Consider the following 1153433-nt stretch of genomic DNA (forward strand, 5'->3'; position numbering starts at 1 on the left):
CATTAGTCAGACTTATCAACACCTCTGGTTTTGAACATCACCAGTTACATTAGGTCATCTGTATTTAAGCTTGATGACTTGATGAGAAACCATTTTAATTTGCTGTCTACGTGTGCAGCACCAATTCCAGGTTAACTTTGAAATCTGGTTAATGTTTTAGATACAAGAAATACAAGTATATGAAAACAGTGTTATTTACATTGAACTGAAGTTATAACTGTGCTGTGAGTGCATGGAGGAAATATAAGTGAGATATAAGCTTCTCTTTACTGTGCTGATGGGCTTTCAATCCACTTTAATGTAGTGGGTTTAATCTCCTGTTCTTCACACTTTCCTTGCAAAAGGAAGTACCTTTTGCTTGATGCACAAAGACTTCATTAACTGGAAGACAGTTTTGGAAATGTTTTATTTTTGATAGAAATATCTTCCACAAAGGGAGAAAGATTGAAACATAAAATAAATTGTAAGTTTGTTTTGAAACATGAGAATTATTCTAAACATTGAACAGATAATCCTGATAGTGCAAGATTGCAGTTGTTTAAATCAGACTTGCTGCTTGAAGTCACAATTTGTTTCCAAATGGTTTAAAAAGCTAGTTTGCCACATCTGCTCTCCCTGCCCGTGTGAATATCCCTGTGTCCCTGTTACTCATGGCTGGCAAGGAGTTGGTGCTCACTCTCCCTTTTTTCTCCAGGCTCAGACCACTGAACTTGTCAACTCTTTCTCATGGAAATTGGATGATACAGAAAAGTGGTCATCCTTTTCCCTTGCTTTCCCAAATCTTAAAGTTGCTGCAAAAGCTTTGCTGCGGTTGATAGTTCACTGATGTAGAGTATAGAGAGTTTTGCTTCAGTGCCCGTTGGAAGGAACCAAACTGTTTTCCAGTGTGCCTCTGAAAAGTGCCTCTCTTGTGTTCACTTTTAAAATCTCATGTAGTCCCAAAGCTAATATTAGCAATGAGCTCTTAAGGCTGACTGGAGAAGAGAATTGATCTGGAGTATAGAGTAGCTCTTCTGTCAGTGTTTTGGCCAGCCCTGTGTAGTATGGGCAGTAGTTAAATCTTCCTGAATTTCAAAAGAATGTAGGCATTTAAATGATTTACAGGTTATTAAAAACATTGTTATCATACCATGACAGCATTTTAATGAATTACTTTTTAAAATTACAACTGGAACTAATATCTGCTGGAGTAGGAGCTCCTATGCATAGCAGAGTTGTTGCCAGGAATATATTGAATATTTGAAGCCCAAATTGGATGTAGTGAATCTAGTTGGCTCATTCATTAAGTTATTAGCACAGTATAAAAATCTTACCGTAGCAAACTCATCTTGTGCTTTCGAAGAACATTCCTGTTCTTTATTGACAGAGTGAAGATTGTTTAAGCTCTTTGGGGGTTTGGGGAGGAATGTCCTTGTGCATGCTTTAACAGCCCACTGTCGGTCTGATGGGAGATTTACAGTGCTCAGTGGGTGCTGCAAAGTGCTCATCTTCCTCACTACACTCCTTGCCTTTTCCTGTGCTGAAACTGCTCAGAGAGCAGCAGCTCCTCTGAGGCACAGCCCTGGCTGGCACCTGCAGCACCTGCTGAAAGGAAGGACAGTATTGCTTAGGGATGACTCACAGGAACCTTAAACCTGCTCTGTTACAAGCAGGAGTTGCAGCTTCCTGAGGCAGCCGAACACGATCCTTGTGTACCAAGTTCCACCTCAGGCTTCTGGCCTTTTCAGAGCACCTGGCAATGCCCAAGCCTGTTGGCTTATTCTGGGGTGCACTGGACTATCCCTGCTATTCACCTGAGTGGTTTTTGCTTAAGCAGGTGAGGCCCAAATGAATGCTTTTTGGGGAAGAGTGACTGGGAACCAGTGGGTGTTTAATCTGTGCTTTTTCAACAGTGCTGTTCCTCACAACAGTGGTTTTTGCTGGCTTATAGGGCAAACCTGCGCAGGAGAGAGGAGGAGTGAGAGGTAAAGTGAATCTGAGTGCTTTGGTCACTGTTCTGGGTTTTCATTTGGCACTGGTAATTTCAGAAAGGTGCTCAGGGGCTGGCAGGGAGATTCTGCTCCCCAGGAATGAGGCATAAGAGACCTTCCTTTGAAGTCTTTGGGCAGGAAGAAAGCAAGTCTATCCTGCTACCTCCTGTTTTGTTCCTGGGGTGAAATGTGATGCAGAGTGACCAGAGACAGGTGGGCAGTGTCAGAGGTCCAAAAGAAGAGGCTAATAAAAAAACTGATCCTAAGGCTTAAACGTTTTTTACACAGGTGCCAAGCTTTATAAAAAGCCTGTCCTTCATTAGCTATTTTAAAACACATTAGAAAAATGAAGTGACTCTCATGTACCAGTTGGTGACTTTAATTCTTTCTGTATACAAGCAATTTCATTGATTTAAGGTAGTGCAAAAGAGTATTTAAATTTTAGTGGAACTGATGTGTCTCTTCGTGTCACAGTGAAAGAATTATGAATACTTGAATGAGCAAATAATGCAAAGGACTGAAGCTGTCATGGTATTTAACACAATAAAGGAAACCTAGTTACAATATGGGTTTTTTGCATACCTGGTCCGTCACTGAACAACAAATATGTACAGAACAAATTAAATATTTTTCTTTTAATTTTTATTTGGCTCATTTTCTTGCATCTGCAAAGAAAAGTGATAAACTGCACTACAGTGATTACCAGTCTCATTCCTGTAGCTGTGTGAACAACTAATCTTCTTAAGTGGGTGCTAGCATGCATGGAGAACAGGTCTGGGAATTCTGTGTTGTAATTTGCAGCATCTTCGATCACTGGTGTGTGTACTGCATGGTTTTTATATGCTAGTTACAAAACCTGAAAATGCACATTCTCAAAAAGTTACGTTCTTAATGAAAAGTGCAATTCACTTGCTGGAAGTTTGTCTGTCCATTTATCTGCTCTGCGGTGAAAGGGAGTAAGTAGTTGGCCTTGATAAACTCTTGTGACAAGTGTTATTTTGAAAACAAAAAAAAAAATTATGGCCCATAGCTATTTTCAGCATAACCTTGTTTGGAAAGCAAACAGAACTTTAAATTAAATAGTTGCTCTCCACAGATTAAAAGCATGTGGGTTTTCTTCTCCCCTGGATGTTGCCTACTTGTTCAGTGCTTCAGCTTATACTAAACTCTTCAGGGTCAGGATGCTGTTGGGCTAATTAATGAAAATGGTTTTCATTGATTGCTGTGGAAAGAAAATAACTAACTGGTTTAATTAACTCAAGACTGTGCATATCTAGAAGAATGACTATTGATCTGCATGTGTTTAATTAAAATAAAGAACTTGGAATTTTTGCAGACCTTGTCACTTCACACTCTGTTTTGAGTAGGACTTCACAGTCTGGGTGTGCCCTTCACAGCAGCTCCATTTGCAGACCCTCAAACTGCAGCACCTGGGACTGGCACCTGGGCATGAGGGAGCAGAGTACACAGCTCCAGGGAACCACAGCAGCATGAAGTGACACTGTAATTTCTGCTCTTTGTCCTCCCATTTGAGCAGCAAGCTTGTCTGGAAATCAGATGACTAAAGCTGTTTGTGCTATGTACTACTTTTAAAATAGATACTTTCAGAGGGGGAACCCTTCCGTCTGACATTCCCAGGTCTATCATAGGTTAATGAGACAGGGGATTATTTAATGTCTCTTTTTACTGTTTTTTTAGTTTCTGTATTTATTTAGCTCTGTCAGAGTAGACCAGATCACTTGTCCAAATCAGAGCTTTCTGTGTTGCCACCAAGGCTTGCATTGGATTGAAAACTGCCCAGCTTTGTACTGCTGGAATAAAAATAATAGTTGTAATATGGTCCTCTTAAAAGCAAGTACTTTCAGATGCTTCTCAAGCCCTTGGTCAGTCTTCCCTCTTAAACTTGCTTTCCTGGCTTCCATCTGGTAAGCATCCAAAATTAAGGAAATTGAACAAATGAAATATGTAGACTATGATTCTAATCTTTGCTGGCCACTTTGGATACTATGTGAATAGGAGAGAAAACATGATAAAGCAAGACCTCAAGCAGTGAAATGGATTCTGACATGAGTGGAAGACAGAAGCAACCAGTGGAATTACTAAAAGCTGTAATGGTTTTTGGGACATTGTTTATGATTGCAGAAGGTGACTTACGTGTGCTGCTTCTGAAAAAGGTGCCAGACCTTCTGCCCTACGGCATTCCTTTACAGCCATTGTGTGCCAGCACTGATGGTGGCTTTCACCCAGGTGTGCTGCTGTGGTTCAGTTCCCGTGTAGCCAATAGCAAAGAGGGTCCTGTGCTCTCTCTGCAGTTACCACTGCTGTTGGCATCAGGTTTCTGTGAAGCTGTGCCCTTAATCTCCCTTGTGCGTGAAATCACTGCTTTGCAATTTAGATTGCAGGTTGCAGTGTACCTTAATCATAATTATCCCCAACACTTCTGCTATAAGACCTTACATTTAATTCTGTGAAACCTGCCATTTGGGTGAAGAAATATGCTTCACACCAAGGGATTTTGTGTATGCTTAGGCAAAACCAGAATGATTTAAAAAAAAAAATGTTTTGCCCATCAGAATCCTCAAATTCAGCAAGGCAAAACCTTAGGGACTTGAAATGGGACAACAAAACTGCTTTTGTGCTTGGACTTTTTCTGTCTCTAGAAGAGCAGTGGAGTTTGTGTTCAGAGGCAGACTGCTCCTGTCCCTTAATGTTCACCCTCACAGGGCATGATCTGGTGCCCCAGGGCCTCTGCCCTGTCCTGAGGAGGTGTGGGGCTCTTTGCCCAGGATTTGGGTCTTGCAAGCAGCAGAAATGAGGGCAGAAACAGATATTTCAGAAACAGCCATGTTTTCTCAGTGCTTCTAAGGTGAGCAGTCAGGGAGCCGGGCAGGGCTCAGGGGAAGGCGAAGAGCCTGCAAGCACCTGGGTGAGCTGGTTTCAGTCAACTCACGGTGACTGCACTCTTGCTTTATTTGAAGAGCAATGTCATCTTGAACTTCTAGCTCTGAGCAATACCAAGTTTATGTTATGCTGGCAGTGCCCATTTCACTGACTGCCAAATGCCAAGGTCCCTGAAAAGTCAGGTTATGGGGGTCACACAGCACTTTGGGTTCCCATCTGCAAAATCAGACTGAGATGGAGAGATGATAACAACTTCTGGGTGTTAAAATGATAAATGCTGATGTTAGCAAAACACTCATATGAAGTTAATTATAACAGAACATCCCAGAAGGAGAACAATTCTATATTGAATACAGAATGTGCATGGCATGCAGCGAGTATGGCCCAAGGCCACATGTTGGCGGGGTACAGTGATCCTGAACAGTACCTGCTCAGCCAGCATGCAGAGCAGCAGCAGCCCTTTAGGGAATACAGGCAATAAAGAGATTAAATTTGTCCCTCTTGTTACATGCAAGTGACTTTAAAGATTCATGGACAGTTTTATTCCAGCAGTCCCATTTTCTGAGCACTTGCCTTTATGCCAGTGTTGTCACTTTAATGTATTTAAAAAATATGATGGTGAATATGAATTTACAGTGTCAGGTTGCAAAAAGAAGTGCTGGGCTTGGGGCTGTTTTTTTTTCTTCACTCAATTATTAGTCTGAGGAAGGTGAGAAATCCAATATTGTATCTATAAAGTGGAAAAGCTTAAACATTATAAGCAACTTGGGGTTCCCTTGGATTGATCTGGGTTGTTTCAGTGCATTTTTCTTCTTTATTGTCAAAATCATCACAATTGATCTTGGAGCAAGTAAAAGATGTTACTGCATGCAGAAATATTTGGAAAAATGCTTGCTTCCCCAGGAATTACAGGAAAGTCTATTACCCTTAGCATACAGCCTATTTTTACAAATAGGATTAGGGGTTTCAGTTTGTTGTGGTCACATTTCTGCAAGACTATCTTGGATGCTTCCATCTCTCACTGATAAAAAGGGATCATATGATGTATTAAGCAGTATCATAAATTTAAGTCTTATATTTTAAGAACAAAACCTTAGGCCTCCTTGCGTTCTCCATGATGTTTAATATTTCACAAATTTGACTCTTTTGCAATCCTTTATGACTTTATAAGTTGTGGTTTTATGGATTAGAGTTCAAAAACTGGTGGGTTTTTTATAACTTCAAATAGATTGGGTGAAAGTAATTATTGTTCTTTGAAATAATTACAAGCATGGCAACTATTTGAGGCCGAAATAACTGGGATTTCAAATTTTTGCAGGCAAAGCTATTCATCAATCAAATAAATCAGTCCCTGATGGAAAGGGGAGAAGGAGTAATCACCATGTTTTTGTGGCACAATAAAAATCACCATGTTTTTGTGTCCTAAAAGTTCTACTGTACAGATTTAAGATACCTTTTTTCCTCTAGTACTTTTAAGGATTAGGGGGAAAAAAAAGAAGCCAAACTGTCTCTCAGGCTGTGAGATAAGGAAAAATAATTTCTTGTCTAAATGCAATTCCCTACTTTCTCTAAAAATCTTTGGAATGGTTTTTAGAATAAAAAATTTAGTGTGTATGAGAAACCTAAACAGGTTAAAAATCTGGTAACATTTTGGTTTCCATGAAATTCCAATTTTTAAAAATGACTAAGAAAGGTACTTTCTTCCTACAGGAATTAAACTGGGGTTGGTAGCAGCAGTGGGGAGGGTGGACAGGAGTAGAATGGGAGGACTTGGCTGCTGGGAAAGTGGTTACCATTGCAGTCTGGAATAGTATAATCAAAATTTCTTTATTCTATAGCAAGAAAGAGCTTGGAAAGAAAAGAAATCAGATTGTTTTATATTTAGACTTCTTTATATCCTAATGTTTGTTGGTTTGCATTATGAGAATTGTGGGTTTCTGTCTGTATTGACAGCTGTCGCCTCCGTGTCTCCTGGCTGCTTGAGCAACCAACCATCTTCTTAAAGCTTGTTCGTTCCCCAGAGGGCAGGAGAAAATGTTTGGACCATTTATTTTGAAAGATAATTATTGCTCTAAGCAACTGCTTAAAATTGACACTATTACATTGATTCGAGTGTAAACATATGAAAGATGTTATGATACTGAAAAAGAACATTTAGACTGAGAACTTCTGTTGTGAAACAGTCACAAGTTTTAAATCATTCTGCTCTTGTAGGAGCCCTGTTTCTTTTCTCTGTAGCAATATGTGTAAAGAGTTCAGTTTTTGATTGTTAGAACTCGAGCTAGAGGAACAGTTCAGTGAAGGATAATTCTACCATGGGATGACTTTTCTTAGAAAGAAAACTTCCAGAATGAAGCACAATATTCTGTAAGATGCCAAGCCACCCTTTCCATAGTCATGGGATTTTTCATTTCAACTCCTGCGTGTCAGGAGTTTGCTGTTAATCTAAATTTCATATAACTTCAAACCTGGTTTTACTTTAGCAAAAAAAAAAAAAACATAACTAGCTTTGCTTGATGTCAAGATGATCTTCAATACCAAATTAAGTATTGCCCTGACTTCAGGAGGGCTTATGGTAGTTTCTCATGTTTATTGTTTGTCCTCCTCCCTTTCATGTAATTTATTTGTTGCAATGTAAAAGCCCAGTAAGTGTTGAATCATCTCACCAGAAAAAAAGCTATTCTAACCGCTTTTAATAGAGGAAGAGGAGGAAAAGGGAAGAAAAAGTCTGCATATTCTACACGTAGGAAAGGATTTTTTGGACAAACTTTGCAAATGGAAATGATGCAGATGGATCCTTCTGTCTGCTTCCTTGTCTTTCCATTCTCAGTACTGTGTGTGTAGAGTTGTTTTAAAGTTCAGCACTGCTTAACCCTCCCTGCCCCCAGTTACGCCTTTTTTCATTAAGTAATAATTCACAACAGGATACGATGATGTTGTCCAGTCTGGCCACACCTAATCTGTGCTGGGACACACTGACTTCATTCACTGGTAGGTGTGGTGATTATTAGACAGTTTGTCACCGCACCCTGGAGTGTTTTATTGCAAGCATAAAGTGGTTCAGCTAAAGGAAACATCCCTTTTTCTAGCGGAAAAAAATGGCAACTTTCTGCTTCTAAAAGAACTCATTCCAGGAATGTGTAGTGTAAAAATTTCACAGCCTGGAATAATCATTGAACTTGTACCAAATATACAAAGAATTACATGGCTTTTTCCATTGAGTAACAGTGTACTGCAATATTTTAAAATAATTATCTTGGTTTGTATGGTTCCAAATTTTCATCAGATCTTGTGTAGAATGGCTGAAGGGAGGGCTCACATTTCTCTTCTTCTTCTGGCATGCAGAAAGGCTCATTTTATTGTGTGAACTTCTTTGTGGCCAATCCAGAAGGGAAACTGCAGAGCTTTAGATGTGGAAATACTTTACTTTTTGGCTGGTAGGTTATTCATGAAACAGAGCAGCATTGGAGGGTAAGAACAAATAGAGCTCATGTGTATTTCTGGTGAATATTGATGTTAATTGGGTTTTGAGCATCAGTTCAGTTTACAACACTCTTTTGCTTGCTGTTAAAAGAAGCCTCTAACTTAATCAGAAATAATAAAAAGAGAAGCCGTTGTGCCTTGCAGAGCAACAGAAATGCCACTGATGAATGACCAGTCTGAGGTATTTTTAAATTCAAGCTTGCTGGAGGGAACTGAACTTGGAGTCACTTCCAAGTAATTAAATTAGAAGTAAAGACTTCTTTAAAAATAGTGTGAGGGATGAACCATATAAAGACATGCTAGTTTCTTACTGTGATTGCAACTATGCTACTGAGATGATTTCCCTGGGCTATAACTCGGGGAGTTGCTTAATACTAACCAGCTGGAGGTGTGATTTCCTGGAAAAGTAGGAAAGGACATAAAATTCAGTTTAAAGCTGATTTGTGACCTTGAGGAAAACAAGATGAGACAAATGATAGAATTTCAGGAAGTGAAGAGCTGCTCATGCCAAGCATGTGGCCACCCACAGGAGATATTTTCCTCTATCTTTTACTCTGTGCTTCATCCTGTCTTGTTGTAAGCCAATGCTGAGATTCCAGAACAGTGCAGGATAGCTGGGCAGCAAGAGCCTCAGTCTCCCTAAAGGAAACTCACTGATCTCCACCTGAACTGAGTTTAAAGCGTGATAGTCAAGTAGTTGGGGATAGAGGCACAACTAATAAAATTCAGTGAACTTGATAGTCCCGTGTTTGTAGAAGAGGAATGAGAAGGGAATGATACTGTCTCACAAAGCTGAGCTGTGATGATGGTCTTCCTGGGAAATTTTGTGTCTATGTAATAATTTTCAGAAGGGACTGACAGCTTTGATGGCAGGGAAATCTTTCATTTCACTTATTGCTGTTGCTAAAAATCTGCTTCTGTTGCTACTATGCTGAATATCCTTTCCCAAGTCCTTACATCTATAGTCTCCTTTCCCAAAAATATTTACACGGGAGAGAGAACATGCTAAACTGGACTGTCTTGCTGTTTGTCACAGATCAGTCCCATTTCCTCATTTTTTGCTTATAAAATTAGATGTAGAAGCCAAATATGTTTGCCATTCACATTTGGCATATTGAAGAGGCTATTTTTGTTCTGAGTGGAGGAGTATTAAGAAATCGTGATGGAAAATGTAGAGAGGCAGCAACACTGGAACTGCTTTGAGGCTCAGTAGTAGCATCTATGTGCTGTTGATTTCTCTGCATTTATCTACGTTGTGATAGTAGTCTCCACCATTCTAAAGCCTCCCTTTTCCTTGCAGTTAGTTTTTCCCAGCTGCCAAGCTATTTCATGTGTCCCTATCAATGGGAAATCCCTTTTCCAGTGAAGGGAATGTGAAAGAGGCCAAGATCTCCTCCCCTTTCTTCCAGCCATGAGGCGATGTCCAGCTCCTCTGCTGCATTTCTTCCATCAAAAGAAGGAAGTCTCTTTCTCCATGTGAGTCTGCCAGGCAGAGTCTGGGGAGAAGCACAGCAGAGGATCCTGAGAGGCATTCCCCAGGCTGGTGTTCTTTTCAGGAATCTTGAGGCTGGAGGAATTAAGCATAAGATGTTTGCATAAACCTGGAAGATAAGATCTCTTGGGTTCTGTGTAGTATTTTGGATGATTGGTGCTTTTTTAATGCTGGAGGTCCTGTAATGCCTGAGTTTCGGGAGGTTTGATTAAAAAATGGACTCTTGGCAAAGGTGGCTGTCTCCACATCAAGTGTTTGGGCTGACTACTTGTAAATCACAGACATTTCCTGAGCTACCAGCATTTAGGATAATTCATAACTTTCACTTCTCTTTTTATTTTATTTTCTTTTTTTAAATTACCCTGTATATCTTATTTCTCCATCAGTGTAAAAATATTGTCTGGAGAGCAATAAACAAATTAGGAGCCTCACTGTGCTTGTATACAGTAAGGCAGGAAATGGACCTCCTAAATATGTGTGCAGGTGTGAACATAAAAATGCTAGAATGCTGTTGTTCATTGGAATTGAGTTATTTTGGTGAAAACTCTGGAGTACTGGAGTGGTTTGGAATCAAGAAAAAGCTAAACTTGACACAGCTGTGCTTTACACACCCTATTGTCCCCTGCCCCTTCTCTGGCTTGTTTCTCATCTGTGAGTTAACTGCTGAAGCTTTTTTCCTCTTAAGTTACTGAAAGTGGTGTGGGCCAGAGAGCTCATCTTTCCTCTCCACTTGTGAATTTGCCTTATTAGGAGGCAATTTTGTACAAGTGTGTGACTAACTTTGGACTCCTTTTTGTAACACTTTTGTCTATAGAAACAATTAAACAATTCCTTAGTCACAAAAGAATGAGCAAGACAGATGCTGTTTTCCTTGTCCCCTCCAGTGTGTCCCTGATAAAGGGCTTGATCAAAGCATTTTGCATTGCTATTACACAGCCTAATTGTGGAAAGGCTCTGATTCTGGTTTTAGTGAAATGATCCCCCTCAAAAGTTGGCAAAAGCAGGCTGGCTCCATCTCCATCATCTCCAATTTGGGGATCCTCTAGAAGACACTTTTCTTCTGCTGGACATGCTTCATGTGGCGTACAGATCCGGCTGCCAGACTGTTTCACCTTGCATCCTTCAATAGGAGAACTTTAAACTGGTTTTAATACCTGTACAAATTGTGCAGGTAAGAAACTCCCTCTTTTTGAGGCTAAGACTGACTATTTTGTCCAAAGGAACAGAGCTTTATAGCACGAGCAGTTTCTCTGGCAGAGCTGTAGAAATGAGACAGCCTAGCAGCACATTTTTTTAAAAAAAGTGTGCTTTATAAAACATTTTCTGGAGGGAAACTTCACGTCAGCAATGATTTATCTTCCTCTAGGGGAAGGACTAGAGGCAGTGCAATACTTTGCTGTTTAATATCCAGTGGAAGAAATGGCTTCACTCTCATACTAATGATGTTGTGTTAGTATCACTGAGGTCATACACCTCTGTGCCAGCCAGTCCACTGGGCAAAGTTCATTGTGGGTTCTTATGGAAGCTAAACAGTGTTTTCTTTTTTGGGAGGATATTCTGTCTAGTCTTTGGTACTTCACTTTGTATTGGAAACATAACAGTTCCTTCCTAGTGCACGCATGATTTACAGTAATATCCTATTATTTAGGTATGGAGCACAAAGAATGTGTTTGCAGGGAAAGGCCCTGCTTTAGTAGGACTGTAAATTAAGTGAAAAGGTGTGTTATGGGGAGGCTGCTTTTTCAAGATTTCTGACAGACCATAGTTGTAAAGCTTTCTAAACAAATAAAAAGAAAGCCACTTTATACAAGTGGAGCCTTTTGTCCAAGTTACAGCTTGGAGAAATGTTTCATTGGGATACTAATTTTAAAGGATTTTTACAATCCTGTATTTTCAAAAATTTTATGTGTATTAATAAGTTCTTATCTAATGCTTCAATTTAATGGCAGTGGTACAGTCAATATACTTATAATAGTCATAAATAACAGATACACTACGATTTTTTTGTGTGTTCCCAAGCTATAGTGAGGGGATGCCAGGGAATCAGCCAACAATTGCCTTGGTTGTTGCTTTTTGAGTGGGAACTTTGAGATTTAGAAATTGTCTGCCCTTACCAAGGAAAGTATGTATTTTGAAAGCTCTTGTTGAGCTTTGGTTTTGATCAGCAAATGGTGAGTTTGCTTTTAGCCCAATTAAAGATCTGATCCAAAGCCTACGGAATTTAGGTGGAGTGATTCCAGTAATTTTGAAAGAGTCTGGCCCATATTTTTAGCAAAGAGATGATGAAGGGTGGTACCTAAGCATCTGTCAGTTCTTTCTAGCAAGGCCACATCTGGGTTCTTTTGTAGTTTGCTTCTGCTTTATCTCAGACTTCAGTTCTGTGGGCCAGGAGCCCAAACTTCTGTTGTTTTTTGTACTCCCATCCTTCCCCTCTTCTTGAACACCCATCATGAAGCAAGCAGGACAAAGCACTGGTGTAAAAACCATAAGATCTTCCAGACTTCGCATGTTTTGGATTTCTTTGTGTGTTTTTGTTAAGTTTGTTTTTGCCAACATCTCCCTCCTGTGTCTCTCACATATTTGCTGTTTTTCTGAGATGCTGGAGGAGCGTTTCTAACAAACACCACACATGTAGCTACAGAACTGGCAATATATTCCCTTTCTGGGAAAAAAGCTATGAAATGCTCTGCCCAGATAGGATGTTAAGGGAGTGATTTTTCCTTTTCCTTCATATCAGATTGTTTTGCAAGTATACTGTAAGTTGGAGGATGTGTTTAGGACACATGTTTTAGGAAACTGTTTTCTTATCTGTGTAGGCCTGACTGACCAGGCCAATTTCATACTCTTGATAATTTCTTTGCAGTCAAATAGGTTTGGGTATGATTTAGTGCATGTCTTCAATGCACATCTGAAAATTACAATTTCATAAGGTTTGAGTTGTATCAGAGGCGATGCTGGAACACTGGTGTATATTCTCACACGTCGTAACTATTTAAACAGTCTTGGGTGTAAAATTAGCTTACAGATATGTTGGATTGGGGAGTCAAGAGCTGCTGATGCCTCACTCTTCTGGCAGCCCTTGTGAACGCTGTGCTTACATAATTCTCTCAGGGGGGACACTGTTGCATAAACACCTCTGCATTACCTTACTGAGAGTTACTGCTTTGGAGCCACTTGTTCTTAGTACCCTGCACAAGAGTCTATTAGGCAGGATTAAGATGTGGCTTTGTACACTTGCTGTTCAGCTGCTGGGATGTTCGGAGGAGTCAGGTGGGAAGGAATGGGACAGAATACAGAAAAGATCAGAAAATAGCTGCAGGGAGAAATTGCTGCAAATTCATAACTGTCAAAAACTGTCAAAACCTTTAAATAGCTTGCTGGGCCAATAAAACATCAGTAGAAATGCACTGCTGCAGAGCTCAGTTTCAGGCAGCCTCAGTATTACTAAGGAATGAGGAGTGATCCTGTCTCTCATGTCTCTCTGTGACTTAAAAAAGTTTACTAGATCCATTGTTGAGGTTTAAATGGGCTGTGAATAGGACCCCGTTTCTTGTGGTGATGTTTCTGGAATTAAAACACTTAAGAAAATGTCATTTTAGGTACCTTTTAGTAGAGAGCCAGGAAAATTAACTTCTCTCTATAGTGTTTTCGATGGTTTATGCAGCATTAACATACACACATACATGTATACATATATACATACATACATATATTTAAATATATTCATACGTACATGTATATGTAAGTAAAAACACCAATAATAGAAGTAAGACAATTATACTTTGTTCAGAAGAGTCAGCAGTTCAGTTTTTTCAGACCCATCAAGCAGGACCTGCATTTCCCTCTACTTTGCTTCTCCATCACTGTGTTTGATCCAGCACAGGTTCTTGTTCCCTTCTTCTGCTGCATCTAAATGGTTTTTAAAATAATTTGTGTATGAGGGATGTGTGAGTGAAAGCCATGTCCAAACAGGAGATAATGTTTTGAACTTTTCAGGTGTTGGACTAGCGTATTGAAACTACTCCAGGATTTTGTTTGGTTTGGAAAAGGAAACTGTGGGGTTTTTTGCTCTTAGTAATAAAATCTCCAGGGTGAATTTTGATGGCTGAGGTCTGTTTTTCTGAGTTTAACTATCCAGCTTGTGTAACTGAGGTTTATGCCAAGGCAACTGGAATTACTGTGATTGATCCTATGGAAAATTTTAAACTGAGGCTGTGCCAGAGTGTTACAGGTGTGTTCAGGGGCTCATCCTTTTTACTGTACAGTTTGACTTTGATCCAAAGGGGTACAAGAAGATGTGGGTGTCTGAACAATATGCTGGATAGGAAACTTGACTGAAAAAGCTCTAACAGGATCATGATGTTACTGGACATAGCCAGTAATTGTTTTTAATATTTTTATTTTGGATTGTCCTACAAATTACTTGTTCATTATGACCTGAGCTAATTGGATCACAGAATGAGAAGGATACAGAGAGAAGGGAGGGGTAACTAACAATGTGCAAGTTGGCCTGTGCTGTGGACTTGCTGCCTGCTTGAGGAAAGGATCAAGGGATGCATGTGCATGAAACTGTCTACCAGTGGGTGGGAGCTAGTTAACTGCTAACCCAGGAGCTGCATGCTGCTGGCTCTGAAGCTGCAGGCTTTGCTTGGCAAGCGGATTTTGAAGCATTTGGAAAAGAATGGGACTCAACTCTTCTTGTGTCCTTGAGGATTGCTGTTTATCATGGCTATTTTGCACCAAGACTGAGAAATCAGTTCTGAAGGAGGAGAAAGAAATTTGAGCAGACTTGAACATGTAGTGTAAGTGTAGCAACTCCATCTATGTAAAAGGAAGGTTAGAGGACAGTGTGCACCTGGAACATTGCTTGGTGATGTTCGTGGTCAGGTAACTTAGGGCTCTCTAGTCTATCAGCACGTGCAATAGCCTTGGGGTTTAATTATGCTGTACTTGGGGAAAAGGCAGGGCTTTGGCCAGACACTCGGCAGAAGCGTAGTGAGAGATCTGGGCTGTGCTGCTGGGGGGAATCCTCTCCTGCTCAATTCTACTCTGAAACAGGCTGCTTGTAGATGTAGAGGGAATAATTCATAGTGAGAGGGGGTCTGGAAAGAAGTTAGTTTAAACTCCTTAGCCATTCTTGTCCTATCCATGAGAAAGTGATATTCAAGCTTCTGCAAGAATTGAAATTACCTATAAATAATGGGATAGGGTGGCTTAAATCAGAACATGTATTTCTGTGCTGACAATGCACAGCATCTGCTTCTGCTTTAAGCAGGGACTGAAGAGACTTGGCAAAAAAACAGCCTTTGGCATCACATGCAGGGGGAGCTAATAAAAGGCTATAAATCGAGCAAATATATGGGCCTCTTCACATTGACAGTTCCCTTTGAGAAAGTAATTAGGGATGGGGATGAAATTTTAAAGAAAACACATGCACTGGGAGACTTTGAGTGGATCTCAAACAAGAGAAGAGCAAAGAATGTATTAGTACTTTCTTGTGGAGTATAAAATAACCAGCCTTTAGAGAGTGAGCTGGAAGTCAGAAACTGCCCCAGACTGCTGCCTACTTGAGGAATGGCTTAGCCTATGGTATGTCTTCTGTTTCTGATAGATCTTTGAAGTGAACTGTGTTGCTGGATAAAACACATGGTATTTATGTTTTGACAGCAAAACAAATACCATGTATTCATATGCTTGGACACTAATCTTTTGAAGAGAAAAACAAAACCCAAACTCAGCCATGATAAAATCTTGGCAGCAAAGTAGACCCAGATGAACTGCATTTTGTACGCAGTACAAAAAAGCTTCAGTTTTTTCTTCCCCTTTCCCGGCTGACTGGCATTAACACTTTCCAGTAGATAGTTTGCAGTTGCTTCCAGGTTATTTCACAGGCTGTAGTTATCTTTGTGATTACGTTCAATATTCTATCGGTGATAAAATTCCCCTGATGGTTTTAAGGAGAGTCCATGAATGTGAGTTGCTACAGGACAACTTAGCAATGGAATTATTTAAAGAATCACTCTTGACTATGATTCAAATTGTTTGCAATCTGTCCTAGAACACATGAAGACTCTATATGCTTCTACAATGGCTTTCTCAAATGAGTATTGTTTCACAAGTAGTGATTTCAGGTGGGACTGCAATGAAAGTGGTTCTACTAGACAAAGTTATTGTTAGAGAAAAATCTGCAAGATTGATTTCTCTTTTCTGCTTTGGCAAGAGTGTTTCTATTCAAGCAATAACTGAAATAGTGTTGAGCAAATTTGAACTTCTCAGGATTAATTGGAAGAAAAGGTAGATAGAGTGGGAAATGGCTCAAAGCCACCACATTTTCTTTCCTGTAGATCCCTGATACAGTCAGGGCTTTGAGCTGAAGTCTTGATTTCTAGAGGTAGGAATTCTTCTAGAGGTCTTCTTCTGTAGTGAGTTTTTCCCAGACTGCTGTGCAAGGCTGATGACACCCTGAGAAAAAAACCTGCGTTAAAGGAAGGCATCAGCAATACTTGAGCTTCTTTTAAAGCCTGGGTTCCATTTTTCTAACTCTTTGTGGTGCTTTAGCCCCATTATTTCCAGTGGGATTTAAATAGACTCTTCACTGTAACACAGGGCAGACTCGCTCGCCTTTGGTTAGCAAAAAGCAGGAGTTGAATTAATATCTTTTCTGACAGTACCTCAAGAGTTTGAATAGACATTAGCAGTAAATGACTGGTAATTACTCTGGCTTCCTAACCTAGCAGAGACCCTGCTGCTGTATTAATCTCCTGGCTGTGGAATGCAGCAGAAAGGTGTTAGGCTGTGAAGGCTGCCCTGTGCAAATCTCAATCAATAGATGAGTGTAACCAGCTGCTGCCTTTTGATCTGGAGGAATATAGGACTTAATTGACTCAATAGCAGGATGTTGTCATTAGGTACCAAGTAATGTTATTTTTTCAATGGATTTCTGTAGAAGTTTGCAGTTTACACTGCATGGAACTGCTCTAGGGAGAGACTCTACAGGACTCCTGCATTTTCACACAGCTCTAGCCTGGGAGCTGCCACTCCAGAGATGTTTAAAAAGGAGCTCTTTTAAAAATACGCCTTTATTGTGATGGCAAAGTTCTTCAGAAGAGCTCAGGAAGATGTATTAGTGGGAAGAGCTTGGTTTAGGACTGCTGACTAGCTTCCCACTGTGTCAGATCTTAGTGTTCAGGAAATCAAATGTATGCTTTATGATTTAGCACAATTGAAGCTGTATATAATTTGATAATACACCATGTAATAAAGGAATGAAAGGTTTTATCTACAGGGAGTGCTATACTTAAAAGAAGGGCTTTTAGTCGATTTTAGTACATTGAAACAAACCTGTGGATACTTTTTAAATCTGCAGGCTTCATGCAAACATCCAGTTACACTCTGTAGATCACTGGCTGGCCGGGGGTGTTTTAGCTAACACATTCAAGATGGATATTTGGCAGAGTTTGCTTTTCAGCCCGGATGGCTGAAAGGCCAAGTGCTTTATTACACATCTCATACTGGGTCTGCTCTCAGTGCTACCAGAGGCGTGTCAGTTTTTCTGTTGTTAAAGTTGCTAGTAAAAGTCTTGGAGCATGTTTTGGCCAACTAGAAAGTATTTGAAAATCTTGTCCAAGAAACAGAATAGTGCAATCTGTTATTTTTGTGGGATGGTGGGTGGATTTACAATGCAGTTGAACAAAATAAGATCATACATAGGCTTCTGAGTCTCTGTAGTAATTCTGCTTCCTTCAGAGCTCAGCTTCTGTTTTGTCTTTTTGTAAACCTTCTCAAACAGGACAGTTTTAAACCTGTTTCTGGCATTGAAATTATCAATTTAGATCTGGGAAAAGCTGATTCAACAGTAAATTGCTGTCAGTCACAGCCAGTGTGTTCAGACCAAAGGCTCCTTTGCCTGCAGAGACCTAGAGCATAGGGAATCCCAAGTGTGCAGAACTGAATCAGTGATACATTGGACTCATAACTCCAAATTATTGCTTACTTAGGTAGCTGTATGTATAAATAAAGAGATTAAACTTTTAAAGCCGATTAGAGTGAACATTTAGGCCACTTTTCAGTGATACTTACCAAGAGGGCTGGGCAAGATTCTACAGAATATTGTATGTACATTTGGGTGATGGCAGATTAAAATCTTATGTTTTCATACTTTCTCCCCCCTCTCCCTCCTCACTGGACTTGAAATCTTGAAAAGAGCTCAGTAAAACCTCATTAACGTCTCAGATGTTTTGAAACTTAGTTCCAAATTCTGTGCTTCAGTCTTGTGGAGTACCCACAGCATGCATCAGTTTCTCCAGAGAGGATTTGTATCTCTGTAGTTCATTTCTAAAAGACTGTAAACCTGTTTCTAAATTCCCCAAAATACCCAATGGGCTTTCCTTGACACTAAATATCGATCATACACATAATTGAATATTCTATTTTTGGAGTTTATACCTGAAACAATATAGAACAGACTGCCTTAGTTTAGCATTCAAGTATTGAAAACTTGGCCTACATTTTGAAACTGCAGGCCTTATTTCCCTAATATTTCCCCGAAAATAATGCAATAGTTTGGGCTTTTGAAGCACATGTGATGTAAGCTGTGATCAGATGCAGTCTTGCCTATCTTTTGCTTACTTACCTCAGGTATTTCCTTTCAGGGACAGGACACTGGTGGACCTAGTTTCTCCTTCCCAAGAAATGTGCTTGCAAAGCACAAAACTTCCCACATTAGGTGATCTGTACCAAGCCTCTTGCCAGCAATGTCTAAATGTAAAGGTAGAAACTGAGAATTTAGTGAGTCTTACTAGCTGAAAGCTGAAGTTTGTTATTCTGTTAATAAAGTAGTTATGCTCAACATAAACTTAGCTGTTACCAAGTGTGCCACAGTGCCACTTTTGAAGGAAATGCTTGTGGTAATTGACTGTTACTGTTCTGAAACATTGCTCTGCTTGTTACCCCTGTTCAAGCACAGGAGAGGAAGGTCTGGAAGGGGAGGCAGCATTTAGTTAGGTGGACAAAATTTACAGGAAAATTGAACCAAACATGAGAGGTAAACGCCTGAGAGATTTTCAGATGATTTATGTGGGTCGAGTAGGTGTTAACAAATTGTCTTACTAAGCACAGATAAGTAGTAAACCCAGTTCTTTCTACTTGCCACCTGTTTCTTTGGGTTTTTTTCCTTTCTTCCTCCCTTCGCTACAGGAAAACCCCAACCCCTTGTTGATGGAGGTATATCAAATAGGAAGCATTATTACCCCCAGCTTCCCAGGAGTTGATTTACTCATGAGCAGTAAAACCCCAAACTGTCTGAACTGCAGATTTAGCCAGATCCCAGGGTTCAGTTCAGTCGTCATTTTGATTTGTAAAGAAAAGCAGTCTCTTGTGGAGAGGTTTAGGAGACCTCCTGCCTTGCATGGTCTTTCATAAGAATTGAGATGCATTTGAAATACAAAACAGATGCATTTGAAATACAAAGCATTCTCTCTTCCAAGTATCTTTTCGACTATGAATAAAAGTCAGACCTGCTGGGGTGGATTAGTTTTATCTAGGGTGAGATTCACTCTTCAGCTTAAATACTGGTGGTGTTCTCCTCTGGATTTCCTGGGCTTCAAAATGACCTATGAAGCAGGAGGATTTTCTATAGGTGGCTGGTGATTTATCTTACCTCCTCTTCACAGCAAAGTGCCACCCTGCAAATTCAAGTGGATAGGAAATGCATGGTGAATTGATTGTAATGGGGTGTTTTTCTGCTCTCTGCTCTTTCCTCTGTGCCTGTGCAATCCAGCCAGGCTTGCAAGTGGTTCAGAACATGTAAGTTCCTAGATTCCATGGGGCATAGGGCAGCCAAGCAGATAGTACTTAAACCTACCCAGTGATTTGTGTCCCCACTTAAACTGGAATTCTCAGTGTCAAGCCTTTTAGCTGCGGGTTGATCAAAAACACCTTTGTTTTTGTGTCAAGTCACAGTGTCAGTCTTACAGAACTAAGTTTTTTCACCCCTAAAATGCAGGTGCTATTCACATCGACTTATATTTGAATTAATTACTTCCATTTGTTATATATTGGCTATGTAAGGCAATGAAAAAACCTAAAAGGACTCGTCCAAAGCCTTTAGGGAACTCATATTTAATGTCTCACATAAATATTGACTTTCAGAAGGGCTTATCATTTACATTAAAGGGTGAGCATAAAATAACCAATAAACCATTTTTTAGAATTGTGGCCAGCTAAAAGAACATAAGATTTTCTTAGAGCTTAACGTGCTGCATCTCAGGAACTAGAGATCCCAGGGGTGGGTTACATCTTTAATATGTGAGTCTGTGCTTGGTGCTGTTGGATATTGAGAGGGTAAAACAGTGAAAGAATGCAAAAGAAATGCCACTAGCTCATGAACATTTAAAAATGGTCTAAAATTTTAAGGGCATGAATTTGACAGTGTCTGTTTTTAAATATAATCATCGTTTACCCTGTGCCTAATAAGAGGTAGAATATGCTAAGCAGTACATAGTCCTTGCCCTAAAGAATTGTCCTATGCTCAGTGGATGTAAAGCACCAAAGAGAGCCATGAGGAGGTCACTATGGATATAATAGGTGCAGTAGGTGGAATTTGAAGATGTACAAAGCACTGCAGATAAAATGAAAAATCCATCTGAATAAGAAGCAGTGCAATAAAAGTAATTTGCACCAGCAGATACCAATGGTCAGAATGTGCTGGTTTAGAGGCTCCAGAGTCATGGTGACACTGACACAGAGAGTACCAACATTTCAAGGTTCAGGATACAAGATGAATGGAAGAAAGAAACCCTTTCTATGTAGGAGAAGTAAAAGTAGCTTAATAAGCAAAACAGCTGGCAAGACAAGATCCATGATCATCTCCTGCATGCTTGACTGCAGGTAAAATGCAGTTCTAAGATTCTTTCAGAGAACAATAAGATCTTTTTGTATTTTTAGCTGTCATAAATGGTGTTCAAGTGTGGTAGAACTGAAGAGGGAACAGCCAAAACAAAGAGATGTTACAGACAGTTTTGAGCAATATGTAAATGGTTGAGGCTGAGGGATAGACACTTGGAGAGGCTGTAAGGAGTGAAGGCTTTGTAGTGGCTTGAGTGCTTTAAAACCATGGGGGGAAAGAAGCAGCTGTGTGTATATGTTGTAATTGTTTATTAAGTAGAAACTGGCTGTTTGTAGTTAGTACTACCTCTCAATTGAACTCTGCTTCCCAAAGACCTGAAAGCCATTGGAGCTTGGAGCACATGTCCTTCTGGGAGTTGGCAGCATTAGAGAGCAGTTGGAGGAGAGTTTTGTCTGGGAGCCTGGGCGGAAGGAGATCAGACTTATGTTAGTCCCTGTCAGCGTGATACAGCTGCAATTGCTGTCTCTGCTGCACTTTTCAAATGGATCCCATCCCTGGGCTGTGTGGCCCAGGGTTGTGCACACAGTGCTTTTCCCTTTGTGGTTCCAGGAACAGCACTCTTTTTAAAGCTGAAGGCAGAGATGAGTGAATGCAGCTCCAGATGGGAACTGACAAGTTTGAAAACATGTCAGCATGTGTATATTTTTAATTTCAAAGGCATCATGCTAGCATTAGAGTTGCTTTAATTCTAGAAACAGCTCTGTAGAGCTATACAATTCCTAAACATCTCTACCATAGCACAGGCACGTTGGCAAAAACACAAGCCCCTGTGGGCCACTCAATCTGTAATGAAGGTGAAATATTCTTATTCTGGTCTTTTGGACTGATCGGCCATTTAATGAGAATGTTGTTGTTTGGACTTACTCTGACATTACATACATCAGTTGCAGAAAACTGAGGAGGAAAAATTAGTTATGGATACCTAAATAATCTTGGCTTTTGGAATTCAGTCCACAGAGTTCGGTAAGGTTGAAACTGAAGATTAATCTAAACAGATTCTATTAATAGTGATGCTGCTAGGAGACTGAGCCTGAATTCTCTGTACAACAGCTGATCTGTGTTCTGAAATATGTTTGGTGTTGGTGCTTGAGATGTAGATTTGGAGGTGAGAAAGATTCTTAATGCAAAGTTTCATCACATGGGGATTATTTTATTTCCTAGTTGACTCTACAAAATGACATTGGCCTCCAAGGCCATTTTTTTGTCAGTAGGTATGCTCGAAGGGAATGGAGGGTGTGCCTCCACTTTTGATAATGGGAGTTAACATACTGGACTATACAACTGCTTCTCACTTCCACTGTGCAAGACTGCCACAATAAGCAGCGGCTCTGGAGATCATATCTGGTGTGCCTTTTGTGTTGGCAGGAAGGCAGTGAAAGGCAAGCCTGAGTGCTCAGTGTCTGTGGTTGTTTAAGACCTTTACGAATGCCAAAATGTAGGTTACGGTGAGGTATCTAAACAAATAGACATCTGGGTTCAAACTTCCCTCCACACCTACACCTGACTTCCTGAGCTGTAAGCTAAAGTGGAATCTGAGTGCCTGATTCCTACAAGACTTCTCTCCTGAGCCAGAAAATATTTGGTTAAATAAATTGTTAAATAGCATCCTATTTCATGTCAGAAAGAAGGAATTTTTTTCCCCTTAATTTGCATGCCTAGAAAAATGGCTGGTGCTGCTTCATCATGGGCTTCACTAAAAATGATTTTTGTTTCTTTGATACAGTTTGTCAGTGTCTCTGTATTACTGCTCATGTGCCATAAATCTTAGAACAACGACCTGTGATAGTAACTGGTACAAAATGTCTGGAGGCTTAATCAGTGTCTCCATCAACAGCTTTCATCTCAGTGAAAAGAATAGAAGAAAAGAACAGAAATAGCATCTGCTGAAGTGATAACCTGAGGTCCTGAGGCAGCCATTGCTTTGTGACCTCCTTGCACAGTTTTCTTCATAAGAAAACCCATTTCCAGAGCACCCCTTGTTTCAGGTGTGTGGAGAGCCTGGAGGTGCTTGGTTAGTGGCCCCTGGCAATTGACCCTAGAGGCCTTTGCCTTGTCTGCTGGGATCATTTTATTGCCTTCCTGCCTGGGAACAGTGAGCTTTTAGTTCTGACACTTAGTTAGATTAGACCTCATATAAATGGCCCTTACATAAAATGCAATAGAATGGTAAAACTGCCTAATTAGTAAAATACAAAGCAGACTACATAATTGCATAAGAAGTGAAAACTACAGATGGAAATACCTGTATTCACAGATGCTATGTGGTGTTATTATAAAAAGCCTAGTTATGGTTTCTGTTTTGCATGAAAATGTTTCTTGAGCAAGTTCTAGTAATCTGACTTTGTGGAAGAGATTAAACCAAAACTGACCTTAAAAGACAATAGAAACTGTTATTGTACTGTTAGGCCGGGTTTGAAATGGCTTACTAAGCTAGGGCAAGCTGTGTCCAGGTGGGTGCTCTCTGATGGTAAGAACTAACCTGCCAGAGGTCTGGTGCTGAAAACCAGTGAATGTTACAATTAGAGCTTGCATGCTGCTTGGATAATTCAGATATTGGTATTTCCCAGCTTCACAGATATCTGCAAATGTTACATTCCTAGTTTCTTCTTTTAAAAAGACATTTCTATTGATCAACTTCTTATCTCTCCTTACTATTTTCGGTATTCCAACCAAAAATGCCCAGATTGAATCCAAATACTGTACAAGGCTATTTACTCTATTTAGACTGCTTCCTAAGGAAATGCCAGGCTTTTGTGATTGCCCTGTCAGTTGAATAATTCCTGAATTCATTGGTCAGTTTTCATGTTTGAGAAGAGAGCTGGAAGCCTGGAACAGCATTGCTCCTTCTGAAATGGAAGGGTGACACAAATGAACATTTCTGCTCAGGAGGAAGCAGCAGCGTTTAGCTGTTGCACATCATTTGACAGGAGCTGACCAGTGAATTGGCCAGTGTGGACAGGTCATCTTTACTTAGATTTTTCTCTTTGTATGTGAACTATATACACATATGTCTCTAAAACAATGGGAAGAGCTGCAAGAAATACCCGAGCATGTCAAATGAGACCAAATGACAAAGAGAGGAGACTACCTCAAACCTGAAACAAATTTCCTCTGAAATACAGCTGTGATCCTTGGGTTGTTTTTCTTTGGGGCTCATCTCACTGCTTGAAGTCAAAGAAAACAAAGCGCTGTGTGATTTGATATTATTGCAGGGAGAAACTTCATGGGTCATCAAATCCAGTGCTATGAAAAATGTGCATTCAACCAAAAGCACAGCTGATAGATGTACCTGCCCTTCATCTTGTGTCTTGAACTGCTTCAAATTTCTGATAGCTCAGATGTCTTGCTTTGAATGGGAATAGAACATTTTACTGTTGGTGCTAAATTATGAGCTTGCTGGCTCTGTCTGCCCTGAGCTTTACCGTCAGTGGCACAAGAATGTTCAACAGATAAGAAGTGATGGATGAGGTCGTTCTTAGGGGTTTTTTCCTAAGCATCTGCTGTTGGCCACTGTCAGAGACAGGAGGCTGAGCCTGCTGAACTTGTGCTCTGGTATCAAACAAGAGTTATTTTCTTAAGAATTTTGAAAATGCTCTCTCCCTCTGAAGCAGAGGAGAGGAAGGAGAGGGGTCCTGCATGACTGGACTGCTGTAATGCGTCGTGTTTAGGCCAAGGAGTAGGAGGGCTGTGATTTCCAGACAAAGCATTCATGTTGCCTCCACCCAAGGACTGATGGCTGCACATCGTTCCTGTCTGCCATGCTCCACTATCCCTTTTACTTTCTCAGGGAAGCAGCTTTGGCAAATGTTTTCTTCCTCCATTGTGCTCATGTATTGGAGAATATCTGTGGAAATGGGAGGCTGCTTGCTCACACTTATATTTTGAAGGAGAACTGGAAGCTGTGCAGAGAGATGATCAGAGGTCCATAGCACACCACCTTAGAAACAAAATGTTTGGTTTTATCTTTAGCTTTGCAAAGTTGTCTATGCCTTAGCCAGACATTCTGTTTTTTTATTTCAAAGGCATGACTGAATGTGAGAAAGACTGAATCGGGACTTGTGTATACAAGGTTTAAGACTGTAAACGATTGAATCTACCATCTATTTAATGTCTGAGTTTCTAGGGGATCTCTAGATTTCACTTGTGCAAATGTGACCAGTTTGAACATCTGAAACTGCAAATAAACAAGTTAAGCTTAGTGCTATGAATAATAATGTTTTTACCATAAATAGTTTCAGAGTTTTCTGGTTTATTGGTTCACTGCCCTTCCTCCCTTCTTGACTAATTTGAATTTCTAAAATTTCCTGACTTTAACATCTATGAATTTAAAAAACCTGATCTTACAAACACTTGCACAGACACACATATGGGGTCAGTTTTTTGACATTAGAGCTTCGTGAGCAGTAAAATCATTGACATACTCTTAGTGCATCTGTTTCTAACTGGATGATGAGCCCACTCCTGATTTAATAAGGGAATAAAGGGAAGCAGTGTTTTGTATCTGAATATCCAGGGCAGATATGAATGAAATAATCTCTCAATTAAAGTTTTAATTCTTTTCTTTGTAAATATTCCAGTTTAGTAGGTTTGGGTCTTAAACGTTTCCAGTACTCCTTAAGGGATCATGATGGATGAGCCTTGGACAAGGAACATGTGCTGCTCTTTAATATTGACAGGTCTTGAAAGCTCCTGAATAGATTAAATGTATTTTTGCCTTCTTAGAGATGGCCTTCTTGCCCTTTTTAGAGTTTGGATCTAACCCAAGAAAAGACTAGGAATTAGCTCAGCTGCAAACAAAACCTGACTACTGGCTCCTGAATTATGAATTGAAACTTCACATAATGGAAATTTGAGGCCCAGTAGTCTAAACATAAAAGTTGCCTTGCAGTGTTGTTTTTGAATGAGTGCAGGTAGTTTTGCTGGGTTTTTTCTGCATGGCTTTTGCGTCCCTTCCTGTTTCATTCTTACTTGTTTTAATACCTAATTGTAGGCATACAATACATAATTGAGAGGCTGGGGTACAGGAAGTTTTCCAAATGCATATGAAATTAGGAAAACATAGCTCTTTACCTTCATGTTTAAAGGTACAGTGTGATAAGGGTGTAAGGGAATGACTGCAAGATTATGTAAATGTGTATATAATATCAAACTAGCTTTAAAACCTTTTTTGCCCCTCTAATGTTCAGGGGAGATTGTAATATTGATTCAGTATTCCCAAGTGCTAATTTTGGCTATAAAATGTCAATACTAATTTAATTTCTTAATGTTTCTGTCCATCTCATCATCATAGCTTTGACTGACTTCCTTTTCTTTCTCCACTCTCAAATTTAATATTGAAGTAACTCAATGTTTACATCTCTCCAACCCTTACTAGAATGATACAGGTCTGCATGCCCACAAGTATACCTGAAAGTCTCTGTAGGATCTGGTGCAGATGTAAAAAAGGAACAGCTAAAAGGAACAAATAATGATCTTGTTTCACCATCTCTAATCCACGGGTATTACCATATCCTTGTTGATTAAAGTACATTTTTCTGAAAAGCTGATAGTTTTGGTCTAATGACACCCAAGTGAAGGATTTGCTGTTTCACTTCTCCAGTTTTCTTCCAGTAACTAGTTGGCCTCACCCATAAATTGGTATCATATTTCTAATTTGTCTTGCTTGAACAGCAGCAGCTTCTGGGACTGAGCCCCACTGTGCCCTCCCTCCTGGGTAAAGAATCCTTTAGCATCTCCTCAGGATTACTTCTTGCTGTTTATAATTGTCACTTCCCAACAGAGAGAGTGTTTAAAATCTCCAATAGAAACCTTTTGTTTCAACCCTCAGATTTTTTTCTTGGTGACTTCTTTTCTGCCACCTTCAATTTTCCAATAAAAATTTAAAAATTTGGATACTCAGATTCGAATGTAGAACATCAGTAGTGCCATGGAATCACATCCTGACTTTCTTTTTCCTTGTTTCAGAAAGCTGAAGGCTCTGTGAGTTATTTATTCATTGTGCTGTGGCAGTGGCAAGCTGCTCCTGAGCCACTCACCTGCCAGGATGCTGAAATTCTTCAAGACATCCTCTTGCCTGGAGCAGTTGCCTGTCCTCTGTGTTGCCAGAGGTGTAGCTCTGGCTTTGCCTGTTTTAACTGAACGTGTGCACATTTTTCTTTCTTCTTTATACTTTTATTTTTTTATTTCATTCTGCCAATCTATGTGTTAGCAGAACATTTCTTCCAAGGAATTGGTTATATCTAGACTTCAGCATTTTTATGTATCTGGATGAGCATCTGGCTAACTCTGATTAATGCAAAACCAAACTAAAGCAATTTCATTCCCCAGTGACTTTATGCTGTCAACTACTTTGAGATCTGTCAGTTAGCCAACACTTAATCCATTTAGCATGTGCTTTATTGACACGAGCCAAATTTGTAGTCAGAATATCATGTGGTATAAGTCACGTGCCTTGAAAGTCTTAACTACTCAATCAACTCTACCAGCCAAGCCTGTCATTTCAAATTCTGAAATCAGGTTTGTTTGGTATCATAAACCCCTTGAGATTGCCATTAGTTGCATTCCTGTCCTTTAATAGAAACCTATGCAAATTTTTCAGTTGCAAATTTTTCAACCACTCCAGCACTGGTTTTGGGCAAACAAGGCCCCAGTGGCCAAGGTGTGAAGTTAGCAGTCATTTCTTCTGGGAACCGTGGAGAATTGCATCCAGTGAGATGTACATTTAAAAATGAACTCATTACAGGCTGAGTATCAGTTAAAGCTGTTAAAAACTGCAAACAAACTGGAAAATTTGGAGCTGATATATTAAGTGCTGGGTGAGGAAAGTGTTTCAAATAGATCACAGGCTGCTGGCTTCCATCAAGACATTGGTGACTCTTGTAATTGTGCTTCTGTGTTCCAAGTGCCTGTCAGAGGTCAGCATCTCTGGGAACTACAGTGTTTGTACTTGATGTCATTGTTTATACTTTGATTCACAAGTCTAGTTTCTTCTTGTGTTTTCTTCAGTGGAAAGAGATGATGTTAATAAATGTTCCCAGATAGGAATGCTCATCACAGTTTAGCTACACTTAAAATGCATTTCTTAAATCTTTGAACTTTTTGAGTGGAGAAACTGGCCTGGCCTTGTACTCAAAACTTAAACTGGGGCTACTGCAGATTTCAGCTTGATCTCTTGCTTTAGATTCTCAAAGTTTGGTGGCTGTTGCAGTAGCTTCACAGGACCCAGTATCTTGGGAAGAGGATCCCATCATTAACATCCCACACTGAGAGTTTGGGAGAAGTAGAATTCATTTGATGAGATAACTTTTCTGCTTGAAAGATAATATTGAGGAAGCTTCAGAACATTCAAGGGCTTCCCACTTTGCAAATTTATATCACTATACTGTAATTTCAAAAGAAGAATCTTTTACACGGTGGGAAGAACATAATGGAGTTTAAAATCAAGTCTATTTTAGTTTCGCGTAAATCCATCCTTACTAATCTTAATCTACCTTTACTAATCTTGCTAGCCTTCTGCAGAATTGGAAAAGGCTGGTTTAAATCAAAATAGTGCAAACTCAAGTCAAAACCCACTTCCTGAAGCCAGCTGGTGTGCAGTCACCACCCTTTACATGCTTCTGATGGAGCTTCTGATAACTTGGAATTATCCATGACTGATGTCTTTATCACAGCCTCCATGCTGTAAGGTGAAGGAGAGCCATCTGCTCACAGCAGGATTAATCCAACTGATGGCCCATGAGCACATGCTGCTGCTTCATGGATCTGCCTCTGAGTGATGGGAGAGGCCGCTGCTGTCATATCACTGTAGAGACAGGCATGTGGCTCACTGCACTTGAAAAAAGTCCCCCAGGATGCCCAAGCTTTTATTTTTCACATCAGCAGCAAAAGAAACACTTGTTCAGGGTGTTTTCACCTAAGGCTTATGCCTCTAGGAAACAAGGCTGGAACTAAAACCCATAGGATGCTCAGTATTATCTCAAAACTGAACCATGGATTAAATCTTATTTTGCTTAAGGAGTGTAATAAATATTTATTTTGGGGAAATGGGAATGTCAGCAGAAGACTAAAATACAAAAAACAGTTTGAGATTTCTTCTTCTTCCTTTTAGTTCCTTTGAGCTTTTCCTTTAGGGTTTCATTATTAACAATGAAATAGCAAACCTGCTCAAGGGCAGTATTGTGCTCTGAGAATCAAAAGTGTGGTTATAAAAACAATGTTTTCCTCCATAGTATACCAGATAGCCTAAATTTTAACCCTGTAAAGCGGGATCCATGAACTGGCCCATATGAATTTTTGCTGATAAGCTTTTGAATTAATCCCATTCTGTACAGACCTGTGCCTGCAGAAGCTTAAGGAAATTCATCACAGTTGCAGATTGTTTTCCAAGTAATATCCTCATGGACTATGAAGCCTATCATTTTATGATAAATGTATAAAGGTTTTGCTTAACTTCGTTTTTGAGCCACTCCATCTCTAATCTCCGTTGCTCAGTTTTTAAGTAGGCTTTGGCAGTCTGGCTGAACTACAGTAGTGCTGACATTGAAATTGCACAGTACCAGGTGGGGGGAGGGATGTTAGAGGAGGTTCACTGTAGACACAGCTTGGATTTTTCCTCCCCTTTGATACAGCTGAAACTCTTACTTCCTGCACAGACAAGCAGTCAGCATGATTTTTGAATATTTGGGTAGAGGATAATACACAGCAAAGTAATTCAACTGTAATCCCTAAGGATAGGATAACAAATAACATCCCTGCTGTACAGGCAGCTAGAATTGTTCAGAAGGTGTAAAGGGGCTTTAATGTTGTGAGGAGCTGCCTGTAAAGGGTGCTTTTGAGTAGGCATATCTGTAACTTTGCAAATGAAATCAGTGGCAGGCACAGACGAGGCTGCTGGGTTGTTTGCTGTGCTGAGGTGACTAAGCATCTGCAGCTGCTGGCAGGTGTGCTCAGCGCTGCAGGTGTGGCTTCCAAGGCCGCTCTGCAAAGCAGGCATTTGCTCGCAGTGATCGAGGCATTGTTATCACTGCTCGTTCCAGAACAATCGTTGTTGAGAAGATTGCAGCATTAAATAAATATTTTCCTTTATATCAGTGTTACTATCTTTTAATCTGACTGGGTAAGGGGGAATGACAGTACCTCTGGGAAGAGCTGTAGTGGGAAACTGGCTCTCAGGTATTTGGCTCAGGGCTGTTCTGCTCTGTGGGGCTGTGCCAGGGCTGAAGCAGGGGAACATTTCGGCCAGCACTTAAACTGCCACTGCCGAAATCTGAGCCAAAGCATGAATGGCTTTGGAAATCAACATTTCCTTTTCAGACATGGTTCCCTCCTGCTTACTGTAGCAGCAGATACTAAAGTTTGAATTTCTGCAGGTTGAACTATCTTGAGATAACTGCAATGGGGAAGGATTATGTGAAGAGATACTGATATACTGCTCTTGTTTGTGAGTACACCTGAATAGAGAACTAGCCAAACATTTTTTGTGATCTGTGACGTGAACCTGCATTACATATCTATCTGTGAGGCAAATGACAAGCTTTTACTAAAAAAAACCCTAAAAACAAACCCAAATCTTAAAACTCACTGATTGTAGCATCCATCCAAGGTAGCGTTTGTTAAAAATGATTGTTAGTTGTACAGGAGTGTGTTGGCCTGTTCCTTTTTTCGTAGTTTGGGTTTTACAGCCTGTGGCGTGGTGTTAAGCTGTGGCAGCGTGGGAAGCATGCAGGGTGTTGGCACATAGCAGCTGCAGGCAGGAGCTCCATCTTCCATCCATTCAGAATCAGATGGCCCAAACCCACCTCAGGTTTATTCATATTTCTACAGGCTTGTTCATATTTCTACAGGTTTCTGTCCAATTCTTTACTATTGTCTAAGTTATTGTAGTTACAGAATGGAGGCTTATGTGACAAATAGCAATGAAATGAAGTTAAGCACAAGTGGGTGCTGTTAATTTCAATTATAGTCATTGAAAGGCTTTGAAGAAATTAAAAGGCTTGGGGTTTGTTTGGGTTTTTTTTTTCCTAGGAAGGTATAAATGAAAAGTGCACCTTTTAAACAGATGGATGTGTGAATGATGAGGAGGTAATCTGATCTATAAATATAAATGGAATTTTGTCTACTGGCTTCAGGCCAAAAAGCAATAGGTTGAAAAACAATTTAAAATTAAAACCCCCTTCTTTAGCTTGAAAATAGTTTTTCTTCTGAACAGAATATTTCACAGTGAATGACCAGAGAGGCTCTTGATGAGAAATTGCTATTCAACTGAGGAGCTCTGTCAGGCATGCAGATCTGGAAGTCACAGCATGGCGACTCTACCCTTGTTGCCAAAGTTCTGCAGGCCAAATTATTCCCAGTATGATACCTAAAAAACTTAATCTGTGTTGATGTGTATTTCCTCTTGCAGTGCTCTTTTGTAACTATGACTTCAGCTGTGCTGGGTCCACCTAGCCCTATATCCCATCTGTGATAGTAGCCAGTAGCAGTTGCCTGAAAAGGAGTGTTGGAACAATCCAGATGAGATGCTTGGCCAAAATACTGTCCCTGATTCCTACAACTGCAGTCCAGAGTGCTCTTAAATCAGCAGTGGTGTCTTCTGTGCAGTGTCAGGCAAGGATCACGGAGCATGGTGCAGAGAGTGCCCTGGCAGCACAGCTCGTGCCAGGGCTGGGTCTGCCAGCACTTGGCTCCTCATGTGGACGAGTCAGGAGATCCAGCCCCAAGTGTCTCCATGGAGAAGCTGTGCTGGTCCCCAAGTTGGGAGGAACAGTCTGCTCAGGTGAGCATGTGGCTCCTTTGCACCAGCAGGTCCTGGGCAGCAGTCCCACACCACAGCTACTCGGAACAGGCCTGGGAAGGGAATTGGCCTTCCTGAGCTCAAGCAATATTATGTTTTGGGCATAACTGAAGAATAATGGACTCTTAGTCTAAGTGTTGTAATAAAGCTAAATAAGTTAAGAATGCCTTCTGTAGTCAAAAACTATTCAGCTAAAGCCGAGAGTTGAAATATGCAGAGGAAAAGCCTCCTCCAATAAAGCGAAGGGCAGCAGATGTTATTAGGATCTGTTTTGCCATCACAGCAGTGGTGATCCCAACTCTCCATTGCATTTGTAGGTTGTTGCTTTTCTTCCTGGGAAGGCTGTGAGGGTCATATGAGCTGTGCTTCCTGCTAACAGCCCCACTGTTGAAAACTTGAGAGAGCTTTTCAGTTTGCCAGACTTCTGATGAAAGCCTCTGATCTGTGTTACACAATCGAGCCTCAGTTCATGGTAGTCGGAGGCCGGTAGCTGCTAACATGTGGGCAGCTCCAGTCTGCCTCTGAAAGGTTTTGTTCAGTGTGTGCCTCTGCTTGGCCCTGTCAGGCCCTTGTATTTTTCAAAATGTTAAGTACTCATTTTTGCTCCAGTACATTATCTCACAAATCTTCTATTGTTCTATTGCCCTTGTCTGAAGAGCACATTATGTGTGGTGGCACAAACCGTGGCCAAGCCATGCCTGCAGTGCGCTCAGAGGTGCTCTGGGCTGGAGTTGGTGCCACCCACCATTGGGTGGTTTGGGAATGCCTGGGTCAGGGGTGCTTTGGACTTACTCTTCTTGGCCTAAACTTGTCAATGAAAGCATAAAGTACTGTGGCTTTGTTCAATGGGGACAAGCAGTGACAGGTACACAGTGTGCCTATTCTTGGAGTTGTCAGATGGAAGGGAGCTAATATGATAACCCATAATACTTTGTCTTCTGTGATCTTGAGAGATAGCCGTGCTTACACATCTAATTTCCACTGGAGAGGGTTGGAGGAAAGTAAAACAGTCCCTGTTAAGGCTCAAACCCAGTCTAGCCAAGCTGCAGAGTTTTCATCAAAAGCAGGAAACAGATGGACGGGCACAGCTGCAGGAGGAGCTGCAACTTCTCTGGAAAAACTACCCAGGCATGTGCTGCAAGCAGGAACGCCTTGCTGTTCTGCTGTTCTGCACAGGGCTCTGCTCTGTGCCAGTGGATGGAATGGTCCCACAGCTCCTGCAGCTCAGGGAGATGCCATTTCAGGGAGGAACTGCCTGGCATTTCTCCCAGCGCTGTACACTTGCCTGTGTCCAGGATTTGCTCACTGTAGTAGAAGAAGAAAAGTGCATCAAAGACTTATTTGTTTCCAAGTCTTACATTTCTGGAGTGTGCTGCAGGCCCTGTACTGGGGAGCTCACCCTTACCTCCTGTCCAGCAGCACTTCCTTGCTCTGTGTCCCTGCTGAATTCTCCATTTCGGAGTGGACAGTTGCATGATAAAGAGTTCTTGTACCTTGGTGGGCTCACAGAGGCAACCAGAGAAACCTCTGGGATATGCTGGAGCGGTGTTTCTCATGTTCTTCGTGAGACAGAAGAGAAGGTCCAGCACCGTGTCCCTGGTGTGTGCCCAGCCACTCACCCATAGCCAGTCTGACAGTCAGTCACTGCTCCTGTGAAAAATGACTCAGTGTGTGTTATTTATCTGGCACCTACAGGCCTTGACTCCTCCTATTTACTTAGAAGTGCAAATATTTAAATCTTTTCCAGAACAGATCTGTGTTATTGTTATTTAGAAGATTTCTTTTCTTAAGCAGTTTAGGTTTTTTTCTTCTTTTGTGTGATTTTTGCAAAATCAAAGATTTTTCCAAGCAAGAAGCCCATGTAAGCACAACTGTGTAGTGGAGAGAACTTTTCTCAGTTTGCTTTCTCTTTTCTAAATACAAAAGAGCCTTATTGAAACGTGCTTCCTTTCTGACTGCTAATGGCTTTTCCTTCCTTCCTCCTTGAAATGAGCTTAACATTCTCCCATCCTGTTGAGTATAAATTTCAGCCTGGACTGTTTTCCCTGTTGAGGTGTTGAGTCACTGGCTTTGAATGGGAACCTGTGATGAGATAGGGAGAAGTGAGGGCTTGGGAAGAAAGAGTTTTTCCAGCAGTTTGGTGGTACATGGGATGAATTTTTAAAAAACAAGGGTAAGGTGCTATTCATTTCAGCCTGGGGCTGCTCATATACTCTTTTCCTAGTTTTATTTCTGGATACTTTCTTATGTTCGATCGGGATAAATTCCAGGACATTGATGCCTTAGGTTTTAACTTTTATATTTTTTAAATCCTGTACTGCCTAGTGTGTAACTGAAGTTTTGTGTGGCCTGTTAACTACTATTCTCTCATGCTGGTTAGACATAATAAACCCTCTCTAGGTTTGCACTTCAAGAACACCTTGTTGTCCCAGGCCCCAAAATATGTAAACTAAAGCCTTTGAGAGGAGGGGCAAACTTGGGGTAATTACATCATTAACTGAAATGATAATTGGAAAATTAACCCTGATATGCAACTAGACCAAACTTACAAAAGTGTGAAGAACCACTGTGTGTGACCCAGCATCCATCTTGGGTGGAGCCCCTCAGAGGCTTTTGACTCCCAAGGTGTACCTTTGATGGCCCTTCAAATAAACACCTGCTGTTATTCTCTTAACTTTGTCTAGCCTCTGTTTTCAGGTAGCCACTTCAAGGCATCAGTTCAATACACAAAATACGTAGAGGAAGAGCTGGTTCCTGCTCAATAACAATGTTCCATTTTAAGCAGTCTCAGGTTAAAGGGGAAAACAATATGATGCCATATCACTCTAATCCATTCATCTCCTGGAGGAATGATGCTGAAATCTTGCTTCAAAGGCTCTGTGTGGGAATTACGTCCTGAAGCCTGGATATTCTCCAAGACTTAATTAAGCTTATTCATAGAAACCCTAAACTTTATGGAGTGGACAGCAGACCTCTAAATTTGGCACTAAGTGCAGAGAGGGTATTGTTTCTGCACACTCTGATTAGCAACACTGAGCACAGACATACACTTTGTAATAATTAGTAAAATGGACAGGAATTAAAGCAAGCTTTGCTCTGAAAACAAACCAGATGAGCTAAACAAGTCATCTTCCTATCTGCATTTTTCTCTCTTAAGTAAGGTTTCATTTTGCGTGGTGTTGGGTTATGTCATGTGGGATGTATCTTCTCTGTCTCCCCTCTAGAACTTATTTCTGGGCTGAAGTCCACAGCAGCAGATTTGAGACAAAAGTCTGTGTCTCTTCCAATACCATCTTGCCCTGCAAGATGAAGAAAACAAGGCTGAGCAATGGCATTGAACCAGCAAGAGTAAGATTAGGTTAGTGCCTCACATACACTTTTGCCAATCTCAGAGAAATCTGAATCCAAAGATCTTTGTTGCTAGTATTACCTATGCTTTGGAGGTTTCTTTTGCCCATTTTTCCTCCCCCAAGCAATAGGGCTGAGAAATTAACTCCTAAAATTACGACTCGAATTATTAGTGTAATATTTGTAAGGTGTCTGAGCTTGTGTGATAGCAAACTATTGTTCAGTTGGCTTAAGCAATAAAGGGTACTTTTTTATTTGGTAGAAAAGCAGGTGAGACTTCAAAACCAGTTGAAACCAATGTGTGCTGCTGCCTTCATGGATTTGTTTAGTTTGGAGTCTTCCTTCTGAAGAGCCAGCAGCGCAAGAGGGTCACAAAAGTGATTTAGAGGGCTTTTTTGTTGGCATTTGAGGGGTTTTTAAAATTGTTTTGCTTTAATTGCAGATCAGTTTAGAAGAAATAAGATTCTTCAGTAATATTTCCTTTTTAGAAAGCTCCTGTATAAGTGAAACTGAAGGGTTTGCTTGAGTTTTTTTAAGAGCTCTACCTTGAAGGAGTATTTCCTTATTTTTGGTATTACTTAGGATTTATGTATCAGGAGATTCTTTTTTTTATACAACTTTTCTCACAGCATCTTATTTAAGTGTGCAAAAAAGCTGAACAGAAGTATCATTTGGACAGAGCAAGTTGCGTGCTTTGCTTTTGTCACAGTTTTGTCAGTGTTGGGGCAAATTGCAAAATGTCTTCTGTTCAGAATTTTTTCCACCCAGAATTCCACTGCAGATTAGTTTTGAAACTTGCTGCTCAAAGGAATTTAAGAAAAAATATCCTATGTAAAATTTTAAAAACTTTTGGTAGTGTTAACAGATAGAAATGTTGATTGACTTAATTTTTTTAATGTAAGTCATAACATTTAGACATGCAAAAATATAAGTGCTTTTTAAAATGTAAAATGGCTCTATGAGACTGCTTAACTGTCTGTGCGTGACATCTCTAGGCTGCTTAAGTACTGTTTGCTTTGTTAGTGAGATGAAACAAGGATTTGAGAATGAAAGACAGTCGTGGTCTGGAGAAGCAATTGTTATCAGTGAACTTTGTTTCTTGGAAAACAAAGCCCTGAGAGCTGGAAACTTTGGCTTTGACATATTGGAGCCCATGTTTCACACAGATGTGCAGGCCCTGTTCTGATGACCAAGGGTCACTATGGGTTTCAGTGAGCTATTTCAACTTCCATCCTGCTTGAAATTGTGCACCTTCCTCCTGTCTGTGCTTGAATAATAAGGAGAGAACCACAGGCTGGAAAGCAGCTTAACTAATCCACGTTAAAGAGGCTGCAGTTTGGGATAGCTGAGGTCTCCTTACTATGGCAATTGCCTACCCAAGTGTGGAGTGTGAGTGAAGTGTCATTACAGCATTCACAAGTCTTGCGGCTGCTAACATGATATTGGAAGATTTTAATCTAACATAGAACAAATATCATCATCATCTTTCACATCTCTGAAAGCAGCAATGTGCTCTGTGTCTTTTATGTCTGATTCTTGCAGGCTCTTTGAATGCGTATCTTATGCCCTGTATCCTGCTTTTGAATTTGCAGTGCAGTATCATAACACTCCATCTTTCAGTGAAAGAGCCAGCTGTAGGATGAAGCCTAGTAAAAACCTCAGGGTTACACTCTCTATCTGAACTGCTTTAGAGATCAACCCAGCTGAATTCTAATTTAGAGAAAAAAGCTTCCCATGCTACATTTGCATTGTACACACTTATGGAGCTTTGTAAGAGTTGATCTTGAAGTGTCCTTTAGGCTGATTGTTCTGTTTTTATGAAAATTTTGCTTGTGAGAGCCCTTGGACACACACTAGTGAGGAAAGAGATAAATAGAAGTAGACCACAGAATTCTGAATCTAAATTATATCATATATCAGGAGAATAAACTTTGTAATTAAATATATGAGCAACTCTATCCAAGCCTCTTCAAAGCTCCGATTTGAAGTTCAATAGTGTGGTGCTAGCCCATCTTGAATCATGTGTCCATCAAAAAATTCAAGGTCAAGAAGCTCAGGTCTACCAATTAGTTCCTTTTTGGTTGGGAATGCTTGTAAGAAGGCTCTTTATTTTTAGTGTCTGACATTGGAGATTGGAACTGGAGTGGGTGGAGGGATGGAGGTCCTTGCAAAAAACATCAGACCAAGTGACAGTGCTGCTTGCCTGAGGAAGGACATGATGGTGCTTGGCTGCCAGAGTCCTGGACAGCTGCTGGCTGAGCAGTGTCTGAGTGGAGATTAATGCAGGGGTATTTCCTTTCTGTACCTTTTTATTGAGCACAGTTTTATGGGCAGAAGTCATTTCAGCAAATCTAGGAAGATTTGTGTTCTTTCTCTGCCCTTTGGCTTAAGGGTGTAGTTATCTGAAAACGGAAAATACCACTGTAAAAAACTAAAATCACAACCCTCTGTAACAGGTCACCAGCCTGCCTGTAAAGAAGTGGCCGTGTGTGAGAGGGATGTCTGTCACTGGGGCAGGCAGCAGGGAAGTCTCATCAACTGCTTGGTTAATGGCAGCATCCTGAGCTGTCAGGCTCATTAGGGACACGCTGCTAATTTGGTCAGGCAAGGGCTGCCAGGCTGCATTGTGTGGGGTTAACCAGCGTGAATAGAGCCCGTAAGCAAAGCTGCTGGAATCTGCTTTTGTGTTCCCTTTGGATGCCTGTCCTCTGCTTTTGGCTTCTTTTCCAGTTCAAAGTGGCCACGTGGAGTTTTGGCACGGTGAATGCTGTCCGTAGATGAGTTATAGATTGCAGAAGTGAGCTAACTTGTGCTGAGAGGAGTTACCCACCTTCTCTTCTCAGCTGTTTTTGCATACATTCACTTAGAGTGTCAATTCACTACTTCATGTGACTTAATTAGAAATGGATTAAGCCCTTTCTCTTTAAAACCCAATTTGAACTGCTTATAGGTATTTTCCTTATCATCCCTGCTCACATGTGCTAGGCACTGGCTATATAGCAATTAAAGTTTGCATTACTTTTCTACTGTCAAAAGATAACCTTCCTTCCCTTCCACAAGCCATGGAGTCCTACAGGTGGGTTTGGAGGCCTGACAGTTGTGCCTTCCACACGCACTCCAGTCCCTGAAAGAGCTGGGAGGTTGTGGGCTGACCCTTTGGACACAGGAGATTGGTGGTGGGGAAAACGTTCCCTGTGTAGCCTGGCTGGGTGGGTGTGTTGGCTCCATGTGTGCCTGGCTGGAGCAATTTCTCATGGGATTATTGTAAAAGGTTGAGCAAGGAGAAGAGATTGTTTTCATCTCATAAAAGGAACAACCAGATTGTTTCACTGCTGTCTCTCCCCAGCGTGCGTCAGAATATACTGTTAATTTAGGAGTTGGAACCCAGTGGAGGATTTTCTGATTCTCTACCATGTGTTTGCCTTTGTGACTCCAGTTTCTCTCTCATCCTTTGGGGATGTTCTTCCCTGACATCTTCAGCCTTACCACAACTTATTTTTGTTTCTGCCAGAGAAAACACTGAAATTAATAATTTTTGGTAACCATTTTCTACATCTTCATCTGATTGATCTGATTATGTTAAGAATGAGTCAAATACTCCATTAAGAGTTTCAAATGCTATCAGAACTGAAGCAGAAAGAGGTTTCCCAGGAGACTGACTGTGTGTGCCTGTGTGGAGCAGACTTGGCAGGGAATTGGCCTGCACAATTCCCTGGCAGAGAGCAGCACAGCTCTGGCAGTTCTGTCACCAGATACCTGGGGTGATCCTGAGCTGTGAATAGACACCTGGTGGGTCAGGCTTTTATATCACACTGGGGGCTACCCTGCCCTCAAGAAACAAGGGGAAATCATGTCTCTGCCTGTTCATGTACAGGGATATTGATTTAATGCAGTGCCCCATTTTGGGAAACTGTTTTTCCAAGGGTGGAAAAATGCTTGCTCTGTGGGAGGGAATACTTCTTGCAAACAAGCACTGAATTTCCTCATTTTACTTTACTAGGGATTTCTATGAGAAAATAAGGCTGGAGGGGGGAAGTTTGGAATGATTCTGGGAAGCTTTGACTCAGAAAATGGAGAATGATTCATATTATTACTGTTATTTATAAAGGAGAACAGACCATGAACCTGATCTTTTACTTATCTTTGGAAACTTCAAGCATTTATGCTGTGACCCCAAAAGAGTTTCTGGGTTTGAACCAAGGTCTTTCAACATAAAAGCTAAATCCCAGCTGTGGGAGCTGGCCTATAACATTTTAAGAAGATTTATTCCTATTACCTTCATACTTGATAAATATTTTAATATCCTCAGTGCATCCCTTCTCTGTTTGTGAAACCAGGTGGTAAATAAGTCTTGAAACTTGGCACTTTCTGTGCTGTGACAATGGAAAACTGACAATGTCAGTTGTAATCTCTGGTTATTGCTGGAGTCTCAATGTAGAGGTCATTCATTTGAGAGTCAGTCTAGTTTTGATGGGGAGAATTTGATTACTGAGAAAAGCAGTATGTTTAGTTGCAACCTTTTTTGTCTTTTTAATTTGGGCATAAACATTTACTTCTCCAAAAATAATTGCTGTTAATAATCAAAACCTAAGATAATCAAAGGTGTACATTAGAAAGAAGGTTTTAAGCTCCAGCTTAAGATAATAACTTATCTGTGAGGTGATTTACATTTGTGTTTGTATTCTGCTACTATGAAAAAAAGGTAAGTGCAACCTAAACATGTTTTAATTATATTTGGCAAGAGAATTTAAATAAAGGAAAAATCAAAACTCGACACAGTCTATGTCACACCTGTAATTTCACTCTTGTACTTCAGAAGTAGTATAACTTAATCTTTTAGCTAATTCCTTAGGTCAGTTTTTAAAAAATCAATCAGACAAGATTCTGTCCATTTTATGAAAATGGAAAGGCACTTGGCTGTGGCCACAGTTTTATCTTCTCCACTTGTAGGATAATACTGTGCACCTTTGGGTATGCTGTCAGTGGCTGAGAGTCAGAGAAGTTAAAAGAAAGTTTTAACTTGTAGGTTTTAACTTTTAGAGTTAGAGATTGGAACAAATATCTCCATTATCCTCCTGAAAAATCCTGTTAGCAAAGCAGTCCCATCATATCTGAGCTACTGGCTTGAATATTGCTTGTATTATCTGTTAAAGTATAGCAGCTTAATCTCAGCAGCGATTGAGAAGGGATGCAAAGACTCTGCTAGTGAGAAAAAATGTATAGAAAGGACAAATTGTCACAGCAAGTATAGAAACTTGAATTCAGACTGTATTTTACTGCACTGGGGAAGGCAGAAGTCCTCAACTTTCACAGCTGTGAATCAAACACTTCTGACCAACTTAACACCTATCCCAGAAGGATTTCCTTATAGGCTCAAGAAAACTGATTTATGTCAGTAGCTGGACACTGACATAAATCAGTGTGCAAAGTTAAGAAGTCTCCAGGGCTTTGGATAATCAACAGAAATCTTAATTATGTTCAACCCCAGATAAGAATTTATCAGTAATTACAGACATTTAGTTGACAGGTAAGCCGTCCTGTGAGGTCACCAAAAAACATTTCTTGGTTAATATCTATTAATAGAGTTGAAAGTTTTCTTTGCTTAAGGGTCCAAAGTAATGTCAACCACATGGCCACGGAAGAGATGTGATAAGGCATCGAAAATCCATCAGTATTTTCTTCATAAAGCTGCAAAATAAACACGCTGAACTCTCCTGTAGTCAATTTATGCCTGAAATCAACTTGTCCAGTGTCCTGTCAGAGAATCTGGGTAACTGTTGTGGTAGAAATAAGATCCTCTGTCAGGATTGTAAATACCTTCCAAAACTGAACTCGTACAGTGAGCCATGCACTCAAACACTGGAGTCTGTGGGTGAAGTTACAGGGAGGGGCTGTATAAGAACAAACATATGTCAAACATATTGTATAGGTTTCCTCCTACTGGGCCTGGACTTCGTAGCTCACTTAGGTTGCCAGAATTAAACACGATACACAGTTTGTGGCTTTTGTGTCGTATTTCTTAATGCAATGCCTGATGTCCAGATCATATCCTGCAGAAAAATACAGGGATCCATAGTTACCCTACCAAGTGGCCTGTCTCCTGTCCTTGATTTGACCCCTGGTATTCTCCTTGGCTATTCCCATCTCCCTCCCCAAATCAGCAATCTGCATAAAGAAAATGAGCATCAAGATTTTTCCCAGCAAGAAGTATCCTCATAATGAGACCAAAAGCTCCATTTCATGGAAACATTTTGTGAGTCAACATGCTAAAATCCACAGTTCAGGCAGTACATCCCAAAGATCATTATTAAGTACTGTGGTTAAAAACTGTTTTCTTGGGAGTGATTTTGCTGCTTGGTCAAATCTCTCACAGGTGCGGTCTATTAGGAAGTCCAGACCACTTCCTATTAACAAGCAAGCAAGAACAATCCAAAGGATAGCAATGATCTGTTGCCTTGCCAGCAGGGAAAGCCCAAGAGAAGACTTGGACTTCAGTGGAACTAGAATCTGGGGGGAAAAATCCATAGTCTATAATGGGATTTTTGGAAGGAACCATTTATTCTGTAGAAAATTGTCCAGTCAAAAGAAATGGTAAGTTTAAGGAACAGGCAGAAGGAAAGGCTCAGGCAACCCAGACTGGTTACTGAATTGAATGCAGCCTTCTCTTTGTGTAGTATGGGTGGGCCTGAGAAGAGATTTAAGTCATCTGCTATGCAACATGATTTACTTTGCCACAGCGAATTTAATCTGCAGCAGTCAACACTGATTGTTCAGGTTGGGTAACTCCAGCATTTGCAATCTGAGAATGCAGCCCCCCTCTTTTTTTTTTTTCTTTTTTTTCTTTTTTTTTTTTTTTAATTGAAGATGGTCAAAAGAATCCAAATTACAGGGACCTTCCTCACCTGAGAGGCACAGAGTTTGGTAAGTAGATATTTTTGAAAATTCTCTTAAGAACACCCCCAGCTTCAGCCTGGTGATGCAACACTGATATGTTCCTCTTTTTTCCTAGGAATGAGAATTCAAGTACCAGCAAGAAGGTAAGCTGTGTAGTGAGTTATTACAAATTTCACATCCATTCCAAAAAGATTCTTCCTAGAAATCCTTTGAATATGAAATTCAAACACTCTTTGAAGTCAGTTGTCTTGGAAAATTTTCTGGTCCTTTTTTCCCACCAGTTCATGTAGAATGTGATAAATTATTCTTTTGTTTCCTTGGCTGAGGGGAATTCAGTGTGTATTTTTGCTTTACACTACTAGTTTGAGTGATTCATCTTGCCTTCCAAAGTGATTACATGTCCATCAATCCAACCACAGACCCTTTTTTGAAAACTCCTTGCTGCTGTTATATGTACTGAATAAATCCCAGCCAGACTATCTCAAATATATGTTTCTGTGACACAATGAAATGATTGCAGGGATTATAGCTCTCTGTAGCTGCAACTGAGAGCTATTTCAGCACCAAGCAAATAAACCAAATAACCTTCCCATTCCCCACCCCACTCACTAAAACCACTGCAAAGTGTGTATAACCTGTATTTGATCTTTTTTTGCAGCATCCAGAAGAGCCTGTGGAAGCAGCTACCTGGACCAGCCCTCTCACTGTTTTCCACCTGCAGCCTCATGAGCCTTGTCTCCAAATAGCTGCGTTTGGGCTTTCTCCTGGCACTGAGTACTCTGCACGTTATTAAACATTTTCCCATCTGGTTTTGGCTCCACAATGGATTTTTCCTGAACCCTGAAAGCAGTGAATTGTTTTGAAAGAAAATTACCTGAGTGAAGCAGAATACAATTTGAAGAGTCTTTCACATGTTAGTGCTAAATCCTGGAAGCCTCCCTTCAGAATTAGTGGTTCCTCAGATGCTTCAATGGCCAGGGCTGGCAGTGCTCTCACAGGCAGAGCAACTCTCAGGTGGCCTCCTTGGCTCTGGTTTTGCCTCAGGTTTTTTTCACTTCTCTTTCCTCAGAGTTGTCTTTCCTCCTCATCTCCTCCTCCTCTTTCACTCATGGGTGTTGCTCCTCAAGAGCAAATTCTCATAAATTTGCATCATGGTTGCTCTGGCTCCACCTTCTGCTCTTTGCATTTGAGTATTACATTTCGCTTGTTGTGGTTTATTTTTAATCAAACAATATCACTTTTGGGGGCCACAGAAGCATGTTTGACACGTTTAAGTTGTCGCTGTGAGGTTCTCCAAACAGAATTCAAACCATTCTGTTGCAATATGTACCAGAGCCTTTCTAGCAGCTGTGTTTATACAGCTTCTAGTAAAATGGGTCCCTGATTAGGATTTTTGAATAGCTCATTCACTGAAAAAATGGTGTTTTGAACTAGCTAAAGCTATTTAAAAAATTGGGATAATATATGATTAAAAGTTTTGGTTTGAAGAAATCAGTGGCAACACCCTGCCAAATTTTAGGCCCCAAACATGATCACCATTAGTATCATAAAGATTAAGTTACTGGATTTTAACTGGGCAAGTAGTGGTTTTCTTTTGCTTGTTAAAAAACTTAACTGAAAAATTTGTTTGTCACAGATTGAAAATTGTATCTTCAGTCACCCAAAACTGTTGAAGTTTGGTAAATTAGATAAAACTGAGGACAGGTTCTTTTTTGGTATTGTCAAGCAACAGCAACTTGAGAGCAACTTAATCTAGAATAGAAACTTAATCTAGAATAGAATGTTAGGCAGTTCTGGGGTTGTTCCACAGTCATCAAGACAAGCTGTTTGAGAAACAAAACCCCATCCTCAGCTGAGTGACACTGACACACACCACAGACTCTGTGTTTCGGGCTGGTGCATCTTCAGGAGCCTCTCTGCTCCTGCCATGCCAGGCAACCTCCTCAGGAGGCCGGAGGGGCAATAGTTGGTTTGCCAGCAGCAGTGCCTTCTGCAGGGAACCCTGCAGGCTCTTCTTCCTGCTGGTGAGGCTGGGGGGAAAAGGTTCCTCATCTTTGCTGTTTCCAGAATTCTGCAGGTTTGGTTACTTGCATTCGTGCTGCAGATACTGGCACTGTACACAACCACTAAGTGCACATTAAGGCAGGGAAACACAAATGCTGCTTCTGCTCCATTAAGCTGGAACTAAGGATTAAAGGACCAAAAGCTACTTCGACTGACAAACTCCATATTTAAATGTTTTTTAAATCGTAAACTAAGAGTAAAGATTTATAAGTTTGTGTCATGATCCATAAATCTAGATCTCGTCGTTTGCCTCTAGACAAATGGCTTGTAGAGGAATTTGTAGTGGTTTGGATAAGTCTAGGTTTCAGCAGTCAGCCCTCTTAAGTCAGACATGTATGAAACATCTGTGATTGTTTGAGGAATTTGGCAGACAATCTTGTACTTAAATCACATTTTCCCCTTTGAAAGTTGGAAATGTCCATGTATAAATTAGACACAAAAGCCACATAACTCTGCACTTGTGAATTAGACAAGGTATCAACCTGCTGTTACCTTGCAAATCCTACTGCAAGGTAAGAGCGAGTTGATACCTTGCTATAGTAAAAGAGAGCAGCTTAAAGTTCTTTAAAACTGTGTACCTTTTTTGTGCCCCAGAATAAAGTCTAATAGTTTTAGGGGGAGTTGTTGCTAAATGGCAGACTACTTTAGTGTTCAGAATTTATCAGTTAGCCAAAAGACTTAAGACTGAAATCAAAAGGTTCTTTGAGTAAAATTACACAAACCCTCCTTTCCAGGCAGAATTGCTGAGTTACGTGCGTAGTTGTCACATGCTGGGCCCCTGAGTACATTCACCATGCAGTTGTGCAGAGTCTGTCTAGAATTATTTCATCCTGTAATGAGACCATGTGAATTCAAAGCATATTAAACTTAATCCTAGTTTTCAGGATTATACCCTGTAAATTTAAAATTGCAGAGTATAAAAAATGCATAATGTTCCTGACTGCTTATTATAAAAATGGGGCCCTGCTTATTGTGAACCAGTTTTGGTTCTGCCACTGAAGGCAGAATTTGGTAAAGGGACTTCAGTGGGAGATTCAAGCTGATGTCTGGTGACCTTTGTCAAGCAGAACAAATGATTGCTATGTTTGCTGGAATTGTGTTAGCGTGGATGCTTCTGGTACAGCCTGAGCAAACGAAGTTTGAAAGTCTGGCTGTCTATCAGCAAACTTTGCCTTTAGATTGAGTCTACAAATGCTGCGGCATGGACCCTCCAGGCAGGAATTGAGGCTCTGCTTTATTTGATGCCAGGTCCTTTAATAGTTTCAGAAAGTGATTTTGCTTGTAATAGAAAAGCATGATGAAAACAGACATAATCCTGAATAATGTGTTAAAACCAATTCCTGTGTGTCAGATTCCTGCATAGCATGTCCTTTGGTACACACAGGAATTGTCTGAACAATCTGAGGAAGAGGCAGTCACACACATACAAGCTGCAAATCTGTGTATTCCAGCTCTGGAATGACAAAGCAGAGCTATCAACTATTTAAGCTAAACCCAGCTCATAGTGGACACAGAGCCAAAACTAGGCAAGAAAACTCTTCCCAAAAAGAGAAGCCAAAATTTGCAACTAGTCATTATCTTTTATATGAATAACCTGTGAGAGCGAAAGGCTGCATGGTTCTGACTTGACCACTGAAATGCTGTAAATTTACTGTGGAAGTACCCTTGGTAGCTTTGAGCTTGAGGACGTGCAAGATTTCTTAGCAGCATTCAGTGACCTGTCTTGTGTGATGCCGAGCCTTTCCATGTTCAGCTCCCTGCTTCATTCTAAGGACAAGCTTAGTTGGTTGCCAGTAGTCCTTCTGAGGCAGAGATTTTTACTGTGCCTGATAGAGCAGCACCATACTAGAGGGAATGAAGGTGGAAGAATTGTCTTCCCCAAAGCCATTGCTGGAACAAAAATTACCCACACTGGTTCCAGTATGTCACTGCTGTGGAAAACACTGCTGTGTTTTCTTGCAGCACTTTCTGCCACCTCCTTTACTCTTGCTTTCCTTCCTGTCTTCTGTACTTTTGCCTTGCTGCTCTCTCCTCTACATCCAGTATCTCCCTCTGTTTTCACTTACTGTTCCTTTACACGCTTAATCCAAGGCAGTCAGTTCTAACTGGGGTTTTTTGCCTTATTCCCTGGGAAGCATCTGTATTCTTTCTGTTCCCTTCCGAGGGCTTTTTTTTATGCCAGCACTGGTGCATCTCAGCCAGCTACAAGCTTCCCTCTCCTCCAGCCGAGCAAGAAGTTGATAGCAGCAGACTGGATGCCTGACTAGACTCAGTGGAGCATCTCCCCTTTGGATATTCTTGGTGGCTGCTGCCACGCTCCCCAAAGCATAGCCCAGTTCTCTCTCTGTGGTGGGGGTGGCAGGGAGGGTTGGCATAGAAAGTGCAAAACAACCTGGCATCTTCCACAAGTCTATTTTTTTACCCCTTGAAGAATATAGGTTTCCTTTTCAGGAAGACTAACCTGTTTGGAAGATGTTCTTGACATCTGAGGAGTAATGCAGTGTAGTATTTCTCTTGCCAGCCTATCTGAACCATTTCAGGAGGTCGTGGTGGGTTAGAGCTGATTGGCAGCTGTCAGTCACTGGCTATACATCGTCAGTGTTTTTCTTGGGCAGGCTGAATTGCCTGATACAGCTCTCTGGAATGTAGCAGGAGGCAGTGCAGCATTTTCATGTAATTGCTTGTGGAGATAGCTGCAGGATTGTGGTGTCAGAAAATATTGCTAAATCTCCGGGGATTTCTTGGCATTTTGTTGCCACAATAAAGTCATAGTTGTCACAGTGACTTAGTACAGCCACCAATATATGTACACTTACTTATGCAGCCTGAAAATGTAGTGCAATAATAAAATATTCTATTTACATTTCTGCGACTTGCATTCATTTGAGTCTTCAAATGCTACTTTTGTCATTTGCTGTTTTGTCTAAATGCATATTTCTTATACATGAAATTTATAAAGATGTTAAGAAGAGTTGCCAGTCAAGTCACATTTTGCAACCAGTCTTAAACGTGATCCTACTTGTGGGTTTGTGTCTCTGCTGTTTTTATTACCTACACATTTCAGTTTTGGAAATCCATATTTATAAGGAATTTGTTCTACAGTAGAATTGCCATGGCATTGTTAATACCAAGAAGACAAGTGGCCTGAAAATGAAGTGTTGAGCGAACACAAGCAGTTTCCACTTGAGTTTTTTTTTTACTGTCCTGAAGGCCAGCCAGTCCATGTTGTGGAGCATTTGCAAAGTAAGATTAATGCAGTGCAGAGCTGCTGCTGAGTTACAGGAAGGCAGTCAGTTGAGACCAAAACATGAGGTTCCTGTGTCTCCAGCTCTCCCCTAGCCAGTCAAAAGTTTGCTTGCTTTGAGAATGTAAAGGTGTCTGTTTTTCTGTGTGTCACAGTTGAAACCTCCATGTTCAGGTTTATGTTCACTACATGCAAAATATTAGCCTGCAGCAGGTGTGGATTTTTCCAGTAGAAATTATCTTAGTTGCACAAGTGTGAAAAATACTTGCTCTGTATAGTGTTTTTGAAGATCCTTTTCTCACATTGTATTTGTGTCTGTTCCTCTTGTCTCCAGTGAGATGTCTCAGTTACAGCATTATGGTTAAGTCAGAAGAGCATGCACCCTGTGAGCAACATGAAGAATGCTCCAATTACCTGTGTCTGTGGGACTAAACCATGAACATCCCTGCCAGGTTGCTCAGTCATTCTAGCCCAAGCAGGACTGCTTACATAAGTAAAAAAGTTCAGTGTGATCTTGCAATGCTGCTTAACAAAGTGGTCATGGTAGAGTGTTAATGGAGGAGCTTTCCTCATGCTTATCTGTGCTTTTACTCCTTCCATTTGTCATTGCCTTGGTGCCTCTCACTTCTGGGTTTTTCTTTAGGAGGAGTTTTATGTCTCTGTTAGGATACATTTGTGAATTCACTGCTTTTTCTCCCAGAACTTAAACTGGAGAGAGATTTTTAGTGTATCTTACAGAACAGATGTGAAATCCAAGCTAATCAAACTAATCTGATAAAATAGGTTTTAGAATTAATCTGACATCAATCTGCTGCTCTGTGAAAAGCACACATCAGCAGTACTTATTGTCTATAGCCACAAGAGAGGGGAAAAAAAAGCCCACATGCATTCAGCTACTGCAGCAGCAAAGAATTTCCTTAGAACAGTAGACATGATAATCACGGTGCAGTGTGTTAGCCTAAACTTGCTAATAAAGGTTTGTGCTCAGACCCAGCCTCTCTCAGAAAGGAGAGAATGAGCTGAAAATCATCCCTGGAAACCTGGCAGATTTGTGAGTAGGGTGAAGAGGAGATAAAATATGATTTTCAGGCTGTAATGAAAGATCGCTTTGGAGGATGTGTGCATGTGCAAGGAGCCCGAGGGAGGAAGTGGAAGATAGGAAATTCTGCGTCTTTGAACACTGACAAATCACCTGGCTGTGCTTAATGATCTGACAGCATCTTCTCACCAGCTGCATCAACATTTGGGCTATTCATCACCTTTATAGATTCATAGCATTAGGTAGCACAACTTTTCTACTGACACATGATTTTTTCTGCCTGGTGAGCTGAATAAAAGCTTCTTACAGTTCCTTCAGTAGGGGAAGCACACAGGCAGGTTGTACTCCATGTCAGATTATGGGATTTATGTCTCAGAACCATTTTTGTCTGCCACGACCATTTGAAGTTTGACACACTGATTCCAGAAACTGATATTTTGCTATTCATCATCAAAGATTTGGTCAAAAGTTTCTTCTGATTGAATTATTTATGTCTTCATAAACTTGCCTCTCAGTAACACTTTCCAGTGTCCCCTGTGATGAGTAAAGGAATGGCTGAAGATCATAAAAAAAACAAATTGAGAGGTTTTCATAGAAATAGTATTTGTTTTGGGAAGCAGTGGTATCTTTATCATTTATTACTGGGAAGCAACTCTGTCATCACATTTGTTGGGAGACAGATGTGTACTGCTGGATGGAACTGGTTTTTAGAAAGCTGGATTATAAGAAGTGACATTCATCACTGATCCACTGAAGGGCCTTGGTGCTGCCAGGACTAATGGGTACACTGTAACATCAGCAGCCGTATTGAAATAAAAAGTGAGAGGTCGTACAGTGTTTGGGGGTTGGATTTAATCACAGTTTAAATGCTTTTGTGTGAAGGTGGTGTTGATGGTTTTAGTAGTGGTGTTAATTGGTCACTCACGTGATTTGACGTAGATAGAAACATAGATCATAGAATTTGGGAAGATCTTTCAGCTCATTGAGTCCAGCTGTTAACCCAGCAGTGCCAAGTCACCACTAAGCCATGTCCCTGAGTGCCACATCTATGCTTTTAAAAGCCTCTAGGGATGCTGACTCAGCCACTGTCCTGGGCAGCCTGTTCCAAAGTTTGACAACCCTTTCCATGAAGAAATGTTTTCTAATAGCCAACCTAAACCTCCCCTGGTGCAACTTGAGGGCATTTCCTCTTCTTGAGGATCTCCTCTCAGCCTCCTTTCCTCCTGAGGCTAAACAACTCAAATTCCCTCAGCCACTCCTCATAGGACTTGAGCTCTAGACCCTTCACCAGCTTCATTGCCCTGCTTTGGATTAGCTTTTGGACCAGGAAGGACTGTCCAGTGCTTGTGCTGTTCAACTTTAAGAGAATATTAATGTATAAAGTGATGAGATTTTATGGTTAACTGAAGAATGTGTGGAAATAGGGAGAGCAGGACTGGAAGGGGATTGGGTTCCATTTACAAATAACAGACCCAGCCCCTGCTGTTTATAGTATGAAGTTTCTGTCCTATTCCTCTAGCACAGCAATGGTGAGAAGCCACTCAGAAGTATGTTCTGATTTGACTGTGCTTATGAGCTCTTTTTATTTCATTAAGTAAGTATATATGCATATCTGAATTTCCCTGAGACCTACTAAGCAGTGTTTAAATTAAACTTTAGCATTTGTCAGAATAAAAACGAACATTGTATAACTGATGACAAAAACTACAATTTACGCATAACTAGCACAGTACCTTATGCAAATATGCACAGTTGAAAAGGAATTAATCCCTTTCCAAAGGGCCAGCACAAATCTTTCAATTGCACATAAGCCTGCTTTTGAGGGAGCAGGTGCTTAGCAAGCCCTGAGGATTCAGATTTCCAAACTGTACACTGCATTGACACATACAACTACCTTAAAAACAAATTTCCAAACTCTTACTCTTACAAATTTGCTATAAATTCTGTATTTTGTGATTTTAGATGTGACTTACATGGCATGCAGAAATTCTGCAAGAGCAGGATCATATAATCTCATTCTGGAACTGGGCAATACCATCTTTAAGTGTGGGTAGAACAAAGCTGTAATTGAGGATTGGCCAGGTCCTTTTGCCAAGCTGCTCATTTTGATCATTCATAGCAAGACACCCTTATTTTGTAAAAATCCTTTTGTTGGTGAAGACAGCAGACAGGTTCTGTTCTGTCCTCGAAGAAGGTGGCTTGGTGCCAGTGTCAGCAGCCAGCAATCCAAAGTGTTTTGTTTAATCACAAGATTAATTTTTCCTTTTATTGGCTTTTCCTTTCAATATCACCAAGCATGACATGTTGTAAAACAGAAACACTGGTTGAACAAGGGTTGGCGAGCATCTCTAAGCCCCCTGGCTATGTTCATAGCAAAGTGAACATTTGGCTTGATGTGCAGCCAGTAGAGACTCCCAGGAAACCAAACTGGGAAAACACTCTTGTCAATGCATGGGCCATGTGCCTGGTGAAGAAGGAGGGAAGGGGAAGCAAGATGCACCTGGGTATAAGAGCTGTACTGGGGCTCACGTGCTTTTCCTCCTTTAACATTTCAAGCATCTGCAGTTTCAGGAGCATGTCAGACACCTGAGTTTTTGTGCTGTAGATTCAGTCCATGGATGGTCTGTGGTTACATTAGAATGTATTTATTTTAGCCTTAGTGTGGCCATATGCAAGTTAGCTTTTAGAAGGAAATGGCAGAGGATCCAAATCAAGTTAAAGATTTGTACTCATCCCACTGAACACAAGGACTTGTGCCTTGCATTGAATCATACAGAAAAAAAAATACTTTTTTTTTCAGAAGGATGGTGTTAAATTCAAAACTTCTTTATTCTCAGAGTTTTCAGCAGTGAGCATCCCTGATGTTCTGAGCCATCATGCAGAAATCTGGTCGTGGGTGGGAATGCTTATGGTGGAGAGGCTCTGTCTGTCTGCTCCTGTATCTGCAAACAACCATGTTCAGTCATCTTCATTCCAGGGACTCCAGTGGTCTTGGAATGGAAAGTTTAGTAGAGTTTGGTGTGAGTGCAAGAATGGATAACTGCCTGGCAAAGAGTTGTGAGCTTCCAGAACCCTGCATTTTGAGGGTTATTAAGTATTTTAAAACTTCTATACTCCTGTCCAGATGATAGAACTTTACTGAGTTTAGAGGAAGGTAAGTGTACTTTCAGGGTAGTGTCCCTTTCGATTAAGGTTTCTGGGTTGATTTGACTTGTTGTGCCAATATCTTCAGCATCATAGCATGGATTTGCATGTACTTTTTTCAGCCAAAGTTGATTTATTAGCTTTTCACAATCAATAGGTAGGGCAAACAATAATGTTAATCTACTGTATGAATAATACAGCTGCTAAAAGATCAGGGACCACTTCATGGTACAGTCAGATGCTGCTGGTAATTTGTCAAGGTCAGGCTCCCCTGAAAAAAAGGTTAAAGATTGCTGCCCTGACCTGTGGTTGTTCTGAGTTCCCATGCTACAGGAGCTGCTCCTGTCAATTCCTTCTTCTGCTAGAGATCCTTCTGTAATGAAACTGTTCTGTGCTTGATAATCTTGTGAAAAGATTTCAATAACTTTAAAGTAAAAATCCACAAATGTCACTTTTTCAAACAGACACCATGTGGCAGCTCTCAAGGAAGCAGTGTATTTTTTGTTTCAAGGATTAAACTTCTAAGCCCCAATTTCCACCCTTTTGCCTTCTCTCTCAAGGAGCTGAGACTTGAGGGTGGGGGGATTATGTATGGTTATCCATTTATGTAAATATGAAGCATTGACTGGAAATTGCAGGAGGAGACAGCCACCAAACAGCTGTCTTTGCAAATTTAATATTTATTGCAGAGTTGAACAAAATGCCTTATTGTTTAGAGCATTATTTGCCTTGGGCATTGGCTTAGACAGACGCGTTGGCTGAAAAGAATTTCCTAACTCCCTTTTCCACACAACAGAAGATTAAGTAGATAATAGCAACAATTGGCTGTTTTGATCTGGCCTTGACATATGTTCCAAGCATCTACTTCATGATTCAACTAGGTTATTTTTCTCTTTCATGGCTGCAGCATTTTACTCCTACTTTACCATTGCTGCCACTTACAAGCCATCAGGGACTTCTTTCTGAGCCTTCTTTCTGGTCAGAAGTAAACAATTGTAGAAGTTTCTTGCTGCATAGTATGTAAGTTCTTTATGCACAGGGAGTATTCCTGACACATTATTAGTATGCAGAGTTTTTCAGAGTTAAGAGAAAGCTCCAATGAAGGAAACAAGTTCAAATCAAAAGTTAGAGGAATTGCATGAGGAAGCTTTAGTATCCTTGGTAGTCAAAAGCCCAAAAGAGTTGTGATGCTACATGGTGATGGTAATGAACGTCAGAGACAGCTAACTGCAGAATATTTCTGTGCAGAGCTTTCCCCTGAAGTTTCTCTGGCTGTCCTCATGCACCATCTCACCGTCTGCTAGGAAGAGGCTTCTGATGAGCAATATAAGTGGGTCACATAAGTTTCCTGCATCTTGCCAGGCCCCCAGGCAGCTGTAATCAAACCTTTTTCAAAATGCTTACTTGGTTTCTGGACAGAATTTATCAGCTGGCATGGAACAGTGGTTTAACTAGTTTACTCCTTGATGCAAATGCATGTTTTAGGGAAGGCTGTAGAAGTCCTGCTTTCCTTTCCGTGTGCTGCTCTGTAGACAGGGCCAGCTGGTGCAGCAAGATGTTGGTGACAGTGCTGCTGCCCTTCTTCTCTAGAAGGGAAGGATTTGAGGCTTCTGTCTGTCCTTTTGACCAGGGTCAAGGCTGGCTCCAGCTGTTGTTGCTCAGTTCCAGCTGTGCTGGCAGGTAGTTTTTTGGTTCCTGTACTTGTACTACAGTCCTGTTCCTGTCAGATCTTTGATCAGAAGGAAGGGATGCACTTATACCGAGGGAAAATTGTCTTCCTGCATACTTAGGTAGACGTGTTAGTCTCTTAGTCTGTTTTACATTATCAATGAATTGCAAAGTCCGCATTATAATTGGCTTATATATGAATATGGAGTGGACCTGGCGCCTGACATAGTGGAGTTGCAGCAAGTGGTTACCAAAGCTTTGAGGGGCCAGAGTTTTCAGCCACATTGAGATAGGGCATAACTGGAAGTATCTGAAAGTTGAAGATGTACCTTTCCTTGACCCATTTTCCTCTAACATAGCTGTAGTGGTGGGAGATGAGGGAGCACTTAATGGTTATAATACCCACAGCACTGTGTTTCTTTATGCTTATTTAGTTGCGGTGTGTCAGTCTCTGAGCAGTCTGCACACACTGCAGGCATGACCACTGTCCCTATTTCAAACAGGGGTATTTCAACACCGAGCACTCAGTGACCAAGAGTTAAGGTCAAATTTGCAGAATTTGCCTCAGTGTGGAAGATGCTGAGCAGCGAACTGGTAGAGTTACTTCAGTTATTGAAATTAAAATACTTAAGCAAACTGACTAAATAGGCTTCTGCATCTGCATTGCAGATTTGCACTGACCTGGTAGATTGATATTAGGCTTGGCTGTGCTAATACAATTTTTCTACCAGACTGCAGTTAATTACCCAATACCGGCTGGCAGCATCCACTTGTGAGGGTGTATCCACTCTGCAGAGATGGGATGTTTAAGGAGCAAAACATTTCAAGGTGACTCTCACAGCCTGGCCTCCACTTGTGAGTTTTATAGTACAGGAAAGTCCATATAGCACTGGAGACAACAACACTGCTTGGCTAAAATGTGACTGTATGGCAACTGAAAATTGAGGGGAAGGTCCAATAATACAGTATTGTAGTGTTGGCTTTCACTGAGTATCTAGAAAATGCCATCATAAAAGACAAATGTAAAACATGTTTTTCCTATTCACTAGAGAAAGGACTTTGTGCCTACTGAAAAATCCAGAAATATCCAAAACTCAGAAGTTTCCAGAGAAATAATGAGCAAATGAATGTGTTGTTTCTGAAAACATTTTTTGATCCAGGAGATGCTTTTCTTATGCCTGTTTGTCTTTGTGAACTTCAGTGAAGTCGCACTGCAGTTAGTCTAGGTGTCAAGCCAAACACAACTGTTTTGCAATATTGTTTGCACACAAAGCAAGGTGTGGTGGTAGAAGTAGTTTTCAACACAAAAGCAAATGGCAAACAATAGATTTCACTAGTAGAAAAAAATGAGTTGGATTGGTTCAGCCAACAACTTTGCTAGTTAAAAAAAAAGCCTGAACAAACCCTGTCCTTTCCGATGGAGGTTATCCAACAAATCTTTCACACTTTTATCAGTCTGCAAATCAACTTGACACAGTCATTGGTTCCTAATATTTGAGATCAGGTGGTAGCTGCTGGATTTTAACTCGCTTAGGACACACTAGCAGAGCCCCTTGGGACTGGCACTTTCACCATTTGACATGGCCCTGTGAGGCAGCTGCAGGTCATTTACTCTGGCTCCTGAGTCACAGTGTAGGAACCCTTAATCCAAAACGAATGCTGTAAATGGTCCCCTGTGGACCTGGCAGAGTCATCCAAGCTGAGGACAGATGGGAAATTACAACAATTTGAGAGATGTTCCAGAGAGGTTCTGCTTTTCGTGCTTTGTACTCCTAACTCGGGGCAGGGGAGCTGGAGGTTTAACTCTCTTGCAGACAACTGTGAGCCTGCGTGCAGAGTTTTCTGGAGCTTCCCGAACTCCATGTGGTGTGTGTGCATCATGGGGTGGTGGAAAAACCAGTCATGCGTTCTCTAGCCTGTCACCACGGGCTTTCTTCCTGTTTGAAGGGCGCTGAGCACTTTAAGTTCTTTTCTTTGTTACTGGCTGTGCTGTTGTAAATGAGCAACACAAGACCGTGTGTAATTTGAACAATTCAACACCTGTGTGTTAGTGCAGGCGAGGGCTCGGAGTCGAATCAAACACGTAGGAAACAAAATCCTGGTAGAAAGGGAATCTATTCTCCTTGCCTGCTCCTCCCCTCTGCCCAGGCAGCCCTTCTGCCAGAAGTGCACACCCAGGTTGACTTTTCCGAAGGGTGCAGCTTTGCCAGGATGGTTTAACTGCACGGATGCCGAGCGGCCCCTCAGCGTCTGGAGCACTGGCACAGGGGCTCCAGTGGGAGCACACCCTCTGGACAGGCTCTTGCTTTTTCTACATCTATTAGCATGTTCTGAATTCACTTTAACCCCTTTTTTGTTTTGCTGGCACAAATTGTGAATAATTGAAAACATGTCCAGTTCAAGGCAGGGTTCTGCTGTCTTGGCATCTGTTCCTATTCAGAATGAGGATACTTGCATTTTCTTGCTGGCTGTGTTTACTATATCTTTAGCATAACCATATTATTCTCTCTCTAGCCTTTATTTTTTTCCAACATCCACAAAATGTCCCTGGGCAACTAAGCCATGGTTACGTGAATTTGAGAGAAGCAAGGAATACCAAAGGAGCTGCTGCATAGCGGTTACTGAATAAACAAGGCAGATGGATTTTCTCATCTTGCACAGTTAAGACAACTAACATGGAGCTTTTATCTTCTTTTTAATAACCTTTTGAAGGAGGGCTGTGTTCTCTACAGCCTTTGCAATCATGGAGTTTTGCAATTCAGAAATACTAACAATTCCTAAATAATTATTAATTCAGCAAAGCTGATTGCTTTTGTTCATGGCAGGAAGGGATGCAGTCAAACCACAACCTCCAGATGTCCCAGGGACTGTGGTTTGCCTTCAGCTGTCATGGGGAGGGAGAAGAGAGAATATGATGATTTAGAAGGTAAATGCAGAGTTAAACTGCTGTATGGCAGTGTTCCATTTTGAGGGAAAAGGCAGGATCCAAACAATCTTTTGTTTAATTACAAAAAATCAAAGCAAAGCACCATGAAAAGCAAGCAGATTTGTTAACTTGTCAATGACTTGATGGAGCTGGTATTGTAAAAAAATATAAAACCTGCTGATATGTCTGTTTAACGTTGAACAGCAGATGTTGAAGAGCTGATAAAATGAGTGTGTCACTCATGCCCAAGGAATAAACAATGTAAAAGGCTCTTTTCCTCTCTGTAGAGTGTGGAAGCAGGCCTGTAAGCATGACAGAGAATTAATATCACCAGTGAGAAGCTTTGGGAGGGCTGTTGTGATAGAAGATGGGGAAGGGGATGGGCCCTCCTCATCTGCATCTCCACGCCCAACCTGCAGCAGTGTAAATCTCTTGTTTAAGGGTGTATTAGTCTGTTGCTGAGAGTCACTAATTTCAGCCATTCTTTTGGTAAATCTGTGTCCCTACTTGGTGAACTTCTCTTGAGATAGGCTATAACACTTTCCAGTTAATTTTTATATTGACATATTTTTGTATTGTTTTAAATGGAAGACTTCCCAAAATTGCTGAATTAATGTTAAAGGCAAGGTGTTTCCAGAGGAAAAAAAATACGCTGAATTGTGGAATATATAAACAAAGTGGTGGAAAAAATAACCCTCAACCAGGTCACTCAAACTACCTGACTATGCTTCTTCAGGTGAATAAACAAGACTCTGTTTTTAGCCCAGTGGGTGAGTGAGAAAAATATTATTTGGAGGACTCAAATGTGCATCCTGGAATTAAAACATAAAAAAGCCACTCTTCTAGCTCTGGAAAAGAAATTGCTTTTCGTATTCACCAAAGGGTACTTCAGGGATTTAACTTCCCAGAACATGGTTCATTTCTACCTTGTTCTTGCCCTGTGGAATCAGGTACTCTGTAGTACAATTTGAGAAATTACAAGTTTTCTTCAAAGTTTTCCGCAGAATATGAATTGCAGCTCTGTGCTTAGATTTTCTGATTACTCTCACTTCCTTTTTTTATTTTCTCCCCCCAGTCAAAGGAGATGATGGCAGTTTTATCTTTGCAAGCTTTGCTTATGTCTCTGTGGCTGCTCACCTGTGATGTGCAGCTCCACATTTCCCCTATCTATTATGGCAGACTCATCTGCTGTTGAAGAGGAATGTGAAGGGCAGTAAGGCATCCCAGAGTTAAAGAAACTTTTCTAGTATAAGCCAAAACTAGTTTGCTGGTGGTTTATGACTTTAAAGAAATATTCAAGGAAGAAAGGACAGGAGGGATAAGGGACTCATTCAGACAAACTGAACAGTGAATTATTTTCATTACATTGTGACAGCTGTTCAGCAAGAAGTAAATGTTCATTTTTTTCTGAAAAGCAGAATGATGGTCCCTATGCTTTAAATTAAATCAAGGGGAAAAAGCATGAATTAAGAACTTAACAAAGTTCAGGAGCCACTGGGTATTGAAAAAGTACACGTACTAATCAAGCTATTGCCACTGGAAGCAAGGACAGAACTCCACAGACAAAACATCCCACAGTTCAGATCTGTATCCAGACCTCTTGCTTGAAAATTTGGCCTGGAAATTTCTCAACAGTTAAATCATAAGGTGCTTGACACTCCTCATTCTGGTCCCAGCTGGGAATCTGGAAAGTGTAATGTTTAAGCTGAATATTCACTTTGATTCTTGGAAATGGGAACAAGTTTCATCAAGAAACTTTTTTTATTTTTCTTTTCTTTTCCTTCCCTGGATTGGTTTGCCTATTGTATATTGTTAGCAGATGGTGGCACAATTGTCATTTCCATAGTCTTCTATTTTGGTACAGGAGCTGCTAATTGTCCCATTTTGACTTGGGAGTATTAAGCTTTGTTAATGCATCTCAGGTAATTGTAATTGGCTTATGTTCCTGTATTATGGCCACTGAGTTGGACGAGTTTTAGTTCATCACATCCAGTGCATAATTGTACCTTTTCTGGTGACTCTGTGATTCTTCCAAAGAAACACACCCCAAAATGACAAACCCCATGGGCTTTTAGTGAACAGTGAGGCGTTAGTAGGGAAAACAGCTACCCTGTGTCCACTGCATTGTGTGAGCAAGCTACTCTTCTGTCTTTAAAAGTTCTGGGTTTGGGGGTAGAGTCAATAATACGAAAGTAAAGCAGTGACACTTCCCCCCACCTTTGTGGCTGCTGGGAGAATCCTCACCTTGTGCACTTTGGAGTGGAATTGGCAAGAAACAAATCTATATACCGTGCTGAATCCCATTTCCCTCTCTCTGTAATTAAGATGCTATCACCTCAGAGGATGTTTTCTAAGAAAGTAGTTTTGTTTTCTGTCAGCCTGAATTGAATACCTGTGCACCAGCACAAATATTGGAAGACTTGCTTTATATTTTGTCCACGCTGACAGAAACACTTAGACCTAAGGTGATGATGCTGCTAGGTTTCATCATTTAAATAAAAAAATTACTGTTAATGTGACAGTCACTATGGTCTGCTTTAGGTTTTTATTGCTCCCCAAAAGCATTTTGGTTTTTGATGGGTTCTGTAATAAGATTTTCTCTGCAGGAGAAGCTGCCTCCAGAAGCCTGCCCTAATCCTTTTAGATGGTAAGTGGAGATGTTTCAGTCACTGATGTGCAGGCAGGGGAGTCTTGGGACAGTGATTTAATAGTTTGAGAAGACTGTGACTGTTCTTCTCCCTTAGTGATTCTCCTTGGTATCTGTTGAGAGAATGCATGGGAACAGCCACAAGTCCTCTGCATGTGTCACCTTTGCTCTGAGCCTGGGAAATCTGTGTGCAGCTCTGCCCATGGGCTTCCAGGCCTGTGGAGGCACCTGACAATGCCTTTGAGTTGCCACACGCCCAGATTAAAGCAGCAACTGCACCACGTTCCTCTGCTGCAGGAGGACGTGTGGGACTGCTCAGTCATTGATTTAGAACAGGATGATGAGAGGGAGAGAAGATGAAACAGAGCCTGAAAGTCGAGGAGATCCAAGGAAAGGAGAATAGTTCCACAGAGAGAAAGAGCAGGCAGATTTCTAGTAGAGATGTTTAGAAAAAGGCTCTTTTGACTCTGCTGCTGCCTGGGGGTGTCCTTCCCAAAATTAGAAAAGGGAATGAAGATGATGTTACTGGGGAAGGGTGGAGATAATGAGAACAAGCTGAGTTTGATGTGTGTCTTCATTTGATGAATGCAAATGGAGGAACATTCCCACTGGGTTAGGCACTGGAGTTCTGGTTTTGCACCCTTCGTTTTGTTTGAACTGTATGTATCTCTTGCTTGCAATATAATCTTACACATTTGCTTGCAGGCTTGTGTGTCCCACTACCCTCTGCTGGAAGAAATGAGGATTTTTCAGCTCTGTCCTCGTGCCCCAAAACAGTCCCAGTCCTCCAGCAGAAATGGGCTGGGAAGCAGTTTGGGAGGACCCCAGTTCTGCCCTGCTGTTGCTGGCATCCACTCTGCAGGGAAGAGATGTGGGATATAAAAAAATGTTGCTGGATTTCAGAACAGTGCACGGCCAGAAGTGGTGCACATGGTGTCTGTGGTAGCAGGGGGCTGAATGGGATGGTGTGTCCTGGTCTGTTCTGTTACCTTGGCCATAGCTGTTCGGTCTGTTCCAGTTTATGATTAAAGGTGTTGCCAAAACAGGCTGAATCACTGATGATTCTCCTCTGATGTCCAGTTTCAAAAGGTGACTGGTACCAGCTGGTGGCTTGAGGAGTGAAACATCCCAAAGCAGGTGGCCACAGGAGCATGTTTTTTCCAAATGCAAAGTTTTATATGTTGAAACATGAAGGTCTCTTATATTTTTCTTTTCTTAAATCAGATAAAATAATTTTGATTTTTTTATTGCCTGTGTAAAATCTTAATAGATTAGGGCCCCTTTCTACCTCCTATGCGAATGTTCTGTTTCAGTGTAGTGAGAATGAGGTATATAAATGTCATGCTCCAGTTCAGGTTTCCATAAAACCCTTTCAGGAGGATATTCCAGAGGGAAATTAAAGACAGGATTCTAAGAGAGGCTTTTGTTTTATTATTATATATTTGCTCCAGTACTTGAAATATGATAATGTTTACACTTCCTACCCTATCTTCTGTATCTGTTTGCAATAGAGGTGCCTCTATCTCTTTGTCTTGTTCATCTCTTCTATAAAATATGAAGTTCCTAATTATTTTGGTTCACTCAGGGGAACCTTGCAATAGTTGCAGTAATTTTGCTGCACCATATGTCTAGAAATCTTGCAACAAGGGCGTTCAGATTGGAACTGGCTTCCTTTCCCTGCATAGGCAAGCGATCGCATAGATGAAAGACCTTGTGGAGCAGCTCTGAAGCATGTTATTCGGGCCATGGACAGGTATTGTTTCCAGATTTCAAAGGCAGTACAAGATCCAGACAAGTCTGCAAGAACTTCTGGTCTCAATTAGTTGTAAATTTCCTGAACAGTGTTTTCCAGTCATAGAAGAAATTTAACTGTTATCACCAACCTCACAGCATTTTCCTGCCCATCCTTTGTCCAAGTCTCTGTAGTGCCCCAGTACTGCAAAGAGCAGCTGGCAGATCTGTCAGAGCCAGCTGGGTACTGGGTACATTGGTATATTTGGTACATTGCTCTATGTGCCCTGCCAAACACCTGAGTCGTGGAGGCAGTGTCAAATCTCACCTGCAGTGGATGCTCCATCCTGTCCTTCCCACTCCGGTCATGCAACATCCCTGACAGGGCTGGCTGGCATCTCACTGCCAGTTCATGGAGGAGTGGCACGTGTGGTAGAGGAGATCCTCCAGTGAGATATTCCCTGGTAGTGTCCACTCCCCCAGGCAGCCCCTCCAGCTCTTCTCAGTGCAGTGTTTTAACAGGGCAGCTCACTCCCTGATGCAGCCCTGTGACTGCACCAGGACACCCAGCCTGCCCAGGATCAACCTCAGACACCTGGGCTGTCTCTGCTGGTGTACCCTGCTTTTCTTCTTTTTCCCTGCATCTTTGAAAGCACATCATGTTACCCTGTTCTCTGCTAATCCACCGAGGACATGATCACAGAGTTCAGAGCTCACACTGAACGTTTCTTATGCATATTGGCTCATTGTTAATTTAAGTGGCACATACTTTAATGTAATAGATGCTGTCTTTTAGTTAGGTAATTGCTCCAGTAGCTGTAAAGGGATGGTATCTTGTGAAGTTTAATTTCTTTCTACTGAGCTCATGTGGAAAAGGAATATCTAAAAAATCAAATTAACTTTTTGACAAAGGTAATACAGACTGTCTTTTCACTGATGTCACCACCTCCCTCCTTATATCATAAGATTTCTTTACCTGTTTTTCTCTCTCTCATCACCACATACTTAGAATGAGCTGCCTTGTTTCCACTACACCACTACCTTACGAATTCAAACACTGAATGTGTACTAGAAGTTCTGCCAGTATGTGGTTGGGTAATACAGTGAGCACGTGTACAAATCCTTGTGTGCCAGTAGCTGGGATCACCTCAAGTGTGTCTGAATTAGACTGCTGATAATTTAAACTTGTTTTATAAAGCAACTCTGTAGGAGCAGCCCACCTCAGCTTTCCACATTGCTGGATTCATGATCTTGTATTGACAAGGATGAAGACAATAGAGAAACAGGAGGAACAGCCTTCAGCCAGGGAGGAGCTATCCTGTGCTTTTTTTTCCATTTTGGGATCTGGCAAATGCAATCCAACAAAAACTTGTGTTACTGATTGCTGTGAGGCGTGGAAGGTCACAAGAGTCACTGGTGGGGACCAAATAAACTGTGTTCTCTGTTACTCAGGGAAATGGGGCTCTGGTGGACTCAGGATGAGGGGCTGTCTCTTTTTAGCACTGCTGTAGTCAGTGTGACATTCATTTCATAGTTCTGATGTTTACGAATTAGAAGCACAAGTTTGCATTCCACATGGTGTCTTAAATGCTCAGAAAAACTTGGCATGTGTAGGGTGTGTATCCCTTTCAGACACTGAAGTATCTTCTGACCTCCCTGGACACTGGCCTGGGCAGCTGGACTGTGATTATTGCTGGAAGCGGTGCCCATGGGAGCACAGAGGGCATTGCAGCCACATGCGCTGAGAACTCTGCTGTGTTATGAATTATTGGTTCATACAGCATCTTTTGGAGATAATTCTCTGACTGCCCATTTAGCAAGGTTTCCATGGCTTGATGATTCGCTTATGTGACCTTTGGAATGGGCTGGAAGTCACTTAGCTGTTGGAGTGCAGCGATGCTGGTGGCCAGCCGTATGCAGGCAGAGCTGCAAAGGAATGTTACTAGGTAGCAGTTCCTTCTTTTTCTAACCAAGTGGGTTTAAAACTTTTAGTGTGACAGGGCAATAGTGTCTCTCCTGCTGCGGTTATTCTGCAGTGAGTCCTTATTGCTGTTCTCTTCTGCCATGACCCAAACACAACCCATACACTCAGCTCTCTTACTGGCTGCTGGAAAAATCAGGGTTCATTTCCAGCTGCCCAGCGTGGCACTGATAAAAGGTTGATGCACATCTGAGAAGCCCTGGGTTACACTTGTCCTTGCCTCTTCCAGCTTGTGTGGCATTTTAGGCTTTGCAAAGTCCAGGACTGAGAAAGCAAACAAAAGGTGTTTGTCTCTGGATCTGTGTGCTCACCCTGTGTACCCGCACCAGAATCTGCCCTGATTTGCCCAAGCACTGGCAACTGGCTCCTTTCCTGAGGCACCAGAGCATTCACTGCTGCTTGGAGTGACGCTGCTCACAGCCCATTAGACACTTGAAGTGCCACGAAGACCTACTGCCTCACTTTGCTGTGAGCATTATCCTTCTCCTCGTACAAAAGTGTTATTGTGCCCTCTGAAATTCAGCCTGTCTATACCCCGGATCAGTGTGCAAGTGCTGCTGCACTATTACAGCATATTCCTTTACAAATACATCAAAACCTCTGTCCTGGGCCTTCATGTATGTCAGTAAGTGCAAACTGACTGAGTAGGTCCTTAACTCCCTGCAGGACAGTGCAGATTTCAAACCAGTGTGCAGAGCAGGATTTTGTTGGGTTGCTTTGTATTTGCAGGTGAGCCCAGCCCTGCCTGCCCAAGCCCTGCTCTGAGCAGTGTGCGAGTGCAGCTCCTGGCAGTAGCCCATGGCTTGGCCACAGTTGGGGGTGCTTTCCTGGGCTCACAGCAGCTACTGAGTGTGCAGAGAGCATCTCTGCAAGGCGTGAGCACTGAGTCCAGCCCAGCCCAGGGCTGTCTGCTCGCTGTGCACACGATGTAAAGTCACACAGTGTCACAGCTCACACAGGACGTCCTGCCCGCCGGCTGCAGGGTCAGCCTGTGCTTGGGCAATAGGTCTGGGATGGCTGGAGAGCTTCTGAACCTGGGTGAGTTTAGCCCTGCGGTGGTCTCACTCAGATTGGGTTATTGGTATTTTTGTTTCTTCTGTATGTTTCTCCCACATCAGTTCACATGACAATACTGTCTTTTCTCAGATACTTGGAGACTGTTTAAAAAGGCAGGAAGGAAACATGATCCAGAGCTTTCAGGCAGCTTTGTGAAAAAGGTAGATTGTATTTTACTTTGGGGATGATGTATAGCCCGGGTAAGATTTTTCACCAAGGACCATTACATCTCAAGTTGACTTTTTAATTGATTTAGCTCCTCTGATCTGTACGTTGCCAGACATGAACCACTAGCCTTTGGATAGAGTCCAGAGTGTAATGGAAAGTTCACTGAAACCCCATCAGCTCTTGTTAAACCTGAGTGAATTCCAGCCCAGCACATTTCTTGTGAATAATTAAACACAGTTAAGCAGGTGATGGATTTGAACCTCTATCTCTAGTGTTTGTCTCTATTTCAATGAGGAAGGGACTCATTAAATTCATGAGGGTTTTGGTGGTGGGATTTGGGGTGATTTTTTTGCCTTTTCTGATGGATAACTGCACCTGAAAACTCAGGGTAGATGTTTTGGTAGCTCCTATTTATCACCAGCATGAGCTGTTCTGTGTAGCACTCAGCTCTCATAATTTACTGCCTTTCAGTAATAAATTTTCCAGTATTTACTTGTCCTTTTCCCATTCTTTGGTAACATTTGGATTTGTTATCCTTTACTTTGATATCACTTTCTGTCAGTACAACTGCCGTACTCACAGTGAGAATATAGTGCTATGGCAACAATGTATTATCTGCAGTCTTGCCAATGAGTAAGATATGGTGCAGAAATTAGTTCACTTATCAAAATCTGATGTGCAGAGCTGAGCAAAGAACCTGGCAGTCCAGAACCTCCTGCTATTTTCACAAGACCTGCTGTTCTGTTTCACATTGGTTATGACACTCACATAAATTCTCTCCTAACTGTTTCCAGTGATGCCTTGTTAAACCTACAGATGTCTCAGCACCTTGGAAAATATTTTTAGATGTACAATAATCTTCATGCTGTCTTTGATAGTGACAAAAAATGGAAAATGAGCAATTTTTTTTTCTTCTGTTACTATTCCAGAAAGGTACTTTTCTGTAATTTCAGGGTAGGAAAAAGCGTATAAATAGAAAAATCTCACCCAGACTGGGAAATGTGAGAAATGTGTTAGATTAACACTGCTAAAGACTAAGAGAGCTGTGCCCTTCTCTGCTCTGTAGTGCATACTGGGCCATGCACAGCCTTCAGAATGCTGTCTTGCACCTTCTCTGTCCCACATACAAACTGGTGGAATGGGCTTTAAGGTACAATTTTGCATCCAATTCCATATCCTTCTGCAGTGTGGGTGTTCAGAATCAGTCAGTTGACAGCCCTTTCATTTATGTTCCAGCTGGTGCAGTGCTGGTTGAGGCAGACTTTTACCCCTGAGGACCTGTCCCTCCTCTGGTGTGTCCTCTCAGCCATCCTGACTGTTGTGCCTTACAGGATAGAGCAGCTTTTTGGGCAGCCCAGGATGTTGGGTCCAGCTCCCAGAGTTGATGTTAGAAATGTTAAATCTTTGGTCAGATGATTAGAAATTGTTTATATGGATTTTACAGTGCGAACATGTTCCTAACAGTCAGGGTTTGGCTAGAAAGTCTTGGAGAGGAATCAGGGTCGGGCTTCTACAGTCTTTGGACATCATTTGAAAGTTTCCAGTGAAATTAGTACTTGTGCTTAGTCAAATTATGTTTGCTTGTTGACCCCTCTTATCTAATTAGTCCCTACTTCACTGAGCTGCTTCTACTTGCATGCACTGAATCAGCTATTTCACATTAGTCTTTTACCACTGTAATTCAGGGCAGAAGTACATTTGAGCTAAGAAGTGCTTTCTTTTCCATGTTATAACCCCATGCCTTGTGATTTTGAAGAAATAAATTGTTTTGTTGTGCATCAGCCATCTGTTTGAGGCTGAGGGGAAGAATGTGTGGTAATCTCAGATCAAATATTAGGTGTAGCTGAACAACCAATTAGACAATCCTTGAGAGTCTTCATATTAGGTGTGGATAAGTATCCAAAGCTTGGATGCCCATCTCTTGAGGTTCCCACATCTCTGTGCACTGCACAAGCAGCTTCAAGAAAGGGAAGAGTTGTAGCCTCCTGGCCCTTTTTCTGCTCCCTGTCTCTGGCCTCCAGACATGTGCTTGCATGTGCTTGTGGTGCTCCATGCAGGCTTTAAAATGAACCACTGGCCTTGTTTGCTGAGTAAATCACAGACCCATCCTCACAGCATGGCCCAGCAGCAGGATCCTCACCCTGCCCCATTCAGGGGAGGCTGGTGGGTGCCCAGAGCTGCCTTCTGGGACGTGAACGCCAGGGCAACAGCCTGACCCTAACAGAGATGCTTTAAGACTTTCAAACTCTGCCCTGCTGTGGGGAAGGTGGTCTCAGTTTGGTCTGAGTTTGGTCTCAGTTGCAAAATATGTAACTGGGGTGGCCAGGGAGAGCAGGTGGTTCTGTGAGCCAATGTCAGAGCCAAGACTAAAACCTGGTTCTTGAAATCCAAGGGTCCATTCTCTGTGGCCTACTGCCTCTCTAAGCATGTTTTAATTAAAAACACCAAATCTTAATTTAGAGCAAGATTCAAGAAAAATGTCCCATTCAATTACTTAATTGTAGGTGAACTATAATTATAAGACACAAACATGTCTTGCTACAAAGCACCAGGCAAAAAAGCAGAAAGGATTATTTGTTGTTTAATTTAGCAGAGATAGGCAGCTGATCATGCTAAGTCTATCTGACACCTAGCAAGTTGTGTGATCCTATTTGTTAATCTTTTTAACTTTCCATTTTATTAGGATAGGGTTTCAAGAGCAAATAGGATAAATGAGATTAAATCTGTCGCCCTGAATTACTCTCCACTGAGTTATGAACAGAATCACTCTATGTCAGAGAAGTATAATTATGAGGGAAATGCTGCCTGTGTAATTGTGTGCTTCGTTCTGAAGAATTTGAGATCCATAATTATCTCTAGTGTGCCGTGGTGGCGTGTGCTGGCTCTGAACCTCCACAGTAAACAAAGCCAAGGAAAGTTTCTCTTTGGAGCAGTTCTTGATGCAGTATGGCTAGTACCTGCAGCAATAGCAACATTACCCTTCAGGTCTTCTGGTTCAAGTGAGAGATCCAAATTAACTTGGAATAAGACACACATTGTACAATTACTTTCTCTCAGAAAAAAAATCTGGTGGTGCTCCAGTAGGGGATTATACACTGCTCCTGGCTCTACTTGATTCATATAGCCCTATAAAAGTTGTGGTACCATTCCTGCTATATAATTCCACTGTGAGATGAGTTGAAGACACAAAACTGTAGCCTCTTGAAATTTTGGATTCACCAGCCAAGGAAAGCTTTAAAATCCTATGTGCTGTTTGTCTGGATTCACAACAACTCCTGCTAGGAAAAAGCAAAGGAAAAGTTCAGCTAGATTTGCCCCAATAATAGGCATAATTGTTGCTGGAACCAGATCTCCTGGAGAGATGATATGCACAAAGTAAAAAGAAACTCACTACAGGTCCTGCTTCAACATTTCTGCAGCTTTCTCCTTGAGGCAGAGGGGCAGAAGCCAGGCTTTTGCATGATGGATTAGTAATAAAACAACCTGCTAGGCCCAGATTAGAATTTCTGTTATTTTGCCAAAAATTATGTGTGCATTAGTGGAGGGGGACAGGGAGGCTGCATCACTTTGGTGAATGCTATTGGAAATTTAGTTTTCTTTTTCAGACCTTTTTACTGTTATGAACCAGGACTTGATCTCCACATCTGTTTTTATTGGCCAGTCTAGTTTACAAATGAGGCCCCTTTTGTCCCATCTAATTTTATGTAATCTGTGATGCTGCATAACAATTCTGGGAAGAAGAAATGGAAGGATTGTGAACTGACCTTGTGGCTAGTATGTACAGTGACTCACTCTATCCTTTATTTTAACTTCCGTGAAGGCTTTTCAGATACACTGTTTACCCATTAAATGAGCTGTGCAGTTTATCTTATGGCTAAAATTCTTCCTAATATTTTGATATATTTGTTTGGAACATGACAAAGTAAATCACAAATGAGAATCTTAAAAAATGCTTACATTAATCATCTGAGACAATCTCTCTCATTATAATATTGTTCAGAGTAACTAGTTATCTGTAAGAAAGGGTTTCCTGTCCCTTGATTTGCCAGCCTACGTGACTTTACTGCCAAGGACATCTCTCCTCCATGCTTGACAAGCAATGGGTAACTTCAGAATCTTTTTCTGTGTAGGCAGTTTCTTCATGGGAAGAAATTAAGTCAGTCATGCACATTACTGAATCTAATTTTACTATAATTTAGAGGGAAGAACTCTTCCCTGAGTAGAATTGATTTTATAACTGCTTACTTCAGGATTTATTTTGCTCTCCTCCAAAGGATGTGGCAGAAACTGTTGTTAGTGACAGGCCTGCAGCCTGCTTTGCAAGGTCACTGCAGCACCTTTCCTGGCAAGTGAGAAGTTTGTGCCTTGCTTTGGTTTTCAGTCATCAGCAGCTGCTCTGAGGCAAACTGAGCAAGGCAGCAAGTCAGTATGACCTTGGTACTTGTTGAAATGCCTCCTTTTGTGAAGAATAAGGTTCTTAGGGTACCTCATGGAGTCAAGCTGTCTTTGGCTGATTTAACTTCTCCTTTAGTCAGCCTGGAGGTTTGGCCCTGGCCACAGATGTGTCTTGCTCAATGCTTTAGAGTTCATTCAGTCCTGGGTAGGACTTTTTCATCTTTTCCTCAATCCAGGCTAGGCTAAGTGAAGCACACACAAGGAAAGGTCCTTTTAAAAGCAGTTTGCAGCAGTGCAGTGTTAAAAGCCCAGCTGTGAAGAGGTGGGGGAGTGCAAAACAATCTCTTTTTGCCTGCCCACAAAGAAATGGGAGAAGAAAATGTGGTGCCCTTCCAACAGTGGCCATAAGAGCACGTTTGACAGTGTCCCTTCAAGGTCAGTAGCACCATTCTCAGCTGTTCAAAACAGCCTGTTGGTGCAAATTCATGGAAGAAGGCTGCTTGCTTGTTGTTTTCTCCTTCAGGTTGGCAGACAATCAGATCCAGCTGTAGATGTAATGCAGGCAAAATACCAGAATACATGAGCCAGTGTATGATTTATGCTAATGGCAGCAGGCATTGCTGAATGCCTGCCTGTTTGGCAGCCTTGGAAGAGTCCTTGGCTGTCAAGACATGTGGAAATCTAAGGAGCAACTCAGTGAGGGGTCTTTTTTTCAATTACATACTTTGACCCGCATTGTTCCTTATTTATATTTGCAAGTGTCATGAGATTGATCTGATTTTTCTCCTCAATGCCCCTGTAACACCAAACCTCCTCCTGCAGAGAGGAGAAGTACATTTGGTGTGGTGTTCAGAGGTTGCAAATGGCTGAGCGAATGCACACTGCTTTTTATTTGGTGAAGCTGCGTGTAAAGCAGGCTCTTTGCTGCCTCATCCTGCCCTTCTCTGCTGGTGGGAAGTGTTCTTTGCAGTTTAAACAATTTTCCTCTAATTAACAGGCATTTCCCCATCCTCTTTCCAAAGTCTCCTACTCCTTTACCCTTTATCTTCTTATCTCACTGGGTAAGCAACGAATCTTTCTGGTGCTTCTGAACATCGTTCACATGGCATGTGCCATCCACTTTCTTTTTGATACTGCATTTTCATGTTCTGCTGACACCTGCAAAGCCCATGCTTGGTCTGACAAAACTTTCCCCCAAGGATAGGTTTTGTAGTGCTGGTTCTGCGTGTTGAAAACCATGGAAGCTTAGTGAGAAGCAAGTGTGATTCTCTTTGCGCCTGCTTTGGGGATCAATGGTTTGAATCCTATTCTGCTTTACACCAGTGAAAATTGAAAGTAACCCCAACTGCAACAAGGCTGTAGAGAAGGTAACAGAAATGCAACAATGGGGTGAAGCTTTCACACAGAGTAGTAAAACGCCAGGTTGCAGATAAGGCAATAGGGTGGCAAAGCCCTGTGAGCCCTGTGAACAATCGGTGCTTTCTGTGCTCTGGAACAAAGCAGCTTTACAGAGGGTGTTGCAGTGATCACTGAAACGGGCTCTGTGGAAATTTCTGTTACATTGCAAATTCAGCCTTGCTGCATGGCTGGGGGGGGACCCAGAGTACTTCTCTGTGTGATGGTGGTGAGTGGAAAGAAACTACGTGTTACAGCTGAAAGAGCCCTTACCCATAACTTTTCTTCTCCACAGGTGCCCCTGGTTGACAAAAGCCATCTCCCCAGCCATCCCAGTGTACAATGGACTCGTTTTCTTGTTTGTACTGGCAAACTTCAGCATGGCAACTTTCATGGACCCTGGAGTTTTCCCACGAGGTAACAGAAATGGGACTGTTGCAGGGGTTGGGGAGGCTTTGAAAATCCAAGCCAAAGGAGGTGCCAGGTATCCAAACACACAAGTTGCTGAGTAATCTTGTAGACTGTATTTATTTATTTACTATACTCGACTGTCAGTAGAAGTGGGATGGCAGTGAAATGCTGGGTATCCTCCTGCTCCCTTCTGAGCTCCTGGGTGTCAGTTGTCCTTGCACTTGCTCAGACTGGCACTCGAGGGCACAGGGTTGTGTAGAATGGTTCTCCTTGAACAGCTCTCCTGGGTGATGTGATTTTGATTGCTATCCCCTGTGTCATGCTGGCACATTGGATTTAAGTCACTGTCTTCCCAATAGGTAGCAGAGCATGGCAGAGGGGAGAGGCTAAACTTTCTGAAACAGTTTCATAAAAGCAGTCCTTCCAGAATACCAAAAAAAAAAAAAAATGCAGAAGCATTGAACGCTAGAACAGATAATGATTGAGGCTTGCCTTAGAGTGTCTAAAAATGTATACATTTAGAAAGATATTCCTGCTTAAATTAGTACTGATTCACAGCTGATTAAATAGGATAGAGATCACTCAGCTTTTGTAATGGGAACCACAGTGCAGCTATCTCTTTTAACACATCCTAATGAGAGAATTATCACCCCATTTTATCTGTCTTCCAGTAATTATTCACATGCAGTTTGCAGCAGAGACTGCTCTAGGCAGTCTGTCTAAACCAATGGATCTGTGCTGTCTGCAAGCTGTGCTTCTTCACCTCTATTTACCAAATTCAGTATCTATTTTGAATTGCTACCTGACAAGAACAAGGTACCAGTCCTGCTGGCTTTGCTCAGTAGCAAGGCCAGGTTTCTTCAGGCAGCAGGGTCTAATGATGAGGATCTCTCTGCCATTCCTCTTAGCCGAAGCTTCTGAACCCCTGATTAAGTGTTGCAGCACTCCAGTTAAGGAAATAATTGTGTGTAAAGGCAAACTGAGGCAGAGGCAAGATTCGGTCACTTGTGTAAGATAACTGATAAAGTGTAAAGGTGCTTAAAGCTACAAATGATAGTGACTTTCGGAAGAACTCATGCAGGTGGAGTTTTAAGGAGTTTCCTGGACTTGTTAGTTTCTTTATCTCAGCAGAGATAGCAGTGGTTAATTAAACATTAAACATTCTCAGTCTGAGAATCCAGTGTGTTTGTACAGGGCAGTTCCCTCAGAGGGCTGGACATCACCAGGCCCCAGGAGTGATCAGTGCTGTGTGTATTGTCAGTTCATACCTGCCTTTGGGCTCCTCTAACTTCCTTTTGCAAACCAAGTTCTTCATTTTGGACTTTGCATTTAAGGAAGAAACACACAGGGAGATCAAATAGAAACTTTCTCATCATCTTCCCTCCCGTCCCATCTCTCTTTACACAAGGGAGTCCAGGAGCAAAGCAGGAAGAGGAAGGAGGAGTTCCTAAAGTTCACCACTCTTCTGTCTCTCACTTCATTTGTGGCCTTGGCCTTGCATCTCTGTGCTGTGCCTATGCTTTGTCAGGAAGATGCTGGGAGCAAGAGGAGTGGGGAAAGGACGAGAAAAGGCATGGAATTTGTCCTGGGAGAAAGTAATGGAGCAGGAGTTTAGATGTGTGAAGGAAGCAAACTGATAAGGGAAAAGATGGAAAAGACTATAAATACCAGTACTGGGAGGAAGGAGGAGCAGATGTTATTTCAGATCACAAGTGTGCATGTGAAAAAAAGCATATCACCACCCCACGCCACCTGCAGGGCTGCCAGCGCAAGGAGTTCAGGAATTGTAGGAGGGACTTAAAATGAATACACAATCACTCCATTTGCTTTCTGCTGTTGAAATTAGATTTAGTCTTCTTGGTTTTCAAGCTTCTTAGCACATTTCTGATAGTTAGGAATTTACTTCAAAATCAAAACAACAAATAAGCAATACAAAAGCTGAGACTCTAATGAAATCACACAATTCCTGTAAGGAAGCCTCCAAAAATTTGTGAGAAAAATATGAGGTTGGCTACTCTGTGTCAGTGGATCACAGTATGAGAATCTGTGTAGTAAGATACATTCCTCTGCCAATGTATTCTTCTGCTCAGGTCACTGGAAACTGGAAGTAAGCACATTTCCAGCTATATCATATGAGCTTACAGGTTCTCTGGCAGATAGAACTTGGCCTATGGGGGAAATGATAGAACTTGGGCTGCAGAAACCCAGCTTGTTGAAGAGGATCTTAATCAAACTCCCAGATCCATTACTCATTTTTGAATATTTTTAAAAATTTGTTGGCTCTCTGAGTGTTTCTGGTATGAATCAGGACTGGCTCTGTGTGAGTGAATTTCTGGTAATACACCAGAATGAGTGAGTAGGAAAGGAAGTATTAAGTAACTGAAACTGGGGCTGCCTTGAAAAATCTGATTTACAGACTAGGCTGAGACTGGCAATGTTTGTTGCTGGCTAATTATTCCAACTACAAACTAGCTTTCAGCATTTTTGATGTGAATCTGTTTTATATCAACTCTGTATTTGAATTCTGCAAAAGCAACACGTTTAAATGCATGTAGGTATATATATAATGTACATACTTTTTGTCAGCATAATCAGATTTTTTATAAGAGCTTAAATGGTTTGACTGTTCTGGTGTCTTGTTTTCATCTGCCCACATGTGTAACACAGCATGGGCAGGTTTATAATGGTATTGGAGAACCTACAGACTGTATTTATAGAAGTGCCTAAGGGATTTAGAGTCTGACTCTCTCTAAGAGTCCCAGTGACTCGTTATGAAGGAAAATTATAGGGAATGGTGCCAGTACAGCACTCTGCTTCCACACACAAACGTTAATCCAGAGAATACTCTTGCAAGATAAATACTGTAGCTGAGCCAGATCCCAAGCTCATCTAAGTGAAGGGAGAATTTCCCTCTGAAGTCAATGGAAATTGGATCATGATAACACATCTAGAGAAGATTTAATATAGAACTGCATGACAGTAATTGATGCTCCACTGGGACAACATTATCAAATTCCACCTAATTTGGAGCCAGTCAACCAATGCCAGCTGCGCTATAATGTTTAACCAGGTGTTAAATAGATGTGAACTTCTTAGATTTTCTGTCAGGAGGAAACAAACAAAGACCATGGGAATCTAGAATAATATTTTTTTCTTCCCAATATATCTTTGTCTGTTATAGACCGGTTTTTATTTTGTGCATTTATTTTTAAATGGACTCTTTTCTTAAACAGGGCAGAGGTGATAAACCATCTGCCCTCTGTGTTGTCCCCAGTAAGGGGACTGTGCAGTGCCCCTGTGTCCCAGGTGCTGACAGGATTAGCTCTGTTCTCTTTGTCCTCTGCTATCTCCACTAACTTCCAGTTTTGCATTGAGCAGCAGACGAAGATGAGGATAAAGACGACGACTTCCGCGCGCCGCTGTACAAGAACGTGGAGATCAAAGGAATCCAAGTACGGATGAAGTGGTGCGCCACCTGCCACTTCTACCGCCCGCCCCGCTGCTCCCACTGCAGCGTCTGTGACAACTGCGTGGAGGTAACACTGCTGTGGGTCAGGTCACTCTGGCTCTGCCTCGGGGCTGGGCTTGCACCTGCTATTGGAAACAGGCAGTGGGGTTGCCCCAGTATTCCAGTTCTTGGAAGTTCACAGCTGTAGCCTTGTTGGACTCCGCTGAGTGGTACCATTTGAACAGCCCTCAGTTATGTGTGTCACAGATGGAGTAATGCTCGATGTCTGCCTTGTTGGCAGTGATAATTAGAATAAAAATTTATAATGCTGGCTGTGTCTTCTGAATGTTAAAAAGGGGTGAATGGGAGAGTGGATGCAGAGTTCAGGAGAGCAAGAAATGCAGGGTGAACCATTTTAACTTGTCATGTGTGAGCTTAAGGCTCATCATTAAATTTGGAGCAAACTGATGCCTGCATTAGTGGACAAGAAGAGAAGCCAGAATGGTGTGTGAGTTCAGGAAAACCAAACTCAGAATTCAGTAAGTGGTTCTCCAGTCAATGGAAGGCGCCCATGTTTCTTTCAACACCTCAGCTCAGTGCATGAGATCATTCATGTTTCTAATGTTGATTGCTCTGAATTAGGGGATTTTCATGATTCTTGATACCCTTAGGGTCTTGGTGAGTCACACAGGATTTTTAAAAAATAACCCCTAAACAGTAAGATGTGCTTCTGGGCTATAAGCATCTCCCAAACATGTAGGTACAGAGCACTGTATTCACAGTAGTGTATTGCCAGAGGATGCTTTTTATTGCTGAGCTAATAATTCTACTTCTAAAGGATCATTTCTGCTGCAAGGTCTAATTTTTTTTCAAAAGATGAAATCTTCAATATGTCTAAAATATTTTCAGCTGTGCCATTAAAATGAAAGGAATTACTAATCACAAGAGGAAAAAATACCGTAGTCAGCTGGAATGCTGTATGCACTACCTTTGTCCTAATCCTCTTTGCCATAAGCAAGGGAATAGTCCCAAAGAAAGCAGCACAGTTACAAGTGAGAGAAAGGCTGCCTGTATTTATCTTGTGTCAGTCATTTTCTCCTTCAGGGCAATATATATCTAAGTTATAATTACCTGGAAGCAGTGCTGTGCCTAGTAACCATCGATAAATAGGACAAGGCTGTCCTGTTTTGGAAGGCTTTAGAAGGATGTGGGATTTTAGAAGCCTGAGAGTGAGGAGCTGCCAAGGTCCCTGGGTAGAGGGGAATAGCCGTAGCTGTTCATAAGTTGTGACGCACAATTTGTTTAGACTGCTGTGAATTGTTGGATAGAGCTGGATTTTTTGTAGAAAACCTGAATCAAACATTCCTAGTTCTAAAACATAAATGTTTGCACTAATTCTAGATCCTGAGGATTGTTTAGATGATGGTAAATTCTCAGTTGTCCCATGGAATTTCTTTCTTCCACCTTACCCAGTGGCTCAGCATAAAAATTTGTTTTCAACAAATGAAGTTTTCTTAGAAAAAGATTGCTCAAAACTCACTGGTATAAACACTTGAAGTTTCATGCTGATGTAAGGCCTCCATGGGAGTCAGTTCTGCAGCAGAAGTGAAAATGGGAGAGAATCCAAAAGGAACCTGCATAAAATAGCAGAAGGCAAGGTGACACTGGCTAGCTCTCCACAAGTTCTATTGATAGTCAGGTCAGTTGAATGTTCCCTACTATTCTGGTGCCCAAGTAAGGAGCTCTGCTTGTAATTAAGTTATTACTGCTGTGGAGGAATGTAGGCAAAAATCATTAATGACTTCTGAATCAATAAATCATGGCCTAAAACATGTTTTATTGATTCTTGTGATGCTTGTTTCCCACTCACCTGTCTATCCTAGAAGAGCTTTGAGACAGTAACAGGAGTGACTCTGCTGGCTTTCCATGTAGGATCCACTCAGGGTTGTAGTTCACATGTTTTCACTTTCAGTCTAGAATGTACAATAAAAATTATTTTCCCAAATATAAAACTTCTGAACAATTTGGTAAAAGTGAATAAACAACAAAAGCAGACAACATTTACAGAAATAAAACCAATTAAAACTTAAAGCATGCTGTTACCAGAGGGACCCAAAAATGAATCTGTGACAAAAGTAGTCAGATTTTTGTTTTCTTAATTGAAATGTTTGCAGTGAGTACTTACATGGTTTCATAATCCATAGGTATTTTGGGTTGCATACAGCCATATTTGCATAACAGACAGATGTTATGTCAGCATTTCAGATATAGCCTGAAATGATCTTAAGATTAAGTTGCCCCTCTCATTTTCTAATGTGCTTTGAGAAAGCTCTAATCCATTTTTTTGTATTTTGTAAATTTTTGGTAAATGTGTTGTGCAAAACTTAGAAATATAAAACCCCCTGTGTCGTCATTGAGCAGTGCTTAAAAATAGCATTGGCACAAAGCAAAGAATAAACAGTTCATTTGTCGATGCAGTGAAGGTGTAATATCTGTTCTGAAGAACACAGAGGTGAGAAGGGTTTATTTCTTGCATCTGATCTTGTCTTCACGTCAAGAATAATCCCACTGGAGACAGTGGATTTACATGCTTACAAAACTGTGCAAAGGCACTCAGAGGGTGTCTGTGGCTTGCCCTCATTATTAAATCTCCTGTTAAAAGGGATCTGACTTTGTGAGGTACTTTGGACTTCTGACTGAGAAAAATAGTTCGGTTTGGATTCATAACTATTAATGAACCTGTGCAGAACTTTGCCTGTGTCTGATCCAGCTGTTGCTTTTCTTTGTGGACCTGCTTGGTAAAAAGGTACTTTTGTGATGTCCGTTGTTCAAAGTGGATTCATTCAGTGATGTATAAGTACTGAAATGTGGGACAGGAAATTCTGCAGCAGTATTGCATCTTCAAACCATTTTAGGTTATAATAACTTCATTGTAATTGACTCATGCTAAGGATGAAAAAAAATTAGGGCTTCTGCTGCTAGCAGATAAATAGCCTGTCCTTTATTTTTAATATATTCTCTCTTCAAATGCTATAAACACTCAAGTACCTCTCCATCCATGGACAGAGAAACAACTTGGTTCTAAAAAGAGCCTTATAAAGACAGTCAAGCATTTTGTAAAGCTGCAGAACTAGTCTGATGTAATTTTACATGACAGTGGTTCGGGTTCATCTCTAAGGCAATGTATTTTCTTTCACTGTTTGGATATTTTTCCCTATCTCTCCCTTTTTTTACAAGGATTTTGACCATCACTGCCCATGGGTCAACAATTGCATAGGACGGAGGAACTACCGCTATTTTTTTCTCTTCTTGCTGTCCTTAAGTACGCACATGGTTGGAGTGTTCACCTTTGGGCTCATCTTCGTACTAAACCATATGGAAAAGCTGGGAGCAGCTCATACTACCATTACGTATCCTTCCTTTTGGTCTTTCAAGACTCAAGGTGACTGAGGAAAATGTGAAAGAATGAATCTGAATATTTTTCCTGCAGGAGATGGTGGAGCCTCTCCTGATCCCCCACTGTTCTCCTCCTGTAAATGCTCAGTGCAGGTTTTCCTCTGTTCCCGTCGTACCTGTGTGAACATGGATTGCTCCAGAAACTATAGCTGACCCTTTGTCTTTCTCAGTCTTTGTCATGACAACCCAGCAGAAGGATGAGCTGCCTCCCTGAATTTTACTTAGAACCAGGTGTAGCTCTCAGCTGCTGTTTTCTGTATTCAAAACTCTATTGCTGTATTTTGGAGCAGAGTTTGCTCTGGAAGCAGCCTCCTGCATGCTGGTGTAACACACGAACCACTGGCTCTGAGGGGTGTCACTGCTCTTGATAGATTAGTGCAGAACATTCTTACAAGGTAGGTAGAGCCAGAGTCACTGAGTTTGCATTACTTTTTAACCATCTCAGGGAGGAGGACCCAGACTAGGAGGAGATGGACTTTGAGATGAAATTTAGTTAGACCTTGCTAAAGGTGAGGGACACGCTACTCTGCACTCATGAGACCCCACCTGGAGTGCTGCACCAACATCAGAAGGATGTGGAGCTGCTGGAGCAAGTCCAGAGGAGGCCACAGAGATGCCCAGAGAGCTCAAGCCCCTCTGCTCTGGAGCCAGGCTGGGAGAGTTGGTGTTGTTCCGCCTGGAGAAGAGAAGGCTCTAGGGAGACCTTAGAGCCCCTTCCAATGCCTAAAGGGGCTCCAAAAGACCTGGAGAGGGACTTTGGACAAGGGTCTGGAGTGAAAGGACAAGGGGAACCGCTTCCAACTGAAAGAAGGCAGGTTTAGATGAGATATTAGCACGAAATTCTTCACTATGAGGCACTGGCACAGGTTGTCCAGAGAAACTGTGGCTGCCCCATCCCTGGAAGTGTCCAAGGCCAGGCTGGACAGGGCTTGGAGCGACCTGGTCTAGTGAAAGGTGTCCTGTCCACAACAGGGGCATTGGAACAGGGGGGTGATCTTTAAGGTCCCTTCCAACCCAAACTGTTCTATGACACTGTGACACTCTCCCTATTTTTTTTTCTCCTTTTCCTCTCTCTTGTCTTTCATAGACTCTTTTTCCCTTCACTCATCCCAGTTTCTTTAACTCTTGGATACAGAATGGCTGTCATGTGTGTGGCTGGGTTATTCTTTATTCCAGTCATTGGTCTCACTGGCTTCCATATTGTTCTAGTGGCCCGAGGGCGCACAACGAATGAACAGGTAAGAAGCAATCCTTTCTCCATGTTTGTGGCTGAGGTGTTGAGTTGGGAAGGAAAGCCAGCAAGTCAGCTTGGGTAAAGCAAAAGATGGTCCAAATCTTATCAGTAACGCTCTTACTGGAGCTTTTGGGGAGATCTAGGAAGATTGCCTATTTTTTTATTTTCAGATATATTTTTTTTAATGCACTGCAGGCAAAGATTTCCCTTTTTTAGCCACAGAGCATCACCCCAAGCTTATTTATTATTTAAAATCTACTCATGGCCTTGAAATAGGTTTTATGTGGCGAGTACCATCAACCCCAGAAGTTCAAACTTTATGAGTCAGACTGAACAATCCATGAGATTGAGTGAAAGAAAGAAAGGAAAAGATTAAATCATTTGCCCTCTCTCCTGGTATTTTGAACTCCTCCAGCAAGCCCACACTGCCCATAATAGGGTCTGAGTTAGCTCTTTGTCTCACTCTGTGTCTCTCTCTTGTTCTCATGCATATGAACACACACACACACACACACACACACACACACACACACAGTGCTGTTGGACCCAACTTGCTTTGCTTCTCCAAACCAAGTGCCAACATGACACCTTGTGCCAAAAAGCCTGTAAAACTTCAGTTCCCCTGCAGCTACTCAAATGTCTATGATCACAGCCCCTGTGGTTGATGCAGACCCACATTCATGTGCACATCAATAGCATGGTGCGGGTGATAGAGATCAGTGTGATGAGATCAATAACAGGCCCCTGCCACCCCTAAGGGACAGTTTGCACGTGTGGCACTGGTCTCAGCCCTCTTCCCAAGGCTGATGAACTCTGTGCCCTCCAGTGCTTTACCCTTTCACAGCCCCAGCCCCAAAGTGCCCCTCATATCTGGGCTTTTTTCACTTTTTTTTTTCCACCATACTTCTTTTCCTTTGTGGTTTGGGTTTTTTCAGCTGCGTTTTTTCTGCCCTTGCACCCATGGGTGCTCTGCAGCTCCCACTGAGCTGTTTTGGCTGTCCTGGGGGCTGATGGCTCCATGCTGTGGAGTTGTCTGGCTCCTGGGCAGGCTGTGAGTGTTGAAAACATCTGTCTGAGGCCAGGCCTTCATAAACTGAGATGACATTGTCTCCATCCCACAAGAAGACAATAAAAACCCTTATCCAGAAGAGTGTGGGAGGTTTACATAAGCAAGGAATCTGAAGTCATCCTAAACTGTTGCCTAACATGGCCTTTGAACAAAGCAAGCTTCTATAGCTGTCATCTTCAAATGCTTTTCTCTGTCCTGCTCAGAATCATCTGCTCTTCATTTTAAAATTGATTTTGCTCAAGCATTAGGTTTGATAGTGCTAACAATAGGAGCATGAAACACAGAGCATTTTGGTCTCATAGCCCAAATTGTGGTTTGCCTTAAGCTTGTCTTTGTGCAGTGATATAAACTCTCAATGAAAATGTTAGGCTGAAGAAGAAGAAAAAATTTAACTTTAAAAAAATGTAAAATTTAACTTCATGTGTTTGTGGCTGCACTAGAATTTAGAAGTTTGAGAATTTTTTGTTTGATTGAAATAACTGTTGGAAAATGTATCCTAGTTTGGTTTGGTTTCCTGAGATACCAAACCACTTGAGATTTAATTCATCTTCCCATGCCATTTTGAAAATTAAATACAATCTGGTCTTAATTTCTGCTTAGTCATATGTAGCAGCTATCTGTAACTGGAGGATGGATGTTCCCAGCCTTCAGGTCCCTTTTAGAGGAAGCATATCTAAGTAATTAGAGCACCAGACCAGGAGAGATGGACATGAAATCTGCTCCTGGCTTTGCCACTGTTCTAAGACATTCTCTTTTTTCCTGCAGTCTCTCTGTTGATTCTCTTTTCTCACACTGCTGGTTATCTACTGTCAGCTTTCCAGTTGCAATATGCTCAGCTTATCTTGTCGTCTTTTTCCAGTACATTTTATAGGCCAGTGGTACAGACATTTTTGGGTTTTTACTGTAAATTTTTGGTATTTATTCATTCTGGAGTTTGTAAGTTCCGAGCATTCATAGTAGGCAGACTGTGATTGAAAAGTGCATCGTGTCTGGGTTTGGATGTTTCTGAGCTTTCTGAATGCCTCTGAAATTCTTTTATGGAATCAAAATAACCCATAACCCAACATCTACTCATATTCTGGTATTTTTAGTTTCTGAATAGAATAAATAAATATCCTTACTTCTTAGACTGCTTTCTACCAGTGGATTTCAAACTACTTTAGAAACCAAATTGATATAATTAGTACTGTAATCTATGAGTTGGAGAAATTTTATTTTCGTACTGTATTTGAGAAAACGGGCACAGAGATATGAAATGCTTTGCCAGCATCTGGCACAAGTCAGCGTGAGCCTAGGATTGAATGCAGATGTGCCAAATGTCCCAGGCCCATGTTTTCGTCAAAAAGTTGCTCTTCCAAATCTTAGAACTTCCAGCCTCTCTTGGCCTCCTAAAGAGCTTTATGTTATATCAACAAGGCCAGCATAATATATTGCAGAATCATTCCATCGTTGTTATTTTATGCGCAAGTAATTAAAGTATTTCTGATACTCTGTAAACTTGTTGCTAGATCAGAACTATGAGCTGATTAAAATGCTTTACTTGCAAACAGCAACAGTAATGCTTTTAATGGCAACCACTATTAATCTCCCTGGCTTTATTGGTATTTATCCCCATATGGTGACTTTCAAGTATCTGCCTGTAGAGTACAAACTCTTTATAGTGCTTATGAAGCCTTGAATGGATCCTGCCAGTCTAATGAGGCTTGGCTTTTATTAAACCTGCTCATTTACAAGCAAACATTGTAATCACCAGGGAGTTCCTGGCACCATCCCACATAAGGCAGTGGTTTGTACTGATTGCTGCTCAGGATGGGATCTGAGAGAGAGGAAACATTGTTCTCATCCAGCATTTGGGAATGTTGATTCGACATTGCTGTTGGTTCAGAGGGGACTTGCCAAGGCAGAGGAGGGGAAGTGACGGGAATGAAAGGGACCAAAACAGGATGTCTGGCTGGGAGCAGACACAAATCCGGTGCAGGAGCAGCATGGAGAGGTGAACACATCATTTGGAAACCCAGTCACATTCAGCGGTGTCCTTTTGGGAAGGATCTTGAGTTGAGTGCCTCCTAGCTGGAATTAGCTGACAGAGGTGGTGTGTTAGAGCTGGAGAGAAAAAGTGCAGCATTCAAAGAAAAATGATCTGTTTGGGAAGGACAGAAGGGTCAGACTTGTTCTTGGCTTTGTGAGGGTTGGATGGTGACTTTTATATAACCAGAGGTTTGAGCACTGTCCTGAATATGTTTCCAGGTGACAGGGAAATTCCGTGGGGGAGTGAATCCTTTTACCCGAGGATGCTGTGGAAATGTGGAACACGTGCTCTGCAGCCCCTTGGCTCCCAGGTAAGAGAAATGCTCTCAGCTGGGAATGAGGGAGGAAGAGTAGTTGTTGGGACAGAGGAAGAAAATGTGCTTGGTTGGGCTCACAAGCCAAAGGTCATTGATGGAATAAGAGGAAAGCAAAGCAAAACTCCTGAAGGCAGAGCTCTGTGATAGCTGCTTCCCTGTTGCATGGCTGTAACCTGTCCAAGTAGTTGCTTTCTTCATGTAATTCACCACCCTTATCCCAGAAATATTTTTTTGGAATGAGGTTGTCAAATTATGTCAAGAGCTGATGCCCTTGTCTTCATAAACTTGTTTATCCAGCGGATTTCAGTAACAAGGTAAATACCCGTATGTTATCATAGTGCCCACACAACTTCTTACACTATACAGGCAACGTCCAGCCTGCTGGAGGAAAGGAAGGAAGCTAAAATCAGACTTTCTCCTTAAGACTTAAATCTAATTTAAGGCTGCTGTGGTTTTCAATCTCACTGGCACTTTCATTATCATAAAACAGATTATCAATGAGGTCTACATCATGGAACTTGAGATTTTATTTATGGCTTTCTATTTTTGGGGAAATGGATTTATCGTTTCACATTTTGAAATCAGGATCTTAATGCAGTAGATTAGATGGACTATAAATAATTCTGGGTGCTGAGTTGTCCACCCTGCAAACATGTTCATAATCTTACTACAGGACTTATTTGAGCCTTTTTGGGGTGTTGAACAATTCCAGACCCTGACACTATTCCCCTTTGTTACACAACAAATAAGTCCTAAAGGACTGTTGCACGTGTTAAAATAAAGACACTGGAGTAGCTGCTTCTCAAACTTACCAAATCGTGAAAATCAGATCAAGGTACATGAGAAGAACCAGGTGTTAAATGCTGTGAGACACTTCTTTTAAGAGGGGGGTGTGAGTACCATCGTCATGGCTATTCACAGAATTATAGCAAGCAGAACATTTGTGTTTTGTGAAGACCTGTTCAGATTGTCCTGTATATTGAAGGTCACTGAGTCATCACTACTAGAATGTCTGTTCACCACTTAAAACAGAGAAAGCTGGTGTGTGTATTAATATTCAGGCATTGTACGGCCACTGGCAAATTGCACTTACAGAATTCTGTTCCACTGGAGAGAAATTAGATATCTAAAGTCAGCCATTTCCTCTTAGATTTGTTGCTTCCTATGGACTTGTGAGTCTCTTTTACCTCCATTTATTTGAACACTAAACATGCTACAGAAACAAGTCACCATGTGGTAAGTCAGAACTGGCAGCACATCATCTCCACGGTAACTCCCCATGTGCTGGGTCTTGTTCCCCCAGTCACTGACTCCCACCACAGGGCAGCTGTTTCATGTTAGCTGGGGTTGATCTAGTCAGTCACTTCTGTTGGTGGCAGGCTTCTCTTGCTCTCTTTGTGTTCTTGTCCATTAGTGCTTCAAAAGTTGCTGATTTTTTTAATGCATCCTCTCCTTTCGCTCACTAAAAAAAATAATTTTTTATTGCTGCCTAAGTATTACATACATTGAAATAAATGGAAGTTCTTACCTAGGTTCTGACACATTCTTAAATCATAACCTGGAAGTGGGAAGATTTTCTTGTCTCTAAGCCTTGTTCTTAGGTTATTGTTTATTTTAATGATGACTGTTGCACAATTAACCAGGTATGTGGTCGAGCCCAAGAAAAAGCAAGCTGTGAGTGTGAAGCCTCCTTTCCTGAGACCTGATTTGTCTGAGCGACAGATCACAGTGAAGATCAGTGACAACGGCATCCAAGCCAACCTCAACCGGAGCAAGGTGAGGAAATCTCCAAGCTCTGCTTTTGAAGGGCATGGATTGAGCATTATCAAGCCTGGGAATGAGTCTGTCATTGACAAATCTTTTTGAGATGATGCAGAAAATGATAGAGGTTGAGTCTTTGTCATAAACTTCATCCTCTGAAAGTAACCCAGGTTCAGTAAGAGCAGCTCTTGATCCAGTAACAGGCAGCTCTAGAATGGAATCCCTCTGGGCTTCTTTTGGAAGAGTTGGTTGTTCTTTGCAGTAGTTATTTTCTGTCCCAAGAATTGTCACCTCTTGGTGTTCAAATGAATTTTAATGAGCTCTTGTACCACCAGACCAGGTCAGCTGTTCTACTTCAAAGAATGTTCTGAGCTTCCAGGCTGCAGGAAGGCTTGTGGTCCAGGTCAAGGAATATTGACTCAGGAGCTGAGTTCTCTTCTCTCCTCTTCTCTTTTCAGCTTCTCCTGGCATGAATAGTAGAGAAGGATTTGTTTAGTCCTATAAAAAGCAGTGGATTCAAAGGAAGCCAACTTGGAAGATTTTTGTGGATAGTTACTTCCTACACTCTTTGGATAGTTACTTGCTGAGAGCTACCTGGAAAGCTACTGAAAAATGCTAGAAAACACTATTGTCTTCTACCACATATTAATTAGCGTGATGATAATGGTATTTAGCATGCCAAGTAGACCAGGATAGTGCATTTAAAATTCTCCTGGCTGGTTATGACAATGCTAATTTTACAAGTGACAGTCCTTGTCTGGAGTGGATGCTAAATCCTGTTTGTCATTATAGGTGTAGGTAGTTCTGGTTCTCTGGTACATCCAGCACTCTGACACACGCTGTTATTTAACCAAGCTGCATGTAATGATTGATTTTTTTTGATCATTTTCAGTCTAAAATCAGCCTGGAAGGTCTGGAGGATAAAAATATGGATGTGCAACCACCTCTTCCACCCAAAGGAGATCCAAGCAAGTACTCTGAGCTAAAAGGGCAGCTGGGCACCAGTGAAGGTACAGTTGGCATGATCAATGTTTTATTTTTATAATGAGAAAATATTTCACCCTCTTTAAAAGGTTTCTTCTATTTTTTCAAAACATCTGGGTGAAGGCTTTTTTTCTATTTATAGGATTTTTTTCTATTTATAGGACTTTTCTATTTATAGGATTTCTATATATATATTTCCAGACTAGGGGAATTAACAGCAGGGAAGGGAGAGAAAAGCCAGCTTGAAGTGGTTCATTCAAGCCTAGGTTGAATGCTTCATGTCAGTTTTGCAGAGTTTATAAACTCTTTCAAACCCCTTCTTAAATTTTTGATAAATTTTTAAATGAAAAATGTCATTTTTAACTAAGGAATCAGAAATATTAGCATGAAATTCTTAGGTATTGCAAACTGAATTATTTCATTTGTGAGAATGTAAATTTAATGCTTTGATATTGTTAAAAAAACCTTTTTTTTCCCAGACAGAGCTAGTAGCTGAATTCAACACAAATATTTAGTATTTCAAATTAGGCAAAATTACTGCTCACCGAAGCATGTCACCCCACTCAATATGTTTTGTGCCTTGTTTCTTTTTCTCTGTAGAAGAAAGCTCTGGCAGCAATGTGCTGTTACTGCCATAGGAGCCCTATTGATTTTGGTGGAATGCTACACAAAAGTACTGCAAGTTTTATTCTCTCCAGAGCAGATCTGTTTGCAGAGGAGGATAGATAGCAAGGAATTATGGCTGACAGCTTTCTTTCCACACACATTTTAATAGAAAGTACTTTTTTTTTTTCCTTTTGCAGAAGGTGGCCTCTCACCCAAACTTATCAGCCCTCCTACTCCTGCCATGTACAAATACCGACCAGCTTTCAGCAACAATCCCAAAGTCCACTACCACGCCACGGCCGAGCAGGTGAGTGAGCCCCGGAGTTTCTGCTCCCAGGCAGTGTGGAGCTGAGCATGAATTCACTGCAGGGCCCTAGTGAATGTCAGAGTGTAAAAGTAAATAACAACACTTGGCACTGTTGTGCGACAGTGTATTATTTTCACTGTGCCCCTTATGGAAACATGTCTGATTTCACAGCTTTCCCCTGCTGACACGGCTGTCCCGCTGCCAGGCGTGTGCTGCCACTGTTCCGGTGTCTCGGCCTGATCCTGAGATGCTGAGAAGTGTCACCTCCCATTGGCTTCTCCTGGCAGAGGTGCCACCTCACATTCCCTTCAGAGGGAGCTGGGCATGCTGAGTGCTTCTCTGGATCAGACCCTTTAGCCAACAGTCAGTGTACTCACTGATCCCTTAGGATGTCAGCTTGCAAAACAGAAAGAACTTTTAAAGCATCCCAAGAGATATTTTAGAGAAAATTAATGGAAGGCTCCTCGTGTTTGACCTTCCTTAGCACCTATTCAGTGCATTTGGGTTATATGGAAAAAAACACCTTCCTAATACTTGGCTTCGTTTTCACCTATCAAGAAAACTGAGGTCCAAACAATTAGACAGATTTGCTCTGGAATTTTGATAGTTTTCTTTTGCTTAGAAGTTATGAAACTTATTTCTCATGGATTTATTGCAAATATTCCTTGGCCCCCAGGGCCTGAGAGCAGCAGTTTGAAAATCACTGGTCTAACTTGTATATTTGCAATATATATCCAAGTCTTCACACACCAGTGGAGACACCCTTAAAAACATATACCACACACAGTGCAGTTTTCTCAAAATTAATTTCATCAGGTCCTTCAGTGTCACCCATGGAATAACAAGAAGGGGGTGATAGGAAGGAGTATTATGAAAGAAGTAAGGAAAGGAAAATATGGTAGATAAAAATAATTGACTGCAGCAACACTGTAATAAGACAGAATGTTCCTTAAATGGTGAGGAAAGCTTTTCATGAATCCTTCTCATTTGGAAAAGAAAGATGGTGATAGTGGAATTCCAGCTACGACCAAGTTTGAGTTTTAGTCTTACTGCAGAAATGGTAAATCTTATTCTCTGGATTTGTCCACTTAATGAAGAAGCGAGTGGCTTATGAAAGGGAACACAAGAACAACAGTGTGTTCACTGTATCCAAGAAGTTTAATATCCTATCATTTTCACTTTATTACGTGAAAAATGGCTTGGCATCCAATTCAAAATAGTCTATTTACAGGCATCATCTAGCAATTTTGAGCTGTGGAAACCACAGCACACTGAGTCATAATGCCAAAAGTCAGGGAGCCAAGTGTTGCAGTGGGGATCCTGCAACACGCATATATCAAACCAGGAGTCCTGTGGAAAGGAAATATATATGGACAGACAGATTCTTGCTAGCTGTTTCAGAGAGATGTTTATTTCTCCAGCCGCATGGCCGGAGCTCTGCCGAGGAACTGTTCCAGTCACGGGACCAAGGGTCCTTCTGCCCGCGCAGGGAACACAAACCAACCAACGGGAACGAGGCTGAGCAGGGACAGGGAAGCCCCGTGTCTGTGCCCTCAGGGCCCCTCTCCCAGGGCTACACGGCGGGGGAGGGACCCCAACACCTCACCCATTTTATTTTAATAAAAGGAGAATGAAAACAACTGGATAAACATAACAAGAACAGTTTCAAGACAAAACAAGCCACCCTCCTGAGTCTTTAAATGTCCAAACAGATTCTGTGGAACATCTTAGGGCTGACAGAAGGGAGACAGGACTCTCTGAGCATGCTTTGTGGGGAAACTGAGGCAGGAGAGGGTTTAACTTCTTCCCTCCCCCTTTTCATCCCCCACTCGGCATTGGAAAGGGATTTTTGGGGAAACAATTGGCAAAAGCATGGTTTTGTGAGGGAAACCATGGATGAAAAAATGGATTAGGAATACACTGGGGGTAATAGGACATAGGGTAAAAGGGAAAGGTGGGATTAGGAAAGGGAGACTGTAGGGGGGGTTTACAAGGGAGATACTGTCTAACATGACTACGATTTTTTGCATATATACTGCCTTTTACAGAAACACCATCAGGCCCAGTGACCTGCGATGCTTGTAACCCTTTTCTACCTCGTATAATTTTGAATTCCACGACTTCTCCATCTCCCAAGCTTGGGATGCATTTTTCAGGGTTATTCTTTTTAATAGCAGTTCTATGCACGAATATGTCTTGCTGGTTGTCACACCTTGTTATAAAACCATAATTTTGCTTAACATTATACCATTTTACTATCCCTAAGGTCTTAGTTACTATGATCTTTTCCTTTTTCCGAGTGGCTGCTGTTTTCTGTCTCGCTGCGTCTTTGCTCTCTCTTTCGGTCGCTCCCGTGTTGGAATTGTCGGGGCTGCTGGTGCCTGCGCGCTCTTCCCGGGGTCGCGTTCGGGGCTGCGCGGGCCGGGCCGGGCCGCGCCGCTCAGTTCTCCGTGCGTCGCCTCCTCTGGTCGCAGCTTCGCTGCCGCTGCCGGGCGCTGCACCCACGTCTCGGCCGGGCCCCCGAGCGACGACTCCCCCGCGCCCTGCTCCAGCGCGCGTTTCGGCTGGGCACGGCTCCGTGCCACCGCCACCGCCGCCAGCCACCGCCCGCGTGCCGCCCCTCTCGGCCGGGCGTTCCCGGGGCTCGCTCCACCACGCACTGCGCGGGGCCATTCGGGCACCGCCGAGTCCCGCCGCTCCCGCCGCGCCTCGCTCCGCCACCGACACTGCGGCTCGCGTGGCTCCGCCCGCGCGCGGGAACTGCCTCGCTGCTGCTCGCAGAGCGCTCGGTGCACGTGGCCTGGGCCGCACGGTCCCTGCGCCACGCTTCCCTTCGCCAGGACACAGCTGACATTGCTCAACAGTCTCGGTAACTAAATAATATTCACGAAAATATTCTTCCATCGGCATATATTTTGACTCCAGTATTAACTGTGTCCAAACGGTTTTCCAAAAGCCCTTGGTAATAATTAAATCCCAAGAAACATAGAAAAAGTTCTTAAACAACCATGCCAGGAAGTGTTTCAGTTCTTTTTGAGCTTGAATCAAGCTAAAATTTACAAATCGTTGTTCAAGAATCATTTTAAGATAAATGTCCATATGCGGCTCTGAGAGCCAAGAGTCTTCCCACCGTTCCTCCATAGTTTAGATATGGAATAGCAAAGCAAAACCAAGAAGAGGAATCCAAAGTTTCCAGGGTTTACTCACACAAATCAGTCGCTTAGGGATCGGGGATCGTTCTGCTCTCAATTCTCCACCATTTGTTGCAGTGGGGATCCTGCAACACGCATATATCAAACCAGGAGTCCCGTGGAAAGGAAATATATATGGACAGACAGATTCTTGATAGCTGTTTCAGAGATGTTTATTTCTCCAGCCGCATGGCCGGAGCTCTGCCCAGGAACTGTTCCAGTCACGGGACCAAGGGTCCTTCTGCCCGCGCAGGGAACACAAACCAACCAATGGGAACGAGGCTGAGCAGGGGCAGGGAAGCCCCGTGTCTGTGCCCTCAGGGCCCCTCTCCCAGGGCTACACGGCGGGGGAGGGACCCCAACAGCCAAGGAAGACAGGCTTGTCGTGTTCATTCAGTGCACAGCCAGAGATGCAATATAGATACAGGGGAGGTTCTGATTAGGCCAGGGGACTGGACAGTGCTGTGAAATGATAACAGGGAACAGCACCTTCACTCTGAGGACTGCTGTTTCAATTCTAACCCAAAACAGTGCTGTTGCTGTTGCTGACTGGTGTGCAAGCTCTGGGGGCTTGTTCAGTTTTATAGAAGTCACAACTCTCTAGTATCAGCTGGGAGTACCATAAAATGGGCTTCACGTGGCGAGCTGATAGGAGGGCATGCATTTTTATGCCAAGCCTAAGCAGGAGGTACAGAGGGAAAGAGACTGGGCTGTGTGAGGAATGCCATGGTGTCTGTTCTGTACTACTTCTTCAGTCTGTCAATGTAATTCTGCTTTTGAGCAGTGAAAGCTGCTAGGAAAGAGGCATTTGGGACACAAGGATAAGTAGCACAAATATACTTAAAAGCTACGTCATTGCTCTCATCCTCCTTTACAGGCTGTCACTTGGTCTCCTTTTTCCAGAGAAGGCCAAATTTAGCACCATGCTCTAGAAGAGAGTGACCCATTTTACATATTTCTCTATCTTATAGCTCAAAGGAAAAAACTTTTTTTAAAAATCCACAATAAACCAGGGGTTTGTGATTCAGTTTTTTCTTTTGATAGCTTTCCTTTAAAAGAAACCAAAGAAAAAGCCATGTCAACTGCATTTCTTATTAAATATGTGACTGATAATAATTCTTTGTTTGCAGAGCCAGTGTAGCCAATTTATTGTGCGTTATGGCAAACTCTTCTTTAAAAATAACAGCAAAAGCTATTTGCTGCACAGAATGGCATTTAAAGTGAACAGAACTCTGAGCAATTTTCATAGAGTAAAACAAAGTGAAGTCCTATCTGTTTTCAGAGCACATAAATAAATTATGGCCTTTGTTTCTTTCTCTGATGTGGCCACTTTCTCCTACACAGGCAATAAAAAAGAGAAAATTGCTTCATTTTGTTGTATAAATGGTGGGAAGGAGCCTCTCTGCTGTAATTAAGGTTAGGTGCCGAATTTTGAAGACCTATGACCAGAAATTCAGATTTACTGAATATTCATAGCACAGAGTAGAGTGGATAAGGGTGTGCTGGTCCCCAGTGTGTTGAAATGAAGCTCAAAGTATTTCTGTCTCAGCACACAAAACCTGACATCCCTCAACTCAAGAGCTGTTTGTAGAAAACGTGAAGTGCAGTGCTTTTTCCAAGGGCAGTATCATCAGATTACAATCTGATTTACCTTGGCTGAGACTTGAGTCTCACCTTAGGTCTCTCATTCACTGTTTTTCAGTGTCCATGTATTAACTTACTTTTTACTGTCACTATTATTTAGCACTTAGTAAAAATAACTACTCTTTGCTTCTAAGGTGCTAATCCAGATGTTGAACAGGAGTCAGGAGATTTTCTTGTCATGAACCTGGGCTGACGGTCAGAGGGAAGACCTTCAGCTCTGTCCTTCCCATGCACTCACTGAGAGAGCAAACCTGTAATTACGTGTCACTGGCTTCTGTTTCTCATCTTCATCTCTGTTTTAGATCACCTTGCAGGAGGGACACAGTCAAGGGGCTTTGATAGAAGAGGATGGCAGGAGCCTTGATTACCAGTCCGAACCCAGCTTGGACATCCCCAGCTACCGGAAGAGCTCCCTCCACAAGACCTATCAGTCTTCCCCACTCCAGATAGATTCCTTTGCCATCAATTCACGATCCCTGAGCCTGAAATCTGCTGGCAGGAGAGGGACAGACAAAGTGCCCCTTCATCCAATAAAGTCTGAAGGGGCAGCTTCCACCCCTTACAAAAGCATCTTTTCTCCCAATTCCCTGTCAAACAGAAATGGGAGTCTTTCGTATGACAGTTTGCTGAACCCCATGTCTCCCTCAGGGAGGAAGTGCATTGCCCATTCTGCAGTCAGCTCTGTCGGGTACCACTCCCCATACTTGTCAGCCAAAATGTGCCACCTCCGGGGCAGCGAGCTGCAGCGCCAGCCACCACAGAGCTTCAGCCCAGTGCTGGGGGGCCCGGCCCCGCATCAGCGAGACCCCTCCCCAGTCCGCTATGATAACCTTTCCAAGACAATTATGGCATCCATCCAGGAAAGGAAAGAGATGGAAGAGAGGGAGAAGCTCCTTCACTCACACCCTGATTCGGTGTTTGCAGACTCAGGTGTCTATGACACGCCCAGCTCCTACAGCCTTCAGCAAGTGAGCACACTCTCGGAAGACCCGCGCAGCATGGCCATGAGATACGGATCCAGGGACAATCTGATGGCTGCCACCAGCTTTAGCACAAGGAACCCTATACTGCAGTCCTCAGTGTCTTCACTCTCAAGTGCAATGACAAGAGCACCAAGGACTTCCACAACCTCTCTGCAAGCTGATTTAGCCAATAATAATGTGCAGTCCCATCAAGCACTGCAGGGCAGGGTGAGCAATGGCTCCTACAAATCCCCAGGCCACCAGGTCCCATCATCCCCCACAGGGATGCCTAGGTCACCCTCTTACGGAGGCCCGAAGGCTGTGTCGTTTGTAAACACTGTGGAAATTACAGAGGTGCAGTCAGTGGGAGCACAGAGGTATGTACTGCTTGAGGGGCTGATAGCAGTGGGAATCTGCTTGTGAGCAAGAGCACGGCCCAAATAAGGTGTTTGCTGTGGGCCATGAGGGCAGGAGGTTTGTGGGTGCTCTTCAGTTCTGTCACACCCCCACAGAAACCTCATCATGACAAAATGTTTGCACTTCTGCTGTACCTGGAACTGCAGGTGGTCAATTATGCTGTAAATTTGTAGTGATGCAGTATCATAGGTGAACTGGGGAATTATTTCCAAGGCATGAGGCAGATTATCCCTCCCCTTATGCACAAAAGGGTGGAGCTGCATCCTAAAGGGAGGCTGGACCCAGACATTGCTTGGATATTTCCCTCAGTGCACCCAGTGTTGAGTGTCCATAGTACAGAACTGCTGATAAAAGCACAGAGCTTCATAACATTACCTTAAGGCCTTGCTGCTTCTTTCCTTTCTGTGAGAAAGCGTGGAGAGAGAGGATTTGCTGTGCCAAGAGCCTCAGTAAGTGCCATCTGAGCAAGATCCTCAACTGCAGCTTCTGCATGTGCTTCTCTTTTCCTTCTGGAAACTGTGGAGCTTGCAAAGCCTGAAGAGATCATGATCCTGCTGAGGATGCAGTATTTCAGCTTAGCGGGGGCCTGGAGCGCTCTTCAGAAATATCTAAGTTTCCTTTGTATCTGGCACTTACTGCGCCGTGCTGGCCTCTGGTTGAGGTTGCAGGTTTCTCTCTCCTGTTATCCAACAATTTTGGAAAACTTACTGAAATGTGGGAGAACAATTACTGTAGGTCTCCTTAAGTGTCAGCAAGTTGTTTCAGAGATGAGCAACAAAGTTTTGTTTAACTGGATATTTAACTGGGAAATATTTTTTCTGAGAATTTATTTCTGATTTTAAGACACAGTTTGGCTTAAGGTCAGCAGTGAGCAGTGGTGACAGTTAAACCCTGCTGTGTCTTACAAATGCCTATGCAATTAGTTTGGATCAACAAAGCATTTAAGCAAATAATTAAATGAACAAATATTACTGGGGTGTGGTCCACTAACCTAATGGCCAAATTAATCCTCTCATTTCAGTGGCTTTTCATCAAGTGCATTGGCTTCAACCAGCCTGCTCCCAGGCTTGAATATTTTGCAATGCTGGGACTCAGGGTGACAGGGGTAATTGCTTATTCTGAATGAAGCCATTCTGCTATCACACTTTGTCACTAATATTGCATCTTTTGATATTTCTTTTGATGCAGGGATGACATGCAGCTGAAGACACCTCACAATAAAATAAATGGACAGCCAAAAGGAATAGCCAGGTTGGGTTCAACATCAAGTTCCCAGGGGACGCCTGTCAGCCCTGCTAGACACTCAAATGTTAAGAAGGTGTCTGGAGTAGGTGGAACAACCTATGAAATTTCAGTGTAAAATAAAATGAATTAAAAACAAAGAGCCATCCACTCAGCCAGCCATGAAGCTAGGAGCACTGTGAAGACTCAAATAACAACAAAGAAGGAGCAGCAGCAGTCGGCCACTCTCCTTTTCTTGTTTTGGGTTTGTTCTGTTTTCATCTTTCTCTTTTGGCCAAAAACCAGCTGCAGCCTTATTCTTGAAGGAATAATAAAACTGTACAGTCTATTAGACTCTTCCTGAACTGACAGGCGGGAACTGGCTATGACCTAAGACCACCACAGAGCAGATTTCCTTCCTGCAAGAGAGCGCTAAAGCCATTGTGCGCGTGTCTGTCCAACCAATCTGTCGTGTACCAGTTGTGCTGTGAAAAAGTACGGTCAGTCCAGGATCAGTCAGTTTTCCCATGTCCCTTCCTAGTTCTTCTGGCCAGCAATGTGTCCAGCAGGAGCCAGAGGACCAACTGCTGATTTCCTGCCGCCATGGAAAGCAGGGTTCCTGCACTGGGCAGGAGCTGCTCTGTGTCCCCCGGGCACTGCAGCTCAGGTTCCTCCTCCTGGGAAGGAACAAGGCAAGGCCACTTGGGCTGCAGACACCATGTCGTCTTTAAAAGCCTCCCTGGTCCCGGATGGGGGCAGGAGAAAGGATAGCAACAGCTTCTCCCTGTCTGCCATTCACCTCCCTGTGTGTGAAGTTGTGTGTGTGTGCGCGTGTTTGTCTCCATGGAAAAGGACCGCAACACCAGTGAGGATCTGCCACTCTGACCTCCTGCTCCCTCTGGGTTTGAAAGGCTTCTCTGATCCGGAAGCAAAACCAAGCAGATAAGAAAGGACGTTTGGATGGAAACATATTTTAAACAGCCGTCAGCTGCTTTCCCTGCACCCTCCTTACCTGTTGGATTTAGGCAATAACAGAGTTTACTGCCTTGCCCTGGTGCCATCAGTGTAATCCCGCAGCAAGGTTACCATGAGCTGTTGAATTTACAGTGTGTGTAACTGAGCCAAGCGTATATCTAAAGGATATAAATTTTCTGTCTGCCTAATTACTAGCACATTCCCTCTGGTCTTCAATACTGTTAGACAAATGATTTTCAATTTGGGTTTTTTCCCCCTGGGGAACAACTTTTTAAAATAATATCAATCAAATCTATTTAACATTCTGAGGTTTCTTTTTCCTGTCTCTAGAAAACTACATTTACTTTGTTGGATTTAAAGACAACTTTACTGTAAAAAACAAGAAAGGGGTGCATTACTTTTGTCAAAAATATGAGGACTCTCGCAAAGCTAATTTTGGGACAAATGGATTTTTATTTCTCTGTTCCTTATCTCCTTTTCCTTTCCATTCAGTTACCACCTCCGAAGTCAAAAGTACTGAGATCTGGACCAATGCTAACTAGCCAGATCATGTGTGCAATTAAGAATATCCTGAACGACTGTTGCCAAAGTCACTAAAAATTACTATTTATCACTGAGCCAGTCTGCATATGAGACCTCGACTTCCCGCCTGGTTCTATTGGTGAATAGTTTTGATGAGAGATCTAAATTCATCATTTTTCAGGATATTTGTTTCAAGGGGTTAAATCCTTTCCAGTTCTTGGCTATAATGGAAAGCTCTCCAGGTATTTGGTAGCAGTTCATAATGTGTTGATAACATCTTATTTGTTTTCATGTATGTTGAGATTAATTGTTCCAGAAGGCAAATGTTGACCTTAATTTTGCCTGGTTAAAATTTATATTTTGATTTGATGAATCTTGACATCTGCTGCAATACATGGTTATTATGTCCCTTGTATATCACATTATTTTTTGGAGACAAAGGTTGAAGGGAACATAAGAAAGTTAATCATCTCTCTGTGTAATGCTCTATGTTGCCTGAAGGGAGAAACCTGGAAAGCAATGCATCTGCAATAGGCCAAAGTTCTGAGAGAGTGAAGTAGAAATCAGTGTGCATTTTATTGCCTTGGTGATATTTTAAATGCCTGGTGTAGGGACACTGCAGAGCAGAGAAGCAATAGTCTTTCTATGCAGATTTGTTCACTGGCATGTAGAACATTGTCTTTAGGTGGAGGCACCATGGTACCAGAAGGATGCTGGCAAACTGGATCAGGTACAGATGGAGCAATATATATTAAAGAACTGGATGGGCTGGCTAATGAGAAGATTTAAAGGGCTAAAACATGCCACTGGCTAAGCAATGAAGTGGAAATTGAGTATCATAATTTTACAAATATGTTACTTAAAAGTTGTAAAACCAAAGGTAAATCAAAGGGTTGTCACTGATAATCAATGGTTTACATTTAGAAGGGGACAGAAAAGATGGAGGGGAAGGTGCAGTGGAATAGTCTTCCAAGCAGAGTTTTGGAGACAAACTGTTTAGGACAGTCAAACTGTATTTGGACAAGTCCTTAAAAAATTTCTGTGAGAGGTGAGCCTGTAGGGACAAGGGGTAGACCAGATGGCCTTACAGATTTCTTCCATCTTGAACTGTTATTAATCTGCAGTCCACCCTGATGTTAACTCCTCAGGAAAGATGCAGTACTTCTTTAAGGACTGGAATTCACTCTGGTGCATAGAGTATCACAAGAATTACTTGTTTTTAAAGTATCATGTATGCTATATCTAGGCCCTGAAAAAGAGGGGTTATGAGACACGTGGGATTAGGGAGAGAGACAAGGGCACATTTTATCATGTATCTTTGAATACGTACATGAAATTCATGCAAGCAAGGCTGAAAATTTGCACCAATGTAATATTTGAGATTTGCATCCCAGTGATGCTCCACTTTGATCGTTCTTTCTCTTGCATTTATAAATGAAAAAGCTACTGAAGAACTTGAAGGGCCAAAGAGCCTTTGAAGTTAACTACATTAGTTCATGAGAGAATTTCTCAGTAAGACTAAACACAGTATTGTGTGTATAAAGCACTAATATCCAGGGTTATTTTGACATAGTTCACAAGGGGTAAGGGAGGAAAAAAAGGATGCACTGTGTCAGTACAGGTTCAGCAGTAAAGATTATGTATTTTGTGAATAGTTTTGCCCACAGTTGAGAGACATTCAACTTTTTCATAGGTTTACAATGGTACCAAAGTCTTTTTTTTTTTTTTTCCTTTTGAGGTTTGCATTTAATTCAGTGCACATAGCCTGGAGTAAATAATTCAAATTTTCTGAAAGAATAATCTAAGCAGAACTGTTAACAGGAGATTGCATGCAGCAAATCCAGCCTCATTTCCATCCAAGGCACTGAACCTGCAGCTATTTTCTCATACATGTAAGTGTCTGTTCCATAGTTCCTGTTGTGGGACTGGGGACCTATTTATTAATTCTAATTTTTGAGCAGAATCCAGCCCATGTTACAGTTCTTTAAGCAGTTTACAGATCAGCAGTAAGGTTCTTCTGCCCAGATACCCTGTTTTTACAGACACTGCAGGCCAAATCTACAGCTGGTATAAATTGGTGTAGCTCCATGAAAGCTCATTTAATTGATGCTAATTTATAGTAGGTGGGGATCAGCCATGAAAATCCAGCACGAGTTAACACATCCTGTAAAGTAGCTTCTTTATTTTTGTCATGCTTATTTCATGTTTCAGAAGTCTTAAATATCTTCAACATGTTTTTATTTGTAGCTGTGGATTGTATTACTTATTTAAAAAAGAGCAATAGATTTTTTTTAGTTTATGCATCAGTTTTCATTGCATATTGCATTTTATTATCCGTTTGTTCCCTGTTCATATGCTCCCATTTAGCCTCCAGGTTTTCATTGTAGTACTTTTCTGCCTTGAAAAGTTGGATCTCTGTATCTTTAATTGTATAATATATTGAGTATTATGGAATTAAATGTACCTTATTACATGGGTGGGAGAGAAAGGAAATATTTTTACTTGAAGCCTTAATATTTTCTTTTTTTACTAATTTGTTTGTTGACCTCATAGGAAAGTCTGAATAGCAAAGACTTTGAAACTCCGGGCCAAATACTGCACTGACAGACAACCAGCATTTGGCCCCCATGTCAAAACTGGATGCAGACATAACCTGAAGTGAACAAGGGAAAAAGCCTCAGGGTGGCATATTTTCCTGAAGATCATTAATACAGTCTCAAAACATGTCTGTAAGCAAGTACATTAAAGAAGTCTTCAAGTCTTGAATTTTTAAGGAAGGTGATAGCAGGAACTGCCCTAATATCTTACATCTGCTTTTTTTCTTTTTTAATTAAGCAAAACAAATGTATTTACTCAGTTTGGTTCAGCCAGCTCGGGGGGTTGCACAGAGCTCTGTGTTGGTAGCCATGTGCAGCACATGAGCTGGGGGGTGTTGCTGTTCTAATTCTAACCAAGCGTGATGTTGTGTCAACTTGGCCCGCGAGGATCCCTCCCGGGCCTTACAACGGACGTTCCTCAGATGATGCCTACTCTCCTACAAGCCTAATATGGAAATTGCAATGTGGTTTTCTTCGGACTATATCTGTGGTCCAGACTAGAGATATATAGAGAGATATATATATAGTCAATATTTTTTTGTGTGTGTGGGAAAGATGGGGTCAAGCTTTTCTGTCTCTGACAGTCTGGAAAGTTAATGTCGAACCGTTTTTATGGTCTGTATTTCACCTGTTCTGCCACCTTGAATTGTTGGAATGTATCCGTGCAGGCTTTGTGGAGCTCTGTCTGTAACCTTTTTTGTGGCTCTCGTAATACATATATATTTTTTAAACTTTTGAGTCACTTCAGTATTTTTGAGTGTCTGTTTCTGCCTCAGATGCATTCGTTTGCTGAGATGGTTCATGGTGCGCTACCCTTTCTCACTTCCACTCGTGCAAATCCTGAACTGGAAGAGCAGAACTGGAAAGGCCAGTTCCAGTGCAAAGGACAAAAGTGACAAAATATTAGAAGTGACTGCAGGCTAAATCTCATTTTCAAGATCCTTATGGTAGAGCAGGAAGTATGGTAAGTCTTTAAAAGAGTGTCTCCTAGTTATGACCAATGCATCATGTTTGTAAGGTCACAGCAAGTGGTCCATGAAACAACATTAAATAAAGCTTTCTGTACTGCTTTTTATTTAAGTTGTGGGGTTAAGAGGGATCCTGTGGTCCAGCACAGTTTTGAATCACTGCCACAGAGTAACTGGAAAAATTTTTATATTGATATTTGTTGAATACATTCTGTCCAGGTCATCTGGGTTTATAAATCCCAAACGTGTGCAATTCTTAATCTATCTTCATCTGTCAGCCTGTTTCTAGTCTTTGGAAATATGTCCATTTGATCTGTCAGACTGTCTTACAACACACACAGCTGCCAAGCCCTGCAGCTGCTGCAGGATTTCTGATGCCATAATTTGCATATATAGGCTAATTGCATTAAGTGAGGATCCATTCGAGCATGTTCATTATAAATGCCAGTCATATTTGTGTGCTGTCGTGTCTTCACGTGGCAGAGATTACCTTTTATATAAAATGGCCCAAACTGTAGTCACCAGGCTCCATTGATGTTGGCTACATCAAGCAGGGTTATATAAGCCCATGATCTCTTTCAATTAATTTTATTTAAATATATCTTGGCTTACCGCAATCTCGGCTTTCTTCTCTCTAAGTAATGGGTAAATTATCCAAGTTCGTATTTAATTTTTTTCATTGTTGTTGTTTTTCATTTTGCAGGACACATTTAGGTTCACATTCTGGAACATAAGGAGAGACAAAGAAAACTATTTAAATAGGTGAATGTATCTTTTAAGAGAGAATCAATTTTACAATAAATAGATTAGAATTACTGTCAAAATTGGTTTTGTTCATCTTGTCACAGTAACTTGAAATTTAAAGTAAGGCTTATTTCACAGCTGTTATCTCTAACCCTGAAACACTTTTAAAATGTTTTGGTTAGATATTTCAAATTACATGAAGAAATATGATCTACTTTTACAGATTATAACAGTCCTGGACAAATGATGGTACATTTTACAGTGCCTTATATATATGTGTATATATTTATATGTATATATATAATGCCTATATGTATATAATGTATACATAACTGTGTACAGAGAGTCAAGTAAAACTAGTTACAGGTGTCCCTATCTGATGTATTTTAAGTGGAACTGATCTGTGTTGATAGAAAAAATGTGGTTGTATCAGCAGCAAAATACAAAATCAGAATTACTTAAAAAAAAAGTAAGCAAATAAAGTAGACTGGAAACAGTGTTTTCTGCCAGTAGTTGTGTTCCAGGCCATGGAAGACTGGTAGACAAACCCACCATTTTAAGGGATATTCAGAGAGAAGGGAAAGCAGTGCTGGAAGCTTGGAGAAAGTAGAGAATATGTAAGAGCAACTTGCCTTACAAGTTATTTCACGTTGTGTTGCCGTCCTGTTCACCTTTTACAATTGCATCCCTTGTGTGGATTTTTCAGACAGTAATTCTGCCATTTATTTGCAAGGAACGTAAAGCACTGACATAGTGCTTTATGTTCATAAAGCATATGGTATTAGATCTAGAATACACCTGGCCTGGGATGGACAGTGAGCACTATGGGCAGTGCTGAAGTTTAATAACATTTCTAGGCTGTGTTAAGATATTCTGTCAAATGGCTCTTCATTAATCAAAGTAATTTCTGCCTTTGTGGGCATGGGCCAGTTTGATCAGACGATGGCAGAAGTGCACAACATGGCTTAGGCAGCAGATTCTGCCAGACCAGGAGCTTTTCTAGGGGTTTAATTGCATTGAAGAAAAAAGGGTACCACAGGTAAGTCTGGTATTTTGGAAAATATCCCCTTTCTGAAATAAAATGATTTTATGAACATTAGTAATTCAAAAACCTCTCTTCCAGCAGACTTTGTGAAGTATCTGCCATGTAAAAGCCATAAGGGCCATGTATTGCTTTCTGAGGTTTATTTCACACCTTTTAACTTCCAGCCTCCACATGGGGCTTGGCCTGTCCATCTATTTCTTCAATATGGGGTAAGAGCAGAATTTTCAAGGATTTACTTGAGCACTGTCTGTGTGTGTAAAATCGTCCCACTGAGCTCAGTGGTAACTGAAAGGAAGAATGGGAAGGACATGTGTGGTTAGCCAGAGAAATGGCAATGCCTGGAACTCTCTAAGAGAAAAGTAGCCTTCCATACAAGTAAAGAACTGTCCTTTAGCAGTGTTGTTTTGGAACTAAAGCACGCCTGTGAGTTTGGCTTCAGTAAATCATATTACACAATCAACCATGAGGACTCGATGGAGGGCTTTCAACACCAAAATCACAAGCTTTTATACCCCAGATGAACACCTAAAATGAGAATTCCTGTTTTCAGAATGGCAGAATAATGTATTGAGCTCATGAGTGCCATGCCTAGCTCACACTAAAATCTTACTTCCCCTGAAATCAGTGGTACTTTTGCCTTGAATATTAATGGTGCCTCATTATACTTGACATGCCATTGGGAGTGGCACCCACAGGAATTCGCTCACTGCCATAGTTCATTGACATTAGGACTTCTTCAAGCCTCTAACTTGGAGAAAATCAAATACTTCCCATCTTTTTTTCTCACAACGGCACAAAGGGAAAAGTGGAATCTCATAAACACATCCCATTTTGGGGTCAACTCTATTTTTAATGGAACTGCTGTCCCTACTCTACAGAACAGAGATAGTCTTCACAGAGGCATTTTTGAGTGGCAGGCAGCAAGGAGGAATTTGGGATTAGTAGTGGAGCAGCAATGTGGGCTGTTCTGCCTTCTGGCTTGTCCTTAGATGCAGCGTGCAGGGCAGCGGCTCCTGGGCAGTGGTTTCCTCCTGCATTCACTGTTCCCACGGATATGAGGTGGATGGCTCCTGGTGTGCCAGTTGCACACATACATAACATGAAAGTCTCTTTCAGTTACGTAGGAGCAGAGCACATGGGAATCTTTGGGACAGAGCTGACTGTGGAAGCTCATAAAATTGCATTATATTCTGGTTCTAGTCACAGGCACAGGTGGTTTAACAGAATACAGCTTTGCTGTCAGCTTTTTCTCTTGTACACTCATTGCAACAGATGGTGAAAGGATTGTTGGGGTTTTTTTTTAAATACAAGCCAATGCTACTTTTTCTTAGGAAACTGCAGTGTCTGAGTAAATTCAGTGAGTAACAGCATAATCCATTTTTTGCAGCCTGGATATTATGGATCCATCTGGCCTTGGGATCAGCCCTTATTGTCTCATTGACAGATACGTAAAACAACAGACTTAAAAACAGAGAAGTAAGTAGTTACAAATAGGTGGTACTTGGTTATGAGTAATTTTTCAGGCACACTGTGATGTAGTGGAGACAAACTGCTCTGTTGTTGGCCAGAGTCTCCTCCACCAAAACTCACGTGCTTTGCACTGCTGTTGTTGGGAGCTGCTCAGCATTGAGCTGTGACTCACAGTGACAGAGGTACCAGCCAGATGTTCTCCTCCAAGCACTGCACGTGAGGTACAGGAATGGGCTTCAGGCATTCTGGCACCAGTTCCTGACTCCACTGTAGATTCCTGCTGCCTCGTATGTCTTTCTGTGCCTCTTTGCTCCATTTTGGATGGGGATGTGACTTCCTGACTCACAAATGTGTTGTGTTGTGAGAGGTTCAAGCGCTACTGTTCTGCAGTCAGCTCTGTAGCTGAAATGAAACAGATGCCTCCCACAGGTGTCCTGGAGCAGTATGGCATTTTTGGGGCATATTTAACCTCAAATGAAAGTATCACTCAGGTCACGTACTTGGGGAGGAAGTTTTTGGGTGCTTGTGATGGGTGTTGTTGACAGTAATTTCGGTCTTTCACGCTGACTTTGGAAAGCTGTTTTAGTACAGCTAGATAAAAGGCATTTCTGCCTTGATCCTTCCATTGACCCCCTGCATATTTCCCTATAATCCAAACCCTCTGCACAATACCCACACAGCACAATCCGCATTCCAAGAGACCATATGCTTCATTGCCTTAAGCAGTTCTGCTCTTCCCTGCCTGCTTCTTGGAGCAGTTGCACATATATATAATAATAACTGAAATGACTGAGCAGAAATACAGTAAAAGAAGTGGCTGTAGCTTGGGAGTGACCTCCAAAAGAGGAGACACTGTGATGTGCTGGTGAGGCACAGAACACATCAAGAGCTGAGTTCCACAGCCAGTGACATGTCGTGGGCAGCTGAGGAAATCCAGCCTTTCACATCTTCTCTTGAGAGCAAGGATTGAGCTGCTGTGTTGCCACGTGAAAAATGTTGTTAATTCCTGTCTTTTTTTGTGTCTGTTACAGTGTGGTACAGAAGTACATATCCATTTATCTACATTGCCATATTCACAGCACATAAAGCTTGTCAAAGAAGCAATAATGCCTATTAATGCTCAAAATTATTCCTTTTCTAGTATGGTCTTTCACTCAAGGAGCAGGAAGAAGATAGAAATTAATAATTCCTGGGACTTTTAACATGGGATAGCACATGCTGATTTAAGGAATAGGAAAAATAAGTGTGTCCATGTGTAAACAGAAGTTATATGAGTTTATTTAACTGTAAAGGCAAAAAAAAAAAAATTGTTTCCAATTACATTGAAGAACAAAATATCTACATTTTTCAAAACATGTAAAAACCTTCATAAGAATGGATATCCTAGAAATGTAGTGTATTTCTGCCCCATTTTTACAGAATTTTTAATATCATTCTCTATGAGTATTTTTGGTTTTCTTCAGAATAATATTTTTAATTATATGTACTCAAATTCTAGAGATATTTATACAGCCTCTCTTTATGTGTCTCTGAAGCCCTGGATGCTGCAGGACTGCATTTCAGCACTGTGACACAAATGATGGAGAGAGTCCTTTTTGGGTACAAGAGACTTGGGGTGTGCTCTCTGCTCTTGGTTCAGTTAATAAATCTATAAAAATATATATACACTCTGTTACTATTATTAGCAATCCCCTGCATGGGTTGGGAAAGCAATGCTCTCCTTAGCCTGGGTTTACATGACTTGATTTTTGAAGCCGAGTTCCTTGGATCCTCCGTAACTGTCTAATCCTGTGCTTAAGGATAAATTCATCACTTGAATCCTACAACTAGTGACTTGAATAACTTACACTAACGTGGTGCTCAAACTGGCTCAATGCAGCAGGCTGATTTTTACCTGAGGGTCCTTCACATTTCCCTAGGAAATGCATGAATACATTAGTAGCAATTCAATGGAATATGTTCGGTAACATAATTTGGAAGAGAGGAAGAGCCACAATGACATTTTGCCTGATCTATACCTATAGCAATTTCCAAGTTGTTACACACACACATATAAATATACACATACATTTACATATATATGTATGTATGTGCCCAGATATTTCTAAAACCAACCACAGCCTTTCAATTGTGTGTGCTGTGATTCATCAGCAGCAATAGTTTTTGGCAGGGACATAATTCTAAATCTTCTGCTAAGGATGCCTGCCAAAACATTGTTGGACAGAGATAGGATGAGGAAAGTTATTTATAAATGGGGATAATTAGGTCCTGTGCTTATTAGTGTTGAGGATGAGACAGAAAGACGGCATATGTAGTAATGAGTATCGTAATATGAGAAGATGCTCTCCATGGTTTTCTAATAGATGTTGATAGAAATAATGTTGATAGAAAAAAATAAAAACCCTTCTCAGGTAAAATAACATAATTATGTGCTGCTCCCAGCTACTAGATTCAGACTGGGAGTGTGTGTACTATGCTGTAGGACAGGTTTCAGATTAATGGAAACTTGGAATACTTCCACAGGATCCAGGTGCTGACTGTCATAACTGAGATTAGATTGTTTCCTCAGTCCTGGACTCTGCATTTTGTGTTCAGGCAAAAACAAACCCTGATCAGACATAGGAACTGCATTAACTCCTCTTATTTGGAAGCAGTGCTCACAACGACACCGTCAGGAGAGAGCACTGTGCTGTCTGGTGCTCTGCTCACCACCTCTATCAGCAGAGGCAAGGCTATTTCTGTGTTCCAACAGTCATGTAGATGTATGTTACACCTCGTTTTTCTTCAAGAGATACTGTCACTGGGACAAATTCATCTTTCCATTGGTATTCTCCCTAGACGTATAAATCCAGTGAGAGCCGTATGAAATTCATCCCCGCAGGGTCTGAAGGGCACCCATGCTCACAGACTCCGCACAGCACCCAGGACAATGCTCTCAGCCAGTTACTACAGAAGAGTTGGTAACATCACACAGTGAGTCAAGAGAATAGCAATTAATATTAAAGATTTCTTAGCTCCAGGCATTGTACCAAGCTTACTAGATAGTGTGACTAATGTGTAGGAGACACTTAAGCACACATCTGTGTTGAAACAGTTGAATATCCCATTAACTTTTCTTACTTCCAAGCTATTTGGACTGGTTGCACAATGCTTGGGATTTTTACGGCCTGAAGCTCCTGAAGTCTCAAGTAAATGGTTGCTTTGGGGGTTTCTGAGTTTTTCATTAGAGGTGAGGGGAAGAAGTAGTCTTCAGCATTGCAGAGAGAAGCTTGAAATACAAAATTGGATTCCCTCCAACAGTCATTATTTCCCTGCACAGTGTGGGTTTTTTTTAACGCTGGCACAATACCGACGCGGTTCAGTGCCTTCAGAAAGATTATTCATATATTTAAAGGTAGGTGCAGTGTAAGCAAGTGCCTGGCTTGGCCTCAGCCTTGGTCTCTCTGAAGGGGGTGTGGTGCTGGAGAGTTTGTCTGGCTAAATCGCAGCCACAGCTGCTATTTGTGCCCTGTCACCAGGGGAGAATGTCCCCTGTGTGGCTGAGTATCAACCAGGCTCTCCAGACCTGGAGTTAGCATCACTTCCCCCAAAACTATTTCATCCCAGGGTTTTGCCTACACATCCTCAATGCAGCCTGTATGTGAAAACACTGCATTTAAATGCTGTTGCCAAAAAAAGAATCAGCGGGGTTTAGACAGCCTGTGCCAAGCTCATCCCTAGGGTGATTTTTCTGAAGTAAAGCAGGGAATATCTAAAACAGCTCCTGGCAGAGAGATAGGAAAGGATATTTGGGGGAGCTAGAATTTTGCCTTTGTATTTCTTGTAAAGCATTAAAAGGATCCTTAGAACTAGAAATCTCCTAAAGTGTGTAATTAAGTACGTCACAGTGTCTCAGATGGTTCTGTAGGCAGAGCACTCTCTTTCGTGCTAAGGGAATTTTGCAGAGCAGGTTTTTTAGTGGCTTGCAAGGGCACCTAAAAGCAGTGCTGGGTTTACAGACTGCAGTGCCTAAATATTAAATGCTCAATAGTGACAGTTACTATCAAATGCAATAGAAGCCAACACTGTCAAGACCATAACAACTATTTATTTTTCTTTCTAAAACAAAAAAATAAAAGAAAATGGTGCAAAGAGAGATCAGCTGAACTTTGCAAAAGCAGCATGTGCTGTTGCAAAAGCAAATTCTCACTTGCTAATCAGGATTAGGAGAAATGCCTGAGTTATTTCATTGTTGGGAGCTATCAGCAGCACCTGTGCTTCATTAGCAAAATCGAAGTTTACTGTTATCTAAGACAAAAACGTTGGGGGGGCAGGTGGTCCTTGAGGCAATGATATCAAATCCCCTTTTGTTTACTGGAGAATGATTACAGTGCAATACTTTGCTTATGTTTCCATTCTTTAGACCATCTGTTTCAAATTAAACCCTTCTGGCGGGATACAGCATCATTTATTAGAGCGTTACATTAGATAATGCAGTGTTAGTATGGCTGTTATAAACCCTTAGTTTCATGAGTGTGACTTCAGGGACAGAACTGAGGTGTTTACTTAATGAAAGCGCCAGGGACTGTTAATGAAACTGGTTTTCCAGTTCAGAAATGACTTTTTTTATAGGTCTTTCACAATTACATTTTTGGTGTGTCTTGATTTGCAACTCTGAATGTGTTTGGTAGAGTGAAAACTTCTGGCTTTAGATGACTGAAAGCGAAAGTACTGAGAAGGACTTGTCAGTAACAAACTGTGAGACACCTAATGCTGGAAACACAATCCCTGCACAGCATGGGCTGACAGCCATTTCCATAAGTCTCCAATGCCCTGGAGCATTCAAGGCACACCTCATGTGATTCTAGATCACACAAAGATCTGGCGGGTAATACCCCCACATCTGATGGAATTTTTTACATTTCATTCTTGTCCTCTGCAGAAACTCTTTTTTTTTATGCTTTCCATCAGAGGCAAGGCTTCATACGGCAATAGAGAGAAGACAGGCTTTGATCCTAGAACTATCCTGTCACAGCAGTATCAACGATTTGGGGACAGTTTAAGAAGTACAAGACCTTGCAAGGAGACTTTTTTTTAAAATTCACAGTCCCAGTGTACTAAACAAGCTCAGTCACTCCTTTCTAAAGGAGTAGGGAAAGCAATTCAATCCCAGGAAAGAAGTGCAGTTCCTCATAGTTATACTTGAGATACTTCAGTTTACTAGTGATGCCCACTGTTACTAAAATAATTTCTTTCAATCTGCTTCAATTAGAAAGATGGTGACTGTGAGTGCAAAATTAAGAAATGGATTAATCATGCATGATATCAAGACTTCGCATACTTTAGATAAGGCAAAGCCTACTTTTAAATAGGTTTATAGAGAGTGTGCCAGGGGAAGAGGACAAGTCTTTCATCTTAAATGAGCTTCTCTTTTTTTTTTTCTGGTCAAAGGAAATCTGAAGAATCCTCTACTAGGTGATTCACACCACCTAGATTAAATTCAAGATCTGAATCACTGCTAAAGTACATATATGTAGAGTTTCTTTCATGCCAAAATCTCCCAAAATTTTGTGCTGTATTTACCCAACACAGTATTTGTCCTGCTTACCCTTCAGCGATGCAGTCAGATACAGTCAGGAAACCAGCATCTGCTTCAAAATCTTTGGTTTTTAACTGATCAAATCATACTAACCAAAGCTGCTTAAAACCAGTATTCTCTCTTGCTCTATAAAAAAAATAAAAATTATTAAGTGGGCTTAAGTAGCATCATTTTATAACCCAAAAGTTTAAACTAGTGTATCATTTAAATGTTGCAGGGTCTGAAGCAGGCCAGGATGACATCAATATTTCCTTTAAGAAGGCCAGCAGTAAGTCCACAGCGTATGTCTGAATACATGTGGTTCAAATGACATAATGTTAACTTTTTTTCTCTCTCTCTGTAGCTCTTCTGAGAATAAATTTACACTTTTTTTTTTACATTGGGAAGGTGATACATGGTGAGTAAATATTTTTGAGGTCATAGAAGAGGCTTTACAAAACCACTTTTTCCTTGTTTCACATGTCCTTTTATTACTCTGTTTTGTCTAAAAAAATGCCTGAAAGTTCATAAATTTTGCTTGCCAGTTGAAGGCTAGAGACCTGCTCTTGATCTCCCTTTAGCTAATGGTAAAACATCCAAACACTGACTCATCCCTGTGGTGATCCAAGTCCCATCCAGAGATGAGCTGTTTGTATTCCTGGTGAAGTTAACCCTGGGGGCTGCCTGGGCCTCCTTTTCCCACAGGGTTTTTCTGCCTGCCAGAGGAAACCATTTGTTGGGCCCCACCTGTGCTGACCTTTCTGCCTTTTGCTGGCTGACTTACCTTCTCTTTGTTCTGGTCACAGCATAGTTCAGAGGCTGCCCTAACCTAGGGCATCCTCCTTGAAGGTATCTCTGCATCTAACCAGAGAAATGGGGTAAGCCCCTGGGACTCATCCCTGAGGACTGGACCTGTGGCATCAGTAGCACAAGCATTTACTGTTTTTGCTAACAGAATAATTCCATTAGTGGGCATCAGTAGGTTGTTATCCTCTTAGATGGATTTTCTGCTTACAGATGAAATTCAACACAATAAAACTGGATTACAATAGCAGCAAATATAAATAGGTATGAAAAGAACAAAGAGCAAGAAGTTGGGTAGTTATTGATGGAACACAGGACTGTATGTTCAAATTAATGGTAACCTTCAACAAATTATTTTTAGAGTTGTTTTTTTTTTTTTACATAATTGAATTGCAATTTTTACAAAGTGGTAAGTATAATCTAATTAAAAATAACATTTTTGGACATACTGAGGAAAATCTAAGGTAATCTCAAAAGACTTTTGAACATAAATTGTCTAAGTGTATTATTACCTAACCCAAGCAAAAATAAACTGCAGAATGGCGCATAGGCACAGGAGTTTCCTGATGGTGAAGCGTTAGTGCAGAAGAATGACAGCCAAAATGCAGCACTGAGGCAAACAATCAATATTATCCATTTTCATTTTCTAGCACAATGAGATTGCCCAGATGTTCAGCAATACTTTTTTTGTGCTGGGGAAACAATTTTGACTATTGCTTAACAGCAGTCTGAAGCTTTCCTGGTGGTGAGCAGAGCTCAGCTCTGGTGTGTTTGGTGACACTATCATGCACTCGGGAAACTTGCCTGTGTTTATTACTGGGACTTTGACCCCAAATGGCAGATTATTTGTGCAAGCAATGCACCTCGAATAGCACTGAAATTTCAAACGGAACCATACGATTTTAGAATTCAGTTCAAGCAACTGAGAGATTAATCCGGAATTTTTTATTTGTCTGATCTAGCTTCAGCCTGCCCCTGTCCCCAAGTGAGCGATGGTATCTGGTGCAATTTTTTCCTTCTTTTGTGAGATGCTGGAAGTCAAATGGGATTCAGGTTAGAGAGCAGGCTGGAGGGGAAGAGGTAGGACACAAGTGGAACCATTTAATGGAGAATAAGTATTACTAGGGATAAAAGAGAAAAGGCATCATGAGAGGAAAGATTTAGAAGGCATTTGCAGGACTCTGGGACACTGAGACCTGGGGAAAAGGGACCATGCTACTTAAGGAGAAATTGGATATTTTTCTTCTGGGCTCTTGGTAAGAAGGAACATACAAAGTATAAATACACACACCTGCCTATATAATAACATAAATGGAAGAAAAATAATAAAATTAGCATTTTAAAGCTATATAAGAAGAAACAGCTGAGTATCTTAAATACAGAGAATGAGCAGGCAAGAAGGATAAAGGAGGGTCTGTGGCAGATTTTCATCAGGGTTAGATTCTCTTACGTGACCCCTGGGAGCCACTGTTGGTCTGTGAAATGCCCCAGAGCCAAAGGACGTGTGCTCCAGTCAGATGTGTCTCCTCTGCACCGTATGTGCGTGAAGCAGAGACACGGAGTGGTGGACAGGGGAAAGACACTCCACTGGAAAAGCTGGAAGGTGGCTTCACTTTAACAGAAAGACCGTTTTCTTTTGGATAGGCACAACGTTCTTGTGCACCTGCTGTCAGTGCCACAGGAGGCTGAGCGTGTTAACTCCAGGGCTCAGGGGAACATCTCTGTGTGCTCGGGGAGGAGGGGACAGGTTCTGGTCTCAGTGGCTCTGGAATCACTCACACTGGTTGAAATCTGGCAGTTGGAAACTCTGCCCAGCTGGCATGTTAGTGGAATAACAGGAATAGTAGTATAGAATTTGTAGTGTGGGGAATGTGGGTATGGAGTTGGAGCTTGAACAGGTGGATGGGACTGGTAAGAATGCACAATTAAATATGCAAAGGCTGGATAATGGAATCTCTAAAATCTGCTGACATCCCAAGGTCCACATTCAGAAGCAGTTCTGTCACCATTTGCAAACTGCTGAATCTGACAGGTAGAAACCAGTGCTGAATTTGGAATGTCAGCTCAGGAAAAGGGTGGTCTGTTCTGGTTATCCTTCCCTGAGGCCTCTGTTGTGAGGTTACAACAGCACCATTGCCCATCTACAGGTAATTAACATTCCAGTTCCACCATATCTTTCTTCTGCACAAGGCAATGCGTGGAGCTGTAATGAGCTCTGGCTTCTGAAAGGAGTCTCCATGTGAAGAGGGGAGCAGCATTCAGGCCAGAGGCCCAAGCGGTGGGACAGGAATGCCTGGGGGGGTGCTGCCAGCTTGGCTCTGTGGAGTGCACCTGGCTGGTAACCACTTTTATTTCCGAAAATGTAGGTTCCTGGTTTCCAGTGCCAGGGACCCAGTGCTGCCTGTAAGAGATTGATTCCTGTATGACAGAATCACAGAATCGCTGGGGTTGGAAGGGACCTGGAGACCATCCAGTCCAAGCCCCCAGCCAAAGCAGGGTCACCAAGAACAGGTGACACAGCAATGCATTCAGGTGGGTTTGGAATATCTCCAGAGAGGGAGACTCCATGACCTCCCTGGGCAGCTGTTCTACTGCTCTGCCACCCTCAACATGAAGTTCTTCCTCACATTGAGGTGAAACTTCTTGTGTTTCAGTGTAAGGCCATTGCTCCTCATCTTGTCATGGGCACCTGTGCAAAGAGTCTTCTCTTCAGACTAAACAGGCTCAGCTCCCACAGTCTGCCTTCGTAAGAGATGCTCCAGACCCATCATCTTTGTGGCCTATGCTGGACCCTGTCCAAAAACTCCTGGTCTTTGTTGTACTGAGGAGTAGCTGGACACAGTGATAAGGCTCAGGACTTGTAATTAGCTATGCTGGACTCGGCAGTGCTGGGTTAGTGGTTGGACTCAACGTACAGGTCTCTTCCACCCTGAAGGACCGCACAAGGCGGTTAAACCAGTCAGGGCTGCCGGGGATCCCCTGCCCAGCCCCACCCGGTGACCCGGCTGGGGCGGAAACCGGTTTGGGAGCGGCCCGGCAGAACCAGTCCCTGAGCCCGGCCTGAGGCGGGTGCAGTCCCGCGGGCACCGCGGTTCGGGGAGAGGGGGCCGGGCCGAGCCCGTAAGGGTCAGTGAAGGGCCGGGGGGTCGGGGGGGGGGGGGTCTGTGCAGCCCCGTGCTCCCCGTTCGCGGAGGAATCTTGCCCCGCGCCGCGCTCCGTCTGGGGCGGGGCGGGCGGCGCGGGGCGGGCTCGCCGGTGAGGGGCTCGCGGCCGCCCCGCCATGTCGGTCCGCCGCGCCCTGGCGCTCGCCGCCTGCGGGCTGGCGGGCGGCTCTGTCCTGCTCTCCGCCGTCGTCGTGGGCAAGCAGCCCGCCCGCGGCGGTGGCGATAGCGAGCCGCGCCCGGGGGGCTCCGCCGTGCCCTCCGCCGCGCCGCCCGGTTTGCTGCTGCTGCCGCCCACCGCCTCCTGCCCACCGACCGCCGGCTGGATCGAGAGACCCGCCGGCACCGGCAGCTACTGGGACAGCAACTGGGACAGGTGGGCGCGGCCGGGATGCGGTGGCGGGGCCGCCTCCTCGCCTGGGGAGGTCGCAGCTGTGGTGAGGGGTCGGGAGGGGCTCAGCGGGGGCGGCGGGAGCTCCCCTGAGCCCCCTCCGGAGCCCCGCGGGGGAACGGGCTCGGGGCGGGAGGCCCCGGAGCCCTGCGGGAGCAGCCCCCGGCCCCACGGGGCAGCCCCGAGGCGAGGCAGGGACCCCACGAGTCGTTTCCCGGGGAAATTCCGTGTGGTGACCCGCTCAGAGTAGAATGCAGTTGAAGTTCGTGAACACCCGTGGAACGCTGGAGCGCCCGAGTGCCGTGGAGGGATGTGCCAGCACTGGGTTTTGTTCAGGTAGCTCGGAGACTTACCCTGTGCAGATCCCTTTATTCTGATGCTTTCAGCCAGCGAGACTGCCAAGCCTCAGGCTTGTGGTAAATGTAAGCACTGGGCAGAAGAGGTACCCTTTTTTTTTCTTTTTTTTTTTTGGCCATGTCTCGGTGTTGCTCTGTGTCTGCACCAGGGTTTTTCAGCTCGGCAGCAGCTCCCGTGTGGATGCCAAGCGCTCTCACGTGCTGGGCAGGCACTGGGCCTGCTGCTCGTGTTGGCCATGAAGCTGCCCGGTCTTAAATCCTTGTAAAGGCAGCGGCGCTTTGAAGCCTACTCAGTCGTGTTCTTCAGCGTTGAAACACATTCACGCAAGGGTTGACTACATTTTTTCTGAATCTTTAATTAGAACGTGCAGATATCTGTATTGAGCTTGGCTCATTTAGCTTCTGTCTGCTAGAATTATCTCCCAGGGGAGACTTATGTCAGGCTCCAGTTTAATCATAGTAAATCCAAACCTAAGCACTAACAGATTTTTATTGTATAATGCATCGTTTTGATTTTTGACAGGCTACAGGATCAAATGCTCATATAAATAGGTCTCTGTACACCCCCATGATAAAAATAAAAGCGTCATTAAATAAAGTTGCAACTGGTTACACAGTTACACTGAGGGAGATACTAAAGCTGCTTGTTTAACTGCAACTCCAGGCCTTCCTGGTTCTGCTAAATGGTTGATTTTCTTCAAGGATTCTAAAGTACTTTCAGACTCACGTAATTTTTTTTTTAACCAATCCAGGAAGTAGAGATTGTGCTGTAAGTGGCAGAGCTGTCGCCAGATAGTATGGCCAGATAATACTTCCTAGCAGTTCAGAATAGTGTATCCGCATTCGTCATAGTGTGCAAACAGTGGGAGTGTGAATATATTACCGTAGATTAATTTGTTTTCTGCTGCTTGCAGTCTACCAGTTGGTGTGCTGTGGCCTGCTTGAAATCTTAATCTTGACTTTTGGATGTTGTTGGCAGAAGCACCTAGTGAGAAAAGTTGTTAAATGGCTTATAAATACACAGAATATCTGACCACTGCTCTTTGGGAGCAGGGAATGTTCAGAAGGTCAAGTCTTGAGCAGATGACCAGATAGTACAATATTCTTAACAACCGATGGCTTTTCAGGTTTGAAACAAACGAATGCAAATATCAAACTTGTTGTTGGTCAGATAGGGTATCACACTTGGGATGTTGCATTGGTCTGTGCCACTTGCACAGGAATTGTGCAGCTCAGTTCTCGGTGAAGATAGATCTAGTTTCATTCATGTGGAATACTTTATTTCAGATATCAGATGAGTTATTCCCTTTGCTGCTTTACAAATGTTCTTGAAATGATTTTAGAGATTTTTTTTGTTTTCCCATTGTATCTTGCCAGCAGTATAGTTTCCAGTGAATCAAAAGAAGTATCCTGTGAAATAGCAGTAGAACTTCTTCTTACTGGACTATTGTTTAATTTTTAATGCCTTGCTGAACTTCAACAGCTTGAGGAATGTGTAGATCCTCATTGTTTAATGGAAATCATGTGTTCAGTAAAGCAAAATGGAGGCAGGAGGGCTTTGCACAGCCAGTCTTGCTGTGAGAAATAGGTATGGGAAACAGCAATTTTCTATGAACAAATTACTTTGTCCCAAACTGAATAAAAATTATTTTTGATTAAAAAAATCTATCATCAAATAAACAAGTTTAATAATGGAAGAAGTGATGTCTGGTATGAATGAAATATGCTCTGGAGTGACATAGCAAAAGGATTTGTATTAATGGAGTGGAGGATCAGTGCAGAGAGCAGCCCAGACTAATGTGGGGAAGGTTTGGACAGGGTTGGTGATGATGGTGCAGGGATGGTGCTGGCGGTGGGAGATCTGTGGCACTAAACCTGTGATAGCAGGGACAGGGGAAGATCCCCATGCCCTCAGGAGGAACCAGGTCAGCTGTCTGGGTGATGTGCAGAGCAGGGTGCTCGTGTGCACTGTGACAAGTGGAAGAGAGATTAAAGTGGCATGAGGGGAGAGAGTGCTGAAAAAGATGGAAGGATAAATAAGCACTCCAGGCTGAAAAATAAAAAAAAGTTTTACTGGAGAGACCTGATGTGACCTAGTTTAAAGCAGAAAATAATTCCCAATGTGCACTGCAGAAGGTTGGAGTCTTTCTAGGATGTTGTTGGGGGGAGTGGTTTTTTAGTCATTTGATACAAATGTGATTGATAAATTGCAAATTGTGTAGGTGTTGTCACAGGGCCTTTTAGATATGGAGCATTTTCTTTCTTTAATGGTCAGTCAACACCTTTTCCCCTTTTCCTGGGTATCCTTCCTGGTTAGTTTTTCTTGTCAAAAACCCTACTATTATACCCTACAAGTTTTTCTGTTGTTCACTGCTTTTGTTTCCCAAGAATTAATTCAGGTGGCTGGCACTAAGTGGCAAATTTACCTATGTCAAGTCACGCCTTTTAACCTATGACATCAACTTTTTTTTTCATGCAGGCATTTATTTATACCTTTCACGGAAAGGTTTGAATCAGTTTCATGGTACAAGTGGCTAAATTGTCAGTTTTAGTTCTTCAGCTATATCTGGAAATAAGGCAAGACTATATATCTGTAAAATTCCCCTGCCTCTTAGTCTCCCCAATCTAAAAATGACTCTTTAAAATGTGTTTGTTTAGACGTGAACCACTGGCTCTTATCAACCTCAAAAAGAAAAATGAAGAAACCGGGGAAGAAGAACTTGCCTCTCGCCTAGATCACTGCAAAGCAAAAGCCACCAGGCACATATTCCTTATCCGTCATTCCCAGTATAATTTGGATGGCCGGGCTGATAAAGACAGAACTCTGACCCCACTGGGTAGGTATCACTAGCAGCATCATACTTTGCATTTTGAGGAAATTATTTTTCATGTGTGCTGTCCTGATGAGTACAGGTCAGTAACTCAGCACTGTTTCGGGTCTTGCTGCCAATCCTTAATCCAGTTTCTGGATTCCTTTGCGGCAGAAAGATGTCATGAGTAAGTTTGTTTTCTTCATTTTTGATCCTCTAAATCCAAACATTAAGATGTGATTTAGAGAGTTCTAAACACACTCAGTTGTAAAGAAACTTGTCAAAGGAAATTCTGAATTATCTTAAGGTTGCTTGAGCAAATTTTCATGCCAGCTGATGTTATTCCTAAGGGCTGAGGCTTTTAAACTCTGCTCCATTGAGATGGATTTCTCTTTAAAGGTGACTTGTGTTCTTGTCATTTAATCTGCTGATTTATTAAAAAGAAAACACCTCTGACTTTCAGTTGGAGTGTTTATAATTAAATACATTTCACTTTTGCTGCTGTCACTGTTTCTGGGAGTACTGCTAATCAGTTACGTGAAATGAGGATAACCTCTGTTGGTGTTAATCTTAACTCACTGATCCTGTGACTAGGTCTCAAATGCTAATTAGTATTATTTTTAATAGTGTACTTTAAAAGCATTGGACACTTCCTTGATTATATATGTGCCAACACTATTTTGAGAGGGGGAAGAATTTTTATTGTGGGCTTTTTTTCCACTCACATCTCAAGTACTGGTGTGTAAACAGGAGTGAAATGCTAATTGCAGGCCTTAAGTGCTGTCTTAAACTGGTAACAAAGTATAATCTTAATCCTGTCTCATCCTGTGCCTTAAGTAAGTGACTTAACCTGTCTGTTGTCTTTTCACCTGCCTGCATGAAAGGTGGGATGAACCTTCCTGAGGCTGCCCAGGTGCTGTGAACTGTGCCAAGCTGGTGTTGCCTTTATGAACAACAACACACTGTCAGGCCTGAGTGGTCTGTTGTGTCCTTGGGATGGGGCTAGCCAGGGGGTATTGAATACTTCAGTGAAAGTTGCTGAATAAGTTTTGATTTTTTTTTTTAATTAAAACAATTTTTTTCCTACCAATGGAAGAATGACTTGAAATTGTCCAACCAGTAAGCTTGGCCTGAGTAAGCAGTGGCTCTAATAAAAATGTTTTCCAGTTGTTTTTTGAAAGGAAGAGCCTGGCATCGATGGAGGCCTTTTATGTCTGCTGGACAACTCTCTTGGTAGTTTGCCTGAGGTCTTTAAGGGAGTGTCACCAACTTATATAATGAATGTACTTTTTAAGGTCGAGAGCAGGCTGAACTGACTGGACACAGGCTGGCAAGTTTGGGATTAAAATTTGATCAGATTATCCACTCCTCCATGACTAGAGCAACTGAAACAACTGAAATTATAAGCAAACATCTCCCAGGTAAGAGTTCCCTTAATTTTTCATTGTCTTCTGATCCTTAAAACTGCTTCCAGTAGAATTCTAAGCTTGTCCTTAAGGTTGAGATGTTATTTAGCCATTTTCCAGCCCTGTGTGAATGTCTGTATTTATAAAGAAACCTACAGCCGTAAATCTGCTTGTTTCCAGTTTATCTTTAAAAGTACAAATACACTTTTTCAAAGTGTAACAGACAGGGAAAACAGCTTGCTGTTCTGTTCACAGTTGGAATAAGTTGTCTTGCTGATGGCAAAACAGTTTTGTTGGAGAGATCCATATCCCTTAACAGAAGTGTGTAGACTAAAACGGACTTTAGGATGAGAGTAAGCCTTCCTCAAAGAAAGACTGTGAAAAATGTATTGATTGTAGAGTTGTGGGGCTGTTTGTAATGGCATGTGAACTCCTTTGTGATTGTGTATCTAATATTTCAGGAGTCAAAAAGATCAGTACTGATCTGCTGAGAGAGGGAGCACCTATAGAACCAGACCCTCCAGTCTCCCACTGGAAACCAGAAGCTGTGGTAACTTTTTCTTTAAAGTTTTCTTTATGTTTTTTTTCAGTATACTCTGTATGGACAGTAGCAGTAACTTGCAGTGTCTGAGCTGATGTTTCTTATCACAGCCCTTAGATAATTGCATACTTTCCTCCTCCCCAGTAAGTGTGCAGAACAGTTAAAATAACCTGCAGCCCTTGAGCATTAGTTCAGCCCCAAGTGTGCACCCCAATAACCAAGAGCTCTTGAGGAGAGAAGACCCCAGGAATGCAGACAGTGGCCCGTGCTGCTCTGAGCGGTGTGTAACTGTGACCTCGGTGCCTTTAGCAGTATTACGAAGATGGAGCTCGAATTGAGGCTGCTTTTCGAAACTTCATTCATAGAGCTGATGCCAAACAGGAGGAGGACAGCTACGAGATCTTTGTGTGCCACGCCAACGTCATCCGCTACATCGTGTGCAGGTACGGGCTGGCTGCTCTGTTCATCTGGGGCTTCTCAAGGGAGGGTTCACTGGAACAGGGTTGGCTTTTGGCACCACTGAGGGAGGAGATGTGTTGATTTGACTTCTTTGAAGTGGTTGGAGATCAGTGCCTGCACTGTGAGCAGCTGCTTCTGCAACTTCATCAAGGCACTTTTGAAAATTAGAACACTTTCTCATTCTAATTCTAAAGCAAAAAATGGTTAAATCGGTGAAACTTAACCTTTTTTGTCCATCTGGACAGTCACTTTAATTACCATATGCTTCTGCTTCCATAAGCCTGAGGGCTGGGCCTGTTGGAAAACATTACAAATAGAGCATTTGACTGGATGCGTCTCTTTGAGGTGACATGAATTTGATCTTGTATAATTAAAGATTGATTCAGTTTTGGGAATTCTTTGCTAATGGATATTTTTGAGTTATGTTCAAGTTGCATCAGTGTGTTTTTGCAGTACCATCCAGTATTGGATTAAGGGGAGAGTGGATCTTTCCAATAACGTCAAGGTTGTTCATAAAGGAGAAAACAGTTCTGGATCTTTGCCTGTCTCGGTATCCAGTCAGCTGAGTCTGTTTTATTCCTCTTCCCCATCAACAAAGCACTCTCTGTAAGATAATTTGTCGTGAGCAGGACAGATGTGATTAAAGTTTAATCTGATCAATACCTACAACAATTTCAGTTAGCTTTATTTAGCTGAGCTAGTTAAATGCTGGCCTGTCTGCTCTGTGGGCTGCTTTAGAGCCTTTCAAAATTGCTGTACTTAAAATTATTGATCAGGTAAACAGAATATTCTTTGCTATGCTAAAAAATACCATGTTGCTCCTGCCAAGGCTTTTTCTGAAAGACTTACATACTTTTTGCTGTTGCTTTCCTCTTCATTTTAATGTCTCTTCTGTGCCTTCTATTCCAGGCAGTCTGATAGGACAACTGAAGACAATCCATGTAACATTCACTTCAAATCTAGCTTGGCTGTAGTGGTATTTAATTTCTTCAGCTTTCTACAAGACTGTCATAAGAGCCAAAACCAAGTTATTCCTCAGTATCACAGGCAAAAGCTGTTTGAGGCAGCATGGTATTTTTTCCAGCTGTTTAATACAATTGATGGAGCTCCTGGGGCTGTTGAGTTAGGAATTTCAGAATGGCTGCAGACCAGCTGTGATGCTGTGGAAGGCACAAGGTACTTTTTCTTGCCCTTCCTGAGGAATGATGTAGCCGATGGAAAGTAGTTCTGGTGAATTTCTTCTGTAGGCACGTGCAGGCCATTGGAGTGAATCCTGTGTCACTGCCTCTGCTGTGGTGGCATGGCTGAACTGGAGTGTGACAGTCACTGTTTGCCACATCCACCTCGTCTCTGCAGAGGTGGCCCTTGGGTGCTGAGCCAGCCTCTGCCCTGTCCCAGCTGCAGAGGTGTGGTGGTGCTGCAGCCTCGTGGGGACAGCCGGAGCCTGGGCCATCCCCAGTTCTGTCTGTGATGGGGCTCAGAGCACTCCCGGCAGCCTCGCTGCATTCGAGCTGCTACCTTCTGTCCACTTGAACTAATCCTGTCAGCAGTAATCACACCCATCTGGGGCACTCTGCTTAGCCAAGTGCACTCTTGGCCCCAGTCCAGTTACCAATGCTGCGGTTTTATATCAGTTCCAAAGAAAAGGCTTTTTTCCAAGGCTGACTGGGGGCATTGGTATGCAAGCTGCACAGTGCCCACCAATTTTGATTTTCCCCCTCCTTCCCCTCCTTATCTGGGACAGAAGGTGATGCTGTGAGGGCATGTTAATTTAACTGCTCATGAATTAATAATATGTGTGTTTTTGTCACCAGAGCACTGCAGTTCCCCCCGGAAGGTTGGCTGCGACTGTCTCTCAACAACGGCAGCATCACTCACTTGGTGATACGTCCCAACGGCAGAGTGGCCCTTCGAACACTGGGTGACACAGGTTTCATGCCTCCAGACAAAATCACACGCACCTGACTGAGCACAATGGATGGATGACTGTCCAGGAGCTGCCTCTAGTCTCTTTGCACTAGCACATTCTGCTACAGTACCACTAGATTTTTATTACATTGGGATGTGATGCTGTCTTAAAATGTCCTTTAGCCCCTTTTCTCCTTCATATTCATATCTGCCTTTCAGTCCAGAAAAGAAGAAACCTTTGTAAGCCTGAAGCTGTCCTGTCCTTAAGTATTCCCCAAAACTCAAAGCTGAGCTGTGGAATACAGAGATTGAATGCTCAGCAGTTGCAAGAGCACTGACTTTTCCCCCACCCCGCTGTGAATTTCTCTAACCAAAGCTTCCTCCTGTGGATATTTTTCTTGTGCAGGAAAGCGATTGGTGTGGGAGCAGCCTTGTATCACACTGCAGCTAAAACAAAAGGTGAGCCAGCTTGTTCCAGCGCCTGCAGAAGTGATAAACAGGGTATTCTGCTGTTCAAAGGACAAAGGGATAAAGCTTCAGTTTTTGTAAGCTGTTGAGTGTGTATGTTGATGTTGCCACTGTTCCCCTCTGCCCCCCAAAAAGCCCATGTAAACTGTGCCTGGAGGTTATGAGCGTAAAGGAAAGAGGGTAAAAAACCATTTGACTCAGAGCTGTGGTGCTAGAACTAACCGATGCTTATATTAAGTGTTCCACCATCCTCAGAATGTCCTTTAAGATGTTCTTAAGAATATTTTTCAGTCTTGTAAAGCCTTTAACTAAAACATGGTCTGGAGAAGGCTGTAGGGATGAGCCTGTAGCAGTAAGATGGGAGGAAAGGAAAGCAGCAATCTTCTCAAAGTGCTTTCAGTTACTGATGTATTTTTGAGTGCTCTTTCCCATTGATTTGTATTTGTTGATTACTTTCAGAGTAGAGCAATACCACCACAGAGTTCAGGGTTGTGATGCTGCAGGTCCTGCAACACTGGAGCAAACTGCTGTTGCCAGAATGGTGAGCAAGTGGCCGTGAGATGGCTCGTCCAGGCCGAGTGTATAGGACAGGCATTGGGCAGAATGCTCCAAGTGCTTCCTTCATACCGCTCTGACACTGCTGGGTATGTGGGAGGGCTCAGAAGCATTCTGAAGCTTGCTGGGCACCTGAACCGATGTAGAAACTTGGCTCAGGTTAATAGGTGGAGGCTTGGAAAACTTCACCATAGGCATTGTCTGCCTTGGGGAGAGAGGACAGACTGTAGGACAGCAAACAAAAGTAGGACAGCAGACGTAACTTGTTTGACAGGTTCTCTGATCAGTAAGGATGTTGATGAGATACTGTCAGAGCTGTAAGAAACATAATCAGGGCACACAACCTATGGAGAAGAGGATTTAAGGGCTTGATACTGAACTGCTGCTACATCAGGGTAAGTTCAAGGAACAGGGACTGGTAGGGAACAAACTGTTGTGTAGTGTAAGGTGTGGGGGCAAGAGGAAACCATCATGCCGTATCTCTCATTGATGCAATGAGAATAATTTATCAGTTTTTGTCTATTAACTTTTTAAACGTTTTGAATAAAATACTTTGTCTGTCTTTCTTTCCCATCTCTTCAGCTGAATGGCTGCATGGGGCAGCTGTAGCAAGTGTGGCTGGAGCTCTGCGGGGACTGCCAGTGCAAGAGCTGACGTCCCACACTGCTCAAGGGCAACAGCTCTTTCACCAACCATCTGAAATGTAAACTTGAGATGGGAGCCAGAGCAGTTAATTGTCGTCAGCCACAGAGCTGCCCAAGAGGGGAACTGCTGTAGGGGAACTGCTGTAGCCTCAGCACAGCCATTTGCAGGGCTGTGTCACCACCACGAGGAACACGAGCACCAGCACCTGTAAGATGGAAATTCTGTGCGTTTTTATTTTTGTGTGCGCACATGTACCCTCTCACACACATCCCCTTCTACAACCTCTGTGTCACTGAACAAGCTCTTGGTGGGCAACCAGATGACACAACACCTCTTTGCCCAGGTACAGAAATTAGCAATAGTTTTGGTGACACTTAAGGTGGGGGTGGAAAGCATGAAATTGAAAATTAAGTCTTTTTTACCATAGTCTGAGTTCCTGTTTCTTCAACACTGTAAAACTCTTAAGTCTTTGGTGGTGTGCACATTGTTGCTGTGCACACACACAACAGCTGCAGGTATTGTGTGAGCAAGGCCTGCACTAACCAGTGAGTCACTCCTTCTCCCCACGTCCCATGCTGAACACAGGGTGACACTTTCAGCTATTCATTGGGTTTTTAATAGAAAGTGGGATACGTCTGTATTTTTAACATGACACTTTGCTAATTAAAAAACAACCAACAAAAACACGACCATTGTTTTGCACCTTTAAAAGTGAACTTTTGGCCAAGAAAACACAATTCAAGCACTATCACTCTGATTTAAAGTGTCTCCACAGGCTCAGTGTTGAAGGGCTTTCTTCACAAAATCACAAATGATCAAATCGCTACATAAATTGCTATTTTTATCATAGCTGAAGTAATACATTGTTAGAAAAATGACCTCTTAAGTGCAGTACACCTGGACTAATGCACACTGTATAACACAGTTAAAAAAAATACTCTCCTGACTGAACCAAAACAAGATTACAAAGTGAAAGGCAAGGGTATGGGGGGTGGGTGGAGGGGTGTGTGTGGGGGTGCCTGGCTACATATACATACCAGTAACGTACATTTAAATATTAAAAAAAGAAAGCAAAGCATAATAAAGGTAAAAAGGACAAAGAACTAGTGTTAGTCTCCCTGGCTCAGTAACAAACTCTTAGCAAAAGGGCAGTGCTACTGTACCACAGCTCTGAAGGACCAGGGTCGAGAACAGCAGCTGCACCCACAATTTACCCCAGCAGCTTGGCTCTAAAATGGTATTAGACAATTACGTCAGCTGATCAATTTCTCCAGAATGATAAAGATGTAATTTACATTAAATTATTTAAAACCCCAAAACCAACCAGCAAGAAAAGAAGCCAGTCTCAAACCTTTTAAAGTAAAACTGGGGGTATGTGGGGACCTTAAAATATTTTGAAACCATGGAGCCTGCTGCATAAAAATAAAAATAAAAAAAAAAAACCAACAAAAAAATCCTTATGAAAAAGTCAGTTAAAATACTTGGTAACAGCAGCTTATGTTTGTGGTTCTGGCTTTTTGTTTGTGTTTTTTGGTTTTTTTTTTTTGGTTTTTTTTTTTTTTTTAAAAGATGTTTAAGTACAACACCCCCCAAGCCCCTGGTACTTGTCTAGAATATGACTGAATGAGAGGCATTTATGTAAAATTGCTCCTCCTAATGTCCCGCTCCATGGCACTAGGCTCGATTTTAACAAAGCAGAATAAGCCTTTTTTTGGTTTTTTTTAAGAATAATTTCTAAAAGAGGAGTCTCTCCCCCAGTGGAGAGCTATCGCACCAAATAATCCAACTTAGAGACATTAAAAGACATCCTGTTCAGAAAGCCCAGAGAAAAACTGTATTTTATCTGCCCATAATAAGTGGATGCCACTTTTTTTTTTAAACTTCTAAAAGAACAAAAATTTAATTAAAAAAATATATTACAAAAGGCACTACTGAGCTTGCAAAAGCATTAAGTGCAGTGTTTTAGGTTAGTACCAGTCACGAACCTATGAGGGTGCACAGTTTGTGTAGGAACAGTCACTGCCGTGTGAGCAGCCCCAGGGTCTGGAATGGCCCCGGGACTGGTGGGACCCTGGGGGAGGCCGGGCTGGCCCCTCCTGCCTCGCACCTGTGTTTGCTGAACTTGGTGCCCTTCCAGCCCTGCGAAGTGGCTCCAAGCTCTCACTCACCGTGTGGCACAGCCCTGCAGAGCTTCATTTTCTGATCAGATTTATCTTCTAACAGTAAATAGGTCTTCTTTCTTTCTTTTTCTTTTTTTTTTTTTTTTAACCTAGAGAGCTCTGTTTCTGGAAGCCTTTCATGCAACATTACAACTACTAGGCTTCATAAGGAAAACTCTCTGGAGTTTTGAAAAGCTTTCTTATTCTCAGCATCACGCTGTCAAAACAAGTCATTCTTACAGAAGGCTGAAGAATAAAATTATTGACTGCTGTAACAAAAACTCATTACCACGTCCACACTAGAGACATAGTAAAAGATTCCATAAAAATATTTTTAGTCCTTAGTCCTTGCTCTTTACAGTTGGGAAATAGCCAGCTCCTGGGCCACTGGCTACCATGCTAACATATTACAAACTAGACCATTAAGTTAAGGTATCTTGCTGGTAAATCTGCTGAGATTATTGCTGATGTGCTTTTGTGTAATAACTATTGAAATCTGCTAGTGTTAACAGCTTCTCTGGGGGAAATAAACAGCTAATTTTAAAGTTTTTTTCCTTAAATCTTCACACTACCACTTAAAGGAATCCCAGTAGTTTCTACAGTGCCCCGTTTCTAATGCACTTGGTAGATCATGGTGTCTGTAACAGCCTCAGAACAAGCAGAGCCTCAAGGGTCTCATGCAAATCTGTGCACACACACACACACGGACAGACAGGTGAGTGTGGGTGTGGGTATCAACTGCCCAGCCCAGCTGGCTGTAAACACTCTGCTTATGCACAGGGTTTCACATCCCTCCTCCACACTGCAAAGCATCCTTGCATTCCCAGGCAGGTTTTAGGCTTTTGACTCTGAGCATTGCCCCTGAAAGCAGGAGAACGTTTCACTTCCTGCCATCGATTTCCTCTCCCGTGTTCTATTTGCTGATGATGCGTTTCCTCGACTATCCAAGGTAAAGAAAGGCAGTTGAGGGCTGTGTGTTCATTACAATGAGGATAAGTAGTGACAGCAAATACCACCATTGCTAGGGGACAGTTCAGCCCACCGTGGTACTGGCAACAAGGGTTAATTCAGAGCTACTGGACAACTGCACTGTCACGAACTTCTTGCATGTCACCAGTAATAATCTACCTCGTATATGGCATTAAGACATATATTCCATTTTTTAAACATACAGTTGTCCTCAATTGAGGAAAAATAAATAGCCAAGTAAAACCTCATGTCACTTTAGTAACATTGTAGTTTTTCCTCCACTCTAACAATGAAAACAGCTCTCAAGTCCCAGGATGATGAGTTGTATTTTAGTGGGCAGGAGGCTCTGAGAAATAGCGCAGGACACAGGCGGGGCTGTAGCGCCCAGGGCTCCCAGGCTCTGGAGGGAACGAGGCGGCACTGCCGTGTTTTCCCGGACTTCCTGGTATGGGACTGTTTCTTCCTGAATTAGGATACACTGAAGCATTTGGAAGGCCAGCAGCAATGGTTTGGGACCGGAATCTTGCCTTCAGTGCTGGACTTGGCCAACTGAAAGAAACCAGAAGTTATTGTGCACTTTTTAAAGGAAACTGCAATAAAGAGAGCAGCACTTTAACTCAGAATCACTTTAGATCTCAGAACCAATGCACCAGCTGAGAAAAATCCTATCTGGTAAGAGACAGGCCTGGAAGACTGAAAGGAATAGGAAGAGCAGGAAATATTTTATGTAGACGTGTTGCCCCTATCAGGAAGACATCGTTTCTTTCAAAATGGCCAAGAAGACATACACTATCCTTCACATGAACAGTTCCTCTGAACTGGGGTAATAAAGACTAATAATAAAAACAGTAATAAAAAGATGCCTAAAGACATTAAATTCACCTTAACATGCCTCTGCACAACCTAAGGCAACACAGCATTCCTGCACTGCATCAACAACAGGGATAAATTAGAAACCAACAGCACAACTACCACTGAGTCCAGTGAAGGATCCAAGTACCCAATCAGTGAAGTGAGTCGTTGGCCAGGAGGAAAATACTCATGTCTGATTTGTCTGTGGAGACATGCTCAAGTTACTTGGAACAGCAGTGGAATGGAAGGAACATGACGGCAGCACCAGGAAACTCCTTATCAATAGACACCAGCCCAAAAGGCTTTGGTGATTAACTTCAGAAAACAGTTAATTCTGCTGAATATTTAAAATATGGGTTTGTGGGCAACACGACCTGAAATTCTGCTATTCAAGCTAAAAATGTATCCCAACTCCTGTGATTGAGTTTGCAGCAATACCTTTGCCTGTCAGATGAGGAGTAGGACTGCACCGTGTGTTTCCATTTGTAAATCATTGGGTATTTCTGGGGATCAATCTCTGCTCCTTCTATAGCTGCTAAGACATCACCATCCAGCTTCGAGGGCTGCTCCCTAGAATGGAAACAGAACTAGATGAAAAGAGAACGACGTATTTGTTCAGGCCATAAAACAATTCCAAAACACTTTCGTTTTTATATAAGCAAAGAGATTCCCTGTGCAAGTAAGAGTTTAGAAAAGCAATTCTTACCCAAGCAGGAATAACTTTATATTGTCATTTGTGGGTGAAGTCTTCAAAAGAAACTTCTGGGAAGAAAGTTCTTGACGTTGTTGTGCCTCCTTAGTCTGAATTCCAGATTCCCTGGACACTCTCTCCTTATCTAATGATATTTTGTGGTCTGTCCTTAACTTGGTCTCTCCAGGTTTTCCTGTAACTCTCGGCTCAGAAGAACTTGCCAGTGACGCTGCATAGCAGGTCTTGTCCAAAATTCCCTCATTCTCAGTTTTTTCAATGATTTTATGAGATACTCCTGCAACCTCTTGCTCTTGGAATGACAGGCTTTCAAATTCTGACATCAAATTGGAAACAGGTGACATGAGGCATTCTGACCCATCGTGCAGCTGCTTTCTGTCACTGATGATCCTTTCACTGGACACAGGACTGCAAAACCCATTTTTGCTGGAAGCAGCTCCCTTCTCATAGTGCCGGGGGTGAGCTGAGGTCTCTATGATGTTTCCTGCACACTCCATGGACAGGATATCACACTCAGCATCTCCAATGGCATCAATGCTGGGCTCCCTGGACACAAGAGAGGGGCTGATATTTCGTGCTGCATTTTGTCTGTTTTTAATTTCTTCTAAGCTCATGTCATCATCATCCTCATCTAAAAATGCTCCAACAGAAATGGAATTGCAGGACTTTTTACTTTTACCTGTAAATAATTTTAACAAGAGCAACACATAAAAAGACTTTAAACAGAATGTCAAGTACATAAACCAGGAACAAATACACAATCTTTATGCCTAATTCTATTTCCTGAAGATGTCTCTGAATTTATGTAAAGCATGAACTAACCTGACTAAAGCTACAAATCCAAAATGCACACATGGCCAGTAGTGGTCTAAGGTATAAAGGCTTTCCTTCGTTTTGCTTCTTGTGTCTTTCACAGTTGTAAAGAATTATTCTTTTATTTTTAAAAGTTATTTATTCCATATCTGTGGATTACAAAATTCTATACTTTAAGATGAATTCCCAAATGCTCTGAGTGAAAACATACTGCAGATAGAGGTTTTCTTATAGGGATTTCGTTTGGGGACTACACTCAAATAAAGTACTTCACATGAAAGATAAAGACTGCACTTCTACATTCACAGTGGCTCCTTTTTTGGCACTGTAATCAGACTGGACAAGAGATGAGTAACAGCAACCACAACAGGTGAACACTGCTTCCCCTGGGCACCAAGCTTTTCCTCTCCCTCTTCTCCCCAGGTAAAACCCATTGTTTGCAGCATTTGCCCTTCTCTTACCAGAGGGATGTGGACTTTTATATCTATTGCAGGTTTCATTTTCCCCTGTTTCTGGCTGAGCCTTTTCGCTCATTTCACAATGACTCAGGTACTCCTCTAGTTTTCGCAGCCCCTCCTGGGAAGACAGATCAACAAAACAGCCCAGAAATTCCCAGTATTCAACCCATGGGAACCCCAGTTCATGAGCTAACTCCCTGCAATAAATAAAATAAAACGAATCATTTGTGAAGACATAAATATTAGTTTGACAATAACTTTTCTGATCACATTTTAACAGCCAAACGTGCAACCAGGCAACACAATCCCACAACAATCAACAGTCTGCAAAAGCACAGACACATCCTTAGCAAAGTATCACCTCATCTGTTCTAGAGCATTTTTCACATTTAATCTACTATTTTAACAGCAGCATAAACATTGCTATCTTTAAGCTGATTGTATCTAGACATTAGATAGACAAGAATCGCCACCGATAGTGCATTCAACAGCTTTTTCTATTTGGGAATGGGAGAGGTAGGAGGAAGTGAGGGATTATTTTAAAGAATGAAATGCAGTCAGCTTTTAACGAAGTATTTTTTTCCGTATGTTGCTGACAGAAGGTATTTTAACTGCAAGGACACACCACACACACAGAGCTTTTATAAAGCAACACATTTGTATTAGGGTTATTTCATTCTGCTCCCTTTTAACAATCCCTCACTTTCACAGAACAAACAGGCTATGCATTATTTTAGATCTGCCAAATAAGGCAAGCAAATGTCTGTGAAAAGCATTCCATACATACCATCAATAATAGCTAAAATATCTTTATTGCCAAGGCTAAGAAAGCCAGGTCTCACATTTTAGCTATCTTGTTTACACAAAAATACAGTAAAAATCCAACTGCAAAACACTTCATTAAATATTTCTGCAGTAGCTTTTGCCCCAAGATATTGTGCAATAATAACTGTACTCTCAGCACAGTCTTTTGCTTTTACATGCTCTATTATTAATTTTTTATATTGACATCTTTTAGATACCTTCCAACTCTTTCAACACCTCTCTCCAGATCAGATTTCCTGACATTGTGAAAGAAGCCAGCTCTCTCTCGAGGTGGAGTCTTCCACAGCCTGCGAAATTCTTCAGCCTTTAAAAAACAGAAATAAATTAAAAAACCACCCCCCACAATATGAACTAACTCTGTGCTGGCTACATGTCTACCTACAGGTCTAGAAGATGTTCAGCTGTTTGCTGTCCACAGGTATTGCTCAACTCCAGCTATGAAGGATCTCACACTGGATCTAAAGTTACTCCTTTCACTACTGGTGGTTACTTTTATCTCTGAAGTGCTCATGAAAGAGAAGGACCCTAATGTACAACCATCTGAAAATCAACTGCATAGACACCACATCTGCCTGGTTTTAATTTGTGTGCAGCAGGAAACAGAAGTATCTTGTGATTTTGCCATGTCATTTTATTTAATTACAAATGCTTCCTGGTCATTGTTTTCTAGGATGCAAAGGGGATATTTTTATATGCACAGACTTGCTACAGTTATTAGAATAAATTCTTGCTGTCTATTTTGAATTTGGAATGCCTCAAGGGAAATTCTTTGCAAAATCCCACCCTTCTTGACTTTATATGACAAAGATCACAATGACTAAGAACTACATTCAGACATTAAAATACCTGTCAGCAATCAAAATTATGAACTGTTTACACTGTAGATAGTATTTTTCAGAGTATAAATGATATTTAAATTTCTGTCAGTTGAACAGAAAACTGATCAAGAACACTAAGAAGAAAAAGCACTAAGCATTTTGGTAGAACTGAGTCTTAAAGAATGCAACCATCAGATGACACAAAATCCTCCACTGCATTTATTCACTGTTTCTAAAGCTGTCGTACCTGCACCATGTTCATACTAAACAAATGAGTCAAACAAACACCAGTAAGTCTGGAATATATTTAACAGGTATCTAAGCATTCCTACTGAAAACTGAAGATTTTGCTTTTCCACTACAATCAATACATTTCCAAAACCATCCCAACACCTACTATTTGGTTGTCAATTTTTCCATCTAGAAAAATATATTAATGTTAATTCAACAAGCAGAGGTTAAACTGCTTCTAACATCCAGTGGCAACATCTAGAAATGAGATAAATTTATAGTTAAGATTTTTTTAAACTGATTCATAGCTGCCTTGAAAGGCTTTGCTTCAGGTTAGAAAGTTACAGTAATTATCTGTAAGAAATAAAGGCTTGCCAGAGGTGCTCTTTGAATAGATTCCAAGAGGAAAAAGAAAACAATATTCGACTGAACTTCTACTCTTATTTACACCACATTTCTGTTTTCGGCAATAAAAAAATATTTACAAGTTTCTGTGCTTCTCCGTGGAGAAAGATTCATCTCCTCAGCAAAGAGAAAGCCACAATCTGTGCCAGGAGCAAGCTACACCACACAAGGAACCCTGTGGGGATCTTCTTCATCCATAAAAAGAAGCATAGGCATTAGAGTCACATGAAGTTCTCTCCTTACCTTTGAGGGGCTCATGGGGCCTGCAAAAGCTCTTATGGACAACACTGGGTCTTTGGGGCTGCCAGGGTATTTAGACCAAGTTCTCTGGGGGCCGTCGTCCGTCTGATCGGGCGACCACGGCGCGCCAATGACCGGAGCTGAGGAATTGTCTTCTGCTCTCAGGAGAGGTACATAATAGCGACCTAAAAGAAATCATACAAAGCTTTCTCATTAAGTTTATGTTACATCAGCCTGCTGCTTCTTCCTGGACCATCAGTGCACCTGTACACTGAACCATCTGACTTTACTTCACGAGTAAAACTCCTTGTAATTCAAACTAACTGCTTTAGTGATTACAGATCACATTTTAGTGCAGGTTCCCTTCTCTTTCAAACACAAAACCACCTGCAATGATTCATAGAGCCCTTCCCTCAAGGTCTTTAACAAATTTCACAGCCTCCTTTTGCAAATGCTTCAACACACACATGACAAAACAGAGAAAGTTCTATGTCAAGGAAACTACAAAATTACAGGACTCCCCAGCATGTCAGATACACCTCTTGCCCTGCAAAGGGTTTTTGTTTCTTTTAGATTAAACACTCTGCTCCAGGCTTGCTGAATCAGGGCCTTGCCTACGTTACACAGCCATGAGGGCAACCTTGTGATGCATATATTAACAGTTCTGACTGTAATTTAAAAGACAAAAAGTTTTCTGTCCCTGATCAGTTTTAGAGTTTCCCTTTGGTTTTTACAGCACTGTACAGCAGCATCACTTAGGAACTGAAATGCTACAGAAAGCAAACAGAATAGAAGACAGTGAAGAGCCAAAATACACGCCTGACACAGTACAAAATTCTGCATACAGACCTTTCAAGTACTCTCTTAGCTTTTCTTTCAGTTCTGCAGATTTATTCTTGCTTCTTTCACAAACTACCTGTAAATACAATTTTAATTGTTAGTACAGCCTAAGAACTTCAGTTCCAAATCAACTCCAATGTGTCTTCTTCCTGAACAATCACATTACTGGCCCCTACTCATCTCACCCAGTACTTTCAATTCATAGTAGTGCAACTAAAATACATCCAACTCCATACAGTGAAAACTTTTCCACAGACACAATCAGCATAAAATATTTTTAATATTATACAGAATTTACTCTTTAATCATGACACTAGCACCTTACTACAAACCTTCTATCTATATTAGTCAGTAATGTTTGAATATGAAAAATACTGATCAGGATAACATTTTTGGGTTTGCTGTGGACATGGAGAGACTTACTTCTGCTGGAGTTTGATCATATTTGTTTCTTGGATTTTTTACAATGGCTGGGTGTGAGGTAAGCACATTAACAACATCCAAATTCCCAAACTTGCAGGCAAAATGCAATGGAGTATCAAACCACTGCAGTGGGAAAAAGGGAAAAATTCACATGCACTTAGAAAGATGATAAAGTCAGTACCACACATTTAATTTTGAGACTGAGGAAAGTAAATACGTGTCATGACTAATTATCCCAGCTCTTAACAAATATTCTCCCACCATAGTGCAGAATAATGACTACCAAAACCCACAGAACTAATGGACAGCTCCCCTTCTGTTCTCTGTCAGTCTCCCTTACACATCATTAACCCCTTCCAGTTGTTTCCATAATAATAAAATAATAATAAAAAAATAATAATAACAATAATAACCAGGTAGCCCCCCCCCAATCTTACCATTTTATCTGGAGTGTTCAGGTAAAGGTCAACAATATATTGGATGCGTTTCTTCAACATGACATCATTATCATCTGGGTACATCAGCCGCATAAATTCTGGATTTTCCAGAGTGTCCAGCAATAACTGGCAGATAGCAGGCTGATTCTCCTTGGCAGCAACATGCATGACATTGTACCTACACCCTTCCTGGAAAAGAAAGACCAACATTAGAATGAACCCCAATCTAAACAGCTCTCTTACACCTATCGATGTAACTGATTTAACTGTGAAAATACAAGGGTTCCCACACTGAGTGTTATACTAATATTTTTGTAAAGCCTTCTCTTTACACCCACATTATTCTTATAATTAATGAAATTATTCTTATACTCAGCTATAGTCTTCATTCCAGGAAAGAATGTGGCAAAAAAGGTATAATAAAATATCAAGCAATAAAGGGAGGTAGGAAGTTCAGTTTATAAGAGGAGCAGGAAAATGGGTGTAGATAGATATAAAACATTCAAACGCTTTGCTGTATGACAAAAAATTTCAACAGCTCCACAAAGCTGGTCTGATACAAGTTGAAGTAAGATTGTCAGTGTTTGCTAAATGGCACCTTATACATGGTTTTAGAATTTAATAGGGGTGCTTAGGTAAGCAATGCTGTAGGAACACCTAATTACAGCTTAGGCCCTACCCTGGTCTTTACAATTAGTCTGTTTTTAAAAAGATTCCAATTATTTGGAGGAGACCAAAGAATAAAAAGACAAGACTATTCTTGCACTACTGAATAAAACTATTCTTCCCTGAAGAACTGCACACTCAGTTCCTTTAGCTCCGCTGGAGCTAAGGAGCTCTCAGGGTGACTCACAGAGAAGTGCCCCAGCTGCTGTCAATAAACACTGAGAAACCCTGAGCTGGGTGGAACAAGGTGTCTTGAAGGAGGAGCTGGAAACATCATTCCTTCCACTTCTGCTTTCAGGCCCCAAAACTAAACCAGAACCTGGATTTCCTGTTTCCTTGCTGTTTTTTTACCTGTACGATCGTAGGGTTGTCTCCTGACCCGATCAGGTAACGAGGGTTACTCCAAATAAGTTCTGAAAATGTTGCTGTGTCTCCTTTCTCGACAGCTTTCCGAAGCTTAGCTGTGAGATCCTGAGTCCGTGGACTTTTGTAGCTGTTGGCTCTCTCCTTATTCACAGTCTCACTCTCAGGGGAGCACAAGCCATCTATCAAAACACAAACCACTCCTTTCTAGATACATTCTTTCCAGTGATCACCATTTTCACATGCTAGCCATGGAAATTATGCTTTTCATCTAAACCATGTATTAATTTTGCATCTTTAATATACAGGAGTAAGGAAACTAAACTCAATAACAAGACATTTAAATACACCAGTAATTAGTAATAGGGAGGGAGAGGAAAATGATTAATCATCTTGTAAAACCATTTCAGACTTTAATAGGGACTGGTAAACTTTGTAATTACCAGTCTGCTCCCATCCAAACTTAAAAGCAAAATTCAGCAAGAAACAACAATTTTCTGATTATTAAAATTGCTTCTGCAGTTCTGTGACTCCTGAATCCCTTTAATCTAGCAGCTGGGACACTGTGAAATATGATCAGTGCTTAACATTTTATTTTTGAACTTAAAAATTTACTTAACAATTGAGTACAGTTTTAATATACTGTGCAATTTTATCAGCTTCTTACTAAACCTGAATATCCTGAAGTCCATGAGCAAAATCAAATCCTAACAAATATGACCATGGACTACTAAGCAGGGTATCCATGCAGACCATTACCTACATTACAGCCTTAAAAAAGTAACAATGCTATTTTACATTTAAAACATTTTCCACATTTTAAACATTTTTACACTTAAAGTAAAAGTTCTTTTAAACTTCAGTTCATTCAATGCTCCACCCTTGGAATTTTTTCTGTTATTAGTATATTGATAAGGCAGCTGTTGCTTGTTCTCTCACCAAAAATAAAAAAAAAAAATAACGCTGTCTATTGCAACTACTGTACATAGATGAAGTTCCCCACTTACCTCTGCTAAATGATCCCATTTTCACTGGAGACAAACATAAAGAGGACTTGCCTGGAGATGGGAAATAATCACAGATTCCCTTAGCAAATTTCTCAGCATCCTCTCTTTTTGTAAAAGCTTTAAAACGGGAACCCTTAATCATCTTAACAGCCTGGAGAGCTTCCTTCCTATCTTCATACACATGTATTCTCTCTGCAACAAAGAACAAACAAAACTACGTTATTTCAACAATCTCAGATTTCAACTCCTAGAAGAAGATTACAGAATTCCTAGACTATCATTCCAGCTTTGGTCTCAGACTGTTTCTCTTCCACACATGGCATAAGGATCAAAAGTCCTTTTAAATCCTGTCTCCTGGAAACTGAGTAGGAGCCTCCCACACGCTGCAGGTAATGTCAGGTGAGACATGTACAGGGCTCAGCCATTTCTATCAATCAATACCTGAGCACTCCCTTTAATGGACAGGCCAGCTTCAACAAGCATTTCACTTCCAGATGGGAAAGCAAACTCACAGCTTATTCACCCTGCATTACTTTTGATGTTCTCTTGTTCAGAAAGACCGAATTTGTAAGTGATCCACTATCACAACTTTAAGATCTTTACAGAGAACCTTAGATAATAAACAAATTTTTCTCCTTCTCCTTTTAATGATATTGCTCAGATAAGGGTATCTTAATGTACTTTTTCTTAGTAAGAATTCTTACTACTGTCTCACAGTAAATGATCCTCTGTGCACTACTCTACTGCCAGAAACAGAAAAAGTGAAAACTTTTAGAACAGATCATTAAAGCTTCAACTGATGACAGTATAAATATTCTTTTGATTGTTTATTTAGAGGATTGCTTTTTATTCTTGAGAGGGATTAAAGGCACAGAAGGGGTCCAAGAGTAGCAACAGGAAATCATTTTCTTCATCTGAGCTACATCAGGTAGAGGATCTTCATGTGCAGGAACTATAATGGCAGAACACCTGGGATGTCTTATAACTGTGTTGCTTTGCCTCAGAAAATCAAATAAATACTATTTACAGGAACAAAGAAATACTTCAAGCAATGCTTACATACTAATGCAGTGGTGTTTGTAACACCTGCTACATAAACGAGGTCTGCTCAGACACAACTGTAAAATAAATGCCTGTCATTGGAAATAAGGGCAGTGAGTATTTACCATTCCTTGCCAATATGTCATCATAAACTGGGCAAACACCATAGAATAGTGGAGGATCTCTGGACGGTGTCTGAGCAGCGATTTGTGAATCAGCACCACAGGCCGGAGCTGCACAGTTCACGTGTGTCACAGCATCTTCCTCTGGAGGGTTCAGACCCACACAGTACCCAAAGTCTGCCTCCTCAGAAGCGCTTCCATGGCTGTTGTGATTCACTGGGACATTTCCAGCAGTCTCCTCTGGCACAGCAGACCCTTCTTCCTCCAGGGTTCCTTGCTGCTCCAACAGTGCCTGAGCCAATTTTTTTTCAAAAATAAACCTTGTAGTTGCAGTAATGGGCCCACATTTCAGTCCTGCTCTCATAATCTCTTCTCTAAGCTCATCATGGCTCAGCTTCTTCAATCGGGATAATATAGTATCCATTGTAATTTCACCTACAGGAAAGGCAGAAAAGGAGATGTAACAAACACAACTTTTCTCCTGCTATTTAAATGGTATATTAAAGCCAAGGAAAAAAGTGCCTCTTAACAATTTCTTGGAATTCTGAAGAGATTCTTGCAGTGCAGAGAAGACAAAATATTTTTCAATTCAATGTGTTAGGCATGTTTTTAAGCTACCAGACCTACACCAAGTTTATTTCCTCCTCTCTCAACTACTTAAAAGAATATTTACAGCTTACATTTTATTCTTGTTCATCCTTTTTCAATTTCTTCTGCAGTGAAAATTCAATCCAGAGCATTTAATCATTAAAGTTTATGACAGGCTGAGAAATATTTGATTCCTGACAAGAAAGGCACAGTCTGTGTGTGCACTGCAATACATGGACATGAGCACTAGTCAGCCCCAAGGAAAGGGGCTGCACCTCCAGCTAAAGGCACAGAACTATTTCTAGTATTTCCTTAGGACTTTCCTTAGACAGAAGCCTAAGGCACAGTGCAGCAACCAGGGCAGGCTTTCTCTGGCTGTGATGAAAGGCTGGAAATATGTACACAACATGTTGTTTCCCAGGCCTGTTTCGAAAGCAAACAGCCAGAAAACAAAAACAACTCATCTTCAGATCTCCCTCTCCAACAAGAAACTGGAGCTGGGAGAATTTCTCCATTTCCAAAGGAATATCCTTCTCTCTGCTAGGATCCAATTCCCTCAGCTCACATCCCTCCATGTAATCCACACTGACAGCTTCCACACTGGTCAGCGAGAAGATACTAAAACCAAACTGATGCCAACACAAATTCCTTGCTGTGAAAAATACAACTGAAAAATACAGGATCTGGGTAGCTCAAGAATGTACAAAGCTTTCACATTACTTCATCAGGTACTGCAACCATGTACCTCCACAGAGGCTGTGACTCTCCTGGCACACACTGCTCAGGAAGGGAAGCTCCAGACAGAAATGATTCAGCTGGGCTGTTCCCTCAGCTTGCCTTCACTCATGCCTTACACTGCCCCTTCCTCCACTGCTGAGCCATTTCATGGGTTCTACTGCTTTGGACAGGGGTGTATGGCAGTTCTAGTACTTTCTTTTCAATTTTGGGTTTCATCCTCACATAATGAAATTTAAGACTACTTTTCATATAGTCAAAAAACCCAAATGCACACAGTTAAGTTTTTGTCATTTCCAGCCACAGTCAATATAGAGCCAAGTAAAAGTTTCACTGCAATCTGATTCAGAACAAACACATTCCTAGTATCAGGAAATCCTATGAAAATGTACTTAATGCCAAACTTAAACAGTCTTTCAATTATTACAAGTCAACAGTCATGTGAGTTTGAGGGTTGTTTCCTTGGAGGGACATTTCCTTTGAGAGCTGTCTCTTTTTTATGAATGTCTTATTTTGAATGTCTGTGCTTAGAGAGCAAAACTCAGCCCCTCAACATTTCACAAGTATTAAATGGAACCTCGGTGAAACAATGGGAAATGAGAGTATTTCCAAGTCCAAAAACCCACCAAACAGCAGCAGAGCCACAGCTGATGCTGCTGAGCCACTTCCCCAAAGTATTGTAGTTCCCTTGAGATTCCTGAGCCTCCAAGCAACCTCACTGTTTCGATTATCTGACTTGCCCACAAGATTGCAAAGACAGATGTGAAAGATCCTCTCACTTGTTTTCAATCCTTAATCACCTGTTTTTTTAAATAAATTTGATACCAATGTGTTTTAATCAAGGGATGCACCCCTAAGGGCAATTAAAATATCCAAACTTGCTATTCTAAGGATTTTCCTTTTGAGACTGAGTAACTGTAAAATCACAAGAAAGATGAAAACTCAGGGGTGAGAAAGTTCATTGCAAAAACACCTCAATGAAAACACTTTGAAGAGTCAACATAATGCCTTAAAGAATTAACTGAGAACTGCTCCTATTTTTAGGGCTCAGAACTAGCACAATGATTCGGCAGAAGAGCAGACTTGTACATATATATAATTCATGTATGGAGAGCAGACAGGAACACACAAAAATCCTTCCTCCCTTGTGGTTAAGAAAAAAATGCCATGAAGGAGTGATTTCTCTGGTTTCCTATGTTTTGACAGAACATGGTACCTAAAACTTAGTGGTCAAAATTTTGTCTATTTAAAAAAAAAAATTTATTTATTTTGTGTGCCTATTACAACTCTGGCATGACTAAATCAAAATGAGATGGCAAAGCAGATCAACAGTGAAGAATCAGGTTTAAGATCTGCTGTTAGGATGAAGAGTTTTCTACAGTGAGTTTGGCGTGGAAATAGGGAAAACACTGTTGGAATGAAAAAACAGAACTCTCACTAAATATTTGTGTTCTGACAATAAGATTTCAGCTAGCTTAGATAAGCATTACTGGTTTTTAACTTCATCACCTATTTTAATCGGTCCAAAACAAAAGGTGTGACTTGCAAACCTGAGAAACAGCAACTGCCTGGTTTGAGACAATACTTCAACCGTTTGTTACATGCAGGTGCAAAAGGAGATTATTTGAGCCGTAAAATGTATTATATAACTACAAATGATCCAGAGCACAGCCAGCACTGACGTTGCCACCTCTTCCAGTTCGGCATGTAAGGCCTTGCAAGTTACCTCTGCAAACGTGAGTAACTGCTTTAACAACAACTACATGTTTGAAGGTTCTTCCATATCAATCAAAACCTGGAAGAATGGGCAAAAATTCTATTTTCCCTTGTCTTGCTGGATCAGTAAGAAACAGGAGAATCTGCTCTGAAAAAATATTAAGACTAGACCCATGACAGAATGAATGACTGACTTCTAAGGATGGCAGTATTAACTCTACTATTCTCATTAAATCCTTCAATAAATGAGTAATGTAAGAAAATGGGCCTGGGTTTGTTGTTGTTGGGCTTTTTTTCTTTTTTGGAGGCAGGAATGGAGAGTCACATCCTGTCTTTGGTTGTACTTGGCTGATAGGATTTGCATGTTACAGCAACCGTGGCTTTGCGATCGGGTGATTTGTCTGTACCGCCTGTGGCTAAATGAGCCACCACTTAACGAACTACGTGGCTGAAAGGGAAGGTTTGCAAAGCAAACTTGAAATAAGCCACGGGAAAAGAAGAAAGAGAAGGGAAAAGGTGGCAACTTCTCAGGAAGGAGAAACGCACACCTACGTCTAGACCCGGAGCGGGCGGGCAGGGCGCGGGAGGGGACGCGGGAAGCAGGGACAGGGCCGCAGGAGCGGGGCCGGGGCGGGGCGGGCGGAGCTGACTCTGCCGCCGAGCCGGAGACGGCGGGGCCCGGCCGTGACAAAGCGGGAAGGGGAGCGGGGCGGCGGGGCCGGGCCCGGCGGGGCCCGCAGGCGCTGGGGCCGCGCAGAGGCGAGAAGGGCCGCGCGGCCTCCCCGGGCGGTGCCCGGTGCCCTCTCCCGGCCCTCCCGCGGGGCGAGGGGCAGCGCCACCCCCCGCCAGCCTCCCCCGGCGAGGTCTCTCACCTGGGCGGCTCCCGCTGCAGCGCCGGCTCCCCGCGGCGAGCGGCGCCGGGACGGAGCGGGGAGCCGGGCAGGCGATGGGGGTCGGGGAGGAGATGGCGGCCGCCGCCGCCGCCCGGCGGCCGCCCGGCCTTCTGTCCCGTAGCCGCAGCAGCCAACCCACGGCGCCGATGACGGCGCAGGCGGCCAGGAGCTCCCAGCACGGCCATCGGCCCCAGCCGGCTCCCCACAGCGACTCCCAGCCCCCGGCGGCCCCGACCCACCGCTCCATGCCCGGCCCGCGGCCCGCCCGCCGCGCGCCGGCTGCGCCCGCACGCCCTCAGGGACGGTACCTCCGCGGCCTCGCGGCTTCCGCCTCCTCCGCCCCGCGCCCGCCCCGCGCCCGCCCCCCGACAGACGCAGCAGCGGCTCCGCCCGGCGCTGACGGAGCTTCGCCGCCTCCCTGGGCCTCGCCGTGACTGCGGCTCCGCTCGGCCGCCGCTCCCGGCAGCGGGGAAGGGCGGGGGGAGGCCGAGGGGAGCGCGGCGCCGCTGCTGCGGCGGAACACGCGGCGGAGCTCCGCGCATCAGCCGCGGCTGCGGGCCGGGCGGGCGGCGAGGGCGCTGCCCAATGCCGGGACAGGCAGGCAGGGTTTGAACTGCACCCGGCCAGCGCACGGTTTGCCATCAGCCCCGGGGACAGGGAACGCACAGGCACGTCGAGAGGCCTCTTTCGAAAGGTTCCGTCCGGGTATTAACCTCAAAATGCTGCAGCGGTCTCGCATAACCCGTGAGAGATGGAAAACTACGAAGAAGGAGGCCTCTAGTGTAGAAGGAAGCAATTCCCTGCACAGATGTGAACCAGCCATCCAAGCGGATACAACATTCCTATCTTAGGGGTATAGGCACCTGTACTATGTGCAATGCGGGCACTTGCTGGTTTAAGTTACTGTCCTTAAAGAAGAAAACAGTATCCCTTTAACTCACACTGTTTAACTTGCAAGTAAGGTGCAGTAATTTCTCTCCTTGTCATTGCAATTGGCTAAATTAGAATGAAGATGACATTTCTGCATTGTTCCATTTTGTACACTCAGACTCCAGATGCTAACAAATCCAGGCCAAGGAATTGTGTTTCTTCCCTGATGTGATCAACTAACTGAGAAAAATGGAAATACAGTGAAGTTTAGGTGTGTGAAAAATCAATACCCAATAATGTAGTATTTTAAAATAAAGAGGTTTTTTTCCTTAAAGGAGGCTATACAGCATATTCAGGATCCCAACATAAAAATTACTGCCCAAAACCAAAAAGAAGATGGTAACTCTTAAAATAGAAACAACATGGGGCCCTTTAGCAAAAATAGTTTATTGCACAAAACTTTTAAAGGAATCCCTATGCACATAATTTTTATAATCAACATGCTTTGTATGATCATAAACATTAATTGTACATAGTGTAACTCCTCCAGCCCCTGGCTTATCCATTCTTCAAGAACATGGAATTATTAACTTCTATCTTTACAAACACAGCCTAAGCAGACATTACTGAATGTCATACATGAAACAGAACCATTTCATTTACAATATCCAGAACATCTTTCCCTTCCCTAGAAATCTGTGCATCTGTATTGGAAATGAGGCTGCCCAAGACTCAAGTGTTGCTCATTAGTAGGAGGCAGTGATCAGATGACAGCTGATGAGCATTAGTAATTCCTCTGAACAGCAACTGCTTTCACAGGAAAATACTTAAAGACTCTGATCACAGTAAGTCACATGCAACTATTCCCACTTTCCCCACAAAATCAATAAAATATACATCACAAGCTTCTGCATCTCCAGGAGTGAATTTGTCACCTTTAAGGTAAATTTGTATTGATAATACTACCTGTCCCCAGCACACCTTTAATGTTGTCAAAGCTAACACTAAAATAACCATGCCACTGCAGTTCTCTCCCCTAAGGAGGAATATATAATCTATGACAATATGAACAATAGAACATTCATCCTGGCTATTACTTTACACATGTGAAAATATCATAGATTTCTGCTAGGATATTGCCTAAATAAACAGTATGGGATCAGATCCTCCCGTTGCATGAATGGATAGGGGGCTCAGCTGATCCCAATACAGTGCACAAATATTTCCAAGAAATCTGGAAGACAACAGAATGGAGCATTATGCAATATTCAGCAATGCCAGGGTCTCAGTAACATTTTATTCCATTGTAGAGTTTGCTGGTCTTTGTTGTGATTTTTTTTTTTTAATGCACAGTTATTCAAGAGCCCTCAAAAACTCAACAGCATCTGAAAAACTAATGCGCAGCTTTCAGCACTTGGGAACATTGTCACATTGCTGTGGCATTTCTCCTTCACTAACTCGACTTGGTTTATTAGGTAGCAACCACTGAAGAAACACAGAAAATACATTCTATTGCAGTGCTTGTAAAAAGGAAAATAATTTTTAAAGAGATTATTCTTCAGGTTCTCCTGATTATTTGGCAGGGCTGTGACAGGCAGAGGGAGGCAGTTTTCATTCCTACAACTATGTTATTTTATTGCCTAGACAGCAGAGACCTGAAGTTTTGTAGACTGAGCATGCTTAGCCTCAGGGTGAGGCTTTTTAATAAAGCAGCAACTATTTCTCTGGGTAATTAAAAACATAGCTAATGAGCTTCAAAGAAAAGGCCTTGCTTTTATCACACACTGCATGCTCCTTCTAGAAGACTTCCCAGTGACTTCTGTAACTTGACTTAGTACCTCACCAGATTTAGACCCTCAAGTCTGTCCTTCATTTAAGTAAATGACATGGTGTTTCTGTTTGTAGAAAAAACACATGGTGAATGTAACAGGACCATACCCAGTGTCCACATACTTCCAGAGCAGGTGGGTCAATGCAGGAATCTAATCCAAAACAGCTCCCTTATCTTGGAAAGGGAAACACACATCTAAGGCTACTTGATTGTGCAAGCTCAGATGTCTTCAGGAGCTAGTCAGAAACTGCAACAGGATGCAGAATGGATACAAAAAGGAGAGCTGACATTCAGAACAACTATGAAGGTTTCTAACAATTCTGGCTTCTTTGATATCAGGTAAAACCTTTACCCATACAACCACTGCCGAACTAACAGATTGGAACATAGTGGATTTTGAACTGTAGGCAATGTGTTTAATAAAGTGAACAGCAACATTAACGCTGCAACAAGTAGTATTTTAAATCCTGGACATTTGGTAGTTTTTTTCTGTACTGAATATATTATTCACTACAGTTAGTTTTTTTCTTTGACAATACTGTTGTTTGGTTTTTTCCTTCTTTGAGCTTAATATACAGGCAACTTCAAGAACATAACAGCAAGCTAATCAGTACCATTTACTCTACAAAGTACACTGCAGCAGTGTGCAGACATGTCTTAAGCTAGTCTGTAAAGCTTTTGAACTGTTTGGTAAATCCGTTTCATGGGCACCTAATGCCACACCAATGCATTTCTTCCTTTACCAATTTCAAAACCTTGACTGTCAGCATCACTTGACTTTGATCCCAATAAAATATAAGTTAAAATCCAGTAGCTGCAGGGCATGAAATCATTCAGTATAAACACTTTTAGTGCAAAGTGTTCAGTTGCACTAGAGCTTGAAGTGGTAGTTATGAGAAATCAGACGTTGGATAAATATAGGTGGGTTTGGGAGTTTTGTTTATTTTTTACCTTACTGCTAAACAAAATGCAATATCCTTCCCCCTCCTATGCAACAACCAAATCCAAAACCAGCAACAGCCTCTCTGGAAAAATACATGAACCAAAACTTTTTTTTCCAGCTTCTGAATCCACTGGTACTTAATAGACTTTTTTTTTTTTTGTAAACACCAAACTATAGTGGATATAATGGACTAGTTTATATTTTAAGGACAAAAACATTCTAGTACATGAGTTGCCACTAAATCTGCCAAATACCTGAACACTGAATTTTTGAGTGAGGAGAAGGCTGGCTTAACACTGCACTATGAGCCACAGGGAGCAATGGGACCAAAGATGAAGGAAACTAAAGTGAGCTGCTTTAAAAGTAACTTAGTCAAGGTGCTCTGCAGAGGGGCTGCCACAGTACCAACACTTCCATTCACGGTGGACACCTTGTAATAGAGGGTGCAAAAAGTAGAGGAAGTGTGTGGGAGAAGATAAAGCTTTTAAAAATAATAATTTTATAGGCATTAGAATTATGTCTTTTAAAGTAAAAATAATTACATTTCTAAAAGCTCTGGCTTTGGGGGCTAATTTCCCCAAGCCATTTGTACAGTATGTCAAAGAAGAGCAAACTTAAATGTAATATTAAAACAATGACAGTAACAAAACCCCTCATTGTAGCCTTAACTTACAGTATATAAGCATATTAAACCAGATATTCAAAGTCAGAAAATTATGATTTTTTCTTTTATATATATACATATATATGTATTTTACACGCATACTTTTTTAAGGGTGTCTACTTCAAAACTTGAAATAAAAAGGTGCAAAGTATTTGTGCAGTGAAGCAAAGCTCACTACTGGCCTGTGACTGTAAGAGAAAAACATCAGCAAACATCCCAGGCAAATCTGCCAAAGATACCAACTGCTCTGCATTGCTTGTCTTTACAGTCTTGTTTCTTTTGCTATAGGTCAGAGGTCATCTTCAAAACTGGAAATGGCTTACTCAAATACAGATATCCATAATCTGAACTTCAAGAATAAGAGATTATAAGAGGGACAAGAGAATGCTCAGCATATGCAGTTCTCAACCACTGTTAATGGCTGAACATGAGAAGAACTTATTTTTCCCTGTAGTTTGGCTACAACCCAAGATGGGGGAAAGAAACACATCCTACTCCCACAAATTAAAAAAAAAATCCAAATAAGAAAACCTAGCTGTTACACAATTAACAGTAATTCCTTAACAAACTCACCCAGATTGAACAATTACGTACTTGGAAACAGATGCTCCTCCTGACCTCATTTTAAATCTTCACCTGCATTTCTTACTAAACCCTCAAGTGAGCTAGATTCACCACTTGGCAGTACCCAACATGACAGAATTGTTATGGCAAGGTTTCAAACAAACCCTTAGAATAGCACATTCTTATTACATCAGTTACAAAATATTACATCACTTTCTCAAATCAGTGCCCTTCGCTTCTACAGGCAAAAGCACAACTCCGAATACCATTTAAAAAAAAAGGAAATAAATAATTTTTATAAAGATTTGTTTATATACTTAAAGCAATAGGATGAAAGACAACTGATAAGGAGGTTATAGTGTCAAAGCTTCCTTGTCACTAACACTACAATTCTCGTTCTTTTCATCTGCAGTAGAAATCTCCTGCTGGTCTGATGCAGTTGTGGGACTTGTAGAAGTAAGGTCCATTAACTTGCCCTCAATCTGAGTCCATGAAGACATTGATTCATGTACTGTAATGGTGTGTTCCTCCATCTGGCGCTGAAGGCTGTCCATTTCTTGCCTTTGAATGTATTGAGAACAAAAAATGCAAAAATTAACAAGCAGAAAACTGACTGCTAAATGCAAGATCAAAAAATTACTTTTCTGATTCTTGATACCTACTCCAAGACTACCTAAGATATAGCTGTATACAAGAGTAAGAAATCTACAAGAAGCTTAGGAATTGCCTACGAGCAAAACAAATACAATATGCTTAATTAAAAACTATTAGTAGCTGTTTCTGACTTTTTTCTGCTGTGTACTATTTACAATGGACATTTTGTTTAGTTTATTGTAAAGTCTTCTTTCACTATGGTAATAGCCATATAAGCAAGCACTTACAATGACAGAACATCCCACTGTCCTAAATATAGTCCCAATAAAGAATTAATTTTACAAATCCTTTCTTCCTCATGGTGGCAGCTGGTTTCCTGAAAACATTTTTAAGATTATTTAATATGGTTTAAAATAACAGGCCATACTTTAATTGCCGGAGACAGCTGTTCAGATTCTTTAAAGGTTCCTTGCTCACAGCTGTTGGTTTCAACAGTTCTTCCAGCAAGGCAGCAGGCACTGGACAATCAGGAATCTTGACTGGAGTCACAGGATTGGAAGAGTTATTCTCGCCTTTCAGTTCTTTCCTCTGGTTAAAGGAAAAAAAGAAGAGTCAGAAACACGATTAAGTTATTTCATCAATATCATTTTTCTCACCTAGAATCTCACATCACACTACTGGTACACATCCTCATTACAGATCAGGAATCACAGGCATATTCATGTTAGGTTATTTAAGAACATTAGCAGAGGATTTTCCTGTACTGTACAATGTGTTCTTCCCATTTAAATACCTTCTTCATCTTGCCATGCTTCAGGTCCAACTTCAGTTGCTGGTTTTGCTGCAGCAGTGACTTCATGCTGTTCTTCAGTTCAGTCACTTTAGCTTGCAGCATAAACTTATCCTTCTGAGCCACTGACAGGTCTTCCCTCACCATTTCCAGCTCTGTCTTGATATTCTAAATGGGAAGAGAATCAGTATGATGTAGAGAAACAGTATAAAAATTCCAGCCAACTAATGTTTTTATAATTTTTTCAGTTTCCAGAGGAAACTAGAAAAACCCAACACACAACACTGCTGTTTGAAATGAATTTGCCATGGCAGAAAATCAGATACTAGGTTAAGTCAGTAGCCTATTTCAATGGCATAAAGGTTGAAAAAAAAACAAAGGTAACAGCACAGCCAAAATAAAAATTTAGAAAAAAGTATGCTTTTAAAAAATAAAAATATCGTTTTAATTATCCCCCTACAGCAATCAGAATTTCAATCCATCAGAATTTCCACTAGCTCGACTAAATACCTGCAAGACAACTTGTATCCCTTCTAACTCCTTGTGGCTGCGCTGTTCAGTCATGTCCAGCTGCTGCTTAAGTGTTTCAATTTCTCTTTCTTTTCGTTCTACTTCCCACTTCAGGTCTTCCACCTACCAGGGCAAAGAAAAAAAAAAATCATTGGAATTATCTACAGGTGCAATCAACCACAAAATCTATCAGAAGAAATATATTCTTATGTCTAATAACACCTTTCCTAAGAAAACCTAGCAAAACTTTATTAAAAACGCTGAATTAAAGACAAAGTCATAAAATGCAGTATCAATACAGATAAACACAGTAAGTGTTCACTTTTTACCTCTTGGTTTACTAGAGGCTGTTCACTAAGTTTGTCATCCAGGTTTTTCTGCAGAACTTGGAGCTGAGATCTGGCTTCTGCCAGCTCTTGCTGAAACTGAGATACTTCCTGGGAATGTTTTTCATCCTCTACCCTGCACAGCAAGATTAACAGACAGAGCAGTTATTCAATCTGTTCTTTAAAACAGGAATTTCACTGGGTTAGCCATGTAACTATAAATGTCATGACCATGCATGGAACCTGGTTAATTACAGCTCTGACTGAGGGCTTTGCCAACACATTCATAGCAAGAGTTAAATTACAAAAAGATTTTATGAAAGAGATGTATAAATATTAAATATTGAAAAAAGATTTTACAAAATTCATTGAGCACTGCTAATAGTCCATTTACAAACAACAGATTATGCAGTAAAAAAAATAAAACAATACCCTGTCAGCAATTTTGCTTTGTTTTTGGAGGAATAGGGTTAAGTTTATATCCATTTTCATGTAGGTATGATAATTTCTTATAATTTAAGAAAAATTTTTATATACAAGCTAATTGAATTTTAATACATTGTGGAACATAGTCAATAATCAAATTAATCAGAGAAGAATAATAGGATCTATATAAATTGTTAATCCTTACTAGTAACGTGAAATAGTAGAAAGTGGGAAAAAGCAGATAGTGAAGCCTAAAACCAGTGTACTTCAAGTCTAACTGAATTGTAAAGAGAGAAAAATGCAGGTATTTGCTCAGAGTCCAAACAAGCATCTGACAGCCAGGCTCTGCTGGGGAACGAAGGGGCAAACCCAAAAACTCACTAATGTGCACCTTTTTCAGATGATTCGTTTTAATTACTGTTCTTTTTCAGACAATTACTTACTGCAGCTTGTCCACCTCAGCCTGCAGGGCCTGGACCAGCAGTTCTTTGGCATGGAGCTCCTTCTTGATCTCACTGAGCTCGAGCATCGCCGCCCGGTGGTGTCGGCGGTTATGGGCTGCATCTGCTTTGGCTGCTGCTTCCTAACAGGAGAAAGAGATGCAGTTTTATTTTGTTTTGTCACTGTAGCATGAATCAGAAAGGGAGCTTAACACAGGACACAACAGAGAAGGCATCAACTGATCTTTCAGCCACTGGCTATCGTGACAGAGACCCTGCAGGAAGTAGTATGTTATAAAACAGATTTAATTCCAGATACTTTTAAAATACCTTTAAATCACTTTCTAAGTAAATAAAAGATGAGCCATTACCTGCTTCTGAAGGTCTTTAACTTTTAACTTTTCTTTCTCTAGGGAAGCCTGTAGAGCTTGAATAAGTTGTTGCATTTGCTGATCCTCTTCCTCTTTCCGCTTTAGGACTGCCTGAACCTGTAACACATCAAAAAAGCAAATGCACCTTTTGTGTGGGCTCACTGGAAGTAGAGGAAATATAAACACAAACCATGCAGGGATTGCAAAACAACTCACTGCTGTTTACTGATCACTCTTTCCACACAGTACCTTCAACATTGAAAGTAGCTATGGTTAAATGGTAGCTCATTGCCTATGTCCCCATGAATGTATTACTACTGGCATAAAAATGATTTATCTCAATGAATCCATACGTAACAGGGTTTGTATGTTCTGACTACCTACACTTTCACTATTGCAAGTATTGTAGGGACATTTTATTAATTTTTTTTCCAAAGAAAACTCTGTTTAGTGCCAGGTCCCATTTCTGATCTTTTGTTCAGCCCCCCATATTGCTGCTGTTATGCAACACATGGAGGACCCAGAGCTGGAGAAAATGCACTGACTTCGTACAATATGAGCCAATTCCTTTCTTAAGTTATTACATCAAAAAGTCAAATACCTGTAGATTCAGTTGTACCAAGTCTGCCTCTCTTTTTGCCAATGCTGTTTCGAGGATATTATTGTGCTCCCTCAAAGCAGCGTTGGACTGACTGAGACCTGTAAGTTTTCCACGTTCATGTTCCAGTTCAAGGGTCAACTTCTTATTAATTTCTTCTAAACGTTTTATCTTCTTCCTGAAGCCTCTAGATTCCTGAAGCTATAGTCAAAGGAAAACACAAATCAAACAAACATAACCAAACAACTTCAGACTACTATCACAAAAGAATTGAGAGTTGAACTCATTAAGCATTTTGCTTTTCCAGAGTGGGATTTTTTTTTTTCTTTTTTTTCTCCTTTAAATGAATATCAAAAAGTAAGTTCACTTTGGTATTTTTTCGTGTTGGAAGACTAAAATGCTTGCTAGAAAGAAGAATCCAGGAGTACTGTTCAGGTGCAAATCCCGAGTAGTTGATACATACAATTTTTTTGTGCCACTCTACAACTGAACACCACCACCTGGCCCTCAAAATCACTGGGGATTCATGACTCCCAGTAGTTCCAAAAGCTCATGATTCATGTATCCTCACTGTCTCATGACCAGACACAGCTGGTATCTAATACAAGAAGCACTCGTCTCTCCCTATACATCCTCTTTCCCTATATGACAATGACTCATGAAACCAAGAAGAACCAGCACAAGACAACAAAATTTGCAAGTATCACTGACATGATGTTTCCTATCCAAGATTCTGATTTTCTCCACCGTTGGAATAAAACTTTGGTACTAAAATTTCTCAGGCATTTTTTATTGTCATATGCCCATCTACGAAGCAAATTGAAGCAATCACCTCATCCTCAAGTTCCAGGACTTTCTCTCTGTACTCTTCAAGCTCCTGGCTGGTCAGTGAAATCACTTCTTGCAACTCTTTTTCCAGCATCAACTTACTGCTGCTCACAGCTCTCAGTTCTGTCTTCAGAGCTTGAATCTTCTCCTACGGACAAAGGGGTCACACATGTGATTAGTGCATCACCCATCTTCAGGAGTCACTTCTGCTTTGGTTACAATGCCTACTCCTCTAGCAAATATGAAATGAGGTGGCTAGTGTTTAGTTTAAAGGTCTTGATCAGAGTTTTCCACCACTACATCCAGCTACTGCTATTGGTATATTTGATATCTTGCTCCATTGGTTCAAGAAACTGGAGCTTCCCTCAGTAAATTAATTTTCTTATCACAGGTTTAACATATATAAATAAGCTATGGCTACCTTGAAAAACTTTTAGCTGTCAATGAGAAAAAAGCAGTAAGCACTAGAATTTTGGAAAATCTTCAGATACTAACCCTTTAAAAAAAAAAAGGTAAAAAAATCCCACCAAAAAACCAACCAAAAAACAAACCAACAATAAAAATTCATCAGGAAATCTAGCCTCAAATATAGTTAAAGAAGTTCTCAGTGCTCAGAACACTGACACCATGTCTAGCTTTATTTTCCAAATATTTTCATCACTTCAGGGTGAAATAGTATTTCAAGACATATAGCTCTGTCTTTGTACAATGTCAGAAGACATCTGCATACCTGAGCAATCTGGTCGTTCCCACCATCAGTAATTTGTGCTTTTAGTTTGCTCAGCTCTGCCTCAGCAGATTCCTTTGCAGTCAGAGATTCCTGCAGCCTCCGACTGAGAATGCTGACTGCATTCTCATAGGCTTTGTGTTTTGCTTTCATCTCTTTCTGAGCGCTTGTCAGGTCTGACCCAAGATGCTTCATTTTCTGTTTCTGCTCTGTAATCGCCCTGGTGTGAAAGGAAAAGAAAACACCAGGTAAAAACAAAAGCTGCTTGACAAATAGTACTACAAGATTAATTTTTCCCATGACCCAACAAAACCCAACATTTGAAAGCCAAATATGAAAACCAAATGCTGTAGTTCTTTTGTCTGTGCTAAAAGAACACTTACTTCTTTGCTTCCTCTTGCATTTGTTCTACTTGTTGTTTTAATGCCTGATTTGCCTCAGCAAGAGATTCCATTTGCTCCTTATCGAACTGCAAAGACTTAACAGGAAGGAAAAGACCCGTGAGCGTAAGAACAAAAGCATGTTTGCTGTGTATGTTTGATTATAAAAGAAAAAGCATGAAATTTCAAAATTACTTCCATCTCTAAATATAAATGGCTCTCCAGTTCTCCATATTCTCTTTCCCTTTTATATCCTCTTTAACTCATCCCTCTGAGGCCACCACTGTTAACACATATGAACAGTGTTTGGATTTTGTTCTTGGAGTTCACTTTAGGGCCAAGGAAACTGCTTCAGCATCAGTGCTTCTCTCCACTTACACGAGATGTTAGTAAGCAGTCATGCATTTACAGAACTTTGCTAGGTATATGTTGAAATGTCTAGACTATTTTAAATATATAACCAAGAACATTAACTTGCAGGTGGTTATTCTGTTTGTTTCCAACATTACTAGAAATAGCAGTGTATCCTGGATGTAACACCCTCCAAGTTCAGGGCTCTACACCTTCCATACCTGTAGGCGTGTTTCCATATCATCTCGTTCTTTCTGCACTGACTGGAGGTGATTTTCTATTTCCACCATTTGCTGGTGAACCTGAGACACTTCCTTCTGTAGTTTTGCATGCTCAGATTCGAGGGACTGTTTTTCAACTTGGATTTTCAGCAGCTCTCGTTTTATCTCCTTCAGCTCTGAGTCCAGCCGCTTCTTTGTAGCTTTCAGCTCACTAATCAGCTGGTCCTTGGAACTTGCATCCCTCCGGTAAGCTTCCACCATGACCTTGCACACAGGAGTTTCAAGAGGACAATGACACTTCTGTTTCAGCTTTGCAAATTTATGACTAATTTACTATATTCTTTTAGTTTGAGGAGGGTGTGTGTCATACAAACCAGCATCAGCTTCTGTATTATATTTACTCTGATTCAAAGGCTTTTATGCAAGCTCAGATATTAAGTAACAGTTCATATCAGCAGTTAATTAAAAAAACACCTCAGTGTTCTCTGCAGTACAGGATACTCTTCTTCACATTCTTTACGAAAACTGCATTAATTATGTGCCATTTTTAAAAACCAAAGTAATTGTAACAAATTAACCATCCCATGCACACAATTAGTAACTTTTACCATAAGAAGAGGGCTTAACTGTGACTGACAGTTTAAACAGCCTTCCCAAACTTAAAACATAACAAGCTAAAACAAACTTTGACATTAGGTTAATAAGCAATCAAGCAGCAAATTAATGGTGTCTTATAAATAAGACACATATATGTGCAACACTAATGACATACCAATTTCATATTACTGTTTCAAAACCGTAAATTCGGAACAAAATTTGCAGTAAAGCACTTATTTACCATCTAATTACTGAAGCAACTATGCTTTCTCAGAGCTGCAAGGAAACGACAACGCTTGAAGACTTACATGAGTGCTTTTGCAGAAGCAAACCTAACGAACAAACCAAAGAGATTTTCTTTGGTGGATCACTTGGCAAACTCCCTGAAGCCCTATCAAAGCATTAATTGGTTGGTGGATCAGCTTTTACATTAGCTACAGATAAAAATTCAACTGTAAGCTATACAGTTTCTGTATTTTAATGTCACAAAGTTCTGTGATACAAAAAGGAGATTCAAATATCCTCACAACCCCCCCAGAAGTACATGCCTTCACTGTAAAATGAATTGTATTCCTTGGGTTTATGTCTTGGAAATTTCTTTGTTTTGCTTACCTTCTGCTGCAGGAACTGTTCCTTCACTTTTTGAAGCTGTTTTTTGAGGCTGGCATTTTCTTGTTGCAGATTTTCCACCTGCCAGAGGGGGAAAAAACAAACATTGCTTAATGTGCCAAATGTCATATTCTACTTGATTTCTTCAGTGAGCGTATCTGTCTGATTTGTAACAATTGCCTAATCTAACAAAGATCCTGTTTCTGACTAAGCACCTCAATGGTTAGATAACACAACATTTGATACAGAAATACATTCACCAGGTCACCACACTGGCAGCCAAATTACTGCATAGGAAAGATGTTTGACCCACAGCGCCACAGAAAAGAGCCCACTACAAAATTACTTCCCAAACTATGACCTGAACTCCAAATTATTGTGTTTTAAAACTGTGAGATTTCAGAAAGATCATTACCTGGCTTGATTTGACTGCCATTTCTTGCTTCAGCTGCTCCAACATTTGTGATGTTACTTCTGTATCTTCTCCAAGGCGCACTGCTCCTTCATCAAGTTGCTCTTTACTTGCTTTTGCTGCCTGCAGAGCGACTTCCAACACAATCTTCTCATTCTGCAAATACTGGATCATGTCATCTTTAGAAGTAGCATCACTCTGGAACTCTTCTAACCTGGCCTTCAGTTCATCATACTGTGTTTGCAGGTCATCCAGGGACTGCTCTTTGGTGTGCAGTGTCTCTTGGGTTAGAGTCAATTGCTTCATTAGGTCGAGGTGTTCTTGCTGCAAGGATTCAAGCTGCAGATCTCGCTGATGCAAAGTCAACTTGACCTGACAAGAAATATTATTACAAAATATTAAATAAGAAATATTAAAAATAAGAAAAATTAAATTAATACAATTAATTAATACAGAAAAAGAAAATAGAAATAAGAAATATTAAATTAATACAAAACAAAGGTTATCTTTGCAAATGCACTCTAATCAAAATCAAGTGTTATAATTAATATTTTAGCCTCTAGGAGAAAATAGCAGAAGGTGGTAATATTTTTTAACTTTCCTAGGCCACTTCTATTTGCTCTGTTAAGGGTATTGACTGCCTTGTGCAGCATCTGTTACCTTACAGGCTAAGCATGACCAGAATGACAAACCTAAAATATTCATAATAGTCATTGTATTTCAAAGTTTTGCTTGAAAAAGGTGTCCACAGTAAATTCAGGTAAATTCAGCATTATTAATAATACCATATCATTACATGGAATGTAGTACTGAGCAATCACATACTTCATCTCACTGCAGCCCCTGACATGCTGCCTATGTAAGGTTACAAGGTTAAAGCAGGGCTCTGTAAGTCCAAATGTATATAATGATATCCTGACTGCCTAACAACTTTGAACATGGATCTATGGTTCTTGTCCATACTTAGAATAACCACATACTGAATTCACTAAAAAAATACCCAGCATCTGGCAAAACAACAGTTATGAAGTTTTAAAAAAGTATTATTACTGACATGGTTGAAAAAAAGGCCTTTTTACCTGGAACAGAGTGACTTTAATATGCACTTCAGTTTTGCAGCAATCTTTCAGGTTTTAAAAAGAAGTTTAGAGCTCAGTATCTATTTACTATTGCTTTTTCTGCCAAACAAGTATTTCCCTTGGAACCCTTGGGAAGTTGATTAACAGCAGTCTACCTTTTCCAATTCTTGCTCCAGTGTCGCTGCAGAATCAGCCATCTTCTGAAGCTGTTCTTTCTCATCCTCAAACTCCTCTAGTTTTCTCTGCAAGTCTTCTTCCACCATGGTTTTAGCCTCCTGGATCTGCATGAAGGCAGCTTCTTGATCTAACATGTCAGCCTGTATAGAGAAAACATGGAATCAACTGCTACGGTTTCAATGGAGGGGAAGGAGTTGGAAAAAGAAAAAAAAATAGGAAAAGAGAAAAGTAGATTATGAAGAAAATTTGTAGAGGAAAGACACAAACAAAAATAATTCTGATGTCTGCCTGATACACCTGTATGCCTTTACTGAAGTCACTCATTCCTATACTTAAAACACCTTAGAATAACAGTGAGTGTCTTGCATACTTGTGACAATCTGAATTCCTATTAAATAACACCTTGTCCTTTCTCAATTGATGAGCAAGACGTGAAGAAAAAGAATCTTTATTAAAATTAATTGTTTCGAAAAATTCTAATACAAAAGGAATTCCTTGGACACAGTAGCTACTCAGGAAATAGCAATTCCTGTCATTTACACAAGCTATCAGTAACACTGCAGATGGGGTGCTTCCACTAACCTGCTGCCTTACTCTCCTTTGAGACAGAAGCAGGAATGTCACTGAAAATCAGGGGAATTTAAGGTTCTAAAGAGCTTTGGAAGTGACTGAACTGAACTTCAGATTTTACCCAACTTTTCTTACTGGAGGGAAGGAAGGACAAACCTGATTACTGAGCAATTTCACACATTTAAAAAGCAAATTACTAATTTAGATAAACTTCCAATTAAGTTCTCTTGAAAAAGTACATGAATGGGCAAAGGACAACATTTACATTTGCCTTCAATTAAAAACAAATACCAGAACTGCAAATGCAAGGATCACCTTCAAATGGAAAATATATGGCCTTGTTCCCTCTTATTGTTAATAATGCCACACAAATTTATTTGCTCTGAAATATTTACTGCTTTTATAATGCAGCATTTGAACCAGTTCATAAGAATTCTATGTGACTTTGGCAGAATAGCCTTGACTTTGCAAAACATAAATACACAACCTAGATAGAACATAACTCATGAAATCCATCTACAACCATACCTCAATATTTTGTAGCTGTGCTGCAATACGTTCCTTTTCTTTAATGGACCTGTGCTGGGTTTCAGTCAGCTGCTGAGACAGTGCCACATTCTCTAGTTTGAGATGTTCCAACATACCTGCTTGAGTCATTTGCCCAGCCTAAAGGAAGGAAAAAAATCACAGATTAATACCAACAGAATTTAAGAATTTCAGAAAAAAAAAAAAAATCATGTTGAAACTGTGTGTGCCTTATTTCAGCTACTACTTTCATGGCACTGGTGCAGTCAGGCCATTGTAGAAGGGCACTAGGTTGTCCTGTGGTTAAAACTGACAAAAAAGAACAGATTCTCAGCTCTCCCATATACAAGTAAATCACAATACCTGTATATTGGCCATCTCACTCTGCAGCCGGACACGGGCTTCCTGTGCCAGGACCAGCTGCTGCTGGTACCACTGCCTCACATTTTGGAGAGATGTGATCTCTGTTTCAGATGCCTTCAGCTTGTTGGTCAGCGTGGTCCGTTCCAGCTGCACCTTCTGAAGCTGGGTCTGCAAGGAAGCCAACTGCTGTCGCAGGTCGTGAACTAGGAGAACAAAAATGAAGGACTTGGACTAGCACACCCCACTGTGCTGTTATATGCACACTTTTTCATGGATTATTGCTATATTCGTAGGTTTTTCTACTTTTCCTTTATTGTTGAACAAAAGCACATATGCCTAATTACATAAAGATTGGCTTTTCCTGCCAAAGTGCTAGAATCCAAAGTATCAGGTCATAAGCAGAGTAAAATTAAACTAAATGAATCACTTCTGTAAGCATTCACAGTTCCTTAGTTATGAAAACATCAACTAACTAAACATCAGGAAGTAGGTGTCCTGGCATGTAGAGTCATCATTACAAATCAGTATTTGTACAATTTTCCAAAAAAACAACTAGGCCACTGTCTGGACTAAATGTTTATGCCTCCCTCTCCAGGCTGGCAGTGGCAGCTTGCAAACTGTGACACTTTTGTGACACAAAATAGAAAGCAATCGTCTTAAAATTCAGACCATTTTATTAGTGTGATATCAAATAAACACAAATTAAAATTTCTTTTTCTTCCTGGACTTCAGAATTAGGTTGAAATAAAATGATTTATGCAACAACAAATTTTTAAAGACTGATATTTACATCATCCCACCTGTGCTGTCTCTGGTGAGAACATTTTTTTGCATATCTTCAACCTTCTGCAGGAGTCTCTGGTACTGCTCCTCTGCTAACTGCAGATCATTGTTTGAAGAAGCCAAACTGGCATTCTTTGCTTCCAAGGCATTTTGCAGGTCAGCCATTGCTCGTTCCAGATCCCAGCAAGACTGCTTTAATGTGGCCACTTCTGAGCTCAGAGATTCCTGCTTCTGCTGGCTGTTTTGGCTGTGCTCCATCTGTGCCTGAAGCTTCATGTTCAAAGCTGCAAGTTGGGCTTGTAGCTCAGCCTTCTCTTTGAGAGCCTGAATGTGTCCAGAAAAATCAAAATACAGAAGTCTCATGAGAAAAGACATTAATGGCTGACTAAAAAAGATGCCCAGCAAAATGGCTTTGATAAGGCAAAGACCACTTGCTTGTAAAAAATTCTTTTTAAAGCAACATCTCACCTATCAGGTATTTCAAATAGTCAAAGAAAACACAGAGGAAAGAACATACAAGACACAGAGCATTGCATATCAGTAACCACATCAGCATCTTTCATAAAACACATATTTCCACACTTTAAGGAAGAATGCTTTGTATTTTTAATGTTATACCATCAATTAAAACAAAAAGAAAATACTTATAAAGACATCGCTAGCACTGCTCTGGATTTATTGTCCCTCTTTTAATTTGACTTCTTAAAAAAAAAAACCATATGAAAACCCCACTTTCTTTTTTCTTTAAGGTAATCTTTGAAGACTTTACCAACTTGATACTAATCTTCTTCACCATCTGTACTGTGTTTATGCAGTAGTGGGGTTCTACAAGGGGTAGTCTCTGTGAGAAGCTGGCAGAAGCTTCCCCCATGTCCAGTGGAGCCAAGGCCAGCTGGCTCCAAGATGGACCCACCACTGGCCAGAGCTGAGCCCATCAGTGACAGCAGGAGTGCCTCTGGGATGAGGGATTTCAGAAAGTGAAAAAAAAATAGCAGAGGAACAACAGCAAAGATAAGAAAGAAAACTGTGTGAGAGAAACAGCTCTGCAGACACCAAGGTCAGTGCAGAGGGAGGGGAAGGAGGTGCCCCATGCTCTGGAGCTGAGATTCCCCATCTCTCTGGGGAGAATCTCAACCCATGAGCCTTTCATTGTTATTTCTTTTCTTCTCTGGCCAGCTGAGGATTAGAGTAACAGAGCAGCTTTGGTGGGCACCTGGCATCCAGCCAGGGTCAGCCACCATGGCATTCTTGTAAAGTACCTTATCCAACAATGTTTTTACAAAACACAATTCCACAAGTAATGAGCAAGAAGCTCTTGAAAATTAATTAAAATATTCATCTGATTTGCTGAATACAGAATTCCAAATTCATTTTCTACCTGATTAGCTTCTAGTGAGAGTGCTTCTAGTTGCCCTTCAAGTCTCATCTTCTCCTTCATAACCTGCAACATCTCATCATGAGTTCCTGCGATAGAGCTTTCCATAGAAACACTGGAGACAGAGACAACACAAACACAGTTAGAGGGCTAGAATACAACTCTTGTCTCGTTCAAGAAAAGTGACACTGAAATTAAGAGGTACTCAGACTCCACGTGGTTTAGACTGTTGGATGTTTTTTCTGGCTTTATGATAGATCCAGAACACAGTGGAACAACCTCTGTTAAAAAGAGAAAGCAATTACATTCATGCTAAAGTTTTATACTCCAGCTTCCTGTACTTGCAGCAACTAGAATCTAGTGTGGCACCATATGTTTGTTATTTCACAGAAGTGCAATCGCTGACTTCATCATATTCTGTATATACAGATCCCATTTTAAGCAGACAACTGGACATGATGGGATCACAAAACCTCCACAACTATTCTCTATCTGCTTTAATTTGCCTGAGAAATACCAACAGCTTCTGCAATAGGAGGAAGAACAGGTATTTGGTATAAGGGATTCTTTATGCTGATTTCTTGCTGTACAGCCAAGGCATCTTGAGAAAAAGATCTTCTCTCATTACCATAAGAAATAAGTCTAAGCCAGAATAATCATCAACAACTGATTGTACACCTCAACATCTCTGGGCATGACACTTTATTCTAACAAAGCGGGGGGGGAGTATTTAAAAAAAATTCAAAAATTTCAAAAGTAGAACATATAAAACATGCATCTACAGACAACTTATAAAAAGCACACATTGTTAAGGGCTTCACCAGCCATGCACTTGCTTTCTGAATCAGTTTAATACCTGTCATACACACATAAGCTTGGGAGACTAAATCTTATTCTAAAAATAAAGAGGATAGGGTATCTAGGACAAGACTCTTGGCATTTCTTAACTATGTGAGGTCTGAAAGGTACATGCACAGATTAGGAAAAGGACAATACTAAATATTACTGAGGCAGTCAACTCTACACTTTCAGACTTTACAGACCAAGGCTTGTGAGTGATTCAGAGAATGAAGTCCTTCTACACAGATAGAAACAACTGCTTGCAGTACATTTAATACAGTCAGTGGCAAAAATATCTTTCTCTAAAGATATACTTAGTAAATAGGTACTCAAGTGAAGCGACTTCTCAGATTCTTTTAGAATTTGGAAGCTAATAACAGACTTAATCACAGTGTAAGTTAAAACTGGATCTAAAGTTAGTAGGAGGCAAGAGTAATAGGCTGCCTATTCCAAGAAAATATAATTAACTAACAATGTGATCATTCTTACCTGCTAGAAATACTGTCTCTCCTGCTCCGTACCTCTCCATTAACTTCTTGCTCTTGGGCCTGATGCTCCACTGCTGCAGCCTGCAGCACCTCACTGATGGAAGGAAATTGCCCCATTGCTTCAGGATGTATCTTCTGGCCATTTATTGTATATGGAGTATCCTGTTTGCCTTCTGCATTCCGTAAACTGCTATACAGCCCTTTCCCTGACACACTGCTGTAGGTAGAGCTGTCACTCTCATTTCCATCCAGCCTCATTCCCACTTCACTCCCATCAATCTCTGAAATGCTGTCTCCTGCCAAGGAGGAATTCTCTATTCGATCATCCACATCAGAGGGCAGACTGATCTCAGAAACAACTGATGTTGGACCACTTCTGCTTTGCGTCAGAGCCCCCCCAGATAAGTCAGTAGCCACAGAATTCCCAGTAGCATTTTGAGTGTCTGAATCTTCAGTTCTGTAGTCAGCCAAGGACCGGATCTTGCTGGCCTTAGATTTTGAACTTCTTCTTTCTTTTGACGATGCTGGAAGTCCCAAGCTACCCAGCTTTGGCCCCCTGGGGACACTGGTCCGCAAAAAGGAGTATTCTTTTGTCATCGCTACAGTGCTGGCTCTTGGCAGGATTTCTGGATTTAACATCAGCTCAGGATCCAGGGTGCTGGAGGGACGGGTTTTGGATGTAGACTGACTCGACTGAAAGAAACAAAGAGTTAACAATAAATTCCAGAGTGCTAACTTTAAAATAGCACCAAAGACTTATTTTGCTGTAATTTAAGATATAAAGCTCTACACTTCTACACCGATATTAAATATACATCCTTTCATAAACAAGGTAAATTATATCAGCAATTAACCCTATCAACATTCAGTGTATATATATTGAAAATGTTCATGTGAAACTCCTAAAGGTAATTGAAAATACAGGCAAAATTGAACATGTAGGTCACTTTAAGTTTGGTGTCGGTTGCCCCTCCCCTCCCCCCCCCGCCATTTTAAGTTGCACAAAATGGTACATTACTGATGAGGTAACAGAACCAAATTTTGCCTGTTTAGAAGAAAAAAAAATGCTTTCTCACATTTGAGAAAACTACTGAATGTTTTAGTTCAGGGCACAGAAATGGTAAAGTTTCCAAGCTTCTCAACAAAACTCAATCTAGAAGATGTGTTGCGTGGTACTCACTCTTTCTTGATGTCTCTTCACTCGGTATTGCGTGAGCTGTTCTTCCAGACGCCTTCTTGCCTGAAGTCTGATCTGTTCTTCATTCTCCAATGGCAGTGAAGACTCTGCTGAGCCTGTGAGGGAAAGATACCTTCACAGTCAAACAGAAGACTCCAACACAGGCAAATGGAATGCAAAAGGTAAAAGCCCCTTCTACCATTGGCAACATGCTTCATGCTTAAGCAAGGAACAAAAGGAAAGCCCACTGACACACACCTCAAACGACCCGCTGCAAATATATCCTTGTGTAAGCACTCATAAAGCCTGTGGACTGCCACTGCTCAGTTTGCAAATGCTATAGTTCCTCCGCAGCCATATGACAAGAGATTATACAGCAAGAAAAAAATATTGCTGTCATTTAATCTCACCTGTCCTGCATTTCTGACAGTACTAAAATTATAAAACTAAGCAAGACCTACACAGTCCATTCATTCCCTACAAGCAGTGGCAAATTGTTCCCTAGATACATTTTCTTACCTCTTATTAACTCACATTAAACCTTCCCTGTAGTAAGACTTTTAGACACCTTAATACAAAGGCTTTCCCTTCTCCCCCCTTCATTGCTCTTCTCTCCCTTCCTTTTTTCTTAGCTTAAAATCATATGGTTCTGCTGGTTTTTGGTTTTGTCACCTGTTACTCCTAATAATCAAGAAGATTAGAATAGCTTCAGCCCCAGAAAGCGTGAATTCCCCTCCAGTGAAGAGCCAGTTTTAAATGGTAAGGCACATGCCTTAGCTGCAGCAGAGGGTGGCTTACTGAAAGAAAATGAATTGTAGTTCTAAGTAAAAGTTTACTGCAAAAATGAAGTTTAGTTCAAGCTTAAATGATGTTATAGAAGTCCAGAGCCAGGCTCAGAGTAAAAAAAGCTTTATGCAGCAAGAGAAAGCAGGGGCACCACCATAAACAGATGCTTACACAATTCAGTTTCTTGCATGGGAAGACTTAGTTTGAGAGACTGCAAAGCTTCTTTTCTAAGAGCTATGCCCTCAGCACTAGTTCCCTGAGACTTCCTTAGGCTGTCATGGAAACCAGTCACACCTGAGGATGACTCTTCACCCTGTTCACTGCTGGTGGGATCAAAAGATACAGGAGAGTCGGGGCAGAGCGACTCTGGCCCATTCTGGCAGGCGTCCACTTTGCTGTTTATCTCCAGGCTTCCCTCTTCATTTGGCACTTCATTGATGTTATTACTGGTAGCTGGAAAAGGAAGTTTTACTGAGCTACACTTTAAGCCACACCATTTATGTTCACACCTCCACCCAAATACAATGCACTGTTGCCTTTATATTGTACAAATATGGAAATTGCTACTGACAGCAACTGGCAGGAGAAATTTCACAGAGGATTTTTGATTCTTTACTTTAAAAGACCAGAACAAGTACCTTTCATTTGCTTTACTATGTTGCCCTCAAGCACGACCTCAAAAGTCATCATATAAGGTATCTTGAAAACTTCACAAAGGTTTTTAAATCCTGTTAGGTTTAGAAGCATGAAACACCGTGTGTAAGGAACTCTGAGGGGGGCAACCTGCTACAAGTAAGGCTCAGCAGCTGCAGGCCTGTGCTGAATGATTCAGCTCTTTGATGTGCTGCTGGGCACTGGGGAGAAAGCATCCACCATCCTGACTTCCAGCCTGGACCAAGCAGTTTCTCAATTTTAAACTGAGTTTACATTTTTTCAAATAGGACATCTTCATCAAAAGTACAGTAGCAAAGCTCATATCTATCAAAATAATAAACCTACCAATTAAAATGCAATTCAGGAACCACTTCAACACCAATTTTATCCCCACTTACTAGTATTTTTCTTTTCCATTAGAAAAAATGCATATTCAAAATCAGTCAAACATTTCACAGGCTTTTACTCTGGATTTCTCACACTTTTCTATTTACTTGGCTGGGGACTACTAACATTTATGAACCTGCTGTTGCAAAAAAAACTGTGTATCTAACTTTAATTTAATTACTATAGATCTTAAATGAGCAGAGCACTGAAACAGCCATTGCCTTTCTGTTCATTCCCACACCACGTTATCGCTGAAGTAACTGGAACTCATTGGAATAATATGGAAGATGTCATTATTTTTTACTAAAGACGGTGGAAAATATTTAGCATTTATGATCACAAAGTATTTGCAAGTGCAAAAATCAAGTTCCCACCTCTGCAGTGCATCTTCCCTTAAGCCAGCACAGTGTGAACCAGCACAGAGGAAACTGAATGAGGAAACTGAATTTTGGTAGAAATAAAAAGCTTTCAGTCTTAGGTTGCCAAAACCCATCGACTCTTAAGATTGGAATCAAAATACTTTTGAGTATCTTATTTGTCATGCAGACAACATTTCAGACCATTTAGCCTTAATCATTTCTCTGATGTGGACCATCATGTTGTCACAAAAACAGCTGCAGGCATGGAAAGGGTGGGTTCAACAAGGATGTAAAGGAGGACAGAGGACAAGACTGCTTTTTAATGACTAACATTTTAAAACTAGAATATTGGCAAAACCAAATTTAAAATAGGTGTCAATGCTAAGAATAGCCACATGAAGCCAAAAAGAAGAAGACAGCTCATACGTGCAGAAATATTGTTTCTGCCCATCTCAGAAGCTGCAGCTATTACTGCGTCAGGTTTATACTTTATTTACACTTTTTCTTCACAACAGTGAGTGGTATACATACACAAATGGGATGCTGGAGCAAAATTCTGGAGGAGTGGTTTCTGGGCAACTTCCTGAGGCCAAGAGACACTCAGCATCTAAACACTCCTTGAACTAAAGTCATTTAAAGGCAGTAGTGTCAATACAGCTGCAGTCTTTTTAGAACAATGGGCAAGGAGATGCAATTAGAATAAAAACAGTAGAAAGATACACTTTATCTATTTGTTAGCCACAACTCGATTGTCCAGCACAGGAGATGACAGGAACGTGTCATCTCCAGCTTCATAAAAGATGAATGAGTCATCACCTAACTACACTCTGCCACTCTGATAACGGGCAGCATAAGAAAAGCAAATAAAGTCTCAGGCTTCCTCTCTCCTGCCTGTGACAAGTTGACAAACCTGTGGTACCAGAAGGCCCCAACCTCATCACGTCACCTCCTTTTACAGAAGGAACCACTGTGCTTTTGTGTGTCTACGCAGCCACAATGTACACACTCCTCCACCCAGCCACCCCCATATCCTTATACACCAACATACCCTCAGACTCCTGCCAGGGAAACATGGAGATTTCAATTCAGTGCAGGGAAAACACTTTCACAATGAAAACACTTAAATACTGGAATGGGCAGGGAGGCTGCTGAACCTCCCTCTACAGAGACTTTCAGAATTCAACAGGATGAGGCCCTGAGCAACCTGATCTTGCTCCAGAACTAGGTGTGCTCTGTGCAGCAGGTTGGACTACATAACCCCCACAGCTCCCTTCCAGATCAAGTTTGATTCTATAATCTACTCAGATAATGGACTCTAAAGTTTCTTGTAAACAGCTGCATGATTATTTTATAATAAAGCTTGTCTACATATAAAAGTTACTTTGAGATAAATGCCAGCATCTCTCTTTCATAAAGGGAAGCTTAGCCAGACATTTTGGGTTTTATCTAAGTAATTTAATTTATTAGGAAGATTTCTTCTGCCAGAATAAAGTGCTCCAGTCACAAGCTTACTCTGGAACAGTCATTTCAGAACTGCTCATTCTAGAGAGTTTCAGGTGTACACTCTTGGAAACATTATCTGAAGACATACCAACACCCTGAACAACAAATACTCACCTGACAGCTGATAGTATTTAAGTTAATAGTTTGGTTTTGCTTTCAAAAGAACAAGTTCTACTGCTAAAAAAACAGTTTTACACACACACAGAGCTATAGACTTCACCAAACTTGCTTAAAACTGCTGTACAAGAAATTCCTGACCTCAAGGAAAAACATCCTTCTCCATCAGCTGAACAATAAAACAGATGATTATATAAAAGCCTGGGTAAGACTAGGAAATTATTTGGTGCATATTAAATAACTTACTGTTAATTTCATCTGTAGTAACTAGCTGAGACTTGGCTTTACAATCAAAAAGTTCTTCAGAGGTGCCAGGAGCCCCATTACTGCTTCTGTTCTCCAAGTGAACATCCTGCTGGACAGATGAGGAGTCCATGGTAAAAACGATCCAGATCCTTGGAAAGTTCTTCTTCTCAACAATTTGCCACCAAGTGAGCTACCAAGTCCTGTTTCTCTCCATCAGCAAGAACAGCATCAAGACGTCACACAGGAGCACAGTTCTGAGCTGTAGAGCTGTTGGTGTGCAGCAGGCAGCTGCTAACGCCACATCACGGAAACAGCTCGCAGACAAAGTCGTAATCACCAAGGAGCTGCATCTTCTAGAAACAATACGTAATGAATTTACAAACATTTACTAGAGCTCTGAGAATATGAGTTAAAAATAAAGTAGTGCCCACAGACAGAACCAGGACATGGGTAACAACAGAGACAATGAAATACAACCAAATACCCAGATTTGGGAATAAAAAGTGATCTGTTTATGCTCACTTTTTTTAGTAGCATTGATGCACTGCAGAATGATGCAACAGATAATATTTAGCAAGAGAGCTGATTTAAAATCACTGTCCCTTTTATGGAAAGGCCTTTTTGGCCTCTGAGTTAAGAACCAAGCCAGTACTCAGAGTAGCATTTTGCTCTGTAAACAATGGTGTATATATATATGGAAGCATGCCATATATTTCATTTCAAGGAATGAGTTTCAGCATCTTCTGTTAAAATGAAGTATGGAATTCAGATTTAATTTTTTAAAAATAAATTACATCATTACTGTTTACTTGTCTGCAGAATAACAAGTATGAATCACTGTACAGAATGTGAACTACTCATTACAGCACACGTTGGCAGTCAGAATGTGGCCTGGACTGCAGCTCAACACTGCCTTCTCCTATGACCAGTCAAGAAGAGGATTTCCAACCACAGTTTACAAAATTTTCAAATGATTCTCCAGATATTCAGATCTAACCTCTGGATAAAGATCCCGCCAACTAATACCATCTAACAGAAATTGTTCTATACAGTCACTACAAGTAATTAAATTTTGTTCCGACAGTTACTGACAGATGAATCCAGATTACAAAATCTTATTGTTATTTACTAAAGAAACGTAAGAAATCCCCATTTAAAAAAAAAAAAGGGGGGGGGGCTGGGGGGAGGTTGTGGGAGAATGTCAAATCAGGAATATTTTGACTGCATTTTACATGAACACAAACATTTTGAACGACATTCCTTCCATATCTCCAGGAAGCACTTGTGTAACTGCTACTGTGCCACACTGCCCTGGTCACCCAGCAACACCACCATCATCTCCAAAATGTTACTGAAGCAGCAAACAGCTCAGGGCACACAGGAAAACACAGTTATGTAGGTGACCCTTAGAGAGGTGAGCCGTGAAGGAGCCAAAAACCTGGAGCACCTTTCTAAACAGGAAACCTCCATCGAACAGAAAAACGAATACCTTCACTGTGATTTGTTACTAATTTTCAAAGATTTCAGTATAATAAAGCTTTCAATAAAACTCCTAGAACTGCCACTGTACAGCAAATAGATGCTACATGACAGGTTACAAAGAGGAATTACAGACAAAAGGCAAGGAATATTTTGGCTCCTTACACCTTGGCAAAACCCAGCCAACACGAGATGCGTTTGTTGTCATAAAACACGTTTAAATAATCAAGGTGATCAAGAACGGCTTTCTTTTGTACAACCCATTCCTAATACTAAAGGGTCGAGCATGTTGGCCTCAGAGTCCCTTCATATCGCTGTGCTGCGCACAAGTAGACATACATACACAGAGACGTAGGCACGCCACGGGAACACAGCAATAACCCCACAGGGAAAGAGCTGTAGTACGAAAACCACCGATTTTGCTTAAAACGAACAACCAGGACGACAACAGGTCCCGGTCACCGACCGGGGAGGCGCCGGCAGACACGGCCGCGAGGTCCCCGGGCCGGGCACGTCCCTGGGCGCCGGCAGAGGCAGCGGGAGGCCCGGGGTCGCAGCCCACGGAGCCGAGCCGAGCCGAGCCGAGCCGGGCCGGGTGGTTCCCCGCTCCCCGGCAGCCCCGAGCACCCCGCGGCCTGAAGCGGCCCCCGGTCCCCCCCGAGGCACCCCCGCCGCCCCCCATCCCGGCCAGCCCCCCGCAGACCTGGGGCCGCCCGCCCGGCGCCGGCTCCTGCCCGAGACGTGGCGCTGCCTGCGCCGGGAAGGGGCGGGCGGGGCAGGGCGGGCGGTGCAGCGCGGTTCTCCCTCCGCCGCCGGCCGGGCGCTGCCGCCGCCGCCGCCGCCCAGCGCGGGCCCGTACGGGGCCCTGCGGTTCTGCCACCCCCGCGCCGCCGTCCCGCGGCCCCCGCCGGGCACAGCCGCGGCCGAGACCCGGGCGCTCCCAGGCGGCGGCGAGGCCGCCGGGCCCGTGGAGAGGCGATGGCTTTTCCACACGGACCCTTCCGGCAGCGCACGGAGGGAGGGACGGAGGGGGAGCGGCTGTCGGGCCGGGCCGCCCTCAGTGTCCGCTCGGGGCTGTACCGGGCGGGGCTCTGATCGGCTCACCCGTCGGGGTCGTGGGGCTGGCACCGACTTGCATGAATTAAAATTAAGTTGTGCATAAAATTTAAATATCTTTGTGAAAGTGGTGCGCCCCTCACAGCCTTCTGTATCTGCATCATTCATGTTCCTGCATTAGTGTTGCCTTTTACAGGGTCAGAGTCCAGTGACATGTCCTGTAAATGTCACGTTTTCAGCATTCCCGACGGCCCTTTCCTCATAAATCAATCCTTTGAGTTTCCAGCGTCTTTCTGGCACCGGGCATCCCACAAGTCCTCTGGAGTACTGGGAGCTGGTGCATCGGAGCACATCATTTCATAATGAAAACTCCTGCTAACGTCATACTGCCACCCTAAATGTAATTGCCAGGTAATGAGCGTCCGCTTTGCCAGGTATTCCTCTGTTATCAACCTTTCCAAATTATCCTTATTATGAAGATGAATCCCCTGAGCTGTTTCTCTAGGAAGACGGGAGGCTGTTCCACAAGTCAGAGGGTTGATAAACCAAAAAACCAGCATGCTGTTTGAACTGCGAACTTGTTAACCGAGCTCCTGGATATTGCCAGCAGCTAGGTGTTTTCCTGTACACATTACACAGCCCTCTAGGCATTATTTGGAAGAGAACATTACTTTACAAACTTAAGTCAGGAAGAGGACTGTTTTCAAGTGCAAATGCATGGCTGTAAGAGAGGCTCCCAGAGGTATCCAGAGAAAGTGTATCTGGATTCATGGGACAGCCTCCTGCTGTTCTGCTGCCTGAGCCAGATGCCTGTATAAGTGGGCAATCCCAGGCTGGATCAGCACCAGTGTCAACTGAAGTTTGAACTTGGCTGAATGCTTGTTTGGCACTGAGCTTGTAAACCATGTGCGGGATTTGAATGTGTGAAGGGGAGCGAGGATCTCCTGAGAACTGCGTGTGTGAGTGAGTGTTTCAAATCTTTAGTAGTGACCTTCACTGGATACTCTTCCACAAAAGTTGCCAAGAACAATATGGTGAGGAAGACTTGAATGCTTGATCTTCATTTGATCTGGTTTAGATTTTCTTTTAAGAATGTAAAAGCTTGAAGTTTTGTCTCTCGCAGAGAACTCAAAACCAGAAAACAATAACTAACAGAGAACTCAATTTGTTGAGTCACGAAAGTAACTGTTCTCTTCAGTTGGAATATTTGCCTATGTTTGCTTCTTGACTTTGATCCCATCTCTCTAGAACAATGTAATGCTTGGGTAAAGCTCCAAAGTATCTTTTTTACTTGCTAGTCTGCCACATAGCACCAAAGCCCCAGCTACAGGAATAACCACTTGTTTGGAGACTATTGCCTAAGCACAGAGCTGCAGCCGACTTAATCAGGCTGCCTGAAAGAGAAAGAGAATCCTTCATACTGAAAGATGTCCATCATCAGTAATGTAATTTTTAGCACAATAGAGGAACGTCATTGTAGTTGTTTAAAAAGCCAGCGAAAATGTCAAACACTATCACAAATGAGGCCTTTACATGAAGGGATTCCTGTAAATCTGCAGGAGACAACTTGTGTAAACTGCAGTCTCTGTCTCCAGCAGTGAAATAACCCATGGCTTAATCCCAAAGCCTGTTAGAGTTCTTGTTGCAGAGCACTCTTTAGCTCTTCAGGAACAAAGATCAGAAGGTACCACAACAAATTCTTTAAGCACAGCCAGCTGCAGCATTCTTTCACCCTGCAACTAGACTGCATACAGGAGCTGCTGTGCTTCCTTCTCTCCGACTGAGCTCTGTCAGACCTTAATAGGAATTGTCTTTTTCAGGAACCCACAGGGCCTTGTTCCTAAAAAAGGAAGGGAAATTTATTCATCTTTCCTCTGAGCAAAAACAAAAAAAGATGGCATACAATGCAATTAAAGAGCTGAACTAACAAAATTACCAGGGACTACTGACCATTTGTAGAGTTACTGTCCAGCTGGCTAATTTTGTAACTCACTGCGTGTGTGAGAATTGCACTAGTGAAAGAAGAGTCAGGTTAGAGAGAAAGGCTCCATACTCTGCAGGAGCAGAGGGTGGCACTCTCTGCACAGCACAAAGCCCATGCGTGGTGCTTTCCACTTACAGCTTTTATAGCTACAAACACGTTTTTCTAAATATTTCCTTAGGGAAGTTCTTGCTCTCTAACCACTGACAACATGATGTTCCAATTCCCTGTGCTTACTGCATGTTTTTCTGCTTACATATTTCTATTACTTGGTGTCACTCAGTCTGTAAAAACTTCATCAAAAAAGAAACCTGTGCTAACCACAAATAAATAGCTCTATTACTGGCAGATTGCAATCAGACTCAGGCATCCAGCTTGCCTCTCACACCCACTGAGGAAAAAAATAGTTTTGTATTAAATACAGACAATGGAACTAGAAATCAAGTCTTCAGAAACATGCTTTATTAAAGACTGCCTTAATATTTAATTTACATATTTGATTTACCCATAAATTTTATTTATATATGTGGAACATTTTTACAGCATTCTACCTAAGCAATTTTTAGCGTGTCTGTTCAAGCACGGATAAGTATTTAAAATGTTATTTTCCTGACTATTTCTATAAACAGTGGAGACATGCAACTGCGGTGTGTCTGATTTAACAACATAGCTCAGCCTGGATTTAATCAACCTCTGCTATACCTAAGAGAAGGCTGGGAAAGCATAAAAAGCCACATTGTGTAACCATAAGGTTTGAAGATGGGAGCTCTTGTGTACGGAGAATAAACTAAGATTTAAGGCCTTGTTACTGAAAGTATCTTGCCAATGCCCTCCTCCTGTTTAAATCTGGATTCAGTTTGGTCACACCAGCTGTTTTGAAAAACAGAAACTGCTAAGAGCTGCATTCATTTCTGTGGGACGTTCTACAATAGTCTCTCTGGGCAAGGAGAGTTACTTTTGGTATCAGGATGCCTTATATATTCCAGGAAATTAATTCAGAAAGTTCTCTTTCCATGTATCTCTGTGTGTGTGGTAGAGAGAGAGTTGATGGAAATTACTGGGGTTTAGTGGTTTCAAGCTTAGCTTTCCCACAATAAATGATTTTTGCTGCTGGTCTGGAAGCAGTAAGTTTCTAGTTATTTTTTTTCCTAGAAATTACTTTCCCAGCCTGGGGCTACTGGTTAAGAAAGTGCTGCCATTATACATACAAGTCCTATCCACTAACTTCATAAATGTCACTATTCTACTGAAATTGGTGCTTGCTTCAGCATTTCAAGAGCTCTCAAAATGGCATAGTACAATAGGAAACACTGTCCTTGGAAGGACTTGCTAAAAGAGCATGAAAACCTTGGATTTTTCAACAGGTAGTCCAACACAGAGAACAGGACATTTACTTTCTTAAAGATGTCTCAAAGACTGTGGAAGAGTCTTGGCCTTTGTTCAGGGATGTGCACAGTTGTTGTCCCTGTATCTCCCCTCCTGATGTGTGGTGAGAATGGGCTACAGCTCTGATCTGGGCTGTGTGGCAACTCCGTGAGATGTGGGGCTGTAGAGACTGTGAGATTAGGCAGGAAGCAAAGTTCCTTTTACCCTTCTGTCCTTTCTTGATCCTTCCAGTAAATGTATCTCCAGTCTCCTTCCAGCTGCCCGACACATCTAACGGGCAGCTGTGAGACACTGGGGGAAGGCAGCTCACCTGGAAGAGGTTTGCAGGTACTACTTGCAAGCCTGGCTTCGTGGTTGTTACATTCAGTGGGCAGTCAGACACCTTTTGGACCTAGTCTTCTGTGCTGCCTGGTGTGGGAAGTTGTTCAAGCCTATACAGAGTCCTCCTGCCTGCTCACGGAAGGAGACCATAAATATAAAACATAATCCTCATTAAAAATACGGTTTGAAAGGGTCAACAACCTGAGCTGAAAATACTTTATGATCAGACTGCTGTACGTTTGATCCTTAATTCCAGCTGCTAAGCCGTAGTGATGAAGTGTGGTGTGGACAGGTTCTGCTAGCAGAGGGTTGCTGAGATAAGGGAACAAAGACATAGTGACAGAATTTGCGATGCCAAGAACAGGGGAAACACAAACATGAGAAATCAGCATACAGTTGTGTCTGTGCTACATGCTCAAGGTCTACAGCTTGGAGTGGCAGCATAGCCCACATAGCACCCTCTTTGCCTCCAAATGATTACGGGTGCCTGCACTCAGATGACCCCTGGAAAGGAATCCAAATAACAGGGGTGTAAGATCCTTAAAAAGAGAGCTGCTAGACTTGGACTTGTTCTCTGTCTTTTATTTAGATATTTTTATATTTTTATTCCAGCAATGTCCAAGCAAAGAAAAATGTAGGTTTTGAATACCCTTTTCTGCCAGCTAGTCCTTGACTTATGTCCTCAACAACTGTGCATCAGCATCAAGGAATAGCAGATGGAATCTCTGCATTTACTTCTGTCACACTGAGCCTCATGTGGAAAAAAAGTAGATTTCTTGTTTCGGGAATTTTTCAAAGCTTAACATAACATACATTTATGGTGACATCGCCCTGAGATTTAACTGTGAGTGTTGAGAAAAGCAATGCGCCACAGTGCTATGCTACAGAGACCAGACTGCCCTTCAGGCAGAAGTGTTCTGCTTAAAAAACCCTCCTGCCAAGGATGCTAAGTGCCCTGGGTTTTGTGTTTATTCAGAACAGATAAAATGTAGTTATAAATTCTCTGATATATGCTTTTTCATTTGACAGGTAACTCAAAGATATATTACCCAGGAGGAGCGAAATGTAAATTCAAACACAAGCAGTCACAGTAAGTAACTGACAAGGTCAGAACCCAGGAACACCCTTTACACAGAATTTGCTCTGAAAAAAGGAGGGTAAATAAGAATTGGTCACCCAAAGAATTATTTGCATCTGTGCTTTCAATGCAAGAAGTATAAACAAGCCAATTAAGCTATCGAGACATTCCTTATGTGCCCTTCCATAGAAGGGCTACTTCTAAATCAGCATGTGTAAATTTCCCAGGGAGGCAGCGTGGTCCCTGTGGGCAGTGAGTGAGCGGAGTCCTGTCCCTGAGCCTCCCTCAGCCTTAAACTGATCAGGTTGTTACTTTTTGTAGGTGTCCAATAAAGGCTAACAGGCGGCTTCATCTCAAAAGTACTGCGAAGATTAGGTGAAGACCTGTTTCATTTCTTTGGGATTCAAACATTGTATCCTACAGTCGGGACATCAAACCCATGGAGCAGGCGGTGAATGGGCCTGGAGTAGGCATGAGCTCAGTGCCAGGATGCATTCAACACAGGACTCCATTTATGAAAGAAAAAAAGTTTTCTTTGACACCAGCCCTCCAACTTCAGGCTTCTTATATGCACCCACTTGGACACCAACTGAAGGTATTATCCATTTTTTCCCGTTGATTGAGTTGTCATCTGACACTCACTGCAGGATGTGGTGTGAGTCAACGGCGTGCAGGAGAGCGTCTCACCTGGAAAACCAGAAGGCTGCCTCAGAAACGGGGACTGTCCTTGCCCTCCCATCACCTCCGGAAAAGTTAAGTGGCTGCTGGTTTTTGTGCAGCTCCTATGCTTTGGGCTCCCCAAGATGCCCGGGAATATTCCTTCCCTGTCCCTTGCTTCGTGCAATGATGAAGCTGGGGTCCCTTTTGCTCTTTGGAAAGACCTGAGTCCTTTTCTTATTTCACATTCCTCTGACCGTTCACTCCCCTGACTGGGCTCCGGGGTCTGGCAGGGGACTGGAGCAGCGGTCGGGTGCGCTGCCCAGGGCAGCCGCCCTCTCCAGCGCCAGCACAGCAGCCCCTCCATCTCCCACCGCCCCGCAGGAGAAACTTTTCCCGCAGGAGCCCGCTCCCGCCGCTGCTCGCAGGGGTTGAGCTGCCTCCAGCCCGGCGGTTCCCAAGCCCGGCGAGGATACAGCACCCCAGGGAGGGGGACTCGGACCAGGCTACCCCCGCTCCCCTCCAGCCCCCTCCTCTCCTCTCCAGCCCCCTCCGCTCCCGCGGCGCCTCGCCCGGTCCCGCCGAGCTCCGCGCCGCAGGTGACCCCCCGGGGGAGGGCAGGGGCCGGGAGCGGCCGGGGGAGGGGGCGAGGGGCGGGGAGGCCGGGCTCGGGGGGTCGCTGTCAGCGGCGCCCGCTGGGGCACGGCTCGGCGCGGCAGCTCCGCTGGCTGTGCGCGGCGCGGCGCGGCTCGGCGCGGCTCGGCGCGGCGCGGCTCGGCGCGGCTCGGCACGGCGCGGCTCGGCACGGCGCGCCATGCTCCGCAGCGGCCCCGGCGCGGGGCTCGTCCTGGCGGCGGCCGCGGCGCTCTGCCTCGGCGGGGCGGGAGCCAAGGTAACCCCCGGCACCGGCGGCGCCGGCCCCCGCCCGCACCGGGTAGGGCAGCGCGGCAGCGGCGAGCCCGACGGGGAGGGGGTGCCCCGGGAGCCCCGCCGGGAGGTGGGGAGGGACCGGGAGTCCCGGGGCGAGGGGTGCAGCAGAGCTGCCGGGAGCCCCGGTGAGAGATGCGCCGCGGACACCGGGAGGAGGGACGCAGCGGGGCGGCCGCGGCGGGGGCGGCTGCGGGTCCCTTCGGCCCCAGCCCCTCGGGGTTTGGGGTGTAGTGCTGGCCGCGGACTCGCCTCGGAGTGCGAAAGGCACCGCGAGATGTGATGCTCCGGGAGTCTGACTCCGGATCAGCCCCTCCGCTTCGGTATAGCCGGACCCGAAATCCGGTGAAAGCCCAGTGATAACGGATTCCCAGCAGAAATGAGAACACTTGCCCAAAGGCATCCCTTTCACGGTCACAGCCTGGCTTGGGGAGTCCAAACGAAATACCTCGTGCTGTATTACAGTCCCCACGCTCGCTCTCCCCGCTCTTGTGCACCTCGGCTGTAGCACGGAGAGCAGATAAACTGAGCAAGTGACAGGTACAGCTCCCAGGGCAGGGATCCGGGCAGAGCTGAGAGAAAGTGGGCACGGGGAGCTGAGAGAGGGTGAGCACGGAGCGCACCCGAGCTGCGGTGGAAAGGCAGAGGAGGAAACACAGAGCACCCCACAGCAGTGGGGAGCAGCTGCAAAGCAGTCGCTCTGAGCTTTGGGAAGGATAAGCAGTCCTGGTCCGGCTGAAGTGACTGTGACTTTTCCTATGGACCCTGATAGAACCAAGGTTTGACACTTCTAGTAGAGATTGTCTATTCTATAAGATATGAGCCAAAAGAGTATAAGAAAAGAATATTTCATACATTTATGTCATTATATATATATGTATATATATATATATATGTGTATATATATATATATATAGAAAAAAAGATGTGGGGCTGCTTTCCCTGATGGCAAATAGCATTTTAATTCTGCCTGATAAACGAATTCCTTGCCACAGCACACAAACACACAGCAATGACTGTGGTTGAAATTAAGATGTTTTATCTCACTTTGGTATCCTAGTGAAGATAGCTACAGTGAGAACTTAATTAAGCCACATTTCTGGCACTGAAATACTAACTTTACCAGGATCTATTGAATTGTATGGTTGTGGGGCTTTGTATTTTGTTTCTCTTTTAAGTCAGGATTGCATTGCAGAATGCAAGCTTACCCTCATCCAGTTGCATACCTCTCTTATTAAACTACATAACTTCCTTGCTTCCCTGAATTATTGCATCCTTCCTGTGCTGCCTCTCTTCTGTACAGTCATGAGGAGCAAGTATTGGCTGTGTGCTGTGCCTTTGGGGATGAAAGGCAATGGTGGGACTCTGAATGCATTAGAAAGCTCTATAATTTTTTGCTTGAGTTTTTTTTTTTTCTGTGTTTCCTAGTCAACTTCTGTTGTTCTCTAACTCTGAAATCTAAAGTGTTAGATTTCACACCAGGCAGTAAGTGAACTAAACTATTGACCAACAGCACTACAGAAAAGAAACTGCCTCCTTAATGAAGAAGTAGCAGCCTCCTGCCTGCTTTCCCTGACTTGACTTCTTGCTGTGTCAATTATTCTTTTGATCACATGTTGTTTATAGGCTCTTAACATACTGGACAATTTCTTTTTCAGAATGAAAGGCATTTTCTATTACTTATCTTCGTAAATGTGACAGGGAACTCTGTGTGTCCAAACAGACGTGTGTGTACATCTCTTGCTCCCTGTTTTTATTATTTCTCGGAGTAAGTTGCACTTGCTCTTCACTCATCAAGGACTGCACTATGTTGCGTAGGCTTTGCTATTTTTATCTTTTTTGGCTTCACTGATAGTGTTGCTATGCTAGTAAAGAAATATACATCCCACTCCTAAGTTAGTGGTTCAAATGCAGTTCAATTTATCAGTTGAAAAAAGGTATTCAACGATTTATGAGAAATTATTTGTCTTTTGACTTAGAGTTAACAATGTAAAAACATACCAGAAACTCCCTTGGCAAGGGCAAAGTCTGCATGAGGTACAGGGAACTGAACTGTTCTTTTCATCCAGGAAGGTGGTCTCTGTGAGTAAGAACTGAGAAAATTTGTGATGCTGTGAGGTAGCGTGGATGTTTGCAACATGTTTTGTGGCAAAGTAGAGCTCTCTCTGGAATCCTTCACTGAGTACTACAGCAATTTAAAAATAGGAGTTAGATCAAATGAAAGAAAATTTGAAGATAAGGTGCATGATGTTTCCTCCTGCGTGTCTGTATCAAATGGAACAAGATGTGCAGATAAGCAGCTTGTTTATCCTGAAGGAAGAATGTAAGCCTGATGAAAGACTAACATAGTCAAAATTATGTCTCTGTATGTCCATTAAATATTATCTGTTTAATCAAATCTCCGTGGAGGAGGTCTCTATGCCAGTGCCATCCTTCATCTGGTATTCTTCTGTTCACTTGCTGGCTTAAAGAAAAAAAATCAAGCCTTTCTTGCTCCATTTAAGAGAAGAAATCTTAGCAATCCTAGACCCTCTGGTGAAAGTCTTAGTCCTTTACCCAGAAAGAACTATGGCAAAATTCCTGCCAGTTTCAGAGGGACCAGGATCCTTCCCAAGATCAGTGAAAGATTAAAAAAAAAATCAACTACTAAAATATGCACCTCAATTAGCAAAGAATGTGGCCTGATTAGTAAAGTGTATGAAATTTCAGCTATTAAATTCTACAGCCTTGATCAACAAAGCACGCTCCACAGTTGGCAATGTATCCAGAATCTCAACTACTGTACTAGTCTCCTACCAGATCAACCAAGCATGCAGCTGAATCAGTAAATTATGCAACTGGAGCAGCAAAATATGCACTTCTGATTGGGGCGAGAGGATAGGGAAGTTCTCAAATGTTTTAAATTGGCACACAATAGGTCTGTCAGTGGTCAGCATCTGCCTTGAAAAAAATAGAGGCAAAATATGTAACTTTTACTAAGTCTTTCTGGACCGTTGCTGAGCTGGAAAAGTATATCCCTCAGATGGCTCAGTGTTTGTTAGCAGCAGTCCCATTCTTTACCAGATGTGCTGCACATCTGGTTCCAGTCCCAGCAGCTGCCAGGTGCGGGGGTTATTTTGGTAACACTTTAATGGGATTTTTAGGTCCAGGTAGCTTTTGCTTTATTCATCACTGTAAAGCACTGGGTATGTGCACCAGGCTGTATTTCTGTCTCAAGAGATGAAGCCAGTCAAGACAAATAAGGCACCTTCAAAGAACCTGAAAGTTTTGTTGGCAATGAACTTAATCTCTATTAATCTCTTCACTGTTTGTGAAAGTACTTTGTGCTTGAGGAGCAGAGAAATGATAGGTCTTTCCTATTTTCTTTATATCTTGATTAATTGCCATAACTGCATCCTATTGTGCTTACAATGTATCTTGGCAGATCAGATGTTTACCATGCAGAGAGTTTGGATGTTTGGCCAATTTGGTGAGCAGCTATATTCATATCTTCTGAAGCAGTAGAGCTGTTTCTCCCTAGGTCCTGTGTGCGCTTTAAAAATCCAGCCACAGTAGCCGGTTCTGAACTTCAGAAGCTGTTTTTTCTTTAAATTATTAGTTTTGCTTTGTATAGAAGACCTGCAGGTTGTCCTATTTTAATAAAGATGCAGTTTCAAGGCTTCTAAAAACCAGTTTGGTTTTTTTTAATGTCTTGAAGTAAACTGTGTTAAACTGCCTGGGCTCAAGGAAGGCGTGAGAACTGGTTTGTTTTATTGCACTGTTCACTTTAGTACCCAGGAGCCTGAAACATTATTTGAGTCTAAAAATTATCTGGGCTTGTTTTTTTGTTGCTTTGGTTCATTTTTTTCTGGTTTTGGTTTGGGGTTCTTTTGTTGTTTTGTTGGGGTTTTTTAATCCACTAAATTTGGTTCATAAAGCTGGCTTGCATTGAACTTCTTATTTACCAAATTTCTGCCTCATTTCCAAGTCAGTTCAATGAATGATCCTATTAAGTTCTTTTTCCTGTTTAAAATACTTCCTACTGAGTCCAGAGCAGTGCCCTTAAAACTTAATTGATTTGGGTCATTGAACCCTTATTTTTCATGCATGTTAGTTTACATCCCGCCACTGGTCTGACTGGTATTTAAATTAGAAAATTGCAGGCGGATTTCTTCTAGAGGCTAAAGTTCACGTGGAGTCTCTGGCAAAATAAGATCCTGGAGTACATATCCCTGGAACTGGGCAATGATTTGTAACTTTTTTTTAATTCTCTGTCTGGCCAGAGTGTTATAAATCTGGCGCTCCCTTGTTAGCTTCACGCTAAGCAGCAATAATGTCCACAGTGTTTTAGTCCTGATAATTCTAATTACTGAAGCACTGAAGAAGCGGAAAGCTGAGAAGATGGACAAGGCTGGCCTCAAGTCCTGCACAGCACAGGGGATTCTCTCTTTGTAGAGCTGAACCATAATTCTCTCGTTCGCCAAGGCCAGCAATGGAAGCAGCAGCCAAGGTAAGAGAAACAAGCCAGTGGCAGCAGATTTCTGGAATGATGTGAGTAATCTTCATGCAGAAGGAGCTAAAAGACTGCAGTGCTGGTAGAGATACCAACTACCCTTGGGGTGAAAATGCTGAAATAATTTTTTTTCTTTACTATCTAAGAGGTTAGAGCAAACAATCCTGTTGCATTGGTTTGAAAAGACCCAGCAAACAAACTTTCCTGTGATAACCAACAATTACTATTCTCACCTCTGCTTCTTTGTGTGACAGACCAGGAATGGTGGTAAAATACTCAGGTCTCTTTCTTCCTGCCTCCCTTTCTTCTTAAAAAAAGGAACTCATGGCATATTTTGTACCAGAGGGTGGCTACCCAGCAGTAGTGTACCTGGACCAGGTCTGGTAAAGCAACTTTTCCTGTTACACACTGTTCTTGGTATGCACTGATATCTCAGATCCATAAATTATAAATATTCAGCTTGATATTTAGATACCTGCTTGAGTATGGGAAATACTAAATAGAAAAGTCATTGTCTTGTAAAAATTACTTCATGGCAGTAGAAGGGTGGAGAAGGGACAGGGCACTGTAGGGACCTGCCTTAATATATGGAACAGTTTTACAGCAGTAGGGAGAAGCCTGACTGTCAGCCTTGGTTTTCAAACTCAGTGTAACATTCCTCTTACAATCTCTCAGCAGCAAATGGCCCCGTGGTTCATTTTGAATATCCTTACTCATGTCATTGCCAATGGAAAGGAGGTTCCAATTTTGAGAGGAGCAAAGGCTAATTTGCCTGTATTTCCTTCCTGGATTTCTTGGAGCCCTACTGGAGCTCGCAGAAGTCATCTGAGACTTCAGGAGGATTTAAATCAGGCCATAAGTACTGCTGGCTTGGATTAGTAATGATGTACATTGAGGACAACATCTGTATTTGGGTTTGGGTGGAGCCCTTTCATGGTAGAAGAGTCGGTAATACTGCTACAGTACCTTTCATCAGAGGATTTCAGAGTTTCACAAATATCTAATTACAGAAACTATTAAACTATGTGAAATCCTTGGTCCTGGAGGAGTACATTATGCTTCAATAGAAACCAGGGGTGGGTGGTGTTCAAAGTGGCAAAACAAAAGCAAATTTTTCACATGCAAACTATAACCTGCTACGCTATCTCATTTTCATCCTGTGTTTTACTCCTCTCATTTCTTTATATTAGCAGCCAGGTTTCAATGCCAAATGAACTAAACAAAATGGGCTGCCACAAGCCTCCGTTCAGAACTACTGTCAGCTCTTAGGAAGGGGCTTTTGGAAGTTCATCTCTCTCTTACTGATCTGCTTTCATACTATTTGTATTTCTTTATTCTGTTAAGGTGTAGCAGGACTTAGCTAGGGTCAGGTGCCAAGGATGCCAATAATGACGGCTTCCTGGATACAGGAGCTCTGGGATGACATGCTTCTGAAAGTCCAGCCTGATCCAAATCCCAGAAAGTTGGTTGCTCAGGCTTTCCAAGGACGGTGTGTCTGCTCTGCACTATACTTAATTTGGGATTAGCAATGGGAAATCTAATCCCCTTATTCTACTTAGATCCAGCTCTCTCCTGGTTGTGGTTAGTAAATATTCCACTGTTTTGAGAGACTGAGTTTTTATTAAAGGGGTTTTTTGACTGAAAATGTGGAGCCTTTACTGGTAGCACTGAGGCTTGAAGCCCGGGCTGCCCATGCCCTTGATTTCCTCCTGTGCTCCACATCTGCATGGGTGGGCACTTCAGGTAAATCTGAGACCTCACTATTTGAATACAAGGGCCCCAAGGAGCTGCTCATCAAGACTAACTTTAAATGCAAGCTTAGCAGGCTGAACACTTTGATTTGCCTCTAAAATCAACAGTAACTTATTCCAGGTTTCCTGGTTGAAACTTGAATGGGGAAGAAGAAAGGATGTCTGCAAAGCAGATTTATTTGAGAAAACAAACTGGTCACTGGTTGGGACCCTGGAACAACAAACCCAAGGCTTAGTTTTTCCTCTGTCTGCAGTATCTGTGATACTTTTTTCAGCTTTCTCCCAACCCTCCCTGCTGTGCCCTCATGGTGCCTCCTTATGTGTATGCAATAAAATAAAATTTACAAGCATCCTGCTCTCTGAAATCTTGGCAAAGATGGAATCTTGGTAATTTCCCTTTTCAGAGTGCACAAGAGGAGACTAATCCTGGGAACACAAGGGGGAGAGAAATGCTGCTGTTTGTATATCACCCAAAACTAAGGATGAGCACTCAGACTGTAGCAGACTCCCGGATGCTCCAGCCCCAGCTGCAGCAATGGCTCATGTGGAAGCTCAGCTAAAAAAGATTGCGTGAAAGGGAGAGGGTTTTTCTTTGCTTCCATTTTAAAGATCACTATCCACGTCTTCTGCATAAGCCCTCCCACCTGCTAGTGACATTTAGTGACACAACAACCTGTTTCCCAAAAGGTTGGGATAACAGCTCTGCAGCAGGGTAATGATGACACAGAATATCCGCAGGTTTTGGCTTTCACATGTGGAACGTTTCCTTCTCCATGTTTGTACAATAGGCTTCCAGCATGTGAAACATCTGACGTGTCTGAATGAAACAATAGGGTCACGTAGCTGGAAATCCAAGCACAAACAGCTCCTCTTTTGCCAGGCCAGTTTACACATATATTTGTCTGTTTTGTTTGCTTTAAAAATCCAAGTTTATTTCCCAGGAAGTGGCCAGCAAAATTTGTATGGGATTGCCTTTCAATTCTCCTTTCTCCTGTTTCTGGTCCTTTCGAAATGAAACAAAGCCGTTCTGGGCACCTAAGCTGCATACGGATTTCATTACTTAAATCTCCCCCACGTATTTGCAAGGTGATATATATGAAGTTAATTTGGGAACATTAGTTTTATAGATTCCTATGGACATACATAACTTGTTCAATGGACTTTTATACTGAACTCTGCAAGTAAACTTTTACTGCAGGGCTATAGATTTTGTTTTGTTATATATTCCATCTGGTTACCAAGCAGTAGAAAACAATCTGACCATGTTTTCTACTCTTTAATTTGAGCTGCTTTAAGCTGCTCAATTTATCAAAAATGAAAACCAGATTGATCTTCTGGAAATTGCCCCATCACCCCTGTCAGTTCCCACCAACCCTATCGTTTGCTGTTAGTTTTTCTATGGTGTGTTGCATACACTTTGTTAATGAGAACTTGCTCTGGTAGAGAATAGACCTATGTGACCTATTAAAGCCTTGTAGCAAATGGCCATGGCATCTTGAACTCTTCATTACACTGCCTTACTTTTATTTACCATGGTCCCATCATATTCATGATTATTTGCCTGAGGAGACACTCTAAATGATGCCTTTGTTTCTCTTTCTAAGGCTTTACATTTTTTTGTATGTTTGAATGAGGGTATTTTCTGAAAAAGGAACCCAACAAACTAGAACGTGGATAGCAGCTTTGTATAGATGAAGAATCTTATTTGATATGGCATCTTGCATCTTTGTTGGAGAATCTGTATTTGTCTGCTGAGTGTCCAGTCACAAGAGTTAGCTTTTTTTTTTCCCCCCCTGCAAGGATTAGTCAGAAAAGTCCACAAGAAAAGGCTGGGAATTCCAGCACTCCCTGGTGGATGTTATGTTAGATATGTTGTCTGCTTCCTTGGCCATAAAAGCTGATGTTGTGATGAAAGGAGAAAGCCAATGTTCACACTACTCTCATAGTGACATGGCTCACATTTGTTGCATGAGCATAGCACAATAAATTTATGAGACAGTTATGAGAGGTTTCTGCTTAAAATAGTTCTGCTTTATGGGTGTAACGGTTTTAGACCCCAAGGGAACACTGCCTAGTCAAGTGGGTCTTTCCAAGCACTGGTTTTGCGTATTTTAAATAGATTTTTCAAATCATTTGATAGAAAAACAATCTGGCTTTTGTCCCTTCCAGACTGAAATGAGAAGAAGGAAATTAATATTGTAATGTGGGGCTCCTGTCAAGATAGAGAAGAATTCAGAATAAGACCTGGCACTTAGTTTCTAGTAAAAGCACCTGGTTGTAAATGAAATTAAAGAAAAAATGTCCTGTGCCTTGGCCTAGGTCTCTTCCAGAGCATTTCTATCTGTATTTCACAATCTACCAACGTTTTATCCACTTCATAAGCATGTCTGCACCTTGACATGCAACAACTACTGAATAATCAGTGGGTGCCAGGGTTACTCCTGTGGTGATAACTTCAATCTGGGAATCTGACAGGTAGCAAATGTACCCATGAGCTGCCAAGCCCAGAGAAAAACTATTCATCATGAGCATTTCTAGCTCTAAAAATATAAATCATAGCTGTAACTTGTAAGAGATCTTGTAGGTGAATTCAACTCCATCTTAATTAAAGAATTGAAAGGGGAGAGCTAAAACTTCTGCCTATTTATGATGTGGTGGAAAAGAACAAGAATTCTTTTCAGTGTTCTGAGATTTCACCTCTGAGCCCTTCGGTAGATGAGTTAGCAATAGGCCTCCTGCAGTCCCACCTTTGCTGAGAGGGGGACATATTCTTCCAGAGGGCTCTTAAGATCATCTCTAACTATTGCTCTGGATTTCCCTCTGCAGCAAACAACTCTGGCTTGTGCCTGCAGAGGGAAATGAGCCAAATTAGCCAGCAAAGCCTTGCACCCAGAGCTGGGTGTTCATCTTATATAGGAATCTTGCATTGGGTATTCAAAAGGGTCTGTGGCTGCTGCAGAAAGATCTGTCCACTGCTCAAAACTACAGTGTAGGTTGGCATCTCTTGCATAATGAGGACAAACTGGTTTTCCTTCTCACCAGAACCTCCCAAAAGCAGCAGAGCATTCTGCTGCCTTTCCTCCGCGTGCTCTGAAGGCAAGCACGAAATGTCAATGTATGCTCAGACTGCACATACTGCTGATCATACTATGGAAAGCTGGGCTGTTCCATGGGTGATTGTTCGGAAAACAGCCCCTGCTTGTGTCCCTGGGAACAAGCAATTTTTTGTTGTTTGGGAGCGAGCATCTCTGGAGTTAAATGAGGAGGGCTGTTGTTCTCCACGGAGGCTGGAGTGCGTCGCTGTGCCTGGTGGTTGTCAGAGTGCCTGTGTTTGTTTTTTTGTAATTTTCCTTTTCCCCACCTCCTGTTCTGATCGAGGATCAAGGAGGAGGGATGGTGACCTCATGGTGCAGTTATGCAATCTGCCAGAGCCAGGTATCAAAACACAGTGCAGCTGTGGAGCTGGGACCTCGCTGTGGCTGGGGGCCCTGGCCTCCTGGCTCTAATGAGATCACTGACCTTCTCCTGCCACTTCTTCTGCAGCTGCTTTGATTCCCAGGGATTTGTTGTGGCCATGCCTGCCTAACGGTTTGGCAAGCTGCCGCAGGGAATGCTGCATCTACAGGCAGGCTCTAGGAGCTGGCCCTGGAGACCTAGAGCAGGTGAGGGTACCCTGAGCCCTGCCAGCCTCTTTCCATCCCAACAGAGCTTATTTGTCTCCATCCAAGGGTATGCAAACATTTCCACCCTCGCTGATTATTCTTTTTTTCATAGGAAGTGAGGAGAAGGTTGCCTGTCCTCCAGTGACATAAAGCAGTGCCTTCCCAGCAATCTTGTTGTGATGCTCAGGCTGCAGCAGAGTCACATATGGGAAGAATAAGAGAGAATAGCATGTCTGCAGTCTGAGGCTTATTTGGGCCTCCAAGTCCTCAAGTCTCGTTCAGACTTTGCATTCTTTGCTCTAATTGCTGAACTGCATTCCTGCTTCCCTCCCCTACTCCTCTAGCAGTACTTTTGTTTCCCTTGTCTCCTGCAGTAACAGGCTTTCACAGCCTCCTTCCTTTCCTACCTGCGTATTTTTTCTCTTCAAATGTCCTGCAAATCATTAAAAACAATAGAAAATTTGGAGATATATGTGAAAACAGGGCCCTGTGAAGCTATCTGATGTGTGCCAAGAAGGAATATAAGACAAGTCAGTTTCCTGAAAATGGGATTTGCAGAGTGGAAATGTCACATCCATAATCACTTTCATGTGGTGGAACTGCTGCTGCCCACCACTAAAATAACAGAGCATCTGTTAAAAATGTGGGTTTGGTTTTGCTTAAATCCAGCAGGTTGCACTCACTTCAAGAAGTATTAGGTCCTCATTTAAAAATATGAGTGCCACTGCTCTGGTACCATAAATGTATTAAAAGCAAATGTATGCTCAGCCCAGCTTGAGTCCCACACTGAACCCTGCTCAGAGCTTGTTTGTGTGGCTTGGCTCAGGGAGCAAGGAGATCATATGTGTGTGCAGAAGGTGGGTTTATGTTGGGACAGGGATACTGGGAGAGCAAAGGAGACCCCTCAGCAAGCAGGACACTTTCATAATTGATGGGAACTCTTTTGGAGATCAAACTGAAAAATAATTACAATTAAAGACTGACAAAAAAGGAGATGGGAAGCTAATAACTAAGCAAAGTGTCAGCAATTCTTCTTGTATTCTGTCAATCCCGTCTGATCTGCTTCTGCTAACTCTGCTACTTTCAACCATCCAGAGACACTTGAAGAGTTGCCCTAATGTGGGATGAGAGTCTCCTTCTGCTGTTGCCTCATGCTTCAAACAGCAAAGGCAATTTGGCAGAGAGGGAGGTGGCGATTCCAAGGCATTTCCAGGAATTCTTATACTGCCAGGTGGAAAAAATAGGTTAGATGTGCTGCAGCTGTATCTAGTTCATGCTAATGGAAGAAAATAAACCTTGCACACAAAGATGAGCTGAAAATGCAAAATTAAGTAGAGCACTGATTTTCCAAAGTCTCTGATTAACTTTGTCCTCTGCTTGGAAAAAGTCCTACCAGCTTTGATCTCTAGATCAGTCATCTGGTGAAGGAAATGTGGTCACTTCTTAAACCAATGGACTGGAGTTTTCTATCTTACTCTTGGGATAGTCTTTCCTCAGATCCCGTATTTGACGAGCATCCAAAAAAGCTCAGACTTCCCTAGCTTGGAAATGCTGTGAGAGGAGAACTTGGGGCTTTTGCTGGGAACCACAAGAATCGTATTTCTGGTAGCTTTGCAGTGAGTTCCAGCCACGTCAGCAAGTAAAGACTTGTCTTTATTTTGTTTTTCCCTTGTAAGCTGGGATTGTGGAATGAAAACTTTCCCCTTTTCCTTCTCATTTTCTTTTTAAAACCCCAAGTTTAGCATTTTCTCTCTGCTCTGGCTGAATGTTTGAGCCACTTCATATTTCATCCCAGGTGGCTGGCTCTGTTCAAATGTCCTCAGGAGTCCGGGTGATCTTTAGCTTGGAATGAACTTCCTATGTTTGGAGGGGAGAAGGGGGAGGTAGCTGGGATGCCATACCTCCCCCTCCGTGTTTTGAGCAAAGATGTTGGTGTAGCCAGAGTTTTGAAGAGGTCCCTTGGGCAGAATAAATGTGAAGGAGCTGGTGAAGGAGCCTTGAAGCATTTCCAGCTCTTTGAAAGAAACACACGTGTGTGTGCATGTGTGCACATAAGATGTTTTTAATTTTGGAGGGGGGAGGGATCCCAAATAAAGCTTGCTAGATTTTCATCCCACTGATGCTGAGCTCAGATGGCTAAATTTAATCATCCAGGCTGAACAATCTTGGATTCTAAGACTGCATCCATCTCTGTGCAGAAGCTATTTGCTGTGGCTTCTGTTGAATCAGCTGTAGGCTGACAAGATAAGACTACTGTGGAATGCCCATACACTGTCCTGTTCTGACACCAGGCAGCTACAGTGGATTTTGATTTTTAAATTAAGCAAAAAAATCTACCTGTAGAGGAGTTCTTTCTTTTCTGCTCTTAGAAGTGTTTAAGTAGTGGGGCTATTTTACAGGAAGGGACAAAACATAAGATAACCCTCTGATCCAAGTCATGGGATCATAACCAAGTATTGTGACTTCAGAATGATTTTTTAAAGGGCCTGAGGTCTGCACAAAAAGCTTCTATCCTCACCTCCCCTCATTACTCCAGTATTAGATTTTTTCTAGTACAGTCTTCAAGCAAAGACCAAAAATCCCTTTTACTTGGATAAGGAGTTAATACACATCTGTGCTTGAATAGACTAATAATTGCAGCACTTCTTAGATGTTCAGTCAATTTGAAATATAGTAGATTATTCCTACTCTTGTTTCTAAAAAGAAGTGGAAGTGACATTTTTTAAATCTGCCTGGAACTCGAAACACATGTGAGAAATGCACAGAAGTCGAGATGTGCATAAAGCATTAATGAGGGCAAAGTGGGTTATGAACTTTGCACATCATTTCCCTGCAAGCCTGTAGCTGGGTATCTCTATTAGGTGTGTGGCTTGGCCCCTGGGGATGTCGTGGAAATGTAGTGGCTCAGCTGTGTGTCTCCAGTTTCCTCTGCTGAGTTTTCACTCTGACTCTGGGTGTGCACCACAAGAACTTGCTATTTCTTGGGTATTTTATAAAAGAAAACAAGCTACATTGGACAAGTCCCAAGCCAGAGAATCTCAGATCATGCTCACAGAGGAATATCAAACATCAAGACAGGATGTCCTCCTTCCCCTTCTTTGAAATAAGTACACTTTAAAAATAAACAGTCTTTGGGATGCAAGTGAGTTGGTGTCCTCTAGGATGTTGCAACCAGTAGCTCCTCGTAACCAGCATTAACATGAATGAAGAAAAAGAAGCAAAATCGAGGAACACAAACAGGCTGAGGATTTCCCTAGCCAGGCCCTTGCATCACTTGGTTTCCACTTCTCTTCAGCAGGGCTTGTATCTTTACAAGCTGAATCACATGGCCATGTCACCTTCTCTTACCAGCTACATGTGACAGTATCCTCCCACATTCCCTCTGGGCTCCCAGCATCACCTCAGGCCAGCAGCACTTCTCTCCTGGAGGCAGGACAGAGAAGCTTGAGAAACTGAGCCATGCCTGCTCTCTGTGGTTCAGACAGAGGCTGGTACCCGTCACTGAAGAGTCTGTGGGCCAGCTACAGGCTGCCACAACTTGCCATTCATGGCTTATTGCAAGGCCCCTGCAGGTTTTGAGTGTGGGTTTGCTCTGAGCTGCTGCAGGAGGAACTTGTCCTGTCCTGGTAAAGCGGGGAGCTTGCTTCTGAGCATGCCTCTGGTCTAGCTCTAGCCTGGTGCCTTCTTTGATAATTATATTATTAAATTAAATTAATCTTGTAGAGAGTGGGATTTCCTTAGAATGTGTTGATTCCCCCACAGTGTTCCTGCAGGAATAATGCAGAGGCTCCAGGCCTGCATTTGTAGGTGTTGTGTGAGTGGAAAGCAGAGTTAAGGGTTGTATTACTCAGATGATGATAACTACTCTTCCTGGTGCATATTCTTGGGTGGGCCTTATGATAAAATCCCATCTGGCCAAAACGGTAATTTTCTTCTTTTTATGCATGGGAATTCTGCTTTTCATCAGTGCCTCCTGCTTCTCAAGAGCTCTTTGATGTACAGAATCCAGTATGAAGCAATGACACACTGGCTTTGTGCAGCACCCCTGTGTAATACAGCAAGAGCTTGCTCTTTCTTTGGGAGCTGGTGGTCCTCAGGAAGCAGCCACTGGTGTCTGCAGAGAGATTCCTAAACAATGTCTTGCAGTCATTTCTGGCCACATCTGTTCCGACCCAGCACAGCTTTATGTGTAAGAAAAGCTCTCTACAACTGCATCCCATGTGGATTTGCTGCAGCTGCACTCTTCAGAGGGCAGCAGAGCATTCTCACCGCCATCAGAGCACCACTTCCAGAATCACCTTTGAGGGACAAGCACAAGGGCCTCCTTGTACTCCTTAGCCCTGTGTTTCCTGGGGCAGAGGCCTTGTAACTCCTTACACATGTGTAACTTAAATAGCTCAAAGCTGATGTCTGTATTAACTACTCAGTCCAAACACCAGCACAGGAGGAGGTAAGTACATGACAATGGGACATTTTTTAGTAATGGCAGAAGATTCAAGCTTCTGAGTGGGCTGTGTAGTGTGAAAGGGGGAAATGCAACATCTTGGCATGTTCTGAAATAGCCAACCGTTGTGTCTATGGCCAAGCAGCAGTAGCTGAGATTTGAGTTACTTCTAAACCTACTAAATGCTCTTCCCCAGTTACCCTGATACAGAAAGCAGGTAGGATTTGTCTGACCACTGGAGGTTCAGTGCAACACAACTGTTGGAAACATTTTGGACCTCTGGCCAGAGCTGAAAGTACTGAAAAGCAGAAGAACAGGACTAGTAATCTGGTTCTCCCTGCTCATAATTCCCCTAATTGGTGTGGGCATATATCAAGTGTTGTTTTTAAAAAGACAACAACCTATCATTTGCAAAGATTAAAAATGTGCCAATTTTTTTTGCACGCATCTGTCAAAAGCCCACGAGTCTATAGCTTGCTGCAGAAGGGAACATCTGTGTCTAATTGGCAAAACTCAGGGTTCATAATGGATGATTCAAATGAACAAAACCAGTTTGTCAGTCATTCAGCTGTGGATTATAAACTAATCAGAAATCCTTCCCCCTCCCCTTCCCTCAGGTCTGTCTTGCATTTCCTATCCCTTGTGGGTTTTTCTCCCTGATCTCACAGCAAGTCTTGAATCTTTTTGGTCTCACAAGCCATAATGAATGAACAATTCCCCACTGCCATGACCTTTCAGCCATATTTCTGGAATTCACACATTGCACGTCCCCCTCTGCCCAGGTTTGGGGGGTGCAGGGCAGCTCTTGGGGTTTGTATCGTAGCCAGCTGGTGGCTCAAGAGGCGCCTTGAATCTGAGACTCCTTGGATGTACACAGAATGTGCAAGATATTCCTCCTCAAATGATGACAGTTTGACAGATCCGAGTGAAAGTGAAGGCAGGAAAGGGAGCTTATCCTGAGAGTGGGGGCGAGGGATTTGGGGGGGATGCACTTCCCCATTCAGCACTCTGGTGATGAATCCCACAGGATCCGCTGATCTGGTGGCTGCAGCTCTCGGGTGTTAACAAAGTCCTCTGGTAGTAGAGGTGGGGCTGTGAACGCCTCCAAGCGCCTTTTCAGTGTCTGAAAAAAGGCAACTGGATCAGTTCACATATTCCTCAAAACAAAATCTCAACCCTCAATCACTGCTAATTTAAGGAGGCTTGAGCCAATCTGTGATCCTCCCACACCCAGGAGTGCCACCCTGCGAGAGCAGCAGTTCTGGTGCACATTCTGCCTCCAAAACTGGACATATATTTTAGTGAAAAAGTTAGGTGGTGTTTACTGTTTCTTGCTATGCAAATATCTTGTTTAAAAGTGAGCTCAGAAGATTAGTGTGCAACAAAGGCAAGACTGCACTGATACGCTGGGATGGAGGGAAGGAGTACAAGAGAAGTCACAGAAAATCCCTCAATTCTTCTTCCAAGTGTAAGAGGCATCCTCTCCCTCAGAAAAGAGGAGCATATTCACTGAAAATCAGCATGTTTTCAGTAAAATCCAAGTGGCAACGAATGTATCTATAATTCTGATGTGAATTAGTAAATTAATCTAAATGTTAGGACCTGTAGCCTCTCAAATTGACATAAAGTTTTGCTTGTTTCCCCTGGATTTTTACCATGAATTAGCTAATCCAGACTGAAACACAAAAATTTACCTCCTAGAGAAAAGATCAGTAAATTTCTATTAATATGTTTTGGTATTACATGTGGGACTCCTAAGGCATTAGACAGAGAATAATATGTATGTGGCAATGAATGTGGTTTCTTTTCCACTTGAGACTTCCAGCCACAGTCCAGCCCAGGTGCCTTAAATGAGAAGCCTGTAGTTTATGCCACTATAACTAACATAAGCTTTGATTTAAATGACACTTTTACAAGTCAAATATTGGATTTCAAGTTGAATACAGAACAGTTTCCACCCACGTTACTGTTTTCGTCATTTTCTGTGGCCATCCTGCATCCACCCTGAAATCCCCCAGAATATGAGCAGCACCTGCTGGAAAACAAAGGTTGTGCCTCACAGAACAGGTCTGGATTGTGTTTCTATTTAGGAGCTTTCAACATTTGGCATTGCATTTTTTTCTCTTTCCATTTCAGTATGAGCCAAGGGGAGGGACCAAGAGAAAAAAAATCTGGAGTATTTTGATCTTTGTGGCTTTATATGGACTTCATAAGCTTCGTTTGTTCTACTGCCAAGTTCCTTTGTGTTTAAATAGATAACAGACCAAGACAACTAATCATTTCCAATAAAAAGCCACACCAAACCCAAAGCATTCCCTTTCTTTTCCAATTAATGCTTGTAAACCCATGCTCATAGACAGGGCTTGTGACCTAAGCGCTTCTGATTTTTTTCCCCTTTTCAAAAGCAATTGCCCAAGGCGCAGACTGGGCTCTGTGCTCTGCAAATTTATGAAAGAATCTTGAAAAAAGGCTCCAAGAGTGGCTTTGGGAGAAGGTAGTTGTAAATATGTGCAAAAGCAGCCTTGTGCACCTTTTGAGAGGCACAGAGTGGTGGTTAGTGCCACCATTTATGGACTTCCTTCCTCCTTGGAGGCTGGAGACAATTTGTGGAGAAGGAAGAAATAGCAGATTTCACATGGAACTGTTGCTGTGTTATGTAAAATGCATGTTGGTTGCTGGTTTACTGGTGAGAGCTGGTATCTGCTGTCACTATTTTGAGAGGCTTTGCACTTGAAAAAGAGACGATTTGCCCGATCAAAACAGGCTATTTTATTGAAGTAAATAAGGCTGAATGTCCTTGAAACAGAAGATGAGTTGGTTGGATGAATCATGGGTGATCATCAATGCAAAGTTTCTTTTTTACATGAAAATGTTTTTGTAATGAAAATAACACAGAGTTTGAGATGCTGTGACACATTTTTCCTTTAGCTTCTTAAGATTTTTCTCACACAACCAACTGTTTAGGGCAACATATTTGTGTGGTCAAAAAGTTGTGTGTTTGCCAACAGCACAAATTATCAGTAGTAGGAAGTGAGAATTATGTGAATTACTTATGTGGGTTATATTTCTCTTGGAGGTTGACCATCCAATATACACTTCCATAGTCTCTAAGAGTGGTTTTCCATATTAGATTGATGCTCCACAAAAGTAGGAGCTGAGACTTGCACAAGCTTAATGAATTACCCTGTCTTGAGGGTATCTTAAACCAGTCTCTGAAGGGAAAGAAAAGAGCAGGAACTTCCATCAGACTGGCAGACTGCATCCTGTGTGTGATCTATGGCAAGATGTAAGATTCTTTGTTTTATTTCCCAGGTGTATTATTCCTGTGGTGCAGTGGTGGAATCAATGGAAAGAGGCCTGATTTTGTCACCAGGTTTTCCAAACAACTACTACCCAGGGACACACTGCGTCTGGCAGTTCTTCATTCCCATGAGAACCCATCTTATCTTGGAAATATTTGATTTTGACATTTTTGAGAGCTCTAGTGAAACTCCAGCCCTCTGGGATGGCTTTTCAGCCCCTGCTACAACAGAAAATAAGGACATGCCTTCTCTTGAGGAAAACCTGGACTTTGCTGTCCATACCACAGAACCCTCTCTCCAGACCTCAATGTCAAAGGTGGCTCAGAATCTGAGCAGCACTGGAGACCAGTCAAAGGACCTTGCTGGTCACCTGGATGAACTTCCAGGAACCATCTCAAAAAAAGATGAAGCCAAACAAGCATCTGAAGAAAACCAGTGGAAGCAGATGAAGGAACCCAAAGCGATTACCAAGGCTCACCCAGAGGAGCTGCCATTCCCTGTGGCTGGCAGTGCCTCGATGCAGAGGCAAAATACCAGTGGCCTGGAAACAGGAGATTTGGAAGGGAAGATCTTGCTTGCCCACTTAACTGCTAGTGAGAGAGATGAAGTCACAGTAGAGAGCTGGACTCTTCCCTCAACAGCATTGCCCATGGAAATCTCCTCCAGCCCTCAGTCAGCAGTGGATGTCTGTCCCCATGATGTATTATATGTTTCTGATCTCATCACATTTTCCTCTCGCTTCTGTGGGCCAAATTCCCCTGTAAACAAGACCATGGTCTTTGGTTCATCTCTGGAAATGGTTGAGGTTATCGTGGAGCTGATCACCACCACGGACCGGGGCCGAGGCTTTGCGATGCTCTTTGAGTACAGGAACATCACTGACCCCAATGCTGTGGATGCTGTGAGGCAGGAGAGGAAGGAAAATATGATGATGCTGGCAATTACTACAGGGATCATTTTCTTTGCTCTTGCTTTGCTCTCTGCCCTCTGCATAGCTTGCAGGTAAGGTGATGCACACCAGAGCCTTGGAAGCATGTGATATTATCCCTAGGGAAAAGACCAGAAAAGCGTTACATTTCCAGAAAAATGTTACATTTCCCTTGCTCTGCTAACTCCTGCTGTCCTCCAAATGTAACAGAGCAGGTACAGAGGAAGTCAATGCTGCTCACTGCTCCTGCCCTGGGCTCCTCAGTTTTCTTTCCTACTTCTACAGCTCCTGTACCCCAGATTTATTTTCTTTTTCCTGCAGAAATACCTAAATGGTCAGGACTTTCCTGGGCATTTTTTTGTTTCAATGGCAGTGGTGCCTTTTGGCTGATGGACAAAATCAGCACAGAAAGATCATCCTTCCCTGAGGCTCCTGAGCAGGCTGAGCTGACAGTAACTGCATCTTTTCACAGAGGTCCTGCAGTTTGACTCTAACTAACCATCACTAGCACTCTGAAGAAAAGTAAATAATAACCAAGGTATTACCACTTAGGATTAAGATTTAAAAATATTTTCCCATCTGTAGCATATTTTATCCAAGAGACTGTGCAGACATTTTAAATCCCATGCATTCAGTGTGTTAAGAAGTCATCTGCACATCCCTGTGATTCTGGGGAAGAGCCCAGAGCCATGCTGCAGTACCTCTCATTGTTCCCAAATGCAATCCAAAACGATCCAGTCAAGTGAGCTGATGGTCAGGCTGGGTTGTGGATTTCCAGGTCCTGATGCTGACTAGTTAAATGGCTAAAACCAGACAGTTACACAAGCATGCCTCTCCAGTCAATTGCTTTTCTTTTATATATTTCTTTTCTCTATATCTATCAAAGGAACGCTTCTCCACCCCCCCAGCATATGTTTGCATTTTTCTAACTCCCTAGTGAAAACATTTTTGTAGAAACAGTGATTTATTTCTCTCCCTTCCAACAAATTCAAAACAGAGCCCATACTCCCCAGGTTTTTCGTCAAAATAAACACTATTTTTCAAATGTTTTGACTTCAATGAAAACATCAGGTAAACTGAAACAGACACTGTCCGTTGTAGGGCTCCACAGTGGTGGCTGGGTGTTGGCATCAGCGTTCATTTTCCAGAGCCATCATGCAGCTGCTCTGGTTTCTCCCTTCCTGCATCCCCTGCCTCATCCAGTGTGCATCCTCCAACCCCAAAGGTCTCAGGATTGCCCAGACACCTCTAGCCACTGAGGCTGGTTTGACAGAGGAACTTGGTTTTCCTTGTCCTTCTTAGAGGCTGCATTTTAGCTCTGGCTGAATAAACACAAAATGCAGGCCATCACACTGGGCGCCAGAGAACACAGGCACAGTGGTGAAGCTTAAATATCATCTCTCTTGCTTTATATATAGAAATTCCTGCTTTCAGGGTCTGAGCTTTTCATAGCTGTAAGAGTTAAACTTGCATGTGCTACATCTAACTAACCTTTTTGTTTTTAAAGAGCTCGCAGAACACTAATTTAGACCACAATTTTTTTGCTAGCTCTAAAGGAAAATGTCTGGTGGAAAATGTCTTCCAGATACCAAATACTTTATTTTTATACCCTTGCCAATCTTCAAAAGAGACAGAAACAGGCTCCCTTTGCTATGGTAGCAGTCTGGGCTGATACACATGTTGAGTAGGCTGTTCTTGCTCCAATACCCCTATTTAATTTCACTGTAACAATCCATGAAGCAGAGTATTATTCAACCCTAAAAGTACACCGGCAATCTGAGGTTCCACTGGCTGAGGTTTCCTCTGCAAAGCTTGTTTAGAAAGTCAGGCCATGCTGCTCACATTCACAGTTTGGCTTTTTGCTTGTCAGATGTTTACAAAATAACCTTCTGCTCTTGCTGACCAGCAGAAAAAAAACTTCCACAGGATTTCAGCCCCACACACCAATGTTTGTATGTTCTGGTTGCTGGGAATACATCCTACCTATGGGGTCCTACAGCACAGGATTAGGCTTGCTTCTTTTAACACTGGCATTTATGCCTCTTCATTGCTCTACAACTCTTTTTTTTTTTTTTTAATAAAGAAGATATCTATACCTCAGCCAGCTATTGACTGAATATAAATAGAGACTACCCCTACTCCTTTAGCATCTTGAAAGGGTGTTTACTGTCCCAGCCTCCTGTATTCCCTGCATGCTGTTCCTGGGAAGCCTTGATTACACTGCTTTGTTTCTTGTCAGACTTAAAGCACTTAAGCGAGACCAGGTGGAAGTGATGCCATGACCTGTGCTGAGTTACTTCGCCTGTGTTGTACTGGAAGAGTCTTTTTTCCCTCTTTGCTGTGGTAACTGCTTCAAGGATATTGGTCTCTGCCCCAGAACCACTGGCACTGGTTGGAACTTGCCTACACGTCCCAGCTGTGGGTTTTTAGTGCAGCTCAGAATAAGACTGCTGAGGCCATCAAGCACTAAGCATTAAACTTCTTTTAGGTTGAGCCCATCAAGCTCTATTTTATGCTTCTTGTCCTGAAGAGAGGCTTGAAATCAGGTGTCAAAAGTGTATTAGCCACAGTCTGTCCTCACTGCAGAAAATGTCAGGGTGGCACGGGGTGGGCTGAAGGGGGAAATGATGGTGCTTTACCAGTGCAGCACACTCAGATCTGGGACCAGCCCCCTGAGGCACAGGGACATGGTCCTGGCTGCACTGGGCACTGCAGAGGATGCCAAGAGTAACCTGGAAGCTCTTGGCCTCGTAAACTTGCCTTCCACTTTCTTTTCTCTTCATACTTTATTTATTCCTCTGGTACCAGGTTTAGCTGTTGGTGTTTTTTTCCCCATTTCTATCTGCTGCTCTTGCTCAGCTAAAAGTAGCTGGCTCTGCCTTGCCAGGAGTAGAAATGGCCTGGGATGGGCTTGGCACCCACTGCCACTCCAACGCACCAAGTCATCAGCAGTATCTGCTCAGGCTCATTGCATTGAGCCAGGGCAAAGCTCTCTGGGGAAACTCCAAGTCTCTGCCACACTGCAGCTTTTGTTTGCTACTTGGGGAGGGAATGAAAGCTTCAGTTGTTAGTTGGCCAATAATTCTAATTACTTTTGGCCATGAAACCTGGCTCGAGTAATGGGGGATTTTTTATTTTCTTTCCCAAGCCTCAAGAACAACAGATACATCCACCTTATTTAATTTTAATCCTGTCCCGTGCAGTCAAACTTTTGCTGTATGGTTGCAACCCATGAATTGCAACTGCATTTGGCATCTGCATAACCTCCCAACCCTTGAGTGTACAGTGACTCCATCAAGCCTTCAGTGCTGCCATCTCTCCCCACCCAAGCTGCCCTGCCAGTCACTGCCTGCTGCCCATCCATCACCTGGGGGTGAGAATTTGCCTTTGCAATAACCTGGGTTGCATCCCATCAGTGAGTGCCTAATGCTCCCCTGTGTCTGCACTGTCCCCTGGAGAGCCATTGAACACAAACTACTCTTGTTTCAATCATTATCACGTCCATCAGTGCCAGACTTTCGTTGTGATATCTTTAAGTCTTATTCATTCAAAAGTTTGTAACACTAGTTGTTTCACAATCTCAGTTTTAATAAAAATGTGAAAAAATGGGTAAGGACATGTGTCTCCCTTCAGCCAAGGGGCGCATTCATCCCATAATCATCTGCCACAGCACTGTCTTTCAGTGAAACAGTCATACAAATGAACGGCATCTGATGCTCTCTGCTTGCTAAATATAACCCAGTATGCAGAATGAGCTATGCAGATGAAATATTCTGTCTAGCAGGATAAGAACGATGTCACTGCCCAGACTGAAGGATCTCAGTCCTGCTATTCAGTTACTGGTGTGAAAGAACAGCTGTCAGGGGGGAGCCTGGTGGGACTCAGCAGAGGTCTGAGCTCTGTTCCTGCTCTTGCAGTGAGCATGGGAAGAAGATGACAGGTTCTTCTCTTCTTCAGCTGACTTTCCACCACATGAGCATACAATTTTCTCCCTTTGTTTACAGGCCTTGCTGCCTTGAGTCTTGGCAAGTATTTTGGATGCTCATAACCTGCTGGGTTCCCCTTGCAGGATGAGCAGAGCCGAGAACTTTCCTGCTGTGGGTCTTTAACTCACTCAAGGGCTTGTTGTTGTTGTTGCTGTCTCTCCTTTTCAGGCAGAGAACGTGCCCCAAAAGGAGCTCATCCAACGCATGCAGTGACCAGGAGGTTAGTGCTAATGGCTTCAGCAATTTCTGTTTCTCTCTTTCATATTGGCTGTTGCACTGTTTATCTGACCATGTTTACTGGGGCATGTTCTGAGTTGTAGAACAGGATCCAGAACTCCACTGTCGATATCAATGAGCTCCAGCTGGTGGTGCCAAGTCGGGAGAATGAAAACAACAACCACTCTGTGAGCCGGGAGCAGGCGGGTAAGTGCAGGGCCTCGGCCGGAGCGGGTCAGGGCACCCCGGAGCCCTGAGCCAGTTCATCAGATCGTTTCTTCCCCGCAGTCCTTGTTGCTGTCTTGCCCATGCACAGCTGGAGAGCTACTCCACAGCAGAGAGCCTTTGTTGTGGGGACTGTCCCTTGCTGCTCCCCGCTCCGTGGTAGGGTAATTCCCCTGGCAAGGAGCTCGCACAAGCACAGCTCCAGCATGCTGCCAACACAAGCTGTTGCAGTTCATGGCATTGCAGAGACACTGGGTTAGCAGAGCAAATGTGTTGGGTTCAGGCTGCTACAAACAACTTACACAGATCCATAAACTGGGGAAGAGTTTCACCTGCCTCAGGCCTAACCTTGTCCAGAAAGGATGTGTTTTACAAGGCTCAAATTGACTTTGGTCAACTCTAACTCCTGAAGCTCACTGTTTCTGTGGGTCTGTGGATGGAGGTGCTTTGGGTGACATTTACCTCACAGTGTGCTTCCAGAAAAGAGCATCCCAGCCAAGATGCAGAGAATGTCACTTGCTGCAATTTTGTGTCACAACGCATGAACTGTCCCAGTGCCCCATTTGGTTAGTAAAGGCCAAAAGGCCAAAAGGCCAAAAGGGAGTGACTTTATGTTGTGTTATGATACACCATCAATTTCCCAGTGAACTATCAGCCACTACACACTGAGCTCTCACAAGGGTTTCTCCATAAAAAGCTAATTTTGTGCTCCTAGCCACGACAGTTTCCCATCTCCTTCCTGAGGAAGTTGTGGCCAGAATTCTCCTTGCCTGGACCAGATGACCAGCCTTGGGGACACCTGCAGGCACACATACCCCTCCGTGGCAGTCCCTGGAGCATCAGGCTGCCTGTAGGAGCAGCATCACTGGGGTTTAACCAAAAAGCACAGCTCCCAATATTAGCAGGCATGAGTAAATGAAAATAAATAATGAGTTGAGCAAGTCTGCAAGTTTCTGATCTCCAGCACAACCTCGTGTGTTTAACACAAGGGATTTCAGTTCATGTCTGTTTTTATTAGAAAGCAGACCCAGGGGTGTTTCTCCTCTCCTCTTTTGTTTTGTTTTTAAAAGCTTGCAGTTTCAGGAAAGCAAACTGTTGACTTGAATTTTGTTCTGGCTGGTGCAACAGCCAGCCAAAGCCCTGCTCTAGATTGTCTAGGGATGGAAGGAGGAGAGTTTGTCATGGAGGAGTTGGAAACAGATGTTTTGGACACTTGCAAGCAGTCTTTATTGATTTTCTTCCTTTCTCAGTCACTTCCTGCAGAGGCAGCACAGAACGGTCTCCTCAGGACACTGACCCAGATGTGCCCTCCTCCATCTCTGCAGTGACCACTGAGACTGGGAGTGATGAAGTGTTTATAATTTCTGCTGGACCTGGGACCAGTGGCTTGAGCTTTACCACCTACAGGATACAGGTAGGAACATTCCTCAGCATCTCTAGCAAGCCACAGGCTGTCCCTCTTGGACAGCGCTTGTCATACCTGTCCATTTATGCCTAATGCCCACTTTCTAGAAAGGCAGGGATTGAACCAGGCAGTTCTCCTAACCCTCAAGCTGAGCTGCCATCAAATGATGTGGACTGTGATCCCCTGAGCCAGTATCTTCCCAACTTTGGAAAGAGCAAATGCAGAACTCTACCTTGGCTGTGACAGCAATGCAGATGTTTGCCAGCAGGCAGTAGGACCAGCCTGCAGAAGTGTTAATTGGCAAAGCTGATGTTCCATTAAAATTATCACTGGTAGCAACTGAAAGGCCTGGGAGTCAGACCTGCTCCTGCCCACCACTCCAAGTGAACAGGGAAGTTACTCAGCTCGTCAGCTTGGCAGAAAGTGTCACACCAAGCTGATGTGAAAATTAACAGTGCAGGCTCCAAAAAAATCAAGTGGTTTCAAGTGAAAGCACTGGGGCCCTTCCAAATTCACAGACAGAAACCTGAATTGATTCAGCAGGTTCTCTCTTATTTTAGCTCTTTCCCCTGGACTCCTGGTCCTTGATTTGTTTAGGAACAGATGACAGCTCAGAAGCCTCAGGTCTGGCTGTCACCTCTTCAACCTCAAGTGAGTGCAGACAGAGCACATTCATTACAAGTGTCTGCTAAAGCCTTTCCCAGGTCAATACTCTCTTCTCCAGTGCCCTCTCTTTTTCCCACAAGAGGATAAACAACCAGCACAAGGAACTCACAAGCCCAGGACAGGCTGTGTAATACTTCTGTCACAGTTTACGAAACAAAAGCATTCTGTATCCCTGCACTTGATTAGGAAATTAGCCAGGAGGCCAGGCTGGTCAGGATTTTCCTACACTGGTGTAAGACACATGCTGAGCTTTTCCTCCAGCTGGCCACCCTGATGAACAGAGAGAGGGAAAGAAGGGAGAACAGCTCTGGAGCCTTCCCCTGCCTGAACTTTACCTTCTGTAGAGCAAGGCACTGGGAGTTGTACCCAGACTGGGCACCCTTGAACAAACACCTGCACTCCTGGTCCTTTCCAGTGCAGAGAGCTTCACCTGGTGGCAGTCCCACACACATCCAGCATTTAGGCAGGAGGGAAAACCATTTTCCTGCGCCTTTTCCCCTGCTTTCGTCATAAGGAAAAAATACACATAAACCCCCCATTTCTATTCTGACATTGCTTCTGCAAGCAATCTTCAGAGGGCATTTATTTAAAAAAAAAAAAAAAAAAGGATGTTAAAACAGTGAAAATAACCCGAAGAATTAAACACATTATTAACTCAGGAAGTATCACCTCAGTGAAATCCATGCAGCACTCAAGTGAGACAATACTCCCAACTACATTCCTCAAGGAACAGAACACCAAGCCTGGAGGCACGGCAGGGCCTTTTTGAAAGCCCTGGGCCTTTCCCCACAGCTGAAGCCCATCCTCTCCAGGCGTGTGGAAATTGAGCACAGCAGACTATTTACAAACCTGCACTCAAACAGGAATCTCATCAGGCCACTTGATACTCAGGGTTCCTGGATATTAAACGTGTTTACAGTTGAATTTTTAGATGTGTATTTTTAGGGTGTGAAATGCCGCTGGGCAGCCAGCCTCCAGGCCTCACAGAGGATATGGTGCATGGCTTTGTGGCCCAGCACTAGGCAGTGGGATGAGATATCCACTGGAGCATAGCCCGTTCCTTGGCAGGAGCTAAGCAGTTATCCCCATGTGAAAAGATGTGTGAAATCCTGAGCCTTCACAGTACAGTAAATAATGCCAGCAGACTCACCTCACCCAAAATGCTTGACTAGACAAAGCAAGTTATAAGGAGCTTTCATTAAAAAAATTAGCCTGATCTTTTCCCTGAGAAATTGTGTCTGGCTGCTTGCTCTTGTGCTGCCCACCAAGTGTGAGCCTCAGCTCTGCTGGGCCTGAGCCAGTGATTAGCTGGCTTTTGCTTTGCAGCTTTTAAAACCTATTTGAAGGCACCAGTCCTGTGTTATGAGGAAAGAGCTGGGAGAGCAAAAAACCCCCTCAGTTCAAGACTGGCCTGAGGAAATGGAGGGTGGGATGGCTTTTGGGGGGCTTCCAGGTATCCTCTAGGAGAGTCATGGCTTTCTCAATCCCCTTTGGTTTAAGGCATCATTCACCCTTTGGCTAACTTATGACTATGATCTCTGACTTCTGATCAGACACTGCAAATTTCAGATGCAAAGGTTTGAGTAAAAAGTATGATCATGGAAGTTTAACAAACATTTCTTGACAAAACATTTTCAGAAGTCTAGAAAATACATTGTTCATTATCCCAGTAACTTCCTGAGTATCTATCTCAAAACCAGTGGCTAATTTTTACACCAGTTTGGAGGTATTTATAATAATATTAGAATAATAAATCCTAAGACAGCCTGAAGAGGCCTCTGAGGAAAAGACAGTCAGCTTAAAAATTTATAAATAAAGATTGTTCCTTCAAAAAAATCTTAGACGAGGAGCTTAATATTGAAACAAACTTATCCAGATGCCTCTCCTGGCTTCCTACTGAGTTTCTTTTTCTGATCTAGTGCTAATTTCTTGCCTCTCTGCCCATCCATTTCCAATATGACACATTCACTAAAGAGTTTCTTTGATTTGCAGAAACTTGGGAGATTCAGTTTTTCAGAAATAACTAATTACATGTTTCTGGTTTCTCAGGATTTTTATATCCAGGACACTGTGGGATTTATTTCAGACACTCTTTAAGGGCTATGTAAACTTTGGGAATGTGGATTTTGCGTTCTTCTCATGACAACCATATTCGCACAGCTGAAAATTAAAAATATGTATAGAGTTGTGTAACAGGAGGCTTAAATAACAGGTGAAGTATTAGTAAGAATGAAAGGAGATTCTTAGGAATGTCAGGGGTTCTCTAACTTTTCTGGCTCTAAGCTTGTATCAATATTAATGACAAAAATTGTGATTTCAAATACAACATCAGAACTTATAAAGTATGGAACAGATTTTTGTCTGTAGTTCATTTCCATATCTGATCAACTCTGCTCATACACAGGGCTGGTGACAGCAGTTTAATGTGGTCTCACCTTCTGATGATGCCAATTTTACACCTCTCTGGCTGTCTTATTCTACTCCTAAAGCATGTTTTCCACCTGAAGACCATTTTTTAATGAGAAATGCAAATCTCCTTGGCTCCACTCCACTTCTTGGGCTTCTTGTTTTATTCACCACAGACACTGAGAACAGATTATTTCCTTTCTTTATTTTTCATTCTTTTTATTTTCTTAATTCTTCCCTTACGTAGCATAAAGAGCACCACTTACTTCAGTCTTTTCTCCTGAACTGTGCATTTTTGAGACTTCTGATTCTCTTCTTGCTTGCTTCTGGATTTCTTTCAAGGGGCTCCATCCTCCTTAAGTTTTATTTCCCCAGACAGACACACCTAGAGCCTTCCAAGAGCCAAGCAGAGTGGAAGAATTCTGTTTTACACGGTGAAGTTTATGACTCTTGATCTGTCAAATATTTCCAGTAAAATTAAGCTGTAGATATTTCATATATTTAGTGAGACTTGCAGGACTATATCTTATGTAACTGATATTCCCCACTTCAACATTAAACCCGAAACTGGGGAAGCAAGGTAACACTTTCCTCCAGGGAAGCCAGTGAGCTTCAGGCAGCACACTGGAAGAGCAATGAGGAGAAGTTGCATTCCTGTGTCCTCTGAGAACCACCGAATCAATGTCTCTTGCACTAACAGCCTGTTTCCAAAGTGTTTTAAAAATGTTTTGATGAAAGATGCCTGTAAATGATCTTAATTTGCTCTTTCCAGGACAAAAACCTTAAAAGAAGTGTCACAAGCCCGGCCTCTGTGTCTGACTGGCTGAGCTCCCATCCCATGGCTGCAGGGGCAGACGCTGCTGAGAAGGGGAATGTCCAGCTGGAGAATCCCTGTCCCAGGCAGCGCACGTGGAGCGCCCGCACTTTTCACGACTTCCTGGCTCCAATACCACAGCTACAGAAAAAATGGTGTAGCTGGAGCACCAACAGCCCCTTCACAAAGCTGGTTGACAGCAGTGTAAGTCTTGCAGGGAGGGGAGGATGTGGAGGTCAGGGTCTCAGCTCCAGTACTCTCCACTGTTCACTGATGGGACACATTTTACCCTTACCCAGTGCATCACCTCTCTGTCCTGCAGTGCAAGCACATCTCAGTCCATCTTCTTTGGTGTATGGGAAACTTTCTGGCCTAATTATATTGTAATTTAGCTAGGCTTTCCTGAAATGTTAAGCAGCTGTATTTTCCAGCAGTTAGCACCTGGTTAAGAAATTATCCCCAGTCCAGAATAACATTGAGAAATGCCTTCAGACAAGATTACCTCATTGAGTGTTCTGACATGTGCTTTTTCCCCCCTGGTTATGCCTTGACTTTATTGTAATTGATGTATTATAATTGCACTGCGAGGAATCCGTAGGTGTGGCAGGGATATCTGGGTCTCACTGACTGTAGTCATCAAACCAAAAGCTCGTTACAAAGCTAATAAAGGATGTTCCTTCCTTTTTAAGGTAATAACATAGGTTTTTGCTAAAGAATGCATCTTACCTCTAACATAACCACAAATTTTAACTTGTAGTTCTCTCGGGATCAAAGTTTCTCAGGAGATATGCTTTTCATGGCATGTCTACTAGTTTTGTACTATCTTGTGCAGGGTTTTTCTACAGCTGCAAGATCCCAAGGTGTGCCAACCAGAAAGGTGATCTCAGCCACTGAGATAGAGGGAGCATCAGAGACTGTTTACTCTGATTCATCTGCCAGTAATGCCTCATACCCCCTCACTCTGTCTGCACAGAGGCAGCGGAAGCTAACCTCCTGCAATTTGAAGAAATCCAGATTTGGGAACCCTTACTTTGGATTTTTAGCCAGTTCCCCTGACAGCAAACATGTGAGGCCATTGGATCCCTCAAGACATCTAGGGGCAGCATCTCCAGGTAACAGCCAAAGCCCCAAAAATCTTCTAGAGAGCTCCAACCCACTGAAAATCAATTTGGTCAACGGTTCAAAAACAAAGGAGCTTATGGTAGAAACAGATAAAAACAAACCAGTTTTTGTTATTTCTGAAGAAGGGGATGATCAGCAGCCTCTGGTCCTAGCAGAACACCTTAGTCAATGTGGAGATCACCTGTCAGAGCAAAATGCTGTGTATGCTCCAGCCATGCCAGAGAAACAGCTGGTGGTTCTGACTGCAGAGGGGAACAGCTCTGCCACCTTCACATCGAGTCTTCCCCTTTGGGCAAAATCCCCCACTTCATACAAAGGTCACGGAAAGGCCCCCAGCTCCTCCAGGGACCAGCAGAGCTCAGCAGGTGGAGATTCCAACACTACTGAGACCTCACAGAACTGCGACACCCCTGCTGCTCCTACCCTGTGCCAAGCGTCAGTCCAGTGATGTCCTCGGAAAGATTGAAACATCAGTTCCCAAACCCAGAGGAAACAGGGATGTGAGCAGAGCAGAAGCTGTGCCGAGCAGCTTAGTGTGGCAGTCACGTGGAGGCAGCTTTGGTGAGAGCGGTCTTTGCTTCCCACACATTGGAACTGAGATTACGAGGATACAAACCATAGCACAGCACAAATGCCATCTCCCCTTATGCTCACTAACCTCATCTCTCTTCTCTTGCATGAGATTTGGGTGTAGTTTGTCCAAGAAAGCATCCTCTGAAAAGGTACTTCAGACTGCAGAAACCTTTTTCTGGGATGGGAATGAAAGTAACCTGGGGTGGTCACACCGTGGTTTATATCTGAAATGTAAATCAGTCCCCTCTCCCTGTGGTATCACTTGAGTCTTTCTGTTGGGAGCTCTGAGTTAACTTCTGTTTATAGCTCTGTCTGTACAATCCAAGCCTTGCCAAGCCAAGGGTAAGAATTCAATCATGCATGCTTGCATACAGTTTTGTAAACTTAAATGTTTCGTAACTTCTGCAGTCTAGCACAAAGCTTACCAAGCATTAGCAACTCTAATATTAAAGACCATGATTATCTCACCTCCTAACTCTTTAGAGAAGTTTACAGACAGGCTGAGCAACCCAATGCCAGATGCTTGTTCTATTAAAGTCTGGTGTAGTTTTGTCTTTGTTAGGTCTACATAGGCTTAGAACACCTCAGTCCACCACATTAAGTGACTCCTCATGGCAACAGGAGCATGTGTACAAAAACACTGAAATACTAGGAATAGTCTTCAGCATCCAACACTTGGATATTTGCAGCTGCTCTGATCCTATATCCACCAGCTATTTATTGCTGGTAACGCACAGTGACTACAGAACTATTCCCCTTCCTTTAGCAGGCAAGACTTGAAAGACAAAATTAAGGTGTGGCAAACTTTGAGTGCTCACTTCCTTTAGGAATTAATCCTACGTGGCTGTGCCTCCCTGAGTACAAACCCAGGGCATTCAATGGAACACTGAACCAAAGGGAAGCCTGCTAATCCTATTGCCTTTAATAACCCCATCAGTATTTTAATTGCCTCCTGGTGATATCTTTGCAAGACACTCCTGCATGTTTGTCCCACAATTTAGAATTTTCTTTCTTGAATGAAAAAATTCCCTCTGAAGCTGCATTTTGCACCTGACACAGCACATTGTTTTAAAGCAATAGTATGTCATAAAACAGGTGTCAGGAAGAAATCTTCTGCACAAGTCTTCCCCTATATTAGCTGCAGTGTGCATCCAGTTATCTTAATCCTTCCATGTGAAGGCATTTGACTGATTGCTGAAATATTTAACTGAATTATTTATGATTTCACCTGCTATTACAGCTTCCATTTGCCACCTATTAATGTCTGAGATATGCAACACAAGGCTGTAGGTTTTGCCTTGTATTTTCTCTGTGTGTTTACATGTCTGCCTAGACATAGAAGCCTTGCAGCTGGTAGCAGTGGAAGCAAAAACACATTTGCCCTTTAGCAGTTGACTCAAACATGAACAGCAAACAAGTCTCTGCATTTATTATTTCCAGACTGTGTTGAGTAGTTCTGAAGTGACAAAGTCTGGCTCCATGTTGGTTGGTTCTTTTTTGGTGGGGTTTTTTTTGTTGTTGTTTTAAATTAATGGTACTTGATTCAAAGGGAAGAGTTAATATATTTATGATTTAAAAAATATTTAGAAGTCTTCAGTACTCTAACAATAACTTCTACTGCATTAAATTCATATACATCGTAATTCAATGTTCTGTTACTAGATTTCTAAAGGTTGAAGTACTAAAATCTACTTTTGAAAAGTACTTGTGTTCAATTATTGACAATAGTTACATTTGAAGGGCTGGAAAAAGTGGCTTTTTCAATAAAAGCATGTTTAACTACTCATTTCTACAGTGTAACAACACTTACTTTGTTTTGCTGAAAGCCTGAGTTGTATGGGCAGTGCCTCAGACCACGAGGACAGCATGTGGGGTACCCCAGTGGTGGTAGAAGAGCAGAAAAGCAAACACTCCTTTTTAGATCCTCCCAATTTCTCCTCAGCAGCCGAGTGAGACCGAAGATGAGGTGGTTGTTTACAGCGACCTTTTCCACTACCTGTTGCGCAACCAGACTTTGCTAACCAGGTTTGTCTAACTGCTGCCAGGGGAGGTTTCTGTGGGAGTTTGTGTTTCCTTTCGTATCCTGCTGCCTGAACACTCTTCCATCACTGCCTGCTGCAGCAGCATATGGCCAGTTATTCACGGGACTGCACCAGACACCCTGGCTGCAGCATGGACTGTGTACGAATATACACACCTACACATGGATGTGGTGAGAGGCCCTCCTCCTGATGCACATGCAGTATTGAACAGTGCTGCTTATTCTCAGAACAGAAGTGGCTGGTTTATCAACTCTTTAAAGGTGATGCCTTCTGGCACTAGAAGATGCTGAAGCCCAGTGCCTGCAGGTGGGTGCTGCAGGTACCCCAGGGGAGACTTCAGTTCCTGACCTACCTTTTGAAGTTTTTTTGGTTGGTGAGGGTTTTTTTGGATGGGTTGTTTAGGCAGATCACTAAAGTTAACTGCTAACAAGGTATTTGTGTTTTGTTTTGTATCTTCAAAGAATGTATAAAATATTTTCTCCCTCTTACAGCTAAAGCCACTGTTTTGAAGTTCTCATCTTTTCCTTTTTTTTCCCCCAGGAACACAGCCAGCTTCTACCCAAACTCTTCAAAAACGTCACAGTGCAGAGTTAAGAAATTCTGAAAGCTCTGGGTGGAATAAAGCACTTTAATACTCTCAGCTGTAAATATTGACTAGGATTAGTTTTTAAATAGTATTACTTATGGCATTTATTTTGTTCCTAACAGCTATTATTAGTTTGAAGAGCTGTGCTGCCACTTTTAATGACAGAAAACCTCATCCCTCATGCCTGGGTTTGGATTCAGTTTTACCCTCGTGCAGTGCAGGGTTTGCTGTGCAATTCTGTGTTCTGTAACCAAGCAGCAAATGGGATAAGCACTCCAAATGCTCAGTAAAGAGGGGGAAAAATCATTCCAATCACAATTGCATGGGGAAAAAATGTCAGAAAATATTATGGAGCCAGCAAAGAGAAGTATTCTTTTCCGCAAAACTGAGTAATATTCACCTTTTTTCTTTTTTAAATGAATTATTCTGGAATATACTAGTAAAGCTCTCTAGCCAATGTGTTAGGTAGACTAAATAGGACAAAAATATGTGGGCATTACCTATTTTTTCACTGTAAAACAGAGCTTCAAAGTAAAAGCTTGAAGCTACACAAGCTGACAAGAATCTGGTGTGCTGGGGCTCTTACTGTCAGGTACTTAAACTGGTTGGGAATGGAGGCTCAAAGGGAAAACAACAGATTTAACATCCAGGTAATACATCCTAACTTGGAAGACTCAGAATAGCATTTAGCAATAAAAATCCACTTATAACTTAGTAGCAAAACATGAGCTGAGATTTCCTTTTAGAACTCTAACTTTTTGTTAAGAGCAGTTAGTTACAAAGCTTTCTACTCAAAACTGTTTTGTTGTTTTTTTTTCCTCAGGAGGGTGGCACATGAGCCCTAACAAAACACATTTGACTCTAGCAGTCCAGTCAGTAGATTTTATTCGAAATGATTAAAGATTAATTTGGATTGCAAGGAAAAAGAAAAAAGGTAAGTCCTAAGCCAACACTTACCTAATGAAAGCAACTGAAACTCAGCAGCACTGAAAAGAATACCCAACAGAGATAAATACAGCTTCAACATATATTCATGGTCTGTCTAGAAATGTCTTTGATGTTAAACCTCATATGGCACACTTAGCATTTTTTATAATTCATTTCCTATGGAAACTAATGAGCTTAAGGGTGAAATTACCTCATTGAAAGTCAAAATGGAAGTGTGAAGAAAAGGAGGATGACCTGGAAAGCAGATTTAGAAGCAATTTTTGCATATTAAGCATTGCTGTGGGAAATAGTATAATTGGTTTTCTTCAGAACTTATTCCTTGGAATTGTGTAAGTGGTATTTCATGCAGAATGTGAGATAAAATAGGTGGGAAAAACGCAAAATCCTCATATGTTCTTCTTCAAACCAAGATGCTCTTTTCCTAACTTTCAGTGACTGTTGACTTATTTTTAAGAGGGCAGACTATAAAAAATAAGGCCCCTTTCCAGCAGACTTCTAAGGGGCCATAGGAAACCAGATTTTTAGAACATAATTTGGAATAAGCCTTCGCTTCCCAAATTCCTAACTCCTTTTACTTGAATCAACTTATTTCCCTAAGCTCTTGCTGCAGGCTAGGCCATCTGCCCTACACAGTTGTACTGAAAACTAGAAATTGCTACCAAATGGATGTATTTTGTTTGCTGAATGAAAGAGCTAATGATTAACCTTGGAGTGTAAAAGACTAGGTTTTTCCTGTTAAGTACAATGAGAACAGTTTCAGAGTTTAAGCAGAAATTATCCTGTAGAGTTCAAGCACCTGAGCCACTCTGAGGGCTCTGGGACTGATTGAGATCAGCCTGTTGCCAGCTGGCCCAGCTGCCAGTGGCCATACATTTGTGCCCTCTGAGTCACACCAACAGCTTTCTTTATTCTTTACGGAGAAAGTGCTTGGAAGAGCTTTGGCTGTGCCAGATCTGATCTCCCAATATCAGCAGCTTCCTCAAACTAAATTAGTTACAAGTCATTTGTTGACCTAATGGAGTATAAAACATTTAAACCCACCACTTAAAAATTACCAGTTTTAAAGGCTATCAGCTCATCTTTCTGGTGCACAGAGCAACACAGAGTTTTCACTTTCACATTACTTAACCTGAGTTTGAGCTTCACTTAAATTTAGTCAGACAGCTGGTTTAAGAACAGCAACATAGATTAGCTACAACATTAAAGGGGATCCAGCTTCAAGTATGGAAATGGCAGCAGCACAAAAATCCTGGGCTCCTAAACTGCAATTTGAAGCTTAACAACTCTGGCATCGCTGTCTTCCACCTCAGATACAACAGGGTGCAGACAAGTCCTCCTATTTACTCAGCAAGGCTAAAGCTCTGTTTAGAAAAAGTTGTATTAACAGTACTAATTTGAAACCTTATAATTTATATAAATTAGATCATAATAAAGATGAACACAATATTACATTCCTTCTAGGCTGCTGTTAAATCAAGTGGTACAATACTTGTCACTTCAGTGTTTATGGAGTTGCAAGAAACTAAAATAGTATCTACTTTTTAAAAAGTAGCAAACTGTAAAATTTGTTAGCATCTTGAAGCCCTCTTACTTCTGTTTAATAGTCTTTTGTTTAATTTATAAATCCTGTAGAGATACTGATGATCCTTTGCAATAACATCTGACACTTTTAAGGAAGTTTGAGAATGACACAAAAACTCACGTCATTTTCAATTATTACAAGTTCAGGGATGGTATTTACCAGTAAAATCTCAACATTCAAATAATAGCTTGACCAAGCATTAGCAAGTGTTGCATACATCCATTTCTATGGCTAGAGTATATGGCACAGAAGAAACACAGACAGACAACTTCAGTATCTTTTTTTCTTTTTTTAATTAATAACTTCTTAGTTCAGGAAAAAAATAAACCACAAAAGAGAACTGGAAGAACTACTCTCCACCTTCTTTATAAAAGAACTTTTGTCGAAGAGAGAGACCATAAACCTTGTTCACCACTATGTCAAATCCTATCATAATCACCTCGGTTTTCACATCTATTCTACCACATTTCATGCTCAGCTTCCAAACGTCTCTTATAAAGGAGGTGGGGATGTGCTTTAGACAGGTTAAAAATATGCTGCACCTTTACAGTATTTAAACAATTACACCAAGCATAGTTCATACATTTATCACATTAACTATCACCTGGTAACCATACATTTAAAAAGGTCTAATGTAGAGTATGTAATACCCATGACAGATACTCTTACTTACTTAAGAGCATATAAAGATCAGGATTTATTCACCCTCCCCATCCACAAGTCAATTTCTGATCTCTTCCTGGTACAATATAAATGACAAAAAAATCCCTTCATTCCATTGCACTACCGCAACCCTATATGCATAGAAAGGCAGATTAATTATCTGTGACAGGGAAAAGGAAGAGGGGTTTATAAAAAGAACTTGAAGAACATCTACTGCACAGGTAGTTTAGATGTTAAGCACATGAATTCTGCTGTTTGAGTTTTTCCCCCCCCAGTTTTTTATTCTTATGGTCACACAATACACCCCTACACAAACATAACTTGAGTAAGTGCAAGTTACTCCTGACCAACAAAACAACTTCAGCATAAGAGGCTTGAACACCAGCACAGTGACAGGCTGTGCTGAAAGCCCATCTGGGGTGTGGGAGTGGTGAATGAGAATGTAAAGCACATTTCTGCATATAATGTGCAAAGGCTTGATCTCCACAACTGCACTCAATTTGCTACATGCACAGCCAGAGATGAAAATGAGATCAAAACCAGCTGGGAATGGTTGTCCTGAGAAGATACAATAACCATTAAAAAATCTAAACATAAAATACAAATACAGAAGCAACAGAACATTGTTAATAATACTAAAAGACAGAAACACACTGTTGTTGTTAAAAGAAGTTTCAAGTAATATTCCAGATCCAATTTCAATCCTACTCACAGGAGAAAATGCCCAGAGATTAGGAAGAGAAGTCCGCACCAAAGTGTATTTTTAATAGCATAAGGGCATGGTCAACAGACCTATCCTTGCGACAGCTATTTTCAAAAATAAAAATCTAAACAGAAAGACATCATTCTAATTAGCATGACATCATTCTAATTAGCATTCATAGTAAGATGTGCATTACTGGAAATAGTTGGTTAATTCACTGCAACCAGTAGACACGATGTGCTGCATCATTTGTGCTCCATTACATCACAAGATACTGTGTGTACACTTTTTAACACCCAAGTATAAATCCTGCTCATAAAATAAGGCATACTTAAAAACAACATGGTCTCTACAGAGGTAACTTGGTATGCTTTCTTCTCATTCTGCTTCACTCTTCTAGGTATGATGAAAACAAAATTGGTCCCAGTCGAGGTTTGTCAACATTAGCAACCAGATTATGATGGAACAGATTAGATCATATCAATCTATGGGGAAGGGGGAAAGTTGGGATTTCTTTACTTTTAATGACACTTGGGACGTCTCCCGAATGAGCTCTGCAGAAGGCATGAAAATAAAATCTACATTTACTATGTCTGTCAGTGACACCAGTGCTCCCCTTCATGATCTCTATCTCTATCCCTATCCAGAAATGCCTCCATATTGCTATAACTTGTCCAAACTCACTTATTTTCTGTAGGATTGTTCCTTCCAGTAAAGCTGCTATATTCTGTTTTAAATTATAGCTTTTTCTACATTTTCACCAGTGTATGCATGCTAGAGAACAGCTGCATTGCAGAGGTACATATTTAGCACATGGTATCAAAACAAAGAAGAAATACAAAAAAAATAACCACCAGTGTGTCCTACTGGCTGCTCTATGTCAAAAGCACTGTTTGGTCTTCTGATATAAAACACTAAAGAAGTAATAGTAGCAGAAGTCTGTTCTGCTTCAAGTATTACCCCAACTTTAAGCGTGATCTTCAAATTCTTGTGCAATTCTTTTTGTAATTTCACATGAATAAAACATCAACATGTCTAAACTAAGAAAGGAAACTGTACTACCTCCACTATAACACTGCACATGTGGTAGAAGCTTTAAGTTGAAACAGCTGTTTATTGGATGGATTTAAAAAAAATGAATATTAATGTGGTTTCTAGCCCAAATGCAGTGAGTAGCAACAAAATATCGGCCTACCACAAAATGCAGTTACAAATATACACTGACAATCTCCTTCTTAAATATTAATGGCTCTTGAAATACCCATCAGATACTTGAAATACCCATCAGATACCCACACAAAACTTTTCTATTTTAAGTCTAACAATTTTTCTTAGTTTCTTCACAAGTAGTGCAAATACACTCCTTATTCTTAGGTCATCCCAAGATATGGCTGGTTTTTGTGTGTGTGATTTGTGTTCTTCACTGAAGTGATACAGGGACACTGCAGTCATGAGCATGGAATGCAATGCTTGCTGGACTACCTTGGGGAAAAAAAAAAATCTACCTTATTCATGTACAGCTGGAAAATTCTACAAATTAAAAATTTCACATCAGGTTACCTGATGCAAAAGTTATTGATTCCCTGCTATGGGGGAACTGAGCAGATCCCCATAAACCTTAAACTGTACAAGCAGTGTAACAGGTTTTTGTCCCCTCTCTACAGACTACAAGTATTCAGTTCTTGAATCGTGTTTGCTCACAAATGTGATTGAATTTCCTGAAATAAAGAAAAACATAAGAGTATTAAAATGTAACAAAGTTCTCAGAAGTCAGGCAACAAAAGCAAGTCAGCATGTTTCACAGGGTATTTTAAATGTTACATAGTCTAAAGCAGGCCATTTACACACTAAAATGTCTGTTTTTCAGAACCTGTTTAGTTCATACTTTACTGCCATTTTACATGTAACAGGATTTTCAACATCTCTCCTGCCTAACCCTCATTAGTTTTATTATGCACACAGAAAACCTGTTATTAAAAAGCATTTCTCTGTACTTCTGCATACTTCAAACCCAGAAGGCAATTAAAACAGGAATCGGTGAATTAACTTTCTCCTGCAAGATATTAGTAACTTTTAGTAGACAGCATTACACAAGTCATTAAGAACTAGAATTAACCAGGCTGATGATACATTTCAACATAAACACATTCTCTCAGTGGCTTAGAATCTTCTGGAAAGAAGTTTTTCTCAGCCTGTATTATATAAGTTTTATGGGAATGGCAAACCTGTCATCATGGATTAAACAGGTAACATAATTTTATACCAAGCGCTTCTTCCCACTTCTCAAAAATGTTTCACTGTTCACTCCTTGTGCTTCTCTTACTTGGGCCATGTGGCCCCTGACACACAACTGAAACAGAAGTTGGGGTGTTGAGTGTGTCACTACATGTGGAGGAAATGGTGCAAAGGAGACCCTGAATGTCCCCTCAGCTGAATTAGATCAAAGATAAGAAAAACCTTGCTCACATAACCGAACTACTTAGCAGAACAATTTAGCTCAATTAACAAAATTTTTAAATTAACTGGATATAAAGAAGTGGTATAACAGGATTGTTTGCTTTTATGGATTTTAGGAACTAAGAGTAGCAGCCAGTAAAGTTCTAGGAAGCGCTAATGCTTGGGGAAAAAATAAAAGAAAAAAAAAAGAAAGGAGAAAGAAAAAAAAAGGAAAAAACCCCTGAGTCATTTTTATTCCAGACAAAATTATCCACGACAGGAACAAAGATGACTGGTGAGTACTTTGACATTGAATTAACGCTAACATTTCAAAACAAAATCTCCTCTGGGAACACAGACAGTCCTGTAATGTGAAGTTACAGATAGCAGTGGTACTTCTAATTACATCTGCAACTTAAATCCAAAATTATTTTTGAAAGCTATTTGGTAAAACCGTTGAATTTGTAAGAGACTGCAGATGAATATTTTACAAATCTGTCTTATGATCTGCTTGCCTGAGCTGCACAGACTGGTTATTTTCAACCCACATTACCTGAAATATTAAAGGAATTATGCTAAGCGTGTATGTACATTGCAACATTAGAAAGATACTGCAGAATCTACTATTCATTAAGGCAATTTCTCAGTAAGGGGTAATAGCTCCTCTGTCTAAAATTAAACTGAGAATTTAGAGAATTATTCATAAGGCAAGAAGGATTTTTCAACCCCCCCTGAAACCAGTTCGCACTTAGGGAGAAAATTTTTGTTTTCTTTTATGAGTCTTTAATATTTGTCTTACCACATGTGCATCTTTTTGTAAGAATGAAACTGCACTGGTCATCAGAGGCCTTGATTTTTTTTATTCAAGAAGCTTGATTTATTTTGGAAGGACATTTCTCATAAATGACCAGATATCAGGAATCCAAGGCCCCTGGATGTATTAAAACTCTTGACAAGTAGAGAGTTAATCTCTTCTCAGGCTTGATATTTAATTTTCAACGCATGCCAGATTTCCTGGGTCAGAGATATAAGACCTAGAAACTCCTCAGGAGCCTGCTGTTGTTACATGCTGGCTTATGTTACATGCTCCAAGCTGCTCTTGTTACTAATTATTCCCACCAATTGATCCCTTCAGTGTAAGTTGTACGCACTAAAAGAGTGTCTCCTTCCACCCCAGTGGAAGAACAGACTCAAGAAGTGTCAGCCATGGGCTACATCAACTTACAAGTGCTGGCAGTGCCCTTCTGACATGCACAAAGGGCTCATTTCAAAGTTGTGTCAAAAACAAAAATGACCAAAAAAAAAATCCTCAAAGCTCACCCAATTCTGCTTTATGCTGCAAGTTCTGGCACTTCAAACTTTGCTTTTTAGATTGTTGTTGATTTGGTTTTCTTTAAGGACACAAAGCAAAACCACCCTCTAAAGTGTACAACTTACATGGCATGATGTGCTTTGACCTGAGTTCGACAGTTGCGTCCCCAGTAGCAATCAGGACGTGACGTGACAGTCACTACAAGAAGAACAAATGAAATGCTGCATTTATTACAAAAGTCATTAAAGGTGACCCAGATTATTAAGCCACTGCTAATGGTGGTTACTCATCAGAAACAAGACATGATTGGCAAGAAACAACTGCATCACTATATTGTTTCACCTTTCTGGAAACAAAGCAAACACTCTGTGAAGGACAAAAATTAATTTTTAGTATTAAGTTAATGCAGACTTATGATGAAAGTATTTGGTTCTCAGTGCTGTCAGCTGAAGTTTTACCATTTAGTTTAATAGAGGTGGACTTGACTAGACATTCAGCATTTGTCTAGCTATATTTCCATACAAAAGAAAAATTATTAATTTGAGTAGAGTTTGTTGCTTCCCCCCACTTTCACATACTACAACTCAGCTGTCCAGCAGCTGAACTGAAAAGCAATGCTAAGGACAAACCAGGTACACTATTCTTGCTCATTATGCACAGCAGCACAAGCAGAGTGCTCAACAGCTTAAGACTGGGAAGCTGTTGCTAACAGCAAGAACTAAATTGACAGAAGTAATATTTAAAAGCAAACTGTTGGAACAGCTTCTGTTCCAAAGAAATTTAGGTCTGAAGGAGGCACAGTTGCTTGCATGCTATTTTATACTAAAATTTTAAATGCAAATATTTAGAATCCGTTTATGAAAGCATTCTTGTTCCTAGTTGGGAGCTGGTAAAATGTTAAATTGTTCAGAAGGTGCATCATTTTATGCATTTAAATGGGAAAATTAAATTACAGCAACTGGTTCCTGTTGACTATATTCTGATTTTACTGAATTCCTCTTTTCACTCTGCAGATATACTTATTCTACAGATGAGAAATGATACTGAAAGAAAAGGTTCCATTAGGGAGTCTGAAAATAACTATACAAAAGCTCAGCAGCTGACAAGTAAAGCAAGGAGCATCTGAGATATTAGCCCTGCAAGGAGATTTGCACTGGGCTATATGAAAGGGCCAAAAAACCCACAGATACAAAGATAAAACTGATGTTAACTCTTTAAGTGACTTCTCCTTCCTTACTGTGCAAAACAATTCCCACCTGGCAGTTCAGCAACAGGAATATTCTGCCTGTACTGGTAGGCAAGTTCTCGAAAGCTGCGAAGGCCACAACAGTAGCAAAGCACTGTGTTCCCAGTAATTCTGTAATCTGGGGAGAAAACCAGTTTGTAAAAATGTAAGGCTTAATAAATCAGATTAAACTAAAGAGTCAGGACTGCACTGGTTCTGTACACAGAACTCCAAACTACTTGGTAACATTGCTGAGTTACAGCCAGACAAGGAGTCACGCACATGCAAACTGAACACAACACATACCTGACAACATAAAAACTCCTCTTTGAAGAGCTAAGAGACTTTCATTTAACATATTTTTCCATGTCAGACCCCTGGATGCCAGGTAATCCTGAAAAGAGCAATTTAAGTGTTTAATCTAGAAAAATTTCCAACTTTAAAGAGTAAGCAAGCCACTTATTCTCAAATATTTCCAAATTTATCAGTAACTATGTTTTCAGAATGGGTTTATGCTGATTACAAGTAAAAATTAAATACCTGTAACTTAATTAGCATGATACATTCAGACCACCAATAAAACCTTCCACTAAGTATGTTTTTTTCAGATCTCCACTTGTGCCAAAAGTTTGCAAACAGATTCATTCCAGTCACACTCTCATTTACCTCAAATCAAGACTTCATCTGCTCTACCTAATTTAGGCAACCCTGTTATGGTATGGACAAAATATTTGCCATAAAAATTAGTGTGCAATTTAACATGTCTGGGACAAAATATTTAACAAGCATTGCTTTCCTGGCACATTTTTATTGAATTATTTTTCTCTTAAATAATATTTTGGATGATTGTTTGGAGATCATTTAATCAGCCTTTTAGAATCAGGTTCTGCAAGTGACACAATGCTGCCACTGTAACTATTAGGCAGCACATCACTTTCATTTCATCAGTGAGTACATCTTAAACTTTGTACATTTGTTATTATCACACACAATGGTTTTTAAACATACCTTGAGGATATCTGATTCGTAGTGGTTGTTATTCAGGACACCATCTAAACACTTCTCACCAAGATTTATTTCTAATCAGAAAAAGAAGAAGAGTAAAAGTTACCATGTCTCGCCCAAATCCCGTGGCCCTCACACATTTCCTGAAGGTTCCTCTGCTTCCTGAAATAACATGCACAGGCTCATGTGAGCACCCAGTACATGACTGCATTCAGTGTTTGCTAATGCATGTGATTTATAACTTCCAGTGGCAAAGACAAGATACTGAGATTTTACTATTTCAGCTTCAGTCCACAAACACTACCAAAGCTGCAGAAATTACCAGTAAAGCATATTCCATTAGCTCCAAACTGGAGCCAAGCCATTCCAACTGTTCTAATTTATTTTTTAAAAATGTCAAAAACCCTTAAGTTTCAGGTGGCTGCATGTTTAAGAGGGCAAGGTTCTTTTCTAATCCGTTACCATCAGATGTTCAGTGCTCTTGCACTGGTTTGTATGATTCTCTTACTAGACTGAAATACACCATTTTTTTTAATATTGGAAAGCATTGTGCTCAGCAAGTGTAGTTTCTAAGCCCAATATTGTATGAAGACACAAAGTTAAATCCTCCCAAAGTTACTACACATACCACTTCAATTTTTTGTGTTTGTGATGTGAGGACACAGCCCTTGTTTCTTTTTGCATGACTGTGCGACAAACTAATCTATGTCTCTTAAATTACTTAAAGTTCCAGACAGACATTATTGAAAAGAGGCTCATAAGTAACAGATTTCTGCACAATACCACAGAACGGTGCCAAGCAGCCAAAACATGCCATGCGAGTGCAGCCCCAGTACAAGTGACAGAAGGGTTGCAGACAAACTGTGCCTGTAAAACAACAAAGAAAATCCCTGTAAGGACTTGAACACAACAAAACTCAACAGTTACCATTCTCATAAATCAGTAACAACAGATCCCTAATAAACTTGGTTTAAAAAAGGTACAACTTTCTCATTTAAAATACATTCTTTAAAGGAATAATAAATTCCGTAAAGGAAGATTCTTTCGTGCTGTCACTACAAGAGTCTGAATAAAGAAGATCATATAAAAAGCAGTCTTTTAAGTAAATTTAAGTTTAATAATAAATAAGGAGAAAGTTAGCTCTGCAGAAAATAAAATAAAAAATGTACACACATTGCTGAGGAGCAACATGAGGATTCTGTTCACGCTCTGCTCTTCGGTCAGGCATTGGCTGAAAGCAGCAGGTGCATATTACATGACTTCCTTGAGCAGGACACACATATTCCTGAACAGCTGGATGAGTTAAAAAGGAAAAAAAAAAAAAAAGATAGATTGAACAATGTACACAATTGCAATTTGGATGAGGAATCTTAGCGAATACATAAAAATGTCAAAGTAACAAGCAAGCAACCTTTTTACCAAGACTCTATAAAACAGCAGAAAAACAGCATTCAGACTTCTAAACTGCACAGGTGTGTAAAATATTTCAGTATGTAGAACAGTTTAAGAACTATTAACCATCAGCAACCCATTCTGGAAAATCGCAGAAAAACTACAGCCAAACGTTGCATTTGCAAAGACACTGGTGTGGAGCTGCTCTCAGTCCTGTGAGAGGGAGCTTCCTTAGGTCTTAGTTCATTGTCCTAACACAGCTCATTGCTTAGCTCAGGGAAGTTGAAGATGATCTTTAAGGCTCCCTTCCGACCCAGGCCATTCTGACTGGGCCTCAAGTGTCTGAGTTGCAGTATTTTAGTGCCGCACTGCTGGGGCAATGTGACACTGACCTGCAGGGAAGTTGGCAGAGGTTGATGGAGCATCTCCCAGAGCCTGCATTCCTCCTGCCTCTGTCTCCTGGCCTGTGCCAGGCACAGCTGGAACAGAGTGTCTTCGGTACCCTGGGCACTGTCTGCATACTATATATGGTTGACTGAAAGAATAAAATAAAGTCATATGAAATTATACCAAACAAATGCAAATACATCACTATGCTAGACAAGGTTGGTCAAACTCTCAGAGTTTAAATTTAGGATTTCCTCATTCAGTAACGGATGGAAGTTTATGTAACTCAGTACCTTACAGCTCTGAAGACTGCAGTAGTTGTGACAGATAAAAACTTTGGTTTTTGTAGTATTCCTCAAAAAGTTTTAAACAAAAGGAAACTAAAAAAAAAGCAACAGGACTGAAAGAGAGAGGAGTAAAGCTGGAATAGTTATCTACATGAAGAATTCTTCTGTTCCCCTGTAGACATTTAACAAAATGTGTTTGCTGTTGAAAATAAAGAGGAGGTATTTTGGTACTTGGGAATTCCTAAGTCAAGCATCAGCTGTTTTGGTACCATACACCCAGTGAAAGCAGCATTCCAGACACACAAGAAAGCATCATCGCAATCATCGCAAATGCACTCATAGGATCATGGACTGCTTTACCTCCTAACAAGATCTTGGGCAGAAACCCGTCCTTTTTTGTTGCACAATTCACCATAGAACTGTTGGTCACAAACTGAATCTTACTGGACTTCTAGGAAGTTCTAATTTTTGCTGTCTGCTCAAGGTTCAAAAGGATGGCCAGCAAAACTGCCAAGTTAATTACTGTCAAGAATGAACTTACCTGAAAACAGATTCATTCTGGCAGTGATCATGGAAACACTATCAGCAATAACAGCATTTGTGCAACTATCTCAGTTTGTGTGTCTGTGCATTCAAACATAGGTACATCTAATTCAGCACACAACTTAGAAACAGACATACCTGATATCTGAAGATTCGCTATCTACATCTGACAATTCCAGTAAATCTTCAGAACTTCCCTCCTCATCTGAAAAAGATCTCCGCACCTTAGGCTGTAACATGTCTTGAGTAATTTTGTTTCTGGCATCCATGCTCCGAACATCATCTTCATTGCGACATTTATCTGGCGTGAGAACCAAATTCAAATTTCAAGATAAAGAAACAGCTCACATCCCTGATCTGCACTCTACTTTATTAACACAGTTACCATTATTGTGTTTTTATTTCCATAAGACTTGGTTTTGGGTAAGAGAGTTCTAGACCATCTTAGTTAAATTCCCCTCCCTGATAAGGAAGTCTAGTATCAGGCAACTTAAGTTTGGTTTTCAAGAGGCCATGGTCAAAGTTAGTTAAATCTACATTCAAGTATACTTTTCAGAAGTATCCTTCTCATGATTAAGAAACAAAATGAAGAATTCTTAGCATACTCACAGTATTAAATCATCTTCCACAGGTCATTATGTCATGTTAAAGGCACTCATTTTCTGACAAACCACGTTAGAGAAAACAGCAGGAAAATAAAACATACAGGTATTTTATAGACAACAGTGTGTGAGGACATCAGTTACGCAGATCATATGTGACAGCCATCAGATTCTGCCACAGACACTGTTCAACTTGCCTGGATGCTGAATCAGATAAGCTTCTACCAGGTTGTTCAATATGTGATTTTTACAAATACGTTCTACTGGACAACGACAAGTTGGACATAGCGAAGATCTTTCCATCCATCCTGAGTAGCAGGCAGCACAAAAAGTATGCATACAAGGCTGCAAGCTGGAAAACAAGCAAATGGAGTCAAAATACAAATCTTCCATTTTTTCAGATACAACCATAACACTCAAAAAACTATTTAGCATTGATTTGACTATATAGATGAGGTAGGGAAAGGAAAATCAAGAGAGCTTGTGAAAACACTGATTATCCTGACCTCCTCAAACAGTTGTCACTGAACATCTTGCATTATTACCACATGATTAAAGCTTTTGTCACTCTTACATACCTTACACAGTCATGCAGCAGTTCTTGGCAAATAATGCAAGTTAACGTCTCTTCCATCTTATCTGGTTTTACATTTGTTGTTTTTGCATCTTCAGAGCCAATTTTAATTATACATTCACTAGGAGCTGCTGGTGAAAGATTTGGACAAGTGTCTTCATCTACAAAGACAGAAAGAGAGAGTTTTCAAAGCTTTTTTTAACTTATTTTTATTTAAGTATTAAAAAAATCCCTGAAAGATATGCACTGATTCACTGTTCACTGGCAACAGTCCCAAAAGAGGTTCTTGCTTTACACACTACAGCTTCTGCTACTGAAGACATTATTTTCATGGGACCAGAAATCAAGGGAGACACATGAAACAAGCTGAAGGATTGATGACAGCAGTTGTAATTCAATTTGGAGGGGAGAGGGTGAGGGTTAAGTTGCAGAATACTGTAGTATACTAGCCTCTTCTTAGTTTCTTCTTAGCAGGTTCCAAACCTTCTTCCTCCCCCGTTCTTTGAGAATCTGATTCTGCATTTTCTTCGTCATTGATTTCGGGAGCGATTGCAGAAGCTTCAGCATTCATCTCCAGCTTTTCGTGCTTGTCGTGCAGTGCTCTTACACACATGGATTCTAAGATGGGGAAAGCAGGCACAGGAGTGACAACTGAGGACTGTGATCCTATAAAACAAAAACAGAAACATGAACATGGCTGTACACAGCTATGGGACATGTGAAAACAAAAGGTACTCAAACCCTGACGAGGCACATGCATCAATCCAAACATCTGAATAGGAAAAAGTGGAGCAGAAAAGCAATGTCTGCATAACTTCCTAAACACACTCTGAACCAATCTGACTAATTGGAAGACCTGGGGGTAAACAACCTACTAGTTGTGTAACCCTACTTAAAACCCCCATTCCTCTTTCAATTGCAGAGTATTTATTCGTAAGACTATTATCCAAACCAGGTCTTCCTGTCAAAGACGCCAGGCAGGAGTTATGCAATAGTGATCATACATAAGAGGTTGGGATCACAGCAAAGGGAAAGCTTTGTTTCCATAGGAGCCAATGAAGTCCCAAAGACCTGCTGACAAATGCATAAAGGAATTCTCACAATTCTTTCACTCATCCATCAGGATTTACCCTGCCTGCTCATAGAGAGGAAGTTAAAATACACATATCCACCTAGTAATTTCACTAGAACTTTACAAAGCAAATTCTAAAGACCAAGACAGAGGTAAGAGATCAATCTGTTTAAATTCAAAACTGGAGCAACAGTTGGTGAGTTGGACTCAGTGATCCTGAGGGGTCCTTTCCAATTCAGCATATTCTATGATTGTGTGATCAAACTTTAAATACTTGACACAAGTCTCACCAGATGTAGATGGATTATCCTGCTGAACAGATGCAGACTCAACCGGAGAGGTAGAAGAAGCATTAAAGAGGTTAGATGTAGAAGTAGATGGCTGTGGTTCCTCATAGCAAGACTGAGTAGCTGACAGTGATGAGGTAATTTGGGTCTCATCATTACTTCTTCCTGTACTTGAGGTATCTTTGGTCACATGGCATTGGTTTTCTACATTAACTTCTACAGTTGGAAGGGGGGAAAGGAAAGAAAAATATCTGTGTGACAGTCACCATATCATGGCTTCAAAATTCCAAGGAATCAAACTCTCTCAAGAGGGTTACATTAGTCATTGGAGCTTAGCTCCTCTTCATGGATCTTGAATTACTTCCTTACCTACTGGTTCTTGAGTTGCATCATGTTTTGTGTTTAAGGATTCATAAAGATAAGCAACATCTGAAAGAGATTTAAAAATATTCATCATACTCTTTAAACAAAAATTCACTAAACTTAATCCCACATAAATAACTTCAATTCACAAGTGGCTGCATCCCCAAAGTGTCTGACAATGGAAGAGGCAAATGAGGGGTCACCTCAACAGTACCACGTTAATACTCCTACTTAGGAGGCAATTAGGAGCAGCACAGCAAGATCTTTTCTTCTCAGGAAACCAGGCAGAGCAGCTTTTGTGTGACGTTTAACTTGTGCCAGCCATGGAACCAGAGGCTTAATCATTTCTTAAACCTAAAATCTGTTCTGTCAGAACAGACTGTATTTTTACTGATATTTGAATCAAAGTTCTTCAAAGAAGCTTATTATTTCTGAGCTCACTTCTCAACCTCTTCAATCAATATTATTTCATTTCTTTGGGAGATACATGAACTCTCAAAAATACCAATTAGGACATGCCATAAATTTCAGCCAGAAACTAATTTAGACTCTATTAATAAAACCAACGGATAATATCCTTTTCTTTTCCATCTTACTTCAACTTAATATTGTTCCAAAAATTCCTCTAGCTTGCTACCTTTTTGTCACCTCCAACCACCTACAAGCAAATAAGACTGTCTTAGTTTGTAGCAATCATTTTTCTGATCAGAATTTAAAATAGTCTCCTTCAGTAGGACTTAGAATGGACAAACAGGCAAACCAAATATAAATTCTTCTCTGTGTTTGAAGATGGAAAAGCTGAAAAAGCAAAAATTGAGGCTTGGTAATTTAACTGCTTATTAACCCAAACAGAAATTAGTGATTCAGTTCATTACCTGGAAAATTCACCCAACTGATTCATCTAAGTAGAATCTAGTGCAATAGTACCAACTTAGAAAGGATTTGTGAGATAAACTATACAAGCAGAAAAATATAGCTTATCATTGCTTCATGTAACATTTACATCAGACAGCATAAATCTGTCTGTAGATAAATTAATGGCAATTTCATAAAGGAAGTATTTCAACAGTGAGTTTGTATCCAGAATTTTTTAAATTAACAGTTCATATTGTAAATACAGCATTGTTCCAGGTTTACTGATTCTACTTTCATTGTAGGGCTTTCCCCATCTCCCCCTCATTTCACCTCTTCCCTCTTTAAAACAAAAGACCCCAGCATACACACACAAAAACCCCCCCCACACAAAACAAAAAGCTCTTGCAGCCTTTCCTACTGGTGCCAAAAACTGCTTCACTGGGATATATAAAGTATCACTAACTACCCCAGCAATTTGATTTCTAAAAGAAGCACTGGACATGTGATTAGAACCTCATTACTTACCATTCCATGCATTAGTTCTACCAAAATTACTTCCAGGCACATTTCAATTTCAGACAGTTGCTCAGATTTGTCTCTGTAAAAACTGGCACATCCATGACCTCTTCTCTAGAGACTTGTTTTAAACATATTTCTCTTTAAAAAAGAACTACTCAATTTTATTATACTTGTATTTCTTTTCCCTCATGACTCAAAAGAAAATGACTAAGAATGCCATTTAAAAAATATTATTCACTTACTGTTCTCTGGCTCATTTTTTCTGTAAACAACATAGATCACATCCCCAGTCTGTAATGGGTATGTCTGCTTCTTAACCACTTTCAGTTTATTAATTACTGTTCCATTAGTACTGCAAAGAGAAAGAAAAGATAACTTTGCATAAATGTTTTCATAATTACATGGGAGAAGGAAGGGAAAACACATGATACATTTAAAGAAGAAAAACTATTAGCTGCCCCCCAAAAATGTAAGTGGACTAAAAAAATTAAAAAAAAAAAAAGGAAGTCTAGAAACAAAAAATTTCTCCCAAAGACAGAAGTGCAGAGCCACTGGAACTTCAAAGCTCATTTGCAGTTACTGGTAAAGAGATGGCAGTTGACAGACAAAAGATCCCTGATATTTGGCCAACGTCTCCAAATAATTAGATGATTGTTTCTGTACAATAGTCTCCACCCTTTAAGTATAAAGCCCAAAAGGACAACACGAGTTCTATTCAAAAAGTTCCAGGCTGTGTCTTCCAATTAACACTGGGAATCTCATAAGACATTCTCTGACAAAGGAACTTCTCCTGTACAGTCAGGGATGCCATGCAGCATTAATTTTTTTTCCCCCCTCCTCCTTCAAAAAGGAAAAAACCTAAAATTGTGAGGTTACTTGGACTGTTTGTGACTTGAAAGTGAGAAGTTAACGAGGTGGAAAAAAGTTATACATAATGAAAGATGAGTTGGAATGAATTGTTTTGATATTGATAAAAAATTCAAGACCTGCAGAAGAAATTAAACTAGGGAAAAGGAAAATGCAGAGCACTGCTGATTAATTTCTTTATCCCCTTAACTATGGGTGATGTTGTATACACAAGCCATTAATGTTTTATAACCAAGTCAAGTTATTCAAGTACTGAATAATTCCAGCTCACTTGCAGTAAGCCTCCTTCAGGGCTGCAGCCCTTTCTGCAGAATTTCAGACTTCTGCCACTCAAAATCTCAGCAACTGGTACCAAATATGAACGAACAGAAAATGCCTGCTTTTCCCTCTCTGCAGAGCAGCCGCAAGGAAGACCAGCAAAGCTGTGCTGCCACCTCCTGGAGGCACTGCCCGTGCCCAGGGCACCACGGACTGTCCCTCACTGCAGGGGAGTTATTTGGAAATCAGCACCTTCCCCCTCCTCTTTTCTAACACAAAAGTATGAATTCAAAGTTCAAAAGGAAAAACAAGCCCTTTGGAAGCACTACAGCAAGTCTTGATCAAGCTATTAGTTCTTGGTCTTGCTGCTGCAGCTGCTTCCACCATCTACGTGGTTGAATTAGCCAATCCAACATAAATAATGGGATACCAAAAAAATAGAAATGCTACTTTAAACATCAAGAAATGAACAAAATCTTTGGGTCACATTGACGAAACTTCAAGCTTCTACAAGCAAGAAAACTACTTATAGCTTGTCTTTTTTCCCTCAGGCATACTGATGTTGACTAGGCTGAAAGACATAAGCACTAAAGAACCAGCAGAACAGAGAAACCACTAAATGAATGCCAAAGTTTAGCAGTTAGGAGGAAAACAGAATTTTAGTCAGTCTGTTAGAAACAACACTGATTTTTAACTTCGTAGTGTCGGTAGCGATAACCTGTTAAAAAAGATTACGTTGAAGCAAAAATTGTATCTCCCTCAATTGCCAAATAAATAGTAAAGTTTACACCAACCCCTGAAACCTGTCAGAGGGCCTTCAACAAAACTAGGAAACAACAAATTTGACCTCCTCAGTTTTCCAGAAGGCACAACACAGCATGCATCTCCCATCTGCCCCAAGTGTTCTAGACCTTCTTTTGTAATAAATCAGCTAAATTCAAGTAACAAGACTTGTCTTTTACTGAGTTTTAGCTTCTACAGGCAATTCCTAACCCAGACACTTCACTAAACATAGGGAGAAAAAATGTCACAATAAGGTATTTATGAAGTAGCTCTGTCATGACTGCCAAGTTCCAAGATTATTCTGGGGGACAATAACTCAAGGTATTTTTGGGGGGGGAAAAAAAAAAGGAAAAAAACCCCAAACATCACACATCTAGTAACCACTCAGGCTTGGTCTCACAAAGCAAGCTCCAGAAAGAACTATGCAAGACCCTGCTCACCAAATTGACTACAGACAGCCAAATCTTTTCAATTTTGTAGCTACACAGACTTCAATGAGAGCTGACTAATGAATTACTTGGCACACATGGACCCAGATGAAGTGGGAATAAATGGATATCACTTAGCACAGAAAATCATAAGCTTTTCTTCAATGCATTAGTAAACTAAAGCAGTTGTAGTTATCTCTCAGCCAATAACCAAAGGGAAAAGATTATTCAGCTATCCCAAATAATTGTATTGGTCTTTCATTTCCAATTTCAGGCTTTAGCATGAGGCTTTTAACAGATATGGTGACATTCCAGATTAATATTGTGGGTATTTTTTAACCAGACACACATGATAAATTATGACATTTGTACATTCCTCTGATGTTTCAAATTAAAGTCCCCATAAAGTAAGCAGAAAGTACAATGAGAATCCCAAACATGAAGGCCATTCATTAGGATTTGATATTGAATTGATGCCAACTGGCTGTACCATTTTTCAAGGGGAGAAGAAAAACAGCACTATCAGATATAATTTGTCTGTATTGTGAAACTATGTCACAAAAGGTTCCAATGTCACTCTTTTAAACAGTAAAAGAAAAAAATCAGGCCTTGATTCAATTCCAATGTGGTTGATGACTCCACAGTTTCACTAATGAACCATAAATTCTGTTTACTTCCCAATCCCATCTGCTGTGCAGAATTGACGTGAACAGCTTCACTCAGAACAGGGTTACTTTTGAAGTAGGTGAATGATCTATGTGTTTTAAGAAACTTTCATATCCTTCCAAGAAAAATGTCAGTCTAATAATTTTTTAATAATTATTTGCATCCATCCAGGAAAAGAATGTAGTTTATGTTAAAGCGTCTGGGTTAATAGTTATCTGCTATTTAAGTGCACATAAGCCTGAACACCCTGCAAAGTGAAATGAGTTTTGAATTCTATTAAGGTACAGAATCCTTTCTGTACTGTAATTCTCCACTCTTTCAATGTTCATAGACATAGTTTTGACTGGAGGGTGAGGAGAATTTAGTAGCAGAAGGGACACCAACACCAGCTGCAGATCAACCTCCGATTTACTCAAAGAAAGGGAATATCTGCTTGCCTGTCATATGAGTATCAGCCCTGTGTAAATCGTTTCCTGATCTGAAACATCACTTACTACTTAGAATCTTAAAAGGAAAAAAATCCTAGAAAATAACAAGAAATTACATTAGTTATCTTTAAAATTTCTTTTTCAAAATGGAGAATTTTACAATTGCTTTTACTGGGAGAAATCCCACTGCTGCCTCCACTGTGTTAGGTCAGCTTGTACAGTTTGTTTTCTTTCAAGCAGTATAAAGCAACTAGTGCATGCTTTGGAAAATAAAGCAGAAACATATCCCAAAAAAGGGTGAGTCTGAGTATTTTATTGTACTATTTGCTAACTCTTTGCTTTTGTTACTTCCAAACTTTTATTTACTCAGTAATTTTGAATGCTCTACGCATTTTCTTCCACCTGCAAGGTTTGGGTAATTCTTTCCAAAGAAGATTCAAGAACTCATTATGCTATCAGAAGATAAAACCCAGTGTTGGCTGCCTACATATATTTGATGATATTCTTTGGATCAGCTACAAAAGAGAAACAAAGTCCACTTAGTTTGACTGTCCCACACTCAGTGCCTCCTTCAATGCATTCCTCTTCACCAGAAAAATCTGAGCTTGACCACAGCAATGTTTCCAAACTATTTTCCACTTCAGAGAAGAAAAAGCTGACATTGCAGTATTTTTCTGAGACTCTGGGCATCTGTACTGCCAACTCAAACATTCAAGAATCATCTCCTTTCAGCCTGATTTTTTGGGACTCATCTGCTATTTGGCACAAACATTGGAAGACCCAGAAGAACCAGAAGAGTCTTCCACAAGCAGTCATATCAAACCTGTTTGGTTTCTTTATTCAGCAATTGGCAGCCACACTTCAACTCACAGGAGGGAGAGCACTCCAGGGCTTTGCTCTTTGTTGATACACAGAAGTGTAACAGGCACAAGCAGCTTCCTGGTAACACTCCACGGGTGCAGCCTTTCTGCTAGACTACCTTGTAACAAGCCTCACCTTTTCATAAATATACCATACACAAAATAAACTTTAATTTGGCTTTGCTAGTTTGCTGCTGGCTGCACCTTCTGCCTCAGGGGGTGGGTAAGGGGAAAAAAAATAAAAGAGGCAGGAATGTTTCTGCATCATGCACAATTTATTCAGCTTGTTCTGTCATAACATTGGTCTAAACCAATTCTGCCACGGACAGCTTCTCAAGCTTAGATTTACAGCTACACTCAGGCTGCCATGATAGGCAAACATGGCTTGGTTTGTTGTTGGGAACATCCTGAAATTCAGGATTATATTGGAGAATGACAACTGTAAACCTTGCCTAGATATCCCAACTAAGCCTGGTATTTTCCCCAAAATTTAGCATTCCATCCCACAGCTTCTGGGAGTAAAAACCCTCCAGGAATCTATCCTGGACCTATCTCTAGTTACAACCTTGAAGAGGAGAAAGAATACACCCTTATCAGGTTTGCAGACGACAACAAAGCAGGGGTAGAGCTGCCATCAGAGGCACTTTGGCAGGCCAGAGGAATGTGCCCATGATGTACATAGATAAAGAGGAAAGTTTCACATTTGAGGTTTTGAAGGATATCATGTTAAATCCCTGTTCCAACAGTCCAGAAGGCAATTAAATATGTTATTGTGGCAGCTCAGGGCTAGTATCAAATACCTGCTGAACTTTTGACAAAAGTCCCTCCAAGAATATTCTGAGAAACCAACCTTGTATCTTCCAATGACACTTGACCAGATTCTTCATCCACTGTGATTTTACAGTGATCTCCAGACACCAACTTGTTGCCAGGGAAAGATAAGTCACAGCCTTAAAAAGAAAGCAGATTTCCCAGTGTGCTTAAAAATACACATTACACAGTCAGATCAGCATTCTACATGGCTATAAATGCAACACAAACTGACTCATGTACATCTGCAATAGTTCAAAACTTCTACTGTCACACAGGCAGCAACACAGTCTAGTGTGAGATACACAAGTGGTGAGATACCCCATGTGCTGATATGAAACTTCAGCCATTTGAAAGGGTTTCAGTTCCCTTTTTCCCCCCAATCCTAGCCCTCAAAGATGGAAATCAAATCACAACTACTCTGTTCTAGAGTGGTACAGAAATAAATCCACATGTATCTGAAGTGCTCAGTTTAACTCCTAAAGGCACACATCTCACAGCACCCAGCTCTTCTTTCACATCATTGTGATGTTGTTTCATTGGATTTAACTTCTGTTTTATTCTGGTGTATTGGGGAAAAGTAGTAGGAACCAATAACTGATTTAAAAAAAAAAAGTATCACTGCTCTATCTTACAGTCTTTTGTTTGTTTTTAAATAGGAAAGTTTTCCTCATCTCTGTTGACAGCATTATTGTGTTAATAAAGCTGAAGAGAATTACAAATCCAGGACCAAGATTTAGGGATACACAGGAGAAGTGTCATGGCAATGTGGATGTGATAGAAACCTTCTTACCTACGTCTCAAGGGCTCTGACAAAATCTACTCTTTTTACTTCACTTTAACATTGAATATTCAAAGCAACACTCAAGGCTCCCCACTGATCTCTCACAAACGACTCAAAATAGTTGCTTACACCAAAGTTATAATTAACAACCAAGATTCCCTTCCACCCGTTCACACTGTGGGTGCACTGATCTCCGCCTGCCCAACAACAGATCCAGAAGGAAAGCAGTAGCCACTACCTCAAACAAGCAAATCTAATGCTCCTGGAGACTCATAAGTATCGCTTATAAAGTCACAATTTGGTATTCCAGTAACCCTCCATTTTATTAATCCACTAGCAAACAGCTATGAAAGCAACTAAACACAAAAGAATTCATCTTTTTTTTCTGCCAGACAACCCTCAAACAGACATCAGCTTGAAGAATTTACCCACAGCTTAATGATTAGCAATCTCAATAGATACCACCTACTGTAAATTTGCAAAACATTTTTCCTACAAGACACTGCCCTTCTCACAGAGCTATAGCATCTGGTGTTTGGTTACAACTATTTACAGGATGTGACTGATCAGCCAAATAGCTTGAACTGATGAACAGGAAAAAGAAAATTAGTAGTGTCAAGGCACAGTAAAAGAAAGTTAAAACACTTCGATTCTTGTTTCAAACACGCTAAGCATGAAATCCTTTAACATAAAGGCAAGTAGTACAAGCCCTAGCCTCTGGGAATAAAGCTTTCAAATCGACTCTCAGAGAAACTTTCAGTACTTGTTGGCAGTCTTTACATGGCCAGAAGAATTAAGGGCTTTTATGTGGGTGTTTTCTTTTCTGTGAAGCCGAAGCATTTTGCATTGCAGTTCCAACTTATTTTAACCACAGAAACAAAATGAGAACGTAAACAGGACCAAAGCACAGAAACTTCTGAATCAACAATCGGCTTTCCTTATCTATACAAACGGCCACAGACTACCTAAAAGGCATACTGACTTTGAAATGTGCCCGCGTCACAAGTTACGGAAAACAAAAAAGTCAATATAAAACCACTTATTCACAGAGCTAAGAGGTAAATTAGGAATACGGGATGGCCTGGCAAGCACCTCCAACAGCTGAAAGCACCAAACCCAACTAGTTTCAGTCCACCTTCCAATGCTGTAGAGGGCAGGAGGGGGGGATGGCTGCTGTCCCCCAAACACCGCCCCAGGCCAGCGCAGCGCGTCCCTGTCCCACCTTTCTTCCGCCCAATGGTCCATTCTCTTTTCAGCAGCAGGACGTGCGGCTCTGCCTCATCAGCACCCAGCCGGATCAGCTTCCCCCAGGGCTGCGGCTGCTGCTGGCTCTGCTCGCCTCCTTCCGACTGCTCCATTTGGATTCACATCTGACAAAAACAAAGCGAACCCAAACCCCATCATCACACGGCACCCGGGGGGCACAGCGTTCCCCGGCACCCCCGGGGGCCGGGCCCTGCGCGCCGCTGCCCCGCAGCCCCCTCGCGCCCCCGGGGGCTGCCCCGGCCCCGCCGCTCCCTTTTGTGCGGCGCTGCAAAACCCTCCCTCCCCCTCGGCCCCCAGCCGCCAGCCCACTCCCTTCCCTGCGCCCCCACCCCGCAGGGCCGCTCCCCGCCCGAGGGGGACCGAGCTGGCGGAGCGAGCCGGGGCGGCCTCCGTCCGTCCGCTGCCTGCCCAGGAGCGGAGCGGGGGCGGCCGGCGAGGCCCAGGGGCGCGGCGCCCCCGCTGCGCGGCCCGTCCCGGCCCCCCTCACCCCAGCGCGGCGGCCCGGGCGGCTCCTGTCAACAGACATTGCCCCATCAGCTGATGCCAGCGGGGCGGGGCCCGCACGCCCATTGGCCGGCGCGCCGCGGAGGGGCGGGCCTTCCGCCGCTCACCACCGAGCCGCGCCGCGCCGGCCGGAGCGCCGCAGCTTCCGGTGAGGCTGCGCCGCGCGCCGCCCGTAGGGAAAAGCGGGGCTGCGGAGGGGCTGAGGCGGCGGCGACGTCCGGGCGGCCATGTTGGCTGTGGGCGGCCATGTTGGCTGTGGGCGGCCATGTTGGCTGTGGGCGGCCATGTTGGCTGTGGGCGGGCCCGCCGCCGGGACAGGGCACGCGCCGCCATCTTTGTGGCGGGCAGGGCGATCTCACCGCGAGCCGTGTGCGCCCGCAGCCGGCTGAGGTCGTTTCAGCGGTCGCATCCGCTGAAATATTGTTGCAGTCTGACTCGTGGATGTTGAGCAATCATTGGTTGGCCAGCAGCGGCTAAATAAAGAGCATACGTGCTGTTCCAGGGCCAGGCTTTAAAAAGCAAGCTCGGACTGAGGCAGGATCAGCGCCCGGGAAGGGGGGGCGGTCACGGGCGGAGTGACCCGGTTTTGCTCAGGAGACTCTTACAAACCCAAACCTGGCATTATCGGGGACAAGAGCAGGCGACAGAGCTTTCTGAACCTTCAGAATCGTCGCTTGGCTCTTTGTTGTCGCATCGACCACCTCCTTTCAATGTCCTCCATTTGGTGGTCCATTCCCGCTCCGTGTAAAACACTATCACCACTATCCGCCTGTTGATCTGCTTGGTTATATTGGTTTCGTTTCGTTTTCCTGGGACGTTTGTATCACGTGCACCATAATGTTTTTAGACCAATTAGCACCCCGTATAAAGTGGCTTCTCAGCCAAACGAATTGTGGTCCTTTTGCACAACATCATTAGCAACCTTCTAGTGATGAGTTCCTTTATCGTATTCATCTGAAGGACTCAGAATAGTTTTATGTTCATCAAAACAGAGGGAGGAGAAGCTGAGCTATCCTGGATATCCCTGCTCCTTAAATTAGTCATCAAACATGTACGGAGGCAGTGAACCTTTTTTTTCCCCTTTACTTGAATGATTCTGAAGTGTGGATTAAATGAGAAGATACAAAAATGGAAACAAAACACTAAAAACAAAACCACTTGCAATTCTTGGCATTGATACTCCCACTTGGTTCACAGGCTTGAGCTCTCAGGTTCTGCTTTTTTACCTTTCCTGGAAGCCCTGCAAATGCCACAGAAATCTCACAGTAACACCAGCCTGTGCAAGACAGCTGGACGGGGCCATTGATAGAAGGAAAAGTATTCAAATACAGCAGTGTTTGGATCTGCAGTTTTAACTGATACCTAACACAGTATTGCTCCATAGTCCCAATCACATGAGCCCCAGGTGAGGAAAAAAATATAAGCACACATGAGTCAAAATTGATGCACTTACTTAAGAGCTTTGTGTTATTGACCTTAGTCTATAACTCTTTCCTCAGTAATAATACTATGAAAAATGGTTCTTTGAGACCTGAATGTCTACATTCCTCCAAAAGGATTTGTCTGTAAAATACCCTGCTTGCTTTCAACTTTGTCCTGACTGAGGAATAAAACCTTTTATACATTTGAAGAGAGGCACATCCATGGAAGTTGCAATCACTCAAAAGCATTGTCATGGTGCTTCATTTTTATTACTGCTCACAGTGACTGGTAATTGTTATCTCTGAGTGGCAGAGGAAAATACCAGCACATGGGAGATGCAACTAACAGCCCAACAACCAAATCTTTTGTGTAAACTGTAGCATTAGCTGTGGGAGGAAGTTGTTTTGTTATATTGTGGCATTGAGAAAACGTATTTTCCAAATATTCCTGCCAAGAGATCCCTCTGCAATCATACCAAGGAATTACTGCACCTCGGTGATAGCACAGAGCAAGCAAACGATTGGTTCAGCTCCTGCAGTTCTCCCATAGTATCCATGTAAAAAGACAGCAAGTAAAACATACAGCTAGCTTAACGAGTCCTGTGTGTATAGGAGACTCAATTAAAATTAAATTATACAACAAATTAGGTTTTAAATGCTGCACTGCTTAGCCAGCCAGACAAATAATAATTAGAGGCGTACTGATCTGCTGTTGACTGCTGTAACTGCTCTCCATGTACACTCACAACACTTCCCCTCCCAGCTCGGGGTAGTTTTATGCCACATTCCAAGTAATCCATCTCTCAACAGGCCCATTTTGTACTTGTCACCCTCCTGAGCTGGGCAGAATGGACAGGATCTCTTTCTAGAGACCACCTTTCCCATCTGTTCCCTCAATTAAGGTTTCTTTGTACCTCCCCCTCTTCTTTGTTTCTAGACTCCAGCTCATTCTAGATGGAATTCGTTTTCAGGCTCTGAACTGTGTAGGTATACATATGTCAGGAGAAAAAGAAGCTACAAATATTACTTGTTTTTTCCCTACAAGTAGTGATACACGTACCAGCAGTTTGAAAATACCCTGTGGTGGATCAATGGGTACAAGCTAGAAACTGTCACCTCTGATACTGGTTCTAGCAAAAGAAATTTAGGACAACCTTACAAAGTACAATATAAAAATCAGTTCAGTTGAAAAGGACCTGAAGGCAGCTACTCAAATCCTACTGTAAATGTTCAAATGCATTTGTATTGCATTAATGTTTGAAGCTCTCTATCACCCTGTTACAGAAGACATTCAGAAAGACTGGTGTTATTTAATTTTCTCCTCCATTTTTTTTCACCTCTGGATAAAGCAATATTAAATTCTTAATATCAGACCTGGCAAAAGCAACTTGGAAAACGTGTTTCATGATTACACTAATAACTGTGTGTTCTGCATGGAAAATAAAGTATTTTAAATCATCCTAAGCCAGCAAGAGTAATGTTATCCCACAGCCATCTTCAGCTGTGGTTTCCAACTGCTGGCTGCTTGTCTGTGGGTAAGGAAAAAAGAGTTTTGTAGTGCAAAAGAAAACATACCAATGCTTTTACTCAAGCATTTCTCCAAATACTGATAGCCCGGTCCTGCAGATAATCTATGTTCCTGCTATGCTGTAGGTGAGAATACACTATTAACATGAAGAGTTTTTCAAGTCAGGCAGCCAGCCCCAGATTTCTTCCTTATAATGTGGCAGAGAAAGGAAGGTGGCCAGAGACATCACATGAAAAGGAAAAAAGAAAAGTGTCACTTATGTCCTTTTTCTTATGCTGTTAATCCAGACATGCATTACTGACCTCTGCTAGTGCTTGGAACCCTTTCAGACTAGGGAAAACCAGCATGGAATTACCCATGAGTTACAAGGTCAAGCAGCAATGGGTTCAAGTACCTCCAAAGGAAGGACTCCCTGGGAAATTCTGAGGACCTTCCAGGAAAACAAACAAAACCAACACACCAAAATCATACACAGGGGAGTTAATGAAGCAGTGCAGTTCCCAAGGAGAAGATCCTCTCAGCAGGGACCACGGCTGAGCTTTGTTGCTGGGAGAGAAGGAGCGATGGGGAGGGTCTGCTCTATGCCCAGCTGGCAGACAGAGATGAAAAATAATGCAATTATTGTTCACACTTCCCCAGTGAGCTTCACTGGATGCAGCACTGATTGACAACATTCCCAGTTGTCTTTGAAACCACTTTGTAAATGCAGCCAGGTATTTCCCAAAGAGACATAATAATAATAATAACAATAATAATAATAATAATAATAATAATAATTTTAAAGAAACCTTATTGACATTTCTTTTTAGAAATTGCTACAGCTAACTATTTTGTTACATTCAAATGGAATTTTAAAGCAGTATAAATACACCTTTTGGCATTATTTACATCCTTCTTTCCTTGCAGGCTGGTGGGGGAAAGCAGTTCAAATTCTTGCCTTTGGCACTTTTTAGTTTCCAAACATCAAACTCTGTAGGCAGCTTGCAAACCCCAGTAGATGGTCTCTTCTGTCTAATAAAGAAAGCAATTCCACTTGATTAGAAAAATGGAACTATTCCTAATAGCCTTAGGTTATCCAAGACATGGGTTTGAATTTTTTTGTAGTTCTAGGCACAGACCTACAGTAAAGTCTTCCCCCATCTTACCTGACACAAGCCCACCCTAGCCATGAGCATATGGACATACACTGATTCTCACTTTTCTTGGACCAGATTCAAACAGACCTCGTTAATGGTTCTTCTTGTCATTCATAGGTGACAGTCCAAGTTTTCTTTTTGATCACACAATTCATGATGTTTGAGAAATCCTCCAGCACTTCCCCAGTAAGTCTGAGATTGACATGTTTAGTCTAAGGAAGAAAAAAATTGCATGTATTATCTCAGGATGAAAAACTGCCTACAGAAAAATTACATTAGTATTTCGGCAAAGAATCCATAGAAAATTGGGAAAATTTACGGTCTGGTTAAAGAATTGATTTCATCAAAGGGGATTTTTAAACTATTTCTTTCCTTTGAGTGTTTTGAAACATACTTCCTCCAGGGGGTGCCAGATTAACACCACTGGAAAGTAAAAATGTGTGAATTATCCACACCAAGGACAGAACTGTCCATCCTGCACATTTCAAAGTACCTTGTGAGTGGTGCACCCCTCCAGTCTGAGCCAAAGGCTCCAGTGTCCAGAGTGAAATTTTTCAGCTGTTCACTTGTAAAACTCTCTTGAAGTCGGAAACTGCTGACTGGTCCTACAATTAATGTCACACACATTCTCTGCCACATTCAGATAGGACGCATCCCTCAGAAAAGAGCTTTAAGAGTGGCTGAGTGGAGAAATACACCCATCTCAGCCTTTGAAAAAAGAGACCTAGGGGAGGGAAGAATTAATAAATGCAGTGACAGCTGTATGTAGCTTCAACCAGCTTATGAATAAGGACAGAAACCTGGACACAAGAACTAAAATGACACAGAAAAGCTGGAGAAAACATGGTCAGGAGTGTCATCAGGTTTTCTGTAGGTCTGCAGGGAATGTCAGCTATGAGTAGGATGTCTGTAAATGTCATTAGAGAAGAGGAGAAGTTTCACTGGCTCAGAAAATAGAGATCTATCACTTAAAACACAAAATTTGCCTTGAACAAGCGACTACTTTATTCTTAGGGAAATTGATCTAATCACTATTTCCAGACAGAGGAGCAAGAAAAAAAGAAAATTGTTGAGAAATCATATCAAAATATCAAAACCTTTTCAACATTTCACTGCTCATGTTTTTCTTTTATCTACACAGCAGCTAAAATAATCACACAGTCAAGCCATTCTGGGTCCTGCAGAAATATTACTGAAAGAGTGCCTGGTTATCTTCTACTTGACAGTAAAATCTCTGCTGGGTAATTATTTAAGGAGAAAATTTCTGTGAGACTCCAATGCTAAAAGACAAAATCTTTAATTATACTTATATTTATATATAAATTTATATATAAATTTATATATAAATATACTTAACTTGTAGCGTTGCAAATTTACTTTTCTTACTTTGAGATTAGCAACAACAGTCAACGCTAGCAGTGAAAACCAACATAATTAATCCATAACATCATATGAGTGTGAACACTGTCAGAATGAAAGAAGACACTGAACATCATATTAATCCATTATTAGAGTGATCTTGGACCCAGGGCTGTCAGTTAACACCCTATTGAGATGCAGAAGAGATGCTCATTGTTCCAAAAAATCACCTCACTCAATTCTCAGCTGCATGTAACAGTGGAACTCCAGTACAGTCACTGATCGGCAGCTTTGCATCAGCTAAAAATACGATCACTTGTCTAGACTTTGAATTGCTGTGGAAGCACAGTGAATTCATGAACCAAAACCTTGAGTGCTTGGAGTGATTTCTGTGACCGTGTACGGAGCTGTGCCTGGAGTAGGCACTGAACCAGAGACAACAGATAAGATTTAGAAATCACTTCCAGTGCATACCTGGAAGTCTAGTAATTGTTTTTGTAAATGATAACGTGCCCTAAATTGCATGATCTTCAGACTAGACACTGGCATTAATGGAACATTTTACTTTATTCCTCACTTTCTCTCAATGCCATATTCTAGAGACACATCGATATTTTTGTTTTGCATTACCTTTGTAGATGCAGGCTTGGACACTAACCTGGTTTACTGGTGAACTGTCCCCTGAGAAAGGGAAGGGTCTGTCTTCTATGTCCTGTACAGAAACAAGAGGTCCCATAACATCTTGTCTGGCTTATTATTGGCAGGGAGTCAACCCTGGGGGATGTGGCAACATTTTTCATTTGTTATTTGGTTTCTTAAAAATCCCTGCTGTGGATATTAAGAGGAAATCGGCCATAATTCAGGAGCAGTAGTTCTGATGGACAGTGAGATGGAAGGTTTCATATAAAAGCCTTAGGAGGCCAAAAAGAAAATTGAAAATCTGGAAGTATTGGCTGATGGGCACTATACTTTCATTATAAAGAACACCAAGCTCTATAAACCTCTTGGTGGGAGGGATAAGAGCAGAATGAAAACAGTGACCTTGAGATCAGTGTTAGGCTAGAGAACAGTAGGTTTAAAACAGAGGCCAAGTAAAGGAGAAGAAGAGGAAATACAGGTCAAGACATCATCTTCAACCTTTTCTTTGGCACTCCTGGTCAAAAAATGTCCACATTTATAATTTCTTTCTGTAAACCAAGCCAGATACATGTTTTCTCTCCATCCATGAAGCTGGAACCCTTAGCTAGGTTCTCTTTGCTTTGTATCTTCACTGCTGCATTATTCTCTCTGTTTTTATCATTTAGTGTTTTGCCCCATTCCTTTTCCTAGCCAGTGGCCTGCTTTGACCAAATCACTTTCTATTTACAACCCTCCTTTGAGTCACCATTCTTTGGTGCAGCAAGGAAAAACTATTCTATTAATTTTCCTGTTTTGACCCAAGTCTATCCAGCCTATCATTTTAATTAACTTTTAGGACTCAAAGTTCACCTCTTACCTGCCGCATTGCCAGTCTGTATCACCTCTTTGTTCCATTTTCCCACATTTCCTCCTAAGCCTGGTCTCACTCTAAAGAAATCATATTGTAGACCATTATTTGGGGTAGGCTTTGAGAAGCCAAAAAACATATATTATCTGCTAGCTAACTCTGGAGGCAACTGGCTATGATTTATGGGGTTGTTGGAACACCCATAGCTCAGCATCCAAAGCCACGGAGAGCATGGGACAATGAGGGTGTTGGCACACCATCAGCATGTGGTTTTTCATATGGGAACCCCGGCTACTTAAACACCCTGCATTCAGGTTTGACAGACTGTAAAGTAGTGGATGTCACAATCCCAAAACACTGGTCTTGTTACTCATTTTATGGCATTCTCATCTTCTACAGCAATGTGTGTGTGGAGAAGCAACAGTTCAAGAGCTCACCTAAATCATTGGTTTGCAGTTTATCGTCTACAGAGCCTGGCAAGCCCATGAAAAACTTCTACAGAGTCTGCAAAAAGTGATTGGGAAAAAGAAAATTCACGTGTGCCAGACAGCAATCGACATATGTGAAATTCCTAAAGGAGTCTGCACTACTGCTGGAAGTTTTTTAGGGGTCCACAAATCAAAAAAGGTTGAAAAACCGCTGACCTAAATCTTCTCCCGCAACAGCAAATGGCCTAGAACTGCAGCAATATGAGAACTTGGCACTAAGAAATGGCATGACAGCTAAGCAGCACAAAATCTCTGCAGCTTCTCACAGATGTAAGTGGAAGCAAACAGCAGGCACGTCTGTTTTGCCTTTCTAAGTATTTGTTCAGGGATTAGTGTTAAAACAGACACAGAGAATAAAAAGGGCAGCCTGTCTCAATGCTAACTAAGTAATCTTGACTACCGATTACTGCATGCAACAAATTCAGAGATGGATGTGTTCCTTATACAGACTCAAAGGGTGAACTTTCACTAATTTGAAAAAAAAATCAAACAAGCACAATCCCTATTAAGGCATCATGTCATTATTTCAGTAGATTCTCTGGAAATAAGCTTGTTTCTGTGCTAATTTTTCTTCTGGCAGAACCAATTCATTCTTGGCCTTTACAAGCTGGTCTTACATTTGATTCAAAATTGGATTTGGGCCTCTGGAGATATCTGATGTCAGCCTTCCTAATGTAGTGTCAACATGAAGACACAAAGAGATAAAAAGTCAGTTTCACTTAGAGTTCCCTTTTTCTAGGGTCTAATCTGGATTTTTCGCTCTCTTTCACTTTTCCAGCCTGGATCATTGCATCTTCTTGTCATGAGTCACATTAAGCAAGAGGGCAAGAGAGTGCTTAGCCAACCTCCCTGGTTTATAGGCAGGGTCACTAACACAGCTGGAACACATACTTATGCTTCATGATATCACCTCATAAAACGATCACATAGCAGACAAATTTTAAGTGCATATTGGAAAAGCAGAAACTCTGGGGTCAGGGTGGCGCAGAGTGGAGGAAGGGTAAATGTAGGCTACAATGAGAAATAATGAGACTCACTTTGCTGGAGGAAATGGTCAAACATTAGCATTTCAATAGAAGAGGTCAAACCATTTCATCCAATACAGGATGTCATTCCCTGCAGACCAAGCTAATACAACCCATAACATCTGTACTCTGTACCGCACTTTTTAAATATGACATCCAAACTGTGGGTTACTCCCCACAAAGACTTCTATTATCCCTCCTGCCTCCCTCCCTGGCTCAGCATGCAGTCTGTGCTCATCTGGATCATATGAATTAAACAACTAAAAATGGGACACAAAGAAAAAAGAGCAAGAGCACAGAATACCTCAGAGGTGTTAAGGAAAATTGTGTAGGCACACAGCTCAGGACTTTCGTAACACAGAGAAAGACTGAATTACAATTCTTTGGACAACCTTAGTTCTATCCCATCCAGGCAGGTTCATTTACTCTTTTCCTGGAAGTGTGAAAATGCTGTGACCAAAAGAAACCAAACCAAAAAACCCCAAAGCCAACCAACCAACCAAAACAAACAAAAAACCCAAAACAACAAACAACAACAAAACAAAAAAACCCACTAAAAACAATACAAAACCCCAAAAAAACAGAAAACCCCCACAAAACATAAAAAGCAACCAAAAAACCCCAAGAAAATCAACACAAAAACCAACCAAACCCTCTTCCCCCTGTATTTCCCAATCTGCAGCACATTCATGGTTCCAAACACCTAGAGACTCAAAATTTTGCTACCGCCACCGCTGCAGAGCAGAAAGTAAAGCTGCTTTTTGCAGTGCCTTGCTCAGCATGTTATATTTCACAAAGGCAATAGAGGAGGTATTTCGCTCCACGTCTCGCACATGGCAATTGAGACAGGATTTTAGGCCACAGGTGGAATATCACCTTTCTGCCGTATTTCCTATCTTCTTATAAAGGTAGGGGAAATCCTCATGTTCAGATGAGCTGTACAGCTGTTCAGTTTTGCAGAAGTCTTGTGAATTTTCCTTGATGCTGTTTTCTCTTTTGCTTACACCAATGTCTGATTTAACACCCCCTATTTCACTGTTTTCTCAGCAGTCACTGCCCAACAGCACATCCTCCCATCATCTTAGCAGTGTAAACCAGCCAAGAGCACATTAAACATATGATTGGATTCAGCTGGATCTTTCTGCATTGTGGGAAGAGGAAACAAGCATTTGAATAGAGTTTCTGGGTGTTGGTCTGGACATCCACATCAATCCCTTGCCAGAAAGAGAAAAAGCAGCATCACATTTTTCATAGTGCTTTTCTTTAATGACATTTCCTTCCTTCCATTAAGCAAATGTCCAGGGGAGATAAATGATTTGCTTTGTATATCTAGAGATCTCTGAAATCCTTGATCTAGGCTAAGTGTGCAAGAATGAGAAAAATAACAGGGAGCTGAATGGAGAAAGGAGATTTAAACACACAAATTCTCAGATTGAAAAAAATAATAAAGAGGTAGAAAATGGAGGCACAGCACAAGAAAATAACTCAGACATAGGCATACTCCAAAATAACACAGCTGCTAGAGGAGAAAAAAGACAACACAAAAGGACCTCATGTAGCAAAGGAGAGTTGATGTACGGCAATGCTCAGAAATTTTAATACTGATGTGTAAAATTAAACCATGACAGCAGAACAGGCTTATCTGCAAGCGTCACGTTACTTCCCCTGGGATCACTACCTTCCCACTGGTGCTTCTGTCATCTTCTCCTCCCCCCTCCAAATCTCACTTGACCTGAATTCTCATGATTTGACTCCATAATCCTCTGGTTTCCACTGTATGCACACAAAAGATTATTGTACAAAAGCGAATTCCCAGGGCCTTGGGCTTTGCTTTCCATTTAGTTAAAGAATTATCCTACAGTGGTTGAGGTGCTGGGAAACTTGTCCTGTAGATTATTGCCTACAGGGCAAATGCTGAGGAGGCTGCTAACGAGAGAACAGATGTTCAGTGGCTTATGAGCCTTGCTGAATGTAAATATCTTCAGCACAGTGCCTGTCAATAAGCCTCTGCCTGAGAATCACAAACCTTATGGACAAAATCACCCCCCCCTTGTAAATGTATGGGCTTAGGCAGAATTACACTGAGGAAGAAGCTGTTCCTTCATCTGTACCAGAGAGCCAGATTTTAAAAGCTTGTATAGACATTGAGATTGAATGTCATGAAAAGTTAATGTTTTTAAACAAAACCTTGTCTCTTTCCAAGAGAAAATGCAGCTCTTGGATCTGTTATGACACAGCAGGCCTAGAATAAACAGATTTCACTGAAAAATTGATATTAAGGGTGAAAGATTTTACAGTGACTGGATTTCTAAAAGTTTGCTTGTCTCCATAAAAGGATGTTTTGCTTTCAGGGCTTCAGTAGGTGATGTCTTTCCTGGGAGCAGTCACTTAAGGGGGGTGGGTACCCCTGGACTCTCCTGAGCATCACTGTGCATCCCTGCACGCTCTGCCTCCCGGCTGTAACACCTGTAAGACCTAGGCAAAATGTGGAAAGAGTTTAAATCCCCTCTTCCAATCTTCTGAACACCTGCAAACTTTCAGCTGCCAAAGCAGTCCTGTTTTCTCCCCATTGCCGGATGAGTGACCCTCAGAGCACGTACGCTCGAGTGAGGGCTGAGTAACTGATCACAATCAGGAGATGCTTCTGAGTGGCTTTTTCTCTATGAGGTTTCTTGACAGAAGACCAAGGTATGCAAGGAGAACGCTTTCCCTCAAGCTTTACCCCTTCCAGCCACCCTTCCTGGGACAAGAGCAGGCTGACCTTGCCCTGCACCTCATCTTTGCCATGGCAAAGCTCAGTTGTGCCTACATTGCTGAAAAGCCACGAGCTCTTGCTGGTCATACAGTGCAGTGGGGATACTGCAACATGCATATATCAAACCAGGAGTCCCATGGAAAAGAAGTATATATGGACAGATTCGTGGTAGATGTTTCAGAGATGTTTATTTCTCCAGCCGCATGGCCGGGGCTCAGCTCAGGAATCCCGCAGTCACGGGACCCAAGGGTCCTTGGCCCCACTGGGGAACACAAACCAACCAATGGGAAATGAAGCTGAGCAGGGGCAGGGAAACCCCGTGCCTCCCCCCCAGGGCCCCTCTCCCAGGGCTCCATGGCAGGGGGGGAGACCCCAACAGTCATAGATTGTCACTTCACTGGTGAAGTGTAGTAACTGCACTGTGTCATGAAGTTGCTTGGTACAATTTTCAGGATCCACTAAGGAGTCCTTCCAGCTGAGTGTGCCACATCTCTTTGCCTTTGCCAAGTGGTGCTCAGAGTTCCCAGTTATGGCATGAGAAGGGAAGGCAAGTGAGCAGGGTCTCTCCTCTAGCATTGAATCCATAAAACCAGGAAGGAGCTGTTTTTTTCTGGGAGTCCTCTGTTACAAGGGCACAACCACAGTCTGAAAAATAAACAAACTCCACCATGTACAACATTTAACTGAAAAGACTGGCTGGCAAGCTGAAACTTGGGAGTCCTGGGTCAGCTACTGAACTGTTTTATGATGTGCAACAAATCACTGTGCTGTGTTCACTCCTCTGATTGTCCCGTCCCAATCAGATTGCCAGCTCTGCACAGACAAGACTTGAGTTTTAACAAACATGCATACTCTACTGAGCACACTGCAACCCTTGTCTCACCTGAGGCTTCTAGGTGTTCTTGTAACACTCGTAATAACACTTAACAGTTCAATCTCATATGGTGGGAAGCCTTTAGTATGTGCCTATAAAAGTGATTGGCATGGAAAGATGCCACAGAAAAGACTGTAATTACAGTCTTGTCTTTTGGAGGTAGAGATTTACTGCTCCAGTGTGCTCACCTCTGGGTGGAGAGCACAGGAGCAGCAGCACTGCCAGGACAGACACACAGTGTCTGCTCCAGGAACAGGGCAGGACCCAACCTGCTCAGCCTTGCTCCCTCCCCTTGCCTTCTCCCTGCTGGCAAACCACAGCTGGAAGAGCTGAGCTATCCCAGCTGGATCCTGGCCAGGACACTCAGGTGAACACCCCAGTTCTCACCAGAACTGTCACCATTTATTATTACCTGACCAAAGTTCTCTACAGCATCTCGATGCTCCTGTGGGCACTAAACCTGCACCCACCCAGCCCTGCTTGGCTCTGGGGCAGAGCAGGGCCGCAGCATCCAGGCTGAGGGTGAGTAGGTAAGAGGTACCTCAGCATGTAAAGCTCCATGAAAATATAGAAATATTAGGTACTTCAAACACTGCTGAAGTTTACTTTAGTTGCTCCAATGCTAGGATGAGCTTGTTAGTAGCTGTAATGTTTTGCTCTTAAGCAAAGCTATTTGAACATTTCTTAAGCCCTTCAGTATCTGTGGGACAAAGCAGGATCCATGGCAGGGCTGCACATGACTTGCTGAGTTTTGGCAGAACAGCCTAAGATTTACTGCCCCGCCTTGCGCTTCCGCAGCGAGGGGAGTTACGGGGTCCAGAGCGACCGGCCCGGGGCCACCTGTGCGCAGCAGCGGGGAGGCGATGCCTCCCGGTTGTCCTTGAGCTCCGGCGGCACTAGATGGCAATGTGGGTCTTCAGCAGCCCTGGGACGGCAGCCTTGGGGGAGCCCGGGGGGTGGGTACCTCTGGGCACCCCTGAGCATCACCGCGCATCCCTGCACGCTTCTCTGCACCCTGCTCGGTAACCCCCGCCAGACCTCCTGGGCAAAACGTGGAAAGAAATGCTCCTGGGCGGCCGTCATTGTCCTGTGCCTCCAACAACTGCCTCTCTTCCCAAATTAGATTTTATCCATCTCCGGAAAGAAAAGCTGCAGCCAGCAGCAGGGGCATTTAGTGCTGGCCACAACGCGTGTTCCCGTGGACAGGGAGCAGCATCCTGCTGCCCAGCCTAACCTGCCGTTGCTTGGACCCACCGTATCCATGAAAGAGTGCTCAGTACGGGGCACGAAAGCTCATCTGCAGGCAGCCCATGTGCCAGCATTGCATTTGTGCCCAAGGTGTCATCAGGCCACACACCTGCAGCTCTGCAGGCAGTGCTGGGGCACACCAGCCTGGGCGCCAACAAGCACTGCCATCATTAGCTGCCTTCTGCAGATTTTCTGCCCAGAAAGAGTTAACATTTCCTTTCCTGAGTCCAGAATAACATTTCTGAGAGTTGGTTTCTGGACATTTTATTAATCACCCTTAATCCAGTGAATTTTTCTTCAAAAGGCAGCATTTTTCTTAATAAAAAGTCACAGAAAGAGCCTTTTCTAGTGTTGCCTTTGGATGGAGCTTTATCTGTCAGTCATGGGCAGGTTTTTAAAATGAAATTTTAAGATGAATGATAAAGGACACCCTGAACTCTGCAACACAGAGATGATCTGCCACTGGCTTTCTAGTTTCTGTTTAGTTTTAAAATCTGCCATGCGATGGAACATTTAATATTTCGGTTTCAGAATTAATGGTCTTATCTCCTGTCTTACACCTTACTTCTCAGGGTTGCCTCCCCCCTAAGTTCTCTCTGTGCCCATGGCACGGCTAGAATTAGCATTTCACAGCAAGAGCTGTGCTCTGCAGGAGTGAGTGGTGGTGAACACTGGGCTGTCAGTCCATGCAGACAAACTCCCCAGCCTAATTTGTGCTGCCTGTTGCACCAGGGACTTACCATTAACTCTGTTGTCATTCTTTGTCTGCTTTAACATGATTGCTTTCAAGATTTCTCTCTCCAGGAAAACATCTTTGTTTTGGATTAGTTTTCCCTAGACAGATTTACTTGGAGTTTTCCACATTAAATCTCCCTATTTGGTTGCTTTCTAGTCTATCTAGGTCCTTTTTTGTTATTATTCCTCCAGGTGCATTAAAAAATCTCCCCATTTAGTGGAGTCAGCAGAGTGCTCTGGTATCCCAATTTACTCTTTGTATTCAGCTATGAATGAATCACACATTCCTGGATGTCCTTCTGTAACACAGTGCATTCACTTCCTGCAGTCCTTTGTTTACAGTTCATGCTTTTGTCATCTGCATGATTGTGCCAATGCCCAAAAGGATTTATATTAGTTTCCATCAGTCACATATGAAAAAGCTATAAAAACCAGAATAACTCCCCCAATTGTTCTGCTTATCAGCCGTAATTACATTATCTTCTGAATGTTAAAAGATTTTCCTCTTAGTATCTACATAGTTTTACTAAATATAAGATTACAGTAACTTCCAGATGGTTATTGATTCCTGTTTGAAAATTGTTTGGATATTTAATTTTCACCCTATTTTCTGCCAGTATAGTATCAGTCGTCTGTTGCTTAGTTGTAACTAGCAGAAAATATTATTTTGTCATTTAATTCGTGGATATAACATTATAAATAGGCCCATAAAAGAAATAGAAATGTTTGAATGGCAGCAATCATGTCTAACAACAGAACGAAATGAGATGCTGAGTGAATTTAAAGCATACTTTTCGCCCTTTGTTTTAGTTTGAATGCAGGACGAAAGCATATGTAGACTGTGTCCCCAAAACACGCTTCCCCTTGTCAGCATTCCTGTATTTCATCCAGATAGGCTTTTATTTTCAACCCTCATGCTCTGAGGCCAAATATGATACAACCTGTCCTGAAAAAAAGGGGCAGAGCTGGAGGCTGGCTGGGGGCTGCCACAGCCCCTAAAGCTCTCCTTTATTAAAGCCTGTGAGAAAGCTCCCCCTGAAGGACACACAGATGGCAGAGCTGCTCAGAGTGCCAGTGCACTCCAGTCCATCCCAGTGACTGCAGGACAGACCCTGTTCCTGGTCTGTGCAGCTTTGCTCGGTAAGTGAGGAGAGGGAGGAGGCTCAGTGCTCACTCCTCGTGCTCCCCGCTGGTGAATCAATGGGCGCTACACAGCACGCTCGCGTTATTTTCTACTTCGTGTCCCAGCACCGCTTACAGTGAGAGCTACTTCCATTTCCCTCTGCTCTTTTCTTAATGGAGACAGATCCTACATCTTATGTTCAGTCTTGTTGCTGGCAGGCTTTCAATTTGAGCATTGCACTATGATTTTCTCCAAGGTCTTGTTCTCTCAAGGCATTTCACTGCTCTTTTCTTTTGAATGCACTTGAGAGACTGGACACAGGTACTGCATCCTTTGGACGAGTCACAGTACTAGTATTTTTACCTCCACAACTGGCCTCTTGGCCTATCAGATCCTCACAGCAACCACAACAAAGACTCTCCAGTTTGCAGTACTTCTCCCCAAAGTCAAGCACTCCATTGCTTTAATATCACTGAGATATTTATGACTCACTCCCCCCTCATCCCCTTCTGCAGGACTTTTGAAATGTTCCTAAGATTCCTTTGTTCATTATTATTTTAAGGCATGTGGTCAAGCAGCTCAGTTCCCAGTGTGCTTTCTGGATGATATGGCTAAGACACTGGTCACACTGGTGCCTTCTGTTGCCTACTACAGGGTGTGAATTCATGCTTCATGTGGGGGGATGGATGGCAGTATGCACCTAAAGACCTTGCTTAGCCTGATAGTGATCTTCGAGGCTGTTGTGCTCTGCCTTATGCCCATTCCCACTCTTGCCCCCTTTATCTTCACTGAGGATGATGGTGAAGTGTGGGCACAGTGGAAATTGAAGATTCACTGTGATCATTTGCAGGGGCAATTAGCAAAAGCCTGTGTTCACCTGAAGCCTCCATGGCATGACAGAGTGTGGGGCACGTCCTCCAAAGCCCATCCCTGCTCCAGGCTGTGCAAAGTCCTGTAGGATCAGAACTCCAAACTTAGCGCTGCTGATAGGCAGACAAAGGCAGAGACAGACAGTCCTCCTCCCTCACCCTTATTCAGCTGTCCCTCCTCCTCCTCCACCTCCTCCCACCTGTGAGGCTTTTGCTGTTGGAGCTTAGTGCATTCAGCTGTCTTCCACCTCCATCATTGCTTTGATAACTGATAGCAGGGAAGGTATTACTTAAAGAATCTGGGTGACTGTTAGCAAAATAAACAGGAGATGAAAGATAAGGCAGTCTCCTTGGTGCGTAATTACCTTAAAGGAAGGTCTGTTTGCTAATACTGTTGTTTTGATGTGCTAAATAGCTTGGGCTTAACGCCCCAGCAGATACTAAAACTAACTAACTAATTCCCGATGATGTCATTCCAAGATTACAGAGACTGGGGAGGTAAGGGAGGTGTATTCACAAGGCAGTGTTGTGTAAGGAGTGCTCCCAAATCACCCGATGTGGCAGACGGGAGGCTCACCTTCAGAGACAGGTCTGCTGTCAGCACAGCAAAACCCCACCATGTGATGCCTCCAGGCAGGCGGGTGGCTCCCTCGAAGTCACCTACTCCCTTCCCAGCAGCCTGCTCTTGAGGAGCTGCTCTCAGGTGTGCAGCAAGGAGACCTCTCTGCATTCACTCTGCAGTGCTCTGCAGGGAGCACTTGCTCCCCAGTTCTCCCCGTAAGGGGGATTCTCTCCCTTCTCTCTGAACTGGGCTGGAGGGAGCTGCAGCTGGTTTGTAGGCAGCTGGGTTACCTGTGTGTGTGCATCATCTGAGCTGTGTGTGATTGCAGGGTTCTACTCCTTTATTTAATTGTCTGCCTGGAAGCATCTTCTGACCTAATTATGCCCGCGGTTGTGTCACTTGGCTCGTCCTGTGTGACGAGTGGCATTGCATGAGCAGGGCCCGCTGTGCACATGCTGGCACACAACAGGGCTAATAGAGACTGACAGTGGGTACCGGGTTTTTTAAGACTAAGAAGTCTCCTGGGGTGTTGGTAATCCCCTAGAGGTGCCATTAGCTTATGATAACCACACCTTTGAAATTGTTTTATTGCTTTAATAATGTGGTGGTGATGGAAAATGGGGAACATGCCACATTTATTATTTATGCTGGTAAAAGATGAAAGTTAGCAATTAGAAGCTTTAAACTACAGGTTCAGCAGAACTACATGACTTACCTTTATTCATTTTCAGACTGTGCACCCCAGCACCAGGATGCCCTTACTGTCCAGGTTTGTTACATTGAGCTGCCTACAGAAACCAAGGCAAAGTGGCAGGGCCAGCACAATTAACATTATAAGATGGATACACATCTTACTGCAGGGATGGGTGGAGACTTCCTGGTGGGGAGCTGTTGGAACAGTGCTTTATGATATCTGAACTAATCTTGTGCTATGATAATTCTGTCTTGCTTAAGTGCTTGCAGCCTCTCTGTGCTGCACAGTCATGCTGTGGCAGCTGCTGTGTGCATCTGATCCAAACTCGCTGCTTCCCCACACACTTAATTGGTGAAATTGCCACATATTGTTTATAAAAAAGCGTGGAAAGAGTGAGCAGAATCTTGGTCTCCAGGACTGTAGAGCAATGGCTCTGCTGCCACACGGCTGGGAATCACACTCTGTCAGCTCAAGGCAACACGGAGAGGATGTGTGTTGTACCATATGTGTCATGACATCTACATCTGGGTGGAGCAGCTCTACTGAAATAAAAGAAGCTGGTGCAGCTCATGGTAGAATGTAACATCAGGCCCTTCAAGGCTGCCATGCTTCTGAAGTGTGGGGTTTTAACCTGAGTAGCCAGAGAAAGGGACACCAGCACCACAGCAGAACTGAAGGGAAAGGTAGGAAAGTTAGGCTTGCCATAAATGAAACGTGCCAAGACAGCAACTGTCCGTGCCTGGAGCTGTAATGGAAGTGATTTCACTAATCTGCCTTGCAGGCCACTTTCTCATTCTGTGTGATCCTTCAGTGAGGCTGCAAGTGTGTTTGATCGCTTCACCTTAGGATCAAATAAGCAGAGGGCTGACTGGGTGTTTTATCTGCAATTGGCAGAAAATGGAGGTGAGAGAGAGCAAGCGAGTTTCTATTAAGAACAGAGAGATTAATGCACCCAAATTTAATTGGAATTGCACGAGCAGGCAAGAGGTGTCAAGCTCTGAGTTCATGCACAGATTGTGTGGGTGTCCTATGTACTACATTTTGAACATCTGCAGCACGACTGTTTCTGCCTTGTACTTTGGTCCTTGCTATGAGCTTTCATGTTGGTTACTGATGTTGTACATCCTTATTTCTACTGTACACCCTTGTGCCTTTTGCCTTGTTGCACTGCACCACTCCCACTGACGGGCTGTGTGCAGGCAGAGGTGAGCCAGGACCTTGTCCATGACTTGGTTTCTCCTTGGCTCCAACAGCCTCAATGTTATCAGTGTCACACCCATGCCCTCACCACAGCCTGGAGAGAAATCCTTTCCCTCAAGCAAACCCTGAAGCAAACTTAGGCCAGCTGTAGGTTATGTCCAGAGCCTGGTGTTGTCAGTGAGCAGCACTGGAGTGCAGCACCTGGCAGTGCAGGGCAAAGCACGACCCCTGAAGTCATTAACATCCACTATTAACTGGTATCCATGTTGCTCCTTTTGAAGGCTGATTCCATGGCTTAGCACAGGAAGATTGCATTAACATCAGTCGCTGGCACCCACGTTACTCAGGCAAGAAGAAAGCACTTATGCAGCTTGGTTCCCAGCCTCCATCCCACACCTGACAAGCTCTCACTTTGCAGGACCTGATTCACTTTGTGTGTACCTCTTTTTCTCCAAGCAAATTCCTTAGGGCTGAGCATCCCTTCCTAAAGAAACTACAGCTGATTCCAGCCAGGCTGGTGAAAGGTTGGAGCCAGTGCAGTCAGCACTGCAAGTGTGGGCTGCTGACACTTAAGAGGGGAACTGGGTTTAGACCCATTCATTGCCTTCTCACATGAACATCACCCTTTGACAAACCCCATGCTTTTGGTTCAGGTTATTCCTGTAAGGCTGGAGCTCAGCAATCCCCATGGGCACAGCTCGGCCTGGCGACAGGTTTTGTTTCTTTTCCTCAAGGCTGTTGTCAGCCTTGGCTCTGCTCAGGGACCTTCCCCAGCAGCACCAGTGGGACAAGGAGCCCACCCTCACTCAGAGGATTGTGCTGTGCAAGGAAAAAAATGTTTCTGGCTCTTCTCATGTGTATTTGGGGCAGAAAGAAGGTGTAGTTTAGATTAGAGCACTGCAGCTTTATCAGTGTTTATCAGTGTAGGAGTTCTGCTCCGTGTAGCATAACAGCCTCAAGTCCTTTTAAACCCTGACATCAATATGTGGTGATAAGATAACACTGGTTATCCTGTACTGGTTGGTCTAGATAAGATAAACCCTTTTATGCTTTAAAACTGGACTCAAAGTTTCTGCTGTGTTTTCTTTTCCTTTTAATGTAGCAAACTCCAGAAACATTTTATTTGTAAGGGAGTTGTATTTAAGAGCAGATAAAAATAGTACATATCATAAATAAGGCTTTCCAAACTTGCCTGAGGAGCATGAAGCATTTTCTTTCAAAGACTAAATAGAAATGAGCTGGTAGGAGGTAGATTTCAATGTCTTAGAAAATTGTTGGATTAATTAGAAGCTAAAATTATTCCAAGTAAATGGTCATGCCTACATTTATTTTGCCAGAACTATGTCCACACAGTGATATTTCAGCAACAGTGGATGTTAATTTTAAGGTGGTTACTTTTAATTAACATGAAGTATCTTTGGTAGTATTGCTTGAGACAGCAATAGTTTGCATTTAAAGCTGGGACTGAATATCTCTGTACAAGCTGGCACATCCATAAATCTACAGCACTGACTCTTCAAGTAGAGACCATATCTTCAGAGAATTTAGAGATACATCCATTCATTAGTGAGTTAAAATTAATAACTAGGTCCTCTATGAAATTTAGCACTTTAGTCTTGTTTGTCCCAAATGATTTTAACAATGGAGTAACAGACTCTTCACATTTTCCGTATAATTAAAATTAATTGAAATGACGTGCATTAGTTGTAATTAAGCTATGCAGCTAAGAGTGGTTGTATGTAATTGCTATGATTATATAGGCTACAAATAACCTCAAGGAATGAAAGTGGAGCTGTTATGACAGAAGAACTCAGCCTCTCACCACCTTCCTGTGACTGATGGTCTGCACAAGGGGAATGATGTCTCTGTGATGAGGTAGTGCTCCATCAGAAGGGGATGCTCTGGGAGCTGGGCTGGCTCAGCTGCCCCTGTTTTTAAGTTCATGTGAGTGCCCCAAACCTGATCATTAAAGGCTGCCCCTTTCCTCAGCTTCAGGGTAGCACTAGTGAGAATCTGAGTGGGAATGCAGCCCCTGTAGAGCACTGAAACCTTTGGTACAGGGTCTGGCACAGGCTATAAATCACTGAATTAATAACCTCCACATTCACCAATCCATCCCAGTTACATCAGGCATGCCCTTACCCCAGCACCAGGTGCACTGCAGGAGCTGTACAGCTCACAGAAGGTCACCCTGTGGTGGCAAACTCCTGGTTTTAGCTCCAGTGTTTTACATCTCCCTGTGGAAACGTTCTGCGGCTGCAAAGCACCTCCAGGCTACTTTGTCCAGCTGCTTCACACCAAAACTGCCCACAGCAGTGCCAAAAAGGGGCAAGGAAACAAAACAAAACATCCCTCACCACTCCACTGCTTGGAAAGCTCAGTATGAAGTAATCAAGCCTAAACCACAAATCTGTGGTCATTCTGTAGGTCACTGCAGGGTCAGGTTGAGGTTGCTGGGGATGTCATACCCATAAAATCACCTTTTTCGTTTGTTTGTTTGTGCTCTGCTTAGGCTTTTTCAGCAACATCCTTAAAATGCAGCTCAAATTGTGGGTTCCTACATTCTTAATGATGGTTTGGGGAATAACAATTCCACTACATTATATTTATTTTAGTTTGGGGTTTTTTTTCCCTTTTCACTGCCTTTGAAATATTGAGCTTCATTACATGGAAAACCCAGGGAAAAGTTGTTTGTAGCCTTTTTGGTATGAGAATAAGCCCAAAGATTTGAAATGATGCTGTTGTAATCTGCCCTCTCACCACCTGCAGCTGGTTTGTGCATGATGGGCCCCAGAATGCAGGGCTGGGTCATGTCTTGCAGGGTGTTAGAAAAATGAACATTTCAGCGAGCTTTTGGCTTCTACAGCACGTGGGAGTAGGAGGGATATGACTCTGCTTTGCCAGCTGTTCACATGCCCCCATCCCAAGGCAAAACAGCCCCCCAAAAGCATTTGCTTGGTACACCAGCAGCAGGGCAGATGCAAAAGTCTGTGTTCAACACACAGCAGGCACCAAAGAATTACAAACTGCCCAAATTTCCCCTCTTAGAGTGCACTGGGAATGATTGACAGGGCTGCCAAGCAAAGCCTCTTGGAATGTACAGCACATGGAAACCTTCCTGGTAATTAATGGGGGATTGTGCTTTGGGCAAGTGGCTCCTGAAGCCTCTCCCACCCCGTGTCTGTCCCTAACTCAGGGCTGGTCTCTGCCAAGGAAGCTCTGTTTATTCCCAAACTCCAAACACTCCAGAGGAGGATGTAACCTTCAGGCACCCACTTTAGCTAAAACCTCCTGGCCTTCTTCAGCCTGCTCCTCCATGGGATCCCAAGAATCCACTTCTTGCAGTGCTGTTTCATAGCCCAACATTGCAATATCAATTTTACTCTTGAAAAACTCAGCTGTCTACCTTCAGGCATAGAAACATGATTGCAAGAAAATATTTATTTACACATAGGTGTAAATTATTGACAAGTGTGGCAATCTGGCTGATTGCCCTCTTATCGTTTCTTTGATAACCTGCATCCTGTGAAGTTTAGACAGCCTAGGGGTAACCACATGGCCCATGTGTGCTTGCACTAGCATTATTACAATGCATTATTACAATTTTTCTTTTAAAAGAAAAGAAAAAGCAACCCAAAAAACCCACTCAGGATGGACAGACCATGATATTAGTTGGGGCGTGGGTGGGAGAGTGCAGGAAAGGGAGAGAAACCATTAACATTTTGCACCATTAGTCAGGAGCCTGGGGACCTGCTGTAGCAAATAAAAACCCCATATAATTTAGTCAAGGGAATTCAGCCAAAAAAATTAGAAGTTTCTTATTTTTTTTTTCAATGTAATAACTTTTTACTCCATTTAATTTCTAGTTTAACCATCTGAACAGATAACAGAAAAGTACTATGAGCTAGGGAATAATCTGAACTGAGGGAAAGGAGAGGAAAAAATGCTGAGAAACTTGCAGGCATGTTCACAAACAAGAGTCATCCAAGATACCAGAGAAACCAGGAGGCAAGTAAATCAGGAGAAAACCAGATCTTCCTACCCTATCCCAAGAAACACAAGGAGCCTGCTGTGCGTTTCCATCTGGCAGCAATGCAGACCAGCACAGGATTTGTGTACACAAGATCCCATCAGCAACCCCTGGGCTTGCAGGTTCAGTAACTCTCAGTCTCCAGCTATTGCTGCTGGAGAGATCAAGTCACAGACTCAGCAATGGGGTTTGTTTTTATTTATTTATTCTGTTTAAAAGATAAAATACTAGCTTTTGTACAACTTGTGGCTGTACTCCCATCATTTTTGCTAATAAGTATTTTGGAACGGATAATGATATCCTCATGATACTTTCTTATCCTCCTCAAAACATTGAATACTTAAGAGTAATCAAGAAGCCACAGCAACTGCTCCTGGCAGGAAGCTGCCAAGCTGTTATCCAGAAGCCTGACCAGCATTATTTGGAACAGATGCTCTTTCAGCTTTGTAATTTTCAGCCAAAAACAATGGCAGTAAGTGAAAGTAAAGCTGTGGGTCAAAGGAAGGCTAAACTGTATGAGAATCATGTGAAAATATTTTTGATTTCACACATCCTCTCATTTACAGCACATGCTTCTGAAACGGTCTGTGAACATTCATGTGCAGCTGCAGCTTTGACCTTCATGTCCATGGCCTGGATTTGCCAGCAGTTGAGACTCACTGGAAGCACAGGGTCACCGTCCTGCTGGAGCCCTGGACACAGCCTGTGACAGAAGAACTCAGCCTCTCACCACCTTCCTGTGACTGATGGTCTGCACAAGGGGAATGATGTCTCTGGGATGAGGTAGTGCTCCATCAGAAGGGGATGATCTGGGAGCGGGGGATGGGCCACACCTGAGGCTCTGTTGCCACCTGCAGCCCCTACCAGCCCTTGGGAAGGGCACTGCCTGACACTGTGGGCCGAGCAGGGGGCTGTTGGTGCAGCCAGCAGCCTCTGGCTGGGTAAAATCTTCAGTCCTATCTGTGAGCCCAGAGCAGTCATCGACGTAGGCAGAGAGGAGGGAGCTGCTCACCTGCACAGCCTCCCAGCACCCAGGAGCTCACCTGGCTCCAGAGAAGCAGGTCCCATCCTCAGGAGCTCCCAGGGCTGCACAGGACAGGGCACAGCACAAGGGCTGCAAAGCAAGATGAAGCTTTCAGTTATTAGGGCCAGGCAGGCAAACCCTGGTCTCCCCAGCTGGGTGAAGGGTCCGCTGGGCTCATGCTGCTCCTTCCTTTGCTAGGCAAGCTCAGTTTAACAGAGCTCAAGAAACAAGCAGGTCTCAGGAAATAAATGCTTTCAGTCTCTCTTTTTTATTGCCTGTAAAATAGCAGGAGGCTTTCAAAGCAACAGCAAATCCTGTTAAAAAAAGTAGAGAAAATTAAAGAAATGTTTCTTGTCTCACATCCAGCCCTTTTCACCTTAACTTTCCACCATGGTACATAAAATTTTGTATATTTTGGCAGAGCAGAGAAATAACTTTTCCCCTTTCTCTTCCTTGCACAGTCCAGGAGCTCTGAGTGAGCTTTAAACCAGTTTTGCACAAACACAGAACGGCCAAATAATAGAGCAAGAAAACAGCATTAAACTTTGTAGACAATCAACTTTATTCTGTGCACAGCAGCTAGTTTCTCCTGCTTTCAGCAGAAATAAAAAATTTACAAGAGTTCTGGGAAAGCATTAAAAATCAAACGCATCCAGACAAAGTCTAGTGCAAACTACTTGGAAATAGATCTGTGCATCACCTTCTGAAAGGCTCATTCCAGCTGTGCTGGTGTAACCAAGCTGATGGCAGCCAAAACAAATACACCCTGTGAGTTCAGAACCAGATTGGAGGGTAGAGATTTGGGTACCAGTCATCCTTTTCTCCCAGAGAAGCAGTCACAGTCCTCTGCTGGCAAGAATCTCCTCATCAAAGAGGTTTTCCACATCATTCCTTGCACACTGGCACAGAGTAAGGATGCCTACATATTTGGGAGAAAGTGGAACCTCCCAGTACCAGGAGGAAAAACCCAGATACTGCAGAAAAGGGATCAAAGATAAGAGGGCAGGATGCATCCACAGGCCCACACCTCAGCCCTTTCCACAGGGACCATATTAGGTTTGCTGTACGCTCTTATTGCACTGAATGTCATCTTCCAAGCATAGCAAATAACATTTTCATAAAGCACTGCTTTTAATCAAGCACAACCCTCACATCCCCAAAGGAGCTATCCGGAGCCTATCCCTTTTCTCTACTGCTCTTTTTTGCCCCCTTTTAACTCCCTCCCTTAGAGGCTTGTGCCTCCAGCAAGGAGGGCTCCATGTGGTTCCCTTCGGAGCTCATTAACACGGGTCCATCCATCAGGCCACGAGTGTGAGCGGGAGCCGCACGGAGCCGGGGTCCTGCGGGGCCGCGGCACAGCCTGCGCACGGGGCTGTCACACAGCAGGGCTTTAATAAGCCTGGTGAGATGGGGAAATGCAGCCTGGGACCTGATTACACAGCCCCACGCATGCTGGGACACTTAAGCAGGACACCAGTCTTGACGGAGCAGTGGGATCCAGAAAGCCTCGTACTTATGCAGTACATTAAAAACACTAAATTCATTGTCATCCAAACAGAGTGGATTATTTGCATACCCAGACACTGTTGCAGCTGGGGTCTGGTTTGAAACCACCTAAAATGCATTTCAGAACATCAGCCCAAAACAATACTCTCATTACAGCAGTAATGGAGACCAGCCCCTTCCCAAACCCCAATGCATGACCTCCTGTGTGATCACCAGTAGGCTGGCAAGTGGCTTGTGTGGGTGAGGGTGAGACCAGCTCCCCAGAGTCAGATAGTTATTTCCTACATGGCAGATGCTTCCTATTCAACACAAAGAAAAAGCCTTCCAAATATGTTTGTTACTTTAGCAAGAATAATGCTGGGGGTGAGGGGTTGAATCCCTTTTCATGCACAGTTTGCAGCCTACGAGTGCTCCTGAGCAGAAGGGCAGAGCCACCTGTACAGAGGATGGCTGTGATGGCTGATGAGCATGGCCAGGCAACACTGATATAAGCACACTCTTACCTAAACACATAGAGTTGCTGGTCAGATTTACCTCATGGCTGGCTCTGGGCAGAGCCCATCATCTCCAAATCTCGGAGTTCAAGGACTGATCAGGAATGTAGTAGACTGAAGGCTTGTGCTCTTAGGTGCAAATGGTTCATTATGGCCTTTTTCAGACTGTGCTGATGAGAGGAATCATTCCTCATTGATGAGAAATCCTGCATTTTCTTCTCTGGGAGAACACAGCTTTGTTCCCTTCCCCCATTTAATAATGCACAATTTATCAGGCTAAATTGGTGAGCCTGGTAGCAAGTGATTCAAATCAACTTCAGTGGCTACGAGCAATCACATGTACTTGAAGAAACCCACTTATACCACTTTCAGTAAAACCTGAGGAAAGCTGGCTATGAATGCACTACCATATTCTGTTAATGCTCAAGAAAATCCATTTAAATGAACCTCTAATGGCTGATTGAGACTTCTATAATGAAACTCCATAAAGAGTCAGCTCCTTCCTTCAGGCTGGGCAGGCCAGGTACCTCCATGGCTCTCTTCTTAGCTGTGGGTAGGAAAAACAAATGGATGGAAGCACAACTGTGCTGTGGGCACAGAAAGGAGGGAAGGCTCCTGGCTTTTCCAGGGTGGACACTCTGAGCCTCACCAAGAAGGCCACAAAGTACCAAGTCTCACTTGTGTCTCCTGATACTATAAGAAACAGTTTGTCAGACTGTGGTGACCACTGTGCTCTGAAGAGCTGCTCAGACTTTTCCCCTTACATAAAGCACAAACTGCCTTCAGTCTACGAACCCAAATATTTCTCTGCTGGGAGAAACATAATTTCTGTGTCTCCCTGTATCTTATGTTAGCCCAGCATTTTAAGCCTGCCCAAATTGGAGAGGTTGCATAGGCTGAGGGTGTGGAAGGAGAGGAGAAGAGTCCCTGCCAACCCCTGTGTTCTGCTTTTTCCTGTCCTTGGGAGCATCCAGCAGGGATGGTCATCAGGGAGCTGCTTTGCCCCATAGCCTATTTCAGCATGCAGCAGGCTCCCACACTCAGCAAAACAAGAAATAAATGGCCACAAACCTTTCAAAAGTATTTACATGACAACGACCCACCTCCCCTTCAGGGCAAGAGCAGCCTAATGGGGAAACTCCCCTTTGTTCTAAGAGGAAGAGCCACTGTTCCCTCCCCATCCCCATAGACCCATCAGGCTTCTGATGCCTCCCAGGTGCCCCTGTTCTGGGCAGATTGGCCCTTGCCAATAGCTGGGGGGAGTTTGGTTTGCCAGGCACTGTGCCTGCGGGCAGCTGGAATCGAGGGCTGGAAATCCTGGGCTGCAGCATGAGCCTCCTCCAGAGCCTGGCCTTCCCGAGCCCTCCCTGGGCAACAGCCACCAGCCCTGGTGTTCCCGAGGACCTGCATCACCCCGCTGGAGATGTGGGTGGTCAACAGAACAGAGGTGGGGCATGCTGGGGCCCTCGAGCTGGAAAGGCCGTGGGTGCCTCTGGAAAATGGGGACTGTCCTTCCATTGCTGCTTTTGTAGTAGCAACTGCTGTGCCGAGATAAAAGCTTTTGTTTGCCTTTTCTCTCCTACATTCCTAATCTCCCTCTGTGCTGGTCTCCCCTATAGTCCATCAAGCACTTTTAATCTCTAATTGCATATGACTGATGAGCCTGAACTCCATACACAGCGTTGCCAAGAACCACTTTTTTGGAGCCTGCTTTAGCTCTTTAGGCCAGTCATAACACACTGCAGGACCATTAAGAGTTTATAGTTTGTATACATAACACCCTGGGAGTACCAAAGGGTGGTTTATCCAAACAGAAAAGAATTGAGATGAATGAATGCAGAAATGACTTTTGGCCAGGAAATACCTTAATTTTAATTAGGGGGGAAGGGGGCGAGAGCGGAATGAAGAGGCTTTCTTCTCTCACAAAAGACAAGACTAATGAGTTTACAGCTGCAGGCGCTGACCTTGGAGCATCCCGTATAATGCTAGTGCTGAAATGTTTGGATGTGATGTTAGACCCGATAACCTTGCCTCTAAAAGGAAGAAATAAAGGGAAATGGCTGAATGGGGAGGGGCTCATTTCATGGGGATGTACGAACGTATTTATTTATTTTTCCCCCTCTTGCATTCCCGTTCAACTGCCTTTGGTGACACAGCCGTTCACCCAGCTGCTGAGCTTCATATGGGCCTCATCTCTTCTGCAGGAAAAATAAGCCAGTTATGGCAATTTTACCATATTTAGGACTGTCCCTCATCCCAGAGCCCTTCTTGCAAGTCCCCACCTCTCTGGAGCCCTTGGCTGGAGTGAACGGGGTGCTGGAGCCCGGGGGACCCCCACGCTGGGCAACCTGTGCACAAGTGAAGATGGAGCCAGGGCTCCTGCTGCAGTGGCTTGAAAAAGGCTGAAAGCCTGAGACTGTCCTTGTACAAGGATGTTGTCACCTGCTTCACCTGGTCACTGCTTTGTGGTGTTGGAGCCCGTGCCAGTGCCCACAACGCTGGGCTCACGGCTGTCTCCAGCCCAGGAGGCTCCTGCTCCTGCGCTGGCAGTGTCACAGCTCTGGTGCCCTGTCCTGGAGAGCAGCAGGAGTGGAGCCACTGCCACTGGGCCGAGCTGGCACCAGCTGCCAGTGGGGCGTTCCCGGAGCATGTGCCAGGGCAGTAGGGATGTGTCCCTAAACCTGCCAGGCTCTCCCTCCTGCCTGGGGACACAGCTGCAAGGGCGATGCAGGCTGATCTTGCACCTCCATCCCTTGGCAAAGGGCGTGGCTCGCACGTCTTCCAAAAGCTGCAGAGCTGCTGCTCCCACCTCCCCGCCCAGCCTGTTCCTTCTGGGCTGGGGACCTCGGCCATGCTCTCCCAGCAGCTTCCAGGCAGCTTCCAGGCATCCTGGCATCTCCTTCCTCCCCTGGATCTCTTTCCGTGGCCCTGTGAAGCATCATCTGCCCCTGTGGATCCTCCCATGGGTGCTACCGCGCTACAGCCAGAGCGATTATTAAACTCTTAAGTGTGAAGCTGCTGTGAGCTGCTGTGGCTGTGGAGCCAGCTTGGCCTCCAGGGAATCAACACCCCCTGCCCTGTGAGCTGGCAGCCAGACGGGCTGGAACAATAGTGCAAGTTAAGGGAGCAAAACAACCATCAGTGTTTCCTATTAAAAGTATTTTTATGATGTTGATTATTATTAATATTATATAGGGGCTGTAATTTTCTCCCGACTCACTCTAACATCTCACAAAATAAACAGTTGCTGTATTATCCCCTTGTAAATGAGACCACAGGATTGTAAACTTTAATTTGTTACTTTTGGCTGCTCTCAGGTTTGGCATACAATTAAACCAATTCATTAGTTCACAGAGGCACATTTTTGGCCATGTCTGGCTGCGTGAAGTCATCCAGTGAACACATTGGAGGCAGGGTGTGGAAAAACTGTACTGTGCCTTTGCCACAAGATCTGTCAGTAGTGGTCCAAACAGGCTGGTGTGGACTTTGCAGACCCAGGTGGGAGAGGGTCTCCTTCCTCCTGTGGCTCTGCTGTACCCTGGGCACGGGCCATTGGCAGCCCAGTGCCCCGATGTGCTGGGCAGAGAAGTGGCATTGATTCTGTATCTGACAGCAAAGTAGCTGTGTTGTGCCTGAGGCTTAACCTTTAAATTCTGCAGAGCTGGGCTAGTGAAATTCCATAGGACATGGAAGAAATTGCTGAGCTCTTGGAAAGGCTAATCTGGCCGTGCGTTACCTCCAGAGCTGGCCCCAGCAGCTGAACTAATTCCTTCAATAGCTGGGCTGCTTTCGATCCCTGCTTCCCAGCTGCAGACACATGGTTAACCTGCAGAGCCCCATGACAGCAGAGCACAGCTTTCAGCCTTTTCAGGGCCACCAGTGGTATGTGCTGGGAGTTAAGGTGGGTTTCTTTTAAATGGAAGCTGTAACAGTGTGCTTTATGGTACTACCACCTCCCCTGTCCAAAGGGGCTTAGTGCAAATCACCCCTCAGATGAGGTTCCCTTGTTGGATATTTTTCACTCTCTGTAGTTTCTTAGATGTCCATTAACAAACCAAAAATCCGGAACCATCTTAGTTTTGAAAAAAGCTCTATAAAATTAATCCCTTTTCCTTTGTTCCCTCCACAGGAGGAGGCTTTTTTATAGCACTCAAAAAGAAAGATTTTTGAATAATGAAACCTAAAAGCTTCCCCAAACTCGTTCCTCACCACTGTGTTTTTCACTGGCCAGCACTTTGAATTTGGATTTGCAGAGTTCTTCTGCTTTGCAATTTCCTCTGAGTGATCCCACCACCACCAGTGCATCTGGGGAACGTCGCTGGGCTCTGGCCCTTCATCAGCTGCAAATGCTGGAGAGAAGGGGACGCTGTGGAAGGGAGCAGAGCACTTTTGAAAAGTTGGTCACTTCCTTCAGTGTATTGACTGGTTTTTCCTTTCCCTGAAATAATAATAATTATTTTAAAAGTGTTTTTGATAAAACAGTGAGCAAATGTTGCAGAAGAGCTAATTATGACCTCGTATATGATGGCAACTCCTCTGGAAAGCAGCTGCAGAAGCCTGCCCGCCCCACTGAGCCACAGTGGTTTTCTTCCAGGGTCCCTCCTGCCGCTGGTGTATGACCAAGGCCGATGTGGGTGTGAGCTGGGCCCCATCTCCTTTGGGTGTCTAACACATCCTCTGCTCCTCAAACTGCTTTGGGGGGAGATGAAGGGCTTCACCCTGCTGCGGGCAGCTGCACTTCGCTGCGTGAATTCCAATCAGGAGCTGGAGGAGGAGGAGGACGAAGCTGGCTGGGTTTTGAGTCAAAAAATAAGCCCTGTATTTTTCTCCTTTCAGCTATTTATCAAGGCTCAGTGCAAAGGGCCTGACACCCGGCCAGCACAGCCCGGCTGCTGTGATGTGTGTGACACACGAGCTGCCGCCGAGCCGGTAATGAGGGACCTTCTGCTGAACGGCCAATTGAGCAGCCGGTGCCTCGAACAGCTTCATCTCGGAGGGACGGCGGGTGGATCTCTATTTTGACACATCCTCGCTGAATGAGGAAGGGAACAAGCAGAAAATGGCTGATGATAAATGCAGCAATTAGGGAAGCTTAATGGAGCAGAAGGTTTTTTGTGAGAAGACAAAGAAATTGCCGTGCCGACACCTGCAAGGAGGTCCCAGCCGCTGCGCAGGGAGCCTCCAGCTGTGCCGCAGCAGCAGGGGCTGGAATGAGGGGAGCCGACCTTTTTACTTCACACACACATCCCTCAAAGGCTTTGGAAAAATATTTTCCACGTTAAACTTCAAAACATCATTTGATTCTTCTTTTTCTCCATTATGTTCAGAAATGGGAGCCTGTAATTTAGGCCTGGTGTAGCCTTCCCCCACTCCTTGCTTTTTATTCAGTTTCACATAATACAGTGCACTACTGGGAAAGGCATTTTCCTTACAAAGTATTGATCTTGATACTGTGCAAGAGCTGTGGCCTCAGCAGGGGGATGCCATATTGCTGGACACAGGTGGACATGAAGCGGCTCCCCCGGACAATGCTGATTGCCCACAGTGATGCCCAGTTTGAGGCTGAGCCCATGACCTGCCCTGCTCTTCCCAAAGCACCGTGTTTCTGAGCTAAGCCCTGGGCTACCAGCTCCCCAGGATTTGAGCAAAAGTGCTAAATTTGTTTGTCCAAGCCCCGTTTCTCTTTATTTCCTTAGCTGGACTATCCCCAAAGCAAACTGCACGTGCAAAAGGGCACCAAGAAGCACTGCGGAGAGCTCTGCAAGGGGTGTTGGCGTGGGGACACCCAGGTTTTGGTGACAGGCAATGCCATTTTGGCCTCTCAAGACCACTACCAAAATCCCCCAACACTGCAACACAACTATTTTCTTAAGACTTTGGCAAAAAGGAATTCCCTGAGGGAGGTAAGGGAAGGGTTTCCTTTTTTTTTTTTTTGCTTGGCACAAGCCAAGGAAAACACAAATCTTGTTTTCCCCACAGTTGACGGTTTCTCGGCTCCAGCCTGAGCTGCACACCACTGATCTACCTCTGCTCTCATTCTGGCACTTGCTGGGCTGCCCGAAGCACAGCTGGTGTGTCTCGCTCTTCCCTAAGCTCTCAGGATATTGCATTCCTGACTAGTTGGCTTCTTATGCTTTCCTTCCTCTGGGCCCAGGCGATGCTGGCGTTGCAGAGCTGACAGTGGAAGCTCAGCCTGCTGCCGAGTCCTTGGGCTCCCCTGCATCAACCCTCTGTTTGTCTAACTCCAGGTCACCAACAGCTAACTAAATATTTATGGTATCTCTATAGGCTGAAAAGGACAATTCCCATATGCTTATTTTAGGCAATAAAGCTGGCTTTTTAGGGAAGCACTAGATCTTTTTGTCAAGGAACAGTTACTATTTTTGACAAGTGATCTGAGGATTTGTTACAGCTTTGAAGAGTGGCTTTTTCCCTCACTCCCTGATATCCTGGTTGTCCATTTTACTGACTGGGCCAAGAGTGGCCCCCACTAACTGAAGCTGATGCACACATCTTCCACGGAGCCCCGGAGGGCATGTGGCATTTGGGACAAAAGGTAACTGAAGTGCAACCACTGGTCTCCCTCCTTACAGTTTCCTGAGTGTCTTTTTAAACACAGGTTGACTGAGGCAAGCAATGAACCTTCCAAATCCAATCTTCTTCCTCCCACCCACTGTCATTTGTTTGCTAAATTCCATCCTTTTTTGGTGGCTGAGGGAAGTCTTTAGGGAAACAGCCAAAAGTAGAATAAAAATGGTGAAAATGGCACAAAATGAAAGCTGAACAGTGGTAGAAATGCATAAAACCCAGGAAGTCCTTCTGCACCCCTTCTTTTAGCAGAAGGCAGCTCAGCTGGGGTGGCTTAAAGGAATAAGGCTGAATTAATTAGTTTCTCTGTTTAGGTAATAGTACCATTAATCATGATGAACCATTTTGTGAGAAGGCTGATACTCGACAATGCGTAATTCCACAGGAATCCCACTGTAGTGCAGCATTATTGATGGGTCATCCTCCGAAGGTGGGAGAGCAATGCCTCCTAATACAGTAAATGGCAAACCGCTGATTTTCTTTTAATATTCAGACCTCCACAACATCAGTCATGATGAATTCTTCTGGCAGCAGGGTGGCTGCAATAAGCAATCCTTCAGGAATGCCAGGGGAGCATGGCATTGATTTAATGCTCACTTTTAAGTCCTACACAGACCAAATGCTTCCAAAGGGCATGGTCCATTTTTGTATTTTTTTCTGAAGTTTGCAGAACAACCTCCTTGCTCACACATACCTGCATCAGGAAGATGCAGCTATGGACTCTTAACAGAGGTTAGGGGGGCTCATTTATGCAGGTCCATGTCAGAGATGGTGTCAAGCAAGATCCCATGTTGGACACTAGCACCAGGAGAATTACAATCCCCCTGAGCCAGCACTATGAATCTTTATGCTGAGTCCAACACGCTTTTCACATCCACCATGTGTTCTATGTTCCTCCAATTTCAGCTGGGAGAGCAGGTGCTGATTTTTAGTGCCTATTTTGTTTTAAGCCTCCTTTCATCAGATTAAGGACCCTGCAATTTTATTTCCATTTTATTTTTTCATGCTCAGTAATTTAGTCACACGCAAACCTAAACCCAGAAGCTGTAACATGCTCCTAAAGCACCGTCGCCCACCGCTCCATCAGCCGCGGAGCACGAGGGGTTCGGGGCACGGCTCCATCCCCCCGCAGATGGCTCAGCCCACGGGAAAGGCTGGGGAAGCAAATGGGAAGTGGAGAGCAGCGCCTGAGGCGATAAACTTCCCGTGGTGACGCCGGCAGCAGGGTCCCTCCAAATGAACTGCTGCACGCTTCCTTTTCTGTCCTTCTTTCCCCCAGCAGGAGATGCTGGACCAGCCCCCGAGGCGCAGAGCCCCAGGTGCCCCCGGGCCGTGGGGTGGAGATGCTGCAGGGCGGGCGGCACCGCTCCGCTCTCCTCCCCAAACCCCAAATCCCGACAGCAGCCACGGCCTCCAGAGCGTGTCACGGACCGTGCTCCTTCTGCTGGGAAGGATTCACAGGCAGAAGCAAATCCCTGTCCCAGCACCAGCCCCTTCCGCCAGCTGCCTCCTCCCAGCCGTCAATAAACCATTAGCCTCGAGTCAACAGCGCTGGCTACGACACACAAACACTCAACTGCCTTTTTCATCCAAAATCAATGTTGTATTTATCTTCATTGATCTACAAGGAAACTGAATGTTTAAAATTACAGGGGGTGCAGGGGGGAGGACGGGGAGGGGGGGAAACAAGAGTTACAGAGCCAAGAAAATAGTAGCGGATGGCTGAATTAACTAGAGAGAAAAAGCCCAGGATATATAAAACATGGACACTGAAAAATAAAATAAGGGAAGGGGGGATGGTACAGCAAGTAAAACATGGCAAAATTTACATATGGATGAAAAGTAAAATCGGAAATAAAAAATAAATCATGCCAAAAAGCAGTTCAAGGCAGAACCACACTGAAACAAACATTTGCTTATGGTCTTCATGTACTATAGATAATATATCAGAATTTCTTTTTTTTTTTTAATCAACCATTAGACTTTTTTTTTGCACTCCTAAAATTCTACTTTGTCTTGTATACAGATTCCAATAAGAACACTGCACAATTAGCACAAGGGGTCCACGGAAAATTGTCCTTGCTTGCCAGCGATCCTGCCCACAACACAAAAAAAGAGAAAAAAAAAAGGAAAAAAATAAGGAAAGGGTCTGCCGCATGGTACTGTGCCAGTTCCATCTGCTTTTGCCAGCTTGAAAAGTAGGAAACCAAAATTCCCTTCCAGGAGCGTGTGTCTTTCTCTTTCCTTGACGAACTGTCCCTTGTGTTTGTACAAAAAAATTCAGTCTCTCTTTTTTTTTTTGTTAAACACAAGCAGCCTTCTTCCTGTTCACATGCCATTGCCATTATGTCTCCAGAGTTGCGAGTTGGTTGTTTTTGGGTTGTTTTTTTTTTTTTTTTTAATTTTTTTTTTAAAACCTTCCTCCCCCCAACATCCACTAAGACCTGCCTCCAAGTTCTTGCATAGTTGAAGTATATATGCCGTACTGAGCTTTCTGAGCGTGAACTTCTGACTGTGACAAGAGTATGAGTTGTAACCATGTTAACAAATAACCAGAGTGGTTCTAGAAACCATTTTTATAAAGTCTACCTATGTTAAGAATTTAATATTGGTGTACATTTATATTAACAGAATATTTACAGTTTGTTTTCTTTTTTTTTTTTTTGTTTAAAACAAGAAGTCAAAAAAAATTCCTCTTAAATTTCTGCATAATATAATAAGGCAAAAAACAAACAGTTTTGTACATTATTATTATTATTAATATTTTAATATATATCTGTAACTTCGGTTCCAAAGTACCAAGGTAAGTGATCAATTGGCCTCAGAAGGGAACCTCACAGTGGACTGTAAAACTACAGTATTTCCATAAATAATACTTTTAAGAAACCCTGGGTATTTTTTTCTTAAGGATCTGAGGCCTTTAAAATGCAAATTTAACTAAAAACAAAAGCAAAATTTCTTCTTTTTTTAAGTGAATAAAGAGCACAAAATTAAAAAAAATACAAATCCATTAAAAATGTTTCTCACATTTGGGAAAAAATGTACAAACTTGATATTCTTAACTCATTTTTTTTAGCACAGAAACAAAAAACAAAACCAAAAATCAATACCTATATATTAAATTCCCATTCTCAGCAACCTTCTTGTTGGAAAGTCCCCAACCCCGTTATTTATGGAAATGTGCTTAACTTCTACAAATTTTACATTAAAAAAAAAGTTTACAGCAGTGCATTTTGTAAAAGGTTTGTTGTTTTCTTTTTTTGTTGGTTTTTTTTTTCCTGTTTGTGTTTTTTTTTGTTTGTTTGTTTGCTTGCTTGTTTTATGTACAGGTGAGTTTAAAATTCAATGTTGGGGACTATCGTGCCTCTACTTCTTTGGGGTTCCTAGAGGGGGAATAGTCCCTGGACTCTGAGTTTGTGAGTGGAGTAGTCCTGCGAGGGGAGGCAGGTCTGGTGCTGCTGGCTGGTACGAGAGGCGGCGGCGCGCTCAGCGCTGCGGTCGGCGGGTTCCTGTTCAAAATCCCGTTGTGCATGGCAGTGGATGGACTCAGTCTGGGGTAATGCATCCCGCTCAAATGAGGCATGAAGGATGGCACATGTGCCAGGTGGCTTTCGATGGGGGACGAGTGCAAGTGGTGCATTCTGGCACGCTCAAGTTCTTCCCGTAAGTGCAAGCGCTCGCGCTCCTCCACTTGCCGCAACCGCTCCTGCTCTCGGCGGGCTTCCAGAAGGTTCTCGTGGTTGTAGTCGTGTGGTTCCCTGTCTCTGTAGGAACGCTCATGGTCATAAAAGCCAGAGGTGGTAGGAAACCTATGGATAGGATCCGTCCGGAGCTGGAAGTCCATTCGACGGTGCAGGTCTAAGCTCCGGTAGGCATCTCGCAACGGGTCCCTCATCGGGTCCCAAGAAAATCCGGGATGCGGCAGCCTCTCTCTTCCCGACAAAGGGTTCATGCCTATGAGCGGGGTCATCATCCTGCTGCGGTCCAGGACATTCATGTTGTTCATCTGGTGCACGCTGCCCATGGAGATGGGCATGGAGGCAGCCATCGAGTGAGGCAATGATAATCCGTGGAGAGTGGGCGGTGGGGGATGCTCCACTGACCGGGAGTGCTGGGAAGGCTCAGACCCAACCACCAGCACATCACTGTCTTCCTTCCTCTCCTCCTTGACTTTGATGTCATTTTTAATCTTCTGGAGGTCGCTGGGAAGCTCTGCCTTTCTCTCCATGTCCTTGCTCATTAGATTGGTAAGCTTCAGGCTCTCACTTAGTGCAGGTTTGCTGTATGGGGATACAGACTGGATTACTGGCTTTGTGTTGTCCTCAGAGGGTCTCTTATCATGGCTTGGAGTTTCCTTCACTGGAGAACGGCTCTCTTTGATCTTGTGTTCAGCTATGGGTGGCTCTCTCAGCCGGTCAGGGTGCTCTCGCTCAGGCTCCTTGGACCTCTCCCTCTCCCCGAGGCTGACCTGCCTGATGGGATCGCTGGAGCTCTGGCTGTTGCTGCGGATGAGATTGCTTATCTGGTGCGTCACTGGGGCTGATGCCGGTGAGGATCTGTTCGAATGTCTGTTTTTATCCAGGAGGTCTCTGTAAAAACACGGAAGGTACATCCTTGGTTATGTGTGAACAAATACACTCGTGATGTTGGGCGTGCACAGTGCTGTGTCCAGTTGTACACTTTGAGATTGCTCAGGATTTGGAAAACTCTGCAAACATCAGCTGCAGCTGTGATGCTATGCTAAGGGACATGCAGTAGCTGCCTTTACATACTTCAAAGACAAAAAAAGTTAAATGTTCACAAATGTGGGACTAAATTGGGGATGTGGCTGGAAGATTATATTCACCCTAAGACCATTTCACTGAGAAATGTAGGGAAAGAAGAATTCTAGACAACTTATTTTTCTTAAAAAAAAGCTTATTGTGTGTTCATGTGTACATCCTGCTGCTAGACAACGACCTTCTTTCTCAGCTATAAAACTCAGGTTCCTTTCCAAAAATATGGATCCAGGCACACAAAACAGAAGCCTACAGAAATATATGCAGGTCATTCCCAAGTCAACCTTGTTGACTGGAAGCAGCCATAAGGTGAGGCTGATTTTCCTATGGAGCTGCAGGAGTTTTTGTTGTTGGCAGTTTTTGCAGGTACACCAGGTACTTCAGGAGGAACATGCTTGAATTGGCCATGAGACTGAGCAACTGAGCTGTGTTTCAAGAGGACCTGCTGTGACAAACAAGGGGTTTGATGACAACATCCATGGTTTAGAAAGAGAGGCACAAAGGTTTACATTTCCAACTGCACCTCTGCCTCTGAGCAAGCCAATTAGTCACAGTTAATCCCACCTTTTTAACAGGGGAATAAATAGTGCTTACCTTCTAAAAGCACTTTGCTCTGAATGAGAGACACTTTAAATGCAAAATATCATGGTGTGATTGAGAGAACTGCATTATGCAGCTGAGAGGTTCACTGATGCCTAAGTTTTATGCTGTGTTTGCTTTTGAGAGCTCTAAGACCTGAGCACTGAAAGCTGGAGGTGTTTTGGGGAGTTGTGTAAGAATTTATCCCTTATGGTTGCATTTGCTAACCCAGCTTTCTTCCTCTGTGGTAGTCATGATTGCTGGTCAAGGATGTGGTTTATTAAAACCATGTCCAAATAGGGATGCTGGGGACAGCTTAAGCTAAATTAATAGAAATGTAATAGAGCTGTTAACCCCTGTGTGAACACTCTTGGGAGTAAAGTAACCTTGGTCTGCAAATGAATTCCACTAGAATTCACTAGAAGGGAGCTTCCTACCTGAACAGTATCTGTGTGCAAGGATGTCAGACAATTTAACATTTAAAGTAAGATGATTCTCAGCCTATTGCTGCCATACAATCTTGTTCACAGGTATTGCCTGAAGATCTCATTAAAAGCTCTTCAGGCAAACTATGAACCCCTATCACTAGTCAAGCACACACATCTAAGACGTGCAGGCTGTTACTGCCTACAAAGAAGTAGCCTGTTGGAGACGACTGGCCTCTGAAATATAAAGGGCTTCACAGCTTCAAAATCATGTAACTGGGAGCTAATGAAGTAACTATAGCCCAGGTGATACAGGCCTGTCATCGTTAATAAGCGTTTGCCCACAATGCAATTTTTTAAAATCAGTTTTGCTAATGGATTCATGCACACTGCTCCAGATACAGGCATTTGCATTTTTATCTCGTTAATGTCCAGCTAGCATTTGAATTCATCAGCATATCTGTACATTAATGAGAACTATGACTGTTTCCAAAGGACCCATCACAATGCTACCATCACCATTTAAGGATGCACAGCAATCCTAAAGCAGCTGCATTGAAAACAGCCAAGTATACACTGAAACCACAGCAACACACCCAATTCCTCAGCCTGGTGCTTTTTGTTAACCTACTAGCAGGGACTAGTTTACCATATTTCCACAGAAGACAAATCCTAAAAGGTGAAGAGGAATTTTTTTGGTGATGATAGTACTTGTACTTATCTGAGGGAAAGGCCTCTCAGCTGCTTTAAGGACAAGCAACATGTTCGGGAAAACAGAAAAAACAGAGAGGAAGTATAGTCCCAGGAGGAAGTGGTCAGAAGCCCACAGTGCTCACCTCTCTTTGTCTCTGTCATCTTTGCTCAGAGAAAGATCCCTCTTCTCGGGCTCCCGCTCCCGCTCTCTGTCCCTGTCATGGTTTGTCACCGAGGAGCTTCGCTCTGAGTCCGTTGGCTTGGGCCACTGTGGAGGTGTTGGGAAGGACGGCGGGGTCCGGTGGAGTCTATTCCATGGTTCATGGGGGTTATTGAAATTCTGCAGGTTTGGGCCATCTTTGTGAGTAAAAATGTTGTTGTGAGCTAGAATAACGGCAGGGGGAGGAAGAGTTAAAAATAATTCAAACCAAATAATTATACAGACATTTTTCACAATATTAGTCACAACCAGAACTGTCCTTTCAAGACTTTTTAATGGTGAGGGGGAGCAACTAGTGAGTGGACATAGATAATTCCAACACTGGGTGTAAGATCCACCAGCTCTTTTAAGGCTGTTGTTGGAGGAAGCTTTATACACCTCAATAACTCAGAGACTACTGAAAATGCCCAGCTTCTCTTCTCCACCCACCCCAGGCAAGGGCTCCAGCACAAAAGCAGTATTTTTCTTCAGCTCCTCTCTCTGGTAGAAACTTTAATTTGTGCATAGTTACAAGCAATCAGCTGCCTGCAGCTGATGCTTCAGGGACTTTTTTGTTGAAGAACCCAGAGTATTTGGTGGTATGTATGTGTGTGTATAAACACAGAGCTTGGCTGTAGGCTTTTCAGAACAGTCATTCGATTTTCCTCCATCCATCTTCAGCTGATTCCTGTTGCACCATGAGATGCACAAGCACGGTCTTTTATGTGCTCTCTTATGTGTGACTCTCAAGCACGTTTTGCCTACAGGTAACATGTTTTTGAAGTAAAATTATTTTATACAGGTAATTTAAACTTCAGTCAATGGTTACAGAGGATATCTACACAAATTGGAAGAAGTATCAATAGCTGCTCCACTGTGCATCTTCGCTGGTGAAGGGTGTTACTTTAGGTGCCCAGAGGGTCCCAGAGCTCGGTGGGGTTTTGCAGCTCCAGTGTCTCTCTGAGCACACAAGGTAGCAACCCTCAGCAGTGAGGAGGCACAGAGCACAGCCACTGATCTCTGTGACATGCAGAAAAGCTCCCACCGCAGAGACCTGGAAATCTTAGGTGCAGTGTTTTCAGATAGGAGAATGGAGGTTAGGAATTAAACTTCTTTAAAAACTACCACCAGCTGCTGTAAATATTAGCATGTGGCTTTTCTGGAAGGGATATTTGTCTGCAGTAACCCAGCCAGTACTTACTCAGAGCATGACTGCCTAATCCTCCAAAGGCATTGCTGCCTAAGTTCCCAAGGCCGCTGAAGGTGCTTGACCTGCTAAATGGATCTGGAAAGGCAAACAGGGATTTAGCAGGCATTTAGCCAAGAATGTTGGAGAATGAAACGCACCCCTCCCCTTCTTAACGGTTTGAATCCAAGTAGGATTAGGCCAGACTTTAAGCTGATCCTTCTCATTGCAAGGTTCTTTGCACAGAAAATTCCCATCATGTTAAAATGGAGAAGGGATTCAGTGCTCACTCTGCAAACAGGTGCTGTAATAAACTTTTGTATGCGAGTCAGAAGCAAGCTAGAAATTAATGTCTAATAGCTGAAATTAGGGTGGCTGCTGAGCTATAACTCTCTTTCCTTATCAGTACTAATAGTAGAAGCATTGCAATTGCCTTGAAAGAATCTCAGCAGGCCCCTTGGCCAGCACTGAGGAGATGCATTGTCTTGTTTCTGCACTTTTTTCCCAGTAAAGGCACCCATCACCAGAGGAGGTTCCTCTCTGAGAGCACATAGCCTGACTCAGGCTTCCACACTCCAGAGACAGCTATGGGTTAAATCCTACCAGTGTACTTGTTTTCTTTCCTACTAGTCATCTCTAAACAACTCCTCCTCCTGCCCACTGGCTTTTCGAGTGTCCCTTTCAAGTCCTTAACTTGCCATGTTACAGGAGGTAAGGTTGCTCTCCACTTCCTCACAGATATCACATTTAAAAAATCAAGGCAAATGGCACAAATAGCTTGGATCTTTAAGCAAACAGCTATTTGCTTATTTACTTATTTTAAAACAGATGTTCTTGCCCTTCCTCTTTGATATTAAGTAGCTGAGTGACTCCACAGAGATAGTTAATTTTGACAGAATGTTCAGGAATTGATGTAAATCTGGGTATTTGCAAGAGAAAAAACAGTCTACTAGGTCATGTGGCATGCCACATTTACTGATTGGATGAATGTTAGTAAAACATTAATCAACAGAGCTTGAACTTTAATTGGCAATGAGCTGCTTGTGAGCTTCTAAAATGAGAACATTTGAGAAAATCAGGCTCTACTTACTGCCAATTAGGAAACTGAAAGGCTGGCAAAATGTGCAGAACAACTATTTGCCAGGAACTGTTCCCTGAACTCTTTTGAAGAACCTAGTCAAGACCTTTCATAGGTGGAAAATGATACAGGAGGAGCCCATTTTAAGCTGAGGCTTGTCTGAGGTATCTTTGCATAAATTTCCCCCATTTCCTCGGGCACATTCAGGAGCACAGGACTCTACAGGTCACATTTTGGCTCTGGTGCAGTGTCCCAGCAGTGACAGATGTGACAGCTCTGCACTGCCCTCTTCTTTGGGGGACAATGAGGGGATGTGCTGGGAGCTGGCAGGGATGAGAAGCTGGCCAGCTTCTGGATCCTGAGGCAGTTAAAGCCTTTCCCTCCCCTAGTGCTACAGTGCAGGACCACATTGAGAGCCAGGAAGGGGGCACAGGTACAGAGGTGGAGGCAGGGTTACTTACACTTACCTGCCAAGTGGTTCGTAGGCAGGAAACTGCTGTGGTGAGGTGAGGGACCAAAAGGGGTGGTGGCTGGATGTGTTGCACCTGTGAGAACAAGATCCCTTTTTAGTTCAGGGGCAAGTGACTCCTTGTATACACAGAGCTTGTGGCCATCACATTCAAGAACTGGATGCAAAGGCCACATTCAAACAGCAAAAGCAAGGGAAGACCCCAAACCTCGGCCGGGTGAGCAACAGGCTGGATCTCCCTGAGAACCCTGCCAAGGAGTCTGTAACAGGGCTCTAGGAGGCAGGAGGAGACCTTGCACTGAGAGCTGCTGCTCACCTGGAGTAATGAGGAAGCCAAGCTCTTTGTCTGACATTTTCAGTCATTACTCCATGTTTACATTAAAAAGGGTCAGCCCAGGTTATGGGCCCAGACAGAAGGTGCTCGGAAGTGACTGATTAGAGTCTATACGAAACATCAGTTAATGACAGGCACGCAGGGAACATCAATCATGCCTCTCCCATGAGAGCTCCAGCTACGCTCTCACATCTGTCCCTGCATCTACAGGCTCCCCTCGGTATTTTTTCCCTTTCCTAGACACTCTCATTGCCACGGTGCTGTGCTTCCTTGTGGGAAAGAACACCACTGCTGAGCATGCTGGATTACATGAAGCTGAGGAGAGGGGAAGGAAGGGGGTGAAACAAGCAGGTCTGCCCTGTATTTCAGGGTGGACCAGGCTCATGCAGAAAACTCCGCTCTCTTTTCAGAGCAGAAAATGAGAGATTTTCTTTCTTTGCAGGCAGGCATACGTGAATCTGAATGGGCTCGTAACCTGAGTGTGAAAAGCACTGGTGTCACCTGTCACTGGGGTACTTGCTCAGCCCCTGACCTGGCCTTCCTTGGTGACAGTGCCCAACCACTGATGGTCGCTATGAAACACACTCACGTGTCCAGGACACAAGCAAACTGTGAAACCTGAGAGGGAGACAGAGCTCTGTGTCCCTCACCAGCTTGGGTACCTCAAACCTAAGCAGCCAGAAAATGAGTTGAAGAAACTTAAGAGAGACCACAACAACGAGACCTATCTAGTACCTCTCTATAAACATTCTGACTGCTCCAATGCTTCAAGACGGATGGAGACTGTCATCTTTCTAATCCTTTAAGATTTCAGAAGGTGTATAATGGATGGGAGATTTCTTCAAAGGAGACGGCTTACAAACTCAACTACATGGGCTGATAATAAAAAATCCTCTGGAGAAAGCCAGGAGCAGCACTGCAGGCTGTCAGGCAGTTATTAAATAGAGCGTCTGCCAGGCAGCCCAGCATCCGTCCTGGAGACAGGTGGCCCTAAGATAACTTATGTCTCCCCCAGTAACCAGGCAATGCAGCAGAACCAATGATTCACATCAACTGCACACATGTTCAGTAAGGTGAAAAGAATGCCTTGGATATTCCAGGGTAAAAGATTTATTCCTCCATGTATTCCAGCTGCAGTGTTTGCTCATGTTGACAGCACTTTTTACCTGGATTTACTGTGTGATGGCTCCTGTGATTAATATACTCACAGACAAGTTGTTGTAAGGTTGTTTCTCTCTACTGAATGTTTTCTATTAGTTTGCCCTCTTTAATACTTCTATTTTGTACTATTTCCCCTCCTGCTTTTACAAATGAAAAGCAAGCCATGCTTGCATCTTTTAAGGGAAAAAACTCTAGATACCAACTGGACTGGTGCTTTTCTGCCTGTTAGGGTAATTCTGTCCAGAACAGCCTTCAGTAGCAAAACCAGACACGAAACAAGGTTCTTGTAATGACAACACAGGACAGACTGAGGACAGTGATAACGAAACATCTGCCATAGGAAACAGCCAGAGGTTTGTAAATAAGCTGTGCTTATGCATCCAAGTAGATGCAATGAGTATCTTGGCCTTGTACTATCGAAGTACCTTTATAGAGACCAAAATAAAGGGTAGCACCCTACAATGTAGAGCTGGTACCAGCACTGATCACATGTGGTAGAAATGTGCATTTGATACCTAACCATTTCCATCCACAGATAGAGCAGAAAGACAGACTGAAGCACTGGTGGAGTTCCTGAAGGCCATCTGCATTTGAAACTCACTTCTCACAGAAATTTCAGCTTGATCCTCATCTGCTGCTTTTCTGGCATGTTTGGGACAGAGTTCAAAACAGTTCTAACGTCATTAATTTCAACAGGGTTGAACCAAGGCTGAATATGACCATGCATGCACTGAGTTAGGGTGATTGTGCAATATTGCATCATAAAACCAGAGTAAAATTAGGGGAGAAAATTACATTATTTGCCAATTAATTACATACACAAAGAACTAAGTTACATCTCGTCAATTGATGCAGCTCATTCAGAATGCAGACTTTGGCATCTCAAACACAGACAGAAAATGTGAAGAAGTTGAGAGGAAAGTTAAGCTTGAGAATAAAAACAACATTTGGCACTTGGTAGACAGAGTCCACATGAATCCACACTGTCCTCCCAGACCAGAATGTGAGAGCTGCAGTCTTCCATGGTCGGAGCCATTGAGAACAACACGGTGAAGGTTACTGCCCTTTGGTAATTGCATAATTGTAATTACTTCTCCAACAGACTGGAAAACAACTGATCAGCGTAAACTGTATTTAATTCTTTGGGGCTTTTTGTAAATTCAATATACCATTTTAAGCCCTAGACTGTGCTAAATTTTGTAACACATAGGGGAATTTTCTATTTAAAAAACAAACACTTAACAAATACACCTTCTGTAATATTTTCAATGCTGTTACTGAAGTTTTCCTTTTACAAAAAAACCCTTGTTTTCAGAAAACAAACAAATTTGGTGAGTGGAGAAGCTGACAAGAATAACACGCATATAAAAGCAAGAAAGAGACTGAGGCCACTTCCAATCCTGTGCAATGGTAACATTTTCAAGTGTTTTGTCAAAATCACTTTTAAAAAATCACTCTATACCCTATTAATCAGGCACATAAGAACCAGCTGCACAGACAAGACTGTGAGCGAACTGCTGCAGCTCAGTGATGTGCACAGGATCCCGCACTGGAGGTGGTGGCAGAGCCCTGGTCACAGCAGTGTCTCTGCACCCCTTGAACCAACCTTGCTTCTATTTTTGAGGCATATGTAGCTGTAAAGACATGCATGACATATACTGACTGTTGGTTGGTTTTGTTTTTTTTTTTTTAAATCAACAAGGAATGATCTTCCCTTACCTGTGGTAGAAAACAGAGGCCTGGCAAGATCTTGTGGATAATGGAAGCCTGGAAACACTCCAGGGGCGGGAGGTCTGCTGAACAGGTCAAGTTTACCACCTATCTCTAGCTTGTGGGGATCCAGCTGCATTTGCTGTCAAATGATATAAAACCAATCTCATTATACACTTCCTTTTTAATGGGAGAAAAAGAGAGGGAATCAAGGCTCACTCCTCCTTAGCCCTGCCAGGGAGCGTTAGCGAGAGTGACAGCAGCGTCTCCGGTCACGCAGCGCAGTCGTGCCCTGCCAGGCTCCGCAGGGCCATCCCACCCCGCGGCCTCTCGGCTGCCTGCCCCATCCCAGGGATAAGGTCTGCAGGGAGCACTCAGCCCCGCAGCACACGCTGCAGCAGGAACATGATACACCGAGTGCACGGCACCCCAGGAGCAGTCTGCACTCTCAGCCTGACAAAAACTACTCTGCAGGCACAAAGCTGCTGACAGAAGCCTGGAGAGCTGGGTGATGGACTCGTCTGTTCTGCCTCTCCAGTTTGAGAGAGACGTGCCCATACTATGCCCTTCCTGCAGCCAGTACAGCTCAGTGTGCAGGCAAGGGGCAAAGGATGGAGGAAGCTGTGAGGCTGTTTTTATCCTTGCCCTGTAGAAGTGAGCATGGCCAGAACTGCACGTTAGTCATAGAAGCCAGCTCAAAGATTACGTATTTGCTTATAAAAATTTATGCCCCTTTCAGAGGCACCTACTTAAGCACAGAATAGCCTTCATTAACGGGACAAAATAACTACTGCAGGAGCTATGAAAAAATAAAATCTACACAAGTCCCTTTATCAGCTATTCCACATGCCATAGGGAGCCTCGAGCCTGCAACAGCACCCCAGGGTACCTACATCCTGTTACACCTCGAGTGTTAAACCCCCCTCCCTCTGCCCACCATCACATGGGCACAGGAAGCCCCACAACCTCTAACACTGGTGTTATCAATCTACTCTCCTGCTCTCTGCTCTGTAATGTTCTTCACCACATTGGCCATTTCATTACCTCCTCCACAGGAGGTACTAATGCAGAAAGGAAACGACATTAAATGTGCATGCTTTGTAAAAAAAAGATGGACTTGGGGAAATTACTCTCCCCCTCACTTTCTTACCCTCTTTCTGGCTGTACACCCTTCCACCCAGCTCCTTTGCCCTCAGATAAACTTTACAGTTGCTACAATAAATGTTAAAGGAGTGCAAGTATTAGTTAATCAATACAGGCAAGCTTGAGAATCACCACAGTAACTGCTTCCTGCCCATTACTCACTCAAATACAATCTGTAAGCTAAAAGACTTGGCTTGGTTCCAGAACCCGTCCGAATTACCTTTATCTTTTGCTGGTGATGGTAGATCTGCCAGGCAATCTGTACATGAACCGCACACCACTTCCCGGGTTTCTGCAGTGGAAAGCACAAGAATTTAGATTAATTTATACGTTAGCAATCTACATCAGATAGAACATTTCATTTCCCTTACTGTCAACCAGGCAGCTAAGCAATGAGAAAGGCTGATTACTAAAACGGCACAATGGGTGATCAACATTTTCTTCTGTACTGCAGCAGATGATGTTTAAATTAAGAAGGAAACAGGAAGAATGTGGGATATCTTCCCCATCTCATGGACATCTGAGATCCTGCCTTGTTCTTTCCTATGTGCACTCCCCCCTTCCTAAATTGAAATGAATGGCAGCAAAGAACAGTATGCCATGCTTAAGAGAAAGCAACTAATGGTTCAGAGTTCTGTTTCTGAAAAGAGCCCTGTTCATTCACCCCTGCTGCACTGCAGGCTAAGTCATGTGTGGTTATTATGGCTGCTGGCTTTTGGGGAGGAAAAGGGTACGGACAAACAATCCCCAGGATGAGCAGTGCCACAGCTGAACAAGTCCCTGTTTTCAGCTGAGCTGTGGTACTCACTGTTCCACTCTTTATGTGGAACATCAGCACACTGACCTCAGCCACCATGAATCTGTTCACTGGTGAATGTCTGCCCATGCTCACAGTCATTTATTTCTGTGACCCTCATTTCATACTGTGAACTATTAATGCACACAAATGGATGCAAAATAAGGCTGGGATTCAACCTAAATGTTATTAATCAGAAGTGGCAGAGAGCTAACTGACATTTTGGTTTAAGTAAAGGATGAGCATGAGATTTTTCTACCGGACATGTCAAATTTCAAAAGCACATGCACAGTATTCCAAGCATCTGTGTATAGATACGTATATAAAATCCCCCACAAACCTTACTTACTCTTACTGGAGGCCTATAAGGGTCTGACACCTATGGAAAAAGCAGAAATAAAACAATCAGTCTTTCTAAAACTAGCCAATATACAGAAAGGTGGGGAACTTCCTTCCTCTGAACAAGTAAAAGCATTCAGAAAGCAATGTTCCAGAGAAGTCCCCTGTGACACAGGAAACCTAAAAGGCTTAAAAAAGGCTTAAAACTTCTCTTTCATTCCTTGAACCAAACTCAGCAGAATTTTATGATAAACAAAGCAGCTTCATGCCAGCAACTGAACAGTGCCAGTGCTTTTCTGAACCTTGTAATCATTCTGAAATGGAGCGCATAAAACTACTCTCCAAGCAATACTTAAGGGATAGATATTGAAGGGGTTTCCTGTCCCATTTTCCTCTGACTTTTGAAAGAAGCCAATACATCCCCCCTTTGAATTCATGGCTGGTGGAGGTTACCGTCTCACCAGAAAAAGACAACTTCTCTCCTCACTGCATGTTCCCAGTCTAGAAGGCCAATTTGCTCACCAGCCTGCACTCCTTTTTTTATCAGCAATCACTGTGTTTACTGTAAATCCAGATAAGCTGAAAAGAAGGTTATATATTGTTGCCTACCCCTGGAGTCTTCTGCAGCAGCGTATGGTGGACTGTGCCTGGTCTACCTGCTACATCAATAGGGTTTGAAGTCTGAAAGACAAGAACAGAGCGTGAATAATACTGTATCATACCAGTGGTGCATTTAACATCTCTATCTGATGTTAACAGCATTAATTAGTCCATGTTTGCACTGTGCTTTGAACACGCATATTGCTACATTAGTGCTAAATGTTATCTCTTACTGACAGCCAACAGCATTTAACCACCATGTCATTTATTATTATTGAGCAGCAGTAACAGTATTCCAGCAGCACCCCTAGGCCCTGCTGAGATCACACCCCATTGTGCTGTGCATGTGCATGTGCATGGGAAGAGACAGTCCCTGCTCCCCAATATTATTCTTTAGACAAAACAGGCAGGAGAGGAGGTAGGAGAGAGAATGAGAGAGGTGGCCTGACTCCCTCCATTTTTCAGGCAGCAACCAGCACAGCAGTCAGGAACAGAATAACTCGAGCATCCTAGTCCCATACTCCACACACTGGACCATGGCCCCTCTCTGACTGGGGCCAGGGAACAATGCCTGAACCAGCAACAGCCCATCTATTTGCTTCGACAAGGCAAAACCAGAAACCTTAGAAAGTGCTTGTGGGTCTTTTATAGCTTTGCATTATTTACCCCATCATTTTCCAGCAAGAATTAAACACCTCATTGAATGAATCCCTGTTCCTCCTCCTCCGGATCCCACCTGTTGTCCTGTCCTAGATGATCCCCAAGAACTCGTTCATCTCCTCACTCTGGCATTCATCCATCTCCCACTCCAGAGCAACTGCACCTGGTGCCTCCACACAGCTGAGTGTAGAGGGGTTAAACCTCATTCCCCAAGAGATTATTTCACTCATGTTTTAGGTCAAATTATAGCAGATTTAAACAGTACAAGGCATGAGTACAATCCTGGGTGTGGGAGGGAAGGTAGGTTTTAGTTTGTCTAAGGCTACATAACTTCCAGGCTCATTAAAGAGTGAATTCTCCGGTGTGTGTAGGTAAGTCAGTGCACTCCCCAGGCAGATCAGAGCTCTCAGGGCCTCTCTGACAGCTGAGGTAGATATAAGGTGGCAAATAAGTTACAGCTTTCATACAGGCAAGAGCTTTAAGATCACAACATGTTAATAGCATGGTGTCATCCTGTCCCTTTGTCCCCTGGAGAAAGATGTGAATGCTTCCTCCAGCAAAGTAAACTGAATACTTCTGACCTTTTCAAGTTCTTAGCTTGTGAGAAATGGCCTTTGGGAAACTCGCTGAGAAATTTACCGTCAGCCTGGATTTATGTGCAGTGGACTCACACGCACAGCTGTAGGCAACTGACATGGGAAGGGGAAAAACAAAACCAAGATCTCTGCTTTGGAAAGCAAGAAGTGCAGGAGTCAGAGTGCCAAAACCAAATCATCAGGTATGTAGTGATTATGCAGGCTTTAGTTAAACAGCTTGGGAGGGAGAGAGCATGGAAGAACGACGCGGTAACGATGACTGGAGTGGCTTTGCCTAGAGCTCAGCTCTGCCTCCTCTGGGAAACTGGAAAGTAATGTGCCAAAGCAGCAGATCCATTTTTCAACCTATCCCCCTCTTTTTCAGATGTTAGATTGTATGTAAATACTGCACTGTGCAGAGACCAAATGATGTCAGTGATTAACCATGGCACCAGAGCGTGACCTTGCACTGCTTAAACTCAAGCTAGCAAATGTTGGATCTATCTATCACTAAAATACATCAAAAGCTAGTTATAACAGCACTAGGAACTGCTTAAAAATGTAAAGGGTCTGTGCTCACTTCTTCTTTCTCGCTATGCAACTGCTCCTTGGCCTAATGGTATTTTACAGTGAGATGGGATCTGTGAAGCTCTGTAGTGAAGATGGAAAGCAGAAGAAGGTGCCATTGGTGTAGCAGCAGCTCCTCATGAACAGGAAGGAGCCTTATGGCAAAACAGCCCTGGCTGCACGTCAGCAAAATTTGTCCAATGCCACCTTATTCGTGCAGCTCCTTTTCTTGGAAAATCAAATTCACACCCTGACTACTCAGGGTCTGTAGGGACTCCCTGGCACCCCTTGCAGTAGTAACAATTAACACTGGCAGACAAACTTCATCAAGGGATGGCCATGTTCTGTCCCTCTTGCTCCCTGTGCTTCCATGACCTGCTCCTTCTCTAGGCCTGCAGCCACTACATACAGAGCTCCCACTGAACAAAGCCATTTTAGAGACTCTGCTATTTGTAATGTATCCCTAAACCAAAATAATGTCAAGGATTCGATGGGCACTGAGGAAATACTCTGGCTTCCATCAAAAGCATTAAGTTAAGTGGGAAGGTGGTAAAAGGCCTTATTTGCAGCAGTTGCTAATTACTGACTTCCACTGACGTCAGCAAGACTGCTGAGGGAAGCACATCCCACAGACCTGCCTGGTGTGGGTGTGGAAATCACCTTCCAAATGCAAACAGGAATGGCCTGGCTACAGTACTGGTCCTTCAAGCCTTCTCACACAGTAGCAGAGTTCTATGGAAATGCAGTTCAAGATAAGAAATCTCTAAAATCACAGCAGGTAAGGAAGCTGAACATGTCACCTCACAAATGGAGTACATGCTCCATTTTCAAACAAATGCTATATAGATACAATCCATTATTTCTTGTTCGGAGAGATTTAACAGTTTTGGTACATTTAAAAATAGTTAATAAAAAGAACATGTCTGGGAGGAAAAAAAAAAAGCAGTGCATACCACAGAATTTGCCAAAAAATGGGGGTTATCATGGCAACATTTCCAAATGCCAATCAGTGCTAGTTGTAATGACATGTTACAGCTGCAGTGCACCTTTCAAACACATTATCTCAAAGAAGCTTGCAGGCATTAATCAACCCTTATAAAACCCACTGCAAGATAACTTTATAGATGAGGAAGCTGAGGAACAGAAGGTTTAAGCGACTTGCCCAAGGTCAGCTGGGAGCTGGGAATAAAAATTCAGCTCCTTCAAATTGCTCTGCCCATTTACAGCAGTCTCTCCCTATTGTTCCCACACTTGTGCAGTCAAATTCTCATTGTTTTTTCTGGGAATAAACAGTTTATCTTTTGCAATCTCAGACCATTAGATTTATAAAATGATTTGGGACTCTTCGGTCTATTATGAGCTGTAAATATTTCAATCAAAATAATGCACTTCACTGTATGCTTCTCCTCCAGTTTCAGCAGACCTCCCAAGTGAACCACTACATCCTTTCCACGGAAGGATCTGCAGTGCCAAAAGAAAATTTCTGCTAAAGAGTTGGCTGCTTTGTGCAGAGGATGCTCACAGTTCTGCGGGGTGATCCTTTCCAACCCTGTGCTGCACTTCTGCTATTCAAATCACGTGCTGCAAAATCACCAGAGACAAGACTCTGAACACAGTTTCTCTCCCAGAAAAAGAACAAAGCCTTCAGAAGAAGAAGTTTGTACCTTCGGTTGAAATGCTCCCTGAAGTGACCCAAAGGGACCTGAATGTGGAAGCATGGGTGGCATTCCAGGCATTGCTGGAGGATAGGTTGGAAAGAACTACAAAAGAAAAAGAAATGCTTATGTCACAGGATGACTTGAACAATAATGGAGGTAGGTGCCAAGCCTGGCACATACAAAAATAGTACTGTGCTGAACAAGTGCCACAGTGAAAATACACAATAAATTTGCTTTCAAAAATTTTAAGAGCAAAGCCAAAACTTGAAAAATGCACTCATCTGATAAATTTTCTAGATAGTGCTGAACGAGTGTGCCTTTAAAAATTGTGGACTACTGCAGGAAGCACAGAGCATAATTTGGGGTTTATGTTCACTGTCCATTAACTTTGCATTTTTCTGCTGTTGCAAACAAATTGATTCTGTTTTGAAACGTGACCTGCTTTAATTTTTAAAGCAAAAGGAACCACAAGATGCTGCACTGCACTCTAACGACAGGCAACATGCATACCACCTTGTAGTTGTGTAGGCTAGGTGAAATTTTGCTTAGGCCTCTCCTGAGCACACACAGCAGTTTTACAAGTCCCAAAACATGTAGTTTTTTGTGCTTTGGAGCAGTGGGGAGCACCAGGAAGAAACCACCAGTCTGACTTACTCCTGTGACCTGAGCAAAACCTTGTGAAAGAGCCATGCACTCCGGGCTGCTGCACTGGGAGAAGCACCAGCTGCAAAGGTACTGCAATGACCATTGATTGAGCAATTCCTGCGCATTCCCTGCCATCCCAGGCACAGCGATACAGAGCCGCAGCAGCAAAAATGCAGGAGACAGAGAATTTAAAAAAAAATAAAAAAAAGCCCAAAGAAAACTTGGTACCTTAAAAACATAAAAATCGAAGATGGAAAAAGAGCTTTAGAAATGAATGGATCAAAACACTACTCATCAATTGAAAACAAGCAAAAGAAGAGCAAGCAGAACCATTAACAAAGAAACCAACGAGAAAGGTGAGCACTCACGTTGGAATGTCGAAAGTAAGGGTTGTCTAATTTGGGAGCGTACTTGTCAAACTGGAAAGAAAAGAGAAAAAAAAAAGGAAACAGGTGAGTTTGGTTTTGGCAGTAGCAGACACATCAGGATTTCAACACAGACAAATAATCATGGCCCGTGTGTAAGCGTTTAACAGAGCAGAACTGACTGGTTATTCCATACTCGCTCATCGGGGAGACGACTGATTTCCCCAGGCTAGCAGAGAGGAGCCCCCAGGCCACGCTGGGCACCTCCAAGGCTCACTGCAGAACCCTGTCTCAGGCACTGCATGGACAGGTTCCTGCTCTGGGAAGAGAGCAGTCCTGATAACGGCAGCAGCGAAACACAGGGAAGTTCAGCTCCAGGTCCAGATCTGGGATCTGCCCCTGGATCGCTGAATTAGATCACAGACTAGCAGGTAAGAAACATTTTCCATTAGACCCCAACATCTACTGTGGGGCAGCCAATACCAATTCCCAGTTTCCTGGGTTCCTGTAAGCACCAAAATTCTTTTGGAAAGGGCTTAATTACTTTAAATAACAAATCTCAGTATATTCCCTCTCCCCTGCAAAAGGGAGAGTTCCCCAGAGAAAAGGTGACTGTAAACCTTTTCCATTCCAGCATGGGGTTTTAACACCTCCATGTGTGTAGTCTGTGTCCTGTTTGTCCTGTACCATCTCAGAAGCAAACCCAAACACACACACATTGCATTTCTGAACAGTATGTACATTCTGCTGGGGAGGAGGGAGTGGGGAAGAAGGCAGGGAAGGGAGCTGTAGGACCCCATGAAAAGCTGCTTATTTGGCAAGTCAGCTGCTGTTTCACACTCCTCTATGTGCAGGAGAGTAGATTTGTAATTTCATTAATTACAGTTATTACTGGAGCCATGTCCCCTCCAGTGTAAATACCATAAATTACCAAACACATGCAGCTGTAATTTCAACACTCTTCTCTGGTGTTGGGATTAGCCGACCTGATCTAGTGGAATATAAGATGTGAGTGAAATATAACAAAAGAGCCTTGCAAGTTGTTTTTGGTCTGAAGGCTGACATCAACGGCCATGGGTGGGAGGGGAGGGAGCTGTTCACAGGCTCGGGTATCACAGTTCTTAAATAACACAGGAGACTTCTGAGAAAAGATTCAGGATTGTTTTACACAGACCAAGGAAAGAAGGGAAGGTGTTTACACACGAGTACATTGAGCAAACACCTGGGGCTGGATTTTGGGTGGATGATATTGCTTTTAATTGTCCTGCTGCTAAGCAGATTACAACCCAAGAACGTCATCGGGCAGTCAGCAGTGGGAAAGAAAAGTGGGAACACTACGCTCCTTGAGTCCTTGGAAGCTCTTCCCAAATGCTGCTTTTGCTAGCCTTATACAGGGTTGTTTCTGCATTTTGGACACAGTGTGAAGCTGAGAGGGGGAAAAAAAGCTCAATCTTGTGCTTTCAATCTCAAAAAGTAATTGCCAGAAACGGGGAGAGAGTGCGTTTTAAAGTACTGACAAAATCCATTTGTAGCAGATCCCTAACAATTTTGTAACAGCTGCAGCAAAGTCCCATTGTGTTACAAGCAAATTCAATGACAAAATGCTTATTACACGGACAGGAGGATCTCTCCCAGCAGAACCAGCCACACACAAATTAGTGCTTGTTGATGTAATCAAGTCATAAAATGCCTAAATCAATACAGATCAGGTATTAGGAGGAAGAGGGACAGAACTCGTATCGGATGATGCTGCACTGTGGTGAGAGCTCTGGGTAAGCCAGCACGGTCTGCCCTGCACCCAGCAGTTGTGGGGACAGTGTTTGGGGCTGGAAGCCATCCATCCTCTGGCATCCTGGTTGGTGTCTTTTGGTGTGTCAAGGCAGCTGGCTCTGGGAAAGGGGGATTAGAAATACACAGCAGGACACACAAAAAGGAAACTAAAGGGATTCTGGACTTGTCTCGTGGGTGCTGTATCTGCTCATGGGTGGCAGCAGGGGGACCAGGAGGCTTGGTGTGGGGGCTCTGGGTGGAAAGGGGGTCCCTTTGGGAGTGTTGGCCTCCAGGTTGGAAGGGCAGGGACAGCACGCCTGGCTGAAATGAAGAGGGCCGGGTTTTGTTTGACAAGAGTGGGTTAGGCTTTTTGACCAGAGATGCTCTACTTATCCTCACATTTTGGGCTGGGGTACGCACCATGGGAGGTGCAGAGGGCGGCATGAGCGGCGTCTGGGGCAAGCTGGATGGAAAAGGAGTGAATGTGTGCTGGTGGGTGTGTTGGTGCTGATGCGTGTGTTGGTGCTGGTGAAACTCCGCTCTCAGCAGCGGCACCGGGCCAAGTGAGGCAGCGGCCCGGTCCGAACTCTGAACCAAAAACCGGTTGTTCAGCTCTTGCCTGAGCAGTTCGTGATCTAGAGGAGAGAGAGAGAGAAAAAAAAAAGACACAGAGGCCCGTGGGCCTGTGAGTACCACAAAGACGGAGGAGAAAGAGTCAATATTCACCTGGCATTCCCTGTTTCTGCAGGTCATGCTGTGGTGGTTTTCTACGTGAGGACTCATTGGTGGAGGTAAGAGAGATGCCTGTGACAAAGTACCAATCAGAATCCCCGAATGAGGCTGGCAATACATGATTGGTTGGTTGAATGATATCAACAGGCTGGTATCTAAAGGCAAGAGAGAACACCATGAGTCATCACAGCAGAAAACATCATCGGGGCTCGCACTCCGCCCGGCCCCGCCCGCGGCCCCGCGCCCCGCCCGGCTCTCGTCCTCCCCGGCACCTGCTGCCACCGAGGTGTGTCTGGGAACGCGCCTCAGAGGCGCGGCCTCACCTCTGGGAACACACCTCCGGGAACACACCTCCGGGAACACACCCTCCGGGAACACACCTCACGGCAGCCGCACCTTCCCGCACCAGCAAGGTGCTGGGGAGCGCCCTGGAGGCCGACAGCTCGCTGTAAAACGAGCAGTACTGACCTTCATCCTCTGAGAGCGTGACAGGCAGAGAGAGGCGCGCACACACACACACACACACTGAAAATGGATGTGTGTTATGCTCTGACAGATTTGTACTTCACAGGTAAAATTTTGACAAGATGTGCAGCGCAATAAGGTAACTGGGGGTTTGGGTGGCTGGAAACTGCCTGCTCGGACATCCAACCCTGTGCCATCCCCCCTTCTCAGCCCCAGGACATGCACGCAGTGACCAGAAACATCCATCCTACAAATCAAGGTCTTCTTTGCAGTAAGATTTTTTTGAGATCTTAAATACCTAGCAGTCCTTTTCTCCATTTTTAACAGGCTGTAATTCTCATTTTTTGTCATTGCCTCCAGGCTTTTCTCCTCTGAGAAAATACAGAGGAGGAATCAGTGGGAAGAGGAGAAACATTGAAGTGGCTCAAGATCTCATCAAGGTTGCAATGACTGCTGAAACAAGATGTTCCACCCTATGATGTGGCCTCTTCTCAGCATCTTCCTCTGGAATAACAACTTGCATGAATGTGAATGTGGTTCAGGGAAGGGGAAGACAACAGTGCTTTAGAAATGATGTCACTGAAGACAGTAAGGACCAGTGTCCACTTTTCCAAAATGTCTGCTGGTGTAACAGTTAAATCCATCTGTGGCTTTGCCTAAGAACTTCAAACAGGGATCAGCATCCAACAGGTTATATATTTTTTAAGTGAAGATCAACCTATGTCCCCACCTATGGATGACACGCACCCAGTCCTGACCGATCTACTTGCTTCTGAATTTACATGAATCCACTTCTTTCACTGTAACAACCCTTTAAAACTACTGCTCTGAATATAAAGGGGCAAAAGAACACCTGCACTTTGAAGTTTTATTTCATGTTCTGCAGGGAGTTCTTTCACTTCAATTTTTTACAGTAACATTAGAAATGTCTAAATCAATCACTTTCTGAAGTGACATTGTAAGATCTTTGAAAACAGGCACTCTGATGGGGAACTTCAAGGTCTTTACTACCACTTAGAAGCCTACACCCTATTGAAAGTCACATTTGAAAGCAAATGTGGGGTGCCTAAGTCATTTGCTTTTCAGTACTAAATGTACTGCTAAGAGTAGGTACTGTATACTGCTACAGTCTATATAATTAATACAAAAGCAGAAAGTATACATTTGTGATACTGAAGCCTAAGGCACTGGAGCAAAAGTCTCTAATGTGTTCTCCTTGGATTGAGCAAGTAAGAAAAAAACTATAGGCTGAAAGCACTTAGGTCCAAAACCTAACCTCTTTAGAGAATATGAGCATGATTTCATGTGTGTGTGTGTTTACGCTTTGAAATCTGGCATGACTTAAAGAAACTGAATCCTTCTGTTAGCATCAAGATAATCCACTTTTCTGGAGGGAGAGATAAAAGCAAGTTGGCAGTTGTAAGTGCTCTGATATCCAATTTCTTTAAGAGACTGGAAGTCAGACTGATAGATTTGCAGCTGGCTCCAGCCCATAGCCCTCTACCACAACTTTGGCCTCTGTCAGGAAAAGAAAAGGCCTGGAGATGTTTGGAGAAGCTGTGTGGCACTCGGAGGAGTGGCTGCTTCATAGTAAAGATGGAATTGCCAAGGAATAACCCAGGTCTGTGAGGGGCTCTGAGCAAGGTCTGGATCAGAACTGGTACAAGAACCTGCCAGTGATGTCAGGTCTGGTCACACAATAACACAACCAGGAGCAGAGTGCCTGGGCAGCCCTTGGGACCTGGCAACACCGGCCTGCGTGCACACATGAGCTGGGCATGGCACAAAACAGCACTGCTGCTCATGGTGCCCTCATGTTCAGGAGAGAAGAGACACAGACCACCGTTTCCTTTGTGTATCCTACATCAGGGTAGCCCTTAAACCGAGGGCAGAAGCCCAGCAAGGGTTGCTCCTAAGTTACTTGTATTAGCTTTAGGTTTCAAAACAAAGAAATGCCACCAGAAACGCATTCTTGTCTCGCTCTTCAGGGCTGCTCAGCAATATTGTTTGCTTTTAAGGAAGTTTTATGTGAATGACAACAGAAGCTCCTGGCTCTGCAGCACTCTGTATTGATTTTATGATGTGCCACTTTGCAGGCATTTCATATAGTGCAGACAAGAGGCATTTCACTGTCTGCAGGGTTAGACGCCCGGACCTTTCCCTCCACTAACTTAGGCTTCTCCTACTTAAATTGCAGGAGAAATCCTTTTAGTAGGAGCAAGACTGTTACTGTTTTCCTGGCAAGCTGCTGAATGTGAATAGGTCACTTGATCTTGCACCTCCTGAAGTTAATGGTGAAAACATACTTGCTTTCAGTGACTGCAATATCATGCTTTTAGTGAGCGCTTTGCTATTTCCTTTCGCAAGGCTTTCAAAGTCTCCATCACAGTAGTCCTTTGCCTTAAACAGGGGAAGCAATGAATAGGTCTCCCACAGTGCTGCCAACATCTTCCCAGCCATGTGGTTGAAATTCTAGATGGTGCCAGGGCCTGTGACAGCCGCCAGCTTTGGCCTATGTGGTCCTGTCTCTGGCTGGGAACCCACAGCACTTTTGTCTATCATCATTCTCAGAGCTCACTTTGGACCAATTCGTACTTTTTTTTTCACTTAAAGAAGCAGTTATAAATAATGAGACATTATTTAGCTCCTGGAAGCAAAAAAGGGGATGGAAGACCATCAGATTTTTCCACAGCAAATCTGCCATTTCCTTATTCCTTTAACTGACTTCATAGGAAACAGAGAGTGAGTTTTTTGCAAAATGCTTGTCCTGTTTAATCCCTGCTGAGTTAGTCGTGGAGTCAAATGCCAGATCAAAAGGAGGCCCCAGCAAGTGAAAGTTGCTGGGAAGTCTCCAGCTGCCAGGGTCTCTTCCAGGGACAGCTGTAGGCTAATGGATAAGCTGTAAACAGGGCATTTAGGGCAGAAGTGACAATAGAATGGGGGCCAGGGTGAACAAAGGAAACTTTTTAAAAGGATGCAAAGATAGTGAGAGTTGAACAGCAGAGCTTGTCAGCTGAGTTGTCTCTGACTCAGACTGAAAGGCCACGGAGCCATGGGCACAGAGCAGTTGTGCTGCTGCAGGCAGAGGATCCTGCTCTGCCAGCAGGATGTGCTGCTGGTCGAAGGATCAGGCAAGGGATTCAGTGAGATTCAAGTGCCCGCTTAGAATAATTCTAGAAATAGTATTTTCTCATCAGTTCTAACAGCAGCAGCTTTCTTTGGAGAGGGGAGAGAGAAGGGGAGAATAGCAAACTGTGCATCACTTCTCTGTTAATCTAAAAAATGCCTGATGACTGTAGAATGCCACACTGGACAACTCATGCCCTGAACAGGACTTCTATCTTTTTGAAGCATTTGTTTTGAAGACTTCCTATAGGAAGCTACAGTGCTGTGTCTACAATCTCTCATCTGGTAAAGCACGTCCAGGTTTCATGAGCACTGTCACAGTTCCAGCACACACTGAGGGGCCTGTGTCAAGGTATTTCACCTGCCCACCAGCCAGCCCATCTCTCAACACCCTCCAGTGCATGCACGGCTGATCAGCCCTGGCAGAAGAAGGGAACCTACCCGCAGGGTGCCCTGGTATCACGAGGCTGTTGGTGGGTAACGCTGGTGGAGGTGGCAGCGTGGGTGGGGTGGCGAACATGGCCGGATGGTGCTGGTGTTGGGTCTGCGATCTGAGAGAGAAGTGCGAGGTAGCAAGGTTAGAGATGGAGAGGGGCAGAGCTGGGCCGGAGGAATGGTGCGGAGGAATCTGGGGAGACAGGGGCAGGTGTTTCGGGAGGCTGATGCTTGTTGCACTGCTAGCACTGCTGCTCCGGCTGCGGAGAGAGAGAGATGGGAGGGAGGGGAGAGAGACAGAGAGAGAAAGAGTGTGTTACAATACAGGACTGAAACAGTGCAAGAAATATACTACCAGAAACAACACAGCTATGGAACATTGATCTCCCCAGGCTTATGCTTTTGCTTGTCTTAATGGCAGTGGAGACAGTTAACGAATCTTAATGAACGTCTCCAACAGGGCAGAACGGGCCTGGGGCTCTCTGGAGGGACATTTCCTCCGGTGCTACAATCCTCAGAGCTATCTGTGAGTACTGATGAAGGCCACAGAGGCAGCTGGATTTTGCACCTTTATGGAGCCTCTGATGACCGTGCAGTGTCCACGTGGGTCCTTGTGACCAGAGGACACAGCGACACCGATTCCTTTTTCTGTTGCTCTGGGTGTGCAGAGCTGCACAGCACGAGTGACTCCAGGATCCCACTGCATCTGCTGCACATGTGCTGTGGAGCTTTAGTCACACAAGCATGCAAACCCACACCATGTTAATCATTTTTCTCATAGTAATTTGTATTTTACATCTTCTATTATTACTCCATTGCAAGTGATCTAAGTTTTGTGGGCTGAAACACACTATCACTGCAGTTATTAGTTGTGTAATTCCCACAATATCGAGTATTTGTTGCAAGCTAAACCTCAGGGAGATCTTGAACAGTTTGAAATATTATTCACCATTTATACTATGGTGGCATTTACAAGGTAAAACCACAACAGAGCTTACGTATGCAGGATACTATGAAATACACGTTAATGACAGCTCTCTGTATTCATATTCTGACCTTTGTGCAGCTAAATATTATGCTTTAAATCAGTTTTCTCATCTTGTTTAAACTAGCCCAGCTCTTGCTTGGGAGGCAAGGCATGTTTTCTGTACCAGCAAAAAGACTATACAGGTTCCAGTTGACTGACTAAACTCTTTTCTCTAGAAACATTTTCACCCACCCTCCTTACTGGACGGAGGCAATTTAAACAGTGGAGCTAAGCCTCCTGCAAGATCTGAACATGTCAGATTGAAGCAGATTTATCAGGCCACACAGGAGCCCTGGTCTCAGGGACACAGTGTTTTCCAATACAGATCACAGGATATTCTGAGTTGGAAGGGACCCACAAGGCTCAGAGTCCAAGACAGATATCCATCTTTTGATGCTGGTGAGACAAAAAACCTGGTAACTGTGAGCAAACCTACTTCAATGGAAGTATTTCTGAATATGGAACAAAGGTGTTGCTCAAATTCAAACCCCCTTAAATTTCTAAGGCAAGAACTAGCCAGCTCAGACAAGACCGTGCAAAATTTTTCTTGAAACCGGACTGAAAGGAACATGTGCCTTTCTCCCAGAAGGTGTGCATTTATCACCTCATTTATCACGTTTCAAATGCACTGATCCACCACAGCTGGAAAATCCAGCCTGTAGTCAGCCCATGAAGTCCAATATCCAAAGCATGGACCATCTTACCCCAGACGAGTGCTTGCCTTACCTCCCAGCAATTTCTGCCCAGTGTGAAACGAGCTTTAGCTCAGCAGCAGCCTGAAGATGACGTGAGCATCCCCTTCCCCCTACCTGATATTATTGAGTCCGTTGTGGGCCACCTGGTGATGCACTTGGTAGTTGAGAGGCGGAGGGATATGACTCGGAGGCTGGCTCCGAAGGTCAGGGATTAACTGAGGCTGCGACTGCGGCCGAGGTTGAGGTTGTGACTGCGGCCGAGGCTGCGGCTGAGGCGTGAGCCTGGGTGGTGCTGGTGCTGAAATCACTGGCTCCTTCTTCAGCAGTGGGCTTGCTCTGGCACTTGACGTGGGCGCTGAGGAAGTCGAAGTCACAACGGCAGCGACTGGCTGGGGGCTGGGGATGGGCAGGGCGAAGGGCACGTCGGTGCTCAGCTCCCGGCTCCGCTCTAGCCCAGACACCTTTGGGACATTGGCTGCTTTCGCTTCTGGCTTGTCATTCAAGGTGGGACCTTATGGAGCAACGAGAAAAAGAACAAAGCACATACTGAAAGGTGTGTGTTTCCTTCTCTGCTTGGTAGAACATATGCCTGGGAAAAAACAAGTCATGTTTCAGCTCGTGGGAGCGCCGTGGGAGCACTGCTGCTACAAGATGGATGTGTGTTTGCGGCTGTCCTTCCGCTGTCCTTGGCTGGCCAATCCACAGTACTTTTAGCATGTGTGCAAGAGACTTAGCTGTCATTAAATGAATGCATACTACACAGAACACACAGCTTTGTGACTTCTTCAGAGGCCCAGGGTTATGTACAATAGGAGTGTGAACATGTCTCAAGTTACTGCTACAGTATTTCCCCCTCAATGTAAGTTCCACGTTCATGAAACACATGCCTCGTCTTTAAGATATTTCATTTTCTCAATGCTCATTCAAGGTAACCCACATCAGATTTAGGCTCAACTCCAGCTACAATGCACTGTGACCCAAGCATCAATCCTTAATGATAACCCCACGTGTCTTCTAGGATGGAGGCTACCTGGGATCTCTGTAGCAAAGGATGGGACAGCTCTGCAGAGAAGCTGTGATGCTGCTGGCCACACGCTTGTGTGGAAGAAAAGAACAGAGAATGCTGGAAAAATCCAGTCAGAAGTTCAATGAGCACTGAAATGTAGTCCTGCTTACCCTAAACAGTGCAAACATCTGTATGCATGGCATGCCAAAACTATCAGGAATGCTGCAACTTTGCAAAATGCACCTACAGAGAGAATTCCATATGGAATTACTCTTTCTATGGTGCCAAACTCTGCCATTTTTCATAATAATTAAGCTAAACAAAGCATCCCAAAGAGTTAAAAGGCTGGAAAGGAAAAAGGGAGGAAAGAAGAGATATTTCAGATCAACCAGTATCCAAAAGGTCGAAGACAACTGAAAAGACCAACATGAAAGCAATTCAACTCCCACTGTAACTCCCTTTTCGCCCTAATCTGTGTATCCTTGAGTGCACGCATACCCACAATTACAAGAAAAGCTCTTCATGGGCTACAGGACCTAACATTGTTGGTGTGTTTCACACTCACACCCCCCCCCGTGCACACACAGCACCTCTGACTTTTAGGAGACATGCTTTTGTTACCCACCAACACGTGCCGGGGGCTGCCTGCATTTTGCTGCCTTGCAGACACGCAAGAGATGCTACCTACACTCATTAACATGCTCCCAACACCCTCACAAACAAATTCCACCTTTGAAATTCTCCCGTCTCATCAAAGGACTGAGCCAGTTCCTGATGTAGGAGGGTGTGGAAATAACACACAACACACACCATGAGCTAATTCTGGACGTGCAGATGCTCTGGCCAGGCGTTTGTGAACCAGCCCATGCGAGGCCAGAGTCCCCACTGTCACTTCCACAGCCTGAGTGCCACCATGCTGGCATTGGACGGGAGGAGGACAGCGATGAATCAGAGCCTGCAGCACACCAGCTCATGTTCTGTACCCAGAATGCCTACGTGGTGAAGGCATCTCCTTCCTTGAGATAAAAGGCAGCTTCCCACACTGCTTCTGGCTCTGCTTGCACTCTCACCAATGCACCATTTCCTTCATCCATCAATCAATCAGCTCATCACTGCATATGTATAAATTCAGAATGTGAGAAGAGGACGAATGGAAACATATGAACTATATTTATCAGCTGAAAATGTCTTGAGGTCTTGGGGCCTCAAACCCACAAGTAACAGGAACAGAAGCCTTTCCAAACACCAGTGTTTTGGCTGGCAGCAAGTACTATCAACACTGTACTTTCCAGCACCTTATATATCTTTACAGGTCTGACACAATGTCTGGAGATCCTAAATTATTCTCTACAATAAATATAAGGCTAACTCTCATTTCAGTGAATTTCTTTTTCAAATACGAATTCATGCATCCCAGGTAAACTGGTTGTGAGATGTAGCTAGACTTGGTTCCAATGCTATTTAGAATTTATTTTTAAAGTTAAATTCTCAGTGCTCTTGCATACCATTATTTTTTATAACGCCACCTATGTTTGTAAACTTTCCTCAGATTTTATTACTAACGATTGAAAAATTGTCATTGCCTAGTCAAGCCAGGGCTCCCCACACGGCATTTTGGAGCAAGTGTGTTCACAGCTGTAGATTCCACTATTTTTCAGGAGCTACCCATTAAAAGCAATTGGGTTTCATTCCTGAGCATAGGTTTCCTCAGAGCCCATTAGCTCTTTACATCCAACAGGCCTCCTCCTACAGAGTTAAACTTCATATTGTGTAATTATAGGCAATGTAGACTAATGGTGTATATTCAAAACACACTGGCACCACAAAAGTTAGTTGAGTAAAAAGTCAATTAGATCCAAAACAAATCAATAAAGTCCCACATTAAAAGCAGCTGTTTGACCAGTTTTATGTGCAACTGCTGATTCCCCGTGGTTTCAGCATTAGTTCTCATCTGCAATTTTCTCAAGGCAAAAGCTCAGGCTCCCTTGCTGACTGAATTGACCAGCCAAGCCTGGTTGTGTTTGTTAGTACTAGGGGTACATGACTAGTTCCTGATGCCAACTTCCATCTCCCAGGATGCAGTACTGCAATATTTTTGTGTTTCGTTCTTGACAACAATGAAAATACCCACATGCCAGTTTTCCTCCTTGCCAGAAAAGCTACAGGCAAGAGTGCATCTTCTCTCCTTTTGCAGCCGTGTTGCACAAAAGCAGAAGCACTGAGAAGGGAAAGATATGATGTGAATTCATGGGCCAGAGGGGAAAAAAGTGAGAGAGCAGAGTCCCCAAGCCTTCTCAGCCACCACACAGGAATGGGAGAATCCTGGTGTTTGGTGACTTTGCTGTTTCTCCTCCTGATGACTGCAATGCACACATGGAGGTCTCTGAGCTATCTTTCCTGAAATCCCTCAGAAAGTTAATTTTAATGATTTTAATGAGAGATGTTGCCCATTCTCATCAGGATCTCAAACTCCGTAGTTTCTCTGCAGGATGCTTGAATATCGCTCCGAAGGGAACTACACTGTTGTGTGCCCAAGCTCTGACCAGGCTGACTGCTGCTCACATATGGAAATATCCCAAGGAAACCAAGTAAATATTCCCTTTTGTGCAAGCTGGATCAGGTTGCATTGAGATCCTTTCAGAAATTTCTGTTCTTGGGCTCCTAATCCTGCCCTCCTGAGCAGATGGACCCACGGAGCTGAGCACAACTGACCCAACAAAAACACAGACCCACCCGACCACACCACAACGTTCTAGAGGCAAAAATGTGTTTATTTTTACCAAGTCCTAGAGTAATTTTCATGCTTAATGATAACAGGCTGAGCCAATTTGCCTAAGACTTGACAGTCAGCTCCAATAATTCAACCTTAATTAAACCTGAACGCATGTCAGTTCAGCTTGTCCCTTCACAGGAAATCTGACATTTGTAATGATTCATGTTCCAGCCATGCTACAGGAAGGCTGGATCACATCTGCCACTCTCCACCGTGCAGAGCGCTACCCCTTTTGAGTATGCCAACTTTTGTTTATTTTCTAACCAAACACCTTGGACTTCTTCCATTGAGAGGTTTTCTTAAATGAACACACAGTGAAACATGTCTTGATCTCATGGGGATGAATGATGACTGAGTGAGAGAGACAGGGAAGAAAAGGCTGAATCTACTCTAACAAGAAAAAAACCTCCAACAACCTTGGATTAGTAATTCTTGCCTCCCTGATTGACTAATTTGTTCATTTGGAGTGTTGCAAAATGTTAACCTCCCTACATCTTGGGCTACATCCAATTCCAACTTCAACTGGTAAAGAAAAAAAGTAACAATTTTTAAAAGCACAGCGAGCTTTAGCTACTGCTCCGTAAATCTGCAGAAACCAGAGGTGAAGTTTAAGGGAAACCCCAAAGGCAACTACAGCTTAAATTACTGTATAAAGCATTCTTCAGGAGGAGTTACCCGAACCTGAGAGACCATCAGCCAAGACCCCATCTGGAAGTTGCCTGAATTCTGAATCCATGACTGGAATAACCGTGCACTGCCCATCCCCAAGGCTGCGCAGGGTGACATGCTTGCCAGCATGTAACTACACGGCATTGCAGGCTAAGCACAATACGGAAAGTCCCAGACACAAATTAAACCTTTCTGTTACAGGAATTTGCTTTCAAGCTGATTAAGAGTAGCTCAAGTGCAAGGGATTAAACATGTAAAGGCTGCTTTGAGAACTCCAATAAGCAGTTACTGTGTTATACAAACAGTACTTAGGGCAACAGCAGTTCCAGCCCTGCCTCTTGCTCTTTGCAAGCTGCTGGTTGCTGCTGAAAGGGGACTGTCAACACACGTACAACGTGATTGGAAATAATCTAATCTTGCTTGCACGCCTTTCCTTTGTCTCTTGAAAAAAAGGAAAGTGGAGTCATTCAGACGTCTTTCTGCAGCCTCCCTCTGCAGTCTCCCTTGTTGCATTCAAACAGCAAGGGTGATGGGGTGATGTGAGAAAGAAATTCCTCTCCTACATCCATCAATGACATCTTTACCAATGGCAATTTCCCAAGAAACACAACAACCACCATCTGTAGCCCATCTATCCGCCCTGTACATATCCTTGAAAACAGACGCAGGCCAGACTGGCTATGGTGAACCCTGCTCCATATTCCAGCAAGAAACGCTACAAAAGCACCACTACAGGAATTACACATGGCAAGAAGCTGAGAATTTCAGAGGGAGTTGATGAGTCCCAGAGAAGAGTTTTGAAGCATCAGCCAGGGGAACAACTAAAGAAGAGCAGGACTTTACAACAGAAATAACTAAATGAATGTCAGTGAACATTCTGTGTTGGTTTTAAAAAAAAAAATTAATTTAAATTGAACTTTTAGGCTTCTGCATAATGTATTGTGGATATGCAACATATCATAAGCAGAAGAGAGAATAAAGCATTTTGCATTGACAGTGATAACACTGACACTGGTAGAGTGCTTACAAGTGAAAATCAATATTTAAGTGCTAATTCTTTATCCCTAGATGGCTTTTGCTTTTATATAAATGGCTTTTTCATTGCATTTTAGGAGGGTAGCACTACTTAACACTTTAAGCAATTAGGCTGTTTGCAAAGGTAAGGCAAGCAGAGCTACAGCACAGAAGCTCCCCAACAAAGGGGGCACAGAGTTCCTCCACCTATTTTAATGCAAATCAGCTCAAGATAAGATATAAAGACATGAGACTTGCACATAAAACTACTGTCTGGAAGGGTCCATGGTGAGCAACATAACGATTTTTAACATTACTGAGAAGCAAAGGCCAAGTTTCCATCACGACAGCAGAACTACGCATGAGGTTGTGTGAAAACAATGTTCTCCTGTGCCATGGGCTCCTCTGAATATCACGGGCTCCTGGCGGATTTTCCACAAAAAATTACAGTGTTTTCCCACAGAGAAAAGTAAACTGAGTGTGAGCACAAACCCTGGAGCCCGGCTCTGAACCCGCACTGCCGAGCGCGGCCGTGGAGCCGGCCTTTGTTCCCGGCGCTGCTCCCACAGCCCATTCCCAAGCCCGAGTGGGAAGGGGCTTCCCAGCCCAGTCTGGATTCGTCCCCTATCACTCAGTTCATTTGTACAGAGCTGTCTGTCAAGTCACATCGCCCCGCCGCAATCTGAAACACCCTCCGAACAGCTGCCACTATCAATTACTCTCCCAGGCAGCCCTGACTATCAGGAAGAGAACTGGAGCGAGCACTTGCCAGTTTTAATAAACTGTGTTGCCCAAGTCATTTAACCTGCTAGATTGCTGTATGCTGGGGCTGTAACAAGCCTTCAGCTTTTCAACCTAGAAGAAAGCAACAGTGGCAAAAAGCTGTCAGCTTGGTCCTCAGAATTAACTTCCAAGGGTGTCTTCCCCCACCCTCCCTCCCGAAGTGCCCAAGTTTAAAAGTGCAATATTTTCGAGTCATTTTCATGTGTCACGACACGGAAAGCAGCTCTCATTTTTATCAGAGAGCCAGCAACTCCCAAGAATGAAGGGCTGACATGCTCCACGATTTCCATGTTAGGAGCACACCTGAGCAGAGAGTTCCTCTCTCCTGCACTCGCATGGACACATCCTGTGGGCACTCCCCAGAGCCGGCTCTGGCCACGTGTCGGTCACCACCACCCCAGCAATGCTGATGCAGCCCAAGGGCTTCAGGTTACTCCGACCACCTCGAGGGCTTTGCATCTCCCACTCTCAGTATGATTAAAGTTTCTCCCCCAGTCAGAAACTCATGCATGGCAAACTTACATTTACTTTGATTCTTCCAGGACCGGTAGGAAAGATTTCTTAAAGAAGTACCTATTTAAAATTAAAACACCTCCATCCAGACTAGTGTTTTTGGTCTGTGGCTCATGTATATACCAAGATGTTTGTGAATGTTAATCAATAAGAAAAGGTCTGCCATCACTAGTATTAATTTGAACATAGGGATCTGCTGTCCACCAGAAAGCTTACTCAACTCCACAAAGCAAAAAGATTCAAATGCACTACACAATGTTTTCCTCAGCCAGCTCTGTAGATAAGAGCCTTTGCTGAGAAAGTTTGAAGCACAGAGAGGTTTCACCCCCTCCTGCAGAAACTGAGGAGCAACAGCATTAAGATCTATGGACTTGATGCCTATTTGCTGCTTTATGGTTCTTTAATGGGATGTTTTATTCCTAGAGATTTGAGAGCTTTCCATGCTCTATCGAGGCATGTTAGCTGTAAGCATGCATGATGACACACCAAAGCTGCAGGAGCTGAATGAAAATGGGTGCCAAACACAAGGATTGGGGCCACAGCATAAAGAAGAAGGATCACCATTCAAGTCCCCCCAAAGTAAGTCACACTGCATTTTCCTAGCAATGCTGCTTCTAGCAATGTCTCAATGCAAAGCTGGAAGTGGATTTGCAGCTAAAGCACCTACTGTGGATGCTGGCGTTGTAATGAGATTGAAAGTTTCATACAGGCTTTTTAATCTAGGGCTATAATGGTGAATCAAATGGGTTGAATCTCTTCAGCACTACTCCTAAGCAGATGCTGAATGCCTACAAACCAGTGACGTAGAAGCCACGCTACTTCTCTGGCCAGAAATCATTACTAAAAGCTTCTTGCAGTTAGATACGAAAGGTGTGTTTGCCTTGTTCTGTTTTTTTAATGTGTGATGGCCTATTGTACATCTAATCTGACAGATAAACAACAAGGTAAATAAGTTATTTAGAAAGACACTCCCCCAATATGAAAGCAAGCAAGCACACATCCTCAACTCCAGCTGTAAGCTTTTAAACAGACAGAACTGTTATAAACCAAGGAATCTTTTGATTTTAATTAGGCAAACAAGGGCAAATAATAAACCATCAACTACTACATTACCAGAGAAAATGTACTACTTTTGCTGTTTCAAATCCATATCGATTCCCATCTAGCCTGCGAGTGAGTTATTAATCACTCCAATTAAATCATGAACACAGGTCTTTACACTGAAATTGAACCCCCACCAATAGATCAATAACTCAAACCTCCAAGAGCAATTACTGCTCAGCATAATAGAGCAGCTTGTTACACAGAGTTCCATGCAGACCACAATTCTCTCTGTCATATCCTTCACAGGCAGTGCAAACAAACTGGGAAAAGAAAGATTTTATAACTATTATTTTCAAAATAAACAGACATCTGCTTAGAGTTACCTAATCTCTCACATCACAGAGGCAGATCTGCCAAGGTCACATTGGAGACATGATTACATTTTTTCACAATTTGTTATTCTAGCAAAGCCCTGATAAGATTGAACTATTGAAGTTCACACTCTGGTTTAATTTCAAGAGGTTAAATGCCAAATCCTTTTCTTATTGCTACAAGGAAGGGATCTGCCAGGCTGCATAATACCCTGTGTGGGCTAAGACAACAATTTTGTTTCATCTGCACAGTTTTATGAAGGTTTTGATTTTTTTTTTTTTAAAATGACATCAGAGAGCTCCAAACTCCCAAAGAATGATTTAAAGTAAAATCAGAAAGTGAGACTTTTCCGGAGGAGCATGAATGACCTTTTGGATCTTCCAGCCTGGAGAAGTTAAGTCAACGTCTGGCTGAGAAAGCACACTTGCTAACCAAAACCAGAGAAAGGCAAGAAAGAACATTCTGAAACACCAGATCATCTCTGCTGGGAACAGATGATTGCCCTAACCAGCCAAACGTATGCAGGGTCACAGAAATCCCCCCCTCTGCCTTGGAAGACAACTGATGCTTGTCCTGATGCTATGAAAGAAGAACTGTCTGCGCTCAAGCTCTTGGCTCTCCGTCCTTTCCAGGTGAGAGATGTTTTTCTGAGCATTCTTGCTTCTGACAGGCTGGCCCCTTCCCACAGCCCTGGAGCCCCATCCATCATCCTTCATTAGGGGAGCTATTGGCAGCCAATTAAGTGGTGATGGACCCACACCACAGAGCTAATCAAGACGAGTTCATACTTTACTCTTCAGCCTACGGCCACTGGCTCCTGCCTACCATGGGTGTCACATTCCTGCTGCTTCCCCTTGCTGCTGTCATGGAAACATGGCATCAGACCAGGCAACACCAGAAAAGCAGCAGGTAGAGGGGCAGTGTTACTGCTGGGGTCTTACCATGGCTTCCCACCAGGCACACAGGCAGCTTTTACCAAAGGAAGGCTGGGAGATTATCTATTCCCGACTGCAGCAGAGGCAGAAAGAGCCCAAACAACAGTTTTCTTCCTCCCTAAAGGGTGGCAAACAGATCTGTTCAGAAACAGTCTCAGTAACGTGACTGAGGTCTGTACCTGATGTTATGGCTGGAGCTGTGAGAATGCAAAGTTGTGCTGCAAGGGGACAGAGTCTCTGCTACGCAGGAACCAAGAGGAGTGACTGACCGTGCACAAATTAGCAAAATCCCATCTTGTTTATTTGTTATGTCCAGCCCTCACAGCTCAGTAGCTGCTGTCACATTAGTGCTAATACGCTCATAATTTGTGAAAACAACACTTGAGGTTGAGTGCTTGTCAAGTGGGGCCACTGCTTTCCAACCAGCAGCTCCTCATACCCTGCTGTCTCCCACTGCCCTCCCTCTTCATTCCCAGGCATAAGGAGGCACCTTCCAGGCAGATCCCTTCCCTGCATTTAGCAGCAGCATATTACTACCCTAAACCAACATGTTGAGCTGTTACCGAATTGCCTCCATTCTGCTAGCACTTGTGCAGTAGCACCTCTTTTCATTAACTTGGTTGACAGTGTAGGGTCAAGATGAAGAGAAACTGGAAGAATTTTCCTGCAAGCTCAAAAGCAGTAAGGCCTCACTCCTGTTTGCATGGTCAAAGTCTAGCTCCTGAGCTGCTGCAATTGCATCTTAAAAAATTGAGATATTGAAACTAACAGTCTGAATATATTCAACAACATTTCCAGTTGCATCATGGATAATTAAAATATTTAAGGGACAAGCTGCAAGTTGTTAATCGGGGAACATTTACTTGAATGGTGTGTGCCCTTTGGATTTGGTCCCTATGGCAACCAAATACTCACTCCAAAAGGATGCGCTGGAAGAAGCATGTCAGGAGCTGCCTCAACATTTTAATTCACAGAGTGAGCAATGAATAAATACAGCTACTGACAGCACAGCACAGGCAAAAAACCTTTGAAAACAGCATCAGGAAGTCACAGATGGCCTTTTGCTTTTTAAGACTGAAAAAATTCACTCTTCCTTTAAACACACCCTATCAAGAAAACTGGACTGTCTTGCACGTGAATCACACTTATTAACGACTGCTAACAAAAGCTCTAGAACAGAGGAGCTTTCCTTCACTTCAGTTCTCAATCCTTGATTTTTTGTGACTGTGTTTCCACTCCCCACAGTGGAAGGTGTTGCATGGTCAGAAAAATCTTTTCTGTCCCACCTGGTGCAATAGGAGCCACACTTTGAGAATGCAACAGCATATGAAGGATGGCTTTGCAGAATGCTTGAGAAGAAAAGCGTGAGGGATGATTGGTTTTTCCTTCTAAACAAGAAAGAGTGGTTTGGTATGCAGTAAGGCAAAGAAAAGAACACTTCACTACACTGCAGAAGGAAAACACCTTCAGCATGATCTCAGTGTGGGAAGTGCAGCTGCAAAGCTCCTTCCAGCTTCCTCCTTTGATGAAGTGTGAATTCTTCAATGGGCAGTAGAAATTTTGGAAATATTTTAGTGCTGGATATGTTGGAGGATAATGTATGATCTGGCATCTAGTAAGACCTAACAGAGGAACACTGTGCTGTGCATTGCAATGGAATCACACCCTATTAATGAAAAGGTACCCTTGAATCTCTTCTTGCGTGAGAGTTTATGGCTGTGGAAAAAAGTCTTACAAGGCTGGAGGGTGCAAGGCAGCACGGATTGCTGCGATGCCAGCCTGGATGTGCAAAAAGCCTGGAACAGTCATTCAGCACTTGCAAACCCAAATGTGTGCTCTACACTCCTTTTCCCATTGACTCCTTGGGGTCCCTTTACATACACTGCAGTGGCCCTGCAAAGGTCATCAAGCACAACAATTTCCACAAAGCTGCTGGATGGAATCTGCAGCAGGTTGTCAGGGCCATGGAAAACCCTTGTGATTCTGACATGCATGAGACTACTCACTGTAATGAGGGAAGTCACTCAGGAGAATATTCTCTGCCTTACTGACTGAGGTATTTGGCTTTCTTGCTGCCTGTGGTTTGCAGGAGCCCCAGCAGCACATGGCTCTGAGCTCTCCCACTTCCCAGCAAAGCCACTCTCACAACCCCCATGTTACCCTCTGAGATGGAATTGGGCAGGGACTGCCACATCTAACCTCTGTCTTGGGCAACAAACAAGTACAGGCTCAGACTTCTGCAAAGATAATCACAGGAATAGTCTGGTCTGAAACTGCTGCACATTTTCATTTCAGTATTGGGTGAAAGAAAAGAGACAAGTATGTGGGCTTAGCCTGCAGATACTTTTCCAAGACAGTAATTGCTGCATAATTTATATTCTTGTTTTTACATGTTTGCCATGTGTACCAACAATCCCACTGAATTCGCTCTGAGTTTTTCCTTCAAGTCCTCTCCATGTCACAGTTTTTCCGAACTGCACAAACACAAACAAGCCTAGAGTCCAGTACTAAGCAGCTACTTGAGTCTGGCAAATTCCTGTATTCCCAGATTCCTGCACATTAGGAGGGGAAAGTGGGGTCCAAACTAATTTCCGCTCTACATCAGCACAGCAGACAACATCATTCACTCATTATATCTGTATTTCCTTACAAGCAGTTCTCTGTGAAGTCAGAATTGAGCCTTTCCATCTCTACCCAAAGCCACCTGCTCCCCATCAACTCCAGATCCCCCAGGCTGGAGGAGTGCTGCCCTCTGCACAAGGAAATGCTCAGAAATAGTAAGTATTTGCGACTGATAGGAAATCTTAGCACAGTAAGAAGCAATTTATAGCTTCTGTACCAAAGAGGCTCACAGAGAAGTACAACAATGCAGCTCCTCATCTCAGCCCTTCAGCAATGGTTTGAGGTACTTTTGCTCATATTAAACTAACTGGAGATGACATCCTAGATCCTTGCAAGGAGGGGAAATTCATTTGTTCTAATGGACCCCGAAATGGTTAATCAATTCAACGATTACAAATGAAATGCCTCATCTCTCAAGGGGCAGAATCCAAGGGCTGGTGCCACTGGTTTTGGTTTTGAGGACACAATATGGTTTTGTTTTTGAGGACAACACTCCAAAGTGCCAGCAGTTGGTTTCAGGGGAAACCACCTCCTCCCACATTAACATATTCATTTGCAAAATCTATCACATATGTTGCGTGCAAACTGGCTGAGAGATGATTCAGCTCTGACAGCATGAGAGCCTCTAGCCCAAATATCTGAAAGTAATAAAATCCACACCATCCTCTTGATTCCTCACCCTAACAGAGAAGTGACCTATATTTGCTTTGCTCTGTCAGTGTTCCCAGAAGACAGAAAACAGTAGCACTGGTCCATGCTGGGGCTGTGGACCTCACAGTGGGGTAATTGCCACAAGAACAACACTAGCAACAGTGCTTTTGTTACAGGTTATGCTCATGGCTAATGGCAATGACTGGGCTATCACATTCTACCTTATGGTCACTCCACAAGCAGGAATTAGGCCAGGAGGGACAGAGCACCCATTATTTTATATATAGAGATGGGAAGCAGGGGAAATGATGGAAGAAGCTCTCACAGCCAGTTAGTATTCCTGTGTTTTTAAGATGGTTCTCCTCAGCCCTTTGTTTCGCAGGCAGGCTGGCTCTGAGCTGGGCTGTTCCCAATGAGCTCTCAGCCTGCCAGAGGCTCGGAGAACCTGCTCTGAATGAGTACGTTTCTTCCCATGAATTTGTTAAAACCAAAGCCAGATTCCCCTTATGCTGGGTGCTGCACATTTCTGAAAAATCCTGTCCTCTTTTAAGACTGAACACAACCACGAGTGGCAGGAAGGAAGCAAAGATATTCCCCATCATGAAAGGAGGAGAAAGACACTGAGGGAGCAGTCAGCCTCTCCGATGCCACACCACATCTCTGGGGACTGAAGCTTTGCTGCATCCACAAGATAAATCCACCTTCTCCCCCTGTTCCCACAGCAGCAGAGAACAACTCCCCAGATACCAGTGCTGGCATATGCCAGTAAAGGTCTCCCTTTTCTTCCTTGTGTAAGGCATTTCCCTCCCCTTCATTTTATAAATTACCAGAACAGACATTTAAATGTTCAAGAATAATCTGAACAGAGTATTCATGCCTTGGGCATTTTCATGCTCTACAAGGAGTGAAACAAAAGGGCCTCATTTAATACCTCCCTACAGCATTCCCAGTTCCTGCTCGTCCCTTGTGAATCTCCAAAGGCAAACTCTCAGTGGTTCAAGGCTCCTGAAATACCCCATCCCTCCCTTCTCCCTTTTTAAGATGAGCTTCTAAAGCAAATCTTGCTGGCTGACAGGAACAGGTGGTAGGAATCCTTCAAAGGAGAGAAAAATCATTTGTAACTAATAAAAGGAGAGGAAAAGTCCAATTCCCGTGGTTTTACTGAGCACCCGTGGGAGTCGCTCAGATGGCAGGCACATCCTGCTGCTTTGTGTGCTTCTGTGCCCCCAGGCACCCCAGCCCTGCAGCTGCAGGACAGGCAGGATGAACGTACCTGCACCCACTGCCTCCTGTGATGCCAAGGAGCAGGGTGGCTCTGCCTGCTTTATGGGGGATTTCAGGAAGACTGCATCAGTTCCAGAGCCTGATGGGATGGGCTAAGGGCTGAGCCTGTCTTCTGCCCTGGATTTTGAGATCTAGCTTTACAAAACCAGCAAAAGCCTCTATCCTTTTCAAACATATAGAAACCATCCAATGTTTGAACAAAGTTTTGTGCTAGATCAAAAAGCCAGACCTGCAAAACCCTCCTTGGGGCTTTGCTTTGATTCTTTAGCAAAACTCTCCCCCCTGCAGTAAGTTTCTGATCCTCAGCCTTGGAGAGAAACATCACAATATACTGAGGTGAACAATATACCTTAATCTCTTGCCTTATACTTGACAGGTAAAGAAGTCTGACTTGGAAAGGACGCCCAGGACACGGTTGGCAAAGGCTGGGCTTGCTGTGTGGCACTTGGAGACAGCAGCTCTCCTGGAAAGAACTGCAGCCCCGGGACAGCAGCTCGCTCCCCACCTCCCCTCTCCAGCCCTGCCATCCGCCTTTCTTCTTCCCTTATTGTCAAAACTGCTGAAGGGAGAGGCGACAAGCTGGAAAGGCATGGCCAAGACTTGAGAGCGAGAATTCAAAGCACCCCTGCTGTGCTCCAAAGTGCTGTTATGGCTGCTCCCTGTGTGCAGGGAATTAGGATATGGTCTCCAGTCCAGCTACAAGCAAAGAAGGCGGAGGAATAGATGTGCTTTCTGCAGAGGCCTCAGGTATTGCTCCTTTCCTGTATTTGCTGGCAAGCACAAGGCACAAAAACATCCATGACCAGGAGCAAATGCTGGAATCCAGGTTTATCTCGATGTGATCTAAGGGATACTTCACTATGATGTGGCCAATGCAGTTGTTTGTTCAAGAGTTAAAAGGAAGGGATATTTCTTCCTATGGAGGAGGATCAGGAAATTAAACCTGGACTTGACTCAGCTCTTCCTCCTTTCTCATATGGGTTTCTCTCCACAAAGAGGGGGTGGCAGTGGGTTTGAATGTTCTCCAAATGTGATTTCCCTTCCCTCCACAAGAAATTTATAGAGAAAAAAGGTCTGAAGTCCTTGCAGTCTTCTGCAGACATGCCACATTCAGAAGCTCTGGGCTTCTCCCCATTTCTTTGGTTCTCCATATCAATTTTGCCTGTTCACAGTCTGAAGTCATGCCCACCCCACCCCACGCACTGCACATACATTTGGTGAAACTCCATCACTGACCAGCTTTTCAGCAGCCAGCCCCACACCAGTGCCAGAAAGTCTATTTAGTTTGTAAGCCTACAAAGCCCAACACATGCCTTTACACACCCTGGAACAGCGCTGCAGTATTTACATCCCCTCCAAAGAACCACAAAACCATTTATCACTGTATGGTCATGCTCTACTTGTCACACACCAGCGCTGGCATCCTGGAGAGGACTGTATCACAAACAAGCGCCCACCTCAAGTACTTTTGGGGTATTCAGCATGTTGTGGCTGCACTGAATTGGTTTCTGACCAGAAAAGAGAACACTTTCTTCAATCACCCTGTAGAAATGTTTTCCTTATGGGCAAACTTCAGAAATATTCACCGCCCGATATTGAGGTTGGTTTCTCTAAGAGCTAAGGATCGTAAAGTAGCCACGTGTTTAAACAAGAGGTCATTATCCACCAGCTCCAGGGTTCAGTGCAAGCTTCTAAGCAAGGAGCAATTTGAAAATAGAGCTGTTAAAGCACTAACAGTAATTTAGTGTAGTTTAAGTTTCTGTTTTACTGATTTTTCTGGCTACGATTCATAGTGCTATCAAATTAGCATCTGGTTATCTTGTTGAGGGGAGTAAAGTCAATAGTCTAACAGGCCCATTTTGCTTCTCTTTACTGCTGCAGTTGTGTGACTTCATCGCTATTGAGACCTGAAGGCAAAGGACACAAGGACAATGCCCTGTGGCAGATGCCAAGCTCCTGTTTTGTGTGTCATACAGCACAGTCCAAAAGATGGTATTTCAAACACAGCAATCAGAAGAAACTATTTCTACTCAAGATGCCATAATACCAAAGATTTAACACTAAACTTACTAGTTACCACCCAATTATAGGAAGCGAGATTTTTCAAAGGCATGAAGTCAACAAGAGATTGAGAGTTTGACCCAAATCTTTAGAAGCTTTGTAACCACACAGTTCACCTGCACCAAAACCTGGAAGCTTTTCAGGACCAACAACAGTAGCATATAACAACATTTGCTATTCAAGCAAATGTGCTCTACTAACTCTTTGCAGAGAAATCACTTTACCCAACACCAACCTCCTCAGTCTCTCCAACTTCATCTACCCAGTGTGGTAAGAAGAAAAGCTCCTCCACACCCTTCCTTCCTCTCCCTCTCCTCCACCTCTAGACAGCACATAATTTTCAGCATTGGTTTGCTGCCCTCGGCGTTCCACATCGCTAGACTGGTCAAACCCACAGATGGAAGGAAAGATGCCTTTCCAAGCCCACCTCTGGAAAGACAACAGATGTGGTAGGAAAAGCCCTGCAAGCTCCCCTCGTTCCCTTTGAAACCCGAGGAGGACAGATGCGCAGCACATTTGAAATTAATTACAGCAAAACCTACTGCATTGTTCTCTCCTCCCCTTCCTTTTCCCCTGACCCCCTCATTGCAGAGCTTTCACTGGAACCTCTGTGGTGTGTATATTTTCCTAAAGTTGCCAGGGCCAAAATGGTACAGCTGAGACATTCACAGAAGTCAAAGAAAGTGCAGGCCCAGGTTAGTGCACAGGGGTACAATAGTTCCTTAAGAGCGAGTGTCTCCCCCGCCGCCGCCCCCCTCCTCCCAAACCTTCCGTCTCTAATGAACCTTTGGTGTCTGTCCACAAAAAACAAACATCAATCAGGCAACAGGCTGTTCCTTTTCCCCTGTTGCTAGTCTGAAATAACAGTCATCCCCCGCTGGGCTGGGAACGCCACTTCCCTCTCCAGCACACATACGGGATAATAAGGGGGAGGCGAAGGAGGGAGGAAAACCCGCTCCAAGGTGCCAGAATACACAGCAAGCCGTGCCTTTCAGAGCCAGAGAAAACTTGGGAACACAACAGCTTTTGATTCCTCCTGCCCCACTGGGTACGTTAATTATTTAATAGTTGGCTTGTGAACTGGTGGTGGTGGTAAGAACAGGGTGGAAGGGAAATCAGGCTTTCCCCCCCCTGCCCCCAGTTCCCTCCTTGTGCTGGCAGAATCGAGTGTGCACACACACGTGTGTATGTGTGTGTGTGTGGCTTTGGGCATGCTTGGCAGCCTCTTCTGTGCCATGTCCTCTCTCCCCACTCACACAAGACTGTCCTTGTTGGCCTGTGACCACAGTGGCCATAGACAGCATGGGACAGCATCTGGATCAAATGATGCTTGGGGCAAAGAAAGCCCGTCTGCTCTCCCTTTGCAGGCAGATATTTTTCACATATTATGCTTGGGGGAAGGGCACTTCGAAGTTTATATTGGATTTCGACAGAGTTGGAAATGGAGCTGCAAATCAAACAGAGATCAGCTTATGATTTGCAACCAGGGCTTTCTAGGTGTCTGAAGCAACACTTTGGAAGGAGCGTAGGGAAAAGGAGAATGTAACTACATCTCATTTGGATGGAGAGGACTCACAGATGTTAGGAATATTTTTGATCAACAGCTTTCCTGGCACCGATTGTGGTGGAATCCACAACCTTGATGGCTAGCTGAGTAAGAAAGTGCTGGCAAGCTCCTGACTGCATGCAGGCAATTTGCAATGCTGCCAGTCAATATTTCAGTGAAAACAAAATTGCAGGGATCATATTAAAAGAGGGGAAAACAGAAAATAAAACAAAACAAAATCCAGCCTTTCCTTTGAAGAGAAACTCTGATACAAACTGATAGGAAAGTCCCTTCCAAATCAAAACGCAGTCTTTGTTTGTTAAAAATTAACACGCTGTGATGGGAGCCCTGCCGTGAGCACGCAAAGGCAAGTCTGCCAGCAGCAACAGAAGCAGCCACAGCAAGAAGTGGCTTTACACGGGGACACCTGGGTGGCATGTTTAGTACAGGCCTGCAGGAAATGATGCAGGAAGAGGTTTATAGTGGTGTCCATTTGGTGGAGGAAATGTATGCAGCAGGCACGGGTCTGAGCCAAAAACCTAGACTCAGTTCTCTTCAATCTTTGGGAGGAGAGAATTGATGAGAGAAAAGGAGAGAGCTTCTCTGGTAGTGTTTTCAAACTCCGGCTCTGCACGTAGCCATGCTGGCCTGTTAGTGTGAAGCAATGGTATTACTGGGGGAGACTGCAAGCAATGTAGCCCAGGTAGCATTTCTCATTGGACCAGCCTTGAGATGACTGACATGGGCTCTTGGGGGCATCTAAACTCCTGGTACAGCTCACAGAGCCATCTGGAGTATCTTCAGAGGTCTCTGAATTGCTCCCACCTGTGTGGCTGGCAAAAGGGTGCTCTGCTGCTCACAACCCTTTTCTGCCCTGGCCTCAGAACTAAGCTTGGCTGACTATGCTGCCAGTCAGTGGGGAGTCCCCAGATGTCTGCTGAAGGCAGCTTTAGAGCACATACTGCTAGAATGACATAAAGAGTCCAGAGACTAGCCTGTAACACAAAAATATTTCAGGCCAAAAGGTACATTTTGCTCAGGGAACATTTTTATTGATACAATGAAAGGCATAAAATAATCTGCTCCACTTTGGTTACTAAATTGATCAGTACGGAATGTAATGAACATATTTTAGTTGTTGGTTGCATGTTTCTAGCTCAAAGACTGGTTCAACAACAAAAATAATGACATCTTCATTATTGTATAAACATTCAATGCTCACACTGTAAATTTCTTCCTCCAGCCATTACGCCTCTATTAAATCACATTGTCTCTGCAGGGCTTGCACTGTGAGCACCTCTCCTGTGCCCAGAGAAGGCCAGCCATGTACAAAAGCCAGTGGCTGGGGACAGCTTAGCTGTTTGGAAGCCAAATCACATAATACTGAGAACATTAAAATGTTCGTTGTTTCATCCAACAAGGCTGGCCCTTTTCTGCCACCCTGCTTTGCACAGAGCTTCCCAGGGAGCAGGCTCTGGCTTTACAAGTCAACGCAGCTTGTGGTGGGTTTGCAAACTCTGATGAGAACTTCAGTGATGCTGCCTGATCCTGCACTTCCCAAGGTGTCCCAAGGACAAAGACTCATGGGACTGAAGGGACAAACTCCTCTTCCACAGGTTTCACAGTACGAGACACGGAGCATTCAGACAGATCTCTCCCAAAACAGGATTGTCAATAAATATGGAAATACAGAACAAACTTAGCAGACACCAGCAGCAGATGCAGGTTCATAGATGTCTGCTTATTACCAAGCCTCACTCCAGCTGAGACTTAAATAGCCTCCTTTATGCACAACGGGAGAGGGAGCGGAATTGAAGGAAACTGGCAATTACACAATTTTATTTCCCTCCTAGCCCGTTCGCTGTGCATCAGGTGGCTCTGCACTCACACACGAAAGGCGCTTGTGAGCACTAAGTGAAGCACAAAGCCAGCTTGATGCTCTGCTTTCACTGGGAGGAAGTTTCTGTGTGCTTTTCTGGATGTGGTGCAAGAGCACAGTGAACACATTATTTTGCATTATTTTGAAAGCACCACGAGTGCCTGAGACACAGGGACTTCCAGGCTGCACTGTGTCTTTTCCAAGGCTGCAACCTCTCCTGAACATGATGGTGCTCAGAAACAGATGCCAGGGTCTAAGTTTAACACCACACAGGGATTTATTTGTATAGATGCATCTGTAATCTTATTCCTCACCTTTTAATACAAATTTCTCCTTTCTAAAATCTCCACCCAAACTCCAGTGGGTGGACTGGCAAAGCACCTACCATCCCATAGTGCTTGATGATGTACTTGGGTGCAATCAGGCTCTCCCAGCTTTGCCACTCACCTTGCTGATACTTTTTAAGAATATATCTCCAACAAGGCAAAAGTTAATGTCCACTTCACTGGAGAGAGATCTGGAACTCTGACTATTCCCTTATGGATAAAAGCCTTTAAGAATTTATTAGTGATGAAACCAGTATGTTTCTTCAGAAACTTAATAGGGTTCCATAAAATTACTTCAATAACTTAAAAAATTTAATGGTGAACAAGAACCTTTCCACAGGCTTTTTGAACTGTCCGACAGAATCCCAAAGTGGGGATATAATTCTGCAATAAATTTTGCAGGATGGTTAAAAAAATATAAAAAGATTTTAATTTCCTATTGCCTCCTGCAAGTCCTTGCCATCAATTTAAAGCAACTACACGAACTAAAAGCACTGTAGTCACTTTTCTGTCCCAGCGATTTACAAGAAAATATTTACTGTTTGGGGAAAAAACCCAACAAACTAGAACAAGTATCCTTTTCAGAAACACAGACACACAAACACAACACACTCTGCCAAGTCCTGCTCTTATACATTGATGTAAACCCAAATAAATACAGGGAAGTCAATGGAGTCAGTATGGCTTTACCTGGCTGAACTGAGCCCGGGAGCTGGGGCCGAGTGCCCGGAGCAGCAGAGATGGAAGGAAAGCCTCATGCTGTGAGTCCCCAGGCAGCTCGGCAGCAACATTAACAGGCTCCACGGGGAATGTGTTCAGCCCTTGTTAGCAGGAAGGATGGCCAGCGAAGCACGGAGGTGAGGGAAGCAGCGAGCACATGCGTGCACAGCTCACATGGCTATTAAAGGAGAAAACGGCAGGAACCCCATGGCTGAAAGCAAGCCCCAAACCCAGCCTCCCTCCTCCCCTCCCACAGGACAGGAACAGAGAGCTCCATCACTTACAGCACTGATTTCAAATGAAGCTAATACAGAAAAACCAAGCCCAAATGAGAAACAGCATGGACTGCTACAGGCTGATCAGGACAGCGGGGTCCTGTCATCAGCCCCACCCCTGTCCCGGGAGAAAGGCCTCAGTCTCTGGAGGGGCGGTCAGAGGAGCAGGAGAAGCAGCAACATGCTGACAGCATCCTCTTTTCCCGAAGTCTCTTGCTGGGACTTACAGACCTCGCCAGCATTGCACACAAAAGAGTAGCCACATCCATTTGCAATTAAACAGCATGCCCTGGTCTCATTGATCACTCCCACTGATTGCCCAGAAGGGAACACCAGCTGACCCGTGGTCAGACCCAGCTCCCCCCCGCACCAGCACTGCCTTGTCAAATCCCTTGTGGACAGTCAGGCTGCCCTGCTCTGTGCCGGTGACCTGCACTGTGAGGGACTGCTGTGTCTGCAGGAGTCCCTAATGGGCTATTACAGAGCACAGCACAGCTGCCCACGGGTACCCTGTCAAACTGCTCCACTAACACAGAAACAGCTTGGGGGGAGAGCGGCTTGGAGAGGGGCATTGGAGAGCTGGGGAAACCAGCACAAGCCCGGGCTGAGCAGCGTCTCAGGTCAGGGGGCTGGAGAGAATGGGGACTCTCCTTTGCAAAGAGCAAGCCTGACTTAAATCCTGGGGATGTGGTGGGCACAGCTCAGACCCGTACCAGACACCTCCCCTCATCCCGCACTGCAGTGCTCGCCCATTGGAAGAGGGAATCAGGTTTACCCCCAGCGTTTAACTTTCTCAGAAACTGAAGCTTTACAAAATCTTCCATGAATAAAACATGTCTCTGAGGTATTTTAAAAGCAGAATTGAGAAGACCCAACAGTTTTGTGGGGGCTGCAACTGCTGCTCTTAACATCGCCACCCTACAGCATCCTTCTGTGCTGAGATGCAACCAGGGACCGCAGCTGGAGAAAGCACTGAGACTTTACCCGTTGGCTTTTGCTACTCAAAAGAAAAACAAACTATAAACAAGGAGTAAAAAGATGGTATCTTTCAAATGCCCTTTAAAAGCCTAGGCAACGTAAACTACTGCATGCACTTGGAAGGAATTTCTATTTTTTCTTCTGATTTACAGTTTGATGGTCCTTTTATCTAGTTTTACATGAACCGAGAGAAGCCAGAATGTGCCTACTCAATCAATATGAGTTTGTGCTGGCCCGTTCAGGATATATAATATTTTTCTTCTATAGTTTATTTTAAATAAAAAATATAATTAAAGAAAATAAACCACCCACTTCATAACATTTATACAACGAAGACTTTATTTATTTTATTTATGTTTTGGTGGGCAAGGCACAGCATGCTGTTAGCTTTCTGTGATACTTAACAAAGCCGCATTTGAAATTTAAAATCTTTAAGGAAATGAACAAATTCTGTGGAGGAAGGGCAGTTGAGCAAAGAGACTTCTTACATTACCCTAGATAATTGTGCATATATATGTTTCTGTGAGTCTCTCTCTACTCCGAAAACATATCCATGACTTGGAAGCTTTAAATCAAAAAGCAATTTCAGTCTGTAATTCTCAAATAAATAATTAAACACATTTTATCTCCTACAGTATTGCTTCTATTCATTCTAATCCCACTGACGGGAATGCAGCAACATACCCCACATCCTTAAAATAACAAAACAAAACACAAGACACCAACCAGAAGGCCTGGAAATGTTTATAATTCAACTTTTCAACTCTCCTGGCTGCAGCCTGAAGCTACAAAGAAAGCTCTATGCTGGCTCACCGGAAGGGGAGAAGCCCGGAGATGGCTGTGCAAACCACACGGCCACCGGTGCAAGCAAACCCTGCCGGCCTGCACGAGGCAGCTCTCACTTTGGGAGGCACACAACACTCAGTTTGTGTCAAAGTTAATAAATTATCCACTTTTGCAGTCGGAGTTTTACCAAACTAACCAGACAGTGTGGTTAAAGTGAATGGTCTCTTCCTTGTCCATCATTATTTCACAGACAGCTGCTGCAGATAGGGATGGCTATAGCCTGGACTAATAAATACATACAAAATAGCTAACAGGGGAGACAGAGAGTGCATTCCCACTCCCAAAGAGAAGGCTGAACTTTCCAGAGCCTTGTCTGCTAAATCAGAAACTACAAGACTAAAAGACTGCACTTACTGCACTATTTTCTGCGTTTGGTTTTGGTTTGAAACGCGGGTAACTGGCTGTGACTTAGGTGATTATCTCGCTTACCCACGCTTTTTGAAAATCGAAGTCCTCCTTCTCAGACCACTGTGTAATTATGTATATGCATATGCAAGAAAGCTAATGGCAGTGCAAAATTAGATAGAACCTTTCAAAAAGAGGATGCTGGGATGGGCTCACACACAGGATTTAGCATTAAGCTCAGGGTATCCAGTATTGCCAACCCCAGAAGCATTTACAAATCACAAATTATCTTTAAAACAAGGTTAAATCCAAAGTGTTTGAGCTTTTTTATGACTGCCTGCTGTCTTTGAAGCACAGAAGAGTAAGAAGTTCCAGGCTCTTCTCTGTAGTCAGGAAGACCAAAGCCTTGCCTAAATAATGAAATTAAATCTTAGATTTTGGTACAATCATCTGAGGGCCTGGGTTTCATGAAAAACAGAGAGTCCTGGAAGCTTGGGATAAAATCACAAGAGATGCAGCATGGGGAGCAGATCAGCTGCAGAGCATCCTGAGCACTGTATAAATCATAGCAATATGGTTGCTATCTAAATAAATGTGTTACTTATTTATTATTACAGATGCTGCTGGGGAAATTTTTGCATGCCTGTAATCATGGTGGACTCTTGTCCAAAGGTTCAGCTGTAAATCATCATCCCCCTCAAGTTCCCTGGTTGTGCAGGTAATCAAGCACAAGATGGTGACCTCATCAAAATGTAACCAGAACATGGGGATAAACTGAGATCAAGAGACAGGATGAATCTCAGATCCCGCTGTGGACCCCACACAAGAAAACTGGGAAAATTTATGACATCTCTCCTGACCTCCATTCATGCAAAACACAGCCTGACCGGGTGTGGTGAGACTCGTTTGCTCTGTCTGTGCAGACCTTCCAGTGATGGAAAGCTCTCCCTCCTGGCACAGTAAGGGAAAGCCCTGAAGAAGAGGTGGACTTGACTAAAGGAGATGCTGTCCCAGCCCAGACAGGGAGTCTCTGACCCTGACAGCTGGAGACAGAGCACCGGGGGACAGGACCAAGGCATGCAGGCAGCATGGCAAGCCCGGGAGACACTGGGCTCCTGATTTCCCTGTCAGTGCTGAGCATCTTTTCAGCTGTGCTGCTGCTGCAAACCTGTGCCAAGCACGGTATTTTGAGCTCAGCTGCATTCAGGTTGTTTTCTGCTTCACCGGGCACTTACAGGTTCCTCCTGGAGAGCTGACATGCCGCTCTCCCATCCTGCCCCTGCCCCCCTGCCCCTCCTTTCCCCTCTCACCGTAATAACCATCAGTTTTTAACAGCATGTCCTACACTGGCGGTTTTGTAGTTCCAGCTTTTAAAATGATTTAGTGTGACAGTTTAGTGCTGAATTAAAAAAAAAAAAAAAAAAAAGAATAAGAAAAAGGAAGAGAAGAAGCAGAGAGAAAAAGGAGAGACAGTCCCCTTAAGGCAACAACATTACGGAGCAGCGATCTCAGAGGAACAAGGGTTCTTCTCTGGTTCAGATGTGCTTGTCAGAGTTCAGTGTCGTCTCTGAACAAGAAATCTCTCTTGCTGGCCCAAGGCACAGTTTTGTGGTCAAGAGGACAGAAAATAAAGGGAGGGAACTTCAAAGAAGCATAAGCTGCATTAGCCCGCTGGGGCGGGTGGCTGCGGCACATCCCATGGCTGACAATTACGACCTGCATGCCGAGAAAGCTTGCCTCCCTCTTGTCAGAGGGATAAGACACAGGCTGTGAGCTTTAGAGCTTTGAGGATGTGTACAGTTCATGATGAAAGATAGCACTTCAAAGCCCTCTGCCTAGAAACCCATGGAGAAGTAAGAGCGGAGGGTAAGCAATCTTTTTTCCTGGGGGGGTGCATATGCGGGGGAAGGATAAGACTTACTTTCACTGTCATTTATTATTGCCATGAAAATGAAGCCTTGCACTGTTTATGGAATCTCTCATTAAAAGGATCTCTTGATAAATCGCTTGACAAACATTCATTAATTAAGTCTCTGAGCACACTTGGCTGACAAGCATTAGTCTTCATTTTGCAGGAGGGGGAAATTGAGGCATGGAGCTCAGCGAGCCCCCAACAGCCAGGGCAGGGCTGGGTCCTGGCCAGTCACTCTGTGCCACCAGACAAACGGATTACACTGCTCCCTCCGTGCCTAGCTTGATTCTGATCCAAAGATAGAACAACATGCTGTCTTCAACAAACTTCAAAGCTCTTTTCCACCACATTGCTGCCCAGTGCCTCCTGGGGCTGCAGGGCAGACATGGCTGTGTAATGGCTCCTCCATGGGCATCTCATGCCCTGGGGGCTCCTGGACACCTCTTTCATCTCACAGGCACCTCCTCACACACTGCCTGCCTGGGGTTATGAATGGAGAAACCCTGGCTGCTGCCCTGCTGCTCCACTTTTCGATGGAGGTTTTCCTCCCTAGGGCCTTTGACCTATCAAACCAAGCAAGAGAAACAGCTCCTTTAAGACATCCATTTCACCCTCACTCCAGCAGTGGCCTTGGGTTCAAATGCTGGGGACCCAGCAGGTCACTTGGGCTGCAGCTGCAAGGCTATTGTGGTACAAAAGGCACCACCTCTCCTGCTTTCCCTGGCATACAGCAGGTCTGGAGCAAGGAGTGGTGGGAGAAAGCTCAACTGCCTCCAGTCAGACTCACGAGGGAAGCCCACTGCTGGAGGGAGCCAGCAGAGAGGACCCAACGCTCAAGTCCATAAAATACAAACTATCCTACCCCACACACTTCACAACGTCATTTCAGCAGGCAGGAGGAGTTCCTTGCAGTGACTTAGGGGTGACCATCCCTCTCTCCTCCTCAGCCCCACAACTCATCTGCCTTCCTATCCTTCACTGTCACTCCTCTGCCTCATCCTCCCACCTGGAGATGGAGGGACAGATATGGCTTTCGCCTATGCTTCCCCTGCCCTTCCTGGTATTTGTCCTTCAGAAAAAGGAAGGGCTGGCTGGCAGATTCCTGTGAGAAAGGAGCTGCAGGAGAGAGCAAACAGACCTTTATTATTTGTTTATTGATTTATTCTCCAGGAGGATGTAACACCCGGCCCTTGGCAGCAAATGCCCTTGTAACTCTGTACTGCAGTGACAAGTTGGCCAAACAAACACTTTTCTGCATCAGAAAACAAAGACTGTCAGCAGAGCAGATCACGGCTTCTCTGCCCTTACTTTTAATTATTATTTCCTCACACAGAGGATTTAATCTCCTCTTCTGCTGGAAGCTCAAAGTGCCCCATTCAGCCTATATCACAGCTGTGACTACCAAGGTCACCCCGGGTCAGGACACCTCTCTCTGCAGCATAATAGCGACTGGTCCCCGAAGTGGACATCCACGCCGTGCATCTGCTGTTGCGGATGAACTGGTGTCAGGAGGAGGAGCACGGCCACCACCGCGGCCCTGCCGGGGAAGGGGCAAAGGCAAACGTTACCCAGAGAGCCCCAGACAAAGACGCTGCTCCTCCAGCCTTTTGTGGAGCTCTCAAATGCGGTCAAAGGTTACATTTTACAGCTGTTCCAGCCTCAAATAAGCGTAACCCGCCTATCTTAATACTTAATTGCATTGCTAAGCTGCTGATAAACTAGGAAGGCATAAAACAAATACGCAGGGCCGAAGACATCCCCAGGGAAAGTTTGTGGGAACAGAGGGAGTTGCACCAAACAATGAACTGGGAACAGGGGGAATTACACCAGACAATGAATCCACTTTATGTGTTTTAGAAGCCTGGTTACCTTCAATAAAAGCTGCAGCATGGATGCTGCACATTTGCTAGCTAATATCTCTCCAAAAAGGCCGCCAGTGTTTACAAAAGAAGGGCACGGTGCAAATGCCCACGGGAGAGGATGAGCACGTGCCACACCATGCGTGTGCCCATCAGGAAACTGTGTTGAGCTAACTCCCTCCCCACAGAGCCACCACGGCTCCAGCCCTGGAGAACATGGCCTTAAATCAACGCTCTTATCTCACAAAAGGAATTTAAGTGCAATGCTTTGAAAGTCACTTTCTCCCGGCCATATGGCATCCCCCAGCCTGGTCGTGTAGGAGCGGCGTTCATTTGCATGTGCAAGAGACAAATCTGGCTCTTGCATTGCGGGAGTGATAACAGGGAGAGGGGTAAAATTTAGCACTGTTTGGGTTTCTGCACAAAATCTTTGCTGAGGCAAATTTCTCTCACCTCTCCAGCCAAGTGCCAAACGCTGAGGTAGCCCCAAGAGAGCTTGCCCATGATGGCAGCCCATGCCATCAGCGAGGTACATCAGTACAGAGCCAGGGTAAAAGAGAAATCTGAGACAAAACCCATGATCTGAACCCAAAGCTGGCAATGTCTACACCCACATTAAAGAAAACAGGAACAGGCTGAAATTACAGGGATATAAACAGCACTGAACACAAACTTCAAGACAGCAAATTCACAGGCATTCGCACATTTAACTTCCTGATAGGGAGGTATTTTGAAAACTCATGTTGCTGAGCTGCTCCATGATATGAAGGGGTGGGAGATCTTGGGCTTCAGCACAAGGAGGAGCCAACAAAGCTGCTAACGCTTCAACATAAGCCTCTCCAGCAGATCTCTGTGCCAGGCATTATGCAGGATGGCAAGATTTTTGTTTTGCCGAGGCAGTGCCGTATGGGCAATCTGGTTTGCCTTATCAGCGAGCCAAGTGAGAGAAGAGAAATGTTCTTCCCCACCATTTGTTTAAATTTCCCTCTTTTCCCCAGATAAAGCTGCATACTTTTGTAAAAATATCTGCAAATGTAATAACATAATGGGCTTGTCATCGTTTTCCACATTTGGCATTGAAAATCTGCAAAGCTTGGAAAGAAAGAGAATTCCTAATAGTTACTGCTGCTGAAGAGCCCAGCTAAAAACTGGGCCTGGATCCAGGTGAGGGAGCACACAACCACCAAACCGCCTTTCCATGTCCAGCACTTACTCCTACACAACTGCAAATTGTTCCTTTCTTGGCCCCACTGAAATAATGCAAGAAGGTAATTTCAGCACTTCTTATTGATGGGCCTCATCTCCCCTCTTTGGGGTATTTGCATGCCCCTAACATCCACTATTGCTGTGAACTGATTTTATTTTGCAGCTCAATGCAGAGGATGCTGCAGACAGCCACAAGCCCTGGCAATTCATTCAGAGCCACACAAACCTCCTCACATGGCAAAGTGGAACCATTCCCAACACAATGCTTTCCACCGTGTACCACAGTTTGCCCTCTCCAAGCCTGTTTCTTCGGTATTTCTGCTCAGTACCCATCTCAGTGAGATTATCCCTGGGAACACATGAAAGCAGAGCAGCCCGGTTTTATGGCTGTGCTGAGCCCTCAGAGGAGGGCTTGGCGTATTTAGAGATCCGTGGCTGTGCCCCCCAAGGGGATGTGGAACGAGGCAGTCTCTTAGCAACACCCAGTGCCTATCACAGGTAGCTGTCATTAACAGCAAGAGCGGAGCTGTGCTCTGCCGAGCACCCTCCACCATGTCCTGGACAACCGAGAGGTACAGGCACAAATGCTCCACGGGCAAAGGCAGGAGAGGGATGTGCAAGCCCTTGTCAGGATGACACAGATAGCACTGAAATACTAATCTGTTTAAAAGAAATGAGCATTTGATTGTATTAGAGGGAGAAGCATATCCCCTACAATAAGGACTGACTTCTCCTTTGTCAATAATCCCTCTCTCCAAGACACTTCATACAAATCTTACTGGAAGGGAAGAAGTCCCACCCCACACTGAGACAATGCAGCTCTAAATTTTAACTTAAATCATCACAAGCCTGTAGAGCTGATCTTTATGACAATGTGTGTGGCCAAGCTACAGGCTCTCGCAAAACTGATGTCCTGCTATTCGCACCATACGGATTCACAACCCAAATCTCTTGCTGTAAGATAAGGAAAGCATTTCTCCAGATCACTTACCTTTATTTGCTGCAGGAGAGAACAGCTTCTCAGAGCCTACAGAAGCCTGAAAAAGAAGAGAAAGAGAGGGTGAATAATCCTGAAGGAGAAATTCGGAAGGCTTGCTCACAAAAACACAGCTCATAAAACAAGTGGGTTATCTGGAGACCTGCAGTTGCGCATTGCACCTGGAGGGTGCAATGTTGTGCCATTAAAGAACGAGCATGCATCCTGAGGAGATGAAAGCCAAGCAAGAGGACTGACTGTCCTGATCTCACCCAACTATATCCTCCTGTCTCGTTTATTTAGGCAGCCATGCAATGCACAGCTATTTTATCCATGATTCCTCATATAAAAACAAAACCACCGAAACTGCTATCAAGCTGAAGGAAAAAAAAAAAAAACAACCAAAACACATTTCAAAGGCTCTCTCACTGAAAATAAGCTCAATTCTTGCTGAACATGCAAAATGTAATTTGTGTATTGGAAACACAAGTTGCAACTGAACACATCTGTATGAAGGAGGGTGTTATTTAATATTATGCCAAATGACAGGTACATGCTGCTATGCACTTAGTTGAGTATGAAATAAAACGACTTCCTCTTGGAAGAAGCCCGTATCCTTGCAGACTGGATTGTACTATGCTGTCTGAACTCCACAGCAGTGTATTTGTGCTCCTCACAGCTCTGGGAAATAGTTAAAGAAATCCAATTAACCTAAACCTTGTAAACAGCTTCATGATAATCAGGGTCACTGGGTTACAGACAAGATGATAACGACAGACAGGGAAAAAAAGTCCATTCATCGTAAATAAAGCTTTTATGAATTAATTTGATGGCTTCCTTTCCTCCCCCCACTGATATCAAACAGTCAACCGATTTCAGCATAAGCTTTTCCTCCTCGCTATCTGATAAAATAGCAAGCAGCCTCTCCAGAATCAAAGCTGGTCTGGGAGCAGGAGCACAATCAACATTACTACCATCTACAAGAAAGTATCATCAACGTGTTGGCACTGACTGCTGCATGAATAAAATGGGGTGAAGTACAAAGCTGACGAGCAAAAGATACTGAAAGTGAAAAAAGCCTTTTTCCCCCGGCTCTCCTTTAAAAAGAATTATTTAATTCAACACATGGCTGAACTAAGTTGATTTTATTTTTGATTTTATTGATTTTATTCTAAGGTGCCTTGGGAGATTTGTATGATAAAGAGCACTACAAATTGTATTACATTGCTATATATTTTAAATGACGACTCAGAAGGAAAAAAACAAATAGTAAAATGCAAGAAGTTCTGCATGAGATATAGTAAGAAGCAAGAGTGATCTACTAATGTTATTTCTAAGAAAAGTGGCACTGCAAGCACTGAATGTCTTACTTAATGCAAATGTATTAAAAAGAGAGGGAAAACAACATGAAAAATAGGTTGAGGCTGAGACACATAAGAAAAAAATTCTGAATTATGTCCACGACAAAGCTGCACGTGTAGCTGTGGCATGTATGATCATTACACAGCTCAGCGAAAGGATCCTAAAATCTTAGGGAAAATCAGTTACCTGCACGATCCCTTCACTGCATGGATTAAAAAGAGGAAGAACCAGGATTAAACAAGGTTTTGCCTAGGCTGGTTTGCAAAGAAAGTGCAACAACGTCACACAGCAGCAACAACAGTGGTGCATAAAACGTTTGACAGCCAACTCTGAATTTACAACCCATTGTTTGGAGATTTTTCACTTATAATCAACACCAAGTCACCGCAGACGCAGAACACATCTGCAGGCTCTGCGAACTCACCCATGCTAACAGCTCACGCAAAGCCAGGGCCTGCTCTCAAAGCACTCCACAAGCACTCGGACACGTGGCAGGTGGATAAATAAGATTCCCCCATTTTACAGGCAGTGAAACTTCAGCGTGGCTTGCACTAAAGCCCCAGCAGTAAATCGGCCGCTGAGCCACAAATCCTAAGTGCTGGGTGTGGATGCCGGGGTGTGCAGCCCTCAAGAGGAGCCTGCTCGGGAGAGCCCTTCCTGGGGAGCCATCCGGAGAAAGCCACGGCTGCAGGACCTGCTCTGCCCGTGGCAGCCACCCAGTTGGGAGAAGCTTTGTGCTTCCCCTGCTCTGTGGAGTCCGGTCTCACCGACACCACTTTGTGGCAGCCACCAGCTCACTCCCTTCTGTGCACCTCGGTACTGAGGGTTCAGTGCAGACTGGCAGTGCCCAGCCCTGAGCTAAAGATCTCAGTGCTACAGGTCCACACTATATTAAAACAATGTTTAAGGAAGCCAAGCCACAAAATTCACTTTAAAGACAAAGTAAAACACCCGGATTATTGCTCAGTCTTCTGCTATCAGCATGTGCCACCGCCTTCCACAATCAGAGTCAACATTTACAGAGCAGCGTTTTCAACATCACAGCTTCAGTTCACAGACACAAACCTTCACACCTAGAGTTTACAGTAACTTTTGCTCTCACTTCTGGTGATTTCTAGCTCCAGATCTGAGCAGTTTTTGGCACGAGCACCATTCTGAAACAGTGAATGCCTGTGCTATAGGATATTCTGCGAGCTGCTGTAAAGGCAGAAGGGAAGCTGGGGGAGGAAGAGCCTGAATACATCATTCAACTCTATCAGTCACCCTTTAAAGAAAGCATACAATAAAACCTATGTGTCTGAGGGAGCCCACTAATGAGTGAAAAAATCCAGCAAACCAACACATCTGCTAAAACAAGTCCCCTCCCAAATACTCTGCTGTTCCAAGCAAACAATTTGCATATGTTTAAGAAAGGATTTAAAAAAAAAAAATAATAAAAAGAAGTGGAATTCTTCCTTTGTGAACAAAACCAGGTATTTGGAGTCTTTCATGCAGAAGTTCAAGCCATTCCAGGAGATCACACGTTCTTTAATTACAAAATAAAACAAAAAATTTCCCTTTTTCCCCCTCTCGTTGCCTCCTGCCTGTCTCCATCTGAAGGACCATCTCAGAGACCCCTCAAATTCCTTTTTGTTGTTGCAAAAGGCAGCGAGACCTGCCCAGCCTGAAGCTCACAGACAGAAGACACCTCCACCCTTCCTGGTTCACTGGCTGCTCATCTCCCTTGCCCTGGAGCACAGCCCACAGCCACAGAACCCACCACAGGGGTTCATAAAAACCTTCGTGCACGGTCCCACCCTTGTCCCCAGCAACAACCATGGCACTTTAAGCATATCTGATATCTGTCCCCAGAGCAGCAGTTTCTGAGGTAACCTCATGTTGCTGAAACTTCTAAGACCCAACATCCTTTCGATGACACCAAGCCTTCCAGGTCCCCTTTGTGGCTTATTCAATGAAGTTACCAATCCTTTGTCACCTTTTGATTTTCTTTCTTTTCTACTCCAGACCTAGAGGGGAAAATGTCTCCACCCAGTTCTGCGACAGCTTGAAACCAGGCTGAATACATTGCAGAGGAAAATAACATTTCTGCCCTTTTCTGCTTTGCGGAGAGCAAGCAGAGGAGTGGTGCTGCAGTCCCTCCCCCCTCCTCCCCTTGAACCCAGCACATATAAACACTGATTCAATTTTCAGCACTAAAAGCTGACCAAAGGCAGCTTTTTCCTCAAATGTGAGGTGGTAACCGCAAAGGATGTAGCACACTCTCTCTGAAGGTGAGCAGTGAGGCATAATGAAGTCCATGCCTCACCCATCCCGGTTCCCACTAACCCAAGGCAGCTGAAAGGTGCAAGAGCTCTTGCAGATTAATAATTTAATGATTATATATAACAGAACAACATCATCTGACAAAGACAGCATTATAAACTACATCAGGCCTCACAGTTATTACTTGCCCCCCCCCCCCCCCCTCCTTATCTGTAGCCTATAAACGGCTAACAGGGAATAGAACTGTTCCTTATCACCAACAACAGAGGCTCTGTGGACCTTCATGCCATCTCCTGGAACACCGAATGCCAGATTCAAGCCTGATAATCCAGGAGCCTGATAGCAAGACATTGGGAAACTGCTAATAAGGCTGCAGTTCTGGTTCAGAAGGAACAAGCAAAGTAGTGTTAGGGACCTGGTTTGTATGTCATGTACAGGGCAAAAGCCAAGCATTCCCTCCAAATGAGTCCAGTACGGTAGGCAGAAGAAGGAGACAGTAAAATACAGTTTAAATTTTATTTCTGGATGGCTGCCTATCTACTGGACAGCCAAGAGCCAGTCTCAAGAGAGACTGTTTGCACAATTACTGAACTTAGCAAGCACTAAAAAGTTCACAAGAAAACCCTTCTCTGGGAGATTTCTGAACTAGAAGTGCTGGATACGCTTCGAGAAACGTATCCATGTAGCATGGACACTACCTGAAAATTCCGGATCAATTTTCATTCTTTCCTTTCATCTGTCTCCCCTGCTTTTACCAACCACTCCAATGCCACTTGATCGCTTGTCCAGCAGAGAACTGCAGCACATCAGTACTGCTTTACTACCTTCCAGTTCACTCTGCAAGTCATTCATACCAGACCCTTCATCCAGTAATATGAGAACAATAACTAAAACAGGAAGGTATTGTTTGGGTTGTGATTCTTCTACAGGAAATGGAAATTGATACATATGGAAAGGTGCAAGAGAAGCCTAGAAATAGCACACATGGCCACAAAAACCCAAAGTAAAAATCCCCCTTAAGACCAACAAAGTATTCTACACATTTCAGGATACAGAAGCAGCCCATGGGTAACACTGCCTGCATTGTGAGAGGATGTCTCAAGGTAGCCTACAGTCTTTCCAAAACCTGCATTACTTTTGGAGAGAAACCACAGCTCAGCTAGGAAGACAAAAGAAAAGTCAGACCTGCAACTCAGTCATTTTTATGAACCTTCTAGGAATATCCAGCTTTGTGGTATACGGCTGGCTGGGACACAGCAGTGTAAGGGATTAAGCAAGAGGGAACAGGACTTCTACAAATCCACACTGTGATTATCTTCCCACAGAATTTATAGACTGGGCTTTCAAGAGGGCTCAGCACTCAGCAGCTGCCTTTGGGGCATCAACCTGACTGGAGCTACTGGGTATGGAGTATTTCCAAAAATCCATTTAGAAACTTGAATGGTGACCAGGTTGTTCTGAAAAATCTGGTTACAGCTGATAGTTGGGATCATTTATGAAATTCTGTCTGTTGACCTCCAGTACAAATAAGGAGTAATAATAAATAATATTCCCTAAGCAAGAACAAATCTCCAGCTTTCTAGCAACAATCCTAAAAATACAGTTGTACCTTCAGTTACACCACAACACATCACAGTGAAACACGCAGCACAAACACCCCGAACAAGCAACTACTTATTGAAATGGCAATTCCTTAAATGCCACAGATCCTTCTAGTTCAACTATCATTCAAGGCCATCTCTGAGAGGTAGTGATGGGTTTTCTGTATCTTTCATGAGCTTACTCTGTAGAATGGTCACTAGAAACAAAATGTTTCTTGGACTGTACTTCCATACAGCAACACACTTGTTTAGGTTCCCACCTCACATTCGTTCAGCACACACATATTCAGTACTGCTCTGCTCCTGAAAGGGACTATCACCATGCACTTGCCTCTGTCACTTTTTCTTCCAAGAATGCTCGTTTCTCTCAGCAGTTTATATAACCATGACTGTTTTTTGCAACAGCCGCTTTGAGAAGCTAGCACAAGCCTGGCAACACAGGATTAAATTAGGCCATAGAGAGCCTAGAAGCAGAGATCACTGGTCCTAATTCACCACTGAATTATGCTGACTTTACACAGTGGCAAATGGAATGTGAGGGAAAGTGGATGAGGGCCGGAAGGCACCGAAGGAAACGCTGTATGGAGTCTGACTCAGTGCGGGGCAGGGAGGAACCAAGCTCACTGCTCCTCTACTAGTTTGACATCTCGTTTTAGTCCTCTTTTGGCAAGACAGTGATAAGCTTAAATGAACAATGTTTTGAACCCTGAGCATGTTCTTCATCATTTTACAACCATTGTGGGACTGAGCAAACTAGTTTTAATCAAGTAGCAACAGTACTTCTTAAACATATGCTGCTGTGGTGTGTTGCTTATTGCACAGATGTGCCTCTTCCCGTGACAAAGGGTGACCGAATCCTCTGACAGCAGAGGGACATCTGATCTAAGGCATGTCTGCCACCAGAGCCTCGGGGCACAGGCCTGCTCTTCCCTCTCTCCTCAAACCATCCCCCCAGCCCCTGGGGAATGGCTGCAGCCCAGAGTTCTCCCCTTCCCATCCCCTCCATTAGCAATGCTTTATGATTCATCTTCCTCTGAGCAGTTGCTGTCTCCCAAAGGAAAAGATCAAACTCCCTCTCCTTCCCAGCTCAGCTCCAATAAATAAATAAATACATGTACTGAAAAAAAATTTAGTGAAGGAGGAGAAGGGAGGAAGCTGGGGAGTTCCTGGACCTCACCAAGGCTCGTCAGACAGCTGCAGAAGGTTCCTCAGCTGTTTCCAGAGACATCAACGAGAAAAGATTTCCAGCTGTCCCTCATTAAAACTGGCCGAAATACTTGCTTAATGTTAGTGTGCCTGTGTGTCCTAATTTAAATTAAGGTGCACTTGGTCCTTACTTCAGTATCTTCCTCCTTTAAACCTCAGCTCCCCAGCCGCTACCAAATCTACCTTCATTTTACACTCCTGCTATTTTCCACTCTAATCAGCACCGATTTCCCTGTAACACGTTTGTATGCTCCTGGACGTTCTGGTATACGAATGGCATCCAGGACAGTCCTCTCCCTGTGCCACTGGACAAGGCTGCAGCTCTCAGTGTATGATGTATTACACATCAGTAATGTGTCCATGGTAAAGGGAACTGATACACACCACAGTTAGGGAAAAACAGCTCTCCATGACACTGAGAAAGGGGCTTTGTGTGCTCTGCTTTTAAACATCTCCAACACCAGAGCCCTCATGCCTTTCTCTGAGACTTGACCCCCTCCCAAAACAGTCTCTTCAGCCTACACTTCCACATTCAAAATTTTTTCATCTCCCAGACACTCACTTAGGCAAGCACAGATTTGATTACTGATTTAGCTTTTGCTACAAATGTAAGGGAAAACCTACCTTTGAGTAGGAAAGGTTGGGAACGCTGTGTAACACACCACTAAAGCAGTTTGCATTATTGTCATTACAGCTTGATCCTATCTAGTCAGCCCATCTATTTGGCTGGGATACGGCTTTTTATTTGCACTAAATCAAAGGGAATGGCGAGTGCTCTTTGCAGAACTATCTAAAACTTCTTATAATTCAAAGGCTGCACTGTAGGAAGAGTGATGAGGGAGAGCAGGGACTGTGCGGCGAATGACAGGTGGCAGACTGTTGTTTGGTACCTACCAAATTACTCTGCTGCTCCCAGGGCTGCCTTGGCATTTCATTATCCCAACTCTCTCCTGGAAGGATGCGGACATAAATTCACACCTCATGTCCTGGTTTCCGTCAAACTGAGTAAGAGTGCAAATGCTGGCACCGACCGGGAATGCCAAGCAGGGCTTGGCATGCTAGAACAAACTCTCAGCTGTGGTCTTTGCCAGCTACCTGCATTTATCATTGTAATGGCCTGCCAGACAGGACTTGGCAAGCGACGGAGGAGGGCGGGAGGAGGAGGGCCAGGCTCCGCACTGCCAAGCAATTCATTCCTGTAGCTCCTGCCATCACTGTACCAGCAGGGCAACCTTCATTTTATTTTATCTTTTAACCAATTATGTGTCACCCAAATCCCACCTGCAGCTTTCTCTAGCACAAATGGCTATAAATCACAGTTCAGAGACCAAGAGGGTTTTGCAAGACATTTGATTTCGTAAAAAGGTCACTGTCTGTCTGAGGATTGCTGCAGTTCAAAAACGAACCTGCATTGGCAGACAGGGAAGGAACCGCTTCCATCGTCTGTTGCATGTTGTCAGATAATATTAGAACAATTAGGGAGGCCAACAATGGCAGGATCATTAGGATTCAGCTGAACCAAAGCACTGATAAAAATTCAGTGAAATATCTCCTCCTTTCAATTTTTGAAGAAAACATAATCAAATCAATAAAAAAGGGAAAATTGCATGAGCACACCAGGAACATTCAACATAACCACCTTGAGCAGACAAGCAGAATACATGCCTGCCATCACTGCTCCAATCTGCAGCCTGCTCCAATCTGCCTGGCCATTCCAGAGCTTAAACCCCAGCTTTGCTATTTCTCAGAGAACTACTCTGTGGTCTCAGACCACTCGGCATGGTCTGCTCTCTAGGAAAAATGCTGTATTCTTGTTTTTAATCCATGCACTGGATACAGAGTGGACCCTGTATAGAATTTTAGGTGAAGCATATCACAGAGCAAACATTTAAGGCTGCTCAAAAATCATTTGACACTGATGCTGTTCTGGACACCCTTAGCGTCCATCCCTTTCTTGCAGGTGACATGTCATACCAGACAGCCCTGACAAACCAGCATCAAATTCTCTGAAAAGCATCAGGTTAACTGCAGCGAGTACATGTGAAGATTGCATCGTCCTCCTAGCCCAGACCATGGCATGTGACACACGGACATCCCTCTGACAGAATTTCCCAGTTACGGATGCAATCCTGACTTGGCCTTTTCCTGGGCCTGGGGGGTCAGGGAGCTTATCAGGAAGGCGGCTCTTGTCTGCTGCCATTGAAACTTGCTGTCTTACCCACAGCAACCTCAAAGGAGTGCCTCTGCAGAAGGCTCTTTTGTTGTTGTTGTTTCTAATTCACTGCTCCAAAATATTTCTTGGCTGCATCCCAGGGCTGAAGCCTTATCTGCCCATCCCCCCGGCAGACACAGAGCAGCTGCAGAGGCTTATCACGGTTGCCTGTCCACTGAGTTTACAAATTAACACCCTATCGAGGCTGCACGAGGGCTGATTAATCAGAGAGAGGCAGTCTGAGGGCCTTTATCACCATAAGCGGCTGCTGGGAGAGAAGTCACAAATCTCTCAGGAGGCCAGAGATGCCTTACAAATGAAAGAGCAGGAGGCCAGAGAGGAGGAGGGCACAGTGGTAGGGGAAGCAGATATTTTAGAGATAGTGGTGGTGGAGGTAATGGAGCGGTGGGAGGGGGGGAGCTGCAGGCAAACGCCAGTACATTATGACAGCTAAAAAAAAAAAAAGATAATTAACAGCCTATACCTCATGATTCTAGCTTTCCCTCCCTGGGCTATAATTTAGCCTATTGCTCCTTTGCTCCAGAGGACAATAAACATTTATTATGTTAAACACATAACTGTGCGGCACAAAAGCACCGTTCTTTCCCAGGTCCACTCCTTGCACAGCTGTGCAACCCAGGAGGACGGGGCTGCTGAAGTGGGCTGCCCTCTCATGAAGAAGATTACTCGGTTTGGACACAAAGCACATCCCTGGCTACACCCAGGGCTGTAGCGTGCTGAATGTGTTCATACTGAATGTGAAGGCAAATCCCAGGAAACTGAGAGCTCTTGGATGGGTGCACTGGCCCACCAGCACCTGGCAAGCATAGGATGTGCCCGGGTATGGGAGCATTGGCAGGCGGGAGCAGCTCCTGCAGAGATCGTGTGGTTCACCACCTCAGAAGTATCTCCTCTTTTTAATTCAGCAGCCTTGCTAAGAGGTTTACTGGGAAATTTTCAATCCCAGCAGAATTACGTGTAGCAGAGATTCTTATTACAACATGAATATTACAGTCATGTGAGTCTTACAGGAGCAGCGCTGGCCCTGCCCCCTCCGAGCACTTCAGCTGCTGTAAGATCACAGAGATTTAAGAAGATTTGCCTCTGCTAGCGGACTGTGGTTTAGACACTGGTCTCCTTTACTTCAGTGCTAGTACCTGCTGCAGCCCTCCAGCTTCGTGCTTGTGGCAGGACAATGCAAAATAATTATTAACGCCAAGGGGACTCACACTAAAAAGATTTAAAATCTAATATATCTTTAAAGGAAACCAATTTGGACATCTGTGTACATTTGTCAACATTCATTTCTAATTTTAAGTCTTCAAGTTTAATCCTTGAGACCAAGACACACAGCTGGATTTTTCCTTTGAAGTGTAATATGTATGGAAGCTGAGATTCCTATGCAGCAACATGACTCCCGAAGGTAAAACTTTAATAAAAATGCTACCAACATGAAGACATTCATAAGCAAACACTGCAACCACCTCCTGTCCAGTGCTTTCTATTAACACATCAGTAAAGAATTTAACAAATAACCTCTGGATAAAAGTGTCATTCACTGCAGCTTTACCACCAACAGCGCCGAGTGTGTGCATGCACGATCTTGGGGAATGGCCATTCCCATTTTGCCCATGGAAATTGCAGAAATAGAGGGATGCCACAGCCTAACTCAACATCTTCAGACTAGCTCTTTTCAGACAGCACCAGAAAGCAAAATCTAACAAAAATGAATGATCATCTACCTTCTCCTCCTCTCCTGATCCAATGAGAAAACTATTTCCCGAACCACCTGGATTATTGGTCTAGGAACCCTTGCAGATGCCCACTTTTAACACTATCCATTAGGTTAATTAGAACTGGGCGAGTAGATGCTGAGTATGAGTCCAGGAAAGGAAAGACAGCTTTTTTATTTGAGAACTCCCTGCCAGGCTCTGTGAAGCAGACAGCTGCCCAAGGTCTTCTCATAGCTCTCCTCCGCCAACAGACACTAGATTAATTTGAGCTGGACTGGACCCTCACTCGTTATGTTCAGCAGACCTCGGGTAATCAGATGGAGAAGCTACAGGATGACGACACCTCCCGTCACCCCCATCACATATCAGCAACTCTATACATGAAGGAAACATCAAATATTCATTAGGTAAACAATACGAATGCAGTAATCCCAAAACATGGTGAAATTCTAGAAGCTGTCTCTCTGGTGTTTATTAGATTGACTCTTTTAACTTCATTATCAAGTCTGCCCATCAACCCTTCTCCCTCTGTCTTATGTCTCGTGTTTCTACATTTTAGGGAAAAAAAAAAAGCCTCTGTTGGACTCCCTTTCCCCACAGCTCTGTTCCCTCGGTTGGACACCCTCACCCACAACAGAAAGCGCACCACAGGGTGCATGAGTATGTAAAGACCCAACAGATGGGATTAGGAACACCTTAAAAAAGGACAGCAAAGAAATTTCCCTACAAATGGAGGCTGCAGAGGAAAAAATTTGGAAGGAAGCCTATGGTTCACATCTGCAAAGCATCTGGCTTCCTATCCCTCACTCATTCAAGGGCAGTGAAGTGCACTCACCCACTTTCTACAGAGAAGGGTCACCAAGCTTTTCTCCTGTGCTATACAATAAGTCAAGAAAGAAGCTCTCATTGTTGTACCTTGACTAAATACAGCAATAACTGACCTCATATTCTGTATAAGAAGGTGGTGAATGGGGCAGTCCCCCATTTGCAGCCAACATATAATCTGTCTTCTCCAATTAGATATGCTTTGCAACAAATGTGGTGGATCCATTTATTTCCATACTGCAATAATGCAGATAAATCCAACTTTGGCTCCAGTCCCACTGCTTTCAAAGCTGGGGCTCTGCATTTACAATCGCTGCCTTTTTTTTTTTTTTTTTCCCCTTTTTTCCCCTCCTTTCTGCTGCAAAATGTCACCAATTTACTTTAGCCTGGGGGCCCATTTCGAGTTTTACCACTAATATACGAGAAATGCATTTTTCAAGCTGTTACCACTTAACTGTACTGATATCAGCCACTCAGGGGACACAATATTGTTTACACATCCTGCTCTATGGAATAAGCACGGATGCCAAAACTCTGCCTGGGTTGTGAAGGAGACGTTTACTCTCTGTTTTATGAGATTTCCTCGATTTGTGGCTGCCTCAATGGTCGTAAAAACAGCTGTAAATCAAAAGAGCACCACAAAATTGCAATAACAACTGTCGAACTCGGCTCTAAAAAGCATAACTCCCAGCACCAGAAGGTGGAAGGCTTTTTTCTGATTTAATACCAGGTGTGGGGGAGCCCTAGCAAGTCTACGTGCAGCACTGTGTCTGCCCACAGCCACCCCCACACGAGCTCAGCCAAACCCCTCTATTTTGGCTGCTCCCCTATCACTCGCCCCTACTCTGCCCCACGTAGTTCCTTCCGGCCCCTTTCCTCCTCTTTTCCGGAAAACAGAAGTCTTTTTCAAATGCCTGGAGAACGCTTATACAAATAACTGCTGAATGCACAGCCCTGTTTAAAGCATTAAAATAGACAGAAAGCGAGCCCAGTGTTGAACATGGCTGTGCTCTGAATTGTGGCTGCTCTGCAGGACGGCGATGGCTTTAGCAGATGACCTCAGCCTGTCACCTTGCTGCTGGCCTGCCTGGGAGAGCCCGAATTCCTGCACAGTCTCTCGGCCCAGTTTTTAGGGAGTGGAGTGAAGGAGGAGAGGGCTGGTGAGAAATGAGTTATTAACAACTGTCTTCTGGGAGCTGATTTGAGCTAAAATGGTTCCAGAATAGGCAGCTCCATTTGAGCCTCCAGCGAGGACTGGCCAAGCAGCAGATACATGAATTCACAAGTTTGTTACTCTGTGCCACTGGCTATAGTCCAAACCAAAGAGAGAGTTTCACCCGTGGGTAAAACAGCCTTCTGGATTTTTCCATGCCCCATTCCAGTTGCTTTCACAAACAATCTTCTCATCCTTGTCTCCAAAAATCCTAAAAGACTCTCAGTTCCTGCATCTCGCCACCCCCCCCGCAATCTAAGACTAACTTGGCCAACAACAAACTCCCTTCAGCACCTCCCAGCTCTGAGAAACCAGCTGTGGCACCAACAGCCACACTATAAACCCTGGGCCAACACAGTTACCCAGGCTCTTTGTGCCCTCTGTCCAAAGCACGAAAAGCTTTTCTGGCCTCACCAGCCAGGCCTTCATTCTCTTTTTCAAATTTCCTCTTAAATCAAACTTCTTTCATGGCATTTAAATAACCCAATTTTCTCCATTACAGAAAGAGAACTGTATGTGAATAAGCCAAAGTATGTGAAGAAATGATGAGAGAAAGTTCATGGGAAGTAAGTCTAGCCAGTGCTCATCTCAGTTTTTCTATCATCTGCAGCAGACTAAAATACACTTGAGTTCCAGTGTGTTACTGTATCTGTGTCTGGCGGTGTGTTTTTCCAGATGCACATCCTAATTATGCTCTTCAAGCAAATGCCCTGTGGAGCAGGGTAGCAGAAGAGAAAACCTCTTTACAGTCACCACCATGCTGTGATCCATTCTGGACAGGAACTCCCCCCTGCATTGAGAGGACAATTTAATTTCCATGGACCACTTGATGCGAAGGGAAAAGGATCTATATTCTTTTGTCTGAGCCCCACAAAGTGTCAGCCCTTCTTTTCCCGTTCTTCTAGTAGATGTGTACATTCACATTCTTGAGAAAATCCCCAATAGATGGGAACAGTCTTTCACTTCCAATACATTATGCCTCCCTGCTATAATCTTTTCCTTCTTGTACAATGCCTCTTGACTTTCCTTTGGCTCTTTTCTTTGCAATTTTTCCTTTATGAATACAATCAGAGAGACAAAACAAAAAAATCCCCCAAACCTAAATGGACAAAAAATGTCATTCAGAGCCTTTGCAAATGATGTTACTGGCAATTCCAGTTGAGAAACCATCTGTACAGACATGAACTGATCTGACATAGGGAACAGCTAGTTTTATTTCAAAAGCTCTGTGTTCTTAACATTCTGGGTACAGGAACTCTACAGGACAGCTAAAGCTAATAGGGTGAGTATGTGATCAGCTACACCCAAGCAGCTCTTCCAAAGTTACTTCTTTTGTACTACAGCGACTATTTGGGTGGGGTTGCAAAAACCATTAAAGCAGTCAAATGCATACCATGCCAACAGCTGACCACAAAACCAGGCCATTTCCTCACACACAAACTATAAGAAACATCTCCAGTAATTGTCTTGTATCAGTAACCAACTATTTCCAACAAAAACATGGTTCTGCTCCATTTGGAGTCTGGCGGTTCTCAAGAAGGATGGAAGGCTGTAAGTGTAGATGCATGACTCGTACTGGAAAGGTGGTGTAGCAGGACACACCATCTAACAGCAATTGCTTTGATGAGGCATAATTGCAGGGCAATTACTAGGTTAATTTTCCATATATACCAGTACCATTTCACCCATAAAGTTTCATTTGCCTGCGGCAAAGGATAGATGTCTGTCTGTTTTGTGTTCTAAGACTCTCTACTGTGTTTGTTCATGGATCTGTGAGTATGCAAAGCACCACTCATCTGGCTTTGCTCTTCTCCTTTCATGGTGGTGTCTGAGGGTGAAATGTTTTTTCAGTCCCTGACTAACGCTTGCCGTGCTCAGCCACCAGCTGGAGAGTTTCCAGCACACTCACAGACATAGCTTGCCTTCTTGTTGCCACAGGCATGGCCATGGCTCTGGGCAGGAAAGCTGTCCAGTTGGAGGAGGAACACCACTGGTGTGTGTTCAACCACCAGCTTTGCATGGGAGATGCTTTTGGAAGGAACAGCAGAGCAAGCTGTACTCGACCTTTCTCTGGCTGACCATCTGTTCGTCGGCCAAGGCATCAACAACTCTATTCAGCTGGCAGGTCATTTACCCCTCCAGACAACTGTACCTCCAGGAGCTGAGTGCTGGGCTCCTGTGGCTTGGTCCTGGCTCACCTCCCTTTGGACTCTTTGTGGCAGGAGTGGCTGAAGCCACTGCCCTTTCCCTGCCTCTCTTCCAAAGTCCCACAACAGCTAGCAGCTCACTTCACCGGAGTTTATTTCTGAAATGGAGGTACAAATGGAGCATTTTAAGAAACCTTTGTGATTTTAGCCCAGACATGACTGTGCCTGCTTAGTAAGGAGATGAAAAGCTTACAGTGAAGAAAGAGGCAGAATAATCCTGCATGTTAATACACAGTGACTAACACTTTCCTGGTGACAATCTCCTTGTAGTCTCTGCAGAGGGATGTGTGTAATGATCCTCCAGAGACACTATCTTGAAAATGCACAAAAGGCTCTGATCAGACCTCAGCATCTCCCGATTAGCTTAGTGAGAGCAGTGGAAGGGATATAAATTTTCTAGAAAGTGCATTCAGAAAAGCACTTGATCAAATGCTTAGCTCCATGTGTGTGCTTAACCTCACTATACCTGAAGCACTTTCCTAAACCAACTCCTTGTTTATTCCTTCTGTGAAAAATAAAATGGTGGAAAGATCTCCAAAAACAAAAATGTAGACCTGAACAGTCAACAGTTTAGGAAAATTCTGAATTTCTGTGGCTTTCAGCTTATCAGTAAAACAATTTGGAAGTGCTGACTCTAGCAAATTGGAGGAGGAAATAAATAGAAAATAAAGAAAAATAGCCAGAGTGGATAATAAGGCTGTGTTATCATAAACATAGCCTAGGTTAGTGCAAAGCAAATGGTTAGTGCAAAGCAAATGTATGTACCTGCTGTTCAGTTTAATCTTCCTGGGATTTTACTGGTTTTCCTTTCCTAAAACAATACCACATACACCTTGACAAATCTAGCATGCTGCAGCCAATCTACGTTGAGCAGACTGCAGAAAATGGAATTTTTCTTTCCCATTTGCCTCCTGGTCTCGCTGCTGCTGCTCCCCATGAACACACTTGCAAGCCCTTCCCCTGTGCCCTGGCTGGTGCTGGCTCCTGGACTCGGAGCAGATGGCTGACGGAGCCAGGACTGCTGTTTCCTACGCACTTCAGCGCTTCCAATCAGACCTTGGTGTCTCCTGCCTAGCTCTGCAAGAACACAAAGCAAAAGGTGCAGCAGTTCTACACCCAATGAGCCAAAGCCACTTTTTAAGCTCATTTAAAATATCGTTTGACTAGGTATTTCTCAAAATAGGCAGTTACAAGCACAGGCTAAATAAGAGCAGCAAAAAATAATCTAGGGCACCTAAACACTTTGGATTTTTAATTTTCCCCCCAAACATGTCTATTCCAACTTTATCATTTTGGACAACACAAGACCATAAGCACAATTCTATCAAACTAAGCTCCCCTCAAGCACAACCAAGGAAATGTTTGGTTTTCTACATCCAGTCCAAAGCTTTCAGGTCCCAAGACTTACTGCTGTATGGAAGTAATGCAAAGAAGGCAATCCCTATGCCTCCACCTTAATCTCCAGACACGTAATTCCAGAGCCCCAAGTCCTCCTCCAGCAACAGAGAGCAGCCTGAAGCATGTTCTGAGCTGGGTACTCACAAACAACCACTGTGGGTTTTGTTGTCTTTATTATGAACACTTCAGGGCAATGACCACCTTTAATTTGTGCCTTCCATAACATCAAACATGATATTAAAACCTCAGAAATAGTTGTGCTTGTGCATGATATCCTGAAGGCTTTTTTTCTCTAAACCACTTCCAGCATGTACAGACAAAAGAAATAATGTCATCCCGCCTCCAACACTCCCAGCCATCAGAGGCAACGTTAACCATAACTTTGCTTCTGCTCCACATGAGTGTTTCAGTGCCTTACAAATAAGCACCTTATTCAAAGCTCTCTCCCCAATTTATTTCACTCCAAAAAAGGAGACAGATGGTAGAAGACAGAGGGTTTTACAGTAAGAGGGGTTGGATTTTTTCTTTCCTCTTCATTTGTTCCCTGTGCTGTTTCTTATCCTTGGGGACCTGGAGTTTCTTTTGATAGCACTGTGCTGCCTAATAAACACACATACAAGCACAGTCACAAGTATACATCTATCATCAAAGAGCCCTTCTTGTCTCCACTCCCCACAAAGTTGATTAATGATTACGTGTTTAACACATACATTATACATGGGAGGGGGAGACGAAGAGGGTAAATCCAAGCCCCTGTATACATTTACATATATTTACATACTCACATATAAAAAGCAGAGGAAAGCAAAAGAGGGCTATTCCCATTGGGACAAAAATCCATTTTGGTAAACATACCTCCTAGCTCCCATTTTTAAAAATACAAAGGCAAAGGGAAGGCTCTACCTGGCCTGAGGAAGAAACTGAAGCATGAGCAAGCAGCCTTGTTTGGCTCCTGCAGTTCAACCCCAACACGGAACTGGTAACTGTTATCAGCAGTCACACCACCTATGGTTTGTAAATGGGATCTAACAGCTGCAACCCAGTTTGAGAGAAAGGAAAGGGGTTTAAGTTTTAAGGGTGCTCCTGGTTTGTATTATTAATTCATACAGCTAAAATCCCAGCTTACCTAGCAAAAAATTAAGTAATTAATTCAATTAAATGGCACCTTTATGTACAAAGAAAAGTCTATCCTGTCAGATCAGTCAATACCCCAAGGTACTGGGAGCATTTAATGGACTGCAACATGGGGTGAGTACACATCAACCCCAAAGCCAGGCCTGACCCTGAACACAGATGAAGAAGAGATGTGGAAGGGTACAACATGGCAAACTTCCTTCTCCATCCTTCCAGGCTGAGCCAACCCTTGGACCTGGATAGCTGCCCATGTAAAATAAAGCTGCCTGAAGGCTGCTTTAATCATGCTGACTGCCAGTGGTCTTGAGCAATTGTTCCAGCAGCTGGGGGAGCAGTGCCATGGTAAAGGACTCCCCTGACAAAGTCCCTTCTGGCAGCTGGGACAAAGCTGGCACTGAAACCGCTATTGTGGCTCTCTGCTCTCCAAAGTGTCCCTGTGCAGAGTTAATCTTCCAGCCACTCGCTCTGCTGGTTTTCAGACATCTTTGCAAGGTTCAGATTTAATACGGGGCTCTTGTGGCACACCAGTGGCATTAACCTCTGCTGAACTGATCATTACCAGCTTTCTTTCTGCTCATCCAGCTCCACCAGCTGTAGCCACAGCACAAGAAGACATGGTGAGAGCAGTGGCCACCGACAATGTTTTTAAAAACATACTTGCCTAGTATCAATCCTGAAGAGTGGGAGGGATCAATTGAGGGATCAACTGATGAAATGTTAGGAAAGAAAACCTTCCATACACAGGGCTGCTTGCAGTCCTAAGGCTGTGGCAGCTGGCCAGACAGAAAGCTCAAGTACCAAGAAGACAAAAATAAGGAACTTTCATTTTTTTTCACTTCTTTTTTACCCTGTAACCTTTTGACTCTGAATCATGACCACTGACTCTATGACTTTACACTTTCTACTATAGTAAGGCTCAGGGCTGGCACTAAAGAAGTCACTTTCTTCCATCTGCTCATCCCTTATTTCAAATATAAACATTTTCTTCAGCTGTACAAGAGTGGAAGAAATTTGTCTTGAGTTTTTCAAATAGAAAAATTCACAACTGTTCAGGAAGTCCCAGCTAAGACACTCCATTGAAATTCAGATAATTGCCAGCATTCATTTTCTCACCTGTATCCCTTCCCTTGCTTCCTGATCTCCCCAAGTCCTTGCAGACCAGGTTCTTTCAATACACTTCACCACACCACAAACTGAAGTGGATTTAGACAATTGCCACAAATACATCCTAACATAAATCTGCAGAAGCCACTGTGAAGTATTCCATTCTTTTGTGCTGAAATGAAGGAGTCCAGGGTGGAATTGGAGTCATGATCCATGGCAGCAAATCCTTCTGGTGTGCCAGGTTGCCACGTATCAACACCAGCTGCAGGGCCAGGGCTCGCATCAGCTCGGCACACTTGTTTTCATGAGCCCACTTTATCACTGTCTCATATAAACCCAAGCATACTTCTTTTGCATTGCTACTGCAGCATTTTGTGGTGGATATTTCACATCTACCTGGGCTACAGCCAGGAGATCCAGTCTTTATAACAGGGAAGTAATTAATAAAGAAATACAGCTCTATCAAAGTGCTCTTTGTTCACCTCCTCTAGTACAAACATATTACCTGATCTCAGCCAGTGCTTATCTGTTTCCCAAAACCATCTCCACAAAATGGAAAGAAAAGCATGGTAAAATATAAAAAATACTAAGCTATCAGTTCCCAGTCTAGAGGGAGTGAGCCATATCTGGCTTATCTGAGCTCATATCTAGTTGGCCTCTGAACCAGAGCCAGACTTCTGAGATGACAGGTAAGAATTTAGACACTTCTGATTCTGAGACAATGAAAATGATCACATGAAAGGTGTCGTGACTCAGGCGAGATATCAGGATCATGTTCCTTGTACCCCTCCTGGCAGATGGAAGTCAGTCACTGTGGTGTTCCAAAAGCAGCAGTGGCTCATGCCCATGTTTATGAGCGCAGTGAAATGGGTTATGGTGTCAAACATGGGCTAAGTGACCTATAGCTGAACGTGCTGCCTGCTTCATTATCTTGCCTGTGTCCAGGTGTTTGAAAAGCACTATGATCAAATTCACTTTTATCTTCCCTGCTTCTAGATTTCAAGTTCTTTTACTTCAAACTGACACTTACTCTGGAGACTGTTCAACATTGCATGGCTGAAGCCTCAAGACTCTCTGCTGTCTCCTGAGGCAAACCTCTTGCACAACTCTGGCAGCAGAAAAATGACTCAACTTTCAGACTCTGGGGACTTTGGGGTTGAAGAAATGACAAACCATGCATGAAAACACCGTGATCGCTCTTTGCACCTTTTAAAGCAGGGAGGTGTCACAGAACAAAATCCAAAAAGCCAACAAGAGACTCACTGAAGAGTGTCTAAGACAAGGAAAGCACCACAGGTACTAAACAGGTACCAGCACTCCTGCACTTGGCCTGAAGACAAGGTTACAGCTCCAGCTCATTTTTAAATCAAAGAGATTTTGAACTATCTTAAGGCACGGATTTCTTGAAAATATGAGGCATGACTGGAAGATCTCCAAATACAGTTTGAAACAAAGATTTTGCTCTGTAGAATAACTTTAGGGAGCTGTTATCTTTGTTGTGCCACCCTGCCAAAACATAAAAGCCATATAAAACTGCAGGTGGGATAAGGGCCATCTTCATCCTGCTGTTGGGTAGGTAGCCAAGAACAATGCCCCACAGTAACCACACCTAAGACATGTTTCAAGAGGCAGTGGTGAAAAGCAGGGCATGAGACAGCAAAAGGGGTACATCAAGCTGATGTACAGAAAAAAAATCGGGGTTATCAGATTCGAGGTTTGGGATTATTTCACGTTGTACACAGAGAGAGGCTTGTGAGTTCACATTAAACACAAACATGAGGAAGTGATCCTTCAATGGTCTGGGATCTTGCCTTGGAGGGAGCAATGGGGGTGAGCACAAGGTGACCAAGAGAAGCGCATTCAACCCTTCCCTGGTGCCCGAGCCAGAGCTTTGGAAGGAATGCCAACAAATGCATGGGAACAATGTGTTGTGCTGCCAGCGTGGCTGCACTGCTGCTCTCTCCAGCCACGTGAACCAGAGCCCCAGAGACTGCTGCAGGGACCTTCCTCACTACACAGAGACAAATTGAATACACAAAAACATGGGCGGGGAAAGAAAGAAAAGCCTCATGATACAGGATGGGCAGAAGTTTCCCTGCTGCTAGTGCCTTTGGTGGGCAGTGAATCCAGAATGAAATGAAGCCAAACGAGTAAGAAACAAAGAGCATACAATGGAGCACTATTACTGAGATATCCAAGAGACCAAGCCAGGTCTAAAGCTCACAGATTACAGCACAGGATAACGTGACAGAGTCGGCAAGATACTCCAGTGCAGAAGTTACTCAAACCTTGACATTTTGACTTTGAAATCCTGTTCAAATATGGGTTTCTCTACAGCTACAAAAGCAATGAAAAAATTTCATAGCCATGTCTCAAAAACCCCCGATCTGCAGCACAGAATCCTTTTTTCCCCACCAGGTTTGTACAGAACCTAGTGTGGTGAAATCCTGGTCTGCCACTCAGGCTTTCAGGTATGGCTAGAATGCAGAGAGTAATAAAAATACCCACCCTTGAAATAACAATCTTGAAAAAAACATTGCCCTTGGTCCTGCAGATACCCCTGTAATAATCTCCACCATAAATTGAAACTGCTACCATTGCACCAGGAAGTGCTGGAAATATTTAGTGCTACTGTTATCAACCTGGGTTTAGTTTCATTAGTAGTCCAGACATGTGGTAATGAAGAACCCATCCAATTCTCTATCTCTGTTAGTGGTACACTTCATGGGCTCATGGAAAGCACACATAAAGCCGTTATCTCTGACAGGAATGGACACATGTGTGCATGTCCCAGATTTGGAAACTGCACTGCAGCGAATGCAGCCTTCATGTCACTCAACTGCATAGCTTAGAATTTTACATTTTAATTTTTTTGATGTCTAGGGAGATTAAAATGAGAACTGGCAGCATGTGCAAGGGATACTGCACTTTGAATGTCTTATCTATAGTGATTCAGGCTTCCCGGAGCTCCAGATGAAGCAGGTTTTTCACGATGGAAGAAACCACATTACATTGCTCCCTAGGAAGTGAAACAAAACAATAAAGGACGGTTAATCTCTTCTCTAATTCTGCTCTGTGGGACAACTCCTTCAGCAAGCAGCGCCTGGCTGTATCTACCTGGGAGGGGGTCATTTTACTTCGGCTTCCTCTTCTGCTTCCCTCTGTCCCTGGGAGCGCTCTGTCTCCCTGCTGCATCTTTCAATGGCTTTATCAGAGCTTGCACCAACTCAAGCGTGAGAAGTAGCTCTGGGCCCAGCAGGGAGAGGAGGGGGAGTGTGTCTGTGTGTGCCGCGGGGGGGGGGGAGAGAGGGGAAGACGAGGGAGGAAATGTTATTCTGTCCTTTGTCTTTTCAACAATTTCTTTTTAATGCAACTTGCAGAGCAGCATATAATTAGGGGTCTTGCGGAGCAGGCTTAAACTCAGGAGTAACCCTTCTAACGACCTCAGCAACGGATAATCAGGTGCGCGGCTGTGGGGCGCAGCACGGCTCCCCACCCGCCGCGCCGCTCGGCCTCGTAATTAGAAGCCTCCACACTCCGCTGCATAAAGGCAGATTGCAAGGACAGCGTGAAGCCCTTGTTTGAAGCTAGGGGCACAAAGATTGCAGTGCCTCTGATGGATGGAGACAAAGACTCTGATACTGGAACGCTTCCAGCAGCCTCCGAATACTCGCTGCGTTTCTGATGGACATTTTCAGGATTTCTTAGAGCGGCAAGGTTTATTCTCCAGCTCTCCCCCCACCCCGCCTCAGAATTCCTCCACAGCTTCCTAAGCCAGGGATGTGGATGTGCCACTGTATGTGCACACGTCTCCAGAGATGCTTCTGTGGTCGTATTATGAGAAAAAGGCATTGCCACCTTTCCTCCATCTATTTTTGTTAGTTCTCATTCCTGACTGGGAGAAACATGGTGACACTTAAGAAATGCTCAGAACATGGGGCTCCATCCAGCCCCCCCCAAAAACTCCCAAGCTAGAACAGCGTTTTAGCTGACTAAGTTCACACTGATTTGAAACCGTGGTAGCAAGTACTATGTTTAAGTTGTAGCTGATGTTAGTGTAATTCCCCTCAACACCTTAGCATGAATAAAAAAAAAATCTCCTTCTTAAAATCACATCTCTCTTTGCTGATCACAACTTGCTTTTCTCTATTTACATAACTTTAGACACAGGACTAAATGAAAATTGACACTGCAGTGTATCCCAGCTACAGGAAGGAAAGAGGAGGAGGAAGAAAAGTATGGAGGACAGGATCTTTGAGTGAGACAAACGAGAGTGAGAGGAGTGTCGGCCTGTGTCATGTAGCCTGTTATAAAACAGTTGCTGACTTCTATTTTACCCCAATTTCAACACCTTTTTGCATCTTCTGAGCTGCTGCCATTGCTTGTTTGTGGGTTCCTCTGCACGTGACCCTCCCCAGCAATGCTGCAGCTTCTTGTCCCTCTGCAGCCACAGCAGCAGCAAAGCAAATGGGAGAAAACCAAACAGCTCAGGCAACTTGAACACAGCACAGCAACAGACTGACAAAAAGCATCAAAGCCAAAAGTGCTTGAAAAATAAAGCTGAGGAAGAAAAAGCAGTAGAGCCACTCAGAAACTATGAATTGCCAGAGAAGCTCCCTTGGAAAGAGCATAGGAGGCAGGTTCAAGGAAGAGCAATATCCATAAGGCAGTACAGTGCCTGTGGTTTTTTCTCTCTATTTGTAACAACAAGTTAACAGCGGCTGGAATAGAACAAAACATGGAAGATTTTCACAGGAAAAATCAGGACACTCTGCCAAGGACAGCTGCCCTGAACTCAAGTTATCCGTGAACTCACATTTGTAGGCACTTAAAACCTAGCAAGATCATTAACAAGCTAATAAGAACCACCAGCACAAGGAACATAACCTGGATTCGCTAATGTGTTTCATTCTGAATGATGAAAGGGCAAAAGCATCCAGACACTGAGTTGCTGCAGCTAAAAAAATCGAACAAAAGATGCTGTGATTCGCATTGTCTACTACCCTACTCTTTCCATACCAGTACAAATGCTGCTACATGAAAGTGGTCTCCATCCTATTCCCAGTCTGTCTGTCTTGTGCTCTCCCCACTGTTCAAAAAGCACAGTAATTTCGTAAGTGCTACAACATCCTCCAGAAAAGCAGACTGGAACAAACGCTGTACAGCTCAGCTTAAGAATTTCCTTGGTTTCTCTGCACGGACCCATTGAACCACTGAGCTCCATGACCACCCCACTGTTCTTTGGACATCAGCAGCTTCAAGGGAGCAAGACAACCTTACAGTGTTGGATCTGCAAGGACATCATCTCTCAACTCGTGACTATTTCTCATTCACCTTAGTTTGAGGAAATACACTATGGGTAGTCCTGATTTGACAGTTCATGCTAACTTGGAACTCTGTAGTGGTTTTGCTTTAGTTGGCAGCATATGGGGACAAACCTGTTTATACCTTCCCCCTGAAATGATCTTCAAGCTTCAGATCCACTTCTATGCTGGTTGTATCACATATTTCAGCAAAGAGGAGCATGGTTTCATCACACAGCAGATCTGCTCTACTTTTTCCACAGCAAGACGTGTAGTCACCTGAACAAATCTTTTCACCAGATTCTTCTGGGGAACTGATGATGAATACAAATTTGGGGAACTATAAAGAGGTAAGCTGTAGAGAGCTTCTGAATGTTTAAAACCTGATCCAGATCTGTGACATTCGGAAACTACGCAAAACCACCTTCACTTCTTTCAACTTCCCATGCAACACACTTGCTACAAATAGTTTGCACAAACTACTTCATATATCTTAGATTTATTTAAGAAAGCACCTCTGCCAGCACCTTTCTTCCAGCCCAGCTCACACTCCCTGCAGCTCTGTTCCCAAGAGGACAAGCACTAAATCCCATCAAAGCACTGGGAGAGCCCAGCCTGGCCATGGACTGCGTACAGCCCATTTCAGCACCGTCAGAAGAAAGGCTCCTGCCCATTGTGGAGGAGGAGCAATCCCTCTCTCCTGTGCCCTGGCTTGTGGTCTCCCAGACTCTCAGAAGAGCAGGGCTTCTGATTTCTGTGCCTGGGCTGCCAGCAGTGAAGCCATGCAGAAGGAGCTGGCGCAGCTCCTGATGACCTTGGAGATGCGGCTCCTCACTGCGAACGGCGTCAGGCAGAGCTGTACGAGAGCAGACAAGGAGGAGAACAGAAAGGGAACAAGAGATTCCAGAGGGCTCTTCTGCCTCTGAGTCTTGTTACTGTTGACTCCTTACTGTGATTAACTCCTTGACATCCTCCTTCTGTGACAAGTGGGGGAGGACAGACTGAACTTGGTGATTAATTTATCAGTGAATTGCCTCCTTCCCTTTCAAACCTCGCCCCCACTGATGATCTTTATGGCTTAGCACTACCTTAGGAGAGGGTTTACAGCCTGACACAGGTCTGGCAGTTGTCATTTCATCACTGGGAAACTCCGTTTGGGACATTCTATGTGCCTTCGACAGACCAGGTGGTAACAGAGTTTGCAAGCTTCAGCCCACCCCACAAGCTCTGTATGAGGAAAAGAAATCCTCTCCTCCTCAACCCCCTTGCTCAAATGACAGTAATTAGGGAATCTCATCACTCTAGACCTGGAGAAGGAGGGGACGTTCATGGTAATTGGAGACATTACATGAAGCCACACTGTGCTTGAAAAAAAAAAAAAAAAGAGAAAAACCATACACAGAAGAAACCAACCCCCTTCCCCCTCAACCTGGCTGGCACTTCCTGAATAAACTGCCTTCTTTCAGGCACATCATGTGCTTTTTAATACTGGAGACTACTGGAAGGACTCCTGCAGCCCGATTAAGTGTAATGCGGTGTAAAAAGATAGGAAGGAGGGGGAATGCCCTCGGAAAAGCAATCGAAGTGAAAAATCTATCAACAGCACAGGGGCTCCAGTGGAGCTAGGAGTCCTGTTCTGAACATGCTCCAACTTCCCAGTCGTCTGCTCTGCCGGACACTCCGGGGACCCCAGCACAGCAAACTACAATTTCTAGTAAATATATCCCAGGGACACAATTAGTTTTTCAGCTGGGGGCATGATAAATTGGTCATGCATAATTCAAGGCCAGCACAGGCTGAGTATAAACTGCTCGGTGGCAGCTTCCAGCTCCCTGACAGGAGAATGCAAATGTGCTGCTGGCGCAGGAGCTGCCTGACCCGCTGTGGCTGCACCTCCCTGCCTGCTCCCCTGCCCAAAGACCACTCCAGCCCTTCCTCCCGTGCATCTCTGGGTGAATTTAATTTCACAGTGATGTATCCATCACTGTCTGATGGCCTTTTGGGACCCAGCGCGCATTGTTACCACAACAAATACCACTCTCCGCTCGATCTACTCTGTTTTTTCCATATGCAGACACAAGAGAATGGTTTTGGCACAGAAAGAGGCCGAGGGACTGTGTGGTCTATTGTCAGCATTAGATGGCCTGGGGCAAGTAATTTCCAATCTGCTTCAGTGTTCCCATCTACACAATGGAGATAATTCCAACCACACAACTGCACGGGTAGCAAGACACACTCAGTTTGGAGTCTGATAAAGGTCTGAGAGGTGGCTGAGGATGTGCAGCCTGCCCAAACAGCAGTGTCAAGTTCTCTGAGCTTATTTTAGGTATTTAAATACATATATCTGCCTGCACAAAGCAGGAGAACAAGAGAACTTGCTGCTTCACAGAAGCTGGCTTAGTGATACATGAAGTGAAAACTCTAAGGAAACTTTGGGAGGCCTTCAAAATGATGTCCTCAGATTTTCAGCGCATTCCAGTACACACTGGAAAATTCTGCTAGAAAAAACGTTACATGTACATTCTCAGATACAGCCATGTAACTGAAGGTTGATAGAGATGTTTCACCAGCTGCAGTTTTCCTATCTACCAAGATCATGAAACCACTTCTCTGGATGCATTGCCATTTTCTGGCATTTTAAGTCCAGTTTGTGGGAAATATTCTCAAAAAGCAGGGCTGAAATGGAATGAGGCACTAATAAAGAAAAAAATTGTTTAATTTTGGCTGTGTATCTGCAGATACAAAAGCCCTTTAATTTCATTGTCAGTTCCACATACCCAAATAGGTGAGTTTGGTTTGCCTAATAGTGAAAATAATCCAGGTCAGTCTGTTTATTTTAACAGAAATACTGTTTGGGTTTTTTTTCTGAGCATGACTCTGTTGCATAGAGCTGGGTTTTCTTTGAACGAGACCAAATGAAATCCAAGCAGAGATACAGGGGGTACAAATCTAGGGAGCACAGATGTCAACCATGGGTAAGACTGAATATCCTCATCACACAATTCTGCCAGTACTCAAAGTAACCCTACTACTGAGTCCAGAAAAAAACCAAACAGTAATGGCAAGGATACTTTTTGTCCCTCAATTTAGTGTTAAACAAGCACTTCTTAACCAAGGAGTCAGGGCCCTTTCGGCAAGACCACCACAGAGGCAATCTCAATACTCAGTTCACTGCAACCCTGCTTTGAAAGGGCCAGTGCCCTCTGTCATCCTCTTGTAACAGATGCTCTCCGAGTTCTGTGTGTCCCTTGTGACCAAGCAACATGCCATCTTCTGACATCCTTTATGGAGAAGGTAAAAAGTCTAATGTAGCTAAACGTTTCACTCAGTTTTTCTTTTCCTAACTAGTGTGCACCCGTGTGCACATACACACACATAATTATCTGAAAAACTGTTACAAAAGTAAGTAGGCCAGACTAAATTTCATTGTGGACTAGATTAACTAAAGCAGTGCCTCAAAAATAAACCACATATTTAACTGAACTTGCAGAGTTTTGTATGATTCAGCAAGTCTGTCTTGTGTGGACACCTTCACCCCAGAAAGAGATCCTTCAATGACAAATCATTTATGGGGCTGAATTACAGGGACGAAGGTGATGGTGCTCCTGAGGCTGACATTTGCAGGACTGAATCTGAAGACTGCATTTTGGTCCCAGAAGGTTTTTTTAGTCACAAAGAATATGAAGCTCTGACAGTCCTGATGTTTGTCAGCAGACTTTTGAGGAGGTGGTGAGTGCAACAGCAACAATTTCACCAACAATTTCAAATGATGCCAAAGTAAATTCTGGGCTGGAGCATAAGCCATTCCAGAGCAGGAGCTGAGGGTGAACTGAAGGATCAAGTCACTCATTCTTGGCAAGAATAACACTTCCTCTGAGACATTAAGCCCCTTCCTTTCCCAATTAAACAAAAGAATATACAAACCTTTTAAAATTTAAATAGGGTTTCAAAGGTCAGCTCTGTTCACATCAGCCCACAGAGACTACATTAAAAAAAACTCCACTATGAACAAAATTTTTTTCTTAGCGAAAACAGCAGGGACAAAATAGTGCTAATGAGGATTATTCTTTTTATGCACATTGGTAGGCTGTTTATCTTCACAGATGAAAGTCTTCTCCATTAAGACAAAATTTCCTGGCACACATGGTGCACTAATCGTTGTCCCAGCTATAAGGGCTGTCCACCTCACAGCAGCTCAGAGAAACATAGAATGGTTTGGGTTGGAAGGGACTTGAAAGCTCATTTAGTTCCAACCCCTTTGCCATGCACAGGGACATCTTCCACTAGACTACGTTGTTCAAAGCCCCATCCAGCCTGGCCTTGAACACTTCATTCCACCTGTGGAAAAAATTTGTGCTCTCAGCTGGACAAGGTCAAAAGGAACAAGGAGGAAGCTTCAAGATGCCACAGCAAAACAACACTCCTCTGGGACAACCACTGCAGAAGGTTCTCCGTACCTCCAGTGACGTGTGGAGAAGCAATACTTGTGTAGTCACCATCCTGCAGACAGAATTCTGCATTTTATTTACACAGCTCATATCTACAACACACCATAAGCAGAGCCTCCCAGGCATTTACAGGGCTAGAAAATTAAACTGCAGTTTGGTCAGAAATACTAAAAAACCCTTGGTAGTTTCATGGAGCCAAGAGCCTCTGAGAGAGGCTGAACCAGCAATTCCTTCCTGAGCTTCCACTGGAAAAAGATTAGAAGAACATTACATATAACATACCCATATGCTTTGTTTTGCTTGCTTTTTGTTTTGCCTTTTAAGAAACTTCCCCTCTGGAATATTAAAAGTAACAAATTTTAAATTTTTTTTAACAAACACTAACCTCAGATCATTAGCCAACCTGGCAACAGACCAGAGAAAATTTATAGCCGACGTGCAACATCAGCTTTCATCCAGAAATGCTAATTTCAGTAAAATGAATAGTGTGTGGGCTTTTCATACTGCTTTGCATTTGGCTCCTCACAGCCCTGTTTAAAGCCTGGGAACCGGCCATATAGTTAAACTGCACAGATGTTCAACAATCTGTACTTGTGTTAATTACCCTAATGTGAGCAGAAACTCAACAGATCCCTGCTAATGAAGGAGAAAGTTTTCCAGTGTGACTACCGTATGTTTCATTGTCACTGTATTACCAAGCTTCTCCCCCTCCTTCCCCTGCCCCCCCCAGCTCCCATTCTCTCCAGCTCCTTTGCATTCACATCACCCTCCTACCTCAGCATGCATGAATTGGACCAACTAATGACTGTGTATTCGCAACATGGCAGACACCATTAGGCTGATCGGAGGTGCGGCTGCTGAATTTTAACAGGCAATTTTAAACAAGGTAAGAAAAACAGATTCATCACGCTCTTGATTCCCTCATCCCCACCCATCTGCCATTCTTCTGCCCTTGCCACAGCTCAAAAACACTCGCGAAGTGCAAACACGCTTCCCCCTCCATAAGACATGGTGGTGTAAAAAGCAATGCAAATAGATGTTGCTGGGCAATTACTGGGGATGGGAGCCCAGAGCCGGGTGCATCCGGGAGGAGAGGCTAACGAGGCGGCTCAGGAGGAGGAAGGCTGGGAGCGTGGGCTGGGGAGGGAGCAGCGCGCTCCGCCTCGCCTCGGCGGGTACACGGCGGCGGAACGGCTGCAGCTGAGCCTGGCAGTTGCTCCCCTATCGAGGGGTGAGAGCTGCTGGATTTCATTGCAGGAGCCACAGGAGCAGCAGGGAGCATGTTCAGCTGCACACAGGAGGTAAGACAGGGTTCTAAAGGGCACGATGGGAAGGGTAAGGCAACGCTCAAGCGATCAGTGCTGCCAGTAGCAATGAGCCAATACTGCTGTGCAACTTAACCCAGCATTAAAACATACTCGACCTCCGAAGAACTGCCTTTCCCACTGAGGATCTCACTTTCTCTTCCAGTGTCTGTCTGCTCCGCTCCCTGCTGCCAATCATCACCTCCAGACACTTCTCTCAAAGCAATCTGCTCAGCAAGCAGCAGGCAAAGGGGGACGCAGAAGGGCAACTGACTTGCCCCAGTAAGCCCCAGGTGACCTCTGAATGATATCAGCCCTGGCCTGAGCCAGAGTTCACATCTCCCAGGTGCCACCACTTCACAGTCAGGCCAGTCTGCACCAGCAAATTGTATTACAATGGCCCTCATGGGAACAAATGTACTCGCCGTGCTTGACTTGACTGGCAGACTCCCACCACAGACGAAGAGGGGGAGGCAGTCAACTTTGCTCATTTATTAGATCCACCCTGCTAGGTCAGCCTCTTTGTTGTTCACAGAGCCAACAACTGCAAACTCGGAGATGGGGCAGCAGCTGCCCATCCAGGAAACTCAGCATGTTTCACCCACACCGTTCCAGCCCTCTGCTCAGAAATGGGCACTCGCTGCCAGCTCTCCACCCGACAAAGCTTGAGCTCCGTCTCTCAAAAACCTTGTTCTTCATGAACTGAGGAGAGATGGAGGAGAAACGTCACACAAAAAGGTGGGGAGGGATCCAGTATAACCCAGAAAGAGTTGAAAATTATTTAGAGAGCACTTGGCTCTTTTCTCCTACCTCTTCATCATTAGCACTGGAAGCAACACAGCTGTCTAATGGCAACTTCAGACACCCATGGGCCAGCAAAGCGACATTTTCCACACTTAAATAACACTGAGCTGATTTAATTACTGCACTTAATAGTAACAAAAGATGTCTCAATTTAATCTTCAAATGGCCCTCCAAGATCAAAACACAGCTGGCTGGATAACAAGATGGCCTAGGCCAGCAAACAAGTAGGTCCAATTTGTTCAAGAGCCGCATCCACTCCTCGGTATGAAAGGCCAAGGAACACTTGTGCGTCAAACAAATCAAAGGAAGCAGCGCTCCCATCGCCCCCTCCCTCCCCACCCGACTTTTGTTACAGAGAGGAAAAATAAAAAGGCAGCTGATTCATGGGTAAAGAAATGCAACACGATAAAAGAACAAATGATGATGTTTGGGAGAGAAAGAAAAGAAGAACGAACCAAGATTTAACAGGTTTTGCTTTTATAATCCTTTAAGATGATTAGGAATGAATGAATCAGATTAAAATCACATGGAGGCAAAGGAAGGTGTCTTCTGTTTTTCTTTCCATACTGGACAGAAGGAGATGGCTCATTAAGGAAAGCCCTCAAGACACAGCTACAGTGAGGAAAAACCAAGCTTCTTTTTTGGGCAAGAAAAGTTGGGAAAAATTAACCATTTACTTCTAATGATCTCTAATTGTCCATACTGGGCTGTGATTGTTACTTTTTGCAAACTATTCTAAGAAATGCCCCTCTCTTGAGCAGCTTTCAACGCATACTCCTGCTAACACAATGGCCAGGCCTCTCCAGGCACCTTCAAGAAATTTTCAAGCTTTTGCATGTTCCATTGCAGCTAAACATGGGAAAGTTACAGCCAGTCTTTCAGCCACTGCCATACTTCTGCAGTCACGAGTGGCAGGGAAGCCAAAATAAGCTTTTGTGATGGATCTGGGATGTAGCTTTCCAACTCCTCCTTCTAACTACTTATAGTAACACGAGTGACACACACCTCACATTTTTGACCTGATTTCTACTAACATTAATTAAAACCAAGTTTGCCATGAACCGGGTTGTTGAGCTTTGTGGGGTTACTCTGGATGAACAACAACAGTCGGTGGGATATTGTTGCTGAAAGCTCAGCAAGATTTTTCCAGTAATTTTTCCTTAACCTTTTCTTTTGATGGAGAACTAGGATGAGGTAACTAAAGTGTGCCAATCTTCTTGGAGCCCTGGATCATGTTTCTGGGGAATATGGTTTCTTTGGGTTTTGTTTTTCATTAAATGTAGAGCTTATTCCATCAACAGCAGTTCTTAAGCAACAGATGATGTCATTGGCCACTGTACCATGAATGGGGAAGACTGAGGACATGGGGTAATTCACTCCCACTCTGGTAACTCCCCCCTCCTCTCCCTGGACAGTGATGTGACAGAGGAAGATAATGTCCACGTTCACAACAACCAGAGCCAGACAAATCAGTGGTTTGCCCAAATACCCTGGGAGGGATGAGACATCTGACCAGAATCACTGAAGTGGGAGGGGCTGAGAGAAGTCCTGTGGCTCTGTCTCCTCCTCAACAGGGAGGAGGATACAACAAATTCTATGTTCAAGTGGGTTTCAAAGGGCCCTGGTTATCTGAGTCTGCATGCAAATTTCAGACTAATTCCCTCATTGTTTGTTTAAGTACCTTTCTTTCCCAGTGACCTTGACCCTGGATAGACCTGTATTTTCAAAACCCCATTATTTTGCAATAAACTGCTGAAGAAATACTCATTGCTTCAATTTACAACCTCCCGACTAATCTGTGTTCAAGCTCAGGGACCAAACCCTTCGTACTTCAAACTAGCTGGGTTCAGACATCTGAATGGCAAGTACAAATAACATTTTTCATCTCTCTGCCCAATTGGTTTCATTTAAGCACAACTGAACCTCATCTTAAAGCCACTTTCCCAATCAGTTTAAGTTCTAGATCAGTAACAAGAGATCTCGAGGAGGCACTCGCTGCTGAAGCTCGAGCAAGTGCATGTTTCCAGTTTGCATGTTTGTTTAAGTAAGCGACAAAGATGGAGGGACCAAAAGCAATTCCCTTAACTAGAATTCACAAGTGCAACCAAGTAGAAAATCTCCCGCCTGCCTGTGAGGAGGGAGTCAGACTTTCTCAAAAGCTGAAAGACAGCTCTGCTCAATGCCCGGCAGTGCGTACAAAGCGCCAAGTGTGGAATCCTGACCCCGCTGAAGTCAGCGGCAAAATTCCCATAGATTTCCTCAGGGCCAGGATGTTCAGACCTGTTCAGACAATTCATAAACTACCATTTCAAGGGCACACCTTTGCATGAGATTCCCAAGGGCCTTTTGAGTTTTGACTTAAATGCCTGGATTATTGTTACAATTCCAGTTATGGGTTCTTTGTTCGCAGGGAGTTAAGCAATACAAAGAACACAGGGAGAGAACAATGAAGGTATTACCATGCATGATTTGTCTTTAAAAAAATTCTTTTTCTTTTCATGAAGCTATAGATCCAATTTCAGTCTTTATTATCACTTTGCCATGTGAGAAAGTAGTTCTTAATTTTAATAAAGGAAGGGAGCTTCATATTTCAACAAGAGCTCAAATGCTTCCTGCAATACAGGAGGTGGAAAGCTCTTTCGCTAACAGTTACCGCAGGCCAGATTCAGGGAGGGAAAGGGAAATAATCTGCCCGCACCAAGTAAATAAACCCTGTCTAGGATATACCTAACAGTGGGCAGGAGCCCAAAGACATCTTGTCCAATGAGATCATTTCTGCCCCCTCCATTTTAAGGGAAATTAAGAGCTTGCTCTGCCAAGCACATATTAACATTTCACTTATCACTAAACTCAGGGTCCAAGCAAGTACATATGCTACTGCAGTCTGTGGTGCACGACTGGACTGATAAAAATCTTTCCACCATGTTAACCCATCTGGAGAAAGAACCATATATGAAGCTTTCACTAAGATTACTAGATAATTATCTTCCTCAAATCTACTTTGCCCTTAAAAAGGAGTCTGCGGTATATCTAAGGAGGTTCTCATCTAAAACTTCATTGTATTCTATTTTATGTGAAGAATGACAAGTTTAACCCAATCCACAAAAGTAAGTGCCCCAATTCATACAGGCTTGTGTAGTTTACCTCTGAAAAAATGCTACTAGTGGCCCACCATCCCAGTGCATGCAATTTTAAATCAGAAATCCTAGCTGGGTTTGGCCAGCCAAACCTTCAGAGCTACTCCAGTTTGAAATGTACTATGGAAATTTCTTTTCCCCCAGACATGACCAATAGCCCTATTATTTTACAGCCTTTCCCATCAGACCCTGTTTACATTAGCGCTGCAGCCATAATACCAAAATCCATCTTTAAATATGGTCCCCACTGGTAAAAAGTAAACATAGTTTTGCAAAATTGTGTTTTAATATTGTTCCATCTCTGTTCTGGCAGAGGAAACGAAGCCAGTTGTAACCTCAGTACCAAGAATTTGGCTTAAACACAGTCTATGCTGGAAGTGAAATAAAAATTTGATGCAACATAAATTAGATGATCTGTGACCCAACTTGGGCTGTGACCAAAAGACCTGACTTGGGCTGCAGCTGCACGCTCATCCAAACAAACAGGACTGTGGACAGTGCCAATACTCTCATTTTCCACTTGAAAACCTCGAGATGCACAGCCAGGTGAGGTGTCTCGCCCATCAAGGGCAAGCTGGAGAGAAGCACACAGCACGGGTGGGTCACCTGGCCACTGGGACATGCCACCTGGGTGCTTTACATACTGCATGAGTACAGAAGGGCAATATGTTATTTGTTGCATGTGTTATACATTGTTATTAATTCCACACTCTGAATCTCAGTGCAAGGGCAAAAAAAAATAACCCTAAAAATCTGAGAGCCATGTATGGAACACATTGCTACTGAGAGAGGGCTAATAAGAAAGTCAGTAAGACACCTCCTAACAAACGTCAAGCTAGAGCGAGAAATGGAGAAAACAAAGCAGTAGCAGCAATGAGCATTTTTATCTCTTTCAATTCTCTTGCATACAACTCCCAGCAAAGGGATTTAGCTGTGATAAAAAGGGCTGCAGGATACTGAAGCGAGATACGGGTTTACGTTTATTTTCAGGCAGCTGAGTACGAAATCCCTGCCCCTTTTTCTCCTGGGGTCATTCATCTTCCCTAGGTGATGGAGAGCCACTCTCCCAGCGGGTGGTCCTGCTCTCACAGACCTTAATCCTTAATTGCCACAAATCATTTCCAACCTTGATGCTCAGGCTGCTGCTACCCCGTCTCCCTTTCCAGCCCTTTCTCCTCACAGTGACTGCAGCCCAGGATCCTCTCACGTTACTAAATCCATCTCTGGATGCAGCACCCAGGAAAAGCAAAGTGCCTGCTCCAGACACTGCTGGCTGTGGCCAGTGCTGTGAGTTGACCTTACACAAGAAAAAATTCAGCTCTGCGTCTCTGTGCACGTGTGCACTCACACATGCCTTCTATTTTATTTTATTTTTTTGTTCAACTGGAATTAATCAGGAATGATAAAGAGTTTGTTTCCTGAAAGCAGCAGTGGCGGGATGAAATATGCCTCTTAAGCTTATCAGCTTCAGCGCCACTGAAGAGAAAGCTGGCTTCTAAGCCCAGGGATAATGGGCTGTCCTTTCAGGAAGGTATCAGAGGTCTCAGGAGAGGGAGACAGCACAATGGTGTGACCTTCAGCTAATAAAGCCCACCATAGAGTCCAAAGAAGCTTGGGGAATATTGACAAAAGTTCATATTTACAACAGCCTGGACCCTTTCCAGATACCATTACCAGTCTAGAGAGCTGCAGCCTCTCCACGTACACTCACACAGGCTTTTATTCTGCCTCCTCCTTTCTTTCTTTGTTCCCATGCTGGCAAAAAAAAAAAATTAGTCAGAAAACAGCAATTCTTCTGCTAACAAGGCTCTACCAGCATCTTTCTTAAAGAAGAGTTATTTAAAATTTCAATTTCAACCTCAGCCCTATCCTCTACTTGAAGGAGACTCAAGGCCTCTTGCAAGGATTCTTGGTGCGTCATCGTGCTCATCAGGAAGAAAGCATATGTGTTTTTGTGGAAAATCTGCTGGTTTATTTATAATTCTTTAAACAAAAAGGCAGCCAACATATTGTAAAATGAGAATGTTGTTGGGTTTTTCTTCAAATAGGCACTGGCAATCAGTGCAGCCCGTCAGAAATACACACCCAAAGCATTTTCAGGCAGAAACCGATCCCCCCCCCCAGTCTGCGTTGTGGTTGGCAAAATGACGTTTAGCCCATAACTAGAGTGGCACAGGCATGACTGGAATACAAATAACAATAATATTTTAAAAATTGTTCATACAGTGAAAAAAGCCAATTTCAAAACATTAAAACTGTTTGAAGCTGGAGTTTCATTTTTCTGCGCCCTAAAATAGTTCCAAAACAAATATATAAAAATAAAGGTTTGGAGGAAATCTGTTTTCAAGGGTAATTTCACTGAAATCAATATTAAATCTCAAAACATTTAATGGAAATAACATCTTCAGTGACAGAACAATTTTGACCGCACTTTCCAGTCCAGCTATGCCATTTCTATTTATCTGCTTCATCATTCATCCTTGCCATTCTGAAACTAATCCTTTTTGGGGCTCAAAAGGGATCCAAAACCTGGAATAGGTTAGAACTTATCCCAATGACATCTTCTAAAAGATGCCTCTGTATCATGGTGGTCTCGTTTACCATGCCAGCATTTGACGGGCAGGAAGAAGGCTGAACAAACCTCTATGAAGACCACATATTTCTCACTTTTTCAGCTTTTCTTTCCAGTGAAGAACACGCTTCCATCAAGTGCTACAGTTACATCAGCTACACAGGCTAACAAGCAGTTTTCCAATTTCCTAGAGTTTTGGCCCAAGCAGGCATTTTATCCTTTCTCCTTAATCCCATCCAGCCACATTTGCTATCAGGAGAGTTCAGGTGATTGATTGCAGCCTGTCTGAATCCAAAGTAGTCAAATTAGCTATTAATGTTGTGCTTAATGTGCTCACACAAACAAGGTCATTGGTTGCATCGAGACTAATAGAAGATGACACACACTGGGACTGCACAGCCCAGGGGACAGCAAACAGGATGAAAAAGTCTTCGGTTTATGGCCACTACTTCAAAATCAAGCCTGATGCTACAGACATCCTCTCCGTGCTCAGCAGCCTGGCTGGGATCCACTCACAGCAAAAACCCAGGGGAGGAGCACTCGGTCCTCCATCCCCTCAAACAGAGGTGTTACTGGCTCAACTGCAGCCACATTTTGATCCCTGTCAAGATTAACCGACCTTCGTCCTTGCCCCCAAACATTGCTCTAAATTACATTCATCCTCCCTCCTGAGGTGAGCTAACAAAACCAGTCAGCAGCAGCGCTGAGCTCAGGAAGCGGTGAAACATACCCGACGAAAAATATAAAGAGTTAATAGTGCCATCAAAAAGAGGAAGCCAAGTTCACCTTGGAAAAATACCAACTAACCCATCTGTGGGGAAATACTCCGCAGGACAAGTCAGAAAAGTGAAAAGTATTGGCTTCCTCCAGCAGGAACTTGGAGCTCTGCTTGGAATGCTGGAGCCCAGTAGGGCAAAACACCCATTACCAGCCCACCTGAAGGCATGGAGACATAGAGAAGACTGCTCAAGCAAAGTAAAACACCATTTTCTATGAATAAGAGAAGGTGCTACACATGATAACACGAAACACTTGGAATCAGTTTCAATTTCTCTACACACTATTTCAAGGATGAGAGGTGACATCTCCTGGCTGCCACCAGGGCCCTTGCTAAGGGCTTTTCATTGCCTAAACCTTTACACCAGCACTGTTTTATTAACAATAACAGTGAGCTCCTATTGAGAAGCTCCAGAAACAACTGTGTCTGGTAGTAATTTAATACCTGTTTTCCATGGCAGAACCCCCTGGCTCTCAGGAAACCATGGGATATTAAGTGTATCCCAGAGAAACAGGCAGATCCAGGACACGTCTTCTGCTGCAGTGGATGGGCAACTGCTCTGAACCGCTGCCCTCTCTACTTCCAAACCGCAAACACTCAGAAAAAGCCTTGCTTTTAGGGTACAATTTTAATCATGGATATTGGAGTTATAAGGCTGAAAAAGCAAGCTCCATTCCGAGAGGGTATAATAATCCCACCAGTGGCTGTTCCCAGCACTCTGTCCTGCACCCTACCTCAGAGCACAAAAATGGGAAGCATAAATAGACTGCTTGTGATGTTACATGATATGGCACAAGGCTTTGTCTTTCTTGAGTGAAGAGGTAAAAAAAAAAAAAAAAAACCAATGAAAAATCAGGGCTTGAAACTACAAAGAATTAAGACTCAATATCAGCCAAGCTGGTGACTGGATCTCAGGGACCTGTTTCCCTCTGAATGTCTCCTTGCTGCTGTGACGTGCTCACACTGAAAATTTTCCCCTGAGCAACTGCCTGACTAAAATAAAGCACACCCTTACCATAAAGCCCTTTGTTAAAACATCTTTGCCATAAAGCTGCAAAACCTTGGCTCCCAAGTACATTAAATCCTTATAAACCTGCCTTCATTTTAACCGCGCAGTATTTCAAAACACAAAGAGCTTCTTTGGAGAGATAGCACTTTAATGAGGAGAGGGGTAAAATATATAAACCAAACCTCATTATAACATAATTTCCAGGAGACAAGCATGCTGTTATAAAAGGAATCCATGGCAATAGCATTTCACATAGCTTGAAGATTTAATACTTTTAAAAAGCCACTGCTACTTTCAGCCTTTGGTGGTGTTTTGTTTTGAACGTAACAGAAACAACCAAAATTATGGGTCCACTGTCAGCTATGTATTTTATATTCCGTAAATTGTTGCAAATGGTGGATTCAACACTAAGGCATGCTCACAAAATGTAATGGAGTCAGTAAGAGACTGACTACAAGTTACTGTGTACACTTTTTCCTTTAAACCTCTGCATTCTTAAAGGTTGTTGCTTTAAACATGACGATGCAGCATGGACATGGTAAATTACCCAAACCAGATCCAATTCATACTGGAGTGAAAGTACTTATAAAGATACATTTTGTTCATGTGTTAACAGTGAAGCCAAAGAAACCTATCAAAAGCCACACTACAAGAAAAATCTGGAGTATTAAGAGACAAATGAAAGTAATGGATATAACGCCATTTAATACCACCTGTCAGATAAATCAGGGTAACTGGCACATCAAAGGGACTGCAATTAGTTTCCAAAAATGAGAATACTCCTTTTTCTTTAAATCTGAAACTTGATTGCTTTCTACAAAATGACAAATGGATCAGCCTGCCCCAGCCAATGAGAAAAACGTTACTGGAAAAAACTGTTCTCCCTAAGAACAAATTATCTATCAAAGGAGCATCTTGAATTACACTGGTCTACAAGACTTTTATACTTAATCTAATAAGAATTGCCATTATTGATTACAGTTCTTCCACATTAGTCTTCCAGTTGTAACGTCTGAAATGAAAGCTTAGCAATGATTAAGTATTTACTACAATCAATAGAGAAAAATAGTGAAAAAAAAGGTGACCATAAAGGCCACCAAAGAAACAACGTACCTTTTTTTCTGGAGAGAAGGGAAATAAAACAAGCAAAAACCCCAACCCACCCCACCCCCAAATAACCCCACCCCAAACCCAACAACAGCAAGGGGAGATGCACTTCATGGTAGCTTTGACTTAGAGCACATGTAACACTGATTGATGGATACTGAAAGCAGAAACACCAGTGGAAAACTAAACCCAACCAAGCACCAAAATTGGGACAGGTTATTTGTGTTTCTTGGTCCTACTTTAGAAAATTATGCAAGAAGGGTCAGAATTTCAGGAAATGATCATTCTAGCTACTGTCACAGACTTGGGTCAACAGCAGGGTAAAAGTTGACCTGTAATTGATGCCTATAACCTGGTTAGGATAAGCATTTCCTCTTATCTCTTTGCTGCAGCTTATAATAAATGATATTCTGGACTGAAGGGTGCTTGTGCTCCCTGATTACCAGAAGGTTCAACACTTACTACATGGCTACAGCGATGGAGTGGCACTTCTGACTGCAGTTCTCACACAGGGTATCTGAAGAGAACACAACACACCAACCCTTTTCCTAAATGCAGCATCCATGGCTTTGCCTTTAATGTTCTGTTTCTGAGGTACTTTTTATAATTTTCATTTTTACTGATGTGACTCATTTACAGGTTTAGAGCAAAATGGTAACAGATTCCTCCTTCACCATCACCACTCTCTTGTAAGTCACAAGAGACATTTCCAGCTCTTACCAACTTTAGCATGGGAGAAGACAGCAGGCTGGACAAGTCTGATGCAGCATGTCAGCACACAAATTATCACAGGATGTCTGGTGTTAAGGTAACCCAGCCTAGCACGTGCCTTCCCTTAGCTCAACTTTAATATTTTTCTGCTTGGCTGAGCAACTAAACCTCGAGGAAGAAGACAGCTGCAAGCAAGTGCACATGCTACTTCTGTTTCACAATCTTCCCACTTCCTCCATTAATAGCTGAGGGTTTGGGGTGCTAGAAACAAGAAGCCTTATCACAAAAGTGCAATGAGACCCTGAGCTAACAGGTTAGCTGACATGGAACTGTTAACAGTGAATTGGCTTAGAGACAGCGGGGGAAAAAAAAAATGGGGGGAAAAAAAAGGGAGACAGAGTGAGAGAGACAGAGACAGCAACCAATTCAGCTGCAAGAAATCAAGCTAAATCAGTCCCAAGTGCCCATGTTGGAGAGACTTGATCTCATACCTTGCTTGTTATCAAGGCACTCCTGATACGAGTCAGCTCCAGTTCCGTTGCGGTCTACAGACAAAACAAAAAGTTTCATTCATATCAAACATAAATATTAGAAACTTCTCAAATGGCAGCCCTGCTGGAGCAACACGTTAGGTGCAAATAGTGTTACTTCTTTTGGAGGCCACGCTGGTTCGCTGACAGAACCTGTGAGTGCTTACAAACAAGATACAACAGACTGACACCAACCCACTGTGAGAAACTTATTTTACTCCTGGGCAGGAGGGGCTCCCAGCCCTGCCCATCTGTCTCCACACTGCTGAGGGCAAAGAGGAGGGGATTACAGCTCCAGCTGCTCCAAGTTCCTTAAGCACATGGAAGATGGAATACATGGAGTTAAATCTATCATTGCGCTGCTCTCTGTAGGCCCTATGAAAGCACAGGTTTGAACGAGCAGAACTCAACCTACAGTCTGGAATAGACTTCTCCGTGGCTTGTGGTGCTGTGGTCCCTTTTGGGTTTTGGCTGCTACATCATATTAAAGGCAATTGAAGATACAAGAACATGCTTCCCAAATATTACTTTTCCATGGAAGCAATGTTACTGTAGTTACCACTGGGGTTATCTGATCCAGCAGCAGCAGAGGAGCCGGTGTGTGCCATGAAAATGGGGAGAAGCTGAGATTCTTGCACAGTTGTGTGCTCCACACAGGGAAGAAAACAGACAGCTCCCAAACACAGGTGTGGTCACACATGTGGCCTCACATCCAGCATGGATATCACCTAACAAAGCCCTTCATCTACATTAGAGGTTCAACTAGATCTCATCACCTGTGTGTAAAAAGGGTTTCACCTGCAGGTTAGCAGAATCAGGTTACAATGCGGTTTGGACCTCAAACGCAAACCAAAGAATTTTCCAGCACAGCTTCTGCTCCACAATTCAGTTCAACCACAAAAAATGCCTGGATGGTCCTTGAAAAAAAATATTAAATACCTCGGAAAACCCTGGGTAAACTAATGTTCTTTCAGCAGCTTACATGCACCTTACACACTGTGCTACATATGGGGACTAAAGCAACTGAGCCCATAAGGTATTTGCACAACCTCAAAAAGTGAGGTTCTCTACCTCACACATCTACGAATGCACATGGTGCTAAAATCACTCCTGTTGTGTAACTACCAAACCATTTGATCAGGTCACCCATGGCACATACTCCTACCACAGCAACCTCAATGGCACTGGAGACAGCTCCTCTACTAGAACAGATCCAGGAGGTGATCACGATTAATGAAGGAGGCACTCCACTAGGCTGAGCTGGGCGGCCAGGCTATCCCACAGCAGTATTTCAGAGCCACCATCCAAAGAACCAGCACAACAGCAATGTGCTTATTTCTTTCTAAAGATGCTGTTCAGGGCCAGAAGTTTATAAATATTGTTCACAGCAGAAAAAAGACACTAAGGAGAATCCTGCCACCCAGGCGCCTGCAAACAACTGCATTTCTATACCTCCGACAAGCGACTGGTCCCCGACTGTGAGGGCTTGCTGGCACTGCTCCTGTGTGGCAAACACATTCCCACATCAGCTGCCCTTTCATCTTTGCTCAACCATCAACTGGTGATGGCTGCTTGAAGAGGAAGAGATCCAGATCCGAGTTAAAAGGCTTCACATTCAGCAATAGTATTTAATGAACAAAGAAGCAAAAATTGAAGTTGCCCCACTGTTTGTGTTGTGCAAATCGCAGATAATAGATCTCCCTAATCCTAATGAGGCCTTCCTATTAAAATCTTTATTAGCTTTCAGCTCTGCAGATTGCCCAAAGGCTCATCAGTTTCCCTATCTCTCAGTACCAAGATCTGCTTTAACTTTTACAAATAGCTCTAAGATATTTCTCAGCTTATCAGCATTGCCAAGCAGTCTGTCTTATCATTACTATTGCAGATAAAATAAATGAGCTCCCGATGATATGAATAATGGCATTTTCTGTAGGCTGGTTTCCCATTACGTTTTCAACAGATTGTAAACTTAAGCACAAAAGAGAGAAAAAAATAAAAAAGAAGCCAGTGTGTGTGTGGGGGGGGAGAGTGCCTTTTTTTTTTTCCTTCCCATTTACCTTCAGTGCGTTAGAGCACAGGCTGCATTTTTAAGCTCACCTGATGAGAGCTAGTAATTAATTTTGAAAGGGAGCAGAAACACCTCAGCTCTGCTTTCTCTGAAGACCAAAAGCCCAGTTACTTCTGGGATGTTTTTTCAGCTGCATTTGTTGGAGAGAAGCAAGGGCTAAACCATGCTCTTCCTAATGAAGCCATCTTCATTAGTTTGCTCCTTTCCCTCACAGCCTAGGAATACCAGTCAGATTGGGAATTGAAATCATGAAAAGCAACAGAGCTGCATTTGAATTAAAAGACTAAGCTACAAAGGTCTCCGACGGCTGCTCCGGGCTGATTAGCACGAGGCGCATGTGGCACCATTGCGGCACAGAGCGAATTTTACAGCGCACGTTCGCGGATAAAGGCAAAGTGTCCGCGGGAGACGGGGGAGCTGAAAGCCTCGCACGTCTCTGCCTTTCCGTGACAGCGAGCAGGGAGGTCATGTTCTGGCAACCATTTTCTGCCTGGTCCCTGCAGCAATCACTACAGGGTTAAACGCTTTTCCGCTCCCCAAATTCCTCGCCCTGTCACTGTATCAAGGTTATCTATTATTGGCAGTGACAGGTGAAAATTAATCTCCTAATTATTTCTTGCTGCGTAATCTGCACTGAAGGAGTAACGTAAAAGGATTACAGTACACCCTCTACGGAAGGCTTTGCTAGAAAGCCAATCATCCAGGGAGATAGAAGGGATGTGGAAAAGGGATATTTATGACAGATTTCCAACCATTTTGAAGGCAGACTACACTATAAGTTTATAACCGACAGCTCTGGAGTAAGGATATTCTTGCAGGTATCTTAACAGCCTACACACTTTTTATTGTTGATTCCTCCAGGAAAAAAAACCCCAAGATTTATATCCATTGTTGTCCCTGATTCTCCTCTGGAATAGCAGTTACTGCAGGAAGAGCATTTATGTACAGATGTTTTTTACCCCCCACAGAAACATTATGGCAAACAATGTACCCAGCCTACTTCAACTCAATATTAAAAATCCTGCAGCTACCTTCCACAGCAATTTAACTGTAACACTTTTTCCACAAGAACATAAGCTAGACTGAGTACTTGCAAAAATAAAAGTATTTAAAAAAACACCTCATTTTGTAAGCAAGCTAGAAATATCTCTGGTAACAACACAAACAGCCACCTTGAAATGCTGCCTTCGTGTAAACTCCAGCTCTCGTCTTACCACCCACGAGAAATAAGGTTTATTTTTACAGTATTAAAGAACACACATTTATCTTTAACCCTTTCCACGCAGCTCTATAAGGTACAAATGGGTGTTCTCAAGAACCTATTTTTCTATATCCATCTCAACAGCACCATTCTAGTTGAAGTTTCCAAGAACAATCAATCACAGATTGTGCTCAAAATTACATGAGCTACCTTGAGAGATGCTGTCATTACCTGCGCCTGTGAGATAGCTAATGCAGGGGTCCCTGTCTGTGAAGCCTGGCAGGTAACAGGACAGGGCAGCAAGGAAAACCACCACCTGCAATCAAGTCCTGACACCACTATCACTCACGCTTATCTTCCATTCCCTTGACGGCGGTGGTGCAGAAACAGTTTCTACATGGTGCAGCAACGTCACCAATTCCTTTATGCAAACCCTCACTGCTTAAACCCAGCACCAACGATTCCTAATTTTTGGAAAGCCAAGCCCCGACACGAACTTGCACAGCAACACACCGGCCGGCAGCGAGCGGCCAGCCCTGTGGCTGGCGTTTCCACGGGGCAGGATGCCGCAGCTGCGGACAGGTACGCGCCGCTGCCCCGAGCCGGAGCCGCCCCCGCTGCCGGGGCGGCGCTGGGAGCGCACCTGGGCGCAGTGCGCGCCCGCAGCCACGCGGTGGCGCACGCCCCGCTCCGAGCGCGCCGGCCCCGAGCGCCCCGGGCCCGCAGCGGGAGCCCCGAAGGCCGCCCGGCTGCGCCCACCTGGGAGCGACCCCACCGCCACCGTCACTGCGCCCCCGACTGCCAGAGCAAGCCACCGAGCTGGAACGCATCTGCAACTCCGGGGACAGAAGCTGGCCGAGCCGTCTGAAACGCTGCTAAAATCACCAGCACTCGAGGTTTTAAATGAGCAGCTCAAATTAAGTGAATTCCCCAGCAGTGACAGAGGTGTTAAGGTTGTTCACCTTCTCCTCTGTTGGTTTTAACACCTCTGGGCCAGGCTGTGGCTCCTGGAGCCTCAGTACTCCCTGGACTCCGAGCATCAACAGTGCTGAAGGGCAGGTGTGTGGAAATGGATTATTTTCCTGTTAAGCAGTTCCTTAAGGCAACTGCTACTAAAAAAGTAAGGCTGTATTTAAGTAACTTTTAACAAACGTTTGCTTCTCCATCTGAAAGACAACTCCTAGGTGATCCTTAGGATATCACAAGGACTCTAAAAATATGTATCCAGCTATCAAGTTTTGCTAAATCCACACATCACCTATGCATGTTTCTATGTATTTCATTTTCACCAGCACGAGGGCAAGGCAATTTACGTTTACACCGTTAAGGCTAGCGATTTACTCCTCCTCAGGACCTATTTTCAATAGATAAACAGAAATAATTTAACAAAGCCTAGAACAGAACATAAGCCCTTAATGGTTTACCCTTGGTGTTAAGTAAATGAGGAAATTATTCACTGGCATCTCTCATTCTGTGGATGTTCCAATCTTAGAGTTACCTAATCTCTTACACAGTAGTTATGAGAACAAAAGAAACGTGTATAGAGGCAAAGCACCCACCTACTAACATATCAGTTCTAACAAGCCTGTTTTCCAGTAATATGTTTTCCTGATGGAAATCTGAAGAACAAATTCCTGTCCATAGGCATTTTCCCCAAATGCTCCATCATCAACCTCATTATGCAATACAGAAATTCTCCCAAGGGATATTATGTAATGGCAATCCCTTCTTCCTCCCCCTAAGGAGTATATTTCTCATTACATCCCCTCGTAATTGATCAGTCTAAGAAATCATTTCTGGTAAAACCATATGTTTCTTTACCTAGTTTAGAATTTCCACCTTTATTCAGAAGATACAAAAAGACTTACAGGAGACTCTAAAATTTCCACTTCTGATGCACGATGACAATCTTTGCTCAAACATGCTATTAAGCGAGGAGTAACACATTCTTACACCTGCCTGACCTCAGATCTTGCAAACTCATAAAGTTATTAAAATTAACCAGCCTACATTTCCTATTCTGATGATACAAATATAATTTTACTTGACTGAATCTGTAATGGATTTAAGAAGACTGCTTTGTATTCCAATATATCCAGACACCACAAGCCCTAGATATTGTGGCTCATTCAACACAAGGATGCTGGGAGTCAAGGGATTAAAAAAAAAAAAGAAAGAAAGAAAGAAAATATTTAAGGCAGAAAATGACATACACATCTGCGCTTTCCAAAAGTACTGTACAGCACAGACTGTCCAGCTGAAGAATGCAGCCCTTTTCATTGCCACTTCTGTCAACATACCACCACTAAACACCCTACCAGGTTTTAGTTTAAGAAGCAACAGCAGCAAACACTAATATTTATACCCCTTGCTCAAAGTTAACGCTTCAAGATTGCACATTCTTGAAAATCAAAGGAAAATAAGTATCAGCTACTGCTAAATATCTATAGTTTTGTCACTGGAACTTGAGACATACTCCAATCCCTTTTTTAACTTCCACATACCAGAGCTATGTGTGACACTGCTATTTGATTTAGCCAGCCCAGGCCACAAGGTCCAACAGATGACTGCATGTCCCGATAGAATAACACTGGGATATATTTCGCTCCTTCAGAACAGACTGCCCCTCTCAGATAAACAAGGCTTAAGGTTTCACTAAGAATAACCCACCTTCCAAACAAAATAAAATAAATTTTAAAAAACCCCACTGTGTACTAGTGAAAACTTGGTATCCAGCTAAATAAAATGCTGCCTGCCTTGTCTTATAGCATTAATCTCCACTGGAAAAGAAAACCAGGCATCTCAAACTGGTGCCTTTTGGCTTTAGCACAGGGCAGTTTTAGGGAACTGCGGTCAGCAAAGAAGAAAACTCTTGAAAGAGAGTATTAGGAGTCTGCCACTTGTGGGAAGTTAATGCCGTGTGTATAATTCAAGCAGCTCACCCTTGTAAGTCCGTATGCGGGGAAAATCGGATTTATACATAAACATAAACCTCTGAAGTAAATTCTGATCAAGGATGACCAGAGATTTAACTCTCTAGAAAGAAGAATGTGAAGACTCTACTTTCCTGTAATATCTTGGCAGCCTTTTCCAGTTGAGCAAGGCTTTCTTTCAAGAATTGATAACGAAGTAAATAATTCCAGTTTCTGTGGCACAGGGGAGACCAGTTAAGGATGCTCTCCAAGACCCAAAGCAATCATTCAGAACAGTAACTTACGTAACAAGAAATTATCTTTGTTACAAAATTAGGTTAAAAGGACCTCAGATACTGTAATGTTACAAAAAATCAGGACATGCCTTGAGAAGATTAGCTGGCAAGCAGCCTCCTGAGATAAATGCGCAACTTCAAGAAGATTTTACAAGCCTAAAAACCAGTTTAAATTCCAGAGAGACACACAAGCCTTTGCCATTTAAAAAGATCCTTCTTTCCTTCCCTCTGCCCTCACCTTATTCCCGAGCTCCTTTTCCAAACCATCCTTAGTTAACCAGTGACCTGGAAATCTTACTTCACCTCCCCATCCCCTTTTCAAATTTGTCACTTTAAACACACAAGGTTTAATTTCTTAATTGGATTAAATTTTTCATTCAGGCTAAGCAGAGGGGCCCCGCAGCAGGCGCGGGGAGGGGAGCAGAGCCCGGCAGCCCCGCACCCCGCGATCCAGCCTGGCCCGCACAACCCGCCCGGCCCGGGAGCGGCGGTGATTTCTCTGGCCAAAAGACACACGGGAAAAAAAAAAAATTCCACGACGACCATTTCCAGGCTTGCTATTCCTTGTGAGTAGAGGGGCTGTGGCCGCACCGAAGGGGTTAAATCGCCGGGCACGGATTTTTGAGTTTGTTACCGTTTTCAACAGCCAGAAATCCCAGACCAACACCGGCCTCATCCGGCAGCCGGCTATAGCGCCAGCCCACCACCAACACCCGACAGAGCCGCGATATTCCGCTGAAGGGGACCAGCGAGGAGCCCACGGAGCTGGGCTGCGGGGCCGCCACGGCCACCCGCGGGTGGGTGGGAGCAGCCGTGTCCGCCGGGTCACCCGCGCTGCCCCGGCTCGGGAGCTGCCGCCCGGGGAAGGCAGAGGTTCAGTGTTTATTATTCATCCTCCCCGTACCCGCGAGGGTGGGAAGGGGGATGCGGTCGCACTAGAGGAATGTGCGAAATGGGGTGGAAAAAAAAAAAGCAGCTGGGGAGCGCATCGCATCCAAGCAGCTCCGCGCTGCTGCGCCTCTTTCTTGTCTTGTGTTTTATTTAAACACACCCAGTTTCTCCCGCAAAAAACCCCTCCATAATTCTGCTCGGAGCGCTCCTCGGTTGGCCGCCGGGAATGGGCAACGAGCGGCTCCTACCCCTCCGCATCCCGACCCCCGCTCGGGAGAACGCGGCGCGAACCACCCCGAGAAGCCACCGGGGCTGGCGGGGGCCGGCGGCACGGTCGGGAAAACCGAACCAACCTCTCTCCGGCTGCACCGAAAACGGCGCAAGAGGAAAAGAAGAAAAAGAGAAACACAGAGACCGCACGCACGGAGCCGCCACCACACCGGCGGGAAGCACGGCGATTTCCTCCCCTCGGCTGACCGCAAAGCCGCCAGCTCCCCGGCTGGAAAACACTTCCCCCGCCGAGGAACAGGGCTCGGGGAGGGGACGAGAAGTCCCCGAGGGTGGAGGGTCCCCGGCCCGGAGGGCGCCCACCCGCCCGCCGCTACTCACCGCGCGGCGCGCAGACCATGGCGAGCCCCGCCGGCCCGCCGGGCCCCCGCGGGATGATCCTCCGGGCGCGGCCGGGCGGGCGCGGCGCGGAGCGGAGCCGCTCGGGGCCCCCCCGCAGCGGCACAACGCGGCTCCCGGCCCGGAGGTGCCCCGGGGGTCCCGCCGGCCCCCGCCTCCTCCTCCCGCCGCGGTCCTCCGCCGCTCGCTCCTTCCCTCCGCTCTTCCTGGGGCTGCAGACACAGCGTCTCCTCGCTTTTTTTCTTCTTTTTATTTTTTCCCCCTTGGGTTTTTTTTTCTCCCCCCCGGCCGAACCCGGGGCTCAAAGTTTGCGCCCCCGCGCCCGCTCAGCCCTGGAGCCGCCGTGCAGACGGCGCTACGGGTCCATCACCCGCGGGGCCAAAAAACACACGACGGGGCGAAAAGCCCAGAGACGCACCAAAAAAAGGCAAAAAAAAAAAAAAACCAGAAAAAAAAAAAAAAGCGACCCAGGCGGCGACTCCGGCCGGCATCCGAGGAGAGGAGCAGGGGAACGCTCAGCTCCGCAGGCAGCGCCAGCCCGGCCCCATCCAGGGGCTTCCCCCGGCGGCGGGATTCTTTCTTTCTTTTCGTGGTTCACGCCTCGGTAGCCATTATTCCCAAGCATGGACGGGGAGGCACCGCGCCGAGCCCGCTCCGCTCCGCGGCGGCGGTGCCGCTCCCCGGGCGCTCCGCGGCGCGACTGCTCCGCGCGGCCGCCTCGCCCCGCCCCGCGCCCGCCCCGCGCCCGCCCGCGCCGCCGGGCCAATCGGGCCGCGAGACGCGGAGCTCCGCGCCGCTCCCGCGCGCGCGCCCGCCGCGCCCTGGCCCCGCCCCGCCGCGGGCGCGCGCGCGGGTCCCGCCGTCGGGGCAGCGGGCGCGGGGCGCGCGCAGCGGGAGCGCGCGGGCGGGGGACGCGAGAGGCGTGAGAGGGAGCGCGAGTTGAGTGCGAGTGCCAGCGACAGAGTGTGTGCAGGAGTGCCCGCCCCGTGCCCTGTGATTGTCTGGGCGTGCACGTGTGCACAGGTGCGCAGGGGCTGTGCGGACACGGCCCACATCCAGGTGCACCGGGTGTGTCTGCATGGCAGGTGTGCGGGAGCCGTGTTTGCAATCTGTGTGTGTGCGTGGTCTCTGTGTGCACAGTCTGTGCCCGTGTGTGTGTGCATGGTCTGCAGCTTCGTGCAGGCTGTGCGTGCCGTGTCCGTGTGCACAGCCTGCGTGTGCACGGCCCGTGTGTGTGTATGTGGCCCGCGTGTGCGTGCACACAGCCGCGTCTGGGTGTGTGCTCGGCGTGTGTGGTTTCTGCGTGCACAGTCTGTGCACAGTGCGTGTGTGCGCACGGTCGAAGGGTGGATGAAGCGTGTCAGCACTCCCTGAACACCCGGGCATGTGAATGCCTGGCGTGTGTGTGTGCGCACGCTCCTCCCCTCCACCAGTCTGTTGATGGGCTGAGTTTGGGCTCCTTTCCCTCTATTTTCCATGTTACTTGCAGCCTCCTGTGTCCCCGAGATGCATTTGGACCCCCAGGGGATTTGGATCCGGGCAGAGGGAGAAGAGAAAAGCAAAGGAAACGTTTAATCGTGATTAACCTTCCCCATTGCAAAACAGTTGTTAGTAGGTATATTTAAAATATAATTACTATTGCCGTGATTCATAGGTGCTTTAATAAATGGTTAATCAATGGCCACAGGGCCGACAATCCCCGCTGCCTGACATGCCTGGTTAGCGCCTGCCACAGTAAATCTGATTCATGGGGATGGGGCCAGCCCCTGCCCTCGTCTCCCCGTGCAGGATTGGAGTGTCGCACCCACGAGCCTTCAGCACGGTCCCCTCCCCGGTCAGCAGCCTCCGTGCACTCAGCCTGCACCCCGACGGCCCGCTCTGCACCCCGACAGCCCGCTCTGCACCCCAACACCTCGCTCTGCACCCCGACAGCCCGCTCTGCACCCCAACACCTCACTCTGCGCCCCGACAGCCCGCTCTGCACCCCAACACCTCGCTCTGCAGCCCGACAGCCCGCTCTGCACTGCCAGCCCTCGCTCAGCAGCGTTTGGGGTGTCCCCACATGGCCCCAGCACTGCAACTGCCTCTGGGATAGGGGAAAGGAATGGCCTGAGCTTGGTTTTCAGCTGGCCTGGGGAAATTATCTGAAAATCTTCAGGGAGAAAGGTGGTAAACATCTGTATACTATTAAATCCATTAGATGTGTTCATTATTTTATATTGATTGGTATATCACTACACAAAGTTAATATATTATGATTATTAGTATATTGTTAAATCATTAAATATGACAGCAGACACAATAAATAATTTCCAAGGGATCTCAGCTGACATTTAGAAATTGATGGGTATGTTTTTCCCTTTGCATCCTAGCTGGCTGCAGGACTGCAGTGACGCTCTGGCTGCTCTGACTGATCTCCTTCCCCAGCTTTCCTCTGCAAGTGAAGGCAGCAGAGAGAGCCTGCTCTGCCATGCCCGAGTTTGCATTTTAAAAGATGAAGCTGAATTAATACGAGCCCCAAAGAAACCTGTTGGACGAGGATATTCAAACCACTTGCATCAAACAGGGAGCCACAAGAAGGATCTACACCGGAGGCTGTACCTTGGTGTTGCTCAGGGAGAAGAACACCCTCTTGCAACACCAACAGGATTTTCATCTGAAAACGCAAGGATGGAGCTGCCCTTGCATCAGGGGTGCTGCCACCTGCCTCCTGCAGGTACCCACCCCGACCGGGGAACACAGGAGCACAAGCATCCCCAAACCCTCAGCCCAGGCTGCAGGTCACGGGGGGTTGTGGATTTATGGCACAGCTCCTCATGAAGCAGCAGATGTTGGAGAGCATGCACATCTGTATCTTTACAGCAGGGGAGCTGGATGCCAATCAGGGTTAATTCGGGATAAATTTACAAGAGCGCACAGCATGACCCAAGGTACCTCTTTATTGGGCTACTACAGGCCTGCTAAATGCATTGGCCGACTACTACACATTAAAGCCACATGAGCTTGTATGTTCCAAATGAATTTTACAGGAAGGCACAGGGATAGAAAAAGGAGGAGAGCCTGTGTCACAAATGACATCCAGATGTGAAAACACAGTAAATACAAACATCAAAAGGCTCACCCTTCCACATTCTGCAAAGACAACATTGGAGAAAGGACTTGCTGCATTTAAACAAATATTCTCGGCAAGGAAGCCAAGGAGCCTGCTGTCCCTGGTGCACAGCAAACCCCCACGGATCCGAGTGGGAATTAGCCATTTGTCAAGGCAAATATGCAGCAAATATTATGCCATCCTCTAGACGGTTCAACCTTGGATCAGGGGCAATGAAACGGGATGGAAGAGAAGGTGTTTTGCTAAGAAGACCAGAAGTTTAAATCTAATAACTCAAATCTGAAATCTGGACTCTAGAAGGCTGTGATTATTTAGATAATGTCTCCAGGGCTATGACATACTTATTACCAGAATTGATACCATTCAGGGACAGGACTTAAGCCTTGCCAGTTGTATGAAATAACTAAATAAATAGGTGCCTTTTAAAGCCTTGTTATTTGCTGCAGTGAAGATACGACTGGAATGATAGCCTAGAAAATCTGGTATATCTGGTAAACCACTCAATAACATTGTTTGAAGAAGATGTGGGAAATGAAAGGCCATTCCCCTGAAAGGGCTCTGAAGAGCTCCAAATGTCTGTTTGCAGGGACCTACAGAGGAACTGGCAGAGTCACCACCAGTGAAGGACAAGTGTTCCTGGAGCCAAGGACTCATCCCATCAGTCACCTGCCACACCGTCCCTTCCCCTTCTTGCCTACTTCTGACTGCAGTAGAACACAACGGGGGACAAAGGTGGTTTGAAGCAGCACAGAATAAACCTAAAGTAGCATCAATGGCAGGGGAAACCACTTAACACCCTTCCAGAAAGGCAGGGATTGGTGGCAAAGTGCACACAGGCTGCAATATCAGATGCTCACTTTGTGTTCTCGGTTCAGCCCTCGAATGTGCAAACCACAATGAAAACATTGGGTGTTACTTGCTTGAACTCTCCTCTTAGAGCACCGTGGCCAGTCACTGGGCTGGGGCAATGTGAGAGCAAAGCTTAGATGGGGTGTGTTCTTCTTTTCTCCTCTTTTCAAGATTCTATCTGACCACCAACACCTTACACACAGCATGAGCAGACCACAGGAGGGACTCCATACCACGCTGGTGCTAATCTCTTGAAGGTGCTGGGACGCCAGGGTGTGGGGCCAGCATGACTGTTCTCAGAGATGAGATGAGATAGGCTGGGGCTATTGTTTTCACTCAGGCCTGACTCAAGGCTGCAGGATCACAGCCATCCACTCTACCAGCATATCTGTCTCAAGTGGAGAGCCCTCCCACGAGACAGGATCCATCAGATCAGACTGATGCTTGAAGAGAGCATGGAAGACGCTCCTCTCACCCCGAGACAGAGCACACTTCTTATTTTGGAGCTAAAAGCTTCAAGCAAAAGCAGTTTGATACTGGCAGTGCTGACAACAGACGGAGAAAGCACTTAACCATTGTGTTGCATAAAGATATCATGAGGAAATCAGGATTATACAGTAGAGAGAGTAGAAAAACACTCAGGAAGAGCTTGGATAAACTCCGGGCGAGATTCAATAACAGATGCCGCTGCCTCCTGCATCATGTGTCCCCACCTGGGCTGCAGTTGGGAGGCAGCCGGAGAGGAGTTTTATTGAATCTGTTATTGAACCTGCCTCCAGGCTGGGGCTGCACTAGGTACCCTCACAGGGCCTAAAATAGAAAGGAAGTTACACAGGAATTTGCAGAGCAACTTTTAAAATATGCTCTGATTTGCCTCAAAAGCTGGTGTGTGTGGGGCGAGGGAGCGCAGTGGGGCCAACGAGGAGTGCCAGCTGCCTGCCTGGGCTGTGCAGACAGCACCTGAGCAGGACTGCAGCTCTGCATCCATCCCAGAGCCTGCTGGTGACGCACAGCTCCGCTGCCGGGCCTAACAACACTGCAAAACTATTTAGCCATTGGAGGATCACATTACATGCAAAATCTATAGCTGCTCAAGAGCTTAATTTTGACATACAATTTTCACTTGCTGAACAGAAGAGGGAGGGGAAGTCTGAAACTGTCTAAACAAAAGAATGTTTTTTTCCACTGCACTTTCAAATGTTCTTAAACCGAACAGAATACAGTTAGAGACGGCCCTTTGCCTCGGGGCATCCAAGGCTATGGCTCCAATTAAAGAGAACAAGGATACAGGAGGTGGTACCTCCAGTCTGATTGCTCTCGCCTGGGGCAACTAAGCCTCATGAATAAACACTGTTGACTCTAACTCTCAACAAAACAATTACACGTTTGTTTTTAGAATACATTTTCTTAGCCTTTCCACTTGCAATTTTTTCTACTATAAACTAGCCAGGACAAGAATAAATACCTTTGTGATTCTCTAAACATCCTTGTAATTGCAGTGCTTCACTCATGAATGTGTATTTCAACATTAGAAAAGATCCTGAGCGATAAGAAGAAATGTTTCTTTGAAGTAACCTTTCAGAATTAGAGGCAAAATATTTACAGCTAATTATTATTACAAGAACTCCTGTACACACTGCCAGCCACAGGAGTGAAAACCTTATGTGCAAATCCAGTTACCTTTGAAGAACAAAACCACAAGGAGACGGGTGAGACTTGTATTTTTCTGGACTTTTGCCAAGTGTGATGCTGCCCCCCGGGTTCCCCATCTCCCAATGGATCTGTCAGCCATCACAGACCTCCCTCCTGGCAAACCATCCCCAAAGGGATGCTCCTGAGTGATGTGGGGTGCTTCTACGCCTCAAAAGTGCCGGCTCAGCTACGTCCTGGATGCAAATGAAAGGAGTGGCAAGATTTCTACTGCTGGGAGGGTCTAAACAGAATAGGTAGCGGATGAGTCGTCGCAGCAGTTACAGTATCTAGGGCAAAACCTGGAGCTTCCACAAGCACAGAAGAGGCTCCAGCCAGCCCTTCCTGGGCTCAGGTTACTTGTAAAGATGCGTGCAGAAGTAAAGCAGAACTCTGGTTTCCTGCTGAGGGTAGCAGTGGAAGGAGAATAATCATTTACTCAACTTTTTAGGGATTTTTTCCAGAAAGCCAACCTATTGCTGCAAAGGAACAGCCAATCACCAACTGCCATTTCAAAATGGCAGGCCTTAAACTGCTTCACACAAAAGATTTTGGCCAATAAATAACACTTTCATTTTTTTTTTTTTTTTCTTAGAAATGCTTCCAAACTGGATTATTATCCTCCTTCTCACTGTTAGTGTGAGGATGAGAAAACATGGAATGGGAAAGTAAGGGAGAGCCTGCTACCCTGTGGATTTGGGAGCGACTCAAGCTATCCTTGAAGATGCTTGTTCCACGTTCCAAGGCAGACTTGTTACAAGAGATGTTGCCTGCTCCTATATGTTATTTATACATTGTGTTAAGCAACAACGTGCAAATGAGCTGGAGTACAAAACGTCAGACACGGCAAGATGTTCCAGTGCTGTACAACACAGCACAACACAGGGAAGCGACTCTCCGTATGGGGCCCTGTATCCTAGGAGTGTTTATACTCGATTGGATAATTGGGACCACAGCCAGCTCATCCTAAAATATACAGCATGAGTATGGTTAGGCATTGCATCTGTAACATATACAACTTTAGATGTCAAAGCATCTTTGTTTGAAGTCAACAGCAATAAAAACTGCATTTGTACGAGAGCTTAGCATGTGGGAATACATATTGCTAAACCAGGATGTTAACACATGGCTCTCCTCAGTTGGCTGCTGCCAAAAGTATGCCTTTCAAAATTGGGATGAGCATGCCAATAATCTGTAGGATATTTTAAAACTTGGAGAAATCTACAGCTATCATGCAGTATTGGAGAAAACTCTTTTTTGGGCACATTTACCTGCGGTAGAAACTGGCATAACTCCCTCTACTTGGAAAGATTTGGGTCCTTTGCATATATGGACATGTTATGTGTAAGAAAACACGGAAAGATTTTTCTATCCTGTTTCATTTCACAGAAACTTTGCTTAGTCACTTAGTGACAAATTATTCACTTGTGTAAGTGAAACTTTGAAATGTACACAAACTTTCAAATTAATACAAACCTATCTTTTAAGGTTGCTATCTTGCTATTATTTCATTAAGGCACACAGAAATTACACCCGAACTGTGTTAAGCTTATGGGATTTCTATGAATTTCCTTTCTGGATATTAAACTTTAAACAAATATTATGATTGTATTCCAAAGGCTTGAATGGGCTGATGATTTTGAAAGTGCTACTTTGGCATCACTGTACAGCTCCATTCTTTCGTGTATGTTTTGTTATAACACAAAGAAGCTCTATTTCTGAAAAGCCAGTCTTAAATCTATAGTTTGAGAAGCCATAATTTGTGGTTGCAATTGTGGTTAATTTAACAAAGCAAGCCTTTTGGTTCACAGTGCACCATACTCACTATTTTTCATAAACTATCAGAGCAAAAAAAACCCCTTCAACATGTCAGATATATGATGATCCAGCAATGTTGCAATTTTCCAAGTCCTATTTTGTGGTATATCATATTATATGCACAGGAATGCTACATCATTTATTCTGGAGCACAGCCCTGTAATTATTGCTGGCAAACTACTAATTACATACCGCCATCAAATCTAACCATTTTCCCAATAAAAAACCCCTACTTTCGTGCGGAATACAGCAAATCCAGCCCGGAGTGTACGCATGTTTTTATTTTAACACGCATGCCATATGGTATTGATCCTCCACTCACATGTACTTCACCTAAAATATCCGTACTGACTACGGGATTCTGCGGGCTTTGCGCCGTGGCACCATGCCATGGGGCGGGAGAGGTCTCAGCTCTGGTTCTGCACCAGCATGTCCCTGCTTCTGAGGGCCAAACCTCTCAGCTCACACGATTTCTGGCTTGGTCTAGGTAAGATTCAGGCCCTGCTACAAAATGGGGGTCTAGATCTCGAGTTCCCCAAACTCCAGGATTGGTGTGTTTGGAATTTTATCACTGGTTCATCTTCAGAAGCTACAATATGGCTCTACTTGGGGGCCCCCCCCATGAGTACAGTGGTTAGCCCTGCGGAGAAAGCCTGTCAGCTGGCCACAAACCTGCTCTCTGCATCCCAAGGAATTCTCTGAGCCATAGCACATTTCAATTGCAGAACTGCACAGCTTTGAGATGCTTCTGGGGAAAAAAAGGAGGGATTGTGGGGAAGAGGGAGCATGCAACCAAAATTCCCCAAAGATACTGCCCTACATGCACCGACATTTCGAGAAATTGGCCACAGATTGGACAGCCTGGAGAAGCCCCACTGTTCCCATGCAGCACGGGAGGAGCACGGGCAGAAAAACAGCAGGGACATATTGAAATACGGATTTCAATGCTTCCGCTCAAGGCTGTGCATGTCCAACACACTCGGGGGGTTCAAGGCACGGCTGTCCTGTCCCAGGCTGCCTGTGGGCTGCCAGGGCAGCCGGGAGGAGCGTTGCTGCAGCCTCCCAGGAAAGTACAGGGCGAGGTGGGAGCTGTCTCGGCGCTGCAGGGAGCCAATTATGGATCTGAGGCTCCAGGCTGCTTGCCCACAGCATCTGCCCGAATGGCTGCGGGGCTCCTGCGCTCACAGCTGGCAGCAGGATCACCTGCAGGGATGTGGCCGAGGCCAGCACAGCTCAGCAGCGCAGGGCAGATGGGGCCGGTGGCTGCAGGAGCTGCTTTCCCCCAGCAGCATTCCCTGGAGGGCATCCCGAAGGCTCTGGGCAGCCAAGGGCAGGGAGAGAAGCCCAACCAGCATCAGCATCTACTGCATCATTTTTCTTCATTCACAGAACCCCCTCCTACCTTGGGGGGCTATTCTGTCCCCCAACATGACTTCCCTGGACTCTATCCCCCTGAGCAGTGCATTTCTGACTTGGCAATCAAAACATCTGTGAGACTTGTTCCCTTTTAAAAACATGACAAACAGTGTAGGTATGCGAGACAATTTTCTTAATCTTTCTCAATTTTCTCCTATTTCAGAACTGCAGTCAGAATTGAGCGCAGAGCAAAGCCCCTCTCTCGCTTGTCTGAAGGTCTGGAGCAATGTAAGGAGTTTGTTGAACACTTTGATGATAACGTGTGAAATGAAGCAGCCGGGAGTGCTTGTGAAGGATGTCAGAAAAATCCCACTGGAGTACAGTAACCTCAGCGCCTCTGTGGCAGCACAGGGCACGGGCTGCCAGCATAGAGCTGCAAAGAGCTGCAAAATCTGGCCCAGTTCTGGTAAAACATGGACTATTTGCTTAAGTTTCTGGCATTTGCTCCGCAGTATCCTTAGCAGCTTTAACAAGAATAAAGCATGCTTTGCATGCCAAGCAAGTTGGCTGATCTTAGTCGTGGCCTTGGTCAAACACAAGGAGTTTCTTGACAAGAAAGAACTGCCACTAAAAACATTAAAAAACGTTAATGGAACTCGCAGCTTGCAAGTTTAGTGTTGCCTCTGAAGCCTGAAAGTCTTTGGGAGCTATGCTCAACATTCATCTCAGCAGCTTCCAGGCACCAACACTCCTTTTCCTCTTTATAGCTCTGTTCTTATTTATTTCACAGCTACAGAAATGGTCTGTTTAAAAAAAAAAAAAAAGAATAAAAAAGTGACAGGTATAAGACTCAGCTCATATGGACAACTCTGGAAGAAGAGATTTTCTTCCCTGAGACTACTTTCCGGTTTGCTGCTATCAGCCGAGGATTAGTCAGCTAACATGGCATCTCTGTTGACATACATTTTCTCCCCACAGCTAAGACAGCTTAACTACTTTATGCACCAGAATATTGCAATGGTTAACCAGACATTTTCCAAAAAAATAAAAGCATCTCCTACCTACTAAATTGTAATTCTGCTTTTAGTATTGAACTGGAATCCACAGACAAAGAAGTAAGCACCCGAACACCCTTTTGCCTCTAAAATATGCTCACTTGAAAAGCTTGAAATATGGTTAAATAAATAAATGAACAGAAGAAGCTGTTTGGCCATTCTTGCAAGAGCACAGAATCCATTCAAAATCTTACATAAGTTTTCTTCTTCAGCACATACACACTACAAGGATTAAACAGAAAGGCAAACTTACAGCTTTAGACACACTTTGTGTCTCAATACCAACTGCAGCACCAGCTTCTCTGTAAGGATTATCAAGGCTACAGCCCCATGCAGCTGTCAGTCCCTGGGGCTGTAATTCAGCTATCCTGCTCTCACTCTATCCATCACATTTACACAAATCCCCAAGGTGGACTGCCTTCTAAATGTCTTTACCTTGTGCATTATCCTGGGGCTTAACAATCCAATATTGGTGCAGCCAAGGATAATTACTCTCCATTGATGATAAAACACCCTGAATCCTGTCAGGCATGGCAATTTGCATCTTACAGTGCTGAGGATCAATAGATACAACAAAGGAGTGAAACCTGATTAGATACTGCTGCCTCTCAATGGAAAGGGAAGAGCTGATTATTTTGCAGGGTTGAAATCCTGGTTAAAAAGGAAACAGAGGTCTCCCATTACAACACAGTCCCCAAGCCTGCTGTTCACCTAGAAACTGCTGCAGGGAGTTTGAGACTCGAGGAGAAAGTAGTTGAATGAACAACCAGGTCTTACAGACTCCTGGTAAAGGAGAGTTGTTTACTTGGGCCAGTGTGGCTCATGCATTTTCACTGTAACCCAAGAGAATACAGAGGATGTGAATTGTCTGGAGCTCCAAGAGGTTCTACTTTCCCCCTGGTTTTATAGATTTACAGCATAAAGAGGACAAGTAACTAGTTCATGATCACACGCTGCTTCAATAATGAGCCTGGAAATTGGCTACTGGCTCCATGAATGGATCTCTTTCTGAAGCATCCTCTAGGAGTGTGGGCTCAACCAAGAGCTCCTGCCCTGTTGAGGCAACAGAAATGTCATATATATTTAAAATAAGGGATTGCAGGATTTTCCAACCACAATTAACCAGGTAAGCAGATGCATGAAGGTGGAGGTGGAATAAAAAATTATCCCAACCCATTCAACAGTCTTCTGACACTAATCTAACACTGAATCTGATGGAAGATAAGAAGCGCGGTGGGTGAACTTCGGTTCCCACATTTAATCTAGAGAGACATCACAAGCTTCCGCCTCTTCAAGTCTTTATTTGGAGGCCAGTAACACACTGACAGAAACCCATGGTTTGGCTGACAGCACTGCTGGGCTGCAGGCAGGGAACGCATTCCCGTTTGGACGTGATTCTCCACCACTGACACTCCCTGGGCTCAGCTGTGCCCATCTCCCACAGCCTGCCCAGATTAGTGATACCAAAGCTCAGCCCTGGGCTGTGCACCAAGAGCTCCCAGAAAGGATGTAGCTAACTGTGTTAAATCTGGGTTTTTATTTGGTTTCTGGTGGCAGAGCTACATTAAACAGGGACTGCATGTCTCCATGTTCTTGCTTGTCTGAAAGAAACACAGAGTTTTCTTCCATGGAAATCAGTCAGCAAAGGAAAAGCTGAATTTGGGGGATTCCCAATCACGTGAAGGACAATGTTTTAAAAAAGGCCTCAAAATGTGCAGAAAATAAAACAACATCAAGAAAAGATCTGGGCACATCTTTTCAGAATGCGTGCTCTGAGGCTGATGAAGGGCTCAAAGCAAGAGAGGAGGAAAACAGAGAAAAAGAGAAAAACTCTTCAGAAGCCAGCCGGGAATAGTCTGTTCTTATCAAAACACGTTGCTGACACAGACCTGTCACGGAGCCAACATCTGCTCCCAAGTCGCAGAGTCAGTCCGAGGCAGGCTGAGTGTCTATTGCACAGGAACACCAAGAGTTGACTTGGCACGATGGACGTAAATGAGAAAAGCTTCTGGAAGCACCAGTGAGCGAAACGGGAAGGAAACTTGTTCCTTTGATGAAAAATCTTTTTATTTTGACCTACAGGCAAACTTGCAGATTTTTTTTTTTTGCAGAAAGGCATCTCTTCCAACATGGGAAATGGGAAAAAAAAGCCTGATTCTGGACATCTGACGCATATGGTAGTGTCTGCTAAAGCCAACGGGGGGTTGCATATGGCAAGCCTGGAAACCTGAGGCTCATTAACATTATGGCACAGGATTATCACTGTTTTATGGTCATAAGGATCTGTCTCTTTCATCCTGATGGCTGCTGAGTGATGGTGGATTCAGATGCCCCATATTAACCCCTAAGAGTAAATACAATATTGGTGAGAAGTACCAAGCCCATGTCTAAAATCCTTTGTCTCCTTCACTGATGCAGTGGAGTAGAAAGATGCTTTCCCACCCTGATCTCCTATTCTCCTGAAATCTATCCCAGCCCTTAAAGGCTTTAACTCCCCTTGCCTTCTACAATCTCTAGGATTTTTGGGGTACTGGAGAAGATTTGCAAACAGTCTGAGACACCATCGCTGTAGAACAGATGGCAACTATCCCACCTAGGGCGAGACACCACGCAACATCCGTTGGATTTTCACATGAGCATCCAGCTCCTGGCACTGCCTGAGCCTCTGCAGAGGCACTCGGAATCTCTCCTGCGTTGTGGGAACCCATCACTCCTTGAGAAGAAAGGGATGTTATTATGGTTTTCCATCTGTCAGTGCAAACTGAAATGCATCTTTGTATTGGGCTTTCCACTCTGCACTCAGGCATGGAAGATTTAGAGCTTGCTGTTCTGTATTTGAAATGGGAAATTGGAGTGGAGCTGCTGAGTCATGAGAACAGGGGGCCTCTATTGCCAGCCGTTTCTCCCTGGGGAAAGCTGCTAATCCTTTCTGATTCACCTGGGTGCAATTGATTCCTCAGGATTCCCGCACACTCACACAGTCTCTGACTGTCAGAGGTGCATTGATTTGTTCAGCAGTGGAGAACAGAATGGATATAATGGAGGTGATTTTTAAGGTGATGATTGCTATGGGTGGGTGAAAATAAAACCATATTAAATAAGCAGCCATTAGAGCTTAAAACTGAGCAGCTCAGTTGCCTGCTTCTGCCCTCTGAAAGGAGGATGATAACACTGTCACATGCTCCAAAAACAGGCGAGCAGGAGAATAATGAATTCACAGGGTATAATAACCCTGGTGGAAACTGGCTCAAAATGCACTTGTGGTAAAAATGCATCCTCTTGCTTCCACAGTGCACTCAAGGACATTGTCCTCATCTGAATGATGTTATGTATGGTGGAAGAAAACAGAAGGAGAACATGAATGTAGGAACCTTATACACAGCCACGACTAAGTCCCAGATAAGAGCATCTTATCGAAGACAATGATGCTAAACCCTTGAAAACAAATGTAAACCAGCAAAACTGTGGGTCAGTTTGCCAGGAAAGTTTCTGGTCATCGTTAACTTCTCCATGCAATTGGAAGGGAGAGGAAAAGGGTCAGGGTAAAGACCTATTTCCCTATCATTTCATCACATCACTCTTCATATAAGCATCCCGCTGACCAGCCTTCTCCCAGAACTTCTCAGCGATTAGCACCATGCTGTTTCTTACTGTGAATTTGAACAAGAGTAGCACAAAGCTATCAGCAGGGACTTCAGTGATCAGAAACTGCTCAGCCAATTTTCACTATCATTTTTTCTATGTCAAACAAATGCCTATTGTCACCAGGCCTGCTCCTGTGGCATGTTGAGAGCTTCTGCAAATTGCAGAGCCCCCTGTCTCTGATTTTAAATCCCTAAAATGTTAGCTTCCACCTTATAGACTAACAGATGAGCAAAGGACAGGCAGCCAGGAGCTGCTGGTGGTAATTCTGGCTATTGATGTGCAGCATAAGTATCCTGGGTACCCTGCCCCTGCCTCAACCTTCCCTGCCTGCACAACAGGGATGGAAAATAACAGTATCTGCCCTGCCACAAGGCAAAGGGAAGACAAGTTTTTTTAAGATGCAAAGTGCTAATTACTAGTTCAGACTACAGGTCCTGGCACTGGAATTAGAAGCTGCAGAGCTACGTGAGCTGCTGTTGCAGTCCCCAAATACAACAGGCTTGCAACAGAGACTTCCCTATGATCCTGTGCTTGTGAGATCCCCATCAGCTGTGATGGGAATGTTGCACATTGATGGGACGTCATCATTCAGCCATAGGACTCTGGTGGAAGTGGAAAGAGAAGGAGCAAGCAGGCTATGAAGTGTATAACCCTGATTTAATGCCATTAATGCAATTTGATAATTAGCAGAGGCATTATAGGCCTTATAGAAAAAAAAGGGAAGGAGAAATGGATTTGGGCGAATAAAGGATACGTTTTAGAGCTTCCTCCAGCCTGCAGATTTCTTTTCAAAGCACATATACTGCATTTTTTCTTACAGCAGCCACTGTAGGGGCCAGGGCATTGTATAACAAGAAGAATGGTCAAACACAATTTTAATGTGTCTAGTAAGGCAGAGTGCAATACTTATATATATCAGAACAAGCAATGTGCCAAAGTGCCTGATGATAAGGAAGAAATGTGTCCTCGATCAAGAAAAACCAGTTTAATGTGCACACTGGGAGCAGAGTATTACACAGATACAGCTTTCTCCTGGCCATGTGAATTTAAGGAACCCCTGCTGGTAACTGAGATTCCTTGCAGACAATCAGACCAGAGGCAAAATGTTGTAAATTCTTAAGGTACTGTATGACGTGAGATACATCCTCACATTTTATACAAAACCAAGAAGGGGAAGATAGCATGTAAGCATCTGAACTCCCATACAACAAATGCCATTTCAAGCATCATTTATTATGCTGCCTTTCACAGACTTTTACAATCCTCAATATGGTTAGCAATTTCAGCTGACTCGTAAAGCGGTTTTAAAATTCATCACTGAAAAGAATGTTTATCTCTGTGTTTCCTCCAGTTCGGGAGTAAAATTAGACTCTTAAAACCTGGGGATGGTGTGCCTTTAATTTTGTTTAGAACAGAAAATAACTGCGATATGAAAGGTTTAATGAGGTTAGAAATCTAAAAGGAAATGGAGTGGGAATAGATTATCAAGAGAAATAAAGCCAACCGCTGGAGAGTACACTAATATTAAATATTAGGTTTCTAAACCAAATATATATAATCCATTTAGGGACTTAATGGTGGTTCTCAGAAGCACATTTATCTACAGCTTATGGTTCAACAACCAATATTATAACTCCATTTGTCATTGTTAGGCGAGGGGGATGGATGTCAGGGAGGCGAGGGTCAGCACGTGAGGAGGAGCTCGGGAGACGCCGCTCCCGTACCTTACACACGACCCTTGAGGGGAAGAGCTCACGTGCAGATTTCTGGCTCCACACTGAAGATCTGCCCTGGAAACATCTCCTTACAAAAATACTCCCTCTTTCATTTTCCTCACGAAGAACAAAGGCAACACATTCAAGCAGGGATTTGTCTTAAATTAGGCTTTATACCCATTTTTCATTTAGAAAGATACTTACACGTGTGCCTAACTAAATGTGGGATTACGCACTTGATTAAAATTAGCGACATGCTTAAACTACTTGATGAATTGGGTCATTAGATACCTAAGTCAATACGAGATAAGGAGCTCTGAAAATCAAGACAAATTGAAAACTCAAAAACGGATTTTGGTTCTTAGCTTTTTGCACCTAATGAATTTACACTATAGGCAAAGATTTAACCAAACCTCCTGATATCAACACCCAAAATGAAATCCCTGCTTAGGAAACACCTGCTCCCTTTCTGGCTCTGCTGGGACGCCAGGGCAGGGAGGTGACCAGCTCGGGGACAGCTCTGCCCTCTGTAACTCCACTCAAGAAGCTGCAGAAAAAAACTTTCACCATTAGGAATAAGAGACTAGGAGATGGAATATTTAGGGGAAAAATGAAGAAGGATGCATGGGTTGTCACACTTCCATTTCAGAAAAAACCAAGAGCCCTGTGTGGAGACACCAGCTACCTGGCAATGAGAGTTGCTGAATGACCTGCAATTCCTGATCACTTCAACCCCTCCGTGCCACCACAAGCACAGGGTCAGGTTTACAGGCAGAGGTAATTTTTCTATTATATGAAATAGTTGTACAGAACACACAAATGCCAAGTGCACTGCTCCTTCCTGAAGAGGCCTCTGCAGCGGCCTTTTTGTGAGAGCTGTGTGCCAGAACTCTTGTCCTTTTGCTGCAGTTCCATCTGCTGGCTGAACACCAGGCACCCTCTGCCTCCCTCCATATCCTCCCTTGCTGTATCCCACCAAAGAAGAAGGAGGCTGGTGCTCCATTTTACACTTGGGATCCCTGTGTTATTTTGGTTATTCTTTGTCTTTTCCCTGTCTTTTCCTTCCTGAAAGGATGCCTGCTGTCAGGGACCCACCACTTCCAAGTGAGCACTCTGCCTGCCAGCTCCAGGCTTCTGGACACAGCCAGCAGCTCTCTGAGGACTCCCAGACATGCTTCCTTTCTCTTTTCATGGGACAGGAGGGAAGCTGAGCTGGGGGGATGACACAGTAGGAAACAGAAGTGTGCTCCATTCTCTTGAAAGGCTCCAAATCTGCTCCCTCTCCAGCCCCAAAGTACTTCTTGCGCCAATTCCTGGTTGACTGAAATCTTGAAATGTCACCAAGAACTGGAGCAAGCCAAAGGAACACGCTTGAAGTGGTCAGAATGAAATGAAACATACTCCACTACAAACAACACTTGGCTGATTCCAGCTTGAATGCTTTTTGCTATCAATGAAATTCTGAGGAAACAGGGACTTCAGGCAGCACCATATGTTGGCTATCACTCCGCTCAGGCTGGGTATTAGTGGGTTTTTACTACTAACACCATCAATAACAGCAACTGAATTAGCTGTAAGAGTCAGAAATCCATCTTTTGAGTGGTATGACCAAATTCTTTCACATAATTTGCCTGAGTGACAGAAAAATATGTTGCTAGTGTCAAACAAGTCTGGAAACTTAAAATGTTTTTAATTCTCTAAAAAAATAATGCAGGGCTTCTTGACTCTAGAGAGCTTCGAATCAAGACCTCACTTCAGGAAAGTGCTAGTTTTGATGTTTAATTGGAGCTGAAATCAATTTTGCTGAATGAAACCTGTAAACCTTTCTTTACAGCAAACACAAGGAAGCTGTTTTTCCACATGACATGTCATTAAGTTGTGGAATTCACTGCCACAGGATGTTGCAGAGGCCAAAAATACAAATGAGTTCAAAAAAAGATTAGACAAATTCACGGGGGATAAGTCCACCAGTGGCAATTAAACACAATGGTCTGGACATGACCTCTGGCTCAGGAAGTTCCTGAGGTGCCGATTGCCAGACGCTGGGAGGATAAGACTGGGGAAAGGTTCACCCTGTACAAGCCCATTTCTTGTACTCCTTCCCAAGCATCTCCTGTTGACCACTGATGGAGCAGGGATTTCTGTGCTAGACAAACCATCCCCATATGGTAATTCGTCTGGTCTCCACAACATTTGGATCTGAATAAAGCTCTAAAATTTGTTGCAGAGCTGGGAATTTGGTCACGTGCAGAATGCTGCTATTTTTTTTTTTTCAAATCTTGAAAGGTTTTCCATAGTTCTCAATAAAAACCAAGCTTTACTAATCATTTCAGTGACAAAGTATCTCACACTTCTTGCCATCCCAATTTAAAAAGAAGAACCAAAGAAGATAATAAACCGAAAAAATTGTTTATTCCTATGGGTATCATGCAGCTGCACTATTACTGTGATCAAATTCTGGTGAAACAGCTGAACGTATTCAGCAGAGTTTTTTGACTCTTATTCCTCTAAGTAATTTAAACAACGCTGTGTCCAAATGTCTTGCAAAATTAGAATTATTATGGCATTTTATGCAGGAGGAGTTTGCTTCAATAGGTTGCAGATGAACAGGGACATAACTCTGAGGTCTAGAGCTCCTTCTCAGACTTGTATTCACAGTGCAATTCTTAAGTCTTATGATTGTTGTTGTTTTTCTTGAAGCCCATCTCTAAGTGTAATTCTGTGGGAATCTTGGTGTTCAATGAAACAGAAAATGATAAATTTCTAGCACTGTGAAGCTTAAAAATGTGATCTAAATGCATTCTCTCATCACCCAAAGGCTGGGGTAAGGCAGAGAGAAAGACCTCATTTAAAAACCAAGACCTCCCTGTTAAAAACAAAACATTTTCTGGGAAACGTGATATTTGATGAAGTCACCCAAATCTATTTATCAGATTCAACCGAGTCCCCCATTGCAAGCACCCAGATGTAACTTAAATCTCATATTCTGTGAGCCCCGAAATAGCACAAGTTCTTAATCACATTCCTTAGTCTCATCTCAGTTACAAAGCACAGCACAGATTTGGAATTAACCTGTATAAGTTTGCTGCAAGACATAATGAAAACATCATGATCCAAAATCCTTGGCTAACAGTTAGCCAGAGACATCAAATTAATTAAATAGCCTAATTCACAATAACACCCTGTCTATGTACAAATTTCCACTGGTTTAAAAAACGATTTTGCTAATGCTTGGCAAAACTTAGATCAGTTGTTTCAAATCTGAATTTATTTAAGCCTAGGCAAATTTAAATTAAGGTCAAGATAAATCTATTTAATCCTGGTTTAAAAGGGAAGAAGAAAGTCCATGTTGAGTTTTATGTAGCTTAAGCTCAATGATTGAAGTCATGTCCTTGGTTAGTGACTAGTACAACTGTGAATACAAACAGTGCCTAGGTCAGAATGTATTTTAATTTTTAGCACTTGTAAAAGTAATTCTTAGAAAAGACTTTAAAAAAAAAAGCTTGTTTGTGCTTTTATTGCTACCTTGTGCTGTACAAAGACTGTCCAAAACATTTTTTTAACAATACCTCTGTATACCTACTAAGATTTTATCCATTGAACTTCTAACACAAGAATCTTCAGCAGTAGAAAGCCTAAACAGCTTGAGTAAAACTATTTTATTCTTTTAAGCTTTCCATCTGATGATCCTTCATGGTCATGTAATTTTGTGGATTCGCTAAGTCCTTAAGAGTCAGCTGGACAATGCATGACTAGCAGAAAATCACCAAGATTTACAGACCAAACAAAACCCCTAACTCCCCTAGTCAGCCTTTGCCTATCTTTATAAATCACAGGAAAACACTTAAGCCTCTTTTTTTTTCCTTTCTAAAGCTACCACCTATACACAACACCACCATTTGTTCCTTTCAGTTTCTATTAGTCATAAATTTTGCAAAATTAAAGTAAAGGCATAAGCAGGGCCTGAGTATGGAAGCCAATTTGAAGACAGACACCGAGATGAATGCTAACACAGCACCAAGTTTCACACCATCAGCATATTCTTTAAGTAGATCTAAATTATTTTTCAGTGCTGTTTTATTCAATTTGTTGCATCAGGTTTAGTTGTTTTCAGGTCAGATACCAGCAGCCATTTGGTAATTGAACACCTCCTTAATTTCAATCAGAGCCATGCTACGCTAATGCGATTCTAGCTGTTTTAATTTCTGTTGTTTTTCCCTAATTTGCTTTTAGTCTTCTAGTCCCACAGAAAGTCTGTAAGACATTAGCATTTCTTCTCATCCCTGTCAGTTGGAAACATACTGGAAGCTGTAAGAAGTTATCCATCCTGTGCTCAAAAGCATCAGAAATCAGTGTGGTGACCCCCAGCAAAAGCCAAGCAGAGGCAGAGGTCCCCAACAAACTGCTCCCTCTGGTTTTCTCCTTTTTCTTATCCCCTTGTGGGGTACTTTTCTCCCATTTATTTGGAAGCAATGGGAAGGCAGGAAGAGGGCTGTTTGGTGTTTTTTAGGAAAAGTTTTGTTTCCAACCCATGGCAGCTTCTATTAGAAGAGAAACAAAGAGAATGAGCAGATCCTGTTGTGGTGACGTAAAGCCTAAGAGATATTTCAGGGTCACCAGCTATCTTATATAGACAACATCTGGCAAAACCATCCAGCAGCAGTATGGATACCAGCCCCAGGAAAAACTAGTACACATGGCCAGAAAAAAATTATACTGCTCTGGGTTTTATATTTTAAAAAAAATCTTTTTTTTGTCAAGAAGAAGAAAGTGACATATCCACAAACAGCAGCGGAGACTTCCCGGCGCAGGCAGTGATAGATGAGGACTTTTGCTCACTCTCAGATGCATGCAAGAGAATAGTTTTTTGTGTTAAGAGATCATTACAGCTTCAGCCCTCCTACTGCACTGTTTCCTCTGAAATCAGGGGCAAGATTAAATCTGTTGTAGCAGAGCGCTCCGTAATGGCTCTGACAGACGTTGTTTTTCCTCGGCCTCACATCTGGGAGTTAACCAGCAGAGCGCTTGAAACCAACCAGGTCAGCTCTTTAGTTGAGTTTCATGTCTAATCAGCCAGGAAGGCTGAGGCCTCAGGTCACACATGGAAATCACTACAGCTATTTAAGTCGCCAGAGGTTATTAATAAATCTCCCACTATTTCCTTAAGTAAATAATTGGAGGCCCATCTTTCAAACAAGTTATGTCTGGCCATGTTATGGTACCAATTTTATCCTTCCTTTTTTCCCTTCACCAAGCAGGAAGAACAAATCTCTGGTGACAACAATGGCAAAACTGTGAATTATAAACATCCATGTGTCTCTCATTTGAATGCCTCCTCAAGTTTCCTTGACAGCTGGGGGAGAGAGAGGCTCTTAGTCTTTCCACCAGAGCCCAAGCCATTGAAACCGCTCTCGCACCAGCAGGGACTTTGGGGGAAAGCCACGCAGCTCTGGCTGCCGGGTGAAACGGGAGCCCTGCTCTCTCCATTAGGTGCTGTTAGGTAGCCGAGTTCAGGTCCTTCTGGGCTGCCACCAGGGAAACGAGGGGAAAAGCCTGACCATGAAACATGGCCAGAGGCAGAGCTCTGGGGCTTCTGGAAAGGAAGGAAGGAGCTGAGGGAGATGGGGCTTGCGATGCTGCATCCTCCCTTCAAGTCACGCACAGGGAACTGCACCGAAGCCTGGCACACACAGGCCCTATGAGACCCACAACCACTTGTCCCATGGCCAAATTCATCCACGCCACAAATGACAAGCCCTGGCTTACCAGAGCCCCAGTCCTTCCTGGATATGTTACTCTTTCAGCTTTGGAAATAACAGACTGCTCACACTAAGGTCGACAGGAATGTTCTCACACGCAGAAAAATTAAAACCAGCCCTGACCACTGGCCATTGTTAAATTGCACCAGCCACCCTCTGCAGGACATTTCTGCAGCAGGACTCCTGCTCGCCCTGGCTCTGACAGAAAAATTCAACACGAGATGGCTCCTGCCTGCCCCTCCTGCCCTGCCCACCAAGCTACTGCATCAAGCTCCTTGCAGGTCTAGGGGATATTTATGGCAGCTGTGATAACCCCAACGCATCTTCCAGCTGCCAGATCCCTTCCACTGCTGCACTGAGCTATGAGTTGTCTTTGTTTGAACTTCTTTCAAGATGATGCAGAGTCTCAGGCATTAGGAGTACAGAATGGGTGCTTTAAATGAAGCCAAAGTCCACATATCTTATGCATACATATGTGTAGACAAATACATCTGTCCCTTTACAGCAAATAATCTAAAATTTGCCTCTGAACAAAGAACACTGGCTCTATCCTTCAAATCACATCGGCAAACAGCAAGTTAATAACCATCACAATCTTCACACATATGAAAATGTTTTTATTTGCAATGAAACCCTTTTTTCCCCCATTTTTTAGAAAATGGAGGATCTGCTCCCTCTCATAACATCACAGTCTTTTTTTTGTGATCTAAAAAACGTTCATACTTGAATAATGTTTTCTTTCTTTTTTTCTCTCTCTTTCTCTATTTGTTCCTCTCTTTCTTTCCCTCACTCTTGCAAAGATTAATGCTTTCAATCTAAACCCCAGCCTTTCTGAAGGAGGATTCTCCTCACGCGATCATTGCTTTGCAGCATTTCTAACAGGGGCTATCGACTTAATTAACTCTAACTTTAGGTCTGAATCTCCCAACGGAAAGCAAATGTGAGCTGGAGCTGCTTTAGCCAAGCAGTGCCTTTCAAGCAAGCGATACTGAAATATAATCCTCCCGTGCCTGCAAAAAAGGTGGAGGGAAAAGCAGCCCTACCTTTGGGGCATGCTCAGGCTGCAGAAGGGGCATGCCAGGGCTGGACCCCAGAAGTCCCCAGGCAGGCTGACAGAGATCTGGGGGCACTGGCAGCACAGCTTTGTTCCAAAAGCGACATATTGAGGCTGTGTGAGCACGAACGTGTGGGTGGGGGAACGGGGGGAGAGGTGGAGGTAGTGCAGCGCTCTGGCACCCGGGCTGTCGCCCAGGCATCACTGATGTGGGCACTGGAGGGAGTTGCTTGCCAATCCTTCTGGCAGAAGAAAAATTGCTACAGATGGCAACTGCCAGCAGGGAACGAACAGCAAAAACAGAGGAATTCATGACAGAAATTATGGAGAGAAAGAGGAAAAAAGCGTTTCCAATGTACCCATTTCGTCTTTTCAGTTAAAGGAAAACCTGTTATCAAGAGTCCAAATGAGCAGCTCCACTGAAGCTGAGGGTGGAAATCACTGCAGAGCCATCAGAGCCATGGAATGCCTTCAATTAAAAATCTACCACGTGCTTACACAGGCAGCACACACATGTAATCTGCATATTTGCTTGTAAAGATGTGCATGCACTAAATGAGCTACAGTATTTAGGCACGTACATATTTTTGCGTCTGTGGCTCAGGAACTAGGTTAAAGACAAACAGAATCTATGGAATTTGCACATCTCTCCTTTCCGTGTGACAGAAGGTGCCAGAAGCAGGTATTTGCTGTCCTATTCATTTAAGACAGCAAAAGTAAGGAGCAGGAAAGGAAAAAACAAGAAGGAAAAAAACATACAGCAAGCAGAAACACTTAAAATGAGTTACTATGTCTGGTCACTCAATCCTTTAAGCCCTGCCAACACTTTTCTGTGATTAGTTAGTAAATCTGACAAGGCCTGCGTTTGTTCACAGCTTATTGACAGAACTGTATTGATAAAGCAATATCCAAGCCTGGGGAAAGAAAGCCCACAATCTCATTTTACTTTCTCAAGTCTTTATTGCACAAAGGTGTTTTTCCTGGATGAATTCATTTTCCTGAAACTAAACTTTGAATTTTCTGAGAGTGCAGCTCTTATATCATTGCTTAATAATTATTTATTGACTAGGTAGCCATTAAACACAGGAGAGAAAAAACATGTCACACGAATTTATTTGTGCAGATTTCTGACCTGTCAATACAGCGACATTTGTTCAGAGATCATGAGAGACAGAAAAATGGTTGCTGTGGGGGTGGTAATTTTTCCATCCCCCAGAGATATCTCATGCTTTCCTGTTCCCCATGCCCCCACTCATCCTGAGGTTCTTCCTAAAACCAGCCCCTGTCTCCCCTGGAGGTTTGTGTCATGGGCATCGCATCCTGGATGAGGCTCCTGATGGGGGGTCCCTTGAGGACCCATTAGTGCTGCTCATAAATTAGCCAGATGGGGTTTGCCCTGACCCAGCTGCAGCAGGTTTGGTCTGGAGGGGAACCCAGGGCTCCCACCCCACGCAGGGGGGACTACATTTCCAAAGATTAGGAGCACTGGGATATGAAAAAGCAGGAATGGACAGGATTAAACCAGAGATGATTTCATGTTAAAACCACATATATTACTGAAGCCTAATTGCAGCATTTCACATCCAGTTTAATTTTATGAGCTTGATGAATCCAACGTGTCAATAAAGAAGTGGCAGAATGGGATTGTTCAAACCAAAATGAGGGGAAATGTGTTCAGAAACAACCACTGGATACAGACACCATTAGAGAGCAAGAAGTGGTGAAACAACTTTGCTCCAAGAGGCTGGAGAAGACACCAAACACTTATTATTATGTGCTCCCACTGGAGACTGTTCAGTTTAAAGAGATCTAACGGCCACTGCTGAAGCTGGCAGTCAAAAGGAATTGTTGAAAAAACCCTATTTGTTGGTGTTTCATTTACTTTTTCTTTTCTGTGGGTGGTGAAAATTGGCAGATATAAGCCAACAAAGAAGTGGAACATCATCACCGAAATACAGGGATAGGGAAAATCCCTTTATCATTTGAGTTAAACCATCACCAGATATCAATGAATCATATCACAAAAGCCCATTTAGGCTTCCCTGGCATTACAAATCCAGAGTGTCCTCTGGGCTCTTCTGCAATAGCTATTGATTATGACTTTAAAACCAAAAAAGTCCTCCTTGCTTACAATAAAAAAAAAAATCACTCATTCTAAACACAAAATAAAGCATTTTCAAAAATGGGCTGAAAAAAGGTGCACACATATCTTCAAAGGCTATTTTCACTATTGCAGGCATGCACATACTAAATCTTCTAAAATTTATGAAGGAAAGAATAAGTAGGAGAAATTATAACCAGTTGAAAAACGGGCTGTGCTAGGAAGAGGCTAATAAAATATATATACTTCAAGGGGTGACATGTTTATTACTAATAATCTATAACAACATTGTCCCTTTATTCACCAGTGTTGTATTAATAAGGAAAGTAGTTAAGAACCTACAGACGTTACATGTGTTTTGAAAGGATTAGTTCATGTACCAATGACTTTCTGAAAAAATGGAAGTGTTACTACAGGTACATTGCCCTGGGCTTCTGCAACTCCAATTCAGCAGTGAAACTGGAGAAAGGAACCACCTCTAAGTGTGTGTTCACAGGGTGTGCTGAGATGCGGCAGAACTCAGCACAGCTCTCCTTTCCCAGGTATTGCTTCTCCAGGAGCAGATTCCCTTCTGGTGGAGCCCTGCTGACCTCATCCAAGGAGAAACACCACTCAAAGTCTGTCAGGAGAGAGGTCATGGCAGGCTGGAGACACGACTCGGCCACGTAGGGTCTTAATAGTTTTCTTATTAATACAACACTGGTGAGATGCCACAGCTCTTGCTTAAGCCAAGCAGTCTCACAATTCTCATTTTGACTGTAAACAAAGAGCCTGGCCCTCTGTGGTAAGGATCTGGGAATGACTTATTGTTAGAGCTGCATGTTGGAAATTATTGCTGTGGCAATACTTTGTTCTGCATCGAATGCCATTTCACAACATTATCATCTCAATCCCGCCACAAACATGGATTATGCTCCATTCAGGAGAAATCTTAACAGTTTGTCAAATGATGTTTTACAACTGAGTTACCTCCAGTCTAGTCTGCTGCTTCATGCACGGTTGGATTGGACAGAAGGAAAGAGTAATGAAGTTGGTATGTAAAAAGTCTGTAGCAGCACTGTGGCACTAAAACCAGTGCAGGCCTTCTCCACTGCAGCCATTTCTGAACAATACAAATCAGAATCTCCTCGCTACCAGCTTTTCAAAATGCCTTCAGATTTAGATTTCCTGAAGCAATTCACCATTATGGTAAAAGACTCAACATTCTTGCTTTTTAGAAAGTTCCAAGAGTGTAGACTCTAGGAAGTGGAAAGTCTGGTTTCATCAAAGTCTCTCCATATGGCTCTGGACACAAATCTCAGAACCACAATTTCTAAGAAAAAAAAGGCACAGTTGTTTTGTGTCCCTGAATTTCTGGATATACTTCTTGAAACCCCTCTGGCCCAACTTGGAGAGGAACTGGGCACTTGCAAACCCTCCTATGGTCACAGCAGAATCAAGTGCTCAGCAATCTTAGCACCGGGTATTTCAGAGGACAGGTCTTGAAAATCAATCTCTTTTTGTTTGTTGTCAGTCCTTGCCCTTCACTACATTCTCTGTTGACACACCTATGCCATCCTAAAATTTAAGCAGTTTAACCTCCATCCAGGGTGTATCCACACTCCAGACCAAACAGACACAGGCAGTGCACACCTGCTACTGGCAAAGCGCATCTAACGAAATGTGCCAGGCCACTGTCATTATATGCTCAGCTACAAACTCTGCTTATAACAATAAGTATCCACTAATTGGTAACATAACTATTCGCAATGCAAGGAGGAGGAGGGCTGCAGAGGGGAAAAATGTGCCCCTTTTATTTTCACAGTCTCTCTGAAGTCATGACATATCTACACATTTTCCTACCACATGTGCTGATCTAGAACTAAGGACGAGATGGATGCTGAAGAGAGCCATTTTCATCATCCCTGGAGAGATTTGTAAAACAAGAGAGAGCGTTTTTTTATTCCCCTCTCACTGAAAGAAGCATTGGCTCCTTTCCACTTCCAATTTCACCATGGCTGCACACGACTAAACATCCATTTTGACACTAATGCGGAGTGGTGCTCTCTACTAGGTTGGGTCAGCCAGCTCTCCTGCCTGACTGGACAAGTGATTGTACAATCAGTAATGGTATATTTTACACCCCATATTTCTTAAAAAACATAATTACTAGGGAAATTATTCTTCTTTTACTCTAGGATTTTTTTCTTTTACTTTTTTTTGTCCCGAAGACACATGCGCTCACTCTCTCATAACATTCAAAATGAGGTCAGAAACTTGCACATATGTGGCTGTGTGTGCTTTCTCCTCCAACCAGAAATGACAAAGCAGAATTTGGCAAGGCAATAAAGGAATGGCCACAAATCAGCCAGGATTATCTGACTTCCTTTAAGAAAGCCATAAATTGTTTACAGCACCATTGGTCTTTAATGGCAGAATGGGGGGTGATGGAGGGGAAAGCTTTAATCTAACAATTTCAACACATTGCCAAAGTCCTTTCCTGTAGTTTACAATAAAAGAACCTCCAAAGCATCTAACTTATGTTGGCTGGACTTTTTATTTTTGGGGAAAAGATCCTTCCCATGCTCCCTTCTCCTTCAATACAGAAATAGACTGGAGCGTAATGAGGTTAAGTTTTAAAGCATTAAGCATTTGACAAAAATGCTTGCAAAGATTTTAGCACCAGAAAACCTCTAGAGAAACTGGACAGAGCCTGGGATAATACACAACAGACTCCTCCAAGCTTAATGCACTGGGAATTGGAAGTGCATTAGGATTTTGGCTGCAGCTGGGCTTTTTACGGCCACTGGATTCTCGGCACCACTGCTGCTAATAACACATAGGTGAGGGGGCATGGAGACAGACAGCTTGCTGTGACTGCCACTCATTCACACCACAAAGCAGTTCCAAAAAGGAGAAGGCAGCAGTCTAAAAAAATGCTTTGGAAATGCAGCCAATCTGCACAGTTCCTATATATGAATTTCCAACACTTCCTTCTTCCCCCTCCAATGCAGTTCTGCATTCAAAGTTGTTTGGTTTTATCCTTTTGTTTATGCTTATCCTAGAGGGCAATTGTGAAATTCAGAACCATCACTGGAATTCAGACAATGAATATTTGTAAAGTTTGAAGGCGCCCATAGTGGCATTTATAGAGATAGGGTCTATGCCTCCTGTATTCCTTTGTATGTTTTGCCCTTCAGGGCTATTTCTCAGATGGCACCATTGTGCAATGTGCATCTAGCACAAGAAAGGCAAGCTTCTCCACTGCCTGGTATGGAAATCCTCTAAATCCTTTCCTTCTGGGATCATCTCTGCTGTTGTACTGTACTTCTTCATCCACATACCACTTTTGGAAAATGCATTTCTACTGCAAAAATGATGTAAATAAATACAGCACAGCTCACATGGTTTGAAGAGTTTGTCAACAGAAAATATCCATTCCAGACTACTGGCTTCTGAGAACTGGAATGTTTCCAAATCTATTTATCACATCACTTTATAGAAGCTCTTTCCTCCCTCCTCTTGATATTTCAGAAATTTATTTGCCTCCCATTATAAAAATAAATACAAGTGCTCTCCCTCCCCAATGCCCAAACAGTAATTAGTTATAATGATTGTTATTTATGTTGTGGCAGAGCTGTGGAGCCCCAGACAGAGGAAGGGACCTGATATAGTTACATGTTTATAATCCCTCTTCTACATGCCACTTAACAGCATACTGCTCAAGCCAGTAAAAGCAAATTCTTCAAGTATCACAAAGGAGACTGCCAGCAAAGTTTCCCCAGAGCTTTGGATACACATCCCATGAAACTGAGTGGTTCCCCATACTGCAAACTCCAGCTCTAGTGAGAGCCAGTCATCCGAGTTGAATTTTTTGTTTGGCTGAAAACAAACTCACAAGGCTGAAGTACAAAAAGGCAAATGTACGGCCTTTCCAGGGCAAGAGGGAAACCATTCCCCTGTTGAAAAGCTTTTCTTTAATAATTAGGGCTGAAAAATTACTTGTATTTTCCCATGCACTGATGAGAAAGTTATAGGAAGGAAGGAAACGCAGGAAGATCCAAACAGCACAGGAGCATAGGATGAAGTACTTTTATGGATAATTGCCATACAACTCTCTATTTTGTTCCTGGTGCTTAGATATTATTAAGTAAAACTAATTAGAAATGCAATAGATAAATGTACTCGGAATTCTTCATATCCTCTAAGTGGTTCCAATACCACCCATCAGGGACTCTGCGTTTGCTGGGTAGGCAAATGATTTTCTCATAAAAAGCTGGACGACTCTTACCATGGATCATTTTCTCCTTTAACCTGCTCTATTACTGCTCCTCCTCTCCTCCTCCTCCAAAGTGAAATATAATATCCATCAGTGCAGTAATGATTCCTGAACTAGAGACACAAGTAAAAAGCAAACCCCCCTCCCCAGGCCCTCATCACAGAAGGCTTGATAAGCACAGCTAGTTAGCCCTGTCTCTAATAAATAATTTTGCTTTTCCTGCCAGGTGTGGCCCCATTTCTCACTCACTGGTTTCCCTCCCCAACAATTTATTCTTAAAAACAGAAACAAGTGATGGAAACAGAACCGGTAAAATACAAACAACGGAGCAAATCAGTGTTGTTGTTTTTTTTTTCCTTGCTGCTCGAAAACTTTAAAGAGGTTTGGGGAAAAAGAAAAAAAAAAACAACCACAAAAAACCCCAACCAAAACAAAAACCTTTCCACTAAGTAATTGAGTCTGCACTCTTGTATCAGACATTCAATGCTAATTTGGAGTCCTGTCTTATCGCATTACAGACAAACACAGGGCCCCTTACATCAAGTGCAACAAAATAGCTACACTCGGCATTATTAATGAAGTAGATGGATTAATTTCCTATTTATGAGAAGCTAACCAACTGGCTAGCTTGCTGACAGCACTATTAATGATCCTTAATGCCCCACAGGCGGTAATGGGTCCCGCTGGGAGATCTAGGAGTGCTGCAATTTGTATTGAGGATTTAGACATAACAAAAAAAAAAAAAAAAAAAAAAAAAAAAAAAAAAAAAAAAAAGAAAAAAAAAAAAAAAAAAGCCCTCCTGGGAGCAGGCAGTTGATCAGCGGGCGCCCCGGCGGAACACAGCAGACAAATAATAAATGACAGCCTTGCGATTAAATCAAACCTTCTACTTTAAGTGTTAAAGTGTCTGACTGTCACTAACAATCTAGTGGTTGTTAAAGCCTCCCGGGGCCTCCAGGAACAGACGAAGTGAGCTGGAAGGTAAAAGGGGGGGGTGAGCGGCCACGGCAGCAGCGGGAGCCTTGCTGGCTTGGGAAGGGAAGCTGCTGTAAGGCAGGAATTTACACAACCTCCGAGCTCCAGCTCTGCTTTTTGAGGTACCACAGGCCCAGGGTACAGGACCCCCAAAAGTTTACATGAGCGTTAAAAGGAAGATTTTACCTGGGAATGAAACAGCCTGGAAATTCCTTACCCTCAGCTCTCCAGCCCTGCAGTCCTGCTTACAGTGGACCCACAGCCCAGTGGGAGTGGGAGTCCCACATGTAAGATCACGTTTGGTGTAAATGAACATCTTGCCTGCTGCTATCTAGGAATTTCAGTTTCCATTCATACGTCTATGCATGCAGGATTGAAACCAGAGGGCCATGTTTCTAGATTCAAAAGGGACAGGTTGAGGTGTGAACAGAAGTCCTGGAGGCAACATGGATTTCATTCACTTAGTCTTCTTGATAAATACAGCCATACACACTCTATCTTCCTTATATTTAGTTTCCTTGTTGCCCTAGACTGATCACATCCTGAAGCTGGGTGACAGCTTGGAGAAATCCCAATGCCTTCTCTTCTGGAGACCAGTGTTCAGAGATAGAGATGAAACGGGCAAGTAGGTGAGATGAAAATAAGCACTGAAATGGTCCTTTGCCCGTCACCCTCTATCAAAACACCAAAGCAAGAGCCGAGGCCTAATGAGTTAAGGAGGCACAAAGCCAACATTTTGTACTGATTGGGAGAACAGTCTCCTTTCTCTTTGTCATCCTCTCTCCGTGCCATGACCAAGCATGGGCTTCTGTCTTCTTAGATCTTCTCCCACCCCATTTTAAAAGTGCAGTGCTACACATAATTAAAGTGAATAATGTGAAGATTTCAAACAAGGTTAATCTGTCTTTAAGGAAACATTTAGAAAATCGAGGGAAGTTGGATGTTGTGTACCTGCCATCAGCAGTAATAGAAATAAATTATTGTAATCCAACTCAGGTAATGTCAAATTCAAGGATGATGAACCTTTGTACCTTGCAGGACAAATCAATACTATTAAATCTGCTGGTAAGATTTCTATACATGGGCATTGTATGTACTATTTGCAGATGCTCTTAGAAAAAAGAACAGTAATAAACAGAGAAACAATCCAGTATGTGTACATTTCTAAAGTCACATGCAATATTTTATATTAGGAAAAAAAGGCAAAAAGCCTTTTCAAATATTATTTTATAATGACAAACATCAAAATGGAAAAGCAAAAGCCGTAAGGAGAAGAGTTTCAATGTAGCCTGGGCTGGCAGAGCTGTACCTGATGCCCATTCTCAAATGAAAGCTCTGGACTTGACACAGGCAGTTGTAAGTGCAGCACTTCCATTTGGAAAGGATGCCACTTACCACAGAGCACCTGCTCAAGCTCCACCTCAGTCTTATTATACTGATGAGAAAGGTAGGAAGGACCCATGAGTAGTTTATCCAAAGCTGCAGAGGGAGTCAACAACAGGAAAGGAGATGGGAACTCAGAGCTCCACCTCCCTCCTGTCCTCAGACCGCTTGCTGACAAAGAGTGTGGAGATCACCAGGAGCACTAATGCAAACAAGACCCATGGCAGTGGTGCCACCAGGAGCACTAATGCAAACAAGACCCATGGCAGTGGTGCCCCTCCCACAAGTGGTAAAGCGTAGGCTTTAAAAGGACAAAAAACCCAAACAAATCTAAGAAATTAAAGACCAGCAAAAGATGAAGAGAAAATTGCACAGGGATTCCCATGCAAGTCAACAGCATGAGAGTCCCAGTTCAGTGCCCTTTTCATGCTGCTTTTCACTGAAATCTTCAGCTCTAATACAAATTTTGAAGGAAAATGTATTGAAGCCAGTGCAACTCTTGTTGCTGACATGTGGGGTCTGGGCTAGGCTCAGCAGATCCTCCCCCTGACTGAAGTAACAATGGACAGCTGTTCCCACCCTGATCCCGCAATACTTGGAGCTGGGATCCAGCAGGATCCCTTGTCCTCAGGCACGGTGTTAGGTGATGCACTGCTGACAGCAGTTTGCTCCAGCCAACACTCTCCAAGCACACCACCTACCCCCTGACACACCAAAACACTCAAGTGCTTGCATAGAAGCCACCATAACATTTCTCCATAATCCACATTCTCCTCCCTACAGAAGAAATGTGCAGAAAACAGAACATTTTTTCTTCTAGATGCTTTGCAAAAGCTCTGAGGAAGATTTATGGCTCCTATCAGGTTTTACAGGCACTTAAAGGTGGACATGACACAGAAGGGCCATGCAGTGGATCCCGTACCCCATAGAGGAGCCCTTGATACAGCACATAGCTGTGAGGAACAGCAGTCCAGGAGAGGGAACTAGAATTTTGTCTGGTTGTGATACAGACTCCCTGAGACCACTCCAACAATCCATCAAGGGTGTGGGATGATACCTGGTCTGTTGTCCTGCAAGAAACTCTCACGCAATTTATGTCATCATCATACCTCGATACTGTAGCCTGGGAAGAAAACCATAAATAATCAGCTCACATGTATCAATCAATTCTATGACCAATCCAGGCGTGTTTTCTGGCAGAATTAGTATTTTTTAAATCATACAACTTCATAACAGGTGACTGAAAAGAACCCACTGGAAAACACAGCCGCCAATTGGAATTTCTTCCCCTTATGTGAGCTTCAGTAAAGAACATGTTATAGAAAGAACACTGTGCATGATGGGGAGCTCTGGTGAGCATTGGCTGCCAAGAAGGCAGCATGAACAGAACCACACTTACCTATCTTTCAGTTCATACAAGCTGCTCTGCTATAGCCTCTGGGTGGGGAAGCATTGATTTTTAAACATCACAAACTAAAGAACAATGGACCTGACAAAATGTCAGTGTGGAACAGAGGCCTCCTGATGCAGGGAAGGCAACGTACTGCCTTTGCCCTCAGGCAGGAGCCTCAGTCCAAAGGGTGAGAGATGTGCCCAGAGGCACCTGAGGGCAATGGGAGGCTGCTGGGTGCTGAAGCTGCCCATCAAACCACCATCAGGGTTTAACCATGGGGGCAGCAAGCAGGGGTGGCAACTGCCACACTTTCCTGGCTCCATGTCAGATCCCAACTGAATTAATGTCATGCAGTGTCAGAGCAGTGAGGGGGTCCCTGGGATGCAGTGGAAGCACCAGCACTGGAGGGTAAGGGCCTCGGAGTGGCTGTAGCAAGGACACAAATTTTGGGTAACGGTCAACAACTGCACATCAGCTTTATGAGCCTAATTAGGAGTTCCAGTTTCTCCTGGTAAGACCACCAAGTTTTGCTTTGGCTGGTGGTCATCACCTCTGGACACGTGGATCACAAAAGGCAGGGCTGCACATATGTCAGATGATGACAAAGTCATTATGTACAGAGAAAATGCTCTTTGTAAGGCACCTTCCTCCCATTCATCACACAAAGAATTAAGACATACTGGTAATTTCTTTAGCTGTACCCTCCTGTCTTCCTCATGCTGGCATAAAATTGGATCCTGAGCCTTGTTTGCTTGATCACGCTTCCCCTCCTCCCACCTGTCCTCGCCCCTAGCACCTCCCACCAATTTGCCCCCACCGTCCTCGCTTGGATGGGGAAGGCAAAAAATAATAGTGACAGCCCCCACGGGAAAGCCAAGGGGCCTTGCAAAGTGCACCGCGAAAAGGAGCGCGCCTGCTCACTCATCACATTTCGCATTCGTTCTGCCACTCGCTGTCAAATTAAAACGTGGCCAACAACTCATTTCTCCTGCTCTCACAGTTACAAATTAGTCCATTAAGCTGTCTGCAGCAAGCCTTTTTTCCTCTTCCCAGTAATGGCCTCCGAGAATTCCTTCATAATCGCCAAGTCCTCCTGGGATGCCCACCGAAAGCAGATGGAGAAGCTCCCGGGTAATACAAGGCACTTTTTAATGACACAACATGCTGTGGGTCCTTTTTTATTTTGGTTTTTTTTTAATGTCCCTGTTCTCCCTTCATCATCTTTCCCCCTTCCCTGCTTTCTTCCACCAGGATGATTAGGAATTGAAAAAAAAAATAAAAGAGAAGCGGGGATGGAGGAGCACGGATGCTCCTGTGCAGAGGCTGACAGCTACAGGAAGGAGTGTGGGGGGGAATCAGCTTCAACTCCCTAATTAAAACCTCCTAATTGAATTATCTTTATTGAAAAATTAGATCTTCCATTGGAAGCTTAGAGATCTGGGAAGACAGACGATCAAGTCCTCCTGTAGATGACTAATCTGTTTCATTTATCGTGTCTCCTCCTCCCCAGGCAGAGGCTGCACAGATGACGACCGTCTCTTCCGCGGGCCAGACCTGTCGCAGAGCGAATCGCTCCTGACAGAACAAGTTGCTTAATGCAGAATTCCCTCTCTTAAGGGATGTTTTGGAGAGCCAAAAGGACTTGAGTGTTATTAGCAAGTAAAGGGCTAGTATCTGCTGGGAGTTGTCTTTATTTATTTAAAAGAGCATCTTATAAAGTGAGGTTGTTACAGCAGCTTGTTCATGCAGGTGGCACAGGGAAGGGACTGCCGACCCCAGCTTTGGTGAGGGCTCTGTAACCCCCACAAAGCTGCTGTGTATAGAAACATGGCATTTAAAATAAGGCAAACAACATTTTCTGTACATTGATGATGCACAGGAAAAAAATACACTCACTAAATACAGCCAGCTGGTATCCATGCAGTACTTTAAATTATAGCTGCTCCAGAGAGATCTTTCCTGTCCACCTGTTAACCCAAAGTTAGTCCTGAAGATGCTGCTCTGCTCACCCACAGCCCATGCAGCAGATGATGGTGGTGAGCATCTGGACTAGAAAATGGCTGTGTCCAGCCTGTTCTGAGCTGGCATTGGCTCCCATTCCCAACACAGAGCTCGGGAGCCTCCTGCCCTGATTGCAGCAGCTCTGAGGGCATCACCTTCCACAGCATTCTGCACTGAAGAGCCTGGCCAGGAGGATGTGTGGCTTTATACTGTGCAATAAGAAAAATCACCATTTGGGGAACTTGGTCCTTCCTTTCCAGGTTACTGACATAAATTGAGTTCAGCCTCTCTTTGATGTTTGGTGGTCAGGAGAGGAAGAGACTGAATCTGCCCTGCACGTAGCATTCACCTCCCAAAATCACAGCTGGCCTTTGGTGGGAGCCTCAGGACACAGAGGCAAGATTAGTGGTGTCTGGGAAGATCCTATCCTATTTCACTTTTTACTTTTTCAAAACAAGGAGGAAAAGCTCTTCCCGGTAGGAACTACCAGAGGCACGTTGGCAATTCTTGTTTCCAATGAACCACCAAAGGGTAGAGAACACAAATCAATCTTCGCCCATTTGCCTTCCTCCCTCCCTCCCCAGCAAATCAGAAAATTGGCTTCAAACCCGGAAGATGAAAACCTAATTAAATAAATACAGTGGGCATTTCTTGTATTTGCTTGCTGACTTTGCAGTGGGGTCACTCCTATTGCCAAGTCTCCTTAGTGACTGCATGGGTTAATTTATCTTTTGTAGCAAAGCCGACATTCCTCATCTCATTGCAGATTTCCAGGAGCTGTGCCTTTAAGGACACATTTTGCAGCAAAATTATAAGATTTGGTGACACTCCAGTAGTCCCTCTTCAGCCTCCTCCCACACCAAATAAAATTCAGCGACTCGGCTGTCACCCTGGCGCTCTGCTCCCCGCTCTGCCGTGAGTGACAGGCATGCTGTGCTCACACCATCCTGGGGAACAGCCAAAGTATTCATGGATCTTATTGCTAGACAAGCTGTGATAAGGCTGTTTTCATGGCTACACACCCCGCAGACAGGCATAAAGAGAAACAAGAAGGCGGCAACGGAGAGTAAAGTCCTCTCAACACCTTTAGGAGATGCCGTGTGCTGGAGGGCGAGAGAGGCTTTTCCATGGGCAGGAGCTGTGTTATGAATGTATGTATGTCGAGGTGGGGAGGGGAAGGAATAAACCAGTTTCCTGGAAGTGAAGAAAAATTGGCTGTCTTTGCAAGTCTGAGGCCAGCTGGGAAGACAGAGGCGTGATTCAACTTTTTGTTTAAAGAAAACCCACTCCAAGTGGCAGAAATATCCTGAAAAACCCACAACCAGCCCCAGCCCCAAACCCCTAAGTCCTGTAGCAGGAGAAGGAAAAACACAACTTTCTCTAAACACAGACAAGTCAATATGAATAAAAAGTGTCCTTCATGAATCATAAATTATTACTTCAGGAAGAAAACAGACAGTTTTTCTTTGAACAGTAATATACAAATATTCCCACTGGCAGAACACAAAAAAGGAGGAAGACTGCAAGTAGATCACTGCACCCTTGGATTTTCTTACCACTATCTGCTCATTTATCCTCTTTTCACAACATAAAGACTTTCTGATTGTATTATGTTTATAGCAAATATGAGACAACATCCCTAGGCTTTCTCGTACTGTTCTTTTCTGTTTTTTACAACAAATTCTGTGAAAGGAAAGAACTCACCTTTTATATTCCCTATTTACATGTGTACTCAAGACAAAGACAACAGTCAGAAGAAATCAGCTAGTAGCAAGAAATGCCATAGTGCTTAGTAGAAGGTGAGGGAAATGGGTACATGTAGGCTTGGACAAAGCAGGAGAACATGCATCCATGTGGGCTCTGACTTTGCTGCAGATAATTGACTAGAAAAGGCTTGGCCAGCATTAAAACAAATTCAGTGGCATTTGCAAGGAAGTCTGCTAGTTCTTCTTTATTTCTGTTGCACTGTTGTCCCAAAATATAATGAGAAGGGACATGCTACTGGAAATGCTAGTTCAAATAAAAAGAAATCTCAATCGTTGTCACTAGGGTTGTACAGATGCTCATTTTAATGCTCCTGCCATATTTAAAATTGCACAAAAGATCCAAGTTAATCAGCTGAAGTCCCACTCACTTTCTGCAGAAGCCAAGTTAACACCTTTGCCTTGGCCAAGCAAGAAAGATTCTGGTTTAGCTGCTTGTGACAGCAATTGTGCACACTGATCTATTTGCATACACATCTTTTTAACTGGCTCACTGCTCTGTTTAAAACATTTCCTTGAAATAACCTTGAACATACAGCACACATGCAGCATGCATGCCCAGATATAAATGCACATGCAAGTTCAGTGTTATCATTATAAAAATATTTCAGTAGAGTAGTGCTTCAATTAAGCATCAACTCCATAGCTTATAATTTTATTTCACTTCTTGGGGCAATTTCTGAGAAATACTTCAGTATTTTTAACAGTACATATACTGGAGACCATATATACCACTGCTGGCCTCTTGCTTCCATAAATCTTTCAAAACCAATATTTATACTCCCATGAAGGAGTGCTGGCTGCTTATTTTCCATCTCCGTAAAAGTGGCCAGATCAATAGCTCTGTGTATGTTACTTGGAAACATGTCACAGCAACCTCTAAAACCTCTTTTTCCTTTGTGTGAAATCGATTTCTGTAATATGCAAATATTAAGAAAAAGGAAGCTTTAAGTTTCCTCTTAGGATCCTTAGTGAATCCTTCGGTATCCAGACACCACTATGACGGAAAATTAAAACCCTGCCAGCAGTTTACCATCTCCCCTGAGTGCCAGCCGTGCTGTGATCCTAACACTTTGCTCCAAGCTATGAAATTCTGAAATTTGCATATTCTTCACTTTGGGATTGTTTCGGCAAAAAGGTAAAACACGGCGGAGCTGCCTGCCCGCAAAAACAACCCTCTCCTCTGACAACCTTCCTCCCTCTGAAGATGACAAAGGAGGAGCAGGAGGATTTCCTCTACTCCTTTATGCCAGTGGAAAGATAACACCACTCTTGCTTTAGATGTTGCTGCACACCCAATTTTTTAGTTAATATGCAGGATCAGGAAAATTAAACTTGTGTTATGGACTCTTACTTTGAGAAGGAGAGAAGGAGCAAAGAGATGTGCTATTCACTGGAGCTTTTTTGTGAGAGACTTGATCCCCCCCCCCTTTTTTTTTTTCCAGCACAGCTTGAGCCCTGAAGCTTTTATTAAAAAAATAAAAAAGGAAAAAAAAAACCCCAAACCAAGCAGTGTACAAAAGTGGGGGGAGTAGAGAAGGTTTAACAAGCTCCAAGTCATAGATTATAAGCCTCTGCTAAAAATTTATGGCTGTTTGGATCTTTGCCACACTGAACAGATTGGCAAGCTGATCAGAATCGCAGCAGGCTGCCTAATGAGTCCCACACAATTTTTCACCCCATATTTTTCCAATAAAAAAGCAGTTAAATACCAACCGCAGCCACAGCAGAGCCTGCCATCTGGCTGCTTTTTTCTCCAGCCATCATTAAAATGGTTCTTGGCAGTTTACACCTCGCTTTTTTTCTGTACAGATGTGGAACGAATTTTCTGACAACCCTTGGATGAAACAGGGGGCTTTATTGAGCTTTACAGATTAACTGCCTAACTTCTGGTCCAATTTTAAGTGTCTTAGCACACCGGAGGCATCATTTAAAGTGAGCTAATTGTATGTATCTGAGCCCACCAGCAACATTTGGTTAAGTTAAAGTGAGATTCAAAATCAACATTTCGAGGAGCTGTGTAACCCACGCCACCACAGTCTCCAACATCCGGCCCGTGCCGTGAGTTCATAGGGATTAAAAATAATAACTACAAGCATAGTGTTTGAAAGCGTCTGCAGAGGAAACCAAAGACTTATGGTTGAAACCCGTTCATTGCAGCCCAATGAGCATGAGCAGCTTTGTTTCTTGTTCTTTGCTTTCCAGCAGTTTGGTCAGCCAGGGAGTGAGGAGCCCCATATTTGTGGTGACTCCACTGACCCGGCACAGCACAATGAAACTGCAGCCCTGAGTGTCTGGTCAGATGTATCTGAGCCACTTGAAAGCAGCTCCCTTTCTCTCTCTGTCACTGGAAGATGATAGTGAGCAGAGGAAGAAGAAAGCTGATTTTGGGGCACAGTGTTTACACACCAAATATCTATTTTTCACAATCCATGTTTGAAAACAGAAATGCAAAGCAAAGGTCTTTTAGAAACCTAGAAAAATCAAAATATAGGCAAGAAGCACGTTTAAAAACTGCTTGTGGGCCAAACAGAAGCAGGACAGGCTGGAGATGGATACAAGTGGCTGAATGTCTGTGGACAGTTTTGATTAACTCAGTCTGCGAGGCCGGGCAGTTTGGGGGATGGGAGCAGCAGGGCAGCCAGCTGAAGTGCAGCTAAGATGCTTTGAAAACACTGTTTCAGTCTTTCCCTAATGACTTGTCAAGACCACAAAAGAAGCAGTGGCAGTGCAGGGCCTGGAGCCCAGGTCCTCTGAGGGCAGAGCTGGAGGGCTGTCAGACCCCTCTTTCTCCCGAAAGGATGACAAACAGCAGCAGAACATCAAGGAGGCTTTTTATCGTTTCGCTCTCCTTCGCATCCCTAACACAGATTATTACTTATGCCAATCATCTTATAATGACCAGTGGATTTAAAAAATGAATAATTTATAGGAATGTTGATAACATTTATTTGTTTTCAGCAAGAACTTCATAGAAATGCAGTACAGAAAGGGACCTTAAAAGGTCATTGTAGACCCCCTGCTTTGAAAGAGATTATGTGCATAATAATGTAAATGACCCTATAACTGTACTCCAGAATCAACATTTTCATTAAGAAATATATTGCCCTTGTAGTCCTACTGGTTGGGTAGATAACCTTCGAGCACAAGCTGATGCAACCACAGCTATCCAGGCTGGAAACAGGCAGGAACAGTGACTCCGAGACAGCACGAGTGGGCATTTATTCAGAAACCTACCAAGCACAGGCTGGAGATGAATACAACTGGCTGACTGTGTAAGATAGCTTTAATTAATTTATGCTTCTGTTGCTGTCCAAAAACAATGGCAGTTTTGGGGGACAGGAGCAGCAGAGCAGGCAGGTGCAGCTGCGCGTTGCTGCGTTGGAGATAAAGGGTTCCATATTCATGCTCTGCTGTTGAAGTCATCCTTGGCCCCCAAACTGTGATGTGTCCTATCCCCATTACTGGAAATGGCTGTGCAAATTGCTGATGAAAAAGTGGAAAAAAATTACCTCCATCTCTTTAGTGGGTGCTGAAAGCTCCAATTTATCTCCTACCGATCGACCTAAAACACCAGTTCACCCTAAAAGCACTGATGTACTTTCAATGCACAACCCTGCAGCCCGCTGCAAACCTCACAGCAGTAATAAAAAGAATTGGCTTGAGCATCAGTAGTCAGGTCAGACAGTTCTGGGGTTCCAAACTCTATAATTTGGGCCCGGTGTGGAGGCTAGGGTAAAAGGTCTGGTTTTATAGCAAAGTGAATTAAAGACCAACCAAATCTGTCAGAGTAACTTTTTTTTTTACTGTTACACTTCTGGTAAATTTTGCTTCTAAGAAGTATTACTGTATGAAGAGTTATTCACATACACATGCCTTGACATTTGCACTTTTTTATATAAACATTTTTACAATATTCCATTACCACAGAACGCACCAGCTAATAGCCAAATCCCTAAAGCTGCTAACAATCAAGTCTGGCTCAGAGTCGCCTCTGAATAACTTCCATTTCTTCAATGCTTTTGCACAGCAGGATTGCTAATAAACAATTGGGCAGTAAAACTACAAGTCAGCCAGTACTGCCTCTGTCTTCTCCAGTTCAGGGAATTGCTCTAATACAATGTGGAAATATATCCTGTGACCAAGCAGCCTCTGGGAATTCTTACATTTCAGGTTGGGCTGTCTTCATTTGGGTTATTTTGGGATATCCACAAAAGTGAGTCCCAATTCCCTTTCCCTTGCTCTCTACCCCCCACAGTCATATACTCCACCAAGCAAAACATTATAGCTACTTAAAATGTGGTCAGGGAATAAACTATTTCAAGGAAAAAAAAAACCCAGTTTCATCTTAAATGGTTTCCATCCAATCAAACAATTTAGCCCAGAGGCTAAAATGATTTAGCCCTTACACAAGTCTCACACAATAGCATTTGCATAACTTACTCGAGCTCTCTCTGCCCCATGGAGAGTTCCCAGCCCCCTGAGAAGACACAAAGGTAACTGTGCATTTGATCCAAGGCTAGTTTCCATTCTATTTAGGACTCACCTAAACTGGTAGGTTACTTGCATACAGCAAACTGTGTTCCACAGATCCATCAACCACCACATCTCCTCTGTGGTACAGCCCCAGTTGCATTTTCTAGCAATGGGCCCCATGAAAAGCAGGATCAAGGGCTCCCAAACAAAGTAGGAGTCAAGGTGCTAAACAGCAGGTGTATCTTCATGCAGAAACCCTGAATACAGCAGCACTGGTCAACCACATCACTATGGAATGTTCTAAAATTCACATTTTAGGCTTTCATGCTTGTTTCAGCCTTGAAGTGTGTTTTATTTTTATCGCTTATTATTGCTAAGTCAGTGCAACCAACATGCAGTCTTTACAGATAATGTTCTTATGGTGAGTCTCAAAACTAGTTTTAAAGTTATTAGTGATCCTTTCCTCTTCACTATTTTTAACGGTTTATGGGTTAGATTTGAGATTTCAGCTGTAGGCAGAAATGTGGTACAAACGGATCCTAGAATTTTCCCCGTCGATCCTATTAAAAATAAATTTGCTTTATTGCAATGGAGAAAGAAAATTCACAGTGAAAAAGGTAAGAAATGGATTAGGGGTATTTTCAAGTCATTCATTTTCACTCAAAAAATAATAAATTGAAACCACATTTTCTTCCTAAGAAACAAGGCTTTGCTCTTGTAATTAAAAAAATCTCAGCACTTCAAATCCATGGGATGCATGTGAAAAAAGGAAAGTAAATAAGCAGAGAGGCTCTGGAGTTCTAAACAGAAGAGCTGGGCTCAGAATCTTACAGCCAGCCATTTGGATGTCTTGGGGTTATATAGCTCAAATTCCACATTTATAGGCATCAGCAGGAGTTTTGCCAATGACTTAACTGACTTTTATGCTATAAAGCTAGAATGATCCATTTTGATTAACTGCTCTGACCTCCTGCATAACACAGGCTTACAGCACAGGGCCAAGATTTCATCCCAAATCTGGACAGAAGAGAGATGCACAACATATGAGTCAGCAGGACAAGCACAACAATTTTAATTTTAAAATGCCAGATCGTGCTGGCAGGGGAAAACAGGGTGGATGATGGACAGCTCTGGATACTGAGAGGTTTCTTGAATTATTGGGAGATACTTGGCTGTGTCAAGCAAGCTGACTGAGCTAGCTTTCATCTCTCGTTTTTAATTATCTTTACTCTTTCAGAATTTCCTTGTGCTAAAAGTTGTCCTGGTGCAAGCCTCCTCCCTAGATCTAATCTCTTTGCTTGAGGCAACTGGGGCAGGGTTAGTTTGACACGCAAATGAAGAGGACATATGTTGCATGCAAATGAGAGGGCCATAGCTCAGAGCAGACAGATTTTTTTTTTTTTTCCCCTGCCCCAGGCACTTCTGTTGTTGCTTAACAGGATTTCCTGGGGATCTAGACCAACACTTTCACAACAGGGTCTCTAAAGTCTGACTCCCCCACCCAGCCATCCAAGGGCAGCCTGGGAAGCAGGTCAGGCTCCCTGGTGCTGTGCAGAGACAGCCCAGCCACGGTTCCTGCCTTTCGAGGGGGAAGGAGAGGGTGCTGCTGGTGGCTGCAAAGGCTCAGCCCCACTGAGCACTGAGTTCACCCTGAGCCAGGCCGACTCGAGAGACTTGCTTGGGGAAAAGCTGGCCCGAGGCCACCAGCCTGGCCAGCCTCACTCGCGATTTGTTGTTCTCAGGTATTAACATTGGAAAATTGGCTACTGTGCACTGGCGGTAACTTCTCAATGTTATTTAATACATGTTATTGTATTCACATTGTAAAGGGCCCACACCCTGTTCTGATTCAAGACCTAGATACAGAGTCATTATGGTGCTATAAACACCACTTCTAAAAGCCTGACTATGTATTGACACAGTTTTCAGTATATGCAGAACAGACTCTCAAAACCACTCTCAAACACTGTGATGACATCTTACACTGGGCTCATGTGTCCCCACGATGGCATTAATTGAAACAGGACCGTGAAACCTATGAAACAGCAAGATCTGTGCAAAATAATCCAGCTTCAGAGATAAGAAATCAAGGCAATTTGGAGAGGAGGCCAGGTTCTGTGCTTGATCCGTCATCTTTGCTCGCCAGGATTGTAACAGACATCCAAGAGTGAATGTCACCAGGGGAAACGTTTGAGAACTTGCGTTTTGCTACTAAGAAAGGTGCTTAAATTTCAAAATGCCAAAAAGGTAGGCTGCCCATGCCCAGACAAAAGTACTGAATACATGAATATTAAAAAAAAAAAAAAAAGAAAAAAAAAAAAAAGGTCTCAAAACACTTGGCACAAATCACACCATTCATTGCAAGGAATCACTTCTGGCCAAGCTATCCCCATGGGCTTCGAGGGCTGTCAGCAAACAGCACAACCAGAATGAACTTGCAGGTCCATCCCTTTGGCAAGTCTCCTCCAGCCGGGATGGGACTGCTGGCTGTTGGGGATGGGGGCTGGCTTTTTCAGGATTAACTGTTAAGTATATCAAAATACTTGTCCACCGCCCTCAATAAGGCAGATTTGGAACAGAAGCAGAGGAAGAAGGTCTTACAGATGGTACTGCCACTCAGCAGCTTACAACAAGGCTTGGGTGCCCTCCTGACCTTTGCTGGCTCTCCCCAGAGAGCAGCCCCACAGGCACAGGCAAGAGCAAGTCAGATGGGGTCAACAGATGGCTGAGAATATGGTGCACATTAACACACATTCTTCATGAGCCTGTCTCTGGCCCAAGAATAAGCAGGAGAGGGATTTGGCCCCAGAGCATTCAGCAAAGCCATGGTCAATACTGCACGGAAACCTCTACTGGCATCCACGAGGTAGACAAGCGCTTGCTGCCAGAGTTAAATATTTAGTTCTTAATGCACTATGGCATTGCTTTTGTGGTTTTGAGAAAGGCACGTTAAACTCTCTTAAAACATGCTAGGAAAACCCCTGATGCCTGATTTGCCTACAAACGGACGCTGCAGCGCTGTGCATGTCAAACTGTGCTTATGGGTAACTCGATAATCATATAATTTGCCTTGACGCCTCTCTAAAAAGACATCATTGTCCCTCTAATTTTGATTCCTTGTAAATAATCAATCAATTAGCTAATCTGCTCAAATGCTCCCTCCACCCCTTTATGTTTTCAATTAAAAGTGTGAAAGGCACGTGCAGACAGATTTACATGACGTTCCAGAGGCAAGAGGCGGTAATGGGTATTTTTTCTCTGATCTTATCAGGTGCCCTTTAAGTACACTTGGGGTTTCTTGCGATCTTGGCTGCTAAGCAATTCTGAGCATTCATTTTTTTCCTGATAGAAGATATGTCTTTATGAGGTTGTCTTTTGGGAAACTCCATATATAGAATATCCAGCAAACTACTTAGGAAATGGTATATTTCTTTCAAAAGCCTACCTGTGTTTTCCTGAAACCCTTAGAATGTGCAAACTGATCCTTCTGGGAGTATTCTGACTTGGCAGGATTTATGCAACTTTTGTAGAGATAGCAAAAGGCATCTGTCTTCCACAGGGCTAAGTCCTGGTCAAATTTCACATCCTTGCTTCAAAGTATGTAAGTGTGCAATTTTCCTAGCAAACTATTTGCAAGCGCTTTTAACATGACCAAACCAATTTATTTCTCCCTACCTTATTTTTTTAGGGAGCCAAATTTTTCTGTTTGAACTTTCAAAGAAAAGGAAATCAGCTGCAGGCAGACACATGACATGGAAAATTTCAGCTCCAACAGCTAAAGTTTGGCAAAGCTACAGGCAATTGTCAACAGCCCTGCAAGGGAAGTGCCAGACAATCCCCACATCGGGCTGGGCTTCCAGCTCCACCTGCAGCCTGGCCAGGAAGGCATGGACATTGTGTCAGCTCCATGCCCTCTCCCAGGCAGCCCTTTTTAATGAGTCAGAAGCAGTGATTTGTGGTGTGTATTGTGAGTGGATTGCTAATAACGTGGAGGCTGAAGTGTAGAAGGCACAGCCCTACAACTGGGGGGGGCTTTATAGCAGGGGAAGATGGATCAATCACGGCTGCTCCATAACACTTGAAAGATTCACCCATTATTCATACAGATTTGGAGTCCACTTTAGACATTTCAGGTGACACTTGCTGCAATACAATTTTTACATATAATGGTGTATCTTCAATCAAAATGAAATGTTAATTCCTCAAACTGCAAAATAACAAGTCAGGATCTTGCCAAGATAAAAATCAAACAAAGAAAATGAATTAGAACAACACAAAACTGAGCAGCAACTGGAAAGGCACAACACTTTTCCCCAAGCCAAAGGCTTACTCATGTACATCGTATGAAATATTCTTCCAGGAACTAGCCAAATTTTTAAAATTGAACACAATCAAGCTTCTTAATAAATTTTATCCTTCTATAAGAGGCAAGGATATACTTTTTAGCATAAAGCATTAGTGATCACACTTATCTCTGTTTTTCAGATGAGAGGTGGCATTGCCCCGTGGACTAAAAATGGCAAAGCAGGTATGGCATTCACATCCCTGTGGGGTTATTAATTCCTGGGAGCACTGAGGCAATGCCACACTCACTTATTTCTGCTACATAGCTACCCTTCTATCCTTTCTGTGACACAATCATTGCACTGGAGCTAGAAAGTGCCTCTACTACCCTCAGAGCAACACTCAGCCATCTCAGTTATTTCAAGTGAAAATCCAGTTGCGGGGGGAGGTCTGTAAGAATTTAAATGCACCAAGATCTCACCTTTGGTATCATTTTCCCCTAATAAAACAGGGATGATCACACTTGCATATCTGTTAGAGTGGGACAAGGACAAGTTAATGTGCGTTCCGCATTCTGAATGTGTAGCATAATAAGTGCATGAATTATTTATGTGTATAAATTTAAACTCTTTGATTGAAATGTAAGACTGGTTGATTAGAAATAAACTTCCTTCATCTTTGATACCTAGGTGCTCTGACACAGGAGCTTTAAACACTGTGGGCTCCCTGGTTGCATGTTCCCATCTCCTCCTCAGTGCCAGCACTGGAATTCATGAAATAACACAGAAATCCAGAGCTGTCCCAGATGAAGAGAAGCCAAACAAAAGTACCTCAAACCTCCAACTTTTTAGCTAGCTGAGTTTCCTGGAGCAGCTCACTGCACAAACACAGAATAGAGGTAGTGCCAGAGGGAACGTGTGGCTGCGACTCAGGGGCCACATCAGCCTCACCTGCCATCAAACCTCACACCAGGTTAAACACCAGTCACAGTACATCCACCTCCTCCTAGAAATGTTTGTTTTTTCTTGAAAACATGTCTCTGTATCTCTAGTTATCTCTCCCTGTAGTACAGTAGCTGAGCAGAGGCCCATCAGTGATCCCCTGCACTTAATGTTTAAATCACCTCATTTAATAATCTGAAGAAAGGAAAAAGTCCCAGACAATTAAGTGACACAGTGATTTGTTATCAGGGGGTCCCAAAGGTAGAGCTGCAAGAATAAGAAGTATGTATTGAGAAAACAGAGTCGCACAACCAACAATACCCTGTGTAGATAAGGCCTCTCAATTAAATGTGTTCTCTTGCTGATGTGGATTTAAGTTGGACCTTTCACTGCTCTTTCCTCCAGACACCAGGCAGGTATCAGCTAAAATGTAGCTTCCTGTAAGAAAGGCATAACCCCTAATCTGAAAAAGTGACCTCTTGTTATCCTTTGGCACGAAGTTTTCCTGCAACTTCAGATCCTGTTGATACAATTTATTTCCTCAGTACAGCACTAAAAGCAGTACCCGAGTACCCATCCTGCCAGAGAGGGATTATAAGCAATTTTGTAATTCTGTCTGTTTTAGTTGCAGATGCTGAATGGAGAGTTTGTATATAATATGAAAAGGAGTAAGAGAACATCAATTATTAATGCATCCTCATGAAGCAATTAATTTGCTGGGTCATTAACTCACCGTCTACACAGGAATTCTAAAATCCCGCAGCAGAAAAATGCTGCTCTGAGTATGGCTGAAGGCATTTGTGTGTGGGGCAGTGTCTCCAAAGCCCAAGGCCTAGACCTACAGGAGTTTGTGGTAAGCCTGGTGCTATGAACCACATGAATTGCACCACGTTTATTCCAGGAGATCTGCATGACCACCTCAGTGGAGATCATCATCCATCACTCCTCTGCTTTGCTTACAACTTTCCTCATTAATCTCAATGCATATTTAATTCCAGTTCACTCAGCCCAAGCTTTTACACTAACCAGAAATGCCATACTGGCTCACCTTTTGTTTCCAAAATACATTTGGCTCACTGTTTTTAAACAACACAAGTGGCATTTGTGCACAAGCATGCCAGACTAGACTTCTAACGCATGTTAAATCTTTCAGAACAGCTCTACAGCACAGCCAACACCACCCAGAGCTGCTGGTGTCATTGTGATAGCCGAAACACTAATTTTGTAAAATTATTTTTCTAAAAAATGATAGTTTTTACACTTTCCTTGACACAAGGTAAGACATGCTGTCTTCCCTCCACCTAAGGCAGCCTTCCCTCCCAGCCACTATCAATAATCACCGTTCCAGCAGACTGATGCATATGCTGGCTGGCTTTGCCACATTAAGTCTCTCTCTGCTGGAAGAGGCATTAATTATAAGCAGGCAAGATGAAACTTCTGCAGCATTGATGGCTGCTCTGCTGGGTGCTTTTCCTTGTACTAAGCTTGTTTTCATTAACTTTCCAAATAAATGATAAAAGGCACAGGCATGGGCAACAGAAAGGCAAACCCATAATCAATGGAGTAGCTGGCTGGCCTCCTGTGTGTGTGTGAGGAAGCTTTGTTTAGATCCGTGCAAGTGCACACACACACAGGCTTTCCTGCCGAGCAGTTTAGCTAATCCAACCAGGAGTATAAAATATTAGCTCACTAGGAACTCCAGCACTTGGCTACATTCTTGGTGTCGTGGTTCCAAGCTAAAACCAAACTTGCTCGGGATAGGATGTTTTGTGTTCTGTCTCCAGGCTTGGTAAAAAATCAGTCAACAAAGAAGTGAATCAATGCATTCTGTTCTTACTGAAAAGCAACTCGGACAACTCTCAGGATTTTAATAGAAAATACTGATGCCTGTTATACTGATTATGTTGATTAAAATAGTGGTTATTAATTGTGTTGATTAATTACCACATTTCGTATACATGTTAGAGTTCAGAGCACGGGCCAGAAAAGAGACTTCCTTCCAAGTGCTGCCCAGACAGAGAGTAAGAAGAATATCTGACTAAAGTTCTGCTTTAGAAGTTCCAGGTTTGAAAGTTTTAAAGGAGTGCTGTGCTTGAGCAGGAGTCACAGCTTTCACTGGCAACTGCAAACTTATCTTCCAGGCCTCGCAGATAGGTTAAAGAAAACCTGCTGCACCCGTCAGCAGAAACATCAAAAAGAAAATTATAAAACATACCCCCAATGCAATGTGTTGTTCTAAATAATTTTTAAGAAAAATCACATTATTTTCTGGAGCCTGACTCATGATTTTTTAAACATTTGGGGTTTGCCAAACTGCTGGTATAAATCTGGAACCGCTCCACTGACGCCACTGAAACTGCACCAATGTAAAAATGGCATCAGGGAGAACAGAAACAGGCTGAGAGAATTGGACAGCTGTGACCACTAACACAGGCTGCGCATTAGGAAAGATCAAAGACTAATTTTTACAAAACATTTTGGCTTGTTTTTTATTTTACTGAATTAGGGTAAAACATGGCTCACATTTGCTCTCAGTAGCTTGACAGGCTAAAAATTCTTCCCTGACTTTCGGACACAGCATAATACCAATGGGTATTTAGCCAGCTATTTTTCTGAGAGGTGTTTTTATCTCCTGTCAGAAGCTTCAATCACTCAAAATACAAGATTATCTTTCCTCCCAACTGCATGACTGTGGTACGGATGTCATAGCAGATAAATACAACCTTCTGGTCCAAAGCCCCATCCCGCTCCTGGACTTCATTACTCAGAAACATCCCCATCCTCTTGGCAAGGGGAACAGAGACCAACAATAATGCCTCTAAAGGTTAAACACATGAACCTTTTGTCATGTTGAAAAAGGGGAGAAAAAAGAGCACAGGCATTGGAGAGCACTACAAATCAGGGCAACTGACTGCTCAGCAGAAACAGAGGGCAAAGGGTGGGTGCACCATTATCCGGCAGGGAATGTGCTCTCCAGAACCACTGTTCACACCCATCTGCAGAGAAAACAATCATCATCCTCAAAAGCCCCTCAGAGCTGGCAATTTTTAGGCACAGACTCTGTATCAGGAAATGCCAGATCTTGGCAGCAGGCGTGTTACTGATAGGAATGATAAACCAGCAGGGTTATATGAACACATCTATCTCCAAGGCCAGAAGAAAAGGAAAGCTAAAATCTCCAAGGCCCTTTTGAGGGAATAATCATAAAAGCTACAGACTGCATCTCCTGGTTTGTTTTTTTTTGCATCATGATTAAATCTGTTTCTAGCATTACACCTTTAAGAAAGATCAAAGGGAGGCAGTGAGGGAAGGACGTGCACACTTGAGTTTCACTAATTGAAGCAAGCTGAAGCCTCCAGCACCTTCTGGGTTTTCCAAAGTTTCCCTCTCTATCTCAGCATTTCCTCTGCCCTCCCCTGCGGCCTCCTTGCCCCAGCCTCTGCAAAAGTATCCAGATGACTGACACAACAGAGACGCCTTTTATAGCTGCCTGGGTACAGGAGCAGGGATAAAACCATCCCAAATCACAGTATAATCACTGCAAGAAACTCACTGCAGTTCTTCCATTGTTCCACTTTCATGACTCCTCTTCTCTGTCTTGAAGAAAGGACATCCAGGTTTAGAAACTCTTAGTAATATATGTGTATCAATGCCAGTAACAGTGAAACACTGCACGCAACTCATCCCAGTAACAAAACCTATCAAAGCAAAGCTGTACTGGGGAAAAACTAGTTTCTCAGCATTACTGTATGTGCAGCAGGAGTTTTTGCCAATCTCCTCCTACCCCAGACCAACCTAATTAAGCTGCTAGAACTTGCAGTAAAGATAACCATGGCATCCCAAGTGGGGCTTTGTAATAACCTGACTCTGACTCAAGCGCGATAACGCCGAGAGCATCGTGGATTCTGTACTCAGCCAGGCAAGTGCACTTGGATATCCCTATCCTGACCATTTACCTCCTCCAGTGTCTCTGCTTCCTTCTCTCATCCATCTGTGCCTCGGTTATAAGCTCTTGGGGAACTCCTGGGAGGTGCTGGCTTCACAGGAGAGGCTCTGAGCCAGGGTCTGCACCAGCCTCTACAGAGGCTACAATTTCCATCCACTCATCCCACGGCACTTGTGCATGAGCAAGGAAGAGAGTTGCCTGTAAATGCCTCCAAGGGTCAAGCGCAACTTTGCCTTTGATGCTTAATAAAGTTTTGAAATCAAAACCACCATGTAAATGTTGTTCTTATTATCAGGTAGGTGTGCTCTGGTTTTCTTCCAAGGGAGCTCAGCTGCTGGAAGTGGCTGGTGCTACAAACAGGTCCTGGATGTTTGACATTCGACTTTGCAGGGAGAAGACTGACATAAGAGCCTGGCACACAGCAATGAAAGAGGATGCAATCTGATTTGGCAAATTAGCCCCTGGGATGATGCAGTTGCCATATGTACCTAGGTGCCAAATTTCAAATGGAGCAGAGTGACCTGACCCTGACCTTTAGCTCTGAGTGCTAAATTCCCTCTCCAGGGAGCCTCTCTAGCCTGAAGCATGTTTCAAAGCTGTGAAGAGAATAAATGTATTCACCTGGGGGATATTTACGGCAGAACATTTGTTTTCACTTATGCTGAAATCTAAGGAGAGTTTTGGTAGAGCCCCTGCATGTCATTCATTCCATCAACAGGTTTTGTAGCTCTTCTTATGCAGGTGTCTGAGGCCTGTGCAAATCTCTCTGGATGACCACAAGTATCTGATGAAATCTCTGTTCTAGACAATAATTTGCCCAATTTGGGGTTTTTCAAACAGAAGCAAACATTGTCTTCTTTCTCCCTGCTTACCAAAGACACTGCAGGACAAGATAAGGAGGCCACCAACTACAAAAATTCGCTACTCTTAATAAATATACTCAAGAAGTTTACATGAAGTATTGTAATTAACTTAACCTCCATTTTGAGAAGCTGAGTGTTTTGTTTAGTTTGGGGTTTCTTTTAATCATTGCATTGCAAACTAGTAGTTAACTTGCTAATTAAAAACAATTGCCTAATGGGTCATCAGGCAGCAAGTAAGACAGGTTAGAAGGAAGAATGAATGTTAACTAGAAGTGACACTCAGAGCTTTCTGAGCATCGGACTAGTGTTATGATACCCAAAATACAGGTATGGCAAAGAAAGGCAAAGGAAGGCAAGCAAAGGTTCAAACACAAGGCAGATTAGTTAAAAATAGTTACACAACTCAAAACAACTTTAGACCTTTACAGATCAGTTCAGTAATGAAATGTCACAAAAGGCATCCTCCATGTGGACGTGCTTTCATTTGTCTTTTGGCTTTATCATTTTAATTGACTTGCACTAATTTTTCTGAGTACCCTGGTATGGACACAAAGATAGAGGTCATCACAAACATGCCTGCTCTTCTGGAAAGCAGTACCAGTTCTAGAAACAAGTGCCTTGCTTTTTGCCAATCCACTCAAATATCGGTTGGTGTGAAAACTTATCCAAACACTCTTTCAGACTCAGGCTGGCATGAAAGAGATTGTGGAAGTATTCAGAGAAAAGCTGAGAGAAGAGCTGACTGCAGCGTTATGGGCCATGCAGTAGCTTTGGGAAAGGCAGCAGTATAGATGAACCAGGCTTCCATCTAGTCAGCTAGCAGAAATACATCTTTATTTTAAGGAACTGAGTCACTTCTGAAATGCACCATTTGTTTAAATTACAGGAAATAAAGGTTTACAATCAGGGACAAGCTTGGCAAACCTTGTTAAGAAAAAACAATGGTTTGTACAATCTGCAGAACCTGATCTCTGGAAGGCTGATACATCCCTAAAAGCAGCAGCAAAAGGTGAGAGAAGGCTTTGCTAAACTTGTGTTGCTATCTAAGTTTCACATAGAGAACATCTGTTTGCACCCTACAACATACACAAGCATTTGATAAACACTTTCTTGCTTCTCACTTTAGGATGGCTCTTTGGCTCACACAAAATGTAACACTACTTTTTATATAGTCTCACTCATTTCGAGTGCTATAAAACCAGGCATGAAAAAATCAAATGCTTAAAGATGCAACGTAAAGCATTTTAAAAAATCTGGGGAAAAAAATTCTTAGGGTTGTCCATGCAATCTTAGTTTAGCTCCCCTTTGTGCACATGCTTTAATTGTGTTTTGTTTTCAAAATCTGGCTCTCACACTTCCTCAGCACAATCCCTTCACAGGCTCTGGTTCCCCAACACCACATCAGGCCCCCACCTCCACCCTGCAGCACCTGTCATTTTCCTCCACGCTGCTGGATGCCAACAGGAAAAGCTGTAAGTGTAAGCGGATGTGCTTTTGCCATCTACCATATTCTCTGATCCAGAACTTTGCTGGCAGCAAGGAGAACTAAGTGGAAGATCTCACTCTGCTGAAGTGTTTCAGCTGAAATTCACCCAAATAATTCAGTCTGAAGAAGACTCTCAACAAGGAAATTCACAATGACAAAGTCTGGGCAGATTGTAAGCATGTGAAAGCAGGGCTTCATGGTATAAATTGTAGGATAACCTTGACATCTGGCTTTCCTTCCTGTCCTGTTTACAGGAGGGTGAAAAAGACTTCTGTGTTCTGCAACTTTGAGAAGAATGAAGAGAACATGTGTCCCAAGCTACTCCAAAATAAACAAGGATAATTAGTGTATCCAGGATGACAGCAAAGCTTACCAGTGAGAAGCTCCTAGCAGAGAATGAAGTCAGCTGCACATGACAGAGACAAATGCCGTTTCAGGGAAAAAAAATTGTGCAGAGATTGGACAAGATTTTCCATACTCATTTTGCCTTTAGAAAATAACCCTGAACTTTAGACTTATAAGAACACACTGAGAGACAAGCATCTTTTGCCTTGGCAGCTTCAGAAGAATGCTAGGAATAAATCATAGGAACAAACAAAATAATCATAAAACCCCCTTGCTGCATGACACAGACTAGAGCAGAGGATGTACTCAGACAGTGATTCATGAGCAATGCTCCTGAAACTGCTATTGTGTCATTTCCCAACACCTCCCAATTCCTACCACCAGGCTAAAGCAGCAATTAAAGAAGTGGGAGTGCTCTGCAAGCCTTGCCTGTCTGTAACAGGCCCAGATCCAGCTATTTATTAGGTAATCCAATTACTATGATGTGACCTTCGTTCATGCATAAGTGTCTAGTGAGACTACAGGACAGCCTATCAACCCGGGTGTTTTCCTTAGGACGCAAGCCTCCGCTCCTCCAATAACAGAGGTTATTACAAAACACAGCTACTGCACAAAACATTGCACCTCCTCTGCACCTCCTCTTCTCTCATCGTTTTCCAGCTGTCTGGAGAGCACCCACATGCCCAACCACAACGGGAACAGGTTGAGACCAGTCTCCTGCACCCACCTCTTGGAACCACGCTTTCTTCCAGCCTCCCCTTGCACCTGGGAGGAGCTTCCCACTAACACCTACACATCTGCCTCATTATCGTCCTCAAAATATTCTTTTATGGCAATGCCATAGACAGAAGTTAGGCCTCCCAGGTCTGACAAAGCCACTCCTCACCATGTTGTCTTATGGGACCTCTTTAGAGCCCATGCACACTGTCTCCTGCTTTTTCCCTGGAAGATGAGCTACCTGTAGGGGGACAGCCTTTTTGTGAACTAAGAATCCTAGTGAGAATATGGCCCTTGGCTGGAGCTCCTGGGGGCTTTCATACAACACACGGGTCATTTCCAGCATCACCAACAGAGCTTCCTTTGGAAATCAATGACAAAGCTGCAAGACTGACTATCATGACCCAGGAAAGCAACACTGAAGAACTTGGATTCCTGGCCAGTGTGTGAGGCAAGTCCCCGTTTATACTCCATTTGAAACAGGCTTTTTCAAGGGATGCAGGGCTTTTGCCTGGAAGTAAGCCAAGGGAGGACCTTGGGCTGTATCCATTGACCTCTGATGACAGAGATTAGATAACAAGTGAATGGAAGTACTTTCAGCAGTGGTGCTGTGTGCTGGGAGACATAACAAAGAGCATGTATCATGGCAATACTCAGCATCTATAATTCCCTGGAGAGACTACCCAGTGAGAAAAAAAGGCTTTGGTATGTCCCTGTTTGTTACACTGATTTTCCTGACTTTCCTGAAGGAGAGAATACTTTCCAGCTCACTCCTGCTCTGAAAAATGCTACAGCCTCTGCAAACTCCAGAAGAAACTTGCGGTTCTTGATGCTCAAGGTTCACTTCAAACCACCCTTTATTTCCTTTGATTCAGTGTTTTTAACACTGTTTTAACATGAAATGCCTGATAAATTAAGAACCAAAAGTTAAGGCACAGGAGAGGAAGACGTGCAGGTGGAAGGGCAGGTACACCTCTGGCCAAGTGAAAATGATAAATAAACCCAAAACCAGTAAGGGAGTTTCTAAACAGAATGGATCACAGCAACCTGTCCAGAGGTCTGTCAGGAAGGGTTCACAAACAACATCCAAGCCACAGACACAGGTACAGAGTCTAAAGCTCCTCTCCCTGCTCTGTGTCTCCTTCACCCTGTGCAGACAGAGGCAGCTGCTATGAGGAACAAGGAACGCTTCTTCCCTGTGTGGAGCTTTAGTGAGCCCTGGAAACATCACAGATGCCTTCGTGGAGCAGCTGATCTGGACAGGAATCCCAGTAATCAAATCATGGCGGTGGCTTCAATGTGATTCCCCCACCACTGTACGAAAGGCCACCAGCAAGGATTACCCAGGACAATTTAATTATGTGTGAAAACAGCTGCAAAGCTTTATGGGGTTTTAGGGCTGTTGTTCTTTGGATAGGAGGAGGGAAAGGAGAGGGAATCAGACATGGAGCGAGCTGGCTGGGAGTGACCTGTGATGGCAGGGAAACACCCTGTTATACACATGAGCAAAAGATTAAGGACTGATATATACAAAGCCAGTTTTTCTCACAGGGCTTGCTTTTCATGACTTGTCACCTGGAACGGGGTCAGTGTGACCTGCTGCACCCCACATCCCTAGTGCCATAAGAGATGACTGCTCATTTCCTGCACACACCTTCATCCAGAGAAAAGCCTACTTTGCCACTGTTTACCTGTGCACCCATGTTAAAAGACCATGGTGGCCTAAGGGACAGTGAGGTGTGTTCTTGCTGAAACTAGCTGAAATCTTGGTCATACTTAAATGAAACAGGATTTTATTGCTGCCTTTGAACAGGCCAGAGATTCACCCGTGAGAATACAGTGTCCAGAGAACAGAAGGTAAAAAGGTCCAAGGAAAAATGACACATTGTCTTTTAGATGACCTTTTCCCTCCCTGATTCCATTAAAAAGGTCCCTGTGCCTTGTAAAATATCTGTAGAGGAAAACAAACCACCACAGAAAATACTTCACTGGGTATTATTTTCCTCAGGCATGATGAGAGCTCCTCAATGCAGTCCGTAAGCTGTTTGATTTAAGGACTCCACCAAACATGTCTCACACAAGAATTACAATACATGTGGTATTTGTTTGTTTTTGTTCTTATTTCAATTTTATTTCTGGATTCTACTTTGCTCTGTAAGTTATTTTCTTGCATGACAAGCAATATCCAGTTATTCATGCACTGCCTTTTTTGTTTAAGTTGACATTTTGCCCAAACTTAAGACAACAAGATGCTTACTAGAGGTTCTCCTAGCTTCAATGAGGTCTCCCATACCATTCTGGCTTTAAAAAACTAGTACATACTAAACCTAATACACATAAAACCAAGGCACACAATTAGTGACATCAGCCACAATTTCCATTCCACATGCATGTATGTTCTCTGTCTATGTACAATGGTGCTTCCAACCTGAAAACAATGCATTCAGGGAAAGAAATATGGGTTTGTGTGATGGGATTTCCAATGGAGCCTCAAGGACTTTGGTATCCCCAGACTATAAAGAAAGTCCAGAGAACAGAATGCTTAACATCTCCAGCCTCCTTTGAATTCCCAGCCTTACTGAACGAAGAATAAAGAAAGCAGGAATCCACTAATTAAAGAGAAATGGGGCTTATTTGTCTTGGTTTCTGAAGTCACAGTTCTCCACTTCTGAAAACACAAGTTTCTCACCAGTTCTTTTCTGCCTTAGGGCTATGACCTAAGCAGCTTAAATGATACACAGATTTTGGTCGAAATCTGCTCCTTATTTACTGGACTTCAAATGTGCAAGCAATTACTGAATGGGTCTCGTTTATTGAATAAAAGTATTTAGGCATTATGTTTACAAAGGCCTAGAAACATTAAAATCTAGTGAAAAACAATTATTTTTACAGAATACATCTGCAAGCAATATGAAGTCATTTTGTTTTTGTAAATTTCTCCGTAATGGACTTATTGTTGATGTGGAAAATGTTCACATTGCAGCAGTGAATAATTTTGAGATGCCAAACTTAATAAAGGAGAAATTATTGCAAATAATATCACAGCCCCTAAAGAAGAAGAAGAGGAAAAAAAAAAAAAAAAAAAAGCCAAAATACCAGCGGTTTCATGACTAGTCAATCCTCCTCAGATTGGCAGAACCTCTTCAGACTAATCAGGAAGAGTTAGACAAATAGTTACTTTATTATGGAGGCTGTCAAATAAATCAGAATCTGGCAAGCGACTGTTTTTGAGCCCTGCAGCCGGCCTGGCTTCTTTTCCTGTAAAGCCAAGGCAGTTACAACAGACCCACGGATGTGAGCGTTTGTCTGCAGAGCAACGTGCAGGCTTCAGGCCTCTAAACAAAACTTCTTCCAAATCTGGGCCAGCATTTTTCTTGGCTTCCTCAGGTTTTGTTGTGGAACACGGCTGAGAGAAGAAATGTTTTCTAACCAATTAATTCAAGTCACTGCTGTTATTTTTAATGGAGAGCTCTGAAGCTCAGCTCACAAAGGGTAATGAGAAAATAATGTTTTAAACAACATCATCAGAGAAATTGGGCCATGGACTTGAACTACATTATCCAGTTCTAGCCGCAGAGTTATTCTGCCCCCCCAATGTTTGCTCTTTACAATGGCACGATGAATGGGAATTTTGCCTAAGCTACAAGCCTGAGACCCAGACACAGCTGAAGGTCAGAGAACAGTGAGTTTCAGCACCCAGCCACAAGAAATGGCTCTTGTGCCGCTGCAGCCCTGACTCCAAACATGCTCCCAGCACCCGTGGGCTTCGTGTTTGGGAGCGAGTGAAAACCCAGGTCTGGTTTTAGCAGGGCACTGGGGCACTGGCTCACTCTGCTGTCTCACAGCACTTCAGCAAGTATTGAAACTGATGCAGAGGAGACTTAGGTACATGATTAGCATTGCTCAGTCATTCTGCTGAATAGAGGAAAGAAGAGTAACCGCATCAAGAGATAACAACATCATCTCTTCTACCTCTGTTCAATCCTTTTTGTGTTTATCTGCATTGGACAACATTAACTTGAAAGACAACCACAAGGCAGAGGGCAAGGCAAAAAGGAGACAAGGCAGGGATGGAGAAGAAAGTTTGAAATTATACTCCAGAATGGATCTAATGATCACTGGTGCTTACAGGCCTGTTTGAAATGTTTTCAAGAACTGCTACTGTACCGAACATATCCACCAGCTGAACAGCCAAGAATTGCAGCTGGAAACTGTAAGATTGCCCAGGCAGGAACTGTCCTTCCTCCCACCTCCTTTACATCCATGGCAATGCAAACTGGCAGCACTGACAAATCAGTTCAACACCAATGATCATACAGACTGGCTAAGAAGGTGGGATATAATAACTTCTGAAACTAATAAGATGGCTTAAAAACATCCTTTTGTTTTTGCACTAGACCACATTAAAAGCAAGTAGCACAGACTTGCACCTGCTTCCAGATGAAAGTGGTAGCTAGTGCAGTGCTATTTTTAATATGAATTAACTTCTAATACACATCTGCTTTAGTTCTAATTGACTTTACAGTGCTACTAAAAATAACTGGCAGGCATACTTCTCCCCTTCCCTGTGTCTCAATACGGATTCTCTGTCTTACGGATCCTAAAATGCAACACTTGCAGTAAATACAAACAACCACTATCTCCATACCATCCTATACATAACATTTGACAGGTTTTGTGGGGAAGAGCCACAGATTTGTCCTTGAAGACAGCCTATCTCATGGAGAAAACCACCAACAAGAGATTGGTGTCTTACAGCTCAGGGCCAACAGCACAGGCTGAGCAGAGGAGATGCCATTGATGCCATCAGACAAAAACTGAGAGATGGGAAAAGGACAAGGAACTCATGTTTCACAATAAAAAGGGACTAAAAATACAAGGATAGGAGGGAGACCTTTTTGGTAGGATGTATGTTTTTTTATGGGAACAAGCTCAATAATCACAGTATAGAAATTCTTACTTCCCTCAACTTCACCTTTTGCAGGGAGGGTGAGGTTATCTACAAATTTAAAGAGGGTGAAAATGGCTGCAGTCACTCAGTAACTGTGTCCATAATATATAGTGACATGTGTAACACTCATTGGTCACTTCAGCCACCTTTGTGTCAATTAATAAAAAGAACACCTTAAAATCTTTGTTGGTTACCAGAGGTTACTCTGCACTTTTACCCTTGCATGACACCTTAATTCAGTTTATATATGAATGGGGTCCCCTTCAATTTTAGGCTAATGTTCTTTTATATTTATAATATTCAGGATAGCTACACATGCTTGATTGCCTTTAAAACACTTATCATGATTCCATTTAAAAATAAATGAATCCCATTTAAAAGTGACTTGTCCCCATCTTCTAGTATTTATGGACAAGGACATATGGGGCTGATTTCCCTCATTATTAAGAAGCACATCTGAGGCTTAAATCATCTAAATTATTCATTGACAGCAATTGGTCTACTCATACAAACTCCTACTTACATAAGGAGTCCCACTGATAGACCAGTCAAGTGGATGAAGATGGCTGAACAGATTTTGGGATGCATGGAGCATCCATGGACTCTGCTGACTTTGATTAGGGTGAGGAGTACCTTTGAAAATGGAGCCCCACCTTCACTAATAAATATTATTTAGCTGAGACTTTCAACGCGGTTGTTCTGAATGACTTTTCCTTCACAGGTCACCATGACTGAGGTCCTGAGTGGTGATGAGCAGCAGCTGAAGGAACAGGAGTGACTGTGCATCAATTACCTCAACAAAACCCCAGCCTGTTACCAGACATTTTTAGAGAACTGTTTTACACAGGACTTCCCTTTTTGGTGTGCCTTCACAGTGATCCTGAGAGTGGCCAGACACAAGGTAGACATCTCTGCCCAACCTGGGCTGTGAAAGCTTTCACAAAGAACAAAGCCAATTTTAAGCAAATAAAATCATCTTCAAGCAGCAGAAAATGCCCATCTCTAGCATCAGTTTTCCTGTTCCTGCAATACTGAAATCGGAGACAGGAGATGGATAAATCAACTGCGTGGTTGAGCTTGGACTGTAACATTCCAAATAACAAAGGCTGTAAGCATTTAAATTCTGCTATAAAGAGACTTTCCAGCCTATCACAGACTACTGTGCTCTCTGACCACCTCAGCACTGGAAGACCTTGAGCTAACTGTTAGCATGTTTCCAATCAGTGGAGTCAGTGAGAGAACAGGAATCATCCTTCATGGAAAAAAAAAAAGTTATTGTTATTCTTTGCAACGTTTTATTTTTAATTAAAAAGACATGTTTCTTGCTCTCCTCAGAATGAGCCAAAGGAACATTTGCAGTCATTTTCAGGTCACATTATATTGCACACACTGCAGCTGATTTCACAGCTATGTGGGCAAATTACTATTTTTCTGCACAACTAAATCATTATCAAGGTAAAAGCAGACAGTGAGCACCACCAACACCTAGAGGTTACAATATATTTTAGGAAAACATGGTCTAGCTCTTGGAAGAAGACACTTTCACATTTCAGCCATTTCTCTCTTCCCTGCCCAGCCCCAACTCCTAGCCCCAGCATATCCTGGACTTTGTTCCTATATGTGATCCTCATGGTAAAGATTTTGTTTTGTTTCTGTTTCCCCTAAGAAAGGCAAAAAGGTTAGTAAGTCTTTAAACTCGCAGTTCTTAAGGCTGTTAATATTTCACATTGCCAGCAGGGAAAGGAATTAAAACTGCCAGTAGCTATCCAGATAGATTTTAAAACCCCCTTCCCTCCCCCTTCTCTCTGCCTCCCTCAGCTTCAGAGGATATTTTCCCCGCAAATTGGTTTTAAATTAAGGAAGGTGATGAAGGCAATGTGCCGTCTCAGCATTTTCCCAGGTGCACTTAATCTAATTTCATTAAGGAGATCAGGACAGATGATCGCTACAGTCGAAACATTAAGTCTGTCCATTTTTGTATAAAAAAACCATTAAGTCTGTCAAAGTGTCGGCGGGTGGGCTGTTTATTATTGGAGATGAAGGCGCGCTTTGCTTCCCCAATAAACTGTCAGGAGTAGTAAACCACAAATTAAGTCAGCCGCTGCCAAAGATTTAGGCAAAGATCTCCAACTAATTTTGACACAGGTGTGGCAAAGGCCAAGACCAGGCTTAGAAACTGTAGAAACCAAGCCTGTTGTGTATGTTTGAGATATTTCAATCTGAGCATTGAAGAGTGGAAGACTGGGCATCAGTGGGTATGATCAAGGCCGGCCGATGCTCCTGGCACTCCACGCACAGAGCTGACGGGAGCTGTGCGGCGCCATGTGCCCCAGAGCACAACCTGCAGAGTTCACCTTAAGCAGACAAGAACTCATAAAAGCCTCATTTAAGCCACTGCTCTGTTTTGGATTTATGCACAGCTTTGACTGAAATGTAGAATCACATTCCTCAGACAGTCATACAGGTATCAAACAAAATTAGAGGAAACTCATCAAAATGCAAATGAAACTTTGGAAGACCAAGAGCCATAACAGGAATCAAGCGAAGCTTTCAGATACTACAAAACCAAACATGAGCCGCTTGCTAAGGAGAACATTTTCCTTCTCAAGAAAAATGCAGCTGGGTAGAACTCAGCTATTAAAGACCATCAGGAAATGTTAAAAAGTATAAAATATTAACTGGAATTACACAATCTTTACAGTACATACAGAGAAACCAATAATGACTAATACAGAATCAGAAGTGACATTCTAACTGGCATTTTGTGATGAGGGAAAAGTCTCATGTTTGCAGATAACATGCTTTGAGCATTAAGGATGGGCAGAGCAGAGGAATGTTCATTTTCCCATCCCAGGTGCAGCCAGGGCAGGAACAGAGCTCGCTTGAGTTGTATCCTTCATTCCTGCCCGGGGATGCAGCGCTGCACACTGAGCCCCTCTGTATTACTTAACCTGGCAAACCATTTTGGAATACAGGAATGAGAAACTCTGCCAGCCAAATGAGGGCCTGCAATTGTAGCTATTGGAGCATGCATCCTCCAGAATTCTCATCTCCTTGGCATCTTTACGGTTAATTATATCATTCGATTTAATTAATTGAATTGCCTAACTCAATTGCCAATTCCTATCACCTGCCTACTCTGTTATGTTCTATCTGATCACCTTCCAAGGAGTTACAGCCATTGCACAGGTAGCCCTTTGGAGCTCAGACTATGTTATAATGGTGTTTCTTGATGTGGGCAGACAGCTGTACATGACTGCTCTCTTCCCTGTTTCCTCAGATCTTAAAAGTTTCTTCACAAGGCCCCTGGTAAGATAAGAAAATGCTCATGGATGGGGAACTGGAAGAGGGAGATGTTAAACAATAGAGAAAGCAGAGAGCCAGGGACATGCTGACTGCCAGCAACAGAACTGGTATTATCCTGTTGTGCCCAAGAGCTCTCCATAAGATCTCTTCAACCCTTTTATGTGAGCTATGATGGATTTTTTTCAGAAAACTAGAAGGCTCTTCTCATTGTTTGCTCTGAAACCTCTTTTCTACATTTTCAAGAATGAATATGGGCACCACAGACTATGATGACTCAGCTTGTTATATACAGATTAATGTACTTAAAATTTGAGTTTTTGTCTGGAAAAGAGAAAACCACAAAATCTCAGTAGGAAGGAGCACATTGGTGCTGAAGCTTTTTCTTCTGTTTCATTTTTTTAACTGCATTCTTGCTTTATTTAAATATGAAGGTCAAGAAGGGCTATTATTACTAATAATATTTACTGCAGTTGTAGTAGAGAAGCACAACTGGGAAGGCTCCTCTCTCTCTGGAAGGACTTGCAGGGCTTAACTCAACTGCCCCAAGTCTCAGTGGGAACCTTTATGTCTGCTCCACGCACATGGTGGGTGGAACGATGGAAGCCCAGGGCATGCCAAGTCTCTCCCCCATCTGGCATTTCCCAAAGAGCAACTGAGTGAACTGGGTATGCAGAAGGCTTAGAGGATGCTATTTTTCTGGTAAATCTATTCATAGAGAACGATGAAATAAAACAAATTCACTGAGTGGTGAATTTTTGTCTTCCTGTACTGGCAACAACATTGCATTTGCCTGTTTATAGCACCCAAATCTTTCAAGGGCTACAGGGTTATTTTAAATTCAATATTTTGATATTGTTTAAAAAGCAGATCTGTTTCTAATAACAACATGCAGATTGTCTGTAAAACAGAGGCTTTCTTCCATTAGGAGAACTAACAGTCTTTACAGTTATTACTATATGGGAGTCAGCTTTCTCACTAGTTTTCACTCTGTATCACTGGATTTTCAGTCTGTAAGAATTAAACCTCAGCAGAAGCACAGATTCTGTGCATGCACATGCATATATGCAATACTACTGCGTGATGCTAAGCCTGCAGCAGAGCCCAACCACACACATCCACAAGGGCATTCAGCACTACTGTCCATAAGCCAGTGCATCCTATGGTAAAAACCACTTCAGTTCTGTCTGAGAAGCCAGCTGGGAAGTAACTGGCAAATGGAGATTTCTCATTAATAGCCACAGCTGAAAACTGTCATAGACTGAAGTGTAATGCTAACAGAAGTGCAAATACTGCCATGTGAAAGCCCTCAGTTCAATATTGTTTTTGATCTTTCCCTTCTGCTGCAACCAGTATGAATCTCAATTTCTGGAAAAGTACCAAGTTTAATTTCTTAGAGGAAAGGACAACTGAATGATGGACAAAACCAGTTTGGGACCTTGGTCTGGGCAGGCTTCAAAAACAGCAAATAACAGATTATCTGAAGTGGGAACTAAACTCCCAGCCCCACAAAAACAACAGACTTATCAGATGGAACCCACTTTTTCCATTGCCATACACAAACACACAGAATGACCATTCCTGCTAGAGCGACTCCTAGACCTCTCTTCATTATTACATCCCTTTCTCCTGCTGCCTGAACTTGATTTTTCCTGTGGGCTTGTGGATACCCTTTCAAGGTCAACACAGCTGAAACAACAGCGATAATTTCATCCCCCAGATCATCCATGCAGTTTATTCTTGTCATTGCTTCTACTCTTATCACCTCCGTCTCTCACTCAAGCCCACAGTTTTCAGCACTCTCTTTGACTCCCAACACTCCTGACATCAAAATATTCAACCTGTGTTTTAAGTCCTGTATATCCTTTTTCTCTATAACATAATGAGCATCTTCTGTTTATCCACACAACTAAATTCTTGGTCAAGCTACCTCACCCTTCATTTACCATTCTATCTTTCCTTTGGAGACAGCAGATGTAACTGTGTCCTTGTGCCAGGGAAAAGTTGCTGCAAGATCATTTTCCTAGTCTGTGGCTTTGCTTCCTACACAGCTTCTCACTTCCTGAATGGCAAACTATCACTGCGTGTTTTGACTCTTTCACAGCTTACCTCTTCTTCCCAACACTGACATTCAGCATTGCTGTAAACTTTTATCTCTCACTGGTCTGATTTGATCACTCCCTCATTAAACTTTCAAATAAGCACCTCCTCACTACTTACCACCGTGCCTTTGCTACAGAGAATAACTTCCCATTCACGGCCATAAAACTACCTGACTTTCCCTCTCAAATGCCTCTAAAACCCTAATACCTACAAATACCCCCTTTAGATTAATGCCCATGAAACCAAAGCTGGACAACAACGAGGCTGCTGGCATACTGAAACAGTGCTGCTGTTGACAGTGTCCCCCCATTTACCTGGCTCCCTTCTCTCTAATCTCATCCTTAAGCCATGGGCTGTTCTGTGTTTTTACAGCACGTAGCAGGATGGGAACCCAGCCTCAGGTGGAGGGATCACAGCACCACTGTGCTGCCCTCCTCTCATCTACCACAGGCTAAACTGCACCTGCTCCTCTTGTTCTTGACTTCCAGGCACCTACTGGGACTCTGGAAAACTACATCATGGCAAGGCTGATTCACACTGCCACAAGCACCACCTAAGGAACTCACTGGGCTGCTGCAGAAAGTTATGAGAAAAAAATGACTTCAAAACTTTTTTGTCTCCACCTTGGATTTAACTTTACCCGTCTCAGAGGTTGCTTGCTATAGCTAAAACACAAACTACAGAACAAATATACAGTAAATACTGACTGAACTTAGAAATACAATTCCATTTTTTCCACATCTTACTTAGCACCACATTAAATGAAGAATGCTTGATATCTAACCCCTGATTTGGAAAGCTGACTTACGTGGCGGGGCCATGTAATTAAGCCGACAACCCACAATTGCCCACAGACCAGACAGAAGTCCAAGACTGAAGAACATGAACACTGAATTACTTTTAAAGAAAGAAACAGGCGCTTTTTTAATGCAATCTTGAACACTGTTATTAAAAAAATGAGAGCAACATTTTGGAGTAATGAGCAGAGATTACTCATTCCCTTGTTTTATACAAGTTGACTTTTGGCTTTCTGCAGAACACCATTTAACAGAGCACATTACCAAGCTGCTAGCCACTTTTCACAGTGATGCTAAAGCAGGTAAGAGACAATAAGTGGAACTGTTGATGGTTTATATTACTCTATTATGTTAATGTTCACTAAAGTATGCCATAAGCTCTCTCATTACATGTGTATAAACCAATTCTCTGTGGTGTTATTCCTGTGCTAAATGCTATAACTACATAAATCTTGAATTAATGGAGACTTTATAGTTCCTGAAAATGAAGGGTAATTGCTATCTGTTAATGCTGTTGTTGCTATTAAAGGAAGTATATATTTTCAGTAACAATGTTTATGGACCGTGAGCTTCACATCACAGCTACTGCACAGAGCAGAGACAGTGTAATACAAGTATCAGACTGACTCCCTTTCTCTCCCTCCTCCCTCTCAAAAAGCACCGTATCATTTCTACAGCTTCGGCAAGCAACACTGCAATCCTCCTAACAGCTGCAGAGTCCAAACCAATGTCCTTCATTGAACATACAGTAAAGGAAGCAGGATTTGCATTGCCATCTCTGGGAATGCATGATTTGCTAAGTTTCTCGCTTGGTTAAATGGCTGGACAGCTCACTTTATTAGTTTGGGTATCTCAAACGGTTCTGTGAGAAGCGCGTGGTGACAGAATGATAGGTGTGAGAAAGCATCATCCCACTTACTTCCTCTGAGATTTCAGCAGTGCTACAGAAGTGAAAGGCTATACTTGGCCAGAGACAGTTCTCAGAAAGTAGATGGGATTGACAAGTCCCCAGCCTTGAGTTCCTCTTTCCCGATTATTAAAAACAGCAGTGCAATGTTTGGAAACACTCTCACAGTGTGCTGTGAAACTGTACCTTGCACTAAAGTAATGGCTCCTCTTTCTGATACACTGTACATGTGACTGACTATGCTCAATTGCTTTTCTCCCCTGGAGCCCTGCACTGCACTGCACAAGGAAAAAACCCAAACCATCAGGAGGACAGGAGGCTGTTTATATTTTATAATGCAGCAAGGGTAAAACCTTAATTTTACTCTAACGTCTGTGTTTGAAAACATTAAGAGCTCAATAGCCCATATACCTAAGAACTAAATAAATAGTGGATAATTACTAGCATGGTACAGAGAGAGAAGTAGGAGGTGGAAAATTTCAGTTTTGCTTCTAGCTCTGTCGCTGACTCAGTTTGTGCTTGTACATGAACTTTTTTTGTCTGCTTTCCTCGTGAGTTTTACGCAGACAAGACTGATCCACTGTTTGTGACTTACAAAAAATATTATGCAAATCAGAAGTACATTAGTAATTCCTGCCCTGCCCTTCCTTAGTGCCAGCGTGTGTAGGTGTACCTCGAAAACGCTGGTTCTTGCTGACCAGGCAGCAGGGCAGCATTGCTCTGTAGCAGTGGGGAATGAAGCCGACCCGCCACGTAATTCAGGAAGGCAGATGCTGGGCTAGGCAGTATGCTGAATACTCCATCTGGCTGCAATAGCCTGGGAGCATTAGCAGGAGATACATTTTGCCATCACATGGAAGGGGGAAAATGAGTGTAGTCCCTCAGGACAGACACACCAAAATTTTTATAGCTCTTTGTTGCATCAGTCAGGTTAAGTTTTAGACAAACACCGAATGAATTTCCAGGGGAGTGTAGTATGTCAGGTATCAACAGAGCAAGCCAGGCTGCCTGTGGTCCCCAGCTGGAAGGCAATGTTGCACTTACATTATCCCCATGGAAGGTTTGAAGCATCTTCACTTCAACCCTGGTGAGTTTACATGCATGTGCCCACATCTCTGCTGACAAGAAAAGCAACCCCACGTAATTCCAGAGGCCTATTTAATAGAACTGTGTCATGTTTCATGTCTCTGCAGATCAGGCAAGAGATAGAAAGATGATGATCTTGTGCTGCTCTCCTTATGAAGAAAAGAAATGTTATTATTAAGCTAGAGTCACCTTAAGGAGAAGGTAGCTGGGAAATAGGTGAGCCTGGAAGGTCAAATTACAGTTACAGAAATGTAAAGAAATGTCATATTAATGGTAAGGAACACTGTAATAGCCTTTCATTTGCTGTAAAGGACAGCAAGTTACCAGCCAAACACAATGCAGCTTCCTCTGAAGGTAACCTCAGATCCCACATTCTGAAAGCTAATCAATGTTGTTCAGATTTCAATTTCTTCTCTACAAGGTGAAGTCAAACCTAATCTAACAAACGTCAGTCTCAGATGTAATGCCGCTAGCTGGGTCTACCAGTGTAATTTAGATAATCATTAATAGCATAGCTGTATAATAAAACTACATGTCACTTACAACTTCATCTGAGGTTTGACTGGCAGATCTTTAAACAGTTTTCTAAGTGATTGCTTTTACTTCCTTTGATTGGGCAGTCTAAGAAATGTTTTAACCCCATGGTATCTAAGCTTTTAGGGAATAATATTTTACCCTCGCCACCCCTGCTGTCAGCTCTGCTGCTGTGTAACCTTGTAAGAAACAGAACTTGGGGAGACGGGTGGTTTCAGGGAGTGACTTTACACATATATACACATATAAAATTAAAGTAATATAAAATATGTACAGTTTCTTTCATTCAACACACGATTTAAATGTTTCTCTTCATTCAAGCCTTCATCTCAAAACACAGCTTTTGCCATACTCCAAGGATATTTAGTATCTGATGGCATTTTAAAAGAAGAAGTTGAAGAAACCCTAATGTTTCTAAAGCTCTAGCAATACTAACAAAAATAAAAAGGCTTAACCAGGAGAAGTTGTTAGTCTCTTGAACTCATGGTAACCTCTGATGCATGGCTGCAGCCGGGTGTGCTGCTGAGGACACAGGGCTATCTGAAGTCAGCCTTTACTTCTGTAATGCTGATCCAGGAGAAAACTCTGTGCCACAGCTTCTCATGAATGAATGCAAGAGACTGGACAGCCAAAATACAATAAAGGTTTGATGAAGATCTGACCTGAGACTGCCAGGTTTATCTGCCAGAAGCTGGCAAGGAATACACAAGTCTTTTGTGTATTTGATGCTTAAAATCATGGTGCCACAGGTGCTACACAGTGGGACTTGTCTGTTTTCCTTGCAGAGGTGAACAAGAAATCCCCATACACAAACACAACTACAACCTTTCAATGACCAACCCCTGTATTCAAAAGAAGGTCAGAAAAATCATTGCTCTGTGATAAATATGCATGCAACACAACAAAACACTCCTTGACAGTTACCACACTGCCTTGGAGGGCAGGTCCCATCTTCTAAACTGATTACAAAATTGACATCTTCAAAGGTTGCTATATATAAAATACAGGCTCCTGACAAGTTATCAGAGAAAACTTCCTCTGATACAGCACTAACACTCTAACTCAGGTCTCACCAAATGCTCACATAATAATCAAGAAAGACTATTATGTTAACGGGACTTTCTTTCCTGTAAACAGAAGCTAGTGAAGATCACAGAGTAGCTAATCTGATGCTTTTTCATTCAACTGTAGATATTTTTAAATTTGACATGAAGACTGGAGGAAAATGTTATTTTCAAATTCATTCTTATTTTGACTATCAGGGAATTTCCAAGCATATGAAATAAGAAAATTCAGTCTTACCTTATCGTCAATATCGCTCTCGCTGTCACACTGTGGATTAGAGAGAGAAAAAAAGACTTTGAGAAACACCTTTATATATAGGGATCTTTTGCATCATCCTCTTAAATCTTTAGGATAGCTGTTTATGATGTTCACAGTTCAATGAAACACACTTTGGATGTTTGCAGTAATGCCTTTTACATTGCTAGCATAAACCAGACAAAGCCAGATTCTCTCTTACACAAATTTATGGTGTACTCTTACTTGGATGGGAAAAAGGAAACTTTAAACAAAAAAGACAATCAGCGATGCATTATAACAACCACTGTAACATGAGTGCCACAACAAAAAGCATGCCTTTTTATCATCCCAAATTGGGGAATATATAGTAACAGTTTTGCATTGCTTCACCTTGATAAGCACTTTGTCATCTAACAAGGAAACTGTGAAACTGGCAATCAATTTCTAATTTAATGAGTGGTACCAAGAATAGTAATTAAAATACATCATAAATTCTGGTACATTTTTTAGTTTGAATGAGATCATGATCCCAGGAGGAAGTGTTTACTTAAAGAGTTTTGGAGTGCAATCTCTTTCAGGCTCTGAAAATGAAATGCTCTATTTTCACAGCACAAATGATGGAAAGATAACCTGAGCACTGAACATTTCAGGACATGCACATCTTGCCGGCTGGAGCTCACAAAGATTTACAGTTGGGAACAGAAGTAAATCTCTTGGTGTCTGTTATGCTGACAGAAGTGGTCAGTGTGTTTTGTAGCCTTGGTGCCCAATGGGAATTTTCTCCTTCAGCCAACTGCTGATGGGGATGGCCCGGTGGGTTTCTGTAACTGGCAGCACCTTATGGAATTCACAGAGGGGACTCTGCAAGCCAGCAGTGACAAGCCCCAGATATGGAAATGGGCCATGAGAATGCAAATGCTTCAGTGTCATGAATGTAAAAGGAGGAATAGATCTGTTTGGTCATTTTGTCCAGATTTCCTCCTGGAGCGGGGGAGGCAGATCTTTCCTGTCACATCCTTTATCCTTAAGTCACACAACAGAAATTTCAGCTGTTACATTCTTAGTTTTCTGCTGATTTATGAGAGAATATTTAATCTCTTCTTCTTCTATTTGGCACATGAAATGATTGACCCCAAACATTGAGCAACCTTTTATTTTTAAATTCTCTGGAACACACTGAGCACACGAAGAGCCTCAATAATATTGGAGGAATCTCCCACAGTGATTCTGCAGTGAAGAGTGCTCAGCTTCACAACTGACACCTTATTCCCATTTTACTGCAGTGAAAATGCTTGGTTTAAGGAATCTGTTTTTCTATAGTCTTGACTACGCAGAACTCTTTTTCTTTCAAAATGAAACTATTTTACACCACCCCACATGATCCACAGCATGTTTGTCACAGAGAAATCCAACTGTTTAGTAGGATGTGCACAGATCTAACTGTATTAGATCATTCTGTAAAAGAAAGAACCTGAAGAAAAATGGAAGAAGTGACAGGACACTGCTTTGCAGGGGCCAGGAGCTGTGGGTGGGCAAGTTCTATGGGAATAACCAGTGTTAATACCAGCAAACTGCACAAAGTCCCAGCCAATTACTTTGTAGTAGGCAAGACATCAGATAGCCATGTCTTTAGTAAATACCTTGCCATAAGCTATTTGTGCCTTTTTTGTGACTTTTATTCTGTCACTGACCTCTGTGAAAATTGTTATATGAAATACAGTTTTTGGTTTTTTTCACAAACCAAAAGTAAAATCAGTCCTGATAAATCATCATGAGCAGCCATCTGCTGACTTCCCCAAACCCATGTCATGCAACCACAAACAATTCGAAGTCTCTGTTCTGGGCCTGGAATGGGACTAATTGTCCATCACACTGAGATACGCTGGAACAGGTTTGCTGGGCAAAGGTTGCCCCAGTACCTGCTGCATTTGTGCTTGCTCAAGACAGCGATAATTCACACTGACAGAGCAACACATTCATCAAAACCGAGGTGGGGGGTGGGGGAAGATGCAGTCACAGCAGTCCACTTCTTATTATTTACATGCTCCTGAGAAACACTGGCTGAGTGGAGGGAAGCCTTTCACCTCCACCCAGGGGGGGCTCAAATCAAGCCCTAATGCTACAGCGACTGTGCATTCCCCCAAATTACCAGCATAATGGAGTGGGTCACAAAGACCTTGTTATTTTACCCTTTAAAGCTGGTCTATGCAAAAGTATCCTAAGTTACCATTTTAATCTTGGTGCTCATTCAATGTGAACACACGCATTTTAGAGGCAGAATATTTTGACGACGTGATTCGTGGTTCAGACTAAAGCACGTTACAATAGAATTACACCTATCACAAGAATGGCATAAAAATAAGTTAGCACACACAGCCATGGGTTTCTTCGAATTGTATACTTAGGCAATATCAATACGAATTTTAATTCTAACAGGGGCTTAAAGAATTATACACTGCAGTAATAAAATAACCAAATAAATTAAACTGCAAAATCCGTTGACTAGAAAGCATTCAGAATTATCATTAAAACTCAGATGCTTTTGCCTATGAGTCCTGGTTTAATAAAACCTCAGTACTGTAAACATTACCAAATTCAGCTTAAAAATATTTGCGATGTAAACAATTTTTTAGACTTTAGTAAGCGTTATTATTCAAATACAAGGCAGTATTTTAGTCTTCTCTGGTTTTGTAACAAAACTTGTCTTCCTATTTCTTACTGCACTATGATATTAAAAAAAAAAGAGGAGAGGGTTTTTCTTGTTGAAAACAGATTTGACCTCCAAAATTTGTATACCTATAATGAGTATAAAACCCTATTACAGATGGTTTACATTACTAAAAGGTGCAGAATTACTTTATTTAGATGCCTAATTTTGCTTTGTACCAATATGCAACTTTGTCTCATGTAGATAAGTGAAAGTTGCAAAAAGCCGGTGAACCATCAAATCCACATGCCAAATTTTATAAACAGACATATGAATGAAGCAAACATCTGCTCTCTGAGGATACTTTTTTCCCCATTCAGGATCTGGAAAGACTTCATAATTAATTGCTTTTAAAATGGAAAAGACAGCAAAGAATTTTGTTTCATTTTAGCTTACATCTTCCTTACTTTAATCATGATTGCATCAGTCTTGCAACTGCAGAAGCCAGCAGGGCTGTGGATGCAGATCCACACGTGAACGTGGCTCAGTGTGGACACAGAGCCTTCTGTGAAGCTGTGACTGCAAGATGAGTGGTTTAAAAACTGTATTTGTGGCAGTGAGTTGCCTAATTTCTTGTTTGCCTTGTGAAAGCAAGTCCTCTGCCCCCTCTGCAGCCGTGTAGGATCACTCATGCACACAAACTGTCCTTTGTATTGATTCCTACCTGGCTTTAAACCACCAAAATACCATATCTTAATCCATGTGAGAATGTCCCAAACTGGCCTATGGGATGAGAGTTTGTGGGGGAAGAATTAACACACTGATATTTATAAAACTTGGACTTCGGCTTAACATACAAGAAGATAGGAATCTTGAGACTCATGGCTACCAACCTAGGCTAACCTCCCACTGACTCCTGAAGAAAATGCAACCAGCTTTGGTGGAAAAGGCCCCAGGCTTCAGAATTCCCACACATTTTCTTAGTTTTATGTAAAAGGAACAGGCTCCCACACTCGCATCGAGAAACAGGAACCCAGAGGCTGCTGAACGAGCAACAGCACAGAAAAACCAACGACAGCAAAACCAAACGGGCCCAGACAGAGCTGCGAAAAGCAGAAGCACTGCTGACCCCTCTCCCTTCCCTTCGCCAGGGGTGTGCGTGTTGGAAACCCCTGGTTTCAAAGGGCTCGTTCAGCTTCTGTGGGAACTGCCCTCAGCCTCCACACGCCCGCTCTGCCCCAGCCTCCTCCTCACCTCTGCCCCGGCAGATCCCCGGCTCAGCACAGGGCCTGAGGCGGGGACGCTGCATTGCTGGGATGTTGAAATGAATAATAGAGTCGTAGGAGAAACTCCAGTTTGGCCACAGAGGATTTTCTGAGTCCTAAAAGCCAACTTATCCTGTGTGAGGAGGCGGCCATGGTGTGCCTTGTGAAGGCTGAGGCCACTACCCGGCTGGGCTCACCTCCCACGCTGCTGTTGTTGAGGGACAAAAGCCCTTGTCAAAACAAAAAAAGTTAAAGAAAATGTGGAGAATGGCAACTGTTGAAAGCAACGGGGGCTCATTGAAAGACAAAAGCTTCAATTACCTGGATTTTTCTAAAGGCCTGTTAACACTCCTGGTCTATAAGCAGGACTGTAAACAGCCATTGTGCCGGGTTCATAAAGGCTCCTAAAGGGATTATTCACTGGGTTGTGCCAATTGCCTCTCAATTCCACCAAGAATGTTTGCAAAGCCGACCCCTAATTGTGCAGCTTTTTGGAAACAATTTCTTGCAGTGACAGATTCCAGTCGGAAGGAAGCCTCCTGTGATGTGAGGTTCAGCAGGAACAACACATAACTCCGGAATCGCAGACAGAGCATCCATGTGTGTAGACTGGGCCTTGTGGCGTCTCATTTTTTTTGATGGCTGGGGTGAAATCTCGCTTTTCAAGACCCCTGTCCATCATGGCTTTCCCACCAGGGAAGGAGCTGTGATGCGTTCCATCACCTGCTTCCACAAACCACCTCAAGAGGGGACAAAGATGGACTTATGGCTACTGTAAAACAGGCAACAGCATATTTGGCAAAGGATCTTCTCTTACCGTTTACTGGCACCGAGCTCCTTACAACCTACATTAAAACTGCACTGTGATTCTCGTTGTTTTCTGGTGAGTTTGGGAATCGTGAGAACGTGCTTTGACTCTTTTCTTACCCACAGTGCTTTAACTACTACATTGTCCAGCTTTTCTTCACATAATAAAAGCACTATGTTGATTAACATGACATCAGATAGTCATGTAAACTGTCTCATGCCAGGAATAAGAGCTTCAAGAAATGAAAAAAAAACCAAGTCTCATAAGACTGCAACAAGACTGGCAATACCTGGATGTTATGTCATGTTGGGCGCAGAGAAATACAGTTATTTCAAAGGGAGCCACTTCCTCCAAGCTTTTGAGAAGTCACCTCAGCTTATCCACACAAACATGGTTATCTCTTACTTCACCCAAATGCAGTGGTTTATGATTTAGGTTGTGCCTACACAGCCCCAAGGCTGTGGGCCCTGTTGTGCCAGACACTGTACAGCACAGGAGTTACAGGTTCCTGCCCAGACAGCTGAGAGAAAGGCTTGTTTTTTCCTCTCCACATAAACACACATAGCTATAGATATTATTTATATTATGATTAAGCAGAGGGTGATAGACATCTAAGCTAGCCATGTGAAGAAACAGATCCCAGCCCGGAGGGACATGTAATCAAACCAGTCTACCTGCAACTAGAACTGTCTGGGGAAGTGCAAGGCTGAGAGAAGAGGAGGCAGAAATATTGAATATACTCTCTATAATTTTACCATGAAAGCTGGCAGGTTAGAATACATATGTAGAAAGTTGCACAGAATATATGAACAGTGTAGATACCTATAGAGCCTGCACACCCACTCCACAGCCATTTAACCACTATCTTATTATTTCCAACCATATTTAGTTACGGAATTTTCTTTTCGTAGCAAGGCTTGGGGAAGTACTAGGATTAAATCCCAGGTTGTTAATGTTTCTTTTAAAGGAAGGAGTAAAATCAAGCCTATTTTTAAGAGCCCTCCCCTCTCCATGCCCTCTGAGCTAACTTCCCAGGAGCAGTGGCAGCGCATACGGATGCGCGCTTGTGTGTGCAGGGGAGGGTGTTGTTTCCTATTAAGTCTGGCATCAGATTCATGTCTGCAGGGGCTTGCTTAAGATGATAGGAAGAGAGAGTTTTATCATGAGCCAGACTGACAGAAAAGCTTGCTAATGGGACTTGAGGCATACACAGGAAAGAAAGTGCCAAAACATTAAGCTACCGCCAAGTGTCAGAGGGCCACTGATTTATTGCAGCAATTTTGCCACTGTGTCCTTTATAAGGTCCCACAAGTCCTTCCTCCTGGCAAGAAGCTGTGAGCTGCTGCAGCTCGGGGAGAAGTTTAGATCCAGAGCACAGAAAGTGTCCAAGCGAAAGGCGGGGGCCGGGGGGAGGACGGAAATCGAATGTTGACTTGAACTTGCCCCAGGCAGCAGAGTCCTCTTAGCTCCACTGCCTCCCTGACAGCTTGATGAAATGAGTCAGGGCCTCCCCATGGCTAGACCAGCTCAGGCTTCCAAGTGCCGGGGTAGAGCTGTAAGAAACAGATTGAGCCTCAGGGCAGCAATTTTTTTTTTTTCCTTTCTCTCCTCAGCATTTCGCTGGGGGAAGGGGGAGGTTATGAGCACTACAGATGTATAGGCTGAGCCTTTGTCTGTGGAGGGGGAGGGCGAGGGGGAGAGAGAAGAACAGCAAGAGAGTATTAGCTATGGCAGCCGAGAATAGCCCAGAGCACTATAACTAATTTTGAGGGGCAGTGATGCATTGTACAGGCTATGTGCTGTTTGGTCTGAGGGGGCCCCTGTTGTGAAGCAGCAATCAAGAGGACATTTTGTTAAGTGACCAACAGCTGTCATCTGCAAGCCCAGAGCGGGGAAGGAGGGAGCAAGGGGAAGGGAAAAGGGGAAAAAAAAAGGAGAAAAAAAAAAAAGAGCATTTGTCCCTTGGAGGCAGAGCACATTAATCCACCAATCTGCCACAGCTTTAACTCTAAACATGCTCGGTGCCTCCAAAGACTCGAGCTCCACTCCATCAGCCACCTGGAGAGATGGGCACCTCTCGCCCTGCTCCAGCCTGCCGGATGCAGGGAGCTTCTCTACCTCTGCGGGCTGAGAAACTGACGCTAAAAATACTGTTTAAGTCTCTTTTCATTCCATAAAATTGAGTTGATCTGCTGCAGCTTAGGGTCAATCCCTCAAGGACTGTTTTTCCCCCCTTCCCTTTTCCTTAGCACTCATAAATTAATCAGGAAGACCCTGACTAAGTCATTTCATGCTGTACAACATAAAAGAAAGTCCCCTGATGATCCATGCAAGGATCTATTAAAAGTGGGAGGAGGGAGGGAGGAAGGGTTGGGGAAGAGGGAAAAAAGGGAAGGGGGGGGAAGGAAAAAATCTCAACCTTTTTGATATTTTAGGATAAAAGCTGGAGGACTTTGTTACGAATTCTAGCCAACATCAAAACACCTTAAATAATTCAAAGAACATGTTAAAGGGAAGAAACTGAATGTTGCTCTGATGTTCAGTTGATGCAACGCAGAATATTACCCAAAACAGCACAGCCTGTTAAGGGAGACAGCAGCCTTGAGCATTTCAGTTCTTTAGAAAAATGTCAGAACCTGTAAAAATCATAATTTCCAGCAACTTTTTTTTTTTTTTTTTTTTTTTCATGATATAAACTCAGCGAGACTGAAATGTAGGTTTCTGACAAGCTGTTAACAAGACAACTTTAGAAATCTGTCTGGAGCTCTCAGGGAGATGGGCTGCCATTTCACTGCTTCGAAGAAGTTCATGACATGACAAGCAAAAATCAGGGAACAGAGACCTAAAAACCACGGTGTAATTTTCATTTGCTTCTGTCGTGAAAGAATTCAAGCAGAAATATTAGAAGGCTGCACAACTAAAAAAGCCAGCAACTGGAAAATCATTGCTGTGGTTTGACAAGCACATACTTTTATGCTGAAAATGGTTTCTTTATTATTGTACCTATACACAGGAAAGCACTTTTGGAGAAAAAGGGATAATCACAAATTATTCCTTGAGATCTACAAAATAAGATCTACAGCTGCTTGCTTTCCAGCCAAGTCTAAAAATGACCTAAAGGGAGAGAGTGACCAACCCATCTTGAAAAAGCTGTAAGAGCCACCAGATTTCTCCTCATTTCCCACATCCTTGCCCTTCCCCCACACAGGACAGGTAGGAAGATCTTTCCATAGCGCAGTCTTTTACTGGAGCCTACACAGATGAATGTTGCTACCTAAGTGCTTAATAAAGACACATTCATTAAAAATAGAAAAGCCAGCATCCAACGCCATCTACAATACAGCAGTGTTTGGTACCACACTCAGGAGAGGCCTTCTGGCTGGTTTACCATATTATACCTCCTACTTTAGGCCTTAATATACCAGTAGAATCCTTTGCCATAATTTTTGTAAGATTTAATGATGTCCTTTCCTGAATCAATCTATTCTACTCAATAATCAGAAAAAAGCAGATTAATCGATCGATCGATTGATCGATCTCCATATGATACACCTCTTTCAATATTTGGTCTCTCTCCCTCTCTCTCTCACTATTTGGACTCATTCTAAGTATTTAATGGTAGGTTGATGTAGCTGCCTTGAAGTCAGTTTACTGTGATTGACCCATTATATCTGTGGTTGCAGAATCTCAGCACCCTTGGGAAAGCTTGGGAAACCCAACATACAATTTTATGCTTAATTTCAGCCCATATTTGACAAGAAAGAGAGTGATCCGACAATGCAGGAGGTAATTTTCACTTGTACTGTCTATGATTACACCAAAGGATAATGTGAATTATAGCCATAATTCAGCCCAGCATTTGCAGGGATCACACAAACAATGAACTGGAGCTTTTTCACCTCTTTCCTATCTTGCCTTGTTTCCACACATCTCCGGTGGTGCACCCACAGCCACACTTGGGTAATTGAAAGAACAGTGCACGCAAAGTTGAATGGTTGACACTGCAGTTCACCAATTTACAAAACAGAGGAAACTCTGACAAGAAAAGAGATGCAGTCTGCTTCTCTTCTGAAGTGCTCACAAGTTCTTTTCATTCTTCCCTCACTTGGGCATTGTGTCACCTGTCACTCATTTTCTTTTCATCAGACAGACACTCTCGGAGGCATTACAGCCTCAGTGCTGTGTATGGGCTTTCTCTAAGGAACCAGAGAAACATCCATTGCTTTCTAATTCTCTTGTTTTAGGCTATGACTAACACCATGTGCTTGCAACAGACATCATGCCTTGCTGCCTCCCCGTTATCACAAGCCTCCTGGCTCAGAGTTACCTGGACCCCCCGCCCCAGCTGCTTTGGTCCCTCACGCTCTCCTGCAGGGAGCAGAAACCAAGATCGGATTCGCAGTGACTCACTGCACAGAGCAACTCTAATTTTGTTTAATGCAAGGATGCCTAGATGATATGTCCAACAGATGAAAAATGGCTTACAGCCATTATTTACAACAATGAGAGGCTGCTGCAGTTTGGAGGGGCGGTTATAAGCTTTCTCTAAAATTAAGGAGGAGTTTAGGACTTAATATGGATATAGTCAAAAGCCACTTCAACCATAATGATCTGTCTAGTAATTCCCCATTTACTATAAACATCGGTTTTCTTCTATTTGGATTGCAAATCTAGTCCATTACTATGCCATGTCCACATCACTATGGAGTCACCAAAAACTATTGGGCCAGTACAAAACAACAGAATTTGTTGAAGTACCCTCCTCTAGTGGAAAGCATTTAGTTATTCTCAGCTATGTGACTCCATGGTATGTCACTCCGTTTGGGAGTTCCATTTACATATTTATTTAGTAGAGAACATGCATGGCTGTCTTCCCTCTGTGCAGAACCATTATGAGCTGCAGGAAGCTGTTAAGAGAGGATTTCAGCATGGAACCCAGGAGGAAAGGCATTTTCAAATACCTCCCTATCCTGCTTAATGACAGCCACCCTCCAGAATCAGGGTGATGGATTTCTGGTTATGAAACTTGCTGTGGTTTCTTACAGCTCATTCCCATGAATGTTTATTTTATTTCATTTATACATTTAATTTTTTTATGTATATATTTACACACATGCACTTATTCTTATGCTGCCAACTTCCTTTTCTCCTTACTTCTCCCTTTAAGTCCAAGTGGTGCAACGACGAAAGAACACACCAGGTTATGCACGAAGACACCCATCTGAGGATTCTGAAGTTCCCCCACAGGTATATTGCAGCTTTTTGCATTCATATTCAAGCTGAAGGCCCACAAATGTCTAAAACAAACATTCAGAAGTGGTGACTGATTTTAGAATCAGGTCTGACATGACTCAGGTATGAAGGCAAATCTCTGCTGTGCTTTGTAACAACTTATGCTGGACCTGGCAGGAGGAGGGGCTGAAGCCAGGCTGAATTCAGGTGGGTGAAGCTGGGCTGACCAGCTACATACCTGGAAACACACCACTACCACGCTGTATTGAATATTTTAGAGCACCGTTCAATTAGGGACTCTGGACGTGGAAAACAATCCAGAGCACCTACTGTGTTCTCGAAATACATTAATTCAGTGAAAAGAACTTCAGCTCATTCTTCACTTCATGAATATATGAAGGTTATGTGAATCAGCTGTTTTGTTTTGTTGAATGCCTTTAGTCACTAAAAGTCCCTGTTGCTGTCAGGGACAATATTAACTATACTTATATATAATTAATGCAATAATTAATGTAATTTAATTCCACTGCTATTTAACTCATAGCAAGGTTTATGTTGTTGTGGGTAAAAAATATTAAGCTTACTATAGCTACCATTAATGTTTGCATTATTGAACATTAAAATTCAAATCTGGTAAAATATTTAGCACAAGAATTGAGACATCTACAGAAGGCCTATTCCTCCAAGGAAACCCAGAGCATGCACTTGCAGATTTCAACCACTGCTTTTAAAATAAACCTTAAGGGATGGATGCCCCCTTCACCACAGGCGAACTGCCCTGGAACAAAGAAATTCACCAAGAAAGAAATAAAAAAGATTTTAAATATGAAAACTAAAAACCACCTCTGCATACCCCCCACCCCCCACAAATATCCAGCAGTTGTCATTAGCATTAATACAATGCAAATTAAATCTGCTTTTTTCCTTTCACTCCATTTAGATCTTAAAAATATTAAAGTAGGTAGGTCTTGGAAGTGAAGGACAAGCATTGCCTCGGGCATACATTTGGGTGGCTTCAATGTAATCTAAGGAATGTAGCAGAGACTTCAAGCTAATTTGATAAGAAAATAACACAGTTGGTTATTCACTGTTTGAGAATTATACCCCGTCCAAGCTAAATATAAAAGCTTTAAGACCTATGCCATTACCTGGAAAATACTTCTTTGGACCACTAAGTGACAAACCTTTAAACGCTAAGCAATTTTGAAAACATATATACCCTACTTCAGGTAAAATTGCAAAGGCTTTTCCCTACCTTAGAATGTCAGCTCCTCTCTTTCAATGCCCCTAGATACTAATTTGTTCTTGTCAGCCTCCAAAATGTCCATGACTGATGGAAATGTAATGATTTACAAATGGAGCCTCCTACCTCACTGTTCTGCTTTCAGGCTGCCCAGGTAGCTTGACCAGCACTGACCTCAAAGACCAAGACAAGGGCTGGTTGTACACGTTGAAAGATGGGAATGCGAGTATCCTTAGCTGAGCCATCCTGAAGCTTTCTGAACAGGCTTGAGGAAATTTATATTTTCTGTCGTTACTACAGACTTTTTTTTTTTAAACTTTGTATTTTCCTTCCAGAGCTGCTGAGGAAATGCTCAGCTGTGTAGATAGACGTCATTTACCAACAGAAGTTCCAACATGTCAAAGTCTTTCCTCGGCATTGACCACCCCCTATACGTCTAATCCAGGCTGGAGCAATTAGAGAATAAAAGAAAGAGAAAACATCTCAACAGGAGGGGAAAGAAGAGAAAAAGAACAGAAGACTGAAGAGTAAAAATGGAAAAAAACAACTTACTGCTCTGTGGACCAGTAGTGAGATGGGGCTACAAACACCGTTGGGAATGGATTCTATCACCTTTTATTAGCACAACGAGGAAATAATAATTAGCTGGAACAAACTATTATGCATTTGTCACAGAGTCAGAACACATTGAATTACACAAACCTTTTATTTTCCAGTAAATTATGATGAACAAAGGTGAATGTGAAATCTGTTTGAACAACTGGAAAATACCTTGACCAGGATATTTTAACCCCTCTCAGTTTGTGAAGCTATGAAGCAGGCAAATTTTCCTGCTCCAAGGGGAGCTGTGGCACAGTCGGTTGTTCTTTTTTCACTTGTGAATTTTGCTGTATCAGCTGCAATACACCAACCAACTCACGTGTGGTTTGCAGCCACTCTGAGCAATAAAATGTATAAATAGCAACTCATGTTAACACTATTATTAGTAAGTGTCACTACTGCCTATCGACTAACAACAGGGGTTTTCATAGACTGCAGAGTAATTAGGTGTTTTTAAATATGCTTTAAAGCCTTTTCACAGAGTGAGTGAGGGGAAGTTCTTTTCAGAGTTTATGCAAAGTACTTGCACAGGTAACTGAAGGCTCAAGAGCTTCTGAGCAGCTTTTAGAAGCACAGGCTGAGAATGACAGTACTAATAATCAATGTAATCAATGCACAGCAAAAAATATTCCTTGAAGTTCACACCTAATACTTTTTTATGAAGCAGAAACAGTATTCAACACAAACCACTGTGTTAGCTCAGCTGGCTAATGAGAAATTGCCACAATTACAAAAACAAATCTTTGTTTTCAATTTTCAGTACGCAGAGCTTTAGAAGAACAAACTGCTCTTGAAAGCATGATAGTTTTTTTCCCTAAAAAAGGAAAGAAAGAAATCTTTCCTAGCAACTGCAATTATGATACTTTCATGTCAAATGAATTATATTACTGAAAATAAATCTTTCTAAGATGCACAAGAGGGTTATCTGGCTCCAGTCAGACTTATGCATTACTGGTTTTATATGTTGTACTCTACTTGATTAATATAGGTAATCAAATTATATTGCCTTCCACTGTGCTCTCAAATTCAAGGCTATAATGTTTTCAATGACAAAGTTCATAGAGTTGTATAAAAATGTACCTCATGCTGTACCAGCCCTTTATTGCTGTAGTAAAACACCATTTTCAATTTAGTAATAAGTGATATAAAACAGAGTGTCTTGATTGGCAGGGTTGTATTCATTATGCAGTGCCCTATGACACAGCACAGTTCCCAATGAAAATTTAAGGACAGACTCTACCACAATCTCAGATGTTGATACTTAAGGGAATTAAATTATTCCTTTCGCATGAGTTCTCCAAAGGAAGGACAAGAAACTGAACACAAACACGCCAACACATATTATACACTCACACACATATGGATGGAAAGGAGAAAGGGGAAGAACAGACGCATCATAACATCCTGCTATTCCATGCAGGCTCTCCTGCACTGGAGCCAATCCTATACTACTGGTTCCCACCTGGAATAGGAAAGGAGAAAATAACAGAAAAAGAGGAAGCACGACACTCAGGATAGCAGCAAACACCAGGAAAGTCTTCCTGGCTCTTCCACTGGCCTGACCTGTGACCAGAAGAAGTGACTCAGAGTGTTTAACTTGAGGGGCCTTAATGAAGTTGTGTTATCAAGTGCTCTTCACTTTATGAACATCAGGATTCTCTAAAGAGCTGTAAATTAGGCTGTCAAAACCGGGAACATCTTAACTTTGCAGCTATCTTTGAATATGTAAATTGTAACCCTTCCCTTCCTTCTTTTCCCTTCCATAAATCAGGAATAACATTTACCTTATCTGTAAACAAACCAAGTGATCCGTGGATTCTACGGAGACAAAGTATTCTGGTGAGCCTTGTCATCACTGTGAACACTATCTAGAGGAGCAAGAGTTATAAAGCCATTTTCTGTCAAACTAAATGGCAGAGATACTGTTAGCTGGTATCTTTTCTAAGCATGTACATTGAGCAAATGATATGATCAGGAAAGACAACTCTTGGAGTCAGGAATTAGTAATGTTATCTTAGTTTTGTTTCCTTGGCAACTTGACCTTTCATAATTTGCTCAAAGGCAAAATACGGGCAGCATATCCCTTTCAAATCATACCTCAATAATCTTCTGATTAAAAGCATCACCAGAATGTGGCCTTGCCATAAGATGGAGAATTAACGACTCTCTACTAAATGATCCACTGATGTTGAATCTAATTTAAGTAGCCTTGCAAGAATATTTAACACTTAATGATAGGCTCTGTATTAGAGTAGGTTTAATCTAGGATGCAGCCACAGATGTCATAAGAAGGAATTAATCAGCATTGCTTCCACTAAAACAGAAATGCAAAATTGCTGAACAGAATGTATTAGAAACAGATTAAAGAACTGGGACTTAAAACATAAAAGAAACAGAGCTGATGCCACCCTCAGAGAGCTAATTTTAAATACAGGAAAACTTAATTCGCCTTTAACTGAAGAATTGGGGTGTTTGAAGTTACTAAAGAGAAGCTTGCGTTATCAAGAAGGAAAGAAAGGCAGATAGTCTTTTCCTTCATCAATTAAAAATGAAAGTCCAACCCAAATATTAATGCCTGCCTTAAAATCCCAGAAAAATGAAGTTATTGACACTCTAGGGACTATTGCCGCATCCCACATGAAGCTCTGTACTCAACGGAGTGCTGTGGAAGTTTCATTGATTTGGAAAACTCCTGCCTAATTTAGATTAGATACCTTTCAGAAAAGTAAATCTTGGAAAAAGAGAAATTGACCCCATGATTATTGAAATGTGTGCAGCTGGGGGAAAATAGGAAATACGGTGTTAGAAAATTCACTCTAAATGCCCAGTACTGAGACAACTTGCCCATCCAAAAGTTTGTGCAAAAACCTACATTACAATTAGTTGTTGTTGCATCATTCAATTTCTGTTCTCCCCTGCTGTTTGAGGACCTCATGCTGCCCACAGAGCTTTTGCTGCCCAATGTCTTTCACTAAAGCAGGCATGTTAAAGTATAAAGGCAGAAGGGACCACAGACCATCACTTCAGAGCATTCATATAGCACAAGTCATTACATTTCAGACAGTAATGCTCCTCTGTTCTTGATCTGAAGATATTGAGAGTGAATCCCCTAATCATATGAATCCATAGAAGCACATGTCATGGATTAAAAATTGCATTCTTAAATTTTTTTAGTTACAGTTAATGTTCCTGGTAACGACAAGGAAAACCTCAGTTTAGCACAGTTTTCTCCTGCAAATATCTAGGAGTGTGCTGAATACTCCAATGGCCTGATTCAACAAGTATAACTCCTGATTTAGAATCATGGCTATTAAATGGATTTTGGCTCAGTTGAGTGGCCTTTCCTTGAAAAATTATGAAACAATCTAGCTTTGGTCCCAATTTTCACTGATAGCCTAATAGAACATACAAATAATCTCAGTGCTTGTTCCCAAATGAATGAAAAATTTATATAAAGCTTTGATCTTGATGGGAGAATCCATCAAGACTTCCCATTTGTCTCCCTAATTACTTGCTTTGATGCTCACGGCTTGCAATCACTGCATAAGCTAATGTCCTGGGGTTGCCATGGCTACCATTAGTGAAGTGGAGTGAGACATGGCTCTGCACATCAGCCACCTTTGCTCGAGCTTTGCTTCTCTACCCTGGCTGCTCCTCCACCAGTGATGGTGGGAAGGTTCTGCTGTACTGAGCCAGAGGTTAATAAAATAGCTCCTATTCGTGTTATTGCAAAGGTTACTGGTTACATTCACTTCATCTTTCTCTCTGCTGCTCATACACTGGATGTCTGGACAGCAGTGCAGTGGTTAGAAGACAAGAGTGCAAGCAAGGACTGGGTTCACTTCCTAACCTGAACCACAGCTTGTCATGTGGTTCTGAAACTTGATTTTCCTGACTCTTCAAGGACAACAGTGATGCATCTCTCACCCAACAGTCCTGTTTTGAGAGCACAGTGCTAAGAGAAAAGGAGCAATAATATTCAATTTTCATAAAAAATTTGCTTTAAGTGAGTTCCCTATATTTCTACAACTTTCTGGTTATCTAAAAACCTTTCATTAAACCTCTACCCTTCTTTTTTAATAAAGGACACCGAACAAGTAATGATGCATAATATACTTCAACATTACTAGTAATTGCTCATTGAAAATAAGAAATGAGAGATCACTTTATTTGCTTATCTGATGACCTCTAAAGAAAATGACACATATGATAAATGCACAGTGTGATGTATTTCCTCATTTATTGTATTGATCTGATTTAATGTAATATCCAGAAATGCAGTACTAACCCATTAAGTGTCAACAAAAGTTATATTTTGCTCAGAAGTGTATTTGTAACTTAAGTCCACATATGAATTTTTGTAGTTTGTGCAATTAGTTCATTGAATTTTTCAGCACAATCTGTTCTCAGAAATTTCCACTTTGAAAAGGATGACAAACAAATGAAATATATGAGTGGGAACCATCATCCTACCATATTTCAAATAACTAACCAAGGTTGACTGAAAAATTCCTACAGCAACAACACAATGCTACTTATTTTAGTTATTGGGAAGATAGATCACTTCAGTACTCTGTTCCTACCAAAGTTTTATGCATTCTTTTAAGTGTATGAACTCTAAACCTTTTTTGTTCTGAATACAATATTTTCCTCTGGGAGGTATAGTACATGATAAGTATGAAAAGTTAACATGTAATTAGCATGGTAATGTCTAAGCAAATTGCATCATGCTAGAGTTAATAAAGGTTCAGATCAGAAATAATCCTCTGAGCACAGGCAGCACGAATTACAAGTTTCTGTAAAACTCAGTCACCTGAAAACCTTCAGGATCCTAAAGCACCCACCAAACATCCTGGCACCTCAGATGCTCTGCTGCTCCTTACCAACCTGTGGTGTTCAGCACAGCTCCACAAGGATCTGCCCTGAAGTTTGGAAATCATTTGGACACAGCTTTTGAGCACACAGCTTTTGGAAACAGTGATGAGCAAATGGTTGGTGGGATGGTGGGAAATGACAGAACTCAGATGCCACAGGACCAGGTTCTAAATATTTACCCGCAGTGTGACACCAGGACACTTTAATTAGATGCTCTCTTGCTAATTTTCCTCACAATTAAATTGGCTTATTTTACTCAAGGAGTGACTATTAAAAATAAACCTACTGTGGTCTTTTTTTTTGGTAGATCCTGTAGTTAAGTCACGCCTGACAAGATGTAAAGCAGAATCATTGCACAAGCAACAGGGTTGCATTTGTAACAGACAGCCCAGCACAGTGCCAATGCTCTCACTGAACCACCCAGTACTGGTATCCTAACAACTTACTATTTTATTTAGAAATGAATAGCAAGGAGCAAGAGGGAGATTCCAAATTAATTAAATGGGCTTAGAGAAGAAGAATCAATTTTGGCACAAACACTACATGTTATATTTTTAAAATTAAACCAGTGCTGCATGCTACTTAGCAACTCCAGGACCCACATAATGACAGAAAACAGCTCAGTGAAGCAACAATCAGAAGAAGCAGAAATCAGAGTGAACCGATTAGAGCAATCATAATTGGACAACCCACAGAAATAAGGATAGTACTTTTTAAAATGAGTACTGATAGTGCCAAATGTTAAAGACAAGGAAGAAAAGCAGTAGGAGCTATTTTGAGACAACTGCCTTTCTTCTAAAGAACACAACAGTGATGAGCTTGAATTCATCTCTCCAGTACTATGGTTCATAGTATGATGGTTGTAACACACAGCACATGAGAGAGAATACATAAGCCAACATAAAATTCAGCGTGATTAATATATGATTAGTTCACGTTTGTACGATGCTTTGAAGATGTAAAGTGCTAATTAGAATTTCTGGCTTAGGCTGGTTGATGCCCCAATGCAATCCAGATCAGTAAATAAGGAACTGCAGAAGTTTAAACTATCTGCCCAAAGATTGAAGAACCCAGGAGACACAAGGAAATGCTTTAAATTTCAAGTGGATAAACAAATGTATAAAAGAGAGAGAGAAGGAGAATTTAATGCCCCAGTGAAGATATTTAAAACAGATAGATGAAAGTATTTAAGACAGAAAGATAGAGCTGATGATTATTTGAAAAACACTGTTTTACCTCCCTCTACCATCACCAGAAATATTCCCATTGGTTCATGGGATACAGAGATAGCTCAGGAATCAGTAAACATTTGCTGAACCAAAAATTCAGAATCTAATGGCCTTAGTGGAACATAAACAAATACCTTCCCAAGAGTTGTTCCGTAGTAATGAGAATGAAAATAATATTTAGTCTGCCATGCACAAGGAAAATAAAATTATGTACCCTCACAATGGAGAGTGGAAAAAGAGAAAAAGAAAAGAAGAAATTCCTGCCCAGCTTTCATCAGAAAATTTGAAACTGGGCTTCAGTAAGGCAGTAGAGAATGAAACCTGCATCAGAGGAACAGTATGTGGCAGAATATGTAAAATCATTTACAGCAAAAAGGCCATCCCAATACATCACTCTCGTGAGACCAGTGCAGAGCCTGGGATCAAACCAGAATGCCATCCAACAGAGAGATGTTGACTCTGCTACTGATCTGGCCTTTTCCTGCTTAATTAAAGCCACCGAACACTCGAGCTGGAAAACCGTAATCTCCATTAAAGCGTCATTTTAGCGGTAGGTGATCAGACCTTCCAAGCTACACTAAGTAATTATGCTAGCAGGAACCACGAGTAGTATAAATGTGACCACAGAAAGGCTCTTAATGCCCAATCTGGTAACCTCTGAGGATTACCAGGCAAACTAGTACTTCCAGCTCCAGCCATGTCTGAATCGAGACTGAGGTCCCAGGAGGCAGACGTGTCCAGTGCCATGCAGGGAAGATGCGTGGCTCTAATCCTATAAAAGTACTAAGCAAGGTTGGGTATAACCACATCTGTGGGAGCAGGCACTGCATGTCGTGGTTTGAAATAAAATAAAGATGAAATCTACCAAAACAGTAGGCACAAGCCAAGGAAATACTCAGTGTGCGAATATTTGCTTTTAATCTCCATTATGATGCAGAAATAGATGTAGAGGCCTAGAGGACAAAAATTGGTTTTGTTTTATGGAATAAGAAACGTGACCAAGGGAAGTGCCAGTAACACAAAAACCCTGCAGAATTAAAACCACTACAGATGCATGGCAGTTGCACTTCAAGCTTAGCAAAATCTCTGTGAGCTGATGTCAAAAATAGTATTTGGGGACCAGGGAAAGTGGGGTCCCCTGGTGACACCCCATGGTTGGAAGACAGATTGTCATGATGCCGAAACCACATTAAACCACTCATCCTCCAATGCCTGAGTTACTGAAAAGAACTGAGGCAGAAGAAAGACAAAACAAAGCAAACCTCCTAATTACTGTTAAAATGAAACAAAGGCACTTTCTTATTATGCAGGATGCACATTTGTCTGTAGTGGGCTCTTGTAGAGGTCTAGGACTATCACTCACATAATGTATGAAAAGATGGAATCCCTAGGTATATACAAATCTTTGCCAAGTGTTTTTAAAGCTAGAGTCTGTAGCAATACACATTTTGCAGCAAATATTTAGAATGAAGTATTTCATAAAGTACTTCAGCCCTTCTTTGAGTGTTTAATTTATCTGACATAAAAGAACAAGAGTGTATAGCATTTTCCTGTAAGTGGATGTAAAATACGCATTGCATGGATCCCTATAATTAAAAAAACAGCAAATCATTGTCATTAATGCACAAGCAAGATCATAAATGAATACATTATTAAGTCCTACTGAATTAATGTTTAACTGCAATAGAGTTGAAATTGAATGAGGCAATTAATCAGAGTAAGAACTGAAAAAAAAAGCCACATCTGTCTCACTTTGAATACATTGAGCAAAACGACCTTCAAAACGGCACTGCCAATCACACCACGCCGCCCACTGATTTGACAGTCTTGGTGCCACCACAGAGAGAAAGTTTAGTCAGTGTAACAGAGACAAGCTTTCCATCTGAGTCACTTCATGGGTACATCTCACCCTGAGGGAATAAAACAGTATGTCTCAAGGGTCTTATTTCATAAAATCATGAATGTTCAGATGGTGACGATCATGCTGGTTATAAATGTGAACTACATCTGCTCAAAGTCACCAGAAAATGAAACTGGGGGAGTTGACATACATTAATGATAATTTTTACAGGCTTAATGCTCTCCAATATCTAGAGGAGGCTAAAAAAATTATGTTCAGAAGCTTTTGTTCAACGGATTGTGCTTTGCGCAACTAAAATACATTAATTTAAATTTCCCTTTATCAGTTTTCAACTCTGTAGTGGAATTTTCTTTAACAGGTTAATTAAACTCCATCAGGTTCTTAACTGTTGAAAAGTCTTAGTTCAATTTATTTCAGAGTTTAAGGAGGAGTAAAATGATAATACTAATGATGATAATGACCCTTATCCTAGCTAAAGCTTTTTGCACTTCCCATGTAGAACAGTATCTATTGTTCACCAGTCCTACCTTTGACAGATCGGTAGGGATATGTACTTTTCTTCTGTGTAACATATTATGAATATTAAACAATATTTAAAAAGAAAAATCCACTGGTATTTTTGTAGCAAGTTCTTAAGCAACAATTATCTTTGAATAAAGATTTTTTTTCACCCTCAATGCAAATGAACTGCAAATTTTCCAAACCACAATTGTTTTACTACATCGCACTGATGGAGCGACTGGCATGTAGGTAAATCAGCACACTCACTTCCCTTTCAGGAGTAATAAGGACTACAGGCAGGATTTTCTGGTTTAAAAAAAAAAAAAAGGATTTCTGAGATATTCATTGATAAAGCAGCTAATAATTAGGGGTTAGGAAAGTTTGCCAGAGAGCTGAATAGTGGTTAACCTGTTCCTACACTCCTGCTGTAGGAACTCACTATTACTTTAAAATGCACAATAATTTGTCATTTATCACAATATATGGTTTTTTGCAACAAAAAAAAGCCAAGTCAGGCTATACAGTTATCTTTCCATTAACATTTTGCAACCACACGTTTGCTCACAGTGCATAAAATGGGTACTCGAGGTCAACGTGACTGGATCTGTATAGCACCTCAGTTCATCAGGGGGAAGTTGGGGTCTCAAAGTCACTGTCACAGGCTATGAGGAAGGTCAGCAAAACTAAAAGTTCATTTCAGCTACTGTAGAAATACAGACCTTGTGTGCCTTCTCTCTGGTCCTGTTTATTAATGAGTATGGATCAGAGAAGGCCCTAGGAAGCATCAGACCTCCCTTCCTGAGAAAAGGGACACCTGGAATGTGCCAAGGCTCTCACTGGATAAAGATGATTCCCTTAAAGGATAGGGAATAATACTCTTCCATATTTTAAGGGCATTTAGACAACTTCCCAGGATATATTTTCAGACTGGCAATATTTTATTTGGATACCAGTGTGAGATCCAGGCATAAACTGTGATACAGGTTATCAGTTTGGAGGAGCACAGCAGGATGGAGCCATCGCTGCTGAAACAGGACAGTTTCACTCTTGGCTGCCAGGTCTAACATACCATTGCTTATATTGAACCCATCATGACAAAACAGTTTCTCAGCACCTAAATGCAAAGGAGGGCATTGGTAACGCCAACCACCGGCAGGGATAGTTAACCCATCCTGTTTCATGGGAAGATGCAGGATTCAAGGCTGAATCCTGATCTGATCACAGCCAATGGTGTACCTTTTGTTGGCTTCCATGAGACTGATATTAGGATCTGTTATAGAAAGGGTGAGCGAGGAAGAAGGAAGAGAAAGAAGAGAGCACGAGTGGGGGCTTCACTGACACACACAAAACCAAAAGATAAAATCAACACAGCAATTAAGCTTCAACAGAAACAAGACAGTTCTTTTTGTTTTGGTTTGGGTTTTTTTTTCCAGTGTGAATGTTAATTACCGTGCCTTACAGCACAGATAACGAGAGGGTTTTACTGCCTAGCATTTTTCAAACAAAGACATGAAAAATTCATGAGCGGGGAAGACCTTGGTGTTGAGCTTCAGTTTTCTTGTCAAATATTTCAGCTCCGGAGGTCCTTGGGAAGGTTACACAGCAATATTCAAGTCTAAAGGATGCCTGTCAGCTGGATCTAAAAGGAACAGGAGTTTTATAGGCTACATGTGACCTTGTCAATGTATTTTCACTGGCCAACAGCGTCTTCCAGCATCATTCACCCAGTTTACAATAAAACCGAACACTGAAATGGCTGTTCTGCTAAGGACACAGCACTCAAAACACCAACCTGTCCATAATACAGCAACTAAGATGGTTCATCTGGTGTCATGAAATGCTGATGTCTGCACATCACTCTGAAAATAACCCAAATGTACCTTTGTGCTGACAATCAGATACTGGGCTCCAGGAAAACTTTGTCAGGCACAAAAAATTTACCAGGACTCTATGCAGTCCAAAATTCACCTTATAAATGGGAAGCAAGATCCCACTATGTCTAGCATGGTTTCTCAGAAGATCTAAACCCTCTTTTCAAGTAACTGGCTTTAGAGATGCGAATGCTTCGCAAGTTGGCTGCACCTTTATTAAAACTCAGCTGAGTTTTTCTTTTTTAAGATTACAAAAGGAATTGCTGTTTGCTGACATGTAGGTCAGGCATAGATCAAGTGTGAGGAGAACAAGGCTGTTTAGTGGACTAACAAGAAACAAGTGTAACACAAAAGCTTTTGGGATCATGTGAAACTCCTTCCCTTCCCTAATCAAATTCACCATAGCTGAAGCAGGAATTTGATGAGACCTTCAAAGTCTGAACCACTCAATGTTTTCTCTCCTTGTTAGTTTAATAAAGAGAAACCCCTCAGGTGAGTCACTAAGAATCACTCTTCAAAGCAAAAACTTCCTTAATCCATGTTCCCATGCTTTTAAAAATTATTCTGCATCAAAATTCTCAACATACCACCTTTTCCAGAACAGACTATTGGACAAAGACAGGCCAACAGCCTCACCACAGTCTGTGTGCTCTGTGTTGATTTCACACAAACACCACACCTCAGTAGCATACTGCAAGAAGAGATGCCTGAACTGTGAATTTGAGGTAATTTCTTAATTAATTGCACTTTCCAGAAAGCTTTTTTGGCAAGTAGACAGATTTAACATATGCTTAAGTCTCTGAACTTAGGCAAGAACCTTCAGCTAAAAATATTACCAAACAAGGAAAAACCTCTCATAATCATGGCAGTGCTTAAGAACTCAGTGGAGCCAAAAGTTCACACATGTATACTCATTCTCTCCCACAGCACTATTTTGAAACTAGACTCTTCTTTAGAACCCCAAATTTCCTCATCTGAATGGTTTGCAGGGATTTCCTATACCTGTGTTAGGCTTAGTTTCATATGTAACACCATATTGCTGCTTGTGACTCAAGAGTCTGGGAGATATTTCTCTTGCTAGTGTCAGTACCACTAAACCCAGAAGGGTTTTGGCAGTCACAGAGGTACTTATCAGAATTTTCTAATAATGACACTGGAATTGGAAGGTAACACTTGATTAGGTTTCCCAGGACTGAGCCTGTAAGAGTAAAGCTGCAGCCCATCAGTCAAAGCAGAAGACTCTGAACATTCATGAGCAATGCAGTCAAATCCCCAAAAGTGTCTGCCACCAAAATCAGGAAGTTTTAAGTTCCCAAGAACTACAAACCCTTAAAAGCAGCAAACCCTTCAGTCAATATACTTTCTCCTTCACATCTGCTAAGATTTTACTCAACTATTGCCATCACATCCCTGTCCAGAAAAGAAATGGGATTCAACTTCAACTCTAAAAGCACAAAGTTATTAAGAATACTAAGTCTTTGTTTTACAAATAAGTGACAGGAAAGAATGCTGGCAGCTTCCTTCTCTTCTTTTATAAACTGTTGCTGACGAGTGCCATCCTGGCCTTTGAAAGATAATCTGTTGATGTTTAGAGGAAACATGGTAAACAAGAGATGAAAAGTCAAAGGCAAAGTAAATAAACACACTGGCTTCATCAATTCTGTATCTGAGGCGGGTGATAAAGAAAGATGCAGTGCATTTAACCTCAGCACGCTTCCCTCAAGCACCGACAGTGCCCTGTGTGCGCGTGACTGCCGCAGGCTCTCAGCTAGCCACGCTCAGCTCCCACATGGCCACGCCGAGGCACGCAGCCTTCCACCGCCGCCGCCTCAGCCGGCTCCTCGCAGCTCTTCTGGGTGCAACAAGGCACAATATTGCTCTTCCCAGCTGTTCTTCTCCATACTTCGCTCCCTGGCTGCACTGCTCTGAGCAAACAATCTTCTCCTTCTTGGGACACATATTTTTGTTGCAGGAAATATCTTTCAGAGATTTGCCTTCCTGGCAAAATTGTGAGGATGGATTCTCAGCTGCATTCTAAATCTGCTGGGAACAGTGAGTGGGGATAGACAGCTGATGTAAAATTACTAATTTTGCTTTTCTAAAGCTGACACTGTACTCACTGTGTCTTTTGGACAGCCTACACTCGCAAACCCCATCCACAACATATGGCTGTTTCAGTGCTTGGTAGACACATGGAGAATTCAGCACTTGGTGTGGAACATTTTGGAAGTTTCTGGTCCCGGTCTCAGCCTGACTCCAGTATGACTCTAGCAGAACAGTACTTTGCAACTGCTAAGAAAACACCTGGCCTGTTAAAAACCAGAATTATTCAAAATCTATGTGCTGCTCCTGTGACCTGAGCTTGCACCTCTTCATCATGCAACACTGTGGTGACCCACAAATGAAAAAGAAAAAATAAATATACCTCCATAATAATTTCTGACTCTGCACTGGGGAACAACAGGGCAGAGATCCGGCATCAATCCTGCACTGATGCTGAGTTTCCTCCCTCTCTGAGGTTACTGAGATCCTGACCAGCTTCCTTCTGAAATGAGTGTCTGGGCTCCACCACTCACTTTCAGTATCAGTGAGCATGAATCCTTCACAAACCATTTTATTTCAGTCTTCGCTCCTGCCAAGTGCCTTCTTTTTCTGTTTGTTTTATATCCAACAAAGCTGTCACTTCCCCTGTCTGTTCTTGCCATGGTGGGAAGTGCTTCCTTTCATTTCAGATCACCGCAAAGTTGCAGGTGAAATCTGTTAGATCACAGAGCAGCTCATGCACAAAGAAGTTCTGACTAGAGAAAAATGCCCTGTGGATTCTCATATCAGTATCTCAGCTGGACCAATTTGTAGCTGGTTTGTGCTCTGGAGCTCCTCATTGAGAACATTATGGGGCAAATGAGGGCAGGTTTTGTCCATTGTCGCTGGCCCAAAACATTCATCTGAGCTGCAGACCCAGCAACGGCACCACTTTGCTCCAGTTTTAAATACGAAAATGTCTCTATGTGAGTCACCAGTACTACCAGCATGACCAATTTGGTTTCTGCTTTACCAGACATCCTGTAACTAAACCTCCAAGGGAGAAGACAACCCTAGTGACTGTATATAAAACAGTGGATCCCTCATGTTTTTCCCAGATAGTCCTAGAAACAGGGAGTTTGAGCTAAAGTAGTGCTGGAAATGGCTTTGCAAAAAATTAAAATGTATTCCAAAAATAAACAGGGAACTTAAAGCTGGCCTATCATTTTCCATGGTAAAGGCATTTGCTAAAGGGGGCCCTCCATGGTACCAAACTGCAGGTGCTGTCTCCCCTTGTATCTCCAGACATCTCTGCTTGTGTATTTTTAAATTATTACCCAGAGCATTTATTTTTCAGGTTTGGGTCCAATCGACAAGAAAAAGTCTGTTTGAAGAGATACAACTTAGAAAGCACAAATCCTTCACCAAAGAGGAGATCTAAAGCATGTCTGTTTCCAGATTTCTTTCCTCTAAGAGGTTTATTTCTGTTTATTACTTACTAATATGTTTAAACTGTGTTGGTATCTAACCTTTACATTTTAAAGACCTATGGTTAAAAAACGATCTGTCTCTACTAGTAATGCAAATAAGATTCCGAATCACAGATTGATCTCCATGGAAGCGTGTCGGTGTCCCCAAGACACGAGACACCTCAGTCCTGCAGGGGCCACGGCGGCTGCAGTTAAACCCTAAATAGCTGGGGCAGTTTCAGGTCCGAGCTGAGGTGCTGGGTTATGACTGAGTGCCTCAGCAGCACCTGCACGTCCCATGCTTGGCTACCGCTCGCTCTCTCGCTTTCATGAGAACCAAAATTCAGCCTCCTACACATCCACCGCAAAGAGGAAACTCGACACAGACACAGCCAAATCGGTCGTGGCCAATGGTTAAGCAGAGGGGAATGTACCAGGCAAAGCCACCAGAACAATGACTAATCTGCTGGATGAAATGTGGCCAACCTCCACCATCCTGATCTTTGAAATCACAGCATCCTCCATCCGAGGCTGATTTGCCCGAGAAAATAACGCAGCTGCAGGGTCAGTTTTATCATGGCTTAAGCTCTTTTCCTGCTGAGCTTAATAAAAGATAGAGAGTACTCAAGTGATTGAGGCATCTCTTACAGTGGGTTGGTGACTCATCTGGGTTTAGAAAGAATTCAGGGTTTTTCCTTGCTCACAGGCCTGTATTTCAAACAGTGTTTTCTTTTGACTATTCCTGTTTTCATTTCATCTGGTTTCCATTGAGTAAAATTAGAAGCATAAAGTTTAAACTATATTGTGAACTGGTGAAACATTCAAACACACAGAGGAGTTTATATTGAATGCAGGCCATTTGCTGAGGCTCATTATCAGCTAAGCATCGACTAACGAAGGCTGCCAGATTAACTGTCCTCAGCCATGCAACAGTAGAACATTTCCCTTGTCTCCAGCTGGCTATCCAGGATTTTTTTCATTTGTGAATGTGGCTTACAGCACAGAGACTGCTAGACACAAGAGCAGAGACACAGGCAGGCTGCTCTGGTTGTACTGAATGTAATCCTGAAGGAACCTTTGAACATTTGAGTCAGATACTTGCTATTCACCAGCATCAGAAACATGGCAAGGCACGGGTAACACAAAAGGAAAGTGTATTTGGCAATAACAGTAAAGGGAATAAAGTAGATTTGTTTTCAATATACTGAAAAATAAAGCAACTTTACAGAGTTTAGAGACACAGTTCCTATAAAACCAAATGCTAGATCATCCTCATACTGAGCTAAATGGTCTCAGTTCATGCTCACATTCAGATGCCAGAACCTAAACCCTAGATCCAGATCATTCACTGGAAAAGAGAGTGAAAAATATTTAAATAAGAGATGCTATCCACTATTACTGCCTTACACATGTTAAGCATTGATTGCTCTGTAAGCTATGAATACAAACTTTCAAGCAAGCTCATTTGAGAGTTTACCAAGCTGTAAAAAGTCTGCACTTGTGTGCATTCTACTGAACTACTTCAGGCTTCCATTAATGAAAATGGCTGAAAATTGGATTCCTTAAGCCCCATATATCTCTTGCTGTTGAGAGGTTTGTGCTGTTGCAGGTAACCATGTACCCATTTGGGAAAAGAAAAGCCTAAGAAGAAAGCCAACATGACTGCTTAAGATATTTGTCTCAGCCATGGCAGCACTCTGCAGGATTTGCCCAGCAGTCCACAGTCTGGCAAAGCCCAAGATAAACCTTGCAAAAGAGCACCTGCGATGGTTCAGTCATGAGTTTTGTTCATTTTTGTCTTATAATTCATACCACAAACCTGGAACCTTCCTACTGCTAGTGGAAGTTGCTCTTTTACCAAAATATTGTATCATTTCTGACATTAGTGGTATGGGAATTCACTGTAATAGAGATCTATATTCCCAGGCTGCTTTTAGATTGGGTTAGCAAACAATGTATGAATGCTGAACTGTTCCAACAGATCTACTGTTCCTACTCGTTTGAGAATAACAGAAAAAAACGCTGTTAGGCAGGCAAAATCCTATGTTTTCTATATGAAAAAAACCCTGTAATGAAGAAACATGTTTTTTTAAAGGCTCTGGATTCAGTCTCAAAAATCAGGACTATCAACACAATATAAACATTCTTGCTAATTAGGAAGAAGTTCTTATCTATTTGAAGAGAACTAAGACTGTGGTCCACATTATCACACTATTAAGGATGCTATGCCACGATTTCCACATGGGAATGTTGTTTTTTTTAATAACACCACAACACTTCTTTAAAATGGTATGAAAAGTGTCATGGCTCTTAACGACACTTCATTATCTGAGCAGCTGGCTTTGAAAAGGAGATGTGGCACCAGAAATTTGGGCAGCAGAAGCAGCCTGTCAATCATGGGCACATCCCGTAGCCATCGCTCCATCTTTGTCATAACTCGCTCTTGCCCTGTTTTGGAAGAAGGCAAAGGACTGGAATCTGTTATTTAGATGATATCTGACAAGTCTGTTTAACATTCAAGTTGTTCTCCAGGGAATCAGCGCTCTGGGATCCACCACAGCCATTGACTTCCCCAAGTCCTGCCAGGCCGGCCGCTCACCGGGGTCAGAGCTCTGCCTTGGTCACAGATTGAAAGGAGCCAAGTGCAGGCATACAGCTGAACTCATTATTATATTTTAAATGTTTCAGGAACCTCAAAAACACATTAAGTAATGCAATAATAAAACTCTCAGTGAACCTGTGCAATAAAATCCATCAACAGAGGAGATGGGTAATATAATCTCTTTAGAAAAAAAAATCCTCTGCTCTATGCCTGAATTACCTTGTGCACCACAAGATAGAGGATTTAGACTATGGCAACGGACTGAAATCTCTCTTCAGGGACATCCTTCTCATAATTGTACATTCATGCCTCTCTCCCCAGTAGTAGCCTAAATACAATTTACCGTTGCACACATTTTTATAGGGTTTCTGCAAATCCGCCACTTTATTACCACCCCAGTTATAAGGGGCCACACGGCAATTCCTAAGGGTTCACTAACTGAGCAAGATATTAAGCTTGAATAAAAAGAATCAAAAACGTCTATCTACAATTTATAGTTCTCTATAAAGGACCTTGGGGAACTGCAATTTGAAGGTGAAAAGTAAATGGAAAGCAGATTTCAGCTGAAAAATTCCATATGATCGATGGAAGACTTACTGAGAATTATCCAGAGAGGTTTTTAAGGTGTGCTAGAGGTAAAAACATCCAACTCCAAATTACACACAAGACACACAACATCCCGCTGTGGATACATCTGATTAATCAGGTCTATTCAGAGCTTGGTAACAGCTGCCTTCTTTATGCACATCTCGTGAAAGCAACCCTATTTTACACCTTTCTTCAGCAGAAAGAAAGAAAGGTAAAAAGAAGACTTGAAAACCCCTGAGAGGGCCCAGAGTACCTATCACTTTCCCAGTTTGCCTGAGAGATCCTGAGGTGCAGAGGTGAAATCTCTGCTCTGAACCAAGCCACGACCACTTGGGACTTGAGCAACTGACCTCAGCTGTGCCTCGCTTGCCCTCCTGGTGAGTGAAAGAATTTCATATCATTCACTGTTTTCATGTTTTCTGAAGCTGGCATGAAAATGGTACAGAAATGAAAGCTATTATTTCAGTGCTTTTTGTCTTCCTAAAGTTATAAGAACAATAACATACAGTCACTGTGACCTCTAATTATAACCAGCAAAAATGAAAAGAAAAACTATGCAGTTAATTATAATTACCTGCAGAAATTAAGGAATAAATTAAAGTATTAATATGAGCAAAAAGAAGTGAAGTGTAGATGATGTGGCAGATGTATACTCTTGCCAGACCCAGAAGGTCTGAATGTGGCAGTCCATCACTAACACCGTAATACGTTGTAACACTTGAAAATCAAGATCGGATGTTTTAGTGAAAGATAAACTATCTCTAGTGCTCCAACACCCCTTCACGTTTGGCTGAGTGCAGCCCCCCCGCCCAGGGCACATGAGGAACCAGGAATGGAGTCCTGATAAATGGTTCTTACTTCTGAAGAGAGGGGCCAAAACTTCCGCTGTCTTATTCCTCAGCTGCAAAGCATCCAGTGATGTGCTTGGCCCACTGAATCTGGGGAATGGAATGCACCTACAGGAATGACTCTGCACTCAAATGGTTTTTTAGCCTGATCCCAGCCACTGCTCCAGTACAGGATCTTGTGTGATGGAGGGATGGGATATTTCCAGGCAGTGAACCTTCTTGTTGATGAGAGGCAAAATATTTATCTCTGAATCTTTGGCAATTTTTGAATAGTGTCATAATCTCCAGAATCTGTGGAATCTAAAACACTGACATATGGTAATTAACCCTCTTTTCATCTCTTTGATTCAATTGCACAGGATAAGTATAGTAATGCATAACAGGTGGGAAAATCTGTATTTTATTTATTTATTTTTGCTTTGAGGTGATGGAGATAAAAATCATAGTCTGTATTTGATGCAGAATCAAATGAAGACGTGGTGCACTCAGGCTGCTGTATATCCACTCTGCCATGATGTTTGTATTAGTTCTCCTCCTAAGGCTACTTCTAGGTCCAGGAATAACTGCTCAGAAGCCAGGCTGTGAAGGTGACACTCTTCTGCGTGTGCTGTGACCTTTATGCTGGTGCTCTGGACAGCAGCACAGCTCAACCAAGTCACTTCCCATTATTTATGACATTTCAATTTGAGCCTTAATAAATCATGCTCAGAGACAGTGTGATTTCCCAGCTAAGGAAATGCATACAAGGAGGAGGTAGGTGCAATCAAATGTCTTGGGAGTCCGCGGATGATGGGCTATTAGAGGAAGATGTGTGGGGAGGCAACCTTGGTTTTACATTGGCAGACTTTCAGTGGAGGTTTTTTCTGGAAATCACATTCCCTGTTGGCGCTTGGTTCGTCATCCAACCCTCCTTCCTCCTCCTCCTCCTCTCCCATACTGCTTTCCCCCTCAGCTATCGAGAAGGCTCTTGGCAAAGACTGTCTCTAATATGTGCTTGCATATGGCAGAACATCTATCTCGATGGAAGCAACCACACATTAATGTATAACACAAATAATGAACAATGATTCATCTGAACAGGCTTGATGGGAAGGGCTGCTTTTTTCAAATCTGGGCCTCAGTAAAGCTTTGAAGGATAATTTCCACTAAAAATTGGATCAAGTCCATCAAGAAGAACACAAATCCCTGTTTCCTCCAGATTGTTTCACTCGATTCACTAAAATGTTTATTCTACACTCAGAAAAAAGTTGCTGGAATTTCTAAACTGCATTAAAATTAATCCTTTGCTTCTTTACAGTTGCCTTTTTCAGTGCTTCCTTTGTTCCAAGCTGGCGCTTACAGGAGCTTTCATAACCAGCAGGCAATCACATACATCCTTCCTGTTTGCAGTTTTTACTGTACTTTACACAAACAAAAAATGTGGAACAGTCCGAAGTACATCTCCGACATCTGAGAAAGAAGAAGGTAAATGTTGCTAACAGTTCCCAGCAGAAGACAAGAAGAGGAAAAGGCCACCTAAGCTTTGAAATGGAGCTGCCTTATTAACTCACGTCTACCTTGTGAAAATAAGCTCACAGGATAACCCAGCAAGACTCACACAACCCCACAGTGCTCTTGAAGCACAGATCTGCTCTGAAGGGACCATTTGAACACCAGGACAGTGGCCTTATAAAGGGAAGTAGAAATTAGTACACAGAAAGCCCATGCCAGATCATAAAAGCATCAGTCCTGGCACCTAGGGAAGGACAGGGCTTGCCCTACAGCATCTCTAACAAATTAACATGTAAAACACCAGAAGCCTCCACTCCCTGCAGTGCTCTTCAGCTATCTGGCCCATATTAGGCTCTAATTCCAAGTGAGTTTTAATTAAGGACTCTTTCCAGTGCATACCTCCAGCAGGTTGGAATAGTTTGATTTCAAGGTACTGGTGAGCCGTGAGAAATGCTCAGTAGCCAGTGACACTTTTCTGTTCCTCTACTTAACACATGGAGATGAGACTCAGTGAATGAGCAGCAAGTCACACACTGGCCAACAAATGTCCTTCCCCATCAGCTGACACTGAAAACAGACACCCACCTCTGCAGCAAGCACTCCAAGATGGTTAACAAACCCTTATTACCTTTTGTGAACCTGTCTCTCATCAAAATTTAAACAGACACGTTGTCACACTTCAAAAACATCCTATTTCCTGCCAATGAAACAGTGAATTGCTGCTTAATGTTCTCCAGCAGTATTTGTTATAGACCAAGGAGCCAGCTCTCTGCAGTCTCTGGTACACTACAAAACATGCTCATTTTCCAACAGCCGTGGATCTGAAAATAGACAGGGCTCAGGTGTTTTTACTACAATGCCATGAAAAAAACCTGCGAGTGCACTGAGAAAATAGGCCTTGTCTACACGAGCATTTGATTTTTGTTAGCCTGGGTGCAGCTGCACTGCTGCTGAAAACAGGACAGAATATTCAAGCGTGCACGGGCCTTTAAGGAAAAAAGAAGCTGTATGGTTTTATGCATCTATCTGATACACATCCGTGGGAAAGGACTGGCTGATTGCTATAGCTTCAAACAGAGGAAATACTTTTAGTTGCATCCTTATCCTTCTATCTACAGACTCACCTATCTACCTGTCTGCAATACAGTGGGAAAAAGTAGTTCACCATTTGCCCTTGCCCAAGCTTTGGCTATGTGCCACACCATAACATATCATAAAAGACATTTGCTGTTCCACAGCTAAAGAGGCAGCAGGAAATGGCCATGTGCAGGGTTATAGAAGCTTTGGAAGTGGAGATGAAGGCTCTTAGTCCTGCTCTTCTAATAGACCCACCACCACCACTTCATCCCCAAGGCTCATGCTCCGTGCTTCAGAGATTCTTTGTGGGACAATAGGACCAACTACAGAGGGATGGAAAGAAGCTTGATCCCAGAGTGTACTAAGCACCTGGATGGAAAGCAGCACCAGAGGGCAAAACTGCCTTTGCTTTTGCAGAAAAGGTCTCTCTGAAATTACTGTCCCACCAAATGTACAGGGTTTGCTGTCACACACCTACTGCTTGACCATCAGCCACTTGTTGCCCAGGGAAGTGGTGGAATTGCCATCCCTGGAAGTGTTAAAAAAATGTGTGGATATGGACTTGAGGCCATGGTTTAGTGGTGAACATTTGGTGGTGGTGCTACACAGACAGCTGGACTTGATCTTGGAGGTCTTCTCCAACCTTAACAATCCCATGATTTCTATGCTTTACTCTCTTTGGAGAAGAACAATCTTTAATTATGGAAAATAACAGTTAAAATGTCTTTTAAAAAATAGGGAATAATAATAATAATAAATAGATGTATGAAATGTTACATAGTTGCAATGGATTAGAGACAATTTTTTGCTAAGAGGCTGCAATGGGAATAACATGCAGTCTGGAAGCTTTTTTTTTGTTTACTGCTTAAATGAATGATGTTCATAAGGTTTCCCACAGCCCCATGGAGTACTGACTGATATCAGTGCCAGCCACACAGGTCAATAAAGAGAATTTCTCTATTACCACCATGATTCATGAAAGTCATTACTCCCATTTTGACTCGCTTCCCAAAAAAATCTGCATGTAGCAGCTCACTTGCCAAATGCTTCATGTGTACTCTTAGTGAAACTGGTGCAGACATGGTTTTGTGAAACAGGACTGGAAATACTGAGAAATGTGGAGGACCCAGAGCACATACAATCTCCAAGAATAATTTTCATGCTGGTGGACTGAGCAGGAGCAGCTGCACAGTGGGGTCTAATGGCTCCCCACTCTGTCACACCTCCTGCCATGAGGAATACGGAGAAATGGGATGAAGTCAAGTGCCACTGAGGAGTTCTGCTTCAGGATTTCACTAAGAAAAACCCTCTCTACAGCTGGAACCCAGACCCTGCCCACCACACCCAGCATCTCTCTGTCTGTCTCACACACACTCACACTTACTTTCTTTTTTCCTGCTGGCAGGAGACACCTTATCTAGAAGGTTATGCATTACTGTGATACATTTGCTTTTGAAGTACTGAGTGGCTTTTAGAGTCTGGCATTTTGAACTTTCAGGAGGAAGAATGTTACTCTCTCAGCAAACTTTGAAGTCTATTTCCTGAACACATTAACTGTTTACTCTCTTTTCTCTCTCTTGGCCACTTTAAGCTCCTCTAGAGTAAACACAGTCCTCACACCCGAAAAATCTTATCATGCAAGTATCAAATAACATCCCCAACACAAGAAATTAACCCACCTATTCAAAACACATGGACTCTGAGAGAGGCGTGACACCACATCTGTAAGAGAGGCCACAGTCCCCTCTTCATATACTTGTCATTTACACTCTATGAATGCGGCATCTTTTGCCATTTTTGTACACACATCATAAGAAGCAAAAGCTATCACCAAATATTCTTCAACACAAGCAAATTTGGATTTCAGCTGTTCCTTCAAGGGGAAGTATTTTGGTTCCTAATCATCACCTGTGTCCCACAGATTTTTAATAAAAGCTTAGTTGTGTGTTTAAAACCTACAACTGCAAAAAGAAAAAGAAAAGACCACATCAAAGAAATCTTTGGCTGTATTTGTGTATTTGACCACTTCCAAAGAAACTAGGTCATAATTTCATATTCAGTTACACAATCACTAAATCCAGCAATGACTACAGAAGAAACTGATCCTGTAATTTATTCTATTCCAAGCATAAGTTTAGGATAACAAAGATTCAGCCTGATAACTTCCCTCATTTAATGTAATTCTTTGTCATGAAAACAGAAACAAAAGCGAGTTCCTTGCGTTAGGCTGTGCTGTCAATTTAAATACCTTTGAAAAGACTTTTGTGGTTGAGTGACCTGGGCTGGCTACGTGCTCAAAACAACCAGCCCTCCATTAAAGAACAAAGGAAAGTATGCCTTACTTTTAATCTGATAAACTTACATCCTGATCTTAATTGGTGAGACCATTTTGCAAAATTTGACTTCTTTTGCATTAAAGAAACAAAATTTCTGACTAGAGTTGGGTTGTTTAATTAAAACCGTCAATTTAGAAGATAGTAATGTCAACAAACATAAAGCTGCAAAACTCCACCCAACACAGACAGTGGAGTTTTGTCAGTGAGTCACCCTCCTTAGTAGCAATTAAAATATATATTGATTTTTTAGCTTCTTTGCAGTAAAACACATTCAAAGCAAGTGTTAATAAACATTTCTCAGTTTCTGCTTCAACCTGATCATCTGCTTCTTGCTTTTCTTCTAAGAAACAGGAGGAGGAAACTTGCTCAACTCACTGAAAACAAATGGCTTTTGCATAACTGTAACTTCAAGAGAAAACCAGTGACAAAACCACCCCACAGAAGCCTGGGTTATGATGTAAGCCAGGCAGTTTCAAAGCACAACACTCCTTGTGCTGCAGTCTGAGGAATACAACAAAAAGGTGCATCAGAAGAGCACAGCAGAGAAGACATAAGCCCACCTTGCTCATACTCATTCCCCTTTTTCCCTCTGCCACAAGTGTAGGCAATGAGAATTAATCAAGGAAACACATCTTGTGCCCAAGAGGTCCCTCTCGAGTGCCTTGATCTTAAGAGTACATTCCTTCCACATGTGTATCTTCTCAATCTTACCATATTGTTTTCCCTGTGAAAGCTTATGAGAACATTCTGTGCCTTCTTTTTGCTCCCACCCTTCCCAGGAAAAGAGAGATCCAAGAATCTCAAAGCTTTTGAGCCCATACTTGCCCTCCACATTTGAGCAGAATTCCTACTGCTGATTCAGGAGCTTCAAAAGACAGAAACTAGAATTATGTATCTTTTCGTATGCTGGACACGAGGGCTTCTTTGTTTTAAGCCAAAGCTAGGGCCACAATGATTATAAACTAATCACCGTTGTTTCAAAATTTCCTTCACTGGGTTTGAAGAGATTTATTGGTAATATAATTGTTTTTACTCCTGGATGAACAGAGAACTAAACAAGAAGAATTGGTGGGATGGGAAAACTGGACAAATTCAGAAATCTGGTGCCAGATAGTGGGGCACTGCTGCTGCTGAAATACGAAAAAGGAGAAAGAAAACCCAGTGGATTTGAACCATCCTGAAGAGAAGGCTGGACATAGCTGCGATATGCAGTATGTGTAGGAAAGGAGGCCAAGAGGTATCTGTCCAGCTATCCCCCCAAAGCCCTGACCCATTCCCTGGCCTAGCTGCTATGGTTTTTCACTGCTCAGGCTTCTGATCCAGACTAGGAGAGCTGAGCAAGACATGAACTGGCCAAACACAAGTTACCAGGCTCACAAGACTGAAAGAATAAAAGTACCTGGTTTGGGTTATACATAAAGTGTGAAAGGAACTGGTTCCATCTGGCCCTGAAAACTACTCTTTTATGAAAGAATATTCTGTACTTTACTATGTTGGCTTAAAACTCCCTTAAGCTCTTAGCCACCTGTATTTGATCACCTGCAGTCTGACTGCGAGGTGGCTGCTCGGCGTCGCTCATCCAAACACCCTCCCTGTGCTCAGCCTGCTCTCACACCCACACCCCCCCCCGTTTCACACCTCCACGGCTGCTCTCTGAGTCACAGGGATCACTTTCGTCCCAAAGTTTAAACATTTTCTTGAAAAATCAGGATGTGAAGAAATGGCAAAAAGAAATAATTAAAAACTGGCTTGAGAATCCAGAATTTTACGTTTGCAAATGCTGCGCTGGCTTGCCTGGTTTTTCTTAAAAAGTCATCCCTTCAGCCCCCAGAATATGCTTTTCCTAGAGGGAGACTTGGAGGGCTGTTTCCTTTTCCAAAACCCCTCTGCCACCAATGCTGGTGGCTGCTGCTCCTTTGCAAGGTGACGGCCCTGTCCCCGTCCTGTCACTGCGTGTCAGACGCCGCTGTGCTCAGCCTCGCTTGGCCTCTGGCCTAGAACCTGCTCTCGGCTTCCTGGCTGCCATTTGGCATGTTTTGTCTATTTTTGTTTTAACTCCTTTTCCTTTCTTAGAACATTTTCCAGGCTGGGAAATTCAATCGCAGGCTGCCCCCAGTGGCTTGGCTGCCAGCAGGGAGGTTTGCCAGCCCGGAGCTGGCAGGGTGAGAATTGGACGCTTCCGCTCCCATCTCCTCATGGACCTGGTGCCCCAGGCTCAGCCAGGGCACTGCTGCAACGGCACCGAGAATATGGGGTGTCTCTGCCTCCCCATTTCCCTTGGGGAACACAGCCAGGACTCCTGTTTTTGTAGTAACTTGGCTATTCCAGTCCATGACAGCAGCTCACCAACTGCGAGGCACAAGGGAGAAACGTCCGAGAAAGATGGGACATGTTCTTTTGCCTTGAAGAGGCCACTGAAGGCTCAACACCACTGAATAAGTGTCAAGAAGGTGGAAATAAACCTGAAAGTGTCACATGCCTCCACTACCTCACCTATGAAAGATCTGCGTACAAGAAGTAAAAATCTGGGGTGGAATTGAGGCACTGCCAAAGGACACAGTCCAGAGGGAAGGTAAGCTGGACTGCAGTTTCAATGCTGCCATGCAGGTCACAGAACTGACAGCACGTTAGGCATGAAGCGTAAAGCACTCAAAAATCCTAAGTAATATAAAATATTGGAATTTGTCCCTTTGGCAAGACAACTTACTGTAAGAACATCAAAATCTTCACATTTGAAACTAGGTTTCCATACGATGTTGAATCAAGTTCAAAGCCTTGGACCTTATTGCTACGGCACTCCCCGGCTTATATCCAAGTTATCTAAGAGATTATTGAGTGCTCTGGGATGACAAAGAAAATGTTGACATATTTACAGTTAGCTTTCTATAACTTTTAAGTTATGGAATTGATGTCTGGTATCTGCAGACAATGTGCACGATACAGACACTGAAAAAAGAAGGTATTTGCTCGTTTGCCCCTTAGACCTTTCACTGGAAGCATTCACGATATAAATAAAAGCTACAAATATTATTTCACACCCAATACAATTGTTTACGTTCCCCTACACAGCCTAATAACAAACATATTTCTTTTCAGAGAAGAGAGATCTCAAGTGGTTTAAGGACTATGCTGCTTTTATCAGAATGGCAAAATGAGCTGCAGCCATATCATAAGGCAGACCCAGCCAGGGTAACCCTGTGGGTTATTAGAAAAGTTATAAATACATTTACACCACACAAAAGCCACGTGTGTGTGGATTTTTTTTTTGGTAGAAGAAGAGAACCCAGACAATAAGCTTTGAAGGCCCAAGATCAGAACTGAGTTTCTTTTCTGTGACTGAGACAACACAGGAGAGCATGTGGTCCATCAGGAGGGTCTTGTCCTGGGGATGCTCGCATGGAGACACGGCAGGTCACCATGTCTGCTTCCAACATGAGACAACTGCATCTTTCCTAACACGCTGACATTTGCTGGATTTCCTTTGGCAAAACCCTGGTGTGGCACTGCTGGCCCTTCTGCTACTGCTCGCTGCAAGGGGAGTCTCCTCCACAGAGAAAGGTGACATTCCTACCTCCTGCAAGCACAGCAGGAGATCTGGGACAACCTAAGTAAGGTAAGTACCACAACACATGAAGCAAATAACACTTTTTCTGGTTAAGTCATGAGCTGTTGCCAATCTTGATTTAACTGTATCGGTGTGAGATGGAAGAGAATTTAAAAGAAATTACTGAAAAGCTTTTTACTTTTCTCACTAAAAAAAAGAAAAACCAAAATAAAAGCCCCAAACACCAACAGTCTGACAGCAAGAGTAACGTCAGCCTTAATGGAAGAGAAAACATAAGGAAACGTTTTCATTTTGAAGGTCCCAAGAGGCTCTTCCAAACAATACCAAGAAAAAACATTGCAGAAGTGCCAAGAATCAGGGGAGTGCTCCATTTACTTATTTTTATGGTCAGTCACTGATCATGCTGATATTTGACTTTGGCTCTGAAATGTTAGCTGCGTTAAAATAAAGAAAACACACAACTCAGGGTAAATCCAAAAACAAACTGAGATATTCAAAGAACTACTGGTGCTATCTCTAAATGCTGAATTGTAGTTATTTTATATTTTATATTTTTACCTTACAGATTTCTAGGACAATGATATCTTTCTGTGTTACCTTCCATGCAGTGGATAATTTTCTGTTAGATTTCCTACATAAGTAGCTAAAACACTCATTCTTTTGCCAGAAGAACGAATCTGAATTTATACATTTAAACTATCAAAATGCTTACCACAAGTTTTAAGACTCTCAGTGGCATCAAAAGGCTTTCAATAAAGTATAGGGTGCCACAAAATAGAAAAAATAAAGGCAAATGGCCAAATAAAAAAACTCCCAGCTTTCCATAGGGTCCTTCAGACTATGGCATTTACAGACCTTCAGACAACAGCTGGCACTGGAATTACCTTTAAGGTATCAGCTGTCTCACTTGCTCAAGACTCCACAAACATTCCACCTCTGCAGTGCCTGGGAAAGCCACTGACCCTGGGATGGTGGCCAATGCCCACCCGTACTCTGCAGAGCCCACGGGTTGAGTGAGTTACAGAAGCAAAACCTGTCACAGCAAATGGGCTCTCCCATTGTACCCGGTCATGCATTATACAAAAGTCACCATTTCTACTGCATTGCTGTCCCTTGGAGCAATGGGGAAGATCTACCAACGCTCAGATGAGTTACCACCCACTGAACAAAGCACTCAAGGTGGCATGCTGCTCACTGCTGAATTCAAGAGTAGAGATCTATTCTAATTTTACAGTGTTCCTCAGACAAAGCATCTCATGGTATCTCAGTGACTCTATCTGGGTTTATCTGATGCTGCCAAATTTCCTCCTCCAATTCTGTCTATCTCCTCTCTCGCTGGCCTCCGTATTAATGAGACTGAGCTAACAGATTGTGGCATGTCAACATGCTGAGCTGACATCCTGCTGCCCCCTCCGTGTCTGTCTGACTTTTAAGCTTTTTCTTTCCATTTCCCTTCTGGATTATGTGTAACATGCTCTGTAGTCCAGGAATGCCTCTTGCTTTGGCTGCTTTGCCTCTCTTTTTGGCATGCTCATGGAGCCACAGGGAATCTTGCTGAGGCCGGCTAAGTCACATGTTTGTCCTTTAATGAACATTAAAAAGAAAGCAGAATCTCTGCCATTTTGATGTTTCTATTAATACAGGCCACAAGAAAGCTCAGGTTCCTGCTACAAAGATCACAAAAAAACAAAGGCATCTGTAGCAGCTGATGCAGAAGGGCTTGATCATATTGCAAAGAAAAGATAAATTATCAGGCAGTACAAGGCACGTGCACTCAGTTTAAATTTGTTCAGCACAGCAATTTGGTAAATTTTGCTGTCACTTTCTGGCATTTCTGAGCTTTGTCTTGAATGACCTTTACTTAAGGATTTATTTTCACGCACTGAACTAAAGATGTTCAGCACAATGGAAACACGTCTTTGGGAAGTCACCTTATGGGATACATCTTTAGGCTGGGAGCTGAAACAGTGACGTTCCTTCATAACCCTTTCCTCCCTTCTCTTCCATCCGACAAAGGTGGAGAATGCTTGGGAATTACGACTCGTTTTTCCACAGATGCCCCACACAGAGACATCTCTTCTGGAGAACAAATGCAGGTGTGCAAAGACCGTGGGAGGCAGGGAGAGGGAAAGACAACATCCCCAGCACCTCAATTTCAAGTTCAGCTACAAACACGTTCAGGAAACTGAAACTCAGGTTCTCGAACAGTGATTTGCTGTGTAAAAAGCAACCACCAAACCAAAAATATGACCGTGTTTAGCTGGAGTGACCTTTGCAAGAAATCTAGGGGAAAAGAAAAGAGCAGAATCTCTCCTTCCAAGGGAGGATTGTGAATTGTCTCCCAACTGCACTCCTGTGCGTGAATCAATTTTCTTCCAGTCGATAACTAGCGCAAAGGTTCTAACCTTCATTTGTGCTCCAAATACTCAATCGGGGATGTAGAACACATACCAATTAAGCAATTCAGCTAAAATAAGAAGGCCGTGAACCAACATCGTTGCTGCAGCTGCCCCTGAGGGATCGAGGGTTAGCAGCTTGGGGAAAAGGTAATTTATTGAGCTTAATACTCTGCGAAATGTTCTCATGATAATAAGATTGTAAGATCGTTTTAATATCTGAAGTCATGTTGAAAAGGTCATTTCCCACTTTTTACGCCTACCTAAGTCATGTAAATTAGAGCTACTCTGCAGAGTTGAGGATGTTTGCAGCCTAAGTTTTTCTACATTTTTGGGTGACAGAGAAAAATGTCAGTAATCCCAAGTGGTGGACACAACCAGCCAGTGACCATGAGTTTTAGAATAGCAACAGTAATGGAAGCAGCTACTTTTGCTGTGCATTAGGCCAGTACTTCATCTTTGACCTAGCAGATACTACTCAGACTTTTGTCCTCCTTTTTAATGCTGTGATTTGTTAAAAAGTTATTTCAAACACATTACATGTAATCTGAAAGGGGAGGGGAATACAGCTGATGTGCTTGCCAGGGAAATGGGGCATTGGCAATTTCACAAAGTACTTGCCTCTTTTCCAACGTGCTTTTTTCCACAAGAGAATTAACTTGGAGATTCTTTTTTCCTTCCTTTTTTTAAAATGCTTTCTAGGCAGAAACTTTGTAGACTTTGCCTCCACATCTCCCAGCCAACATTCCTAAATCACAACTCGCAGCTGCCCTTGCTATTGCAGCCTCAGAGTCTCCATTTGGCAGAGCACCAGCATCATGCCAGGATGTGATGTTTCTGTGATGTGCACAATTACCCAACAGGGATGGAGCAGAGATCCCCAAACACATTTCACTAAGGCCCCTGAATCATATTTGAAACCAAGTCTTCAAAATTTATAACAGCATTAGGCTATCTAGGCCCTTAGTTTCATTTATGTTTTGAAGCTTCAAATCCATCACACAACGGAGCTAAACGAGGGCATTATTCAGAGCAGTAATGCACTCGATCCCATGGAGGCTAAATGATAGAAATCCCATCCTGCTCTCTTCTTTTATTTTCCAGCATCTTCTTCCCTCCTCATCTTTCAGCCCCAACTCTTGTCCTTTACACAGCCACTATAAAAAACAACCCTCCCAGGAAAACCTCCCTTGCCGCCTCCCCTTCCTAATAATTTTTCCATCTCCTTTCTCCTGAACCACTGCCCCATTTGTGACTCCTCACTGGTCAGGCCACAAGCTTTTCAGAGAAAAAGTCGCCTGTTTTTCTCTGCTTGGCAGTGTGCTCCAGAGGTGCTATGCAAACGATTTATTATAACAGATTATGGCCCAGAGTAATTTAATAGACTGGAAAGCCCAGCTGAGGAGAGCCAGCGATCCAGCATTCACAAAGCGTGCCACGCTTGTATTTTTCAATACATAATACATAAATCTCCCTGCTGCTGTGGCTCTGTTTTCAGATTTGCTGGGTTTTGTATGTGAAAATTTTCCGACTATTTATCAGCTTGATCTTCTCTTTATCATCCCTTACAGTCCTCCTGAAAACTCCCTGAAACAGAGAGATCAAGGCAGCTGCCACACAATGTCAAAGCCTTCCAGGGGTGGGGCTCTGCAGAGGGCTGTATCCCTTCATGACAGAACTATCACCCTTATTACGATACCAGCAATAACAACAATAACATCAAGCTGAACTGCTCTATCTCAGCAGAAAAGCTGGGAGGGAGAAGAAATGTCTGCATGCTTGTCTTTTGGCTTCCTTGGTTAGATCCAAAGAGTTGAGGGCAAAAGGCTTGGCAAAAAAAATCCCCCTCTGTGACATTTGGGGGATTCACTGAGGACAACTCTTCCATGATAATGCTGCACCCCATTATGATCTCTCTGTTTTGTTACTGATTGGCCACACCTAATAACAAGCCTGCCAGGTACTTCACCAGTTCCCATGGGAGCACTTAGCTGACAAGAAGTTGGTGCCAGCTGCCAGGTAACAGCCCACTCCCCCAGCTCCATCAATGCTCACTTTGCTTTTCAGGCTCAGTTTTGCTGAGGAACACATGGCATCCAGCTAGAAAGTTATTCCACTATGAACTGTGCTTTCAAGGAAGGTGATTCACAAACTAAAGATGGGAAACATAATCCTGAAAAAATGAGAAAATGGAGATCCTGAGCAAAAGAGAGACAAGTTTTCATTTAGCCAATGGATTAAAGGTCAAACCTAAAACCCGCCTTTCACTTGGTTAGATGAGTGTGTGTATTTTATGCAAGGCAAAAACCCCAAGGAGCCTCAGTTTTGAAGACTGTCTTCACTGAGAGGTTCCAATTTGGATGTTGTCTCTTCCTAACAGACTATCACAGAAGGCTCTCGAGCACCGGTGCTTATGGGGTTGTCTCCTCCTTTCCCCTCCTCCTCAGCAGCTACCGAGTAAGTGAAGTTTCCAAAACACAAGCAGAACTCACTCAACTGTGAAACAATAAATCACGTTTGCCTCACTTTGGCAGTGTGTCTGCTTTGCAAATTTGCACCCTGCTTGGGATGAATGTGGCTGTAGGTATTCCATGGGCAGAGCCAGGCAGTGGTTAACGGGAAACCTGCTGTCTACTCCTTCCAGCACGTGCCAGGCACTGCAGCCCGAGTATTAACAGATGATGAATTGCTATTTGGGAGAAATATATGTTTTACATATAGCTTAATATGCGTTCATAAAGAAAGGCTGAAACCTGTTAATTCCCGGCATTTATACCTTCAGCCAATTAAAAAAATGCCTGTACAGTTTTGGAGGAGCCAGTATTACACCATAGACTGGAAAAATCTCTGCAAAAGGGAAAAATAAACCCTCGAAGCACACGGATAGTACAAATGACAGAACACATTTTCTGCAATTCTCCAAAACTTATCTGGAATGTTACTTTAAAAAAAAAAAAAAAAAAGGGTATAAGATTACGTGGAAAAAAATACACACCTTTCACACATGTTTTTTAAAGTCAGCATTTTTGTAGGGAATTTTGCAGCATACATTAAAAAAGTGCAGAGAGAGGCAAGGCATTTCAAATAGCTTCAATTTTTTCATTAAGATCACTCTTTTTCCTCTAATTCTTTTCATAACAACAGCAAAGTCTTCCTGAGTTTTTGTAAGTTTTGTATGGCACAGTCTCTCAAGAAGTGATGGTCTAGTGGACTTACTGCAGTCAACAAAGAAAAACAGTGTTTATTGCTCTATTAGGGACTTCAAGAAATGCCAGGTCTGTAAGAGACAATCAAGACAGGATTCATCTGGCTATTGTAACTCCAGGCGCCTGGTTCCTAACTCTGGCCAGTCCTTCCTTTTGCTCCAGCCCTCCTCACGATCAATAAAAGGATTAGGCCATATTCAGCCAGATTCTGAGCACTAGGAAACCACAGCCACACCACCAGCCAACCACTTTTGTGCTCCAGTGTCTCACAATGCAGCAGCAGCTACGTGGCAAACCTCTGCACGTTACAGACAGATGGGTTTTAAATAAAAGCACACACCCAAACCAGATCTCTAAGAAACTCTGCTCCCAGGAGGCCATCCAGAGCCAACCTACGATGCTGGAGGGAAGAGCCTGGTGCTCTCCCCTTCACAGACCATTCAGCCCTTTGCTAACTGATGCCTGTACAGAGCACAGCCAAGAAAGCAACCATAGACAGTGCTGAATCTGGAAAACGTGAAGCATGAAAGAAGCGTTTAACTTCATAAATTCAAGCAGATCAAATATTTCTAACTCAAACTTTCTACGCGTCAAACTTTGCAGCTGTTCCCTTTATCAGCTCACTAGGAAAAAGTCTCTGTGGATTGGTGCCATTCTTCATAAAACCTCAATTGCTCTGCAATAAAAGAGGTCTAATTTTTACAGTACAGTTCTGCTTATATTTAGTATCAACATCTGACCACAAGTGCCAAATATAAAAGTTACTGGGACTCACTTTAATTGCGTTTCGTGCTCTCTTTGTGCACCAAATCCTTTAGCCTTACTCAGTGAACGCTCAGGCAGCTGCCATTTGCTTCTACCAGCAAATACTTAACTTCCCTTCAGTGTGGAAATCCACCACTAACTTCCATTGCTTTAGACTGAAACCAAAATGCTCTTCACATGAGAAATCCTATGTGTAATATTACATGACAAGAGCAATATTCTACCTCAGCTGTCCTCCCTTTAAAATTTTCACTAAAGCAAGAATAAATATAATAAAAAATGCACCAATTCCTTTCTTTCCTGCTCTCCCCCTCTTGAGGAGTTCTCAAAGCCAATTAAGACATCATTAAACAGTCAGGCCCAGCAACGGAAGGCAGAGCACCATGGAGCACCTACAGCACGACTGCAGTCGCTCGTTAGAGCAAAGGCCATCATCCCAATTAAGGACGTTCACTGTTTAAGCAGCACAGCAATTGCAATCCTTTTGGCATTCAAGGCTGCGTGACCCTGGCAGGGATGAGGGTGCTGCGATCCTGTTTGGGAGCGCAAATTAAACTTCCAGTAGTTGGGTGCAAACAGGCTTTCCATTAACTTTTTCAATATTTAGTTTAACTACCTGTGTTAAAGCCAGGGGGAAATTTACTGCTAAGAACATTCATTTGCAGGCCCATCTCTTGCCCAAATACCTTAAGTAGTACAGCAATAGTTTCATGTTAATGCACATCTTGGTTAAATAAGCCAGTTTTCCAGGCTGCTGGGTTTTCATTTACATTTCTGGTAGATTAGTCTGAGCTATGGAACTGAACACCACGTCCACCAAGAAATGGGAAGAGGTAAATTAGTCCTTTCTTCCACAGCTTCCGACCTAAGAGCCAACAAGGTCCCAGCCACTTGAGTTGTCCATGAACCTCTCTGCTTCTGGGGGCAGTACACAAACCCCCTTAACCATGGAATATAGGTACCAGCCTCAGCTAATGAAATATACTTGGGGCACCTTCCTTGGGGTTTGAACTGGGATGTTTGTCCAAGCTACCTGAAGCAGTCACCAGGAGGGGAAAAAAAAAGAAAAAGGAATAATAATAAAAGGTTGATTAATTATGTGCAATAACTGGGACAGCATATCATGAAAATTCCATTCTTGTTTACTCAGCTAATTCACTTTTTATGAGTGTTTAGGCTTTAAAGCAAAACAAAGCACTAATTACCCAATTAACGAGCAATTAAGTTACTGCAGCCTAATAGCCTGTACAGTGGCTGCCTTTATGAGTCTGATGGTGAGTTAGAGACCCATTAAACAAATTTATACACAGCTGTAGCAAACATTACATTTCCAGAGATGTTACATTACATGCTAATATTTTCACAGCTTTGAAACATCATTCACTGGTTTAGTGAATAGAGTTTGCCAGTTTACTCAGCCGAGCTCTGACAAAGGCAAGGTCTCTCATGTTGTATCAGCAGCTACAACCCAGGGATGGATGAGAAGTGGATCTCTGTATTTCAAAGCCTTCTTGAAAAATCAGGTGACTTTTAACCAAGGTGAGTAACATTTACCTTAAAACTTTTTAATTTTACCTTAATTTAGGAAGAAATCACAGTCCAGTCGTTTTCAACAAATAATTGCACTAATTTGCAGGAGTCTAAGCTGCTGTCTGGAGCAGGCGACATTGTACTGCAAGTTTTAGGTTGGCAATGGGGTTGTGAAGATGAGGACATTTTACTGTGTGGAGAGACAAGATGTTTCTGTAAAGTCCTGTAAGGCAGATGGGATTACCTGTGATGAAGCATGACATCCCTGAATGATGGTGCTGTATTAGAAGCAAGCTCTCCCCTCCTGCACACTGAGCAGCAACAAAGCACAGTGGCATGAAAGCTAAGGAAGAGTTTGGTCTCAGCTCCAGTGCTCTCTTCCCTTCAATGACTACATCAAACCCACCATATTATATCTGTATTTCAGGGCAGTTCAATTTTCACATCAATAAGGGGTGTATCTTTTAGTGCAATTTTGATTGCATGGAGAAAAGCTCTATTTGTAAAGCAACCATTTCATCACAGTTTAAGAAAATATATTTTTTTCTGAGTGAGACTAAATGAAACTCAAAATAGATTGATCATTTCTTCCTGCCCATACAAGACAGGTTTTCATTTATCTACTAGCACACGAAAAAACCTTAGTTCACCTCTTTCACAGGCATAGTATCACTTCAAAGCACAGGCTGCACTATGTAAATAAGGAATGTTTCATAGACCAAAATCATGTAAGCAGTGCAGTATTGCCCTACCAGGCTGCTGCATTTCCCCAGGAACTCCATAGAAACACGCTGTAAGCAGTAAAGATTATTTGGTATAGCGGTGGCCTGCCTTTAACCTGGTGCCAAAGACAAGCCATTACTTGGAAGTCCAGGAGCTGGAAGTATATATTTTTTCAAGTCGCACACACACACATCAAACCTTCACGCTGGTATCATCACAGTCCCACTGAATTCCATGAACTGCCCAGGTCTGGTTCCTGCATGTTCGTTAACAGATACAAGACACACCTGTGCTAATGAATGCGAAAGCATGAGGAGATCTCATCTGTCTTATGGATAAACAGAGTTCTGCTCACATCCTGTCCCCAGACACTTCCCCAAGAAGAACTGCTAATGAGGCTCCATTGCCTTTGGCCTGTGCTTAGAGTTCCTTCTTGTATAAATTCTCTGATATCTAATAAGGTGTAAGCTTAAGCATCAACATTTTCCCTAGCGGGAATACTGAAGATATGTTCTTTTCTTTCTTTTCCCCCACAAACACTGCAAGAATTTACTGGGTTTGAGATATTTGTTGTTCCATGAAATTTGGTGGACCAACTCTCTGATGGGATTTAAAAAATTATTAGAATGGAGAGGTACAGACAGACACACAAGGACATGTGATTGCACAGATTGTGGTTTCTTAGGAAATCAGGCTAAAGGAGAAGAGTAACCATCTCCTTTGGTGGTAGATGGCTGCATGGATAAGTGTATCAAGGTAGGTTTTGTAAGGTATTTAAAACCAGCATGGCAAGGAAAAACTATGGAAAAACATCAGGAGCAATAGCAGAAAGCCAGAACAACTCTCATTTTTGTGATCATAAATAGTGCAGGAAGATAAATGGTCAGCCAAAATGAAAAATGTGCAAAACAAACCTGAGGGCAACAAATAAGAGTCAAAGCAACTACATCTCACGTAAATAGGGATATCTTTTAATCATGTCTTTCTTAAAAACTTCATCACCCATCAGCCACTCAAACTGGCAACCCAGAAGCATCTGCTTTTGATTGAATAATGTCTCCCAATTTTATCTTTAGTCTTTCATTTTTTAATTTTAATTTTTATTAAAGAAAAGGTCTTACCTGGCCTGTTTTGTATTGTTCTCTCTGCTCTCTTTTTTTTTAATCTAAAGTAATTTCAAAGAGTGAGCGTCAGATATCAAACCCAATATCCTTTTTCTCATTAGCACTTTTCCCGTGCAGACCTTCAAATGTGGTAATAATTAATGAGTCTGTGTCAGAAAATGAATAAAAGATGGCTCAGATGCTTCACTGTTCAGGGCTGACCTTTAGCTGAGTCTACTGTATTAATATATTCTTGTGTTGTCAGACTCAAAGAGCTAACTGCCTTATGAATTATTTATCAACACAAAAAGTCTTAACCAGAAACAGTGTTAACATTAATTTCTAACCCTCTGTGTCACAGCAAAGCCTGCCTGCACTGCATAATTGAATTTTAGTTTTAGACAAGCAATCAAAGCACAAGTCGCTGTTGTTGTAAGTGTGGCTGCCTATGATAGCAAGAGGAACGGCTGCTCTTTTTGCACATCTGGTGCATTACAGGCAGTTCAGGTTTCTGTGAGCAATAAGCCCGACTGCAGACAAATGTGGAATGGATTTGCAGTGATGAGGAGAGCTGTGGCTCCCTCCTCCCCAGCACACTTCTAGATGCTGAGCTGCTTATTACCCTGCTATTGCCATTTCTCAGTGGGGCTGGTATGGAGATGTGTTACCCCTTCTCTGCTCTCAGCACCCTGAGGTGCTGCCTGCTACACCTGAACCATGGGGGACAAGGCTGGGAAGACTCTCCAAAGACTCTGCTGGCTCTTGATTTTGGTCTTCCACCTGGTCTCTCCCAGATGAGAGTCCATCTATCTCCCTGTTCTCCCCTGCATGCTCCCCAAATGCACGAGCTTTTGCAACCCCATCATTTGCAGCTGTTGTAGAAGTGGGTTTCAACTGCTATCCCCAGCCAGTTCTGAGTAATTGCCAAATTGATTTACAGGTTAGGCCTAATTTGTATCACACCAACCCTACTAAGGTCTAAGATTCAAGGGCTCAGTTAGGACTTAAAGGCTGCATTCACAACTCTTCCCTGCAGGAGAGTCTTGGGAAATTATGCTTGTGCTGGACCAAGAGCAGAGATGTAACAACACATGTGCAGGAGGGAAATGACTCTATTCCCTGGTGGAATACATCAGCCTGCACTCACAGCTCCTGGAAAAGCAGCACCAGTCTAGTACCTTTTTTTTCCAGTTCACACTCAGTGACTGAGGTTTGTTCATCCCTGAAGAATCAGTTCAGAGATTACCAACAGAGCATGAGGGCCTTATAGAAATAAGACATGGCTTTAGGCTCTAAATCCTGCAACAACTCAGCCAAACAGCAGCTTTGGTAGCTTTCTCCCTCTGTTCTCAGAGTCAGCAAGGGCAAAAAGAGAATTAAATCCCTTTGGCTCTTTCCTCTCTAAGTAAACAATGAAGTGGGAACTCCTTAGACTTGCAAGATACCTTCCCTTCCTTTTCCTGGGAGCTTAAAGCCAGAGGATGAATGAGAACCAGGAAAGGCCAGCACAGGGAGAGGCTGCTGCTGATAGACCTCCACAGGAACTCAGGTCTGAACAGGGATGATGGAGAAGCACCAAGAGCTCAGGCAAGTGACTGTGCAGCTGAAGAGAGGAAGACAGACACCCTGTAAAGCAGAAATGCTGCAGTTCCTTCAAGGGAGAGTAACCCTACCCAAAGAAAAGAAGGAAAACACATCCTGTCATTCAGCTGTGCATCACCTCGGTGCCTGATACAGGGAATGAGTTTGACTGTGTTTGTAAAACCTGTTGTGGCTTCACACTGAACCCAGCTCCTGCTGAGGATGTTGGGATCCAGAACAAAAGCCCTGAACTACAGGTATGCTGACTCTGAGGAAGAAAACCTGTTTTTACAAAGCTACCAGCAGGATCTAGATGCTTAATTCAAATTAATGGAAACTGTGTGCCTTAATTCCCAGAGAGCTCTGAGAAATTTTAATAAAGAAGATCTCTACTGTCTCCAAAGTGAGGAAGGAGCAGTACCCCTTACCTAATGACTGACTTGGTAATCAAAGGTTCGCTCTTCCCAGGAGCTGTGTGCATCACGCCTTTGCAACAAGAAAGCAGACGACTACGAGCGTTTTAATCTGAGCTGAAAAGTGCTGAGCTTTGTGGGTGTTAGGCTGTGTGATTCTGGGTTTTCCATCCAAGACTGCCAGCCAAGTTTCAATGGAAAACAAGACACGACATTTTTCAACACTCTGCTAACTCTTCTTAAGACTAATCTTTTATAGGCACTGGGATCTTCAGAGCAGATTATTTTCTGTAGTTGTTTTTATTTTTACTCTGGAGCCTATGATGGAATAAATCAGTCTTTGCCAAACCAGATACTTTTCTTTGGCAGACATTTGCATATTAAATCTAAAATTGTTTGTCATGACACAGTGAAAAGCAATTCTTGAAAGCCACTTCACATCCTTCCTGCAAGATCTCACTAGCACCTCCATAAGTAACGCTGACCTGTTTTTTTGGAGACTCGATAACCTGGCACATTCAGCTGTTCCTTGTACCATTAGTGCTCCAAGCAAAATCGATGATCAAAGGTCTGGAAGACACGCACTTCTGCAGTAAATCCCCAAGACAGCTCAGGTCTCCCTTCAATTTGGTATTTATTAGCTCTTTCCCCAAACACAGCACAAGATGGTGACGACTAATTCCCATCTGTACACGCCTGCTCCCAAGCTATGGAAAATGACTCTACAGGCCAACTGGAAGCTGAATAGTTTATCCATGAGCCAAACAAGTGAGATTTAAGGATGAGTGATACGCTGGGATTGACTCTTTACCCCACCAAAGGCTCCTGGAGGGTATATTCTATGCAGCACATCTCAACGTTGGCAAACAGACGGAAATAGCTCCTTGCTTTATGGCCATTGCACCGGCACGGTGACCTGCTCCGGATCCCGCTGCTTCCCATGTCCCAAACTCTCTCTGTCAGTTGTGTAAAATATGTTACAATTGGGGATATATATTTTGTTTTTAATCTTCCACTTCAATATACCAGACTAAGCTAGTAAAAAAATGAGACGGTCATGCTCTTTTAAAATAACAAAACACCCACCCTGGCAGTTATGACATAACCCGGCAGATTTTTCTTGTTACTTTGCTGTTTTAAGTGCCTCACTCAATGTGAATCCAATTACCAAGGCCTTTGTTTTCCCTAACAAAGGGACTGTGTTTCGGGGCTCCGACTCATCTGGCTTTAATCATCTCTCATGAGGGGAGCTCACTAACAAGCACCTTGGGATACCTTTTATGACAGATTTGGGAAGGCGCATGAAAGAGGGGGTGGTTTGAAGAAAGAGGAGATGAGGTAGATCCCCCACTCCTTTTTTTGGTTGGTTTTTTTTGACAAGTGCACAGGCTTTCCACAGCGCTCCAGTAAACTCGAGTATGACATACCCCCGGCCACGGATGGAAGTGATTTTCGAGTGGCTATTTTTTTGGACTGAACTGTGGTTTATTTTAGAAGTCTCCAAAGTATTCTGAAAGAAGGAAGGAAGGGAAAAATCCCAGCTCTGGATCTTCCCTGGCCCATGTGGCTAAAAATTACCCATTTTACTACTATGCAGGCCTGTGCCAGTTGGCCAGCCCAGACAGACATGTTTTCTTTTCCCTTTTAGGCTTATTCTATAACAGATTTTTCCTCATAAAAGTTACAACTGGTGCAGCTCCTCTCAAGTTTGAAAAGCAAAACTTTTGAATTCCATAGGACTCAATTAATGTGGCCAAGCACCACAGGTCCTTCAAGCAACACAAGGAACGAGACTTTGCTCTGGTAGAAAATGGGAATTTCATTCTTTCCCCCTTCATTGCAGGAGGCAATCAGGGTTGCTCAAGTCACGCTTTAAAAGTAATCATTTCAGTACCAGACAAGTAAACAAAGTCTTATTCCATCCTGAAATGTTGTATTTAAAAGGGAAAACCCTTCCCCAAAGCAATCTTTCCCTGCTAATTGCAGTGTAAAAGACCATCAAACATACTGTAAGTATTATTTTCTCAATGTTGCATGGAAAATTTACGGTGCAATTTCCACTGTATTCAATAACCAGCACAATGACTAGTGTTAAGCCTAGAAAAGCTTGTTTTAATCACATATTATTATCAGTTGTTTTGCTTTCATTCAGTTTAATAAGTTTTTTCACAGGGCCATGAGCTGGCTACAGCAATTCCCAAACACCTGATAGGGATAAGTACTTAAGGTTTCTGGGTCAATCCTTTTTCACTGCATGTGACAAGGACAGGAGTCAGCCAATTATCCCTTTTCTCAACATTTTGGTAACCCCAGTAAATGGCCCACAGTCACACAAAGTCTTCTGAAGGATGGTCTATTGTCTCAAAGGTTCCTGGCTGTTGCAGCACTTGCTCTCAAACCCATTATCCCCTTGTGTACTGGGGGAAAAATAAATCCCCAGCTGAAATGACAAAATCCTCATTTTTTTTTCAAAAAAAGGGAGTACAGTAGAGAACTGTCCAACTTTGATGAGAATCCCAAATGTTTCCTGAAGGCCCACAAAATTAGAAAAATGAGGCAAACAGTGAGAAGCAGCAGACCCCAGGCCCTGCCACCCAGCTTTGGCTCTTGCCTGGTTAAACTGGGATTTTTGGGAAGAACTTCACCCTGCAGTGTTCACAGCATCCCAGCTCTGGACAGGACCATCTAGTCCCTCCTTTCTCTTAGCAGGATCAACTCTCCCCTGTTCTTTGCTGGAAGGATGGCAATCTACCCCAGCACCTCTGCTTTTTCCAAAAGCTTTGGAAAGCTTTTCATCTGCTCGGTTTGCCGCTGCCTTTAAGCAGTCATTTTGGATGAATACAACCATTCCCAAAACACAGGGGAGAATCTCTGCTCTGGGACAGCCTTTTCACAATTTCTTTTTGGGTCGGAAATCAATGCACAGACCTGTACCAGGCAAGAACTGCACTGACAACCCCACACAAATCACAAGAGCTACTGTGTTAGGCTAATGTGGGCAATGACCCAGGCAACATGATTTACCAGTACAGTAACTATCATACATTTCATGTTGATTTACTAAGTCCTTCCACGAGCGCTGGAACTAAAACTTACACTGGATGTTGCAGAACTCAAATGAGAATTGTTTTTGTCTACTCAGAACACAGGGACATCCCCAGGGCAGGGGAAGTCTACAGCTGAAGCCCCTCCACTCCAGACCCTTTCTCCTACTGATCCCAAACGTCCCCAGTGTGCTACACACAGGACCATACAAAGGCAACTGAGTGAATCACAGACAAAAAATTAGTGTGTTCCTCCCAGAACAGAGGAAAAGGTTTACCTAGTTATGAGCTTTCCCACCCAGCTTAAAAAGTCTGCTGAAATGAGATTGCTTGGCCAGGCTCGCAGTAATGCAAGGGGATGTTCAAAATCAGCTCTGAAGGTTCTGTAGCTGAGAAACATTCCATTATCATGAGCTGATGGAGGCAGTTGAAGGTTCCACGATGCTTCAGCCAACAGTTCAGGAGACCACACTGCTTGCCATGGCCTATTAGTATAATTATTTGCTATTACACAAACTGATCTGCTAAGCTTCAATGAATTAGCTTTCATTTTAAGAATTTTAGCTTTCTTCTTTAGAAATGTATCTGCAGGGCTAAAGGAACCCCAGCATTGCTCCACAGTACAATGACTATCAGGCAAAACCCTGGGATACCAAGAGTTTACAGTGGCAAGCAGCTTCTAAGATTTTGGTTCAAGTTCCTACACAGCTCTCATTCTTGGTTCTGCCCTAACTCCCTGTGCTTGTAAATAGTTGACATCAACTGGACAGTGGAACCATCTGGGCACAAGATAGTTACGCCTTGGTTTTGTGGTTTTTTTACTATCCAGAAAGATCAATGCAGCTTCCCCACAAAACACTAATCATTCTAACTCTGACTATGAATAATTAAGAGCATTAATCATATTTCAGGCAAATATTTCAATACAGTCTATTAATATATCCCAATCAGATCAGAAAGACTCAAGCCCAGTAATAACTGAGATTCTAAGCCCTTCTAAAAGAAGCTTTTTAAGACATAGTGTGGTTCCAGATGTTTTGCACAGCTATTTATTTAGCTTGTAAAAAGGCCACCAAAAACATTCCACATAATGATGGGAGAACCGCAATTACATTGTTGTGGGGATTTACAAAGAGCTCAGCATACTTTTGTGATTTAGAGAAGAGAAATCTCTCATTCTTTCTGCGAGCTGATTTCCAGATTTATGTCTGTGCTGTGAAGTGCCCTGGGAATCATTAAAATGGTGACAAAGAAAAGTGATTTGCTTTATTAAAAGAGGAATGAAGGAGGGGAGGGTGAAAGAAGAGAAGCCTCCCTGCTCTCCCCTACAACAGATTACTTTCCTACTTGTCACAGCATTTATGCGGAGTCAAATGATCATCAGGTAGCATTGATACTCTTTTGTTTCAATTTTTATGCATATTTATTAACAACAAATTCCTAGAATAGCAGCACTCCAGTCCATCCTACAACAAGCTCCATCCTCTGCTTTACCAGGCCCTGCTCAAGGAACGATGCCAGCAGCATGCCCACCCCACAGCCTGTTGCCCCACATGGTACCTTTAAGGTTGTTGGTGCTAAAAATTGGAGATGCGGCACAAAATTCATTGCACACCATGGGAGGCTCTTGCTCCCTTGCTGCCATGTGGCCACATCCATGCTGGGGATGACCACAACTGCTCCTTGCTCAATACCCCACGCAACCTGGCCTTAGACACTTCCAGGGATGAGGCAGCTGCTCTGGGCAACCAGAGTGCCTCACCACCGTCACAGGGAAGAATTTCTTCTGTGTATCATCAAATGCTTCAGAGAGAGCAGAGCCCAGTTGCCCTGAGGCCAGGCCCACTGCACAAGTTTGTGGATAACACAAATCACCTGCTGGGACACACTGTGCTGTCACCCAGAGCATTTAATTTCAAGTGTTCAACAGGCATCAGGAGGCTACAGTTTTTAACTGATTCTGATTTGAGCTGCCCAGTGAAAATGGAAATCTCTATATCCCACTAGCAGTTCCCCGAGCTGGGAAGACCTCATGAACACCTTATCTCATTTTGTCATTTTGTCAGCTAATTGCTCCAAGCCAAACTGGGTTCAGCCTTCATGTCCAGGTGCTCTCTTTGGTCCTGCAAAGGGTCACTTCAGTTCAATGTTCAAGCCTTACTCTACTTCTACAGCACAAAAAATAAAACCAGATATCCCTCTATAGGAAATAGACCAAAGAACCAAATCAGCATTTTCAGCACTTCATAGATTTGCTGCTTTCATTCAAGTCCAGCCCAATGGCTGTGACTCCAGCCTCCAGCTCCAGGAAATGCTCCTGTTTATGCTCCAAATCATATGTGATGTGGCCACACAGCTCACCTTTGCGCCCTGACCCTGCCTGCCACTGCCAGCAAGGGGAGACAGCACGTCCTCAAACCCTGCCCCAGGGTCAGAATCTAAAGGCAGCCACCTCCAAAACCAAACGCTGCTAAATTCTGCCTACAAGGACACAAAGGTGCCTTTTTGAGTCTAATTTTTTTGAGCTATTTCAGTGAAATAGTTTTATAACTCCTGGCTATGTGGTGATAGCTGAAGGTAAAGATTTTAATCTTGACAAGGGTGTAGAGCCCCAGGGCAATACAACTGCTGAGCTGCAGGTGACCTCCTCCCAGGGATGGGGCTGACCTGTGCCTGGTGCCCTCCAGAGCACGTCCCCCTGTCCCACTGCTCCCCAGCCAGCACTCCCTGCACAGATGAAGCCCGAGCCTGCTGTGCTAAATTAATGAAGAAGTGACATCCTCACCGTAATTCCTAGGGAGAGAGTGATGAGAGGCCTTAAACGTGATTGCTTTCCATCTGTATATATGCTTAAAGATTGTAAAATAAATTAATGGGGAAATCTAAAACATAATGATAAGGATTCCCCACTGAACAGGTGTTTTTTCCATCCATGAAATTACAAGTTGCCAGGAAAAGACATGGGCCCAGCTCAGCTTTATTTCAGTCTCAGCTCCTTCTGTTAAAATAATAACAGGCTTTATGTTCCTGAAGCTGTAATTAAACAAGTGCTTTGCAAGGAAGACCTACAGCTTGTTGTACTGGAAATAAAAGGGAAGCTACAGCAAACTGCTCGGATTGGTCATTCCCACTTCTCCCTGCTTCCTAATGTGACTTCCTAGACCAAGTTCTCATTTCATGCTGCTGGGTTTATTGTTTTGCCATTGTATTGTTCCCCCACCTCCTTTTTTTAATGGAAAATATATAATCATTGAAGTACATTTAAAATCTAGCCAGAACACAAAAACTAGAAATAAAGTAGGTCCTCCCAAGAGCTGCACAGCCAGTCTTTGCCTCCAGTATCTGACAGGGACACCCAAACAACTTGTGCACAGCACTGAGCATCCTTCCAGTCAGAGTGTAAATGATGAATTCTGCTCTCAAACATGTAACATAATGTATGGTGTGAAAAAAGAGAAAACCCACGAGTGCTGTCGCTGCATATTTATGATATAAAATAAGAATTAGCATATGGGAGAGCTCTAAAGGGAAAACAGAGCACAATTTTCTTCAAATTCAGGACAATTGAATCAGTTTTAGAATCCAGGACTTCTAAAGGAAACATGCATTTTTACTAAGTCAGAAGTCAATTAACCTGTCTATAAACCCTTCAAATAAAAGATTCCCCCTTCACCATGCATGATAGGAAAAGAATAGCATAAGGCAAAGATGCAGTTTAGATCCTGATTTTTAGTTTTAAAATATAATTTGGGAAAGAAGATAAGGAGGATTTTCTCACTCCTCTGCCCATCCACTTTTCTAAGGAAATATATTTATGAAGCAACAATGTAACAGAGAGAACACAGGCTATAAAGTGATGATAATTACTAAAAAGCAGCTACAGTGAATTCTTTACTTGCATGCTAAGTGCAGAGTTGCACATCACAGAATTAGACATGTTTGTGATGGGAACTCTCTACTAATACGTGCAGTTGACCTACAAATATCTTGCTCAAGAGAGACTCTAATTATTAAGGCTTACATGATTTTAGCAATACAACTGAAATGCAGAGCAATTTAACATTGTGGGAAGAAAGTGGCTCTGGCAGAGAGTTCCTGAAATACTGAGAGCCCTTGGCTGTGGAAGGGAGAAGTCGTTCCACCAGCCTAGACCCCCAGGCAGGACTGACCCCCACCTTCACTTTGATTCAAAGTCTGGTGTGGGAATGCTCTGCAGCCCTTTCTGCCAATATACCAGGAATGAAAGCAGAAACCTTTGCAGCCAACAGCATGGACTGCTGCAGAATGAGCACAGCCAAGGCTCTGCAGGCAGGGATGGAAAGCAGCACACCCACTGCAGACTCCAGCTAAGGAAAAACCACCACAGGCAGAAAAACTATCACCAGCCCAGGACTGGTCAAGCCAAATGCCACATCTGCTATGTGCAGGCAAAAGGCAGAGGGCAAGCCCTTGAGCTGGACAATGCACAGTCCTACAGGGCACATTAATGTCTGTACAGACTTCAGTAAAACACTGATGAAATGAGCCCTACCTGCTTGCTGCAACTCTCTGCTGTTTCAGAGTACCCAGAAAATCACTGGAAGTTTGAAAAAAAATTATCTTCTGGTGCTTCCTTAAAGACCCACTGCATGAGGAATTTCCCCCCCTCTGACTGTATCTTAATTGTTGCCCAAATTGTTTCCTAACAGATATCTACATGCAAATGTAATGTTTTGGTTTTATCTTTCAGCTTCAAGATAAGGCTTCAAATTAAAATGGAAGGGTTGTGTTCCAGACTTCAAGAAGTGAGGTATAAATAACGTCGAGGTAATTAGCAGTGTGCTGATAGGTGCCGGCACCACAAAGACAACCCTCCTGCATTCTGTGCTTCGTGAGAGCTCACGGACGGCACAGAGCACTGTGCTCCTGACCAGCCCTTCAAAGAGGGGCACTGATACGGGGTACTTGTGAGGGCCACAGCAGGGGAGATGGAAACAAAGGTCCCACACATTGATAAATGCTCAACATCGTGGAAGAAAACACGACCTCAGCAGGCCAACAGTGAATTTATCAAAGGTCTGTGCAAGCTTTGCCCACTTGGAAAGGCAGGGCAGGCTCTTGCCAGATGGGAGGAGAGGAGGAGAGCTACTCCAACTCTGTAATTCAATGTTGTCTTTTTCAATAAAAGTTAAAGATACTTGGAAGCTCAGGGTACATAAATGCTGGAATTTATAGCTGTCTCAGAGACAGCTGCATGATATACAGTTCAACGGGAAGGCCACCACAATTAGCCCAGCTTCCAGGATTATTTTATTGGAGGAAGGGGGTGATAGGCACTGTTTAGAAAGTGGGAAGTAACAGAGAACAAAGTCTGTCTTTGGAATCATTTTATGAGCCTATGCAAGGATAAGGTGCACATACAGGCAACTCCTCTGTGCAGGGAGAGTCCCTCGGAGAGTGTGACAAGAGAGGGAATGCAATGCAGCAGTTGTCTCTCTAAAACCACAGTTTCCTGCTGCAGGATTATCCCCCCTTTCCTTGTGTTGTCCATGATACAGTAAAGACCTGCACTGCCAAACTCCCTGGGGAGGGTCAGACACAACACAGCACAGACACGTTCCTTTTCTGGTGCCTGCAGAGGGAACACGACATGCTGCAAAGCATTTAGGAATCTTCAGACCATAACAGCACAATGTACAAAGAAAAGCATGTGGGTCACATAAAATAATTAATTGCTAGAAAGTTGCCCTTAAAACTCCACCCCCCGCCCCAAAAGCACTTTGCAAATACTGTAAGCATGTGCATAGGAGGTAAGGAGGCACAGATGGTGAGTACCTTGTCTGAGGTCACACTGGGAAGATTTTACAGTGTTTGCAGCTGGGGAAACACAGAAGTGAACATCAAGATAAAGACTGTGTATGCAGGACTGGGTGTTTGATAAGTTTGTATGTTCAACTTTACTTTATTGATTTTCATAATTCCATTAAATTAAATTTATATTCCTTTATGTATCTAGCTATACAACTTTAAGTACATTATAATGGAGTGCTACCTGCATCAGGTTTAGTGCTCCAGTACAGATCCCACACCAGCAAGAAGGGGAGGAAGAAGCTATCATGGCCAGGGAGGAATGTGGTTGAAAGGCATATTTTTTGAAAACAGGTATTTCAGCATGCAAAGCAGGTACTTTCTGTGTCACTTAACACTAAGCCACTTCCCTGTCCATGCTAGGATAATTATTCTGTTTTCATGAAGAGCTGATCCCTCACAGATTGAGGCCAAGTTGAGAGAGCTTTGAACCACGTGGCCCACGTTCTGCCTGGTGTTTGTGTGAAATACCTAATGCCTTCTGAGAACATACAACCACCAGCAAGGGAAAAACATGCCATGTCGTGCGCCCCACATGATGAACTAAGCTGGATTTGCTTTTGCTTCTCCATATTTTTTTTTCAATAAGACTGGAGGTGCCTGAAGAACACAATAAGCTCTTCCCATTTACCCATTTCCTAAGCTGCACTCAGCAGGAAGTTTGACACTTCTGCTCCAGACCTAAAGAAGGGCTTGTCTGTTTTCTCCAGCTACAGCAGTCTGTCCAATAAAAGATCGTCTAGGTACCTCACCTCTTCCATAACCTTTCCTGAGAAAGCTTTTTACTGACATCTCAATGGTAGGCAAAGTGAGAAAAGGATAAAGCTACAGCTACTGACTTTTAAAGGAAATAATTGCACAATCAATTTTAGGGGGGGAAAAAAAAAAAGGTCAGGATTAAGCTAGCAGGGCTTCAAATCCAAGAGCTGATGTGGTTAAACATTATCATCAAGAGATGGTGACAAGTCTGTCCTCTGAATGAGGTATCATACCCCTGACCTCATCCTCAGCTGCACCAAGGCCATCCCTGTTACACTGAACATCTTCCTTATTTTAACTCTATTTTTCATAATAATGAGCTGCGTGCGATAACAACTCAATTTGTCCATAAAATGGGATTACTCTTATCATCCCTCCTTTGAATCTAATTGATGTGATAATATTTGCAGCATGTTTTGTCTCATTACCTATAAAGGTAAGTAAGAAACAAGGATGATTGAGAGCAGCTCCCAGCACCAACGCTTTTTGGTTTTCCCACAAAAGAAGCACCGGCAGAAATTTCACTCAGCTCATGTGAAACTTAAGGGAGGAGTAAATGAATTGCTCTTTTATCATGTCTTATTAAGAATGCTCAGTATATAATCCATTCTTCAAATTATGCTCTGTTGAAACAGTCAGATAATCATATTAAAAAGGTGAATGGAAGAGGAGAGCAGCACAGTTAGTACCTGTCACTTTAGTAAAAGCAGATGTAGGCATGCATAATACATTTGTTTCTTAACCAGGACTCTAAAATAGTGTATTTTAGAGCCTTACATTTCACTAAGTAATACCATGTACTGTGATAATACACTGTAACATTTCTCAAACTGCTGTCACAAATGAAACTAGAGCTCTTAAATAGTGAAAAAAAAATTGGCTACTACATTGCAGTAGCATTTCTTCAGTTCCCCACCCCAGATCACTGCAATATGAGGGAGGCAGCAAGGCACTGGGGGAGAGAAAGGAGCTTACTAAAGGTCACATGAATGCAATGGCACCACTGAGAAAGAACTTCCAGACATTTGAAAACACAAATTTTGAAGCTGGAATAAAACATCTTCACCTTTCATTGACATACAAGTATCAAACAGTGAAGTACATCTACATAATATGTACTATGCAGCTTTATTTTTATCACAAGGTTCTTCTAGCTGAATGCACAAACTGCTTTGCCTCTGCTGTCATGATTTATTTTATCACCCCAAAACCCCCCATAAAAGGGAACCTTTTATCTGCTGTTTGACAAGCTACGGGCTCTGTTTATTTCACACTACAGCACAGCACAAGGATGTTGTGTTGTTCCTCTGTCCAGGAGACCCAGACTGAGCTTTGTGACTCTCTAGTCTCTTTTGCCATTCTCATTTCTGCATTTCTGCATGTGAACACTTGCCATGGTCCTGCTAACTGCTCTTTGATGCTCGGCACAGTGGAAGCAGGAGGGTCCTCACCCTTTCCCCAACAGATGACTTCAGTCATAGTCTTTAGCCAGCTGGCGAATGAAGAGCTGCATTGCACTGAGGTGCTGGGTCTTTTTAACAAGAAAACACATTCAAACCTTACACATTGGCTAAAACTCTCCTTACTATGCAATGCCACAGCTCTCACTGTGTAAGTGAAGATTTTTATAATGTGTTTTCTCACCTACATCCTCAAAACATCTGGTTTAGGAAGCAAGTGTACTCTTCAGTGCTTACAGGAATGTTCTGACACCAAAGGGAAAAACAACCATTCCCTTATAAAAGTTAAGGACTCCTCAGATTTTTAAATTTCTCACTTGGCATGTTCCATGCAGGCTTTCCTTATGTCTTTGCACCTTCCAACAGCAGAGTTCCCTCTCCCACACTTCGATTCTGAATGAGGCAGCACTTGTTTCTTTCCCTACTTCAAGAACTTTTTTAAAATGATCACTGAATCATGAAATACCATTTTTGCCAGTCCTAAGTACTTCACTGTAGTGTTCCCACCAGATTTGCTTATCAAAGGTCATAAACCTTACACTGCTGCTAATAACAGCAGCAGCTCTGTGCTATTGTTCTGTCAAATTTCTGTACGCAGCTGCTGGCTGCAGTTAAACTTCTGATCCCATTTACAGTAGATAACAATGTGATACCACTTCACCTGGAAACAGCTGTTCAAGTGCTGATGTTTTGGGATAACTTTTTTTTTTTTTCATTTAGCTTTTTTCTCTTTCCCAAAGAAAAAGCTCCTTTAGTTACAGTTCTGAAGTGGGAGTCTGGAATTTTGGTTCCTGTTCCAGTGCTGCTCAAATCACAATTTTCTGTGCTAAGAACCTGTGGTTGTAGCACTAAGGTTATCTACATACAAAATATATGCATTACCACGTAGATTTGACATGTGCAAGCATACCTATGTGAACACACACAGACACACAAAGCTGGCAGGTTAGAAACAAAGCTATTTGGAATTTGTCCTTTTTGTCTAAATCATTGACAAACCTCCTTAAGAAGTTGCCAGTAAGGCAAGTAAGCTAATCAGTCCACTGCTAGTATTAAGTCTAAAACAATCTCCAGCTGAAATGTGATTAATCCATGCATGACAGCTTAAAGGTCAAAGCTAGAATGCAGAGCTTCTTGACTGCAAAGAAAGAACTGACTTATTTTTATCTCTTCTTTAAAAATTACAGCAGCCATGAAGTGGCTCAAGGAGCAGAGTAATGAACGTCATAAACCTGCCTCATAAAAATGGCATTCATGCAGTAATACAGCAGGTCAGATGAGCAGGGAACATTTCATTAAAAATTCCTCTTCTTGCCTACCCAAGAGAGACTTAAAACTAATCATATAAAATGGCTGAGTGACACCATTAACGAGCATTAATATTTTAAAGCTTTAATAGTACAACAGAGCTAGGCTGTTACATCAAAATTATACAACCTTATTAGACAGTGCACTTGGCTGCATTGTACTTGAACTGTCACTACCCCTGATTGGAAATATTAAGGTGGCCATGAACCACAGCACAAATACCTTGTTGTCTGTCCATACTTTGATGGTTTGGTAGTTTCCTGACATGTGCCAAATTCTGGAGGATTTTGTGAAGAACAAGCTGATTTACCTTACCCATACCAAAGGAGGGAGACCTTTACTGTGAGAAATGGGAAAGGCTGCTTTCAGAAAGCTGTTAATTTTAAAAGGTGCTGATTAGAATTCAGATTCTTGTGATCTGGATTACAGTTTTGCACAAAATTAGCACAACCATGTGGGCAGAAAAACATCTAAACTTTCCTTCAGCAGCAAGATGTGAAAGGGAAGACTGGAGAAAGCAGAGAGACTAGAATATGAGACAAAGGTAAATGTCACCCATATCAGTCTTCTGGGGACAACTAAGGATGTAGCTGACAAGATCAACTAAAAGCTTCACTGGGGATTACCTGTGGTCACACACAGTAAACTTGTGAGTTACAACCACACTTCATAAACAACAGTTTCCAACTTTGCCTCCTTTCCTTGTGGCAAGATCAAATCTCAATCATAGTCTCTGGACATGAAACACATGAAAGGGAACTGGGTGAGGAGATACAGACAAACAGAAGGTTTAAAAGGAGCATTTTTTCAATTTTTTATGAGTAGTGTAGATCCTATCAAACCTCCCAAATGTACAAAATGCTCAGTGCCTCCATTGGTGCTCTCTTCCATGATGTTGCACTTCTAAACACACACAGAGCTAGTGGCAACTAGCACTGCTCCTCTTTTAAACTTTAATGACTTGTAGGACAGTAATTAACCAACTGTGACCAACAATGTAGCCTTACACTGCAGCCTTAGCAGGCATCCTACTTTAGGAACATCCAAAAGATCAGCAAAGTTATCATTTAAGAGAACCTCTTAATTACTCTGGCATTATAATGAATGTTTCTCATAGGCACCCAGCTGTTTTGTTTCCTCTTGCATAGAGGCAGAGAAATGACTTGCTCAACAACTGCCTGAGTGATAAGACACTGGTATTCTTAAGATTGAAGAGATAATGTTGATGACTGTGAGCTATTTCCCTCTCCTAAATGCTATAATTTTAGTGAGCAATTCAAGAAGGGATTTCTCAAACAAAAGAGAAATGGAAGAGTTGGCTCAGTGTTGGTTACTTAGGCAATGTTTATAGTAAATTGATGCTGTGATTTTCAAGGAGGAAAGAGATTTAAGAAAACTGCACTAATCCAGTACTTGACAGCCTTGTCTTTGCTAAATACTGCACATAATTTTCACCAGCACGGCTTTCTGCATTTCATAAATGTGGAATTTGAAAGAAATACTAATAGCTCACATCTATGAATGCTACTGGGCTCAGGTAACAAATTTTCTTGGCTGTATGTAATTACAGATCACCAATTCTTGAGTATGTTGAAGAAATAATATCTAATAGCATCCCTCTCAAAATGCATGAGCATCTGACAACATGACAATTCATGGAGTCAAGCAATAAAACGATAGAAAACCAAAGATGCTGCAAGAGACCTTTCCTCAAAACAAGGGAGACAATAAAACCAGAAAATGGGTAGCAGTAAAAGTTGCTTAAAACGTTAAAGGGTTTATATTCAGTCCCATATTTTCAGCATACACCTGTGGCAGCCTCGCAAAATTCTATTCCTTTGCTCATCCAGAACAGGTAAGTTGGACACATACACGTAGTGCTGCAATATTTTTGTCTTCTGTTGCCAAATCCCGAGCATTAACATCAGTCTTAACTAAGACCAGCTGGCTGGGTCATACATTTTCAACTCAATACACTGATTGAAGAAACTTACAGTAATGATGTATCACTGTGACGTATGGCCAGGCACTACATGACAGAGAAGGAGAGAATCCATCATTTTGTGTCTAACAGCTCTGACACTGCTCAAAGACCACGGTCAGCAACAGACCTTCCTGAATTACAATGATCCTGCTCAACTGGAGAGAATCAAACAGCAAAAATAATTAGGGAACTGAAGCAATCTCTTGATGACTTATGACAGAATGAATTGAACAAGAAGGCTTTGACAGCAATAGCCATGCAAAAATGCCATGCCTGAGGGGAAGTACGTTGTCATTAAACCACGTTAAGAAAAACTACAACTAACAATACACTGAAACATAGACACCTAAGGTGGGAAAACATTAAATCTGTTATTCTGGCTTGCGTGCAATGGAGAAATAAGATGATTCATTAAATAAACTACAATTTAGAGCAACTGCAGGAGTTCAGCAACCTTCCCAGGGACATGCAGAAGGGCTGCTGCTGCTTTGGCCACCAGCAGGCAGGCTGCATGTGCACAGCTGGGCACAGTCTGATCACCTGCAATGGGACAAACTTAGACAACCTGTCTTTTCCATCTCTATTTTCCACCACCATTTGAAATTCAAATCTGACCTGCCTGTAAATAACCTCTCTCCTAGCCAGAAAATAAAAAATCATAGAAAACAGAACTTTTCATTTATGACTGCTTTAGGATTCAGACTCCCCTGGGCTTCATGTACTTGGTTACACAAGAAAGCTGCAAAAGCAAAGAGAAACTGCTGCAAAGTGAGCTGACAGTAGCTCCACTCAAACGTCAAAAGCAACATAATTGATAGGACTGTTTGGAAGCATCCAGCCTGAGAAGTATCTTTGACAACTGAAACCGTGCTAGAAATATGTAGTAATTTGCCAGATAGAGTTTACAACCCATAATCATTTCAGAAGTTCCTCTCTTTCAATAGAGCTTGTCTGAAAATTAGTACAAGACCTGGAGGGAGCAAACATCCATTATTAGTAGCACATAAGTGTAGGGTAATTGCCACAAAGCAGGTGCATGGCTGCTGCGAACTGCAAGAGGGGATGAGGGAGGTGGGGTAGGACACCTGAATTCAGGAACCAGCACAAAATGCCTGGCTTTAAATACGACATTTCAGCCCCTGCCAGGCTTGCCCTGTGCCACTGATGGATTTGCTAAGCAGCTGCTCCTCATGCTTCTCCTCCACACTTCCAGGCTCTCTATGCCCCGAATGGTAAAGAAGAAATGGGAAATCAAAAAGAGAGCAAAGGGGCAGCAGAGAAAACAGGCAAACATAAAAATGCCAGGGCTTTCATTGAGTATGCAGACTTTGGGAATCATGGCATCTCACAGACTGCTCTGGAGGGCAAGGAATGTGGTTTCAATCAGCCTCAGCAGGTTGCTCGTCACACAAATGCAGAGTAATTTCAAATGTTGTCATGGGGGCATAGTCTCCCTTGCTCTTCAAAATACTTACAGAATAAGACTGGAAAAAATTCTTTCTCTTTCCTCTTTTTGCTTTTTAAAGTACCCATCAGGTTAACTGAGGAAAGCTGTACTTCAAGCTGATGTCCGCCCTCAAAAGGAGTAAAAAAAAGAAGGGGGAGAAAGTCATCACACTCCTCCTGCTGTTAACCAGGCCCCGTTTATGTCATTTCCAGATTAAGCCTGTGTTTTATACCACGTATTCGGAAAGGCCCCCAACACCTCCACTTCCCAATTTCACCTTTGCTTCTCTTGGTTTGTTCCTAAACCAAGTGATGAGGAAACACAAGAATGATTTCAGTGATAGAATCATTATGGATGGTATTGTTAAAAAAAAAGCACTGAACTGTTCACTTGCCTGAATAATTACTGAGGATGAAGAATCCCCTTCGTGGGATCTGTTCTCTGTGGTGGTGAGGACGGGAGGCAGAGACAGTCTATCAATCAAGTCAGACAGAAAGTGTCTGTCCTTTTTTATTCAAAAAGGATTTTGCATTTCCAAGTGCGTTGCTCTGGTGTAATGAAACCAGCGGCTGCAAGCTCCCATGTAGCACTTCAGCTCTGTGCAAGGACATGCAAAGCCTTCCAGCCTTTTACACAATTTATTTCTTTATCTAATAAATCAAGTCAGGCCTTTTTGAGTAAAGCATCACTCCTTGTGAAGGAGTGAAGAACCGCCTCATTTGACAGTGCAAGGAAGGGGAAAAAACCTAATGGGGGAGCCAGCTACATTTCAAGGTGACACTAAGCAGAGAAGGAGGAGAGGCAGCAGATTGGTATTCCGTGAGGCTCCACACAGGCGTTGGACAAGAGATTCCTCTGAATTGAGGGAGTCTCACTCCATTAATTCAAAAACCGATTGAGGTGGAGGGAAAGTAGAGCAATATGCATTATGTATTTGTTACAAAACTATTGTGTCAAAGCAATATTTAGTGGTAAATTATGGCACTATCAGGAGTAGGATGCCACATACATAAATCAATTTGTCTCCTCTGCTGGCAGGAGTGTGACAAAAAGATAAGAGCTCATCAGTGCCATTATTTCCCTGGGCTGGAGGAGGAGAAGGGACGAGGGGGTGGGGAAGAGCTGCCGGGAGAGCCCAACATACCATTGATTGTAAGCGACAAAAGGAGGAAGGCCTTTAACTTTGAGAAGCAGAGTTAAGATGCTATCACCAAGTTAAAACAAAGAAACCAAACTCCCACTATGGGAAGGTTGTTTAGTACAAACAAACTTGACTCTTCCCCACAGGAGGCGGAAGGGGAGAACAGAGACAGACTACTCACTCATCCTCATTTATTTTCCTAAAATCATCTTGAAAAATCGATTAAAATTGGAACAATAATATTTTTTGTGGCAGAAGGATGAAGTAAAAAGAGGCTTTATTAGAATAAAGGGAAGTACAACTAGCGGCCTGCTAAATGGTAATTACGCCTTTATGGAAATATCCTGTTAATTACTAGGTCATTTTTTGTTTTACAATTGAGTTGTCAATTTGCAGTTAATTTAGGCCATGCCAGTCTAATAGCTATTTACAGATCACACAATTGCCTATACGGGAGGAGCATGTGGCCTCCGGGCAACAGATGCCATTTTGGGAGAGCTGGAGGTAAAGTATCATTGAACAAATGCAAGCCATCAACCCAAGGCGGCTCCGGAGGGGGGACATGGCACAATAACAATAAACACAGCGAGTGCAATGACGGAGAGGCTTCTTCACTTCGCTTAGTGCTCAGTTTATGGTAATAAGATAGAGCAGCATGTTAGAGAAGCTATTAAATAAAATCATAATTATCCCTCTCTTTAACAGCACCAAGCAGTTGTCAGCTCTTCTCTAAACGTAACACATCTGAAGCTGAAAACCCAAAAGAAGGGCACTAAAAGCTACTGAAACATCACCACGATCCGTGGGGATCTTTGCCTAAGCTTGGCCCTGAGACAGGTGAAAGCATCTCTGCTCCTGGCACCTCCTTGGCACAGGTGCCTTCACACCGTGGTAATGGGCACAGCGCAGTAGGATGGGATATGAACATGAGAGCCAGAGATGTAGCTGAGAGGTGACAGCTGAAATGGCTCAGAACTGCCAGCCAGGCCACAAGGAAATACTGGGCCAAATGACCAATTTGCCAAGGTACCAGGGAGCATCACTACCACTGAGGAGGAACACAGCGTTCTTGGCAGCAGAATAAAGTGCACATGAAGTATCTCCCGAAATTGCTTTCCTTTCTTAAAATACAAAGATCCTTGAGGCATCCACAGGGATAACATCTACAAGCCATTTAGAAATGTAAAATACAAACCCAATACTCGAGGTTTTCAACATGCTCATTTCTCTGTTCCCAAATACAGCTTTACATATTTCAAAGGATAAACAAGCTACCCTGTGTCCATGTAACGACTGGAAACAAAACAGCCCATTATTGTCTTGTCATAAACTTTGAGGAAGCCCTAGAGTTCCTCCAGAAGTTCCCTTCCTCAGTGTCTTTGAAGGACAATGGAAACATGGAAACATGCTTTCTTGCTCAGTCCAAGGCTTTAGATTTTAGGAATTTCAGACAAGTGAAGTGAGAGGGCTTCTCGCCAACATCTGTTTGAATAAAAGGAATCTTATGCACCACGTTTCACATGAAGACCTTTTCCCAAGACCTCCTGAGGTGCTGTCGTATATATTAAAAGTTAAAGCCCCGGTTTTGTTTGATAAAGTGAAGTAAGGGGCTCTATTCTTAGCAACATATTGAGGCAACAACATGAATAGTCTTGACAAGCTGTTCTCCTTCCAGCTTAGTCCAAAGCATGATATCAACTTCCCATAATAACTACAAATGGAAGTAACGAAGGGCAGAGAGGAAAAATACAAAATAAAATACAACAAACAACTCAAGCAGATTAGCAGGCACTTTATGAAATTATCAGTTTGCAACAGTATAAACAATTTTAAGTCAATTTATAAAAAATATTCCCAGAAGGCAATCAAGTAAATCAGGTAATTATATCCTGTAAAGAGAGATAACATCAGGAAAATTAGAAACACTTCTGCACATAAATCAGAGGAAGGAAAGCCTTCACACTTCATTTACTCATTATCACATTTTATGTATTTCTTTGCAGAAGACAGGGAGCTGGCATGGTTAATGTTGGCTGCTGTGTGCCCCGATTATCATCAGTACTTATGGAAATGGCTTGAGGTCGGCTTACATAATGTTGTCAATCAACAAAATATGGAAAAATTGACAGACAGATAATGGAGGAAAGTGACAAGACTTTATTCCATAGGAACAGGAATTTACACTGTGAATACTGACACTGGGAGAGAGGCTGGGAGTTCAAAATAGAGCCTTGATGAGGCAGGGTTGGAGATACCCAAGGTTTTGGAGGAGCTTGGGATCTCAGATGTGTGGCCTCAATGAGCTCACACATCTGTTGCTGCAGTAATTCTAGAGATCAGCGAGCACCCACCAGTAAATACACAAGTCACAGGTCTAACGCAAGGTTTCTTTGGTTTCTTGTCTAGAAGCCTAGGCTGTTTGCTGCCATGCCTAAAGGCTTCCCAAAGTCTTGGCCTGGACCAACCACCAACGGATGGACCACTGACTGGTTTTTCATAAACTGCTCCAGCACAGTTCTCTGCTGGGTGTATGTTCAGTATTGCATCTACCTATCACAATTTTATCTGCCTTAGGATGGAAATGGCAAACAATCTGCACAGGAAGACTGAAAGGTGGCGTCTAATTCCACTGCAAGTCCTGTCAGCAACACCTGCACTGCGCCATTTTCCTCCCTCTACCTCCAGTCAATCATGGCACGTCTCCATGTCTTTTAGTAACCATAACCCTGGGGAATACTGTTTCTCTTCTCACCAGAAAAAGAACATCAGTGTCATGTATCTAAAATGTAGCTCTCCACTCAGCTGAGCTGTTAAGCATCTATTTAAAGTTAGGTGCACGCTTAAATTTCATTAAAATTAACAGGACTTAAAGAAAGTGTCTGGAGCCAAGAATGTTTTAAGCGCTTTGTTGAATAAGAATGTACTTAAGCAAATGCTTAAATGCTTCCCTGAATTGGTGTCAAACTTACATTAAATCAGGGTTCTTGCTGTTTTTATACCAGTATGTCACAAGTCACGAAGAAGAGATAGTGTTTAACCAAATCTTCAATATTTTTTTCTTAGGATACATAAGAGTTGTCCTATTTCCTGCTGCAAGCAAAATACATCAGAAAATGTCAGTGGGGAATTACTAGTTGCTGAAGCATCTCTAAGATATTATGGCAGATAAGCCTTTTAGTAGTTAATATTCGTCCCCAGCCACATCCCTGCTTTATAGATTATAATTTCTCTTTAATAAAGGAAAACCCTAAATCCCGCAGCTTCAGCTGGAGACGGATTTTCATTTATTTGGTTGCAAGAAACCAAATTAAGAAAATTACTTTCTAACTAATTTTATAGTGCTAAAGAACATCTGATCATATGCTGGGGAAAAGCTTCAAGCTTTCTGGATGAAGCCGTTAAGACATGAGTAATAATTGGAAATTTACTGTGCATAAATCTTGATGAAATTAAACTGCATTTAAGTATGTTCTATAAAAACCAGGTCAAACGGCAAATGACAAATGCCCTGTGTCACTCGGTGTGGGGAAAGGTATTGCAGAAAATCAGAATAATTAATTCTTCCAAGTACTAAGCACAGGCAAAACTTTATTTTTCCTTGTGTACAAGAAATCCAAGCATTAAATTGCTGGATATTTCTTTGTCATTCCTGACTCAGACTCTGCTCTGGAGGGAAATGGCTGGAGCTGCACATGGCACAGGAGGATAGGAGACACAGCCTCTCTAACAACTTGCTCACTACCATTATTCAGTGCTCACAGGCTCCAGCAAATCAGCCCAAGTGCTTCTCACACAAAGGTAGGACTTTGTTACATCGAAATTGTTCCACAACCATTTTCATAGGCTGATCCAGATTCTTAACTGGTGTGAACTAGAGACAATAAAGTTCAGTTATCCCAGCCACTGACCTGCTCTACTCTACAGAGCCCGAAATCTCCCAAGAATTCCCATACAACTGTGTGTTCCTTGCAGATAATGCACAGGTGCAGTGCAAACCAAAACCCAATCATTTATGGCAGAGGTTTAGAGTAATAGCTAAAAAGGAGAAGTTCCTGCTCAACTCCCATGGATTAGGATTTTATCAGCATCTGCAAAGCATCATCACTACAATACAAATATTCTGAACACAGGCATCTCTCTCCCTAAGAGAACAAAAAATAGTTAAGTTTTTTGAAAGGACAAAAAGACAATACAATCATGAGCTACCATCCTTCTAAAGACTGTCACAGTACATTAAAACAATAGAAAACTACAAATGTGATAATCAAATGTTTTTGTAAGTTAATAATTTCAGCTTACAGGGCCAATTTTTCACTGGTGAAAGCTGCTGCACTCTGTTGAAATCAATGGAGCTATGGCAATTTACTCCAGTTAAAGGTCTGGCCCATTGGTTTTTGAAATTTAAGCAGAATTGGAGGAAGAAAGCATAAATTTACAAGCAAAAAAGATTGAGAGAGGCAATGAACCATCCTGACCTTTACTTTCCAAGTCACACACCAGAGAGCACAGCCCAGAATAAGGCAATGGGGAAGAAACTGTGCTCTTCATTTACTTCACTTGCACCAGTTGCACCATCAAACTCAGTTCATTTTAAGTTACAAAGGCACCCTTCTAGAAATCCTCAGTCAGAACAATGGAAGTCGGGACACGGGAATACCAGAAAATGAAAGAGAGGGCATGGGGAAAGAAAATCAACTACCAGCATGAGAGACACCTGCATTTGATGGGAAAGACAATGAAGCTGCAACCTGCACCTTCTTCACTGAGGGACTGAGGACAGAGAAGGGATAGGCCAAGGACACGGCTCAGAGACCAATCTGGGCTTTGTTTCCATGCAGCTCTACTGCCAACCTGGGCTTGGGGCTGAGCTGCAGAGGAGGGAAGAAGGCTTGGGAAATTCCATGGACATAGCTCAGACTTCAGCATGAAACAAAAATATTCTAATTTAGCACAAAAAGTAAAGGCAATTCCCAAGGAAAACATTCATACTGTCCTGTTATGAGATTATACAGCAAGTATCTACTTGTAGGTGTGTATTAAACACCACTAGTTTCTCCTTCACGATATGTTGCATTTACTCCTGTGCAGTTAAAAACAAAAACCCTGCTGATCCAAACCCTTTCAAGTAATGTTTGTTATGTTTCTTGTCGTTACTATTTGTCCAGTAATACCTTCCTACAGCACTTAGGCAAACTTGTAATGGAAAGCGTCTAAGAAGCCCCACGGAGACTGGCCCAGAGCCCTGTCCCTGCTCTCACAGCAGCTCGGGTGCCCACCCAACTGCAAGGTACTATTATTTTAATCTAGAGAAAAGGAAGATAGGGCTGATGCTATTGATCAGCCCAACAGACCATCAAGACCTACCAGATACGTCTGCTGCTAATCTATACTTCCTGGTTCACAGGAAGGTAACTGCACATGACGTATGTGCCATTCATCTCTGATAATGTGCTGAGAATAATTAGCTCGTGACATTTCTTTGTTCCAACTTATCTTTGTATCTCTGCCTATCTCTATTTCCTTTTCTGAGACATCCTTTTAGACTATCCTATTTCTGATATTTATTTGCCATGAGCACGCCACTGGCAGGCATTGTTAACTTTAAGGCACCAAGAAGAAAGAGCTCTGTGCTATCTGAATTATTTGCCGTATTTCTTGGCTGAATGTGGGTGTTTAAAAAAATATATTTCAGAGCATCAAACAGGAGAGAGAAGGACGAGTTACCTGAAAAGACTTTATAAAGGGCTTGGGATTTAGTAACATCTGCTCACGAGGAGACTGCAGATCTTTTAGGGAAAGTCGGAAAGCAGCAGCCAAGCCTGTGAATTGCACATTATACCCTCGTGAATACAGACAGCTTTGTGGAAACAGAACATCCTGTCAGCGCGGCTATTTGACAGCCTCAGGTAGCACTTGCTAACAAGGATGAGCTTTATTTATTTATTTTTACAGAAACTCATTTTTATGATTACTCCAAACCAAAGTGAGATTTTGGGATTGAGTTTGAGAACTATTATAAAGTGCTGCACAACTGCAGGGACTCCTTCTGGAAGGTCACGGCTCAGCGAAACAGGGAACCAATTATACACCTGCTACCACAGCGTGTGCTCAGGCTACACAGACGTACAATGACAGTTTCTTCTTGTAAAAACTGGGGATAAATCAGATCTGGGAACAGAAATCACCATCCCTTTAGACAAACAAGGCTGCAGTTCCCTGGACTGAACTGTTCAACTCTTGCTTTCTTTAGGGGAAAGAATGGACCCTGCAGCTTCCCCTGGGGCCAGTGCTGCTGCAGACCCAGGAGAGAAAAGGAATACAGAGCTCTTGCTGCACCAATGAGAAAATGGCTCCAGCTTCAGACTGAAACATGTCTTGGTGACATGAAACAGCAGCACTTGCTGCCTTCTGCCCAATTTTTCATCAGCACCTACCACCAGCTGAGCCGGTCAAAAGCTGCCTCCGACTGTTTGTTGTCCTCCAAGGAGTCAGCAGCAGGACGCCGCTTTTACACTCCAGGTTAGGTTTCCTCTCCCATCTGGCCTCTGCTATGTCTTCAGAGAGAAGATTTCATTTACAGGCTCTTTGCCATGAAGGAAGGAAGCTGCCTGCTACTTCTGTTCTCTGCAGGGATGATGATACAGCATGCCTGCATGCCTGCTCTCTAACTATCTGCTACGCCTTTGTGGCACACGCAGAAAAAGCCAATTGACTGCCACTGCCTAGTAAAAATACTCATGAGAAAAACAACTCTTTTTTTTCTCCCATGAATATGCTGCTCTTGAGTTCTCACTTGGATTAAAATTGGTATTTTCAGAGGCAGCACACTGCGATGGGCAATGGGAATGGAAAAATACAGGACTCCCCGTTACTTGCAATTCAGCTTTGTACGGAAGAGATGAACGCAAGTTTCACCTTGTGTTCTCTTCAGTCATCAAGTCCAAGGGACCCCATCATGTTCAAGAAGACAGCAAATGCTGCTGCTCTTTCTTTTTCATGCCTGGTTCTTATTTCCTCTGAAAAACACTTTTAATCAGCATGCTGCAACTCAGTACCCTGGATAGGAGGAGAGGGAGGAAAGAAAATCTCTTGCCAATGAAAGTTTCATGCATATGGCACAGCCCCATCACAGATCTCCTAAGGAACTGGCACGATCTCCCTGTGGACATCAGACAGCTGTGATCCTCTCCCGTCCTTTTCAGTTCAAAGTGTGTGAAACTCTCCCCCCTCAGCTACAGCTTCCCATGGCTCTGATCCATGGAGCCAAATTCACACATGCATCCTGCTCACATTTAAGACAAAGGGATTTTAATGATTAAAGTTGCGAGAACGTAGCAAAGGATGTTAATCATTTTCCCAAGAACCTGAGCCAGAAAATCTAACATTTATGGTTTGAGTTCAGGTTTGGGCTTGTGGGCTTTTTTAGCCCTCCCTCAGGCCTGAAACCCTCGAACAGTCCTGTTATCCTCAGCTGAGCTGAGGCGCCTGCCATAAGCCATCAGTTCCCTCCTCCTCCCACTTCCACTGTCTCCTTTTAATCGAACCAAATCCCTTTGGCACTTGCCTCAGGGTAGTACATAACTCTGCAGGAATTCCATTGTCATGTAGCATTAATTTAATGTCCACTTATTATAAAGTGTTATGGAGAACTAATACACTGTTCCTGGATGAATTAGAAACCTGCCTGCATAATGAAGATGCTGTTTTGCAAGGTGCTGCCTATTGTTCGGCATCTTAGGCTCTGCAGAAGGAAAGTGCTGCTTGTTTTGACAAGCAACTGAAATTTCTGTTTGCTGCTTTAACAGCAATGTTTTAACTGTCATTCTGCAAGGATAGAAATGTTCTGTAGTTCAAAACACACTTTTCAAGGATTGATTTGGACCAACTTACTTGCCTGTTTTTATATATATACATTTAAATGTCAAATTAGTGCAGGTCTAATTTGCTTACCCTGGTTGAGAAGGGATTTCAGGGCACAGGACCCCGTGGTACTTTAGACCTGTTATGTGACTAAAGGGCAGCCTGCAGCTCTCAGTTTGATTTTCCTTTAAAAGACAGCTCCCGCCATCACATTTTAATAAATATACTTAGTCAGAACAGGTAACTGTGAGAGTACATAACTGTGCTACAGGATAATTATGTACTGATACAATGGTGCACTTAAACTGTTTTTTTCTGAAGGGGAGCACATGGCTCAGAGAGGGCCCCTGCATGACAAAGGGAGCAGGGTTTGCCTGGCAGATGCAGGGCTGTGACCCTGTGCGTTCCCAGCTGTGAGTCCATGCCTTTAGGAGCAGGAGAGCCCTGCAACCAGCACACACCTCACCCACAGCAGGCCAGGAACACCATCCTCAGCTGCAGCTCTTCCTCTGCTAGCACACATGGAGCTGGCCACTCATGGGTGTATGTCCACCTGTGAGGGCTTTAGGAACTGCCCTGGATCATCATTTCTGAACTGGATTTGGTGTGCAGTGGAGGTTATTGGGCTCCTGGATGACACTAATTTTAACTTCTCGTCTGTGCTTCATCTGCTCTGGCACAAGAAAAGCAGATGCTGATACTTCCATAACAATAAGCACCTATGCAAACAATTATTAAAGGATCCTAATGACTTTGGCAGCCAGTCTGAGAAATGACAGGATGACCAGTGGCTGAAGTTCAGCAGAACTGAAGAGGACAATGCAGTCCTGAATAACACAGGACACAGCAGTTCATGCAAGTGCGATCCTTCCACACTGCCACAATCAACACAATTACTAAAAACAACAGGAACATAAAAATAACCAAATCCACAGGCAACGTCTAAATAAATACAACTGAGGGAGCACTGAAGTTGCTGGAACAATGCTCCTTCATCCCGTATTTTCCTGTTTTCATTTGCAATATTGCCAGCAATGTGAATTTCACAAGAACAGGCTGTGATCTTACCAGTTAGGAGACTTTAATTTTTGATGCCGTGAGACATAATCACGCTTTCCACATTAAAATGCCTGAGTTTGAAAGCTGGAAGTCCTTTCCTAAAGCAAAGATCTTTTAATGACCAGCATTTCAGGATGGCACGGGATGAAGAACAACAATCACACAGCAAACTCACCACACTGGATTCCAATGTCCCCTCTCATGCCTATCAACTCCTGGATTTAGTCTCAAAGCTATGGAACAGAAATTAAAAACTACCAACAAAAGCAGGAACTAATTTAATGTCAATTTGTATTTAACCCCAGGGGTCAGTGCAGAGGAGGAGGGACTGCAGGCAGCACCCACTGGGACACAGCAGAGTATGAGTAATGGAGCATCTGTCTGTTCACTGCAGGGACATGTGGCTTTGGTGGCACTTTAGCCATTTTGCTTCCAAAAAATCAGGAATAATTTTTGTCTGGTTCCAAAGATCACCATTTCACACATAATATTAAGGTGTTTTAACTTAATGAAGTCAATGGTGTGAATAATTAAAGTTACCTGATAAAAGAGAAATCCAAAAACACTTTCCTCCCAAGTCTGAAGCAGTTACAGGATATTAAAAAGTAACCAGAGAAAAAAAAAATTACATTATGCTCAGATAAAACTCCCTGAATACGAAGGGCTGAAGTGTAACTAAGAAGATCCAGGCAAGATAATGCAACTGTCAAGTAGCCCCTTCCAGCTTCTCCAGAATAGTCTTTGGACAATAAAAGGAAGTGCTGGAAATGCAGTGCCTGCAACTTTGCTGACACCGTGACAGTGACAAAGAACATTTGTCTGTTTAGCTTGAACGAAAGCTCTGAACAGACTGGTGGTAAATAGATGGGTGTCTGAGCAATTAAATCAGGGGCAATCATGACCAAACCCTCTGCCAAAGTTTAAGCAGAATGAGACAGGCACTCAGCCTCTCCCAGCACTCCCCTCCTGAGCATTTTGCGTGGTGGATGCAATTCCCCTGCACCAGAGCCAGGGCAGAGAGCAGAGCACGGAGAGATGATGGACTGACCCACGGCATGGGGACAATCCCCTGCCATGGAGCCTGTCTCTGCAAGCTGCCATGGCCTCTCTTCTTGCTGGTCCCCCAGCTTTCCTCTAACTTAGGCACTTGACCATGGAAATAAATCCCTGCCCAGCTCCCTGCCAGGTCTGATAGCAGCACAGTTATCCCTGCCCACGGGCTGCATCCCAGCAGCACACTGAGCCTGGGCAAAGCCGTGTCCTGGGGGAAGGCAGAGGCATCTGGGGTGGCTTTCAGGCTCACACAGCAGCACGACTTGGAAAGAGTGGCTCAGCTCACAGCCTCAGACGCTCACTGACAACTTACAGTGGCGTATGGCAACAATCCACCGGCACAAACCCGATGTTGCGAGTTATCGCAACTATTTAGAGATGAGTGGCAGCCAGGAGAGCTCCCAGCAGAAGGGAGGAGGTAAGGGGAGGTTCTACAATGAGACAGAAAACACAAGATGGGGAAACAGAAAAGGAAAATAAAAACCTATTCCAGTCTGTTTTTTTCCTCTGTTATGACTGATAGATCTTCCTTCTAAGAATGTGGCAGGCTGTCAGAGACTCGTAACTTATTGGGTCTGATGGAATTGAGGGAGATCTGTGTAAGTCACCAGACACCAGGGTATGTGCACACAAGCTGCTGAGGACCAACAGCTCTGCTTCCCTGCTTGATCCCAGCTACTGAGAGGACTCTGCCACAGGGAAGTAGGTACTGTTTGGGAGCTTGTTCCTGTTTTAAATGAATGAGACCGTTTCACCCTAATATAAAGACCCACCCAAAACATTTTAGGAGTCCTTCTCCATTCAGCTTTTGCTACCACTGAGTAAAACAAACCACACAGGAGCAGAAGAGAACCGGAGAAGCAGTGAAGCTGATGGCAGTGGCTCTGGCCAGCAGCCAGGGAGACAGGGGTTCTCTGTCTCACCTTACCATTTTCTGCTGTTATTGCAGGACTCTCTACATCACACATGCCTTGTGCTCCACCAGTTGTACCTTGGCAACACAGAATTCACACCCTTTTTAAAGGTCAGGCTCTAATCGTGCAGCTGCGCAGCCATAACTGTAGTGGTGCACAGAAAGTCCACAGTGTTCTCCAATGAGAGTAAATAGCAGCCAAAACTAAATATTTCAGAGTTCAAAAGAAATTATTTTCTTCCATACTCACTGGGCTACAGTCCAGTAAAGTCTTTTTCAACTTCAATTTAGTACAAGACTCTGCAGTGGCTTTTTTAGCACATCTTGAAAGCACGCGGGTACTTGCCAGAGTCGTCTGCTCCCATGCAATCCCTGTGTAGTAATTTCTTTCTAGTATGGGTCACCCCATAAATGTATTTTTCAGTGCTACAAGGCAAGATTCTGATCTGAGTCGTGCTGCTGTAAATCTATTATAATTCCACAATCTAGCCTTTAGCATTTTTAATTTCTAAGAATGCCCCTGGGGTATATTTATTTCCTGTTTTCTACAGCCTGTTAGGTGAGAATTATAGTCATGTTGTCCAAAGCACACTCTAATCTTATATGCATCCATTAGTGGCTTAAGAAAAATAATCAGACTGTCCAATCAGGCTAACAGATAACACACAAGCCATCATTTACCTGTTATCCCTTTCTGCAATATTGTGATTTCCACTTGGCCCCAGGGTAACACACTATCGGTATTAGCAATTTTCCTTGTAAATTAATCAGAACCACCTAGCAAATAATTACAAACTTCTCTTCCAAATCTATTATCTTCAAGTTTAAATGTGGGCAGATGGTAGGCCTTAGGGCATGTTTTATTCCAGGTATGGAATTAATTGATGATTTCTCACATTATAAACAGAGAACTTCAAATTATTGTTGAACTTCTAATTTTTTCCCCTCTCATCCTATTAATGTTCATCCTAGGTAAATGTCTGGCAGCAATGAAATGTGCATTTTAAATACTTGGCCAATTTTGATTCAGGTGTGAGAATCATAAGGTTCCTTCTCACCAGCACACTGATATTCAAAGCTTCTCTGTAACACTCATTCACTGATGGGTAAAAATTAATTTCTTCCTCAGGCTCCCTGCCCTTGAGTGGAGTTGGACACTTTTCTAAATAGGACTTTGACATGCACAGTAGTTTCAGAATATAGTCTATGACATTTGGGTTTGAAAATCAATTTTTCCTTCAAATTGATACCCTAGAGCTGAAAACTGATTACTTATTAATTAATTAAGCTTTCAACGAGCACAGGATCTTTGGAAGCCCAGATGAGGGGGAGGGGAGCTTGTAGAATACCTGGTCCAACGCACACATGGAATATCTGACCTTTATGATTTAGGACTCTTCACATCAGGCCAATGAACTGAGATACCACTACCCTTAAAACCAGCATGTAAAGAGAGGTTCATGCAAAAGGCTTCCCTTTCCTGTTTGACAGGCTCTGAGTCTCAGGCCTAGACACCCAGGGACCTGGGAGTCTCCACTCAATTTGAACACCCACCTATTACAGACTTCTACAATTACCAAGGTTTGCCTCAAAGGCAATACCGTTGTTCTGCATCATTTAAAGCCATCAGATCAACTAAAGCAGTTTTGTAATTAAGAATGGGTCACGCTCAATACCTTTCCCTCAGAACAGTGTGGTACTTGCTATTCTTTACTACTCATGAAATGGGGATATTAAAAAAACCAGAACTATTTTCTATTGCCTAGACTTTGAGCATCAGTGCTATTGTCAGCTTAGAGGTACCTACTGTATCCTAAACAAAATGAATGCGAGCAGATCACAGGAGCCAGTATGGACACAGAAATACTTTATTTTTAAACATTATTATAATTTGTCTTACTCTATGCAGAGATGTAAGAAATAAATAAATACCTCTTTATAAATCACAGCCATACAACAAAGCACTGAGAGTTGAATTCATTGCTTCCTTCCTTTATTATTTTTCTTTATGACTTCCTCATTTGGAACTTCTCCTATTTCATCACTCACATGAATAAAAACAATCTTATGCAATCATACATCACATTTCCCTCTCTTTCCTGGAAGGAGGGGGAGGAAACCGTCTCAAAACAACTGAGACCATCAGAGAGATTTTCCCAGTTGAGACAAGTGGCAAACGTGTAGCCAGCACAGTGTCCCTCTCATTATCATCGCCCTACAACAGCCTATCAGCTCTGCACGTGGGAATCCTAATCTCCTACTACAGCCAGGGAAAAACCCAGCAAAACAGCTATTAGAGAGCATTTGTTCTTAGACATTTTCAAGAATTATGTCAATATTAATAAAAAGCTTGGGTAATAGAGATGGTATGAATGCAAAGCTTTGTTCTGGCTTTTCACTCGAGGAATGCCTGTTCTTTGTCAGCAATTCATGATCAGCAAAACCAAATCAGAACAACTAACTGGGTAAAAGACAAAAAGACAAACAGCTTTTAATAATGTAGAAAGTCGATCACCGTGCATTCCCAAGACCGAGATCCAACGCCTGGTACCCAGCAAACAAACCACCATGGTTGCATTAATAGAAGATGCCTGATGCACAAGGAACATGATAATTTTAAACAACTAAGTTCACTGGCCAAAGTTCTCAGGAGCAATGAGTATGTCAGAACACCCAACCTTTCCCTCACTCCTGTCTACAACTCGAGATGCTTTAGGAAAAACCCTGATTTCAGAGTAGGAAGCTTACCTTGAAGTATCTAGAGTTGTAGGTGGGAGGGATGGAGTGTTTGGCATCTGGAATTGTTCCTGGTAGCCAAAACAAGGAGCTTTCTTTGCAAACAGCAGGTACTGGGCCCAATGGGAAGGGTACCACAGAAACACTCACGTTATACAGCTCAAAGCAGGAGCCTGAAGCTGCACCACCAGACAGATCTCCCATTACAGTGAGAGTGGTGAAGGATTCTCTGATGGCAAATAACTGCTTACCAAGCTGTGTATCCTAAGGGGCAGGAGGAGGGATGCTTCAGGAACTAAAGTTTAAGAAGCAGGCAAGCAAGAAGATCAGGGTTTCCGTAGACCAAATTCAACCTCCTTGAACAGGAAAATACTGATTTTGTTTATCTAAGTAATAAAGCTTTTACTATCCCTCCCATGCTCTTCACTGATCGTAATTGTTTAGGTAACGCTTGGACAGGGAAAGACAGATACAACCAGAAACCATGAACTGCATTCTCTCAGCAACACATTAAGCTCTTTGAAGAAAAACAGGAACATTTAATAATATCTTTTTAAATCAAAAAGAAGGATGGATGCAACTTAATTCCATAATTAAAGGGTTAATTATATGCATGATAAAAATAAGTTTTATGTTTTACTGTGTACACCCAGTCCCTATAATCGGGTCATAAATAAAAAGGCTGGTGATAAGGAAAGCTGCAGGCAGGAGAGCAACTCACCATCTTTAATGGGCAGTTATATGACATGCTGCTAGTACATTGGCAGTAAATCAGCAGAAACATCTTTTATAGAGTTCTAGTTTTTATGATGTCATTAACTTTCCTCCTTATACTTAAGGGATAATGAAATAAAGTCATGAGGAGGGATCAAAGGATGAGCCCGAACTGTGTAGTTTGAAACAGCCACAGGGGAATGAATTTTGCCCACGCTTTCCTGCAGACATTTTGAGGGCAGAGAGGAGCGAAGAGTGGAGGAGGAAAGACAGACCACAAAACTTTTGGCAAACCCTGAATATCACACATATTAATGAGCTGTTTTATGAGAAGAGTTCTTTAAGCAATATTCCTGTGGCTTCAAAACACTGCAATTTAGCAATAATTTAAACACACGAGGTGGTGGGATCCACACCATGTTGAAAGAAACGGCAAGGCAGGCTGCAACATTAGCACACCCATATTGCAAAGATTCCAGACACAACAACACTGCCTCATCCTCTTGTGTAACCAGAAACGCTGAGCAGGTGCCATCAGCACGGTAATGCACAGCGTCCAATAACCAGTGCACACCAGTAAACTGCGGCAGTAATACTGGGAAGTTGTGACAGTTGTGAACCATTTAGGTCAAGTCAGGCATCAATCTAACACAAACGGAAGAAAATGTTGCCAGTGGATCTGTATCTAATTAAAAAAACTAAAGTAAGCCTCCCCCTGCCTAGCAGTGGCCACTGTGATTAATCATTCCATAGGGTACCTATCAGACAGGCCTTAAAAAGCAGGATGAGGGTTCTAGGTTTTGCTGACAAAATGACATCCAAATCTGAAAACTGGTAGGAAGAACAATTTCTTGACTTCTTGATCATTCCTTAGTCTCACTTATACCCATAAAAGAGAAAATTTTGTGTCTTCCCCCTGCAGATACCCAGTGCTGGCCGTCTCTTAACTCACAAATTATATGCAGCCCGGGTCTCCTCCTCCTTACAGCCCAATGTTTTCTTTCACTTGCTTTGCATAACTGTTTAGTGGATTTTGCCAAGGAAATGAAGATGGAGAAGTTAATTAGCCCATCTTAGGGATCTGCACGAGCACGTGGGAAGCTCTAGGTCAGCGCATCTGTCTGCAAACACAGCGGTCAATTAGCACGAAGAACATTTATCAACAAGTGCTGTTACATTTTCCACAAGCAACCTTTCAGCAAACTCCCAGCCATGTTGTACAGCAAGGCTCAGACATGTTCGTTAAGATTCTGGAGGTTGCTCTCCCCAAGCACCGACTCCACTCATCTTCCCATTCAAATTGAAGCTGTCTTCTGTCTGATGTATGCACGCAGCGGAGCGATGGAAGAGTAACCCATCCTGGCTGCCATGGAATAATAATGGCTGTGTCAATGTGCCTGTCCATCTCCTGCCTGAGCATCTCGCACGTGCTCCCCATCTTCCTCGCAACTGCAGCCGCGGTGGAAGCTCAACCCTGACAAGGCAGTATTAGAGATGGAGAGAAGCTCCTCTCTGGTGTTATTAAGAGGAAGGGGAGGGAATGGAGGAGCTAATTGTGCACACTGCAACTCCTTCTGAAAATAGGAAACTGAGTTATCTCAGTGTTTCTTATAGGACTTTATGCATTCAAACTTCTCTAAATGAGGAACTACACCATGCATTACGCATCGCCATAGAGATGATTGTATACCATTACCCAAAATTGAACTGAGTCTGTTCAACCTACCCTGCACTCCAATTTGTCACAGAAACAGTTTCCCTGGCCCATTCATGTAATGAATGTGGATATGAAGTTAATGCCAAGGAAGATAAGCACCCTCAGGGTTATTTAAGCCTACCCTTCTCTGTCATTCCCTGCAATATTTCTTAGGCAGCATTATATAGGAGTTTAAAAAAAAGAAGCAGAAGTGGAAACAGGGTAGTGGCACATCATTCAGATCTGATGCCAGCATTTACAGTGACCTTGCTGGGTGGAAAGTATTTTACTGTTACCTATTTCAAAATCCAACAGGATCAATCTTAAAATCTGTTTTGTTTTCAGAGAAGATACTGAAGGACACAATGCACAAGTATACTTTGTCAGGCCAATGTCTCTCCTGTTTCTACAGAAAACTTCTCAAATTCGTCATAAAAATCACATCCATCCAATGAAGAGTGAAATGCAGACCAGGTTCCACAAAGCAACAAGTCACGTTCAGAAGCTCAGCACTTTGTTAGGGTATTCTGGATAAAGTCCTGTTCAGGTGAAAGGAAAGGCTCAGCTCCCATGAATACCATTCAGGTGAGAATTTAATTCTTTTAAATTGTCCCTTTTAGCTTAAACACTGCCATACAAGCAGTAAGGCAAAGGAAACGCCAGCAAAGTGACTGCAGCAGACTCAGAGAGGAATCCCTGTTCAGCCAGGCTTTCCAGCTGTTGTTGAAGCCCATCATCACATCCAACCCAGAGATGATGCCTACACTGCAAAATTTGGCAGGATTCTCCATCAGCGAAGCAGAAGCAGTGCCTGTGTACTGGATCAAACCTGTACTTGGAAGACAGCAGCAGGATCGAGGTGCCTTTAGATGTGAGGCTTGTGAGCTGGGAGGTTAAAAGCAGCATTAGAGAATCAGGTGTCCAATTCCCACTGAGAACTACTGGTAATTAGTATCTACAATAATACAAAGACCCACACGATTAATATGCAAAGATGCTTGTGCAGAGGGCAGGCTGGCTGAAATTTAATTTTTAGGGTTTCCACAGCAATTTTGTGACCTAACACTTGATTTTTACCTTCAATATTCCTCTATATCCCACCTACCCTATCCTTACAGCACAAGCCAGCAAGATTACAAAACAGGGCTTATCTACAAAGAGCGTTTCCCTGCTATGGAGCCTGTGATGTCCCTCAATTTAAATTGCAATGTTTTCTTCTTTGAAGGATTGCTAAGTGGCAAGAACAAAACCTATGACTGTCAGGCTCTAAGCATCACAATTTCTTATGGCTTTACAGCAGAACATTAGGACAGGATGAAGAATTAGCCGTGTCAAGGAGAAAATTTGCTACTGTCAAATTTGTTTAGTTATTCGGAGTTACAAATATGATTTGCTGCTACCAAAAAATCAACTAGGCTGTATTAAAAGTGTAATTTGATACCCAGCTATAAATCTCTTTAATAAAGGTGTGGTGGAAATGATGTTATCCATATATAAAGATTAATCTCTATTTAAATATATATAAATTCAGGAGGCTGAACGATGCCAAAGCTGAAAGGCGTCTTCTAAAGTGCGAAGGTGCTTTGTTACTCCTGGTAAATGCTAATTCTTTTTGCTGCCACTTGGTTGTACTTTACATTTAACCACACAGTCCTATTTATTATTCTCACTCTGAACTTTCACGGCATCCCTTTCATCAGTTAAATTCCCCCTTTCGAAACAAACATCTATTTGAACAAAAACAGTCTTAAAAAAAAAAAAAAAAAAAAAAAAAAAGAATCAAAGCATTTTTAGTGAAATGAAGTTTTCTGGACTGAATTACCCAGCCTACACCATAGCATGCTCAGCCAGTGGAAATTATTTAGGAACAAGCGAGGGATGGGGCCAAAGGCCCGAGGCCTTTATCTGGGCGGATGATTGATGCGCTGCGGGCCCCGCTGTGGCGAACAGCGATTTTTATCTGTTGCCAGCAGCAACAGGGCCGGGGCGCAGCGTGAGGCCCGCGGCCGGCGGGGCGCGGCACCGGCCCGCACACAGGGACACACAAACGGCCTTTTCAGCCGGACAGGTCTCGTGGGGGGCTCTGACATAAAGAGCCCTTTGGAAAGGCTGGAATTGTCAGCCCTTTGATGGCCGCATGCTGGGCCATTAGCTTCTGTTACTAATTTGCGGTGCATGTGAGAGGGCAGAGCGGCGGGAACACCTGCGAGCGGCTCGGGCGCATTGTGGGACGGGTTTTGTCAGGAGAGACGAGGAATAAAGGACGAGGCATAACCCTTCCATCTAAAGGGCAGATGACACAGGCTATTATCGTTTCCAGCCATCAAAAGGACGGCTCTGAAGTAACATCAAGCCGTCTAACTCAAACCTGGAAAGCCAAAGAAACTAGGGAAATTCAGAGTTAGTAAGGGGCCAGCTGTAACACAATGTGCCAGGAACTTTTTGGGTAGAGGCACCCTTACACACCAGGATACTGAAGAACAACACACAGAATTCAAGGATAAACCATCATCTGCGGTTGTACGGATTCTAAGAGTCTCCTCGAGCCCCTGTGGGGAAAACATATGAGGGGGGAAACAGTATTGAAGATGGAGGCATTCATGGCAGATGCCAGCCCTAGCCAGAAGCGGAAGAAATGCCATTTGGAACTGTTGGGGTAACTTCTAAACCACGGATTCCTGTGCTCTGAACACAATATTACATTTTTCTACCAGCAATCCCATAGAGAATTAAAGCTTTCACACAACTGGGCCAGTGAACACACCCAGAAGGTCTCCTTGCCCCACGCATGAGCTAAACTGAGGCACAGCAAACAGCACGCCCCAGATCCCAGAGCAAGATTACGGGAGCCTTGGGAATACAGCACAGACCTCCTGTCTCCTCCTTCTGGCTTTGAACACAAAACCTCGCTTCCTTTGTTGGTTAATATTCAGGATGCAGAAATTATAAGCATTCAAGGCTGAAACTTTAAAGATTAATATAAAAGCAACTTTTGTATTACATTTGTGCAAGCAACCAGAAAAGTACATATTGTAAAATAATCCACAAGTCATACTACTGTAGGCCACTGCAGTGACTAATGAACATGTTAACTTTCAGGCTGAGTTTTGCTGGAAAGCAATTTTTCCCACCAAATTATAAAGTCTACTTGAGTAAAAGAATAATTTACAACTCTCACAGCACCATGGTGTCACAAAAATACCACTCCAGCAAAATTAAATAGGCGTCAGAAAGCACCACAATATCCAAACAAATCCAACCCCAACTGCAGTGAGAGGGAAGAAAGTCCACTGCGGTAGACAGAGTCTACACTGATGCTGAAGACATACTTTTATTGAACAAAATTTCTATAAACATGGTTTGCACGGTCTGTATTCACACTACAGCAGAGCCAGGAACCAGAAACGGGGCCCCACTGCATCAGGCTACTGGTTTTCAGCCCTGGGACATCAGACCGCCAGCTTTGCTGAGTACTTCTTAAATGAGCTGTAAAAAGGTAGCTAAGAAAAGCAAGTCTGTGGTCAAGATGGCTTTGCATTCAAAATATAGGGCTCTGCAACTTTAGTGGTGTTTTTCTTAGGTTGTTTGCAAGTTGGAAGAGGTTGAAAACCACCAGCAAGACTCCAAGTGAGGTATGAGAGAAACCTACCATTATAAAAGAGGTTTGGGTAAAATGGCAACAGACTCGGACCAAACTGAAACCCAAATAAATATTAAAACACATTACTACAATTCTGGAATCAGAAAATGCCAACAGCAAGGCTCCAGGAAGTTCTGAATCTGGCTCCTAACAATGCAACTTTAATTACGAGTCTTTCCTACCTGTGCTTCCAAGTTTACAGCAATTGAACACATTTAAATGTCTGAAAACTCAAATCATGAGATCTTGATCAAACCATTGTAAGCTTATTTTCAATGACATGTTTGCCTTAGGTTTCACAACCACTGATTAGAATTCATTCATTTTAAAGCAAATTCTGACAAAATCAATCAACTTGAAAAGGTACTGGTGAGTGAAAAACACCACTCTCAGTAAAGCCACAAGTCACAGCCATGCTGTGGTCCTGCTGAGCTGACAAAGTCCCACTCCATTCTCCAGATTGTGTTTTCTTGGGATTCCTGCAACTTTCTACTGCTGTCATCGACAGAGATGAAAATCCTACTGTTCCCCCACTCATTGTCCAATGCCAGTGAGGTAAAGAGCTACCTGAACAGAATACCCACAAGGATGTTTGCTCAAGACAGACAGATCAGAGATAAGGCTTTGGTCAGAACAGGCGTAAACCATCCGTAATGTGAAGCAGAAATTAGTCCTATGGAGGATCTTTCTTCAAACTCCATTCCTGAAGTAAAACAAAGCAAAAAACTCTAAAATCCCTTTCCTTGTTCCCCCCCCAAACCTCTAGATAAACCAGTTGGTAGTGCCAAATGTGCTGTTCAGAGGCTGAACCATTCACACACCTCACAGATAATGATCATCCTGTCGGCTCCACACCTCAGAGCTGGCAGGCAGCCCCCAAAGCATCTTTGATTCTGCATGTTTTCACATTACTCAACCCCTCCACACAACAATCTTCTGCTCACTTTCCCCAGCTGTCCAGTATAGCATTGAAGAAAATTAATGAGAAACTGCCCTTCTGATTTTTCTCTCTCTTTGGAGAACCTGCCCTTCCCTTTGATCTCCCTGTGAGCCTGCTTTGATGGGTGACCCAACCACCTGAACAGAAACTTTAAAGCACAAGTTACTCAGGCAGCATGTCAGAGCACTTTGGGCCAACAAGATGGGCACCTTGCTGACACTTTAGTCAAAAACATGCCAAGCTCCTCCTTTCTAAACACCAGATTAATCTACAGTTCATTTGCATTGCTCTTCATGCATGTTTGAACACATCCTCTTCATTTAAACTGCATTGCCTAAAACAACTTCCATCATTTTCCTCATTCAATGCTGCAGTAGTACTGGAAGCTTTTGAGGAACTGATTTCCTTTACATTTGCAAGACTATTCAAATTTCATTATTCAGTTCCAAAAGCCAACTACCACATCGATTCTGCCAACCCAACAGCTCACTGGCCATCATTCAACAGAGGAACTCAACAGAAACACTTTCCAAAATCCATGAGTTTGGTTGCTGCTTCCCCCCTTCCCCAAGATGATTTAAAACAACACACTGAGGTGAGGGATGAAGTGGGGCCTGACAGACCACTCTGCCCACACTTGTGCTCTTTGCACCAGCCAGGTGCAGCCCATCAGTGCTGCAGAGGGTACGTGTCAGCTTGTGCTAACATCCTTCAGATAAAACCATTATCTTTACATCATTCATTGGCCTTTATACAAATAAAGTCACTGAACTAAAACATTGCTGCAGAATCAATTTCTTTTGGTGTTGGTAATGAAGGCTTTGGCTTTTATTTCCCACATAAATATGTACTTTTTTTCCAGGAAGGAAGGAAAAAAAAAAAGGAAGGAAAGGAACAAAAGAAAAAAAAGGAAGGGCCTTTCTTCTCAGTAACTGCTGTAATTTCCTTGAAATATCAACCAATTCTTACCCTCCTGTCTCACATGAGACCAGATATATGTATCTGTGAGAACAGCCCATTTAAGTCCCTCCCTGCAAATGCTCTAAATAGGATCCATAAATAGGATTCATATAATGAAGCTGATTCTGGCATGCCTGTAAAAGTTCTACTTGTTGAGAAAACTATTTCAAGAATGATGTTCTGTGAGAAGTATCATTGTTTGTGAGTTCTGAAATGCAAATATGCAAATACGGACACAATTTTTTTTTTTTAAATAAACAAAGTCTTAAATAGCTGCCCAAAAATAATGCGGCCAAGCTTGAGAAATAGATGTAGATATGAAAGTCCTAATTATTCAGCAGTAGGACTAATCCAAAGAGATTAGTTGGAAACTGAAAAAGAACGAAAACAAGGGAAGTGATAAACACATGAGACGCAGCATTTGGTTTCAAAGTGGGCCAGGTGGCTTCCTTGGCACTCTGGCAGCAGGGAATACTTCAGACTCTCAGCACATTCCGAAGGCAGAGAAGCTGCCTGCCCCAGCCCATTGGGTGGGCACAGGTTCAGGGATCATGCTCCCTTATCCTTTAAAAGCAGCTGGACTGGAATGTGACCACAGAGACCTTCACACTACCCTGCTGCCTTGCAAATCTGGGCAATAACTCACGCCACTGCAGGCTGCAAGTTGATCTGAATTAGGAGTCTGATAGTCTAGCTCTAGCCATCACACAATCTCCAGGTGAGTGAGACTCCTGGAGTAGGGATACGCCTCAGGGCGGAATGAGCAGTGGGGAGTACATGGAGAGAGCCACCAGGGCACAAGGGCAATGCCAAGGGGCACTTGGTTCTGCAGCTTCACAGAGGCATGGTCTGTTGTCACCAGAGCTGATGACTCCTGGTCCTGTCTAATGCCAGTGTCTTGCCCTCTGAGATTCAGCTTGTGTTCCGCACCATCACATCCCTTGGAACACACTCTGGGGGCAATTTTGGATATGGTCAGTCCCTGTTGCTTCTAGCCTATATAAACAGGAAAGGACACTGACCTGATATTATCCAAGACAAAAGGAAAAGATGGGGAAAGAAAAAAATAGTTCACTTTGTGGGTAGTGTTTCAAGAATGAAATCTTTTCAGCTACTCCCTTCAGGTGCTCTCCATCCCACAGCCTTCAAACAGGCATGTTCTGCTGCATCAATGAGCTTCACAAGGTCTGGTGTTCTAGGAAGGGCAGTGGTTTAGCCACCTCCTCAGTGTTCTGCACAACAGTTAGTAGGAGGTTCATTGCTATACATCAAAGATGTGGTCTGCCTTTGGATAATTTTTCATAGAACTCTTAAAAGTGACGAGTTAAAAGCATTTATCAGAAAAACCAGTGTAACAACGACAAAACCTGCAAAAAATAAAACACAAGAAACCAACCACTCAGGCACACACACGAGCTTCCAGACATTTAATTACAAAATAAATGCGTATGACAGACATCAACAGCTTACAGGAAGATTCCTGCTTCAGTATTCAATGCAGCCTCAATAAATATTTCAAGGTTTCAAATGGATGCCTTGCAATAGCACAGTTTCCATTTGCACAAGTGCCAGAAGGAAGAATTCAAAACAGGCTTAAAGCAAAACCAGAGTATTTTCCTGTAAAACTTTAATTGGGAAACTGACACTATATAATCTGTACGTCATTGCCTTCGAGCTGTTGTTAAAAAATTAAAGCTGTATCAAAAGAACTGCTTTGTTAAATTAACACGTTATGCATACCAGACATAATCTGCAGCAGGAAAGGAAATAGCTTTGAGTCCAAAATACACTGATTGCTGTGGTTGTCATTGGCAGAGGCTGAGCCAAACAACGTCAGCAGACTAAAGCATCTCTTATGCCTCCTGTACGGACACACACCCTTACAAACACCCAGCCGTGATTTCAAAACCTGAACAAAAGCAGCCAGATGAGCAGGATTTCATCATGGTGATCATTACAGCTACAAATCACACATCATCTTGTGTGAATTCAGTGTGAAGTTTTGAGATGCGCAGGTACAGGGTGGGGCTGTGCTGCTGGAGCCCAGCTGCCAAGTCCACCTTTGTTTTTATTCCAAGGCCAGCAGTGAGGAAGAGGCTGGAGTGCCCAGGGCTGGTGTGATGGGCGTGAGGGCTCTGGATCAGCCATGAGAGCCTCTCACCATGAACGTGACATCCCAGTCCCTTGCTCCAGTGGGAAGCACTGCCTTCCCCACGCTTGCTCAGCAGCATCTGCAGGAGCGCAGCCACTGCCAGGACAGGCACCTGCAGCGTGGGGAGCTGGGCTGCAAGGTGTGGCCTGGGACAGAAGCCAAGGGGCTTGGTTTGAGGAGAGGGATGGTCAGACAGGGACATGGGACAAGCAGCACAGAGCTAGGCACAAGACAAAAAAATTAAGTGGATCTTCAGAACTACCTCACCTATTTTAGTAAATACTCGGTAAAACACTCTCCCATCTACATATCTCAAGAAAAGACCCAAGTACCACTACCCTGTTTTAAGGCCAGAGGTACTCAGGCACTGAGGCTCATAGGAACCTGCCCAAGGCCTCTTTGAATGCATTAATTTAAAGCCTCATTTGCTTAAGTTTCTCTCTGAAGTCCATTCTGATCCTGAAGTCTGTTCAGCAAATACATGCCAAAAACAAACCAAATGCCCTAAGTCATACCCAGGATATGAGCACCTCCTCTGTTTAACCTTTGCAAGCCCTTGTCACAGTCACCATCACTCTGGCTTCAGATCAATCCAGGCTCATCAAACAGGCTACACTTTGAAAAGTGATTCATCACTTTGTATGCCCAAACTCCTGACAACACGACAAACTCAAGGAGGCCAAGTTTTCTAAAAATACAGAGCATGCTTCTTCTGAAAAGCTCAGTTCCTCTCATATGTTTCAAGTTGTTCACCTCTGAATCTGAAGTGCCAAAGTAATTTTGGAAGATCTGAACGATAATGTTTCCTCAGTAAGAATTTACAGCTTTGCACAGGACGGTCTGTACTCCATTCTGTGCACCGTGAGTCTGAGGCAGTGCTGTGGTCTGCAGTGGTGAAGGCGGGTTAACAGTTTTGAGGCTTTCAAGATAAGCAAAATTTCCCTTGACGTTGTAAACTCTTCAGGTGGTTAGAGACAACAGTTTCTGCTTTTTTGATGTCTTCTCAGAAAAGAGCTCACATAATTTTATCAGTCTCTGGGGTGACCATCAGATAACCAAGCTATTCCTGTCGGAACCACTCAATGCATCTCCCCCTTCCTGTCACTGGCAATCCACAAGACGACCAGGGGATTCGAGCTAACCACAGGGCTCACAACTTAACTGATTAAGTAGGTGGGAACTGATGCCAGCTCAGCTCAAAGTGTCTGTCTCTGCTAACCAGAAGCCAGCCGCAGGCTGTGGAGGGGAATGACCACAGATAACACACTGATACTGAAACCGTTTGGTGAAGCTGCAGCTTCCTGCTCAAGTGCTCTCGCAATCTCTTCGAAATGAATCTTCAGCAGGAAACTGGCTGCGGTTAAATAGGCTGTTTGGGTCATTGTGTGGCGTCTATTGCTGTCTCTTGTCTTCAAGGGACCATTTATTATTCTCTCCTGCCCTCTTCCCCGGCTCTATAGAAATGAGCTGAATTAGGGCTCCTCAGAGAACGAGTCTTTAGGGGAAAGGAAAGATGCTCAGGCAAAGTCTTCCAGCACCCTGCACCCATTCCAGCTGCCAGATACACTGTGCTCTGTGGCCTCAGGCATCTCCACTGTGACAGCCTAATCTTCATGACTCGAGCTCTTTTTCTCTTAAAGCAGGATGCTATTAGATGCTATTAAGCAGCTTTGGAAGAGACATGAATGCATGGGGAAAATGTGTTCTGTGAACTGGAAGGGGAGGTTTGATCTAACTTTGGTCACAAGCCTTACAACCACGCTTGTGTCAACACCTGTTTGTATTTTGCTATGAGGAATGTGTGCAGAGAAAGCCCTTTAGACATGTGATTTTTGAGATCAAATTTTGGATCTTTGGTTCATTACAAGTATCCCACTAAGTTTAGCTTCTCAGCTGTTCAATGCTGCTGCTGCCTTGCAGGTGATGGCAGAATTTCATCAATCCACTAAAACACATATATGCTTTATCCACCTCAAATGCAACAATTTTTTCCTTTGGTGATTGCCAACTGGTCTGAGAAAGCTGCATGAGTTCAAAGCACACAATACACAGTCTGTACCATCCCTCATCTACAGCACCCTAATTGCTACAGGATGTCCAAAAATTGCCCTGCTTTGATTAGCTGATTTCAAGGGCAGCATGAACCATTTCAACCCCATGTCCAGAAAACCCATGAACCACACATGATAGCTTCTTAATCAACCCAAAAATTTCTTATTGTTTACAGATAACAATGTACCAGTCTAAAAAAACTGAACTGAGGTTTGTAAGCACCTAGCAGCTACATCTAACATCTTCCCAAAAACTGCCAAGTCCTGAGGCTTTCTGGTGAACACATGTGGTGAATTAATCAGACAAGAAAATTCCTCAGGATACTACAGATCTAAGCTGTAAGTGTTCAGGCACACTAAGTCTTATCCATCATATAGCACAAGAGATGAAATGCAGACAGTAAAGGTATGAATCAGGCTACATTCCTGTAGAAACCACTGCAGCCACATCCACAGTGATGTAGCTGTATGCCAGTTTTCCATCATTCTAGTTGCAAACCTCTGAATATTCACAACCAGAAGCACGGCATCTGGAAAGAATCTACAAATAAAGCAGTTAATTCCATTAAAATCTAGATGTGATACCACTTGAGTGTGTAACTCAGCAGCACTGTGTAAGGACCGCTAGTGCTTGCTGGATTTTTTAAATTATATTTTTGGGACACACACTAACTCCATAATCAAAAGCAGTTTTGAGCTCAAGACTGACCTCAAGGTTACAAGACTCTATGGCAAACTGTTCCCTTTCATTGGAAGTACATTGTACAGCCAGGACGTCAGCACATCCAAACCGGATGGGCCACATGGCTAATTAAAAAGCAGCTTTGGTGGTTGTATCTGTTCCAAGAGCAGGTTAGTAAAACAAACCTTATAACAAGTAATGAAACTGAAGGTGCTACAGAAGCAGACAATTCCCACAAAAACAAAGCAGAGCTCAGAGTGATGAACAATTGTTTTACTCAACCTCAGTGCCTTTGAGTTTCTGACCTGTGACGAGCTGAGAAAAGAGAGAACAGCTACAATCACCTGAAAACTATGCTGAAACACAGGGTATTCTGAACTGGAAGTTAAAAATTTCTCCATGAAATTAAGTAACATTGATTGAAGGGTTTAAAACAACTTTTGGATACAGCAATGCTGTACCATTGCCTCCCTAAAGGTATTTAATAAAACAGAGACAAGGAAGAAGCAGAGAGTATTCGGCCTTACCACTTGCCAAATGGTATCGCAAAGATCTTCCACCCCAGCATGATTCCTATCTCACACCCAAGTTACAATGGATTCATTTACTTTCTGCTCTTGCCCTCCATTCTCTGGATTTCTAGAACCGCAGTTGGTCCTTTTGCACCACACAGGAAGTCTCTTATAGTTTCATTTATTTATTTGCTATAAAAAGGAGAAGGGACACCTTTCTAAAATGTTACCAGCAGGTCATGGTGACTGGGGCTGGTGTTGACCATGAGCAGCTGTGATGCTGAAATGCTGTGACAGCAGGAAGCAAAAACACTGACCCTGCGTAGAAAACATCTCACACGGCTGACCACGGTTTCCATCTGAATGCTCCTCTTCCAGCAGTGCAAGCACTGCAGATGACAAAGTTGCTCTCCAGCAACTCTTTTACTGTTGCAGCAGGAGCTGAACAGTTCCTAGAAAGGCAGCCCAGAACCCCAGGCTCCTCCCTGAACCACCTGCACAGGGACACCAGCACAGAGCCCCTCTGTTCCCTCACCCCATAGGCAAGGGAGGAGAGCTGCCTTCCCACTGCAGAGGAACCACACGGCCCAGTACATTCACATTTTAGCAGCCAGCTCTATCGCAATCCAGGCTGAAACACGAAGCAAGGAGAGAAACCTCAGCCTACAGCAGATTTTCACCCATTTGCAGCTTTCACAGCAGAGCCCCCACACCTTCAGCATGTTACCAAAAGTTTTCTTTGGTGTGAGAGCAACTTAGGGTTGCATCTGTTGTTTTGCTAAATTAAAGTTGCATTCTTGTCTTCTGTTAGGACAGGGAAGAAACTGAAGATCTCTCCTGCCTATAATAACACATCCCATTTTTTAAAAAAAGGTGATAAGGAAGAAAAACAAGTGATGAAACTGAGTAAAAACCACCAACCTACAGGAACCCTTCCCTACACTCTGGATGTGCAGTGACCATCACTCAAAGAGCTTACCCTCTCTAGACTACTTTATTTCAATACAGTTTAACATAGGGAAAACCATTTTGGGACTGATAAGCAATCAGGGTATTCCACTGAGCTGCACAATTAAATATTTATGATGCTTCAAGATGACAGACAGTGTTCTCTAATGCAAATAACACCCACAAAGTTGATGCAATCGATCCCTTTTCCTTGATCTCTCTTGTTCACCAACTATCAAGGCCAACAAAACATGCTCACCTTTTATTTCCACAACTGCATTCTGCAGTGGCACTTATTTCCTCTGCTGCTTCCCTTACACACCCTGGTTTTGGGTGCAGTTTCTGCAAGGGCACAGTGAAATATGAGACAAAACAAGAGAGTGTGAACCCCTGTTCCACCCACCCCCATGAGTTTCCTCTGAGGAGCCTAGCACAACAAGCACCAGTGCATGGGCAGCCCTCAGAAATGGGCTATTTTAACCCTCCCTGTAGTTATAAAAACACCAGCACTGCCCATTCTCACTGCACAAGGCTATCAGAGAATTAAAGAAAAATCAAAAGCAAATCCCCCAAGAGGCCCCACACTTAACCCCTGCTCACTGTGGTAGCTAGGTAAGGAGCCCTGATTCTAATCAGCTGTCTGCTTTAATCATCTTTTTGTTGGCTTTGGTAAACAGAAAGGAAAGAGAGTTAAAACAAGGCAATGAATTCTAAGGAAAGAGAGTCATGAGAGCAAACAACAATGTGAAAACAGATGAGACAGACAAGCAAATACCCTGCCCTGCTACACAAAGAAAGCTACAGCACATCTATGAGACAACTGCTTTGGGACAGTCTTAATCAAAAAGGTCCAGAAATAAAGACCAGATATTCTCAAAATCCTCTGCCTTTCCTCTTCAGCAGGATGTAATCCTTTCCAGGCTGGTGAATTCAAGATGGATTTAGGACAACTTTTCATTTTAGCCTGCAAGGCCAGCGACAGCGAGGTTATCCCAGCCCGAAAGCCAAGGAGCACTGGGAATTTCGGGGGACGCGTCTGTTCAACAATAGCGTCTTTCTAGTCAGATTAGAGGTCTGCTCCCCCCCACTGCCCCGAGCGGAGGGCAGTGGCAGGGAGATTAAAAACACGGGCAAAAATCACACACAAGTCAGACGTCCCGTCCCTCGAGGGGCTCGCAAGGGCTCACGGTGTCAGCTGGCTGTGCCTCCCTGCCGCTGGGGGGTTTATGGAAATCGGGATCATCTCGTCCCACTCTGGCCACAGGGACAAAGGGGCACCACTGCCGAGCCTCCGAGGCAGCCCCTCTGCCAAGGCCATGCTCAGGCAGGGGGAAACTCAGGCAGAGAGGGCCCTTTGTGCTTGCTTACGGCTGTAGAGATGAGTGAAAATCCATGGGACTTTTCATCCTAATTAAAAGCAGAGGTCATCTAAGAAGAAACAGACTTTCAGAAAAGGGAACTTCTAAAGGAAAATGCGTTGTAAGGAAGTTCATGGACTTCAGTATTTGTAAAGCTGAAGTATGTAGTTTATTTATGTTTGTACTTCTGCTTAAGCTTTTCATGGGACATTTCAAAAACCCTCAGAAGAGCTCCCACAGATCTGGAATAATATGTGTACTAATTACTCAGCTCAATTTGAGCTCATGGCTTATGGGGCAGGCCCTGGAGCCAAGGGCCAGCTCCTCAGCTGGCTTACAGCAACCTGGCTCCATCCCACATGGCACTAAGAGCAAACAAACTCTTTATTTATTCAGTGAACTCCGCCTGTCCAGGTGAATTCAAGCATGGGGATAGCTTTTGTGAAGTGAGGCTATTTAGGAACATGGGAAAAGAAAACCAGCAGAAGTTAAATGCTTTGGACTGACACCCACCATTTTATTCCTGACTGTCTAAAACTCCTATTTTACAGGGAAAACTCCTTTCAAAATACATTACATTTCTATTCCATATTATTATTTTTCTATATTTTTAAATCTTTTGTGCTGTCATTGCACTTTCAGGCCACATCACTTTTTTTTATAGTCCCTTTTTCTTTTCTCTATCTGTCTTCAAAGAAGACAGAATATTGTTCCACCAGAAGGGGACCTATCTTGTCCAGAAGAAGACAATTAGAGTCCTTCTTTTATGCTTGGCATCATGGCAAAAGGAGATTGATACTTATTTTGGAATTATTACCTCCCTATTCATAAATCTTGTCCAGAAAGTCTTGCTCACATTGCCAGCCCACAGGCACACTATTGTAGGAAATACATATTAAATTCAGTTTTATCATTTACCTTTGGCTCCAGCTCAAGGAGTTTTAGATTCATAGCAAGAGCCCTGTTTCCAATATCGATTTTTGGCACAGAAAAATGCTAATTTTTCAGAGGTCCTAAAATACAATGAATTTTCCAGCCTAGCTAAGAAATGTTACCTACCTACAGAAGAGATTTTTCATTAGCGTGTGACAGAGCAGCAGGTGGAGAAACCCCGTTAGTTACAATTCCAGTGTGCCTCTGGTCACCGAGCGTGCTTCTACACCATGAGGGAAGCACACCAGGAATTCCCAAACAGAAGTGTGACATGCTTCACTGCAATAATTTTATTATCTTCGTGTAGAAATTTATCCTTCTCAGGACATCAGTTTCTCCATGGCCATCTTAAAGACCATGGTATACAGTCATCCCTGGGGTCCATGTAGGACGTGGTACCGACTCAAGGTCTGTACAGAAGAGATGCTGTTAAAGGTCCTTTTCCAAGTCATAATTTGGTTCCAACCTAACAGCCCAAGAGCATCCTTGAAGCACAGAGTGGATCAGGGAACGCTGCTGGTGTGATCGTCAGTGAGCCCCTGTAACCATTACACCGAAGCCGTGAACCTGCCCATGCTCACACCAAGGACTTCTGGCATGAGAACAGTCTCCTTAGCAGGGACCATCTGCTTCAGGGTCTCACAGAACTGCACTGAGCTGGCACAAAACTGAAAGAGGCCATGAAAAGAGCTTTACAGGGGACATAAACCTGCAGAGTCGACAGTTCCTCGGTGGATGATTTCCCAGCACTTTGCAGCCATTTGTACCTGTCCTCCCTCCCACTGAGGTCACTGCACTGGGCACTATCTCTGTGCTGCAAAGAGGGGAATGCAGCTCAGAACTGGCTGTCCCAGCAAGTGCACTCACAGCCACGAGCTAAAGAGATCTGACAGGGGCAGGGTGGTTGTGGGCAGCAACAGCCCCACTGTACAGCAACACTGAGCTCACAGCACACGACAGGAGTCCTGGATGGCTGTAAAGATCTTTGCTAGCAACTGAAAAGCCAGTTCCAGAAATGAACAAGATCATTTGAGAGGAGCAGGAAGGGGCAGACTGCAGTCCAGGCAGTCAGCGGGCTCAGGGTGCTCAAAGCCTACCCAGTGCTTGCCTGAGTCACCTCAGGTTCAACTTCACCCAGGGGTTGAGATAACTGTTCTCAGGCTACGTCACCAAGCAGGAGGAACGAAGGTTGCAGATAGCACTGAGCTGACTCGGGATGACCCAAGAGTCTCTGCAAACCTTATGGTGTTGTGCCCATTTCTCTCTATCCACGAGCTCCAGCCCGAGTTATCTGAGACACTGGTTTCCGGCGCTCAACAAGGAAGATGTAAAATAACAGAATTTGATCAGCTGCCAGGGATTTGACTAGGCTACAAAGACTTTGATATTTTACAGAAGCTCAGAATAAAAATCAGCTGCTGCTGTTGCCAAGTGTATGTTACTGTTTTCATTTTTTAAAAAAAGCCCTTTCAAGAACAAATAAAACCAAACAAAGACGTCTCATCCTCCTGTGCTTTCGTTCCAAGGCACACTCAGACAGGTTGGCTCACTGGCTATCCATTTGCCATATGCTTTCAAGTTTTTTCTTTTATTCACTCCCACATTTTAGCCCCTTCCATTTTAGAAGACGAACAGCTGCACAGATGCTCTATAAATAAACTACATAATTTATTGGAAGAGGTTTTTTGTTTATTTTCTTAAGCTACCACATATTCCCCAGTTCTATCCTTTTCCATCCTCTCTGTGAAACTGAGTAAAGTTCTACTGCAGCTTGGGTTTGTCTCTACAGTGTGCTCAACCTTATAAACAACTGTGACTTTTTAGCCACTAATAACAAACTGTATGTACTGATATTCATTGTAACTACTTTATAACTATGTTTGGTTCTAAATTAACTATTAGAAATAAATTTGACAAACATCCGTAGGGTGGATATGTATCAGTGATACACAGAAACCTCAAATAATTCTAACTCTCATTTCTGATTCTCTGTGTACTTGTTAACAAATCAGTGCATTTTCAGGTAGACAGGCCTCTCATCCTGTTACCAAAAAGAGAATCTGTTTTGTCTGCTCAGAGGACAGACAGACCTCTCTGACTAAAATCACTAATCTCATTCGTGCATGCAGGAAATGTGACGAATGGCTGAAGTAGTTTATCATACAAATGCAACCATCAAGTCATAGAGAGAACGAGATATTAACCTCCACAAACAAACTCGTGTTCTATTCCTCAGCACAGCGGAAGTTTACATTTAATGAGATAAGGATATGAAACACATGCTACTGATGAGAGAAGGAGCTTGCAGCAGCAGTACAGACATAGAAATGTCTCATCCTGTCCAATTAAAAGTAAATGCCATTGGAAACTTTATTTTGGGAAATAGGGTTATATGAAATTTTGTCCGTGATACGTACAGGAGACTCTGAAACTATGTGCTAGGTGGTCACTGTTAACGCTGGTTTTGAGGCTCAAATTAAATCTAGGTGCAGCTGGAGTTCACCACAGGTTATGTGGTAACTTCAATGAGACCAAAATTTCACAGTTATTTCAAGCATGCTACTTATTTAGGCACCTAATGTTTCGTGGGAAGCCTGAAGCCAAGGAAGTTGCTGGAATATCCAGCACTCAGGAGTTAATCATTAAGACACTTGCATTTAGTTTTCTTCCTGACTCTAACTCCACGGTCTGTACTTTATGGATGAGGCATTCACTGAGGTTTTTCACCAATGAATAAGCCTGCTCTGAGTGCCCAGACAGGCCTTGATGGCTCAGCTGGATGAGCCAAACCTTGGACTGAGATTTTTCATGCAAGATTCCTAATGTAGGTTTTAAGTTCTCACTTTGCAAATGCTCATTTCCTTAAAATGTGCATTTTCTACAAATGTTTCTGAAAGCAAACATCTCTGCAAGGACAGCTGACGCAAGTGAATGGTGAAGAGTGCAGATTCAGAACGAGGTAATTAAAACTGAGCACGCACAAAATAGTTTGTGGTATTTAAACAGCTGCCGATGGAACCCAGTACAAGAACTTCACTGAATAACGATACAGATCATCGTTCCACAAGCCCTCCACAACACAAGCCATCAGCACAGCTATCAGGAGGAACACCCAACACAGCAGCACCTCCAGCGTGCCTCCTGCTACCACTGCTTTCCCCATGTCTGGGAAACAACCCATTCGATGTAAACAGGGCCAGAGCCAAAACAGTGACTTAATGTTTCATATACAGCTGCTTTCGTGAGAAAATGAAAACTGTTATAGATATTATGGACAGCTCCTGGTGGGGGGCCAGTTGTCTGGATCTGGTGGTTTGAACGTTTCTGTGCCACCTGGGAGAATCAGCTTCCCAAGCAAGTTTGGGCCAGCAAGGTCTGGCAGTGCTGGAAGTGGGAATCTCTGACTTAGGCTAAATCAATTTAGAGCAGCATCAGAGCCTTGGGGGAAACAGCCTCAAGAGCTGGCATGTGGTGGGGCAGAAGGCAGTTTAACAGGGAAAATGACAATCCATAAAGAAAAGCAATACCAGTTCACACTACTCATGATCTCAAAATACTGCCCTGGCATGCAGAAAGCTCTTACCTCCCTTGAGAAGTTACGGGCCGGCGAAATAAGAGACCCTTGTCCCCACACATGCACAGAGAAGGAGCTAGTAATATTCTCAAAATCATTTCTCTGAGAAACAAAAGCAAATTTCTGAATAGCCAGCAATGGAAGAAAACAGCCCTATGATTTATTGGCCTTGAGACTCTGAGAAGAATTCTTTGGGCTTTTTCCATTACAATTTTGCAACCTATGTTATAGCCACTGGGAAATTGTTTAGTTCCCAAACCATGCCCTCAGTCATAAAATCTGTGAAGATGATTCATTATTATTTATGTGGTGCCATGGGCATGCATGGCATTTTACAGACAACTAGAAGATAAAGCATCAGCCTTTAGAAGCTTAGGTGAATATGACTGTCCCCATGTATGGAAAGCAGCACTCAGCGGGTCCTAAAGCAAACATTCCTCATCCCTCAATGAATTAAGCAAGGATACTCACCTGGGATACTGGCAAGATTTAGACAGGAGAATACTTAGTAGACATGTAACTACTGTCTAAAAATTTGTGACATTATTTCATTAAAACTGTGAGACTTTTCAAGTCATGTGCTGTTTTGTAATGGTTTTGTGATGAAAATGTACTTAATCTTGTATTACGAATTTCTGATCATATACATGATAGCATGTGACCGTGTTGCTATGAAATCAGACCACATATTCTGCACTGCCTGGGAATTTTTTCTCTTTGTGCACTGGGTAGAAGCTCAGCAAGTTCCATCACACAACCCTAAACTTACAACATAAATTATTGAAAGAAAATAATTCTGGTGATTATTGTAAAAAGAAATGTGTTCCAGGCCTCCACATCAACTTCCTGAAGTACATAAAATCCACCCTTGCTCTGGTCCTACAGAGAATGAGCAGCTTTAGCTCTTGGTATAAAACAGTTTGGGACCATTTCACCTAGAAGGCAAAACTTTATCATGGCAGAGGTTGTGAAAGCAGCAATTACTGTCAATCAGCGTAGGCAGGAATCGTTTGCTGGACTAAGACATTTATGTTCATATTTGCATATACCTTCATCTCTAACCTTTGCACTACACATGACTTACTGGCTGAACAACCCGGGTATCATGTCTCCCCACCATACATTTGTTTTGAGAGTCAGATATAATGTGATTCCAGGAATTTTCATGTTGACTCTGCTAAGCCTCTAACACCCTCTCCTGTTTCTGTATTACTCAGTGATGTCTGTGCCTGCCTTTTTGGACAGCTGAGCAGAAAATGTACCCCAAATAAACAAATTAATCCACCTCTACATGAAGAAATGTCATTATTGCACATACAAATAAGGTACATATGAACAGAAATGGACAATTAAACAAGTCTGGTACATTGCATACACAGGCAGACATGTCCTGACCCTGTAACACCACCCTAGAACATTGTGGCACTCCTGCCAAGGAAACACCAGCAACACCCTCCCCTGAAAACAAGCGAGCTTGTTTTACAACTCAGAGCTTGTAAATAGGAGAATATTGACTTTTTTTTTGTTCACAATGGTGAGGAGCACAATTCTTCATAAAATGGGAGTAATCGTGTATTTGATTCTTGTATTTAACACACAGATGAAAACCTGTATGGGGAGGGAGGAGAGGAGGGAAGCATCTCCTGCTGGTGTTGAAAACTCTCCCCACTCAGGTCTTATAATTCTCCAGAGGTGACTATCTAGCTGAAATACACCATAAAATGACAAAAAAACCCCTCCCTATAAGTATAATATTAAATTAAGAAGCCCCCAGGCTCTTAATGCACTCTCACATGTCAGGGCTGTCCCCTGCCAGGTGCACGACAGCCCTGTGCTCTCACCCTGTTTCTGTTCTGCATTTCTTCCATGTCAGTGGCTGTGCAATAGGTAGTGTAAACCTCTGCAATCAACATCAACAGAAGTGAAAGAATTAGCTGTAAAATGACTTACGGAGTAGCCTCTTCCTGAAAGCGATTGAGCAGAACTCTGTGGGAGGAAACAATATGCCACAGTAAGTAATGCAAGAGATTCTGTGTAATGTAAGATAAGAATCATTTTGCGATTCCCTCCCCCAGCCCAGTATTCCTTAGGGGAAAACTCCACAACCTCAAATGATCTCCTGATATTCTGTGTGCTGCCACAGGAGTAACAGCCAAAGAGCACTTCCAGGTGAGGGCTCTGGGGCTATTTCAGACAGGGTTTCGTAAGGCAGAGCAGGGCTTCGACAGCTCCTCCCGACCAAGGTAAAAGCTCTCAGCGTGGGATATGTCTTCATAGCAGTGGGACACACACTTTGAACCATCCCTCTTCAGGATGTGACGGCACCTTCCTGGGAACAGCACGCACATGTAAGGATGCTCTCCAGAATCACGGCTGTGCACTTTGCCTCATCAACTCCAACTCTCAATCATGTAACCAAATATCCCACTTTCCATTCCCCTCTATGAATCCGTGAGCCTCCAGCCTTCATTGCTGCAGCGTTACCATATGACAACTCTATCTGAAATAACAATAGCAGCAAAGCACTAATTTATCATCTCTCAGAGCTTTAATAAGCATTCTGTCCCTTTTGAATAAGTTAAATTACATTGTTTACTCCTGCTCTTCATTTCAGCTCCTCCTGCTCCTTTCTCTACCACATCCTTACCTCTTTCACATGCTGCCAAATCATTTGGTTCTTTTCCTTCTCATTACACCAGCTCCAGTCACTTGGATCCCTTTCCCCTCTCTACGACCAGAGACTGTTGAGCTGCTGGGTTTTTGCTGGCAGTGGCTTTCTCGAAGCAGCTAAATGAATTCCACCTCTAGCTCCAGCTGCTGCCATAAGCCTTCTTTTCGGAAATTAAAAAGGAGCCAGGAACACACGATACCACATAACCCAGTGAGTACTCTGCAGGCCAATTTCCAAGTGTGATTTATAATCATGATGCCCTTACTACATGATTTTATTAAACAAGATCCAGGGAGTCTTAGCAGTCCTGTTTCTAAGACTGATGTTCTAATGGGTACCAAAAATACTAAATTGTTGCAGGCTGATCTTGAGGATTGTTTTGTCTTTTTGCAGCAATGCCAGAAGTTACCATGTTACTAAATCAGCACAGCCCAACACCCCAAAGAGATTGATGCAAACTGATTACAAATACTTGCAATTTTTCACCAAGATAACAGTCCCTTTGTACTACCAGTTAGAAAACCTTTTGATCAGAGGATACCTAGATATACACAGAAAGCTTTTCCAGCCTCCTGCTCTCAGTGGAAGACACAATTGTCTTGTTGCCCTGCCCATGCAAGCTCTGTGCCACTGGCTTGCACCTGCCTCTGACACCAGACAGGCAATTCTCCAGCCAAGTGCCCATGGAGGAAAGTTCCCAAAGTGAAGAAGAGACAAGGGCAAAGCCCTACAATTATGTGGGTGTGGGAGGAGGGGTCCCTGTTAACCCTCTCACCAGCTGGCACAAGAACGAGGGTGCCAGTCCCCACCCTGGCATGCTGCACCTGCCCCTCTGTCCTGCTGTAGCTCCAGAGACCTCTGTGCTGCTGGAAAAGGACAGCTTCCACAGGGCAGCCTGAGGCAGCAACAACACTGGTAACAGCATTTGAATTCCCACCTTCTGTATATGGCACACGGATTTGGCCACTGCCTTCAAACACTACAAAAAAAGAGTAGGGATTTATTTATAAATCTCTCTAATATATACTGCCCAGAAAGAAAGCTACAGACCAGCGAAATGAAGGGTGGTAGCATTTACCCCTATTTTTGAGAAACTATGACAAACTTATCCCTCTCTCTAGGTACTCTATACCCCAAAGTACTCATGGAATTCAGCCTTGTATAGAAAAAGGTTATTAACAATATCCTGCTGTCTACATAAGTATGTCAAGCAGCTGAACACAATTATGTGTTCCAACACTTTGGAGAGCTTGATCAGGCAGTTCACCTAAAGTAAACACAGAAATGAGGAGGAGGCAAATTACCTGCTTGGAAAGGCAGGAGGAGGAAAGGAGAAAGGGTGGAAGTTCTCACTCTAGCCCTCCATCAACTGAGATTTAACCAAGAATGACAAGGTCTAACAAATTGGAAATAATAACCAAAAACAGAAACAAGAGGTTTCATTAGAAGCTTCTCTCTAGGGAAACAGCCTCAGAGCATTTTCACTCTCACAGTTATTTTCAATCTTTGAGCTTGGTGCACACACAAAATGTTTTCCTGGGATGGAGCAGACTCTTGGACAACAAGCTCAAACACACTAACAGACCTGTTTTTTTTAAGATAACTTTCAGGCATCCCAAGCTGTCCAAGAACCCCAGGAATATGCAGACCACTGATTTAAAACCACTGAGTAGAAAACAATAAAATCAGTTGTTGAATAAAGTGTTACATCATAAATAATTAAAAATGAATGGCAATTTACTCTAGCGTTTTTCACATCCAAGAACCCCTTTTCTCTTAAAAGGTTTAGCATCAAATTTCCTGAAAATCAGCGGTGAAAAAGGGTGGGGCTTTTCCCCTCCCTCAGAATTTTTATTGCATATATAAAGTTAGTAACTGGTGAATACTTTGGAGTCAACCTGTAAAACCTTTTCCAACAATTAGGTTTATGCACAACCATGCCCCACACTCTCCAGGGCTGTTTGCATGCATTTTTCTGCACAACAAACCACTACTGCTTTCTTGGAAAAGCTGGGAACACTGTGGCTCTCGAGGCAGATCCATACCAATTGCCACATGGAGCAATTCTGAAAAAAACCCAGCTAATATCATCTATGAGTGCCAGAGCAGAACAGTTTGTGTGCAACTGTGATAGATGTTCCTAAAGAAAAAAAATCTTTGGGGGTTAATACAAACATGGCTCAATCCGTATGTCTCTATATCAAGATCAAATAATGAGAAAGTAATCAATTGTGGCTGCAAATATAAGAAATGTTAGTGGAAGTTTAACTTGGCATCTACCCAAAGCTGAAGAAACCTCCTTTCACAGTGAATGAGTGCTTGTCTGGCAGGAGTAATTACTGGGGCAAGCCTTCAGCTGGAACAACTTACGGAGGCTGTTACCTACAAGGACAGGAGCACTTACATGGAGGGCTGTCAGAAAACTCTTACTCTCCAAAGAGTCTATTTGCTGTTTTGGTCCATTTTCTCCTTGTTGGAAGGGCCTCAAGCAGCAGGGTAGGATGGAGCCCATGGCACCCAGCCAGCCACACTCCTGTTGGTGCTGCACCCACCAGCACAGCACCTGCCTGGGACCTTCGGCTCACCTGAGACTGAAACCCAAAGCAGCTCTTACTGCTTCAACACAGGCACCCAAACAGGCTCAGCTCTGGCCCTCAAGCACTGCCTGGAGAAACCATGGCAGGCAGGAAAGGGGCTGACAAACACACAATTCAAAGCCAGGATCATGACCCCACCCAGCCAGCTCCCTGCGGCCAGACACATCAGCTGCTCTATGCTGTTCCTTTCCAAAAACCTTTGCACCTGCAAACCCCAGCATTGCAGGGCAAGTGGGACGTGGGGAGGGATGTGCCCCACAGCCCAAGCACTGCCCACCCAGAGCAGGGCTGGCAGGCACAGAATTCCAGCCCTCTGGCCGAGCCCTCCACATCCACACTGAGCCCGCAGCCACTGCTCCAGCTGGACAGCAATCCTGAGCAAACCTTCAGGGAGGGCAGCAGCCCCCTCTGCCTGGCCTGAGTGCCAGCTTTTGTCTCTTCCAGTGCTCTTTGGAACACTCACTGTTCCTAGGGGAGACTGTTATTACTTAGGGGCAAAATGAGCATGGTCTGTGCATTTAATGATGCAAAAGTGGAGCTGCATTGCTAAGGTGGCATTTGTGCATAAAGATAAATGGCTTATAATATTTTGCAGATGATGTGCTCTTTTACAACTAAAGATTTTTGGTTCCTTCTAAGCCCAAGGTTAAAAACAAAACCAGACAGCACAGACAAGACATTTCAGTTATGTCACAGAGTGAATTATTTCTACCCTGGGATAGCTCTCATGTTAATTATACTGGATATAAAAAAATACACCTTTCTGGCAGCAAAGGCAAAATCTTACTGCTGAAAGACTCTACTATCCCCTCACTGATGTCCTTGAGAGCTTGAGTTACACTGCTATCTGCAACTGTATTTAAAAGATTTCTTTCTTTCTTTGTGATAAAAATGGCAACTGCAATTTAGAAAAGAAAATAATGAGAAAATCTCACCAATAACCTGCAGCAGGTTTTCCAAGATTGTCTATTGAATTGACAGGAAAAGTTATTTCCCTTATATAAATAAAAGCATGGCCTTCCACTGCTCTCATGATGCAAAAGAAATTAAGACACTCTCTGTTCAGTTTCTTAAAGCTATTGGGTTACTTATTGAACTCGATGGAGAGCAGGAAGGGCTTTAAAATCCAGTAATAATCAAGGTAATAGGGCACCTCAAGCCAATTCCCCACTCTCAATGGGACAGGCAGGTTTCCACTTGGATCTTTTGTATCCTTGATATAAAACCTAACTATAAGGGGATTAGTTAAAAGCAGGTGATGGCAGCACAACCGCAAAACTAGCTCGTTTGTAGGGCTCCCTTCCCTCCTCTTTGGCTAAAGGACACGAATTAACATATTCCAGAAATGTCAAGAGTTCATTCCTGCTTTTCTGACATGCGCCACTTTTGTTGGCTGAAATCAAGAGTGTATCAAGTACCTCCAAATCAGCTGTTGAAATGGCTGTTTTCAGCCAGTAGCAATTCCTGTGTGGCACAGGACAGTCCCCAAAACCAGCCTCCAACCCTGCTGTTAATGCCACCCTTGTGTTAGTGTGAAACTGAGGCAGAGAAAGGCTCAGATGTGCCCAGTGGCACCTGGGGAGTCCCCAGCAGAGGAGGGAACTGAGGCAGAATTCCCAGCTCCTACTTAGTGCCAAATCTTGCCTTGCTAAATCACAGGCCCAAACTTACCATACAGCCCAGTGCTGCAAGGCTGATTTGCTTGGTTAGCACTCAGCAGAGTTAATCAATAGTATGTACAGAGAGATCTGATTTTGAATTCTGTTTTATAGCACCTGTTCCGGATAAAATTCACCTCAGCTGTCCCCATCTTCCACTCTTTCCCATTCCCAGAGTCAGAGAGGTCAGAGGCACCAGGAATTGCACGTGTTAACCCTCCCCTTGGTCATTTATAGAGCATTCAACAACAGAACATGGTTCAGCTTTAATACCTGGAGAAGTCTCATATTTCCTTCCCAAGCAAGTCCTTTATGAAACTCAAATATCTTGGAATGAGAAGGGTAAGTGGGGAGGAGGGCAAAAAGAGCCAAGGGCAGGAGATATCCCAGACCTTAACACAGAGTCTCTTAATGCAATTAATTTCCATAGCCACACTCCTGTCTGCTGATACAATGAGTTCAATTGACGTGGCAAAGGTCACCCAGTGCATCTGATGTTCGCTGAGATTAGAAACGCGGACCTGACAAGATAACCACAACACATGATGAATGATTTGGATGTCGTGCAACGCTTGAATGTGTTCCTTCTTGAATTCACTTACTTTATTCTGTTGGATAAACAGAGAGTGTTATGCTCAGAAACACTGCAAAACCAGTCTGGTAAGATATCAAACTACACAAGGTCTGAACATCCGTAACTGGCTTGATAAGCTACAAACCAGCTTCCACCCAAGACACTTTTATTCCTACAGCTGATGGCTGCAGAGGGAAAGACAGCCACTGATCAGGAATGAACAAACTGAGTGCAGTTAGCCAGGAACAACAGGAGACCACCTCACACTTCTGAAATGCACAGAACCTACATGAGTGCTGCTCCTGTTCAAAGCATCACCCTCTGCCAGCTTCATAAAACTTCTCCAGACTTTTCTTCTTCCCAACTATGCCTCACTACCTGAAACTTTGTGCCAGTCATTAGAACTTAATTTCTGTGAAGCCATTGTCATGCAAGCATTTGGCGTTTTGTGGGACACAGATAAAAGCAGACAGCATGCTGAAGGGATGGGAATTTTTGCCTCCAGAAGAATGGGACTTACAAGGTTTCATGATCCTTGCATGTATATTCAAGCCAGTTTCCCAAGACTCGTGGTTTGTGGAAGGGGTCTTAAAACTATCCTATCGCTACTCTATTTCCCTAGGATGGTCTTATTCCGCTCTTCAAACTGCAGATCAGATCCCAGTGTGTCACACATGGGGAACAATGGACAGCACGTGCCACAAAGAGTTTGCAGCCCACATGTTACTACCCCAGGCCTTCCAAAAACTCCTTCAATGTGCTCTGTAACACCCCTGACCGTGGTACTGCCACCCTGCTGGAGCCAAGACCAGGCATCCCACGTGCATCGAAGTTTACAGTGTGGATAAATACAGAGCTGTGGTGTGAATGTGGTCCAATTCTCATTTCAGAGGCTCATCTGATTGTGCTTCTGGCATCACTTCAGCCTGAGGCACACGTGAAGGACCTCCAGCTTTGTACCCTGCTGCTTCTCTAATCCCTGTGCCCCAGGAGGGGAAGCATGGTACAGAAAGTAGGAGGGGAGGGAGAGACAGTGCCTGTGATGGCACACAAAGAAAAGCAGATCACAGTGAACTGCCTGAATTAGAAATCACAGAAGTTATTTTGTATTCATCTACCAGAGAGAATTTTATATCTAGCCTATACAATATGCTAAACACTTATCAAAGAACATTTAGAGAGATGAAACTCTTTGCATTTCCTAAAAGACTGCTTTTCGTTTATTATGTTTAAAGAAAAGCAAACAAACATGTGAGGATAGGACGATGAAAAATTAGAAAAGATAGCCTGGGGGATGAGAGGAAAAGGCTCTCAACAACTGAGTAGCAGCTCTTGCTGGTTCTATGCACAGCTGAAGCCAATCCCTTGAAAAGGAGAGTTTTGACTCTTAAGTGGTCAGCACCTCTTGCAACATATTTCCTAATCAGCGAGTATTTATGGTCGATATTTTATATTTCCAATTTCCCCCTAAGGGCTCCTGAGAAAGCAGCACACCTGCCAACCTTTTCAGCTGGGCCAATAATTGCCAATTTGCTCTTTGCCTTAGTATATCACTCAATTTAGCCCTGGCTGTGCCCTGCATACATCCTCATTCATCTCTGTGCCCCCATGACAATTAGAGTGTTAGCTTCAGCTAACTAGGGCAACTATTCTACTAGGGTTGGAAGACAATTATTAGTCTATTTTCCCATCTTGTGGCAACAAAATTGAGAATCCATGACAATTACATTCAGCAATTCTGCACTCTGCCGCCTGTTCCCCCTCCTTGCCCCCATCTTCCGAATATTTCAAATTATCACAGCTCTACTACCACATTCAAATTTTCCATGTTCACAGGGAGTGAGGCTTCTATTTAAATGATAATGAGGGACGATCCATTCAATTTAGTGAGGGAGAAAATCCATTAAAAAGCAGGCAGTTTTTAAGCTGATGGGTCAAGAAAAAGATAAAAACCCTTTTTTCAAGCCATTATACAAGGCTCTGTGTGGATTTTTGGACTGTTCAGGACATCAGAAAAGATTAGGACAATTATGGAACATGGGGAAAACCAAAACAAAATGCCCAAGCTTTCCACTTTTACTTGGGTCAACACAACAAAATAGCAGTATGGCTTATCTGGCTCTTAACTCTCTGGCAACTTCCAATTACCTCACTCTGAAAGACAGCAGAGGAAAATCCCATTTTGGAAAAAGGCTGTTGACTCTGTTTTGGTTGTAGAAGACTTAAGAGTACATGTGTAAGAGGCATATCAGCTTTGCAGTAGTTTTTAAGGGAATTTTACATCAACACTGGGAACATAAAACGTGGCAGATTCCCATTCCCTCTTCGCACCACAAAGCCTGGGCTAAAATATCACTGGTTTTCTGCTCTGAAGTTTCATCATCCCAAAGAAGAGCCCAGCCTCAACAAATCAAACCTCTGCAGCCAGAGATGATTTCACTAGATCATAATAAGCATTTTTTCCCCCCAATGACCCATAATAAATGGCACTTGGTGTAATGTCTGGAAAGACTTACTATACAAGCCAGACAATTACTGTCTCACTATGAAATTGTATCATTCTCTCCCCACAGAATTTTCATTCGTGGCAAGGAAGGAGCAAAATGCTCTGGGTTTTGTTATGGATGAACCAATGGCTGTTTGTGTGTGTGTGTGTGTGCACAACATAATCAATCATTTGCCTCAGTTTTCTTTAGAGTGCAATTATTTCACGACAGACCAGGCCACCTCTTGACTTCACGGTCCATTAGAGACTAATGACATGCATTAATGTAAATAAAGAACAACTTGCTAGCATCCCATTGAACAAGTCACCTCAAGAAACAAATGGCACAGAGGGGGCTGAGCTGTTCAGAACAGCACCTCTGAAATGGGGATCCACAATGAAGCTGGAGGAAGGACTCAGCGCTCCTAAGGTGGCACCGCTACAGCCGACACTTCGATGCACACATTTCCCACCACACCTGCTGTGTGCTGCCCTACAGCAGCCAGACCTGTCACCTCCTGCCTCATTTACTCCATTGTTCACCCCAGTTAATGGGGAAAGGCGTAGGAGGGAAAGGCAGCACAAAAAGCAGTCCTGAAGGCCAAATGCACCGAGGAACAGCAGGAGAGTGAGAAACAGCCCAGGTGCCTCCTGCTGCAGAGCATCCATCTGCTAGGGCACCACCGGGTGCTAGAGCCTTGGTTTGTAAGCACCAACCTCCAGGAAACACAGTCCCTGCCTTCCCTGGACACACTGACTGCCCTGTGGTCCTGATCCTGAGGACATGCAAGGAGTCGTGCCAATCCAGTGGCACACCAGCTATTTAAACAGCGTGCTGGAACATACAGCTCCAGAGCCAAAAGGGACCAGGCATGGCGGGACAGAAAATCCTGCAGGAATCGACACTCAGTAGCATGTTGTTGTCTCCTCTCCCTTTCCCTGCTCCCTCTCAAAGTAAGAGAGCCAGTCTGCCTCCTTATCCCTTTGCACAGAAACGGGGAAAACCATCTGACTGCACCCACGGGACTTCCTAAGACTTTCAGACAGTCGCTAAATAGGCTACAGAACATGTACCAGTACGCGAGGCAGCGTTATATGTAATTAAAGCTAAATTGCACTCATCAAATAATGAACGAAGAGCATTCCGTGATTCATGAACCTTACTTTTCAAACTGTTTAATTACTAATTTGGAAAATTCTCATTTGCAATGGGTCGCCAGGTCACGAGAGCAGCTTCAGCAAAGCTCTGAAGTGTGCCCCGGCCTCCAGGCACTGCCCAAGCATCTCCGCTGACTAAAAGAGAACAGAGTGCCTATTTCCCACTGAATTTCACTGGCTGCTGAACAGGCTTTGAAGATTTTTGCAGGAATTAGGCACTAAGAGTCAATTCCTACAGGCTCAGCCTGCAACTTTGGGGGCAAAGGGAAAGGAGGAGAAATACTGGAAGTGCATCAGCTTAACAAGAAAAGTCTCCAAGACCACTTAATGCTTTGACCTAAGCTAATGGCTAAGCTGGAATATGTTATTCCTTTCCTGCAGCCCCACATTACAGTGCAGCTCCCAGGCACTCCTGCTCATGCACCTGTCAGGAGTGGCCAAGGGGAGGGGAGGCGGAGAATCGCATCGATGTATGTGTATATAAAATTACCATCATTATTGACTAATAACACAGCCAAAGACGTCCCACAGCAAGGGGATTTGTCCCGGCCCCCCCCCCGGCTGCCTGGCCCCACTGCGGCGTGTGGGCTCACAATCCTGGAAGCAGATCACAGGACACGTTATTTTTCTCTTCCTCCCACTGCGTCGGCTGTTTACAGCGCCCCATTCACACTCCAAACATGTAGAGAGAATTTTCCCTCGTCACATTTTCCTGTCAGAGCTGTCAAGCTGAATCCCGCTTTAATCTGCCAAAAGCACTTTTCTGCTGACATTTTTAATAAATACTTTCAGCTTTTAAACACATTTGTGGGAACCATTTTTTCCCCTTTTTCTCCCTTTTCCTCCTGTAGAATGGGCTCTGAAAGCCTTAATAGCAAATACATTACACTTATCAAAGGCTTTCCCCCCCTCTTCCTTTTGCATCCTGAAGCGGAGGTAGTGTTTTCAATTTTAAAGCTAAATTAACTGTCCAATTGAATTTAGCTGGTGTGAGCCGTTTTCTGTGACAGGTTTTAGTTATGAAGCATATTTTACATTAATAGAACTCAACATGAAAACCGCTCGCTCTGGGATTTCTGTGGCTTGCCATTGAAATGGCAAATTTAATATTTCAGACATGCTCGTGCCAGCGTTTGATTATTGTTCTTCATTTAAATCTCTCCTAACGGGAAAGGTCCTAATTAGTAAAAAATCATGTTTTAATGAAGGCGAAATGCTAATTGCTAACACAAAAAGCCTTCATATAAAATTATCCCAGCACTGCCATTGATTTCTTGGTGACTCAAAAGCCCATTTGTGTGTTTACACACTAAGGCACCGTTTGCTTTTGTTTTATCATAACATTTCACTCAACGTACCATCGAATTTCCTGAGAGAAAGACAGCTTTCCCCCAAAACCCTCTCACATCTTGGCAGCAGGAAGCGTAAAATTAGATGAACTAACTTTGCACCCAAACTATGTGATTACGTGCAGCAGCTAAACCCAAAGATGCTGTAAAAAGCTTTTTAACACAACTTCTTTGAAAAAACAAAACAAAACATCAAGCCATTTTTCCCCAAGGAATAACAATTCCATTTTGTTTTCCCATCTCTGATCTTTCGCTTATCATATTATTTGCACCATGATTATAGTGTTTGCAAGGCAGCTCAACCACTTATGCCGTAACACTCAATCATGACATAAAAAAAAGTTATTACACAGTGACCTCTGGATGCCAACATTTGTTCAGCAAGATTTATGAAAAGCCATGTCAGCAGCGGGAATTGCTGCAATGAAGCGATGCTTCCTCCTGAATGGTACTTACATCACTGAGACGGTCCCTTGAGCTGCTCCGCTGAGAGCTTGTGGCCTCCCTGATGCTGTCTTCCTCGCTATTTCTGCCACTTCTGCTTGTAGGGACCTTCATCTAGAGGGAGAAGAAGGAGGGGGAAAAAGGAGATTTTCAAGCACTGCTCTGCCACCTGTTCCCGAGGTTGCCGACAGCAGTTTAGTCAATGTTTCACTCCTACACACACGCCACCATGGAAAGGCTGGAATGCACTGGGGCTTCTCTGCAGTTGTGCTTGACCACGTGTGTCCACACTCCTTTTCATTAACATGAGAGGGAAGGTGCTTTTGGCACTCCTGGAAGCAGGCAAGGCTGTGCCAAAGTCCTCAGGCCTGACATGAGGGGGAAGCAGACAGACAAACTTCCTTCACTCTGCTCCCAGCACACCTCAGCTGTGACACTGCTGTTGCTGCCTGACCCACTAGCCAGAGACGTGCCCTGGGGCCACCCCAGTGTCTGCACTGAGGTGATGATGGCCACTGAGGGCCACTGGCCTGAAACAACTTGCTTGAGACACCACACAAAATTTGAAGTAGAGCAGGTTTAACTCCTACAGCCGAGGCTGGTGCTTTAACGGCTAAATCATCCCACTCCCTTCACCTGAAGTTGTGCTTGTGTTTGCATAGAAGTGAGAGAGCCAATGTTTGAAATCACAGTAACCTTCCTCTTACATCTGCAAAGAGTGTTACAGGGGGAGGAGAGGGGTAGGATAGATGTCATTCACAGCTTCATTCCTGGGCTCATTTACTAACAAATTATTCTGGTAATTCCCTCATAAAATATTAGGTGGAAAGAAGTGTTTAATTTATTAATAGGTTCTATTCATATCAGTTTGGTTCCATTTAAATTACACTATTTAAAATGTCGGCTTGTACAAATTGGTATTTTTAATGGCAATAAAATCCCTTTGTTTCTTGCTGTCCTGTTACACGGCAGTGCTGGCAGCCAGCAGGGTTTGCTTGTGGTGCTGATGTAACCCCTGCAGCCCTGCCCCTGTGGCACTGGGCATGGCAACCTGAGCACTGAGAGCACTGATCACTGCACTCCATGGACACTGGACAGTGCTGCCAGCTAAGTGCCCCACAGTCTATTAATATTTTAATGCAATTTTCAGGGTACTGTATGGACAATGAGCTCTAGTTCTCATCCAGAGTACACAGCCCTGTGGGGGCTTGGGTAGCAGAAGACAGGAAAAGTAACATGCTCAGTAAATTTCTGATTTATGTCCTTGCTCTGCATGCCTTTCTGCCACCTTACACCTCACCAATACACTTTCTTCTGCAGGATAAGACTTGCAGACACATCTAAGAGATAGAAATGAAAATTTTTTCGTGGCCACCTTATCACACAACCACCACTCTCAGTACAGTGCCCTGTCTCACTCCTTGCACACCACAACACCTTTCCAATACGTTGCCCACCTGCAAACTTCTACCAAGACCAGTATTTCATATTTGCTCCTATGTCAAAATGTTCGAAAGCACAGCACAGCAACGAGAGGCAATCCCTGCTGGGATCTGCTAGAAGCATTTCCAACAACAGTGAGCTTGCATTTGCAACTACCAGCACCACGTATCAAGGCAAGAAATCATCCACTTGAAGTTCATGATGTTCAATCCATATTGTCTGTTGCCTTAATAAATGGGTCAACAACATCAAAACCAGAAATCTAACTATACTACAATACTGGCCATAAACCATCAAATTTTTAATTAAATTTGGTAAGAGTTTTTTTCCTAAATACATTAAATGATTGTCATTCACTTATTTTATTCTTTTTTAGGTCTTTATTAAGCAATTACTACTTCAGCTATCCGATTATCTTGCCTAGGATTGATGCCAAGCCAATAAGACAAATGGTAATATCCCATTAATTACAGCCTTTCATAACACTGGCATGCCAGCTTTTTTCTGTCAGCTGTGTCTTTCTACACTTACTCAAAACCCAACTCCACTGGTTTCTAGTCATCAGCCACTTCTTCTGAAACTCTTGGATGTAAAGTATCTGACCTGCCAATTTCAATCCTTCCAGACACAGCAGGTGCTTTGTTTCTCCTTGAAATAGGAACAACTTAACCATTACAGGGCAGAATTACAATTTCCCTAACACAGTACAGAAATGCCCATTGAATTCTGCAGCTCTCTGTTTTCTGATCCATAACCTTCCCCCTCCCACCTAGGAACACATCAAAGCCTGTCAAAATTATTACGCTTCTGACCTAAACAACTCCTAGACAGCTGCAAATTAAAGTAAAAATAAATTATGCCATTCCAAATCCTTTCACCTTCCCAAGTGCAAATGGTTGCTAGAATTAATTCAAAAGGACTAAACTGCCAGCTGTTTAAAGTTAGCACAGACTCACCCAACCTGTTACCAGACTGGAACCTTTTGCTGCTTTTCTTGAGTTACAGTCAGCTCCAAACACCACCTGTTTCTTTTCTCCAAATTTCATTAAAGGAAAACTACACCTACACACACAGTAACAAATTGAGACAATTTGACCTGACAAGGTCTTGCACGGGCAAGCAAATTAGAAGCATCACTGCTGCCATTAACCTTTCCAAGTAAATATCAATTATTAAACTTGCTGCACTACCTCTGTCCCCAGTTTGCTGCTGTGAATTAAGAGGGTCATCAGCCTTTTTGACAGATCTTGTTCATTTACACCTGCTGCCTGCCAGCAGGGGAGCCCGCACACCCGCAGCCCCAGTGCTCAGCCAAGCTGCCTTAATTCATCAGTAATTACCCTAATGAGCTGCATGCAGGACCCAACGAGGAGGACAAGTTGTTCTGCTAAATGGATGCATTGGTTTCACGGGCACTCTCGGCAGACCTGGGTACTAGCAAACTGGTCTAAAGCTTCTTACCTAAAGTTGCCACTGGCTCAAGCTGCTTGATTTCTAGCGATTTTCTCTGGGTGTTTTTGCTTGAGTTCCAGAAATTCTTCCTGACCACGTTCCCTGACTGAATTTTCCTATAAAAACCAGTATTCCTCTCCCTTGGAAGAAGACATTACTGTTCCAGAGTCTGCAAAGTTGGGGTGGGCCAGAGGCCAGGTGGGCTCCTGGCCCCACTCCCAGATGTCATCTCCACCTCAGCACAGATCCAAACAACCAACTCCCCAAATTCACAGGCAAAACACACTATGCCCTCTCATACAACACATTGCCAGGGACTTCCAGAGGCATTAGTGCAACACCAGCCACCAGGATTAAACACCTCAGGTAGATGAACCAAATATCCCACCTAAAACTTGAGCAGCCCATATTGATGGTCCAGAGTATTTCCACACAGTGGCAATGTCCTTCAGCAGCCAGAATTACATATGCAATTGAACCTTACAGGCTGTTCTCACCCAAAATCAAACCCTTTTGAGACACACATTGTGTCTCCCCATCCCTCTGCATTACCCACTGAGAGCACCCAGCTCCTTGAGCAAAACCAGTCCCGTGGATGGGTTTGCCCTGTTTGAGGCAGGACTAACCCAAACTGCCTTCCAGACTGGAACTGGAGGGTTCCAGCCAGTGTAACAAAGCCAAAACAGAGACTGGGGAACAGCAGGAAGGAGTGTGTGGGCCAAACCCGAATGTGCTTGATCAAGTTGCCCTTAGGTCTGCTCAAAGTGTTTTGGGAGCCATCTGACGAACAAAATGCCTCAAAATAACCCTGATGCCCAAAGCTCTGCAGAGAGGGGCTTGGAAAGGTGCCTCTCAGCCTTGTCTCCTGAGGGCTGGAGGTGGGAGGGAATCTTGTCTTAGACATAGGCTGACTACTGTGTCACTTCAGGAGAGCAAAGCTGGAACAAAATAAAAAGGCTCAAGGGGACAACTGAAGCTATTTGGTAATTTATCTCTTCCAAACCCTAAGACAGCAAGACATTAATGTCCATACATACGAACTGAAATAGGTGCTGAAGTTTTACTCCAGCAGTGCCTGTTTCATCGCTGAAGTTAAGGGAATTCTCCAAAAGCATTAATTAAACCCAAAGCTGCTTAAAAACCAGACCAAAGCAGTCTCCTGCAAGATAAATAACACCCCAGACCCACCACACACCACAGAGCAAAGCCGGTGGCAGGCAATCCTGGCTCTCTGCAGTAGCTGCAGTCCAGCTTTCACCAGGAACGACAGATTTGTGTTTGAGAACATGGAAGAGACCGTTTCCAGCTCGGTAGGAGCAGGCCAAGGCTGCAGACGGGGCTGGCTTGGCAGGGAAGGACCGGGGGTAGGCACAGAGGGTTTGTAAGGCCATGATCAATTTGCATTCTGCAGGTGCTCACAGACAGTCCCAAGCCATGTTCGGAGCCAAGAATTATGAACCTTGCGCTGTTGGACATCATGTAGCATGATTAAATATCATAACTCATCCCGGTAATAACTCCAGCTCTGCTATCCTGGAATGCTGTTGCCTTTCTGTCTCTCCCATCCAGCTTCCCCCTCCCTACTTCTTCCTGTGGGGTGGGGGTGGAGGAATATATGAATGGGCAGAATGGGTCTTGTTTCCCTAAAAGGGCTTTTTCATTACCACTATGTTGGCTCTCAGCCCCTGCTTTTTAATCATAATAGATCAGCCTGCTCTCCATTTACTTAAGCTTTTCCGATGTCAGAGGAAAGCACGTTTTTATTTGGCACACCTATTTTCACATCATGGGCACGCTGCCCCTGCTCATTATTAATAAATACACTTCGATTTATCACAAGCTCCATTTGAGTGCCACGGGGAGCCTGGGGCAAAAGGAGACAAATTCTTTTCTTAAGTTGTTCTGAAAGGTGCTGGGCTCCCCGACCCTCACCCCCATTAACCCAGCACAGCTAGTGTGCTCCTACTGGGAGCTCCACGGCCTGTGCAGCGGCAAACTCGGACTGATCTTGTGCCATCTCAATATATTTGTTCATTATCTTGCGCACACACAGAAGCATTTGGAAATGTACTCGGGGCACAGGCCAAATTGAATCATCTGCCTTCATTTTCCACACGATCTGAAGCTACAGCTGCTACAACAGGCTGTGGGATTTTTATTTTCCTTCCTTAACAGGTTTTTTTCTCGCTCTTAAAGCCACAGCAGTCTCATTTTAAAGCCCTTGCTGTTGCTTGGGTTTGTATGTGTTTTGTACAAAATGGGTCTTGCATACACACAGGGTGGGAAAAGAAATTCCCAGCAACCTCTCTCTGCGGAGTTCTGAAGGAAAGACAGAAAGCAAAAGCCTCAGGGAGAGACATAATTAAAATATTCATCTCAGAGATGCCTGTTCTGGTGGCTCAGATGGGTCTATTAATTCACTAATCCTGCCACCTCTGCCAGTGGACAGGCACCAGCAGGAATGGCACCCACCTACATTGCACTGCACTCTGGAGCCAGGAATAGTCCATGAAAACAAAGCTGTCCTTCCAGATCAGAAGGGCAGAGTTCCACACAGCACCGAGCCAAGTTACCTCCTTTCAGGAACACGTTAACTTCGAGAACTAAGTTTAATTCCTTTTTAAAGCTCTGGAAGATCCACTTTTATTTGTCTTGAGAGAGAGGACAGACCAAACATAACCTTCAGATTTCCATGTTACTGACTTCACAGCAAATCTGGTTTGGCAGAAGCCACTTGGAGATAAGTGCGTAGAGCTGAGAGGCGTCCAAGTCCCAGAGTTTAGGTCCAAGCTTTCAGACCACCAGAGACAGGGATGAATCAACCTTATCATGTTCATCTATCTAAACGAATGCTGCTGAACACCACTTTGCATCTCATCAGCAGGTAATGACTTTATCATCAGCTCTGCCAAAGGACCCTTTTTCAACTCTTTCTACAGGGTTAATCTAAGGAAGAAAAATTTCCTGCAGGTAACATTTAATTCTAACAAAGATCATCATTTCCCACAGCTACAAGAATTGATAACACCAACTGTTCCAAAAACTTATCAAAAATAATTGTATGGCCTATCTCCTTCCCAATAAACATGAAAAGGATGCTTAAACAATATTTTGGGAGACTTTTTTGCTAACATATGCTTGCATTTTATTATCAAGTCCCAGATAAGCTCATGTTTCTTTGGTAGACTATCAGCGGTAGCAGCTTTCTGCAGCAGGAGACAGTAAACTGCCTTAATAAATACAAATGGACAATTTAATTAAAATATATTGGAGACTTGGAAAAAGTACTATTTGTGGATGAAACAGTCTGTTAAGGGATTGCACTCAAGGCCAGCTCAGTGTATTTCAGGCAGGCAACAATAAGTGGCAGTGAAACATAGTGCACAGAGCTCTACCCTAAGGATTGAAGACCACGCCGAAATTATAAATGTCTGTTTTCCAGAAGGTGGGGGGGAAGTCACCCTGTTGTCCCTGGTTTTAATGCTTGAAACAAAACAAACCCATCTGGCTTTAAAACCATACTTTTTTAAACCTGAAAAGACCCACGTATCAAAACAAGGTGGAATCAGCTAAACACATTACTTCTGATTTGTTTCCTTGAAAATCCAGCCTTAATGCATTCTAACAAAATTTATCTATCCCAAGCATACCTCATAATGAGATCAACTGGGAAAAATATCAGGCTTGTTTGTATATTTTATACTTGCTCTAACTTGGCAGTTTGGAGATTATGTATTCCCCAGGTCTCTCCTTAAATCGTTTCACACGCTGCAATTTGATTTTCTTTGCTTGCCCTTTTCCACAATTTTTTTTGATACATTTTATTGAGTTCTGGCTCAGAGGGAAACGTTTCCTTTGAATTAAGGGTGCAATCATTTTTTTTCCCCCTCTAAATAAGGACATATGGCATAGAAAGCAATGTTATGGTCCGAGTATTTTATGATTGAACAAGGGCTCATTTTAAAAAATGACAGTAGCATCAGGTTGGATTAGAATAGTTTTTCTAATTGGGTGGTGCTGCTGTGGATGCTGTGATGGGCTATCTTGGCCATAACTCACTTTAAATATGACATGTCCATTTTTACTTACTGTGATGAAGAAGCAAACACCACCAGTGTTTGATACTGAAGGAAAATTGTCTTTTTTTTTTAGCATTCACTCGGTTCCGTCATGTTTTGAAGGTCAGTGTTTATACATTTACCTGCTCTGCAGACTACTGGTTCCTAATCCTGGTTTACCAGTTTCTTTTGGCTAAGTTATATCAATTACCTGTGTTGCAGTCAAGCAGTCTGTAACACAGTGGTTCATTTTTACCTCTCTCTGGGATGCAGAGAACTTGAATTGATGCTAGCAAAGGATTTCTGTGCTTAGACTCAGTCAGCTGCTAAAGTAAGGCAAGTTCAACAACTTACTGTAATAAAAAGTACTATCAGTGAAAAATCAAAATATTCAAAAGCTATTGATAGTTTCTCAGCTACTTGAGCAACATTAACTACTCACTAACAACCTAACTTTATATCTTAATGCTTGCAACCAGATATGAGGGCCACCTTCCATTTCTAAGAGCAAATGAAACCCAAGCTCCTTTGGTACGGGCAGCTGCCTTTGCAGTTTTTGGAAGAACTCCTGTCTGGTGCTGTGATTAGCCAGCAGTGAGCTCAGCTTTAGCTCTCCAGCAGACACATCTGCAGATCTGGTGCCACTTCTAACTAGGGAGGAACTCTGTTTGACTTCATGGCTCTTGCAAGGTGCCATCTAAAGAGCAGGCCAGTGCCCTGGGGGCCTGGAGAAGCCTTTCTCCACAGTGCCCAGCACATGGAGGCCATATGGAGCAGCGGGGTTGGCTTTTCTGCAGCTCTGGAACTGCTGCAATGATTTTTCACAGCTTCTGGGCTGGCAGGTGGCCTCGGCTGTGGAGCAGAGCCGGCACCGCTTCCCCACCACGACCTGCGCTCTCAGGATCAGGAGCCTCGCTGCCATGCGAGAGCTAATGCTTATTTTGGAAAAAAGCTGGTGCTTAAGCAGGCAAAACTGCTCGATTTTACAGCTGCCATCAGGCCTGCATAGCAAACTGCACTCTGCATGCCCCCAGCCGCACTTGGCAGATGGCAGCAGACAGCTGGGAAAATCTGGGTTTGACATACGTCAGTGATAAACTGTGTCAGCGTAGACCTGCTTAGGTTACAGCCAGCGAGCGCGTGTGCCGGAGTGGGCCTTGGACTGCTGAGGGGGAAACAGCATTCCCAACCTATTTAACTAAAACCTGCCTTCCACAACAGGGCAAGCAGGTGCAGATTGCACCTATGAGCCTTCGGGGCTGTCTGGAGAGGCAGGCAAGGCAACAGAGGGGCAGGTATTGGGTTTGCGTGGCAAAGTCTTGGTAGCAGGGTGTCATCTGTGAGAAGCTGCCAGAAGCTTCCCCCATGTCCAGTGGAGACAAAGCCAGCTGGCTCCAAGATGGACATGCTGCTGGCCAAAGCCAGGCCCATCAGCAATGGAGGCAGCACCTCTGGAATAACAACACAGTTAAGAAGGGAGAAATGTTGCTGCACAGAAGCAATTGCAGCCAGAGAGAGGAGTGAGAATATGCAAGAGAAACAGCCCTGCAGTCACCAAATCAGTGGAGGAGGAAGAGGAGGAGGAAGAGGAGGAGGAAGAGGAGGAGGAAGAGGAGGAGGAGGTGCTCTAGGCAGCAGAGCAGAGGTTCCCCTGGAGCCTGTGGTGAAGATGACAACAAGGTGACAGGTCTCAAGGAGTAGCATCCAATAAACAGTCCATGAGAGAACTGAAAGCCTTTGAGCCTCTTAGAGCTGAAAGCCTCTGTGCCTCTTGAAAATAAGATTTGTAGTTTCAAATTTCACATAAAGATGATTCGAACCTGTGACTCTCGGTTATAAAATGCCATCCAATATGCATCAAACAGAAAATTGATTTAGCACGGGGGGTTTTTTTTGGTAATGGGAAAGAAATGGATACACTGAAGATGAGCTCAGAACTCTTACAGCAGATGCATCAAGTGTTACCAATCTGGTGCAGTGGACCATAGCAAAAGGATCACTGTAAGGGAAGTAGCTCCAAGCAGGACAGAGGAATGATTGACTAAGCATCCACTTAGAAGGGAGAGAGCTGTGTTCAGCTGGAGCCAACGGACTAAATTAGGCTGAGCTTACACGATGCTTTTAAACACCATGTAGGAGGCAATCAGAATTGACAGCTTTAACATTGCTGCCATCTATGCATACAGATACCATCTATTAAAGGCTAATATCAACAGCTGTGATGTTCAAAGCAAAAGTAGATTTAATATACATATTAAATTGTCCAAAGCTGCAGGAAATGTTTCAAAATATATTAGGAAATTCAACCAAGAAAAATATCTCTGTATATTACAGTAGTTCTCTTCTGGTAATGCTACTCTGCAAAGCCAAGGGTTTTGAGTTTTAATATGAAAGGTGATGATAACCTTCAAAAGTGATTTTAGTAAAAGAAGATCCAAAAAAGCAAGGTAAACTTATTACTAATTATGTCAGACAGCTAAAACATTCAGCCTCGACCTTGGGAAGAAAACAGACATTCCCCAGCTTTCTGATAGAAGATATCAGACAACATTTACCAAGAACAAAGTCCAGACCTGTTGCACAAGCTATAGAATGGGAGATCATTTCACACAGGTGTTTTAAACGATCTTGGAATATCCACTGAGAAAACAGAAAAAAGACAAGTATTGGAGACATATTTCAAATGAGCAACCAGGGCTGGCTGGGCTGCTGTAGACACAGTGCTGTGATACCAGGCTTGAGCAGCAGAAGAAAAGAAAACCAGAACTGGAGTAAAGTGACTCAATTAAACTATTTCAACAAGGTTTTCTGGAAAATTAATCTTCTTGAGTAAGCCTGGTTTCATTTCTTCAATAAGTTTGGTTGAAAAGGAAACTGGATAAATGTGATACATTTAGGATTCTTGATGCACTCATACTACAAGACATTCTGATAAAAGCTAGTGCTATATAAATATCAATAAAGCATATTTTAAGTGGAAACCAGATCAGCTGAGTTCTCAGAAAGTAGTGTCAATAAGTAAACATTAATGTTTGCTACAGAAGGTAAAAGGATTTAAACAAGGTTTGCAGCTATTCAATAGTCCCATCAATATCTGAGAAAAATGTTATCAAACCCACTGCAGATAAAATTCACAGATGCCAATGATACCATTTTAAAATAAATAAGGAAGAGAAGGGGAAGGCAGCTTAGGCAGCAGCTTGAATTCTGTCAAAAACACACCTCAGGAGAAAAACCATATCCCAAAGCAGGGCTGCACTATGGTTATGAGGAATGAGAGCAGCTGCCTGCAGCTCCTGCAGAAGAGAGACTGTGCTGCCAAACAGAGCCTGCTGGGAAAAGCTGGGAGGTGACAGCGGACTAGTGTGTCCTTATGGTCCTCCTGCATAATGCTACACCAAAGGGAACTAATCCAACCCCTCAGCAAGGGAAGAGAGGCCACTTTCTCTTGAATACAACATTGACAGGAATGATTTTGGAAGGTCTTCAGCCTCTCCAGTACACCAGCAAGGCAGAGCTCTACTGAACAGACAACCCATGGCAGGTACAGTCTAACCCACGGGACAGACTTGGAGAGTTGTCCTGAATTGCTCCAAGTCCTTCTTACAGGGATCACAGAGATGAACTGAAACTCCATTAGAAAGCAAAAATTGCCAGCACCTCTCCAGGTGTGAGGCACTGCAGGTCTCTCCTTACCTGGAGCCAGGCACAAAAGCTGCCTCCTGATGCTGCCCAACAGTGAAGGCAGCCTTCAAAGGCATTTGGGTTCTTGTCCATGATTCATGGCAGAGACAAAAACACCCACACTCTTGCTCAACAATTCACTCAACCCCTCCAAGTGTCCCATGTGAAAAAGCTGTGCTTAGTATAGTTGGGTTTCAAATTCATTGCTAGGACTCTGAGGCACCACAATAACACAGTTAAAACACCACCAGATGTGTGTCATATAATACACATTAAAAAAAAGAAAAGACATACTGTGTGCAGATACAACAACAATTTGCTGTTCAAATTAATTCAGGAATCAGTACCATCCCTATAAACCAATATATAAAACATATGCTACTGTAGGCATGCATAAATTGCATGCATTTTTATCCAGATAAAGCCACACGTGCAACTAATAAACTAAAGTGAAAAAAAGAAAAGAAACAAAGTAAATAAATAAATGCAAAGGCTGCCTAGGGAATAATGAATTTTGCAGAAACTGCTGTCAAAGATCACAGTGCTGAGCAGAGCCCCAGCCGTGCTGGTCCCTACTCCCAGCAGGACAGGCACAGCCTGGCCTCAGGCCATTGGAACAGGCAATTCCCATGGAGTAGAAATGGACCCCAAACAGACCCAATCAAGTTTCTTGCCCAGCACTGGGGTGAGGTTAAGCTACAGTGGCACGGTTCAAATCACAGGAGAGAGTCTCCCACACACCCAGGATCTGGCCTGATATTGCATGTCTCCAGCCGTTCCGCAAACTAGCCCACAATCACGTCCCTTTTACAGCTGACAATCCCTAAAAACCCAGGAGCAAGGCTCCAGCCTCACAGCAGCTGGGGGAATTGCTGCCATTAAAGGCAAGAAGAGAACCAGCACTTCAACATGGAAGGAATTGATGGCTGGCTGGCACGAGCTGTGCTACAGTGGGAATTTAGCAAAGCACAGACAATTCCCATGCACACCGCCATGAGTAGTTTTATTCCAGCTCCTACCTTGTTCTAGTCAGATCTATGATTTGCTTTTATTGCTAATTCAAACTCTACAAAGCCCCTCCTTCAACTCTGCCTAGACTTTTGGAATCTGTCCTTTCCCTGGCAGAGGTCTCTGTCCCCCAGCCAGCTGTCCCTAGTCTCCCACAGGCAATGGAAAGCTAACCACAGCTGCTTCTGCTCAACAAGAGCCAGAGCCATTTTCTCCAGGCTCCCTGCACTAGCAGATGAACCAAGCCACTCTGGCAAAAATCAGAGCAAACCTCACACCTCTGCAGGTCTGGAAAGCAGTTCCCTGGCTCTGCACTTGAAGCAGAGGCAAGCTGCAACATCACTGCATGTCTGGTTGTGATCACCCACTGTGATCAGTCAAGACAGTGGAGTTGTCAAGGAAACTTTCAGTAAGGCCATCAGCTCCTACACCACCAGGGCAAGTTTTCTGATTTGAGAAAAGTGTAACTACCAGAGCAAGCACAGCCAGCTCCTCAAGGAAACACAGAAGCAATTTCCTCTAAATGCCCAGGGGACATCCTGTTTGCTGATCGACATCCCGAAGAAAACAAAAATCTAACAATAATTACAGCCTAAGCAACTACGGTGAAACCCTTTGGTAATTTTCAGTCCCAAGTAACTAAAAAGGGGCAACAATTATTTTAGCTAATGATCACTGAACTTTCAGATTAATGTTCACAGCTGGGGAAGGGGAAGCAGCTCTTAAGAAGGCAGCACTGCTGTCAGGCTGAGCCCAGAGCTCCTTGAAATAGCTGGTTGATACTTGCTACCATCAAGGGACACAGGGCACTACCGAAACACGCAAGGAACTAAAGCCAGCACCGAAAGCTCAGTGCAGATGGACTGGGATCCTGCCCTACCTTCTTCCCACAGATTCCAGTAGTTTATGGTAGAGAAAAATCCATGTTGTTGGCCCTGTCTGTACTCTCATGATGTGCAGCACAGGAGTGGCTTGGCACTGGCCACACATTCCCCAAAACAGTGGGTTTTAACATTTCTCAGTCACAAAAGGACTGGCTGACACTCTGTAGCTCTGATACAGCTGAAAGGGCAAACTGCAGAGGTAAACACCAGGCAGACACTGAGGGTTATCCAGCTGGCCTGAATTGCTCCCTGTGAGTTTAGACAGCCTCTCCTCACTGATTCTGGAGAGAAAAATGTAACTGGTGCCTTCCAGAAAGGGGTCAGGCTGTGCTTGGGGATGAGCTGGGTCTAGAGGAGGGGAAACCTGCCTAAGGCAGGCCCAGAGAAACGTGAGCCGTTGCACCTGCACTGTTTCACAGAGGCCACAAAGGCTTGTCAAAGCCCAAAATAAACAAGTCCACTAAGTTCAACTAAAAGCCTGTTTTGAAAGTGATTTAAAGCATTGTAAATGCTTGTCAAGTTTTAAGCCAAACCTTCATTTTGTTCAGGTTAAATAAGTTATCAATCAGTTTAACTTGAACTGGAACAAGAAGCTTCTAAAATGAAATTAAAGTAACAGCCCAGTTAATTGAGCCTGCTTCAGTCCTTCCCATAAGGATGGTCTTAGCTTCAAGAAATGCTCATCTTCCTTGTCACATTTGATGCAGAAAGGTATTTTAAACAGTAATAAGCATCTGCTTTCTCTACTTGTTCAGTGGGAAAGTCTAGAATTATATACACAGCTGTATAGAGGATGCTGTAATAGCAAGATGCATTTATTAATGATCCTACTAATATTTCCTGAGAGCGTCTCCAAATACTCTGCAAATACCCATCAAATTTGAACAGCAAGGATGTGCAGTGGGTAGTATTATCATTCCTTCCCAGAAGGGATGAAAAGACCAGATGACTTTGGAAACATCAAGCAATGAACCTGGAATAAGGCTGGGACTACAACTACAGAGAAAACAGGGTGGCTAAAAGCACTGCAGCTTTTAACATCAACCATCTTGCATCTTAACCACAAGATCGTTCTCCCTGGGTGACATGTAAGCAAATATTTCTTTGAATGAAAGCATAATGTTAATAGAGGAGAGCTTGCTGAGAAAGCAAAAAAAGGAATTGCTGCATTCTTGGATACTACATGGAAACCCTACACTCTCCACAGGAAATATTTTAGTCAAAAGAGATGTAGAGTTACAGCATGAAAAAACGAGGCCATCAGATAAGGCAGGTTTTCTGAAAAAGGGATAAGGGAGCATGGCCTTTGCTACTGGGAAGATTTGGAGTGATTCAGGACTGTTCCTGACACACAGGTCAGTGAGGTTTCACTGTGGCACAAAGACCTGTGTCTGAGTGCTGCCCAAGGCAGGAGGCTTCCAAGTACCTTGGACACAGATCTGGGAGATGACCAAGGTCTGTCACACCATGGGATCTTTACAAGCAGCAGCAGGGCCCAGAACCAGGGGGAACAAAACCTAAAGCTCAATCCAGAGACCAGAAGTCAGGAAAAGGACTTCTCTGAACTGTAGCTCTTCCTGAAGAAGCAAGTGTGGGAAAAGGAACAAAGCCCAAAATAACAAAACTCATGAAGGCTCTATGGGTAGAGCTAAATAACCAGGTAATTATCCAGATCTTTATTGTTCCTTTGCTGCTGCCTGCAAATGAGAAGAAAGAGAACAATAGAAGTAGCAAGTGGGGATGGCCAAAGCCTCTAAAATATTGATGCACAAATTGAACATTTCTTCTGGAGATGTGGAACTGCTCTCACATGGAGCTTTTGTGCTAATAGTTGTCTCAGTCAACATGCAAGGTCTTTATAACAATACATGTCTAGATACCACTGCAGTATAAATATCCTTGCTCAAAACACTTTGCATCTTACTGCTGCTCACACTGTACCTGGCAGTTTCCTATTTAAAACAGTATTACTGCTAAAGGAAACCAGTAACAGAGGGCTAAAGGAAACAATCTTACTCACTGAACCAACAGTGTTGTCTCAGCAAAACAAAGTAATTAACATCTGAGTTCACAGGAAAATATATTAGCACAACAGATGCATGTGCATGTATTTCGGCCTTTTGGTAAAATGTGCTGTTTTGGGGCCAGATGTTTCTGCTCATGCCAAAGAAGAATCCAGCTGCATCAAGCTGTGAATATTTCTTCTGATCTGACAAAATCTGCTATGAACTAGAAGAGAAAAAAACAGTACTGAAGTTTGAAATAGAAGTCTGTTTTCCACTGGGGATTTTACCACCATCTGTATTTTAAAAGCTTTAGTACAACTTGACAGAGCCTGAAAAAGTTTGCAGCACAATAGGTAAAGCACATTGAAATACCATTCAAGTAAGGTTTCTGGTAGAGTTGAAACATATGGTAAAAGACTAGTTTTATGCATTTTTCCCCTTAAAAAACAATTTATACTTATTAGTTGGATTTACAACATGTTTAAATTGTATGGCCTTTTTTGTAATGTGCTGCCATTATGAGCTAAACTCTCATTATTGAGATGATAGAGCAATATTGAATTACTGGGCAAACAAGGTCCTTTTTCAAAAACACCACAGCAATTGCTTTTCTCACGGTTTCTAAAACCAGGTGTTGTTTTTTTCTTGCATTAATAGAATTACTATGGATTTGCACTAATGCAAGAGCAAAATCATATCATTTTCCCAAAACCATAAAAAGGAGCCAAAATGGAAACAGAACAGTTCAGCAGAAAACATGAAAGCATCTTGTAACACCATTAAGCTCACAAACTACAACACATTTATCAATGCTTGGGAGTTATCCCTCCTAAAAATCATCCATCCAGCAGGAGCAGCACTCTCCCACCTCCCAGGCCACCTGTGGAAAAGCCCGTAACTCATCTCACGGAAACCTCTGTTGTTTCATCCCCCAAAACCAGCTCCTTCTGCCCCAGGGAGAATGCAGTGGCAGGAGCAGCCTCAAACAGTGACTTGCTTGAATAAATGGCTGCACCATTATTTTCTGGCAAGTCCTAAAACTGAGATTTTCTAACCACAACTTGACTCCGAAAGGTGATGAGATTCCAATCTCCTCTGTTCTATCCCCAAAATTTCAGCCTTAACAAAAAAAATTTAAAACTTCTGAAACAGGCAAACATATATGGTACAGTGCAAATGGAGCAGAATGCAGCTGGATATTTCTGAACTGAACTCGGTTTTCCATTCTGCTCTCCTCAGCTCTCGCCAGCAGCCAGGCAGCTGTGCTGCCTTCCAGGTGTGCGGCACAGCTTTGCCACTGACAGGGTTATCTATTTTACGGAGAATTATGCTGGCAGTGAAAATCACAGTAGAATTGTTTTGAAAGAAGCAAGCCTCAGATGGGCAATTTAGATTTCACAGAAGTTGAAAGAGGATTTGCAGGTTCAAATTATTAATCAACACCCTGCTAGGCAGGGGCCAAGAGCAATCTGCAGGCGCTGAGTTTTCTTGGACTTAGACTGTAAAATCTGGATTTTAGATTATTTCGGTGAGGAGAAGGATTTTTGTGCCTACAGCCCTTTCCTTCTGAAGTATCCACGCAAAATGGATCCCTGGCTTTTAGGGGCAAGTATGAACTTATGGATGGTGGGGTAAACTCTTTCAGGAAATTAGGGATTTGGGGGCTTTCTGAGTCAGTGGACACACTGCACATGACAAGGTTACTTCCTTTTTGTTAAAATCATGTTCCAGCTATAACAAGACAAGATAAACTGCCCATGGGGTCACATGGGGCCTTTCTTTTGTTAGCAAGAAACGTGGAAAAAACTGGCCAGAAAAAAGCAGGGGCTCATGGAGAATCCAACCTATTGCTACAACATTGTCAGCTCTCCCCTGTGCCAATCAGGATGAAATAGGCTGCTCTGGGAAGGAAGAATTTAATTGTAATAAGCACCTAGCAGAGTGTAACAATGGTTAATCACAGAGAAGCACACAGTGGGTGCCTCTGGTCACATCAGGCTATCTTCAGCATCCTTTTGGCTTGACCTGTCAAGTTCCATGCCTTCAAAATTCTGCAGGGCCAAACTTAAAATAAAAAGAGAGGAAAAAGGGGGTGGGGGTGGGGGGGGGGGGGTTGGGGTGGAGGAAGATAGGGAGAAGAAAAGGGAAATTATCCATTAACAGTTTTAAAGAAAATGCTAATTAATGTTCTTCTGCAAACAAAAATGTAAAGCAGGTAGAGAGACGTTCCACCATTAGCTGCCTATTTCTATAAACACCATCACTGTCTCCTGGGGAACAGTCTCTGACAGTAGTGAGCAGCTCCTCCTGCCCTCACATCTGAAGCCCCTGAGTGTGCAGGGCTGGATGTTTCAGGTGTGAGCAGCAGAAGGGCAGGGGAAGGTGAATGAACAAGACAGGATGCCCCAACACGTGAGCCAGAGAGCACCTGTTCCAGGTCTCCTCTCTCCTGTACATCTCTATTACAAAGAAGTGTTGCAAAATGAAAATTGGGAGCTTGAGGCCAAAATCAAAATAGAAAGAAGAGGATATGCACCCACCGACCTTTGCTGAAAACAGTGATTTATTTTTTCTTTATGTTTACCTTAAGTGTGTCTCAGAGAGGCTGTCCACAGAAGCATCACACCACTGCTCCTGCTGCACTATATTATAATACTGCTTGTTTCCTCTTGCCAGCTACTCATCAAGGATTACCACCAGCACAGCCCTCCGTTCTTTCAGATCTAGTCAGAAGGCAAATTAGTTGCAGCCTGATGGGGGAGTGCTAAATTTTTCATTACAATCTTTCTCCGGAGGTTTGGTGTTTAATAATTTGTACTGTATAAAATTTCACATATGGGAAAACATGGCACCACACAGCCTCTCCAGATGCCTTTTTTTTTTCCTTGCTGCTAATCATGCGAGCCCCCCAGCTAAAGAAGTGGATTTAGGGCATAATTAAAGCTTTATACTTTAATAGTAATATGGGTAAAGCTCAATTTTATTTTTGAGAAGAACACGCCACATTTGTAAATTCCCATTTCACCGAGGATCAGTTTTCACACAGGCTTTGCACCCGGGCTGCTTTGTTGCTGATATACCATGGAACATAAACCATGTAAGCAGCTCGTGGTGCTGTGAAAGGCACACATCCCTGCTTGGCCACTGCAGAGGCTCTTTAGCTCCTTATGATCAATCCGAGAGCAGTGGTGGCTCTGCCAAGGACATCCTGTAAGGAGCCTTCACATCATCTGCTCTGGTTTTCATCACATAATGTGGCAGGGGAGTCTCTCAGATTGGTCATAGGAACTTCGAACTTCTGGAAGTTTTAGCTACAGCCCTAAGTAGAGCTGAAAGTGATTTAAATGTGCTGCTGCTCTCCTAAACCTCCCCCTAAGCCACCACCCTTCTTCCCTCCCCACAGAGCCTGGAAACCGCAGGGCTGCTGTCATGCGTGGGAATGCCAAGCCCTCTCCCATCTTCCCACCACTGCTTTCTCCCCATGTTTCTGATGAGAACAACAACCTGGAACATGCTTTTGGCATTAACTACAGCTGCATACAGAGCACAAGGTTCACACACTGGCTAAGAGCCCTGAAAGCCTCACCGTAAAGTGGGACTAAAGTGGGACCCAAGTAAGGGATAGATGGGAGGGTCAGTGAAAGGGAAGAAGAGGTGCTGGCAGAAAGGCAGGAGACATTCCTTGCATGGCTGAGACAGGAATAGTTGTGCGATGGTCAGCATTCTGAGGACTAATTTTAATCATTTGTTGAATTCTGGAGTATAGTGCCTCTAAAAAAAGGAAGTATTCCAGGGATTATACTCCCAGGATGGCAACTTGGTATTTTAAATCCTTTCCCTCTTCTCCTAAACATCCTCCTAAGTAAATTCAGAAAACGCACAGAGTAGTACAATGATCACCTTTCACAATATGGTTTTAATTCAATCCGAGTTTCTCCCATCTGCTCAAGAGACCTACAGACTGCCTTAAAATGAAGTCCTTTGGTGCTATCATGGATTTCTGATTTCCCAAAGAAAAAACAGGTGATAAAGAGCCAGTTCAAACTAGCATGGTAAAAATCTACAGTGTTCTTTGACAAACCCTGTGCTTCAGCAGAAAGCAGAGACTCCAGCTTTGCCATTAAGCATCTCTGTGCCTCATGATTGAAAGCCAGGCTTTACTCTAGCAATCAGTAGCAACACTGGGTAGGGTAAAGTAAAACTGTTACCATGGATAAGCATCTACTCAGCTCTCAGAGCCTGCAGTGTGCTGGCAAATAAATCAAATGACCTAGAACTGAGAAATAATGACCTTGAAAGTGAGAACTTATTTCTGTTTTTATCCATCTTTACTATCATAGCTTAAACTAAATCAACCATGCATTTTAAGATCTATATTGTATCCTTGAAAATCTGTTTGAGAATGCTGAAGCAATCTTGAACTGCTCTTTGTTGAAATGAAGAGCTTATTACAGGTCAAAATTTTACTTGCTTTGTAACTGGTTATATGTGTTAAGTCAGTACAACCAATACAGGAGAGACTGCTCCCAAACTCAGTGAACCTTCTTGGTGGCCATGAGACTACCAACATAAAACTGTGGTAACAAAAATACAGGGAAATAATGTAAGTACTTAGAAGTGCTTTTCAAATGCCTTTGAGTTCCAGTTTCACTGGCATGTCTAGGTCCTGCAGGGTGAAGACTCTCAGCTCTGTGATCCTGTGTTTTTCACCACGCAGCTTCATGAAGGCTTGACTGGTGGTCAGTTGGAAATGGCAGTGCAATGCACCTGCTCACAGAGCAAAGTGACCTTGAGGAGCCTCACTCACCTCAACATCCAGCACTCATTTCCATGAAATCCCTGGGCAGGAAAATACACATATGGAGAGATAATAGAGGCAAAGCCTCCATGTCAAAGAGCAGATTGGACTCTTGCCATCAGGCCTGTGACAGCAATCCCTAATTCTCCAGGACATCTGCTTATCCAGCAAAACACAAGCTGTCTGTCCAGCAGCCAGGCCAGCCCAGGGGCTGGCACACATGGCAGAGTCAAGTTCTACCCCAGCTCTGACATCAGGCACATTCATCCCTACTATCACCCTCCCTTCCCTTTTTTTTTTTCCCTTAAATAGAAAGCAGTTCTACATAATGTCATTATGCTCAGCTTGTGAGGCTGAGTTTATCTGTGACTGCCAAAAGCACTGTAATCTTCAGCACAAAGTATGATTACTCTGTCATCGTGCATCTCTACAGATAGCAGTGCTCAGGGTATCCTCAGAATGGGAAGAGGTCAAACCACTGATGTTAAACCCGTGAGGCCTGAGAGCTAAAGGACGAGCTGCAATATCACTTTTTGCCAGAGGAAACTCATCCATGTTCTGATTTGTCAGGAGAAGGATTTATATCAACTTATACCAGATAAGGAACATGGGAAATAAATACCAAAGTCAGAACTTACTAATGGGTATTATTTCTCAGATAGCAGCAAGTTAATGCTACATAGCTAGGCAACAAAGCCATCCCATCCTTGATAAAGGCATAAACACATTAAAGGAATAATCCCTATGTGACATGAGGTTACTTGTGCATTCATAAAATTTTCACTGCTTCTGCCTTTTAAAAATCACTGCTCTGTCCCAGCCTGATCAAACCCTGCAGCCCATGATCTGCTTACCCTTCAATATGCACAAACATGCAGAGAATCCCATTATAAATCCTTTTTTAAAGGATAAATAGAAGTCTCTCGTTTCACAGACAAACCAGCAGCTTGACCTAATTTCAGTGGTTCCACATTATTTCCTGTATCAATTTATCTATCAGATACACTCTGCCAGGAAACACCAGGGTCATGCTTTGCTCCCCAGGCCCAACTGCAGGGGAGGAAGAAACCTCCCTAAGGACACCGAGAAAACTTGCAGAATATCCAAACTAGAGATGCAAATTCTCATAATAAAATAGTTTAAGTTATTCTTTTTCATAAAAGAATTAAGACCATAACTGTCTTTCATTACAGAAATACATAATTTAGCACAGTAAGACCTCTTGAAGGGACAAGGTATTTTCTAAACTCCTGTGTAACAAGACCATTTAAAACCGAACATTTACATGGTTTAGGCACTCTCCTGAACTCATTAGTTATGGCAAAATATCAAATTGCTTCATTACTGGTATGCACATTTAAAATAAACACTCTGCTTCCTTAGAAGTTCAAGAAAGTCACGCTGGAGTAATAAACCAACATTCACACATCAGGCTCTGAGTTGTCAGAGCTCTGCTTACATCACTGACTCGTTCAATGATAGAGGGACAGTAATGAAAGGAGAAGCCAACACAAGTACTCATCATCACAATAGAGAGGATTACATAGAAGAATATTATTTTGAAGCACCTTTTTCTTCTCTAAGTATGATTAATAAAAAAATAAAAATAGAGAAAATAACATTACATCTGTCCGTATGTAAAACGGAGAGATGGGGAAACAGGCTATGGCTGAAAAATGTATTGCCATCTCCATCTACAATCCTTTTACCTCCCTGAAAACAATGATATCTTGGGGCAAAAGAGAAACTTCTGTTGAAATTTCACAGCAAATGGTTTTACAAGCCCCATGTTGCTTTATCAACCATTAGCAAATCATTTTAATGGGAAAATTTACCCCAACTTGTATGAATTTCCTCATTTTAGGAAAACTCTAAATGATAATAGTTTACTGAACAGAAAATGTAAGTGATCTAACATTGAATATGCTTCCCTCTTTCAGTAAATAAGGTGCTAAAAACAAAACACTGATGCCAATTTGTAAGATTTAATGAATATGCAGACTGGTAAATTAATAGACTGTGCCCCAGAGCTGCTCATTTAGAATGCTGCTGTTATAATAAAATTAGGTAAGTATCCAATGAAAGCTCAGGACCCTGGGCTGGTGCCATCTAATTGAAGTTTACACTTTATTGGAGATTCCTTGCATCTTATATATTTGGTTTGTAGAGTTTAATAGCTGGTGGCCTTGGCTCTAACTTAATTACAAATCAGAAAGGAAGGTTGTGTCAGCATGATAACATTTGGCGAAGCTGAAATGTCAGTTTCAGGCATATTTCACCTGTTCTCATCTTGATTTAAGTGGACTAATAGGCCCTAATCACACAGAACAAATGGGTCTTTAAAGTGAAGATACAAAATTAAAGTGCCAGGTCCCGTATGTCTTTGATCACCAGTGAAAGCACACCAAGTGGGGGGCACCAAGTGCCCAACCAACAGCTGAAGATAAGGACAGACAATGTTGTGAGTCACAATCAACAGACCCAGGAGGACCTGAAGTGAGGAGAGGAACAAGCCCCATTTATGAACAACCACAAAGTTTGAGCCTGAAGACCTTCTTAAGGGGAGAAAACATCAGGTGTAAGCAGAGTGAAAGCGAAAGGTGATTCCAGGTGATTCACCTGCCCACAGTTAATTCTCTCCAGGACTGAAGGAGAACACATTTCACCTGGTGCCTGTTGCAAAAGACAGGAGGGAGAGGTGGGAGGGTCTCAGCAGGCTCTGAGGTGGTGCATACCCACAGCCGTCACATGTGTTTTTCCACACTCTAACAATAACCTGATGGAAAGAGATGATTGGCATATGCCAAGTAAAACACTTCAAGAAGATAAAAAAAGCCACGGGAAAGCAAGACTGTGTAACTTTCTAAAAGATAAGATTGAGCATGTTCACTATAAACAAACCCACCTCCGCATCCCACATACACATGCACCGTGTGGCAGTCCATTAACACTCAGAGTGTTCTACTGATTAAAAAGAAAACTTAATACATCTGTCTGAACACAGAGACAGAATAAATATCCTTATCGTTCCATTTACTGTAAATAATACTTAAGTGCAAGTCAAATATTAGCTATATTCAGCACAGCATCATAACAAAACAGGCACTGCTAACATTATGGTCCCAAACTGTGTTACTTGTAATTAACATCTGACATATATCTGCTTTTGCAATCACCCATTACTGATTAAGTGACAAGGCACAATGTCAGATGCATAATCTGATTGGTTAGTACTCAGTTACCAAGGTGTTACATTTGGAAATTGCCTGTGAATTGATTTCTTTTATTGAATTAATAAGTGTTATCATACTGTACAGAAGGCAAAATTGCTACTGAATGTGAGCGATAACATATAATTACAGAAAATCAAATCCTAATCTGCAGAGCCAAGCCAGGTGTCAACATTTTAATTGTAGCTGGGGAAGCGCAGTAACACCACGGAGCAGGGGGAGGACGGGAAGTGATCTCTCAAGTGTAGGAAGAAATATATTGCAGAAAGAACCAACTTTAGTTAGGCATGATAGCAACCTCGAGGGATGCCAACCACTCATGTGCAGAAAAATTAGACTTCATTTTTCATTTTTGACTATAATCCCACATGCTGGGACACCTGACTGTCATGCAGACCCAAATCTATCTCTCAGTGTCTTCAGATTTGCATTTCTGGGAGAATGTTTCGGAAAGATTTTAGGAGATACAAGCATAAAATATGGAAATCCTGCACTTTCACTATTCTTTCAGTAAAAAGTAAGAAAACAATATCCCTTCTGTCCCCAGAAAGATCAAGTCCCTTTGAGATCGTATCACAAGTTTCTGCTACAAATAAAAACTCAAAAAGTTTTATTAATTTTAGTAGCTTTGCACACTTTTTCAGTGAAAAATGCCTCTTCAGGCCATTGCCTAGTTGCCCTCCCTGTCAGCCTGCAAACTCTGCACTAATGCAGCTACTGGCACTGAAATTGATGATGTTAAATTGGCGTAACCTCGTTGCATGGACACTCTCAAATTAGCTGGTTCCAATACATTTGATCTATCTCAGCCACTCCTAAACCAATTTGAGTGTTCATGCTAAGGGACCACACCAGTTTAACTGTGTACTCAGAAAATGATGTTGCTAAATTGCTGCCATTTCTTAGAAGTAAGGAGGCCTTGGAGAGCCCTGGCTTCCTCCAGGGGATGAGCCATTCCAGCCACCATAACCAGCTTGGCAGGCTGTGATTCTCACTCATCAGTGCACAACCAAAACCTTTCCATACCACCCCCGTGTCCAGATACACTGTGCAATTCCAGTCTCAAACATCTCCACCCCTTCCTCCTCTCGGCTGCTGCCTTCCCACCCTTAGCACCCGAGACACCTTCTCCCACTGCCATCCCCCAGAGCTGTGCTGCTGTTTCTCCTGACAGCAAAACAGAGCTGCTCACAATCAGGCACAAGCTGCCAGCTTTTCCTGCCGTGAATTTCTCTCATTTGGCAATGTGTGATCTCTGCCCTTTCAAAAAAGACCTGGCTAGGCACAAGATGAGGGGGCACAGGCAGGAAGCACCAGGGGCAAATGACAAAGCTTGGTTCAAAGACCACACCACTTCGCTACTGCACCACAAGCCAGCTCCTAATTTGCAAAACATCTGTTCAAATCATCAGCTTTTTCTGTTGTTCAGGGATAAAGAGGGTAGGTTAAGTCATCCTGTTGGCATACAGAGAGAGAAGTTAAGCCCCATGCTAATACCACCCAGCTGGCAAGGTATCTTGGCAGCAGGATGGCATATAAACATTTTACATGAGGCTCTTTCCAAATTAATTCCTTTTATGCTTCTGTTTTCAGGGCAATAGTGAAGTTTCATTCTAGAATTACAAACCCCTGGGCTTAGCTGCAAGATGACCAGGCCAGCAAGTCTCTTCCCAGCATAGTTACACCACTGGTCACGGCTTTGTGTCTCAAGAACTGCGAGTGCATCTGGCATATAAAATGGCCAAGGGTGGTGAGGAAAAACAGCAACCTAGGCAAGGGCATGCAGCATGATGAGGTGAGGTGCCTGGGTAAGCAAAGTTTTGGCTGGGTACAAAGAAGCCACCATTGCATGGAAAAGGGAGAGAACAGCACCTCTCCAGCCTGAGTGCATCTTAATTCTGTACATTGGCCAGTCTTCTAGACACTAATAAAGTTGTTGGAAGAAAACAAAAACCCCAAACTAACAAGCACTTATTACTGTAGCTGAAGTAACGTATTTTTAAAAGAAAATTTCTACAACATGAGATGTATAACTTGGCTCTACAGTGATCACTGTGGGGAAAATAACTGGTAGGAGTTGCTATATGCCTGAAGAATGTGAATTCTGGGGAGCAGGAGGAATCAGACTCACAGGAGAAGTCCGAACTACTCTAACAGGGAAAATCCAGCAAAACAGAAGAGAGGCCTTCTTTCAAATACTTTTTTTCTGCAGTTAAAGGTAGTGCTGGGGAACAGGATTGCAGGAGAGTGAAAGCCTGTATCGATTGAGATGAACTGCACCAACCTGGAGGCCTTTTGCTGTGACGAACACCAGCATGACCTCCATGCAGGAGCTCCGGAAAAACGACAAGCAGTTAATTGGGTTTCCTTTCCAGTCACTCAATTTACAGCTACTTCCTGACCTCGGCTTTACAACGTTTGGAGCCTTGGTGGTTTAATGAGCTAAAATTCCTGCTTTTCCACAAACGGAACCTGCCCAGGTACATTTCTGTATCTCTCCTGGGCTGTGGCCACCGCAGAGCAGCAGCAGTTGCTTGCTGCTCCTCAGCCAACCCATTTTTTTTGGAAGACCATGGGGAGGATGCTGCCTCCACTGCTCCTCTCCTGCAGCAGGCCCTGGAAAGCACACAGGGAGCGGTCAGACAGAGCAGCACCAGGCTGCCACATGCCAAAGGAACTCTCACCCCGGCCCGATGCACTTCTTCCATTCCAAGGAGACAGAGCCCAGACGTGACAGTCCCACGGCAGGTTTAGGTGATGTGAGCTTTAAGCTATCCAATTCCCACTCCTCTCTTTGCCCTCAGCCATATGTTCCCACCTTCTCTCTTGCACCAGTACCTTTATGACTAAGTGGTGAGACAATTCAGGAAATTAGTCCCAAAAAAAGAATTTTTTTTTTTTTTCACCACATTAGTTTTTGGCTGGTTTAGCTCTCTCCAGCAGTTATGAACACTTACACTGTTGGCTGAGAGGAAGGGAACATGTGGCCAGAAGCATTGGAGAGGGAGCTGGAGACCCTCTCCCTGTAAGATAGGACCATGCTGGAAGCACAGCAAAGGGCAAGCTCTGCCTGCCCTATTTTACAGGGATCTTCCAAAGTTCAAAGGAGGATGAGCCTGGAACCCAACCCAGTTGTTTAGAAGGTATTATGTCAAATAGACAGCTGTTTTCTGCAATAATTACTTCAAATTTTGCTGTGCAAAACCACAGTTACAACTACCCCAGTTGCTGTTCTGTGGGAGAGATTCCCAGGATGCATCTTCCTTCAATAATCTCCTGTATATTGCTGCAACTGACTTGGGCACCTACTTAATCTGTGACCTTACAGCTCCTGTCAAGCAGACTGTGACCCTCTCTAGACTTGTATTATCCATTACCAAATTTTCATTTTTATTAAGCTCAGCAGAGACTTTTTTCTTTCTCCTCTAGGAAGCATGAATTCTCTTTTGTCATTTATTCCACAAATGATTTACACCAAGAGCCTGTCAACTATAGGAGGCACTTGCTTGTGCTTACTATACCTGCAAGTAGCTCTGTCCTTTCTGGGTCATTACTAATAAAGCACTTATCCCTCATACAAGCACAAATGCCTCCCTGTGCTCTCATAGGTATTTATCTGAGCACTTCAGAGTCCTCAGTGGATTTATCCTCACAGTGCTCTAGCAAGCTGGGCATTGATGTGATTTCTGTTACACAGATAAAGAACAGGGCTTGGAGACTGAATTCCACTCTTTGCTGCTTCAAGGAGACTCAATCTCCTGAATCAGGATGCTGTAGCCACTGACTCCGATGATTCCTCCTTACTCCCCACACCTGCTTCCTCCTGGGACAGCAGGAAACTACTTTTGGTTCATCCCACACTCTCTCCTTTATCAGCCAGCCCCACACCAGCAGAGTATTGCTGCTCCAGCCTGCAGGAGAGAAGCCTGGGGCCATTTCTTACTGTTGAAGTGCTTATGAAAGAGAGCATCAACCCCCCACATCCCAGCCCACATGACCCAAATCATCACCCTCCATCCTGCTCCCCATTCACAGATGACTCATGAGATGAAGTCTCCCTGCTGCTCAGCACCATCACTCTGCAGCCAGCCAGATTTCATGAACAACACTAAAACAAATATATTTGTCTTGCAATTACAGCGCCAAGACAAGCAAGGAGCAAAGCTGGGGGCCAACTGTAACACCACAGATTTTGGCAGTCAGCCCTCTTTCCAGTTCCTTATATATTTTTGTCCCAACTTTCCACCTAGGTCTCCCTCTTTTCAGTATTTCTGGGCAGATCATAACACCCACCGAAGAGCAACAAACGCCTGCGTGGCTCAGTGCTTGCCCTTGATGAATTCAGGCATCTCCACACTCTCTCCTCTCCCACTCTTTCCAGCACCACTTTATCACAGGCAAGGCTGAGAAACCTGTTGCTGCTGTGTTTCTCTTTTAAACCCTAAAGCCAACTGGCAAACTAGAATTTAACCACAGAGCTGCTGAATGTAGTTAGATTAATACACGGTGGCCAAACAAAACATTGCTTTTAAAATGCAATTTGTGCTTGGCACTGAACACATTGGGAGAATTCAGAGCAATAATCTGCACTACAGACCAGCTCATAACCCTATGCAGAAAGTGCTTTGATGCCCCCAATTTACATCTGACAGCCTTAATGCATTTTGGAAAGGGGCAGTAGAGTAGAAAGCCCCTGCACTACTCACAACTGATGTAAGAAAACTCATTTTTGCTTCTACTTTGCTGTAAAATTCTATGTGTGCACACACCCCATTTTCCAAAATCTAAAAAAAACCACAGCAAGATGGTGGGAAAAAATGTTATAACTTTTAGCCTGAAAATCCTCCTTTATTGATCCAAAATACACCTGGCAGTTTTCTGGTGGCATGGGGGAAAGGAAGGCGTAACAAAAAGCTTTCACCTGTGATTAACTTGCCTGACCCTCATGCAGCTCCATCCTGCTGCACCGAGCTGCAGCTGTGTTCATCTGCACAGGTATTTATGGTCAACCTCTTGCAGACAGAACGCATATTTCTCCATCATAGTAAAAGTTAGTTCAAAGCAGGCTGCTCTCATTGAAGTCCATGGGAGATTTTTTTCTTCCTTCAACTTGAGCAGATTGGGCCCACTGAGATAGTTTGCTCCAGGAAAATCCCCACTTGTTGATTATGGCTCAGCAGGAATAAACACAAAGAATATTTTATTTTCATTGATAACACCCATTCCTCAAATAATTTGAAATTAATCCTCCAATTTAATTTCAAGCTGCTTTTCTGCTGCGCTTGGTTGCTGAAGGAGAAAAGATTCTGGAGAAAGCAGCACAGGTGAATTACATTTGCTCAATGTTTTCAGCATTAAATAATCTGCACATAACTCAGGCTCGCTCGAATGGTACACTGCACTGACCTGACATAAAATACAGCTCTGCTAAGCCAAAAAAGATAAAACAGGAATACCTTCATATTTAAAGGAGAAACAGTGAAGGATTTCAGACTTTAATGAGATACAGATGCTGACCACTGAATGAATCACTCTGCCCATAATTAAAGAGTCTTCTGATGTCTGAAGACTCTCTTCCTGTCATGAAAACTCTTGGATGCCATTTCATCTCCATCCTAAGCCTGATTTCAGACTGAAAGAGGGGAATCCAAATGTTGATGTCACCCCAGACACCACTTATATTCTCCATTTCCCTTTTGAAGAACTTGGTATTAATTTCTGTCTATTCGGGTTTTATGTTTTTATAGGTCTTCAGGCACCCTTAGAGCTAGACCGGAGATATGAAAAATCAACAATGAACCAAGGAATTTCCAGGCACCATGCTTTAGCATTTCACACAAAACAGCAGTATTTAAATGGGGGATCTCTCTCCCTAGCCCCCAGTATAAAATCAGAAAATTCCACTTTTGTGTACATGAACACAACAAGAACATTTTACAGTTTTGTTGATGTTTCAACTGTAACAATCCAAGGATACCAGGCAACTGAAAGTCACAAGAAGTTGGAGCTTTATTACTATTATTATCCAGCTGGGCTACCTGGGGGTAAAAGTAAAAAGAAAGGAAAAAGCAGTGTCCAGGTACACAGCCTTTTCATGAGATGCCCAAAAGCTTGTGTCTTACCTGATAACTTGCATGTCCAAAAAAGCCCCTTTTTTGCCAATTAGGTTGGAATTCTCTATTTTAATTTACTTACCATTACTGCTCCCTGGGCATGAATAAATCTCTCAGCTTTTCTGCTATGTGTTAAAAGAATTATTTAAAAAATAATAAATAAATCACTCTTATCTTGGGCTGAAGTATCACCTGAGGGTACTCTTGCTTCACTGCAGCTGTAGCCTCCCCAGGGAAGCTGGTCCCCATGCAGAACTAGCCCTTATGCTGCAAATCTCTCCTAATGTCTCTTCTGACAGCCTGTATCCTCCCTGAAGGGTGATGTTCAGAATGAAATGTACTGCACCCACCACCAGAACCGAATAAATTGAACAAAATCCCTGGAATATTTTATAGTAAATCATATTTCTATTTCCTGATGACTTTTCTGCCCCTACAAAAAGACGCCATTGCAGATCCCAGGGCACTAGTGATCAAGCTCCTGTAACCCCAAACCCTCCACTCACGCTTTATTTTATCATTTCTGGTAGAACAGGTACCTGACCAGTTCTGGTCTTTTACTGTTCATTCTTTCTTTGCGTAGCACTGCCAAGCTGGAACCTACTTTTTTCAGACCTTTTCTATTATTTCAGATCCCCTGAATCCTAGTTCTGAACTCGGCTCTGTTTGTACCTGTTTCAGCTTGGCATGAGCTGCAGAGTACCTGTGATCTTTATTGTGTCATCCAAGTGTTAACAGAGATGGAAACTGCTGAGGGAGCTGCAGGTCTCCACCTCTTCCAGGGACTGCTGCCTTCTACATGCTTAGAAACAACTTAATCATTTTTATCATGCTTTCCTGAAAAATATTCTCTAGGCATTACAGGCTTCCCAGCCCACAGCTCCTCCCTTTCTCCCTTTTTGAAAGATATCCCATTAAATTTTCTTTTCCGCAGTCTTCTCAAGCCTCATTTGTCCTCCACAGATTTTCAAAGATTATCACTAATGGCACTGAAATCACTTAAGCCAGTTTTCTAACTATCTGGAGCTGAATTCCTCCAGGCTCTGCTAAATATTCAAACTTATTCTTTCCCTCTTTTCTGAGAGCATGCTGGCTGCAGCTGACCCTCTCAGGAAGAACAGAAGGGATAAAAAAGTCATTTGGTACTTCTGCTTTCTCACTTCCATCGTCTGAGAGCTTTTCCTTTCCACTGAGCAGTGGCCTAACTCATTCCCTGGCTCAGCTCTTGCTGCAAACACATTCATAGAAACCCCTCTGGCTGCCCTTTTTGTCTTTTGCCAATTGTGGCTCATTTGGACCTTGGCTTCTCAATTTTCTTTGCATGTTCATGATAAAATCATTCTCAATAGTTTGACCTACTCTCCAATTTTTTTATGTTGCTTTGAGTTTCAGGTCATTAAAGATCCCGTAATTTAGCTAAAGTAATCTCTTACTATGTTTCCCATCTGTCCTCTCCATTAAGGGAGTTCTACTTGTGCATTAAATTTGCTTCTCTAAGAAACTTTCAACTCTCCCAAACTTCCTCTTCACTTGGAGTAGCTTGCCAAGACTGCAGCTCTGAGCTGACTGAAATCCACTTCCCCGAAACCCATTGTCTTCCCCCTGCTGCTCTCCCTACTCTCCTTCTTAATAATCAGCAGTCTGGCAATCCAGAAATGTTTTTGTTTTAGAAAGGCTATTCTGCCCAGGTGGACTCATTCCCTAAATTTCCCAAGGACTGAATTCCAGTTACAGATCAGTTTGCATCTGTTCTGCTTCGGGTTCTGGAGATGAACAAGGGTGTACTTCAAGCACTTAGAAGAAATTTTCCTGCCAAAGTTTCACAGCCAAACCTGTCCTGCTGCAAAGCATCACCCCAGAATAGAGGAACTGGCAAAGAATGAAAGGAGGGGAATTAAAAAAAAATCCTCAGATTTTTCTGGAAGGACAGACAACACATCCTCCAAAGTGCCTGAATCTTTAGCTCAGTGTCCTTAGGAAAGGCTGCAGAATCCGCCTTGCTGCTGGCACAAGATATAATGAAGGATTTAAGTACAGGTTGTAAAATTCTATGTGCTGTCCTAGATAATTTATACCTTTCCAAATGATGCCTCTCCATTCCTCAGATACGGGAGATCACCCTGGAGGAGTCAGCCCTGACCTCAGTCCTTTCAACATCCTCTCTCTGCACAGGGGATACTTATATCCTCCAGCCGTGCTTCGCTCACAGTAGCAGTCAATAGGAAAGAGTGACTTAGACAGAGGAGTTCAGAAAGAACAAATATTTTTATAGCAGCCCCCTAATACTTCGAGCAGGACGGGAAGACGACAGCATGTACAAGGGAGCCATTGAAAACAGCACTGCTCCTAACATGTGCTTGGGAAGATATCTGTTATCTGGGGTTTGCCAGCTGGCTCCTGTGTGCACAAGATCACTCTGCCTTTAACTCTGTTTGCTTTGCCGTTCCCACAAACGCAGTCTTTGCCCTGCACAAAACCCCCTCCTGCTGTCAGCTGTGATTAACCAGCCCCAAGGAGCCCCCTCCAGCCAGGCTGCAGCAGGGCCAGTCCCACAGGAAGCACAGCTACCCCAAACAATCCCCTAACAGATGAACACTGTGCCCTGCACTGAGAAGGAAGCAAACTCTCTACCCAGGGTCTGTGTGAATCCCACCATCCTTCCCAACACCAAAGCTGTCAATGGTTGACTTTTGCAACTTTGCACTGAGCATCCCTGGGAGGACGTGCACCCCATCTCCAGCCCCACTTCGTCCTTCGGCAAAGGTGATTCTCCTGTCTCCTGCCCCCAACTCCAGAAACTCAGGTATCAAAAAGAAGAAATCTTCCTTGATCCTTGCAGAGAAGAAGGAGACATCAGCTATAGGATTGATGGAGCCTAAGTATGGTGCAAACAATGAGTTATCCACAACCTGATCTGTATTACCAGCTTAATTTCTGACTGTTCCTCACTGGGCCATACAGGTTCTCTGAATGTTTTAACCTTCATTCTAAAACAATTGAGGTCCTTGCTCCCATTACTATCTTTGGCCAAACTCCACTCCTAAGAACACCTGGACACTATCAATTTTCCCTTTCACACAAATTAGGACTATTACATTCCCTTACAGAAGCTACATTTCTTCTATTAATTTGCTTTTACCCAACTATTTGCACCTCCATCAAACATCCTAAGCTGCCTATATCAATATTTGGGTTGCTAGTTTGTTTTTCTTTCCAGCTTGTTTCCATTTATGGTGTGCTTCTCCATTTAATATTAAATCGACAGTGACAGATCATCACCCTTTTTCTAAATTCACTAAATGGTTTAATAATATAATTTTGAGAAATAGATTTGTGGCTCGCACGCACACACCAAGGCAAAATAAAGATGACAGCGCATTTGAACAAGGCAGCAATAAAACAGTGATAGCAATAAAGAATAAAAATGCTATATCAGGTTGCCATGGGAACCAGCATTCAAGGACTCCAGGTAACGTTGTAAAACATGCCACTGAGCATAAAGCAGCTAAGCAGGTTAAGAGGTTATTTATTAGGCTGCGACATGTCGTGCAGTGCCCTCTGGTGAGAGCGCAAGAGAGGCACAAACGGGTTCAAAATGAGGCAGAAGATCCAAGTATTGGTGCCCCAGGAGCATCACCCAGGAATTGTCAGCTTGGCAGCTGCACAGCCAGGGAGAATAGCACAGGTCACAGGCAGCGAGCACAGGTCATGCACAGGCAGAGCTGCGCAGAGGTGACACCAGGACACGCACCCACAGCTGCTTTAATTTGTCTCCTGTCCCAGCCACAAGCACCACAGTGCACACAGGGAGCCACCAAGGGCTCCAGGAAACGTCTCCATAGGTGGGATCTGCCAGCCTCTCCGAGTGCTGCTTTTCCTGCCAAGGGTAATGGGACCAGCTGAGATGAAAGCCACAGCAGGTATGATTAAAGCCAGTAAGCACAATCCTTGGGCACAGCACATTTTCTTAAAGACTGAAAGTGGAACTTGTTCCATGCCCAGAAATTTCACTAAAATTAGCAGCAGTTCCCCACGTGGAGGAGTTCCAAACCCAGGCTCAGAGTCCCTGGAGCTCAGAGTTTCATGCACCACTGCACGAGGAGCACACAGAAACGACTCAATGGGGTAAGGAGCCCATGTGCAAACAACAAAAAATCCAATTCAGTAATTCAATTCAACTCAAGGTAAAACCAGCCCGAGGTGTCCTGTCCTACACAAGACAAAAATAAATAGATACCAACCAAGCACAAGATGTTCTTGAGCGTCCTGACAAGGTAGAACATCTCACACATACACCACAGAGGATGCTCCAAAGCCTTTTGAGCGCCATGTGCTCCACTGCACCCTCACCACGACACTCCAGGCTCATGGGGACACGTGGCTGATGGCCATGTCCATGCCTGCCAGCAGCAGACACCCGAGTCTATTTCCAGGTACCATTAGTTAACATTAAGCATTTATCTGGGGGAGCAGAATAGATTGCTTACGAATATCACAGCACAGGGTTTCTTTTTTTCCCCACAGGCCTGTCTGTAGGGAAATCAATACAAAATCCAGTTAAATGATTTTGAATAAACACTGTTAACATTTTGTATAGATTGCCTCCTGCAAAACTGAATCAGAGCTAACACCATCCTGATCCATCATCCTTCCTGCTACACCTAAAATAATGGAAATCACAACAGAGGGAGGATGATTTTTAAGCCTGCCAAACCTGCTAAACACAAGGCATGGCTGGATTAGCTTTTTCTATTAGCAAAGCCTATTTAGCCTAATATTCTGCAGTGCTTTCCACGCAGTTTTCCTGTTGGGATGAGGGTCAGTGCATGCCCAGCCTACCAGCACTACTCTGCCAACAGCCAACTCCCGAACCCACCACAGCTCTGTGGCTAGCAACAGATTTGGATTTGTCTTTAAACTGCAGAAATACTGCTGGGAGGTGGAGGGGGGCTGGAATATGAAACCCATCTCTCCTTGTTTTCCCCTGCACCGTTAAAGCTGTCAATTCAATTCTCCTCCCACTAAGTGGCACCAATGCACCGCAAACCACAACGAAAACATCTGTACAGACAGCTTATAAATAAATATTCCCCTGTCTTCCTGAGCCTGGCCCGCAGCAGGGGAAATCAAACAAGCAGGGGCTGCGTGCGGGAAGGGGCGGCGGGGCTGCCGTGGACCAGCTCTCCCCCAGCACAGCCCTTCGGGTATGGCTCTCCTCCCTCATAAAACCTTTAATCACCTTTCCATGAAGGAAATGCCACTTACAGGGACATAAGGAAAGAGAAAAAGTCAAAGGGGCAATCTTGTTTTAGTTGCACACCCAATACCTGCTCTCTCTTTGAGAAGAAAAGCAGTGCAGGGACAGCAGCAGACATTGAAACCCATGGAGCATTGAGCGAAGCCCAAACCAGAGTCCCTGCAGTTGAACTGCACATAATCCACACCATGAATCACACCCCGAATGCCAGGCTCTGCAGTTTTTCTTCCAGACAGCCCTTGTGAGGCTCTTTTTTTCAGGAGAGCGGTAAGGAGTGCCCTGAGTTCCTGGCTGAATCACCCAAGGCTTTGCCCAGCAAAGCCCAGCTCTTGTGTTACTGGAGAGCAGGTATGTGGGGCAGAAACAGCTTTGCTGTAAATCAAATCTACTGTAAAAAACCGAATCTCTGGCTCAAACTTACTGTAGCTGGGAAAATGTTATGAAATAACAAGCCCCATTTCTGTTAACCATTAGGGGCAAGAGCAGAAATCAGCAGGGAAAAATGTCTAGCAAATATCTTTCCACCAGTGCTCTTGAGAGAAGTGACAACTAGCCAAAAATACCAGTACAAATGCCAACAATGAGCAGTTTGGGACATCACCGTTTCCCCTGTCATGTCCTGTCCTTTGGAAGTGTGATGCCCATGGTCCCTGCTAGGTATGGAAACAAGGCCGTGTGTTGAGCAAAGAGCTGAGCAGTGCCTGGACAGGAGGAGCAGGACCTGGCAGCGATGGATGATTGGTCTTGGTGGTTTCACCACCAGCTGCCTCACATTTGTTCCAGCAGAAAGCTGCTAGAAGACAGCAGCTCCGTAACACATTCCCATGCAGGCCAGCCTGGCCAAGACACAGAGCCCAGTGCTGGAAGCTGACAGACACTGACTCCTCCAGCCTAGAACTGCTTGTGGCTGATGGCTACCACACTCCAAACCAGACATACCAATCTGCCCTCCTAAATTAGCAATATGCAATGGCCACAGAGGAATATCTTGCCTTCATTTACAACAGAGCTAAACAAACCACAATCACCATCTTTTTATACAGCAAGTCTGAGCAGTGATCCCTAAGGGGAGGAAGATATCCCAAAAGGGAAGAAAAAAGAGTTCATAGGCACCTCCTGAGTTTGTTTTTAAAACAACACTCACAGATGTAGTAGTGACATTAAACCTCCTGTGCACTGAAACCAAAACAGGGAATAAAAGAATCCTTTCGTTCAAATCCCCTACACTGAGCGCCGGGGCATCACGTCACTGGCCAGGGAGGTTGACTTGCTTCTTTATGCTCCCTCCACCTTTCCCCATGCAATATCCAACAGCTGATTATTCTGTTGTTTGCAGTAGACTGAAGTAATTAAGCTTAACCCTAGTCCTGTGGGAGTCCCAGAGAAGGTTAGTGATCCACAGGCATGACACGCTGTTATTTATAGCTGATTAAGTTCTATTTATCTACATTTAAATGTTGCAGGAGATGGGAAGAGATCCCAAAACACATCTGTGTCTTACTAGAAACACCAGCTGTGTGTGGTAGCTTAAAGTTTGCCTTTCTTGAGAGGTTATAAGGAAAAGAAAAACCAACCCTGAATAATTCAAATTCTTCCCTTTAGCTAAATAAATTGGTGTGGTTTAGTCATAATCTTCAAGATGTAAGCCTGCCATCCCATACAACTGACCTGCTTCTGGGGTCAAGCTCAAACCCAAAATTAGCCAGGCCACTTTGAAGCTGTTCTGAGCACTGTAATTGCATTTAGTTTTTACTGTAAGACTGCTCATGTCTTAAGTGACATGAGAAAGGTGCCCAGCAGGTCACAAACCAGATCTTTAGAGACTTCTGAGCCTCTATGCATTTCGTAACAGCACTGTGGTTTCACTAGTTAGACCATCCTCATATATATGCTCTATTTTCACACACACACACAGAGGAAGACAAGCAAACTGAGGGGATGCAGTTCTGTCACCACCCTTTCCTCCAGACAGATGTGGTGCTAGGGCCCATAGCAACAACTGAGACTGGTATTAAAACCTTGGTGTAGTTTGACTTAATGCATTTTTGGTGGTAGAGAACAGTAACAGAACTACTTGCATGTAGGAGATATAAATAGTTTCAAACCAGTATCACCATAACTCCAAGTCAGGCTTCAGAGGAAGGGACACAACTGTCTCGTCACTATTTTCACCAAATCACAGAGGTAATGCAGAGTTTACCTCCTAATTGCCAAAGCAGAATGTACTGAAGGAAGCAGAGAACTGAGATTTCCTTCTGTAAGAAGTCCTAGTTGAAACATCCAGATAGCAACAGGGGGATAGAGCAGGAATGTCCAGCTCTCGTGGCTGCAGAACTGTAACTCTCCCTAAGAGGCTTAAGAACCAGAAGAATGATGTATCATCTTTGCCTTTCCCCACTGCAAACTATTTGTGAGCTGCAAGACCTTTGTTGGTAAGTTCCAGCCCAGAAGAGCTGGCTGAGTTTCACTTCTAGCACCACCTGAAATGGAGCTGAGATTCAAAATGAAACTTTAAGGTAAAAAGTAAAACCTCTGAGTTTTGCAAAGAATGCTTTGAAATGCCTCAGCTTGGCTTTGACACCTTCTCGCACAGGAATCAGTGAAACTGTGTCCACAGGAGCTCTGTGAAACTGCATCTTGAAGGGAAGGCACCCACAAGGACCACCTTCACCCCAGCCACTGACTGCAATCTTCTGATGGACGATTAACCAGCTGTCAGTCACCCCACCACAGACCAAACTGCAGCTCACTTGGGCTTTGTTTGCAATCCTCACCCACAGTTTGACCTGAGGGGTAAAAGCCACCCTGCTTTCCTGTGCAAGTTCTCTCCAAGCTCCCGGCTCTGACCATCCCCATGCAGTGCAGAGGCTGGGGACTCCTTGCTCTCACCAGTCCCAGCCCACATCTACTCGAGTGATGCAGCCGTGGGCTGATGTTAACAGAGCGTTAAACCTCAAATTAGAGCATGGCTGGAGCAAGCCTGGGATATTTCCAGTTTCCCCTAGGAAGGCAATGCTGCCAGCTCTTTGTTTTCTAGTGAGGCATGTGATAATTTGGCATCATCTTCTAAGTTCTGAAATTTGCTGGAACAAAAGAAATGTTGAGCTTTCATTAAGAGGAAAAAACAAAGTGTACAGTCTCAAGTCATAAACACAGACTTGAAAATACAGCCCATGAGTGCCTGAACACAATTAAGAAGACTCTAAACCAGTGCTCATTAAGTATCTTGGTTGCTGGATAGCTTATGTGTTCGTTCTTATTATTTGATTAGATAAACTCAAATAGTTTGGAGTTGTATTTCTGCTGTGGTTCATCTGGTGCTAAATTACTCTTTCACAGGCCACCTGTACAACCCTAAGGAATTCGGATGGTCACTCTGCAGTGATATTTTAAAACTGATGTTTTAAGATATAACCAATATACAGAACTATCAATCTCTTAAATTTATCTTACTAGTGCTTTTAGAGGACATGTTTCAGCAGTTGCAAGCAGACATGGGCATACATTCAGTAAGTTAACTGCCAGAAAGATCCCTCCCATATTATAGGAAAAATAGAGGCATTTCAGTTTAAAAACAAAGGAAAAAAACCTATGAAATGAAAGCCAACAATAAAGCAAAGTCTGGTTATTCCAGAGTACAGTTTCCCCTGGTACTTTGTGTTGCAATTATTGACATATCCCCAGATAGTCAAACTTATGCGGTCCAAAGTTTTGTTGTGGACTTTGTAGAACACGTTGTGCCTGAGCCAACTGGAGCAGACTTAAGTGTGTTATCAGGCTGACCAGTGGAACAGGGGACACACCAGATTTGCTACTAAAGGGAAAAAGAAAACCACTCAGCCACACAAACCACAACAAAACACAAAACCAAATTCAAGCACACTACAAGATGCAGGTTCAAGGTGCAACCACCTTGACATCTCAAGACTCCTTGGTTGGAAGAACAGCACAAATAACCAAGATAAGGAAGCACCAACACCTCCCACTTCTCTGTAATTCCAGCAATAGTTGAATACAGCTCCTGGCAGAGCCACACCTCATAACCACAGGACAAAAATATCGTCAGGTACACACAACAGCAGCAGGATGAATACTCCTCTAACAGCAGCAGTATTTCTTCCTCATGCTTTTTTCATAATGTTTTAACTTTATCCTTTGGCTGAACAGGCTAAAAACATGAGTAGAGATGGAATGCCTGGATGCACTGCTTTGCTATTAATCCTAATAAGCACAAGCAGAAACCTGAAAGGGTACTGCAAAGGGTTTTTACCACAAAAATTCAACCTCAACTTCCATTTTCTAACCATAGTCCTGCAACTTCAGAATTTTCCTTGTTGTACTTATGAGTTCCACAGTTTCTCTGCTTCCTCCTTTCAAATTATATTTACACAAAAACAAACCAATTTGAATTACTATGAAAAACTAAGCAGCATACGCTTTCAGATGTGCAAGATCTGCCGAGTGCCAAATTTATTAGAAGAAAGGCAGAACCAAAATACCACCATCTTGCCATACCATATAAATCACCTTCAATAAGAACTAGACAAAAACATTGCATTGGTTTCTGTAACCCTGTTTCTGTCCCATTCATTGCATGCAGACGAGATGAGTTCAATTGGAGACTTGTTACTAATCTCTATCTAAAAAAAAAAACACCCCACAAAATCACAACCCCAAAAAGATAACACAGTCAAAAACAGCACTAAGAACACAAATGTACTGCCACAAACGCCGCATAGATTTTTAAGAGCTGGTGCTTTACATCCCCATTCAATGAACTGCTGTAAACTAACATTGTTACAGGAACTTTGGGGAAGTAACCAGGAGGAAGCTCCCAAGCCTGCTGTGCTCCCAAGCCTTTAGTATCCTCACAGCTTGTGAAACTGCACAGGTCAGAGCCTGAAATGGGATCAGATGAAGAGGTGCAGCAGTACCTTGTTTTTCTTCTTCCCTCAGCATTCACCTCCACTCCTCAGCACGGGTCCCCTCTTCTACGCACATGCACTGTTCCCCAAAAGTGCTCAGAAGAGGCTGTGTGGCTCAAAATGAGGAGGATCTAAAACAAGAGCTTAAGCACTTAAAAACATGAAACAAAAGAAGAGAAGGGGGGCAGAGGGAAAAAAAAAAAGTAGTGGAATAAATCCAAGCGTAGCTCTTGCAGCTCAGAGCCCCTGGCAAGTGCCAGCAGTTTCAAAAGAGCTGTAATCTCTAAACTGTTATCAAGGTTTTATCGCACTCCAGTTCTTATCTAAAGCAAACAATCACTAGAACAGCAGCTGATAAGGCATCCTGACAAGGTAATTTCAGCAATTTAAATCCACTGCTACAGCCATCATACACTGAGAATATTTTAACACCCTTTCCAGTTTAACCTCTAATCTCTCTTCCTCTGTTCTTTCCAACACAGGGCCAATTTTTCTCTCCTGCAGCCAGGCACACTTCCTGCCATCGCTCGTGTTACAGGCAGGTGCCCTTTGAGCTCTCCCCTTCGGCGTCCGCAGCACAGCCACCAACGCCAGCTTGCTTAATCAAAAGGATCATTATTTTCCCCCTGAATTCAAGTGGCCATTTTCCCTGGCTTGACAAAGGTCCATCGTTAAAAGCGGTGGCTACATCTGTCACAAGCTGCTGTGTGGGAGAGGAGAGGGAAATCAAAGACAGCAAACATGAGGCAGGATCAACCCCGGCCCTGCGTGATTGGGTGTAACACAATAGAAATATGTTCTTTGGAGTCCTGTGGGATTGTCACCTTGAACATCTCACCCACGTGCCACAAGGCAGGATTAGCTCAATGGCTCATCTTCCAAAATCATTCACTGGCCAAAACATCCAGCATCTCTTTCTATATTTTTCCTTGCAACAGACTTTTTACATCAGGCTAGACTTTGATATATGGGACATCTGAAAACACTTATTCATGCTAAATGTAGCTGGCAAATGACATACAAAACAAAAACAAAACCAGCTACCTCTACTGGAAAGAAGCATCATTCCATCTGATGCAATTTCCTCTGGTCACTAGACACTGCCTTGACACAACTCCTAATTATTTCTCTCTATATGCTGGAGCAGAAAAGTGATACTAAGCTACTAAGACGTGGCTACGTCTCCAACGCTAAGCAGCAACTTGCCTAAATCACATGATGTTGATGTACATAGGATAGGGCAGAGCAGCTTTAGAACCTAAGGAATTTACCCTGGGCTTTTCACAGCTCCCACAAGGCCAGGGAGCCGAGCTCGACACTTGTGCAATGGCCCTGGGCACACCCAGCTCCTGCAAGTGCAGCAGAGAGAGCAGCCAGAGCCACTAAAGTCACCCAAGTGACCACAGGAAAAGCTCCTGGAGGAGCCTGTGGCCAGGTCCCTCCTGTGGTGCCATCAGAGTGTGCCAGAGCTGTTGTCTTGAATAGAAAGTGAATGGTGCAAATTAGAGAAATTGCTCAATCCCCTCAGGTTGAACTTCCCAAATCAGGAAAGGGAATTCAAGATTTCTTGGTATATGCACACCAGGGGAAAAAAAACCCCACCCAGATGCTGCAAACCCCAAGAAATCCCTTCATTAAAGATGGAAAATTCTTTTACACCCTATTTCAAAACTGTTCTTCAATCAAAAAAATGAATCAAGAGACATACCAGATGCAAGCTCCCATTTTCCTCTATAAATCAGCATCTGACACGTGAAATGTGAACTAATTTGTTTACATTACAAGACTTAAATGTGGTTATAGAAATAATAGAGTGTCTTCAGTTTTAATCAGAAAAAATACATCCTGAGTTTCAGAAAAATTACCCAGCACAGGTAGGAACAGAACTAGAAATATACCATGGTGGCCTTCACCAGCCCAGAGAGATGAATTATTTCCTTTCTCTTACACTGTGAAAACCAGTATTTTTTTCATCCCTGAATACCTCTGATTGGGAAAGCACTGGGTCTCTGACATCAAGGAAACCCACCAGTAGTGGTCTGATTCACTGGGTATGAAAATCTGGATGTGTATGAATATTGCTCTAAAGGAGACGACATCAAGATCTGCGTAGCATGAGTGTCTACCACATAAGAAGAAAGGGATCATCTAGTTGTAAAAGACATGCAGTTTGTATCAAAATACACATCATCTTTGTGTCCCTCTTCCAAGGTTTTTTTGGGAGGTTATTTGGGCTGGATATTGTGTTCTAATGGGTTCCTATTGTATAATATTTGCAAGGGCTGGGCATTACCCAGGGTCCAACTGCTCTGCTCCAAGGAGAAATGAACATCACGGTTCAACCTGTTTCTTCAACCAACCTGAGTGCACAGCGAGCTCGCCTGTGAAAGCACAGTTATGATACAGCGTTTAAAACATCCAATCCGACCCACCATAAACTGTCACTTCAGGCATTTATGGCAGACAGTAAACACGTGCTTATCAGGGAACTGCACCCTGCAAGCTCAGCCAATGGTACAGTATTTCTTATCAAATCAATGGCTTATCAGGGAACTTAACAAAAATAAAGGTTACACCATACAGTCTCCTCCTTTTTACCTCTGCTCCATCAAGATGTGTAACTCCAATTAAAGCTACATTGCTCAGACTTTGTAGATCTGCTTCCTCCTTGTCTGCCCTTGAAAGCAAAAGCCTACCTTTAAAGCAAAGCATATGGAAACAATTCCCTGTCCAGCTGTGCTGAGCTGGACAAACAGTGCATCGACCCCAGGCCTCAGTCGTGCCCACCTGCTCGGGTCGATAACCCAGCGTGGCACTTGGGACTCCCTGTCCCCTGTGTGCTCCCATGCTGCTTCCTGCACCCCAGGGACAATACCAAGGTCAAGAGCCATCAGGAACAAGCGTGATGTGTCTGCACAGCCACTGGAATCACAGGGAGACCATTGCTGCTGATAGGGATTTGGTTAACCAAGTTAACAAATGAAAGCAAGCACCATGTAACAAAATAGAAAAGAACTCAGATTCCCTTATGTCTGCCTTTTACCAAGCATTGTCTAAAAATGTCAGGTCACGTTGCATGAACAAGGGCATTTCGGAAGCAAGCAAAAGTGAGTATTTTTGTTTGACCAAGTATTAAAACCCTTCAAAAGCCACACTTCTCCATACAAAATGAGTTATTCCTCCCTCTGTGGTTGTTCTGTCCCACATCACAGCCTTACTCCCCTACTGGCAAAGTAACATAGCCCCTTCAAACAGAATAGGTTGGATACAACTTAGTGCCCATAATTTAAATGAACTTAATTAACGATCTTCTAATTAATTGCTGCTTAACAGGTGATATCATTATTAGACCACCTTCCATCCATAAGTTTACAGCAGAGGCCCTGGAAAGTACTCACATAAATAGCAGCCAGATGGAGATTGAGGAACAGGTGTCTTGAGTGGTTACTGATGCTGTTATCTGAAACAATTGCTATTAAATGCCTTCACACATTCACACACGAAAATTCCTCCATTGCACAGGATCAGAAGAACTTCAGGTGCTGAGCTGCTGAGTTGCCAAGCTGAACTTCACACTAACCAAAGACTCCTCTGCTTCCAGGGAACAGGCTGGTGAAGTAACTCAACACAAGGAAAAAAAAAGCCTCTTGATTTTTTTATTCAAACCAGGTTTTTCAGATTACAAAGCAGCTGTCAGTACTGTCACAGAACCAGATGAATAATGACTAAAAAAAATTCAACAGAGGTAGCCCAGCTATTCACCACTTTACACTATACAGTCCTGGTCAATCCATGCTTCTAATCTTGACATGTGAATGCTCTTTCTAAAAGCTCTAGCTCATCAGATATAAATTAACCTGAAAAATGGAACTGACCTGTAAAGTGATCTGTCCTTTCCCTCTACTTTTTACAAGATCTAAGAATAAAACACTTGGGGCCTATAATGTGTTGCTGACAACACTTGATTTTGCTGAGCTGTACAGTCTGGAACAAGAAACATTCATTTTACTTAAGAGACAGAGATGGATTTTAATCAGCATTATCCAAATTGCTGCAGTGATATTCACTAGGTTTTGAGAGCATCAAACTCACTTCTCCTCTGTGCCATCACCAAAAGCAATCAACACAACATTTTTCTCACAAGCAGAAAAGAATCGTCCTATGATTCTGCTGCCAACACAAACCCTTCTTCAGAGCTTTGCTAAGACCAAATACAATTTGGCCATTGCTGCTCACAATTCTTACAGCCTGGCTACAGATGGAAATGACTCCAAGTTGCTGCAGGATATGAATGTGTGTGTGTGATATTCCCTTCAGACAAGGAGCCTTTTCCCAGTTCCCTTTACTACACTGAACTGAGGTAAACTGCTAAGAGAGTCACGTGGTGAAGCTCTTTTGGGTCATTTCTCCTGGTAAACAAGCCCTAAAAAGCTGGAAGTGCTGAATGGGAGAACAGCTGCCCTGAGGAGCATTCTGCCACCTCAGCTCCTGGTCCCACAGCTCCTTCCTGTGCTGCAGCCTGAGCTCCTCCTCAGATGACTAGGAATGCTTTCCATCTACAAGAGCTTTCCTATTGATTAGCTGTTGTTTGGGTTTTTTCAGGAAAATCTTTAAAAATAGATACTCATCTGTTTTATCAATACTACTGACAACTCCATTGTCAAGTAAAAAACATTAAAGCCCTTAACTTTTTTTTTAACTTCTTTAAACTATTACCATATAAATCTGAACTGTCTTTATGGATTACCTATGCGTGCTGTTGTTACCAAGCCAGGTTAAATTTAGTTCTAATGTAATGCACTTACTTTTCAACGAACGCATAAACACAAACCCCCCTTGATAAGCAAGCAATAAAAACCTGTCCTTTATTGCCACCAAGGTAATTCCAACTTTAATATATCTATTATTTCAGTAGTAAGATTATTTTGCTGCAGCAAATTGAATTCCTTATGAAGGAAATGAAAGAAAATGCATGAGAAATGCTGAAACAAAACTCAAGATTCTGTGAGAGACTAGAGAACAGAAAATTTTAGAGAAACTGAAATTAGTATTGATATTACAAGAAAGGATAACTTAGAATAACATTATTTCTCACAGTGTTGCTGGGATAATTTGAAGAATGTCAAGGCTAAGCACTTCTATACTGCACTTCATCTGAGACTATCAGAGAAGAGGCACTGAACAGTTCACTTTGCCGCTGCCTCAAGGACAGGATTCCCAGCTTTCAGCCAACCAACCTGCAGCAGGCAAAATGCTGCAAGTGGAACCTGAGGTCTTTTTTCTGACTCACTTTCTCACCATTGCAAAATCCTTCCTTTTCCACAGCCTGGATCTGATCTGCAAATTACTCTTTTCCTAGTGTGCAAAAGAAATTGGGAATGGGTTGAAAGATCATGGATTGTCCTGAGAATTTACTCAATTTGTGCGAAGATTTAGAAGGCAAGTTAACCATCTGCTGTATGTTAGAACAGCTGAGACTCAGAACTCTTGTTCCCCTTTGTGATCTTAACTCCACAGGCTCCAGAAATGTTTTCATTAACACCAATTTTGTATTCAGAGAATCAGACACTACCATCATCATCCTAAACCCCTGCTCAATGCTTTGCACCACAACAGTTCTTAATCAATACAAATATGATTCACAAATTGATAGAGGATTTGGAAACATGTGCAGAATCTCACATCAGAGGATGAGTCTCTTGTCATTGAGCATTTCAAGCTTCTCCTTCAGATGGAGATCTGCCATACGCAATTAGAGGAGTTTACACTTTATTTTCATGCTCCAGTAAGAGAACTAGAATGTTTCTCAGTAAAACAAAGACTGAAAACAGAATTGGGATCTCCAGAGTATAGCATAGCATTGTATACATCAACTACCACCCCCAACAAAACCAAGTTGGAAAATAAGGAAAATAATAAGAAAAAAAAAAAATCAAAACACTTTATCTTCCACCATCTCACGAAACTGAAATCAAGCAGTCAAAACATGCTGGCTGCACCCACACAACAGAGAAACTGAAGGGAAAGGCAGGACCAGAACTATTTCCATCCTACCTCCCACCTTCAGCTACAGCAGCCACAACTCCCCAGGTCTGTTTGCCCTGACTGCCATGGAAAGCCCATCTTGCCCAGACACAGCCTGGCTGAAGCTCCCACAGCAGCAGGGTCTGTGATTATTTGGGCTGACACAACCCAGCATGGTCCCCTAGAGCCAGGGAAAGTTTGTTCTTCACTGCAGTGTGAACAAGAAATGGTGGAAGTCACAAAGATGAACAACAAAAGAAAAATGTAAAATTGGAGAAGTGAAAGCTACAGTACAGGACAGTTAGAGAGGCAGGTTAATTATTAACACTGAAGACTTACCATCCCTTGGATCTTTAAAAATGTTTAACTAGCAGAGCCACAGTAAGGAAAGTATGTGGTTGAGTCTTCTTTCCATTTTGCAGAGGAGGAAACTGAGGTGAGGAATGAGCTCTTAAAGCCACAGAGAAGGGCACAGCAACATGAATAAATGTGTCTGGCTTCTAATCCTGCCTGCTAGACTGAGAGTCCTCTGCTCTGGTTTATCCTCTTCTAAACCTTGATCAGGAAAGTGAGTATCAGTATCTTTTAAGTAACAACATTCTTACTCGTGAATTGAAAAGCGCTTGATACAAGGGACAAAATAAAAAAGCTGACCTTTGACATTTTTGAAAGCTCAATAAATGGCAATAGGAAGCAAAATTGTATCGTGCACCAATAAACCATAAATTATTTTATGATATGAGAGGTTACTTAATCTAAAACTATAACTATTAAGGAGAGTGATAAGAGATAAGGAAGGTAAAGACTCAGGGACTTTTCAGTCTCATATCTTATCACTTCTGGTATATTATTAACCAGCTTGATTCACAATATCCCAGTTACTTTGTGATCTTTCCACAGTTGAAAACTATTACCAAATGTGAAGTATCCAGAACTTTGTTCAGTTGTGCCACTAAAACAATACAATCTTGTTTTTGATCACGCATTCAAGCTACAGTAGCACCAACACAGGGAGTTGTAAATCCTGCAGATTTTTTTTTTCTTAAGCCTGTGTAAACTTTATTTTGATTTTACTCTGAAAAGGACAGTATGAACACTTACTACTCCTCTCCAGTCAACAGACTTTTTAATCCACTTTGCAAAGATTAGTAAACTGCTCTCTAATATATTGCTTTGACATCTCTCTAACCAATTACACAAAGTTTTCCAGCAGGCATTGATTTATGTTAGATGTCCACAAAAATAGTCACATTAATAAAGCTGATTGTCTCTCTCACCACAGAAATTATTTAATGACAGAGGCATTGGGATGCACATTCACCTGCACACCCAAAGGAAATCAATTTACCAGCTAAACCACCTACCTGCTGTTAAATCTTTTATTTAGCTTGCATTGTTATTGATTTTAATTGAAGAAGTCACGATTTGTCATAGCTTGTAGTGCCTGAAAACTAAAAACTCTTTAATGTGCTGTTAAAATTGCAGGTTGTTTTGTCCACAGTGGAAGAGTATTGCTCAACTAAATCCCCATATCACAAACCTGCAATCACCCTGCACCTATGATTGTTTAGCTCTTGTAAACCGTTGTGGTTGGATAAGACATCTCCAAGCAGAGTACTGGGGCTTGCTGGCTGGAGAGAGAGAGAGATGTATTATTTTATTAAATGCAATTCATCCTCCTCCCCTCTAAATCCTCTATCCAGCCAAGACTTATTCATATCAATAATCTCTCAACTTCAAGAGGTTAATGAGTATAAAATATTGGCGTGTGCTGCAACCTTAGGGACGTAATTGCACAGAGACTTCAATGCAACACAAACCTACACAGCGGCCAGAAATGTGGAATCTTCTCCAGGTCACTGCTGCTCCTGCACCTCAGCAAAGGTGATGGTGCACATCAGGAAACTGGTATGGCTAAAAACCTCCCAAAATATGGAAGAAAAAGACAAAACCAAAACGAAACCACTAACAAAACACAGTTGACTCTGATCCTAACCCACAGCTGGACAGAGCAGCGCCTATATAAAACCTTGCTCCAGAAGTGTATGCCGTTAAGTGCCCCCCATAGATCATTAAGGAGGAAACTCTTTCTCGAGGTGGCTGTTAGGTGGCTATTTTTGGCCAACAAAGCAAGAATGTAATTTTCTCTGATGCCAAGAGTGCTGTGTTAAAGAAAAAGGCCGTGCAAATAAAATACAACCCAGTCTCTGCTCTTCTAGCACAGAGCTGTCCCCAGCCATTTTACATCTGGCAGCTGCTTGGCTGCTCCTCACCCATGCTGTCCAAAACGAGGCATTTCAACACACACTTATGTTGCAAACAACATTGAAAAGCTTTTCCTTTTGTTGCAACACTAAACCAAAACAAACTTTGAAATCTCAGAAGCTGCAACAAAACAGCTCTGTCATTCCCCCAGCCAGCTTTAATCCTCACCCCAGAGGAGCCTGATGGCAGAACCACAGATACACTCAGGGCTGCACAAGCTCTATTTCAAGCAGTTCCTTCACACACTGTGCCACCAGGAGCCTCTAACATGAGGAGATAGGGGAAGCCTCAAACACTTTATATTTCTCAAGGGAAAATAATATCCTGTTTTTCCTCACTGGAGGGTGGATGGGGAAAAACAACCTGTGAAGGTGGTTTGCAGCCAGCATTACGTATGCAGGGCACAAACATTTCCCACCCACAGAACTCACCCTTAACACGCCCTCTCCACATTTATTTTATTGCACCTCCTTCATGAAGTTACACTGCCTATAATTATGCAACTAATACAGAGGGATGGATACATTACATTGCCTCATTAGATTGACAATAGGTATTTTACAAAAAACATTTTTAATGCAACTGCAGAGGAGGTAGAGGGATAAGAATCGACAGGTAGCTCTCTCCCTGCTGCCTTTAGCTCTGCACAGTAATAACCATTACGTCTATCTCTCCCTCCCTCTTGGTAGAAATACTAATTTAAACCCAAAAGCCCAGTCAGATTTGAGTTGCTATTATATAACTTTTCATTTGACACACACACCCCTCATTGAAGATGGGTTTTTCCTCTTGACAACAGAGCTATGTGCTCTGTGTGTGGGGAATTACAGAACACCCACCTTTGCTCAGCTACGTAACATCTGCAGCATTTCAGAAAAACAATTCTCTGTCAGACATTTCACCGAGCTACCACCAGGATCCTCCCCTCCGAGTCACCAGGACAGCAGGGAGGCAGTAACCCTGAAAAGCTCTGTCAGCTCCCAACACTTAATGCTCTCTGACAGTGCCTGCCTGGAGCAAGTGGCTGTAAATAAGAGGGTATGAGACATTCTTCAGCTTGGAAAGAAACAAGGGGAAAACAGAGCTGGAAGTGTCCCTAGGCTTTCTAAAATGTAAAAAAAGACTCCAGCTCTAAAGAACTGAAAGATGGAAATCTCCCAGCATCCTGCAGCAGCAGCCAGATGGTGTTTCTTCACTTATCGAGGCCCACAAGAGCCATCTGAGCTAGAGGGCAAAGACAAACAAGCTGCTGCAATCACACAACTTACCAGCACCTGGCAGATAATAAATGCTACCACTTAACACAACTAGAGAAAATAAGCTACACTGGGCTCAAGAGCCTCAGCTAAAGGTAGCTAAAGGGTGCCAGCCTGTAACAGCAACTCAGGATGGTGCTCTTCTATATTCTTTCTTGTTACCTTGGATGAGGAAACAATTGGGAGGCAAAAGTCCTCTGAAAACCACCAAAGTTAAGGATTTGGTCAGGAACCTTCTGCTTAAGAAATGTGACCAATTCAGGACAGGAAATAAATATTTACCATTCCTGAAAATACCCCTAGCTCTGTTTTTTGAACCCACATGGCATGAATGCTATCCAGTATCAAAGCACATACGACGTCCTGCTTTTTTCATCCCTCAGTAAAACCCACAGTAACCAGGAAAAGAAATCAAAATGCAAGTGGAGAATGGAAAGACTGGGAATTAAGGGTCACACAGGAGCAAGCTGGACTAGCAGAGGACAGCAACAAGATCATAATCCAAAACAAGCAACATGAGGGTGTAGGAGATTTGCTTCTCTTCTGGCCCTTCCATACCATGTATTTCCTGTTACCACCTCCCCACTAACTGCAGTCTGGTTTCTTGTTCTCTGACTTTGGTTATAGGAACTCTTTCTGCAGCAAAGACAAAGCCTGCATTAGAGGTGACCAACCCCATGGGCCATTCCATTATGACACAAGGCACCACTGCATCCAGAGATTTTAGAGAAAGTGCCCCTGCTCTTGCACAGGTATCCAGGATGCTGAAGTCGTATTTACACACAGGAAAACACAGCAGGAGGCCTGAAGGTGTGAACTTTCCTAACACACCAGTGTGGGTCTCCACTGACCCAGCAGCAGCTCCTCTAAGGGTCAGACTCAGCTTCACTCTCTGCTGAATGAATCATCAGTGGTTTCTCAGGCAGGACTGCCAAAAGCAAACTGGAGCCAACGAGTGCAGATGCTGGCACTCTGGGAGCTGGACTGGATCCACTGTCTCGTTTTGTACAGTCACTGCACAGCTGTCAAACAGAACAGCTACGGCCATTACTGAGCCGGGAGAAGAATGGAGCCAGATAACCACACAGAAGTGTCTGCATTTTATAATCAACTTTGAGCCATATGTTGGGATTTCCTCCACAAAAGCATTCAGAGATACTGTAGTGTGGAAATATAAACTAGCAAACTTAAGATGCTTCTTTGTGAGACGCATTTTTCACTGAAGTTATTTACCTACCCAAGCACATATCCAGCAAAATGATGCTGAAACTTCACATAACTCCATTCTCAGCAGGGAAGTAAATAACTTGAAATACAATGAACTCATGCCTAGTTGATTTAGAAAGTTACTAATTTATTGATCTCTAGTTCAACCTCTCCAAAGTTAAGATTAAAAACTGTTCTGCCCCTTAGTCCAAAGAGAGGTTCTGGGCCATGCACTGGGATGCTGGGAACAGGAGTATGGACATAACCCATATTTGATTAAAATGTGGGTTTCTTTCATTAAAACATCAGCTTATAAGCACTAAATGTCGCCAGTTTACCTCCATTCATCAATTATGCCAAATCCAGAGAACACACAGAATCAGGAAGGCTTTATACTTTCTGATTCATACTGATGTAAAGAAATCTACAGCATCCCCTCACTGTCCCCTCACTTGTGCAGCACATTGCTTTTTTTAGTGGAAATAATTTCCCTTGTTAGATACTGCTAGTAACAGTCCTGTGTTTTATGCTCCTGATTCAGAGGTACATTTCCTCTGGGTTTCTGTATGCTCACAACTGGCAACAACTACTGATTACTGCAAACATTCTCCTCTTCTTTAGCACCACTAAATCAAATGCAGAATAAACCTACACACCTCTTCTCAAAAACCAGGCTTTTTTTTTTTTTTTTTTTTTTTCTCTAGAACTCTGTACCCCATCCCTGTTTTAAAGGCCCACAGCTGAATGTGGGCACAGCCTCACCCTGGCTTGGGAATGGCAGAGATGGAGCTTTCCTCAGAGACAAACAAACAACAGAGTAAAACTCACTGTGGAAAAACGAAAGATTACAGGTAACTGCCAGCTAAAGAGCAACGTGCTTATTTATTCAAGTTCAACCCAAATACAGCAGAAGCTTAAGGACAAGACAGTAGAGACAAAATGTCTCTGCACACATTTCAAAAACCTTATGAACTCTCTTTCTTTCTATGCAATCAGACTAATTACACTTGTGTAGAAGTCTAATTACACCTCTGCATTAGCTACCAGTGAAGTGTTTCTTGGGTTATTTCTGAGCAGCCTACAATTAAGCCAGCCTCATCCATTAACTGACACTTTGTGTGTGTAGTCTCACTGCTCCAATTATGTACCTCGAATCAGCCCCTGAAAATCCTCCTTGCTGCCAAAGATATCCTGGTGAAAAATGAAGGACATTGGAGGTGGCTTGAAAAATACTGCCAACATTAAAAACAAATGCTGTTATGCAAAGCCCTGCGTTTAATTTAAATTTGTGCTGCTTGAGATGCAAACAAGATTCATTTCACTACATGGTTGTGCTATCCATTTATTAACTATTCCGCATGAAATCCATTTCTAAATGATTTCACTAAAGTTCATAAGCCGTTCTAAAACTCAGAAACTGATGAAAAAGGAAATGATCCAGCAGTCACAAACCTTGAACTAAAAGCCTGATGGAAATAATTTTATTTCTTAATTTAAACAGCACATGAAATTGGATTCAATCCCAAAATCATTACATGCTCTTTTTAATTAAAACTTATGAAGGTTATAGCAAGTGGTTATACTTTCAGAAGGAAGGAACTGAGTTTACTGCTGTAGTAGCCTGTGACTAATATTTGGCAACAGACAACAAGTGGGGCACACAGAACAAAGTTTCCACACTTTTACTTTTACACTTTGATATCCAAACCCTGGCATTAACAAGGACTGTGACTTCAGCTGGGGATAGCTACCTCCTCTATTTTCCAGACATCAGCAGTTCAATGTAAACAAGAAAAACCCCCTGTAACAGGCTGCAATTTGCTCAGTGTCATCAGCTCCCACTTCTTATGGGGGATTCTGATACACCATCTGTAAATAACACTGACAGTAACAGGCTTTGCAGAGGGATGAAGTATTTTTTTACACATTTATTTACTTATTATCAATATTCCCATTCTATTCAAGCCAGCTCCTGAGCAAAGCAGAGTACTAAGGACATGCTTGTAGGAACAAGTGATTCTCCAAGCTCTTCCCAGAGCGGCTAAGAGGGGAGAGCTGCATTCCTCACAGAGCTCAATGGGGCACTCAACCACCGCTTGTGGTAGAAGAGACACATTTGTGCCTTGCCTAGGTAAGCAAGAGAGCTAAATTGTGCCTCTGCAGACCTGTGTGCCCTGTAAATCCAAAAGGATGACTCCAAAGTCAGCTCAGAGTACCACACACTGCTCACACAGTGCTATCGTCCCAAAGGCTTTCTGCCTTCAGCATCCTTCCTTGCCACTAAACTCCAGCACCAGCCTGTCCACACCCAATACACATTGTATTCCCCTAACCACAGTGTTTTTAGAACATATTCTGCTTCTCTGTACTAACACCTCTCTTTTCTTTCCACACAGGTGAGCACTCACCCAGCACTTCCCCGCACACCCTTGGCTACAGGACACCAGAGCCATTTACCTGCCCTGTCCCTGCAGGGCCCCAGCACCCTTCCTTCAGCCACTCCAGCAGTCAATGCTGCTAACCACACCAAACCTGAACAGCTTCTGCCCACTTTCAACACCTCCCCAGTCTCCCAATAACCCACTCAGTGACCGCCACAGCCCTGTTTTCCAGCATGGACCCGTTCACGTTGCAAAAACCCAAATTATACCATCAGCCAGTATATGTGTTGGAAAAGACCCACAGTCACAACGTGATACATTTATTCCACGTGTATTTGTGCTTACAGAACAGGAGGTTGCCACAATGCTAATTCTCTCTCTCAAAGAAATTAATGGCAAGTGAAACAGCGCAACGTTGAATTTCTGTGCTGCTCACTGAGCTGCAGCTCAGTGGAAAGGCACATCTGCCAAAAAGCAACAGAAGACTCAGCCATGGAGCCCCCCTTTTTAAGCAAGTATTCTGTATGCAAATCAAATCCAACTGAAGATATCACTACAATGTTAATGAAACCCTGAGCACTGAAAAAATAAGTGTCAAGGGAGTGTAAACGCACATTTTGAAACCACAGTGTGCTATTACAGAAAACATCTTATGACTACCACGGTCACCTTCGCCCAACAGACTTTGCATAGCACAGAAACATTTGCCATCTGCAGTATTACTGAACATGCATGTTCTCATGGCTCTATTAAAAAAGACTGAAGCTTTCCTCGCCTGGGTCAATGAGACAGCTGTTTAAAATCATACCATGCTTTCAGAAATAGAGAGAGACCCTTTCAGGACCTGGTTTCTTCAAGTAACTTCTGATTGATCTGTGAAGGAGCAGCTGGCTGTAGGCCAGAACCAGCATTGCCAGTTCCCTTTTGCAGAACTTTTTGCAGGTCTATTTGTATCTGGACAATAGACAATCTGGGAGCAGATTTAAAGATGATCCTGATCCTACATTAGGGCTTCACTTTATGCACCATGCCACTGAAATTACCACCTGAAAGGTACACAGTAGAGTAACTTCTGCAAGAATGCAGCGTTACACAAAAAGCTTCAATGGGCAGGATTGCTGCTACACTGCCAGAAACAGCGGGACTTTCCTTAAACTCTTGGTTTGACTTAACATCCACCAAAGGCTCCACTTGTGTCAACTCTGTAGAGTGTAGGGTCATGCACCCGCCTCAAAATGCAAAAAGAGGGCCTCTCATGAGGCACTTACAGCTACCTCCCACCCTGGACATGCTGAATGACTGTATTTGAAACTTTCAGAGTGAATGTAATGGATAATCAAATCCCAGAAATGATACAAAATCCTTGTGTAGCCTAGGACTTCTATGATATAATTATAATATGAAGATATTATAAGATCAAAGTCAGGGAGCTGACTAGGGTAAAATATAGAAGACAATTGTTTGCAAACTGCTTCAGCTAATGTTTTTGAGGCTTTCCAACTACTGAATACATGACAATAATGCTCCTTCTACAGCTAGTTTTGCACCCTCCTATGCTTCACAATCTGCTTTCTTTATAAAATGTCCTAAGCAGTGCTCTTCCACCTTACTAACAGTACAACTCACCTTGCAAAATCCCTCAGAGAACAAGGACCAGCATTTGAGTAGTTTCTTCATTCTAATGCAGCACAAAATGATCCAAAACAAACAGCAGTAAATTTGCATTTCAGCGTGACAGCAGCGATCTCAACAGCAGCACCAATGAGCATGAACAACTAGGTTTGTTTTCAGGTTTGGACAAGAATTGTAAATCACCTCTGCAAAATGATGACTTTACAGGAACTTTGCTTTTAGGACAAAATCTCCATAAAATGTGCAATCCGGATACAAATGCCAAGTGGGAACCTGCAGGACTCTTCCCTCTCTTCCCTGCTTGACCTCATTATCTGCTCAGAGCCCACTTAGCAGCTCAGTCTAACCACTGAAACCTCACAAATTAATAGCACTTACAAGAGTGCATGAACCGTAAGTCACCTGGGGCAACCTTCCAACGAAAAGGAGCTGCCACAAAGTCTCACAGCGGAGCCTGAAATGAGGTTATTCTAACAGCAAGGAAAAAACTCTCTCAGAAAGCTCTTCCCAAACCTTACCAGCACCAATTTAAAAAAAAAAGTTATTCACATTAAAATTAAGTGAGAAAACAAGGCTGGTTTAGCATACTAATAGCTTTCCTAAGCTCAGTGTTTCTGTTCACTAATCAGCAGCTTTAGAAGGGTTTAAGCATCTTGTTTTAACACTGCCCTGACAGTGAGGATCCTGCCCGAGATGGTGCTTAAGCACTTCCCAGCGTGCGATAGGTCCATGGCAGCAGCTTTCCCCTCTGCAGAGCAAAGCTCTGTAAATCACAACACTGCTAATCCTTCAGTGTCTGCAAATACCAGTTCAACCAGCAGGAAACCAAATCCCCAGCTGGACTGGTTCTCACCAGCACTTCACATTCAACAATAAACAAGACCCCAGAGCAATAAGCAGAAGATGTTCACCAATACAGATATCAATAGGCAAAACGTTATTCCAGAAACATGTGGCTCAGTTTACGTGTAGAAAGTAACTTAGGCTAAGTTTCTTAACTGGTTTTACACTCAAGCATGCTTAAACTTAAGTGTTACATTTGCTGCTTTCTTCATTTCACTTTGCAGCAGGATTCTTAGAGTAAATGATGATCGTTCCCCCAAAACATGAGCTTTCAATGCATGTGGCAACTCCAGGGCACTCTCTCAAACTCCTGTTCCGCTGACACTGGACTACAAAGCTTCATCCAGAGTAGCTGGTGGAACACCTCTGATGTTCATCAGATCCTTCATTTCTTGAAGTGCTTGAGAAAGAAGAACCCAGGGAGCAGAGGTAGCAGCAGCAGGGATGAGGTACAGGCAGTCACAAGGGGGAGAGAGGGTCAGGAGTGCAGAGACGGAACAGCATGCAAAACCTTTTGATCTGCTCATTTTTGTATGTCCAAACCAAAAACATCTTCATCACAGCCTTCAGGATGCTATCTCACTGTCTCCATGTCAAACAAAGCAACCAAACATTTCCATCTCCCTTCTCTCTGTCTCCCCATCTTCATATTTTGCTGCAGACCACTGGACATGTGTTGGGGTGACAACTCCTGAGAAGGAGTGGGAAAGTGCTGGTATTTGGAATGCTCCATCACAAGCAAAACCTGTTATTTCACTGTAAGAGGAAATTCCTAAAATTTAACTTCCTTGTAAAGTTTATTTTTAATGACCAAACACTATCAACCATCATGTACACATGTACACAGCAGGACTTCTTATTAGGAAAAAAAATCTTTGAAAAGAATCATGATCAAAATAATGAAGACTCCTTCATGAATTTTTATTTTCCTTCTTAAAGGACTACTGAAATATGAAAAGAAGTTCAAGTCTTTTTAAAAAACAAACAAACCAGACACACAGAGAGAATACAAGGCATTCCTTTCTATCAGGATGGCCTCATTTAATCATAAAGTGGAAAGAGGAACAGCACTGGAAGGAAAAAACAAGAAAGTCTGGCCTCAGCAAGTGCACAGCCTGGAGCTCAGGCTGCCCTCGCTTCCCTGGCGAGGGGCAGGGACAGCAGTACATCCCACTTTAGCTTTCAGGGATTTTAGAACTGGGAACTTCTTTGAGGAGGAATCCCATGCTGAAATACTGACAAAAGAGCAGCCAAGTGTTGCTTTTTAATCTGTTACTTTCTATGCTGAGACAAGCAGTTGTTTCTCCATGCAGAAATATGGGAGTGAGGTGCAAAGATGAGAACACCAGCGGATCAGCTGTCTTTGGGGACTGCTTATGCAGAGGGAATTTTGTTTGTTATATTTAGAAATCACCAGCATGGGGAACAACAGAAAAGGAACACTCTGCATCACATACAGCCCCCCCCATCTTGCTGATGAGACTAATTAATGAGGAGTCATTTCACAGATCTCATTTCATGACCCGTGCTGAGATTTCAAGGCAGTTCTCTCAGCTGAGCCTCCTTTCATTTGCCAACTAAACACGTACTCCAAACCACCGGATCAATCCCTTGAGATGTATCCCCTTTCACTAAGGTGTGAAGAAAGCAATGTGCTGCTTCTCCAGAGGAGAAGATCCATGCATGTCCCATCCCCAGGACCTTCACTGTGATGCCTGTGATTAGAAGCACTCCCTGTACCTTTTCCAGGAAACTCCAGTGTGGACTAAGAGACCAAATCCTGACCTGGTTCAGACACATCAGAAGCCTCTGACACAGTTTGTGCCATGTCATTCCTCTCCATCATCACCCCATGGCTCTCTCCCCTCAAGCACACCCAATTAACCTTAACTGAGGCCACTGAGCTGCTAAAGCTCTGCTTCCGCTGGTAGGGACAGGGCCTGGGGCATGAGGCTGGCACTGCCCCTCAGACACTGCCAGCTGCTGTTTCTCCCCTTTGGAGGTGGATGTGACTTATCTGTCTTGCATGCATCGACACTGGAGCACCCAGAGTTTCCACACTGCAAGAGGAAGGGCAGTGTGGTCCCAGGACACCATTCCTGAGGGGCTTTCAGCAGCAGGTGCCTTTTTACAGAAGCCCAGCATAAGTCTCTCCATTACAAGAGAACTGAGCACCAAATCCCTCTGAAAACATCACTGTCACTCTTGCAAATTCACCAAATAATGCTTAAACATTATATTATTACAATATGGGGCCTTTCCTTTTTTCTAACCTCAGTTTTCTGATTCATATTCACTACCTGGAAAGAGGAACGTCAATCTGTAAGTTCTATGTTAGAAGTGTGCATGGAGAAGCAGGAAAAAACTGGAGGGGATTAAAAAGTAACTATTAGAAAGTCACTTAAATTACCCACTTCCGAAGAAACCAATTACAAAAATCCTGCATTCATGGCTTTTGAACTTGCATTTTGCCTGCAGCACATTTCTCCATTCCTACAACTCTGAAAAGGACACTCCTGAATGTCTGGATCCAAAAGTCCACAACAGGATGAAGTGCTAAAACAGACCAACAAACATCCAGTAACCAAGAAAACAAACGCCATTAGGAGCATATGTATTATGTAAATACTTCCTGTACAATCCACGTTTTGCTCAAGTCCACCTTGCCAAGCACACAACACACTCTAACAGGCAACATGACATTTAACTGGTGGTAGGTTTCAGAGATAACAGCTCTCTACACCAAACAGGCATTTCACATAGTTAAAAACCACCATTTCTTCCTGTAAACAGAAACAGACCAGAATCACTGTCAATTCAACACATTATCTGAATTAGGCACCAAATCCCTGTTTCTGAATTCACAGGTATTTTGGATGAGAAGACTTAGCTCTGCATTTTTTCTGAAATCAAATCTGAAAACAGGCCAAATGATTGCTGTGCACCTGAAACATCCAAATTTACTAAGAAATCCACCCAGAGCGCCAGCAGGAGCATTAGGTGGTAATTCAATGGTATTGGGAGAAAGGAATGAATAATTCACTGGGTTTAGACAGTCAAAACTTACCACTTTTGGTGAACTTTACCTCTGAGATTTTAGATTCATTCAAACCCAAACCACAGCTCAGCAGGTGCAAATTCATAAAAGCACAGAGTTTGCATGACCCGCTTCTAACTGAAACCACCATCTTTCTGCAAAGCAGCAGCTGCGGCAAGCGCTCTAAGAGAATAAATATTTATTCCTCCTTAAATAAAGCTGCCTTCCCACCCACGAGTACAGGCAGAACAATCAAAGGCTTCTCAAGGACAATTATAGGAAAAACTCCTGCCTGCCAAAATCAACCAGTGCCAGCACAGTGAAACCTGGGACACTTGCTCCACAGCTCCTTTGACAAAAAAGGCTTCCGTTACAAATCCCGAAGGATTTCAAGCTTGTTTCATAGCCACAAGGATTATTTCCCTCCTTTCCTGGCCAGCTCTTCTTTCAGAATCCATCAATATCACTCCTTGCTGCTATGTAACATGAACGTGATGCATCATACAGCAGCTTCTCTTCCCAAGGGGCACAAACAGCACACCAGTGCTAACCGTATTTTTAAGTTCAGTTTAGCTATTTGCTCTGATTTCTGCTATTTTTATATCTCTTGACTATTCATCTTCTAAAACAGTCTTTTGTGATGACAAATAACAAGACAGATCAATTCCTTTTTACTCCAGATGTTAAGATAAATTACTTTAGATAAGACACAGCCCTTGTCACTGATACTGCTAAAGAAGCTCAGAACAGAGTACTAACAGCTGAAACCTTATACACTCAGGTTGACATTTTTAATTAGATTTTTATTGTTCTTTGTTGATTTTTCTTGCTTGTGCTACTGTGCACTTACAGATTGGAACAGCAACATCCAGCTGGAGAAGACAAGCAGCTGAACCTGCAGCAAGGATCTAACTGGTTAAAGCTGTATTTTTGCAAACAAACAGTTCATTTCACAATGGGCTCGAACCACAGGACATGCATGTAGATGGAGCCTGCACTCTTCCTAAGTTTGAAGGATGTCCAGGCTGCACGCAGCTTTGCAAGAACAGGAGGGTTCAACACCCACAGAACCCTATGAAACCTACAGGAAATGTCCCAACTCTTACCTCCTAACTCACTTTTTGGACACTCACACCAAGGCACCCCCCACAGCCCCTTCATTCTCCATCCTCAGAGCCCATCTGTACAGTCCCGTGAAGGAGCTGACGGAAGATGCAGGAAAACCACTGGACTGAGCAGCAGAGATCACGTGCATATTCCTGCTGGGGCAACCAAGCCACCAGCAGGTTCAGACTGGGGCAGTGCCTGTGCCAGAGGCACAGCAGAGCTCAGAAGAACAAGGGCTCCCTGCAGGGCTGTGTAGCTTGGCACTGACACCACGTGTTTCATCAATGCTGCTCACGTAAAACAAATAAGAATTAAATCAGGGCTACTGAAGGCTCCTTCCCAGCTCCATCCCGTTTTATCACTTATTTATTCGCCAAGGGTGATGTTATCTGCACAGGATTTGCATCCAGATTCTTATCCTTCATGTGGCAATATTGCAAAGGCAAATTCCTGTTTTCTGTTCACAAGGAGCAGAGCAGTGACTAAGCAACCACACGCACGTGATGTCAAGCCCTAATGAAATCACGGACTGCACCAATACCCTGTGACATGTTCAGACTGCAATCCCGACAGGGCATGTAATGGCAAAGGCAACTGCTGAGAGCATCCTGGATCACATCCAGCCTCTTCCCCAGCAAAAGAGGGTAATTAGGCTTTCGGGCATGGTCTGGAAACGCTCCCTCATGCAGAGTTTTCCCAGCAGAGGGCACTTTTGATTCACAGACCACTTCGGAAGGTGCTTTTTGTTCTTCTCCATCGCCATCTCAGAGGGCTGAAGCAAAGGTGGTGCTGTCTGCTTAAAAATAGAGACATCGTTGCTTTAGCTCCACTTCCCTGCCTCCCTCTCCCCTCCAACAAGTTTTATTAAGTTCTCATCTTTAATTCATGCCTGCAGCAGAGCTGATGTCACTTTTTTTTGCTATTAAAAAAGGATCCACGAAGCACAAGCCAAGCTTGCAGTGGTATATCACCTACTTCCCTTCTCTATTTTTATTTTCACTTTCAGTGATTTGTTAACATTCATTATCCTCAAAAAACTGAAAACTTATTCCAACAGAAACACAACTACAGCACTTGGAAAAGGAAAGCAAATAAACCACCTATTAGATTACATGCTCCATCCCCTGCAAAGGCAGGACACAACCCACCAGAGACATCTCACAAATTAAACCCTCCAGTTGTCTGCAGGAAATTGCAGGGTGTTAGGGACCAGTGAAATAAACAGCTTAGCAACCACTAAGGTGAATTCCCCTTTGGGAAACTGTCGTTTCACAGTGGATGCAAAGTGAGAATGAGGGAGGATGTGTGATAAGACAGTGCGTGGGGAAGAAATTTCCAGCAAAAGCCTTGGGAGTTGAGATGTTTTCAACTGCTAGAATAAAAAGCAATAACAACAAAAAAAGGATGCCTGAATCAACTAACACACACATCTGTCCTAAGTTAAAACACTGGGACAACCAATCACTGCAGTTTTGCCATAATTCTGCTTCATTTGCATACAGCTGGGATGTGGGGTTTAGGTTGGCAGCACCGTGTAGCTGACTGAAGGCCAGACAGTCTTAGGACAGTCATGCCAGGAGTGCTGTCCTGGGGTTTCCTGCCATTAAATCCTGTTCCTGTGCCTACCAGGGCACCGTTCTGGAAACAACTCAAGAGTCCACCAGCATGGACTTGGACCCACCAGCCGCCACACCTGCCATTTCAGCCTCTACCATCAGCCCTAAGGAACCTGTGGGTAACAGAAATTTTGCAGAGTTGATCAATGTCATGCTGCAGATGAAGAAAAGCTCATTCAGTAGCAAGTAGCCCAACTGAACAAGTCATTTCCTCCACAATTTATGTAATTTAGAATCACTCTGGTTCCTCTTGGCTCATGGATGAACAGTTTTGTTTTTTCAGAAGTCAGAGCAGCGGGTGGTGTGGTCATGTTGTGTAAGATAATACAAAGAGCAGAACAATTACTGCCAAAGGAAAAGACACTGTATCACAGGCTTTGTGTTTTTTACCGTGTTTTGTTGAGCAGGACTTCTTGCAGAATCACTTGTTTGTGTCATGTTTTACTGGAACATACATTATTACCAACCAGCTTTCCAACCCAGGAGAAGCTGTCATAAACATGCTTAAATAAAGAGCAAGAAAGCAATTGAAGATCAAAGGGATTGTGTAATATTTGTGTAATAGTAGACTGGGGAGGAGGGGTATGAAAAAATCAAACCCCAAATCCCAGAGACCGTTGCTTTTGCAACAACAAAGAATGAACCCCAAATACGTCAACAGTTGTACTGAAGTCAACAGGGCTAAGCCACAGTAATTCCCCAAATATTTTATTCACCTGCTGCAGGGAAGAGACATTATTCACTGCAGGGCAAGGCAACTGAGTACAATGTTAACTGTTGAAGTTTGGGCTCCAAAAAAAAAAAAAAAAAAAAATTTTAATTAGGCCCTTTCTTTGATTCTATACTTTGCCTTCAGGGCTTGTAACAGGATATTTATTACATTATTCTGTAATATCTTTTCTATTATTTTACAGAAGCAGTAAATGTTGATAACAGACACTTGAAGTTACACCACACATCAATGCCATTCTGTGCAAAGGCCAGCACCAAAACGTCTCCCCAACATGAACACCAGCTTGCAAATCATTAACAATTTTGGGAATAGAGGGTATTTCCCTGTTGGCTGTTAATCAGTAGCAGGCCTGAACATACATCCAGTAGCAATCATCTTAAGAAAAATACATGAAATCTGCAATAAAATGGTCTTTGGCTGGCTTCCAAATCCTATACAGTTCACAGGCACCTTTTCTGCTGCATTCAACATGCTCTGAACCACACGGCACTACGGGCTGTACTGCTGTCCTTACAAAAACAAAAATCTCCCACAAAACCCTCACAGACACCAAATTCAGTTCACACAGAACACATGCTATGAATATCTAGGCTGTGGCCTCCAATAAGATACGAGAAAGCCTGGTGTCCATACCAGAATCATGGAATTCAGGCCAATGAGGTAACAAGGAACAAACTGGTCCCAAGATCTGTGGCAATAAGATGGGTATTTCAATACAGACACAGCTGTCAACTGCATAGTCCCACAAACTGCTCTGTCATCCCCACTGAGGGCACAGCAGAAACTACCAGTATTGGCACTATGGCCAGAAGGAATTTTTATCACACTGCAGGTTTCTGGAGTAATAATAGTAATAACAACAATTTTTGTGCAAGGACAGTAGAAGAGTTTTTAGCAAACTTTCTAACACAACCTTCTGCCCCAAGCCCAATCCTCCTGGCTTCATTCTCCTTTTCCCTGAAAACATGGCTTATCCCTCCAGCTGGCCAGTGCTGCAGATTCGTTGTAAGGAAAAATACATCTGACTCCCAGCTCCTCCAGGACTGCAGCAGCCCAAAGACTTCAGCTGCTTCCACCTACCAGCAGCTTCCCCAGTGAAGGGAGAATGAAGGGATTGTTTGCATCTCTCCACAGCCCTGAAAAGCTTCGTGCCACCACTGAGCCTTTGCTGAATAGACACAGTGCCAGGAAGTCAGTGCCTGTGAGCTCCTGCTTGTTTTCAGGCCTGGCAGTGATGGATTACGTACAACCACAAGTTGGGCACAAACCAGCTGTCTATCTGTCTTTTCCAAACATCTTGCTTCAGTTTCTGTATTATAGAGGTGCCAATGCCTTGTTTCAGGATGCCTACTGCATAAAGAGCACATATTTCTCTGAATATTTTACTGTCACGCAGAGGGACTGGACTGGTTTTTTTGTAAAATGCTGTTGCTCCTTCCTCGGCACATTCCCCATAATAAAAGTCTCTCTGTTCCCAGAGGCCTGAAGCTGAAATGACAAACTGCACTACAGCTTCTCTCTGCACAGAAGCCCACAGGCAGATCCTGCTGTCACACTAGAAACCTGTGCTCCACACATCCCAACCCTCCTGCCAGGGCACTGTGTCTGGAACAGCAGCAACTCTGCATTTCCTGCTCCTGCTGTGTTTCCATCATGGACTAGAAGAGGAAAAAAGGAGAAACACAGCCAGAATTCTCCTCCTGGCCCTTCACACAAACACTAAAGGGCAAAGCACTGCAACAGCTTTACAAAGAGTCTAAACCTGCCCTGTCCAAGACTGTATATAATCCTTTGTAGCAACGTATACAGACACTACATGTACAAGCACGCACACGAGTCTGTGTGGGGTTCAGTTACTCCAAAGGATGTCTGGGAGAAAGGGCTATAAACAGCACCTAGCTTGGGAGGGGGAAAGAAGAATTATTAGTTACTGAATTTAGGTTATCAACCATCAGGATTAAGTGCTGAACACTTTGAAAACATTTCCAGTTTTGTGGGAAAAGCTATGGTAACACTACTGTGCTGTCCTGCAAAGTCAGAACAATTCCCAGGGAACAGCCTGGATCTGGCTGCAGCACTGCCTACATAGCAAAAACAAAACCAAAACACAGATGAAAGATGTTTCCCCTCTTCTCTCCCTGAAGGGGAAAAAAAAAAAAATCTCGAAAACATCTTCTTAGTTTGAAAAGGAGATCACAGGGAAGAAAACATGTAGGAGTCCAGACGAATGATAGAGCTGTAGACCAGGCACTGCTGCATCTGCTCCAGCTACACAGTTGTTTAAGAAAAGCATTATGAATTTTTTCTCTCTCTTTAGATGTCTTGCCTGAATGCTTTAAAGCAGCCTCAGAGGAATGTGCTCTTGGGTCTGAATCCCGTAGGAAATTATCCTTTGTGGTGGATGGTCTCCCCTTGGGGCCTGTCTGTGTGTTTTGCTTTCATGTAATCCTCCCACCTTGGTTTTCTAATGTAATGCTATCCACATTATTATAGCTCTTTGATACTCTCAAATGGTACTTACTCAGGCTGTCATATTTTCAGCTCTCCCAAACTAGGTCTGACTGGCTTGGATGGCCTGTGGTTCACGCCATGAATATTAAGTCACCGAAAGACGGCGTGGAGTGTTTGTGTGCCAGTGGCAGACATCACGTACAGGAGAGCCCAGGCCACTTGCCCTTCCAAGTGGGATGTGCTCTACAAGAATAACAGAAACCTAACATATAAGCACCACTCTCTCAGGACTCCTGACTAGCTTTGTGTCCTAGTTCCCTTTTCTTTCAACTTCTACTCCAAGAAAGTTCAGCAGATTACATGCAAGTTTTTAAAACAGTTCCTGTGTTTTAGCTCAATTTTACCCACAGCCCAGCAGGTCCAGCACCCTGACCTGCAGACAGGACTTGCTCCACACTGCCTACCACCGAAGCTTTCTCAGAAGACACGAATCTTCACTGCCACTACTGCTCTCATTTGCACTGAGAGCAGGGGTTTGTGGTTTCCTTTCCAGTTCCTCTGCATCACACAACCTCAGTGCTCGGGATTTGCATCACCTTCATTGTCTCCCCGATGCACCACGGGAATTTAACCATACAGCAAGCCTCCACTTGGAACGTTCTCTTTTCTTCATTCTGGCATGAATTTACACCCTGACAAGATGGATCTTTAATATCCCTCCCACACACACGCAGAGAGACAACTTCAGTACCTCCCCCGCTCACACAGTGGATACCCTTAAACACATGAATCAACGTTTACCCGCAGCTTTCCTACAGTGCTATCTAACTACCAGCAGTTATCGCCCATGTGTAGGAACAAACTCAAATACCACTGCATGGCTGACTGCTCTCCTGTAGTTTCGCTCTTGAAAGTTATCTCCACTCACAATGCAGGCTCAGTAACGGGGAGGAAATGCAGTCCACCAGAGTAACTGAGAACAGGGCGCCTGGACTCTGCTTCTAACCCTCCCCTGGGTGCTTGCTGGATACCCACAGTGAGTCCAGCCCTCACCACAAGCCTTGCCTTCAGCTTTCCCACCTGCAACACTGCAATAATAACTTCTCTGCAGAAGACTAAGAAATCAATGACATAAGGTAAATTTTGTAGCTGGTTGATTATTACCAAGGTTTATGTCCTGCACTCTAATGCAGGGCAGTATTTCACAAACACAGGGCTGATGAACTTCATGGCATATATGAAGAGGTGAGAGTAACCATGCTCATTAATGGCATTTACCCTTAAATTTTGAAGGCTTCTCTGAGGAAGAAACTCAGTCTTGGCCAAAAAAACTTCTAATCACATCCCAGTTAAGTTGGCCCACTGCTATATAAGCTTCACTGTTACAGATACATGAATTTCTGGCCTGAATTGTTCTAGCATTAAAAGATGCAGAGAAGAAATATCAGGTCCCTGCATCACTGCCCACCCCACCACCTCCCTCATTTATTATATTTTAGAATACATAATATATTCTTGTTATATTATTTAGATTATTATTTTAATTAAATAATAGAACAATCCACAGCAATAGGGCTAAGCAAAACCTTCCTTGTTTTTCCCTCTCTCCCTTCCCTAAGGAGGGCTGGTACAAAGGACAAATCCCCAGTTCCCTTTACAAGATCTCTCCTGAGCTGGTGCTCAAACCTCATGGTGTGGCAGCCATCCTCGGGCCATTTCACCAGAGAAGTGCTCCAAGAATGGCAGCACAGCAATTCTGCTTTGTCTTACTGTCAACTCTGTTGAAAAGCAGCAAAATAGGAAGGTTTGCTTCATTCTCCACTGCGCAGCAATAAATTGACACAGCACAGCTGCAGTCTGCTCAAGCTGAAGGAAGGAAGAAAACAATTTGGGGCTCACATCTGTGCAGCAACTCTTAAGAGAAACCACCCATCTCTGTTCCACCAAAGAACTGACCTAGCTATGCAGTTCACTTCTGCTGATGACATTAGGTTTAGGAAATGCTCAGCATGTTTATTTTGCAAACAGCATTTTGCTTGGAAATTACAAAAGAATCAGAAGTGCCACTTGCTGTTAGACAACATTATAATGCAAAATGAAGCACAACCATTGTGACAGGAGAACACAGTCATTAACTCAAGAGAGTTGGCAGTCTTCTGATATTTGGTAGATTTTTCTCAAATTCAACACCCTGGATTCTTGGGATCTGAAAATCTAAATTTTCTTCCTTTCATAAAGCCTTCTAAGCAGCCCTCATAACTGCAGGATTAAAAGTTATGTACCTAAATGGCAAGTATACAGATTTAAATATTTTATGTTGAAGTATCACCTATTTTGAGGACAATATTATGATTCTGAACATTAGGTTTGATAACTCTGAACAACCAGCATACAGGACTCCCTTATCTCTAGGTCAAAACCTAAATCTTTCATTGGTTTATCTTTTAGAGACAGTTTATGACTGCTTACAAAACAAAGACACAGGAATTCTCACACCCATGGGCCTCTCATTTTTGTTAGAGCTGCACAATTGTGACGTCTTGCAAACAGTTGTGATTGATGTTAGAATAATGCAGAAATCATGATCAACTAATTCTTACATGATAAAATGGTCTTTTTAACTTTTTAAATCCATCTCTGATCTGAAAATAACTCTGCACTTTGAGGATGTTCACAAGGGGTTTGTCTGCATTACTACAAAAGTACCCAGCAGTATTCTTGAAGAATTTCCTGTCTGGAAAATGTGTTTTCCAAAGAGGGCCCCTGAGAAGAACACAGATGGATCTATGCAAAGTCTGGTACTTCTGTAAGAAGCCAAATAGGACATGTCAAGTGGCAGAGGAACAAAAGGAGATGGTCACATCCTTGAAGGTGCACCAGCAAAAAAAGACTGAAGACAAGATAAGACTGGCTGTCACTTACTGTCTTCATGCATCACTTATCCTAAGAACCAGTAGCTTAAGAAAAGTTGAAGGAAAAAGAAAAAAGAAACTAAACCAAAGAGAAATAATCCAGGAGTTCCTACCTTGCAGTATATTTGGAGTGCCCACACTTTCCACTGACATCGTGGGTTCATGCAGCATATGGAATATCCTCCCTGACCAGGCCACTGACAGGAAACATCAGCAAGTTGCCAGGACTGAGATGAATGAAACTTAATGACAAATAGGGAAAAAGTCCAGAACATTGACTCTGGTTTCCTCCTGCCTTGCCCAGTTTGCCTGCAAGCGATAGTGCCGCAGTCCTGTCAGTGCTGCTCGTGCTAATTAGATCTGCACAGCTAGACTGGAACATATTAAGGTTAAAAAAAAAAAAAATTACCCTCTGAACCCACTAGTACATATCCAGAGGAACTATTCTTTTAAACTTCAACTTAAATACGTATTTATCTTTGTGCTCTGAAGTCCAATATACCTCATTTTCAATTTAACCTCTCCTCTTTTATGCTTTGTAGAAGTTGTACAAGATCACTTATGCAGAGACTTAATATTTATAAAAAATTCAAGCAATTGGAAGAGCCAACATTTCAAAGGGTCAGCAATCAATGCACACAACCCCCACTGCCCAGCCAGCTGGAGAGAAACAGACACAAACTGCCAAGTGCATGTTAGGAAATGTTCTGGATTTCACATCCCCGGCACGGCGATGGGAGGGAGAGCTGCAAAGAGGGGAACACAGGTCAGACCCTCCAGCAATGCAAACTGTAAAAATAACTCCTCTGACTGCAACCAGCTCGCAGTCAGCCTCCAACACTCGCTGAAGTCACTGGGGCAGCCTGCAAGGCAAAGCAGTTCTCAGGAGGAGGGGGCAGACAGGAAGCCTTGGTGCGGAAATACGGCATTCCAAGCCCAGAACTGGGATGGAGACCTGCCGTGCTCTGCTTCCCTGGAGCTCCATCTCAACGTGCTTATCTGTGCCATGCTGCACTTCTCTTCCCAAGAAGTACTGCTCACCTGAGAGAGCACAAATCAGTGCGTGTCAGGCTGATGGACCTATCCCCCCCTACAATTTTAATTTTAGGAGTAAATCAGGGGTCCATCATCCAGAGATATCTTCGAAGTACAGCAAAAAAAGCCTACACGTCTTGCAGGCTGCATTCAGCCCATGGAGGCAGCTGGAAAGTCACCACCTCTCCTCTGCTAACCAGCACCAAGTAATTCAAAGCAAAAGCCCAGCATGAAATCCCCACACAAACCTATTTAACAAGGTGCTCTCAAAACCTTCATTTTGCCAAGACTGATATTATAGCACTTTGACAGGGTCCAGAGACTGTCATCAGTATCCTTCATCCACCAACGTCCACCATTTACATTATTTTGTAATCTGACATGCAGATTTAATAGCTTTATATTAGGTGTGCTCTGAAGGGAGTCTTTGAAAGTCAAATTCCTGCTCCTAGCACATGGAAGGTTAGAGTGGTTCCCTTTACAAGCTACCCCAGTCTCAGGGATATTGGAATATGTAATGGTCACAAAATGTCAACCTACAACTTCTGTGTGTAACAGGAAGGTGTTATGCCTGGCTTTAGACATAGAACAGCGGGGAGCAAAGTACCTTAAATAACCTGCTGATGGTCATATGTGGATCTAGAGATGACCTGTAGGCCTTTTGCACCTCACTCGAGAAACCACCTTTTTTCCTTCTATGATTGTGTTAAGGGGATTTTTATGTAGTATAAATTAGGGTGAAATATTTCTTTCCAGTGGAAAGACCCCAAAACTACAAGTACACTTAAACATCAACTTTTAATCATTTCAAGAAGTCTTGTTTAGAGGTAATATTGTAGCAACTTATAGTAGTAAGACACAGTATAAATATGCAGTAGAACAAAATTACTTAAATTAAGGAGAAAAGCAGCACATGATGTTCATAGTGCCTGCCTCAAAATTAAAGATAAAACCATTTCAACTTGACAAACGATACTAGAATTATACCTTAGTAGAAGCTTCCTTAATTTCTTTGCATCCTCTCCTTCAGACCACACCCCAAGTATCTTTTCTGTGCTAATATCCCCAGAGAGCTGTAAATTCTCAGCAAAAGGCCAAGAAAAAAATTGGAACAGATACAACGTGATATTTCAAATACAAATTGTAAATACTAATATGTAACAGCATTTCTTTTTCTTGTTTGGATTTACACTGAGTAGAAATCCATTCCCTTTCCTGAAGGGAGCTGAGTGGGCTGTCAGTGTCATATGTGACAGCAATCATAAGTTCATAAAAGACAGTAAGTTTACAAAGCTTACATGCAACACTTGATCCTAAAGCTCTTTTCCAATCTGAGTGGTTCTATAAGTAAAGAAAAATTAAAGTGATACGCCCACTGTGTCTGAGCAACTGCCTGCCCCAAAAGCTGCCTCTGCCAGGGACGTGGCAGCTCCCGGTGCTGCAGAGCGGTGCCACAGCTGTCGGGCAGCACACTTGTAGCCCAGAGCTTACTGAAGCTTTGCAGATGAGAGATAAGCAATACTTTATATTTCACCCAGATGTAGATTATGAGCCAGGAAAAAGAAAGCTTAAAAGGTGAACGGCTTCTTTTGGCATTAGCTGAAATCTCTGTATAGTCTCCAAAGAAAGCCAACAGCGAGGTCAAGCTACAGTATGGGAATTCTATAGTCAATAAAAACCCCTGGTTTTTAAGCTCCAAGTCAGAAAAATTCAATGTGGATGACCACTTATTGAAAGGGTCATCATCCAACAGAGAGAAAATTGCTAGAGCAACAAAGAGCCCAGAAGTATTGCTCAGTTTATAGAAACCACAAAGAAGGACGAATTCTAAATCCGTCTCCTCCTAGTATTAATCTAGTTTGCCTCCAAGGATCGATTTATCCTGCAGAAACCGCATTGTGATGGTGCAATCAAGTTCCTTCTTCTCCAAAATCTGAACTTGAACTATAAAACAAAATTTGTTTTATGACTGCATGCTGACATTTACATATTTATTTAGCACTGAAAGCACAGCTCCAGCACTGCACTGATACGCAAGAAGGACGGATGGGGGTTCTTGTCCCAAGATGTTTTTTTTTTTCAGTTTTCCTCCATGGAGCAACTTTACTTTTGCTATTCTCCAGGTGACTGCACTGTGTGTTGGCATTCTCAGAATGTTTATAGAGTCAGAGCTTAGGAAGACTATGTACAGATTTCCCGAGGCCCTGAGGATTTCCCTCTCAGGGAGGAGTTTCAATGCACCTGCGTATTGACACTGCGCCCATGAGGCTACGCCTGCACCTGCACTGCCAGAGAAACATCGATCCTCACACAGCACTAACCTTGCCCAGGCACTCTCCAAGAACATCAAAGCAACGCCTGAACAGGCTCCTCATGGATTCTGTAGCAGGACTTTCCATGCATTAAATGACTCACTGTGAAACAAAGCCAGCTCAATGAGTCTTGTAGCAGAATGTCCCACTGCAGTGAAATAAAAACCTCTTTTACCTGAAGGCAGAGATCCCTCCCCCACAAGACCAACTTTCTGCAAATGCCCCTCTTTCTGATTCTCATTCTCAAACCAGTACCCTTCTGCTCCTCACCTGCTCACACTCATGCTCCCAAAGCAAGGAATTTGCTTTGCTAATTAGTGTCATTAGGGAAGTTGGGGAACATGAAGCACAGATTAAAAAATTGTTCAGGCTGGGTTCTTAGCACTTCACCCTTGTGATATATCCGTGTTGTAAGCTCTGCACTGAACAGCACTTGACTCAGCCTCAGTTTGCAGCAGAGAGAAATTAATTGCAATCTAATAGGATTCAAATTGGTACAAGGGATCCCATCATTACGGGACAAGACAGAGTAAAACCGCAGTACATTAGCAGCCAGCAAACGGCTTCGGTCAATGCAGTGGAACAGGCAACACCATGCCTCAGACATGATGAATTGATACCTCAATAATTGTAATTTATTAGTTGGTGCTGCTGAACTAGCATATGAACCAGGTGGGAACGGGCTGATCCTACGCGGTGTTAGCGGAAGGAACGACATTCCTTTTACAAGGTCTAACTTGAAATAATTTTACACCAAAGTGAAGATGTGTCACAGCTTAATTCAAAGCAGCAGTTATGTGTACTGGAGGATGAAAGTGTAAATCAGCAGCAGACTGGGAAGCAGAAGGCTCCCGATACAAAACGTCAGTGGAGTTGCTCCCTCACTCTGCAACCTTTGACAAGTCACTTGAACCTCTGATGCTTCAATGAAGGCAGGCTCAGGAGCAGGATTCCCATCATAGGCCACACTTATCCTCTGTGCTTAGATCTGAGGTAAACTGCAGCCCCCTCCTCTCTGTACTTAAAACTGACACTGGAGTTAGTACATGAGTCTGGCCCGTGGATATTTAAAGTCATGTGTGACAAACAGGCTTTATGTAATGAATTACAGTTAAGCTGCAAGAGTAAACCTGACAGACATGCACATGCATTCACATTCACACAGAGCCCAAGTGTCCCACTTCCACATGAGCAGCTCCAAGGGAACATCTACAAAGCAAAGTGAAGGTTGGGTTGTGACATGGATGAGTGCATCCACAGCAATTTCCTTCCAGGTAGCACACACACAGGGTAGTAGAGCCCAAGGCAGCAGAGGTTAACAAGCTGGGATCCCCTTGGGTCTGCATTCCTGTTCCTCCTCTCTGCTGAAGCTTATGCCACTGAATAGTCATAACTTGTTGCTAAATGAGGCAATCATTCCCATGCCTAGTAATGCCACACTCCCCATGGATTTTGCTGGGCAGGCAGAATTTTAAGAATTTGGAGTATTTTCCAGTTAGCTTCAGTGAACAGAATGTAAGCCACCAACACCGGAGGTGCCAACACAACCCACCAGCAGCTGCTATTTCCCTCCCATCTTCTGTTAGGGAAAATCTTTTGGATGCCAAACCCCCTGAAGCACAGATCTGCCACCCTCACACCCGGTTAGACCTTAACAACTCCTTTTGCCTCTTCTCTTCTGAGGTCAGTGAGGAAAGCAAAGGGCTCCTGCACTCACTGCAGGAGGACCAAAAGACCACATGAAAGGTGAAGGTCTGGGTTTCTGAGCTACGAGCAATACATAAACAAATGCCACTTCTGGGAAGAATAAAAGAGACGAATTAACACTGAATTGCAGAATTTTTTTTTCTTGGCAAGCCTTTATAGCTCACTGCAATCAGCTCAACATATATTTCATACTCTAAGCTCACAATCAAGTGGGGCTATTTCAGAGTAGTAGATACCTGAGTCCTATTTCAAGCTTCCTTAAGTGGATCTATTCCTTCCTAAAGCCACCAGAGAAGCCAGTTACCAAAGACAGAAAACCACAAAATTACACATTCAGTACTTCTAACCAGCTCTTCACCCTAGAAGACTTTTAGAGGGTATATAATTAAGAAAAAGAAAATGGTTAGGCTTAAAAACTGGCCAAGCGAGTTTGCTATCAAGATCCTTGCCGGTGTTTGCACTGTGGAAACACCCTCAGTACTCACACCTAGTTCTCAATCATGAGATGATGATTAATACCAGCATTAGATCATCCTCAGCAATTGCCAGAGCTTTCTGCAAGGTTCTTGCTGGATTAAATCATTGAATGGTGCTCAGCACCTCTAAGCAAGCCCTTGAAACCTGATGCTGGCATCCATCCCGGGCACCTGATCTGGCACATTAATCCTGCATGATGCACAAACACTAACTTGAAAGGAGTCACTTCTCTCGTGTCCTCCATCTGAACCAGCTCCTTGTGCTCTGAGTCCGCTCTGAGCTGATGTGCCAGCGCTGTTTCCAAATCCAGACAAGTCTGTGGGTGATGAGGTTCCACAACTTAAGGCTAGACCCTTAAATCTTGCAAGACCCAGACTCCTACAGCAATGACCTCCTCCCTTACTTCTTTAGGTGGAAAAAATAGTCTTGTATTTTGCTGTGTGATAATAAAATAATCATCACGTCCCCTACTACTTTACCTCTGTGTATTGCAAGCATTTTAAAAAGCAAGTAAAAATTATTTTCTCCCCATTACAGATAAGCAACCACACAAAGGATATGGCTAAGCAATTTACCCTCCTGCCCAATAATCTAGTAGCACAAATCCTTTAAACTCAACAACTTTACCAACTAGCACTACTGACAAGAATACAGCCTTCCCTTCTCTCCCAGACAGGGTTATTTTTTGAGGACGAGGAGAAGGGGTTTTCAAATTATGTGTCTGCATTGTCTAGAAACATAAAAAACCTCAGATACCAAGTACCATCATGCTAGAGATCAAGATTCCTATTCAATACAGAAATAAAAATATCACATACAAGTTAATTCTTTACAGAGTGACTACCAGGTGGAAAGCCACTATCTGATAGTGAAAAAGAATGTATCACTTGTTTAATTTTTATTTTAACATATATAGCTCAGAACTGGAAACAGCTCATTTTTTTGGATAGGTAGAAAGAAAAGATTGACTTCTACTGATTGAATTCGAATTCTGTCAGAACAAGCTTCAAGTCAACAAGTATGTCAATACTTAACTAGGAATTAACTAAGGGCTCCCATTTGTGTAGTTGTGTTAACAGCCTTTGCTGCACAAAACAAGTGAAAAAGCCCTTCAGCTTTTTAGCAGGTTTAGCAGATCCACCTTAGGCCATTACAGCACATCTCCACAGGTCTCTGAACAGCAGGATACACCCGATCAATGCGGGTCACATGGTGCTGAACGCTGCAAAAATCCTCTCCCTTCTCTACATCCTGCAAATGAATACAGCTGAAGCAGGAGAAATTCCTGTTATTGCCTATGTAAGTTACAGACATTCTGCCAAAATAAATAAATAATTACCATTAGGAAAATGAGCACATGACGCCACAGAAGGAAGCCTCTGGAATGATCAGAAATCCTATTCTGAGCCCCATTAATGGAGCACAACAAACATCTTGAAACAGCTTGTGCATTTTATGTGCCTGGATCTATCAAAGTAGAAGAAAGACATTTATTCTAGTAAAAGGTATCAGAATATGAAACTAGAAAGCAGAGCAAACTTCGTAAGTGGGATTTGCATAAATGCTTAAGTGAACGAGGAGCGCATTGCACAAACAAGTCACTGGGATTTAGGCTCTCAGCTAACGGAATCCTTATGGGGGCAATTTCAGCCCCATCCAACCTGGCCTTGGACACTTCTTGGGGATGGAGCAGCCACAGCTTCTCTGGGCAGCCTGTGCCAGTGCTTCATCACCCTCCTAGTGAAGAAACTCCCAACAGCTCATCCGCTTCTGTATTCTTTTATTCATAGGAAGAACACATTCATGTGTTCAGACTTCACAAGCACCAAGTTTCAAGCCACTGAAACCCTCTCATAGAAAAATTGTGATTTGTGATGAGCAGTTATCATGGCACTGTAAATAAATTCTTACTCTTAAAGTACAGTGGCAGGTCAGTAAATGCTGAGATCCAGAGTGGTGATACTTGTGTAGCTGAAGAAAAGGGAAAAAAATGCAATTCAAGCAGCAAGGACTTAAAAGCTGCTGGAGTAAAAAGGGGTTTGTGAAAGAAATCATCTTTACAAAGCTACATGATAGTTGGATGAACACAAAGCACTATAAAAACAGCCAATTCCTGAAAAATATTATTTCCCTGTTTCTTGGGTCAGTAAATCCCCTATTAACTACCAAAATATCTGCTTTTGGCCATGCCTTAGGCTTATGCCTATTTGAAGTAACCCAAGGTTGTCAGACAACAATTCAGTTCCTACTAAAGAACACACACACAAAACCCCCCCAAAACCCCCATCAACACCAACAAAAAGCCCACCACAAAACAAATTACTGGGGGTTTTTTCTCTGGGACAATGCAGACTTTATTACATCTGCTATTACAACGTGCCTATAGCAGTGTTCTCTAACAAGCAGCCCTAAGGTCAAATATGTTCCTTGATCAATTTACCAGAGGTCCCTGGTGCTGCTGCTGTGGGTAGACTGACTGGGGAAAAAAATAATCCCTTTATTCCTTTGCTTCACTATAAGAAAAAAAAAAAAAAAGCTGTCACAAAGACATTTTTCTTCTCCCTCTGCTCTTGACAAGTCAGGTAAACAGGGAGGGAATACCCAGCTGCAAAGGACTGTAAGAGACCAGCATTTGTACAGGCATATAAAACCACACTGTTTATTTACCGAGCTACTCAACGTATCAGGATGATTCAGAACAAGGCTAAGGGGATCGGGAACATGTCTTAGCAAAACACCTGCAGTATTTTGCATGAGGACAAATAAAAGGCACTCTGGATGTGAGTGTTGTGTGGTCATCTTTGTACAGGAATTTAACAGGTCAGTACATTGCTACAGTCAAATAACTCCGACAAGCAATAGCACTAATTCAGAGATGCTCTGAGCAGCGTAGTCACCACATTAACCCTCTCCTAGTTTTGCCAGTAAAGCTGTGACTGGTTTTGCTCAACACACCAGTATCAACCAGTAAGTAATAACTCTACCCAGAAAAGCAGATTTGACACTGGCAGACTTGCTACAGAAATCGCTTCAGGCTTGCATCAAGCAGCAGGAAAGGAGTTAATCTCATTGGTCACAATGCCAAGTACCACTCTTACTCATGCCTGACTGCATGACTTTTGTTTCATATGTTGTGATTTATTTATTTTGACTCTGTGTGTGGGTTTTAGTCACAGACTGGCACCAACGTTAATGGGAACTGTCCCATTCAGCCCCCCAACCTGGAGTGAGTCTGGAGCTCCACGTGCCTCCAGTTATTTGTGGGTGATTGTAGGGATTGTCTTTGCTTACTCCTTATGGCTGATTCCCATCACTTCTGAACAAACAGGCTAATTCCTGCAAACAGCCCCTTTAAAGACACCTCCCTCAAAAGAAAAAAAAAAAAAAAAATTACCCTTTGCTAATGGCCTATAATGGGTCTAAATAAAGCCTGAGCTGTTCCTTACTCATGCATAACTTCATTGCTTCTATTCCCTTCACACCCTGCCCGCTTGGCATAATTTGCAGAAGGGTTTTAGCATGGACAATTGAAACACCCACATGCTGCCTGAACTAAAAAGCTTAATCCTAGGTCCCCTTTCTTCCTGTGTGATAGCTAAATGTGGCTTTTATTTTGATAATGCTGGTCCCATCTGCACTGTTTCAACCCATGAAGACTAAACTCCAACCACATCCCCACACAGATTAGGACAGCATCTCACCCCACACAATGGCTGGAGAAGGCTTAACATCTGGCAGAACTCCAACTTCACATTTCATATGGCCAGAATAGAATTCCCCCTAAATTAGCAGACTCCACGTGTAAAAACCCCTAAGTCGCCACACGTGGTAATTAATTAGCACACACCTTGGTGTGGTCCAAAATCAGCACATGGACAAAGGATGAGCCACAAAGGGGCCACAAAGAACAGTTGACAGCTTCTTCCAAGACCACGCATTCCCACTCGGGTGCCGTGCCCTGAAACAGTTTTAATCCATCTTTCTCTTTAAGCAGAGACAGCACTGCCACTGACGATGATACGACAGTGACAAAGGAGGGCTGAAATTCAGACCCAAATTGTTATTCCCCTCAGCTAGGCAGTTATGCACAAGAAACACTGCTTGTAAACACTTCTTTGTCAAACACTCAATTACAAGCTGCTTTATGAACAAAATGAGGCAGTCGCAAGGAAAGCGAGAGACGAAAATGGGGAAGCAATCTCCAGTGGCTCACGGCCATCACACCACCATGGCCCAGGAACATTCCAGGTCACACTGCCAGCCCCTCTCACAGAGGGCACGGGCACATGGTGGGAAAACACCAAATCCAGCTCTGCAGAACAGGGTTTGGGTTTTGAGGACCTCAACTTTGTTCTGCTGTTATGGTTATTTCCTATGCGGTAAGGAAAGAATAACTGGTTTATTTTTGTATTGTCGGTTTTCACAGTCTGAACCAGGAAGAAAAAGAGCACATGTACAAATGTGGAACAAGTTCAAAGCCCTCAATTCAGGCAACACTTGCAATATGACTCTCTTTCTTTGTGTCATCCCCATTTACACCTTTATACACTGAAATTGCTCCATATAAGCTAAAAAGTAACTGGAAACTGGAACATTCTTTTTTTTCATGTTAAAGCTGCAGATATATTCCACAATGTCCAACTGAGCTACCTCCATCTTCAATCCTAAAAGGACTGAAGCCCTAACTCCAAAGAGACACTTCTGACTGACACTACAGCCAATAAATGTCATGCTAAATTATAAAATATTGCCCTATGACCACTCAAAAGCTTTGAGAACCAACGGAAAGACAACTTTATGAGATTTAGTACCACTTTCCAGGAGGTTGCAATGTTACAGCACCACAGGGCTCTTCATCACGGCACTGTTATTCAAGCTGCCCTGGACAGCACCCACTACTTGATCCATTACCTCGTCCCTGGATTCTTTGAGCAATATTATTCCAGTGGATAAGATTTCCCCTGGAAAGAGTTTTTTCCTTGTTTTTACTGTTCAGTGTCAATGAGTCAAGCAGAGCTGTAGGAGGAAACATCAGAGAGCAAAGTGAAACCCATTGCTAATTTTCATCTTTAGCTGGCAATGGATCCGCAGCTGAAGGAAGAATCGAGCCCGGGCTCCTTTCCCTAGAGCTCAACTAAAACCCTTTAACCAGAAGAAAGTGGAAGGGGGAAGAAAAGGTGAAGATAAAAGATTTGTTTTTAAATTAAAAAACCTGCACATATTTACACAATTGACTTTAGACACGAACATCCAGAATCCAACAGCTACCCAAAGAATACTTTGCTTCATAATTTCAACAATTCCAACTGAGAAAGAGCAAAACTGAATGAAAGCTAACCGAAAGAAAAAAAGCCCCAACTTTTGCATATGATGATAGTAAGAGTTTTTGGGTATCATTCCTATACTTAATAAATGAAACCTTGTTAGGATTTTTTTTAATAAGTTAATTTCAATGCTCAACTTCAGAAAAATGTTAGAATCAATTTAGAGTGCTAATAGCTCAAAAAACCTACATACAGACAACATATTTCAACTCCTGACTTAAAAGATACATCCCCAACTACACCTTAGGACTCTCTCAACCACTAAGTTTGGAAGAGCTTTAAATCTATCACAAAACCCTACTGACTTTATTTAATTTTTGTATTTCTTTAAGACAAAACATTAGGGAAAATAGACTGATTTTGACAAAACAATTGTGCAATGGCATTCACCTGAATAGCTGCTAATAACCTTGCTTGAAGGAAAAATGCAAGTGCTTATTTTACCTAAGAGATGCCTTCAAACCAAAGATGTGCTCACTCAAGCTGTGTATATTCTCAACAGCTCGTGTAAACCATCCATCAGGCAGAAGTATGAAAATTATCTCCCTTAAGAATCCACACAGAAAGAGGCTGAGGGATGTGGGTAACACTGCCCGAGGCTGCAGTTTGTGAGGCGAGAGCAACTGAGCGGTGGAAAACAGCATCATCTTTGATACGCTTCCACGAGGAAAGCCAAGTGAGCTGGACCAGTGCCACTGAATGACTTCAGGCAAAGACTGGCAGCTGCCAAAGCAATCCTGCTACAGCTCCTGGCACACTGGGTATCCCAGCAGTCTCCTGAAGAAGCTGAGATCCAAGGCCAACAGTGAGCAAGGACAAGTTCTGCATGAGGAAAGTAACAGCACCTCATGAAAAAGGTATTTATCCTGCCTCAACCACACATGACATTGGGATGTCACTTTGCTTTAAATCAGCTCAGATTTAGACTGGAGCAGCGCAGATGGTTTAGTTATCACACTGATAAGTGTGCTAGGAGAAGAATATTGGCTGTCTGCATCAACTGTGCTTATTTCACACCAATAAAAATACCTGTGATCATCCCAAATATCACTGCAGACATGTGGTGCAAGCAGAGGAACATAGGCTACAATTAGGTAACAGATCCAAGCCTCTTCTGCAAAGTTAGCTAAAATACTGGGCAGCTAGTGCTCAAATCAAATTAACTATCCATTCAGATGCTTCTTGTCCAAATCAGGAAAACAACATCCAAAAAGACTGTGGCTTCTTCAGGGTCCTAGCCCCTCCTGCAGCATCCACACTGAACCCAGGAAAAAGGTCTCTACACATCTCACAGGACACCTGGAACATGTCCTGTCTCACAGCTATGAAGAGATGTACAGTAAAAACCTCCAGCCAGGGTTTTGAATCTATTCAAACAGCCCACACTACTCCATTTTCAACTTGCTAAAATCACAACTACAATAGAAGTGCTCTATCTTGGTACTTTCTCCAAAAGAAACATACAAATAAAAAATGAGAGGAAGGAAGAAGGAAAAGAAAGAGGACTTTGTGCATTGTGTCAACCAACTATATTCAACAGGGAAAAAGATACAAGTGGTTATAGCTTCCTGTAAATTACTTCGTGTAATTAAATCCCCTTCTCTAAATTACAGACCATTTAGCTCTTCTTTTATAACAATGTAACCAATGACCACCAACAACCTTTTTTATAGCATCTAATGCCACCTAAGTTGTTAGCAATGAAATTTCCTTTATATTTCTCCCTTTCAAAAGAAGCTGCTGTAATGAGATTCATTCACAGCTACTTACAGACTGTCATCGAGAAGAGAGGATCACTTGTTTCCCTTTATTCTGCTCCTCTTTGAGGCTATATTTAAGCAAACGTGACCTAAAGTCCTTATCAGTCATCTAAATGCAGGCAGAGAAGTTAAAGGTGACCAGCAAGAGTTTTTAAACATGGATTTTATAACTGGTTTGATTCTCCACATACATACAACATCACTTCCTTACACGGCACCAGCGTGGCTTAACTATCTTCCTACCACTTGAATTTTCTGACCTTTCTTAACTTTGAAACCACCAGGAACATCATGTCAAGGCTTGTTTGCAAGCCCCTGTTCGCTGGGGACAAGTCCTGCCCGATGAGAGCTGCTCTGAGCGGCTTCCCCTGGACTGCTCCCTTTAGGAAATGTCTGCAGTTACAGAGCTCTGCTCAGCCACACTTCGCTGGGGCTGCAGCTCCTGCGCCTGCTGCCGTGGGGAGCCGAGATGGAGGCCTGAGGCCCCTGAAGTCACTGCAGTTCAGCTCCACTGCAGGCATCCACGCAGCATCCTGTGCTTTCCTCGCTGTGCTCTCTAAACCTACTCCAACATGTCCTCAAAGTGCCAGCAGCCATCTGGAGAGCTGGCCACCTCGCTGTTGGCCAGATGCTGTGAAGTGCGAGCAGTGAGGGGACAAATGGAAATCTTGGAGAAGAGGAAAAGCAGGGACCAAGAAGGCAGAAGCCGGTGCTGCAGGCAAAGCCTTGGGGTCTGGTAGTGAACACAGCGTGGTTGATGCCGTAACAGCAGCAGTATGATCCTTAAATACAAAGCAGGGAGCAGAGTGCTCGTGGCAAGGCAGTCCCCATGGGCCCCCAAGCCCTGCTTGCTCTGACACCCAGAACAAATCCCCACCCAAGCAAAGCCCATGGCAGTGAAGTGCTGGCCAGGTGAGCCAGCCCTGCCCAACCCAGCACAGGCACACCAAGGAGCTGCACTCAAGAGCCAGCTGAACCTCTCCGGCAGAATCAGGGGAGCTCAACAAAAGCAGGGACAAGTGGGGACACATGGAGCAGCAATACTGACAAGGGAAGGTCAGCTACAGAACACACTGGTCCAGACAAGCAAGCATTTCACTATTCAGTGAAAAAGACAAAGCCACATTCTCTTACATATAAGACTTCCAGCAGCCAAAACATGCTTTACATCACTGTTCGGAAAAATAATATTTGCAGTATAGTAAAATCCAGCATATGCTTCTGTTTCATTCTTCAGCATTAGTCTAAAAATAGTTGGACACCCCACAATTCTAATAAGCATGATTTCTTCAATTTATGTTTCCCTACTAGAATGCAGAGGGTTTTGAAATATATTTTTTCTGGCTTAAGCAAAAGCCGCGTCTTGTCACAGTTCCCAGAGGGTTGATGGCACTGTTTTGCACTACTCCTGAAGCACAGTGTGTTACAGAAATCTGTCATGGAAGCCATGCTGTAGCTCTCCAAAGGTGGCTGCAATCCCAAGATGAAGTTACCTGTGCCACAACTATAATGTAGACTTTAATAGTCTGATATTGGTACAGCATTTTAAACAAACTACACACATTGCAAAGTTCTCCCTCTGCTGCAGAGCAGGCTCTGCAGCCACTTCAAGAATCTCGATGAATTCTTGGATAAATTTAGCAAAAGCAACAGCACTTCTTTGTAATAGCAGGGTTTCATTTGGGAAATAAACATCCACTTTTTATTTACAAAGGATTTTTCCTTCTCCTGCCACTGCTGTGCTATGCCTACTGCTTCCCTCTACTTTGATCCAGAAAACAGAATACCAAGTGCCTAACTGGGACTTAAAGCAGATTTTTAAATTAGTTCCTGACAGTGCAAACAGATTGCTATTGATTGAAATGAGGCAGATTTTAGGCCTTGGATTAGCAAACCTAATGCCTCAATGCCGTGTTGCCCATTTCAGTACTTTGCACCGTTGCTCCCCAGTGGTTTCCCAGGCAGCTGTGGAGTCTCTGCAGTTGCAGATTAGCGTGAGAGAGCAGGGCAGGGCCATCTGTGGCTGCGCCTGCAGCCCTGCTCAGCCGGAACAAGGCCTCCTCCCAAATCCCCGGGGCCAGGACCCTGCTCTACACCCTCATTAGGAGCTCTGGAGCCAGCGAGGCTGTTCATAAATTCAGGAGGGAGTCTGTGTTTGGGAAGGCTTTGCTGGAGCCCAGCACCACAACTCGCCAAGCCCAGTGACCTCCACTGCTGGCCACGGCCACGCTGGATGGAACCAAAGCACCAGGAGAAGTCAAACCCCAGCTTTCCAGACAGCCTGGCTAAAGTCTGGGACAGAGACTTCACCCTTCCAGACAGCCTGGCCAAAGTCTGGAACAGAGGCTTCACGCAGGCAATGGCACTACCTGATCAGCCCTACCCTCCCAGCCAACACAAATGCCTACTTAAAAATAATCGGTGCAGAGCTTTCATATCCAAATTGTACATTCTTGTACTTACAAAGGTAGAAGTGGATTCTGCTTTTAAGCAACATTTCACTGATTAAAAGAAAATGGCCTTTTTTCCTCTTGCTTTGTTGTTTAGTTTCAAAGAATGTTTAAATAACAATATCTGCTAACAAAAAGGGTAACATCAATTAGAAACAGAAGAAACTAGTCTGTATAATTTCAGTGTTCAAAAGCAGCGAAATGCAAACACCAAAGCAGCACACACCAAACCAAACCAATCCCCAAAACCCACATTAAAGGCAACCTTTCTTCTTTTTCTTTTTTTTTTTTTTTTCCGGTAAGCTGACTGCCTAGAATTCATTGGGTTTTAGAAGCCTGAGATACTGAAGGTAACAGAGTAAGTTACTGTTATATCTAGACCCTCTTAGACACAATTCAGCTTCCAAATGCTACGTTATTAAGACATGGAAGAACAGGCTTATCCATGTCCTCTGGCTAAAGACAAAGACTCCAAAGGTTATTTTTCAGACTCACTCTCCTATGTGGCTGCTGAACCTCAGCTATGAAAGGGACATTTCAGTCTCTCATCTGTGCACCACTAAGCACACACAGCCTCCAGCCCACCAGTGGCTTCAAGTCCAAGCTTTCCAATTACTCTTATTATCAGAAAAAATACAAGTAAACCTCAAGCAGCTACACTCTCCTATTGCCCAAGCGTCAGCACAAACAATATAATGCCAAAAGAAATTTTCCACACAAAGTATTTCATTATCCAGATGAGTTTCTAGACCGTTTCTCTCTGTCTTGGGAAAGGCCCCACAGCCTTGCAGTACCACCACCACCACCACACACAAATGGGGCCAAGGGTACGTAAATGGTTTGAAAAGGAGCTATCAATTTTCACCTAGGCATCAGAAGAAACAACGTGCATCCTGGATGGAAAAAATGACTTAGTGTATCACCTTTAGCTCAGATCAGCAGTAACCCAGAGCACGGCTCTCCTGGGGGGCAGGGAGGGTGTTATATCCATTAATGAATGTTGGATAACGAGATGATGAGCATCACAGAAAAACCACATGAATAGGTAATCAAACTTGTTAATGCAATTTAGCAGTTCCAGTCCAGCAAGAGCCACAGCAACAAGATACATTAATTGCTGATAGCTCTCAGCAGTTTGGGGAAGGCTGGGGAGTGAATGAGACTCAGGAATTAGCTGTGCTTTCCCTCCCTCCAGGAAGCTCTGCTGAAGTCACAGAGATGTCACGCCTCCGGAGCAACACGACCGCGTTAACTCCCCTGCCCTCTCCTCCCATGCTCCAAAGCCAGCACGCTATTTATGAGCACTAAATACGTGCTACACCACCCTGTGCTCCTCAGCTTCTCTGAGACTCTTCCTCATCTCGGGTGATTTAAACAGTGGGTGAGAAAAGGAAGGAGGAGGTGTAAGACACTAATCTTCGTGACAAATGACTATTTGCAGAACAGTGTGTTATTACAGCAGCATTTAACATCTAAATATATTCAACACACCGCGATGCTCCCAAGCTGACTAAACAGAGAGCTTAAAGCTAAGCTATCTGGAAATACTAGCAACTCTTTCCTATTAGCCCCAACTCTTTTCCAAAGGTGGTCATTGTACAGAAAGGGCAATGAATGTGACTAAAGCCCCAAAACAAAAGGAAAACCCCCAAAAACCCAACTGCTCTACACCCATGGTGCTCAGACTTTCGGAGGAATAAGCAACTCCAAAAATGAAACCAGAAAAGAGAAGAACAGCTCAGCTAAGACTAATCAAAGACCGACTCAAAGAGCGACTCTCCAAAAACTAGAGGAATGACATAGGACACATAAGGGAGCACTGGAACTAAGAGGTTTCATTTTATATGTATCTCTTACTTAATTGAATCAAATCGTACATCCAACCCTTTAAATCCCTTAAAGGGGTGATGGGCTGCTCTCCCCCACCAGCACTGTGTGCAGCTGTGGTCGGGACTCCTTTCCCCCAACCACTGGGTTAGCCTTGGACACGGCCTTTTGAAAAGGCAATGACTCAACTTCCAAGGAATGCTCCTGTGCTGGAGGCAGTTCCAGCCTTTCAGAGGGGCTGGATATACTGCAGGCCACTCTGGCTACAGGGAAATACACCACAGCTTTCAACATTCTCACTCCTTGATGTACCTGATCCTGATGACTGCAAGAGGTTTTGTTGACCCCCATTGTAGAACAGCAGTTTCAAGTCAGCACCTTTCCCTGTGTACATGTGTTGAGAGCAGCCCCAGACCCTGATAAATCTTGGACTAAAGGACCTAGAACTACTTGAAATGCCTTTTTCTCCCTCTGCTTAGTTACAGCAAGAGATAAATGTGTTTGAATGATTTTTACACACAGTTGGGAGTAATAGGCTGGAAAGGACAGATTGGTTCTTGCAGCCCTCTCCCCATAGCCTGAGGTACAGAACAACCAAATATTCAGGAGCAATAGCAATCTGGATGCTTTGTCAAATGGAGTGAAGTATAAATCTAATTTTCTAAACAAAGCAGACAACCTGGCACTGAAATCAGCTTACCACTTTGCACCTCTCTACAAGGATTAGCAGAATGCCATAATTATAATGCCCAATTTGATTTATTAGAGGAGGCTGCGCAGAAAAGATGACAATTCAGTAGCATTATGAAGAGAAGGAATGTGAGTAGAAGGAAAGCTGCAAATTGAACAGTAATTTCTAAGCAACATCTCAATATAATTAGCATTAATTACAATAAGCTATCCAAATTAGGTATAAACCTATCTTTAATAACCCTGAGATGCAAAAATCACCCCCCAAATTCCAGGAAACTTAATATTACAGCCAATTTGTCTAGACAGCTTGGCAGGAAATGCCAGAATTCTAGGTGTGAACTTTGTGGTTACTAAAAAGAAGGAAAAATTATTGAACTTGTCTGTATCATTTGCATAATTAGTTTGAACTAAGAATAGCCTAGTTTATGTATCTTAGATTGTGCTGCTACTTTCATCATCCTTACAGACCTCCAAACTTGTCTGGTTTTCACAACTGTATCAGCTAGGATAATAGCAGGTATTTTAAAAAACTCACTTTCCAACAAGAGAGGAATTCTAAATGTGACTTCTTTAAAGAGGCACAGTGTATTAATGAGTCACTCATCACAGGTTTTATTTGATACTCTCTGTGCAAGCTCCTCACTCTTTTTAGAGTTTATTACTTATACTTACAGGTTAAAAAAAATTAAACAATGAAAGTTGAATTGAGGTTTTTATGAATGTGGCAGAAAATCCCCTATTTAACCACTGATGGCAGCCAAACACTAGTCAGAAGAAATAAGTAAAAATGTCCCCATTTTTCAAAACTAAAATACCAATAAAACTAAATATTTGGTCAATTAAGGCAGGAGAGTATGAGAGAAATTGGAGTCTGCCAGTGCAACAAAATCTCTTACCCCAGAGGCTTCTATGGAAGTGTCATGCAATCCCTAGTGCATGCAACTATGTAAAACTGAGTTTTAAATTTCACGTAGAAGATGTCACTATTAACAACCTTTTTCTCCTGCAGGAAGAGGGAATGTCCCCACTGTCTCACACATCCACAACTATGCAAATCCCCACTGTGCACTGGATTTCCTGCAGTGTAATTTTAGATCTGAAGAAACAACTTTCACCAGACCATGAGAATTTCTAATTTAAAACGTGATGAGCACTTCTAAACCAGTATGCTAAAACATCATCCCAAAAGACTGTCTGTGGTGGAGAAGTTATAGGGGAGGGTTACATGAGATAACCTTCACCATCTTTTTAAATCTTAGAATATTGCAAGTCTGAAAAAACATTTCCAGTAACTGGACAATTCAATCTTTGGCTGTCTGGCACAGGCACAGGATTAGTTTCACGGAACAGAAGGTGCACTTGGGTTAAGCAGTTCTTTTTCTGCTGGAGGAACGGGGAATAAAAAGCACTTTTTATTGTAGTGTGTTTCTCAGCTCAGAACAAATGCTAGAAGGTCAAGTACACTGGTGTTCCCACTGGCAACCCTGTGAAGGACAACTGGGAAAGTGTCCACGGAGAGATGCTGCTGTGACATGGGGACTGCCAACTGGTGAATGCACACTAAGGCACTAACAAATCTCCCTGCTGAGCAGCAGTTAAGTGATAAAAGCCTACCAGCCACAGCGCCTTTCCTCTGTCACCTGGCCCTCTGTACACACTGCTGCTCAGATGGGAGTCTCTGGAATCATTCCCTCCAGCATCACAACTCTTCATTCATTAATGCTCTCCCACATTTTAGAAGAGTACACAGGAAAGACTGCCCAGAGCACAACTTCCTCCAAAATGACTTTTCACTTCTGAAATACTTGAATAGTCTCTCCCCCTCAACACACTGTTTTGGGGGTAAGTGAAACTTGATTCACGAGATGGACATATCCATGTTTGCAACTTCTGGGTGCACATTGCCCAGCACACATTCTCCAAAGGAAGTTATGATCTGATGGATGATTTCTAGTTGTGTCCATGACCATAAGAGCCACAAATCTATGCTATGAATCACTGCACTGTCTCAAAGCTGCAGGATACAAGGGAGGCCTGCTCCTTCCTTCCTACATTACTCAGTACACCTGGCTTCCACTTCAGCTTATGTAACCTGCCCTGAACACTGGATTTGTGCACTTGGCCACAAGTCCTCTAAGAGGCATTGCTTTCACCAGCACAAGTCACCAGAGAAGCTGTTTCCAGTGACAACCTCACCTACCAGCAAGGACACTTCACAGTGGCCAACAGACGATGGTCGCTTCAGATGAGAAGGAATTTCCCTACCTGTTTGGATAGCTTCAAGGGGAGTTTCTTCTTCATCCGTTCCTTGCCTCTTTCTGCCTCTCTCTCAGAGCTCCCCGCATCATTGTTATGGCCATTTTCACTGGGCTCAGCAGATACACAGTTTTCAGATTCTCTAGGTTTCTTGCCTGGATGCCTCTCCCATTTCTCCTTCCGCTCCTGAGGCTTTAGTGACATGTCCTTCTGTAAAGGAGATTAAAAAAAAAAGAATGGTAAGTTCTTTAAGTTCTTTGAGGCCACCTTTATGAATTGAGCTGTATAAATATTGAATAAAAACAAACAAGACAGTATGTTTCTTCCAGAGATGACTTAAAATTAATAATTAGGCATGCACAATGCAAACAGTAATTTTAGATTAGATTAGGATGAATACTCTCCAGGCTATGTATTTGATTAATTTCAATGATGCTGGAACTGGCTATGAAAATGAGTTCACTTCAGATTAATTCAGAAACCATACGTCAACAGCACATGAACAAATCACCATGCCTTAAACTGTTCAACTGAAACAGAGGTGGGTTTTATTTTGTTTCTGATCTCAGAACTAAACACATCAGACCCCCCTTGGGGCTGACAGTCTCTGATTCACAGCAGCATTCATATGGAGAAAGGCACATCTAAAGCCCTACCCGCATTCCCTGAGCCAGAGAGATCAATGGGATCCAAACACACAACAGAGGTTCAACACTTCCAAGTGTTAAGTGTCTGCCCTGAACCAGGGCTGTAACACACAATCTAAGCACAGCTTAAAAGCGGGTATGTCATGTCATAATGATTAACATTGGAAGAGAGATCAGAGAAGGGAATTACTCCGGCTATCCCTGACATCTCTGAGGACTGAAAGCTGAACTCCTGGTGACAATGTACCAAACTCCCTACACACACCGTGTGGAAAAGGAGTTGAAGAAATAATATGCCAAATCACTATGACAGTGGGCCACTAAAGCTAGATAAATTTTCCCTTATGTCTTTTATTAACTGCTCAAGGATAAAAACTGAATTCTTACGAGAATGTTTTGCAGAGTATCTGTTCCAATTATTTTCTTATGTGAGGTAAATCAATTAGGAAATACCTTAAAAGCACTGCTTACTATGCCAAAATTTGTCAGCTTCAGCCACAGATATTTTTCTAAATGCCTTGCTTTTGACTCAAGCAGTTACATGACAGATATTTGTATCTTACATGAATGGAGATCACAATACAACTGCTCACATCAATGCACACACCACCTTCAGTACTGCAAGAGAGCTCATGAAAATCATTAGCTCTCTAGTCTCTCAAAAACTGAAGCCCAACAAAAAAAGAAAATTAGGAACTGGAATGAAATGCCCTGCTGATTGCTCCAGATTACTTCCTCCCCCTCTCCTTTAATTAGTGAATTGACTGCCTCAGTGTGCAACATGCTGATTCCACTCCAAATCACTCACTTGTTTAAAGTTACCCATCCCTGGGAAGTGAGATGATGCACTGGCACTTTAGGGTCACAGACACATTGAAATTAGAACCACGCAATAAAATACTTAGAGCTGTTTCCAATTCCAGCCCAGGCTCCCAGACAATCAGCCAGCACCCAACCTCTGTGCACCTTGGGCAGGGGTCCTGTGGGGCTGGAGGCTCGTCTTACAGCACACACAGATACAGCAAGTTGCAAAACCCCCAAAGATACAACCCCTTCCACCAAAATTAAAATACCTATCACTGTCTCGGAAGTGCAGAACACACCAGAACACAGCTCAGCTTGCCAAGTCCGTAACTAGTGAAAGAGTGAGGAAAATACCTGTCTGGCATTATTGTCCATGAATGATAAAATAAGGAATATAAATCAGTGTTTAGCTGCTCAGTTTGGCTTTTAGTTTAAAGATAACACTTTAAAGCAGGAGTTCAAGATGCCAATTAAGGAAGGTCATATTGTGCTGTTTACTGGGAAGCTACTGAGATGAAAATCAAAATGCTAATCTTCAGTAACTAATCAAAAACTGGCCGCATGGAAATGATATCTGCTAACTGATACTCAGCAAAACATTAGAAACAGAAACCACCACAAATGTGCACTTCTTCACAAAGCCAGATGCAGCTTGTGATGTGACAGCAGGTGCATGGAAGATGCTGCATGAAGTGACATAGACCCCTGATGGGGGAGAAAGGAGGCTGGGGCAGGGGAATGCCACCACCTGAGAGCACCAGCAAATCATGCACTCCTGGCCTGAGGTGCAACATTCACTTCTAAAGATGCCTTCAAAGCCAATAAATTACCATTTTGGTTTAAATTCTATTTGGTTTCACATTGTGATTGGGTCTCTGTTAGTGCTTTAGGGAAAGTCTTCCCTTGGTACCCACACAGCACATTCACTGCAGGTTTTCAGACGATTCCTTTCACCACAGAACTGGTCTGGAAATCTGTGTTTTTCTCCTTACTGAATCCTACAAAATTCCCTACTTTGATATGCAGCTTTTTTATCCCTATTTTGTCTGGAGATTTAAGGTTTGTCTCATCGCTGAGCTACTAGCAAAATTAATTCATGGAATACAGTTATAGCTGGATCAAAGCCAAGGAAATAATTCATTCACTTGTAGTGCCACTTGCATCCAAGAATCTCAAGCACTTTCCAAACAGCCGCGAATTAAGCCCCAAGGCCGAGGCTGCTCCTGCCTCCAGAGGGAGGACAGCGCAGGGAGACCTGGAGCAGCCACGGGGACAAAGCCACGTCTGGCAGCCTGTGACAAGAAAACCTACTCCAGAGTCCCATTCCCTCCTGCTTCAGCAGAGGACACAGCTCACAGGACTTTTTCCTGAGAAGGCAGGACACTGAACTCAGCATGTCCTTGCTGACAGAGGGTGACAGCGGGGTGTTCTCCAGGCTGCTAAATGCAGACCTCTGCAGCCTCAGGCAGAGAGCAGGAGGGGGCTAATGGGGTTTCTGTTCCTGCCTGCTTTGTTTCCTTTCTATTTGCTCTACTAAAAGAGCCTTCCAGTGATTGCTCTTTTACTAAAGTTTATGACCTCCAAGTTGGGAACCTCACTTAGCACAAGAGCATACTATTTTGGGATGGGCATCTGTGCTTGTGCACAGGAAATTGCTAGAAAATTTAAGCACATCCAAAGTACACAGTACATCACAAGAGTGGACATTTATTGATGTACCTTGACTGACTCCAATCCAGAAAGCCCAGCCTGCAGGTGAGACTGGCCTCCTAACAAACTGCCCCACTGGAACCTTCCCCCCTCGCAAGCCCAGAGCAGCAGATATTTTCACCCTTTCCATATCATGTAAAGCCTAGAGATTCACACAGTGACAGTACCTGAAGTCAGACCCCAAAGTCAAAAGGTCTCCACATCAGCCTTATGGTTTCTGCTCAACCCAGGAGTCTGCAGACCTGACTACCTTTGCTGTCACAGGTCCAGTAAATCCCCTCCATTCTCTCTTCTCAGTTCCAGAAACAAGATTGCTAAATCTTGCACCAGAATATAGAATACTATTTTGTTCCTTACTATTCATTGCTTCCAGGACTGTCTCCTACCTGTCCTCACTTCAGAATTTCTCTGACACCTTCCAGGGCAGGCTACAGCCTCTCCATCTGCAGCCCCTTGTCTGTCTGGGCTGCAGACGGAGAGCAGATGGTTCTAATTGGCTGCATGGTTACAGATAAGGAAGAATTAGGCCTTTCTTCAGAGCCTCTTTCCTGGCAGTTACTCCATGAAACACACAGATTCTATCTTCCTATTTGTTTATTTGGATGTACAGACACCAAAGAACACTTCATCTGAAAATGGGATTGTGATACCTCCTCCAGCTCTCCCTGGAATACCTCGCACACCAGCAGCTGTGAAGATCCACTGACAAAGACCCTGGCAAAGGCTGGCAACCCAAGTATGTAACTTAGGCTCTGCAACAGATTTTGGGAGTCCACAATAAAAACCTTTGTGATTTTTTTTTTTTCTCCATCACTATTCAGCCCAAGCTAGTTATGCAACTGTAGCTCTGCTTGCAGTGGATCTGGCAGGAACTTTTAATCACTTGGAATACTCCCTCCTGAAAAGCCACTTTTCTTCTGTCACCAAGGCACAGCTGCAATCTTCAAAGACACTCAAGGTACACACTGCTCAGTTTATAAGTAAAGCCAGGAGTAATGTGGGTGCACAGCCCTCAGCTGTGGAATGAGACTGTTCTTACCCCTAAAATGCCACAGCAAGAGACTTCTGCACAATGGACTCCACGTTGTCTGTTTGATCAGGAAATAATGATCAGCCCTGGAGGAGCCTGGCACAAGCTCACATCCCACAGCCATCCGCTGGCTGCAGTTATCACTACCTGTTTGCTCAGCCCAGCTCAAACTCAGCCTTAATCCTCTGAATTTACACAGCTCTGAGATCACAAAGTGTGCAGGGGAAGGCAGTGGTTGTAAATACCTTTCATACACAGGGAACACTTAAAGAACCTGAAGAAAGTGTCCAAAACCCACATAGCTAGATGAAAACTGCTGCTGGGATGCAGAGGGTAAAAATAACACCAACAGATAATAAAATAACTATCCTTAGCCCTCAAGCATCAGTTCAAAATGCAGCCCTGGTGCAAAAAACAAGTCCACTACAATCCCCCGTCCCCAGGGCCCATCAGACACTGCAAGGCTCAGCCAAGGACTGGTTACACTCCATTCCTACCAGACTGCCTCTGCCGACTTCAGAAGATTATATGGGCTGCTTTCCCAGAAGGGAAACAGCCTCTAGCTTCTCTCCACAGCTCTTCACTGCAGCACTTATTCCTTAAGTTGGGGAATGTGAAACATCCTACCAAACATCAAATAGGAGAAGGATCCACACAAAGGAAATAAAAACCACTGCTGTCTCTAAAACTGACCCTGCTTGTTCCTGTTTCTGCCTCCAGCTTCTCTCAAAAAATTGCAATGGAAAAGGCCCTGAGGATCCGAGTACCATCTATCCTTATATCAACTTTATCGTGCAATTAGCAGTAGGGTTGTCAAACATGTTTGTTTAATAGTTCAGGGAGAGATCCTGGCTCAGAAAGGACCTGAAACAGATTTATTTTTAATTAGGTTAATTTTTAAATATTCCTATTGACCTGATACTCAGTTTATAGACCAGCACCACAGAAACAATTGCTGACAATTTTCTCCTGCTTCTGAGTAGACAAAACACATTACAAATACAGACAGGACCACTACTAATGCAAACCTACTGTCCATTTATTTGCATAATGGGGACACAGGAGACAGTCATTCAAATGGAAAGATAATACTGGAGATATACATGAGAAAAGACTAACTTTAAAGCATGGATTTGAAGACCAGTCTGTAGAGAGAGAGAAGCCACTGCAAGAACAGGAGCTAGCACAGTAAGAGATGAATAGCCAACAGGCTAATGAAATAAGGTGAATGATAAGGAAAGGAAAAAAGGGATAAAAAAGGACCACTGAAGAGTATCAGGTAGGACCGCACCAAGGTGACTGAATTTGAACTCAGCATGCTGAACAGGCAGCAAACGCAACTGGAGATCACGAAAATGAGCAGAAGCACATTTAACAGTGGGAGAGGGGAGAAGTTCGAGCTCTGCTCTGGAGAGCTGTGGGGCAGAGTTTGCTGTCAGTGAGGGCAGCCAGGGGTAGGCACTGCAGAAGGAGGGCTGGCCCAGAGCTCAGCACTGTGGCTCCTTGCTGGAAGCCCCCCCACGGCAGGAGGCCAGCCTGGATTCACTCTCCCAGAGCTCAGGGCACTTTGGGAAGCAGTCTGCTGGCACGTCCAGCCAGACGTCTCAATTTCCACCGATGGAGAAGTTCTCACTTCTCCTGAAATATAACACACACTTGTTTGTTTTACTTTCCAGCCCTCCCTTCTCCCCCACTGTGAACTCCACTGCACATATAACTCAAGCCCCCCCAGCCTCTCAGCCAAAGGCACTAAAGCTGTTTTAAAAGGCAGAAACAAGAGTCTAGATTTGAAGTGACTTTCTTGCTTTGACCCTACATTCAAGCAATGCAATCAATATCAATTAAAATGATTGCAAATGAAATCCTTGCTTGTTTAACCTTGGACTGCAATTCTCCTTTCACAGCTGACATATTCCAGATGAGTTTGGGTCCTGCTTTTTAAAATGCATCACATTTGCTCTGACCCTGTCACACGTTTAGCTCAAGAATAAGATGACTTTTTGACAAGACAGATTTGGAAATGTTAAGACATTTGAAGCTGACACTGGTTTGCAGGTTTATGATTCATGATTTAACTTAAAAATACAAGTGGATGAACCAAGAAACTCGCTGTAATTGAAACACTCAAATTTATTACCAGAGGCTACGTTCCTGTCACCTATGAATAGCTGAAGAGCAAGCTGCCATACTCTGCTGAACGCCCACTTGTTGTGCCTCCCAAGAATTAAGACCTTTGCTTCTAGGACATCAAAGACACAGTAACAAGTAGAGAAAGCTTGGACAAATGTTACTTCAAGACAACATAATCAAAAATCACCAAAAGGAAGGTCAGTTCACTCTACTTTTAAATGCACTTCAATCCACGTTGAATTTACAAGGCTTTGATTGCTCTTTTTGCTTGCATGAGACCTGAATAAATAATGATATAGTGCTGGGCACTATAATTGTTTCTAAAAACTGGGGAGAAAGGGGGTGATACTGTTCCCTTCCTTTTCAATTACTCAAGGAAAAATCCAGTCCTCTCTCTCCACAGTAGGAGGAAGTACCTGGAAATAGAATGTTTAACAGTCATTTGGGGGACAATAAAAGTGAGAATGCACACAGCAAACACCTTCAGTTTAGTAAGAGGTCAAGGAAATCCGCACAGATGTGAGCATATGGTTGTCCATGTTTTTGGTATAAGCCTTTCTCCCCCATCACCCATCGGGGAGGTGGATACACAAAATCTCCCGTTTGAAACTGCACTCCACAAGCTCCACAGGCAGCCAGCCATGATTTTCTCCCTCTCCTGCAATTTCCTCCTCAGAGCCTGCGGGCGCCTCACTGCAGAGAACTGCACCCGTCTTCCTCGCTGCCTACTCACAGACACTGCACAGCTATTAGAACTCCCACAGGTGCTTGCTGTCCATCAGAAAGGAAATGATCCCATTTTAAGCCATCAGTATTTCCTCTAGTGATGGCAGTAAATGCCCGACGAGTGCTCGCAGAATTACTGTCAGCGGAAAGTGTGTCAGAGAGCAAGGGAGCTTAAATGATTGAAGGGAAGCTGGGGCACCATTTTCAGGTAGATGAAATGAGGCATGCTGCAAGCACAGCCTGCCCAGCTTTTACAGGCTGCAGGAGTGCTGAAAGGTGCTGCTGCCCATGCACCACCAGGCCACCCTGCCCAGCTTCCACTGCAGATAAAAAGCACATTTTGGCTGAAGCCGCTTTCAGCCAAGATTGGGAGCTCAGCCTGCCTGGTTTATGTTGTGTACAAAGGAGCTGGAGAGAGCTTGTGCCTGTCAGACAGCACCTTCTCCAGCTGATTTGATCGCTGTGCTGCTGGGTGCGAATGCTGAGCACAGAGCACATCCTTCCTGCAAAATCCCATCCTCCAGGGAGCTCCTTCCCAAGGGACCCATCAGGGATGGCAGCAGCACCACACACCGCCCAGCATCCCACAAGTGACAGACTATGCAAATACACCCCCATTTTGAAGAATGTGGCCTGAGGCCACCAATCTCAACTAACTTCCAAAGGTATCCAGCAAGTAAGCAAGTGACAGAGTCAGGCACTCACTCCAGGGTCCAGTATTTTGGGAAGACATTCCTCAAGTGTGCCAATATCCAAGGACACTGCTGAGCCCAAGCTGATGATAACCAGCAACCACATGCTTCTTGACAGAGCAGCCTCTAAACAGTTAATCTGAACTAATTTCCCTCTCCCCACATTATTCTAACAGGCACTCATTGAATTCAAACAGCTCCTACAGAGTGGCAGAATTAGGACCTGAAGAAGCAGCTCCTTCCCTGAAGCCAGATGTGGCCATTTCATCACTCTTTTCCAATCTTGCCAGGAAGGTAACACAGTCCCCAGCTGGCCCAAAGCTGCCAAAGGAAAAGGCATGAGGATCCTACCAGCACAAACTGGTGCAGCAGCTGGATGCATTCATCATTACCAATTTTCATCTAAACTAGTCAGATAAAACCAGAAAAACAATGTTGAGTAAAAATGCCTCCGGCCAGGAATGCTAAGAAATACTACATCTGTCTTTAAAATTAATAACAAAAGGAGAAAACATAACTGTTTCTACCTCTGTTGAGGGGAGAATGTCATGCTTCCATGAGCTGGACTCTGGAAATGGAGTTGAGCCAAGCTGAGGCTGGGCAGATGGACTGGACACATGGCTCATTTACCAAAGACAGGGGCCTAAATTGCTCCCCTCCATCTATACTTCTGCATTTAAAGTTTTGATCTTCACAGTGTGAAATACACAACAACCACAGTATGACTGTACTGACTACCATGTGAGCAGCTTCATTTTGCAGCTGAAGAGATACAGCTATAACCTTAGGGTAGCTTGGTCATGACAAATGTTACTTCAACACAACCTCAGCCTGGTTTCTTAAGTAATTCAAAGCTTCCACCTGTCAAATATGAAGTTTTTCTCTATTTTTTAGGATTCCACCACACGTTCACTTCATGGTAGACACTTTTAAAACACAGCCATGAGAAATGTACTGCTCTTAAGGCAGTAGCACCTACAGCATGAGAGCTCCAGACGAATCTCCCACACGGTGACAGCCTCGAACGCGTTCACTCCACCAGTAACTGCAGACGTTTTGAGACTCTGCTTCCAGCCTACACTCTTTATTCCCACCTTCCAGGAAGGGTGCTGTTCCCAGTGCTGCTGCAGAACAGAGGGGTGAACGTTCCTGAGCTCCAGCAGAGCCGGCTGCGAGCTCCGCCTCAGCCGCAGTTTGACACAGCCTGCACAGAGCCAGCGAACGCCGCGCCAGGAGAGACGAGAGCTCGCAAACTGGCTCCTGCCAACTCTGCCGTAGGGGTGAGAGTCTCCAGAAATAAAAACAGCCATATCCTGATCCCTGGTGCTGCGTTAGAAATTAATTTATGTTTAAACGCCATTACACTAGAGGCATTTTTTTACCAACTCTGCAGTTGCCCTCAGTGGTAGGCAAAAATTTTCGTTCAGCTGTCATGAGCTCTAGAATGTGTATTCAATAATTAGTCCTCTGGTAGTTTCTTCTGGCTGGGAAACAAACGACAAGAAATATAAATGGTTCAACAAGAAGAAATATGTAGAAGCCAGCCTTCTCCAGAAACAGCTGCCCATAGCACATTACTGCAACCTAAGGGGAAAGCTCTGAGCAGGATGACTTGCAGCAGGAGAGAGATGCCTTTCTAACTATCTAAATGACACATGTGCTGATGAAAAGCCCAGGACGGTGCATCTGTGCCACCCTGGCCACCCCTGCTCCTCCTCACGTGCTGCTGGAGAGATGCATTGTACAGTGCAGGCCTGCAGCTGTCAGTCTGGCCAGCAGAGATGGGGCTGAGCACACCACGTGCTTCTGGGCAGCTCTTCTATAACTGGTTTGCTTGAACAAACAACAAGCAGCCAAATGTTTCAATATATCCTTAGGGCTTTCTAGAATAGTTTCAAATATTCTGATATCTGTGGCAGAAGCAAAACATTCATTTATATCCTAGGCAATTGCTGAGAAATGGGAAACATACACTATAGTAGCAGGCAACTTTAATGTATTCTATGTTACAAAACATTTTCAGTCAGAGAGCTCAAAGGTCATTAATAGATTTTCATATGTTTACCGACAGCAGCAATTTCAGGCTCTGTAATTTTAAAACTGCATGTCAGTCTCTCCACTTCCAGCTGTTATTTTAACATTAGATAATGAACACAATGCAAAGGTTACACAATCACTTGAACCAGCTTATGCAGTAGATCCAGTCACACAAATAATTATTAAATTCTAATTACACATATATTATCACTCTTGTTAGAACAGCAGGGCAAATCCTCTTTTATAGAGAGATCAACAGTTTAGAAAAAGAGGCCAGAAAGGTTATTCTTTTAATGTTACAGAGCTGCTCTTCTCTCTCCCCCCATCACCTAAAGCACTGTTGATTTATGAGTCTCAGAAACAACACCTTGTTAACACCTCACCAGTCAGTGCACATCCAGCCACCAGCTCCTGTTCCACTTAAGTCCTTCATAGATCCCTAACACAGACACTGATGCCTACTTAAAATATTCATCCTTGATCAGAGAGACAAAAAAGCATTTAGTGGATACCCAGTATCCTGTTTAAATATGCTGGTTTTTCTCTATACAACTACTTTGAAACTGAGAAGACATCCTCCAAAACTTAAGAGATTTCTCCCAAGGAGAGTGCTGTTATCCAAGCCAAAGCTTTGCAAGACATCAGGCTTCCATACCATAGGTTTTTATTTTATTTTAATTTTGAAGGAGGAGAAATAATTGTAATCATCTGATCTGACTCTTTTATCATGCAGCCAAATGAGCAAAGTCAAAACCTGTGGTCTCAGGGAAATTTTGGATGTGCACTAGCAAACTATCCTCTTACCACATAAGAAAAACAGCAGATTATGTTTTGCTCATCTCCCTCAGTTTTTTTCCTCTCTATTCCCAGGCAGCGCAAAGTGTTACTCGCTCTGGTTTATTCCGCCCCAATCCAGCTGTCAGTCACACAGCATGGAACCTCAATGGGAATTGAGGAATCTCAGCCCCAAGATTTAGCTTTGAAGCAGGACAGACCAGCAATGTCCCTTTGTGCGACTGAGGTCTCCTGCAGTGACAGCAACGCTACCCTGGCAAAGTGATGTCTCTCTAATCCCCAGGGCATCCTTAGCCAGCCATGAATTTCACACTGGGAAATTCCAGGCTTTGACATTAAATAATTCCAGCTGGGGTTTTCAAAGGATAAGAGATAGGAGTCCAATCCCATCACATTCCAATAGGAAGCCCTTACGGTTTGGTTTATTTTCTTTTTAAGAAGGAAACCCATATTTCATTCTCATTTCCAGCCCCGTTTCCTCTGGGACGTGAAATTGAAAGCAAGGAACGGAGGGCAAGTGCGGTGCTAATGGGAAGAGAGACTTCCGAGAGACTGACAAATGACACCACCAGTTCCTGGGTACATCAGCTCGCAATGGGCCATACGAGAAGGAACAGATACATCAGCACATCCATTACTGTTCCTGAGGAAAAGGAGCCTCTGCACTTTGCCTGGTTAGTCTCACTTGCCACGAAGGAAGAGGTAACCAAACAAACCATCAGGACAGCACACAATTAAAGCATAAAAGTGAACAAATGCAGCAAGCTGCAGTGAGGAGAACATGTGCAGAATGGGAATGATGTGATCCACTCAGCCAAGCATGTCAGATACGGCCTGGGGCAGGCAGAGCTGCCAGGACAACGACCCACTGCAGAGACAGAGCTCAGCAGAGCAGGTGCTGTCACTCACTCCACGCTCTCTCACCAAATCCAGAGCCAGTGCTCCAAGTTTTCATCGGCTTTGACACTCTCTTTCCATTATGTTTAGAGGACCTCAGTCTTCCCCCAACCAAGAGGTGCTAAGCTGGGTCTCTTTACAACCATTTCCTCAATTCCCATGCTAAATTACAAGTTTCTCTTAATGCTTGGCTTTTAGATATAGAAACTTTCAGATATAAAAAGCTTTCAGATATAGAAACAGATATCTGCACTTCCCAGATCTGAAACTGAAATCTGGCTGGCTTGTAGGACATTTTTCTTCCTTACTGGAACAAGACTTTGTCAGTCAGAGACTAGAGAAAGGGGCATTCATGCAAAGTTTTCCATTTGCTAGTAGCCCTCAACTTTGAAAGACAATAGGGAATTAAAACATGATACAGAGCAGCAACTCTCATCCCTGCTGACCCACTCAAATTAGTTAAGAGTGCTTGAACATCTGATTCTTGTACATCTCAGAGTTCAACTTTGCCTCTCATTTTCTGTTCACAGCACCTTGTCAACAGTAAACATCACAGAGGAGAAATACAGATGCAACACACAGCACAGGCATAACCCTTTGGCAAGAACCAAAAACCCGGTCAATGTGAGAAGGGTTAAGACAGAACAGATGCAACCAGAGACTCTGGGGAACAGCCTGCGTAGAAGCAGGGTTTCTTGTGATTACTTCTGTCTTGTAGTTCTTAATAACCCACATCACAGCTGACATCTCCACTTCCTTATGTAGATAACCAGAAACAGAAACGCTGACATGGCAATTATACTGTACACGCACACACAGCCTAACAACTCTACAACAGCACAAGCAACGGAGAACAAGCACATCTCACGTGTGAGATACTTGGTCTAGAAGTTGTTTTAAAAACTGCTCATAAAATCAGGTACAAGTTGCAGCACAGCTCAAACGTGCAACGACACAACTTTCAAGATGAGAAAGATCTATAAAAGCATTTTACAACTCCTGTTTGTTAATAAAGCTCTAATCTCCATCACAGCTATAACCCAGGGGACTCTTGGTGCCCACCTATTCCCACAGCACATCACACCCGAGCAGCAGCAGTCCAGGCACGAGTGAGAGGACCCCGGCCAGCAGCGCAGGGAGATGCTGGGGTGCAGCAGGCCAGCGTCCCCTCTGCCACCTCCATCTCGGGAGGCTGTTGCTAAGAGACAAAGCGCCACGGATGTCTGCAAAATCCTCCAGCTCTGCCCCGCAGTGCCTCAGCCCCATTCCCAAACCCGGCACCCAACGGGTCACAGCGTCTCTCCTGGAGCCTTTGATAATCTCGCTTTTGTGTGCAAAGCAACTCTTGTCAAGGAATTCAGGGAGCCCTATGATAGTAAAAACTGCTGATAAAAAGATAATATCAAGAGTACTCCATTTCAAAAAGCTGATAGAAGGGCACAAGGGGAAATTTCACACAGCAGAAGTGCTCGCTAAAGCAGAAAGGGGTTTAAAAACACAGAGGTTTTGAGGTATTTGTTTCCAGTGAGGGATCTGGATTTTGCAAGTTCCCCACTGTGACCGAGCAAAATTGTAAGCACTGGTTCTCAGGTTTCAGCAGACTCTGTAAAAGCAGGTGACCGAGACACTAGCACTCTTTTTGCGAAGATATCAGAGGCAAGTGTATTCTTAAACCTTACAGATCTGGGCTGACAATATTAAGGCCTTAAAAACCAGAAAGACCGGCTTCAGTGTGCACCCATCCCACAGAAGGCAGCAGGCCGGGGAGTGCAGGGCCATGTTAATTAACACGTGCTTAATGGCACTTAATTCCCCATCTCTCTCCACACCACATCTCTCTCTCTCTCATTGATACAGATGGGGTTTGTGGCTTTCACATCCCATTAGCAAAAGTCTGCCTCTAGGAAGAAAAAAAAAGCATGCAGAGAAGGTGAGGGAAAGTTCTCTCATAATTTATAAATAACATCACCATTTGGCTTTTATCAAGCTTTTCTCATTAGCAATTCTTAAAGCACAACACAAAGGGAGTCAGTATTTTGACCTCTATTTTTACAGAATGAGAAATTAACAAATGCAAAGCAGCTCACCCCAAAATCAAACATCACTTCTCTGGCAAATCTACATCTCCCAGCTCCTAATCATACTGTGCTGCAGGAGAACCAACAGTCAAACAGTGTCAAAATCTCCTTCTGGCACTGGGAAAGGTTTCGTGGTGGTGGTAGAGCGCAGATTTTTCTAGGACACGCAGTATGTGCAAATGCAGATATTAGCTACAGAGTGGGCAACAGGTGGTATCTGTACAGCTTCAACCTTATATCCCTTTGAGTGTCTTAGATGAAATCAGCTTGAGAGTAGCAAGGACAACATGATCAATATATTAAGTCAAGCTGTTTGTTACCAGAAGAGCAGAACTGGCAGCACTTCTTGGCTTTTGAAACATGACACATAACCTGGCCTTTCTAATGCGCTGCTTTGGATGGCACCCAAATCCAGCACCATCTGGCCAGCATGGGCATGTGTATACAAAGAGGACAGAAGAGACTCCTGGCTGACAGATAAAGTGACATATCAGTGCAGCAACATGGACTCCAAATCTCTTCAGCCTTTGCAAAGCCAGCTCAGCAGGCTGCAAACACAGGGCCAGTTAAATTACTTCAGGGCAATAGCAGGGCTGAGAATTTCTCATGCACATAAGATCCAGGTAAGCATTTGTTTTGTTTGTAGAAAATATTGCCAACAGTAAAAAAAAAAAAAAAATCCAACTAAACCAAAAAACCCAAACCAAACAAAACCCACAAATAAAGAAACAAACGTCAAACAAAAACGCAAAAAGTTTTTCCTGGGGTAGATTTGAAGCAGAACATTTCTTCTCCTGCCCCAAAACTAATCCCTAAGTTTAAAAGCCCAGTTTTTCCACCTCTATTTTTACACTCACTCTTGCATGACGGTCTCCTGGCATTACACAGCAGACAAAACCAACATGTTATTCCATGGCTTAGAACTTCTTAAAGCTTGGCCTCCCAGCCATGGCATAGGCCACTCCTTCCTTCTCTCCTGCTACCAGGATACAGTGCACTAGATTCTTCTAGTTTCAGTTTCTAGCATTTCAGGGATGATTTGGCAGTAAGGAAGTGAGATTACTTAGGTAACAGCATGAATTGCAATCTGTTCAAGAGAACAAGTGGGATGTCTCATACTGCATCTACCATCCAATTCTGCATTCACCTACATGGTTTTATGCAGCTGTGAACTCCACTGAGACAAGGAAAGTCACAGTGGTGGAGAAGAGAGAACAATCATTATCTCAGTTTATGCCAACTCAAAAACCCCCCAGGAATCACTGAGTAATCGGACCAAATGCCTATTACAGTTTAAGAAAATACAGACAACCTATCCACTTTCTAAAAACCCAGTATTTTACACAGAGTAGTCAAACCTTGTTCTGAGCCTGACCTGTTTTTCATTCACTCTCAGAGATCACTGGCTTTACAGAACAAGCCAATTATCCCTTGCTCAGTTTTGCAGTGATAACACTGCCAGCACAGTGCCTTCTCCCATCTCCAGTCCCTAATGCCCGGCCTCTGGTTTCAGGATCCAGCACTTGCCTCAAGCCTGAACCGTGAGGAGTGGTTCCAGAGCCAAGGAACATGGGGAAAGGGGCATGGAAAACCAGCCCCCTGCTCCCACACAGAGCCCAGCCTGCACCCACCGCTGTCCTCATGCAAAGGCTTCATTCAGGCAACTTCCACCGGCTCTCAGCACACACTTGCTACTTCCCCTTATCTAATCTTACTTTCTGGTACTTGACAGTATCGCAGGTCCGGCATTTAAAGCATCTGGAAGAAAAACAGCCTGCAGAAGCAGCCGGGGAGATTAGAATGAAGGCGCTAATTGTCTCTGCTGGCCAGTGAGGAGGTGTGGGTGCAAGGACCAGCGCTCTCTGCAGCCTTGTCGGGCTCCCAGCCCTGCTACCCACCCCAGCTGTGCCCTGCCCTGCTGAGAACGACCTTGAGAAAGCCCTTTTCCTTCATCAGGGGTGATGGAGGCACCCGTGGGATAACTCAGAATTCCTTTGTCAGTCCCTGCCGGGACACCAGCACAAACACCTGGGCAGCAGCACAGCAAACTGGAGCAGTTTGCTGCCCCAGTTCACCAGGCAGCCCCAGCACTGACACCACGCAGAGACAGCTGAGCTTGGGAAGCAGAGGACGAGGTGTCCGTGACTGCCCCAGTCAGCAAAGTCACTGACAAGTTTGGAAACAAGTGATATCCTGAGCTTAAGTTGAAACATATTGTGTGATGAAGGAAGGAAGAGACAGGAGACACAAAGAGGAACTGAAAAAGAGAAAGTCCCTTGTTCCCCAAGCACACCAAAGCAAAAGTCATTAGAAAGAAAAAAAAAAAAAGGCATTTTAAGAGGATGCATGGGATGCACAAGAAAAAAAACCCCCAAACAAAACAACGACAACAAAAACAATCTACAAAACAGATCATTACGTTTTGTTCAGGTTTTACACTTCTAAAACTTGGTAGGTCAGGCTACTGGTACAAAAATGCGTGTAGAAAACTCCTGATACATTAAAATCAGACATCAGTCACAAAGCCCCTTACTTGCATGAAACCAACCTATTGCCTTCTGTACTTTTACACATCTAAACCAAAGCACTTCAGTAATAAAGGATTTTAAATCCCACCATTATCAACGAAATACTAATTCCCAGGACCCACTTTCACTTTTTGTTTCTGTAGAACCACTAATTCTTTAGGGCTCTCCCATTCTTTGCTGTACCTTCCTCATCTGGTTTCCCTGTCCTTTGCTATTTACTGCATTACAAACAGTTTGGAAGATTGGAAAGCACAGTATTTAACATTTTATAGAAACATCTGCCAACAGAGCTGCTAAACACTCTTGTAAGAGAGACAGAGATGTTTATTTAGACATGCTGCTGACGTTTCCTGTTGCATTTTGATCCTGAGGCATATGTAGTCCTTCCAAACAATTTAGCATGTACTGTGGAAGCACAGTTCTCAGAGAAGTGTAGCTGAAAGTAATTGAGATTGAAATTTCAGGACCATCGCAGGAAAACCATTACCAAGGCTCCTCCCAAGGCTCCAGGCAGAACAAGCACCTGGCAGAAAGGCAGGCACAAGGCATCTGGAAGCACAAAGTTTGAGGCTTGGGCAGGACAATTTAATGGCTGGCTCAAGTGATGCTGGTTATGCTGGCCGGTACCACAGGGCTGCCAAGTGCAGTGACCTCCTTCCACAGCCCAGCACACCATCTGTGTAGCAAAACCTGCAAAATGCACACACAACACCGACACATCTGTGGCACCGCCACCAGCAAGCCACTGCTCACCACACTGAGCCAGCAGGGCGATCCCTCCAGCCATGCCTCAGCACTGATGGCTGCAAAGGTGTGCCCTCAATGCACCTGGCTCTGTGACCTCGACTAGATTTAATTACAGCTCTGATCTGACTCCTCCCTGCCCTTCTGCTGGAATTTACCACCCCACAAGTACAGCTGACAGCACAGAGCTTTATCCAGCCCACAGCCCCTGCAGTTCACAACCTGATGGATTACTGTAAACTATAAATTGATCACAGTTAAATCACTTTCAGCTGCTGCAGCAGAAGCCCACAGGGAGGATGAACCCACGTCCCTCATCTCTCTGCCCTTGCTTCTTATGTATTAAAAGAAGAGTAACCCCTCACTACAAAGTTAGAACCATTATGTTGGGCTACAGAGTTTTCAGACGGGCTGTGTAAGTACTTAAGGAAGAGAGTGCTTCATCCTACATCCAGTGAAGAAAAAACCCCACAGTTGCAGCAATCCGAAGAAAAAGAGAGAGTCCCAAACACCCTGCTTTTGACATCTGATCCCTAGAAGCAAAGGATAATACTTTCAACAACAGATTATGAATCTGTGTATACAGAAAGGATTAATGCATACAGCTTGTTGGTTACAGAGATGAAGGAAACTTTAAAAAAAAAAAAAAAGAAAATGAGAACTGTAAATTTAAGCTAACCACACAAAAATTAAGGGTTTATTATGGGTTATAGACTTAAACAAGCAAGCAAAGTACTGTTGTGCACCAAAGGAAGAGCAAATAATCTACTCCAGCTGAATTTACTCACTCAGAAGTGTGGATTTCATTCTCCCCCCAAAGAATGCTTTTGCAGAAGTTGATTTTACCTTGTGTTTGGGCCTACAAAACAGTGAGGAAACAGCATTTCATTGTTTTAAGACCCTCATAACTTCTTCATGGGGGAAAGTGGATCTTTGCCTGCAAAGATTGATCCATCACAGTAATGGATGTCCCATTCACTATCTTTCCTTCTGATGCAAGTTTTAAGTTATTTATGTAAATAACTACGCTGGTTGCCCCCATCTGACTTCCACAGGGAAACATTTTAACCAGGAAGAAAATAAAAACCAAAAACTGAAATACTGTAAAAACTTGCATTTTCTGCAACTACTTTCAACAAGAACCAGCCCAGGAATTTTCTTTCACTTGAAAAAGCCTCCTTTAATAGTGCTCAGATTCTGCACATATTTGTGTAGAGCACATTGCTCCAATTAAAAAAGAAATGGCATTGCTAGATCTATCTACATGCTTATAATTACTCGGAAAGAAGTAGGTCTTTTGGTTTCTTCTTCTAGCTCCAGAGGTTTTAAATTCTTTATAAAGGTCAAATCATCTCATTCAGAAGTGATGATGAAGTTCCACCAGTGTTTGACTGAAAAAAAGGTCACCAAATCCAAATGCTCTCAATATTCTTTAAATAAACTCATAGGCCTTTGCTCAACTGTTAAGGATATTTAAGGACACTGCAGTTAAAATGTATATACTTTATCTCCAGTCACTCTTATCAGCCAGAGGTTGCATTAAGTGGCTAGAAACCTGAATAAGAAACTCCTATCGCTGCACCTTTTTCTAAGTTCCTTGTACCACAGGGAACCAAAAAATCCTGATGCTCTGAATATGCCATGGTGACTTATGATTTTAGTGATTGGAAGGATGTTAAGGGAGAGTAAAAGAACAATAAACAGAACTCCATGTCTGAATCTCTCTATAACAGATTAGCACCATCTCAGAGATTCATAGCAGTAACTAAAGAGCAAACACTGTTTTAGAAGCAGCATATGCACTCACACAACCTGATGCACTTGCCTTTATATTAATCAGTTCACACGTACCACTGCATTTTCCTTTTTTTGATCACAGACACCATCCCAATAGATAAACCCAGAGTATAATTGATTTGTTAAATAAATGAACCAGTTCATATCCAAGCTCAAGAAACACAGGACTGAAATTTGCTCAGTCCAACAGCTACAAGATAAAATATGGGTAGGTCAGTTTGTAAAGATCTCCAACACACATCTGCAGTCAACCTTTGTGCCACCAAGACTTGCAAAGACTAAAGGCATCAGGCACAAGTGACGAGGTCACAAACTAGTGATATTTACAGGTTACAAATTAAACATGACTGAACTTCTCATCAGCTTCAGACCACTCTGACCCCCGTGCAGAGCACAAGTGAACCAGACACAAAACTGCAACCTGAAGTTGCCAACAAGCAACTTCTAAAATCTGCTTTTCTTCTTCACTGCCCAGGACCACACGTCTGGATTCATACCACAGGGTTAATTTACAAAGTGACAGGAGTTGGGGAGTCTTGAAAATAGCTCTGTGCTCACCTCCCTGCAGCAGGGGTGGTTGTTTCGCAGAATTTTTATCAAGTTGCTCAGACAGTGCAACATACCTTCCCTTTCCACCTTCCCTTCCCGCTTGATCCCTGGAATATTTCATTCTGGACCTTTCCATAAGATTGAAGTGTATAATTTGAGGCTGGATGTACAGTCACACACACAGAGTTAATCCCAGCCTTTAGCCAAGGTAAAAATAGGTAAGTCAGTAGAAGGGAAGTACTGTGAAGAAGAGAATGTAGATATTGGGAAGGGAATAGTAAAGGAAATGAAGTTCATTTTTCAAACAGCTGGGCTAAGAATGTCATTCTTTTGAGGGTAGTGAGGGAGTTTGATGCACACATCCCCCCCTCCAGTCTTCATGCACTCTAAAGAAAAGAGATCTGGGCTCTCAAGCAAGTTTGCCCACACAGAAATCAGCTGCTGAGCAGCCAGAAACACAGGCCCCTGTGCAGGAACTGGGGCTGAGCACACTTCACATCACACCACATCTCCAACGGGAGCCATCAGTGCCCCCCCAGCTTAAACTTTCCTTATCCCAAAAGCTCTTCCTGGCATGAATTATTTTAGGCACAATTCAAATGCCTTCCTCTGAAATCACTTCCAAGGACTCAGAACCAGAAAGCCCCAAGCAGGCTCTCAGGTAAAGCACTCATTTCAAAGAGCGAGCAGAAGCACAAGGTACCTGCCAGCTGAATTATTTAGGAGCCATGGGCATGGGATTTTCAGCCACTGCTTATTGCTGCTGGGGCAGTGCCTTCACCTTCAGGACAGATAACTCAGTGCTGGGCTCAGACTGACAGCGGAAGAGAAAGATGCCTTTGTGGTAGAACAGAGTCTCTCTCACGTGGCAAAACTTAGGAGCTGAAGGTCAGAAATACAATACTGTATATATCAAGCAAGAGGGCACACACCATTACAGGCTTGTAATGAGAGTCTGATTTCTTCCACAGCAAATTATAAATATACCACCGCTAACAGTTTGTGTACCCTTTTTTTTATAAGAATTTCTGCCAAACTTAGTGCTTATAAAAACAAGTGATGCAGAATTGTTCAGAGCTTCATCCAGACACATTTCCCCATTAAGCCTTATTAAAACACATTCTCTAATTCAGCCTTTACTCAGGGAAGCTTTCTGACTGCCAGATGAGCCACAGATCATTTGTAGCGTGGACTAGAATCCACTAAGAATTAGTCTAAAACCAAACTCATTTCCTCTACAGGCTGGGGCCAAGATTTGCATCAAAGTCTCTGGAGGCAAAAATCCTACAGCATTATAAAGCATCACTGGCTGTCTGTTTGCCTTGCTAGCACAGTTTTACATTTACTTGAAATCCATGTCTGTGTAACGGTAAAAAATTAGTAGAATATTTCAGATTCAAGAGACAAGAGCAAAGGGTTGCTTTGAAGGTGTGTGAATTGAAAGTTTAGTACTGTTTGCATTCATCAGTGGATTTGTTATAAAACAAAGTCCTGAAATGAATTCATAGTCATTTAATCACAGTAGCTTTGATTCGCCTCTCAGTCACAAAACACAAAGGTATGTCAAGATTCTGTATTTCCAGGACTTAACAACACATTGAAATCCCCGGATAAGAGTTAACACCCTTTTATTTCACTAACTGAATGAGTAATTTCACTAAGAAAATAGTCACAGGTGCAGTTTCACATCTCTATGTATTACGTTTACAGGAGCAAGGGCACTTGCCAGTATTAGCAAGTCTTTTTTATTTTATTTTGGAGGTTAAAAGCTATCCTGGATATATATTCATTAATAAATTTTGATAATTTAATCACTTAATTTATAAACCTCGTATCTTTCCTTTACCCTGTAACTTCTGGTGGGAAAACTGAATCATACACAGTCAGACTACACATGAAATCAGTAGACAAGTCAAACCCAGAATCACAGTTCGTAGACATTCCACACCAAGCCTTGTTCCTTGGGGCATTCTCCCTCTGAAAATTTGGCTTACATTTTATCTATCCTATTACCTTAGGAGAGAAGGCCACCGCCAGCAACAAAATAAAGCTCAGCAGTAGAGGAGCCCACTTAAACCAGGAAGATGTTTAAAGTACTGCTGAGCAGATCCAAGGGAAGGCCTCAGCTGTGGAGCAGACAGCTGCCAGAGAGGATGGCAGCAGCGAGGTGGGCTGCACGAGACGGGGTGGCAAAGGAAAAATCAAACATCACGAAGGCCAAAGCCGTCCCTGCGATCTCAGCGTTTCCCAAGCTGTCAGTAATGAGGCTGCTGCTGTCACTTACCCCTCCTTCACTCCCTGCCATCAGACACTGATAGCACGCCTGTCACAGCCATCGCAGAGCGGGAGGCAGAGATGACAAATCACAGGGAATACGTGTCAACACAATCAACTGGCCTGAAGACAGACAGCTGGTGCGCAAATTCCACCACAGACAGTATCGCTTGTGAAATCATTCCAAGGCATTTTTAGCAAGCGCAAGCTCTCAACAACAGCCCTGGCTGCTAAAAATAGCCCGCTGAAGACTTGCTCCAGCATTAATAACAGTGCTGGCTAAATTTGAGTCATGACCCACTCGGTGACATATAAGCAAAACAAGCACAAGCCTCATAAAGAAGTAAGAGATTAGAGTGCTTAGAGCCCCAGCAGTTTTACTGCACCAATATTACAATGTTTTCTCAACATCATCACTGTCAGTTGTTAAGAGATTCCCCCAAAATCCTGGATCGGGAGGGAGGCAAGCAGGATCCTCTAGAGCGAGGCCAAAAGCAAAAATTCAGGTAACTCTTCAGCACAAACATCAGTGTAGCTCAATGCAAACACTCCTCACTGCAAACAAAAGGGACCAATGCAAAGGTGCCAGGTGTCCTCATCTCTCCCATTTCAAAAGTTCCAACTTAGCATTCATCAGTTTACAAAATACAACTGCAGTATCATGGATAAAACAGCAAACACTGCTTCCCCAATGGTTTTGAATCTTGAGAAGCAGCAGCATGACAGGGAAAGAGATCCACTTCTCTCTGGTGTACAATTAACCTCAAAAATGCAGTTTTCCTAGCAAGAGCTGTAGCAGCATCTGCAAGCTGGAACTGTTCAAGATCTTTGAGAACAACATAAAAAAATGGCAAGTGCACGGAGAACTCTTAAAACTCACATACCTAGGCAGCAGCTTTGTCTCTTCAGGTGTACATTTATTCCCAGACGATTTTAAGAGAAAAATCTGCCTCAAAATTGCAGGTACACTGCCTCAACACAGGCCACCAGACTTGTTTGAATTAATCCCAGACTCAAACACAGCCTCTTGTTTAGAAAGGTTCAGTTTAGAGATATCCAGAGATGGAGTCATCACAACCCTTGGTAAACTGCTACAGTCATTAATTATTCACCCCAGTAAAATTTTGCAGCTTATCTCTTGTCTAAAAGTATCAGTGTTAGAGCCTTCCAGCCACTGGATCTCCTTACAGTTTTGACTGCCAGACAGAAGAGCTCTCTATTATCAAATTTCTCTTCCCTGCACAGGCTGCTATAAATTGTAGTCATGTCACCCCTTGCCCTCCTACAATAAAACAGACAGAGCTCCTGGAGTCCTTCCCTGCCAGACAGATTTTCTGAATCTTTAACAGTCCTCACGACACTTTTCTTGAAGTTTCTCCAATTTTAACCAATGTTCTTGAACTGCAAGCATCAGGATGGAATACAGAATTCAGGTTACACTTGTGCCAATGCCAAATACAGGGCTATAACTACCCTGGACCTACTCAGCTCAGTACTTCCCTGTCTATACATTCAGTCTTGGGCACAGTCAGGCTGTGAAAACTCCAGTTCAGATGGTTATCTACTTTGACATGCCAACCTCTTTCAGGCTAGCCATTTCCCAGGAGATGCCTATCCCTCCTCCACCTCCTCATTATAGCAGAAGGGCCCTCATTTTGTCCCTAGAGTATGGCATTTTATTGCATCAGAACACACTGTTCACAGAGCAATCCTAGTCACTCAGGCCCTGCCTTATCTTGCACTCCACCTAATCTGTGTGTTATCTGAGAGCTTTATGAGTAATGGTTTTATTTTTTCTCTTCCAGGTCACTGATTAAAAGAAGTTAAATAGTGCTATGCTAAGAACCTAGTACAAACATACCTTCTGGAAACTGCTTTTGTCTGCCCAATTTTGAGACCTTCCAGTTAAGACAGTTTGGAATCCAGCTCTCATGCTGCTTCCGTTCAATATCTGCATTAACAAATAATAAAGCTGGGACAAAACCCCTCAACTTCAAAATATATTGAACCAGATATCTGGGGCTTTCACAGCTGATTGCAGCAGCTCTCAGAGAAAAACAGAGCTACCAGCTACCATACAGATAGCATAAAGTTTGTGAAGTGCCCAAGGATCCACATCCATCTGCCTATGCTGCCACTGTCCCTCTGGAGAGCAGAGCTGCACATTTCGGGGTGTCACAAACCTGTGACATTCACGGGCCTGGGAGGAGCACTGGCAGCACACCCAGCAGAGGAAGGGAAAGCTCCGACTCCCAGAGGAAACTCCTCAGGGTTATGTAGGGTGGCCTTAGAGAAACCAGGATTGTGCCTTTGAAGCAGAGAGCAGCTGGTCCCCTTAGCTCCTCTCAGCAGGGTCCCCTAATCCCACCATGATAGAATTAGATTACCTGTAATGGGAAGAGATTTAAGTGCAATGAGAACAAGGCTCTCCAGAGGAGTAGGAGGCTGTGCAAGACGTGTCCCATCCTTGCACAGTGCGAGCAGCCCCAGCCAGAGCTCAGCCAACTCCACCATGAGCTCCCAGCCTCATCCATCACGGCAGCTGCACAGGACAGCCATGCTCTGCAGTCCCACTTGAAGAAAATGAGGTATTTTGAGAGTGAGCTTTCTGGTCCATAACATTACAAGTTATTTTAGGGGGTTATTGAATAAAAATCCTAGAGAACTGGAACAGGTCATTCAGACTAGATAGTGAGGTCCAGTGATTAAATGCAGTCCCCTCCTTCTTCATCTCCACAAAATGATGTATCAGGAAACCAGCCAGGACCTCCACTTGCCACCAGACTTCACACTCCCCATTTTGTGCTTAAAATAGATTTATCTGTATCAAAATATCACAATTGCAAACTCTTTCTGCTGCTCTGCAGTCTCTTCGAAAAGCCACAACCACAGCCAGCATCATGTTCCTACAAGCCCTGTTGGAGATAAGTCCCTGACAGACAAGCAAGCATGAGAGAAGGGATGCAAGGAATGCATCTAAATAATATCTGAACATACATAACTGAATCCTCTGGGTCTAAATCTTGGAATTCATCCTCATGACAGCAGTGCCTGCCACTGCTGTCCTCCCAGCAGCACCACCACCATGCTTACACAGTGCAGAAGTCAATGCAAAGTTCTACCATTTGTTCTTTCAAAAAAGCAAAGCTCTTACATTGCTGCTTGTTCTCAATCAAAGCCAATTCTATTCTTTAAAAAGTGCTCCTGATGACATACAATCACACGTACCTTAATCTCTCAAATAACTGATCTTGAGCCACTCCAACTCTAAGATCTGGAAACCACATACTTAAAATGCTGCTAAAAAGCCAGTGCAAGGAAAAAAGTGAAACATATTTTTGCTGCCTCTGTGTGCCACAGAGAAAGGTGCCTACTTTCCACACTAGTGACACATTTTTAAAAGGATTTCAGGTCCACTATGAAGTCTCACCTGCACACAAAGACAGGGACAACTCAGGAGTGAGGCACATCCTTTGTCTTAGTGGGGTTTGTCCTTTAATGAATCAGTAACACCAATGAAAACAAAAGCAACTTCACCTGAAAAATAGTGAGGTTATGACTTTCTGGTCCTTGTCAATGCTGAGATTCTGGACTAAGGATGAAAATAAAAGGCAAAGAATTAAATTTGAAAGTGCAAAGAAAACCTAAGATTAGCTGCAGAACAGGTGTCTCTAAATCCCCACATCTAAAGACATTAAATCTATGCTTAGATTCCTCTTCCCATTTCCCAAAGAGCTATAAAGATAGCCCTGGATAAACTTCCCAGGGGCGACAATCTGGAATTTCTCATAAGAACAGCATGATAAAGCTGTTAATGATAAATTCATGCAGAGGTGTAGGAAATCAATGTAAAATGGCAGTTTCATGGGCAACACTGCGTATTACACAGCAGTGAGAGCCTTAATAGCACCTTCTCCCCAGCACTGAGCACATCCCGAGGCTGAAGGAAGGTGTTGCTTTTCCTTGTACTTGCCAGGAATAGCCTGGATACGGCAGGGAGCCTGGGCAGGCAGGGACTGGGAGCTTTCCTGAAACATCCAGCCCGGGAGAAGCTGACAGCTCTCTCCTGTCAGTCCCACACAGCTCTGCAAGCAGCTTGCGTGCTCACCGGGGATTTGTCCTCCTTACTCTGCCCACCAAGAAAAGTACTTGGCAAATTTGGTCGTGTCATTTTTCAGTGGCTTTCGTGTCACTAGAACTGACAAGCCCCTTATCCTGCCTGGCAGGAACAACCACAAGGACTTCTTGAAGGGAGTCTGCAATAGAGACCAGGCAAAGCTCCTCGTTCTGCTTTTAGCTGCAGTAACAGCTCTGAAAGTGCCACAACTCCATGTCTACCCCATGCAAAGTTTTTGTTTAAACACTCCTGCAATTATGATTTGACTCATCTCTGCAAAATGAGGTTCTGAATATATTCATAAGAATTATCACAAAAATTGTATAAATGAACTTTCGTCATGCTTGCCAATGTTTTAGCCAAGTCAGTGTAAAGCTTTTATCTTGTCTAGCAAAAGTTGGCAGGTTAAACCCAACCTAGACCCTTGAGACTGCACAAATGACTGCTGCCAGTCAAGTAGCCAAAGCATCAAATTATTAAGGGCAAGAATTCTCTCTTCATCATTTAATACATCAAGGCAAACAATTAATGAGCCTCATTTCCCTGCAAGTGCCTCCCCGAAACTTTGCTGGAATTTGGCCTAGTGTCATCATTTAATTTTCAAAGAATCCTCCTTTCATCTCCATCGCCAACAGACTTCCCACTCCCTTAAATGTCTTTTTATTGGTCATTTGTTTAAAAACAAGAGGAAAAAAAAAAGCTAGGTCAAAGTCCTCTCACCTCATACTGCTTCACTGTGTAGACTCACAATAAACTGAAAATTATACTGTGTGGTGAGAGTACTGTATTATCTACATAGCATAGGGAAAATCCATGAATAGAAAACTTACTCTGAAGAGAAGAAAGTGAAAAGAGTATCAAAAGCAGATCAAGTACAGCTCAACCAAGAAATACAATCTTTTCAAACTTAGAAGAGAATTGGAGTGGCCATAAATATCTAGCTAATGAGGGCTTTAAATGGGATCTGTGCTCCTAACTCCTTCAAACTGCTAGAAAAAAAAAAATCTCTGAATGTCAATAGTGCTAAAATCTTCAAGAATTTTCTATTTGCCCTGCTTATACAAAGGCCAGAAATTCTTACAACCATCCATTCCCCTTTGCTCATAAATATTTATCTAGTTGGAGCCAAGTGCATAAAATGAACCTTCTATCCCGCTTATGGCTGCTCTCCCTTTAATCCTTAATCCCTTTGCACTATCTTCCTTGTCTCTAACCTGCAGAGGACTCTGACTGTTTGCATTTAATTCTTCTTACACATGCCCTGGAGCACAAATGGCTTGTCAGGTTAAAGATAAAGCAAACATGTACTGCCACCAGTAGAGTAACCAGTCTTTTTGATATCAGAACACCTGCAGCCAAGGCAGGCCGGGGAATGGAAGAATGAATAAATAAGTGCTTTGGCTGGGATCTCCCCACTCAGCAAATACACAGACTTTTGTAGGACAAACCTCTTGTCCACTACTCACTCACTAATTCTGAAGTTGGTTCCCTTCTTCATTTTAATCTAATGCAGCAACACCAGGGATAGCCTGAGACATCAACAGCCAGAGATAAGCCTGAGAGATTATGTCTAAATTGCATCTTGAACAACTGTGCAGGCAGAACAGAGAAAGGAAAGGTATAAAATCTCTAAGAGGTCAGCAATGAGGGGCTTGAAGCCATCAAGAGATGAGAAGGACCTGGACAGTGTTTCATCAGCACAAGCAGAAAGGTCAGGGCAGGAGGAGCACTTGGAAGAAACATTAGTATTTAGTCTTGGAGAGGGTCAATGGAACAAAAAGACAAGAGTTTGTCAGAGTCAAGAGCTTTCGTTCCTGAACAAGTCCTTTCCATTTTCCTACTGATCTACATTTCCAACCACAAAGCCTTTCAACTTTTTGGAAGCTACACTGAAATTAGTCCTCAATTTTAAACCAAAGGCACGAATGAAACCCTAACAGTTTTCCTCTGTAACAACCATGTCTCATTAGTGCTGAGGACTTGAAAGCTGCTCACCTTCTTTCCTTCCTGCAAAGCCTTCCCTGCACTGTGAGCAATGGCCCAGAGCTGCTGCTGCCTCTGAAACCCTGACAGGCCACTGCCACAGAACACTTGTGAGAAGCTGCTGCCAAAGAAAAAGCTGCCAAGGCCCTGCCCACACTCACTCCTGGGACTGAGAGACCATGGAATTTTTAAATAGGTGTTTCTTTATGTTGTTCTTTCCAATCAATTTGTTACTACTTTTCCTTCAAAACAGGAAAATTTAAGGATTTGGAAAATTTATTTAAGCATGAAAGTGCATCATCTGGCACATGAGGCATTTCAGGGCGAGGATAACATTACATAGATCATTGTGATGATCCTGTTGAAGCACAATGTTTCCATCCTGTTTCTATCCCAAAACGTCAGGCTGACGAAAAATGTATCAGATTTTGACATAATTTGGAAAATATTTATCATTTCTTTCAAAAAGTCTCCTTTAAATCAAAGCACACACATATCCCTGTAGCCACAGAGAACAACAGCCAAAATAAGATGTAAAGAAGGGAAAGTGATGGTCAAAAGAGAGTAAGTGAAACCCCTTTATCTGCAGGGGCCCCTGGACAGCAGGGCTGTATTTGCAAGTAACACCTCCAGTCACAGTCTGAGAGCTCTCAAACAGATCTGGAGTAAATGTACACCCTTGATTCTTTGATATAATTAACATTATTTGTCTCAGCATCAGTAAAAACAGGCTTTTGCCTGTTAGCAAGATTTTTGGCTATGCCCACTATTGTTTACTTGAATGGAAGGCTAAAGGGCTAACTGAAGCTTTGCTCCCTCTGTTGTGAGAATTTCAAATACTGTGGAGAAAGCATCCCTTTATGAACAAACCTTGTGAATCAACAAATACAAACCATACCCCTTGAAAAAACAAACAATCCCCCAGAAAACCAAACCAATCCAAATATTTTCTTCCAACACTTCACAAAAAACTTCCAAACAAAGCGCACAGCCACCACTCAACATCTACTTATAAAAGTCTTTCTGAAGCCTTTATGAAAATGCATCCATGTGCCTACATCCATTATTGTACATTTACACGCCTTCTTGGAAACCTTAACCTTGAGAAAATAAATATGTGAAAATGTCTCCTTTTGGCAGAAATGCTTCCTGCTGTTTGAGCCATAACAGGAAGATTAAGCTGTGATGCACCTGCTAGCAGCTTGCAGGTAGGAACAGAGAGGTGATGCCCAGAACAGGTAAGGCAGAAGCTCCAGGGAGCTCTGCAGAATGGCAAATATGTGCTAGAGCAGAAGGGGGTATGTTCTTCTGATTGCTGCAGCACATCCAGTAAAAGCTGCCAGAGGTGACCCAGCGCCTCTCTGCAGTCCCCAAACTTCAGAGAATACCTAGATATAAAACTGCTGAGTTTTAACTCACTCTTCCTTGAATTTATGCTTTTGTTTGTTTCACTGCTGCTTCCTCCTTAAAGGTACAGATTCAGGACTAGAGAAATTAGGGTGAGAAATGTCTCAGTAAAGTCACCATCAGCTTAGTGGATCAGGTCTTCTGCAATTACTGTGGTGCAGAGCCCACACTGGAGGAGTTTATCACCACTGGGGAGCAAGAGCATCAAACCCTCCCCACAGGGGCCCCGAGGGCCAGGTCTGCAGGGCTGGCAGCCAAGTGCCAGCTTGGCTAAGCCCTGCCTCATATCTGAGACTGATAGGCAGCATTAGAACCCCAGCAGCACCCACTGCAGTGCAGGAACTGATTGGTAGGCAGAAGCAGCAGGTTTATTTACCTGCATGGAGAGAGATTCCAAAAGTTGGTAATTTGTGAAAGAAAAACACCCACAGAGCACTGGGACTTTGCAGAGGCCTTTTTTCTTCTTTAATGCAGTATTTGAAGTTACCTGTAACAAAGTCAAAACAAAGAACTGCCCAAACCTTATAATAAAGCCTGACTTCACACAATTAAGCAGTTACTAAGTCCTCCAGCATTTCCTAACTGGGTAGATAAAAAGCACTAACCACTCTTTCTCTTATGCCTCAGACAGTCAGCACAGGAGTTCCCAGATTTTAAGCCTCCTCTTACATACCCACAGCCCAAATTTGAGAGTTTTCTTTGCATTTTTTCCTCCATATAGAAGTACTTTTTAAAAATACACATCCAGTAACCCCACTGAGCATCCTTTCACTGATGCTTCATTACAGGCTGAAACAATGTGAGGGTGGCTCGGTTACAAATTCAGAGGACAAAACATATGTTACTTTAGCTTCTCCCCCAGACTGGTTATTAAAACTTATAAAAGCTGCGAAGGCAAAGGTCCCAGGACACTGTCTGCCCACGGGAGCAGCCAGCCTTTATGTGTTTAAACATCATGCTTGCACTTCATGCCTCCACCAGCTGCTTTCATTTAGATGCAGGTCACATTCACACAGACTAGAAAGCACCACAGACCCGTACAAATTGCTAACATGGGAATTCAGGTCCTTGAAACTCCCGCACTGCAGCCAATGAACAGTCTATGATTTCTCCATTAAATATTTAAACAATACTAACAATACTGCTATTAATAAATAGAGTACCTTCCTTTTTTAGTAGAGGTTCCTGATGCCTCGGATAATTTTGCTATAGATTTTTTTAATACTTATTTCAAACAGACTGAAAAATCTATAAAGTGGCCACAGAATAATGAAGTTCAGTCTTCTGAGGAGACATGAATTTTCCTGTCAATCCACCAGTCGTACTTCATAGATGCTTACAACATTTCAGGAGTGGGGGAAGGAAATTTGGGGAAGAGCATCACTTGAAACTGGTTTCCAATGGCAGATCAGAGAGCACACAAGGCAGCAGCAGAGAAACATATGTTTGAACCCAAGCCAAAAATCTGGCTTCCTTAAGAAGTGTAGGATGACAAGCCTCTTGTAGCAGTAATAGTAGGCTGAAAAGTGGGGGTGGAAAAATTCCCTCTCTTCATGCAGAAGGCAAATTCTGTAACATCTACCTAACAGTACTTAATTTAGAACAGCTGAGGTTTGGAGAAAGCCCTCAAAATGACCCATTAAAGACAGTCAAAAGCTTCACACTTTATGCATTGATATTGCAGTCTCTTCCCTCACCACTGCTTTAAGAAGATATTTGGGGAAATGGTAAATAATACATTGGTATCAAAGACCTAAAGCATTTGGCAGGACAGACACCCCTACATCACTTGGTTGAGAGCTGATAAATGTCTGTTCTTTTGCTATTCTACATTAACATTTCCATGGAATTAGGCACATGAAAATTGACGGTGATCAAAAGTTAGTTACAGTGTTTATGACAAAAAAGAGCAGAACAGTGGCTTTTAGTTTGGGTGTTCCCTTCACCAAGTTCAGCTACTTCCAGCAAGAGAGGCTCTCAGGGAATGGCATTTACTCTTACCAGCAGAACCGATGGTCTGGCCTGTTCTACCCACAGTTCACAGGAGACTGACTAATGGTACCAGCCTAGAGCTGAAAAATATTTTTATGTTAGCAGTCCTTCTGCTGTCACCAACAGAAACTCTGCATGCACCCAATTACCAGAAAACTGCATAGTCAGGAAGATAATAAAACTAATGTGCCAGCGAAAAAAAGGGGGGAAAAAAAAAGGGAGGGGAAAAAAAAAAAAAAGACACAGACCCAAGTTCTAATGTTTCAGATGGCACTAACTGTAATTCCCCAGAGGGTTAACACAAACTTTGGCTGAGGTCATGTCCAGCCTCTGTAGGCTTAGTAAAAGCTACTGCTTTGCTTTTTTTTTCTGCTGCATGCCCTCCTCCACCTTGAAATAGACTGTGCTGATTATCAGTTTTGTGTCATTTGACGAAAAGATACTCCAGCAACTGGCTTGCATAGCTGCTTATACAGCAGCAAGTACCATATTTGTGGAGTACAAGAGAGCAGAAAGACATCTGCTTGCTTGACTCCAGTAGGTACAAGTGGCTCATTCTTCAGGACACGCTTGTGCTTTCTCTGCCTGAGCGTTCACTGCCTGAGCTGCCTTGTCTCGGATGGCTGAATCCAATCCCTTTCCTTTTTGCATATCAAAGAGTTGATTTCAGCAGGATTGCAGGGGATGCTCAGAGGCTGCTGTCCAAGGCTTGTGAGATGCTCCTTTGCACCTGCACACAGCTTACAAACTGTTTGCTACCACAACTGAACATGGGGAGTTTCTATATTCCGCTTCCTTTAGCTGCTTACCAGCTTTGGTACATCCACACAATTTTTGAAGGGACTTCAGAGCAAAAATAGTCACAGTTCTTTTAAGAAAAAAACCCCAGTGGATTACAACCACCTCTCCAGTCCTGAATCCAGTTGCAGCTGTCATGGTTTTCCATGGATTAGCATCCTTAAAAAAAATCCCAAACCACTGAAAGCCTAGAGCAAGCAGCTCCTCAGGTGGGAGGCAGTGTCCCGAGGACACACTGCTCCTCTGTGCCAAGGATCACTGAGCAAGGCAAGGAGCCACACAAGCTGCTGGAGTCTGTTTCCCTGCCTGTACATTCCTGTTTCATCACCCTGACCCACCCCAAATCCAAAGATATGCTTTTTAAAAAGTGAACAACCTCTCAGCTCGCTGTTACCTGAAAGCTGCTGCTTTGCGTTCCTTGAAGAACAAGCAGCACAGATCGCTATCTACACTTCAAGATTGCCCCAAAACCACACAATTCTCCGTAGAAAAAGGTTCTGTTTTCAGGTTAGCACTCATGGAAATAAACAAGCAAATGGAGAGAAAAGCAGAATTTTTACTTTTTCTAGACAGCAAAGCTTTCCACAAAGTGTCAGCAGTTCTGGGTTTGCAGGCTGTTGGGGAAAAAAAAATAATAAAAAGAAAAAAAAAGCAAGCCAGTCTTAACCTGTTTCTTCATGGCCTCAGTGAAAACACACATGCAAAATGAGACCAGAACTAAGCTTGTCAGTGGCATTTCTCCATCCAAGAGATGACCAGGTTGAAGCCTGAAAATTTAAGTCTTCATAAAGGAGAGTTTTCCAAAACTGCGAATTCCCACTACTTCAAATGACAGCAGCTTTGACAAAGAAAACACTACTCTGCTTTAGTAGGCAGAGCTACTACCAAAAATTAAGAGGAGTCTTTTTTCTTAAATTAAAACTGTTTCAGTTCCTCGTTGTTTGTCTGGAATTTGAAGGGAATACAAATACAAGACAGGAGCAGAGTAAGAGCACTACTTTTTACTGGGAGGGTTTTTTCTCTATTTTTCTTTTCCTGACATAGAGTCAATACCTTTTGGTGCAAAATATGCATGGGCTGATTCTTAGAGGGTTCTTCTCCCCAAGAGCAGTGCAACAAAAGCCAATTTATTGCTCTTTTTTGGGTGCGTTTTTCTTTTTAAACACAGTAACATTTCATCTGAATTTCAGCCTGCAAAGCTAATGTGCATGCTCAACTGCTGAATAATCCATGGATTTAAGTGTCCCTAAATACACAGTGAAAAGATGGATTACCCATTAGGATAAAATAATATACACAAGCCTCTAAATACACATGTACACTGTAATACACATTTTAAATAGTCTCTGTGTGTGAATTTAAATGATAATATGCATGTTAAAAAGTTTCAAAAGACATCTTTACAAAGAAGCCATTACCACTGTGTAAATAATACATCATTTAAAATAAATTCGCTGTACTCCCACGAAAGATTCTTTTTTGGTCAATGTAAAAAGAAGAAATGAACACACACATAAAATACAAATAGCACTGTGGGATCAGTTTCAATCTGCAGCAGAGTGCACATGTGGGGGCAGGGGGTTATTCAGTTCCTAACTCAGCATATTTCACGTTCCTTCACTTTTGTCCAGAAATCTTGGGGAAAAAAATAGAAATAAAAATATGGCCTTATCGATTAATAAAGTAATGATTTACAGTCTTTGCAAAGTGTGGCCTCTTGCCAGTGGACATCCAAAGAATTTCCACATACATCCACTGCTCTACAGCACACACAAACTTGGTTTTTTCAATCAGCTCTCATGGACCCTTGATAATTATCCACAGACTCTAAACCAAAAAGGCTAAAATGTTCCTTCCAGGCATACATGGAAGAAACACCATCCCCACTGCTACCTGGAAGGAACAAAACCCAGTGCTTTGGAGGAGAGAAGCTCTGATCTGGAAGGCTTGGGAAGGTGTGATGGTTGAGAGACCAGTTTTAGGAGGATGAAAGAGCTATGCAAAACAGGAAAGCCTTAAACACAAATGATCAGGTTTTATAACTTTTTAAATTCCAATTTTCAATCAAGTCTGGCATACACAGTTTTGGCAAAGCCTAAGTCTGGTATATTATAGGGGATTTGCTACTAAAACTTACATTGTTGAGCACAGAGTAAGCAACAAGGTACTTGATAGTGACACTGCCATGTACACACCAAATACACACAAATCCCACAGAGTTTGCACCACTCAATGCACCAATACACTAAAGCCATATAACAAACCCACAGGAAAGTCCCAAAGGAATCAGGCATCTAACTTCCTTTTCAGGAGTATTTATATAAGCCTCACTTGTATGTACTGCTCTGAAAACACCAGATCTGTATCATTTCCTGGCACATTTCATTGCAGAACAGCAAACACACTTGTCAACTATCCCAAGCACATTTGGGGTTGAAGGCAAACCTTCGTGTGCTGATTCCTACACACATATTGAGCACAATGATATGCCACCAAATACAATATGACAGAATCATAGCTGAGCACTAAAAACACGTAGGAAAGGGGAAATCCACTCTCACTCTGCAACAAATGGCTGAAATAATTTCAGTCACGAAGAGTGACAAACATAGGAGCATAGCGACAGGTAAGCAGCTCTGCTGCCACTGAAATGGGAGCATGGTCCCTTCCCCTGTTTTGTACCAAGGCCTTTCCTCCTCACCTGGCCATCTCCCACACAGCCCACATTCCCTCTTCTTCCAAAAAGGCAGGGAAACAAAACCAGGTTTCTCCCTTTCAGGGACAGGACAGAGATGAAAACAGTGCCCTAGGGAAAAGAAATAGAGCTGTTCCAACATGATCCTGGCCCAGCTCAGCTCTGGGATTAGAGGAACTTCTGCAGGGCTCAAAATTTCAGGATTTGTCCTAGGATCCTGACACAACCCCAAGCAGAAGCTACATGTGCTTTTTCAAGTCAAGATGTCACTTGCCAGGAGACATGCCTGTGCCAGCTGTTGCTGCTGAAAGCTTAAGCCTGCAACTGTTTTGCTTCATTTTCCTGACTGCTCTTAAGTTAAGTTTTTATTCTGCCTTTCCAAAAGTGATTTAAAGGAGAATAAAACCAAGAGAAGCAGAGAAGAGCTGGTGTATCTTCTTCCAAGGGAAGCTAAAAAGTGACAAACCCTTTGTTCTAAGCACTCCCTATCTCAATCTGCACTCTAAATTCTCTAGGATACCTGCCAAGTCTCGCCTATGCCTGTGCCCTGCACCCTCCACTTGCTGTCAGCACCCACATGTCCCAGTCTCTCTGTTGCTCTACCAGAAATTAATCACATACCCAGGCTAAGGGTGGAATCAGAGGAATCCCACTCGACCCAAGATCAGCTTTATTTGCCCAGTGTTTCCCAAAGGGCTGCAGCACCTGAGCTTGGTGGGGAAACAGCAGGAAAGGCCCTATTTCCACTGGCAACCAAGGATGCCTTGGACAGGTGACACAGATTAATCTAAACACATATTAATATCATTTGGCCTAATAGTTAGCAATTGATTTTCTTTTTAGCTGACCTAGCCTGAGTGCTCAGCCAGAGGAAGCCCTGTGCTCTCAAAAGGCAATGTTAAAAAGCAAAAAAACCAACACAAAACACACCCAAAGACCCAGAAAATCTGGAGCGTGGCAATGGGAAAAAATGACACACCGTGTCTGCTCTGCAAATTATTTTCCACTTGACATTTCCCCCCACCCCTCCCTGAAGACTCCCATCCAGTCTGTGCTACTTGGGTTACTGGAGAAGCCAGGAGCCCTGTTCAGGGACCCGCTCCTCGCCGTGCTCGCTGCCACACGGCCGGGATGACGCAGCCATCTGGGCTTCTGCAAGCAGCCCGACACGGGACAGAGCCACGCAGCTCAGAAAAGTACCTTATTCATAAAAAGCACGCATTGACATCCCCGAGCAAACTCTGAAAGAATGTATTTGCCCACACAGCGCTGCTGAGAGACACGAAAGAAAGCGATTTTAAGGGCTCTTTAAACTGGAATGTAGACATATCAAAGGTGAGCTCAGACTCTAGATTCAATAAGCTACTGCTCCACTCTTCCCTCTTGACAGTTTGGCCTGAAACAATCCCAGGCAACTCCTCTAAGCCGAGCACGATTACTTTATGACATCTTGCTTCAAACTGATTAAGGCTGAGGCAACTCAGAGCTTCACTTCGGGCTCCTTCCGGAGGGGAACAGTCAGCTCTGCAAGCTCTTTATTAGCACAGGTTTGGGGCGCTGGTGGGGAGCATCCTCATCATCTCTGGTGTTTTTGCAGGTGAGCTGGGAACAAACTGCTCTCCCAGCCTCAGCAGGAAGGCTGAAACTGCTGAATGCAGACAGCATGAGCCCTCTGCCACACACAAGGCAAGCTCTGCAGCTTCCACTGCTACTGGCAGGGGAAAAGTGAAACCTCTCTCAGGAATGAAAGGGCAAATGCAGAACAAGCAATAACAGGCAAGATTAGAAAGCAAAAGCTGAAACAGATGCCTTAAACCTTCATCTACATTAGGTCACGAGTGTCAGCAGTATTTTTTTCCACTTAAAAACCAACCTTTGTTTATAAACACAGTTCTATTATACGTAATTCATAAACCATGTGATTCTAATACTGTGACACCTCAAAACCGAAATTTGATTCTTTTCATAAAGCAACATTCCATTAAAATTCACATTTTAATCAGGTTCTACTTACTTTGTTTTGCTATTATTCAACCGTAGCAACAAACTTTTGTAACTTAACTTTAAAAAAATCAACCAAAAAAAACCTCCCACAACATAATTTGGTAAATGAAATTAAATAAATCATTAAGAGAATTTCTAAATCCCTGTTTAATGAAGCATAATAGATTGGGTTGTTTCTGTTCTTGGGTTTTTTTGTAAAGTAAGAGTGAGTTTTGTTTTTTACAGTTTTTCTATTGTTTCTGTAATTTTTAATGCTGCAAAGCTTTGCACAGAAAATTCAGACTCCTAAAGCATTCAAATTGCTACCAAACAAGATAAAAACCTAAGTGCACGGGTCTCAATTCCTCCCACTGCAGCCTCCTCAGAGGTGGATGAGGATGGGGATGACCTGTCTGAGCCTTCTCTTGAGGGACAGCTGCTGTTTCTTCTTAGGAAGAAGCTCTGAAAAATCTGTATTCCCTCCTTCTACCTTAAGTTACATTCAGGTCTTTGCAGGCAGGCAGAAGAATAGAGTTATCTCAGTGTCATCTTAGAGATGCCATATGGCCACTCTTGAATTCACTTTGGTCACCAGGTTGCATTAAGAGATGACACCAACCTGCAGCATTTCAGCTAAAATATGATTCCTGCTGCAACTCTAGAAGCACACATTGCAATTGTGAAACTACTAATAAAATTAATAAATGAGGGTGGGCAGAATTGCCCAATGTCACATCTTTCTACAAGCAGTATTACTTTAAAAATATATATTTTTTAAAATCATACTCTTAATATTATATACTTTTGTTATGCAAAACTCAAACAGTTTCTGCAGCCAGAACTGGTGAGTTAATAAAAGTAATAAATCATGAGCAGGATGAAACTCTAGCCTACAAGACAAAAATTATTCCCATTTTCCATGAGAACAGGAACTTGCCATCTTTCCTCTCCAACAATTTTGACTTTTGTTCAGCATTGGAAGAAAATCTCACTCCATATTCTACTGTTGGTCTTAGGCACCAAAAATTAATTGCTGGGTTTGCTTTCTTGGAGCAACCATTTGTATGGATGCTTCCCTCAATTTTGAGATGGAAAGCACATAAGAAACTCACTTGATTCAGAGCTTGCCGTGTGCTGCTTTCCTTTATCCCTGGAGTAATGTATTGTTTTTTTAACCAAAACAAACAGAGAGGATTTAGTAGAATACAATTTCTTTTGTTTTATTGCTCCATTAATTTTATTTATGTTCAAATATGCTGCTTTTATCAATTTGGTATGAGTGAGAGAGATGCATCAGGAGGAAGGAACATGATTGTACTTCAGAATGAGGCATTGGGCAGAACAGGAGCAGGAGATGCCTGAACCACCTCGGATGATCAGTCATATTAATGCAGCACAGCTTTGATAGGTAGCAATTACAGGGTAATAGATAGCCCAAGCATTATTCAGAAATCTACTGCAACCATATGTTTAGATCCCTGCCTTTACATCCCTTCCTGCAGATACACAGGCAAGCTGTCATTATTTAGGAAGAAAAAAAAAAAACCAAAAACAACCCAAACCTTCCTTAGCAGCATATTTTAGATTTTCTCATCTGTGTCTCCTGAAAGTCTGCCACAGCAGAAAGTCACCTGTTTCCCAGCGTTATTTCTTTACACTGCTAATTTTTGATCACTCAACTGTGCCTCAGTCAGCAAAGCAATAAATACTCTTAAGAAACTGTAATAATAACAGCTTGACAAAACCCAATTGAAGACTAACTAAAAAAACCCAGAATAAAACAGATACTCTTGCTAACTGAGCCCACTACACAGAACACTTCTGGGTCAACATCCTGCCATAGTTTTTTCTTACGTACTACAAAGGACAAGCTGCTTTTTAACAGCAGCATCCTTTACAGAGTGAAATGGATAGAAAAGGCAAAGCACTTGGCTACAAGAAATGAATGATGATGGAGACCCTGCAAAAGGCCTTTCCTAATGACAAGATATTACTCCACAGGTTAATGAAAACCAAATACCAATTTAACATGCTAACCTTTGAGCAAATTGAGTTCAACTAATCAAGAGCCCTCCAAAAGGGTATTTTGAGCTAAGAGAAGAGATTGGAAAAATCATTTACATAAGAGGGCTGGTAATGGTGCATTTAATGGCATTGGTGATAGGGAATTATACTAAGGAAATGAACACATCATGTACGACCTATTCCCCAAAGCATTTAATAGGACGTCTCCAAAGAGCCAAATTCTGCCCACTGGTAGTGAAGCACAATTCTTGTTAACAAGGAAGGCAATAACAGACTCTTCCTCAGGACACCCCCTTCTCAGAATTTTAGACAGAAATAATATCTACCACCAAACTCAGACTGGATAAAGGGCTGTCTACATCAATTTTGGTAACTAAAGGACAGCCCACCTCTGAACTGGAACTCCTCCAGGAGAGAAGAACATTTATTACCCATGATCTCCTATTTCTTTATAGACCCTTCCTGTAAGGAGGATGCGACACCAATCTCTGAGTGCCTCTGGCTGAAGACTACTGGATAAATAAATCCTCCCACCATTCTCTTAAAAAGATTACCCTGATAAACATACTTGGGAAATATCATGAGTTTGTGCAGGCACATGCACAAGATTCTGTACATACCTGCCTTCACCTTGTCCTAAGCACCTTCTGAAGCTACTTTTGATGCCCATTTAGCATGGCTCAACTACAAGAAAACAAACCTCCCTGATTCCTCTCTAAAGCTGAAGGCAGTGCAATTCTTAGGCTCAAGCACAAGAAAACAAACCTCCTTCATCCCTCTCTAAAATTAAAGGCAGTGCACTTATTAGAAATTTATATGAACAGCTAAACAAAAAGTGATAATTATATATTTTGTAACAAAAAAGTAACTCCCACAAAGGCAAAGATGTAGCTGGCTTTCCAGCCTCTATGCACACACACAGGAATGGCAGTAAGGGTTTTTCTCCGCTCTTTCTCTCCTGCCCCCACCAAGTCCCATGGCCCCAAAAACCAGATTTGAAAGTCTGCTTTGCACCACCACCTCCACATACTCTGAAAATTACTGGAAACAATCCAGCAGTCCCCAGCTAGGCACCACACCTGTGATTTATCACTTACCACTCACGCCGTGGCAACTGCAAGCTACGTATTCTTGTTTGTCAAACAAAACAGCATCAAATTACATGGTTAGGAGCGTGTCCAGCATCTCATAACAATTCCAGGTCTTGACAGATCCAAGATGTTACATTACAATAAAATCAGGACACATCTTTAGGAAATATACTTTAGGAGAGCATTAAGCTCTGCTATATATTATCTTTTATAATATCAGATAATGCAGCCCTTTTTGAGGAGGGCAGAGGAGCAGGCATTTCTTCCCTGAAGATTTCTAATACAGCAGGGAATAGCTGGCAGCTAACAAATGCTTGCTTTGGCAAAGCACATAACGCTGCTGGTTTGTACATTTGCTAATATTTTCAAACTCCTCAGAAATGACCTAACCCAGCAGGCACCTCTGGCCCTACTGCACAGCGCTTCTGTCTTCAAGCGCTCTCAGTCCAGCCAGACAACTGCCCAGGGGAAGGACAGAGAGACTGTCACCTAGATGAACATTAAATCAACAGATTACAGGAAATAATCTGTACAACTATAAGGGAGGCAGCTCTACTTGAGCACATTTAGTAAGACAGTGTGAGGCCTTTACCCTGGAAAGCATCGGTGAACAATGGGCTCCAAAGCTACAACAGAAGCACTGCAGATACTCCACCCAACAGGAATGGTGACCACACTTCAGGAACACTCCCGACTCACTACCTTTTAAGCCTTTAATAAATCGCATTTTTTTTAATTTAAAAAATGTCATCTGCTGACTTTCACTTTGGAGAAGTCCTGAACTATTGTAACAGCCACCTAATGAATGCACTTTAGTGCTTTCTTGAATTAAAGACACCCAGAAAAGTCATCAAAAAAGACACTACTCACAGGTACATTGAGCTACTTAAATCATCTACTACATTTCAATGTATCATGTGTAAATTTATGAGTCAGACACCCTCCTCCCTTTCAGTTCAGCTAAAGTTTAAGTACCGTGATTCTTGCTGGCTGCACTGAAGGACTAACCTACGACTTTTGGCTAACAGCTGCCCTTCAATTTTTTCATTCTTCCATTCGTTACTCATTCCTGTCTCACTATCTGAACAGTAAGAATCACAGTATGAATCTAAAGTTTTCCAGTATTGGGAACCCTTACATTCCTTTGAAAAAAGATCCCATGGAAATGTGCCTACAGTTAATAAAAGACCCAAATCTTCTGCGGAACTACACCTTGCAGTTAAGGGATTCCATAATTAGAACATAATTACTGAGCCATATAATGTGTCAAATTACAGAGAATGACTATTTGTAAAGCTACAGATAAAGAGAAGAATGAATAAATCTGGAGCCACAGATAAAACCAATTAAACTGAAGTCCTTCCCTTCAGCATTCCTCCAACACTTTGGAGACCATCTCTGTACTCAGTACTAGTTTACATGCACAACTGCTGTGATAAAACTTTTACACTATATACACAGCATAAATCCCAGTAGTAAATAATTCAGTACAAGAAACGGCTGCAAAGAGGGACAGCTGGTGCTGACAACACTATCAGCATCTTTGCTACTACATGACACAGTCAGTTATGAGTGGAGTAAGATTATGGAGAAGACAACACAAATTTCAGGTTAAGATTGGAGTTGTTAAAGGATTTCACTTGTTAGTTGAATAAGAGCCAGCATCCTTTAAAGCACTGTTCAAAATGAACCTACCTGGCTTTAAAATACACTGAGAAGGTCTTTGCATAGAAATTCAAAGCATGCGAACAGCACATCGAAAACATGCAGAGAAAGACAACACTCATCTTTGTTTGGTGTAAATCCTAACACTTGGTTATTGCAGAGAATAAAATTGCACTTAGCAATTCAGTCAAAACTATCCTATAATATATGGAAGAGTCCAAGAGAGAGTAAGGACCCACAAAGGCACAACCCTGGTGCCCTGCAGAGTGGGCAGCGCTGTGGGGTCAGTACCACAGACACCTCTTGCACCAGCTCAACAGCAGCTTCTCCTAAAAGCAGCTGCCTGTCCCGAAGGTCACAACAGGCCTTGGCAGAGTGAGGACATCCAGGGGAGCTCAGCAGAAACAATAAGGTATGATAAGAACAGAAGATTTAGAAACAGCCCCAGAGGAAGCACTTATTTCAAATTAAAAGACACACACACTCTGCACACGGCTTAAATCATCCTCCATTAGTTATGCTGATTTCTAATTTCATCCCAAAAGAGAACCTTCCCTCCTGTACGTGTAGAATTAGAATTTTTTAAATTGGATTTCCTTGCAAGTGTACCTCTATTTTTTGCTACTCTCCCAAAGCTCATTCAGTCACAAAAAGAAAATGTCACTTTTGCTACTTAATCATACACAGGGCAATGCTTTTCCTCACCCAGTAGAACGAAGTCACCAAGAGTTGCAACTACAAACAAAATCAGACCTCAGGCACCTGCTTTTCTCTGCCCCTTCAATACAACAGTACCATTCTTGCCCCAGTACAACTTCAGCAAGGCACAATCCTTCCAGAAACTGAAGGGGAATGACCTGTAAGAACAGCATTCTAATTTGGTAAGGCATAGATAAAAATCAAGAAAGGAACTAGGTAAAGTACACTGAGAACACAGTTAGTGATAAATAAGGGATCCACCATCTAAATTAGTACCAATAATGACATTCTCTTTCAAAGAAACTGAGGTGTAAGAGACACTAATGTCATTTTTTCCTGTACAATAATATAATATTGACTTTTTTTTAACAAAAGAAAGCAAGCCATCTGACCAAGTCAGAACATGAATTATGGCCACTTTAGAGGACCTGAATGTAACACCAGGCCACACTGCTCACATTGTGGCAAATTTAAATAAAGATAAATCCAGTCAATGTAATCTTTTAACTGAGCTGGGGGATTGGGAATCGATGGAAAAGACTCCTAATCTCAGCACCTGACCCAGAGGCCTAATAGCAATATTTACCTAGCTAAAAGGAGGACCAAATATATATTTTAATATATATATATGCAAAATATAAAGTTTTATTAATATTGCTGCTTTGAAAAATATTGATTCATCAGTATTTACTATTTAGAGATTATACTGACATTTCAGTTTGACAAAACCTACAGCAAACTCCCCCAAAATCCAAATTTGTATTATCAAAACGTTGATTTAACAGCGATAAAAAGTTTCAAAGGCATATTCAAAGTGAGTAAATAAGAACTCACTTGTGCAATAAGCGTCCCAACTAGCCAGAAGAAAACAAAAACAAAAGGAAACCACTGAAAGCAAAGAGCTCCACCCTTAAATCGCTATCACAGGAATGCAAATCTCCCGGTGCAGCATCCATTAGTCACAGGACCATTGGGGGCTGACTCACAGCCCCGCTCCGAGGCAGCAGCTGTAGGGCAAGTCCCTGTGAAAGGGGCTCTGGGGCCAGGAGCGCTTCTGGGCTTCCTTACAGACCCCACACACCACCGGGATCACTGCCAGAGCCCCACAGCTGGACAAGGGGCATTAAACCTTCGCTGCTATGGAAAACTAAAAGCCGTTTATAGAAATGTTGAACTTAAACGCATCTTTTTTAATCTCCTGCTAAAGAGGCATTTCAGTGCTTGCTCTGCTGACCACTGCCATCTTCCCACACTTGAAACCAGCAGCACTGATTCTTGTTTTCAGAGAAGAATTGCTTCTCCAATACCTACAAACAGCATGGGACATTAGAAAATGCTGAACAGTTCCCAGTTACTTCTAAAAGATCTTAGAAAATTCATGTATCCAGGGCCATAAAAATGCACTTCTCATCATTCTGGTTAGAATATCATCAAAATACTGTTTGCTTTTTTACAAGCCCAATTAGCCCCCAGATCCCTCTCGTGTTTCTAGCTTTTTCTGGCTGCTATCAGAAATCATTATATTTAAACCTGATGCAGTTCAGAAGGAAACCAGAATGGCTGAATCTTTATATTTATTAATATTAAATAAAGACATCAATACCTCAGCAGCACATAGTTATTTAAGATTATCTGTTATCCTTATGCAGAAAGCAAGTCTGCACTACACCAGAAGTGTACATATGATCCACTACATTGCTGCTAAAATTCACATGACATTTAGATATTTTATCTTATGTGAGAAAAGCAGTGTTACAAGCTAAAACAGTTAAATGTCTATTACACAACTTGTGCCATAATATAGTATCAAATTCAACAGCACTGAGCACACCCATCCAAGCTCGATTTATTGCAGCTAATTGCTAATTAGGGTTATTTTTGAAGCACTGCTGTTTGCATTGCACCACATTTGCACTTGGGGAGGAAACAGGATTTACAAGGTCAGAATGAAGTTTAAACATTTGTATACAGACTGCTTCCCTCCCCTTGGTATTGCTGAAAGGTCTCAACAATCTGAAGACAACAGTATTTACACATGTGATGTTATTAAAACTGGGCACTCCCAACTTCGTATAAAGCAGTTATTAACATGCAAAAATTCAAAGTAGGATTGCAACGGTTACCCAGACAACTTTCTCATTAAATAATGGCAGTAATATCACCATGCTTCCATGTACTACATTAAAAATTGAGCAGTGCTGCACTAATAATGCATTGGCCATTTACATAATCTAAAGACCCTGGCTGCCAGTATCAGCTATGGACCTTCACACCATTAACCATCAACACGCACATCCCACACCCCCTCCATGGCCAGCAATTCCAAAGATAAACACAGCAGTAATTCATGGAGGCTCCTGCTTCAAACTCCTGCCTGTTCAGACCCATTGCTGATAGCAGGATGATCCTCAAGATCAAAACTTGGCTGTTTCTTTTAGAAACCAAACCCCTCTGTAGACTTTCCTATCCCCAATTTGAGCATTAATCTTCTCATTCCCCTAGCAGATTTCTGACTGGTGTTTTAGGCACCACAGGAGCATGTCTGCAACCAAAATACCATCACAGTAACTCCAGCCCAAGCACTGAGCCTGCTGTGCTGGATGGATTCCCCAGTGCCTCTGCAATGTCTCTGCCAATACCCAGCACAGCCACGTTCATCAGTACTGCAGGTGGGCTGTGCTGGGGCACAGAGCAAAGTGAAGAAGACTAATCCACCTTTCAAAACTCAACTACAGCTGTCAGTAACTATAAAAGTAGACTGGCAGAGTGCTACAAAATTTAATCCCTTTAAAAATAAAGCTTTGGTTTGGTTATACTGGATACAGGACACTAACATGCAGGCTGTACTGAATTAACTGACTATAGAAAGTATGCAGGCTGAGTGACCTCTAATCAGGAAAACATGACGTGCCTAGACTTACCAAAGGTTCCTCCTGAATTATTACCTCAGTTCAGATTTATTTTTATGATTTGCTATAACTCTTTCCAAATCTTCTCTAATCATTAGCTGTATCAGCAGTATGAGAGCCCTATGAAAAATAGTGCAGTGTTATTTTTGGTTTCAAGAGACCAATTGCATTTCCAAATATACTGCTAGCAAAATCCAGCCAGGCTGTGGCTTCATAAATCCAGAGAGTTTTCCTGGCATATTATCCCAGAGCCAAAGACAGCTAGTAGAAAACCCCAGGGGAATGGGGATTCGCAGCTTTGACTTCATGAACTGTAGCACAGGGTTATGCTTAAATGTTAAAAGAAGAAACAAAAACGTGGTTCTTTCTGTGCCTGCCCAAGGAGACGGTTCAGAGAATGTGTTTTCAGGAGGAATTAAGAACTTGAGTCTGTCCCAAGTCCCTGGAAATACATTCATATTTTGGCAGCATGCAGGAGCCTGAATGAAGGAGCTCCCAAAGTGCTATGGAGACAGGATAAGGACACTTTTTCAGCCCCAAAGCATGTACATAAACTACAGCACCAGATCTTCCCTTAGCGTGGGTACATCTTTCCCAGTTGTGTCTTAATGGAAAATATACTTGCATCAGTAGACAGCTGCTTACAGACCAGCTGTTCCTTCCTGTCCTCCACTTTGTTTTTAAAGGAAAGCCGCACTTCTCCTCCCTATCGTTCCCTGCCAGACTTCTGCAGGCACAAAGGGACTGCAGCACACGCCAAGGGTCAGACCCTCTTCAGCACCAGCAGACAGGAAGGGGCTCGATGGCACAGGAGTTGGTGTTTTCTTCTGCATTACACCACACACCACACACATACATTGCTGTTTTGAATAATCCTTTCCAGTCAACAGACACTCTCAGAACTCTGCAATATCGCAGATTTGGCCTCCACACTGTTCACAAGATGTTTTGCATCAGTTACTTCAGCTATTTCCAATGTTGATCGGGATCTCAGGGCACAAAGATTCCCACGAACTCTGCAACAGGCCAAGCCCCGCACTTGGTCTCCACCATAACCACACTGCCCTGAGACAGCCTTGGACATGCTGTGGTCAGTGGGAGGCCAGTCCTCTCCCTGAAAGGCAGAGCATGGTTTCAGTCCACTCACAGCGTGGGGAAGACTGACTCAGTGGATTACCCTGAGCACTTAAAAGGAGGTGGGATGGGTAGAGAAATACATTGTTAGACAAAGGTATATTCTCTTGACTCAAGGAAAAAAATCCAGCCTTGTTTGGAACTCTGAAGGAGGTCTTAAAACTCATTCACTTTTGCTTACTCCACTCTGCTGCACAAGTTCATACAGCATCCAGCAGCATGGACCTTTTTTAAGTCTTGTGGGCTTTGCTACAACATAAATGTTCAGACTCAGAGCAATTACTTCTGACTGCACTAATGAGACAAGCATGCTGTTTCTGTACTATATATATACATTATACACAAATTTCATTTAACAACTATCTTGGCTGTGATGTAAACCCATCCCTACTTAATTTATGTTTGCAAACATTTGGACTGAAAATTAAAATTAATAGAAAGCTAAAATAAATAAAGGAGCTCCTGCTGCTCTGTGTGAATGTTCAAGAAAGCAAAGTGCAGAAACACTTCCCCCAAGCAGAGAGTTTGCAGATTCCTGATTACTGAACAGCCCTGTCAGACACCACTGACTGACTTGGTGTGGGGGGTGTCAGAAAGGGTGCACAGAATAGAGGAATTTTCTCTTTTCATCAGGCAGTCGTCCCCTCTCCGTACAGAGTGGGGACTAATGCACGTAAATCCCTGGTTCATCAAGAAGTGAATAGACCTTTTGTTGCAGTCTATTACAGTTATAAAGATTCTGGCCACGCTTCTCTTACCACCACCATCCCCTGCACCAAAATGAAAGGTAGAGCTTAAAAACACAGAGACAGATCAGGATTCAAAACACGCCAGAAGAGCCCGGCTGCACCAAGAAGAAGAGAAAAAGCCTGCCAGCCCCCCTTTCAGGGCCTTACGACACCACTTTTGAGAAGTTTTGCTCAGGCAGCTGACATCCAGTTTTCGTCTTCTACTGCAGATGTGCGGCTTTCCTGCACAATGGGCGCCTGCAGCCCTGGCGCTCTTCCAGGTCCCACTGTGTGACAGTAACAAAAGGCGAAGCTGGAAGCCCTCAGCTACAGCACAGCTCTAAATGATTTAGTGACCACAGCGTCCAGACCTTGGCAGCAGCTGCTGCTTTAAAGGGATGTTACCCAAGGAGTCAGTAAACCACAGAGGCAGGCGGTTTTTCACACTAGATTTGAAAAGTTCTGCTCAAAACTGAAATGGTCCTGCCACGTTTCTTTAAAAATCCAAGGCAAAGAGGGAGATGGGAGAGGACAGGCAGGGATTGTCACTGGAAGTTGTTAATGCAATTACCACAAAGGCTAAAGACCATTCCTCATAGTATCCTCCACTTAAGGACTTCAAGGCACTCTGCAACCATTAGTGACGGCAACCTTCTATCTCCATAGCTATATATTATTTTTCTTTTGAGTCAGAAAAATGAATCTGTGAGATTAAACCAGCCACTAGTGACCAGGACAACTTACACCCAGGATGATACTACATGGACACCTTTTCCCCTAAGGGTGTGTAGAAAATTACCTCTTTGCATTCAACATCACATCAGGAATTTCCATTTTCTTTGGTCCACAGTTGTACACCACTATGATGCCACAAAAGGGCTTTTGCAGAGAATCTTCCACTGAATGCAGTCTCTAGATTGTGAAGGGGAGATATTTATGAGCAACAGAATGCTCAGCACTGGACATCAGTGCATCCCGTAACTCAACACATACTGCTCTTGCAGAACCGTATTCTCAGTCCCCTGCAGCACCCCACAGCAGTTTTTTAGTGCCTATTCCAGAAGGATATGGCCTAGAAGAGCTGGGTTGGTTTTTTACATGGTACAAGAGCCAAGCAAATCCACAAATCCCTTCAAGCTCTGTTATATATTTCACTTCTCCAAGCTATGGAATAGCTGAGGTTTTGCTACAAAACTTGTCACATGTATCAGAGGATTAATGGAAGTGCCAGTGCAAGCTTCCAAAAACACCCAGTGAACACACGGAGTGCTGTGCTCAGCATTCAAGTCCTTTTGCCCATCATTTCTTTTCTACCTTCTGGTAACATACAGGGTTGAGGCCCTGACACAAAGTGGGTCCTTGTTTAGCTCTGCTGACATGTCCTGCCACCTTCCTTCTCTGAGCCCTCCTTGCAGCCACCCCTGGGTACAGTCACACTGTGGTCATGATGAAGGGCTGCAGCTCTGAACTTCTCCTGGTAGAGCTCCAAAAGCAGGTGACCCTAGCTTATTCCCAGAGCTCAGCTCTCCTGCTTGGAACCACCGCAGTCTGTACTGTAAGTACAGCCTATGGCAACTCTGCAGGGCAATGGAGGGCAAATGACTGACCAAAAAAATCACCCAGGGTCTGCTACCAAAGGGGAATCAGTAGCCAGCTGCATTAATAGTGCACTAAAATTCCACCAATAATTTAATCCAAGAAATAAACATGTAAATTCAAGAAAAAAAAAATTATATGAACAGTAACTACTGTGCAGCAAATACTCAAAATAATTTTTGTCAACAGAGCACTAATTAAGATGGATAAACACTCCTTTCGCTAATCTTCTGCCTCCCTCCAAAGCAATTTAGTTGCCCACAGGGAAAAAACGTACAAGAAGAGACTGATAAAAGAGACAAATCAAAAAGGTGCACAATAGTTCTATATGCCAGAAGCAAGCAACAGCTCTGCTAGAGCTCTGCTGGAAGGGGAAAAGGTACAATTTTATATTTCTTCGTGGTGTATGGGAGTAATTTTAAAAAGACCTTTTAAAGCCATCCTTCACCACCTGCAGTCGAGTGGTCATTTAAAAAGATACACTGTAATCAAAGCACCCACTAACTACTGAGAAACACTATTAATCCATGAGGCAGCACTTCTCCATCCATTCCCTCCACAGCCATTCTGAGTGAGTAAAACAAAGCTCCACTCACTCGTGTGGAGTTTGAGCTCCTGAGAGAGCAGAGATGGTGGGAGGGAAGTCAAGACGTTACTGAGCAAACCCACAAACAACGGCAGATTGCACCGGGGCCCAGGACGGCTCCTGTGGTTACACCTTTGGCCAGCTGCCTCGTCCCAGATTTTGGGTTGCTGTGACAGCAATGCACAAACAGAGTTTGGTTCTGCATCTGAGCTCTGGCAGTTTTCAGTCCGCAATATTAAAGCGGTGCATTCGTCAATGACTTTAATGTGCAGGGAAGGGAAACCAGCAGGAGCTGTTACACGTTCTGTTGGGCCTTTCCTGCTCAGAAGGGTGGGAGGGAGGGAGAAAATGCCTTTGCAAAACATATGGTTTGAGCAAGAAGGGGCAGTAAGTGCTCTGCTCTCCCAGCACACTGCTACACACCAGAAGACATCAGTGAGAGGCGGGCAGCACAGTAGCAAATCTGGTACCAGGAAATGTTGCACAATATCAAACACATAGAACAAAAGAATAATTTCCTGCTCCCCCAATGGAATATATCCTGTGTAGCCTTCTACTGTGCTCTAAAACACAACAGCTGCACGTTCAACCCAGACAACATCAACTTGGTAGGCTTAGAGATATTTTTTCCACCTCACTGTAACAAAGGTCAGATAAATGGGAGCAGCAAAACCGGGCACACCAAGCTGGGAATCAAGAATCAATGCATCATCCAGACTCCTGCTCACCAGACACATCAGGAATGTAAGCAACTAAGAGCTGGAATGGGGGAAACGGGAGGGAAAGGAGAGGGATTTGAAACAGTTGTTAAGCAGTAATTTATCATTTAGCAGTTCTGGATGGATGCTGGCTAACCAGTTAAAGAGGTTCTCCCCTAAGCTTGGAGGGGGAATAGGAACAGTGCAAGAAATCAAGAGCAAGGAAAAAAATAGACAACCTAGAGGAGGATCAGCAATTCTACCTTGTTAAAGAAAGTAATTTTTCTGTCGCACAGGTGCCTGTGTGACTTCAGGTGACTGGTCTGGGTGAGGGTCCAGCCTGATGCTCTTAAGTGGCAATGCCTTCAACAGTGCTAACAGCAAAAGTTGCTCCCTGCAACACTTGGACCAGATCTCCCAGTGGTTCAAAAGGGCTGGGGCTGTGGGAGGAAAACACAGCTGGACCATTCGGATCACGGACACTGCCTGCCTGCTGCCAGCCCCCAGTGCTCTTTGACGGGCAGCGTGGAACAGCAGAGCCATCGCTGGCATTTCTGCACAACATGGGGTAAGAGACAGGTTTATCCAGGGTAATTTCACAGCATTCTCTTGCTCCATTTCCTGGTTGTTTTCCAGGTCCACTTTGTTATGCTGTGAAAGCATTACATGCCGGTGATCATGGTGACAAGACATACCATGACGGCAGCGCAGCTAAAGGCAGCAGGCTCTGCAAAAACAAGCAGACAGGTCTGCCTTGTTCTCAGCAGTCAGCTCCCAGTCCACACTACCGAGAGACAAAATGGGTTTCTAGGGATGGGGTGCCAGGTATCTCATGCCTTGCCAGTGACTCAGTTAACTGGTAGGAGAAAAATCACTGTCTGCTTTGCACCACATTTACCCTTGTTTTGCAAATGCAAAACTGGTTCTGAGCCCCTTCATGTTTACATGGAGAAAGGTAGAAAAGGCTTATTTTAAGAGACGTTGAGCTCTTTTGGTAGAAGGACCATGACTGCTCCTGGTCCACAATATTACGAAACTCAGATTTCCAGCATTTGCTAGGTTCCCAGCCTGACTGCAACAGCTTAAACCCAGCCTGGAACACATGCAGAGACTCTCAACTCACCACCCACTCCCGGAGCTGAAAGGAGTGAGGACTCCAAAAGGTTGAACTGTAACAGGCAAATGTATTTTTAACAAATTCTGTTTCTATAAATATTACAAAGCTTTCTGCTCTTCAGAGGCTGCTCTGCTCCCAGTGCTGCTGACATTACGGTGACATTTAGGAGGCCTTCACATTGCCTTACTGCCTTTCGTATGCTGGTTTTGTTCGAGGGATCAGAGAGACATATGAAGACACAAGGGCTGCTTATTCAAACCCTGCTCACTCGCTGACCTGCTGCTCAGGAGCACAAAGGGGCTCTCCATGTCAAGTGTGCTGCCTGCCGCCGTCTCCACCGCTCTGGAATGCATATAAATGCAAAGGACACTAACCCCGAGGTGCCACCAACAAGGCACAGGGGTGAAGGGATGGGGAATTCATTTCTGAAGCCGCATTAGTGCTTCACGTAGTCCCAGCTAGTACTGTACCCTGTCCACACAACATAAAGACTCTCCTTTATTTATTAATTCCTGCATTTGCCCTCTCCTCTCCTCTATCTTCAAAGCTGTTTTCTCTGCATTCTCTGTCCTCCCCCTCCATTTCTTCACTTTCTTGCACTCTCTGGAGACCGCTGCCAGCGCAGCATGAATGGCACCGAGCTGGCACGCGCCCCAGATGCTGACATCACCTCCTCTCCTGCCTCAGCCTCCAGATCCCGCACCTAAACCACTGAGCATCCAATGCCCTCACTGCTGCCTCTCGCCAGCTGCCAGCTTCAGATGTAGCTCTTCTGGGATTAAAAAGTAGGGTGGGTGCACAGAAAGAGGCAACATTTACAAATATATATATATATATATATACATACACACACACATACACATATATGTAAGAAGAGCAGTCTTCCCGAACCACTTTGTGACAGTAACACTTGGGTTAGGATTCTCGTTTCACAGACACTCCAGCCCAAAAAACACCCCACACATAAGGTAGGAAATGACTCCTACATACCTGAACAGCTCCTAAGTGACCAGTTACCAGGATCACATCTGCACATTTGTTTAAAAAATGCTGCAACTGTTAATAATCCAGCTCATAAAAGAAATAGGCAAATAAATAAATAACAGCAACTATAGTTATCTCCAGGATTCAGCTGTTCAGTCTCATTCAGGGTAAGCTGCCACTGGAATATCCAGTAACACTTTCAATTAAATTTAAGACTACATGTCCTGCACATCACAGAAAATCTAGTATCATGCACACACTGTACTGTGACCTTCTGGTTATTCTGAACAGAAATTACAGGGTGATACTTAGGGTGAAGAATCCATGTTCTCACTTAAGCAGGTGCTTAATTTTAGGGATGAAGAAAGCCCTTAAACAAACACAACAGATCCAGGACTCACTGTACAGTGTGTTCCTTGGACTTTGTTTTATTTTACATAGGTACCTAATGCTTTCTTAATAGGAAACTTCAACTGACTTTCTTTTCCTATTAGAGGGCATGAAAGCCTCGACAATGGTGGTGGTTGCAGCTCTAACAAAATTCTCCCATTGCAGACGAAGAAAAAATAGCACATCTCACTTCAGTCTGCACCAGAAAAAATGGTCTGAAGACTTGTTGGAACACTCAACAAGATGTTTTTGGCCTCCTATGACATTTAACATAGGTATTGTCATGCTAAGAGGATTGTGATTCACAAGAACTGAATACTTGAATGGGATCATTGCACAAAAATTTCCATCTACCTTAGAAAATTGCGCATTGCTTTTTGCAATTCAAACCCTGAGCACAACTATAGTTATTTAACCTTTCATCAAAAACTGTGAATATCTGATAATAATAAGTACAATCTATAAAGGCTTCAAGTCAACACTTTTTATAAGCAGATTTGTAAAGTAATAAATTTTCCATGACTTAACGATCAGCTTTGCCTATGAAAGCCAATGTTGTAATTCCCAATTGATTGTAGATGTTAATCTCGCAAGTCTCTTGTTGTTCTTATGCTGTGATTTATTAGCTGAATTAATGACAGATTGCACTGTTTAAAACAAGCTGCTGTTTTACACAATAACCCAGGAAGCTCAGTCCAACTGAGTCACCGAAAGGATGTGAGGAGGGTGGTGTGCAAGGTGAAACTGCTCACCATACCTGAGCCAATTTGTCTGATTGCCTTTGAAATGCAGCATTAATTGTTTAACAATTAACCCTTTGACTGAACACCAGGAGAGCTGAATGGCAGCAGCTATTCAGGCTCTCTGCAGTTTGGGATTCACATCCAGTCTCAGCAATTCATTTACATTGAGGCATTTTGCTTTCTCATGGAAAACAAGAGAAGATTCCCCCAACCCCCCTGCCACATACTCCTTTGGGTTTGAAGGCATTGGATGTAACCAGAAAAGGAAAACTACAGAATAAGGACAGAACCGATTCCTCAGGCCTTATCTCACTGCTACCACAAAGCATGCGACATTATGGTGCAATAAAAGTTAGACCCTTCTCTGCAGATTATTCGTTCTCTACCTCTTCAGCAACAATTCCAGTGTAGAGAGAATGTGCCACAAACATGCTGGAAACAATGCAGTCGAACAGAGAGCCAGCACTGGGGTGGAAACAATGACAGCTCCTTGGATAGTCTGAGTCTGCAGGTTTTACCAATCGTGATGCTGTAACAAACTCAGACCTTTTCCTGTCAACTTTGCCATCAAGACCCAACACAGGAGATGAGAGCAGGAGCTATGAACTGGGGGGGGGATGTAACACGGGGAGCAAACCCTATTCTCTCAGGGCAAGTACTCAGAGTGATTTAATTCTGCTGCAGGAGCCCCAGGTTCTACAGTAAATGGCTTCCTCCCTTCATTTGCTTGTTAAAAGCTCCCCTCTGAAGGGATCCCTGTGTTTTGCAATGAATTTGAACCTGCTTCTGTGCTTTCTCCAAGTGTTGTAGTGATGGGAGGCACTTCCTGAGCCGCGGAGTGCCAAGTGTTGCCAATTCCCATGGAGCCATCGCTTGCAGCTCCAGTGCCTCGCTCGCTCTTCCCCGCGCCTCCCTGCCTGGCGAGAGCGGCAGCATATGCTGCTCTGTGCTGCGGCTTCCGAGGTGAGCAGGGAGTTAAAAATAAATAAGGAAAACCAAATAAAGGAACCAAAAGGACGGAGCCTTGCGTGTCGGCTTTTGAACAGGTGCAACTCCCAGGCAGTCACCTCGGAAGAGTCACCCTGAATCCCCAGGACCGCTGCTGTTATCGGTTTTTCAAAACTGGCCCCAGCCATCTGCTGGTGGTCAAGCTCCATGACGTGGCAATCAATTACAGCTGTTATCTTGTCCTAGCTTTGACAGATGTTCCTCTCTTTCATTGTACAGTAATTACTAGTGAGCTGCCAGCAGGCTTCACACTTTAATTGTAGCGCTAATTTGAGACAAAGAGAGGAAAAAATAGGGAGAGACAGACAGGGAAAGGCAAAAGCTAAGACAGCTGTGGAAATTGGAGCACCCATGCATTAAACATTTCTTTACAAACAAGAGGTGAAGGCAACTAGTTACCCCAATAAGACTTTAAAAGGCAACACAAGCACCATCCAACCACACCATGGCCTGCAGTCCTCCTTCCTTTCGCAGAGAGAAAGAGGGACATGTCCCTTTCCTTGCCAAACAGGCTACGCTAAAAATACCTGCCAGCCTTCTGGCAACGCATGGCTTCACACTGCCACGCAGCACGGTGCCAACCACCTCACGGGAGTGAAAACTGGACGGATAAAGACGCAGGGTGGGGTTTTAATTTGGGAAGGGGAAGTGTGCGTTAAACCTTCTTGGAGAACAACGAATCTACGTAAATTACAACACAGATGAACTCCTACTGCAAAACACAAGCAAAAGCACTCCTTCGCCTTGCTCGAGAGCGAGAGTCACAGAGCACCTGCTCTGCAATCTGGTGTTCATGGAGAGCCTTTGGAGATGGGCAGGAGAGGGTAAGAGCTGATGAGACCAGGAGCCAGCAAGGTAGGAAACCTGGCGACTCATTTCTTATGTAACCCAGGGCTCTAAAGAATCTTCAGAAAAGGGGCACAATAATGTTTATCCTTTTCTTCTTGGCTGGTCTAGATGCAGCGTTTCAGTGCAATTTCTACAGCCGTATTTTGTATTAGTTTCTGTACATTCCCTAATGATGCATACCCCGTTTCTGTACACTCCTTAATGATGCATGCCCCATACCCCCATGAAAGGACTCTACAATGATCATAACCACATGCAAAGCCCCACAGTAAAACCCTCAGCAGCTGCTTTTTAATGACAATAGTTTAAGAAGTGTTTATTTCCTCTGTATAGACTGCAATAGAATTTTTATTTTAAGGTGTTAAATAGTCAAAAGACTCTTTTTAAACAGGTTCCAGAAACCAAATACCGAACTTCCACTGGAATTCTGAACAATAAGCAGAAAAATACTCAGTTGCTAAGAGCAATTGTGCAGCAAGCTACAGACACCCTCCTACCGGATGTCCAAATCTGAATTAACTATTTTCTTTACAATTTAATTCACAATGGACCTATTTCTGCTGCTGAATATTTATTGCATCTTTCAGTAGCACTTAGGCTGTGGTTCTGTGATGCGATGTGTTTGGCAGTAACAGTGGCTTACAGCCATTCCTGTCATGCTCTCTCCCTTTCCTCTGCTGCCCACCCCATGCCCGGCCTCATGCCACTGGCTGCTCCCTGCTGCAAGTTGTGGCAGCACAGCTATTTCAACATCCATTCAGAGCAGGAAATGGAGAATGGCAGTAGAAATTAACACCCTCATTTAACATTTTAAAAAAAGGGGTGGAAAATGGGGGGAGGAGACTATTTCATGCTGGCACAACTGACACTGGGGTTTCGCAAAGCAGCTCACTGCCACCCAAGGATCAGCCAAGTCCCTGAAGTGGGGAAGGGGTGGGGAACCAAAGAGCTTCCACCAGTGTGGAAGAGCTCAGCCATCTTAGAAACCTTCAGCTGGCACAGCACATCACTTGTGTAGGAATGAGAAACACAAAACTGCTCGGACCGGTATGACTGAGAACTCCTTCCCGAGGAGACATGCCCCCGTTTAATTGGACACCGTCAACTGCAGGCATCTGGACTGGAGCTCAGATTTCTGTGAGCTCAGATCCACTGATGTTTTCTGTCCAGAAACTTGTTTGTTTTATGTACTCTCAGGTTTTACATTTTAATGCCACTTACTGACCTTTTCATTATTTTATTTTTCTGTTCTGGTCTCAAGGAGTGTTTGTTGATTTCATATTTTATTATTACCTTGTTGTCGGGAGAACTTCTGAAATCAAATGGTTGGAAAAACGTGTGAGGTTTCGGTGGCTACTGAACACAACCAGCCTGCTCCTGCCAAAAACGGCAGCGTAAGTTAACTGATCACCACACAGCAGCTGTCAAGGGAAGAGAGGGGAAGGGACAAAGCTGTACATTTTTAACATGTTTCTAACATTGAAAATAGCAAAAGTAGTGGTTTTACAGCAGCAGAACTATGTGGTTCACTGACCAATGATTTGAAATGTCTTCTCTGCAGGAACTGCCATTTATCTGGATTACTGCTTTTTGAAAAGGGACTTTGGGACGGTGCTGTAAACATCTGCCAGGCAGTGAGATGTTATGCAGATGGACAAGAAAAGTAGGTTGACCAAAACCCACTAGGGGTCTTGCTACCTGATAAAGTCAAGTCAATGATTTGGAAAATAGTATCACAGGAAGCATAGCTACCTGAAATAAGCTTCATAGTCTGCTTACCAACTCATCTTACTCCTCGACTTCTACACGTCCTACAGGCAAAACATCCTTCACTTAAGAGACATATTTGGGGGGAAGTTTACACAACATGTTCCCTATCAACTGAAATTCTGGATCACATCCCTCATGCTACCTTTCCAAATATGAGCAAATACCACCTTTAAATCTCCAAGTAACCCAAGACATCAGTTGACCACGATTCCACTATGATTTCTCCTGGATATGTGTCCCACGATAATGTTCCAGCCAAGCAGCCAGTTAGAATCTCACAGAATTCCACTGCTGCCATTCTTGTCTGAGACACCACACCAGTACAAGCACTACAAGTTCACCTGCACTGCTCTCCCCCCACTGTATCCCCTAAAAGAGAGCCACATATTCCCCAGGGAGCAGATCCCTGGAGTCAGCGGGTGCTGACCTCTGAGCTCTGTCTTCACCAGAGAGGACTTGTTAAATGCAAGGCAATCTCTCAACTGTCCTCAATGCTAAATAGGCAATTACAATGCTGATTGATTGATTACAGTTCCCCGTCTAAATTATATCAGGAGAGAAGGCAAATCACTCAGAGAACTAGAAAAATCACAGCCTAACTTCAGGCAAGTGCAGAGAAGGGTTTTTAGCAGTCTTAGTAACAGGCAGGTGGACTGGAGTCAAATCATTGCCCTGAGCAAACAGTCCTGAACACCAAAGGATCCCTGAGCACAGAGAGGCTGGGCAGGGACTGCAAATCAGCCATGACCATGTCAGGCCATGACCTTTTGTGGGAAATTAACTGGAAAGAAAAAAAGGAAAGAAAAAAGGTCTCCTGAGCCTGATGATCCCCGAGTACCACAGATGTGCACTCATCCCCCATACTTACTGCTGTGGAAGCAGCCTCACTCCAACATGAATTAGACCCCCTCCTCCTCCTGGCTGCATTTCTTTTCTCTCCTGTTTTTTCCACACTGTACCAGTGGCTTAAGTATCTCTGTGGTTTCCTTCCATCAGCCATGGCCAGCAGCTGGCAAGTGGCTGTGACAGGTATGGCAGAGATGGTTCGAAACCTGCTCCCTTACTCAGGAGGCAGCACAGCCTCCCAAACCCAAATGGGACCCCAGCAATTCCCAGACAAACATCCCTGCTGTGTCCCTGCCAGGACACTGAAGACCCCTGGTTCAATGTTCTCGGCAGCACTCGCCAGGGTTTCACCTCACGGCCCCACCTCCACTTGCGCCCACCACTTCTTTAGGCCTTCATTTCTCAGCACTGCTCCCCCTCCTTCCCTCCTGCTGGCACACCCGTGATCCAGGTGTCATTCCCAAATATAACCCCGGCAGTTTTTCCTCACAGGCTCCTTATTCCGTGTCACTGCTCCAGCTCACCTCTCGCCCCTTGCTGCCTGCTGCTCCCCTCCGCCCTGGGCGGGCGAGGCAGGGCCGCAGAGCTGGGCACTGCCAGGACACCGGCCGGCCTCAGGCGCGGGGCGGGAGCGCTGCGGAGGCAAAGCCCCATTCAGCGGGGTCAGAGACCTGGGGCCCTGCTGCTGATGGGTAGAGATGGGTCAGGCTGAGCCCTCGGCCTCTTCCCCAGCCCAAATGTGATACAGAGCTGTGCAGAACCCGTCCAGGAGAGGTTACCTCTGGCTGAGGGGCTGCTGGCCCTCAGGCCCTCGCTGGCTGGGCTCAGCCCAGGCTTTTCTGCCACTTTAAACACTCCAGTCCTGCTGGGTGTGCAGCCAAGCTAACCAGACCAGCACAGCCCTCCACCCACCACCAGACCCAAATGTTGAAGAAAACTTGCTGTAAGAGCCAGCCTTTGGTGCCTTTCTACTAATCCTTTCTCATTCAAACACTGGCTCAAGGGGCAATGACTCCCCTTCCCCAGTGCCCGGCATGGCATCCCCCACACAAGACCCCACAACAACCCACGCTGGCTTTTGAACTGTATCCACAGCAAGGATGAGCTTTCAATTCTTATTAAGGGCTCCCTCACACGCAGCAGAGAAGCCTGTTACAGCTGCTTCACCACAGAGCACTGCCACTGCCACTCACCCCGGTGCCATTCAGCCGCAGCCACCCCGCAGCCACCCAGTGCTGGGGACGCTGCAGACAGTGATTATGGCCACGGCTCCCTAAGGAGTGCTTTTGGGGGAAGGGAAGGGAGCGGGGGATGAAGTCCAGCTGCCAAAACTTTTAATTCCTTCTCACAGGATCAAGGCTGAAATGTTTGAAACAGTTCCTTAACAAAAACAAAAGAGGCTGTTGAAAAGAAAAACATTATGACAGCTGCTGGGAAAGTCACCAGTGGGTGAACAGCAGTCACCTGCAATCCCCGTCCCTGCGCCACTGCTTACAGGAAGGAAGGGATTTTTATATCCTGAGCTGCAGTCTGCACTTCTTATTTACTTTCCCCTTTCTCCCAAAGCCACCCTGGCTCAAGCTCACTGCTGTCCTGTTTCCAGCCTTCAGGATGGCTTTCACAAGCTGGAAAGGAGGCAGATTTGCCAGACACTGTGCTACGTTGGTACTTCAGCACTGACCATCCTGTGGCTACAGGAGACAGGCACAGAGAGGCTGACCTGCAGCCCTCGCCTTGCACAGGCTCTGGCAGCAAATACGAGACAGATGATCTATTTAATTTCCTTTTAAGTATTGCTACATGAATGGGAAGTTTGATTGGATCAGACAAACTTTGTGACATGAAGAAATCTTTCCTGCCAAAAACATGTTATCAAGTGGAAGGTGTTTTCTTCAGAAATCTTCACCCGCTTCTCAAGGCCAAAAGCTTTGCTGCTCTTACATTTTAGGACAGACTTGCTTCTGTAAGTATACTACCGAACAAAGTTTCCCCACAGAAGAGAAAAACAGCCTGTGCATCATTACAAAAAATTAAACAGAGCTTCAAATGAAATTAAGTTAATTATGTACACCTAATGACAGGTATGTGCTTTTAAAACAACAGATGTTGCACAGATGTGGTTCAAGGTAAAGATGACAACAAAAGCTCTCCTGGTGCTTCAGAAAATGTTTCCACAGAGCACCCTGCACTGCACCACCTGTGCCTTTAACCAGCTGTCAGAGCTTGTTTCTTACCCAGGTACAGCAAAACCTCCCTTGCCCACTGCATCCACACCACCTTGTTTATGGCTGTTTATCTGGGGGGTGGGGGTTGTTTGCTTTTAAAGAGGCAGCACTGACAGAATTCCAAAAGATAATTTCCTGATCATCCCCACTACCTCCAAGATTATTCTACAACCTTCTCCCGCCTCATCACCATCTAGCTTCTGCACAGAAAGCAGAACATGTCAGAAATCTCTGTCCTGCCTTGCATTTCCCCTTGGTCAAATATTTTTCAGGAAGTAGTTGATCTGGCCTGCAGGATATGAAAAAACCAAGGTCAACCACATCACTAGATGGCTGGTAAGAAAAGAAAATAATAGCACGTCTGAAAGGGGGCCAAGAGAATTAATTTGAAGGGGAAGTTATTTAGGATGAAGCTTTACAAAACGGGAAAAACAGCGCTATTATGTTTCACAGGACCATTGTCACAATGAAAGACACTGTGGCACTAAGATACACGCTAACAAGGGACATACACATTCCTAATAAACACATTTACATACTGTTGCATGTGGTAATTGCTTTTATTCTACAGTCACTGGCTACATTTCCAGATCCTTTGATTTCTGTCCAACACAAAAACCTAGCCTGCCCTTGCTCATGAATTTTGGAAGCCAGCATGAAAATATTCCAATATGCAGAATGGGAGCTTGTACAAACGTACCAGCAAAACATAGCTCTGTGTGATCTGACGCATTACGAACATAATGCTTGCTTTTTTTTTTATGCACAGGAGCACACGGTCACTTCATGAATCATAGGAGAAGAAAGAATAAAGAGGAGAAAATACTGGGGGAGACTGCCTTAGAAGTATGTGGTTTTAAAAAAGGATTTGAGGAACATTGTGACATTTTAACTTGCATTTGGCAAGATGAAGTTTGATTGCAGTTTATAGCAGCTCTCAGCAGTGCACTGGGAAAAACAGAGCCAACTGCTAGCAGGTGAAGAGGAGCAAAAGAAGAGCATATCAGGGCTGTAACTCTCCTCACTCTATCACACCTCCTCTCTGCCCCCTCACTGTTTGAGTTCCCTGCTCTGCCTGACTCGATAAATTAACCAAGAGACCCAAGGCTCTGATGCTGCAGCAGCTCTGGGCTCCACACACCATCTTCACCCCACGTCACCCCGACACCCAAGAAGAACAGGCAGCCCCACGTTTGGGAACAGCATGCTGGAATGTGTGCAGGGAGGAGCTCCATCTCTGCTCAGTCTCCCACCCCGAACAGAGCAAGTCTCTCACCAGACCCTGGCTGGAATTTGGCACCTTTGCCTCTTTGCACACAGTACAGATGGCAGGATAGACGCGCCTGCTGGTGCAGGAAAGCTGTGCCAGTTCTCAGGAGGTGGCAGGGAGGGAAGGCATTAGCAGAGAAGGGTCACCAAGATCAGTGCTTGCTTCCCTGGTCTCTGCCTCCTTCCAGAGGCTCCTGGAAAGACTTGGGAGGAAGGGGAGTCTCCACTTTCTGGATGCCATATCCAAGTATTTAAAAGATCTCCCCACAAACCATGTGTCCTGCTTGATGAATGATTTTTTATCTCAGCTCTGAACAGCTGTTTATCTATTAATTACTCCTTTCCCTGTCCATTCCTGTTGATTTAATTAAGGCTCCTCTCAACATCCTCCGAGGAAACTAATGGCTTTGGTGGTGACTGAAAGGTGCTGAGTAATTTGCACGACCATTTCCAGTTCAGATTCTTTGGAACGGTGCTATCAGTCAGCCTTGTTTTACAACAAATTAGCAGAGCACACCAAAACGTTCAGCTATTCAGACAAACAGTCCAAATGTGCAGTCGGAAAGAGATGATGCCCTTCCTCCAGCACCACTTGCACTGCACTTCCTGCAGTCCTACACACTCCCGTTTCACCAGAACACAAATTAGACTGCAGTACAAATAAACAGAAAAGCTCCACAGATTTTTCTTTGTTTATCTTCTACAACATCTGCCAGAGCCAAACGGGAAGATCAGGCTTTGGTTTCAACTGAGATACTAGAAGCCCTCCAGAGCCTGAAAATCACACAAGGGAAAATCAGATTTTAAGGCACAATAAACATGTCTTCATGAGATATTAAAAACCTTAGCAAAATAAAAATAAATGTTCATGTAAACCAAACACCAGACATCATGTATTTCATCAGCTGTAGGCCCGCATGCCCAGGAGAAAAAACATATGCAATCCTATGGGGTAGCAGACTGGGTGTTCAGGCAAGGCAGTTGCTATTTTGTGTCTCCATTCCCCAGCCTTTTTGGAAATGAAAATTATCCCTTCTTTCTCTCTCTCCTCACTCCCACTCCTAAACAACCATTTCCCAGCTCCCATTCTCCCCCCACTATTTGTAAAATGAGGAAAACTAAACCAAATCCTTAAAAAGCCTCAACACCCAGAGACAAAACAGACTGGTAAGACCCAGGTATTACCATACAAAGAAAGCTTGCTCAGGTGCTCAATGATTTTTTTTTTTTGTGCAGATACAGTCAGATATCAAAAGCAGCCTTGAGAGAGCCTTACACTGCACACATGCTGTGAATCTGTAAACTTTTTAGTAGCCATTTGCACATAAAAAAAAGCGTGTTTTAAAAATCCTTGAGGATCAAAGCACATCAGAACAGAGTTTTAGATAAAAGGAAAGATAACACGGTATAGAGATCCCTAGAGTCAACCCAGCGGCTTTCATGACATTTTAGTCACATCTTTATTCCTTTCTACCTCAAAAACCCCAAAGGTCAATTTATTTAAATTGGTCAGAGATAAGCTGGAAAGTGAGAAAGACTAGAAGTAAATAGGGATTGACACACAGTGCACCTAAAAGATACTTTTGAGAGAAAATACTTTTTCCTGTATTTGTCAAACACATGGTACATTTGAGGCATTAAATACTACTTCAAATAATTACCCAGGTAGGTTTGTAGAAGTCAGCTCAGCTGCATCAGTGACCAAGTGCTGCTTCCTTGCTCTATCATAGTATGTGAAATTGCTCACAGGAACCAGAACTCTCATCTCCTACAACGTGTCCTGAGATACCAGTCTTCTAGACTGGTGGTGGAACAGAGCCTGAACTGGTTATGCCAAGGGGCAGTGGTGGTGGATCAGCTCTGGGTTGGACCACGATGTGCCATCTCTAAAGACGCCAGGCAAAGCAGGTTCCCTTGCTGAAAAACACTCACAGGAACACGGTGTTCTCTCCCTCACAAAGTACATCCAAATTAAATCATTTGCCTTTGATTCTTTCCAAAATCTTGCTCTGGACCACCATCAGGAGTGAAAAATGCTCCCAACTCATTAATTTACAACCACTTAGTCAAATTCAAAATCTTATGGACAGCTACAATCAGTCAAGTGACATTACTTTGCATTAATCAAACCACTGTTGACACTTGACAGCAGTGAACACATGATTTGTCTAATCTGTTTTAATAGAGAACACTGTCAATTTACCAAAATTACTTTATTGAGCTCTAAAGAAAAGTATGACACTCCTTAGAAACCTTCTGAATCCAGACCTCCTGGATCCCTTACAATTAATTTTGCTGCATTGTGAGCAGAATTCTCACCTTGGTCCAGTACAATAGAGAGACTTGTGCTGACTTCAAACGTATTTAGCTGAGACACAAGAGATACAACAGGAAAGTTCAGACATACAAGCTGAAAGCCAGACACTCAATGGACCCATCAGCAAAGGATGCAGTGTTTAAGAAAGCTATTTTAATGCCTGATAGCTATTTTCACCAGTTTTAAAACTTCTCTTGGCCCTTTTTACAACCTGGGACCCAATTTTCTGAAAATTCCTCCCATGTAGATCAGCTTCCTAAAACACACCACGATTTGACCATCTAAATAAAATGCATGTGTTTATGAACCATCTGTCACAGTCACTGCACAGTACTGGTTAGGACTTTAGAAAGCAGATGCCTGATGGTCTAGAGAACAGCTACTAAAACAGGGCTGGGGAAAGCCCAAGACAGGGCAGTAGGTACTATCTGTGCTCCATTTAGGATTGTAAGGCATGGGGTACATGCAGCAGGAGAGACCTCTGTGCAGTTTGCAGTATGAAACCCACTGCATCATCAGCCATCTCCTGGCTGTTAGCCACCTTGCATTTCGGGGTTTTTTCATTGCAGTAAGTAATACTTAATTTTTACCAGATGTTCATTCATCAATATCCCCAATATGCTTCAAACACATTCACTTCTCCCTTAGCCTTTTCAAACAGATCAAGTCTATCAGCAACCCTTTGATTCCTCTCAGCCTTGTCACAAATCCAAAGTTGGAATGGATGAAAAGACGGTGGGGGCAGCCTATCCCTTCCTGAGGGTACCAAAGCCATGTCACTGCAGCAATCATCTGAGTCCCCCACTGCATTCATTTTGAGTTTGCAGTATTTTGATTACTTCTAGAAGAGTCTGTAAAAGGTAACTACGAACAACACAAGCCAATCACCAAGTAAGGTTCAGTTCCCTCCACTGGGACCAGCACCTCAGTGATTTCCTTTTACTATATTTTTTTAAAGGAAACTCAAGAAGAAAAATATTGAAAGCTAATATTTCTTTTGTAAAAGAAATGTCAAGAGGACAGTTAAGCAGTCCCATGGGGAGAGATGACAAAACACAGGCCCTACAAACCCTTTTCCTCTCTCTTGCTTTAAAGGTAAAGTGGGTGAACACACAGTGTTTCTCTTGGAAGTAATACCAGTTGGCTCAAACTCTCCAAACACAAAATTACTGAGCTTGCTTGGGAAATGTATGCAAGTTGTACTATTAATTCAAATGCTTACAAGATGGCTGGGGTGCTGCTAGCCAAGTGTGTGGGTCATGTGGTGCTTTTATTTGCTAATGAACATTGAGGGTGGGTTGGCCCTGGGAACAAAAATCTGAGAAGAATCATAACTTGGCTCAGGGCACGGTCTGATAAATGCTGGGAATATGTATTTTAAAAGTCTGCTTGGAATAAAGCTCCCTCTCATACCAGCAATTCAGGCAGACTTTTTCCCCCACTTACCACCCCTTTGAAACTGGGGTACAGTTTCTATCTGCAAGCTGATTTAAGACATCACCCCTCCCCAGCACACATGGAAGGAGGGATCTCTGCAGTCCTCAGGAGGCAGGGGATACATGAGAACGCGCAGGCTTTCTCCCAGGCAGGCATCAGGGATTGCTGCAGCAGCTGAACAGCTCTGGCTAAGTCTGAAACCACCACTCTGCTGCCCAGACTGGACACACAACAATTCCACCCCACCCTGGACTGTCAGATCTGCACGTCTGTGCTGCTGAATTCACATTCTCACCCTCCAACTCCCTTCACCATACCCTCCCCTCTTTCAACTTTTTTTTTTTTTTTTAACTGCAAAAGTTTGTTTAAACAAAGAGACACTCTTGGCCTCAAACATATTTTATGGTTTTTTCCCCACTCCCTCCTCTTGCCCTTTTCCCAGCAGAAATCACCCTCACGTGCAATGCTTGCTCTGTGTGAAGGAACTTCCCTCTGTCTCAGCTCATCCCTCCCCACCAGGGCTTCAAATCACGGGTTTTATGCTGCCCCTTGCACTGCAGCCAAGACTGAAGAGAGGAGGATCAAAGCAGCTGTGAATAAATAACGCAAACAGTAATGGTGGTGTTATGAACATTCATTATTAATACATTTTATTTCTAAACCGCCGTGACAGTCTAGACCACCCTGCAAAAGATGAGGTACATCTGTTAAACACTCTCTTCCCTGAAAGCAGCATTAGAGGAGGTCATGGATTTGAAAGATTTGGATGGTGTCAGCAGACAGAAAATACCCCACTTTAGATAAACTCAACAAATTAACATCCCAGTGGCCAGCAACTGGTTCAGCAGGTAGCACAGTGAGGACTCCAGGAAACAAAAAAGCTTCCTCCAAAGCATGGGGGTTGTTAAGTGCTCTCTGAACTGAGAGAATACAGTGTTTAAGAACAAAAATTTAGGCTGGAGATGTCACTAGCCTAGTTTTGCTCAACAGTCATGCACAAATACATGACTCTGCTGTTGTATTTTCAAGAGATAAGTGTTAACATTTCAAAGCTTTAAAATACTCCTGTAGGCACAACGGGCACAAAAAACGACGAGAGGCAGGAAAGCACTGTGGTGACAAGATAGATGTTTTTAAGGTCCCACCGCTCTTTCAGCAAGGTGTTAACCACAATCACGTCTCAGCCCCATGGTGCACCCCAAGTCAGGTTTCAGCTCTCTTGGCTGCACCTCACAATAGTGACCAGCTTTGTGGCTAAACAGCAAAACCCAGCCTGAGGACACGCTCAGCAAGTAACACAAGCCTGGGTCGAAGAAGAAAAGAAAATGGATTTGAAACCAACCAGGTGGCTTCCTGCTGCCGTACTGGGCTCAGGGCATGCCCACTGCTGGCTGCAGAGCCCCAGGCAGGATCTGCGTGCCAGAGGTTCAGCTTCCACTGCCGACTTTCAACACTTCTGTCTCTCCCATGACTAATCACCATGTGTGTGCAATTACAGACCCAAGGAAAACGGCGGCTATTTTGCATTTTCCTCCTCAGTGCCAGACACTGCCTCCTCCGTTAGGGATTCCAGAACCAGAACTTTATGGCCCTGGGTTGTTCACAAGTTGTATCTACTCTGGAGGGAAGGGAAGGACTCCATTCTTGCCTTTAGAGCCCAGGCAGATCTGGGCTTCAAGAGGCACAAACACCAAACAATAGCAAGAAACTCACATGTATTTGACAGGAAAAATTACAATTCAGAAGACAATAACATTTGCTGGTACTATGACACTTTCACTTAAACACTTCCTCAAATAATTTCTTCCTACCTAGTCTGTATTTTTTCTGTTTGAATGAAGGCCCTAGGAATATGCAAATGTGTAAACTGTTGGGAAAAGCTGTGATGTTAGTCATCACCTTACACTTAATTTTATCGAAAGGCAAACTGACATTTAAAAATTAAATACATACAGGCAGAATAAATTAGATAGAAAATATCATAAACACTATTTAGACCAAACACTAATGGAAATGTTTTTCAACACAATTTTTAAAATACCTCTACTGTTATAGAAAAGCAATTAAGTTGTATCTTCCTTCTCTACAATACAAAGTTAAAGACTGCTAAATTGATTTTTCCTTAATGTTTTTGATCCGTGACTCTTCAGCCAGTTATCAATGGGGATGCTGAAAGCACTTCACATGTCTGTGTGACAAGAAGCCTCTTCTCAAGTACCAGAGACAAAACCAAGGCCCAAGCAGCTCCAGTCTACAGAGCTTCAGGCTGTAACTTCCTTTGGACACAGACATTCTGGGCAGGTGGAGGACAATAAGAAGGCTCGATCCAGCCACGTGGTTCCACCTACTCAACCAGAAAAGTGGGGTTTTTCAGTGACACAGGAACTATGTACAGTCTCCTGTGGACAAGCTCTGAAAACACTTTAAAATGGTCAGAGCTGAAGTGACCTTGCAGGTAGGAATTGAGCTGGTTTAGAGTGCCCATGTCAGAAGAGGGATCTTTGCGTGTTCCTAAACCAGCTGCGCACATGAAACTTGGGAATGCAAAAAAGAATGATTTATCCCTAAACAGCTGTCAGCCTCTAAGGAAAACAAGGTGGGGGCAGTAGGGGGAAACCAATGTTAGATTTGCATAATTTGGTAAAACAGTTGATTCCAGTGACATCATTTTCTGTCTCTTTTTGAGCAACATGCTGTCACCAGAAGGAAAATGAAAAACCTCCGTAAGAACAACTTTGGAAACAAGCATCAGGCTTTATTTCAATTGTGAATTGTATTCATTGAAGTCTTAGCTGAACTCACAAAGCTCATGCTAAGAGACAGAAAGTCCCGTACTCTGTGGAAGCATCACTGTTGTGTCAATGGATGTTTGAAAATTATGTTACCAGAACTAAACTTTACATCACTGAATATTAAAGACAGTGAAGATTAAATCTACTTGTTCAGCACACACGTGCTTCTGACTGTGCAAAAATACTTCCTTGTCCTTTCAGAGCATCTCATGGCCTATGATATGGCCAATTTAGTAGCTGCTTTTAATCATCTTTACCATTCTAACCAGTCCTTGCACTAATTCAAAGCACACTATCTTTTTCACTTCCTTTTTAACGGGTAGCTAGAGGGATCCAGACAAGAATAGCTGAAATATAAAACAGATGCTTTAATGTTTCTGAGTTTTCACTACTATGTAATTTTAAGGGCTAATTATGAAATTACTGTCTATGCTCGAAAGACTTTTCCTCCAAACCAACATGCAAGTTTCTTTACCAACATCCAAGCCACCCACAAAAATATTTTAGCAAGGGTAACAGCCCCACATTGAGTGGGCTTCTTGGCTAACCATCACCCCCACATTATCTGAGTCCCAAAAGCATGATAGCTTTGGGTAATTTTCAATCACTAAAGCTGAGACAAAACAGATGCCAGCCTGTGTCAGTATTACAGTAAGCATTATAACCCTTAACACAACACAGCAATAATGTGGTAGATGACATTGGCTTGTCTTCCCGATGCTTGCATTTAAAGAAACCAAACTAAATAAAAATCCTCTTTTTTAAAATTGAACTTGACAGTGTCAGTTTCCGGACTGCTCTGATCTTGCACTTTGTGGAGGCACAGACGGTGGGTTCATGCCAAGGGACCCAGCAATCTAATTCACAGTCAGGAGGAGTGGCGGGAAACAAACTCAGTTTTATTTTCAAGAAAGATGGGATATAGAAAAGCTTAGAGTGTGCTGGAGGGGACAAAAAACTTAGCCTGCACCTTCATTTTGGGCTAAAAGACGGTTCATTTGACCTGTAGGCTCTCTTTCTCTGCTCTCAAACTCTTTGCTCCCTACCACTGAGTTGTGATTCACCGAAGGCTTTACACCAAAATTTCTCAGCCTTCAGCTGCAGATGAATGATCCCTGTGAGAAATGCTCAAAATCAAACTTATTATTAGGGACATATTTACTGCCCTTTTAATCAACTTTTAGAAGCAGTTTGTGACCTGTAATCATAGTCTCAGCTGAAAATTCTCACTGAAAACATTTTTAACACCTCTGTTTTAACCAGTACAGACTATATCTAGTCAGCCAGACACTTGCTACCACACTCCTCACACTTCTAGCATTGAACCCAAGAGGCCCTTAATGCAGGTATAGCCCAAAGATGAGAATTTGAAAGTGCACAAACAAGGATTCTGCAGGGGTGCATTAGCAGCCTGCTGCTTGCATTCAGCTCCTTGACTATTGTGCTCCTTGGAGCCAATACACACTTGCCAATGCCACTAACCACATTCCATAAACCAATTGTTAGTAACAGGAATCAAAAGCTGCACGCACACACAAAGGACTCCACAGCTTTCACACACAGAAAAGAAACTCCAGTTTCTCTTATGCCATGTGAACTTCATAAAACATTTCTAGTGTACTTAGAGTTTGCAAGGAAGGAGTAGGAAAGCACAGAGCTGTGCTCAGTTCTGTCTCCAATCACCCTGAGTCAAGGCTCCTGGGCATCTATGACAGTGGTCATTTTGATTAGGAACAGAATTGGATTCTTCCTTGTGACGATGGTGAGATACTGGAACAGGGTGCCCAGAGAAGCTGTGGCTGCCCCACCCCTGGAAGTGTTCAAGGCCAGGTTAGACGGGGTGGAGCAATCTGGTTTAGTGTCTCTGCCTGTGGCAGGGAGGAAGAGGGAGTTTGGAAGGAGATGATCTATAAGGTCCCTACCAACCCAAACCACTCAATGATTCTAGAAATATAACAAAGCTGACCTTTCTGAACTTTTTTGTAAGTAAAATAAGCTTTGGGGTTGTCACAAGCACCCTTACAGAGCAGAGCTCTGCAAAAATAAAGACTCCTTGGTCAACCTCACTATTACATCTTCTTTTGGGATCTGTGGCTGCTCTGTAATTACACTCCACCAGACCTACGTACAGTCGCTGTCAAACTCACTGCAAACCAGCTAATTGTGTCAACAAAGACAAAGCTCACTTCCAGCCCTGGAGAGCTCTCACAAAGAGAGACTGATACAAGGGGGTGAGGGGAGGAAAGCTTTGAAAGCTCAAAAAGTAACTGAATTTAGAAAACGCACACTTTCCAGTCTCAGGATGTATAGCAACCCAGAAAAACATGTTTAGAAATTCAACCAAACACACAGAAGGGAGCAAAACTCACCCAGGTACAGCAACATGTCATAAAATGACTAATGGTACCACTAAGACTCAATTGACAGCAAGACAACGACAAGCAAAATATATTACTTCATTTCATCTTTCCCTCATGCTCCCTCAATAAATCCAAGGCAGGGAAAGCATGCTTTAAAAGCATGGAGTGGTAACAGAGAACAGTGAAAAAAACCAGCAAAATCACAGGAAAACACACAAATAAGCAATGGAAATAAATTTCACTTTTATCTCTGCAAACCCATGATGGTGTGCACACTCTGCTTGCCCAGGGAAAACACCACCAGTGGATTCATCATCACATTGCTGTGGGTATCCTCCCCAAATCTGGACCGACCCATCTCTGCAGATGGGAAGATGGACAGGCTTCCCCGTGCTCACTGCACACAGCTAGTTATGGGATTAGAGAACCGATTAGGTCGGAAAAGACCTTGAAGATATCACAGGTATTTTTCAAGTTCATGCCCTAACTCGTTCCACGTTGATTTACTCACTCTCCTGTGTCTCAAGTTTCTTCTTGCCCTTTTCCCTGACAGGATTTTTACAATTATTGGTCAGCTTTTGCTCCATTAGAGCCCCAAATTATTTACCTTTTAAACAGATGACAGAGCATCCCTTTCCCACCTCATCCCAGGATGAGGCTGTCCAAGAGAGGTATCGATGTGCTGCTCTATTATAATTCTATTATAACTTTAGAGAACAGACAGCTGAGTTGGGAACACAGTCACCTGTCATTAGTCACGTAACAATATCAAACTTCTCTTTGCCACTCCTGTTACTTTAACATATTAGAAATGCTGCTCCTGCACATTCTGCAGTGTAGAACAGGGAGGAAAAAAGCACACTGAGCTTTCAATGGAAATTGTTTCAGTGGATTTGGCACGCAGTGTTTTTGAAAGGGCCACAAAACAAAACTAATCCATTGATTTCAACTTCAGTCTAAGTGTCTCTGCAATAAACAAGTGGTGGTTGCAATTCACCATGAATTCAAAGTTAAGAAGTCCAACAGAAAGGGACTACAGTGTCATTTACTTCCAGGCCATCCCAAAGGATGTACATTCTCAACTGCTTTGGAAAGAAGTAAAAATACCATGTACATTTTCTAGGAATAGTTAACTGAAAAGGTTTGTGTTTCTGTTTTCTTTCAAACTCTAGCAGCAAAGGGGAAAAAATCCAACCTTTTACCCACTCATCAATTTAATAAAATGTCAAAAACACACAGGATCACTTGAGCATGTGGATTTGACTCCATTATTATACCATATAATTTCAACAGCCTGTGGTTTTATTGTCCACAAAAAGCAATAACTTACTGAATTGAAAACAACAGCGGTATTGCATTTGTGGTACAGCACCCTCCCAACCTTAAAGCTAAAACTTGCTTGTATTTCTTCATGTGCAAAAGTCATCAAGGCTTTTTGGGACAATTTCTTTTTCTTTAAAAAAAGTGAACAGGTGACAATACAGCTTTATATGTAATTAAATAAAAATGAAAAGCCATCATACACATTACAGGAATTGCTTTATCTCAAATGACTCAGCTGTGACCTGTCAGAGGCCAGCCAGCACCGATACTGCTGCATCAAAACCAGATTTCATTCCTACCTTCCCCGTCCCACATATCTCTAATATTTATGGGCAGTCTGGTAATGGAGATTAGGCTATGACTTATCAGGCTGCAATAAGACATGTTAACATGGAATTATGGTCCTTTAGCATAACCAGTAATGATGGGTAATGTTATTTACCTGAAGAAAGAAACATCACTGTCACGGCTGCAGCTCATTCTACTGAGTGTAATTTAGTTCAATCATTTATAAATGCCTGCCTTGCTTATACTTTCCATTTTAATTTCCTTGTACTCCTTTAGTACTCCTTGTACTAAATCTTACGGTATTTAGAAAGACAGTTTGGATGTCCTACATAATAACCAATGAAGGTAACAAAAAGGAAAGCCTGACACAGTCCTATTTTGCCAAAGTGAGTTCCATTAACCAGTCACGTCAAGTGAAGACTCACACTGCAAACACAGCCCACACCTGAGGCACAGCCGGACTCACGCCCGCTCGGCAATGTTTGCGGAACAGATGGAGGCACAACGTGTATAAATAGCTCTGAGGTCACACTTCAGGTCCCCAGCGTTTTTTTTTTTGCCCTCTCTTCCCCTTCCTTGATGCAGCAAAATGATGTAGTGAAAGCTGCACAGTATCCTGCAGCAATAGTACAGACAGCCACATGCACCATTTCGGACAAATTCTGTCATTTCTTCAATCCTTAAGCTAAACTCAAGACTCCGTGTCTTGCTCATCTCTCATAAAAGCAGCTAAACACCATTAAGAGAAAAATCATTACCAAGCAGATACGAGAGCAGTTGAGTCAGCCTCCCAAGCCTTCCAGCCCCCAGCATCTCTTCCCATCCCTCTGCCACAGGACTGTTTCCCTCAGCTGGGCTTGATTTGCAAAACAAGAAAATCATGGCAAATCACAATGCAACAATTATGCTTCTAATAAGAATCACAGTTTCTCTCCCTCCTGTGGATTTTTTCCTCTCAGGCCCCACCAATGCTTTAGAAAATCCTACTTACGCGTACATGGCAAGCATTCGGGGGCGGCCCTGCAGCACTGCTGTGAGGGAGATGTGCAAATCAGGTAAGCAGGCCACAACAAATTTGTAATTATCTGGCATGATTAATACAGCAATTCTACAAACACCTCTAAAGAGCCTATTATATTTTGAGGCCCAGCACAACAGGTTTCACAGGAGGAGCAGGTGGACAACAAGGAGTTCTTACATTAAAAAAGCATCTTGACGATGAGTAAAAAGTGATAAAAACTCTAAAAAGAGTCAACTGGATTTTTCTTTAAAGCCTTTAAGTTCTGTGGCCAATTTTGCTGGTGATTAAGAAAAGCAGCCCTTCAGAAGCCTGTTCATTCGCAAGCCCACTCATTTATTCTCTGTATGCATGATGTGATCTTGGCACGTATGTAGACACTTGAAAAGAGATTAAATTCATCCGCCAATATAGTTATGACTTTGCTAATATGTCTTTCCAGTCCAGGATATTTTTAAGCAATCTGAAGACTAATGAATCAGAGTAAAGAAGAATGTTACTGGGCAGAATACATGAGGCATGAAAAAGAGACGACAGACAGCTGAACAATTAATTTTCGATTACAACTAAGTGAGGACACTTTCTGAGAACATTTGCTCAAAGAAGACATCACAGGGACTGTCGTCACTTTCTGCAACATGAGCAACATCACTCAAACTAGGCAGGATCACACAACAGAAAATATCTAGTGAATTTTATAGACTAAGCAAGTTAATCTTGCATATAAAATATGAGCATGCAGAGAAGAAAACCTGATTCTTAAAACTGAATAAATTGCATACCTGAAAGCACAGACTGGATATAAGTGTCTGAGCCTGAGCTGCTCATCCCGTAAGGCCTATTCTGCTAAAGCATAATTATCATCATACACCATCATCTCATGGGATTGCCCTGAAATGTTCTCAAAGTGGTTAGTAGAACTCTGGCTGTGCTAAATCATTTTCAAATTGGTGCTACTCTTACTGAGTAACTTATCATCTATTCAGAGAAGGGGAAAGTTAGATGGCTCTGTGTGACAATTTCCCTATTTTACTTCAATTTAGTTAATACAGGGAGAAAATAAGAGGGGAATTCAAAAGCCAAGGAATTTTAAAGAAAACAAAAACTAGATTACACCCATGAGATATTTAAAAGACAATACTGGATTTTAAGTTCAGAATTGCAACATTCAAAGAAAAGCAGGCTGGAATAGACTAGGAAAAAAACCAGCTATGAGCCATCAAATCAGAAGCAGCAAAGAAAGAAAAAGTATGTTGGAGACCTTTTTAACTACTTTACAAGTATTAATCCCTATTAACTATTAATTAGGGAGATGGGGTTTTTTTCTGAAGTCCAACACAGTGTATAAAATACTGTCCAACAAGGCTGCTCCTGGTAGGGGAGATGAAGTTTTGCTTGCATGTGGTTTCTTTGCTTTTCCAATCCCCCGGTTCTCCTGGGCTGTTTAGGGTGTTTCAGTCACCAGCCCTGGTGAACACACCTGGTACAACAGGAGGAAAGGGAGATACAAGTGCCTCTGATTACAAGTGCATGCAGAAGAAATAAGCTTTACAGAAAGGTACTGTTTGAGCTGAAAATAAATTCTTAATAAACAAGAGAGCTCCTAAGTCGGGGTGAGAGCTCTGCATTACCTAGCAATACTGCACCCAGGCTTTACAAAACCACGTATGAAAGGACAAACTCTCTTTAAGGATGTCCCCATTGAAATCCTAATTTTACAAAATGCAGGGTGAAGACACTCCTGAAAGAGAGGAGTAAATGCCCATATGAGAAGGGGCATTATAGAGTTTTTTTATTATTGTTACTGGAAGAGACTTTCAGCAACTGAGGGATTAATTCATCTGCTTTATGCATTCAATTTATTCACATCCACATCATGTTTGTTCATTGCACCACTCTTTCAAACCACGCACATACACAGAACTCATTCGAAGCCTGAAACAACCCACCTCTGAGCAGATGCAAGATTTGTAAAAGATTAATAGGCACAACAAGCAATCTCAGCTGCAGGGGGAAAAATACCCTAGTTAAATATTTCAGCGCTTTCATCAAACATCTGTCCTCTAGGCTGTGCCTGACAGAATGGCAAGGTAGCTTCTCACTGTGCTGGGTGTGTGTGGTGAGTTTTGGTAATGGAGGGGCTGGAGGTGCTGTAGGGGTGGTCTCTGTGAGAAGCTGGCAGAAGCTTCCCCCCTGTCCAGTGGAGCCAAGGCCAGCTGGCTCCAAGATGGGCCCACCACTGGCCAGAGCTGAGCCCATCAGTGACCGTGGCAGAGCCTCTGGGATGAGGGATTTAAGAAGGGGGAAAACAAACCTGGACAGATTTTAAGATTTGTGTTTATTTCTCACTACCCTACTCTGATTTAATTGGTTATAAATTAAACTAATTTCCCAAGTCAGGTCTGGTTCGCCTGTGATGGTAACTGGTGAGTGATTTCTCTGTCCTTATCTCAACACACAAATCTTACGCTGTACCTTCTCTTCCCTGTCCAGCTGAGGAGGGGAGTGACAGAGCAGCTTTGGTGGACACCTGGCATCCAGCCAGGGTCAGCCCACCACACTCACAAAGATTACCAGATATCTGCTCAACTAAAATCAGCTTATTGGTGGATGCCAGCTGAGCGCAGCATCTTGGAGTAACTCAGCATCCTGTTGCGAGCCTGTGAAGATGTTCCAGTATTAGCTCCCTTCAAAATGCCTCTCTCAGAAGATAACAGCACGGGTGGGGTTTTATGTTAATACAAAATCAGCTGGCATAATACATGTACATTACACTGGGAGCCTGCTTCCTGAGGGTGGGAGGCAAAGGGAGGCACGTATCCAGAGCTGCCTCACTTCTTGCTTTAACAGCCATTTCTGAATGCAGCCAACTGCAAGCAGCAGTAAGTCTCAGTGCCAGACAAACAAGGTTGCTTGGAAATGGCAGGGGCTTGTTTTTACTACCCTCTCTCCCAACTCTAAAATATAGAAGGAATAGGTGAGCTTTGATACACTTTACACGTACTCCAATAAAAGGGAGATGTGGAAGGACATTGGTACTAGAGGGAGACGCTGCAGGATGTATCTTACACATGAAGCAAGTACAAAGGGATCATCACTCGAGCAGTTTACCACTGCAAGAGGTTTTTGGGCACCACTGCCTGCCACTGCAATACATCTTTCCTCTCCTCCTGTGAGCATGTTTACTCACACCACGCCCTTCTGCTCTTAGCACAGCAATGCTCTCAAACATCTCCTATCCCCACCAAAGTGGGACTGCTCAGGACTACCCCAAGCCCTAAAAACACTGAAACACTGACCAGCTCCTCAGACAGGGTCCCTGGGCAATGCCAACCCCACTGCACACAGCGGGGCAAGCTGTAGGACAGCCAAGCATTTCTGGGGCATGGCCCATGGTAGCTCCCCTCACAACTCAACCTGGAATAAGCCAGGAGCAAAATAAATAAAAGCCTAGGAAAAGCTCTGACCTTTTTCACTTGGAAAAACCATTAATGTAGCACTGTGGAGGTCAGATTGCCTTGGGACCTGACAGACTGCCAGGACACCCTCAGAGGAATCACTGGACTTGGGGTTTCTAACTTACCTCACATGCCACAGAGCACCGGGGAAAGGTTAAATGCTCTGCACTTCCACTCCCAAACCCAGACAGAGGTCACATCTGCACTGCTGGCCCAAGGACAGCCAGCTGCACCCTCCTCCCCTCCAGCAACAAGTCATTGTCACCCCTCCACACAAACCTCTTCAGCTGCTACAACCCCACACAGAATCAGGTCTTCAAAACAACCTTATTTTCCAGTGTTTTTTTAAAAACATGTGACACAAGCTCAGCTGAGATCCCAGGCACCTGCTCAGGAGAAGCAAGGGAGTAAAAGGAGACACAAGGCATACAAGCATATGAGAGCTACTGGAAATGCCAAGGGGAGCCTTTAAAAGCAGTTCTGCCACCCAAGAATTGGTCCTACCAGCCAGAGAAATAAAAGGCTGCTAAAACTTGGCAGGACCATTTATCCCTACTCCAGCGTCAAATTACTTGTTGTGGCACTGTGTGATGCTTCCAGCATCTGTCACTCAAAAGCTGTGTTGTGGTACAGCTGTGGCTTTGGAGGAACATTTAAAGCCAAAGATTATCAACATACACCTTCATCACCTGGTGCCTCTTACCAAGCACAGACTGGAGAGATTTCCTTGAAGCTGTGAGCAGCACAGGAGTACAATTACCCTAATAGCAGCTTGCCTTCCAGAAGAGTGTACCTGCTTTCCAACAGGCACTAAAAATAAAAATAATTTTCAATGAGGCACCCAATGAACAAGCTGCTTTTTTTCTTAAATGAGAGCAATGAAGTACTTAGAATGTGTAACATTTAATAATATTTAAAATATAGAGGCAATAGCCAGGGCTTTAACAGCTCAGAGCTGCCATTAAAATTAATAGGGCTACCTACTAATTATCTCTGAGAATCAGACCATTGGGTGCCTTGAGGATTTGCACTCCTCTGGTTTAAGAACCCTGGCTTAATCTCTGTTTAGTCTTCCTCACCTTATTTTCAATAAGCATACAATGTAATACTCCTTTTTTGCCTTTTCTTTTTTTTCTTTTTGAGCAGCTGTATATTTCATACTACCACCCACAAAACAAGGAAACCACCAGGCAGGACCACAAATGCTCACTCTAGCAGGACAAACAGCAAGACAGTAAGTCAACAGCCCCCAGCACACCTGTGCCTCATGCAGAGACCAACACTAAGTGACACTGAAGGCCCACGATTGCTGCCTCCCAAGGACTCTTCCTGGAAGCTCAGCCTGTGTGAATATTCAAACATTGCTCCCATCCTCCTCTGGGAAGCTTGAGAGTCCAGGTCATTAACTCAGCATCAAACCCAGAGCGTTTCCTCAACCAACACTGCTGAACACAGCAGGTCTGATCAGCAGGAGCATCACCATAATGGGAAAAGGTGCAGTGTGTTCATATAAAACAGCTTAAAAACCAAAGAAGGTCCCTCCCCAGACCTGATAAACCACACCACCAGCTCCAGAGCATGGCTGTGGAAAGGGGAGCCTCACAGCACAGCATGAAAGGTGATGGTGCCAGCCCTCAAACTAAATGAGCATCTCACTGCCAGAGCTCTGCACCTCAAAGGGGCAGCAGACAGGTCCCCTCCTCTGGGAACTTTCAAATGAGGTTTCATACTTCACTCTCAGCAATTTCACTGAAAATTTAATTATATCTTTATCCAGTTAAAGTCTGGCACTTCATCTACATAGAAGCCATATGTCAAAATACCCTATTGAAAGTTACCCACAGAAATAGTATGCAAAATGGATTGCTTTCACATCTGAGTGACTCTCCTACTGTTCAGGACAGGGCTATCATGTTTTCCATAACTTGCTCAGTTCATTGTCTGCAGTCAAACAGCACTGCTAGCATTGTTACTGCCAAGTAAACCATGATATTATTATTCTCCTGAGAGTTAATCCACAACCCACTGAAGACAATGGAAAGCCGCCCCTTTGCTTCTACAGGCTGCACATCAGCTCGCTCAGCCACGCTGCTGGTTAAGTACACATTTAAGACATGAAAGCATCACTAACACCAGTCAGAGAGGGCAGACAGACACCCAGCCCCAAACACAGCTTTGTGCTGGTTCCCCAGCCCACCCATGGATTTCTGTCAGGCACGAAGATTACAAGATCCCTCTCTTCACAGTGCTCATATTTGAATATCTTCAGCTCTTGCACATCAAGCCAAGCCTCTCAACAAACTGAGGGTTATTTGCCAGGGCTGTCTCCAGCCTGGTGCAGCACTATCCAGTCCAGAGAGTGAGGATTCTGCACCCTCCTGGGGACCAAATGGCTCGGGTTGTCCCCAGGGGAGCACCACAGGCATTTAGCAGCATCACTGGATTCATTAATTAAAGCATTTGTGGAGAGTCACAGGAGAGCAAAAAGAATACCTTCCAAGTTTTGCCACTGCTTCTCACTTTTGCCCTGCTAAGAGGCCACACCAGCACATTTTAAGGGAGCAGGGAATATGCACATTTCCACCCTGAACCCTTTCCTGGCCATGCTGCTCTCTTCAGAGCCACTTGTGTTCTACCAACCATCTTAAAGCAGAGAAACACAAGCCTTCTCCTTCAAATACAAAGACCAGCTGTCTCTCTATCTAAAATACATTTTCTTCTGACTTTTCCTATTATGTAAAAAAGGTACAAGGAAATATTTAAAAGGCAGCAAATTAAAGACTTATAAAGGGAAAACTTAATCACCCCATGCAAAGCAAAGCTCAGGAGACTTGATTCAGGGCCCAGAAAATTTAGAAAAATTCTTAAAAAGACAGAATATTTATATCAACAAGAGCATCCAGATTTATAGCAGCAGGAAGAAAAGAAGAGGGGAACAGTATGCAGCAGTGCTTGGAAGGGATATAAATCAGCTTGCTTCAAGAGCAATTTAAGCTCTGAACTTATAACAGTTGGAAACTTTCTGTGTCAACGCAGTCACTCCCTTCCCTCAGTTGGTTTTATTTCTCCTTCAAACCCCATGCAGCAGAGCTGTCCCTTCTCCCCACTCTCCCCAAGTCCCTGCAGGTGCTCCCACCTGCCTTGGGGAATCTGGAGGACCCCAGCTCCAAGCCCACTGCTGGCCCCAGGCTCAGACCTGCAGTGGTTTCAAGCTGTGCCAGCCACCTCAGCAAACAGCACATGGTTGTTGTACAAGGCTGTGTACCTGCAGATGCAGCTTTCCAGAAAATTCAGCAGCACTGCAATGAAAGGATCATTTTCAAAGCTTCAAATCCAGGTGCTTAGAGTTAATTAAGTCCATTATTTGACTTCAAAGGGAAAAAATACATTAAAAAAAATCAAAACGAAAATAATTTTCTTTCCACAGCTAAAGCACTACAGAATCCATTTTATCTTTACACATCCACATCCTCTTTACAATGCTTTCTGAATGCTGGGCATGAAATCCTATTAATTTATAGGTGCTATTAAAGGCGTCTGAATTTAATATTCAAATGGCGAAGCCTTTTTTCCCCCCTTTTTTGTACCTTAGCAGAAAGCAAAAGCCCCTCTCGTTAAACGTGCCTAGTGAAAAACACAGTTAAGCAAGGCCATCTAGCACTTGCCAGGATATTTAAACATCTATGACAATGTTCCTTGAACCCTAAAAACTGACGCCATCTCTGCCTTAACCACCTCCTTTCTTGTGCCATGCAGTTGATTATCCTCTGTTCCATGGAAGCCAAGACAACATCCCAGAACCTCCTCCAAGCTTCCTAACCAAGGGGTCCAGGTTCCCACATCACTCTGTGGCTCAGCTGCTCCATACCATGGATCAGCCCTTCCTCCCTCCCAGGAAAAGCTGAATCTCCCCTTCCCAGCTGAGCACCATGGCTGAATTCCCCTTGACCCACGGATCCTGAATTCCTGTATTATCCAGTGACTGCGTAATTCTTTAGGGAAGATAGATGGGAGAAGGAATCCATAAATCTTTCATTTTTTCTCAGGAAAATGAAAGAACGCTGCAGGCAGACTTTCCACTGATGTTTGAGTTGCTTCATTGAAAGCAACTGTGTGTTTTCTTCAGACAGTTGTTTTGCATGATTCATTGTGAGGCCACTAAAACAACTGTACTCTTGAATTTTAAGATTATTTGTGCTACCACACATAGCCATTCCCCCTCTTCTCTCTCCTCAGCACCAACAGCCCTTTCTCTTACTTGTCTCTCAATAAGATGAAAGAAAACAAGGCACAGGAGACAAAGCACCCACACTGTCCCATCCATGAATCAGCCTGGCAGGATATAATTCTCACAAGGCAGGGAAGGGGGGAGAATTCAGCTGTTGGCAAATTTTCAGCAGCCAATATTCCTTAGAAACATATAGATTTGATTAAAAACGTTTGTTTTCTGTCCAAATCTGGTAGGAGAAAATGAATGGTGCTCTTTGTTAGCCATCAATCTTCTCCACTTGTCCACGTGCCAGATGGCACCGCACTTCATAGGAGGAGGAACAATAAGCAAAGAGTCAGTTGTGCAGTAAGTTTGCTTATAATAATTTCATCTCAAACAAGCAAAAGGAGAATAAGGATGGAAAGATGTAAAGAAGAATATTAACTCAGCGTTCATTCACTTTATTTCTTTTTTCATAAACAAACCCCCACTCTTGGCAATGCTAATTATTAACATCTCTGAAATTTTTATTCCCCCCAATGGATTTTGCATTTTTAAGAGAGTTTCAAATGGAGCGTGACCAACTTGTTATTAAACAGCAAAATGGAAATATTTGTAACCTGCAAGGGCAGCCTGACTCCTTTGGCACTGACAAATGCCCCTTCCCCAGCCCCAAGAACTTCCCCACTGCACAACTGAGACAGAAAGAGGGTGGGAGAGGAGCCGTGAGCAAGGGCAGGAGCCAGAAACCCACCCCAGCTCCACCATTTCCCTCAAAACCAAATCGAATTACAGGTTTGGTTTGTAGAGACATCTGCTAAAAACAAACAACCAGCATCTTTCACTTTCTAAGAGAGAACTTAACATGTAAGTCACCGAGATGCCGAGGAGGAACCCCACGGTGCCATTTCACAGAGTCACACTTCAGAGCAGAGCTGCGCCTCGAGATTCGATACCGCTCAACAGCATCTGCTGGTATTGTGCCAATAGCATATGCTGGGAGCAGATATGGATTCCAATGCCAGCAACAATATATATTTTAAACCCAGCTACAGAACAACAGAGCAAGGGGAGCAGAGCAGCAAGGCCTCTTGAGTGCAAAGCAGAGCCTGCATGAACTCCCACAGCCAAATTCAAACCCAAAATTTAGCTGCGGGTCCATGATTAATGGGGAAGCAGCGCCATGGAACAGCTGCATGACAGACCCCAGGAGGTCAGAGGGAGTGGGAACTGAACGGGTCTGCCTGAGCACAGGCTGCAGGGCAGCGGGAAGTTCCCTGGTTCTCACCACCAGGATGCACAACTGGCTGCCCCCGCTGTTTAGAGAGTTACAGAGCCCCATTCCCATGGCTGCTCCTTCTAGACCTGCTCCAAAACACCACCAAGGGGATGGCAAGGGCAGTCAGCACACTGAGCTGGGGCTCAGGAACAGCTCAAGACTCACTGACCCAGCTCTCAAGTGTGCAGAGAAGCATTCCGGTTTTGCTCTTTAGGTACCACAAAGATGACACATGCTGAACCAGGGGCTCTCACGTGTTTGCAAAGTGTTGGACGTACACTCTCTCTCTCTGAGGATCTCATTCAGTCACGCATATATTAAAGAAAAAAAAATTAAAACAAGGCCTTGAAAACTTTGGCCCTGTCATCCCTGGCAGATGAAATAATCCTAGGGGAAACATTATTGCCTCAGCTCTAACAGATCGGATTTAGACAGCCGGGATTCATTCTTTTGGCTCTGCTGTTGACCTACTGCTTGAGCCTATTCATCTCCCCTCTGTACTTCTGTTTGCTCATCTGCAAAATGAGCAAGATACTAATCTCCTGTTCAAAGCATTTTAAAACTGTGGATGGAATAGCTAAGTGCTGCTGGTGTGAAGAATCACATCACTTGCAACCTTTTTTCCAGCTGTTAAGTAGTTAATTGCTCAATCTGAAGTGATCAGATGGTTTCCTTCTCTAACCAGTCCTTTCTATCAAACTGAGATCTTGACATATCGCTGAAAACATCTTGCGGAATTAATGGTCTAATTTCTCTACCAAATGTATTCATTCCTCATCTGACAGTTTCGTGAGGCGCAAAGCCAGGCAGGGAAAGAAGGTCTGAAAAAAAAGTAGCAGTAATAGCACACACACGCCCAAAAAAACCCCAAACAAACCCACAGAAACCAACTCATCTGGACACGAAAATGTCAAGAGAAATTACAGCTGCCTAATACGTTACAGATAACAGCAATAGCCCCATGGTTACTCCATTATCCAGCACCAAACAATTTCATGCTCTGCAACTACATCATGGGGAAAAAAAAGTCACAGCGAGTCTTGGCAACATCTTAAGTGGAACAAAGTGAAAACCAGCCCGAGCTACAACACGGGAGCTGTTCCCGTTCAAAGTAACTTAATCTTCTAATACGAGTGTGTACTTTAAATGCACAGGAGGAAGGAGCTTTGAGGCATTATCTGCTGCAGGCAGAGGATCCGGGGTAAGCAATACTGGCTGCTGCTGCTCAGCTCAGTGCTGAGCACAGGGCCCGGTCAGGGCTGGCAACAGCCAGAGAAAGTAAACTATATACTAAGGGTCAGCATTTTGTGCTCTTATATAGGTTAAAATAAATTGTTCTGATTGGTACGGACCTCAGTTTTAGGGATGCAAACTTTGAGCCAGCTACGAGGCTTGCTGCACAGCCACGGTGTGCAGGTGCACTCAGCAAAAACACACAGAGACAGCACTGCTGGGTTTAAATGTCTTTTAAATGAAAAAGGCAGAACAGATGCAAGTGACAGAGGGAGTTTTTTCTACTCTTGTTGAAAACCGTGGTAAGGGAGGCACAAGAAGATTAACCTGTGAAACATCAGAGCTGAGAAGTGTATTCAAGTCCCAATCTCACGCATGTAACCAACCTCTCTCTAGTCTATTGAGTCTGAAACTGAGCACTGCTCAACACAGATCGTGAGAGAGATTTAGTTTCCCAAGATACCACCTCATTTGCTATCCTCACACCAACAAAGCAGCAGCATCTCAGGCTTTCACACTAGTTGCTAGCATTCCCACAAAGGAGAAACGTTTTTTCTTTTTTATACTAATTTAGTTTTAATAAGCTCAGTTCCCACTTCAGTTTCTCTGCAAGGTACAAAGTTATCACAGGAGGCCTGGTAAATTATGCACCTTTAAGGATAAGGTGAACTTCAGACTTTAAAAAAATTAAAAAATCTTAAACCAAGATAAAGCATTTTGCAGAGCAGAACTGCTGAAGACATTTAGTGTTACAGTGGGACCCCTGCCTCCTCCTGGAGCGTGAAAAGGGAAGTATCAAAGAGTGACAAACAGAGAAGAAAGGGAGTGTGCCTATCAGGCTGTCAATCTGCCAATAAATCCCAGCGCTCTGCTAATGCCTTCAGTTCCCCGACAAGTCTCACACTGTTTAAAGACACTGTGATGTGCACTCTGAAGAATTCAAGGAGGTGGAAGCACAGCCCAAAGCCTTTATGCTTAACTGTTGAGGAAGAAAAGGGAAGAGAAGAAAACCCTCAGCTATGAGGGTTTAAGAGACTGCAGTGCTGAAGTGCACCTGCAGCCTCTCCCATTTATCACCTGCATCTATAATTTATAGATTTGCGCTTCATGCTGATGCCCAGCCTGACGTGGGAATCTCTGTGCATGGCACGGGCTGAAGGAGTGAGAGAATCACACCTGCCTGCCCAATATTCACCAGCTGGTGAAAAAAGAAATGGTGAAAAAAGACACGGTGAAAAAAAGCCACCACTGCACCACAAATTAAAAATTCAGGTTTATTTTTTTTCTTGAGTAGAACAAAATGCATCAGATCCCAAACACTGAGCCCTGGGGGTGAAACTCTGCCTCATCCAGCTGACAGAGCTTGAAGTTGGCTTCAAAAGCAGCACAGCTCATCAGAGCAGATTTCCACCAAACCCACACCGCAGCATTCCTGCTGTTCATCTTTATCACCACAACCGGCTCATAGTGCCCAGCGAGGTCAAGACCTCGCTGCCTTTTTTTTGTTCCACAAGACTTTTCATACTCCTTCCTAAGACTTAGCAGCCTGCTCCACGGTGAGCCGGGCACCTGGCTCTGCAGGGGTGGATTAATAATCACAATAACATATTTGTAAGGCTGTCTGAATGAGCTGTGTATGCCCAAACTCCAGCCCCTTGCATTTTCCATTTTAAATTTCAAAAATATTTCAGTTCAGTCTTTCACAACATATTTTAAGTACAGCACATGCTGTATTTCTTTAGTTCCTTATCTTTACTTTTAAGAACCTTCAGAAATATTTCTGATTGTTAATTAATTTTTCTTTTTTATTGGTTTTTAAGTTGTAGTTATTTTTAGATAGTATTTATTTTATTTTTATTTAATTTTAAATTTTGGTTGGTTTTTTTTTTTAATTTATTAACATTTTTTAAAGCTGGTCATTGGCAGCCACCACGTACAACTCAGGCTGTTTAAAACATGGACCATGCTGTGGTTTCTGCCCACTGCAGTCAGCACTGCTGGAATGTTCTCCAAGCACAACCCAAGTTTTCCCGTGGAAAGTCTCCAGAGCAAGAAAAGCCAGGCAGCAATCAAACATCATTACAGCCAGACCCTTTGATAGTTGTATGCTGTATCAAAGCCAAAGAACAATTCATTTAAAAATACTCACCATGAGCTATTTTTAAATTAAATTTTACATGTATAAAGCCAGGGTGAGAAATTGAGATTTCTGTTTTATGAGGTGTTTTTTAAATCGTGGAAGCTGGAGAGGGGTGGGGAGAAGAAATTTCTCCATTTTGATAAGGATACAATTGTAACTGCCAGCAATGCATTGCATTTGTCTGATGAGTCTCAGAGCAACCCTTAACCACCCTGCCCTTCCTGACATTGATGGATTGCTTAATTCCAGGAAGTAAAATATAATTATGGAGACAGATGAACAGAGACCCAAGAAACAGCATAAAAAGGTATTGCATAGCCATAAAAAGCAATATTTCATATATAACATTATTAAAACTAAGGAACTGTTATCTAAGAAAGTGTTATCTGCATAAAGACTCTCTGCCTATTTAAACTCAAAAGGAATAGATGGAATTTTGTTCCATGTATGGTCTACCCAGAATTTATTTATACAGTTGTTTTAGAGCAGTATTTTAAGATGCCTGTATCATTATGCAGACACACTGTATGAACTTCAAAAATGTAATACATAGCAAAGCTGTCAGAATTTCTCTCTTCCCCCCCTAGCCAACCTCAGAACACCTTCTGCATTACCTCTCTGAATAGGTGATCAGGCTCTAATTCCATGAGGGCAGACTGTGTCTTGGGAAAGCAGGAAATGCCAAGGGAGTACATCTCAGGCTACAGACACTTCCCAAAGGTAATTCCTGAACTGATTTCTAAGTGATGGCACACATTCCTTGGCAAGGCAGAGCACAAATATTTCCTGCATGCATGAACTGCTGGGAGCCACCACCAGTCTGCTGCTGCTCACTGTGACCTATTCAGTTTGCCAACCTTTCATCCCAGACTGTGAGCACTTTAAAACAGACAGTATTTGTTGCTCTTTTCCATTCCTTAACACAATAGGACTAATCCTTGTTCAACATTTAAGGGTGCTTCCAACAGGAATAATCTCCTCCTCAAAGCACAGCTGATTTTTTACCCTAGCACTGGAGTTGTTCACTGTGAGTAGAAAAAAAAAAATTCCATTTCTTACTAAAGAATTGGTCTATAAAGCTGAATTACAAAGCGCATTTTGCTGTCTACATTTTTAATAGCCTTTAATAACTTACAGAGTAAGAAGCCTCCTGAAGAAGGAAAAAACTTCAAATAAAAAGACCCAAGCAGCAAAGCAAGCAACATGTACATTTATCTTACGTACACAGCCTCCCCCTTCAAATCGCTTAAGAAAAATAGCTTCTAGACAGATGGTGTTTTCCCTGTCTTGACTCCAGTTCAAACCTCCTTTTTGGAGAGACCAAGTTTTCCACTGAACTGCACATTATACACCAACAAAGAATAAATAGGCTAAATATAGCTTGCAGCCAAATCACTGCAGTCTTGCAACGCAGCATATTCCAGAGTCCTCTGAGGACAGCCAGCATGCTGGCAATGCAGCCTGCACTATGTTTAGGTCCTCCTCTTTATAAATCATTACCTCCACATCAGTCAGTGCTATCCCCTGCAGAGCTCTCTTGAAGCACGCTGCTCTCAAAAGCAGAAGCACCGGGATATGGAGCCATCCCTCCGTAAGCTGCTGCCTCCTTTGTTATGTCCTCCCCATCAGCAGTGACTCAAATTCATTATCCCACCACTGCTCTTCAGTGAGCTGCACAGAGTGGCTGCTAGGGCTCTATACCATCAGGGGATGCCCATCCTCTTCTGAGCACACAGCCCATTGATGGTGTGAAGAGCTGAAGGTGGGGAATGCAGCTGCTGCTGATCTCACCTCTCAAAGCACCTGAGAAGTGACAGCTGAGGCTGTCGGATACCAAGGATCAGCACTGCTGCTAAGAACTGAAGAAAAATCCCAAAACAACCACTGTGCACACTCAGAAACATTGTTCAGGGAAATGCTGAGTGTCCATGCACTTTTTGTGATGCTCCCAAGAGGTGTGCATTTCTTTTCCCTTAGGAAGCACTGCTGAATTTGTGGTTTTCCAACCTCGGCTGTCTCTTCAGTGTGTGGCAGCTTGTCTAAAGCACAGGTCACATTACACCATGCAAAGCACAGCACTCCTGCTCCACAAACAGCAAACTGTGACATTCAGAGGGGTTTGGCCCCCTCCTGGACCCCTCTGGACCAAGGGTCATTGTTGTTTGCTGTTCATTTTTTTTTTTTTGGGAAGCAGTTTGTTACCTGACCCACGGGGAGCCACCTGACCCCAGGTGAGCTGCTGCCTGTCTACACATTTATTTATTTAGGTTTTATTGCGGCAGGCGAGCTCCCTGTCACAGTGGCAACACAGGAAACACTTATTGTTTTACATGTTTACAAACAGCCCCTTCAGATCTCCCTTCCCTCTCTGTCCCCTGAGGCAGTATGTATTGTAATAAATTCATAATTCACATTAGGATGATTTAAACAGCTTTGGAGTGGCATGTTTTAGTGCCTTGATTCAATTGTCTGCCTCTCACACTGACAGCCCCGCTCGCTGCAGCTCCCGAATGCTCCCGCCCGCAAACGGGGATAAACACGCAGGGAGAGTCACACCTTCCAGGAGAGGAATTGGGAACAACCTCACACAAGCCTTCACCGAGGAGATGGGATGAACACTGCTGTCTTGCCCGGGGCACATCTGGGCTACAAAGCTTTCTGTTTGGGGCTGCTTTTGGGCAGGGACATCAAGGAGTAGCTTCTCACCACATTTATTGTAAATTCCTACCATCCAGGGAAAAAATCCTAGCAGGTACATTACCACCAAGCCTCCTTCAGGCCATACACCATCTTGCAAGATGTTTGTAAAGGAAGGAAGGCTGGGTTCCCACAAGGGAGAAGGAGATAAAACTCTGTGTCAGAGGGAAATGCCCAGGAGCCCCTCTCTTTGTTTAAGGATCTTGAGCAATGAAAATCCACTGACAAAACACCAGCACTTCTGCTGGTGTTGCAACACAAGGAAATTGTCCTACAATGTGACAGCAAAAGTTGGCTTTTAAGTATTGTAACTACTGCCTCAAAAGGTAAACAATACATAGTGGATCTTGGATAACTGCTTAGTGTTTTCACCTTGTACCAACCCCAAAATACTTTCTAAGTGCTCACCAGCTGTTAGTCACTGCCTGCTTTCCCTACAGATACAAGAATATGCAAATGAACAACAAAAGAATAAAAATCAATGTCACAGCTTGCTTTGATGTTTTTAAAACTGCAGAACTTAGTACACATCCTTTCTATATTCATGTTGCAACTTTTGTGAACCATGCTGGTGAAAGTATCAAAGCATCAGCAATTACAGTTATGACAAGAAAACCATTATAAAAGGGTCGCACTGTGATTAAAGCATATTTTTCTATTACAATCTGGATATCTTTTTTTTGTTGTTTTTAATTAGGTGCATTCTAGTAAAGATTTAAAAAGTTTTGTTTTCTTTTCCTAGCACTCAACACAGAAGATGCTGAAAAGATTTGTTCCATATGGCTGGACTCAATCTTGAAAGTCTTTTTCCACCTAAACCATGTTATGATACTATGATACCTGCTTGAAGACAACATCACCTATGAGGATCCCTGCTACTTGGGGCTAGAAGTGCTTTTTTTCCTATTATTAGTCAAAGTAATCCACTGCACTTTCATAATCCCAGAGGAACACAAGGGACTGTCCCACCCTGAACCCAGCCACAGGTACTGTTTGACTAACAGAAGTCCATGTGGCAGCAGCTCATCCTGAAGCCCTGGAATTCCCAGCCCTGGCTTTTCTACCACCTGCACATGTTTCAGAAGGCCTATTCTTACCTTCATTCACTCTTTTTTGTCCTAGCTGCAATCTCACAGCCAAGTGGAGATACTGCCTAGTGGTATTTGCTATCTTTCCCATATCTCTCCTATCCCAGAGGATTAACCATCTCTGATCAATTATCACCAGCATCTTCTGCTGTTTTTGCCTGGATCATAATTCCTCAGTGTGTTTCAGCACAGCGTCTGGTGCTATTATGTTTTACCCTACGTCTGTTACACTTCTGCTCTACTTCAGATTAAAATGTAATTTTAAACAGCAATAGCAACAAAATTACTTATTGTACTGCAATCAGCCAACTACACAAAGATAAAACTAATCATTTAATAAGTCATCCTAGGGATTTTTTTTCCATCTGTAGCAAAGGGCAGTAAGACATGAGATCACCAATTAATCAGGCTCTAAGACATCTTCATCTTTGCCCCTCTTCTTTCAACCATGGAAGTGATGTTTTCCACTGTCTCACAAATTGCTTAATACATTTATTCTAAATCCAGCTGTCTTCAGAATAATTTCAATTACAGAATTCCTCTTTTCTCCGTTACGACCCTTATGGAGTTGAAACACATCGTACTTGAAAACACCAAGATGTGACACCTTTGGATTCATGAATGCTGAATAAAACATGGCCTCAACTTTTTTCCTCCCCCTGGTTCCAGAGTTGAGCCTGGTAAACACAAGGGACTGCTCTGCCAGGGAAGCAATGCACCTGCAGTGACAATAACTCAGCTCCAGCCCTCATCCTCAACATCCCTCCAAGCACTGCAGGCCCTTACACTTCCTTCAACAAGCGAACATTTAGGAATATATAGAAGCCAGTATTGAGTATCTCAGGCCACAGCACTTTCAAAGCCTTGAAGTCTGGTGAAAAACAAACAAAAACAGTCTTTAGAACAGTGACAAACTTTTCATCCCTGTATCTCAGAAAATATAAGAGCTTAGACAGGGTAGATACTGTATTTTAGCACAGTCCTCCAAACCTCACAGCAGGCTGTCAAACCATATTAGTACAGACATGTCTCATAACTCATTTGGGATGCACTCCTCAAAAATTCAAACCTCAGAACATATGCACCCATTGAGATAGGGCATAAAATAAAATTAAAAAAAAAAAAAAATCGACAGAAAAGTCAACAACAGTTTATAAAGAAGGATTATGGATGCAAAGAGATTTGCATCTGATATATAACCAAATCCCAGTGATCTGGATTAAAGCAGGAAAGCCTCCTTTAGATACCCAGAAAGTCAGGGGGGAAAAAAGGAACAATTAAAAATTCTACAGGGGCATAATTTAGTCCCTAATGTAAAGCACAGTTTCATTATTCCAGAATGAAATTCAGTGGACATAATGCCTCCCACAGCTTGAAAAAAGGTGCCTGGAAATGCCAGGAAATGAGAATCGGTTTATGCAAAGAAAATTAAGAAGATTATATGAGGTCGGGGAAAAAGGATAGGCCGCACAGCCCTTTCTCCTTCCACCTTCTGGCATCTTTCATTCCCAGAAAACCAAGCCACAGCAGTGCAGAGGGTGGGGAGGAAATGGCCATAAATCATTCACACTGGAGCACTCCCCCACGAATTTCAGCTTTTCTCAAAAGCTTCATTTTCACCAATTTCTCCACCAGTAACTCAGTTCTGGTCAAAGGCACGAGGTGCCCAGCAGAAGGAGGGCCAGGATCCACCACCCTCCGTGCCCTTGGCTGGCAGCAGTGCCCAACCTGAGCTGAGCTCTGCTAAGGAAACACGACGGCACTCACCACCATCAGCTCCCACAGCAAAGGGATGTTTTAATTAACACGGTGTCACGCAATAGAGAAAAAGCATATTTCGACCCGGATTAGCATATGCTTCACTTAACAATAATCACCGCATTCACAAAGAGCCTGACAGCTAAAGTGTACACTGAGCCGGCTCTAAACAAGTTTCTGACATCAGCAAAAAAGGTATGAATGAAGGAAAATGCTGTCTTTAGCTGACTTTAGTGACTTTTAAAATCATGTTGCTGTTCCCACATCCTATGAAGAAGAGCTCTCCTATCCAACTCTTGTGGTGCAGACCACGACAAACCCTGACTTCCCTTTAACAAACTGTATATGCTCTGTGACAACTGGGGCTTTTTGTTTCCTAAGCAGAATAAAACTAGTTCCATCTGCACTTTAATGAGGAAAAGACTGCAGAGCTGGTATCCAAGGATGTCGATGGTGACTTTTTAAAGACACAAGGTCCTTCAAGCTCCTGCAACCTCTCCAGTGCCTGAAGAGGGGTGAGCTGTACAGGGCAGCTGAAGCAAACCTGAGCAGCCTGAGTTCCAAATGCTCCCCTCTGCTTGACCTAGTACTTCGTTACCAAACGATTCACGAGCACACACTGAAGTTACAGTAAGGAAATACACTTATTTTCTGCTTGGCCAAATAGTGAATGAGAGAAGACTTAGAAGTTATTTGATAATAGCAGCAAGCAGTGCAGTTCTTAATCACTGACGGCAAAAGGTAGCTAAGTAAGCATCTCAAACCAGGAAATTCCCAATTCCTTGCAAAAGAAGGAAAAAGAAAAAAAAAGAATCAATCACAAGCTGTCATGATATCCCATTGTTCAGCACTGTTAGCATTAGGAAACAGTCACAGGGGATTAAGGCAGCAGAGGACGTGTAGTAGTTCCTGACTGCTAAGCAAATGCAGGCTGCCTGGTAACACATGGCACAGGGCTGTGATTAATCATTACGATGCGACACAAGGCGAACCAGGGCCAGATAATGTCAGGAACTGAACTGTGCCCTGCCTCTGATGACAAGTTGCTTATCCTAACACGCTCCACATTTGTATGACTAAGAAAGCATCCCTAGCTTGCTCAGTGCCTGTGACCCACGGCCAAAGACTGGAGGATGCAGCCAGGGTGAGGGGGCAGGTAAAACACTCAGGGTTCAATCCTGGCAGGTCTAAATGCATCTTTAATAGGACCTGGTGTGAAGTATTTCTCCAGGAAACCACTGAAAACCGTTGCCTTTCACACCCACTAAAGGGGCTCCTCTGGATTTACAGCAACAGTATTTTCTAGATAGACTGCAATCGGTGGCAGCCTGTGGTGAAAGCAAAGCTGTATTTTTTACTTGCACTTTATATCAGGAAGGAACCTAAGCTTCAGAACTTCCAGGAACCAACATCCACTTCCACAAAATACCTTGGAAACAAACTCTCCCTGATATTCACTGAAACTAAAATTCAAGTGAAAACCATCAGGTGGTTTGATCTATTCCCAGAATTGATTTGTTTTGTTTGGGTTTTAAACAGATGCAACAAGAAAAATTCAAAAGCTCTGTACCATCAGCAAGAGAAGGAAGGAAAACCTACTGCATCCTTCATTGTGCCCACTGCCATGGGCCATTAGTGAAGTTCTACTCTGCATTAAACAGTATTTCATGTGAACAATTATTTATTAAGGGTATGGACAATAGCATTGATTGTTACAAGTTTGATTGATTAAACAGACAAATTGGCACAGTTTCTCCCTCCCTGCCTGCCATATGTTTCTTCTTAAACATCTGGCAAAGCCTTTGTTTTTCCTTGAGTAACCTAGCAGGTGTTGAACCAAATCCTTAATGCTTCAGTTTTCCCATTGGAAGCAGATGGGTGGAGGAGACACAAGACTATTGCATTTCCAACATCTCTCTTTCCTTCTCCTCTGTGGTGGCCTCACTAATAGCCTGAGGTTAAAAATAGAGAGAATTTCAGATTCATCATTAAAGTGATCTTTTGATGTGGAGAAGACTCTCTACATTGAGACAAGGAAGTCAGACCTCGCTCCATTGATGCAGTTTTCCCCTGTTCCTTTTCACAGCACAAAGGATACAAAAAAAAAAGAGAGACTTTGTATCAGCCCTTCACATTGCTGTCATTAAAACGTTTAACGTTCTGCCTCCCATCTGAAAGGGGTTATTTGTACCTTGTTCTTGGGCCACTGCAAGCCACAGTCTCCTCTCCTCTGCTGCTGGAAGTCACTGAGTGCCACAGTCAAGCTCATGCTTGAAGTCCTACATTGGGCACTGCACCAAATTTGTAATTCAGGCTGAAAGCACAGAAACACAGGTGCCTAACACTGAGAGGGCACTCTTTATTTTGAAAAAATGCAGCACCACTTTAGCTAATTAGGTCTTATCTGTTTAAAGCTACAGGATAGTTTGATAACAATTAGGAAGGACTCCCAACAGGCTGCTAGGATCAAAGGCCCTTTCTGCTACGACGTTTAACAAGGAAATTAACACTTTTGCCAAGTAATTTGCACATGCTGCCAAAGTTGTTTTAACTTGCTGTAATATTTTAGTTTTAAATATGTACCTGCAGAGATGCTGCTTTAATTCAAGTGTTCTGTGTGCCAGCTACGGTCTCCCTACCACACCACCAGCTCCCATTTACTGCTGGAAGGGAGCTTTCACCAACAGGATAACTGAAGTGCTTGCTTCTAGTCACTTTAAGAGAGAAAAAAAGAAACAAAAAAAGAGTTTGGAGGCAAAAATTCCCTCACCATTTTTTAATTCATGGAAACTAAATATTTCCAAAAGACTACCTGTGGGATCCCAACCCTTAATGCCACAAAAATTAATGAGAACTGTGATGCCAAGATGCCACGCATGCTTGAAAAATCCCAAGTGGACTCTTCTGATGGGTTTTTAATATTTGAGACTGGGGAGCAGTCACGGCTCCAGAGAGCTGTAATGAAGAATGGCTGAGGGACAGTGAATATAATGAGGGAAAACACAAACTGAACAGCTGTATTTCATAAAGAAACAATAAAACCATGCATAGTAGTTTTTCTTTTTTAATTCAGTGTAATGCTTAAAGAGACATTCTGATACCCAGTAAATTATGCTCACATGTCCTCTGCTGATTACTCTTTAATAAGATCAAGCTTCCAGCAAAGCACAGTACTTGTCTCCTGGTTCCCTGGGATGCAGGGCAGGGCTAAGCACCAGCACTCCCAGTTGGGCTCTGGTGTTCCTTTATTTAAATCCATCCTGCTGTACCCTGAACCATACACATGCCACAGCCCCTGCCCTTTGTGCTGCTAAACAAACTGCAGGAGCGATCCCTGAAGGAGGCCTTTCCCCAGCTGCTGCTGGGCAGAGATAGTTCATTCATTCAGCATTACTCAGCTCAGGTTAGCAGCCAAGAAGCCAGAGTTTATTGAGTGCACCAACTCCAAGCCAAAATTACATTTATTTCTTATAGTAAATCAAGAGCAGACCAAACTAAGGGAGACAACAGGACTGTGGTTAAAGCCAAACAGTGAAATTTGGAGGACTGGGGACAGCCTGACACTGCTTTGCTTCAATTTCCTTCCATAAGGAGGGCAGTGATGGCTTTCATTGGGCAGTGATGGCCAATGCTGAACACAACAGTGGCCTCCAGCCTTCACCACCACCTCATCCATGGCTACAGCATCACCCACCCAGCTTCTGCACAGAGACCACGCTGCCTAGACACGAAAGTTTCAGCTACCCATTGATCCTAACTAGACACTGGTCCTATTTCATTGAAACATTCCATCAGTGACCCTGTGGCACCAACAGCCCTGAGCCGGCAGCTCGGGAGAGCAGGAATGCAACTTCTGCAGCACATCAATTTAAAGAGGGAAGATGAAATGCCATCCTTGGATCTGGAGGCAAAGGGAAAACTGTTTTTAAATCTGTAACCACTAAATACAGACTCTCACCATGCAAACATACCACTTTCACGGACTAGACACTGGCAAAAAGCACTTTATTTTTACTAGCACTTCTTTTGTTCTCTTTAGTAACTCAGCCACATCAGTTAGTGACCCACTGCAGCACTGAGCAAAAATACCCAGGTCACAGCAAGACACCTGTGAGTCAGTGAGAGACTCCCTGTGTCAGAGCCCCGAGCATGCTGGTTGGAGCTGCAGAGGTACAACCAGCACAGAACCACATCCTGCCCTGCAGCAAACCCCACAGCCCTGCCACAGCCCCGGCCCCTGCTGCCAGCAACCAGCTCTCAAAGCCACTTCCGACCCTTCAAAGAAAGCTCCAAGTTTTCTACCACTTTTAATTAGAGCTCATAAAGTGCACCAGGTTCTCAAGTTTTTAATCACATAAGCTTTGTGAATTTATTAGCATGACAGCAGACAGCATCAGACAGCATGAGAAAGGGAATTAAGAGTATTTGCAATCCTTTTGCTACTTCTGTTCAAATGTTGATTGTCACATGCCGAGAGACTCATAGGGCTCAGCATTACCACGTTACAGGAGCCACTGTTCTCTCAAACTGAAGGCTAAAGGCTTCAATCAAAATCAGAGAGCGAGGTGCTATAAAAAGGTTGGGGAAAAAAAAAATAGCTTCTGACAAGTTCTAAGCAGACCCGGCCAGCAAAGAATAAGGAGACATCAGTAGCTGTCACGTACTTCTCACTTGACCTCAGGCAAATTGTTTAGATTTTACAGATAGGAAATTGAGGCAAAAAGTAACTGATAATACCAACTGCAGCCAGAGCTCCCAAGCTCCAAGCCTTAGCCAATACACTCCATTTCTAGAAATGAAAAATAACATTTCAGTCAAGTAGATATTCGTATTTTTCGATACGAAAGTATCTGCTGATTAGTCAGGGTAACTCCTGAAGTGCAAACCAGTGTTTTATTAGAAGAATCTTCTCCCTGAAGTTTAATAATTAAACTGGACACACTAACCAAAAGTAGTATCTTACTTCAGAAGCGATATTTAATATTGCACATGAAGTGCAGGTAGCTTCCCCAGTCTTAACTACAGCAGCATCTCTGACAAAACCAGTGCACATCAATCTGCTGTTATACAGGAAAAGCTGCATTCTAGATTTGGCTCAATACACACATCAGGAGATAGAGACTCAAATCACCAGAAACCTCACTCTTCAGATGGTTTGTTGGATTTCTGAGACCAAAGAGCTTTTTCTGGCTCATACATGTAGTAAGCGAAGTATAGCCAGGAAATTACTCACTTTTGAGAACAGGTCTTTTTTAACCCAAGCCAGAAAAGGTCTGGAACCTTATTTCAGATGACAAGCAATTAAAAACCAAACCAACCCTTCCCCAGCAGTTGCAAGAAGTGAACCCCAGAGCACAGTAACTGGAGCCAGTTTTGCAAGATACTTTATGAAAGATGGAAATTTGGCTATGTTCCCAACCTAAATTTTCCCCCAAGTGCTCACATGATAACTGCAGGGACAGCGAGACAGGTGCCCCCACCTTTACAGAAAAAGGTCATCTCTATCCCCTTGTACATAGACACTTAATTTAGTAAATTCACTCTGCTACAGTTTTCTCTCACTTCCCTCAGACAGTTTCCAACAGTTGCTGTGTTACAGAAAATATCTCCTGTAACCCTTCAAAATTAGAGGATGTTGTGCAGGTGTTAATTAATGTCATGGATGACCAACATAGGTCCAGATAACACCACCACAGGGCAGACAAACAGGTCACCTACTGCAGTGGTCACAGGCTCTCCAGAACAAAGATTAGAGTCAGAGTAGGACGAAGGTTGTCCAAAGTTAGTTTGATTGACAATCTCCTTAAAAACCCTAGCTTAATACCAATGTTGAAAATAGCTTGGATTAACACAGCAGAACTGTTCTATCAGGTACTGATGGTACCAAAACAGTCACCAGGAACATTAGCTGAGAGTAAGAAGATAAACTTCTGGGAAATAAATCAAATTCAGAAGGCTCGTTTTCATTTCTAACAAAAATAATTCACAGGGTAAGGAACACTCAGGTGCAGCCAAGTCTCCCTGACTTCCCGAGCCTACTGGTGGGGATTGAGGAATCAGATTCAGCAGCAGGATCTAGCGGCGCAAGATTTTGAACCTCACCTTCCACTGACTGGGAAAGGGGAAAGCCACACAGAAAACAGACTTTAAGAACAAAAAGGCAGCAGGGGATTCTTCTCCCCCTGCTGAGCACCTCTGCTTTCCTGGCTAACCAGAGCCACGAGAATCCCAAACAGCTCAAACTCTTCCCTGCTACACTCCCACACCATTTTAGACAAGTGCCCTGTTACTGCTCCAAGAAATACAAGGAAGTTTTGTGAGTATGAGAGCAGTGGCAGGCAATGCAGTAAAGTGAAAAGCTGTTGTTGTGAGCCCTAGTGGACCCCTCAGCCTTCCCACTTGTGCCAGAAAAAGTAAGAGTTTAGACAAGCAGGCTTGGTGTGGCCATTAATCACGATCACCAGCAGAGCAGGTTCCACACCAGAGGGAGGACCAGCGAGGCAGAGGGGGAATTGCACTTGGAAAGAAAGAGACTGCCCAGACCACAAAAGGTAAGTAAGAAGGTACAAGGCAACAGGACTAATTGAAATACAAGCGTCAAATGAAAAAGAAAGCTTGAAATGCGAAGCCCAACAGAAAGTATAAAAGCACATTCTGAGGGGCAGGACCACAGAGTTGTGCTTAAGGACTGCACACCTTGTTTTCTGCTCGAGACAGAAACTCACAATGCATCCCCACATTTGACCTGTGCAGTATTACTTTAAAACCGCTCCCACCAGTTAATTCTACAGCCAAAATCTCACCAGCCAGTTCTAATCCTTTTAAATGGTGGGGGATTTCTGCTGATCTTCTGTATCTAGGGATCAAACCAGCAATGCAGAAACAGGAGGGGAAAAAATTGAGTTTAGTTTGATTTAGCACTGGGATGTTTTGTATTGAGCAATGAAGTAAATGTGACACAGCTTTAAAATAAAATCCATAATGTTCTTCACTGCAAGCAATTTGGGAAGCCTCCTCTAAGCATTAATAAGAGCAAAAGGATCTTATTTTCTAGACCTTTCCCTTTATGGTTTCCCAGCTCAGGCTTACATGTACTTAGGAAATCCCTGATAGACACTTGGATAAAAGGTCTCATTTTCACAGTTTTCCACCTAGAAATGGTGTTAGAACATAAACAAACCCATTCTGTGTCTACTTACAGTTCTGAACACCTCAGAAAGGGAAGCTCTGGTATAAAGAACATGATGCTGCCTGCCCAGGGCTGAGGCAGGTTGCAAAGGGGCAGGTTCCAGCACTGGAAATGGGAGTTTCATTGTAGACATTTTAGCTCCAGATGCAGTAAAAACAACCCCAAGGCTCTCCCCTTAAAACACTTTCAGATCTGTCAATAACTTCTAGAGTGACTAGGTTTTCTTTTTTTCACAGATCTCCTGTGCACTGAAATGTCAAAATTGAAAATAATTGAGACCACATGAAATAAGTAGGATTTAATAACAACTGTCAAGAGAACAAAATTAATAGTCTTCCATTTCCACATTTCTATAACAAAAACTTTAATTTCTGGAAGAGCAAAGCCCTCCCTGGTGTATTCGATCTGCTTCATTAGTTGCCAGTTTGGAATCGATGCGATCAGCCCATGGCAGGTTCTGTTATTTAAAGATGTGAATCAACACAGCAGCTGATGGTCCTCAGATGGCTACAAGAACTCCAAGATCCCAGGCACAGGAAAACACACATTAAACTGCAACTCGACACACTTGTCTCGTGGGACATTTGGGTATCGCTCGTGACGCAAGCTCGGCTGCAGCTGGACTTTGCCCACTGACGGTTCAAAAGCCGACTGCCAAGTCACTCGTGAGGTTTATTGACACTGCAAACTGGACTGAAGTCTGATTTAGAAACACTGCTCAGCAAGTTTGGGGATACACTTTTAAGCAATTACACAAACAACCCCATAGACTCAATCTAAAATTCAGCTCCACAGTCCAAACAAGTTTGGTTTTTTTTAAATGATACAGTTCCAAGACTATGAGGACTTTGCAATTCAGCTGTGGGGGACAGCATGCCAACAAAGCACATCTGTCACTAATAAAAATAACAAAATGGAGCCTGGGTAAGGCCTATCTGTACTACTGCATCAACTTCCACTCATTCCTACCAAGTTGGACTATTAATAGCACCATCAATGCAGCAATAAACTACATACTTTTAATAGCTGTAGTAGAAAGTTTACCAAACAAGCAACGAGCTGTGCAAGGGCAGCTAATACACCAGAGCAGCAGACAGAAGCCTTAGACAACACACGTATTGCTGTGCTACTCACTCCTGTGTGTTTCTTGCAATTAACACAGCTTCATTCATCACCAAAATCATCCTCATGATGATTTGGGAAGCTTCCTCTCCCCATTTCAGGGAAGAGCACAGGTATGAAGACGGCAAAAAGTGGACCAAGGCATGGGAGGGGACAGTGATGGGCTGAGTGAAATCAAAGCTCTGAGCCATGGAGTTGTCAGGGGGCTGCAGCAGCTAAAAATCACACCTCTGAGATCTGGCAGAAATAGAAACATGGAGGATGTTCTTCAAAAGCAGCAAACTTTCATGGACTTTACTGTGGTTGGAGTCAAAAGAGCTTGACATGTCTAACCTTTGGGAAAAACAGGCCACATTCCTCCCCTGCTCTCCCCTCTAACCCCAGCTGTGGGAATTGGGAGAGACACAAGGGAAGCAGGCATGTGCCTTCGCAGGAGGAGGTTGGGAATGGTACAGTGCAACATGAAGTCTTTCCCTTCACTCAGCTCACACTGCACAGACTGTCACACATAACTTAACACCACCTGAATTTGAAATCAATTTCTCATCCGCAGCTCTCCTCTGACATTTCAAATTCCTATTTTTTCATCTTGCGAAAAAGGCCAGTAATTGCACGAGGGAAACTCCTCAGCTGTGGGCATGGCAGGGAAATCAATTAAAAAGTTCTAGTTTCATTTAGGGGGAAAGGGTCATTCTGCTTTAACCACCTTAACACAGGAGTGAATGCAGAAACCAAAGTAAACCCAGCAGGACAGACCACTGCCATTAGGAAGTGCTGACAGCACAATGCAGCTGCTGCCATCCAAAGCACTCGTAACTGAAATCTCTTTTCTTGTAAAGAGGTTTGGTAGCACACAAATCAACAAAACATCACTTTCTGCATCCATAAGAAATTTTTTTTGCATCTCTCAGCCAAGTTCCCCCATCAGACTGATTCATATACAGTAAACCTAAACAGACTGAGAATCATGCCTGGCAATTTCAGTTCCTTCCCAGCTTCTATCCCTTATGATATTCTTACTTCACTAGAAATACCACGTCTCTCAGGCATGCTTCTACCAATTTAGCTTCTTCCCCATAAACTGCAAGCAAAGAAGCACATTCACCCCCACCTGAATGCAGAAATATGCTGCAAGAGTTGGTGGTAGTGGGGTTTTGTTTGGTTTCTGTGCACACACATGTAGCCAGGCCATAAACAAGAGAGGGTTCGAACCTCTGCGAAGCCTTTCACGTGGCTTTAGAAACTACACACTGAGGACCTGAAGCACAGCCCCTGCAGTCTGGGATTAATCATCTTTCATTCCTTTTTCTCCATCACCTTTGCTGTGCAGACCCTTGGGGCACAGCTCTTGGGGCGCTTGAGTAAAACAGGACCCGGTTGAGCAGGATTTAGCACAGCACTAACCTCACTGGGATCTCCCACAGCAACTAAATACTCCAGTATTTATTTATCCACTTAAATGTACATTTTGAGCCAGCATCTGCTTTAAGAGATATACACATATGTAAGTCAGCAGCAGGAAATTGGGTCTTCTGGGAGATCATTATCTCTTGGCACTGGCAGAGAGAGGATCCCTTTGAGAAAAGCACCAGATCCTACAGCATTATGCCAAGCACTGATGATGCTGGGGATGCACCTAGGAGAGGTGCCTGGTTCCACCTGCACAGCTGTGACGAGGAGTAAGTGATGCCTGCTGCCCCCAATCACATGTAAACACCTCCTCCTCCCCAGGCTCCAAACCCAGGACTCATCTGTGAGGAAACAGCTCCCTTCTCTCCCACTGCTTTGGATACAAGAACTGACTCATCTTGTAGGGGGTTTTGCCCCCCCTTTTCCTCATTCCAATGCAGATATGAAAAATAATAGTCTTCGTTTCAATATTTAATCATATGCTTCATTTAATAATGAGTCCAAGAATAATTTAATCCTGGCTATCAACATAAAATAAGATACTGTTCTTTTCGCTTGATTATGTACTAAAATAAAATCCCCTCTGCTCTCTGACTTCTCACAGGCCAGAGTTTTGCTTGTTCTAACTTATAATATAAACACAAATTACGTTACAGATTTGATTACACACACAACACCTTGACCTGCATTTGGAAAGGGGCACAGGATGCTCCTCCCAGCAATTTCACCTGCCTAATTACAAATGCTGCCATCTCCCTTGAATGAACAAACTCTCTTACGAAACTGAGAGAGAGCTGACATTTCATGGCACATCGCCTCGTGCCTCAGTGAAGAAAAACATATCACGTGCCATGGATTTCTGGAAGCATCACCACTCCCTTATGGTACGTGATCTCTTGCCAGGAATAAATAGGACAGAGTCCAGCATTGGAATCACATAACATTTGGCTTGCACATAATTCTTCTGTTATTGTGTGTTATTATACCAAATGTACCGTTCAGGTACTGGCCACTCTGGAAAAATCTCATTAGCTAGGAAAAGCCTGGACTTAAGTACGAGGTGATTAATAATCTGAAATGTCTTGCTTAGATACCCAGTGAAAACTTGAAAAGAGTCCAAATGTCTGGAGAGGGCAAGTGCTTTTGCATATTACCTTTATGTGATTTAAATGATCCCCCAAAACGTGCTCCTTCGAGGACAAATGGTGCCTGTTCTCTATACAGTTCTTAATGCTTTAGGAATGATCTCAAATCATTTTGAGCATCTATAAAGCACAATAATGAAAATGTTGTCATTTTGCATTAAATATTTTAATAAAAAAATTACTTCTATCTTGGCAATATTCATGCACTTAAACTCTCTGCTTTGTTTTTCTTTAAAGACCTTTCACTTCAGCTCCTCCATCTTTTTCCATCTAAAACATTTCTGTTCAATATTACATGTGTGCACTCCCACTCTTAAATCCTCCTTCCTCCTCTGTTTCTCACCGTGCATACTTCCTTTGGAAACATTAAGTAGGATTTATCACTTATTTCTGAAAAAAGAAAGCGTTTAAAATTTGAATACAAGTCCTTCAGAGATAAAGCATCCCAGGTTAAATTTAATGATGTCCAGGGGAATACTATGCAAGTGATGAGCTGCCTGCTAATATGTCGATGCTTTAGGGAAGAAAAATATCAATTAAATTTCATAGCATGCAACTACATACTGACCTTGAAAGCTATCTGTAACTTAGTTTAAACTTGAAAATTCAAAGTCTAAGCCAGAACTTCTGCCCTAATTGGTTTTAAGATCAATGAAGAACAGCACAGCTCTGTAGAGACTATGGAAATACTAAGAGAATCAATCTGGAGAAAAAAAGAATTCCCCCAAATCCTATTAAGTATTTAACCATGACATTTGTGTGTGCATCTGCTCTCCCCCCGCCCCCACCCCATCTTGGGTTTTGGCCATTGCTTCAAGAGATATTGATGGTTCTTTTCTCTCTCAGCCTTCTGATAATGCTAAAAAAACCCAACAGTCATGATAGCCCACATCTGGCAGTTCCACAGCAGTGTCACCCCAGTGCCTGAGTGAAGATTTCTGTGAGTGAGCAGTTGTTTATTACTGCGAGAACGACAATCCAGCAGCACAGACAGCAAGGGCCACACAGAAAGAAATCTGCTATTATCAACCACTCCACCACTCAAAGGAAACCCAAAAGGGAAATCTCTCACCTGCAACCAGATTGTATTTTAAAACCTCTCCCACAGCAATGCCCTTTTCTAAGCAAGCTGCAATTCAGACTGTGCCATGTATTCCGCTGCAATTCTAATGGCAGGGGGTTGTTTGGGGGGTTTTCAATTATTATTTTTATCTGCACTGATCTAGCTTCTTAGTCTGAGATTTCATCATCAGGAAGAAATAAGAGCAGAATATACACCTGTCTTTCCTACTACAGAGTTCAAGCCAAGAAAAAAAACCTTATATACTTATTCAGAATAAATATACTTAATTTCATCAAACATGTGTAAGCTGCATATCCAAGCCACCAAGCAGAAACAGGGAAAGGAAGTCCTACTTTGTATTTACTGAACAAATCCAGAAAAGCCCAGCTCCTTCCAGCTACAGTCCAGCTTACTTTCTATAGAAGTTTCCAGACCACAGGCAGCAACAGCAGGACATAATGCACGTGTTGCTGTTAGAGGACAGCCAAGCATATCTTCTCACTGAAATTCTTCTGGACTTTGGATCAGTAACAAAATATTTTGAAATTCCCCCAACATTCCTTGGAAGTTGTATTAAAATTTGTGATGCCTGAGCTGATGAAAAGGCACAATGTTGAAACAGCACAACTCCTTCCTCCTCGGCTAACAGCACTTATTCTGGGCAAGGTGAGGTGGGATCCTTTTCTTCCAGACTTAATGTGGTAACTCTTTTCAGGTGAGAAGCTCATTTACATGATGACTAGCAGCTGGTCAGAACACCAGGTCAAGTGAGCAGATATTTAGAGCCATTAACGTTATCAGTTAACCCTTGTAAGGCTGGGTTTCTACCCCTTGCAGCAAGTGGAACATAAAACCCTGCACAATTAACGAGTTGTCCAAGTCAGCTCTGAAACCCAGACCAACTGATTTTGAAGTTAAAAAACATGAGAAAATAAAAGGGTTCTTCTGATCAGGGCCTACAGACCCATTTATCTGAGACGCTGCACGCCAGCTCAGCCTGTAGTTCAACAAACCTCTACCAGCTTCACCAGCACCAGACTGTGGCAAATTCTGCAGCAGCCTGAGGCACCTGGGGCATCCACATCCCATCAGACCCACAGCTACATACACATAAATACACGCACAGCTCCTTCCTCTGCTTTGAAACATCCTGCAGAAGCCAAAGCATGAACTCTTCCTGCAGAACAGCCTGGGCTCTGTGTAACATATGAGGTTGCTTCATCATGAAATTTGCTCTCAGACTTCTTAAAGTCTGAGTAATTATTTGAAGAGCAAAAGACAAATCAGACAGCTCCTAGCATCGTGTTAAGGATCCCAGGAGCAACAGAGCAGCTCTTTATTCATGGAGCGTGAGCACCAGGGCTCAGCTCAGAGGGAAGCCTGTGAGCAGACAGAGCAGGAACCCATCAGACTGAAAAGAAATGCCAGAAATCCACTTCAGAGGCTCAGGCAGATCCTCCTGGAGCACTACTCCAGTCCAGCCCTGGCTCCTGCAGCCCTCAGATGGCTGTATCTTCCTAAGGTTTCTGTGTAATGGGATAAAATGAGGTGCTGAGGTTCAATGACACAGACCGAAGGGAATTAAGGTCTGCCACGTCCCTGCTTAGAGGGGATAGAGATAAGCCTGCAGAGAACTCTTACCTAGAGCAGTGCCAATAGGCAAAGCTACCACACAGCTGTTGGACTGTTGTAGCACTTTGGGAACAAGAATTATTTCATATGAGCAGGACTGCCTGGTGAGGACACACAGCAGGGCTCTCCTGCTGAGTCACACTCTGCTCCCGGGGTATTTTCCCTGCATTGCTCAGGCTGGGACCATGGAACAGCAGGAACAGAATTATTGTCATATAGGTGTTCCTTCCAAACGTCCCTGATGGCAGCACATGGAGTCCAGCTTTGCTGACCCTCCAAGGTGAGGCTGCAACAGCTCCTATCTGGGGCTGACACCAGCTATAAACCAAGAGGGGAAGTGGAAAACATGGAGAGGAGGGCAATGCTCAGCACCAACAAGCCCAGGATAAGCTACGTTTGCGGCAAAAATTTTTGCAATATAGTATCTGATCACCTAGGGCTTACACTTCAGGGTTGTTTCCACTGCCTCTGGCTCCAGGGAAGTAATGTGGCTTTGCTCCACCGCATGGGCCATTAGCCTCGATGCAAAGTTCATTCCCTCATGCCCCAAAACTGGTATCAGGAGGGAATTTCACACCCTCCCAAGGCTCCATCAAACTGAGCATCAAAAACAAAAGCCTCCCTGCAGCAGGAATCCAGCAAATTACACCGAGTTTTTTTTACACAGCTAGTTCTGTCTGGGATCAAACACTGGCATCTCAAAGGGGACATTTGTTTGGAGACTACTTAAGCCTTTGGAAGGGCTTTGGTCCAGGATATCTGGGCTGTCCTCAGCCTTAAAAGGTTGCTGGTACCAGCCTCAGGTATTTTTTCTGGACTCTACACAGCCCAGGAGGGGACAGACCCGGACCCAGCTCCTCAGAAGCACCTAAGTACCACTTTCACCTCAGCAATAAAACCATTTAAAGGCTGGGTGCTTCTAAAACACACATTCAAGTTTCAACCCCCTTCCCTAATTTCCCCAATCACATTATCAGTTTGACCACAACAGGAAAAGAAGAAATACGAAAACAAAAACCCCTTTGAGCATTTCATAACTGGGTGGGGGTTTAGTATCACTAAAGCCTCTCACTGGTTTTCAATACAGCTTTATTTTAAGAAAGCATCTATTATATGAAGCTTGGGCTTTGGCAGGCAGAGCAGAAGCCTGGCCAGTGCAGAGAAGGAGGACAATACTCAAAGTGCACTATTATTGTGTCACTTTTTCATATTTCTTAATATCAACTTAGTGAAAAAGTTTACTGCTTACTGGAAGTTACTTAGCATATGACTTCTGCATTATTCTGCAGCCATGATACAGCCTCTCCTTTTCTATCCTCCTACACAGACTTAGAAGAAACATTTTCTAGCAGTTCATCTGAGCCAGCTATTTAGTTTTCGCTTGGCAATATTTTCAACTAGAGGCAGGTCCAGCCTCCAGGAAAACAAGTTATGCAGCAAGAGGGTGGGACACTATCAGAGAACACATAATAAAGTAAATACTAAGTATGACCCATGAAAGAAAAACTAAGAGATGTTATTTCCATAATGTTGTAAATTAAAAGTCATTGACACTGATTAAAATGTGAAATTCCTTGTGGGCTGTTTTTCATTCTTTGGCCATAGAGGTGGAAGGCCAGAGCCATGTCCAGAAAAAAAGTACACTGTGAAAGGCCAGCACCAAACCCAGCCATGACCCAACATCAAAACAGCAGCCCAGGAGGATTAAGGAAAAGATCCCCAACCCAGCTCATAAACCTTCCAACAAGTCTTTGAGTAGGAAAAACTTCACAGCCTTTTTTCCTCTGCTGCACTCAGTGTTCAATGGACCTAAAGCAGCTCCTCCATCAGCCAGGGTCCTGCTGGTATGGATGGAGTGATATTGCTGTGCATTTATTGATTAACTTCCACCCAGCATTTTCCAGTTGCCTGAGAATCAATTTAATATCATCGATGAAAGCAATAAGGATAAAAAAGCTGGATGGGTACCTTTGATCTACACAGTTTTACCAGGCACCAGCAGCTAAAGCATTGCTGATACTCTCCTTAAGGCATTTTCCCCTCCTCGAAATTATTTTGCAGTTCATTCAATAAAGCAGCAAAACAATTTCCTGACAAACTAGGAAATGACTGTTGGACTGAATTCAAGAACTTCAGAAAGTATTAGAAACAGAGATTTAACAGAAAGTGCTTGGATCCCACTGACCTTACAGACAAGTCAGACTGTCATTTCCTCAGCCATCAAACCCAACCTGCTCAAAGACTGGTGGGAGGGAAATAATCCTCACTGCGAGTCATGTTCCACTGCCTTCCACCTCAGACACACTTCCAAATGCAAGCCTGAAGGAGTCACACACACACACAAATCCTCATCCACTACGACCCTGCCATAATGCTTTGCTGCAAAAACAATGCGATTGGTAGAAAGTATATTTAAAAGTCCGAGTTGTGCAGGGAAGTCTCCACAGAGTAGGTGGGCAGGGGAATCACAACACCAAGTTCAACCTGCAGTGGCAGACAAGTTCCTTCAAGTCCATGCCTCCACTCTCCCTTCTGGAAGCAAGGGCAGAACAGCAGCTCACCCACACAGACTGCAGGCTCCTCGGGGGAGAAAATATCCTGTCTTCAGCAGCAAAGCAAGCACGGCTGCAGACAGTAGCTGCACTTCCCTGCCTCAGTCCAACACTCTGTGTTTTCCCAAACACACTGGACCACCTGTGTGCACCACGATGCCCTCCACAAACAGCTCAGCCAAAAGCAAAGCTGGGCAAGTTCCTCAGTTACTAATGCTCCCTATTGCTTCCCCAGAACACACACTACTGACACCAAGAGAAAACCCCGACAAAAAACCAAAACAAAACCCCCAAGAATCAAAGTGGTCGAAGCTTTACTTTACCTGGTGCAAATAAAAAACAATCGCTCCAACTTATTTCAGCTCTAGCAGCTCACTCTCAATCTCCTTTTGACTCAGAGCAGTGCCCAGACAAAGCAGCACATCAGTGCTGCTCTGAATTTAAGGCCTGACTGTGAAGTCATTGTTTTGCTCCTCTCTAGAGTTACCGCGTGTAGGCCTCAAACCATGGAACCCGAGAAAGCTCGAGCTCATCGGGGCTCGCTGCTCTGGAACTGGGATCCCTGCTGAAGGAACGAGGGAAGGTGCTCACAGAAAACACGCAACGTCATCGTGTTTTCCTGCCAACAAACCGCACCATTTCTTAAAGTCTTAATTCCACTCCGAAAAGGCCCAAGAGCACTTTGAGCGGTGGCCAGCATCAAGCCTCCCCTCTGCTCCAAGGAGCAGGTGAAGCTCGCCAAAGGGAGCAAAAAGATCACACAGGCTCCTTTAAAGACATAATATTGCAGTCTGGTTTATTCCTCTTCATAGAATAACCACAATATATGGCAAATCGACTTTTTTTTTTTTTTTTTAAAAGAAGACAAACCACATTCAAAGCTGTCACTTCCTGAAGGCTGCACTATGGACTTTGTGCAAGAGGATGGGGAAACTCTTGACTCAGCCCAGACAAGAGATGGGATCTGGTACAACACACGCCTGGGGAGAACAGGCAGCTGGGCTACCCTGTCACAGCTTGGGGTCAGCTGTTGCAGGGACATTGTGGCAGCCCATCCAAGCACTGGGTAAAGTAAATTCTCGTATTCTTGTCTCACTAGCGAGGTTTATATCAGGAGTAGTGAAATAGGAGTCATTTCAACAGCTTACCAGAAAATCTAGGAATTGCTCCAGGGTCTTGTGAATAAGAAATTAACTAAAAGCACTGCTGTACAGTTTTCTTGCAGATTTTAGGGGGTTTTGACTAGCAAAATATTAGCAAAATTAAAATTGAAAAATGAGTACAGCATTAGCCTTGATCTAGCAGAGAGCCACAGAATGTTTCCAAGTATTTCCCCCAACCTCCCATGGGACTTCTGTTTCCTTAACTGTAAACATGTGAGAAGTCTCTGCACAACTGAACTAAAAGCAGTACATCTGCTTTCTCAACAGTTACACTTGCCTATTAAAATTTAAACTCAGTTCCTAAGTACATGAATATTTGTGTGCCCAGACAGGAGCATTAGATTCCCCTGCAAGACCTTCTTCCTGGTCAGATGCTCCAAGAGGAACAAATGTAGCTGCTGGGAACTGCTCAGCATACTGTTTTTTCCAGAAATACACACCAACCATTTCCATCCAGAGATTCAATGTTTCCTTTAAAGAGGAAATAATTCAAGACTTTTTTTTTTCCCCAGTAGTAAAAAGCAATTGCTTCAATATTTAAATTCTCAAGCTGGTGTTTAGTCCCACCACTTGGGGAGTGGGATACATTTGAATTGAGTCAACTCGATGAGCTGCTGCTACCTGGAAACTCATCTCTGGGACAGGTATATGCACTGAAGGAAACATATGAATGGGTCATTTACCCTCTGCCCTTCCTTCCCTTAGTTTACAACCAAAGCAGTTTAAATGTAATGTATGCATCAAACAAGTGTAGCTCCAGCAACATCTATGTGACCACAGTCAAGCAGGAGCCTCCAGGATTTAAAGGGTGTCATTCACAAGGTGAGACTTCCTAAGCTTAGGAAGAAGGTACATTAGAATCCCAGCACTAATATGAAGAGGACACTATATAAGCACTTAAGAGTTCTGAAATCACAGAACCTCTGCTGAAGCTGGGATCTCAGCTGAGATCTCCACCCACACCAGCCACCAAGCCCACCTCAGCAATGCAGTGGCCACCCAGTGACAAAAAGGGGATAATTTAAAACATCAGTTTTGTAGGAAGATGGTCATTACTTATTCTCACAGCTAGGCAGACAAAGAGAATAATTCGAGCCAAATACATCCTTAATTTTTCCCCCACTGAGATAAGACCACAATAGCCTTCCAATCTTTAGCTGCTCTCTTCTGTGAGAGTTGCACATATGTGCTTTTTATTAGCTTTGGGCTTTGCAATTAGATGGATTTTCAGTTACTTCCAGAAATGTTGCAGGATGACTGAGCTGCAGCTAATCTTTGCATCTCACTAAATGGGAATATGAAAAATGCAGTGGGGCTCCCCAGCACTCCAGCCAACACATCTCAATTCTGTATGTGCACACAGAAATACAGTAATGCTGTATTTCACATCTGAACTCTGGCACAGGCACCAAAAAGGGAACCACAGCATAGGGAGAAAACTAGTTATAATCATTGATTTGTAGGGAGGAGAAGGAAAAATAACACAGACATTGCCTGCCAGGAGATGACCAATTTTCCAATAGTTCTGCCACACAGAAACAACTCTGTAGAGCTGTGAGCTTTCTTCCTTTTTCTTTCCTTTTTTTTTTTTTTTTTGTTCTTTTAAGCCATTAAAGCAAAACAGAAGATTACAGCTGCAACAAGCTATCCCTTAACTCTAATTAGAAAGTATTTGTTGTCTGGATTTAAAACTTCCCAACTTGGTGTTAATGAACTGTAACACTGTAGCAAAAGGTATTAATAAACACGCCAGACTGTGGGCTAGATAACAGATTTCTGCTCTCAGTTCAGAGGATGCTGGTGGGGGAATTTTCTTTGCTGCTTCAATCCAGAAACTGTAAAACAGGGAATACAAGTATTTAAAGTGGAAGACTGATGGAAACTATTTACCTTGCAAAATTATATTTAAACATCTACTCCATATTCTGTTTTGAGAGAAGTAAGTCTCTTCTAATCTACAAACAAACACAAATTATGTTTTACTTTTTTTTCCCTCCTTGAAAGAAAACAAGCAATAGAGCAATTGAAGGGAAGGAGAACACTAAACTTAGTTTTAAAATTGTTTGGGGTTTTTTTTGTTGTTGTTGTGTGCAGTTGGGTTTGTTTGCTTATGTTTGAAAGGGGGGTTGGTAATTTTTTGTTGTGGAGTTGCTTTTTTAGTGTGACTTTTATCTCCTTTTAAGATTCCAGAGGAGCAAACAAAAAGTGACTGAAAGTCACAGAGGATGAGAGGCACCAGCAGCAGAGGATGCACAGAGGGAAAGGAAGGGGCTCTTTCCACCCACCAGCAAATACACTTTCCATCTTCCAGCAGATCTCCCTATTGTTTCCTAAGGAATTCCTCTATTTATCTTTCAACAGGGCATTTCACTCATATCAAAAGCCTTCATTCCTACCCATGGCTGTGATCAAACCCTGGCATTACAAGACATGATCTGTTTAATATGCCGTACACACGCTGATCACGGACGTGCCAGCCTGGCTCTCTGCACACACTCTGCACCTCTGTGGCCACTGCAGCAGCTCCTGCCCCCTCTGCCAAAGCTGCACTGGCCCAGCCTGGCTCTCCCTGTAAAGTTTTCTGTTGCACTGCTTTGAAATACAAGCAGCACTCTCTGTGCCATGAGCAGCACAAGGCGTGCCCTCGCCAATGTGCAGCAGCTACTGAGCTGCTGGTGTGCTGGAAATGATTTCACCACCCCAGCATCTTCCTCTGAGGGCACGCAGGGCCAGAGAAGTCCTCCAAAGGTCTATGCAAAAGGAAGAGAAGGGGAAGAAACGAGGAGAGAGAAAAAGGAGAACCATTTACTGGTCACTGAATCGGAGCTGTAACCTGACCCTGGCTGCGTCTTGCCACCAACAGCATTAACTACAAGCAGCTTCCATTCAGCAGCTCCTGCCAAAAATAAACAGTGCTGGCTTTCCTGGCTGCTTGCTTGGGTTTGCTCTCAATGTTTTTCTTCTTGCTTCTTCTGGCTAATTGGGATATGCTACGTTTCCTCCAAGTAGTTTCTTAGTTTGTTTCTACCCACTACATTACTAAAATTGGAGCAGTTTTTCACAGTACGGAATGAAAATAAAAGCTGTTTGATCAAAGATGGCCACAGCAGGCAGCCTGGCATTTTAGGGCAGACATGGGAGGAAGGATAGGAGGGGTTAGAACAGGTACACAGCAACTGCTGGAGGTGGTGAGGATGTTCTAAAGGTGTCACACCAATACATTTTCCTTCTGGAAGAAACTCCAGCAACCAACAGCGCACACGGGACCTGGTCTGAGTTGCAGCTGGCAAAAGGATTTAATAACCACCATGGCAAAGTAAGAATTAAGAAATACATGATGAGTGCTAACAGTGCTAAAGAATATTTAGGAAATAACAACAACAAACCTGATTGATTTAAACCTTTGGACAAGCTTGCTTATATAAAACCTCCTTTCTTGCTTCCCCTAAACCCAGCAATGCAGGCAAACAAAAGAGGAAAGAGCAGTTTTGTCAAGCTAAACAGCATGTTTCTGACCCAGCCACTGAAAAATAAGTTCAAAGGCCTTTTAAAACTCCTATTTTAATATGCCATAAGAAGCACTCTCTGCCTTCTAATTTGTTCAGCTCTTTGAAACACCTAATTTCCTCTGTACTGTCACTGCACAGCACTCTGAAGCCTCATGGAGCCCTGCCACTTGATTCAACACCAACAGTCACATTTCAATAGGCAATTCCACTTGAAAGGTTATAAATGAAGAGAAAAAAGATGCCTTCAAACCAGAGAATGCAATGCAACACCATTTATTTATATCCAAGTCCTCCTTTCTGTTGCTGGCTACTGTAGGCAGGCACCAGAGAAGGGGAGCTTTAAAGCTCAATAATTAATTCTAAGTGGTTTTAAAATGGCTAGAGATTTAAGGTAGACAAGATGGAACACTGGAATTAGAGTCAAGCTGCTGTGCTCTTTGCTCTGGTATGCACTGTTTACTCTGGCACCACATAAAATACATAATTGATTTCTCAAGGAAAAGAAATGAGAAAAAAACAGCCCCATAAGCCTCATTATTCTATAAAACAAAAGTAAAAAGGTGTGTTTCAGGCCAAATCACAATTGTATTTCAATAGGAGAATTGGAACAGAATCGTAATTTCATATTTATTAAAATTCATTTACTACAATTGCCATCAACAGGACCCCCAGGCTGCTAACAAGAATCTCCCTAGAGTCAGAAGCATCAACTTCTACAAGCATATTCAGATTTAAAGAAAAATTAAATTAAAAATAAATTTAATAATATTACTTTGGAGAACATTTATCATTCCCGACTGTGGGGATTTTTGGGTTGTGGGGATTTTTTTTCCCTTTCCAAACTTCCTTATTAAGATTTCACGAAATTATAATGAAACTTGACAATAAACCACATGGTGTCTAAGCAACTCCCAAATTAGTCAGTTGGTAATTGCACCAGATACACAGCAACTATTTGTGTGTCCCCAGACAGCAAGTGCTCTTCTTCCCAAGGCCAAGCAAGATTCCAGGGGGTTTCAAAACATCCCTGAGACAGAGCAAAACACCAGGGGCAAGAAATGCACCATGCTGGTCAAGGCTGGACAGAAAGAGCACTTTGGGGACTCACTGAAGCCCTGCAGCTGGAGGCCACGAGCCTGTTGGGCTCCTCCAGATGCAGCAGAGGAAGGGCAGTTCATGAGGAAGGGCGAGGGACTCATCTGTGCTGCACCCCAGGAAAAAGCTCTGCTTTCACCCACAAAACAAGAAAAATCAGTGTTCGTTGCTCAGCTGAGCCTCAGCACTACAAAGTGAGCCAAGGCCTTCAAACATTCGAAGAAAAGGAGAACCTGTGAAAATGCAACCAAAGAAACGCCACCAAAAACCCTACCACAGCAAATTAAAAACCAAACAAAACCCAAAATAAATGCAATTAAAGTAGAGAGCAACTACAATGCTAGCAAAGGGGAGGGGTCATGAGGAGAGGGACTTGTCACAGTCTTCATCTTTTTCTTATGTTCAGGAATAGTAATTAAAGGCAGAACACAATGAGATCCAATTTGTCACACAACACCTGCAATCAGCTGAGCGAAAAAAACTACATAAATAAGACTCCAATCCAAAAAACGCACTATTGTACTCATACATTGCAAAGTATACTTCATGATTGTTTAATTAAAGTCATTTTTAGCTTTGCATGGCTGCAATCACCAAACATTGTCTCCCTGTCAGCATTTGAGGGGCTAACATACTGTTGCCAACAATTAGCACAAATCTGGCTGACATTGTTTTCTCCAAAAATAAACCATGCATGTTAAGTAGCTTGAGAACAAACATGAAAACAAGATTTTAGGATAACATTTTTCTTCTCAGTGGAAACACAGCAGTGCAGGAAGCCCAAGTAATCACTCCAGGATCTAGTCAGCCACCACCACACCTTTGCTGCTGGTGAAGCACCACCAGGGTTATATTGGGGGTTATGGACACCTGTGATTAACAAACCTGTCTAAGGAGATGGGAAACATTAAGTCCAGTCTCTTGGCCAAAATCCCAATTTCCTTTCTTTACCAGCAATGGTCTGAGGATGGGCATCATGGCAACAGAAGAGTGTGCAGGAAACAGCCTTTAAAGTTCTCTTCTTTTGGAAAACAGGCTTGTCTCTTAACTGGAGCCATCAAGAACAACACCAAAACACCACCACAAGTGTGCAAGTCACTGGGCTCGGGAAGGGAGCAGTCCTCTGAATTAGGAGCATCTGAGAAGCAAGCACACAAGCACTTCCAAGGGCAGCTTTGTTCACCGCCAGTCTTCAATTTCGGGGCCCAGCCATTCACCCACGGCACACTCCACCCCAGATGTGGTTGCCCAACAAAGATGGTTAAACATGACTCAGAGAACAGAGATGACTCTAATTCTCATGAAGAAATACTGCATTTAAATACAGACTGAAACTGCCCAAAAGGGAAGAAAACAGTTTCTTACTGTTGGTTAGTTACAGCCAGGACTGTTTAAACTCCTGCATTGACAATGGAAATCATGAACCTCATCTGAGGAGTAGAAGCAGATACATACTCCAGTTTTGAAGCCAACACATCTCTTTTCCTGTGCTCACATGACACATGGATTAGAAGCAAAGGCGGCTTTGGGTGGCAGAGCAATAGGCAGGGGTCTCATCCATACTCTGAATATTCCCTCTCACACTAAATACCCTATGCCATTACAAAACTAATGCTGGAAACCCTTAACCAGACTGAAGAAGTTAACATTTTCTACTCAGTGGATAGCAAGTCTATAACTGCTTATTTTATACCCTGTTCTCATCTCTGAAGGCTTTTATTCTCCAGAGCAAATTAATCAGGCAGCTTGCATTATATGTTCTTCCTCCAAGCCTGGCTCCTCTCGGCATCTCTATTGATCTTCACTCAGCAAGCCATTAGCAGGAGGTTTTGAAAATTTGCTGGTTTTACAGTTCCCAGAGAAAGCCAAGTCCAATTTAGGGGGATTGCCAGGTTCAGATTTGAGAGCTCAATCCTTCAGGGGAAAGATCACCATTTCTCAAAACACGCAACTACACTCAAATCCTGTTCTGCTGTTCACTCACATGTGCCTGTGTTTCTACTGCTCAGTGCTGCTGTCTGTTAAAGAAGACTCTTTTAGATGGCCAAGGAGAACAGAAGTGAGAGAGAACAGACAAGCACCACATACCTGCAGCCAGCAAGTAAGCCAGGGGAAACACAATCTGTGAGATTGATGCAGAAAAAACAACAGGAGAAAGATATGAAGAGAGGGGTAGGAAGGTGACAACTTTTAATACGTAACTGTAAGCTTTTGGACAAATTATTTTTCCCTTGGACTCCAAAAGGTCATCTCTTCAATATACCTCCCTTGGGTTCCCATTTCCTCTCTAGTCCAATAAAGCCATAGTGGTAAAGAAAATTGATGCAATTGCAATGTATTTTTGCCACGCTTTCTGGCATGTGTGCCAGATGACCTTTGTTCCTTCTCCTTTTGTAAGCTGTATTCCCTAGACATGCATGAAAACAACTTAAACTAAACCTGATCACCCATCCTTCCTATTAAATATCATATTAGACCCTGCATACGTGCTGACCACACCAGGAACCACGCAGGCGGAGGGAAGTGCTGGCTGTCCCCAGGGCTCCCCGCACCACGTGCATGTGCACACTGCAATTCTGTTGTGCCAAGTCTCCAGCTGACTTTCACACTGTGCAGACATTATCCCCTGGCAAACAATGGTGCTCATTCTCCCACCCATTCCCGCTGTACACCGTGTGTCCTGCTGAATCCAGAGAGCACAAATGCCAGCCTGGGATAATGTTCCCAAAGCCAGGCTCACTGCTCAACCCACGTTACATGAGCTGAGCCTAGCTGGGCATCCCCACACTCCTGGAGGGAGGAAAGCAGTGGAATGAGAAAAAAGAAGTTTCTGCAACAAAAGAAACCCTCAATTTTAGACCTGAACTTGCCCGAAGTCCAGGGATATAGAGACTTAAATCGACAAATAAATTTATTTTTAATTACCCTTAGAGACATCTAGAATTATCACACTGAAAACAACTTGGGTGTGTAACACCAGTGCCAACTGCTCCTCTCTTTACCCCATACAGCACTGTATTGTACCCCAGCCCTGACTACCATTCTGAAGAGTGCATGTTTTTAAAACACCAACTCAAACTTGAGGTTCGATTCCCTTACAGCTGCTGCAAGCACACAAGGAGGAGCAGAGCTGCCTAACCAAGCTGGCTGAGCCCAGCAGCACAGCCATGCCCCCAGCTCACCTGACCTCTCATGGTAAAATTTCTTTGTGGCCACAAGAAACCAGGACACAGAGCCTGATTTGCTCCCAGTACTAAGCAACACACTGAAGACAGGTCTGCTTGTTTACAGCCCAGCTTGAGGGACAGTGGCTGCAGGGCCAACAGGGGACCAGTTGTCTCTCCTTGGCTTGCTGGACCTCACAGAGCTCCACAGATGAACAATTGCCCAGCACTGTGCTACTGCTAGGAAGGCTGGCCAGGAGCTTCCCTGGAGCTCAAGCACTTCAGGACCAGCTCCACTTCCACTTCTAGCCTGCAGTCGGAATGTTTTACTCAGTAGGAACCAGGGGTGAGTCAGTCCTCCTGCAAGCCACTGACCTCAGGGTGAAGGAGGCGATGGGTGTGGGGGGGTCAAGCATGGCTAGTTCTCCATTATTTCAGTATTTACTCTGATTTGGCTCCCTGCCCTTGTTTTCAGTCACAGTGGGTCCATGGCTGCCCCAGCATGCCCAGATGTCTCTGAAGCCACCCTGACCCATGCAGCACAGCCCTGGGGAAGGTGGCCCTGGGGACGCAGCAGCAGATGGAGGAAGCACAGCCCGGCGACTTCCTGCAGTTTGCTGGGGCACAGTTACCAACCCCCCAGCCCCAGTCTGGAGAGACAGTGCTGCAGCTCCTGCATCCGAGCCAGGAAATCCCAGCCACAGCTAAATTCTGGTTTTTACAACCCTCCTGAGAGGGAAGGGCTCGGGCTGTGATGCAAGCCCAGATCGGTCTGGCCATGCCGCAGGAGTGATGACTGGCTGGTCAGCTCTGGCCAGAGGCCGAGTGGCATCACAACCAATTAACATGGTTTAGAAACATCTCCACCCTGCACCTACTGTCCCACTGAAAGCAGGGGAAAAGAGAAATAAATTAACAAGGAATAAAGAAATGAAAAGGCAAAGTGCACCCTGTGTTCCCACTGCAGGCAGCTCCCCCAGGAGTAACCAGCTGGGAAGGAAAGGCAGAATAAATCCCCTCCACAGGGGTATCCAAACTCACTTGGCATGGGAGGTAAATCTGTAACCAGGAGGAAATCAAGCTCTCTCCACTACAGACCCGATACAGATTGTGTAACGAGGTGCTTCCTTGCCCACACTACCACAAACACAAGCCGCCTGCATGCAGAAAAGTAAGTATATATCGTTTTCTTTAGAAATCCACCACCCATTTCACCTCCCCCTCACTTCAAGCAGTGAAAACAGCTTCTGTCCAACTGTCACGTGAGATTTAAGCAGAAATGACAAGAAAGGCAGCTTTGTACAACTCTCCCTGTAATTTTCCCATCTATGATGTACGTGGGGAGATGGAGAATTCAACAAAATGCAGAGGAAAAACCAAAATCACCAAATAACAATATACTGAACATAATACAACCCCACCACTGACCCACAGACCAGCCACCTGCTTCCCCGTATCTGGGTATTCTGTTACTCTTTGCTGGAATTTATTTAAAAGATATCAACAAAATAACAGGAATACAGTCCCAAAGGAGTTTTCCCCCCTGATGTTTCTCTGCCACTGCAAAATTCCCTCTTTAGGCCATGATCTAGAGCTCTGGCAGGGTCTGGAGGCAGTGCCCTAGCCCAGACTCACCCTGATTTCATGCAAACACATTAATACCATGCTATGGATGCAATTTCCTTGTGAGGGATGCAGACCAGCCCTAGCAGCAATCATTACAGTAGCTCCATGCATAACTCTCTCAGTTATCCCAGCTACAACCCTGTTAATGCGGCCCTCTGCTCTTTTTAAAGTAGCCTTTCACACATCTGCCTAAACTGTAATTTCCTCATTTTGCAAGATCTAAGGCTTGTACTAGACAGCATCTCTTAGGTATATTTAACCCACATCACGGGCTAAACAGATCACCAGTGTGAATTCTGGGGAAGCAAATGGCTCACAATCTTCATTATATGCATTACACAATTTGGGTGGGGTTGGGTGTTACTGGGGTTTTTTTTTAATTTTAGTTTAGATTTTGATCCACCATTGAATAGCTTTCCAGGACACCTGCCCCGCTAGCCTATTATTATTAAAAAGTCTCCTAAGCAGGTATGAAAAGCCTTTGAGATTTTCTGGCTCAAAACCACAAGGGAATGATCAATTGCACAGGATGATGAGCTGTGTTTGTGGAAGGGGCTGGGAATGAAGAACAACCCACAGACAACACATCCAGAAATATCTAAATGGACAGTCTTGAGGAGAAATGGTCTTTCAGTTTTTCATCTTTCCCCTTGTCGAAGATTAAACATCAGTTTTGAATCTTGGTGCCAAAAAAGCTTTAAGACAGTGGATCCATCAGACAGAAGTGAAGAGACACCTCCAGATATTAGTTATAAAATCGTATCCCGAGGCCACCAAGCCAACTTCCCCTCCCAATATTCTTCATCATCCACACAAACCTCATCCCCCCCACACCCCAATATTCCCAATATTTACACAATATCCAGAAGAGCTGGGGGGTAGGGGTGAAAAACAAAGCCCTGTGCATGCACAGTGGGGCTGCTACAGTACTTGGCAGAGCTCTGGAAGACAAGACAAATCCCACGGGGAGATGCAGGGGAAGGGGTGTGCTCTGGGCAGCTCTGCAGGGCACTCTCACGTGCCTCAGCAATCCTGGTGTGATTCCAGAGCCACGTGCGCCCGGGGAGCGATGAATCCATGAGCGTTTTGAAGAACCAAGCAGGGGCAGGGAACAGCAGCTGGGGGAAGGATGATTGTCCAGAGCAACCTACTGCCTTGCTATGCTGCTGTCTGCACTTTCCAACTGATTAAGCCAAAGGATTGGGGGGAATTTCACAAACTAAATCCTTAGAATATAGAAAAGGGAGGGGGAGGAGAGAACAGCAATGGCTGAAGGACATTCAGCAGCAAAAGATGCTTTTTCCTGGTGGAGTAACAAAAATTCACAGTCACTAAACAAGTGGAGAGAGGACCTTTTAACAGGAACAGCTGAGAGACTGATTTGAGAATGAGAAAAAGACCATTTTTACAGAGTGAAAAGCTCTACCCCATGCAGCTATTTGTAGCTGGTGGAATACACTGGATTTCTTGCCTTTATCACCACAAACAAGAGGCTGTTTGTATTGTAAAGCTGCAAGTTACACGGCCAGTCTCAGTGTCTGTTCCTTTATACTTCATCTCCCAATTTTATCATAAGCAAACATGCAGCTTACAGTTGCCTATAAATTTCATCCTCAAAACTCTTCAGAACAAAACACCGTGTACTTTAATCTTAATGTACTCCCTATCAAAAAGATCCTGCTTGCAGGGTTTACAACTACTAAGCAGTAAAGTACCAGGAGATAAGTTATCCTTGTTTTACAGAAGAAACAGAGGGACAGAGATTAAATAATTTATCTAGACAGGGGGGAAAGTGACATGCCCCAATTTTCAACTCTGATTTTTCCAGCTTTGCCCCAAGCTGTGCTGAAAGTACTTTGGAAGGGCTCTTCAGCAGCTACTGCAGAGAAAATTATTTGCAAAAATTAAATTTCACACCCAGTTTTAATAAAACTTACACCCCGATAATTCAACAAGCAGGATGTGAAAAAACTCACAAGTTTAAACAGCTCAGAGAATTTAAAGCTAGGTGCTTGTGCACCTGCAATTATTTTAACAGAAGGCTTTATGCAAGACCAGGGCACTTCACAGGTGCTGCTCTACTCAAAAAAAATATACAGTGCCATGAGTGCTCAGTCCAAAAGAACAGGCAAAGGAACAAGCAGGAGTTTACAAGCAGCCTAAGACTGGTCCAACTATTTTAAGCACATAGAGGAGAGAAAACACATTTGCTCACACATGGATGTGCACCCACATACACTTTATACTAATCATATACTAGCTGGGACAGGATGGAAACCAGGGAACTCCTTCAGCTACAATGAAGCTGGGTAACACCAGGCAGGTGGATACAGCTGCCTCCCTGGGACCTGCCTTCAGTTTAACATGAAGCTGTCACAAGAAAATAAATATATAATTTCCTCAAAATACTTCTTACCATACAATCTTCAAGCCCTAAATCCTGAATGATTGACAAGGCATTCTTCCACAGACCCTGGAAAAGGTTATGTTTATAAAAACCTGCACCTTTCACTAAAAGAGGAAACGCTCAAGCAGTTTAAATTTGGTGTAGCAAGAAACTCGCATACAGATTAGCCCATTTATTTGTTATGATGTTGCGAGATACTGTTTTATTAGCTTAATTTGTCTTTAACAGCACTGGAGACCAAGGTTAACTACAGATGCATTGCTGGAGCCTACATAAAAAAACCCCCAGCTTTTGAAAAAGCATCTTCTTATTCTTGTACTTGCTACTCAGTTTTGTTTGTTTTTTAAAAAGGCTGACTTATTTGAAGCAAATGAAGCTTTTAAAAAGCTGGCTGGCTGTTAGCAAATATTTTATACCATTTCTCCACTTCAAAGACTGGTTATATCAGAGATTCTACAAAGTCCACAGCACGCTAAATTGACACAAATCCCTGACAGAAACAGAGCTTATGTCTAACCTACTAGCAAAATTCAGCTACCTGAATAATTAATATTCTTCAAATTAAGATTTCACTTAGCTCTCTAGGTGTACAATATTTGTTAATTTTCAGCTTCAGATCAAAATCAGAGAGCAGACTTGGCAATTTGGCACCAGCGAGGACAGAGTTTTGACACCGGCTTCAGCGAGGCACCATTTCACTCCCAGTCACTCCAAGCTGCTTCAGTTTATTTCTCTTTCTTTCCTCCAGCTTTTTAAAAATTCTTCTCTTTTCATATCTCTTCTGAAATACACTGCAGCTCAACTGAGTTCCCAACCCTCAAACAACCTGTTCTCAAAAGGTGCAGCTGAGAACTCCAATACGAACGAAATATGTGCTGCAGCTTCTGTGGAGCTGGGACCACTTTACATCATCTTGTCTGATATTAAAAAAAAACCAAAACCAATCTACAAGAGTGAGCCATCTTGTTTCTTTCAAGTCCGAAGAAGCTTTGAGAGTGAAAAAACAAAGCAGCTAACAGTAATGAGTTACACAGAACCCCTCATCCATGCATTTTGCTTCCAAGGGAGCAAGACGAAAATGCAACATCAGATCCACATGAAATTCTGCACCTAATCTGCAAACCAGTTACCATGACTGCACATGCAAATTGGTCAGATAAAAGCCAGTCAGAGGAATAATTGGCTATTTGGAGGTACAAAATGACTAATTTATCACAGCCACCACATAAGTGGTTTTTTTTCTTCCGCTTCATAATTGCGCCACTTAATTCTCCAAGTCCAACCTGGTATTTCAGATCCAATATGGCACAGTAAGTACTGAAACAGGAGACCCCAGGCTCCATCCAGAGCTCCACCACTACTGTGACACAGGTCCAGACTTTCATCTGTGCCCCACAGTTCCTGGCAAGAAGTCAAGGCACAACTTCTAAAGGTGACTGTAAAAAGCCACCCATGCCCAGCAGTCTTAAACACTTCTTAGTAGGAACTGTGTAACCTCTGAAGAAGCCTGAGAAGCCACCAGTGCTGAAAACCCCAGCATGGGCTGCATCTCTGTAGTGTCACCAATGCCACTTGTGAGCCTGAACCTCCTGAAGAGAGCACCTCCAACGACCAACCTTCAGAATCATTTTCCGGATGCTGTTCAGACAGTGCTTTCTATAATTTGTAACTTTGCACAACTCTCATTTTCCTGCCTAGCAAAAAGTTAGCACAAATATCAAACCCCATCAGCGCCCAGTCTTGTAGTAACTACAACCAGCTACAGCTTCATTCTAGGTGTTCACAACTAAGGCAGGAGCAGAGCATTATCATTTCTCTCCTCACCCAGGAGGAGATGGGCATCAGTGACAAATGATGTCCCTTACCAGCAAACACAAAGACCAGAGAGCTTCAACTTTAATGCCTCTTCCACCTACTAAGATACCAGCTATGTTCCTGCTGGAAATATTGGTAATTTTCTTTTAATACTTTCTTCCTGGGATATGAAATTAATTCAACTAAGGCAGAATTGTAAAAGAATACAGGAGGCAAAACAGAACAGGTCTGTATAAAATCTGATGCTGCAATGCTTAGACTTCAAGGATGCCATGGCATCAAGCTTTCTAATAAACACTTCATTCAAGCAGGAAAGCCAGCCTTAAATATTCTCTCCTTTAAGCACAGAGCAAACAGATCAGTTGCTAGTAATTAGCTGTTTTCCCTGTACTTCAGACACTACCATCTGTGAATTGGGCCTAATATCTTCACACAGTAATTGTGAAGTCTTACATGGGAGCTGATACACCACTCATTCCTTCTGAGATTTATAACAAAACATCATCCTCTGCATATTTTCAGCCCAGTAAGTAAGCATATCAGCCTCCTTCCTGCATAAAACTGTACCTCTCATACCAAAACAACAGCTGTAGGTAGGATGCAAAAGTACATGCAAAACTATAAGGGAAATCTGGGCAAAAAGACAGTTCAAAACTATCTAATTATGAGATTACCAAGGCAAGTTTGTGGGTTTTTATAGTTAAATTTCAAGTCCACCTTCACCTCATAGGAGCTGGGAGTCCATGGCGTACCCAAATGTTCTTTCTCCTGCAGCTGGGGCCAAGGAAGCCCCTGGCTCCAGACAGGTTTCTGCCCTGCACTTCTGGCAGGTGCCTCCCCATCCCCTTGCATTCCCTGACGACTCCAGATGCGCTGCTGGAGATGGGATTTGGCGTGCACAAGCTCAGAAGGAAAAACCCTCTGCCCAGATGTGCTAATCCCCCGTGGCAACCCACTTCACCACACATGACCTCCAATGGCAGGACTTGACAAGGTCAATGACTGCTGTGCCACAGAGGTTACTTATGCTCACTGAAGTCTCCCATGTGCACACAAGAGGGGCCCTCCCCCTCTTTTAGTGCAATTAAATGCTTTTTATTTAGAAATTTGCACAATTTATGTGCAATTTTCTCCCCACACAACCAAGCTCCATTAAAGCCATTTTCACACAGCAGAGGCAGCGTTTAGCTGGGCTCAAACACTGATCTTATCCTCCTGACACTTTCTTCAATCCCTCTGTGGGATTACAGCTGGGAAAATGACACTGATTAGAAGAGCTCCTGCTTCCCCCAATCCTTGGATTTAATATCCAATACAGGCTTCTCCTTAATACAACACATGCACGGGATACAGTACTGAAAGAAAGACAGGAGGAGAAAAAAAGAACAGAAGGCTAAAAAGAAGGAATTATTGTGTGAACAGAGCTACAAATGCCATTTACAGACGGAACTGCTTTTAACTTTCTGCCATCAGGAGGGTTAGATACCTCATCCACTCCAAGCAACCAGCCAAGCACAAAAAAGCTTGTCTCTTCTTTCTCCCTGTCACATTGAAACTAATCAGTGAAAACAAGGTAGAAACTGTGTTCTCAGAGCAATTAAATTGCCAGTGAGGTTCTTCCTTTCCCAGTAATCCCTTCCACCCTCAGCCACTCCCCACTACCCCATATACCACCAACTTCACAAGCTTAACCACGACCAGAGTCACTCTGGCACAATCATCATTTTACACCACCCATTTCAGCAGCCCTCTCGACTTAGATGACCTAAAACACAGAAAGAACATGTAGCTGTAATCCTGCTCCAAAGGCTCAGGCCATATTGGCAGGGTTTCTTTAATCAATACACATCTGCTCTGCATCCCCCCCTCCCCTGCCTCCCGCCTGTCCCGTGCCAGAAGGGCATTTGCGTGGCTGTGCAGCGAGCCAGATCAGGGAACCAGGGAATTAGTTTTCCTGGCAGCATAAACGCTAGTGCTGGAACAAGGGAGGTAATCGGGACAAGCAGCCAGGGCAGGAAAGGACCATCCCCTTCAGCAAAAACACATACTTATGTCAGATTAAAGTGGTCACAGCCCCAGCTCCCTGCTCACTCTCCCCTCGTTTCTGCAAGCGTGGGAATTACCCAGCAGCATGGAAGATCAAGTTGTTTAGCTTTGCAAAAGGGTGTCCATCTAAACACAGAGCTATTTTCACAGCTTGTTTCTTCCCTCACCAGCTTCTCCTCCCTTTAAAAGCAAAAAAAACAATTGAATAAAGGGATTTGGATGCCATCAGTCACCATATTCCTGTGCCCGGGCAGGGAGTAAAGGCCACAGTGCTGAGGGACTGAGGACAGCAGCCCTGGGCTCCTAAATGGAAGGGTGCTAACATTTTCCTCTGGCAAGGTAAACAAACCCGGCAGTACAAAGATTGAATGACTCCATGGAACAAAAGGGAAAATAAGGTCAAACCAGGGAAAAAAAAAAAAAAGGAAAAAAAAAAGGAACAAGAAGCAAGCGAGATGAGAGAGATATGACAGATACAAACACACAGACCAAAACCCCCGAGAGGCTGCTCGTTAGCTCTGAAGCCAAGCACATGGAAAAAGAGAAGAATTTACTTCTTCCTCAACTGGAATGTTTGCATAATTGTCACTTTCAATTCTACATAATTCCCTTTTCCACACATTTGTTTCGTGTCTAGGCCACCATGCATGAAATAAATCCCTGTCTCAGAGCACGGCCTGTCTGTGCGACTCAGGGTGCTAAGGGGATTGGGTTTCCCGTTTATTCCTGTATTACATTCCAAGAAGGTGTGAACAGTGCTGTATCAGACTTAAAATATCAACCAAACAAATATCCACCTCAGCCAGGACAACTTTGCCTAGGCAAATTTTTCTAAAACCATAAGGCTAAGTGAGCGTGGTATTACTGAAGCATTAATTAAATACCATTTCCCCCTTCCCTCCCTGGGAAACACTCAAACAAAGTGTGCCCAAACAAGCAGTGCCGAAACAAATAATTCAGTCTGAAGTTCCAGGGTTGTTTCTTCCCCCATCCCCAATTAAAATTCTATGCACTCACTTTTGGGATAGGTTCAATTTTCTTCATATTTAGTGCTGGTACCCAGGTGCCCTATTAAAAAAGCTAAATTATAAGCTCAGATATTGAAGTATCAACACTAATTAGGTCTTTTAGACACATTTTTAGATGCTGTTTAGAAAATCCACATTAAAAAGAGCAGGGGCAAAGGATGAACTTTCAAAATTAAAAGGAGCAGCACTGGGTAATTAGGCACCCGAATTCTCATTCTTTTTTTAAGAATAGAGACAAACCATTTCAGTGGCCATAGTCTAAAGAGAACACAATACTATTTCTGTTTTCAGGCTGAAGAAAGTAGAAAACAAAATTCAACTGCTGCTAGACAGAGGTGATATTTAAAGTTTATTCAACTTTAAAACTTGGCAGTGTATCATTAGAAGAACAAGAAAGTCTAAAAAAATTTCTGCACATCACAGCAAAGGTTTTACTTTGTAATTCAGCAGCAACCCAAATTCTGACCTTCTTGAAAGGTACCTGCAGCCCGCAGAAAAAGGCATTCCAAAGTTTCTAGTTTGGCAGCTGCCTGGGGAGGCAGAGCCAAAGGGATGTCGATGCACCAGGTGGGAAAGCCTCCACAGCCTAGTTCTGTTCCTTTCACCAGCACCAGGAATACATTGCAAGATGCCAAAATTTACTCTTTTTGAAAAGGCTTGATCCCCATGGACACAAAGCCAGGTGATTTCCCCCCTCTGCCCCCCATGTTTTTCCATTTCCATAAGCCCACCAGTTAAAGTGCACTGCTGGGAGCTGTTCTCTCCCCAGAGGACACAGCTTCCCACGGTGGGAAGGGACCCCCACACTCTCCCCACTTTTTGTTCCCTCACATCAGAAACACCAGTCTTACATCATGATTAATCTCCTCCTAACTCAAAGTAAGTACAAGAATGCTCCAGTAAAATTGGTAAAAGAAGCTACACTTTGCATTTTTCCCCCATGTCTGTATTCCTGTTGGCATGCTTTATGTGTCTGGGTTTGTGCTTTAGGCACAGACTCATTATTCCTACAGTATTCAGCAGAGGCTCAGTGAATAATCACATTTTGCTTATGTTCAGAACATCGTAAAGGTAATACTTGGAAAAAACACCAGTGACTTCATCTGCTGAACATTTATAAACAGGGAATGGGAATTTTAACACACACGTGCGCAAAAGGAAAAAGATGTCAAAGAACAAGAAGAATTCACTTATTGCTTGAGACAAAAATCTATTTCCCCTCTTCGGTGGCTGCTTCTTTTTGCCCAGCTAAGTGCACTGAACAGTGAAAATTCACCTGCAGGTAACTAGCAGATAATCAGAAGTACACAAAAAGCAAACCAAGGAGCACCCCAAGGGAAGACAAGCTTTATTTGCTTACAGGAAACACCACCAGAAGCTGCCCATTCACCAGCCCTGATGCTGACACGTGCTCCACATTACAGCATCTCAGCACTCTGCTCAAGACCACCCCAGGTGCTGACCCCATCCCATGCCATAGAGGACAGGCACTGCCACAGGAGGACAGCAAACCAAATTAATGTGATTTTGGATGGCTAGCACATTGTACTTAACACAGATAAACACTCACAGTTTATACTCTGTCCTTTTCTAGGTCAAATTAGTATCTTTGCAGGTTGTATCAACCTTACAAGTATCATCAAACATGCTCCTCTTTGGGCCACACAGCTCCATGCCAAAACCCCACTGAAAACATGCCAGGCCTGGCCTATGATTGCACACAACATATCAGCAAACAGCTATTTAGTAGCAGCCACAGTTAGCTGACCTTCAGGCAGAAACTCAGTAACCTGATGATGATGACATTCCTGGCCCTGGATTGTCTGCTGCATTTATTTTGGCAGTGGTAAAGAAAATCCACGGATACATTTTGACCAGGAAGCGCTGATCAGGAAAGCAGAGACCTCGCTCCCGCCCAAGAGAGAGGCTCCAACAGCCTCCCCTGGAAACTCACACACCCGCCTGCTCCGCCTGAGCAAGGCAGCACACTGCAATAATCAGTAACATTAATAATCTTACAGTCCAGGAGCATGGCTGGCCTCAAAGCTGCAGCACAAGAGCTACAGTGCTTAGAGACCAGCAGCTTTATAATTATATAACCCTGAGAATCTCCTGGGCAGAGGAGAGCCAGGCAACATTCAGACTCCACAACCCATCCATGTGTTTCTCAGAACACAACACAGCTGAAGATAAAAAACCCAAAGATGCTCTCTCTGGAAACTGCTTGTGTAAACTGTTTATTTCCTTTTTTTTTTTTTTTTTTTTAAAGACCAGTTTCAAAAATAATTCTTGGGAACCTACCAAGAAAACAAACTGCTTATAGCTGTCTGTCTGAGGTATCACCTGGGAGTTTACATTAGCTTACATAGGCCCCGGTACAGCAGTTCATAACCTCTGGTTTGGAAAGAGCCTGTCCTACACCTGCCAAAACACAGGGTCATTTTCTAAACAAGGCAGATGAGCTTGATGGTAACACAGGGCTCCTCTATCCAACAGGCACTAGAAAGAGCCTCTTTCCTTGCAAAAAGCCTAAAAGTTGTACAAGTGATTTAGTAATGAGCATGAGAACCTTCTCTGATTGAGTTCTGCAAGCACTCTTGCCTAGATGCAGCTAAAATTTTAATTTCCAAGTCACACACCCTGTGAGACTTAGCGTCATCCAGCGACGTGGAAGAAAAGTCATGTATGAGTGTGAAAGAGCTGTATGAAATCAAGTTACAGACCCTGTGCAGCCCCGAGGCTCTCACTTGCTTCATTAATCCTCTTCCCAATACAAACAGCACTGGAAACGCCAGTGCCTGTATCCATTCCCCACACAAGTTACACCAACCCTGCAGCTGCAGCCACCTCCACAGCCATGGACGGCAGCTGGGGACACAGCTCAGCTCCACACTGCCATAGAGTACCCACGGGGACAAGCTGAGAACAAACCTCCACCCACTCCCCTCACTGTCAAACCCACCCAGGGGCTGCCCAAGGAGCGGGAATAGGGCTCAAACAGGGTTATCAGTTTGTTTGATGTAATCAACAACATTGCCATGTGCACACTGACACGAATGTACAGATCTCTGTGGAGTTGATGGATGAGCTGATGGCAGGCAAGTTATAAAATCCATCTGGTTGGAAAACCATTGTCATTTTCAGCTAAAAATCGCACCAGCAAACTCGTATCACAACTTTGTACTATTCAGCATCAAACTAGAGTACCAGAGTGAATGGTGGTGTTCTTTCCTGGAGAGATCTTGCAAAATATTCAGTAACTCAACACTAATAGCAGTATGACAGGGGTTTTTTCCCTTTTTTTTAATGCACCAAGTGCTTTAGTTAAGCCTGAGAAAAAATGGAAGGTGTTTTTTGCCTATCTTGCAACAAAACCTTTCTCGAGATACATCTGTTCTGCATCAGGAGAGTTTCCTAGTAAACACACGAATGAGCGCTGCCATGAGAAGCCAGATTATAAATCCAGAGCATCAGGAAGGACTGATGAAGCTTAGGGGAACTTAAGAAGCCCTAAGTCAAGGCCTGTGTTTTAACTCTGAGAGGAGAACTAGAGCTCAGGAAAATCTCAGGCTGCATTTGCACCATCAGCAGTGCCCAGAGCAGGGCACAGCACTGCCCAGGACATGCCACACAAAAGGCTCTCACACACTGCACACACCCCTGATGTGGCAGAGGAGAAACCTTTCCCTAGGAGTTTGTACAAGGAGATTTTGACATCAGAGGCTCTCCCATCACCTCCTGCACAAGCACAGCACGCACGCCAGGTTTGAGAGACAGTTCCGTCACGTCAGAGGGGTGACAGGAGTTTCCCTGGGTGGCAAATCCAGCCTCCCACCAGGTACCCCAGCAATGGCAAAGCTGAGGTGACACAGGCAGTGATGAAAGAACTTGCCCAGAGCTCAGCAAGAGGAAACTTGTGGCAGAGTCAGAAAGAAAACCCCGTTATCTCAACTTCCGGACCCCTCTGCTTAACCGCCAGACCACAAAACACTTTTATTGTAGGATAACATTTCAACAAAACGCTATTTTCTCTTAGCAGAAAACCCACTTTGCAGTTTTAGTTTCAGAAGTCCATTTTTACTCCAACTCTGTAGGACTCCAAGCCTGTGACTCGGCATAAACAATTTCTCCCTCCTTTGCATGCCCCAGTTTTATTAAGTAATCCCCATAAAAGCAATTACTGAGCTTTGGACTGAAAAATAACTAGGGGAAAAAAAAAAGAGAGACGGCAAATTCTGCATATCTTTATTTGCATATGGATTCCCTCCCTCCCCCTTTCTAAGGTTTTTGCCATGAGGTCTTTTATGTCTCTTTCAATAATCATATAATTATATGATTCCTAAAGTACACGCTGGCAACACTTCAGGGGATTTTAGTCATTACAGGTGACAAGACTTTTCTCTCATGTCTAATGCTCGCTAGGATTTCCTTCCACTTCACTCACAGATAAGATGAAGAACCAAGTGACACCCAAAACACTCTCACAGACAGATTTTGAAGGAATCAGCCCTTTTCCTTCTCCATTACAGATGGCAGGGATGCAGGGAAATGGGCAGAACTGAACTGGAATGAACTTCAACTGGAATGAAGCACTTTTTCAATTAAGCAGCCCATCATTTTTCCCAGGCACCACATCCAACTATTTTAATGGCTTTCACATTTTTTCTTTTAATTTTACAATCTGAAAGAAATGCCAAGGTTCCATCAAGGACTGAGAATGCCATAACTCCATTTCGTCCAATGGCTGCAAGTTATTAACAAGATGTCAAAACATCATAATTATTTTATATCAAGTTTGACTGATTCCATAAACATCTCTTAGCTGCACACCATCCTGAGTCTCGCTCCCCCTGAGTGCAGGTATGTGCCCAGGCTAAATGTTGAGAGGATGCACATCCTCTACCACAGCAGTGCAAGAGACATTTACGAGCCACCAAAACATCAACAGCAATAATGCATTTTGTTACCTGATGCACTTGATGTCATTGTAAGGTTTGAGACATTGCTTCCCTTGAAACTCTTTGGGGGTTTTTGCTCCTCTCTACGAATAAGAGCTCCCAGGAAAGAAGCTGCAGCTTCACTAAGCCACAGGAGGGGTTAAAGGAACAAGCTTGGTGTCCTTCAGCAGCCACCCAACAGCCAGCAGCTCTGAATTACCATTTGTTTCCCAACTTGGGCTGCATGCTTCCTCCTAAATTCAGCATCTCGTCACTAAGTACAGGCTAGATCAGGGACACCCTAGCATCAGAGCGAATCGATCTATATTTAAAATTGGGCCAAAAAAAGAAAAAACCCAAACAATTACTGTGTCATTTTTATGAAGCTAGAAAGAACACCCATTGGAGAGCAAGGTAACACAGTATCAAACCACAAACACTATAAGCTTCACATTTAGACTACAGGCACAACTGCATCATGTGTATGTATTTTCTGAACTCCTCTCTATGACAACCTGCGCAGAAGAGAGAGCAAGGCAGGCTGTGGGCAGAGGAGAGCAGCCCAAGCGCAGCTCCCTTGCCCTGCCGACCGTGCACGGCAGTCCTCAAAATAGAACATTTAACTTCAAATTGCCATGTTTGTGTGGCACTATAGATAGCCAGCACAAGATTAAAAAAGCTTTGCTCTGAGCACAAAGGGAGAGACAGGAATGGTGCCATAAGCCCATGTTTTGCAGCCAGTGGCGCAGGGAAATAATTTTGATCCCTTCAATCCCCTTATCCATGCCAACCACTGACCTTGCAGATGCAACTTTTGTTCAAGTTCAGTCCCTTTTTGGCTCGAAGCAAGACAGAGCTACAAAGGAAACACTCTCCATTCATCCTGGATCATCCAAGCGCCGCGCACGCAGCTGCCCCTGCGCTCCTGTTAGCCAGGTATTTCTGAACCTCACATCCAGTCACTCAGTACAAAATAATTAAGCTGCAAAGGGTGACAGTCACCTCTTTGCCTGCCACTGGGGCTCGACACATCTGCAGGTGGGAGCCCTGCAGCCGGCGCAGTCCGTACCTGCCCAGCTTTCACAACTCTTGCACCAGAGGAACTGGACCGACAACTACACACAGGCTGGTTTTGCCTGGGCGGCTCGGGAGCTGTTTCACCCTCGCCTTCATGTTAAATGTTTCTGGATTAAGAACATAAAGACTGATTCTCCTTTCAGTATGAGAGCAGCATTCTTAATAGTTCATTAGTTTTGAAAAAGAGACTATTTCTCAAGGAGATGGACCAGGGCTGGCAACACTGTGCTCCAACTCTTTTCTCTCTGAAGAGCATGGCTGGAACAGTCACAGCCCCCCATGTGCTGAACACAGTAGAGCTAGGAGATATTTAAACAGCAAGAGCCACTTCACCTACATAAAACTCTTTTATACATTTACCATGATAAACTGGAGGCATTAAAGTGCAGTGAATTGGAAATTGTTCTCACTTAGAGCTGGATGTTCACCTACAACTGATACCAAGACACACACCCTACGCACTGTATTTCAAATCTTTATTTAAAAAACAAAAAACAAACTGCATCAAGCAGGAAACAGCGTTTCAGTTCTGCTGATACTGTTCTCTCTCGAGTACTTGCTGCAGCACCGCAGACAAACTACACAGTATTTCCACAACCTGCACCACCAGCACAAAGCCCAGACGCTGGAGAAGCTGAAGCAATAAGCACATTTTGGCAACACTCCCTCCAGCCAAAGTGCACACAAGTTTGGGACCTGTGTGCATGCAAAAGTTAAGCCTGACACAGGGGAGCAGCCTGCTGTGGCTGTGCCTGGAGAATTTCACACCTCACCCAAAGAAAGCAGGAGGATACCAGAAGGGGAAAAACACAAACCACCCCAAAACCTTTCCATCAGTGTGTCTCCAGCCACAGTACTGCATCTCTGTACCTAAACGCATTTTTACACAAGCGCAGTTGCAGGACCATCAGCCCTTCTGCAGAGCAAGCAGCAATCTACCAAAGAAACATCATCAAACACCAGGCTGATCTCATCCTACCCAGCTCCCTTCTTCACTGCTATTTTCCCAGAAAGCAACATTGTGATAGTCAGTCTCATTCTGTGAAATAACTGAGATAAACGATAAAAAGTGCATCTTCTTAGCACACTGAGAGGACAGTAAAGTTTTCAGTTCTTACTAGGCATGAAGTCAAATGCACTACTGCAAGTAAACATTCATTATCTGGGTGAAGTGGAACACGAATTCTATTATATCCCTTTTATTACAAAACCTGTGCAATACAGAGTCCCTTATATTTTTTTTAATATTATAGATTCTAACTAATTTTAAAACATATATATTCTGAATTTCTCTGTGATGGTTGACCTACTTGACATTTCAGCAAACTTCACCTCATGTTTTGCCCCAGGTTTCAGAGTGTTCAAGAAAGCCTGAGCAGCTAGACTATGGGAAACTACTTTGGAAAAAATGGTAGGATATTAAGAGGTCTTTCAAAACACCCAGATAGACATAATCCAGCACAAATTGAGTTAAAAATGAAACCTCAGGCAGGGATGAGGGTGACCTCTGAGCTTGGTTGGGATTTCCAAGCAATTTCCTCTCTCCAACACCCCTGCAGCCACTTTATGTGCACTAAAGGTGCCCTGACCGTGGCTGCAGGGATGGCCCCAGTCAGGGGCTGTACTTGCCACACACCCCATCACTCTTCTGATCCTGGCAGGTTTCACTGATGAGGCAGAGAATTCCCTATCCAGCAGAAGAGCTGGATCCTTCCTCACCACAGCCCACCACTTGACCATGGTTTGCAGGGAACGTTGCTCCTCTCAGTTCCCGACCCAGCTGAGCACATACTTCAGGATTTCCAGAGCTCTCCCCCTCTGCTTTAGCTCTGCATTAATCACCTCTGATTCCTCAACAACAACAAGGTACCTTGAGTACCCGCTTCAGACAAGATGAAAAAGAAAATCAGCAGCCAGGAGAACAAATCGATGGAGACTAGCAAGCCTTCAGAAAAACCAAAAGGCATTTAGAGCCTTTAGAGCATTATCCAGAAAATCATTAGCTTTCCTGGGGTTAAAAGCACTTTTTAAGAGGAATAACTGGCCATCAGAAATGCTAGCTTGATACACCATCACTTGACAATTAGGCAGAAGGAAAAAATACTTAAATATCTAGAAACTTGTTTTAAAACATAAGCTAGCTATGGAAAAAACTAAGCTGCAAAGTAGACACAGAGGTGGTGACAAATCAGGAGTTACATTGCTAAGTCAGTGGAACTAGCACAAAACCTTTGGAACGGGAAGCTGCAGTTAAATACATTGGTTTTCTTATCAATGAGAGATCAGAGCAACAGTAACAGGACAGTGTACAACACACATGTGAAAGCAGCCTTATCAAGATGACAGCTGGAGAATTTATGGATTTTGTCCAGAAGTCTTCTATCACCAACAGGCTTTCTAAACTGCTCCACTCAGGCACAAACAGCAAAGAAGGAACTGCGAGCCAGCACTGCCAGACCTCTGGATACAAACAACAGTAAGAGTGGGTAAAGCATTAATCTCCTTGGGGCACAGCTGGGCCCCAGCTCAGCTTGTAAGGGCAGCATCTCCGCTTCAACACCACGTGCACCGAGTCAAGGTCTGCCCTCTTTCAGCTCGGGGATCTGCTTCTACACAACACATCACTCCACACACATCTGAGCACAGATTCTCCACAAGGTTCTATAAATAGGTTAAACATTCCTCAAAAAACCCGTACACACAGGCATCCCCCCTCAAGAAAGTTAACATTTCCATTCAGGGCTCCAAAGCTTTGCTGGAATCTGTAAAAATGATAAACAACAGCCAAAAAGAAAACACAACCCCTTGTCTTTTCAACTACTTTGGGAGAACAATTGCTCTCAAAGATCGCATTCATTAACATTCTGATGAAGTTCTCTTTTAGCGCTGTTTTTCATACTTGAAAGGAACAGCTATGATCAGAGAGAGCCCTCAACTACCGACTCACTCATTTAGATTCTCTCGCTCTGATTCACCAATCACCTTCAAGAATAATTAGCAGCTTCATCTGAACGTAATGAATATACACACATGCTCACATCCACACCATTCATTTCGGAAGGCGGGGAGAAATCCCCCTTTCTTCAGCTTTCCTGACCCCTGGCACAACAACCATCTCCTGGGCAGCACCAGCATCTGATGGTTTTTGCCGTAGCTGCCCACCTCACTGACCACCTCAAGCCAAGGGGTCAGAGCAAACTACATTTCCAGGTTAAGTCCAAAGTCGTGGTGAGTGGCTGGGTATTAAAAAACCCCAAACAGAACACCACTACACACACACACACAAATCAGCTGTAACCTGCGTGAAACCTGAGGTGGATTTATACAAGAAGATCCAGGGGAAGGAAGAGAAAGGAGAAGTTTTAACTTCTTATACACAGAAAGAGGCTGCTGCTTGTTTGTCTGGAGGCTTTTTTTTTTTTTCCTTTTTTACTTAATTTAAGAGATATATATATATAATCAACTCAGTCTTTATTTGGAATATGGTAGGATAGGAGATACATAAGTCAAGTCACAAGTATCGCCAAAACAAGACACATGATTTTCAGATGACAACAGCCAAAGGAAACACTGGCACATGAGTTAAAATCCAAAATGCTTAAAATTCACACCAGACAGCTAAAGGAGACCTCAAAGCCATCCCTCTGTATTAACCTTAACTGCTCACACTCCCAGGTCAACACAAAGGAAGAATACATATATTTTTTCTATAAAGCGCCCTTTATTTACAGGAATACCAGGGGTGAGAATTTGCTTCAGTGGGGAAGGGGAATTCACAATATGGTGAGATATAAAGAAAAACAAGCCAAAAACCACCTTACCACTCCTAAATGATTCTACCATTAAGTTCTACCTAAACACTGAGAAATTTCATTTCCAAGGGGAAACCCAAAGCTTAGTTAGTCTATTAAGCATAATCAGAGATCATTGTAACATCAAGAAACAAACCAAGCTAGAACACCACAATGAGCTACCACATATGCAACAAAAGCTCCTTTTAGGATTAAAAAATTAAAATACTTTCTTAGTTCAGTACTGTCCCTAGGCCGTGTACTCGCTTTCACACTTTCTTCCCCCTCATGAGCATAGAAGGTTTCATTTCTTATCTATTTTTAAAATAACATTACAGCAGATTTTGGGTTCTCTTAAAAAAACAATGTACACCAAAATATAGATTTCCTCCAAAGCAGAAGAAAACCACCTGTTGCAGTCAAGTTCACCAGAGAACACAGCTCCACACCACACAAAATGACCTTGCCATTTCTGTCATTTACATGGGCATATACTACTTTAAACTACTTTTGCCTTAACCATCTCCTTGCCTTGCTGCTGCATCACATCTGCCAGACAGCGCCCATGGTCCAAGGCAGTGCTGCATGGAAAAATCCACACAATGTAGAGTACTTTCTTCTTTTTAGTGTTACCAGGATTTAGGAAACGCACACAGTCATTATGCCCAAGAATGCAACCTTGAACACAACACACCTGGTTGGTGTGAAACAGGTGAATTCTGCTCACACTTTTCCCTCTGACGTCCCAACCACCATGGTTGCAGAGGTGCACGTTTTCTACATGCTGGTAAATATAGTAGAAATCAGTTGATTTCACGTGGTGCTCTCTGACATGTTGGTAAATATACTAGATACCAGTTCATTTCAGGAAGGTGTTCTCTGATGTTGGTAAATATAGTAGAAACCGGTTAATTTCAGGTGATACTGAAGTTTTTTGCAAGAATTTTAAAGTGGATCATTTGTAAAGCCTTTTTTTTTTTTTTCCCTAAAGAAAAACCAGAAGTGCTTCCACAAACAGAAGTACCTTGGGTTGGCAAATATTTAAGGTCACTTTCTACCCCTGTGTGCCAGGTTATGGTTTGGGTGATTCAATAAAAAGGCTCAACCCGTCTGAAAAGCCCAGAGTTTTCCCTGTCAGCCTGGAGGGACTGCACTATCATTTGAATTCTATTTCCTGATAATGTGCTCACCATGGTAGAAAATTTCTGCAGGAAGATGAATTTTACCTTCTTCCCTGACAGCTCAGTAGAGACTCAGGGGTTTAATTGGACCTATCTGCTGATGCATATTTGACTAAGAGCATGCCCAAGAAAAGAAAAAATAAGGTTATACAGACAGGTCTAGGGCTTGGTTTAGAGGCACACGAAAGCAGATCGCTCGCTCATTATCAGTTCTGCATACACAAAGTAATTGGCTTTCCTGTTAGGACAACACCCCACAAATGACATGGCAAAAAGCCAAAGGACAGCCATCACCGAGCTAACACAAACCTTCTTCCCTCTCCAGCACCTGCACACCCAGAGCTGCTCAGGGACCACTGGGCTAAATGTCCCTGCTGAGCAGAACCCCTGGCTCCCCCAGCAAGGGTCCTGACACCTGGGCACATGGCCAAGGCCACCCCTGACACCTCCACGGGCACTCAGGGACCATCTCTGGGACTCTGAGAAGTTGGTTCTACAGGTAAAAAACTCACAACCACGATGCCACCAGAGGCCTGAGTGACAGCAGGGGTGGGCTGGGGAGCAGCAAAGCCCACAAACAAAATGGGACCTCTAAGTCTGAGCCAAAGACATTAAAGTTCCCAGGGCAGATCTGAGGACATTCATTAGCCTGTGCAGAACTCTTCACTGCTGTAACACACGTTAATAGATACACAAGTGTCAGGAAATCCAAAGCAGGGAGAGCACCCAAAACTTTGCCCATGCTTTCACCATGGTGTGTCACAGAAAGTGGGCAAAGGCACCAGGATTGTTCATATTTACTGGGAATTTAAGTTATTACACCCAACAAGCAACTTGTTAGGTGCTTCCTCTCGACAACTCACTTCTTCCCCTCATATACAAACAAAACAAAAATCAAAAGCCAAAGTCATAGTTTGTCAATGCCCCTCTAAAAATACTAAATTTCCTGCTCTGCTTAACTTAGCTCAGACAAGGCAGGCAGTATTTGCTCAGCAAATATTGTTTGTAATAAGTTAGACAAGCAATATTTTTTGCCAGCCTATTAACACCAGAAAAATATGTACAGTCAACAAGAGATGAAGAATTTGTTCAATTACTTCAAAAATGGGAATTACAACCGAGGGATTATTATCCATTTAAACATCTCTTTTCCACAAAATGTCAAACACTAGCCATTTGCTAACAATCTCCGGAGACAGATAAAGTAACATTTTGGCAATGCAAACACAAACTCCCGAGCTGGAGGAGGGGGGAGTGGGAGGAAGGAGGGAGGGAGGGGGGGGGAAGCTCCACCATTCACAACAATGCCGGACCATCCCAACACGCCAGGAATATTTTGCAGCCAATTAAAACCCCAAACAAACATTTGACTTGCCCGAAGTGATGGCGAACACCGGCCGGAGCCGGACAGAGGAGGGGACCGGGGGACGGAAGGAGCAAGGGAGGGGGGGGCAGCAAGTTGCCAGCGGAGCCGCGATCACCCGGGCTGGCCCGGCACCCTCCTGACCGCAGCCCCGGGATCCCCCCGGGCTGACACCAGGATTAATGCACGTTAATTGCTATTTGCAAAATTCAGCAGCCTGAAAGCGCCGCGCTTCCTTTCTCAAATCCCTTTTTTTTTTTCTCTCCTTTCCTTTTCCCTTCCAACCACCCCCCCCCCCCCCGCCCCAGCCCCCGCCCCGCGGAGGGCAGAGCCCCCCGGCCCTCTTACCTCCAGCGCTTCCAGGGTGTTGAAGCTGGCGATGGCGAAGCCATCGATCAGGTCCTCTTCCTGGGAGCTGGACTCGCGGCGGCGGCGGCGCGGGGGCCGGGCGGCGCGGGCGGCGGGCGGCGGGCCCCGCGGGGCGGTGCAGTTCTGGCCGCCGTTCTCCTTGCCGGGGCTCGGCTCCTTCTCGGAGCCCGAGGACGGGCTCTGGTTCCGCGGGTCGCGGGCCGCCGCCTCCCGCCGCCGCACGCGGTCCCGCTGCGACCTCGACCTCCGGCTCTGCCGGATTTTCCCATCCATCGCCGAAGAAGAAGCAAATCAAAAAAATTTAAAAATAATAATAATAATAATAATTAAAAATTTTTTTAAAAAAATGAAAAGGAGAAGGCCAGGCGCGGGGGGGGGGGGGTGGGGGGTGGGGGTGGGAGTGGGGGGGGCGCGGGGGGGAGAGAAAAGTCGCCCCCCTCCAACTCACCGCTTCCCCTCTCCAAACCCCGGAGACCTTAAAAAATAATAATAATAATAATTTAAAAAAATCAACAACAACAACAACAAAAAAATCCTGCTGTTCAGAGCCTCGGATCCAGGGCGATGATAATCCACAGAGCAAGGCTGGGTGGCGGTGGCGGTGGGGCGAGCGGCACACACACACAAAAAATATTAAATCCACGGAATGACCTTGACAAATTTCCACCCCCCGCCTCCCCCCACCCCCCAAAAAAAAGCAGCGACGGGAAGAGGAGGGGAGGAAAAAAAAAAAAAAAAAAAAAAAGAGAAGGGGGGGAAGATTTATCTGGATCAGGACGAGGACACCTCGGATTCACTCGGCGCGGAGGAGAGAGGCAGATCCAGGAGGCTCGACCCAGCTCGGGATAATCCAGGCGCGGCGCCCCTTCCCCGGGGGCAGCGCCGCTCCGGGGCCCCGCTCCGGCCGCCGCGCACCGCCAGGGGGGCCGCCGCCGCCGCCGCGCTCGCCGCCCAACTTTCTTGCCGCGGAGCGAGCGAGACAATCCCTGGGCAGCCCCCGCCGCCGCCCGCCGCCGCCGCCGCCCGCCGCCGCCGCCGCCGACCCCTCCTCGCCGGGCGCCGCCGGCGGCTCGCAGCCCCCCGCCGGCGCGGCGCGGCGCCTCCGCCGCCGCCGCCCGCTGCCGGATGGCGCTCGCCCGCCCGCCCCAGCCCGGCCGCCCGCGGCGCGGCGCAGCCCCGGCCCCCAGAAGCCGCTCAGTCGGCGCTGCCCGGATGCCGCCCCATTCTCCCCGAGCTGGGACGCGGCGCTAGCACCGCCCGGCCGGCCGCGCATGAGCAGGGCTGCCAGCTGCGCGTCATTCCCCGGCGCAGGCCCGGCCGTGCCCCCGGCCCCCCCCCTTCCTCCTCCTCCTTCCCGCCCCGCCGCCGCCTCGCCTCCCCTCCGCGCGGGCCGGGGGCGCCGCGCCCGCCCGAGCCCCCGGGAAAAGTTTCCCCCGGCCCGGCTCCCGCCCGCGGACCCGCGGCCGCCCTGCCCCGGGACGGGGAGGGGTCTCCGCCCGCAGCGCCCCGGGCCGGGACAGGGCGCGGAGGGGAGCCGGGGACAGGGGACGAGCTGCGGAGAGCGGTGGGACCAGGCGTGAGCTGCGGGATGGGCTAGGGGTCAAACGATGAGCCCAGGGGCGAGGAGTGACCTGGGGGTCGGAGGGTGAGCCAGGGACAGGGAACGAGCTGCGGGATGAGTTGAGGGTTAAACGCTGAGCCGAGGGACGGGCTGAGGGGTCAGTTGGGGGTTCAGGACAACTTGGGGAACACAGGAAGAGCTGAGAGACGTAGAAGAAGCTGAGGGATGAGCTAGGGAACAATCTGTGGGTCAAGGGACAAGTTAGGGAACAATCAGGGAATGAGCTGGTGATGAGGGTGCAGGACAGAGGAGCTGGACAACCAGGGCTGTAGGTGTGCCATGGAGCAGTGTAAGGGAACCAAGGGTTAAGAGTCATGGAGATGGAAGCAGGAGACCCTGTTCATTAGCTCCTGCTCCCTGTCCATTCATCTAGTTGAGGTTTCATTTGGGCTCTGCAATGCAGGAGGGGGCTGTTTCCCGCATTGTTTCCCTGCAGTTTCAGGCCCTCTCCTCTCTCCAGGATCACCTGGCCAAAGGCTTGGTCCTCAGGCATTCCCCTGGGACAGGGACTGGCTTGGTGGCCAACTGAGTAGCAGTGCAGTGCCCAGTCCCAAGGACAGCACTGAGGAAGGTGTGCCTGAATCAGGGCTCCTGCACACGGCTGTCCTACATAGCGCAATGGTAGCAGGACTTAATCCTCCTGTTATCATCTTTTATTGCGCACTGTCAGATATTGCAGCATGTTACCATCGCTTCTGGGTACTCCCTTGTGTGGGGCTGGCTTTGCTCCATTGGACTGACTTGGCTTAATTCCTTACGTTTTCAGCTGCTTTCACCTTTCCTGGGGGCTAGCCTTTAGTTCTGGATGTGAGAGACATTAGAAAGATGTTGTGAAATAAAACCTAAAGAAGTCCATTGAGATTCATGTGTAAGGGAAAAAAAAATCCATGAAGGAGATTCAGAGTTAGTGGGAGCCGTGGAAGTAAGGGAAGCCAAAAGATTTCCTGCTACCTGCTCCCACTGAACTGTGTTCCAGTTAAGTCATTGCCAGAGATGGTGGCTTCATTAGGATGGTGTCCCCAGAAGTGGCAGACTGGCAGCTGGGTGTCTAACACACTCATCAAATGTTTCAACGTGGGCACTTCAATGCCCATCTTTCCTTCATTTTCTTACATTCCTAATCTAATTGTAACAACAGAGTAGTCAAAAATTAACCCCCTTCCACCTGGCCCAAACAGGCTCTTTGAGAAGGGTTTCTGGTGTCTGGCAACAGCATTGCCCTACCTCACTTAGACAAGCGCTAAAATAAATATCATCCTCTTAAAATGTAGCATAGAAATGTCATTTAAATTTAAGCCATTTAAAACCAAAGGTAGAAATCCCTTGTGTAGTGCAAAGCCTCTTAATGCAAATAGTCAGTCATGCATTGCATGCCTCAATCACACTTGTATCAGTGTCATTTGTGTCCTAATAAAATCCTATAATCTTTTGCGTGCCAATTAAAGGAGGAAGATAGCTAAATCTGGCTGCTTCCTCAGGTAATTACAGGCTAGTGGGGAGCCAGACAGTTATCTGCCCTGGATTTTGCTGGACTGGGGATTTCCAATGGGTATTTCATGACACTATAGTATTTTTTAAATGTATGGTATTTGAAAGGCACAACCAAGATCCAGGAGGTGGCTGTTAATGAAAGGTCTCAGTTTAAATACACCCAGTTAAACAATGGATTTGGTTTAACAACGGTATTTGCTTTACCAGTATTTTAAGGGACACTTTGTGGAAACAAGCATTTACACTGAGTTCACTAAGTTATTTTTACACTGGTGAGCCTGTCCTTTTATTTACAAGGTAATTTCTATGTTGCTTATAAGTACATCATAAGGGTAAGTCATTAAAAAAGATAAACTGGGGCATTTTTAACAGTTTCTCTTGCTAGTGCTCATCTCACTCCTGTTGTGCTATAGGCCCTCCATCATTAATATGCATTTCTAGTTCTCTTTTTTCATTCACTTCCAAATTTGCTGACCAACAAGGACAGTGGAAATTGCCTGTAAAGTTCCTTTCTTTATTTCCTGTCAGCAGGGTCATCAAGATTCTCATCCCGTGTTTACGTACAGGAGTTTAATGTCACTGGGAACGTAAACCGAAGGTGCCTTCTGGGGAAAGTTGTGAATACCATTATTTTTTTCAATTAACTCCACAACTTCAGCAGCACTATGATTGTCCATAGTTTTTCTCATTTTTGTATATATATTTTTTCTTGTTGGAAGATGCAGCAGAAGGGTCATCCAAAGGAATTAACGAAATCAAGCAGTCCACACGGGAAAGGATGCCTCTGCTTGAAACTGCATCTCTGAATCAATCATGCCTTTCCTTCCACCAAGGCAATTTTGTGTTTTCAATAGAAGGCAGACCTACAGTGGTTTTGTTTCCCCCCCAGCATCAAATGGCATTCCGCACAATGATATTCATCATGTTATAACTCTAGGTGAATGATAATGGATCAGAGGGAATGAAAACAGATGGATGTTAAAACAGACAATTCCCTGCCACAAACCTGGGAGCCCTCCACTGCTGCCTAGTCCATTCATTCAGTGGATAATTGTATTAGACATTCCAACAATAGGGAGGCCTTCTTCATTAATCCTGAATTTACTGAAAAGAAGCTTTGCAGACTATAGCCCTTTCGGTGCTTAGACAACATCAGGCAAAATTTACCACAGGCTTAAATGTCTAAAACTCAGCTGGATAGAAACTAGCACAGAAAATTCCAAAAGCAAGAGAGATGGGCAAGTGAGGCCAGGGGACAGGACAACCCAGGAGCAGCCCTGCAGGTGGGCAGGAGACACGAGTGCCTTTGCAGCAGAGCTGCAGCTCAGGTGATGCCAAGGAAATTTATTGGAAGGCTTTCCTCTTGCTAGAGTGCAGGCACAGCTGAACTTATCAGTGCTGGACCTGGGTTTGAGCTGATTGTCCATTTCCAGCAGCCAGCCTCCAGCTCGCCCCATGAGCCAGTGAATGCCAATCCCTGCCATGTGATGGGGCACAATCGTTCCGTAACCCTGGTGTGCATCAGGTGACTGGGGCTAAGCAATACAGATCAAGTCTCTCACCAGCTGTCCTGTGAGTCAGACCTTGATTACAATATTGACATTAACATTTTAATCACATGCATGCTGCTGCAGATTTTAATGACCAACTTGCTATGCCTTTGCCTTTTGAGGATCAGAAATTAGACCCTCGTTCATAGCGCGAGGGAGTGTGGCATCAGAGCAGCAGCAACCATAGCAGTAAACATGGCACTGCTCTCGCCACCAGCCTGCCCCTGGACATTAACCTTGCTGGCACTGAGCACCTCACTGGAGCAGGGACTTTGTTCTCAATTACTCTGTTCCTGTGTCTGGGGCAGTACTGGAAGTTATGAAAAAGGAGAAAGGCGGTGCTTTTGTATTCTTTGTAGCCTGAGGCAATGTGAAAATCTACCCCATCCCTGTGTAACTATCATTTTCGATTCGCAGGTACTTTAATCAGGGCAGAGTAATCCAGAGACATTTCCTTCATCCAGTGGAGGTGGAAGCAGCGTTGTAACTGTGCTTTTTCTGCCCAGTGCCGTCAGAGTGAGGTGAAGAAAATTCAATGCAAATGAGAATCATGCCCCAAATCTGCGTTGTTCCTCTCACCCCAAACACGCTCCACAATTCTTGCAAATGCTGCAAGCTGAGTCTGCGAGGCTTTGCTTTGTTATAGACTGTCATGTCCAAGGTGGAAGCACAACCAAAAGGTCACAATAAATAAACTGAATACAAAATTGCTTAAGGCAATAAAAAGAGACCACAGACTTTCATTACAGCTCTGACGTGCACCAGGAGACACTTCAGGATGTTAAATAAGCTGGGTTTTGTGATGATGGGCTCAGTTGTTTTCTGTTGTTTCTTCCCCTGCTACCCCAATACTTTGCCAAAACAATCAGGCCTTAACTGCTTGGTATCCCTTTCACAAACACGGGCTGCCTTTATCACTTGCTTCATCATGGTCATTTGCACTGAAAATACATAATCACTGTCAGAGTACAAAGAATCATTACGAATAATTAGTTACTTCCAATATGGCAAGTCAGTCTCATAAATCTTGAATATTTGGCTTTGGTTTTGGAAAGAGATTCCTTAATGGCTACACTTGTGAGACTCTGTTAATTGATATAAAATTGTATTCAAAATTAAATTTGTTTTAACAGATCTAAATCACCCCAATAAATCAGCTTCAGCCTATCTGCTCTAAGGGTTCAAGTACACTTTTTTTTTTTTTTTTGCCTTTGGGAGAAACTGTGAGCTTGCAATCAATGCTTAGAGGGCTGGGTCTGACCCTCCCCTCATTGACTAACCACTTCCATATGCTGACATGGGGTGATTTTGCTGATCTGAGGAGTCAAAAAGGAGGGGCTGGAAGGCACAGCCCCTCTCCCCAGTCCAGCTGTAGCAGCTCTGGGGCACTCAGCCTTCCTGGCAGGCAGGTGTGTGGGGAGCAGGGGGTTCTGTCCCAAATCACCTCACAGCCAGGGTGTGAGGAAGGAATTGCCTGCCTCTCTTCTGAGTGGGCAAAGGAGAGGGAATTTTTATAGGAAAGAGAAGGAGTTCAAGTCTATCTGTAATAGTCAAATATTGAGGATTTATGCTATTATAGGTAATAGCAGTGTGAATGGTAGTTCTTATGATGCTTTTTTTTCCTTCAGAGAAACCGTCCTTTTCATCTGGTACCATGGGTGAGAGAAGGTGAGAGTTAACAACAGTGGCTTAATTCTACTTGACTGTATATACTCTATTTAGCTCCTGAAATTGCTTCATGACAGGATGTTATTATCTTTATCCTTGCTTCAAACCACAGAAATGGAGCTTGAGAGACAAAAGCCCAGTGTTCCTCTCCCATAGAGTCTTCAGTAGGCTGTATTCCTCACCTATGCAGCAGTGAGCTTCCCGAGATCCTGTGTGGTAGAAATCTGTTGGAATAATTCCCCATTTACATCCTGCCTGCATTTGCTGTCTGTTATCTTAAATCTCTCTCTAATTATTATTTTTTTTTCCCCCTTCTCCTCCAGAGATTCCTTCTTGCCTACTTCATCTCAGTAAAACTTTCCCCACCCTCCTCATACCTGCCTGTACTTCTGTCTGTCTGCTCGCCCTCGGGTTCTGGCCGTGGAGCCCGCTCGGTGTGGGCAGGCTCCAGCTGCTGCCTGCAGCCGTAGGAAGGGGATGCTCGGTGCCGAGGATCTGCAGGAGCGTGGGGCAGGTTTGGGGAGGCTCAGAGCTCCTCTTGCCTCATCTGGGAAAGGCCTGCAAAGCTCTGTGTCCGCTGTCAGGCCCTGCAGCGCAGTGATCGCCAGCTAATGCTGGGTCTTGCTTGGCTAGGGATGCCTCAATCCTGTTGGGCTCAGCCATCTATTTAATGATTCTTTTACTTGCCTTTAGAACACTGCGAGTGCACAGCCGCTGTCTCCAGTGCTCGGCGTGGTGTGTTTAGGGCTGAATAAAAGTGACAGCCTTTTCCGTTTTATTGGGTGCAACTGTTGCAAGTGTTAGAAATTCTCCATGGGTAGAAGTTGCTTCTGTTTCCAAGTATCTTGTAGGTCGTGCTCAATTTACTCTTAGATTTGTTAAAGCAGTATGTTTCACTTTGATCCCTCAGTGCATATTGTTGTTCAGCTAATACTTCAAAGAAAAAAATATTAAAAATTCCCAAATGAACAACAAAAAAACCTCACCCATCCACCTTGGGAAACCTGAAGGTTAAGACTAAGTATGGTTTTCTGTCCTAAGCCTGGAAAGTGAGGAGAAAGCTGGTAAAAACTGATTCAGAGAAGGTATATTTGGCAGTCTGCAACTTGCAGAGCTCTCCTAATAAAGGCTGGCAGGGTGTGCAAACGGAGCTTAACACATGGTCATGATAAACAGGTGCTGAAACATTTCTGCAGCATTTCTTCCACTAATATTTTGTCTCTTTAAAGCAATCGTCAGGAAGATGTGTCATCTTAATTACACAATCTGGGAGTAAGCAATTTACTAGTAGCTGTGTAACTTGTTAATAAAGGCTTCCCTGCAGTGGGATTTTGGCGCTCTGTGTACCAGCAGCAAGCTAAGCACTAAGGGAGGCTGGCAAAATCACAGTGATACATAATTTACACTGGGTCAAGTTACCCTTTGTGGCAAGTAGATGAGCTGGACAAGTGTTAAACAGGGCTTCCCCTTCACTGCTGTCCATGCCTATAATGGGAAATTTATTCCCAGAGTGGATGAGGCTTAACTAATTACCGTACAGTTGTGTGTCCTGGTGTCTTTGGGTCACAAGACCAACTTCACATGAGCCAAATCAGAAATAGATTCAAAGACAGGAGAATATAATAGTCCAAAGTATTGGCTTTACTGCCTGGAATCATTTTGCAAAGAGAAAGGTAGAACTGGAAGTTGGATGAAAGGAAAACAGGAAATATGGGAATGGCTCACTCTCTGTTAGAGTGAGTGTGTAATAAGGACTGAATTATTCTTAACACAGAGAATTATTTTTTACATGCACCTCATACTATTGCTAATCTTTTGTTGTCCTTCATCTGATTCACTGATTTAATTTCACTTCTGCAAATGAAGCAAGGAGCCTAAATTCATTGAGGGGGCTGTGAGGGCCTTTTCAAGGGAATGTATTGAGTTTCAGAAAGCGTTTTACAAGAAGGTAGCCTGCCACAGTCTTGTGCTGTAGGACTTCCTTTGGAAGCATATATTTCTCCCCCATAAGTCTTTTGAACAGTTTTATACCACACATGTTTCAAGAGAATTAAATCAATAACAATCTGTACCTTTCTAACCTGAAATGCAAGCTCTGCACGGCAGGAGATCAAGCTATGCAATTAACTGTTGTCCTTTCAAAGGAATTCTGACAGATATTTATAGTTTACTGTATTCCATTTTCCTGCCATTGGAATATAACAGTACAACTGAATGCAGCTGACTGGAACTATGAAATAATTATAGCAATAACTATTTCCTTCTCTACTGGGGAAGTCTTGTAAAGTGCTGCATGTGGGAACTGCTGATGTTCTTGCCCCTCAAAATCCGGTCCTTACCTTCAGTTTATCATGCATCCCTGGCTAAGTCACCCAAGAGAGAATTTTTGTTCCATTACCTTCAGCTTTTTCTAAAGTCACGTTCTAAATCTCCCGTTCATCTTGATGTGGAATGAATCAACGCTGTAGAAATAAATGCTCTTTAAAAAGCTTTCTATATTTGTGCACGGACAGTGTATGAAGTAGAAAGACCTCTCTGTAGTAAAATAAGTCATATCTTTGTGTGGGAGTTTGGAGCCGTCTATTAAGAGGAAACTATGCAATATTACCAGAAGTGAATAGATTGGCATTTGACTGCTAAGCACTTTGCAAATTTCGATATAAAGGCACTTATTTTATACCCTGAGCTGTCACTGTAACTTATGTGCTCGTGCTGGTGACTTAGTAGCATAATGACAGGCCATTGTTACTGAGCTAATTAATTTTAAGCAATCTTTCCTAACAGTATGCTTGAGGATGACATTCATTTGCTGCAAACGTATGAGACATTGATGCATCAGGAAAATAGTGATGCTGAATCTTTGAGCTACCTCTTGCTGGCTCAGTATGATTGTCTTATCCAGGGATAGTTGCTGTGTTGGACACTTTAGATGCCTCTTGCCACTAGTAATACTCTCAGTTATTTACCTTACAGCTAAGGGCTGTAAGCTTCCAGCTGTTGGGCTGTAAACCTGCAGAGGAACACTGTAGCTTCCAACATACGATGGGATCTAATGGTTGCTTTGCCATGTGGCCATTTTCTATCGCTCTGGTTGAATGTCAGGAGATGCTTCCCAGGACCTTGCAAACCAGGATCAGATACAGGTGGTGCTTTGGGGAGCAGTGTGGTGGGGGATCGTGGTGTCATTTAAAAAACCCAGAAGTTCAGAGTAGGGTAAGTTGACGTGGAAAGGTCTCTTCCAATAAAGTATTGGAATTATTTTCCTAACTATGTTCACCAAGGTATAGTAAAGAAGTGGTGTCCAGATGCCCTTTGCCTTTACCTACGTGGACTGGGCATGAAGTTAAACCCAGCTTTCAACATGAAAGGAATGAGAATAGGGAAGAGAAACCATTCTCACTTTATTTTCACAGGTGGCACCAACAGCTTGTGGCTGTTGAGTAATACTGTATTGTGCAGCTGCCTTAGAAACTGGTGATACTGAGTCATTCCTGGGTAATAATTTTGTTTTGGAGTCCCCCCAACTTGTGTTAAGACTGGGTGGATAAGCGGTGGTACTGTAATGGGAGGAAAAACTCAACAATCAAAACTCCCAAGTTTGCATTTCCTGGGACTGTCGTCATAGATGTCAAGTCCACTAGAAGGAAAGAAGTTAAGGGAATGGAGAATGTCTGCTAAATTAACCAGATCTGGGAGCTCCCCATGTTTTTCCGTATGGGGCTCTGGAATGCAGCTGTGTGACCCTCTGGTGTAGTAAAGCCTGAGTCTGCACCCCAACCTGTGTGACTCAGCTTCTGGAAGTTTACTTCTGTGCGTAGAGGGAAGATTTGGGGTTTCTGCACAGGGAGCTGGTGTGTGTGTGCAGATCAATACCAGAGCTGAGAACTCTCCTCCTGACAGGCCTGCAACAAACAGTACATTATTTATGTGCTCCTCTCATGTTTCCCTGCCCGTTATGTAAATACTAATCAAGGTGAAATTGGATTCAGCCACGTCTAATTTTGACTTTGGTTTATTTTGGTGATATCCAAGCAGAAATCAGTCTAATGGTCTTCTGGAGGGGTCCTGAGGTTTTCTAAGACTTTGCATGGATTTAAAGCAGAGTCCCTGTGTAGGCTCATAACTGGCTGCTGGAATCCCAAGAGCCGGTGCTCTGTTGTTTCCAAGCTTTGCCCTCTCCTTTGTCCACAACAGAAATGTGAAAATACCACGTCCTGTCGAGTCTTTGCCCTTTGACCACAGCTGATGTTACTCATTCTGATAAGCAGCAGCAGGTTTTAGTCCATTTATCCAACATTTTGTTAGCTTTGCATCCTCTCCCCCACAGCCTTGAGTTTTTCACTTTGTGTTTATGACTCTCTCAGTGTGTTTTTATTCCAGTTCAGCTGGGAGCAGGGGATTTCTTTGGGAATGTTTCACAGTTTTCAATTTGTTTTGTGGTTTCAGGAGTCTAGGGTTGGTTGTTTGTATTTACTTACTTATAACTGCTATATTTTTTCACCTGTCTGTAGATCTGGGAAAAAAGGTGCTTTTCTGGCAGTGTTGCCAACCAAAGTCTCTTGTTCTTATGTGGTGAGAGCTGGGGCCCTGCGAGGCTGCCGTAATGTGCATGGGTGTGCCTGCTGAGCAGGGCAGCTATTAGTTCTGTGCATGATGATGGTTTCTGTGATGTGCATGACTTTCTCTGTTGGGAAATGAACTGTGAACACCTACTCATTTTTCACAGGCCAAATTACAGTGCTGTTTCAGCTCTCTGAATTGCCTACACCTCAAAAAGAACGTCCCTGGGACCCTTTAGTGCAATAGTAATGAAATAGCTGGGGCTGAGCAGCTCTTCTGTTAGCAGGAACCACCTCTATAAATTTAGCCATTTGCTTTCTGCCTGGCAGACTTCTGATGCACTTGATGTACTTCTTCACCCTTTTATTTTTTTACACTTGAGGTCGTCTTTGTGTGCTTGTTGCTCAAGCTTTAACTGTGATTAAACCAAAGGAAGAGATTTTGGAGTCAGTGAAATTTTGCTTAGACTTCTGTGTCACTCTGAAAAGCTCAAAGGCTGCAGCTTAGAGAAAACAAATTAAAGTAGACATTACTATTTTTTACTGAGGGAAGGGGAAAAGCATTACCAGTGGCATTGCTGCTAAAATAGATAATACAGATTCAGACCTTGGAAACAAAGGAGCCCAACTCTCAAAGAATTCATCCCAAAGTTGGAATTCATTTGCTTCCACACTTGCATCTTTGGATGATCATTAAATTCAGTTTGCACTTTCTAATCTAAGAGTTCCCCAGTGGTACTTAACAGCTCAAATATATATATTTTTTTTTTTATTTCATTCTCCTCTAGTTTTGGGGTTATTCCTGATTTGGTCTAGCAGAAAAAAAAAAAGTTGCTTCGTGGAGCTTTTGACTCTCAAGGTAGCAGGACATGGCCAGTAATAAACTTGTAATGGAGCAGAGCTCAGCAGATGGAGGGGACAGGGCCCTTGATGAAATGGGAGCCATGGAATCTGTCTCATCAAGCAACTGTCAGAGCTGTCTTCCTCCTCCTCCAGGATGACCATGGAGAATTCATGCCAGTGCATTACCTTCTCCCAGGGAATCAGGTGTGTGTCTGCATACAAAGATGGTTTCAGTCTCTCTCTGATTTTCCTAATGTTATACCACAGCATGTGTGTCTTTTGTTGTCTTCAGAAAATAAAAATCCATTTTTCCTCAATGAGGAGCTTTTTATGTTCTGAGGTTTGGCCACTGTGGTCAAAACTATGAAAGGTTTTCCTTAAAATCAAGCTTTCCAATGCAGCAGGACAGAAAGAATACTGCCAGACAGTCAATTTGAGCTTCAGAGCTGTGCAGGTACTTAGAAGTGCAATCCATCAGGTGCTCTGATCTACAAGTCTGGCTGAAATCTTGCAGCCGTCAGCATGACATTACTCCCAGTCACATCAAGTGTGACGAATTGCTAATAGATGTTTTGAAAGGAAAACTTAAATTAGCTTCCGAAAATTCACCTCAAGAATACAGGATCTGTCTACAGCTTGGATGTTAAGGTGTGATTTTAGCCCATTTTGATAAATCACTAACACCTGGGGTTTTGTTTCTTTTTTATTCCCCCCCTCAGCTGCCATTTTAACTTGTGTTTAGCTGGCCGTTAAACAATCCTGTGTTCTGCTAGAGCAGACAAACTGCGTTGGCAGGTGACTAAGATCAGAAGGAAAACTAGATACATTTCTTTATTCTTGGTGGCTGTGGCTTTCAGTTCAGAGCAAAGGCAGGCTTTTAAAAGCATGCAATGAGGATGTTATAGGATGTGTGTCGGTCCCACATCAGCTCTGATTAACTCCGCTCGTACACAGAGTTCAAGGTAAGCTGCCACGTGATCAGCGACATGAACTCAACCATTTGGTCATCCTGAGCGGCAGAAAAGAGCATGTACTGATTCTGGACTCCTCCCGAGAGTGCAGAGGATGTTCATAATGTGCTTCCTCAAGGCAGAGAGAGTGCAAGTCAGCATCTGCTGAGTGCAGAGCTCTTCACTGAGACAGAGTTGCTCAGCTTTATGCTGAGATGCTGCCCCTGAAACATAAATGAGGATGGAAAGGGTGATCCTCCGAAAAGTAGACGGAATATGGAAAAGCAGATTTCCAGGGAGGGTGGGTGCAGGGATTTAGCTGTACTGCTGTGTTACATATGTTGCTCGTGGCCCAGACTTGGGTTCCAAGCAACTGTGCCCTACAGTCTGAGCGTCCATTACATGTCAGTCATTTCCTTGCCTCAGTTGTCTTTTTCCCCTCATTTGGGCTGCCAGTTCAGCAGGGAGCAGCTGCAGGGGACAGCAGGACAGAGTGCTGGAACTCACTTTTAAGTACCTGTTTTATGCTTTGCTAGAGCAGCTGGAGAGAAGGGATAAATTACTATAAATTGCCAGTCTATGCAAAAAGGTGTTTGCATAAATTATTGGAGAGCCCACTTGAACTTGTTGAGCAGTGCTCCCACCAGCATTAAGAGGTCATTTAACCCTCTGTGCGGCCCTGCTGCGGAGCCCAGTCATGCATTGCAGAATTCAATGAGTTCCACCATTTTTCTTCTGAGCATTGCCCAGAACTGATGCAAAGTGACATCTGACAGCACAGGCAAAGCAGTGACAATGCTCTGAGACACTAATAATAGCTGTAGAGCTAGAGCAGTTTCCCTCTATCCTTATTTTTTATTAGATTCTCCCCCCTTTGGTGAGGAAATGTTGTCATCCCTGGCACAGTTTATCCTTGGAAACCACCTTTGCTGAGCCATTTAATCACAAGGCTGGCTGCACAGTGGAGTCAATGTGCTAGGAATGCTCCCACCATAATCTCTTTAAAGAACAGCTGATACCTCATTGAGAACTTTGAAAAAAACCAACATTCCTCTTGGGCGATCCTTGCCAGAAGTTAGGAGCAGTGAGGGGTGCTGACGGGGAGAGGCTGAATCATCTCTGGAACAGCGTGGCAGCAACCACCCCTAGAAAAGCAGGCTGCAAATCCTGTGCAGACTCCTTCTCTTCCCCCTTCCATTTCCTTTGTTACTAAGGAGATTTACATTGAAACAAGCTCTGCAGGAATCTTCAGGTTCCTCGCAAGGGGATCTTAATATTTCTACTCCTTTATAATTAGTGAAAGAGGATATTAGAAAGGCTTCCTGTGAGGGATTCTTGGGGCCAAATTACAGTAAAAAGGGAAAAATTATGAGTAGCCCTCAAAACCTCAATTGTGTGGCAGTGGTCAATTTGATGGGCACCCAAAGGCAATCCCAGGGGCAGAGCGAGTTGCTTCACTAGGACAGAAGTAGATCAACCTTTGTTATTGTTTTTGTGTTTTTGTTTCATGCTCTCCTGCTGTAGTTGTTTGTTCCTTGCACTTTTGCCTATTTCTGAAGGTTATTTATCTTCTTATCTATTTATCTATTATTTATCTTCTGTTTAACTGTTGGACTTAATGGTCTTAAAGGCCTTTTCCACTCTAAACAGTCCTGTGATTTTATGATATCACCCTGCTGTACTGAAGTCAGCTGCAAGGCTGCAAAGAGCAAAGGAGGTTCTAGGATGTCTGGATTTATTTGGATAGCCAGGTGTTTTTAACCATGGATATGGAAGGCAAGGGGCAGTAATTTTTTTTTTTTTTACTTTTTTTTTTGAGTGCTGGAATTACAGGAAGGAATGGATGCCTAAGGAGGACCTTAAGGAAGAATTTAGGCACCTAAACCCTAAAGGATAATCCTGGCTGCTCCTGCCTACTTCTGTAAGCAGCTGAGTATCACCACCAAGAGGGTTCCTTAGGTACTTAGAGCTCTCCTCTGCACTTCTAGAATTATCCAAGTCTTGTTGATGCTGAATTGCTCAAATCTGATCTCTCTCCTAAGCCCTGTCAAGATTAAGAGACCAGGCTTTCTCCTGCCTCCTGTGAGGCCGTGCTGGTGGCACAGGCAGAGCACGCCTGCAGCAAGGCTCTGCACCAGCAGCACACAGACAGCTGCTATTTACATTCCAAAGCAGGGGAAGAGTCAGGGATATCCTGCTGCTATAAAATACCACTGAATATTAAATGGCAAGCGAGGAGTGGTTGCACGAGCAATGGGGGTTTGTCCAGTCCTGTGTGCTCCTCCACTGCAGAAATCTTGGCAGACTTTTCATTTTTGCTTCGCAATATCCTTGTCTCTCCCATCTTTCTGACATCCCTGTCGTCATTTCCCTCTACCTCTGACATCTTTATTCATCTCTACCATGTTCCTGTTGTTTTCCCATAGCCCCTACATTTAGCTGTGCCATAGCTCTGCTTTCTCCTGTGTTCTCTGGCTGCTGCTGGGAGGAATAAAACCCAGTGGCTCAAGGGTGGGTTGTTGGGAGCAGTATCTGTGCTGGGCAATGTGATGTCCTGTGTGTGTCAATTGGAGACATTCTGCAAGAAAGGGAGTGCTGAGCAGTTTTCCAGTGCCTTCTGTCTGAGTCCACGTGGCCATGGAAGGTCTGGAGTTTCTTTACAAGTAAAGCAGTCTAAAGTAATTTTGATGCAAGGCATAAATTTTCAGAATGTAGTGCATACAGTGGGCAACATGGAAAGTGCTTTGAGAATGGAATTGTTGGAGATTATTCAGTGTGAAGGTGAATGGAAAGGAAGCACAGAGAAGGGAGGAATTGGTAGGTTCCTGTAAAAGAGCAGTTGAAATCTTAGAATGATAGTTTCCTCCCACCTCAGCCCCCATCTCATCTGCTGGTATCTTAGTGTGTATTCAGCAAGCTAACAGCATCAGGTCCTCTTTCACCTTGGCAGCACCACTGGTGATACCATTATACACCTCTATGGTTACTGATTCTTTTTGCCAAGTGTTCCACACGAGTATTTTTTTCCCATGTTGATTATGCAGAATCTTCTGACCTTTAGAAATATGGCACTTCTGACTGCTGCAGTGGAAACCAGCCTTTCCGTTTACATCTCTCCTCAATTCCCACAGCATTGCTATGAAACACACTTCTTTTAGTTTTTTCCCCCCCCTTCCAATATATTATATTCTTGTAGATTTAACCCTCAGGAAATCAACATCTGGTACCAATTATTGTTCTTTAGCTGAGGTGGCTGGATCTCCTGCCTTACAGCAGTGAAGGTCTAGAATTCCTTTAGCATAGGGAGTCCATCAGGAAAGGCAGAAGCTCTCTGTGAGGACGCTGGCATTCTTCCCAGCACCTGTTGGTAGCACAAAAGGGTATGTTACAGGCTCAGCTGTACAATCCCAGGGTACAGAAACACTATGAGGCCATTAAACACCCACTTTAAATTGCACCTTTGATCAAATTCCTCACCAAAGGCAGCATGGCTGTGCAGTGCTGCGTTCGTGCTTCGCAGATTACATCCCCAGATGTACGAGATCTCTGGAGACTAGAGGGGAAGGAATGTCATGCACACAATAGAGCTGGAAAAACCTTCTGTCTTAATGGTGTCCCATCAAATCTTATCTGATAACCTCTCCTTTTGAAAGTATGTGGAAAGCCAAAAATAAGAACAAAGCAAACCATAGACACTGACTTGCCCTGACCTGTCTTCTAGGCTGTATCTCTGTGGAGCTCTCCTTGCTTGCTCTACTTGTCTTGCTGTGACCTCTCTCTCATCTTGCTATCAAGCTCACTTGCTAGTGTGAGAAGCTCCCCCTCCCTTCCTCCTTTCCTTCTTTCCAACCTCTCCTGTTTGTAACAACCTCCTCATGCTTGTCTGCCTTATCCACTTTGTCTTATATTTTCAGCAGAGATTAGAAATATCTTTTCTTCTGAGTCTCAAAGTTCTGAATTCCTCTATCTTCCTGCCACTGCTTATCTTGCTGCTGTATTTTTAAACTCTAATACACTCCAGGATATAGTTGTCACCAGGGACAGTTGAACAAAGTAAAAGTAGTGTAGCAACCTTCCAAAATTCTCAGCAAAAATGCTTTGTCAAAAGAAGAAAGTTCAAGGCATAAAAATCTATATATTTTTTAGTTGTTGAATAGTGACAACATATGATAGCAGAATGATTTTTGGAGCACGTTAACTGCATTCATCCCCTGCCTGAGATATCCACAGCTGCTTTTGTGGTAAAATCCGTTCTGTCCTGACCCATCATGTATTGTATCACTTCTAGTTTGAGGCCTCTGTGGGACTGGGAAGCTTGCAGTAGCTAGCTACCAGCAGCCTGGAAGGTAAAGGATTGCTGTTAGCCCAGTCTTTCTGATGCACAGATGAGATACCCAAGCAGAAGGAGGAAGCATGGCTTGTAGCTGGTATCACACCAGGAAAATGAACTCTGACTTCCCCATCCCAGCTAACAGCAAAGGCTGTGGGCCATCCTTCCTCTCCTCTGCGGTTCCCTCCAAATATGAGGTGTGACATTCTTATCTAGGTGCTCACTATCAGTGAATCCCTTGAACCCTTTGAGCTTAATGAAAGGGCCCTGAAACACCTCAGTTTTCAGTCTAAAGAAGAGAAGTACCAGATTGTTATTGTCATTCAGCTGAGGAGGTTGCAGTTTGTCTTACAAGTTATTGAAAGTTTTACCCTAAAACCTTGGGCTGACACCCATGTGGCATTGGAAGCTCTCACTGAATATAGACTCAGGTGCTTTCCATTTGGAACTTTCTGCTTGGTCCATAAGATACCTTTGCATGCATATTTTATTTCAAATGAGGGCCTGTCAGGCACTGTGGGGGTAGTAAATAACAATTTTCTTTCTTACTGCTGCCCACTTGGGATCATAAGTTGCCATATTCTGAACAAGGTTATTTTCTTTACCTTTGGTTTGCTGAATTATACTTGCCCTGAAGACAGCTCTAAGATACATATCTAGCTTTTGAAGCAATGCCCTTGCAGTCTCTGACGTTCATTTTCACATTGCAGTGCCCACAGCTGTTTTCAGGAGCCTTGTCCTTCTTCTAGGACTGGAGCATTAGTAGTGTGCAGCACAGTGTCTCCACTCTAAGTTGTTTACAAGACCATCTTACTGTCTCCTCTTTAAGTCTTGTGCTCCTTGTGGGTTCATCTCTCTCCTCATTTCAGGAGGCTTTATTACCTTCTTCATGGAAGTGAAACATTTAAAAATGTGAAACTTGGCTGTTAGAGAATCACAATGAGGTTGTGGCCTCTGCGGTGTCTGGGCACCTAAAGAGCACTTCCCTTCCTCAGGGGAGGAGGATGGCCAGAGCCTGCTCCAAAACTGGCAGTACCCGATCAAGCAAGGGCCAAGCTTCCACCTGATGTTAACCCTGCAGCTCCAGTGAGACAATTCAACAAATCTCTTCTAATGCTGCATCTATTTACTAGCAAAATAATTACTTTTTTTTTTTTCTAACTGGTTTTCTTTAAGGGATGGTAAGCTGTTGCTTTGCTCTGGGCGGGAAAAAAAAATCAAAAGAAGAATCAAATGATTTCTACTTCTTCTGAAATCATGGTTTTGTTATGCTGAATAGCTGCAAACTACTTGCAATACAATGTAGAGTAAATAAGAGATGCCACTAACTGAAGTGTAAACTGAGCAAAATGTGGGGAGCTCTCAGCACAACCTAATTTAAGTTGTTTGAAGTGAGATTGGACAGAACTCCAAGGTAAGAACACAAGGTGCTGAGTTTCGGGTCTCAGACAAACCCAGTGGTCAGCAAAAGTCTTTAAGGTGCTCAGATGATCTTAATTTTCAATACAAGTAATGTAATGTGTGTGCTGTGGATGCCAGAACTGTCAGGCAAAGAGGATGGGAGGGAATATGGAACCCTGTAGAACAGGATTAGGCAGGATTAAAGTCTGAAATGATCACACTGCACCGGGTAGCAGATATTGCCACAGCCAACTCAGTACAACTCAGTGGGACACTTGACATTGCACATTTTCAAGCAGCAAGTCTTAAATCTATATTCATGTGGAATCTTCTGCACTCCGTCTGGTGGGAACAGAAACACGACACAGCTTCAGGTGCTGGCTGTGGGGAATAAAGCACAGGCTGCTGCCTTGCAGGGACAGATCTCTGCTAGGAAAATGGAAAGCAACTGAATGATGTATGTAATTATGTTTGTTTGCAGGGCTATGTAATTTCTACAAACCCACTGAGAATCCCTTAAACCTGAGATTAAAACCTGCTATAGATACATTTTTAACAACAGTTATCTATATATAATTATATGTACATACATAGCAGTCGGTGTAATCATGTAATAGCTGCCAGTGCAACAGTCCAAAGCACATAAACATTTACCTTTATAAATTAAACCATATACTTAAGTGCTTTGCTGGACAGGGAAGTACTTAAGCATTTTGCTTAAATGTTGGGCTGAGTCAGGTCGGAATGAATCTGAGCTCCTCTCCTTTTGCTGTTGGTATGAATTTACTCCCCTTAGAACTGAGCAGTGTCAAAAAGGTGCTCCAGAGGTGTGTTCTTGCATCAGCATTGTGTGTCATCAGCTCTGTGTACTGGTGCCCGTGCTGCTGGACCTTTGGCAGTGTGGGAGGATCAGGATGCGGGATCCGTGCGGCAGAGCTGGTTGCAGGCTGGAGCTCTTCACCCGCTGTTCTTCAGCCTTTGCATCAAACACATCTTTGAACTGTTGCAGATTCCAACCCTGCCAGCCCCTAACCATGAGGTAACTGTTTGCTAGGTCCAATGTGAGTCATAGATGGGGAGGATATTTCTGGTTTCCAATTAAAAAGAAAGAAATGGCGAAGCTCATAATCATGAGCAAAAGGTCTCTGTGCGGTAATGGGAACCAGCTGGTGTGGCAGGCCATTGCAGACTCAAATCTGTCTTTGTTCAAAACGTGGCCCCACCATTATCACGGTTGGAAACAGTCCTTGGTGCTGACACAGTAATGACAGCTTCATGTTTTAGACACATCTAATGGCACTAAGTCCTGATCTTAGCCGGCATTTATCAAGATAAGTAAGCCAGTCAGGCAAGAGCATGGTGGGCTGACTGTACTCCTTTAGATAACGATGTGCGTGTTTCCTCTCTTGGAAGAATAATGAACAGAATATGACTGTCAAAATATTTCTCTCTGGAGAGATTCCAAAATAACTGACACTTACATGAGCTCCGTACCATCAGCAGTGTGAGCTTCCTCACAAACCTGGGAGAAGTGAAGCTGTGACCAAGAGATGTGAGGATTTATCCTCAAAGCAAATCAAAGCCTCGGAGATTTGTTTTCTCACAACTCCCTGTAGCTCTCATTTGCAATTGGACCTCTCTTGGGAACAGCTTCACTTTCAAGGACACTGAATGAGATGGTCCTTTAAAAGCTGAGGGACAATCCTGGTGATTTCAATGAGGTTGATTCTCATGTAGCATTGTCTTACACTTGCTTTATCTGAAATTTTCACTAGAATTATCCAGTCCAGCAGAGAATCAGGCCCTGCAAGTTCAACTTTATAATTCTGGGATTTTCCTTCCCAATCTGACTGGAAAATAGCTCAGCTAATGACTTGTCTGCAGAATAGAGTGCATGCACAGACTCATGCAGAGCTTAATGTGCTTGTCTGGTGCAGCCAAGCCCCCTCTTCAGCTCTTTGCCTTTGAGAATTCTGGGAAGCACATCTCACCAGCAAAGAGGCTGCTTCTAGGACCAGCGGCTGTTTTAGGGAGGGTCCATTAAAAAGGCATGGCTGGGAATTTGAAAGGCATTACTGAGAGTGCTGGTGAGCTTCTGTCTAACCCAAAGAGGAGCGTGGTGGGGGTGTTTTGGAGTCAGCTGGTGCTGCTTTGAGCTCAGAGAGGGGTGATGGCCCGTGCACCCGGGATCCGCTGCTGCTGGGATGGAGCAGCGCGCGGTAACGGTAGAGTAAGCGCCAGCAATGCTGCAGCACAGGTCAGGGCTGGAATGTGGACACAAAGGGCTCTCCCTGCAGAACAGGTCAGGTCATGCTGCTGATTAAACGTGTCCTGCCAAGGCGTCATAACACTCTCCAGTGTGGGCAGCTGCGAATTAGGAGACCAGGGTTTGCCAGGCTGGATTAAGGTGAGTTTATTCGCTTTTAATTCTTTCAGATGTAGATTTGTCCCTGTTAAGCTGCGATGAACTTACTTTTTGCAGTCAGCAAAGGGCTGACACTCATGCTGATGGAGTGACTCTTGTATTTTTGCTGACCTCTGTTACACGCTATTCACTGCAGTTTTCATTAATTTTCTATATGGGCAGCCAAGAAAATGTCTTGTAGCTGGGGTTAGGGTGTGTGTATGTGTCTGTCAACTTTTCAGCTGCCAAGATCCCCCATTTCCTGAGTGTTTTAGGGTTGTCTGGGGGATGCTAAAGATGACTGGGACAGCAGTAAAATAATATTTATAGAGCTATGTGTTTGTGAAGGGGACTGTGGTTTTCTAGGTAAACAGTCGCTGGATTATGCAAAATACTCTGTATGTCCATCAAAATCCTCATGTCATGGGGAATATCTCCTACACAGTTTCATAGAGAGCTTCTTTTTAAGTGCTGGTGGTAAACCTGTAATGCTCTGTTAGGTTTTTTTTATAGCTTGCAAAGGTCCCTGATTGATTTTTCACACCTTTATTTCTACAGCAATAAGGTTTTACATACTGAGATGCAGGAAGAAAATAAGAAAAAAAAATGTTCACAGGATGTTGAACGTGTTTCACAACCTGAGCCTAAGCTCAATCCTTCAAAGGCTCTCAGCCTGGGGGTGGGTAAACTAACCAGACGAGAGGTGGAAAGTTTGCATGTTCTCAAGTAAGGGATCACTTAATTTCATCAAAAATGAGGTAACTGGAGCGAATTCCCTGATAAACCCAGCTCAACACGGTGCCGGTGTCAGACGTGGAGTGGCGTGGTCTGGCAGCAGAGCTCAGCCACATCTTGCTGTTCCATCAGCTCCAACACCAGTTGCTGCAGCACTCCCCGAATTGTCATTTCACTTTATTTCTGTGCACGGGCAGGGCAGGGATAAGGGGCTAACTGGGTGTGTGGGAGAAAGGATCTGGTGATGTGGGTTCAGTCCCGGTGCTCCTGCTGCGTGATCTCGGCCGGCTCCAGCTGTGCTGCTCTGCACTGTCCACTCTGGCTGGAAACCCCCCCAGCAGAATGGAAGAGAACACCTGATGGGGTACAAGTGACAGCTATGACCCAGAACCCACCCCAGGAATTGTCTTTACAAGTTACATTGCAGAGATCTGCAAAGCCTTGATGAAGTTTAATGGGCTGTAGGCGGTTTTGCCATTTGCATAGCAGACATCGTTATTGGGGATATTTCCTTCCATATCTCACAGCAGCCTGTTGGAAGACTGGAGTCCAGCCTGGCTCTCTCAGAGCTTTCGAGTAAACAAACAAGCATGCATCCTACTTAAAAAAAACCCAGACTGGCAATTAAAAAAGGCATCTTGCATTGTGCAAGCAGGAAGGGCTGTAAAACACACTTTGCGGGGAGTCAGTGGAAATGCATTCAGTCTAGTTTATAATCACAGCACAATGAAATACCCCAAACATAAATAGCAAGAAATCAATTTTCCTTAGAAAAAGTAAAATAAAGAACATTAAATGATCATTTGAGTAGATAACTGCAGTTTAGTTGGTGGTATAACTGTCATCTTGCCTGTGCACAATAATGGAATTAATGCAGAGGGGGTATGGTTTAGATGTCTCCTTCTTTACAGTGACAATAACTCCCTTGTTTTCTCTAGTGAGTAGATGTTTATATTCTAATTTTGTCTCTGCAGGCTACATAGAGCCTTAAACTTGCAAAAGGGATTTGTGAGCAGCCTGCTTGTCAAGAACAAATGCTCGTCAAAAGAAATGCGTGACTTATTGACCTTGGGTTCACTGAACCTCCATCTTGATGCTTCCATACCACTAAGGAATTGGCTTTTCTGAAAATTAAAGTTCTCAGATTAGAATAGAGGCTTCAACAAAGGACCTGTGTGGCTTTACAAATACACATTGATTAGAGGACTTTGGGAGAGCTTTATTAGACAAGTGGAATTATGAAAAGCAAACGTTTGAGAAGTAAGAAACGGATTGAGGTCAAAGTTGATGAAAACCAGACTTTTAAAAATACAGAATTTCTTATTTGCATTTTGGCTAAAAATCTTCACTCTTTGTCCTTACCTGTTACATTATTGTGACAGTGTCTGGCTGCCTTATTCATCTTATCAAGGTCATGATGTCCTGTGGGGAGAGGTGATGACTTTCAGGAAGACTCTCTTTTGGTTTGCCCAATATTTGTTTTGTGTTATCCAATTCAAATTAGTTTGTTGCATCTTCCAAGTTTTTATAAGCTTACAGAAATATTTCAAATTCCTACTCTTAATGTCTGTATTTAATAACTACAAAGCCATGACTTTTTTTTTTGTTTGTTTGTTCTTGACAAAACATCTCTCAAGAAATCAGCCCAAAGATTTCTATGCAAAGTTAGGGCTCTAGTCTTAAGTTGGTGCTCCAACTTTTTGAAGGTTCAGGACTGTGCCTCTTTCTAAGGCACCAAGATGAGTCTTTGTGCTAAAACGAAATTTATAACAGTTTAGTAATTCCCATACAGAACTATGCAGAGGAAGTGCATCCTTCCACTGCAGAACAGTGTATTTGTGCACATGTGTGGCCATGATGTGCATGTGTTAAATACTTCTGTTATGCATGTACATATCCACAAAACCTGATAGAATGTTATTTAAAAGCATATATAAAATAAAACTGCATATGCTTTTCATATGGTCAGGAAACATCTTCTGTGTGGATGGTAGTTAATTTTTAAAAATCAATTTGCTACATTGGTTCCAAGGTTCTAACACCTATATTTTTTACCTGTTTAATTACAGAGATATTTGTATGATGAGAAAACTCAGAAAACTGAGAAAACTTGTTTTGCTCACCCCATAATCTGCAGTTTGCTTTGATGATAGTATGTCATAATTCCCCCTGGGTGCCAGTCAAAACAAAGACTTTGCCCTGTACACAAGCAGTTCTTGTTTGGATGGTTTTGGTATTTTGAAATGTGGAGTAAAATCCAAGACAGATTATTTCCCTTCCCATAGCTGAATAAGGATAAGGCTGAAAGTGTGAAGAATCTTCAGGCTTAAAGTAGCAGAGGTTTCAATCCCCTTAACAGAGTGCCACTGTGATGCTGTGCTGTATCATGGATAGTTTGAAAGGAAAAGTAGGAGGAAAAAAACCCTCAAAACCTTTCAAACTGTCAACTTTTTGCTGAAAGAGGATTCTTCAAATGCTGTTATCAATGAAATTGGATGGAGAAATATTTCTCTAATATTTTGAAGCTTCTAGAGTTAGAGTACATTTTAGAAGTGCTCGTATTTTCTGCCATATTTTCATATTTCTTTTTCTTCTACCTTACCCCATTGACTTGAATTAATAGGTACTGGTTGGGGCCTGTTACCAGGAGTTTGCTGTAATGGTACTGTTGAATTGCATGACTTAAACTACAGCTGTTGTACTTATGTGCACTCACTGATACCTTTCTGGCTAGAAGAAAGCTTCAATTTTACTTTTGAAACTTAGATGGCTGGACAAAACAAAGTACCCCATGAAATCATATATCACAAAACCTGACAGTCAATACTGTGAAATGCCATTTCCATGACTTGTTCATGACTCTGCTTCACTGCTGGAGCTGATTACTGCCTGTCTTTATGTTCCTGCTGGAGGATCAGTTGTCTGAGCCTGAGATTATGCTCATGTTTAAAGACAAGCTCAAGGTTTGTGATTTGGGATATCAATTAGAAGGCAAGGAGGGAAACATGTTTAGCTGCAAGCTTGGAGAGGAGCCATTTGCTGCCTGTGTGTGTTCCCAAAGCAGTCCAGGGTCAGCGCGCTGGCTCCAGCCGAGACCAGAATGGGCTGGGGAAGGGCAGCCAGATCGGTCTTTATCCCATAGTCCTTCTCTTCTGCCTCATTGCAGCTTTCCTCAGCCAGCAGTTGAAGGTTCTATGTCATACCTTGACAGCCAGTTTTCATTTGTCCTTCTTGTCTGGAGAACAGGAGTGATTTTTATTTTCTGATTTGGTTGAAAAGACTTTATAGTTATTGGCATTAGCTATCCCTTTAGTGAGTCTGTTTTTGACATTACTGAATCCAAACCATCCAATCTCTTGCTTTTCTCTTGGGCTCAGAAATTGCTGAGAATTAATTTTTAGGCTCAGATAGAGTTTTACAGCCTTCTAGTAATCTGAACTGAGATAATCTGCTGTCTCAAGTAGAAGATAAGAAGAAGAATACTGAACAGCCTCAGACAAGACACACAATGAAGCTTCCAGCAATGTTTCTGAAGTGCCTTGGGAGGGTTGATGATATCCCTGCAGCACCACTGGCTATCAAACCTCTGTTTGCTGGGCATTAATGTAGGGACTACACATACCATGGTGGTGGTGAACAGGGAGAGCCTTGCTCTGCACAGAGCTTTCCTGGTGGCCACGCAGCCACTGCTGTACCCAGGGCTGTGCAGGTGGCTTTGTCATGCAGATGGCTCCAGCTGGAGGTTGAAGGTGTCCCAAAAGCAATGCAAGTGCAAGGTTATTGAATACTGCAAGTGGAGGGCAAATCCCAGGAGCTGTTAAAAATACCAGCACAGAAGAAGCTTTTCTGTCGACCGTTTTCCTTTGGGGCCACTGTTAACCCCAGACTATTAATTATTTTTTTCCCCTAGATTGGATTTCAAGTGGAGAACAGCTCTGTTTTAAAGATGGTGCAGTGTCCAGAAGAGTGATGGTGGGCACACAGAGAAACTAGCTGCAGTTTGGGCTGCCTGTGGTACCCAGGAGCTGCACTGGCTGTGAAGCTTGTAACCAACCAGGCAGGGGTGAAAAAAGGTCAGGAAGAATCTTGCTGTTCCCAGTGTCTGTCAGTAAGTAATCATGCAGATAAAAATCACACCACACCCTCAGCTCAACAAAAAATTTCTTTATCTATATATCCATATAACATTACAATACAAGCCTCAGGGCATCTCTTGTCCTTATCTAAACAAAAGTCTACTCTGAAAACCTTAGTCCTGCAAGTTATGGCATGAAATCACCCTTTCAGCAGAAAAATGGTGATTTTGCATCTGGAGTCAAAGGAGGACTGGCTTGGTGTACAAAGCTATTATGTTTCTCAGATCCAATCACTCTTAGTAATTCAGGAGCAACTCACAGATCAGTCTGTGAGGGTTTTATTCGGTGCAGCTATGCATCCCACTGAACTATACCTGGGTTTTTCTTGGGGTCCTGCTGACATAGGAGTTCTGTGTAGGGTTATCTGCCTTCTCTGTGGAAGGCATAAGAAAAATTATAGACAAAAGAAATTAAATGACCTGGCAAACAAATGCAAACCCACAACCCTGGACTGTTGTGCTGTCAGCTGAAGTGAGGTGGAGAGAAAGGTTTTTTTTTTTTTCCAGGGAAAAGCAGGAGTTTGCTTGTTAAATATGATTATCAGTTGCCACTTTTTTGTTTTCCAGATTTGGTGCAGAGTAACAGATGTACCTTCCCTCTGGTGTGCTGGGTGACTCCTCTGCTTCATGATCCCAGTTTTCTGTGGGCAAACACACAAATTAAAAAGAGGAGGAGGGAGCTGTGTGTGCTGCTTGGGCAGTGCCTGCACGGCTCTAGGCAGGCTGTGGAGGATGCAGGTGGACAGGCAGATACAGCTATCTCCTGGGAAGCAAACCTCTGTGTGAGAATCCTTTCCCAGACAGAGAAACCTCTGTGGGTTCCTCAGTGTGTGTAGCATTAACTTGCACAGTTCACATTGAAAAGGATGTTAAAACAGTTCTTAAAAATAATTACACATGATGATCCTTTTCTCTGTCTTCATGCTTTAAAAATAATTTATTTGCCCTGATTAGTGCAGGTAAGGCTCAGAACTGAGCTGAGCCTTCCTTTAAATAATCCCACTCCCAGGTGGCTGCACTGTTCACCCCAGCCTGTGCGAGAGGCAGCTTAAAGCCTTGGTTTCCCCTTCCTGACACCATTAAAATGAAGCCTGGAGCCTGTCCCCGTGTGGGTGGTGGGATGCTGGGCAGGGGTGGCCGTTCTCTGAGCTGGCCACTGCAGGAAGGGGGCTGTTCCCCAGGGGAGAAGGAGCAAACCCTTCAGGCTGGCTGGGAAGGAGAAGGGAAACAGAGCGTGACCTATGAGGTTGCTGTCATCTGTAATGGCTCTGTTATTTTTATTTTTTCCTTCCTGGTACTTCTGCAGAGTGCATTACTCCGTGGAAAAGATCCTGTAGCATCAGCTCCCTCCCTGCTCCAGACAGATGGTAACTGGTAAGCTTTGATTTCTTTCCTTAATTATAGCGTCTCAGTGCAAAACTTCAAGAAGATCTTTAAAATACTGCTGATTATTAAGAACTGCACTCCCTGCTTGCAACATTATTTCTTGACATTGCTTGCCTTTTTTCCTTCTTGGAGAGGTGAAAAGCAGGTTTTTGTAGTTTTCCTCTTTAGACTTTAAATAATACTGTGTTGCTTCTGTTTTATTTTTAAATGTTTGCTTTCCCTCTCACTGGAGACCTGGTCTCCCACCCCCTCCTACAGTCCCCAAATGCAACTGGGGTTTTGAAAGTGCTGTTTGTTCTTCTCACTTCACTGTTTATGATGCTGGGCAGTGATGTATTCAGATTATCACAGCACGGGTAAAATAATACCTAGTTCTTCACTTACATCCTATTACTGCACCTCAGAGAGCTCTCTCACTTAGATTACTCAGGGGAAAGTCAATGACATACAGTCTTTTGATTTCAAATACAAATAGTTGTGTAGAGATTTAAAAGATACCCTAATTTATTTTGAAATGACCTGTAATGTGCTGGTGCTTTTTTGATTGTTTTATTAGACTGTGATTTTTCCATCCAGCTTCTATTCCCAAAGCCTACCAAATGATCATGATTTACTTAGGACATCTGTTAAGTGCTGGGCTGTCTGGGGAACAAAGCATGGGAGCTGCAGCCCTGATGGGAATATTGAAGAAAAGCAGTGAAACCGACTGTGAGCTCCCAACAATAGGGCAATTTGAGCCAAGCCTTACTGCAATTCCTGTAGCCTGCATGGCTTTTGCACAGAAATGTGTACATCTCTGGAAATGCTGTGATTAACTGCTGATATTAAACATAACTCTCTCAAGACCACCTCAAGACTTGTAGATCTACTGCTTTGATATTTTTTTCCCTGACGAGAACAAATCTGGAGCATAAACAGGAGCACTGACAGGATGCTGGGACCTGTTTGATTTCCCCCACCCACAAATGCTGAGATATTTCTGTTTTCAGCTGTCACTATTAGTGTTTTCTCAGTTCTCCTCCCCTCCACCCGCAGTTGCGACCAGTGCTAAAAAGATTTTTTGATTCTTTCCTAACGAACCCTGTTGCATTTTAGCTTCCTACTGCAGGACAGATTTACTCTCTGTGGTTACCCTGTGGTTGCCACATGTTAGTTACATTAAAGGCACTGCTCCCATATCTAATGAAACAGAAATCCATGAGATATATAAAAACATTCTACTATTTTCAAGAACATTTCCTGTTCTTCCCTCTCTCCCCTCAATAATTTCATGAATATGGGTTCAGTCTGTTGGAAGGGAGCTTTCAGCATTGGGCTAGGTTGTTAAAATATATCCACCCTGTTTGGCTTGCAGCAGTTGCAATAACCAAGAGCATGGAGGTGATATTCCTGTTTGAAGAGGAGTGATGGATATTTATCTATGAAATATGAGCCAGTATCTAGGGCTCTTAATTGCCTGATGGCATTGAAAAAACCACACTGTGAGTCAATACAAGTTTTACTTGTGCAAAGATGATTGAAATCCATACAAAAAGGGACTCTAAATAGGATGATGTTTAATACCATAGCCAGAGATAGTGAGATCTGCTCTGTTTGTACCTGAAGAGCAAACTATAACCTGAATGGGGGCTAGAAAAAAATATTCAAGACAATTTTTAAGTGTGTTGAAGCATCAATCCTCACAAAGTGTTGAAGGAAACGTTTGACTTCGGCCACTAAACAAGCAGCACTATCTTGGAGACTTGAAATGGTCTGTGCTTCTGCATTTATAAGTTTTATTGTTGTCATAATATGAAGTTTAAGAGCACTCAGGGCAGGAAAAAAGGTCCTTTTTTTTCCTGCTTATAGTTTTTCAAGTGGATGGATCACTGTGTAGGAGGATTCAAATGACTGTGTGAGCTGGGAACTGGAGCTGGGAGTTCTGTTTCCCTCCAAGTGCTTGAACTCTCCATAGAGTCAGATCATTTTGTATCTGGACTTCAGTATAAGGTTTAGTCAGAGATGACAGCAACAGAACTTCATGAGTCATCTGCTTAATCCTGCTCCAGACAGAGGGCTCTTCCTTTTGCTACATTAGTCTGTCAGTAGCTCCCTTGTCTTGCTCTTAGATGTGTTGGTTATTGCTGGTTTGGGTCCTTTCTAAATTAGGTTATTTTTTCTGTGCTTTCAATTCTTGTGGTGGTGCCGTTTTCAGCCATTGCAAGGATTTTTGTTACCTCTGCAGGGTTAGCCCTGTCCATGCTCAAGCAGATTACTTCCAGTCCTGAAGGGAAAACTGTCTGGGAGGTTTCCCATGGAGAAACTGATCTAATCCCTTTGAGCTGGCAAAAGACTTCTGAGTTTTGAAATGTGCCAGTCTCTTCCTTACAAGTAATTCCTGTCAATTCTGTAGAAAGGCAACAATAATTTAAAGAGATGATGATATCTGCAGGTCTGTGACCTGAGAGAAGCTCTTCTAGTAGTGGCTAGAAATTTCTGTAATGAAATCCCAAACCCTGTGAGAGATCCCAGGCTTTGCTGCCAACCTGAAACCTGAGTTAGGGTTTGGTAGGTCCATGAAACTTTCAAGAGAACTGTGGCCAGTTTTTGATTTCAGCTGAGTTTCACAGTGGTGCCATAGGTTCATTTAAATGCTGAATATGTGGAAATGAGCTCCTCTCCTTCCATGTGAATGTTAATTTAGTACACTTTGTTTAGCTGCGATGGCAACACAGTTTTTGGAAGCGTTCTGTGTGCATTAGTCATCAATATCTGAGCGATGTTTCTATTGTGCTCATCTGCCAATGGTCCTAAAAAGCATCAGCAATTCATCTATTCCAGCTGGGACAAGAAAGCCTGACAAACTGCAGTGCTGCATTGAAAAGCAACTAAAAATGGAATCATAGGGCATGTTTATTGTATTTTCATGACTGCAGCAGTCAGGGACTGATTTTCTAGCATACTGCAGCATTTGGGATTACCGCTGTGGGCTGTCCTGCTTCATCCCACAGGATGACTCAGTTGTAAGTCTGCAGCCCGTGTGGAGGATTGGCCTCCCATTGGTACTGAGGGGGGAGGGAGCTATATTTGAGTCCAGCTGCCTGGCATGGTGCTACTTTTACTTTGACAATCTGGTGCTGGGTTGGCAATCCCCCATAAAGTTGAAGAGTTAGCATGTGTAGGGCTGACAGAGGGTCAGACTAAGAGGATTACACTGGGAGGTTCAGCTGAGGTCCTGAGCTAGAACCTCATGAATCCAGGTTTGACTTCTGCTCTGAGAGCCTTGCCTGACCTTGTGCTCAAAGTTTAGTTTCCATCCACAGGGTGAAGATGTTGTTTCTCCATCTGCCCGCCCTTTGTTTCTCTAATTAAATGATGGGTGAGGATGGGCCTTAATCAATGAAACAAGAGAGGGTTCTCACAAAGCTAACTTCAGCTGACTAGGTTTTTTTTAGCGCCGGTATCTAATAGGCTCTTCTAGAGCTGCTGAATGGCAATTCCTGCTCTGAATGCCTTGATTAAAGCTGGTCTGTATGAATCCCCCTTTTTCATTCACACTTACACCAAATGCCACGTCTCCCCGGGTTTGGAATGCTGTTATGTTTTAGCCATCTGTTTTCAAGGCAGTCACCTTCAAGAGAGGTATCTCTACCCCATGGGCAGCCTGTGCCTTGCCTGGTGCTCCTGTACTGATGCCTGTGCTGTCAATACTCGGGACCACCTCCTCCCGGATGAGTTGATTTATCTGCAATTTATCAAGGGGAAAACAAGGCATAAGAGAATTCTGCAGAGCAATGGCACCTGCATCTCCTCCTGGCTGGAACTGCCCTGGCTGGCTGCTCCATCACATGCTTGTGAGGAAGGGGGACTAGGACTGGAAGGTTTTTAAGGTCAGCACCATCTATTCAGAGCATGAAGAGAAGGTGTGACCTTTTTCAAATGGTAAGCTTTGTCAGTGCTCCCTTTGGGATTTTCCCCCAGGTGACTGCTTAAATGTCACTTGTGGTAAACCAGGGCATTGGAAACACTATGAACTTCCCTTTCTCCTTCCTAAGGCAGCACAGGGAGATTCTAATTAGCTGCAAAACAGAGAACCTCCTAAGCTTTCCTAAAGTTGAAAACATCAGAGAAGTGAATAGCAATGTATTTTTCATATCATCTCTGTTTTGTAAAAGCCACACTTCTTGAAGACGTCTGTTTCTTCAGCAATGAAAAAACTCCTCCTGTATAGCTACAATTAACACTGCAGCAATAACTCAGTGGCATACATTCCTCGTGTTTATTGATTAGAGAACAAGCCCCCTGGGGTTTACACTGCTTCCAACATATTTGGTTCCAGCTGAATACCTGCAGTGTGCATTGATCTAAGCGTGTGATTTCTCCTAAATATCAACCATCCTATTGCACCAGCTCCACACGTACTGGTGTAGCTGCACAAAACAAGTGGCTGAGAGTGAAAAATCGTGTGAAAAATGAAAGGACACCTGTTCCAGGCTGTGTTGACATCCATGAGCTCTGTCTGTCACATTGAGGTTACACCTGCATTACTAACTTGGCTTCAATAGTGTGACTTCTGATTTATACTTGCATGTATGAGAAGAAACTGAAGTCCCTCGGGCTATGGCAGCTCAGGGCTTCAAAGAATCGGGTCTCTGCTGCAGAGAAGGACCAGGTACCACAGTTCAAAGTGAATGGATGCTTATTTCTTTACAGCTCTTGTTTTCTTTGTGAGCATGAGCTACAGATCATTGCACAGGCATTTCCAGTATAGGTGTGGCTGCAGTAATTACTGCTTATTCTTTTGAAGGAACCTGTGCTTACAAAACAGAGCAGGCTGTGAAAGCAGATGAACATGCTGTCCAGAAGGGCCCATTGTGGCCAGCTGAAGTTCAAAGATTAGGAACAGAGGTATGAGTTGCTTGGCAAGACAAGGGCTTCAGCATAAACTGTGCCTGGTGAGCCCCTAGAAGGTGCAGGTGAGCTCTGGCTGAGCAAGGGCCGTGCTCTGATGCTGAAAGGACAGGGCAGGTGGCAGAGGGAGGCAAAGGGGACAGATGGATATGAAGGAGAGGAAGGCTGCAGGGAGAGAGAGGTGCTAGCACTGTAGGAGTAACAAACTGGATGTGCTTCAGCTCATCAGCCTCTGATCTATTTTAAAGTTGATATTAAAGTATGAAATAGCGTGTGGCAAGCAGGATGGAGGTACAGACAAGCTTTCAAATCAGCATTTATAAGGGCAGGGTAATTCTGCATTTCTATTCATAGTTGTGTAGCAGAAAAAGCAGAGGCTACATGTGCAAAACTGAGAAGAGCCTGATAAGCAAAGGAGGGCGCATTAATACACCAGGAATCGGGAATTTCTTCTTTCAGCTGCATCTGGTGTTGGCTCCTACCAAGTATGAAGATTCCACACACACATCTGCCACGGCCTCTCCCAAAACCTGCTAGGAAGGGTGATGCTGTGAAGGTCTGGCTGTGCTGCTCTGGACATGAAGTGGGCTGGTCCTGTTCCCTGCAGAGCTGCTCCGTCAGGGCACCTGTGCTTGAGCTGCCCTTGCTGTAGCCCAACAGGGATGAGACCTTCACCTCTCAAGTTCACTCTCAAACCTACTTCTCTATAATCTAAGAAAGTGCCTCTCTCTCTTTGCTCTTGGGGATGTGACCTCACCATGGCTTTCTGCAAAGGCCTCCAGAAATGTCCTTTTTCCAAAATGTAGGGTTTTTTTCAAATGCAGCCTTTCTTTATCTTGCGCTATGTTTTAATGAATGCTGCAGCAGCCATAGTGGAGAAGGCTGTGGCAGGACTGCAGATGAGTGTCTGAGGAATGTTATTCCCGTTAAAAGTCAGGGCTGAGGCTTTGGTGACAGGAGGCTTGGCTGCAGAAAGCGAGGAGGGCTTCACCCTGAGCTCACTTAGCCCTGCTCACCCAGAGCAATCACAGCTGCTGCTTTGGACTGTGCAATAAGAAGCAGTCTCCAAGGTTCATTAGGCCCTCGCCTATTAAGGGCTTTAAAAACTCGGGTCAGGACCTTGAAACAGATCTGCAGGCTGGGAGTGAGCAGAGTATGTGCACTATCCGTGCAGCCAGGGGAGCGTTTTGGTTCAGCTCCAAGTGGATCGGTGCCTGTGGAACAAACCCACCTGGAGTTAATTGAGAATGCTGGTGGCCAGTTTTGGCAGGGAGGCAGAAGCAGGCCAAGAGGCTGGGAACAAGCTGGCCCCATCCCCTGGGCACGCTGCTGGAGGCTCTCACGGGAGGTTTGTGCTGACACTTCCCATGCTGTATGTGCTTTGTGAACTTTCATTTCCAGCACTGTCAAGAAAAAGCCTTTCCTTGTAATAACAGACATGTTTTATTTTCTTGTGGTATGATTGCATGTATTTGCTTTAGATAGAAGGAGGAATTTTTTTGTTATGATGAATATGGTAAAACACTGGAATACGTGGCCCGGATTGGTGGTGAATGGCCCATCCATGGAAACATTCAAGGTCAGGTTAGATGGGGCTCTGGGCAACCAGATCTCATTAAGGTCAATGCAGAGGGATTGGAATGCATGGTTTCTAAAGGTCTAATCCAACACAAACTGTGCTATGATTTATTTTCACTCTAACCATACTGTCCTGACAAGAAGGCACTGCTTAGAACAACAACAGTTTCTTAAATTTAAACGTGGCTTTTCTGCTCTTAGGTACCTATCTTTCCACAGGCCATGTGCATGGCAGAGTAATTGTGTGGGATACAGGACTCTACTTGTTAAACCCATGGAGATGAAGCTCTCCAGACAACTCTCTCAGGTTTGGCTGGGATTTTTAGGTGAATTCCAAATGTCATTAGGAGGATTTATGGGTTTGTGTCTGATGAACAGTGTCCTTTGTTTTCCTTCTATTCTTTAGCTTATGAATGTGAATGAATATCTAGCTGATGAGCCCACTGATATTTTAGTATATGGAACGAAGTTAGGATGCTCTGAGTATTTATAAATGTAATCAAGGAGAATTATCCAGATGTCCTGTGCCTGTGTCATTTGGGAAGTGCAATTAAGTACAGATAATAAAACCAATACATTCCAGCATTGATTTTTGTTGGCCTCAGATCTTGGAGGAGATGAGGGACTTCCTGCTCCAGGAGAGTGGCAACTGGAAAATGAGTGGGACTGGAGCTGCAAGTCTGAGGAGTGTAAGGTGGAGAAAGGATGCTCTGGTCAATATCTAAGAGGAATTGATTGTAACCTGCATTGGAAAAGTAGATTTAAGAACGAACACTGACCTGTGCTGAGATGCAAGTCCTGCTGCATTGTGTGCCTTGGTGAGAGGGAGTGATGTGGCAAAACAGGGCAGAAGAAGGAAGTCTCTTGGTTCCAGCTCTGTCAACAGACTGTTCATGAGCATGGACAGGCTATTCTGCCCCAGATTTTCAGTTCTTTCATCTACTCTCTCCTCCCAGCATCTCCTCTGGCTTCTTGCCAGGCTGTGTTGTCCTGCAGGAGAACTTTGATTCACTGCTCCTCTGTGGAGCTGGGCCTTTCCTCTCTGCCCTCTACCTTTGGCAGCTCTTGCAGAACATCCCTGGTACCACTGAACCTTCTGACCAGGACAGATCTCTTGCCCCTGGTGCAGCCATTTTTCCCAGTGCTGGTGCCCCTGTTCCACTCAGTGCAGGTTTTCCACGTGCAGTATGATGGTGTCTGGATGAAATCTGAGGCTGCAGCTTATATGTACACAGATACAGCTGCTGGACCAGTATTTCTTCTGTCTCCTTTTCAGCTTCTAAGACATGGCTCCAAATTGAATCTCAGAAAACTGAAGTTACAGGTCCAAGAAGTCGGGTATTGTTTTTTGGTTTTTTTCTCCTGTTTTGTGCTGTTCCACAAACAAGGTGGCTTCCTCCTTGCTGCAAAGGAGGTAGGGGCTAAGTTCTTCAAGGGGAAATTCCAGTTTGGGGTAATGCAAATGAAAACACCATGTGTGTCCTTTTTCATTCAAATTACATACAAAAAAATTGGTGATACGAGACATGAGCAAAGGCAGAAAGGAGCCTAGAGTCTTTAATCTTTAAAATCTATTTTACATGATTAAAAGGATCCTGCCTAGAGAAAAGCAAGACTGGCTATTTATATCTCCATTCTTCTCCCCACTGCTCCCCCTTTTTTCCCAGAAAATACTGCACAGTCTTTCACATCTGAAAGACCACGGCTGGCTGCCATTAATTTTAATGCTAAATCCTCATCAGCATTTCAAAACATTATGAAAATGTCTAAGAAACTGTCTTCTGGTAGCTTGAAAATATTGCAGGCAGCAACCTAAATAATACTGTAAGTGCCCTGGTAAGTACAAGAGCACATGCTGGAAAGGAAAGGAGAAAAATAAAAGGCTTTAGACCACCAAGCAAACGTCAGCTCTACAAAGCAGGCATAAATGGATTGCAGGATTTCATGGATGCTGAGAGTTTGAATTACTGGCTGGGCTACACCTCACAGAAAATGTGGTTTTCTTTTTTAGAGAACGCATCAAATATTGAATGCTGGTTTGCTGTGCAGTCTGCTCCATGGACAAGTACATAAATAACCTTACATGGGGGGTTCTGTTTAGGCTGACAAATGCAATTAAATGAATGGAGTATGGCCATATTAGTGCTCTGTTACACTGCATTGGTGAGGATGATGGATGCCAATTAAACTGAAATGAACGGTCATAGGTTAAACAAATGATGACTCTGATCAAAGCACTCCTCCTTCAACAAGGCATTCAACCTATCCTAAACTTAAATACATGGTTTTAAGTCCTGCTTAAAATTGAGCTTAAATAATCTCCTGCTTAGGGAAGGGCTGGACCATGCATTTTGGGTTAATTTTTTTCGTTTGGAATACTCATGCTTACCTAGTCTGTTATGCGTATGCCAAATTTCACTGGGCTTTCAGGACCTGCTCTTGCTGTCTCATGCTTGTTTGTATTTATAGTGCTCCAGTGGGCTTGGGGAACTGAGTAAGGATTGCAAAAGCTCCTGCTATTTCTGCTTTCACTGATGGTGCTGTCACTGAAGCACTGCCCTGCAATGGGTTGGCAGCAGAGGCCCAATGAGTGGCCCTTCTCCTTTGTAGTAAGTGGGATGTTGCCATCTGAAGATGATTATCCATATCATTAGTTTTCCTTTAGTCAGTATTTTTAAGTATTGCCACACATCTCTGGTTTTGTAAGACTTAAAGTGATTTTTTTATTCTTCTCTTTTTAAGAGGTTGTGAACCTACAGCCTCATTTTAATAATAATTAAAAAAAAAAAAAAAAAAGAAATTTTTCAAGAGCAGAGGGGGAATAAACCCTGTTGTTTTTTCCCAGTTTGCATAGGAACTGGGACAAGAACTCTCTCCAAGCAAGGAGAGTCAAAATGTCAGGGATTGCATGGAAATCCCAGGGTTTGGGGGGAAGTGTAAAGTTGAAAACAATGGCATAGATAGGAAACTTCTTTTAGCTCCTGTGCTGCTTTTTCTCTCTTTGATTAGACATCAGGTTGAAGTATCATCAACAGTGTGAGTTCTGAAAAATACAAGAGAATGCACTTCAGGTTAGAAAGCCTGTCTTTTATTCAGGTATTAAAAAAAGAAGCCACTAGACTACTCTTAAAATACATCACTGAGAGGGGTTAGGCAGGGGCTGGAGGTGCACACTACATTTTTCATTGCCAGCTCCTCGTAGCCAAGCTGTGTTGTCAAGACCAGCCTTGGAAAAGCACTTCCCTCTCTCCTCCCAGTGTGGCTCTCCGTGGTGACATCATTAATGCTGATGGCTATAATTGACCACAAAGCACAGACCTTTAGTCCCCACCTGATCTTCCCCAGTGTTTATACACTGCTGGCCTGACCACACAGCAGACTAATGAGCATTACACTTGACAAATATTGTCATGCCTGAACAGGAGATAGGGATTCTGTTAAGACAAGCAGCAAGCCTGGGGGCACGTCATGCTCAAATAGGAAAGTTAGGAATTAATATTAATTCTCTTCCACTCACTAGGGGCCTGATCCAGATCCCTGATGTCAGTTAAGTCTTTCCACTCTGAGCTTTGCTTCCCTCCTATGAAACAGCACTTTCAAACAAAATACAGCCAAGGAGTAGAGTAATAAATGTGACAGTAATGGCAGATGGTGCAAACTGTTTTTTAACTGAGATCAGGACAGTTCCAGTAGCTGGACAAGGTGCTGACTTGAGACAAAAAAACCCCAGGTCCTAATTCCTTCTAGATTTAACTGTCTGGAGTCTTGATATATGTTGGATAGCATTCCAAATTGTATGTGCTAGAGCAAGATATGGTGAGCAATGTAGAAGAAATGAGAACCTGTGATTCTCTTTGTTGCCCATTTGCCTGTCGTGTAATGCTCTGTGTGGCTGCTGTATCCAGTCTGCATGCAGAGCTGTGGGAGAGCTCCCGTCTCCCCACACCAAGGCTGCTCATAAATCCCTGGGAATTGTAGTACCTGTGCTGCTGAGTTGCCTTCCCCCTGCTACCTTATATGCATTTTTCTTGATTATAAATGGCATCAAAAGTTTTAATGACTTCTTGAGGTTTTCTTTCTAGATGCTATAGTTTATTTTTATTTTATATAATTTAAGATAGAGAGCAGTTCTTGCAAAATTAATGAGATTACAAATTATACTCTTGTCTAAATACCTCTTTGGTCTGTTTTTCTGGTGTCTAGGCCTCTTTGTACTTTTTTTTTGTCGTAACTTGCTGTGATGGCAACTGCTGCCTCCTTTTTAATCTATTTCTGACAGAATCCTTGATATCAGACAGAGTCAGATATTCCTGAAGCTTTGGGCTAAATTAACTAACTTTGCAATACAGCAGAAAAACGTGATGCCAATTTGAGGGGATGGTCATGTCTCCAGCCTGCTGCTGCGAGCTGGCTCTGCCATGGGGGTGATTGCTTTTTGCTTTGCTGAGAAAGCTTCTAACATTGAACAGCTGACGAGTTGGACTTTCCAGGGTGCTCTCTGGGTCTGTTCTCCTCTCCCTGGCCCCATGTGAGCGTGCAGATCTGAGACCAGCATTGCCTGACTGTGGGGTTTGAAGTGCCTGGGTTTGTGTACCTGTCTCAATGCTGGGTTTTATCATCCTTCCTCTGGGTCTGAAGTGCACAATCACATCCTCATGCTCTTGACCAGCTCCTGCATGTGCTGGAAGAGCCTGAGGTCAGGGTGGTCACCTGGGATTTTGGGCACCCTCAGCCTGGGAGCGCTGCCTGTGCGCTGCCTCTGGGCAGTGAACACGTTCCCAGCCAGGCAGGGCAGCTCTGTGCTGACTTGCTGTTTGCTGCAGACCGTGCTGGAGCAGCGTGATCTTGTAAGACAAAGCATTGCTGAGCATTCCTGTCACCAGATACCAGTCTGGGTCAGCAGAAGGCAGCCAGCCCCTCTGGAGTGGAGGGAGCCAGTGTGCCACCAGCCTGACGTGGAGTCCTTTGGAAGATTGTCCTGTTGACAGGAGGTGATTTACTGGGATACACATCCAGGGCCAAGTTAAACTGAGCCAGCTGATGCAAGTGGATCTCGGTATAGGTCAGGCCTAAATGCAGCCCAGAGCATTTTGCCTGCCATGGCTGCAGCAGTGTGCCAGCTGCTGGTGCAGGAGCGCTCGGAGCAGCATTGAAGGCACAGCCCTGAGGCCCAGTGAGCACTCAGGCTCCCTGGGGTGTGCAGTGCTTCCTTGTCACCCCTGCTTATGTCCTCAGCCATCCACCTCTGCGACAGATGCGACTCTTCACTTTAGGATCTAATTCTGTGTTCAGAATATTTTGGGCTAAATGGAGAAAAATAAATAGTTTATCACCGAAAAGCGCAAGGATTCTTTCTTTGCAGTGCTGGAAAGCAGGTGCAGGGAAGGCTTTTCACCAGCCTTGCTTCCTTCCCCGTGGGGGACGTGCTCAGTGCACCCATCACCGCCCCCAGATCTCTGGGACACGTGGCCAGCCCTCAAAGCACACTCGGGGCGAGCAGTGTGCAGTAATTGAGCTGTGCATCGTCGCAGGACTGTCTTGATCCATGATGTTTGCTGTCAGCAAGATCCCAGTGGGAACTGCTGCAGACATGTCAATGTTCTGCTTCCTCTGCAGAGAGGCTCCGAGCTGCCAGGGCAGTTTTTAATCTCAATATCACCTCGATGCTTTCACCTGCGTGCTATTAAGCTGTTAATATATCGGGGGAAAAACTCATCCAGGCAAGTGTATTAGGAATACTTAAATGAGGTAGCAAAATATTATTGTTATTAAACGTTCCCACCAGACACTTGGACAGCTTGTGTTGCAACTGCAAAGCTAACATTTCATTACAGCAAAATATATATTCATAATGGATTGCAATTTACCAAAATACACAGAGGGCCCTGGGTTTGTCAGTGTGCATTTGCTCCGCAAGAAATGCATCTCACTAAAAACTAGATGTCAAAATTAACAGTTGAGCTTTTGCAGTGTAGGGAGGAAAACTGACATTTCCAAGCTGGCAGTCCAGCTCTGTGAACAGCATCAGGGGCTCTGTGTCCTTAAACACAATGTTTAGCAGCAGAACTGCATTAGTTTGTTTAAATTATAAGTGGTGGGAAATCACCTACGCTGTGTTGGTGGAAACAATTGCAATCAAGCAAGATCCTGAGATCCCCTCCTACACCTCAAATTTCTACCCCCATTTTCTCCTTTTCCATTCACTTTGCCATGTTCCTGTCTAGTAAAATTACAAGAGGTTGTGAAAATTAGTTCAGTTCTGGGGAAATTGCTGGGGATCACTGTCAGGGTCAAGGTTTGGAGAGGGATGAGGGAGACAGGTGTTTGAAAGCTCTCATAAATGTCTGAGCAACTGTTCTGAAATGTAAATTATTGATTCATATCCTCCTGTTTTCTAATGTGCTTTATCTTCCTGGTAATTTAACCTAGTTTCCAGGGTATTTTTATCTGTCGTTTTCTAGAACCTTTATTACCCGTGTATTTTATCTCATCTCTTTCTCCTGTTCTTAGATGTTAGGTAGTGAGTCAGGGCACTGATTAGCTTGACTAATTTTTTGGCATAGTTTTCTATCAGGGGAAAAAGGATGCACATTTTTAAAAGCAGAGGTAATTACCTGTTGGAACAACACAAGAACCAGTGGCTTCTTCAGTTCTAGCAGCAGCGATGTCAGGATGTATATTTTCCCAGGAAATGTCTCTGGTTTTCCACTGTCATTAATTTTGGAAGCCCTATGGCCTGTATTACACGGAAGATGGATGATCCTGATGGGCCACCATGTTTTGGGACTTCCCAGACCTGGTGCTTGGGCACTGTGTTTGGTTCTGTTCCTTGCAGGAGAGGATGGGAGGAAGGATTTGGTCATGGGGTCCACCCCTGGAGGAATGTGTACTGTGGAGCTGGAGATCTGCATTTCAAGCCACGTCAGGCGAAGGGCAATGAATTACTTGTGAACTGGTGGGAAATCTTGGCTCCTGGAAGGCTTCTGGGGTCTCTAATCACTGATTGAAATGTGAATTGCAATCTCCCAGCGCCTGTGATTGATTGTATTTGCTAGAGCAGGTGCCGCATCAAAGGGTGCTGATATGGGATTCACCTGCTCCTGGGGGGGTGGGAGTGGGAATGTGCTGTGGGGACCATGTCTGGGGACACTGCTGCGTGCAGAGTGCAGTGTCCTGAGAGATCATCCCCTCTCTGCTGGGCTGAGAGGCCAGACAGGGTGAGGAAAGCAGCAAAAACGGGGATAGCTGTGTGGGAAGGGTGCTCTTGGGGAACCCTGTGGGAGCTGATATCCCACTGATAATAAGAGTTGGTGTATTTGTCTGTGGGTGCTGTCCTGGTCCTGGCTACTGGTATTTGAGCACCCCCAGGGAAGCAGCCTGCTGGTGTGGCTGTGCTGGGTGGGGAAGCAGTGTTCCATTTTACAGGCAGGACGAAGCACTCGCTTACCTGCGGACAAGGGAGATATTCAATTTCAGGGCAAGATCATATTTCCTCTTTAAAATCCAGATAGATAGAGATGGCTGTTGACCCCAGCAGCATTATGTGACCTTATCTATCACACAGATACTTTCCTGAGGTTTTCTATTAAAGAGGCAGGCCTGGGTCTCCAAGGGTGAGCGTGGGGGTGATGCCGAGGTTTGAACCCACCCACCCACACTGAGCAGAGGTGGCTGGTGGGGCACAGGAGGTGCCCTGCACAGCTGGCTGGGTGAAGCAAAGGGAGTATCATCTAGAGGAAAACAGCTCCCTAAAGCCAGTGTAGAGATGCTTAGTAAATCACTTGAGTGTGATCTCGAGCATCTCTTGAAATGTTTTGCTGAAGTGGGGCCCAGCAGGGGAAAAAGTCCTTGGGCAAATCATGGTGTATAAATACCTCTGGTGTGAGTGTAACTAAGGCCACAGCCCTGTCACACAATGCAGTCAGCAATAAATAGGTTCCTGAATTAGAGAGAATCTCTGCAGTATTTCAGATGTGACTGAGCTGTATGTATAAAATGGCCTTTGAAATAGCAGCTGTGTCTGCGTTATCGTCTTCTGAGAGATAAGCAATTATGAGACTGTTATAATGATTTCTTTAAAAAAAATTTGGTTTAAACAGCAGTTGCTTTTCAGTGCAGGAGATATTTAAACATCAGTACCTTGAATTGATTAAAAAGAGCTGTACTGATAATGCAATTTTGTACCTTGTGATTTGCACTGAGCAGCGCAATGAATCATGATGAAAGGCTGGAGAGGAGGTGTCTGATGGGACCTTCGGCCACTTCAGTGGCTCTGAGGTGGTGTGTTCATCTCACAAAGGAAGCTGCACTCGTATCAAACTCCTCATTAGTGCTGCTGTGTGTTTAGTGGCGTGTTGTTGTTCATTAACGGTGAGTGTGGGAATACCTTGCCTTGCTGAAAGGCCTCTGAGGAGAGCCGTGTTTCTAAGGGATACTCAGCATTCCTCTGCACACCGATGCCTTCTATACTTGAAGGATTTTAAATATCACACTTTTACAACCTGCATTTCTCCTAACTGTTTATTATTCAGAGCAATTACATGTATTTTGCAGACTTTCCCACATGCAAAATAAATTCCTTCCACTTGGATAGCTAACTGCTGGAAAACAAAGTCTCCCAAATAACAGATAGTGTCACTGAATTCTTGGTTCACATAAGAATTTGTATATGCTCCTTGAATCATGAGGCAATTTCTTTATTCAAGCCCTCTTGGAATCTGTTCTCTTGCAGCCCGTAACTCTGGTGCTGCTTTACGAGTAAGGCTAGCAGAGGTGCTCACTGTTTGAGTGTGTTCTTGTATCTCATGGGCAGTGTCAGGATGCTGTAAGCAGATAGAGCAGTTACCAAGGTGAGCTGGATTCTGTCACTCTGTTCTTTTAATTCCTTTTTGCACTGTGTAAAAACCAAAGCAACAACAACAACAACAAACAACAGAAGGGGGGGGAGGGTGTTTCATTTCACCGAGCTACACTCTGAGCATCATTAATTTCATTTCTGCTTGAGGTGACACTTAGGTCGAGAATCCTTCTGTACCCTGGCTCCTGCAATTAGTCTGCTACCTCCTCAATGGGGTCTCAACCATCTAAATCCTTGTCTTCAAGCAAGTACTGACAGCCCCCTCGTGTTAAGTTTTGTAAACACTAATTTGTGACATCTCCCGTGGCTTAAATCAAAGCACTCAAGTAAAAGTAATAATACCACTGTTAAAGTGAATGTTACAGGAGAAAACGGCTGTCACCTGACGCTAAATGGATGTGACACCGAGCATGTTTCAGGAGACGCTTCTAATGAGGAGGCGCTGGGGAAGCAACGCCGCGTGCGCAGCCCCGGCTGTCAGCTCCAGGGCCTGCTTGGCAGAAAAAGGGAGAACAGTGCTTGTTTCCAGGCTGTTTTGCATTTTGCTCAGGTGCACCTAAAAGGAGGAGAATGACCTGGCTCCTGCAAGTCTTTGTGTGAATGGCAGCTGTGAGATCTGCTGGTGCATCGGATCGCAGGGAGCAGAGCCCTGTTTGTGCTCGGTGCTGGACACAAAAGTGTCTCCCTGTCCTGTAAAATTGAGTTTAGTAACCAGGAGACACTATGACTTGAAGTTATGCTTAGACTGTAGAGCTCTTTTCTATTTATCATTTTTCTCTCCTTTGTTTTTTTTAACCCAGCCTTTCAGTCTTTCTTCCATAATCACATTGGATAAATTGAATGCATCTTTCCCCCTTTTCCTTTGTAATGCCCTGAACATTGTTGTTGTGTTACATGAACTTTTCATGTCTGGCAGTACTGGAAACAATAGGAACCCTCGAACCCTAAGCTGTGTGCCACACTTGGTAATTTTCAAAGAAACTTCTGTGAGCATTCATAGCACAACCACAGTACAGACTTTCCAGCAGGTCGCTGAACTGGTTGTACCCATCTGCTGTGTTTGAGCCTGTTGAAGGATAAAATAAACCTCTGCCAGCATATAAGAAGCCCAAGCAAACTGGGAAAGCAGACAAGATTATCAGTAAGAGAGACACCATGCTGTGTAAATTCCTATCCCATGAGAGGAGCAGGGAACAGGGGAAAATGCCTGGGGGTGTTGCCCATGCAAGAACTCTAGGCTGGGAGGGGATGGGTGTCAGCACTGGGTGGTGGGTGCCCACTGGGCCTCACCAGCGTGGAAACTTGACAGCTGGTGCTGAGGGCTTCTGTCTTTTTCCACAAGCATTAGTGTGAAACTGCACAGAGCAACGAGGGTGTGGAGCACGGAACTGGAGTGGGAGGGAGAGAACAGAGACAGGAGGCGAGGTGATGCCCAGGAAGCAGTGCGGACAGCTCAGCTGCAGCTGAAGGTAAGAAGTGAAGGCAGGAATACAAGAAACACCTCTGCACCTTCAGTGTAGCAGGAAGTGGTACTTTTGCTTGGTGTGACCCTGAGTGCTCTTGTACCTCCCAGAGACGCCGCTGGGCAGTGAGCCAGGGCAGGGCAGCTCACAAGCCCAGTGGCTGGGGTCTGGCTCGGGGCTGGTGCAGAAGGCAGCAGTGCCATACACTGCCCAGCTCCTCCTGTTCCTAGTGCTCGTAAATCCTTTATCCATAAAAGCATAGAATCAGTAAGGTTGGAATTAAACCTTTTCAGGCACTCCTCTGTCAAGAATGTTTCTAACGTCTTTCTTTTTTTTTTCCTTTTTTAATTTAATTAAACTGGAAAAAGCATGTTCTTTTTTTTTTTTCCTTCTTATTCCTCTATTCCTTTATGAGTAGGGGAAACTCCATCTAGTAAGTCTGAATGCTTCTACCGTGGAAATATTTAGTACCAGCTCTGGCATATTTGTGTTGGCTCCCTGATTAGACAATGTGCCAAGCTGTCCTTCGTGGCCTTAATTATCACAACTTCAGGCCAGCGCTGCCTGCTTACAGCGTAATCCCACGGCCTAGAGTGAACCCTGAAAATGCTTAATTAAATGACATTCCACAACAGATTAAGGAGTCAGAAGCCCAAGATAAATAAAAAGGGAGACTGACCATAGGAGTGGCAGGTGCTCTTCCTTCTCAGGACAATGCTCCTGACATGGACTGTTTCATTTTGAGCACATTAAAAAAAACAACATTGTTTGGTAACCGTTGGCTTCTTACATTTTCAGGGGACAGTGGTTCAGAGGGATCCTGCCTTGGGATGCAGCGGGAATAGCACTGTGGACTCTCACTGATTTTACATCAGCTAAGGATCTGCTCTATGCTCTGGTTATTTTTTTTTTTTTTGGGTACCTGGATGAGGTCCTTTGCCAAAGTCAGTGGATGTCTTTGCAGTTCTGAAATCCAGGGTGAGCATCACGGTCAGACACCAAAAATCTGTTGCTTTTTCTTTTTTTTTTTTATAAACCTATTGAAAAATCCCCAACCCCAAACAAACCTTTTCCCCCATGTAAAATCTAGTGTGCAGTTATTTGGAACAGACAGGATCACAGTGTGTTAGGGAGCCCTGTGGGAGCCAAAGCCCACGTCTAACCACAGAAGATCAGCACACAAATACAAATGCTGAGATAATGTTACAGTGCACAGATTAGGGCTCAAATCTTCAGCAAATCTGCTCAGAGCAAGGAAATGACAGCACGTGGGGCATGTGCAGCACACTGAGCATGTCTCATTCAGAGGCCCATCAGTAAAGGCAGTTATTGCTAATATTGTGTTTTATCATATTATTTCTCAATTATTTGCTCCAACAACTCTCTTGTCTCAGCTAAATAAACTGGCTGTGCAGAAGCTGATCTGATGTGATTTCTTCTTTGTGAGGAGAGTGGGTTGTGGTTGGCTGTCACGATGTTTCCAGGGGTTTGGTTTGTATGGTTTGTGTCCTTCTCCAGCTCTATAATATAATTTGAGCAATTAAACTACAGGAGAAGGGAGTGAATTAAATGTCCCTGCTGACACAGGGACAGTCTTCAGGGGAAACAAAATACAGAGGATCTGAGTGAGGGTGGTCCCTGGCTGGTGCCTGTGGTCAGGGGGAGGGGAAGTAGTCCCAGCCTAATCCCCAGTGGGCCTGTGTTACCCAAAGTACAAAATATACCCCATGCTTTGACATGAATGGAATCTTTGGGTGCACAGAAGCAAGGATTTTTTTATATTTGATAACAGAAGCAAGGCACATTATTCCTAAACCCCATCAGCTAAGCTGTGCAAGAGACCGTTGCACATCATTTCCCTATCTCTGAAATGGAGGCTTTTTTGCTGAGCTGGGCTATTCAAGTGATGAGTTTTTAGCATGAGGGAGGCCTCTTGCTGCAGCTCAGAGGCTTCATGTGCTTAACCCCTTACCCTGTGACTGGTCATGGTGGGGCACGGAGCAGCAGCCTGGAGCAGGTTCCAGCATCCAGCCAGCCCCAAGCCTGATCTCCTCTCCTCTGAAATGCTTTTACAGAGCCATCACCTGCCTGAATGCTCCACGACTTCACCCAGCACAGTGCATTTACCAACATTAACATTTATCATCTTCTCTGGCAGCTTTCCTTTTTGCAAATGAAAAGTAGAATAGTTTAAAAGAAGCGAGTGAAATCTGACAGCAAAAACCTCTTTTTAGGTATTCCATGGAGGAATAACCCAGGGCAGTATGTGAAGCAGAAGTATTTCTATTTACCTAGAGGTATCCTGTGCTTGGCGTCAACAAGTCTGCACTGATTCCTGTTCAGAGCTTTATATGTGATAAAAAGCATCTCCTCAGATTTGTTTTCTTTATTCTATGTTTACTACCTCTCTTCAAACTGAAAATTTGTCTTGTTCCAGTCTGAAGACGCAGTTCTGCAGGCGTTAGAGCATCCTCAGGTTCTCCCATCACATCTCCAAGTCATCCAGCAACATGAAACTTTTGGGTGCTTTGCTCTCCAGCTGCGTAGAAGGTCAGACAGAGTCCAAGACTGGGGATTTTACTCAGTTTGGTCTTCATGAGGCTTCTGTGTGTGTGTGTGTGTACAAACTGGGACCCCTCTCAGCTGCAGCAAAGCTTTGTGCAGGTGAAGCCCCAGCCTGAGCAGAGCCCAGCTGAAGGCCTCCTTTGTGGCTGGAGCAATATAAAAGTTTTTAGATCCAGTCTTCAGCCTTGAAAGTGCTTCTTTGAAGTCTCTGGGCCTTCACATGTTCTCCAGACTTTCATTTTGTGTACTGGGTTTTTTTGTAGGTTTGTTGTGGGTTTTTTTTTAAGATTTCAGGTAAGATTTCAACAAGCTGGGGATGTATCAAAGTTAAAATACTTTGCTTGAGTCTTAATCAATCCAAACTGTTCTCTTAAGAAGGAAAAATAAAGGCTGCTAAAGCCGGCCAGACACAAGGCAGCAGATGTTTCTCTTTATTGTCAGAACAGCAGTCTTTATTAAATACCAAAGAGAGCCCTGTAAATCCAGGAAGGCAGTTGAGTCTATGCTGAGGACACCTCTTCCTGAGGCCAAACAGCCTTTCCTGAGTAATTTGTTTTTCCTGCTGATCTTTCAGTGGTGTTTCTGTGACATAAAAGCAAAAGGGAAAATGAATATTTAACTGTGGAAATTGCCTGACAGTTTGAGCTTAAAAAGAGAAGGGAAAGAGCTGGGATGATGCTGTTGCTACCTGCGCTGACTGCTCCTTGGTGCCAGGACTAATGTGGGACCGTTCCAGGGGACTCCTGGAGATGGCCCAGATGGAGCAGGGAGCATTTTGTGTGGTCACCACACTGTAAACTGCAGGCATATCTTCTCCCAAGAACATGTCTGAGGAAAAGCAAACAGCACGTTCCTGTTGCCTGGGAATGGCAGAGCGAGGTCTCTGTAGGATGGAGAGAGCTCTTTAGGGGCTGTCTGGAGAGCACCGGCCATAATGAGCCTGGTAGTTTTCATTAGCATTGCTAATGGCATCTTCCACTTTTAAGAACTAACAACAAGGTTTCATGAATTAATAAAAGGAAGATGGTGATTGACTGAACAAAGGGTGTGCCAGCCCGTGCAGCTGGTCTGTTTTAACTAGGTAATGTCCATAGATACGGCGTTAATTTAATTCTCAGTTGAAATACTCCAGAGGAAATGTCAGATCAATAATGTAGGAAAGGGCAAAGATTTGCTAAGCCTGGCTGGCTTGCATATGTTAACTACCATGAGATAGATATGGATAAATGCTGAACATTAAGGTGAGTAATCACAACTGTCTTGGGTGTCTGAAAAAATTTTCTGCATAAACGCAGTACAAAACAAACATGTTTCAGGCAAGAAGCCGGGTAACAGGTTGTTATTTCATGCACAGCTCTGCAGTTAACATCCATGGGCTTGCTTTTTGTTTCTGAAAGAGGACAAAAAATGTCATTTCAAATATTGTCCAGTCCTCCCTAGTGTGGTGCTGAGAGTCCCTGTGCCCATCCCTACTCCGGAGTCCTGCACCAACACATCTTCATGCCTGCACACACGTGGGTACCAGCACTAGCTCTTGGTGGTTTTAAATCCTGGTTTGTATCTGAATTTTACCTTTCACCACATTACTTGTGAGATTTCCTCTGGGCTGGGGGGCAAAGGTGCTCCAAAAGCAAATCCCAGCTCTCCTTGTCAAGAAGCACTTCTGTTACTGGGAGCTGTGCTCAGTTGTGGTCGTGGCTGGCACGCTTTCATTGCAATGAAACAAGAACAGACACCTTTCATGGCCTTTGGGCCTGAATCTCAACTATTTGGTAGTAGCACAGTAATTTTTCCATGCACTCTTGGCTAAACCACTCAGAAACCTTGAGGATTTATTTATTTAAATAACACTATCTCCCCCAGCGCTGGGAGTGAGGGCTCTCCCAGGACCCGTGTGTGTGTGTGTGTGTGGAGTTTATGGGAACACTGTGATTTCAGAATTGCCAAAACAAACAACAGGTGCCTGTGTTATTTTGCAAGTAGGAGCTGCTCAGATATCAGGCTTTGGCAGAGAAGAGGCTTCCTTACCACACTGATCTTCCTACCCCAAAGGCCCTTGGGAACCTGGGTGGTGTATTTATGCTAAAGGATGCTGAATTGGAAAATGTTTTGAAATCACCTTTGATGAAGAAGTCTTTAAAGTGCCTTCCCAGCTACTTGTTTGTCTGCTTAATTTTTGCTTTCAACAACAGTATGGATCAGTATCAGGTTTAAGTACAACTGGAGAAGGCGCAGGGTGACTCAGAGAATCCCATAATAGCCTTTTTCCTAGGGGCTTGGCTTACCTACTCCAGAGAACTGAGCATGGGTGTAGCTACATTGAGGTCTGTACCAGCACGAACCTGTGGTTCAGAAACAGGGTGGGATTGGGAGAAATGCTCACACCAGAGCAGGGAGCCCTCCTCCAGGAGCTGTGCAGGTTGCACAAATGTCCAGGCAGAGTTTGTCATGCTGGTGGCTAAAGATGGGTGTGCTGTGGGAGCGAGACTGTGCAGAACAGTCCTTCAAGTGGGGCTTCTGCCCTTCTCCAAGGGATACAGTACCTGTTGCTGGCTTTTTTTGGGATCTAGTAAAACCAAGGCCTTCCACGGAACCAGCTCCTGCCTCAGGAGCCCCCCACTCAATAATTGCCATATCATAGTACTGCTTTCCCAGCAGGGTGACAATGGACAGGATCTGTCCCCTGAGTGCCAGGGAGTGCTTGCCTGGGCAGGACAGCGTGGCAGATGTGTTGCTGCCTGCCATGGTGCTCTCTAGGGATATGGGGGCTTTGGAAAGAGCTGTGAGCAGCCCAGTGCCTCCATCCCCAGTGTCAACTGGCCTCTTACTGGGCTGTTCCCAGCTGGGTTTTAAAAGGAGGAAAGAAAAGAGCTGACAGAGCTGGAACTGCTATAAGGTGGAACTGAAACAATAGCTTGTGGCTGTCTGAATCAGTTCCCTTGTTCCATGAATTTGACTCAGAGCTGAGTATTTCAGCGCCTCAGAAAGAAAAGGCTTATTTCAGTTTTGGTTCTAATAATGGGCAAAGGTCACAGCAGTTGGGAGGAGAGGGGAAATGAAAGGCATGGGCTTGGCTGTTTTCTCTGAACCAGCTTCACCCGTTCCTGGTTACGATCTCAGCAGAATAATAGCTGATCCTGAGCAAAGCCAAGAAATGAAATTAACACATGCAAAATTATATTACAGCCGTGTCAGGATCCTGCTGCCCGGCAGCGTGAGCAATGCATCCTGGAGCACATGGAAAGGACAGCACAGAGAAACTGATGGCTGGGAGCAGAGCACCTCGCTCTGCCAGGCACAGCCCATCCCTGCATCTCTGTGCTCTGAGGCACCTGCAGCCCCGCCCTTGGGGCTGGAGAGATGCTCTGCTACCAGTGCACCCACAGCTCAGCCTTCTCTCAGCCCCCCAAGGTGCTTTAACGTCCTGTGAATCCAAACTTGAAACCTGCCGGGAAGCTCAAGGCTGATGCTCGAGCTTCTCCAGGATCTTGGCCAGATTTCAAGAGCAGATCATGACACACACCATGAGAGCTGCCTGGGAGGAGCAGCCAGGACTCCATGCCTTATGGAATAACCCAGCAGTAGGCACTTCCCTGGCTCTGATCACCTGATCCAGGTTTATCTTGAGGGGTGGATGCTCATCCCTCAGGCTGGTGTGTCCCACTGCCTTCACTGTGCCAGGCTGGGAGCACGGTGTGTGGCAGGAGCCCGTCAGGGCTGAGGAGATGCTGGCAGGTGGCGAGGCAAGTGCTGGCTGTGGGGAGCCCTGGCCAGAATCTCCCACCAGCTCCTCCATTTCCAGCTCCACAGGAGCCAGCAGCAGGGTCAGGCCTCGCACAGCTCATCCCGCTGCCAGTACCAGCAACTGGGAGCTGCTAAAAATGTACCAACACACCCACTTTGACCCCTGTGGCTCTGATGTAAAGGCAGGTTTGCTCAGAGATGGGAGATTAATATGACTATTCCCACAATGTGCTTAACGACATCATTTACTTCAGAGGCTCTTGGGACGGTGCTGACACTCGCTTTAGCAGCTGAAGTGTTTAATGTGTTCTCCAAGGCACTCTCTAAACACAGCTAGAGCTGAGCGACACAAATGTATTTGCAGAACGTTTTAGGGTTAGCACACTCCAGAGCCACACAATCAAATGCTGGTGAGCGTGAGTGAATGCATCTTTGAGAGGATCATGATTCAGCAAGGGGTCGTGATTATTAAATACATCACACGGCTCCTTCTCGGTATTTTTCATACCTTGTTCTCAAAGTATTACTCATATAATTTTCCCTCTGAAAGTTATTACAGGTGACTCACCTTTAGCTCGAGTGAGCAAACATGACCAAGTGTTTATTCTGTTCACAGCTGAGCAATTTTAAGCCCAGATCCTGACCTTAAAAAAGTCCCTGAGTGAGGCTGGTGGGTAAGAGAGTACACCACTGGTCCCTGGAGCATCGTGACTCAGAGGCATATTTCTTATTAAAATGCTTCTGCTTTTAACTCGAGGCAGTCACATCTTGCTGACTGACATCCACACTGAATTTCCCGTCCCACCCTGAGCAAGAGCTGGGCTGAGCTCCCACCAACTCCCCAGGTCCCTGCTGCTGCCAAAACATCATCAGCCTGAGGACTTTGCTGCTGTCCCACCCAAGTGCAGGAGGAAAATATGATAGGAAATGCCTATTTTCTTCCATAAGCAATTAATATAAGTCAGGATGGGTCCACTTGTTGCTCCAGGGAGGAAATAAAAACGAGCATCCCTGGGACAGGGGAAGAATGGGGAGCAGGGGCTCAGCTTCTTCCCATGGCTGCTGCCAGCTCCCCACTGCTGCCCCATCTGAAGGCTGGTTTGGGTGAGATTTTCTCTTTGGATCAAGTTCTTTTTTTTTTTTTTTTTGGTCTCCTTGGCACTTGAGATCAACAATTTCATCTTGCAGTGACAGCTAAGGGAGGGCAGAGCATGTGCTGCTGTCCTGCCTGTGAAAGCTTCTTTGTTGCCTGCTGTTAATCTGAGCAGTTTTGCAGGCTCTCAGTGCTTTTGTCTCGAGTTTTGTTTTCAGTTTGGGTCCCACCACCAGTCCCACATGGTTTCCTGGCTAGCAGAACGATCTCTAAGCTTAGCAGACAGAAGGCTTGCAGCCTGCCCAGTGAGCAGGTTAGGGAAACCTCACACCCTGCGAGAGGGGAGAGCCTGCAAAGGAAAGGAAAAAAAGGCAGTGCAAAAGCTGGTGTCACAAACCCTCTTCCAGGCTATTTGCAGAGAGGAAGGGACTCTGGCAGGGGACCAAGAACTCTGGGTCCTTGCCCTGGTGTTTATTGCAGCAAGGATAAATAAAGGGAGAGCAGTGACCAAGGCTGGGCTGGGCACATCGCAGCCCCTGTGCCAGGAACCACCCTGGAGCCCCGAGACACAAAAATGTATCCTGAGCTCAAACCTATGTGAAACTGGCTGGGGGGAGGCTTAGGCTTGGGAACTGATGCCCTAAAACCTTCTTGGCCCTGGAAGTTGGGATTAATTATTGGCTAATTGGCTGGGATGTATCTCATTTGTAACAAATGAAGAGAGGAAGGTTGGGAGGCCGTGGTTGATGGAAGCAGAGCTGGTTAACTCCTGGTTAAGCTGGCATAAGAAGCTGTTATCCTGGTCTGAAGGAGGTAAAGGAGGGGGCTCTGTGGTGTGGTGATGCCTTATTCGGGTGTGTGTCCACACACAAGAATTGGAGGATGTCACCTGCAGGCTGTCACCCACCAGGCCTTCTTGCTGGTGGCCAGGGCTTTGGAGATTGCCTGCCAGCTTCATGGGCTGATGCCCTCAGGAAGACAGGAGCCAGGTAATGTGTGTTATGTTTTAGTAGCTTTATAACCTGGGAAATTGCCTTTTGAGAGGGTCGGGGGGAACAAAGCAGAGTCGCTGTAATTCTCAGAGCCCTAAACTCTGTGACAAAGCTGCTGTGGAGAGACTGAAAATTTTTATCAGGAAAATATCAGTAGCCTTAATCTCTCATTGCCTTCTTTTATAATGCATGATTTGAAAACATGTTAGTGTTATCTTTGTGTGATACAGGAAGCAGCCATGTAATATTGTCTCTTTGGAGGTTGTGTTAGAGCTTGCAGTCTCTGCTCAAATAGCTACAAGGTTAAATCCCAGGTGATATCTCAGAGGAATTGTAGAACTGATGTTAAGTTGAGCCTCTGACTTGGGGTGTCCCTCCCCTGGCTGGGCCATAGATATTTGTGATAGCAGCTAACCAAATTAATTTGTCTGTGCTCCCCTCCTGGCCTGTGAAACTGGGGTAGCAGCAGTTTGTTATCTTGTAGATTCTGTGTACATCAGCCCAGTAAAAGTTGTGAGGGAGTGATGATGGGATCTGTACCAGAGCATGGGGAAAGATGAGGGGAAAAGAAATCTGTAGGACTGAGTTTAGGGTTGAAATGCAGCAGTCTGGGTTTCAAAACTGGTAATCCTTTGGGAAAAACTGATATAGTGGTTTTGGTGCTGCATCTCATCGAGCAGAAATGTTTCAGTGAGGGTGCTAAAATGTAATTAGCAGAATAATTCCAGTTGAACTGGCTCTGCCACCAGCTCCCAGAGCCACTTCCCTGTGTTGTGTGCTCCGGCCATGCTGCTGGGAAGATGCAGAGCCCTGAAGTCCCTACTCTACCTCCCTGCTCCCCAAATCAAACACTGTCAGTCCTTGGCACTCGCTGTGAAGTGTTGGCCTCATTTGCTAACAGCTTTGGTTCCTCCATATCTGAGACAGGATTATTAATATGCCTTTACCTCCCAGGATGGCTGAGGTTAATTGAGATTTGTGAGGTGCTGAGAAGGTGCAGCAATGAGCATGGCAGAAAGTGGAGGCAGCAGAAATGTTGGTATTTGAGGGAAGATTTTTAAAAACAAGTCTGGAAACCATCAGAAAATACAAAGAATAATTCCCCTCTTTTTGTAACTAGAAAGTTTTAACAGTAATTATTGGGAAAAAAATTTGAGCAATTTAAAAAAAAAACCCTCTGCTCTTACTCTTATCTGATGGCAAAGCAGATCAAACAGAACACTCTCTGATAAGGGTCGTGTATTTGCCAGTTGTTTAAACGAACACCTGCGAGCCTTACCTTCAATATTTGCCTTTAGAGGTGGCAGGGAACAGTGCCCAGGAGCTCTGCAGACCTCGGGGAAGAGGCACAGAGCCTGAATGGAAAAGAGAAATCCCATGAGTATGTGTGTCTACACTGAGCTAACTTTGTGGTAGTGATGTTAAAACCCCATGAAATGGGGTGTGTTGGGTTGGAGCACACACAGCCAGCTCCCGAGAGGCCAGAGGAGCACAGGACACATTCAAAATACCAGTGGGTGATCCAAGGCTCCTCCCCAGCAGGTTGGTGTCTCCCAGACAGGGGTTGTTCAGGATGGTCTCCCAGTGCTACCCTGCTGCTCCTCCTGACCCTCAGGTACCCAATGAACCTGATGCTGAATTTCTGCTGCTTGACCCCTAATCCTGAAAGAAGCCTGAGGTGGGCCTGGAGCACTGCTGGATCTTTCTGTTCTTCCCCATCTCAGGAGCAGGGCCTTCACTGTGACTTTGTGGTTTGCTTACTTGGTTTGTTTGGGATTTTTGTTTTTAAGGAAAGATGATGCCTTTGGTTTGGAACTCAGAAACAGGTGTGCAAGTGAAAGGTTTGCTCCTGATAAATCGCACTGAGAACAGCGTGGGGAGAGAACAGTATGTGCCTGAGCTGCTGATGTCAGATCTGTTTGATGTGTTCTTCAGGGTGGCGAGGGTAAGGATGTGTTTGCCCACACTGGTATTTGTCTGCCACTGCTTTGCTTTCTGTAAGAGACAAGTGATAGGAGATGGAAAGGTAACATGGAAACTGGGATGCTTGAAGCTTGTGTAATTCAAGTGCTGGTCCTTTTGCTATAATCTAATGGAAACCAGCAGGGCAGGAGGTGCCAGCAGAAAATACTTCTTGTCCTGGCCCTGTTGCAGAATGACTGGGTGACTTTGATTGATGTTTCACTGCTCCATCCTTCTTCCTCTGCTCTCTCAGTGGCTTTGTGCCAGTTTCTGACCTTGTGCAGCTGTTTATGTGGGGAAAGGGGAAATCCCCTCATGATGTGTGGAGATTCCTGTCACACTCCCTGTCCCACCCTGCATCCCCATCCCAGCTTCATCCCAGCCCAGTCCACCCTTCCCAGGGGCAAAGGTGCTCCTGTATCCTCACTACGGTGGTTACATGCAGGGAGCAGCACGAATGTTGGGGTGCCCCTGGGCACCAGGTAACTGCTGGAAGGTTCTCCCCAGCCACCCTTGCACCGACAGCTTGGTTTTGTACTGCTGGCCCTGTACAGCTGTGCAGGGGTGACAGCTGGTGTGGCGGTCCTTGGTCACTAACGGGGCAAAACTCGGATGAGCCCTGGACCTTGGGTCTGCTGTGAGTGCCTGGCTGGCCAAGCAGCACCTCCTGGGCCTGGGGCACTTCACTCTGGGACATCACTCCTGGGTTGTGTTCGGTGACCTTGAGGCAGCTCAGCAAAGAGCTGGCACCAAATTCCTGTGGATTTCCCTGGGGTGACACAGCCAGGAGAGCATCAGGCTTTGTGGCAAGGACTGGTGTCAGCAGCAGCAGGGTCTGCAGGGCCGCCCAGCCAGCCTCATCTCATCCCCATTTCCTCCTCTTCAGTAGCACAAAATGAATCCCTCAGAAGTGAAGTTAACTAAATAAACAAATAAGGAGCTATTTATTTTCTATTGTCAAAGAAATGCTGTGGGCTCAGGCGGGATTTTGTATTCACTGTTCACATCTGCAGCCCTGCTGTGCTCAGGGTGGGGGAAAGACTATCCCTTTTATTTGCTCTGGCCTGGCCAGTAAATCAGATGGGAAGGATCCCACCCTGAAGCCACCCCTCTCCAAACACTCTTCCCTTTCTCCCCAGTCTGAGGGGACCAGAGCTGCACCATCCACATGGTAAACACTGTAAGAAAAACAAACACTTCTTCCTCTCTGGGTGGGGGGAAGAGAGAAGAAAAAGGCATTAGCAATGTCATTCTTCCCTCTGAGCTAAGATAACACATCAGTGAGAGCTAAGGATGCAGCTATGGTTCAGAGGGGGTTTATTTTTATTTTTTTAATACACCACTGGGAGTTCAAACAACGTGTCAGTGATACGTTGCCTTTTGTAGAGAGTGGCTCTGTTTTCTCCACCCTCTCTGGGTTCCTTCTTCTGTTTTTTAATTTTCTTGAAGCATTTTAGTCACCCTGTTGAACACATAGCTCATCTGGATAAAAGCCTCTGCTGTGACATCCACAGCCTGGAACCGCAGAGTTGTTTGTTTCAAAGCAATACTCTGGGAGAATTTATTGAACTGGCATCTCCTCCCCCCCGCCTCCCGTGTAAATTAATGAAATGCATGTTCTGTGGCACTTGTTAAAAAGCAATAAATCCTCTCTTGCATTTATTGCTTTGAAGGTAAGGAAAAGAAGACGTGATTTAGTCTTGAGGTAGGGTGGCTGGAGACACTCTGGTTTCCCTGGTGCTCTGTCTCAAAGGCAGAGTGCTTTGTTTCAGCAGCCAAAGCACCTTGAGAACCCAAAAATGCCCCTGGACTGTGGAGGCCTGATCCTATTGGCTGTCACCCAGCTGAAGCCCCATCCCAGGTGCATTCAAATCCCATGCATTCATCTGGAGGCATCACATCTCCTGGTAAGCCCAGCCCCAGGCTCACAGAGATACTCCAGAAGTAATGGAACAGGGGAGCTGCTGTGGGCTAAGTGCCTCTTCATGTCTATAGGCAGCTCTGTGCATCTTGACACTCGGTGATTAGAGATGTTAGTCTGCACTTAACAGTGCCTGAGTATCTCTCAGCGCTTTGCAAATCCTGATTAAACAAACCATAGTTAATGGCTTTTTGATTTTTTGATTTTTAAATTTTTTTTTTTAAATCCTTATATTGCCTGCATGTGGTAAAGCCACTTTCTTAATTTCTGAATCTGCTGAATCAATGGCAGTGCTGCAAACAGAGCCAGGTGCCCTCGAGCTGGTCACTACTCATGGCCTCAGCATGAGGGCTGGGTGGCTGCTGTCCCTTTCTCCCAGGGCTTGGCCTGAGCTGCCTGGGCAGAGGGGCTGATGTGGATGTGCAGTGACCTGGGCTTGTCCCTGCTCCCTGGGCTGGGAATGCCCCCAGTGCAGGGGAGAGGTGGGACACATCCCTGCAGCCCTCCTGGAGTCAGATCCACGAGTGTGGCAGCTCACACTAACGTGTGTTACACACTTGGTGTCCCTGCGTGGCACGCACACGTGGGGAGAGGAGCAAGGCTGCTGGCCCCTTGTGCAGCATGAATTTATAGTCAGATGTGAGCTTTCATGTCTGAGAATGCTCAGCAGGTTGAGGGAGTAAGTGCAGGGTGACTCAGAACAGGATGGTAGGAAGGGGCATTCGTGACCATGAACACAACCTTTGCCTGTCCCGTGGCCTCTGCTGCACCATCAGCCTGATCACACAAAAATCAGGACAGAAAGTCCTTCTGTCTGCCTCAAGCTGACCACCTTTCTTCTCTTAGTCTTTGACTTAAAATTCTTCCTGGCCAGAGGCAGGTGCAGTTCCATGGGCTGTGCCTAAGGGATGCCTTGGGGAGCATTGGTAATATTGGACCTTCATGGTAGGGGAGGACAAGAAAGTGATGGGAACACCAGCCCCCAGAGCATCCTGAGCCCTTGGGTGAGACCTTGCTGTCTCACAGGGAGGGTTACATGTATTTAACTCCTACCAGAGAAGGAGAGCAGGAATGACTGGGAGGATGTGGTCAGTAGGCAGTTAACACTTCTTTTGAAACCACAAACCCCAATATACTTTTATTTTTCTCTGGAAGAATGCAAAACCAGCTTGGCTTGTGGCATTTTCTGTGAATCAAACTGAATTAAGGAGTAGCTGTATATACCAAAAGTTCTGGCGAGGGGTTCAGGTGCTGGCCTTGGAGGTGGTTTTTTTTGCAGATTTTTCCCATTCCAGCTGCTCTTGTGGCTCTGAGGAAAGCAGAAACAGTGACCTGGGCAGAGCTTATTGGGCTTTCAGATGAGCTCAGAGTGGTGGGAACCCTGCCACAAACATCAGATTAGACAGTGAAAATAGATTAATTTCTTATCACTGCTTGCAGCATATTTTGCAACTGGGTTTTAAGTCCTCCTGTTGCAACGTGCTCTTGGTGCTGCAAAAATGTGTACATGTCCAAAAGGAAGAGACCAGACCAAATGTCACCCTCTCACCACCACCAATGCAGTTGGCATTAGCATGAGGATCCTCTTCAGCATCCTCAGCAGAAGCTTCTACCGACGTGGGCTTTGTGCCCGTAAGGGTCTCGGTTTTCTCTTTGGATCCGGTGGTTTGGAAAGTACTTGCTCACCAGAGGAAGCATCTTAATTCATGTTTCCCTGCAATGGAGCACCTACAAAAGGGGTTTTCTCCCCTTCTCTGCATCAGAGCAAGCCTTAAATGGCCATGTGAGCTGCATGCTGTCTTTCCCTGCCAATAACCCCGATAGCAATCACAGCCACGTGGGCAGTGTCCTTGATCGCGCTTTGTCATCGCGCCTCACGGCTCACAAAGCCTTGGCTCTGCCTCTCAGCTGGAGCATTAAGCCTGATGACAGATGCCAGTCCTCCCAGCTCCAATTGTGGCCTCTGGAGTGAGTGGGATTGTGTTTTGTCGGCTAAATAAGGATTTCAGTGCAGTGCTGGGGAAAGGCACTGGCTACTCCCAGATGTGTTTGCTTCCAGTGTGAGGATGGGATTTGGTACTCAGTGTGTTTGGAGCAGTTGATGTGGAGACAGCATCACATCACGGAGATGATCCCTCGCCCTGGAGCTTGGGATGCAAGCACCAAACCCTGCTTGGCTCTGGGGTCCGAGTGCCTGTTGCCCTTGGAGACCCCAGGCAGGACATCTCAGCAGGATTTATCCCTCTTTAGGAATGCTCTACACCCAGCAGCAGTATGTGGAAAGTGATTTTTTTTTTTTCCTTCACCTTATTTATTTGCTCTGGGAAAGACCCATTCCTTGTATTTTCATGGAACAGCAGAGGCTAATTTTTAGCGCCTGAGGCTTTAAAGCAAAATAAATAATAAAACCCAAAAGGGTTTATTTCTATGTCCAAAACATTCCTGTATTTAATTCAGCAACATAAGTACAACTCTTGACTCTTTCTGTGAAACAAATTATTACCTGGTAACAGGGAAAACCATTTCAAAATCTCTTCCAGGTATCCAGAAAATCACAAAGCAGAGTGACAGCCTGAAAGTGAAGCCCCAAACCACTTCTGAGTGGCAGGTTTAAAAGCAGCTGAGGTGAGAAGATGCCTGAACATGCATATTTTGTAGGTGGATAAGCAGCAATGAAGTGTGGCGTTTCCTGCCTTTTGGAAGGGTTTTAGTGGGCTGGCTGATCCTGATCTCCCGAGGTAATGAACAGGGATGGGAAATGGTGCCTGCAGCTGCAGGGAAGGACTGGGGAGAAAGGAGGCAGGAGGAGAAATAAATGAACAGGGTTTAGAGACTGCAGGTGTGTAGCTCCTGAAGGGCTTGGTAGGACAGTGCTGTGTGGGTGCTCTGGAGATCAACCCATGGCTGTAACCACCACAAACCCAGGGACAACTGAAACCAAAGATCTGGTTTTAAACCAAACAACCAACATCGGCCTGATACTTTTCCACATTTTTCTCCAAGGTGTAAAACAGCCCTGAAGGCAATATTTTTACGATATTGCAGGCAAAAAGCATGGGTTGAGGAGCCTGCTTTCTTCTCCTCTCCTTTGCTGTAGATGAACCAGAACTGTTCCAACCCAACCCCGTTTGCTCCAAGAATCCCCAAGTCCTGAACAAACTTTTGATAGTTTCCCTCTGAAGCTCAAACCTAAGATAGCCTTTACTGATTTCTCTATGATGTGTCAACTTTTGGGTGCTGAGGCACAGGGGTGGCAGGACCTCACAAGGCCCAGGCTCCCTCCCCTTGGCCAGGGGCAGGTAACACCAAGTGTTTTCTTTGAGCCTTTCCCTGGCATCACATCTGATGGAGACCCTGGAGCTTGCACTTGACTGAACACTAAAGCCTCATCTCCTCTGAAGTAAGATTCCTTCTTCCCTCTGCTGTGTTGAGATTTACAGCCTGGCTCAGTGCCTGTGAGGCTGTGATGTCATGGTGTGTGATGAAATCTGTGCTGTGCTCCCCAGGGCTCCCCCCAGCCTGTCCTGCACACGTACAGACCCGGGGGTATTCAACCAGCAGAAGGCTGCTGTGATAAACAGCACTGTCAGACTCTTCCTCGTGCTGCATTCCCTAACCTTGGTCACTTGGCTGGTGCTGCAACCTGAACTGCAAAGCCCAGGGCTGCTGGATTTACAGTGGGCACAGTGATCTGCAGTGCACATGTCTCATGGAGTAAATATTCCAGGGGGAGAAATAAAATGTAGCTTTCTGAGCTGTTTGTCTCCAGCAGCTTCAGTTTTCTTTTTTTATATTCTTTTTTTTTTTTTTTAGTGCAAGCTGTAGAAATAAAATCAACTCTGAGGTTAATTTGGGTTTCTTTGGATTTCCCCCATCTTTCTGGCTTTTGGAGTGAGGGAGACCTGTATGTTTTGCCAAGGAAGATGGATGTTTGTCAGTGGCACTTCCTCTGTCCTGTCCCTTGAGAGCCATTGATGGCACTTGGGAATTGATGCCTTTGAACCCCAGGAATTAATGCCTCCCAGCTGTTCACAGCACAGATCGGTCTCTAGATTGCATGTTTTAACTAAATTGGTTACAAAGCAAATCTGTCTAAACTGGTGTGAGCCCCTTTGTGTGGACACTCCTAAATCAGTTTAAGAGTGGCTGGTATTGATTTTAACTTAATGTGGTTTATTACTGAAGTAAGCTGGATCAATAGTGCTAAATAGGTGCCATTTCTTGTGTTGACTTTGTGATGGAAAACATGCATAGAAAAGATGAGCAGAAAGGGAAAAAGATTGAGTTTCTTCTTTTGTTGCTTCCCAGTGATCATTAATCAGTTTTTATGGCCAGTTTGGGGATTTTCCCCCAAAAGATACCAGTTTAAACAGCACTTTTGAGGTGGTAATAAAGATTCCAAATACTGCCTTAGCAGGGGATTTCTGGGAATGCAAAGCTTTGTTTCACTTGTTTATCACATTTACCACTGAGCCAGGAACCCATGCAGGGAAGCAGCACCTGAAGTCTCCCGAGAGCTGCAGGGAGGATGCTCCATTGTTCATTTAGTGCCTGGAGCCGTGCTTTGCCATAGACTTTCTGCATGGCCCTGGGAAAACCATGAGGAGCCTGTGCCTCCATCACCCACAGGTACTGATGGCTGTGTGTAGCAAATACAGATTTTCTTGGGCTGATGAAATTAGCAGGAGAGCACAGAAGCACCTGTGAGGATTCATGTTCAGGGCTTACAGCCCTCCTGCCAGAAGATCTCTGCGCTTGGCCTCAGGTGAGCCAGAGGAGCAGGATTTGGGATGTCTCCAGGAAAGATGGAGTGGAGGATGGTGTAATGAGAGTGAGCTGCCCTGTCTCCTCATTAGGACTCGGATTTTATTGAATCCAATGAGATCTTTGCCTTCAACCTCTCTGTAAGCCGCGTTTAGCCCTTGCTGTCAGTGCCGTGGGTTTCCCCCTCATGCATTATGCATGAGCCTTCCTTCTTCCCTGCCTTTGCAGCACTGCTGGATTATCATAACCCTCTGAGTTTAGCTGCTAAATTTCATTTGTTGTAACTGTCAATTATGGATCCATGCTGACCATCAGGGCCTTGTGTTGAGTCCCTGCTGGCTCCTGTGGAGCAAGTTCTTCCCTGTCCTGGTAGCTGAACGATGCCTGCAGTGCCCCAAGGCTGCTCCTTGGACACAGGGGCCAGGCTGGCTGTCACTTCACACCACTCCTGCTCTCACAGCCTCTGCAGCAGGAGAAATCCAAATATCTACACTATAAAACCTCTGAACCTTTGGTTTCCACTAGGTCTTGGACAGGTTTCCCTTCCCCCCCACTCCCCCTGCTTCCAAGTCTCATCCCTGAAAGGCACATGATGGAGATGCCCTCACACACTCGGCTCATTGCCATGCACATTGCAGTCAAAATCTCATTTTCATTCCAGAAACAAAAGGTCTGTCAACTCATTTAACTGCTCAGAAAACACCAAACAAGAAATAAAGCCCAATTAAGAAAGAAGAGAAGGAAGAGGCTCAGTATAATAGATTGTTTTGGTAAGTGGTTTCGTCAGCTCCATTTGTGAGCTGTTGCTATGTGCTGCCTGTGCTCGGGCTGGGGCTGGTTTAGGGGCAGGCAGGACAGGCAGCTGTCCTGAGGGCTGCTCCTGGAGCTCTGCGAGCAGTGGGCACGTGGATGGTCTGTCCCATGAGACCCTGTGCCCCCAGATGCCGAGTGCCCCATTTGTCCTGCCAAGGGGTGAGAGCAGGAGCTGGGGTGCTGCTCTCTGACACCACCTCGTCTCTCAGAGGCAGCCCTGTGGGAGCTGCTGCTGGGGCTGCTTTGGAGGCTCTGCCCAGGTAGCAGCAGATGGAGGAGGTCGGTGTCACCATGGCCGGTGACCTTCCTGCAGACACCACCTGGCTGCTCCTGGGGATGGCCCTGTGCTTGCAGGTTGCTCACAAGCTTTCCCCTGACTTTTCTCTTCCCCTCAAGAGATGACCACTTCAAACAACGGTTCTGCTTTCTGATGCATTAAGACTTGGAAATTTGCCATCCATCACAGCTGTGTGTTTGAGCCTGTGTGATTATTTTGGGAAGTGAACCATGGTGATTTGTGTGTATGTGCTTTATTGGCGAGCAGGATGTTCCCTATCTACCTCTCCCTGGCTGTCTGCATTTGCATTGGTTAATAAAACGTCTGATGTTCAATGACTTTCTGATGGGTGAACAAGATTTGGCATACAGGATGCAGTAGTTTTTCATGAAGGCTAAAATTTCATCCTGGGAGACTGAACCCTCTGTGGCAGCCATACACAATCCATAATAACAGAAGCTTTTAACCCATCCGTAATTGCTTTCATATAGAAAATGATTGCTGTAAGTTAACTTCATAATTCTAAATCAGTGGCTCTCAGTAGGAGTTCAGATGCTTTAATTTGCCCTGAATTAGCTTTAACTCACAGGCAGTTCATCTATGCTCTTTTCTGATTATGTTCCTTGTCACTCTGACCCAAACTTTGTCTATTTAATTTTTGCCTCCTCTTTCTGAAATTAGACCAGTTTCCAGTGATATTTCACCGGGGGGGATGGTACTGGCTGGGGAGAGGAGTGGATGAGGTGCACCTGGAAGCCAGCCCATGCTGAAAACCTGTCCTGATGTGGTTGTGAGAGACCCAGCTGGGGTTCTCCCGCTGGGCTGAAGGTGTGGGTACCCCCCAATAAGGTGGGAGAGCACCCCAAGCAGGGCCATCACAATGCTGGCTCCTGGGTTGGTTCATGTTAAGGATAAATACGATGCCATGGTTCCCTTTCTTTGGCTGTGAGGAGAAGGGGGAAGGACATCGTGGCTGTCTCTGTGTGAACCCAGCACGTGGAGCTTTCCTGGGCACAGCATTTGCTGTGCTGTGATGGCACAGACAGCACAGATGTGGTGGCAATCTGGGGGTCCCTCCATAATGAGGACAAAGCTCCTGGCTGGGTTGTCTGGCAGTCCCAAAATGAGCAGGGTGGCCGCTCCTCCCCTTACGGCAGCAGCCAGCTCGTGTGAATTTGAGTGACAGCAGATGAAGGAATTGCATTAAGGCTTGTGTCTAGAACTGCACATCTGTGTCAGCTCCATGCTAAATCAGTAAACAGGATGCTGAAGGAAAAATACTTTCAGGCTTCTCATGTCTTTATGCATCAAACCTATTGGGCAGTGAGGAGCTCGGGTGGTAGCAGGGATTGTGGTGTGGCTGGGCCGATAACTTCTTGTCAAATCAAAGGTGAGGGCTGGGTCCTGGAAAGTGCTGGCAGGTTGTTGCCCTGGTCATGTGGATTCCTTTCCAGTGGTAGTTACTATGCAATTTGGATAGAAATCTTCAACCTGGGAGCCTATGGTACAGCATCAAGAGGTGGAGGAAAATCACTTTGCATGTTCCAACAGACTAACAAATTACCTATGGAAATGCACTTGGGAATATTCCTCAGTAATTGGATTTCAGCTGTTGTTTCAGTGTATGTGCCCCCAGGCTGTGGAGGTAAAAGGACTCCACTGAAATGCTTCGAAATGTTCTCTGGCACCTACAGAATGTGTTTACTATTAAAAAGTGAAACCTGCAAGTCAGAACGCTACTAAGTGCAGTTTAAAAACAAAATTGCACCCCTGCAGCATAGCTCAGGGTGCTGAAGCATCTGGTTTATCCAGACAGTCTCTACTGAGAAACATTCCTGTGACTTGAGTGGAAAAGTCCTGTCTGTGTCTTCTGCCAGGCTAACACGGGCACGGCTGTGTCGTGAAGCAGGGTGTAGAGCAGGAACCCTCCAACAATGGCTGGTTTGAGTCCACAGGGCCTGGAGTAGGCTGAGAAACACCTAGGAGGCTTTGAAGGATGAGCACTTCTAGTTTTGGTGTCTCTTGGATGCTCTGGTCCTGCCCCTGGAAACGAAAGTGCTCTTACAGGCTTGAAGTGAAGAGAATTTGCTGCTTTTGCAGAGCATGAGGAGCAATAGTTCCTTAAAGTACCTGCAATGTGCGTGGTGAAGAGGAGATGTGCTCTTGGGACACTGACCCTGGGTGTCTGGCACCCTTTTCTTTAAATGTTGGTGACATCTCCAGTCCTGCCCTTGATGCTGAAACCGCAGATGAAATAGGGATGAAAAAGCTGCCAGTAACATCACATGATGACCACTGAGTTTGATTTGGAAAAGGAGGGCAATTTGAAGTGGCAATAAGTTGGATAGAATTGAGTCTGGATGCTGAGAAAAAGTTCTTGAATTTGGGAGCAGAAGGGAAGCAAAGCCTTTTTCCTTAGTCATACAAATCTCATAAAGCTGAAGAAATGGTGGGATTTTTTTTTGGTTTGGTTTGGTTTTTTTAAGTGGTGGTCCCAGCTGTCCAAATTCTGATTCTCAGTAGCCACATGCTGCAGTTGTCTGCTCACACTGGGCATCACTCAGTCTTTTCCAGTGGAGATGTATATTGAGATAAAAAGGACTAGACTTGCACTTCAAGAGCTGTATGTGGCGTTCCAAATCTAACCATGAGTTTAAAACACAGTATCCTGAAAAGATGCTGATTTTGAAGTGGGAGGCCTCCTTTGGGAATCTCTTTTCAGGGGTCACCTTCAACTTGTTTTGCACAGAAACACATTTCTAGGATTCTACAGAGCAATCAAACCCAAACATCCCTGGTGTGAAAAGTAGGACTTTTTTTTTCACAAGGTTTTTGAGTGTAAACCAGAAGTCATTATGTGTGTGTTACACCTGCTGAAGAGCAGGGAAATGTAATTTTTTTTCTTCTATTAAGATAGTGTTTAGACAGGCTGAGCTATACACCTGGCTTCAGGTCAGCCATAAGCAACTGAAAAATCGCCATCTTTCCCCCTAGATTTACTTTTTTCGTCTGAGGATATTGAAAGCTTCCCATCTCCACCTGAACTTTTCAGCTCTCCCTTCCCTTTGGCAGGAGCTGAAAGCAAACTTGGCCCCGCCAACTGCCCCGGTTTGTTTTGCAGGAGCTACACGGAGGGAAATAAATCTGCTCTGCCGACCGAGGCAACTAGTTCTGTGGGTTTATAAATGCTGCAATTGAGTGTTTTGACACGGCAGTCAGATATAGTTAATCTTTCCCCTGACCTCCCGGTACAGGAGCGCGGGCTCAAGCCGCTGCTTAAGCACGTCCGTCTCCTGTTGTAGCATTCGCGCTCCAGCGCCCCGGCTAATCAAGTGTAATATATCTCTGGGTGAAACACCCTCTCTGCTTTTCACAGCTCTTTAAACAAAAAGCACACCTCGGCGCATTAGTTACGTACACAAACCACAGAGGGTTGCGGTTCCTGTGGTTGGGAAAGGAGTTGGATGGGCTGGGCTTGTTCCGGGGAGGAGGTGTGGGAAAGGTGTGGGAAATGCTTGCTTCCATCTCCCCAAATATGCAAAAAAAAACCCCAAAGTCAAGCCCCACTTGGTGTTGTATCAAAGGCTTTGAATCCTGATGTGGGGATGGTTTTGCGTATGAATATGGAAAATAGCTGCTTGGTGTCATCCCAAAGGTTGTGTATCCCGATGGGTGGGTGGTTATGAGCCCAGGGTCCTGCACCAAGTGTTAGGAGAGGTGGGAGTGGCTCTGGCTGAGATCAGAGCATCTCGTACAGAGGCTGCACAAGTTACCTGGTCTCAGTGCCTGGTATTGATAAGCCTTTTCTACAGCAAAGGGTAGCTCAGGAGACAGTAACATTCGGGCAGGACAGTGAGCTACAAGGATTAGAGGCGTAGTATTTATTTAAATTGCTGGGCTTTTCTCTTTGGCAGCACAGCTGGATCTGTAAAATGGGCTGTCCACAGAGGTCCAAGGATGACTCTGGTAGCTCAAAGCAAACTTCCTCTGCAAATCCAGGAAGACCATTTGCTGTTTTTAGACTTACTCATCCCAGCTTTCACTGGAAGAAACTGGGAATGTCTTGACAAGAGGTGCTCTGTTTTTAAAAGCATATAACAGAACATGTCCCTGTGCAGTGCCCGCAGAGGTGAGGCAGGGAAACCACAGGAGCCCTGATCTCAGATGATGGGGTCAGGTGTGGGATGGAGCCTGGACGTCGCTGAAGGGAATGGCATTTTGTGCTGGGCTGGAGTGGATGGTTTTGATGGCACCTGTGGCTCTGGAAGGTGAGGCCACGTGTTCACAGAATATCCCATAGTAGCTCAGAAGACAACCAGGAAGGAATAAATCATGCAGGAAATTAAAAAAGAAAATGGGAGAAGAAAAAATGTGTTTCAGCATTGGTCCAAATCCTGGTTAGGTTTGCAAGTAAGGCAGTTGTGCCAGCAGGGCACAAAGTAGTTTGTGACTTCTAGATTAAGGAGTTAAGTGATTTTTTTAAAGGTTTATAAACACTGGACTGGATGACCTCTTGATATCAAACTTTATATTTTCCTATGATACTTTGACAGTTTTCCCCCAAAAGATCCCAGATGCTTTCTCCTGTAATTTTTCTAGCCTCCTGTTTGATCTCCCCGGGATATCAGTGTGGATTCATTGATGTGCCTGTGTTAAAATTCAACAAAGCTTCTGCTTGAGAACTCTGTTTTACAGAGCAGCTCATCCTGTTGGATATTGAAAAATTACACAGCTCAGGGTAAAATACATCCCAACCCACCAAAAGTCTCGTATGCTGAAGTGCGAGGTTCCTCCAGGCAGTACAATGTATAAGCCCGATATAAATGTCTGTGTGAAAATAAGATACTTCAATCTCTTTTGAATCCTGGCTCTCCCAAGCCCATCACAAAGCCAGTCCGCGACCTCTGCGCCTCCCTCCCTCCCTGGGAAGCGGAGCTGAGCTCTCCTCGGGGAGCCGGGGTGATGCTCGCCGAGCTAATGTTTGTAAAGCCCTTTGAAGGTGAGTGTCAGCGCGTACCTGCAGCAGCAGCCGGGCTTGCGAGCGCTCATTACCATGCAGGGCATGCTCAGAGAGCAGCTCTGTGGCGGTGTGTTAACTGTGCTGATAAATCTTGTGTAAAAACAACACTCCACCGCGCCGTTAGAGCTCCTTCCACCTGGGAACATCAAAGCCCGACACAAGCGCGGCTTGATCCTCGCAGCAGCTGCGGTGTCTTGGCGGTGCGGGCGGGGCTGTGGGGACACCCCTGGCTCTGGCAAGAGGGGGAGGCAGTCCTTGGGGTCTCTTAGCAAGGGGCTCTCTGCACCACAATAGCCATCTGACCCCAAGTTTCTATAAATGTACCAAAAATATGCGGCTGGGAGCTGACCGGCGCTCCCAGGGAGAGGAGGGCTGCCTGCAAATCACTACAAGCAAGTTCAGGCTTTAGCAATAACAGCGACAAAAAAAAAATATAGGAGATGTTTTAAGTCTGTCTTCTATGCTATGAAAGGTAATTGGATACCATTAGAAAATGGAATAGCAATGCATATGAAAGCAGTCATGCCAGCACTGGAACAGGGTGTCTGCCTTGTGCAGAGTGCTGCAGGACTGCAACCAGTGCCCTCTTTTAAAGGTTGCAATGTCTTTTAAATGTATTTACTTATCCTAAAGCTTTGAATCCAAAACAGCTGCAAAATAGGAGGTACCTGTTATTAAACTTTCTTTTTCCCATGGCTTGCAGTAAGTTACTTCTCTTAAAAGAGATGGAAATTTCTGTTAGGGAAAAACCCCCAGATCAAAGAATAATTTAGGTTGCAAGGGCCCTCAAGAGGTCACCAAGTCCAACCTTCTGCTGAAAGCAGGGCTGACCTCAAAGTTAGACTGGGTTGTGATTTAAATGTGATGACATTTATTTATATAGTGATAATTGTATAACACTGAGTGTGTCAGTTTATGTTCAGCCTGGCTCTTGGAGTAAAGGGATAACTGGAGGAAATGGACTGGGATTTTTGAGATTGATTTTTGGGTAATAATCTAACCATCACTGCCTTGGGATAAGTTTTTCCCAGTCTGGCACAAGCCAGGACCTGAAGGATGCTGTGCAGGGCAGGTCCCAGATATGGACACGGCCAATGGGACCCAAGGAGGGTCCTGAGGTTGTCCCCAAGCTCATCCTATGGGTATCCCTGTGCCAGGTTTAGCTGCTTACACTGCCCCTGGCAAAGCAAGGAACAACCTTAACCTGTGCACAGCGACATCAGCCTCAGCTCCTGCAGCTCTGCTGCGTTCCCCTCCTCTCCCAGATATTGAAGAGGAGCTGAGGAAGAGCAGAGAAAGTTTTAGTTCAGCAAATCCATAAATCATTTCATTTGATGATTATTTATGAACTAGATCAGAAGCTTGTGACAGTAGTTCTTAAGGAAGAGTTCCTGGCTGCCGAGCAGTTGGCATAGTTGTCCTCTGAGAACATTAAATATGCATTTGCACAGGTGACTGTGGCTTCTTCCATTAACCCTTGGTTTCCAGCTTTCAGCCATTACTGCACTTTTTACACACAAGCACGTTAATACTTCGTAATTCTACCCTAGAGACTTCGTCAGGAGTGCAGTGCCCTCTCCCTGAGGTGCAGCAAAGGTTGTTTGTGTTGTGTTTCACACTCAGCAGTCCTGTCTTTCTTATCTGAAAGCCTTTTCCCTCAAACAATATTTACTGCTCAGGGATGGAGACTTCTGCAGTGGGGCAGGACCAGTGCAAGTTGCTGTTCTTTGCTGCCAAGTAAGGCAGCAAAACATCACCCTGCTGCTGTCCTTGCTGTTCCTGCCATCTCTGGAACGTTTTTCAAGATTTTTATTGTGCTGATGCCACAAGAGGCATCCTCCTGGTCCCTCTGCCAGGGAAGGACCCTGCAGGCCTGCACACTCTCCCAGCTGCTTGGTGAGGATCCAGTAGCCACAATGCATAAACTGGGTGTGAACACGAGGGGTTAACATTAAATGCAAAAGGGCTGCAGGGCTCATCTGCAGCTCTTGGGCAGGTTTGGCACCGTCACTTCGTGGTGTCACTTGACAGTTAAAGCAAATGCAAGCGATGTTGCAAAGAACAAATTAATTAGATTCGACAATAAGACTGGGAAATGACTTTGGAGTAATCTGTTACAGGAAGGGAAAGTATTTAATTGCTGGCTTCTTGGCTTTCTGTTTAAAACCAGACACAGGTTTCCAGGTCTTGTGAGGAGTAGGCACCTTTCTGGTGTCCAATAATGGTTTGGATAAGAACGTATTTCCACTGCTGTGGAACTTGTTACTCAGTGTGAACTGGGAAAAAGTTACTGGGCTCCTGTAGTTTTTAAGAATCCTGTACCAAATTTCCCCCCTAACCTGGGAAGCTGGGTGGATGTGAGTAGCAAGCATGCCTGGGTGCCTGCCTTCCTGCCTGTCTCCTGCTGCAGGGCTGGGTACCACCTGCTGGTTTGCACCTTTGACTCAACTGAGCTTGACAGAGAAGCCACAGAAATGGGAGAAGAAAAAACGTGTTTCAGCATTGGTCCAAATCCTGGTTAGGTTTGCAAGTAAGGCAGTTGTGCCAGCAGGGCACAAAGTAGTCAGTGACTTCTAGATTAAGGAGTTAAATGATTTTTAAAGGTTTATAAACACTGGACTGGATGACCACAGAAAGTTTGGGAGATTTTGCTGCTCTTAAATCCAGCTGTTGTTCTTTTCTGGGACCATTTTGCACTTGGTGGCTACAGATACATTGCAATTTCCAGTACCTGCAGTAAGGTGGGCACACCCACCACTTCTGTGTCTTCTCCAGGTGCAGCTCCCCAGCTCTGCTGTGTTACCTCTCCTACAGCTGGAACACCCAAAACAGACTCAGAATAAAATACATTTGAAACCTAAAAATTCTCTTAATTTCCTCCTCTTACCAAGAGCCTTATTCTAATGTGCAAGCTTTTATGCAATGAGCTTTATTGTGTAGATCTACTAGTATGGGTTACAGCTCCAGTTTCCTTTAACATTGAATATTAGCATTTATTATTTATATAGTGCAAACAATGCACTAAGCTCAGTGTAACTCTCTTAGTTACAGATGATATGAATCCCCAATTGTTATTTTTGTGGCTTCATAAATGCAGAACTTCTGATGCTCCAGTTATCCACCTTTGACATATGGAATCTGCGATGCTCTGGCAGTATTTGCCAAAGGTGGGAAAGTCAGCTGATGGATTTCAGGAAGACTGTACCTGAGTCACCCTGCCTGTAGGAATAGACTTGAATGACATAGTTGTAGCACTTATGTGCATTTCTTGGGGATGAAGGATTAACAGATGATGGATTAGGCAAATTAATCTATGGTTTGTCAGGACTACATTACACAAAGTTCAATTTAGTTTGATGGATTAATTATTTATTATTTATTATTTGCTGTTGTGTGTCAGTATGTGGCTCTTCCTAACGTGATGATGTATGAGAGCAGCCCATGCCTGAGCTCCTCTATTTAAAGGTCATCGTTTCTGTAATTAACCCCATTTTTCATGGACTTTTAATGCCAATACATTAATTTGTGCTGGTCTGGAATGTGACAAAGAAATGCCATTCTTTAGTAAGCTTTTCTTCAGCTGGAGAGCTCCAAACCATAGGACTATGAGTAGAGTCTTTTGGGGTACGAGCACACCCCTTCTTCAGCAGGTTGCCTGCAGCTGAATTTGTCTGACCCAGCAACATTTTCAGGGAGACAGAGAGGACTTAGGTGCCTACAATGCCAGTTTTAAAAAGGGATGTGAAGCAGGGTGATAGAACAGCATAAACCTGGCAGTGCGGGGTGGGATTGGGACCAGAGCCACTCTTGAACTTCTCCAAGGCCTCGCACGAACCATTGCAAACAGATCTTTGCAGCAGAGCAACATCCAGGTCTTACAGGCTGCAGCACAGCATAGGGCTGTGCTATTTCCCAGTGGCTTTTTAAAGGTGCGATTGCATTTCCCACCCTCTGAGCTACCAGACTCCTCTTCTGCAGCCTGTTCATTCCTGCTGAGCTGGGTTTTCAGGATGTGCTTGGGGACAGTGGTTTCTCTGCAGGGACATCTCCTTGGATTGTGCCCAAGGCTTTGGAAACTGCTACTCCCATCTCACAGCCAGCCTCAAAGGCAGAGTGGAATCTTGGAGGTGAGGTCACTGGGCTGCTCCAGGTGGGAAATATGTCCTTGCCTGGGTATCAATGTCCATGTTCCCAAACAGCACCACAAAGCAGGAAAATGCTCTTTTTTCCTGGTGCAGGAACTGGGACCAGCCTCTGCTGTAGGGCTGAGGCTGCATGTGCAGCCCCATCTCCCCATCTCCCCATCTGCCTGCAAGGGCAAGGCAATGGCAGCATCCTGCCTGCCTGGCTGCTCCACACAGGCAGCAGCAGGTTTCCCTCTGAATTTCCCTGTCTTTGTGGCTTAAATCAGAACCTTGGGGCTGGCAGAGCGCCTGCTTAGCGAAACCATGGGCTAATCATTTACAGCAGAATGCAAAGGCAAAGAAGTGTGTTTTTAATCTTTACAAATGTATCTAGATAAGCCAGGAGACAGACTTATCTTTTGTATTACAAGAATGAAGGGTAAAAAATCCACTCTGAGGAACGTTGCTGTAGCGTCCTTGGCCTTTTCTTCAGCCTTTGTCTTTTCCTCTGTATCTTGCGCTGTTGAATTAATGGGATATGAACTCTGAATACTTAAGTGATCTATTCATTTTAATTAGCTTCCTAATAGCTTCTGGACAGTGATGGAACATAACGTCGGGGACTGGGCTGTTTACCTCCCAAAGCTCAGGGCACTGCGAGTTGCCTGTGCACAGCTCCTGCCCTGCCTGAACTGCCGAGCAGCCTCCGGGACCGGAGGAGTTTTGGGCAGGTTGCACGGACGGAGGGTGTGAATGTGAGGGGGTGGAGAAACACAACTGCGTGTGTTGGTGGCTGGGAGTGCCGCCTCCTCTTGAGAGGCTCCCTGTTCCCAGCGCTGAGCGCGGGTGGGATGGCTCGGCTGCCTGGGGCCGGGCAGCCCTGGCGCAGGCTGAGGAGCTCTGCCCGGTGGGATGGGGATGGTCTGGATGCAGCAATCCCGGGTGGGATGGCTCGGCTGCCTGGGGCCGGGCAGCCCTGGATCAGGCTGAGCTCTGCCCGGTGGGATGGGGATGGTTTGGATGCAGCAATCCCGGGTGGGATGGCTCGGCTGCCTGGGGCCGGGCAGCCCTGGAGCAGGCTGAGCTCTGCCCGGTGGGATGGGGATGGTTTGGATGCAGCAATCACGGGTGGGATGCTCGGCTGCCTGGGGCCGGGCAGCCCTGGAGCAGGCTGAGGAGCTCTGCCCGGTGGGATGGGGATGGTCTGGATGCAGCAGTCACGGGTGGGATGCTCGGCTGCCTGGGGCCGGGCAGCCCTGGAGCAGGCTGAGGAGCTCTGCCCGGTGGGATGGGGATGGTTTGGATGCAGCAATCACGGGTGGGATGCTCGGTGGGTGCGTGCAGAGGGCAGCGAGGGCTCCTCGCCTCCCGGACACCTCCATCCGCAGGCTCCGGGGCGCCGGCCGGGGAAGCGCTCCCGGCAGATGGGCCTGTCTGGATTCTGACTGCATCCTCAGCAGGAAGCATACGGTGGGAGGCTGGGGACAGCGAGGTGAGGCAGCCAGCCGCGCTCCTCGCCTTCCGCTGTGCGCATGAAGCTGTGAATGGGAGGGAAGTCGGGAGCTCCGGAGCAGCCAAGACTGGGGGCAGAGAGATTCGCACAGTTCCAGTTTACTGAAGCTGTGAAGGATGTGATAGATGAATCACTTTTGCAGCAACCTTCTCTGCCTGAGATGTTAAGCTTCTCTGTGCGCAGCGTGTACTTGAGGAAAAGATAGAAGGGATGTTCTCTGAATCAGGGGAGAGGCTGACGCACAGAGACATTTTCAGGGGAATAATTTACATATGCATTCCCTTTCTAAAAATATCAGTCACAGTATTGCCTCTATTTTTGCATGCAAGGCTCTCCAGGCTGGTAGATGGATAGAACTGGGGATCTGCACTTACATGGATCCAAATACCAAAGGGCCATTGGGATGGCAGCATGGGATGCCTTGTGCTTTGCTCAGGAGGCAGAGCCTGGAGCTGGCTAAGCTCCAGATGGGGGTGAAAATGGGCATGTTCAGGGTGATAATGCCCCAGATGTCACCCATGCATGGTCTCATGGGTGTGGCCTGATGGACAAGGGTGGAAGTCAGTATTGGCCTGTTCCCTTCAGCAGAAGGAAGCTGGCACGACCAAGCACAAGGCAATGACCCCTTTGGAAGGGGCAGAGAAAAATGTAGGAATGCTTCATTTCCTTGATCAATAGCTAAGAGAGATGGTGGTAAAAGTGTGTAGCACACCACAGTGATTGTCCTGGAGGCTGGTGGGTAGGCATGGAAGGGCCTTTCCCACCACAGCTGCTCATGTTGGAGCCCTGGGGCTGGAGCCCCGTGCTGAGGGACTGGAGCGATGTCAAGGTTTTGCTCTGGCCCTGCCTCCTGGCATAGAGAGAACTGAGTTTTCAGATACTTTTGATATTGTCCTGCTCAGCTCCAGCAGAGTCAAAGATGAATTTCTGATAGTTTCATTCAAAGATGTATTCCCTCTGACAGCTGCAGGATCACATCTGGGTCTGTACTGAGCTCAGCCCATAGTTTAGAACTGCTGGACTTTCATCCTGGTGGGGGAAGGTTGACATGGGGCCAAAGCACACCCTGCCATTTCTTCCTTTGAAGTGGTCCTTTCCTGTGTGCCTGGGGATCCCAACCAAAGAGTCCTGGAGTCTAAAGGGACAGGACTGTCCCTAATGTCCTTCCTGGGGACCAGGTGGGACTGCAGGATAGGAACGCCCACCTCCTGAGATGCTTAAGGCAGAACCTGTGTCTTGGCTTCATAATAAATTAAGTAGCTCAATAGAAACACACATTTATCTTGAACTTCTATCATGTAACATCCTACAGAAACAAAGTGGAGGAGTGCTTTGATGTCACTCCAACAGCCTTCTCCATTCCTGGGTCTCCCATCTGGAATTTACCTTAACCTTTGCCTTGGGCCTGTTAGGGACTGGTGAGTAAAGACAGGAAAAGAAAAGGAGGAGGGGAAATAAAGGTACAAACTGGCCATTAATACACGTAAGCTGGAAAGAAAACAGGCATTGCTGCCACCAGAGGGTTGAGGTTATGAAACAGCTGTGCAGCAACGCTGTGTCCGAGTGGTTTTATGATGGAAGCTGATAAATTTATGGAGGGGATTATACAGTCCAGACTTTGTGTTAGCAGGGACCAGACTCTCCGAACAAACTTGAATTTTGTGAAGTCAGAGCTATGCTGATGTAAAAACTGTCTTTGTAACCCTGAGCAAAACCCATCCTTGGCCACAGCTTCATTGCAATGACTGATCTGAACCAGAGGCTGATGCTCTCCAGCAGTGTCACAGCATCCTCCTCAAAGTGGCCACACAGGGCTCTGACTGATGGGGACAGGAGACAACATGCAAGGCCGCAGCTGAAACACCAGGGAAAATTTTCTTAAAGTGTTTTTTTTCTCTTTTTCTCTGTGGGTTTTGTTAGTACTCTCAGGAAGTCCCATTAACGCCCACTCACTCCAGTAAGACACATCATTTTGCACCTTATTGTGTCTTCTATGAAAAGCTGGTACTGAGGAAGCAGCCTTGTGCTTCTTTGAAATCGTCTGTCGGAAAAAACATCACCCGGAAAAAACAAACAAACAACCGCAGATCCCCAAGCACGCCGAGATTGATTTGTAGCACTTTTCTCCCCCACCTTCCCTGTGCAGAAATGTTTTGGCAAGCCGTGAAAAATCAGGACCCTTTGCTGTCAAATGCAATCTATTTGTGAGGGAGCTGCACTAAGGGCTCTGGGGGGGTATGAGGGCTCTGCCAAGGAGCTGAACAATTCCCATTGAAGGGATGCTTGTCCAGAAGAGCAAACGCAGCCGGGGAAGTGTTTTGCAGCCTGTGAACAAGGACAGGAGAGGAGTAAGGAGAGCTCACTGTGCAGGCTGCAGAGAGAGCTCTGGGAAAGAGATGCCACACCAAATGTAATACAAATGGGAGACAACCTGCCTACTCATTCATATCTAGTATTTTTCTAAGTGTTGCTGTTTTTCTGCATCCCGTTAAGCTTTTTGATTTGTTTCCATCTGTTCAGTATAGATCAGTTCTGCAGTTTACTTAAAACACAAATACCCTTTATGAATCTCTACAGATGGTTTTCAAAGACTTATAGAAAGACAAAGATAAGATCAAGAAAATCTTGAGTGTTTGCCTCAGGGGAAAAAAATGGGACAGTCGCTTTGCCTTGCAGCTGCAAGCCACGTCAAATCAGACACTTTGATATGTTTCATTTTCTGTCTGAAGTCTACATCTGAAAGGCAGCCTGGCTTATTTCAGTCAATGCGCAATTTTGGTTAGTCGGGGCTCTTTCTCAGCTTCTAAAAAAGATGCTCATTTGCATCCTCGAACAAAGACAGCACTTTCCCCCCCAACATTCAGTGTCTCTTCGCCAAAAACTAATCATGCTGCAAAGCGTGTGTGGGTGTGTGTTTTTTTGAGTGGTTCTCTCCGGCCTCGCTGCTCAAACTGCCGCAGGGATGGGTGCTCATCCTCTCCCAGAGAGCCTCGTCCAGGTCTGTCGTGTTTGTCCTGGTTCGTGGTAGCTCAGGCAGGACCCCAGGTCAGAGCTGAGTTGTGCAGAGCCTGCTGGCAGGTGATGGTGCATCCCCCTGCGGGATGCACAGGGACCGTGCCAGTGCCCTGCAGCCCCAGCCTGCAGGATGGGATTGGAAACACTGGGAGCAGGGAGCAGTGGAAGGTGTGGAAAGAGGGAGAACACACTGCTGGAGGACCACGCTCTGCTCAGGCAGTTTCACCTGCTCTTTGCGTTAACTTCTCCTCAGGCCAAGGCTGTAACTGCAGTAACTCTGCTGGCCTCGATGGAGATTCTAAAGCCAGTCTCTGGATAATGCACTGCTTATGTGTTTTTTAAAAAGCCCAGTCTTTTCCCAGAGAAACCCCCTGAAGTAGGGTAACTGATAAATTTCGGCTACTATGCCATTCTGCTTTAGTCTCCTTGCGTGGGAGAGAGGGGACTCTCATTTCTTATCTTTTCTTTTTTGCCCTGTTGGCTCCATCCCAAAGCCATTTGACATCAGAGGGACTCCCTCTCCAGGCTTCAGTAGACACTGATGTGGGCTCTCGAAGATTGGCCTCAGCCAGAATGAAAATCCTTGCAGAAATCTGAGTATTTGCATTGCAGACTGAGCCACCACAAAAATAACGCTCCACCTTAAATGCTCAGCATTACTTAGAGCTGATTTAAAAAAAGCCAAACCACCAACTTGTAGGAGACATGCACGTTAGCACCGGACTTTATGCGCAGAGACAAGGTGTGTATTGTTTGCCCAATTAAAGAGATAAAACCTGTAGACCACAGTCAGCGAAATGAGCTGTGAAATGAGTGATGACTCGCTGAGCAGGCAGGTGCACGCACAAAGGCGTATGCAAACTGTTCTACTTATCTAAAGACAGTTTTATTGCCTGATCATCAATTTACACCGGGGTTGCTTCGGAACTACCTCGGTGCTGGGCTCTCAGATAAACAGGAGAAGGAGTAGCATCCCCTGTGCTTTTCTTGCCTTTTGGAGCAGGAACAGTCATCAAGAGAGGAAAGGAGGTAAGAGAAAAAATGGGAAGGCCAGGGTTGTGCTGGGGCACTGTGTGGGACCTGTGGCAGTGCCCAGCCTGTGGCTCATTCAGTGATGTTTGTGCTGCTGAGCAAGTTCCTCCCTGAGCATGTCCTCCACGGGGAGAAATGCATCCAGCCCCTGAATGTGGGGATGTGAAAGGGATGCCTCGTGTGCCCCTCAGTCCCAGACACAAGGAACTAAATTAGGGAGGACAAATGAGCAGTTCCTCTGTTTTGCCTCGACCCCACAGAGAAATTTGAGTGCAAAGTGTGTAAAAATTACAATTCCTGTCAAAAAAATACAATTACGTGGATCCAGCCAGCTGTGTGTAAACGTGTGTGCTTGTAGCAAATATTACTGGAGAGAAGTTTGCAAACCTGGTGCTGAATGTGGATTTGGGGCAGCTTTGCCAGTATTTCTTTGTGGGAGCTGCTCATCCTGGAGTTTTTCATCTGGGGCTGGGAGCCCTCAGGAAAGGGACATCTCCCATGTGTGCTGTGTGAGCAAGAGGTGGCATGAGCCAAAATGCTGAAGTTAAACCTTGGTACAATAGAAATACCAGCAAGTTCTATATAAATATGAGCACCAGGGAAGTCAGAAGACAAGAACGTTGCCCTTGATCTTGAAAGCTGAATTTGCAAATGAAGCAGCTTCCTCTTTCCAGCTTTCTTTGTAAGTCAAAAGACTGTATGCTTCCTGCAAGAGTTTTACAACCATGTAAATCAAGCCTTTTCCAATGCACGTGTGTCTTAGGGATCTAGGATTTGCCTCAAATGGATAATTTTATCATTTGCATCAGAAGTGTGTTCTTCTAGAGATTAATAAGTCTCATAAGCTCAGCTGTGAGACTCTAACAAAGGACAGGTTTGGGTTCATTACTGAACATTTACACCAGGAAATGATAACCGTATTAGAGTATTTTGCATCCAGGTAGTGAATCTGAGAACCAAATAGTTGTTGGAAAGTTTCAGACTGCTTGAATGGAGCATATATTCCAAGATGAATAACTTCATCTGATGAAACTTTTCAATAAACAACTTTGCCTTGATTGTTAGCTGCTGGATTCACCACTCCTGATCTCGAGGAATAGAGACAGATGCTTTTTAACCAAGAGGTCAGGAAATCCAAAGTTCATAAAGCCAACACATCTGGTGTCTGTGCTTGTGATGGATTTCACACTCCAGCCTGGCTTGCTGACATTTGTCTCCGAACACCATTCATTTCAAAAGCAAGGGTGAGAGCATGGCTGTGACAAATTGGTTATCAAATTAGACTGATTACAGATTTTTCCTTTTTTAACACCGTTCTGTGAAATTTCCTTTTCTCAGTCTTTAGAGAGACTCATACTAAAGCTTCAGATCTAAGCCCTGCCAAATCCCTAATTTTTTTCAGGTCTGCCCCCTCTCAATTTAAGGGAACTGCAGTTTCCTCCTAAAGAGACCCTCGCCTAAGGCAAGGCAGCAGAGCTGCTGGAAGCAACTGCACTTCTGAGACGGGGAGAAGAAAGAGGGTTGATCAGCCAAGCTGAAATTCCGGGGGTTTTGTCCTTTGGCTTGCTGAACAAAGTTTTATTGTAGGGCAAAGAGAGAAAGGACTCCTGGCCACTGCCTGTGAGGTTTTTTAAACGGTGTGGATCAAGCAGCAGTTATTTTAGGTAGATGAGTGTGTGCAAGTGTGCCCATGTGCATTGTGCAGGGGAGGTCTCTAGAGACTGGTACCCTAGAAAAGAGGGGAAATACGAGATATTTATTGCCAAGTTAATACCAACCTTTAGTTGCTGTATGATGGAAAAGAGAAAGCATTGTCATTGCCCTCTAAAGGGTCCTGTAACCTACCTGCCCCTCATATGCTTATCCCTGTGAGTGGGGGAACAGCCCCCCAAATCCCCTGGAATGTCCTTGCCTGGGCACATGGATGCAGGAGAACTCAGTGAGGCCTTAGTTAACTGAAATCTATGGAAATGTGTCACATGTTATGCCAAGTCTGTAGGAGGTCTGCTGTGACGTCCTTACGTGTCACTCCAGACAGAGCAGTGATTTTATGAAGTTCACTTTGTAAAGGATTGACCTCATTATCCCAAGGTAACAGCTGCTGAAGCACATGGACTGTCAGGACTCACTCCTGGTTTCCAACAAGTCTCTCATGCTGCATATTGTTGTTTTCTGAGAGCAGAGGAAGGGATGGGGAAGAGGGAAGACAAGTGGGACTGAATGTAGCATGGCCCTGTGGCAACATCACATCCTGGACCTGCTCAGTCTGGGAACTGTCACTGATGTACCACAGCCCATAGGTACATCCATAGCACTGACCTTGCACTTGCAGTGTTATTTGCTAATTTTTTAAAAAAATGTGACCATATTCAAAAGAATCTCTGCTTCTGATATGTCAAAACTGCCACTAAAATTAAGAAAATCGAAGCTCCCAACTTTCCTCTTGACTTTGCATGTACTTGCCTGCTATCCACACCCTGTACAAGAGTCTTTGAGAAAGTGGCACACCGTTGCTATTGCTCATTCCTCACCACTGCAGGTTTTTGATGAAGCTGAGTTACGACCACAGCTGCAAAATACCGTATGGTGCTGATGATGTGGGGATGTGGTTCTCATAATGAATTCAATTAGGGCCTGTGTTAAAATGCAGGGAGTGCAGCACTGCATCCCCCACCAGTCTCAGCGTTCCCAGCAGCTGTGTGCTGCTGACTCCGTGCCCTTCGCCTTGGAGGGTCCCCTCACCTTGTCTGTGCTTGTCTCCATCTGCTTCCCACTGCAGTGCAAGTGCTGTAGGCAAAGGATGCTGCCTGCTGCCAGTGTGGACCTAGGGGAGGGTGAGCAGAACGGGGCCTTGCTTGGAGGATGGAGATGACCTTGTGTGATGGAGAGGATGTTTGTGTTCTCAGCAGTGACAGATGAAGGGAGGGACAGGAAGGATTTGGGGACAGGCAGCAGTAAGTGTTAACTGGTGGCAAAATATTCACGCAGGGAGACAATTTGTGAGCTGAGATTTTAATTTTTGCCTTTCTATTCTTGACCTTTGCTATAGGGAATTGAGCAGAGCAGTCATCAGTTCCTTCCTCCACATGCAAGAACACAGTTTTTGAAATCTATGCTCAGCTTTTGGGACCACTGGGAAGTCCTCACAGCAGCGTTTGAAACAAGTCCCTCATGCATAAAGTAATCAGGTTTTTCCAGTCCCCTTTTAGAAACTCCCTCTTGGTTCCCCACTGCATTGGGATGCTCTGCTGAGGGGCTGTGCCCCAGGAGGGAGAGCACAATAACACAGCTATTCTGTGATCACCCCCTCCTCCTTTATCACTTGTTCACCTGGTATAGGGGGACTACCAGGCTTCAGGGAAAAAAAAGAATTAAAATTGAGTCCCACCACAGCAGCACAGGGATTTTGTAGCACAGCTAATAGATGGAGCTTGGGATAGATGTTCACTGTATCTGCAGAATGGGGAATGTGTGGCATGTGTATTTATTTTTTAAGGAGGCAATAACATACCTTGAAAGAAATGTTTTAAAATGTTCCAAAAATCTACCAGCTCTTTGCAATTTTGCTCAACTGCTAGAAATAAAATGCCACTTGCATGGCACACTGCTGTAAATGTGTAAGTTCCTTCAAATGTCCTTCTGAGCCTTGGTGTCGGCTTATTCAACAGCCACCCTCAGCTGAGAAATCTCTAACTTGAAAGATCATTTCCCCTCCTGTTACTGAACACCAGAATAACCTTTCACAGCATAAGTCTACTCTCCCACGTATGAGCTCAGCCATTATTCCCTGTGCTCAGATTTTCTTGGAATTTCAGCTCTAACCAAAGTTCCTGGGTGATTTGTTGCAGGTCGCTTGATATCTGTCTTGGAAATGTTTTGGTGAGATGCAGTTGGATGAAAGATTTCTATTTTCAAAGCATTAGCTTCAGCTGACCCACTGGAAGAGCTCATTCTCCCAGTTTTGTTATTTTGCCTCCAGCAGTTTGCTTTATTGCAAGCTCTCAGAAAAATTCTCATCCCTTGGAAACATCTCCATTGGGTCAGACAGCAACTGAGCCTCATCCCAGCCAGACAGAGCAAGGCAGGGATTGCTCTCACAGGAGGAGTGTGGCTGGCCTGGCCCTGGGAGCCCCCTGCCCCCCTGCCACCAGTGCCCATCCGATGTGGGGAGCCTGGCCCTGTGCCCAGCATGGAAGCAGCAGGGTTTACCTTGGAGTGAGCTCTCCCCTGCACTCCCAGGAGCTGGGCAGGGCTTTGGGCTGGGCCCTAGGACTGAGGTGCCCTGGCTCCAGCAGCCTGTCCAGTGGGTGATGTAATGAGGCCCCAGCTGTACAAGAAGCAGTACTAGGAAGGCACGGTCTCCATCGCTCTGCTGTGAAACAGGAACAGAGTTGGTTTTATTCAAAAGCTTTGAAGAAGGTGACTGGACTTGCCAAAGTCCCTGGCTCACGTGCAAGTCCTCCTGCCAGCCCCAGGTGACCCTGGGCAAACTGATCTCGGTGTTAGACATGTCAGGTCTCTGCCACAACCCTGGCTCTGCATGCACACTACAGGGATTCTATCCTAAATCTTCTCATGTGAATAAGAAAGGTTAAAGTGGTTTAATGTGAGAATTTCTCACTTCAACAAATGCATTTCTTTCCCCTAGTCTGAATCATAGAGGAAAAAAAATTGTCAGCGTTTCAGCTACAAAGGATATAAAGCTGGTATTATACCTCGTAAAACAAGTGGTGCAAACCAGAGCCGTGTATAATGCTGAGTGGGCAACTCTGCAGCTAAAGTGCAATAGATTATCTCAAGCTCGAGCAGTCAGGACCATCAGTCATGTGGTTTCCAAGAAACTGAAGATTTAGACAGAGAAATGACTTGCAGGGAAAAACTCTGTGATTACGTCAGGAAAAAAATGCACATTTAGTCAGATCTGCTAACTAATAGGGCCTAGGCACCACATTTCTAAAATAAAGGGGTTTTTCCTTATCTTAGGGAACTAGATCTGTGTGGTTTATCTAAATTCCTGTCTTGCCTCCAAAGATTCTGTGAAGAATAATGAATGAAAAGCAAGTTAAACCTGGGTTGTAAGTGGCTGCCTTACAGGATTCCCAGGGCTCTGGGGCCCTTGGCTGGTCACCGTGTCTCCTTTCCCCTTGCAGAGGCAGGCTGCTCGGCACAGCAGAGCAGAAGAAAGGCTTTTCCCTAACAACTCATTTATGTGACAAGACGTGCTGGAAGGAAGAAAGCAGCAGAAGAAAGGAGTTTTCCTTTGTTGCTTGTTTATTCTTGAAACACGCTCTGTGCACCTGACACGTTTGCTGGCTTCGTTCTGGATCTAATGCAAGAAATTGGCACAGTCTCACTGCTGTGGTTAATTTTAAATGCAACAAGATCACGCTACGGTACTTGACACATCTCTAAGAGCAACATCATGACACTGTTGACACTGAATGTTCGCTAATGGCATCCGCTGCCAAACTCCGATGTAAAATGAGTGGGATAACAACAGCAGCATTTAAAAAACTTCATTGAAGGGAGCATTTAAAATTTTATCAGGTCTAACTGGCATGGTACATTTGCAAATGTGGAGAATATCCAGTTTCCTTTGCTTACTCACAAGCTTCCACGTGCAAGCCAAGTACAGCTCCATCCCCCAGGGCAGGGAAACCCAGAGGTGCAGCAGCCATCCAAACATCTGTCCTCGCAGCATGTGGTGTCTGGCTGGACTCATGCAAGCACCAAGCTCCTGGCATTTTCAGTTCTAAAGAAAAGCTTCATTATTGGGTTATTGATGGTCCTAAAACAGTTGCGTGGATAAGTCAGAATGTAGCCACTTCAGCTTTTCAGTCAATAAAATAAAATAAGATAAGATGAAAATCAAAGTTCTATAAATAAATGTGGCTGAGTTAATCATTAGCTAATGATCTGTTGGATGTAAGCAGAAAAGAATTACTGGTTTTCTGTGTGATTGCTGTGAACATTTCTGTGTGTGGATGCAGTTATATTGGCTTAAATTCTATGCAAATACAACTTCATTGTCACTTTTGCTAACACAAGCTACTTTCCAAAAAGTACCCTTATTTAAATATTTACACAAAAAATCAGTGGGTTTTAAAACACATCCTTAGTTTGGATGCTGTAAATCACTCATTTAGATTGCCAGGTCTGGGTATAAACAGAGCTCCTATTTTTGGAGATGGTGAGGAAAGAATTGTAGGGAAAATACTTTTTTGTACTGATGTTTCAAATGCTGCTCCCTCCCAGCAGAGAGCTGTGGTAGAACTAATCAAAATGTTTGAGTGCCACTGGGTTTCCAGTCTCTGTATGTCAATGGCATTTGAAATTTAAACACTGTGAATGTTGAAATTTTTATTTGGGGGAAGGTTAGGGCTTTTAATCTTTTTGGAGTGGTTCTACTCCCAGAAATAGGGTTTGCAGGACTTTCAGTAGTCTGGGGCCGAAGCAGAAAGGAAACCTATTATTGTCTCTGTACAACCTGCAGTGGAAATCCTGAGTGGGGCTTTGCTGCACAACCTCAGTTCAGTGATGATGATAATAAGTTCCTCCAGTTGTTAAGTACGGCTAATAAAGTTGAAAAACACCTTTTGAAAAATGATTAGGTAGATAATAAAGTACGTCAACTTGAAAAAAGGCGTTCTTCATGTGATGACTGGAGATAGTTTATCACTTTATGAGTGACACATCCATTTATAAATATTTATTCTCTCCGGTGGTACTGATAAATCTTTTGAGCCTATAAGACCATTGATACATACACAGTAATATCATTTGTCTTTCCAATGCATTTTATTTATTATTGACTAATTGCCTGCCAGATTGTGAATATGATAGGGGTGGCATTGTGCTTTGATTAACTGTATGTTAAAGTACCCAGAGGAATTTAGATCTAGCTCTGAGCAAAGACATCCAAGGCAATAAATTGTATATTTTGAAATCAGCTATGCAGTATGGAGCTGCAGCACTAGTTAAACAAGCTGAGCAGAGGCATTTTCCAGAGCAGTTTATTTTGATTAATGGGTTCCCAAAAGCCTCTTGCTGCTGTTTACAATGGATTTGCTGTAATATTTACAATAAACTGGGGTAAGTCAAGAGAGTTTTAATGTACTTTGACAGGTTACTTGCGCTTCACAAACCCGGGGTGAGGAGTGTGGTACAAAGTCAAACAGGTAAATGTTTCGTCCCTTCTCTTTTTGGCACATGTGGGGATTTTTTTCTTGTTCTTCCTCCTTCAACTCCACTCTCAGACATTTTCTTAGCCAAATGTTTAAATCTGGCTTAACACATCTTGAACCATCTTTGTGATGACTGGAGATAATTTATCACATTAGAGCTGACACACCATTTATAAATATTTATTCTCTGTGGTGGCACTGATAAATGGGCTGAGCAGCGGGGCCGTCGGCAGAGGCTCGCGGAGCCTCTTCCCTCTGCCTGCTCCTCCCGGAGCAAAGGGCTCTGGCACCAGCACCTTCCTGGGCTGGCAGGGAGCACAGCGAGGGCAGTGGTACCTCCTGATTAACTCCATCAGAACGCTTCGAATTAGGACACACAAGACCTTGTTAACCAGCGGCTCTCATCATGAAATTCAAGGTGCCAATGGCACAGAAGCTGTCACAGCAGGAGTTCTGTGCTCTGGGTGGCTCTTGATGCCCACCACAAACACACACGTTTGCTCACCTCTTGGTTTTCCTCTCTTGAAGCCGTAAGGGACAAATGTCGTTGTCCTGCCCAAATAAAAATCCCTCTGTGGAAGCTGGCTGCCTGAAACATGGCACAAGATGGGGGATGTGTTAATGTTGGAGACGCCTGCCGACACTGCCAGCCCCTCCACTCACCCCCTCTTCCCTAAAAATTGAACTACTTTGTCAGGCTGTACTTAGGCACCGTGTAATTTGACAGGAATTCTATTGTAATTAGCACCCGCTAATCACTGCCAGCAATGTTAGTTAGCTAATTGTACCTTGGGCATTCAAAACCCAAGCAAACCCAAACCTCGTAGGTAATTTTGTTGAAATAGATGAAATAGCCAAATGTGTGCGTTCTTGTGAGGGATGTGGCCGGGGAGAAGGCGACACGTGCTGGTGGCTCCTTCTGAGTCCTGCAGAAACATCTCCCTTGGGAACCTTCTGGACCTTCTCCACAGGTCCCATAACCTGAGCCCCTGGGCAGGGTGTGGACAGTGCTCTGTAAGCGGGCAGGGGGAGGGTGAACTTTGCAGGACTGGTGCAAGAAATCCCCAGGATTAGAGAGCTCCAGAGGCAAAACTGAAAGCAGGAGCCGGGGGTACACACCCTCCTGTCAGATAGGCCAAGTCAAGGAAGAGTTTGGAGTTTCCAACTAGGGAAAATGATCTTGCTCAGAGTTTTTTTTTATTCTGTTTTTAACACTTATTTCTTTACAGTTATAGAAACAGCGAGTGCCATCACCCAGGGCTGTGCAGCAGCCTTTCTACCTAGCTCTCTTTGATTTCCATTATGCTTTCCAGTGGATCTGAGATGTAATTAATTAATTGATTTTTGCTGCCAGTCCCCTAATTAACACTAAATAAAAATTCATGCCAGGGTTAATAGCTTTAAAAGTTGGAGGCAGGAGCTTCTGGTGCTCAGGTCTGCTGCCCGGTGAGCAGTGCGTTTGGGTTATATTCCCTGCCATGCTTTTAATTCCTAATCAATTGAAAGTTAATTTTGTTCTTAACTGAGAGGGAGCCAGAAATGGGTTACTGTTACACAACTGGTTTTGTTTTATGGCCTTACAGGGCAATGTTCACAACAGTTATAGCACCACTGGGCAAACTGGGATAGATGGCAAGGACACGATCCTGGTGTAATACAGTCCCCAAACCAGTGAGGTTTATCCCTTTTGCTCCCAATGCTTCCCATAAATGCTGCACTCTTTGCTCTTTAGTGTACGGGAAAATTACCAATACTTAGTATTTGCATGATGCTTCAAGGCTCTGAAGTGCTGGTTAATTTTATGTGTGACCAGTGGAATTTTACTTACAAAAAGGTTAGGTTGTTTTTATCCGTAATCTCTTACTAGACAATAAAATTGCAAACCAGACAGAATTATCGAAAATATTGCTTTATGTGTTCATAAAATGAATTATCTGAACCATCTCATTTTGTCTCTGGAGCAAGAATGCTAAAATGCCTCAAAGACCTCGACTGAACCTGGGAAAGGTGGGCTCCTGGATTTTGGTGGTCCATTAAACCTTTATAAACATCCCCGTGTAAATGATGAGAAAAATTACAAACATTCTCTAGTTGTCTTAAAAAATGAAAGAGAAATAAGAACAAGATTTTCTATCTGACTGCTGCTTTCACTTTTATGCCCCTGTGGCTATTTGGCTCAACATCTTCCCTTTCCTGGACATATGTGGTGCAATCCTGAAGTATATCAGGGAAATACTCAGAGCCAACATCATGAGCAGTGAAACATGGCCCTGTTTGACAAAAATGAGGTTTGATAAAGACCTCTGCAGGGTGGTTATGAGATGGTGTATTTACATTCTTTTCAGTCAATGAAGAACTTAGTTTATGAAGTGGGATTGAAGCAGTTCAGGTAGGCATGTGTATGTCCAAGGCAAACATCCTGTAATTCCAATTGTTGTTCGTTGTGTTTGGGCAAACCCCTGAGAACATCCATGTTCAATGGGGCTTTTCCTTCTCCTGGTTGTTGTTAGTAGTACTGTCCTCCTGAAATATGGAAATGTTCATCTTTGTGATTTCTCTTCCATTTTCCACTGCCTTCTGTACTCACTTGCCCTCATGCAACCACAGTGTGAGCAGCTGTGCAGCTGCTGTGCTACACCCCAGTGCCCTCAAGGTGCCTGGGCTCAAATTGGTAACATGGTGCCAAGCAATGGGGAAATAGAGCTAAAATCCCTGCTCCTGTCTCTTCTTTTTGTCTGTGTTTGGGCATTTGCAGCACTGAGCAGTCTGGAAAGAGAAAGGAGCAAAAAAAGGCAGTTTCAAATAAGTGCTTAAAATACATTTTTTTTCCAGTCCATTCCTCCTAGGCTTTAAAATGTTATGGGTAATTTTTAAGCTACAAGGTGGTGCAAGTTGCAAGGTGTTTGCCAGAGCGTAGCATGCTCGGTCTCAGTTGGGATCACTATAGCTAATCCCCAAGCATTCAACTCTGATTTTATCTTTTTGTTATCAACTTTGTTCTTTGATCCAACTGGAGTATCAGTTCCATTCTCTTCCTTTAATGATCTGCTGCTCATTTGCTTCTCTGGTCAAATCCTGTGCTCTGGATACTGCCAGCCTTTAGCTCTGGCCACACTAATACATAATGCAGATGATAAAAGCCAGTGTAACAGAAAAGAGGTCCCAGGGAGAATACAAACCATGACAAAATAAGAAGGAAGCAGATGGTTAGGTATTAAACTGCAGTAATAAAATAACATCTGGCAGAATATCACACACACGCACTGATGCCCATCTGAGGAGTGCACTGATTTAAGTAATATGTTTCTCATTTTGGTGCAATTAACACCAAAATTTGCATAGAGAACAGTGGCAGAGCACACAGAAGCTTCTTTTGAAAAATGAAGTCCAAATATGTCTTTCCTACAAGGAGATTGGGCATAGCAGATGCTGATGGATTTCTATACTGTGGTGTAAAGCAATTAATGAGTCATACCTTCCTGCTGGCCAGAGAACCCATTACTCTGTTTACATGCAGCCTGGCAGATGTACTTGTTTGCAGGGCTGGAAATTAAAAGATAAAGGGGGAATAGGACTCGACCACGTGGAACATCACTCCTCCCCATGCTGTAGAGAGAAGGATGCTGTACAGACTAGGCAGATCCTTAAAACCCTGCGGAGGTAAATCTCACTGGCTCAATTCCACTCCCAAATTTCCCTTTATGAGAGCTAGGGAAAGAGAAACCTTGGGGGTGAGTTTCTCAAAGGAAGTTGGAGGGAAGATGAAATCCCTGCGTGGTTTAACAAGCCACAGGCAGCTCCAGGTACCCTGCGGGCGGGGAGGTGCTGCCTTCACAAGCCCTGGCCTGCCCACAAACGGAGCCCAGGGCCAGCCCAGCCTGATGAGAAAAGTTTAATTTGTGTTGCTGAGCACACTGAGATGCTGAGGAGGGGGTGTGCTGGGAAAGCTGCTGGTGGGGGCACCGGGGAGCTGCAGGGTGGTTGAGATGGGGCTGACATCGGTGCAGGGCTGGTTTGAGCTGTGCTCTGCTTGGCCATTAGCACAGAATGGAGCTGTTCCATGGAGAAGCCCTTCACCAGCAGCTTCCATAACACCTCAGTGACCGAATGCACATAGAGGGGAGGGGTGGAGGGAGCAGTGTGAGGGCTCCCAGTGGGACCCTCTGGGTGTAGACACCACCCCAGCCTTGGGGGACAGCCTCAGCACCTGCTCACCCCACGCTCCACGGGACAGGAGCATTTGCAGATCAGAGATGGAGAGCTGCTGCATCTCCTGCATGCTGGGAGCTGTGTCTGGAGCACTTTGGGATTTTGCCTTTCTCCGCAGCAGGATGTGGATTGTGAACCTCCCTGAGGGGCTCCAGCAGAAGCACACAGAGCCGTCCTGTGGAAGCACCTGATAAAGTCAGTGGTTCATTCATCAAAAGCCCGTGCAATTAACAGCAGGTTGTGATAGAGGATTGCCAGTGTGTGACAGAACAGACGACCTGTGCTCTGCTCCAGCCAGGGAAGCACTGGGTCACCACTGCCGAGGGCTGGGTCACACTGCATCCTGGCATGCATTTCAGCATAAATGACATTTCCTCTGGGAAATTTGCAGTCTATCTTGGAATAAAAGCAGCTTTGCTTTGGAATTCCCTAGGTAGTAGAGTTCTGAAAGAGAAAAGCATGGGAAGAGCTTAGCCTCCATCTACCTGCTTGTCCCTAGCAGGAGGGAGGTGGGTGGCAGCTCCTCAGCTCTGCCACGCAGACAAGTTTGACTGTCTGAGCTGGGCCTGGCTGCTGAAAAACCCCATACACTGAATTTTCTCAGTGTAATTGCCTTTTGTGATGTCCCAGCTGGCCCAGCATTACCTGTCTTTGCAGGGCAGCCAGGCTGGCCAAACAGCAGCAGTATTCCAGGGAAGGGAAAGTGTATTCCTTTCTGTTTTGGTGCGTTTAGTGAAAGGCCTGATCTTGCTTCTTTTGAAAATGGTGACAATAGTCCCATTGATTTCCTTAGAAGAAAGGAGTGGGAACATGTCTAAAGTTCTTCTTCTTTCAACAAAATGGAATAAAAGGGGCGCTTTCAACACACCTTTATTCCAATTCCTTCTGCCTTTTGTATAGGGGTTATCTGCTGGAAGTCTGCATTGCCCCATGCACAGAGAGATCCAGATTTTGACATGAGCCCTGAATGCCATCACATTTTAAGTGAGAATGTAGTGATTTACTTCCATCAGCACAGCATTTAGATCATGTGGTATCTACTTTCCTGTGACAATCTTTACAAGCAGGAATAGTAAGGATGCTTTCCTGGTAGCAGATCTAGGACACCGACAGAGAAAGCTGAGGGGTGAAAGCTAGAGGGGTATTTAGGGGTGGAAAGAGTTATTTGTATTAACAGAAATATGCACTACTGCAGCATCTCTGAGGAATAAAAGGCAGAATTTTGCCGTTTTAGGGACTGTGATGTGAACAACAAGCTTTTGCAGCAGTTACTTGTCTTGAAATCTGATTTCCAAAGGCAGCAGCCTTAATTTCATTTGTTCTTTGCTGGGGATCCCATGGGAGTGTGAGCTTCAGTCTCCAATAAATCAGGAGAGCAACATGCGCTGTGGGCTGACTCTCAGGCTCACTGGGAATCTCTCTTTCCTTCTCATTGGGCTTTGGGTGCAGTCTTTAATTCTAAAATGGTAAGAATAACCTTAATTCTTATTTCTAAAGAAGTATTGCTGCCAAAACCAGGAAACGAATGACAGCTCTGCACTTTGCCTGCTCCTGCCCCCAGAGCACCTCCTCCCTCCTCCAAACTGCAGAGTCCTGGGGGACATGGCAACTCTGACCTCTGAGAACCAGTGTTCACAGGGTATCGTGGTCCCAGGTATTCCCAAAACACCGAGAACAAGCCAACCTCCCTCCCAGAATGGCTCCAACCAAATCTGTACAAGCGAATCCCTGACCCAGGGACCCCTGCAGTCAATGAGCTCTTTCGGCTGTGGAATCTCACACTGAGCACATAACCTTTACTTTTGCTGCCTTTCTGCTGGGTTTAACCATTCCACTGTAGTGCAAAATGGGGCTCTGATGGTGCCTGAGGAGCAGGTGGAGGGGTCAATGTGGAAACATTTGCAGAAAAACTGCCTGTGCCAGCTAGTTTTACCAGCATTTTGCATTTCCCTGAGTTACTTTCTGAAGACGGTTTCATTTCCTATGTGATGCCTGTACTTTGCTTGCATTTCTTCTCTTCAGCCCCCCTCGATGATATTCTGGTGCCTGCCTTCTCAACAGTAATAATAGCTGCAATATATTTAATAGCTACCCACTGCCAGCCTCTCTCAGCCTCCTCCATGGATTCCCCAAGGTACCAGATGCATAATGCATTTTCCAGCTAGAAATCAGACCTCGCCAGGATCTGCCCTCTTGAAAAAAACTCCTTCCTGGCAGGTTCCCCAGCTCTGTGGGAATTAGCAGTGTGTGCAGAGGCACAGAGGTGGTTTCCTTTCTCTGTTTGGGTGTGAAGTACAAGGCTTGGAGCCACATCAGCTGCTGCAGACGAACAAGGCTGCCCCAAAGCAGTGCCAAAGCTGCGTGTCCTCCCTGCAGAGTCCCTGATGGAACACGTCATCCTGTCCCCAGCCACCCCAGCCACCGAGGAGCGGAGCTGCAGGGATGGAGCTGGGTGATGGGAGGGAGATTTTGGAATGAGAAACAGGAAAATGCAGAAAACAGTGTTACAAGGGCCTAACTGCAGAAAATCTGTGAAATATTCCCAGAACTAACCCAACTAACCCAGGTTCACCTGCCAAAGGCCCTGGTGTGACCAGCATAGCACTCTATCCTACAAAAATTTCTGGATGGGACAGCCATGGGGGGGTTACATTTACCTTAAACTTTAGTTTCTTCAGGAAGAAGCAACTAATTTCATTGTTTATTTGGCTTTCTATACAAGCAAAGAATGATATAAAGTAATTTGCTTGTGCAAATTTCTGCACCTCCTGGTGTCCCTCAGGACGGGCTTGTTTTCAGAGGAGAAACTCATCAAATGACTCAAGGAAGGTTTAATAAAAAAAAAAAAGGAAAGGAAAAGGCTGTGGTAGAGCTGGGAAATGAACCCAGGAATGTTGACTTTGAACTACATGAAACCAGTTGCACTACAGTAGCATACTTGGTAGTTTTGCTTGGTTTTCAGCCACAGCTTTAAAGTTTGGCCAACAAAGTTAAGAAGTCAGGAAGGGGGTAATTTTTATTCTTCAGATGAGAAGACCGAGAAATCTAAAAGCCTGGTGCTCACAATAACTTATTATTGCTCTTTATTTGATGGAGTGACTCATATAGCACATAGCTTCAGGAGCAGGTTTGGGGAAAGCTATAGCTGAAAACACAGCCAGCTGTAAAAAGCTAGCCATTTCCTACACAGCATCTACTTCAAAAGAATAAAATAGATGTCTTCTCTTTTCTGTCCAAAAAGTCACTGCAGAAGCAGCTTTCTTTTGTTATCTCCCAATAAATGTGTCTCTGTAATAGTGGAATTTACTGCTGGGGGTGTGTGTTTCTCACCGCTGCTTCCCCTTACAAAGGAGCTAATCTATCTTGTGCTGGGAGAAGGCAAATGATGTCATGTTTCCTGTATTTCAGCCTACTTTCCAGCTGCTGCAGAAAGGCAGGGCTCTAGGTAAACATTTCACTCTGCAAGGGCAGAGCGGGAGCTGCTGCCTCTGGCTGGGCCGGGCAGGGCTGGCTTGGGGCTCCTGGGTGACAATCGTGGCATTGCTGGCACCTCCACGCCAGCCTGGCTTGGCTTTTCCCACTGCTTGCCCCCTCGATGAGCAGCCCAAGGCCACGGGATGAGCGGGAGGCAGCATTTCCATCCCCTGTGCCCCGCTCTGGTGGGGCTGGCAGCTCGGCAAGTCGGGGCACTCTGCCCTGGCACAGCCCCGTGCCCAAAGTTTGCAGAGCACCTCCTGAACCAGTTTTCCTTCCAGCAAGAGAGCACTTGACATTCATTAAGGCTAAATTCACTCTCACATTTTAATCAATGAGATGGAAAAAACAACAAAACAGGAATGCATAAGCAAGTCTGACTTCTTTCCCTTTATATCAGCAATCTAACAAGCCCAGGATAACACCCGCCTGCGTGCCGGATTCGCCCAGGCAACTACCACCGATGCAGATTGAATAATTATGCATGCAAAGGCCCGTCTGGTACCTGCCACGAGCAATGACTCAGTCCCTGTGCAGGTGCATGTGCTGCCTCCTGCCTCCGCCCGGGCCCCGGCTCTGCCCAGCGCATCCCCGCCCGTGGCCCCGCGGAGCGCGGATGCCCAGCGCGGGCACCGTGCCCCCAGCGAGGAGGCTCCTCGGCGTTCTGGGGCTCTCTGCTGGTGTGGGGCTGTGGGTGATGGCAGATTCGGCAGAGGCAGTGCTGGCAGGAGGGGTGCAATCCAAAGCCTGGCTTTTCCCCCCACCACCACCGGACCTTCCTGTGTGGATTTACCCCCACACTGTTGTCCCTTCCCCCGGGTTGCTGCCTGCAGCCCCGTGGCTCTGCTGCCTGCAGTTTTCCACTCTAATTCTGTCCTTTCCAGCAGAATATGACTTTCTTCATATATTATACCTTGAGTGCGATACAAGAAAATAAAAATGAGTAACAGCTTGTTTCCCAGTCCTGGATGGAGCAAAAATTTTGATGAATGGGCAGACTACTTGCATGAAAAAGAGCATGAATAATTTGTAATGAATAATATTCAAGTGTTACCTTTTTTTTCCACTCATAAATTGCTTGCAAATTTTTTCCCCCCCGAGCTGTTAGTCACCAGAGAAAATACAGAGCAGCTTGTTGGAAGCATTTGTTTTCTGCTGCTCTGAGCTGTGGTTAGACACGCTGGTCACTCTGATGGATGGGGAAACTCATCCTGGCATGTTTCTTCAGGTGACACTTTGTGATTCCCGGGGCTTTGCATATATTTTTTGTCACAAGCAATGGCAGATGCTGAAAAAGCTGTTTGTTTGCTACTGTTAGTAATTTATAAATTATTGCTTCCACAGGTTTCAACCAATATTGGAGCTTGACAGAGATGCAGGTTAAGAATGAGTTATTTTATGAAAAATATGTGTAGATATTTTTTTCTGCTGGAGAGGCACAGTTCACCATTTCCCCCCATTTCTCTGGAGTTTTGCTGTTAAAAAATAACACTCTTATTATAAATAACACTCTCCTTTGTGGAGAAGTTTTGTGGAGGTGGAGGGTGAGGAAGGGAGCGATGGGGCGTGGGTGAGGTATTCCCCACCTCTGGCACTATTTGTCCTGGTTTTATTAATACAGCAGGCTGCCTCTTCTGACCTGCTCCCACGTGGAATAGCTGGGAGTTTGATTCCATCCTTCCACCCTCCTGCCTGTCATCGGGAGGGACACATGATGTCCCCCAGCAGTTATCTCTGTCTCTCCCAATTTTCACCTTTCCTCCCACCAGGCCAGCGTGGGACAGGCTGTGGGGTGGGTCTGCAGTGGGGACAGGCTGTGGGGAGGTGGCAGAGGTGTCCCTGCTCTGTCCCCCTGTCCCTGTGCATCCCTGCCCTGTGCTGGCAGCCCAGGGGAAGGACAGACATCAGCCCCTGACTGGTGGATAGTGATTTGCACATGAGCTGCATCTCACCTGGCATTTTGCACTTTGAGATATGAATGGTTATGAAGAAAACCTGTGCACACCTGACTAACCCTGCCCTGCCCTGCTCTGGCTTCTCTGGGTAAGCTGAGGCCAGGAGAGGGTAAGAAACGTGCCAGGGGTGGCATTGTCCTGACAAAGCTGCCCTGATCTTTGTTCTGGGCATCATGTGGACACTGCAGCCTAAGTTATTTTGGGATCTCTCCCCCACCTCTCCCATTTTCTATTCCTTTTCCACTGACCTCTTCTAATCAGCTGAGATACTTTCCTGTTTTCTTTTTCCCTTGAACTCAAAGCAGTATGAAGGAATGACCTCTCTTCCATGCACATGATTGCATTTTAAACTTTAATAGCTTCCATACCCTCTTCTAGGAGTTGCTCTGCTCAGCTGAAGGTCTGTACATTGCATTCACATTCAGGGAGCAGCCAGAAGATGATGGCAAAGTACGGTCTCTACATCAGATCTCCTTCTGCATGATGGACGCTTCAAATTTAAGCTACACTTCTTTCTAAGCTGAACTTACGAGAGGTTGGGGTTCATTTGATAGAGTATTTATTGACATTATACAGCTGTAAAGAGATCTGGTTTGCCTATGAATAAATCGCAGTGTGATGTAGTTAATGCTAATTAAGAGATATCTTAATAATGTGCAGTGATTTCTTAATAGATGCCAAGAGAATAGGCTTAACGGGAGATAGGGAAACACACACACAGACCTGCTTTTGCTCTGTCACAATCCCTCCTCCGAAGTGCAGAGGAATGTTTGATTTCTGGGTGTGTGTGTCTGGCAATGGAAACCAAAGCAGCCGAGATTACAACAGCTCTGCTTATCCTAAACTGGGTATGGGGTTCTTTGAATGACTGATTTCCTCTTAGCACCTCGTTACTGATCATGGCCTCTCTCAGAGCACAGGGAGATGGCTTGGATACACGAGGAATGACGTGGGAACAGTGATTTGTTAACATGCATCCCAGAACGGAGAAGTTACAGCCTAAACTGCTTCCTGGTTGTGAAAAACGTGATTAGCTCCTGGGTGGATAGCTCTGTTATGAACTTTGATGTTATGAACTTTGATGTGACAGCAGCTCTTTCAAGGGGGGGAGGAGGGGAGGAAAGGATGTGTGAGAACTCTGCAAAAATCAGAATAAGGGCTTTTAGTTTATAGATGTTGTCTTTTTCTCTCTTGGTGGAATTGCCTCTTCTCAGAGGCAATTAGGTCAGGGATGAGCTGGAATCCAACTTGCAGTGGATAAAACACTGGAGAGGTGGGCTGGTCCTCACAAACCCCTCCAGACCACCTCTAAGGAGTAGCTGGCCTTGCTTCCAGCCCCAGCTGAGCTCAGGGACATCCCATCCCTCACCAGCAGCCCACTGCTGCTTCTCCTTTTACAGCTGTTCCCTGATTACATCAAGGTTCAGCCCCTTGCGTTTGCTTTTGATGTACATCCAGGCGGGAGGGCGTGTTGGGGAGGGAAGTGAGGACATGAGCTGGAACCCCACCTTCCAGTGTGAAAGCCTAGTGCAGGGTTAGCGGCAGCAAACGATTCTCTGTGACCTCTGCTTCCTCTGCCATGAGAGTTTGCATTGTGCAGCCATGAATGCATAATTCATTCCCCACCCAGCGGGGAAATGCCCCGCTAGCAGGGCACAGACATCCTCAGCCCGGCGCTGCAGGAAGAAAGGAGGTGGCGAGACAAGATTTAATGATACACAGCCCTACAGGAGGGATGTGGGAGATGGATTCTGAGTGGGCATGGAGCAATCGGCCTGTTTGGCTGGATTCTTTGCCACTTTTTTTTTTTTTTTTTTTTTTTTATGCAAGCATTCGGTACTACCGATGGTTTTCCAGAATTTCAAAACACCTTTACTCTGGCTGTGAAAGCTCCAGTGGGGTTGCAGGGCTCAGCAGCTCTCTCTCCTCAGGGTTTGTCTGAGGGACGAGCCCTTCAGTGCCCCCAAACTGGGGCAGTCACTGCCAGCCCTGCAAATGGGGTAAGACAGAGTTTGGAGAAGTACTTTGCAAATCTTCACCTTTGGAATGCTCATGTCTAGCCCAGCTATGACTTTTTTTAGATGAGAACAGACTTCAGGAAGAAAGCACCCATCCCAAATGAAGCACCATCAGGGCTCATTCCCAGCTCCCCATGGCAGTCTCTTGCCAGTCACTGTCTTCTCCCCCATGGTCTTTTGTAGTGGTTGGGATGGACTTGTTCTCCCACCTTTGTATAAAGTCCCTTTGTTGAGTGAGGTTAGAGGAAGCCTGGAGAGGTCCTTGGCCTGTCTCCCTCTACTGAAACAGGAGTAATTTTATACTCAGACCTTTCCTGATGGGCAGTTGTCCAACCCACACTGAGGGGCACCCAGAGAGGAGCATTCCCCTTACCTGCCCAGGACAGCACGTGACATGAAGCAGTCCCTGTTGCATCCATATTTTTTCTCCACATATTAACCTTGAAAGGTGTCATCTGAAATGTCTTCTTTTTTTCCCTCTGCAAACTGGAAAGCAGAAGAACTGAGAGCCCCTCAAGAAGACATTTCCCACCCCAGATGTTCTGCCACGTGATCCTGGTGTCTCTCCTTGCTGGAGGAGCTCCTGTGTCGTTCCCAGGCCTGGGTGAGGATGACATTCCTCCAGTGGCATTGCTACAGCGAAGCCAAACTCCCCGCTCAGTGTTTGCTGCAGAACAAGTAAATCCTCTCTGGAAGCATCCCTGTCTGCACTGAGACCTTGCCTTTGAAAGGTGATCATGTGAAAAACATCCTGCTACATTTTGCAATGAAGATCTAATCTGCATTTTTTACCTGGGAGCCGTCCATCATTTCTAACACCGTGACTTCTGGGTGACTCTTCTGTGCTTCTCCCTGGCACTGAGTGCCAGCTTCGTGCCAATAATCTTGGATGACAGTTATGGAGGTCTAAATTCATCCCTCATTTCTGTTATATATTGCCTGTGATTTAAAGCCACTTAAATATATATTGCCTGTGATATAAAGTCACTTAATTGTCTTGTTCCTCATCTGTAATATAATACTGCATTTTTCCTCCCTGTCACCTGCCTGCTCTCTGTGGATCAGATGGTGGTCCAGGCAGGGCTCTCTTGGGTGCAGGTGTCTCAGCAGACTCTTTGGAACCAATAAAGTACTTTAGGTGATTAACTTCTGAATTTGGAACTAAAGATTTTTCAGTTTCCCCCAGTTCACTGCTAACCAGACGGAGAGCTTTGTGAGATTTTCTGTAATATTTAAATCCCAGCTTCTTGACTTCACTGATTTTTTGAGAATCTTGGCTCCTGGGTTCTCTGGATTTTTTTTTGTCTTGTCTTTTAAAAGAATATCACTAGCACCAGTGCAAAAAAGATCCAGAGAAAGATGTCCCCAGATGGCTGGAATCTGCTATTTCTTCAAATACAAAGAAATTTGGGCTGATATCATAGCTTTCCCCAGGCTCAACTCATCAGTCTTGTGCATGGGGATGGACCTGTGCAGAAGCAGCATTGGAGCCAGGAGAAAAGCTGCTTTTTCTGTTCTGGCTTGGATCAGAGAGTCCCTTGGACCTGACACTGTCCATACAAAAACTGAGTCTCAGCAGCTTCCTTTGGACAGCCTGCTGCTGTAGAGTTTGTATCTTCATAAATATTTCTCTGTTATTACCTGCTGCCACAATGCACATAATAGGTATTAAGAAATTCCATCTGGGAAAAGGGATATATACATATTTAATGGAAGCATTTTAGAACCCAGAGAAGTCAAACCTCTCTGTTCAGGCGTCCCTCTGTGTGCTCCAGAACAGCCACAAGAGTTAAAGCAAGTTATGTATGAGTGATCTCCTATACTAAAGGAGCTACATTCATATCTTCCATTCTCAGCCTCCACCTCCTCCTATTCAATTTACAGTCTAAACTCTTTAAAAATGCCTTGTTACTGGTTGGCTTTTTTTTTTCCTGTGAGGAAAGGGCACTTGTGAGACAATGCTCTCAACTGGAGATTACACAGAGCTGGTGCATGTTGGTGCATGATAACAGGAGAGGTTCCAGCAAGCCCCAATATGTAATAAACTGCAAAGACATAAATTGCTTATGATGAAACCTTTGATGGTGGGCTGTTAGGAATTCCCAGTGCAGTGTGCCATGCTGCCTTTTACATCAGCCCTTACAAGAGCACTCCCAGACTCGTTGGCTCCAAGGGGTTAATTATACATTATGGATTAAAACAATGAAGGATGCCTGTTAATACTCAAATCATTGCACGGTAACCCTGGGTGACTCCCTCACTGCTGCTGCCAATTTGCAACACTCACCTGGGGCAAGATAGGAAAAGCTTGTCATTTCTCACCCCTTCCACTCTCTTTCCCTCCTCCTTGCTGGTTTTTTTTCCTCATCTGCAACATCAGTTTGCTTGTCAAGGTAGGTGACAGGTGAAAAGCCTACCTGATTATTGAAATTGTAAGGTCAAAAGCAATTGAATCCATCTGCCATGGATGGCAATTTACAGCCAATGCTAGCCCAGGCACGCACAGATGAGGGGCAGGTGAGGCAGGCAGGGGAGTCCTGATGGGAGTGATAAAGCAGGGGCTGATAAAGAGGGTCAGGGAGTCAATTCTGGTTCTTTTCCTGGGGGTGAGGTGTCTTATGCCTTGGTTTCAGTCAAAGCATCGACTGGCGAAGCTGTGTGGTGTCCTCTGAGGCACCAGGGAGCTGCTGATTGGTGTCCCCTCAGTTTGCTGTCCTGACTCCAGAAGCCTGAGTGCTTTTTATTTGCCAGAAACCAGCACTGACACCAGAGAGGTGAGCTGAGATAATGTATCTGTCTAAATGTTAGATACTAAGTGGAGATGTTATGCCATGAGGAACACTTCTAGGGCTTCTGAGGTCTCTCCAGTTACAGAAGACTTTTACAAGCTAAGTTAACATCCACAAACCTGGGGTGAAGTTATTCTTTCAGCAGTTGCAGGCTTTGTGGTTTTGGTCTTCTAAATAATAGCTGGAATAAAATGAAACTCTAGAAACTCTACTCTCAGCTTCCTCTCCTGCACTGGGTGAAATCCACCCCACTGTACGATCACAAATCTGAACCTGTGCTCTCTGTTTATCCTGATAAGCTTTCCTACCTACAGCCTGAAGGTTCCAGCTTGTCTGAGTTAGTGGGGCCCTCTAAACATTCACTTTGTGCTGGGTAGAACTGGGATGCTCAACGTGAAGCTGGAGTTGAGCTGTTGAACCACGTAGAAAACCTTGGTAACAAGTGTTGCATCAAAGGCTTTTCCTTTCTTTCCCTTAGAATTTGTCTGGAAATCTCCTGCCTTCATCCTGGGGAGCCCCTCTGCTGTTGGCATGTGGGAGGCTACTATTTGTGCTGATGCCTGCTGGCTCTGAACAGGAGTGATTTTGCTTATGCAGTTTACAGAATTGCTCTGTACCGGTGTCTGCGTGGCTCCAGCGAGAGCAAATCGAGTGTCAGTGTGTGAGGATCCCAGGGACTAGCTGGGGAGCAAGAATTAATCTTCTGGAAGTCAAGTTAATTGAGCAGTGATGGTGTTTCTGTGTCCCTATCCCCACGCAGCAACTAATCCCTGCCAAAACCGTGGCAGAGCCTGTCTTACAGTCTTTTTACAGACTGAAGGAATGTTTGATGGCTTAAGGAAGAGGGGGGAAAAAACCCAACTGGGGGCAGCATGTAGTAAATAAGACTTTGACCTTATCTGAAGTATTTCTGTGCACTGAATCTAGCCAAGGACTCTTGAATAAAACAAATGTGAAGTTTCTAGGCCAAGTAGGTCTTGAGATATGGCTCCACGATAAATTGTTAGAGGAATATTTCAAAGGCTGAATTGCACCTCATTTTTCAAAGTCCTGTATCTCACAAATACCTTGTCTGATTTGCCACAAATTTTGTCAGTAAACTAACCCCTGACTACTGATTGTGTATGCAAAATTGTGAGCAAAAAAAGCTGCATGAATCTTCACTCTTATCTTAAACACCTCCCTTCCAGGATACGTCCCCTCCTCCCCCAAATATTGGCAGAGCTTTTGGGGTTACTTTAAAAAAATAAATCTGTAAATCCCAAACTGGTTAGTGCTGAATGGAAGGGCACAGAGCTTGCTGCTTTCAAGTTCTTAATTATGGGGAGCTTGAATAAATAGGAAGTTTGAAGCTAAGTACTGTAAGTGCTATAAGGATTCTTTATTTTGTGCATGAGCACCAGGAGAGTAAAAGTAGAGCAAAGGGAAAAGCAAAGGGGTTTGAGGCAGGAGCAATGAATAAGTCTAGGACTTAGTGCTTAGTGTCATCCTCCATAAATGTTATCCATAATTATTAATCTCAGGGCATTATGGCTCTCTGGCAAATGCATTCTTGGAAGAAGGGCTTGATAAAGCTGTGCTTCTGTTTCAAAGGTGTGGATAAACGTTTTTTCTTTCTGTTTTTCCCCATTTGTGCGCTTGCAAAGACAAGCCTTTTCCAGTATCTGCATTTGGATCCATAGGGGAGTTATTAACTACACTGGCAGCATTATCCAGTAGCAATGGGACAATGCCTCTGTATTCCTAGTAATTTATTGCATGCTATTATAAGGATTTAAATTATTTAATCATTTAATAATAGGCTAAAGAAACTTTGCATGTCTATGCTTATGATTATTATTTCTTTTAGCACTGCTTGCTCTAACCTTCCTTTGGATCCTAAGGAAATAGGGGACTCATGGATTTTATTTTTCTTTATAGGTAGATCCTGCCTGAAGCCTCTCAGTTTTTCAGGGATAAAAATTTCAATTAAGTTTCACAAAATTAGCAGTTTCTCAGACTTAGATATTTAATCCACATTCTTCTGTGTGTGACACTTGTAATAAATTTACAGAGAAATCATTGAGAAAATACCCACTTGACTGAAACATGAAGGAGGAGTTTGGGATGTTCCCTTTTAAGATCTCAGTAATCTGTTAATATGTTTCAAGTCAACATTTCTAAAGAAACAAAAGTAACTGAGTTGTGGAAGTGTTTTCATGTCCAATTATTTCAACACTTGTGTTAACTCTCAAATTGAAATCCTATCCATCCTCATTACATAGATATAATCAATACAGTAATTTAGAAGCTAGGGAATATCTTCATTAATATCCCCTGTTAAGTGGGCTTTAAAAGTCATTGTGTTATTATCCAGCTATTATTTTGTCAGAGTATGAGATTTAAAAGTAATTTTTCTGTGTGCTGCTATGCCTTGCTAACCCATACCAAGCTGATAAACACCTAAGAAATCAGTGAATAAACAAGCACCACTTAAAATGCCTTTTTTTATCAGACATTATTTTTTTCCAAGCTGCTGCCTAATAGCAGCACTTATAAGAAGAGCCATCACTCTGCATTTATTTAAAATACTATTGTGGTGCTATTTTTTTTTTTTTTTTTTAAGTGTGTTTCCTTTGCTCCCAGCTGAAGCTGCTGGGATAAGCCTGTCGCTGCTGATCCTCTTGGTGGTGCTCCAGGTGTGGAGGTGGGACACAAATACCAGTTGCTGGAGATGCTGTGGAGCAGATCCAAGCTATAAAACCATGTTGGTGGGCAATGGCTGCTCAGGAGCTGGCCTGAGATAAATGTGTGGGTGCTCAGATGTCAGGGCTCTCCTCTATGCTGTTGAGGTCCAACTGTTGCAGGACTAGAAGTGTGAAAATCAGGGGGGAGGATTGCTGGTGAGGGCTTTGACCAGCACACTGGGGTTTGCTGCTTCCACCCAAAAACTCACTTCTGGTTCCCCTTGGGCTGCAGCAGTCACAGAGTGCCCATGTGGTACCAGAGGGAACCATGCTGGCAGGGTGTGTCTGGAAGCTTGTGTGGGAAACTGTCCTACACTGCTGGTGGGATCCAAGAAAACCCCTGATGGAGTGAGTGTGTGGCTTTCAAGGAAAGCTCTGCATGAGTGGGACTCCAGTGATGGCCCCATCCATCACAAGTCATGGCTCTTATCTCTGCAGTGCATGAGAGATATGGTTTATGAAAAAGCTCTAGGTGATTATTTGTTTTTCTTCTCTGCTGCATATATGTCAGGAGTTGCTTGGAGCAAGCTTTGTGTTTGTTGGTGGCATGTGAAACAGTATCTTCCAGGAAACTTCAGAAATATTTTATGAAGTGAGGTAATAAAAATATCCATGTGGTGCAGCCCATGCAAAATAACACTTTTGGCTTGGAGCAGTGTATACGGTTTCTGCAGTGCACAATGCTTCCACGAGAAACACTTGCAGATGGATTTCATCTCCCTGGTATTTTAATATCCATTACTCAACTCCAGAAAGCTTTCCTGGGGTGTGTGTAGAAGCAGTTATCTGTGACAGACCCTCCCAGCCTGGATCAGGGCTGGTTTGCACTCGGGCTGGCCCTGCCAGGTTGCATCCAGCTCAGTGCTCCTGGCTCAGCTCCTGGAGATCCCCCAGCAGCCACACTGATCCCATTAACTGGGGGCTGTGGGATGCCTCTGCAGGGCTGGAGCTCCGGGGGCGGGGGTGCTCCTGATGGGATGTGCAGGGCTGAGGCTGTGGGAAAATTGCTCCAGGGGTGGTGGGAAAATCCTGCAAGGGAGGCTTTGCTTCCTGCGAGGACTCTACCAGAGAGATGGTCTGGACCACCTTTGAAGAGGAAAAGATTAGAATACACTCAAGATGTATCAGCTAATTAATAGAGCTCAGATATGGGGTTTGCTTTGTAGCTGCTGCTGCTGTGCTCCGGGAGGAGTTTGCTACAGGCTCAATAAGGATCCTCCTGTGGCAGCGAGTACCAGCTCTTTCTGCTGGTCTTTTGAGGTCTGTGAGGTTTGACAGGATATGAGCAAGGCTAGTATGCCCAAAGGACAAACTGGGCAGTTGTTCAGGGTTGGCATTTCTAGATCTGATGAGGGATTGCATGCAAATTACCCCTAATAAATGTTAATTACTGGGAGAGTACATATTTTGCTTGATTCCTCTTTGGCAGCTTGTGCAACTGTGTTTTTATATACCTGGTACTTGAAACGTTTGATTTAAAAAAATAATAATCCTCTGTAATTACAATTGCTTTATTAAAGGTTTTAGGGTTTATATGATCTCTGTAGTAAAACTTTATGAATTCTTCTACCTAGATAGTGATCTCCTGGCTCTTGCTCCAAAAGAGCAGTACAGGGTTTGCTAACCACTCATGAATTTATTTGCCAGCCTTTCCCAGTTTGGATCCCATGATTTCTAGTAACTGGAGATCATGAGGACTGAGTATTTTTGCCCAGGATGCCTGTGGGTGGAAGCCTAGTTGTCAGCTTGACTTAGTCTTGATGGTGACAGTGGCACTGACTTCCCTCTGCACAGCTCAGCTTCCCATGATTTGCCTCATGAGCAGCTGGGGCATCAGCTGAGTTTGAGCCAAACTGGAGATTCCCCCTGGTCCTGGGCATGGCAAGGCAGTAAAGGGCATCCCAAGATGTAGAGGCAGCAAGGATCTGCTGCTTGTGGTGCTGTGGGGAGCAGGAGGGCCACTGGAGTACCTTAAGCTCTAATGGGTGCCAGGGTGCCGCTTCCAGCTCTGCTTTCATGACTTTTTCATGGCAATCCCAAGCCATGGCTCTGCTGTAAGAGCTGGGATGACTCGGCTGTCTCAGCTGGTCAGATAAGATATCCCACAGTGCAAGCCCTTTTGTGCCCAGGCTCAGGAGGATGACAAGGCTCAGGTTACCCTTTGGGGGACAGTTGCTGTACACCATCACCTCAGCATTGTGGGTGGGCAGGAGGAAAGCTCTGCTCCCAGCCTTCCAGCACAACCCATTCTAAAAAACCTGTGCCCCAAACTTGCTGTTTTCCTGTTTAACTGTGTGACCTGAGAGCGCCCCAGCTGTGTTGGCTTAACCGGGCTTATTTCTGTGGTCTGTTTGAGCAGTTATGTTTCCTTTTCATAACTCATCTGGAGGAACATCTGACTCTGTGAAGCTCTCTGTGGTGAGCTCAGCCTCGGCAGCTCTGCAGACAGGTCACGCGTTGTGTTTGGCAGCGCCGGCGATGATGAGCATGCCAGCGACAGCAATTCAGAGCCCTTGTGCCCATTTCCACTGGAGCTACAATCACTGGCTCTGGGACAAGTTTCCTGTCCTGACTCATAGCTGCTGAGTCATTTTTAATTTTATCTCCTTTTGAAAGGAAATGGCACTTGGTCTCAGGTTTCTTTTGTTGTTATTTTTAATGTATGGCAATGTTTAATAGCTTTTGGTTCACACTTTATTTTTGCTATTAACACTCTTCCAGTTTCAGGCTGGCTGCTGTAACAGCACAGTTGCATGTTGGGCTCTGAGCTGGGGTAATGTGTTGGAATAACTATTGGAGTGTTTTGATACAGCAGTTCCTGTCTGTCTTTCCTCATCTCTGGCCTATGGTAGATAATCTGGGAAGATTTTTAAAACCTACAAAATGCATCCATCCCAAGCATGCACTCAAAGGACTTTTTTTCTTTCCCCACAGCAGGAGCTTGTGTATCCCTTATGGGCTTCTGCGCTTGTTAATCACACCAGCTCGTACAGGTTTGCTCTTAAAAGAATTACCCAGCTCATGCACAGGATCTTCTACATGCTTTATGACAGTACTGATGGTGAATGGACTTCTCTATTTCCCGTTGGGTGGCAGAAAGCAGTAAAGCCCTGCTCAGATGAGTCTTGCCTGGTGATTTGGGACACTGTTTTTCCATGATGCTGTGTTACTGCCAAGGGATACAGTGCTGGAGCTCAGCAAGTGAGTGGAAGCACTTTCTTGGTTCAATGAACCCTGCATCAGGCACGTAAAGCTCAGTCGCTCCAGGAAGCCACCACGGAATTTACCTCTGTAGTTCAACATGGTGTATTTTTCAAATGGCAGCAGTTTTCTTCTTTTTGTTACTGTTGGAGGCATAAGGCACTGAATTCTCACTCCCTTTGGGCTTGTAGCTGAGATAAGGTGTGTAGGTTTTACTGTTGCTCTCAGATAGTAGGTAAACTGCTCGAGATGCTGAAAATGGGAATATGCTAAGTACTCAGGAGTGAAGAGCCCTGAGCTCGAGGGAAAGTGCTTGGGAAGTGGAATAATTCAGCGCGTGGCAGAGCCAGAGGCTGAGCTCTGCCCCAGCTTTACCGCAGAGCCGTCTGTGGGCAGGACGAGCAGGAACGGTGCAAACAGCAGATGGGAGGGGAGCGCAGATGCCAACAGCCAAGGTGAGGACGTGTGGGGATGAGAGGACAGTCTGGCTCCTTCCCAAGGGACCTGGGTGCCTCCCAGACTACCTTAAGTTGCTAAAAGCCTGGCTTGGCTGCCAGCTTCCCTCCGCCTTGCTCCAGAGAGGGGGCGGTGGCGGTGCCGGAGCACCGGTGTCGTGGGTAGGAGCAGGATCCGACCCTCCCTGCGCGGAGATCTCCCGCTGCTGCTCAGCACCTTCCCTTCAGCCGGGATTGTGATGGTTTGGAAGGACCGTTCCTGTGATTTGCACAGCGTCTGGCTCCCGGCCAGCAGCAGCAGCAGCTTTTCTTTCCTGGCTAATCGCTGATAAAACAGGAAGACCTTGATCATCCCTTTTGACATGAATAACGATGTTATCTGCTGTGATGTATGACCCAGAGCCAGATAACGTCCTCTGGCAGGCCTTTTTTCTCATGAGATGTAAAATACAATGATTATGTTACAAGGGGGAGATAAAGTGGCACAATCTTCACTAGTTCAAATAACTAATTGAAGCAGGAACTAGTGGAAATGGCTTCCTTTGTTCCCCAGCCATTGTTGATATAACAGTGCTTATAATGAAAGCTGAAACTGTTGCCCTCTTTTTCCTTTTTTTTTTTTTTTTTTTCCTTCTCTATTTTTTTCCCTTTTCAACTCAAGTGCCTTCAGTCGTGTTTCCCTCTCCCTGTTCCCCTGGGGAAGCTGAGGACAGCGGTGATTTCTAGCAAGGGATCCTGTTTTCCAGCAAGACTTTTGTGAGTGTTAGGAGGATGAAATCAATAAGTAGCGCTCATTCTTTGTCTCCCTAGAGGACTTTTGAGAACAGAAGAATTGAGACCAGTGTTCTCTAAACCATAATTACGCTTTTTGATTTTATTTGCTTTCTTTTTTTATTTTTTTTTTGAAAGCAACAAACCTAATTACCTAGGCAGGAATGGTGGCCAGGGGTATATTGGTATTTCAGTGAGTGTACAATGCTTACCACAATTGAGTTCAAATATTAAAAAAAACCAATGAAACAACCTAGCCCTAAAGCAGGCTGGTGTGAAAAGCAGGAGGGGTAAGAGCAGAGTTTCACACAAGGAGTGGTGCTGCACAGTTGTGGTACACAATGATTAAAGGTGTTGGGGAGATTACAGAGCTTGGTGTGATCACTAGTAAAGCTGTGATGCTTTTCCTCCCAGGTGGGGCAAAGAAGACTTTTTGAACCAAAACTGGCTTCAAATGTGAGACAAGAATTCCTTAAAATGATTTAGTAATGTCCACACCACACAGAAGCCAGCATTAAATATGAGCTGGCTGTTGAAGGCTATGGGCTGCAGGTTTGCAGCTGTGCTGGGGGTTGCACTGCTGAGCAACAGGCTGTGCTCTGATGACTTGATAACCTGCACAGATGAAGTCAGTAGAGACGTATCCTATCATGTGCAGAGAGACACAGAGAATTTAAGAGACTTGCTCACATTCCTAGATGACTGTACCAATTCCATAATGAAATTAGACTTCAGCTCTCGTGATCCCATTACAGCGTCAAAGGTCTACTTGGTATCTCCCAGAATCACTAAACTTTAATCTTATCAGCATTCATTTTATGGCACTTTTGGCAAAACATCTGACTTGCATGATGCAGGCTTGTTCCAGCTCTTTGTCCTTGGATTGTAGACTCTGCAAAGCCAGAGGGTCTGCGGCTGGTGCCCCCTTCTTTCTTGGGGTCCAGTCCTCTAAAGTTCAACTCCTACAAGCTCCCACAGCTGCAGAGCCCAATTATCTTGCCTTGAGACCAAATAGGTGAGGAAAAGGTCACCCTCAGCTCTCTGAGTGCCTGGGCTCTGTAAGGCATTTGAAGGACCCAACTTTGTATTTTATTGAACACAGGATGATTTGGGTTGGAAGGGACCTTAAAGATCACAGAGTTCCAATCCTCCTGCTGTGGGCAGGGACACCTTCCACTAGACCAGGTGCTGGAAGCTGGTCCTATCCAGGCTATCCTTGGCCCGTGGTTGATTATGGGTGCAGAAGTTTCGGAGGTTACTCAGGCACTGGGAAGATTTTACCCACAGATTACGTGTAGTAGTGGAGCCTTTCATCTGACAGCTGGAATTGTGGCCTCCTTGGTGGGAGATATATTTGTTAGAGCTGTAGAAGGACATTTTTACTTGCAGATTCCACCTTTCAGTTGCTTCCAGATGACCCTCTTGATGCACTTTTTTTGGACCTGTGTAGGGGGGACCCTGACAGTGCAGCAGCAGCCCCCCTTGAGCATGAGCTGCTTTGGTGTCCATCAGCCTCCCTGCTGCAGAGCTTGTGCTGTTTGCTGTCCTGAAGCAGATACAGCACAGGCCAAACTCTGAGTTTGCAAGTTGAAGTTAGGCTCCCAAAATAGTGCAGAAGCAGTGTGAGGGAGCTCAGAGCTGGGCACCTGGGTGCTATTTATGACTGAGCTACTGTGTGACCTTGCGCAGCTCCCTGCACCTCTGAGTCACAGCCCAGCCTCCCCAGCTGCCGAGGCAGTGGGATGGTAACACCGACTTCATTTGCAAGGGTATCATGTGGTGCAATTTTGCAACTAATTGAATGTAGGAAAAGAGTTTTTTCCCCAGTCACATAAAAGCTGCACTGCAATGGCCTGACCCTCCCAGTGCTCCCGTGCAGGCTGGGAGTGTGGCTGAACTCGCTGACTTCCAGAGGGTGCTTTGTTCCCCGTAAGTGCAGGAGGAAATATTTGCAGAACTGGGACTCCTGTGAAAAGTTTTATGAGTTACCACATGGCCACTGTGCAAATCAATTACTGTAGTAGGTCTGTAATGAGACTAACCCACAAAACTGTTACTGATTCTACAGCAACTTGAGCAGATGCCAAAAAATGTGGCCAATAATTAGTGACGGCCTGACGGATCCAGGGCTTCTCGGGAGCGTTTGCTCCGTGCGTGGCTCACAACACAGCTGATCCTGGAGATGGTCCTGCTTCTGAGGTCAGATTAGCTGTTGTTTTTCAAAATATTTGGTTTGTGTCAGTCTTTTTTAGAAACCTGGCTTAAAACCTTTCAGGTGTAAGTATAAAGCTTAAAAGCTTTTCCACAGCTCCACCCTTAAGAATGGGTTTAATCCTTTTAACAAAGCTCTGATCTGACAGTTTATTTCGCTCTAGGCTTTAGCTTCAGTGGTTGCAGCCAAAACCTGACAAGTTCTTCTTGTTAATTCTGAATGTATTATCCAGTGACAAATGTATCTCCCACTTATATGTGACACTGAGAATGAAATGCATATGATCAAATTTCTTATAGCTGGAGTGGGGCTGGTTGTTAAGAACATCTCCATATCTTTGCAGTATGACAGTCAATCTAAACCCATTCTTTTTCAGCAGCATATCTCAGCCTAGTTTGGGACACTCACGATGGGTTGCAATCTGCTGCCATACTCTGCAAAGATTAAAGAAAGGCTAAAAATAAACCTGTCACTTTCCCTGGACACTTTCTTGTGAAATGCAGAGAGATACCTCACTAGAATGCAGAATAAATTCATATAGAATTTTTTATGCTGTGTTTTTTTTATGGACAGATGGAGTCAGCGTAGTTTCTGATTTCTCATTTCTAAATACAGTGGTGTTATGTACAGCCTTCCACCTGAAAGCTTGTCTTGGAAGCCAAAAGAGAATGAAATGGATTTTTACAATAAAGCCAAAAAAGTTCTTAATTCTTTTAAGTTTGCCAATATACAGGATACATATAATGTATTTAATGAACTCTGCTCAGAAAGTATTGGCATGGTGATGAAATTTATTTTCTGGAATGTAGTCTGTCTCAGGAGGTTGGAGTTTTTCCTTACTTCTACAGGACTGATCTTTTGGTAGTGTAGTAACACCTCGGGAGGAGGATGACTGCGTGCTATGGACTGAGAGCCAGATCTCTGCCCACAGTCTGTGTGACCCTGTCCTGCCCTTAATCCCCCTTAAGCAGATCTCCTCCTGCTGTACACCTTCTGTGTGTCTAAATGGACCCATAACCCACCGCTATTTGCCCCCAGTCCTTGAGTTTCATCGCTGTTCCTGTGCTTTCCTGAGGCTGGTGGTTGCTGAGGATGCAAGGGATCATTCTCTTCTCAGTGTTTATCTGAAAGCAGCTGCATCTTCTGAGTGACTGCCCTGTTTCCTCTTCCCCCAAACCATGCAAGGAGCTCGGTGGCTTTTGGAAATTGATGCACGAAGGAGAAATGCTAATGGCAGGATGTCTCTGGGCAGTGCTGGCTGGTGTCACCGCAGTCAGAATGCATGGGTGATGGGGAAAGTCAATTTCCTGTTAAATTAGCTTGGCTGTTTCTCTAAGAAAGGTAGAATTTTAATGAAAGTGCTTATTGATGGATGAGCCCAGAGGGAAGTGGGTTTGTGGTGAGGCCTGAATTTTATAGGGAAAGCCTTACCTCGTAAAAGGCCACAAAAGATGCTTACAGGCCTGAACATGGCCTGCTTGGGAACTGACTGCTTGTACAGGGGACAGTCTTCCTTTTCCCATAAAACATTAAGCATTAAGGGTGCCAACTGAGTTGGTTCTCTTTTATATCAGTCACAAAAACAGTAGGAGGCTTAGTTCCTGTCAAACTTTATGGGCCATTTACAAGGAGGCCTTCCCCAAATTCTTTCACAGGCCAAATAAAAATAAATGGCACTGAAAAATTTTATAACAATGCACGAACTGTTGTGGCAGTGGGAGAACATGTGCTGGAGACCTTGTCTCCTTCCCCTGTGCTGAGGAATTAAAATGGAATCTTAATTATTGTACCTTTTATAGGCTTTTTCATTTTCGAGCATTACTGTAGTCTCATGGTTGTCTTTGGGAGGGGGAGGGATTGTGACTTTAGAGATGAGAAAACGTGATAGAGGTACAGTTTTGTGGCCCTGGTGAGTGGCATCTGCCCTGCAGAGAGATAAGGAAAACCATGGTTGCAGGGTTGAGAGGGCTGTTGGACCTAGGTTTGATGTCTGATACATTTGGGCATCCTGTCTGAGAGCTTGGAGATGGGTAGAGAGAGGCAGACATGGGCACACGAGTGCCTGTTGAGGCCATAATCTGGGTTCTCTAAAAAAACTTGCCTTAAACTGGGGGTTTGGTTCCTGGTGGTGTGGCTGTGCTGCTGCTGGGGAGGTACTTCATCCTGTTACTTCATTTTTCTGGTCAATACAGGAAGACAAAGGGAAGGAGCCAGTTTTCCTCAGTGCTAGGAACAGATAAAATATTCGGAGAGGAACAGTGTGGCTCAGCTTACGGTAAGAAGTCTGCTAAGAGGAGAAGCTGCAGTTCTCAGTTTACAAGCTGCACTTCTGTCAGGGGAGGAAAGCAGCACCTAAAACCTGTGTGGAGAGGGAGCAGCTCTGGGGAAGGTTTTTAATAGACATGGGCTGAGCAGTCACTTCTGCAGGAGCTGTCTCTGGGCTGCTTCACTGCGCCTTCTGTGAACTGCTGAACTCTGCATCTCTGCTGAGTTTGCCACACCAACAGCTTTATCGGAGGAGTGAAACAACAGCTTGCTTCCATGGGAAGGGAGAGGAACAACCTACCCCTCAGCAACCAAATGGGCAGCAAGCAAAGATGCTCCTGAAAGGGTTGCTCTTCCCCTCTTGTGCGTGTGTTCTCGGCAGCCCTGCTCAGCAGAGGTCGGGGGTTAAAGCAGAAATGCAATCACACCACTGCTGCTTCAGATTGCACGTTTGATAAAAGATTATCAGTCAAATTCCCTCGCTGACCTTACAGTATGAGAACTGCTGTTGTTTTGTTAAATTATTTTTCCCCATGAGGGGTGGTCCAGCACTGGAGCTGGGGCCCAGAGGGGATGTGGGATCTCTGTGCTCAGGGATATTCAGGCTGACTTTGTGTTTGCTGTGGTGCTGTATCAGTTCTGGTTCAAAGTCGAGTTACCAAACAGGACATGGCATTGAAACGAGCCCCTGAGGTAAAGAGAGGTATAAACCAATGATCTCGATAATTTTGCATAACAATGACATTATTCCCCCTCCTCATATACCTGAGGCTTCGTGACTTTGAGTCAAAGCTTTAAGACAGGTTTACACTAATGCAGAAGATCTGAATGCTGTAAACACACAAGTATCCAATTGCTTTCTAGTTTGGGTGTCAGGCTACAAGAAAAAAATACCAGTAATGTAACACAAAAGGCATTGTACTTGAGAAGTGAGTAACTAGATTAATTTAATTTTTAATTTGTTCTGGGTAACATCAAAGTAGCAAAAAAGTTGTTAATCTTCCTTCTCTGAATAAGCTGTCTGCTAACAGGGAGGTGTGAGGGAGGGAGATGCCTATTAAAGGCCTTTAATTAAGTGAAAGTGTCAGTATTACCCATGGAGAAAGTACTGCCTTTTATTCTCACCCGGGTGGTGTCTGGTTGAAGACATGTGGCAACGCCCTGTCTGCCCGAGCCCTCCTCGGAGCTGGAGGAGTTCAGGGGTGTTGTGTTGTTTCAGGGGTGTTGGGGCCACAGTGTGCTCTCAGAAGTGCTTTCTGTTTGCAGGACTGGCTGGGTGCTGAACCTCTGGTGTGCTGCAGTCCAACAGCTGCTGCTGGGAAGGGCTCAGTTGTGCAGAGAGCATCAGCAGCCCCTGAGCAGCACGGAGGCTGATGCCAGGTGTGCCCCCAGCAGGTGCTGGGAGATGGAGATGTCTGTTACCCTGCAAAGCTCATCACCTCCCTCACTGATAGGCAGAAGAACAACATTTTCCACTCTCCAAGACAGTCAATATTAACAAATAGACAAGAATTTAGGGCCTTCTTGCCATGCCCACACAGCCCCATCGATGAAAAAAGGCTGCGTGTCTGTAAGAAGAATTGGAACCAAAGCTACAAGAAGTGACTGGGTGGGAGGTTGCCTTCCTCTTCCTCCCTGCCTGTATTTGTGGGAGAAGGCTGATGGTTCTGCCTGGTTTTATCGCCCTGTCTGTATCTAACCAGCACTTTTACCACAGCACCAACTCTTCTATTTCGAATTTTTTTTCTGATGTACAGCATATATGAATTGGAGGATAAATAACATTATGACCTAGCAGATTTCCTAGTGAATACTCTTGCTGCATGTCAGCTGGGTGCACCAGGGCTCGTGGGGACCCTTGCACTGCATCTTCCTCGTGGGGAAGAATAATCCCCTTTTGATGGTAGTCTGTTTTGCTGAAAGCGACCAAATAACTCAAGGACCTTAATTTTGCAATCATTACTCTCATAGTTAACTTTGTAATTAAAATGAGTCCAACAGAGTGTAAAAAAAAAAACCAACAACAAACAAACAAAGAGAAAACCAAACAAAACCCAAGCTGAGCCAACCCAGCCCTCCAGAAAAACAAACTGTTGCTTTTACATAGGAATTTTTTTTAACTGTATTTTCATTTTGCTTAAGTGTCTGGCAAAACTATTTGCTTGTCAGTAAATTGCTAAAAAGTTGTTCTCTGCTGGCAGAATGAATTTACTTTTGTGTATATGTATGTATTTAAAGAAAAACATTTGGAGAGAAAAGTTGTGATTTTTAAGGAAAGAATTTTTCTCATCACAAACACTTGTAAAATTTGGAAGTTTTTGATTGCTGAGCAGATTAATCAGGCTTAGGGTCTACTCGTGTGAGTAGAGTAGAGGTCATAGGGTCAGGTTTTCGTATGTGACTCATCTCTCCTACCCACAGGAAGCAATACCTTTCAGCCTTGTGCCCAGCTGGGCAAGATCTGAGTAGGGCTGTCTGTGCTGCTACCAAAAAAAAAAAACATGTTGGGAGTTAATTTGAGTTAATATAATCTCAGTAATCACTGGATTTATTGCCCAGGAAAACTTTAGGCCCCTCAGTCTCTCCATTTGGCCAAAAGCTGAGCTCATGGTTTGTGGACTTTGCTGCTTTGTACCGACAGGCAGGTGCTAATCACTCCCATACAGCGGAGCCACAATTTGCTGGCCTCTTCTGGAAAACATTCCAGCTTTTCACAGTGCCCTCTTGCATGTGCTGCTTTACAAGGAAACTGTAAATTACAATTAAACCAGCATGCAATATATTATTTTCTTGGTTGATAGCAGGTTGTTTTATGGGGGGAGCACTTTAACAAGAGATGCCTGGGGGTATGTGGCTCGTGGTGTCCTGCCCTTCTGTGGCTCAGGTTGTGCACGGATGGGAACATACAACCCTCATTGATAATCAGGCTGCAAAGGGCTCTGTTGAGTAATTGCAGCATTAGTCTTCCCTAAATGAAGCTTCAAAGTAATTTCAGCTTTTTATAATTACAGAGCCAGCGGACTGTAACAATTTCCAAATGTTTTGGAGCTGATTTTAAAGCTGATCCACAACGTGTAGTTAAGATAAGTCTCAAAGGCCCAGATCCTTTGTTTTTAACTAAAAATCTATTGGGGAAATCTTCACTGATGCATGTAAAATTTACACTGACCACAAAGTGGTCTGGATAAAGTGGCACCCCCAAATGGGTTGGGGGAAAGAGGGAGAGGAGGTGCAGAGAAGATACAGACATGACCAGAGTTTTGATATTAGGAATACTTTAATGACAATTTTGATGCAAGGTTTATTAGAAAAAATATAATTTTCCCTGTCCTTTTTATGTATCTCAGCGGATGATTTTGAAGCAAAGACCATTCCACTGACTAAAAACACCTCATTTTTTAGGAAGTTTGGGAGTCTTGTGGGGTTTCTGTGCTCCATATGTAAAGAAGAGCTTGTGGATCAAGGCTTCAGAGGTAGTGAAGTGCTTATAGCTGGTGATGAGTACCTTAAGGGCATTCTCAAAAGCACCTGGACATGTTGACTCATTCATTCTTGGTATTTAAACCTGAAAACTGGGCCTGAGGGACACAGAGAATGGCCATCACCTCAGCTGGCTCATCTTGGTGACCTAGGCTTAATGTCTTTCCCAGTAAAGCTTTTCATGGCTGAATGTAAGGCTGGATATATTCATGCACTTGATATTCATCCAGTGTACAACCCTCAACTGCTTTTCAGGGATGTAAGGCTTCAATTACCACATCTAGGATTATAAAAAATAGATTGTGATCGCCATTGTTTCTCAGACTGCCTGAAAGCTGTAGGAAATATTCTGGGAGAGAGCTTAGGAACCATTAGAAGAATACCTGGAAAAGAAGGGGGGAAAATGATGTAACTGATTCTGGTCTGGCAGCTATTTAAATTAAGAGTCTGACATGTGATGTGGGGAGGGAATTGAGGAGGTTCCTGGCCAGCTCAAGGGAACGAGATCAGGTTAAAAATTTTTGCATTGGGATTAAAACGTGGGAGTGGGACAAAGGAGTAACATGGAAATGGCAGCTGACTGCAGAACTAAGTAGAACTAGTAAAAATTCGTTTTCTTCCTTCCCATTTTGAAGGTGTTATAGCAAGGCAGTGCTGTTGAGCTCGATTTCTCCTGCTTTGTGCATAACACCTTGAAAATCATGTGTGAAGTGCCTTTGCCTCCTTCCCTTCCAGCCTCCCTTGCCTGCTGCATCATCTTGAGGTTGGAGCTTGGGGATATCACCCTGCTTATCTGTGTATATTTTCAATGTGGAAAGCACGTTTTATTGGAAACAAGAGTCTTATTTAAAGTAAGAGAGAGCGCAAAGAATTTTTATCCTTTCATGAAGTTGATCCAAACCTTCAAAGTGTTTTGGTAATTGTGTTTATGGCTAAAAGATTGATTATTTAAATCTGTGCTAGAGTATACTTTTTAGTATGAAGTAATGGCTCATGACAAACCAGCTCAGGAATGCTTTTGAGTTTTTCAGGAATTTTTTTAAGCTGGATGAGGAGGCAAGAGTGTAAGGCACTAAGTTTAGCATTTCAAAACATCTGGATCTGCTCTATGGTTTATTTTTTAATGTGTTTTCCATGGGTCTAGTTAAACAACCACATGGCTTGATGGCAAAATGAATGCAAGTGTAGTGTTTGGAAAGGGACCCTGGATGAAAGTTCTGTTGCTAGTTTCAAGTTCTGTAGCTAGAGTCAAGTATATGCTCTTGTTTCTGGTTAGGTTGTGTGGATTCACAGAGAGCCCATCTTGGCTGCTGCTGTTCCTTTCCTCTGCCAAAAGCTGCTAAACATAAAGCAGGCAAAGGAAGTACTAAATTACAGAACACCTAATCTTTAGTCCTTTGTTTAATCTCAAATGAGTCTCCCAGATCTCATAACCAGAAACGAGGCCAGCACACAAGGCCAAGAACAAGATGCTCCAGAACCTGCACTGGAGCAAAAGGTCTCCTGTGGCTGCAGGGGCAGGAGCAGAGGTGAGGGGAGGATTCTGAAAAAGGCTTTTTTAGCCTGTGCTGTTGCAGAGCTGCTGAGAGCTGTGCTTCTGATGGGCTGCCAATGCACCAGCAAAGTGTCTGGCAAGAACTGGTCCCTATTTAACTGCTATTAATTTTGGGCACACTGAAGGTTTTTGGGGTTTTTTTGTGAGTGTTAAAATAGATATGGTTGTATTGCTGTGAAATTCATAAGGACCTCATTGCTGATAGGCAGAGGCAATGACCTAACTTAGCTCTGCTTGCAAGTGATCTTAAGTCATTGCTCTTTGTCCTTCCCTGTGGTGTCCTCTTTCTCATATCTATTTTCCCACCTTTTCCCTCTTCCAAGCATGTGTTTTCCTTCTGTTGCTGCTTTCATCTTGGCCCCAATGCTGTTGAGGCCCCAGTGCTGCACTTGTGTCAGGAGAGTGGGGCTGGCTGAGGTAAAAGGCAGCTCTTGAGGACTGTGGGGTCCATCTCCACAAGAAGTTTAGAGCCTTCCCTAAAACTCCCTGTCACTCACTGCCATTCTGTCTTAACAGTGACATGTGGTGGCAGCAGGATGCAACAGAGGCAGCATCTTTTTCTCCTGCAGACATGTGAACACCTTAGAGGGTCTCAGAGCATCTTGTGTCCCTGCACTGGCTCACTTTGAGGGTTTTGTTGACTCTCTCAGCCCAAGAGAGTTGGGCACAGGCCCGTGCAGGCTGAGAGTGGAGAGAGGAAGTTAGGCAAGAGGTAGTGCCCTTTACAAGGTAAGGATAGGGGTTTTTTTTGTTTTATAGCATATAGCACTAAAAATTCTTGTTTTGCTGATATTACTACAAGTAATTATCCTCTCTGTTCTTGTTTTGTGTGGTGCTTCTTTTGTGCAATGTTTTCTTAATCATCTGCATTTTATGCACGTGCACACACTTGCAAAACCACTGCAAGTGCTTCTGTTGAGATCCTACCACCTAAAAAGTGTGAGTTGCTGTTGGGTACAACTGGGGTTTCTTTGTGTCTTGATACGATTTGTAGAAGTTATTCTGAAAAATCTTCATTTCCCCAAAAAGACTGGAAATTGTGTTGAATTGATCTGTAGAGAATTGATCCCTTGCAAAATGTTTGCAGGAAGGATTGGGTGGCAGGGTATGTACAGGCAGCAAAGGGAAAAGATGGATTCCTCAGGAAGGGGAGGATGGAGCACCAAAGGAACAAAACAAAGGATTTTGAGGGAGAGGTAGGTGGCAGAAGAGTAGAGAAAGTCACGTGTTGATACCCTAAAAGAAGTATCCTGAAGTGTCTTCTGTCCTTCAGGGTTGCAGCCAGTCCACACGCCTGGAAAATAAGGGATGTTAGTGTGTAGGTGTAAAAAAGGGCGCTGGAGATGGAGCCAAGGATGGTGCTATTTGTCTTTGGTGACTTGTACAGATTCTTGGGCTGCGGAGCAGAAGGGTTAACCACTCTGTGTATTAAGGCTACAAAAAGCTTTTCAACCAGGAACATAAATTACTGAAGCTGCTATTCACAGAGACACATATGAGACATAAAACAACTGCCACAGCTTTTCACATGTCTTGTTGTACTTCATCTCATGGTGATGACTGGAGTGCTCTGGGACTACTTTTCAAAGTATTCTCCTTTGTATCTCAAGAATACACAATGGCTCAGCCTTGACATCCATCTTCACGTGTAAGGAGATTGATAGGTCACCAGTGACATAGCTGCAAACACGTTATCAAGCATCTTCTGATTGCTTCCAAGCAAGGGTTCTTGTCCTGCGTAAGACAGACAGCATTTAGATGCTCCCTTCCTGATTACCTCACTAGGTTTTTATTTACTCTGAATCATGTGAAGAACAATCACTATATACTTCTTTCTGCTTTGTGATTTGCAGGGAGCCAGTGTTTCCAGTGACTGCTGGACTCCCTCATTCCCAGGCGGGCCCTACTCTGAAGTGAATATGCAGAAATCCCAATCCTAGAGAGCTGCTGAGGTCCAGGTCTGGAGGGATAATACTCAGCTAATCAGATATTCATGCACTTCTGTCCTCTCTGTTTAGAAGCAGCCAGATGCTGCCATGATCTTTACCAAGCTGAACTGAACAATCAAGGAATAACCTCACTGGACCAGGATTTTTTGTTCCCTTCCCACTTGCCATCTAGCCAGAGCAATCACTACCTTGCCAGCCTTCTGCCTGTCTTGCATTTATGGTTGGGAAGTTGCAAACATGGTATGTGCGTGTATGCAAAACTGCAGGCCATTGAGCTGAGATCTGCTGGAAAATGGGTTCTGGGAATAAGAAAAGTATCTTAGTGAGTTTAGTATTTTGCACTCAGCTACATAGCTCATACTTCCCCTCATGCTTCTGAGCTGAAAAGAAGCCCAGTCTCCTGTAGAAAGTGAAGTTAAAAGGCAGGGCAGCCTCCTGTTTGTGTTGCGGCAGAGGCTTCTGTCTGCTTGGGTTTGTATCAACAGACACAAAATGTTGACTTCACCTCTGTGTTTATCTCCTCTCTGAAGGTTGTGTTTGCTCTTGTTCTCTGGGAGGGCTGGCAAAAGACCTGGGATCTGGAGCAAGTTGGCTCTGGGGCCGTGCCTGGGCCTGGCTGGGGCAGGGGATGGGGCTCTGTGGGTGCCCAGCTGGGTCAGAGCTGAGACCTGCTGGGCTGGGTGACATGGAACAAAGCAGGGGAACACTTGTGTGTAAATATTTGCCTTCTCAGACCAGGAGCTCTGCAAGAAACAGGTCTCAGAGCACACATAAACATCCAGCCCTTGCAGCTCTGAGGCTGGTTGGGTCCAGCAATGCCCAGTTGTGCTTGTACTAATATTAAATATAAGCAGTAGGGTTTTGCCAGCCTCATCCCTCAGGCTAGCCCTGTTTTTTAACAGCTCTGCAATGTACTCTCCTTCCCCCACACACTTTTTTTCCCCCCTTACCATAAAGTAAATCAAAACTGGGGTTAGACACAGTTAAGTGACCATGAAATGCTCAGAGCTAATCCTAAGGCCCTTGTCCTTTCAGGCATTAGCCCTGCTGTGACTCTGTAGCAATCTCTTCTAGCTTTGCAGTTTTCCAGTTTTCTCAAAATTACCTTACTCATGTCCAAATCCAGGATCAGAAGAGGTGCATTTACCCCCCCCCCCCCCCCCCATCAGTTCCCTCAGTCAACTTCTGTGTATCTGCATGAAGCAGAAACAAATCTCCCTCTTGCACTGTTTCCCCCAGGTTTTCACTTGTCTCTGAAGTGAAGTGTGATAACATCTGCTGACACAGATACACATCCAACATTTTGAGTCCCCAAATGCAGCAGTGAACTGCCGGCTTCCCCAGCCCCAAAACTTGGATTCAGAGGAACCTAGTCTGGAGCATGGACAGGTGACCTCTCCCTGCACTGCAGAATAAGCTTTTTATCTTTCATATATTATTTCCTGTCTTATGTGCTGATATGGCTCAGGCACAAACTTAACTCTTAAGTGCTGACACATTGCAAGGGTTGGTTTGAAGTCTGTGTTTGTCATAATCCTGGAGAGATTAGCTACTTTCACACTGGTAATACATCTACAGTGTTGGGAGGCAGAGCTGATTTTGTGGGTCTCTGCTCAGAGAGACCCAGTTTCCAGCAGATTTATCATGCCCTGCAGTGCTCAGTGGTGAATTCTGCCTCTTTCTCCCAATCTCTGATGACACAATAAGTCTGAAACAATGACTCAAAGCTCACAGAGTTTTCACTGTGGTGTTTGGGGGAAAACCCTTGGGGGATGTTTTTTGTCTTGATGCTGGAGTGCTTTCACTCAAGTACAGAACCAGAAGGATACAAAAAAAAAGTTTTGCTCCGGTTTGGAGTTTTGTGCTGCTGTCTGGGAGGAGTTTAAAGTTGAATAATGTTGAGATGGGGCAGCACAGTGGTGGTGTGGGATGGGGGAAGGCTTTTTCACTTCCACAGACCAGTCAGATGCTCCCTGTCTGCAGGGGTGGCTGATTCTCCAGGAGGATGGTGAGGGATCACTGTGAGGAGCTTCTAAGGAGGCTACTGAGCTAATGAGTTGTAAAAGCCAGGGAGCATTTCCACCATGCTGAGCACTGAGCTGAGGTGGCTTTTGGAGCAGGCTCAGCTGGTAGTATGAGAACATGATGAAAATAAACAAGGTATTATGTGGAGATTTGGTTAGGGAGTTGAAAGTCAATTCACCCACAATTCATCGGCTGCATTTGTGACAGGTGAATAAAATAAAATACCTTGAGAAAGAGCTTGAGGTAATTTTTTTTTTTTCTGGGCTAAAGAAACTAAATCAGAAGACTACACCTTTCATGGAAGGCAGTCAAGCTCTTTTTCACCAAACATTTGGATGTCAACATGAGCAGCTTGAGCCTATGTAAGATTATAGACTTTTTCACGTGTCAGTCAAAATATCCTGGGGAGAAAAATGTCACATTTTTCCTCTGTGCTACTGGCACTCATGTTTTGTAAAACACATAGCTTTTTATTTAAAATAGATCTGCAGATATAAAAGCTGAACAGAAAATATCAGGAAGTTGGCTGGTCTCTAGAAGAGATGCCTGCTGAGAATGTAAAATTAATTTGCTGCATGTGAAAAATGCTGGCTGTGGGGACAGATGACAGGGAAGGTGTCTAAAAGAGAACAGCATGGGTATGTCTCCTCTGTCTTGCAAAGCAAAACAGTCCAGTTCTGTTCACAAAGGACTGTTCCTGAGGTAAGCTGGTAACCTGATCTTTGTTCCTTTCACACACTGGTTTACTCCTTTCCCAGTCTCTCCCTTCCAGCACAAAACACTTCTGTGTATCTTACCTAAGGACAGAGAACAGAGGCAGAGGTTTGTGAATGGCAGGTGCCTCCCTCAGCTGATGAATGATACTGCTGGTCTCTCTAAGATGCTCAGGGCCTCTAGGTAATGTTCATGTTTCCTCCCACAGAAGAATTGTTCTGACTTGGTTCATAGATCCATCTTAACAGAAGCAAAAACAACAACAAAAAATAGTATGTTCTTGGGTTGAATTACTTGTTCCTCCAATTAAATAAACTGAAGCATCAACATTTTTCCACATGTGTGAGAGAATTGCATAAGGTGTTCAGGAGCACAGCAGAGCCAGCACTGACCTCTCCTCTCAACTCTGACTGTGACATTGGTAGTGTCTTCCTCGTTCCTCTTGTGCCCAGCTGCATTTGCCTCAGGTGAAGGGCTCTGCTGGTGCAGGATCGCTTTCAGGACGTGGTTTGACTGTTGGCTCTGCGATGTTTGGTGTGAGAAGATAAAGCTGTGTCTGTATCTCTGCGGTGCTCAGCTAATTTCACTTCTAGGTTTTGCAGCAGGCCATGATTTTCCTGGTCTGCACCAGGCCGACACACAGAAAATGTGGAGAGAGATGGGTGCTTAATTGACAACTTGAGACAAGAACGTGTAAGGAAAAGTACATCCCTATTTTGTTTTCAGAGGATTTGGGGTGCATGCTTCAACCTACCTCCACCATTAGCGGACTGTGGGGTCTGGCCTGGAGGCAAGGAACCAGGAGATCCAAACTGTAGTTTCAGGATCCTTAAGGCTTCTGGGTTGAACTGAACATTGCTTCAAATTGATTGTTAAATCAGGGAGTGTGGGCGTAGCTCATTCCATTATAATCCCCACAAATTGCTTTGTAATCGAAAGCTTTTGTTCCAGTGTCAAGTGGTTAAGCACCAAGTAAGAAGATCTATTTTACAAGACTAGACAAGATCTGACAGACAGCGGAAACTTAACTTTCAACAAATATAACAATCAACATGAGAGAACCAAAAGGTCCTCATTAAGCACTGCTGTTCTTAATTAATTGGTCCTTCAGATTTACTTCTTTAAAGCTGCTAACAGCCTTAAGCCTTTCCTAGATTAATTACAAAAGACGAACAAATCACAATAATTAGTTTAGCCTCAGGCTCTTGCCAGGCCTCTGACCTATGTGTGTAGGTTTGCTCCATGCCGGGTAGACTGGGGGAAGCAATTTGCCTTCTTGTCTTGTTTCTGAATCAGAATTTCTGGCAGGAAGTGGGGTTTTTTTTTATTATTTTCTTCAGTTGTTGAAAAGTGTAATTTTCCTTCCCCTAATAGATTCTTGTCACTTAGTTTAAAATGATCCCTGTGCTGTAACGGCTCCCACTTGGGCTGGAAGCCCTCCTTCACCAACAACAGCTCAGTCAGTGATCATGACTTTCAAGGCTTGTAATTCTTGGCTTATGGGGCCTACAGACTCGGGGAAGTATCATTAAAAATGAATCATGCTGCTCCCCTGGGGATGTGCCTGCTTCCCGGGATGCACATTAATGTGAATCCATCACCCCTCCTCTGCTGCAGAGGGCTGGTAAGTCAACAGTGCAGTGCAGGAAGGAATTTCACAGAGGAACGTATGTGTTGTACCTATCCATGTAGGGAGAGAGGCTTTCTGTGTGTGCCTGGAACAGCAGAGCTGCTGCTCTTTGGGTCTTTCCTGGTTGGATCCACCCTTTTATCTGTAACTTAACACAGGCTTTTGGGGCCATCCCTATTCCCTTTGTTCTCCCATTTCAACAGTCACCCCGCTTTGTTTTGATGAGTGGTGTCAGTGTAGTGGGAAAGTTTGTTTCCTGTGCCTCAGTTTCCCTACCTGTAGAATGGCACAGTACCATCCCTTGGAGATTAGCTACATGTCTTGACTTATTCTGTAAATTGCTTTGAGATTTTAGGCTGATGAGGAGATAAGGGAAAATTATTCCAGTTTGTGCTCTTGATTAGATAATCATCTGCTTAATTTCCTGTGAGTTCAATGAGGCACCTAAGAATTATGCTAAACTGTGGTTTAAGAAGTGACATCATCCCAGTGCTGTACTGTTTGACAAAACTGAGCGTAACCACGGATAACCGCTAAAAAATGCTGTTCCAAGATAGTTGCTGTGCCCCTCCACAGGGCCCTTCCCAGCAGTGAAATGAAGTGGGAGGTCCTGGGGTGAGGGCACATGGTCCCTCCACAAGCCTTAGCCCAGAATCAGAGTGCAGCTCCACTGCCAAGAGAATCCACTGCAGAGGTGCTTCCTAAGCACAGCAGTGCTGTGTTAGCACTCTGTACTGCTGGATATTTTCTTCCTGAAAACGAAGGGAACAGAAATTTTTCATTGAAGCTTTTGGGTTCTCTCTTCCCACTTACCTGCCTTATGTCTCACTGCTGCTGGATGCAGGTTTAAAAGGTGTGTTTTTATTTATTTTTTGTTTTTAATGCTCTTAAGGTGTCTTCTTTCAGGCCAGAAGAGACACAGCTGAGCTCCTGTGTGCTGAGCTGCTGGGCATTGCTTTATTGCTACCTGGAAGCCGTAGAGTAGCATCAGCTTACTGCTGTGCCCCAGCTAATAAATCTGTGCTGGTTTTTTGCTAAAAAATTCCCTTCTGCTCTAGCAAAAGAGTACAAACCAGTGATTTTTTTTTTCACCTTAAATAGTGAGTAGCTACATTGAGGCAAATCCCCATTCAGAAGAGACTTTGGTCACCTCTAGGACAGTTGATATCAGTAATGCCAGTCCAACATCAGGAGGGAGTCAAAACCCAAGCTGGCTACTTCCCCCTCCCTCTGGCTCCACAGTGAAAATCCTGGCCAGCACAGTTAATCCATTTCCCTTTTATTGCTCTGACAAAAAGAAAAGGATCCTTATCTCTCCAAACTAGAAGTGGAATGGGAAGCAAGCAGAGGCCTTCCTCTTCCTTCTACTTATCATCTCTTTGTCCCTCTAAATTTGTCTCTGTCCCTGGACCTTAACCTCCCACTCCAAGGGCAGGACAGGGCAGGCTGATAAGCCTTCTCTGAAACCACTGGTATTGAAGCAATTATTCAACAGCTGCAGCCCTTTGCAGCTGAGCAGAGATTGCCATCTCTGTTCATGGGAACACTGTCCTCATGCCTCCCTAATGCATCCTGGCCTCCAGACCTTATTTATGGCACCTTCTGGCTGAGCTCCAAAGTGACGCAGCTTGGGGATCTTTACCGCGCTTTCTTTGGACTCTGTCCTCAAAACCAAAGTAATTGTTATTTTTTTTTTCTTCCCTCTTTACAACTGCTCGTGCTGAATTCTGTTCACAGGACAGCAGCACTCCTCACTCCAGAGAACTGGTCCTGTGTGTTTGCTGTCCTTTGGGAATAAATGCAGTGTGACACAGGCAGATGAACGCTCTGCTACACGTGTGCTAGTACTGCCTTGGTTAGCAGGCTCCATTCATAGCTAATCTGAATGCAGTTGGGGAAATGTGTCTGCAATATTTCTATGCATTTCTTAAAAATTATCTATTTGTAGTTTCTAGGCAGAAATCATTGTAAAAAGCAGATTTTTACACTTCAAGTTTTTTCAGTTAAGCCCAGAAGTGTGATTGGCCCCCAAGACTGCAAGTACAACCTCAAATACTTGTATTCACCCTCAATTCAGAGTTGGAAAAAAACTTGCTGGGTGTTAGTTTCCTCTGCTTGGGGAAAGAAAAGTCCCATGGAACTATGAAACATTTCACCAGAGAGATTAAAAATATCAATATATGCAGCAGAGAGTCAAAAAGCCCCCAAGAACTTTTAAACCCAAAGCCCCCAGTGGTAACGATGCTGGTGGTACTGGCAACATACAACTGACACAGAGTAAAAGTGGCTTTGGAACATTTGAAAAAAAAAAAAAAGAGCAGGCTTCTGCTTTCATTTGCACCTGGCATGACCTAGACCTGTGCCTCGTTCAGTGGTGCAGCTCCCCTGGGCACGTGGGAGCGTGGGATTGAGGAGGGGCTGGGGCAGGGGAGTGGGAGGCTCGGGTCTTTTCTCTGAGTTATGGATTTAGCAATAAACAATAACAATTTCCCCTTTATATAAGCACCAGTAGGGGAAACAAAACAAACCCTTTGCCTCATTTCCTGTTGTGTTTTGAGGTTTTTTACCAACACTGAAAACCACAGTTCATTACGGGAAGTTTTAGTGGTCTGGGTCTGTCAGTGTTTTAAATCAGTATTTGGCATCAGCAAATGAGATACTTTTCCCTTGAAGTTGGAGGGGAATTTCACTCTTTTATGTGTGTTTTGTTTGAGAAATGGTGTATTCGCATTTCTCGTCAAGTTCCTCATTTATAAGCACTGTGTAAAGCTGCACTAACAAAACCAGCAATGTTTTGAACAGTTTTCCTTCAAGCTGGATGAATAACACTTAGCTATTAACCTGCTGCTTGCCAGGGGCTGGGGAATGTGGCAGTCACTGGCCTGCTGTCAGCTCAGGTTAATATCACAGCCTCTTTGTAGAAGAGTTTTCATCAGTGGACTTGCTCTGGAGGGAGATATGATATGAGCTTGAGATGCTGGTAAATTTTTATGGAGTGAGTAGGCTTGTATCATCCATCTGGGATATTGGGATGGTGTGAGAGGTGCTGTACGCACACATGGATAACAGTGTGGTGCCCCCTCAAAACCCAGGAGGAGCTAGCAGGAAAATGAAACGCATGTTTGTAGTTTTTTCTCTCTGGTTCCCAGTCTTCAAAAGGAGTAGGAGTGATGGTATTAATCTGATTTTGTGGAGTATCCTGAGATGCTCAGATAAGAATAAGCACAGGAATGGCAGCAATGCCACAGGATTCCCTCAGTGGTCGTGTCCTTCATCAATTGTGCTCTCTCTGGGCAACCAGGCTTCAAGATAAGCCAAGCCTCTGTCCCAGACTGCTGTGAGAGCTTTGGGCTGTGAGGAAGCCTGATTTTATAGTGCTTTCTATATGAACTGGCCTGCTCCCAGCTTAATGCACATAGCCTGGCAAAAACCCACCAGAAGGACTGACCCTGCTGTAACTGAGAGAGCCCTTATCTCTCTGGTGGGCTGTTGGCCACGCCAGCAGGGGACTGCTGTGCCTGTCCCAGTTCATTAACTTCTGTGTGGGCCATACAGATGTGGAAGCAGTTCTCCAGTCTCGCCACCTCACTTCTCACATCAAGCATAGCCTCAGAAGAAGCTGTCTCTGGGTCAGAGCCTCCAGCAATACAGAACTGAGGGTTGTTTAAAGAAGATGAAAGTTGCCTCCCTGTCCCTTTGGAGGAGCAGGCTCTGGAGCGAGGTGGCTTTGCTGCTGTCCTGTCTCTCCATGGAGACTCTGTGAGCCCCCAGGGAATGTGCTCTGGTGCCAGGGGTTAAGTGTTTTAGAGTATGGGAGGCATAAAACAAATGGGCTGAGTGTTCCCATGTGCCACCAAGCTCCATTTAATTCGGTAGCACAGAGAGAACTGCGCTTTGGCACCCTCCCCACCTCCACCAGCCCTTGCAGAAGGGATTAACACGGGATTTAATTAATAAGCAGAGTGCCTTTTTTGGTTTTTTTTTCCCTTTAGCGTGGCATGTCCTACCTGGACATTGCCCTGTGCTATTCAGGCTCGTACCCCTTTACCTGGGCACAGGGAAAGCCACACTTGGCCCTATGTAGCCATGGCATGTAAAGGTGTGAATACAGGTCTGGCAATCCTATCTTGCTTTCTGAAAGGGATGTGGCCAGTCTACAGACAAGGAGGACAGCCAGCAGGCTTTAGGGGGGAGGAGGGAAAGGTTGCACTCTGAACCTTGTGCTTTCTGTGATACTTTTCTTTGATCCCTTTGCTTTAAAAGGGAATAATGCAAATTTATTACGTCCCACACCCCTTGAAGTCGCAATAGGCTAAAAAACCCCACTGAAATTTGCATGGCCCTTGGCTTTGATGCCAGATAACATGTTGCTATGCCACACGCTGCCAAGGAATCCGAGTGCTCCGAGCACAGGGACACTAAAGATGCCACACAGAAGGCTCTGCATGCTTGCTGTGTTTTTCCATAGCAACAAATACGCCTGATTACAGCACATTCATATGCTCTATATAATGAGTATCCCATAGGAAATTTATCACCGTGCATCCTGCATCATAATTAGAAATCAGACTGGGGCAACTGAAGCTAATTCCCCAGGCATGGGATGTGTTTGGTGTGGAGAGGGCAGTGGGGAGCAGAGAGGGGAGGGTGAGAGGCAGCTCTGCTGAGTGCCTGGTCCTGATGCTTGTTGCCAAATTTCACAGCTAATTCAGAAATATTTGTGCTGTCCCTCCTGGCTGTGTGTGTGTGTGTTTGTGAGGAGAGGTGTTTTTGATTTTTTTTTTTTTTAATCTTGTTTAAAAATTAAAAAAAAACCCCAAACTTTCTAGCCTAATTTCTCTTCTGCTCCCCTTTGGCAGGGAGAAATTGAAACCAGCAGCATTTAGGGTTTAGTTCCATAGGCAAAGCGTGTTCTCCTGGGGGGTTTCTGCTGTGGCTTGGTCCAATTGTTACTGCTGTATCACTTACAATATTCTTAACTACTTCAGGCAAATTCAGCAGCGCTCTAATGAAAAAAATAAAATACGCAGGCAAAGTTTCAACTGGGAAAATTTAATAAAGAATTTTATTCACCTGACAAATCTAATCAATTTTCACCAAATAAGGCAACATTCGGCCTCAAGGCTAGGAGTTCACTGCGTGTGCAGTGTGTACATTTTTGCAGGTTCAATGGACTTGGGGTTTGTGGCTAGTGCTGAGCTCGAAATGAAATGTTACCGGCAGGTCAAAAGCTGTTTTGTACCACGGCAATTGTGTTAGGTGTTCATATGGTTCAGGCAGTGATGATAGCTATTAAGGTGTATCTACTTATATTTGCCATCAGCACTGCATTAAGTTTTTTTCTTATATGATGAGATCTATTCAGATTCCGGTAATGAAATTATCTTTCTTCTCCATTAACCTGTGTCACTTCAATTTAGGAACAAATGCTGCCCTTGACTGTAGCCTGATCTGAGCTCACAGGCTTTCATGGTACCTCCAAGGACAGAATTTGGTCACCACTGGTAAGTAGACATACAAAGGGGAGACACAAATGTATACAATATTGAAGCCATACATATATTCATTGTTAGTATTAATTATGACTTCGTAGTTAAATCAACTGTTTTTGTACGCAGAGGTAATTTTCTGAGGCCTCAGTGAGCTCGTGGTCAGGAGTGGGTAGGAACTGTGCAGAGGAGGGATTTTCCACACTGAGATTTATCATGTTGCATCACCTGCTGTTGCAGGGGCATGTGGGAGTGAATCAGGTGCCCCAATGTAGGTGTCTTGTGATGTTTTTGATGCTCTGCAGCATTTGAGACATGGTCATACTGCTGGAGTCTAGGATGCAGGAGATCTGTGCCCATTGCAACAGGCACATTTGAATGTTGAAGTGGCAATAGATGCTTGTCAGCTACTTGAAGTGCTTCCTTCTACATAGAAATAATGATATTTATTCAATAAATGGGCTAATTTAATGCCCCAGAGACTGAGCTGACGTTAGGCATGATACTTTACATTTCAGTGAAATTATTTAGGATGGGCTCACAGAAGTTCATGCGGCTTCTAGTTCTTCCTATTTGTGCTAAAAACACCAAGACAAACCCCATGCTGCCAAATTGAACTGTATTTTGCTTGTGTAATGGCTCTAAGTGATGCAGTTACAGCCTTGTGAGAGTGTAATGTTTCAGACCACTGCTATGGAACAGCACCCTATGTGCATGTGAAGCAATCACTGAGACTTCCTTCATCTCAATTTCTCTCCCAGCTCCCTACTCAGACATAGCCCAGGTCTGGATTTGGGGCATGCAAAGGGCAGCCTGCACCTAACCTTTGCAATGACATGAAGATTGCTGTGGCCATTTTGCTATTTCAGGGACATTTGAGTGCACGCAGAGCTCTCTTGCAGGTTGCTGTCATTATTGTGACTCTCACTGCAGTTTTCATCTTGGAAATGACTGATTCACGTGGTGGTTTGAGGTAAAAGAAAGCCATGCCAGATTTCTGGGACTGGCATTGCAAATGCTCTGGTAAATGAACTGGTTTTCGTTTGTCATCAGCTGGGTCTTTTAGCTTGGACTGGCTCTGCTGATAGACCTGTCCTATCACAACAAGTACAGCACTTTGTTCCCATGTTCTCCAGTATGGAACAAGGAAAATGCAGCAAGTCTCTTTTCTCCTTTCCAGGAGAATGCCAACATTTGCACCAGTCCCACAGCTCCACAGCATTAGTGAAATCACTGGATGGTGTACTATGAATTGAAGAGGCCAAAACACTCTGCTGTAACCTTTGAATTAAGTGCTGCTCATCACAGCCCAGAGGTGAGGCAGCTGGACAAATGGCCTGGCAGCCAGCCCAGATGCCCAGCAGGCACTTGCTGGGCACCAAATGGCCCTGTGTGCTCTGTGTCCAAATGTTCTGGTTGCAAAAGGCCCCGTTTCACAAGCAGGGGCATCCCCTCAGGAGAGGATGCTGCAGCAGTTTCTGGGCCATTTGTTACCTTCTCTCTCCCTGAAGTGGCCAGATCAGGTAGAAGTGTGTTTTCATCGGGAGGAGAAGCTGCAGAGAGTGCTGATGCCTTGTTTGGCAAGGGTGGAAAAGCGTGGTATTTTAGACAGGTTCTCAGGCAAGGGGCAATGGTTATAAGTGGCTGTCATGTGGAGAGGAAGAGTAATTTCCACCCTCAGGTTGTTTCCCCTTGTGGGGGGGGGCAACAGACTCCGTGCTGTTAGATGTCAGATCTTGCTGTGATTTATTGTAACTGTACACAGGTCTAAAAGCTCCTCTTTCCGCAATGCTGTAAAGCCGCAAGTAGATTTTATTCATTTGGGGGGATTTTCTTGATTACAGACAACAGAAAGTGCATTCCTGTTGGTTGGCACACTTCCTGCCAAAGATCCAGGCAGTGAGACAGATCCCTGGGGGCTTTTCCAGGTTTGTGCTGCAACTTGATCTGCTAAACTTGCAGTGACCAAGGGATTATTGTCCCCAGTGCTGCCTGGGTTAGGTTTTCCTTTGGAAGTCAGGTGGTGTTCTTCTTATTAAAGCATGTCTAGGGCAGGGTGTTAAAGTGGCATCCTGCGTTGGTTTAGGGTGACTGGACTGACAGATCACATCCTTCTGCACTTATTGTAGTGCCCATCCGGGCAGCAGAACAGGTTTTAAAACCATCTACACATGAAACAAGTTTGGTGCAGCAAGAATAGATCAGAGCAGGAAAAGAGAGATGAGTAAGGAGGAGGGAATGGGAAATAGGCTGATGTGTCTTTGGAAGGAGGAAAAGGAATGTGTAAAACAGACATAGGAGCAGTAGATCAAAGCAGCCCAGTGGGAAGAGGAGAAAGAGCAAACTGGTTATTGCATGAACAAAAATATCATCATGGATGAGACATGAAGGGAATGACAGGAAGAAAAGAACAGAGATTGAGAGTAAAAAGAAACATTTTCCTCTTAGAAAGGAACAGAAGAGTAATAAAGGATAGGAGTGGGAGGTGAAAGGGAATTAGATGAAGAGGAGGAAGGCTGGAAATAAAGACATACTAAAATGGTGACCGTATGACCCCAGGGGAAGAGCAGCAGCTTGGAGATGTATCTTGAAATTCACTTTGGGTAGCACATCATGAAGCTCAAGGTCAGGCAGGAGCTCTTTTCTTCTGTGAAAGAACAACCTGTGCCCACATGAATGTCAGACTGGTGTTGATGCAGGCAGGGGCTGAGAAGCGAGTTTGTGGCTGGAGCCCTGGAACAGGGTCTTGTTTAAGGGAAAGAAGAGAGTCCAGGGAAGCACAACCAAGCTGCTGTGGTTCAGTGAAGCAGGCAGCATGCGATGACATTTCCTTTAAATCCCTGCCTTGTGATGAGCCTGCTGCAGGGTAAGCCCGGGCGCTGGCAGCCTGCAGCGGAGCAGCGCTGGCCGCGCAGCACCCTGCGGGACGTGCCTGGGCTCCCTGCCTTCACTGAAGCTTTCCTGCGGACTCACTTCCAGCAGCTCCTGCCTGGCTCTTCCTGCCTCTGGCTGCCTGCTCAGGGTGGCCAGAGCCTGCCCTTTTGGCAGCTGGAGATGCTCCTCCTCATGCTGCTCATCTCCCGCAGGCTCTCGGGGTGGATGCGTCCCTCCTTCCTTATCCTCGGTGCCCATTGCTCAGTGGAGCAGTTTGCTTCCGCCCCAGCTGCAAGTGGCATTGTTAGTTCTTTGGCTCTAATAATCTTCATTTGAAGCTCTAATGGATATCCACACAGATAACATGCTAATTTATTAGTTCAGCTCAACTGGGCTGCAGGATGAAAAATGATTGCGGAAGACTTTTAATAAAATTCAAAGGGATTTTATAGGTCTCAAGCCACTTTTAAAATGCAAGAGAAAGCCAAGAGTATTACTTTGTTAACCCACATAATTCTATCCTGCCTAATGAGGTCTGGAGCTAATCTTTAGTGCTCTGCCCTGGGATCAGAATTATTGGAGCAGGTAAACACTGCTAAGTACCACACTGCATCTCTGAGTTGGGTTGCATTGTCACCATGACTTTCTGTTCCTTCCCTTTTATGAACTTTTCATAAAGCTCAGAATAGAGATGATTATGTAAAAACAAAGAGCTGGCTTCCTGTAGTGACTGGCATGCAGCAGCCTCCTTTCCTCTGTTCTGCTGGGGTTGAGGCAGTGAAGGGGGAAGCACAGCGTGTTGGCTTGGGGGAGAGAACAAGTCTTGACTTTCAGGCTGCTTTTCCAAAGGCATGTAGAGAGATCAGCTCATGACAGCCACCACTCAGCTGTGAAACTCATGCTGCAAGCTCAGTTTAAGCAATGTAGTTCTTTTCCACGACAACTTCACATTTCTTACTCATTTTTGCAGAGCTATTTTGTGTTTGGGGGGGGGACAAAGGGTGGGCTCCTAGAAATATGGGAGACAAATGATCTGCTTAAGCCTGTTCAGGAGAGTAAAATCTTCTAACCCGAATGAGGAAAGACTGTTTGTTCTCCTCTATATATATGTTTTGGGGTTTTTTTGCTGACAGAGACAATCAATGCAGTTTGACAGAGTCAGTGTTAGAGGACAGAAAATACAGAGCAAGACTGCCAATTACTGGAAACTAGTGACCCCACTTGATTCAGGGGAGTTACTCATCCACACCAGCTCAGAACTTGCTTCCCATCTGAGAATCCATAATGAACTTTGTCCTTGTCAGTAATATTTCAGCTCAGACCTTGCCACTAAAAGCAGACAAAGCAATCAAAGAGTCAGGCTTGTTAAAGGTTCCACAAGCTGCTCATGCAGTTCCCCCCACCTGTATAGGCTGTGAGGAAAAGTATTTTGGTCTGAGTTAAAAACAAGGCAGTTGAACCTCAGTTCTCAGAATGGCTTGAAGAAGCTTATCTTCTCCAAAGATTTTTTTCCAGAAAGTTGCACTGTGTCACAGCAGGCTCCACTTTGCTGTTTTCACCGTGTGTACGATGTCATAACCAATGAGAAAGCAAACCCCTGTGAGCGTAGAATTTGTCATTATGCTTACTAGTCTAATACAGCAGCACGTGTCCTGTGTTCAGGGCAGGTTTTGCTCCAATTTGTAAGAATTATGACATTAGTAATCCTTTTCCTGAGTGTAAGCAGTGCTTGTAACAGTCATCAGCAAAGCCCAGCCACAGATGTGGTTTGGATGCTGGAGAGAGTTTTGTCCAACCAAGTGACCTCGTGATTCACTCTGGTCCCATTACTCAGTGATTAGAGTGTGACCTGGGGAATATTAGCCACAGTCAAGGCAGAGGAGGTTAAGGTGACCACTTACCAGGAAAATGTAGCTTTCAGGGTATAATCTGTTTACAAGCATTTAATTGCAGTAAATGAACCAGGCAGAAGGTGAGGAGGATCTGAAACACAGAGGAATAACAAATTGACTCATGTTTATTTAAGCATTTATATCTTCTGAAGCTGGGCTTAGCCTGAGGATGCAAAGGGATTAAGGCATGCTTGCAAAGCCCCTTGTCTTCTGCATCCTACTTTTCCCCTATAATGCCAAATCCTCTATCCCTTTCCAGTGGGGTCTATGCACTTGTACATCATTTTATTTTGCTTAGAATATTCTCCCCTGTCATCTGCACTGTTCAGTCCTGTCCATCTCACTCCCTCTCCCAACCTATTCCTTGTGTTTCAGTAAATGCTGCTTTTTCAAGCTGGTTTATTTTCCCCCACTTCCCTTTAATTTGAATGTAGAATTATCTGTCTCAATGCCTGAATGTGTAAACTGAGTTGTATCACTTTGGGCCAGCTGAAAGCTGTACTTTCCAGAAGGGTTCAATTAATTAAACAAATCCCAACCCCAATCTCATTTTGACCTAAGTTCTAAAATGCTTGACATGAAATGGATCATTTTCTGGAGTTTTCCTCTTGATGAATCCACATTTAATATTAAACTAAAATCTAAATTAGTTTTTTTTCCCTTGCTAAATGTCAACATTTTCATTTTGAAAAATGTTGAAACAAAATGTTCTGACACCTTAGAAAATCCATCTCCTCCCATACCAATTTACCACCCAAAACCACATCATTAATGTTTTATCCATGAAAATAACCTGATCAGCAGTTGTAGTAGAGCTTCACCTCCTTTCAGTTCCGCCGCTCATGGGATTGCAGACCCAGTTGCATTTGTGGATTGCCCCTTGGATGGAAGCCTGAGCTGGGGGCAGTGGGACATGATAAATGGGAGATGGGGGCTGGCCAGGGGTCCCATCTTGCCTGGGGTGGCTCTTGCACCCCAGAGTAGTTGCTTTTGGGTGACTGTGCACAGGATTGATGGGTAGTAGTGGCGGCCCCAGTGAGCTACACCTGAGGCTACAGGAGCCCGGTTTGGCTCAGCTTGGGGCCATCCTGCCTCCGTAGCGATGCTGCAGGGTTCCTGCAGCTCTGCTATGGCCCTGCTCAGATGGGCACACTCTGGGCTGATGGTCTGTCTCATCCTTGACCCATTCCCAAAGAGGTACCTGGGCTGGGGCTGCTCCTGCAGCTGCCCTGCCTTTTACCCCATGGGGCAAGAGCCTTTGTTTCCCTGAGCATTGGCTTGTTGCTCAAGTCCCAGAAGATGCTCTTGAGGCAATAACTGCAGACTCACAGAAGTGTTTTACCTGTCCAGGTAAGGAAATATTGCTATCCCTGCTTTCTGGATGCAGAAAGGAAGTGTATTTTCCTAGCTCTTGCTGATTTTCAGCAGTTCCCTTCATTTTTATGACCCATTATGTTTCTCATTTTCTGGTTATAGTCAGAGAATATGCTTTCACCATGATTCTCACATACCCACAGCTGAAGAGCCCAGCATGGGCTGTGCTGCACTATCCTGCCCCCTCCCTCCATCCCAGGCTTCCCACATGGGCTCCTGCTGGGCTCCTGCTGCTGTGCTGGGTGAGTGCCTGTGCCGGGTCCCTCGCTGCAACGCTCAGGCGTGCAGGGCACAAGGCAGCATCTTGTTCTACAGCACCCTACAAGAGGCGTGTTTGCTGCCCAGCAAAGCCCAGTAACACCTCTGAGGCTGCAGGGACGTGTCCTGGGCTTCTCATTTCAGCTCCAAGCCCCCTCTTCTCCCCGTTGTGCGAGACAAAAGTGGAGCGAGCAGCGAGAGCTGTCAGGCGTGTTAGTTATGATCCCATCAGCCCTGTTTATGGTCTCATGATTCAAGTCTCTGGCGTGGGGAGCAGTGGTGCTGCTGAGCTTGTTTTAACAAGCTCTTGTAGGACGGCTGCTGGAGGCAGTTCCACCAGCGAGGCAAAAGCCTTGCGGTAGCAGCGGCTGTCGGGGGAGCAGGGCAAGGTGACCTGCCAGGTGTCTTGTTCCTGTGATTTATCCCAGACCTGCGCTGAGTTACCCCCCTTGACGTTGTCTCCTGTGGTTTGTGCTGTCTCTGCAGTTGGGGATGAGGCTGGGAGGACGCACCACTGAGGAGATTTCCTTGTGGGCTGCAGGGTGTGGGTGGTTCACACGTGGGGTGTGTGACACAAACTGCCAGGGCCAGCATGCTGTGCATCCTGGAACCTATAAAATGAGCGTTGTGCTTAGGGTGGGTGCGTGCATGTCCCGTTTGTCTTCATTTATCGACCCACTTGAGGGGCAGCCACAACATTTAACCATCACTGCCCCCCAGACAGCCTGTGGGATGTGGCTCTGTGCTCCATGCTGGCCAGCCAGAGCTGGTAGCAGCACTATCCAGGGATGCAAAAGATCAATCACTGCAGTCCATTCCTGATGTCTGGTGTCTCAAGCCTGGGGACTGTTCCAATGTCTTGAGTTATCCCAGTGTTTAGTTCAGTTTCTATTAAAGCTCATGAAAAGATTCCCATAACTGCAACTGGACTTCCTCGCTTTGACTTTCACTTTCTGAAGAGCAGATTAATTGCATGGGATCTGCAGTGGAAAACTTAGATGTGCCAAGAAATGTAGACAGCTTTGCAAGAGCTTTCAAATTGCTGGGCTGCAAACAACTTGGAGCAACCTGTAAAGCCATCTGAAATGAAAATAGTTTTCCAGTTAATCTGCAAATGAAAAAAAAAGTCCCACTGTTAAGAGGGACAGTTTTTCGCTTGGGCTGTGATTTCAGTGGGTTTAAGATGATTTAAGTGGGGGCTCCTGGAAATTCTGTGCCCTGTTTTGTACATGGTTTGGTTCTCGTGCTGCTCCTTTGGTGTCCACTGTGTTCAGACAGGGCAGTGACCATCAGCCCCCATGGGGTGGTTTCCTATTGGGGGTGGAGGTTGGGAAAAGATTTTTCTGGCGCAAAGTAACTTCGAAGTGTTCGTGTAGGTTGGCATGCTTGCCATGTAGAGAGGACACTGATTATAAAGGGAATTACCTGAGAAAGTGCAAAGCAATGAATTTCAGACCACTTTGACTGTTCCCTGCTTTACATGCTCTGGTGAAGCAGATGCTCCTCAAAAGCCCTTGGGCCAGGAGGGTGCCCAGGTGTGCCTGCACTGCTGGCCTGGGTGCAGAAGTGACCCAGGCATGCCTGCCTGCTGGCTCCTGGGTGCTGAAGTCCAAACTTGAGGTCTGCAGTGTCAAAGGGTTGGGCAGGGAAGGGAAGTGAAACAAAAAACCAGAAGCTGAGGGAGTATTTTAAAGAAATGGGTGACTCTCTCATGCTGCAATGGGCCATGACCAGGCTGAAGGCAGTGCCCTGCTCTGATTTCCCTGATTCTGGGACATGACTTCTTTCAGTTCCTTCTAGACACTTGAGAATAGGGAAGAGTGGAGAAGGGCTGTGGCAGGCCTCAAATTCACCTTCAGGAATAACTGCTTGGCCCAACCTGGTAAAAATTGCCCCTGTTTGGATGCACCAGCCCTGTTCCACAGGAGGCAGAAGCATTTCAAATTCAGAGAAAGGTGATCTGAACAGCAAAAGGCCCTGGGAACACCATATGTCAAAGCTGGGTAATGATTTCCCATTGCATTACAAGGTGTGTCAGAGTTAATTTCTTAGACTTGGTGAAGGTCATATGAGCTTTAATGTGATTCATCTGGTGGGGTTTTAATTCTTCTTGTGAGCAAAGTCCCACAGCTGTACACGGGGAAACTCAGCTGTGCTGCCTGGCAGAGCATGGCTGTGACTTTGTTTCCCCATTTACGAAATAAAGGATATCCAAAGGTCGTGAAGGAAAACTGCATAAGAATTGGGCATTTTGTTATTTGAGTGTGTTTGAGAAAGGGAAGCAGCATTTTTTCCCTCTGCAGCAGAGCCTTTGAGGGTAGGTATCTACCTAAAATAGGTAGAAGATTATTTAATATCTCCAGATATCCCTGCAGAGAGGTAGCAGGAGCAGCCCTGTGAAGAACAACAAAATTTAGGAGTGTCAGCTCTCTTAGCAGACATCCAGCTTGCCTTAAAGTATTCCCCTAACATTTACACGAGCACTTTTCCCTTTATTTATTTGTTTGTTTGTTTGTTTATTGTCTGCCTAATGGTTTCAGCCTTATCACAAAGGATGATAGCAGCACGTCACTGACGGAGAGCTCGCAGTTGCCATTGCAGTCCCAAGTAAGTAGTAAATAGCCCGCTCAGAAAAAATAAATGCTACTTTTATCAGTCTGTCCATGGCACCCATATGTCCAATTTGGGATTGATCACTCATGCAGAAAAGCTAATAACACTAAGTATTCTGCTTTCAGACTCCACAGGCAGAGACAGGTTATGTGACCTCTGTTTGCCCCACAAGCATGGTATTGTGCTGCTTCATCCATTGCCAAATTTTGTTTTAAGGAGGAAGCAGATGTGGAGCACAGTGAAAGGAACTAAGTAAAGAATTTCAGTCCTGGTTAAGAGAACTCTAAATGTGAGGAGATCTAGCTTTCACCTTATAAACCACAGACTAGGCACAATTCCTCTTCAAGACCCCTGTGTCAGACCTGAGGAAGAGAACAAACACTTTTGGCCTGGAGGAAATAAAGAAAAACAAAAATCCCATTGCTCAGAGTTTTGCTGTGCAAAGCTCTTTGTAAAAATGAGAATATCTACAAGATTTGGCCCTGGCTTTTCTGACTGGAAGTTCAATGGTTAAATGGCTAAATAATCCCTACCTAGAGCCTTTGTTTCTTGATTTTACTAGAGGGAAAGATTCAAACCTCCAGCTGTTCGCTGTTTGTAGCAAGGGGTTGTGGTTGTTTGGTGGTTTCTGTCTGCTGTTATGGACAGGGACTTTCATGGTCCTGGGCTGTCCAGAACCCTCTCATGTGTTTCTTGGTCATTCAGTCTATTCACATGGATTTAGGGTATTTTTGAGCTCTGATCTGACATGTGAGTCAGGTGGCAATTTACGCTGTGGTGTTTAAAGAAAGGAAAAAAACCAACAAAAGAATCTCTGCTCTCAGCTCTGCTAGAAATTGAAGTAAATAATACACCTGTATCAGCAGTTTATTTGACAACATAACTACAGGTTGGTGACAACTGTTAAAAACAAAAAGGAAAAAAAAAAAAAGATATTTTGGTTATATGTTAGCATTCCAGGAATTAGAACAGGGGGAAAAGAAAACCTAAGGAAGCAGATAGAGCCTGGATCTTTGCAAATGTTCTGTAACAGCACAGGGCTAAAATCTGCTGTTAAGGTACTTGAAACCCAGGATCTCACTGTCTTTATTATAACAATATCCCAATGCTGAGAGTAGGAAAATTCAGAGTGACAGGTGCTCCATAGCTCTACAAGGACCAGGGTGCTGTGGGAGGATGCACAAGGTGTGTGTTGAATTTATAAGTGCTACTTCCAGCTGTAATAATCCCCTAGAATTTCACAGTGTGTAGAGCAGTGCTTGGGGTTGATGGAGCTCCTCAGTGAATGGCCAGACTCTGACCTGGCCATGTGCTATCAAACACTGCTGGAAAATGAAACCAGAAAATCCACTCTGCATGTTAATTATAACAAGAGAGGGTGTTTCTGGGTGTTGACCTGCCCTTCCTTCGGGCTTGGGGAGTCACTGCCAAAGGGAAGAGCAGTGTGAACATTCTGGAACTGGAATGGACACTGCTAAGCTGAGCGGTCCTGTGGTGGGAAAAGCTCTGTGTTTTGGCTCTTGCAGGGGTGTGCTGGAGGTGTGGAGACCTCCCTATGCAGAGAGGAAGTCTTGCCAGCACCTGGCTGCCCTCAGCATCCATCTACAGACCTGAAATCCCAGTTTAATTCCATAAGGGTGTGTGGAAGATATTTTCAATTTACCCATTCTGGACAAATTTTTGCTGCTGAAGTAGACAGAAGTGCTTTGTAGAGGTTTATAATAGCTCTCAACCTAAGTGTTTCTATTGGATTCAAAGAGCTAATTATCTCTTTAAAATGCCTTTCCAAAATTGTTTGCAGGCTTCTCCTCCATTAAAGCTGAACCCAAATTTGAGTGTCTCATGTACTTGTAACAGGTGCCACAGGACACCTGTTAACCTTCTCAAAAAGAAACACTAGCCAGCAGCTGATGTCACTATCAAAGATGTCACTATCAAAGGCAGCATCTTGGGACATTTAGAGTCTTTTTTGGCTGAGTATTTTCTATTCTAGTAACAATGTTTCCCTTAGACTTTGTTGGTTTGTTTTTCAGTGGGCTCAATGGCTCGGATGTACCGAGAACCTGGCCTTTTTCACATGGAAAAGAAAGATTTAGCACAAAGATTTATCTTCATGAGCTAGGGGAAAATTTCCTTCTTTTTGATGGACCCAGCCCTTTAAAGCCTCTGAAAGGAAACCAAATATCTTTAATTCCCAGGAGGTATCTGAGAGGATCAGAGTTAAAACATTACTCTCTGAACTATTAGATACAGAGACCTCTGCATGACCCTTTGTGTTTCAGAGTCTCAAGGCTGTGGATTCTCCAGAAGAACCTATTTCTTCCATAACCAGAGGCTGAACAAGACTGTGCCATTATAGAAGTTTAAATAAACTGCATAAGGTCATCTGCTGTTTAAATCTGTGCTACCAGGTCTGTAGATATTTTTGCTTTGTTTCTAGGCGAGCTCAGAGTCCCAGTGCCAAAGGGCAACATGTAAATTGTGCTGTTATTCTGAAGCATGCAAGGTAATAAATGGTGCTGTCAATTGTTTTCACTCAAGTGACAGATCTATTCTCTTCAAAATGAATGACCAGGAATGGCTATTATTGCAAAAAATTCACTATGTATCATCTCGTGCCTGTTGTTTAACAAATAATGCTAACTCTAATTGCCTTCCTTGGTGGCCGAGTACCTATGAGTTAACGTTTTTTTTTTTATTGAAGACAGGTAATTTACCATTGCTTTTGATGTGCCATCTGATTGAATGTCTCTGTGAACCACATCTGCAATCTAGTACTGCATGTCCCAAAGGAATACCCCTTACCCCATTGTTTTCTCATGATCTGGCTAAAAAGAGTCTTAATTTAAATTTTTTTTTTTTTTTTAAACACAAACTATTAAGCTTCTGTTTCCCAGTTTCTAGGTTGACATTCCTGCTCCTGGCAGATACACTAAAGTTTAATAAATCAGTTGCATGTGGGAATGTATGATGTTTTATAGTACTAGAAATAGCGGGTTTAAATCTCAATAGCACTTTTTCCAGAGTAAACATGGAATTAGCCTGGAACCTGATTCCACAGTTCTGCCCAAACTCCCCTGGAATCTGACTGCAGCCCTTTCTGATAGCACCTTGTTTTTCAACAAGAAAATGCTGCAGCTGATACACTTCAGGATACAAATATTATTGCTTTTTAAAGATTTTTTTGTGATTCAGCTATGCCTGTTTTTCTACAAATCTGTGTGCCATTTTTTTTTCCAGTCAACATTGCAATCTTTGTAATGTTTTAGGAGGTTAGAAAATAGCATCTGAAGCCATAAAGCTTACATAAAGCTTGCACTTCAACAACATATTTTAGAAAGAGCTGATGGCAGACAAATGTTGAAGTTAAAGCGTTGCTTCCTTGGAAAACAATACAGCTTCGCGTGCCAAAAAGAAGGTGTTGGGGGAGCAAAGGTAAAACTTCTATCAGCAAAAATCTTATTTTTTGTAGCCATTGAGGTCTGTTGTGGTTGAGAATGCAGTGAATAGTCCCAAAAAGGTCATCAGAGATGTGCACAGAGGTGACAAAGGCAGCTTGTGGGCCATCCTCTGCCCCAGGCAGTGCATTTCAAGATTCCCCTGTTACTAAGAACTGTAGAAATGCAAGCTTTGTGCTGGTGTGATGGGCTGAATTAGACACAAGGTGATTTATTCTAAAGTCATTCTGAATGCTCACCTCGTTGAACTCTCCTCCTCATAAAGATGGCTGATACTCCTGGAAAAGGTATTTGTTGCTTTCTGTTGTGTTTTTACGATGGTATCAAGCTGGCTCAGTCACCCTGGTGTAAGTTACAACTGTGTGACTTCTCAGTGCAGATGAATTTTTAGCTAACGCTTAAGGCCAGGGCTTGTATTTGCATTTCTTTATTACAATAATGCTCCATTAATAGGCTTTCTCAAGCAGCAAAAGCCAAGGTCTGGGGTGTTAAGAAGATGGGGAAATAAATGTAGGGGATGCAGGTAGGACAGGAACTGTGACTTGCCTTGCAGTCATTCAGAAGCCAGTGGAAGCACTGAGGAGAACTCCAGTTATCCTTGGGGCTGGGCATGGATGCCTCCAGCAGAGGGATGTCTGAAGCCCCAGCAGTGGGAGAGGGGATCCCAGCCTGCCAGAAGCAGCATCCCTGAGGGGGCTCTGTTGGGGATGCTCTCTCAGCACGCTGTTATTCTCCAGTTTAAGCCATTTGCCAGCAAACCCCGAGCCCAGATTGCTTTGTTCTGTTAAAACAAATATCCAGGAAATTCAGCTACAAACTTTTGCTATCGCTCAGCTCTTATCTTGCTCTATTGCAATAACTGTTTGATGACCTCAACAGAGGCCTTGAATCCAGTAATCAGTTCTTCAAGTTTGCAACAAAATCCATTCTTTTTTCTAAACAACTACAAGTAACAAGAGGTTGTCTTGGCCTTTTATCTGTTTTGACAAACAAGGGCCTAGGCCTCCTCCTCCGCATGCTGATCTGCTCTTCCAGGGTCTGGAAGGAGGATGTGGCTTGGCTCTCCAGACTCCTGCCTCAGCTGGGACTTGCTGCCTCATGCAGCTGCCTGGCAGAGCAAAGGAGGGAATTACATTCCTTGCCTGAAAGGCAACAGAGGCTGGTTGGTTTTTATCAGGGCTGCCACCAGGAAGTTCAGCTGGTTGATTTGCATAGATAATTTTTAGCTCCTGTTCAGCCTGAGTGAGGAGCGATTTGGAGAGTAAATGATCTGAGTGATTCACTCGAGGCGATATTCACCCTGGTGGTTTAGCCCCGAGAAGCCAGTGATGCTGGTACCTTTTTGTTCCAGCTGTAGGTCTCCGGTGTGGAATGGGTTAAATTGCAGCCGGTAACTGCAAAGCATTTGTCTGAGGACTGGGACCGTTCTTATCTTTACAGTGAAATATTATCCCTTCATGGTTAACAACCAGCAGCAAACCTGCTCATTGTGGAAGCAGTTTGGCATAATTAGCCGGTTAAAGAAGTCTGCCTATTGATTAACTGAACTAAATGACCCATAATTAAGAGCCCAACTGTGGAGCTAATCTGTTTGGTGGTGTTTTCCTTCCCCTTACAGGTTTGGAACCTGCAGGTCTGTTGGCTGTCAGGGGATGGGTTGGTGAGGAGCCCACGCTGGTAATTGAGTTGGTGCGTCCCCGCGGGGCTCTGACGGACACCCCATGGGTTGTAAGGGGCTGCCGGCACATGGCTCTCCCCTCTCAGACCACAGAGGCACAGCAGGAGCCCTGCTGGCTCCCACGAGGGTTTGCTGCCTTTCTCAGGGCTCGCAGGAGCTGTCTGCTCCACATCACCTGGGATTTAAGGGGGCTTGGGGGAGGCAGCTCCATCCCTGCAAACAGCCACACGGGTGTGGGCTGTTGTGAGAGGGCCCCATGTGCTGGAAGGGGACCCAGGCCATGAAAAAGACAAAGCTGGGGCTGAAGCTGTGGGAAGCCATTTGTTTGGTTAGCTTGCAGTGTTATTTCCTTGCAAAAAGTTGCCTATTTTTAGTTGTAATTTATGTCTAGCCTGATGCATATATAAAATGCGTTCAGACTGGAGTTTAACTTGGGTAGTTTAGAGGAGCTCCTGTTTATACCTGAATATTATTGAATCTCTCAGTACCCCCTCTATAAAAGGCTACTTTCTTCTCACACTTTTTTCCTATGTCTTACTAAAGACTACACCAAAATGAGTTCATTGCTTTGCCCTCCCTTTGATACAGTGCTATAAAAACAGGATCACACTTTGGTGGTGAGACCAGCCAGCCTGCACAGTCCCAGCTGGTACCAAGCTGCACCAGGCCAAGGGATTGATAACATTAAGCTACAGTTTCAAATAGTCACAAAGAAAACAATGATTATTTTTTTCTGAAACTCAGCTCTTATCTGCCTCTTCTTCTCAATCAATCCTCCCAAAAACCACAGAAGTAGCAATCTGAGCAGATTGGGTCTCAAAGAGTTTAGGGTTAAAGGACTCCTTAAGCGCTACTCTTTTCTTTGCTGGGCCCACTGAAATAATCAGAAAATATTTTCACTGACTTTACTGGGTGTTAGAATAGGCCCCCCAAATCCTCATCCTCTCCTGCATTGTGGAAAGCTTTTGGCTGTGTGTGTTTCTGGCACAGAAAGGAGATTCTTTCTCCATGTGATTTCCTTTAATCTCTAAAAGCTTTCAGCCATCTGCAATGGAAGCTGCTGGCGACAGAGTTTGCTGTGCTGGCGTCCTCAACCTGAACCAGCAGAGGGGCAATTCGAGAAGTAAAGACTTAGATCTTGGTTCTTGCTCTGGTCACACCATAGTGAGGGAGGTATCTGCTGATGTGAGGTTGCTGTGCAGGGAACAGTGGTACCTGGTGAGTGTGATAGGGTGATACAGGTGCCTCCTGCCTCGGGCTGGGGACTTCCTGCTCTTTGCTTCACCTCCAATTTTGCTTCAGGCCTTTCTGGGTCCACACGGCCTCCAGTTCGGGGAGGCATTTTCTAGACACAGACCCCACTGTGCTGGACTGAGCTGTGTGTTTGGAAGCTGGACTCATGTCCCAGCTGTAAAGCACCTCTGTGTGAATCTGGCCAGGGAATGGCCTTGCCCCAAAGGTGGTCTGTCTGTGGGAATTGTGTAAGGAGTATAGCTGGAGCTTGGGGAAAATGTTATAAGCAATTACAAGAGCGCTTGTATGAGAACCCAGCTGAGGATAAAACCCTGCAGCTGCCTTTTAAACTTGATTTTATCCCATTCTGGCCTTTCATCCTTCCTTTTGTACACATTGCTAGGAGGGAATAGTTAGTTACCTCCTATTAATATCTCGACACCTTCATGCAATGTCTGAACAGCAGAGCTGGCTCCTTCTGAGTATCTGACCATGATCCAGGAGGTTGCTTTGATCCCAGTGGTGGGAAGCAGGGAGACAGTGGGATATTTTCTTCCCCTAGTAGCAAGAAAGTCATGGTGCCATTCACATCACCTTGCCTCCCACAGCTGGAAATCCCTGGAGCAGCTCACACATTTGTCTACCTGTTAAGCCCTTTAAAAGGAAATTAATTAACTCCCTGTAAAGATGCCAGAGACAGCTCAGAGTTGCTTGAAATCTCACCAGGATTCCCCTGTACACATATGTCCAAAACCCTCCAGCAAGGGATCAGACCCCAGGGAAGGCAGGGATCACTAAGATGCCTGGGCTCTCTTTCTGCCAGGCATTAAGGCAGCCCTCAGTGTAATGTTGGGAAGAGATGAGATATCTCCTCTCCCCTTCTTACTAGAGTGGTACTTCTTGCTGTATTTGCTGCTTTTTAAAAGTTTGGATTTGGTCAGTACCTCATAAGCACTTTTGCTTTGGCAGTGAGAGAGCAGCTGCTTCCAGGAGCTTGCAGAATTCCCAGCAAATCTTGAACTTGAAGGCTTCTATTATTTACATATATATATGTAATAATTATTATATTTATATATAATATCTGCTTATTTAATGTAGATATTATTAAAGTGGCTATGACTGTATCAGCAATCGCTTCTTAGCACATCGTGTTATGCTCCGTGTGTCACCACAGAGGATGCAGATAATCTGAAAAGTGCCTTGCTTGCACACCAGAGCTTTAATAGCTATAACAAGACAATTAGTACATCATTCCACTTGAACTTTAATGCAATAATTGGCAGTAAGTAATTCCCCTCTGATGTGATACACAGCCAGTGTTGTGAACAAATATCAGAGCAGCCCTGTGTAGGAAAGGGAAAATAAAAGTCACAGCTGCTGATTACGACCAAGGGGGTGGATTTGGGGTTGATGTTCCACAACGATGGATGTGGTGTGGATGTTGGACACGGCCCAGGAGCACTGTGAGGATTTCCACTGGATGTGGCATCCTGATCTGCTGTGTCTCTGTGCACCTCTGGATGAGTGGGAGATATTGCACAGTGCCCCAGGGGAGGGGACATATTTTTCCCCAGGTGTGGTACTGAGAGGTGCAGATGAGGCTCTTCTTTCATTCTCCCTGCCCACAGAGAGAATGACTTTGAAAAAGGGACATTTGGATAGCAGAGATATTTTCTGATATTCAATGAATCAGAGCCTTGGCAGAGGCCAGCACATCCCGGAGCAGAATAAGGATTGCTTCTTTCTCAGCATGACCCCAAACACTTCTGAATTTCCAAACGTGTTTCTGATTCTCTCTTGCAGTGAGGTCAGTGGGGAAATACAGGCTGTAATGCAGCTTTGTGATTTGAAGTTCAGAGTCTAAATTGTGCCCTAATGTATCAGGGAAAAGCATTTGTTTCCCATGATGGATCAAGTGGATGCCAGCAGACTGCTTCTTCTGTGCCCAGGAGCTGAGCCCCACTGCCCGTGCCTGGTCCTGGCTTTCTGGAAAAAACACTGCTCGTGTCAGGAAAGCTCTTCCAGGCTGCCCTAATGATGTTCACATGAAAAGAAAAGGAAGGGGGAGGGAGGAAACATCTTAACCCATGTCTTGTATGATCTCTCCTGTGATCACATCCTGTCTGATCCTCCCTTCTGGGTCTCTGAAGCGTAGGTGGTTGGTGTGTGTTTTCTAGCAGCTCTGTGCAGTGCATGGGTGAAAAGGCCGCTCACCATGGGAGTTTGTGATCTGGAGAAAACAGGAAATGACATTTGGGCAGTACTATAGAAGATGGGTTTTCATTGACCCCATGTTTTTGAACAGTCATTTGCACTATTGTCTAGGACCAGATGTGTAATTAATGATTTATCCTAGTCTTTGCAGATTTTTATGATGTGGGCACCATAAAATTGTTTCCAACGAAGATGAGGAATGTGTTTCCTAAACTTCTGAGGTAACAGTCAAATGTGGATCTTGATAGCAGTTAGAGAAAGTTTCTCATGACATGGTTATTTGATGCACATCACGGTAATGTTGACAGAAAGCAGAGTCCCCAGTGCTGGTATTGAGGCTGCAGCATGAGGGGTGACTCTTCTGGAGCTCCTACTCAGTGGGGAGTGGGGACAGTTTGCTCAGGCTGTGGTGAGGGGGAAGGTGTTGACATTTGTGTGACAGGATCTGGGGAATCTCAGGACTTCACATCCAAGTCTGTCATGAGGATGTTCTCTGCTGGGCCGACGCTGGGAACAGCAAAATTCCTCCTCCAGCGCAGGCAGGCGTGGACAGAGGAAGTGTCTCCAGCTCTCACAGCCCCTGGCAGGAGCCAGCACTGCTGTGTCCTGGGCAGAGCTTTAGCCCAGTGCATCCTCCCCACCCTGCCAGAGTGGCCGGTGCTGTGCCATGCCAGCAGATGGAGGCTCTGGCTGCACTCCTGCCATGTGCTCGGAAAAGCCCCAGTGATTCATTTAAATATTCCCCATCCAAGCATGGCAGGACCCACTGTGCTTGGCAGTGGGGCAGAGGGTGGGCATCAGGTGTAGCAGTGAGCAGGGGAGTGAGTGGGAAGAGGAACGTGTTGGGGGCTCCAGGCACTGCTCTCCTTCCACCCAAATTCCTCTGGCAGCTGGATCTCCCGCTGCTCCTGTTCATAAAAAGCAAATGACTTCTCAGATTTATTAGTTACCTCCAGGTGCAATTTATCAATCCCAGCCTGGGCCCTGCCCAGGCAGCTGGGGAGAAGCTTGTGTCTTTGATTAATGTGCTCTCCCCCACAATGGTGGCAGATTTCTTACTGGGGTTTAATTCTAACAGGTTCTTAAAAATAACAAGAAGCATATTCAGCGAGCTGTTTAAGAGGATGCAGAGCTGAAGCACAGTTCATTCTCTAAAGCTTTGAAGTATTTACAGAAGGAGTTGAGGGAATCTTCATGGAAGCCGGGAGGGTAACGGAGGAACTTTAAAGGAGGGTGAATTGGAATGGGCGGAAAAACGGAACAATTACAACAGCTCATAGTGGAAACAGGAGACTGAGGGGTTTTAAGGTAGAAATGAAACAATGGGAGTGAGATCTCAACAAGAACAAGTAAAAAATGTTAAAGACTGGGCTCTTGCAAACACAAGGGTTTCCTTTAAGCAACACGATTTTTGCATCCGAAATTGTTGTGAAAGGGTAGAGGAACATTAAGTGGGAAAAATCAGAAAAACTAGCAAGATGAGAGGAAAATGGGAAGCCCCCAAACCTTGGGCTGCAGTGTGGAAAACCTCCGAGGCTTCACTGCAGCTGTTCCCCTAATGCATCAAGAAGATGCCTTTTCCCATCTTTATTTTCTTCACCTTTTAGCCACAGCTTAAAATGAAAACATTACATATAGACCTGCCTTTTGGAGATTGAGCCAACAAGAGCTCTTGATCTTTTGACCCTTTTTTCACAGATGGAAATATATTAACTTTCTCCTCCTTTTCAACAATGCCAAAGCTGTTTTTTCACAGTTCAGGGTCTGTGCTTGAAAGCAGTTTGCTGTTTTCCAGTGGGATGAGCATGCTGGATCAGGATGGTTTGGAAAAACTCCACCAGCATCATCTTGTCCCCTCTGCACCTGAGTTGGCTGCTGACAGCTCTCCTAGGTGCAGCAGCTTAGATTTCAGTCTGACAAAGTGTTTTCACACCCTTTGGTAGGGAGGAACATCATAACCCAGTTAAAGGGCAGGATGCTCCAAGCTTTCAATGCATATTTATACCACCTATTTTAAGTATCTACTTTCAGATCTTTCTATATGGTCAGTGCAAAAATAAAAAGATTCCCATCTCTGGAAGGTGACTCATGACACCTAAAATAGACTCCTCAGACATCCTCTCTCTGCACTAATTATAGAAGGAGGCTGGAGATGTTTAGCACAGTTTCAGCACGTGAAGGTTGGTGCTGCAGGGGAGAGCAGCAACACCCACTTTGTTTTCCCTGATGCTGGCAGCAGGGAGCTTGGAGTGAGTTGTGTGCAGGTTATCTGCAGCCCAGTCCCCTGCTCTGTGGCGTCCCTGCCCTGTTTCCCTTTGCTCCAGAGAAAGGTGTTGAAGGCCACACAGGTACTCCCAGGTCTGTCCAGGCTGATGATCTGCTCTGTTTCTGGTAATGCTGTGCATGGTAGAGGGACTGTGGTCACAATTCCCACCCAGGTCACACTGGGACTGCTGCAGGATGCTGTAGGAAGTGGTATGAGATGCCTGCATCTCCCTCAGAAAGGCCTCTGGAGAGGAAACCCACTGTGGTCTCCCCTTGTGTCATGGCAACTGTGACAGAGCAACGTTGGCTTTGAGAATGGGACACAACCACATTAACCTGTGGGAGTTCACCTGAGGCTTGGGGCTGCCATTCACTGGTTTTCCTGCCGATGGAAAAAGAGCAAAACGGTGACTGTGGGTGAACATGGGGTGGGTTTGCCCCACCCTGTTCATCCTTCAGAGCAGGGTTGCCACGGCTGCCACCAGAGCAGGTGGCACAGCCTGGAGTTTCTCCCTCCTCTCGCCCCACTTTGCATAGCCATCCTTGGAGCCACAGTTGAAAATTAAGCCCAGAGTTGGCCATTTGTAAACCAAGCTGACAGGAAATTGCTGGCTTTGTGCTGAAGAAGTCATTACCTTAAGCTTTATTGCCGTGTGCAGAGTTTACTTGTGACAAAGTAAATGTGCAGAGATGTCTGTAAATAGGGCTGGGATATTGCTGCGTTAACAGCTCCTGGTGAGCCATCAATCAGCAGAGCGGTGTGGAAGGAGCCATTAAAAGCCACTGCTGCAGACAGCAGAGTCTCTCCCACACGCACACGGTCGGAGCTCTGCACCCCACTGCCAGCTTCTTCCCTGGCTGGGCAAAGCTCCCTTCTCCCTTGGGTTTCAGAGGATGCTTTGCAGCCTTGATGTGTCATCGGAGATGGTGATGCCACCCGGGAACAGAGGGTACTGGGGAGTGCTGGGCTGAAGGACCCACCGGGAAGAGCTTGACTGCATGAGGTCTGATCTTAGGTCCCCCTGCCACTTTGGCTGGAACAGCGTCGCTGCAGAGCTGGTGAGAGAGCCTGGTTTGGGATTTTGGTTCTGTCCATTAACGTCATGGCTGTGAAAGGGAGGCAGCTTTGTTTTAGTAATACCAACATAAATCTCATTTAAAATAAACGAGGCAGCGAGATGCACCGCTCGTGCTGCTTGAACTGCAGGAGAAGCTGTGCTGGGGGGGAAACAGATATATTGAAAATAAGTTAGTGTCTGTGTGATTGGTGTGTGTCTAAATGATCTTGGTGGTGCCTTGAAGGAGCATCTCCTCTCTCTGGTGAGGAGCTGCTGGCAAGCAGGCAGCTCTGGCTGTGCAGGGGCTGAGTTCTCCTCCAGCTCACAGAGCTCTGGCAAGTGGGAAATGGGGGTTTCTGGCTTATCTGTGTTTTCTCAGGGTGGCTGACAGCCTGCCTTAGTTGTCTGAGCACTTCAGGATGTCTGGAACTTTTTACGTGCTTCTTCCTTTTGAGTCAGTCCCTTACTTCTGGTGCTGTTTTGTTTTCTGCTAAAATTGTGGCAGCCCAGTGCAAGCATGCATTTCTGGTCTTTTCTGGCTTCTGCCACTTGTGGGAGTGATAAAGTCAGACAGGGAATAAAATCTCATCACTTGGGGGTCACCAGAGGGGCAGCCTGCAGGAATTTTCCAGGCATTGGCTGTGCAGGGCTGGATTGTTGCACTGCAAGGGCAGCCACCGAGGAAGACAGAAGCCTGTGTTTGCCGTTTATAGCCACTGCTTCCTCTGGGGCAGCAGAGCTGGCCCAGGGCTTCTGCAGGTGCTACAGCTTGGGGTGGTGTGGGAAGGGAAAGGGAGAGTTGGGAGGTGGCAACAGAGATCAGATGATGCTGCAGATTTCCTCCGTCTCAGTCCTCGTTCTCACAGCTCGTGCCTCCGCAGTGCCCAGGAGCTGTGATGCTTTGTATTGATAAACCTGTTTTGATATTGATTGATAAACCTGTGTTTGCCCATAATGAAATCCTGACACAGACACAACGTGGGGCCGCTCCCAGCACTTCTCCAGGCGGGGAACACACAGAGCTGTTCTTTCTGCTGTCCCCCAGCCTTGCCTTGGGAGTGCCTGAGGCTCTGCTTGGTGCTGTGGGAGGGATTCGTTTCTCACTCACTCTTCAGCTGCCCTTTTGCTGCAGGCCAGTCGCTTTGGCATGCAGAGGGAATGGCACCCAGCTGTAACTCAGGGCTCATTCCCTGCATCCTGGGGCTCTGGGAGCAGGGCTGCTCTTACAGCCAGGCACCTGGCTCTGGCTGGGGAGTGAGCCATGGAGAACTTGGCCCAGAGTGAGCAAAGTTCCAGCTGACACGGAACTTTTCCTTTTCATCCATAGCCACAGCAGCCCCATGAGCCCAGTTAGCCTGGCTCCCACGGTGCCAGCCTCAGAGCTGTGTCCCCCCTTCCAGCCTCTCTCAGCATGACTCCCTGGCCCCTGCCTGAGTTTGTGGATGTACTGCCAGCAGCCTCCCATCCACTCTCCCCTTATCAGAGGGAAGCAAGAGGGCTCCCTGGGGCCTCCCATGAGCTGAGGCATCTCCTCCAGTCACTGCAAATTGTTGGCAGAGCCCACAGGGAGCTTTGAGGGACCCAAAGCAGAGCTGAAGCTCGGTGGCACCGGGAACCAGGTGACAGCACCCCAACTCGCCCAGCTCAGCGGGGTGTGGGAAGGAGAGCCAGCAGCTCCTGGATGCCCACCCAGGACAGGGATATGGGCTGGCTGGTGCCAGCAGGGAGGGCTGTGATGTGCTCCCTGCCCAGGCTCACAGGGAAGGTGCTTCCCTGGGAAATGCTGCCCATGAAGTGTTGCCCTGAGGGATGTGATGGCAAGAGCTGCTGGGGAACCTTCCTGTCACACTCTTTAAAGCCGAAAATGCTTACCTTTCCCTTCCAAAACTCAGCTCTGTGAGAATAAGTATCCTGATTTTACACATTTGAAACTGCAGTTGCAACATTAAAACAGAACTGCTTTTTCAAATTTGAGGTGACTGTGTGCTGAAACTTCAACTGTTGTTACCAAAACTGCTTGGAGAATAACCCTGGTGCTCTGTGGCTGCTGGGTTAAACTGGTTTGCTCTGGAGTGGTGTGTCTGGATTGCTGAGCAGATCAGGAAAACTGTCCCCAGGGCTGGGGTCCGAGTGATCTGCAAAAACTCTTTCCCTTGAGGAATCCCTAGTGCTGATTCTCAAGGCTGAGCTCACGCTGCAGCCTTTTGTTCAGTTGAGGTTACTCATATCATCTCTCTCCTTTACGTGGATGTTTATTTTTGCCAACCTTTGAGGAACTGAATTGTCTCTGAGGCTGTTATCTCTCTGTCAAATTTGGCTGAAATTGCTCAATGAGTTCAAAGTTGTTGAGGGAGACACAGCCAGTGTGAATGTAAGAGCCATAGGAAATTAGACTGACAGCCTGAAATGAGAAACACTTTAAAACTGTCAAAACAAAAAGTCTTCCCAGTGGTCTGGCCTGACTTGTCCAGATTATTGGTTCCTAAAGCATTACAAGATCCTGCCAGCTACCCCCAGCCCTGAGGAGCTTCTGAGAGCCTCACATTGGGAAGCACAGCATTAACTCTGCTGACAGCACAAAGAATCCTTGGGATCAGCAAGAGATTTGCCACCAGCTTTTCTTGTGGCCTCCCAAGTCTGGGAGAGTGGAAGCCCATGGCGAGATGCGCATCTGTACCATCACCAACCCACCCCGAGGGGAGGTGGCATGCCAAAATCATTTGATTTGTGTTTCCTTTTGCCAAATGAATTTGACTGAAAAAGGATCTGACACCAGCTAATTAGATGTAGGGGCAGATTAGAAAAATAGTTGCAATAATGAATCTGCTTTTACTGGTCCCTGCTGCTGCTCCAGGAGTGCTATCACAGCCATTCACAGGATGGTTAATCTTTCAGCAAATGCTTTGAGCGTTTTGTGCAGGGAGCTATGCACCATCAAAAAGAATGAATGACGCTGTTTCTCTTCCCTATCGTGGCTATCAACCAGAGCTGTCTTTGGCAGAGCTTGTAGGTTGATTTCTGGTTGAACATTAGAGGCAGAATTCATCTGTCCAAACGTAGACATCTAATTGTGAATGTCTACATCTGAGTTACTTGTCTAGACTCTTGTTTATAGGAAAGAAATGGGCAACCCAAGGACATGAGTCATTGTATGCTAGAGTAAATGTCTAAAATAGGTCAGATGAATCATTCTGTAAATGGGCCCTTTTCTCTGCTGTGACTATAAAGGGAGCCCAGAGTCACCATGAGGGGAGACAGAGAGATGCTTCTAAAGTAGAGTGAGATGCATCCCAGCTCAGATACATTTCTGGGTATGCATAGTCAGCTGCTCTTCTGTTTGCACATCTTCCTGACATTCTCTGTCCTCTTCCTCATGCCCTTCCCTGTATAAATTTACCTGAGGCTGAGATGCCATTTTACTCTTGTAGCTTCTGCAGGACAAGTCCCAAGTACCTGCTTTTCCTTTCTCAGGGTCATCAGACTGGAGTCACCTTTGTTCCACACCTATGTCTGGGCCTGGAGCTCTGCTTTATCCTCTCATGAATCCCTCCTTTCCCTCTGCACTGAAGCACAGCTGGGGATCTGCTTTCACTGCAGTCAGGTACATGTCCTGTTTAGTCCTTCCACACGAGCCACCTGCAAACATCTCAGATGCCCTTGTGTTCTCCAGGCCAGCACAAGCTGCTCTGATTTACTCAAAATTTCCTTAAACTCCTGGTAAGCTGATAGAGTCCCCTCCTGGGCTTTGATTGTTGCCTTTTCCATCCGTGTTATATCTGCTCTGAGTGGGCACTGCCACCTGAGAGGGACTCACAACAGCCACCCCTTCTGAGGTGAATTGCCAGAACTGATGGTGCTGGTGCACAGTCTCAGCTGGGGGGTCAGCCTCAAGCTCCTTCACAGATTTATTCCCATTTTATTTCTGTTTGCTGAACAAAAAAAATGTATAAAACTTACAAATCCTTCCAAATAGGCTTGGAGCCTAGTTCTAGATGTAGCATTGTTTAAAAAAAAAACCAGTGCTGTGCTGATAAATGGGGTAGTAGGAGGAGGGAAAGAAACTATTTATAACACACAGTCCAGGAGATGAGGGAGGAAAGAAAACTGAAGAGTGCAGATAAGATTTTTGCTGCAGGTGTTTTCTCAAGTTTTGGCTTGGAGACAAAGGGAAGCCCACAGACCATCCAGATAAGCCCATTAGGTTAGCTGAGCACTGTTTCATTACTCAGTAGTGTTATCTAGGCCCTCTGGCCTCAACAAAATCCCAGCTTTATTCTTTCCTCAAATGCTATTTTATTAAAAAATCCTCTCTGTGTGAGAGGACTTTTAAAAATGCATATTTAAAAAAATATATTAGAATATGGGAACACTTTCAAATGCTGGCAAGCTGCACCCTTGTGTGAGTGTGAATAGGACACGATGTGCCTGCTGTCTGTTGCCTCAGTGTTGCTGAGACTTTCCTTTTCTTTTCTTAGCTGGGATCAAGCCCTGGATCCACAGGTGTGGCTTTGACCTGGATGAGATTTGGCATCTGGAGCTGATGGGGGCTGAGGGATGTGGGACTAGATCAGGGGTGCTGTGAATGTTTGTGAAGAGAGAAGTTGTCCTCTCCCCTGTGACCTGAGCAATGAGGAGGTTGTGGGGCAGCAACCAGCACTCTGGGAAGCAGCTGGGACTGGGAGCCGTGGAGTGAGGGGCACCAGCCCTTCTGAGTGGGTTGGCTGAGTGCTTGAGAGGGGAACCCAGCTGATCTGCCTGCCAGGGAAGTTAAATTATGTACCCAAACACATATTTTTCTGAGAACCAGGCACGCAGGAGCACTTGCTGGAGATGAAAGCTGATGGAACACGGAAACTGAAACCACGGTAAGCCTCACCCTGCTCTGAACCGTTTCCCCCTAGGAAATTCCTGGCGGCAGCAGCCTTTCTATTTGCTCTGCAGAGCGTGGGCCGTTCGAAGGTGGCTCTGTGGCAGGAGGCGCTCCGGGAGGCTGCTCCCTGCTCAGCACTCACTGCTCGCAGTAAACAGAGCAGGGATGACTCAGAGGTGCTTTTCCTTCCACCACAGAGGTTCAAGATCAGACCATGTCAGTAATGAGCGAGTATCCTGGGCGTTCCTCTGATGGTGTTCCGAGCTCTGGTGAGTGGCCAGGTCCCGTCTGGTTCCCAGGAGGCTGACACCTGTGACACCTACTGTGCATAAAGGGCTGTCCTGACACTGTGACCAGTCAGGCTGACGTTTGACTGCGGTGCTGCCCAGTGTAAGGTCATTCCTCCCGCTGGATAATGATGCCTGTGAGGACAAAACATCTCTGCTCTTACACCATCCCACACCTCTTTGTCTAACTCAGCTCTTCTGATACCTGACAGTCCCTCTATGTTTTCTTCTCATATCCAGAGCTAACCTCACAACTAAAGCTCAGCAAATCTCTTTAAATCCACTTGTTCCTGGAAGCTTTCTCCCTGCAATGATACCTGTGTGTGTTACTGTCCTGCAAACACTGACTTAGAGATTTTCCCTGACGCTAAGAGATGCCATTACTAAAACCAAAGCAGATGGTAGAATGGGATTGAGGTGATATTATGGAGATTTTCCCAAGGTGTCATGTATTTTCTGCAATTATGAGGCACTCAAATGGCTCACCTGAGGAGGCTACAAACCCTCCATCTTGGGAAGGTTTTTAAAAAAGTGAACATTTGTCAGGGATGACTTTGTTACCAGACTTTCCCTGGGGAAGGAGATGAACTGTGTGGTTTCCTGAGTTCTAGTCCCAGGAAACCCAACCAAGAAACCTGCCAGATGCTGAAAGTGCTTGTAAGGTTTAGCAAGGAGAGGAAATGTTCAAAGAAAAGAACATATCTCAGACTCAGAGCTTTCTCAGCAGTACTGCTGAGTTTGATTAGAACAAATCCTGCCACATTTGGCATTTGAAATGCATGAGTAACAAATGATACCTACTTCTCAGGGCAGGAGGAAACCAGAGTGCAGCCTCCTTGGGGCAGAGCATGTGGGAGTTTGCTTTGTATTGTCTGACCCACACTGGGGCCAAGTACAAACAACACTTGAAATTTGCTCCCAGCATTTAGATACTTCTTAAAAACAAAAATGATATGAGATGGGGAGCATTGAGCTAGGCTCAATCCGATCCCAGGGTAGTTTGTATTAAATGGTTCCCAATTCTTTCTCTAATATTGTTCTCCTGCCTAGCCTGTGTGTGCTGCTCATTTCCTCTGCTGGAGGAGTGAGCAGCACATAGCAGCGGAAGCTGAGCCAGACAATAAAAGTGATGTGGCAGAGGGAAAGAGAGGAATGTTACAAACAATCCCTGTTTTGGCTGATAAAGGCATCCTCAGGAAGCTTGCAAGTTGTAGGAGTCTGTCATTTTGCTGGGCCTGGGGAGAGGAATGGAAAAAAATATATGCACAAAAAAGGCATTTCCCCATTTGATGCGATTTCCATAATATACTAGCACTCATTCTACTTCTGCACAACGTGAGGCAGAGATCCAGGTCTCCTCACCCAGATCTCCTGTTGCTTTGAGAGGGATGCAGGACTTGCAGTCTCCCCTCTGTGGTCTCCAGCTGTGGAAAGCTGACCTGGAGTGAAGTGGAGGAAGGAGGAGTGTGGGGTATGCCCAGCCCCTGCCCTGGAGGGATCTCTGCTGAGATTGTGTAATCACTCAGCAGGGCTCCCTGGAAAGGCAAACGCTTCTTTGGTCACGGCAAGAAAAGACAGACCCACAATCCTTTAGGAGACCCTATGCAGATCCCTTGTAAGCCATTGGCCTTCACCCATCCCCTGTATCCCTATAAAAGCTAAGCCCTCTGCCCCTGTGGGACAGAGAGAGCTGTCATCCCTGGCTTTCCCCTTTGCCGGAGTACGGACCAACAGTAAAGCTCCTTCCGTGGGGAACCAGCCACATGAGCCTCTCATCTTTCTCTCTGGTCTGGCTTGGCCTGGAGGCTGCCCTGCAGAGCTGAGCTGGAATCACGAGCTGATAATCACTAAAGAGCTGACAGTCTCTGCAAGGGCCCTCCTGGCCAGCACTTGAGGGAAGATGCCGGGCCTCGGGAAGGCGATTCCTTTCGGGACCATCTCCCCGGACCATTCACCTCTTCCTGGGTCAGAGCCACTGACCCCTTCACCAGCTGTAATAGAGGAGGCTCATGTATCTGGTGTTATCTTATTTTCCAGATGTTTTTATTTCCCCAAAACGGGTGCCATGCTATCAGAGGGATGTCCTTTCTGGACTTCTGACGTTCTTTAACAGGCACAGACCGGCGTGGTCAGCGAAGTCGCATCCTGGAGCGTCACGCTGTGCACCACAACCACGTGCTGCCACAGCAAGAAGCCACCAGCGGAGCTCTCCATCCAGCCCAGCGGTGCCAGGCAGGTGCCAGCCCCTTGGCGGGCAGGCTGCTGTGTCAGGCTGAGTGGTTTTCACCCACTTCAGACGCCGGCAGTGGTGATGCCGCGTGGCGTCGGGAATGCCCAACGCGCCATCGCGCGAGGAGGTCCGAGCCCAGCTGGAGCGGCGCATTAAACATTGATCGCTCCATTTGTACGCACCGCTGGCGTCACGCCAGGATGAATCCGAAATGATTAAATCTCCAGCCGCGTCGCTTCCTTTCACAGCAACATAAAACATTTTTCTCCGCTCATCAGTGCGGTGATGTTGTGCCGAGGACAAGGGGCTGGGGCTCTGAGCTGTGCTGGATCTGTCGCTGGAGTGCCTCTCTGGCTGAGACACGTCCCCGGAGCTCCCACTCGGGGAAGATGCACAGCAGTCTCCAGTGGCCACCTGACTCACCTCAGCCTCCCCTGTCACCCGAGCGAGACAAAGGCAATTGGGAAGGCAGAGAAGAAAATAACAAACTGTTGACCACATCGTAAATCCAAAGACGTGGCAACAACAGAGCTAAGGTCATTCATGCAGGAAATATTGTAAATGAAACTGCAGTGTTCAGATACAGAGTCTGCTGAGAAGGAAATCTCTTTTGGTAGCTTGCATCTGTTAGATACAAAGAAAAGAAAGGGACTGGATTTCTAAATTTTGCAGGAATCTATTTTTTTCTCCAAAAGACAGCATATTTATAGCTCTAGTAAAACTGCAAAATTGGTATATAAAAAAATCCTACAACAAGAAGAAATTGATTTCTGGATCTGATCAGAGCAAAGCTCTTAATCTTTGCTCCTCTTTTATAGAATTGCTGCCTGGACACCTCCTCTATGGGCCCAGGACCTAATGCTTTTTCAGCCCATTCTGAATGGAAAACTGTCAGGAAAGGGAAAGAATCTTAATTTATTCTCTCTTTCCTTGATTAAAAAAAAAAAAAAAAGAAAGAAATAGAAAAAGATAAAGAGATATTCAGATCAATTGTTCTCCTTTTTTCAGTGCTTCTCAGGTGACGGGAGAAAGTGAAGACTGTTGTAATCCCTTAAGCAGGCATTTCACAACAGCAGTCTCCAGACAGGACTCAGGTGGGTCTGGAAGTGCAGAGATATGAGCAGCTGAACTTCATGCTGATCTTTTTACAAATCAGTCCACGTGCTTTGTGATGTGAGCACGTAGAGAGGGCATCTTGCTTCATCTATAACTCAAAGGCCTTGGGGCTTTAAGTAGCAGCAGAAACAAGTTCCAAGAAAGACTCTGGAAGCGCCTACATAATCCCCTGTGATGGCATCCTGACTCGGACAAAGCTTTGGTCCCCAAAGAGGATTGAGAAGCTTTAAGCTTAAAGAAAAAACCCAAACAAGCAATTGGATCAGGTTTTATTAGAATAAAACCAGGGACGTTAAATTTTGCAAATGGAGCAAATGTAAAGCAGCTGTTTCCACCTTCCCTGCCCACAGGTGGGTCTTTGCTCCCAGAACTGGCTGTACCTCAATGGCCATCTGAGCTGCAACAGAGAGCTCCTGGTGGGAAACGGATACTGTGATGGCACACCTAGGAGAAGAGTATTTGGAAACTGGGCAGGAAACCTCCTCTTCAGACTGGCAGGTGATCAGGAGATAGTCAGGCAGCCCCAAAAGAAGGGAACTGAGCATCCAGGTTCGGTTGCTGTGGCTGTAGGTGAGTCAGCCAGGCACAACATTCGTGTCTCTGCCTCAGCCTCTCTCCCCTTGCCTGTCTCCTGGCACCAGGGTCTCACAGATGCCTCCAGCAGTGCCTCTGTGTTTCAGATACCTATTTGTTAATAAGGCTAGAAGCTTTGGAAGGTCCTGTCTGACTTAATCCCTATTGATCACAGAGCCTTGATGTGAAGGAATTTTAAATTTCCAGCTGTTGACTGTTTAACAGCTTCTGACTTCAAAAGCTCTAGGAGCCTTCTCCTTTTAAAGACACTTTCCACTTAAGGAACATATAGTCAGCCCCTCATTAATGCGTACTTCTCCCATAATTATACAAGCGTTTGTAGTGCAAACGCTCTGCTCTGTGCCACATGCACATTCCTCATCCAGGAAATCAATAGGCAATAAGCAACATCCATTTCTGATCTTTATAGAAGTCGTTTGCTGCAAGGGCAACTTTTACTCAGTTTGACAGTGCAGATGTAAAATAGATGATCTTTAAAACCACCTGGGTCTCCTCAGCTGGCAGCCCATTGTCCCCATATGAACCAGGGCATATTTCCCCATACCAGCTCGGCAGCTGGGAGGGCACCACTGCTCCAGGCCACTGGCACCTCCTCCCTCCCAGCCAGGAGCATGGAGCTGCTTGGGGGCTGGTCCCCAGACAAACTGAGAGCTGCCAGTGGGCCTCTCAGGCACAGAGGGTGACAGTCTGAGTTACAGCCCTGAGTCAGGGAGCATGAAGGAACCTGGAAATGATTATGGAGCGTACAGGGGAGCCTGAGCATTGGAGAGACTGCAGAAACCATGCTGATCCCTGGGGAGCTCAAACCATATAATTTACACAAGGCTATGCCTGAACTTACCTTTACAGTCATGCTCTTGAAAAAGAGTTTACTTAAAAGGGAGGGGATACATGCTCTGGGGCTGAAAGAGCAGCTGAGCAGAGCCAGGTTTATAGGCAGAGATTTGCATGCCTTCAAATTCACAACACAGCCTTCCTGTATGTTGCATGGCTGGGATGGAGGCAGTGAGGGGCTGGAAAATCTGTCAGCTCTGTCCTGCACTGGTCTGAGCTCTGTGTGACAGCAGGGACCACAGGGCGAGGTGGTACTTGGTGACACTCAATGGAAATTGATGTGAGCAAGGTGTTAGTGCCTCCAGGAGACAGAGCTATTCTGGGTGCAAATGCTTGGGCGATCTTTGTGAAGGTTCTTACATAAAACTGAGACTTGATACTTCTGAGGGTTTTGGGGTTTTTCTGGTTTTGTCAAAAAAGAAAAGGAAAAATTCTCCCTTCCCGATGGCTCCCCTTCCCAAACCACTAGGGCAGCTGAAGAAAGTGAACTAAACATACATGCAAAGCATAACGTACACCTTCCAGCTTCTGAAACTGGTGGAGCGGGGTCCCAAACACAACAGCTTTCTTCACTGGCCAGTTCTGACTCACCCTCCTTCTGCAGAAGCCATGAGACATAGTGAAACCTGGCGGTCTCAAACTGTTTACAAAATGTACAGGAAGGCACTCGTCCAACTAACTTAATGCTGGTTTTTGGTACTGAGACACACTCAGCTGTGCAGCTGAGACAGAAAACCAAACTCCGTGGGTGGAGCAAACTGGAAAGCTGCACCAAGCTACCCAGAGCTGCATGCAAGCCTGGGACCAGATGGGGCATGAAAGGGATCTCCAGCAACCCCAAATCTCACTTGTCCTTGAAGTTGGCAGAGAGAACTGTCACTGAACTGATGCTCATTTTGTTTCCTCTGATTACATTGTTTTCTGCTTTGTGTGATCAAAAAGCAGTGGGACACAATCCAGAGGGTCTTCATCACTGAAGCTGAATGCTGTGGTTCAGTGTGAAATGTTTGCTGCACTTGATTTCAGAGCTGCAGGAGAGGAGGCTTCTCTGCAGTATATTGGAGAGGGAGAAACCTTCTGGAGGGACGCACTGGGTTGTATCCTCAGTGTACATGGGACAGGGAGCTCTAACACACATCCCAGTGCTGGCAGCTCAGTGACAGTCCCTGCAGGGATCAGGCTGTTTGTGTGTGTGCATCCCCGTGCACCAGCCATGCACAGCTCCTGCACTCCTGCCGAGCTGCTCTGCCCTCAAGGTCAAGTGTTCTTCCATCATGCAGCATTTTAATTGCCTTTGGATATCTTTCAAAACCTGAGCTTGTGTCTTGATGAAACTTTTGACAGGCAGTGAATAACAGGACCATTATTAATTCATGTCAGATGAGACTGAAGTGTTTCTTGTTTATCCTGCCAAAATGGTAAATTAAAAAATGGACTTTTTCTTTGACCTTGGTTTTGGTTTGTGCTGCAGATCCCCACAGAAGAAAATACCTCTGTAGTAAGTGTCTTATTAACAGAAAGCATCTGCAGTAGGAAGAACAATGTGTTCTGGCCCAAACTTGCAGCTGTGGCCACCAGCTGTGACAGCCCTCTTGCTCCAGCTTTGTCTTTACTGGATTATGTCAGAGGTAGCTTTAAAGAACAGAGAGGAGGGCCCATTGGGAGGCTGGCTTAGAAACAACCTGCTGCAATCTATAGAAAAAGTTTGGGGTCTGTGAAGGGCTCCAGCAGCCCAGGGGATAACCTGACACTTGGCTCCAGGGCCCTCGCAGGCGAGCCAGGGAATGCAGGGAAAATCTGGGTATCTGGTGAGTGGAGAGGTATTTAGTAGCAGGAATGAAGTGTGTGCCTTCCAATCACATAAATTATATAAAGACTTTGGCCAGACTCTAGACATCCCACTGGAGATCATTACTGCTCTCTCCCCGTAACTTTGGGTCTTTCATACTTCAGTGTGATTTTAGACATTGGGAAATGTTCAAAGATCTTTGGCATGGGTCTTGTATGCCCATTTCCCAAATAACTGTCTGCTCCTCAGGTTTTCTGTGACTGCTGGGGGCTCGTGCCAGTACTTCCAGTGCTGTCCTCAGGAGCAAGGACTGCAAAGACCATTTGGCACTGACTGTGTATGGGAAAATCTAACTGTCTGCTGGTGATTTGCCTGACCTGCTCCTCTGCTTTGTCCACGTGCTGCTGATTCTCCTCTTGGGAGCTAATTCAGAGCAGGTATCAGGAAGTTCTGCTCTCCTGGGGTCTCTATGCTGGTGGCCTGGCAGCTTGGGCTGGGAGGAAACAGTTGTCTGCACCCTTGGGACTACAGCTGCTCTTTATAGAGTTTGGGTGTTGTTTTGTTTGTGAGCTGGTCCTTGAATGTTCTTAGAATAAAACATAATATAACATAAATAAGTGAAAACACATTTGCCTCACCTCCACTCATATAAAACCTGTTGTGTATAGCTTTCTCTTACATAACCCACCTGACTCCAAGAACAAATGTCCCTAATTTCTTCTGGATGATAGGCTTTGTAGAGATTTAAAGGGCAATTTCTCTCTCCTTCTCTTAGCTCTCACAAAGTATTACAATAAGAAACTGCAGTGACAGACAATACTTAAAGGCATGGTTTAGAAGTGATTCATCTGTGAAACAGGGTGTAGCATATTTTATTGTATTTTAGCTAGTAAAAGCTGTGCCTTCTAGCCCAGCTCTGTCATGCTGCATGGTAAGTTACACTTACAGGAATCCCAGCCACAGAGCTGAAAATAAGTACCCTCTATACAAGAGTTAATGTGGTAGACTTGTACTTAGACATGTATTTGTAAAATATTTAAGCTGCATGAGAAGGGCATCTGTAGGAAGATATGATTACAGGATCACAGAAGTGCAGCACGGGGCTGTCATATTTTAAGGTTAAAGAGCAATCATTAGACTTTGGTGGCTGACACTGCACGGATGGAAGAAGGGAGGTCTTTGAAAAGCTGAGTGGGGAACAGCCTGGGTCTTGCATTTGCTGCCCCAGCTGCAAGTTGGCCCCAGCTTGAAGGATGGTGTTTTTACTGATTCTGGGACCCTCTTATATTGTTGTCTTATGGTAGGAGATGAGAGTGCCAGGAATTGCCTTCTTGTGGCAGCACATGCTTTATGCCTGCTACTATCCGGGCAGAAAAGCACAGAAAAGCTGATCTCCTCAGCTTTACAGGAGTACCTCATCATCCCAGGGCTGTGAGTGCCTTCCAAACACACATAGCAGTTTTAAAAGCTCTTCAGCATATCTGGGCAGTGCCTTGTAGCCTCTTGGCACAAAGCAGTTCAGTCTGTAGTGCAACAGCCTTCAGGAAAGCAGAAAACTGGAGTCCTTATTGCACTTACTGGTCCTTATTGCACTGGGGTGATTTAGTCCTGCAGAGAAACACCACCTCTGTACTGTGACTGCAAAGCTAAGCTTGAATCTTCTAAACTCTTGAATCTTACCTATTCTCCTAGTGCTAGCAGTTTTCCAGCCAAATGGAGAGGAGGACATGGTCAGGTACTACAGTACAAGGTAAAGTACTGGAAATTTTTGATTGCTGCTTCCTAAATCACACCCAGTCTAAATAAGCTCCAATTTACTGAAGTGTTTTACCAGCCTTCCCTTGACTTCACTGAGCCCTAAGCAGATGTTTAAACTTAAGTGCATGCTTGAGTTTTGCTGAATCATACAGCAATAAAATATGCAGAGCTTGTCTTTAATATAACCTACTGATTCATGTGAAAACTACACATTTCCCGCAAAGCCTACTTTGAGTTAATTAATGAGCATTAAGGACTCACATTTTTCTAGCGAAGAAGGGCCCCAAGGGATCACAGCAATTTGTGTTCATACCCTGAGCAGATACCAGTACAATCTTCCCATGGAGACAAAGCCTCGAGCACTCCCTCTGTGATAACCAAGCACTTACATTTGATGGATGGGTTTTAGCTGCCTCTGACACCCCCTGGGTTAGGCGGGAGGACTTGGCCTCTGACCCGTCCCTTTCATCCCCTCTGGCTGGAAGTGTGTCCACCACATGGGTGATTTTGGGGGGGGATGAGGGCAGTCTGCACCCTGAGAAAGCAAGGAGGGGAGTGGAGGGGCTGCCTTCTTGAATGTAAGTTCCCCACAATTTCCTAAATCACACCAACTCCCATTGCTGTTGTAACAGCCTTCTCCGCAAGCTTGGCCAAAGGGGCCCGTGATCCATGTCTGCAGCACATGCTGACCACAGGAAACCCTGGCTGTAAATTTATTTTGGAGCAGAGCAAAATGAATCAGAGCAGCTGGGTGTGCCAGAGGGAAGCAGAGTGAGTGCCACTGGAGTCAGGGACTGCCAGCCCTATGGCAAAGCATCCCAGGACCTCGTTAAGGTGGGACTCGAGCAGCCCCTGCAACAGGAGGTATGGGGGCACTCCTTCAGGACATAAAGATACAGATTCCCAAAGGGCCAGAAACAGAGCTGGTGCTGAGTGCTGCAATGCAATTTTCTTGATGACCACTTTGTTTGTTTGTTTGGCAGCCAAGAAATGACCCTTGGTGGCTGTGAGCTGCACAGCTCAGTGCTCTCAAGGAAGTCACAGGGAGTTCCAGGCTGGTGAGACCTCCTCCATCAGCAGGTTATCCTATGAGGCTCATCCCTATAGATTTAACCAGCTCCATCTTAAAACTACATAGGTTGGCTGAGGGTTTTTTTGTCCTTGATATTTACTCCCCACTACTGCTCTCCCAGGCCCGTTCCAGAAGCTTACTCTGCTGGTGAGAAACTGTTTAATTTCCACTCAGACTTATGTCAACATTGCCTGGTAGCTATTTCCCTTCTCTCTATTTATCCTCCTAGAAATCATTGCTCAGCCCCATTCCCAGCCCTGTGTGGTCCTCCTTCAGCTGCAAAAGCAGGGGAAAAGGAGGAGATTGTTATGGGAAGCACTGGAGCAATAAAACTGGTGGTTGTGGTAATGTTTAGGAGGAGTGAGCCCAGCAAGGACACACACTTGGAACGCTGGTGGCAGGTGGGACTGGGGAAGAGGGATGTCCAAGGGAAAGGAGTTGTCTGTCCTCAATGGGTGAGGGCACCTTATGCTTGGCCTCCAACCAACTGTTCCTGCAAAGGAGCTAAGGCTGCTCCAAATGTCTGCAGTTATGAGGACCAATAAGGCAAGATTGGTCAGAAGGAGAATTACTATGGTATTTCATGAAGCACTTGAGCTGGACTTGTAACACAGAAATACGTTCATCAGTTGTCAGCCATTTGGCCTGAGGAATGGCACATTTCACCCTCTTTGTCCCCATAGGTGAAAAAATAGGGTAATAATAGCCAGTCACCTCTCCCCAGGGTATTGGGAGGGTCAACGTCTCTGAAGGGTGGGGACCATTTAAAGTAATAAAGTAATGCAAAGTATCATTATTATTAACCTTCCTGTGCCTCAGTTCCCCATTTGCAACCTCTCCCCCAGCACATTTTGATTGCTGTTTCCTCAGGGACCTCTGCCCAAGGGGATCTCTGTTGGAGATGAGCTCTTCAGCTGCTGCCACTGTAAACCTGGCCCACTTGCCAAAGATGCTGGGACGTGCTGAGATGAACCAGATCAAAACGTGAAGCTGCTGTTCAGAGTCTTCACAGGAATTTATTTTTTGTTCTGTTATTGCTGAATTCTATTTACTTTTGCAGTGCCCTGCTATTACTTGTTTTCTCTTTATTTTCCAGCTGGTTTCTTATATGAGGTTCAAAATAAATGTCTTGGAATGTTAAGGGAGTGCCTCGTAGAGGGTATAATTTCACCCATCTCTGCAGTGACATTTCCCATCCTTCAGGACAGCAGAGGTGAACCTCCTCTTTCAGCAGCACGATTTCAGGTACATAACCACCTCTGAGCCACTGAGGTGGAAGTAAAAGGAATGCAAGGCAGAGGAGATGCAGGCCCGGGGAAAGAAAGCTGAGTAATGCCCCAGGCTTGTAGCTGCATGCTGATTTGCATGTCTTCAGTGTGCTGCTGTCAGGAGGTGCAACTTTTCTTCTGCACATTTCCTAAAAAATAGTGTTATTGACCTTTGCAGTTAGTTCAAAGCGTGAGGAAAGGTTTTGTGGGTTTCAGGTTTGTGTGTTTATCTGCCTCACCTGAAGCCTGACTGCTCCCTTGCAGCGAAATGAGCCCTGTATCTGGTGAGCCGTGTGTCACTTCAGTTCTTCCCAATACCTCCTTGCTGTCTTAATCTAGCAAAGTTGTTTTTCTTGAGCTTGGCTTGTTTGTCAAGTGAAGCATCATACATTGCCTGGAGCCAGGATGCAACTCTTGAAACCCAATAGTTTACAAGCTGCTTCTTTGGAAAGCTCAATTTACTCGGGATGAGTTATTCTGAAGTAATATTTTCTTTCCTGTTTATTTTTTCTGACAGATCTTCTGCTTTCCCTATGCCCTGTCACATTAAACGATTTATGCACAAAGTAAGCAGTTTGGGTTTGCCCTTGTGACTTTACTGGAACCAGCTGCTTATTCTTATCACGATTCTGCCAGCAAGTGCTTCAGCAAAAGAAATTGCAAACTACCCACTGCAGCCACTGCATTTCAGTGCAGTTAGAAGTGAAATCACATCCTAGTTTTAGGTTAAGGGTTGGATACATGAATGCTGAAAGCTCTCTGACTTTCATCTTGTGAAATGCTGCAGTGTCCAAAGCGAGGTGCAAGTCTGAAGGAGACCACTCCCTGTTCAGAGGGAGTTGCCAGCTCTGCAGTGGTCTTTCCACAGAGGCATGTAAGGGTGGTGTCACCACTGACACAAACACAAGATGCACTCAGCCAGGGAAGAAAAGCAAATCTTGAAATCCAACCAACTCGTGGCTGAGTCTTCCTATCTTTCTTTCTTCAATGGGCTCACAGAAACATTTATTTTTTTCCTTTGCAAGGGTGTTTGAAGCATTCTCTGAACAATAGTTTCTGTTCACTTTCACAACACTAGAAATAACTGGAACACAAGGCATCCTTCACAATGCTTGGTTTGGTTTTTTTTTTTCCTCTAGACTTCCATATCCAAATCTCTCTTCAATCTATTATATCTTAATACTTAAGCAAAAAATTACTCATGGGACTATCTTTTTATTTTTTTTTTTGGTCTTGAAGGCAGTCCCTGTTACTTCACAGCATGGAAATCAAGTGGGAAAGTAATCTATGCAAATTACATGTGCTTTTCTGGTTGAATCACGTTGCCTTCACTCACGGTAATGAGTCATTTGGCATAAAGTGGACTGTTACTATGAATGGAGAAAGTACATCAGGGCTCTGCTTCTCAAGAATTATTTCCACTTGCTGCATCTCATTTTGGGCTGGAACCACAAGGGGTGAGACTGCTGTCAGCTTCTCTGTGCTTGAGGGACTGTAGTTCCTGAGATTTTCACTGGTCCCAGATCTTGTTAACTGCTGGTGCTGAGGGTGGTGCCTCACAGGTAGTCATCAAAGCTGTCTCACACAGTTCCCAAATACTGGCCATGTAGTCTTCTCCTGTAGTAATACTGAGACTAAACCAACAACTGGCCTCAGTGAAGAGGAAGGCAGAAGTGAGTCCCATCCCATATGCGGTGTCTGAGAAGTGACTGCTCAAAGTGCAGCCTGTCTGGCTGAGGCACTGATTCCTGCCAAGTCAGCTGCCATGTCAAAACTGGTCCTGTTTGTGTCAGACCTCAATCAGGGCAACCTAAATCAAATTATCACTCTGGAAGATTTTTTTTCTTGTAGTTTTTTCTATATAGTAATTAACCCAATGACCAGATGGCGAGGTCTGGTGCTTAGACTGAAAACACGAGTGCCAGAGAGCTTGGATTTCCTGCTCTCAGCTTCATAAGCACTACAGCAAAAGCAACTCCCATGGGCATGACATGTTATGCCTCCCCTGACCTTACACAGGCTTACATTGCTTTTTCTTGACTGGAATACTTAATTCTTATTTATTTATTGTAATGGAAACAGACAACTGACACTGAAGTATTATGACACTGCTGATTGATAGTTGAATGACAAGCTGCAATGTCACTTTCTTACGAGAATAACTATCCTGAATTACAAGGGTAGTGAATTGAAACACATCCTTTAGAAAGATGCCTAATCTCATTTTTTAAGCTCTGAGTGATAGTGAGCCTGCTATCCTGTCAAGTAAGGTCTTTAATTGCCCTTACTGTGAGGATAGTGCATCTTATTTCAAGTTTGGTTTTACTCTAATGGCATTGACTTGCCTTGTGACCTTGGAAGAGAAGGGATGGATCAGTGGTTTAAGGCTAAATTGATCCTGGAATTTATGTAGTAATACACTTGCTCTGGAGAGCCTCCAGAGTTGTTTTGAACAGGTGAACCCTGAGTGGAGTTTCAAGTTCAGTTCTTAATTTTTGTGTGTGATTTGTGAGTATTACTTGCCATTATCATTAGCCTGGGGTTTAAACTTTGTTAAGCAGCTGGCCTGGGCTTGGTCTGTGCAATGGCAGGTAAGACACTTCATCAAGCCTGTGGCTCTTTTCTGCTTCCTGGGCTTTAAGAGGAGCAGGGGGGACGAGCCTCTGTGTACTTGTGAAGCTGTGATGTCATGGTGAACACCTGTAAACCCCAAAGAGAATAAATGCCACAGTTATGGTTTCACTGCAGCGCTACTCTGGTTGGAATACCCGGTGAGAAGAAACAAGCATAGTCTGAATGACAGCCCAGGTGAACTGTCCCACATCTGTCATCAGAGTAGCATTTAATTAATTAGGAGATAAATGACTGTGCCATTAGGAGTGTATTGAGACCAGTGAAAAATGTTCCAGTGTTGATAGAAATCACATAAAATAACAGTCACTGAAATAGCTTGTCAGGTCTACACTGTTTTTGACATGTTACTTAACACTGGGGAGCCCCTAAGCTTTAAAGAAGCATCTCTCTACCCTGATCTAGACAAATTACTTTTGTACCTTGATCTAAACAAACTCTGATCTCTTTGCTGCCATTGAACTCACCTTGTCTGAAACCTAATCTGACTACTTTATTCTACCTCTGTACTGGGAATTCACTCTATCATTAGCATTTCAATCTATTTAATTCACTGAGGGTCGCTGAGCAATGTAACCAAATCCATGCTAAGCTACCACTGGCAATTTAGCTGTCAGATAGTCTCACCTTCTATTTTTAGTTGCACTCAAATTCCTCGCTTAAGGGGGTGCACACTGAATTTCTGGATTAGCTTCCCCCTGACCCCTCTATTGTATCACTGCCAGTCATGTTTAGGTTAGAGCCCTGTTTACATTGTTCTGTTACACTAATTGCAGCTTGTCAAAGGTATGGACAGTATTTTGGGAGACTCTGTTGATAAGCCAGCAACTCTGGGATTAAGCCTTTGCATGTAGAGCTGAGAGAAGCCTGTGTTAGTGCAGTGAAGAAAGTCTTTGCTAAGGAGACTTGTTAAACTGCAAAGCCAAGACCTCCACAATCTTATAACCTAATTCTTTAGGCTGGCTAGGCAGTCTCATCTTTGGCTCTCCATAAGGTGTTCTGTAGTGCCAGATGCTTACACTTGGGTAGGGCAGGAATAGCATTGCCAAGGTTCATACCTTCAGAGATAGGAGGTTAGGATAAGGCACGCAGCTGCACCATTTCTTTTCGAGAGAATTATTTCAAGCAGCTGTGCTCCCTGGCCTTCTGTGTCTTTTCAGCTATTTTCTCTTGCACAGATTCCACTATATCTTATTTTTATATTTATTTTCTCCTGGCACAGCTGTCTCCCTGAGCTCTATGTTCTAATGACCTTCTTAGCAAGTACATATGCTGTGGTGTATATTTAGTTTTGAACCAGCTTATGGCTCTTCTTAGGTGCAATTCAGGGCAGGAAGCAATTTATTCCTGTTAACAGAGCTGTGTACACATGCGTGCTCTGCCTGTGTTAGTTACACTCTGGTTGCTTGTTGAACTTGCTTTAGCTCTGTATTCCAGTCACATTGAAGTCTAATTTAAAAATTAAGCAATTAATCTGTATATTAAGCTTTGAAGAAGCATCTCTCTACCCTGATCTAGACAAATTACTTTTGAACTTCAATCTAAACAAACTCTGATCTCTTTGCTGCCCTTCCAACATACAGTATATGTGTATATAGGCAGAAAGCAGGCTCTATTGGGAGGAAAACAGCCAGGCCGGGCATTTAAGTGGTAAAGTTCTTGATCTGTCCTGTGACTTTGTGGTCACTTCACTTCTCTTACCTCCTTCAGGCTTCAGCTGCCATCCAGCCTCCGAGTCGTGATGCTGTTTCCTGTGATAGACGCCCAGTGCATGCACCAGTGAGTCCTGCTCTGAGCTGGGCTGGCTGTGTGAGGCTCCTTCGGGGGCTGATGCTCAGAGGTGAGTGATACCAGACTGCCCTGCTTCCTCTGATTCCAGCTCCACCTGACACCAAATAAATATTTTCCTGTGCAAAGGCAAGTAAAGAGCTGCGGCTGCTCCCTTGGAGGGTCATGGCTGGGGATGAAACTGCAACGTTCATTGGGAGCCTCAGTAATACCCAATTCAGATTGCTGATGAATACATCCTGACTTTGGGCACATACCTCCTGTTAATACTAATGGGAATGTCACACATGAATGCTGGAGAATATTGCCCATTATTTTTGGTCTCAGAGCTCTGAGCTGAGAGATTCCCAGAGAAAAATGGCCATTTGCTGTATGTTGCAGGCTGCAATTCATTATATACTGTGCATGGTGACTGTTATTTACCTTACAGAACTGTAATGTGATAAGAAGTCTATGTAAGCCACTTAATAGTCTGTCTACCTTAAAGAAAATGTGTACCTGATCAGCCTCTGATTTATGCCACTTTCACCCCAGTGCAACTCTATTGGCTCCACTGGTGTTATCCCTGATTTATGCCAGTCTTAGTTGGACTTCATGAGTTTATGTACTTTATATGACTCATGTACACGAGGAGAAATGTAGTCTAATAAAATATCTGGCTGTGCATCGTAGCTGCAGGTTCCTTGCAGAACTGTTAACAGGAGTACAACAAAACCATGCTCTGCTCCTCTGCAGTGCCTATATATTTCAAGGGGTTATATCCCATATCTATAGAGATATAACTTAATGGTCTCATATTTGACTAATGTGCTGCCTCGCTGGCACAGTGCAGAGTTAGAGCAAGGCAGCAGGCAGCGTAAACCTGTAGAATGAGAATAAGAACTTGAAACTTGACTGTGGTAATTTGGGCTTTTTTTTTTTTTTTTTCCACTTGGTAGATCAAGTTCTTTGCCTAGAAACAAAGAACTTTCCACAGATTTTGTCCCTTCACTCCAAAAACATCTGTTTTCATCTCAATCATCTTGCTGCATCAGCACTTATCCTCTGGCTTTGGGGTAGGAAAACAGTCATTTTATGATGTTTATATTGCAGTAACAGCCAGGACATGCAGTCTTAGATGCAGGACCCCTTGTTCTAAAAAATATGTAAACAGACCAGGAAACTGCTCTCTGGCTCAACGATCTTGTACTCCTGTTAATGAGGGCTTCTCTGATCTCCATGGCAGCTTTTATCATCTGGCCTTTTCTGCAAGGAAAGTGATCATTCCTCTAATCTCTGGAGCTGGATTATCAGTCTGAGCTCTGGTGAAGTTGTTGGGGTGATATCCATTACCTCTGCCGGATTCCAGGTCGGCTCACCTTCTCTGGTACACCTGGCTCCTGATGGCCAGAGCTGACACCTGAGACTGCTCTGTAGTTGATCCTTGTTTCCTTCAGCATCTTTCCTTTTAAAGTTTGCCTGCTTTCCTGTTAAGCTCTCAGACACATTTTCACCTAATGAGTATGAGTGACAGGTACACTCAGTTGTCAGGTGTAAAATACAGAGGCTGGGTGAATTTCTTAGGGAAAATATCAAAAACTCTTTGAAATTAATTCTGTACTGCAGGGACAGCATGACACCTACTTAAACCTCAGAAAGGTGCATTTTGGAGACACTAGTAATCCTAAGCTTGTGTCCTAGTCTGCATAGGTTTGTGTACAGCCTTTGATGAGTTGTGTGATGGTAAAGTGAGAAACCTTCAGGTTTTGCTGCAGTATTTCACTGACTGCATTGACTTGTTCCATTACATAAAAAAATAAAATTAAAGCTGCTAAGTTCTTAAAATGGAAAGTGCATCTTTCTTGGCATGGTAAAACAGCAAGCTGAAGGCTTGCTCTGCCTGTACATAGCTGTAATTTATGTTTATGCTCTCGTAAGGGGTCTGCTTGCCCTTGATGCACGTGCCTAAGTCCCATTAACATTAATAGGAACTGAATGCAAGCAGGGAGGTTTAGCTAGAACATTAGGAAACATTTCTTCACCGAAAGGGTTGTCAAGAATTGGAACAGACTGCCCAGGGAGGTGGTGGAGTCACCATCCGTGGAGGGATTTTAAGATGTGTAGATGTGGTGCTTAAGGACATGGCTTAGTGGTGGCCTTGGCAGTGGATTGGACCCGATGGTATTACAAGCCTTTTCTAACCTAAATGGTTCTGTGATTAGCTGATGCTGAATTCCCTAAATGCTGCCTAGAGTTCTAAAGCCCAGACTGGGTCACTGCCTCTGCAGCTGATCAGTGCCTCACTACCCAGAGCTGCTCCCCTCCCCTCTGGCCACACAACAGCCAAAGAAGGCTTTTTCCAGGGCTAGAGCACTGCAGTCGTCCTGTTACGTAGGCTGGGGTTGTGCACAGGGGTGGCTGCTGGGAGGTGTCCGGCTTCCTTGGAAAAGCACGGCAGGAAGGAGATTCATCAGCAAGGGATGTTTTCTGCTTAGCTCACACTGTAATGAGCCCAAGTCCCTGGGTGGAGAAAAGAGAGATGACAGGAGGAGATGGGGAGACGGGAGGGGAACAACTTGTTTCAGGCAACAAATCAGTTGCTAGCTCTGATCCAAAGCCATTTGCATAGATGATGTTGGCCTACGGTGTGTTGGAAATATAAGGCACTCTGTAGACAGCTGCCCAAGGGAATGCTAATTAGCTGCCAGGCAATTAATAATTAATCAGACTTTTGTTCATTGTGAAGACAGTGTTTTCTTTGGCAGCTTCATAATGTTCTGAGTATGCCTTGCTTTTCTTTCACAGGCTGATATCATCGTGCTGGAACCAGGCTTTGTGGCGACATGCTTCTCCCTCCCTCTGGCATCCAGCTCACCCTGGCCACATGTGCAGCCCAGGCCACGACCTCGGCCTTGGCTGGGCTCTGATGGCCCATTTAACAGTCAGAGGCTGGAAAGGGAGTTGCTGCTGTACTATTTTTAACCAGCTGGACAGTTAAATAATTCAGAGGCAGACATACACACAGAGTGGTCTGGGCTGTGCCTGAGATCTGAGAGGGGAGAAGAGCATTGTATCGACCCTGCTGGGCTTGCTTGACCTCATCAAGCATGGGTTCTCAGGCTCTTTAACACAAACATGAAACAAAACCCAAACTTTCAGAAGTGAAATCCCTGCCTCACTGACGTCAGTGGGACTCCTGGCTCTGTCTGCAATGGAGCCTGGATCACACTTAGCTGCAAGGCAAGAACTGTTCAGTGTTTCCTTGCTTTCTAATGCTGCAGAACTCTTTTTCCATGACAATAAAACCTAGTTACAGCAAGCAGAGTCCAGAATGGGGAGTGTCAAAATTTCTGGGGGAAAAAGGGATTAATTTTAAGAAATCTTGTTTCAAAACAGGATGTCTTATGTATGGCTACTCCCCCCGATTTTGCACTAAGAAGGGATGTACAGAAAAATATTTCCTACCATCTCTTCTTCCCAGTTCTCTCCCCAGCTGTCCTGTGGAGTGGTTCTCAGCTCATGGGAAAGATGACCCTCTCAGGGATGCCAGGGAGAGCACAAGACCTGCCAGCAAACCTGCTCCAATGCAGAATTCCCACAAGGTCACAGCCTCGTTTGGGCATCCCCCTGCTCCAGCATGGGGTGTTCCCCAGGCTACAGGTGAGTATCTGCCCCACTGTGGACCTTTATGGGCTGCATGTGAATAGCCTGCCTCACCATGGTCTTTGTTCATCATGGGCTGCAGGGGAATCTCTGCTCTGGTGCCTGGAGCACCTCCTCCCCCTTCTTCACTGACCTCGGTGTCTACAGGGCCATTTTTCTCACATGTTCTTGCTTCTTTCTCCAGCTGCAGTTGCAGAGGCACTCCCACCCCCACACTCCCCCCACGACCCCTTCTTAAAGGCGTTATCCCAGAGGCTTTACCACCGTTGCTGATGGGCTGGGCCTTGGCCAGCAGTGGGTCCATCTCAGAGCCAGCTGGAACTGACTCTGTTGGACATAGGGGAAGCTTCTGGCAACTCCTCATAGAAGGCACCTCCGTAGCCCCCCCGCCACCAAAACCTTGTGATGCAAACCCAGTACACTTGTCTGTCAAATAAAAGGCACAAACTCAGTCTTTAGGCACGAGGGAATCCACAGAGGAGCTCAACTTTGAAAGACAAATGTGCAGCAAACCAAGCTTCACTGATCCTGCTGTTAATAGGGCTGCTTGTTTCCTTTGATTCCTGTGTGTTAGCTCAGCTGTGTTTTGGGACCGAACAAGATCTTTCCACTAGTTCAATTTCAAACACGTGGTAAATGACTCCGTGCCTGGAGCACCCAAGGTTCCCGGGTGGTCTCTGCGCAGAGACCAGAGTTGTTCCTGCTGCCGGGATCAGGCAAAACACAGCTCCCTGTTACAGCATAACCAGTGCCCACCGGAGCCCAGCTGATGCAGAGAGGAGGAGGAGGTTGCAAGTCCCTCGTGCATTCCACACTTAAGGTTCTCCCCGTGTCTCCATGACCCAAATCATCAACGACATTTGCTAGCAGAGGCATGTGAAATCTTGTTAAAAGAATGTGGCTTGTGATGATGCTCGATGGCTTGAATGAATAATTTGTGGCCAGGCTGAGTCAGGCAGCGCAGGCTGGCAGCCAGCAGCTGGGCAGAGGAGCCCGCCGGAGCCGGGGGCTCGGCAGCACGTCCAGACAGCGTGTGCTGGGAGCACGGCGTGTTTGAAAGGCCAGCTGTAACCCGTGTGAGGCCTGTGTATTCCTGAGAGCCCATTAGGAGAATACCAGCAAGGAAAAGGAATTTGGCCTCAGAGGTGTGTTGTTCTAGCCAAAAGTATAGGCAAGTGGGTGGGAAGGCTGGACATCCAGAGTTCACATTTGCAAATGGAAGTGATAGTGCACTTGGAAAGTGTGACTCTGGGTTTACCAAATCCCACTTCTTTTTCTACAGCTGAGTGATGCCTCTCTGTCCTTCCTTCTGAGCTGCAAGAAGACATTCCCTTGGGAGGCAAAACCCCTGCCTGTTTGACAGTGCATGCAAAATAGGATGCTATGCCCTGTACAGTGCAGAAGTTCAATTTTCAGATAATACAGAATTGGGTTGTCTTATCTACTACTGCTAGCAGGCTCTCCTGAGAGTCTGCACAGCAAAATTTACCTGCTTAGTATGGTGAATTTAAATCACCAGAGCCACACTGGCAAAACTCTCCTGTGCAGAACCTCATTCTGGTCTAAAGTCCTTGAGTAATTATTCTGTAATAAAGTCACTTAAATTTTAGAATAGAGTGTCCATGTGGAGAAATTATACAGGCACAGCTATAACAGGATAATTATTTTGTTATAGCTATGTCAGTCAATTTCTCAAGGCGTCAGTCACATGGGAAAGTTGAAATTATGTATTTTTTACAGTCTACAGCAATTCTTTATTTTTTAATGTCCATTAGTGCTTGACTAATGCTGAATGATGGTGGAAACTCTCCAGAACAAAGACAGTGCTCAGAGTTTCCTCGTGGTTATCAAAGGAATTTGGATCTATTCTGTTAAAACTAATATGTAATGAATTGGCAGTGATTGGGGGTTTACAGCTGAACTGACTGGGAATTATGAAACCACAGTTTACTAAATTCAACTGAAACAGCTGAAACTCAGAAATTTGTCAAGTCCCTATTTATGTGCTAAGAGTCCTCAAGATTTTTTGAAGAGTACACACAAAACCAGATTAAGATACAAAATTCTCTTATTCCAACACAGTGTTGGATGTTTGAGATTTCAACACAGGACTTTATGACTAATCATACCAATTTTGGGGGTGTCTGAAACAGTTCAGTTCCTGAGTAAGTTGTTGTGAGGTGTATTCATTATGATTCATTATTAACTGTGGTGGAAACAGTCCTTTAGGATAAAATGGTACCTGTCAAAGGACAATGGCATATATGAGATTTCTATGGAGATACACCAGAGCTAGCTTGAGCCCGGAGATTAAAGCATAGCAGGAATTAGGAGCCTGGCTCCCCTCAGAGCTGTCTGTTGAAACAAGTGCCAACTGAATTTGTCACAGTCACGTTTGAATCTGAGTTGAAGAGCTACCAGAACAAGGAAGGCCAAAAATCTCAGTGCGCATGAATGCACCGTGTGGTTCCTGCACGCCAGGCTGGTCACACAGCAAGCTGCCTGGGGAGCTGGGGCTTCTGCACAGGGAAGCAGACCTGATACGTGCTTAATAGAAAGCATGACTCAAAATGAAACCTGCCTGTGGCTGTCAGCTGTCTTACAGCAAAATGTTACCTAATTACATGTATTACATCTCCCTTCCTGGAAAAGGGGTTGGGTTTGAGGTGGAGGATGCCAACGTGCATATCCAAGTGGAGATGCCAGCTGGGATGTACACAAGGGGAAGAACAGAGTATGGTCTGTAGGGCCACAGCTGCAGGCACATTTGGGTACGTGGATGGCTTCTTGGTCCCATCAGTGTCTCCATTTGTACGAAGAATGCGCCTCTGTCAACCTCTCCCAGTATCACTGCGCCAGAAGGAAAGAGCTCTCCTAATTCAGCACTTCTTGCTGTCACACAAAGCCCTACTAGATCAAGTAGGGTAAACCACCCCATTTTGATTTCAGTTTATCTCCATACATTCACCTCTTTGGTTCTTTATCTGAATTGGGGGTTTTTAGGCTGGAGGGGGAGGCCCATTTTTCACAGGGCACAAGGATAAAAAAAGGACATCTGTTTCCAGGGCTCCGACACAAAGGCTTAATCATGTTTCAGAATAACTGCAGTTATAAACTGATGGGGCATTTAAAATGCTATCTAGTTCCAAACATCAAATGTTCAAATTCTGCCTTAAGGGGACATTAGCTGATTATCAAATCACAATGATATTCTTATAACTTTATTTTAATAAACAGTTTTCATAAATGTTAACATTTTAATGGATGATTACATTCATATTTAGCTAACAGATGCATTCATGTTGATTGATGTTATTTCCGTGAGTACCAAAGGAATTAAATAATGACTTGTCACTTATGGCAAAGAGCTGCTCTAATATTTTTTAAATAAACAACATCATTTGCGCTGTTTGATCAGATGGTGATGCTGGGGTCAGCTGTGGGTTCGGGGGGCGGGACGCCGAACTGGGGGGCAGCTTCCAGCAGAGCGAGCAGACCCTACAGCAACACCCCCAAACACGGGGGGCCCGTGGGGACCAGGGGAACCTCCTGCTGCCCTTTAGAGGCTGCCGCGTGCCGCTTGTCCGGCCCGGGCACAGCGGAGGGGTCAGCCCAGGAGGGAGGGCGAGGGGCCGGGCCGGGAGTACCCGCGGCGGTCCCGGGGAGCGCGGGGCGGGCGCGGCGGCCCGGCCCGGCCCAGTGCGGTGCTCTGTCCCCCTCTGGTGGCCGCCGCGGGGCCGGTGGCTGTGCGGGACCCGCTGCGGGCTGCCCCAGAGCCCCGGGCCGGCCGCGGACCTGCCGCCGCTCGCCGGGGCCGACCCGGGCCGGCCGCGGGGCTCCCGCCGCCCTCCGGGGCCCTCCGGGGCCCCCCGCACTCGGCACCGCCGCCCGCGGCCCCTCAGGCCGGGCGAGCAGCAAAGCCGAGGCACCTGTGGCCGGCGCGGCCCCGGGCCGGGCTCGAGCGGCTGGTTCGGAGCCGAGCTCCCTGGCAGGCACACGTGTTCCCAACAGAGAGCAGGTTTGGGGGTTCGCTTGGCTTTGCAGGGCAGCGGTGGCCGAAGCGCGGCGGCCCTAGAGCTCCCGCAGCTGCCCGCTGCCGTGCACAGCCGGCGTGGCGGGGACACGCCGGGAGTCCCGTTGGGATGAAGGGGTACAGAGCCCCGCTGTGCGGGAGTTCCATGGCGGGGAAAGCATGAGGAACCCTAGAGAGGGGGTGCCATTGTGATGAAGGCGTGCAGAACCTGTCCTTGTGGGGGTTCTGTTGTGATGCAGCCTGCACAACCCCACTGTGAGTTCCTTTGGGGTGCAGGTCTGCAGAGCCCGCTGTGTGATCCCTGTTGGGAGGAAGGTCTGCAGAGCCCGCTGTGAAGGAGTCCCATTGGGATGAAGCCTGCAGAGCCCCACCATGAGGTATGGGGTCCAGGCTGTTCAGTCCCAGTGCCCCGGGGAGCACTGGAGGTTTTGTGGTGCAGTGCTGCGTTAGCTGGGATGGTGGATGAAGAAGAGCTGTGCTGGAGGTGACCTCTCTTTTTAGGGTCAGTTCTTGATGGCTGACTTTTGGACAGCTTGCCAAGAGAGCCTCTCGGTGTCTTATCCTTCTGTATTTCCTGGTGATTGAGTTTTATTTCAAGAGACCAGAAACAAACCTTTGATGCCCTGTAGTCCTTTGGGACCTTGGTGGCCCCTGTGTGCCCACAGTGAGACGAGAGGCTGTGTCTTTAAGAGGCAGAATTAAGCAAGTGTGTTTTTTCCTGCTTTCCAGAAGTAGCTATTAGGTTTGAGGGATCGGTTATCTGATCCAGCATGACAGATGGATGCAATGTTTTTGTCTATGATGACTAAACCTATAGAGATTGCATAAATAACTTCAAGGTACACGTTCTGATTTCATTGTGTGTTTACATGTAGGTGTGGGTATATGCTTTAAAAAAAACCCCAAGAACAAAACCAACACAGAAAATCTCAGTGGTGATCCTCTGCCATAAATGGCTTGAAAACCTTCCCCTTTTTGCATCTGTGTCGTGATTTCTCTGAGCGACTCTTGCTAATGTAGCTGTGAGTTCAGACTGCTGCCCATGAACTGTCTGAGACTTTCTGGAAAGCAGCTCCAAACTCATTCCAGCTTGTTGCCTGCAGAGATCCAGGAGAGCTCTGAGTGCCATCAGTGATGCTTTCTGCCCCAGGCAGCGTTGGCTCAGGGTGGGAGGGGCATTCATGGGGTGTCATGGTCTGGCAGAGCCTGATATCTGGTACCCAGTTCTCTGATGCAAATAGCTTGTGTTGCTTAAGGTGTTCAAGCCCTGCTTAAATGCCTGAAGTCGAAGATACAGCTTTGCATACGACAAAAGCAGCCAGAGCTATTTGGTAATTACTGGTTATGTCGCCCTGGTTAGCAGCCTGGTTGTTTCCTGTGGGATTTTATTTTACCTCAGTGTGGACCTGTGTATCTCATGCTTTTAAACATTTGACTCCTGTCATGTATTTCTCTGCAGTTATACTTGTGTTATGTCTTTTCCTGGTAATACACTGTGGCATTTCTGCTGCTCACTGAACTCGGGCACTATAGGTAGTGGCTGGATGTGAAGCTGTGTGCTTCTCAGGATTGGTGCGTGTTTAGCAGGGAAATTTCCTGGATCAGCAGGAAATCTTGGGCTGTTGTTTGCTTTAATGAGCAAATGTACCTGTTGAGACCCCTGCTGAAAGCAGAGTACCCTAAAGTGTGGTTCAACGATGAAGTGCTCATGGGAGAAACTGCAGATGTCCAAAATCACTGGAGCAGTTCTTAATCTACTGAAGATCCCACCTAATGCTGGCAGGCTACAATTGCTGTGTGGCAACTGCATTTCTGCAGTGGGAGGAGTGTCTTGGGGGACTGAAATGTCCTTATTAAGGAGTTCCCAGTCTGACTTCTGGGACCAGCTTCTGCCATTGCCTTTTTTTTGTAAACAACCACCTAAGCTGCTTGGAGGTTGAGTTGCATTGCACTTTGAGCTAATTCATAAACAAATACCAGCTGAAATACAAAAAGGAATTTCTAACTGTTTATAAAATAGTTTGCCTATGAGACCAGTTTCTATATAAATAGTTTTTACATAGATTCTTGTGATGTTGATGTCATAGGGCATCACTGAAGATCTTTACAAGAGTCTTGACTGCTCACTTTAAATGGCTGCTTTTAGTCATAAGGAAAGATAGGCTTTTTAACAGCTAATCAGGCTGTCAATATGGTGTGTGTGTTGGGGGTTGTGTGTTTGGCTTTGGTTTGTTTTACCCCTGAATGACTGTCCAAAAACAACCAGTGATACTGGCTCGGGGAGAAGAACTGTTCAAGAGAGGTATGTTGGCCTCCCATGATTTCCAGCAGACATGGATATGGGCTTTCCTAGGTGGTGGACAGAGTATACCCAAATCAACCAAAACAAATTGCAAACTAAACCACAGCCTTTTAAAGGAAATCCAGCATTGGAAAAAAAGACTAACAAAATCCCAACCAGAAGTCACAGGTCCCATAGCTATAAAGAGTAAGGCAAAGATAAAAACCTGATGCTGCAATCTGCTGTGGACAATTGGGCTGTGCTTGCTCTGGTGTACTTTTGAGGGTGGCAGGTGCCATTTTGATCTCAGACTTTCTTTGTGAAAGCAAACATTATTAAACAAATGCTGGCCTGTATTTTTCCCATGCAAAACTAGTCACGTTTTGGGCTCTCCAGAATGGCCACATGGCAGATCTGTCTGTGCCTTGGAGCCATTTCTGATGGACGGTTTTATGAAAGCCAACTGCAGAACTCCAGACTATTTCCCACACACTTGAGAGGGATTAGCTAATGCTTCAGTGCCGTGCTTCAGTGATGAAGAACAATGTTGTCATATTGCTGGCAGAGTTAGCCTTGGACTGGAAAATTCATTGAGCAAGGAGTATTATTGGTTCCTGGCTCTGCTGTACCATTTCATGGGTGCTCTTAGGCAATGATTGGCCCTAAGAGGAGATCCTAAAAGGATTTGTACAGAATGGAGATACAGCTCCAGTCCTCAAGATCTCTTCTCAGCTTCTGGCTGGTCCTTATGATTTTGACACAAAGTGGTCTGTGGCTGGAAAATTTCCTGGAAGTGTGTGCAAACTTCTTACTAAGAAACGCCTGCTTTCACCACGGTGAGCTGCTTTGTGCTGAGCCCCAACCTAAGGAAACTAAAAGTGTGAACCCATTCCAGTCCTTGAGCAAAGACTTACCCATACTGAGCAGTAAGGGGAAGGAGGGTGGCATGAAAAGCAGCTGCTAAGCACCCAGTGTTCTGGGAACTGAATTTTGCACGGGTGGGAAACAGGAGGAGAGGGATTGCTGTCCTACATGGTAGCACTCGTCCCCCCCTAATTCAGAGGGGTCTGCTCTCTGTGAAGCAGAGTGGTCCAGCTAACTTGTGCCAGGTACCTTCCACATCTTATCATCTGTGAGTTGCTTTGACTCTGTAGTTTGTGTTGGCTGTTTTTGACCTATTTCATGCTGGGAACTCCTCAGCTCGTGGTGGCCAGAGGTTAGCTCAGCTGAGAGCTGGCTTCCACTGAAATGTGCCTACTTTCTCAAGACTAGGTTTGTGCTTTTAACAGATGTCTAATTCTCTTTTCCCTCTAGGCCAGGGAGGTTAATTGGAGGAAAGTGACTGTACATCGAGCCCAAGAGCCTCCTACAGAGATACTTGGCACAAATAAATCAGCCTATTTTTGATGAATAACAAGGCCCCAAAGGCTCTAGTTCTTGCTGCCTGCACAAATTGCAGGTATAAATTTCACAGCTGATCACAGGGACTCCAGAATTCAATTAACTCTCAGCTCATTTAAAAAAAAAATGCTGCCTGCCTATTTAATTATGAGTGTCACTGATACTACACATGCTGTTCAGGAAAACTCCAATTAATAAAGCATTGCATCATTAATATGAGTGACAGCATGAAGCCTGTGACTCTCTAAGGAGTCTGCCTTGACCTTCTGCAATGACAGACCTGGGATTTAATGGAAAGGGGAATCCTTTTCTTCAGGTTTGGGTGATGCTGAGGGAGCTCTGTGCTTTGTAGGCTGTTCTGGATGCCTTTTTTTGTGGTTGGGGTGTAATGTAGTGCTGGGAGCTGGTGATTTAGACCTTCTGGTACTTGGGTAACCTTCTCAGGTCTCTGATTGTGGGGATGGGGCTGCACAGAGACACATGGGGCAAAAATCTGCAAATGAACGTGTAAGGCACGGTGAGAAGAAGACAGCAACATTCTTCTTGCACTGCCTTTACCACATTAAAGCGCATTTCACTGCCAGGAAGGGTGTTAACCAAAGCTGTACAAATAACCACATCTCTGCAGAATGTTTCATTTTCAAGTGTTCTTGATTTAAATTTAGCTCAGTCTCAAAGATCTATCAATAAACAGACACGTTTCATTTTGACTTTTTAACGTGTCTTTCATTTTAAGCCCAAATTGATCTGATCTGGTTATTCCATGCCCCTGCTTGTGCCCATCCTGCTACTCTCTTGATTTCACACCTTGCAGGTTGTTATTGGAAGTGGTCTCCATTTCTGCAGCTGCGTCCTTCCACTTCAGGAGGGTGTCTGTGCCAAATGGCTCTTACCACAACTGAAGTATCAGAATGATACACAGAAGACGCTTGGCCTTTTCTCCCAAACTGTGTCCCTCCTTCCTTGTGGGTCCTATGTGTGACCCACAAGGATCACAGACTGGCATTTTCTTTATTTGTTCTACAGACCATGTCCAGTTTGTACCTCAGCTTTCTGAATAATACTGAATTCTGTGTTCTCTTCACACTACTGCTTTTTTTCTTCCCTGAGCTGCTGTGCTCCTGACTACAGCAATCTTCTCTCCGGTCGTGGCAAAAGCAATCTCGCTGCTCTAGCCCAGAGGCACATGTCACCCCAGATTAGATGTCATGGCTCCATCTCTGCTCCAGTTCCTTGCATCTTCCTGGGATTTCCACACTAGTCACCGGTGCATTCAGGAAATGTGTGCCCAGATGTTGCTGCAAAAAGCTGGTAGTCACTTTGATTGCCTCAGCTTTCTCCAGTCCTTTCATAAACTGCTTGCCTTGTTGCCCTGTTCTATGTGCTGCTGTTCCCTGTTGTTGGTTGGAGCTGCAGCTTTCGCTGGTTCCCACATTTAAGTAGAATGTCTTCACCATTTGTGTCCAGGCACACGCATGTCATCCATTAAATGCCTGCAGGACCACCTCTCTTGTCCACAGTATTACCTTAAGACCAAAACCAAAAGAGAAGCTTTCCCACTCTCTCTCATGCCTCTACATCTCTAGCAGCTACTTCAGTGCTGGAAGAGGGAGTGGGTGTTTTGTTCGAGTTTGTTTTTGCACAGTGAGTGGCTGCACAAGCCCTAGAGCTGTTCAAGGGCAGTAGTTAGACCAGCATTTCTGACACTAGTGAGAGTTCAGATTTAAACCTGTTCGCTGCTCTCCTAGGACTGCTCCTTTCATGCTACCCACTTTAATTTTCTACTTACTTTGTTCCCCCGTTGCTTCATCTTAAACTGAAATAATCTCTGTCCTGGGCTTGGAGCTCCCTGTCTGTCTTGTACTTGTACAGCCTGAGGCTTAACAGGGCTCTTATTGATGACATGGGGCCCTGGGCACGGCTAAAAGCACAGCTCTGGGATTCAAACTCTGCTGCCTTCCCTCCCTGTGCAATGCAAGCCCGTGCTGTCACTAGGGCTGGTGCTTGGCTGTGACCAAACTCTCCCGGGACTCGGCTGAGCAAACTGTGTGAAGTCACTGTAACCCATTGAATCAGCAGGGCATGGTGGCTGCTGCTACAGCCCTCGGGTGGCAACTTCTACTTCTCCTGCTGCAGCTGTGCAAGCCCTGGAGACCACTGATTCCCATCTCACTTTCTTAGCTGGGGCTTGGTGGCCGTAGCACAGTGCTCATCTTGGAGGAAGTGGCTGAGAGCCACTGGAGACAAGGGGGTTGGATGCTTCTTATGAGAAGGCTGAGGTTGTTCTTGTTCATCCCCTTTGGAGGTCTTCACACAACTCCCTATTTTCTAACTGCTGGCTTTCACCTGCAAAATAAGGATGTTCCTGTAAGCCTCATGAACTTTAATTGTGAATAGCGAGCACAGTGGTACAGCAGTTGCCAGTGATTGAGGAAAATTGGGCTCAAGTCCTTGTTTTGACAGAAGTGTGATATTAAGGCTGCCTATGGGAGGTTTTGCCAGCTCTAGAACCTGTTCAAACTGTTCTGCAAGGTTTTGATTGTTATGAAATGAAACTGCAATGAAAAAAAACATGTGGCCATGCTTCCTGACCAGCTGCATCTGGGCATGAAGCTCGTTGCCATTGCTTGTCTTGTGTGATTACAAGGGATTGACTTTCCTGCTGTTTGTCATCTTCTGGCTACCTGTGGGGGTGAGGGCAGAGTAAAGGTTGTGAGCCACTTTAATGTGTGCCCCTGGAACAGCACGGAGTTTGCCAGCGGGGCTGCGATGTTTATGCAGTCTCTCTGCACATCCGTCTTTCTGAAAGCATTGCTCATCTGCAGCGAAATTCCTTGTGATGCTGGAGGAAACAGAATGTGAGACTGCAGCATAGAGATGTGCAGATAACAGGATCTCCCCCTGGGAAAGGCTGAAACCCTCCAGAATTCCTGCCTCTAGCTTTCCTGGCTTTGAAGTTGGACTCATGTGCCAGCCTTGCAAAGGTGTCAACTTCATCCTGAAAGCAGATTTCCTGCACTTAAAGGGCTCCTCCTGGCTTCTTCTTGCCTTCTTCGAAGCATACAAACCCCAGTGCAACTGAAGATGACCCCCACGCTGACTGTAGCTGTGTCTTGCCCTGGCTGGTCCCATCTTTGCTGCTAAATGCACCTGGGAACAAGGTGCTACCCCTTAGCTGAGGTACCCTCACTGGGGTGCCAAGTCCTCCAGCCCCCTTGGGATGACCCTGAGCTGCCTTGCTCCCTGCATCTGGCAGCCTCAGGGCAGCTTGTTCGCTTTGCAAGGCACAGCCCTTTTCTCAGCACAGCCCACAGGCAAAAGGCAGCACTTTTATTTGGCTCGAGGGAATTCAGGAGCCAACTTTTGGCCCTCATTGTGCATTTTAGGTGTTAGTGAGCTGCTGGTGCGGGGACACCCTGCTCACTTTCTCAGTTTTATTGAATATTAGGTGGGTATCCAGGGTGCTTCCCATCCATGAAACTGCTGTGTACTCCTCTTGTGGAAGGCATACTCCCCATGCTAAAAGGGATGTGTGGCCACTTGAGATCTGCAGCCTCCTGTTTGGAAGCCTTCCTTGTACAGCATGTGGGAGCATAAGGGTCAGCAGGGAATTGAGACCTGCAGCATCCTGGGATTTGCCATTTTCTGCTGCTGTAGAAATATGTTCTCAGCACTCAGTAGAGTCCTTAGCCCTGGCTTTAAAGGAACAACAGTGACACATGCTATACCAAGAGCTCTTTGGACCCTTGAACAGGCTGTAAGGAGATTCATGCTCCTCACTCAGGTGCTTTTTTCCTTTGGTTTGATGCTCTTTACTACTCCTGGTGTAATCAAAATAATGTCAGGTCTGAGTACTATTGACCAAGTTCCACCAGAGCAACTCCTCTGTGACTACATGTATGACTACAGTGTAATAAGCTAGACTTGACCTAACCCCAGAAACCTGGGATTCTGCTTTGGTTTGGCATCAAATGGAGAGGCTGATCTGAACCTGGAGGATGGGAATCTAAAGCGTGTGAGTGCTGGCTTTCCTGGGAGCTCCTAAAACTTCTGCTCCTGTGCTGAGCCTGATCTCTAGGTATTTGCTCTTATTTTCAGCATTGTGTTCTGATCCCAACCTGAAATCACAAGGTTTAAGTGGTTGAAGTATGACTGGAGCCTGACCTCTGTGTTCCCTGAGTAGCTGCACACTTGGGCTGTGCATATATTTTCCTTTACCTATCTGCTTGTTCTAATTAGGATCAAGCTCCAGATGAAGTAAACCTGACTTGTGTACTTGCCCAAACTCTGAGGATTTGGTGTTGGAGTTTTGATGAAGTGTGGTGCATTTCTCTTTAATGTTTCCACAGTTCTGTGGTATCTGGCTTCAGCTGGGATCAATATCAAAGGTGCCAAAATAAAGCAGGAGTGGCTGAGGTTGGGATTTTCCAAGCCTCACAAAGAAAATAAGGAAGAGGGTCTGTTGTTAGCTGGAGTGTTTTCTGATGTCACTGTGTAACAATCTGCCTTGAGGGAATCCAGCGGTCCAGATCAGCAGAGCATCGTTTTCCTTCCAGCCCCTTTGGGAAGCTTTGTGAGGATAATCAGGGGACTTTATTTGAAATATTAATCTCTGTCTTGGAGGCACTTGGCCTCTTAGATAAATTGCTGAGGAAGGCACGCAGTGAGTTTTTTTTTCCCCCCTTCTTCTTTTCTCTGGAGAGACAATGAAGAGCCACAGAGTCCTTCTGCTTGGAAAGAGATGTCTCCCATTGTGGCTCCCAAGGGAGGTTCCAGCTCACAGAGATGTTGCTCAGGAGAAACCTAAATAAGAGTTATTGGCATTTGAGAAACATGCATCACTGCACCACTAGAATGTCTGCCAACAAGAATGCCATAATTTCTCTGAAATTATGCTACATTTCTCTGAATTAAGTTATAACAGCAGCCCTTGATGGGTAGGAAGCTCACTTTGTTTTGTTGGTTGGTTGTAGTGCAGTGTTTAGAGTTAAAAAGAGCTCTCAGCTTTTCCACTCCCTTTTTCCTGGGCTGTAAGCAGACATCGCCTCTTCTGCCCTGGCTGTGCCTTGACTCGTGTTACCTGTTTTGGGAAGGTGCGTTTGTGTGCAAAGTCTCCTTGATGGACCAAATAAATGAAATTCATCATATTACTCTCTATTTTGCCTGTTTCTAGAACTTGCTAAGCAGTCCCTAAAGATTGCAAACAAATAAACTGTGTCAGGGCCTTATCTTGAACAAACTTGACTTTTCTCCTTTGCAGAAATTGCATACTGTAGTGTCAGCTTTGCAGGGGATGACAGAAACCAGGATCCCAAATTACCATGGCTTGTGGCTAATTCAAGTATTTCACTGTCAGCTGAAGCTGAATTTCCTCATATTCTAATTAGAACTCTTAGCTGGCTGGAAGATGGGATGGTTTCACTGGAAGCGTTGGCAGTACACCTAAATAAGCAGATTTTACATCCTGCTGTTTTCCCCCTATAGAATGTTATTAGTTCTTGTGCTAATATATGGGGGATGGAGGAATGGAGTGTCTTGCCCCAGCTGCAGAGGTGGGAAGCTGGGTTATGCTGCAGACTGATACCTGCTGGGGGCTGCTCAGCTTTGGGGTTCAGCCTTGTTCAGCGTTCTCATAGAAGCTGGAGCAAGTTAGCATCCCATGTTTGAAATGACTGTAGGTATTAAATACACTGATTCAGGAACATCTGGTGATATGGAATGTGGGATAAGAAAGGGAGGTGACATCCCCTGTATTTCTCTCCAGCTTTTCTCTTCTGGAGGCTTTTGCTTTTCTGTTCAAAAAGGAATGTGAACTTTGCCAGGTACAACCAGAAACACTGGTTCAGCATGAGTTGCTGGGTCTTACCAGACTCTTTGGTTTCCTCACTCCAAGTCCAAGAGGTTGATCTTTCTTATAGAAGTTTCAGCTCATGTTATTTTGACCGATTAAATACTACAGAGGACTTTTTGAGATCCAAGCTAGGTGCTCTGGTCCTCAAATTCAGTGACCAGTATCTTAATTTGGTGGTCATATGTATTTTTTTACCCTTCCCATACAGTATCTACTCAGAGGCGGAGGCCAACCACGCAGCCTTTAAAGGTGCATTAACTTCTGCAAGACCTTTGAAAAGAGTGTATTAAATCAAATTGCATGTGTTGCTTTGCTTAAGGAAGGCTGTTCAGCCACACAGAGATACTCATGTGAAGGAATGGGTGCTTGCAGGAGATGCAGCGAGTCTCTGTAAGTCACCCAACAGCAAAGCTGAGGTGAGAACACCATCTGGGAATGATGGGTGTTTCTGCCAGCCATGGTAAAGTGAATATCTGGTTGAATGACACAATATCTGGCTCAGTCATGCTGGTGGTGTTGCAAGTATATTTTTGAAAGCTGGACTTGGCAATGCTTGTTACCACCTCACCAACACGGCTTGGTGTGCTCTGGCTCTTGGCACTGCTACTGGAAATAGGGTGGAATAATGCTGCACAGCAAATCTTTTATAGTACAGTAAATATAGGAGGTGGAAAGGTCTTTAAATGGCTGATTGAACTTGTCTGGAACAGTCATGAAATTCTGCTTGGAGCCAGAGCAGGCTAAATAGCCTAGGTGTCCCTTTTTCCCCCTCATTCACATGTATTTCTGGAGGGGAAATTAATTCAGAAATCTTTCAGACTAAACAAACCTCTTTGACCTCTTGTTATAGCCTTTCTTCTCCCCTTAAAAAAAAAAAGCTAACAGTTTGGCTCTGCAATAATTCACAAAAGCTTTCTGCTTGCCAAAATTGTTCACTCCACCCCCTGCTCCCCCAAATTCACTCTGCTCCATTTAGTAAAGTTTGTTGGCAAAGATAACCTGACTTCATGCTGTGGAGAATATTTGTTTCTTAATAGAAGATGGAGCAGAAGTGGAATTGTGCTGGTTGTGTATATTTTGCCTTCTCAAGATTAGCCCCAAGCAATTATCTGACTATGGACTGTGCCAGAAAAACACAACAGAACAATTTTAGCAGTGCCAATGAAAACTCCAGAATGCGCTGCACTCAAGAGTGTAATTTTAGATTCTGTTTTCAAGTAGTACTTCTGTGACATCATTGACTTTAGGAAAAATAATACCCCAGGGCTTGTTTTACAAACAGGATGGAGCTTTATGATTTGGCAGCTTTCTGTAGGCAGAAAGACAAATGTTCATCACTTACAAACCCCCGTATGACAACGGGCTTTGCTTCCTATCAGCAGTTAAAAGTAATGAGAAAAAGTAAAAACTGATGTGGAAAGGGCGTTGGTAGGCACTCGCCTGCTGCCCTGAGGGCAGGGATGCTCAGATCACCTCCAGGAGAACCTGAGCTGTGTGAAGATTTGTTCTGGGATCGAGAGCACTCCTGGCTAAATCCCGTGCGCAGAGTTGCCCCGGGCAAGATTTGGGAAATACAGTTGTTTCTGCTTGTGCTGCCTCTGGTCTCAGTTCACGACACAGACGTACTCAAATCGGGTGTCAGGATGGGAGGGCTCTGCTGGTCCCCTGAGCAGGCTCCAGCTGCCTCCTGGAGCTCTGTCATTCACATGCAGCCTGTCTGGTGTGTGCTTGAGAGGTTGGGATGTCGTGGTGACACTCCTTGTGTGCCTCACCCAGAGCTCTGCCATCAGGAACTGCTTTGAATTTCTTCACCACTTCTTTTCAGAAGTTCTCTGTTGATTGTAGGACTGGAATAGGTTGATTTCTCAGCCTGTGTGGGCCCATGTGCACTTGGGCAATGCTTTGCAGACCTCCAAAGCTGAGGTGCCATGGCATCTCTTAGTCACAAATTTTGTTCTTTCTTGTAGAAAGAGTTTTCTTCATTCTAATCCACATTTTCCTTTCTGTATTTGTAAGTCCATCACTTCTGTGTTCTGCACATGCACTGCAAATAGGAAAAGGATTTTCCAGCCTGCAAAAGTCTCTCTTTGACCCTTACTGGGACTTTCCATTCTTCCCCTACCCATTCTTGTCCATTCTTGAAGAGTCTTTGTGCTATTTCCCCCCCCTCCCTTCTTTTTTCTTGTGGGCAGATATTTTAGAAAGCTCTCATAGTACCTGCATCAGACACTTCCAGGCAAATTCAAAGTGAGTTAAAGAAAAGATAATGTCTATATCAGCCTTTTTCGTTCTGGAAGGCTCTGTAAGCTCAATGGGTGCCTTCGAGTCAGTGAAATAACTTGTTTCCCTTCAATAAAGATTTTCTTATGAAAAAAAAAAGGGTTCTCCGGCCCTAGTGCAAACTATGCTTGCAGCTTTGCTTCGTCCTGTGCCTCCCAGTACATGCAAGTGGAAAATAGTTTACGTTAACTGGGATGAATCAGTTGTGGCTTGAAGACGAAGTGATGACACCAGCTCTGTCAGCAGCTGGTTGATTCAGTGTTCTCTCAGGAATTCAGCAAGTTCATAAAATCAGATTGCACCAAATTTCTTTCACAATCAGCACCAGTGACCAACTCCAGTGGAGTTGCTCCCAGGGGGGAGTTGGTGCATCTGGCACAGGATGGCTCTTCTGTTGCTCGACCACAATCCTGTTTGGCAAGTTTGGGCACAGCAACCATGATCCGAATGAGTAGGCTCATTGTTTGCTGGAGTGGGGAGATGCAGGCATCAGGTTGCCTTTAACTGTGTGAACTATTAGCTCTGCTCCAGAAAAACACGTGTAACTCATGCTGATTTCCATGCAAGTGAGTAATTCGCTATGAGTGTGAACCCTGTCAGGGAGGGGCTGCATCTTCCCCTGAATGTGTACAATGTCCAAAAATCTTGGGCACAGTTATAATATAAATAACAGATCCTTGTAGTCTCATCAGCTCCTAGACTCCCTGGGGGAGCTTTGCATTCTTCTGTAAATATGAGCTTTGTGGGAGAAGTCTGATGCTACACAAGCATGTGAGAATTTCCTTCCCAGTTGGCATGAAAAGACTATAAATCTGTGGAGACACAAGCCCTTCCCCCTAGCCCTTCCTATAAAATTAATGGGTGTTCAGTTAAGCCAAAACAAAGAGTGGTTTCCCTCAGGCAAAGCTGTCTTAAAAAAAAGGTGTTTTAGCATACAGATAGAAAACCTTGTTTAAATCCATGTTTAATAATGCAGTAAGTGTCCAGGGAAAGGAACTGTATTTCTTACCCTGCTTTGGGCTTTCAGCTTCCTGGGAGTAAAGGTTGGAAAATAAACAAGGGATGATGCTAATGGAGATTAAGGGTGACCTTGGCCTGTGGGGTGAGTTGCATGACCCTGCAGGGATTGAGTTGTTGGATAATGGAGACTTTCAGACTACCTCTGTCAGGCAGGGAGGTCAGCTGTGTCACTTTGACTGCAGTTTTTCTCTCTCCTCACTTCCTACCTCCATGTTGTAGAGATGTTTTAAGGGATAGTGGCAGAGAGCTAAGAACAGAAAGTCACTAAACTTCAGTTCACCTCTGAAGTCCCTTTGGCTGAAGTGGTGGCAGTTGCCAGCATGGCAGTGTGGTTTTTTTCTGGTCAAATCCTGAAGATCATGGGAGGGTGAGGGGGTAACCACCTGCTCTGCCCCTCCCTGACAACAGATAGCTGGCATCATCTCAAACTCATCTGGCCTTGAATCCTTCCTGTCACTAAATTCTGGAGGAGAAACTGTGCATGATTCTCCCTTTCCACTGTACCTGGTTTTATATTCCTCAGAGTCTCAGAAGAAATCAAAAGATATAGATCTCACTGGTTAGAAACTAGATGAGGCTGATAGCCCTCAGTACAAAAAAAGCAATTGAAGAATATTTTAAGTTTGTGTCACTGCTTGGCAAACGAGTCAATGACGGCTGTCTCCAGCTTTGGTAGCAATGTGAAGCCTGCAAAATACAACCCACGCTGGGAGCTGAGATGCAAAATGCCTGCAAGCATATCTGGATATTGAAATGATAGGAGTTGTGAGCCGTTTCTTATGGTGTGGGTTTGTGTTTAATATCACAAGGAATTTTTTAAGGCTTTGTGTAAATTTTGTTTGGTTTTGGAATATTCAGATCTAAGTGGATGTTCTGATGGAAAGGGGTTTTATTTATTTAGTCATTTTGGATAGGTGAAATAATGCCTTCCGGGGCTTCAGATACTGCTCAATAATTTATAGCAATGTAGAGGTACAAACAATTTCCTAATAGAACCAAAGGCAGCTTGAGGGCAGGTGGGAGCACGGTAAATGAGGAGGTAACTGCACCCAGAGGATCAGAGGCACAGCTGCATTTTAGGCTTGGTAATGCCCCGGGGATGTGATTATCTTTTGATAACAGAACTCCTGTGTGCCTCTCTGCCTGGCAAGGGTTGGGAAGGTGCTGGAATAGCTCTTCAGTGAGCAGGTTTCCCTGCAGAGGATCCTTTAGAAAGCGTTTGGGAACCTGAAGCAGCTTTTTATTGTCTGGAGAGGTGGACAGGAGAGGTCACGGTTCTGGAAAGCCCAGTCTGTGACCCTGCTGCCTCTTGCTGCGTGGGTGGGAGAACACCACCATGGGGGGCTGCCCCATTCTCTTGCCTTCTCCCTTTTTCCTGGTTATGAGAGGAGAAGCTTGTCTGTTGTGCCTGGAGCCAGACAGCTCCATTTTTCTTATATGGTTGCCCTTGGGCCATTTCAATTCAAAACCCCTCTCTAGGTAGAGTGTGTGTGATGATTTTCTGCTCTCTCCCTCTCTCTCCATTTGCTCTGCAGCTGCTCTAAACGCAGCTCGCTGCTGGAAGTAGTTGCTGAGAGCAACGTGATACAGCCAGGGTTTCATTTTTGCTGCTGTAACCTTCTGTACCCTGCTATTGATGGAGTTTTGATGTGTTTGACTCCAAGTATGGGATTCTTCACCTTCAGGCACCAGTCCTGCTGGATCCCAAATGTGCTAATGCTCATTTACAGCAACATCAATTGGCACATTGCAACGGAGCTTTGATCCTACAGCAAGGGCTTATCTGCTAAATGACTGCAAGGGTGTGAGTGTCCCTAAGGGTTAGGCTCAGCATATGTTTGCACGGGAAAAGGGCAGCTATCTGAAAATGTTTTTTCAGTGTTTTCTCGGATAGGTTAAGAAGGGAGACAATATTACACACTGCTTTTGGAAGAAAAGAAAAAAACCCTTAAGCTCTCAATCTGTAACCCAAGGTTACAGATCCCTTTTTAGACAGTTCTGCTCACGATCCAGGGAGAGGAAGCAAGAGGTAAGGTTGTCTGCCTAATTTTTCTTTTTTGTCATCCTCTCACAGGGAGTTTTTGCGCTAGCCTGCAGACAGAGGGAAGAGCTGGGTGAGTGGTGATGAAACAATCATCACTTAAAACTATTTGCTGATAATGAGTCACTCTTCATGGAGTCCCAATCTGTTCTCCCTTCTGTCAAATACGAGTGCAGCAAGTCTGCCTGCTTTGCTGAAGAGTTTTACTGGTTTGTTGTTTTTTCTCCCCTGAAGGAAGGATTCTAGCAGGAGGATTTGGCGAGAGGGACGAAAGAATGAAACATGTTTGTGGGTGAATATTAATCAAGAGGTTCCTTTTTGTGCCAAACCTGAGGATGAACCTCCTAGCAGCTCAGATGAGGAGCTGTGAGGGTTATCTGTAGTCCATAGGCTCCCTCTTCTATCTGGAACAAGTCTTGCCAAGTCCCCATGGCTGTTACTCCTCAGCTGAAAGTGGAGTTTAATGCAGAACCTTCAGCTCAGGTGGTGAGGCACAGAGTTTCTCCTGCTGATGGGATGGTATTTAAAAAGAGCTAAGAAAATTATTGAAGACAAACCTAGGGATGACCCAGCATAAATAAAATAAAGCCTGCATGATCCCAGCAGGCCCCTAGGCCTTGCCTTCTCCTGCAGTTCCATTTGCAATGATTTATAGTCAATATCTTGATAAATGCCACCCGGTGTGTTAAGAGCTGTCTGGTTTGTGTTGTTAGGGTGGCTGTGATGTCTTCCCTGATATGATTCCTGCAGTAATAGGCCAGTCCTGTAGATTTTGATGAAAACTCGATTTTCTTATAACAAGGTTTAACAGAAGGTTTATTGAAGTATTGATAATGGAGAATGCAATAGATACATGTCCCAGAGTTAATATACTGTAAGACATTAAAGAATACATCGCATGTTTATCACTGTCAAATCCAATTAAGGTTTTAATGATAAATAAAAAGAATTGGTTGTTCAAGCATGGGAAATTATGATCAAAGAAGGGCTAAGCATAGGTTCTGGGTCAGACTGGACTGAAAAGGGACCAAAATCAAGAGAATTAAGAGAGTTTGGAATTTCTTCCCAGAACTACATAGACCTCTGCTATAGACTAAGGCATAAGTTTTGTTCAGTGACCTGTCAAGTGAGTTGGGGGCTGGCAGTGAAGTGGGCCTGTGCCACATACTGAAAGCATCTCTAGGCGGTCTGGGGCCCTCTTCCGATGTGTGAATGCATTATTGTTAGTGCCAGAGTGATACACAGCTCTGCATCTGCCCTGTCACAAATCCAGTGAAACCTTCCACCAGCATATTACTGCTTTTCCGTTCATCCTGATTGTAGCGAGCCCGCTTCAAACACAATAATCCTTCTTGCAGATCAGATATACAGTAATCCTCCTTTACAAGCAAGAGCACAATGGGCCTCTGCCGTCAGACATGATGTAATCCTGCTGCATCAGATAGAGAATTTCTTCCCTGTACCATGTGAAACACTGTCCTCTGTCTTCTAATACCACACTGCAGCCTTTTTCCATCAGGTGACTTTCACATCCATGCACTGTGGTTCTTCTCTAGGCTCTAAGCAATAAATTCCCATATTTCCTTGTCATGCTCTGCTACAGCACAGACATTCCATGTCCCCAGGAATGGTAGCAATGGGTAAAGTGGGAATCTCTACATTGCATATGATGTGCTCTTTTGAGTAGGGGCTTCTCCTGTCTTCTGTTTGTGCAGGACCTAGTGCAGTTAGAGGCAATGAACCCTGGGTGGTAGGGGAATATACAAACCAGATGACTGCAGGCTCTCTTGCTTGCAACTCCCTACACTCTACAGGCCTCTTAAAAATTGTGAAGCCTGTCTTTGAGCTCTGCTAAAAACAGGTGCTGTGGTTTTACCCCAGACACTGCAAACAGAGCAGCTGGCAGCTCTTCCAGCTGCACCTCCTCTTCTCCTGGTAGCTCAGGTTTTTTTGCCGTCTTGCACAGAGTGTTGTTTAATAATTCTTCTGCTGGGGATGATACAGGAGAGTTGTCTTTTGTATGCATGTTCTCTTTAACCTTTCTCTAATCCTTCTTGTGGGTCCTGAGCACTGCAAATCCTCTTCTCTTTAAGGACAGCCTCTGCTAGTTTCTTGATTGGGGAGGGGAGAAGAGGGAGATGCTGTCATGTGGAAGGAAAGGATGTATTCTATCGCTCTCTTAATCCTCCAGTCTGTTAGAAAGCAGCTACACATCCTGTCTGATTGAATACCTGCCTTGTAATTCAATCTCGGAGTTCTGCTGCCATTCATAAGTAGATTACGCTGCTGTGCTGCAGGGCTGAGCCAGGGTTTGTGTATTCCACCGGGCAATCCACGGCAGGGGGATGTACCCTCTGCTGTGGCGAGGTGAAGCATCTGAGCTAGAAGCTGAGTTGGGGTGTTAGAGGGTGGGGCTTGTCGACTCCTTGGCTTTGGGGCATGCACACCCAAATATTCCCTTTATGTATCTCAGAGCCACATAGATATTTAGATATGGATGGTGAGATGGATGCTGGCTTTATCTGCTTTTAATTTGTCCCTTTAAGTAGATGTTTGGTGACTTGCATTGTTCTGACCCTCTACTTCCCCAGAAATGAGTGCACAGTGAAAAGTGGCTCAACACTTGTGCTCTTCTGCCTTGACCATCAGTGCAGTATCCATCACCACTGGCTGGCACTTCTTTGGTAGCATCAAGACACACTTTGTGGCCTAGTGGGACAGAGGGTAACAGATGTGGCTTTCCCACACATGCACAAGCTTCACTTCAGATTGTGTGTTGCCACTTGGAGAGACAAAGTGATCCGTGTTTGCAAAGTGCACATCTCTGTAACCTGAGAGAATGCAATTCAGAGCTGAGAGGTAATAATCAGATAGGCTTAGCAACCAAAGAAACTTCCCAGTGTTTTGCTGGGATCAGAGCTATGAAATGGTGTTTGTTTGTGGACTCTTCTTGCATTTTCAGGTTCTTGTGCTGTTCTAGGGCCACGGAACAATGGACGTGGGGAACTGAACAGGGGAAGATGGTTATGTGGTGCTGTCTTTGTGCCTCCTAGGTTGGAAAGTAGGTAATGCTCATTCCTGGAGCAGAAACTGGGTGGTTCCTTCTCAAGAAAATTCTTCCAAGGCATCTTTGTGAGCAGAGTGAACGGATTTTGCTGCAGTGTTATTTTTTTTCTGCTCTTTTTCTGTTCATTAAATGATATATATTCTCATGGAGGCTCTAAAATAAATTGTTGTTGCAGAAGCACCTTTTAAAACTTGTCAGCTGTGGGTTTTTTCCCCAGTACCTTTGCCTCTTAGGACCATAAATGGCTTCCTAAAGCAGGAAAAAACCATTATTAATTACACTGCCTAATGAACTCATTTGGCTTTCTGCCCAGCTTCCAAAAACAGCAGTAGCACCAGGCTGGATACTGTTGTCTCACTGTAATTATGTTTATATGGAAAGTTAATTTTTGTTTTCATAAATTGATTTGAGGCTTCTGGAAGCTATTTGGAGATAATTAACTTTGCCCACACAGACCTATATAAGGGCGTTTGTTTACAAGGTAGCGCTCGGTGCTGGAGCATGGAGGTAGGTTCCTGGGATCATCTGGAAATATTCAGTTAGCAGCTCAGGGCAGCTGTTTTCAGACTCGATTCCCTCATTTTGGGCAGCAATAGCAAGCAAACACCACAGCCTGGAGATTTTTCAGGCTGGTAACAACCCTCAGGGTGGACCTGCAGTCCCTTGCTGCAATCCAAATGAGCTGCAATCCAAATAATTCAAACACTGCAAAAGCTGGTGCTAAAATCACAAGCTCCCTTAACGTGAACGACAAACGTGACAGTCCCAAATGGAAAAGGCCTGTAAGGAATGAGACCAGACCTCCACAAATAAGCAGTTGTGAAGGCAAAAGCAGTTCCCATATATCTTTTATAATGGTGAGGATGGAGAACAGGCAGCAGCAGCGTCAGGTGATTTAATGGGGCCTTCACCAGCAGGATGCACGATGTGATGCTGCAGAAGTGACTTATTTGTTCAGTCAAAGGCGTGTGTCTTTGGTTTTCTGGCCCCTGCAGTGAACTCTTCCTTCAAATCAATTCATTAATGAGCTAATTTATTATGCATGGAGATCCATTGGAGAAATGTGTAATAACCTTAGGATGCAGAGCCCTGTTCCCGGCACACGGCTACTGAGGAACAAAAGAGGGAGGAAGAAGCAAGGGCTCCTTGGCAACTCTAAGCCTGTTTGGGAGCTCTTGTCTGACCCCTTTAAAATGCAGGGGAATACATAAAGCACTCTGGGTCGTGTCTAATAAAGAAGTGGATGGCTTGGCTGAGTGGAGCAGCTTGTGTAGGTCAGCGCCCAGGGTACTCCTTTTAAAGCTGCGTTTTTAAAGTTCCCGTGTCAGTGCTCTGCGGGCTTTCTTCTTTAAGAAGAAGATTGTTCCTCAGAGGCCTGAAAATGTACTAATTTCTTACTGCACACTTCAAAACCATGGACAAAGCTGCATCAGAAGGCCTTCAGGATAGGTTGGCGTAAGATGTGTCTCTGCTTTTGCTGGTGGAGGGGCTGGATGGTATTTAGAATTCATAATTTTGGGTCTACAGATGATGCTGTCTGTTCTGGTCTGTCTTGCTCATAACAAAGAACGACTTTTCTCAGCCCTTGCAGAAGACTGATGTCCACACTGTAGCCAGACTGCCAGCAAGCCCATAAATTCCAGCTTTTCCTGTTTGAGTCTTTGCATTCCTGTCTCTTGAGCAAATCCCCAGGGTCAGTGTTTTGAAAATTTTATCTAGTGCATCGATCAGGATTAGGAAATTTCTACAGATTGAAGGGTCAGCATGCTGGAACAACAGCCCTGGATGAGATCAGGAAAAAAAGGAACTTCCAGAAGATGCTTGTGGTGTTTCACCTGGTAATCCTGTTGTTGTAAAAGAAGAAGCAAAGCAAAGTGTTAATAGAGATGTTACAGGTTTCCTAAGGTAGTTCACCATCTTCCTCCTCTTCCTTTCCCCCCACTTCCCCTCTTATGCAGCAGCAGGGTTGTAAGTTCTATTCCTGATGTGCTACTGCACTTTCTGTCAGTTAGACTTAGGGTCCAACCTCTTTTAACCTATATCTATGACTCTGAGAAAAAAAAGTATTTTTCTGTAGAGGAAACTTGCCCTTTTCCTTTTATTGATGGATGTTCAGGCCCTGCAGGCCAACCCTCTTTCAAATTCTGTCATGGGATTAGCCATCACCTTGAGAGATGTGGCAATTCAAGGCTGACCACAGCTAAAGTGAAATTTCCTTTTGGATCCCATGGTTTGGACACCAGATGGTGAAAAGTGTCAAGTACACATGCGCACTTAAAGCACTAATGTTAAAACAAAAATCCTGGAAGCAGGTGTGGATGAAGGGCTGTGAATGGGAAGGGCTGCCCCTTCCTCCTCCATCTGCTGAGCTCTCCCAGTGATAGGTGAAGGGTTTACCCTTCATCTCTCCAGTTATTTGCTTCTGTATTTTATGGAGACTGTTTATTGTGCATTACAGGCTGCTCCATAGCTGTGTTCCCATGCCAACCACCCTGCAATATGGTGTACACGCTCAGCGAAACAAAGCAACTTTAATCCTCAACCTTTGGATGTCTCCTGCCCATCGGGGCCAAGCCTCCAAAGAGGAACCCTGCTGCTTTCAAAGTGGAGCTCCAGCTTCCAGTTAATTGGGCCCAGTCATTAAAGGAAATTCAGTTTATGTCTACTGGGACTGTGAAGGGAGTAGATTTTTTAATAGCAAATATCTACAGTGTGTATTGGTTGTCTTCAGGTTAAAAAAAAAGCAAACTCTCAGCAGAGAAGAAATAATTCAAATTGCTTGCCGTTGGCAGAATGGCTGCCCTGCTCTTTAGAAGCTGTATTTATATCCTGTAAGAACCAGCTCATTAGCTCTATTGCTCACACAGATAATCAACAACATAATTAATAATTATTTATATGACACCTATGGCAGGGGGCTTGGGATCACATAACAAAACATAATTTCCTTATGATCACTCAGGCATTTCTAATTGTGGTTTTTTTCCTTTTTTCTGTCCGTTCCTGACTTTCTCTGGCTTTTTGTGCCAGTTTTTAATGTTCGGCACAGGTTTTTTGGTTAACTTTCCACCAAGTGTGTTCTTCTCCATTATAAACCTCTCTGAAGTCCCACTGGGTCCACAGAGTTTTTCAAGTGTCAGAACTTCATCACCCTGTAGAGCAACCTGGATTGGCATGAACAGCCATAGCTGTGTTAACTTCAATTGCATCTGTTTGTCCTGATTTGTGGACTGATCCCTGTCTGCACTTGGATGTCAAAAAGCAGGATTTCTCTTGGTCAGGCACTCCACCTGTTGTGCATCTTCCCAGGCCAAAGAAGGGCTGTGGGATGCTGTGTTTGGGCGACACCCAGGATGTCTGTCCTGGGGAGGACTTCTGAGCAAAGCGTTCTGATGCTTTTCCTTGGGAGGGATTTCATCTATTTTAACCGAAGATTTTATTCTCAGACAAAGCTAACCTTCCTCTAGGTTTCCCTGGCAGTGCTTTGACTTGCATTATGCAAGGCAGCTCCCATACCCTGACCTGTGGGGAGACCCACGGGGCAGCTTTCATTGTGTTGTGCTAATGCGGGGAATTGTTGCAGCTGCTGGCATCAAGGGTGACATGCATCAGAGATCCTGCAGTCACATCCCATAAAGCCGCTCTCTCTGCAGTGCTGTCAGCCTGAGCTGCGTCAGGACAGCAGGGGACCGATGTGGGACAGCACAAGTGAGGCTCATTCCTTGCCCAGCACAGCAGAGAAGCTCCAGGAAAGAGGTGTAAGCACTTGGGGACAGGCTGACACAGAGAACGGTGAAGGGGCTCACCGGGAGATGAGAAGGAGAGCAGGAAATCAGGGGGCACCCCCATAACAGGACATTGTAAGGTGTAGCTCATGCTGTAGAGATTCATTTCTTTTGAGCTTTGGAGAGCAGGTCAGGTGTTAAAATGCATTTGGGAAAATCTGAAGACATGTTTTGGATGGGGAGAAGGGGGAGAAGCTGGTCTCTGACTGGGGATGTTACTCCTGTGCTCTAGGAAAGCTGTTCTTGCACAGAGGATCCTTGTACTGAAGGAGCAGAGGAAAAGGATGCATCTGAATAGGATTTCAGCAGATAGGAGATCCTAAAGCATGTTGCTGCTGTCTAAAGCTGCCAAAAGGGAAAGAGCTGTGCCCTGCTGGTGGCACCTGCCTGCTGTGGGAAGGCCACTCTTGCCCTGCCCCCTACGTGGATGCCTGTCTGTGGAGTTGGGAGCCCAACGTGCCTTTGCCATATCTGGGAGCCTCAGCCTGAGGCTTGGAAACTGTTTGCTGGCACCATGTGTTGCTAAGCAGATGGGCCTCTGCGTTTGTACCCGCTCAAGTTTTTCAGAGAGGGTGGCTTTGGTGTGGCATTTCAGTAATTGTTGCCAGCACAGAAAAACAGAAGGAAAAGCATCTCCAGTTCTTTACCACCTGCTTCCCCTTCCTCCTTGTGGCCCCCATCCAACACCTAAGTAGGTGCTTGCCCACAAAATGCTCTGGGAGGAAAATGAGAGAAAAAAGCCCTACCCAGCTTGACTGCAAGATGCAACAGGTGAAATTCTGATGTGAGGGAATACCAGAAAAGTCTTACCTAAGCATGCTAAAAATACCTGAGGGTGGGGCAGCTGAGTTACTAGAGGGGGAACTTGAACTACAGGAGACTGTAAATGGTTTGAATGTGACTTGCCAAGGCATTTGCTGATCTCTTTCTCTGAGGGCAGGTACCAGCTGGGGTGTGTAGGTGATGGCAGCACTGTGGGACGTGCCATCCAGTCCCTGCCCATGGAGCTGGGTGCTGCCCGCAGCTGGCTGGATTTTCCATGCCACTTTCCTTCTTCCTAGCAGGGCAAGGGTTCAGTCTCTTTCCATGTTCTGGTTCTGAGTTTTATAACAAATGACACATAGGGTGTTTTTTTAGTTAACCACAAGGGGTCCATTTGAAGTGGGATACAGCAGTGGAGCTGCAACCTGTCTGTCCGTCTTGAACGGAGTGAAGGAGTTAAGAACAATGCTTCAGAGTTAACATACAAAAAATTACCCAAAATGTTTTGAGAATTCTTACCTTCCCTCATTAAGTTTTCACCTCCTTGGTACTTGTGGCTTCACCCCCTTGGTTAAGGGGATTATTGCCCCTGAAAAATGCATTTTGACAGATTACCAGGGTTCATCCCAGGCCTCATTGGCTGATCGGATACAAGCTGACTCATTTCTCTCCATCCCAGTGAGTGATCCATCTCTCTTACCCATTGATTTTTCTGTCCTTGTGTCTTGAGATTTATGGAACTAGATGTTTCAAAGCACAAATTCTGTTCCCAAACCCTTGAAAGATCAAAGTTGTTAGTATTTCACATCTTCAGCACCCTGTTCTTCTCCCTCTGTTCAGTAAGGAAAAACACACCGTTATGTGTGTTAAAAACATGTAGCGACAGATTTCTTCATCACCCAAAGGCTCTAGGTACCAAAACTGGTCTTTGTTACTTTTTTGTGTGTCCATCCACCCCTTGCCATGCCAGTTAACACAGTTCCATGGTTTGTGAGCTAACAGGCACTGAGCATATGGGAGAATCGTGAGTTACATAATTTTACTTTTTTTTTTAAATGTAAATTTTTTACCAGATCTCTAGCTGATGAAGAAAGAGACATATTGGGAAAGAAGGTGTGGGTGAAACAAGGACAACATTATCCTTTTGCTTGGCCACATGGGTTGGTTTGTTTTTTGGAACGCCCTCTCTTGCAGATGATCTGCCCATAAGTATCTGTTGCGCTTTTTGGTGATATTTTCTCTTCAGCATTGTTTTTCCTGCCTCTAACACAAAAATGCTATGATTTTTTTTTTCTGGTGTGTGACCACATTAAGCACTTGGATCTTTTCTTTCAAAGGGAGAAGAACAAGGTATCTTCTCCCTCCTCTGTTGTTGTGACTACTTCCAATTATAGCACTAGGGTGGAGATTTTTTTGCTGTGTTGATGAACAGGACTCCTGTGTCACTACAGATGTTGCCAAGAAAGAGGTTGATTTAAGATGTATTTTAGAGTGTAAGTGCTGCCTGAGAAGTACCACTATATTTTTGCTGCCTCTGGGAAATTTAGCTGCTGCTGCGTTGCTGCTGGAGGAGTGAATGCACACCCTTTATCTGATCACCACTTCACCCTTCCTCAGTCCTTCATGGCAGCATCCAGTGAACACACTGTGCATAGCTGATGTCTGATATGTTCTGCTGGAAAGCTGAATGATGCATTGTATTGTTCAGCAAAACCAGTTGGTGTGTTTATTGTGAGCGTTTGGAGAAACAGAATCAATAACGTTTATGTAATACTCCTGTCATCCACTTCAGCCCCTCCCTTGTAACTGTGGCTGCCTTTCCTGAAATGAGTAATGAAATGTATTTAATTGTACGCTATGATGGTCACAGGACAGCAGCTCCAAAGCTGTTCTGATCACCACAATGTACAGTAAATACTCCAGCAATTTTCATGTGCAAATGAGCATAAGTTAGTGCAGTGTCTTGTTTGTAAATGAGCACAAATAGCTGTGCTGGGTTCATATTTTTACTGTCAAGATTATTATCCCTCTGAAGGCATCGAGCTGCTTGTTGCAGCTGTTTTACTGTGCATTCTGCAGAAAAGGTGGCTGAGCAGAGCAATCCTGTGGAAGGCAAGACAGTTGTGCTGCCACCGAATCATGGTGTGGCTTTTTTGCTTTTTTTGTGTGTGTTATATTACATGCCTCAATAAGATCATCTGCTGTGTCAATTTGGACTTGCAGGGAGGGGATGACAAGTGGCTGCAGTTCTTGCTGTCCTGCACAGAGAGGGCCACACTGGGCTCTTACAGTTCATCTCTGCTGTGACAGAGAGCAAATTGTAAATAATTTTTTCTTTCCCCATGAGGGAGTGCACCTCCAATATTGTTCAATGGAAGTCTACTTAATCTAAAAAAATTATTAGAAATTTGTTTCAATCTCAGCTATGTCTTTGGCACTGTAGATAGTGAGGAATTGATGTTCAGATCATAGTTTACTAAGTGGATCTTTTCCCTAAAATAAATAGATCACCCATCTAGACTAAGTTTTTTTCAGTGACCTGTAATAAAGTGAAACTCCTTCATAAATGAGCTAATGGATTGGTACAGGACAGTGATGTAGGCCTGTACTGAATCTCAGCCTGCCCATCAATTTGCTTCCCTTTGGTTTGCTCAGAAGAGATCTGTGTACCAAAACCTGAAACCCACTGGGTAGATCACCCTGAGTTCCAGTGACAGGTCAGGGAAGGCAAGGAGGCTGGGATGAAATCAGATTACAAATATTCTTGGCAGTCCTCTCAGCTCTTTAAAGAGATTGCTGCTTGTCTCTTTACTACTCATTTTGTCTTCTGCTGCCGACTGCAGTGTAGGAGCATCTGATTATTATAGAAAAGATGTGGGATTATCACACTGAAGCAACTAAAACAGTGAAACTTGTTCTTGGCATGATCCAAAGCCTTTTAAAGCTGGTAACAATCTCTGCTTTCATTGCTCAGCCTTTCCTAACTCTTTCCTCCATAAGAAACACTGTGTTGGAACATCTAAAGAGTCTGGTGGGTGCGTGTAAAGAGCCACAGGCTAAACAAGTCTGTGCAGTATTTACCAGAGGCATTGAAGCTCCTTGTGTAATTTTAGTGCAGTCAACCTGGCAGGAAGCAGCGTGCTTCCCTCGATTTGGTGGCTCAGCTGGGTACTGTCCTGTGCTTCAGCCACTGGGAACTGTTGCTGGGACGAGGGCAGCAGCGCAGGATCACAGGCATTTGGGATATGCTGCACATCTGAGTCCAAGGGGGCCCAGGCAAAATGTCCTGCTTGTAGTCCAGACAGCTTCTGGATTCCCTGACTGGAGGAGCTGTGGTCAGAGGGCTGGGTAACAGCAGTCCTATGGCTTGAGGAGTGCTGGAATGTTTTTCCTGACTCTGTGGGGGAGACAGCTCTGCATCCTGTCTCTGCAGCTTCACCCCGAAGCTGTGATGGGAAATCCTACAACTCATTAAGGACATTTTCCTTAGCAATGTCCTTAATCACTTCTCAGGATACTATTTTTTTCCTTCCCTTTCTCTTTATGCTGAGGAGGTAGTTTTCTTTTAAGTGGGTTATGCTAAGAGTTTATCCCATCTGACTCAACTCTCTCCACTCCTTGGTCTGTTCTGAGTCAGTCCCTTCCTAGGGATGCTGTGATCATTGTTGCTGTTAGAGACCTTTAAGTCTAGCTGGACAAAGCTGGCAGCTTTAGGCTTGGAGTCACATTGTCAGGGCTGTGAATACAGCAGGGTGGGAACCTGTGCCAGATGTTGGGATCTGCCCAGCAGTGACAGCAAGAGGCTCAGTGTGACGGGGAGCACCTGCCTGAGCTGCACGGATAGCCCTTAGAGACAGCCCTTCTTGCTGCGGGTGGTGTCCCAGCTCAGGGTGTGTCTGTGCTCTTTGGTGGCCATGGCTGCTCTGGAGGTGTGGGTCTGCTGAAGTGCAGGGCACTGGAAGGGTCATCTCCACAGGGGTTTTGTGAGAGAGAGGTCACAGGGCCACAAACGATACTTGAGGCTGCGTGTGTGACAAGCTAAATCAGTCTACGCTCATATTTGCTGAATTAGCTGCAGCACCCGAGGTGACTTCTGGTGCTCCTGCACCATCTGTGGAAGGACAGGCTGAGCTGGGACAAAGCCAAGCAGCACAGTCAGCCTGTCCTCACTGCTGCAGGCCACCAAGGTGAGTTTGTCCTGGATCAGCAGAATGAGGAGAGGAGGGCTGAGGTAACAAAATCTCTAAAGAGCTACTTTGCCCCGTGGAGAACTGAGCAGTCCTTGGCATTATTTTGTACAAAATACTGATCATGACAGCTCCTAACTGCAGGGGATTTTCAGAAACCTCTGGGGATTTTGTGTGAACATCTGTTTTTGGTAAAGCAGCTCTTTCTAAGAGAACAGCCATGCAAACAAGCTGTTCCTGAGTGTGTAGGATTACACTGCTTTAACTGCATTTGCCAGGTTAAAGTCTCTGTTCTACATGGGTACTGGAGAACACTTTTGAGATATTTCTTTGCTGCAATCTTTGTTCTTCCATGGATCTACAGCCTCCTGCTAGCCTTAGCTGCCTGACATGTTACAGACTGTCACCTTAGCCTTTCCCTAATAAAGATGTTCTTTGCCTGTTTGCTTATGGGTCTTCCCTGCCACTCCAGAGTTTAAAAGAAAGAATGAGTTCAGGTTAAATTACATTAATGTGCAAATATGTACTGACTTCATCTACAGAACACTCTTACAGCTTCCTCCATAAAGCTGTACAAACAGCAGTAATCCTTCCCTCCCTGAACCCCATCAGTCACCAATGTTCTCACATTGAGGGGGTGAACTTTCTGTGACACTACAAAGTCTTGCCCATGGGTGTGTAATGCTCTGTTACTGGTGCTGCAGAGGTAGGTAGGTGTAAGGTGTAGGGTGCTGGAAAAAAATCTCATTCCTTGTTTCTCAGGCTTGCTCTCATCTACTCACTGAACAACATCAGCTGTGGGGCTTGGTGTTCACTCCTTCACTCCAGGTATCAGATGTGCAGGGAGGGGGGCAGAGGCTCTGGTGATGAATAAAGCAGAGCCCAGTTTAGCTGGTGAGATGTTCTTTGATAAACAGCTTTCATGTCATAAAAGGGTTTTGGCATATAGGAAAGGAGTAGCACCTCAAGGACACCACTGCAAAATGACTTTCTTGCTGTGGCCTTCCCAAGCTGGGAGCAGCAGGTTAATTTACTGTGACTCTCTTTCCCTGTGCTGCTCACCATCTGGCAAGGAACCCCTCTGCTCCTCCTGCCAACGCAGAACAGGCAGGTACATTAAAACCAGGCTTCTGCAGAAGCACAAGCAGGTCCTTACTGAATGTACCTTAAAAACAGCTCTGTCCAGGGTTTATAGCAGAGATGGCTTTCCTGAAATACAAGGCTGTGAGTAAAATAGGGACATCAGTGGAGATGATCACAAAGCACCTCCCTTTTGGTGTGGAAACTGCTAAGGCTGTGCTTGCCGAGGCACAGAACTTGCTGTTGATCTCTGCAAAACCTGTTATGCCCTGGAGGCCTTTCATGTGCCTGTTTAATATTGCAATTACACTTGTGTCTTTGCAGGTGAAGGCCAGGGGCTTGTTGCACTGAACTTAATTATATTAGTACATGATTTCTCCAAGCCCTCTTTAAAGATGACTGTGTATTTCATCCTTGGTGTCTGAGCAAAAGGACTATCTGCTAAAGATGATTTTAATGATGGAGGTGAACAGTTCTTTAATAAGATGGAATCTTTCTTGCTGAGACACCAAAACTGGTGGCAGTTGGTGGGTATGATCTCGGCTCTAGCTCAGGCAGCCAAGTCAGTGAAATGAGCTTTGTAGACTTTAAGTCATGGTATCTTCTTGGAAGGTCCTGTTCTCTATCTTGCTTTCCTCTTGTGCGTGTGTTTGTAAGCCAGTGTAGTGGTAAATCCCCGCTGAGGGAAAGCTGTAGGAGAGGATCACCTGAAGCCTAAGCTGTGTGGAATCCAGGATGAGGTATTTGTTTAAGCATCTCTGCTGTATTTCTTATGACCCTTGACTTGCTTAGTGCTGTGTGTGACCCTGACGGGTAAGAAACGCCGCTTAGTGAGGAAGTGCATTTCTGGAGAGCAGCAGAAAGATTTCTTCACAGTTTGGCTCTTGTATCTCTGCACTATCTGTAAGCTGGATAAAAGCCTCGGAGGAATGATTGTCTGAGCAAGATTGAATCTGGAAGAGAGGCTCATGGATCCCAGGAAGAAACTGGCTGTCAGAATGTAGTATTGACTAGAAGAAAGCAAGTCCTTGGAGGCACTATTGACTGTCATTACTGATGTAGTGGAGACTGCCTAAAGTGCCATTTCTTGAGAGTGGCATCATTTTTTTGCTGTACTTTTTTCGTCTCCTCCTTTTTGCTTTTGAAGAGGGTTGGCAGAAAAGCAACACTAGCACGTGTCATGAGTGAACTGACAGTACATGCTGAGCTGGAGCCTGCTGAGGGACTTGTTTCAAAATGAAGGGCAGAGAGGGGGTCCTGAGGGACTGGTTCCCCTCAGTGCATACTCAGGCTGGAATTGGAAGTGTTTCCAGCCCTTGCTGGCAGAGAGCAAACTCTCCCCTGGACTCACCCAAAGGCAGCTGTCTCACAGCAAGAGCTGTGAGGCTTTTTCTTTCACCTGCCCACTTTAGATTTTGCCTTTTAAAGCAGGGCTTCCATTCAGGAGATGCAGTGCCAGGTCACAAACAACTTGGGACAAACCTGGCGTCTGTGGTAGAAAATGTACAGGGAGGAGGGTGAAGGATCTCAATGTTATTTTAAGACTTGGCAGAAATAGCCTTAGGGAAAGTGAATACAGCTGCTTCCCCCCTGTTTGTCTCTGGTATTCCTCCACTTGCTCTCTCAATGCTGAGCCTTAAACAATAGGGGGAAGAGCTCACGGCCCTTTGGGAATGTTGGCTGTTCCAAACTCTTGCAATTAGGCTGGGCAGAGCAGCACTAATTGAAACAACACTGTCCCAGCCCAAGGAGCTGTCTTGGTGTTCGGGATGGAAATTTCAAAGCCACTTGGTGGACATGTACTTTTCTTTTTAGTTGGTTTTTTTTTGGCGTTTGTTTGGTTGGTTTTTTCTCTCCAAGGAAGCCCATCCATATTGCTTTGGTGGCATGCAAAATGTGAGCTTTAAGTTCTCTGGCTTTAGTAATGCATTTCCTGAATTTCAAAAATCCCTTTTTGCAAAAGTTAGTATTTTTGGTTAGGGTTCTGTTTTCATTTGTCTACTTTCAGACAACAACTCCTTCAGAACATAATGACTTTGGGCTGTGCATTCCACAAAGCTGTATCCAAAAAGTCCTTGAGAAGCACATGGACATCTATTGAAGCTATACAGGAAAATTCCAGTTCCTCATGTACTTCCTAATGGCACAGCCTGAGGATAAGAAAAGGAATAATGTAATAGGCTTGTGCATGTTAATGCTTTCCTTATCCAGCACTTAACTTTGTACTAAATAAGTTCTAAAGTCCTTCACCACTTTATGTGGTGCCTTTGGGAACTGAGTACACTATTAGTAACCTACTGACCTGTTCTGGTGTCCTCATCTAAAATTGGGGTAGGATGGCAAAACCTAGTCAGCCACAAGTAATCTGTGCACACAGATTCTAGGGATGTTAGATAAAAACAGACATGCCCTGTTCCCAAAGCAGTATGGGAGGGATGAGAAAGGGTTACTGCCCAGGCTGCTGGAGGTGCTGGGTAGTGTGAGGATGAAAAGGCAAGAGAGATTGAGAAAGGTGATGCCACCTCTTTTCACAGATCCTCACTCTGGCTGCCATTGCTCTGAAGGGGCTCTGTCCCCCGAGGGCGTCTGGCATTGCAGGGTGTCCCAGCTGAGTGTCTGGCTTTTCTCTGTCGAGGACACATTGGCTGGGATGCTGAAGTGACTCAGTGTTTGGATATCTGGACATTGTTTCAGGCAGAGGATTTGCTGCGTTGTCCATGACTGAGATAGTTTTGGATAACCCTGTTTGTCCAGCTGTCTGGTTAAGGCTGAGATGTAGGTAGTCCTTGTTTTGTTCATCTAAGGAGGTGAAGGAAGCATTTTGAGGAGGCTGTTAAAATCACATTCTTGATTTGAGATGCTTTTCCCCTTTTCTACTTCCAAAAGGACGATGCTTTTTTGGAAGTGATTTTAGTGCTTATCCTTGAAACCTCTCTTCCCTTCATTTCCCCATCTGGATGCAGTTAGGCTTTACATCCTTTACCCTATGACTCAGCATGCCTCTGTGGCCTCAACCCCCAAGGCTCTGCTCCAAGGCTCTCTTGGAAGCACCATCCCCTGGAGAGTGTTGTCTTCCTGGCTGCTGTGACTTGGCTTGGGAAACTGGGTCTCACCGACTTCAGCAACTCTATCTTATCTTCAAGGTACCTCTCAAGGTTTTAACTCAAAGCCTTGGAAATGGTCTGACACCCACGTTATCTGCAGAACTGATTCAGCTGCCATGGCAGCTGAGATCAGCTTGAAAGTTAAGCTGGACAGAATTGAAAAAAAAAAAAAAGAGCAAAACTATTTTGGTCCTAATTAGAAACATTGGGGAAAACATAATTGAGGAGTATGTGTTTTAAACAACCAGCTCTGCTCATGGCCTGTCTGGGAGTCAGGGAGATATTCAGTCAGCAGGCTGTTGGGTCTCAAATTCTCTTGCTCCTGGCACGGGCTGTAGCGACTTGCCTAAGCTGTGTGGATAGGAGGCAGAGCGGGTGGGTGCCTCTGTGGGACAGGAAACCAGGGCACCCAAGCCAAAAGGAGTTTGCCAAGGTCAGAGGGTGGGTTAGTGGCAGAAATGGAACTGAGTCATCTGGAGCCTTTTTGGGGGGGGAGGTGGGCTCAGTTCCAGAGGTGTCAGAAAGCAGACACAGCATCTTGTGGTGCCTCAGTCCTGGCTCTGGAGGCAAAGAGGAGGCTGAGGCTTTGTGCCTGGCTGAGGAGGAGCTGCTGAGCATGTTTTAACAGCACCCTGATACAAGGCACTTGATTCTCAGGGAAGCTTGCCAGAATCCTGGCAGTGACTGAAGGTAGGAGTGAAAGTAGGGATGGGCTTGTTTAAAACAGCTCTGCTGTTGCCTTCTGGAGAAGGTCACCAAAGGGGGTTGAAGTGGACATTTGCAGGAATTAGATACTTGACTTCCCTTTGTGTCTCAAAAGAAAAATATCCATCCTGGATTCATTTTTCCCCTGAAGGGGAAAGCTGTGTGCTAGACTGTCCCATTATACTGCAGCAGACACAGAGATCTAGTTAATTTAAGTGCCTCTTACTTCAGCTGAAACATATTTGCAATTGGAATACCATTCCTGCTCACTGAGCAGAGTCCTGGAAGCCACAGGCTTTTGTGTGAGAGATCCAATTAAAATACAAAAAGAGAGATGAGGTGAGTAAAGCTCTCCCCACAAATTCTGGGAGGGATTTCCTGCATGAGGCCAGCCTTGACCTTGAGCATTCCCAAGTCCTTTCCCTGGGATGCTGACCCAGTATTCGTAAATCATTTGAAGCATGAAGTGATCTTTTTATTTAATAAATAATAAAAAAAAAAGTAATTGGATTGACATAAATTAAAGCTGAGTTAACCTGTCTGGAATAATTGGATTGGTAATAATGGGCAGCAGTGTGGATTGAAGTAGGTCACAGTTTAACCCGGAGGCCTGGAGAGGCTATTTTTTTTTTCTACCCCTCCCTTCTTTGCCTTTTTTTCTTTTTTTCCCCTCTGAGAGCACAAAGAAATGTGATGGGAGGGAGATAACCAGTGTGTGCCCTGTGCATGGGGCTGCTCATATCTGGGGAATCGCTTCAGGGGAACTCCAGTTCCAAACCTGGATGTTCCTGGGAATAATGTTCCCTGGTTCATTGCTGGGAAATGACGGACAACTGTGACAGAAGCTGTATTGTACATGGTTGCAGTGATAAATCATTTCACAGGGATTAACCCTCCATCCTTTCTGTACTGTCCTTCCATACCACTGATAGCGAAAAGGCTGGAAGAGCTGCTCGTGAATGGGGGCTTCCCAGTGACAATGAAATGTGTAAATCACTGGGGGGTTGCTCTCTTCTATTTATTAGTGTAGTGATTTGGTCCAAAATACTCATTACTGTTTACCCTCTGTGAGGTAAGAATTAGGAGAAACGCAAAACAGGCACCAAACTTGAAAGAATATAAAGAAATTTATTAGCAGACCTAAAAGAAGAAGAAAAAAAAACCATACCACACCTTCAGAACACTTCTCCTCTCCTCACCTTTCTCCCTTCTCCCAGTGACAATGTAAAAAGACAACCCTTGAGATGTTCAGTCTGTTTATCACTTCCATAATAACCTTGTTCAGTCCATTTAGGAAGAGGAGTCTCTCTTGCCCATGCTATGAAAACATTATCACAACGAGACAGCTGCCCGGGTTGGTTCTCTGCTCGCACGTGAGTCCCTTCCCACAACTTGCAGCTTTTCCCACAACTGCTTTCGAGGGTCCACTCTTGAATTACTGGGGTACAATTTTAAGGTTGAGCCGTTCAGAAACAGAAGTTCTCTTCACCCTTCTGGGAGGATTTAATCTCTAAGAACAGAGGCCCTTCTCCTTCCCTGGGAGCAAAGGGTCCTCCTCATCTTCATCTCTAGGACTATCTCTGGGAGCATCTCTAGGAACTGAGGTTTTCTCCTTTTCCATTTGGAGCAAAAGTCCTCATTGCTTCCATCTCTCCCTGTTCAAGCTTCTCATGAAATTACAGCTGCGTCAGCATCTGCCTATCTCAGCGCAAGTGCTTTTGCTCACAAGTACAAGTTGAACACTCCACCCCCCATGCCTTCATGAAATTACAATGGCTACTCTGATATATCATAGCTTTACAACAGAATTTCAGCTTTAAGCATCTCCTCTTTCTTCTCCCTCAGGTCTTCAGCTCTTCACAGCAATAAAAGGGTTAATCTCACCTAGGCCTTGCAGCTGGAATTTCGCTTATTGCTGTTGCTTACATGATCTTTGCTGGACAGCGGTGCAGCTTCAGCTGAATCTTGGCCGCACTGCAGAGGGGGAGCCGAGCCGCTCCGGCTGCCCCCAGCAAGGCAGTGGGGGAGGTTCCACGGGTGGAACAGGGCCCATCAGCTCCAGGATGGCCGTGGCCCAGCCTGGCCTGGCCCGAGCAGGGCCTGGGCCGGGCCCGCCGGCCCCCGCACGGGGCCCGCAGCCACCTGTCCCAGCACCGGAAACAAGACAGAGCCCTGCTCTGGGGTTTGTCTATTCTTAAGTGTGGATCACAGAGGCGGTCACAATTTTAAGTGGCTCAAAGAATTGTCCATATTCAAACTGGCCACTGATAGGTTCTGTCAAGTCACAGAGGAAGCTGTAAACACCCCTTTGCAAGAACATCACTTCCGGGACTATGCTTGCTAACCCATGACAATTAGCATATCTCTAAATGCCTCCCTAGTTATTCTATGTATTTTAGTCTGACTGGACTCTTCCTGTGTCCTTGGGTGACAGCAACAGTGATAAATAACCATAGTGTTGAATTAAAGCAGGAGCTTTTAACTCAAAGTAGCCTAAAGCTATTTTACATTGCTCTGCTTCTGACTTGAGACCTTCAACACTCTTTGACTACTGGTTAGAAATGATGAGTACTGCTGAAGTGCATCCAAAAGGAGTGATTCCTCCAACCCCTTGAAAAATATCCCAGGCTTGGGAAGTAACTCTAGGATATTGCTTCAAAGCAGTTGCATGGTCCTCTCCCAAGACCTTGACTGGAAGCATTGCTGCCTTTGACACCATATCCTTCACTCCAGTGAAATCCAAATCCATCAAGGCACAGATGTTATGCTAAGCACATGAGAAATCTCGTCCCCATTGGGATAAAAACATTTCCAAAGGAACCACTTCCCTCAGAGTGGCAAGAGGCCAAGAGTACCACTCAGGCAGTTGAAAAATGAGCTGTGTAGAAATCCTCTCGAGATGAAACCCTCCTCTGATCCTGGAGCAAGCAGGATATTGAGAGTATGTGCTAAGGAAAAGTTCACGTCCCTGTGGCATGTCCTGGGAAGGGCTGGAGAAGTGAACATGCTGCACACTATGCTGGAGGTGTGGAGCCAAGCAGGGATGAGGAGGCAGTGCAGAGAGACCAGCCCTCCTCCTTGCTTCTCACCAGGGCCATTTGGGTCTTGTTTGCTTTATTCTGTAAGAAATTGATGATGGTTCTGTGGTTGCAATAGTTGCTTCATTAGGTGAAGTTAACTGGACTGTGGCCAAATCCTGCTGCCTTTCCAAAATTGCCTAAGTAGTTCTGATTGTCATGTTAAAACCACTTACTGTGAATGGCTTATTTGGAACAGTGGTTGGTGTAAAACGTGTCCTCAGCCACACTGTATCACCTGCTTGGCAGGGAAAGGTTTTGAAGAATTACACTGCCACTCTAGAGCTTTCTGTCTGACCTCTGCAGCCACTACCTGATGCTGCTGGGCTCAGTGGTAAAATTCCCTGGGTCTTTGGTGGGACACTTGGTACATTTTACAACATTTTGCTGTGAGCAGACAAGTGCGTCCGTGGCAGGGAGTAGCCAGAGCAAGGGCTGCCTGTCCGTGCTGTGCTGGGGCTGCTCCCTCGCTGCCCCATTGCACTCTGTGCTGAGCAAACTCCTGGGAGAAGGATCATCAGTCCCTGTGCCCTTCCAGGACAAGGGAGGGCTGAGGGAAAGGGAACACTTCCGAGTCACCATCTGCTCAGGAGCAGTCCAGCTAGATGCTTTTCTTTGCCTAGAGCTTATGATAAAGTCACAGCGTGGACTTAAATAATTAGGAGATGCCTGGGTTTGGAGCAGAGAGTCACTTCTTTCCCCGCTGACCTTGGCTGATTAGCAAATATTTGGTATTATTTGTAGAATCCTATCAAAGCAGCCCAGAGGTATTCATCTGCTTAAAAGCCTCTGGGAGATCTCTCTCCCCCATGGGGGTACTGCCCATCCTGGCTCTTCAAAGCAGGTTTTTTGATTAGCTGACGGGAGATGCATTTTTAAGATCTTGTGGTTTTTTGATGCCTTTTTTTTTTCTCCCCAGCCCCTTTCAAAGAAGGGAGAAACTTAACATCACACTAGTCCCTTTGTGGCAGTTTGGAAGTTAAATTTACCAGGACCATTATCTTTAACAGCTGCTGCTGTCTGACAGATTGAGTTTATAGTAGGTCTTATAGGCACTAAAATCACTTTTATCCTTGTGGGTCCAATTTCAGAGCTATTCAATTTATTATCTCTAACAGCTTAACAGCTGTTCTCCCCACTCCCTCGTACCCCTCTGCCCCTCACTCCCTCTGGCTCCCCAAAGCTCGAACCTAAGGGTCACCCCTTAATCCTGGAGGCAGAGCAGGGATGTGCACGTGCTCTTCCAGCAGCACCTGGAGCTTTACTGGAGACAGCCAGCCTCCACTGATGGAGGAGGCTCCTGCTCTGGCAATTTTTCCAAGTGCAGCACCAAGCCATGGCCACAGCAATCTCACAAGAGCTGTTTCCTTCTCATTACCTTGGCGGAGGAATCTCCCAGTCCGTGCCTCAGTTCTCTCTCAAGCAGAGGTGTTAAAGCTTTGTCTCTACAACTGGTGAGGCCACCACGCACCTTGGCAGCAATTAGTCAGCTATGTTAATGGGCCCAAGGGAGGCTTGTTCTTGCTGCAATTACTCCCTGCTCAGCAATGGCACACATTTCCCCTACCACCTTTCCCACCCGCCCCATCCCCTCATTTTTCTCGCCGCTCTGCAGAAGCATTGATTTATTGTGTGAGTAGACACTGTGATGATGAGATATATTGTGAAAAATCACTGAAAATTAGTAGCGAGAATTCTAAGATGGATTTCACTTATTTCCCTGTAATGGTGGTACATGATCTATTACACCTTGGCTGGGGCTAAGTTTCCCTGAAGTTAATGGGAGGCTTCCTGTTGACACATGTAGTCTTCGGATCAGACCTGTGGAGTTTTGGCACTTGTCAAGCGATAGCAAAATCTCAGCAAGTCTTGTGGCACAAAGGAGACTATTCAGACCTGTCACTGAGTGTCTGTTTCATTCTTTTCATCTTCTCCTCCATTCTATTCAAGTTCTTATGCTGCTCTTGTTCCAGTGGTGCCCGAGTGCCCTCCAATGGTGCTAATGCTCCCACAAAGAGATAATAATGATACCCGGCTGCTTCAGAGAGTCCCTTTCTGCTCTGCTTCATTTCCCTTCCACCTTGCAGACAGTCTGATTATACCCCGTGGCTATTCCTACTCTCTTGTCAGCTTCAGAAAGGAAGAAAGAAGTCATTAGAAACCAACAAAAATGTTAATTGTATCATAAATCTCTGAGCAGAGCAGCATTTCAGCAGTTTATTCTGATTTGGGTGTGTGGCACTGCAGCTAAATCTGCTTTTCTTTTTCCAGTAAGTCACTGAAAGGCTCAGAAAAGATGGAGGAGACAGCCTGGTTTGCTAAAGCTGTTTGCAACATCAAATAGTGCTGCACAAACTTAGCATTTAAGCCTTAGACCTATTTTGGAAGCAATACTTAAAGAAGTAGTAAATAAATTCTGCATGGTTTTTCTTTTTATTAGGCTGAAATAAGTGATAAGTGTTTGCATGCTTTTTTTCAGTGTGTGTTTCAAGAATGGCTTTAAGGGCATATGGGGCTGAGAGCACATCCAGCACAGTAGCCTCTCTTCAGAAGAGTTGGGCTGATGCCTCTTCCTAACAGAGGAAAGGCATCAGTAACAGTTTGACCGTGTGGCCAGGGGAATCACTCATTGTGCCAAAGAAACTGCAGAACTGGATTTAAAAAAAGAGGTCTGGAACTGTAGCAAGGAGTGCTGCACTTGGAAGAAAGGCTCAGAGCAGAGGGTGCTGCCAGGTCTCCTTGCAAAGGCTGCTGCAGCACATCATGGAAACAAGCTGGTGACCGTGGAGAGACTGTCATCAATGGTGTAAGGGGTGTAACCAGGGTGTATTCAAGGGAGATCACTGAAGTGATTTCAAATGGATAAAATGGATAAGTTTGATCTACACAAGCTCAGGGAGCGCCGTTTGCTGTCAGCAATGGGCTTATGGGAGTAGAGGATGCCTTTCCTTCAGGCCAGTGTCCATCCAGAGCTCCCACCCATGCTGGGACTGTTCTTCTCAGGAGTGGCTGTACTGGGAAGCCCCACATCCAGCCTGTGCTGTCCTAACTGAAGCAAATTACCACTGATGGATACCTTCAGCACGGACGTGGCAGAGCCAGGAGGGATCTCGGGGCTCAGGAGTGGCTCACATCTTGCAGGCAGGTGGGTGGCAGCCCAAGGATGGGGGACTGCAAGGTCTGTGGAGAGGCACAGCCACTGCTTTGCCTTCCCCATCAGGTTCTGATGAGTTCAGGTCGAGCTGTTCTCCACCAAGTGCACGTGTGTCTGTGGATGTGCTTTGTGCTTCTATCCTTTTTGCTTTTCTCCCTATTTCAATCCAGTTTGACTGTGGCCAGTCCCTGGTAGAGGGGAGGGAGGGAAGAGGAGGGTTAATCCAATCCTTTTATCTTGCCCTTTGTCTAATTAAAACCACAACAAATGGCACAGTTTAGGTTTAAATGTAATTGTGTTTAATGAAACATTAAGGGCAATTAAAGGAGTTACCGTGGCAGCCTCTCTATACCCTCCAGGGTTATAATGGTCTGATGAAGTGCTCTTACTGGCTCTCTTGGCAGGGGGCTGTTAATTGCGTTAGAAACTGATAGTAGTTTTCTTTTAATACTGAACTTTCTCTGGGTATCCATCTCACAGGCATTTGCTTGTGATCAGTCTCTGGAAGCTGGGAGCAGCACATGGGCACGGTGGCTGCCCAGGAGGATGGATGGGGCACTGGGGGCTGCTGAGCTATCCCTCTCCTTGGCTGAGCCCCTGAGCTTTGCTCTGGACAGTCACTGGCACTGGAGGCACCCACTGAAGCCTTGAGGTCTGAGTTCCCTTTCTGGCCTAATATTCTGCTGGCTATATTGTTCATGGGAGACAATGCCTTATGTTTTTTGCCTGGGAAAGGTTGTCCTGATATAGTTAAGTTAGTTTGAGAGTTGTCAGCAAAAGGGAAAACATATTGTGCAAACTGAGATGATTCATGCTTGTAAATATTATATAGTTGCTATCAATCTCAGACTTTTAAAAGAAGCACCTAGAGGTCATTGCTGGAGATTTCACAAGCACAAAAATTTGGCACCTACCTTCTTAAAATGCAGCCTGAATTTAAAGCCAGTTCCTCACATTTTAAGACTTTGACTCATGCCTGACTCATGTTGTTTTTAAAAATACAGATGGGAGTTGGCAAGAGTGTGATAAACTGAGGCACAGAGGGAGAGCAAAGGCAGCCCCAGCACTGCCACTGAGGTCAGGCTTCCCCCACACCATCCTGAAAGGTAACCCAGAGGGAATCAGGAGCAGAGCCAGGAACAGGATGCCCAGCTCTAATCGCTTTCCTGCATCTTGAAGAAATAAGCACTGCCAGGGCAGCAAAATAAATACCAGTTCAAAAAACCGATGGTGTAAGTAGACAGCAAATAGTCCCCTTGCAGAAGAGGTGGGATAGACTGGGTTCTTTCTTTGTCTCTGCTGCCTCTGCATACAGAAACTGTGGCTTGAGAACAAGGTTAACTGCTGCCTCCTGAACATGGGGCAGGTTTGACAGCAGCTTTGTGGCAGCAAGGTTGCCTTCACATCCCTGACAGGATGACTGCTCTGTAAATCTTAGTAAAAGATGTCACAGCAACACGTGTCCCCCAGAGACTGGGAGGGGAAGGGAATGATATATGAGCAAAACCTGTCTCTCGAGTCCTGCCATCTATTTCTCAAGTCTTAAGGAAATGCTGCCACTATGCTGCCTCCATTTATCTCAAGTAAATATGGAGGGAAACTTCTAAAATAAGAGGCCTTTAAATACATTTTTTTTAAGGCAGAGGTTATTTTTTAACACAAAAGACCTTTTTTTTTTTTTCCTCTCCTCAGCACATTTTCCAGTTGCTTTCATAAATAAATAACTTAATGCACCTCCTTGTCTCCACCTGCTTCCTGCCCCATTCAGCGGGTGCTTCCTGAGGCCTGGGGAGAGCCAGGCAGTTATCTCAGCCTCCAACAGCTCCTCGGGATCCTCTGGCCTTTCCACAGCATGAGGGGGAACAGATGGACCCTTATCTCCACCTTGCAGCCCAGGACCCAAAGCCTGTGGAGATCTGGGACTTAATCACGCTCACTCAGGAAACCTGTGGTTGATCAGAAGCTAAATCCTGTTCACTTTTTTGGGGGGGTAGAGAACAGTGACTTGGACATAACAACAACTGTATTTTTGGGTCGTGGCTTCCCTTACCAGCCACTGTGGACTGACTGGGGAGGTTTGTGCTCCTGGGGTGTGTTTGTGTGGCTGTGTGTGCCTCAGGTGACAGGTGTCTGTGGCCTGTGATGGTACCACACAGCTCTTGGTGAGACAAGTGTGCTGTGGTGAGGACCTCTCAGTAACTTGCCCTGGTCCTCAGTGGTGGGATCCAAGCAAAGGATCCTTCCTCCTTCCTGGTGTTGAGATAGCCAAGGAGGTATATTCGGGGCTGCCAGTTTTTCATTAAAAGGGTTTTTTTTCCCCAAACACAAAAGTATTCTGAAAGTGTTTCTACCCGAGACTTCTGTTAATTCTTTTCTGGACTTTGTAGCTGCTGGGTGCCCAGACTTTATATCACCCATGCCTACTTGTCTGTAGCAGTAGGAAAGCCAAGGAAAACAAAAGTGTTAACCTGAGGCTTTCCTGCCATGGCCCTTTGGGTGCTGTTGGGTAGCTCTGCTCATGCCCTGAGGAGGTGTTTTGCATAGCAATATGAAGAGTTTTTCTCCCATTCCCCCATCCTTTCATGCTTGAAGAGCTCTGTGGCAGCAGGAAACTGTCTCTAGGGAGGATTGATCTTGCCCTTCACTTCACAGGGATTAAGGGCCTCTCCTTGGGCTGGGATGAACTCCCTTGCTCCCAGGGAAACTGCAGGGACTGCTGTGTTTCACTGTGATTATTCTTCTTTTTCTTCCCCCTCTTGTGGATCCAGAAGGCTGTTTCACAAACCCTTCACACTTTGTGCTCCAAGATTCCTCAGTCCACTTCTCTTCGCTTTTCCGTGGACCATTGCTCTCCTGAAGATACTGGCCTGTAGAACACTGGGCACGTGAAAAAAGGATGGGGAGGGTAAATTAGGTCATCCCCACTCTGGATACACTGGATCCTCATCATCTCAGCTGCCCTGTCTCTGGCCATACACCATTTCTTCTGCCTGCTGCTGCAGTGGTGCTGCGGGAGCAGGGACAGGGCATTCACACTGCTTAAGTAAAACATAATGATTTAAGTTTTATTTAATTTAAACAATAAAATGGCCATTAAACAAGTTATGCATTGACCACCTTACCATGCCCTCTAGTGCTAATCCTGATTAAGTGTCTTTATTACTTGGCTCAGTTGGCCTTTTTTAAATGACAACGGAACACTTGATAGCACGAGTGCAAACTCTTTCCCTCTTGGCAATTATCTCCCTTCCTACTGAGTTTTGCAGGAGGAAGGAGAGGGGGAGAGGGAAGGAGAAGGGAGAGTGGGTTGGCCAGGGGAGAAATCCAGCGGCACCTGATCCGTTTATCACACAGATATGCCATAGTGGAGGCTTAATGGAGATTTAAATAATTCAGAGCACTCAGCCCCGCTAAAGCTGTATAATGAGCCTTCTGCACTGTGAGCCACTGCTCGGCTGAGCATACGAGCAGGGAGGTCGTGTGGTTTTGCCATGCATAATTAAAGGATAAAAGGGGATTTAGAGCAACAGTGTTACAATGAAGCATGCGGACAGAGGCTTCACTTTTATTTAACTTGGAAATGCCAAACTGTTTTTGACTTGCAGAATAAGCTTCCCTCTTTCCTCTTATCTTTTTTTTTTTGTATATATATATATATATAAAACATATTTTTGTATACATTTCTCCCGTCCCTTGCTGACCTGTCCCTGCTCCCCTCTGTCCCTTAAGCATGGGGTTGTCTCTGAAGAGGATTCACAGTGATTCTTCTTTCACACTGGGACAGCAGCTCTCAACTCTGTGGCTATTCAAGGTGGAACAAGCAGGTGTGAGCTGAGAAGCCTTTTCCAGCATGTTTCATGTTCCCTTTGTTTCTGCTGAAAGGAATGGCTCCAGATGAAGAGAATGAGAAGGAAGATGGGAAGAATACTGGGGAGCACTTTAATGGTGTGATTTACCATTTTCTACTGTGTTATTTACAAAATCTAGGGCAAAATGTGCTGCCTGGATGGATGGATCTGAGACAACTTGGTCATTCCTGGGTTTTATTGCTCCTTTCTGCTCCTCTGCTCCATTCTTTCAGGAGCAAACAACCTTCACAGCCCCTGAGATGCTGTGTGGGGCACTTGGGTACCTGCCTGCTGCACAGCTGAGCCAGGAATGGTGTTTCTCACGCTGCCCTTCATCAGCTTGCTGTATCTGATCTGCCCCTCAGCCCTTGCTGTTGAAGGAGGAGAGAATGGTTTTGCATTATACTCCTCCTAGGAAATGGAAGAGCATGTTTTTGTGCTGAAAGTTGCTATCAGCCACGTCTGGAAAACTCTGCAGGTCTACAGTGGTGGTGGGTGATAATTAACACGTCTTTTCGTTAACCCCTTATCACAGCCCCAATCTGCTGTGAGGAAGCTTCTCAAAGCAAACAGGTCTGGTTTCATCACAGCTCTTCCCAGCTTGAAGGAGTCTCCCTGCACTTCTCCCTGTGGAGTGGGGGCAAACTGGAGACAGCTCCAATGGTCTGGGGGATCCTGAGAAGGCTGGGGAAGTGAAGCATAAATTCACCTGTAGTAAGATGTTGCCTCAGGTGACCAAGGAAGGTGAGCTCAGTTTGGCATGGCTGCAAAATGAAGTTTATGTTGTGGGTGGAGGTTAAAGGGACTAAAGGGACATTCAGGCTAGCAAAGCAAAGATTGAGAGGGGTTCCTGCTGCTCCTTGTATGTAGGGTGGAGAACCATTCTTGCAGGTCAAGACCAAGGCAAAACACTGAGTGGTGAGTGCCCAGTGGGAGTGGTGAGGTCTAAAAACCCAACTGGTTTTAAGGAGATACGTGATAACTTGCAGAAAGGGATTCTATGATATTTCCGCCTGCAGGGTACATGGATCATTAAATCAGGAGGTCCTTTCTGCCCTTGGATCCTTAATAACCCCTTTTCCCAGGGCTGTGGGAAGCACTGCAGCAGCTCATGGCTGACTCCCTGCACAAGTGTGTCCGTGTTCCTTGGGTCTCTCCTGCCTTCACCACTGTCCCCAGGTAGAGCTTCCGAGTTGCTTGTCACTGTGATGTACAGCCAGGAGCACAAGCTGCTGCCTCACGTAATCCCTAGAATTAAATCATTATTTTCCTTTAGATAAAGAAAACAAGAAGGAATCTGTGGCCGCTGCATTCACCTTCTTGGCGTGTGTCTGTCAGTTATTTGTTGCTGGGTGGGAAGCCAGGGCCCCTGTGACATCCTGCACGGTCACTGTAATGGAAACATCCATCTTGTCTCCCTCAATGCACACTCTCCATTTAGGAATTTCGAAAACACTTCTGTCAAATATCACTCTCTGCACAATCCTGTTAGCAGGGCTGATGAATGGAGTCTCAAATTAAGACCGATCCCTCTGATAACCACAGTGCTGTAGGAGAGTCATCTGCTCAGTCAGAGCTATTTATTATATTTGATTAGCTGGGATGGCAATCTTCACAACCCACTGTAAATTCTATTAGGGGCACTCTGAGGCCCAGAAATGCAAATTAGACTTCACAACACACATATGCATACATATCGCCTCTCTTAGCAAATGGGTAATTTCCTCACATTTATTTCAGTGTTGTTACAAGAGAGATGTGGATGCCTTCCCTTCGCCAGGAGGAAAGGGAGAGGGATGAGGGGGACACTACAGGGTGGTGAGACAGCCTCACGTTCTCTTTTCTCTTCTTTGTGAGACCCTGCATGGCAGCAGCTCCAGCAGGTGTTCTGTGAGCCCATGGCTTTCTACCTCCCAGCTCCCACTAGCACACATCCTACAGTCATCCCCTTCCAAATGGGTGCTCAGAAGCACAAGTCTGTACAATGCTGCATAAACCTCATGGGAGACTGGCCTGTGGTGAAGCTGTAAAGACAGGGCAGGCCCTTCACTGTATTTTGTTGTTTCTCCTTTATTTGATGCAGACAGGCCCCAGGCAGATCCAGCTGGCTACGTGACACAAAGTCAGGTTGGAAGCTCAGGGCTGGCTCTCCCCTGGCACAGCGGTGGCCACAGGAGCAGGATAGGGTAGGTTTGCTGAACAGCTTCATTAATAATAATTGGTCAGGTGTTCTGAGGCCTGTGCATAAAAGGCACATTTTAATAAGATTGTTCTTCTGGATGATGTTAGTGCAGGTCACTGAGGTGCTTTTGACTCCAGTGGAGTTGGCATTAGGTGCATCCTTTCAGGAAAAGGGCAGCTCACAAATAGTGCATCTACAAGTTCCATTTGTTTGTGGTGATTAATTCTGCCAATAACTGAAGGAGTTTATTAAGGACAAACAGAGCAGAGATTATTTGGGAGCTAACAAGCAGCACTGCTGGTGGTTTGCTTTCTTCTTCTGGTCATATTTTATTTTAAGAATAATTTTCATAATGGCTCATTAATGTCTGCATTACATAATCATTTACTAATACACATTATCTGGTAGTGTACTATCCATTGATCTAAGGGTTAGGTTCATCAAAACTGGTTATTCTGTGATTAATAGGTTTTTAATAAATCTTTTTTAAAGGGTGACTAAACCTCTTAAAGAACAACACTGACATAAATCTGATCTTTATATTTTCCCCACCTTAAGTTCTTATACCTGTTCAGTAGGATGCTTACAACATCTGTGTCCCTTTGATGTGCTTCCCATTGTGTGTGTTCCCCTAGGATTTTTATTAAGGTGAGCTGCTGCAATGTTGCATGACTAAAAGAAAATCCTTATAGAGCTGGAGGTACCTGGCAGTGTATTTAAGTCTTCTTAAGCAGTTAAAAAAAAATAATTCCCAACATGGTGAATGAAAATCTTATCTGCGCATGATAAGGATCCCTTGGTCCCTGTAATATAATGTAGTTTGTTTCTTCCAGCCTCACAAATGCTTTTGTTATCTTTGCTTTGATTTTTTTTTTCCTTCTCCCCTCTGTATTGCTTTGATTTTTTTTCCCCCTTCCCTTTTCTCTTTCATCATTGTTGCTTGTAAATCCTTCCCTTGGTAGAGATTAGAGTAGGAATGAGTGATAGATGCTGTCAGTAACAGGAGCTAATTTTACCCCTGATAATGGCTCTGTGGTTTGTACAGGCTTCACTGTGCTGATGCAGACACACACCTAGGGGCCCATCCTGTGTGTGCCCCGCTGGGCACTGGGGGGCTGAGCTGCTGGCCAGGATGGGCTCTGCTGGCAAAGCCTTGTGCTGGGAAGAGTCTCTGCCAGTGCTTCTCACCGGTGAAGAATTCCCTCCAAGCTCACAGATAAAGCAACAGCAGTTTTTGAGTTTGCCACGAAGAGTGTTTTGCCTTCTGCACAAGAGTGTGCATGTGACTGCAGTGGGAGAGCGGTGATCTGCCTTGGGTGCAGCCCCATGTCTGGGGAGAGGATTTCCCTGGCACCTATGCAGGGATGCAGCTCCCAGCCCAGCAGGGAGGATTTTGGGGTGTCATGGGCAGGTCCCATGGCAATGGCACTGGAAACTCATGTAGTAACACCACCAAGCATTGCTCAGGCTGGTACTACTCACTGCTGAGACCTCCTTTTGGAGTTAGGACCTGCACAGTTCTACTGTGGAGTGATGCCAGCTCTCCAGGTGAGCCACTGTTCGTAACACTGAGGACTGGGAGTTCAGAGGTGCTGCTGTCCCAGCCTTGTCTGCCCCCCAGAATGGCCCAGTGCTCTATGGATGAGCTCCTTGCTGCTGCTTTGTGCTCATCTTGTACTACCAACAGTGAGGGAGTGCCAGGCCATGACAGGAGATGCCATAGCCCGCATGTCAGGAGGGACCAGAGCTAGGAAAGAAGAGGGCTGCAGCAGCCCCAAGCTTTGCTCTCAGACAGTGGGGGAAAAGCACTGCTGGAAGCTCACCAGTGCCCTTGACCTGCTCCTCCCTGGTCATGCCCTTCATGGAGGATGGGGTTGAATTTGGCCCTGGTCTTTCCCTGCAGTAAGTCAACACTCAACAGGTCATTTTTCCTGGTATTCTTACAAGGGGCTGACTTCTGGGAGGGGATTTGCAGAGCAGATGAAAGATGTCTGAAACGATGTTGGAAGTCTGAAGAAGTCTTGAAGAACAGCTGTCACAGCCAGACTCCCATGCAGATGGTTGTTCTCTGCTCATTTGAAATTGCAGCTGCAGTTCCCATGAAGGTTATTCACTCCTCTGGCCTATCCTGGTGAGTTTGATTACCGTGGGTCATGTTCCAGCCTCAGAAGGGTCGCAGTGATCTTGGTTAACCGCTTGTCCTTGGATAAAGGCTGAGTGAAATCCTTGCTTTATTTGGTGTGACACAGTCACATCAAGCCTCTGCACTTTATAATACCAGCAGTAGTGACTGAATGGAACCAGTAAGGCAGCTCACCATGGTGCTGTCCCCTCTTTGCTACTTATGAAGCAGAGCCAGGCCATCCCTTTATTTTGAAGTATTTCAGGTGCAGCAAGGTCTATTCTTCATGAAGCTGTTACCAGTTAGAGAGGTGGAGGAAGGATAATGGTACAAAGCTGTGACACAGCTGTTCCAGCCCTGTTCCAATATGGGCTGGGAGCAGCTGACGGCCTCTGATTGCTGGTGATTTTCTTAATTATGGTTAGAGATAAACAGGGGGTGGATAGAGAGCAGATGCCATCTGTGAGGCCAAGTCTTCTGCTACTTGCAGAATCTGTGGTAAGGAGAGCTCTGCTATGAAATAGTTTGTGCCTGTCGGGAGTGTTTGGGTGTTAATTCAGTGTGGTTTTGCTGCCTTTTGATGGGGTAATGGTAATCTGTGTAATTACAGGGTAGTTTCTCGTTAATAACTGCTTCAGTCATTTATCCCTCCTGCCTTCCCCACCAATTTCTTTTCTTCTGCAACTTAGAATGATATTACTCATAGAGTCGTACGTATTTATTTTGTCTAATGGAAATACATGCAGTGGTATGTAAATTAGGTACAGGACCCGAATGCTCTAATGGTTCTGTCGCTGGGACAGTCAGCATTCACCCCTGCAGTGCTGAGTCAAATGGTGGCTGTGTGAGAGGAGCTGCAGGTGTTTTCCAAGCCGCTGGCCTAATCAATTGCTCTCCTCACCCCTCTGGAGCACCACCAAAGGAAAGTGGGTTTGTGCAGCTTTTGGTCTTGCTGTGGTTGCTTTGGACCCAAACTTAGAATCACAGAATCACTTATGTGGGAAAAGACCTGTAAAATCACCAAGTCCCACTGTTAACCCAGCACTGCCAAGTCTTTTATTAAGGGAAACCCAGTTTTTGATCTCTTTGGCTATGCAGGCTCTTTTCACCTGTGTAATGTTCTGTCCTTCGTCTCCTTTCTTTTTTTATGGCGTCTTTGCATTTTCAATCATATTTTCACAGTGAGCTGAAAAGGAAATCAAGAATCTGCCAAAACATTCATCATGTCTTTTCTTTTCAAAATAGCATTAGAAGTCAGGCCTGTTTCAGGGTCTGTGTGTTGAAAATTATGCAACCTGGAGCTGAGAAATTGAAAAGTCCTGTGAACACTGGTTTGAATTTTTAACCAAATTCCTGTCAGCTGCATTTCTTCCTTTTACATATTTTCTTTCTATTAATATTCTAGCAAATGGCTTTACAAGAAACAATGAATTTTAAACAAAACATGGAGGAGTTTTCCAGAGAATGAATTTCAAGTCATAAGTGTGCATATTCTTACTGGGCTCTGAGAGAAACCTCCCTCTGCAGAACAGAGATGTGACATTGATTCTTACATCCAAAATCAGCCAGAGTACCCCGTGCTTTGAATACACCCAGCAAACAGCTTAGAAGAAGATGGGTATCTTCTTCTCTTGTTTTGCACCAGTAAAACCAAAAGAGGAGACAGAATTCACTGAATTGTTTATGGGGAAGAGACTTTCACGTAACTCAATTTTTGTCACGAACAAAGCTCAGTATCCTGACAGATTCTGAAAGGGCTTTCTGTTTCAGGAGGAGATGGTAGGGTGTCTTACTTAAGGAACATCTGGTCTGTATTTGTGAGCTTCTAGGTGACTTACAAAGCTACAAGAACGTTGTCTGCAGAGGTGGTCTGCACTTGCAGCTCCTCCTGGAGTCCTTGTGAATCAGGCTGGTGGCACAGACTCTGCTGTCATCTTGAGGGATCTCCTTTTTTTTTGCTTCTTTCTGGTTGTCTCCTGACAAGCTCGGGAGTGTGGTTAGATTTTTCTGCTTGGTTTTCATTTCCTTTCTGCAGAGGAACAGTTTGTGGGTTCTACATCCTGCCTCTTCACCGCAGGTTTGTAACAGATTGGTGTGGGGAGCCAGCATCCCCAAAGGCACGACTGAGCGAGCCTGAGGCTGCTGTGGTGGTCCTGGAACAGCTGTGTTCCAGCCATCACCCAAGCTTTATTAATTTCCAAACATCTCTGAAGATAATTGTGTTCTCCTAAGGCAGGAGGTGTCCAAAAGGACCGAGGGTACAGCTCAGAGGTGATACTTGTTAGGGGAGAAGAGCTGCTAAAAGTCATCTCCTGCAGCAAGTGGGCTGAGGTCACCCGCTGGGAGGCAGGGCAGTGGGGCATCCTTCCCCAGAGCTCTGTGCCCTCTGCCTGAGCTGGAGACAAAAATAAGATGCCTTTAGCAGAACCATGACCTTCATGAGTACAAACTTACATAGACCCAGCCCATGGGATCCAGGGTGAAAGGGTGATGAGGGGAAGCAATTACATCCTGACACAATAGCAAATGAGAGAGGCTCAGTGCCAGTATTCCAGTGCATGAGTTCACCTTGGGACCTGAGTTTCCTCTTGGGACCACTGACTCCACAGTGCTCTGAGGTGCCTCTCCTGAGGCTGTGCTGGTTGACATTGACAGTTCAGCTCTCCCATGGAAGAGGCTGTGGAACAATGTGGATACTTCCCCAGGGTCCTCTGAAGGTCTCTGGGCTGCAGAAGGTGCAGGTTTAACTTCCTCTACCCACTGCCTTCCCAGGCAATTCTTGTCTTCTTGAAAGCAGGCACTGCTGCTAAGGAGAGAGGGGAAAGTTGTGTGGGAGGAGACCTTTCCTCTGCTTGAGAGATGAGGTGTTGTGAATCTGTGTGAAACCAACTCCTTCTGGCTCATGCGGGTGGATTTGGGCAACCCCCCCTTCCTTTCTAACCCCAGCCTGCCTCCTGCTGAGCCAGCCAGGACCAAATGCTCCATCCCCCCTGCCAGCAGAGGCAACCTGTGCTAATGTGATTCAGGTCCCATGCTGCTGTTCCACTGCCGTTCCATCTGATTTGCTGGAGTCTCCCTGCTTTGAAGGCAGCCGTTGTGTTACCGTGTCAGAAGGTAATTAAATAGACCCCAATTCGTTTAATTACTGCTCTCTCCTCGGTACATGCCTGCATACAGGGGTGAAGTGAAGGGTATGGAAATAATCACTGACAGATCACAGCTGGAAATCCCTGGCACCTTGGATAAACATTGAAGCAAAGGCACTGCGCGCAGCCCAGGCGGCTCGGCTCTGCAATTACTGTGAAACCTGTCTAAAGACACTGGGGCATGGAATTGGAAAACACAGCAGGCTCTCTTCTCCAGAGAGCAGGATGTAGCAAAGGGCTGGGTGATGACGATGAGAGGCGTACCTGATACACAGAATGGGTTTTTTTGCTGTTGGCAGGAGACTTCAGACAGAGGCGAGGTGAAATAAGTAGATTAGTGAGACACACCTCACTGGATGGGGCAGCAAGGTGAAGGAACGCTGAGACCTGGCAGCTTATTAGAGATACAGGTCACCATTACATCCCTTATCATTGTTGTGCTGACAGGGCTTTGATGCTGAGAAGGTGGATAAGCCCTGGGTTGGGTGTCTTGGTGCTTTCTCTGCCTAGAGACCAGAGCTGGAATGAGACAAAAGTGACACCAGATCCTCCCATGTGCTGTCCTTTATGCCAAGTGGTATGAGGTGATAAAAGCATCTTCGGCTTGCACCTGTGCAGCTGTTCTTCACATAAGGTGAAAATGTTGTTGCCTTTGAAGTTGTTGGAGGTTTTCCTCCTAAAAGTCAGGGAGAGGGGTTCTTCAACAGTGCAGCTCCTGGAGAGGTGTTCCAAGGTGTTGGATCATAGAGAAATGATTTGGCAAGGCACAAACGCTCCTGAAATGTCTTGCTGCAGACAACGTGGTGTGTTGCTTCTTCTCTCGTGTTTATGCTGCAGTCTTTAGAAAATAATCAGCTGCTGGTATCTGAGAGCATTGCTGTTGCAGGGCTGGTGGAGGTGAGGCAGGCAGGCAGCAGAGCCATAGCTGGAATAAATGTTTCAAAGATATGACCAGAAGCCTCTTTCTGGGGACTAAAGCTTGCTTGTTTGAGAGCCAATTCTGCTTTATTACCTTTCCCTTTATCTGCCATTCTGGTTCTAAAAAGGTCTCCTAATGCCTCATGGGGTTAATAAACCAGGAGTGGAGGCAGGAGACTTAATTTTGAGTCCTGTGCAATTTATGGGCTGGGGAAGTTGCTGCTTGCCAGGCATCCGGAAGGCAGCAGAGTGAACAGTGCCAGCAAAGGGCTGCGTGCAGCTCGTCTGCTCTGCTGTGCTCAGTGGCACCAGCCACGGGGGAGCCTGAAGATGTGTCTGTGGTGGTTAGAGAAGGAAAGAGAGAGGAAAGATGGGACTATTTTCCCCCCACTTACCTGTTGTTTTGTGTAAAGGATCAGGCCTTGATAAATGCCCCCCTAATTTGTTGCCTCTCTGCCCTTCCTTCAGAGGATGAAAAAGTCTATTCTGAGCCCTGGGGCTCATGGGGTTCCAGTAGGACAGTAACTGAGAGCCAGTGGTGCCAGAATGGGTAATGAGGGCAGGTTTAGTTCCTGAGCCTGCTGACCAGCCTTGCTTGCACAGCTCAGGTGGCCCAGGCCAGGGGCAGGAATCGCCTCAAGCTCTCACCTCTGGACTGATACCAGAGCCTGGGATGGGTGGTACCAGCCTGGCTGCTGGTGGGCAGAGCTGCTGGCATTCATGGATCGTGCTGGCAAAAGCAGGGCTCTTCTCTGTGGGATGCTGGTCTGCTTCCAGTGATTCACAGGAGATGCTTCCTTCCCTGGGCTGCAGTCACGTTGCCTTTTTATTCTTCTGGGATTGGCATTACTCATGTCCTCAGAATCCCCTTCCAGACAAAGCACATGGGGCAGTTCTGCAGGAAATTGTTCCATTTTTTGCCTTGTATTTTGCCATGTTGATTGTACTCTCTCCAGTGTTGTTTGCAAGTGAAACACAGTACCTGAGCCTAAGGGGAAGAAATCAAGGACAGAATTGTCTAATTCCCGTGAGAAGTCAGCTGGATCCTATGCCTTGGAATCCTGCTAATCTTAATGATCTCTCTGGGTTTAACCTGAGCTGATGAGATTAGGGCTTGTGCAGGTCGTGTTGCTGTGTGCATAGCAGGGCCCTCCTTCACAAACTGCCCCTGCCTTTTGAACCTGCACCCACCCCATCCCAGTACACAGTCCCTGAGGGGCCTGCTATCTTGGTGAAGGATCTTCCTCCTTCAGAGGACCTTCTGGGATCCTGGTGAAGAATTCTGAAGCATGAAGAGTCATGAAAGCAAAACTTATTTGTCTCTCCTAATGGACACCACATATTTTTTAAAAAGCCCTTTTAGGAACAGTACTTCTGGTTCAAATCATTTGGGGTTACACCAGTAGCTATGGCAAGAGAAGGAATCCTGCATTTTCTTTTTGCCACCACAGCCCTCCCTGGTTTTCAGTCTGAAGGGAACAGCCTGATTCATGACAGTGTCACAGCTCACTGGTACCAGGCAGGACCCTACAGGTGACCCTGAGTATCTTGGCACAACAGAAAGAATTCCATAGCATGGAAATAGAATGGAGACTACAGACAGAAAATAGCTTTAGCCTGTCTGACCCCTCACCCCCTGTCTAATTTTCATGGGTATTATTTACTGCTGCAAAATACTACATGCTTAAGTTATAAGCTGATTTTAAATCAAGGCAATTCCATGGCCATCTGCGAAACTACACCAATTTTCACCTGCTGGCCATCTCAGCCAGTGTTGATGTATCTTCTTGGGTTCCATAAAAAATGTTTTTTTCAGAAGCTGACTTGTTAGCTAAAGAAGCAGCAATGATCTTTTAACAATGCCATGAGGCTGTTTGATGCAGCATTTTCATTGATCAATGTCCTTAATGTGGCACAAGGATGGCTCCATTTTTCCATTACTTCTGTGTATCCAGCCTGGCCAGCCAAGCACTTCAGTGTGTGGCAAGCACTCCTGCTTGCCAAAACCCATTGTTATGGTACAGACTGGTGTGCCCATGGCAATTGTAGGTCAGGGGTGGAGATTTCCAGTTGTGACTGTGTTTTTGCAGCAGCACAGAAGTAAAAGCAGCCATGGTGTGATGACCCACCCAAAAGGGGAAGGAGGTGCTTCCTTCCCCACACATGGTAACTCTTTTGCTTCTGCTGTCTCAAAACAGACAAGGATGAAGAGCGAATGAGGATGGGGAGGGAAACATTTGCAATAATGTCCCCAATGTGAAATGGAAAAATGTTCGGGATAAGTAAAGAAAATGAGAGTTCTAACCATTTTGGTCTGCCATTTCAGAGGTGATCAGTTTTCAGCGGAAAGAGTGTTTATCCTGTCTGGGCCTTCATCTGCACACCAGCTAAATGAGTTTAATAATGGCTCCAGCAAGGCCCCTACAACACTGTGATGTTTTCAAAGAGCTTTGAGGTCTTCATATGAACACACAGCATGGGAACGAAGTGCTGCTGCCTTACAGCTGCTAAGCCACTTCTGCGCTTGGCTCCAAGGACTCTCAATTATTTCAAGATGCTGAGATGGGAGCGTGTTCTGGTTCAGTGAGGTGCACGTGGACATCAGATATCCTCTCGTGTCAGAGCAGCAGGTTGTAGACAGCAAGTGTCTCTGAAAGGAAGTACTGCCAATCCTCTCCAGGTACAAATCTCAGGGAAGCAGCTCTGTGCTTTGGGTTAGAGGCTGTGATTAGAGAGTAATGAGGCCTTCCACACTGGCAATGTGTCATGGTGATGCTGAATTTAATGGATTCCTTGGGGTCTTTGCTCTTTTTCTGCAAACATTTCCTCCTCAGCCAGACATTCAGAAAGCACTGTATGTTTCCTCCAACCCTTTCCTGCTCTGCAAACATGATTTTTATATGGTTTTGATGGGTTTTGCTTAATGGTTTCTTCATGCTGTTTAAAGGATTTATGTGCCAGGGGTTAATATATGTTAGTATTGTCATGGATTTGTACCAAAAGGGCTTTTGTTCTCAGCCCTGGACTTTAGGAAGCCTCTTTGAGTAGCTCTCAAGTGGTGTCTTGTGTCTCCTTGGCAAACAAGCTCTTCTGACCCCTTCAGCTCTGAGATTAGACCCGAAAGTAACAGCACCTTGCAGTAATGCTGGGGTCCTGTTAGGGGCAGCATGGAGGCTTAACTCTCCAGTTAGTGAAATGCTGGCAGCCCACAGTGACTGCAGAGAAGCCAGGTAACTTAGGAAAGTGAGTGTGTGCTTACCAGGTACAGCAGCCAAGTTCTTGAGGCCTGAGCCTGTGGTAACATGTCCTTTCTCAAGCGGAGAGTAGTTGGCTGCCCACTTGCCAGCACATCTTGCAACACTGGCAGATTCCATCTACTTTTCCTCTTTTCTTTCTTATCTTGTTTTTCTTTTTTCTTTCCTCCCAAATTTTCATCTCTCTGCAGGGAAAGCATTAGCTGGTGTGAGAAGTGCCATTGATACTCCAAAGGGTGTCCTTCCTTTAATAGCCCTGCCTTAATGCAGAGGAACGTTTGCCTGCAGGTTGGGTGGTGATGCGCAGACCCATTAAGACTTGTCTGTTAGCTCATGACAGCACTTTAAGCTGTTTCTTCGTGTAGAAAAGGAATAATACTGAGTGCTGGAGGGACTGAGGCAAAAACAGTGAACCCAAAAGTTACAGACAGCTTTCAGAAAATCTTGTATCTGCAGGAGTCATCCATGGTTGCCTTGCCTCCGGCAGCAGAGCTGAGATTCTCTTTCCTGTGCCACCCGCTGACAGATGCAAATGGCAACTGTGTAGAAATAGCCTGGGGAATAGTAATTTCATATTTCTGCTCCAGATCTTGCAGAAAAGCTCTTGGATGGTGATCAGGGATTAGCTACCCTTGTCATCCATCTGTCCTTAGTGCAGTAACAAATCAGAGCCTTGCTCTGACCAACCTAAACTGCAGGAGTGGCACCATTCTGTAGCGGGACAGCCCCAGGGATCCCAATGAAGATGATCTGCTGGGAACATGATAGTTGTTCTTGGTGCCAGAGATACAGTCTGAGCCACTTCAGAGGGATCCTGTTGGATTCTGTCTTCCTCCACTGGGATACATGTAGAGATGGGATTTACTTTGCAGTTGTGATCTGAGAGTTGCCAGACAACCTCTGTTACAGCTTGTAGTCTTGGGTAAATCAGAAGGCAAATGTCCCTCTTTCCTTGGTGACTCAGTTATTGCTACAGGAAGGCAAACAAAGCAGGAGCAGGTAAAGTGACAGACCTGCCCCTGTCTGCCTGGAGCCATGCCCATGTCCTGAGTGTGGGACTATATCCTGTCAGCTGATACTGATGGTGAGGAGAGGTGGCTTGCACCAATGATAAATCCAGACCTGTGTCTTTTGGGTTATTTGATTTTAATTTAAAGGATGTAAGACTATATCTCCAAACCTCCCCCAAATTTCACACCTACAATTCCTCTTCACTTCACATGCTCTGCAGAGGACCCCTATGAAACTGGGTCCTCCTCTTCCAGTTCTTGGTCATTCATGGTGTAATTTTGAGATCCGGAGATGTGCCGTGAAATCAGGAGCCCCTCTGAAGCCAGAGACTGACCAGGGCTGTGCAAATGGATGGAAAAAGGCTTGCAAAGTGGAGACAGTTTCTAGACAAAGGCGGCGTGCAGTAATCCCTGAAGAGTAAATGGAAAACAGATTACGTTTGTTCTCAGATCTGTTCAATAATGGAGCAGCAGGCAGCTGCTGGCCTGCCTCCCCCGGGTCCCTGGCAGGAGCAGACAGCCACTACATTATTAGTTGTCTGCCGCTGGCAGTCCAGCAGGACTCAGCGGGGCTTCTGGAGGGGAGCCTGGTGCTTTGGGAAGCAGCCCCTTCCTCCTGCCTCCAAGGCTCTTTTAATAAATGTGTCTCTTCCCCTGAAAACTCCTCTTCATAGCATGGTGTCCACGTGGCTGTGGTCACAAGCACTGCTGTAGCCACAAGGCAGGGAGTTCACCCGGGGTTCTTCATTTACTGTGGCACTGCAGCACCGCCCCTGCTGTGGGCATCGGGTGCCAGAGCCCGCAGTGAAAGGGACTCTGCCTCAGAGAGCAGCTGGACAAAGCCAAGGCTGTATCCTCGTCCTGTGTGGGGGAAACTGAGGCACAGTTATGCTGTCACATGGATACAAACACCATGAAAGCGCAACACACATCTTCTCATAGCATTTCTTCTTGTTAGGGCTTATCCTGGTCATTGGGAGGAAGCCTGGGCATGGTCACTGTCTCAGGTGGTTTTTTAGCAGGGATGCAGCAAGTCACCTTTTTTATACTGTTCCAGTTTTAAACTGGGAAGTGTTTCCCTGCTCATGGCTCCAGGCCTCTGCCAGCCAATAGATGGCCTAAAGAGCTCTTTCTTGGGCCACTGTTTTCCCTCTTGTCACCAAGCTTTTCTGCTTCATCTTTTGCTCCCATGCCCAGTATTTAGTCAATCACTTTAGCTGCACAGGTGATTCTTGGTCTGACCTGCAGTGTGGTTGTGTCTTGGGTGAAGGACAATTTTTTTCAAATCTCCAGTCTGTAATGAACATTAATTGCTTTGTGTGTTTATCTTGAAACAATCCCTGCTGACCTTCCAGCTGAGGAGTGTGCCTTGGCCTCTGCCCTGGCCTTTGGGGGAGCACCGTGTGCTCACCTGATTTAAAAGCTTGTTTGTTTTAACCAAGTACATAAGTCACACAGGGGACTGTGTGCCCAACATGACCCCAACATGAGCTTAATTATCGAATTAAAGGTCAAAACACACATTTGGTGACTTTCCCATTGTGCCCCCCCCCCCCCCCAAAAAAAAAGAAAAAGCTTTACTAAGAGATGTCCAAACAGAACAATGTAAAATTGTTGTGGAAACACTTTTTCTTTTCTTGTGTCCCTTTTTGCTTTTGCACAGTCCCTGAGCTGATAACAGTGGTATATTTGTGTGAGGAATTCTTAATTTCCTTTCCACAAAACTTCACCTGCTAGTGCTGCTTGCTTTTTTTTATTATTTGTACTTTTTCAATATTGTATCGCCTCACAGTGGCTTGCTTGATAATTTTTGCATGAAATGCTGGAAGGTGCCTCCTGTGAAAGTTGGCCTTCGTCCAAGAAACTGCCTTGTTCTGGTTTTTTTGTTTGTTTTGTTTAGGGTTTTTTTTAAAGTGAAACCAACAAAAAAGTGTTATCTTTTCCTCTAGCGCTTGGTGTAATTGCAATGTTGCTGTGCTCATAGTGGGATGTGGGCTGTCTTGGATTACAACTATACCCACACGTATTTTTGACTGCTTCTCACCTAAACAGTAGCTCACATTTAGAAAGCCACCCATGGATTTTTTCCAGCTGGAAGAAAATAGTTTTCTTCTTCTGTGTTTTTAAATTGAGAATGTTTTCCCTCTGGACAGGGATTTTCTTTTATCGTTGTGCTCCTCTCTCATCATGAAGTGACAGAACATATCCCGCTGCCTTTAGCAGAACTGTAGCCAGAGGGGAATCTGTTTGGAGCAGGTATCCATGGAGAAAGGATTACCCCAAAGAAAGGTGGTGGAGCCCAAGTTATTGATGCCACCCTGGCAGACTCAGAGGGGCAGTGTTTTGTCATCTGCAGTGTCTCAGGGTTAAACCCCAAGATGCAGGACACGTCCCACCAGAATAGGACAGGCCAATATCCATGTGTCCTTGTCCACCTACAGGAGGTGTTGTGGCAGCCTCAGGAGAAAAATCACACAGAGGCTACTCAGCACTCCAGACCTCAAGAACCTGGGAGTTACCAGAAAAGATTTTATCTGTTCTTTAGTTGTGTAAGCATTTTTTTGATCTTGTTTCCTTGTTTTATCCTTTTTCTTCCAGTCTGCCATCAGCCTCTTGTATCTGCAGCTTCCCTGCAATGGAAGGGGAGGCAGAGTCAGGCTCTTTTGTTGGAAGTGGGAACCGCAACGATGCTTGTGCCCTTGAAAGGGGCGTGCAAACCCATGAATGTCCCTGGGCCTGAAGACTGGATGATCCATGCCCCTTTTTATTCTTTACTGGAAGGGTGCAGAGTACAGATAGAAGTCAGAGCAGTTATACCCACTGAACAAAAATAATCTGCTGTTATGATAAGCACTACATTAATGATACGATAAGAAAGCAAGACCCACTCATTATTTTCATCTCTGCTCCCACCCTGGATAGATTACTGGGCCCAAGCAGGGACTTCTTATGAGCAAAAGAGATTTTTACACAGCTCCCAGTTAACCCAGTGATGGGGAAGGGAAGGAGGTAGCTCAAATGCTCAGCTTTCTGCTGTGCACCTCCAGGGAGAAACAGTTAAATGGAGATGTGAGGGCTTGCCTTGCTTCACAAGGCAATAGTCTCTTTTATGTGTATCTTGCCTGTGTTGATATTTGAAAGCTATTTTGGGCCACAGCAGCAAATCTAATCCACAGTTTGTTGTCTCTCTAAAGTATTGTACCATAAAAACTCAGATCAATTTTGACAGCTCCAACTATTTAGATTGGAGAGGAAAGCCAAACAATGAATCACTCTGAATATTTACAGTTGAATTCATCCCAGGGTACCTGTACCCACCTCACTGAAATGAAAGCGTTATCTGAGAGGTGAGCAAAGGTTTGCAGGCTCCCAGCTATTTTCCCAGCTTGCATGGAGTGGTGTATCCAGGGCTGGGATGTGAGGAGCAATCCAGGGCTAATGTTGCAGAGGGGTCGATGAGTTCAGAGTGGTCCACACGCTCCCTTTGGGAGGCTTGGGGATATATGCTATGCTTGCTCTGCTGAGAGTCAAAGCCTTGAACCAGAGTAAATATAGCTTCCTCACTTCCCTGGAGCTGGCTGAAAATGTGGGAAAGACATGCTCACAAATAATTATATAGTAGTCAATTTTCAACAGTCCACAGGAAAAAAAAAAAGTCAAAATGAAACAAAAGCCCTCGCAGTAAGTTATTGAATTAATTCCCTTGGATATCTTATCATGTTATAGTGTATGGCTATGACTTGATATGCAGGAATCAGCGTTCAATTCTCAGCTCTGGTCCCTTCCTCCTGTGGTCTTTACCCGAGATGCTCCATTTCCCTCCTGTCTCAGCTGGAAAATCTCTTTTCAGGTTTTTGCCTGTTGCCCATCACTGCAGCATCTTCCCCATTAAATTGATGGCAATTGCAAAGTCCTTTGCAGCTTTTATAGGCTTCATAATACTCCCTCACAGGCAACTCAACAGTCTGTATTGGCTCTCACTGTCATCCTCTGAAATATTGCTGTTTTTCACATATGGAATGTCCCCAGTCCCAGAGGGCCTGCAGCCACTGTGCTAACTACAAACAAGTGCAGGGATTGCTTTGCTGTTAAAATGCAGCTCTGTCCCGAGTGTAGAGAAGGAACTGCATGGTTGAGTTATGAGCAAACAGCTTTTTGCTCATTTCTTGGTGGAGATGACCAGCTATTGGTCAGAGACAGAAGAAACAATTGCTTCTACAGGCTTTCTACACCTAATGAGAGCAGGATACGGTGACCTGCTGATTTTTGGCCAGGTTCTCAGGGCTGTGTTAGGTGTCGTACGCATAGTTAGGTGTTAGGTGTTGTGATTTGCTGTGTGAGTTTTCTCCCCTCCTCATTTTTCTGCTTCTGCCTCCTCTCCCAGTTTGTCCCCGTGTGAGCCTCTTTGGGCTTACCTCTGTTTGTGTCCATCAGTGTCTCAGAGTGTGGCCCTCTGAGGTCCCTGATACCTGAGTACTTCTAAGCTCTGGCTTGAAGCAGTCATGTAGGACCTTTCCAACTTGTCTCCTGTGTGGCTGAAGACACGTCTGACCCCAAAGCAGGAATTATAATGGTTAAACTGTCTGTGAACAGACAAACTGTGAGATGGACAATAGTAGCAAAGCTCCTGGCGTGCTTCTCCCTTAATCCAGGGCCTGCCTGCAAATGCCACAGATAGCACAGGCAGGACAAGGGGGAGCGGGGCACTGGGAGGGAAAGTGAGAGTGGCAGCTCAGATGAAAGGAAAAGGTGGGGGGGAATCCCTGAAAGCATGGGTGAATTACTGCTCTGCTTATTCTGCACTGTTTATGTGGGGAGAGGGACTTGTTCGACTTCCTGGTGTTGGTGGTTTATAGGAGTTCAAGTCTCACCTCTGCTCTAAAGTGCCAAAAGGGAGACATATACACGTTACCAGGAAATCATAAAAAGCGCCAGAAAAGGTCTCGTCTCTCACACATAGTGGGGGTGGGAGTGAGGGGAATCATCAATGCACTGTGGGCTGGACAGGGCTGAAGGTGTTTGGATGGGGAACGGGTACAGTGTGATCCCACTCTGCAGACAAAGGGTCTGTGGCAGTGCCAGCTGGAGTGCCAGGCTCATCAGTACCAGGATTAGGGATGCTGGGGGTGGATGTTGCACAGGTGAATCCCTCCCCGGGGAGGGAGTGCCTCATGCCAACCATTGTGCTACTGACAGCTGAGTGTGCAGGCAGTGGGAGATGTAGCCTCTGTTTCTCCTGTTTTTCATGCTTGGAGCATCCCCTCTCCTTCTAACAGGGTTGGGGTGGTGATGAGAGAGTTTCTTGTCTGTCACAGCCTCAGCAAAGACAGCAAGTGAGCCTGGGGCTCGGTGGCAGAAGCTTGTCCCCTTTCACCTTTCCACTTGCCCCACTGCTGTGTTCATGGGAATCCCATGTGCTTTCCTATGCCCTCCCAAAGGCAGCTGGAGAGAGGCAGAGAAGGGACAGACTTATCAGTGTCCCTGGGAGCCTTCCAGCCAGCACTGAAATGTGCACGTGCCATCAGGAAAGGGCTAATTGCCTGGAGCGGGAGCAGTCCCTTGGATGGATGTCCCCATGTCACGGTGCCTCGCAGGGTGGCACAGCTCCCTCACCAGCTCAGTGTGCCAGGCAGCTACACTGGGCAGTGCTCACCAATGCTGGCATTGCATCCAGGGAAGAGCCTTGCTGTGTGGAGAGTAAACAAAATGCTTAATTTACAGCCATTGATTTATTGTGCTGTTTGCTGAAATGATATTACAGTTGGCTGCAAACTGTTTTTCATCCTCTGATAGCGAGCTCCCATCACAACAGTGCTGCAGAAGCTTTTGCTGCCCACCGAGAATGATGCCAGCAGGAGGCTGGGAAATGCCAGCTGCAGCTGGAGAGGAGGGGTCACAGCCTCAGCTGGCACAAGCCAAGGTAGCACTGCACCAGCTGGCATTTGCCCATGCCTGGTGTGCTGCAGTTGAGGGGTCTGGTCCTTGCAACAGCACAACATACTTGTAGGCTGTGGACTGAGAAAATTCAGTGTAGCTCCTTTCTGTTGATGGATATTGAAGGAAAAGAACAGTCCTAAGTGCAAAGAAACCTGGAGGAAGAGGCATTTGCATTTCTTTTGTTCAGTAGAGGTTCTCTTTCTATGGTTCATGGAGGGACCTGCTTAGTCCATGCCTGTTCCTTGTTCTATGTTTCCAGTTTAGCCTGTCTATCGTTGAGGGAAGGACTCCATTGGCAGCACTTTTTGTTTCTGGTGGCCTCATCACTGTGGAATCCTAAACCTCTCATCCACCCTGTGCATACAAATTAAATAAAGAAAAAAACCAACCCACTGCGTGTGGTTGGTGATCAAAGGTAGGGAGCTTGCAGCCCAACAGGCATTTAAAACAACAACTGAATTTCTCATTGATCTTTTATCATTGCTGGCTGAGCCTGCCAGCTCTCTGGAAAGCTGTGGTCTGTGTATTACATTTATTGTGGCTCCATTTGTGACAGCTTCTTGGAGACAGAGAGGGAACTCGTGGGGCAAACACTGGATGGTGGCCAGAGAAAGGCAATACGCACCAGGAAGATGCTACAACTCATTCAGTGTAATCGTAGCAGCAGAAAAACAGTGGTGGTGGGAGAAAAGCTTACTGAGATCGGTGAAGAGAGATGACTTGGCAAACAAGGTCCAATTTGGAGGCTGTTTCTTTTCCCCCTCCCTGTGTGGGCACTGCCCAGGTTTATGGATCTCTGAAACGTGCTCTTCTGGAACATGACAGATTTGCCTTCAATGGCTCTGTAATGGGATACCTTGGAGAAAAAGGGCATTATCCTTTGAAGCACACAAGGCTGGATTGCTCAAGGGCAGTCCTTGAGTTGCAGCTGCTCTCACTGAGCGTCCTCCAGGCAGGTGGGCAGTGGCTGCCCTCCTGTGAGTGAAACTGGGGGGCTGGCCAGTCAGAACCCCCCTGCCAGCAGTGCAAACTGGTGACAGCTCAGTGCTAGCAACCCCAGCCCAGGGGTAACTGTGTTCTGCTGCCTTTTTACGAGCCTGGTAAAACTGGGCTTCACCCAGCAACTGATGGAGAGTAACACCTGAGCATTAGGGTGTCCTTGGTGAATGGAGAGGGGCTGGAGGGCAGGCAGACCCCTTCCCTTACTGCCTGCCTGCAGCCTGCACACACTGTGCTGAATCCAAGTGTGGGTGGATTTATCATCTGGGCAGGATGCTACCTTGGCATTTAGTCCTGCAGACCTCAATGAGATAAATTACCTCATTGCCTGTCCCTGTCGGCCACTGTCCCGGTCGCTGCGTGGGGGAGCAGAGAGGCAGCAAATGTCTCCTTGCCTGTCAGAACGGGCTGCTGTGAGCCAGCACCAGCCAGCCTTCAGAAAGCCGCTCTCCCCTTGATGCCTTTCCCTCCCTGGGAGGCAGGTTCATTAAGTGAAGAAGCTTTGTGGCAGCGGGGAGCCTGGCTGCTGCAGTGAGAGGATTGCCTGGCACTCGGCTGCGCCATGCAGGCTGCTGCTCTTAAATCTCTGCCCTGTTAAACGGGATTGGCTTGTCTGGGAGCAGGCAAAATGCCCTCCTAGCACATGGGCATTAGTGAGAGAGGGTGAGGCTGCCAAGACATCATTGCTGATCATTAAGTGTGTTTATAAAGGCAAGGCCAGGAGCCAGGCAGGCCCTGCTGATCCAGCCCCGCTGCTGCAGCAGAGCCAGTGGCAGGGGGTGCCGCCTGGGTAGTTCTTCTCCCTGCTAGATTAATTTCTGAAGTAAAAAAGCCTGAAGTGAGTCAGGTCTGAGCAGTGGCTGTGCTGGCAGCATTCCTCACTGAGCTCCTGGAGAGTGCTGGCCATCACCGAAGCGGGGACAATGTCCTGGTGTCTTCACAGGGACAAGGCCGTACTCACAGCATCGGTGCCATGGCACGGGGCAGCAGAGGGGTGCCTTTAGCCAGAGCGGAGACCCTCTGCCTGCCCACTGTGATGCACGTGCCAAATGCAAAGTTATTTCTTATCTCGTTGCAAAAAGGGAGGAAAAAGCACTTGTTTCCCTTTGTGAGTGGCAGTGGAAATCACAAGCTGCTTGGTGAGGGGGTAGCGTGGCTCTGTGCTAACATCTGTGAGTGATGGGTGGCACTCGGAGAAAAGGTGTCACAACCCATCACATGCCTGAATCATGACAACAAAGGGATTGTTCTTCCATGCCTGTCTTCTCTGCTCTGGCAGTGCTTGCACACATCGTTCCTGAGGTTGAGATCATTCATGCTGGAATAACTTATAAAGCATCAGTGTACCACTGGGATTTAAACTTCTCTTTCTCTGCAGCCTTAAAAGGAAGGAGCTAAAGGCAGGATACACAGACTGATGAAAATTACTGATTTTATTCACTATTTTTACCACACTTTTTTTCCAGAATAAAATTGTATCTGGGTGATTTAATAATTTTGAAGTATTCTGGGCGGGGATGCAGAGCTGAAATGCAGTCAGCACTCAGCACTTTTAGAGAACTGAGCTGTATTTCTGGTGTCTAGGGACTGGTTTAGCATTGTAACTTTAGATGATTAGACAACGGCTCCGACACATTGCTCCTACCTCATTTTCTTCACATTTTTCATAGCAATTTTTTTTCTGCAAGCAATGTAATGTAAGCAGGTTGTATTCTGCTGGTTTCTAGGAGGTGAACTTGCAGAAATGAAACTGGAGCACAGTGATCTTTCCCCATCCCTGCCTGAGTGGTCAAGGGGGACACTGTTTCCTGTACTTAGAACATCTGGGGATGGAAGGGGGCCTAACATCTTTCCTGGCAAAGTCAATTTCTTCTGCTAGACCCTTGTGGGATGCCAGGATCTAACGAAAGCTTCAGATCTCCTAATTTGTGTTAAAAGAAAGAGGACAATAAACTCAGAGACTGGTGTTGTCTTAGGCTGGGCTGGATGGTAGATTTCGGGCAAGTGGGCTAGCAGTCAGGAATACAAGACAGGTGACCAGGCCAACTTCATGGGCCCCCAGGCCAAACCCCATTTCCTCGTTCCTCTTGCATCTGCTGTGTTTTGTCACTGCCGCTGCTGCTCAGCTGTGTTAAATGCTGCTGCTTCAGAGTGAATGGCTTGGCCTCTGCCGGGGGCAGGCAAAATAATATGTTCTTCAAGACACACTTGCTGCCAGCCACCTTCCCTGAAGGTGGACATTTGTTATTATCCCAGGAAGGTGAAGGATGTGCTGCTGTGGGATGTAATTCACCCCAGCAGAAGCCTCCTGCCAGAGCCCTCATCCCTGTGCTGTGGCAGAGGAGGGGGCACAGTCCTTGCTGTAAATGACTCTGAAGCCTCAGCCTCTTCTGGGTGGCATCAGGGCGGTGCCCCCTTTGTACTGGCTTTGGCTGAGGTGACAGGAACCAGGGGTGTGCCTCGATCTGCCTGGCATGGCTGCTTCTCAGAGCCATCCCTGCTGTCACTGGAGCAGAGACTTGCCAAGGATGATGGCACCTGATAACCTCAAAGTCAGGTTTCATTGGGATGGCTGTTCCTGTATGTCTGAATTGCATTTTAAAGTGTGGCTTAAGTGAATAACTAACGTCAGCACTCTTGCTCCACGATAATCCCTGTGTCTGCTTGATTAGTGGATAGGAAAACAACTAGGAGGTAATTTCCTGTTGTATGGGCTTTTTTTGGGGTTTGGTTTTTTTTTTTCAAAAGTCTGGGCCTGTGGATTATCCTGATTCTCTCAAGGGCAAGCAGTTTCTCATGTCCATGAGAGTAAATGCCAAACTGCTCAGGCTTGGCTGCAGCATTGGCTTTATTTGCCAAGGACTTCAGAGCATGCCTGAAGAACAGAGGGAGAGGGAAGAGGGAAAACAGACAAGTAATTCTGACACACTTTAGTATTCCTGGCGGTGCTGCTGCCATCAGCTGTTCTATCAGCTTTCACAGCCCATGCTATAATTAAGATCTGTCAACACTGATAAAAGGGAGAACATTCAGTCAACTAATTAAGTATCGCTTTAATACTCTAATATTTAAATTCAGGTTCCTAAATCAGCAGAATAATAAAATGTTTTATGTCTGCTTAAATGGCAAGGGAACAGAATGTGAATATCTCAATAGTGGATTTAATTATCAATCTGCCTTTCCCCCGTGGAGCAGAGCGGGTCTCGGTGCTGGTGCAGCAGAACCAGGATCCCTGGCAGCTGTGGGAGGAGAGTGCAGAGCTGACTGGAGAGAGCAGGCCCTGAGCTGGAGGGAGCTGGGGAGCCCCTGCAGCATGGCTGGGGTGGCCAGGGCTTAAAAGCAACCTGGATGGGATGCAAGTGTCTAACTGTAGTGTTCAGAGCTGTCCTTTCCAAATGTGCCATGGCTGGCGATGGCTCTGCACGCTGAGCAGGAGGCAGTGAGGCACGGACATGGATCAGGGCATCAAGGGGATCATCTGGGAGCTGTGATGCTTTGGTGTATTGTCCATGGCCCCAGACACGTGAAAAGAGCTGGGCAGGGAGCAGATATTAAGTTGAGCAAATGCTTCAGCAGGCCTGGCTTCAATATTACCTTTCCTTTGTCCTTTTTGTGTTAGCTTGCTGTGAATATTTTAGTGAGCACGTTTACTGGCAGGAGTGTGTTCATGTGGAAGGGAAATATTTGTTCAATTAATCTCCAAGAGGACTGCAAACAGAGATATTTGAAGTATTTGCAGTAGAAACTTGATGGTGACTGCTGCACTCATCCTGGCAAGGAACACAGGCAGCCAAGCAGCTCATGAGCACCATTAAACCGAGCAGGGGAGTCGGGGTTGTAGTGAGGGGGCTGCTGCTAACGATGCCTCAGGTCTGGTGGGGAGCTCTGCCCAGGCAAGGATGCAGGGCCTGGAGTTCTTTCAAGACTTAAAGTTGTTCTCAGAAATTACATGGGATGGAAAAAGGCTTGGGGAGGAAAAAAAAAAAAATCAATTTGGAAAATCCAGCTCTGTTCACACATAATTTGCAAACTGGAAAAGAGGTGAAATTCATCAAGGAAATGAATCGTTACAAATGATTTGTTCAGCTGTTGTAGGGAGACGATTTATGAATATTGATCTATTTGTAATTGTGAATAACTCCCTGTGGAAGCTGTGTGCTGTAGAAGTGTTGGGTATCTGAAATTGACTGAGAAAATGCCTTTTTTTTTTTTTTTTTTAACATTGCAGTTACTTCAAAAGGCTTTAGTCAAGATTGCAGCCTCCTTGTGCTGCTCTTTGTAGTGGTTACTGTTGGAATGAATGCTTGGCCAAAGAGTTTTCAGAAAATACCCTGACTTCCATCTTCTAGCAGGGCCCGTGGAATACAAAATGACTTGCCCAAAGTCAAAGTCTGTAGCAGACTTTGGGAAAGAATCATAGTTTGCTTTGGTTTGTGGGAAAGTGTCCCAGAGCAGGAATTATTGGCATGTCTGCTGCAGAAACCCAGCTTTGCAAAATTGAGGATTTTTATCAGAATGCTTGAGTTTTGAGGAGGTGGTGTGAAATCCTGTGTAATTCCCATGCTCTGTAGGAAATGGAGTGCGGGTCACCCCCAACAGGCAGCTCAGCTGCCAGGGAAATGTGGGAAGGTGGGATGGATGCATCTCACCCGGAGGGTAGGCATGGGCACCTGCAGGAGTTATTTTGAACTGAGCAGCGAAGGAGAAAGCATCTCTGGAGCAGAAATGTCACAGAGGATTCACAGCACAGCACTGGTGTGCAGCTTGAGGGTTGTTACCCTTTCCCCTCCTGGAAGCTTCATTTCACAATTATTCTGTGGGCGCTGTTACTGTGTGACTCTGGCATGGTGCTTTATAGCAGGTGATTTTCTGTGCTGCCCAGCATTTCAGTCCTGAGCATGCCACTTGCTAAGTGGAAAGGGATGACCAGCAAAAGCATGGATTATTTGTTTTAAAATAGAGAAATGTGGCAATTTCATACCCTGCGGTTCCTTCCTGACAACTCATCCTCCTGCATCAATCACATTGCAGTGAGTGACAGCAACCAGAGGCTATTCATAAGGGTGGCATCTCAGCATGTAATAATCATAATTACATGAAATAATAACTATCTAAAGGGCAGCACAGTGAGTGACAAGCCAGAGAATATACCTTGACACCTGCCAAAGATATACTAAACACACAGAGAAATTTTCCCCAGGATCCTGTCACTTTGTCAACTAACAGAACCAGCCAGAGTTAATAAAATTACTCCAACAAAGTCAGGCAGGGCTTTTTCCCTTGCTGTCAGAACCTCAGGTTCACAGGTTCACAGAATCATTGAGGAGCCTGATCTAGGTCTGGCAATGATCTTGTCGTTACTATTTCTGGATGTAATTAATTGGAGAATTTTCTCTGCATGGAGTTTAATCTGATAATTATTAAAGATAATAATTGATAAAGTGCAGGTGACAGCAGGCTTGAGGGACCTGGCTAACAAAAAAAAACCCTGGAAAGGTTTGACATTTCCTTTGCTACCACTGCTTCTGATATTTAATTCTACCTGTGTGTAAGGGCTAGACCCTGGGATGTGGAGTCCTGCGTGGCAGCTGGTAACACTTACAGGCTTCATCCTGAGGTACAGCAGCAGGTGATCTTATACTGTGCAGTGTCTAATCCTTTGTGTAAAGCAGACATGGAAATTGTTTAGACAGACCCCCTTCCCTGGCAAAATGGTTATGGAAAGACAGGAAAGGGGGATAGGAGTGGGAGAAGATAATGGGTGTAGATAAAACATGGACCACTCCAACTAGAGTTAAGGGTATTGTGTGTCCCCCCACAGGACCTGATTTTTTAGAAATCATCTGCAAGTTATCCCAATTAAAATGAAACAAAAACTGTTGGCTGAGTCCTGGTCTTCCTGGCCAAGCTCCCTGGCTTGTGTTGTGGGTGGGTTTGGAACAAATATTCCCAATCATGAATATCTAGCAGGAGTCATAACCCTGGAGGTGGGACTGTGCTTCCCTTCCAGAGCGTGGGGAGCACTGCAGGAATGGAAGATGCAGGGCTAGTTTTTGAAGGCTCGTTACAATTGGGTTATGTGCATTCTGAGTGTCTCTTTAGTGCTGTTCTTTTACACTTAAATAACAATTAGAGCTGGTGGCAGGGCTATTTTTGTTCACTCTTGTTGTGAGATGTGGTGTTCGACCATGTGTTATATTCCCTGACGTGGTCCCTCCTTTCCCTGGGTTCCTGTGTGTCCTCCCTTGCCTTGTTTTTAGGTACAAGGGGGAGCAGCAGTGTCCATGCAGCACAAAGAGAGAGGCACCTGTGTCCCTAATGTGGGTGTCAGACATCACAGCTGTGAAACAGCACACGGGATGAAGTTCATGCAAGAGGTTTATTTATACTCCTGGCGGGATGTACCAGTGGTTTCCATGGGAATGGGAAGGGCTGCACAGTAGGATGGCTGCTCTTATTGCACATGATAGAGAGCTAATGGGGAGGGCTGCAGCCTCCCCATGCCCTCATTAATCCAGCCCCCTGCCAGCTTCCCAGCTCTCCGTGCCCTGCACCAGCCCTTATGGGCAGGTCATGGGGCATGAGGTGAGAGGTGCAATTTTTAGGAAACAAATGCATGTTCCCATGACAGTGAAGGGATAAAAATAAATTTTCTGTGCAGCCTTTTTGGGGGTTATTATTTTGGAGAGTAGAGGGTTTATTTGTTTAGTTTTATTCCCATAATGAAAGTTCTGTGGGGAAAAGCAGAACTGCAGGTGCAGTTTGCTTCGTTATCGTGGGGTCTTGCTGCTGTGGGGCTGCACAGAAAACCTGGGAGAGAGCACAGGTGAATTTGGCATTGGCTGCCGTGTGCTGGTGGAAGTTGTTTGTCCTCTAGAGCAACAGCTGCTGGCCAAATCCTGCTCCTGGGCACATTCCCTGCAGGCATTTTCCAAGTCTGTAGCACAATCTGCCCCATGCCTGGTTTTGCAGGGAAAGCATCCTAGAGGGAAGAAATGGTCCTAGGTGGCCACAAGCTGGACTGTTCCTGCATCCCTCCTCTCAATGCAGTGGCTGTAACAGCCCCCCCCTCCCCTTGGTTGCCTTGGAGCTTTTGAGGAAAGGTACAAAACTCACCCTTCCTTGCAGTCAGACACCATCCCACAGCTCAGCCTGTGCTCCATGGAAGGATTGGGGTGACTGCATCTCACCTACCCAAGACCAGCAGCCCTCCTGACAAGGGGGAGCTGCAACCTCAGCTTTCCTTGGATAGCCCTGGGGGGCTCCCAGGCTTGGCGTCCCCGAGATGGTGTCAGCCAGAAACAAAATCTCATTTACCCCACCGTTTGCTCGGAGGGCAGGGATTTCTGGGGGTGTGTGGGTTTCCTGGAGCCTCTGAGTGCCATCTGCTGGGCGAGGGGCTTTGGTCTGGGGGCTGTGGCTGCAGAGAAAACATTTACAGGGAAACAGAGACTGGCAGGGAGAGGCCAAGGGCTGTTAATAATACAGTAGGTAGGGGAAAGCAGAGGATGGAACACACCAAAAATTGCATTCAGACAACACAGATGACAGTTATTTTGATTTGTAAATGTCTACCTAGTCGGAAAAGCTGCCATAAATAATACCCAGCTGTCAGGCTGTCCTGATCCGCAGGCTGTGCGCTCAGGCGTGGCACTGATGGGGGGCTATATTTTTCTCAGTGTACATACAGGATAAACACACACTCTGCCTGCACATGTTTGTCATTGAGAAATCCCTGCTGCACCTGCCGTGTTCAGTCACTTGAGTCTTCAGAGGCAGAGTGTTGTTGAATTTAATTTTTTCCCTTATATAATTTTCCTTCTTGTCCCTCATCTAAGGCAAGAAAATCCCTCATCCCACAGCTCTGTTTCTGTTGTAACACAAATTGGCTGCTCACTTTGGATTTGCTGGAGCAGGCAGCAGCAGCAGGGCCAGGTGGCAATCTCTGGGTACCCAGTGCTGCACTGCACCACATGTTTCTTCTCCCCAGGCTGGGGAAGCACATAAACCTGAGCCATTTCCAGGAAGGTGCTTGGCTCTTGCCAAGATGTCACCTGTTTTTTGGATAAATAGAGCACTTCAGTGCTATCAATATTTATGGATTAATCTGTTTGAAGGCCAAGAGGGAGAGTTTATCATTATCCACTCTGCCCAGCGTAGGCTGTGGAACAGCACCAGCCCACCTGCAGCCCGGCCTCTCCACCAGTGCCTGGAGGCAGTGCAAACAAAACCCTACTTGCTGTCGACCTCGACTGCAGTTTGGGGTTTTGGGATCAATTTCTGGATTGGAGCAGGAAACAGCAACAAGGACACGCATTTCCTTGGAGGGGTTTGCCTGAACTTAAGGTGTCTGCTGGCCCTTGATGTGACGAAGGCAAGCTGCTTCCCTCCTGGAGCTCCCCACACCAGCACAGCCACCCATCAAATGCTGCTCAGAGATGCCAACTTTTTTTCCTGGGAAGCAGCAACAACCTGCAACCAAAACAAGGCTTCTGTCCAACACCATCAAGTGATTCCTGAAATTGCCTCCTGAAGGCACTGGTCAGTGAGCTGGATTTATGTTCAGGTAGTTGGTGAGAAGGAAGAGAGAGTGAGGAGGATTTTTGCTTTTCCCCATCAGCTCTGAAAATGGCTCAGGAACAAGCCCAGCACCCTGAGAGAGTCACCTTAACTCAGCTGTGTCCTGTGTTTAGAATCCCATAAATAAACAGCTGAAAAGTCACCTAAAGGTTTGGGAAATCTTTGGGGGCAACCCTGGATGGATTTATAGCTTCCCGTCAAGAACCACATGAGATTCACGGCTGTGTGTGACTTTGCCTGAATATTTGGCTGAATTCTGCTTTGCATTCTGGGCTCAGACAGATTTGTAAGAGAAATCAGGGGGAGACAAAGTCTGCAGCTTGAACTGAGCTCAATGTTCACATACCCTTGGGAAGCAAAGCTTCTGGGTGTTTTGCACAGCTGCAACCTCCAGACTTGGAAGGAAATTTCCCTGTTGAAGATGCACAAATCCTTTAACAGCCCCTTTGTTCAAGGTGCAAACTGCTACCAGTAAATGCCACATCCTGAAAATGCATTTTGCACTGCGCTTGTCTTTTGTGCCCTGTTTCAGCTGGCCAGCCTTCCTGGGATCACCAAGCAGAATTTGCTGTAAAATCATAGTATCTTTGTATTTTCTTTGCCCTGTGATTGATCTGTCTCATCGTGTCACAGAGCTATATATAGCTTCTCCCTACCGGCCGATGGAGTGGCTGCTTCTGGCCGTGTCACCTCAGGTCGGATTAATTAACCCTGACATCATCCATTTTCATGGACAGAGATCCCATTCCCTGCTGCTTGTCAACAGGAGCAGCTTAGGGGTGAGTGCAGGCGGGAGGCGATGGGGAGGCTGTGTAAACACCATCGCTCTGCACCGAGCCAAGGCATTTCCAGTGCCTACTTAAAAGAGCAGAAGCCAACTTTTCATCTCCTTGTTTTTCTTAGGGCTTAGCAAGGAACCAGTAAGTTTGCAGCAGCTCTGATTACAAATATTTGCTCTTTTCTTTGGCCCTCGATGACTCTGCTGTTGGCTTGGTGACAGCGCTTATCCAGTGCCGGTGCTGCAGCCGTCCCAGAGCACTTGGCTGCGCTCCCCCAGAGCCAAGCTGTCCCTAGTGCCTTGCAGGAGCAACAAGGCTGAGATTTCCTTTGCAGGGGCTCTTTTGGGTGCAGTGTCAGCTGGGGAATGGGATGAGGAGCCCAGTGCAGGTCCAACCTCCAGCTCTGACAGGCTGTAATTGCTCTCCCAAACCTTCTGCAAGGGTGAAGAACACAGGGCAGGACAAGGAGCAGCTCCAGCTCTGTAACACCCCTTTGTCTGTAGGATCCCTCCCATGCAGCACTGCTGCTGAACCTCGTGGGTCACAATTGTTCAAACCTGTGCTGCTCATCTGTACTGGCGTTGAGTGGCCTCTTTTCAGAGCAAAAGAAAATCTGTGCAGTTGCAGGGGGAGCTCAGGCAGCTGGGGCTGGGGTTTAGATCTGGGTTGGCTTGCTGAGTTGGCCCTGAGTTTGCCTGGTTGACCTTCAGATAACTTCTGTAGCTGACCCTACTCTGGCATTACTAAGCTGTGGCTTCAGACTTTCAAAAATTAGTGTTTTTTTAAAATTTGGAGCACTTACTAATGGAAGCACAAGTGCTTCCTTTTTATTAGAAAGTACTGCTGAAGGATGGCAGGGGGAGAGAGCATGAGAGATTAAGTCTACTCATGGACTGGATCAGAGTATGATATTTTGTCTCCCACTGTGTTATCAGCGGTATTAGACGAAAATGTCAGAAATCCTGCAGCAGGCAATTACAGTCCGATGTGGGCTGCTGCTGCCTGACCTCGGGTAGCCTGTGCTTGGTTTCTGTCCTGAAACAAGGAGCCTTTCTCCCAAAGCTCTTTGCCTTATGCTGCCTCATTAAAAGTCTGCACTGCCTTCGTGTCCCACAGTATGACCTGTGCAAAAGCTGGGGATGGTGGGAGGAAGGAGAGAGCTAAGCAGTGGTACTGTGCTGGCCCTTGGAGAACACAGGCTCGTGTCAGCTCAGAGCGCTCCCTTTACTGTGCCTCACCAGCATCTTCCTTTTCCTCAGACTGCTGCACGTGAGATTTATTCCTCCAGCCTCCACGGTATGCATTAGCTCTGCATTTTTTTGGCTGGAATATCATTTTGCTACTTCATGCTAATATTTTGTGAACTTCACCAGGCCTGCTATTTTTCTTCGATTTCTCTTTGCAACACTTTCCATTCTGGAACGATCTGAACTTAATTCATGTGCCATTTGCTCTGTGCTCTACTTTCAGCACATTAATAAAAATAATTTAAATTGTATTAGGCTCCAGACAAATCCCTGTAGTATCCCATGAGTATCTCCCTTCAAGCTGATGCATTTCTCGTCCTTATTTTTCCTTTGTTCCTTGCGCTTAAGGCAGCTTTATACAGGGATAGAGGTTTGTGTAGCTGAGCCAAACTGGAAGTTGAAGAGCAATAAAAAAGTGCTCTGCATTTTTGAAGTGAGGAGTAGAGTAAAATAGCCTGAGGTGAAAACAGCCATGAAGAGAGAGGATGGCTCATGCTGGCGTCGCTGAGTACTGAAGATATCAGTCCAGCACAGTTCTGTCCCTTTTTTGCTGGCTCCATGTCCGTGTGGCTATGCAGGAGGGCAGGGAACCACTGAGCCTGCTCCACCACCAGCCCCGAGTGTGGAGAAGTGTATTCTTCAATCAGCGTGTTCTCTTTATTTTTACAATGTACTTCACGGAAAACTATTACACCTAATTTGTTCTGGATTACTACACAAACAGCATCCAGATATCACTTGTCACCTTGGGAATAGCAGATGATACACAACGAACCAGCAGCAGCATGCTCAGGCTGAAGGGCCTTATGTGCTTGTATGGTTTGTCTTCCTTTTGTTTCTAAATGTGACTTGCAGCATAAAAACACAGATTTTAAGCAAGCACTTCCTTGCACAGATCTGTTTTGGTTTAAAACATTTAGTGTGTTCCTTTAGCAGAGCAACGTTCTTTGCTGCTCTTTTGATGCAGTGCCAGTAGTGTTTATTTTTTTAGCTGAAATTATTTCCTCAGCAGATTTGCTTTTGAAATGACACTGCTCTGTGCATATCTTGGTTAAACCTAAGCTCATCTAGCTACTGTTCTCTTCTGGTAGATATCTTGCAGATAGGGAACAAGGTTATTGGAAGGCAAATGCTCATTTCCAAGCCATCTTAGAAATACATCAAAATCTGTATGAATCAGACTTGAAGCAAATGAACTTTAAAATCCTGGGTTTGATTATCTCAGAGAATCCCTGCTGAAACTAATAAGGCAGCATCATGCAAAAGACACTGCAGGCTCAATGTTACCAAGTATTAATTATTGTTATCTCTTCGCTAGCTGAAGCAGTGTCTGCAGCCCTGCAATTTAGCTTTCCATCAGAAAGAATGGTATTGGAACAAAACTAAAAACTAAAGCTCAATATAAACACAGCAGACCTGAAACAAAAGCTATGGTGCACTGTGGTTCCTTCCCCAAACCACAGCCGGGTGTGCCTCTGCTTTAAAGTGGCTTTAAATCCACCCAGGGAGCAAACTGCTGCTGCTCCCCTTGTAGAGCCCTCTCTTGGGCTGCTGAGGGTGAGGAGAGGCCAGAGGGTGGGAGACTACAAAGTTTGAGGTGTCTTTTCAAGTCTACCATGTGCATCATGGATGACTTTGTACAACAGTGACATCTGGTGATACCCATCAATATTTACTGTTTCACTCTGCTTTTAAAGAGGGTGGAGTTAAAGTCTGCAAATTCCTTGTTGCTTGAGAAGTAAGTTAGAGCAAAGCACTTGGCTGGGCTGCTCCTGGCAGCCAGCTGGCCCTGTTTGGCTCAGGAATGTGGGTGCTTCTTGGGCAAGGGCTGGATGCAGAGCCATAAGAGGTGATAACATATCTTTCCTCTTTCCTAACTCAATATGGTCTTGACTTGCTGCTTGGTTTGCACAGGGGATGTGACCTGGAGAAAAGGATGCACTTCCACTAAATGGTGGTGGAGAATGTTTGCTGACCCATCTGTCCTAATCTGCAGGTCTGTGTGCCACAGACGTGTATGTTTCCTCTTTTCCTCCTTCCTTACCAGTATTTGTGCAAATTAAAACAATTTAAAAGGTTTCTATGGGTTGATTCAAATATGTGAATTGCTGGAAAGAAATCAGGTTATTCTCCCCTTCAAAGGATTCTAAGTGGTGTCTGGACCACCTCCCAGGATCAGTGCTTACCTGAACACTTGATGCCTGCTGTTACATCTCTTGAAAAAAGAGAGAGCTGTGCTCCTCAGGGCAGGGACTGGGTACTCTCCTGTGCTGCATCAAGCACTTAAATGATGCTTAACAAGAGCTAATAAGAAAAACGATGGTTTGGATGTGCCCACATGGGGGACAGCAGGAGAGGTCTGTGGTGAGGCTGAATGCAATTTCTTTATTATTAGATATTATACATGCACCATGAGCGGCCTTGGTGTGATTATTCCATACCTATTTCTTTCCAAAGAACTAAATCACCCCTTGGAGAGCAATAGGAAGATAATGTTTTCACACCATTAGTCAGATGCTAAAATACCAACGCAGTTTTTCTTTTCCCTGGTAACATAAAACTGGAAACAAGAATTAAGCAGAAAGGTAACACCTCATATGCTGCCCAAGGAGGTTTTTTCAGTTTTGGGAACTTTGCTGTAGTTGAAAGCTGCAGCCACTGTATGTTTGTTTCCAGAAAGTCCTGATTCTTCAAAGGAATCTAGTTATGGTTGGACTCCTCACAGGGATTCCCTGTAGAGGCTTTTCAGTGAGTTTTCATCAAGGACCAAAAACCTTCAGGCTTGCTTGGGGGAAGATGGGGAGAAAATTGATGCAACTTCTTCCAAGAAACTCCTCATTTATGAGAAGTCTATCTTGCTGTGAGCTCTTGAGCATCCCCTTGACTCCAGTTTATCTCACTGGCCCCAGTCCAGCTTTCCAGAGCTGAGGTTGAGGGGCTTTGGCAGGGCTGCCCTAAAGAGCTCACACCCCCTGGGCCCCTCTGCCATCTGCAGCACCAAGGGACAGAGACTTTTTGTACAAGTAACCCTTGTACCTGGATTTCCTTGGGAGCCTCCAGGAGCTGCTGCTGCTCCTGGGCCTATCCCACAGCCTGTGCCTCCCTGTATTTCATCTCTGTAAACCCACTGCTATGCTGGAAACCAAAAGTTCCCTCATAGTCCCTCAGGGATCCTTATTGACTTTTATGGTCTTTGAAAGACCTCTGCATGGATTTGTAATCATTCTACGTGTACGCCGAGAAACACTAACATAACTGGTAATTAATTTGTTTTAATTGTTTTTATATAATCCCCGCGAGCGACCTCATGTTTTGTTTTGCATCTGTTATGTTTCTGACTCAAATTTTAATGCCTTAATGGGAACAGTGCCAACTGCTGTTACTCTGAGCTATGAGCAATCTCCTGGCACACTTCCAGTCCTTTATTGTGGAACTAACTATACAGCACTGTAATTTAACTAGCAAAATGTGGCAAATCACTATTATTAATAACAATAAATCTATTTCTGCAGGTTGACAGCATTAAAATAACAAATTATTCTGCAAGGAAAGCTGCTAATTTTGGGTGCTTTCCACTGTGATCATTGCAGAAGTATAATATCCATTATTAAGAGCCTTTTGGTGTCTCATGAAGGAGCTGTTTGCACATGACAGTGCATCGTGGTACTTACTATGGGGGAGGATACGGAGGCCTTGACCATGGCTATTTCAGTAATTCATCATTTTCATTTAAATGTTAATGGCAGGATGGGGCAGGTTAGGGAAAATTGCTTGCCTCCCCTGCTTACCATTCCCACTTTTTTAATAATCTTGTCTCACTCAGTTAGTCAAATCTTAAAGCCCAAGATCTTAATTTCTGCTCCTCTCTTCCCTTCACTCTCTCCATTCTTGACTCCACAGTGCCCTGCAGTCCTCCGCAGTTTAGCTGTGTGCTTGGTTTGGGCAAGGTTTCCACTGTGAGAGCAAAGCCCACCAGACAGTGGTGGGATAGGCACTCTGGTGAGCTTAAACAGGAGATAAAGGACCATGGAAATCAATCTCTGCCTCGTGAGTTGCAGGCACCAAAGTGTCCTTGTCGATTCTGTTTGCAAAGTTACTGTTTGTCCAAGAATTTGTTAACATACCCAGGGGTTTTATTCACTTTCTGGTTGTTATTTCAGGACAGTTTTTATCCAAACCCATGGCAAGTAATGGAGAGGTTCTTACTGACCATTGGCTCAGCCCCTTTGCTCATTTGTAGGAAGCTTCCAGGTGTCATTAATGAGGAGGGAATGGGGGACAGGAGTGCCTGTTGCTGCTGTCTGCCAGCTGGTGAGTGTTCCCTTGCTCTGTGAGCTCTCCCAGCTGAAGTGGGCAGGTGTCCACAGGGCCTGGAGTGGAACTGTGCTGGAGACCTGCCCAGTGTCTTCTGCAGTCTGTCACCTGCTGTCAGCTACTCTCTAGGTGATACCAGTGAACTCCTCTGCTGCTTCAGCAGGGGTTACTGTTAGTGGGTAACATGGGTGAGTTGTAAGTCACAGCTCTTTAATCTAGCCTCAGGCAGGGTGGCATATGCTCAGAACAACATCAAGAAGAAAGGGGGCAAGGGGCAAGGTCAGTAAGAATAAATATGTGATCTGGAGATAACTGGATGCAGAAAAATATGAAGGGAATAGAAGCAAAAATACGTGTAGGGAGTGAAATTAAGAAGACGCATGCAAAGTTGGGTGATAGAACTACTAGAAATGTCAGGAGCAGGGAATCAGGAAAGAGACCAGGGTCCAGAATTTGGTCACCAGGTGTTTCCCTCTGCACCAGAGTCCATGAGTGTGGAGCCAGGGTGCTGGAGAGTCTTGAGTGAGCAGGTAACTGGCCCAGCTGTGAGGTGGTGTTTGAACAGAGCAGGAGTGAGCGTGAAGAAGGAGCTGAGACACCTGAAAACTACACATTGGTGCAGCTGCAGAACTCTCCGTGGGGTGGTGTGCAGTTAGCTGCCGTGTTCCTGCTTAACTCCTGGCACGTGGAAGAAGTGGCTTAGAGCTGCTGCAGCAGGGGATTGCTGCAGTGTTTTGGTCAGTGGTTTTCCTTATTTTTCTAGTTTCAGTTTTTCAGGGAGAACAAGGAAGTGCGGAGATTGGCAATCAGTCTGACTCTGTATGCTTGTTAAAGGTGGAGGGGATTCATTTCCTCACCCAGCTGGCTTGAAACAGGATGGAGACTGCCTGCTTCTCCACGGAAACCCACGTCTGTGTTTGGATATCTGTGTTTGGATATTTGTGTCTGGATGGCGGCTGATGGCTCCTTTTGCAGGCTCCTCGCGGTCGCTCCGAGTGCTCAGTCCATTTTCTCAGAGATTAAAGTCTCTCCTGGTGTCTGAGTGGGCTGTGCAGGGTTTAATCTGCAGCCAAGGCACCCGCCGTGCCATACGGAGCTGTTTGCAGAGGGGCAGCCCCCTGAGAGCACCGACAGTCCAACAGGGCTCCGAGCTGTTATCCAGCCTAAGCTGCTGAGCAGACTGTGGTAATTCAAGCTTAGCGAGTTCAGCAGCAGCTGCTGCCCTCACAGGCAGCTCCAAGGGTGGCACTAGGAATGGGTTTCTGAAGGGGGTCGTGGTCCCCCATTCTGCTTAAAAAAAAAAAATCAAATCCTAGTTTATTCTCTGTTATTTTTGTTCTTTGCATCCCACCCTTTGCTTTCAGCCAAAGATCCTGTGGCACTTGACCAACAAGAGGAAGGCACTTGACCTTCTGAGTGTTTTCATCCTGTTGATGTGCAAAGCAGCCAAATTCTTGGTCCGGCGTGGTGGGCAGTGCTGGCATCCCCAAGCCTTGCTCCACCATCCGAGCGAGTTTTCTGTAAGGGTTTTTTAACTTGTTCACTTTAGTTTCCGTTGCAAGTGATCAGAACAAAAAACCACTGAAAATTGTCCTTTTTAACTTCATTAGAAACTGCTCTGGGAGTGCAGGACATGGTCACAAACAGAGCACAAATGTGCAGTGGTGAGAAACGAACCACTGATCTGCACTTGTCTGGGAGTAGTTGCCATGGGTTGAAGCAGCCTAGTTGAAAGTGGAGGGGTGAGATAGCAATCGAAGTGATTAAAGGCTGGACTCTTTCATCTGTAGATGCTTGAATAACTTTCCATTACTTTAAATTGGGTTGCAAATGAACATCCCCTTTGATCTATAATGGGACTTTCCAATCAGCGAGGCCTGAGCTCAAAACATGAAAAGCAGTTTACATTGATGAGAGCAGTAGGAAAGATCTGAACCCTGAAGAACAACCTGCTCCAGCAGTGCCGGAGATAAAAGAAAAGTGGAGGTGGCTCTTTGGGAGGCAGGAGGGTCAGAGGAGTGACCTGGATTGCCCAAGGGCGGAGACACCGCTGTGGTTATTCAAGCTCTGAATGACCCTCATTCCAGGTTTAAATCACTACTGCGAGGGTCTTAGCCAGTCTCCTAATTTAAATGCTGAGGGTATTTTGGGTGGATAGAATGGCTGTTTTGTGGGTGGGGTCGGAACATTGGGTGGGTGTTTACTGCTCTTGTTTTCATTAGGGAGCTACTCATGCAGAACCAAAACAGGAAAAAAAAGAACTTATTTCTGCAGATACTGACATTATATTGGCTTTGTTTAAAAACATCCGAGTACCTAAACAGTGTGGTTTATTTTATTGGTTGGTTAATATCTAGGTGATATTCCTTATCAGGTTTGACAGGCCAGCTTCTTGGCCTAAGTTACTTGAACAGCATCTCTTTATTGCTGAGTTCCCAGCTTTTGTTGGTCTGTCTCACAGCCAGGGTGTTATCTAGCGCATGGAATTTGATTTATTTCTGTGCCGGCATGTCCAGAAGAATCCGTGTAAAGAAAACAAACTGCATGTCCCCTTCACGGGAGATCTTGGCTGCTATTTCGCTACCCACTAAAAGCTTTATCACTCAGCCTTGTTATTACCATACGAAACGGAACACTTCAGAGCTTAGCGGCTTAACAAGATAAAAACATGCTTTGTGGTTAATGTGGTTACTGCAGGCATGCACCGGGGCCGGGAGGGGAGCTGCTCCCTTCCTGCTGGGGCAGCTGCACAGCGCCGGGAAGTGCCTGGCCTGATAAAGCCTGTGAAAGCAGGCAATTCGAGACAGATATTTCAGCTTTATCAGGCCAGCGTGCTGCAGGCTGACCCAAGGGACAGGGAAGGATCCCTTCCTCCCCTGCCACCCGGCTGCATCATTTTGTGTCCAAACCAGAGCTGGGGCTGTTTCTGTAATTCTTTCTCTAGTCAGTGCAAGGGTGTTTTCCAGTTCACAGGGACAGACTGGGATTCCCCTCTTGATACCAAGTGTTGAAAATAACCCAAAAGGCCTTTTTCCCCTCTGAGTAGTGGTTGTCTTGTGTTGTCTGAAATGTGCAAATTTTGGAAACTTCCCTGTATGACTTGCTTTTTGGCAAGCTGTAACTTTGGGTACCAGGTGAAGGGAGATGTCTGGGTTCCCTATTGCTAGAACTTCACAAGTACTTAATTTCTGGTATTTCCTCTTCCCAGAGATCCAGTTTTACTTCTCAGGATAACATCAAAATATACACATTCTCCTGAAATACTTCCGAACTAAATTTGCCGGCATAACTCTAAGAACCTTTTCGTGTACCTTCCAATGTATCTTGGTTTTATTTAAAGCATAAAAAGACAATAATTAGACAAATCTGCAGACGATGCCCGAAGTCAGCTTTCTAGCTTAAACCTGAATGCAAGACACCCTACATTTTGTCTCTTCTGGTGCTGTTTGATCCAGTGTTCAGGGGGTATCTGACTGTTTCTTACAAGAGCACAGTCAGTCCTTCTTTCTCCTTCCCAAAACTTCCTGAACCTGGGTCCTTCATGAGATCTTTTTCAACCTTCCTTGTCTTTTCATTGTTGTTGCTGTTAATTTTCCACTTTTATTGCCTCCTTTCTCATCCCTACACTTTGTTCTCTCTTTTTTTGTACTGAAGGATGAGCTGTCCTCCCACAGTGCAAACAAATTTACTGTGCTGAGGCTCTTTGCTTAGACAAGGACCCATTTTTAACCAAATGTTTTGTAAGCAAAAAGAGTATTCGTTTTCCAGGACACTGCTAACAAGGACATTTTTGTGGCTGTCATTGCTTAGTGACTTCATATCAACTGGCATTGCTGTGAGCCCAAAGAGAGTCCAGACTGTTCCTGGACTGCACAGCATTGCTGCTCTGTTCGTGCCATCCCTTCTCTACCTGGATACAGGAAAAGCAAGAATCCTGAGCATGAGGATGGGAGGGGTGGTGGCAAATTATGTCACATTGTGCAATCACCTCATTCCATGTAGACAAACCAACACCTTCCCTTGCCAGCGCTTGTATTGAATACTTTTGCTCCTCCTGACAGCAGCAGTGAGTTAAATATTACACAGAGGTGATGTTTTAGTGTAGGAATTAGTACTTGGAGCTATAGTTCAGTTTGCTGTGGAACATGTTTTTCATGCACACAGCATGCAATAAAAAAAGCAGTTCAGCAGTTCCAGAGTGCAGTTCCATCCCAGTGGTCAGGGCAATCTTTCACGCACCAAATGCTCAGGCTCACTCCTAAAGGTTCCACTGTGGAAGGAGGAATAACCAATTAACAAATATTATTGATGTTTACAGACAAGGCAGTGTGTGTGCTCTAAGCATCAGGAGCAGGTGTTGCAGGTAGGAGGAAAGGAATATTGATGAGCAACCTCTTGAATCCTCTGCCTTGTGACCTGTCTGGGAGCTTTAACTAAATTTGATTAGTGCAGCCATTAATCATCTGTTAGTGCTTTTGATTACACTCCCTTATATAAACAGTTTATAAAGTGTATTCAGGTGTTTCATTATAGCTCCCAGGCAGTGCCACGATCCTCCTCAGCCTCTTCTCCTGCGGTGTGGCCTTGGTGGGATGACTCAAGCTCTGTGTGTGATGGCCAGAGGTGCAGCCCAATCCCTTGGGTGGTTACAGGACAGCATTGTCCCGTGTGGGAGATCCTTGGGATTACCCTGTGTTACGTGTCAGTCTGCCTCTCTGTTCACTCACATTTGTACAGCTGGTGTGTTTAGAGCTTTGGGGTCTTAAAAACACTGTTGGTAAGTTATCAAGGAAGACACCTGCCTGCATAATCATGAGCCAGTTTGAGAGGGAGCCCCTATTCTCATTCTGGGAGCTCCATAGCACCCATTCCTTCCTAGGGGTGTAGGTGAGGAAGTGGTGAAGTGCTGGTGTTCCTCAAACCTGCCCATAACCTTTCTCCAGCACTGTCATGCTCACCCATAGCTCTGCAGACCTGTTCCAGGCCTGGTGGCATCACACATGAGGAGCAGGGGTGGTTTGGGGAGGGACATGTTCTGCTCACTGCTTGTGGCTCCCAGAATTCACATTCACAGGTAAGTCCTGCCAGGGACGTGCTCACCACATCAATATCTCCAGTTCATGCATTATGCAAATTGTTTGCACTAGAGAAGTGCTTAAACAGCTGAAAAGATTTGAGTTTTGTGCACAATGTACACTTTGCTTTACCTATATTGATAGCAATGTAGCCTATTTTAATTAAATAAGTATGGAATGCAAATTGTAATACTAGTTGATTTGCAATATTTATGTAAGCCTCACATTTTGTAAGTATTTGAATTTCATATTAATTTTGCTTTGGACACATTTTTCTATATACTCAATGAATTTTGTCTCACTGGTTGAAAACAGAGCTGGTCTCTGCATTTACAGAAAAATTATTTTGGTATCTGTGGAACACTTTGCAGAGAATGTGATGCAGCAGCCAGGCGTTATCCTCTGCTCACACAGGGTAGCATCCCAGTTAAGCATGCAGGAGGGTGGTCTTTGGCTGGGCACTGGCCTGATATTGCAGGGGCTGAGGTTCAATTCTCAAACCTGCCTTTGAGACCTGAACTGTGTCCCTTGTGCTGTACTGAAATTTCCATTTCGAGGTGCAGTCAGCTCATTAGGCTAAGCCAAGTGTGACTGTAAATTCTGTGATTGATCTGAGCCCACCCCAGCTCCCATCTCCTGCCCACGGGAGGAGCACTCCAGGAGCCCCTCAAGGCACCATTCTTCCCTGTGCTTCACTCCCAGCTCACTCAGGGCCTCCAGCAGCTCCTGCAGAGAGCAGTGTGATGCATTCAGGTGGCGTTGAAGGTCTGGAAGTGCTTGGTGGGGTGTCAAAAGGAGTTTTGAGTCAGAATTTCAATGTTTAATACAATAGATTTCTCAGGACAGGGAAAGAAAAAAAAAAAAAGGCAGCCAAAAATAATATAGTGAAATAATTGCTATCTCTGGAAGTTTCAATTATCAGTCAAAATATCCTGAAATCAAAACCTTACTGACATTCAGCCTCAATTATATAAAAACCATTGGGGATATGGAATATGTTCATATAAATGAGGTCTCTGATAACTGAGGGAATTTTCAGTGTACTTAATGGATGTCAAGAGACTTGACCCTGTTTTGAATACCAAGGAGTTTTGGATAATTGAAGTTTGGATAATCTAGGTTGAACTGTAGAATTTAGCAAATTAAGATAACGTTAAGAATCTGTGTGAGTTAATTTTAGTTCTGACAAATGGAACCAGTTTAACTAGCTCGGAGACTGGAGCCAGCAGACAACACAAAGTATGCCACAAGCTGCAATTATCCCAGGCATCACATGCAGCCTCATTAACACTCTCTTGCCCGGCCCCTGGAAGGATCTGTGTGCACAGATGAGGGATGGTTTAATTTCTCTGGGCTGTGTTTAGCACACGCTGTCAGGAGGGCTTTGGGTTGCTACGAGCATGGCTTCTGTGATGAGGATTTGTGGCTGCTTGGAGGTGAGCAGAGCTCAGTGAATGCCAGCAGAACGGGGGCTGTGCAGGGGCTGTTGGTGATGATTTGGCTGATGAGACCCCAGTGCAAGGCAGAGAAGTGCAATCCTCCCAGCAGTGCTGTCTGATGGCCCCAGTGCACACGTGCTCGCCCTCCTCTCCTCTCTTCCCCCCCATTCCTCAACATGCATATTTTAAATTAATATTTTAATGTATTTCTAGGTTTCCAGGAAGGGGGCGGAATAAATTATTAAAGATGAACTACAGTGGCTTAAGGATATAAGAGCTGTAAGGTTTGTGGGGAAACAGACCATCCTGCATTAAATCAGCTGACAGCACTTACCCAGCTCTGATAAGCTGGCAGAAATGTCTTTATCTGACAGGTCTGAACAGACTCAGTGCCTGGAAGTTTATTTTCTCCTGTCTTGTCATAACAAGAAGCAGCACCTCCCTCTCCTTAACACCTTTGGCTTGAGGACTAGACCCTGGAATATTTCAAGAGAAGACTGCCTGGGGGCAGGAGGGATGTCCATGAAGTGACAGCCCAGGAACTCCTGGGAGCTGTTACGGATTTCTTGCTTAGCTGCAGCTCTTGTGCAAGACAGTTGACATCAGTAGGAGTTGCTCCCTAAACTTTTTAGCAGTCTGGGTCTGAACGGTGCCTTTGACTGTAATATTGAGGTGTTAATTCTTCCTTTACTGGCTGTGGAGGGAAAAACATTAGACAGTGTAGTGTATAGAAAGTACTTAAATGGGGATTATATGAGAGGCAGTGGAGGAATTTTTGACACAGGCATGTATTAAGTATTTGGCCAGTACATTGTGGATCACAAAACCTCGTGTTTCAAAAATATATTCTCATTTTTAATGTGAGCCCCCTTGGCTCACATAATTGCCCCCTTGGCAATAGGAGAGTGGTGACAGGGTGGTAAGCAGTTGTTCTTTGTGAACCTTTTCACTTGTCACAGGCTCCATGTGTCTGGAGGAGGGTTTATCAGAGAGCAAAATGACTACACAGCATCACTGAAGGATGCTCTGCAAGTGCTCTGTGTTGGTTTTACCACACTGGCAGCTGGAAACCCCGGATCACCTGGGGTTCCATTGAAATTTATTGCTGTGTGCAATCCCTACCACCTTCAAAAAAAACCAAACTAGAATAAATGAAAGGATTGTCCTCTTTTATAGATGGGAAGGGAAGCCATGGTGCTGTCAAGTGACGCACATAAGGTTAACCAAGAAACCGTATAGAAAATTAATCTTCCCAGCTCTGGTCTAGGGTTTTAAACTTGTTACTCTTGGATCTCTCTTGGATCTCAATTTGAAACCCATTGCATTAAAGTGGATGGAAAATTAGCCAAGAAGGTTAATCCTACACTGAAGGAGCAAAAAATGCTCAGTTATGGAGAGACTGAGAGATAAGACACAGCAGAACTTCAAACAAGTGCTCTAGAGGATACTATCCAGATACCAGAGGCTTGCTGGAGAACTGATAGGAGAGCAGCATGTATCAAAGCACAGAGGGGAAACACCAGGGGTAGCTCAGATCAAATGTCAAGGGGGGCTGTTTTAAAGAAGAAAAGTAGAAATAAAAGAAGCTGCATTAATCTGCAGGGGTGTGATAGCTGGGAAGATATTCTCACCCTTACAGCTTTATTAGAGATAGCTTTCCTTGCAGACAACACCAAAAAAGGAGACCAGACAATGTCAGCTCTTTTCTACTGCAAAATTACCATGCGGAGAACCACAGGGAAAATGCCTGAGACCACAAACTGTAAACAAGATGAGCCACTGTCAGGCTCAAAAATCAATGTTTTTTTAAAGTGTATGTTAAAACCAACTTTGTTTACTTAATTGCAGTAGAACATTGTATTTTCCTTAAGAGAAAATTGAGAAAACCTGGAGGGTGATTCAGCGGTTTGCAATAAATAAACACAAATGTGAAATCGAACACTACCCAAATTACAAAAGCTAAGTACATGAAACACCCCCGGTGCAGACTTGTCACTCAAGTGCCAACTGTCAAGGGTTGGTTACTTTTCATAAAGCATGGTTTTAGCCTTTATCTTAATGTCAGTACTTCGTTATGATTGACCTTCTTCTGGCTGGAAGCCCACTTAAACGAAACAATGCTATTCTGTTCTGAAGAGGGTGAATAGAGAAAGCATTGTTACTTGGTAAAATGCCTTTGGACTGACTCCCAGATGGGAAGGAAGTGCTGTAATTACTGTACTCAATACACAGCACTGTAGGGGCACGTAAGGCAACCGGTCTGCAGCAGGCGAGCAATCCTACACCTCTGCTGGCTGGGAGGCTCCACTAACCGAGCAATTTTCATATTACTGTTTTATTTATTCTGCTTAAGCAAAAAAATCTGCACTTGATCACTGGAAATTAAAAACTCAAACCAGGATCCCTAAGCAAATAGGAGAAAAAACTTAAGAGCCTGCTCATCCCCCAGTGTCTGCTTGGCAGTGGTGAGCACAGTCAGACTAAGCTGGTTTGTGTTCTTCAGTATCTGTGGAAGGTTATCCATATTCTGTTCCAAATCCCACAAAATTTTCTTGTGACTACAACTCCATTAAATATAATCTGTGCTATGAAATGTGTCTGGTCCCAATCCTAGAATCTCTGCTTTTGAACTTGTCACAAAGTAACATATAAATGGCACTTTAACATGTGTATTTATCATGATACACATTTCCCTGAACACTGTTTTTATAAAATAGCACAGGAAGCACATTCATTACAAAACTTTGCAGTATTGTGATGAGAGACTTCTCTTTTAAGTGGAAAATGAACTCAGTTACACTACTGTCATTCAGTTTTATCTTAAAAGCATCTCAGCAGACAAATGGGGAAGGTGAATTATTCCAGCTGCTGTATCTGCTACCCTTTGTGAGAGATGCTCTTTGCAATGCACAGCTCAGTCTTAATAGAGATGGGCAAAGGAGATGGGAGGAATTATTATTGCTGTTTTACAGAGGGGGAGCACAGACATACAATTGCTCACAGTTGTTTGGGAGGCTTGACATAACCAGGAACTTAATGCAGCCTCCTGAGATGCAATCCAGGTGCTTTCCTGCCCAGGAAACACCTCAAACATGCCTTTGCCTTGTCTTATGGGGCTTGATTCCATTGAAAAGCTAAAACAGGCTTCTCTTTAGCCACATATTTAGGTTTTTTGGTACTCTGGTTAATATTTTTGCTGCTGGTTTGTAGCAGCCCTCTGATGTCTTACATTGGTGTGCTTGGGGTGGCTGATGGATTGGGCAGTTCTGCTGATCATATGCATTAACATTTATCTTAGGTTAGCACCAGGGTCTAGCTATCCTTTGAAAAAATATACAAGGTGGTTTGTAACCTTCACCTGTCCCTGGAATCAAGTGCATCTCCTGGCTCTGTAACTTACTCACGTCCTTCTGGTGGGAAACGTGCAGCAAAACCTGGAGGGGCTTTGCCCCATTTTTAGGCAAAGTACAGCTTGAATGGGTTAACTGCATAGAGCATGTGACCCAGCTGAAAAGAGCTTCCCAACCAAAATAGTTTTAATTTGATTGCAAAAATGTTGGGATCCAGTGAGCACCTATAGCCCTTCCTAGGGAAAAATACAGAGCAGTCACAGCTCAGCTCAGGAGAAAGGTTCTCTGCCATGTGTGACATCTCCTATCCTTTCTTATGCTGAACCCTTTGGCCTTTGCAGAGGAAAATCATAGGTTCCTCATTTAAAAAAAAACAAAAACCAAAAATCTCCCTGATTCCCATTTGTTTTTCATGCAACTTTATCCTCTAGAAGTAACATGGAAAAACGGAAAATGCCATGTTTTGAATAGACACTTTGTTTCAATGTGAAAGAGGCAACTCCTGCAGTTTTCTGGATCCCTGATGTGTTTTTGAATGGCATCCAAAGTTTGGGCCAGGATAGACAGGAAGCCAGATGGGGACGTTTCTGTATTTTCTGAGTCAAATTGCTTCCCATGCTATAAGGAGTTTTAGTCTCTGGAGAACCCAGCTGTGATGGAGTCAGAGCTTTTAATTCCTGTGATGCTGACAGATCTACCAGGCGCTGTGATGAAGACCTGCTCTTGCCTGGAGGAGCAGGCAGCGCTATCCTGCATGTTTGGATGGGAGTTCATTCCTGGAAAACTTGTGTGAAGACAAATGTGTGGTCCAGCAGGAGTGAAGGGTTTGGTGCCATGTGCAGAAAGATGTATGTTTTCATGTGTATGGTGATTATTTGAGGCAATCACTGGCTTAGTGCTTAGCTTTCCTTGGGGACCACTTTTTCATGATATCTGGTATTTTCCAAAGGCCCCTGCGCTTAGACAGAGGGGCTGGAAGTCAGCCAAGGTGATCAAAATGAAATGGAAAAAGATGCAGGTTTTTCAGATTTTTTTTTTTTAGGATATTTATTTAAGCATAGCAGTTTCATAGGGGTCATCACTGATTTGCACAGAGGAATTTTAGCAGGGAAGCATTCTACCAGCATGGCTGTGTTTTATTGCTGGTGGGATTATTATTAGATTAGGGAGAAGATTGCAGCTGAGGGAGGGGGGAGTTTGGTGGGATCTGGAATTTGGATAGACCTGAAGAGGACAACTCATTGCTTGAATTGCTGCTGGTAATGAAATTGCTCTTGACAAGTCAGAGGGAGCTGCTGGCCTCCCGTGTGCTGAGGTGTCTGCAGGGATTGGGTTGCTCTTGGAGGAAGATGAGGAAAATCCAAAAGGCTTCATTGTTTTTGCTGAGGCTGCAGGGGGGTTAAACTCGAGCAGCAACATGCAGAAAGGATGCTCCTAACAGCAATGCTGGGGGCATTCAACACTTCACTGGCAAATCCTGTCAGCCAAAACGAAGATGAAATTCCTTGAAAACACTACAGACAGTGAGGGTTTGGTGCATTTCATGGCTGTCCTTTGCATTTCTATGGTGGATGGCCTGCTGCCAGCTCTGCTCCCACCAGCTCCTGCTTCCCCTGGCCCAGCCCAGCACGGGCAGTTCCCTGTGGCTGCTGGCACTGTGGGCTTTGGTGAGCAGAGCTGGACTGGGCAGGAGTCCCCAGGCGGGGCTGCTGGGGGTGAGAGGAGCAGCCAAGGACTCTCTCTCCTTCAGGTGCTGAGGGTTCTGGCACAAATCCTCAGAATTCTGAAGGCTGAAAGCACCAATTCAGTGATGACTTTGCAGAGCTTTGGAACACCTCCTCCTGCGCCCTGACTGTGGCTCTGAGGGGTTTGAGCTCTCAAAGCAAGGTGGATCCTCAGAGAAACAGGCTAACACTGCCCCGTCCCTGAGCCAGTGCTGGAACTATGGGCAGTGGATTTCCAGGTGCTTTCTTGGAGGGAGAGCCAGACAGAGCTCTGGGTGACCTGCTCCAGCCCAAGGTACAGGATTTGCCATACGTGTTCCAGGGGGAAAACACACTGCATTTTGGGCAAGAAGCTCAAGTTGTTGGGTCCAACAACTTGCAAAATATTCTATCACTTGCTAACAGATTCTCATGCATAAAAAGATGAGGTTTTAATTACTGCCCCCTCTTTCCATACTGGCCCCTCACAAGCAGCTAACTCCTTTTGAATGGAGAGCATTGCAGCGTGAGTATTTTTTTTCCTTCTCTTTTTTCCCCCCCTAACCTACTTTAACTAATTTTCAGGATGCTGGCAATTGACATGCATTATTTATACTGCTGCAAACCTTGTATTTGGGATGAGAAATCCTACTGTCAGGCTTCCTGCTTCTAATAAGCATTCCTTTCACTGCATTATCTCCTCGCACAGCCCAGGGCTGCTCTTGCCAGGGACCCAGCTGGTGTTACTCGATGACTTTGTGGCGTGGGGAGCCTGCCTGGTGTAGCGGATCTGCTGGCTCGTGTGCTGCTCATCAGCACAGAGACACAGGCTCCTGCTCTAGCAGAGGGAGGGGGATGAGGCAGAGGCAGAAACCACCGTGGGATTGAGTGACAGAAGTCCTGATTTTCTGTGACCCGCTGTCTTGTGTTGCGACTCGAACCTGTGCAATCTGAATTTAAAATGCTTCCATCTCCCTCCCCTGCCACCCAGTGTGGATGAGAACAGAAGGTGAAACAGGAGGACAGCCAGTGCAGCCCCTGGAACAAAATGCTTTGAGGTTCTCAAATCTGTCTGTGTCACACTGGATCAGTTGCCAGGGCCTGTGCCGCCACCTCTTTTTGTTCATTTGAAAGATAACTCATTCCTTAACAGCTGAAATGGCTTCTGACAAACCTCCCCTTTGAAAATTGTGCTCAAGGACACTGCTCTTCCACTGTTTGCACAGTCAAAATATTCTGGGGAGGATTTTTTCCCCCTCTCTTTTATCTGAGGCAGCATAATAAAATACCTTAGATAAACAAATTTATTCTTGGAGGGATGTTTATTAGGCGCTGGCAATCCCTATGATAAATAATTTCTCTGGGAGGAAAAAAAAAACCTAAGTAGAAAGTAGGCCAAGGAAATGATGTGAGTGCAGGGGATAAGGCAGGGAGTAGAGGATGCAGAGGCTCCTGTCGGCTCTGGGGGTCTCAGATGCTCCCGCAGTGCCATCTGCAGGGAAGCTCATGGAGAGGGGGCACAGGGGCCTGGGGCAGGAGTAAGACTCCCATATTTGCATGCTCTTTTTCTGAGGATTTGGGAAAAGCAGAGACAGCATGTGGCACCAAATCCCACCATGGGAGAGATTTTACAGACACCTGTTAGGGGGTCACACACAGCTTGGGCTGTACATCGCCAGCTGGGGGAGTGGTGCAAGAAACTATGCAATAGTGTGTGAGAGTTGCTGATCTTTTAGTGCAGAAACCAGAGGCAGTTCTGAGGTGGGATGGATAGGGGGAATGGTTCATGTCAGTTTGAGACAGGTATTTTTTGTTCCCAGTTTTTTCAGTGAAATTTAAACCACAAAACTTCCATTTCAGGTCAACCTGAAATGTCAATTAAGTCAAAAATGAAGCAGTCTGTTTTGATCTGGGGTTATTTGTCTCCTGCTTTTCCTCTTAATTTAGGTGACTTCTGGTATGAGGAAAAAAACCACTTCAAACTGAGAAGCCAGAAAGTTTCTTTTTGAAAATATTATCACAAAATCACCCAATATTCTGAGTTGGAAGGGACCCACAATGGTCACTGAGTCCAACTCTTCACTGAATGTCCCATATGAACCCATGACCTTGACGTTATCAGCACCATGCTTTAACCAGCTGAGCTAATGACAGGGATACATTTCATCCTTCCCAAAATGAGGCCTTTGATTTTAACAGTCTTGTCCTGAAATGCAGTGTCTTGAACTCTTTTTTTTAGATTTCCTTCCCAGGAGCAACCTCACAGCCCCTCACCCTCTTTGCTAACAGCAACAACCGTCCCCCAAGTTCATCCCCCGTTCAGTTGCATCTCATTACAAATCATTCTCAGCAATTTTGTGTCAAACCTCTGTTTGCTTGAATGAATACAACATTTTACTGCTAAAGAAATGAGTTACAAAGTGAAATATTGCGGATAATGTGAAGAAGTGTGTGGCAGTCCCCCTGAGACTTGGTCCTTCCTTGTGCCTTCCCACAGCCCCCCTCTCCCCAAGCGCTGTCGACACCAGTTCCTCAGCGAGCTGATGGGCAATAAAAACCAGCTCTCGTGTACCAGGGCTGCACGAGGATGTGCTGCTCTGACTGTGGGAGGAAACTGGGTGAATTATTTCTTCTTTGAGAGGCGACTCTGCTAAATGATATGTGCTGCACAGAGAGGTCAGCTCTGGCCACGGAACACAGCCAAGCTCCAGGGAATGTGAGAGGTGAAGAAGGTCCTTTCACTTTTACTGTTAATGACTGATCTGGAGGTTTCTGTATAGTCTGTGGTTAGAGAGAGCTCCAAGCAGGTATTTTGGCATAGAAGAGATGGGTTAGATTTGATACAGAAGCTGCGAACTCCAAAAAGACTTAGATGAGCAGAAGCGTGGCAGCACTAGGACATGGTTTCTCTGTGCATTTTGGGATTTTCAAAGAGGCTGATGGGATACCAAAATCACACTGACTCTGGTTAAAGCTATGCCTAAGCTTAAAGTACAAAAGGGAAGTGGCTTTGGCTGGAGGGAAAATCCAACTTTTCAAGAAAAAAAGATGAAGTTAGAATGCTTGTAACTGACCGAAACCGGAACATGGACTGACTTCTTGTGAGTGGATTTCACATGCAGAGCAATTTGCCTTGTGCAAACGTTATCTGGGGTTTCCTGTGGGTCTGGCTGGCACAGGTCCCCAGTGAAGGTGCAGTAGCAGCTCCTGCTGGTGAGCAGGCACCAGCTCAGGAGGCAGCTTGGGATGCTGAAGTGCTGCTGGTGATGCCAGCACTTTTGGAAGCTTTTCTGCCTCCGTGTGTATGAGGAGCAGTGGGAGGCTGTTATTGCTGCTGAGAGATTTCAGGCAATCTTAGTTCTGGGAGTGTTTTGAACGTTCAGGTGTTGAGGTGGAGAGGGAAAAGAGAGAATCAGAAATGGAAGGAGATTAATTCTTGAAGCCTGTCTGCATTTTTTTACATAAATTCTGGGCTGCATCCAGACGTGTGAGGTACAGGCTACAAAAATCCCTGCTTCTGCTGCAGGCAGAGCAGAGGATAAATATATATGGATGAATAAACAAGGCAAGTAATCCAATCTCATTGCTAGTATTCAGTGCAGGCACTGTTGCTCTAGGCAACCAGCTTGAGTGGGGATATTGTCTATAACCTTAAAAACTGATTATAGGCTACTTCACTGCCTCATACGGTCTTAAAGAGGATTAGAAGAGAGTGTAAAGCTGGCTTAGGCACTATGTTAACAAAGCCTCAAAGGCATCTGCAGATTTCCTTGTTCATGAAGTGATTAACTTATTTAGTAACTGTGAAAAAATGTGCACATTCGGGGAGCCAGGCTGGTAATAATTAAGAGATGTAACTGTGCCGCCGTGAGCCGCGCTCGGGCTGACAACTGCGTCTGCTTCACACCAGCACATCCGGCTGCCTTTCGGAGCCGTGGGGCTGCTTTGGGCTCAGGCTCAGACAGGTTTCCCCCATGGTTTTTCAGCTGGAGGGGAAGGAGTGTGCATGGTGGAGAGGAGAAGGGCCCTGCTTGTGCCTTTCACAGCTCTGCAGGGCTGTCCTGTGTCCTGACAGGCTGTGTTTGGGTTCTGCCTGGCACTGCAGCCAGTGGCTGAGGCCTTTGGTGACCCGTGCCCACGGGAGGAAGCACACACCAGCACTTTGCTTCCTCCTTCAGCTGCTTTTAAACTAAAGAATAAAAATGGCACTGAAAAATGACGCCCTTATCCTAGGCTGAAGTGTGCTGGTTGGGGCAAACACCAAGCAGCCACAGCCAGGGTGTCAGGTGATTGTAAGTGCAAGGTGAAGCCAGTCCTGGTTTTGCTTCTTCACAATTTGACAGCAAATGCTTTTCTTTGATGATAATGAAGCCAGCAAGCCCAGCAGAGAGGGCTGTGATGGGGCCCCCATCTCAGAGGATGCCTGACAGGATCTCTCACCAGGGTTGGGTGTCACAAGTTTCGAGCACCCTGTTGCTGACAAATGAAGCTTTTTAAACCTGAAAACATGCAAAATTGTTTGGTACAGAGGGCTAGCTTGGCTTGTATCCATCCTGAAAGTAAAACAAGTAAAAGTGGTTTGAAATAATGACAAAAGCAAGCCTTTGATTTCAGTGCGTTCTCTCCTTGTGAAAATCCTCAGACATCACAAAGATGTATGAGAGATCTTGAAAGCACAGATAAACACCATCACCAGTGTGTGGTGGATCTGATACGGGTCCTTCATTTTTTCAGTCCTGATCTGGATGTGCTGGAGGAACTCTTCTATTGATGCACACCTCACATTGCACTTAATGCTTCTAATTTTCATTTTTTCCCCAGATCAATGTGTTGTTGTTTAGTGAGATGATTTCATAAATTCCTACAGAAGTTCCATGAAAATCTGGATTAATAATGGGAAAAAAATGAGGAGATAAGAGAGTACCCTGTGTCTTTATAACACACTGTGATTAAAACTCAAGCTCTTTACCACCCCAAGCTTACATGTGTGTAAAGTGACAGGGGGATGAGAATTATGCCTTCAGAAGGGAAAGCAGACACTCTGAAGGAGTATCATAAGAACAGTTTCAAATCAGGAATAGTTTAAATGTGGGAAGATCCAAGAGGCCTGTTAATAGTCCACCAGCTTTCTGCTAGTGGATGGAGATAGGTTTTGATCTCAGAAGAGTGGAATGGCACTTTGTGTCTTCCATCTCTCCTCTTGTTTTCCTGTCATTGCTTCAGCCCCAGATAATGGATGGGATTTTCAAAGTCACACAGCCTTGACCTGTTTGCTTTGTCACCAAACTCAGCTGAAAAGCTGAAAATTCTGCCTGCCTTTCTATTTCTGGCTTTCCCAGGAGAGGGGAATTCATGAAAGTCAGTGGAAAGAACTATTGGTTTAAGGAAAACAATTACAGACCTGTGTGTGCTTCCCTACTTAGCTTCTCCCAGGAAAATAGGTGCTTTCAAATGCTGCTCTCGTGTTAACAGCTCTTCAGAATCTGTCATTGTAGCTACCTGTGTTTCATTCAGCACCTTAGGAAGAGACCCAAATAGCATCTCATGGATGAAGAATCTCCATTTTAACCTCTACAAGTGTCAATTGTTCTAAATGTATACGCAGCACTTGGCATCAGGGCTTGATTACTGTTATTGACAGCATCCCTTGCTACACTTGAAAATACATTCTTAATACATGTTGGCTGGAAAACAGCTTAAGTACTTAGTAGTTGTTCCAGTCCTATTTGCTTTTTTCCCCTCCTCTCCTCTTCCTTGAACCACTGTGCATTAACAGTTTTCCTATAATGGTGTAATTTTATCCACTTTCCATCCGACCAGAAATACTGAATATGTTTAGTGGCTCCCAGGGTATGGCACGAACTCATTTGGATTCGTTGATCTTCATGTTTAAAAACCTTGTGGCAGGCAAAGTGTCAGATTTTTCTATCTTGTTCCACAGGCAGTTTCTATTTTGATTTGGTCTAAGAGGTGATGAGGCCAAGAGAGATTTCATATCTCATGATCTGCTTGTGTAAGTCATGTCTCTTAAATTAATTTAGTTAGGATGCTGCTGGCAGTGTGCCCTGGCATGGCAGTTGGTGGGAGGAACACTCACATCAGGTAAGGTCCTCCCCATGTTGCCTGAGGAAGTGGCTTCACACAGACTCTCTGGATTTGCACTGGTGTGCTGCTCAGCAGAGTGAGAAAGCTGCAAGTGGCCCTTACGTGTTTCATTATGAGAGTCCTGGAATAACACTTTAGGCCTGGTTCAAAGCCACATTTTTAATGAATGAGTAATCTTCTCTCTTCTTCTTTTTCTGAACTGTTAGCTCCTCAACACACGATGAGAAGAGGCAGGGAAGTTACTTCTCTTCCAGCTGGAGGGCTGACCAGTGGATCCAGAGGAGCAGGTTGAATATGTCACCAGCCACTTGAGCAGGGAGAGAGACGCTGCTCCTTCCCTTTGAGAAAAGCAGATGTGCTCCCTCCACCTGCGAGGAGAATACCACTGTGAATCACTTCATCCCGTGCTCCTCCTGAGGGTCATTTACGCTGAATTTTGAAGCCATTCCATGGCTGAAACTCAACCAACCATCCATGCTCTCCTTTGGCTGTGGATGGAGCTGTGGGGCGAACTGGATACCCTCCAAAACAAACCCATTCCCGTGGTCCAGCCAGGCTGCAGCAGCTGTGGTGGGACAGGGGGAACATTAAACACAGCGAGCTGGGGTTTAATTGAGCACTGTCAGCTCCTCTTTGGGGGTGAGCTGGTGCTCCCCAGGCACAGCCATTGATCCATGCATGGCACAGCATGTGGGAAATGCTTCCTTCACTGCTGTGCAAAATCACTCTTATGAAACTCAGAGTGAATTCCAGCACTTTCCTTGAATGTTCCTTGGGAAAGAGCTGCAGCAGGAATGTTTAGGTGGTGTATTCTCTGTCAGCCATACTTTCACCTCACGTGCATGCTCTGTCTATTCAGTATTACTGGAAATCTTTATATTAGCTCACTTGTTAGCTGTGGCAGCTCCCCAAGTTATTTCAGTAGCTGGGGTGTGCTTTGTGGCTGTGCTCAGTAACACTGAGGCTCCGGCTCTTCAGGCTGGGAGAGTTGCCCATGCTCTGTGAGCAGGTAGAAAAATCTACTTTTATGCCCCAGGTGTGTAGGGAAGGAGGTCTGGATTTTTTCCATCTGTAACAGGCCTTTCATGTGTCATTGGGCAAGTCATTCAATCTCCCTTTACAACATTTCTCTGCTCTGCAGTGTCTATTACAATCTTTATCTGTTTTTGTCAGCTAAGAACCTGTTCTTTAGGATGGGGGATTTCTTCCTATGTTTATGTGTAGTTGTGTCATAATTAGGGTCTCTGGGTATTGCCTTAATTCCCACTATAACATCACCAAATTATACTTGAATAAATTACACATCATGGATATTAAATGCTCAGCTCAGTTTCAGTGCAAAATAAAAAGCTCAAATGATGGTAACTTAAACTGGCAATAAAATAGCCAGCATTACGCCCGTAAATACTTAATTTGCAAATGTTTAGAGAATTAGGCACCTGCTATAAATCTTTATTGTGGGCTTTGCACCCTGTTGGCAATCGGTGAGCTATATCTCACTTCATTATGCATGAATGTCTAATTTTCCAAAAGCATAAACGTGGCCTCCAAGGGCAGGCACATTAATAGCATTCGAATGAACCAATTTGTTTCCTCCCCAACGTGTTTATCTCCCAGCTCTTGGTTGCGAGTGCCAGTGGAAAGGTTAATGGCTCACAGCTCCCTGGCAAATGATGCACTGGTTTAACCTCTGCCAGGGCTGGATTTTTCATTGTCTTTAGCCCTCAGCGTGTTGAAAGTTAACAGCTGCACCCCGTGTGCTGGCTGGGATGGAAGAGGGGCTTCTTTAAATTATTGCACGTGTCCAGGATTAAATGGGTTCCTGTTTCCCTCTTGCTCGTTGTGGCCCTGATTCATCGGGTACATGGTGCTCTGGGAGCACTTGTGCCTGCTTCAGCAGAGCCTTTGTGCCATTTTAAACACACAAAGAGCCACCAGAGCAGCTGGGTCTGGTCACATGCCAAAAGTCAAGCAGCTTTGAGCTGAATTCATGCACAGCATTCCCAAGTGGAAATACCTGGGCAGGCGTGAAAGGAATATACAGCCTGAAAGGTAATATGGCCTAATGAAATGTTGGATGTGCTTTCAGTGCTGTCAGAACCACTGGGCAGCACAAGTCTACGCTAAAGTTTGCGTGTTTCAGTATCAACGAGGCTCAGCTTTGACAAAGGGGAGGGCCAAACCACGTAGGGGAAAAAATTGTATGAATTTTGCTCAATTCGGATGAAAAATCAAATGAAATGGGCTTTTTTCTTCCTGTGAAGAGGTCTCAGACCTAAGCTCTACTGAAATTTGTTTTCAGCCTGTCCAAAAAGGAACATATTTCTTTAGGTGCTTAAATACGACTGGAAGTGTGGCATTTTCAAGGCAACCTGAGTGAATTAGGGGCAGAGCCATGCTCAAGGATAATGCACCTCCTCAGGCACTCAAACTTAAAAACTACAGCCCAATTAGAAATGCTCCAATTATTACTATTATTTGCTACTTAACAGCTGTCACTGGAGGCTCAGGACAGCTTTGTGCTGAATGCTATGAATACATAGAAGAAGAAAAAAATATAACCTGGAGGTGCTTAAAATCTCTGCCTGAGAGACAATGAATAGATGCAACTGGCTGGGAGGCCAGAGGTGGTGGGAAATAGCTGTGGAACATTTCATCAAATCTGAAAAGAATCCACTGTTGTCTAAATCTGGACTCTGAGCTATAACATGGAGTAAGTAGCATTAAGCAGGCAGGAATGGCTGTCTTTGAGCAGAAGGGATATTTATTTCTAAGCTTGAGTAATAATTACCATGGTGAAGTCAATGAGTTTAAAAGGAAATAATCAGGCCACAATTACAGGGGTGGGGTGAAGAGCCAAACCGTGCAAGCTCCCTCTTCCTCCACTAACCTCTGCCTTTCTTTCCCTGTTGTCCACTTGCTGCATTACCCTGGAATTCCAATGAAAATTTAAGTGTATCTAAATGTAGCCTTGTCCCTGGGAGAGGGAGTGGATCTGTCATCAGGGATCTGTCCGAGTCAATAACATTTCCCCGGCAGCCCCGAGCCGTGCCTCAAGATCTAACATTTCTGTCTGAATTATCAGCTAATGCTCTGACAAATTGCCTGTGATTTTCTTTTTTTCTCCCTGAGTGGATGTGCCTGGTCTGCAGATTAGGTAAACACGGCTGGGCTCTGGTGTGGAGCAGCGGCTGATGATTTCCAGCCAGACATTTCTGTCAAGCCAAGGAGCAGGCAGGTGGCCAGGCTGGACACGGCTCTGGGGCTCTCACAGCCACAAGCCCGTCTTGGGAGATACCCACTCACCCTGCCAGTGAGAAATGATGGAGTTGGAAGGTCAGGACCTGACAGAGACTTTGAGTAACAGGGCTGCGAGTGAGGCTTTGCTCCAACTGTACAAAATGGGCTGAGCTGTAGCATAAACGGTGTCGCTAAAATGGGCGGCATTGCTGGATTTGTTCTTCTGGCGGAAGGAGACAGCTACTGGTGGCTTAGTCCTTAGACACTGAGGTCATCAAAACTGCCATGTGTGTGATTTTGCACTTGTAAAATGAAATCATCTTTGAGAGGAAAAGCTATGGAAAATGCCCCGGAGAGGCACCCATGGGGTTTGTTTCTCTGGCCACAAGATTCTAACACCTCTTGGACGAGGGAAACCATCGCCATCACCTGCCTCTGCTCCGACTGCGTGAGATCCAGGTGTCTCTGTGTGTGCCTGCTGGAGAAGTGATTTTCCTTGGAGCATGAGCTGGTTTTTAAGCACTGTTGGTGCAGTGGCAGCCTGAAATACTGATGATGAAGTAAGATCATGAATGAGGGAGAGGCAGGAGAAATTCTCATCTGAGCTGTCATCGTCAGGATTTACATTCGCTGCTGCAAGTCTGTTCTCTGTAGTCAGGTGGATACACATTCCCTCCCTGGCTTTTTCCGATCCCTCTGCTCATATGAAAACTCCAGACACCATAAACACCCTTTTCTCCTGCCTGAAGCAGCCACCCAGCCCCTCTGCAAAGGGCTTTCCAGTGCATTTCAAATTCCAGCTGCAAACTTGCCTTGCCCAGCCCTTCCCCTTGCTAGTTATTAAGTAACATGATGTAATTATTGCCTCTGCTATGAAGTATTTGGGAATTGATCAACACTGCAATCTTCCTTCAGGCTGAGTACTGCTCCCCCAAACCATTGAGGAGTTGGGTGCTGAATTCCCTTAGGCTCCCTTTGCAAATGTCAGTGTTTTACTGGACTGTGGAGTAGTAGAAGCACTTTGGGATATGTGACATTTTCTACTGCCTTCTTTAGGAGTGCATCTAAAGGAAAATAACACCTCTGGGAGGACAAGAGTTGTGGGACTAGAAACACACATCCTATAAAGTCACCGAGGTGCTTGACAGATGAGCAGTGGCACCAACTAGATACATTCCTGTATAGTTCTAGGAAGCCAAATAGCTGAAAAGTAGAGATATTTATAATCTTTCTCAGATGTCCACGTAAACATGCACAGCAGCCAGGAAAAGAGATGCAGTTCTGGATTCTTTCTGAGGAATCTTGGGCTGGGCACACTGCTCTTTTATTACAGGAACTGCAAAGATTTAAAGAGGAAGTGGTTGAAGAGGAAGGAGGGACAAAGGCCTTTGCAATCTAGAGTATCTCACTTAAAATAAGTATTAGTCATAAGTCATTAAAACAAAGATACCTGTCAGCAATGTTTGATAATAGATGGATAATATACGTCAATGAAATTATTAAAATGGAAAATAATTGCAGAGCTACCATTCCTTTGTAAAAGACACTCTTTGCCTGAAATGCCAAATGTTCTATATGTAACATTTGAAGCTCCCAGAATGAAATTCCCTTCCTTTTCACGCAGCAGTGTGTGCTGAGGCACAGAGATAAAATCTTTAATGTCATGGAAGATAGATTGCATTTTCGATAGGCTGGAGATTTGGTAGTTAATAGACACAGCAAAGGCCACCAGAACTGATGAAGGGGAATGAATGGGTCATTCATTTTGAGAGGCCCTGTGCGTGTATCCAAGGTTTTTCTAAATATAGAAATAGTGGATGGCTTGGGCTTGAGCCTTCTATCCCATAGGGAAGCTGAATCCTTCATGAACCCCACTAGCTGGGAACCTCACCCAGAGTCAGACCCTTGGTGGGTCCCATGGTGGGTCACTGTGGGGAGAGAAAGTTCTCAGCTGAGTTGCTGGGGGTTTTTTTCTCTGAAGAAAATACTGCCTTTTGCTTGGCTTGAGTGTCCAGTTATCCCTGATGTAGGGGCAGGCAGAGGTGCTTGGATAAGGACGGGAACAGCAGGTAGGTGCCAGTGTTGGGAAGCAGTGCTGTTGCTGTCCCCAAATCCAGGCATGGACGAAGAGGGGTAACACAGGACCGGTACCCAGCCTTTTGGGTTAGACAAGCCTTAAGGAAACAGAGTTGTGAACACATAAAAGAAATTTTTTCTTGATTCTGCTACCTACTTTCACATTAAGTTAGTGCAGGCAGGAAGGCAATAAAGAATTTGCCAAGTGCTATTTCTCTTGCCATTAAAGTTTCATGAAAAAGTTCCACTGTCAGGTCTTGGTCCTATTTATAGGCATCTTTCTTGCCTTCAACATTATTATTAAACTCTTTTGTTATAGAAAGCTAGTCTGAAAATGAGCTGGCCTGGTAAATAAAACACTTGCTTTTGCCAGCATACTCATCTCCGCAGAGCAATATACCCAGGAATATTTTCCTCATATGTTTTTGTCAACACATTATTGCATATGCCTATTTAAGCTGTTTTAGTACATTCCCAGAGCACTTGCTTTTCCTGTCAATTTGAGGTGAAGTCATGAGCAGGCACTGTGCAATTCCTGACCCCAAAATCCAGGAGGATTTTGAATCCAAGGGAGAGAAGGGGACTTTATTCGCCCTATATTCACAGGCAGCCCAAGTGTCTGCTTGTGGTCTTATGCCTTGGAAATGCCTCAGAGCAGGTGCTTCAAGCATACCCCACTTGTTCCTCCACTTCTGAGAGTCAACCTACAGTATTCACTAGAATGAAGCATGCTACCAAAAAAAAATTGCTTTAAGTGCTTGCTAATTATTTTGCTAAACAGGGTTTTCTGCTCTGTATTATTAACAAGGCAAATTAAAGCAGGGGTCTGTGATGCCCAGAAAACATCTGGTCAATGAAAATGAAACACTAAACCCAAAAGCTCCCCTCTGTGGCTTGTTTTCATCCAGCTGTGCCTCTTTCAGGATGCCTCTGCTCCCCCAGGGTGTACCCAGAACAGTTGTGGAGAATATCTTACGTCTGTCTATAACAAGAGTGAAAAAATCCCCTTGCAGAAAATCCCAGTAATTCTGGGTACTTGGGACCCTAATTTCTGTACTCTTCTGAAAGTTTTTCCACAAATATGCATGAAATTGTATTTTTAGTCAAGTCTATAGCCCTTAAAAGATAGACATCTATCAGCTCATCCAGCTTTTTTACCAGGAGAGCATTTTGGATGCTTTTGACATAAGAAACCATTAAGAGTTTTTGATATTTTTCTATGTTTATAATATGCATTTAGTAGCTCCCTCCGAGATGTTTGAAAACAAAGTTCTTTGTCTGTTTGCTTATTAAGCTCTTTCCTTATCTGGCAAAGGGTGGATGCTCTACCCCTGATTCTCTCCTAGCAGCCTCAGGAAGCCTGTTGGATTGTGTTGACTCTGGAGTTTCTGGAATGGAACCAGATGCAGTAGATAAGGTATCTTATCTCCCAGAGGAGGATATAAACAGCCTGACTGCAGGGCATGCTCCACCTGGGGGTTATGGTGGGAGCTGGGCAGGAGTGGCTTTTCTCTGCAGATTTAGTGCTTTAATTTGTGTTACCTCTATTCCATTCCTTCCACCTGTGTGTTTCAGAGATGAGACAGGGATTCACACAGGCTCCTCCTGTCCATTTTGGCAAGGCCTTGCACTGGGTACTGGCTGATGGTTTGTTGGGTTGGGCCTGGGAAATGGCAATGCTGCTTTGCAAAACTTAAGGGAATTAATGTTCTGTGTAGAAACAGCATTTTCTTAATAGAAGAAAGTGTGTGAGGATGTGAGGAGCTCAAACTTGGCACCAGAGAGATCCAGAGGAAGTAACTCTGTGGCTCAGCTGGAAGTATTTCTGGATTTTCAACTTTTCACAGCCCCCTCTGCTTGATGGGATGAAGCAAGAACCAAAGAGCAACTCGTTCTGCTCTGCAATAGCTCAATTACTGCAGCAAGTGCACTTCCAGATGTGGGTAGAGCAAGCTTACAACCAGTAGAGTCATAAAAAGAGCCTATGACAGCATATAATCTAAATCAGATCGTGAAAGATCAATCAGTGACTGTCCCTGTCATCAGTGATAACATTGTCTCACTCTCAGTTGCTTTGATGCCAGGGATAATCTTGACATAAGAACCACAGATCTGAATTCAAATGGGGGAATCAAGAGGTTATTTCTGGCTTGATTTTTCCCCTCAATCTGAGCCATGGATATGTTTATTAGAAACTTGCTCCTGCCTTCCTTGATGGCAACTCAAAACTCCCAATAACCCACACTGGTGTGCTCTGTGCCTCTTGCTAGAAACTGGCCTTTAGAAGGTTCACCAACCAAGCTGAGAAGGTTAAAACAACAACAAAAAAACCACATCAGAGATACTTGGGCTGTGTGCCCACATTGGCCCAGCCTCCCTGTCTGAAAGGGGCCCCTTTCCAGGCCTTTTGCTGCTCTCTTGTCCTGAGTCCAGGCTGCAGGACCAGCACCCCTGGACACCCTCCACAGCCCCTCACACCCGGCAGGGCTCTCCAGGGGTGCAATCTCCCCTGGCTCAGCTGGTTACAAGCTGTACCAGCTGCCAGCAGCATCCTCAGGAGGTCCTCAAAGAGAAAAAGGGAATATATAACCACAAGTGCAAAAAAGTTACCGCGTGCCTGTGCTGTTGTTTATACATTTAGATACTGTGATTAAATTACATACATAATGCATAGTGTTTGTAATACATTATTAATAATAATAATACTGTCTTGTGTTATTCGGCTAGAAGAGACATGCTCTGAGTGATGGTTCATTGGTCTATTCACACACAATTTTCATACATCTCTAAAGATTACCATTTTAACAGCTTTCTGTATGGATACTGCCAGGCAGTTACATTTAACAGTGCATAAATCTAATTCCCTCCGCACTCAATTTTCTCAGGCAGCAGAATCAATTTGAATCTGTCAGGATTTTATTCTAAAGTCTATTAATGCCTCCTGCCTTCTTCTGTATTTCCTCCTCTCTCTCTCTCTCTCTCACTTAACAATCTCAGTCTTTCATGAATTCATTCAGCTGCAGAAAAAGATGCCCCACTGATACAAACACTCTTTTATCTCTTTACAACAGAAACCTAATTAGGTGTGAAGGAGACACAAGAAAGGTCACAATTAGCCCTCCAGCAATAAAGGTTAGCGGTTGTAAAATCCTATAATAATGCTGTTGAACTTTGTTATTATCAATAATGACGGCCTTTGACAAGGTCAAGTTCATTATTCTTAGCAGCTATCCCCGAGCTGCTGAACACCACTTAACATCCCACCCCAGCAGCCCCATCCCTTCCCCTGCTTGCTCCTGCCCTGGCTCCTGCCACAGGACCTCTCACGCCTCATGTGGCAGCTTGATCCTTTGGGCACATTTCAAGACCTGCTTTAATATTTTTTGTATTTTTGCTTTAGTATTTTTTGTGCTGAAGGATCGCTCGCTGAGCCTTTTAATTATTAGTTAAAAAAAAAAAATCGCCTGTGGGTTTTTTTTTTTCTCTGAGCATGGGTGGAATGATTCTGCCTAATTAAGAACTTAAATGGAGATGGTAACAAGAAAGTAATAGGAAATGTGGCCTGGTAACAGCATTTTGGAAAGGAGGAGAGACAATTACATGCTTTGCCATTAAAAGCCAATGGACTTCTGACATCTTCAGATGCTTGATTTTTGGGTTGTTTTTATGCCTGTTGAAGAGGGCTTCCCAGGAACCTGACTCCACTACAAATGTTCTTTTTCAGTAGGGCTCTTGAAGAAGCGGGATGAGCATGCCTTCACTCTTTCACCTACTTGTTCTGGAGCTTTTAAGGGTCAGGAATCATATTTAACCTTTATTTTCCAGTTCACCTGGAATGAATAAACAATCAGTGATGTGTAAGTTGGGAAACTCCTGTCCTAGGCCACTCCTAGACTCAGTGGAGGGACAAAGGGAGGTACAGAGAGCAGCAATTCAGATCTCAGATGGGCTGAGCAGCCCTTGGAAGCTGTCTCTCTCTTTCCTTGTCCTCGAGGGAGTTTTGAATAATTACACTTTTAACTTAGACACCTGGGGAAAATACTACTGCTTAACAGTAAGTGTTAAGCTTAAGTTGCAAAGTAAAACCAAAAAAATGAGTATAAAAGGTAAAGTGCTAGAAATACCAAATGTTTGATCTACATATTAAAAAAGAAGTTACAGATGAACATGGATGTTTAGTTCTCTCACTTTTACCACCCCTCAAGGCAGATTCTTGTCTTCTCAAGTCAGAGCATTGTATCATGCTGCCTCCTGCTAGGTCTCCAGATAATGCTGCACTTGGACTTTTACTGGCATTAAGCCATATCTCATCTGGTATCTTAAAGAAAATTATATTTTCAGAACACTATATCTAACCAGCCTGCAGGGAAAATATCAATAACCTAGGATATTCTTGAGGTAATTCATGCTTTATAGAGAGGACTGGGTGCTGGCACAGAAAATTGTACAGTTTCAAAAGCTTGTGTGAGCAGCAAGCTCAAGTGCAGAAGCAGAACAGCGTTTGTGCTGCCCACAAACTCCAGGGCTCGGGCTGTGCTTGACAGGGAAAAGCATGTGCTGAGAGCAGTCCTTAATTCATGGCTCAAGGCTGGAGTTCACACAGCACTTTCAGAGAGTGCAGACACAGATCACTGGACTCCTTAAGGATGTTCCTGCACTTACCTTGCTTCATTGCCTCCCTGCTCCCCAGTGCCCGAGCGCTCAGGAGCCCATTCCAAGCTGCCCTAAGCTGGCTCTGCTCCTCTGAGTTCTGCTGATTGACACCAGGGAGGCTGTGGCTGGGTAAACACCACACAACTGAAAAAAGAAAAACGTAGGAAAAGGGGATAATAGAGGCCAAAGCTGCAGAGTAACTGAAACAAATGCCAACATCTGTCCTGCTACTGAATTTCAGAAAGGACTTAACAGCTGCCAGGAAAACATAGGAAGTCATATTGCTTGGATGTAAGATTTGGTAACAGGGTTCCTGATACTTTCAACTTCCAGTTCTAAGAACAGCAGAAGGTTGCACCCCAGGCTCATTAAGTGACGAGATTCCTGCTGCCTCCTCGGACATCCCTGTGAGATGTACCTTACTGCACCCTCCTGCCCTCCTCTCCCTGACAGAGCATACAATATGCAAAAACTTGCAGAAAGGACATGTTGCAGGAGAAAATTGTGACTTTTATTTGTTAAGTGATTCAGCTCTAGGAGGAAGATTAAGCTCTTTAGCTTCCCTGTTGTCCTCGTGGCACTCACTGGGCATTTATCTTGCTAATGTTTCTGTGTTGCTGTTACTACCCGGTTGGTAGGAGCTTCTATTTGCATAAGGCAGCAGATTTTTTTATTTATTAAGCCAAGGATGCATCCTTGTACTTCAGCAAGGAGTTTATTGGCTGATTGACATTAAATGCCAATTTTATCAAAATATTGATTGGAAAAATTCTTGTGCTTCCATCGTGTCCTATAGCTATATCTAATCTCAGCTTCATCCAGCCAGTGCAATATGTTGCTTGCCAGACTAGAAAATGATGTATGAGCCATCTGGGCAATGGGCCCAACCCTGGGCAAGATTAGTGCTTCAATTAGCTGCTGATAGCATTCCATTAGAATATTGGTTTCAAAGAGCACTAAACAAGAATGTTGTGCTTTGATTTTCAGATTTAATTACTTCCATCAGGGCTATAAATGAACTCATTAGTCTTCGTGGCTCTAAAACCTAGAGACAATGGAATGTTACTGCTATTGTTCTTTTGGGCTGTGCAAACACTGCTTTCCAGAGGCTGTTAGGAATGGCTATCAACCTTCCCCGGTTCCTAGCAGGGCTGACCCTGTGGGCCACTCTGGAATCAGCTCTGGTGACCTGTGGGGGGATCCAGGGGGATCCAGGGCCTGCTCCCAAGTGGCAGCTTGGTCTGGGGGCTTGTTACACACTGAGAAAGGTACTGTGGAGTAAACTCACACCTTGGCACTGCTTGGCTGCTTTTCTTTTCAAAGTTATTTTTCTGTTCTCGGTTTCTTCCTTTATTTTAAGGTTGCGCAGAGCTTCTAAGATTTCTTGAGGCTTTTTTCCTTTTTTAAATCCACTGCATCAGGATTTCATTTCTTTTTCCCTATTTTGCAGAAAATTTTCCCTTTTTGTTCAATTTTATGGCCTTTGCCTTTTCCTCTTGACCTAACTGGGCAGTGCACTGTATTCCACAAGCACTAGCTTTTTCTTTGAACATGACTCTGGCCCTGTTCCTCCTGAAAGAGGAGGGAAAAAAATGAATGGAGAAGGGAAATGCAGAGGCTGACAGTCACTCCCAGTGGCTAGAAGTCCCTGAGCTGAGCAGTTTGTTCCTGGTGAAGAAATCCTGTCCCAAGCAACTCAGGCTGTCGCTGAAGTCAGCATTGCTTTGGGCAAGACCAGGAAGTCCCAAAGCTCTGATGGGGAAGGGGCAGTGCAGGGTTACCAAATCAGAACCTTGGTATTTATTGAAATTAAACCCCCAATACAGTGTTGCCGTTAGTTCAGCAGCACATGATGTTGTTTATTAAAACCTTAAATTTTGCAGAGCTTTCTTTAATCTGAGGTGAATTTCACTTAGTCAAAGTCCCTTTGTTTTTTCTGGTTTCCTTCTGCAGAGGAAGGATGCCATGTGTAAATAAAGAATATGATGCTCTGCACCACTGACTTTTATTAAATTAAAGCTGTAATCAGTACAGTATGTCTTAACCATAATATTAATGTGGCTAAACCAGTAAATGCTCTCATGTTTAAAGCCCAACACCTGCTTTCTATTAACATCTGGATAGTTATTTGATTTTTCATTTTTCATTGCAATAGAAAATTCTTTGATGAAATCCATAACTCAGCTGTAATTTTTAGCTCCCAACCCTGCATAAATCCCAGAATACGATCGGAAAAGCCTACTCTCACAACTTAAATAAGTTTCTCCTAAATTTTGCCAGACTGTTGTGATAACGTTGGGAATTGAAGGAAGTGAGTAAAAATGCTGAATCCTTTGACATCACTCAGAATTTTGCCCTTGGCTTCCAGCAGGCACATCTTTTGCAGTTCAGAACAGTGGAAGTCCATCCTTTCGAGGCCTCTGCTGGTCACACACCTCATTCCCCTCTTTTGCTCTGCCCTGCAGCTTGCTGGGAATCTGCAGCAGGAATGCCAATGTCCACAGGGCTTGGAGGCAAAATGCAGAAGGGGACAGCAGCTGGGGCAAACTGAGCTGTGTTGCTGTGTGGGGCACAGAGGTGAGGGGATGGGGAGGGGTAGACACCAGGCTGGCCAGTCCAGCAGCCTCCTCTCAGGTCTCAGCTCCTTCCTCAGTTGTGCCTGTCTGGGAACATGAGCCAGCCCATGGAGAGGGAAAGAAAACATCCCTGCCTAGTCTGGTCAAGGGCAAAGCCCCTGGTGGAGTCAGTTGGAGTTTGGATGTGTACTTGGGTGATTTTTTTTCCTATCTGAGTGCTTTCAGTGCCATTCTCAGTAGTTCTGGAGCCATTCTCAAGTGTTTAAAAATAGAACAAAGTCTCTCTCTCTGTGTCTCCCTTCTTTCATTTCCCATCTTCAGGGGAATGGTCTGCCGGATGTATTTGTTTTTCTGGTTCTGCTGTGCTGGAGAGATGGGAAGAATGAGGGTGAGGAGTCTTCCTCTATGGTCACTGTTTTGTCTAGTCAAATTTCTGTTCTCTAGTGCCAACTCCTGTAAAAGCTAAACTACTTCTATTTTAAAGACTATTTAGGCTAGAGAAAATCAGGCAGATTATACACAGTTGTCAGAGTTCCTGTCAGCAGATGAAAGCAGGATCACTGTTGGCTTCTGGCAAGTATTTCTGACTCGATCCTGTTCTGCTGCTGCTTTCCTGTGTACCCTGCCCTAGCAGTGCTCCTGCAGTCAAACCTCACAAGTTTCTCATCTCCCACCACGGCCATGCCCTGGGGTGAGAGGTGCAGAAGTAGAGAACAGAGAATGCCCACACTGGGATGGCCAGGAGGGACTTGCTTTCCTCGTGACCCCAGGCCTGGGGTTGGTGCTCACAGCTGGCTGGTGCTCACAGCAAATTTCATATCTGGCATGTACCAAGCAGAAGGGAGATGTTGTGCCAGCAGTGTTTAAAAGTGTGATCCTGCCAAGAAAGGGAGAGGACCATGACCACAATGCAAATACCCAAGCCCTGTGCTTAGGCTTTCCTAACACTAATGGTGGCCATAGGACAGGCCTCCTTCCTATCCCACTGCTCAGCCTGGCTGCTGATCCTGGCCTTGAAGGAGGACACAAGTGTAACTGAGTGAATGAATTAGCAGAGCTCCTGTGTAACTCATCAAACACCTCAGATTTAGCAATACCAACCCAAGGCTGGGGCAGTGTTATCCTAAAACCCTGTAATAAATTAGAACAGACCCAAATTCCAATGGGCTGTCACGTTTGAGACACAGACTGTCCAAATGCTGCTTGCTCTCAGTTTGTCACCGATCATGCGAGACTGAGGAATAAACACCAGATGTTGGGAATGGGAGGGAGATTTCTCCCTGGCTGCTGCTCCCGCTCACGTTCAGTCCCAGAGCCCAGCCCCAGCACTGACTGTGGCTCCGAGACCTCTCCCTGAAATCACTCAGGAGCTCCTGTTTCCTAATGACAATACAGCCGTGGTTTATTTGAAGGCTGAGCCAAATTTGTATCAAAGCCAAATATGTCTGGCTTGGCACCACAAGCTCGCACCGGAGCCAAGCAGCTGGAGCAGACTGTACATGTATTTAAAGAGAACAAAAACAGAGAGACTCTTGAGTTATCTCCTCCAAGAGGTCAATCAGAGTGCCAGAGTGCAGTGCCAGGTTTTGCATCAGGCTTTCTCTGGTCTATCCCTGCACACCTACAGGCCCAAATCCCGGGCTAAGACTTGATTCTCCTCTAATTTCCCACCTCTTCCTGGCTTTCTTCTTGTAGTCTGCTAATTGCAGGAATTGCAGCCTTGTTGGTATCTTGCCCCTGCACTCACCTTTTTTCTTCTTGGGGACACGTCCAGCTCGTGTTCTTTGCAATCCACACCACCACAACAAAAAGCACTCCAGGGTTTTCTGGATGGGCTTGTCACAAATCTGTGTCCATGTGGGCACTAAGGGGGTAACCTTTCCCATCACACAAAGAAGCAGCAATAAGTCTTTGGCTTCAGGATTCCAGTCACATTCTGTGAGTCAGGGATCTGCTGCTAGTCCACTGGCTCCACTAAATGATGGTTTATGGGATAACTAAAGATTGTGGAGGCTGTGGGTGCCCCAGCTGACTGCAGTGGGAGAGGCTGTGTTTGAATGAACATTAAAAGGCCTGCTTTCATTCAGGGTGTAATTCATCACTAATTTAATCCCTCTTTCTTGAACTAAGATGTGTTCAGATGCTGGACAAGATGGATCCTCTTCCCCCCTGGCTTCAGAAATACTTCAGATCTGTCTGAACCATGGACTGAGAATGAGAAGGAATCACATTGGATCACAAGATATTATGAACTCAAGGCAGACCTTTTCTTGTCTAATTAACGATTTTACCCATGATATTAAGTCCATGTGTGCTCATAGCTCACCACAAATGAGAAATTTGGAAGGCCATTTTCAAAGCATTTTCCATTATGCAGCAGCAGGAGATGTACCATGGTTTTTCAGTAAATTGGTAGGTAAATTGTTTTCTCTCTCATCTTTACTGCTATAACACAAAAATTTTAAGTTTAGGTCTCTAGAGTGGTTTTATTTTTGGGGGGGGGGGGGATTGTTTATTTGTGCTCCTACCCATTACCTTGAATTGAGGAAGTAACAGGGATTAACATGTTGGACTGGCAAACAACTGCATGAATAAAGGGCAAAACCTGTTTACTGAAGTAAATCTTGAAGAGATTCTGGTAGTGAAGTAAATTGTCACATCCAGTGGTCATTCATAATCTTGCTTCAATATGTGAGTGCTGAAACTGCCCTTGATTTCATCCCAAATGTCTTGGGGAGGTGCTCAGCAGCTGACTCATTCCTTGCCCTGAATTCCCCAGGGAACTGAGGTGCAACCCAATTAAAGGTAATTACCTCTGACCTGTTTCTGTGCTCTCTGGATTGCCTGTGAGATTCACAGCCCCTGAAATGAGGAATCTGAGACCTTTACATAAAATGTTTGTTCAAGACTCTTTATAAATGAGGGAATGTGATTGAATTGGAGCCCCGGTGAGGGTGGGCTGATTTCAGTGGCACTGCATTAATTCTGTATCAGATGAAACCTTCACTCTGCCCTGCTGCTGGAAAGCTGATGCCCTTGCTCCTGAGGGATGGAGGATGGGTTTGGGGTCGACCTCATGGGGGTTATCCCTGGTGTTTGTAAAGCCTGAGCTCTTGGAATGTGTAATCCTTGGTTTGCTCTGGCACTTTGTTCAAACTGGGTCCTGTGATGGTTTGTGCCAGCTCAGGATTTTTAACAAATTCCCAGCAAATCATGAGAGTGGAGAGATGGAGCTCTGGGGCTGGGTGAGCAGCTGAGCCTGCACCTCTCACTGTGCTCCTCTTGAAGCGGGGTCTTGAGATTGTTACCTTGGAAGAGAAATGGAAATGGCCCCACGGTGCTTAGGAGGTGAAATACCCTTTCAAGGTTCCTCATTCTGGCAACAGGGGGCTTTTAGTGATCACGTAGATCTGCCCGGGAAAATAGAGGAAGAACCTGTGTATAGTGGGTGTTGGGCCCATTATCTAAATATAGGTAGCATTGTGTGTATTATCTCTGTTTGTTTAGCCGAAGTAAGATGGGCATTAACATTCTGTTTCAGTCTTAATTAGTGGCTGATAAAAGCACAAGGTGATAGTTAACAGTCTTGACAGTGTAATTCATCTAAAATTTCCTAATAATATGGTTGCAGCAGTCTTGGAAGAGCTGATTTAATGACTTTCACACACTTAAGGTTTGGTACTCACAATATCCAATATGCTGGTTGCTTAGGAGACAAAATTAAACAAAGCTGAACGCATTCATTTTCTCCTTTTTTACTGCACAGAGGATTAACTTATTGCAATATTTTTCTGTATTAAATGCCTAAGCTTTAGGTGTTTAAACAAATGAAAAAGAACCAAAAAACCAAACCCAACCTAACAATCCAGATCCCCTATTAAATCAGCAGATGGCTCCTAGAGCCAAATTAGGGACCTGTGATAGAACCATAAAAGCTCTGCTTTATACAGTGCACATGTTCAGAGTTGGCAGTGTTAAATGAGACCTCTACGCAATCTGCTCTGAGAAATAGCCTGACTGGCATTGACCCCTTCCTTTGTATAACTCAACACTGTGTCATCAATTGCAATTGCACAGACGTCTGTGCAATTTAGCAGACCTTGTAAGGACTGACTTTCCCAATATTTGTTTAAGATGAACTGTATAAACTTGTTATTAGTAGTCTGCCAGAGTAAGGGAGATAACAGTGTTTGCATTAGGCTGCATAAAACACGGTACCTGGGCAAGGTGCACTGAGCCTGCCCAGCAAATGTTCTTGTTTCAGGGTCTGCTGCTGATCCTGGTGAAGGCAAAAATGAAGTTCCCAGCAGCACATCAGGGCAAGACCATGCCTGTTCTATGTTGGGCAGAGGTTCTGAGCTTGTATGGCTGAGTAATTAAATTTCCTAATTTTAAAAAAGTCTCTGAACTCACCTGAGCAATGCAGGCAGCAGAAGGCGGCTGCAGTGGGGTCTGATTGCTCTCAGTGCAGTTTTATGTCTGTATGGCTTACTGATTTCCCCCACAGACTCTGGCACTGCTCATCCCCCAACTCAGCCCTGGCTTCCCCACACATATCTGTGCTCATCCTCTCCCCATATGCTCTGAAATGGGGTGTGGGATCCCAGTGTCCACCCTGGGGCTCCAGAGAGGCTGTGAGCAGTGACCACTGCAGCTCAGAGCTCCAGCCTGGAATTATTTGCAGAACTCTCAAACCATCTCTGAGTTTCCAAACTTAATCTTAGCTCAAGGAAGGAGAGAAAACACTCCCATTATTAAAACCGCATTGTTTGTTGCAGTTGATCAGAACAAAATGCCTGCTTTTTGCCTCCTGCACAGAAAGCCTGGGATAGGGAGGAGTGAGGAAAAAGCCCTGGAACAACAAGGCTGATGGCAGCAAATATACGGGCACTATTTCATTTTTCATTGAGTTTGTCTTTCCTTTCCTTGCTATCTCTTCCTCCCCATGGTACCTCTGCATTGATTTTTCACTCTGCCTGTTTATAAATGTTTATAAAGCATTTAGGGAGCCTAGGGAAGGAAAAGTCTCCAAGTACTTAGTGGAGGAAGAACTTAAACACTGGGCTGCTGTATTCCTGCTGACGCTGGGCAGTATTTCAAGCCAGCCAGAGTCCTGCTCCAGGGATGTGGTGCTGCTTGGGTGGGGATGGCTAAAGCAGGCAAAATCTTAGCTCAGCCTGTCTGCAGCCACTGCAGAGCATCCACTGGTGCTGAGAGCAGGAGGGCTTGGAACAGCACTGCCATTTACAGCTTGGGCGAAACCAACACAGCATCAGATGGTAAAGGAAACAAGCACATATCATTCCACATTTACTGTTTGCTTTGGGCAATGAACTTTTTTCACATGAAATAATTAATTACCTTCTTGTCTTCCCACCCTCTGAGTGCAGTCTTGATGAAATAGGAATGGCGATGTTATTAGGCCAATAAATTTATTTATTGATTCTATCATGCTGTTCATTAGAGAAATGAGGCAGATGGGGATCTTCATGGAGCTCACAGGAAAGACACCAGAATTCATCTCCCAGGCATCCCCATGTTTCTGATGCCTGGGATGTTAGTGTAGCTGCAGTCCTACTTTCACACTAGCATTTCTCTCTGCTTCTTGTTGTGTACGTCTAGTTTCACATCCACTGTGGCAGCCTTACAGCACCCACGTTCTTAATGCTGTTGGAAAACTGAATTTGTGAAGGTGGAAATCAGCTCTGCCTGGCACAGGTGCAGGGTGTTCCACACAGTGCTGGAGGAGCTGGGTTGTCTGATGTGCATCAAACACTGGTTGCAGTGTGAGCTTTTGCTGTTGTTGAAAGGTAAAACATCCGTTCTTTCAAAAGCGCTGGGCAATGAGGGAAATCATGAAAGGTTATTTTTAAAATTTTATATCCCTGTTTCCCCCTCATCATCCTTCTTAAACATATCAAACTGGGCATTTTTCAAACTACTGAGGCTTGGCTTAATGCCCCATTCCCCATCCCTTTTCACACAGCTTCATCCAATTCCTCCTTGACTGGCCCAACAGCTCATTAGGGGTTGCTGCCTCTCTCTTCTGTTTGATGGTGCTGCCCTGGCATGTGCTTACCTGGGCCCTCTGCTTATGGATTTTACTGGGGTAGGAATCAGGAAAACAGTTACACATCTGTGTTGGAGTTGAGTGGAGTGAAGGGCTGTGACTTCAATTCCTGCTGCTTCTCTAAGCCAGCTTGGAGTGTGCTCCCTTACTGGAGATGCTCACAGGACCAGCGCTGGGTAAGTTGTAATACGAGAGGCAGAGTGCCATCAGTGTGGTATTTCAGAGGGGCTGGGGTTGTTTTAACAAGGCAATGAAATCTACAGCAGATCCCTTCTGTTGCACTGTGTTGAATGCTCATTGTTTTTTTTTCTTGAGGGTTTACTTTTAGTAAAGTGTTACTTCTCTGACTTCTGTTGATCCCTCTGCTTTCACGTTCTGAAGTTCCAGTCTTTAGAGTACTGTGTTTTATTGGAGGCCTGGATGCTGAAGGTGCCCAGATAATTGCACTGTTCCAGCTGAGGGGTGATAGGGAAGGCACAACTTCCAAACCACAGTGGAGGATTGTATGCCATGGATCTGCTTACAACTGTTCTGTGGGGGAAGTTGGCAGAGTTTGGATCTTTTATAAAGCAGTTTTCTAAAGGAAGCTCTTTTTCTTCTGCAGCTGAAATGTTTTGCATGAAGGTGTCTGTTTCAAAGATGTTTTGACAGAAAACTTTGGAAAGGAGTGTTTGTTTTGACTCCTTTGTTTTGTTTGAACTGTTTTTTCAGTCTTTCAGTGAAGTGGTTGCTTGTTTCTAAACAGAAGCATTTTGAAATTTCTGTTCTGCAGAATGACTTGAGATTCTAAGGTTTTGTTCTAATTCAGAGTAGCAGTAACATTGGAAGAGTCAGGATACCCAGTAGGTTTAGGATTCCTCCACCACCAGGTAGGATACAACATTGTTTGTAATTGCTTCTGCTCTCACTTCTGTAGGTCTTCAGCTGGGGAGTTGGTCTCTCAGTTGTGAGGATATGGTTGCCAGAATGCCTACAGAAAGGCTCTTCTGGCCCAATAATTTTATGGGTTTAGTATTTATGCAGTTAGGAGCAAGGTTTATCAAATGCAACAGGATTTTGATAGGGCAGTACTGGGAGAGGAGACAGCTGCATGGGCACGGACTGAGTTGGGTTGGGTTACATTCAGTTCAGGGTGTTCTCCTGTTTTCTGCTCTTTTCTCATAGCAGCCAGCACTGTCACTGTGCACAGGTCCCCCTTTCCATGACAGAAATGACGAATTTGGTGGGTATTCTGGTGGGTGGGATTGGGAAAGCCCTGCAGTAGGAGGCAGAGAAGGGGCTGCTGTCCCAGGCCACCAACATGGGGCATTCAGGGCTCCTGAATAGCAGGATGTGGCTCCTCTGCGATCCCAGGTGTTCCTTAGGCTTTCATATCTTTACTGTATTTTGATAAACCAATAAATCTCAGAATTATTTTGATTTAGACCGTCCAAAACTTGAAAACAGCTAGACTTACACAGTCAATAAACCAAAACTGTCTCTTCAGCACTGCACTGACAAGGCTCAGAAGAAAGACACACAGAGAACCTCTCCACTAATATTAAACTGATTTGGCCATTTTTATTCTATAAAGGAGGCTGGTTATGAGATTTAAAAAGACTCATATATCATGCTGCCTCATTAATTTTCCATTTGGGCTCAGCTGTCAGAGGATACCGTATTAAACTGCTGCCTGGAGTAGTCTTCGGTGGCAGAGAAATGATGTTTGATACCCTTTGCATTTCACACAGTCTGTATAAAAGGTCTCCTTGATTTGCCATCCCTATTATTTTCTGTCAGAGAGCCCTGCACGGCCTCTCCAAAATAATATCACCTCTCCAAAACCCTGAAGGTCTATTTGTGGTTTCCATGGTGACAAAATGACCCATAATATTCTTTGACTACTTCAGTAAATGAAGGACACAACTGGGCCTTTGAAGAATAATAGATTTTTTCTGTTTCTTAAGAAAAGATGTACTTGTGAGCTCAGAGAGGGGAGGGGGGGAAAGGATGAAAAAGATATTAAGGGAAGAGATTTGGCTTGTAACTCAAAGGACTTGCTGCAAGTGTAGCAGACAGCACTTGTTGAAAAATAGACCTTGAGCCATCTGGTACAAAACAGGAGTGGGGTATAGCCCTTGTGATGACTGAGATGAAGGCACTCTGGCTGTAACTCATTTTTACAATCACTGTGCTGCTTAATTCCGAATTCTACGACACGCAGGGCCAGGCGCTGCAGGTGCAAGTGTGTGGTTAAAACATTTTCTTCCAGGAACCACCAGACCCCTGCTCTGTGCTGTGTGGGAGGGAGGATGGGATTTTCCAGCAGAGCTGGCCTGGGGGACAAGTGGGTGGGAAGGAAGCAGGGAGGCTTTTCTCAGGGTATCTGCAGAGTTTGTGGGAAAGCCAGGTTTGCAGTGTGAGCACTGTTAGTGACCTGCCCTCGTGGCAGAGCTGGGGAGGAGAATGTCAGGCTGATTGTTCCATCCCCCAGGTACTCTGGGATAATGCTCTTTGCTTAGATGAGCTATAATTCAGCTTTCTTTAGCACACATTCCTGGCTTGCCCAGTGATGCTGTCTGTGACCATTAGCTGCTGGGCCAGAAGTGGTATGTTGGGTCTGGCTGGGTTACATTAGGTCAGAGAAAGGAGAAAGGTTGGTTAAAGTGCCTAAGAATAATAACTGAGATTCCTGGGCTGCAGGAGCAGGCACTTCCAGGTGGTTCAGGTTAGCCAGGGTAGGTAAAATCCAAACAGCTGAATTTTCTGAGCACTGAGGGGGCTGCACTGCAAAGCAGAAAAGTTCAGGATGTTCCCAGGAGCCTGTCAGTAATTCCTGCTTCTGGAGTTATTGAGCTTTTCTTGTGTTTTCTTTTGGGCGTATTCTAGCATTTTACCTCCCAGTTCTGGAAGCAAGAGGGAAGTACAAAGATGACTAAAACTTGAAATTTAATTCCAGAATGTCCTGGTGTTTTGCAGATGTCCCTGAGATGACTTTAGCAGCTCTTCCCACCTCTGAGTATGCTAGTGCTGCAAGAGGGGACCAAAGTCTGGTGTAATTAGTTACTCACTATTTTCCCCACATTTTGGTGGATTTTTTTTTGCTTGGGTGTGCTTTTTGGCCTAAAAATAAATCGACAAGGTTAAAAAAAGCCAACCAAACAAAAACATGACTGCAAAACCAATACACTTGCTTAATAGAGGACTGTAATTGAGGCAACTTAATATAAACAAAGGAAGAAATGAGGGTGAGATTAAGCCTATAATCAGTCTAAAACCACATTTACCACCTGCCTTGAAAATTTGAGGCAAAATGTTGCCTGGTTCCTCTGTTCCTCACATGTGCATGCCTTTGGCAAGGATGATTAAAGTCTATGCTGCTTCCTCTCTAATGTGAACAAAGCCCTTCAGAGCCCTATTCTAGTTTCCTCTTAGCATCATGTTTGGCTTCCTTTGGGACTGACCTTTTACTGCCCACAGCCCACCTCCATCCTGTTAGAGAGCCTGCAGAGAGTTACTAAGTTAAACATCATAAATCCCACTATAAATGATTACACAGAGCTTTTCACTAACAATCTTCTGTGGGGATATCAAGCTTGATAGAAGCATAAATCATTTAAAGAACATCTGCCTAATGAGGGGTAACCTGGAACTGCTTCCCTGAGCCTGAATGTACCAAGAGGAAAAAAACTGTAGGCAATTGGCCTGTTTTAGCTGGTGCCTGCTGGATGCAGGTGGGTTTCTGTTGTCACAACTGGCTTTGCTGGACACACAGGACTTGCCCACATTCCCTGACAGTGGCATTTGCTTTGCCTGCAGCCCATGGCACCAGGAATGAGGGATGTAAGCTCAGTTTAGTGCTCGTTGTTGTGAAGAGAGACCGATAATGTGTCTAGACACAAAGTTCTACAGAGGCAGATGAATCAGAAGAGGAAACCCAAGCAGGTGGTTTAGAGGCAGCCTGAGCAAGGACGTGCTGTGGTCTGGGAGCTCTGTTTTGTGAAATGGCAGCAGGAGTGGGGAGGCTGAGGACAGGAGCCATGATTTAGGAGGTGGGCAGAGAATGCAGATGGACTTACCTTGCCAAGGCCGTGCTTGAAACACCGTGGTAGGACATGTAACACCTGTGCTGGGAGAATGGGAGGGTGATGCACACAAGACTCATCATCAATCCAAAGGTTGGACTTGTCAGGCAAATAACAAGCTGAATTTGAAGGAAGGAGTCTGATAAAGTTAAGAATCAAATTAGGACTAATAGATCAGGAAGTTGTTGATAGATACAAGGGTTGAGTTTCCAGGAGAGCCTGATGCATTCCTTAGGATCCACCACATGTGAATCAAGGCTAACAAGAGTGTTTACAGATAATCCTACAGGCAGAGAATAAACTTGGCACTGGAAAGGCTCTGTCTGTTCATTAGGTGTGATGGGAAGAGTTTGAGTTTCCCGTTGACAGTCACAGCTGAGCCAGCCTGTGACTTTGACCATCTGAGAGACACTTGACTGCCAAACTGATGATGGAAGGCCCATGGGGTGAGGAGTAGCACATGGAAGCTTTCCCATTTCGAATCACTGGGTCATCAGGAAAGGTGTAAATAAACAGCAGCGGTAACCTTGGAATGCAATTGAATCACTCCTGCTGTGCGAATTTGACTGCCAGATGCTCGTGGCAAGTCTTCATCTCATGGCTTAAAGCTGCTGCTGCCTGATGATAGATTTAACAGACGTGACTAGCCAGGAGCAGGATCATTTTTTTTTTTCAAACTGAAGTTCTTGTTGCACAGAAGTGGTCATGAGATTTCAGGAAATCCATTGCCTCTCTGCATAAATAAACTTGCTGGATGTGTGAGTTGTCTGTCACCTCACAGTGGGGTCATTGCTGGGTGTTAGTTCTCTCTCTGACCTGCAGAGATGGTGCCTTGAATCTCACCACTGTGATTAGAACAGAGACAGGGGGTCATGAATAGTTCAGTCTTCTCCTTGTGCCGTTGAGGATGAAGCCAATAGGAAGTAAATATTATTGACTGCTGTTTTCATTCAAAAATCAAGATTCATTGAGGTGAATCTGAGGTCAATAGAAGCTCTCAGGGGGAGGAGACCAGTAAATCATGACACTGGATAAAACAATATTTGTAATGCAGCTAATTTTGGATATTGAATGTTATTTGATCTAGTGGGTTTTTTTGTAATTTCTTTTTTTTTTTTAATTGTCCTGTTAACCAGATTGGTAGGTTGTACCATTTAAAAAGACTGGATGGTCAGGTAGTGGGGCTAATTAATCTTGGATGACATTCTTCCCTGGGTGGAGCTCTTTCTCTACTTGAACCTTACCTGGTTGTAATTGAGTTCTCTTTATGGAACTGCTTTGTGCTGTGTGAGCATTTGCAAGTAGGACACGTGTACTGGAAATAAAATTTATTTTGGGGGAGGGGGCACAAGCAAAGATGGAGGGAGACAATCCTTGGCAAGTATGAGGCTATTATAGCATCTTTTTCATTTAAGTGAATCAGACAATGAGTTGGACAGTACTCTCACTAAAGATTTGACCATTTCTTTTGGAGAGAGCTTGCTTTTTTTCCTGTATGTGTGTTCATGACCTTGACCGATGTGGCTGCACCCTGTGGCTGGAAGCTGTGTACCTTCTCTCAGGCCAAAGCAGGGCAATTGGATTAGATGGTCAGCTGGTCTCAATAGCAGTTGCTCCACAGAAGTCAGTGGAGTAAGGCCAGGTTATACCAGCTGAGAATGTGGCCATCATTTTTACTGACTCACATTTCTAACCCTTGCTGTGCTCTCAGATTCCTGAGCTGGAGCCAGCCTCCGTGGTAGCTGCAAGGCAGGATTGTCAGAAGCATCCAGCCTTGGCCTGACTCCACTGCCTCGGCAGCAAAGGGCTGTTTGTTGTGTTACTGCATCCAGCCCCAAAGTCTAATGGGTTGGATTCAATTAGGCTGCTGCTGGAACGCCGAGGAGCTGGTCCTCCGCTGGAGCGCGTCGGCTTCAGTCCCCAGGAATCAGCGAGGCTGGGCTGGCGTGCAGCTGCTGGGGATCAGGCCTGGAGTCAGCTGCGTGTTCTGCTCACAAAAGGAGGCTGAGCAGTGGCAGGGAGAGCCTTCTTCTCTGTGTCAGTGCATTTCCTGCCCTAGCTGGAGATGCTGCATTCGGGTCCGGCTACCCCGGCGTGGCTGTCAAGAAGCAGCAATGCCGAAGGAGTGGCATTGCCTCCTGGCTGCTGTCCCCATGTGTTCCCATGGCCCTGCCACGTGCTGCCAGAGCTCCTGGGTGTGCACGGATCCATCTGTGGGCACAGAGCAGACAATCAGTGCCTGGTTTGCTTTTAAAGAGCGTTTCAGCCCTTCTGCAGATGGTCAGCTGCCCACTGCTGCCTTGTGTCCGTGTGGGAGAGCAGTGCAGGCTGCCCTTGCGGCCTGGAGCCACGCTCTCAAAACAGATATTGCGCTTCTAGAAATGCAGGTTCTGGTTCTTTTTGCTTTTTTTTTCAGCCAGGGGTTGTTTAGGGTTTGGGTGTGTTGTTGCCACTCACTCAAAACAGGAAGACCAAAGAAGGGATGGCCTCTGGTTGGCTCTCGCTGAGGTGTTTGCTGCAGGATTGCCAAATCCAGCAGGGATTTCGGAGGAGGAAATAATTATCTGTGCACTCCTTCCTCAAATCCGCCTCCTACTCCAATGTTAGAGAGCATCTAAAAGGAGCTGCCAGGGCAGCTGCTGTGCCAAGTACAGCATTCCCCAGCAGGACCATCCTCCAAGAGCAAGCTCCAGCCTGTGATGGGAATTAGGTCCAGAGATAAGGTGGCTGCGTTGACTGACGTGCCACTATTCTTCTAGCTGGCTAAATGGAAACTCCCCCCTCAGCAGCCTGTGCATAACCCTTCCCTCTCACCCAAAGCATGATGTGGCTTTTACCTTTTCCCCCACTGAGCTCTTACCAGCTGGAGCTTGGAGAGCTGGAGGTGCCAGCACAGCTTTGCCCTGGCTGAGTGCCACCAGCTCTGTGTGACACAGGGTGGCAGCCTGCCAGCCCCATCACTCCCCTTGCAGCGTGAAATCCCAGTGGGTAAATTCCAGCTACTTCAGTGGGAAATGGGAGCGGCTCCTCTGCAGCTGGGAAGGGCTGAAAGCACCACCAGGCTCCAAAGAGTTTGTGGAAAACTCAGCCTGCAGCAATGAGGAACGCACAAACTGGTTCTTGTGGTGCCTGGGAGTTTGTGTGTGTAGCTGGAAATCCCAGCACACTTATCTGGAAATGACACCCTGAAACGCTCAGCTTCATGAGCGGACCTGAGAGTGTTTTGTGGGTCAAAGTTTGTGCTAATTTCAGTTTTGTCAATTCCAGAGTTTCACGTTTGTTTCATTATTATTTTGCAGTGTTTCAGATTAAGGGTTCAAGATCCTGCTTGATGAAGGCTTTAGAATGGCCAAAGATTTGCCCTAATTATGTTGCTTAATTCTGTATGAGCTGTGGCAATATAAAAAAAAACCAACAGGGAAAGCCCTGAGATAAAAAATATATTTAAGATGCTTTTTCTCTGTTGTAAATGCTGAGCCCTCTGACCGGGGCTTGGATCTTGGAGTGAGTCAGATCTAGGGCACTGTTTCAGCAAATTTTTGCTTGAAGTGTTGTGTTCCTCACTCCAGCAGTTTGGTTTGTTTTAGGCTATGACATGTCCAGCCTTGTTCTGCCACTGTTTCAATCTGTGGGACATCTGCTGCAGGGCAAGTGTGTTGGGTTTGGGCCCTGCTCTGACTCAAGTAGCACTCACTAGACCTAGAAAAGGGCCAAGATTCTCCTCCTAGGAAAGAAAAAACTGAAGAGAATATGACCAAGGGCCATAAAATCATGAGTGAAACAAGAAAACTGAATAGGGAGTGACCATGCATTTACTCTTTTAGGATTTGATTTAAGGGGCATCAAATGGCAGGATTAGATGGCAGAGCCAAATTGAAAAGGACATCCTTCCTCACACAGTGTGCTGATGCTGCCACAGGGGTGGGAGGTGTTGAGTTTTTGTGTCTCAAATAGTAACTGGATGAACTGAAGGAAGAAATGTCCATTGAGAGCTATTAAATGTAAAAGCTTTCATCAGCTGTGGCCACAGCGTGGGCTCACAGCACAGGCACACAGTTAACAGGTTCCAGCAAAAGGGGCTTTGGGGCTGCTCTGATCACCTCAACTAACTTCATGTATCTCTCAGACCACTGAGAAATATTTCCAGTGCTAACCTACACATTGTACCGGTGACCCACCACCCCTGCTCCCTCCGCTGCCTGCAGAAAGGTCAAAGATAATGATTAAAAATAAATAACCCAGGAAACCCCCACTGCTTCCCTCTCAGGTCGTTCAGGCTTGAAATAAATCATCTTTCTATTTCTGAAGGCACAGATGACTTAAGCCAAATTGCATTTGGAGCCATTATCCTCACACTTATTTATGCTGTCGTGTCTTGTGCTAACACTTTGTGAAATATTTATTTGCTCCTGGTCTCCCGCAGCTTAGCTCTGGATTCATGAGGCTCCCATGTTATGTCTCTATTCTGTGCAGCTGCATTCTGTCAAGGAAGGAGGAAATGAAGACTCCAATCTGTGTTTTACATTATAGAAATATATTGCACATCACCGCAGGTAATTCCATTCAACAGGTGGATGTTTTGTTTGCACGTGTCAGGCACGTGGGTTGTGTTAGAGTAACTAAATGTGTGCCAAACCTTATTGTCTGATGATGAACAATTCTTCTGTATTTGCTTCCCAAGCTTGCCCTTGTGCTTGCTCTGCAGGTCCCAGGTAACTTGCATGAATGAGTTTGAGAAGAATAGGGCATATCCTAAAAAAACCCACATGACTGTAGTGGCTCAAGAGATGAGGTAATTCCAAGTGTGAGATTCTGTCTGTATGAAATGCTGTAAATACCTTTATCTAGGAGATAAAGGTCAGTCAGCCCCGTAAGCATCTGAAATGGCTTCCCCAGGCACAATGCCAGCTTCCCTTCCCTCAGCCTGGAGGGGAAATGGGCTGTGGCAGTGCTCTCTGTGGACTGTGGGCCTGGGAAGACGAAATCTGTCTGCTGGACTTCCCTCCCCTTATCAGAAGCACTGGTGTAAGTGTCTGCTTGAATCTCTGCAAGAAGATCGTGTTTGCTGTGGTGGCATCAGGGAAGCAGCTGATTTAAGATACACTTGGCTGGGGCAGCAGAAATCTGCTGGAGGGGAACTGTCCTGTTTCCAACTCCCAGCTAAAATCCAGGCTAGCAGTGACTGGCTGTCACTTGTGTTGGATTGTCAATGATTATTACAGAGTGTGCTAACAATCCTTAGTCCAGCTATGGACAAGTTTATCCAGTCTCAGAACCACTGACAGAGCTGGCCCCTTGTCTGAGCAGAGTTGCCAGAGGCTGAGCCAATACTGAGTGCAAACTGCCCACATCTTTAGGAATCGTGTCTAAAACATGTCAGGCTTGTGGCACGTGATTGTACCATGTTGATTTTGGTGCTGTAAAATCAAACTCACCACTCTGATGTCGTCACTAGAAAACCTTTTGCAGTCTAAATCCAATTTTAGATAAATATATATTTATATGTATGTATGTGGGGAAAGAGCTGCTAAGCTGCTGTTGCCGCTTCTTGGTGAATTACTCCGACAAGCTCCTTCTGGTGTTAGCTTTAAGTGACATTTGCTGTGTAAATGACACTGACATTCAAGCTGAGATGTTGGCTCTGGCAGCAGCTCGCTGGTTTGTCCCAGGGTGCCCTGGAGAAGAGCCTGCAGCAAAGAGCTTCTGCTGCCAACAGGTGCTGCTGCGGCTGTTTGGGGAGGAGAGTGAGCCTTGTTCTCACTTCGGTGCTTTTTCCTTCCTTTTATGTCTCCAGAACACCTGGGGACACTGATTTAATTTTTGTGCCTCCACAGACAGTGAAGAGTGCTGGTCTTGTGTGCAGCACAGCACCAGGGATGTGCTGGCCTTATTTACCAAACACCTTTGGCTAAACACGGAGCCAGGTCGATGGGTTGTGTTTAAACAATTGATTGTTTGAGGGATGGGATAACACAACTACCAAAAATTGCTGCACACTGTGTGCACTGATCCTCTAAAGGATCAGAAATTTGTCTTAGGTGATGCATAGCTTTGCCAGAAGAAACTGGCATTTGTTTACTTATTTTCATCCAGAGGACAAGCTTTAAAAGCTGCAAGCAGAGCTTTTCAAAGGACAAGTGGGAGTTAGTTGCCTAATTCACATTGACTTTCGGGGAGATCTGGCTGCTGAGCTGCTCTTTATGCCTTTCAGAAATCTCCCCTTGGTCCACGTAATCTCCCTGTAACCCCTTTTTAATTAGCTTGTCTTTCTGGAAGAAGAGACCAAGAAGTCACGTTCAAAGATTATTGCTGTATCTGGCAGCTGCTAGAATAGCTCAGTTAATGCTGCAAAATCTTACTGCAGGTCCCAGCAGCCTGTCTGGTCTGCCTCCCTGTTCTGATTTGGCCAGGGGATGTAAACTGCCCCCAAGCTGTTCTCCAAACCCATTTCCAGCCCGTGATACTCTGTGCTATAGCACCAGCTGGCCATTTATCCAGAGAGCCTGGCTTTGAATCTCTTGGCAGAGCAAAATATTTGAAAGGGAGAGAAATGAAAGACTGGGGGTGCTTCAAAAACTGAATGCCAAGAGCATGTGTATGCCAAGCAGGAGATAATGGTGCTACCTTTTCTGTCCCAGGCTCTCCATCGGCAGTTCATGCCACAGCCTTGCTCCTGCTGTTTGGGATCAAGAGGAAAATGTCAGTCCTGCAGGGAGCATTTGAAGATGCAGCCTTAAAGCTGAATAGAAAAAAATCAAAGTCTTCTTAATGGCACATTAGGCATCTCCAACAGATTTGGGATGGGGACAAGGAGAGGTTTCTGAAGCTTCTTGATTTGTTTTTGCATCTGTAATAACAAATTCAACTCAGAATTCGTATGAGGAAATGTAAACGTTGAAGGTGGGAGCCTGGTGAATTTGGACGCTTGAGGGAAAATATACAGTATTGTTATGAGGAGACAATTCCCTAAAGCAGATGGGGGAAAGTGGTCCCAGGGGCTGGGAGAGGCTGAGAAAGGAGAGACTGATGAACTGGTGGCTGGGAAAAATCCTGGATATCGCATTGCAGAGAAAAAGCTGATTTTTGTGTGCTGAAGTTTTAGGATTCAGGTTCTTATTTGCTGGTGTAATTGCCAGCAAAGACAACTTGTCAGTCCATGTAAGATCAAACCCTACAGTGGTTAACACTTCAAGCAGGGGGCTCTGGGAGTTGCAGTAGGTTTTAGTGCTGTCACTAAAAGTAACAGCTCTGCTGTTGGGGACCTGGCTCAGCCTTGTCCCCCACGTCTTTGGGAAGCATTTTAAGATCCTTAAATGGAAGGCACAGCACAGCTATAACATGGGTCACCAAAAGATGTTACTTTTTAGTTCTTCTAGTATAAAAATATTGAAGAGGAGATTTGGCTCTCTCGGTGACCACCCCAGAGACCTTTCAGGCTGAACTGGCTACTGTCAAGCTACTCTAAGGGGAAAATAAACTCTCCTATATCCTTGCTCTCAGCAAGTCCTTTTAAACATCACTGCATCCTAAGCACATGAGCTAGAAAAACAGCTGCCTGCTCCACTCCTTCTCTGCCTGATGAGGTTAATAATAACTTTGAATGCATATGTACAGCATTAGCTTTCATGGTAACATGCATAATTCAAATCCCCTAAAGAACAGTAGAGCTTTGAGGAAGCAAACTTCCTTAATGTACTGGGCAAGGATCCAGCTTTTACCAGCTGTTGAGGGTTGATGTACAATTTTTGGTTAAGTGAATAATTTATCATGGATATTATCTGTAGTGTATCACATCCCGACAGTTTGTAGGCCTGTGCATATGGCTCTTGAGATGCCACAACACTGCCATATGCTTCATGGCCCATTACCACTTACTCCCTTAAGATGTTTTCCCCTATGTTAAGCATGTTAGAAGTGCAGTGGGACCACTGGCTCGGTGCAAATGCTGGCTGGGTTTCCCCCCCCCCCAGCCTCCCTGTATTTAAAAAAAAATTAAGAAGGAAAGAAGGACTGTTCAGACTCTCCACAGCCTTGTCATTTTAAATAAGCTGCCTGCTGCTTCATGATACAGATGTGGATTATAAATTCTGCAGAACACCTGTCCTGAACTCATCCCCAGCTACCCCTTCTAACACGGTTGTGTTGTTACAAATCTATTTATTGTAGCTCCAGTCGACTGTCTGCATAAATCAGGGCTGCTTTAATCAGTCAGTGAGGCTGCTCTGCCCCTCGTATTCACAGCAGCAAAACAGAACTGTGCTGGCAGCCTCTGAGAGAGGTATGGAATGCTGTGTCCCAAATTCCAACTGCAGGTGTCCTATTTCTTGGTCAGGAGAAGGAATGCTGAAGCTGAAGGACTTCATAGTTTATGTAGCTGCTACAGTGCAGGAGGGGGAGAAAACATCTGGGTTGTTTGTCAAGTTGATTGCTTATATAGGAAGCAGCTTCATACTATAAAAAAGACTGAGTCAAGACTGAGAGCAAGCAGCTGCTGAGCTGTAATTATAGCTGGGTGTCCATCATAAGGATGCTTCTTCAGCTACAGAATGTGCTGGTTTTAAGTTTGGTGACTTCATGTTCAGAGAAATATCTTTGTTCAGTGGTGTCTTGAACTTCTGTGTGGTGCTACTGGTCAGTGGCCACCAGGGTCCCCATGGCTGATGGTGTAGCTTGCAAAAAATGAAATAAACCCTACAGGAGTTGTTCACTGCTGAATGTGCCTCAGGAGAATAAGTGCTAGAATGAGATCTTTCATGGATGCTGGATGGATTATTTCAAATTCAACGTTACACATGATTTTCCTGCAGTAAAAAACCTGCTCTCTTTCCAAACAAATTGCATTTTTAGATCTGTTTATTACCCTGTGGTTGTTTTCCAGGGTAAAGATTGTGCTCAGCTTTCTCTTGTGAGTCTGTTGCAGTCGGGTTGCTTTGCTTGTGTGAGTTGCTCTTTTTTCCTCTTTCCTGACTAGATTAGAATTCTTATGCTTTCAATATTTTTTCCTCTCTTAGTGAGAGTATTGGTCTTTAGATCATCACTTCCGCATGCTTAAACATGAGAGATGCTCTGGGAGGTGGAACAGGAGAGGGCTGTTGTGATGGCCAGCACAAATGTGATGGCTTTCAGGTGACAGGAGCACATCTGCTCTTTTGCTGCCACCAGGCACCCTCTGGCAGTGGGAACCCTCCTCCCTCTGCACACCAGTGGGAGGAAGGCAGCCTATGCGTCTTGGTTATTGCACTCTCTTCAGGGAGAAACAGGGAGGGCTGTGATCAGTGAACTCCTGCCTGGCTGCAGAAAGGCAAAAGGGTCCCAGAGGAGCAGACCCCAGCTGGAGGAGCTGGCAGTCAGGGCAGCTCTGTGTCCCCCTCCCCGAAAGAGCTGAATGCAGGTAAATTGCAGGGTGAGGCGCTGGGTTAATCCTGCCAGGGTCAAAACCTGTGCTTCACTGAGATCTGGTCGTGCCAGAGCTGCTGCCTGGACCGAGGGGAGGGTGGGCCTGGTGCAGCAGTGACCTTTCCTGGCTGGGATCAGCTCGGAGGGCACATTGCTCCCTGGCTAAGTGTGCTTGCTGCTAGCAAGGGAATGTTTATCCAGTGTTTTGATTAATCAACCTTGAAAAAGAGTCAGATGGATTTACTCAAGCATCTAAGTAACCTTCACAGCAAAATATATAAACCCCTGTGTGTGTTACAGGGCCGTCTATAGCCCTGGCCTTGGAATAATGATGTCAGGAGTCTTAAGCTTTTAGAGCATCGTGGTCTGGATCTGACCCCAGAACACTTCTTGTTTCTGAATGCCAACCAGTTCTGTCATGGTGCTCACTATGGCCGTGTGAAGGTGCCTTTCCTGAGGAGCCCTGGTGCTGGCAATCTTAAAAGTTTTTTCTCAAATTCCCTTTGATCCTGGAGTCCTGTCTTGGTCTGCTTGCTGGGCTCTGGTCCCTCTGCACTCTGCTCCTCTTACCCTGCTGCTTAACGCCTCTCAGTTCCAGGCCTCAAGTTGTTCTCTTTTCACAAGTGCAAATGTTAAGGATTTTAAAATGTGGTCAGTGGTGCACGTTGTCTCCATCAAAGCTTCCTTACCTTAAATAACAAGACCTTCAGAAACATAATTTCATTTATACCTTCAGCTTTGGCAAACAGAAGATGACCAAAAAAACCCTGCAAATAAATAGAGCCTCCCCACAATAAAGCACTGCTTTCCTCTAATGTTTCTAGAGGGATTAAACAATGCTGAGGATAAGATCAATATTTAAACAAAAAGTTCTTGAAGGGTGTGTTCTTTTTAAGAAGATCATATACTGAGCTGAATTATGAGCAGACCACTCTCTGTCTCATACTGGAGGAATTTGGCATGTGTCTTCTCTCATAAATATGAAGTCCAATAAATTCTTGTGGAACTATCATATTAAATTAAGATGTAAAATCATGGCAAGGTCTGCATTCTTTGTGGCAACTGACATAACAACTAGAGGAAAAAAATAAAACTCAAACAATTGTTTTAATTGAAGGTCCAAGAATGACATCTAGTGGCACCAAGTGAGACTTCTGGAATAATCTTATGTGGGAATAGTTTAAAGCTACAGTCTTCCTTGACTATTCTTATGCTAGAGATCCAGATTTTCAATCACTATCACCTACCCATGTAAAAAAAATATTGCAAGCTGAATGCTTGTTCTTTAGGTTTGTTTTGTTGTTGCTGGTTTTGGGGATGATAACTTCAGATTAGTTGAGGCTGTCATAAGCTTAGAAACACTTTTTGCTCTGTGTCTAAATGAATGCCTGTGCACCACAAATCTAAACTAATACTTGTAGTTGCTTTAGCTTCTTTAAGTCGAAGTGAGAGTAAGGGCAATGTCTATGGGATTTCCAGCACCAGATTTATCTGATGAGAGCAGAAGTAGTAGGTGACAGAAGAGCTCTTACACAGAGGAAAGAGAAGAAAAATGCCTTCTTTGACTGCATTCATTGATTTAAACTAAAAAAAGTGAAACTTCAAGTAAAGCATTTTTTAAAGGCATCAGGGCATCATTTTAGCTAATGAGAGTCAGTTAGTTGGCAAAAGGTAGAACTCAGAGGATGGAGTGTTCTGGTCTCCTCTGTGTACAATGGAGAATGGAATGCTCTGAGAACAATGCCAGCGTGTCTGACCTTCCTGAATCTTTAAATCCCACGGGATCTGATGAGGATTGTTAACATATTCATCATAGCAAACCTGGTGATCCCAGCGTGGCACAGTTAATCTTGGCTGCTCAATTTGTGTTGTGCATGTCTGCTTTGGAATTAACACTCCACCTTCCTTTTCTTGTGCTGTTCCACTTGTAAATGTAGCTCTGTCCTCTGCTGGGAATGGAGACCTTGGAGTCTCATTAGGAATTGATTGCACTCCCACTCCTAGAAATAGAGAATGGATTTTAGCTGCTTGCTTTAAACTCGGAGCACATACCTGGCTATAACGCCACATAATGAGGTAAATAGTTGCTGCATAAATGCTCTGGTTCCATTTATTAAGAGAGAGTTTAAATTGACACAAGTGGAGCCCTTTAATCTTTTTACCCAGCAGGCAGTAAATGAAGTGGGTTAATGTCTCTGGAGGAGGGGAAAACTGTGTTATAGAGGGAAATTTTGCTGAGGATATAAAACTGAAAGAGGGACTGCTAGGACAATGAGATGAATGGGAATGTGGAAGAAAAATCCCACAACTCAAAATTAGGCAGATGTCTTGACAGCAGAGGCTCAACTTTAAAACAGGAGCTTGATGCAGCACATCAGAGACTGAGAAGTGTTGTAGCTTCCGTAGGACACTCTGCTGCTAAGCATCCTCTTGGAAGAAAGGTCCAATGCTTAGTAGCCTAAAGGTAGGGCCAGGTGACAGTATTGTCTTAGGAACAGGGTTGGAGAAGAGCTGATGGATTTGGTGATGAACAGAGAGTGACATCTGGATGCAGATCCAAACACTGTGATTCGAGAGTAATTGCAACCTTTGGTGGTTTCAGTGTTTTCTTTCAAAACAGAATTTAGTTACGGATTAGTGTCACTAAAAGTTCCTTGCTTTATTAGGAAGCTTTCTTTTGAAGAGGGCAGTAGTACTAATAGGTGATCTCTAAGGCTGGTGTACTGTGGCAGCTTTAATTAGCCAAAAACCTCTTGGTACGTGTGTCAATGATTTTCCTGCCTGAACTCTTCACCCTTATTCAACATGAGTCTTTCTATTGATTGCCAAAAAGAAATACCTGAGACTTAGTAGGTGAGGCTGTGATAGAGGCAGCTCTATACCTGAAAACCTGTCCAGACTGATTGTCTGGAGGTCCAGAGGGAGCTGTTTTCTGTACTGGGTGGCGATAAGGATGCAGGCGATAAGGAGCCGAGTGACTCTCTCGGGAGGGTCTGCCCAGGGGACTCTGAGCTTGGTTTCCCAGCGTGTGGTCCCCGGTCAGAGCACTGCGGGTGTCCCAAAGCAGGAGGAGTTTGTGTGAACGCTCTCCCGGATGCCCACTAGATGACGGTGCTGTCCCACAGACCCTGTCTGTGTGCTGGGAACCGCCTCTTCCACAGGGCAATTTCGCTGCACCCACAGTGGAGACGGCCAGGCTCTGCTGAAGGAAGAGCAATAATCATCACCTTTACCCTTCTTAAGGGTCTTGCTTTGTTTTTATTTTCCCCTCTGAACTGAGAGGCAATTTTCACATCAAATGTTGAACTGTTCAGTTCATTCATTCTGTTTAATTTGGGATCTTATGCTTGCATCACTTAAGAGAAATGAGATGAACAAAGTTGTGGCACCAGTGCTGAGGATGCATTTTGGGTGCCTTCACTGAGTTTCGTTATTGGTAATTAGACCAGGTGTTTGAACCGTGAAAACTTGTTTGGAATAATATGCAATGATCTCTGCATGTAAAGATATTTAGTACATATTTTATCTTCATGGTGGCCTTCCATCATCTCATTTGATGCATGAATATGAGCCAAGGTACTCCCTGTTCCTTATTGTCAGCAACACATTGCAACAAGTATTTGGGGGTTTTTTCCTACTTGGCTACTTGTTACTGTCTCTGTGGGAGCAATCTCCTAAAGGCTCTCAGCACTATGCAGCGCAATGTCCAGTGTTGTATCTTCCCTCATCAGCATCAGTGTGGTTATGGTCAGGATGCCCTCACTGTTCCAGGAAAAACAGTAGTCCAATAAAACCTTCTTGTTGATCTTGAGACCTCTAAATCCCTTGGCAGCGCTGCAGGGCTCTGGATGTGTTAATTCAATTTACAGCCACGATAAGGCATCAGCAAATGGTAAGAGGGTTGTAAAGTAACCTTTGTATAATGTGAGTCTTTGCAGAGACTGCAGAAATTTGGCAGGGTTTGCTCAAGAGACTCCAATTTGTTTAGTCATTAGTATTAATCAGGAAGAGAGTGCTGCATTTCATAGCTTGGTGTTTCCTCTCCATGATACCCTCCCCACCAGGGTGGATAGCACGCTGGTTTACATGGAATGATGAAATGGAAGCTGGAGCAGAATGGTCCTTCCAGGGTATCTGCTGGCAGGACTTCCCTTCAGCGCCAGCCAGATGGACCGAGTGGATATTGCAGCTCAGGCTCGTAAACAAACTTGGCTCCATCTGGCTGGGAGATGGATTTCATTCCCAGTGATGTAATTCTTGCACCAAGCTCCCTCCCTGTGATCCATCTTTCCCTCACGTGTGCTCACTCTGTCCCTTTCGCTGGCTGGGCAATGGCAGGGGTTTGCCGTGAGCCCCGTGCTGCCCCTGCTCCTCCTGGAGCCTTCTCTGGGGGTAAACTCCTCACAGGTGCTGGTGCAAGGACTTGTGCAAGAGCCTTGGAACTCACCTGCACCAAAATTCCTCAAATGAGTAAAAATACAGTATTTCATGTCTCAAGATGTTGAAGTCCAAGTGAGCCAAGTTAAAGGGGATTTACCCCAATATGAACAGAGTGGGCAGTGGGAATCAGCCTGGAGTTAGTGTTTCCACAATTAGCTTTTCCAGCAGTATGGCCTCACTCTAAAGGGATGCTGATACCTTCAGAGATGGAAAAATCACTTCTTTCCAGTACAGCTGGTCCTGGCTCCTGGCTATGTTGGCTGCCTCCCTTAGGGCTTTTACTCACATCTCTTACTTCATACAACCTTTTTTTTCTCTCTTTTTTTTTTTTTTTCAAATTTTATTTATTCCCTCCAGCATTAAATATTTACCTCTTGTTCAGCTGAGAGCACAATTTGGGCATGCTGGCACTCATGTCAAATTTCTAAATTGCCACTGGTGAAACAGCTCTGGCATTAAAACAAAATGCCTTGCATCTGTTTGTGGCTACCTGTAGTCTTTTAATTATCTGGCTAACATATTGCATGGGAGAGAGCTGGTCTGCCCGGGGCAAGGTTAGAGATTATTTGGTGTTCTCTCTTTAAACAACAGATTCCAAAAAGGAGAAACCAAAATGCGCTGTTGTGACCTCAGCTCCCCACCTCGTATACTGGATACATCTATTTGTACTGATAGTGCCCTGGTCTAACTCAGCATGCATCTAATGAAATGCCATATAAATTATTTAAGATTGATTTTAATTAAAGCCAGACCTCTGACAAGGCAAAAGTCGTACATACTGTGTTAGCTGGATGGAAGGCACTTGTGGACTCATTGCTGTGTTGTGCTCAATACCTCTTAGCTCAACTCAGCTTCCAGCTGTATCACCTTGTGAAAACAAAATGTGATAAGATTCTTGTTAAATTTGCTCCTAAGATTATTCATGTTCCTTCTGGAGTCAACAGGAGCTCTGTCCCTGCTCTCAGCATCCTGGAGCTCGTGGCTTTATGGCATCCCTGTAGCTCCTGCTGTGCTCTGGCTGCAGCAGGGTGCATTGCTTCCCAGTGGATTCAGTAATGTAAAGTTGGCAGAGGTGAAAGATCACAGGACATCCATGCAGGCATCTCTTGTAGTGCTCCCCTGTGGTGGCAGCATTTGTACAACTCTTCAGACCTCTGTGAAGTTCCCAGAGCAGCTACAGGAATGGGAACTGGTCTGGGACTGTGTCTGTTGTTCTGCACTGAGGGAGCAGCACCTCACCTGCCACTGGCGTTCCCTTTCCATTGTAGCAGGGAGTGTGTTCTCACAGTGACCTGGCAGAATCAATCACTGTGTTTGAAGGAGTAATATATATATTTATGTAACACAGAGAAAAGCATTTCAGTTCAAAGCTTGGCATAAATAATACATCAGGTTTCCTGCCTAAGCTGTGGTTTACCATCATGCTGAGATACAAATGTAAGGCGGGGGGGAAACCTATTATACAGAGCTCAGCAGGCTTCCATCTTGTTACTTATACATAAACTGAGGGTAGGTTGTCCCCCTATTCACATTATGAGGTGATTAGCATGTTGTTTAATATCAATTATGCATGTTCCATGTTTACAGGCATGTTAAATTATGCAAGCTGTAGTCTTTAGACTTTTTATTTAATTTGTTGGGGGGGGGGGGAGGGTGGGAAAAACCAACAGCAAAACAAACCTTTTAGTTTGATGGCCTTCCCTCCCTTTCCTATTTACCCCCTGGCTTTTAATCTGAGCAATGTCAGTGAGAGAGATGCTCCCACATCTCTTGGGGACACGTGGCCTGGCACAGGGGCTGTGGCAGTGGCAGAAAGTCTCTGGAAAATGTATCTTGTAGCAAAGTAAAGACATTTTTTGTGTGTCTTTGCAAGTTTTTTCTCTGCAGTAAATTTAAAAGAAAAATTAAATATGAGCATGAGTGGATCCAGAAGTGCTCGCTTAAGAGCGCTTGCCTTGAATGCCAGGCACAGGCTGGATCTTGCCCTTTCTAGGGTAGGTAAGTTCTTTGTTTTGAAGCATGGAATACTTGAACTTAAATACGGTCTCCAGCACTTGAACCCTGTGCTGTGTTTAATTGTCCTGTTTCAGTACTTCCAGGAGTACTTTTGTACAGGTACTCGTTGGAAAGTGTCTTCCCTGAAGCCTTAACCTCACTCTGCTTAGATCTGGTGAAGTGGGCACCTGACCTCCGAGTACATGGGTGCTTTTGAGCTGTAATGTGTTCCCCTGATGATTAAATTACATTTGCTGGTCATCCTGGTGTTTCATCTTCAGGGAGAGGAATGCTCGCCTCCTAGAAAAACACGCTGGCCTGCAAACTCTCAGAGGAAACGGATTTTCTTTTCAGCTCTTTACTCCAACTGAGAGAGTCTTTCAACTCATGGAAAGACAAGTTTGGAAAGAGATGGGGGTGGGGGTAAATGCAGTGTCTGAAAGAGTTCATCCTCCATGGCTTCCTACAGTGATAAAGCACAAAATACTTCCCTGCACAACTTTAAGACTTGAAATAAAAATCACAAGCTTACAGCTATGGTGTGCTATAAGAAAAGAGCAGGAGGGCCTGAAGGCATGCTGGAGGTCATAGGTCCCTGCAACAGCAGCAGCTTAGAGAGCTGAAATTCCCAGCTGAGGACCTAAGAAGAGAAACACATCCTCTGTTATGAAAAATCACCAAAGGGCAGGAAAAGACACAAAACCTGGTGATGTGTTTTAACCCTTGGTATGCATGCAGAATGAATCCACTGGGAATGAATCCTCCATCCTGCTTCGTGATGTTGGGGTGCTCGTGTGATGGTTCTGTGAAACAAGAGCTTTATGTACCTCCTTTTTAAACCTGTCCAGAAATGTGACAAGCACAGTGCTGTGAGGACGCGATGGGATGGCTACAGGCACAGAGCCCTGCCTGTGGGGCCAGTGGTTCGAGCAGAAGATACCTGGCTGCTTCTGTCTTCAGCTAACCAGAGTCCCCAAAGCCATGCCAAGAACACTAAAATAAGCCATGGGTTTGCACCATGTGCTTTTTGCAATAACGAAGCAGCCCTTGCAACCTGATCTTGCTCCTGAGGCTTTGTGCAGTTACTGAGCTGCTACCCACAGCAGGGCTGGTTTCAAACCCTGGCAACAGGGACATGTCAATATGAGGCTCTTTGTTAGTGCTATGGCCACTTATTAATTTTTTTTTTTCAAGGAGGTAGAGAATCCATTTTATTCAGAGCCAAACCCAGTTAGGCCTGACCTTTATTTAATTGTGTCAGATGCAGCTCCCCAAGGTACTAGTATCAGGCAGGAGGGTTGGGCAGTGCAGTGATTCCTCACTCAGTATTTCAGTATTGCAGGTTTTGCCAAACAGATGAAAAGGAATGTGATGCTAACCACCTGCTTTACTATCAGCATAAAATTCACAATAGGAGTGGGTCAGAAATTGAGTCCTAATGCACACAAAGAGTTTGTAATCTCAAAACAATCTGTGTAGCACCAGGGAGAGTGCTGCAGGCTGTGATTCAGTAAGGAGAAGGCCGGGTGTCCAACACGATTCATTGTGGTCACAGGTATTAAACAGGGAGCAGGATCAGCAGTGAAACCAATTCAGAATCTCATTTTCCTGACAGGCTGCATGTACATGCTGTGCAGTCAGCAAACACACACCTGTCTGGGTAATAGCTAGAGAGAGAGATACACACAACATGCACACGCATCTCAGGAACAGATGGGGAGGCTCATAAAGTAAGTTTATGGAAAGGCAAGATTAAGCTGGAGAGGCAACAAAATGCTCCAGGAACTTAAATGAGAAATATATGTTGGCAACGGGACAGTGCTTAGAAAGAACAGAAAAATCAATTGTTGTTTAGCTGCAGCAGAGGATATGGATCATTTAGCAAGGGCTTGTAGAAAATATCCCAAGAATAGTAACAGTGCTTCCAAGGACCTCAAAGAAACCGGTTATTCCATGAGTTACAGTTCCCAGTGACGTGCACCACCTGCCCTGGTGGGCAGAGGGCAAGCCTGCTGAATCAGATTGGACAGGGACTAGAATATATCAGAGTTTATTTTGCCATGTGAGAGGCCAACAGCGAGGCATCTCTCAGGACCTGGAGATCTGGGATCCTGAAATCCCCCATATTTTGTAAGTTATTTCAAATATGAAACAGCTTTTTGAGGGAAAAATTCTTATTTTGTGAGAGCTGTATCTTCAAGACCCACTTCTGTGACATCTATTAAATATAAGGCAATTACTGATAATTTTAGTGTATTGACCAGAGTTTGGAGGTCTGCTGATAAATATTTATTTTTCAAAGAAAGTGTGGTTTGAAGTGATTTTAAGTTGTGATCTATACCAATAATTACCACCTTACCTGCATGATGTCCCTTGACATGCATTTCATAGTGGCTCTTTACCCTTTATTGTGTTTATGATAATCTGAACCTCTTTGCTCTAACAGGATTTTGTGAGGGATTTGGTAAGTTTTAGACACTGTAGGGCTGTGCAGGGTCTCTGTTATGCAACAACACCCTAGTGCTGCTGCTGTAGAAGTAAATGGGAGCTGTAATGATGCAGAATTACTCTTGTGAATTACCCACATAGATATTGTCAGGCTCTGCGTGCAAACCAAATATCGAAGGACAAGAAACATTAGAGACTTTCATACTGCTCTGAGAAAAACTCATCTTGAATTTGAGCCAAGCATTTATGAAGTAAAGAATAAAACCACCATGAGTGTGTGCCTTTGATAGGCAGCAAGATCTCTTTATTTTGTCTGTATTCCTCGGCTGCATTTGTTCATTTGGAAATTTGTATCTAAGGAACTGAAAAACACTAGTGGTGGCCTAGGCTCTGTTTAATGTGAAATGGTTCAAATACTAAAACTCTGTTTTCACTTTGCTCCCTGAGAGTGCTGTGCTGCTCTCGAGTCCTTTCAGTTCCTCACTCCTACCTAAGCTGACAGAAGTCAGTTTGTCAGTCTCTTTTCATGCATTTGCTTTTGACCAGAGCACTGCAGGACATCATCCAAGTCACTCTCCTCAGTGACTTGTGAACCTCTATGTTCTCACTATTACATTTTTATCAAATACTGTAGATGCTGATTGTTGTGTTTTGCAGCACTGGGCTATTTATGTGTTTTGCTAGCAACAAATTTCCTGGATGCACCTGGAGAAGGAGCACATCCAAGCAAAGTTTTGCCTGATCTAGGTTATAAATTAAAAATAGGCTTATTAAATTGTTTAATCTTTCTGCCCTTGGCACATGCTATACACATGAATAATTAAGAATAAGTTCAAGTTCATGGTATATAAAACCCTCTAGAAGCTGTGGTGTTTCATGACTGTCTTTTATCACAATGTGAAAGAAAAGACTTTTCTTTTTTTTTCTTTTTTTTTTTAAGTCCCAAGCTGAAAGGAAAACCAGAATCTTACACATACAAGTGATCTCTGAGGTGCAAATGCTGTGGATGCTGGGACAAGAGGTTTTGATCTGCTATTTAAATTCATAGTTATAAAAATGTTTTAGCTTGGTTTTTAAGATCATTGCTAGTTTGGTTTCAAACCTTAAAATTCAGAATTCATCCATGTATGAAGATGGTTATGTAAGAATGCACATGTGCCTGTGTGTCTGTGGAGGTCACGTGAGAATGTCCATCGTGTTTCTGGAGCTGTTCACTGGAGCATCCTGACAACCACAGTACTACATAACATAGTGACAACTTGCTTTGGTTTTCTTTCCAGTGTCTGCAGAAGGTACTCTGTGTATTTGTATTTTAATGGTGCATCTCCTACTTTGCTGCCCCTTTTCCAAGCATTTAACCTCTCTCAGATTCTTTTCCAGTAAGACTTTATTCCTGGCTGATCTACTGTTGCTCAAAGACACCTCTGCTCTGAGAAAAACCTCCCAATAAAGTGAGAAGAGGATGAGTTAGATTTAGGTATTACAGAGAGCAAAAGGTGCTTCAGAGCAATAAAATCTGGGATTTTTTTGTGGCTCTTGTGTTTTCTAATTGACATTTACCAAATGTCCTTGCACTCAATCCAGACTTTTTAAATCACCTTTGCCTAATCTGTAGTTTATGATTACAGGCTTGTGGGCTTTTTAAGGCCTTTTCAATAATTATTGGTGGAACTGGGGGGGGGGAACTGAGACAAAAATGGAGCAGAATCAGAGGGTTGAATGAAAGGTGTTGGTAATGGTATTGGGGATGTATGACTGAGAATCATGGCTCAAGGTCCTCAAGAATGAATGAAATCTGTCTTGCCTCTTCAAGAATTAAAGGGGTCCATGTTTGAAGATGCAGCTGTAGTGATACTTTGTGAGCTTTTTCAGGTGTGTGGGTGTGTGGTGATGCTTCCCTCAGGACAGGATTTGTGAGAAGCATATGGGGTCACTATAGTATAGATGTGTGGTTTAACAGCTGCTGGCTCCTGTTTAGCCTTACCTAATTCAGTGTAAAATGCACTTTCTCCTGCTGATCAGTCCTGTTTAACCTTTCCTGTACAGCACACGTTGCCTCAAATTAGGAACAGTGTAATAGACTAGCGAGAAGTTCTCTAGGCTAAGGATGAGCAAAGATCCCTTTGGGGACTCATCTCTACAATTGCTTTTTGCCTTTTGCTGTGAAGTACAAGTACTGCTGCTTTCTAAGATCTCCTGGAAATGGGACCCAGGAAATTTTAGGGAGAGGCTGTTTGTGCTTACGGGTTACAGGAAATTCCACCTCTCTATGTATTGCCACATCCCTGTGTCCAGGCCTTGAGCATCTCCCTTGTATGGGTCTGTTGTGCCAGTAAGGAACAAAACCTGCACCTTAATTTTTTTAATGTACCCCAAAACACAGGTGACTCCTCTGTAAAAAGCATATAAAAATGCAAATGATTGAACAACAGAACTAAGCAGTAGGCTAAGTCCAAAGCATTCTTGATAAAAGCACAGGAGGGCTGATCTACAACTACATTGTTTCTGGGTTTCTCCTTAAACAGCAGAATATACCATTGAGTTCCTGTTTTAGAGCTTTCTTCCATTTTCTGTTCTTTTTCCAGGTGTCATCTGCAGCATGCAGCAGTGCACTTTGCCTCCCAGTGAGTTGTCCTTAGGCAAGACAACTTTAATTGTCTTATTTTTGAGCCACATACACTATAGCCTTGCTCCCTGCTGTAAAATGGCTCCCAGCTTAGCTTTGCACGTCAACCTTTCCTTGCTGTTCTGATGTCCTTGGCATCTGCTGCTGATTCCTCAAGACAGTGCAAAAAGGAAAACCATACCTTGCTTGTGGAGTCTCTTTTGTTCATTTTGTTTGTGCTGCTGAGCTCCTGTTCCTGAGCACTGCCTGGATCTTGTGTGGGCACTTGGTAAGTGTGTGAAATGTGCCTGTTGTGATCCGATCAGACCTGCTCAGGTTTCGTTCCACTCCAGTGACTGAATCCTCACCCAGGGAGCTGCATGTGTCACTGTGACACACCAGTTTGATCCTGATATAAAACCATGTGAATTACGCCAGAATAAACCCGGTTAGCGCCTTAGTGAATCTGACCTTTGTGGTTTGGTGGCCTGAGGAGACAGCAGCTGCACTTGTACAGGTGTCTCAGTAGTCACCACAATTTTCCATTCCCTTTTTCTTTGGGAGAGAGAGAAGGGGAGTCTGAGGCTATTTGAAAAATGAAGCCTATAGAAGAAACAAACAAACTGCCTGCTTTGGTATTAGAGTCATCAATCTTGGTCAGGCATTATTGCCAAAGGAGAACTAGGCTGGAGAAATATGCCTGTCAGTATTCAATCATTACGTCCATTAGATACTGGTTGGCATTGATACATATTAAATAAAGGAGTGTGAGTTGTAGCTGCTCCAGTATTCTCTGTGTGGAACACCCAATACAGTGATAACAGGCTGAAAACGCTCTCAGCAGCTCGTTTGTTTATGTGTACATGGAAAGCGGAGTTGGCAGCTGGGCAGGCTGTAACACTGAAAAGAAGAAATTTGGTTGTGTGCCAGGAGGTCTGTAGTCACAATCAACAACTTCTCAAGGATTCAGCTCAGGAAGAGTGAAGGCGTGGAGCTGGGGCCAGCTGAAGCATTTGCAAAGTGACAGGAGCAATATTTTTTTTTTATATATATTAAGGAGAGAAATAGTGATGAATCCTGTTGCCTTAGCAGTCAATGGAAGGCTTAGAAACTCATAGGAGGAAGTTGATAGCTGTTGAGAAAGCTCCATAGGAATTACACCTGCAGATTTGAGCTTGAGGGGAATGATGCCACAGGTGTAGTGGGAGGGAGGATCAGACTGGTCTGGGTGAGAGAAGAATTAAGTTAATGGGCTCAGTTCTCTTCTGCTCTGAAGCCCCTGCAGCAATAGGAACAAACTGTGCCAGCAGTCGCTGCTGTGTGGTGATACAGAACAGCATGGAGGGGCCAGCACAGACAGGAGAAAAGTCTTCAAGCTCAATTGCAGGCTCCTAGGATGGACTTGGTTTCCTACTAACAAAGCAAATTTTATAACATGGTGACTGCTGCAGAGAAGTGTCTTTCTGGCATCTGCATTGTAGCTGTTTTAGAAATAGACACAGACACAGGAGCCTGTGTCCACAGAATTGCCTCCCTTGCAGGGAACATAGCTTACACCTGTGATAGATGTAACAAAGGTGACCTGCTTCCTTCTCAGCATGATGCTTCAAGGCTTTAAAAGTGCAGTATTATCTTTCAAAAGCCTTCCATGGCTTCCTTGATGCTGCAGCTCTGGGTGATAGCAATCCTTGGCTAGAGAAAGGCAAAGGTCTGAGCACAGCTGTTCCTCTCCACAGGGCAGGCTGAAAACACTGTAGTTAAAAAGCAGAATTTTCCTTTTGAAAAATGGAAGAAAACATTTCTGAAGTCCTGGTCACCCTGAACAGAAATACCTCATTCCTGCAGAGCTGGGTGGGAGCTGTGCTTTGAAGCTTTGTGCTTCCGTCCCTCTTGCAGACCACAGGTTTCTCATCACGTTGTGTCTTAGCCCAGCCAAGGGCTGAAGAAATCAAAGCAGGGATGGGATCCTGCCCAGCAAACCCAGCACATCCCCAAGTAGAGCCAGGGAGTGCATACCTTAAAGTGAGGTATTCTATTGACAGCAGCAATGCACCTGGCTCTCAGCATGACAGAATGGGGGACCACGAGGTAACTGTCTCATTGCCTGGGTGTCTCTTTCACTGTGTGGAGCTCTTCAGTGCTCAGGATCCCAATTTGATTTCATCAGACCCTCCATCTAGATGGCAATGCAGTGGATGTCAGCTGTGCCAATGAATTTACTGAGCATCAGCTGTGCTAACCACGCTTTGTTACTCTAAGCTTCATTTTTTCTCTCTAGCCCAGCAATGTTTGTGCTTCTTCCATGCTCACTTTGTTGCTGGACCTTGATGTAGCTCTTCCTTCATTTGTTTTCATATCCTATGTGACATTAAACTTCGTTTGTCAGGACCTAAAATATACATATCTCAGGTAATAACATTGTTTACCAATGACATTGTGGACCCTCTGCTGTTCCCACTGACCAGCAGGAGCACTGGTTCCTCCATTACTTGTGCATCCTATGTAAGATTAACGTACCTCTTCACCTCAAACCATTTTCTAACATAAAAAACCCATCTGTTTCACAAAGCACAATTTCCCCTCTTTAACAGGGTTCATATTTTGGCTTTTATTTTTCTTCTTCGTTCTACTTTCCCTTCCATAGTGCTGAAGCTTTGTAAAACATACAGAACCGGTTTGCTTTGACAAAGGGGAAGTTCGGAAATGCCTCTGAAGACTGAGCTGTGGGCAATTTCATTCCACACCAGTGTGTCTTGACTGTGCTTCCTGACAGCTGGGTGCCTAACCCCAAACTAGATGTTAGAGCTGTATTTCCCTACTGCAAGTCTGTCAAGGAGATACCAGATGTGTTAACTTTCAGTGTTCACGGTCCTCGTGTGTATTAGCAGCAACAGAGCCTCATAGGTTGTAAACATGACTGGGTGGGCCCAGGATGCTGTTATTTTGTTCTTATTTTTGCCCCTGTGGACCCTGTAAAGGCAAGTATAATGTGCTTTCTGATCTCTGTAAAGCATCTTGACATCTCAAGATGGAATTTTCTCCTGTGCACTCTGCCACTGTCTCCCTTATTTTCCCCAGTTTTAGAAAGCCTTCATCTAAATCCCCTTATCTGAAATACATGAGACTAAGCAGTGGATTTTGATATATTCCAGTGGTGGGTTGACCCTTGGCTGGTTGCCAGGCTGTTTTCTCACTCCCCCTCAGCAGGATGATGGTAGGGAGAAAATAAGACAGAAAATCTTGTGATTGAGAAAAATGGTATTTACCATCATGGGCAAAACAGACTCGACTTGGAGAAAACTAATTTAAATTTATTGCTAATTGCCATAGGTTTGGATAGTGGTAAACAAATAAATTAAAACAATACATGTGGGGAGTGAGACACTCCTCTGTTCTCAGCTCTGTCTCTCCATCCTCCTCACAGCCTGCATCAGGCTCCCTAACAGCAATCAAGGAGTCTTTGGATACTGAAGAAAGAACTTTTATCTGCACTCAGCACCAGGCACTGCTTAAGTGACAGCTGGAAAGAAGTGCTAAGACCAAGTGCATAAACTACTCAGGCCCCTGGGAGCCCATTTCATATTTACTTCCAGCTCCATTTCAGAACGTACAGCTCAAATTTCTGGTGTTGTCCTCGGGATGGGAGAGAGGGAGTCAGTCCAGTCTAATTTGAGGCAGCCCAGGCTGATTTGGCAGGCTCCCTCCCTGGTTGTTATTCTCCAGCTGTCAGACACGGCCGGCGCCTGAGCCGAGCGTCGGGAATGCCAACCGCGGGGGCTCCGGCTGTCAGCAGCACTCAGTGTCCTGTGGCAGTTCTCTGACGGGCTTCACTTGTGTTGTACCTGAGCGAAATCCCGTTCTGCCCACGGTGGGGACTATAATCCATCAAACTTGTGCGTCCTGCGTTGTCAGGGAGGTGAACGGTCTTTACTGAGTGAGAAAAAATTTGGGTAAATGCTGGGTTTGCACGTGGGCTTTGGCCTGTCTTGTGAGCAGTGAAATTCTCACCACAAAGTGAGTGAGAAGATGTACAGGGTGTGTTGGGTGTTATGCCCCCACAGAGTTAGCCAGTACAGTGCCAATTTCTTCCCATCCAAACTGAGGTTGGACCAAGTATGGACCAGCAAAGAGATTCTGGCGATCTCTTCAATATTGGGAAAGATTTTTGTGCGAAGATGCTGCTGGATGAGCACAATTCCACAGCACTGGCTTGGTTAGATGGAGAAATGTTCCTCTTAGAGTTATTGCAGTTGTGGAAACCAGCCCACGGAGCTGAGGCTACCAAACCCCGCTGGTAGGGTTTACTAGTTTCTCCAAATTTTAATGATTTTCAGTGAATGATTCCTCAGGCTGACTTGGTTAAAAAGATTCAGGCCAAGTAGTAATTTCAAAGTTGTGATCTATAGGATAATCTGCTGAGGGCAGGGGCTACAGGAGGTTTTCCCTGAAATAAATGAATGCATCCATCTTTGGTGAGTGGCAGCTGAAGGCAGCCTTGTACATGGCCTCCTCCTTCCTTTTTTTTGAAATACGAGCACGTTTTGACTCATGGGAAATCTGAGTCAAGTTTGGACTCATGGGTTTAGTCTGGTCAATTTTACATCCTCCTGGTTTCTGAACTGGAGCAGCTGTGCAGGGGAAAACAGCAGCTCTGCACCCAGGTTTTTCCTGGAGTTACAGTCCTGGGGGATGCAGAGCTGTGGTCCTGCAGGTGCACACTGGTTGTCCAAGCATGGCTGTCAGTCTTAAGGGATTACTCTGCTATTTGGCCACCTCTTTGTAGACCTTGTGTACTTTAGAAGCAGAGAATTGTGAGAGAGATTTATAGTTAATTAAGAACTTCATAATCTAATCTTACCTTTTATTATAACTCAGGCTAATGAGCTCTACTCAGTCATTCACGTACTGAGGCCAGGCCTTTGACAGAGGGTTCCAGCTCTGACTGAAAGATGCAGCTGAGTTCACCACATCCCTCTCAATTATGCTCATGAATAATTTGCTTATGATATTTGAGGATGCTTGCAGGGTATAAGAAATTCATCTTTGTGTCTGGTTTCCCTGAAGAATATTCCCCATTTCCTGAAAATACAGCAGCCTGTGCTGGATGTGCACTGCCTCTCTCCTTGTCATTCATTACAGCCCTGCTGAAACATTTCCGGTGGCGAAGCAGAAGCAGAAATGTGCTGCAAAAGTGCCTGTCTTGAATTGCATCTGCTGAAATGGACATTTTAGTGAACTGCCCAAAGTCTGGAAATTATTCATGCTGACTATTTGGGAAATGCTTTCAAATAATGAATAAATTTGCAGGAATCAGAGATTGCTCACGAAAGAGTAATGATGGTAGAGAAGACCTTTTCCTTTAACTCCCCCCCCCCCCCCCCATTTAAGTTTCAGCATTAGGTCTCTGGTTTGTACATCTGCTTTTGAAGTTACAGCATCAATGCTGATTCATTCCAGAGGAGAATTAGGTTTGGAGTAATTTTAGGGAGTATATTATATTCAAGGGTATGGAAAGGAAGAGGGGGCAAACCCACCTATTATCTCCAGGAAAATATTACTTAACTTCTGCTTTCCAGTTTTTACTTTTGTCTTATTTTACTGCTGCTTTTTTTTTTTTTTTTTTTTTTTTTGTGGGGGTTAATTAAGGCTATGCTATTACTGAAAGTTATTTCCTTCTCATAATTAGAATGGGATGTTCATTTTCTTAGCCTGTTTTATTCTGGTCAGTATTCATTTCAGTGCTTAATCATTTCTGTTCCTGTCTGCTTGTAATTTTACCACTTGCAAGAAACATTGCCCTGGCACTGGTGTTGGTTTGTTCTTCCAGTGTGCAATCGCCTTTGCTGTGGGTTACACTGGGCCTGTCAATGGAGGAATCTGATTTTTGGGATAACAAGTACTCAACCCTTGAACCAGAGGTTATCTCCTTAACCTGGCATCTGTGGGAAATATGTGGCATACATGGAGCTGTGTATCATATGAAACTCTTGATGTCTTGATGAAACTCTTGGTTTAAGATAGGCTGGGGTCAAACAGTATCTAGTGAGAGCTGCCTGGCAAAGTATTTCTAAAGGAATCTGAGCCAGAAGGGCCCAATGGTCCCTGGAGAGAAGGGAAGTCCTAAATAAATTGGGGGAAGGCTGGAACTGTGGCTGAGAGCTGAGCTGTGGTGACAGGGTTTGGGAATCCAGCAGAAGAATCTAAATCACGAAGCCTCAGCTGAAGGTACCCTGGTGGAGTCATGGCAGGGGCTCAGTGTCCAGGGGAAAGTGTTGGGTGAATCTGAAGGTTCATGAAGCTGATGATGGGGCTGCACTTGTGTGTGTGTGAAACCTGGGCTGCCTGTGACTGTAAAGGGCCTTGTTGATGAAATTGTGGGATTTCTGAATCAGAGTTAAGTGCTGCTTGGCACAGTTTGTTTCATTGTCCATAATGATATACTGGACTGCCATGCATTTCCAGCTGTTCTTTTTTTTTACCCTGAGCCTTGTTTGAAAGGATTGGTGTATCTTGGCTGATAACTGTGGAGCAGAAAGAAAATGGTTTCTTAAAAATAGCTGAGCCTACACTAGGGAACTCATTATTTCCACTGTGCTGAAAGACACTCCATTCACCAAGACAGGCTTCCATCAAAGAAACCATCAATGCAGTCTGCCATCATCTCTCAGAATACCTTGTTCTCTTCTCCATAATTAAAACACAGGAAGGCCTATTTATTACCCCTCTGGCAGTGTGTTCCCACCTGCTTGGTTTATGCAGACTGCTGAACACAGGTTCAAATGCTGCCAGGGAACTCTCAATGAGAGGCCCTGAGATGGGTATGTGAGGGGATTATAATTCCTCAGGAAAGGTAAAAGTGTCTTTGGGTTGTTACAGGGGAGCTGCAAATACATCATTTTGATTCTTGCATCATAAGCCACTCATTCCCATTTTACACTGTATTGCAGAGGGTAGACTTAAGTGGATGTAACTTAGCATTACATGTGTTTCTGCACTGTTTGAAGCCACACAATCTAGTCACTGTTCGATTTCCTTGGCTTTACCAGTCACCAAGGGATGCAGCATTCTGTGAGACCAGATGGAGTGTGTGTGAACTGCTGGACTAACCTCCCAAGCAGATTTAATGGATGACAAATATTGAGCAGAAGTGAAAAATGCTGCTCCATTGTGGTAGACAAAACCTAAGCAGATCTGGAAACTCCACTGTGATCTCCCAGCTTCTGCTGGCTTACTATGCAATTTAGCTTTTAACTTCCTAGAGATGAAATTGTCTGCAGTACGAACTAGAAGGGTGCCCATTAAAATATTCATCATGGCATGGATCAATTCTTCAACACTTATTTCTCTAGCAATCAGAAAGTCGGTGCTAAAACAAATATCTCTCCCCCCCCTTTTGTTTTGTTTTGTTTTGTTTTCTAGGTAGAACTCATTGGTTTGATCTCTTTTATAAGCAGATACTGGAGCTAATGAAGATAGAAACCACGTTTTTCTTGACACAGCTGACTGGGTTGACTGATTTATTTGCAGTATGGCAACAGTCCATTTTCTTTGCATACATGTACTTTGCATACTGTTATTGCTGCAAAGTTCTCTCAATTAAATTTTGAAAATGAGACGTACATATTTAAATAACAAGTGCCTGCAGAAAGGACTGGCTGGATGTGCACTGAGAATAAGCTCAAAGCTTCAGTAGGCTCTTGTCCTACTAAGTTTGCTAAGGTACTAATGGAGAAGGGAAACAATGGACTGAAAAGGATGAAGCATACAGTTTGTATTCTGGAATCAAGAAGTTCACAGAAGTCACCTCTAAGTACAGTAGCACTGGAAGGTGACACTGCCAAAACTAAGTTCTGTTATCCAAAGTGACAAAATTGCCACTGCTAAGGGATGCAGTAATGCCAGTGGTGAAATTTACCTTGTGTTGATTAATTATTCTCTCCAAATACCATCTCAATCCAATTAACTGTCCTTTTTTTTCTTCTCAGTGTCCCTTTTCATCCCTACATGCCCTGCAGCAATATGTACATTTCTAAAGTACCACATCATTCTTGCAAGAGTGGTACATCGTGCTAACCTGCACAGCTCCCTTTTCTGACACTCTAGAGTGGCAAGAACTCGATATGAAAGAAGAGCATATGGTTCTTCCACTAAAATGTTCCCCAGAGAGCCTTTTCCGAAATGGGAATCCACCATCCGGCTCTCATTTCTCAGCTACCCGTGTAGCTGCACTTATCTTCTGTAAGCTGCAGTTTTCCACCAGGAGAGCACTCCCTGTTTTCATGCTGGGTAAATGGCCCAGATGTCTGTCCCAGAGCTCAGTGCTGCCACAGCGAAATCAGGATCTGGCTGTCAATGAAACCGGTCCCGGGGGTGCATGATTCCAAATCTCTACCAGAGAATCTACAAGACCCTGTTGGCAGATCAGGCTGTACCTGGCCAGGTCTGCTTTGCAGAAAGGCTGCTCCTGGGGGCATGTGTTTGGTGAGGAAGGAAATGCCAAGGACATCATTGCATTGTGAGCCTTGGGAGAAAAACTGTTCACATCTGTTTCGGAAATGAGCTTCCAAATGGCTCCCTTCTTCCAACAGCAATCTGTGCCGTGTGCTCCATGGGCTCTCTGCAGAGTGCTGATTACCCCAGGCATGTGTGGACCCCAGGCTAATGAGATGTGATCCCAGAAACACGGGGCAGGTGTGTCTGGCAGTGATAGCAAATGACAGAATTGGACAGAAAGAGCTAGCTATAATTTTTTTTTTTCTCCCCTTCATGCCTCTGAGATTGTTCTCCATACTCTCAGGGGGTATGGAGCTTAAAATGAGACCTTTGTCTCCCAAAGCTCCCATTTTAGATGTGAGTAGAAAAAACCACAGGTTTTTTTTGTAGCATAGAAGAGGACAATACATTATTTTTCTTTGCAGATAGGCCAGGCTGCCTTGCTTACACCTTCCCCTCACTGAGTTATTACAGAAAGTGGTATCTGTGGTGTGAATAATGCTGTGCTCCTGCTAAAAGGCACACAACACATTGGCTATAGATCTCATAAATGTCAGAGGCATATAAGGAAGGTAATCGGCGATAGTTCGAATCCAAAAAACAAAGGGGCTGAAGTGCAAAATTTGGCTTCGTTGATGTTCAACTTGAACTTTTATAGACTTCTGAGAAATGGGTGTTCTTGAAAAGCAAATTGCAATTACAGTTTAGCCCTGATTTATCACAGAGCAGCTTAACGAGGAGGTTTCACTGCGTGCTCCGTGGGCTGGTACTGAAATGCAGCATTAAATCTCCCAGGGACTGTTAGCACCCCACACTGAGCCAGGCCCCTTATCTGCAGTCACTCTCTTACCCAAGAGGAACTGCAGGCAGAAAGCTTTAGGAGATTCTGAGGCAATTTTAGAACAGTACTGAGCAGACACTGGGTGCTCCCGGTGCTTTTCCTGACAGAAGTTCGCTCGGTTAAACTCGACCAACTATTTTATTTTTTTCCATGTTTATACACTAATGATTGTATCCTGACACTCAAAGTCTGTGAAGGGCCACTGGAAAATTCTTGGGCAGTTCATGTTGCTCTTCTTTAATGTGAAGTAATTGTGCTCACCCAAACCCTTCTCAATGTGTAGGTGCTTCAGTGCATTTCTTATCCTTCTCTGTAAGAAAGTCCAGAGAAACCTCTGGAGTGTCTCAGTCCTTTAGTGAAAAGAAAATGTCAGGAAAGACACACACAGCCTTTGATTTTTTTCTGAATAAATGCAATGTAGAAATCTCATGGAATGTAATGGGTTCAGTTATTTTGGGAGGAATCCCTAATGTTTCATTTCATGTCCTTGTGTTCTACCAGGCAATGCACCCCACCAAAGGAAACTGCTGAAAATGCAGCTGGGACTGCTCATTGCTTGGTAGAAGAAACACTGCAGGTTTTAAAAGTTTGGGTGAACCAAAAAAAGAAAATTCAAATCAAAATTTTCCTGCAGGTGTTGTATTTTCAGGGTTAATTCCCCTACTGCCCTCAGCAGCCTGCTCACTCTGGCTTGCTGAGCTCTAATGAGCAGGAGGAGGGTGGACTTGAAAGCAGCTCCTACAACTGGGGCACTGTCTTTACTCTGTGTACACCTTGGAAACAAGGATGAAAAGAGAAAAAAATCATTTAATGACTTAACATAATTACTCTATTTTCTTCATTTGTAAAATCATCACATGATAATAAAAAGTAGCTTAGCAGCATGGATTACTGTTACTGCAAATGTTTTTCATGGAGCTTCTAGCTGCTCTAAACCTTTCTAGCAGAAGTTCTGATCCAGATTTGAATTCTAAGGTTGGTTAAAATTTAGCATTGCGTGTCTACTTTCAGGTTTTACAAGTTATGCAGTAGATGTGGAATTAGGAGCTCAACTTAAGTGCTTTGGTAATTCAGAAGAGTCAAAGTAATTCAGAGATTTGCATCAGACTCGTTTCTCGAGGTTAGAGGCACTTCTAATCTAGAGACACTGCTGTTTCTCCTACTGTGAGGACTAACAGGCAGAATGTGATGACAGCTGGCAGCATGTCACTGCAGTGTGTTTCCCCTGGGTTAATGAAGATGAGGAGGAAAAAGCTCTGTCTCCTTCATATTCTCTTAACTTGGTAGGTTGAAGAAGTCTGACAAAGTCTTTCAGAAGTTTCTGTGAACTGCTTTGTTTGTCACCCATTAATGGTGACACTGCAGTAACTACTCCAGGACACTCCTGGGGCTTTGCTCAGGGCAGTTATTTTAGGGATGAATAAACCTTTAGAGCACTCTACAGGTGACATCTAGGATGTGAAGATGCTGATCTTTGCTGTCTTTAGATTGATCTCTCTTGTGACTTTGCAGTGGTATTGTACTGCCACGAGATAGATGAGGAAGCTGATAGACGTGCTCACAGAGTGAAATGCTTGACCCCATCTCTCTAGGTCAAGATAGAAGTGAATTGGTAAAACTGTTGAAAGGAGCTTGTTCTGTCCCAGCCTGTAAGGCATCTGCACTGCGCAGTAGTGCTGAAAGTCCTTTGAGTGAAATATTTATTGAAGTGGGCAACAGATTTTTTACTGTTCTGTTAGCTGGGCAAGAAGCAGCTGCAGTCTGAGCAGTGTGAGTAAATGAGGAAGCAGAATGAATCCCCTACAGATCAGCTGCTCCCATTTTGCCCCTGCTGCAGGATTGATACTTCAGGGTCTACTCAGGCTGCAAAGAGGTGTCTGTCTGTCCTCACAGAGAGGAAATGGGGCTGCCATGAGCATTCTTCTGTTCTTTCTGATCTCTTTCTGCTTGTCAGAAAAGAGGCTTTTACCTTTAGCAGTTTGTTCTTATTACAGAAAGCATATTGGAGAATTAGAAAAGGTGCAGGAGAGAGTAACTAGTAGGATAAAAGGTCTCGATGGTTTAGAGCCATGTGGAGAGGTTAAGAAAATTAGGCTTGAATTCATTAGAAGACAGGAAATTGAGAAGACATGATTCAAATGTAAAATTCTAGGGAAGGTGGATGGAGCCGAAGCTGTGTGGGAGCAAGATAGAAATAGCATGTAAGAAACAGAGATGGAAGAAGATAGAAAAACTACTTTGAAAAAGTGGATTTTTCAAAGGAAGTACAAGCAATAATTTTTAGACAAAAGAAGAATGAACTGGAAAACCTGAGAAAGTGGATAGCCCAAGAGGAAGCATTGGTAGGATGCCACTTAGAGCCTCAATGCCAGCCTGATCTCATCTGCCCAGCTGTTACCAGTGTGTCTGTTTTAAGTGGAAGCCAGTGCTCAATGTAAAAGTTATGGCCCATACCTGATTCTACCTCTGACAGCAGGGGAAGTGCTGGGTTAATGACAGTTGGCATAAATTGGCACCACCCTGATTAAAACAAGCCAAAGTCCTCTGTAATAACAGTGACTTCTTCCTTCTAGAGATTGGGCCTGTCCTTGTGGTCTTAAAAGGTCTGTGGCAGTTGGGTTCAGGACTGTGAGTCCTTTGGGACTGTGTCTCATGTAAATGCATAGACATGCCCATGTCTGGTGGTGAGGCCAGTTCCCTGCCCTGCTCTGCTGTGTTTGACTGTTGGGTAGCAGTAAACCCAGCAGTTGTGCTCGCAGTGGTTTTGGGTTTGTTCCATATGTGCTCAGCAAACCTTTCTCGTTAATCAAAATGAAATCGCTGCCTTTCGCAGATGCTACCCAACTCTCCAGGAGAAAGTGCCAGAAAATAAATGAGCCTTTTTCTCACCTGTCCACAAGTAATTTTAGAGCACCCAGGTGATCTTGCAGCTCATGAGATTTAAATTGCAGCCAGGCCTGAAAAACAAGCACTCAGATTTCTGTGTGTCACGTCAAATTTTGCCCCAGTTGTAGCGGAGTTCAAAGAAGTGTATTTCCAGGAGCTGGCATTTCCTGGTGCCAGGAGCTGGCACTGGAAAGAAGGTGGGGACACAGCTGCTGAGGATGTGCTGCCTGCAGATGCAGGAAGGAAGGAAAATGTAACGCCTGGAAGGATGCTCCAGACTATCATTTGCAGAAGCACTTCAGAGGGAGCCTACAAAGAATTGAGTTTGTCAGATTTCCCATCCTCTCTGCTATTTGGAACAGGGGTTGGAAACTCAACTCCCGTGGGCCCAACAGTATTTACACAGCTGACAACTTTCATTTGGAAGCTGCAAATGGACAGTTAACACACAAGCAGTACATCCCAGTGAGGTGAAAGGGCTGCTGCAGAGACACATTAATTGGCAGGCCTGCTCCTTGCCGAAGTCTCCTTGTCCTGATGTGTGCTAATGATTTGAGGAATGGCCGTGCAACAGGGGAGAGCTCGCTGTGAGCAGTTCTGCAGTTGATGTCGGGGAAGAGGCCAGAGCCTTGCCTGATCTTTCAAAGGCAATCTCTCATGCCTGTCCCCTTCACAACCTCCCAAGGGCCCTGCTGCAACTCCACCCGTTGCTCCAGAAAGAAAGCACAGGAAATATCCTCCTTAAGCACAGTTTTTTCTGCAGAGCTGCCATAAAACCAGCCTGTGGGATTATACAAGTCCACTACGAGGTGAATCCAACAACCTGCAGCTCCTAATGCTTGCCCATGCTGATTCGCTTCCACATTACTCGCTCCTGGATTCAAGAGTGGCCCCTTGAGGACAGTGGCAATGAGTGTGAATTGAAGTGGTCCCTGGCACAAATCTCAGCATCCCATGCAGTGTCTGAATGCTGTAGGTCAGGTACCTGTGCAGCTGTACCTAACAGATACCTTTGTACACCCAGTTGTCTCTGCTGGTTTCCATCTGGATTGAAAGCTCTGAGGAGATTCTCCACAAAGCAAATGCAAAACCCCATCCATTAGACACCCCTTTAGGTCACATTTGCTCTCTCACTCTGTGCTTGCTCCAAGATGGGGAGATTAAAATCCTGCTGGCTCAGGGCTTCTTTCTGACAGCCTTATCAAGCCATTAAATGTAATTCTGGATTGCTGCTGGTTCTCAGTTGAATGTGAAAGCGAAGAGTTTGGAAAAGGCTGGGAATCATGGTGCTACCCTGTATTCCCACAGCATCCTTCCTTGGCTTGTTCTGGCTCCCTGCAGGGCTGAATTGTCGTTCTGCGGGGCGAGGCTCCATTCCCTGCCTGGGAGGGAGCTGTTCACACACGTAATTGCCCACGTGTGCGAGCCTGGGGGAAAGGCTGCATCCTCTTCTTAGCCCCTGCCTGGTGCACAAGCTGGGTAAATAAATAAGCCTGCAGCCTCTCCTAATAAAATATGCTCGTTGCTCCAGCTCTTCTGCTGAATTATAACTTTGGGAGTCAGAGTAGCCTCTGCATCTTCTGTATGAAACCCGTGCAGCTGAGGCTGGTGACAAAGAGCTGTATTTTACATAGGTGAAGCTCCTACTGTAAATTGTAGCATATTAACTGCTGAGCTCTTTGCTTCTAGGGTCTGTTTAACATTTGGCAGCATTGAAAGAAATAGCAGCTGAAGATGAGAGTGGGAACACTGTACTGTCAGGTCAGCTAAAAGAACTGTGCTGCCTTTTCCACTGCCTCAATTCTTAACACCAGTGCAGTTGCAACTACAACCTCGAGTCTATCTGAGTAAGATGATGGGATCAAACACCTTTAGTTAATTAGTAGTAGTGCCATTACCACTCTCGCAATGTTGTCTTTTATTGGACACCAATCAGGCTATAATTTTATATGATCCTGTACTGCTTTTATTCTGTTAATTCCATGCCCATTATGGTCCAACTTCTTTATATCTAATGAAACACTCATTTTGTAAAATTGATGAGCTTTTCTAGATTCTGTCATTAGTTCTGCAAATCTGAGTGACTCCAGTTACCCCTAGGTTTCCTGGCAGTACTGACTCTGTTTTTATTGTGTGTTTCCATCCAGGAATGCACTTAGAGCTTACCAGTGTTGGAGATAAAGGGGACTTTAACAGATGCTCAGCATCCTTTGGCTGTCAGTGCAACCTTGGTCACATCATTTAATCTGTCCGTGCCTCACTAACAAATGCTTCATCTGTCACCATGGTGTATTTGTGTGCTGTGCTTTTGGAGGCAGACTCTGTGTGTGCTGCAATTGGATTCCATCCCTGTTGCACTGTAGAGGTGCCTCTTGTCACAAATATCGACAGTAAATCCTGCTGGGATGGCAGGAGAGTTACACCTGCTGTGTAGAGTGAGTGGGGCAGTGTTGTCCCCTGTCCCTCGTTAGAACTGCTCCATTGTTTCTTGGCACTCACCTTCCCTAGCTCTGTCCCTGTTCATTTTGTTCCCAGAGTTAAATGGGAGCTGCTAATTACCCTGCACATATGCTGGGATTTCACTGGAATGGGGGCACTTCTTGGCTCAGCACAGCTCTGCCCCAATGAGGAGCAGGGCTCGTTTCCTCTGGCAGTGTGTCAGCAATGCACTTTTCCAGCTGACCTGCGTGGTCACAGTGTCCTGGTTGACATCTCTGGGTCTTGCAGGACTGCATCCTGCTAGGGGCTGTCTCATCAGGGCGGCAAGGAACCGCTGAAGTCCTCTCCAGGAATGCAAATGCAGCACACAGCTGTGTTTCTACCACACCAGAAAAGCTCATCCCATGCTAGCAAAAGCTTTCACAGGCCAGCAGGCAGGAAAAACATTCATATCTTCTCAGGCAGAAAGTCATCAGTCGTGTGCTGGTGCTAATTAGCAAAATTCTGATTAAGTCATTGGAGCAGTGCCAGCTTGTACCAGACGAGGAGCTGGTCCATGTGGAGTTGGTGGATATGGCACAATGGATATAGTGGGGGCTGAGAGCACCCAGGGGAGGTGGTGTGCCAAAAGCAGAGCCCAGAGCAGCAGCCATGCAGTCCCAGTACCAATTTAGTTTGGGTTTCTTTGCTTGTACTTTATTTATTTGCTTATTGTGTTTCTCTGTCTACCTACCTCAATTTAAGATGAGAAATCTTTCTATGTGTACACAATACATGCGTGTCCCTACCTTCCCTGTGTATGCTGGGGGTTGTTAAAGCCTGCAAGAGCCAGCAGTGTGTGGTTCAGCTGTCAGCTGCACACAGGCATGCTGGCTGCCTTGGGGATCCCCTCGGGGAGAAGGAGTATGGGCACTGTGCTCTAGTCCTAAGGGACCTGGATAGGAAACAGGTTTGTTCCCCCCTTCAGCTCACCAAACTGGTGATTTATAGGAAATCCTATTGATTTATAGGAAAATCAATCAAATACAGCCAAAACATCATCATTAAATTTCTGGGAAAAGTTGCAACTCTTTTCAGCTCTGGTCATAAGTGTATGTTCTTAATATAGCATCTTAACATTTCCAACTATCCATGACAGGAGTTTTCTGGTTACCCCATACCCACACACACTCGTTATTCTGCTTCAGTGTCTGGAAATGTTTCTAGATTTAATGAGTGAATCATCATCTGCAGAAAGGCTTGAGTTTACAGTGTGTTAATTTTCTTGCATGAAACTTATATCTAACTCCATTTTTCCTTCTTGATCATTACTGGTATGTACAGGTATGGGAAGCTTAGAGAGCAAAGTTCATGAGGTGTTACTTTTTGTCCTTGCAAGTTCATTACAGAGATGTGTAGTCCAGCAATATTAATTAAACAAAAGTAATTATTATGATACCCTTAAAGGACAAAAGTTTGACCTATTTCTCTTCTTCCTCATCTAGCTAAAGCCCACACAATTATACTCTTGATAATCATTCAGTGGAAACACTCAGCACATTGTAAGTTTGAGCTTATTAAAAAAATGGAGACTAATGTATGGCCCTCTGTTGTTCTCTGTACTGGAGAAACCTGTCTTCAAAGAAGATGAGGACAAACATGGGTGATCTAATAATTTTTCTGTTGTTGGTAGAAAATCATCTTCCTCATGTACAGTACAATGTCAAAATACTGTTCTTATTAGGTACTCACATACCAGGACCTCTGATTTAAATGTCAAGCTAAACTGAGTTGGGGGGTAAGTTTCTTTAGGCTGTGGACTGAAAAGCCTCTTGTGCAGCCAAAGTGTCAATGACCACATTTGCCTTTCCCAAATAACCTGTGTATGTTCCCTCTTTCTGGGGTGACAAAAAAGCACAAGCAATGAGATTTGCACCAGTGAGGCTGCCCCTGCTTTTGAGCAGCTGGTCTGTGAAGCTTCATGAACTCTGGTCATTATGAGATCCTCAGTCTCATGCTGGCTGGCTCTGCAGGGTACAGCTGCCTAATCTGCATGCACAGGATTCCCTTTCCTCATCATTTTGATGGTGAAGCCTCTGGGATGAAATGCAGAAGCTCTGTAGTAGTGCTGAGTAGTTACTCGGCTGCAAAAAAAAAAGAACAAACCCAGAAGCTCCGAGGGCATTGAAAAGAGGGACTGTCAGAAGAGAACAAATGCCTGATCATGTGGTGTGATGCAAGAACTCTGATAGTTTGTCACCACATCTCTGGAGATTGCTCTGGTTTTCCTTCTCAAGAAAATGAGCATTTCAAATGCTTCATTTGCAATTTTGTGCAAGTTCTGTCTAAGACAAGAGGTGTCATTCAGTCTTGTGCTGTCATGCTGGAAGAATGTTGGTGGCTTTGAGTCCGCCATAGACTGAAATTATGTTTGGGGGTTCTTTTCCCTTTTTTATAATGGATCCCAACCAATTATTTGACACAGTGAAGGTTCAGCAGGTGTGTAAATGCTCCTGAGTGTTCATGAGCAGTTTGAGAGAGACTCTGCTGAAGTGAGAGGGGATGGGAATAATAAGATGTTCACAACTGTTGTAGATATTTTAGAGTACTAGCTGCCATCGCAGCTCTGGAAAAAGAAATCAGAGCCTGGAAGCACAATTTATCCAGGGCTGTGGGAGAATCAGCTTAGGGTTTCAAGGCTGAAGGCATGACTGGCTGGAGAGATGTAAGGGAAAGTGCTCTGGGAATAGATTCAGCAGCTGAAGAGCCCTTGGATGCAACGAAGCTAAAGGTGTAGAGAGACAAATCAGTGACCTTTTAAGGAATTGCCTTTCCAAATCATCTGTGAAATCATCCAAAATGACAGTTCCCATCTTATAGTCAGCTGGTGCTTGAGCATTATGGAAAGCTTGAGATAGAGATTCCTTGTTTGGCTCGTTCAGGTGGGAGGATGGCTCACAGAAGCCTGTGGTGTCTAACAGTCAAGGACAGGTCTATGTGTGTCACATAAAATGAAATCCACGCCCTGGGCTTTTAGGTAGGCACTTCAGTAGAGCAGAATTCCATTGTAGCCCATGGAATCATCTCACTGCTTGTGTTAACGAATGGTTCTCTTTGTCAGCCAGCACGTGTTTGCTCAGAAATGGGTAGTTCAGCTTGTGAGCCTCAGAGCTGCGTCTGTCCTCCAAGCTGTGTGGTGTAGGGAGGGCACAATCTGAGCAGTTCAGGGGACAGGAGGCAATGGAGCTTGCAGATGTAAGTGTGCAGCATCACAAGGAACACACGTGGCTGGCACATCTGCAGCCAAAGGACATCCCTCACTTCCATGTCTTGGGAATCAACCACATTAGTTTAAGTTTTGCTGCACTGGTTTGATAATGCCACTGAATTTCTAGGTTGATGATATTTTTTTTCCTCCCCTCTTTCTCCTCTGGCAATTACACAAAACAATTTTCCTCAATCCCCTATTTTTTTTTCAAATAATGAGCTGGAGTTCTGCTCTATGGAGCTCTATTTCTTTTTTTTTTGTGCTGTTCTCTGTGATGAGTGTGGTGGGAGCATTTGTCTCCCCCAGCTGCCTTCGTTGTGGCCAGCTGCAGAACAATTGGTGAGACACCATCTGGCTGTCCCTTATTTCACCAGCTGTAGGTGTAATCAGCAGGATGATTGCAAAGCCCCTCTTCCTTCCATACAGAAATGCTGGAATGCAAATGCAGTGATGCATGAATGTGTAATGGGAGATTGAAAACATGCCTTGGTTTTCAGAGGGCTACAAGACCTGCATTATGTTATTTTTGTACAAGTAAGAGCATCTGGGTTAGGGTGTACCTGGTGGAGGAACTGCTGGTGTTCAGCTGCTGCAGCTTCTCTGAGGTTGGCATTTCTCAGGGCAGGTGAGTTGGGGCACAAGCACAGGGAAGTTTGCTGTTTGTGCCTCCTACTGCTCCCACAGAGGCACAGAGAGCTCCCCTTCTACAAGCTGCTGCCTGTTCAGATGGGTTTAGATTTTAGTCTCTTAAGTCACTGAAAGTTTTCAGAAGTGCACAGCCAGGACTTGCCACGTTACCCCATGGAAGCCAGCAAGATAATGGTTAACTTACGCTTATTTTGATTTGTTAAAAGTGTCAGGATTAAGCCCTGCCTGTGGTACTCTCTCCACCCCACATTAGGTGTGATATTTCAGCACCTGTAGCAGCTGCTCAACCATTCAGTGACCCAGACCTTCCGGAACAGCCAGAGCTGGAGGGTTTCTTTCACTGGCTTTTACCTGGGAGCATACCTGGATTTTAGCTGGTCTGTCTGTGTTTTTCAAAACTAGCCACTGATGTAATGACCTCCTGCTGTTCTAGAAAATCAGACAGGGCATTCCCAGAAATTTGAGGTCCTGCTGCTTGGGGACTGAGGGGTTGTCCTGGACTGGTGAAACACTGTGTGACCAAGCTGTGCTGAAATTCCTTAAAGCCATGTTGGCTGTAAGCCTCTGTAGCAGAGGCTCGTGCAATGTTGCATTTGAATTATTTAAGTAGTGCAAAGTACAAATAGCTAATGAAGAACCTTAATCATAGATTGTAGGGCTAAGGATTATGATAAACCTGCATAGAGGTGTAGAGGAGTAACAGTATGGAAGGAAGATTATTTAAATAATGCAGGTAGCATTTATCATCTGTTATGCATGTCAGCGTAGTTCTTTTTTTTAATTAAAGCAATCAGTACTCATATTCTTTCACATCTTCCAAAAATCATTGCATTGGTAAAATTAAAAAAAAATTATGTTTCTCTCCCATAGGACTGAAATTAATATTGACCAGAAGGGAATTGCAGATATTTCAGTCTCTAAAATCTGTGGCAGGATGACTCCTTAGTTAAGCCCAGCCTGTTCATAGGCTAGAGATGGAAAGATGTATGGCAAGCAACAGTTAACATGTTGATTAATGTCATATGAAAAAACCACTGTGTTTTGAGAATAAAATAAAAGGCAAGGAAAGAGTATGTGTTTGAGCTTGGTAAGAACAATGTTAATTTAAAAAAACACATAAAGACAAAAAGCTGTTTAATAGGAAGTGATCAATTCTACTCATATCAAGACTATTAATCTTGCTGCTAGTTCAAAGCAAAATAAACTGTCAAAACAGCCAAACCAAACAACAAAAAAAGTCCTCCATTGTGCTAAGCAGAAATAGCTGCACAAAAGCTCTTCAGTGGAATTCAAATTTCTGATTAATTAGACTGCAGTGTTAATTAGTGCCAGTGGTCCTGAGACAAATCTAGTAATTAGTGAGCTGCATATCCAGTGGGGAAGCCCAGCAGAACACCTGTTTCAGAGTGGCAAAATGGATGCAAATGGAACATTTGCAGTGTTGCTGCACCCCTGTTAATTTTCCTCGTTCTGTGGCTCGTACTGCAACCATTTGTGTGCAAGTTTGAGTTTGTGAGCACTATCTCTGAAATTATAAAAAACATGATCCTCTGTTAGGCTGGTAGTGCTGGGCCAGGTATTGCCTAGCTAATGTGAAAAGGGTGGCTATGGATCTGGAACGTGTTATTCCCAATTGTTTAGGCTGCAGTAATTAACAGTCGATCAGGCTTGTGTAAACGGATTAACAGCACCTCAGGCTCTCAAGACAAATGTGTGTAAACCTCAGACCCCAAACTGAGTCTGATCCGCAGAAGGTTTAAATCAAAAACTAAGCACATGAGTTCTCTTAAAAAATGTGTTGGATCAGGAAAGGTTCCTCCTGGTTCTCACCACTGTGACTGACTGGGTGTTGGCAGATCCTGCTCACCTCTGATGAGAACAGAGTAACCACAAGCCTGTCAAAGGCAGGTCCTCTCATTCCTGAGACTCTTGTCTACTAAGAACTCCTGGTGTGGTTTTACATGTTCATAGCAATACTGATAAATGAGGAGTTGTTTCTTAATTAAACCCTCTGTGTTTTGGCTTTTTTTTTCCGAGAAGGGATTTATTTTTGACTCTGTTAAGTTACAGAAACAGATATTAGGCTTAGGAGAAGTTCAGTGTGAAGCAATTGCTGCTGTCTGCTGCATTAGGGGAAGATGTTTGAACACGGCTCTGAGCACTTACTAGTTGCTCTAGGAGCAGAGAAATGGTAATCTTCATTCCTACCAAAGGTTTTATGTTAAGCACAGAAACTTTTGTACTTTGGTCAGATACACTGTCTGCTTGGAGATAATGGTCTTTTTTTTGAACAACAGGTGCATCCAGGATTAAGATTTCACTTGACCTCAATTAAGGATGTCATTGGTTGAATAAAAAATACAGGGCTGGAAATGTCCAGGTGCCCTTTGGGGCACGGTTCATCCACATTAAATGCCACGGGTTCCTCTGGGTAATGATCTCCTGCAATAGGAAGCATTGTCAGCTTCAGGGCAGGCTGGAAGAAAGGCAAGATTCAGAGCAATTTACTCCATCTGAGTTTGACACTCAGTGTTGACACAGCTCAGATCTGATTAAGGTCAAGAGGCAGAAAGTTTGTGTCAGCATGGAATGGTACTGAAAACCACAGTTTCAGAAGTACCAGAGAAGAAGGAATTGTTGCTAAGGAAATGGTCTTGTTTAATAGTCTGTTTCTCTACCAGCCTGGTCCCCATCAACTTGAATATGGTCATTCTTAATGTGATACAAATAGAGAGGCAAAATGCAGCCCTTGGCCATGAGCCAAGCAGACTCAGCAGAATCTTGAAAGAAAAATAAAGCACCAATCAAGTTAGCAAATAAAAGTGGAGATTTGTGTCTTTCCTCTGAGGACAGATGATGGTTTTTAAAAAGTCTTGTGATCAGAAACCTTAAAATTTCCTCTCAGCACAAGAGAAATGCTCCACGGCAATACTTTGGTCTCTGTGATTTGTATTTTTTTTCCCCCAGGAAAACTCAATCTAGTTTTGTAATATTTTTTACAAGCAAATAAAAATACCATGCAAAACACAAGTTAAAATATTGTGACAAGCAACCAGGATGTAGGCCAGTATCTCATCCTGTTAATGCCTTAACCTTTTTTGGGATGGACATTTATCTGAGTAACAATGGGAGAAAACGTGGGCAGTGTGTTAGGTGGGACTGGATACCTCTTGCTAGACCCATGGATCTCATTATAAGAGAGAAAAATGTAGTTTGAGGCATTCAAGCCCATCCTTTGTCCTGAAATACAAGCCAGTTCAGTATTCATGGGCCATCATGTGGAGGGGAAAGTGGACACTGAATGTCTGGCATTGCTTTATTTTAGCCTGGCTAACAGAGGTAGAAATGTTAAGGGCAGTCCTGGGCACCAACCTAGCTACAGTCTCTGGTCAGAATAGAGTTGTCAGGGCCTTTTTACTGTCTTGTTGCATGTCTTGGAGCTGTGTAGCCGAAGCTGGAGGTCTCCAGCATGAAGTCACCTCGTCTCTGTCCACATGGGCAAATGCTCTGTGTTCCTGCAGAGGCAAAGAGCTCACAGCAAACACTGCACCACGATTCCTCCCTGGGCTCTGCTTTCAGCTGGGCTGAACTGGGTACCTGGCAGCAATTGGTAGCTAAATGCACCTACACAGAGCAGCTGTAATCACAAAATCTATAACCTTATGGAAATCAGAGCTGGAGTGCAGAGACCTTGTGGACTTGCAGTCTATCATAATGACCTCTTCAGGTCAATAAATGCTGTGAGCAGGAAGCCAATTCCATCCTCTCTAACCTGTCTCAGTTTTGAGAAAGGGCAAATGCTAAGGTTAGATGTGAACAATACCCTGATGATGGTCATGATCAAAGTGCCACCATGCAAGGGTTTGGAGTTAAAATGTGTCAGAGTCATTTAGCCTCCTTAACAGGCTTGCCCTGGAGCTATCCAGGTAGGTGACAAAACTGAGATTTTTCTGAAGGTTTCTAGCTTTGCTGGAGGTCTTCAGCCTTTTGGGTGTTGCCTGAGCTCAGAAGGACGATCAAGTAAATCATTACCTTTGTGGAAATGGTGCCAAGGCTTTTGTTGGTGCTCCCTGCTCAACATCCAAATGTAAAAAATATGTCTCTTAATTTCTGGGGGGACTACAGAAAAAAAAAATCCCAGTACTTGAAATCTTCTTTTGCTCTAAAGAAACTTGTAACACATTATTTAACAGAGGCATGGGAACAGGCATTCTCCTGTAATGTTAATTCCAAGGAGGGCTTCCACAGTAAAGAAATATGCCACAGTCAGTGATAGCTCAGCTGAAAAAAATTGGCCTGTTAAGGAGAGGCTCAGCATATGTGCCCCTTTACACCGTCTTAAATCACTCTTACATTCTGAATTGTCTATTCCTGATAAATCTCTTCAACGTTGCTAGGTTTGAAGTGTGTGGAATTAATGCATCCTTATGGGATGTGTTCCAGCTGAATTCAGTCTTGTGTAATTCACTGCATTGGAAGTGGCCCAAAGTGACACTTCTTCCTTTGTTAGTTTTGCTTATTTATTTTTTTTTTTACAAAAGGGCAATTGCTATGCAAAATACCTCTGAGAGCTATCAACATTGGAAATATCTGTCACTGTAAATAAATTTGGAGTGTTTGTGGCTTATCTCAAGCCATGCTGTAAACTGATCAGAGTAGGGGCTCTGAATTAAAATGAATGAAAAATGAAACCAAACTCTTTGTTTTCATTTACACAGGTGTGTAAATGCTGCTGATGTGTGAATAGTTCCAAGAAGACAATTAATGGAAAGACACCCTTACTTGGTTTTACAATGAATTCCCCAAACCATCTTGTCCTTGGTGCCTCTTCTCAGAATCATGTACAGCTTCCTGAGTCAATTCAGATGTGTGCCTGAGTAAAAGGAAAATAAGACAAACTGAAGGAAATGAAACTTCCACAGGCAGTTCCTGAGTTCAGAACTGCCTCTGTGTGAAAGCAGTCAGAGAATGTACTCAGAAAAAGGGCTCATTTAAGTCTCTCAGGGGAAAAAAAAGCGTGTTGCTAACACATAAATTTAAAGAGTTTCTAATTAGCTACGTCCTCTATATGATGTAATGTATATTATATATTGGTATGCGACCTTTGTATGGGCAGGGCAGGACCCAGGTGAGCCAGGCAGGTGCCCAGGGCAGGGTGGTGGTGGCATTAGGTTCCTGCAGGCTGGGGTCAGCCCTGCTTTGAAGACCTCTCCCCAAGGCCTGGCAGGGTGCTGTAGATTTAAATTTCCCATCGTGCAGACTTCTGAGAGCTGGTGGCTGAAATACCTGCCTGGTGATAAATACTCCTAATAACAGATCACTTGAATGCCTGTGGTTTCTGGCTAGGTCATTTGGAAGCAAAACTCTGGGCTGGTGGGGCACCCTGGTGATGGAACAAACCTATTAGTGCTTTACTTGCAGTTTAATTAAGTGTAGAGGGCTGGATTTGCTTGACTGGAGGACTCTGGAAGAGATCCAGTTCTGTCAGCCCTGGGCTCGTCCACTAATTGCCCTAACACGGGGAGTAATTTGGAGAGGTTTTATGGAAGTTTCTCCACCAGAAAAAAATCTCTCCATTGGGAAAAGAGAACTTGATTCAAGACCAGAGAGCGTTTACAGCTGTAGTTCTGCACTGTCCTGGAAGAAAGGGGTTCCTTCTCTGGGACACTCCAGCAGAGCTGAGCCATCCAGCCCAGGCTGGGCTGCAGATTGACCTTTGCTGGGCCCAGTGTGCTGCCCTGGGGCTGGGGCAGTGCTGCTGCTGAGGCACAACCTTCTGCTACCTGAGCAAGGAATCATGCTGTGCTAGAAAATTGTGGTGAGGTTTTTGGGGTTTTTTTTTTTTTTTTTTTTTTTTTTTTTTTTTTTTTTTTTTTTTTTGGGGGGGGTGTTTTTGTTTATTTTTGGGTTTTTTTTGTTTTTTTTTTTTTTGCTAGGAAAGGTGATTATTCCAGTTCAGCATTTGTGCTTCTTTCAAGTTCCAGTCTAATGGTCCTTATTCAGACAGAGGCATGCTGTGCTTTTACTTTGGGAAATCTGCTTGTCACTTCATTAGACCACTTACAGCTGAGTGACAGGGAATTTAATTTTCTTCCCTTCTTTGCTACTGTTGAAGAATTCTCCCCCATCTCTCGTGTCACCCTGTCATACTGGGGTGATGTTTGTGCTACAGAGATGCCGTAGCACAGCCTCTCAGCTCACAGCTAATCAGCTGTCTTTTATTCTGCCTTGGTGTCATCTGTCTTGATTTCTGTGTTACAAAATCCTTGACTCATCTGTTGCTTAAACAGCTTCATTATTTGACACCTTGCTTTCAAATCCTCCTGGCGGGGCCAAGAATATGGGCACAATGATAGAAATTTGCTCGGTATCCATTGGCTTCAGGGGAACAGCAAGCTCCAGGATCTGAAGTTTCAGGTCCAGTGCCAACTAGGTTGAACAAATAGCCCGTGGTGCCTCCTGGCCAGGCTTCTCCCTCCTCATCCTCGCTTACCCCTGCAATGGAACAGAAAAGTTTTCTTTCCATTTCTTTCTTCTTCCGTTCCCCTTTCTCCCCCGCCCCTGTGATCCATTCCTTTATTTATGAAATCAACAAACTCCAGTCAGAGACTCTTCTTATCTCTTGGCAGTTCCAGAAACTGCTCTTGAAATGCTAGAATGTGAGAAGAGTGTGTAGCAGAGCATCTGGAAAACTTATCTTCCACAACTTTGTATCGCTGCTGTATTGCAATTTTTCTGCCTCTGTACTCTAGCTGACCTATACGTATAATAGAAAACTTTCTCCTATATTTCTCATAGTCAAAAGTTGTCTTATCTTCAAGGAAGAAGGAAATAGGTTCATTACTCAGAGAAAGACAAGGAGATGTCATCCTGTGGTAGGGTTTTGTGAGTGCTTTGTTTGGGTTTTGTAAGTGGCCACTTACTGAACTAAAAATTGCAGGGGGAAAAAAAAAGCACAGCAGCTTTTCCCATTACTATTTTGTTTTCTAATTAATCCTGCCCATTCAAGCTTTATCTGCTTTGCTCATGCAGAGTTTGCTTTTATAGCTTAAAAAAGGGTTGTGGGGACGTGTGAATACCCTCCTCTGCTAATGCATTTTGATTGCTATTTTTCCCCACTGTTGGAAGGCTTTTAGAAACACTACGACTCTTAATTTTTCATGTGACACTGGTTTCCCACCACTCTGGGTTATTCAGCTTGGTAAACATTTTGCCTGAAGGGTTGCATTTCCTTTGATGCACGAGGTAGAGAGCTGAAAGTTCCAGCAACTGTGATTGCATTTGATGAAGAGATAATTAAGACAGGCTAATTTTTATGTGTGTATTTAATAACTTTTGAATCGGCCTTGTGGAAGTGAATGGTTCCCAATGCTAATCACTGCAAACCAATCATATGTCGGGCAAGTGCTTGGAGAAAAGGAATTCCCTGTGGTAGGGCTTGGCTTTAGCTTGGCTGGGTGACTCAAAGTCAACCTCTGTGGCAGCTCTGTGGACAATTATCATGCTGCTCTGCTGCCTTGTTCCCTACACAGCCAAACATTTTATCATCCTCGTTTATTTGTGAAGTTGGTCTGGATTGTCAAATTTTGGTCATGTGATAATATCTGAATAAAATCTGATTGTATTGTATTTGGAAAATGAAGTGCTGTGTGAGTAACTGTGCATGGTCCTCCCTGTTGCAGCAGTTTCTATCTGACCAGCACGTTTCTCTTCTAGAAAAAGCAGCTTTATCAGAATTCAACTTTGCAGTATGTGTCAGTTGGGTGCAACTAGATTTTGAAAGAAAAACGGAGTTGGAGTATCTGAAGAGGATCAGCTTTTAGAGCTGCAAAGTTGTGGAGCAGACCTGATACTGGCATCAATTATTTTCTTGATTTTTCAGCTAAAATGAAGCAAAGTATGTTTAAAAATGCCCATGAAATTAGGTTTTTAGAAGAATTATTATGGCTTGGAAGAGAAACTACACTCCAAGAGCATTTCTTCTGGAACAGAAATTCTAATTTTAGCTAATATTGGTGATACAGAAGAATAGTACCTATCTCTTTGATGTCCTATGCACTCATAAATGAGTACCTATAACACCTCAGAGTTGAATAGGTCCATGTAAGTGCTATTATTGTTTATTGCTATTTAGCATTAGTGGATTTAGGTCTCTCAGGAATCCGATTAAAGCAGAAATAGTGATATTCAGGCCTTCATGTTCCTATTTGTCTTTCAATGGGTTTTATTTCATTACCTTTGAGACTACTTAGGGAATGATTTCTGACCCTCTCTGGGTAATTTTCTAATCTGTTAATGCTAAAATATCTTTGAGAGTCCAGATCTCAGGCTATTTTTCTTCCCCTAAGTGTTTCTTGGAGCCATTTAAAAAGCCCTTGGAAAGTATAACAACAAAAGCCAGGCAGTGTAAGTACGCGTGACTTTAAATCATATATAGACCCTAATTCTGGACAGACAAATCCCTCTTTGTATGCAATATCATCCCCCCCCGCAGCCTTCCCTGGCTAAAGCTGTCAGGGCAAAGTGCATTTCAAAGCTGAAATGTCTCAGTGTCAGAGCAGTGCTGGTCTGTCATTGCTCTTCAAAGTTTAATGTGGTATTTAGAGGTGAGATCGAAGAGATGCAGCATCCCTGCAGCCGGCTCTCTTCTAAACAGCTCAGGTCTTGAGGGCTCTCGTGATGGTGCCATCTCCGAGGCGCTGAATAAAAAATATCTGTGGCTCCAGGTGGAATCCAGTGGTTTGTTTCAAGTGCCCTGTTGAAGCTTCCCAGCTCCCAGCCTGTGGCAGCCAGATGAAAGCTGTAACACGTGTCTGTGCATCCTAGAGCTGCATCTTCCAGCTGCACTGCAGTCATTCCCTCAGGAGCTGTGAAGTTTCATCAGTGTGCTGCTGGGGGAAAGCTAGGCTGAGGAAATTACTTTGCACAATCTGAAAGCAGTGTTCTCTCTGATCTGATGGGGAAGAAATTCATACAGTTGCGTGCCCAGCTTTGAAGTAATTGCATTTTCAGACTGTTCAAGCCTTCCTTCGGGTGTTGATCGTGTCGTTGCTCCATTGCCATACAAATGGTGTAGCTGTAGAGACAGCCCTTGAGATGATTTGGAAAAGACGCATGCAGAGCTGAAGTTTGGGAATGAGATTCATTAAATAATGCCCAACTCTAATTGTGCTTTCTGCAAGGAGGCTGGAGCTGGCAGATGTGTCTCTGTGACAGTGAGGCCTCTGCTGGAAGGCTTATACCTGTCAGAGCCAGAGACACCCTGCTGACTGGACACAGATTCCCTTTGCTCTGGATGTAGTTGATGAAGCAGCAAGGAGGTGAGAGCTGTGTTGCTCCAGCCTGGCTGGATGCCTCTCAACAGAGATGTCTTGTTCTGTGAGTTAAAAGGACTCGACTAATCACTGCTCTTTACAGAATAGCTCTGGTAGTATTTCATAGGCATTTCCCTTTAGTGAACTCATTTTTCTCATCTCTCTTATGGCTGAAGCTCCTGAGCTGGGTGACTCTTTTAAGAATAACTTTGTCCTCTTGGCTGTGCATAAGGGGAAATTGAGGTGTCATTAATGTTTGTGTCCTCCTGGGTCCTGGAGCTCAGAAGGAAGAGAAAACAGAGAGCAGCCAAACTGTAATTTGCCTGGGCAAAGCAGCAATGCTTCCAAACCATAACTTTTCTACTTTCAGTGACAAAGGTCCAGCTTCTGAGCTGGAATAGGAAGCAGAAATTTCCACTTGAAAATGAAGATGTATATAGTTATGCTTGTTTTTCTCCAAAACCTTGTATCACTACGTTTCTTCTAAAAGATATGTTGTTTACTTCTCTGTTCTTTGAAATTCTCTTGTTTTCTATTCACTGCTGCTATTGCCCATCTCCTTTTCCATGTTAAGGGTTCTAAGACAAAAATTTTTTGGTCATCTTTGGTGGTGAACAAGGAAATGAAAATTGTCTAAATTAAAATCATATCCCTTCCTTCCCCTTTCCATAAGAAGCTGTATTTCCTCCCACATTAAAATCTACAGGCATGGTAGATTTGAATAAGAGGAAACCTATGGATAGTAGGAAGGGGAGGAAGATGCCTAATTCAAATTGGAACCTTCCTCTCTTTCTGTGGATTACTGTTTTAAGCCTCTCTGAAATAAGTGTTTGTATTAAATAGCTTGATAGGTAGAACATCGAAAATCCACTGTTGAAACTCCTTGAGAGGTATCACCCTCCTGTGCAGAAGGAAAGCAGTGCTGATGCTTTACACAGGTTGAACTTTCCTCACTGCAAGCCACAGTCACAGGTGATAAATGACCCTGCAAAGCCTGAACTTTTGTGTGAGTGTATTATCTGCCACCAGCTTCAGGGTTCAAAGTTTCTCCAACACATACATTTCTTCCTTTACCTGCAAAATAGGTTGGGGGTTTTTTTGTGGAACTACTTGTTCTTTCAAACAGTGTCTTCTCAATCCCTTTCCCTCTGGCTGAAGCAGCCGCGTGTCAAACCTGGGACTGTGACCTTGCACAGTGCTGAAAGCAATAAGAAATGTCCAGCAGGAGCTGTTACGTGTGGGACTGGCTTTGCACTGTGTTCTTCACCCTTCTCTACCTTCGGGATGCTGATGCAACAGCCTCACAGGATGTTTGATTCCAAGAGGTTGAATATTATAAAAATGAAGTAAATAGCGTCAGAGCATGTGTAATTCTAAACTGCACAACAGTTCAGACTGTAAAGTATTAAAGGGTGACTGTAATGTGATAAATTGCTTTAGTAATAAACCAAAGACAAAGTGCTGATTGTGATCAGGGGGCATTTCATCAAAGCTAATGTGCCAGTTTGGACAAATTTGGAAATACATCGTCTGAGAGAAGACAGGTTACAACTATCCCTGCCCCACCAGGTTTGGGAAAAAATGAATTTTCCTCGAAGAAAAGTGAAAGAGATAAAAACTATTTATTTAAAAAACACACAGGAAAAGGATAACAATGCTAAATAATAAAACCTCTCGCTCTGCTGAGAGAAACCTGGGAAAATTTCTGAGTCCTTCCATAGATCTCTCTTCCCCTGCCTCGGAGCTGGGATGGGGTGGGGCCCCCTCCTCCAGGGCCTCCACCTTGGTGGAAAAAGTCCTGATGTGTTCTGATGTTGAAAAAAATCCAAAAAAGAAGAAGGGAAAAAACCCAAAGTCCCAGGAAAGCAAAGTTCAACTCTCTGTCTCTCTCTCTCTGGAGAAAAAGTAGCCAAAAACTGGCTGAGAAAGCGAGCAGAGTGCTTCCCTCTGCTCTCGCTCTCTCGCCGCAGCAGAACGCAGAGAACTGTCTCTGTCTCTGTGTCCTTAAAACAAACTGTAAACTGCTTTGAAGAGTTTGCTCGGGTTTCTTTTTTCTCTCCCCCCTCTCAGGCTCAGTTCAAAGGCACAGAAAAGGCAAAAAATGAATTTCTGGGCATGCAACAACGATATGGGCTACACATAATAAAGTCACCCCAAGACAGCTAATCATGGCTAAGGATAACTCAGAGCCCCTTTTGATAAATGTGTGAGTGAAGTGAAGCAATGTGTTGAGTGGTGGTGACAGGAGGCTTGGATCCTGGCAGGTGTGGCTGTTAATGGTATAGATGCAGCACAAGGAGCACCCCAGAACGGAGCAGCCTGGGTCTGGTTTTGAGTAGGGCAATCTGGTGACAGATTTACTACTCTCTGAACAGCTCAGAGGTGTGTGATGGAGGGATCCCCTTCTGAGGTTGATGTCCTAGTGTCATGTTCTGGGTAAACTTTGCTGGAATGGGTTTTTGCCACATGCCTGTGCCTCCCTCCTTCTGCCTGACCTGGTGATACAATGCAAATCAGACACTCCTGTCCATAGGCATGATGAACTCTCCCTTTAACTTGACCAGCTGGACACATGCTAAGTAAATCTTGCCAGTATTAACAAGGTCTTTAAGGGTGTGAGTCCTGGCTAACTCTTACAATCTGTCATTGCACCTTTAAATCTTCATCAGAACTAGAGCTCTGAGTCTTCCCAGGACTGTATTAATTGGATTTCATGCTACTGGGAGGGTGTGTGCTTTGTGTCTTGCATAGCAATTGCAGGCGCAGCCACTGAAGATTTTAGTGCTCCTTGTTTAATTCCTCCAAACCTGCCATTGCTCTTGAAACTTTTAATAACCACCAGCTTACCTTTTGTGAATCGGTGATTGGAAGGAGTAAACAGAGGTGGAATAGCATTTCAGCTAATGCAAGTCACCTATGTTTTCGGCTGACTCTGTCAAACGATGTTTCTTTCTTTAACCTTTGGATGATTTTCTTTGCCAAGGGACTGCCTGGCACCGTGGTGGCCTCAGGTCCATAAAACAAAGTAAGCATAACTTATGCATCTGAAAACTGTCATCTTTAATCTCGATTTCCAGAGTGCATTGCTGACCAGACTGCAATTTTAAAAGCTTTATTCCCCCTTTTTCTGTCGAAGAGGTCTAGTCAGAAAATAGTGGAGAACAAACCCATTTTTCAGCCCAGATGAAGTGCATAAAAATTATAAATTGATTTTTATAGTGCTTGTTGAACTTGCTTGCTCAATAATACATTATTCCAGTTATAATGTAACCCATGCATTCCTTGTAACTACCTGCTCTCTGAGCAGTGACAGTCTACAACTTGTATTAATATAAACCATATTGAGCAACCAGCAGAGCATACGCAGTGTTTCAATGCAACATCAGCACTGAAATCATGATAAAATACTTCAGGGTGTCGGGCTAGTCTGTGACAGGGAGCTGGTAATTTGGTCTGGTCTTCAGGAATGCTCTTCAGGAGCTACAGTGGTGTTAATAGGGAAGAAAAAGGTTCACTGGCAATAAAGGGCTGAGTGGCACTTTATTTGTCTGTTCAAATCAAGTATCAAATGCCAATTAAAAGGGTCTCCTGCAGTCACTAATTAAGCAGCACGGAGGGATTGATTAGCCATTTACCAATGACTGTCAGTACAAATGCATTTGTTCTATTATCCCAGCATGTGCCTCAGGGAATCGACCACTTTCTATTAATGAATCCGAGCATGTTCACGTGATAAGCACAGGACTCTGGCATTTAATTTGTTTTAATATATAAACCATTAACTTTATTGACTATATTTTGAGTATAGTTATATTTAATATAACTATATATATTTATATAGTTATATTTAACTTTATTGACCATTAACTTTATTGAATTGGTCTATGCTCTTCAGCCATGGATATGTTTTCTATTGCTTCAGAGGAGTTTGTCTCCAAAATGACTCTCCAAAAGGAGAGGAGCCATCCCTTAAAAAGGGTAAGGGTCAAATTATTGTGTTCCAATAGTGTGCTCCAACACTCTGGACTTCCTGCTGCCTCTCTGGGCCAGAAAGGTGAAGATATAAATGAGGAAACTGGTAGTGAAAAGCATGGTTTTGAAAGGTCCAAGTTGAAGATCAGTGTGGAACATCTGTAGCATTGCTCCAGCCTAAATTTCTGTAGCAGGATTTTGGGCAGTTGGCCCTGCCCTGGCCTTGGCAGCACCCCCACTGCGAGGTGCTGGAAGTCCTGAGAGTGCCAAAGACTGTGTTTGGATTTTCAGTGCCTCTATTTCCTTCACAAATCTTTTGATGATGACCATGTTTTGAAGCAGAAAAATACTTTCCACACTGTTCATCTTGAAAATGACCCTTTTATTTTTGTTCAGTTTGAAGAAAACACCTCTTTGTGTCAGAATTTCCCACATCACAGTAATGTTTGGCCAATATTCCTGCCTCATCCTGTTACATTTTTCTAATGGAGCTCCAAATGCAGCTTCTGCAGGAGATGTTGGGGTTCTGGGAGAGTCACCTGGGAATCCTTCCATGGCTGTGCAAAGAGCTGGTGAGCAAGGAAATCTCGTGGGCAGTAGGTGTGAGACACCAGCTGCCTGCCAAGGTTTTTAAAGGCAGATTTAGTCTTGCTGTGACAGGGTCAGTGGTTTTGATTCTACACCTTCAGTGGCAGTTTTTTTTCCCTGACTTCAGTGGGAGATTTGATGCAACATGGAAAGGGAAGGAGTTCAACACAGGTGGAATATACTGCCTTTATTTTCAGAATTCAAAGCCCGTTTGATATTAAAATGCAAATAAGCAAGAAAACAAAAATCTCCTCGGAAACCACGATGCCTTATTCAAGATGCTGCTATTTGATGCCTATTCCAGACTTCATCCCAGTTTTAGTCTTATATGAAAGTCTTCCCTAGTTCTGATTTAATGTTTGGGGAAATTAGATTCGGAATGAAATATAGTAGGAGGAAATATTTCTTAAATTTGATAGTTGAAAGAAATACCTTTAATCTCTCCTGTTATTAGTACTAAAGGAGTTTTCAGAGAATAATAAAACTATCGCACTAAGCCCCTTAATTCTTTCTTTTAGTAATTTCTTCTCATATTTTAATTTGCTTTTTTATTATTCTTCTGTATTAATTTTTTTGTTCTGTTTTTCTCTGCAGTTTTCACCTTTTTTCCCTCAGTTCAACATTCTGTATTTAGTACTTTTTTCCCCCACTTCTCCCTATCCCTTTTTAAAATCTCTTTTTTTTTTTTTCTCTTCTCTCCCTCTTCTCCTTTTCAGCCTTTATTTTGCTTCATATTTTCCACAAGAACTCAGTCTTCTGCTGTCATGTCTCTGTTTCTGTCAGCATGGTCACGGTGGATGATCCCTGGTGGGCTGTAGAATGGCCATGCCTGCTTTTCTGAGGGCTCCCTGCCTGCACTGCTGCTGTTCCTGCATGACAACAGCAGCTTGTCTGCTGTTACCAGAGATGTTTTGCCTGCACACACACTCTGACGTGGCAAGAAATGTGCCAGGTGCTGGGTAGTTTGAGAGTGTGTAGGAATATTGCTGGTGAGTATTTTTGCTCCTTTAACTTGGTTTTGTATCATTCTCCTCCTTTTCCTTTGGCAGTAGCTCTGTGCAGTCACTTCTGTGTTGGGTTTGTATGTTAAAATCTGCCATGAGGGCAGCTGTGGAGAAGGAGGTCGCCCAGATGGCTCATTAGAACCAGAAAGTCGGGGAGGCAGGCAAATTGAGACTCGTCTGATATGATAATCCTGCTATTGTGACTAAAAGAATCACAATAAATATAATCCTTGTGTAATAAGACCAATAATCCTTGTGGTATTTGCAATGGAAATGGCTACATGTAGGAATGAGCCTTTCAAAAACAAAAGTTGTTGCTAATCAGTCATCAGGTGGTTACTTTCATGGTACAACTATGCCACCACCTCTGTGCCTTGTGGCCCCTTCCTTGTTTATCAGTTCCAGTCATAGGTGTTTGGACATCATTAAGTGGACTTGACATGCAAATTGAGCTGAATATAATGGTCTACAAAGAAAAGATTTGGATTAAATATAAGACGTGGTCCTAATACTAGGATTTGGTGGCTCTAAATGCATAGAGTGCCTGAAATTAATCTTATGATTATAGCACTTTTGTTCACATTGTATAATAGAGTAAAATGTTTTAACAAATGCTTTTTGATGACTGTGATCCTCTCTATTCATAGAAACTTTACCTGCAGTTACAAAAATATACAGAATAACAATAATGCCCCAAATCTGACAAACAAGACATCCTCAGTGTCTGATGTTGAAGTCGAGACTGCTAATGTGGTTCCTGGAACCATCTTTATCTCGTGTCCCTCCCTCAGCCTTTGGATAGTCACTGTCCTGACTAAATGGCCTGACTGCCCTGAGGGCCTTTGCAGTGGGGTATTGTTGAAATTCCAAGTGGCAGCTGCTGCTCATGCAGGGACCAAACTCACCTGAGCTGTGGAGACTGTTGGAAAATGCCATTTCAGGTAGCCAGACATTCTGAACTGACCATCTGCTTTACAGTAGGTGTTCCTGTGCCTCATCAAACCTAATTGCTCCTGTGATTGTTAGCAAATTGGGGGAGGGGGGGGGGCTATTTCTTGTGGTAAATTTAGTGGTGATATTTTCTGAACTATAAATACCAGTCCCTCTTCAGATATCTGCTGGCTCCCATTTATCAAAGTGACAGCCAGCCAGCCAGCGAGCAAGCCTCTCAAAATGAGTGATAAAATTAGCTACAATCGATACTCCATTCAAAGTAATATAATTAAGCCCACAAGTTTACGTTTAATTTCATCTTGCAGAGGACTTTGTTTCAGAAGGACCTGATTTTTGCAATAGCCAGAGGACACAAGCACAGATCACTTTACAGTTCTCGTTGGACAACTGCACTTACTGTGAAAAAAACGTTAGGGCAAATCTGGCTGATACATCTATTGCAGGGAGACAGGTGTCAGCTACCACAAATTTCAGGGCAAAACAGCAAAAGTTTTACAATACAATTTTTTTTTGAGGACTCCAAATCATGATGGATGCTGAGACAAACCACTTTCAAGTTCATGTGATGACTGGTGCATATCAAATTTAATGAGGGAGGCAGAATGCAGGTTGGTATTTATAACTGGAATTATCACTTATAGGAGCATATAGCACACCAATTTATCTTACTACCAGTTGAGTGAAGAGCTTGGGCAAGTATCTAAATTTTGAATATTTGAAATAGGATAAGGGTATTAGTAGGACTAATTGTTTGGGAGTTACACTGGCTGTAAGTAAAAGAATTTTCCAGGGTTTGAGTCTACCTCCCTATATCTGATAGTTAGGCATTTTCATCTGCTTGAGAGTTGATTTTCCCTGATAGCTGCCCTTGGATCACTGAGATGTTTGTGCAGCATCACTGGTTCACTGCCAAAAAGTGCTGCTAACTTTGAAAAATTTGGTATGGAGCATTGCACCATTGATGTCGGGGTGTACACCAACATCATTACGATGTGTTTGAACGAGGTCTTGGGTAAGAGCACAGGGTGCCACTAGCAATGCTGGTGCTTGTTTTCAGCATGTAAGATCCCATCCTGCTCCTTGTGTTCTCTCCCACCTTTGTGCACGTGGGCCACTTCATCCTTCAGCATTCCTGTGACCCCTCCTGCCTCGAGTGATCAGGCTCTGGTGCTGCCTTGTCACTGTCCCCCACTGCCGTAATGCTGTAATGCAGTGTCAATGAAGCCATAAATCAAGTCTGCTCTGAAAACAGATACTTGTAAAAAGCTAAGCATCCAAAAGGTTCTGCACAGTGCACAATCCAGACACCAGGCTGATCATCTCTTTCCAAGCTGATCCAAGCAAGATGTTTCCTTTTATAAATTGGGGGTGGCTGCCAGCAGAGAATTCTGTGCAGAGATAAATTTTTTGTGGGATTTGTTCTGTTTCTGTTTGATCTGTTACATTGCCTGGAAAACCCTTTTCTTTTGGCTCTTGGATTGAGGTCCTGCTGTGGGTGTGGGGTGAGGCATCAGTGTCCTGTGTGGAAGAGGGATTGGCAGCAATTGCAAAAGGGAGTAGTGTGGAGAGTTTGAGCAGAAGGGTTTTGGCAGCTCCTGCTCGCAGCAAATCCAGAGTGTATGATAACACTTACAAAGGAAGTGTCAGGACTTGGTGCCACATTAAAGAAAGCCTGAACTAATCTTTCAGTTTGGGCTGTGAGAGACTCTTTTACAGTGGTGGGTGTACTTGTGCACGCACACTGTGTGCTTCTGGGTGTATAAATAAAAACTGGCCTCTATTCTTGTAATCCCTTCCTACTGGAAAAAAACCTCCTGGTATTACATGGATTTTTGGTCAATTCAGAAGAATTTGTGTCTTAGCACATTTCCAATCAATTGGTCCTGGGAACATGCCTCTGACTGTGCACTTGTGTGCTGCCTTTAGGCAGTATGTGTAAAAAGGCGACTACCTCAGGAGCTTTAGCTCTGCCCAGCAGGAGAGCAGTATTTCATGAGCTCTCTTGCATGCTTTTGTCTGAGAAGTGATCATGTTTGCATTATAGGTCACTCGGAAATGTTTTCTTCTGAGCAAGTTTTTTCTGTTCGAGCTATCATCTAACCCAGAGCCCAGCCATACAGCTGCCTCTTGGGTAAATCCTCTGACAGCACAATTCTTGTCAAACTGTTTCACGTGTTCATCTAGGTCAGAATAATCAGAGCTGCTGATGTGTGCTGCCATCAGCAACCGCATTGGCCTGGGCACATCAGTGCATAGAATGGTTAATTAAAAAAAATGAGCTGATCTCTGTTTGCCCTGAGCCAGGTTAAATTGTAAGGAAACTTGCAAACAGCAAGGCCTCTTGCTGGATGGCTCCTGACAGTCAAGAAGCAGATGCTGGGGGTGACTCTGGAATTCCCTGTGTGGTTGGAAATGCAGTCATCTCAGGATGACAGAGATGACAGGACTGGAATTACAACCCTGTTCGTGTCAAGCTTTGTAGAGATGTGCTGTGGCTAAGGCTGCCTGTAGCCTTGAAATTGTATCTTCCTTTAGTGGATCCCTCACAGCAGCAGCTATTTCTGTTGAAATGCACATCAGATTTGGGAGGTCTATATTCCACGCTTTGGAGGAGTTTTTTGGCGAGAGCTGTCGTTCTTAATTGAGGCAGTGCTCGCTTCCTGGGCGTTTGCTTTGTCAGGTATGGGTTTGCTGTGCAGACAGACTTTAAATGTGTTTAACTCCATGCTCTGCATCTTGGCTTCAAAGGATGTCCCCATAGCTCAGAACTACAAAGCCCTTCATCTCCCATGTCAGGACTGATTTCTTTGCTCTGCAAAGGGAAGTGAAGGGTGTGGATTGCTGTGACACCAGCCATGGCCTGTGCTTCAGCTGCCTCACTTGCAAGACAAGAGAGCACAAGGCTCTTCTGGTCTCTGATGTGTGCTGCACGCTGCTGTGAGTCCCTCAGAAATGGTAACTGTGAGGATCCATCTGACTGTGCAGCTCGGTACAAATGTTACAAAGATGGATTAATGACTAAGTGTTCCTTGGCTGCAGCTGAACAATGGAAGGTGGCCCAGCACTCACATGTTCCCTGAGAGCTCATTTCTCCAGAATGTGGCTTTCCAAATGCCACCGGAAAGATGATGATGACAACTTCGTGTGAAACACTGGAAGTGGCAAAGGGTTCCACAAATTAGCTCATAGTCTTAGAAATCAATATCATTTAAGATGTGTGTTCCAAACAGTGGCAGCACTAATCTGAACGCATTCCCTGATTCAGCAGCTGAATGGAAATACCCATTAGAGAACAGGATGCTTCCTACTGTTCAGCCCACGCCTTTCTCTTTTTTGGAAGTAATTCATGTTCCTTCACAGCTGGTGAAGGCAATGAGCTCCTCTGTGTCTATGAATTCCTGAGGCATGAGGAGAAATACTGAGATAAAGAATCAAAAGAAGTGGGGCTGTGATAGAAATCTACCAATTAAGACAAGCAACCAGCTTAGCTTTGGTGTTGGACAGGTAGGATTGGCTTTTTGCTGGGGACTATATAGTTAAATGTGGGGTTTGGGCCTTAGAGGCATTGACTGGAGTTAGAAAATGCTTGGATTTAGACTAAGAGCTATTGGATAGGAGTTACGGTTTGGGTAAAGGACAGAAGGTGCCAAACCCAAACACTCTTATTGGTGACTGGTGTAGTGCCTGAATAGTGTGAGGTGGCAGGGGCTGACAGGTCTGTCTGGGCAGATTTTAACCTGGGACTATGAGGTTTTGCTGTCTTCAGCCTGAGGTTTGGACTACCAGGACAATGGAGACTGCAAGGTGGGTAGAAATCAATGCTGCCTTGATCTAGGACTGGGTTTTAGGTAGGGTTCAGGACATGAGGTTAGATGGAAATGGTGTATATGGAATAAAGGCTTCTAACCTGGTAATCTGTATTTCCTTTAAGCTGAAGAACTCCACTGAGTTTTGAAGGAGCATTTAGGATAAGCTGGGCTGGTTGGTGCCTGGTGGTGTTTTCATGTTGTACTAGATATGGGCCAGAAAATATCTGGGTCCTCATTAAAACTAATCACTCATCTAGAAATCAATGAAACCATTTTTTCCAAGGGCTAAAGTAATTCAGCTCTCCTGACCAAAAGGAGTGGTCAGTCACAGGGCAGCATCTCTGTGTCACAGTGAGCTTTATTTAAACAGACTGACTTGCTTTTTACCCCAAGCTGTGTTTGTGGGCACAGCTTCTGCTTCTTCCAGGCTGATGGGCACTGCTCCTGGCCACTGGGTGCAATCCTGCTTCACCACATCAAGCTTTATGGCCCACTCATAAAAGTAGACTTAACAGCAGCAGAAGCCTAAATGCTGCAGCGTTATTGCAAAGCAATCCAGGCTCCAGAGTCCCTGCTTCCACAGCCTTGTAAGAGGCTTGGCTAGACAGCAACGGGCCAGCCACCAGGGTAAATAGAGTGCCTCCCAATCTGACTCAGTTTCAGATGTAGTTTAGCACTCATTTCAGCTGGATGAGAGTCTCTGCAGGGATGTGCAGCACGCAGAACCTCAGTTCAGGCTTTCTTCTGGTGCATCATCTCAGTTTATGTGGAGAGGAGGTGTGTGCTCAGTCCTTTATGCACTGGTTGATTCCTTGCTGCCCTCAGTGCTCCCCCATTACTCCCTGCAGTTGGCTTCAAGAACAAAGGGAGATTTCATTATTGCAGTTCAGCTGCAGCCAGAGAGAAAGATGGGCTACAGATTCAGGCAAGAGCAGACAGAGAAAGGGAGTGAGCGTGTGAGTGCACAAGGCAAGTGCTTAAAACTCAATAAAATAAAAAAGCCAAGGAGAAAACAACTCTAGGCAGAAGGGAAATCTTTAAAGAACTGAAATAATTCCTGCACTGATCACCATCATAAATCCAATACTAAATTCTGATACCCTCTTCCTTCTTCATTTTTAAAGCAAGGTTGTCCACGGAAAAATGTTCTATCTCACCTGCTCCGCCAAAAGGCCCCATGTGACAAATGACCCAGGGGAAAACACAGCATTAGAACAAAACAAACCAACACATTCTGTGGGGAGAAAATACTATTCTTACCTCTTGTTTACAACCTTCTTTTGTACTACTGCCACATAGGTCCACAGATGTTTTATCTCCTGTCACTGTCAGGGAGATATAATATTCTTTAATTTCCAGAAAAAAAATCCCTCTACCCCTAAATTCTCATTATAGGATAGAAATGTCTTCATCTCTGTTCTTTGAGAGAATCATTTGGGAAGTCACTACTTTAGTCCTACTGCAAGCAGCAATAAAAGGGCAGTCGAGACTTTGATAAGCTGTCTACACAATTTCACTGCAGAATTTTGTTTCTTGATTTCCCCATGCCGTTCTGCCATGTCCTGGCTGTGCTCCGAGGATCTGTTTGTTCTTAGCGAGACTGCCCCGGGCGTTATTTCCCAAATGATTCCAGCACAGCCTCTGAAAATCTGGCAGAGGAAAAGCTAAAATCCTGTCTCTGACAGAGGTTTGGTAGCAAAGGGCAGGTACGTGCCCAGTGAGTGTTTGTCTGGAATGCTTCCCTTTTTCCCTGGCAGGGTCCACCTCTGAGGCTGACAGCAGCACAGTCCTGAAAAGCTGTCCCACAGTTTGGAGTTGTTGCACTTTGAATGTAGAAATCTGGCAGCTGGACCCATAGTGAGGGCCTAGCAGTTGGTAACTAGCTCCTTGCCAGCTCAACAGTCCAGTCCCTTGAATTGTTTTGGGTATAAAAAAAGTTTAAACAAGACTCATCTGCTGTTGTTTTTTTTTTCTCCTTTTAGGCTCTCCAAAAGCCAAGGACTTGTAGGACATTTGGGGACAGCTTTTCTAACCACCACCACTCAGTTTGTCCTGCAGCTCTTTGACACATATGGTTTCTTTAAACAGTTCAGTATCATTCAGAAGGATTGTGTGCACGTGAATAAATTTAAATTTGGATGCTCCTTTGACAGATACTGAAGTCTGTGCGAGCCCAGATGAGGTGTTAGCAATGGATTTGTACAAGAGTGAGTGTCCTTAACATAGGGATGGACTCTCCTAATATGCCATTATATTCTCCATGCATTGTGCTGATGCTGTCTGCTAGTGGGTGATCCTGGACACTGGTGACTTGTTTTGTAGTACCTTAATATTAAAAATGTATCAAGCAGTTTGCCTTCTCGCAGTGCCTGTTGTCTTTGGATGCCTTTTGAACCAAGCACATCATCCAGGCAGCAAACAGCATGGCAGGCTGTGAAAACAAACCTGCTCTGACTTCAAAGTGAAGTTATCTCCATTTTACCCAGGGCATGAGTCAGCACGGAACCTGGCTGACTTTTCTTTGCGTCCGTCTAAGTATTGCTATAAAACATTGATACATCCCTATTGATCTCCACAGTACTCAACCAGTGCATCTAAATCACCTGCTAGAGAAGGAAAATCTTTATTTATTTATTTTACTTTTTTTTTTTAATCAGTGGGCAGCCCATGAAACCCACTGTAAGATTAAACTGCATCCCTGTCTCAGTTGTATCCCTCTGGCTACAGCCTGGCTCTGTCAGGTATAAACCATTTACAGGGCAAGGGTTCTTAAATGCCAGCAAGGAGTCTCCCTACTAGATAACCACATTCCACAAGCATCCTGCATTTGGGAAATCAAGGATTAAAAAAGGCAAGTGAAAGCTTGCAGAGGGAGTGAGGCAGCATCCTGCCTTGGGTTGGTGGCTGAAGGGATACCCCAAGGGTGAGTGCTGGTGGGAGGGATCCCACCCTACCCTGAGCCTCCTCCAGTTCAGGGCAGTGGGGTACCCTGACTGTGCAGCTCTGTGCACACCTCCTTTGGGGAAACAGCTGGGAATTCCTCAGGCAGCTGTGTTTGAGGCTAATAAGTCTTCTTTTCCTCTTAATGCTGGAAATTTACAGTAAAAATGAAGTCTTGTGGAGCTTTTTTGCAGCCAGCCCCAGCTTCCCGGGAGTGCGGAGGCACAGAATCCGAGCTGCCTGAACCAGATGAGACAGCAGGAGCCCCCAGAGCAGGAAAAGCCATTTAAAGCTCTTCTGCTTATAACTCTCACTGCTGAACTTGCTGAAGGGGTAGATGTTAATTTAATGAGTACTCATTAAATTATCTTACAGTAGCTCAGATATGTCCCAGCAGGTTCCTTGAACATGACACAGGATTTTGTTTTGTATTGTTTGGGCTTAATTAGTTTTTCTGAGGGACAGTTATAGTCCTAACAGAGAAGAGTATAGAAATACCATTGTACAAAACTTTGTGGAGAGAACTTATGCTTAACTCCACCTATGATCATGCTATTTTTAGAGTAATATTTAAACTATAGTTCAGCTTCCAATATTTTTCCCCCAAACATTCTAACTGATTTTTTTTTTTTTTGAGATGTTAAAAACAGTGGCCTCAAACAAAGAAAAATATTTTAAGGCAAAACCAGTATTTATGACTTAAATGAATTTGAAGGAGATCAAGAAGTTTTTGCAGGGGTTTGCCTGGGATCCATCACAGTGTTCAGATTTCCCACAGATACAGAAGATGAGTTGTTCACACTACAGTCAGTGTGAGCTGGAGAAATGAATTCCACCTGGGATGCACAGTTATAGGTGAGGTGTGACACTTCTAGCAGCAGCAATTAAAACAAAAAAATAGGCTGATCATCTCAAACTGAAGAACTGTAGTAAAGGAGGAAAAGTGGGAGATTTGAAACAAAGAAACTACCTGTGAGTGGTCGCAGATGATGTTTTCCAAGGCTGTTCCTAAAGACAAATAACTGACAGATTATTGGAGATCCATCTTGTGTTAGTGATAACTGGGGACTAATTAGCAGCAGGGATCAGTGTTCTCAGTGATCCAATCTTGGCCAGTCTGGGTGATGGGCAGTCAGACACTCACCATGCCCAGGGCTCACAGGGCTGTCCGGGCACTCCAAGAGGAGGTCGTTCCAGCTCCCCTCTCTGGAGAATGCCCTCCTCATGCCAGGGGAAATACAGGCATAACCCATGGACTTTGCAGAAATGGATGAGCCCTCTAAGCAGCCTAAGGTCCTTCTCCTAGCTGGTGTGGCTGATTCACCTCTTCCCTTCCTGGATGTGTGATCTCCTCTCTGTTACAGGAGTGGAGCAGAATACCCTGCGGTATACCCTCCAGTGCTGCTCTCTGCTCTGCAGTTCCCCGTATCATTGGACGAGAGAGCTCCGATCAGGCACAGAGTGAACGAGCAGGATGTTCAACAGCTAATTTTATGTTAGAAAAAGATTTTTCCCACCCCCTCCCCCCTCCTTATTTGGGCTAACAGCTTATCAGCGTGAGTCAGGCCTGGAGAATGAGCACTGGGCTACATGGGTTTACATATAAAAAAGCTCCCCTTTTCTCAGAGGCAGCCTGGGCATTTTCTGCTAGTTTATCAGAATTTTCCAGTGATTGGGGTTTTGAAGGTCCATGCAGCCTCTGCAGCAAGAATACTTGTTCATGTTAGAATTCAGTTTATATTGGAGATGAAGTGTGGTCTGGCAGTTCATTAACAGCTGAACTGCTGTGCAGCTGGCGGGCAGGTCAAACAGAAGGCAACATTAGGTAAACTGGCACAATACTCTATGGTACATTCATTTTAGGGAAATATGGAGACAAATTCAGCTCCCTCTGATAAATAAATAACATGCCAGGCTTGCAAATTGTATTTTAAAGGAAATGTCGGGTCAGTGTTTCCATGCTTCTGAAACAGTCACCCAAAGTAGGCTTCAGTTAGTGAAGTGTGGGGAGCAACATCTTAAATCATTTGCCTATAATGGTGAATTTTGAATGATCTGAGGTTTCCAGTGGACACAGCAACTGAAGGTATTTACTTCAGTAAGGAAGGACTGTGATGAACTAGTGCACGTGGACGTTCCATATATTGTGATTCATTTCTGAAATGCCTAATTCTGTGCTAGAAAGTACAGAAATGAGAGAGGCAAAACTGCCTCCAAGGGCCATTGCTCAGCACTTGGAACTCACTGTGGCTATCAGCAGCTTATTTTACTGACGCTGATGCCAGAAGTGTCCAAGAGTCACAGAACAGATGTAGCTGGAGTGAGGGAGGGGAAACTGAGACCTTGGGGGGGATGTTTGGTGGATCCCAGGCTGAAAGGAGAAATCGCTGTGTTTCCTTTCCAAGGTCATCTTTGGAAAGGGACAAGGAGACCTTCAGAAACGAGCCAAGGACGGTTTTTATCACAGGTCTTTTATTTTCCAAATACAATCTCTGTGTCTATGTGTGTGTACTTACTTTTTAAGAGTATGTATAGTACTTAACCATGGTAAACCTATGGTTTCTGGTCAATTTAATGATGCTGTAAAATGTGGTTTGTGGCTGACTTTGTGTTAATGCCTGCAGGAAACTGAGGCTTTAATTTTTTTTTTCCTGTGAGAAAACCAGACAGTGACTGCTCCTGATTCTGTGGCTGAGAAGTTCCTGATCCCTTTTTTTGTTTATTTAAGGAGTCTTTTTAGTGGAACCTTTGCTGCCTTTCCCAGGTACAGGAAAGAGGCTGCTTCATTACCTTGGTTTATCAAGCAGCTGTATCCACATAACCACTTGTTTTGTTATCTGCTTCCAACACTTCCAGAATGGAACTGGGATCTGCTAAAATTCAAGGAGATCTGATGCAAGCTGACAAATTATTGTAGGAATTTAGTGCAGTGTTGTTAAAATAAATGAATAAAACATTTGTAATGAACTCCTAACTTGTGGACACAGAACAGTTCTCCAAAATGCAGATTGTTTTCATACTTCAATACTTTCTCCATTATGAAGCAATTAACTCTCATCTGTTGTCTTTTAAGAACAGAAGCTTTTGTTTCAAATGTAGCATCTTCCTCTCTTCCCAAATATCTTTTTGCAGTTTCTTAGTCTTTATTGTTTTGGATGAAAGATTCTCATTCTTCTTTGTGTCACAGGAACAAGAGCTGAATTTTGATGTTTTCAATTTCCTAGAGCACAAGTATTGTTTAAGGTTGAGTTCTTAATATCTTTTTTCCCCAGTAAAACTAGTATTTATTTCATTGCAAAATGAAGCAATTGCAAAAATATGGGAATGTCTGCATCTTCACGAGGTGACATAGATTTCAGCAAATTATTTTATTTACTTCAAGTGGTGATTTCCTCTAGTCATCATAGCAAACCTAGATTAGCAGTGTGATATGCATTGCAGAGGTTGACATCTGTTATATATCATAACTGAAAATGCTTGACTTTGCCATCTTATTTCAACATCTTTCTCTCCACTGCCTGCTCTTTGAACTGACCAAAAAATCAAAGTGCAAAAAGTGCTGTAATTCAACCCATGCTTGGGGAAACAAAAAACTCATTGGTACTTTGATGGAAATGAAAAACAATTTATATTTGTTAATACAACAGCAACAACAAAAATCCAACAACAGAAGAGTCGTGAATTTGGTTCTAAGGTGGATTTGTGTTGAATTGGAAAACTGCCTTGAGTGTTGGAGGACATAAAAGCCTGATGTACCACTTTCTAATTTAATGCTTATTTGTTTGTGCTCAACTGGTGTGCTATTATGAATATCATTAGCCAGGGCAAAAAATAATGATTTTATGAATAATTTTAATGCTGACAGCAATTTTTAATTTGTGTTGTAACCTAAGCAGCATGTAAGCAAACCTTTGAGTAGCTTCTGGTGATCCTCGGATCAGAATAGTTTTCCAGAATTCTTTGGGCTTTTTGGTTTTCAGACCCTCTTCTCACCTGGGCCCAAGGTAAATCGTGGCATTTAGGTATGTTAATTAAAATTCATTGCATTCCATATTTTTTTCCAAATGTAGCCTGTTGTTTTTTCCTGCTAAGGCCAAAAAACTCATTCTTTCTTGTTCCATTCTTTACATTTCTCAACCACAGGTAACTTTGGTTTCAAAAAGAGACAACTTCTTCCAGAAAATTTCACAGCTATCTTGACAAGGCAGAAGAGTAATCTTTGAAAAGCTGTTGTAAAGGATTTGTCAAACACACTTGTAGGTGTGTGGTTGAACTACCAGGCCATGTTGCTGTGAATTTTCTGTTTTATTGTGGATTTTTTTTGGTCATGGTCTTTTTTTTTTTGAGCCATACACTTAAATAACTGTGAACTGTGACAGAGCTTAGGCTGAAAGGATTCAGAAGTGGGATTTGAACTCATCTCTGCCACCTCCCAGGTCAGTGATTCCTATTCTAGATTATGGAATTACTTGCTATGTTTTTGGGGTTATTTGGTTGAGGATTTGTTTGGGGTTTTCTTCCCCTGTAAAAAGAAATGAAAGCAGATTTTATTTTTGCCTGTGTCTTCTATATCATGTTCTTGCTTGGAGATGAATTAGTGCATAATATCCATTTTGTCAGACTGAACGCTTTGGTTTAGGTGCTGTGTATGTTAGAGGAGGTGACCTTACCTTAATTGTCACCTTTTATTCTTTCAATCAACCCCCCCATTTATTACCACAAAGCTGTATGGGAAGTACAGAACTCCTACTCCAAACTCTCCAAACTCTGCTTCCTTCTTTTTTTTTTCCCCTCTGCTTTTTTAATGTCAAAAAGCTTCAAAAAGACACTTGAAATCCACAGGGGAAAGAGAAATTAGACTCCAGCTGACATGACTGAATTTTAAACTACTAAATATTTTACAGTTAGATTAGATAATGTGAGGTTTCACTAAGCACAGCATCAGGCTGTTTGGGAGTTTTGCTTTTAACTCAGTCTGTGCTTCACCATCTTGATCAAAACTATTGTAGGACTTGCCTGCAAAGTTGAGAGAGAATTTTGACCTTTCCCAGCACTTCATGTAACTGATCTCAGCTTCATCCCTTGCTGATTAAGGTTCACCTTATTCTCCAGGAGCAGCAGAAAAAAACCCAAAGTGCTTCCTTGGACTGGCTCTTTCTGGCTCCAGCTGATAAGGTGGAGGTGCTGTCTCTGTCACTTCTGAAAATGGCTGCAGATGGCAAATCCTGCAGTTCTCCTCTCCCAAATGATGTGGCAATTCTTTATCATAATGCTTCCTCTGACCCCTCTCACAGTCCTGCTTGGAACTTGGTCCCAGAGTGGGAATTCTCCTGGGTATTTTTGATTTTTTTTATTTTTAGAGAAAGATGAGGTAATCCAGGTCTAGCATGCTGAGTTGGCTGATCCAATCCAAATAATTACATTTTTCATATTTCTGAACAGATGTATTTAATTGACTGAAGGCAATGTAGCTGAAAGCACACTCTACTCCTTTACTTTGATCTTTTAAATATGGTCACAAATGTCTAAGAGACTCAAGTGCATTCAGACAGTGCTGAGACACATTCTAGAGCACTGTGCTGTGAATTCTTTTGGACAGAAAGAGGTGAGGGTGAGAACCAGACATCTCCTGGTGTGAGCCAGTGAACTGAGGGTAATTCTATTCTACTTTTTGTTTTCATTAGTTCCGTTTAGAATAGAAAAATAAAAGTTCAGTTTGGAAATCTTGCTTGACAACAGTGAAACCTTACAAAGTGCCTGGGTCTTGCTAAGGAATGCTGTTTGTGGGCAGGCTGTGCCTTTAGGGCAGCTTTGAGGTTCTGCTGTGAGATGAGACTAAGGTGATCTTTCTGGTGAATCTTCGCTGTTTCTCTGATGTCGCAAACAGGATCACAGACCCCTCAGTCCCAGGTTGATAATTACTGCTCTGCAAACAGTGATTCATTTGATCTGCCTGTTTGCTGCACATGGATCTTCCGCCTCCTTTTCAGAAGGGACAGGATATTTTTCAGCCTGAGGATTGTAGTAGATGCAGAAGAGGCTGCTATGTTGAAGGTCAAATAGTGTTTTGGTTTTTCCCTTCTCTCTGCTGAAAAAAACCCACAGTTCTTATTTCAGCACACCTCGGTGATGTGTGACACTGGAGGCAGTGCTCGGTTACTGGAGCACAAGAACTGTTTGGCATGGGCTGGTGCCACCTCGTGTGCTCTTAGAAACAGCAGTGTGTAAGAACACATTTTCTGCTCTCATAGAAATCCAGTGTGGGGAGGAAACAGGGATTCAGAGGGTTTGGTTTTGTAGCAAGAAGCCAATGTCTTCTATTCCTCACACTCCTTCAGAAGCAGCTCTGCTGGTACCCCCCTTGCTCTGCAGCTGGCTCCCACAGCCTGCCTGCTCTGAAATCCATCGGCGCAAACCACTGCGCTGCTGCTTTCTCCCTTTCTCTCCTTTGGAACAGTTGTGTGTACAGGAGCTCCTTTGGCCTAATTTTTTCCCTCCCCCTATAGAGTCATCATGTCTTTTACATTGTGCTGATGTGCAGAAGCACGGGGGGACATTTGCATATATGCAAAGCTTTACAGAATGTGCTGAGATGTAACCTCTTCCTGGTCGAGCTGTTTTCATTTGCTTGCCCAAGAGCCTTCCTCCATCCTGTCCTCTCTGTTTATTAAAGGCACTTTTCACTTCTCCAATAAAATAGCTGTTACTTTTTTCCACAGACAAGCCAGTGCACATTATCTTTTCTGATGAATAAATCTCTTTCTTGCACGTGCTAAGGCTGTCAGAAGTTGCAGAGTGAAAGAGGATGAGCAGTTCCCTCCATGGTACTGGGACCAGTGCAGCTGAACTGCTACAGAGAGGGACATTTGGAGGCCAATTTTAGAGAAGGGTAAAGTGTTGTGAGCTTGAACAAAGACAAGGCTGTACTGCTGAATGTTCATGGGAAGTGAAAACTATTAAGGATGTTTGAACTGCAGTTGTTTCCAAGGCACTTCTTCAAGTTAAAAGGGAAACTTTATAGAAGTGACAAAATCACATGCTGAGTATAATTTCAATTACCACGCATACAACTTTTTCAAGTCTGTAAGAATCTGTAAAAACACTAGAAAAATGAGATAATTTATTTCAATACTTGGTATTAGACTAGAGGTGCAGCTCCTGGAGCAATTTCATTAAAATGCTGAAGTAGTGGATGCAGAAGAGAGAGGCAGGTTTACAGTTATGCTGTATTTGATACCAGATGTTACTGAAATGTCCAACCAATGCCACCAACCAACTCCATCAGCAGTTTATACACATGGAAATGTGCCTGGTGCCACTGCCAGGTTTTGTCACAAATTGATGATTACGGGGACCAGCCTGTTTGAGTATCCAGCCTGAGAGGCCTTAAAAAGCCCTTTACTGAGAGTGCTGCCAAGCTGCTTGCCTCAGGATGTTTCAGCACTGGAGGCACCTCAAGCTACTGGAGCTTTTTGAAAATCTTGGCTGTGAAGTCTGAAGCTGTGAATATCTAATATGTGATGGCACCAGGCCCAGCAGGAGTACAAACACACACGTACAAAAACGCATGAGAATTTGAACAGTGCCAACAAGACAGAGATACTGTGCTCTGCTGCTGCTCTCATCCCACTTCCATAAAATAGCATATTGAAAAGGAGAATTTACTCTCTGTCCATTTCTTCTAGCCTTAAGGCTTAATTCTGAACTTTATGGGACTTTCTGGTTTCCTCTGTTTTTCATCTCCCCTTTCAACTTAACATTGCCTTTTAGTTTTATTATCTTGAAAGCTCAGAGAGACTCTGAATTTTATCTGCAGGGAAGCTCATTTGTTTTTGAATGATTTTCAGTCTGGAAGTTGGGAGATTACAGGCAGCTGTAAAAAAAATTGCCAACGAATAAAGATGAGTTTCTTGGTTACCTGAAGACCAAAATGGGTTCAAAAGAAGAGTTTAAAAGATGAGATTCTTTTGGGTAGCTCACCAGTGATTTTGCACCTCGAGGCCTGTTAGACAACGAAGGCACTTGGATTTCTCCACCTCTTATTGTCTGTCAAACACTGAGCTGTGGCAGGACGTGAGCTCTGCATTTACTCTGTGGCACTGTTGTAGGCAGCTTTGCAGCTAAAAATCTCCCAATGTTGATAAGGGATGTGTGTGCCCCTGCTCTGACCTGGCAAGGACAGCTTGGAGGTTGACAGGCAGACCAAGGAAGGGACCCCAGGCCCTGCGTGAAGTTCCTGGCTCTCCTTGAGAGCTCTACTGAGCCCACACGAATGGGGAGAAAGGAAAAAACCCGGTGTGCTCTGGTGGAAGTGTTAGTTCTTACCACTGCATTCCCATCCTTAGTGACTCCAGGTTATCAGAGTTTGGGAGTATGATGGCACAGACCCTCATTTACTCCTGGGTTTCCTTTGGTACAAACTTCATTTCATGAGAAAAGGGCGAGTCAGGAAAATGACATGGCTGTCAGGAGATTTTTATGTTTTGTGAGACAGGTAATACTAAAATACTTTTTAATGGATGGTTAAGCTTAATGTGATTAATAGATCATTTTGGTGTTCTGCAGTTAGGATGATATCTAGGAAAAAGCAGAACAGAAACCCTAGGGAAGTAATATTTTCATCCCAGTTTTTTTCCTTTGTTTTTTTAAATTTCTTTTTCTCTCACCTCTTTTTTTTTTTCCTTTTGTTGCTTTACTGCCATCATTTTGCTTTTAAGGAAAGATAATTGTGAAAAGAAAGAAATTTAAAATTAAGACATTTCAAAGTTAGTCTTCTAATATTTTCTAAGGAAACTCAGATTGCCTCTGTTTTCCATTTCAAGTTCTGTGCTGTGCTGTCCCTGATAAGAGACTTCAGTGGTTTGAATGAACACCAAAGTATTAGCCTAAAGCAAGAAAACTGGCAAAAAACATCTCAAGGCTGTCTTTTAATGGACAATGTTTGTTTCTTTCTGCGATGATTCTCCCATGACTGTGATCAGGAATTCTAAGGACTGTGGTACCTGCAAGTAATCAGGTGCAAATGCACACACAGAGGCACAGTGGGAGGAAAAACACTGCATTTGATCTGAGGGATCAAACATTTTGGGGAATCATCTGATCTCAAGGATATCTGCTCCTTTTTTTCCCCATGTTATATTTTTAAAGACGCATCCCTAGTCAGGCTTTGCCACTGCTCTGTAAACAGCAGGCCTGTTAGTGATGCTGAGAGATGAAGAGCTTGGCAAAGAAAGACAAGGGAGCTTTTCTCTGTGTTTGTGTTTTAAATATTTATTCTGGATGTGTGCTGGACCACTTGCTTCTGATTTGGAGAAAGGGACCTCGAACACGAAGTGATACAAAACCGGACAAGTATTGTGCAGACTGCAGTCATTGCTTTTTATATTCCTGTAGCACATCCTACCCAGTGGGGACAGAGAAGCTGCTCTTTTGTGTCATAGCCCTTGTCTTGTCTCCTCTCTGGCAGTGGCTGGTGCTGGACACCTCCAGGTAACCCTCAGTGCACAGCAGCAGGAAGACTCCTGGGGCAGCACTTTTCCAGTCCTGAGGCTGAGCAGCATCTTCAGTGCTTGCCCAGAACTGCCAGGTTTGGGTGGGGGTTCTCATTCCTCTGCAATGCCTCCCAACCCTTGGCAAAAAGTGCTGTGAGCATGGGCCAGCCTTCCTTTCCATGGAGTCAAGCAGCATTCCTACCTCTCTGTCCTTTTAAGGCATCTGAATTTTTGTGCCTGCTGAAGCAGTTTCCAAAGCTGTGAAAGCATTTCTGCTATACCTCTATTAAAAACCAAGCACCATCAAGACAGGCTTTGGTTTTTTAAAGTCTTTCAAAGGTAATTTCTTTCTTATCAATATGTCAAGGTGCTTGGAACAGGTTTCACTATGTGTGTAGCACTGTAATCCCTTCTAGCCTTGACGTGTATTTAAAAAGGAAAAAGTGTAAGTTCCCCATTCAGCTTCACAAATAACAGCCTCACAAATTCCAGGTGGGATGATTTATCACTGGCTAAAAAAGCAGTGGGCTTTCAACCCTTAACTCTATGTGTTTCCTGCATAAATCCACCAGTGTGGCACTGATCTAAGTTGCTGTAAAGAAGTCACACACAGAATTTCTTCTTGTTTGTTGAGAGCATCCAAAGTTGACTTTCTGACTGCACAGCAGAAATACTCTATTTGCTACTTACATGAGCATAATTTTGTGACTGCATTACTTAACTCAGCAACTAATTTCAGTGCTGCCTCAGACCTGCTTTAAATGAACAGGTATATTCATCAATCACTTCCCTTCTTCTTTGAGTACCAGCCTAATCAATAAGTGAAACAGCTGTTTAAACACTTTCCTATTAAAAAAAAAAGTGCGGGTAGACAAAACAGCAGAATAAACATGAGAGAGAATTTTAGGGACAGGCATTGAAGTTAGATGCTATTTTGCATTAAGACTTTATAAATCACTAGGCAAGAAGGATTATGCAATGGTACCATTCCACCCTAAATTACTAGAGCATGGTGATTGCAGACTTGTGGTTGCATAGAGATGCATCTGACAGCTTTGGAGCTTGGATAGTTTTTTAAATACCTCAGTGCAATGGGATCACATTTTGCTGAGCAGCGTGAGCACTGAAAGCACATCCCAGTCATAAAAGGCAAAGCAAACACTGTGGACATGTTCTGTGCTGGCCATCAAATGATCAAAGTGTCTTGCTCAAGAATCCTTTATGCTGGGAAAAGGGCCAGAAAGGGGTGGAATAAGGTCTCTGGAACAGCTGTGTGTGCTGAGTCTGTCAGACCCCACCACCTCTCAGTGAGCATGGCTGGTGTTGGTGCAAAGGCAACGCTGTGGGCTTCTTGCACAGAGCTGGTTTTGTATTTCTGAACTGGTCACAGCTGAGCTCTGCCAAAGGTTACCTGCACAATCTGCTGGCTGCAAGAAGTGAGGCATTTTAAAATACATCCCAGTGCAGTGATGCCTAAGCCATAGCAGATATGCCCAAAGATGTATTTATGATTTGGCTTTTTATTTCTGATCTAAGCAATGGTCGTTGGCACAGCAGCCTGTGCATCAGGGCTCTGGCAGTGTGAGGGGGGTCCCACTGTGTCCTCACAGGGGGAGATAGAACACAAACCTGTTGCTGAGAGCTCAGGGATAGCCTCAGTTTGCAGGAATTCCACAGAAATGGCCACAGGAAAACGAAGGATGCGAGGCATCATGTAATTAATAGCTGGTGGTGTAGAAATCTTTGCAACCCAATTAAAACCCATGTGCCCTGCAGGGCTGTGCATGTCACTGGAAGTTACCATTGTCCTTTTCATCCTGTATTTTGCAGCGTTGAGGACTTTTTGCTTTATTGACTTATTTTCTGCTCTCAGCTTCTATTCTTGTGCTGCATAAGAATGAAGTGGCTAAAATGTGTTTGCAAACCAGAAATGTTAATTTTTAGAAATATCATTTCTTTTGGAAAATTAATTGGAAGCCTGAATTAATGGTTTTATATCATGATTCATTTAGAAGAAATGTTTAGTTAGATATAAGCTTTGTTTGCATGCTCAGTACAGTAAGACAGAGTCTGAAGTTCTTGCATGAACAATATCCTTGTCTCTCCCTCTTTGTGTTTAAAACTCCTTTCCTACACATTTCACAAAATGAAGCTTTAATAACTTCCTTTTCTCTCTCTAAATGTACCGGTTAAGTCATATTAGTCTGTTTTCCACCTGTAAAACTGCATTTACATGCTTAATCACATAATCTCTTAAACCCATCATTATCTGCAGCATGTGCTTTTATAATCAGAGGGTTTTTTTCTCTTTCGAAGTAAAAGCATGCTTCATTGTTCAGAAAGTGGAGGCGTCTCTTCTAGATATTGTGTAGAAGAGGACAAGCTGCTGCATGTTAAAGAAACATGAAATGTGCAGATCAGCTTCCCTGTGGAGGAGACAACAGAGAATCAGTATATTAAATACAGCTCTTTATTTATCTTTATTTACATACCTCTGTGAGTGCTGCAACAGAGGCCACCACAGAGCAAGTACTCTGACAATTCTGCCTTCCAGAAATGCCATCCTGAAGCTAAGGACACCTTCCTGGGAGGCTTCTCTTCCCTTACGGATTTAGAGGACAGGAAAAAATTGCAGGAAAACCAGCCCTGCGAACCAGCACTGATTTTCTCCAGGGGCAACTGCTGAACCAAAGTTAAAACTCACAGCTGTCTTTAAAGACTGAAGCCTTCCTCATGTGATGTGAGGGCTAAGTTAGAAAAAGACTTTTCTTTGCAGTAGTTCTCCTTTGTACCATATCTCAGCACCTTTTCTCCTTCATTTGAAAATTTCTGGGGCTGCTTTTCTTCTATTTGTGTATACTTTTAACACCTGGTAAAATCAGTGCCTCTAAGGAAGAATTCTTTTTCTTTGGTGCAGTAAGGTACAGCTCTGCCATCTAAAACCCTGGGTTGGCAAAACAAAACCAAAGCTGAAAGATTCCCACCTACTGCTCTTCTAAATCCCTGTTGATCTGTAGGGGATGGGAGCAGAGAATTGCTCCCTTCAAAGACAAGAACATTCAGATGAGGAAATTTTAAAGCTGCACGTTTGTTTCAAATGGATCCTATTTAGCTTGACAGTAAAAGAGCCACGGGGTTGAATTTTATTAGACATTTGTGCAACAGGCATTAAATGTTTCATGTTAAGAATATATTAAATTCCATAAGAAAAAAGCCACATTGAGAACAGATACAGAAAAGGAGTAGCATTCCTCTGAGATTTCTGTGCACTGAAAACCTGAAGATTGAAAAAATAAGTGATGAAGGCAATACAGAGATTTCATCACATTTCCTGCCTTAGGTCTGCTGTGTTTTTATGTTTGGATTTTTGGGGGGCTGGTTGTGGGTTGTTTGTGCATCTGAGTTCGGCCAGTTCAGAAAAGTACCTTCAGAGGCGTCAGCAATCCCATCATTACTTCAGCTCTTGCCGTGAACTTGCTGGGCCAAGCCTTCATGAAAAGTCAGACCCAAGCTAATGCTCTCTCAGTGGCATGAAAATCAATTTGGAGCATCAGTCCTGAAGAACCAAATCCTCCCATCTTCCCTTTTGTAGCCTCTTTGATTTGGGTATTGTCGCGGATTTGTCTCAGTAAAGGTGAGAATTCTGCCTGTTTGCAGAGAAAGCAGCTCTTGGGCACAAGTGAAATGATGGAAATGGACCTGACTGAGACAAGATGGGAAAAAAATTTGCAGTGTTTGAATTGAAGGAATATTTTCACTGCAGGTGACTGTCGTGTTTGTGCACCCTCAACTCTGAGAGGGAAAATACTCAATAGAATGTGTGTGGGGGGCAGTTTCTTGCTGTAGTCTTCACTGGAGTGACATCAACATGTGGTGGGGCTCTCTTCCGTTTGCCACTAATTGATAAATGTTTTAGGGCTATTTGGAGAGTTTTGCTCCATATCCTCTTGCAATAGCAAATGAATGTTCCTCAACACTGAAACAATACGAGTGTGTTCTGACCTGGGGAGTCATAGACAGGCAGATACACAGATTGCTAATTGCACTGCCTATAATCATTTCCATATCATAGACAACTTACACCCTGCACTCCTCTGTTCCCATCTGGCTCTGTGCATTCCTGCTTCTGCCTTTTAGCCACACAGCACTAACTATGTTATAGATGCCAGAGTGGAAAAAGACCATCCTTGGAAGCATGTGGGGGAGGAATGGTGAATGACTGGCATTAATCATGCTGCAATTAGACTTCCTCGTTGAGACTCTGATAAGTCTTTGGGTGACCAGGCTAACAAACTGCCAAGTGTTCCTCATCACCAAACTCTGTGCTGGTTCTTATCCCCTCTTCTCAATAGAAGTTTCCTTTTAGCACGTTAAAGGTATAATCAGGGGACAAGGATCCAAATTTGTGTGCTGTGTGTGGGTGGGATCTAACCTTTGTGGACTTAGCTCTGATATCATGGCACCTTTAGTGACAAAGATAGTGGGGCTGGAGCAGTACAGAGAGGGCACTGCAGTCCCCTGGGGTGGTGGACACATCTGATACACATCTGAGAGCATGGAAAGGGCCCCATGTGTTCTGTATAGGTTCACCTGACTGATTCCACAACACAGCCAGAAGCAGTATTACTGCTGAGGCTGACTGCACAGAGCAAAGGCCCAGGGTTTCACAAGGTCCAAAAGGAAGTGGTGGCTTCCCCATTTCCAGCAGTCTTTAGCCTCAGCCATCCTGAAATAGAAACTTTGGACAAATACAGGTTCTGAGGGCAGCATGGGAGCAGTTCAGTGAAACAGAAGACCTTTGCCTATGTGGAGTAGCTCTTTTAATCTGGTCTAAACTCTCAGTGTTAGTAAAAGCAAAAGAGAAGAAAATGCCTTCCAGGTCTGTGGACAAGGGTTTCCTTTGAATACCTTTCCTGAAGCACCAGCAGTGACATGTCTGAAGGGTGGTGTGACATCTGAGCAGCTTCTGAATCACTCAGGATGCTTTCTGCAAGTGGGAAGCCAATGTGACTCATGTTTTAGCACCAGAGGTTTCTAAAAGCAAAGCTGTTTTACAGCAGCAGTGTGGCTTTTGTGTTATTCTTTGGTTTATCAGAGGAATATATTTTAGGTTTGTTATTAAGATTTCATTTCTCTATCTGGGAAGACTTGACAGGTTATGACTATTTGTTCATATTGATGACTCAAAATGCTGGATCTGGACTGGATTCTTTTCAGATGCCTTGTATGCGCTCTGTCAAAGATGTGGAACTAGGCCTGGACCATAACCAGGTACAGAGTGGTCTAAATACATTGTCTGTATCTTTATCCAGAGTAAAGATTTGCCTTAAAGATGGCCTTAAAATGTCTGAATAGTGTTCTTTTGCCTGATGTCCCCTCATGATCATTTTATATTTCCCCTTGTTCCATGTAGAGTAGCAAGTGCTGACTTCCATTCGTGTTGTGGGAGCAACAGGGTCATTTATTACCATGGTCAGTGTCCTGAAAACCTGATAAAAGAGACAAACTAAGGATGAAGTGAGCATTACCTATGCATGACTGACAAGATGTGGAGCAGGGAGAAGGCTGGCTCACATCTATGCTGAAGCTGCTAATCGGCTGGTGATATCCAGGATTTGGATTTAGATCTTCTCTTCCTTTTCTTTGCTATGAGAGGGCTCTTCTGAGTTTTCTTGCTGGCATTTTAGGGATGGTGGGCACAGAGTCTAGAAATAGAGTGAGCTGTGGAAATGATTCTACCATCCTTCCTAATCTAACAGGTAGCTAAGCATCACGTTTTCAAGAACTACACAGGACTCTTTTTTTCCCTTGGGATCCTGATTGACAAGATTTTTTTCTATCAGTTACATCAATGGTTTCATGTCTCAATCATGTTTCTCCAATTCACTGTTCAAGAAAAATGTGTTCATTGTGCCTGAACTTTTAAATGCGCAGGTTCTGGCTGTGCATTTCAAGGTCAATCTAAAGCTTGAATGCTTTATTTATCTGAATGAGTAGAACATTTCAGCGGGTTATTTTCATTTATTTGTACAATTCTGATGCAGAGCAAAACTGAAGAAGATATGAGGGTGACAAGTAAACATGCTTCTCTTGTTCCTGGAGAAACATCAGCTGTGCACAGGTGGCCTCAGGAGAGAATAGGCACTTCAGGTAATGAAAAATAGAGGCACATGCTGGTTACTGTATGATTCTTCTGTTCAGCTACCCTTGTCCTTCATATGCAGTTCTTGTGCTTCTTAATGTTATGTGGTACTTACAAATAAACATCTATTGCCTATTCACCCTCTTAGTCAAGGCAGAATGGAAAGCAAATCTGAATTTCCTCCCCCCTCCCATCACCAAGTTCACTTTGTCTTGGCATTCAGTAGATCTTGAAGGAAAGAGCTGAGTGGCTGGGTCACACTGGAGCAGTAACAAACCAGATGGCATCTCCATATGTGACAGGCCAGGAGGTTTTGAAGCTGTGCATCTGCTTTTAAGAATCAAGTTTAAAATTAATTGACAGTCCTGTCAGATGGGCAACACAGAGCTGCTCCAGCAGGTGATAAAGCTGCTACAACACAGAAGGCTGCTCTGAATTTCCCAGTCTGGAGCTTGTGTGCACTCAGATGAATCTGAATGTGAACAGGAAGATGCAGACTGGTAGTAGTGTCTGGCCAGGCCATTGTCTGAGACATGCCCTGGAATTAAAGTCAGAAATTTTTCTAGCTCTTGCAGAGGTTGCTTGGAATGTGCCTTCTCTGGAACTGAATGAGCATTTTTACTACTTCAGGTACAATGATAATGTTTTGTAAGCAGAATTCAACTTGACACTGGATGCCTTTCCACTCTGACTAAGGGATTTTTGCATACCTTACTGTTGCGGTGGCTAAGTCCACTTTACACCCCCCAAGTTGCCCTAGAAGTGGTCTCTCCTTACAACACTGTGCTAGAAAGTTCTCCCTTTGTCTAGATCCTGCAGGTCACTGGTCCTCTCCCCCTCCCATCCCTTTTCCCATTGGCCCCTGTTGTGCCATTCACCCTCACCTCTGCCCCCTAGCCCTCAGACCATTGGTTTTGGATGCTCTGCCCACCTTTGGGAGTTTTCAGGATAAAACTGACATGGGCTTTTGGTTTGGTTGTTCTTCTTGCCTCTGTTCCCTTCGGGCTGTTGCTGTTAAACACCTCACAATTGCACGCAGAGAACCCCTCTCACCTCTCTGTCTCTGGTTCATACACAGACTGGGGGTGTGTGAGGGGCTGTTCACAACCACCTGCGCAGGTGAGGTTGTGTGCACGTGTGGGTGCCAGGAGAGCGCTGCCTCAGCGGTCCACGAGGGACCCAGCAGGGGCAAACACAGCATCCATCCCACGAGGCCCTCTTCCATACCTTACAAATCAAATCACTGGGACTCTCACTATTTTATTGACTGTGCCATCAATAGGACTCTGTAGCACGTCCTGCTTTAGGAACAAGAATGCAGCTCTGCAGCTCTGTCCCTGTGTACTCAGCAAAGGCTCTCCTGCTGCACAGCTGTGCCAGGGCTGCTTCTTGCTAATCAGAAAACCTGAGGACTGTAAAAATGATCACCAATTTCTGCTGTCTGTAAGGATGGATTTGCTTCATTTGGTGCAATGTCTCACACTATCATTGCTTGCTCAGAAGTTGCACAAGATCCATCTTTTGTTCCCCCTGCCCCAGGATGGAAAATACTTGATCAGGACTTTTTATTTCTGCTGAAGGCCTACATGGCTTTATCCAAAATCACATCTGTCCATTAGAAGGTGAGACACAGGAGCCTGTATGCTTGTTTGGACTGTTTTCAGTATTCCTGTGCCCACTCTAGGATAAGGATCATTATCCTGAGTTTTGTTTTTTATTTTTGTCTACATAATTCCAGGCAAAACAGTATACTAAAATCCAGATGCCATCCTGGAATACAACTTGAAATAATTAGTGGGGAATGATTTCAAAATTCAGGAACATGTAGTTTAATTTACTGGAGGAATTTGTTAGGAAAGCCTAATTGTTTTCTCTGTAGTATCACCAACTTTATCTTTTACTGCATAAATATTTAACAGGGGTCCTTTTGTGAAGAAAATGCAAGAGAAAAGTATTATCATACAACATAAAGAGCTAATAGTTTATTTGCCACAGAATTGTTAATACTCTGTTTCTACAGCACTTTAATGCATTTTGTAAATCTTTCCAAAAAAAATTAAAATGCTGTGAGCTCAGGCATTGTTTCCTCTGCTGTCTGGCATCTAAGTCTTGGCTCAGCAGGAACAAACCCAAATTTGAATAGAAAACCATACTATGTATATTCTTCCTTTACTACAAGTGCCTGTTACACGTGAAATGCTGTGAGGAGCAAGCAAAGCACATGCAAATTGCCGAAGAAACCGTGCAAAATAGATTTCCCAAATGAAATATGTCATGCCATGATAACTTCCTAGGCTCTGGAGCAAAATACCCTGGCAAGACACAGGAGAGAAGGATTTGCTTGCCAAACCTTGGCATTGCAGTGACACCCAGTGTAGCCCAGGAGAGCTGAACTGTGCCAGGCTCAGCTCAGGTGTGGGATGAGGGGTTTCTTCCCTTCAAAGCCCCCCACTGCAGTCCAGCTGTCTGTGTCAGGGAGCTGGCAATGCTCTGCTCTTTGGTTCTGTGTAGAAACTGGCATAAAATCCAGATTCTCACATCCTGTAAACAAAATTCAGCTGTTCAGAAGTTTTCCAGAGGTTGGATTCCATCTCCCATCATGGCACCAAGGGGATAAAGGTTTGCTTTATTTGTTACAAAGGGGTTCAAGATATTCCTATCTTAACTGTAGGCTTTATTAGAAGGAAAGGCTAATATTTAGGATAATAAAAGCACACAGATAATTAGAATAACAAAACTCCAAAGATAATGAAAGCAATTAAAGTGGGTGACATAAGGATTTGGAATAATCTTCAGTAGATCTGGGGGTTTGATTCTAGTGAAATTGTCTGTGACCTGAGAGTTGAATAAGAGCAAAAAGCATTTAAAACTAAAAATGGCAGAGCTGAGCATTTCCCTTCTCATTCTTCTGGACTGTAAAACTCTGTTTATCTGAAAAAATATTTAATTTTCTTCAGGGTCAGTGTGATCATCTGCCTTCCCTTTTTGCAATGCAGGCAATAGTGTCATCTACAGCCCTAGTCTGAAGAGCTGTAATTTCTCATGAGAGATCCACCTGCTAACATAAGTTATATTTCAAAAGGCAACAGAGATCTTTTGAGCTACGAGAACATTAAAATGTCTTTGTGTTAGCCAAAATTTTCTTCTGTTTAATAAAATAGAGGTGTTGGGCTCATGTCCCACCTCCCCTTTCTCCTGTTTGTGTTGTATTGTGATGATAAACTCTAGGCACTGTCCTATTTGTGTTTCTTCAGCCCCTTCCCCACTGAACCAGAGCACCATTCTGGTGCAAATCACTGAGACCATTTAGGGTGTGGAGCATCTCAATGTGGTTTCCATCATAAGGGCTTGGTGGCCCAGTTGTGCTTAATTTCTCCCCATCATTTCAGACTTCTGGTACATCCAGTTCTGTGAATGTTTCCTCTGGGATGTGTTTATCATCTCACAATATTATGTAATTCCACCCCCAGCCTAACACTTGGGGCTTTTTTAGCTGATTGAGTTGGGGCTTTTTGTTTTGGTTTTTTTTATTTTTTTTTTTTTTTTTACTTCAACCACCTTGATGAAAATAACACCAGTGTGGACTTGCTGAGATGTGCTGGTAGGAAAGAAACTATTATCATTCACACAGTGAAGAGGAAAAGAAAAATTCTTATTCTCTACAAAATCATTCTCAGCCAGGGCTCCTGCTGGGTTTATGTTGTTTTTATTGTTGTTTCTTCCCCACTTTCATTAAAGCTGGTAGCATCTCTTATTTCTGACAGTACAAACCTGAGTATTTTAGATCAGGCAATGACAAACCATCCCCAGAACTGTGACCAGCCACTGCTGCACGTGGTTGTGTATTGGGACCTGCAAAAATAAGAGGATGACATCTTGGATGGAGCAATGGCACTGTCTGTCACCTTCATTCTGAAGCTGAGAAAAAGGAAAACTCTACAGACAGGAAAGTAAGGCAGGGAAGGCTTCTAGTGCAGTCCCAATGAAAAGGTGAAGTGCGAGCAAGAAAAGCAGAGTACACTCAACAGCACAGCTATAAGAAAAGTAAAATTATGCCCAAATCCTACTTGGGGATGAAATGTTAACCAGGGGAAGTGGAAGCAAAACATAGGTTTGTGTGACTTAGTGAGAGTTCTTGGTCTGTGGGCAGGCGCAAAATATCTGCGTGACTGCTGGTCTTACAGAGAGATTTTATTTTGTTTTTCTCTCTCCTTTCTGGTTAAAAGAAAGCTTCCCCGACAAAAAGAAGCTCTGCTTTTCACAGAGAATTACTTGAGGATTTGTGACTGTAGAACAATGGATCAATATTTGTTTGCGAAAAGCTTCAGTTAAAGTGGGACAAGAGGAGATTAGCCCGATGATCTGCTGGTTGTCCATGGCTATAGATTTCTCATTGTTAGCTGGAGAGGTTTATCTTGCCCTCCCTGTTCAGAACTGAGAAGTGATCTGGGATGGACTGCGTGGCTCACAGGAATTACAAATAAAAGCTGTAGGTGCCACAGGTGCAACTGCAAAGAAGGACTTCTCTGAGGGAGCAGTGTGGGCACCTCGGAACCTCTTTGTGCCTTAGACAAACTGCCCTTCCTTCAGTCTCCCTTTGTATCCAGAGAAGCCTGAGCAGGCAGGTTATGGGCTTGGGATGAGGTTAATCAGCCTCTGGTTTTATAATTGCTGTGTAGAGACACCACAGAAACAATGAAGAAGGCTCCGTCTTAAACGGGTGCACTTCATAATTTTCATGGCTGTACCCTTGTGCCCAAAACAGAGCTGGGTTTTCTCTCAGCCAGTTTTGCCCAGATGCCAAATACCAGCTCTGGGGGTTTGACAAATTGACACTTGCCACCAAATGCTCAAAGATCCACTAAAATCAGGAGGAGCACAGAGGTTTAACCTTGTGGCTCAGACTGTGGGAGATAAGGCAGGATGTGATTTTCTCTGAGATTCAGAAATGTTCAGGTTGGAGTGAACCACACAGTGTTTTTAATCTGAGTTTTTCAGTGCCATATAGTCAGGTCATTTTTATACCAGTTAGATTCATTCTAGTGTTTGTTTCTATTTCAGTAGGGAACAGCAGGACTTAATGTGGGGTTTTTCAGTGATGTGGATGTATTAACCAGAAGTGTCTAATTATCTTTATTGATTAACCTTATCTTATAAAGAAGTAGTCACTCAGTAGAGCAGTCCATATCCTGTACACTGCAGAAAGAGAAAATGATTAATTTACTCCCTGGACTGTACTGCTCTGTATGCTGTGAGAGTAAGTGATGGATAAAGAACAGCCTGCTCTGTCTTGGGTCAGAACAGGAGGTCAGAGTCATTATTTACCTTTTGAATATAGAGTGAGAATTTCCTCTTTTTGCAAATCATGATCCCAATTCACTTGTGTACAGGGAGAGGCAGAACTGTGACACACACCTGTGTTCTGCATATATTTGTGTATATATAGAGCTGCATTTCCAGCAGGCCTGAAGGAGATGTGGAGAGAAGTACAACCTGGGATTTCTGAGATGAATTAGAAAAGCTTTCTGTTAAAAGTCCATAGAGCTTTACTGTTCATTTCTTTCAAATCCTACTTTTCAAACTGTCTTCCTTTGTGATGCCAAGAAAAAAATGATCATAGACAGAGTTCATATTTGCTTACTTTTTATGTCAGCCAGTAACACCTTGCTTTCTTCCTTGTGATCCACCACTTGTTAGTCTGATGTTACAGCTGGAGCTCTTGCTTTGGTCTGTGTTTGTAAGTCTTTAGTGCAGTAAGATCCTGATGTGTGGTGAAGGATTCTAAATGCACTCTAATGACACAATCTGACCTTTATCCAGGTTTTTGTATGGTGTGTGTATGTGTGTGTCAGGATGGTGTGTGGGTACATATGGTTTCTATTCACATCTGGAGATGCTTCTGTCTTACAGACATCAGACAGGAATGCTCATCCTGCATTGAAATTGTTGGTATATTGTAATATTTATTGCAATGGAAACAAAGTTATATAAGCAATAACCCAAAAAATCCCAGAAACAGAAAGGTTAGCCCAAGAATGCTCTGTCAGTGCCCTGTGGGTCAAGAGAGCTGAAGGTTTCACAGCCTCCCATTTGGTTTGTTTTCTTACCCACTATGTCTCAGGTTTAGTTTCATTCTCTGCACAACCAAGATTCTCTTCTAGCCATTCCATATTCTCAGGTTTCATTCTGCCTTCTGTGATCCTGTTTTTTGTCCTGGAGGCAGTCTTACTCATGTTTAGGTCTTGAATGCAGTCACCTTCTTCTTTTGTAACTTTGCCTCCTTTACACCTTAAGGAGAGCTTCCTCTCCCGCAGCCCGTCAAACGAGGCCCCTCCACGGTGATAATCACATCTGCTGCTGCTGTCATCTCTCTCCTGTTCCTGAATCACTGCTCCCTTCCACTCCAGCAGGATGTACTGCAGCCACTGTTACTAAAAGCACTGCATTCCCCTTAATGCTGAACCAGCTTTCCACTCTCTCCTGTATCTGTAACCAATCACCTGCTTCCAAAGGAAGTCTGGTGTCCCTTGCTGCCCAGAAAAAATGGGGTCCCCTTAATCTTCGGGGCTCTGAGTGTTCCCATAGCATCCCAAATCATCCTGAGGGATACTGAACACATTCATGCCTGTCTTTCTGCAAAGGCTGGATGAAATCATCTTCTGATGAGTCAGATGCTTCTTGCTATTGGTAAAACAAATGTAACTGAGTCAATTTTGCCTTTGAGTAGTTTCACTTTTATTATATCCCACCTGATATGCTGACATTTTCACCCATGCCATACTTCTTATCTAAAAAAACCAAACAACCTCGTGATTTTATGTGGGTTTTTAGGGTTTTTGGGGATACTGCTCAATGGTGATTTTCCATATTCTGGGAGCTGACAACTTCAGACATGATCAGGGAGTTGCATGTCCTTATAGCTAACCTGGTGCCTGCTTAGCAACTTCTGCCTGTTGTCCAGAGTACCTATTTTTGTCTCTAAAGGACATGAACTCAGTGCTCAAAAAGAAATCTCCTCCTTGATATAGCCCTGACTTTTGTGATTTTGGGTGGAGTCCTATTCATATATTTTTAATTTCATTTTTATATTATGTTTACTTCTATTACACAAGTGTAAGATCATGAGATTGAATGATAAAGTAATAAACAGGCATTTGCACTTATCACAGATTCTGTATCCTCCACAGAATTATTCTTCTGTCAGTCAGATCTTGTCTGCCCCGCTGACATGCGTAATAGCACTCTTGAGACCAAAGAATTGTAGGGATTTTCCTTCTATGGGGAGAAAATCTAACCTGAGCAGCACTGCTGATAGAATATTCTGTTGATTTGAGGTCTTCTGGTTATGAAAGGCAGCTGGGGTTTGTTCTTCAGACATTAAAAGGGAGAGGTTTTTAGGTTTCATCTTCTGTTTTCCAAATTTAACCCACAACATTTATTTTAGATGATTGTATCACACAGTATAAAGTAAACTTGGGCTAGATTAAAAGCCATTTTATGGAGTTTACACTTTGCTGGTTTTACAGACTAGCATAAAACATAAAGGTACCTTGGGATTTTTTTGTTCCTCCACAAGAAATTGAGGATGTTTTGCTAGCTGCTTGAAAATGGAATACCAGAATGTGCATTAGTAGAAAATGACCATTTTGATCATGTTAATGCTGCTCTGTGGGGCAAATTGTGCCTCATGAGGGCAACCTTAAATTTTTCTACTACTGAAATAATTATGTTCAATTACAATTTGTAATCCAGGGTTTAATTTAATCCAAGGATAAAACGTGTGCTTTGTCTTCATCTTCACTATCCAGCTGTTAAATGGAACAGAAGGGAAGCATTTATCACTGGGAAAATTTGTTTTTTAAAAGTTCGTGTTATAGCTTTGCTTCCATCAAGTTCTGTAAATCAAAGGCATTCATTAGTGGGCCTTGTCAGAGGTGGGACTGGATAATCAACACACACAGAAGTCTACAGCTTTTCTTTCCACATTTTTCCAAAGGTACTCAGGATGGGGAGGTGCCTTGTGGAGGTTTCCCACTTCATCCTCAGGCTCAGGCTGATCTGTGTCCACATGGCAGCTGGAGCAGCTGATCCTGTTTCCTGAGGCAGTTGGCTTTAGGAAACATGCAGTGGGTAAATGTCAGGCTAAAAACTACAATGTGGAAGAGATAGGGTTAGAAAAACACTTAAATGATCTTTGGGGGAAGTGTGAGACCTGGAATGATGCAAGTTGTGTTTCAGGGTAGCCCACGAGCAGCATTTACAAAGCAGAAATCTCTAAGTTGTCTCTAAAATAAATAAGTGTGGCTTCCAGAGCTATAAGAGCATGTTTGGGAAAAGGCAATATCTTGTACTGACTTTATTGTGCCCCTAATAAAGACTAAGACTTGAGTGTGGGGTTAGACTGGGACATGCAGGCAGCAGGTTGAGCTCCTCCCATGGCCAGATATGACCCGCTCTCCTTTGTGAATTTTGCTGTTCAGCTTGATAAACTTCTGCAGTTTTTCTATTATACAGGACAAAGCATCACTATTGATTTTTACAGCCTGATGAATTTTATTTCTGTTCTCTTGCAAAATCAGCACAAAGGGGAAAAATCACAAATCATTATACATAACTACAGAAAATTTTCCAGCCTAATGAGAGCTTTGTACTTACATCTGAAATTTTAAAAAGCACGTGTGTTGGACCATCCTATTGCTACTATTTTTTCTCTGGCAGCAGCATTGTTGAAAACAAACTGATTGCTGGTTTGACCATTTGCTATGTGGAAAATCAAACTGCCATGAGGTATTGCTTTTCATCTGATGAGGGAAACATGAACACGCAGCTCTGGCTGAGTGGGCTGAAGGAGAAGTTATTGAACACAACCACTCTGTGTGTCTTTGTCCAGGGAACCTGCAGACATCAACCCTGAAGTCAGAGCACTGAATTCTGCTCATGAAATCAAGTCAGCAGGAGCTTTGTTTCTCAGAAATCTCAAAACCATATCAATGAGGAGAGGCTCGTGCTAACAGTCACATGGAGCAGGAGTTGCCTGGGAAAGCATGGGGAAGGCTGATTTTAGCATTTCACTGGGTAGGGGGAAACCTTTCCTCTGCTTCACACTGTGATGACGTATAAATATATCAGGTATTCAAGAGCACAACAGCCACAGGAAAAATAATTCCTCCTTTCTCCTAGACTATAGACCATTTTTGAGGTGGATTTAAAGACAAGAGGAAAAACCTTTCCAAACTATAAATTAATGGCTCAAATATTTCTAAATGAAATTGGAACAGTGTCTGTGGTGTTTTATTATCTTTTGCCATACAGGGCTGGCTTTGAAAGAGGAAAAAAGCTTAGTAGAAAGTAATTTCAGAGCCTTGACTGCTTTTTGATTACAATTCGGGATTACTGTTTTAATCACTGCTTATCAAGTAATACCACAAACCTCAGAGCATGACCATCTTTCTCAGGGGAAGCCAGATTTAAAAGCCAATTTCCAGCAATCCGTCCTCTTTCTTCCAAACTCCTCCAACCAATATGGAGGGATAATAATCTGAGATATTACAAGAGACCCTAAGCAATGCATGAAACTTGCTGTGTTCTCAGATTCCTTCTGAGTTGTGCTTATTGTTGTGGAAGTGGAAATACTGGTGTAAGGCTGAGCCAGCTCTTGTTCCAAGGCAGCCTCCACTGGAGTGCAGGATCTCACACACTCGCCCTTTCCCAGGCAGATGACAAATTTTACATATGCAAACATGTCCAGATGGAGCACAGGCATGTTTTCAGGGGAGGTCTGAAATGTGTGCCTCGCATTTGTGTGCAAAGCACTGCTGCAAAATGCCTTCATGCACCAACCAAAGCTCTTGCAAAGACGTGAATGAGCAGCCATGAGAGATACTGAAGCTAAAAGATGGATTTTAACTCGAAGTTACTGATATTGCATGGTTTTCCCATGGCTGGAGATGGGTGGCAGCCCGGCATCTGAAGCAGAGTGAAAGAAGAGTGAGTCCTTGGTTTCTGTAGTGCATTGGGGTGTTTGCAAGGGGAAAGACCCCTCTGTAAAATTTAAGGAGATGCTCAGTGAGGATCTAAAGTGGCCAAGATCAACTCTGGAGCTGTTTTCTTGTGTTTTCACTGGTGACCCTGTCTCACAGTGGAGCACCATGAGCCTCTCTGCAGGATCCCTGGTATGTCTTAGCTCCTCCAGGTAAGTATTGCTGCTGCTCTTTTCAAAAGAGAAGGCAAAGCCTCCCTCCTCACTCCAGAAAGCTTGCATCTAATTAAAGTAATCAGATTCATCCTGACCACAATTAACTTCTCTCTGAGTTATTCAAATGCTGCTCAGTAATGCTAAGGATGGAAGAGGACCAGTGGATCTTTACATTTCTTCTCTGTAGAAAGCAGGATGTGACCTGATGGGAGATGATGTATTTTTTGTCAGTGCTGCTGTGAACCGTCCTTGCCACAAGGCTTGGAATGTGCTGCTGCCTGCTGAGGGGCCTCCAGAGCTGGTTCTATGCAAGAGATCATTTAGTGAGGTACAGGAGCTTGTAGACAGTGCTTGGAGTGTGTGTACTATGGCTGAGGAAGGCAGTGTTCACTGCCAGGTTGGTTCCTGTGAAAAGAACACTTATAAACAAATCACTGCTTTTGTTAGTTTGTGTTTGGGTTTTTGTGTGTTGCATATGCAAAGAGAGTTTTGAATGAGGCACTGAGTAGTGCTAATGAACCGATAAACGGCTGGAAGGGATAAATTGGTGTGCACCCAGCTTCCAGGAGTAACAGAGAGCTCCCACTACCACTGTGGGCATCCATATTTTACCTACAAGTGACCAAGTGACCAGCATCATTCCATGAGCCAGAGAAAAAACAATTACAAAATCTCCATGAAATATTCTTTCAAAAGGAAGTGAACTCCTTTACCTGTGGGTCATCAGTCACAGTAAAACTGGCAAGGAATTACAGTCTGGAAGTCCTGAGCTTGTCTGTGTGGTAGCCCAGTGAGATATCTCCGGTACAGAAGCCCAGCATTCTATCCCTGCTTGTTTCTGCTTGTAAAATTAACATCATCTTCATCTGCTCGTTCTGCCAGCCTAAATCAATGTGCCAGCCAGCTCTAAAAATATAAAAAACAAAACCCTCCACCCTGCTAAGAAAATACATCAATGCCAGCAGCTCCTATACATGAATGCGCCTCGATAAGCAAACCACTGTGCATGGGTGGCAGAGGAGGAGAAAAACAAGGAATTGATAAAGAAATATATTTCACTTTCAGGCTTCTAAGACATTGGCTTAAAAACAACAGAGAGAGCAAATAAACCCAGTCATTTTTTAAAAGCATGAAAAATTCACTGAGAGATTAAGTAGTTTAAGGGTGGGGGGGTTGCCTGCAGAGGTAGGCCTGGGAATTATTTTCAGTTATTCTTCTGGGGCTCTAGTCAGGTTCCTCAAATATGGATTGACCTCAATCTCTCTAAAAGCACGATTCTTGAACCTCTGACTTCTTGTAATGTTCAGCTAAAGTTTTGGATAGGTGTGTTAGACTCCCTTGTTTTTAAGATAGCTACAGGAAATGGTCTCTTTTGTGTGGTTATCTCAAATGCCAAAGCAAAACTCCCTTCAAATTCAAATGGTCTGCTGGTAATTATGAGTCAGGGCAGAGGATCTTGCTCTGGAGAGACAGCAAAGTCAATGTGCTCACAAGTGAACATAGCCAAGAGAGTTTTGATACTCACCTAGAGCCTCCCAAAAATGAAGCAGGGCCTTAAGACAGAGATGACTCAGGTGGGCGATTAACTCAAAATGCAGGGGCAAAAGACGTATTTTAGCATGTGCTTTGTGGGGGCAGAACACATTCAGTGGGTCAGAAAAAAAGTGGAGGTAAAAGGGCTTAGATTGTTAATGCCAGTTCTGCCAGAAACAAGCTCGGTCTTTCTGCAGAGTATGTTGCATTCAATGCGAACACAGTATTTCATGAAACAGGAGCACTGGCTGGCTGCTTGACCTGCAAGGTGGTTGTGAACAAGTCTAGGCTTTCATCAGAAAGGCATAAAAAAAAAAATCCTGATACCTTTGGTAGCATCAGTTCTGTAAGTCTGAATGTGCTGTAAGAGAGGGCCCGCTGGGTGGGCCCACGAGGACGTGGATCTTCATACATGCATCTCTCTGCAAATCCTGCTGCACAAACACATTTCCCTATAGCAGCTGAGTGTTCTCCTTCTCTCCTACACAGTCCCACAGAGGTCAGATCCTCTTGTTTTCCTCTAGTGCAGATGATATACAGAGGCAGGAAGTCCAAGGGCCAAATTTATAAAATCGTTGACTTGTCCTGAGATCTGAGTCCGTTTGCTGGTGGATTTTGTAAGTGCTGAACTCCCAGTTGCAGGAGGACATGCGCATCTTCAGAAGTCTGAAACTGCTTTGGACCTACTCCTGGGTGATCTGCCCAGACCACAGCATTAGTTCATTGCTGTGGGAGTGTCAGACGTGAGACTGGAAACGCCAGCCTCGTTAGAGATGTCGAGGGATGAGGTAATAGCATGTGGATGTGGCAAGGGAGGGCTGAAAGATGAATCAGGTGACTTGTTTACATCTTCCTCCAATTTCTTGGTGAAGAATGATGTCCATGAGAAGCTAAGTTTTGAGGGCTTCCTCATCCTGCACAGGTAGAGATTTTCTGGACTTCCCTCCACTGTGTTCTTGCAGTGTGAGAGCATTAGGACAAGGGAGGGTTGCCATGTCTGTCTGGTGTATTGCTCACCAGGACCATGGTTGATTTATTTTGCTGTGTAGATTTTCTCCCCGTGCATCCATAGAAAACATGGAATAAATGACATAGACTGACTGAAATCGTGTCTCCCAAGCCTCCTCTGAAAACTTAATTAAACCCACAGGGTCTTGTTTGGGGATAGAAAAGCAGCAGGATGTGGTACTGAAGACCAGTAAATAAATTGTTGATGTTCCTTGCTATTTCACCGTGCTGCTAGGGATGTGAAAAAAAGTAAAAACCTATTCTTTCTGCCTGACTATTTTATCATTAGCAGCTTCTTTTTGTTTTATCCATGACTTCCTGTTGAAGAAAACTGCACTGGGGAAAAAAGAGTTTTTAAAGGTTGGAGTTAGGCTCATAAATATACAGGGAACTTCTCTGCTGAGCCTGAAATTTGTTGCTGCTATTTTTCATCCAACAGATCTCGTCTCACAGGCCGAACTGGAGACTTGTGGATGTTGTCTGGAATGCCAGCATGACTTTATGTGACACTGGGACACAGTGGCTATGGTGGGGGACAGAATCCAGTGACCTCTGTAGTAAAGCTTAGCATGCACAGCCCATTAACCATCCCTAATCTTTATCCCCATGTTTGGTAACTTATCTGTTCCAGGGAATTGTGGTTTATATTTTCAGTGATCTATTGAAGTAAGATCCTGGGTGAACAACTGAGGTACAGTGACACGGTCAAGGTCCCATGGAAATCTGTGTTGGAGCAGGGATCTGGAATGCTTTTTTGACTGGATTGGTAATAATGGATGGGGCTGAAAGAGAAGTATGTGCCCCTGTCAGATCCAGGCAGAAAGCAGAATACAGGAACAGTGTTATGTGCAATGAGCAAGAGAATGGCTTGGGATCCTGGCAGCCACAGGAAAGACTAAAAATTATATCCTGTGCCTGCCCTTTGTGCTTCTTCAGTGGTGGCAAAATCTGGGAATGACTGGTGCCTGAAGCTGACAGTGGTATTTGCAGTCTTCACCTCTTCTGTCAATGATGTATCAGCCTAATTATCAGTGGAAAAGAGGAAATGCCAGTTCCAGAAGTGCTCCACACCAGTGTCTGTGCCTGGAGGCCATGGCCAGGCAGGGCTGGCTAAAGTCCCTCATGAGGGAACCGAGGAGCTTCAGCAGGACATGGGTTGGCACAGGAGGAGACAGGTTGGCACAGATGGAGACAGGATTCCTGAGTGCTTCACGTCTGGGCACAAAGCCTTCTGGCTGATCACCTTTAATCTGCCACTGTGAGGGGAAAGGGACCCAACTTCTGCTGCTGTGTAGGAGCAGCCAGACAGATTTAGCAGACAGCAAACTCTTTCCTGCAGGGCCTTGTGGATGCATTTGCTCAGTCCTGCCTTCACATAGGTAGACGTGAATGGAAAGATGCTGTGGATTGGCCTTTTTGGCCACTGGTTGTAAAATAGGATGGTTAGATTCCGTCAATAATTGCTGTGTTTTCTTCTTCTCTTTAATGAAATTGAAGAAGAGGAAACTTAACAACTTCTGCTTTACATGTAAAAATTTCTATCCACATTTCTCTTCAGGGCCTTTCCTTTCAATGGTGTAAGTACAAGTAGAGGACAAGCAGTTCTTGCTGTTGTTATGTGGAAATGAATAATGGTTTTTGGGCAAAGACCAACCTCAGTTTCCAGAAGGCTGCTCTTCCCTGCCCATTCATCTATATGATATAAAACGAACCCAAAATATACAGCAGGAAAAAAGGACTGTTTAGTATTCAGAGCTCCAAATACATTTAACAACATTGCCCTCACCTAGGAACCAAATTATTTCTTCAAGAACTGTACAGAGAACACTTGGCTTTCAACTTACAGCATGATCTGTTGGAACACACTGCAGTGTCAAGTGTGCTGTGGCAGGATTGCTGAGCTTGTACCAGTGAAGGTTCTGAACAGCATCTTGCAAATCTGCCATATCAGAGAGTGGGTTGGAGACTCAGATCAGGAGACGGATTTTCTGATGCTTTTTCCAGAATTTTTGCTGTTTCTGGAGGATGAATGTTCTACAAGAGAGAAGATGAAGAGCTCAGAGCCCTGTGGTTTAAGCAGTAGATGTTCTTTAGGCTTTGTACCTGAGCTTCATTGGCTAAACTAGTTAATGCAT

General features: G+C 44.0%; 7 protein-coding genes and 3 long non-coding RNA genes across 34 annotated transcripts; 6 read left to right on the plus strand and 4 right to left on the minus strand.

The window, feature by feature from the left end:
- The first annotated feature begins 34086 nt into the window (after positions 1-34086).
- LOC125335544 lies at positions 34087-42595 on the plus strand. The gene is made up of 3 exons (XR_007207478.1): positions 34087-41813; positions 41902-41929; positions 42445-42595. It is a non-coding gene; the product is annotated as an uncharacterized LOC125335544 (long non-coding RNA).
- A 25925-nt stretch (positions 42596-68520) lies between these two features.
- Positions 68521-97125, plus strand: ZDHHC8 (zinc finger DHHC-type palmitoyltransferase 8). Its single transcript, XM_048323168.1, has 11 exons — positions 68521-68545; positions 69479-69661; positions 73034-73191; positions 76341-76513; positions 77695-77797; positions 81110-81201; positions 82851-82983; positions 83861-83978; positions 84756-84865; positions 90003-91039; positions 92268-97125. Exons 1-11 carry the CDS (start codon positions 68521-68523, stop codon positions 92437-92439), a joined length of 2304 nt encoding a protein of 767 aa, XP_048179125.1. The 3' UTR covers positions 92440-97125.
- Positions 97126-110246: 13121 nt separating this feature from the next.
- PGAM5 (PGAM family member 5, mitochondrial serine/threonine protein phosphatase) lies at positions 110247-119599 on the plus strand. Of its 2 annotated transcripts, none has more exons than XM_048322430.1 (6): positions 110247-110519; positions 113549-113727; positions 114996-115121; positions 115568-115656; positions 115960-116090; positions 117921-119599. In XM_048322430.1, exons 1-6 carry the CDS (start codon positions 110263-110265, stop codon positions 118069-118071), a joined length of 933 nt encoding a protein of 310 aa, XP_048178387.1. In that variant the 5' UTR covers positions 110247-110262; the 3' UTR covers positions 118072-119599. The 2 variants fall into 2 exon arrangements, with proteins under 2 accessions (XP_048178387.1, XP_048178386.1); XM_048322429.1 differs by having other exon boundaries at positions 110248-110519; positions 115957-116090.
- A 676-nt stretch (positions 119600-120275) lies between these two features.
- Positions 120276-137239, minus strand: ANKLE2 (ankyrin repeat and LEM domain containing 2). The gene is made up of 13 exons (XM_048322428.1): positions 136972-137239; positions 133064-133495; positions 131898-132089; positions 130879-131072; positions 129862-130050; positions 129425-129547; positions 129011-129077; positions 128165-128346; positions 126665-126771; positions 125646-125839; positions 124369-125050; positions 124101-124232; positions 120276-123359 (listed from the first exon to the last, which is right to left on the minus strand). The coding sequence occupies exons 1-13, from the start codon at positions 137237-137239 to the stop codon at positions 123140-123142; spliced, it is 2982 nt and encodes a 993-aa protein (XP_048178385.1). The 3' UTR covers positions 120276-123139.
- Positions 137240-138289: 1050 nt separating this feature from the next.
- Positions 138290-163751, minus strand: GOLGA3 (golgin A3). 3 transcript variants are annotated; one of them, XM_048322749.1, is made up of 24 exons: positions 163656-163751; positions 161474-161826; positions 158502-158660; positions 157425-157537; positions 156246-156937; positions 154920-155031; positions 153559-153865; positions 152759-152961; positions 152399-152536; positions 151279-151440; positions 150048-150416; positions 149636-149713; positions 148427-148690; positions 147858-147952; positions 147478-147694; positions 146752-146895; positions 145923-146120; positions 145322-145438; positions 144954-145093; positions 144088-144220; positions 143759-143881; positions 143252-143416; positions 142886-143046; positions 138290-142425 (listed from the first exon to the last, which is right to left on the minus strand). In XM_048322749.1, the coding sequence occupies exons 2-24, from the start codon at positions 161601-161603 to the stop codon at positions 142218-142220; spliced, it is 4428 nt and encodes a 1475-aa protein (XP_048178706.1). In that variant the 5' UTR covers positions 161604-161826; positions 163656-163751; the 3' UTR covers positions 138290-142217. The 3 variants fall into 3 exon arrangements, with proteins under 3 accessions (XP_048178706.1, XP_048178705.1, XP_048178707.1); XM_048322748.1 differs by having other exon boundaries at positions 158379-158660; XM_048322750.1 differs by lacking the exon at positions 158502-158660.
- A 6491-nt stretch (positions 163752-170242) lies between these two features.
- LOC125335125 lies at positions 170243-202136 on the plus strand. Of its 4 annotated transcripts, none has more exons than XM_048322448.1 (7): positions 170243-170323; positions 188020-189011; positions 193092-193143; positions 193244-193346; positions 194615-194778; positions 198614-198859; positions 199488-202136. In XM_048322448.1, exons 1-7 carry the CDS (start codon positions 170246-170248, stop codon positions 200223-200225), a joined length of 2373 nt encoding a protein of 790 aa, XP_048178405.1. In that variant the 5' UTR covers positions 170243-170245; the 3' UTR covers positions 200226-202136. The 4 variants fall into 4 exon arrangements, with proteins under 4 accessions (XP_048178405.1, XP_048178404.1, XP_048178406.1 ...); XM_048322447.1 differs by having other exon boundaries at positions 170244-170365; XM_048322449.1 differs by lacking the exon at positions 170243-170323 and adding an exon at positions 171005-171137.
- Positions 202137-206437: 4301 nt separating this feature from the next.
- Positions 206438-227461, minus strand: CHFR (checkpoint with forkhead and ring finger domains). 3 transcript variants are annotated; one of them, XM_048322453.1, is made up of 18 exons: positions 227371-227461; positions 226840-226987; positions 224874-224973; positions 219976-220085; positions 218366-218425; positions 218000-218212; positions 217088-217255; positions 216642-216798; positions 216261-216415; positions 215600-215762; positions 214637-214779; positions 214026-214145; positions 213636-213719; positions 212856-212926; positions 212154-212241; positions 211879-211986; positions 210748-210820; positions 206438-208592 (listed from the first exon to the last, which is right to left on the minus strand). In XM_048322453.1, the coding sequence occupies exons 2-18, from the start codon at positions 226973-226975 to the stop codon at positions 208550-208552; spliced, it is 1992 nt and encodes a 663-aa protein (XP_048178410.1). In that variant the 5' UTR covers positions 226976-226987; positions 227371-227461; the 3' UTR covers positions 206438-208549. The 3 variants fall into 3 exon arrangements, with proteins under 3 accessions (XP_048178410.1, XP_048178408.1, XP_048178409.1); XM_048322451.1 differs by having other exon boundaries at positions 217088-217303; XM_048322452.1 differs by lacking the exon at positions 227371-227461 and adding an exon at positions 227213-227317 and having other exon boundaries at positions 217088-217303.
- Positions 227462-261113: 33652 nt separating this feature from the next.
- FBRSL1 (fibrosin like 1) lies at positions 261114-769125 on the minus strand. Of its 17 annotated transcripts, none has more exons than XM_048322604.1 (20): positions 768782-769124; positions 631985-632185; positions 545826-545927; positions 534828-534863; positions 432260-432289; positions 356259-356312; positions 316353-316398; positions 287857-288253; positions 286027-286280; positions 281662-281897; positions 279496-279546; positions 278489-278584; positions 275032-275103; positions 274424-274462; positions 273508-273579; positions 272154-272286; positions 268938-269015; positions 267408-267491; positions 266151-266391; positions 261114-264121 (listed from the first exon to the last, which is right to left on the minus strand). In XM_048322604.1, the coding sequence occupies exons 1-20, from the start codon at positions 769073-769075 to the stop codon at positions 262888-262890; spliced, it is 3750 nt and encodes a 1249-aa protein (XP_048178561.1). In that variant the 5' UTR covers positions 769076-769124; the 3' UTR covers positions 261114-262887. The 17 variants fall into 17 exon arrangements, with proteins under 17 accessions (XP_048178561.1, XP_048178563.1, XP_048178562.1 ...); XM_048322606.1 differs by having other exon boundaries at positions 281683-281897; positions 768782-769123; XM_048322605.1 differs by having other exon boundaries at positions 274433-274462; positions 768782-769123.
- A 43422-nt stretch (positions 769126-812547) lies between these two features.
- On the plus strand, positions 812548-814085 carry LOC125335065. The gene is made up of 2 exons (XR_007207323.1): positions 812548-812669; positions 813462-814085. It is a non-coding gene; the product is annotated as an uncharacterized LOC125335065 (long non-coding RNA).
- A 105908-nt stretch (positions 814086-919993) lies between these two features.
- Positions 919994-923933, plus strand: LOC125335568. Its single transcript, XR_007207483.1, has 4 exons — positions 919994-920117; positions 920992-921381; positions 921584-921655; positions 923711-923933. It is a non-coding gene; the product is annotated as an uncharacterized LOC125335568 (long non-coding RNA).
- Positions 923934-1153433: the final 229500 nt, after the last annotated feature.

The sequence above is a fragment of the Corvus hawaiiensis genome, chromosome 18 (assembly GCF_020740725.1).
Source record: "Corvus hawaiiensis isolate bCorHaw1 chromosome 18, bCorHaw1.pri.cur, whole genome shotgun sequence".
Lineage (NCBI taxonomy): Eukaryota > Metazoa > Chordata > Aves > Passeriformes > Corvidae > Corvus > Corvus hawaiiensis.

Bases quoted from the DNA above. Each gene is read 5' to 3' on its own strand.
- FBRSL1 (XM_048322604.1), bottom strand. From the start codon at position 769,075: ATGGATGGGAAAATCCGGCAGAGCCGGAGGTCGAGGTCGCAGCGGGAC. The intron at 316,399-356,258 runs GTATGAGATCAA...CTTCTTTTTCAG, and splicing joins GTGCCTTGATAACAAGCAAG to GCTTCTGTAGGCTCTGAGAA. The intron at 274,463-275,031 runs GTAGGCAACAAT...CTTTTTCCATAG, and splicing joins TGCTGCAGAAGACTCCAGGG to GTGTCAGACCCTTATAGGCC.
- GOLGA3 (XM_048322748.1), bottom strand. From the start codon at position 161,603: ATGGACTCCTCATCTGTCCAGCAGGATGTTCACTTGGAGAACAGAAGC. The intron at 147,695-147,857 runs GTAAGTGTTCTT...CTTTCACACCAG, and splicing joins ATGCAAGAGGAAGCAAAGAA to GGCGATTACAGAGCAGAAAC. The intron at 144,221-144,953 runs GTAAGTAATTGT...CTTGCTGTGCAG, and splicing joins GCTGAGGTGGACAAGCTGCA to GGTAGAGGATGAAAAACATT.
- ANKLE2 (XM_048322428.1), bottom strand. From the start codon at position 137,239: ATGGAGCGGTGGGTCGGGGCCGCCGGGGGCTGGGAGTCGCTGTGGGGA. The intron at 125,051-125,645 runs GTAAGAGAAGGG...AATTATTTACAG, and splicing joins TAAAAGTCCACATCCCTCTG to GTAAAAGTAAAAAGTCCTGC. The intron at 124,233-124,368 runs GTAAGAATTGCT...TTTCCATTCTAG, and splicing joins ATAAAGTTATTCCTGCTTGG to GGAGCAGCCCTCGAAGCTGG.
- CHFR (XM_048322451.1), bottom strand. From the start codon at position 226,975: ATGGAGCAGTCGGAAGGAGGCGAGCAGAGCCAGCAGCAGCCGCAGCCC. The intron at 218,426-219,975 runs GTAAGTGAATAA...AATCTCTTTCAG, and splicing joins AAAAAATGAGCCAGAGAACA to ATGTTGCTTATCTTTATGAA. The intron at 216,416-216,641 runs GTATGTAAGAGT...CTTGTTTTCCAG, and splicing joins CTGCTGCATGACTGTGTAAG to CTTGCAGCCTTGTATGCATA.
- LOC125335125 (XM_048322447.1), top strand. From the start codon at position 170,246: ATGCTCCGCAGCGGCCCCGGCGCGGGGCTCGTCCTGGCGGCGGCCGCG. The intron at 193,347-194,614 runs GTAAGTGCAGGG...TTCCTTTCTCAG, and splicing joins TGTGAGCCGGGAGCAGGCGG to TCACTTCCTGCAGAGGCAGC. The intron at 194,779-198,613 runs GTAGGAACATTC...TGCTCTTTCCAG, and splicing joins TTACCACCTACAGGATACAG to GACAAAAACCTTAAAAGAAG.
- ZDHHC8 (XM_048323168.1), top strand. From the start codon at position 68,521: ATGTGGAAATCTAAGGAGCAACTCA. The intron at 76,514-77,694 runs GTATCCTTCCTT...TCTTGGATACAG, and splicing joins GCAGCTCATACTACCATTAC to AATGGCTGTCATGTGTGTGG. The intron at 91,040-92,267 runs GTATGTACTGCT...CTTTTGATGCAG, and splicing joins CAGTCAGTGGGAGCACAGAG to GGATGACATGCAGCTGAAGA.
- PGAM5 (XM_048322429.1), top strand. From the start codon at position 110,263: ATGTCGGTCCGCCGCGCCCTGGCGCTCGCCGCCTGCGGGCTGGCGGGC. The intron at 110,520-113,548 runs GTGGGCGCGGCC...GTGTTTGTTTAG, and splicing joins TGGGACAGCAACTGGGACAG to ACGTGAACCACTGGCTCTTA. The intron at 115,657-115,956 runs GTAACTTTTTCT...CGGTGCCTTTAG, and splicing joins ACTGGAAACCAGAAGCTGTG to CAGTATTACGAAGATGGAGC.